General features: G+C 38.2%; 25 protein-coding genes, 2 long non-coding RNA genes and 1 pseudogene across 43 annotated transcripts; 9 read left to right on the top strand and 19 right to left on the bottom strand.

Moving 5' to 3' along the window:
• Nucleotides 1–1,310: 1,310 nt before the first annotated feature.
• Nucleotides 1,311–8,943, bottom strand: LOC134796415 (SUZ domain-containing protein 1). Its single transcript, XM_063768618.1, has 5 exons — nucleotides 8,881–8,943; nucleotides 8,495–8,793; nucleotides 6,721–8,399; nucleotides 5,907–6,571; nucleotides 1,311–5,872 (listed from the first exon to the last, which is right to left on the bottom strand). The coding sequence occupies exons 1-3, from the start codon at nucleotides 8,938–8,940 to the stop codon at nucleotides 8,165–8,167; spliced, it is 594 nt and encodes a 197-aa protein (XP_063624688.1). The 5' UTR covers nucleotides 8,941–8,943; the 3' UTR covers nucleotides 1,311–5,872; nucleotides 5,907–6,571; nucleotides 6,721–8,164.
• Nucleotides 8,944–12,073: 3,130 nt separating this feature from the next.
• Nucleotides 12,074–18,163, top strand: LOC134796334 (DNA-directed RNA polymerase I subunit RPA1). The gene is made up of 3 exons (XM_063768474.1): nucleotides 12,074–12,161; nucleotides 12,312–16,454; nucleotides 17,060–18,163. Exons 2-3 carry the CDS (start codon nucleotides 12,321–12,323, stop codon nucleotides 17,909–17,911), a joined length of 4,986 nt encoding a protein of 1,661 aa, XP_063624544.1. The 5' UTR covers nucleotides 12,074–12,161; nucleotides 12,312–12,320; the 3' UTR covers nucleotides 17,912–18,163.
• Nucleotides 18,164–20,949: 2,786 nt separating this feature from the next.
• Nucleotides 20,950–113,445, bottom strand: LOC134796362 (putative inorganic phosphate cotransporter). 2 transcript variants are annotated; one of them, XM_063768529.1, is made up of 11 exons: nucleotides 113,151–113,445; nucleotides 27,195–27,370; nucleotides 26,497–26,612; nucleotides 25,799–25,928; nucleotides 25,379–25,466; nucleotides 24,654–24,880; nucleotides 23,927–24,076; nucleotides 22,784–22,916; nucleotides 22,217–22,338; nucleotides 21,643–21,762; nucleotides 20,950–21,281 (listed from the first exon to the last, which is right to left on the bottom strand). In XM_063768529.1, the coding sequence occupies exons 1-11, from the start codon at nucleotides 113,221–113,223 to the stop codon at nucleotides 21,066–21,068; spliced, it is 1,551 nt and encodes a 516-aa protein (XP_063624599.1). In that variant the 5' UTR covers nucleotides 113,224–113,445; the 3' UTR covers nucleotides 20,950–21,065. The 2 variants fall into 2 exon arrangements, with proteins under 2 accessions (XP_063624599.1, XP_063624600.1); XM_063768530.1 differs by lacking the exon at nucleotides 113,151–113,445 and adding an exon at nucleotides 36,347–36,513.
• Nucleotides 113,446–131,875: 18,430 nt separating this feature from the next.
• On the top strand, nucleotides 131,876–152,395 carry LOC134796375 (BUB3-interacting and GLEBS motif-containing protein ZNF207). 5 transcript variants are annotated; one of them, XM_063768557.1, is made up of 11 exons: nucleotides 131,876–132,118; nucleotides 132,227–132,353; nucleotides 132,572–132,698; nucleotides 132,942–133,009; nucleotides 133,715–133,845; nucleotides 134,515–134,556; nucleotides 141,908–141,994; nucleotides 144,341–144,602; nucleotides 145,579–145,783; nucleotides 149,244–149,424; nucleotides 150,304–152,395. In XM_063768557.1, the coding sequence occupies exons 1-10, from the start codon at nucleotides 132,078–132,080 to the stop codon at nucleotides 149,390–149,392; spliced, it is 1,239 nt and encodes a 412-aa protein (XP_063624627.1). In that variant the 5' UTR covers nucleotides 131,876–132,077; the 3' UTR covers nucleotides 149,393–149,424; nucleotides 150,304–152,395. The 5 variants fall into 5 exon arrangements, with proteins under 5 accessions (XP_063624627.1, XP_063624626.1, XP_063624625.1 ...); XM_063768556.1 differs by having other exon boundaries at nucleotides 145,573–145,783; XM_063768555.1 differs by having other exon boundaries at nucleotides 144,341–144,611.
• A 973-nt stretch (nucleotides 152,396–153,368) lies between these two features.
• On the bottom strand, nucleotides 153,369–156,890 carry LOC134796389 (uncharacterized). The gene has a single exon (XM_063768581.1). It carries the CDS (start codon nucleotides 156,888–156,890, stop codon nucleotides 155,853–155,855), a length of 1,038 nt encoding a protein of 345 aa, XP_063624651.1. The 3' UTR covers nucleotides 153,369–155,852.
• A 121-nt stretch (nucleotides 156,891–157,011) lies between these two features.
• Nucleotides 157,012–192,653, bottom strand: LOC134796366 (WAS/WASL-interacting protein family member 3-like). Its single transcript, XM_063768538.1, has 8 exons — nucleotides 191,873–192,653; nucleotides 185,667–185,920; nucleotides 164,598–164,721; nucleotides 163,901–164,123; nucleotides 163,043–163,143; nucleotides 162,753–162,898; nucleotides 162,096–162,267; nucleotides 157,012–157,147 (listed from the first exon to the last, which is right to left on the bottom strand). The coding sequence occupies exons 1-8, from the start codon at nucleotides 192,222–192,224 to the stop codon at nucleotides 157,056–157,058; spliced, it is 1,464 nt and encodes a 487-aa protein (XP_063624608.1). The 5' UTR covers nucleotides 192,225–192,653; the 3' UTR covers nucleotides 157,012–157,055.
• A 2,083-nt stretch (nucleotides 192,654–194,736) lies between these two features.
• On the bottom strand, nucleotides 194,737–197,589 carry LOC134795972 (uncharacterized). Its single transcript, XM_063767866.1, has 2 exons — nucleotides 197,497–197,589; nucleotides 194,737–196,870 (listed from the first exon to the last, which is right to left on the bottom strand). Exons 1-2 carry the CDS (start codon nucleotides 197,512–197,514, stop codon nucleotides 194,930–194,932), a joined length of 1,959 nt encoding a protein of 652 aa, XP_063623936.1. The 5' UTR covers nucleotides 197,515–197,589; the 3' UTR covers nucleotides 194,737–194,929.
• A 279-nt stretch (nucleotides 197,590–197,868) lies between these two features.
• On the top strand, nucleotides 197,869–199,837 carry LOC134795971 (26S proteasome non-ATPase regulatory subunit 11). The gene has a single exon (XM_063767864.1). The coding sequence runs from the start codon at nucleotides 198,027–198,029 to the stop codon at nucleotides 199,290–199,292; it is 1,266 nt and encodes a 421-aa protein (XP_063623934.1). The 5' UTR covers nucleotides 197,869–198,026; the 3' UTR covers nucleotides 199,293–199,837.
• A 5,701-nt stretch (nucleotides 199,838–205,538) lies between these two features.
• On the bottom strand, nucleotides 205,539–212,876 carry LOC134795969 (uncharacterized). Of its 3 annotated transcripts, none has more exons than XM_063767862.1 (10): nucleotides 212,720–212,876; nucleotides 212,153–212,237; nucleotides 211,994–212,064; nucleotides 210,342–210,627; nucleotides 209,784–209,967; nucleotides 209,464–209,546; nucleotides 208,356–208,583; nucleotides 207,813–207,950; nucleotides 206,944–207,274; nucleotides 205,539–205,757 (listed from the first exon to the last, which is right to left on the bottom strand). In XM_063767862.1, the coding sequence occupies exons 1-10, from the start codon at nucleotides 212,820–212,822 to the stop codon at nucleotides 205,578–205,580; spliced, it is 1,689 nt and encodes a 562-aa protein (XP_063623932.1). In that variant the 5' UTR covers nucleotides 212,823–212,876; the 3' UTR covers nucleotides 205,539–205,577. The 3 variants fall into 3 exon arrangements, with proteins under 3 accessions (XP_063623932.1, XP_063623931.1, XP_063623933.1); XM_063767861.1 differs by having other exon boundaries at nucleotides 205,562–205,757; nucleotides 208,356–208,589; XM_063767863.1 differs by lacking the exons at nucleotides 211,994–212,064; nucleotides 212,720–212,876 and having other exon boundaries at nucleotides 205,563–205,757; nucleotides 208,356–208,589.
• A 143-nt stretch (nucleotides 212,877–213,019) lies between these two features.
• Nucleotides 213,020–233,459, top strand: LOC134796364 (protein suppressor of hairy wing-like). Of its 2 annotated transcripts, XM_063768534.1 has the most exons (11): nucleotides 213,020–213,124; nucleotides 213,348–213,772; nucleotides 213,911–214,044; nucleotides 216,434–216,547; nucleotides 218,329–218,472; nucleotides 219,254–219,289; nucleotides 220,042–220,177; nucleotides 228,807–228,909; nucleotides 229,146–229,272; nucleotides 231,120–231,189; nucleotides 233,224–233,459. In XM_063768534.1, exons 2-11 carry the CDS (start codon nucleotides 213,374–213,376, stop codon nucleotides 233,428–233,430), a joined length of 1,470 nt encoding a protein of 489 aa, XP_063624604.1. In that variant the 5' UTR covers nucleotides 213,020–213,124; nucleotides 213,348–213,373; the 3' UTR covers nucleotides 233,431–233,459. The 2 variants fall into 2 exon arrangements, with proteins under 2 accessions (XP_063624604.1, XP_063624603.1); XM_063768533.1 differs by lacking the exon at nucleotides 213,020–213,124 and having other exon boundaries at nucleotides 213,228–213,772.
• A 3,120-nt stretch (nucleotides 233,460–236,579) lies between these two features.
• On the bottom strand, nucleotides 236,580–239,703 carry LOC134796433 (uncharacterized). The gene is made up of 2 exons (XR_010144932.1): nucleotides 238,680–239,703; nucleotides 236,580–238,608 (listed from the first exon to the last, which is right to left on the bottom strand). It is a non-coding gene; the product is annotated as an uncharacterized LOC134796433 (long non-coding RNA).
• A 2,432-nt stretch (nucleotides 239,704–242,135) lies between these two features.
• On the bottom strand, nucleotides 242,136–329,297 carry LOC134796412 (protein yippee-like). 3 transcript variants are annotated; one of them, XM_063768614.1, is made up of 6 exons: nucleotides 329,128–329,297; nucleotides 255,420–255,532; nucleotides 246,980–247,101; nucleotides 245,050–245,093; nucleotides 244,788–244,896; nucleotides 242,136–243,181 (listed from the first exon to the last, which is right to left on the bottom strand). In XM_063768614.1, the coding sequence occupies exons 2-6, from the start codon at nucleotides 255,454–255,456 to the stop codon at nucleotides 243,092–243,094; spliced, it is 402 nt and encodes a 133-aa protein (XP_063624684.1). In that variant the 5' UTR covers nucleotides 255,457–255,532; nucleotides 329,128–329,297; the 3' UTR covers nucleotides 242,136–243,091. The 3 variants fall into 3 exon arrangements, with proteins under 3 accessions (XP_063624684.1, XP_063624685.1, XP_063624686.1); XM_063768615.1 differs by lacking the exon at nucleotides 329,128–329,297 and having other exon boundaries at nucleotides 246,980–247,148; XM_063768616.1 differs by lacking the exon at nucleotides 329,128–329,297 and having other exon boundaries at nucleotides 246,980–247,144.
• Nucleotides 329,298–433,813: 104,516 nt separating this feature from the next.
• On the bottom strand, nucleotides 433,814–873,333 carry LOC134796428 (uncharacterized). Its single transcript, XR_010144927.1, has 2 exons — nucleotides 873,121–873,333; nucleotides 433,814–433,923 (listed from the first exon to the last, which is right to left on the bottom strand). It is a non-coding gene; the product is annotated as an uncharacterized LOC134796428 (long non-coding RNA).
• On the bottom strand, nucleotides 438,241–442,473 carry LOC134796398 (COP9 signalosome complex subunit 7b). The gene is made up of 4 exons (XM_063768595.1): nucleotides 442,139–442,473; nucleotides 441,567–441,819; nucleotides 440,611–440,831; nucleotides 438,241–438,414 (listed from the first exon to the last, which is right to left on the bottom strand). The coding sequence occupies exons 1-4, from the start codon at nucleotides 442,331–442,333 to the stop codon at nucleotides 438,262–438,264; spliced, it is 822 nt and encodes a 273-aa protein (XP_063624665.1). The 5' UTR covers nucleotides 442,334–442,473; the 3' UTR covers nucleotides 438,241–438,261.
• LOC134796452 (zinc finger protein 585A-like) lies at nucleotides 442,822–466,106 on the top strand (annotated as a pseudogene).
• On the bottom strand, nucleotides 474,980–510,581 carry LOC134796359 (probable cytochrome P450 49a1). 2 transcript variants are annotated; one of them, XM_063768525.1, is made up of 10 exons: nucleotides 510,402–510,581; nucleotides 507,519–507,700; nucleotides 505,159–505,292; nucleotides 480,401–480,489; nucleotides 479,652–479,762; nucleotides 479,031–479,183; nucleotides 478,322–478,531; nucleotides 478,050–478,197; nucleotides 477,204–477,443; nucleotides 475,040–475,470 (listed from the first exon to the last, which is right to left on the bottom strand). In XM_063768525.1, exons 1-10 carry the CDS (start codon nucleotides 510,434–510,436, stop codon nucleotides 475,153–475,155), a joined length of 1,620 nt encoding a protein of 539 aa, XP_063624595.1. In that variant the 5' UTR covers nucleotides 510,437–510,581; the 3' UTR covers nucleotides 475,040–475,152. The 2 variants fall into 2 exon arrangements, with proteins under 2 accessions (XP_063624596.1, XP_063624595.1); XM_063768526.1 differs by lacking the exons at nucleotides 505,159–505,292; nucleotides 507,519–507,700; nucleotides 510,402–510,581 and adding an exon at nucleotides 504,894–504,974 and having other exon boundaries at nucleotides 474,980–475,470.
• LOC134796392 (uncharacterized) lies at nucleotides 582,240–642,615 on the top strand. Of its 3 annotated transcripts, none has more exons than XM_063768588.1 (8): nucleotides 582,240–582,555; nucleotides 615,150–615,233; nucleotides 629,805–629,876; nucleotides 634,498–634,611; nucleotides 635,272–635,395; nucleotides 636,471–636,558; nucleotides 640,913–641,011; nucleotides 642,101–642,615. In XM_063768588.1, exons 1-8 carry the CDS (start codon nucleotides 582,498–582,500, stop codon nucleotides 642,419–642,421), a joined length of 960 nt encoding a protein of 319 aa, XP_063624658.1. In that variant the 5' UTR covers nucleotides 582,240–582,497; the 3' UTR covers nucleotides 642,422–642,615. The 3 variants fall into 3 exon arrangements, with proteins under 3 accessions (XP_063624658.1, XP_063624656.1, XP_063624657.1); XM_063768586.1 differs by having other exon boundaries at nucleotides 582,241–582,555; nucleotides 629,805–629,894; XM_063768587.1 differs by having other exon boundaries at nucleotides 582,242–582,555; nucleotides 629,805–629,894; nucleotides 635,272–635,380.
• LOC134795968 (NFX1-type zinc finger-containing protein 1-like) lies at nucleotides 771,270–795,867 on the top strand. Its single transcript, XM_063767860.1, has 14 exons — nucleotides 771,270–772,101; nucleotides 772,377–772,599; nucleotides 783,123–783,168; nucleotides 783,282–783,516; nucleotides 784,002–784,163; nucleotides 784,441–785,307; nucleotides 785,588–785,737; nucleotides 786,175–786,322; nucleotides 787,107–787,190; nucleotides 788,650–788,924; nucleotides 789,717–789,863; nucleotides 790,179–790,353; nucleotides 791,680–791,819; nucleotides 795,726–795,867. The coding sequence occupies exons 1-14, from the start codon at nucleotides 771,415–771,417 to the stop codon at nucleotides 795,792–795,794; spliced, it is 3,408 nt and encodes a 1,135-aa protein (XP_063623930.1). The 5' UTR covers nucleotides 771,270–771,414; the 3' UTR covers nucleotides 795,795–795,867.
• Nucleotides 795,794–802,587, bottom strand: LOC134795967 (probable serine hydrolase). 4 transcript variants are annotated; one of them, XR_010144887.1, is made up of 3 exons: nucleotides 802,309–802,587; nucleotides 796,392–798,694; nucleotides 795,794–796,127 (listed from the first exon to the last, which is right to left on the bottom strand). XR_010144887.1 is itself a non-coding variant. In XM_063767859.1 (2 exons), the coding sequence occupies exons 1-2, from the start codon at nucleotides 802,346–802,348 to the stop codon at nucleotides 797,787–797,789; spliced, it is 948 nt and encodes a 315-aa protein (XP_063623929.1). In that variant the 5' UTR covers nucleotides 802,349–802,587; the 3' UTR covers nucleotides 795,794–797,786. The 4 variants fall into 4 exon arrangements, 1 of the variants encoding a protein (XP_063623929.1); XR_010144888.1 differs by having other exon boundaries at nucleotides 795,794–796,600; nucleotides 796,788–798,694; XR_010144886.1 differs by having other exon boundaries at nucleotides 795,794–797,584; nucleotides 797,634–798,694.
• LOC134796451 (DNA repair protein RAD50-like) lies at nucleotides 811,052–824,221 on the bottom strand. The gene is made up of 8 exons (XM_063768644.1): nucleotides 824,060–824,221; nucleotides 823,037–823,197; nucleotides 822,246–822,480; nucleotides 815,455–815,661; nucleotides 814,159–814,355; nucleotides 813,396–813,500; nucleotides 812,325–812,441; nucleotides 811,052–811,544 (listed from the first exon to the last, which is right to left on the bottom strand). The coding sequence occupies exons 1-8, from the start codon at nucleotides 824,219–824,221 to the stop codon at nucleotides 811,298–811,300; spliced, it is 1,431 nt and encodes a 476-aa protein (XP_063624714.1). The 3' UTR covers nucleotides 811,052–811,297.
• Nucleotides 824,341–836,361, bottom strand: LOC134796450 (DNA repair protein RAD50-like). Its single transcript, XM_063768643.1, has 16 exons — nucleotides 835,964–836,361; nucleotides 835,357–835,531; nucleotides 834,365–834,550; nucleotides 833,367–833,580; nucleotides 832,501–832,592; nucleotides 831,974–832,183; nucleotides 831,373–831,539; nucleotides 830,883–831,031; nucleotides 830,059–830,173; nucleotides 829,185–829,421; nucleotides 828,280–828,438; nucleotides 827,706–827,819; nucleotides 826,928–827,122; nucleotides 826,345–826,491; nucleotides 824,566–824,784; nucleotides 824,341–824,508 (listed from the first exon to the last, which is right to left on the bottom strand). The coding sequence occupies exons 1-16, from the start codon at nucleotides 836,216–836,218 to the stop codon at nucleotides 824,341–824,343; spliced, it is 2,802 nt and encodes a 933-aa protein (XP_063624713.1). The 5' UTR covers nucleotides 836,219–836,361.
• On the top strand, nucleotides 845,276–879,115 carry LOC134796425 (translocation protein SEC62). The gene is made up of 8 exons (XM_063768628.1): nucleotides 845,276–845,443; nucleotides 855,491–855,617; nucleotides 858,062–858,195; nucleotides 859,882–859,992; nucleotides 861,034–861,251; nucleotides 862,949–863,135; nucleotides 865,993–866,153; nucleotides 876,628–879,115. Exons 1-8 carry the CDS (start codon nucleotides 845,408–845,410, stop codon nucleotides 876,752–876,754), a joined length of 1,101 nt encoding a protein of 366 aa, XP_063624698.1. The 5' UTR covers nucleotides 845,276–845,407; the 3' UTR covers nucleotides 876,755–879,115.
• LOC134796394 (RCC1 and BTB domain-containing protein 1-like) lies at nucleotides 871,269–875,371 on the top strand. Its single transcript, XM_063768592.1, has 3 exons — nucleotides 871,269–871,363; nucleotides 873,327–873,912; nucleotides 874,758–875,371. Exons 1-3 carry the CDS (start codon nucleotides 871,350–871,352, stop codon nucleotides 875,073–875,075), a joined length of 918 nt encoding a protein of 305 aa, XP_063624662.1. The 5' UTR covers nucleotides 871,269–871,349; the 3' UTR covers nucleotides 875,076–875,371.
• Nucleotides 879,116–880,959: 1,844 nt separating the features above from the next.
• Nucleotides 880,960–891,841, bottom strand: LOC134796381 (4-hydroxyphenylpyruvate dioxygenase-like). Its single transcript, XM_063768567.1, has 9 exons — nucleotides 891,705–891,841; nucleotides 890,855–890,944; nucleotides 886,683–886,787; nucleotides 886,054–886,269; nucleotides 885,634–885,734; nucleotides 885,089–885,193; nucleotides 884,118–884,325; nucleotides 883,283–883,522; nucleotides 880,960–881,062 (listed from the first exon to the last, which is right to left on the bottom strand). The coding sequence occupies exons 1-9, from the start codon at nucleotides 891,705–891,707 to the stop codon at nucleotides 880,988–880,990; spliced, it is 1,143 nt and encodes a 380-aa protein (XP_063624637.1). The 5' UTR covers nucleotides 891,708–891,841; the 3' UTR covers nucleotides 880,960–880,987.
• Nucleotides 891,842–895,501: 3,660 nt separating this feature from the next.
• LOC134796545 (4-hydroxyphenylpyruvate dioxygenase-like) lies at nucleotides 895,502–904,439 on the bottom strand. Its single transcript, XM_063768728.1, has 10 exons — nucleotides 904,213–904,439; nucleotides 903,638–903,739; nucleotides 899,822–900,031; nucleotides 899,132–899,232; nucleotides 898,506–898,610; nucleotides 897,988–898,075; nucleotides 897,465–897,587; nucleotides 896,770–896,925; nucleotides 896,298–896,381; nucleotides 895,502–895,625 (listed from the first exon to the last, which is right to left on the bottom strand). The coding sequence occupies exons 1-10, from the start codon at nucleotides 904,420–904,422 to the stop codon at nucleotides 895,515–895,517; spliced, it is 1,290 nt and encodes a 429-aa protein (XP_063624798.1). The 5' UTR covers nucleotides 904,423–904,439; the 3' UTR covers nucleotides 895,502–895,514.
• Nucleotides 904,440–907,709: 3,270 nt separating this feature from the next.
• Nucleotides 907,710–1,005,795, bottom strand: LOC134796400 (BMP and activin membrane-bound inhibitor homolog). The gene is made up of 5 exons (XM_063768598.1): nucleotides 1,005,394–1,005,795; nucleotides 926,975–927,143; nucleotides 919,040–919,203; nucleotides 911,888–912,059; nucleotides 907,710–911,225 (listed from the first exon to the last, which is right to left on the bottom strand). Exons 1-5 carry the CDS (start codon nucleotides 1,005,479–1,005,481, stop codon nucleotides 911,069–911,071), a joined length of 750 nt encoding a protein of 249 aa, XP_063624668.1. The 5' UTR covers nucleotides 1,005,482–1,005,795; the 3' UTR covers nucleotides 907,710–911,068.
• Nucleotides 1,005,796–1,022,452: 16,657 nt separating this feature from the next.
• On the bottom strand, nucleotides 1,022,453–1,024,375 carry LOC134796489 (integumentary mucin C.1-like). The gene is made up of 3 exons (XM_063768680.1): nucleotides 1,024,286–1,024,375; nucleotides 1,023,357–1,023,962; nucleotides 1,022,453–1,022,610 (listed from the first exon to the last, which is right to left on the bottom strand). Coding segments are annotated over exons 1-3 (765 nt in total). The 5' UTR covers nucleotides 1,024,287–1,024,375.
• A 10,824-nt stretch (nucleotides 1,024,376–1,035,199) lies between these two features.
• On the bottom strand, nucleotides 1,035,200–1,069,634 carry LOC134796396 (tyrosine-protein kinase receptor Tie-1-like). Its single transcript, XM_063768593.1, has 5 exons — nucleotides 1,069,445–1,069,634; nucleotides 1,067,342–1,067,525; nucleotides 1,063,678–1,063,889; nucleotides 1,062,522–1,062,811; nucleotides 1,035,200–1,035,232 (listed from the first exon to the last, which is right to left on the bottom strand). Exons 1-4 carry the CDS (start codon nucleotides 1,069,620–1,069,622, stop codon nucleotides 1,062,543–1,062,545), a joined length of 843 nt encoding a protein of 280 aa, XP_063624663.1. The 5' UTR covers nucleotides 1,069,623–1,069,634; the 3' UTR covers nucleotides 1,035,200–1,035,232; nucleotides 1,062,522–1,062,542.
• Nucleotides 1,069,635–1,097,896: the final 28,262 nt, after the last annotated feature.

Here is a 1,097,896-nt window from a genome sequence, read left to right as displayed (position 1 = left end):
CAAGAAACTTGTTTCGTTTTATATCTTGCATATAATTATCGGACTAGTTTGGCTTACGTCGTTTCAATTGGTATTTACGATTTCCTATAATAATTATATAGATTTCTTTAATAAATGCATACGAATCATACGATGTAGGGTTCCGTTATATAGAAAAAGAGAAGAGTTGTTAGAGGGTTAAAAAACGAAAATAGCCACTCCAGTAGGTAGGTAGGTAAGTATACATAAACATATTGAGTAGGTATCCCAAAAAAATTGCTGTTTTATACCCCCAACACAAAAATAGGGGTGTTGTTTGACGCCAACGTATGTCTGTCTGTCTCTGGCATCTTAGCTTTCCAACGGATGAACCAATTTGGATGCGGTTTTTATTACGTGAAAGCCAGTTTTCTTGTGGTGGTTCTTAGCTATGTTTGATAAGATTTATCTAGCACCTATCAGGGCTTTTAAATTCAATTTCTCAATCTGCATGTTTTTAATCATAGCTGCTGAACCTGCATGAGTTTGGGTTCCAAATTTCCAATTGGGAGTCAGATCTTCGAAATCAGTGTAAATAATTTAAACCGAACCAACTTGTTATCTCTCAAATCACCAGACCATCAATAAACACAAATATTATGAAATATTTGCGACATCGAGCAATAAACCTTATCTATAATCTTCCTTAGAAAGATAAGGACCATTAGGAAATTCTCAAGGTTTTGGTGCTATGTATGACTTTCGGCATGTATTATTTACGATAGGATGTGTGCGCCCAAGGTGGGCTTGGCGGCTATGGGACATTGTTAAATAGGATAAAAGTGCATATTTTTGCCACGTCGAACGCGATCATCGCTTGAAGATATGAAACTAATGTTTCAAATAATTTGACGACCGGTCTGGCCTAGTGGGTAGTGACCCTGCCTATGAAGCCGATTTATTTGTATGATGATACAGATATTTGTTCCTGAGTCATGGTTGTTTTCTATGTATTTAAGTATTTATATATTATGTATATCGTTGTCTGAGTACCCACAACACAAGCCTTCTTGAGCTTACTGTGGGACTTAGTCAATCTGTGTAAGAAAGTACTATAATATTTATTTATTGAAATAATGTCCACACAAGTCTTGAGTCAACCTATTCAAGCTTTATTTTCATAAGTAAGTATTACTATACTAACTTAATTATGTTTACCTAGCAAATACGAGGAATTAACTCGCGAACAGGCCCAATACATTCCACTGGAATGTATTGGGCCCCATACATTCCACGACTCTTCTCTTTCCGCACAGACGTTTGGGAGTAATGGGACAACATACCTAATATAATAAAAAACGTTTCACTTTTTTGTCATTTTATTATAAACAGAAAGGTTTGCAACAAGATGATTATTCTCTATATCACAATCCTCAAGAGTTTGTAAACTTATGCTAAAATTGGTATAGTTCGGTCAGATTTTAATTTGACTTTACAATCTTCGACTTAGGTATTTTAACCATTGGCCCAATTCGAACAATAAGATGTCAAGCGAAACGATACCGATCTGTCAGTATCAAAAGTGACGTTTCTTCAACCAAAAACGTCACGATAACGTGTCGTATCACTGTGACATCAATATAAGCATTGTTCAATTTACATTACACTTTGAAACGAAAGTAGTCTTAAAATAAATTTGACTGCGATTTTATAAATGTTAGAAGTGTTTTCTTTTACCCGGGCATTTTCTACTCTGACCATAAAAGGATTTTTTTAATAAAGCCAAAGAAGCGGTGGTGATCGAGTGGATCTGACGTCAGATTTTCAATACGGAGGTCGCGGGTTGAAATCCTAGCTCGTACCTACCCAATGAGTTTTTCGGAACTTATGTACGGAATATCATTTGATTTTTACCACTAGCTTTTCGGTGAAGGAAAACTTCGAAACCTACATAAATCCAAAAAGAAATTCAAAGGCGTATGTGAAGTTCCCAACCCGCATTAGACTAGCGTGGGGATTATAGCCCAAACACTCTCGCGCATGAGAGGAGGCCTGTGCCCAGCAGTGGGACATACATATATAGGCTGAATTATTATATTACATTACAAAGTCAAATAAAAAGTCGCGCCCTCAAAGTGTCAGCTTCACTAGATGGCGTTTTATAAAACACTCGGTTGATTAACTTTCTTTATATTTACCAAGACGGTAGTTTCTACCACGGGATACGAGCGAACTCCGGTAATTCGAAATTTCTCTATCTGACTCTGTTACACCTTTAACGCATGAGTAAGAGACGGAGACAGTCGATTTTTGAATTTCGATGTTCGCGATAGCCAATTATTAGCCGTTATGAAAACATCATTTTGTGAAACTAGGTACTATTTTAGTAGCACATTTCTTTTGACACTTGTAAGTTTCGTTCCCTATGGGTTTGCTCAAAAATTTAACCAGACAATTGATCACTAAGGTACTCTACTCCACAGTTTTCAAACCGAATTGTCTCTTATTCTAACTTGCTTAGCAAAAGTGTAAAAATATTGAGACTTATTAATATTTACGACGTTTTCGGTTTCCAAAACTTTGGCATCGAGGCTTTGTGCAACCTTATAACAAGACTCGATACCCCGATTGGTTGGTTGCAGAGGGCCTACCGCAAAAATCTAAATTTCGTTATCTGCATCTCTATCACTCTTGCATATTCGAGGGATAGAGAGGCCGATAACTGAGGGTATAGGCAATATCAAGAACGTCTACTAAAAATTCTCAAATGACGTCACAATACCCGAAGTTTTTGGGTAACATTTTTATTAACCCGTTTATGTAAAAGCCAAAAGGATTACGATTTTAGCAGTCTATGTAACAGTAATTTAGGCCCACGATTCTAACGAAACAGTAATAGGATATTAAAGTTTCATAAAATAACATGATACTTATAGGGACTAATGTTTCTTTCAAACCAGAATATACAATATAACCATTGTAAAATCAAATCAAACTCTGACCAGAACTCATGCACCTCAGTCACTCGAATGCTACATGGTCAGTTTGTCAATAACAAATTGAAGACTGCAGAGATCCCGCAAGGTGATTAGGATTTTAGAAAATTAAACCTTAGTTCTATAAGGCATAAGATACCTATTCGACAATGGAAAAACACAAATATTTTCTTCATGGACAAGTGTAAGATTACACCGCGGCACATGGAAAACTTAAGATTGATTGATATGGTATCTATTAATGGATCACTATATGTCTCGCGATGTTGGGAGTCACAGATATACGAATTTCGAGCCTCGAAGTTCGCGGCAAGCCCTCGCCAATAAAGCGTTGTTGTATAACAGTTGAAAGTCGTTATTATACAGTCTGTCCTATCGTTTATCCTTGCGAGATCTCGACAAATTATACTAAGAGGTATAAGATACCTACTGTGTTCTATACAAGGAGGTGAAATAACCAGAATTATACACAGCGGTTCTATGCGCATTGACACATACGGACCACAAGCACCATCAAAACTTAACATGTTAAAATAATATGCTAAAAATATACAACTAGCAAGTACCTTAACCTAAAAAATATACTATAATGTATAATGTAGAAAAATGGGATATAAAAAGTTTAATGGTATAATTTTGACAATTATTCTATCAATTAATTGTATGCACACATTGTTTAATAAATATATAATAATTAATGAAATGGTTGTGTAATGAATTGTTTTCATTAAAATGTGGTGGCATGATGGTTGAAAAAAATCGAAAAGATTTTTAAAAGAAAATCTTCGATTAAAAAAGATGGACTGGAGAAAATGCAAGTTAGGTAATTCAGACTATTTCAAAATGTCGGGTAATTTCGAAAATCACTCATAACTCCATCATATTATAGTTCATTTTGGATTTACCCGACATTCGAAACTTTTCGGAATTACCGAATACACTTTACTGATTTTTAGTAGTTTCTGATGACATCGCTACTGCATATATCCCGGTTGCGTCTTCAAATACTTTGAAGCACAGGATTCGCTTTCCAAATTTTTCTCCTCCACAGTTGTGGGCACACACACAGTTTCATTTGTGGGTCCCGATACATTCCACGACTCTTCTCTTTCCGCACAGACTAACACGGTCTTCCGTATCGTCTTTTGTAAGGCCTAAGTCGTTCTCACCCACTGCCCGCCGCGGGCGGCAGGTGAGAACTACCGAGACCTAAGACCATTAGCATCTCATCATTCGCAATGTTCAAAAACGTGTTCCAATAGAATAAGCAAAGAGTCACTGATTGTAGAAGTAGTGTAAAGTCAAAGAAATTCGTGCCCCCTAGTTTGACAGAGTGCTAGAGTGCAGAGTGACAGATGGCGCTATGTTTTCGGGTAGTCGAATTGTCACTCGTCAACTTTTGACAGCCAGACTGCCGCGAGCACAACTTATTCTTAGACTTTATACGTCTTCTATTCTTAATAACTCTTTGGTTTTAGACATAAAACTAAAATAAATATTTACTAAATGACATTAGCTCATTTTAGAGCATTTTTGCAACCATCATTTGTGTAAACACTACCTTACAATAGACGCATTCATCTTTAGAAATGATTAATGAATCAGTTGTTTTGAAATTTATGACATAATTCTTTGTAGATAACATGTTTACAGAGATCAAATAAATATCCGAACTAGCAGCAATATTCTCAACTTGAATCAAAAACAAGTAAATAATGATTAGGGGTCATCCATTAATTACGTCACACGAATTTCTAGGTTTTTTGACCCCTCCCCCCCCTTGTCACATTTGGTCACATTTGGCAAACCCCTCCCCCCTAGTGTGACGTCACATTTTTTCTACGAAATCGCCAAATCGAATTAAGTAAGTACCTAAGTATTATTAATATTTTATCAAAATATTTTTGACGATATAAATATTAGTAATTTTATAACCCAAAACTGCTTAGGAAAGAAAATTAAAAGAATAAAAACGATTATCGTTTTAAAAACTTGTTATTTAAATGTACAGCGAATAAAATAATTAAAAAAAAAATTCGGTTACTGATGAAGTTAAAGTGACGTCACAAAGTTTGTGTCTCCCCCCTCCCCCATGTCACAATATGTCACATTTTCTTGACCCCCTCCCTCCCCCTAAACGTGTGACGTAATTAATGGATGACCCCTTAATTGCATTTTTCTTCAAGTTCTTTAGTGAAATCTTGGGAATGTCTATGGCCAAGAATATTTGTGATTGACCATAAACAATAATTAGACCCTCTAGACATTCATCTGAATGGTTAATGAACCATAGACACAGGGATCATATTGTTGTTTGGAGACTATAGTCTGTCAAGCCATTTCCGTCAGTAGAATAAAGCGGCAAATTTAAAAAATCTATGCGTGAAGGGTTATCGTCCCATAGAAAATTTGAATTTCGCGCCTTTTTCTACTGACAAAGTTGTTTGACAGGCAACAGGCAACCCTCATTATTTACTTGTCTGTTAAAAATATATTGCACCAAAGTGCACTCATCCATTCAAGCTCATCAAAATGAGCTAAAACATATTTGAATACTCTGAAAACTTGCACATACAATCATTCAATATGTTGACAGGTTCACTGGGGGCAATTGCAAATATGGGGCCAATGCAACTACTTAAAAATACAAGCAAAAGGTTTAGACTTTAGGCACTTGTACCCATGGCACACTTTGTTCTGTAAAATAGATAAAGTCCACCTAATGTGGAAGTATATTAAATTATACCATCTACTTGTATTTCAAGATAGACTTCCAACCATGCTAAGTTTGCATCTACTTGGCACTCTTGGCTTTGTTGGCACCCATGCCATACTTCATGTAAAACTTAGTGGGCGACTGGCGGTCGTCACATTAGGTGCAGCTCCACACGCCGCTCTGGTGTGTGACCAAAACAGTGCTACACATCCCTATATAGCGACACATACACACACATATCTATATAGCGACAGGAGCGACTTGTGGGTCTGCATCAGAATGCTAACCGCGTGGAGACTCTAGTACTTATTATAGTATAGTCGTTCGATTTGTAGCTGGCCCCAAACTGCTAATCCTTTGTCTATTGTTAAGTAAAACCGCGTGTGCTAGTTGCCTGCATAAAAAATGGTTCAGTTAACCGGTTATTGAATTACAACTCCTATGGAAATTGCAATAAGATTCAAAATGAACAAATGGAAAAATAATTTGCGAGGCTGTGTGTGGTCCCTCTACGGTTACTGGGTGCCGGCGAGTCAAACGCTACAAAACCAGTCTAAAATGTGTCATCGATATACGTAACAAAGCCGCGTTATCGGAGAGCGCACTTACACTAGTTTTTTGAGCGTTGGACTAACCCGCGCTCAGGTGCCAATTAGAATCATACGACCCTTTTTTACAGGTAGTAAGCACGCGCGGTTTTACTTAACAATATACAAAGGATTAGCCGCTCGAGGCCAGCTACAAATCGAATGACTATAGCATTTGCTCTATTTGCAATTACCCCACCCCACTAGATTGGCATCTAGCTCTCACTTACATACAATAAAAATTATTGTTCCATTTAGTGAGCTCAATCATCATTCACAATTCATAATTTATGTTCAGGAACAAATGTAGTATACTCGCACCAAACAAAGTCTGCAGCGGATTTGATAGCCCACGCAGAGTAAGTGTTATGTATACGTCATAATTTCATAGAAGTTTGACGTTTAAAATGACACTTTCACTGCGTGGGCTATCAAAATCGCTGCAGACTTTTTACGGTCTTACTATAGTAATTAATGTTATGCATTAGGTGTCAAGAGAAATATCTTTTTTATCAATAATGGTATGAATGAAGTATTGTAACTGGGAAATATTTGAGAACCTTGGTCCATCCAGAAGTAAAATCTGCTCAATATAATTTTGCACCTTGCAACAAATGCTTGTATACTAATCTAAAAACAAGTATTCTAGCTTTTAGATAACAACATTTCTTCCAACTACTGTAAATTTATTTTTTACTGTAATTTACTAGAAATTGGTCTCTTTCTCAAAGTTCCAAGAATCGCAAACATTCTAAATTAATTGCTTAAAACATAATTGTGGCTTCCTATGCAATTAAATAATTTAATTCTATTTGAAACCAAAAAATAAAATGATTTGTTCTATAGAATGAGAGGGTGTTTTTTAGTTCCAGTAACATTATTTAAATTGTCTGTCCAAAGGTGTGAGCACATTGTTAACATTTGAAAATCGCAAAACCTTTTCCTTTCTCATGGTGCGTTGAACATAAAGTGACAAGTTACAATTTGTTTGAGAAATATGACACCCCAAGTGTAATAACTGATATAAGAGCCACTTGTTTTATAGCATTGATAATGGAGGGAAAATTCATATTATATTAATATTCAATTCATGTTTGGCCTACAAAGTTTTGATTGAATTGAGCTTCATTTTACCCAGGCAAAATGCCTGCCATTGCCATGTCCAGTGGCGGATTTTCCCTAAGGCTAAGTAGGCCCAGGCCTAGGGCGGCAAGATATTAGGGGCAGCAAATTGTGACAAAAAATTCAATGATGATACCAAGAAATAACTCAAAATGTAGTCAATATTATGGGTGCTGAGAAACGGGCAGCTACAGGGCATGGGACCTAAGGCGGCAAAGACTACAAATGTGCCACTGACCATGTCAACAATGATAACAGTAAACTGGTCAGGATTTTATTGAGATATCATTGTATAACAGTAGTAAGGCCAGTTATCAAAACATTCTGCATAGTTTACTGTGTTTATGTATGCATTAGTTCTAATGATACATCCAAACAAACTTAGCATGTTATGAAGTTTTTAGACCAATCAAGGATTTTTTTGATAACATGAATACCATGCACTTGATTCACCTTAAAATAGGCCTGTGCTAGCAAAGGAGGGGCGCGACAGTATCTTGCCTGCGAGATAGACTACCCACCTTTTTCTAGCTGTATTAATAAAATTAGACAGAGACAGGTAGTCTATCTTGAGGGCGAGATACTGTCGTGCCAATCATGTGCCGGCTGGAGCTTATGTGGTCATATAAGACACTTTTTAGAACCATAGAAACAATGCTAACACAATTTAGGAATTGTGAAGAAGATCATATTATAAGCAAAGCCAATATTTCAACATAGTCTTTCTCGGGTAGTTTGTGGATGGAATTAATTACAAATTAGTGTATGACTGTCATGGGCTGGTGCTACCTTCGCTGGAAGCCTTTGGTACCATCAGGGCCCCGAGGTGTCCGTATAACAAGCACTCCCGGAGGTGGCGGGGATGGGAACACCCCTGACGCAGTAGCTCCGGGTGGTAACCTCACTAGCACCTTACGCTCCTTCCCTTTGGCATTATCATTGTGACAATTCTTCACTTTGTTTCCATTCTGACTGTCGCTAATGCTATTCGCTTGTAATTTATCTTGCAAGCAGCTCAAACTGAAATAAATCATAATAACATGTGATATAAATTCTACTGATTATGTAAACAATGGATAGTTCACTAAATGAAAAGGCTCGTTGTGTCGCCTTACTTGTCGTCGATGACGTCTTCGGGGCTCCGCGCTTCGCCCAGTATCCGTAATCTCGCTTCTTCGTATTCCTTCTGTCTTTGTTGGAGGGTTTTAACAGGGCGTGCGTTCCGTTCGCCGTTCAGCTGCCCGCTCGCGAGCGTCGACGGCCGCTTCAGAATGCGAATAGCTGGCTCCGGCATAACGCACTGAGACCCAATACAGGCGCTGTCTTCAACAATTACGTTCGTAACCTTGCAACCTTTCAGTGGAGTTTTCACTGGCGGGGACGCACTTGACATCAGCTTGATCTTCGTGTCTAACTGAAACAGATTAACCTGTGTGTGAAGGAATGTAAGGCGGCCGGCTTCGACGTCAGAAATGTCTGAAAGAGCGACGAATACACTTACGCCAATTTCGTCCATATCCTCCCAACTTTCACATACGTCAACTTCATCTTGGGCCGCCATGTTGACTGACTGATTAAGATTGTTGCCATAGTTCAATAACACTACCAGGGCCCAGTTTTATAAAGTTACAAGTTACAAGTGTACAGGCGTTTACTGGCAACACTTGCTCCGTTTTTTACAATTTGCGTTTTATAAAAGTACTGTGTTACAATTTTACAGGTTACAGGTACAAGTGCCTGTAGCTCAACCATAGACGAAAATATGGGAGTTTAATAGTTTTAAACTCATAATCGAACAAGCGTTTTATAAAAATATTGTAAATTACAAGTGTAGATTGATACACTTGTAACAAAAACTGACATACGTCTTGAGTCCTGTAATTCTTAAGTTTTAATTAAAATTATTCGTTTTCTGAGCGATTTTAAACTTTACTCTTTATTGTTAGGCACCAACGCGAACGATTTTGCCAGGGCATGCATACTTTTCCATGCACTGACCTTATCAGTTTTTGTTAATGTAATTACCTATGTGTAAATAGGAAATAAAGTGACAATATGTTTGATATTGATTTTATTGATGATATCGTTTTATTTTATCTACTAGGAAACGGAAAGGGATTGGTGCCGATATTTGTCGTTGATTTATTAGCATTCGTCTCTTTATTTAAGTATAGTGCATTCACAATTCACATTATGGTAAAGTGTACTATTCATCATTTTCGATACACAGCGTACTTATCTTTGAGCCGCTACCGAAACGATACATTTTATAATGTAATGTGAAACAGTATTTATTTACTTATTAGGTAAATATTTCATGAAATCTAACTTAATCTGAATCTGAAAAAGGCCCGAAAAGTATATCCTTGGCATCGAACACCGCTCTCAACCACTCGATTTTTCCTTCATTTCTGGGCATTTTTCCAATAATTAATATTTTACAACAAACAATAAGACAGCATTTAGTAGAGCGTGAGTAGAGCACAGAGTATCTATGACAGACGTTTTTTTTAAAATAGTGATGTCCTTCACACCTGTAGATTTCACATGTAATCGAGATTGACCGTGGTTCTTTACAACTGTAATTATCTATGTGTATTTATAAAACACCTGTAGCCGTTCACAGTGCATTACAGGTGCCTGTAGCCTGTACTCTTGTAACCTGTAACTTGTAACTTTATAAAACTGGGCCCAGAATGTGGTCTATGGTTATGTAACGACTTCTACAGACGGTTCCATTTTAAGGCCATAACACACTATCGCACCGCACCAAGGTCATTGTGCGACGCACCGATAAGTAAGAGCGAGAAAGAGATATCGCTTTCTCGCTCTTACTTATGGGTGCGTCGCACAATGACCTTGGTGCGGGCGATAGTGTGTTATCACGATTAGATAATGCCGGCTCGCTGACCACCGACGTTCGGAATCATGATCAGGAATCCGAATCGGGAATACAGATTCGGAATTCCGTAAGCATAGCGCACACATTCGCTTATTTGCGTTAGGATTTTAACCTTTAGCGCAAACATACGGGCCATTCGATTTTTTTCCGTTCCAACCACACGAACGCACGGCTGCGCTTCGGGAACGAATGTCAGGTATATTTCCCGTTCGGAAAAATACAGAACGTGTGTGCCTGTTCGAACATTTTGTATGAAAAAAAGCATTCAGGTTTCCGAATCTGTATTCCCAATTCGGATTCCTGATCAGGATTCCAAACGTCTGCGGCCAGCCTAAGCCCCTATTCCCACGGGCGCTTTTACAACGCGCGTTAAAAAAGCGTTTGAATGACACAAATGGATACATGTGTATTTATTCACACGACAGCGGTGGCGCTTTTTATCAAGCGTTGTTGGATTTTTAGACCCCGTTCGCACGGCAGCTTTTTCGACGCGTGTTAAAAAAGCGTTTGAATTACACAAATGGATAACCATGTATTATGTATTCACACGAAGGCGGTTTTTAAGCGCGGCGCTTTTTTATCGAGCACTGTTCGATTTTCGGCGTTGAGCGTTGGCCGTTAATTGAATTGATCATACGGAACTCCGTGTATCTGTTCTCACAAGCGTTAAAAAAGCGCCGGCGCAGCTGTCAGTTGGCTGTCAAGTGTCAATCGTCAAAATTATTATTAGTTTTACCTTAAAAATGTCAACTTATGCTTACTAATTCCTGAAATATTCAAGCTATATTCAAATAATATGTCGTAATAGCAAATAAAGTGTGGCTTTGCTGAGATGCGTACGTGGCAGTACGACTCACAAGTGATTTTTAAGCGTTAATATGGACACAAATATTAGAATCGGTAAAAAAGCGCCAACGTCGGTTTTTAACGCAACGCTTTTTAAGCTGTCGTGCGAATGGGGCCAGATTCAGACAGATTCAAGCGCTTTTTTAACGCGCGTTGAAAAAGCTCTCATGCTAATGGGGGCTAAGTAGGAGCAACGAATCAATCGATTGATAAAATGCCGCCATGTGATCGGTGACGTTTGTAAAGGCCATAAAGGGCCCAAAAGGCGCGTTTGGGGGCATTTCCTTTATTTTAGAGGGGTCAAATATCTATATAAATCTAAAATTGGTGATTAAATTGGAGATTGACGCCAACTTAAGTGTGACAGGGAAGCATCACGTCGAACATGGTTCGTGGTAGGCCCTCTGATCAAATCGGTCGAATTGATCATCCCGTCTGGACTGGCCTTTATTATACTCTTTTGGCATTCTTTTGGACACTTTGACACTTGTGGACCAGAGGGGCTACCGCGAAAACCGAAATTCGCAAATTGCGGGGATCTTACTCTTTTACTCCAATGAAGGCGTAATTAGAGTGACAGAGAAAAATGTCCGCAATTGACGATTTTCGGTATTGGCACAGAATAATTAATAGTACTACCGTACAGAAAGGAAACTTCCTACAAAAACGAAGTTTGACAGCGGTTCAGGGTCGAATCATGCTGTCCCTTTCTAATACATGGCACTATCCCTTTCGGCTATTTAGGGTTGTCAAAAATCAAGTGATTATCTTATCTGTGGTCGTGCACGCAAAAGGAAGTCAAGTGGGCCCAACCCTAATAATTGCTCGGAGCAATGCTGAGCCGAGCGGAGCCGAGTTTGACCGAAGTCATGAGTTTCGCACCCCTGGTATTGGCGGTAGCCCTACAGGGACCGTCTTGTCTTGTGGTTTTGACAGCATTTTGACAGTTCGTGTCGGTCGTGGAGAAAACGTGATTTGTTGGTGTTTAAATTTAGGATTTTTGTGGTAAATAATGGACTATTACGAGAACTAATGTGAGTTATATACAAATGTAACACAATTTATTTAATTATCTTAAATCTTTTTAGTTAATTTGTTTGCCAATCAATTATGTGTAGGTTAATTTTTGGTTATAACACCGAATTAAAATTTCTGTATAACTTTCCGTGTTTCTCTGCTTACAGAGACTGAAGATGGCTTTCAAAACCGCGTTTACGGCGGCCCTAAAGGGTCTCACGTCGGTGGATCCTAACGGCGTCCAGTTTTTGCTATTTAGCGACGATGATGTTCGTAAACTTAGTGTGGCGAGAATTACTAATACCCAGTCATTCGACTCAATGGGTAACGCCACCAAAGGGGGCCTTTATGATCCTGAGCTAGGACCAGTCAGGGACAGAAACGAGCTTTGTGCAACATGCACCAATCCTCTTCTTCATTGCTCAGGTCATTTTGGACACATTGACTTACCTCTGGTTGTAGTAAATCCCTTGTTCATTAAAAATATCTACACGCTGTTCCGCATTAGCTGTTTAAAATGCTGCAAAATACAAATGGATGACAAAATGAAAATTCTTTTGACACTACAATTGCAATTACTGGATGCTGGACACGTGACAGCGGCTTTAGACTTGGAAATTTTCTACAACAATGACACATTGACGAAGGAAAATATCCCCAAAGTTCTCAAGAAATATAAAAAAATGCTAAAAAATAAAGATCCGGTGACTGAAATGTTTCATAACAAAAACTCTGACAGACTGAGGGCAAAAATTGTTAGCAATGTATTCAAATCCATCAACACATCAAAGAAGTGCTTGTATTGCTCAGCCAAGATCCTAAAAGTAACAACATCTGAGAACAGAATAATGCACACTATCATTAGCAATGACAAGGAAACAAAAGGAATCAAAATATTAATGCCTGATGAAATAAAACGTTACTGCACTTCCATAGCACAAAATGATGAGGCCATTTTGAAAGAATGCATTCCAATTTTAAAGTACTCAAAAACAGAACCGGCCACAGATGTCTTCTTCATGGAAGTAGTTCCGGTTTTACCACCGTCTCTGCGACCATGCAATGTGTTAAAAGGTGAACTTGTTGAACATCCCCAGAACAATATCTACAAGTCAATCATGACAATGGCATACAATGCTCGTGCTGTTCTACAAGTACTCGCTTCACCTAATCAGAAAACAGTGGACAACTTGGAACAAGGACCAAGACAGGCATATGAAAGTGTTTATGGTGCAAGCGCTGCTGAAAAACTGCATACAGTGTGGCAGGACTTGCAAAAACATGTGAACTACATCCTGAATTGTGAAGGTCAAGGCTTAAGTAGTTTAGGTCTCAAACAAGTACTTGAAAGGAAAACTGGAGTCATTAGAATGCATATGATGGGTAAAAGAGTTAACTTTGCGGCCCGTTCAGTCATCACTCCGGACCCTAATGTGGACATTGATGAAATTGGTGTTCCTGATGCATTTGCTACAAAACTGACATATCCAGTGCCTGTGACAGAGTGGAATGTGGATGAGTTGAGGAAAATGGTGATTAATGGGCCCAATAAACATCCTGGAGCAGAGAAACTTGAAATTGAAAATGGAAGGATGATTCTAATTCCACCAGATTCCATTCAAAAGAGAAAAAGTTTAGCAAAGAGACTGTTGACTCCTGATGAGTATAAGAAGTCTAGCCTGAAGATTGTACATAGACACTTAGTTAACGGAGATGTGTTGATATTGAACCGGCAGCCAACACTCCACAAGCCTAGTATGATGGCTCACCGGGCAAGGATCCTGAAAGGAGAGAAGACCCTCAGATTGCACTATGCCAACTGCAAATCCTACAATGCTGATTTTGATGGTGATGAAATGAATGCACATTTTCCACAGAAGGAAATAGCCAGGAGTGAAGCTTACCATGTTATGTCAGTAAGAAAACAATATCTGGTACCAAAAGATGGCACCCCACTTAGTGGGCTGATTCAGGATCATGTTATAGCCGGAGTAAAAATGTCACTCAGGGGCACGTTTTTCACCAAATCAGACTACCAGCAACTGGTCTTCCAAGCCTTGACTAATCATAGAGGAGAGATTAAACTGCTGCCTCCCACTATACTTAAACCAATGGTACTCTGGTCTGGCAAGCAAGTCTTATCCACAATCATTATAAACAGTGTCCCCAAAGGTAAATCATACCTTTCCTTGACTAGCCACGCTAAAATTAGCGCGAAAGCGTGGCAGAAAACGCCTCCAAGACCTTGGAAAGCTGGTGGGTCTAAATTACAAGGAAATAATATGACAGAGGCTGAGGTGGTCATACAAAAAGGTGAACTGTTGTCAGGTGTTTTGGATAAAACTCACTATGGAGCCACACCTTACGGTCTCGTACATTGTATGTATGAGCTGTATGGAGGAGACAGTTCCAGTGCCGTGCTAAGTTCGTTCTCGAAGATGTTTAGCTTCTACCTACAATGGATTGGCTTCACACTTGGCGTAAAAGACATTTTAGTTGTGGAAGAAGCTAATAAAAAACGAGACGACTACATCAGCTTGGTGAGAAACACCGGAAAAATTGCCGCGGCTAAAGCTACCGAACTCCCCGTAGACGTCGACGATATCACACTGAAAGACACCATTGAAGAGATGATGCAAAAAGACCCGAAATTCAGAGCTAATTTAGACAGGCACTATAAAAATATGCTTGATACTCACACAAACAGCATAAATACTGCTTGCTTGTCAGAAGGACTACTGGAAAAGTTCCCATATAACAACCTCCAGTTGATGGTGCAGTCTGGTGCAAAAGGTTCCACTGTCAACACTATGCAAATCTCGTGCCTACTCGGCCAGATCGAGTTGGAAGGCAAACGTCCACCCCTCATGATATCTGGACGGTCCCTTCCGAGCTTCCCACCTTACGACGTTTCACCCAGAGCTGGTGGGTTCATAGATGGTCGCTTTATGACGGGAATTCAGCCACAGGAGTTCTTCTTCCATTGCATGGCTGGTCGTGAAGGTCTTATTGACACAGCCGTTAAAACCAGTAGGTCTGGTTACTTGCAACGGTGCTTGATCAAGCATCTTGAAGGCTTAAGCGTGGGATATGATCACACAGTCAGGGATTCCGACAGCAGCGTCGTCCAGTTTGCTTACGGTGAAGACGGGCTTGATGTTCTGAAATGCCAATTTCTTAAAGAAAAACAATTCGAGTTCCTGGACGTGAACGCCGATGCTGTTGTCAGCAAATCTGTCATCAAAACACTGAAAGAAGACGCGGACCCCAAAAGCATTGCAAAAGCGCAAAAGTCATTAAAGAAATGGAAGAAAAAACATGGCGATCCCTTTGCGAAAGTAAGAACGAGTCCATTTGCACAGTTTTCGATGGTGGCCAGAAACAACATAGAATTGGAAGAGAAACCGACTAACGAAACAAGAGACCCGTATTATTGGGAATTAGAAAAAATGTGGCGTTCGCTTGATGAGGAAGAAAGACAGCAATACGGTAGAAAATTATGCCCCGACCCGATCCCCAGCAAAATATCACCAGAATGGAAATTTGGAGTGATAAATGAGCAGTTAGACAGCATTATACAGAGTTATTTGAAAAATCGGAAAGAAAGCGCATACACAAAACAGACTGACAAAGAGAAGTTTTCAGAAGTGATCAACGCTAAATACTTGGAATCCATGGCAGATCCTGGTGAGCCAGTCGGTCTCTTGGCAGCTCAGTCGATCGGAGAGCCGTCCACGCAGATGACACTGAACACTTTCCATTTCGCCGGCCGTGGTGACATGAACGTCACCCTCGGTATCCCACGTCTCAGAGAAATCCTGATGACGGCGTCAGCTAAACTTAAAACACCAAACATGGATATACCGTTCAAAGATCTTCCAAATTTAAACAAGAAAGCCGAAAGGTTAAGACAGAAACTGAACAGAGTGACCGTAGCTGACGTGTTAGAGAAGATTGACGTGGACTGCGAAATAGTCACGGAACCGAATCGACAGTTAAAGACGACGTTGAAATTCTGGTTCCTGCCGAAATCCCAATACAAGACTCAATACGCGGTTAAACCGAAGCAAATTATACATCATATGTCGAGGAAGTTCTTCGCGGAGATGTTCGCAGCGGTGCGGAAGCAGGCGAAGACTTCAAGTGGAATTGTGTGGTCAGCGGAGAAGGAGAAGAAGCGGCGCAGGCGGGACGAGGAGGACGAGGAAGATGTCGGGGACGAGGCGACGGCCGCGAAGGAGCCCGCGGCTGACCCTGATGACGACAGCTCGGACGACGAACCAAACAACGATGATGACGACGCTACCCAGGTAAATAAGCAGTTCCTTTTGTTTATAAATTAAGATCCGTTTTTTTAAATAATTGAGTGACATAGTGTGCACGCAAGTCAGCCAAATATTGTGAACAATTCTTTGCAATGATTGTTTATTTAAACCTTGATTGCACAAAATGCAAAAATGTACAAATGGCGGACTTAATGCCTAATGGCATTCTCTACCAGTCAACCGTCGAGCTTATAGACATGTTAAATTGGTGCAAGGGGAAAAGGAAGAAGACATTTATTAGATCTATCGCAAACAACTGAAAAGCCTGTTACTTATACTACAAATAAAATACAGAATGAAAATCACAAGTAATTTAGAGCATACAAATTTTCTTGGTACCAGTTATTGTAAATAGCACAGTAGAGTTGTATTATACAATTTTTTTGGTAACGTCAGACCAAGAAAAGTCTGTAACGATTTAGATGGCATACGTGGTTTACATACGTAATTTCATAGAAGTTTGACGTTTACACTTGCACTGCGTTTGCAGACTTGTCTTGGTGTAGGTAACTCTAGACCCTTGCTTGATCAAATCATTAATCATAGTCGAGCCGAGATACTACATTACAACGCAAACATTAATATTACAGGTGAAGAAGCGTAACAAGAGAGCAGAAGAACAAGAATACGAGGATCCAGAATCAGGAGAAGAAGAAAAGTCTGACGACGAAGATATGAACGATGACCCGACCAAAGACAACGAAGATGCAGACAAAGGAAACGGCGACGAAGTGTCAGCCGCCGACAAAACACTCATGAACGAAGTTGTAGGCAAGATCGACAGTGCTACCAACTACTGTTTCGACACCAAAAACCACCAATGGTGTGAATTAACCGTACTCTTCCCTATATCATTCTTAAAAGTAGATCTATCACAAGCCCTCAGAGACGCCGCTGCAAAATCAGTCATACATGAAGTGAAAAATATCAAGCGGGCGATCACCAACAGGGAAAAGAATATTCTGTACCTCAAGACGGAGGGTATAAACATTGTTGAAATGTTCAAGTATGACGATTTGCTGCATGTTGACAAGCTATACAGCAATGACGTTCATGCTATAGCTCGAACGTACGGCATCGAGGCAGCTAACAAGGTGATCATAAAGGAAATTCAGAATGTGTTCAATGTTTATGGAATCACGGTAGATCCCAGGCATTTGTCGCTGGTAGCCGATTACATGACTTACAATGGGGTTTTTGAACCGATGAGTCGAAAAGGAATGGAATCTTCGACAGCTCCTTTGCAGCAGATGTCTTTCGAGTCCTCACTGATATTCCTTAAGGAAGCCGTGTTGAACGCTAAGGTGGATAACATTCATTCGGCGTCAAGTTGCGTGATGTTAGGACAGCCTTGCAGAATGGGGACAGGCGCGTTCGACGTACGGCCGCTCATACCGCAGACAAATAGTAAGAAAAAGTTTGATGAAATTGAGGAGGAATAGATATAATTTTTGTGTACTGCCATAGTTAAGCCGCTCTATTGATAAAATATGAACATGTACAAAACTATTCATAATGATTTTGAAACTAATTGTAAGTAAAAAGCTTGGCTGTGAAGGTGGTTAACAGTCAAATAAGTAGATGATAAAAGCAACTTTTCTGACAAGAAGAGAGTCTAACGATAACAATATTTCCTTTTTTTCAAATGTTGATGTAAAAATATTTTTATAATTGCAATAAATCCCAAAATCCTTATAATTTTTAAGTTATTTCATAACAATTTTCTTCTACTAAGGAAAGCCATAGTCTGCTTTCCTTAGTAAATCGGCCCTTACACTCCTTACAGGCGCAGGCTTACATTCATCTTTTCCGATAAAATATGTTTCAAATTCTAGTCAGTGCGATGAAGGATAGTTTAAAAATAAAAATGCTTTTCAATTTATACATTTTAATGTATTAAATAATTAATTTTAATAGAGATAACTGTTTTAAAAATGTGGTATTTATAAGGCTTTGTTTCTTCAGGATTTAAAAATTGGATTACGAACAATATAGTCCTAATCGAAGGCACAAGCACTTGTCTCTGACAAAATCACAGAATACTTATAATCTGGCCAATCATTTCCGTTACTACAGAAAGGCGCGAATTTCAAAAAGTTTACATAACTGTTTGCCAGAATATAATTTTAAAATCGTTTATTCCTTTACGAGCTTTCATATTTATTTTAATAGACACTGGCCATTTGATGTTACTTTTTTAAGGTGCAGTGAGTTCAGGTCCTTCTCCGCTGAGCACTGAGCGTATAGCCGTGCGTGCCCCATGAAGCGGATATTATGTTATTACATAGTTATTTTTAACAAAAGTAATCGCTGAGTAAAAATGGCATTACGCATTTTTAGAAGCAATTTTCACGTTAATAGCTTTAGTGTTAACATAGTTACAAATTATTAATGGAGAGTTTAAAACCCATGTTTGTGATTTTTTTCCATCGAGCGAAACATGTTTAAACAGATTTTTCAAAGATCGATAAAGTTTAGAGACAGGCCTCAAGATTGCTATTTATATTTTTTGGCAATCGTATTTTGATCTATAAAAGCGCTACGATTTTTCATAAAACTGTTGGCTAAAATTACTGCACCTTAAACTCAGACTTCTAGTTTCTTTTTGTTAATGGCCAGTATTTTCTTTACTACGTTACAACTTAAAATATAAAATACAATCACAATAGCTCTGGGCGTATAGCGTCAAATGACGTCACAAAAGACTAAACTAATGCCGTAATATATTACATTTACTTATTCATAAACATAACGACTTATCTAATGCAACAACATTCGCTTCCAACGAACAGTGAAATTAAAAAAAAACTTACAACACGTTTGGCACACGAATTAGGAAATAAAAATGTAGGTATACCAATTTTGCCAAACGATAAACAAATTTTACGATGAATGTTAATTCAAATTCCGATATGATGAAACAAGTAATGGCACCTTTACAAATTTTACAATCATGGTATGTATACATTATAATAAGGAGTTTTCAATAAGTATTCACTTTTACAGAGAGAGAGTACAAACTTGTACGACTGTAAAGTTAGAACAAGATAAGTCTGCAACGATTTTGATAGCACACACAGTGCAAGTGTTATTAATTTTAAACGTCAAACTTCTATGAAATTATGACGTATAAATAACACTTGCACTGAATTCAATAAAAATCGTGCCGCCATGATACATTAAACGTCAACAAAGTTTCCACTGTTCACTGCTAGATGGCGTCTTCCTAGACTGCTGTTTTCAAGGCACGTTAATTTTGAACTTGATCTTTAAGATTTACGTTACGTTGACATAATAAAATAACTCGGTAGCGAGAAAGGAATACTCTGCGGTAGGTAGTAAAAACTTTATAGAAATTACCCATTGACTAATTTTAATGCGAGGGAATTATACATATAGATAAGAGTCTGTGCGGAAAGAGAAGAGTAGTGAAATGTTATAGGGGAGCTCATTCTACGACTCTTCTCTTTCCGCACAGACCCTACAATGTCACTGGCTCGGACGGTAACGATTCAATAAATTGTACAACAGCGGGCGCAGCACGGTTCCATTTTTATCGCCTATCACTATGCGCGTCCCTTTCGCACTTACATACTTGTTAGAACGTGACAGGCATGGTGACAAGCGATAAAAACGCGACCGTGCTACGCCGCCAGATCTTCATTCTTACTACAATTGATTGATAAACTTATCTCTGCGTTTCTTCTTGACGTCATACAGTCAGTTTTTGAATTGCCAAAAATATAATAAAATTGTATAAACGCATTATAACCCAATCATCTGTAGTAATATGACAGTAATTACATTCAAAATACAAATTGAAAATTCACTTTTTGCATTTAACATGTATGTATTTTGAATGAAATCTCATGTAGACCAGCAAGTTGGACCCATATTCACCTTTCACTCGTCTCTTATATTCTTCAAGCTTTTAATAACTATATCAACAATACTAGGTTACGTAATAATAAATAAATAGCGTTTTCCTTTTTTCGTTCACCCGATATAAGTTCTCGGGATATTTGAAAAACAACAACGATTACTTTTGAGCTTGAAAACATTGCATAATATTCAAATTCCTGTTATGTAATATCACAGCCTAGATAATGTGCATCTCTTTAAGTATTTTGTTTTTGAAAATACAATAAGAGACGTGTACGTACTTTATAATACATATTTATTTACAGTTTAGTAACAGTTTCTCGTACCACGATTAATTAGTTTAATTAACGTTAGGTACTAAGTATATCAACGGATTAAATGCATAAAATAGTGTACAGGGACGGTAAAATAAATTTATATTTCTTTCAGAAAGTAAAAAAGGTAAACACAAAATAAACTCATATCGGGTAGAACTTAGGTACACAACCCTAAAATCCGCGGGAAACAATCAAATCTTAATTTACCTAATTTTTTAAATTTAATGTCATTCACTAAACTTACGGTCCGAATTGCGATAAAGTTGCTTTCTTTCTTGCAATAAGGTTTAGATGCTAAAATTATAACATTTGAAAATACAATTATGAACAGTTTTAAACTCTTCACTTGTTTTTTTTTTAAACTGGCAACTCTAACGCAATCCGCCATTTTGAACTCTCACTGCGCCGTCTCAGCTTCACTACTGTCTTTCGCCATTTTCTTGTCTTGCTTGGCTTGTTTCTTGTCAGCCGCCTTCTGGGCCAGGGCCGCGTCCTCGGCAGGGTTGTCCCACTCTTGTCTTCGACCGGAGCCGAACACGTTGTAGAAGGTAGCCGCGAATATGTAGATGCCACCGGCGATGTAGAATACTTTGCGCCATTGAGCTTGCGATGGCTGAAAAAGAGAATAGTATTTTATTAGGCTGAGTTTAGAGCAAATATATATGGATATATGTAAAGTTTAAGAAAGAAATCGTGCCCTCGAGTTTGACAGCTGAAGTAGGTAGATGTTTATTATGTTTTATAGTAACTGAATTGTTGAGTGAATCTTTAGTTTAGTGTCAAACGTAATCACTATACAAAACAAAAGTCTGTAGTCTAATGGTTTTATGTTACTGTGGATTTGGTTTAACTATATAAATAAATGTCTTTTTTTAAAGATTGCAGCGTCATCTGTTAATCTTCCTTACTCACACGCGTACAACACTTCGCAGAAATTAAGAAAAAGTTTAAGATACCTATTAGTCTATACTTACGTTGCCCTCAATGATGTATCCAGCGACAATGGGCGCCAATAGACCCGTCAAGTTGGCGAGACAATTGGTGAACGCCATCAGGATGCCGGCGAAGCGCGGCGAGATGTCCAAGTGGTTCACCTGGGAACATCAGAAGTAGGATTACGTATATAATGTATTGGAATCACATCACCTTAATATAAGTTCGAGTAAATATTATATTCACTGTGTGGGTTAGTCATTAAATATAGAAATAGAAAGACGTTAAACACAGTGCAAGTTACGCTATAGTAATTGTTGTCCAACTGTTTAGACTTGAGATCTTCAGTTTTAATACAGACAGCAAGTGTTTTCGACCTACACTACAGTTAACGTTTTTCCGAATGTGAGATAAAATTGTTCTGTGACCATCTTTAGTTCAGCCAAGGTTCTACACGACCGGTCGCTCGCTACCCTCATCTTACAGCTCCTTGCGACCTTAACAAGATCGCTAACGCACCATATCGGATTCGGATATCTTCTCCGACTGCGTTCTCCTATCACCATTCAAGAACCCTTCAGCCCGAATCTGATGTGCAAGAAAGTAATAAGTTACCTTGAATCCAGAGTAGATACCACCGTTGAGACCGACACCGATGGCCAGGATGGCGACGGTGGCGGACTTGTCGCAGCCTGTGTTTGCGGCGATGAAGAGGCCGATGGCGGGGCCGTATTCACCTGGAGAAGAGTAGAAAATTGGTATATTATGCATCAGTATCAGTAGGTATACGTATGTGAGACAACATAATAAACTTGGAGCCCAGCTCTTGTCGGAATAAAAGCCGTCATTTATTCTCTGCCACAGACCATATACCTAACTTACGCCAAGTTCTACGTCAAGTATTCATTGTCGCTACCAAGAGTTAGCGTAGAAGGACCACCCTCGAAAAGCAAGGAGAAGGCGGAAAAAGCGACTTTTCTAGCAGCAAAGTAAGATTGCTAGAGAGCTGATGAGCTGTATCTAATGCGATTTTTCTCAGGCAATGGCCGATACAGTGATTATAGATACCTAAATAAACCTACCTAATATAATATAATTGTGATAAAGCATCTGTAAGCCTGTTCAAGCAGGAGTTTATTATGTTTACACGACATTCGTAACTATATAAGTATATCAACTCACCAATACTGTTGATAATCTTCCTGACTTGCGTGTGGTTGAAGCGTCCGCTGGACAACATCCAGTCGGCCACCACGGAGATGAACATTGAGAACAGCCACATGCACAGGTACGGGAGGGCTGATACGAAGCCGTTCTGCAAATACAGATAAACTTATATCGACCGGGGTATCAACGAGTGTGAACGCGACCAGACCAACGAGTGTGACCGTGTTCGGTGCTAACGTTGAAAGCGAACGCAGCCGACGTGCACGAAAGAGGGTAGGCCGAGCGCGGTCTACACAACTTTGACACCCGCCCGCTATCATCAGTTACCCGTGAACAAGATGCATATGTAGGTATAACTGCGTCGAAATATCGCGAGCTCGAAAACAATACAAAAGGTAATCACGGTTCATATATCCCGGTCGATATAAGTCTAGTGAAACTAACCATGAATCATTCAAAAATTAGAAATAAAATACGTAAGTTTATAAAATAAAGACCCATAAATCTTGTAAGTACCTACATACAAACTACCTAATTCGATTTTAACAAACCTTTGATGAAACGCGACCCTGGTACGGCGGAGATTTATGGCTCAATTGATTCAATTTGTCAAGCTGTAGCACTTTTCATTTGGCAGTCTGATCTAAATTCGTTAAAATTATCTAATATACTCGTCAGTACATCGGTTTAGAGACAATCGTGACAATAAACGTTTGACACGGGGCCGTAGGTTCAGCCCCGGTCAATTGAATAATTGAGTTGAGCTCGTAGTGTGATTGCAGTTTTTGATATAGTTATTGTTCCTATTTTAAAATTCACTGTTAGGTATATAAGTTTGTCTTCATTGTTTTTGAAAGGTATGCCAAGTGGGTGGATGAGGACATTCTTATTTCGTTAGCATAGCTAATAAGCTGTGTTACTGTTGTCTCCTGTACAAACTAGGCCACTCCTCGTAGCAATTATAACACTTAACGAGTGAATGATTAGGATGTCCTCAGGGGGTCCCGAAGGACAGACAGTAACAGTATAAGTATTTGATTACTCATAATAAATAGAAGATCATATTATTAATTCGCTTTTTTACTTTCCAAAAGGGCCCCAAATTCTTATGTGCCCAAGGGCCCCAGCATAGTTTAAGACGGCCCTGGTAATACGTACATCCTTGATGGAGAAGTGCAGCACTTGCCGCATGAAGGTGGGCAGCTCCGTCATCAGGGTCTCGTAGCCGTAGTTCTGGCCCATATGCGCCAGCATGATCGCCCAGAACGGCATGGACAGCAGGATCTTGCTCCACGGGATCGGTGGTGACTGAAAAATGAAAAATATATATTTTAACAGTTTTATAGACATTGTTGTCATCATTTTCAAAAGACTGATCTGTATTGCTGGCCTTAACACCCATCTTCGGCCGAATGGTAACCTCATTATCATCATAATATCAGTAAAAAACCGGACAAGTGCGAGTCGGACTCGCCCACCGAGGGTTCCGTTCTTTTTAGTATTTGTTATTATATATAGCGGCAACAGAAATACATCATCTGTGAAAATTTCAACTATCACGGTTCGTGAGATACAGCCTGGTGACAGACGGACGGACAGCGGAGTCTTAGTAATAGGGTCCCGTTTTACCCTTTGGGTACGGAATCCTAAAAAGATGCTCAGTGCTGGGCATAGACCTCCCCGAGGATTTCCACGACCGCCAGTCGAGCGTTAATTGCAATGGTTCTCCGCAATCTTAACCATTTCTCTGGATGATATCATCAATCCACCTTTTTGGGCGCGCCTTCCGTTTCGCGGTCGTGATTTTTCTGATTCAACGGCAATCGGTTCTACAAGTAGGTAATGCCCCAAGAAAGATACCGAAGTAATAAATTGCAATACTCACGCTAGACCCAGCAGCGCCCCACAGCGAACTAAGAATATACTTCTTCTCAGCCTCCTTAATCTTGGGACAGTGCTCCGGATCTTCAGACACCAGGAACAAGAAGGCCAGTGACCACGCAGTGCCCACGAGACCGAACACGTAGAAGATGGACGGCCAGCCGCCAGAGAAGCCGTATTCTGACAGGAGACCGGATAGCGGCATTGAGATGACCGTGCCGAATTGTGCTCCTGGAGACAACATCAAAATCGCGTGAGTCACAATATGAAAGCGATTTATAATTGTAAAATTTACAAAAGGATCTTTCAAAATGGAAACATTCCCAATTTTAGAAACATTCTGTTGGCATATTAAAAGTTTTTATTCTTATCCTAGACGATTACCTTTACCTATTGTCGTGTTCAATGTATATTATAATTATTCAAAAAAATTAAGCTTATCACTATGAGCTATTATCGTCAACCGTCAAACAACACATCATATATCAACACTATTCTTGAGCTGACGACAGATTGTCGGATGTGCTAAGAGGATGTGTTTAAATTGATCATTCTGTTTATAAGAATATCGAGGAAAAAACGAAAAAAGTTGGTAATTGGCATGTCCTGATTTCAAGCACATGACCAAAATACGCTGTACTAATTTTATTTACCTATTACGTTTTGCCTAAATATTTGGCTCACTTTCTTTAATATTTATTGTGGATTATCTAGATTGATGTGACTTACCAGCGTATACAGCGGCTCCCATTCTACTCCTCTCGTTGGGTGGAATCCACTTGGCCAACATGGCGTGAGAACACGGCACTATAGGACCCTGCAAAAAAAAACAAACTCTAGTCAATAATACTCTAAAGAAAATACCTTTTTATAAAGACATTATTCAGCCAACCAAACTCTAAATGTTACGTACAGTCAGCTGTAGAGACCTACATCCTACATATAATTTTTCGTTTGTTTTTATGTGTCACTTTGACACTCAAAAGCCTAACGAAGGCAACAGTTGCAGCCTGAAATCCGGTTACAGCAAACCATCTGTTATTTCCAAAAATATCATTGTGTCAACGCTGATGCAACTAAACCAAGTCATCACTCATCAGTTTGCCGACATTATACCTACATCATAATATGCTCTAGATCTAGACTCACTTCACCAAGACCCTGGATAAAGCGGACCAAGATGAGCCACTGGTAGCCTTTCTCAGCCGCAATTGGCACCAGTAAGCCGAAGACCGAGTTGATCAACATGCCAACGCCGAGGAAACAGCGAGCTCCAAACCTGGAAGATAATATGTTTTATAGGATAGTCAGCAGCAACGAGCCACCTGATTGGAAGCGGTCACCGTCGCGTAAGCAACATCGGAGGAGCCACCTAAGCATTTCCAACCCTTGAGAACCCTGAGTACCCGCTTCTTGAAGAACCCCATGTCGTAGCGCAAAGGAATAACTCATTCCACATTCTGAACTACGAATCTACTTTATATGGAAGACTTTGCTTTTGGCACAACTGTCTGGTTTCTGGTTGGCTCTGGGTAAAATAAATTAGGTACTTTATACGTAGGATTTACATATCAGCATCAATTCAAATTGGCGAATGCTTGTGACTATTGACGATGCCATTGTAAGTACCTATAGAATGCTTCAAATTTCTATGGCCCAGTATGGTGCGCCCCGAGCTCCAAGCGGTTGTCATGAATCATTCAATGGACGATTACGACAGTGTCCCCACATTTTCAGAATTACAGATGACATGTAATATCATATATACTTTAATGGCAGGGCAGCTCAAAGACAGCTCAAACACTAATAGCTTAATATTATTGTCGACTGTTAAAACATCTTCTTACCTCTTTGATAAAATTCCAAACGGGATCTGTGTTATGACGTATCCGTAGAAGAACGACGACAGAATATAGCCCTGCAGAGTGGAAGTCCATACAAATGATCCGTCTTGCAATGTCACCTGTGAAGAAATGGGTAGAAATAAGTCGAATTATAATTTGATGGACATAAATAATCGCTACAAAACGAGGTAGGTTACGTACATTTCCAAGGTTTTGTCCGGTTTTTTAACAACGCCAATAAAATTCTAATATATTTCATTAATAAGACAAACTTCAACACAGTTCCGCACTCGTCGTCCATGGGCTCGTGGGTTGTCGGCAGCGCCGTGCGGTTGACAATGTCTATTATAAACATGTTGGTCCTACTTAAAGTGGTGTTCCTAGTATCCACGCCGCACTCGTCGTCCGTGGACTGGTTGGTTTTGGCAGCGCCGTACGGTTGACCATGGCTACTATACACATGTTGGTCCAACTTACAGTGGAGTTCCTAGTATCCACGCCGCACTCGTCGTCCGTGGACTGGTTGGTTTCGGCAGCGCCGTACGGTTTACCATGGCTACTATACACATGTTGGTCCTACTTACAGTGGTGCTCCTAGTATCCACGCCGCACGGCCGCACTCGTCGTCCGTGGACTGGTTGGTTTCGGCAGCGCCGTACGGTTGACCATATGGCTACTATACACATGTTGGTCCTACTTACAGTGGAGTTCCTAGTATCCACGCCGCACTCGTCGTCCGTGGCCTCGTGGGTTGTTGGCAGCGCCGTGTGGTTGACCATGGCCACTATGGCCACGGACATGTTGGTCCGCATGACGTAGGCGTTGGCCATGCCGAGGAACAACATGAAAGTGACGAAGTGCCGTGTGCCGAAACCGCCTGGAAAGAAAAAATAAATTAGAATATATAAATAAACAAATCGGCCTCGTGTTTCCTCAAAGAAATTTAACTCTATCACATTAAAAAAAATATCTCAAAATATAATTTTGTCATGTGGTACCTACATAGTCTGGTCCGCTATTTTAGATGCTGACTGTACAGTCGAGTGCATAAATATTTATACATTTTTTCACCTTATTGCAATGGGTTAAGGTGAAGAAATGTATACATATTTATGCACTCGACTGTACAAACGGTATTATATTAAATAATATTTGTATGTACATATACCATACAAATATTATTTAATATTTATTAATATAGGATATCGTAATCGTTAGTTAAATAAACATATCAAGAGTAAGAGGAGATTAGCCATTAAATATTACATATAATTTTTGGCAGAGCATTTCCTAGTAATATTTCAAACAAATCTGATAGAACTGGCGTCACGGGCACTACCGGTCTTGGCTCGCCAAACGGCAAATGATCACATAGTGCCAAGATGCCAATTATTTGGTATATTAATACTTAAAAGTCTTAAAACATGAATTAACTACGGAACATATTTAGATTTGCGTGTGTTCCTTATAGTGACAGATATATTTTAGTATTCAAATTAAAAAGTAAATACCTACGTAATAATGTGAGTTAGTGCAAAATATACAAAAATTCTTCTATCTAATGGGTACCTACTCCTATTGTTATAATAAGTAAAGTTAAAGACAGGGTTAAGATTATTGAAAACAGTAGGTAGGTAGTAGTATTACAACGCTTTTTTAGTATACCTAACCTAACCTAAGTTTTTCTCAATTACCTGTTATATCTAATGGATTTAAAAAAGCGCTTATTGTGTAATTTCGTATATTTCCTATCCTAGCTCATAGCTCAGCCTACCACAATCTATATAAATAACATCGTGGTGAGTGTCCACCAACGTAATTAAGTAAATCAATGTAAACATTGCATTTCCACGGAAAATCCTGAAATGTATTCCACTCCCTTAGTTTCCAGTTTACACAGTGGCGCCAAATAATGTAGGTAAACACGCCCTGCGCGCCATCAATCTAATGACGCCAAATGACTGAAATGACGCCCACTCACACACTTGGCCGTATTTGCCATCTATGGGTGGTAGTGGTGCTCTCATTAAGCAAAATATGAGACGCAAAAACACATTGGACCAAGAAAATGGACAGTCACCTGTAATAATATTATTATGTTACACAATGAAGCAGTGGTGGATTTGCCCTAAGGCCAAGTAGACCCGGGCCTAGGGCGGCAAGATATTAATTAGGGGCGGCAATTGTGACAAAAAATTCACAGATGATAACAAGAAATAACTGAAATTGTAGTCAATATGATGGGTGCTGGTGCTGCGAACGGGGCGGCTACAGGGCCTGGGGCCTAGGGCGGCAAAGACTGCAAATCCGCCATTGCAATTAAGGTCGCAAAAATATCTGACACGATCTTATTGGTAGAGCCATAAGAGCGTGTCACATATTTTTGCGGCGTTCAAAGAGTAACATATTTATTGCAGGTGACTGGACAAGTGGAATACCACCATATTCGAGTTACACCCCGTTCTATCTATCTGCATAGTCTGCATGTAGAACAGAGATAGAAGTGTTGCGATATTTGGCAAACATTTAAAGGCATATGAATATGAATAAAATGTTGCCCGTTATAATAGAGCGATAGAGTAGGTTAAGCGAGGTTTGACGTAGGTACGGTAGCAAATATTGGTTATACTTTTACCTAGTTTGTACGTCTTGCTGCTGCTCACAAAGCTTCTTAAGAACGAGTCTTGTGAGGAGCAATATGAACGCTTACTTACGCGCACCAAAAATATGAAAGTTATGTTCTGTCCTAGACTCGAGGTTGCTGCGCATTCCGTTGCTCATCAAGCCATAACCCTTTATAACAGATTGCCTATTGAACTAAAAATCATTACGGATCACTCGCTGTTTCATAGGGAATTGAAAAGATTTTTATTGAGAAGTTGCTTTTACACAGTGGATGAAATTTATGATAATGTTTAAGATTTAGGATTATCTTTACATTTTATTAAGTGTTTAATAATTTTAGTTTTCAGCCATGTATTTCAAACACAATACCTGTATTGTTTTTTTTTGAAGTGAAAACTTCTTTTTCTGAATAAATATATGACTATGACTATAAATATATGACTATTTTACCAACATGGACACTGCTACTCGGAATTCCACAGTGAGACTCTAGTTCGCTTTGTTTTATATGCTAGGTACTAGCGACACGCCCCAGCTTCGCGTAGGTTACACAAAACCTTAACAATTATACACCTAAACCTTCCTTAAGAATCAGTCTATTGATAGGTGAAAACCGCATGAAAATTCGTTCAGTAGTTTTTGAGTTTATCGCGAACACACAAACAGACAGACGCGGCGGGGGACTTCTTTTTATAAGGTGTAGTGTACGAGTAGTGATTATAATCCACATGTCTGATATGCTAAAGCAACAATTATGATTCAGTCCCTAGGAAAAATAAGTTTCCACCTACTTAATTAATGGAAACCTTAAGATGTCTTAACGAGTCTTCCGCAAATTGCAGCGGGTGAAGCATTTGAAATGCAACCAATGAGACGTCGTATGGCTGCGGACTGGACACTTTCTTGTATTGAACCATATGGTCAGACAAACGACTAAATCACTTTATTGAGACACAAGTATATTTTCACATCACCTATTCGAAAAAGGGCTTTTTCTTCCCCGCTAGGAGGGATCAAAGTGGCACTTTTCTTACCTGCTATGAGGGATCAAAGTTGTACTTTTCTGTGCTAGGACACGATTTTTTCTTTCTTGCATACTATTATTTTTTTGGTCAAATAATACATATTTTGGAACATAACAATTTCCTCATAGTTGATGTGAAAAGCAGTATGAGTCACACGGTATCAAAATCATTTCGTCTTGGGCGTTAACACTTTAATCCCTCATTACGCTCAGGATTCAATGTACGCCCTTGACGGAAATATATCATTTTGATCCCTTGTAACACAAACTACTATTGTTATTGAGTATGATTACCAAAATAAATAAAATATATGATAAAAAAAGAAATATAAATCACGTAGGTGTTACCTACGGTCAAAAAAGATTATTTCAAAAAATATGTAAATTTATAGTAGATTGTGTCACAAGGGAGCAAAATGATATACCTATTTACGGGAAGGGCGTACATTGAATCCTAACGAAGCGAAGGATTCCATAATAGAATCCCGAGAGTAGCGAAGGATTCTAAAGTAGAATCCTGAGCGTAGTGAGGGATTCAATTGTGTTACGCCCAAGATGGAAATAATTTTGATACCATGTGACACTGCTTTTCACATCACCTATGAGATACTTAATTATGTTTAAAAATATTATTTAAGCTAAAAAACATAATGTGCAATTTTTTTTAAATAGTGTCCTAGAGCAGAACAGTGTCACTTTATCCCTCCTAGCAGGGAAGAAAAAGCCCTTTTTCGAATCGGTGATGGTGAGAAACATATTTCGGCAGCCCTAATCAACCAAATAATGTCTTTATGCAATGAACCAAACGCATTTCTTAAAATATTTATTACGCAACTAAAACACGTGCGTAAAATTGAAGTGCAAATTACCCCTCACGCGTAAGTGACGTCACAAGGTGGGTGGTCGTTAATTTTTCTCCTCACGCACGGGCCGTGTGCCGACACACGTTCATAAAAAGCTCTTCGTCTTTGAGATTGTATCTAGTATAATGTGACACTCGATTTATAACATTTTGTACGTAGAGGTTAGGCTTACTTATATTGGACCTGTAACGTAACGGTCGGTAACGTTTATGAATCGATGCGTAAGACGGTCTTGTAGATATATCGTATATCATTTACGTTATGCTTAGACAAACTGTGACGTTATATTGCGCAAGAGACTGTGTATTAACTGTCTAGACGGGGGAAAAAAGTTTGGCCGCGTCTTTGCTTTCTTAGACTAAGTACATAGTTTTATTAAAAATACCGTATATTTTCCGTTTCCGCTTTTGAAACGTCCGTATGATCTTCAAGCGTCTAGGCTGTGTTTCCACTGAAGCAGAGACGAGCGGAGATGAGAGGAATCAGCCAATAGCATTGTTTATAATCCACATTTCTTCTCCGCTTCGCTGGATTAGGTACAACCTTAAGTGGACTTCAATAGAAAAGACAAATAAATGTAAACAAATATGACAGTTTTCGTTAGCATTTGATGTAGTTAATTACGAGTACGTTCGTATAACCTAAAAGTTTTACGATGGTTGTTTTCATTTACATATTGCAGCGGATTTGATAGCCCACGCATATGTTATTTATACGTCATATCGAAGTTTGACGTTGAAAATAACACTTGCACTGCGTGGGCTATCAAAATCGCTGCAGACTTTTCTTGGTCTAACTGTACCTACATCCACTTACGATAAAAAAAAGTGTCACACAGACAGTCCCACGGTCAAGGCCGTCACTATTGTGTTTGTCACAGGCGGTAAGCACAGACAGCTTGTTTTTCAGTCTATTCAGATTAAATTCCATTTGTTGACAAATTGTACTTTAGAGTTTAAATAAAAGAAAAAATAATTGCTTTGGTACTTATTTGTCAGGTTTTCCGTCGTAACGGGGTAACAATAACAATGCTCTTTGACCTTTTCACCACCGCTTTCATGTATGTCTTTGTTACAATATATCGAAATTAAAATTATGGAATAAAATGATGATCCAAATTTCTAAGGTCGTAATTTAATTAGTATCATTATATTTCTAGTAGGTAGGTACTGATACTGATCTAATAGGTAGGTAGGTGGTGTAGTTGTAGGTAGTGTGATCCGGATCGAAGGACCAAATTATAAATTATATCAGCGTATCAGTCAGTATTGGTCTTTTCACACAATGAAGGTATACGGGTGTGGCCTGTAACATGAGCAAAAAATTAAACTGTAGGCTGTACTCCTCATACTGACCAACATTTGTTCAGCGACTTTTAAAAATTAACTTGTGGTTTGATTTTTAATACACTTTAAAGTTTATTCTAAGACGCAACGTATTGCGAATTTTGTTATGTTTAAGGCGTGACAAGCAACGTCAATCACAATGATATGGCGTGGCGATGGCGTCCATTGAAGATAATATTTATTTTGTATGAAAAATAGGGAGTCTGAATACTTCATAATTTTTAAAAGTTGTTGAACAAAAGTGTCACCGTTTGAGGAGTACAATCTATGTATTAATTATTTGCTCGTGTTACAGGCCACACCCGGTATGGCAAATTATGAATAGTAAATGACAACTTTTTACGTAACATATTATATAAAACATAATTATAGTTTTGCGGTTAAACACAATTACATAAAATCTAACAAGTAGGTACTATATGAACCGCAACGATTATAACAATCTATGTATACTTATAGCATGCATTACTTACACCTTACACTTACATGATTACATATAACTATGACAGTATTAAATAAAATAATTAATTATGTCATCATCTTCCTCGCTTTGTCCCGGCATTTTGCCACGGCTCATGGGAGCCTGGGGTCCGCTTGACAACTAATCCCAAGAATTGGCGTAGGCACTAGTTTTTACGAAAGCGACTGCCATCTGACCTTCCAACCCAGAGGGTAAACTAATTAATTATGTATAAACGAATTATTAACTTGTAGCATTTCTGGCACACCATGGATTTTTATGAGACTAGGCATTTCCATTGATAACGTATTATCACAGGGACGTGATCGAGACGTAATGAGATCATGGGACTTGATTAAATATTTCATCATAACCTCACAATATTTATTAGGTACTTAATGAGATGCCAGTCTGGGATTTGATGGATGAAATGTACAGTATGATGTCAAGATGACGCGACTATGTTAACACGACATTATCGCTTGTTTTGGGATTAGGTAACTATCCTGCTTTGAGTTTAATGATATAATTATATTATCTAATACCTTTAAACGAGCAATTCTCGGGGATCTCGGAAACGACTCTATCGATTTCGATGAAATTTGCTATAGGTATGTGGATTTTCGGGGGCGTAAAATCGATCAGGCTAGGTCTTATCTCTGAGAAAACGCGCATTTTTGAGTTTTTATATGTTTTCCGAGCAAAGCTCGGTCTCCCAGATATTTATAGTAACAGTAGGTACAGTACTCTACTAGTGCCTACTGTATTAAATGAACTGTGGTACCTACTATTTTGTAGTCAATACCTGAACTTAAACTAAATGAAAGCTCAGTAAAGTTAACTAATCTAGTTGAGTTTTTCTTGGTAAAGAAAAACACACATTTACAAATAACAAATAATTTTTCTTTATTTCTGAAATAGAAAAATAGCAGTGTTACTGTTATACTGATTCCCACACTAGGCATAGCCTGTCCTGTGGGAGAAATAATACGGCTTACCTTATTTTTCGCTCATTTCCTAATCCTAACTATTTAACCGACTAAAAAGAGGAGAAGGTTCTCAATTTACAGTTATTCGTATGTTGATATGAAAACATCGACATTGAAGTTCCCGCAAAACTTAATTTGGGGGCTTTTTGACTAATAGTTGATGGGTTGGGTGGATTTGACACGACATATGGATACGACAACCGGTCTGGCAAAAATCAAGATGGCTCCCCTTCCTAAAATGACCTAAGGATCCTAAAGACTCACTATGCAAAAGGGGATCTCATCATCATCAAACGCCATGAATTGCATAGCTCACATCTTTGTATCCTATTTAAGTGAGCTTGTGTTCGAAAGTAGGTCTTAATATATATTTTTTTCATCCAGAGTTATCAAATTAACATATTCATGTTTATACTTTTTTTAATGAGGAATAATAGGGCTTTTTCGTAAAATTATTGTTTTTTGTCTACATATTAAAATAAAAATAAAAATCGGCTTTTATTTGAAAACAATCGATACGTCGAATTATTTTTTTATATTTTTATAAGTTATATGAAAACGTATAAATTAAATATCAGAAATGAATTCAGCATCCTTAAATTACACGAAAATGATACCAAACTTGACCACAAGGCAAAACTTATTTTTTTACCAATTTTGGGGGCACTCCTCCTTAAGTCAAAATTTTGCATCAAAAATTCGATTGGCTCCCCTTCTTAAATCAATCTGAGAGACAAATGGAACAACTCTGCAAAAGGAAATTCCATCATAATCATTTGCCGTATAATTAAGTGAAGACCACGGACTCTAGGTCGATCTGTGTAAGATGTCCCCAAAATTTATTTATTTCATTTATTTATTTACAGTAATTGTAATGCGTGTCGAACAGACGTCTCCTTTCAACTACAATCGCTGACGGTACAAAACGCATGTTGTTTTACTAGAACCGTTTTAGGTACAGTTGGAAGTCGAACCTTGCAAAACAAATTTGTAACCCGATATGTTTGCTTTGTCGGCGTGTTTTTGCCGACGCTCTCTTAGTATTTTCCACTCGTTAAGTACAGTCAACAGCAAAATGTCTTTTCTTATTCGATGTTCAGCGCTGAATTTTCCTATTAAATTAAGTACATTCTTACTTAAGAGTGCTTAATTTTTTACACTGAATTATGTACCTTCTTGTACATGTCTTAGATTATGGTTCGTTTGTGTGTAGGTCAATTTGTATAAAAAAATAATATCTGGAGGCGTTCTATTTTATCCTGATATCTGTTTAATAGTAGTTAAATTAACGCAGATGCTAAACATTAAGAGAGGTTAATACTTAATAGTAAAATTTTCATATAACAGGAGTCCTTGGCACCGAGTTATTATGCCAAAAACGAACATATTTAATATTTAGTAAAAAATCATATTTTTTTCAATATTTTTTACTTTTGACTTAAGTACTCAGCAAAACGAATATGTCCAACAGTAAAACGGGAAAGTGGAACGTAAATAAAACTTGGAGATTTTTAAGGACCTTTTTATTTTGACGCTGACCGAACGAAAGCGTACAAACGAGGATTTTATTCAAATTGAACTTTATTCCGCAGCTTAAAGCTTGCTTTTACAATACCACAAACAGCAAGAGATACGAGATTGTGAAAACAAGTACTTATATCGGTCAATCGATGTGGTTATAGAGATATCATCGATGGCGGAAAATATAATTATAGTTTAGTGCGGCAGAGCACCATAGAGTCTGGCTAAACTAACTATACAACCACTTTGACAAAACAAAGTGTGGAAGCGTCGCTAAAAATCATTATCTTCCTAGATGTCACTGCAGTCTGTGCAGATTTGGCTTGGTTTAGTCTATAATTCTGAAGACAAATCGATACCGAAATGGCTTTAATTTTTCTTATTGAGTTGAGTTCCGTTTTTCACAGAATCACACACTTTTTGGCACAGCTAGAAAACCACAGTTTTTTAAGCCGAATACGTCACCGTCACCATGGCAACGAGAGGAAAGGGGACGAGCGCTTCTCCATACAAAAGTGGGTTCAACTAATTTTAGATTTTTAGTCATAGCTTCGATTGATTTTATCGATTTTTTAACTATTATAAAAGGAGATTTTAAACTATTGTAAGGAGCATAGCTATGGTTAATAAATAATAATGTTACTATCACATTGTTGTTGTGTGTGTGTGTTATAATACGGATATAGTGGATACCCGGTAAGGATTCTACGCTAAGGATGTTAGAGTGTATTTTATATTGTTAATTGTTACACATCACATTGTGTAAAACATGTTCCATAATGTCAGGAAAATCGGGTCGTCCCCTTTCCTCTTAGGTGCAACACAACCTTCGGTCCAATTTGTCCAATGGTTTGGTCCAATGTATTTTTTTTATCTAGGAAAAACCCAGCGGGAATAACAGCTGTTCAGAAGATTTATCAATAATTTGGTTAAAAAAAATCTTATAAGATGTAATTAAGGTTCAATTTCAAAATGTTACGAAATTAACGGATTCTTTTAAAAGTTTCAAAAATGAACAAACTTACTTTGCTTTTTCGGCCTCTGATCTTCCAACCCTGCCTGCTCCCACACCAACACGTGTCCAGATCTCGACACCATTTTCAAAAAATTAAAAAAAGGAAAACGCGAAAAATGTAATAAAAAAAACTTTTAGAAACTACCAACGTTACCCATGTATAGGTACGATCTACGTTACATTGCTAAGCGAGCCAAGTGAATTTTGGTAAAGTGACATTTTGGAGAAGTTGATGAATTGTTGATGGACTGTCAGTGTCACGGCCGGCGCGCGTTTCAGTGAGTTCAGGATAGATGGTGGTGAGGGGTCGGCGGGGGAGGGGCGGCGCACGCGCGGTTAGCATGCGGTGACGTCAGGGGGACTATTCTGGTGGATAATTGCAGTGATCGAATAGGCTTTTCCGATTAGGCTAAAGTCAAAACGTCAATGTGCCGTCATGGAGTCATATTTTTCTTACGTGAGCAGGATCATGATGCATGACCTTAGGCGTACAAAGGAAGTCCAGAAAAATGTAACTATATAGTTAGATTTAATTGTTAGAAATAAACTTAATATCTTCGACATTTTTAGGTGTCAAGCTTGAGCATTAATAACAAATTTTAATCACACCTAGGTTGAATACCTTAGGTGTCCATGACAATTTCCAATCCACTGGGGAAGCATGAGGTCACTATGTATAAAACATCTTTACATAATGACGCGTTTTCATTGCTATTAAGTGAGTATTAAGTGTTTCCGAATCTATCTTTATCACTGTTAACACATTACACTCTGCCAACGTTTTCGTAGCGCTACGCTCGTAGCCGATCCCAGCGTTTTCCCGCTTTGTAGAGGAAAGTGACTGCGAACAGAGAATCCGCCGAGCGAGTTCGCGGCACTCAATGTGTTAAATACCACAAACGATAAATTTCCTCGATCGAAACGATATCGCATCGACGCGCTATCAGAATAGGCGCCATTTTTTATGGTGACTCCATGGTATAATAATATACTCCGCCTGGTACTCCATTCCCGTCTTTTCTAGGTCACCTAACTGACACGGGCCTACGTCATCATGCGACAGCGCTATATGATAATATGCGATAGCGCTATATATAGCGGCCATGTTGTTGTGACGTAGGCCCGTGTCACTCTGGGAATGGAAGACCATGTTTTATTAGACTATGTGGTGACTCGAGTAGGAAATACCATGAAACATCTAACTATCGAGTGATACAATTAAGTGGATCGCGACCACAAAACCAATACTTTAATGTGCCGTTCTGCCGTGTGACTACTTAAAAACCGGGCAAGTGCGAGTCGGCCTCGCGCACGAAGGGTTCCGTACCACAATGAAAAAAAAAACGGAAAAAAATGCAAAAAAAAAACGGTCACCCACCAAGTACTGACCACGCCCGACGTTGCTTAACTTTGGTCAAAAATCACGTTTGTTGTATGGGAGCCCCATTTAAATCTTTATTTTATTCTGTTTTTAGTATTTGTTGTTATAGCGGCAACAGAAATACATCATCTGTGAAAATTTCAACTGTCTAGCTATTATTACGGTTCGTGAGATACAGCCTGGTGACAGACAGACGGACGGACGGACGGACGGACGGACGGACAGCGAAGTCTTAGTAATAGGGTCCCGTTTTACCCTTTGGGTACGGAACCCTAAAAAACAAATCAAAAAATATTAATTTGATTTGTTCCCTAGTTGAAATTAGTTAACTTTAATTTTTTGCCAAAGACAGTTATATTCTGACCACACTCATAAGTCATAACGTATAATTTTACTATTAATTACAGCCAATAGTAATCATGAAATTACCTATTAAAAATATAGGTATGTATATTGTATACATATCATATCTACCAGATTGTCTTACCTATATAATATATCATCAAAAAATAAATCGCAACTAGTTTCTAAATGAGAAATTTTACAGGACAGGAAACAGATATTTCAAAACCAAATAAGGGCTGGATAATAGAGATTTAAGATTATAAATAGTGTAATATAAAAAAAAACTTAAAATCTCAATAGGTATGTAGTATATTTTTATTTATCCACATAACTTTTGTGAAATCAAAATAGGTACCTACACTCGGGAGCAAAAAAATCGACTCAAGTCGCATTTTTTAGTTGTTGTCGTGTTTTTCGAAAACGGTCAATATTTTAGTAAAAGTGAGGTTGCAATATTATTGTTAATTTATTAAGCTATCAAAAACATTAATAACCCATAAAATCGGTTAGGTAATTTTCAGCTAAATGTTATTTTTGTAAAAAATGTAATTTTACCTGCTTTGATTACGCACGAGCAGTATAGTCTAGTATGGTCTAGAATGAACCTTTTAACGAAATAAGTAAAATCCAATCTTAACATTCAAAAACTCAATATAAAAAATTGCATTAAAGTATTTCCTGAAAAATACCTTCGAAGGTTCTAATGATGGACATTTAAATTTCACGCCATCTATAATTTATACGTTGAACTGAAACGAGTGGAGGCTTCGTCGATTACGAGCAGAAATTATGCTTTATTCGTTTCATCACGCTCTTCAGAGATGGCGCTAGGATTGGTATGATTGTTGCTTTTTAGTATTATAAGTTAATAAATTAATAAATAAAATGACGCCAAGTTCGGAAAGAATATTCATAAAATGTTACCTACATTAAGTCTTCAACTGTAAAGGGGCCCACTGATTAACAGTCCGCCGGACGGTATCGGCCTGTCAGTTGTTCGGAACTGTCAAAATTTTGTTCTAACTGACAGGCCGATACCGTCCGGTGGACTGTTAATCAGTGGGCCCTTAAACCAACGACCTATAATATAAACGAATAAAAACTAGATTAAGCAAGTTTTTTAAACTAATGTTAGATATAAGTAGGTAGATAATTTTTATTTGGTAACATAATGAAAACAAAATATAGTAACTAATAATTTAAGCCAGCATTATATTACTGCTATGCAATATTATTATCTCTAAAATCTATAAAATTTGCCACATAAAAAAACCTACAATGTAAAGTTTAAATATGAAGACCGATTAAAACATTGTTAAGGGTGCTTATGTGCTATTCTAGTAATCTCCATTTTCGCAATTCCACGATGAGAATTTTCAGAGTTTTGATCATTATAATAATATTTATAAATTGCAAAATAATTGCATATGGACATAGTTATGAATATATTAAAAATGTGTTATATTCAGTTGATAAATCATTCTGTGACCTTAGAGATGTGCAATAAATTATATGCATGTCTAGGTCATGAATAAATTATGGGATTGTCCTGCAAGTGCAAATAAATTTGCACCTGAGGAAAGGAGTCGTAATTTACTGATTATACTTAACAATAATTTGCTGTTTTTAATATTGCGTTGATGAAACACAACAGATGACAATTACACATACATACATCGCTATTGAACCGTGTTAAATTGGCAAATATGGGACATATCATGCTCGACGTGTTGCCTCCCTGTCACACTTACGTACGAATTTACAAGTGCAACAGGGAGGCAACACGTCGAACGTGGTTCGCGGTAGGCCCTCTGGTTACAATTTCTTTCAAAACAAGTGACGTTTTGATTGTAATGTAATTCTATGGTGTCGCAGCGACTCATTTTACACAGTCTGTCGATTATGTTAATTATTTCATGTGCCTTCACTTATTGTTAGTAGAATAGAGTTCCCTTAATTTTGATCCTCTCTTTACTTTTGTAACCTTTTTTCTAGTGATTATTTAGTAGGTATTACCTGTTCTCGTGTGTGTCCATAAGAAACTAATAAAAGAGGCTGTCATAAATACAGAGTTCGCAAAGCCTGTTTAAAGACAGGCTCCACAATTTTTATTGCAATACTCTCACTGTAGACATTAGGCACGTGACTGTTTGTAATCTGGACTGTCTCATTATACAAATACGGTTAACATTAACGTGCTATAAATGACTGTACTCGTAATATTTGCTCAAGTGTAAGGGATAAACAGACACTTAGCAATATTTGCTAAAGGATGAGCGTAGGCATATTTTGTTCGTGACGGTCTTGCAATTTTCTTTACAATAAAACTACAGATTCGAGTCTTTAGAGGTTCCTAAACTTTTTAAATTGTTACCCGTTTAACTTATTTGGGAAACAGAACTAGATTCCAAGCAAGCCGCTGATGAGTTCTTAGACTTTAAAGGATATTAAAACACGAAGATAATTAATGTACCTACCTGCATACTTAAATAAGGGTTACGATTAAAATAACTAATTAGGAAATGCTAAGGAACATAACATCAAAATCAAAAATACTATTTTTTTTTAATGCTAGGTACTCAAATCACTGAACATGGACCATGAAGTAGCCCCGGTTCTTAATAAGCTTGCCAACATTCAATATTTCATACTATCGTATATGTGAATGGATCAAAATTTTGCGTCCATGTTCGCTAGTAGGTATGTATGATATGTTTACATTTTTCGTCTTATTTACAAAGGAGTAAGATGCAAAAGCGTAAACATATCTTTGACGTCGACTGTACCATAGACAAAACTGCAAGTTCAATATTAAACATAAAAAAAAAATAGAATAAACGATAGACCTTCTTTGGTGCAGGTACCTTATGTTATCTGAGACTTGGCCCTATGCGCCCTACTTTCTTCACAGGCCCTAATCAATGTTCGTTTAAATACGTTCACGCACTATATCGCAACTTAAACAAGATCACGTACCTGCCAGTTAATGACGCAAATTGTTTTCGTAACCAAATAGATATTTTATTGTTGACATACAGTGTTTTTTTTTTAATTATACACGGTGGCTAAAAAACAACTGCATTCCCGTTGCCAGGGAGGTTTTGGGATTATACTAAGCGACTTTTACTATGAGACCAACCCCGAAATCGCGAAAAAAAAACGGGAATGCAGTTATTTTTTGGCCACCGTGTATATTCAGCGAATTCTTCAAATTTTGACGCAGATAGTAGGGACAGTGCTTATTAAATAAGTATATATATGTATTAAGTATGATAAATTTTATCATACTTAATACATAAAAACTCGTTATACATTAATGGTATTTTCTCGGTTATGTTCATAGTTCTACCAAGCTATGCACCAAAGCTTGGTGCTGGTGTGAAATAATTATTATTTAAATAAGTCAACAGATTTATCATAACAAAATCCTATTTGCCAGATTCTGATTTCTGTTTTGTCTTTGGTTATACCATTGTGTTGTACAGTCTACGTCAAAGATATGTTTACATTTTTCGCCTTATCACAAAGGAGTAAGGTGCAAAAGTGTTAACATATCTTTGACGTCGAGTGTACTGCTAATCTGTGTCTATGGGTGGTCCGTACCCACCCATGTCTGTATTATCTGTATAGGATGGCTTCATTGAATAATGGCCACATTGAGACCGCGTTTGGTTGTCACCGGAAGTACACGCCTTAGCACAGAATAAATAATAGTAGGTACTACCGTACAGAAAGGAAACTTCCTACAAAACCGAAGTTTGACAGCGGTTCAGGGTCGAATCATGCTGTCCCTTTCTAATATATGGCCCTGTCCCTTTCGGCTATTTAGAGTATTTAGGGTTGTCAAAATTCAAGCCATTATCTTATCTGTGGTCGTGCACGCAAAGGGACGTCAAGTTGTGTCAACCCTAATAATTGCTCGGAGCAATATATTTTTAGCCGAACGGAGCCGAGTTTGCTCGAAGGGAGGAGTTTCGCACCCCTCACTATAGTTAGGAGTTTTTACTGTACAGTCACCTGCGATAATATGTTACTCTTTGAAGGCCACAAAAATATGTGACACGCTCTTATGGCTCTACAAATAAGATCGTGTCAGATAATTTTGCGGCTTTCGTTGTCTAACATATTATTGCAGGTGACTGTACCATCGCCCACACTATTAACTGTACAACGGTGGACCTTATGCCTATTGTAATAAGGTCCACCGATGCCGAGTAGTGTTGCTGTTTGTATGTATGTACAAGTATTACTTAGGTACTTCATCATAATTGTATTGTAATAACAATGAACGACAATGCTATGAAATAAATAAATATCAGGGGACATCTTACACAGATCAGAAATTAAATTAAGATTGTGGTTTGCGGTCTCTGGCATAACGTCGAAATGAAAGGAAAATTGAAGTGCAAATGTTGACTTTACACTACGGCCACAGGCGTGGCTCACTCCGCGATTTCGTCGCTTTGCTACAGGTAGCTAAAAGTACATCCATTCGGCCCCAATTTTGGGGAAAGCCATAAGCCGCGCGTGGCGCTGTCGCCACCTAGTGGCCATATCTGTGCTGATCGTAACCGTCGCGTTTCGTTAGAGAGTGAGTCTTCTGTGCCTAGTACTATTATTTATTCTGTGCTACGGCTTTAAAACGACATATGCGTCTATCGTTGATTTTAAAACTTCACCCAAGCCCACCACCAAGAAGCCGCTCCCATACAATCTAAGTTACGCTATTCTATGTCTGGTACTGTTTGTTACTTACAAGAAAAAAGAATAAGTAGAAGTTTTGTATGTAAAACTTCTAATTGCTCTAATGTCTATATTACAATTTCTAGCAACGAAAACTAGTGCCAGACATATAATAATATGTCACATGAATTTCCATATCAAATTTCATGATATTTCAGAACACCGTTTCAAAATGAAAGCGTACAGGGGCCCACAGATTACCAGTTCGCCGGACGATATCACCCAAGTAGCATTGCAAGCTGTATATAAGCTGTATTAAAGTTTATTTGTATACTATAAGCTGTACAGTTAGGCTGTACAAAGGCTGTATAAGCGCTTATACAGCCCTTATAAGTAAAAAAAGGGCCCAAATTATACAGCCTTTGGCGTTATTAGAGCTGTAGAGTAGCTGTATAAGCAATACATAAGCTGCATAATAACTGCATTACAGCTATATTTCGGTGTAACAGGAAACCTTAACACTACAGACAATCTCTTATAAGTACGATATAAGAATATAAGTTTTAAATTAGTTATAAGAAAGAATTACAAGAGAATAATAATCATTTAAGAAACTAAAATGTCTTAATCTTGTTCATTCGTAATATAGTAATGGCGACAATAAAGTGTTATAGTGGATGGTAAAAGTAAAAGTAAATATTATACAGGACTTGAATGGAATTTTACATTATTGGTAAGTGCGGATTATTATTTATTGTGAACCTGTGTATCTTTTCTGGCAAAATATTTACGCGCCTGCAAAATAACAAAGAGAAACCATAAGGAAAGTATCCAAAATCGGTAAAGTTACTGTTTGTTTTTAAGGTTAGAGTATCAAAAATATTTATAAATATTAATTCTAAGGCTAAACAATTTATTTTAGCTGGTAATCATAACACGGCGTTAGTCTGCTAAATATTTGCAAGTATTTCTTTAATTATATTTAAAAATACGTTTTTTTATTTCTTGTAAAATGGCGACAATTTTTAAACAGCCTACAGGATAGTTGGAGAGCATTATAATCTTAGTAGCTGTGCTGTGTAATAAATAGAGTGTCTTTTACAGCTTTTGTAATTAAAACAGCTTTATAATAGAATATTTGTATTCGTTTGGCTGTATTTCGGTTCTCCGTACATAAGTTATAATTCTCTTTAGAGATCCGTATAACAAATAAAAAACCTGTACTGTACTGTCATTCATTAAAAACATTCGTAAAAACTAAAAAACTAAAACTAGTGCCTACGTCAAATCATGGGATTAGTTGTCAAGCGGACCCCAGGCTCTCATGAGCCGTGGCGAAATGCCGGGATAACGCGAGGAAGAAGAAGACAGTAACTGTCATATATTCCTTTAGTTTTCTAATACACTTATTTTCAGAAATCATTACACTACTATACTTATACGAGTGTAAAATTACGCCAAAAGATTGTTATAAGCGACTCTATCAGTAATACAGAAAAAAGCTGTACTATAGCTGCCATTTATTCATTTGGTTTTATAATACCCTTACAGACAGAAGTTATACAACTACTATTCTTATAGGAGAGTAAGATTACGCCATAAGAAATAGCTTTAAAACGGGGTTGACAGATACATTTGTACAGCTACAAGTGCCAAGTGATACTACAATACAGCCTGTATACAGCTTTTACGATAAAATTAGCTTGTAGTGTTTCATAACACTTAATGTTTTAAAACGGAGTTGACAGATACTTTTGTACAGCTAAAAGTGCCAAGTGTTACTACAATACAGCCTGTATACAGCTTTTACGATAGAATTAGCTTGTAGTCTCTCACAACACTTTTAGTTTTATAGTAGATTTTTTATATTCTGATAAAGCACCCCATGCTTCCGCAGAATCCTTTATAATGATTTTATACAGCTTGAGCTGTATAATGTCTGTAAAGTACCTTTTATACAGCTTAAATCTTTTCTGACACTCTTATACGTCCCTTAAATCACTCTAAGTTCTTAATTGGCTGCTATATTGATGTTGCCGACACTTCCATGCTACTTGGGCAGCCTGGTCAGTTGTTCGAAGCTGTCAGATTTTGACAGGCCGATATCGTCCGGCGAACTGGTAATCTGCGGACCACTTAACCTCGATAGTATCGCGGCAGCTAGGATCGTGTGACTCTTAAGCCATTCTGGTAATACTATGTAGTTGTTTAGACACTTTCGTTTTCATCGGCGTAAGAAAGTTTTTCGTTTACACGTAAGTTTTAGAAACACGTAAGAGAACGACTGCGACTAATGTTTTGTGTATCGTTACGAATGTATAGTCCGACAAGAAATTGTAGAAATTTATTGAGGGCGCCACTTCCTACGTAACTGTCACATTTTTGACGTGAAATGCTTAAACATGGCAACAATTTACTATGGTTTTTTTTAAGTTCCATTTTATTTTCTACTATTTTATATCAATAGCAGGCAACTCGCACATCGTACTTACATTTATAACATGATATAAAAGAAATTATACAAATGCATAATGAACCCTTTAGTAAGAATATAGGGCTATTATCAATGACCTTTTATTTATGTAGACGTGTGACGTTCATAGTTGACAAAACTAAAATTTGATCCAACGATTTTGACAACTTGACAGGTTGGCGTCACCCATACGACTAACTAAATATAGGTTCCGGAACCTATATTTAATGGCTCACAATCGTGCGCCTGGTACCATATCTACCTCAATTTACTTACATCTATGGCTATTATATTCCACAAAGCTTTAGAAAGGGTACCTAGAGTCTGCGGAAAGAGAAGAGTCGTGCAATGTATGGGGCCTAATACATTCCACGACTCTTCTCTTGCCGAACAGACTCTATACACTATACAGTATATCCGGGACAAGTGGCGTACTGGAGACCGATTCAGATTTAGCATCTTGTTATGGTTATGATATGAACTGGTAACTACGTACAGTAAAAGTAATAACTACAAGTGTAGATAAGCACGGATTGAGATGATTATGATAATAACGGCGAGATCAGAATATTGACTGTATACTACTTAGGGGTTGTGCACAAATCACGCGAGCTACTTTTTGACCCCTCCCTCCCCCATGGTGATATTTGGTAAGGTTTTTGGCTACCCCCCTCCCCCCACACAACCTCACGTGTATTTTTTTGATTTTTTTTCATTCGACCTAATTTTAAGATAAATAGTATTGTATATGTCGAATACCGATGGTCCTAAAAGCGGTGGGCGCGTGGGGTAGTATCTCGATGTATTACTTCACAGCTAAACCAGTATGCTACCATGCTACCAGTGCATGAAATAAACATTAGGACTCGTTAACCATACTAGTGCCTACTATATTTCAGAACTAAATGATGAAAAGAACCAATTGCTATTAGAATGTTGACTGGTTAAGTTGAGAATGAAAAGATCACATGAAACCGTTCAAATCTTTATTCAAGTCAAGCTAGGCCGGCTCCAACCCTACGCCTCTAACATGAGAAGATTTAGCCCTATATGGGACCGGCAACAAACTCAGAGGGACAAATCTTTTCAAAACAAGTTAAAACAACACATAACACATCATTTCTTTATTTCACAAAAGTAAGCTTCTAATTAAACATAAGAAATCAAAATAACACTTGAAATAAAACACTTAGCTAAATGGTTTAAGAACGCGGGATTCTATAAGCTATCAGAATAATCCTTCAGGTATAAACCTTCAGGAACGTAGCGAGTTAGGCACGAGGTTGGCTAACGAGTACGTCCAATCCCTAGCGCGGGCCGATCAAGAAGAACTACCAGCGGCGGAGCCTCTCTGCTCCCGCCTCAAAGTCAAGTTGGCAAACCTGCTCGACCAGTCTACCAACATACCGACAAAAATGCCAACTCGTACCTACGCTCACTCGAGAGAAACCTCTCGACGTTCCAAAGCCTTCTACCCGTCATCTCAGTTCAACAACACGCCAATAGATGGCGTTACTCTCTACTCAACTTTATTTCAACAATGCGCCAATAGACGGAGTTACTCTCTACACAACTTTATTTATTTTGTTACAACCAAATAACACGTAGCTCAACATTGCTAATCGATTTTATACAGGCGTCTAAAATAATGAACTATAACGCTGCAATACGTCTTTCTGGTGTCAGGTTCCGACACGGCCGTCCTGCGCTACACACGTCCTCGTGTGTGGGTGTATGCATTTGATTCTGTAACAAAATACTCAGCACAGTATCTCATCGCTCGGTCATTCCTGACCCACAATTTGGGTCTCTCTCAAATTACTATTAAAATCAAACTTTGTTATCAATCCAACCAGAAAAAATGATTGTTCAAAATTACTTTAACAATCCTCAATTCTCTAGTCAAAAATAGTCCATCGAGCAACGACTTAATAAAAATAATCAGTAATCATCGCCGCTATCTAGCGGATACACTCCATTAATCATCGCCTCCATCTGGCGGATACTCTCAAATTTATGTGAAAACAGAACAATCTCAAACATCAAAAACACAAATCACAACAGCTCTAATTCATTGCTCGACAGTATCACTACTATTGTCATCAATATCAATTTACGGGGAAATTATCTGGCATAAAAAAAATCTTTGGTCATATGTGATCTAAATTTTTGTAAGACATCTTAAAACAAATAACATTCTGATTTGATAATGCCAATTTTACTCATATGAACACAGTACATAAACAAAACAACACCAGTCCTTCGGTGCATTGCCAGTCCTTCAGCAGATACCAGACCCTCGTCAGAAGTAACCATCTCAGCCGCGTAAGTGCTACTCCTCGCAAAGAGCATTCTGCACATAAAAAGCAGACCACGTGCACCTCTTACATGCTCCGGCACTTCTGATGCGGTCACTAAACAATACCCAGTCCATCTAAAGCAAAACATTAGTGCCCAGTCCATCGGGCGTGCCTTCAGTCCATCGAAAGCAAAACAGTAGTGCCCAGTCCATCGGGCGTACTTTCAGTCCTTCGAAAGTACAAGCTTTCAGTCCGTCGAAAGCAAAAACAATGTTAAGAGTGAATTCCAAAAAGAAAATAAAAACAGGTCTTTAAATCATGTTACTCAGAACCGTCGGTACTATCAGCGTCAACTGACCGACTGAAACTGAACATAACTGATCAAAATCACTAAAGGTCGCTTTCTACTTTAGCTTTAACAACAGAAACTCAGCTTTCTACTTTAGCTTTAACAACAGAAACTCGCTCAAAACTTCTATGCAGAAGTAAATCCTCTCAAAATAATCCCAACAAAATGGGAACTGCTCACCAGATTAATAAAGCATGATGCACGCGACCAAGTCAAAGGTGGTGGTGGTGAAGTCCGACCCAAGCACGAAGGCTGATGCTTTCCAACTTGCAGTTGCCGTTGCTGCGGCAGATGGCGAGATGCACGATGTAGTTTAACATAGCTGGCTGTTACTGAAATCATCATTAGCACGGCATCAGGTTTATCATGTAAGCAGGATAAACTCAAAGGTTTATTAAATGCAATGTAGCAGACACAAAAAAAACATGTTTCCAATGTATACGGGACTTCAAAAATCTTAGAATAAAATTTAAACTTCAATGAGTGCGTTTTATTTCATTCTATGAACAAACAAACATGTGTTCCATAAATAAGTAACACGGTAAAATGGACCAATACGAAAAGTGACAGCTAATTAGTTACGTTAGACTGTTATGCTTCGCCATTACACTCATAATAAAATTCACTAATAAACAATTGGAACGAAACCTGTCCTTTTATTTCCAAATCTCCAGAACAGACGATACTGCACAGCTGCTTCTGTGTTACAGGTGTGATGGCGTCTGTAAGTTGTCCCTGCTCAGGTTGCAGCACACTGTAACATTAATTTTCATATGCGTAGCTCATGCTTTCATAGTATGCACGATTTGTGATCTATCACGGCATTACGGGCAATAATTTGTAGCAATTTTACTAATTACTAAACGCATAGCATTGGCAAATCAGCAGGATCAATTTCTAACGGTGCATTGTATTTTCATGAAAAAAAAATATTTTTTGAGGGTAGATGCACAAGTGAGCGATGAAATACTATCATGTCGTGATAGCCGATATTTCGTTGTAATTAACAACATGGATTTCACTTCAAAATAATTCAAGATCACTTAGATTTAAATGGATTATAAAAATGAATTGTATTTTCATGAAAAACCAATTATTGAGGGTAAATTCACAAGTAAGCGATGAAATAATATCACGTTGTAATAGCTAATACTCGGTTTTAATTAACAGTATGGATTTCAAATCAAAATAACTCAAGATCGCTTCGATTTAAATGGATTACAAAAATGAATTACAAAGAAACGTAACGATCCCAGAGATGACGTCACGTAACAACCGTTATGCTAGACTGCCTCAATCATAATTCACAATTTCACAATAATTCTCACCAAATAGCATAATGAATTGCACTCACCTTTCAATGAAGGTTAGACACGTGAGCTTACCATTACCACGTGTCCAGATTATGGAATGTAGGTCACCAAAACACACGGAAATACACCACGCTCCCAGGTGGCTGTGTAAGCAATACATGATACCTTGGCAATCCCACTTGCTGATGTCGAATACAGAGGGTCTCTAAGGCGGGTGGGGTAGTATCTCGATGTATTACTTCACAGCTAAACCAGTATGCTACCATGCTACCAGTGCATGAAATAAACATTAGGACTCGTTAACCATACTAGTGCCTACTATATTTCAGAACTAAATGATGAAAAGAACCAATTGCTATTAGAATGTTGACTGGTTAAATTGAGAATGAAAAGATCACATGAAACCGTTCAAATCTTTATTCAAGTCAAGCTAGGCCGGCTCCAACCCTACGCCTCTAACATGAGAAGATTTAGCCCTATATGGGACCGGCAACAAACTCAGAGGGACAAATCTTTTCAAAACAAGTTAAAACAACACATAACACATCATTTCTTTATTTCACAAAAGTAAGCTTCTAATTAAACATAAGAAATCAAAATAACACTTGAAATAAAACACTTAGCTAAATGGTTTAAGAACGCGGGATTCTATAAGCTATCAGAATAATCCTTCAGGTATAAACCTTCAGGAACGTAGCGAGTTAGGCACGAGGTTGGCTAACGAGTACGTCCAATCCCTAGCGCGGGCCGATCAAGAAGAACTACCAGCGGCGGAGCCTCTCTGCTCCCGCCTCAAAGTCAAGTTGGCAAACCTGCTCGACCAGTCTACCAACATACCGACAAAAATGCCAACTCGTACCTACGCTCACTCGAGAGAAACCTCTCGACGTTCCAAAGCCTTCTACCCGTCATCTCAGTTCAACAACACGCCAATAGATGGCGTTACTCTCTACTCAACTTTATTTCAACAATGCGCCAATAGACGGAGTTACTCTCTACACAACTTTATTTATTTTGTTACAACCAAATAACACGTAGCTCAACATTGCTAATCGATTTTATACAGGCGTCTAAAATAATGAACTATAACGCTGCAATACGTCTTTCTGGTGTCAGGTTCCGACATATAAGTATAGAAAATCTTGTTTTTTTTTCTATTTTCGTTAAATAGACTCGCTATTTTGAAGTGCGGAGTGAAGATTTATGTTTAACGAAACCGAGAAAAAGTATCTACGCATGTGGTAGGTTTTTCTTTCTTAGTGTCGTTCACTGTACAAAAATACACGTGAGGTTTCCTTATACCACCTCCCCAAACGTGATTTATCGTGAGTTTTTCGTGAGCCCCCTCCCCCTATCGAACCTCGCGTGATTTGTGCAGAAGCCCCTTACACAACGTATTTTTCAAGTCGTTATACCACAGAACAAGTAATAACCTCTTTAATATTTTCTGTGTGATGTGTTTGATGTATTATACGCACATAAAATTTAATTATAACTTTTATATCATACATTTTTAGATTTTTGGCTTCCCCTCCTTTTTGACGTGATAACGTCTTATAAATCGATGAACACCGGTAGCATGCTCGAAAAACTGTCACGTTGTGGACAGATCTCCATGGTAACGTTACGGCAATTTTTCATCAATGTATTGTATTGTATTGTATTGTAGTTCGGGCGATTTTCCGCAACTCGACGTCTTGCGCCTATTTTGCGTGATAGGGGGTGGACTAGTCTTGCCAGCCCAGCTCCTCGAGGAATCCTATCAGACCTTTGATGTTGAGTAGGACCTCGGGGAGGTCACTCGGGGATCCGAGATGTTTTGCCCTGTATGGGGCCAATCCGCTGCATTCCAACACCACGTGAGAGGCTGTTTCTTCTTCCTCCATGCATCCACGGCATAGGGGACTGTCTGTGACACCTGTTATAAAAAGATGTTTGTTAAAAAGTCCATGACCTGTTATGACACTGGTTACCATACTCAGTCGAACCTTTCCTAGTTGAAGGAGCGCCCTTGTGAGCTTACCGTTCATGCTCGGCATGGCTTGCTTGGCCTGTCTGCATCCAGTTTGGTTTAGCCAGTGTTCTGTGTGTAGTTTCCCTGTACGTGCCAGCAGCATTGAGCGTACCTTACTAAACGGTATCGGGAGGATCGGTTCCGGGCCAATCGCCCCCGCACCCGATCCTTGTCTGGCGAGCTCGTCCGCGGCGTCGTTACCTCGGGATCCACTGTGTCCTTTGATCCATTGTAAGGTGATCTTATTGTTCTGACATACCTCCATTAGTCGTTCGTGGCATTCGTGTATAAGTTTGGATGTGACTATATGGCTTTTTAGGGCCATTAAGACTGCTCTACTGTCGGAGAGTATGCGGATGGAGGATCCTACTACCTTCCTTGCAGTGATGGCAGCCGCCGCGTTAATGATGCCCATGCACTCAGCCTGGAATACCGAGTTATGGGCTCCTAGCGGAGTGGTGATTGACATGTTCAGGTCTTCTGAAAAGGTTCCAGAGCCTGATCCGCTGTCTGTTTTGGACCCATCAGTGAAGATTCTCAGCTCCCGGGGATTGAGTCCTTCGTAGTTGTCGTCCTCAAATAATTGTATTTTGTACCTTTTGTCAAAGATGGCTTGTTTGTGAATTCGATCCGTGCCCGCCATGAGCACTGGAAATTCGCTGTATACTTTTTCCAGGCATGCTGTGTGAAGAGCTCCTGTGGTGTTAGACCATATATTGAGGGTTCGTAACCTTACCGCTGAGAGACTGGCCTCTTGTTGTATGTGTAGGTGCAGCGGTGAAAGGTTTAGCATGACCTCCATGGCTGCAGTCGGAGTGGACCTCGTGCAGCCAGTGGTGGCCGAGCATGCGAGCCTCTGGAGTCTTTGTAGCTTGTCTCGTACGTTGCCTAGGTTTGTTCTTTTTCATCAATGTTTTCTTATGACCTTATCACGCAAAATTATCGTCCGTAAACCGACTTTACAGACAACCATATTTTTTTTAACTCTACTTAATTCACTGTATTATTTTCTTGTATGTATGTGATGTGCATTAAGGAGTATTTGTATTTGTAACTATTCCTGTGTCTTAAAATTAATTTATAAACAGTTACAAAAAAAATCGTAGCCCCAGACAGGCCTTGACATCGCAATAAATTAAATTATATAACTTAGATAACATTACACTCTGTATATTTACCTTAAATTATAAGGAAGTAAACAAACACAAAATAATGCAAAGGCATACATGAAGACAGTTCACTTTTTATTTTAAATCGTACTACGTTTAAATTAGGGTTGAAATTTGAACGTACTTTTTCGACTTAGGCCGTTCTTTAATTACATTAAGGGCAATCCCAACTTTAGGTTTTGGCAATGAATTGAAACTATGTTTTCGGTGTTTTATGACTAGGCTTTGCGGTGACGGGCAAATATTATTACATAGTATTTGATAACGATTAAAAAATGACACTTTTTCCTGATTTAAATAGCGTGACTAGGTTTTAGGGCGGTTTTTGGCTTTATGTTTTCAATTTTATTAGTTTAATTGTCCTTCAGCCTCTAGTGTTAAAGGTTTAAAATCTGATTTTAACTTTTACCTCCCTACAAAACATTTAGGTACTTTATAAATAACGAACACAAAATGATTCGAACAGGTCTTCTAAATGCCCCCCTGGTGCTGTGACGTAATATGTGGACGAACCCATAGACTTTAGTGTGCAAAGAACATTTCGTTTATTTAGTGAGATGTAACTAGGCATCTAGAAACTAAGTAGAGTCAGACCGAGAAATGTCTGCAGTGATTTTGATAGCCCACGCAGTGCAAGTGTCATTTTAAACGTCAAAATTCTATGAAATTATGACATAAAAATAACACTTGCACGTGGGCTAGATACCTATCAAAATCGCTGCAGACTTTTCTCGGTCTAACTCTAGGTACTAATGAAGAGTAGATATAGTATGATCTATGCTTTATTGCGTCAGCTTTTTACCATAACCGAGTCGTTATACCTATTAAAATTTTATCAAAAACTATTTTCCCTCGCTAATTTTATTTTTATGATTTTTTTCATTTTCCGACATCTATTACAGGCCAGACAATTAAAAGGCTGCTTCGCTACAACAATGAACTACATACTGATCTAAACTCTAAATCATAATTAGATTCCAAAAAAAGTAAGACAATGTTGCCACTTTTTACTAGCGCGTCTTGTATTTATGTAAAAATAAGTAAATAAAAGTACTTCTTTAAATCGTAGGCGTAAAATTACCAATAAATAAATTCTCTTAGCGTATTTATTTATAAAAAGGAATTTACTATTTTACAAACAAATTATTGCGGTGCAACATTTTTTGGAATCTAATTATGATTTAGAGTTTAGTAGTAAAGTAGTAAACATCGTACGTGACCAGTAATTTTCATTTACGTCGGCAAAATTGCTGCTTCACTCCACTCCAATAGTTCAGCCTAGGTGTCTTTACTCGCTGTTCAAAAACCTACCATAAATCAATAGCGATAAAGTAGAAAACAGCTAGACTTAAGTCAATCAATGTCATTGCCACGACCTTGCACCTAGAATCGTCTCACGGTGAATGAGTCACAGAGCCCGATTCAGAATAACAAAATTACGGTTTTATCTATTTTGATAGGACATAAGAATAAGACTATTCTTATTCTTAAGAATAATATTTATTAGAAAAGATCGCTATTTGTTGGGTGAGAAATGAAGTGAAAGTCGTGCGTGGGATATGCGCCAATCAATAAGACGAACGACAAAATCGTATCAAAACCACTACAAAATCATAACAAATCGTTAGTTTAGAATTGACCTCACACATACAGAAGGGATTTCGCGCGTTGAATACTAAAATGGCCTATTAACTCGAAAAACGCCGCGTTTAAAATGTTAAATAGGCGCAATACTTATTTGCTCTCAAATTAATGTGTTTTTGGAAATTTTACGTCCTTGGTACTTTAAATCTGTTTTAAAACTTTTTGTTTGTACGTTATCGAACGAGCGAGCGAAGCGAACGAAGTTCTTATCGAACGAGCGAGCGAAGCGAACGAAGTTCTTATCGAACGAGCGAGCGAAGCGAACGAAGTTCTTATCGAACGAGCGAGCGAAGCGAACGAAGTTCTTACATTCGACTTGGGACACGCGGCTGGCTAGGGGCACGTCCCGGCATTTCGATGTTTATAAGCTGAACTATTAGAGGATAGTTTGATACTCAAGAACTTAAGTAAATTTGTTATAATTTAAATTAAATTGGGTAAACGTGTAGTTGAGGGCATTATATTTTAGTCATTAAATTATGAGCAGGCTCGATCAAGGGGTTATTGAGCTAGAAGAGCTTAGAAGGCTAAAAAGCTATTTGTGAGGGGTCTTGCTATTCTTGTCATCTTTTTGCAAGAAAGTATGGGCGAGTTTGGTATCAAATGAAAGTGCTCGGCTTGTCCGCTTGCACTTTTATAATATCGTTTTTAAATTTACCATTTTGAAATAATTAGTAAGATAAAAATAAACATATACATATAGGTATTTGACATTTGACAGGAAATATTTCGGCTTACCACAGATACAGTATCAGTTAAGGGCTCCACAGACCTTGTAATATATCCACGCGATTTTTGATCCATTGCCGCCTATAGTGGGACATAAAATAGTAAAAATTAAATAAAATGGAACTCTAAAATTTCCATACTATAGTCGGTCAAACAAGTTTATCAGTAGAAAAAGGCGCGATATTCAAATTTTCTATGGGACGATAACCCTTCGCGCCTACATTTTTTAGCCGCTTTTTTCTACCAGAGTTGACGGAAATGGCTTGACAGACTATAAATTGTTGCCATGTGTAAGCATTTTACGTCAAAAGGTGACAGCTACGTAGAAAGTGGCGCCCTCATTTATTAACCGACTTCCAAATCTCAAAAGGAGGAGATTCGATTGTGATTTTTTTTATATTTGTTACTCCATATCTCCGTCATTACTGGACCGATTTTGAAAATTATTTTTTTGATTGTATGTATATGCATACAGATTGGCCCCGTTTTTGTCAAAACCCAGTTCTGATGATGGGATCCATGAGGAATCGAGGGAACTCCTCAAATCTTAAAGGCATACATATAGTGATTTATGTGTTTTATCAACAAATCAAGCACATACATTCAAAAAAGTGACATTTGATGAAGTGGAACTGCTGATGATAATCAGAACGGAACTCTTCAACGAAGCATAGTTCACGTTTGGCGATATGTCCTCTTCGTTATGTTTTTGAGCGAGTTAAGTTTTTAAGCCACATTTTTGTCAAGCTCGAGTTCTGATGATGGGATCCACGAGGAATCGGGGGAACTCCTCCAAATCTTAAAGGCAGGCGTATAGAGATTATTGTATTTTCATCAGAAAATCAAGCATTTTCATTAAAAACCGTCTTATTTGACGAAGTGGAACTGCTGATGATGATCAGAACGGAACTCTTCAACGACGCATAGTTCACGTTTGGCGATTTGTCCTCTTCGTTATGTTTGTTAAGCAAGTTAAGTTTTTAAGCCACATTTTTGTCAAGCTCGAGGTCTGATGATGGTATCCATGAGGAATCGAGGGAACTCCTCAAATCTTAAAGGCTTGCGTATAGAGATTTGTGTATTTTCATCAGAAAATCAAGAATTTACATTAAAAACTGTCGCATTTGATGAAGTGGAACTGCTGATGATGATCAGAACAGAACTCTTCAATTACTACACGTTTGGCGATTTCGAATTTCGATTTTGACGGAGCTGGCCCTGGAGCCAGACCTGACCCGGATCCGGGCTCTTATCTGGACCTGAACCCGGACCTGGACCCGGACTTGGACCTGGACCAAGACCTAGAGCTAGACCTCGACCTGGACCTGGTCCTGGACCCGGAACTGGACCCGGACTCGGACCCGGACTCGGACCCGGACTCGGACCTTGACCCGGAAAATCACTGATACCTAAGCTAAATAAACCACTACGATTACCTACCATAAAATGTAGGTATAAAGTATAATGATGCCAAACTTACTAGCCCCTCCCGCTCAAACCCCCGTACACCGCACCGCACGCGCCGTTAAGTGGGTTAGGTTAGGTTTGAACTGCGATCCTCACAGAACCGAAAAAAAGTGGGTTAGGTTAGGTTAGAACTGCGAGCCTTACAGAAACGAAAAAAAGTGGGTTAGGTTAGGTTAGAACTACGAGCCTTACAGAAACGAAATGCTACAAGAAAAGTGGTTTTGGTTAGGTTCGAACTGCAATCCTCACAGAACCGAACTGCTATCAGAGAAGTGGGTTCATGAGGCTAAAACTGCGACCCTTACAGAAACGAAATGCTGCTTACCTACTAGAAAAGTGGGTGGTTTTACCTCCTTTTCTACATAGTGCACCATCTATGTACAATAATCTTTCACCGGCCCCCATAAGTAGAAGTCGGTTTTTTTTTTCTTGATAATTATTTTCTACTATTTTATGTCGAACTATACGAGTAAGTAGGTGCAACAAAGTCAATCGCTCTATATAATTTTTGGCAAACCGCGAAGTCTCAGTTCGGGGCGAACTACTAGTTTAAGTCATCAGTCGAAACTGTTATCGTATAGTTTCCATAAAATACAAGGTTATTAGGGTTATTAAGAGGGGTGAATATGTAGGTCACACCATAGAAAACATCGCCGTGCAATTCGTTGAAGTGTATGAGACAGCAGATTTTAGGGTTTTCAGGGTTGGCCCTATAGTAAATGTTCTTCAATGTGACCTTTCACGTTTGAATAACCGCGTGAATAAGATATAAAATAGGTGACATTAGGTCATTGACACCCAGTTTTATATTAACTTTTTCACACAGCGAAAAAAATCCGTACTTACTGAATTTCCCGAACAGTCATCCACAGCCTTTTAAGAACAATAACGACCTACCTATAATAAAATATATAATTTAATTCCAAAATAACGTAACTGACGTACTATATCTGTAGAGATAAGACGTTTTGTTAGAAGCAGTAGGTTTTATTACCGCAATGGTAATTAGCAGTCGCATCACGCACTTTCTATAGGTATTGTATGCTGACTCAGGTGTAAGATGGACATTTTCAACGACTCTCGAAAACAGGAAGTCTTCAATTCCATTGTTTTTGTGTGTTATGTTGTACGATAACATACATTTTTCTTTTTCCCTGATTGTGCTTTTTAATATTTTTAAACAGTCATCTTCTCAACAAGCCAATTTTAATACCTAAGTTATTTTTTACGTGGGCAGTTCATTGACCTATACGTTAATAATCTCAATCGAAAACCAAGAGGAGGATAAATTTAAACTCGCATATCAAAAACAAGCAACAACAAAATTGGTTTGTTTATAAGTTTTATTTATAACTATATGATGAAAAAATTTAAAACATGCAACATAACGCTACCTTTTAAAGTTGTACAATAGTTATTTGTACAACAAGAGATCAAAGTTTGATATTTCTTCGAGTGCTTATTTTGAGTCCCGTGCAAGCGAAAAATTCTATAATAGATTCACGAGCGTAGCGAGTGAATCTAATTTAGAATCTTGACCGTAGTAAGGGATTCAAAAGCGCACGAGATGTAAATAACTTTGATCTCGTGTAGTACACAAAATTTTTCACCCTAAGCAGTGAGAACATACCTAGAGGGACAGAGATAATAGAACCCAAGTATATCGAACTTGTATTAGACCCCGCATGTTGAAATGACATTTGACTATAAAGGTAACTTGAATGTCATTTTGTCTGTGAGACAAAATGACTCAGTGAGCAAAATCGCATTTTGCTCACTGTTTTTAAGAAGCAAAGTACCCTTGTTCGAGCTGCTGAGGTGAAAAAATAATTGGGGAAACGAGATTTTAAAGATATCGTGAGTTCAGAATATTGTTCGGTCCGTCACTCATTATGATTTGTGTTGCGAACACTCGGACCAAGGTGCCCCATTGCGTGGAAATATTCATTATCTCCATTGAGAGCCAGAATTAGGCACCTATATAACGGCCTAATCTGTGGTCCAACTGCCGTCACGCTACGCTGACCGAAATTTATAGTCTGGATTCTGAATATTTCTGATTGCAGCAACAAGCTATGAATTTGATCTGAATTTATCATGATATGATCTGACAGATCGTATTTATAAAAAACTAAGATCAATTTAATAAGAGCGTTTTCACATTGTCCGATCAGATGTCGGATACAACTTTAAGTATGCCTGAAAGCAAGTAAAGATTTTTTTAAAGTGCCTTATTTTTTGTTTTCGTTTAATTAATGTTTATGCCTTGATGCCATGGGGACTGTCTAGTGTTTTTCAAAAGGATATGCTGACAGGTGTCATCTCCATACAATTAATAACCTAAAAATGCCAAATGTCGCAAAATATTGTTGAATGTCTATTGGTCTAAGATCCCACATATATGGTCGACCTTCACCAATCTGTCTGACGGATGAAACTATGAAAATATGAAAGAAAATATGTTCCAGAACATAAATAAATAGGGTTGCCTAAAGAAACATGGTCAAGGCTATTTTTAATAACTCAAGATGTCTCAAAATATTGTTGAATGTCTATTGGTCTAAGATCCCACATATATGGTCGACCTTCACCAATCTGTCTGACGGATGAAACTATGAAAATATGAAAGAAAATATGTTCCAGAACATAAATAAATAGGGTTGCCTAAAGAAATATCAAGAAATGTCAAGGCTGTTTTTTAATAACTTATTGAAAAAAAAAATTTTTCGGCAAATTTAACGATTTGTCTGACGAACGAAATAAGTTTCAACGGAAAGTATACAACTTGTACAACATAAATCAACTAGGCTGCCTATCTTCTTCTGGTCACAATTATGTGGTTGCCTTGTTTAAAGAGGTGATTTTATATCGATAATTGCACTCATCTGTCTGACGCTTGAATTATACATCAAAATGATGGTAATTTTATTGCAAATACAATGGCATAGGGTTGCCTGAAATCCGGTCACAAATAAGGGTTGCCAGGCTTTTAATTAAAATAAGAAGGGAAGACTTCTAGCGATAGCTCATAAACGGCTTAACTGATCAGGTTTGTTTTAATTTTATTTGATTGAGTTTTTTAAGCACTATTTTTAGTAAACATTTTTTTGAAAAAGTGGAGGAAAGGAAAATTTTTACGAAATAATCGCCGCGAAAGAAACAAAATGTACGTGAGGATTTTTTTATCGTTTCAACCTTACAGTGTGGGGTGTCGTTGGATAGGCCTTTCAAAATAAATAGGGGTCTTTAAACAACATTTCTTGATAAAGTGAATCATTTCGGAAATAATCGTTTAGAAATTTAAAAAAAAGGTTTTTCCTTCTAACTTTTGAACTATCTGTCCAAAAAATATGGAAAAAATCATGAAAATAGTGCCTTAAAAAACTCAATCAAATAAAATTAAAACAAACTTGATCAGTTGAGCCGTTTATGAGTTATCGCTAAAAGTCTTCCCTTCTTATTTCAATTAAAAGCCTGGCAACTCTTATTTGTAACCGGATTTTCGCAGGCAACCCTATACCATTGTATTTGCAATAAAATTACCATTATTTTGATGCATAATTGAAGCGTCAGACAGATGAGTGCAATTATGGATACAAAATCACCTCTTTAAACACGGCAACCACATAATAGTGACCGGAAAAAGATAGGCAACCTAGTTGATTTATGTTGTACAAGTTGTATACTTTCCATTGAAACATATTTCGTTCGTCAGACAAATCGGTGAAATATGCCGAATAATTTTTTTTTTCAAATATTTACTAAAAATAGCCTTGACCATATTTTTTTAGGCAACCCTATTTATTTATGTTCTGGAACATATTTCCTTTCATATTTACATAATTTCATCCGTCAGACCATGGTATAATAATATACTCCGCCTGGTACTCTATTCCGAGATTCGCGTATGACCTAACTGACACGGGCCTACGTCATCATGCTGTTTACAGGTTCTCAAACTTTAAAATGTGGGAGAATTTTAACCAACGGTGAAAATTATTTTAACGGCATTAATTTTAAGTTATTCATGTAGAAACATAGTAAAATAAAACAAATCTAATGTATTAAATTAAACTTTATTTATCTATACAAGACAAACGTTTGAAAAACTAATTCACAGTTACACATTAATTACCAAGCTTACGACGTGAAAAGTTTGGAAAACACTGCGACTGCTGACACTGAGCGAGAAGGAAATAACAATTAACACGCGTTCGACAAGGATGACGGTCAGGGCATGAAGTTATCTAGATCCGAATTGTCAAATGTGACAGCGCTATCCTGTGTTGCCAGTAATGTAAACAGAATTACCCGAACGTCTGAAATTTCTTTCGTGAATCGGAAGATATTGCTAACAAATAATTAAAAATTACGTGTTATTGTAAAATTTAAGATAAAATACATATAAATAACTTATTAACTATAGCTATAATGTACCCATGTAACATGTTATGTTGAAATAAAGTGGCAATGTTATTGTGACGTAGGCCCGTGTCACTCTGGGAATAGAAGACCATGTTTTATTAGACCATGCGTCAGACAGATTGGTGAAGGTCGATCATATGTGGGATCTCCTATTACTATATCAGCGTCGTACCCTTCCAGTTCGAAAAATACTATCAGCTGTTTTTCACCAAGGGTCACCCGATGTCGGATCGAACGATGTGAAAACGCTCTAAGGCCTTTAAAAGGTCAAGTTCAGGATAATTAAAGTATCTATAATATCTATATAACGGGTTTATACAACACCATCTACGTCATAGAACACAATGGAAAATAACTAGATAATTTAACTATTTACGCTATAAACATAAACTTGTTCATCTCGCTGTTTGTTGTTCCGTTTTGTTATTTTTAAAATACGTGTATTAAAATCAGATTTAATTGTTATTTATGTTTTTAAATCTATTTTCGCAATCTTGTCGTCCTTCTCTTGTTTTTCCACAGTTACAAGAAAATATATATTTTGCTCGCTTTGACATTAATAACACGTCAAATTTATGTTTTATAACATCATGTTTCATTTTATAAAAACTAATTAAAAACAATAAAATATTCCATTCAGTTTAAATCGAACCTAAAATATTTGCCTAAGTAATAAGGTTCTCACTGCACCCACTGTAACTCCCCCCTTTAATATTCTCTAAACTAAAGCTCAACCCCTCCTTACTGAAAATTATCCCCAGAAAATTTGGCCACGTGATCGTCTAGCTAGTGGTTAGGACCCCTTGAAGTGAACCGCGGTAACCTCAAATTCTTTAATGAGTATCAGCTAAATTTTGGACTCTGACTTTATTTATTATTACCTAGATTTTGAGAACAGATATTTATGGTAATAAATATAATTATTTATGGAAGTAAGAAATAACCTAAAGAAAATTATTCAGAGAAATAGAAAATTATTCAGAATTTATTAGTGCAACGTAAATGATGGTGTAAATTTACTATGATGTATTTAAGTATTACAGCATATATGATGATATAAATATATAAAAATGTTGTTGGTAAAATCCTGCCACACCTATTAAGCTTCCGGGATAACATAGAAGCAGCACTCCTGAGATAAGCTCTTTTACACCCTAGCATTTCAAGGTTAATTATAATTAACTATCATCTTCTAAACGATGTGTGATTTAATCACACGTGCTGCTCCGTACGCCCGATGCAGGTCTGGAAGCTCTTAGTCCGATTTGCAAGTATTAATCGGAACACCTACCCTACCAGTTTAGCCAGACGGGCTATGACCAACACTTCGTAACCTAAACGCACCTAGATGATGATGAAAAGAAGTGTCAAAGTATCCATCAATCATCATAATTACTTATCTTTTTTATATTCAAAAGCTAGGGATGCTAATCCCATAGTCCCATTCCCCAAAGCTGATAATCTAGACAGAATTCCTGGTTTTCTAGATGTATAAACGAAGCACCGAGTTTATTTGTTAACTATTATGTTTAATCGAGGCCGAAATTGAGTATTCACTCAATAAATCCTTTGTACTGCTTTTGCCTGACAAAGGTTCCCTAAAACAAACCGTTCTTCAATCCCAGAATAGTCTGCGTTCCTAAATCCAGATTGATAATTAATAGTTTATGTTGTAAATACCTGATTTTATTACTCAGTACCTCGCTCCTACACCAGCCAACCAGAAATGAAAAGTAGAAATAAAATTTTATAGAAGCACTAATTCTTTCCCCATATAAATGAGAAATTAGAAAGATTTAGGCAGTTAAACTCTTTACCTTTTAAACACACATATTTTAGGATTAAGAAACCATATTTTAAAACCCTTAAAGATAAATATATATCAACCATTTCAAATTTATAGACCCTAACTAAAAAAGAACGTTAATAGACATCAAACAAGTGTGTGATTCTACCCTAATCCTACCCTTTGTCCCTAATCTAGTATATTCAAAGCATAGTTCGTTCTTACCATCGACCTAATGCTTTGTAATATACGCAAGTGTAGTCCCTACGAGAGGCTGTAAAGTTCGGCAGGCGAGACCGATAAGGCAACCTACAGGCCAGTGTATTTGACTCCCTCCTTATCGCCCGCGGGCATGGTGGATAAGAATAAGTCGCCCTATTCCGTGTATATAAGTGGATCAGTACCCTAGCACACACACGCACTAATCACGAGGGAAACTCTGCCACAACAAAGACTAAGTGTAATATCAGTCACGACAGAAGTCTGTCCCTGCAACCAGCACTAGCATGAACCGGAGCACCGAAATAAATAAATAAATTTAATAGGAGACCTAGTCTCAATTACTGTCGACTTCAGTGGGCCCAGATTACTCCGGATGACGCGCACGTGACGTCCCCACATCCATCTAAACAGCTGGGTCTTGAGACTAGTGAGATAATTCGTCTCTTATGTTGATATAAAAGAGACGCCAAGTCCTCTCAAACTTGGAGCAATAGACTCCTAACCATCCAATCCTTTGGCACCGTTAGGCGGAGTGAATGTTTAGCTGGACAAACTGTCAGTCCAAACAATGATCTGGCTTTTAAAATAGCAAAAATACCCCATAGAAAAACACTAAAATAACTAAGTTATCACTAAATTAAACTAACTCAACAGAAAAGTGAAATTCCCCTAAACACTGTCATCTATATTTAACGTTACGAGAATTTCTTCCCGCAAAACCAAACACAGACACTATTCCTAGCCCCGGCTATGCATTGACATTGTCCCTGCATAACATGACGGCACTTAGAACACACAGCGTAAAGAAAACTTCACAATAACTAAAAACCCACACATGGTAGTAAAGAATCTCCACAACAGTCTAAACTTAGCGTTACGACGATTAAAATCCCCGCAAAACCAAGCACAGACACAAATTCTAAGTTTAAATTCACTAGGATAATTCCAAGTAAAAACAAACAGAAAAAGTCGCGGAGAAACTTCACTTCCCCGCACTACGTTACACCCGAAAACCAGAGTCACTGCTAGCCCGGTCGAAGAATGAATGCCCCTCCCAACGCTCCGCACCGGCCTTTTATACCTTTTACTATGGCGACTGAATGGCGACATAACGGCGACATAACGGCGACTGAGCGGCGACTGAGCGGCGACTGAGCGGCGACTGAGTGGCGACTGAATGGCGACTGAGTGGCGACTGAATGGCGACTGAATGGCGACTGAGTGGCGACTGAATGGCGACTGAATGGCGACTGAGTGGCGACTGAATGGCGACATAACGGCGACTGAATGGCGACTGAACGGCGACTGAATGGCGACATAACGGCGACTGAATGGCGACTGAGAGGCGACTGAATCAAAACAAAGATACTGGCGACTGAGTGGCGACTGAGTGGCGACTGAATGGCGACTGAGCGGCGACTGAATGGCGACTGAGCGGCGACTGAGTGGCGACTGAATGGCGACTGAATGGCGACTGAATGGCGACTGAATGGCGACTGAGTGGCGACTGAATGGCGACTGAATGGCGACTGAGTGGCGACTGAATGGCGACATAACGGCGACTGAATGGCGACTGAAAGGCGACTGAATCAAAACAAACATACTGGCGACTGAGTGGCGACTGAGTGGCGACTGAATGGCGACTGAGCGGCGACTGAATGGCGACTGAGCGGCGACTGAGTGGCGACTGAGTGGCGACTGAATGGCGACTGAATGGCGACTGAGTGGCGACTGAATGGCGACTGAATGGCGACTGAGTGGCGACTGAATGGCGACTGAATGGCGACTGAGTGGCGACTGAATGGCGACATAACGGCGACTGAATGGCGACTGAAAGGCGACTGAATCAAAACAAACATACTGGCGACTGAGTGGCGACTGAGCGGCGACTGAATGGCGACTGAGCGGCGACTGAGCGGCGACTGAGTGGCGACTGAGTGGCGACTGAATGGCGACTGAATGGCGAGCGACTGAGTGGCGACTGAATGGCGACTGAATGGCGACTGAGTGGCGACTGAATGGCGACATAACGGCGACTGAAAGGCGACTGAATCAAAACAAACATACTGGCGACTGAGTGGCGACTGAATGGCGACTGAGCGGCGACTGAATGGCGACTGAGCGGCGACTGAGCGGCGACTGAGTGGCGACTGAGTGGCGACTGAATGGCGACTGAATGGCGACTGAGTGGCGACTGAATGGCGACATAACGGCGACTGAATGGCGACATAATAGCGACATAACGGCGACATATTGGCGACATAACGGCGACATAATAGCGACATAACAGCGACATAACGGCGACATATTGGCGACATAACGGCGACTTAATAGCGACATCACGGCGACATAACGGCGACACAATAGCGACATAACGGCGACATACTGGCATAAACATTATTCCAAAAGTACCAGGATGCCAGAATTGCAGAAGAGGTCGTTTGCCTCGGGCGGGTAACCGACAACAGGTGTCTTATTGAGACAAACGTATACCAAAAATACCAGGATACCAGAACTGAGGAAGATGTCATTAACCTCGTGGCGTGTAACAAGGTTTGATTCAAGAAGAAAGATCATAAGTTCCAGGTTGTTTACTAAACCATATGTCTTAAATATTAAAGTTCACTATTGCTTACTTCAGAATATAAATCATGTCCTTTTTACTCACGCAGTTTAGAGAAAGACGGAGCTATTTTTAATGACATCTACGCACACATTCATAGGCAATAGTCGAGTAGTCAGTTGGAGTAGACTAAATTATGATAAAAGGGAACGTTCGAAAACTCATCACGTACGAATTTGTAAGCATTATTTTACTTTGAGATATTTTTAGTTTACTTCTGAAAAACATTCCTGTATTGAAGTTTTTTTATGTTTATTAGTATCTAGTATATTATTTAAGACATCCGGAATTTAGAGAATTAATTATTTTAATATTTTTATTTATCTTATGAATTTTTAGATTTTATGTTTCGAAATTGTACTAGCATCAGCGTAACGGAACGTCGAGCTGTCTTCATCAGTTTTATTGTCAACGTCAATACCAATTTGTTGTTGATTATTTCCTGAGGGTTTATTTTGTTTATTTCTAAGTTAAAATAAAGATTTAAAAAAAAGAAAGTCACGTGATACCTATTATGGATTACCATGGAATTGCTTCAAGTTTCAACTGTTAGAATATTCGATGGAATCATGAATGAAATATGCGACTGAAGAGGTCTTTAGTTTTACAAGGTATTTCCTTTTATTTTCTGTGTTTCAATGAAAAATGTGGTTAATACTAGGCAATAGGCATACGACTAGTCACAGTTCGCCCCTGATTTAAGTGTTTTATGAATTACTACAGTAATTTGTAAAAGACTTCAATCTACTCTAGATTAGTCGGATATATCCCCCCTTTTCTAAACGTGTAGTGTGTGTCTCAATACTAAGTGACCGCTAATGACTCAGCTCTGAAATTAGTTCATCAGAATTCCGTCAATGAACCATGACAACCTTTTCCCCAGTCACCTCGCTCCACCAAAGATATTAGGTTGTGAATCTAATAGGCTACTAATTAACCCGTCCTTGCCAGCTCAACCCGGCCGCGTCGAGTATTACTCTTGTCTCTACCCGAATTGCGCCGTACACTTCCGTAGAAGAGCATCTGATGAGACAGCAAAAACTCCCAAGCGAAACGAAGAGACCTTTAATTTTTATAAGTACGAAGCTTTCAAGTTCCATTGTCAAAATTCGAACCAATTTCATTGCCTTATCACCCTCAACCACGTTTTCTTGGCGCGTGTCTCATACTTGAATAAAATATACCGACCTTTAAGTTTGTTTGGGTGTGTATTTTTTTTTATATATAAACAAACTTAAAATTGACATAAGTAAATACCCCAATATGGTATGATAAAGATATTTTTGTTTGAAAAAAAAAATCGACCAAAATAAACAAAATATTTACTTATAATTATTATACCTCATATTGAAAGCAACATAAGATATGTAATTGTATCTAATTAACCTCTTGAAAAGAGCCTCGTCCTTTTAGACGCTCACGGCCCTTAAAATATGTCGAGTGTCAGATATATCTCACCCAATATGAGTGTGTGGGTTTCGTAAGGGTCTTATTACCTTGTGTAGTACTAGCCATAAAAACCTACCCTTGTGAATGGGTCGAAATTTTAACCTACCGATAAGATTTTTCTGGCTAGTTGTGTATCCCGTTCCCTCCCCAGTTTGTTCCCCTGCAAATACCGACAAATCTAGTTTGATTACCCTCCAGCCTTTGTCTATCTGTATCAATCCGTTCTTTCCAAAGAGGTACAACAATCAACTTGACATCCGTCATCTCATATCATACATCTCTTTCATAAATCACCACAAAGTCATAACTATAAACACTCAATGCACACACATTTTCATTCCTCCTCTGTTACACTTTCACACTGATTTCTACAGACAGCCAACGCGTCGATTAGTAATCAAAATGAGAATATATAAATTTATATTTATAGCCACATAATCATTTAAAAAAAACTTACTCATTTTGACCTAACCCCATACTAGCCCAACATTTCTAGATGATTCCCACATGATTTTAAAATCCCTCAATTTTCCAATTAATATATATTATTTTATGTTTATTTATTTATTTAATAATTACTAGTTAAAAACACTTGACTAGGTATTAAAATCAAATGATACGCACATAAAGGAAAATTTGCACCTTTGTTGTTAGATTTTATGATAACGCTCCGCAATATATTTTTCTATAATTCCTATCTTTCGCTCACATACTGTCGTTCAACGCGCAGCATCGAAAACCTACTATGCAATAAACCACCGCGGAAGTATACAGACAAAGAAGAGTCGAACTTGAAACGCGCTTAACCATTCCGCTGCCAAACCATGGCAGTTCACACGGCTGCTTGTAACATCTAACTATTGCTCATAACCGTACATTGTATAGCCTTTAAACGACCTTAATCTCACTACCCCAAAACCCAGGCACAGCCACGAATATATAAAAAACTGACCTAAAGCGATTATGCGATTAATACATTTAAAACCATAATGAAAGACTCTACTTGTACGTTGTTTTTATATAATTAGCCCATTGGCCAGCCAAAATAATGCAAACATGCTCACAAATAAATAAAAATAAATTTTATAAGACATTTATAATGATGATTTCTATGAATGATGATGATGATAAATCAAAAATTATAGTAGCGACGAATCATAAAGTATAGTAACATAAATGCTGCAAAACATATTTAAATAATTTTTTAAATTTTTATAAAATTATTATCCGTTTTAATGCATTTTTACCAGCCTATTTACATTATAAAACACACACCGTTTGACTTAACGTACCTATAAAAAAAATCCAAATCATAATATTATTAGCCATGTTATTCAAATTACTATTGTGAGATGTACTAACTCGTTTATGCACTGTTAGTGTTAGTGCTTAAAAATGGAGGCCTAGGCACCCTAAAACATCCGCGCCAGTGATTAAAAATACGTGAGTGAACATCTAGGTATTTTAAGAACTAAGTACCCAGGTGCTCCTAATACAAATACAACTGCATTGGAAGGGTTAGGTAGGTAATGAATCCATCTTTGATATAAAGAGTAAGTAGGTAAGTATTTATCTAAACATTGTGCAACAATTCATTTGTGTAAATAATTTTAAAAAAATAGCCTACTGAACATAAGTTTATTCATAACTCCAGTTTATTTTATAACGCTACTCGTAGATACATATCCAAAATAAATTTTATTTATGCATAGTTTTTAAGAATTTTGTAAACAAACAGACCACAGGACTAAAATAAACAAAAAAAATATTAACGCGCCAGGATTCGAACCCAGTCCTTCTTAAAATATTCTTCATACATTTGTCCACCTTGAGAACCACTAGACCACGGGAGGGTTACAAGTGACGACAAATTTAACAATGGCTTTTATAACAAAGTGTTTTATTGTTTTGTTTTATTTTTCAAGTGTTTTTCGCACTAAATTACTAACAAAGAATTTTATTTATCACATGAAAACCATGTCATATAATGCAAATACCTATGTATATACCTACGAACACATTATTATGGAATCCATTGAAAACGTGTTACTAACCGAATTCCATTTAGAAAAACCAAGAAAGCATGTGATTATATTCATATTGAAACGCTTGAAAGATCTGAACGTCAATTTAGTATTATTTCATATAATGTAAACAAGCTATAATGCGTTTTATATACTAATATATCCTACAATTGTTCTAAGTAGGGTTGCCAGATCGAAAGGCGCTATTATCGGGAAAAAATATAAATTTTGCGGGATTTTGGGACTTAAGTCGGGAAAAAAAGCATTCCAATTAAAGTACCTTAAGTGTTAAAAACAACGATATTTTACATTATTGGCACTACGCTCGACGACAGTTCGGAACTTGAAATTATTGTTTTATAACGTGAAGCTGTTTTTCGGGACAGTTTTCACTTTGTCGGGAATCGGGAACACATGCTAAAAATCGGGAGAATCCCGCCAAATCCCGACCATCTGGCAACCCTAGTTCTAGGCTTGCCAAAATTTCTACTCACGTGTTTATTTGTTGAACGCACGTTTCTTGCAGATGAATACTATTTTCACCACTTTATCACGTCACTAATTTCACCCACTACACTATTCTACTAATTCAATATAGATTTACTACAGAAAACTACATGATTTTTGTTATTTGTTTTCAAAATGCACTCGTTACTTGCGTCCGCAAAATGCACGTAAAACTAACCATTTCTCGCTCAAATACACATTTGCACTCAATTATGGACCTTTTCCGGGTTAGTATCTATATTTATTTTTGCTTTAAACACTGTCCATTCTATTTTATCACTTCTTAATAACATAAATATTTCCGTCCAAACCAAAGTTGTTTCGTTTACGAAACCGCAATATTTTATTTTAACACGTTTTGACCAGACAACATGGCCCCGGTTTGTTGATATGCACTTAAACTAAACGTCACAATGATTTTCATTTATCTCACATAAAGATTTCCATTATTAAACCATCTACAGTCTCATTTTACGATTAGAATAGGATCCTATAGAAATGCGAATAAATTTAACTATAACTCTTCAATAATTGTTTTTGTAAGTAGCAACACCATTACGATTGTCATCCATTATCTTCCGATTCTATGATCTTCCGTCATAGATGGTAGAATCCTATAGACGTGCTATACTCGCGCGTCCGTGAGGGACAAATCATACGCAACTACACGAGACCGTAACAAGGACAACCAATAATAGCGCTTTCGCTTCCACTCCTACTGAAAGATACGTAAGACTGTCCCGTTCTGTCACCTAGTGATGGGCTACCATTACCATCGCTATCTATTGATTTTTGCAATTATTATCAATACTAAACGAAATCGTTCGTGTGAACAAGTTTTTACGCATAGACAAAATACTAATAACCAACCAATTTACAATCGCGTACAAGACAAGCGGCGAGACGAGCCGCGAAACAAGACACGGAACGAGAGTGTAAACGGGTGCGCGTGCGTCCATGCAATGCGACAAAATCAAAAACACATTCTAATACTCCCGACAACATACCAAGCACAACCCACTCAATTTGGTCGGGTTCTTAGTACGACTTCTTAAGTAACAATTCCGATAGGTGGCGTGAATAACTAAGTGGTTTTGAATAACTATTCGAGACTGAATTATAAACGTTCAACAGTGAAACATGAGTGAAACGAAATTTTGTCTTTGGCAAATTATAACTGCTGTCATTTTTAGATTATGCTTATTTTTTGAAACGTAATTAATTTATCCTTAACACAAGTAAACTAATCGTGATGTTAATGATTAAAATTACTTCAGTTTCCGGTGACATTTTGATCAAATACCTAAACATCTGACAATCGCTCAAAACATGCTCAAAACAAAATTAAAACGCCATTTTGAATACAAGCTATTGCCTTTGTTTCACAATGATTTCCTACAGTAAAATACCACGACGCAAGCTTTACCCGATGTAGCGAGTAAGGATTGCCTCCAAGAATGCCCTAATGGTTTCCAAAATATAGCCCCTTGAAGAATTTACTATAAAACGAATGAAGTGAAAGTTCTGTTTCGTCGCCGCATGGCTGACCTTTTCTCAGCTTGCGTCTTCTATTTTTCTGTGAACCTAGTGCCCATAACTATGACCTAGTGTTTGAACTATCTAGTACAAAGGATGCGTAATGAGTCTAGCTGTCGATAGTGCGAATGGAATGGACTTAAATGTGGAAACTGTTGCTTTGAGCAAGGTAAGATTTTATTCTTTTTCCTTCATTAAACAAGTTGCTCCTATTTAAAAACTGTTTTGCTTATTAGAATATCAACTAGTGAAAAGTAATTGATCACAAATTGACCTATCTATCAATAAATCTGCGTTCTATTTGGTCTTATCGAATACAGACAAACATTAAGGTTTCCCTAATTTCATATCATTACGCTTGTAATGTTTTTACCTAATGTAGTGAGTTGCCTTATTTTTATTCTTTGTTCAGCAACAAAACACATTTTTTTCTGCAAAACTTGAAAGTGATCAAAGTAAAAATCAGTATTAAAGGAATGACATGTTGATTTTTGATTTTATGCTGTCTGTCTAATGCAATATCTGTTCTTCACTACATGTTTGTTTTCTGCTGCAATAAGATTTACAAAGTATATTTGATTTTTCAGCAAGCTGACAACTTTATTAGAATGAACCCCGGTATACATATGTGACGTCCCACGGGTAAAGGCACCCTATGGCGGTCGGCGCTTACGCTATTATTAACGCCGCTCCAATATTATTGCGGCGCTATGCGACGTAAGCGCCGGCCGCCACAAGGCACCCTTTTCCATTGAACGTCACATATATCGTTATCGAAAGAAAAGAAGTTGAAATTTTGCTGTGATGACTCCCTTGCTATTTTCGATGAATCAAAACAACTGTGAAACGTAAGTATGATATTTCTACTATTAGACATTTACTCACTGGTTTGACCATACTGCTTTTGGAATTTGAAAAATGTTTTCGCTCTAAAAAGATGACCCGTGTCAATTTCTTTCGGAAATACTAGCTTCCTAAATTTGGAAGTGCAACATATTATAAAAATCATAATTATATGATAATGTCAACTAAAAATAAACAGGATTTCTTGCATGGTAATGAAGATTTGTTAATAAATATGTATTTTCTTTACAAAAGGATCCCGCAGTCTTCCGGTAAATTTAATACAATTTGTGGGCCTAACCCTAGACCTGTCATAAATATTCTTCTTTTTGCAATACATCTTACAATATATGCTGTTATTTTTCAGCAACCGAAACCCAATACCTAGTTGTCAGTGAGCGGAGCAAATTTCCATTGATGCCCTCATGGGTTCTTCCGAGTCTTTCAACAGTCCCCTAGTAAGTATAACACCCATGCTACTAAAAAGCTACTGTAACATATACATATGTACCTAGAAAAACGAACTTCAAAATTTTTCATCGCTCTCAAAAATAAAATAAAAATTGATTTTATTTTTATCTTGACTGTAAAGACCCTACTTGTACTAAATAATAAACACTTTTAATGAGACTTATGAATAGGTTCTCTTAAATATACCCCACTTTAGCTAACTTTTATACTTTATCAATTTCAGAGTTCCCGGAGAAATGGCATCGCTCCGCAGTAACAATATGCCTGCCTTCAATGTCCTTCTATAGACTGTCTCCAGTCATGACAGGTATTTTATTTCATTATATAAATACCAAACTTATCATAAGCTATAAAAACTCTTAACTTATGTCTGACTCTAATATTTCAAAATAATGAGCGAAGAGGTTCCGGATGAAAGATCGGAGATATGAAAACTGCCATTAACCTTACATCCTATTATGATTTTGTTGACTAAGTAACTTAATCTAGCTTATTTGTGACCTCACTTTATGGAAATGTGCCCTGTAAGGCAAAAATTCTCAAACTTTTTTGGATTTTGAAGAATTTAAGTACTGTCTAGTCTACTTTTGTGAAACCTAATATTTCCTATGAGTGTATTTGACAATAAAATAATGATGCGCCCCCTCTAATGAATGACTGTTGATATTTTACTACTATTACTGTACTTATTCAACTCTTTTCTCTAAGGTTTCCTAATACTTGCCTAATTTATTCCAGGCTACCAAGAACCTCTGACTTCAATACTTCAACACTCCTGTTTGATGGCCGTATCTCAAGAATTTGCTGCTAAGGTCGCTCTAGTCTTCAATGGATACAAGAAAGAAATGTTAGGTACTAGCATGTTAGCTTAACCAATTATTGTATATTATTACTTAATAGCAATCAGAATACGATTGAAAAGTACCGTCAGCAGAACTGTACTGTAATCATAAGTTAACAGGCTACCTTCATACTACAAATATGTCTTTGTATGCACGCTGTTCGTCCGGCTAATTGGCGCGTTGCATTTCTCAATTGATTTTCATGAAATTATTTGAGCGGCTTAAATAATGACAATAAGGTACACAAGGCAGCTCGCAGGAGCTCTTATAGATAATAGTAATAACTATAACCAGTAAACTATACATATCTCAGCGCTGTTCTCGATAAATGTTGTGACTCTTAGGGTTCCGTGCTGAAAAATATGTAGATAAACTTTCATACAAATGTGTATGTTCTACTTATGCTCCAATAGTGATTGCAGCATGTACTATTACTCTTTTCTTAACCTAAATATCTATAAATTGGCCTAAAAATAGTCTTAACATACGATTTCCTATTCAAATCCAAGCTCATGCATACATATATGCTCATTTTTCTTATCCTACAGTAGCAAATGTATGATGTTTTCGTACATTAATGAAATTTAAGCTTATTACTGGCATGTGTGGTTGTCATTCGGACCCACACGTGAAGCAAATAAAACCTAACAGAATTATCTGTAATATCTGTTTCTTACTCTTACTCTATGATCGACAGGCCTATCCAGGACCGTACATACATATTATGCAATCTGTAACTTAACTAGTTTATTATAGTGACAGCTTATCAGTAAACAAAGCATGTAACAAAGATGGAACTCCAATGTTATCTATCACACACGAGTACCTAGCTATTTATTTTTTATGATATAGAGGGCAAAATAACAGACAAATTACCCGGTGGTGAATGATTACTGTTCCCTCGCATAACCAGAGTGGTTGCAAATGCATTGCCGACATTTAAGATGGGAGAATATGAAAGTTGTGAAATACGCCCCCAGTGGCTTAGTATTCCTGCGTGTAAATGAACAATTACACGCCCCCATAATTTAACAACTAATGTATATATTTGTAATACGCCCCCGGTTCTTTAATATTTCAAGAAAGCCTACGTGAAATGAACAATTTCACGCCCCCATGATTTATCGACTAAAGTACATGTTCTTACACAACTAGATATCTTATCTGACCACATCCTAGGCTAACTTAGGTAAACTAATCTTATCTCTAGACTATGGTAACAGCCTCCTAACCCAAATTATAGTAACCCTGCCTACAAATGCTGCCTGGCAAAGGCCGTCTACCACGAATATGAGTTTCCAAGTCATGGACATTATTTGTTAATCTAAGTATGTATTTATCTATACAAGTATGTACTGCGCCGCCTAGTACCAGCAGTACAAGTTTTGCCTAGCCCCAGGCCAAATTGATATGTGAAAGATTGTCTCTAGAATATTTATTTATTTATTATTGGTACCTGCAATGAAGCTAATTTCTTAATAAATGTATGACAGGAGATAAATAAGACTGATTGTTTTCGCTTAAAATAAGCGTTAATAAGTGCTAATGTTATACTACATAGGGTTTAATTTAGTAACTTTATTTTTCAGATATCAAAGACGCAAGAAGATGGATCATTAGTAGTGATGACAAACATCTTAAGCTGAGGAATATGAAAGTAAATCCCTAATTACGGCGCGCAGAGAACGAGTAAAAAAATGTAGTACCAAACTCGTCAAGAGATGGCGCCACCTCCGAGATAGAACGCGCCAACGATGTGTCAACGTAGAATCTTGATATCCGAGATGCAAATTACTAATCGTTTTTAAATGTTAGGAGAACATTAATGCTTGGTTGGCTGCATAAGTGCATACCCCTGCTGAGGTCTCAGCAGCTACGCACAAGTTATCAGTAATTGTACATAGTTAGTGTTTTAATAAATAAGCCGACTGATATAATTACGTTCTTTTCGTCTGCGGATAGATAACCCTTACTACAGTGGAATAGTAATAATTTTTCTTTGCGTACATAGTAACTATTGAACAATAAACTTAATGTTTCATGACTTTTATTTAAGACCTTTCTACGTGTACATAATAACTATTGAATAATAAAATGAATGCTTTATGACTTTTATTTAAACCATAATAAAAACAGAGTCCAAAATCAAGTGTACCCATTCCATTTCACGCCAGCAAAATGTAGCCTGGAAGGCTACTTTTACATACATATACCTTGAAGAACCGTAGTAACCCAGGTAAACTACATCCTGCGTCACGGTTTCACCAAAATGTAACTCCCCCCTTTAATATTCTCTAAACTAAAGCTCAACCCCTCCTTACTGAAAATTATCCCCAGAAAATTTGGCCACGTGATCGTCTAGCTAGTGGTTAGGACCCCTTGAAGTGAACCGCGGTAACCTCAAATTCTTTAATGAGTATCAGCTAAATTTTGGACTCTGACTTTATTTATTATTACCTAGATTTTGAGAACAGATATTTATGGTAATAAATATAATTATTTATGGAAGTAAGAAATAACCTAAAGAAAATTATTCAGAGAAATAGAAAATTATTCAGAATTTATTAGTGCAACGTAAATGATGGTGTAAATTTACTATGATGTATTTAAGTATTACAGCATATATGATGATATAAATATATAAAAATGTTGTTGGTAAAATCCTGCCACACCTATTAAGCTTCCGGGATAACATAGAAGCAGCACTCCTGAGATAAGCTCTTTTACACCCTAGCATTTCAAGGTTAATTATAATTAACTATCATCTTCTAAACGATGTGTGATTTAATCACACGTGCTGCTCCGTACGCCCGATGCAGGTCTGGAAGCTCTTAGTCCGATTTGCAAGTATTAATCGGAACACCTACCCTACCAGTTTAGCCAGACGGGCTATGACCAACACTTCGTAACCTAAACGCACCTAGATGATGATGAAAAGAAGTGTCAAAGTATCCATCAATCATCATAATTACTTATCTTTTTTATATTCAAAAGCTAGGGATGCTAATCCCATAGTCCCATTCCCCAAAGCTGATAATCTAGACAGAATTCCTGGTTTTCTAGATGTATAAACGAAGCACCGAGTTTATTTGTTAACTATTATGTTTAATCGAGGCCGAAATTGAGTATTCACTCAATAAATCCTTTGTACTGCTTTTGCCTGACAAAGGTTCCCTAAAACAAACCGTTCTTCAATCCCAGAATAGTCTGCGTTCCTAAATCCAGATTGATAATTAATAGTTTATGTTGTAAATACCTGATTTTATTACTCAGTACCTCGCTCCTACACCAGCCAACCAGAAATGAAAAGTAGAAATAAAATTTTATAGAAGCACTAATTCTTTCCCCATATAAATGAGAAATTAGAAAGATTTAGGCAGTTAAACTCTTTACCTTTTAAACACACATATTTTAGGATTAAGAAACCATATTTTAAAACCCTTAAAGATAAATATATATCAACCATTTCAAATTTATAGACCCTAACTAAAAAAGAACGTTAATAGACATCAAACAAGTGTGTGATTCTACCCTAATCCTACCCTTTGTCCCTAATCTAGTATATTCAAAGCATAGTTCGTTCTTACCATCGACCTAATGCTTTGTAATATACGCAAGTGTAGTCCCTACGAGAGGCTGTAAAGTTCGGCAGGCGAGACCGATAAGGCAACCTACAGGCCAGTGTATTTGACTCCCTCCTTATCGCCCGCGGGCATGGTGGATAAGAATAAGTCGCCCTATTCCGTGTATATAAGTGGATCAGTACCCTAGCACACACACGCACTAATCACGAGGGAAACTCTGCCACAACAAAGACTAAGTGTAATATCAGTCACGACAGAAGTCTGTCCCTGCAACCAGCACTAGCATGAACCGGAGCACCGAAATAAATAAATAAATTTAATAGGAGACCTAGTCTCAATTACTGTCGACTTCAGTGGGCCCAGATTACTCCGGATGACGCGCACGTGACGTCCCCACATCCATCTAAACAGCTGGGTCTTGAGACTAGTGAGATAATTCGTCTCTTATGTTGATATAAAAGAGACGCCAAGTCCTCTCAAACTTGGAGCAATAGACTCCTAACCATCCAATCCTTTGGCACCGTTAGGCGGAGTGAATGTTTAGCTGGACAAACTGTCAGTCCAAACAATGATCTGGCTTTTAAAATAGCAAAAATACCCCATAGAAAAACACTAAAATAACTAAGTTATCACTAAATTAAACTAACTCAACAGAAAAGTGAAATTCCCCTAAACACTGTCATCTATATTTAACGTTACGAGAATTTCTTCCCGCAAAACCAAACACAGACACTATTCCTAGCCCCGGCTATGCATTGACATTGTCCCTGCATAACATGACGGCACTTAGAACACACAGCGTAAAGAAAACTTCACAATAACTAAAAACCCACACATGGTAGTAAAGAATCTCCACAACAGTCTAAACTTAGCGTTACGACGATTAAAATCCCCGCAAAACCAAGCACAGACACAAATTCTAAGTTTAAATTCACTAGGATAATTCCAAGTAAAAACAAACAGAAAAAGTCGCGGAGAAACTTCACTTCCCCGCACTACGTTACACCCGAAAACCAGAGTCACTGCTAGCCCGGTCGAAGAATGAATGCCCCTCCCAACGCTCCGCACCGGCCTTTTATACCTTTTACTATGGCGACTGAATGGCGACATAACGGCGACATAACGGCGACTGAGCGGCGACTGAGCGGCGACTGAGCGGCGACTGAGTGGCGACTGAATGGCGACTGAGTGGCGACTGAATGGCGACTGAGTGGCGACTGAATGGCGACTGAATGGCGACTGAGTGGCGACTGAATGGCGACATAACGGCGACTGAATGGCGACTGAACGGCGACTGAATGGCGACATAACGGCGACTGAATGGCGACTGAGAGGCGACTGAATCAAAACAAAGATACTGGCGACTGAGTGGCGACTGAGTGGCGACTGAATGGCGACTGAGCGGCGACTGAATGGCGACTGAGCGGCGACTGAGTGGCGACTGAATGGCGACTGAATGGCGACTGAATGGCGACTGAGTGGCGACTGAATGGCGACTGAATGGCGACTGAGTGGCGACTGAATGGCGACATAACGGCGACTGAATGGCGACTGAAAGGCGACTGAATCAAAACAAACATACTGGCGACTGAGTGGCGACTGAGTGGCGACTGAATGGCGACTGAGCGGCGACTGAATGGCGACTGAGCGGCGACTGAGTGGCGACTGAGTGGCGACTGAATGGCGACTGAATGGCGACTGAGTGGCGACTGAATGGCGACTGAATGGCGACTGAGTGGCGACTGAATGGCGACTGAATGGCGACTGAGTGGCGACTGAATGGCGACATAACGGCGACTGAATGGCGACTGAAAGGCGACTGAATCAAAACAAACATACTGGCGACTGAGTGGCGACTGAGCGGCGACTGAATGGCGACTGAGCGGCGACTGAGCGGCGACTGAGTGGCGACTGAGTGGCGACTGAATGGCGACTGAATGGCGACTGAGTGGCGACTGAGTGGCGACTGAGTGGCGACTGAATGGCGACTGAATGGCGACTGAGTGGCGACTGAATGGCGACTGAATGGCGACTGAATGGCGACTGAGTGGCGACTGAATGGCGACTGAATGGCGACTGAGTGGCGACTGAATGGCGACATAACGGCGACTGAAAGGCGACTGAATCAAAACAAACATACTGGCGACTGAGTGGCGACTGAATGGCGACTGAGCGGCGACTGACTGGCGACTGAGCGGCGACTGAGCGGCGACTGAGTGGCGACTGAGTGGCGACTGAATGGCGACTGAATGGCGACTGAGTGGCGACTGAATGGCGACATAACGGCGACTGAATGGCGACATAATAGCGACATAACGGCGACATATTGGCGACATAACGGCGACATAATAGCGACATAACAGCGACATAACGGCGACATATTGGCGACATAACGGCGACTTAATAGCGACATCACGGCGACATAACGGCGACACAATAGCGACATAACGGCGACATACTGGCATAAACATTATTCCAAAAGTACCAGGATGCCAGAATTGCAGAAGAGGTCGTTTGCCTCGGGCGGGTAACCGACAACAGGTGTCTTATTGAGACAAACGTATACCAAAAATACCAGGATACCAGAACTGAGGAAGATGTCATTAACCTCGTGGCGTGTAACAAGGTTTGATTCAAGAAGAAAGATCATAAGTTCCAGGTTGTTTACTAAACCATATGTCTTAAATATTAAAGTTCACTATTGCTTACTTCAGAATATAAATCATGTCCTTTTTACTCACGCAGTTTAGAGAAAGACGGAGCTATTTTTAATGACATCTACGCACACATTCATAGGCAATAGTCGAGTAGTCAGTTGGAGTAGACTAAATTATGATAAAAGGGAACGTTCGAAAACTCATCACGTACGAATTTGTAAGCATTATTTTACTTTGAGATATTTTTAGTTTACTTCTGAAAAACATTCCTGTATTGAAGTTTTTTTATGTTTATTAGTATCTAGTATATTATTTAAGACATCCGGAATTTAGAGAATTAATTATTTTAATATTTTTATTTATCTTATGAATTTTTAGATTTTATGTTTCGAAATTGTACTAGCATCAGCGTAACGGAACGTCGAGCTGTCTTCATCAGTTTTATTGTCAACGTCAATACCAATTTGTTGTTGATTATTTCCTGAGGGTTTATTTTGTTTATTTCTAAGTTAAAATAAAGATTTAAAAAAAAGAAAGTCACGTGATACCTATTATGGATTACCATGGAATTGCTTCAAGTTTCAACTGTTAGAATATTCGATGGAATCATGAATGAAATATGCGACTGAAGAGGTCTTTAGTTTTACAAGGTATTTCCTTTTATTTTCTGTGTTTCAATGAAAAATGTGGTTAATACTAGGCAATAGGCATACGACTAGTCACACCACCTTGACATTTTTCTAATTGGCCCTATGGTTGACTGGTAGAGAATGCCATGCCATTTGTAGGTACCTTTTTTTGATGTACAATAAAGTTTAAAATAAATAAATAATATAAGAAAAGAACGATATCTGTCGACGCTGACCGGAATCGTCAAGCGGCCACACACTCTCGTTTCATAGACATCGGTTACACGCTAATTCTGGCGTCAGTTCAGTACATCAGTCCATTCGAGATTTGACTGATGCCAGAATGATGGAAAATGGACACGGTTACACGATCAGTCCAGAGTAGTCCAGACTGACAACAGACTGATAAAATTACGACACAGTCGCCGCTTGGACACAGAACGCAATACAGTCATTTAGTCTTGTCTAATATGGTGACTGACGCGAGAATGACACGAACAGGTTACACGATCAGTCTCCTATCAGTTTTCTGTCATTCAAAATGGACTGATGAATATTATCTAAAAATTTAAATTTTCATCAGTCCAGACCATCAGTCCATCAGTATACGTGTTACACGATAATTCTCCCGTCAGTCTGATGGACTGAACTGACGCCAGAATTAGCGTGTAACCGATGTCATACTAGTCGTCAGGCCGAAACCTGAAAGAAATGGAACTGTTAAGGGGCCCATAGATTACCAGTTCGCCGGACGATATCAGCCTGTCAGTTAATAGCAAAAGGTGACAGTTCCGAACAACGGAGAGGTTCAGATCGTCCGGCGAACTGGTAATCTGTGGGCCCCTTTTAGCGTGTGACCTTTTGCGATTGACAGACTAATATCATCACGTAAATTAAACCAAGTAAATTATTATTTATACAGCTGATCATATGGTTTCATTGTTTTACTGTTATCTAAGCCAAATTTAGAGTCCCACTGCTGGGCTACCTACTGTTTTAATAACTAGAATTTTCTCTGGTACCCCACCATCATTTTAATCTTGAGCAGAGCTGAAACGCAAATTTTAACTTACGGTCATTGTGTCTATTAACAACAATTGAATTCAAAATGTCAAGAATTCAATTAAGTCAATCGTTACCGATTATCCATTGATCATATCTTTGACTTGGCACGTGTCAACCGTGCCATTGTGGTATCGAATAGCGGTACAATCGTCCTAGAATGTCGCCTTCGTACCACTATTGTCTTCTGTGGTACCGTAAAGCGTAATAATATAGGCCGACAAATAGGTATTAATGTGGTCCATAGGTGAATGTCATGTGTACTAACAGCAACGATCTTAACTGTCATATGTCTGTACATCAGTGGATCCTACGTCTTTGCCATAAGGAATACCAAATGTCAGTTAACGGTGTGCATGGAGTACCATGTACAGTTTGCCGACTTACAAAGAGATTCAATCCAACAATACGAATGTATTATGCGAAATGAGGTCGTTTGAGAACTGAGTTTGGCGACAAAATTTAAATTCGAATTTAATTCACGATCTTATTTGTAGAGCCATATAGGAGCGTGGTACATATTTCTGCGGCCTTCGAAGAGTAACATATTATTGCAGGTGACTGTACATACACATTACCTATAATGAAACCGCCGAAGACAACGACTGAGTCATCTTACATAAAATTACGAAATGCTGAGGTATTGCCAATTGCACGCCAGTATCATCAAGTCAAATCAACGTCTTCGTCGAGATTTTCTGATTACATCCTAATCATTTGGCGTGGCGTTGATTGTATTTCTGAAATCCCTGACAATTTTGCGTTGTAGTACCTATATGATAATAAAATCTCATACAATAGGTACAATCGTCATTAATTATGTGATTTAATACTATCCAACATAATATACAGGGTGGCTAAAAATAACTGCATTCCCGTTGCCAGGGAGGTTTTGGGATTATACTGAGCAACTTTTAGTACCGTAAAACGGGGTGAAAAGACACGATTTTCAACTTCAACGACGATTTTCGCCAATAATCCAAATGATAAAAGTAATCATTTTGATATCATTTTTTGAGTCTTGGTTAGTTCTTTAATTTTGCATTTGTGAAATAAATTTTTACCAACCCAATTCAGAGAAAATCAAAGAAAACTACCTGTTTTCTCCATATCCTTAAAAAGGGGTCGATAGACACAAGAAAGGGGTGAATAGAAATATTACGTTTTAGTTGTCATAGGTATCGGATTTGGTCATTATTATGTGGATACTCTATTGGCAAATGGTATATATTATATCTGTTAAACAGCTATTTGACACAAAATTATTTTTTCGTGTCTTTTAACCCCCAAGGCGTGTCTTTACACCCCTTTGTTGTATCTAATCACCCCCTATGGCGTAACTGTTCACCCCATATGCGTGTCCACTGACCCCTTTATCACGTAAATTTGCTTGTTATTGGTTTTTAGCAAAAAAATCCTTTATTATAGAGAAAATTAGTGATATTATTTATTATTTAGGTACTACAGATACTATATTACCAGGTTAGCTAACTTTTACTTAGTTAATGTCAAAACATTTACCGCTAGAACAAAGTTCAGACAGGCTTCATTTCTTACCTCGGCGAGACCTTACTTTAGAGTCAAAAAAATCTAACTTTAAGGCAGTTTGATTAAGTTCTTTTGGTATCAATGTAGAGAATAAATAGTCTCCTATATACGTATTCCAAAAAATCTAATTTTAGAGATGTACATTTTTAGGGTTCCGTACCCAAAGGGTAAAACGGCACCCTATTACTAAGACTTCGCTGTCCGTCCGTCCGTCCGTCCGTCCGTCCGTCCGTCCGTCCGTCCGTCCGTCCGTCTGTCACCAGGCTGTATCTCACGAACCGTGATAGCTAGACAGTTGAAATTTTCACAGATGATGTATTTCTGTTGCCGCTATAACAACAAATACTAAAAACAGAATAAAATAAAGATTTAAATGGGGCTCCCATACAACAAACGTGATTTTTGACCAAAGTTAAGCAACGTCGGGAGTGGTCAGTATTTGGATGGGTGACCGTTTTTTTTTTGCTTTTTTTTTGTTTTTTTTTTTGCATTAGTCCGACTCGCACTTGCCCGGTTTTTAAATATAACAACTTGAAAGAAATAGTTCAAAATTTCTCTATTCACCCCGCGATTTCTGTTGACCCCGTTTTACGGTATGCGACCAACCCCGAAATAAAAAAACTCAACAATTTTGTAGGTTTTATCTAAATACTATATAGTAGCAGGAAAGAAATAAGCGTCATTGTATGATGTACCTAACCCATTTACATGTAGCAATTTTGAATATCATTGTGAAAAAAAGAGAGTTCTCCGAAAAGGATTCAACTATCTCCATTCTACAATACAGCCTCTGGTGTGTAACAAATTGAAAAAACTCGAGTTTATATCTAATTAAATATATGTAAGAGTGTGAAAATCCGAGTCGAGTCTTAAAGCAGAGGATTCAAAGGACTCGAATCTTAACCAACACTATATATTCAGCAGATTGGATAAGCTGACACCCACGTACATGATTCACATGGTCATGAGATGAGCAAGTGGAAGATTGGAGCTGGTCTACTTATTATAAGGTATGGTCACGCTAAAGCCCTGTGCAGTGGTAGAAATAAATATCTAGTTACGTATGATCTGACATAACTACAAATATAGGTATTTTTTGATATATTATATTAAAGAATTCCGTATTTCTTCTTAATGAACTAAAATTTATCAAGTCCGTTTTATTTCATCAAAGTGGGGTAAGAGTATAAAAATAAATTTATAATTTACACTGGGCTTTTTTAAATGTATTCTTCTAGTAGCCCCGATAGTCCGTCCTCTTATCTTACCCCACCCTGACCTTATCAAAACTTAACAAGAACACATAAGAAGTGTGAATCAGCGAAAGTGAATGCCTTACGCCACTCGTTTCTTAATTGACACTGTTTTGTGGTCACAAGTGTTTTTGAGCACTTTTTGTGATGTACCTACGTCATTCAGTTAATTCTATTTATACGCTGTGATATAACAAAAGGGTGCCACAAAAAACATTGTGTACTATATAAATATAACGAGACAAAGGCCAACATTGCCAATTCAATTTTGGAGTCAGTTATCATCTCGGTGGGACTAAAAAGTTAGGTATTTATAAAGTTTGTGGGTATTCAGACTTTAAAGTCCTGGAGCTCCATTTTTAGGACTTTTTAAGCGCACTGCTGACAATTTTATGAAGAAATTATTAATTTTAGTATGTTTTTTTAAACATAGAGTAAAGGTACACACCTACTATAAACATTACAATAAATTAGTTAAGAATATGCTAGTGTTATTTTTGATACCGTTAAGTTATTATTACTAACAACGAATAAAATTGTCTATACTTTTCAAACCTAAAGAATAAATATGACATTTAATCCCACAATATCAACAATATCAAAATATCATACCAATTTAATTTAACACACGATTAAATTCCCTAATTGCATCCGCCATTATAGCCTATAACTTAATAGCTTATATCATTAAAATTTTAGGACGTTATTATGACTATCGCTTACCTACAGCCTTGACATGAATGACTATATATTCTGTCGCCGGTAACTTACCTGAAAAGAAAAAAATGTATAAATTGTCATGTTAAGGAAAATGGTCAAATGGTTGTCACCACGTTCAAGGGATAATAATTGACTTGGAGACCCGTTGGTTGCTATACTGTTGGAACCATCGCCCACACTGTTATGTGTGGGCCTAAGCAAAATTGTAGTTTTTATATTGAAGTTTTACTCGTTTTAATTATAGGCAAATGCCATAAAAACATCAGACGGGAACTATACGGGCAAGGGAAAACTCCTTACCTAAAACTTTTTGAATTATCATTTATTTTCAGTTGTATACCTATTTCGTTACCCTGCATACCATAGCAGTATAGTTTTAGTATAAAAATAAATAGCTAGTGATATAGTTGAGAGATCTGACGAGCAACATTTTATATAAAAGTTTATTTTTAGAGTAATTCACATAAACGGTAAAAAGCCGACGGCCATGTCTTTCGTCGCATTTTTCGGGCGGCGTAATGGAAACTTGAACAAATAATATGAAACAAATTCTCGTGACGAATCTATTTAGTGAATTACACTAAATATTTCATATTACAGTGAAACCTGGATAAGTGAGAATTCAAGGGACGAGCAGATTGGTCTCACTTAAAGAGATATTCCACTTACCCAGGCTCTCAGTTAGCCAGGTACAAATAAATTTCTGTCTCATTTACAGAGGGTCCCATTAATAGAGGTGAGAATAGAGGATATTTCAGTTATAGAGGTGGTTAATAAGGTATTTTGTAATTATCTTTAAAAATAAATGAGGTAAAATAATCCTTGTCCCTAAATATTTTTTAAGTCTGTTAATTATTTCTTTAAATTTAATTTGAATGATAATATTTTCAAATGTTATTTTTTTTTTTCAATTAAATTTTATACGGACTTCATTGCCTCTTAGAAAATTATTAAATGAAAATGTGTTCATTCGTGTTACTTATCAAGATTTCAGCTTTCGTTTCGTTAGTTTTAACTACATAAAGTAACTAAATTAAACTTGAAGTCGTTTAGACACAATTAAGCAAATGCGGAATTTGTGGATAGACTAAGAGTTAGTAAGAATACGGAAATTGATCAATAAAGTCCAAGTTAGAGAGGTCATAGACTGACTTTATCTCAGATACAGAGGTCAATTCCTATACAATTCTAAAAAAACAACTAGGAAAATGTAATCTTATAAATATAGTCTCAGTAAAGGAGGTGAAATACACTCTCTGTCTCAATTATAGAGGTAAATCTGACTATATAATCACAACAACTAATCCCAGTTATAGAGGTTCGTTTTATCTCACTAACAGAGGTAATTCAGTGCTAAAGTATCGGGACCGTACCATGAGTCCCAGCTATAGAGGTTTCTCACTTATCCAGGTCCCACTTAACCAGGTTTCACTGTATTTACAAGTTAAATCAGTGCGTGTCAAAAGTGCGTTCATGAAATCAAATTTTATGCCTATGTCAAATTAACTCGGACCAACTTTGGCGTGACAAATGTGGAAATACAAATGCCACAATAACCGTTAGACTTACTGAAATTTGACGTTAATGGTGATGTCTGCAGATATAGCCTGGGGGCCTAGCCAAGATGGCAATCGAACATCGACAAACGCCAAACGAAAAGAAAAAAACCGGACAAGTGCGAGTCGGAATCGCCCACCGAGGGTTCCGTACTTTTTAGTATTTGTTGTTATAGCGGCAACAGAAATCATCATCTGTGAAAATTTCAACTGCCTAGCTATCACGGTTCATGAGATACAGCCTGGTGACAGACGGACGGACGGACGGACGGACAGACAGCGGGGTCTTAGTAATAGGGTCCCGTTTTTACCCTTTGTGTACGGAAACCTAAAAACGAAATGAAACAGATGCTACGAAAAGTCACGTGACTATTTCCATGCATTATTTAAGTTTCGATTGGATTCTATCATCGATTGTCTTCTTGGCTAGGCCCCCTGGTCAGACTTAAAGGAGCCCACAGATTACCAGTTCGCCAGGCGATATCAGCCTGTCAGTTGTTCGGAACTGTCACCTTTTGCGTTTTACTGACAGGCTGATCGTCCGGCGAACTGGTTATCTTTGGGCCCCTTTATTTTTCCAATTTATTGATCAACTTGCGTAAATCAACACGGAATCGACAGAGCGGTCGATACTCCTGTCCTGTCAATCGGCGACATCCCGTCATCATCATTATTGTCGTGTCGCGGGGCTGACATTGGCCAATGACCATTGACGCGACAGGATGTCATTTTGAAACGTTTCAAGCGATTGACCTCATCATTTTACCGACTTAAAAGAGTATTTATCGTAAGTAATTGCGTTTATATTACGCTAAAAACCAGTAAAAGTGATTTTTGAAACAAATTGTTACTTTACACCCCAAAAACCACATTAGGACTCTTCAAATCGTGAATGTCCCATCAGGCACAAGAATAATTTTGTAAGGTCAAAGTGAGTAAGGGGATCACCAGTAGGCCTAGCACATGATTGGCGCGACAGTATCTCGCGGCGAGATAGACTATCCGTAATTTTCTATCTTAATTAAAAAGGGACGGGTAGTCTATCTCGCCGCGCGATACTGTCGTTCCAATCATGTGCTAGCCCGGCAGCAAAGAAAATAGAGCTAGTAGAGGTTTTGTATGTAAAACTCCTGGAAAAAAAAAACAGACATAGCTGTATATGTTAATGAATTTTCATGTCAAAATGTATGTTAATTCAGAAAGTCGTTTTGTATTCGTATGTCGGTGGCTAGGTTTCTGTGACTCTTAAATACAACATAGTAATAGGTTAGAAAAGTTTGTCATCACTCATCAACTTTACAATCTGCAGTCCCAAACCATAGCTAATCTAAACAATCACAACCTCGCTCGACACGGCACTTAGTGGTAAAAAACTTAGATTAGAACACTATGGTTGACTAATTCATTGTAAACATCTTTGTCAGGTTTTGGTCAAATATAGGTAAGGTTGGAAGGCGTGTCCTAGTGATAAGGGCATTTTTAAGTGTTTGTAGGTCTTATTTACCAATGACTATGGGCCCGATTACAAAAACAAGTAACGACATGGTCAGGACCACCAGGAAAGCGTAAAAGCGGCAAACCATACACGCGATGGTCAGACGAGATAGTAAAAGTCGCAGGGACAAACTGGATACAAAAAGCACTGCATAGATCCGACTGGCTTTCTCTGGAGGAGGCCTTTACCTGAGAGGGGATTCTAGCTCTAAATAATTATTATAATTTAGTAAAATATTACAAAAATAATAATATACAACATAAGTGACCAAAGATTAGAGAGAAAAAACCGGACAAGTGCGAGTCGGAGTCGCCCACCGAGGGTTCCGTACTTTTTAGTATTTGTTGTTATAGTTATAGCGGCAACAGAAATACATCATCTGTAAAAATTTCAACTGTCTAGCTATCACGGTTCGTGAGATACAGCCTGGTGACAGACGGACGGACGGACGGACGGACAGCGGAGTCTTAGTAACAGGGTCCCGTTTTACCCTTTGGGTACGGAACCCTAAAAACTGACTATTAGAAAATAAATAAATTGTATTTGTAAGATTTATGTTTGACATTGTACAATGCAAGAAATAAAAGGCTTTTTTATTCTTTTATTTATGGGCCCGATTCCAATTTAGCGACGGTTTTAATCTTGTTTTGATACGACCTTGAAGATCGCTGACGCTGATTGCTGCATGTGAAATGATGTGAAAGTCGCGAGTGAGATGCGCGCCGATCACCAAGACGATCGTCACGGTCGTATCAAAACCAGATCAAAACCGTAGCAAATAGGGTATTTGCCAGTTTTTTATGAATGGTATCAATCGATCAGGTTTGTTTTGAGGATCAAATGTCTGTATGGGACCCATTGTCTTAAAGCTATACAAAAGTCACAAATGATGGTCAAAGTCTGGCACCCACCATCACTACACCTTATAAAACAAAGTCCCCCGCCGCGTCTATTTGTGTGTTTGTATGTTCGCGATAAACTCAAAAACGAATGAACGGATTTTCATGCGGTTTTCACATCAATAGAGTGATTCTTGAGGAAGGTTTAGGTGTATAATTTGTTAACCCGAGCGAAGCCAGGGCGGGTCGCTAGTTAGCAATAAAAACTATTTGACAACGAGTTTTTGCAAATTAGTAGTAACATTAGTAACTTACTAGGCTTTCATAATATTTATGTGGTAAGTAGTTGATAGTACGTAAGGTTTTTGTAATTGGCATTTAAAATGTGATTATTTAATAGAAAATACAATTGAAAAAAAAGGTAAGGTCATCCGACATCTGATATCGGATCAGACAATGTGAAAACGGTCTTAAAGCGACCGCATATGTACCATCGCCCACACTGTAAACTGTCCATCTGTGGACCTTATTACAAAAGGCATAGAGTGTTGCTGTTTGTAAAATCTCATACATTTCCCCCTGCTATATCGTGGAGGGAAAGGAACAGTACCGTCTTTGCCATAAGGGCACACGGGGCCCGTGCCCAGGGCCCCCATCCTCTGGGGGCCGAAGGACAGACAGTAACTGTATATTTGATTACTCATAATAAATAGAAGATCATAGTAGAATAATGTTAGTTTAATTCGCTTTCTTTACTTTCCAAAAGGGCCCCAAATTCGTATGTGCGCAGGGGCCCGAGCATAGTTTAAGATGGCCCTGATGAGATGGCAAGATGATGTTACGAAAATTGCCGGGCCAAATTGGATACAAGTGGCCAAGGATCGAGATACATGGAGGGCTTTGGAGGAGGCCTTCACCTGTGAACACGGGGTTCTTGAATAACTATTTAAAACATAAATCAAATAGGTATGTAAACATTTAAACATTTTAATGTTCAAGAAATAAAAGGCTTTTTATTTTATTTTTATTTATTTGGCGCTGTCTTGTGTCGGAGGCCAAGTCTCATTTTGGGTCGCTGAGCCAACGGAGTAAGTAAGTTATATTTATTTTATTATGTCGTGGCGATAAAATCGTATTGTTCCCATGGACAGCCACGATAAAGTATTAAAGCGCCCATTAAGTGGTTCGTGTTTGACAACTATAATACAGATATTAATATATCCTTAAGGATAACCCACCAACCATTTTTATTGCAATGACTAAACCATTAAAAAAAACCAATGGCACCAATTTCATAATCAGATAGTCATAGTTCAGATAATTACATAATTACAGTCTGACAAAAAAGAGTAGAAATTAAAAAGTGGCAACACAGTAGTGTCGTCCCGTTTTCTTATATATATTGATTTGAAAGGGATGACACTACAGTATTGCCACTTTTTAATTTCTACTCTTTTTTGTCAGACTATAGGTACGCTAAACTGTAACAGGCTTATATTCTTATTTAGTTATCTTTTTTTTTTGTTAGATTGGAATACTAATGTCACCTTTAAACAGCTTCTCATTTTGAGCGGAATAATTGAGAAATCCCAATTTGGGACGAAACAGTTTAAGTAAACTTCCATTGAGTTGTAGCCAGGATGGAGTTGACAAGGAGATGTCTTTGCGCAGCTGTGAATGTGATAGGCTAATTAAAACCAGGTAATACTTATATATGTTATCATACATCGTATTGATTGTCAGCTACTGTAAACTAAGTACCACATGAATAACCTCCATAGTACCTAGGTAGATAATTTAGCACTTAGGAAATTATCGCAAGCAATCGCTAACGTGCAGGCTCGGCTTTATTCGATAACACGACCGTCACGACTCATTTTACTACTCATACAATTGCATTTTATACTTTTAAATGTGGATAAAAAAACGATTTTTGAAAGAATAGAACCACAGATTTTTTTGTATGAAAAAAACCGCTATATGTTAGGAATTCTCATTACAACCAATTTCTAATCAAAGTAAATATCAGGCGGGCCGTATCCTCGTTTGCCACCGACGAGGTATAAAAAATTCAGTCTGATTATGATTATTATATGATACCTACATAGTTATAAATTGTATCATTCGATATTATTGTATCATTACTAGATTAGCTATAATTACAGTATATTTAATGATTCTCATCATCATTAATGTCCTTAAGATGTAATTAATTTATTTATGACTTCCTTAAACCATTTAGAGCGTGAAGACCGTCGTTACCGCAATGTCGGAAGCCTTCCTTCCACATTGTTTTTCTTTATAAGTTTAAAATAAACCATGCAATTTTATATTACTTAGTAGTTACAAAGAAAACATAAACAAGGCAGAGAGACAAAGCCAAAGGTAGAGCCATAGACATATATAAGTACATAGTAAAGATACGAGTATATGTTGCGTTAAGAGGGGGCTAACACAAAATAAAATTGTAGTTGTAGCTTTTAATATTTTAATCAAGGAAAATTAATGAAAAAAATCACACGGAATATACTACACTAAATTTGCAAGGACAGACTCTAACTAAAACCTTTATAAAAAGGTTAAAGTTGGCTCGCTAGAAAAAAGTCACGAAAAATGTCAAATTTTCGTTTATTTTCACTTGTACCTACTGATAACCGATTATGTGGTTTGCTCGAACGCAGCCCTACGGCAGGTGTCAGTGGTGACACCACGACTGGCGCGACCCGGACTGTCAGACGAGGATCGCCCGCCATTACTGCGTCGGAGTGTGATTTACTTGAAGCTACGCCTGTTTTCCGTGTTTTATGTATTAAATCCTTTATTTAATGATGTATGGTGTTTTCCCTCTTAATAGTTCAGAAGCGAGATGCGTAATTTACGTCACGATTCCCTTTAACCGACTTCGGAGGTGCGCGAAGACGGAAGTGCTGTGGTGCTACATGCTGACCTTCGTGGACGAAGGTTTTTTCATCAGGAGGCCGAACTGATAACCGATTATGTGGTTTACTCGAACGCAGCCCTACGGCAGGTGTCAGTGGTGACACCACGACTGGCGCGACCCGGACTGTCAGACGAGGATCGCCCGCCATTACTGCGTCGGAGTGTGATTTACTTGAAGCTACGCCTGTTTTCCGTGTTTTATGTATTAAATCCTTTATTTAATGATGTATGGTGTTTTCCCTCTTAATACTACATATATATATTATTTTATTACCCTGCATACCATTACAGTATAATTTTACAATAAAATAGCTAGTGATAGTGCCGGTGCTGAGGATTCTGACCATAAAATTTTAAACAGAATTATATTTTATTCTGGTAATTTCTTCCGTCGAAAGTTTCCACCGCATGTCTACGCAGAGTCCTTGAATACTTCGGACTTATAGCAAGGAAAGACGGTGGCAACCTCGAAAAGCTTTTTGTGACCGGCAAAGTAGATGGGAGAAGGCCTGGACGTGGACGCAGTCCAATATGTTTGTCTGACCAGATCCGTACCGCTCTTGACACCACAGTTGACATGGCTCTCCACACCGCCAAAGACAGATGGAGAAAGATCGTAAGAGATAAAGTGATACAAAAGGGAGGTCATGACCCTCGATATTGAGGAATACGACGCAATCACAAGGAGGAATTTCTTCCGTCGAAAGTTTCGCGTGGCGCGCTATAATATATTTTGTGCGCTTCTAATGTTCTGGCTTTACGCCCAATCTTAAGTATTAGAAATCATAGGTATGTAGTTGCACTGAGTTTTTCGCATTAATAATAATTATGTATGCAAAGAGTTGCACTGAGTTTTTCGCAATTTATCTAGTAATTTGCATCACACAAAACTGCATTGTGTTGTGTAAGCTACCTACTCACGAAGTGTGGAAATAATACAGCACTAAACGAAGATGTCTTGTAATATTTCTTCTGACAGATGTAAAAGACTTCGAAGCGTAGTAGTCTAAAGGAGCCCACAGATTACCAGTTCGCCGGACGATATCAGCCTGTCAGTTGTTCGGAACTGTCACCTTTTGCGTTTAACTGTCCGGCTGATATCGTCCGGTGAACTGGTAATCTGTGGGCCCCTTTAGAGGGGGCTAAATACAAGAGGCTATAGGTACGTAACATATTTTTTTCTTTTTTCACACTGATTAGGATTTTCTTTGAACCACATGTCTGCTTCATGAATCACCCCGTTATCTCCTATTGTCTTTCAGGAACGTGCCGCGCTGAATCACAACAATCGTGTTTGTGTGTTTGTACCGACCTTTGTCTTTGTCGCAGTTGACATGTAAATATGATCTCACGAACGGGTAAACTGTTGGAGCTGGAAGATAAATATGCAGATCGTGCAGTCACCTCCACGTCTGAGGGCTGGTATAGTAGTATATACAGACGGACTGCAACCCGGCTGCAATTTTTATGGAAACTGTGCAGGTGATGTGAAGTCGGTGTGCAAGTAGCGTACGCGTTTCCGGTCTTTGAGATGGAAGTACTGTAAAGGTTTGCAACCTTTACAGTCTTCTTGATCAGTGACTGGCAACAGTTACATATTTAATTAATTTAGAATAAGATCTTGCTGTCAGATGGAAGGCCGAACATTCCAGAAGATTGAAGGGCCGGCATTCCGGCCATTAAGGCTAGCCGAATATTGTATCGTAGCTAATATATGAGAAAAAATATATCTTTAAACTACAACGAGTGTTTGTCATCCGCCCTTCTAGGACGTATACCTTTACAGTACGCTCTTTTCTAGACAATATGTAATATTCTCTTCTTTTAGTAAGTAAAAACATATCATCATCATCATCATCATCATCTCAGCCATAAGACGTCCACTGCTGAACATAGGCCTCCCCCTTGGACCTCCATACGTACCGGTTGGAAGCGACATCCAGCGTCTTCCGGCGACCTTAACAAGGTCGTCTGTCCATCTTGTGGGTGGACATCCTACGCTGCGCTTGCTAGTCCGTGGTCTCCGCTCGAGCACTTTTCGACCCCATCGGCCATCTTCTATGCGTGCAATGTGGCCTGCCCACTGCCACTTCAGCTTGCTAATCCGGTGGGCTATGTCGGTGACTTTAGTTCGTCTACGGATCTCCTCATTTCTGATTCGATCACGTAGAGAAACTCCGAGCATAGCCCTCTCCATAGGAGCGTTGAGCGACTTTGAGTTTTGAGATGAGGCCGATTGTGAAAGACTATTAGACTACGTTTCGGAGCCGTAAGTCATCACTGGTAACACACATTGATTAAAGACTTTCGTCTTGAGGCACTGAGATATGTCGGACGAAAACACATTACGTAGTTTCCCGAACGCTGCCCAACCGAGTTGGATTCGGCGGTTGACCTCTTTCTCGTAGTTGGACTTACCTAATTGGACTACTTGTCCTAGGTAGATGTACGGTACGAGTCAACAACTTCGAGTACCGAGTTTCCAACAGAGATTGGGATGGGCACAACATTGGCAAGTAAAAACAAGTAAAAACATATAAACTTGTTTTAAGACGCGACAGTCTAGGTACAGAGGTTTCTAAAGGGTCGGTAACGCGCACGTGACATCTCTGGAGTTGCAGGTGTCCATAAGACTGCAATGACGAGATGTTAAATTAAATAAATTGGCTGTTACTGTTGTTATGTGCGATAGGACAGTAATATGATTCTTGAGGATTCAACATCAATTAGAAACAGATGCATGGCAATAAATATTCGCTTATCAGATCAACGTGAGAAATCTCACGTGTACACTTAACGTCAAAGATATGTACACATTTTTCGCCTTATTGCTACGAAGTAAGGTGCAAAATTGTTAACATATATTTGACATTGGCTATGCATATTGAAGACAATACTTACCTTTACATCATTCATTACATTGTATAAAATACATTATGCTACAGACTAATAGCTGCCAATAATTTTACTTATCTCATTGACGAAACTTACAGTCAAGTTTGTAGGTAATAAAATCATACATAATCATATTTTAAACTAGGTACTTTCAGAAGCGAATTCAACTCGTTTTAAACTATTTTAATGACATCTAAAGACATGGCAAAAAGACATCATCTCTAATACACCGATAATTATCTTTATCTCTAAGCGAAAAAAAAGAAAAACTGTAAAATATGGAATCGAATTCATCATAAAGTACTGCGTCAGTTACACCGGGTCATTGCTCCCTGATTCACGTAAAACTAACATGAGTGTAACCTTCGTCAGTGCTACATGCTAACGATGCGAACTAACAGAATGGCAGTACACGGCTCACGGGTTGAAAAATATCCTATTATCCTATATCACCCTTTTTACACAGTGGACCTTTACCCTCACCATTCAGAGTGTCCGACTGCGTCAACTCAAACGCAGTGCATCTCGCTTTCACCAGTATCAGTACGAGGAAGATGCATTGTGACTTAGTTTACGCTAGCGAATATGTGACTGTCAAACTCTGGTAAGGATACTTATCTCAATGACCTTTTGGCTATGCGTAAGTAACTTACGGAACGAGCCACTTTTGGAAATATTCTCATAAATTTCATAACCGTCGAAAGATGCTGTTTTCCTTGTTTAACCACCACTTATGACATGCGGCTATTGTTATCTTGCTAATCTACCCTCCGTCACAAAATGTCGTATCTTTGTAAGACACTACTCCCACATACGTCCTTATAGTTGTAGAATATTTTAAATTCCATGTTTAGACAAGTTACAATGACTTCTTGTGAATGAGGATATGGAATTAAGTGAATTAACTATTATGGCGTTGATGTTAAATTCTAAGAATAAATGAAATACTTCATGGTTGACGAGGTGGCATTATGAATGTTTGAGATGTTATAAAAAAAGTTTGCTGATGGTATGGTATTCGTCAATAGGGAGATTATTATTGGAGCAAAGAGTAAATGTACTTGACTTGAAATTAAGTAAGTATATCAGACCCTACAACGCGCGAGGGAGAGAACGGTAACGTAGAGGTGGTTAGGAACTCGAGTATTTTGAGTCTAAATTCCAGAAACACGACACGTTTTTATGAGACTCAGCGCTTCCAAAAACTTCCAAGTCTTTTAAACTTTGAGTCTCTAGTCCTTTAATTAAACGCAACTCAAACGGACTCAAGCCTCCGAATAAAAACCCTAGAGTCACTAATTGGGTATATGATTTGTGTACCTAACCCATATAAGGACCCGTTTTGCAAAAATTGAAAATAGAATTTGAGTTTTCTAAAGAGGACAAACTACAGACTACAAAAGACTTAGGTCTTTAACAAGTTCTGAAATTTTTGTCGAGTTTTAAAGTAGAGCAGCACCTGCTTAAGGTGTGAAGAGTTAATGTCAAGTTTAAGTTTTTGTTTAGGCCACAAGGTAACAGATCCTCCAACGTGCATAATCCCAGAAATAGAATATTAGCCAGAGTCAAGGATTACTTATACGTATTTAAGTCAAGGATTTGCCTTCGCGATTTCTGAGCAACTTATCATCTAGAATCTAGAACTTATCTCTCAAGTGCACCAAAGTGGATGGCCTTGGTTTAAGCCTTAACATGTCTGTGGAGTCTGGAGATAAAAAATACATACCGGGTTTTACCGCTTTACGAGTTCCGGATTTCATCACCAGCCGGGCTAGCACATGATTGGAGCGACAGTATCTCGCGGCGAGATAGACTAATACCTGTCCTTCTTTAACTAACATAGATAAAGACGGGCCTGCAGCTATTATACGTTTTGGCACCTATTTTACACCTGTGACAATTGACACCAGACAATGATATAGGGCTGGTGCAAAAAGTAAACATTTGACGCTATTGTACCTTGTACCGAACCAAAAAAAGTACAGGAAACTGTCACTGTCAGGTGTCATTTAGTCACCGGCATTAGCATTTTCATAAGAGGGTTTCGGGAACTACCCGAATGCAACTTAGTGGGTATGAGCAAAGAACATGGTAGGGAAATAAAAATAGGCACCTTTATATGTTAATGCACTGCATGCAAAGGTATACATCCGACTTAGAGCGGTATAAAAATTTAAGAAATCTTTTACACTTTTGATTTTAGAATAGAATAGAATAGAAATAATTTTATTCGTAAGCACAAACACAAAATAAAAACTTATACTAAACAGAGAAACATAAAAAAGAGAAAGTGCCACGAAATGGTCTCACCTCAGCATGTTGCTGGCGACTTCCAGCGCTGATCTTCCGATAAGACCATCCGGTGAAACAATCACGACAGGTAACATGAATAACAAGAGAATTAACAACAAAATTAATACATACAAAATACAAAGATAGTAATAAGAATACAAAGGACAAAGATAGCAATTAGTCAAGAATACATTACAATAAATTACTATGTATAGTTTTACTACGTACAATACAGCTGTTACATTATCAGGTCAAACTCATCTTGGCCGTACATTACGCCTGACATTACATCTAGCGCCATGCGGCAGCTGCGCAAACTAAACTAAAATGACAAATAAAACAGGTCGATTTGTTACGAACAAAAGCAGTTTAAGCAATATTTTATCGATCATACAGATTTAACTACATATAGAGAGTCACAAGAGGGCGAGAATAACATTTTTAAAAGTAATGTGCTATGGCAATGCAGAGGGAACGTAATCTAAGTGGTAAGTAAAAGCAGAAACTACAGGCAGCTTGTATCGTGTAAGCAGGTTTCCTGGCTAAGTTGGTGGCTAAGCATGTACTGTTTAAGCTTCGTTTTAAAAGTATGAATACTTTGCAGGTTCCTCATTGGCGGTGGCACGTTATTCCAACATTTTGAGGCAGTATAGATTTTGATGACTCGATCGTTTGCTATTTTTATTACTAAAATTATACCCCGATTTTATTAAGACTAGCGTTTTTCTAACCTCAAAAATAGTGGTAATTAACTTTTTCTTCAGAAATGCTTCTGTTCCTATGATATCTAATATTGCGGTTAAATAATATGTAAACAACACTAAAATTCAGTGCATAGAAAATCAGATTTAATTTTAGAGGAAAAAAGTTACCACTACATTTAAGGGTATACTATATACAATTTTATAATCTTAATGAAAATGGACTATAAAGGGACCCACAGATTACCAGTTTGCAGGACGATATCAGCCAGTCAGTTAAACGCAAAAGTTGACAGTTTCGAACAATTGCTGATATCGTCCGGCGAACTGGTAATCTGTGGGCCCCTTAAAAGGGGTAGATATCAGAACCCGCAAACGGTTGCTAAAACCTAGTATTTAGCTTGCATCTCTTCAAAAAGCCAACTTGTGCACGAAAAGTAATAAAATAAATAATAAATGTCCATAGCAAGAAAGGTCAACGCAAAATAAATATTTTATTGAAGAACGAATGACACTACATTATGCAATATTAAGGGCAATAAGATACCTTACCAAAACGACTATACTATTCAAGTGTTACAAAAATAGTAGGGTGGATTTAAGGGTCATATTCGGTATCATGTTCTGATTAGGAAAAAGTAGCAGAGTATTTTTTCTGACGCGAAAAAAATGTTTTGTTATATTATTATAAATTATACAAACATTATTATATTTAAACCTTACTTATTTAACTTACACTCCTGACTTCGGGCAAACTCGGCTCCGTTTGGCTCAGCATTGCTCCGAGCAATAGGGTATTTGACTGTATTTTTTTAAATAAATTATTTTACACCATACAAGAAATAAAGCACCAGAAAATTAGTAAAGAAACGTAGACAGCAATTATTTTTTGACACAATTTCTATTTTAAAACCTTTATAAAACTAGACAGCGTACTTAGGTAATTTGATTGTGACGTCACATGCTAGTGTTTCATATAAATTCCATAGTAGCAAAAGTAGCAAATCGTTTTGACAGTTCGAAAAAAGAAACTGATTTGACTAGTAGTCAAATACCCTATTATTAGGGTTGACACAACTTGGGATTAGTACCATAGGTTAGAAAGGGATATCATGATTCGACCCTGAATCACTGTCAAACTTCGGTTTTGTAGGAAGTGTCCTTTCTGTACGGTAGTACTAATACTTATTTTGTGCTTACTGTCTACTGTTTCGTGGACGTGACGCGTATGTCAGCTACCTTACAGCTTGGCAAAAAAGAGTAGAAATTAAAAAGTGACAACACTGTAGTGTCGTCCCTTTCAAACCAATTTACTTATTATATATATAAGAAATCGGGACGACACTACAGTGTTGCCACTTTTTAATTTCTACTCTTTTTTGCCATACTGTAATAAACTGCAGAAATCTGTATTATATACCTACCGTTGAATTAAAAGCTAAGTTATCAAACTTTATCATGCCAAATAGCTATCGGCTACTTAGATTTGCCAGAAATTTTTAAAAAATATAATCACGTATATACCCGATACTTTTTTGAAATGCCCCTTTAATTATAATTTAATACAATGGCATCAAAGCACTGTATCGCCTAAGTGTTATGTTATGAGGATAGTTTACTTTTTATTTATTTTCTGGGCATAACTTGAATGCAAAATTTAGGGTAATCAAATCATAGAATGATAGCAACTTAACATTGTAAAAAAGCGGCCAAGTGCGAGTCGGATTCGCCCATGAAGGGTTTCGTAGCAGCAAGTAACATAATAAAATTGCGGTTTACGATTTATGACGTATTAAAAAAAACTACTTACTAGATCTCGTTCAAACCAATTTTCGGTGGAAGTTTGTATGATAATGTACATCATATATTTTTTTTAGTTTTATCATTCTCTTATTTTAGGAGTTACAGGGGGGAGGGGGGGGGGCACATTTTACCACTTTGGAAGTGTCTCTCGCGCAAACTATTCAGTTTAGAAAAAATGATATTAGAAACCTCAATATCATTCTTGAAGACCTATCCATAAATACCCCACACGTATGGGTTAGATGAAAAAAAAATTTTGAATTTCAGTTCTAAGTATGGGGAACCCCCAAAATTTATTGTTTTTTTTTTCTATTTATGTGTGAAAATCTTAAAGCGGTTCATAGAATACATCTACTTACCAAGTTTCAACAGTATAGTTCTTATAGTTTCGGAAAAAAGTGGCTGTGACATACGGACGGACAGACAGACAGACAGACAGACATGACATGAGAAATTCAAAAGGGTTCCGTTTTTGGCCATTTGGCTACGGAACCCTAAAAATGAGCGCTGTCTCACCAACAAACTGCATTTTAAGCAGTTTGGCGAGTAACTTTAAAATTGATTATGTATATGTGCCATTGAAAAGAAAAAAAAGTTGATGATGATGAAGTAATCTATTCGTTTCCAACATTGACCTAATCTCTTCCGCCTATCATCTTAACAAGTGTGTCAAAACCTCAAAATGACGGATCAAAAATCTACGCTCAAAAATCAACCATAACATTATGCGGCTTACGGTAGAAATTACAATTGAATTTATTTACAATATCGGGCAGGTCATAACTGTCATAAGCATTAAAGCAATTTATACAATCAGATAGGTATGTAAGTAACATATTTTTATAACATAATATTTTATTGATTGCGTCAGGTAATCTGATATGCCAACTTAAATAATAGAATTACACTAACGATTACTTTTACTTTCATTACTTAATGGCATGTAGAGATTACGTATTCATAATTATTAGAATTACATATTTTATGAGTTGGATACCAATATGGTTATGTTCATAAAGATAAAAAAAGATAAAATAAAAAATGCGTACTGACACAAATATTTGTTCCTGGGTCATGGGTGTTTTCTATGTATATAAGTATGTATTAACGTATATAAGTATGTATATCGTCGCCTAGCACCCATAGTACAAGCTTTGCTTAGTTTGCGGGTAGGTTGATCTGTGTAAGATGTCCCCTGATATTTATTTCATTATTATTTATTTATTATTTGATACTCGCCTCAATCGTATTTCAGCAATATGTACCTATGTTAGCATTAAAAATCAGACGAATTTGGAATAAGGTAATTTCTGTCCTAACTAAAATCTGACGAAATTGGCATTTAGAGAGTAGCACGAAATTAGCCGCCGATATACTATCTGAGTTATGTACACTCTCATTTTAAAACGATATACCTAAGTATAAAATGAAATTTGACGGTAATATGTATACACGTCACATCACATCAACGTCTCGCTATTACGTCATAAACGCAACCATATTAGGTCTTACGGGCACAGATTAAAAATAAAACTTAGGTACATTGATATTTCCTATATGATATGAAACAGGCGCCAAATATGTGCAATTTTATAGACATACGTACACATTTTGATACTGATTGTAAAAAGTAGGAAGAACATTTATTTCATTAATTACGTATGCATAGTACTTAGCTTACAGCAGCTTGCGTAAATACCAAGGTCTTTGACTTTCATGCATTTGTAATAAGATAATTATGAAAATTCATACTATTGTTATATTACTTCTTAACGTACCTACAGTTTATAGTGTGAAGCCACCTTTTATTACTTTAACGAACAAATTTAAAATTGAATGTGAAGTGGCAAAGCTATACTGGGTTATTTTCTTATCTATAAACCGTGTAAGTACCCCGCGGTGGCAGCATGTGTGTTGTCAAAGTGTTGGTCTCACATATACTTAATTAATATTCCTATCTAGTCACCCCCGAGGACTAACTACATCCGGATCCGAACAGGTTTGGAGGAAGGAAAACATAATTAAAAAAACAAACAACGCATTGAAGACTCGAAGGTACCGCCAAGGTTCCTCGCTACCTAAAAGATGAGGATGTTGCAAAAATGTGAGTGTGTCACGCAAAGAAAGAACTCGAGGTTGTATTTGATAGTTGCTGGCATTGCTTCGGTGATATAAATGTTGTTAAAGGTACTTATCGCCTAGTTCATTCGGTCGAGACGATCCTTAGGTCCTTTCCTAACTTAGCAGGTGCGTTACCGACCTAGTATGCAGTATTTCTTCCTTATTCGCATGGATGTCTGGGACCGGAGCGCATCCCCGCATCCGCACCAATCTCAATTCTGACTTCGCACTGATTCCAACCACTTAGGGAAGTCGCTCACACGCGACGATTGTCGCGTTGATTGACAAGCATTTTCGCCACGTGACACGACATATGTCGGTCCAGTTTAGGCGTTAAATAGCACGATCGCTTTTATAATCAAGGCTTCCGACCTCATTGCTCAGAAAGCCGATATTCAAATCGTCGACATATCGTCAGGCTAACATACCTACATTATTTATTACAAATATAGCACCAGATTGTTCCAAATTCACACCAGAGACTATACAGGTCGTAGGAAGATGTCAATTTGCCTCTTGCAATACTAGCAACATCCGTCAGGCGAGCAATCCCGTCGTGTTGGCAACGCTTGATCGCTATCAGGGTTTCTCGGATGTTATCTTGATACTGGGTAACCAAGCGGGAAACCAAACGACCACGACGAACGATCTTTTTCTAGGTAACAGACTTTTTGCCTCATTCTCCAGTTTATTTGTTTGTATTTTCAGAACATTAATCTTTAACAAGAAGAAGGGAACAGCCCCTCAGTTTTTTTTAGGATCCTTTCATCAGATCCTGACTTAATGACAATGGGACCAAAGTTATGGGAGGTAGGAGGAGGAGGGAGGAGGGACCTTAGAAACAACAAATAATTTAAATCATATTTGTCGGGTCAATCGCGAATTGAATTTGCTTCGGAGACGCCATGTCTAAAATTTTCGGTACAAAATAGTCAGCCGTTTTTTGCGGGGGAGGGGCACATCAAATGTATAGGTACGTCATGTCAGATAAACGTCAGTCCATACATATGGTTGACATGTGGTTGACCATTGGCCGCCTATTTTCGACAGAGGGGAACGCCTGTTAATGGCGGCTCCATTGTTAATTACTCCGAGTGAATTTGTTTACCTTTATAAATTTAAAACGTCATCGTTAACGTCGGAAATAAAAAAAATCGAGGTACAACCGATAAAACACAGTATGATTCTGAAAATCGAAATGATAACGCGAATGTTTTAAATGTTATAAATAATTTAAAAATCAGTTCTGCCGACTTCGAGCGATCGAGTAACATAGAAAACGAAATCCCAAAGATTTAAGACCCTCCTCTTTTTTAAAATCGTATAGAAAAACCATAAGAAATTACTTGAGTTGGTACCTACAATAGTCGAAATCTACACAATCACTTGCCTAACCATACCCAAAATTAAAACTGCTTTGTATGTCAACAAGACCACATACCTACACCTACACCCATTACATAACAAGCATAATAAACCAATGTAAGCAGATACAAAACAATCAGAGTAGGTACAGTCACCTGAAATAATATATTACACAAGTAAGGCCGCAAAAATATCTAACACGATCTTATTTTTAGGGCCATAAGAACGTGTCACATATTTTTGCGGCCTTCGAAGAGTAACATATTATTGCAGGTGTACATATTCCAACTCCCAAAAAGGCATCTACGAGGTCGAACTTTCATACATTGCACTTAATGCTGTGCACGTGGTCTTTTTTGTACCAAATTCTGCCAATCAGACCAGTTTTTATGTACCAAATTTTGGCATGTCAATCCTGCATGGTAAAAAACGTAAATGCGAATCGTAATTATGGTGCCCATCCTTTTACAACAGAGTGCAGCGAACCGGTTCGAACGGCAATTTCGATGATTTGTATCACCAGAGAAATGCAAATAATAAAGACAATTCATACATTCAATTCACCTATCCCGACTGGCACCCAAAATTATAATGCTCGTGTAAGCGTGCGAGTCTACCATGTGTCTACCACGGTGTCCTCAGTGCCCCGCAAGCGTGTGACTGTGTGAGTAATACGACGACGGAGTCCGTTCCCATTCAATACATAATTGTGTCCATGCAACTGTATATTTTGTGGCGTCACGTTAGTGAGCCATGGGCGTAGGCAGGTAGGAGCAGCCCTGGAGCTCAAATTTTACATACAATGTATGCCCCTCTGCCCCTCCCCTAGGCCTCCGGCGATATCAACTTGCAACCTAGTTCACTGGCCCTTGTAGTGAGCTGGTGCATGTATTTGGCGTCATAGCCCCCACTTAACGGTACAACGCCATCGTCATCTAAAATAATGTAAACAAATGCGACATTGTATGAAGATTGAGAGTGCTTATTACTTACACGTCTCTTGTGTCACAGACTCATTACATTTGCACACTATCCACGTGTTCACCCTTGACACAATTTTCCACGTTTTTGAATAGTAAACAATCTAATTATTTTCTCATGTTGGTATTACTTGAGTTTCGCAAGCTCTGTTATCGAATCGATTGTGTCGGTGAATCGATAAAATTACGTGAAATTAAATTTCGTAAGCACGTGAGTGCGTGATTTTAGAAAATACTGGCAGGTGACAATGTTATCGGTTGCAGTTTTTTTGAAATAGAACAATTGACATTTCAAAAGCAGCTGTGGAAAAGTAACCTGACCGCGTAACGCCATCCAGCTAGCCAAACAAAACATTTTAAACAAAAGGCAGTTATATGTTAACTACCTACGTAAGTAGGTACAATTCTCACAAAAAAACAATCATAAAATAAAAGTATTCGGATCAATTTAAAATTCATCCCGACGTTTCGAATCCTTATGGGGCCCACTGATTACCAGTTCGCCGGACGATATCAGCCTGTCAGTTGAACGCAAAATTTGACAGCTCCGAACAATTGACAGGCTGATATCGTCCGGCGAACTGGTAACTGTGGGCCCCTTTACAGTGTTCGTGCACTTCGTGGAGTCAACGGGAGGCGAAGGAGCATGCTGAAAATTAATTCTACGAAAAAATCTAATTTGATTTGCCAGCTTCTATGAATTTAGATTTTTTTTATAGGGTCTGTCATGTCATGACATAATGACTAATAAGAACGAAAATGATAACCCTATACTTTTACCTCTTGGTTCGAATATTAATGACATTTTGCAGGTAGGTAAAAGCGTAGTTTTACTAACAGTTTTTGTTTACTAAATATTGCAAGTTTTTTGCAAAACGCGAGGTCCCAGTTCAGGGCGAATAACTGCGTGCCTCCTCAAGCACGGAAACCGTAATTTAGACCTTAGTTTATGCCTAGTTCATTACATCTCAAGGGTAGTTATAATTTCATCAGATAAACACTATATTGTAAAGTCCTTTGTAAATGGTTTCTGACTATGTTTAAATGAGCTACCGTCATCGCTAAATGATCTATTGTTCGAAAAGTTAAGTAGGGTTGCCGTACGTCAGTATTTTTCCTGACATGTCAGGATTTTTGGACATTGGTCAGGATTGCGACCGGACTTGGCGTTTTTTAAAAAAACCTCAAACAACTGCTAGAATCTAGCTAGAAATTTGACAAAGGAAAAAGAAGGATAGACATAGACAGTAGCTACAGTAAATCGCGTTAAGGAGGAGAGAGAGGAGGAGGAGATTTAGAGAGTAGGGGGGGTGGCGTTCGTTTAGAAAATGACCATCCACTATCCTGAACTGCGAGTGACGTAGCTCTCCAGTGACGGAGGCCCGACTGAACGGACTTGAGGGCTTAGTCACTTTTTCTTTAGTATACGAGTATGACATCTATTTCAGTTTAAAGTTTGTAACTTAGGGTCGGTTGCACCAAACTGTTCGTTTCGTTAAAGAGTTCGCTAAATTATTATGTATGGAAAGTTTCATAGTAAAGCGCCGGGGCGCGCCGTCTGACGTTGATCAGTCTGTCAAATGTGGTTGGTGCAACTGGCCCTTAGTGTGACTTAAAAACCAGAAATCAAAATATTTGAAAAAATTATATGATTGTTATTATCCAAATTTTGAGGGTAATATCCGAATTTTTGTCATGCCACTATTTCATATGGCAACCCTAGGTGATTACTAATATGTACTGACTAACAATGTTCACATGATTTGCACCTCATAGTAATTTATAACATGTTTATTTCGCACTAAATTATACCACACGGTAAGTACCCGTTTGTGTTTAGCATAGAAACGTTTTTTCTATTGGTCGCTTTTAAAATTTATTGTGGACGATAAAAATGTGAATGGATCTCCACGATAAATTATATAGGTAGCCATTGAATAGGTATCATTTACAGAAGTTTTTGTCGATCGATCATCTTTTTAACGAGGAATTGTGTCTGTGTCGCGGATCACCACCCCATACTAAATTAATTTTGTATCAAGCAGAAACGTCTGCAAACTATTAATTTAATATGATGGGGTTGCCCATTGTTACTCGTGAATTACTAATATAATATGACTTGGAACTCCGGTAGCGGTTTAAGAAGTGTAACACTATCGGTAGATGTTGCTAGGGAGCCATCCTAAAGGCCCATATGGTGAAAATATTTGCTGCCCTTGGTTAAGGTATAGACTGGGCTATAGATAAACCATTGGGTCCACCAAATACAGTAAATTTTTCCGCTTCTGAATTTATTCTAAGCTTAAGAATAAAGTGACGTCACAGTCAAGTCACCTATCTACTTTTTTTTAGTTCTATCTGATTTATGAAATGAAAATTGTGTCAAAAAATGACTGATTTCTACGTTTTTCTAATAATTTTTTGGTGTTTTATTTCGTGCATAGTGTACAATTATTTAAGTATTTTAAATAAGTACAGGCAACAATTACTAAAATCGTGTTTGAATCCCCGGTGTAGGTACTTATTTATTTTAATTACATGTTGTAAAATATATGTTTAGACACCAAAAAAAAATTGATTACTGCAGTATTTCTAATGTTCGTTACAATACCTACCATTAAATAGGTATTTAATACCTCTAGAATTTTAACGAAACATTAAAATACATTGAATAAAAACTAAGTAGAGGTACCTACTTATTTTTCGATAGGTAAAATTAAAAAAGTATTCTGCAAAGTAAGCCTCAAAGGTTCTCTCACAAGTCAATACTATAAGAATACTACCAAATCATGATTATTTGAAACAATTTTGTTTATCAGGAAGTACTTCAATTAAATCCAAATAAGAGATACAGTAAGCTGCATCTTAGGAAAGTGAGTGACATAAAGATTTACGAAAGTGCGCATTAAGATAAAAGAAAGCCTTTGTACATACCTACATTATAAAAATATGTAAATAACCCTATCTAGACGCGCGCGCCTTCCACACCTTGGTGCAAGGTCTAAATTTTAGTTTATTTCCTATTGTATTTTCCTAAATCCTACAATATAACTTGACATTTGAATTTGAGAGCAATAGTGTAAATATAAATAGTTACTTATTTGTTTTACAAGGGGACAAGGTTGTTGTTTAACCTCTCGTGCTAATATTGATATTTAACTAATAGACCGGGGGATAGTGACACATTTTACTGGGTCATTTGTACCAGTATGGCGGTTCGTCAGGGGTCTAAGTACGTAATGAAGGAAAGAAAAATGATGGTCATAGCGCTGGTACCGGCGGCCCAATCGCGTGGGCGTTAGTTGAACGTGTCGGATAAAATACGAGTGTCGAACGATTTGTTCCACAAAAATCCTCGTATTTTCCGATAGTCCATAAAAAAGAAGTAGGCGGTAGCGTAATGCCATACTTCTCCAGTGTGACTTACAGCCCGCCATACTGAGGCGAACACATTAATTTAAAAGAAAACAATTCAATCATTTGTGCCAAGCTAATTTTTGCACAGGTGATCATCGTCGTTTTTTTTTTGATAAACGATTTGTACCAGTATTGCATTAAAATTTTTGGAGAGTATTTGATAAAATGTGACCGTTATTATAATTGCCATACTTATAGTAGGAGGAAAAAGTGCTGCCATACTTGAAAAACTTATTTAATCGCTTCGTTTCAAAAATACGACTATACAATACGTAAAATAATGTTTTACAGCATGGCATCATCATATTCTGTTTGTTTGGATACAATTATACCTAAAAAAAAATATTCCAGATTATAACTACGGGGCGGACGACTGTGAGACTTAAGCCAAGACTTAAAATAAAAAAAAAAATTTTGACGATTTGTACCAGTATGGCATTTGGATTTTTGGAAATTATATGATGCAATGTGACCATTATTATATTTGCCATACTTCTAATAGGGGGAAAAAGGGGCACCATACTTGAAATAAAAAATAAAAATTGTACATATTTGCCACCTCCTACAGGTATGGCATTATGAGATTTCCATTTATGATCACACAGAAAGTGTTGAAAAAAAATTTCAAGATGGTACAAATTGTTTAGCAATATAAAAAAAATTAACTCCCTTGCGGCGGTATGGCGGCCATTTGGAACCATCCGAAAAGTATGGCATGGTGATGTCCATGAATGGCTGCTCGACGATGATCACCTGTGCAAAAATTAGCTTGGCACAAATGATTGAATTGTTTTTTTTAAATTAATGTGATCGCCTCAGTATGGTGGGCTGTAAGTCACACCGGAGAAGTATGGCATTACGCTACCGCCTACTTCTTTTTTATGGACTATCGGAAAATACGAGGATTTTTGTGGAACAAATCGTTCGACACTCGTATTTTATCCGACACGTTCGACTAACGCCCACGCGATTGGGCCGCCGGGTGTGTAATGCTTAATATAATTATTAAAAAACTATCATACATTTGTTATAACGCCACTTGATATAATATTGTATGTTATAATGTAATTTTTATTATACGTTTCCTTTATTATATTGAGATTTCATTTAAACTGTCATTGGTATAATGCCTAATGTAATATAATTTTCTAATAGTATATAGACATATTTTATAATGACATTTGTTATATTATATTTTTGTATAACGTAATACTTCATACAATTTTATCAAGTATAAATACATATATTGTATAACATTTTTTGTCATATTTTATTTACTGATAACGTAAAGTTTTACATACTTTTTATAATAGTACGCAGACCTACTGCTTTTGCTAGCTATTTTATTCTAGGGAGGTCGGAGTTCTAACCTAACCTAACCAATTTTTTCACGGTTTTCGTTCTACGGGGGCCGCAGTTCAAACCTAACCTAAACCACTTTTTTTCCTAGAGTATTTTATTCTACGGAGGGTCAAAGTTCTAACCTAACCTAACCCTCCTTTTGTTCGGTAGTTATTCGTTTATGCGGAGTCGCAGTTCCAACCTAACCTAACCCATTTATGTTATGCAACTATTATGCCACATAAATAATTACGTGATGTCACTTGTTATAACAAATAATATGCTTTAGAGTATGTAATAATTATGGCAATGTATATTAGACGAAGTGTAAATATACCTTATGACCATTATACCAATAATAACATTATGTATACCGTTAATTAGGTATCACGGTAGTATGCCATTTATTACGTTATTCAAAATAACGATATATCAAACTATAATATATGAAAAGTAATTATAACAAATGTAATGCACCCTGGGCCGCCGGTACCAGCGCTATGACCATAATTTTTATTTCCTTCATTACGCACTTAGACCCCTGACGAACCGCCATACTGGTACAAATGACCCAGTAAAATGTGTCACTATCTCCCGGTCTATAACCTGTCCAATTGCTTGGTCCAATGTGCATTGCGTCTTTGCGCCTCACTATCTCACCGAGCAAAATGTGAGACGCAAACACAAATTGGACAAAGAAATTGGTCAGGTGGAATACCACCTTAACTGAGAGTTCCAAATGAAAAAAAAAGAACTCAACTCTGGGTCTCGTACCTACTCTCGTAGGATAAATAAGATAGGCTAGGCCCCATAGGAGGTAGGATCCTATAGAAATACGCGTGCCTCCGTGAGGGACAAAAACGCAATGCGACGCTATAATTGGTTGAATTTATTAGTTGCCCACCATAATCCATACTAAATTTACGGTGGGGAATAAAAACAATGTGAGACTGTGACAAGGACAAATGTGACTTTCGCTGCTACTCCTACTGAAAGATACATAAGACTACTTCCTTCCACCCCTCATGCCTGATCCAGTTATATGAGTTATATACCTACTAGATCCATGCTAGGCCCGAAGACACGCTGAGTATAACTCGTGAAACGACCCACAAATTCAATTAACTAGACCACATGAGTCACTTACCTAATAGTTTTAAAATGGCATAAACTATCAAACCTAATAAGATTGCTCTAATAATTCACGGAATGGATTTAGATCGACATGATACGGACGGCCAGATGACCTCAGGCATTGACCTTACGCAGTTTTTCTCGTTAAAGTGCGTGGTGCACGCTATACTGAGACCTATTTTTAGACAGACGAAAATTACTCTATATATGAGCTAAAACATACTAGGTATAAGTATGTGGAAAACTAATCAACCTAGGTTTCACGGAGTGGCACAAGACCTATCATAGCAACGGTTAATGTCATAGGAAAAAATATTCCGCCACCTTTTAAACATGTAAAAGGTAAAATTAATCAATTTACAACTTAAAAACTTTTCCGTTTTTAAATATACATTGGTATTTTAGTTTGCAATGTAGGTATTTCAAATGATTTAAAAACGCGAAAACACGACTGAAACACTAGATTTATTTATTTACATTTTTCCATCAATTCGTTTTGTTTTCAACAACTTAACTAATTTTCTGACACGTTAGAAAGTGTTTCTTTGGCCTTATGTTTGACTGACTTGATGACTGGTAGAAAATGTTTAGAGGTATTAAATCCTCCCTTGTATTTTTTATTATTATAGACTAACATACAGGATGAATCATCCACTTTACAATTGTGGTCTTAGTTTAGCCTGAGAACATCACTACTTATCATTAAAATTTAACGCATGTTATAAATTATCTTATAGGTATCTTTTCTATTAATTACGTAGAAAAAACTATTGTGACATAGAAACAAAATGTCAAACTAAAACGATATCAGATCTACAATGATCGATGACACCAAAGATTGCGTATCTCATCTTTCAAGATCATTTTACCGACTATTGACAAGTTATCTCTGACTGATACAGATTGCGAAACTGTCAAGCAGGTGAACGGTGAACATAAGTGAATGACGTATGATTTGTAACGCAATTGACAAACTAGCGCTAAAGCCGAACCACGCAACATTTTTATGCCAAGTGCATACATAGACAAGTATGTGGTATGGCGCTCTTATTTAAGTATATAATGTATGGGGTCTATGGGGTATATAATACATGCATATCCTATAAGGTTATGGGTATGGGTATATGTAAACATTGTCTGTGCCAAGTCGATATAAACATAGTGTAGTCAAGAGTCTACAAAGGTTGTAAAAATATGAAAGGCTCCAGGATTTTTGCAGAATGATGTTGATGGTGTATTGAGCTGCATTCCCATTTGTCCCCCCGCCACGATCCTACGGTACATCAGGCGGGACAAATGGGAATGATTTATATGAAAACACCTATCTGGGGGTTTTCAGGAAGATGGTACCATTTAGGTACTTTATTTCGAAAAACCTCAACTTTTGGGTTAGGTTTATAGTTTATATAGTTAGTACTATTGAATGAGACAAGGAAATTTTTTGTGTCAGTTTTGTAACGGTCCATACAAAATGTATGTGAAAATGTGTTACTTTTTTCTTTTTAAATAGATAGTCCTCGTGATTCTGAGTAGAAATAACCCAAAAGTTGATGGATTTAAAAAAAAAGTAAATGGTACACTTTTAAGTGAAAGCACCTATCTGTGCCCGACAGGTGGGCTGTTGATAAGTTTTGATTGACCTAATCTTTAAAAAAATGTTTGCAGTTGCGTCTAAATGCCACCAATGTTTACTTACATATTAAATTTTTTATTGTCGCGGCATTAAGAGTGCATGCAGACATATACCTATTTTTCCTTCTCTTACAGCCATGAGGGAGTTTACAGACAGACATTAGGCAGTACAGTAGGGACTCCCTACTGCAGGGGCGTATTTACCTTAGGGCGGTATATGCCGGCTGGATTGCATTTTGTTTTTCTTCCTCGACTTCTGGGGCGGCGAAACGTTTAGGCCCGGGGCGCCAAATTTCAAAATACGCCCCTGCCCTACTGTACTGTCTAATGTCTGTCTGTAAACTCCCTCATGGGAGAAAGGTCACGTTATTATAACGAAAGTTATCATTCATCAGCTGAATATCGGTACCAGAGGGTCTACCTACCGCAAAACACGAAAATCTAAATTTCGTTATCTGCCTATCAGTCTTACATATTCGAGAGATAGAGAGGCAGATAACGAAATTTTGATTTACGGGTTTCGCGGTAGGCCGTCTGTTATTTAGTTTAGATCAACGGCTGGTCGGTTAGGGGCTATTCATAAATTACGTCATTTCAAATTAGGGGGGGTCTGGACATCGGATGATGGTAGCATGACGTAGGAGGAAACGGGGCCATTCGAAGCATGATTTTTGGATGATTTTAGGGGAGGGGCGGTCAAAAATCGTCAAAAATCGATGACGTAATTTATGAACAGCCCCTTACCATACAGTATTTCTGAAACAGTTATGACCACCTTTTAATAAAAAGTCTGCTTTTATTTAAGTAGTAACAATTCGAGATATCGCAGATTTAACAAAATTTATTTAACTCCGCTCATTATGAATAGCAAAATTGAACATTACAGTTCGTCAATGACCAGTGGACCACTTCATTAATTCGTTTTTTTTAAACGTTTGGAATAAGGCTTATTCTTGGATGTCTCTTAACTCTAATCTCCAGGACTAAGCAGGACACCTCACTGCGTACGTGACCTAATTACTCTTAACAATGAGAGATTACATTGTGTATATGATAACCGGATGAGTTTATTAAGACTGAGACACAAAATGTGTATTTTGCCATTTTAGCAATCTGTAGCACTTGAACACTCCTGCGGCACACAAGCGTACGAGGCAGCATCTGATGATAACCTATGGGTGCTTGCAATACTGGAACTGAACGTAAATATTCGAGTTATATTAGCAGAAATCATTCCCACTAAGTGTATGGTCCAGCCTTCAGATCAGATTCAAGCGTGTGAGTCGCGGTACATCAACAATGGCAATCAATCGTTCGTCTCAAAATAACCAAACTATTAAATGAAAACATATATTTGAGCATTGTCTTACAGATTATATCTACAAGCAGATTGAAATAAGAAGAATGGTCTGGACTAATGACCGAACATGGTTTAAAGAAAAAGAAAAAAATCTAAAATCTTCATGTCTATGCCATTGGTAATATTTAAAAAAAAAAGGTTAAATGAGGGCTACGGTCAAATAACCATACAGCCAAAAAGGTTAATGAATTGAATAAGATTCTTGTATTTTTATTCTGACTCATGTTATTGAAGCCCCCCTATATATTCGTAGTCGTAAATTCTATTCAGCGTTTGTGATTGCCAGACATCACGCTAGCTTTTTAGGGAGCATAGCAATAATTAAGTATTAATACCTATCTATGACTCATGTAGGTATATCCTCAGTACTTGAGGTTAACGGTTGGCGAGGTTTTGCGAATATTTATTTCACTAATGATATGCATCGTTAATTTTCCATCAAGGCTTATTTCTTATAAGAAGCGAAATTTTGACGATACTCGTGTTTGCTATAAAGAGGTATTTAAATTCATTCGTCCGTTTTATTAATTAATTTTGTAATTGTCATTGTTTTCAGATTTTAATGGTTGTTTTCTGATTTCTCATAATGTTTTGCATTAAAATAAATAATTTATTAATATATAAATAATTAAAATCAATCCAATCAATTTTATTCAATATTCATTCGAATTTGTTAATAATTGTTGAAATTATATCTTTACAATGTATGGCCCTAAATCTGAATTTCAATTTTGGTATACGAACCTACGTAACTTGCGTATGCATATCGCATTGTGCAATCTGAATTTAAAATTATTATTTTAAAGTTTTTTTTTAATTCCCTCAAAACAGGTAGTCGTGTAAGTTAACGTTTATGCTAGGTAAAAAAAAAAGGAACCTATGTTGAAAAACTTACGTGGTGTATCCGAAACATCATCCATAATCGCCAGCTTGCTCGGCCTCTTATCATCTTCCGGCTTCAAACCCATTTTCACTGCAAAATTAAATAAAAAAAAAACTAAACTTAAAAACCGCGCACTTTTCAAATTTCGAACTACAACGCGCGCTCCATACAGGCTGTTCTATTTTTGACCTATATTTTTTATTGGTAGCTGAACCATTTAGTCAGTTAGTTTTTGTTTACGTTTTTTTCCGCGCGTATTGTGAAGTCGTTCGGCCGTGTTGCGGCGTACTTCGCCCGCGAAGGTAGTACGGTCGACTGTCGCGGTACAATGGACAAGAGGTGGTTTTAACTGAGCCGGCTCGACAATTGCACGTGCGAGTATGACAAGTGGATCAACATTTGTCACCTACACACTCTACTTATCACGTCTACCTACAAATTAGAAAATTGTACGGACCTGCTATTGATAACATTGGCGCATGATACTTACGCAATATTTAAAGTACATTTTTTTTTATTCCGCTGATAAAAAAGCGGAAAAATATGTATTGTATTATTTTGGAATTAACATATATACTTAGTTTTTCAGTTGTTTATACTTAAATTATTATAAGTGTTTAACAGATGCGTAAGCCATCATAGGTATAAGTGACGATAATTGATTGCAAAACCGACACCTTTATGACTACACGTTACGAGTTACTTTCGTTTGACCTGTTTGTTAAGATCTCTGTTTAATATAACAATGCAAGTGCAGTATATAATTGACCATGATAGCTCCTACAGTACCATCATCTACCTACACACTGTCGAGTCGAGTCGTCGAGTGTCGACTGGCAGTATTTAAATCTTATTTCAAAGAAATAAGTTCCACCGATGGTCAAATTGTTTTTGTTAGTACCTACATATTAACAGGTACTTGGCTATTTAACTCTGCTAAGTGACTAGCCATTCTAGATTGAAGACTTCCACTAATTAGTGAAAGTTTACAACAAATACATACATACCGACGTACGGAGTCACCATTGTTTGCAGTGCGCTTTAGAGAGAAAAACGTTGTAATGTGTAAGCCTGACTGATATTTTTTTAAGGTTTCTAAACTTAAAGATACAAGCAGCAGGTGGTATTAATATAATTACCAAAATAAGTTTATCAAAACCTAAGTTTAATGCTGCTCTGTTTAATGTGATTTTTTTTTCCAAAGCGAAAGTAAGGGATTTATCCTCGAGGCTCTGCGTACGTAAGGCTAAATATTTTTATTAAACTTGGCTGGACCGTGGCTGGACACACTAGTGACTAGGTATACCTACCGCTACCGCGTGTCTAGATTTAAAATAGTAAACAAGGCGACCAATATTGTTTAAATTACATTTTAACTCTCGCTTTTTCGTCAGTAGAGTAAAAATAAATATGTAAGTTTATTCGATTGAAATATAAAATAACTAGGGTCCGCTCGCAACTCGCAATTTCGTCCTAAACTAACTAAACATACCTATATATCAAACCCCATTTTCCCTCCCTTAGGAATTTCAAAAAATCCTCTCTTAGTCAAGTGGAGCTTTGGCAGATAACATATTACCTATATGATTCAAATTTCAAGCTCCTAAATATAAAAACATGTGTGTTTTAAATTAATATGCATTACAATTATCTACATATATGCAAGTGAATATTTAAAAAGTAGATTAAACATAAGAAAAATAACTGCCCGAAGTTTTACAACCTAAAAGTAAAACTTTCGCATACTAAAGAGATTATTTTACAAATACAAAATACAAATACATTTATTTCATTACTTTTTACATCAGTTCTTAGGTATTGTAACGTTAAAACGTTAGTAACTCATGAATATCAGTCAAAACATACACTATCTATCTAATTTAATATTCAAGACATGCGTTCCCCGTACTTAGTTACATACAAGCAAAGAAAAGTCCACCACCGAATTTGGGACACCTGTGAACTGGTTTTACATTACTCACTACGAAACTGAAACGTGTTCTCGTTTGAAAATGGAACCCTAACTAGAGGCAGATTCGAAATCTTTTTAATGAATCCCGATATGACAAGTATGTGTGACCACTTTTTTTTAATTTACCTAACGATAAAGTTAAGGCTGAGAGTCTGAGACCCATTAAGTACAGATTAGGGATGTTGCGGATGCAGTTTTTTTGACATCCGCGGATGCGGATGCGGATGCGGATATTTAAAGTCTCACATCAGCGGATGCGGATGCGGATGCGGAAGTCAAGATTTGGTAAGTACTTAAAAAACGTCAAATATTACATTTTTAGCAATTTTTATTTAAAAAAAACGAAACGTTTAGTATTTGAGCAAGAATATAGGTGCATTTTATTTAATAAACAGTAACTTGGCCGACTTTTCGGGATCTAGACGATTTCGTTATATAGAATGACGAAATTACCTAGCACTTACGCTGCCGGCGCCGCCGCTAATACGTTCCTGTACGGTTACCATCAGTTTGTCACTGACATAAACGCCGTCGAGAACGTAATTTACTTTCTATACGTCCCGTTTGCACTAATATGCGAGTGCGAGCGAGATGTATAGAAAGTAAATTACGTTCTCGACGGCGTTTATGTCACTGACAAACTGATGGTAACCGTACTGTTACCGACTTGGTCGACATCCGCATTATGCGGATGCTCCGCATCGATTTCATGCGGATGCGGATGCAGATGCGGATTTTGAAAATCATGTGGATGCGGATGCGAATATCCGCAACATCCCTAGTACAGATGAGACTTCTTAAAAAAATGCTTTGCTAAAAATCTGTTGAATACTTATCTACCTAATAAAAGTGATCATAACGTTAAGTTATATAGATGCAGATATTGGTTTTAGAGTTAAAAACCTTAGGAAGAGAACATTTTCAGGATTAACCTGATACCTGATTCAAGATTAAGCCATAAACACCTGTTGCCGTTTTTTTACGGCCAATTTCAACAGAAAACCCACTAAACGAGGCATAATGCCTACGTAGTTGTTACACGTGTAGTAAGTGAAAACAAGTCGTCAAGTATTTTATCCCTCTTTCTTCCATTTTATAATGGAAACAAGTAGCTAGTTACGTACAGTCACCTGTAATAATATCTTGAACAAAGAGACGCGAATAAATATATTTATAACACGCTCAACAAATAATAATCCAGTAACTTTGTCGAATTTTGTTACCTGGCTCTTTTGCGTCAAATTCGGTAGTTCTGATTTTTTGCAGACTTATTTATGATGTTGGCCCAATGTATAATCCAAGTTTGTGACCTCGAGCGCCGAACGCAACTTTGTCAAAAATCGAAAAACCCGCGAAAATTTCGGTTTTCTTTTAGATTTGGGCGATTATAACCCTAAAACACTATTTTTTGATAATACCTTTTCAGGGCGTTTTTAAAGTGGACAAATTTTGCTACAGTACGACACTAGAATTGTCTCTGTACATCTAATAGTTTCCGCGATAAAGCCTTTCAAAGTTTATAATTTTTTTCGAACTTGTATTCGTAGGCTAAGTAAGTGCAGTGAGTATGCACTTTTGTCTTAGGCGATGCCGCTTGGCACAATTGTTTCTGAGGTCAAACAAAGCTGATTTGAGCCGGTAGCCACGAGATCGTACAGTGCCTAATACCCCCCAAAAAAGGGGGGGAAATGGTCGGCTCCCCAGGTGCAATCTATGCTATATTTCTTCCTGCTCTTAGCAACTAGGGCAAGTTATATATCATTTTCATAGAATTTAAGAACGAGCACATTATATTCATACTTTTAAAACGCCACGTGTTTTTTTTAACATTTTTAACCTTTGACTTTGGCCATAATTACATTTCTATGGAAATCGTCACTCAATCTGCTACATATTTTTCCAAAAAAATTTATGACTGCCTGCTTTAAAGTGATACTTTATAGAATAAGGAATCCCTAAATTATATGAAAATTATTGACCGAAGTGTAGCGAAGGTCTACGTTTTGACTCGGGCATTTTGCTTTCGTATGTCCGTCCGGCTGCCGTCCGGATGTTCTCCTCTACAGGTCACAATTCTCAACCGATTCTCGTGAAATTTTGTGACCAGATTCTATGATTAAATAAATGTTTTATGTCAATCCAGTTTTTGGAAATTTTATAAAATGGCGGAGTCGTGATACGTTTCGGAGGTATTGAGATATTTAATTTTAACTAATTTTAACTTGAGAGTGAGTAGCTAAATTTCGTCAGCTTATCTAAGAACTATTTGGCTCAGTTTGTAAACGTTCGCTTTTTTTTTTGTTTGCACAGAGAGTCTGGGTTCGATCCCCAGTATTTGTATGCTGGGATATAACTTTTTTTATTTTTTTACACTTTAATTTCGTATTGTTTTTTTTTTATTTACTATATTTAAAGCTCTTAGCACCATGTAATTTAAAGCTCAGCTCGCGAGGTCTACAGCTCACAGAGCCACTAGTTTATAACTTGCCCTAGTTGCTAAGAGCAGGAAGAAATATAGCATAGATTGGACCTGATGATCCGACCCTTGCCCCTCCCTTTTTGGGGGGTAGGCACGGTACGATCTCGAGCTACCTGGTCAAATTAGCTTTGTTTGACCTTAGGAACAATCGTGCCAAGCTGCATCGCCTGTGACAAAAGTGCATAGGTACTCACTGCACTTACTTACCCTACGAACACAATTTCAAAAATTATAAATTTAGAAAGGTTTTATTTTGGAAACTACTAGATCTACAGAGACAATTCTAGTCTTGTATTGTAGTTAGTCCACTTTAAAAACGTCCTGAGAAGGTACTATTAAAAACTAGTCCTTTAGGGTTATAATCGCCCAAATCTTAAAAATCTCCGAAAATGTCGCGGTTTTTTCGATTTTGACAAAGTTGCGTTCGGAGCTCGAGGTCTCAAACTTGGATTATTCATTGGGCCAACATCATAAACACGTCTGCAAAAAATCACAACTACCGGATTTAACGCAAAGGCTAAATGTATAAAATTACTGTATTATAAGATTGTTTTACATTTTTACTCAAACATGCGTGGAAATAATGTAAATACGTTCGTAATAGGCTGCTCAGGCTGCTGCGAAACATCGTGATACGCGCAGAAAGCGTGCGGTGTGCGGCGCAGCGCGTACCGCACCAGCAATGGTATTTCGTACATTATTGCCGGCCTCAAAATGAGTGGATTTTAGGTTGTATTTTCAAGCGTTTTTCGAGAAAAGTACCTTCGGCCGGGATAGAAATGACCGGCCGGCCTTACTAAAATATTGCACACTTCGTTGTAATCACAGATGACTATATTGACTATATGTACTTACTTATTAAGTCACCCAAGTACTGTAGTCCTTCCGGAAGCGTAATAAAACCGGTTCATAAGTACATCTAACCATTCAAAATAGTCAATAGCGTTTCTTTGTATGTGCCCCCTTCAGTCCTCGCGTGCGAAATAATAGTGATCTTCAACGACAAATAATTGCATTCAAATCGCAGTTCAAGTTATTTTGGTATTGTTGTAAATGGTTCTTTCTTGGTACCTATTCGTGATTCTTTGTGTATAAAAATGAAGACGTGTGAATTAGATGTCGATGTTGACCTATAGTTTGTGAATACGAAATTAAGTGGACTGCTGTAGGTAAACTTAGTAAGGCCAATGTGGAGAAAACTGTCTATAAGGGCAAAAAGCGTTCGATGCTAAACAGTCGAGAGAGTTACTTTTATACGGCTTTTTGATAACGATTGATCTTTCTTACGACTGTTTTTCGAAAAACAGTCGAAAGAGTGAAGCTTATACGGCTTAGTTTGCTAGTTGGGTAAGCACGGGTTGCCGGGTTTTACGGCCAATTTCAGCAGAAAACCCACGAAACGAGGCATGTATAGTTTTTACACGTGTAGAAGTGAAAACAAGTCGTCAGAAAGCATTTTTCCCCCTCTTTCTTCCACCTTATAACCTTTGTGTATTCAAGATGAAGACGTGTGAATTAGATGTCGATATTGACCAATAGTTTGTGAATGCGAAATTAAGTGGACTGTAAACTTAGTAAGGCCAATGTGGAGAAAACCGTCTATAAGGGAAGACAGTCTACAAGCTCTTTCGTCGCTTTTAACCCTTGCGTTACTCCACTAGGGCTTCCAATACCGGGATCCCAGTATTGAAGACAGTTTCGGTATTAATACCGGTATTGAAAGAAGTCCGGTATTTGGAAGCTATACTTCACTCAACTTACAGAACGTCGGAACGTCGTACAGTGTTATAAGTGGTATCCAGACAGGACTGATCAAATCGGTCGATTTTCTCAGAAATGAAATCGGCGTCAATCTCCAATTTAATCACCAATTTTAGATTTATGGTGATATTAAAGCCCTCGATCTATATTGAAAAAATGCCCCAGAACGAAAATACTGGCCTCACAAATTGGTATTCTTGCGTCCGCACCTCATTTTATCGGTAATAATATCGGTCATTATCGGCGGTTGAATTCGGCGAGCCAAATTGGCGTTTGCGTCCGCACGTCCTGATACGATCGGGCAATTTAATCAGATTATTGGCGAAAAATTTACTAATCTGGGTATCCATATGGGTATGGGCTGGGTATGGGCGTATGCCTTAAGCGACGTACGTATACAATTACGAGAGTTCTTGCCCTATGGCCCTATGACGGTCTTACCAACCAAAAACTGTATATCTCTTTGTCTTCCCCTCATTTACCTTAATATCTATGTTTGTATAATAAATTAGGTACTTACTTGGTGCCCGGTCTTGACTACTACTACTAGGCGTATCGCCTTCATCCCCCGTTGTCTGCGGCAGCTTTCTGGCTCACATATCACACTAAATAAATACTATTGATGCTATTTAATACTTAAAAAATATGTATTAACATTAAACACGAAAGAACGGAACTAATTTGACAAATGATGACGTACCAACGTCGATTGTCAGAAGCCGTCATTGAAAAGATAGGTACACTATTTAAAGGTTGAATATGCCAAACGGTTAGCTAAGAAGGACGATGCATATTAGGTACAGTCAGCATCAAATATATTGTAACAACCACAATGGGCAAATATATCGTAACACATCTTTGATATCACAAAAATAAGGATTTGTTCCGATATATTTGGCCACTGTGGCCGTCACCATCTGATGCTGACTGTACTCTTAGGCTGCGTTTCCACCAGAGATGTGTGAGATTGCGTAGCGAAAGCGAGGGATGTGTTTGTTAAGAACCAATAGAATCACTTTATTTACTCGCTTAACATATTTATTAGCTCTAGTACTCTAGTGGATCATTTTATATTGGTTCTTAACAAACACATCTCTCGCTACGCATCCTCGCACATCTCCAGTGGAAACGCAGCCTTATCCCTACTAATATAAATGCTAAAGTATGTCTGTCTGCCTGTCTGGCTGTCGCAACTTCGTCTGCGAAAGATGTGGACAGTGTTGCCAGATGAAATCTGAAATATTCAGTAGAAAAAAATCGTTTTAGCAGTAGATAGGGGAAAAAAGCAGTAGATTTAAAAACTGATGACTGCAATAGGAAAAATTGAAAAAAAAAAAAATGTTCTGACCTGACACCAAACTCCCATAGAAAATTTGTTTTCTTTTTCCTTTTTCTGCTGACAAACTGGGTGTGATTGAGTAATTGAGTATAGCTGGCAAATCAAATTGTCAGTAACAGTAAAATGAAGAGTATCATTCTGTCTCTTACTTCTGTTATTATAATTAATAAATTACCACAAGTTTTTTTTCTACTCGTCATTCGCTTGCCCTTATATCATTCATTTGGGGTCGGCGCAGCATGTTTTTTTCTTCCATACCTCTCTCTCGCCCGTCATATCATCATTCACTTGCGTTCGTTTCATATCATCTCTCACACAGTCCATCAACCTTTTCCATGCCCATGCCCGTACCACGCTAGGCGATTCGCTCTTACTTTTTCTACTATGGGTGCAACTTTCAGGCTCCGTCTTATATACTCATTCCTTATCCTATCCATTCTTGTCACACCACACATCCATCGTATACATCTTAACATTCTCATTTCCGCTACATGCAATTTCTTCTCATACGTCACCTTTAGGGCCCAACACTCTGATCCATACATGACGACAGGTCTTATGATGGTTTTATAAATTTTACCCTTCAATCGAAGAGGCATTCGAGCGTCACAAATGGTTCCCGTGACCTGTCGCCATTTCATCCATCCTGTGCTAATCTGGTTTTTTACGTCACGGTCAATATCGCCATCGCACTGTACCAGCGAACCGAGGTACTTGAAGTCGGAGCAGACCGGCAACGTAACGCCATCGAGTTCCATGGCAGCGAAACTGGAGAGACCGCCGAAATCGCAGAACATATGTTCAGTTTTAGATCTACTGATCTTCAGGCCAACATTCTCCTGTTGTTTTCGCCGCCATTTCTCAAGTCTGCTCTGTACCTTAAGTCCGTCTTCACCCACAAGCACAATATCATCAGCGAAAAGCATACACCAGGGTGCCACCTCCTCTATTATGTCCGAAGTTTTTTTTTCTACTATTACTATACAATAGGGTATTTTCCTACTAGTCAAATCAGTGCCATATAAACTCATACGTTACATTTCTGCGACTAAATTATCGCGAGGCAAAAAGTCGTGGTGCGCGCTTAGCCTAAGGTAGTTTTTAAACACCGCTGGCCGCGTAGCCAAGATGCCAATCGCTTACTCTCCGTAGCGATCGAAACGCAACTGTCACTGTCGCGCTAATATGGAAGAGTGATAGAGAGACATAATGCTTTTCGTTGTCGAAGCGATAGCGATTGTAACCTTGGCTAGGCCGGCTGTACTCCTGTCTCGCGCCCGCGCCACCAGCGAAGTCATCCTATGTTCACTTGTAATATACCTATAGGTACATAGTAAGAAAGGGCTACGCTGGGACTAGGGCTTGCAATATCGGACGGTTTCCAATTCCGGAACTGATTTTCGATACTGGGTCCCAATTCCGGAATTCCGGAACTGGTTCCGGAATTAGGGTTAATCATATTTTTTAATAAAAATCAACAAAAAATGTGAAATTCTGATACTTTACGTTTATTAAAGAAAGTATTGTTTTAGTGGAATTTAATTTGAAGTATTATTAATCGAAAAATATTAATAAATTGAGTAGTGCGGCTAGTGCCGTCTTTGCACCTCTTATTTTAACACCTTATTTTATTATCTATGGTCACTTTTATTCACTTCAATGATACGGCGTATATATGTATTTGGGGAAACTACAAATGCTGGCAAACCATTTGATGTCTAGTTTTATATAATCTCTAAATGTAACGGCCTCGTAGACTACGTAGTGGCTCTGTTTACGAAGATGAAGGTCCTGATGGGGTTCCGATCTCGGTAAGGGCATTTATTGTGTTAAGGTATAACGATTATTTGTTCCTGAGTTAAGGTTGTTTTTAATGTATTAAAGTAACTACCTATTCAGCTACTTATACCTATTACCTTTATGCATTGCCGACTAGTGCCCAAAACGCAAGCCTTATTGAAATTAAACGAAATGGGCTAAATGATTTCATTAGCGCTTCAGAATATACATAATGTGCTGCTGCTGCTACACTACAGAATCCGAACTCTTTCATTGAGGAAATTTCTTTCTGAATTGAGAATAAAATATCCTAATATTTATAAATTTAAAATTCAAAGGTTTCCCATAGGTAGGATTCTGGACAAGTAAATTTATGGCTTTGCTTTAGCAAGTAGGTATGAAAAGTAAAAATTCGATGGTTAATAAAGTTAATGAGGCATGTTAATGCATGCTGTTAGACTTCAGACTTATGTCAGCCACGGCTAATAACACCAGCATAGTGTAATAATTTCTTGTCACTTTTCAATAGTAAATCTAATAAAAGTACTTAAATCCAATTCCGGAATTTTCGATATTCACTGGTCTCAATTCCGGAATTGTAATATCGAAAAATTTGTCCGAGATTCCGGAATTTCGAAATTCCGGAATTCCGGAATGCAAGCCCTAGCTGGGACGGTAGGACAGTGCAAAATTATGTGCCTGCTTTTGATGTACTTGTAAAAAGAGCGAGCTCATCGCCAACAAACTGCCCCGCAGTTTGGCGAATTTTTGTATTGTGGTACGCATATTTTATATTTCCATGTTATTTTCAATAAAAAAAAAAGTTACTTTTTTAGAACTGTCAAAACGATTTGCTAATATGGAATTTATATGAAACATTTGTAAATTCGTACGTAAGTGTGACTGGGAGGCAACACGTTGAACGTGGTTCGTGGTAGGCCCTCAGTACTATTCACCTACCTACCTACCACAGATATAGTAAAATGAAGCCTAATCACACTATAGATAAAAAATAACCGCGGTTTCAGAAAACTTCGTATGTCATAAAGGCTAGACGACACGATACGACGGTATAAAGTAACTAGATGATCCGATCCCGACGAATAATCATTCGTTTTCGAAAAATCAGTAGCTCAGCAGCAAAAAGCAGTAGATCAGTAGATATTTTTAAAATCAGATAGATCTACTGCTTAATCAGTAGATCTGGCAACACTGGATGTGGAGAACTATCCTATATCCTATTCTTCCATGGGTGTCAAACTATCTGCCTAAGTACTTACTTACCTACCTTTAATCTACAATTCTACATCGATGAAGTACCTATAACAGACAGGCAGACAGAGTTATAGTATTTATAATCTTAAATAGGGATGCCTGAATGTAACACTTAAACTGATATAAGTAGGTACATATTTAGTTTTCCTTGCTGATAGGATCTATCTTTAAGCAGCAAACTTACCAATATTACCATACATTGTAAGTACCTACATTTTAACCACTTCAAGGGAATTATGATAATACATCACGCAATTACGATGCAAAACTTGAATATTTATCAATTCTTTGTTAAACCATAAACCAGTAGGTAACAGGTCAAGTGCCTCGTAGTAACAAAGAAACTGCCGGTTCGATTCCCGGTTATGGTATCCTTTGATCCTTTCATCCACTTATTAAATCATAAGTACCTAATTTGTAGAGTTGTGTTGTAAGTCGCAGAGTGATGCGAAGAGAGTATATAGTATATAATCAATTAATCAACTCTTTTTGACCGACTTAAAAAAAAGAGGAGGTTAACAATTCGACAGTATTTTTTGTATGTTTGTTACTTCAGGACTGCGTCTTGTGTTATTTCTTTTTTTAAGTTTCATGTTGGTCCCATTTTTGTCAAATCCAGTTCTGAGGGATCCATAAGGAATTGAAGGAATTGGGTCAAAAACATCACTGTGTTATGTCTTTCCTGTGGACATACACAAGAGTTAAGGGCTATAAAGGTTAATTTTCTTATTTAAACCCTAATCCACGTGAAAAGGTCCTCCTTTTATTTACAGAACTATGATAAAATCATTACTTACATGCCCACAAGCTGTTAACTATTGCCCACAGGAGAGAAAAATGTACAGTTCGCGCGAACACACTAGTTTTCTGTGACATGTACTGGGACCGCGTCGAGCACCACCACCATAAGTAATCTTTTAAATTTTCGCAGAATAGGAACGAATAAGTAAGTACTCTTCCGTTAATTGATAAAACAACCAACAAGCGGATTGATAGCGAGAATCCCAGCTAAGTAAATTGCAAACATTGTTGGATCAGCAAACATCAAGCTCTTATTGACTTTATCAGTGTACATTTGTAAACCCGACAATTATAAACAGTGTATGATGTAAGCGAAATATTCACATATAAAAATCTGTGTCCGTAAAAAAATATTCCAGTAATAATAACTCCAGCAGGTATGTATTATGGATCGCTTTATTCACGTGATAAAATAACTGTCACTTTTTAACATCGTGGGATAGAAAGTGACGGGCATCGTTTTATCACGCTGTCACTTAGACAAGAACGAACCATCATATCCGTAGGTACTGTACGTAATAAAGTTCAACTCTCCTACAGGACATTATCCCCAGCGTCCCCGTCAGCGATCTGAATCTGGCTCAGTCTGACTCCTGCCTGAGTTACCTGAGAGCCTAACCATACAAATGTCTCAAGTAAGTTAGGTAGGTATATGCATCTTAGCTTTACCCTCTTATGAAGAAAGTATAGCACGTGATCGTCCATACAAAAAGAGAAAACGTTTTTCCACTTCTAAATATTTTCCATGCTCCATGATTTTTTAGTATGTTATTGTGACATTAATGAAAAACTAGGTTTATAGGTTTACCTTTTTTCAAAATTTGCAATTTTTTTTTTGGGTTAAAAAAAAGCGAAACCTAATATTAAACCTAGAATATATTTGTCACATTTGAAAACGGCTACAAATATAATGACCACCAAAAAATACTTTGGTACCCTAAATAAAAAAATCATGCTTACCAAAAAAAATTACTGAACACCAAAAAAATAAGGCCTAAAAATACAAAAGTACCACCACTTTAATTAGGTACGACTGCACTTCAAATTGTATTCAAATACCAAATATATTGAATGATCACCAAAAATCATTAATGATCACCAAATCTTGAAGACCAAATTAATGCGATATTTTCACCTAAATAAACCACTATGATTACCAAAAAATGTATACATATTACCAATTAAAGTAAACTGATGCCAAAATTACTAGCCCCTCCCGCTCAACCCCCCGTAGCCCGCACCGCATACCTACCTAACCTAATCTACTTTTCTAGTAGCATTTCGTTATGCTACTAGAAAAGTAAGTTAAACTGCTATCAGTTAAGTGGGTTAGGTTAGGTTAGCACTGCGACCCTTACAGAAACGAAATGGTACTAAAAAAGTAGGTTAGGTTAAGTTTCAACTGCTACCCATACAGATACGAAACGCTACTAGAAAAGTGGGTTAGGTTAGGTTTGAACTGCGACCCTTACAGAAAAGAAATGCTACTAGAAAAGTGGGTTAGGTTAGGTTTGAACTGCGACCCATACAGAAACGAAATGCTACTAGAAAAGTGGGTTAGGTTAGGTTTGAACTGCGACCCTTGCAGAAAAGAAATGCTACTAGAAAAGTGGGTTAGGTTAGGTTTGAACTGCGACCCTTACATAAACAAAATGCTACTAGAAAAGTGGGTTAGGTTAGGTTAGAACTGCGACTGTTACAGAAATAAAATGCTACTAGAAAAAGTTGACGAAGTGGATTAATTAATTTAATAGGATAACGATATATTAAATGTTTGCACATTTTTAATTAAAATGTGGTTACAATTTTTGTGATCATTTACTATTTTTGCGTTTACAATGATTATTTTGGAGCCATTTGCTTTAATAAGATAGCAAGATTTAAAAATTTGGTTATCATTTTACATTAAAATGGAGTTCTAATTTTGGTGATCATTTACTATTTTTGGGTTTACAATGATTATTTTGGTGTCATTTTCTTTAATAGGATAGCAAGATGTAAAAATTTGGTTATCATTTCACATTAAAATGGGGTTTGAAATTTGGTAATCATTGACTATTTTTGGGTTAATAATGATTAGTTTGGTGTCATTTCCTTTAAAAGGATAGTAAAATGTAATAAAATTGGTAATCATTTCACATTAAAATGGTGTTATAATTTTGGTGATCATTCATGATTTTAGGGTGGTAAAATAGATTTTTTTGGTATTAAATTTTACTAAATCTGGTGATCAGTTAAATAGCAGCCTTTGAAAACTATTCGAAAAGGGCTTTTATTTTCCCCGCTAGGAGGGATCAAAGTGGCACTTTTCTTCCCTGCTATAGGAGGGATCAAAGTTGTACTTTTCTGTTCTAGGACACGATTTTTTCTTTCTTGCATAGGTACTATTTTTTTTTGTCAAATAATACATATTTTGAAACATAACAATTTCCTCATAGTTGATGTGAAACGCAGTATGTGTCACACGGTACCTATCAAAATTATTTCGTCTTGGGCATTAACACTTGAATCCCTCATTACGCTCAGGATTCTACTTTAGAATCCCGGACTACGTTCGGGATTCTATTGTAGAATTCATCGCTTCATTCAAGATTCAATGTACGCCCTTGACGGATATATATCATTTTGATCCCTTGTAACACAAACTACTAATGCTGAAGCGATCGACAAAATCAAAGTGATAAGTTAAGATTTAGAGTGGAAAACGTTTTCTCCCGAAATGGATGTTGTATGAAAAAAGTACCTTTTGTCAGTAGCTATACTTCCCTCTTAAATATACCTAGCTGGTAAGAATATGATGAACTATACTCTGTCAAGCAATTTCCGACAGTAGGAAAAAGCGGCAAAGTTAAAAAATATAGGCGCGAAGGGTTATCCTTTTTTAGGCGTCCTTTTTTAACGTTCCGTACTTCAAAAGGAAAAAACGGAACCCTTATAGGATCACTCGTGCGTCTGTCTGTCTGTCTGTTTGTCTGTCTGTCCGTCTGTCACAGCCTGTTTTCTCGGAAACTACTGGACCAATTAAGTTGAAATTTGGTACACATATGTAAATTAGTGACCCAGAGATGAACATGTACTTAACGTAAACAAATGAATTTTAAACATGGGGGCCACTTTTGGGGGGTAAATGAGAAAGTTACTTACGGGTAAATTACCTTCACTCAAAAATTTGCTTTACATTCAATCTCCATTATTTTATTGTGTTACTATGTATTGTTATTACAGTATTTCATTATAATGTATTGTGTTGGGCCCATAACCTGTGGTGAAGTTTGTTCACCGCAGATACACGGTGTAGGTATATATATAGCTCGTAACTTTTTATAGGATATCCCATTTATATTTCCACTTGAGAATGCGATTAGCTATCCTGCCCACGGCATATTACATCAACACTGAATTATAATTGCTGTCTTATTACGCAATAATTTTAAGCAATCAAAAGTGTCCTGAATAGTCATAGAATTTTGAACTTAGCAATCATATACATTGAGATTTTTCTCTTTCTTCAACGAGATGAACTAGCAATAAGTACAGTAACGTTACGTACCTATCATATCAGACGCTTCCAGCACTTGAAAACATGATAAACATAATCCTATGTTCCAACGACATTATGATGTGGCATCTTGACTTTTGACCAATCAGGTGGCTGTATGGCTGCACGCCCACGCTTCATGGTTCTCATGCCCGCGTGAACGTTGATACCTGTTATTTAGTCTGTGGTTTGACGTGACAGATGATAAAATTGATATCCCGTTAAGCCTAGACCAAATACGACTTAAGCACTTTAACTGCCGTGCCTCCGCAGAATATCCTATCCTAAGAATTTATATGTAGGATGACACACTACATATAAGTTGTACAAATTATACATACAGGATATTTACGATGACACATACTGATGCAGAATGTTGTAGTTATTATACTCTTTGGATGATGCCATCAAGGCTTAAGTAAATAAGCCCTCATCATCAGACAGTAAGATTCGGGCAACCGAGTAACTACTTTTACCTACATACACATACCATAGTGGTAAATCACCCGTTTCCTTGCAAGGCCTGGGCTAGAACGTCTGCCGTAAGACCTTTAGGTATAAAGTACATTAGGGTGGAGTGAAAGTGGCCAAAATTTTTTTTTTCTTTTTTTCAAATTTCCTGTATCATTAATTGATGATACATAGTATTAGAAGTAATTATGCAAAATTTTAGTTTTCTAAATATATATCTTAAGGTGGCGCATTAGGTTTAAAGTTTTGAAATAATGCAATTTTTGACATTCACGTATATGATTTATTGAAAACGATATATGGACCTATTTAACAATTTTAATCATAAACTTTACTGAAATCATAATAAACTAGCAAAATAAACTCAAAAAATTACATTTTATTGTTGAAAATCAGTAGTTTCAGGGCGCTCATAAACACGAAAATATTGCGATTTGGTGTCGAAAACGGGTATGTCTTGCCGGGCTTTTATCCTTGTACGAATGAATCCATCTCTAGCTTCTGGTCCACAAACTGCTAACGTAGCCTCCGTTACCAGCTTGACACACCTTTCGACAGCCTGAGTGTGGCAAGGATACTTTTCGAAATCCATCAAAGCTCCTGAAGTAATCAGGTTTGAAATTTCTGTGTCGCTATATTTCATTTTCATAGGAGGTTCTGTAATCTTTCCTTTCGTTCAATCTATTAAATCATAATAAGTAGATGCGTCAGCCCTTAGTTCTGGGAGTCGAAATTCGCGAACCTTCTTTCCTTTGGTCTCTTTTCGTGCTTTTAACACTCTTCGAAGAGCCAGCTCCCTTATGTGAGACGCATCATATTGCAACATAGCCAGCAACAAATTCTCTGGGTGTGTGAAGAATGAATTTCTTTGAATAGTTTTCAGTGCAATACTTTTCAGGTTATCTGGTAAATACTGACATCTTTTAACCATGTTAAAAACATGAATTGGACCATATTTACATGATGATTTTGTCTTTATGTCGAACCAGGTTGGTGCATAAACTTTGATAATGAAAGTCGCGAGATCCCTCAAATTCTTTGTTGATTTAGCTGTTCCAATGTATAAACGGAGAATCCTGTTTGCGCAAGTCAACCATCGGGAATGTGCCAGTTTTCCTGGGTCTTCGCTAGCTAAGTTGGGCGACACCGAACCAGAAGACATTGCGGTGCAAATCTCAAACAGATATTTTTGATCAGTACTTAGCAAATTAGGATTCAAAGCTGGCAATTCTGTGGAAATGGCTTCGAATTCCTCCACTTTAAAATCGAGGCACTTAGGCTGTTTTCCTATTTTGCCAGAAAAACTATTAGGGCCTGTTGTTGTGCCATCTAAACTGGAGAATAAATGACGAAGTGGTAATTCATGCATGCAACAAGCACACAAACCATTGCAATGGGCGTTTCAGGTGTTTTTCTAGTAAAATATAGGCAAACAGGATTCTCCGTTTATACATTGGAACAGCTAAACCAACAAAGAATTTGAGGGATCTCGCGACTTTCATTATGAAAGTTTATGCACCAACCTGGTTCGACATAAAGACAAAATCATCATGTAAATATGGTCCAATTCATGTTTTTAACATGGTTAAAAGATGTCAGTATTTACCAGATAACCTGAAAAGTATTGCACTGAAAACTATTCAAAGAAATTCATTCTTCACACACCCAGAGAATTTGTTGCTGGCTATGTTGCAAGATGATGCGTCTCACATAAGGGAGCTGGCTCTTCGAAGAGTGTTAAAAGCACGAAAAGAGACCAAAGGAAAGAAGGTTCGCGAATTTCGACTCCCAGAACTAAGGGCTGACGCATCTACTTATTATGATTTAATAGATTGGACGAAAGGAAAGATTACAGAACCTCCTATGACAATGAAATATAGCGACACAGAAATTTCAAACCTGATTACTTTAGGAGCTTTGATGGATTTCGAAAAGTATCCTTGCCACACTCAGGCTGTCGAAAGGTGTGTCAAGCTGGTAACGGAGGCTTCGTTAGCAGTTTGTGGACCAGAAGCTAGAGATGGATTCATTCGTACAAGGATAAAAGCCCGGCAAGACATACCCGTTTTCGACACCAAATCTCAATATTTTCGTGTTTATGAGCGCCCTGGAACTACTGATTTTCAACAATAAAATGTAATTTTTGAGTTTATTTTGCTAGTTTATTATGATTTCAGTAAAGTTTATGATTAAAATTGTTAAATAGGTCCATATATCGTTTTCAATAAATCATATACGTGAATGTCAAAAATTGCATTATTTCAAAACTTTAAACCTAATGCGCCACCTTAAGATATATATTTAGAAAACTAAAATTTTGCATAATTACTTCTAATACTATGTATCATCAATTAATGATACAGGAAATTTGAAAAAAAAAAAATTTTTTTTGGCCACTTTCACTCCACCCTAAAGTACATGTGTCTATTATATGTCCCATGATTTATTGATTGTAGGATATTTAGTCCATTTTTTGTGACTACCGTTTAGTCAACGATGTGTGCTTTTGATGATGATGAAATTTAATAGAACGCACGGTGCCAGAGCTTCCGAGGATGCATCAAGTTGGCGGTGAGAGACCCCCAATACATTCCTTAACCGATAAGTAGGTTAGCAGCGATTATAGTTAATTAAATAAAACGTCATTAAGCCTAGGTAAGTGCATCAGGCGGAAGGTTCGCTTGGTTGCCACGGTCGACGTAATAAAAAATAATCATCCAAAAAACAGGGTCCTGATCAAGTGAGGAAGCGCGATGGGTCAAGTCATCCCTACTTAATATTATAAATGCGAAAGTAGCTCTGTCTGTCGGTCCGTCTGTCCGTCTGTCTGTCTGCAAAAAGCGAACCCGGTACAAAAGTTTGCGCGACATTGGATTAATAAAGTTCCTGACTAAAATATATTAGCAACGTGCTTTCCGATTTGTTTGCTCGAGTCTTATGACTCTTATGAAACTATCTTTACTATGAACTATTAATTTATTCAGTGCCTTTACTATATTTAAATAAAAATACTACCTTTTTATCATGGCTGTAAATAAGTTTTCCTTTTTTATTTTTACCATGGTATAATAATATACTCCGCCTGGTACTCCATTCCCGTCTTTTCTAGGTCACCTGAGTGACACAAGCCTACGTCATCATGCGACAGCGCTATATGATAATATGCGATAGCGCTATATATAGCGGCCATGTTATTGTGACGTAGGCCTGTGTCACTCTGGGAATAGAAGACCATGTTTTATTATTAGACTATGATTTTTACATTCGGCTGGACCGAAAAATAGCTCAATGTTGTCTATGGTCTTTCACCATCTGTGGTACAGTGCAATGTCGTGAATCCGCCATTTTGCATAGCTTCGTTTGCGTTGCTGTAAAGTGCGTCGCATATTGTGTTAAAATTGTAGTTACAGCTTATCGCAAGCGTGTATAAAAATATAAATCTGTGATAACTAGCTGTTAAGTTTAATAATATACGTTAATTCTTGTTAATTTATCTAGTTTCTAAGTGTCTGTGACTCGTTAAAATGGGCAGGAAAAAGAAGAAGGCATCTAAACCATGGTGCTGGTATCCTTTTAAAATATTCAATATATTGAATAGCGAAGCCGACCTTGCAAAATAGGTTAATTAGCAATGCGGCGATATTTGTACATGATTTCCTTAGCGTTCAGTCAGGTATTGCAACAGGGAGTTCGACGACGAGAAGATTTTGATTCAACACCAGAAAGCGAAGCATTTCAAATGTCACATTTGTCATAAGAAATTATATACGGGTCCGGGCTTGTCTATACACTGCATGCAGGTACGTCAGCCCTACGCGAAGTTGGCGGGCGGCCATCCGCCCACGGCCAATGCGCCAGTACTCTTTTAACTTTGTTATTAGCTTGTGGTATTTTGGCGCGCCATACGCACTAATTCTGCTCCCATAACAGTACGTAAATATCCGCCATGATCCCTTGGATAATCACATTACTTCTATTTAAAATAGCCATGACCTACCTTCTTTTATTTTTCTTGCAGGTCCACAAGGAAGCCATAGACAAAGTACCAAATTCGTTACCAAATAGGTCAAATATAGAAATAGAAATTTATGGTATGGAAGGTATTCCACCTGAAGATATAAGGGAGCATGAGAAGCAGAAATCAGGTATAAAAGATTTATTTTCGACTTGGACAGTTGGTTTTTTGGATCCATCTGTATGTACATTTCATTTTATTCAATTTTATACTATGTTCAGGACACAGTAGCTATTAGGTGTTTCTCGGTGTGTAGTTAAATTTAGTGTTTTCCAGCAAACTAACCACCTTTGAAGTTTGTTGTTACACCACTTTAAGTTTTTGTCGGGATCTTTGTATGTTTGTTTCTTTATTACCTGAATTGTGTGTTTAGGTGGAGGCAAAGGGTCTGACAGTGAAGATGACGAGCCTGCTGCAAAGAAAAAAGCTACTCCCGCTTTAGTGAGTTCTCTTTTTATAATAATACCTAGCGTTTTCTTTATTTCACCTTTGAACAGTTTTATTTCCATCAAAAATATTTATCCACAACGCAGACTTTGCTAGCTATATTTTTAGCACAAATCATACAATTTTATAATATGATGAAAGTGCTTGCTGAATCATTAACAAAATGTATTATGCTACATCTACAATAACAAAACACTCTGTGGTCGCTCCCTCACTCATGACTGAGGATCGTGGTCATCGGTGGATGTGGATGCTCCACACCTGGTTATGGTTTATGATCTGCCTCCAACGCGGCCTGTTCATTGCGTCTCTGACAACGAGCAAAGATTGGTTGAGGATGGGGCCGCTTTTAATTGATTGCTCCATCTAGTTGGAGATCGTCCCCATGTTCGTTAATAACAAAACACATATAATAGATATCTTAATTATATTTACCTAGTAATATTTATTTTTTATTATGTTTTATTTAAATTTCAATTAATAATAAAACAGATTTTGCTGATGATTAGAATTATCTTACACAGATGAGTCACTTAACTTTAAACTCGGGTAAATCCATCTGTCAGATTATGCGATATAGATATTAAGAACAGGTAATACGGTAGATATTTGCTGAGAGGGTCGAATAGATTTACCCGAGTTTGAAGTTAAGCAACACAGATATCCGGTCCAGTAATAACCTCAAATATATGTTTACAGTTAGGTGCGGGGCCTTCAGCAGTGACCCCGGGTATCCTGCCAACACCGATGGGACCTGGCATGCCCGGAATGTACCCTGGACACATGCAGATGAATCCGATGATGCCTCCGTTCATGCAGGCACAGGCTAGGTAAGGTTTCTTAGTAAAAGTACTAGTGGCACCGAATGATGGTCCCTGAAGAAATATGTGGCTTTCCATCACTGAAGGGTCCTTATTGCACATGAAGCCTTCATAGGACCCTTCGCTAATGGAAAGCCACATATGTTTTTACCTTATTTTTATTACTTAAATGTGCTAAACTTCCAAAAATGTCTTCAATCATTTTACATGACAGCTACTATAAAAATTAAGTATCATATGGACCATGATTCGGCGCGAGAAGTATAGAAAAGTAAGGTAGGAAGCTTGAATGGCTGAGTTGACAACCTGCCTGGCCTACTTAATAGTTTATTACCTTGCCTATGTGGCTGGTGGGTTTGGATCTCGGTAAAGGGCATATACTTGTGATGACCACAATCTGTTCCTGAGTCATGGGTGTTTTCTATGTATTTAAGTAATTATATATTATGTATATATAGCTGTCCCCACATTGTGGGCTTGTGGGTCCCACAAGCCTTATTGAGCTTACTGTGGGACTTAGTCAATTTGTGTAAAATTGTCCTACAACATTCATTTATATATACAAAAATATTATTGATCCTGAAGAAAATTTGTTATATGTATTATATATTATGTAACATCATCTGGGACATTCCGACACTATGGCCTGCAGAATTACAGTTATTCTTTCTATTTTAGACCCATGACTATATTTGAACATGACACCCAGAAGTTTTTAAGGTATGCACTGTTTGAACCCCATAACTCACTAATACGTTTTATTTTGTTTCCTAATTTATTTATTTTTTGTATGTGCAATTACTCAAATTTATTATCATGAAATTACACCTAAAAATAAATTATGACTAACAAAAATAAATTAAACTAAGAACTTAACAGACTAAACTAATAAATAAATTGGTTTTTAATGTGTTTAATAGCAATTAATGTTTTATAAAAATTGGTATATCAAATTAATGTGAAAATCCTGTAAGTAAAGAGCTAGCATATGTCTTAACAGAAAACGTCGAATAATGATTACAATATATATTTTTTAGTATTGTTCTTTATCTTTTACGTGTAAACTTGGTACTAAATAATAATAAAAAAACTATTGTTTTGGAAAAATATTTAAACTATCTAAACCCTGGCATGTTGTTTTAATCAATATTCAATCAATAAAAAGTTTGCTATTGTTTTTTGTTATCTAATATCGGCCATTAACTTTTACCTATAACTGTAACTGTTTGATTCTAATACTGAATTATGCTCAAAATCTAGATTCTAATAATCATTCTTTGTTGGGTCTCAAACGGGTTTGAGTTTCTTAAGATTTGTAATTAGTTGAATTACTATGTATTTATCTAATCTTGTTATTATGTATACGTAAATAAAATTAGGTCTTGTTAGGTGTCAATCAATTTATCCTTTAAAGCACCTAGCATATCAGTCACATTCTTATTTTTTTATAGAATATTAGCAGGAGATCTAAGGTCCACCACCTTGCATTTTGGAGACAAAGCAAACCGCTTGGAACAGGTGTTCCTGGGGGTGACCTGAGCTGATTAAGCCCGGTTGCCAAGAGGTTCCCCCCAGCAGGTGGGCAGGGGCGGGGGGGGGTAAAAGTGCCTCCGGCGCGCCTCACTCTAAGCTTTATATCTGCATACATCTCGCAACTATATCAAGTTTGGTGTCTTTTTCGTGTAATTCGAGGATGAAGAATTCAGTTATGTGACTAAATTTTCACTCACCCATACAAAAAATTCGAGAAATTCAAAATTCAAAAATTTTTTTTTTCGTAAATCCACTAAAAAATTTTAACTATGAGGATTTGCTCTAGAAAAAGAATACCTGTGAATAGCCCAGTTATCCTACTGTACAGAATAGTAAACTTGTCAAACATTTTTTTTCATAACTCTGTTAAAAAAAAATGTTTTGTGTCGCACGGCGTACCTGCATTGTAAGAGCGGTATGCAGCGTTTAGGATTTTTAAGTATGTTTAGATGATTTCTGATAAGTTGTTATTCTTCTGGTTGTAGATTACATTAATAAATTACTTCTGGAAGTGATATATATACAAATATAAATTAAATATGTAAATAAAGATGTTGGGAAAACTTTCGCCAACAGAGTTAAGTATTATAAATGTGATAAAATTAACATTATTATTTGCATGTCTTTTCCATATCTCGGGACCATGGGGTCCCGGACCTTTGGGAGGCGTACGTGGGGACGAAGCCAACAGCGCAGAGGCCCTTTAAGGCACGTTAATCTAAAAGCAAGGGATACATGTGGTGGATACTATCCCCGAACGCACAATGTGATACATCCGGAGATGGTCCCCGCCAGGTGCAAAGACTATTACAGTGCAGCACTTTTGTGCTGCGATGGGAACTAAGGTCATGGGCTATAGATTTGAAAGTTGGATGGACTGGATAATGGGCTATGGGAGAGACTAGCGGACACCTGCCGTGACAATCAGTCTCAAAATTGTAAATGACAGGTGGTGACTCGCCAACTCATTGAGTGGGCCCCGCAATGGCCGCACGCACAGTGCGACAACAGGGCAACACTTTGGAGTGGCTGTGAGGTTGTCGAGAGGTGAGTCTGCGGTAGCCAGATCCCGGTAATCCGTTCAGCCGGCGTTATGACATTTTACACTTCCAACCTGGAGCATAGGTCCCGCTCTTGCGACTCCATTCTGGCCGGCCAATCAAGGCAAGCACAGAGGCGAGGGCCAGATGACAGGGCCCTCTGGAATAGGGGTCCGCGGTGTCGTCACTCACCGTCAGCTCGCCACAAGCTGCCCCCGTGGGACATTATTATTATTATTGTGGTGTTGTGGGCCTTTGAGTGTCGCATTGACCAGCATTGATCTATTGTGACGGCCCTTTAAGTTCATTACTAATGCCCGTTGCATCCAGAAAGTTCCAGATTCTTTGGGCCGTAAAGTTTTGTACCTCATAGGGTTGCACTACGTGTCGCCCTAGGTAGGTACTTCTTTTTGACATTAGTAGTCCACAAGAACAGAGAATGTGCATTGCAGTCTCCTCTGACTCCTGACAGAACCTGCATGTCGCATCTTGTTTCTTGCCAATTTGAAACATATATGTTTGTTCAACTTGCAGTGTCCAGTCAGTATTCTGGTCACCGCGCAGGTTTTGTGCCTTTTGAGTCTTAAAAGCTCCTTAGCAGTTTTGCTGTTGAACCCTTTGATCAGAGCTTTCGAGTGTTCTTGTCCTTTAACGAACTTCCACCAATCGATTGCTCTCGTTTTTTCTAAGTTGCTGAGCAGAGAATATGCATCTCGTTTTGTGCTTCCACAGAAGGGTTGTGGGCCGACCAGGGGTGTGTCTGCGCCCTTTCTAGCAAGTTCGTCCGCTTCTTCGTTTCCGTTAATGTCGGAGTGCCCCGGTACCCATCTAAGTGTAACTTTGTTGGAGTAAACTAGTGCATTTAGGTTTGTTTTACAGTTCTGGACTAGTTTTGAGTTTGACTCAAGGGATTCTAGTGCCAGCGGAGCAGCCTGGCTGTCTGAGTTGATGTAGATAAGCTGGTGTCTTAGGTTTCTATCCAGGTTGATCTCCGTACATTTGTTGACGGCGAAGACTTCTGCCTGGAAGATTGAGGCCAATGTGCCAATGCTGACGCTAGCTCTGAGCTTAGATCTCTCACCATAGATCCCACATCCTACATCATTGCCTTTCTTGGAAGCATCTGTATATCAGATGTGGCTTCCCTCTTCGACGTACATTTGGTTGTTGATCCATTTGTCTCTAGGAGTTATTTCTACTGTGTACAGTTTGGTGAGATGACATTCGGTGTGAGCGTCATCAGTGGGCATGCTAAGGGCTCTATTCGCAAAAACCCAGGCCTTTAGATTGGTTAATGCCTGAGAGCGCCATTTTGGCCTGTTTAGCGTGCATATTCTGTAGACGCACTGCTTGGCCTCCTTTTGCACCTGCAAGTGGAGTGGTATGATGTCCAGTAGTGCATCTAGGGCCGCTCCCGGTGTCGAGGAGTAGGCGCCTGTTACTGTTAAACAAGCCGTGCGTTGCAGGCTGTTTAGAGTGTCTATTGCTGTCTTTTGGCTGGTTTTGTTACACCAGACTGCGGAGGCGTAGGTAACAATTGGCCTCACTACCGCTGTGTATAACCACATAGCAATTTGGATCTTAAGCCGCATCTTGCTCCTGCCATTCGACAGCATGACCACATGGCCATTTTCACTTTTTGTATAATGTTTCTCAGGTGAGGGTTCCAAATTAACTTTTGGTCATAGATGACCCCTAGATACTTGACCTCTGCCGAGAACGGTATTATTTGTCCATTAAGTCTTGGTTTTGTGAGTTTATCGAGCTTCCGTTTCCTTGTGAATGGTTAAATGGCTATTACAGTCTTGCTCGGATTAATGGACAAGTCATTTTCTCTACACCATTTGAATATTGTGTTTAGAGCTCCTTGCATTAGGTTGGATATTGTGTTGAGGCAAGGGCCTTTGACGATGACTACAAGGTCGTCGGCATATCCTTGTGTAGGTATCAAAGTCTTGGCCTGACATGATTGCAAGAAGTTGGTCCACTGCTAGGGTCCATAATAGTGGGGATAAAACGCCTCCTTCTAGGCACCCTTTAGTATATAAAATTCATGCTCTATATATAGTAGGGGAGAGGGGGGCAGCCTGGTACACTTTTTACATTAATTGTCATAGTTCAAAATATTACCTATTGAATCCAGTTTTAAGCCTCTACACAACAACCTACATTATTAACCTATGTAATTACTGCATTTGCACATATATAAAGCTAAAGATAAAAGTACAAATTAGATTTTTGCTACTCAAGGAATAATGTTCGATACTGCCCCAAGAGTGGGTAGCTTTGAACTTACGTGGGGCAGATTTGAAAAATGGGCTGTAACGGCAATAATATCGAGATGTACGCGTTTTTTTTATCTGTACTTGGCACAGTTTGTCACTAGAAATAATCGTGTTAACATTTTACTGGTATAATTTGCAGTTACAACAAAGATGGGGTAGTTTTGTACATTAATGTTTTTTGGAGTGTTCATAGTGTGTATATCGTCGCCTAGTACCCATAGTACAAGCTTTGCTTAGTTTGGGGCTAGGTTTGATCTGTGTAAGATGTCCCCTAATATTTATTTATTTATTTATTTATTTAAAGGTGCCTCAGTGGGGGTACCTTTGAAAAGTATTGAAATCTTACAAAAGCTACCCCCTTGAGGCAGTTTTGAACATAACATTGTTCAAAACTACCTCAATAATGTTGCAACAGCGGATTATATGAGTATTTAATATTTATTATATTTTGGTTCTCTGTGATTCTCCTATTTTCATAATTCCGTACCATTTTTAGGGTTCCGTACCCAAAGGGTAATACGGGACCCTATTACTAAGACTTCGCTGTCCGTCCGTCCGTCCGTCCGTCTGTCACCAGGCTGTATCTCACGAACCGTGATAGCTAGACAGTTGAAATTTTCACAGATGATGTATTTCTGTTGCCGCTATAACAACAAATACTAAAAACAGAATAAAATAAAGAATTAAATGGGGCTCCCATACAACAAACGTGATTTTTGACCAAAGTTAAGCAACGTCGGGAGTGGTCAGTACTTGGATGGGTGACCGTTTTTTTTTTGCTTTTTTTTCGTTTTTTTTTTTTGCATTATGGTATGGAACCCTTCGTGCGCGAGTCCGACTCGCACTTGCCCGGTTTTACTTGTTCTTTATCAATAAACTGCAATGTTTTAATTATTTATTGAATTGTACTAATTTAATATTTTGTAATATTGTACCGAAATACAAAATTCTAATAAATATTATATTAAACAAGACTAATCCTATTAAGCACAGAACCACATAGTACATGGAATTTAGGTAAATGCATTATTATCATTTACTAAAATAACTAAAATACATATTATTAATGTTTCAATTTACATACTAAATGGCAGTCAATATCGGGGCAGATATGAACATTTCTTATGGCCGGGGTAGTTTTGAACAGACAGCTAATCAAAACTGCCTCCTATTTTTTTTTCATAACTACCCCAACACCTACTTAAAAAAATAAACGTCGTTATTTTGTAGAAACATTGTAAATTTTGATTATTCATCCTTCGTCACTAAACATAATAGATTGTTTTATCTAATAAATTAAGTTTCACTAACCACTTCCTTCAAATACAGCTTGAGAAACCTTACAAATCTGCACAAATAACGCTAACGGGTAGCATCGAAAACAAACTAAGCTACTGGTTCGTTCATGTTCTGTCAAACTTCAAATATTTCAGGTGACAGTTGTGTGGGTCGATGTTGCAAGCCCAAAATATGGATTTGGATCATTATTGCATCAAATATACATTTTTAAACTCATATGTTCTAAGCTGCCTCCAGTGATAGCTACCCCCCTCTCCCCTATTGATGGTCAGAGTGGCTACTCTGTTTGAGAGCATGCTATGTACCCATCTGGTGGTTTCGTCTACTCCCTTTGATTTCATACCATTGAGTATGGTCTCTGTGGGCGTATTGTCGAAAGCACCTTCAACATCAAGGAACGCACATAGAGCGGTTTGCTTTGCCTCTAGGGTTTTCTGCACCTTGTCAAACTGGTTGAAAATTATTTCGGCGACACGGCGGTTTTTGGCGCACGGCGCGATTTGGTCTATGTTTGGGGACAGATTATAGCCCCTCAGCAACAGCCACCATGCCCTGCTGACTGGGGCTGGTCCAAACAACAAGGTTATTGGGAGCCCATATGGACAAGCCTACCTGCGGCGGCTGCTGCTTGTTTAGAGCTTATTCGTTGCCGCTGCAAAACAAAATGCGCAGGGAGGTGCAACTGCGTTAAAAAAACCTAAAATGCACAGTCCCATGGGCATGTAATGGCAATTACGAACAATATAATATCTTATTTTAACCCGCATTTTTTGTCAAACATCTCCTATGTTAATTTTATCACATCTATAATACTTAACTCTATTAGCGAAAGTTTTCCCAACATCTTTATTTATATATTTAATTTATATTTGTATATATATCACGTCCAGAAGTAATTTATTAATGTAATCTACCACCAGAAGAATAACAACTTATCAGAAATCATCTAAACATACTTAAAAATCCTAAACGTTGCATACCACTCTTACAATGCAAGTACGCCGCGCGACACAAAACATTTTTTTTTAACAGAGTTATGAAAAAAAATGTTTGACAAGTTTACTATTCTGTATAGTAGGAGAACTGGGCTATTCACAGGTATTTTTTTCTAGAGCAAATCCTCATAGTATACATTTTGTAGAGGATTTTCGAAAAAAAAAATCTAAAGATTTTTTTTGAATTTTGAATTTTTCGATTTTTTTGTATGTGTGAGTGAAAATTTAGTCACAGAAATGAATTATTCATCCTCGAATTATACGAAAATGACACCAAACTTGATATAGTTGCGAGATGTATGCAGATATAAAGCTTAGAGTGAGGCGCGCCGGAGGCACTTTTACCCCCCCTCCCCTGCCCACCTACTGGGGGGAACCTCTTGGCAACCGGGCTTAATCAGCTCAGGTCACCCCCAGGAACACCTGTTCCAAGCGGTTTGCTTTGTCTCCAAAATGCAAGGTCCCCTTAGAAAACGGGACCTGAGATCTCCTGCTATATATAATTTCTGTACTTTGACATTTTTAGGGCTTAAGGCTCAGTTAAATTCGATGAGAATGATGGAAGCCTTTCGTTTTGCTATTGAGCTCGTCACAGAAAATAAAATAGAGAGACTACATCACTACATGATTTTAAATCTTCAAAAATGAGAAAGAAATTACATTACTCTTTGAGGCCCTTGACTTGAGTGAGTCCCAGCACTTTTTGAAATGTCAGAAACATCTGTCCCAGGGGTACATTTTGTATGAAATCGCGTCTGTGGGACCTATAAGTGACTATTCCGCTTAATCAATATCGTGTCCGTGGTTCTCTCTGTACCTTATCAAATATCATCAAACCGCTTTTGAGTGCTGGTGGAAAAACCCCTACCTATATATTTTTCTAAAGATTACTTAGTTTAGTAAGTATGTTGTGTTGCAGAATGATGATGCCCGGCATGCGGCCGCTGTTCCCCGCGGCGAGCGTGGCGGTCTCCACGCCCAGCAAGCCCACTTTCCCCGCTTACAGGTAAACACCATACTTGCAGTTATGTTACTTATCTGAAATTAATTCTCATAAGTCTCACACAGCCATTGGAAAATTAATCCATTAGAATTTCTCGCTGACCAGAGTTTATTACTCTTTTTTCATTGTAATAGGTGCCTATAAGTTGGAATTAGACGTGTGCGCCGATTAAAAAATGATCGGCGGCGGCGGCGTGTTTTCGGCGTGAAATCGGCGTGACCTTGACTTTCAGGTTTCTTAAGAACAATCATTAAATTGTTGTTTTTCTTGAAAATTTGATCAATCCAGGTTGCTGGTCAGAGAACTATACGTTACTACGTATAGTTTTGAATAGGCTGTGAGTAAAATAGGGTTTGTAAATCAATATAGGATAGGTATAATAGCTTGCATTAAGGGGTAAACTGGTCAATGACATTCGATCCGATCGGTAACTTTCCATTTTCTCATGATTTCCATGGCTTATCGTATTATTTTAATACGTCGTACTTTAACACACTCCAAATATCCTTAAAAATTGGCATAGTGACACACTGCTATGGCTTCCTTTTACCGGATACCGGATAGTGACATTGCTTGATTTCGGAGTAAACAATTTGGATTTAAGAAACAGTCACGGTCATAATCGTATTCGTTTATTATTTAAAAAAATTTAAACATTCAACTGACTTGCACGCGCACTCATTTCGAACCTAGAAATGAGTCCGCGCGAACGTTTACTAGGAAACAGGTCAAACCTGCACAATGCGCACCTGAAAAACCAAAATGAAGATATAGTTCCGCCGGCCGAATACCGAATATTCAGCCGATGGTCAGGCTGAATATCCAGTATTCGGTATCCGGCCAAACAACCATCCGTTGCATCTCTAGTATCTTCTTTATCGTTTTCTAACTGAGGATCGCGACCACATGTAATTTGTCTCCATTTCGTGCGGTCATAAGACGTGTGGACTGCACGGTGCAAACTGCCGCAAGCTGACCGACCTCTTCATAGCGTTCGTCCATCTCACAGATGCTCCAACTCGAGCACGTTTGCCATTCATTCGGTCTAAATTCATGTTTCTCCACATCATGCGTTGGTTAATATGTACAATGAATCTAAAGGTTCTCCTATAGCATGTTGTGAAGAGCTGAGTGTCGATATTGAGCTCTCTGAGAATGGAGGAATTTGTTCTTCTAGCTGTAGCTTCTAGTGCCAACCTTTGCCACTTCACACTTTTTGAGGCTCCATGATTCGGCAACCATACTGGAATATTGAAAAGACGACAGCTCGTACCAAGCGCACTTTAGTTGCACGTCGAGTACCTCTGTTCTTCCAGATCTTGTCGAGGTTAGCCATGCCAGCTCTGCGGCGTATCTCGGCGATGCAACCACCGGCATTGTTTATTAAACCAAGATACTTATACAAACTAGCTCGCTTTTTCGTAATCGCCGAGTACGTCGGTAACTGGCAGTATGTTTGCCCTGTCTACTACCATTACGTTGGTCTTGGAATGGTTGATCAAACCTCTCTAAAACTTTCATCTTGAATTTTCTTCAGAAGAGCCGCCATTTCGATGAATTTCTTGTTGCCATTTCCAGCCTGCACATTTCTGCGGGGCAAGCATTTGCGCTAATCGCCAGATTGACAGTGAATCTGCAGCGTTGTCACTCTTTCTCTCTTTTTCTATTTCTCGACATTATTGGCACACGACTTTTTTAGGAAACTCAGGGTCTCTAGAGTTTTCGGACATGAATGTTCTCAGATTTTTGCTGGACTCCACTACATGAGCCCTGTGTTTTCGTTGCCTAGTTAATTGTAAGTGTTTTCATGAGGGAGCATTCTGCCTTCGTATATGGAAACAATCCTTCTTTTCATATTATCGCTCCCTCATCTTTCTTGATCTTACTTAGGATTACTCAGTCTCTTTAATTGGTGTGTCAAATAACTTGTGCAACTGGCTATTCTGTTTCATTTAATTAATAATTGATGTATATTTGACAACTGTAACATATACAATACAAAAAGAAACATATTGTAATCCAAATACCAACTTGGAATAGCTAATTAACAACACTCAAGGTCACGCCGTTTTTACGCCGATCATTTATCGGCGGCGGCGGCGTGGCAAAAAAGCCCGGCGGCGGCGGCGCGCCGGCGCGGCGCACACGTCTAGTTGGAATATCAGCTTGAATTAGGAAATCATTGCTCAAGAATACAGTGAATAATTGACTTCTCACAATAATTTCAGATTTTAGACTCCCGACGCAAACAAATTGCATGTTCCGATACGGCTGGCTTCACCGTAAAGTTACCCATAACACTATTATGTACTCATCTACTTGATAATTAATAAACAACAATCATTGCAGCAACGCGACGATAAGCGCGCCGCCGACCACGTCGGCCTCCCACGACCTGAAGGAGAACGGCGACGTGAAGCCCCCCGCCGCCAACGCCTGCCCGCTCGTCACCGCCACCGGCGCCGCCTCCAAGATCATCCATCCCCCCGAGGACGTGTCGCTCGAGGAGATCCGCGCCAGGCAACCCCGCTACCGGCCCAAGCCCAAGGAGCCGCCGCACCACCACCAGCCCGCGCCCACCATGGTCACGCCCAGCACCAGCCAGGCTGAGGTAAGCATGGTAAGATACTCCGACAATTCTCTAGACTATAAGCTAACTGGAGGAGATCCGTGCCCGCCAAGTCAAGTACCGACCCGACACCCAGGAGCCCCCCCACCGACCCCTGCGGCCCTGGTCACATGGCATTAGCTAGGATGATGTAAGCATGGTGAGATACTCCCACAACCCTCTACAGTCTACACTCTAAGCTAACTGGAGGAGATCCGTGGCCGCCTAGTCAAGTACCGGCCCGAGACCGAGTGGCCCCACCGACCCACGCGGCCCTGGTTACACTCGTCACTAGCTAAGATGAGTTAAGCATGGTAAGATACTCCCACAACTCGAGATACTCTAGGCTAAGTGGAAATCTGTGCCCTCCAAGTACCGGCCCGAGCCAGAGTAGCCCCACCAACCCATGCCGGCCCCGATCACACTCAGCACTAGCCAGACTAAGGTAAGCATGGTAAGATACTTCCACAACCCGACACACTCCAAGCTAACTGGAGCCACTGGAGGAGATCCGTGCCCCAGTCCCAGGAGCCCACCATCGACCCGCGCGGCCCTGGTCACACGGCACTAGCCAGGATGAGCTATGGTAAAATTAACCGATTATGGGAAACTCAAATAACCGGTTACGGTTACTTATTTATGACTTAAATTCTATTAATTGATCTTCTAATGACTACAAAGTTCTGCCTTTTTTGTTGTGACGCCTGTGGTTATAATTTTTGTCATTCGTGTACTTTAATAACGAAACATACCAAATGTACTTCCATTATTTATGAATATTGTATCACGTCTAAGATCATATTTTCACTTTTACTGTATTTTGTGTGTTTTATTAAAATACGAAGACTCACAGACCCTAATACTGTACCTTTATTTTCGTAATATTTTAATTACTCGATTTGTTTAGGACGTAGGGCCGGTGTGGTACACTTTATATGCAGGATAGTTTCCCCGAGTGTATAATGTTCCGCAGGTGCAGGCGCACATGAACGCGGCGGTGGCGGCGGCGGCGCGGCAGCAGGCGGCGGCGCAGGCGCAGGCGCAGCAGGCCATGCGGCGGCCCATGATGCAGCCCGTGCACGTGCTGCAGCAGCCCGTGCGCGTCGGCGTGCCCGTCTCCATGCCGCCCGTCATGGGCGTGCTGCCGCTGCCGCAGTTCAACCTGGTGCGCCAGCTGCAGCCCGGTCAGTACCACCCCCACCCCCAATCCCAACCCGTCCAGCCCCAACACATGCAGTATTACATGCAGCAATACCGGTAGGGCGTTTACCGATTTACGGATTGACTGAGCGTTCATTTTCATTCGATTTTAGTAAAGTTTTGAATGTAACACGAAACATTTAATTGTTGATTTTTTTAGTGGAATAGCGGAATCGTATCTTTTTAAGGGGCTACCCGAGGTTTTCATCGATTTTTGACAAGTTTTGAATCGTATCTCCTTTTTTTGCACTACAGATAGAATTATAAGACAAACTGTTATTGGTTTTTCAATCTTTTATTTCCGGTTTTGTCCACCGGATTTTGAAAAAAATTAATACTTGTTTTTTTATGATTTTTTTTAAACATTGTCTAAAAAAACACTTTTTCGTATCTAGTTTGCAGTGAAGGATCTTACATGTACGAAATCTACATGGGTTCGTGTTTGACGTCTTGAAAAACGTGTCCAGGGTTTTCATTTTAAACTAATTAACAGCAAAGTTATGGCCAGAAAACCAGTTTTTTAGCCTAAAATAGTTCAACCAAATATCTCGAAAAAAAAACTATATATAAAAAAGTAAATATATAAATAAAAGTCAAAGTAAAATAAAAGTCGAAGTAAATATGGGATACTATATTGCTTAAAGCCGTTGCTGTTAATATAATAACTATAATAAGCTACAAAAAACATTAGAAAACTTAAGGGATTCAGATCGAAGGTCATTGGCGTGGGGTAGCCCCTTAAGAATTAGAACTGTTGACAAAATTAAATGAACTGTTAAAAATTATTGTAATGTAAGTAATTTTTTTCCGTATGTATACGGTATACTGAGAATATATTGATCATGAAATACATATTTTTAATTTGTTTTAAGAAACAGTAAATCTCTATTTAAACACAGTTGCATAATATTTTTGATTCGACACACGCTAACTTTTATTTATCATACATTGCAAAAAAGTGGAATTTACTAAAACTTATAGTTGAAATCGGTAAACGCTCATTTGTTTAGCTAATGATTAAAAATCAAAAAGACACATTCCGATGTTTTGATGTCTTACCTTGTCTTGACATATCAATATAGCAAACTCTTATGAATTACCACTTAAACTTTTTATTCAAATATTTTTTTTGTAAGATTTTATTAAATAACTGTTGCAATCTATATTACATTGACGAACGCTACGATTTTGCGTTGTTGTTATAGACCAGTATAGACTTAGCTATGTAAGTTCATTGTTGAGGCACATTATTAGGATAATGTAAGTTCAAAAATTAACTTGTAAGTAATTATCGGTCCAAATGTTACTAATGAGTCGTTTGTATTTAGAGCCAAAGAGCATAAGACTATTTCACGTTATGTGCTAGGCACTCATGGCACTCTCACATTCCAAAATACAAATATAAGTGTTCAAGATATTCCGATAGTATTTTTGTACAAACCATTTGACAGCATCACAAGATACATGTATCCTTTACGATCGCATATTGTTTCCAAGGCATTTATTTCCGATTGTAGGTTAGCATTAGATATAACTGACTATGGTAGTCTGCTCAAAATGTAAAAGCGTGGAAATGGACTGAATGTTTTTAATAAATAAATGTTTTAGTATTAATTTTGATTTGTATTTCCCATCGATGTAAGGTCTCGTTATGTTAGTGAGATATCCAACGAGCCCTGTAGATACACCTAACCGGCTAGCCTAGACATACCACTGCCGAGTATAACCGTGATTTTGATGTGCCATTCGCACAACCGAGGGACGGAATGAAACGAGCGGTAATTTTCTTCACATTCCTTAATGGATTTGCTTAATGTAGTAGCTCTATCTTATTACTGTCTCGATTTTCTAGTAGTGTCATAAGAGATGTGAATTTTGTCGGTTTACGGGTGGGTACACTAATATTATATTTACGTACAGTAGTTTGTCGCTTTACAATGTGCATGAACCGATGATAGTCGTTGGCTGAGTTGGATCTACGAGCTCCGTATCGATCACACCGGAACATGCATGAAGGATACAGTTATATCGCCGAGTATTTTTGGAAGTGTGATTTTTCATGTGAATTATTTATCCTACCTACCTGTGTTCCTTTGCTTACTGCACCTATCAGTCGCCACACTAAGTGCATACATGTGACCACGGTACGGTACGTGTGTCCGGCCCAGGGCCCCGACACTACAACTCTACCTTACATCTTAACGAACTGACCCATTTCGATATTAGGGTTGCCACCTATGAGGGCGTGAGGGAACTAATATAAATTAAACCAGCGAACAGCTCTCCCCGTGGAACCAGGTATTGGTAAACAAAGCTCAACAAACGGGCTCACTAATTATTTATGTTTTAAGTTACATGTATACACTTTTCTCGTGATCATAACGATGTCGGTGGCAACCCTAAACACACCGCGAATGTCCGACGCGACGAGGGACGCGTAATCGGTTGCCTCCGTTGGAACTAAAAATACATACCTTAACTTTAAATTATTCCATAGCTTCAAAGGGAACTAAAGTGGGCAAATAAATCGTAATTTATTTTCGTTTTTAGCGCAAAAATTTTCCAAAAAATCTCATTGTAAATACATAGCTTATTTAGTGTTCTTAGTTCACGTTAAACTTGACCTGTGGGTCACGAGCGTTGACATTTATTCAAAGTATGTAGTAAAACACCTGTAAACACGATTTATAATGCTCATTTCGTTTCAAAAAGCTACAAAATTACTAGCAAAACCAGTATTTTTGGTTTGAACAGTGGCGTCGGCACATGGATGTACGGTGGTGGTCCGGCTAGACCGGCGGCAGGCGATTGTTATCAGTCACAACGGCACCGCCGTGTGTTGGACCAAGGTCCCCTGTTGCTAAAGCATATAGCTGGGGCAGCCGAGAAAGGCCGTGTCACTTAACACTATTATACTATACATTTATTTGTTTCAAGGTTTTGTGGTAAGATAACGGTGGATATTCCTAATTAAATATAATACTTCAGTTTTGATATTTACCAGTGCCGGGCTAAGATAGTTTGATGACTTAAGTATTTCTAGATCAGGGTGCCCCTTCGTCCATAATATTTGTTTGATTTATTGAGATTTTGCCCCCTAGGCGTGGTGCCCTAACCAAATTATTGATTAACCTGACACTGATAGTTCTTATTGTAACGGTGTAATATCTGAATCCCATTTTAAGTCCAATTTTCTGGTAACCAACATTACATTGAGTGATGGGTGAACTTTTTAAGCGGTTTAACTTATTCACGATAGATAAATCTAATTTTAAACACAAATTTCATCAACAAGATCACAACATGACGTAACATACACGACTAACATTCATTAGGCATTATTTTTTCATTCAAATTTCAAGTGTTTCCTTTTCTCTGCTACCCCGGGGCTATGCTATAGCGCGCCTGCACCGCAATCCTCTACAACGTGTTCTTTTTGCGCAGGGATGCTGTTACCCGGCATGGGCGGCATGGGAGGCATGGGAGGCATGGGCGGCATGGGTGGCATGGGCGGCATGGGCGGCATGATGCCCATGGGCGCCATGTTCCCGGGCGGCGTGCCGGGGATGATGATGCAGCACCGGTTCCGATAGCGGCGCCCCGATCGACTCGCTGGCTGAACATAGTGTGTATTCTCGTCTGGCTAGGGCGGGCGTGTTGCGGTTGGGTTTGAGTGTTACTCTGTTTTTTGCGGTCTGTGAGCTTTACAGTCGAAATTTCAGTTTTTAATTTTTTTGGTGTTTAATCAAAATAGGTGAGTACGATACCGACTATAAAATAATCCACCTTTAAACAAATTTAAATATTAAAAATAAATAAGGTCAAAATTGACAAATTTTATTTTTTATTGTCTGTATATTAATTACTAATAATTCTGAATTAAAAAAACTCCCAAAACAAGTTCAGATGCAGTCGGTCGTACGAAGGAATCCTAATTTAAATATCAAAGTTGTATAGTGACTGTTTGGCTCCTAGCGCGACTCAATATTCACATCTATAGAAATTTGACTTTTATTGACAACTGAACACCAAACCACAATACGCTCATACAGTTTCCCGTTACCTATACTTTTAAATGTTAAGGCAATCCGTGGCCGAGCTATATACCAACTGATGCAGAATGGAGGCTAGTTTTAAATTACTATATAATGCTATCATAGCTGATACTTCACTATTTCTTATTTTATTGCAAAATTTCATCTAATTTAAGCATACCGTCCGAAAACACGTCAATACTAAATCTTTATCAACCTCCATTCTGCGACGGTTATTGATGAACTATGGAAGTAAAATTAAATTAAATATTTCTGAATAACTTCAATACTTTTTAGCATGATTTATAGTTCTAAAGCGGACCTATCGTCCACAAACTTAAAGCAATCTTAACTTGGCAATACATAACGCTTCACTTAACATTCCATAGCAGACGAGCCAAGCGAGTAGGGTCTTATGATAATTATAATACATAATTGTGTTAGTATAAAGAGTTGCTTACTGTTGACAGAGGCTGGGTCGGCCCGCGCCGACAGCAAGCGCAGGTAGGCGCTCGATAGTACTTATTATACGTCCGCTTGACGATTGTGTGTCCAATGCTCTTGCTAATTCGGTGACGGGATACTTACAAGGTAAGACGCACGCACACGCGAGCGCGCAACGGACGAGGACGGAACGACATGCCAATTTAGATTTAATTAATTATTTATTTTCTTTTTTGTTAAAGGCGTGATTTCGAGATATAGGATGGACTATTGACTAAAGCTAATTATGGCAATTAAATCAATTTATACGCTACCCGTGTTAACCCATAATCATTTAGATGAGGGTCCACGCAGAGAGAGTATACGCGCGAAGCAATTTCCTCGCGCACAAAACGGGCACTGTAGACATGCCTCGCGCGCACCGCCTCGTCAAGGCACGTCTACACTGGCCATTTTGTGCGCGAGGAAATTGCCTCGCGCGTATGCTCGTTCTGCGTGGACCCGGCTATTGAAATTCTCATCTGTCAATTTCTAACTCTTGAGACTTTTCGATCTACTTCGAAAAGCATTAAATGACCATATTGGACGATTAGTGCAACACGATTATAATTTTTGTATTAAATTCGACATAATCCAAATTCCGTTGCGTGCGTCGCGCCAAACGTTAGCGCTAGCGTTTTCGCGGAGCCGTTACAGACGGCAACTAAAGTTACGCGAGCGAAGTGCTTAAAATGATCTTTAAGCTCCTTTTTCACAGATAACTATGCTACATTTACGAGTACATACAAATTGGCCACACAAGCCGTGTCAATTGTATGTAATCGCAGCGCAGCTCTGTTGAAAAAGCGGCTGTATTATCTATACAATAAAGTCACTTTCAGCTCTTAGTTCGTGCCACTGTTGCTGCTATCGTCCCTCCCACTAGCGTAGTTGAGGGACGCGGCCGCGAGAAACTTGGCATGCTATCGATGTGCTATCGAAACAAACCATCTGTCCATGTAGACTTGTCATTTTATCTAACCTTAACGTACAATCGCCGGCGTTCGCGGTGTTCCACTTTTGAACCTTAATATACTGGAATAGAGTCTAAAAGCGAACGCAGGCGATTGTACTTACGTCGTATGGTACGTAGATTTTTTTTTCGGTTATTGACTGTGCTTCAATGTCTCCAAAGCAAATAACAGGAATTTTTCAATGTATTCTCAGTTGCAGTTATGTAACGAGATGAAAATACAGTACTGAGACAACAAGAAACAAATTGATTTGAGTTTTAAATGATATCATCATCGTCAACACATTTAACTCACCATTCGTAAACTTTATTGCAACGTGATAAGGTCTACATTGGTAAGTTAAGTGCGTTGCTGTTTTCTAAGATTCTAATTCAAACTAAAAGGATGTATAAGACCTAAAAGTCAAGATCTGATGCTAGTTTCGATAGCACATACTCCTGAGCCCGTATACGGATAGCGTTAAAGGCTGGTTCCATGGACGTTTCACCATTCGACGTGTGTTGGTCACATTGGTTAGATGGTAGATGGACAACACCAAATTTTGTATTTTCTAATATTGTCAATGGGTAACTTCAGTGGATTTTTCGTCCACAATTTGCAAGCGCATTTCCTCTACTTTCTAGAAAATTGATGACATTTTTGATTGTTTTCTAGAGGCCTTTGGCACTTACAATTCTTCAAAATTGTCTGGCTAAGAAAAGTTGTTGTATGCTACCAAAAATTACGGCGAGAAAAACTAAAATACCTAGTTCTATTATCAGCCAATAGAATAACGCCGTGAAATGGTTGACATCGTCCTCGGCACCAGCCCTAGGGTAGGCAGGGTAGGTAGGACAGGTGACTCGCTCGCCACGGCGTGGCTGGGCCGCCAGTTCCCTGCTCGGCAGGCGACGCGCTGTCACAACGACTGTTGTTGGATTGACGGCCCCCTGTCTCACATTATTACCTACCATACTGTTAGTAAGGAGCGCTGTAAGGACTAAGATTCGTTAATGTTATCTGCCTTGAAACCATTTTTTTATTAAGCATTTCCATTATGAAGTTGTGATGTTTGCCTAATCTTGTAGAATTTTGACTATTTTACCGAATAAATGCGCTGGAATTTGATATTTTCATCTTTTATTCCAACACCTACAGCCCTATCTGAATATTTATTATTATAAATATCTCATTCCTGTGTCTAACTTTTTGACCGCCATTGGCCCTATCCAAAAATGTCACTCACACGCTATTATTATTGGTACAGACAAACCAGCAAAATAACTTGAAAGCACGAACAGCGCCTAACAGTAAGCGTTCTTGGCGGGGGTACAGTCGTGAGTACAAGCTTCTTAGGATTCTTGGCGTTCAAAGAGTTACGACACCGGGATTTTACGAGAATACATGAATTAAGTCCATGATTGACTTGTCATTTCGGGTTATTCCTAGATGTCACTACCTGCCAGTGTTATCAGTAACTTGTTTTTTTGTTCAACGTTACCACTAGGAACACCTAAGACATCGGTTACACGCTAATTCTGGCGTCAGTTCAGTCCATCGTCAATCCATTCGAGTTTTGACTGATGCCAGAATGATGGAAAATGGACACGGTTACACGATCAGTCCAGACTGACAACGGACTGATAAAATTACGACACAGTCGCCGTTTGGACACAGAACGCAACACAGTCATTTAGTCTTGTCTAATATGGTGACTGACGCGAGAATGACACGATCAGTCTCCTATCAGTCTCCTATCAGTTTTCTGTCATTCAAAATGGACTGACGAATATTATCTAAAAATTTAAATTTTCATCAGTCCAAACCATCAGTCCGCGTGTTACACGATAATTCTCCCGTCAGTCTGACCAGACTGATGGACTGAACTGACGCCAGAATTAGCGTGTAACCGATGTCTAAGAGAAAAACACGTAATGGTGATGGTGAATTCGATATTTATCTAGGCCTTTTAATTAGTATTGAACACTAAAAATAATTGTAGGTAAATACTGCGAATCTTTTTTCTTCATCGGTGGTAATACCTGTGATAAAATCCCGTAATTTTAAGAATCTTTTGGAAGGAGGTAATAAAATAAATATTGTATTAAGTAGCCGTATATTGTTAAAGGTCTGGTCTGTACACATAACACGTTTATATAATAACTAGGACTAAAAACTACACTGTTAGAAGACTGATAACACTAAAGTACATGGATTACAACAAGATTTCATATTGTATACAACTAATATCACCATTAAATAAATTGTTTCACCCAATAAACATTTGGTACAAAATTCACAACAGACAAAAGTCATAAAGTAACCGAATGATTTCTATAAAATAATTTGACAACAAATGTTTAACTTTTATGGCAACTTTTTATAAATTATATAATAAGTATATAATCGATTACGTAAATAGGGAAGCATAAGTCGTCAGCCAATCAGAGCAGATTATGAATAAAATGGCGGCGATCTGGCCAAACAACTCAGGGTCCTGCCGTGACGTCATATTGACTTAGCGTAAGGTCCCCCTATTAATATTGTAGCATTCGAACCGCTACCATTATCCTGAGTTTTGGAAAATAACATGCTGGTTTTGGTCATCGTATTCTAGGTTCCGCTCTCTGCTTAGATTAGTTTGTAAAACTCGATGTACAGTCAGAGTCATATAGTAGGTAGTATCCAAAGTATTCAAATAGTTCGGAACACCATATTATTTGTATGGCGTACCGAACTATTTGAATAATTTGGACGCTACCTACTATACCACGCTGACTGTACTGCTTCGGTTAATCTACTCTACAGAATGCAGTAACCAGTTGGAGCGTCTGCCACCAGAACCGATCGCACACTCCTTAAAGCTCTGGGGGCCTAGCAAGATGCCAATCGTTTGCGCTGTAGCGAACGAAACGCTGTCTCTCTGACGCTCTTATATGGAAGAGTGATAGAGATGCATTACCGTTTCGTTCGTTACGACGGCGCAAACGATTGGCATCTTGGCTTCTCATGTGCGGAAACACGAGTAGGATAAGGACATCGGTTTGAACGTCCGAATATTACCCATAAACTCTTCAGTTTAAAGCGTAAGCTAAGCTAATCAGAGCATTTACATGATACTTGGTCTGACGCAATAGTTCAAGGCTAGTTTCATTAAAAAACTACAAAATTTGAGCTTCTCCAGATCACAATAGATTAATTAGTACTGTTTACATGTCGCTAATCACTGGGTATATCAGTGCAGTGCAAATATACTGAAGATAATATAAACTGCTTAAGAAATCGTAACGTTGCCCTTACATTTTCTAAAAACTATGCAACTTCCCGATATGTACCCCTTCGCCCATGAATCTTCTGACAGTGAGAAATGTATGGAGTCACTTAGTTACATTTCAGATTAAAATTTAAAAATGCGTAGGTACAGTCAAGTGTACAAATATGGGTGCATATAACTTACTCAAAAATATGTCCCATAGTTCTTAATTCGCTGACATAAGAGCTATGGGACATATTTTTGAATATGGCACGTATTTTTGGATGTTTGCACCCATATTGGTACACTACAGAATATGGGCAATTCTAAAATAACGACCCTAAGATAACATTACCGACATAACCTTTTGACTATCAGAAGACTTATTGCATTCGTACAAATTCATAAGGTAAGCTAAGAAAAAAATCACAACCCTCCTACTAAGTGTGAAACACCCTTGGCACTTTCGTTACTGTTGGTGTTATCGCATAAGACTAGCAAAGGTTGCATCTCAATACTTTTAAAATACTCGTTACTTCGTAAAAAGAGGATACAAAATTGAATCACACCACAACTATACCTAACATAGACAAAAGACCTTACACAGAGCACAGTTGAAGAATATATCGTATAGCGGCTTTAGAGTTGAACTAGATGGCGCTGCAAGTCGCCATATATTTTCGTAGCTACTAGATTATAATAACGTATAATAATAAATGATTTATTTCAAGTAACTTTTATCAAGCGCTAACGTTTGACAATCCAGTTAACACAAATCATAAGGCGTAGAGCCATCTAAGTATTTCAGCTGTTACAACCTCTACGATATATATTTCAACTACGTACCTACGTCTTCTACAGTCTTGTCTATGATACCTAAGAAAAGAGGTAGACTAGTTATAAATAATAACAGTAACGCTTACCGTAAAATAAGTCTTGATATGAAAACCTATTGCCCTGACTACATAAGGTAGTCTACACGTGTACTTAAAAATAAATGCACCAATACAACCACAAATAACTAGTATACCAGTAGGAGAAATGTTAGGCAGAAGTAGAAATATATATTTCGATAGGACTTTCTAACATCTCAAGTACTCTATTAAAGGATACTCACTTAGAAATTCAAGATTTAATCTTAACTAATCTACCTCTTCCCTAACCTGGGGCCGAGCCAAGGTAACACTCGTTTATCGAAAACGCCAATTTTAAAGTAGGTAAAAATGTTTCGGAGATATACGAACAAAAGGTCACGTGATCATTTCCATATACATCGATTGGCGTTTCTATAAACAAGTGTCACTTAGATTGGCCTCGTGTACTCTAACTTTTATCCTAAACGATCAGGGGAAGGCGTAATGTTTCTAAAGACGTCTAGCGCGGGAGACGCCGAGCGCATGAGGTCCGGGCACGGCGTGTTCGTGCGCGTCATACTCTCGAAGCGCTCCCGCATCGCGGCCACGTGCCCCGCTATCACGCACTCTTTCCTATCATCTTCCTTCTCTATTGGCTCATCTTGTACTTTATCAGCTCCCTCCAAATCGGAGAGCAAGGAAACTTCAGACGAAGCTGTGTAGTACATCTCGCTTTCATGAGCTTGTCGCTCATCAGACGTCACTGTCTCCTCTTCTATCTGCCCCGGCAAGGACATGGAAGAATCACTCCATCTCTCTACTGAACCCTCGTGTTTCTGCACTATCTCCGGACTCACTATTTCTGACCTAGATGAAGGATCACTCCATCTATCTTGAGTCTCTACTTTCGCTCTTTGCACGAATTCTGGACTCACTATTTCTCTCGAGGAAGGATCACTCCATCTATCTTGCGTCTCTCTTGGTTTGGCTTTCTGCAATACTTCCTCTGGAATCACCGTTTCTCTAGTCGGCTTCTCACTCAATCTATCGTGCGCTTTCTGCTCCGATTCTGAACTTTCCACCCTCGAAGACTCACTCCATCTATCCTGCTCGGTTTTGTGAACTTCCGCTTGCAGTACTCTCCACGTTTCCGCTATATACGTCTCAGCGGTACTCACGACTACATCCTCCGGAGAGGCCACCTCTAGCCTAGAAACGGATTGTCGCCACGTCTCCGTATTGTAATGCTCCACCTTCTTAAATATAACGTCGCTCGGATCCGCCGTTTCAACCTGGCACGCTACGTACCAATCGGGGTCGCTTTCGACTTCTTCCAAAACAGTTTCTTCGGGGATCGTCTCCTCAGTTACGAGCGCGTCGACTAAATCGACGCTGCCCGATCGGGAGCAGCTTTCGAAAGTGTCCTCGTCGTAGCTGGACGTCTTCATCGTGTCGCAGAGTTTGTTGATGGCGTCGACGACGTCTCTCAAGTCGCTGACGTCATCGGAAGGCATGGTGACTTCCTCAATCGGGAGGAGGGTTTTATCCTTGCCGGTGGCGATGGTGTTGGCGGGGAAGAGGAGGGCGTGGGCGACGGAGAGCAGGGCGTGGGCGGGGTGGGAGTCCGGCACGAGGTGCGCGGTGGTGGCGGAGGGGGGGGCGGGCGCCCCCCGCGCTCGCTAGCAGGCGCTGGACGTGCCCGACCAGCCCGCCAGCGGCACGGCCAGCGGCGGCGGCGGCGCCTGCGCCTTGCTCGTCGGGTGCGCGCGCGCTGCACATTCACATATCGTAAGTATTTGAAATAAAACACACGGTAAATATCGACAAACTGAATAACCAAAGTTAAGACTCGGAGGTTTATTACTAGAACGACAGTCTGCAATTTTTAACTGAGTGATTTGGAAAAGCAATGTGATATTTTACTGTCTTTGTTTCAATTGCATTTGCACTTCAGATATTTAGTTTCTCGATACCCAGAAAAAAAAACTAACACAAAATTTAGATAAAAACACAGAATTCGAAAACCAATTTTTTTTATAGTGGCCATCAAATAGGTGCGAACGAAATCAGAGCGAACAAGACTCAAGAAATTAAAAATTTGGATATTTAGCCTCCGAAGGCCCCATGTCCTACATATAGTACTAATTCATTTTCATACTAGTTAGGCTTGTATGGTGGGTTAATAGATAAAAGTTAAATATTTGTCCACAGTTGCGTACCCATTTGATGGCGACTTACATACGTGTCACTAAGAGCAATTCGGAATACACAAGCTTTTAATAAAAATAAGTATTATGTACATTTGTTATTATCTTAATGTAATTCAGTAATGGGAGTCCTATAAAACCAAACTATGAAATTTAATAGTTTATCTCACTAATTAGGGCTGAATATATTTGTGCGCAATTAACTGGAGAGCGCTCCTAAGTTGACGCACACAAGTATTGCCAAACCATTTTCGTGAAATATGACATATTTAAAATCCGATTGTTTTATAAAACCTTACATTTTCACACAATCTAGCTGCAGTATACGCAAGTGCAGCCAAATTTTGTGAAAGTACCTAGCAGTAGGTATATTCATTATTGTATTCAATGTATTGTTATTGGCGAAAGCACATAGGGATATCCGTTGTGAGGGCTTATGAGAACCTAATAAGATAGGGAACTCCTCGTCATTGCAAGGATATAAAAAGCAGAATATTCCTTGTGCTTTTTTTCTTCAATATCGTAACCAAAGTGTTCTCATGCGGACGTGCCGTGCAACGGTGCAGACAACATGCGATGCGCGTGCAAATGTAAATGAGCACTAATATAATAGCTTCCGTCTCCACGTCCTTTAATTAAACTCTTAGAATAGTTAAAATATAGAAAATTCGAAAAAAAAGGCCTTTTATGGCGCGGGTTTTTGGTTCAAAAAACGTGAAAACGTCTTAAAAGATATTCAACGTATAGAAGCGATGGTAAGTCACAAAACCGATTACCTTTAGGTAACGGTATAATCCCCATAGCCTTCTTGCTTCCTTCGGTGCCTGATAAGGTTATAAAGTTCAAGCCTGATGGCACCGTAATAGTAATCACAAGATCGCTTCTATACGCTTTTATGAGTTTCAAGTCATGCTAAACTACTGCCTATAAAGACAAAGCACAATGCAAGTGAGCCCTAAATAAGTAAATACATAGACTAAATCTACCATGCTCTAAGAAAGTAATTAAACTTACCCATATACATGCTGTTCGCATTCTGCGGACCACAACACTTACGTACGACATCATACAACGAATAGGTAACTAGCAACGCGACGACCTACAGCTCAAATATATATCGTACTTATTATTAAAATTTATACTTTGCTAATTTAATATACGTATATTTTTTGGAATATAAACAATTAGGTACCAAATTAATTTTGATTATAAAAAGGGTCAGTTTAGACTTGATTTATAACAAGAAACAGTTAAAATGTGTACTCTCTACGCATAGTCTGTCTATACGTGATTCGGTTTGGTTTGGTCCTATGGTTTATCGGCGGAGAATGCTATTTAAAACTAAGTGTGCCATTTCTTTGTCATTGTAATATGATGGGATAGGAGCCCTTAGGCTACATGATAGTACGAGTATAGTTCTATTCAATTGCGTTTCAAGTCTTACGAAACACAATTAAAAATTGCCTTTGGTACCTAATCTATATTAAAAAGAGATATAACCAAACTATAATAAATATAGTATTTTTTTAACTTCAAATTTAATGATACCAAAATACCTACATGTAATTATGTTGGAAGCATGAAAGGAACAGACACAAAATAAGCATCAACGAAAATGTTAGGTTGAATGAAATACATGATAACTCTTCAATAATAATTACTCTTTTATTTAAAAATAATAATGTAAATAATTATTAAGCATCGTACCACATCACTGTATCACAATACCTGTTGCTTCTCAGTACAAAAAGCTTTAAAGGTCGCTTCATTTCTTAACTGAGCAAATAATAACAATATAAATGAGTATCTGATTTGCGATGCTATGGCCTTTTTTCAAAATTAGATCTAGACATCATCAGTAACCCGTTGTACTTTCTATAGTACAAATTAAATAACAATAAATTTTAACGATTTTTTTGTATGATATCAACGAATCAAATTCGTTATCCGGTTCAATTTACCAGAATGACATCGTAAAATGATTTACGCTAGTTAAGAAAGGCTGCAACCTTTTGAACTAAAATTATAATGTGAATAACTTCAAGCCATTTAATAAAACAATTACACAAATTCGCAGTACATGGCACCTCACTATTAAAATAATAGATCACAAACGACATACGTATTTTTAACATTCCTAATTAACGAGGGCAATCGCTAGTAAAAATGCTAATCGTATACTTTTTATACTTTGGGTCTTATCGATTAAAGAAATATATAAAAATTAATTTGAATTTTTCTGATGAAAATTGCATAAAAAATACGTTCAAACCCAATTTTTGTAAAAACAAGGACGGAAAAATAAATACTGAAACTTTGATAGGCTTAAAATAGTGGAGATCACAGAGCATATGTATGGAATAAATAAAATTATGTTTGTCAGTTTATACTATTTATAACAAAATAAAGTACTCTTGCGTGTGTTTGTGTTTAACTCTCGTATCAAAATATAAGCAGATTTAAATTCAATTATAAGATTTTTTTAATATCAATATCATGCACGCGACAAAAATACAAGGAAAAGTAAATGGAAAAATTACATATCAATATTTATTTACTAGCGATTACCTCTCAGCCGGGAGAATACTTTGCGTTACAGCGACTAAACTACATATACATACGATTAATATAATGACTCAACGTAAACATAATTAAACATCTACATATTCATTAAGAAAAATAATTTATTCTACCTTAATAGAAACTTAATAACAAATATATGTTTGGTCTGAAATGACTGAATTTTGAGGCCAATGGAACCAAACTCCCGTGGGGTTAATTTGAACTTCCATGATCAGTGAAACACTCAGTGGTTGTGAGATGTTGAAAGGTGAATGAAAGTGAAAACACTTTGTGAAAAACGCAAATTCAATTCAGACTTTGAAATAAATGCAATTTTTAAATGGGAGTTTCTTTTTACTTAAAAAAAATAAAGTTATGAGCAATAGGGATACTTGAATTGAAATACTTCTTTGAAAATATTTATACTCAAAAAGTGCAATAGTAAAATTGTTCTAAAACTATTATCCCTTAGACATGCATCGTGCATTGAGGCATTTCTGACAAGTACAGAGCAAATCATTGACAAATAATTATTAAAAAGTCTTAATAAACATTTTCGCAATTCCTTTTAGGTGATCTTGATTTAAAGTCAATATACCTACATAATAAAAAATATATTGATATTTCAATAAGTCACTAGTAAGAAATGCCTCACTTGAAATGAAAAAGGAAGCTTAAGGCTTAATTTTGTAAAACTTCTACAAAAGTTTGGATAATTTCAATAATTTGGTATGTAACGGATAACGATATAAAATGACTCTTATTACTAACTACATACGTCCTAATTATTATGTCAACACATGACTTGTACCTATTGCACTTACTGTATAGTATGTACCATGTACATAATAATACTAATTTGATACAAATCTACGCAAATGTGCGTATACATAAACGAAATGGAATAATTCTAGGCAGTTCAAGTTAAATAATAGTAATACATTTAATCACTATTCATGTGCTTAAATAAAATGTCTTGTATCTTAGTAAGTGCACTTTGTATAACAACAACTACTAAACAACTTTTGGTCTAAAACTACTTTTTTCAACGTTTCGTCTTAACTTCGTTCTGCAATTGGCTAACCTTATTGCAGCGAGATAAGGTATAATTGTCACTAACTGTGTTCGACGGTTCACTACTTTATTACTTATAAATTGAAATAATATAAAAATACAAGCATTAAGTGAATTCCACTGAACTCTATTATGAATCAAATATATAATATCAAATTTTGTTGAAGGTTTTCCGGTATAGTATAGATTGATGCCGGAAAACTTTCAACAAAATTTGAGGACTATCTAAGTACTCGATATCGTATGTACTATATGAAGTGCATATTATGTTTTAAAGAAAAAAAAATCTAACAAATGAGGCAGGGATTTGCCAGTGTCAGTTTAGCTCTATGAAAATGACAAACGTTGGGGTTTGTGTCCTAGCAGTACAATATTTTAAATGAAAAAAAAGTAATTACGTCTTAGGATCAATAGGCTCGTTTCTTCTAAAGTAAAATGTATTATAGCAATAGCTACTCCAGTGTTATAATGCACAATAGAATTCAGTGGTTCATAGTTCGTGTCATAATAAGAATATCCTCGTAAGTCCCCGTGTACTTGTACAAGTACAAATTAAATTTGAGTTTTAACTCATATAGAAATAAAATAAAGTTCCAAATTTAAAAGCAAAAATTGCCCTGGGTCTTACGAGGAAGAACAAAAATGCCTTTCGGTTTTTGCACGGGATGCAGCCAGTATGTACCTTTTACTGAAAAAAAATGACATTTCTTTTCTGGTTATTATTATTAAGTATAGTAACAATTATCTAGATGAATATGTCGTCTGGGTTATTGTTTTTACATGTCCTATAATATTTATTTATCAATGCCACGCACATACGAGCCGCATCACGCATATTACAAGTACCACTCGATTCGAGTCATCACGCATACTTACCAGCGGCGGTGGCGCTGGAGTAGCCCTTGACGATGCGCAGGAAGGGGTCGGGCGGCGGGAAGCGGTGCGGGGCGTGGAACAGGTCGGCGAAGCGCGCCTCCAGCTCCGGCGCGCGCACCGACGAGCCGCGCACCGGCGGCGGCGGGGCGGGCGTCTCATCGTGCACGACGCTCTGGAGAATAAGGGTTAATTCGTTATTCTTCTTTTTGCATGAGTTGCAGAGAATTAACTGACCGAGAAGTCGTTTTGAGGCTCTTGGATCCCAGACGCCTTTATAAAGGACAAATTCCTATATTGACATAATTTATAGAACCGAACCGGTGACGGCGTTGACAAGGTGTCGCTAGTTAATTTTTTTAAGAGCGTTTTCATTAGGTTTTTTAAGAAAGTTTAAGTCTAATTAGTAATTATAGAGCCGACGGACACGCGCCGGGTGGATGTAGGCCCCAAGGCGCACGCATTGTACTCACAGTTAACTATACTTACATGTTGCCTGGTGGGGGCTGCACTAGTGAAGCGTTACGATTCGGCCACGACTTTGCGCGCCCGGCGACGGCGGCGGCGGCAACCATAGGTTGGAGCGCGACACAGCGATCGAACCTTTCGTTCCCACAGAGTTGGCTAGTCAGAGTATATATGAAGGGTAAGTATACTGACGTGTTGCCTGTAATGAGGCGGCGGCGGCGGCGGGGGCTGCGCTAGCGACGCGTTGCGCGCGGGCGGCGGCGGCGGCGGCGGCGCGCCGGGCGGCGGCGGCGGACACACGCCCGGCGGCCGCAGCCCGCGGGGCGCTCGCATCGTGCCTGCACACACAGATATCATTCATATTCATTTCATTTACAACACTAACATGTTTGATGTGGTAGGTACATATTATGAACGAGGTTAAAAAGAATCCTATAATACGCAAATTCTCTCCATTAATAAGAAACAATCGATCGTCTTACCGAAATGTGAAGCAGGATTCTTGGTCCCGATGGGCGGGTTGGCGGGCGGCAGCTGCGGCGGCCGCGACCCCACCGGCGACGGCGGCGACACCGGCGGCGACCTGTTACAACGGTATCGAGGTTAAAACAGATGACCGACTGGCAGCGATCACTTAATGAAGTTTTTCTTCACGGGCGAGAGTTTTCTTCGACATATTTAAAATATATTCGCTGACAGTGTAAACAGTCAATGTTCAACAGTAAGCATCTATCTTATTCACTCGGGATCTACATCTTAACGTCTGATTCTTGCGCGAGAAAGTAGGTCGCTACACGCTTGTCCTCTCGCTTAATTTGTTAACTTGTGGTTCGACGATTGTAGAACATAGTTGTCATGTTCACTCCAGTTATCCTGGGACTTAATAAAAACCACAATTGTATTTACACTCAGCTTACAGTCGTGCTAACGTTAAATATGGCGCCTGTAACCGCAATTTCATAGAAGTAACTGTGAAACCATTTTATCGAATGTTACTTACGATCAGTACGATCACAGATGGTTGAAACAATTATTGTGCTGATAAAGTATAAGAACTGGTATTTAAAACACTGCAAAATGAAAGGTCTGAAATATTATTATATTATGTCTGTACTAAAAGGCCACGAACGAATCTGATATGACTTATAGATAAACTTGATAAAGTATGAATCTTATTGATAAATCGACTAGCCGTAAGAGATGACTGAGATGATATAAGAACCAAAAGACAAAATGGATAATGAACATAGATAGCCTTGGCAATATGGTGGCCCGTTAGAAATAAAACCATCGAATATGTAGAAAGACTTTAATCACTGAAAATAAGCTAGTTTCCTCACCTGGGCACTCGCATGCTCTGCGCCCTGGCGGCCATCTTCCCGCCATTAATGTTAAGTTTCTTGGGCGGCGGGCTCGGCCGGTCCGGCGGGTTGGCCGGCGGCCGCGGCGCCAGGTTCGGCTTGCCGTGGCTGATGCGAGGCCGCTCCGACAAGTCGGACGTCGAGAGGGACGCGCAGGGGGTTGGTGTTGTGGGGGCTGAGGTTAGTGACGTCATGCTACCTCCTGGAAATTTCAAGCATTTGTAAAAATATGAGACCTCAAATAACCTATAGCCTCCTGAGTCCCTGAGGCCTTTATAAAGGATTTAATCCAAAACGCATTTTTAATTAAAATGGAATACAAGAAGGTTCCAAATTCAAAACTACAATAATGACAAGGGGGACTCAGGAGGATAGTACTAATAATAAAGGTGTAATTATTTAACGCAGCAGGGGTGGCAAAATGATGCAAGATGTAGCGTGGAAGCGACGGGCGCTTATGTGTGGCTTATCTTCCAACTCGGGTAAATCCATTCGACCCTCTCAGCAAATATCTACCCTATTACCTTTTCTTAATACCAAAATCGCATAATCTGACAGATGGACTTACCCGAGTTTCAAGTTAAGGGACTCTTATATGGTCTAGCTCTTACTTTAGGACCCTCGTAATTACCACATGCAACCCGCTAGCCAGGAAGGTTGACAAGGTTCTCCTTACCTAGCGCAACAGGGGTCGCAGAATGCAGCGCACTCTTGTTGCGGTGTAGCGTGGAAGCGACAGGCGCTTGCATGTTCTGGACTCGTTCCGCCACGCCACCAATTAGCACCGAGTCTGAAGAACTCTGGAAATAAAATAGTTCTTGTTGAAATTACGTTTTGTAAAACTACAAAACAGCTAGGATATTCAATATGAGGCTAACTGGGGAAATTTGACTGTTGTGGTATATGAGCTATCTTTACAAATATAAAATGTAGGTTTAGATACATTTCTAATAGTGACGCAATTAGTAACATACGGACAAAAATTTACCTTAGGTAGTTTTAACATTTTCTTATACATAAATACTGAAGACAGTGTATATAAGCCTTATAAGAATAGTTATTAACCTTTTCTTATACGCCTTTTATCTCTTTAAGTAAAAGAGATGTGAAACCTAGGTGTGCTAATTATGATTATGTTTCACACCTCTTGTTATTTTGTACTTTAAGAAATAAGACAAAAAAGAGCGACAAACACATTTGATTTCCTATATTTTGTTTTTTTAATACGTAAATTCTATGTTAAGTTTGGTCTTGTGTCTCAGAAGTCTCAGAACAAACACTTATTAATGCTTGCACCATCCCACTAACCCAGGTTTAAGCGGTTAAACCGTTAACCCAGTGTCAAATTGTACTGGTAACCATGGTAACTCCGCAGGTTTAACCGGTTAACCCCGGGTTAGTGAATGGTGCAAGTGGCCCTTAAGGGGCCCACTGATTAACAGTCCGCCGGACGGTATCGGCCTGTCAGTTGTTCGGAACTGTCAAAATTTTGTTCTAACTGACAGGCCGATACCGTCCGGCGGACTGTTAATCAGTGGGCCCCTTTAGACATATTTCAATTGCAATAGTTAACTTTTTATATCACAAGTGAATTATTCTAATAGGTGCATGAAAACTTAACTTTGTACAGTAAACATACATATTTTAGATAACTTTTCATGTAAATGTTAAATTACTGTAATGATTCATAGAGGAAAGTGAAACCAGCGACATCGGTCAAGATTGCAGTTACGAGATAACCTCTATGGTGACTAACATGTTTATTTACATTACGTGTCAGTTATTATGACTCACTTTGTTTACTTAATAATCACTATTACTCGTATAGGATACAATTTTACGTTCGCCCAGACAATAGAGATTACGAAGTCGTAGAAAAATTGCAATCTTACTAATGTGATGTGATTATTTTTTGAGAGTCCCTGTCCTGATTAAAGACTGGTATTTACGTACTATATTACGGTTTATTTTGTGGTTTTTGAAATAAATAGACATTTTGTCCCTGCTCCATACATTTTTTTCGAAAAAACATCATTACTCGACACTCTTTATGCCAAATCGTCCCAAATTCAAAGGTTACCATAATAATGCTGGGCAAAACCTATTTCAATCAAAAAATATTAAAAATAACAACTTTGGTTTATATGTCAATGAGAGCCGAATTTCAGCCCACAGTGGGACGGTGAGAATATAATCTAGTTCTTATAACACTTCTATCCTCGCCTTTTTAAGGAACTAAGGGATTCTATTCTGCCCAATGTTCTCAAGTAAGGACATATTTGTTCTGCAATCGAAATTTTGGTCAGGAACCAAAACAAATAAAGTGTTCTTTATTGAGAACATTGGGCAGGACGCAGGACATACCTCTTTTCTTAGTTTTATCGGTTTATCACGATTTTACTTTTTCTTTTATTTTCATATTGTATACGTTACTTCGGCTTTTCTCCTGTATTATATTCATATCCTGTATGTTTGTTTTGTCCTATAAAACTTTCTCGTTCACGTTCAAATGAACGTATTTGCAAATATCAATCTTAATTTGCAATTAACGTGCAAGTGCTAATATCCCAAGGTAGAAAAATAATAACGTGTTTAGGTTCAAAATTGCGATAGATACAGACAGATAACTATTTAGCAGAGAATTCCTTATTTACCAGTTTTTTTTTTCAATGTTGAGCAAGTTTACGATCCACTATTTTTTAAGCATTGACAACATGATTCCTCAAGAATCACCCTATTGACATGTTAAAACCGCGTGAAAATCCGTTCAGTCGTTTTTGAGTTTATCGCGAACATACAAACACACAGAAAGACACGGCGGGGGACTGTTTTCTCACAAAACAAATAACCTCACGTATGTTCCAGTGTACCGTGTGTCCTCGTCTGAGACTTTTTGGACACCGTCCTTGACGAGTGACCTAACGATTGATTGGTCTGACCTAATTGAGGGCGCTACTTCGTGTAGTGTATGTACATGCTTTATTGTTTTGGGTTTTAGGGTATGGCAGATTATATAATTTTAACAGTTTTGAATGATTCACGGTTAGTTTCGTTAGACTTATCGACCGGGATATCACGGTCCATATCAGTCGATATAAGTTTATATAATGTTTACATGAAAGTTGATTTAAGACGGTATTTATACGGGACTTATAATAAAAGAGTTTTTGAGAGTAGAATAGATGTAACGTCTAAGAAATATTCGTGTCTGTAGTTGAATCGTGACATTTAGCACCTGAATTTTTTCCGATGTGTTGTGCCATACGTTTTATGGTCACTGAATTATTAAACATGTACATTAATTGTCAATTCCGAAGCACGAATTTGTATTAGAATTTACACATTTTATGCGATCAATGAATATAACACCAGGGATTCGTTCGATGCTTAATGAGAAAACTTATCTTAGTTTAATTTTCATTTATTGGCCCAAAAAAAAGCAAATGTTAATATGATAAGGGGCTGTCCATAAATTACGTCATCGATTTTTGACGATTTTGGACCCCCCCCCCCCCCTATAATCATCCAAAAATCATGCTTCAAATGACCCCATTTCCTCCTACTTCATGCTACCGTCATCCGATGTCCAGACCCCCCCCCTAATTTGAAATGACGTAATTTATGAATAGCCCCTAAGCTACAAAAAACATTAGAAAACTAAGGGATTCAGATCGAAGGTTATTGGCGTGGTCCGAGCCCTTTAAGACCCACTGCTCTATATAACAGTGAATCTGTTTCATACCCTGAAGACCCACAAAGATTGGATCGACACGATTTCCTATTGATTATATCATTACATCACCATCATATCTAAGGTCAGTGACAAGTCATGACCGTGACTCATGTCATGATGACTCACAATGATAATTGGTAGGTTTCGAAGGGATACCTAAGGTTGCAATGATACAATGCTATTGACTCACGAGGTAAATAAAGTGTGCCAAGTTTTCAAATAGGAACTGAGGGTCACAAATCTTAAGGTAAAGAAAACCACAAGGAAGGACAACCAGGCGAATTCTTCAAAATTATGGCATTTTGCATGCGAGATATACTATGTACTTAAATCGCTTGCGCTTGGCTCAATCGATGATCGTGATCGAAAATATGATATAAATAAATAAATAAAATAAATGTAGGTAATCCATTGCATTTCAGGGGTATTGCAATATTCTTAAATATAGGATTTTCTTGATGTGTTTTCGTATATAGAAATATAAATATTGTTAAATTCACCATGCATAGTTTGGTGAAGGTCCACTAACTCTAAAAAACATGAAAAAAACTAAAGCGTACAATTCATAACCCCAACATCTTAAAAGTATGGTATAGTTTTGGTAGGTATTATGTGTCATGACACTCATGACACTTCCATGAAACGGACAAGTCATAAGTTCCATACGTAATAATCCTAGAAATTACCGCCTATTCCACTTATCCCTACCGCGATATCCCCCCCAGTGGGGATACGTGGAATATTTTTCCATGTATTTCTACTAGTAGGGATACTTTTCCATCTATCCCTACTAATAGATGCCAAATGGATTTTTTTCCGCATATCCCTACCATTTTCCCCCTGGTAGGGATAAATGGATTTATATCCACCCGTACCTACTATTTTGGACAGGTGGATTTATTTCTATGTATACTCATTGGTTTCCCCCCCGGTGGGGATAGGTAGATTTTTTTTCACTTATCCCTACAACCTCGCTTTTTGGTAGGGATCGATGGAAACTTTTCCAATCATCTTAACCTGATTGTATTTTGGTAGGGATACATGGAAACTTTTCCAATTATCTTTGGCTGATTGTATTTTGGTAGGGATACATGGAAGTTTTAGCGCAGATCACTTTACATGTATCAATGTGTATTCTTCCTTCGAGCAGACATCTTTACCTGATTCTTATTTTGGTTGAAATACATGGAAACTTTTCCAATCATCTTTACCTGATTGTATTTTGGTAGGGATACATGGAAACTTTTCCAATCATCTTTGGCTGATTGTATTTTGGTAGGGATACATGGAAGTTTTAGCGCAGATCACTTTAAATGTATCAATGTGTATTCTTCCTTATTTAAATTTCATTCAGGTATAAATTTGAATGCTCTGAGACCGATCTCGGAGCATCACGGAGGATTGTTACTCCGCGGTATCGAGGAGCACGTTAATCCTCCTGGGTGATCTGCGCTGCCGTCCGCCGGTTTGCGCAGGCCTTAAACAGCTAGTAGCAGGGACTAGTGGAAGAAATTCCATATATCCCTACCAAACAGCAAGGTAGCAGGGACGAGTGGAAAAAAATCCATATAGGTATCCCTACCAACTAGCTACGTAGCAGGGACGAGTGGAAGAAATTCCATATATCCCTACCAAACAGCAAGGTAGCAGGGACAAGTGGAAGAAATTCCATATATCCCTACCAAACAGCTACGTAGCAGGGACGAGTGGAAGAAATTCCATGTATCCCTACCAAACGACAAGGTAGCTGGGACGAGTGGAAGAAATTCCATATATCCCTACCAAACAACAAGGCAGTAGGGATAGGTAAAAAAAAATCCACCTGTCCCCACCTGTGGAGAAAAAAAGAGGTTAACGTGGAAAAAAAGTTTTCTATCCCCACCAGGGGGGAAATCAATAGGTACACGTGGTTGAATTTGAATTTGAATTTTGAAAAGCGGAATAAATTCCATCTGGCCCTACCATTCAAAAATAGGGGGGATAGATGGACGACTTGATTCCATGTATCCCTACCAGTAGAAATAGATGGAAAAATATTCCACATATCCCCACTGGGGGGGATATCGCGGTAGGGATATGTGGAATAGGCGGAAATTACTTGTCACAGTCATAGAAAACTATACTAGACAAGACTCTACCCGCGACTTTGTCCGCGTAGTCATAAACTAATTGAAACTTTTGCTACTGATTTTAATAAATAATAATTTAAAAAAAGCTTTCAGGTTACATCACCATAATTTAAAATTCGGACCGAAACCAGTACATCGCAAGGTTAATTTCCAAGTAAATGTTGACTTGAAATGTCACTATTTAATTTAATAGCCCGGGTGAACAAGCTTAAGCGTTCATGTGACAAACTGCATTCATATAATATATCTGCAATTGAGTAGCTTAACTTCAAACTCGCGTAAATCCATCTGTCAGATTATGCGATTTTGGTATTAAGAAAAGGTAATAGGGTAGATATTTGCTGAGAGGGTCGAATGGATTTACCCGAGTTTGAAGTTAAGCGACACCGCACTGAGAATAGCACAGACAACCGCCAGTTGGTCTGTGGCGGATAGCCATGCATACCCGGGATCGCGGATATCAATATTATTTAATAACAAAAAAGTATCGATGAGAAAGACACAGATAACAAAGATAACAAAAAAGACGATCTAAATTCAGTAATTGCAAATGCGATACAGAGTTAGCTTGGTCCGGCACATATACTCGTACCTACATGATACAGCCATGATATAAACGCACACGGAGCCAACGTCATTCCCATTAACATACAAATTCATGGCTCTTTCTTGGCACACGTCGACCCGAACTATTCACAACACTTACTAAACAATAGTATTATGTTGACCAGTTATAATGAGACCTTGAATATCAAGACAACTGTGCCTAATAGAAAATCATTCTTATTGTTGTTTGCCAAAGGTTAGCGCATGGCAAAGCTTTGTGAACATCAGACCTGAGCCAAACAAAAGTCCGCTTTTCAGATCGAAAACGTACTATGTGCTAAAGAATTTGCATATATAATATTACTTTCGTGTAAGGAGTTAAGTTAATGATACTAGCAAGAGTTCATGGTGAAAGCCCTTTTGGTAAATAACGACACATTGTTAGGTTACTATTTGTCAGACTCGCGGCAGTTAAGGCAGTATTTCCGTGAAAATCGCTTAATTTACTTAAATTTATTTGGTAATCAGTCTTGTGTTTAATATGTAGGCAGTATTTCCGTACAAATCACTCAATATAGTTAAGGTGCCATTTATTTAATAGGTAAGACGATTTATGCGCGTTTTTGTGATCTTATATAAGAACTAAGTACCTATCAAGACTCTCTCGAACCCCCCTGTAAGAGAAATACTCATAATCAGTCTTGTGTTTAATATGTAGGCAGTATTTCCGTACAAATCACTCAATATAGTTAAAGCGCCATTTGTTTCATAGGTAAGACGATTTATGCGCATTTTTGTGATCTTACGTAAGAACTAAGTACCTATCAAGACTCCCTCGAACCCCCCTGTAAGAGAAATAGGACCTGGTCTACCCCCCTGGCCCCTAAATTGTCTTAGATACGTAATGGATGAATAGCGCCTAAGTGTACTTAGGTTTGTCTTTACACGAGTTCGTAGCAATAGTTTTGATCCTTTAGCTAGCACGAGTTGCGTTCTTGCACGCTAGTCCACACTTGAAGTCGCGCTAGATGTATGGACTTATGGAGTCGCGCGCGAGAACGCAACTCATGCTAAGTCTGATAAACTTCGTGCAAAACGGGGACTGCCACAGTGGTATATCAGTATATCACTCAATTGTTAAAGAGTTTGTTTTGTTAGGAGTTGTGTTTATAGCAACTGCATGACATTTGGGACTCTGCAAGCGCGATGTAGAAGATGTATGACGCTTCATTGGCTATTATTCTAATGTCATCTGTTAGAATCTTGTGGCATGACGTTGAGAATTTGAGAGACACAAAGGAGATGCCATACATCTATTCTTCTAGAGACAAGGCCCTACCAATAGAGAGATGTCATCAACCATACAATTCCATTGTTCCATGTAAGCTATCGTATAAAATCGCGATCATCTCGCGAATGAATCATTGTGCATTAATATTCAGGGCCGCCAGCAATGACTAATATTTATCGTCGCTCGAAAAACAATGTCTTTGTAATGACAATCCTAGTAGTACTAGTCACCAAACACCTTATACGACGGGTGCTTACTGCTTAGATTCGCCATACGATATGTTCAACGGAAAATAGTAGTTTTTAGGGTTCCATACCCAAAGGGTAAAAACGGGACCCTACTACTAAGACTCCACTGTCCGTCTGTCTGTCTGTCACCAGGCTGTATCACATGAACCGTGACAGTTAGACAGTTGAATTTTTTACAGATGATGTATTTATGTTGCCGCTATAACAACAAATATTTAGTATTTGTTGTTATAGCGGCACGATACGGAATCCTCTCTGGGCGAGTCCGACTCGCACTTGTCCGATTTTTTATATTGAATTTTTACTCGTTTTAATCAAGGATAATTGCCACGAATAAATTCGCTTGCCATAAGGATGCTGACAGGTTATTCGTATGAAGATCCAAGCAAATTTCGTCCTTACGCCCCTTACGGTAAGCGACAATGTGGTACCCTTTGCTTGAAAACGTCACATATTTGCACGGGCAGACTCCAACCAAAACCTTAAAACATTAAAGGGGCCCACAGATTACCAGTTCGGCGGACGATATCATCAGCCTGTCAGTTGTACGTTGTTCGAAACTGTCACCTACGATTAACTGACAGGCTGATATCGTTCGGCGAACTGGTAATCTGTGGGCCCCTTAAATCGACTCGACAGATAATAATCACAAAAACATGTCTAATTTTCATTTATTTTCAGTAAAATAGCTAATGATGCAGCCGTGGAATCTGATGAGTAAAATTTTACACTGAAAGTTTTTTTTTTTCAGACACAGCTATACGTTTAACCAAGCATCTCGCTCGCCGGTAACAAGCATAAGCGACCAATAAAACTCATTATTTCATAAACGAACATGAATTAAATAAGTTACATTTAAGAGGAGGTCGATACCGGAGCCTCGAAATCGAAGTTTTCGGATTGGCATATCGCCAGGTCACGTTTACCCTTAACAAAGGCATGGCAATTAGTGCACTGCACACAACCGGATTGCGTTGAATATAAATTTCGTTATTTACCTCTCTATCGCTCTTGCCTATTCGAGCGGTAGAGAGAAATAGACTAACGTACCAAGAGTAGGCTCTCAGTTCATAGCGTCAGTAGCGTGCCATCCTAGTCGCTATTCTAGGAATCCGATTTGATCGGATGGTATTCCATGATTTGACTTAAAAATACAGTGCCAAATAAAGCCTCGGCTTAAAACTTTTTCAGAAAAATCGAATGGGTATAGCAAAGATGGGTAGCGTTAGTAAGATAGTGTTTTTAGAGCTCCGTACAAAACTTTGTTCACGGAGCTCTTATTTTTTTAAATTTCTGAATGCATGCAGATTACTGGAAATGATGCGGAATTAAACGTTCTATTTACTATTCGATGTAATAAACAAAAGTAGCAATACTTGCAATTTAAGGTCTCTTATGTCTCACAACCGTGTTGCCAACCGTAATACTATTTATATAGTATTGTACTATATTTTGGCTCTCTGTACTATATACTTTTGGAAAAATACTATATAATATATAGTACGCTAAAATACTATATTTCCGATTAAACGTATATTAGACTCATGTTTAGTATTTTATCTAAAAGTACTATATTTTTTTTAAATGTACTATATTTTTGATGCCTTATTCTGGAAAATACTATATTCCACCAAAAAAAAGTTGGCAACCCTACTCACACGAGACGACGCCCAGGATCGCGCAAAGTGGAGGAAAGCAAGCAGGAAAGCGGACCCTGGCAAAGGCCGGGATAACGTTAGGTAGAAGATGTGTGGCAGTAGATCTAGAGTCGGACCAAGAAAAGTCTGCAGCGGTTTTGATAGCCCACGCAGTGCACGTGTTATTTATACGTCATAATTTCATAGAAGTTTGACGTTTAAAATAACACTTTCGCTGCGTGGGCTATCAAATCCGCTGCAGATTTTTCTTGGTCCGACCCTATACTACATAGTTCGTTTTTTTCAGCATTAGAAATAAGGTAAACAATCTTGATGTGTCTTTTAATTGAAAAACACATTTTAAAAATAGGTTACGGCAAATATGTAACAATTATGAATCTAAATATCTGGGGGACCGAGCTTTGCTCGGAAAACATATAATAACTCAAAAATGCGCGTTTTGCCAGTGATAAGACCTAGCTAGATCGATTTATCGCCCCCAAAAACCCCCATATAGCAAATTTCATCGAAATTGTCAGAGCCGTTTCCGAGATCCCCAAAATATATAAACATACATATAAATAAATAAATAAACAAGAATTGCTCGTTTAAAGGTATTAGATACGATAATTTATATTCTTCTGCTTTCATAAGTAATAGTTATTGATTTTTAAAAAGCGTTTTTCAATTAAAAGACATGTCAAGATCGCTTACCTTCTTTCAAGTTCTTTCTAATGCTAAAAAAAAGAACTATAGTGAACCGAACCAATGTGTTTCGTTTCATGTTTTGCCGTAATAAATTGTTATCGGAACTGCATATGCATAAAACACAAGTTGGTGCAGGGCCAGAATCGAACACGAGACGCTAGTATTGCCTTGTCTGGGGTCGGGTATTATGTGCCATTCATGTACAGTCAGACTTTTTTATTTTTAAGCCATTTCGTACCTTGTTACAGTAACTTACTCGGTATGAAACTGGGATAAGTTATGAGTTACGTTTTCACTGTGATAAATTACTAAGGCCCACTTGCACCATTCCACTAACCCGGGGTTAACCGGTTAAACCTGGAGTTGCCATGGTTACCCGTACAATTTGACACTAGTTTAACGGTTTAACCGCTTAACCCCAGGTTAGTGGGATGGTGCAAGTAGGCCTAAGTGGCCTGGAAGTCAAATTTGGTTGACAGTATAGTCGTAATATAGTAGAAAATTCGTAAGTATAAATAATTCCCTGCACATAAAAGTAAGCCGGATTGCCAAGCCAATAGTTTTGCTGACTGTACCATGCCATAAAAGTGCCAAATGGTTTTCCGGCGTATTAAAGTTTTGTTATAATGGAGAAATACAGAAAGTATATAATTACAAGAGGAAGGGAAATTGTGATTACAAATAAAGGTGCCTTTAAAATAAATGATAAAATTATAATTGTACAAATAATAGGGTCTACTCTACTCGTATAGTGTATAAGTGACTTCCAAATACACAAAACATCTAGATTATTTTCTTCAGAGTAAGGTACCTAATATTTGTAATCGTGATCGTACAATAGGCTGGTTATATGCTATAAACTCCATAAAGCTTTTTCTCGCAAGCAAGTTCGGCCGAAAGGTTCGGCAATTTTTTGGCCGAAATCGACCCTTCGGTTGAAACATGATTTTTATTCCGAAACCGAAACATCGGTCGAGCTATTGTTTAAAGGGGCCCACTGATTAACAGTCCGCCGGACGGTATCGGCCTGTCAGTTAGGACAAAATTTTGACAGTTCCGAACAACTGACAGGCCGATACCGTCCGGCGGACTGTTAATCAGTGGGCCCCTTAAGTCCCACTGGAGTTTTATACAAGTTACAAGTGTAGTTAAAAACGTCGGCTGATATACAACGCGACCGCGTTAAACTCATAACTGGACAAGTAATTATCCTAATTTCTTAAGCGAGGACTCAAACGATTAAAAAGTGTCAAAAATGAGTCAGACCGTTAACGACTTGAATTCGGGTGTGAAGACATCTGTTTTAGCGTTAGTCGTTAAACAACAATGCCGTATCATCGTTATCAACAAAGACGAAAATAACGTATCAGATAAACACAGCTGTTGTTAAAAAGTAATGAAATACACGGCTACCATGTCAGTTAGAATAGTCTTCTTCTTCTTCTTCAACCTAGCGTTTTCCCGGCCTAGCGCCAGGGTCCGCTTTCCTGCTCAATCTTCTCCAATTTGCCCGGTCTTCGGCATCCTCAGGTGTGAGATTGTTCTATAGCAGGGGTCACCAAATGGCGGACCGCGGTCCGGATGCGGACCGCCGACCTATATAATTATAATACATATTTAATAAACTCAAGTAGAAACCGACCGCGATGGTCACATTATTTTAAAAAATCGGACCCCTGAAGAAACTAATTGGTGACCCCTGTTCTATAGAATAGTATAATCTAAAATTATTTCTATTCTTTCTACTAACACGATATGAAGTATGCAGCATCTCGCGTATTTTCCTAATCTTATCACGCGTTCCGGCGTAGTAATACCTACTTAAGTAACTGATAATAAAGTGACGTGCAAGCATTTACTAATCGTTTCATAATCCGCAAATAATGTGCAGACAAAGAAAACCAATACTATGTTGAGTGTTCTCTTAATAATTTCCTGTCAAAAAATGTCACAGAATAGTAGTTTGTGTTACAAGGGATCAAAATGATATATTTCCGTCAAGGGCGTACATTGAATCCTGAATGAAGCGATGGATTCTAAAGTAGAATCCTGACTAATCCTGAGCGTAATGAGGAATTCAAGTGTTAACGCCCAAGAGGAAATAATTTTGATACCGTGTGACGCATACTGCTTTTCACATCAACTATGAGGAAAATAAAAAATAAATAAATAAGGAAATTATCATGTATCAAAACACAATACACTATAAAAAAATTGTATGTAAAAATGAAAAAAAAAATGTGTCCTAGAACAGAAAATTCTTTGATCCCTCCTAGCAGGGAAGAAAAGTGCCACTTTGATCCCTCCTAGCGGGGAAGAAAAAGCCCTTTTTCGAATAGGTGATGTGAAAAACATTTTTTCATGGGGGCCTACTGTGAATTTTAAACCTAAATTTCGTTATCTGTCTATTACTCAAATATACAAAAGCGATAGAGAAGTAAAGCTAACGATATTTCGATTTTGATATCCGCGGTAGGCCCTCTGTGCTGTTTTGAAGTTCTACAAAACTTCGGAAAAATTTATGATAATAATAACATTGATAACACAGGAATTAATGTCCCTATCTACATAATGTCTCCATAGAAAAGCTTAGAGGACAGTAAAACTCTCGATTATCGATCTTTTATCAATTTGTAGACAAAGCGTAATGTCACAGTTTCAAAATCAGTGAACTGATTGAAATCTAGTGGGTTAATGGCGCCATGCTATTTCATCCCACGCCTTTTATTAAGTAAGATCTGTGCGGGAGTTCACATAATTATGGTATTGAGTGGGTATTGACAGCTGACATACAATAACTAGGTACATTTGCTATCAAAATATTGACAGTTTAATAAATAAGGGTGCACGGATAGTAAATGTGCAAAAAAATCCAATAGGATGATATTCCACCTATCCAATTTCTTTGTCCAGTACCACCCTTAGGGCAATGCCTATAGTACAAGGGTTACATTGGGCTGAGGGGGCACATGATCACTTTCAATGGGCACATGAAATTCAATGAGTGCCTACTTACAAAATGCACTGAGAGAAAAGGATAACAAAAACACACTTAGAATTACAAAAATAAACTTAATCCGGGGACAAGGAGAGTCAACTAATAGGAACAAATTGACTTTTGCAATTTCTATTAGTTCTTGCAATTTCTATTATCTGTTTGTTGATATTAGATTTAGGATTACTGAGCTGTTTGTAGAAATAAATAAACTTTACAGAAATAGTGAAACGTCTATAATTATTACTAAACTTCATTTTTTCCCCCAGTACAGAACTGTTTTTTAATTCCTGGTTTAGTTTACTAATGATTTTTCTCTCAGTGTGGAAGTGTGACGTTTACACAATAAATGTGTAATGCGAACTACCTGCAAGTCGACACTCCGTTGTCAACCGTCATGGCGAGCGGACAGGTCGCAAAGCACACGACACACGACTGACAGACTGAGTTTTATTTACCACCTTGTAATACAACGGAACCTAGACGTCACAGGAAGAATTTCCATGTTAGGTTCAAAATTTCAGAAAAGTCGATATCAACCAACACGGAAAGTCGTAGTCAAAGTTGATTCAAAACAAAAACAAGCATCTCAACTCCCACATACGAGTAGGTAAAGTCGGTGCAGAAACTGGGGAACTGGGGTATCGCGGGGCTAATCGTATACCGAGTTTAGGTACTAACATGCTCTAAGATAGGTGTGTTTACATTTATCCAGGGGGGCCAAGACGACAATCGTTGGTAGAAAACGACAATCGAAACTTAAATACTGCATGGAAATCGTCAGGTGACTTTTCCTAGCACCTGTCATACCGATACGTTTTTAAGGTTCCATACCCAAAGGGTAAAAACGGGACGGGACGGTTTTCGATTGTAAACATTCGTACTATGTTGAATATTCATATTTATTTCACATGGCAATAAATGTGTAACTAAATTTTGTTTGTTAACCGCCAAACGACAAACATTACGACCTATGACCGTTAAGACAATCAGATTGTTATCTGGTTATCTTAAATGATACTTAAACAGCTCGTAATAAAGTCCATTATGCTTTAATAGCGTTCCACTAGATACGAGATTGCGATAATCAGTTCTCTGGTAATTATTTTTAATTAGCTTTACCGGTTTAGATGCTACGGCGAAACAAAGGCGATGTGAACGCTCTTATTTCGTTTCTATAGAAACTATAATAGAATGAATGAGCTGCATTTTGACCATGGTTTCGTTATTAAGTTGGTGACGTAACTACCACACAGTCGTAATAAAGAAACTTCATTTTGTTTGACGACGGTTCTTTATTGGCATTTGACGGATTTCATTTGGTAGGAGGGGTTTTAGGAACTATTTATTTTTAATTAAGGGAAAATAAGAGAATCCTTCGACAAATTCGTGCTTTGAATTCGACAGCTAAAATAGATGGAGCTGTACGGCTCCGACTATTATGCTATGCAGTAACACTGGTTGTCAAATTTTATACGTTTGGCAATTCAGTTGCCACAAAATATATGGCACTGTACGGCTCAGCCGGCACAGATGGGAATAGGCGCTTCATACAAATTATTCCAGTTTGTCCCAGCCTCATGTATGGCGGCGGTCACGTGAGGCGTGGACTAATGGGAATACAATACACACACTAATAGAAGATGGCTTCTTCAGCTGTCAAATTCTTACACAAGCTATGTCGCTTATCACATTAGTAAAAAAACAATAGTTTAACCGTTTGTGGTACGTTTTAATTATGCTTATATTTTGACGCATGCAAACTAGTATATTTATTAGTCACTATTAGTATGTAATTATTGAGTACAAAATACAAATTAGTCGTAAACTCCGTACAATACAAGAAACCAGGAAGATGCATCACCGCCTTAGACATAAAGTAAGAATAGTCATAAATTCATAATGATTTATACCTAGAAATCAATTTACGTAAAATATACGTCAATAGTATAAATAAAATAATAGAATACAAAGTACGTGTGGTTTACGGACAATGGTAAATTTACTTTTCCTTCCTATAAAATGGCAGCTGTACTAAAAAAAATAAACACATCTCAATATGATAAATAAAATAATTATATCTCGATGAAATAAGGATAGGTATTAAAATATGAAATCCTTGGATTTATAGGTATAATGTGATGTATGCTGAAGCCCATTCCTGGCTTAGCTGTAAGAAATCGGTGCTATATTTGTACTGCTTTCTAGATAGGAAATATTACGCAAAACTCTGCCGATTCTGCGTAGAGGGGGCCACTAGCAAAAACTGAGCGCCTGTCGCGAAACACGAAAATCGAAATTTCGTTATTTGGCTCTCTATCACTTTTGTATATTCGAGCGATAGAGAGGCAGATGACGAAATTTCAATTTTCACATCTCGCGGTAGGCTCTCTGTAAACAAACCGCTTTGGGGGTTGTTCATTAATCACGTCATACACTTATGGCGTTTTTGATCCTCCCCTATGATATTTGGTGATATTTCCAGGACCTACGACGTTTGCTCCTGCAACTCCGCGCCAATCAGGAAGAGGTACCATGGTCGCATTCTTATCACCTGTCATAATGCCATGCGTCACTTTCACACTTACATATTTGTTAGAACGTGACAGTCATGGTGACAAATGATAAAGAGCCGACCATCTTAGCTCTACAGGAAGAGGTACTATGTCAATACTATACCGACAAATTAGGAAAAGGCCTAAACTGCTGAAGTTTGTATTGCAGTGTGCCTCATTATACCAGTCTTTAAGCACTTGACATATAGAATATCCAAATATCCATACCGCATTTGGTATTAGATTTAGTAATTATAACATACAATACCCTTCTAACTTCTGGGAACATACCTAAGTAATTATTAGTCGCAGAAAAATAAAACATACCCTAGTTATCAATGAATATTCAGGTGTCCACATTTTGAACAAACCACAGTGTAAATCAATTAAAACACAATCGCGCAAATACTAATTACATGTTATACTAAAAAAAGTCAAAGGCACAATGTGAGATATAAATAATCGTCGATAACATAAAGATGGTAATTAGCATTTAGTGTATTTTATTTTCCTACTTATAGGCGGTGGGCGCAATGACTAAAACAGCGAAATACATAGATAACCGTATCTGTCGATAAAGAAAGATAGTCATGTGTTTTGTGACAGATATAGTGAAAGACGATAATTTTTTGGATGATTTCAAACACATTTCTACAATTTCAAACTAGGACATCGCTGTTCCCCAGTTGTCATCGTTGGACACTGACCAGCAAGAGTATTTAAAAATTTAAAAATATTTTAACCCACCAGTACGGATATGATCGTCGTTCTTGTCTACGTGACAGCGTGATAAAACGGTGTCCGTCGCTTTCTATCCCACGGTGTTAAAAAATGACAGTTATTTTATCATGTGGATAAAGATGGATAAAGCTATCCATAATACGCCGGCTGGCTGACAGTTCAAAAATGTTAATCGGATGTCAGTCTTACTGATTGGATATAGAACACAAGTTTGCAGTCGTATGTGGGAAATATATCTCCCTCAGCCTGGTCAAAATAACAAGGTATAACGCAATCACATCACAACTCACTCCATGTCATTTTATCGCACAAAACGACGTCCAGTAAGATATTGAAAATGATGAAATTACAATATTTACAAGAATAATAATGCACGTTGCAATCCATATTTCCATTTTTATACCAGGTAATCGATCCCCGTAACCTACGCGTTGTCGACCCTAACGACAGCAGTTTAACATAAAATTTTGAGCGCTTCCTTGCAAGATTTTATTGTAGGTGAATGTGCTTATCTTTGATATTATACAAAGAGTACCTACACGTGCATTTTTCTTAAACAGATAAATGCAAGGTTATATCGAAAGCCCAAACTCCCACAGAGTGAGGATGACGCCACACTCCCGCTAAGGATATTTTTGCGTTTTCGACCGTGTGTGGGCGAACTTGAACTCTTTCGTGCGTTCGGATATAATCATTTTAATTTACGATCGGTGGCTTATGTTAATGATTTTTCAAGTTCTGTTTCGATGACAATAGATATTACGTAATATGTAAGCAAATTAGATACTATTTGATTAAGTTTTCGTTTTCACATCGGTATTCAAAATTAACCGCAGCTTTTAATCAATGAAAAATTTAAAGATGCTAAATTAGCGGCTTATTTAGACTGCTTTTTAAATACGTATCTGCATACTACAGTAATATTTATATATTATATTAACGACTTACATTACTTAATTATATACTGATTCTTTGTCGAATTACGCATTGCGTAATTTTTAACACATTAGGTATATCTAAATAAGATAATACAATATTAGTAGGTATACCGATTTCAGATCTAGCGGTTAAATGATTTAAAATTCTTACTAGAATGAATTTCTTCTTAGAATGTTTACAAGCAACAACTTTTAGTGCTAATAAAATCTATTTTCTAAACAGTAAAGTAGAGCATTCCTACTGTTTCAAACAAAATGCACAGAATGATCTCCGGTTTTCACTTGATTCTGGAATTTTATACACGTCGCACATAGGGGTAAATTCACGATCTACGGGGCCAAAATTATTTTTGCGGGTTTTTGTATTTTTTAACGTTTTACGAAGTTGAAACAACTGTTTCATGATAAAAAATTTTAATTTATAGGGTAATTTTTTCAAAATTCTACTGATATGTAAAATTTCGACATCTGCACAAAAGAGGAAAAAATTAAAAATATAGTAAAATGTGTATAATAATTTATTACTGAAATAAAATCAGTTGCCATATTAAGCTACAGTCTCTGCTATGATGTTTTCTTCTTCGCTTCCGGAAGAGCACTCTGGGTTCGGATCGGCAGGCAATAGCAATTCTATCGTTTCTGTCAGGAAAGTACTGTGCTTTCTTTTTTTACTTTTCTCCTGCAGCTCAGTAAGGGGTCGGAACTCAAAAGTAAGCGATTCAAAATATCCGTGTTGCAGCTTTCTTTCGTAAACTTCCTTGCGAAATCAAGTCGATAAGATCGGAAATGCTTGTTACGCGCTTCTGCAGCTTCTTCAGTGAGCTGTCCAATGGGTAGTAACGCATTTTTTTATAATAACAGCACCATGGACTAGTATCTTATGCATCGTGGGCGTCATGGGATGCCATCCGTATAATTTGACATATAGTTCTCCTGTTTCCTTTGCGTAACTGTCGTATTTTTCAGAGTCAATTTTGTGGCAGCTTGATATCGTCTCTAAAATTAGTTTTAATCTATATATCAGCTCGTAACTGATTCCAGTTATATCTGATGCTAATTTTGGATCATCAAAAAACCTTCTGCTGGTGTTTCCATCATTCGTGTTGCCGAAATTTGCCTTTGGCATATCTACAAACAACGGACTTTCAGCAACGGGAATCGCGAAAGAGCCTTCTAGCCAAGAATTATTGTTTTTTATGAATCTGTCTTCTTTATACTGAGCTTTACTCCATCTAGTCTTAAATTCTGACTTGAAATAAGCAAAATTGCTTTTAAATAATTCTATTTGCTCATTAGTGCAGCCTTCACTAGAAAAAAGTTGATCTCTTAAGGAACACAGTTTTTCTTCCAATGTAGGTAAATTTTTACTTTTGAAGAGATAAAATATGTGTTTTCTAGTCACGATCTTCATTTCTGACGTATTTGGTACATCTAAAACAAATAAACATGTCGATTAAACTCAATACAAAAAAAAGTTTATTTTTGAGTAAAATGGCGGATTATTTTTAAAGTATAAAAATTATGATTTGGCGGAAGCATGCGGAAAGTCTTTTTTTAAATTATAATAACCAAAGCAATAGACTATAACATGTCGTTAACAATTCTGCTCGATCTCACCCTATTGTATTACTTATTAACGAGTGAAGTTTTTTTTTTGCGAAAAATGACGCTCAAAAACAGTCTCTCTTTCAGAGCATTAACCTAGCCTCAAAAACAAATAAATAAAGCATATTTTTATTTTTGCTTATAAATTACTAACCTGCTGTTTCAGAATCCATGATTTTTTTCACTCTTGATCTCTTAAAAACAATAAACCACACCGTCAAAGTTTTGCTTTTCTAAGAGCGCCGAGAACAAGTAACATACACGAAGTGACACGATCAAATTCCGACTGACGTGAAACGAATTAGAAAGTGCATACGAGGGTGGGAGGGGTTGTTATCTAGCCTCTAAAGGGTCCTCTACCGCAGGTAGCTGTTATCGCAGAGGTATTTATTGTTTTGATAAATCGACTTTTGGCCGCGTAGATCGTGAATTTACCCCGTAGTGCGTCGCGCTTTCAAAGGCTTAATTTAAACGAAATCTCACAAAGGCGCATTTTTGAGCATTTTAAACAACACATACCTATATTTCATTCTTAGTAGTTTATTACATGGAGATTTGGAGATTCGTGTTGATAATTTTGATTAGAATGGTTCAATTTCTATTCATTTTACAAAACCACCAAGAGTTTGCTTGGAATTTGAAATTGACGTATATCGTACGACAACTAGAAGACGTGAAAAGTCGTCAATTATCGAAAACTAACTGACAAAAACAATCATATTTCTATCATGCATATCATAATCAATATTCATCCTCATTATCAATATCATCATATCAGCCGATACCCCCCGCAACTGGACCTAGGCCAAGTTCTTTGAATTCTTAATCAGTTCGTCCACCTAATTGGAGGCCTTCTCTTTCATCATTATGTATTTTTACTCTCCACAACAGACCGATTGAATCAGTTAAAAATAAACTTTATTGTAAGACTGATGTATAGTGACCGCGATCACTATCGTTATATAAACACGCACGATGTAATAAAACATAATATTTGCATATGCGTCCGTTGATTAGGGCTTCCAAATACCGGACTTCTCACAATAACGGTATTAATACCGAAACTGTCTTCATCAATACCGGGATCCCGGGATCCCGGTATTGAATATGAATCGCTTAAAAAAATATAGTTTTATGAAAAAGGGTTACTGTTACACCAGATATGTCCTAACAGCTTTTAGAACATTACACAATCAATGTCGTCATCTGCATTAATTTTATTTCACACTCCAGGTTGGCAATAATTTTATCCAACTTCACCAGTCACATTTTTAGTCCAACAACCCACCAGCCAACTTTTTTTCAAATTTCCGCCTAAATTAATTTGCCATTACTACAGTTCCTTGTTCCTTGCTCTTTTCTTTTACATTTTTGATAAAATTTTAAGAACTATATTAATGTCACTGTGAGGATTCATCCACCACCAACCACCAAATATTTATCTGACGCACAGGCAACGATCTTATTTCAAATATAAAATAAGGGCTAGGTGCAAGTTAGATGCGTCTGACGTGTAGTACCTAAGCTTTTGATACAGCCGAAAATGACCATTCTAATGGATATAAAGGGTTTATTTATACTGCAAATGTCCCTTGTTTTTGAAAATACCGGGATCCCGGTATTGAAAAATACGTTTAGAAAGACGGGATCCCGGTATTGAAAGCCCTACCGTTGATATCGCACCTGAATGCACTCGTATTCATTGCTGAGGCCCTACCAAAAACCTCGCTATCGCTCGCATACCTATGCAAGATAGCGATTTAGCTAAATACTTTAAATATAGATCTTGTTCAGTTACAAACTAACACGGGGCGTTTAAATATAAACCACTTGCACAATGTCAATCGTTCGATATCACCCGTAGAATGCACAGGAGAGGCCTAAAATAAGCTTGCAACTTTAAACCTTAAGCCCAGACTATAAGGTCCTATAAAAGGATATTAGGATGATTGTAATCTCGATTTGGACGCTCCTGGGAGCTTCGCGGGATTGTAAACACTTCATACGGTGTTTAGTGGTAATAGGACTTATGTTATTGTAATTAGAAATAAGCTTTAAGTACATTCTAGTAAGATTCATTGTTGTCGGGATGATCAGATCTTGGGAGGCAGTAGTAAGGGGTAAAAAACTGTTTTTACTTTTCTGTGAAATTGGTCCGTTCGGCGTACGTATGTCGAGGATCAAGAGCTATGTAAATCTCAGTTTACATTTGAAGACAAATCTCTCAATAATCCCTTTTTTATTGCTCTAAATTGTAGATGTGCTTGTCAGCTGTATTAGCTGTACTTTTAATTTATCGACGGTTACAAAACGACACTAGCATGATTGAAGAAAAGTTGATTAGTGGGAATCTAATGCACAGTAAACGGTTTTCAATTAATTTTGAAATCGTATTTACAGACTTTATTTGCACGTCCTTGGCATTAAATGGGTTAAGCTTGCATGGGTTTATTTCGATGATTATTGTATGTAAAACAATAATCATCGAAAGCGGCGATAGCGATAGCCGGTCGCATTTTTATCGCCTGTCGTGTCATCCGTCACTTTCGCACTTACGGCATGGACGATAAAGAAACGACCATCTTAGCCCTACAGTCCTGCTAAAAGCTAGAAACTTACCAAAGGCATCTGTTTCTGCACCGGCGGCTGCGGCGGCGGCCCCCGCGCCCTTGCCTCGCTCGGCTGTCTCTTCACCACCGGCCTCGGCGGGGCCTGGGACACCTGCGAGGCCTGCTGGTCCCTGGAGGCCAGGGCCTCCGATAAAGCTGCTGAGAGCGCGTTGACATTGCCAGGTTTGCGTTCTGGCGAGGTCTTGGGCTGGGGCGGGGGGAACCGCGGCGCTTCGGTTTTGATCTGACCGTTTGGTGTTGTTCCTGAAAAGATAGGGAGGTTATTATAAAAGGGTTTTTAATCGAGGATTTTGGATTGTTTGTTTTGGTTCCGTACTTTTTAGTATTTGGTGTTATAGAAAGAAGACATACATAATCTGTGAAAATCTCAATGTTCTAGCTATCACGGTTCATGAGATACAGCCTGGCGACAGACAGACGGGCGGACGGACGGACAGACGGACAGTGGAGTGTTAGTAATAGGGCCCTGTTTTTACCTTTTGGGTACGAAACCCTAAAAAGGGTTAAGGTCCCTAGTGTACGAGTAGGTAGGTAGTATAATAGTTTTGACCTGAGAAATACTGAGAATGTCATTTGGTTCCATTGGTTCCAGTAATTCTAAGCCAAAGCTTTTCTGAAAAGTCAATTCAAACAGATCAATATGTATACAATCAAAATAAAATTCACAACGAAAGGGCGTTTAACCTCTCATGGAATGTTCGAACGTCGTAAACGTAACGCATACAAATTCGCCGGTACATATTCGATAGTCTGCCCGTTCGTGAGCCCTACTGCAACGACATAAGACCCATCTATGGTCGGCTTTTTTTGCTGTTGGTACCAAACACAAGCAACACTTTTAACTGACCGATGGACACCGTAAGTGAACCTTATACCTTCGTAATACGGTTTACGAATGATCAGTGAACAATGTGTGATGGTACGCAGTCCTAATCGCATCCTCGCGCCCTACTTCATTGGCAACCGTCAGTTCCGTTGTGCTTTGCTGACCATTGATGAACTTTATATCTTTGGCTTAAGGTTTACAATTGTAAGTTAATAGTGCACGATGGTACGGAACAGTCGATTTTCACTTGCACTGCGGGAGGTTTCTAATGTTTAAAATTGGAACAAATTGTTTTGGCTCTCGGTAAACATTGGGACGATCATTTTGTTAGGGTTTTGTTGTTTATGTGTGTGTTTGCCATTTTAATATCTAGGGATCTATAGGGATATGATAACAGATAAGTTTCATGTTATTACGATTATGAGGTAGTCAGGTACCTACTAATAATTTTACGGCATGCAGTGCCTCATTGGAACTTCATGCTTACATACACATACAAACAAATCACTTATTTGCATTTACTTCTGAGAAGTTCTTTTTAATCCTAATAAAAAGAAACGCAATGTGTGTCCAGTTCATAGTTTTACTTGCGGCCCGCGAGCCTCCCTGGCTATTTTGTATGTCATATTTCGTCAGGTGACAAGCAAAACTCACTAATTACCACCACAAGTTCATATTAGCCATAGTGAACCATATTAGTACTAAAAGAAGGTCGATTTTTGTTTAACATTTTTTTAGTATAGTTGAATTATCGAGAAGATGGAATTGCATTTGTAGTGGTTGTATGCTGATAGTACAAGAAAATAGAAAATTCAAATATAGGATGCCTGTAAACAAACAATACTACTACATATGCAATTCCACGCTCTCGATGATTCAACTATAATAAGTGAGTTTTGCTTGTCACCTGACGATTTACAAAAGACAACGTCTGATAAAATCATAAATAGTAACAAAGTGCGGCCCGCGCCAACTTCGGTAACTACTACGTGGCCCTTGGCTGCTAAAAGGTTGCCGACCGCTGCTTTAGCCTGACGGGTCACCGTTTTGTGCCAGATGACATGGCCCAGGCGCATCCTAGCTAGCATCCTGCGTGCTGTGTGCCCCAGTTTACCGCAAATGATTAGTTCCGTTCGTACTATCGCCCACACTGTTAACTGTACATCGGTACCTTATGCCTTTGGTAATAAGGTCCACAAATGTACAGTTAGGAGTGTTGCTGTTTGTACTGCGGACGTACGCGACCTTTTACGCGACTGTTATAATTATGACAATATGAAATTTGTATGCAATTTTGCACTAAACCTAACTTTTTTTTTTCAATTATAAAATGTTGTGATAAAGGCCCATGACCTTGAGGTAATTTTTCTCGATAAATGAGATCTTATTTCGGAGCTTGAGTTTTAGTTAAAAAGGCAAAACCTTTTTCTTCATCTTAACCCATTAAAATAGTTATGTATCCATTCCATTCAAAGTTTGCTTTTACACTTCTTATTGTTGTTATGTTTCTTATGAGTCAAATGCAGATTTATTATGGCATGAAAAGGGTTCATCCACATATTACGTCACAGCAACAGCGGGGGTCATGCCAAGCCAAGTGTGACAGTACTTATTAGGGCCACTTGCACCATTCACTAACCCGGGGTTAAACGGATAAACCTGGAATTACCATGGTTACCAGTACAATTTGACACTTGGGTTAACGGTTTAAACGGTTAACCCCGGGTTAGTGGGATGGTGCAAGAGGCGCTTGAAAGCCTATCTTTTGAGGAGGGGGAGGGGGGCTAAAATCGAAATTTTGTGTGATGCAATTAATGAACGACCCCAAAAATGATGACATAGACATACCTACATGTCTTTTCAATAGAGGGGTGTTCAAATATTTGTGAGCACGTTAACATGTCCGATCCCAACCTCCTTATCAGATCCGCAGGATCTTGTAGAAATCTGGGCCCGTAACCAGTTTTATCCGTATTAATTCAGGTTACGTATTTAACGAACTGCCGTCGTATTGTATTTCATTAATTATAAGATTATACAAGAGACGAGTACACAGTAAAGACAACCAAGACTGATGGAACGCAAAGTATGGAACGTTTGCAATGTTGTCAATAACGTGAACTTCGGTAGCAAAGAGGTAAGATAGCGGGCTACAAAACCGCACCAATATATAATATCAAGTTTTGCTCGAAAACGAAACGAACGTTTGTACAAATTAATTACTGGCCACCCTATATATTTACCTATCAGGGGCTCTTCGGGTGTTATTTAAAGAAAAACATCATGTGGAAATAAGACTAATATCCTATATGGATCTGAGACCTCACTAACTGCGTCACGGGCGCTATCTACCACAATAATAAGGAACGCGCATTTTGCACAAGCACTTGTATTGTGGTTGACAGTCTATATTATTTACATATCTCGTATACGTAACATGTTATATCATACATGCTGTCACAAGTCCTGTTTGCCCAAAATCAAGATTTATCGTAAGTATTCGTTATTTATGTGCTTTTCGCTGGTAGGCACATGAAATACTTAATAGGTATTTTCGATTAACTTTTTAAAGTTGTTAAGTGTGTAAGAACATATTTCATTTGTTAGTCAAGCAATTATCAATTATTAACATTTATATTTTACTTTGGGAAAATTATAGGAAATATTAAAAGAAATGGGAAATAGTGTGAGAATGGGATGGAAGCCGTACTACAGTAAAATAATAGTGGTTTGATAAGGTCTACATTTTGGTACTAGTAATTTGAGGCTATTTAGCGATACCATAAGGATAACATGATATTTAAGGAAATTAACAATACCTCAAATGACCATATTGGGAATGAAATAATAATGCCTAATGTGATATTATGGTTTTCCATCAGTTTACCATATTACATTATAAAACCTTTATATGTGTTTACGAGTTATAAATATTATTAAATAAAAAAAATCTATTATACTTAGGCATATTTAATATGATGTAAGTACTTATAATAAAATGCTTCATATGTTTTAGTACAAAATGACGAGCTTTTTTAGGGTTCCGTACCCAAAGGGTAAAACGGGACCCTATTACTAAGACTCCGCTGTCCGTCCGTCCGTCCGTCCGTCTGTCACCAGGCTGTATCTCACGAACCGTGATAGTTGAAATTTTCACAGATGATGTATTTCTGTTGCCGCTATAACAACAAATACTAAAAACAGAATAAAATAAAGATTTAAGTGCGGCTCCCATACAACAAACGTGATTTTTGACCGAAGTTAAGCAACGTCGGGCGGGGTTGGTACTTGGATGGGTGACCGTTTGCATTTGCTGTTTTTTTGCATTATGGTACGGAACCCTTCGTGCGCGAGTCCGACTCGCACTTGCCCGGTTTTTTATGACATAGGAGGCAAAGAAGCAGACAACCTTTAAATGAGCAATTCTTGTATATATATTTATTTTGGGGATATCGGAAACGGCTCTAACGATTTTGATGAAATTTGCTATATGGGGGTTTTCGGGGGCGAAAAACGAACTAGTCAGGTCTTTTCCGAGCAAAGCTCGGTCTCTCAGGTATTTTAATTTAAAGTCACCTGCCACCTGTTATTTGTATGGCTCTTTTTTAAAAGATTCTAACATAGTTAGATGTAATGTAAACTGGGTGTGAACTGTAAATGTTTCAAAATGAACTTAATCTATAGTTCGTTTTTTTTAGCATTAGTTCGAACTTGAAAGAAGGTAAGCGATCTTGACATGTCTTTTAATTGCAAAAAACGCCTTTTAAAAATCAGTAACTATTACTTATGAAAGCAGAAGAATATAAATGATCGTATTAGATTCATAATTGTTACATATTTGCCGTAACTTATTTTTAAAATGTGTTTTTCAATTAAAAGACACATCAAGATTGTTTACCTTATTTGTAATGCTAAAAAAACGAACTATAATACTGTTAATTAAACTTGCAATATTTTACAACACTCAATGAAAAATCAGTCAAACAGGGCCAGTAGTAGGTAAAAAATAAAAATTACTCAAAGCACCTCAGTAAACAATTTTGGAACTGCCAAAAAAATATACCAAAAGGAATCCCCTGCCATAAAGTTTGAGAATGGTTTCGGTTATTTATTTTATTGTTTTACATTTCATATTGGCCATAACAATCCAGCGCGAGAACGCTGCCTGCATGATGGGCACCTTACCAAGGGCGCAAAATTTTGATAGGTATTTTAAATTTTTTAGCTTTAGTTATTAGTTGTAGTTAATTTCAGTTTTATATTCATTTTATAACACTTATTATACAATAAATGAGTTTATTAGTATCATATTTTCATATTTGAATGTAAATACTCTGATATTTTCTTTATTTACCTAAGCACTAAGTTCTATGACATAAACATACTCTCAGTCAATATTTATAATAAATATAACTTGATATCATTAATCTACCTTTTATCTGCAGCCAAGTGTAGAACAATCAATAATGTAATTAAATACCAGATATCATATCAGTGTGTACTTGTTATGTAGATACATTTAAAGGTAATAAACTATTAACAGGTAGTTAAGTTTTGAACTTGTAAAATGATTTTTTACTATGTCTCATTAGGTTTATAATGAGACTAAAATGAGAATTAGTCAATCAAATTCTCATAGTATAAAATTAATATCATTATTGAAGAATTTAACTTCGTGCCACCCAATGTACATTAGGATGTACACTCAGTTTCGATGCAATGTCACCCTTAATTAAAAACAATTTAGTTAGCATTTCATATTGTCTCGTAAATTTTTTGAACAAATGAAATTCAACCCAATTGAAAATGCAACAAGATTCTAACCTGTAATAATGTAATATGTAATAATCCTTTATTTCAGACAGTAAATTTCATTTTTTCTACAGTTTTTGCGTATTTTTTTTCCCTGCCTGTGTGCCACATATTGGCAAAAGGCCTCCTCCAACCTTCTCCATTCCTCTCTATTCTAGCCTCCTTGGCTATAGTTTTGTATGGTGGGCGGCATGAGGTAATATAAAAAATGTTGTTATCACATATTTTCTCTATTAAGTCCAGCAAGGGCCTCTTGATTGTTTTTATATGATGTCAGATAAATAATTCAAAACAATAAAAACTAGAGACAATAGATGTTAGAGACATTATTATTATACAAGTAGCAAAATGCATAAAAAAAATTATGATACAGGTGGCAAACAAGGATGAATACCCTGAATACTCTTAACCCTTTCAATTACACATACACAAACCTAATTTTTATGAAATTTTCAGAAATTTTTAGATTATTGAGGTGTACCAAACAACATCGGCTCTATGACAACAATTTTACCAATTTAAAACTAGCATAATCTTATCTTTATGAAGATACTCACCACCAAATTTGCCACCAGTGGGCCTCAGCTTGGGCATTCCACCCGCAAACAGCCCTCCCAACATCGGCGGCGCTGCGCTGCCACCATTCTGCATACCACCACTCTTGACCCCATTGCCAACCGGAGATGCACTTCCACCAGAACTAGACACCTTCCCCGGTATATACGGTCCACTCTTATCCACTGTAACAGCCTTTTTCAACTTCGCCCCCTGCCTAATAGAACTAAGCAGGGCATTCCTGTTGTCTCCCGAACCTCCCTTCGACGAACCTCCGAAATTAGGCGGCGGAGGCGGCCCCGGCGGCGGCGGAGGGCCCGGAGGCGGCGGAGGACCGGGCGGTCTGGGAGCCATCGCGAAACTGTCGCACTAACCGGCCTACAAGGCCATGAGTAAAGGAAAATGACGACAATAATTCATACACCCTACAAAATTCACGCACTTGTATTTGTACACACGATCCTCGCGACGGCACGTGACGAAAACATTCGAAGCCCGATACGTCACTACGACTAATTCTAGCTAATTTACATAAAATATTGGAAAACCTTGTCCTAAAAGATTAATCATTGTAAGAAGTCGTAGACACCACAAATTGTTTTCACTCTGTTCACATATAATTTACTACTACCCAGCATAATTTCTTCTACGAAACATGGTTTCAAATTCAGCCCGTTTCTGACGGTTAAAACGATTTCCTGATAAAGTATTACTTCGCTTAACTTAAATGATATGATATGATATTATCGAGGAGTAGGGAATTCGTCAAATTCACAACTCGTAATCGTAATATGGCCGACATCTGTCAAAATTTGTGGAGTTGCTACTGACAAAAATTAAATTATTTATGGTAGTTTTTATTCTGCCAAGGTAAATTCCTACAGATTATATAACTTGGCTAAGAACTGTCTCATGTCAAACGTAAACAGAGAGAATCATACTGTCTTTGTCTTACGCTGGCACAAGCACCCTAAAGAAAGGGATGAGTACAGGTTTCTTCATAGTTTTTTTGTTCTTGACTGCCAGACTATAACCAAGGAGTATAGTAAGTATAGTTGGTCAAGCAGATCTTGTCAGTAGAAAAAGGCGGCAAATTTGAAAAATGTAGGCCCGAAGGGATATCGTCTCATAGAAAAATTGAATTTCGCGCCTTTTTCTACTGAAAAGATTTGCTTGACCATCTATATATGGACTGATGGAGTTATGGACTAGACATGCTTGCAAATGTCTGAAATACAAAAGTCTGTAGTCTTAGGTTTGTTGCTATGGATTTTGCATATCTATCTAATGTGTATTTTTTATTTTCGGATTTATATCGGGATTTCTAAAGGTTTTTCTCCTATTTTTGCATTCCTTAATACATTTTGCCATAGTGATCATACGTCCTAACATTAACATGAGACATTGTGGCAAAAAAGGTTTAGGACAGCCCGAATCAGATTATTTGACATTATTATAACGCGACGCGACGCGACGCGCGGTGTGTCCATTGATATAGAATAAGAACTGGATACCCAATCAGCCGCAAAAAATGGCCCCGCAAAAGTAACGTTAAAACAGATCACGCGTTACTTTTTCGTTTAGTCTTGTATGGACCGCTCAAATGTGAAGTTGTCAACAATGTCGTAAAATGGTCGTAAAAATATGCAAAAACAACAATGATAAAACGAGGAAAAAGCATGGAATGTATTTCTTTCGGTTAGTTCTTTGGATAGCATTACATTATTTATGTAATCTGGTGGTAATTTCATGATTTTGAATAAATTATTTTGTTAGTACCAAAGAAGGGATGTGAAGGAACAAAAATCTAATGAGTCGATGTGAGGCCAATACTTTTTTATTTTTATATGGAATTCGTAAGATATAATATTATGTTTAAATTCAAGATTTCCAAGAAAACCTATGCGACGTGCAGAGTGGACTGCTATTATAGCAAGAGATAGGGGTGATGCAGTTTTAAACAAGGCAAAACGGCACTTGTGTGTTCGGCGCATTTCCCTGTTTCCGACATATACACGACCAATAAGGGCTTACATCGACTAACTGTAAATGTTAAACCTGTCTGAACACAGTGACAACCACAGGATTTTTTTGATAAAGACCATAACCAATCAGTACCAGTAGCGACCTGAATGTCCCCGTGCACTATATTGCAAAGAACGAAAGTGCGAAGAGTATTATGTAGATCTAAAATACACAGTTATTTAATAAGTTGAATTTATTTCAAGGAAAATATAATAAATTTATAAATTTATTTTATGATAACTTACACGGGTTGTTACCATGAATTAATTTTATTTGAACTCCCGATCAAATTAAATTTGTTTCATTTATTACTTCGGTTTTTCTGTACAGTAATACCTATTAAAATGTACCAAAGGGACTCCATTCGTTCATTATTCTCGTTTGACGTTGTTTGACGTAAATACAAAGGTGAAGTTACGTTTAGTGCCATCGGACTTAAAGTTTTAACAGTGTTGGTAATAATGTTTACAAATTTGACACTTAATGCTTACGACAGTAAGTTCTTTTCCGTACAAAACATTTATCTTGACTCAAAATTTACGTAAGCGTTTTTATCATCAATGCAAATTTGCAGCTAATGTCATTCTGATCCACATTTTGTTGACATTTTTGTTCCGCTCTGTGTGTCTATTTCTAATATTAAGTCAGTGGGTGTGTCGAATCAAATTTGAATAGGGTTAGACCAAGAAAAGTCTGCAGCCAAATTTTTGATGCAGGTGGAGAAGGGTTTTCAGTATCGGCAACGTCTGAGGTTAAGTTAAGTTTAGATAAGTTAGGATAAATTAGGATTGTTAAGTTTAGTTAAAAAACGAATGAGACGAAAACGATACTAATTATTCATTTTATTCAATTTGGATAACTATACGATTACATACGCGACGCAAAGGAATTAAAAATATAAATTAAATAGAACTTCTTTCTAAAACAACCATACTGCGAAGAACCAATATCCCGATTGCATAATCGGGATATTGGTTCACAGCACACAGTCAATAAGTAACTTATTTGAACTTGAAGCAACCTTCATTTTCGCTTTATTGTTTTGAACTTGTTGACAAAATATCGTGTGAATGATGGTACTTAAATAGATTCGAATCATAAGAAGCCTCACTGCCACCTTGCGCCATCAGGAGGGCAGCTTCTCTTGCGGCTTTCTCTAAAGCCTCGCGTTCCTCAGCTGCACGTATTTCTCTTTCTACGTCCAGTTGTTCTTTTTCTCTAGCTCTCTTTTCTCGTTGCTCAATATTGTCTCTGTATTTAAATAGGCATGTGGACAAATATTTCACTGGATCTGCGGGCTGCGCAACAATTGTCTTCGCAACACATTCACGCAACGCCGCTCCAACGTTTCGTTTCAAATAATTGAAATCTTCGGTAACATTTTCATCACCGGGGCAAGGTTCAAAAATATCTAATTGGCTTCTTATACGTACAAGATTACCAAATCCATCATTTTCATATTCACTTGTAGCGTCTTCTTCCCTGTAAATACGCTTGTTTTCCTCGTTTATATAGTAACGCCCAAAGTTGTCGTAGTAATACGTGATGTCATTGCGGATTTCCTTCAACTTAATAAGAGCTCCAGAGCCATCCATCATGAATTCGCTTGCTGTTGCATGAGCTTTGTAGATCTTTTGCCTAGTGCGAGGATCTAAGAAGTGTCTCCCACATTCATCATAGAAATAGACATGTTCTGAATCATCAGAAAGAGGAACCAACATCTCACTTTCGTTACATTGGTACAATGTGGGTTCATCTGGCTTCTTATATATTTTTCTACCATATTCGTCTAAATAAAATGTACCAAGGTCATCAGTAAATTCCTCTTTTTCCTCAGTTGCACTGAGAATTGATATGATTGATTTTTTCTTTTTCCCATTGACGGCTATATCCCATAAGTGGCAGAACTGGGAGATCAAACGCTCGCGCTCTGGAGATGGAAGTGCATGATTAAAAATTCTCATTTGGAAGAAGTCTGGACACTCGCACAACTCTTCTAATGACATATCCGGCATGTAATCTGATAAGTTGTGAAGGCTTTTTAAAGTAGTCTTTAAATTGTCTAACGAGTTTAATCTTGCTTCAAGAAATTCCTTTTTGTGACGAAGTGCCCCAAGCGCTGCAAGTGCATTCTCTTCTTCTAAACGTTTGATACGGTCATCTAAAACAGCTATTTTTTCTACAACTTTATTTATCTCAAGATCGTGGCTTGCTGTAGACCTTACCATTGAACATAAATCTTTTCCTTTTTCTTTAAGTTCTTCCAATATTTTTTTAGCTGAAGGTGACTCATCGGCTTTGAATTCTTCAACAATTTGTTGTAACGTTTTTGTTAAATCGCTACTTAAATGTAGCACGTTAAAACTTACAAATTTACTAAGCAGAATGGCTAAGTTATCGCTAATTTTATCTAACCATTGTAACAGATCTTCGACTTCAGATTTAATTTTAATGTCGAATTCTGGACCGCTTTGAACACCTCGAAAACATTTCAACTTGTCAGCCAAGGCTTTGGCAATTTCTTTATGCATTTCTTCCACAATTTCCAGTTCTGCGTTTAATATAGCATGGTTTTCGTTAGATAAACCAGATCGATTCTTTTCAATGAATCTTTGGAAATGCTTTAAACGATAGGTCATACTGTCCATAGTGTAGTTTACTGCTTGGTATACTTCTTCTTTGGGCAAACTTCGATCAATCACAAGTTGTTCAAAGTTTTCTATGGCGTTAACATATTGCAACCATTGCAACTGGTAATCAACAATCAAGTCTAAAATCCGACCTTTGGTCTTATCATCTCTTTCCTCATTCAAAATAGTGTGAACTGTACACATGACGTTAAATGCTTTGTCCGAAAAATCTGTTTTGGTAAGAAAAATAACTGGACTCTCATAATAGAGCTTGACTTCTTTACATATATCAAACAGCATGCAAACGCTTTCTGGATTTTCTGTAGCGGATACGATTATTTTTGGCTGAAACAAATCATTTTGGTTTAATTAAGGTCACGGTACTGTCGTTTCAGTAGCACATCGTACTGGATAAAAACTTTGTTTAACCTCTCGTATGCCGGGACGTATTAAATTCTAATTATTTAGAGTTACAGTATACCTGCCTAATGCGGCTCCTAGTTCCGGCTTATGAAAGGTTAACAAATTAGACTCAGGCTAGTAAAAAAAAAACACATTAGTTTAATTCTACTATCACCACTAGCAGGCTAGCTAAGAAATACATATTTACCTACATGGCATGGGCCATACCTATATCTCAGCTAGAGCTTGCGCCTTTCTGGAAACTAGCGACCCGCCCCGGCTTCGCACGTGTTAACAAATTAATCAAATTATACATCTAAACCTTCCTCAAGAATGACTCTATTGATAGGTGAAAACCGCATGAAAATTCGTTCAGCAGTTTTTGAGTTAATCGCGAACAAATATACAAACAGGCAGACGCGGCGGGGTACTTTTAATAAGGTGTACTGTTTTAATAGGGTGTAGTGGTAGTGATAATCTGAATATCGCAAATAATTCTTGTGTGTTACAAATATTAGAAATAGGGACTTTTTACCCATAGGTACAATGTAGTTGTATTGGTTACTTACTTTAGTTTGCGAAGTCATTATGAAAAGTTATTGAAAGCTTCTCAATAATGCAGGATTTTCATTATATCATAACTAAGCAGTAGCCCAATAGGATAATACATTGGCATTCATAAATTAACAAAATTTTGACGCAAATCAGTGTCAGAATATTAGTTTATAAACAACATTTTTTTACAACCAGTTCTAATAATACTTCAGTAAACACAGTATAGCAATCGATAAAAAATATCATTACGATTAAAAACTAGGAGAATGTAGTTGTAGTATTTTTTAAATTATTATTATACCCAATATCATTTTTATTGCTTTGATGAACATTAGACATAGACAAAATTTAGTAGTTTTGTAGAATTCGACTGGCAACCCAGCCAGCGTCTACGACTTGCTTACGAAAAAAAAAATAAAAGAGAGGTCGTCGATGACTTTGCGAATATAACAAAAATTATACAAAGGAAAAATCGTGCTGTGGTACTGGAATTCACTGTTTACTTGAAGGATTTTTTTAGTTTAAGCGTATAAATATCCTCATCATGGCCGGCGCGATGTTATTTGAGCGTTCGCGTGTGTCGTCGTCAACAACCAGAGAGGAGGACGTCCGCATGACCGACAAGATGGTCAGTACTGGAGAATTGCCTGAAGACGATGAAGAAAACATAAGGGCCAAGGAGCAGGGCATCCTGAACCTCGGCGAGAAGTACAAAAAGGAGGGCAAGGCCAAGGAGTTAGCCGAACTGATCAAAGCCACCCGGCCGTTTCTCAGCCTGATAAGCAAGGCGAAAGCGGCGAAACTAGTGCGTGCATTGGTCGACTTCTTTCTGGATTTGGAGGCGGGTATCGGCATAGAAGTCCAGTTATGTAAAGAGTGTATAGAATGGGCGAAAGAGGAACGGCGCACGTTCCTGCGGCAGTCGCTGGAGGCGCGGCTGATCGCGCTTTACTACGACACGGGCATGTACACGGAGGCGCTGGACCTCGCCACCGCGCTGCTGCGTGAGCTCAAAAAGCTAGACGACAAAAATTTACTAGTGGAAGTGCTCCTTTTCGAGAGCAAAACCTTCCATGCCCTCAGTAATCTACCGAAAGCGCGCGCCTCCCTAACGTCAGCTAGGACCACTGCCAACGCGATCTACTGCCCCCCGAAGATGCAGGCCGCGCTCGACCTGCAGTCTGGCATCTTGCATGCTGCCGACGAACGGGACTTCAAAACCGCATATTCATATTTTTATGAAGCCTTTGAAGGATATGATGGTGCCGATAGTCCCAAAGCACTCACGGGACTAAAATACATGTTGTTGTCAAAAATTATGTTGAGCCAAGCTGAAGAAGTTGCTGTTATCTGTGGCAGCAAAGCGGCCCTCAAACATGCCGGGAAAGAGTTAGAAGCCATGAGGGCAGTAGCAACAGCTTCTCACAAGAGATCCTTAGCTGATTTCCAAGCTGCACTAAAAACTTACAAGCCGGAACTTGAAGAAGATGCAGTAGTGAGAGCTCACCTTGGTGCCCTGTATGATACTATGTTGGAACAGAACTTATGCCGTATAGTGGAGCCCTACATGCGTGTCCAAGTTGAACATGTAGCCCGCTCCATCCGTCTCCCCGTCGTACAAGTAGAGAAGAAATTGTCCCAAATGATCTTGGATAAGAAGCTGAATGGCATCCTTGACCAAGGAGAAGGTGTCCTGATTGTCTTTGATGAGTCCCCCCTCGAGAAAACCTATGAGACTGTTCTGGAAACCATCCATCATATGAGTAAGGTTGTTGATACTCTCTACCAGAAAGCCAAGAAACTCTCATAGACTTCTGTAAAATTGTTGTAGCATTAAAAAATATAAATATCAAAACTAACCATAATTTTTTCAGTTCAGATTATATGGAAACTATTTTCAGACTAAATTTCATTTTTGTTCCGAAGTTAAATACTGAATACAATATATTTATGTATATGTTTATGCAGCAAGAAAGATGAAATACTAATCACTTTGATTTATTCCCATTTTAACTTAAGCTAGTGAAAATTATATTCTGTTTTATTGAGAATAAATAAAAAGGTGTTCACCCATCGTTGTTTGCTTCACTTTCGCCCACGCTAAAATTGAGCAAGTCATGTTATTTTGACTGAAACAGTTGGCAATGCATGTGTAGTGATTCATCCACTGCAGTGAATTGCACTTACACATTCATCTCCTGACCTTAATTCGGTACGCTGACTTGCATTGAAACTACTTTAAAAGGTAAAGACCGACTGCGACCCTGTTGACATACTTGAATTTTAATTGTAACCTGTTTTAGAATTAGGTACTTGTGGGTAATTAATGGTATTGAACAATAAAGTCTTGGTACAAATTTATTGTTTTATTTAGTAACCTTTTTATCTAAAACCTCAAATTTCACGATATGATAAAACTCAGTTCCGTTAGGTGACGTCATCGCATAATGAGGTCAACGCTTTGGAGTTAGAGAAAACATTAGGTACACACTCACTCACTCACGCAATTATTACCTGTGATCGTTCATTAGATTCTTGATTTTTAACATACGAAAATAGAGATATCTAGTTTCCTTATGCTTAATTTTAACCATCGTAAATAGTAAATAGGTAGGTGGGTATTGTGTATGAAAAAAACTAACTAGTTCGTTTTTTTAGCATTAGAAAGAACTTGAAAGAAGGTAAACGATCTTGACATGTCTTTTAAATGAAAAACGCTTTTTAAAAACCGGGCAAGTGCGAGTCGGACTCGCGCACGAAGGGTTCCGTACCATAATGGAAAAAACGGTCACCCATCCAAGTACTGACCACGCCCGAAGTTGCTTAAGTTCGGTCAAAAATCACGTTTGTTGTATGGGAGGGACTCCCATACAACAAACAACTTAAATCTTTATTTTATTCTGTTTTTAGTATTTGTTGTTATAGCGGCAACACGGTTCGTGAGATACAGCCTGGTGACAGACGGACGGACGGACAGCGGAGTCTTAGTAATAGGGTCCCGTTTTACCCATTGGGTACGGAACCCTAAAAATCAGTAACTATTACTTATGAAAGCAGAAGAATATAAATGATCGTATTAATAGATTCATAATTGTTACATATTTGCCGTAACTTATTTTTAAAATGTGTTTTTCAATTAAAAGACACATCAAGATTGTTTACCTTATTTCTAATGCTAAAAAAACGAACATAAAGAATAACTTGTGTAAGTACAAAACTATTTGTACAGTTATCGACCTTCCTGGGTAGGCAAGAAGATTCAAACTGAAATGGTAGTTATTTAATTTAAAACACGTATAATTAATAATTTTATAGAATAAGTAGGTATAATATTAACAAAACTGACGGGTATTTTCCTGCCTGAGTCGTTGTTCAATTTTAAATTATTCTCTGTCCTCGTAAGGCCCAATGTGCATTACAATGTACACTCTCTTCCAATTTCAAACTGGATAAAGCAAGCTTTCCTCATGGACCAACTATCTTGGTCAAGCAGATCTTGTCAGTAAAAAAAGGCGGCAAATTTGAAAAATGTAGGCGCGAAGGGATATCGTCCCATAGAAAATTTGAATTTCGCGCCTTTTTTTACTGACAAGATTTGCTTGACCGTCTATACGTATGCACAACTAGTTGTGCCATAAGGATTTTTTTTCTAAATCCTTCCCATAGACACAATTAACTGGTTTACTGTCATTTAATTTGAGTTCCCAAATACACAACTATTCTTGAGTCTTGCCTGTTTATGTAGAACTGTACAGTCGCCATCAGATAGATATAGGTCTTTTTCGTGCACATTTGTGGAATATTTCCAATTTATTAAAAGCCAGTAGGAACATGTGAACATTATAACTTCCATAAATATTCCCAGCGGTAGAGCTAGCGTAGCGGTAGAGTTGTAAAAATAAAAACACATTTCTCACTTTTCTTCAACTTATAGCTCCCGCTTTCTTTATCTTAGGGGTTGTGCACAAATCACGCGAGGTGTTTTCGGCTACCCCCCTCCCACACAACCTCACGTGTATTTTTTTGAATTTTTTTCATTCTACCTAATTTTAAAATAAGTAGTATTGTATACAGGGTGATTCAGGGGACGTGAGCAGGACTAATACTGCGCATTTCGTAAATGATAAGCACCACTTTCGTATCAGTAATATCAGTATTAGTGAGGTTAACGTTAATTTTCGAGTAGTGTTGAAAAAAAAAAGTTATTAATTTATTTACGACATGCGTGGTCACCCTAAAATTAGAATACTAAACTACCGATATTCTGTGTCAAATTGAATGTCACCACTGTCATCGCGGTCTGGTTACTTATGAAAACTCGTATCTCACTCAAGTTTATTTTCTTCGTAATCAAAAATTAAAGAGGTTTTATGCTTATTAATTAGGTCTTGTAGGGTGACCATGATTGTAGGGGATTAAATTTGCCCTCACCAAAAAGTTAAAAAATAGGAAAAAGTGTGGTTGTTTCACCTAAATACGACGGTGATCGATCAATTATCAGTTACTGATTGTGCAGGATTAGTCCTGCTCACGTCTCATGAATCACCCTGTATAGAAAATCTTGTTTATTTTCATTAAGTAAATAGACTCGCTATTTTGAAGTGCAGAGTGAAGATTTATGTTTAACGAAACCGAGAAAACCAGCCAGGTTTTTTTTCTTAGTTTCGTTCACTGTAGAAAAATACACGTGACCCCCCGTAGAGTAGTGCCATTAGTTAGGAATACATATTTTTGATGGCACAACTAGTTGTGCATACGTAGTTGGTCCACGAGGAAAGCTTGGGATAACAAGTAGCATTTCGTTTCTCACTGTTTACTAAAACAAACGAAAGCCACCCTATTATCTACCTAACAAGGTTCAAATTAAAAATAGGAAAACTTTGTATGGTGGGACCCTGGGACCGAATGACGAGTAATTTTAATTTGAGGGATGGACCATTTCTGGCGCAGGGGCCTTACCATGATTAGGGCTTGCAATATCGGATGGTTTCCAATTCCGGAACTGATTTTCGATATTGGATTCCAATTCCGGAATTCCGGAGCTGGTTCCGGAATTAGGGTTTATCATATTTTTATTCTATTTTTTAGTAAAAATCAACAAAAAATGTGAAATTCTCATACTTTACGTTTATTAAAATTAGTATTGTTTATCAGAAATTTAATTTTAAGTAGGTACGTTTTTTTACCACCTTATTAAAATGGTTACTTTTATTCACTTTAATGATACGGGGTATTTATTTGAGGAAACTATAGTTGCTAGCAAACCATTCGATGCATAATTTTATAAAATAGTTAAATATAATAGCTTCCTACTCTTCCTAACCTAGTAGGTAGTGGTGTTGTTTAAGAAGTTGAAGGTCTAAGTTTGGCTTTTTCCTTCCTAGTTCCTAATTATGATTCAGAATATCATATATGATGTGCTTCTACAGGATTCGAAATCGTTAATAGAGAAAACCTCTTTTTCTCTGAATTTTAGATAAAAAGTCCAAATATTATTAAATTTCAATTCTACAAATTCGCTTATGTATGATTCAGACTATTCTGACTATTCTAAGCAAGTAAATCGCTCTGCTTTACTGTTTTTTTATGTTTTTATTATCTTTTGTCCCACTGCTTTAGCAAACGGAAAAGTAAAATATACCTATACTATAGCTCACTGAATGACTAAGAAGCACTTAATAACGACAAAAAACACCCGTACAGTGTAGTTTCTTAACAATTTTTAATAATAAAGGTATTAAAACCTACAAAAAGTACTTAAATCGAATTCCGGAATTTTCGATATTGAGTGGTATCAATTCCGGAATTGTAATATCGGAAAATTTGTCCGGGATTCCGGAATTTCGAAATTCCGGAATTCCGGAATGCAAGCCCTAACCATGATGTCCTTATTGCGATTCTGTTTAGGACCTAAACTGAATCGCTAAAGGTCGGAGCTATATAAGTTATAAATATATCATGGTAAGGCCCCAGTTCTAGTTTGTTTAGGTATAGTCTGACAAAAGAGTAGAAAATAAAAAGTGGCAATACTGTAGTGTCGACTGTCGCCCTTTCAAACCAATTTATATAAGAAAACGGGACGACACTACAGTATTTCCAGTTCTTAATTTCTAGGTACCTACACTTTTTTGTCAGACTGTACTCTAATCTAAAGGATAGGAAAGGAAGTGTTAAAATTAAACACGGAACACTAAAAATATCTAGTCAGCTTTTCTTTTTTCATCTTTTGGTTTTTGAAATAAAACGATAAAAACAAAATGTTGTTCAAAACTATTTATTTTCTTAAAAAGCTGAGTTACCTACCTACAAATGTTACTTATGCTAAATCTAGTCTAGTAAACTATACCTATTAAAATAAAGTAAATAAACTATTCATTGTCTATCTATTATGTAACAATCACAACACATCAGCAGTATCTACAGGGTGATTCAGGAGACGTGAGCAGGACTAACACTGCGCATTTCGTAAATTATAAGCAACTGTTTCGTATCAGTATTAGTGAGGTTAACGTTAATTTTCTAGTCGCGTTGAAAAAAAAAGTTATTAATTTATTTACGACATGCATGGTCACCCTAAAATTAGAATGCTAAACTACCGATATTCTGTGTCAAATTGAATGTCATCACTGTCATCACGGTCTGGTTACTTTTGAAAACTCGTATCTCACTCAAGTTTGACAGTTTATTTTCTTCGTAATCAAAATGCTGTCATTATGGTTAAAGAGGTTTTATGTTTAGGTCGGTCTTGTAGGGTGACCATGATTGTAGATAATTAAATTTGCCCTCACCAAATAGTTAAAAAATTGGGAAAAGTGTGGTTGTTTCACCTAAATACGACGGTGATCGATTAATTATCAGTTACTGATGAATCATCCTGTATAATAAAAATTATCATATAATAATACAGAATGAACAATCTTACCTACGGAAAGATTTAAAATTATAAAATACATGTAAATTACCTACTCTAAAAAATCATGACTTTGAACTTGGCGCAGGTCGTGCCAGTGGCGTAGCTAGGAGTGGCGTATTTTGAGACTATGCGCAGAAACTTGGCACAGTTGATTGTTAGCTGGTCTTGAGCAGATACAGACCGGGAGCCGTCGAGAGCCACCTCTCATTTAGTGGGGGGGAGGGAGGAAAGATCGACGCTGCGGCGCTTCACTTGGAGCAACATTTCTCTAAAACAATACCTATTAGGGCATGTAATACATCATTTTTTTTTATACTGATCCTAGCGAAAAAAAGTAGCACTTATATTATAAGAAATCTGAAACAGATTATTTACGTAAAAGATATTTTTTTGCTGTGGGCTACCGTTTACGAGTTATTTACGAAAAACTAAAAAAATAAACGATTGTAGAACAAATTACATATAAGTAACCTTCTCACCTTCATATGAGATCACTCTGACACACGCTTAATATTATTTTTTATCTCCCATTTATCAACAGATTTGTATAATAAACCATATATTTTTTAAACGTTATTAATGTAGCTTTATGACTATATTTTTTGTTTTCAGATTACTGCAACGCTTTAAAAAAAAATGGTAATTATAAAAAAAAAACAAAAATACGTTTTTTAGTCTTTTCTACTTTATGCTTTTTTTTGTTAGAAAGTGCATTGTTTTTGTTCTAAAAATAGATTTCTCATCCTTAATTTATCCAAAAATGATATATCACATGCCCTAATAGGTATAGTTTTAGAGAAATGTTGCTCCAAGTGATGCGCGTAAGCGTCGAACTTCGCCCCCTCCCCCCCACTAAATGAGAGGTGGCTCTCGATGTCTCCCGGTCTGTATCTGCTCAGGACCAGCTAAGAACCAACTGTGCCAAGTTTCAGCGCATAGTCTCAAAGTGCAAGGTCCCTACAACGGTGTGCACTAACAAACCAGCTATATGTACATCCACGCCTATCAGTCAGTGGCGGATTTGCCCTGAGGCCCAGTAGGCCCGGGTCTAGAGCGGCAAGATATTAGGGGCGCAAGTTGATGGGTGCTGAGAAAGGGGCGGCTAGTAGTGACTACAGGGTCTGGGGCCTAGGGTGGCCTGCCCTGCAAATCCGCTACTGCTATCAGTGATAGCAAGGTTGATTAAACAGCATTATTCCTCCTATTAAACTCCTCGGTGTCTTCCGGCACGTCCCAGCGCGGGTTCCAGAAGTTGGGCGGGGTTTTAGGCCTCGAGGGGTCCTGGCGCCCGCGGTGCTTGGAGCACTCGTCCATCTTCTTGGCCAGCATTACTGGGTCGTTCTTGTATAGCTCGGCGTAGAACTGGAAAGGAAAATGGGCCTCAGTACCAAGTAAAAAAAAATGTAGTGTTACTAGACCAAGAAGTCTGCAACGATTAACAAATTAACAAACCGGACAAGTGTGAGTCGGATTCGCCCACCGAGGGCTCCGTACTTTTTAGTACGAGTATTTGTAGTTATAGCGGCAACAAAAATACATCTGTGAAAATTTTAACTGTCTAGCTATCACGGTTCATGAGATACAGCCTGGTGACAGACAGACAGACAGTGGAGTCTTAAGTAATAGGGTCCCGTTTTTACCCTTTGGGTACGGAACCATAAAAAATGTAGTATTACTAGTTACGTCGTATGTTTTATTTTTCGTACAGAATCAACCTCCTTGAAGTTGTTAACGCTAATGCATTTATTTTAAAATGTTAGTAAGTGATCTTTCGAATAGGTACTTTTGTTTTGTATCTCGCCCACCATCATAGGTTTATAAAATTATTATTTTGAAAACACATTTTGCTCACAAAACCTGCCAGATATGTGCTAGGTACTCGCGGCATACACTCGCGCAATGAAGAGGAATCATCAAAATCGGTTTAGTTAATAGTAATGATATGATGACTTGATAATGTAACGTCCTAAGCACCGAAATATGTATGTATAGGTCAAATACATACTGGTCTCCTTGTTTCTTTTGCCTCGTCGCAGTCGGAAAAAATAGTAGATTGTATAACAAGGGCATAAAGTGACCCATCTTTACCCAAGGCAATTTTTTGGTCTGAGCGAAGCGAAGACCAAAATAGTAGACGAGGGTAAAAATGGACATTTATGCCCTTGTTGTACACTCTGCTTTTCACTTCGATTGCGAGGAAAATATACAAAAAATCAAATATTTTAGGTTATTTTAACGTATTTATTCAAGACTAAAGAAAATTGTTCTTGGGCCGGTCGGGGGCGCGGGGCACGCCGATCGGGAGAGCGCCGGTCGGGGGCGCGCCGGCAGGGCTGGCAGTTTGTATGGCAGAATTTGGACTTTATTGCTAAGTCAATAAGGGTCGTAATAGATGATTTGAGTCTACGCACGACATAAAGGTGCACTTTTTGAGCAATTGAGCATGAGAAGTGAAAAAGGTATAATTCCAAATAAATATTTCATTTAGACTGAGATTTTGTAGTAACTAAAGCAAATAATATTTAAAATAACGTTTTTTTAAACTCACGTTTTTACATTCATCACAAAACCACCCTGGCAAAGCTCTCTTTTCAGCTTTCTTCCTAACGGTGGGCTCCTTAAAAAATACATCTACTTTCCCATTCTCTCTTTTCGGCTCTAATTTCTCTAAATCTTTCTTCACAATACTTTCTATAGCCGAATTTATCTTTGTTTCTCTTTCTAACCCGTTATAAGTAGGGTTTTTGTTTGGACTTTCTAGATCTTTCTTATTGTCTATGAAATGGTTGTGGTTGAGGAGTGACACGCTTGCTTCCGTGTCGTATTGCGTTTGAAGGTTGGTGAGGTTGATGTTTTCCGCTAGAGGGCGTTTGGTGGGGCTGGAAATAAAAATTAGAGGTGAATTAATCATATATCTAAAAATGACACATTTTTATGAAATCGCCGAGCTATCCGTCACAATTTTATTATAGGTTTAGTGAATCTGCATTTTGCCAGATACGAGTATATATCGCCTTAAGATTCGACTAATAATTACTAAGTAAATAGGTTTTATAAGTATTACGACATAAGTTAGTATATTTGATTTTTCCGAGGATACCCTGCTTAACCTCTTTTTATGTAGGTACCTAAATTATTCAAATGCAACAATTCAACCAAAGCATGTTTAGAAACACGTTTAACAATACATAATTATTATTCTATCCTCAAGACAATTAGCGATAACTTAAATTGAATGCAAACATAGACCTTAAATTCTTTAACATAAAATTCCAGCCTTATGAGAGCAGGGTTATGTTATATGTGCCATTGATGTCCATACAGTCAAATAACTGAATGACCATTCTCAACCCTAATGCAACGACATAACGTATACTAAATTTCAGTTAAGTGTTGTTGGTAGTTTTGGTACCTTACCTGCATATGTTCTTGTGATCTGGCGACGACTTTTCCAGCTTTTCGACATGCTGCAGTAGCGACATTGTGGAATCGATGGTGCATTCCGTTTCATTTGGGTCCTTCAGCTTTGCTGGTGATCTCTCTGGTGTGCGAAATCTAGAAATATGTTCATTATTAAGTAATGTAGTATAATTATAGCAAGTCTTGCTTATTTCGTACCCTTATCATCTCATTTCCAACAACTTTCGCAGGGTAGGGAACCCAGTCAAATGACATTATCGCAGTTTAAATATTTAATTACTTAATAAACAAATATACCTTTTTTGTGTTATTAAAGATCAGTGTAACTACAGGGAAAAGAATCACTTTTATACGCGGACCGTGATTATATCTACTTCATGCTTTGAACATGAACAGTATAACATTGCCTTATTTTTGGAGCATTCAAATTTACCCCATATCACAATGCCCTATCGACAACACGAGTGAATATAGGCATAATAGCAGTTCTTATTTTTACATATGACATTAAGGCAATAGGAAAGTTAGACAGGTACAAACCGTGGAGGCCTTAACAGATTGATTGACTCTTCCATTTTGACTTTGACGTCCGAATTCTCCAATTTATTTTCCACATTTTCTAGATTACTTAAGCCTTCTGTCTTGATCTGCAGCTTGGATATATTGGAGTGAGGTTTTTTGACTAAGCTCAGTTTCGCCGGGCTACCCTTTGTTATTTTGTGTGGACTATTTTTGTTTAATTTTAAAGGGCTACTTCTAACTGCTGATCTGTATCTGAAAACGTCAATGATATAATGAATAGAGATGCTTTTAAGGGATATTTATATAAGGCAATTTGTACTTAGTAAATTATCAATTAGTTCAGCGGTCGGCAACAAGCGGCCCTCTCACTTGCGGCCCGCGAGCCTTCCTGGCAATTTTGTATGTAATATTGACTAACGACAATGTCTGATAAAGTCATAAATATTAACAAAGTGCGGCCCGCGTCAATTTCGGTAACTACTATTTGGCCCTTGGCTGCTAAAAGGTTGCCGACCGCTGAATTAGTTGATTGTTAGTAAAGTTGTTTTCATAAAATAAGAAAAATATTAAAAATCTTTTTTGTCTTTTATCTATAACTTTGGTATTTAATCTATATTATTTAAAAAAAACCAACACATCGATACCCTAGTTCACTGTCGTACTAATTACGAAAATTTGGTTGTAATAATAATAACACCTTTATGTCTGTGCACTATTCTACTAATGGGGTTGGCAACTGTCAAAGGTTTGCATAGATATCACCATCATAGCTTGGCCCTTTTTCTGTGGCAAGGCCAAGGCATAAAATACCATAAAAGAAAATTGACATATTTCTAGGGATTCACAGGGCAAACTATGCTGGCGCCATCTGCTAAATACTTCGACCGGCCAACCCCATTACAACAATTTTTTTCCTAATTAGTATGATTGTGAACTAAGGTAACGACCATATAACGACATATAAATAGTTTGAGATATATTGTAAGTTGTGTCCACCTTTTAAATCCTACATTTTAATTTACTTTGATACCAGTAAGCCTGCACCATGTTGCACCAAAGTGTTGTAAGCACAGAAGAAGAAGAGAAGACGAAGAACATCATAATGTTATTATTAGTAATAACTTACATGGATGAAAAATTGGACGTTATGCTAGTGGGTGAAGGTTCTATCGTGTCCTCGTCATCAAGTGACTCTCTTTTAATGTTTAACTGTAACAAAAAAATACCAGACCAGGCTGTTTACTTATCAAAAAAAAAATTTTAATGAATTAAAACAAAATCAAAGGAAGGGGCATAGCTGTGGTTGATAAACATCAAATTGTGTCAAAATATTTTCAATAATATTAATATCCCGAGAGGAAAATGAGGACTAGATGTTTGTATGGAAAGGCAATTTCGCACGGGTCATCCACTTTCGTTTTAATAAATAATATTGGAGATACAAACCTGCATGCTCTTAGTATCTTTACTGCCTCTTAAGCCAGCAAACTCTGGTGAGCTGGAAACATCGAGCACAGAAGTTTGTTTCACAGTCGTGAACCTGGTCTGCCGTAGCTTGCCCTTGCCTTTGCCAGGCGGAGTGCAGAAGTTGGGGTATGTCAGCTTCAAGGTCTTGTTCTTTGGTGTTGGCCTGGAAAAGTCAGCATTGTTAAATATCATGTAATGTGAAAGCCGCCAGGCTAAAGTGGGACTGGGCAGGGCATATATGACACAGAGTGGGTGCCATAATGTAAACGCCGGCATGGTCGACCTAGGAAGAGATGGCGGAACGACCTGGACGGATTTCTCAGTAACTGGATGAACACTGCAGTTAATGGGGAGATTGGAAGTCTAGGGGGGAGGCTTTTGCCCAGCAATGGGACACTATATAGGCTATTAATAAAAAGTATTATCATAGTGAAAGTTAAGTTGCTTTACAAAGGTTTTAAATACCAGCCAAGTTATAGAAATATTATGACCCTTTGGAAACTCTTATGACATCTATTAAACTATTTAGAATGTTACCAATTATCTGGACATTTCTTTTTCTCCCTATAATCCGAAGCATTTCTTGCCTTCCTAGACACAATAATAGGGCTAGTTCTACCCGTAGGAGTCCCTTCTATCTCAGACACGGATTCATCATTACAGGCTTCTGTGAAGGAAGGTGATTCTTTCTTGGGGGTCTTAAGTTGAAAATCTGCACTGTCTTTGGGAGGAGTGAGTGACACTGTTTCTCCGCAGAGTATTTTTAATGTTTCATCTATGATTCTCATGTCTTTTGTTTCGTTTAGTCTTGTTAGTGCTGATGCTGAAATAAAAATATTTAGTTTATTTATTTCACACCAATTAAAACTCTCTTTTTAGGGTTCCGTACCTCAAAAGGAAAAAACGGAACCCTTATAGGATCACTTGTGCGTCTGTCTGTCCGTCTGTCACAGTCCATTTTCTGAAAATGTATTGGACCATTTAAGTTGAAATTTGGTACACATATGTAAATTTGTGACCCAATTACTTAGTTTTTGATCCGACCCCTATTGGTTTTTTTAAAGGCAATTCAATCGCGTTTCACATATAAAAAATACATTGTAAAATTGGGTGATGTACGGAACCCTTGGAACGCGAGACCGACTCGCACTTGGCCGGTTTTTTTCTTTTAAGTAGATATGTACTTAAGCACAGAACTTTGTTGCATTGATTGTTTTTCTTAAGATGGATGGAATAGCTAGTTTGTTAGTGCACGACACCTTGCACTTTGTGACTATGCGCTGAAACTTGGCACAGTTGATTCTTAGCTGGTCATGAGCAGATACAGACCGGGAGACCTCGAGAGCCACGTCTCATTTAGTGGCTAAAAAAGAGGACCTTAGTATTTATTTTCTCCCTTCAATATTTTTTTAAATATTGACCTTAGCGAAAAAAAGGAGCACTTATTTTATAAGAAATCTGAAACAGATTATTTACGTAAAAGATATTTTTTAGCTGTGGGCTACCGTTTACGAGTTATTTACGAAAAACTAAAAAATAAACGATTGTAGAACAAATTATAAGTAACTTTCCCACATTCATAATATTTTGTATTGAGATCACTCTGACCCACGCTTAATATTATTTTTTATCTCCCATTTATCAAGAGTTTTGTATAATAAACGATATATTTTCTTAAACGTAATAAGTGTAGCTTTACGACTGTATTTTTTGTTTTCAGATTCCTGCTACACTTAAAAAAAAATTGGTAATTATGAAAAAATCAAAAATACGTTTTTTAGTCTTTTCTACTTTATGCTTTTTTTTTGTTAGAAAGTGCATTGTTTTTGTTCCAAAACTAGATTCCTCATCCTTAATTTATCCGAAAATGATATATTACATTCCCTAATAGGTATAGTTTTAGAGAAATGTTGCTCCACGTGAAGCGCGGCAGCGTCAAACTTTCCCCCTCCCCCCTCACTAAATGAGAGGTGGCTCTCGACGGCTCCCAGTCTGTATCTGCTCAAGACCAGCTAAGAATCAACTGTGCCAAGTTTCAGCGCATAGTCTCAAAGTGCAAGGTCCCCATACAACGGTGTGCAGTAACAAAGCAGTTAGGAAAAAGGAATAACTATGACACAAATAAATATAATTGTAAAAATTCTAGTAGTAAAAATCTAAAACAAAATAATTATTAATTTATTACTTACCAGCAGATTGAATAATATTGTCCTTAAGTTCTATAATTTTTTTCAAGGCCTCAGAGCCAACACAGACTTTACTAAAAAAAAAAGCAAATTAAAATAAAACAAAAATAATAATAAGCATAAGTTAAAAATTGTATTATGAAATGAAATAATAAAGCCTACCTTTCACATTTTTCTTTTAGTGTTGATACTTGGGTTTTATAGTCATCAGATTCTAATTGGTGTTGATCAAATTCTGTAATGAGTTCTGGAAATAGTTAATCACATGCATTACTTATTGCCATAATCACAATTAAATAAATAAATATTATAGGGACATTCTTACACAAATTGATTAAGTCCCATGGTAAGCTCAAGAAGGCTTGCGTTGTGGGTACCCAGACAACAATATATGTACTTACTTATACTACAGTAACAATATACTTAAATACATAGAAAACATCCATCCATGACTCAAATAAATATTGAAGGACATATAAATTATATGAATTATAAATATTAAAAGACATTAGGTTATTAGTTGCCAAATATCAACCCAAGAGATACAAGGTAGTTACAGGATCACGATCCTTAAATGGCAAAAAGTGGTTGAGTATGACCATCTTCATCACTTTTGGTCCTTTAGGATTATGACCCCGAAACGACTACAACCATCTTACTGAAAAAAAAAAACAGGACAGCCAGGATAGGCGCGAAACGCGAAAAACATAGGGTTCTTTTCTTACTAACCTTTGAAATTATTTATACTTTGATGCAAAGTATTTTCGAGAGCTACTACAAATTTATTATTGGACAATGAAGAACAGCCTACATGTTCAAAAGAATAAACCATTGTTTTGTAATTCTAAATGGAAATTGGAAAATTCGCAAAACACGAAACGCGAACACGAAATGAAAGATCATCAATAATAACACTACTCAATTGTCAACTCAACGTCAAACCAAAGCGTCAACTGCTAGAAAATACGGTTCGGGTCTCTTTTTTAAACGCCCGAAATAAACTTGTTCGAAGAAAAAAAAAACAACGTGGCCATTTTGTGGCAAAGGCTGTAATTCATTCTGTCAAATTATTAAAGAAAACGCAATGTTTTACTAAATATTACGCAAGTAAAAACATCAGTTTACTATTTAAAGGTAAAACAATTTCATTTTCTATCTATTCGTAATAAATTTTGCGATTGTAGGTTCCTATCAATAATTCTCTACTTTTTCGATCGACGCAATGGCTCCATAGAACTATCCTTTGCGTTGTTTTGATAAAAATACTTTCGGTGTGGTTTGTCAAAAGAAATTCAAAAACCCTGCAAGCAATCACTAAGTTTTTTGATTATTTATATTTATTAAGTCGTATTTTTAGCCAGTGACAAGCAGCAGTCTTAAAAGATGGAGCTAGATATCTTAGATGACGAGATAATGGTAGTTGTAATAGGAGACGAGTCTGATAACGAAGAATCCGTGGGAAACTTTCCAAAAACAAAAATTAAAGAGGAACTTTTGGATGAGACGGACGGCACATTCTCTAGTCAAGAATCGATAAAACCCATCATCATAAAGGAGGAGGTATTAGATGGGGTTATGGAAGAGTCAGTGGAGTATTTATATGAAGACCAGGAAGTCTATGGTGATTTCGTTCCTGACGATTCAGATTTGTACAAAGTTGGTGAGGATGACGACTATGTGCCCGAGGACGAGCCCCCTGATGAAGACATTCCTGAAGAAAGTATTGAGAGTAGGAAGAGGCGGAGGCATTTAAAGCCATGGCAGAGGAAGTCATTTGTAAAGGTATTATTATTTTTTTCTTTTTTTATATACTTCACACTGTTATAAAGTTACACACATTGGCTCCGAAAAAGAAAAATGCTCTTGTCTTTTGCTTATAAAAAACTAATTTTATAAAAAAGTTGAATAACTTTTGTTTAGGAGCTGCGGGAACAGTATGTAGAGCTGCGAGATGATGAAGAGCTTCTGGTGAACTCCCTGGCCGAAATCATGAAGAGTGTGAAACCCCCTCCGCTACCCAAAGACCACTACATGATGAATGACATCTTGTTTGAGTATGTATCTCTGTCAGGGGTTGGCAACCCTTTTAAGAGTACGAGCTACAGCTACAGCAAAACCTATTAAAATCACCAGTTCAGGGGCATGTTTTGTAACGGAACGTTACACTACCACCTTTCCTATTGCTACTGGCACATCCAAATGCTAAATTCACTTTTAAATTCAAATTCCATTCCATGATTTTTATTTTGAGTTTGATCCAATACTTCGATCGATAATCATCATAATTGTATTCTAACCGACTGTACTTTTTAAGTTTCTAAATACGACCTAAAGCCTTAAATTGTGATATTTTATTAAGTGAAATACATAAGTGCTGTGCGGTACTATAGTGCTCGTCTAGTGGCCCTGCACACCTTCCAGATATCTACATCATCATCAAGGTACATATTGTGCCTTTTTATTTAAACAAATAAATACCATCGTCGTCCTGCATTCTGCCTTTTCATTCCCATAATCCCGTGAGGCTCCTCCAGCTCCCCCCCCCCCCCCCCACACACTGGCGCCAACGTGCTCAAACCCGGACCTGACGAGACACCCACCCGCCCTACGACGCGGAGCAGCCCGTTCCAGTAGCTCCGTGCCAGCACCTGCTCCTACCCAACTCCCGTACTCCAGCTGTTCCAGTTTTACTGCCTTTTTCCTTTTTGTACCAATTTTTTTTATATTGTTTGTAATTGCTAACTTTAAGATTTTTTCCAAATTCAAAAAGGTTATAGTCGACCCAACCCAAATTTCGATATATCTCTCGACCTAACATCATTTTTGTTTCCTATTTTACATTTAACCAAAACCCTTTATCTAACCCTAAAACCATTCACTTTTTGTCGTGCCTCTTTACAAAACTCCTAACACAATAATAACTCACACATATCTCACACATATCTCACACAGTTACACACAATCCAAGATTTCCATTGAAATCTAACAAATTGGTTTCAATCCTAAGTGTTTTTAAAACTCCTTGGAGTCACTGAAGTGCGAGCCAATACTGACTTACGGCAGTACTGTTGGAGTTAATCCAATAGCGTATCCTTCACCCATTTAAATTAACATACACTAAAGCCAGATATCACCATAAACCTTCCTATTTCTTTCGAACCAACCAAATAAATAATAACAATATAATCAATTACATATTTTATATACAATTATACAACAAGCCCAGGTATTTTCTTATTATCTTTTCTTATTCCATTTTGCCTAGGTATTTCGATCCTCTTCTGGCTATTAAGATGATGAATCCAACACTTTTAAATAACCCAGATCTCATCTATGAACTCGAGCTTAGGAGCATCCAGTTCCCAGCCACCACGGAGGCTGATCATTTGCGACACTTTCACTCCAAATTTAGTAAACATGACAAAATTTCAATATATTTGCTACATGCTCACATGTTTCTCTAAAGCTTGTAGCTTGCAAGCGACAAGCGGATGTCACTTTTTGACAGCTTTTGTGAGAAAGGGCTTTCCACTTGTATCACAAGTTACAAGCTTTTGAGAAACCGGCCCCAGGAGTCTCCAAAAACCACAAATATTGATTTGATCTTTTTAAAAATGTAAATTTTAATTTCTGGGAAATGGAAAAGAGCTGGTTTTCTTACCCATCCTGTGCTGATTGCCAATTAACTTTTATCTAATGCTGTTGTATGGGTGATGTCTCCTGGTCCACTTATGAAAAGAATGGTAACAGGTACTGTCCTAAAAAACCTGTAACTTTTACTACACATCTAATAGGGTAGCATACTTAAAGAAGAAACATTTTCCACATAGATTTTTGTACAGTCACCACACGGGATTGTTATGCCATTTTCGGTTCTTGCTAAATTTAGCTATAAACCAATTTAGCTAGGACCCTAAATGGCGCAACAATCGCGGAGCGTGATGGTACTCATTGAGCCGCCTGTTGCAATTGAGATGGCTTTTAAATAATTTAATGTATCTGTAGGAATTACCACTATTCTCGTAAGGATCAATGTGCTTTATGCCTATCCCTTTTCAATCTCATTAGAACCTTTCATAAATCAAATAAAGTAACATTTATTTTCTTGTGTTTCATTGCTTTCACAAACAAACGAAATTCATCTCAATTCCTTATACATCAAGGTCCAAATTCAAAATAGAAAATATGTATGGTAGACTTTAGAGCTGCTATTAGTATTTTAGTCATTAGGTAGGGTTCCGTACCTCAAAAGTAAAAAACGGAATCCTTATAGGATCACTCGTGCGTCTGTCGGCCTGTCTGTCCGTGTGTCACAGCCTATTTTTATTTTGATGATGTCTCCTGGATCACTTTTGTTTGGCAAAGTTTATTTATTAACTTCTATGATGAAGGCTATTTTTATTTTATATTTTTATACGTAAACATTCACTATTTACTTTTCAGGTGTGCCGAGTGTCATGCCATAATAGAAACCATTCCTGCAGCTGGTCGGCACTATCAAGAGAAGCATGGGCCTAGATACCTAATCTGTTTTGCTTGCGGAGTCGATTTCAGAAGGTATGTAGATAAACTTAATATTTATATACCTGCGGGCTCAGCACGATTCCATTTTTATCGACTATCACTATGCGCGTCCTTTTCGCACTTACATACTTGTTAGAACGTGACAGGCATGGCGACAAGGGATAAAAACGCAACTGCTACGCCGCCTGGTCTTAGAAAGAAATAGTTATTTGTACAACAAGAGATCAAAGTTTGATATTTCTTCGAGTGCTTATTTTGAGTCCCGTGCAAGCGAAAGATTCTATAATAGATTCACGAGCGTAGCGAGTGAATCTAATTTAGAATCTTGAGCGTAGTAAGGGATTCAAAAGGGCACGAGATGTAAATAACTTTGATCTCGTGTAGTACACAAAATTTTTCACCCTAAGCAGTGAGAACATACCTAGAGGGACAGAGATAATAGAACCCAAGTATCGAACTTGTATTAGACCCCGCATGTTAAAATGACATTTGACTATAAAGGTCACTTGAATGTCATTTTGTCTCACTCAGTGAGCAAAATCGCATTTTGCTCACTGAATGAGCCAACTCAGTGAGCAAAATGCGATTTTGCTCACTGAGTGAGACAAAATGACTCAGTGAGCAAAATCACATTTTGCTCACTGTTTTTAAGAAGCAAAGTACCCTTGTTCGAGCTGCTGTGGTGAAAAGTTATTATTATCTTTCGTTTAATTTTTAGTAATACAATTTTCGCCAAATTCCTTGTTCCTCTTCGGGAGGGGCTGTAAATTTGCTGTAAATTGCAGGGTGCGAAGTTGTTGTTCATACTTTCATACTTCAACTTTAATAAAATTTTAAACATTTATTTATAACAATGTTGTAAACGTCACATCATCTTATTTTGGATAGAATATTAGTCCATTGATGGTAAAAAAAAGCTTATGTATTAAACGATATTAAACTTTCGTGAGACATATTTTAAAATGTTTATACGACAACGGTTTCACTCACTTGAATTTTTAGTCGCTATTGGCGACATGTTTCGGGCCCGTCGGGGGTCCTTCCTCAGGCGCTCGTGCTCGCGGCGACTGCGACGTGCACTGATCGCGCCGCCCGCCTCGCCGCTCCCTGCGCGCGCGCTGACAGAGCGGGGGCGGGGGGCGCGGTGCACTCCGCAGCCGGAGTTGTCAGGTCAAGGTCTCTTCATAATTAATAAATAATAAATAAATAAATATTATAGGACATTCTTACACAGATTGACCAAGTCCCACAGTAAGCTCAAGAAGGCTTGTGTTGTGGGTACTCAGACAACGATATATATCATATATAAATACTTAAATACATAGAAAACAACCATGACTCAGGAACAAATATCTATGTCATCACACAAATAAATGCCCTTACTGGGATTCGAACCCAGGACCATCGGCTCCACAGACAGGGTCATTAGGCCAGACCGGTCGTCAAATAATTTCATACAAGTTTGACGTTTATAAATACCACCTGCACTGCGTGTGCGAGGCGTGTGCTGTCAAAATTTCTGCATACTTTTCTTGGTTTAACTCTAGCCTCCTAAGTCCCGAGTTCCTTTAGCTCAAGGTAGGGCGGCTGTATCAACCGGCGTCAAGCACACTGCACTCACTATGTCCCCGCGATCGTCACAACGCACTTCCCGCCTAATACTAGGTATTACAGGCTTCCATGCAGGTGGCTACAACCTGAAGGACCCCCGACGGGCCCGAAACATGTCGCCAATAGCGACTAAAAATTCAAGTGAGTGAAACCGTTGTCGTATAAACATTATGTATTAAATTAAAAAAATAACTCTTTCACAGCACAACAAACTTATACAAGCATGAGAAGCGCTGCGTGGCGCCCGACGCGGAGGTGGTCCTTAAGGCGCGGGCGCTCTCCGTCGGCAACAAGGGCCGCGCGCGCCCCTTCCTGCAGCCTAAGAGTCTGCGGCCGCAAGGCTACAGGTACAGCTACCAATATTTTTAAACTAAAGGGACAATAAAAAAATCACTGCCTCGGGCAAGGGCCATTATGACTTAAATTTATATTTTTTTATCGCAGCATCTGCTTGGAACAATATTAGTTTTGCTACCGATATTTCATGTATATAAAGCTACAGGGATACAGGTTCAGGCACCAATAAACCGGACATTCCTCGATTTTCTATTTAAAAAAAGCAGTGACAATTCATGAAATGATCGATTGACAGCACATCGAACCTGCAGCTTACAGGTTCAGTCTAGTCAGTACAGTAGTCAGGTATTTGATATCGACACGGACAAAGTGGCAAAAATATGTACGCTGGCGTTCAAATTGCATGGAGAAGTGTTAACTGTAATATTAAGGCATTACGGTCGACCTCTATGACCTCTATCCATGCACTTTTGAACGCCACTGTACATTTACGCGACCTTATTGCTCATAAGTAGTGTGTACATCATTTTGGCAGTTTGTCTGTGTCAATAAGTTGTCTCTTTCACTGATGAATTGAAAGTAATGTCTTTTGGGTCACTCTCGAAAAGAACACAAAACTCACTGATTTTTCATAATTATTAAAATTGTTGCTCCCTATTTTCCTTCATTATCTCCTGGGTCACTCATGACATGAGAAAAGCTCTTGACAAGCATAATGCAATATATGTTATAAATATACATACCTGAGTACCTGACATATTTAAGATGTAATAAAATACTATATTTTGCATATCAATCAATTGCATAAAAAATGACATATTTGTTTTACAGGACAACTGAAGGTGGTCAAGTAAAGATGAGAATAAGGTTCGTTGAGTAAAAATAGTAATATGTTAGATATCTAAATAACACAAATAAACTACTTACAAAACAAAACCTATAGAAGCATGTACTATGGGTAATATCAATTTGGTGACGATAATCATACTTTTAAAATAAATAATTACTTAGATAGGTACATAGAAAACTTTCCCAACAGGAACATATTTTATTTCTCGTCACACAAAATTACTACACTAGCAACTAGAGTGACTGTTATAAATGTTTAGTTTATGGGTGCATCTATTTTTCTTGTCGCTCTTAACCATAGTTACGTCTCCTGGGTCACTATTGAAAACTATTTTCATAATATTTAAGATCACAAAATATGCGGTTTTGTGGCCGTGATAAAGGTCAGCCAGGGGATAATATAAGCAAAATTTGTTAGAAGAAAGATTGTACCCCGTTGATCTAATATGCTTGGTGAATGGCTCCTTATGAAAAGGGCTTATTACTACATAATTTGAAACTTGAAACTAGGGTTTTAAGAGTGACCCGGGAGAACGTAACCATAGCAATGAATGACCAGATAAAAATGATTCACTCATGGAGCCCATTCCATTCTCCTGGACAGAATTAGAAAAATAAATAGATGATCAACCCGACAAATTATACGATTACTTACTTTACTCTCTAACCAATAAGGTGCATAATCCAGTGTTACAGGTTCGGGTTATCTCTATCATATGAATAGTGAAGTTTACTGTCTAACCAATAAGGTTAAAAATGAATTGTTACAGGTTCGAGTGCGAGCAGTGCCAGGCGACATTCAACAACAAGCAAGCGCTCGAGTCGCACGTCCACCTACATAATGGCGAGCGGCCATTTAAATGTTCGGCGTGCCCGTTTGCTTACACCTCACAGTCTGCGCTCTCGGTATTTCAAAGATTTTATTTAGTTTCACCTGTCCGTTGTCTGTCTGTCGGTCTGTAATCAAATCTTGCAAGTTAGATTTGATCCACTTCCCGGTTTCCGATTGAGCTGACATTTTGCATGCATGTATAAATCGGCTGACAATGCAATATTATAGTACCATCGAGCTGATCTAATGATGGAGAATAAATGGCCATAGGAACTCTGTGATGAAACGACGCAATCTAATTGTGTTAGGGTTTTTTAGAATTGTCTCGATGAGTATTAGTTGTCTGTCGTAAGAAAAGTACAGTCAGCGATAAAAGCTTGTACCAAAAATGAAATTGTTGCCAAAAACTTATTTCTTTTTCTTAGTATGTATGTTTAAAATTAATCGAGTGTATATTATGCGTAAAACTGAGCCGTACAGTCAACGGTAAAAATATGGGTGTACAAATCATTTCAAAAATATGTCCCATAACTCTTATGTCAGTGAATTAAGAACTATGGGTCATATTTTTGAGTAAGTTGTCTACACCCATATTTTTACCGTTGACTGTACCTACAGCGTCATCTATTAGAATATGTTTTAAGGCGAGGTAACCTCTTAGAAACGTAATTTTAATGCCATTTTATTAAGAAACGGCAAAGATTAAACACGTGAAAAAAATATATGTTGTTTTTGGGACCTTTATGTAAGTACGTCCGGTACTCGTTACATAATTGGACAAACTTCGCTCGATAGAAAAAAAATCCAAACATACCCTTATTTTCTACCTTAAAACTCATTTCATTTCAATATTATACTACTTGATGTATTGAAAATCACGTCAAAATAAACGTCTGTAATGATGTAATGTCCGTCGGGTTTAATATTGTTAATTTCGTAACACATATAACTTTAAACTCAAAATTTACGAATTCACGGCACCATTTACTCGCGCCCCCGCTGCCAGCCCGCCGCTCAGTCCCGAGCGGGACGCGTTGGAGGTCGGACGCTTGCCAATTTTTGAAGCGCTCTATATTACGATTGGTTGTTAGTACCTACAGTTTTTCATGGTATAACTCTAGATTCTAAACTCCAGTGGGGCCCCGAAATTTCTGTTCTTTCGAATAGACTGAGTTCTGCAGCTTTTGCAGTGAGCAAAACTCGTTAGCTAACCGATGTGAAAACAACTCGATCAGTATATTTTCATAACTGCGTTAGCATTATGTCATAAGACAGAAGGAGCAACCGTTCAGATACTATTGTAACATTGACACGACCGAATAGTTACTAGAGTTAAACTAAGAAAAGTCTGCAGCGATTTTGATAGCCCACGCAGTGCAAGTGTTATTTATACGTCATAATTTCATAGAAGTTTGACGTTTAAAATAACACTTGCACTGCGTGGGCTATCAAATCCGCTGCAGACTTTCCTTCGTCTGACTCTAAATACCATTTTACCATTTTTGTTCTGCAGAAGAGGGCTATTCGAACAATATATAAAATGAACCATAGAAACTCAATTAGAGATAAATTTAATTAAATTGACATAATAACAGCGCACTGTCAATACATTTATTAGAATATTCTGTATATAGATATATAAAAATATTGACAATTTTAGGAAAACTTGTGACATTCATAATATCGATACCTTTGGGTTCAATTGGCGTAAAGGACATTGTGAGATTTGTGGGTTCGTTTCACGATGAAAAAATAGCCAAAATTATGGAAACTACTTATATTTTTAAGAGGGCGGTACATCCACAAATACTAGCATAAAGGGACGTGCGGAGAGTGCAACAGCTTATATCGACTGATTTAAAATTTGCTCTAGTGCGGTAAACTATCAGGGCCGCTCCCGCGCACCCCGCCTTCCCCGTGCGTCCCCTAGCTTTGACAAACGTAAAACTGGTATTTAAAAACTTAAATCTAAGTGCGTCGATCACATGCCCCACCCCAGTGCTGCCCTAGCAGCACTCTTCTGCAATAGGTATTCGAGCGACGCGTGCGGCGGATCGGGTTAGGACACCCGATTTCGTCCTTATCTTAACCATTCTGGTTCGTCCGTCTCGTCCAGGTAAAGTCTGTTCGATGATGCCTCGTGGCCAGATGTTACGGGGCCCATCAGGGTCGACAATAAGGACTAGGTCCCCCACTTGCAAGGGCCTCTGCTCCTTATTCCATTTTGGTCGCGGTAACAAATCGGGTAACACTTCTCTGACCCAACGTTTCCAATATAAATCGGCAAGCCTCTGTGCAATTCGCCATTGTTTTCTAAGGAAAAACTCGGAGTTATCGAAAATGCCCATTTGAGGTAAGTTTGACGATGAGCCCAAAAGAAAATGGTTTGGTGTCAAGGTTACTGCACTTCCGGCTTCGACAGAGACGTGCGTAAGAGGTCGACTGTTAACCATATTTTCCACCTCGGCGAGTAACGTGTTGTACGTTTCTTCTCTGGGTGCACGTTCTTTCAGGACGATTTTCAGCGAGCTCTTTACGCTTTTTATAAGTCGCTCCCATGCCCCACCCCAGTGTGGGCTAGCGGCGGGGATGAATGTCCATTTGGTTCCATTATTTATGGCAGCGTTGCGAATCTCGTCATTATTTTTCAGTTCCTGAAGGGCCCTTTTCAGCTCGACGTCGGCACCACGAAGATTCGTTCCGTTGTCGGAAAATATTTGTTGAGGCCATCCCCTCCTCGCGGCCATACGACGGAGGGCCATAATTAAGGCGTCGGTCGTCAAGGAAGCAACGGTTTCCAAATGAATAGCCCTAACGGTTAAGCATGTAAAAATTACGCCGTACCTCTTCTCCCGTCTTCTCCCAATTGCCACTTCTTGGGGGCCGAACAGGTCTATTCCGCAGAAGGTGAACGGTCGCTGGTGATGAGCCATCCGTGCTTCAGGTAAGTTACCCATTCTGGGAATTTCAGGTCGGCTTTTCTTTATTCTGCAGACCATACATTTAGATGCAATATTTTTAACCGTTGGGCGAAGTTTAATAACCCAATATTTTTGTTTAAGGTTATTCACCACAGTCTCTTGATTCTGATGAGCAGCGCTGACATGGTAAGACTTCACAATCAATCTAGTTATATAATCTTTTCCATCTAGGATTATTGGTCTTTTTGTTTCAGGTGACACATCGGCAGCAGCATCAATTCGGCCCCCGACGCGCAGGACTCCGTGCTCATCAAGGTAAGGTGATAAGGTAAGTAGCTTACTACTTTTTTCTATGTATTTTCCTTGTTTCAGGATTTTAATCTCTTCACTAAACGATTGGGCCTGTGATTGTCTTATCAGCAGGTGCTCGGATTCCTCCATTGCCTCGTAATTATTATTATCGGTAAGTTTTCGACATCTTTTTATAAACTTCAAAACAGCGTGAGTACTTCGAAGCAGGCGCAGCCAAGATGAAAATCGCGTAGGCTCAGGTACAGGTAAGTCCTTACAATCATTATTTACCATTTGTATAATGTTAACACACTCTAATTCATTGTCATTTATTGCAGGTTGTAAACAATCCGTCGGCCAAGTGCGCTCATTATCGTGTAAGAAAACCGGTCCGTGTAGCCATTGATCTTGCAGAATAGATACATCATACGCCTCTCTTGTTCCTACGTCCGCTACATTTAGGTGCGTAGGGACGTACCTCCACTCGTCACTGCAGGTAAGTTCATCTATTTCGCCTAAGCGATTAGCTATGTATGGCTTATAAGTGCGACACTTGTTTCTGATCCAGTGTAAAGTCGTAGATGAGTCACTCCAGAATATTTTGCGATTAGGTTTTATTTTATGCTCCTTTATTATAGTGTCAGCCAATCTAGCAGCTAGGACAGCAGAATTCAGTTCAAGTCGCGGGATTGACGTAATTTTATTTTGCGAAACTCGACACTTACTTGCCACAAACGCCATGTACACATGAGCGTTGCCTTCCCAGCGCCAGTACGCGACGGCACACATAGCTTTGGCAGACGCATCGCAAAACAAATGCAATTGTAGGTTCGTATAGCATGCAGCGGGCGATGGTTCTAAGTTCAGCGGTTGCACCGGCGCGGGCGCGCCATCCTTGTCTCGCTCACTAGCGGTACCGGCCGCTGCCGCGATCGAGTCTGTCTCCTTCACTCCCGTAACTCCCATATGCGCTGCGTTGTAGTAGAATCTCGGCAGCCGTATGTTACGTAATGACTGCAAACAACTTATCCAACTGCACCATTTTTCATATATTTTGTTAGGTATTTCCGTATCCCAATCTATGTTTTCTTGCCAACATAATTGTAGAATCATTTTGCCATTTACAGTGAACGGAGATAAAAATCCATAGACGTCAAATATGGACATAACAACACGTAAAATGTCCCGTTTTGTCGGTCTTTGTGTTCCGTTGATTATATTTGCAGGAATCTTTTTAAATGAAACGTCAAAACCCAGTACATCTTCATGTGGAAACCAGATTAAGCCAAGAGTTCGTTCGCTTTCATATTGTTCTCTTCTTACAGTTCCACGAGTTTTGACCATTATTTTCGACGGCGGCGTGATGAACATCAAGATCCGGCTCGAAGACCACTTTGTGAGATTTGTGGGTTCGTTTCACGATGAAAAAATAGCCAAAATTATGGAAACTACTTATATTTTTAAGAGGGCGGTACATCCACAAATACTAGCATAAAGGGACGTGCGGAGAGTGCAACAGCTTATATCGACTGATTTAAAATTTGCTCTAGTGCGGTAAACTATCAGGGCCGCTCCCGCGCACCCCGCCTTCCCCGTGCGTCCCCTAGCTTTGACAAACGTAAAACTGGTATTTAAAAACTTAAATCTATGTGCGTCGCTCACAGACATTTTGGCGAAAATGAGTTATATATACAGTTTTATTCAGAACCTAAGCGCTTTCGTTCTGCATAGTTAAAATTGCGATATCTCTTAAAAAGTTGCCTTTACGACCCAATTTTTTACTATGTTTTTGTAAAAACACCTTAGCTCAGGGACCGTAAATGACCAGTTATAAATTACATGTTCAAAGATGTTATCGTAAAGGTTACCGCTAAATATAAATATTGTTGTAAATGACTCACATGTCTTTTGTCGTCCTTTAAGTCCTTCATTTGTCTTGATGATTTTTCATATCGTATGGTCAAGATGGTCATAAAGGACATATTTTAGTATTGATATTATTTTACTTGCCCTTTACAACCCGCCCTAAAAATGATTTTACCATAAGTATATGAAGCGAACTAGGTTGTACAGGACTTTTCTAATATTTGTGTCTTTTACTACCACAAATTAGTTTCTAAACTCTAAATTCAATACAAATAGCATGGACTGTATAAATATCAAATAAAAAGTTTCCTGGGACCTTTATTACTATAATGTACCTAATGTTTGTCCTTCAATTTGAAAGAATTTACGCTAAGAGTTTTTTCCGCAGTTATCTTTATTCATGGGCGTAAAGGTCTATAATACCAAATTATTAAATAGTTTTATGGGTCCTTTATTACTAAAATGTAATGTTTGCCCTTTAACTTAGAAACCTCAGCTCAGGTTTTTTCAGCAACTATCGTTATTTTACTCGCAGTGGAATCTCTTATAGTCCTGCGACAACATACTAGCCTGTGCATAATACACTCTGTACCTTTCTGATTCACATTTTTTGTTGATTAGGAGAACAAGACAGGTGTATCAGCGACTGCCCATCGCCTCGCTATCCCGATTATCATCGGAGATGCAGCTTGACCGGGCGCAGGGTTATGTTATGCCTGTTATTATTCGTCCCTGATCAGTGGAAGTGGTTGTTTGCGTGTAATTTAATTATTTCTGTCATTGCATGAGCTCGGCTACAATAACTCGTTGATATAAAAAAAAAACTTCGTTTCAAGCACTTTAGAAAGTTTGAAACGTATCTGGACGAAGAAGTAATTAATATTTAATGACCAAATCGGTTTAAATTAATTCGTTTACTTAATTGTTTCATAATCGTTTTAAAAGAAGATACTCGATGATGTATAGAAAGTAAGTTACGCAGACGTTAGCGAATATGTCAGTGTCAAAGTCGTGGTAAGGCTATTGAATAAAAATACTACTACTAAAAAGCTTTCACATACATCTTATTCAAGAATATCCATTATTCCAAAAAAAAAAAAATTGAACGACTGTCCGAATTGAATATTATTATGATTTAAATTTCATCGAACTGAATAAATGCTATAGGTAGGACCTTGGGCCTTAGGAGGATAGGGGATTATTAAGGATTGTGTTTGACAACTTATAGGACGATCGACAGCAGCATATTTTATCAATGTTATCGATATTATCTAACTTTTGTCCTACAATGTGGTTAATCTATCTAAATGAAACCACACTTGAAGACTAGTTAAATCTCTCAGGTTACATAAACATAGGTACATAGATAGCTACGAGTACATTCATACTAACAAACTCGGCAAGTTCAATAAAATATTGTCCGAATGATAGACAATATTATGTCCACTAGACAATAAAACAATATAACAATTAATATGAGCCTATTTTTAACATTACTTTTAAATCGATAATTTAGGAATAGGAAATCGTACGCAAAGTAGTTATTGAACACTCGCTTATCTCGGCAGTCCAGTGTAATGTTGCACGCGCCCGGTCAAGACAAGACTGAAGATACCTTTGGGTTCGATTGGCGTAAAGGACAAAATGCTACTTTTCAGGAGACGCGAATAACTGCGATGTTTTGTTTAATGTTGATATACTTTTTTTATTTATCGAGCTATATTTTTGATGTGTATTGGAAAAGTATTCAAAATGTTAGTCTCTTTAAGCTAAATTAGCGATCATATCTATAAATTCAATACGAAAGAAGTTAATGTCCTTTAAAATTGGTCAAAAGCACTATGAATGTCCTTTACGACCATGACTTTTTTTGATAATTTAGTGAGTCTTGTTTAGTAGGGGGTCGTAAGTGACATACTCAGACTTTTTTTATTCTAAATTCGGGCTGTATTTGTTACCAACCACGGTACACATCGACTACCGTAGGCTCAAAGGGTTTAACGGACAAAACGCGATTTTTAGGAGAGCCAAAAAACGGTTTTGTTTTGAGAAAAAAAATCATACCTTTTTGTTTGTTTGAATAAACGGATGTCTGTATATAGCTTATACTTAACTTTTTGAGCTCTTTTGAACTGATTGCTTGAACTTATGATACAATGCTTATTTACGAAAATAGCATGTCCATTACGCAAAAAAACACGACTGTTTTAAGAAGGGCGTCCCTTACGCCTCTTTTTTTAGCCATAAAAAATTTTAGCCACAAAACAATTTTTTTTAAGTTGTTTATATTACTTCAAAAGAATCACTGCTGTCCTACCATCTATATCTATTTGTTTATCTATATCAAAACAATTTATAATAATTACTTTTACTATACTATGTATTTTATAACTGGTCATTTACGCCCCCTGAGCTAAGATGTTTTTCCAAAATCATAGTAAAAATATGGCAACATTTAAAGAGATATTGAAATTTTAACTATACAGAACGAAAGCGCTTGGAATTCTGAATAAAACTGTATATATAACTCATTTTCGCCAAAATGTCCTTTACGCCAATTGAACCCAAAAGTATCGATTTCTAAAGCTTATTATATCACACAAGACTACATGAATGATAAAACAACGTGGAATTAACTGTGATTAGAAATGATTGATTATTTATTTTACTATGGAATACTTTAGTATTGTATACCAACATATAATTATCTATACTTACCACCATTGTAAATTTCATTAAATACTCATCAAAATACGAATTAGCCTATAATCAATTTCAATTTTATTTATTTCGTCAATATATAAACCTTATTCAATATAAATTTCCGGAGAAAAATTCGGAACTAACAAATCAGAATACGGATGGCGACAGAATAAGGAAGTAGACGTGTTGCGCGGGAATCGTGCGGCGGCGGCGGGGCGCGCGGGGTGCCCCCCTGCCTATTCTATCGCTGCGTCTGCTTCACCCCCTTGAAAACGTAAAACTCGAGTATAAGAGCGCCTTAAACTTTACACACCCGATACAAAGAATTAATGACGAATGAATAGTTCTTATAGTATAAAAAAAAACAAATTCTGAGTCATATTTGCGCAAATAAAGTGAGGTAATAAAGTAATTGTATGTGGTTATTCGGAGAATAATATAATATGCATACCCTACCCTAATACATGGGTGAGTCAACCTTATCTCGTTGTTATTTTGTCCCGTCAGCCAGGAGACAATACAAGCCCAGTATTTTACAGGAATGTTGTAGGAATGTTTTCCTTTCCACTCCTATATCTTTCCCATTGGTAGGGCTTATAATTAGTAGAGTAACCATAACATATTTTTATGTTCTATGAATTTAACTACAAAACCCTAGTTTTAAAAATTGACCCAGGGGACAGGAGTAGCTCCATCTACAGTAAGCTACAATTTTTTGGCTGAATTCCGTGGTTTTGTTTGATTGAAATATGTTTAATGTAAATGAATGTTACATATTAGGGTGGTATTTCATCTGTCCAATACATTTGTCCAATGTGTGTTGAGTCGCACATTTTGCTTAATGAGAGAGTGAGACGCAATAACATTGGACAGGTGGAATACCACCCTTATGACATCTTTTAACCGTGTTTGTGTGTTTCAGCGACATATGAAGAAACATAGTGACATTAAATACGTGTGCGAACACTGCCATCGCCCTTTCCAAGTGAAGGCTGCTCTCGTCACGCATTTAGACACACATCTGCGTAAGTAGCCAATGTCAACTTTATTGCAACGGAATAAGGTCCACTAAAGGGTCACAGTAGTTGCCCTAAAGCCCAGCCAAACAAGAAAAAAAATTCCCGTGCAAATTACATTCTATAGTGTAGGAAATAGTGTTGGTTGTGGATTGTTTGAAATTTTAGGTAACGAAATAATTTGAAATCTCGCCTTTATATGATTTTTAGCCAAGATCATTAAATCCTTCGTCTCTGTCTCGCAGCATACAGAAAGCACGGGTGTGAAGAGTGCGGAAAGCGGTTTGCCCAGAAAAGTGCACTGTTGCTGCACATAAATGGAACACATCGGAAGTTACCACCGCCCTGTGCTTGCCAGATATGTCCGAAACGGTAAGATATCAATATCGTGTTTTTATTTTTACAGTAGGCTACTTTACCGCACGAGTGCGATCACACTACTATAGTGCGTCAAGCAAATCTTGTCAGTAGCAATGTAAAGCAAACTAAAGTAGGGCAACACTCAAAGAGTAGTATTGCGCTAAGAAAAGCAGCAATGTACAATGTACATCGAACCAAAACTTTTTTTTTCCGCTGAGCGCGCCCGTCAATTCAAATTGTCACTCGCGGATTCTCTATTGAAAATGTTTGAAATTGTTATTAATAGGTTTGGACGGACAATTTAAAAGCGGTGTGTGATGTTGATAAAACTGATTAACTAATTTGAAAAACTCGAAATAAAATTAGAAGTGGTCTATGCCGTTAAACAAGAATGTATGAATAAAATAATTGCTTCAGCAGGTAGATGTCCTACTGGATTTTAATATTTTATTAGATTTCTCAGTTGGCACTGTAGGCATTGTAGGCATCTTAGCTTTGATCAAAAAGAATAGATAGTATAGAGGGGTGCTGTCATTGTAAATTTTGTAGTCACTGTAAATTTACTGCCATCTATCGACACACGACTAAAACTCAAAATGAAAACGTATAAAGTTATCAAAAAATGTATATATATGGATAAATGATTTTATTATTTTTATATCATTTTGATCCATGTTCATTCACTGATATCTATGTGTAAAAATTGTTAAATATGAAACGGTGTCGTCACGCCATCTAACCGAGGATAGGCTAAAGGTGTGTGCGGCATCTATTCGAGAATGACTTTGACTTGAATTCCGAGGCACGTTTTTTCCTTAGACTTTATTCGTCTTATACGAAGTTACATATGTCTTTGGCTTTGATTAAGCACAATCTTATTTAATATATTGGTATTTAATGGTGACACAGCAGAAATATCTCTTGAAATAGAATCGATTCAGAATGTAAACAAAGATGATGGCTGTCATTCGCGATCCACATTCCACAGATAAAACACAGATGACACGCGATTATCGAATTATTCGAACACAGTGTTGCTAACCCGCGATTTTTCAAATTTGCCGCCGTTTGCTACTGACAAGATTTGCTTGACCCAGTATATATACTATACTAGACAAAACCGAACTTTGACAGCGATTCAGTTCAATACTAAAGAATTATTCAGGGACGAATCATGCTATCCCTTTCTAATGTATGGCACTATCCCTTTCGGCTATTTAGGGTTGTCAAAATTCAAGTCATTATCTTATCTGTGGTCGTGCACGCAAAAGAACGTCAAGTGGTGCCAACCCTAATAATTGCTCGGAGCAATGCTGAGCCGAATGGAGCCGAGCTTGCCCGAAAGGAGGAGTGTCTCCCCACTGGTCAAATCCTGAATAAATAAATAAATATTTGGGGACAATCTTACACAGATCGACCTAGTCCCATTGAACTAACAAAAAAAGGTGTCCGGCTCCGATTTGAGTTATTTTTATGTTATAGAGTAGTAACACCACTCTATAACGTAAGACTAGACAGAGAGAGTGCCTAGGAGTAGAGTAATAACAGACACGTATTTTTTTAGCTGCCCAAACTCAACCTATTGGGAGAAATTGTCCTCCAAAGTACTGAAACGTGACCAAACCCTCTAACTTCTCTAACTTAACCCTTTACCAGGCTAAGGGATATATGTATATTTCCCACATGCGGCACTTCAAACATGTGTTTTTTTTTTCGATGTGTATTACTCATTGAGTAAGACTGACATTCGATAGTCATTTTTGAAATGTCAGCCTGGTAAAGGGTTAAGGTTAAAAGGTACCTTCTAATGTTTTTTCAAAAACGGCAGAAATAGCAAAAATAAAATATTCCTTTTTCAGGTACCGAAGAATGACACTTCTAAAGGCTCATATGAAGAAAGAACATGGTCTGCTCTTGATGACAAGAAAGGTAACCTATATCCAAAATGTTCAGAGGGCCTAAACAACATGCCAATCGTCTGCGCCGTAGCGAACGTGACGGTAATGTCTCTCTATCACTCTTCTATATTAGTGCAACAGAGAGACATTAGCGTTTCGTTCGCTACACCGCAAACGATTGGCATAATCCCAATGTGGCCGTATGAAATACGATAAAACGCGATAATCAACGGCGTTTTCCGTTAGTGTGGCCCAGGCCAGGCAACGACGCGTTCGAGCAACACCGGCTTCCGACGTGTCGGAAGGGTCCTCCCAAGCGATATCTTACCGTACAAATCGTTCTGCCATTTTTTGCGGCGGGAAACGTGCACAGTCGCACTTCTCACTCACTACATACAAAATCCATTAACGTATATATCTATGGACTGGCCTTACGGGCATTAAAAATGGTACTAGTTAAGCGGTGTGACTCACGAATTCCAGCCAATCGTGCAGTCTAACGCCACTAGTTGCGACCAATAGCGCGCGTGATGCGTACTCATCAACCAATCGCGCGCGAGATGCGAACTTATCAACTAATCGCGTTGTACCGGTATCACACCGCTGTACTGGCCCCTGTCATGCCTCATTATTATTGTCCGTAAAGCCAGTCCCTAGATATCTTCGAGCAACACGGAAGGGAGGCGGCATTCGCACTATTTCCCCTCTGCCGAGGTACAAGATTAGCGCGTCAATCTAATCTAGCGCGGGTAATAAAACTAGTTGCACTTGGATTTTTCACTAGACCGAGTCCAGACGCGCGCGTGAACACTGCTGCACTAAAATGCCTGTTTGCTCGGTTTTTTGTTATAAAAAGAGGTCGGGGACATCAAATCTACAAAAAGAAAGTGTTACATTTCACATGTAATATTTTTTTTTACATATCATACGTTTAATTACATTCAAACACAATTATTATATTTTAGTCTCATGTAATTGTTGGATTTATCGATTTTGCTCGCTCAGTACAAATTTCGGATCGGTCGAGCGACAAATCCGACTTCTCATCTCTCAGAATACAATAACATACTTCAACGAAAATGTGTTAGTGTGCGTGTTGTGACACTTGTCACTCGTCCGTACACAAAAAGAGATCGAGGTTTGCAAGATTTGTCTTTGACGTGTGTCATTTTCTATGTATTTGTGTCGTCATTACAGATTGGATTTTGTATGTAAGTGTGTGAGAAGTGCGACTGTGTGCACCTTTCCCCCCGCGAAAAATGGCAGAAAGATTTGTACGGTGAGATATCGCTTGGGCCCCTCCCTTCCGATGTGTCGGAAGCCGGTGTTGCTCGAAGCTAGATATATATGTCAATGACAAAATCAAATTTGTAATGACAAATACATAGAAAATGACACACGTCAAATCTAGCACACCTCGATCTCTTTTTGTGTGCGGACACGTCACAACATGCACTGCCATAGGTAAAGTTATACCAAAGGGAATAGAGTGTATAGAGACGGATTGTCAAAGTAAATTACGTAGCCACTGTAAATTTACTGCCATCTTTCGACAGAACATAAAACTGTTAGAACGCCATTCGACTTTGCTCCTTATTTTTTCACTGATATGTGGTAACTTATTAAATATTAATATTAACGCCATCTACTCGACTATAGGCCAAAGGTATGGTGCAATCTTATCGAGCGATGGCGCCATAAGTAACCTTCAGCCTACTCTCGAGTAGATGACGTTAATATTAATATTTAACAAGTTAACACATATCAGTGAAAGAATAATGATCAAAGTCAAATGGCGTTCTAACAGTTTTAATCGTCTGTCGAAAGATGGCAGTAAATGTACTGTAGCTACATAATTTACCATGACAGTAACTCTCTATTTCAAATTCTCTTTGGTTCTCTTTGGTATGCTTCGGCAGAGGGGAAATAGTACGAATACCGTCTCCCTTCCCGGTGTTGCTCGAAGGCTCAAAGTGTTAAAGTTCATCAGTTCACCAGATAAATCTGATATGGAGATTTACATATCAGATTTATCTGGTATTCCAGCCTATCAATCTATTTCCAGATGTTCTTCAAAAAGCTGCCAATGATGACCGACACGCAGATACAGCAAGCCAAAGTGGTCCTCAAATCCGAGGAACCGATCTGCACCGTCGAGAAGGAGGAGATCCCGGACCCGAACGAGGAATTCCTTTCTTATATAGACCAGTTTTGTGCACCTGGTGTTAACAGTGAAGACATTACGAAAGTTACGAGGAAAGTGGAAAGTTAACAATGAGCTATTGCAGTTAGATTAAAATTATTTATTATTATCTTATTATATTTGTTTTTTTAGGGTTCCGTACCCAAAGGGTAAAACGGGACCCTATTACTAAGACTCCGTTGTCCGTCCGTCCGTCCGTCCGTCGGTCACCAGGCTGTATCTCACGAACCGTGATAGCTAGACAGTTGAAATTTTCACAGATGATGTATTTCTGTTGCCGCTATAACAACAAATACTAAAAACAGAATAAAATAAAGATTTAAGTGGGGCTCCCATACAACAAACGTGATTTTTAACCGAAGTTAAGCAACGTCGGGCGGGGTCAGTACTTGGATGGGTGACCGTTTTTTTTTTGGCCGTTTTTTGCATTATGGTACGGCACCCTTCGTGCTCGAGTCTGACTCGCACTTGCCCGGTTCTGCCGCCAGAGTGCAGCACTACCGACTAAGTAAATTCATAGACTAACTTATACATACTGTGCCTTAAACTGTTTTTTGACAAGTTTTCACAGACAGTAAAATATGACATTGATGCATCAAGGCGGTTTATTAACAAGGGCCTACCGGTAAACGCGAAAATCGAAATTTAGGTATCTGCCTCTTTATCGCTCGAATATGCAAGAGTGATAGAGAGATTAGATAACGAAATTTCGATTTTCTTGTTTCGCGGTAGGCCATGTGATTGACGTGACGTGTGATGTGTAATAGTACATTATTGTCGAGGTTCGGAAGTAGCTACTTGCAGGCTGAGGATTCGTTTTAAACGGACGACCTTGGGAGTCCGTTTAATTGAATCCGAAGCCAGCAAGTAGCCTTCCAGCCGAGTCATATATAGTGCTTTTCTCAAAAATGGTGCAAGAAATATAAATATCATAGAAATATTTTACAAAAGCAACGTTCTTACGTATATATTTTTACAGAAAAAAGTAGAAACAATTGAAAAAATTAGCTTTGCCGCCTTTTTATTTTTTTAATAAAAAAATAGAAGTGTATTTTTCTGCCTAAATAGTCGCGGTACTAATCATCTGTTTGGCTGTTTAATGGGCCTGTGCCTTCATTTGATATGGCCATTTCAACTTTTAAAAAGTTTGGAACTCGACAAATAATGGAATTTGTATGCAACATTGCAGTCCCAAAATCGAGACTGCAATGTTTTTAACTTTTTAATTTTTGACTGACCATAAACTACGCGCTTCGCGACGTATTTTTTAAACGGCAAAGTCGACTTTGCCGTCCATTTTTGAGAAAATGTGGTTTGTTTACTGTATGTGCGACAAAGGTGCCACATACGCAGAGCTTTGCCTAATATTCCCTATTGAAATGTTTTTTTTTTAACTTTCTGGCGTCTATTTGACCAGAGGCGTATTTTAAAGGTTTGGCGCCCCGGGCCAGTTAGATCGCCGCCTCATTAAGGGTCACTTGCACCATTCACTAACCCGAGGTTAACCGGTTAACCTTTTCGACGCCGTGTCAAACACAAAAGCTGTCACACGGACGCCACGTCACTGAAGTGTCAAAACGGTCATCGAAAGATCAGCGCTGGAAGTCGCCAGCAACATGCTGAGGTGAGACCATTTCGTGGCACTTTCTCCTTTTTTCAACCGACGAAAAAAAAAACGGAGGAGGTTCTCAAGTCGACGCGTATATATATATTTTTTTTTTTTTATGTATGACCACTCATAACTTTTTACAGAGGTGTTCGATTTTGATAATTATTTTTTAATTGGAAAGGGTATACCCCGAAGTTGGTCCCATATAAATTTGGAAAAAAAAATCCAACCTTAAGGGTAGGAAAATAGGGGATGATTGATTTTTTCACTCACCGATTGTAACGTATGACCACGCATAACCTTTTACAGCCCAAGTAACATTTTAGTCCTATAATTTTAGTTTTTATCGCTAAAAGCTTGTATAGACGTCGTATTAAGGTTTCAGAGGTGACCACCTGTCGTATAAAAGCGCTTGGCAACACCTTTTTGCTCTATAGGCTTATACAGCTAATATATTCTATAAGCAATTGATGTAAAGGTTTATTTCATCATTTTATAGAGCCGTTATATGCGTGTACTATAAACAGGTTCAAATATAACCACTATAGTTAAATATAGCCGCTATAGTTTTGTGTTTTAACAGTGACAAAAACCCAACTATACAACGATTTTAGGATATAGTGGCTTTAGAGATCACTGCTATAATACATAATACTTTAGTAGTTTGCGCTATTAAGGTTCCCTGCTAGCCACTATAGTTTTGTGTTCTAACAGTGACAAAAACCCAACTATACAACGATTTCAGGATATAGTGGCTTTAGAGATCACTGCTATAGTACATAATACTTTAGTAGTCATATGAACACTATTATAGAACTGTTTTGCTCTATAGTAGCGTTTTTGGGACATATTTATAGCGTTAAAAAGGGCTTTAGTAGTTTTTAAATCCCTATTATATCTCATCGCTGTAAACGTCACAATGACTCTTTTATATCACCTGTCAATTTTCGTGATAAAATGATGTGACTAATTTCCATTCTCAGCTGTAATGCGGCAATGAACGTCACTCAACTAACCAAAAAAATTCAATGTAATCTTGATGACCCTAGGGAGAGGGGGCACCATGGTCTAGAAATGCTTAGGGCATCAAAACGGCACTGGTCGTTTGCGGAGTCAAACAATTTGGGACTCGCATTTAATACGCATTACCATGCCTTCCGGAAAAAAATCCAATCATTCGCGAAAGTCTCGCAACGCATTGAGGGGCACGTGGCCTTCCTCAGGAGTCTGAAGAAGACCACAGTGAACGGCGCTCTAGCCAGGCAGGCCGCTTCGCTTTCGCTCGCGCGCGTATACCTTAATGTATCGTCCGATATACATCTACTACTTTGTCGTTTAAATCACGTGTAAATAAAATTTGAATAAGGGCGAAACAAACTATTGATTTTGGAGTGTAGTTTTATTTAGTGGTACCTAATTGTTAAATATTTTATCTGGACTGCAGTCATCTAGCATATCCATCTGTCAACTTGGCTTCAAGTTCCGCCTCCAGGGGAGAGGGAGAGAAATTAGGATTAGGATAGTAATTAGCTGCTTACTGACACAGATCGAATTCCACGCGGGCGGAGCCGCGGGCACAGCTAGTGTAGAATAAAAAAATAAAACAACATTTTGTTACGAAAAAGTGTTTTATTACGCACTTATTATTTCAACCAAATATTTATGAAATATTCATCTATAGCATGTTGCGTACACCTTTAGAAGACACCAAACTCCTTTACACTAAGGGAATACAAAAATATGAAGCGGTTCTGTACCTAACGGATTACTTGTGTGGCTAACTGTACTTCCATACAAATGTACACGCGAAAATCTATCTAAACATGTTAGGTATAAGGTAGAAAATAAATTGACGATATCTGTCATATAGACATATATGAGTCCTTTCATTGGTAATTTTAACATTATTTTATTTCCTCTGGTAATCTATACAATGATTGCCACTGTACATTATTGGAATCTATTTTTGTAGAAAAGTAGCCATTGCTGCAAAACTTAATGGACACCAAATTAATTATACCTCAACACATTCCGTCCCAGCACGAGCTACGCGCTACCAGCGTAGCCTACACGGGAAAAACCGTATGTAGCGAAAAGCGCCTATGAACAGAGAACCCGCTTGGCGGGTCGCTGGCAGTGAATGTGTTAAAATATGCCTTTGCCCGTGAGTTCGTCCTCGTAGAAGATAAAAACTTTTAACCCCAAGCGTCTCTGTTTCAGCATGGGCAAAAATACTGTCTGTCCTGCTGTTCTCCCTCTATAGGTCGCAATTCTTAATCGATTCTTGTTAAATTATTTGAGCAGTTTTTTGTAGATTCAGTTTTTATACTATTTTTTTCAAAATGGCGGCGACTGGCGACATGAGTTCGCGAACTTTAAGGCCCCGTTCGCACGGCAGCTTTTTCGACGCGCGTTAAAAAAGCGTTTGAATGACACAAATGGATAACCATGTATGTATTCACACGAAGGCGGTTTTAAAGCGCGGGGCCTTTTTATCGAGCACTGTTCGATTTTCGGCGTTGAGCGTTGGCCGTTAATTGAATTGATCATATCTGTTCTCACAAGCGTTAAAAAAGCGCCGGCGCTGCTGTCAGTTGGCTGTCAAGTGTCCATTTTTGATGTTAATGGTCAAAATTATTATTAGTTTCACCTTAAAAATGTCAACTTATGCTTACTAATTCCTGGAATATTCAAGCTATATTTAAATAATACGTCGTAATAGCAAATAAAGTATGGCTTTGCTGAGATGCGTACGTGGCAGTACGACTCACAAGTGATTTTTAAGCGTTCATATGAACACAAATATTAGAAACGGTAAAAAAGCGCCAACGTCGGGTTTTAACGCAACGCTTTTTAAGCTGTCGTGCGAATGGGGCCTAAAGCTCACAGACCCACTTTATATTAAGGGCCACCCCAAACTATAGTGTCCCGAGCGTCGGCGTCTAGTTAACTCTATGGCTGCTGCTCGACGCAACGTTGGCGCAACTGTACAGCGACGCCATTTTTCATAGCGCTGACTAAACGCCGACGCTCAAAAGACGCTAGTGTGAGGTGGACCTAAGATTAAACCTTGTATGGAAGTACAGCTAAGGACTATGCGTTACACATAATGAAATGCACCATTCATAAATACTTTGCCCATTACAATGGTCACAAGAACACTTAAGACCGTGCCTGTCTATTCCTAGAATAATTTAACACATTTTCTGGCAGAAAAATATTCGTCCTGTTCACTCTTACGAGCTAGAACGAGAAGAGACGATTGTTTCCATGTAGAAAAGGTAAAACCTGATCTGAAAAAAAACTTTGATCTCTCACATTTTTTGCTGTTTATTGTCACAGCGTACGCTGTGTTCTAGAGAATAAATGCTTCAAAATTATTATTTTTTTATTCGAGGAATAGACAGATGTTCAAATGTTTATAGGGTGCGTTATGTCTATACAAAGCGTTTACTAATCTCGACAAATCACTTCCAACCATCTAACACTATCCAATACTGATCATATCGCAACAATGGTCCAAAAATATCTACACAGCGTCCCTAAACGATCAAGTAGAAAAATACTTTTAAATATGCCTCCTAGCCGGGCATATTCCGAACGCTTACCGAGATAACCAATATAATAGCCGTAACAGACTACCGCACCGTCACGGTGCGATGCGGTAGTCTGTTACGGCTATAAGCGTGACTCTAAAACTGTTACAGACGGGGCGTATATTTTGACCGCGACCTTGGTGCGGTCAAAATATCTCATTTTTGCTCTCACTTATAAACTGCGTCCTTAACGGACGTACGGCACACAACCTTACACACGATCGAACGTGCGCCAGACCGCACCAAGGTCGCGGTCCGGTGCGGCCGTCTGTAGAAACTATAAATCATGTAAGAACTATACTTAGAAATCATACTTATAATGGTCATAGATGAATGCGCGGCAAGCGGTGGGAATAGTTGCCCTGATTTTCTCGTAATTTTTTAAATTTCCGTGACGCGAACTTGTTCTCAAAACAATTACAGTGACGGTGTGAAATAAATTGCCATTTTGTTGCATAATGTTCAAAATGAAATTGACAAGGTTTTTGAACAGTTTGATTTCACACTAGAGTTTTGCAAGCTTCAATTAGTTAGCGTCTTCGGATGCCGTTTCGTAAATGATTTTTACGAAATCTTAGCAAGGCGAATACCATTCACCGTTTTAAAAAGTTGCATAAAAAACATTTGGAACAAAGTGAGCTGTGATCGACTGTCCTTTTCCCGCAGGAACTTGCCTTAACGTATTTGGCTCTTTAAACTATACATGATAGAAAAACTAAGCTTGAAAATCACTAGTATGATGTGCTTGAGTAGATATAAATAAAAATATTGTCGCATAAGATGATAATTTGATTTTTAGAAGGCAATCAATTATTAAATCTATTGCTATCACCGGACTGGCCGAGTCAGTGTAAAGCCATTGTCTATCCCATTCACTCTAACGGCACGAGAAAAAGATGAAACATTGATAAAACTTCGAAAAGTCCGGCTTAGCTTATTACAAACAGTCATTCATTAATTTTAAACCTTATCCAAATACAACAAGACTTATAATCGCTTAACTGATTTCGTTGACCGAAAGCACGAGTCTACAAGCGTGTCTTCTGCGAACCACAAACAATGTACAGTTTTTTTAATGGGGTTTTGAGACTACGATATTTCTATTCAGCCACTTATTTTCATTGAACACTGTGCAGCAATACACTTAATTTTATCCTATGATAAAAGTTAATACGATTATTATATAGACAAGTGAACTTGCAACGTATTTTCGTTTACAATATCATCGAAACAAATTATATGACAGTAGTGGTAACACTGGTTGAACAGACATTTTGATAGGCTCGCCAAATCTAAAAGTCGTAACAAACTACCGCCACCTACACCACACACTACACCAAGGTCGCGGTGCGGTAGTGTGTTACGGCTATAAAAATTCCGCCTGGAAATCTGTCACTTCCTTGAAATCTGATAGATTACCGACATTAGAACTAAACCATCCGGAATTCCTCAGCGTCTGCATATTTGCCAAAATGTATATTCAAAATTACTCTCCTACATAAAAATATTGTTTGTTTGGATAACATTCATCCTTTTATCACCTACACTGAACATTAAGACGTATCTGTTATTTTATCTGTGATGTGTAAATAGCTATATAGATTATAGATAGATAAATATGTATTTAGGAAAAGTTTAAGAAAATAATTCCAAAAGTTTAAATAAGTTGGAAATTTGTTAGATAAATTATTACACATTGATAGCACAATCTTACAACATTTTTTGCATTGATGTCGTCAATACTACTTAAACATTCATTTTATTGATTAAATACTACCAACATGTACCTGTATAGACAAATCGAAACACTAGTTAACCTTCAGATCAAAGAGATATAGTTTGTCAAAAACTGTCTCATTTAAATCATAGATAGAGAGAATCATACTATCTTTGTCTTACACTAGTACTAGCACCCAAAAGAAAAGGATGAGTATAGTTTTCCTGGTTGTTACTGACGTGACAAATTAGTTTGACCAACTATAGTATTCATATTTGTCTATACAATGTTTTATTTCTTGGTGTTGTCAGAATATAAAATAGACTCCAAAATGAGCGACTAGATAGGGAACGAGAAATCGTACTTTTATCTTATTACTGTTTTTTTTTATCAGATATTTCTTCCCCTAGTCTAGAGACTAGGCCACACTATCCAACTGTCAGAACTATACTGAGATATCGCTGACTTGTTAAGGCCCCAGTACACAATGGGCCATCGCCGGCCACTCCAAGGGACGCATTTATGCGTTAGAGGGAGCAAGTGATATTGCTATCTCATTCTACCGCATGGCTGCGTCCCTTGGAGTGGCCGGCGATGGCCCATTGTGTACTGGGGCCTTTAGCATGACCACATTAATGTTAGTATAGAGATAGAGCGTTCATCTCTTTCCCACTTACATATTTGTCAGAAGGGGACGAAATCTTAATCTCGATCATGCTAACGATGCTGGTATTCATGGAAATTAAAAATATAAGGCACCTTTTACTTTATTATGCCTATTATTTGTACTGCGCGTTGAATGAACTGTTTGAATATCACTTTTGACCGTCCGGTTTTGTGCTTGAAAACATTTGTCGGTTTCAATCTAGCAGTACGGCTGGGTAGAGTGGCCTCACAAACCAGAAACGTCTTATTGTACAACAAAATCCAACTTGAATACACCGAGCGTCACTTTATACCATTACAATATATCTTTATAAATATTACAGATGTATTTATACGCTAGTGGCAGTTATGACTCTGGTTTAACGGTATGCGACGGCTGAACATTGCGTTTAGATAATAAGGGATACAGAAATGTCGATGTAGCGGTGAAATATAAAAAAAAGTACTAAGTATAACAAAACGTTTTTTCGTCGTATATTAGTCAATTAGGGTTGCCAGCATAAAATCGTTATTTGAAGTTTTATTAAAATAGATTTTTATTTAATATTTTTATTCATTCTTTGAAATACATTTTCTGTGTCCCAAATTACCTTTACAATACTAAAACTCCATAGATAGATATTCTTTAGCTCTACAGAAATCGGACGTCAATTCTTAGAAAAATCATTAATCGAAGCGACAAACTTACCTTATGATTAGATTAGGTACATAACCAATGCAAAAATTTAATAGGTTTCGAAATAAAATGCTTAAGGGATGTCTTTTTAAAGTGTCCGTTATACTATGTGTCGTTCAGGTAGGTACTTTTACATTACCCTACTGTTCATTTGCATAGAGCACCCGCATCACAAAAACGGGTCCTGAATTCCGGAAACTATAAAGGACACTTTATAAGTAGATATTAAAGTGACTTTATAATTATGTTTAATGTTTTCGTATGTATTAAAGGAATTAAACATACCTATTCCACTACGAGATAAGTCTGTCGCGTCGTTTCGCTCGCTCTGACTACGACGAACCCATTTGAAGCTCATGCAAGTTCTTACAAAGTAAGTTTACAATTACGTAAATGAAGTACCATGCAGTTAAGATAAAATATTGGATAAACGTACTACTAATTATTAAAACCCCATAGAAACAATAAATGAATAATAAAACATTCTAATCGCCTCTCCTTATTCAGCTCTCTGTCAATTAAAATTAATCATAAATCGACGAGAAAATAATAATATTTAAAGTACAGAAGCGACTGACACAAAGTGTAAAGTGTCTCTTCTATGCTATATTATTATTATTCTCGATAGAAAGATTACCTCTCTCAATGTCAAAATAAAATAGCTACTAATTAAGCTAATGAAGATGTTCCAATAATAAAAAAAACTAAGATGAGCAATCAAGCTCCATATTGATTAAAAACTAAAAAATAAATCACTTGATCAAGCGCAAAAAAACTTAATAAAGGAAACTTCCACGTTTCGACTAGTTACCTTGTGAATAAAAAGCAAATTGTACAGCTGAAATTAGGAACGTACAACTGACATCTGAGCATCTCGAAATCCTTCCAAGTAATCCAAAAATTCTATACTAACATACTTATCACAGGTTAAGGGGACAAGAGAAAGAATAAGTGTTCTCTTAATACGGTACGATATAAAAACTAAGACAACTTACGATGTACGAAAGCCGTTCGGCCGAAATCGTTTCAAATTATAATCCTAAGCCCATGTGGAGCCTTGAAAGGCTGAGATCGATAACTTATGTATTACGTTGACTGGCGGGTAAGCGTGAAGCCGACTATAGTACGAAAGGAGCACATAAGGCGATATCCCCACACGTAGCGCGATCAGCCGCCGTCGCTCAATAATAATTAATGTGTCAAAAATACTTCGGTTCGCTGCGGCGTCTGAGCGTGCTTCGTCGGAAGCGGGGCCGACGATACCAAACAACTATAGGTCACAAGTAGCGACCGCGTTGTCTATTTTGGAGCCGGCCCCTATGGTTCGGCGCTCGGCCTCGCCCGGCGCTGCAAGCCGCTGCGGCCTCGGCATGGTCGCTGGTCGCTTACTGTCTCACAAGAGTCCTTCGCACAGTCTCCGATATGACACGTCGGCGCGCGGCCCAAGGGGTGCGAGGACCGCGCGCCTATTCCCACCCGTTCTCTTTCACCATGTGAGCCAGTTCTATTATGAACTTGCCCTCTTTATACTTCTGGCTGGATTCGAAGGCGTGCTCCTGAAATAGAAAAACGGGATTAACAATAAACGCAATAAAATATAACAAGTCTTTGTTGTAATAGGGTCCTATGGAAGAACTACCCAATGGAATGACTGATTGTGGTTTCGAATAGCTATGACCAAAATTCTTCTTCTCTATAGTTGGCAACATAGGTTGTCGCTACTGGTAAGTGCTAGTACCTACTAGTATGTAGTGTAATATATATATGTATAAATACCGTGTTTTGGAGGCCAATCATTGGCCGCCAATAGGGTTGCCAGATCGAAAGGCGCTATTATCGGGAAACAATATCAATTTTTCGGGATTTTGGGGCTTAAGTCGGGAAAAAAAAAATACATTCAAATTAAAGTAATTGTATTAAAAACAACGATGTTTTACATTATTGGCACTACATCAGCTCGTTCGCTCGACGAGAGTTCGGAACATGAAATTATTGTTTTATAACGTGAAGCTGTTTTTCGGGACAGTTTTCACTTTGTCGGGAATCGGGAACACATGCTAAAAATCGGGAGAATCCCGCCAAATCCCGACCATCTGGCAACCCTAGCCGCCAATGAGATAAAGTCTTGACGATAAAACAGAATAGGGGAAAATGGTATCTACTGTTAAGTGAGCTGACACATAAAGACACCTACTGATATTGGGAGACTGCTATGCAATTTGTGACGATGATATATTTTAAAGGCACTCAGGAATGACTGGGGACATTTCCGAAATTCATATACCTACTATATCTCTTCGCACGGTAGTGATTATTTTGTAAGAGATGATAAGACTTGGAACGACCAATTTGATGTTCCATTTAATATCGAACTATCGTAACCTTTGATAACCCTGCCTCCCTGACCGCATTACCTTATGACCCTAGGGGACTAAAGCAAACATTTCGCAAATGGTCTGTCTATTCTGACGTCAAAATTACGATAACTGTGTACCTACGTGCCGGTCGATAGATTGTGCAAGGGCATATGTATTAAAATAATTGCTATTGCAACATAACGATCGATATGGACTGTCACAGTGGGTGGTCTGTAAAGAATGGAAGGGGTAGGTAAGAAATTGGGAATGAAACCTCATTACATCTAGAAGAGAACATACTGAGCACTGTTATGATTACGTGTAGGAAGATAAGAATGTTTAAAGAGAATATATGTATACATTGGTAAGGTAAGGACGTACAGTACTCGTAATCTACACCTCTAATTCCAAGGAATTTATCAAAACCAGCGGTCCTAAAACATCGGTCCACGGGTCCGGCCCTACAGTCCTTACTTTTGGCTCGCTTAAAGGAATCGGGACACCCGAAGGTCATACAATAAGGAGAAAAGAAAGGGGGAGAGGCGAAGGCCTGAAAGTGATCAAGTTTGGAGACCGATGAGCTAAACGAACATGACAAGCGATCGACTGCCGCCGGGCGTTCAGTGCCGATTTATAGTTGTAAAAGGTAATAACACCAATCTATTAGCTGCCTTTCCAGTGAGGTGAAGATCAGAGAAGGCGTGCTGGAATCAACCAATAGCAAGGCAGCCTCAACTGGCCATAGGTGGAATTTATGTCTTAGCAATAAACCGTGCTTGGAGTGTGGATGATTGAAGATACTCACGTATTTCCAGCCGAGCATGGTTTTGCAGCACTCGCAGTAGATGTCAGCGACAGCGTGGAGCCCCGTGAGCAAGACGCGCTCCTCCGCCGGCCCGCAGCCCACGTTCACACTGTAACCAACCATTTTCAACATAAACTCGTTATCCGTAACCCCACCATTGTGATATCGGCAGAAAGTTAACTCTGCCTCTAGGCGCAGTAAAATATGTGAATAATCTAATCTAAGGTTTTTGAGGTCTTGATATTAGGATGTTCATACTCACACTGAATTAAACAAGTACGCGCGCCCCTGGCTGCCTTGGAACGACTGGAAAAGATAATAATAGTTAAGATTATTTCATATAATAAAAATACTTAGTTTCTAAAACTAGTGTTACTAAATTCATAGTATCAATACACCAAGATTCGCATAGGCAAGCACGGTACAGTACAGTAGCCACCTCAAGAAGGCTCAAATGACCCAAACGCGGTAAACAACCATAAAACCTGTCTTAATATCAGACCCTTCGTAGGTATACCTAGTACATTACCTATCCTATATTAGGTTTTACCAAAGAAATGTAAGGTAATTTGTTTTCCTTTAATAACCTCGTCAAGGCAGCTGGCAGACGTTTCTACAAAAGGGCATAAATTATAGTAAGTAATTTTGCCATTTTTAGCCACGCCATTATATACAGAATGATTCATGAGACGTGAGCAGGACTAATCCTGCACAATCAGTAACTGATAATTGATCGATCATCGTCGTATTTAGGAGAAACAACAACACTTTTTCCTATGTTTTAACTTTTTGGTGAGGGCAAATTTAATTCTCAACAATCATGGCCACCCTACAGGACCTAATTAATAAACATAAAACCTCATTAACCGTAATGGCATTTTGATTACGAAGAAAATAAACTGTCAAACTTGAGTGAGATACGAGTTTTCAAAAGTAACCAGACCGTGATGACAGTAATGACATTCAATTTGACACAGAATATCGGTAGTTTAGTATTCTAATTTTAGGGTGACCATGCATGTCGTAAAAAAATTAATAACTTTTTCTTTCAACACGACAAAAAATTAACGTTAACCACACTATATAATACTGATACGAAACAGTTGCTTATAATTAACGACATGCGCAGTGTTAGTCCTGCTCACGTCTCCTGAATCACCCTGTAGATAGAACAGCAATTTGAAGTACCTACTTAGGTAGGTAATCATAATCAAGTTAAGGAGACTTCGCTAACCCGAAAGAAACAATATCCAATCCGTCATGCAAATGCGGACGATAAAATTAAAGTTCCACAAAGTTAAATAATGGTAAAAGTGTCCAAAACGTTTTTGTGAGCGTTGAATCACAGAAGTTTGCTGTTTAGAAGTTGTCTGTTTGTTGGGACCTTTGAATTGAACGAAACAAAGGATTGCTTCGCGGTTTTATTTGTGGACGGTATTGAAAAGGACAACAATCAGACAAACAGATTTGTAGAAAACGTTTTTCGTGTGCGGTAAAAAGAATTGAATGCTGACATCCCCTAAATATACTTTCATTAGAGGACGTCGTTACACGAAGAATAAAACTCATATCTACTATATATCATATATCATAACTATATTACTGACACCTATAACTAATAATTATAACTATATATATTATATATCATAACTTCTAGTTTATTCAGAAATGTATTATCAGGTAAAAATTAGAGAAATTGATTTAGAAAACTGCATGAACATTGCAAACTACACCGCCAATTACTATCGGTTAAGTTAAATAAAAACGTAAATGTATAAAACCGCAGTGATTTTATCCTTCAGTAAACATGTGTGGTTAAAAATGATGTCCAATTACTCGTAATAATGTCCTTAGTGCTTGAAATTAACGTTTTTTTTCTCCCTCCACAATCCTGTTCAGTTCTGGTTATTACTTATAAGCCTTGGTACGTCGCAGCGTACGCTTTCACGTTCAACAGAACGTAACTGGTTTCCACTGCTTCATTTAGGCTGTCTTTCCATTGAGGAGGTGAGCAGAGATGAGAGGAATCAACCAATAGCTATGATTGTGAATGTGGAAAAGAAAAGAGGTGTGGATAACAACCGATGTTATTCCTCTCTGTTGGTTTATTCCTCTCATCACTGCTTTTGTTGGAGTGGCGTGCGGATTTGCATCAGTGTGATCAAGAGATTGGAGATGCTTGGTTAGCTCACCTTAGATATAAGCTCGTCATGGCTGGCCAGGTGCGCGCGGCAGTGTATGCAGCTGTACGTCCGGTGCGCCGGCGGGAGGTACGCCTGGAACGTCTTGACCGGCGTCCGGGCCGCGCCCTCGCCTGCCACGCCACGGTTAGTCAGCCCCTCACGCATGAGTGCCTGCTAGCTACCAATAAAAACGCCGTTAGGCGTATCTACACTACTGTGGAGAACCAAAGGACAGGAAAAGGTCTAGGATAGAAAACTACCTAGCTGGTAGGTTATATGCGGCCTGAATTCACACGTGGTGTTAAGATTGATGATGCCAATTGTCAACTAATGCCGAGCACTGGGACATTTTGAATAAAAAAACTTTGGCTAAATATTTAAAGAGCTGAGTTTTTAGAAACTAAAACGCATTTAGAGATCGTGATATTCGATATGATAGATATTTGAATAAGCCTTCTCAAATGCGTGTGCATCTGGCATTCTATTTAATACACGTCAATATATAGAGAGATCAATGTGTAGGTAATTTTAATATGCGAGATTGTGTGTCAGGAACTACACAATTATGAACAGTTTTTAATATTTTTTGTTCATTAGATGTTGTTTACCCATGAATTAGGAGTAAGAATTTGATTATTTACTAAAGGTTTTTTTTCTTAAAGGGAATATGGGGTACAAGAGGATCTCCACAGAAGTGTACAATTTTAATTCGCACATGGGCGACAGTTTAACAGCACTCATGCGAAATTACAGATCAATACAGATAAATAAAATATTACAGAAAACTCTACACACCCCCTGTCTTACAATAAACAAACATAGTAAGTATAGGAAAAGTTATACATGTTCCAATAACGACAGTTTTTTCAGAAAAACGAAATTGACGTTTGTATCTTTCGATGATGATTGATTGATGTATCTTTTTGGCATTGGGACTCAGTGGCAACATTATTTTAAGACAGGTGTATAATCAGGTAGATTCATCGGATTCTGAATGAAAAAAATCACACACAAATTAACTTTCTTTTTGGGTAATTGATAACTTTCTGAGTTTTTGAGCTATAAATTAATATAACTGTGTGTAAAAGATACATGATCTCGAATCGTGAATTTTAAGACTTAATATTACTTCTTAAGCTTAAGGACTGTATCGTTTATTATGGGTACAACTTTACTTAGCCGTTTTTTCTGGTATATTATTTTTATTAAAAAATTACACATATAGTTTAATTAGTGCTTTAATAATAAGTAACATTTCGTCCTGGAAGATCACGTAAAGCATATGGTTTGGACAATATTTACCTAATCCTCCCGAGTAACTACAACGATTTTGGACAAATACTACAAGAAAATTTGCGGTTTGCGAACAAGACGAGATATTACACAAAAAAATCGTACTATGTAAACAGCAATTACATATGATTCGTAAAGCGAAACATCTGGGCATAGTCTAATCATTTCTTTTAGTTGGAAAAAAAGTTTTGGATCTGTGCATGGTGACCTTTTAGAGAATATGGCATGTTACTTACGACAACCCCGACTTTGGTATACAATATAACCATCAGGGAGCGTTTCTATCGACATGTTCTAGCCATGGTTCAACGCCATGAATGTCCGTTAGGCTTTGGATTTCGGTAGATTATTTTAGCTGTTTCCCTCATTTCGCTTGCGTCAGAAATTGACGGGAATCCAAAATGTTGCATAAAAAGTCGTTTTCATGTAAAGATAAAAATTCACCATATTTATTCTGATGTTCAATTGAGCAATCATGAAAATGACACTTAGATGGCATATTTTGGCAGCATATTAACCTTTTGTTTCTTTAAATCGTACCAAGGAATCGGTGAAATAGTCTCAAATTAAGCTCGATATGCTTGTCCAAATTATATTTGCTAGACGGTATTAAAATCATCATAAAGTCCCTAAAATAAAATAAATGTAAAACCTTCTTATATCAGATATGGCTTAAAAATACCCCCAGATTATACCTTAAGAACATAGTAATACAAAATATTAAATAATACACACGTCAACAGTTAGACCAGGTTTTATCTGTACCCATAATTAGGGCTTGCAATATCGGATGGTTTCCAATTCCGGAACTGATTTTCGAAATTGGATTCCAATTCCGGAATTCCGGAACTGGTTCCGGAATTAGGGTTTATCATAATTTTATGAGATATTTTTGTAAAAATCAACAAAAAATGTGAAATTCTGATACTTTACGTTTATTAAAGTTAGTATTGTTTAAGATAAATTTAATTTGTAGTAGTAAGATAAAGTTTTTTTCACCTCTTATTTTACCACCTTATTAAAATGGTTACTTTTATTCACTTCTATGATACGGGGTATTTATTTGGGGAAACCATAGTTGCTAGCAAACCATTGGATGCATAATTTTATAAAATAGGTAAGTTTAACAGCTTCCTATTACTCCTCCTATTAACCTAGGTAGTGGTGTTGTTTAAGAAGTTCAAGGTCTAAGTTTGGCTTTTTCCTTCCTAATTCCTAATTATGATTCAGAATATCATATATTATGTGCTTCTACAGGATCCGAAATCGTTGACAGAGAAAACCTCTTTCTCTCTGAATCGAAGAGAAAAAGTCCAAATATACTTTAAATTTCAATTCTAAAAATTCGCTTTTGTAGGTTTCAGACTACTCTAAGCAAGTAAATCGCTTTGCATTATTATTTTTTATTATTATGAGCCCATATTGTCCCACTGCAAACGAAAAAGTAAAATATATGTATACTATAGTTCATTAAATGACTAAGAGGCACGTAATATCGACAAAAAACATCAGTATAGTGTAGTTTCTTAACAATTTTCAATAATAAACGTATTAATACCTAAAAAAAGTGCTTAAATCCAATTCCGGAATTTTCGATATTCAGTGGTATCAATTCCGGAATTGTAATATTGGAAAATTTGTCCGAGATTCCGGAATTTCGTAATTCCGGAATTCCGGAATGCAAGCCCTACCCATAATAAACGATACAGGTGTAACCATAGATGTAAGTAAATTGTGGTAGATATGGTACCAGGCGCATGATCGTGACTATCGTGAGCCATTAAATATAGGTTCCGGAACCTATATTTAGTTAGTCGTATGGGTGACCCTAACCTGTCAAGTTGTCAAAATCGTTGGATCAAATTTTAGTTTTGTCAACTATGAACGTCACAAACATGTCTACATAAATAAAAGGTCATTGGGTGTAACTGATAAAAAACTCAACGTTTAGCAGGTTGATCGTGTTCACGCTCCAAGTACCTACCTATCGTATAAGCATCCTAGTAATTTGCGATAAATAAGAAATACATTCACATTTAATTTTAGGACATATTGTAATCAATTCGTAAGTTAACAAATGGTAATATTATATTGACATACAGTAGAATCCGTTTAATAAAGGGGCCCACTGATTAACAGTCCGCCGAACGGTATCGGCCTGTCAGTTGTTCGGAACTGTCAAAATTTTGTTCTAACTGACAGGCCGATACCGTCCGGCGGACTGTTAATCAGTGGGCCCCTTACGACTCCGCTTATACTGACCAACCGCTTACTATGACGTAATTACTGTGCGAAGTTTGATTTTCGTATAAAATTCTTTGTGACAAATTCGGATAAGATGACTTCGCTTATAGTGACTCGTCTCGAATCGCTTACTATGACCTAAAAATACTATTTCCATGAAATTATGTCCGGTTATACTGACACTAACACATAGTCTGCTGGTTTGCGTGGCCATCACCGCGTCTTTGCCTGTGAGGACGCGGACGTTTGGTGCGTTTGTGGCGGTGTAAGGTATTTTAGTTTTGATTCTCAGATTAATTTGGAAAACATAACAAAAATAAGAAGTAGTACAACTATGTTTTATATGACATCCGCTTAGTATGACGTGTTTGTTATTTCCCTTCGATGTCATTATAAGCGGATTCTACTGTATTTTCGATTTTTAGCAATATAATGAAAAAAAAATTTTTGAATTTAAATACGTACCTTAGGTATAATAAAGTATTGTTAATTTTTTATGTGCAGTGGACTGGGGCTGAAGACATCCGCGAATGGGTTCCAGCCACCTTTACTACTGCAAATTTTAATACGCAAGTAATCTCTTCCGAACTTCCGTGCAGTAAACTTCATTGAGTCCTCCAAAATAATCAATGCATCCCTATCTATGTTCGCTTGGATAAACAAACTGTAAAGTTTGCAGCACTTCTCTATAAGAGATGATACACATTGTTTGTCTGCATGCTTCAGCACATCATATTGATCACTATCGTATTCAAAATCAGAGCTAGTTTCGCTGATGTGAACGTTTTCCAATGTTTGACATGTGGATAGAGCATCGAAAACTCTGTGGAAATATTCTACGCTTTCTACCAATATCCTCAAATTTTGCAGACTCTTGGTCAGATGTAAAGAGTCAAGCAGACGCAATGCACCACAGTTGTAGTCGCCCATACTGGAATTGCATTCAATATTTACATCAAGAGTGCGCAATCTTTTACATTCCTTGAAAAGGACACCGTAGAAGTCATCAAACCAGCAAATGTTTGAAAAACTTAAAAATGTCACATTGTTGTTCGCTTCTATTGCCAGAGGTGTCGGTGACCATTTATGATTGAAAGCGTTCCATTTTGCTTCATCATCGAGACTTCTACAACAATCTGAGAAAGATATATTTTCTGGCAAATTATGAACAGCTTCTTCAAAGTTGCAATTATCCAGGCAATACCAACGGCTAGGTGTTTTTGCAATATTTGTAGTTTCTTTACTCTTTGTACAGATGTAAGTAGGAAAATAATCCTTAAATTCGGCAAGCAAGTTTTTGAAAAATGGATCGTCAAAAACTGTTACGGCCTTGTTCCAGGCTTTGAAGAAAATGTTTCCATCTAACTTGAAGTTTAAAGCTAGGTGTGGACTAACATCAATAGACAAGTCATTGCAATAACTCTGTGCATCTTGGAATATTCCATGGATCATTGGTGATACGGAAATGAATATCGTATTTGTTTTTGAATACATTATAAAGATATATTCAATTTTTGTGTAGTCTAAATTGAATAGCTTTCTCAACAATGCAGAACTGTCGGGTAATATTTCAGCTAGTCGACAATCGCGAATATTATAAGCGAGTTTTTCAAAATGTATATCTGTCTTCTCTCCAAAATTGTTTGTTAAGAAGTAACACATGGGTATTCCATTTACCGCCCAGAGCTGTCTTGATTCGCAAGAGTGATTTTCAAATCCTTAGGCATGGGAACGTCTTCCATAAATTTGTATGGTGAATCTGAGTAATCAAAATCCAACACAACAAAATGGACACTCTCAAACTTTTGTGTCTTAAAAACTTCCGTGGTTTTCACCCAAATTTTATCTTTAGCATGTTTCCAAGGAGGTTGGAAGTAATTAATATTGATGTTCTTTAAACTTTCACAGCATATGTCTTGCAAATCTGATAATAATATTTCAGTAAAAGTAACATCCAACGTCTTTAGACTCGTAAATCTGTGTATGTGTTTACTAAGAACGGCTGAGGTCAAATCTTGGATACCGCTCAGATTTAGCTCCTGTATGTTCATGGCAAGGGTTTGGAATACATCCAGATCTAGGGTCTTCGATGAGGCCAGGGTGCTCCGGGATATATCCATCTTTTTCAAAACACATGGTGCGAAAAAGTGTTGCAATTGTACTATGCTGTTCACGTTTATCTTTGACTTCGTATCCAGATAAGTGAAAATGAAAGCCCCGATTTCAACGGGTAATTCTGTTAGAATCATCTTATCCGATTTAAGTACTGTACCTAAAACATTTTTGAAAAATTATAGGTAGACGTTGGAATTTACATTAAACTTTAACTTGACATTCCTAATGAAAATAGGTCGTATTAAGTGAGTATTCTTTGATTCTAACATAGCAATTCACTAAAAAGTTTTAGATCTAAGTAAATATTTTACAAAATAATCGTTGTGAGTTGCGAGAAATTATGCTCCGCTTACTTTCAATGCATGATTACGAAATCCGGAAGAACTACCTATTCAGTAGGTAGCCAATAAAATTAAATAAAAAATATTTATTTAAAGACTTACCTCAACAATCCTTAACATAAACTCTTCATTAAGTAAAGATTTTCCTTTTAAAAATACTGATCCGATTTTACACAAATTTATTATACAAAGTTAAAAACGGTAAGTATACGAATTTCAATGCAACAGCTCATGATGAGAGGCTGAGATCCAATGACGTGGTCATTGGTCCAGCCCGGACACAGGCAACCATATGAGACAAGCATTTTGATATACATAATACAGGATGCTCCGCATTTCGATTACAAATTCTAATAATTTTCGAAAGCGAAGTGCGAGGGAGACGCGAGAGCGTGTTTGAGTTTCGTGAGTGTTGTGGGTTGATTAGTGGCCAATGGTTATGGATCGCTGACCAGCAGAGCAGCGAGCATATGCTATTGAGGCGTATCGTACCAAAGGTTTTTCATTAAAGCGCGCGGTTGTTTTAAACGTCAAACGAAATGCGTTTGCCGCTCACCCATTTTTTCTATCAGATAATATAATGACACTACATTGTTTTACGCGGTAACCGCATTGTTTTTTTTTCCTACATTCCGTTGGCGCATGCGTTCAATGCTGCGTTTATCGCATAAAACAACCGCGCGCTTTAGTAACCGCAAGGGGTATTTGGCATTAATTTCGAATTTCGAAACATGCGAAAAGGGTTGAAAAGGGTTGGAGTAGTGCGTTCGCAACTTCGCAGCGAAGGTCGACATTTGAATTAGAAAAATAAATATATAGTTATGGTTTGTATGTGTGAATTCTTACTAAACAAATTTTGAAACCGGGCTTCTGTCGCTGGACACCCTGTACAAAAACAAAGCCTCATTGAGTGTGTGGATGAATATTTCTTTGTTTATATTATACGTTTCCGTTCGTTTTGCCTAGTCGGTCAAATGAATACTTTGTAACAGGTATTTATTCGTAGTAGTAATAACATATCATTCGCTTGAATATTGCCCAAATGTGCTGAAGCCTTTTTTAGGGTTCCGTACCCAAAGGGTAAAACGGGACCCTATTACTAAGACTTCGCTGTCCGTCCGTCCGTCCGTCCGTCCGTCCGTCCGTCCGTCCGTCCGTCCGTCCGTCCGTCCGTCCGTCCGTCCGTCCGTCCGTCCGTCCGTCCGTCCGTCTGTCACCAGGCTGTATCTCACGAACCGTGATAGCTAGACAGTTGAAATTTTCACAGATGATGTATTTCTGTTGCCGCTATAACAACAAATACTAAAAACAGAATAAAATAAAGATTTAAATGGGGCTCCCATACAACAAACGTGATTTTTGACCAAAGTTAAGCGACGTCGGGAGTGGTCAGTACTTGGATGGGTGACCGTTTTTTTTTGCTTTTTTTTTTTTGTTTTTTTTTTGTATGGTACGGAACCCTTCGTGCGCGAGTCCGACTCGCACTTGCCCGATTTTTTAAGAATATTGTTGCCTAGCGGATGTTATAAATGTCGGTTACCTATAATCTCGACTTGACCTAAGTAGTATGATATGACTATGAGTATGACACTGACTGAGCCCGGTTACCAGGCAGAGGCACCCCTTGCAATGGGGTTGGTCGGTCAAAGTATTTTACAGATAGCGCCAGCAAGGGTTTTATCTGTCAAGCCAAATCTTATAGAATAAAACTAGAGATAGGCTGGCGCCATCTAGGTATAAAAACTTTTGACATTTGCCAACCCAATGTCTTTGCGAATGATAAGTATTTACCTCTACAAAGTAGACCTGTGACTTGGCGAGTACGATATGAATCAACCTGCTAAACGTTGAGTTTCCACAACATAATAAACTAAAGCGTCACCCGTCGACTAAGATCTATATTTGTCAAGTCCCGCGCGGAGACATGTTGGCTGACTTTCCACTGACGCGGAAATGAGGAGAAATGAGAGGAGATGAATAGTATATCTCTTATCAGCTCCGCTGGATTGTAATCTAAGGAATGGAATGTAATTGGTTGTAACCAAAGCTCCGCACGTCTCCTCACATCTCTGCCTCAGAGAGCCCTCACACTAGCGTCTTTTGAGCGTCGGCGTGTAGACAGCGCTATGGAAAATAGAGTCGACTTGATGCCGACGCTCCGGAGACGCTTAGTGTGGGATCTCTCTTACGCGGTTATCACCCTGATTCTCATGGTGTGTAAACGAGCGCTTTGCACGTATACAGCGCATGCCTCGCTTGCACGCCTTGGCCACCCCACACTAGTGTTTCCCGAGTGTCGGCGTCTAACCAACTCTATGGCTGTTGCTCGATGCAACGTTGGCGCAACTACGCCACGCCATTTTCCATAGCGCTGACTAGACGCCGCCGCTCAAAAGATGCTAGTATGGGGTGGCCCTATAAGACCGCCTTACAGGCTTGTATGTAAATGTGCCCACCTGCTTGCCGCGAGCAGCACCCGCCCGCCGCCCACATCAGCCGCGTACACCGACGGTCACCTGCCGCGCGCGCCCAAGCCCCGCGCCGCGCGCTCCACACACGCCGCCAGCCTCTGAAAAAATACAATAAGTAAGTAAGTACAATATAGTAGATTGTACAACAAGGGCATAAAGTGACCCATTTTTACCCGAGGCAATTTTTTGGTCTGAGCGAAGCGAAGACCAAAATAGTAGACGAGGGTAAAAATGGACATTTATGCCCTTGTTGTACACTCTGCTTTTCACTTCGATTGCGAGGAAAATATACAAAAAATCAAATATTTTAGGTTATTTTAACGTATTTATTCAAGACTAAAGAAAATTGTTCTTGGGCCGGTCGGAGGCGCGGGGCACGCCGATCGGGAGAGCGCCGGTCGGGGGCGCGCCGGCAGGGCTGGCAGTTTGTATGGCAGAATTTGGACTTTATTGCTAAGTCAATAAGGGTCGTAATAGATGATTTTACTTTATGCTCTAGAGCATAAAATGCGATTTTATGTCGTCTACGCACGACATAAAGGTGCACTTTTTGAGCATGAGAAGTGAAAAGTAAGTTTTCATATCTCATGCTCTGATCTGAAAGTGGGTTATACCAGAGGTCGTTGTTGTTCTAAAAAGTGCGCAGAAACGGATACGTTTCTACTCTAGCGCTAAAATGATGTAAGTAAATTATTAAAATAAAATTATTCTTGATTTCTTATGTTGAATTGTATTTACTCGATTACATAAGGCGGGAACCAAAAGGAATACACCAAAATATTTTTTTAAACCTTACACTTACGTAAATGAGCAAAGGCAGAATCTTATACAGCCACAGTTAAACGTTTGTACGTTATTATTAAATAGGGTTTTAAAGTAATTTAGCACTATATTCATGGAAATAAAATTAAAATACAAGATAAAAATGCTTATTTCACTCATCAATAATTGTTATTTAAAAAATAAATAAATTCTTAAAATATTTTTAGTGCGGTAGTGTGTTACAGCTTTTAGAACGAAAAAGTAAAAAATTCAAAAGTACCTAAGAGGCAATCCCGCTGATTTTCATATTACATATTAATAATGAACAAATCATTTTAAAATACTGCAGTTTGTTAAAATATGTGTTTTTTCGTAAATATTGCAATCTAAATGTTTTTCGCTAGGGGTTATTTATCTTCACACATGTAAAGTCTCCGATTGCAAGTAAGTCCTAAGGAAAAAAACATGGCCGTTAGTCTATTAGGTAAGTACATAGTTGAATTACTGATTTTGCAAAATTGTCTTGTCTTGTTTGGTTTCCTCGCATTCGATATGAAAAATAGAGTGTTTAACTCGGGTGAAAGGCACCATTTCCGTCTCGGACTATTGGCAGTATTGGCGCTCGAACGCAGTGAAACTGAAAAGAGTCAAACTACCTCGACAGAAATGGGTGCCTTTCAACCCTTGGTTAACAATCTGCTATTTCTCAAACATGCGCATAAATATTGTCTCTATGTTCTTGATAATAGGCTGCGAAACATGGGGTTGTGGCCTCGCTACGCTCATAATTACTTCGCCGGCAATTCCTTATGTCCTCTGTAGTAACTAATGTGCTAGAGTCAGACATAAACTTCTACGAAATTATGAAGTTTAAAATAACACTTGCACAGTCTGTGCTATCGAAATCGCTGCCGAGTTAGCTGCTTGGCCTGACTCTATTTAATCTACCCCTAGACCTACCAGACCCCGAGTACAAATTTTTGAACATATCCCACAATTTATTTTTAACTTTTATTGAATATATAACTAAGTTTTACAAATTCAAATACACAACAAACGCTTCCTGGGTCTCAGGAAGTCAAAAAATAATCCACTTCACAAAATAATATGCACTTTCGAAAGTAAAAGAAAGGCAAGATCAGTTGAGAAGGAGGCTGACTCCAAAGGTCTCGGCTGGAATAATAAGGGGCCCACAGATTACCAGTTCGCCGGACGATATCAGCCTGTCAGTTGTTCGGCGCTGTCAAACTTTGCGTTTAACTGACAGGCTGATATCGTCCGGTGAGCTGGTAATCAGTGGGCCCCTTAAGTTGCAACTGTTGAAAGGAGTCGATCAAGATCGTGACCAGTGGAAAACTCTTCGAGAAGCCCTATTGGCTCTGAGGAATTATCATCATTACTACAAAATCCGGGCCAATAGGGAATTGCAGTCCGAGCGAGTGTGACTAAATGGGCGAGCAGAGCGAGGCTGTTTAGCAACACAAGACTGGCGTTGGTCGGTTATCGAAACGATGACCAATTGACCACAGTTTCCAATAACTGGTGGTGCATACGTACAAACCTAGTGTACTAATACGTCGACCTTTTTCTTAAATTTCGGCACTATCTCTTAAGCCGAAGCGCCAAAATCAAAACACTAAACAATTGCTGATGAGTTACAGTTGATAAAATATAATACATACCAGAGATTCCTGGTATAGTATTTGATCTACAGTTAAACATATATATTATGTCGAGCCTGCGGACATACAATGGCATGTCAATCGCTCTGTACCGCTCTACGGAGCTATCTTAGTGGAAAGGTGTCTGAACCGAGCACTGGAGCGAGAAGGCCGGCCGAGCGTTGACCACGGTGGATATAGAAAGGCCTTGTGAAGTCAATGGTTTAGAACTTTGTCTTCTTTGAAGCCACTATCCTTAAGAGGATAGTGGATGACCACTTCTCCATACAAACGTAGTTCCGATTTTCCTCCCTGGATATTGACATTATGGAAAATATAGTTCACGCTTACGTTTTTCAAATTGGTTGCGTTTTTGTACTGACAATTTTGCCAGACTGTATACCTAAGCATGTGTAGGTGAATCAAAACCAATTCTCGGCCGAAAGGATTACGGTTCGAAATCCACTTCGATAGAAATATTCAAAGCCCGCTTGTCGTTCTAATTCAAAATCACACAGATTTAAGTCGTCCCAGCACTGTCATTGTATCGATTGAGGCCGCTGAAGCGTTGTCGATTGTTAGTCGATCGATTCGATGGTTTGTAAATGTGCCGGCTTGGCCAGTCTTTGACCCGTGATGGAGTTCACTTACTCGCGGGTTTAAATGGCTTTGGTTAATTAATTGTTTTGGTCTACCTTTCCTGATTTTTAATTAAATAGGTACTTAAACTAAAGACCCCATAACTAGAACATGATATCTAAAAATAACATCAAAACATCGGCTGGCTATCTAAAAATATGGCGTATTCATTGTAGATTGTATATAAATATATTCAGTTTGTTTTCCTAGCTAAATGCGTAGTTAGAGAAGATAACACATGTTTAATGTATGTTCGCTGGGTTCTCTGGATCAACAGTTCTTTGTTGTTCAGACAAAGGTTGGGAAGCGACGATTAAAAGGATGAAAAGTTAGCGCTTGACATCTCTTTCATTCTCTGAACTACAATAACTATGTTAAAAGCTAGTATACCGACTACTAGTCACTCATACTCGTATATGACTATTTGATTATAATATTTAATTTGTTTAACCATCCATTACGATTAGAGTCTAAAGAAAAAGAGAGGAAGTAATATTTGACCTTGATTTTACCGCACGACGCGATGGTTTTATCTATAGTCTGTATCTTTAGGTATTGGCAAAGTAAAAAAGAATTTGTACACTTTCGGGTAGTTATAACATTAATTGGTTAACCGACCAAATACAAAACCGCCTGGATCAGTCACTGAAAAGACTTTATATCATTGTAAACAAAGTCTAATTTCACGGATTTTCGAATGAATTCCCGCAAGAAAATAGGAATATGATAGATTTTTTGCCGCTGCCGTGCATCAGATACCTAATCTAATGACCATCCTACATTATTTTACGCGGTAAACGCAGCGGGAAGCCCATTATCATTTTTCCTACATTCCGATTTACGATGATCGCATGCGTTCTACGCTGCGTTTATCGTTACCTACATAAAACAACCGCGCGCTTTACTGTGAGACTGACAATGAGTCGATTGTACAACAATACTTATTTTATTTTATTTCAAAATGTCATTAAAGATTGAAGACTCGTCTAAGCGTTGACACTGTCAATCCTCGTCATGCACGCGTGCTGGGATCGTGACTCGTTATGAATATTCATCTTCATTCTTCGTCTTGGCAGAGATTTTCATAAATTCCTTGTTTGCTTTCGATAATGCGATACGCGTTTTGATGAATATTTTTAATATAATTGTAAATTAGTGAAACTTTGTTGTAAATAATACCTATGGCAATATCCTAAGGGAAAATTTGGATGACATTGAGATGTCACAAAAAAACCGGACAAGTGCGAGTCGGACTCGCCCACCGAAGGTTCCGTACTTTTTAGTATTTGTTGTTGTAGCGGTAACAGAAATACATCATCTGAAAATTTCAACTGTCTAGCTATCATGGTTCATGAGATACAGCCTGGTGACAAACAGACGGACAGACAGACAGACAGACGGACAGCGGAGTCTTAGTAATAGGGTCCCGTTTTTACCCTTTGGGTACGCAACCCTAAAAATGGATGTGCGTAAAGAAAAAGTTTGCGAGCCCGGTCTTGGAAAGAAAAATGAAATTCGCGACCCTCCTTCCTTCGCTGATTGTGATCTGTATTTCCGTACCCAAAGGGTAAAACGGGGCCCTATTACTAAGACTCCGCTGTCCGTCCGTCCGTCCGTCTGTCACCAGGCTGTATCTCGTGATCTGTGATTGCTAGACAGCTGAAATTTTCACAGATATTGTAACATGTCAGAGGCTCCTTTCCATGTTAACATTATATGTGAACTAGGGCTTCCAATACCGGGATCCCGGGATCCCGAAATACCGGGATCCCGTCTGTTTAAACAGATTTTTCAATACCGGTATTTTTTAATGAAATACCGGGATCCCGGTATTTTCAAAAACAAGGAAAATATGCCTATTATAACGTTTAAAATCTATTAAAATGGTCAAATTCGGCTGTATCAAAAGATAACTTGCCAATTTAATTAAAGAAGATCATTTAATTGAAACAAGATCTGTGCATATGCGTTAGATAAATATTTGGTGATGAATTCTGATGTTCTGGATATATTAAGGGGCCACCCCACGCGAATGACCTTCGATCTGAATCCCTTAGTTTTCTAATGTTTTTTATAGCTTATTATATTAACAACAACAGCTTGAAGCAATATATGTATACTGCAAAACGTAATTCAAGACCAAAAAAAGTAAGAAAATGTTGCAACTTTTTACTAGCGCGTCTTATATTAATGCAAAAATAAGTATATAAAAGTACTTTTTTAACTCGCAGGAGTAAAATTACTAATAAATAAATTATCTTAGCGTCATTATTTATCAAAAGGAATTTACTATTTTACAAACAAATTATTACAGTGGCAACATTGTCTCACTTTTTTTGGTCTTGAATTACGTTTTGCAGTTTAGTATCCTAAATTTACTTCAAAGTTCATTGCCTTCGAGATATTTGGCATCAAAGTTGAACAATTTTAGGCTTTAAACTGGTTTTCTGGCCATAACTTTTGTGTTAATTAGTTTAAAATGAAAACCCTGGACACGTTTCTCGAGACGTCAAAGACGAACCCAAATATTTAGATTTCGTACATGTAATTGTAAGATTATTCACTGCAAACTAGATACGATAAAAGTGTTTTTTTTTCTATAATTTAATAATAATTAAATATAATTAGTTCTTAAAATTTTATCAAAAAGTAGAAAGACATTAATTGTAATGGCATACGAATTTTTGGTGCCAAAGAATATTTATTGGCTGATTATTAGGTTCAACTAAAAATATGACTTGTGAAGTCAACAAGGCGGATAAAATGATTGCCAACCTGGAGGGTTGACATAATTATTGCAGATGGCGATTATTGTTTAATATCCTAAGCTAAGGACATACATATCTGGTGTAAAAGTGAGCCTTTAAAAAAAACTCATTTTTTTTAAGCTATTTATAGTCAATACCGGGATCCCGGGATCCCGGTATTGATGAAGACTGTTTCGGTATTAATACCGGTATTGAAAGAAGTCCGGTATTTGGAAGCCCTAATGTGAACATAGTATTGTTCTATTTTTAAGTCGGTTAAATTTCCAATATTGTCTCCCACGGTAATTTAAGTATTTATATTTCTTCTCATATCTCAAGTGGGCCATTTCGTCTGAAATTCTAGAAACAAAGTTTGGAGGGCCTAGTAATTTATGGTAAACGAATATATTAAGATATCTATTCATAAAATAATTTGAACTTTATTTCAATGTCATAAAGCTTTTGTAGTATAAAAATCTGTTAAAGATCAGGTTGGTTTCTTATGTTTCAAGTGCGTAGACTCGTATTTCACACGTCGTCGTAAAAATGAATGAATAATGTTTGTTTTGGTTAAAATATTCTATGCAAATTTGAACCATATTATAAAGAATTAAGAAAGGGCGGAGCTCTACAATATGTGCTCATATAGAAAACAAAGGTGGTTAGAATAAAAAAAACTGTAATGTCAATCCCATAGACGTAAAGATATAGTTTAAACCACACCCAAAAGTAGGTCAATTTGGACCTTATTTTAATTAAGAAATAAGGTGTAATTAGTGAAAGGACTGTACGAAATTATGAAATTCAGTATTGGTTATGGGGAAACCAATGACGTACAAGGAAGTGGGAAATAGCAGGGATGACGGGATCTAAGGTAGGGATCAATAGAGTCCCTTACGAGATCACTCTTCGTGGCCTTAAGCAAATCGTCGGACGTCGGTTCTCTAGCTAGGTCTATCTAGGTTACCTATATTGTGTCCTGACCTGGACTTTGCTAGTTTCTCATGATGCTGGTAGAGTTTGGATTGGAGCATAATATAGTGTAATTTGTTGTGGGGTTTTACTTGAATAACTTTAAAGAAGTACATTTAAAATGTGTTAATTTTAGTGTGTTTAATTATTTTAGTGCTGTTTATTGATTTGTGGTTCAGACAAGTGCTAGTATTTAATATTGTACTAGTAAAGTTTAAATTATAAATCAATAGACTTATTAATATTGTAAAGTTAGTATTGTTCATAGTGGTTTTGTAATTTTTAGTGAATTTTAATTATTTATTGATTTGTGCTCAGACAAGCGCTAGTGTGTGAGAACATACTAAGTGAAGTTTAAGTTATAAATCAATAGTCTTAAAGATTGTAAAGTCTTGAGTTGTTTCCAGTGAAAATTAATTAGTATGTGACTTAATTGTGTTTAATATATGTAGTGTTTTGGCCTGGTTTATTTTAGTGATATTTAGCACTGAAATGAACTTGGTTGGAATACTCTATATATTAATTTAAAAATTTAGTTTCGTGAGTTATTTCGTATCTTTCTTATGGGGTAGAGAGAACTAGTTCCGATCCAACATAGTGTTGGGGGGTTAGTAAGTTGGACGGGTAACCTCACGGTGTCAACTATAGTCCAAATTACTAACTTGCGGTGTTTTTGATAAAACCCAGGTGGGGACCTGGCAGTTCCTGCATTTATTAAGACAGGGTCACCCCCTAGGATCTGGAAGATTTGGGTTGTCATCTAGACTTCTTAAAAAAGCCAGATTCTAGTCCAATTATCCCGTATCTATATACTTATATATTCACTTTTATATTACCCCTTTCCGGCCTTACTTCTGCTGTCCCAATCCACTGTGTGGAAGTATGGCTAGCACACGGAGAAATAGGATTTATAGGTCTAAAACGAGGTGTCTCCACTCGTCTTAGTTAGCTATAGCATAGAAATTACTCATTGCACATTGAGTAATTACGCGAGTAAATTAAATGTGCATCCCGGGATGCTAGTTTTCAAATATATCGGTAGAATAGTTGGATAGATTAGCTGTTAGGTTAGGGTTTTTATTTATCAGGTCTAGGGCTTTTGTAGGATTGATCTAGATTTATAATTTTAATATATCAAAGCCATTAGATATTTACAGTAGGTAGCTAGGTTCCTTTTCGATACATTTATGGCTATTTTATTGTATTTGTTGTTCATTATTATGGGTTTATGGGTTAACTTCAGTTTAGCGTTAGCTAGGATGTAGTGTGGGATTAGGGATTGTTAGGATTTTATTACATATATTTATTTATGACTTATTGACAAACTTGACATATTGACTTATGACATGACTGTATATATTTGTTCCTTTGCAACGCTACTGGTAGAAATATATTGTGGGAAAAACTAAAGTAAATAACCACAATATAATGTAGTATTGTAGAATCAATTTGCTTACAAATAAATATTTGTTTTGCCTGTCCCTTGGCAGTTTGTATGACGATTACATTCTGTTTTCTGCAGATTATCTGTGATTTTCACACTTGACCTTAAAAATACGGGGTCATATATTATTGAAATTATATCAATGAGTGATTTATCCGGGCTAGGATCAAGGCAGATGCACGATCGTAGATTATTTTGGTCCGAAAGTGTGATTCAAAATGACTACAATTAAAGTTTGGATAATATCATTTCATTGAATATTAAAATACGTATACTACAAAATTACAGTATTCTGGAGAATTTGAGTGGATCAAATGCAGCTGCTCTACTACCAGTATTTTGTTATGTTAAATTGTCCCTTTGATGTCCTCTCATTTATGACGAAAAATGTCACAAATAACGACATGGTCGAATGATGGAATAGACCTGTCATTATTAAAAGATGTCCCTTCTGGACCACAATATAGTTCCTTCAGAACTGGGGCGGGGATTCTGACCTGCAACTGGATGATGATCACGGGTGTCGCGGAGGCGGGGCGATATCTATACCCCAAAAACAAAATATTGTGACATTTATTAGTAGTTGTACTTTGACCAACTGACTATGACATTTGACAGACTTTACTTACTTTGACATACTTTACTGACAATTTGACTATGACATAATTTATTGACAATTTAACTATGACATTCTACAGACTTATTTGATTTTGACATACTTACTATTGACTTATTGATTACATCTTATTACAGACTTAATCTGATTAAGTCAAACATTACTATAACCTGCAATGATATTTCTTATTACTCTGACATAATTCACGGTTTAATAATTACTTAATTTTATTAGGATTTATAGGCGTATAATTCATAACTCTTTCCTATTATGCGAAAAGGATTTTGGTTACTATTAGCGGTTACGACGAAGGGTCCTACATAAACACTAAACGATCATTTGGCCAATCTACTGATCCAATTCAAGATATTAACTTATTTAATTAGTATTTATTTAGGTTATTTGCATTATTTTATATTAACTAGTAAAGGTAATTACGGTTTGCGGTATTTTAAGGTTTTTAGACTTTTAGATTTTGTTATTGGAATTTTAGTATTTTAGGCAAGTCTAGGTTTAGCTAAGTAGGGTAAATTAGGGTTAGTTGAGGAGAGAGGGGGGAGAGTGTTACAATTGGTGCCGTAGTTACCAGGATTAAGTTTATTATTTTAAAATAATTCGTATATTTGTTAAAATTGTTGTCTGAGACCAGGATTAAGTTTATTATTTTATAATAATTCGTATATTTAATGCGATTGGTTCCATGAGACCAGGATAAAGTTTAATATATTATGTATATTTCATAATAATTCGTATATTTATGTAATTATGCCGCGAGTCTATTTAATTCGGTTTTTATTAATTTGATTATCGTTACTAGTTTCATTGTGAGTTATATGTCTTGTTTTGGATCAAAGTTGTTGTTATAGTTGATTTGTGTAAACGGTCGATTATAGCAACACAATTGTTGACGTGAAGACGGATAGCATATTTTGGAATAGAGTTATTGAGTGATTGAAGAACTTTTTTTTAATGATTTTATTTCTATAAAACAATTTTTATGCGTATGCCATGTTAGTCATAGCTTTTACAAGTTTTTTACGCGATTAAATACTAGAACTTATGAAAATATATTTTGGTCTATTTATAGAATTGTTTTATGAAAGTAGTTAGGTAAAATTATTAAAGTTGTATACATGGGGAGGCGTACACAGTAATGTCCAAATGTTATTTGATAGTAGTTAGCTAAAATTATTAAAGTTGTATACATGGGGAGGCGTACGTAGTAATGTTTAAAATATTCTAAAATTGCGGGTTTGTTGTTATTAGATTTCGATATGAATTTTATGTGTACAATGTAGATTTTAGAAATTAGAGACACAAGTCTATATATTTATATTTTATTTCTTCTAACATAAATTAAACATAAAAGGTTCACTTAGCGTAAAGTGATCTCATGTTAAGTTTTGCCATTAGGTTGTGTAATAATTAGTTCATCAAACTATAATGAAAATAAATTTACGTTGCTTTTATATACACTTAGGCATATTAATATAAACTACTGTTGCCTTAGTTTGTATTGAAGTCGATTGTGTGATTACTATAAATAAAATCTGTTTTCAATTCCTAGGTGCAGTGGCTTAAAATAGGGATAGTCAAAATTAGAAAACATTTTAATACGTATATTTTAGTATACCTACCTACTTAACAAAACACAACCATTATCATTGCTAACTGGCAAGGTTGAATGAAGTTTTGCTGTTTCGGGATATTTATGCGTTCAATATTACAGTTTCATTAGGACAATATTGACATCTTTGTAGTTTCAGTCATTTACTAAAAGTTGAAAAAATACAGGTAAATTTGATTATGATAGCATTGCGATTGAACATACGTAGATAATGTGAATTACCTGTTTTTGCAGCAATTTTAAAACGGCATCATTCTATTATTTTGTTTGTTTTCATAAATAAAAGTTAATTAGGTACTGTTGAAATTCAGTCAAATACTACACATGATATTATTAATTATCTAACAAAATTATACATAAGAGATTATCATTCAGGGATAAGTTCATTTTGTTGCATTAAATTACTTTGTAACTTTGTATCTTATATTTCTGTTTTTATAAATCCATACATACATACATACATTATTTATCACACTCTCTTATAATTGTGTTGTTTGGTATAATTACTTGATTAAAGTGTAGTATTTTAAAAGCTTTAAAAATTATACTAGAGTTAGTCATTCAGAGGTATTACTAGTTTACCTACCTATAACACAGGTAATTTTTGCTTATTAGGAGACTAAAGGTTAAGGTAAAGGTTAAGTTAAAGGTTGAAATAAGTTAATACGTTATGACTCTGTATGTTTATGTTTCATTTGTTATTGGCGTCACTCGAGACATTCTTAAAAGTTATCGAGAATAGTTAGACTGAATTGATTACAAAAACATGTCGCGCCGGCCACTTGACTGAAATTTGAGTTTAGAGTTGAAGTCATTCGTAGAATTACAAAAAGTGTTGTGCCAAACCACTTGAGGGTAACGTGAGTGTTTTTTTTGTTATCGTTCAAAGGTAAAGTTTGAATGTTTTATTTTTTATCATGTAGGGAATAGCGTTTAGTATGAATTCAAATAAATTTTAAAATTACTTACCTACATATTTATGGGTTGGTTTTACGCTTAGTGCTTTAGGATAACATTATTATAATGGATTCACTACATTTGGTTACGATAATAGACTAATTCATCAAGATATATTAATAAATTGATTGTGTATTCCCATCAATACTGTAAGTCATTATCATCTAATCTTGTTAACATTGCGTTATTAAACAAACTCTTTTTTTACAAAGTCCGTAGGATAGATGCATTGACTTATAGATTACTTTGTACAGACGGGTTTTACAAAAAAAAAAACGAAGTGGGCTAGAAAATTGGTACGCAATGGAGTTTGTACACATTTTTTGATGCTTATTTGCTCGGCGTTATATATGAATGGGTCTATTTATTTATTTTTGTAATATTTGAGTAGGTATAGTAATACGTGAGTTAATAAGGTCGCTAATTGCCATTGTTTTATTTTATCTAGTGTTTATTGAAATGGCTTATTACTTTTTTTATTATTGTTCTTATATGTAAACATAGGTTGTTAATAGTATTACAATTTCTGAGCTAGAATTGTAAAAGCGAATAATTTAAAAAATAAAATGACAATAAGTATTTTAAAGTTCAACGTTTTTATGGTACCTATATATAAATCGAGTTGAATAGTATATAATTACACGTTCATTTATTTTGAGACTTTACCTTTTCAGGTATACATACATTTTTCACATATATGTTTACATTATTCACATATATGCTAGGAATATTTATGAGTAAATAGTACAGTAAACATTTTTCTATAAGCCACAATTTTGGGTTGACTTAAATAGTTTTATATCCACAAACAGGTAATTTGTGAAGCTTGTGACACTTATAATAAGGGCGTTTTTGCAGTTGGTTTAAGTAATCTAGCTTTCCATTTAGATCTAATTACATGTGAATTTAATAAATTTAGACTAAAATACACATAAATAATGAAATTTCGATATTTAATTACGTACAATATATTGGTCAATACAAGTAGGTTAGGTTAAAATAAAAATAATAATAATGTATTACATTACAAACATATTATTTATTCTTTATTTACGTTTTGAAGTTTAGTAATTTTTAAATACAGTTTAAAGTATTATTTAATTTTTATAGCTGTTAATGTAGATGGTTATCAGGTTATCACATTAGATAGTTTCTTTTCATGTTTATGGCATAAATACCTACCTATTTAATTTAATTTTGTTAATTTTACATAATTTCACAGTTTAACATGTTTATTATTATTTTGCCAGGCTCTCCATAGTTACAATTTATAGCAAGTAGATGTTGTTTAGGTTTTTTTAATCACAAGATGGTATAAATATATAAACTTTGCTATTTAGTATATTGCACTGTTATTTTCAAATAGGTAATAGAGTTGGAAAAAAAAAATTAGTTTTGTTGTAATAGATGTATTGATTGTATGTTTGCTAACAGTAAATTTTCATAAAAAAGATTACGCATTATTAATACTTCTTTTTAATTGTTTTTTTGCGAAAGTATTGTTAAATTTTCAGGGATGTATGAAAAAAAAGAATGAAGACGAATAAATTCGATGAATGTTAAACTACGAGTTAGTGCATGTTAGTAATTGCATGAAATATATTTCTTTATGCAGGGCTCTGAGAAAATAGCAAAACTAAATTCAAAACACTTTTTTGACATTCTGACCGGAACACTACACTATACAAGGGAGGTAACACGGTAGTTTGGAGTTAGGATAGGCTCGCTAAAAAAAGAGCATACTTGCAGAGTTTAAACTGCTTCCGTGTTATCTCTATACTACACACAACACCAGATCTAGAACTCACACACCCATCATTAATGTGACGTCATAGTACTTTCTTCATATGGAAAAGCATAATGCGAAGTGAGCTTAGAACTTTTTAATGACAATATGTATTATGTAGCTCATTTCGAATCAGTTGAATGATTAGTTGTGCTTTTTTATTGGTCAGTACTATTTAGGAATTTTAATAATTATTATAAATAAATTTATTTATTTAGCGCTTCATTGTAGAAACGAAAGGTTAAGCATTCATTTAATCTTTTATTTTAACGTCCCGTTAATGATGAACATGCGCCCGACTGGGAAAGACTTTTTGGAAGATTTAAGTCTTGAGTTACGGTGTTGGAATTAAATCTTTTAAAGAAAATGTGTGGCATAGAATGCCCTAAAAACCCCTCGAGTGGCATAAAATGCTCCTTGGTAAAAGGTTCAATCTTGTCTTAAAAAGAGATACGTCAGTTCCTCTCTTGGTCGCTAAAATATAGACATAAAGTCGGAAACGTCGTATGTATCATTCGGATCGATAGAAGGTTAGGACAAATGTCCTACAAGCACAACTTCTATTTTCTTGTTGAGGCAAGCTGAACTGGTTGCGTTTTTTTAATTGTTTATTTCTAACATGTATGAACTTAGAAACTTATTCTTTCAGAAATGTTCATTCTTTAGTTTGGTTTAAACACACACCACACACAGCCGCAACAAAAAAAAAAGGCACACACAGAAGGGAAGAATGTTAAAAGGGTTCTTATTAAATTCTAATTGCATCATTTTTTTATTACGATTATTTTACTTATTTTGTTTTGTTTCGAAAATTTACTTTCGCAAATATATAGTTAATATATTTAAGCTACAGCAAATTTTGGGAGGCGATTGTAACATGTCAGAGGCTCCTTTCCATGTTAACATTATATGTGAACATAGTATTGTTCTATTTTTAAGTCGGTTAAATTTCCAATATTGTGTCCCACGGTAATTTAAGTATTTATATTTCTTCTCATATCTCAAGTGGGCCATTTCGTCTGAAATTCTAGAAACAAAGTTTGGAGGGCCTAGTAATTTATGGTAAACGAATATATTAAGATATCTATTCATAAAATAATTTGAACTTTATTTCAATGTCATAAAGCTTTTGTAGTATAAAAATCTGTTAAAGATCAGGTTGGTTTCTTATGTTTCAAGTGCGTAGACTCGTATTTCACACGTCGTCGTAAAAATGAATGAATAATGTTTGTTTTGGTTAAAATATTCTATGCAAATTTGAACCATATTATAAAGAATTAAGAAAGGGCGGAGCTCTACAATATGTGCTCATATAGAAAACAAAGGTGGTTAGAATAAAAAAAACTGTAATGTCAATCCCATAGACGTAAAGATATAGTTTAAACCACACCCAAAAGTAGGTCAATTTGGACCTTATTTTAATTAAGAAATAAGGTGTAATTAGTGAAAGGACTGTACGAAATTATGAAATTCAGTATTGGTTATGGGGAAACCAATGACGTACAAGGAAGTGGGAAATAGCAGGGATGACGGGATCTAAGGTAGGGATCAATAGAGTCCCTTACGAGATCACTCTTCGTGGCCTTAAGCAAATCGTCGGACGTCGGTTCTCTAGCTAGGTCTATCTAGGTTACCTATATTGTGTCCTGACCTGGACTTTGCTAGTTTCTCATGATGCTGGTAGAGTTTGGATTGGAGCATAATATAGTGTAATTTGTTGTGGGGTTTTACTTGAATAACTTTAAAGAAGTACATTTAAAATGTGTTAATTTTAGTGTGTTTAATTATTTTAGTGCTGTTTATTGATTTGTGGTTCAGACAAGTGCTAGTATTTAATATTGTACTAGTAAAGTTTAAATTATAAATCAATAGACTTATTAATATTGTAAAGTTAGTATTGTTCATAGTGGTTTTGTAATTTTTAGTGAATTTTAATTATTTATTGATTTGTGCTCAGACAAGCGCTAGTGTGTGAGAACATACTAAGTGAAGTTTAAGTTATAAATCAATAGTCTTAAAGATTGTAAAGTCTTGAGTTGTTTCCAGTGAAAATTAATTAGTATGTGACTTAATTGTGTTTAATATATGTAGTGTTTTGGCCTGGTTTATTTTAGTGATATTTAGCACTGAAATGAACTTGGTTGGAATACTCTATATATTAATTTAAAAATTTAGTTTCGTGAGTTATTTCGTATCTTTCTTATGGGGTAGAGAGAACTAGTTCCGATCCAACATAGTGTTGGGGGGTTAGTAAGTTGGACGGGTAACCTCACGGTGTCAACTATAGTCCAAATTACTAACTTGCGGTGTTTTTGATAAAACCCAGGTGGGGACCTGGCAGTTCCTGCATTTATTAAGACAGGGTCACCCCCTAGGATCTGGAAGATTTGGGTTGTCATCTAGACTTCTTAAAAAAGCCAGATTCTAGTCCAATTATCCCGTATCTATATACTTATATATTCACTTTTATATTACCCCTTTCCGGCCTTACTTCTGCTGTCCCAATCCACTGTGTGGAAGTATGGCTAGCACACGGAGAAATAGGATTTATAGGTCTAAAACGAGGTGTCTCCACTCGTCTTAGTTAGCTATAGCATAGAAATTACTCATTGCACATTGAGTAATTACGCGAGTAAATTAAATGTGCATCCCGGGATGCTAGTTTTCAAATATATCGGTAGAATAGTTGGATAGATTAGCTGTTAGGTTAGGGTTTTTATTTATCAGGTCTAGGGCTTTTGTAGGATTGATCTAGATTTATAATTTTAATATATCAAAGCCATTAGATATTTACAGTAGGTAGCTAGGTTCCTTTTCGATACATTTATGGCTATTTTATTGTATTTGTTGTTCATTATTATGGGTTTATGGGTTAACTTCAGTTTAGCGTTAGCTAGGATGTAGTGTGGGATTAGGGATTGTTAGGATTTTATTACATATATTTATTTATGACTTATTGACAAACTTGACATATTGACTTATGACATGACTGTATATATTTGTTCCTTTGCAACGCTACTGGTAGAAATATATTGTGGGAAAAACTAAAGTAAATAACCACAATATAATGTAGTATTGTAGAATCAATTTGCTTACAAATAAATATTTGTTTTGCCTGTCCCTTGGCAGTTTGTATGACGATTACATTCTGTTTTCTGCAGATTATCTGTGATTTTCACACTTGACCTTAAAAATACGGGGTCATATATTATTGAAATTATATCAATGAGTGATTTATCCGGGCTAGGATCAAGGCAGATGCACGATCGTAGATTATTTTGGTCCGAAAGTGTGATTCAAAATGACTACAATTAAAGTTTGGATAATATCATTTCATTGAATATTAAAATACGTATACTACAAAATTACAGTATTCTGGAGAATTTGAGTGGATCAAATGCAGCTGCTCTACTACCAGTATTTTGTTATGTTAAATTGTCCCTTTGATGTCCTCTCATTTATGACGAAAAATGTCACAAATAATGACATGGTCGAATGATGGAATAGACCTGTCATTATTAAAAGATGTCCCTTCTGGACCACAATATAGTTCCTTCAGAACTGGGGCGGGGATTCTGACCTGCAACTGGATGATGATCACGGGTGTCGCGGAGGCGGGGCGATATCTATACCCCAAAAACAAAATATTGTGACATTTATTAGTAGTTGTACTTTGACCAACTGACTATGACATTTGACAGACTTTACTTACTTTGACATACTTTACTGACAATTTGACTATGACATAATTTATTGACAATTTAACTATGACATTCTACAGACTTATTTGATTTTGACATACTTACTATTGACTTATTGATTACATCTTATTACAGACTTAATCTGATTAAGTCAAACATTACTATAACCTGCAATGATATTTCTTATTACTCTGACATAATTCACGGTTTAATAATTACTTAATTTTATTAGGATTTATAGGCGTATAATTCATAACTCTTTCCTATTATGCGAAAAGGATTTTGGTTACTATTAGCGGTTACGACGAAGGGTCCTACATAAACACTAAACGATCATTTGGCCAATCTACTGATCCAATTCAAGATATTAACTTATTTAATTAGTATTTATTTAGGTTATTTGCATTATTTTATATTAACTAGTAAAGGTAATTACGGTTTGCGGTATTTTAAGGTTTTTAGACTTTTAGATTTTGTTATTGGAATTTTAGTATTTTAGGCAAGTCTAGGTTTAGCTAAGTAGGGTAAATTAGGGTTAGTTGAGGAGAGAGGGGGGAGTGTTACAATGTATTTCTGTTGCCGCTATAACAACAAATACTAAAAACAGAATAAAATAAAGATTTAAATGGGGCTCCCATACAACAAACGTGATTTTTGACCAAAGTTAAGCAACGTCGGGAGTGGTCAGTATTTGGATGGGTGACCGTTTTTTTTTTTGCTTTTTTTTTGTTTTTTTTTGCATTATGGTACGGAACCCTTCGTGCGCGAGTCCGACTCGCACTTGCCCGGTTTTTTACTACGCAGAGGCATCGCGACCAGCTAATGACACAAAACCCCACATTTTCAGAAACACTGCGTTAAATGACAGAAACCGATGTCGAAAAATTGCGAACTCACGAGCTGTGGAAACCAAAAGATAAATTGAATCGAAGTTGAACCAGCCTGCACAAGTATGAATCATCATCATCATATCAGCCAGAGGACGTCCACTGCTGGACATAGGCCTCCCCCAAAGAGTGCCACAATGACCGGTCTTGCGCCACCCGCATTCAGCGGACTCCCGCGACCTTGACCAGGTCATCAGTCCAACTTGTGGGGGTCTACCCACGCTGCGCCTTCCGGTTAGGGCATGCAATATCAGTCTCGGGAAAGGTTTCAAATTTCCCGGGATCGGGTCAGGACCAGTTCCGAGAAATCCCGGGAAATCGGGAAATTTCGGGAAAATTTAAAATGTATTTATTTTGATTGAAATTATTATAATCAAATGATTAATTAACATTTCTATTCGTTTTTAAACTAAACCAAATTTAACGGTCGATATTTCAATTAAAAAATACCTATCTATATCATCATTGGCCACAGGATCTTTGCAGATGATAGTTGCAGCGACTAAAGAAGGTATTTTGAGGAGGTAGCCTACAGCCTACATCGACTGCGATGACTGTATAGACCAATGGCCAATTGGCATTTCTTGCCGCATCGATCACAGACGTGTCTTGACTCCTGGGGTGGTCCAGCAGCTCTGCGATTTGGTTTCTGCTTAAGTTGGTCCAACCACAGCTCGTCATGCTTTGCCATGCCTTACCGCAGGTTACGACGCCACTCCGGTCTCATCTCCGCGCGTTCCTCCCAACAGTTAGCTGGAATGCCGAAGCCATTCATGTCGCGTTTACAGGAATCCTTGAAACGGAGTACGGGTCGACCAACCGGTCTCTTAGCTTCGGCAATCTGTCCGAGCATGACTTCACATGGCAATCTATCAGGGTCCATTCTATGAACGTGTTCCAGCCAACGGAGTCGTCTCTGTTTCAGCATAGCCGTTATGCTGTTGCATATGGTCTTTGAAAGAACAGCTTCATTAGTTACCTACCCGATCCTTCCAGGTTACTCCTAATATGGTTCGGAGACAACGCATGAAATGCGTTTAGACGACGCTCTTGCTTGGAGTAGGTGGTCCACGTTTCTGAAGCGGATCCGAGGTAACAGAAATGATCGACAGATTGAAGCGTTACTTGATCGAGGGTGATTGCTGGTGGTAAACCATTATAACAGTTTTCTTGCTCACGCTCATTGAAAAAGATTGGCATGCATGGCTAAACCTGTTAATCAGGTCTTGCAGTTCTTCTTCTGAGTTGGCGACAAGTGCAGCATCATCAACATACAGCAGTTCCCGGGCTAACACATCGTATCGCTTCCTAGTTGATTTTAGGAAGGTAATGGTGACTAGCTTCCCATCCTTTCTTGTATACAAATGCACTCCGACATCCCACTGATCAAAAGCTGCTCTGAGGAGAGCCGAAAACAAAATTCCAAAGAGCGTTGGTGCCAAAACGCAACCTTGCCTTCAACCTATCTATAATAAATGCCAATATTCAAATTCAGACAATGTTTTCTAAGAATCAGCAAATAAGAAATAATTTTAGTTATTTGTTTTACAAGGAGGGCACATTAATGTGAGGATATAATAAACGACTCAAAAATTGCATCAAATTACTTTGCCACACATATGGTTAAAATGCGAATTCTCATCAGTTTTCGAACAATCGACAGAGTATTCACGAGCTGGGGTGGTAATAAAATATAAATAAAATAAGTATAACTACTCGTATAGATAACGTAATCGATAAATCGACATAGCATAACGTTTATAAATTTCCCGAAATTTCGAGATTTCCCGGGATTTTTATCTCCAGTTCCGGTACTGAATGAAAGTGCCTATTCCCGGGAATTCTCGGGAAAAATCATTCTCGGGAATTCCCGGGAGCATGCCCTACTTCCGGTACGTGGTCGCCACTCGAGAACCTTTTCGCCCCAATGGCCATCGGTTCTACGTGCAAGTATGAATATGTTGCCTTAATTATTCTCCTTTGTTTAAGTACCTACCTAAGTACATAGGTATGTTTGTATGTTTTTGATAGTTCCTGAAATTGCGCCGTATATTCGAAGCGTAAAAAACACATTGTTGTTCGTCATACGACTACAAGATATGCATCAGTGTGAATAATAATAAACAAATTAGTTTAAAAAACGAAGATGCCCTTGGTGTAATCTTGAAAAAGGGGAAGTTGAATAATTGACTAATGTAATGATAGTAATGATTTATGGATTAATTATGTATGTATAAACTTTTTATTGTACAAAACACAAATTTATGGTAATAGGATAGGCAGGATTATTGTCATTTTTCAGAATAACGATACATATAACGAATATATAATTGATCAATGACATATAATTAATTAATTATATATATTGAATCTTGAAAGATAGGGCAATTGGCATTGCCATCCTCCAATGCGAGAGGTAAGAGGTAAGTATAATAAGTAATTAACTACGATACGAGCCGGAATGTGAATTGTGAACCTGATACAGATTTCGGCTAACTTCTGGATTGAATGAAAAATGTCTAAATCACTCGGCTACCAACGTTGGTACGTATAAACTAAGATCCGTTTTTCCCAGAGTTACTAGGTAGGTACAGTCACTTGCAATAATATATTACACAATGAAGACCACAATCATATCTGACACGATTATATTTGTAGAGCCATAAGAGCGTGTCACATATTTTTGCGGGCTCCTTGTTTAACATATTATTGCAGGTGACTGTACCTAGTAACTCTGGGAAAAACTAATCTTAGTTTATCACACCAGGCCCCAATTTCACCACGGTGACAGGCGCGACAATTGTAAAATCACTGTTGCTGACGTCACAGGCATCCATGGGCTACGGTTACCACTTACCATCGGGCGGGCCGTATTCCTGTTTGCCACCATCATTGTATTATTTAAAAAAAACTTTATTATATCGGAATAAAACAGATATTTCTTTTGCGTAGTTTCTGACAATTGTCAAGATTTAGAAGAATTGTAGGTAATTCTTGACAGGTAATGTGAAAAACTGTTTCTTGTGACAATTGTCATAAACTTAGCAAGAGAAATATCTGTTTTTTTCCGATGTAATAAAGTTTTTTTTAATAAAACAATGATGGTGGCAAACAGGAATACGGCCCGCCCGATGGTAAGCGGTAACCGTAGCCCATGGATGCCTGTGACGTCAGCAACAGTGATGTTTTACAATTGTCGCACCTGTCACCGTGGTGAAATTGGAGCCTGGTAGTGTAGTAAATAAAGGTAGTGGACCACGCAGTAATTCCTCAGCCAGAAAAAACTTTACACTATGATAAAGTATCAATAAATAAAAAGTATTGTATAAATTTCCAAAGAATAATAATAATAGAATTAAAGTAAATACCTAAAGTCTTAAATCGTTAATATCTTTTTACGGACAAATGCTCCGTTCAAACTTTCTTCACCGGACATATTCATGTAACGTATTGCAACAATATATGAAATACTTATCAAAAAAAATATCCCAGCAGAAATACCAATATTAATAAAATATACTTTTTTGGCGTGTCTTGGACCGGAAAATTGCTCCGTCTAATTTTTTCACTGGAATGCCATTTTATTGCAGTTTTATACCTATAAAATGAAAATCTAAAAAAATTACCATGTAACTGTACTATTTTCAGAAATTTCCTTTTTACTCGCTGTGGAAAATTTCTCTATCCTTTTTATTTACTGAATTAAGTTCACAGTTGTCTTTCTATTCAACTATAAAAACATCCAAAAAATAACGAGCGTATTAAAAACTAAACATATCGGGAGCATTGTGTAGGGAGCGGGGGGGTGTACAAGGGATGATATTTCTTTTGGATATTTTGGATTTAAGTGTATACGTGACTACGTAGTACCTACATATTTAAAAAGAAATCAGGCTGAGAAATTTTCCAATCTCAGTTTTCAATAGTTCTAAAATACATAAATTTGGGTAGGTATGCATTTTTTTTTATTTTCTTACCCACTACGCCAAATTATATTCTAAGATCATATAAGAAGAAAAAAATGACACAGCAATTTTTAGATGAAAATGAGCGACAAAAAAAGGAATTATCATAAAAAAATATTCTCATGTTTGACAAAAGTTTTAGATTTTTTTCTAGTATTACAAATAACTTATTTGGTAAATAATTTTGGACGGAGGAATTACTCAGTTCAATATATAAACAGATTTGTATTTTTACGTATAAATACCTAACTTAGAAGTGTTTTTTTTTGGATATTTATATGTTAGTTTCGGCTCATACTATACAATAACCAAGCAAAATTTCATCGACTGAGAAATTAATGCATGGGTCTCCATACAACAACTTGCTTCATTTACTACACTAAGATGTGTAAAAATGAAGTAATGAAAGGCACAAACAGCCAACAGCTGCTGTGCATTTAATAGCGTGAATAAATTGCGCACTCGTAGATATAGTAATCAGCCGTTTCAATTCAGCAGGGCGTTCACCTTGTTGCATGTGTCATACAATGTATCAGAATAATTCATATAATTGCGACGTAGTTTACAGAAACATCGACATAACTATATACAGTGGCTTAGCTAGGCGTGGGCGAATGGGGCCTTTGCCCACGGCCTCGCACTTAGGGGGGCCTCGCAAAACCAACCTTTTTATTACTTTGAAAAGGGCCTCGCAGATGTGGTTTTCGCTCACGGTTAGATTGGTTCACGCTTCGTATAAACACATTCATAGTTCACAGCATAAATACAGTCTATAGCAGAGCGGCGAGGTGTCAAAAAACATTTGAAAGAGCGTGCGAAGATCATTTTGAACACCTACCCCGTTTAGTTACTTGCTGCTGAGTGTAAATGAAATCACTCGAGCGTCCCCAAAAAGGGATAGGCAGTTTGTGGCACAATCTGTTTGATAGAGTTAGACCAAGAAAAGTCTGCAGCGTTTTTGATAGCCCGGCAGCAACGCAGTGCAAGTGTTATTTTAAATGTCAAAATTATATTAAATTATGACGTCATAAATAACACTTGCACTGCGTGGGCTATCAAAATCGCTGCAGACTTTTACTAACTCTAATCATTTGACCCCAATCAAAAGCCGACAATTTGACATTTCTGTTTTAGAAAGAGACACAATTTAACAGAGGTTTGAGAGGTTTGTAAGAGGTTGCTAAGGTACCTACATATTTTTCTTTTCTTATATGTATATTTACCGACAATTTTTAGGACTACGAAGTGGCAATGCGGCTTAAATCGTCGATAGATCTGGTCCTTTAAAGGCACCTAATAGGATAATCCTATAATCTATTACATAATCTCGCGTTGCCCAACCCGGGCCGACAAAGGGCCAGAGATCAATCTGAATCACGTTTGTTTGCGCAACTGCACGTGGGCCCTGTTTATTATATCGAGGGCCAAATAATTTGTTTTGTTAAATATCGCCAGAATGGCGGCTATCTCAAATCAAATATACCCTAGAAGCTGGGAGGGCAACCGTGACCGGGTGGCGTAGAGGTTATGGTCTACAGTGTCTACACTGCGAAAGCTGACGCCAACGTCTGGTCGAATCCGGGCTGGAGCACCTCTTCTAAAGCTCGGTTTTCCTAGGATAGCGGTGCCGTCATATAGCGGCCGTCTCCATACATAATTATACGGCTAAATATGGATGTCGTAGTATTTTGTATGGAGACGGCCGCTATATAACGGCACCGCTATCCTAGGAAACCAGAGCATAACTCTTGCGTTTGACATACGGTCTGATTCGAACCTGATACGTCAAAAATTTGCTAAAGATACGATATAGCGGATATGTCAGTGTCAAAAGTGACGTTTTTGTTTGAAGAAACGTAACTTTTGAGACTGTTATATCTGAAAATGTATCTTTAGTGAAGTTTGTTTTGATAAATACAATTTTTTGCGAAAAATCTATAATATTCTTTACTACCAATATTCACCTACCAATTCAATAAAATTTAACCAGTACCTATAATTAGCAATTAAAACTAATTTACATGTAATAAGAATTAATCGCGTGAACTTATATAATTGGTAATTTTACATTTTTTTCCATTTTAAACGAAAACTTTGAAACTCGTTTATGCATCTTTTGAAACTTTCATCTAAAGTCTACCTTAGCATTCAGTCGCAGATCGTGAGAGAACCTTAATTAGTAAATTAGTAGTTAGTACTCGTAGTTAAGTCAGGCTGGGTTTCAAAACGAACATAATTGCGGAATGTCAATTAGCTAGCTTTACAACCCTTTCAGGTCTAGACCGCAGATTAAACCAGCACCTACCTAGGTTAATTAAATTGCAAACGCTTAGGAATCATTGTCTTTCGTGTGTAGTCAGCAACAGGAGTTCAAAAATAACTGAGCATGATTTGTTCTATAGACCACGAAGGGGTCCACGAATTTCCAAACTACGGCTCGCGAGCCAAATGGACCCACAAAAAGTGCCAAATTCACTAAAAGAAATACTTGCATACCTATTAAGTATTAACAAAATGTTGTTATACATACTTACACAAAATTTGGGACTTGCGAACTATATCACACCAACCAACAGGCCGGTACCTGTGTAAAATCGGATTTAGGATTTAAGCAATTATTTTTTTATTAAGTACTTAAGTTAAATTATTATACTATAGGTGTGTACCTTCGATGAGTTCAGCTAATTTTTTTTTTCAGTTACTACGAGTAGGTACAAAAAAAAACTAAAAATATGAATCAAGAATCAAACTAAATAAGAAAGAGCGATACCAAAACAGAAAACATGATGTATTAAAAGGCCAAAACATACTGTAGGTACAATATTTTATTCTTTACAGTGTTTAAATTTTCTTCCTGACTTTGCAAGTACGTCCGAGTTGCTCCTTTGTCTCAAGATGCAATTGTTCTTGGAGACTGCAACCTTGCTGGATGCACCAAATTAGCACAATGATGCATTGTGCATTATGTGTGCGCGGGAAACTCATTCCTTTCACTGTTTGCTTGACTGACATTATTTTGTCTACAGTACAAGGCACTAATACATATGTACATGTATATCACATTGGTATGGTTTTTTTATAAAGCTGTATAGGTCTGTACCTTACAACAAGCGAACACTTTTCGTCTTTAAAAAGGGCAATAGGACGAGACTAAACTTAGATACATACGTTTATTTACGTTATGTTTAAAACACTTTTATCCAAAATTGGACATAAACTTTATCTATGTCTAGTTAAATATATATAAGTATAGTTCTTTTATGTATTTGAGATAGGAAGTTCTTAAAAACCCACTAAGACCACAGCTCCTGCCATGCATAACGTTCTTCAATTGCTTAAAATGATTTCTTATGGTATTTGCAACTTGGCAATTGGCGGCAGTTTGCACCGTGCACCGTGCAGTCCACAGGGCTTATGGGCATTTTCACTTAACTGATGTGTACCATTAACGGCCGGTTAGCAATCGTTACAAAACAGACGGTCAATGTCAAATCCCATACATTTTGTCAGGAATGTAATGTTACTGAAACACGACTTAAGTCGCGCTTTAAAGTACAAGTTAAAATGAAAATGCCCTTATGATATGACCGCACAAAATGGAGACAAATTACAAGTGGTGATCCTCAGCAATTAGAGAACGAGAAAGAAGATTACCTAATCGATTCATTGAAATTGGCGGTCACCAGGTATTTCCTTGTCCCGCTCTTGGGCTAAATTAGAATCGAGGTGATGCACGTACCATTATAGATTTCTTAAAATATACTGCTATTTGTAACAGTTGCAGCTTGGAACGCCAAGGTTCTGCTGACCTGACAGAGGTTCTCGTTTGTAACCTAGACCTGTTAAATGTTAATACACTGAAAAGTAAGGAAATTGAGTCGCTTTCTATGGAAATTTTCTATATGAAGTGACTCGTTTGTATTGTTTTTGAGTGTCTTTAAGTTTGAGCAACATCTTACAGCTATAAAACAATATAAGTCTCTAATTAATTTACTTTTGATGAATTTAAGCCTGCAGTTCTATTATTTGTGGCTTAGGTACCTAGAAGGAGTAAACTTAAATAAAATTTATTTCTCTTTTTTCGTTAGTGGGCAAAAAGTACAGTTCAAAAATTTATTGACTCCTGGGCTGGGGGCGAACGTAACTGCGAACTATAAATGGCATTTTAACCTAATTTATGCTTCACTAGAAATCATTAAAAAATATGGGAAAAAGCAAAAAATCGCATGAAACATAGAGATTTTATATGCAACAGTGCAATATAATTACCTACTGTTTGTTGACAATTGAAACTAGAACGAAGAAGAGGATAAAATATAATTTGAAAAATTAGGTAAGCTTCATTATATAGAATTGTTTGCGCAAATAAGTGTAATTAATATGACATTGCTCTGTGATAGTAAAAGCTTACAAAATAACACAATTTACTAGATAACCTATGACTTTTACAGTAGGTCGTATAATATGTATTAATAATTACAACGTAGTAACGTATGGCATCACAATATACAATATCGATTAGCTGAATTGATTATCGAGTATCGATTAGAAGTTTTTTTATGAAAGGAATTTGATTAGGTATCGCATTTTGGTGGTACCTATGTAGGTACTACATAATTTGGGGATGTCGTTAAAGTATAAATTTAATTCATAATTATATCTAAAGATATAGGTAAGTAGCATACTTAGAAAATTTAACAACCGGAGTCGCCTTACTGTCTGTAATTTTCTGTACAAAACATTGGGCGAGGTTTTCGACAGAGGGGTAAGCTCTTAAAGGCGACTCTGGTTGTAATTCTCTAAGGAAGCATAGGATTACATTAAGATTTAAAATTTAAATAAATTTGACGCGCAGATAGGTCAACAAAACCCAGCACAGGTCAATATAACCTAAGCCTGTACAAACCTCACGAATAACGTAAACAGCTTGTGAAACAGGGCGGGTTCATATTGCGACTGATAACAGCTGATAACGAACAATGGCCCTTTGCTTATGCAAGATCTGCGCATATACCACCTACACACCAACACCAACCTTAGTGCACTATGAATAGAATTGATTATCCAATGAACGGTTAATTGTATTGAGTAAGCTAAGCTCGTGTATTCACATTTCTTACAGAGCGCAAGTGAGTCTAGCTTTTAGAAAACCAGTATGTACTACCCCCAACCAACGTTTTTGCTTGAAATCCGTAATACCCCTGCCTCATCGAGTGGCATGGGAAGTAGCGAAAGTAGGCAGAGACGTAATGTGGGAACGTTCCTCGTCATGCCCACCGCTCCTTTTTTTACCGGTTTTTTTGGCACGAGTCAAAGGATCGGCAATACCTAGTGCGGAGCGTCGCGGTTAAATGCACGAGTATAGGTAGTGTTTGGCCAGAGAGAGAAACGTCACGGCAGCGCGAAGAGCAGGCGCGGCACTCCTCAATCGCAGCCGAAGCAGCACGAACAGCATCCTAAGTACGCTGGGGCCCGCCCCTATACGTCTATCATCAGCTTTGACATTGACATAACGCTCACGTCTACGTAACTTACTTTCTATGCATCTCGCTTGTATTCGCATATTAGTACAAGCGAGATGTACAGAAAGTAAATTACGTAGACGTGAGCGTTATGTCAATGTAAAAACTGGTGGTAGACGTACTAGTCAAGCGGTGCGTGCAGCTACACTCACCTGTTGCTGTTCCGCCGCGAAAGTTATAAATATTTGTTTGTTTGTTTGTTTTGTCTTAATTATAATACTAACTCTAGATATATGTAAGTTATTGTAAAACCTAACCCTATGTATGGACTTCATGTTCGAAATAAAAATATTTCATTTCATTTCATTATAGTGTGGCGGGGGAATAATATGTAGGTACTATGCGTATTTGGAGATTTTCGAGAGCGCACTTAAACTGGTTAAGCGTTAGAGCCGATGTCGTTATGAGCTTGTGGAATAACAGTCTGCACAGCTGTGTTAGAAATTTACATAATCTCGCCCCATGTCATTCGATATTCAATTAAAAGTAATGGTGATAAGGTGCAAAATCCATTGTTGGCTTTTATTGCCATGTGTATGGCGAATGGCGACTTCCGTGGAGTCGATGATTACATTGTTTTGTTTATAGAAAGGTTAGGAACAAAGGGTATTGGTTCAGGTAGTTTTTACAACATGAGAAAGGTATAGAAAAACTATCATAGCAATTTGATTTCATTCATTCGCAAAGCAAACTCATAATAGGGTTTGACTACTAGTCAAATCAGTTTCTTTTTTCGAACTGACAAAACGATTTTGCGACTATGGAATTTATATGAAACACTAGCATGTGACGTCATAATCAAATTACCTACTCTTTATAGTTTTATACGAATGTTGAAATAGAAAATGTGTCTAAAAATAAATGCTGTCTACTTTTCTCTATTAATCTTCTGGTGCTTTATTTCATGCATGGTATAAAATAATTTATTTTAAATACATTCAAATACCCTATTGTGTAAGTTCACATCAGCACTAAGTGACAGGTTAGCGGGTCAGAAAGATCCAATTAAGAGGTTTTATATCTTTAGGATAAGGAAAAGAAGGATTTAAACTATGTACTTACTATTTTAGTTCTTTAGTACATAATAAGGAAAACAGGTACAGATGTGTTCGTCATATCAATTTAGGTAGGACAAGAATTAATTAATCACGCAGGACAGTCCTGAGTCCTGCTATACAAATACATCAAGATTTATTTCCGCCTGTCACATCTGCCAGACAAATATGACATCCACATCTGTACCTATATACCTATTGGTCCTGGACTCTTGAAAGACGCAATTGTTTACGATCCTTTACATAAAATGTGGCTCTTCAACAGAGAACCTTTCCATAAAAGAAGGGTCCGCTCCATCCTTATGCACATGGAGCATAGACCCTTTCTGATCGAAAGCCACAAATGATCGCATGGAAGGTCTATATTAGGTACAACTACCAGCTATTGTATCTCTACAAGTCTACAAGCCTGTATTTAAAATAAATTATTTTACACCATGCATAAAATAAAGCACCAGTAGATTAATAGGGAAACGTAGACAGCAGTTATTTTTAGACTCAATTTCTATTTTAAAATTCGTATAAAACTATAAAGAGTACAATTTGATTATGACGTCACATGCTAGTGTTTCATATAAATTCCATAGTCGCAAAATCGTTTTGACAGTACGAAAATAGAAACTGATTTGACTAGTAGTCAAATACCCTATTGCGCATAAAGCAAACGGAGAGTTTCGTAACAAATAATAGTTTTCATTTACCTCTATTACTAGTTCCTGTGACTGTTTATTTAGGTTAAGGATGGACACATTAAGGGACACAATGGACACGTGTCAGTTGGAAACGTATTGCGACATTTCAGTGACGACTGTATGTATATTGTTATGTTCTTACCACAGTACCATCGCCCACACTGTTAACTGTACATCGGTGGACCTTATGCTTTTTGTAATAAGGTCCACCGATGCTCAGTCACAGAATAAATAATAGTACTAGGTACAGAAGACTCACTCTCTAACAAAACGCGTCTGTTACTATCAGCACAGATATGGCCGCTAGGTGGCGACAGCGCCACGCGCGGCTTATGGCAAACCCCAAAATTGGGGCGGAACGGATGTACTTTTAGCTACCTGTAGCAAAGCGAAGAAATCGCGGAGTGAGCCACGCCTGGTTCAGTTAAGAGTGTTGCTGTTTGTACTACGCAAAAGTAGTGTAGATAACGAAGTGTAATGTGACGTGACTACGTAAAATGTTTGTTTTCACTTTACAACTTTACATATTTTATGTAATTATTATCAACTACCAACTTACACTACTTAAGTTCTTACCTGTACGGCTACCACCAGTTTTGACATTGACAGATACGCTCGCGTCTACGTAAATTACTTTCTATACATCTCGCTCGTACTCGCATATTAGTGCAAGCGAGATGTATAGAAAGTAATTTACCTGCCTAGACGCGAGCGTCAAAACTGGTGGTAGTGCCTCTATTTTAACTTCTACCGTCTCGTGGGGATATTTAGAGTCTTGAAGCTTATGGTTAGATACCTTAATTTATTATTCGTAATACACGTATAAAAATTCAAGAAATAGCGCAAATCCGTATTAGGTGATTATTTTTTTTAATAAACTCACGCAACCCTTACAGAAATTTCACGACTGGGTCAAACAGAAAACTGTGTTCGCATTTTTCCTGTAGACATACACAAGAGTTAAGGGCTATAAAGGTTAATTATCTTATTTAACCCTTATCCACATGAAAAGGTCGTCCTTTTATTTAGAGAACTATGATAAAATCATTACTTACATGCCCACAAGCTGTTAACTATTGCCCACAGGAGAGAAAAATTTACAGTTCGCGCGAACACGCTAGCTTTATCATAGTTCTCTAAATAAAAGGAGGACCTTTTCACGTGGATAAGGGTTAAATAAGAAAATTAACCTTTATAGCCCTTAACTCTTGTGTATGTCTACAGGAAAGACGCGAACACAGTTTTATGTTTGACCCGACTAGCAGTAGCAGCTCTCAGTCATTACCTGAAAAAAAAAAACAATTTATTAATCAAATAATCAAACGCAAAACAAAATTCCATAGTCTTATGCCACAGTACTCGTAAAAAAACTGTGCTTCAAATTAGGTACTTTTTTAAAGGCCAATTCAGAGTTCAAACAGTCAACAATTTAGTCATTCGTTTTCCTTTGTCAAACCACAGATTATAAACACAATGGGCCATGCAAATCGTAAATGAAGTGAGCGAGCGTGTTGTGACAGTGCTGCCAACTGTTACGACACAACCAGAACGCTTGACGCCAACGCGGTGACCTATCTAAACCCAACTGAAAAGGTCATACCAACCTACAAGTTTCTAACGGACTTAGGTCTTATTTGATTAGAGAGAAACCACGCTTGGGAATTTGTAAATCAAGTAATAATGAACTTTAGGTCAACGGCGTAAGAAGTTTGACGTTGGTATTTAGTAAGTTAGTTCTCGTGGGTTACGGTTGGAGTTAGTAAACACTGTAAATAAATATTGATGATGGTATACACTTTGATAAGTTTGATAACTTTATGTTACAAGTATTTATACTGGTAGTAACTATATAAGCAGGGTTAAGGGTTTCCTACTTATTGTATGATCAACTATATTTGAGATAATATCAGTTGAACTTTTTTTTACTCCACCGGCCTGAAAAAATCATTTAATATTAGCCCTACTATACTTAATCCATCAGCTATCGGGTAAGTTAAGCATGCATACCTTATTAATTTTCAGGTTTTTCAATAACAAGTAATATGACTCGGATTAGCTAGATTGTTACTGGATATATGATTTTTTCAAGATATAAAAAAAAAATGTACCTACATATATTATGTATGCACTTAATTTGTATATTGACAGATAAGGTTAATCCATTATATATATACATAATCATTGTATAAAAAAAAAAAACATTTATTTCAGACTAAAGGTACATACATTGTTAGTGAACATTAAAACCTTATTACTAGTGTTAGTATAACATAAAAATAGACTAAAGTAAAACTAAAAACTAAACAATAACTGCATGCAGTCTCTGCCAACGGCTGAGCATGGGGCCGTTTTCGCGCTCCATAAACACGCTCAGAATGCTGTTGGGGCTGCCGCGCAGGCGACGCATCAGTGAAGCGCACCTCTTGCGCATTATCGCCGCAAAGCTGTCAATTTGTGCCTCGGCAAACATACCAGAGGCACTACAAAATCGCGGATAGTTTGGGACTGTCGTCTCACTTCAAGCATAGATAGAGATAATCAGACTGTCTTCGTGTTACGCTAGTACTACTTAACATAGCACCAAAAATAGAGTCAATAGAGATGAGTACTTGAACTTGAGTACAGTAACTTTCTTCTGATTTATCCGATATGAACAAACGTCCCTATGGAAACATAACAGCATGTCGCAATAAAGGTGACATAAAAAAGCTACTGGCCATAAATTATATCGCTCGTTTTCCTTTATCGGAGCGGGATGTGTTAATAGTCTATGGGCAATGTCATCCATCTTGTTTATTGGCTCCCGCCGATTGGTTCACATCGTCAGACGAACGTGTGACAGTTGAACGTGATTAAACTATAGTCTGTATCTTTAGGTATTTAAAAAAGAGTAAACAAAATAGATGTAGAGTAGATGAAAACATTACATGATCAAATAATGTAGGTTAAAGTCAAGTCGTTCAGTGACAGATCCAGGTGGTTTTGTATTTGGTTGGTTAATCAATAAATGCTATAACTACCCGAAAATGTACAAATTATTTGTTTACTTTTATAGTACCTAAAGACACAGAGTATAAAATAGAGAAACCTACACTATTAGGGTAATAAAGTAAAATTTACAGATGTAGTGCATAATTATTTTTCATCGTATTTTCACGGAAACGTACGAACGTGTCTTGATATTTCAGTGAGTCTCGCTACAAAAAGTACTGAGGTCGACTGAAGTAGCATGACAAATACTAACGTTTCCGAGAAAATACGATTAAAAACAATTATGCACTACATCTGTACCATGGCGCAACTATATTCACCGCCTCACTTTAATGTAAGGGTATACAAATTTGTTTTAGATATACCTATTGCGCTAGAGCAAGTTAAATTACTAAACTAAACTGAAGTTTCAAACGTCTAGAAAAGTTTACCTAATCGTAACACCTGACTAACTTAAACACTAAGCTCGCTAAAGCTTTTCTAGGAAGTTAGGTGCACTGAACCCATATTATACAGTCTAAACTACCGATTGGTTAGCATATTAAAATATTTTATTTTATGTTTCAGTAAGCAAGTACCTACCTATATTTTTTCTATTCACAAACATAAATAGACAGATGTAGAACAATAACAAAAGTTGCTTTAAAACATATAATTATAAAGTGTAAGATTTATAGTATTTGTTTATACCTACTATAAAACGGTAATCTCATTGAATTAATTCAACTCTATGTAATTCTGTACGGATATGATGATCGTTCTTGTATACGCGACAGGCGACAGCGTGATAAAACCGTGTCCCTTTACTTCACTTTCTATCCCGAGGTGTTAAAATGTGACAGTTATTTTATCACGTGGATAAAATCGTCCATAATACGCCGGCTGGTTACTATTTTTATTTAGATACCAACATACTTAATGCGTAGTTACGTAAAATAGGAAACGAAGCTTGCAGACTGATAAGGATAACTCTGTAACCTAGTTAATTTAATACCGGCAGACGCTTTGTCTGACAAATATTACGTTTGATAGCGATTATCGTAATACTTTAGATAGCGTTTATGACATTGTGTATCAAAGCGGAAAGTGGATCAATCGATACTAATGTGCACACATATAAATCTCTAGTTCGAAAGATTTTGATACCAAGTTTTTGGTAGGTACTCAAATTGGTATGTGATTTCTTCCGCATAGAAGTTGTTCGTTAGAAGACATTTTGCATACATATGTCAATCGAATTACAATGTAATATTGGGATGACATTATGGAGCTGATCTGATGAAGGAGACAGGAGGTGGCCATGGGAAGTCTGTGATGAAACAACGCAAACTAATTGTGTTTGGGGTTGTTAAAATTGTCTCGTAGTATTAGTTGCCTGTGGAAAGAAAAGTAGAGTCAGCGATAAATACTTATGTCAAAAATTAAATTTTTGCCAAAAACTTTTAATTAGTCTACCCCTACTACTCTTATTAGCGTTTTCGTTTGGCGTTTTACAGTGCAGTTGGAAACTTAGGAAATCTGTTTTTAAACTAACGATTTTTTACTCGTAAGTGGCTAGTGAATACAATATATTTCCTATTGTTTTGTGTAACATGAGCCTGTATTGTGTCTCTCAAGAACAGCTGAGAGCCACGGTGGTCCACATATCAAGGATCGCTGACGGGGCAGTCGGGGCACCTCCCAGGGAAGCTAAGAATAACACGACATTATGCCCTTATCACGCAATGCATGTGGCCATGTGAGGAGTAAAGACTGTGTTTATTTTTTTAATAGCTCATTGCAGGATAAATACAAACACAAACATCTTAGGTAATTGCTTAAAAATAATTATTTATTAGACATGGGAAATAAATGTTTTTTCAACACACTTTCCGAAAACATCTTTTGAATTAATTTCGATACCAACTTTTAATTAAACTATTTTGTAATGCAAATCATTAACTCTAAAATATAGCAAAAACAGTAAAATTCGCAATCAACATTCAGAATTTTTGGATATTTTCCAAGTAGGAGTCTTCATCATAAAACCCACAGCTTCAAATTTGCTAAAAATAATATAAAAGTCGATGTAGGTACATATTTATATCATTCATTCCCTCCCACGTACAAATATGCACACAAATGGGGTAAATGCATATAGTAGAAACACTTATTTAAATATGCTTCTACCTCCTATTTGTATTGTTAAGTTTAAAGTAGCTAACACACTATCGCACCGCACCAAGGTCATTGTGGGACGCACCCATAAGTAAGAGGGAGAAAGCGATATCTCTTTCTCCCTCTTACTTATGGATGCGTCCCACAATGACCTTGGTGCGGTGCGGTAGTGTGTTAGCTACTTAAGTATGCTAAAAACGCTATTTTTAACCTTAACAGCGTTCAGAAAATACAGAATAGTCAGCATACGCGAACAAAAGACTTTTAAAAAGCAACAACAAAAGCATGTCCTCAAATTTCACTATAACGACCCCACATGAGGTTAAATACCTACCAAGAAAGTGGGTTACTCAGCACAAAGAGTTTGAAAACAACCACCCATTTTGCTGAATAATATCTCAATTACCAGAGTCCGTTCGTCTGTTGGTCAAATGTGAAAATGATTAGTGTAAAATTGCTGGATAACTGTTTTTGTTTGAACACGAACATTTGTATGGGATGGGTGTTACTGGGTCATGTTGCTTGTAAACAGGTACCCAATGTTGTTTTTTTTTGGATTATAAATAAGAGTTGGGTGTCAGTAGGTATAAATAGTGTATTGTCAAAGAGTCACAGTTTTAGGGTCCGTACCCAAAGGGTAAAAACGGGACCCTATTACTAAGACTCCACTGTCCGTTTGTCCGTCCGTCCGTTCGTATGTCTGTCTGTCACCAGGCTGTACCTCATGAACCGTGATAGCTAGACAGTTGAAATTTTCACAGATTATGTATTTCTGTTGCCGCTATAACAACAAATACTAAAAAGTACGGAACCCTCGGTGGGCGACTCCGACTTGCACTTGTCCGGTTTTTTTGGATTATAATTAAGAGCTGGGTGTCAGTAGGTATAGAATGAATCGACATGTTGCCTCCCTATCACACTTACGTACGAATTTACAAGTGCGACAGAGTGGCAACACGTCGAACGTGGTTCGCGGTAGGCCCTCTGGCATTTCGCATTTCGCCTCCTCTCAAAATGATGCAGACTCTATTTAGCCGAGATAAGTAATACGTCTCCTCCTCAATAACCCTCCCGAATGTTTGACAGGCATCATAAACGGCACAAATGTGACTTTTTCAATCTAAAGGTACCACATTGTCGGTTGTCGATAAGGTTGGTTTCAAATTGAAGCTATATGGAAATAGCGCCTTACTGACAACCGAGAATAAGTACCCTTTTGATTGAGAATGGCACAAATGGACCCGGACAAACAAATTCATTACCATCCGTAAGAAGGATACGACGATATCGACGGTCGATTGACGGCCGTAATTGAAGTGTTGTCATGTCCTTTCATGTCACGGATATAGATTGATGAACAGGGATAAGTATTCGTAACCCTGGCGCTAGGAAAAGTATTTCTGAGATTTTTTTACGATCTTCGAAATTGAATTTAGAAACTTAGCTTTTCGTTAGAGACAGCAATTTCTTTAAAAGTCGAATTACTACTACCACTTGTATATAAATTATCAATCATTATTTTTAGAAAAGCTTCTGAATAACTTTTGAACTAAACCAAAGTTTTGCGTTAGCCCCCTCTTAATATGACAAGAATAAACTTTAATGGTGAAATTTTCGAATAGGATCCAAAATTGGAAAACATTTTAGGCGCCCAGCAAACCCGCGTTGTATGCGTTGAAACAAAATAAACCCCGGATCCAATCCAATTACTTCGAATTCAATTATGTAAAACCTTTTGGAATAGGTTTTTTAGAATAAATACTCTGTATCTAGGTCAAATACATTGTGGTTTTACAAGTAAAGTGGGTATTATGTTTTATCCGTATTAGTGCGATGCCTTTGTCGTTTTGTCGCATTTTGTTTTATCGTTTGTCGCTATATATTAATTTTGTCGTCGTTGACATTAGCACAGTACGGATATGATGGTCGTTCTTGTCTACGTGACAGCGTGATCAAACGGTGTCCGTCACATTCTATCCCGCGGTGTTAAAAAGTGACAGTTATTTTATCACGTGGATAAAGCAATCCATAATACGCCGGCAGGTTAGTAGTATTAGATAGAGTCGGTTTAGGTTTGTAAAAATCCGGTTAGGCTGTCCGCTGTACTATTAGAGTCTGTCTAAACTTACTTTGCACTAACTTGAACAGAACAACGTGTGGGAGTATTATTATTAAACGTCATATTTATATAAAATGATGACATCGCCACACTTTGTTTTTGAATATGCCATGAAGATTTAGCTTGATCCGACTTTGCCAATAACTACAATGAAAACCCTACAAACTGAATATATCTTTGTTTTATTGTTTTATATGCTTCCGATATTTCGTCACAGTTGCACATGCCATCTTCTCGTCATACAGGTATTCTGAGATGATAGCTTCGCAACTATGTCGCAATGTCGGGAAGTCATACAAACAAATATATATACACTGTTAATACCCCGTTTTCAATAGTAATTTTAAAGTAAATAAAAGACCATGTTAGCATGAAAAACAATAGATAGTTTACAGTTACAGCTATGTAGTTTTAGGAAGTACAAATAACTTTACATTGATACATAACGCCTTTCGAGATTTATAACCACATGTCCGTCACTTACACATACGAGTATCGAGTATCTAATCAAATGCAAAAACTTTCGTACAAACTGAAATAGACCGGTTGTGATGTGGTAGTCAGTGTTGCCAGATGAAATCCGAAATATTCAGTAGAATAAAAATCGTTTTAGCAGTAGATAGGGGAAAAAAGCAGTAGATTTAAAAAGTGATGTCTGCAATAGGTAACATTGATTGAAAATATATTTTATGCTCTGACCTGAAGCCCCCTCCTCACTCGTGCGCGAATCGCGGCGCGAAGCCGCGAACGCGAGTGTGGCGTCGATTTTCGCAGACAGCGAAATCGACTCCACACTCGCGTTCGCGGCTTCGCCCGCGATTCACGCGCATAGTCTGGAGGGGGCTTGACACCAACCTCCCATAGAAAATTTGTTTTTTTTTTTTCCTTTTTCTGCTGTCGAACTGGGTGTGATTGAGTAATTGAGTATAATAGCTGGCAAATCAAATTGCCAGTAACAGTAAAATGGAGAATATAATTCTGTCTCTTACTGCTGTTATTATAATTAATAAATGAGCACAAGTTTTTTTTTCTATTCATCATTCGCTTGCCCTTATCCCATTCATTTGGGGTCGGCGCAGCATGTTTTTTCTTCCATACCTCTCTCTCGCCCGTCATCTCATCATTCACTTGCGTTCGTTTCATATCATCTCTAAAACAGTCCATCCACCTTTTCCTCGGTTTTCCTCTCCCGTTAATTCCCTCCACATTCATTCGTAATACCTCTCGTCACATGACTTTCATCCCTCCGCATCACATGCCCATACCACGCTAGGCGATTCGCTCTTACTTTTTCTACTATGGGTGCAACTTTCAGGGTTCCTCTTATATACTCATTCCTTATCCTATCCATTCTTGTCACACCACACATCCATCTTAACGTTGTCATTTCCGCTACATGCAATCTCTTCTCATCCGTCACCTTTAGGGCCCAACACTCTGATCCATACATGACGACAGGTCTTATGATGGTTCTATAAATTTTACCCTTCAATCGAAGAGGCATTCGATCACATCAGGCGATCGACGACATTCGTCGCATCACAAATGGTTCCCGTGACCTATCGCCATTTCATCCATCCTGTGCTAATCCGGTTTTTTACGTCACGGTCAATATCGCCATCGCACTGTACCAGCGAACCGAGGTACTTGAAGTCGGAGCAGACCGGCAACGTAACGCCATCGAGTTCCATGGCAGCGAAACTGGAGACACCGCCGAAATCGCAGAACATATGTTCAGTTTTAGATCTACTGATCTTCAGGCCAACATTCTCCAGTTTTCGCAGCCATTTCTCAAGTCTGCTCTGTACCTCGAGTCCGTCTTCATCCACAAGCACAATATTATCAGCGAAAAGCATACACCAGGGTGCCTCCTCCTGTATGTCCGAAGTTTTTTTCTACTATTACTATACAATTCATTTGCCAGGCTATAGTGGCGACGACGCCGACTAATACTACCAACCTACCTACCTACCACAGATATAGGTAGTAAAATGAAGCCTAATCACACTATAGATAAAAAATAACCGCGGTTTCAGAAAACTTTGTATGTCATAAAGGCTAGACGACACGATACGACGGTATAAAGTAACTAGATGATCCGATCACGACGAATAATCATTCGTTTTCGAAAAATCAGTAGCTCAGCAGCAAAAAGCAGTAGATCAGTAGATATTTTTAAAATCAGATAGATCTACTGCTTTATCAGTAGATCTGGCAACACTGGTGGTAGTGGTTAGGGCGCCACCTGAAGACGTACGGCCCGATTTTTAGTTTGGTACAGTGTAGTCACCTGCAATAATATGTTACACAACGAAGGCCGCAAAAATATCTGACACGATCTTATTTGTAGAGCCATAAGAGCATGTCACATGTTTTTGCGGCCTGCGAAGAGTAACATATTATTGCAGGTGACTGTATATTAATCGAGACAAAGACTAACATAGCTTACAAACTTTACTGTTTTATTTTACATACAGAACAGCTGACATTTGAAACAGGCTAGAGTTTGCATAATAAATAATAACGGGTCGCAGCCTACCGGACCGGTTGGGACTGGGTTATTGGATCTTCCGCATCTATGGTCTCGTGTTATTACGGCCGAGGGATCTTCCCAATAAACTTGCGGTTGCAAGAAAGCTGTTTTTGTAAATGAACCACAGTTTAGAAAATATTTAACACAAAATAGGTAGTAAGTAAGTATAGGTACATAGTTTGTACAGAAGTTACGCTGTCTGACAAAACCTTGAAAGAAAGCTAACTCGGTAACGGTTTTTGGAAAATTAAGCCCCTTATTCATAAAACTTTAGGGGGCTGATTTTGTTAAATTGTTTTATCCCTTTCTTACAAATACATAGTCAAAATGACAGATAAAGACAAACGATTATTAGCTAATTGAGGTTTGTAGCGAGTTTATGAATAAGGGGGTAAGACTATGGTGTCTATTTAAAGTGTTGGTCAAAAATAATACACTTTATGCGCATTAACTAATTCTTTTATGTTATCATGAATACTTGTTGTTTGTATGTTAAGGAAATGAGATTATGGCGCACCTCGGAACATATCAAAGTGTGCGCGAAAATGATATGTAAAGTATTGTGTTTAAATATTTTGCTGACTGTTCATTTTGCATTACAGGCCAATTCTAGTTTTAGTTATAAAGATCTCATTCCAATATGATACTGATCAGTACCGTCTTTACCATAAGGGCACAAGGGGCCCGTGCCCCCCATCCTCAGGGGGGCCCGAAGGACAGACAGTAACAGTATATTTGATAACCCATAATAAGTAGAAGATCATATTAGAAAAATGTTAGTTTAATTTGTTTTCTTTACTTTCCAAAAAGGGCCCTACTTCTTATGTGTCTAAGGGCCCCAGCATAGTTTAAGACGGCCCTGATACTGATCTTTCCAAGTGAAAAGTGTTTTTGGTTGAAGAAATGTCACTTTTGACACTGACAGATCAGTAATATTCAGTATCATATTGGAATAAGATCTAATAATTCAAGAATTGGCCTGTAAGTGTCGTGTCAATACATCGTCTTACTGATCTCGAGAATACCAATAATTGTTTCTGTCTTTGGTACCAATCTAGCATAGACTAGGAATCCTCTAGACGGAGTTTAGAGCAATTATTTTATGAAACCGATGCTGCCAAAAATACGGGGGTGCGGGGGACGAGGTGAGCGAGGTCCCGTACCGTGATTGGTCCGTTCAAAGACACGGACGTCAAAGACACTTTCGACTCGAAAATGGAGTAAAACAACCGTATTTGTGGCAGAGGGGGTAGAACTACTATGCTCAGTCTGGAGGATGTCTTGTCTGTGCAATCTAGCGAAGGATCATAAGATCCAGACGATAGTGATCTGCGATTTATTACGGCAATAACTTCAATAAAACTCTTTGTTGTCTATGATCGTTAAATAAGGTGCAATTGTCTGAATTGTCTTCATAAAAATGTAATTAGCCATGTATAACTACATACATGCTTGGCGGAATTGATTTTTATTACGCACATACTTGTACTATATACCTATAGGTAGTAGACTATTTTCATCACATTTTAGAATGTATTTATTTAGGTAAATAATTGACTTTTTGACTTTCTGACCCCATTTTCAGTTATGGTTTTTAGATTAACACCTCCAGAGGAACGAATAACTCAATGTGAGTTAAGAGTTATAAACATTTGAGTTTTTTTTTTACTTTCACAAACATCAAATATAAATATAGTCTGTCAAGCCCTTTCCGTCAGTAGGAAGAAGCAGCAAATTTAAAAAAAAGTAGGCGCGAGGGTAATCGTCTCACAGAAAATTTGCGCCTTTTTCTACTGACAAAGTTGTTTGACCGGCTATAGTTATCATAATTGTGTATCCACATTATCACGTATACTTGGTCAAGCAGATCTTGTCAATAGAAAAAACCGGCAAATTTGAAAAATGTAGGCGCGATGGGATATCATCTCATAGAAAATTTGAATTTCGCGCCTTTTTCTACTGACAAGATTTGCTTGACCATCTACTTGGTCAAGCAGATCTTGTCAGTAGAAAAAGGCAGCAAATTTGAAAAATGTAGGCGCGAAGGGATATCGTCTCATAGAAAATTTGAATTTCGCGCCTTTTTCTACTGACAAGATTAGCTTGACCATCTATATCTGCTCTACCCTTATTAACCCATTCAGGGCCAGCGACTCAGCGTATGGGTCATGCTCAAACAGTTCCGCAGGGCCAGTGACTCACATGTGAGTCTTGAATAAATTCCGATTTAAACTTAAACGAAACGTAATTTGATGTAATAACGTAAGTATCATATAAGCTAACAACCATTTCTACAAGGTATATTAGGTTAAAAAATTATAAACACGTATTTTTTAATGAAAACAGGGTCTAGAATATTCAAGTTTGGTTTACTATCAGTGCAATATAGTAAATATACTGAAATTCTAGATACATATGCGATGCAAGCAAACAGAAAAATCCATATTTTAAAAATAAAAAAAATATATATATTTCTGAAGTTATTGACATGGCTCAAGGTATGGGTCACCGTGGCCTGGCGCTACTTGTAAAAACTACTAATGTTTTCGTAGCAGGCTAAAATAAACTTTATTGGCTTGTTTTAAAGCTTATTTCATGTTGAAGCTATTTGATATTGTACCATTTTACAACTGATTACTGTTTGGATGATGGTAAGCCACATTTTGTAGGAACCAAACCGTAGTATAATAATATTTTGTTTTGTATAAGGGGTAAGGCAACTAGGATTTTCTCCCACTGTACATGTCATAATATTTGGTGATCGTTGTATTGTATCTTAGGCAATTACCTACTAACAATGATGTTAAGGTCATTTTTTTTCGTTTCAATATAAAACAAGGCGGTTGAAACAGTCATCACTAACTAATATGTATTGTATTACAAATAGTTTGTGACAAATATTTACAAGTTCTTTAAAACATCGTGGTTTCTACGGCAGATTAGAACTATTACTAGCAAAAAGCAGAGCTTTATAAGGGCTCGCGGAGTTTTTCTAGCTATATAGTTATAATTACTAAGGTAGTTTAATAAGAGATACATCTTAAAAAAACCGGACAAGTATCTTTTTTTCCGATAACTTAGAAGTTTGAATTTTTCACAGCTTTTAGGACCTTATGCTTTAATTTCAACTCGATACATACACGCGTTCCCGAGATAAAAGGCCTTAGTAGACAGACCGACGGACGGACAACAAAGTGATCCTATAAGGGTTCCGTTTTTTTCCTTTTGAGGTACGGAACTCTAAAAAGGATATGATGTGATATAAGGGCTTCTGTCCGTCGCTACCTTCTGGTCCCGCTTAATATGAAATACGAAACCATCGACACGAGAAGAAGAAGAAGGGCTTCTGAATATAATTAATACCCCAAATCATTTTCGGACTGTTTGTATTATATTATATCAATAGGTAACTACTTACATTAAATTCCTCGTACAAATATATATTCTTGTTTCCTACATTTCAATACATGAGAGTTTAACATTACGTAATCTATTATAAGGGAACCATATCTATATCTCGATGTATCCAAAATATCTCATATTTTAATGCCGTTTAGTACAGATTTTATGTCTACCGTTCTCTCCTCTCTTTCTCTTCAATTGCTCAAAGGTTAACTGGAAGAGATCCCTGAAAGAGATACATTCGCCTTTGTACTATAAAACTTTGTGGGTTTTTTCATGTTTTATGTTTATTTTTGTACAATAAAGTGTTTTACTACTACTACTACGAGTACTACATCTCATTAAAATGTCAAAAGGGCCCCACGTGTTGGCTTAAACTCGGCGCACGCCTTACAAATGTCCGGAGCACCTATAGGTTCTTGATGGGTAGACATGAATATGGACGTAGCGATGTGACGACACTGACGACCCCATCGCCTGCTGATAGACCAGTACAATCAGTCAACGCAGGGCAGTTTGTGGAGAGCTGTTGGGAAGACACATTCCCACTGCTCCTGGGAAGTGAGAAGTTCTGCCACCCGATATGTATAAAAAGGGCCCTCTGCCTCTGTCTTGCTTTAGCCGGTCGTCCAGAGTGGAAAGCGACATCCATTTTGTCATTTAAAACAGTAAGGCAGTAATATCGCACTGCAATACTGCTGCCGACTGCGATATTACTGCCGACTATATTACTGCAAATGTAAATAAAAATATTAATTAAAAACTCCTGGCAGTGATATCGATTTCGACATTTGCGCGCTGCAATACTACTGCCGAGTGTGCCGACTGTATTACTACCGCAAATGCCAAAAACCCTGTCAGCGACATCGATTTTGGCATTAGAAACAGTAATATCGCCCTGCAATACTGCTGCCAACTGCAGTATTACTGCCGACTGCATTACTACCGCAAATATCAAAAATCCTGGCAGCGATATCGATTTCGACATTTGCGCGCTACAGTACTGCTGCTGACTGCAATATTTCTGCCGACTACATTATTGCCTCAAATGTCAAAAGCCTGGCAGCGAAATCGATTTTGGCATTTGAAACAGTAAGGAAGTAATAATATCGCGCTGCAATACTGCTGCCGACTGCGATATTACTGCCAACTGCATTGTGCATTATTGCCGCAATATCGGAAGCAGTCACGTGTGATTTTAACCGACATATGTAGTAGTAAAAACGATTATAGATTCAATAAAAAAAAAACCGGCCAAGTGCGAGTCTGACTCGCGTTTCTAGGGTTCCGTACATAAGTCCGACTCACGCTTGACTGCACATTTCTAATAGGTTTTCCTGTCATCTATAGGTAAAGAACTATTTTGTGTATTTTTCAATATTTTAGACCCAGTAGTTTCGGAGATAAAAGGGGGTGAATGGTCATTTTTTGGCTGTTTTCTTAAATAACTTCGAACCTATGTATTTTTAAATTATAAAAAAAACATTTCCATCTTTAGGTCACTAATTTACATATGTGTACCAAATTTCAACTTAATTGGTACAGTAGTTTCCGAGAAAATAGGCTGTGACAGACGGACAGACAGACAGACGCACGAGTGATCCTATAAGGGTTCCGTTTTTTCCTTTTGAGGTACGGAACCCTAAAAATAGTCACGTATTCACTCATAATTAATTATTATTACTAATAGAAGACTAATAGGGTATTTGACTGTATTTAAAATAAATTATTTTACACCATGCATGAAATAAAGCACCAGAAGATTAATAAACGTAGATAGCAGTTATTTTTAGTCACATTTCTATTTTAAATCCCGTATAAAACTATAAAGAGTAGGTAATTTGATTGTGACGTCTCATGCTAGTGTTTCATGTAAATTCCTTAGTAGCAAATCGTTTTGACAGTTCGAAAAAAGTAACTCATTTGACTAGTAGTCAATTACCCAATTATACTGAGCCAAAAACCCAGCGCATTTTTAACGGAACAACCTTTAACCTTGTTACTACTAACGCCATCTGTTAGGAAAATAAATAACCAACACTAGGTCAACAGATGGCGTTAGTAGTAATACACATTATTGACCCTTTTATTTATTTTTTATGTTTATAAAATGATATTTTTATGTTTGATAACACATCTAGACATGAATTTAAATGACTATGTTAAATTTCAAACCTAACAGTGCAGTAGTTTTTCCGTAAAGTGTACCACGCTTCGCTCGCCCTAATAATACATTTTAAGTTCTCTATTGTTACTAATATAATGGCGTTTACCAAAACAAAGATAAATGACCGACTAGGTGTAAGCTTATCGGACACACTTGGACAATAAACAAGGAATGCATCCGAGCGGCGGCGGCGGTATTATTTTTCATGTGGTATTTGACGTATTTGTCACAAGAGTTCAAGAAGTGATTCATCCCATCCCCCCTATTAGAGATGTATTTTGGAGTAACATGGGAAATAAATATTATTTAGTCACGATTTATTCGTGGGCGACTTTATACTCCTCCTGTGCTGTTGTGATTTCGTATTTTGTGACCATGGCTATGGATTACCGGAATTTGAACCCGCCTTACCAAACTGCAATAGGTAATTAGTTTTTTTTTGATAGGCACAGAAAAACGGTGGTTAGTAAAAATGTTGCATAATGCTGTTCAACTGGCCGGCTTCATAAGCGGCGATTTATTTACCGTGCGCGCCAGGCTCGAGACCCATAAGCTGAGTCATACGTTTTAGCTAAAAACGGTTTGTATGGTGGCCCGGCGTATTGTGTACGCTCAGCGGTTCGTGGCCATGAATGGGTTAAGGTGCATTGGGTTAACTTCGAAAGCGGGATAATTTTGAAAATGGCAAATATAGGCATTTATAAAATTTATGAATTTGCCTATTGGATTCTATAGGCAAATTCGTTAATATATATTTTCGTAGATACCCTGTATATAACAGTATATATATATATATGTAAGTAGTATGTTTACGGACATAAAATTGTTAGGGATAAGTTCGCCTATGTACCTACTACACATTTTTGTTTTATCTGATGTAACCATTATTCATTTCTTTTCGTACAATAACGTGTTTACTTACTTACTTACTTAAAATTTACATTTGTATCGATGTTTTTACATTACACGGTTGTCGTCGTAGATTTGAATTGCATGACGTTCTGCATATCAGAACTCTTGCACTGATAAACTGATAAGTAATCACTAATCATGCTGACATAGTTCTAGAAGTAAATAGAATCTAAGTAAGTAAATAAATCATAACTATGTAACATCATGTCGAGTCCCATATAGCCCCCCGGGCTTCCAAATGGTCTTACACGGCTTAGCGGAAATGAATAACATATGTAATATGGAGAAAAATAGGTCACATAGGGTAGTAAATTATATAACCTTAAATAATCTTCTCATTTAATTAGATTTGAGTCCATGACATTCTGGAAAATTGTATTTGCTTAGGGTTTTTCCATTTTGTCCCACACAAAATGTTATCGGATTTATTACAATCGATTAGAATTAGTAATATCAAAAAGCCCACGGATAACTCTTTTAAAACAATAAAGATTAAATTTCCATAATCTAAATGCGTAAAAAAAATGTCTGTTTAGTGACGCGTTTTGTTATTGTTATGGTCGTTATCAGATATGAAAGGAAGTTATCTTTTATAATAATGTTTTGGCGTGATATCTAGGGTTGTCAGATTTTTTGAGATAGGTAATAGTGTTTGGCGGTTTAAAGGATCAACAAATAAAGTAGGTATAAACAGTAAAGTTTCTTTATTGGTGGTTGTCACATATTTTTTCCTTGTTTTAGTGATCGATGAATTTAAGTTAAAGATAGTAGTAGTAGTAGTTTAGCGTATGTATATTATAAAGTAGGTACACAGAGGCAAAATGTAGTACTTAGGAGTATATATTATAGTTTATACTACGTCTGGCAACCCTAGTGATATCTAACAGACGTAAATCCCTTTGTTAAAAATACCTACTGATAATCTTAGTCTAAATATATGTCGTGGCGTAATGTAGCTTCAGGTATTCAGGAATGGCTAGATGCACTAGGTAGTACATCCGTAAGGCGTAGATATTTAACGCGAAAACATGTACGCGAGGCGAGGCGAGGCTCTTAATTGCTACTGTCCGACTAGAATGAGGTTCAACAATCCCAGGGTGACGCCAGCATGCAGCCTGGCCTTACCACTCACTCTAGTCTACAAAAACCATGAGCTAATTAATTGTCAAACAGAGCAATTTCCGAGAACACATTCAGACGTTACAAAAACCCCTGACGCCTCTAATACGCTCCCAAGCCTCTTGAAGAGACATCTTTATTACCCACGTCGCTTACAAGTGTTTTTGATACATCGTAAGTAGGTATGTCATGTAAGCGCCCATTATTTGAATTTACCAATTATATATATCAACTGCGCGTCGACATATATATTGTCCACAAATGAATAATATATGTAGTTTAATGACATTTCGTGGTTATAATAGTATTTATATTGTAAAATGCAAATGTCCTTGTTTCCTTGTAAATAATAACCGGCTAAACAATCTTCAATGGCAACACTTTCGTTAGTTTTATGTATTTTTATATTCAACAATGGAGCTACTTTCAAAAAATAGCTCCACTGTTGAATATAATAGTACTTATATTTTTATATTCAACAATGGAGCTACTTTGAAAAAGTTCAACATTTATTTACATATTAAAATTTATTTATTTCGATGTAATGTAACGTCTGTGTTAACCATGATTCTAGCAAATAAATTACAAATTATAATTAATTGTGGTATAAAACTAACCCCAAATGGCTTTCTCTACTACAGGGGTCTCCAAACTTTTTTACCTGAGGGCCATATTGCGCCTCAAAATTTTCGCGCGGGCCACCGTCTGCGCCGAGGGGGGGGGGGGGGCGCTATCTGGTTACTGCTGTTAGGGCTGAACATCTGGAGCCTGGCTCCCGCGGGCCGGATTGGAACGTTGTCGGCGGGCCGGACTGGAACGCTTCGCGGGCCGGACTGGAACGCTTCGCGGGCCGGATTTGGCCCGCGGGCCGGGGTTTGGAGAGCCCTGCTCTACTAGATTACTGACTGGAAATCATTGGATACCTCCCTGTACCGGTCACAGAGGCCGTGCCCGAGTTTCGGCTACGACGGCTGTTGCGGGTCGCTCCCCACCGATGTGGGGAGGCCAATCATCATCATTTGAGGGCGAAGTTGTTGCTGTTGTAGGTCAGCTCTTCTACCGATCGTTACCCAACCCCACGATCCCTAGACCGGTGATACGGGGCCGGGTTTCGGGCCGCGGTGAAGGCGACAAGTAGGTAGGTATCTTAAGCTTGCGGTTATCACACAGGCGGATTCGCACGCTGAGCCGTTGTGTGCGCGACAGACGGTAGGTACACAAGGTACGCATATATTGTCCTCCACGCTTCTTAAGTGAAGACCGCCATACCCAACAAAAATACATAAGAAGCCGCAGAAATTATATTGGCAAAAATTACATTTTAGGTAGGTACAAGCTTTTATCCTTGTACTTGTCTTTAATGGAAACCTCATCGTTTTTAGAAGTTTGAAAATGTCGCCGTCGTTAAGTGTTCCGTTTCAGCTGTTTCTAAATGAAGACAAAGGACAGAGATATGCCCTCGGGCCTTCCGCACTTCGTTACTCGGTTGATGCCCCGAAATCGCGGCCAACGATCCTGAGACGCACCTACACAGAATAGTAAACAGTGGAAGCACTTGAAGCATTTTTATTAATTTATTTTACACCATTTTTATTGTTTTTTTACACAACAGTTGAGACGTGCAACGCCTTCCATCACTACGCCTTTTTTTACCAGCTGCCAAAAGAAGGGTAATAATTTCAAGCGTATATTATGTATAAATAAATTGTATACATTTGACTGATTACGTATTAATGGTCATTACAGTTTTTTCAAATTTATTTACCTACACATCGATTTAGTCTCTCTTAAAAAGAAAATTTGCTACATAGGTATAAGCTTCGCTTCGGCTTGCCAAGGGATGTGTTTGGCGCGGCGCCACCGCGTGTTTCTTTATGAGGCCCTATGCTATGTGCGTTTGCTGGCAAAATTTTGAAAAATGGTCATAATTTGCCCAACGTCTACCATGTTTGACCAATGTAGAAGGGACAAATACACAATATAAATAAAAAGGGGAAAGACCCAGGGCTAAGTAATAGTACCTAGGGTTTGAAAGAGCTACTTGAAGTTTAGAATAGGTAAGTACATTTAAAAGAGGAAAATTTACAGTCTTGGGTGAGACTTGAACTCTCGGCCTCTGGATCGATACTCCATCTGAGCCACCAAGGCCTCATCCATAGCTAGCAAATCTTTCCACCATATGGGTTTAGTCTAAGCTTATTTTATTAGCATCGTTCCCAGACGTTTCTGCTTGTTAAAAAATAAATCACTTGAAGTTGTTTGAGAAGACCTGTAGGCGTATTAATATGGTCAATGGTCATTGCACCAAGATAAAGCGCTTGGACCTTTAGTATTGTCGTGTCGTTATCACGTGCCACGTCTTGCCTGGTATTGAAAATGAATGATTAACATTAAAAACTAATGTTAATGTTCAATTAAATGTTAGATGCGAAATGTAGCATAGGTAGTTGACTAAACCTATTGGGAATTTATATTTTCACGAAGCATGTAGCAGGTGTGTATTGCTTGGTTGTATTGATGAAGTCTGCGTTGTGGCTTACGTCTCTGTCTAAAGGAGCCCACAGCTTACCAGTTCGCCGGACGATATCAGCCTGTCAGTTGTTCGGAGCTGTCAAATTTTGCGTTTAACTGAATTAATATTGTAATTAAGAAAGCGTTTTAAAACACACAAATGAATATGCATTGTCTTTCAAAGACTGACCAAGCCAACAGCTTGTAATACTAATTGAATAAATGTATACGTGTCCGTATATATTAAACTACTTGCATAGTTATATTGCATTATTCATGGAAACTTGCAATACTGACTGTGCGTGTGGAACACAGTTTCCTCTTTTGTAGTTGAACTACACTATGAATACAAGGTCAAGTAGTGTTTAGACGGAGTGTATTAAGTACATAAATATATTAATTAGGTTTATAACGTGATTTAGGTACTTATGCTTTCCGTATAAAGTATTGAATGATTTAAATCCATCTGATACGATGAAGTAGGTAACTATCAGCTTTATTTTACAGTACAATGATAGTTGTGAATAGGGAATGCAATAACGGGCCAAACTTCATAACCGGTTTCGGTTACGGTTATGCCCGAAAAATAACCGAATATCGGTTATAATCGGTTACGGTTATTTTCGACTAAAAATTATAAATTTACAATGAAGTCATTAAAAAAAATACAAAAATCTTTATTTTAGTACCTACAGTATTAGGAAATGTGAGTAAAAGTCTTCGTTTTTTAATAAAACACACGAAATACAGTCAAAGTAAAATATGACCTTGGCCGTGATACAATATTCAATAAAAATATTTCATAAATAAGGGAAGTAAATTTGGTATATTTTAGTTATTAAAGTCCACGAATGACAAAAATTATAGTCACAGCCATAAAATGCAGGATTTTGTAGTCATTAGATGATAAAAACATACAATTTATATATTCGAGTTTCCAATATTCGGTTATGAAATTTTGTCAAAATATTCGGTTATAACCGAATATTTCGGTTACGGTTATAACCGATTTGCATTCCCTAGTTGTGAATGATGCACAGTGATTTAGAGTTCAATTTATTGTCACATATTTTTTGAATAAGTACTAGATAACTAGGATTTTCTCGTCGATCAATTTAATTTTTATCTAATTTTAGAACAAACTTCACTTTAACTACGCAATTAGAGTTAATTGCAGAATTTGCAGACAAAGGATGTGCACAAAGGAGTGAATCATCCTCGCTGCAATATGTTGCCTGTGGTTGAATTTCCGTTTAAGAATAAAGTGGTTTTGGCGCGGGTCTGGGTCGGATCAGGAGTATGAGAGAGCCTACCGCGAACCACGTTCGACATGTTGGCTCATGTCACACTTACGTAATAATTTACAAGTGCGACAGAGAGGCAAAACGTCGAACGTTCGCGGTAAGCCCGCAGGACTTCTTTGTAATTGATTGTGTCTCCGGTCGGATATTTATTTTATTTGATGTTTACTTTTCTGATGGAAAGTGTGTCAGTTAAGTTATTCAAGATATCGCATAATATTTTGAATGATTGTAGTTTTACTTTTTAATGATTTTTTATAAAGACCTGTAAGTAAGAATATTCCTAAACATTTTTTGTCAACGTGTTTTTGGGCCACACTGCATATACCGTATTTTTTATACCACCTCGGAAACCCTACAATAGTAAAAGAAGAAAGATTTTTTATCTGCATCTTCTGTATGCAAAAGTATATAAGGAAATAAATAATATATATAAATAATGTATATGTTAGCGTGTAAGTGATTTGGTCTGTAACTGTAAGCTTACATTGTGTTCAATAAATAAAATAAAATAAAATAAGGAAATACTTAATAAAAGATACGATGAAGTTTTAAACAGTAGTAAACATAAAATACTTAATGTAACATTGCTTTAATTGGGTCTTATCATAATATTTTTTACGAGGTTCGTTTTTATTAAGTAGGTACAGATTGAACAAAAACCGGACAAGTGCGAGTCGGACTCGTGCACGAAGGGTTCCGTACCATTACGCAAAAAACGGCAAAAAAATCACGTTTATTGTATGGGAGCCCCACTTAAATATTTATTTTATTCTGTTTTTAGTATTTGTTGTTATAGCAGCAACAGAAATACATCATCTGTGAATATTTCAAATGCCTAGCTATCACGGTTCAAGAGATACAGCCTGGTAACAGACAGACAGACAGACAGACGGACAGCGGAGTCTTAGTAATAGGGTTCCCCTTTGGGTACGGAGCCCTAAAAACTACACACAATGCTAGTCTTTGATGACACCTGTGCCATAACTATGTCGAAATAAAACTCCAATTGGCATGTGTCTCGCTTTATTTATATGAAATGTATTGAAGTAATTATTTTTGTTTGAGCCACGCCATGGGTTGATTATAAATAAAAATGTATTTGGCACAGAGTCAATTTGTGTCGCAGGATTCGCTATCAGGACTTCTCAAAACCTTGATCTAGAGATTATTAACCTACCAAGAAATGCTCGCTCATATTTGGTAATCATTCGTTAAAAACCGAAACAAGTTTAAGATAAATGATCTTATTATAAAACCTACTCGAAATGAAAACCTTCCTTCTAGAAAATGAAGCTCTTTTAACATAAAGTAGGTATTTGTGTTATTGAGGTTTTACTGATTTTTTTTATATCAGTAGTACCATTCAGGCAAATGCCTCTCTCTCTCTCTCTTTATGCAATTTTTTTTCTACTTATTTATTTGTTTAGCGGGAAAGTTCAATAGTTCCTATTCAGTACGTATAACTAGACGGCTTAAAGCACTTGATCTTGAAAAAGGTCCTTTACACTCGATCATTCACACTTCAATAGAAAAGAATTCCAAAGAAGACCGATTGCCCCAATAGAGGCAATAGAACCTAACAAAAGAATGGGTCAACGCATTTTTTTTAATACTTGAAAACCAAAGACAAAAATAATACAATCACAGACAAAGGATTATCTGTTGCCCGCGTACCTACGATTATTCACGCTTTGTTAAAATTATGTAAAACTTGTATTAAAGAGTCAATAGTTTTGACTCAATATAGTTTACGCGATTCATAGAATTTTAACATACAAGTACCTATTCTTAGTATCATTGTGTTTTTTTAACAACCTCTTAGCTTAGTAGTTTTTCATTGAATCTTTTTTTACCTTCATGAATGTACACCTACTATAGTGATTTATTTTCAAGGTAAGATTTAAAAGGACGCAAAGGTAACATTTCTGCCTTATTAGATATCTCTGCGGTTACCTCGTTGGGAATTGAAGGGTTAAGCGTTATTTTCCGCGTGATGTTTTTTTTAACTATTACTATGTATTTCTTCCAATAGCGTCTTCTTCTTCTTCCTAGTCTCGGTTTTTTGCCATGGCTCATGGAGGTCATAGAGCCCTGAGGTCCGCTTGGCAACTAAACCCAAGAATTTGCGCAGGCACGAGTTTACAACCTAACTATTAACTACAATAACCTCAAGGTATTCGTGAATATTGCCAACTTAACCATCAAACGATTGCCTAAATATAGCCGGTCAGCAAGCAAGTTTGTCAGTAGAAAAAGGCGCGAAATTAAAATTTTCTATGGAACGATAGCCCTTCGCGCCTACATTTTTTAAATTTGCCGCTGTTTTCTACTGACGGAAATGGCTTGACAGAGTATACATTCATTTTTTAATTGTTTTTGTGCCGCTGTTTAATTTAGGCATCTCTATTTTATTTCAAATAAATGATTCAACGCCCGAATGATTTGGCAATGGTCACTAGTGGCACTACGAAATACGTTTATTATGTGACTCACGATTGAGGAAAATAACAAATAGAAATAAGTTCATTGACACCGATAAAGAAATTAGCATTCTGCAACATACATTAATCAGAGGTTCCATCCTTTTATCTTTATTTACGGTCGGTTGCAAACCGTCTGTCACCGTTAAAGCGTTCGCTAAATTTTATTGTATGGGTAGTTTCATAGTTCACTGTTGAGTGACGTTGATCAGTCTGCTAATTGTGGTGTTGGTGCAATTGGCCCTTAATTATATAAATTAAATGAAAATTGTATGTCAGCTTTTTTGATTAACTTGATCGTTTATGAGATATACTCAAACACACCCAACTTTGTCAGTAAAACAGGCACGAAATTCAAATCTTCTATAGGAGATAAACCCTTCGCGCTTATTTTTTTTTACCGCCTTTTTTACTGACATTGTAGCTGTGCCAGAGTATAATTTTTAAATCTATAAATTGACACTTGAATGCAGAATAAATGCAGTTTTTTATCTGTCTCGTTAATCCTAAGAACGATATTAAGTAATTTGGTTTGTGTATATACAGGGTGGCCAAAAAATAAGTGCATTCCCGTTGCCGCGGAGGTTTTGGTATTGCTCAGAGCAACTTTTACTATGGGACTAACCCCGAAATCGCGAAAAAAAAGTACCCTCATAGAAAATGGACCAGCCAAAATGTATGAAACAGCCAATTCTTTTTTGCTATTTCGGGGTTGGTGCCATAGTAAAAGTTGCTCAGTATATGAGTATAATCCCAAAACCTCCCTGGCAACGGGAATGCACTTATTTTTTAGCCACCCTGTATATTTTTTTGGTTAGGCGACCAAAACTTTCCAACCATATTGCTTCAAGTGTCAACATTGCAAAACCTCGATCCGACTCAGACACGGATCGTTCGGAAATCCAAGAAGTTTGATAAAACCTTTACGCGAAACCATTTCCTTTGGCTAAATTGAAATATGAAACACAAAAGATAAAAATATAAGACGGAGATCGGGTCTAGACGGTTTAATAATGTATACTTTATTAAATTGCTGAGTAAACGTTTATTCTTCATTATTGGAGTTCTCGTCACAATCCACATCCATGTTGTTAGGTATTTAAGTACAGTTGTGTGCAATGTGAATATAATAGCAGTCAAAAAGAAAACGAAAATTTGGGGGAAAACTATAACTTTAGATCAATTATATTGGATCTTTTTTTAAATTCTTCTACATTACTTGACATTGTTTCAAAATTAACTGTAACCTTTACTTAAATACCATTGGACGGAATAGGAACTAAAAAAAATATCATAAAAAACCGGGTTTTTTACTGACTCGCGGAAATTATTATAAAAATGTAGAGCCCTATGAAAAAAATACAAATGTGTACTATAATTGTAATTTAGTATCTTGCCTATTATTTCCAATGCTCTACATTTAAACCCATGTGACCCATGTCATCCAGAAAAAAAATAACTTTTCTATAAGACGATGTTCGTAGCAGAGTGTATTAGTAGTCCATCATTCGGACTTTGTATTTCTTTTTTGCTTGTATGTAAATTCCATGTTGACGTGTAAAAGTGTCCTTGTGTACTAGTGCTCGACATGCTAATGCCCAATAGATGACACCTTGCTGTCACCTCTATTGGCAATGACTTAAGTTTCAAGATAACATGTACTGGGACCGCGTCGAGCACCAGTACGTTTACCTTACTTGCTGAATAAATGTTGAAGTTTGAAGTTTTTTAGTTCCCTGATGAAAGAAAAGTACAATCAGCGATAAAACCTCGTATCAAAAGTGAAATGTATTACAAAATAAGTAGCCGTCTAGACTGGCTAAAAACATTTTGTCTTATACGTTTACGAGTAGGTATTACTTGGAGCGTAACGAGGGCTAAGTGCCTTACAGCCGGTTACACAAGTTCATTAAAGCTTATGTACTATTATATACTATATTATATACTATATAAGGACTTGCTGCTACTGAATGCCTAGGCTTACTTAATAGAGCCTAATAATTCAGTACATAAACCTACCAAAGATGTCCCATAAATTGGCTGAACTATATGACTGTCTGTCTGTTACCTCTTCACGCTTAAACAGCTTAAATGGATTTTGGTATGGAGATAGTTTGAAGTCCGGGGAAGGACATAGGATAGTTTTTAGGGTTCCGTACCCAAAGGGTAAAAACGGGACCCTATTACTAAGACTCCGCTGTCCGTCTGTCCGTCCGTCTGTCACCAGGCTGTAACTCATGAACCGTGATAACTAGACAGTTGACATTTTCACATGCAGATGATGTATTTCTGTTGCCGCTATAACAACAAATACTAAAACAAAACAAAACAAATATTGAAGTGGGGCTTCCATACAACAAACGTGATTTTTTTGCCGTTTTTGCGTAATGGTACGGAACCCTTCGTGCGCGAGTCCGACTCGCACTTGGCCGGTTTTTATCAATTATCATCATCATCCACCACTATCATTGCACGTAGTTGTGGGCAAAAGCTAGTAAATAAAATAGAAACGGAAAGAAGGGATTTTTAATTACATACGTGTAAAAATCGTTATATATTAAGGAACCATTTTACCCTATTTTGGTGAATATAGTCTCAAAACAAAGATGCAAAACCTTTTTTTAGAAAATACGTTAAATAACTAATAAGTACTTCTTTCGACAATGTACTTTTTTAATGTATGAAAAGTTTTCTTGTATAAAGATACCAACACCAGCGTCAGCAGCTACATAGTCCGTATAAACATAACGAACACCAAACAAAATGCATCTTTTGTGCAACATTGCAGTATTTGCAGTATGCAGCTACGCATGTCTAGACTCCGTAACACCCTGAGAATGTATTACCGCGTCTGCATAATTCGCCCAACTGTAGACGGTCTGCATTAATTAGCAACTAGCAAAGTTCTGTCGACTATGCTTAGATTGCTAAAGTTAAACCAAGAAAAGTCTGCAGCGATTTTGATAGCCCACGCAGTGCAAGTGTTATTTTCTACGTCATAATTTCATATAAGTTTGACGTTTAAAATAACACTTGCATTGCGTGGGCTATTTAAATCGGCGCAGACTTTTCTTGGTCTAACTCTATCAGTTGTAAGATCGAATTTGTTTACATAATGGTTCCATAGTTAAGGAATATCTATGGAATGCAATCCTATGTAGAGCACGAGACTACAGGAGTTTTATTTATTAGCTCGTGTCACAGAGTTCACAGAGTTCTGTGACACGAGCTAACTACTACTTACTAGCTAGCTTACTAGTTAGTAAGCTCGTGTATTTGCAAGCTTTTCAATATTTATCGTGAAAAAAATTAATAACAAAACTTGACAAACCGCTGTTATCTGTCAAGTAATGAAAATATAGCCCACGAAAATTTCACTTTTTGGGCATTGCGTGCAATCTCGTCACTTTTAATTAATCCACCACGCACTTCACAAAAAGCCAACCAAAAAAAGACGGTTTAGTTTAACTTACTAGTTATAAACTTGAATAAGTAACTCGTACAGGTTCCAGTATTTACCTGTAACAGAAAGATCAACAATGTAAAAGTGATTCACAAAGAAAACGCAGGAAATTACATGTTTCATATTACGCGGACAGTATGAGACAAAGAAACCACTTATGATTACGAGTATGACTATAACGGCTGACTAACGTGAATATGCATTTTATAATGAATTGCAGGCCTATTAGAGATGGCTTGATGATGACACGTGATAAGTGATAACTTGATAACTGTCACTTTTTAACACCACGCAATTGAAAGAAACAGACACTATCATTATCACGCTTAGATAAATAGTTAAATACGACTAACATATCCGTATTGCACTAATTTTCTGTAAGTAATATGCGTTGGTATGGTCATTTTAGAATTGAATACATCTGTTAGCTTTTTTTATTATGGAATCTTTCGGTTTTTTGTATTCAGAAAAATAAACATATCTAGTCGTCTGTCAGTAGCGCATAGAGAAAAAAGAGAAAATCATACTGTCTTTTTTCTTATGCTAGTAGTATAATTCCAAAAAGAGTGATGAGTAGTTTTTTTTATTCTACTGCTACTGACATAATTCGGTCTTGTTTCATTCTAGTTAGCGTGTGACGTGCGACATTTTTTATAAAACTTTTACGATCACAAAACAAACCCTATATAGTACCTACACTTTGAAACAGTACCTATTATTCTGGGTAGAAATTAATATATAATGTACATAGTTGAAACGTAAAAGGTACACTTTTTACACAAACACCTGTAAATGTTGATTCTTGTGTAACTATATCAGTAAATAGTGTATTTACAACTAGACGCGACTGCGCAGCGGCTATTTCAGTTACAACGCAGTAGACGGCGCGTGCCGCTTACGTTTACGTGGTGGAGACGTGAAAACGACGTGATTTATCCGTTATGGCTTAAGTATGGCGTATCATACGCTGTTTGGAGCTGCAGCGTCAAAAGTGAAAATAGCCCTAATGATAGCCAACCTCCGGCAGGAGAGGAGACGGCACCATAAGAAGAAGAAGAAGATGGCGTATCATGCCGTGATAAGGTGGTGACACTGCGTAAAATGTTTTAAAAAGTTAGTGGCTATCAAACAACAATCTGAATATAGTTTTGACAAACTCACTAGTCAGTACAGTCATCGCAGACGTTGGTAAGCGAACGATGTTAAAAATGAACAAAACACAATTCCCTTGTTTCAGTAACCAAAATAATATGTTTCTGAAGATTACTCGCCTGGGGTTGGTACTGCTGCTGACAGAACGAAACAGCATTTAAATCTACTGCTTGGTTTGAATACGGCACGAGTTAGTAGGTAGGTACCTACTACTATAACAACAATATTATTCAACATAGACATCTACTCCCAAAAATCTTCGTCAACCCCATGAAATGCAAGAAGAGATGGCGCGTGCCGCTTACGTTTACGTGGTGGAGACGTGAAAACGACGATCTGATTAATCCGTTATGGCTTAAATATGGCGTTCTATCATGCTGTAATAAGGTGATGAAGACTACAAAATACAAATCAATTTTGTTTCCATCAACGTATACAATCAACGTAGATATTATTGACCGAGTGTTAGCGAAGGCCCAGTTTCAGCTTGAGCAAAAATGTTTTCGTAATATGTCCGGTTGTTCTCCTCTACAGGTCGCAATTCTCAACCGATTCTCGTGATATTTTGTGAGCAGGTTCGATGTTTAAAAATAGTTTTTTGTCGATTCAGTTTTTGTTTTTTTTTTAATGAAGGAGCTATGCATTTATTCAGTTTTAAGCTATACCGCGCGAGGTATAGGTATAGCTCACAGAGCCATTAGGTATAAGAATACGTTATTCAGGAATCAAATGATATGGGCATAGTTTTGCGGGTTTTATTGTCCAGTGTCATTGTCCAGGGTAAATTACAATTTGGGTGTGATTAGCTTAATTAGCTACAACTTACATACTATGAATGTGGCATTTTATTTTAGTTTGTAATAATATTTTGTTTGCCATGAAGGGTAACTATTACTCACTTACATTAGGAATAAAAAAATCAAGGAGTGGAGGTTACCGCGAAATTTGTGTACCTACTTAGGTATCTTTATCACTTCAGTGTCATTTTCTTCAATTATTGTATGTGATACCTCTGGTCTCCTTTGTACGCTTTTTTTTTCACTTTCAAATAAGAAAAAAACAGCGTTGAGAAGTCACACATTTCGAAATAAAATGATTAAGTATCTTGATGCAATAATTATCTTCATATTCATTAATCCACTAGTATTATCCAGCCTCAAAATAGACCTCTATTTAAAACCTGGAAAACGTGCTAAAAGCCTTAGCGTGCAGGGCTTTGTCTCATCTTGGCCGCGAGCCAACGTCTCACGGTGAATCACATTCACTATGAAAACAGCGCTGTGATCAAAACAATTTGACTAATTGGGAATTTGTGCGGTATACGCTGTTTCACGCGTGTTTATCGTATGATACGGTCACGTCTTCTTTTAGTATTAGTAGTAGTAAAACACTTGATTGCGCAAAACAAGCAAATCGTCCTGATTTACAAGGGGGTGCCCGAGCCTCCCGACTGCCCAATGGTCCCCGACCTGCCCTACTTACATTTATAACAAAGAGAGAATACAATAAATGTGTACAAAGGCGAGCTTATGCCTTTAAGGGATCTCTTCCAGATAACTTTTTAGTAACTGAGGGAGATAAATAGGAAATGGTATACGATTTGTACATGACGGCAAGATTTAAAAGTGGCTAGCCCTAGAAACATAACTAAATACGATGCATTAAGTGCACATAAATATACAAATAATTACAATCCATAAATATAATAATACATACATACTATAAATACGTATACCTACATATAAATACAATCTTCTTTTTTAAAAGCAATGATTATTTTGTTAGCGGGCGTGTTTTTTCTTAAATAGAAAGTCGCAGAATTAACAGATTAATGTATGCAACTCTTTTTATTTACATCGAATCTACTAAAATAGTCGATCGCTTGTCGCAGACCAAAGGACACAGTTTGCACGTCATACTTTTGCTGCCAAAAATCGCTACGGAAATTCGTTTGACTGGTGCTGTTACATTATGAATTTGAAAATGAGCAAGTTTGTCATGAATTGGTAATTATGCACTTGAGGTTGTCTTATCAAAAGTGAAAACATGTTAGATATTTTTATCAACCTATCAAGTTTAGCTTGCAACCGCATTACTGTATTTTTTCTTATTTTTAACAGATAAGGCAGATATTAACATATAAGTAGCTCCATGTGTGCGTATACGTACACACTATAACGTATGGGGCAATAAGGCCACAAGGTTTGGCATGAGAATTCTGACGGAAAATTCTAACAAAACGTAGGCGGTTAAAGCAAATGGTCAATTCCAGAAGTCATTTGCGATGGTTATTTAATCGGTGGTCAACCGTCGTTTAATGCAGTTTTAACGATTTATTTAGTTGTCATTAAGCCAACATTGCGCGGTCCAACACTTCCCTGTGTCGTTAGCTAATATGTTTCTAATTGCCCATGCCAACATAATAAACCTAAGCGTTATTGCATATTGCATTGTAATATTTGTAATCTTAACGGGCAGTGGCATACGGCTAGATATTTTTATATTTAGTAGGTTAACAGAGATAAACTCATTATCATTACACAACCACAAAGTGCCCTTTCCCGCCAGTGTCTTTAACTTTTGGTGTTAAAAAAAAAGAAGATAGATTAAATTATCATCTGCCTGCGCCATTTCTCATCGTCTGGGGTCGGCTCTCCTTGTCCGTTCTCTCCATTCCGGGCGATAAAACAATAAAAAAATAATAAACGAATAGGTACCTAACAACATTTTCAAGGATCTACCACACAGCAGCGTAAAAGCACCGTATACGTTGACGCACCGTATCGCGTCTATGGCGATTTCACTATAGCGCGTAGCGTGTACCTTACGAGTATACTCTGTATGAAATCACTTGAAGAACCGTCACATTACGACGGTCCTTCAAGTGATCTTGATGCGAAAACCTAGTTTAGTGGATTTAAGCAATTTCCAATACTATGCTTTCGTGACTTTGAAAAACGATGCGTATGACATACATGCTTAAGTAAGATAATATAGGTACAATGTAAACCACTTATAAATAAATATTTGTATGATATTTTGCGTAAACCCACTCATTTGCTCATGACGTATTCAAATGTCTGTACGCCTACAACTACAGCTGCCAATTTAAACCATGTGTTTACCGACTTCGAGGTCCCCAACATTTTTTTTTTACTGTAACGTCTCTCAAAGGGGACCTGGCACATTTTACAAGTATTAAACAATGAAACGCAACGCTACGCTGATAACTGACAGTTCGTAAACCTTCTTACAAAAGGCATAAGATTGATTTGATTGATTGATTGATAAGGTCCACCGACGGACAGTTTAAGAGTGTTGCTGTGTGTAATCCCGTAAGGATACATCCCGTATAGGAGTTGCAAGCACGTATTGCTCGCCCTTAGAGTTGGTCAAAGACGCCTAGTCTTCCTAGTTGGATTGCATATACTCGAGAAATTGGGACGGGTACCGCCGTGGCCAGGTAGCATAGAAGTCCATAGCTGAAGACGCCAGTTCGAATCCGACTTCCGCCACTGGAGGGCTTGGTCACTAGGTAGGTTATAATATATGAAATCTATTTCAGTTCGTAATAAGGAACTTCCCTAAAATTGCAATGTTAATACTAGAGCTCCCGATACACGTGTTACACGCTGACACGGGTACCCGTGTTCTTAAGCCCGCCGGGCTTAAGAACCCGAGCTACACGAACCCGCCCGGATTCGGAAACGTTTACACGGGTACCCGTGTACACGGATACCCGAAATAACGGATCTTATTTACCCGCCGGTTCGACCCTTCACTCTCGTGTAGCGGAGATTCGTGTTATGAAGACATACGATTGAATATGTGGGAGGTTCGGAAGATTCAATTACCTACTTTGCAGTTTTACTGGATTGATTGGTAATGTCAATAATAGGTAGGTAAGTACACTTTGTTTCAATATCATAATATTAAAATTAAAAAACCGTTGACTTCATTGATAGGTATTTCATTTTCTTCATTGATGTAGTTTTTTGATAGTTAAAGTAAACCTAAATGATTGTCTAATACAAAAGTACATAGTTATGCTTACTGAAACTATCACGAAAGGAATATGTTATATTTTCGTTTAGCAAAATCGCATTTTGCTCACTGTTTTTAAGTAGCAGAGTACCCTTGTTCGAGCTGCTGGGGTGAAAAAACCAATTAAATTGGTACAACACATATCAATCACATTGAACATCCGACAAAATAAAACTGCTAAACAATCGGAGCTCCTGAACCTGAACCTTTGTTTTATTTAAAACTTTATACAAGCCAAGGACGGGTTAGGCCCGCGTGTATTTAAGGTCCGTTTCGCCGTGTACACGGGTACACGGATACCCGGATACACGGATCTTAATTACACGTGTACCCGACTACATGTGTAGAACGGGTCAGAAAACCGTGTACGTGTAGTTCGAAAACGGGTAACGAACACGTGTACACGAAACCCGGACACGACCGCGAGCCCTAGTTAATACACGTACTTACATATTCTATTTTGATCTGTATGCCTTCGCCTAGTCCCAGTCGTACTTAACTTAATGACTTGAAAACAAATACTTGCCTATCAGTAAGGTTATTAAGTAATTGATTAAATTAAAGTTGGTAAATTGATGAGCGTAGCAACAAGTAGGTATAATAATATTATGATTTTCTAGCACGAATATATACTTCAATCAATATTAATAGAGCATAACAGATAAGACAAGACAGTCGTTGCAAACATACCTTCTTATACTACAAGTAGTTAGGTAATGCAACAGATTGATCGTCTTTGTGACGTCATACGTCGCATGAGTGTCGTGCAAGGTCGTGGACGGGAAACTGATAATATGACAGCTATTATCGTTATTGCTACCTAACCTACCAATTTTTCGTACCACAATTGCAAACAAGCATACGGCTCGACCGAACTCCTTTTTTGAAGAAACTCATACTGTAGTGATTATAGTCCAGAAATCCTTAACCAGTGAGGAGATATTTTATGAAACCGCAGCGTGCGAGCATTTATGTAAAGCCTGACCATATATGATCATTATCAAGAAGGCGCTGTTATTCTCATGTATAGCAAAGAGAATACATAGTATAGAGGGGTCCTGTCATAGTAAATTTTGTAGTCACAGTAAATTTACTGCCATCTATCGACACACGACTAAAACTATCGAAAAAAATTATATTTATATATATAGATAAATGATTTTATTATTTTTATATCATTTTGACCCATGTTCATTCACTGATACCTATGTGTTAAAATTGTTAAATAAATATAAAACAGTGTCGTCAACGCCATCTAGCCGACCATAGGCCAAAGGTGTGTGCGCCATCTACCCGAGAATGACTTTTTCTTGATTTCCGAGGCACGTTTTTTTCTTAGACTTTATTCATCTTATACGGAGTTACATATGTCTTTTCACCTCAGCAGCTCGAACAAGGGTACTTTGCTTCTTAAAAACAGTGAGCAAAATGCGATTTTGCTCACTAAGTCATTTTGTCTCACTCAGTGAGCAAAATCGCATTTTGCTCACTGAGTGAGACAAAATGAGTGAGCAAAATCGCATTTTGCTCACTGAGTGAGACAAAATGTCATTCAAGTGATCTTTTCAACATGCGGGGTCTAATACAAGTTCGATATACTTGGGTTCTATTATCTCTGTCCCTCTAGGTATGTTCTCACTGCTTAGGGTGAAAAATTTTGTGTACTACACGAGATCAAAGTTATTTACATCTCGTGCGCTTTTGAATCCCTTACTACGCTCAAGATTCTAAATTAGATTCACTCGCTACGCTCGTGAATCTATTATAGAATCTTTCGCTTGCACGGGACTCAAAATAAGCACTCGAAGAAATATCAAACTTTGATCTCTTGTTGTACAAATAACTATTGTGTATAGGGTGACAGTTCAGTAAAGTATGAAAAGATTTGTTCCAGTGAAATTCCGCAACATGGCGCGTGATCATATATATAGCCAAGATGACAATCGTACAGTCAGCAGCAGAGGTTACTACGCGGGCGAGGTGTTCAAAATGATCTTGACGCGACTTTATTGTTAAGGGTATAAGAGCGTGTCAAGGTAATTGTGAACACCTCGCACGCTTAGCAACTTCTGCTGCTGACTGTACGTCGACAAACGCCAAACGATAAGAAAAAAAATATCGGGATGACAGATGCTACGAAAAGGCACGTCATTATTTCTATACATCATTGAGGATTTTCTCTACGGACTTCATCGATTCAAATCCTGATTTTTCGTGTTTTGCTCTATAGAAAAAAAATCACAAACATAGATCTAAAACGCATTTTAAAAATTTATAACAATTTATGCACAAAAATATAAAAATTGCTTCTAAAAATGAGCAATTTAATTTTTGAGATCGATAGATCGATTATTTTTTTTGTTAATACTTACTACAAGAAATTAGAATTCAAAAACATGATATCCGATTACGCTCAGTGAAAGTGAGAGAAGAACACGAACGTGGGGCCTTAAGGGGCCCACAGATTACCAGTTCGCTGGCCAATATCAGCCTGTCAGTTGTTCGGAGCTGTCAAATTTTGCTTTTAACTGACAGTCCGATATCGTCCGGCGGACTGGTAATCAGTTGGCCCCTTTAAACACAATACATTATAGCGGCAGAACACAAAAGAAGGCGACGAAGATGAACTTCCTAGAATACATGACAATGTTGTTATTATGATTTGTTTAAGACGCAGTTATAGACATTCGTGCGATAAAAATTTAAGTCTATCTCACTTCTAGTTTGAACTCTGTTACCGTGAAATACGGTACAAGGTAATAGAATTACGGCGACTTGCTATGTTTTGCTTCTAATCTATGAGTCATGTTAGCTAGCATAAAGATAACAGAGAAAGTATTATATCGCGCGTTTTAGAATGTTTTATATGCATAGAAAATTTGTAAATATCTACTCAGCAAAAAGGAAACTACGAGAATAACGGCGGCTCGCTGTTGCAGTTAATTAGTTGTAAGTTATCTTAGTTTGTTAGTTTTAAATTTTAATACAAAATCAACATTCAACAATTCAAATAAAACATGGATGCACGAGGAAAACTTTAAAGGTTGCCGAAAGTCAGTCAATTGTTTTTGTTATTTTAGTTTTAAACGTACGAAGAAAATTATTCATCGAATTATTTACGTATCGGATCGGATGTTTCGTTAAAATCAGCCACTGAAATTTTTAATGTATCATTGTAATGCGTGAACAAGGAACATATTAAATTGTTGTTATTAATTTTCAAATTTAGAACGAAGAAAATTACTCATCGAATTCTTAGCGGCGTGGATTCCGAGTGAAATCAGCCAATCCGGCATTTCCGCTGCATCGGTTTTTGTCCGCGAACAAAGACCTGAACACTGGATCGATCTAGATATCTGACTGGTTGGACTGGTTTCATCTGAACAGGTACTGATTTAAGTGACACGTAAGATTGCGATGTTTGGACAATACTAGGGGTCACAGTCACAGTGTAGTGAAAACTGCAGTGCTATAGCGGGTTAAACAAATTTGTCAGTAGAAAAAGGCCCGAAATACAAATTTGCTATGTGCCAATAACTCTTCGTGCCAATTTTTTTTTAAATTTGCCGCTTTTTTCTACTGACGGCAATGGCTTGACAGACTTTGTGTTGCATTTTTTCTATATATATATATTTTCTTTTTTGTTAATTATTTTTGTTACCTGTCGTGATTGTTTCACGGGCTGGTCTCTTCGGTAGATCAGTGGTAGAAGTCGCCAGTATCATGCTGAGATGAGACCATTTCGTGGCACTTACTCCTTCCTATGTTTCTCTATTTAGTATATTTTTCTCTTCTGTGTTTGTGTTTACGAATAAATTATTTCTATGTATTTCTATTTTTGCAGTCTCCTGCTGCTACACAATAATAAACACGAACAATTGCACATGGTTACAAAACCCGCTCTAGTTCTAATGGTAATTCTCTGAATCTTAGACAATGTTTACGACTGTTGTGTTGGTATCATAAATATAGAAAACGCATATAAAGGGGCCCACAGATTACCAGTTCGCCGGACGATATCAGCCTGTCAGTTAAAGAGCGGTTTCGCACTACGTCCGATCCGAATCCGATCCGAACCCGTGAAAATATGGTCCGTAGACTCCGTAGTAGCTGTAGAACTAATATTTCTATGGTAAGTTACGCACCGCACACGTTGAATGACGGAAAGAAATCGGACGACGGAGATCGGATCTAGTGCGTAACTTACCATAGAAATAGTTCTACGGCTACTGCGGACCATCAGGCCTATTCGGATTTCGAGATAATCACTAGATCTTGAGACGATTTAGAGATCAACTAGATCTACATTAGATATCGACTAGATGTGACTTGGATATCTAAGTCATAACTTGTCGAAATCGTTCAAGAGGACCTCCAGAATCGCGAAAACGTCAAATTTGACATTTCTATCGTACAAATATCTTTAAATTATCCGTATCGTAACTTGTTGAAGTCTAGTAGAAATCTAATTCATTTTCCGAATCGAGCCGATCATTTACACGGGTTCGGATCGGATTCGGATCGGACGTAGTGCGAAACCGCTCAAACGCAAAATTTGACAGCTCCGAACAACTGACAGGCTGATATCGTAGGGCGAACTGGTAATCTGTGGGCCCCTTAAAGAAAACGATGTCATTGAATGGTTAACCGCAAAACACGATATGTAAAAAGTCGTTACAACCAAGTTTTCCAAATAGGTAGTTACTTTCGCGTGTGGCCTTCCACGTTGACATTAGCAAAACATATTTGATATTGCTGTATTTAAGGAGTGAAAGCCATTAATAGCCATAATGAATTCCATCTACCGTAAACATTCAAAACAACTATCCATGTCCCAAAAGTGTGATAAAACACATCGGAACGAGTTCGACTCCACAATTAAATAATTTAGGAAGCAATTTGCATCCTTCAAATCAAAAGTCGTTGTATCAATTTAGAGGTTGGTTAACTTTCGTTTATTTATTTTTATCTCCGTTGACCGCAAAGGAGGTCAATATGCGATACGAATATACAATAATATACATGTTTTCGAGTGGGACTAGTGGGAGTGACTATGAATGTTTATTTCACGTTTTATGATGGTGCCGATAGACGTATTTACTTTGAGAGCGGATGGTAAAAATTTGACGAAACGAGAACGTGTTATCAATTAGCGTTGTTATAAACATCCGACAAATTTATGGTAGGTAGTGAAAATAAGCAAGGTGTCATCGGGTAATTTCGGACGAGAATGATATAAAAGTCACTCATACTCCCTTGTAATAAGAGTCCTTTTTCGGAATTATACGCCTCTTTTTTGTGATTATTTCTTTCGGAATTACCTGATTAAAAGTGATTTTTACCGTGATTATACCTTACAGTTTATACCTACTGATATATTAGGTATAGTAATGAGCTGATTTAAACAGCTGTTGACTTCAGTGTGTTTCAAGTTTTCGTCCTTCGTTGGCGACCTTACGAGAAGTTAACATGACTGCATTGTTTCAATAACAATAATGAATGTCTCTGATTTCGATTTCATATTTATTCCACCCAGATTTAAGAACTCTTCAATCAAGTCAAATTTTCTTCAAATAAAACCAAAAAAAATCGACACCAAAAAAAAATCCATTAAATTAGTAACATAACTGTTGAAGCGAGAAAATGTCGTCGAGAAATTAAATCAGGACCTACTTATATACTTGCAACAGGCGTTTGACCTGAATTGACCCTCCCACAGCTACAAGGCCAATTCGAGTTTTAGCGTTTTTCGGCTCCGTTGGGCTCAGCATTGCCACAGAATAAATAATAGTACTAGGTACAGAAGACTCACTCTCTAACAAAACGCATCTGTTACGATCACGGCAGATATGGCCGCTAGGTGGCGACAGTGTGGAGCGGATGTACTTGTAGGAAAGCGACGAAATCGCGGAGTGAGCCACGCCTGGCATTGCTCCGAACAATTATTAGGGTTGGCACCACTTACGTCCTTCTGCGTGCACGACCACAGATAAGATAATCATTTGAATATTGAGAACCCTAAATAGCCGAAAGGGATAGTGCCATAAATTTGAAAGGGATAGCATGATTCGTCCCTGAATCGCTGTCAAACTTCGGTTTTGTGGGTGTCCTTTCTGTACGGTAGTAGTAGTACTATTAAGCTTAGAATATTAAAGCTTAGAATAAATTTAAAAATTTAGTACTATTATTTATTGTGTGTCAAACTCAAAAGTGACATTTCTTCAACCAAAAACCGGGCTAGTGCAAGTCGGACTCGCGCACGAAGGGTTCCGTACCAGAATGCAAACAAGGCAAAAAAAACCGGGCAAGTGCGAGTCGGACTCGCGCACGAAGGGTTCCGTACCATAATGCAAAAAAAAATAACAAAAAAAAAAGCAAAAAAAAACGGTCACCCATCCAAGTACTGACCACTCCCGACGTTGCTTAACTTTGGTCAAAAATCACGTTTGTTGTATGGGAGCCCCATTTAAATCTTTATTTTATTCTGTTTTTAGTATTTGTTGTTATAGCGGCAACAGAAATACATCATCTGTGAAAATTTCAACTGTCTAGCTATCACGGTTCGTGAGATACAGCCTGGTGACAGACGGACGGACGGACGGACGGACGGACGGACGGACAGCGAAGTCTTAGTAATAGGGTCCCGTTTTACCCTTTGGGTACGGAACCCTAAAAACGGTCACCCATCCAAGTACTGACCCCGCCCGACGTTGCTTAACTTCTGTCAAAAATCACGTTTGTTGTATGGGAGCCCCACTTAAATCTTTATTTTATTCTGTTTTTAGTATTTGTTGTTATATCGGCAACAGAAATACATCATCTGTGAAAATTTCAACTGTCTAGCTATCACGGTTCGTGAGATACAGCCTGGTGACACACGGACGGACGGACAGCAGAGTCTTAGTAATAGGGTCACGTTTTACCCCTTGGGTACGGAACCCTAAAAACTTCACTTTTGACACTGGCAGATCAGTATCATATCGGAAACAAATCGAATGACTAAAACTCGAATTGGGCTATGCGTTGGTTTTAAAATGGAACAGTAATACGTTATCATGGAACCCTGCAACGTGCTCTCAGTCAAGCTATAATAGGCTTTATTATAATACCTATAGGGTATATAATTTGCCAGTAACTGGCCACTGTTAGTAATTGGCCACCCTAAACTAAAAATGAATTCTATTCACCTATAAACAGAATTCATTTTAGTATAAGGTTTCAATAACTGGCCAGCCTTCAATAAATTATAAGTAATAAAATTAATTCTGTTTATAGGTGAATAAAATTCATTATTAGTTTAGGGTGGCCAATTAGGTATAACGGTGGCCAGTTATTGGCGAATTACCCTATAACGGCTATAGTCATGTTCGTGATGTACGACCTTTCATTTTACTGGAACTTTTAAATAAACGTACATTTTATGACACTTCAACTTCAAATGTCTCTAGTTTGCCCTGAAACCAAAATAACTACAATCACGGATGCAGCTTTTCCATTACCTCACATATTTATTGAAGCTTCAATGAAGTTTGAATCTTATTATAAAACACATAGAGTTATTTTTCCGATGAAGCGACATAAAGAAGATACGAGCGTGTGAAAGTAAAGTCGGTAGCGATGTAAATAAACAAATCTGAGGCGCTAGAATGCTAATTTAATCGCGGGGTTAACATCCGTCCTTCTCTAACTGGGTATGTAGGTTTACACAAGAAGAGGATAGAGTAGATTTATACGCTGCACTTTTACTGACAATTCACTTTACCGTATTATTTTATTTTACTGTATTAGTACAAAAGAGAAATAACTCGAATATTTGGGAGAGGTGTATTGGGGTTATTTCGAAAGCGGGATAAATTAAAAAAATATTTTTATTGTTGCGTGAATTTTCATTAGTTATTCAATGAAAAGTTCGTCTTATTATAAAAATAATAGCGAAGTATTTGAGGTTAGCTTTTCGATGTATTCGTGAATAAAGCATTCGTGGGATTTATATATTTCAATACGATACAATAGAATAAGGGTTTTATAAATCAAGCAGTAATGACTTATTCATAAAATTTATGGGCCTGATTTAGTTAAATTGTGTTTTATCCCTTTCTTACAAATACATAAGTCAAAATGACAGATAAAGACAAACGATTACTAGCTAATTGAGGTTTGTAGCGCTTTTATGAATAATATATTTAACTATTTAATGTAGGAAACTATAATATTCATTACGCAATAATTACTCAACGTATAGAACAAAAGACATCAACGAGTCTCTGACCCGACAGGCCTGCACTTCGTTTCTGTAATTTAGTTTTCCAATACAAAAGAAGACTAAATAGAAACGAAACTGTACACAACATAAAACGAGGCCTCTTCCAGACACTCGTCGGGTATTAAAGTGGGAAAATATGATATAGGTATAAGTAAGTAGTTCGTTTTTTAGCATTAGAAAAAAGGTAAACAATCTTGACGTGTCTTTTTATTGAAAAACACTTTTGAAAAATAAGTCACGGCAAATATGTACGAGTAACAATTATGAATCATATACGATTATTTAGAGTAGAAGCGCTGGTGGCCTATAGCGGTAAGAGCGTGCGACTTTCAATCCGGAGGCCGCGGGTTCAAACCCCGGCTCGTACCAATGAGTTTTTCGGAACTTATGTACGAAATATCATTTGATATTTGTCAGTCGCTTTTCGGTGAAGGAAAACATCGTGAGGAAACCGGACTAATCCCAATAAGGCCTAGTTTCCCCTCTGGGTTGGAAGGTCAGATGGCAGTCGCTTTCGTAAAAACTAGTGCCTACGTCAAATCATGGGATTAGTTGTCAAGCGGACCCCAGGCCCCCATGAGCCGTGGCAAAAATGCCGGGATAACGCGAGGAAGAAGAAGATACGATTATTTAGAGTTACATTGTTTTGCTTTAAGTAATAGTTACTGATTTAAAAAAGCGTTTTTCAATTAAAAGACACGTCAAGATCGCGTAGTCTTTTTCAAATGCTAAAAAAACGAACTATAGCCGCCTGCCTAGTGATCCAAAGGACTCGAGCCTTTTAGCTCTTTTTTAAGGCTCGCCTCATTTCTTGACGCCTAAAAGGCTAAAAGCCTATTTAGCTCTTTAGCCCCCGAGCCTAGTTCTATTTAAGATCCTAGACTCTTGGGGCTAATAACCTTATTAAGGCTTGGGGCTAAAGAGCTAAATAGGCTTTTTTTTTTAGGGGCTTAATAAGGTTATTAGCCCCAAGAGTCTAGGCTCTTAAATAGAACTAGGCTCGGGGGTAGGGTTGCCAGATCGAATAGTGCTTTTATCGGGAAAAAATATAATTTTATCGGGATTTAGGGACTTAAGTCGGGAAAAAAAAACATTCAAATTAAAGTAATTGAATTAAAAACAACGATATTTTACATTATGGGCACTACGCTCGACGTGGGTCGCTCGCTCGCTCGACGACAGTTTGGAACTTAAAATTATTGTTTTATAACGTGAAGCTGTTTTACGGGACATTTTTCACTTTGTCGGGAATCGGGAACACATGCTAAAAATCGGGAGAATCCCGCCTAATCCCGACCATCTGGCAACCCTACTCGGGGGCTAAAGAGCTAAATAGGCTTTTAGCCTTTTAGGCGTCAAGAGATGAGGCGAGCCCTAAAAAATAGAGCTCCAAAGGCTCGAGTCTTTTGGATCACTAGTGGCGCCGGTGTAGTGCACAGGGCTTAAAATGAAGGCTAAGCAAAGCTCAAGCGAATCAGGTGACGAATGCGAGTGTCCCGTTACACGGTCCCGCTACGGCCAAATGTAACTGTTTAAGCTTTCTAAGGCAAAGAGTCATATCTTATTACAACAAAACTTTCACATATCAGCTTTATGTTAACGGTATAAGGTTCTTTTTTATCTGGCAATGTTTGCTAGGCATATACCACTGTCATAGACATATGTCTTTATATGTGTTCTAGACTTCTAGAGGATCCGATGGTTGCAATCTTGTTTATAACTTTCGTTTTTAGATGTTAATAAATTCATCTATCTGAAAAGTAAATTTTATGAATAAATAATTATTTTAAACGTTTTCTTCCTATTTTGTAATTGACTGTAGAATCTGTAGATGCAATAATCGGTATCGTCTTGGGTCGTCCCATTCGTTTTTCGTCAAGTTATTAAGTTAGTCCTATTCTGCTTTCGTCACTCATTCTACATTCGTCACAATCGTCGGTGGCTTTCAATGTAGAATGAGTGACGAAAGCAGAATAGGACTAATTTAAGAACTTGACGAAAAACGAATGGGACGACCCAAGACGATACCCAATAATCGAGAGAGCGAAGCGAAGGGGTTTCATTTTAATTTAACTCGAGAGGAATCGTTGGGGTTGTATGATTTTCGATAGTTTCTGTCTCGATATTTTTTTGAGTAGGTACTTGTATACCTACCTAGTTCGGATCTCAAATAAATGTGGTAAAAGAAAATGTACTTAGTTGAGGTATTTTTTTTCCGAATTTCCATTGTTTTAGATATGGGTACTTACCTAAATAAAGTCTTTGCGTTTGCATTTTCCATGTGGGGATTGTTCACTTACTCATTTAGGTACTTACCTTCTTATCTCATATCCTGTTACTTACATTTCATCGTTAGTATGTACACTATGTACTTACAAATAGTACAATGAGGGTTATACCTAGTTTGCGTTTACGTCGAATTGTAGAGTCGATCGCTAGCCGAGATCAACTGATGACGGTTTTGTAATAGTAGTTTATGTGACTGCTACATAATGAAAGGCATTAAAATACGAGTGTGGGTTTATGAAACGAATGAAATGAGTTTCATAATAGTATCACACGAGTGTTTTAATGCCTAATTATGTACAGTTACATACACTGCTTTATCTACACACATATTATAAACTTTCTATGATATATTCACTAACCTCATATTACAGCCGACATTGGGGCACTTTCCTCTCTGGCGGAACTCGCGGATATGAGATGGCATCTCCGAAATATCTTTATCGTACATTTTAAACGAAACTTTTGTTATAGTTACTTTAAAAACAACAAAACAAATTATTTTTTACTTACAAACTAATTAAAAGATAAACTGTACGTCAAATGGCGGCAAATGAAAACTTTTTTCACGCATGTCACGCATCCGTAGTTTTTTTTTAATTCAAAGACAAACTAGAGTCGGGGTCGATTACCATATCGTCCGATACCAACTTACAAGCGAGATTTGTCAATATTGTATGCAATTGTCATTTGATTTCGAATAAAACGTCATCTCGACTGATATTAGAATAGGGGTCAAATCAAATTGCCTTTTTTTCAGAGATGTTCGAAATTTGAATGTCATTACCAAATCGATTTTGATATAGTAATGAAGCTATTACCACATTTTCACAGATAAGAAATTTGCTGTAACAAAACAGTTTATCGTAATGTGGGCCATTATTTACGGATTTTGAAGGTATCATAGAGAGTTTATGATATGTGTGTAGATAAACTATTTTATTTGTAATTTTTGTTCTTTATAAAAATGAATGGCCTGGTGATTAACGAAAATGCAAACGTGCAGTATCTGCTGTATTAAAAATTTAAAATAATTGATGTAGGTATTTGTGATATGATTTATGCTGAGTTTCATGGTTAATAAAAGAATAACCCAATAATATGTGATATTTTATCCACTCGTACTGTTTTAAATACGTTTGTTCTAATATTTGTGTTAGTCTAATTGTTGTCAGATCGTATATGTCATTTAGAATAAAACCTGTCTGAAGTACACATCTTTGCGGTTTTGCAATATAGTTTAACTATAAATACATTTGTAATTCCGAAAGACGACTAGGTATTTACTCAAATATCAAACGTGGTAAGAACAAAGACTCTACATTTCCATAATAAATGTTTTGAATGCCCTAAAGCACCTTTTAATATGTTTTACAGCTTTAGACATTGACAATTATTTTAAACGCATTACGTTTTTATTAATAAGTTCAAAAAGAGTCACAAATAATCCTTTGTATGAAAATCAGCACGTGCTACAGCAAAAAATGTAAAGTTTTTATAAATCTCACAACGAAAGACAGCAGACACGCTAAAGTAATATATAAACATCACAATTGTATTGAACAAGATGGTCCTTCGACCGGATATTTATGCATCCATCAATCAACATCTGTACAGATTAAATTATCGCCATTTATTGATTTACAAACGTCACACCATAACAACTGTATGTTTACGTCGATTGCAGTTGCATAATGGACACATATGATACATAGATACATTATATCGATATCTAGTTTATTAGTAACAACACTAACCTTTCAAATTGAAACAGTGAATCCGAATTCGCAAAACACTGGCCACAAACACAGCACAATATTACGCAGAAGAGGAAAACTTGAAAATAACCAGCACTATATTTAGAAGGGGCGCTGGCGTGCTATACGTCCATCAGGTCGCACGGTCAGAACTGAACTGAGGGCAGCGGAGCGGCTTGTCAACAAACAAAGGCGCAGACGCAGCCGCACATGCGCAGTTCACGCACACATGCGCGTGCGGTGAATGAACACGCGAACAATTGAAGTGAAAATCCGAAGGTGTCGTGAGACTCGTGAGTTTTTCTTGCGATTCAATCAAGTCTGTGGTTAGTTGGTTACCTACTACACGTAGGAGCCCGATTCGGATTTTGAAATAGACATCTATTAGACATTTTTTAGACATCACCAAGATACGATAACGATATGTTTAAGATCTAACCTGTCAAATTTGACATTTGCGCGATTCTGGAGATACTGTTGAACGATTTCCACAGGATATGACTTAGAGATCCAATTCACATCTAATAGTTATCTTACTCTATCTAACGTAAAAGTGACATTGGTTGCCCGAATTGCGCTGCAAAAGAGAACTATGTAGTTGATATCTAAACTATTAACGTATCTAGAATGGATCTAGTACGTGTCGTCTCTTGTGAATATCTTGAAGTTCGAATACGGCAGTCTGTGGTTACTACACGTTGGTGTATTCTGATTGTAATAACAGCCGGCGTATTATGGATGGCTTTATCCATCTTTATCTACGTGATAAAATAACTGTCACTTTTTAACACCGTGGGATAGAAAGTGACGGAGACTGTTTTATCACGTAGACAAGAACGACCATCATATGATATGATATGATATGATTTATTTATCTCACAATATACAATGTCACTTAAAATTACACATGGTAAATTTTTAGGAATTTATATTGTGATTGTCAGTTTTTTTACATTATGAATAATGGAGTACGAAAAAATAACACTGACAATCAAAATTTCATTCAATTTAATAATTGTAATTTAATAATTAATTACAATCGTATGTCAGCAGTTTCACAATAAATAAATTAAATCCAATTATTTAAAAAATAAATTCACCAGGAATGGGTCGTTATTAAGCTATAAGGTATACTCGGGTAATTCCGAATGTCGAAAACTGTCGGATAATTCCGAAAAGAGACTCTTATTATGAAGGAATTTAGGGTGATTTTCATCTGAATTTCGGAATTATCCGACTTTCGGTATTACCCGAATACACCTTAAATAAAATATGTTAACAAAATTGAGCACTTATGTCATAGAAATTAAGGTCACCATGACAGGGTCGTCATTATATGTACTAAAAATGAAAATAAATTACAACAACAAACCTTACAATTCAGATGTCAACAAAGTACTTAAATAAATCTAATTAGTGATTTCATAAAACTCTACACTACTCTCTATCCGTACAGGTTATGAATATTATCTTGATTATAATATTTTTCAAACTCGAAGGGTAAGATGACACCTGTCATTTCAATACAATTTTGCGAGATGTAGCATTTTTAGGGTTCCGTACCCAAAGGGTAAAACGGGACCCTATTACTAAGACTCCGCTGTCCGTCCGTCCGTCCGTCCGTCTGTCACCAGGCTGTCTCTCACGAACCGTGATAGCTAGACAGTTGAAATGTTCACAGATGATGTATTTCTGTTGCCGCTATAACAACAAATACTAAAAACAGAATAAAATAAAGATTTAAGTGGGCTCCCATACAACAAACGTGATTTTTGACCGAAGTTAAGCAACGTCGGGCGGGGTCAGCACTTGGATGGGTGACCGTTTTTTTTTGCCGTTTTTTGCATTATGGTACGGAACCCTTCGTGCGCGAGTCCGACTCGCACTTGCCCGGTTTTTAGGTTATACATTATATGGAGATGACAGGTGTCATAGTCGAGTTTAATAATATTATAGTTATAGACACGATCTGACAGTGTCAAGCGTGACATTTCTGGTTCAAGAAAGGTCACTTTGGACACTGATAGATCAATCCATAACAAATCCAGATCAAATTCATAACCTGTTATTAGAATTAGAATACGCCTCCGCCTCCTCCTTATGACCGGATTGATCGAGTCGCGCTCGGTAATATACCTAAAGAAGTGTTTAACCTAAAGGTTAGTTCTCGTATCCCAACAAAATATGTATTTGGCACAGTGCATGAATAGCTAGACCTAAATCGAAATTAGGTATTACACACATAAACCGAAATTCTGCTGACAATAGGGTATTATATACTGTATTTAAAATAAATTATTTTACACCATGCATGAAATAAAGCACCAGATAATTATTAGAAAAACACAGATAGGAGTTATTTTTAAACACAAGTTCTATTTAATAAATCGGATAGAAATATAAAAAGTAGGTGAGTTGACCGTGACGTCACGATGTAATGTTTCATATCAATTCCATATTAGCAAATCGTTTTGACAGTTCTAAAAGAGTAACTGATTTGACTAGTAGGAAAATACCCTATTGTCAGGTCAAGTATGGTGGCTGAACCTGCAAGAAGAGCAGTTATAAGTTATATAACTGATCTTTATAAAGCCATAATCAATAATTTATTAATCGATCAATCAAACGCCGCAAATACAGTGACTCTACAAGACTATCGTTGTCGTCCCTATCGTCGTATTTTTACGAATTTTGAGACAAATATATAGCCTTACAAATATATATACGTAGGTACCCACCCTGCCTCAACCGGGATAAGTTTCAAGAATTCAATTTGTATGTAAGTACCTGTTTATTTATACTTAATAAAAATCTGCCGTGTGCCCCAACCCAGTTATAAAACTTATAAATGTCATGGTTTGGAGTGAAGATATCACTACATAATAAAAAAACCGGGCAAGTGCGAGTCGGACTCGCGCACGAAGGGTTCCGTACCATAATGCAAAAAAAAAACGGAAAAAAATGCAAAAAGAAAACGGTCACCCATCCAAGTACTGACCACGCCCGACGTTGCTTAACTTTGGTCAAAAATCACGTTTGCGGTATGGGAGCCCCACTTAAATCTTTATTTTATTCTGTTTTTAGTATTTGTTGTTATAGCGGCAACAGAAATACATCATCTGTGAAAATTTCAACTGTCTAGCTATCACGGTTCGTGAGATACAGCCTGGTGACAGACGGACGGACGGACGGACGGACAGCGAAGTCTTAGCAATAGGGTCCCGTTTTACCCTTTGGGTACGGAACCCTAAAAAGTAGAGCTTAAAGATGTACAATCTTATTTTCACTATTTTCACCTCAATAGATTATCTACACCGATACACACCGCACACATGTAGAGCCAGTGTAAATAAACATACGCACACTAGCTCACACGTCGTGAAAACACATTCACAACAATAACAATTCTTATCAGGTTATCAACAGTACTGCGTTTACATGTGGACGGCGAGTGACGGAGAAAATACAAGGAACGCAATATGGTACGGTACAGCTGAACGGCTGAAGCCGAGTGCACTGAAGGGGCCCGCCGGACGGTATCGGCCTGTCAGTTAGAACAAAATTTTGACAGTTCCGAACAACTGACAGGCCGATACCGTCCGGCGGACTGTTAATGAATGAATGAAAACATTTATTTTCAGGCAACTATTGGCCCATAGATAAATACCGTGTTAATCAGTGAGCCCCTTGAGTGTCTGGGCTAGCCGCAAGCGAATCTGTATGTTTGATTTTGTTTTGGATTTATGTAAGTATTTTTGAATAATGTACCTTTTTAGGTACATAGTAGAAAAATTCTGTTGATTCACTAAAATTCCTGACATTTTCGTATTCCGACCGCATTCCTGACAAACGGCCAAAATTCCTGACATGTCAGGAAAATTCCTGACATCTGGTAACCCTACCTGAGATTCGCGGCTTAGTCGCTGGTCGTAGATTTAAATCTCGTACCAATGAGTTTCCCGAGACATGTAGGCAAAATCACATTAAACCAATAGATATGTAGGATAGGTTCGTTAGGTTGCTTAATGATGCCCGAAGGGCAAACTGTCCAGAAATAGGAGCGTGTAGTGGGACTCCGTCGATCCAGGGAACCAAACAAAGATTTTCACGATATGCTTAGGACTTTCACGATTTGCCTGATCTTACGATCGGCCTTCGACATATCGAATATTGCATACAAGTTCTTGAACCGTCTAAATGGGACTTAAGCATTGACGTATAATATCTAAGGACGGGCTAATGGGGCACTAAAAATGGTACTAGTTCAGCGGTGCTACTCACGAATTCCAGCCAATCGTGCAGTCTAACGCAACCATTAGCGCGCGTTATGTGAACTCGTCAACCAATCGCGCGCGTGATGTGAACTCATCAACCAATCGCGTTGTAGCGGTTTCACACCGCTGTACTGGCTCATGTCATGCCTCATTATTATTGCCTGTAAAGCCAGTCCCTAGATATCTATGTCAATGGACTTAAGGCAAATGCCCGGCAAACGATGGCAGCGCACGGCCAGGTTAATATTGGCACGCTCCTAATGCCCTTGAACTTGAAATACGTAAACCGAAACAATTTAACGCAAGTCACTCATTTTAGCATCCACTCAAATGTAAACTGTATTCCGTTGTGTTAAAATCTATTTTTATACGTGGGTGTGAGATACGAAATTGCGTAGGTTCATGGCTACTGGCTAGCATCGGGAAGCGTGAAACAAAAATATAAACAATTGATGGCGATTATAACATTCTATTTCTATAAGTCAATTTGCGCTTTAAATTAAAGCATTTAAGCCATCATTTACAGTACCGCAATAATGCGACATACGACTTTTGGCCACTCATGTTTCATTGACAATGGTCAATGACATCAAAAAGAATAGATAGTATAGAGGGGTCCTGTCATTGTAAATTTTGTAGTCACTGTAAATTTACTGCCATCTATCGACACACGACAAAAACTCAAAATGAAAACGCATAAAGTTATCAACAAATGTATATATATGGATAAATGATTTTATTATTTTTATATCATTTTGATCCATGTTCATTCACTGATATCTATGTCTTAAAATTGTTAAATATGAAACGGTGTCGTCACGCCATCTAGCTGAGGATAGGCTAAAGGTGTGTGCGGCATCTATTCGAGAATGACTTTTACTTGAATTCCGAGGCACGTTTTTTCCTTAGACTTTATACGTCTTATACGAAGTTACATATGTCTTTGATGACATTATGTGGTCTATGTGGAGCTAATCAGTGGACGGGATGTTACCAAATTCACAAAAGAGAAGATTCGTGGAATGCACGGGGGCCCAATACTTTCCACGACTCTTCTCTCTCCGAACAGACTCTACATTAGAAATTCTAAAAACTATAAATAAATCTCAAAATTTGTGTCTACTCGGTTTTTCGACATTCTGCGCTAAAAAAACTTCAGTCATTTGATTTAATATTTTTTCGAGTATTCTAGATCGTGTATCAAAAGAGAATGAAAATTCCAATCCTAACACAAAAAAAACCGGGCAAGTGCGAGTCGGACTCGCGCACGAAGGGTTCCGTACCATAATGCAAAAAAAAAACAAAAAAAAAGCAAAATAAAACGGTCACCCATCCAAATACTGACCACTCCCGACGTTGCTTAACTTTGGTCAAAAATCACGTTTGTTGTATGGGAGCCCCATTTAAATCTTTATTTTATTCTGTTTTTAGTATTTGTTGTTATAGCGGCAACAGAAATACATCATCTGTGAAAATTTCAACTGTCTAGCTATCACGGTTCGTGAGATACAGCCTGGTGACAGACGGACGGACGGACGGACGGACGGACAGCGAAGTCTTAGTAATAGGGTCCCGTTTTACCCTTTGGGTACGGAACCCTAAAAATGGAGGTACAACTTTAAATAGAAATGCCCTGATGACTAGACAAGTGCGTAATATGTACTTTTGTATTATATGTTAGAAGTATTAGTATTTGTATACATTTGGCATCAGTATTAGGTACTTACAACACTAGCACCATATCCACCATATTGCCATCGATCTGTCCTTGAAAATAATAGCCACGTGTAACGAGAGGCTGTCATTTATATACCAATAACAGGCTAACACTGAAAAATCGATGTATAAAGTGAGCTTCTTAAATTGTTGTATGTATCTATACTAAATTCCAGGTTGGTACAAAGGGCGGGAGAATTTCGAATTTTACAAATCGTCGGTATACTTCTAAAACATGATAACTACCTGAAACATAGTTTCGAGAAAACGCGAGTTGAAAGTTTGATCCTCAAATAAGGGAAATAGAAACGCGTTTTGACAAATTTACTTTCACACTTAAAATTTTTGGATATTAAAATTGTCTATAAATTGATAAAAGTGAAATTTTTAAACCGAAAAATATTAAATATTGGACGACAAAAACATGACATGTGTTAGTTATCATGTTTTACCTGTATAAATAAAAACCGGGCAAGTGCGAGTCGGACTCGCGCACGAAGGGTTCCGTACCATAATTCATAAAAAAAAAAACGAAAAAAAAAAAGCAAAAAAAAAACGGTCACCCATCCAAATACTGACCACTCCCGACGTTGCTTAACTTTGGTCAAAAATCACGTTTGTTGTATGGGAGCCCATTTAAATCTTTATTTTATTCTGTTTTTAGTATTTGTTGTTATAGCGGCAACAGAAATACATCATCTGTGAAAATTTCAACTGTCTAGCTATCACGGTTCGTGAGATACAGCCTGGTGACAGACGGACGGACGGACGGACGGACGGACGGACGGACGGACGGACGGACGGACGGACGGACGGACGGACGGACGGACAGCGAAGTCTTAGTAATAGGGTTTTCCCGTTTTTCCCTTTGGGTACGGAACCCTAAAAATGGACTGATTTTTGTGTATTTGTTTATAATCATATAAAAAATAATTATATATAATTAAAAAAAAATTACAGTGATAAAAAATACTAGTTCACACGGCATTATAAGCAAATTCTAAAAACTAACGTAGAAATGAAAAGGAATAAATTACATGCGACGTGTAATTATTTACAGGTAAACAGTTATAAGTGATTCTAATATTAAAATTTTTGACTTTTCTCTCCTTTATTGAAGGAACATATGACAATACACTCCTTATTAACTAAATTACTTAAAAAAAATTATGATACTGATTTTGTTAGCGTTTACCGAGCATACTTAAATCAGTTTTAAGTGAATTTAATATTATTTAGTTGTATTATAATAGATAGCGTATTGAAAGAAATGTCTACAGGTAAATAATAATGAATAATGTTATGATATTTTACCAGTTGCTATAACTAGGTTCTTAATTATAGGTACATTCAGTCAAAACATGTTAACGTTACTTTATATATTTTGCATGACCAGTAGTGATCCAAAAGACTCGAGCTTTTGGAGCTCTATTTTTTAGGGCTCGCCTCATCTCTTGACGCCTCATTCACCATTCACTCTGGTCATTGACCAGTTTTATGAGATATGTTGTTTTAAATACGCTTATTATTTTTTACATGTACACATTGTACACTATATTTAATTTCCTGTCTGTTAGTACTTTTTTACACTCTATAACTTTGTAAATAATAATCATAAATAAAAAAATGTCACATATATATTTAAAACAATAAAATGTGAACAAAACTGTATAAACAACTCATTTTTGACCATTTTGTCAGTTATCATGTTTTGGAAGTATACCGATAAGTATATCCGAATATGAGAGCCGATTTTTTTTTCCTTCAGTAATTTGATGGATAGATATAGCGTACACAGAAGTCCGCCGAGAAGTTCCGAGTCGCGCAGAGAGGCATGAGAGAGCGATGCTCGAGCTAGCCCTACGAGACCGGAAACGTAACGATTGGATTCCAAGCAAGACCAAAGTTAGAGACAGCTCATAGAAAGTGGATATGGGCAGGGCACATTGCGAGAATGGACAAGAGTCGCTGGACAAGACGAGTCCTTGAATGGAGCGGGCACCCGAGGGAGCGGTAGACCACCGCAGCGTTGGGTGGACGACATCCGACGACACGGTGGTCGGGACTGGACGGACAACGAATTGAATAAAAAAGAATTAACTAAATAGTTAGTTTCTAAATACGAACTACACCCTAGTGAATCATGTTTTTAGCTAGACTTGACTCACTGACAGCCTCAAAGTATTCAAAATTCCCCGAATTCAAACAAACAACCGCACACAGAATAGACGTTTTTCTAGTAAAAGGGGAAAGGGGAAGTCTGCGGTTCGAGGAATTTTCCAACAGTGGCTTTCGGGAAAATTTTACAACAGGTTACGGTTGACCAAAAGAATCTACTTGTGAAATATTGGAACATTTCGAACAGAGTAACAGACATGTGAGCATCTCTCCAACAAACTGCAATCGCAGATTGGCCAGTAGAGTTGGTAATATGGTAATAAGTAGGTACAGTTGTAAGACAAATATGATGTTTGTACTTTTAACGTCAATCGTATCATAATTCATAATGCTTCCGATTGCATTACTTCCTGGACACGTCAAAAACATATTACATACATACCTCATGGCAGTAAAGTAAGAAATGTCTCAGATCCCATGAAATTGTCCACAGAGGCGAAGCCGACTTTTTACTGGCCAAAGTGTGTTATACTGCAGTAATGTCCATGTACGATCGTCATATTTTTAGCAAAATTAAAATTAAATTAGGTGTTTCCGTATGTGACCCGTTTAAAATATCTTCACCCCATTTTAAGCTCCTGGGTTTCCCAACTTCGGTATATTATGTTTGGTCAGTTTTAGACGTTTTAGTGTCTCATTATTTTCGTACCTTCATACCAAAAATTCCGTTACAAACATCAAGTATAAATTTTATAATCAAAACTCTTGAAGGTTAAGACTTAACACATTTTAAAACATGAATTCTTTGGATCGTATGCGATACTAAATAAGGTTAAGATTTGTGTACATATTAACGCTTGCGTGTTAAGGGCTTGATCTCACAGAAGATATATCGGGTCAAGGCACTCCTTTATTTACAAAACCAAAAGGTAATATTAAACAGTTACCTCGAACTATGTCTACATGACATTTTGATTCTTTTATCAATGGATAAAGATTCAAATTTGTTTATATTAAGACTTAAACGTGTGCACTTGGAACCGAATTTCTAGTACCTAGTTACAGATCTCGACTTGGATTTCGGCCTTCACTTTAAGTCTCTGATTTTTTGTCCTCGAACTTGATTTGTTAGTTTTTTGTTAGTCTACACTACAAGGTGTTAGTATATTTTATTAATACCTATTGGCTTTTTTGATAATCAATGTTTCACGGTTAAATACCTAAACCTAACAGTGGCGGGGCAAACATATCATAACAATTATATCCAATGAGAAAGCCGGATCTATTATGGCCTGTACCTATATTTGTGAGATACAGGATAAGGTGCTCAATGATTGTAACTTAGGAACGCCGATAGATCGATAGATAGAGAATCGAGTTCTATTGGGACATTTTATACTTATTTCTATATCTTTAATAACATAATGTCATGTAATGTTTATTTATTTGGGTCAAAAACGTTCGGGAAAACCGGCTTCTTTTCTGTGAACATTACAAAAGTAAACAATTTGGATACGTTTTTCTAAGACTTTCATCGTCCATTTAAAGAAGTGGAAATTTTCATAACTCATAACCTTACCTAACTCATACTAAAAAAGTTATTGACCTATTTTGTCACTTGTCAGTCACGTTTAATGATATGTCCTTCTCCTCGCGTCGTTACCCTCATTGATGAGGGTCGTAATTCCCTTAACGTAGCGTTATCTTCTGGCTGACGGTGTCTCGACATTTATTCCAATCTTTGGGAGCATGGCGTACATAGGCACAACTTTTAGCTCGTGTCTAAAGCTGTATGTGTTGAACTTCGACCACGACGTCAAAAGGTCCTCAAAAATTACTCACGTAATAGGGAGTATTACTGCAATGTTCTGCCGCCAGAGTGCAACACTAATTTGTTTAGTAAACCATAGAGTAACTTATACATACTAGGCCTTAAACAGTTTTTTGACAAGTTTTCACTATGACATTGATGCAACAAGGCCGTTTGTTTACAGATGGCCTACCGCGAAACGCGAAAATCGAAATTTCTTTATCTGCCTCTCTATCGATCGAATAGGCAAGACTGGCAAGAGTGATAGAGAAGCAGAAACCGAACTTTCGACTGTCGTGTTTCACGGTAGGCTATGTGATTGGCCTAGTGACGCCCTCTACGCAGAGTTTTGCGTAATATTCCCTATTAATGGACGCCTCCTTATTGTTTATTGTCTATTTGCACGACTGTAGCGCCCCCCTTTTTTAATTATCGGACGTCATGCATTTTAAATTGATTATACCCGATATAATCCGTTTACATAGTTTTATTTCAAGGTTTAGTTCTCTGACCATGAACTTCGCCAAAACCACGCTAAAGAGTAAAGACCCTTCGCCATTTAAGTATATTTGTTAGTCAGGTACTTAAGTATGTTATCGCTAAAAGGAAGTTGATGGGTCCACAAGTCCAACCATGTTTTAATTATCGAAGTGTTTGTAGAGTACTTAGATTTACATTCCGAACCGTATTCCATTGCAATAAGGTGTAAAATGCATGCATATCTTGAACGCCACCTGGACACTTCTTCGTACTTGTTGGAAGTTCAAATATAATTAAGTAATGGAGTGCAGTTGGTGATAAAAGTGCCCGTAAAAATGGCCGCCCTGCCAGACAGGTCATAATAATACTTTTGAAATGTTGTTTTAAACATAGGTATAAATACCAGTGGGGCTGTTATGTAGGTAGTAGACCTCGCGAACCCCCATGGCTACGCCATCTTAAAAAAATCCATAAACTAAATGTCGGACAGACAGACAGACGCACAGGTGATCCTATAAGGGTTCCGTTTTTTCCTTTTGAGGTACGGAACCCTAAAAATAACATTTTATCGAGCCGCTCACAAAATTTCACGAGAATCGGCTGAGAAATGCGTCCTGAAGAAAAGAGCATCCGGACATGCGCATTTTTGCTCAAGTTGAAAAGAAGATATTCACTCTAGGTATTCACCTATAAGTATGATTTGATGTCCCGTTTTCTATTTGGATGTGACTTTTACGTGCCTTTAGTGTGTTAAACTTTATTGGCTAAAGCTTTCCTGGTTCTAAAATCAGCATGTCTCTACCGTTTGTAAAATGGGATACGAGTATTACAGTGCTTTAGTTTCCAAGCCAATTACGTACATCCATTCCCTCACGCTAATACGATAATGCAAGCTGGAAAATAAATTATTACTGCACTAGATCAAGTGGGTGTTATTGCAACCCACGTCCAGCTACTACTGGTGTGAGTTCCGATAGCTGCGCGAGTGCAAGAGTCGAGTTGGGCGCCAGTGCAACATAAAAAAAAAATTCAGCCTATATACGTCCCACTGCTGGGCACAGGCCTCCTCTCATGCGCGAGAGGGCTTGGGCTATAGTCCCCACACTAGCCCATTGCGGATTGAATCTTCAGATACACATTTGAATTTCTTCGCAGATGTATGCAGGATTCCTTATGATTTTCTTCACCGAAAAACTGGTGGTAAATATCAAATGATATTTCGCCAATAGCGACTAATAATTCACGTGAGTTAACCGTTGTGATCTAAATATATTTAAATATGTTTAACGAAAGGTTAAATTTAAATTAAAGTTGATAATGATGGCCAAACGTTTTTATACTAATAGTTCGCGTGAGAATTCGACTCGCGCGTATCCGAAAAGCAATTGGAACGATCGACTGAGCGCTTAAGCGTATAAATAACGCATTTTGCGCTCAAGAGCGGCGTTATTGTAATGTTGTTTGGATCTCAATTTATACAAGTGTTATTGGCATTTTATTTTGGGGAAATCGCTTCTCGAAACGAATAAACAAACGTATATTCTAAAGAGTTCCAAGATGGTATTCAATTTCAATAAGTGTTGTAAAGGGGGGTGTCTTTTTTAAGCTGCCTTTCCACTGACGCAAAGATGAGCGATGAGAGGAAACATGCAGGAATCAACCAATAGCATTGCGTGTAGTAAAAGGGAGGGGAGAAAAGAACCACAATTTTGATATGTTTGGTGGGTTCGTCAATAATTTGATTTGCTTTATCTACTAAGTTTAAGCTCTAGCCTCGTGAGTCTAAAATTCTAAATGTACATTAAAATGTACAGTCTGTCAAGAAAGTGATCTACCACTTTTCAACTCTATCATCTGATTGATAGAGTCGAAAAGTGGTAGACCACTTTCTTGGCTGACCGTACATATTGGTTGTAATCTAATTTGAACCTTTCAAGAAACAAATAAAGTAGTATTTCTTTTGTTTTTAAACAAATTAATTTCGTTCCAGGTATGGATCAAGGTTCAAATTAAAAATTGGAAAACTTTCTAATGGTGGGTCTTACGAGGTTAGACAGAATTAAATATAGTACTAAACATTTTACAAATTATGCTAAATTATGCACTGAAAAAAACTTCACGTTGTAAATGAATTTGGTCAAGTTCTGTTTCCACACATGTACCTATTTGTAACTAAGTTGTATGTTACTTTATATGTAAATAGATGAGCGTAATAGGTATAATGGTAGCTGCTTCTATTTAACCCAATTCTGTTTTCGCAATTAGGTTAACTTAACCGATTGGAAGTGACCCGTTTAGAAATAGGGCAGATTTAAAACCTCCTCTTCGCCGCTTTTGTCGCCTTTTGTTATTTTATGCTATACGAAGTATACGTCACTAGAACGTATTATGTTATACTTATGTAGCCTCTGCCGGCGACTTCGTCGGCAAAGAAGTCGTTTAAACATTCAACCCCAATCCTACCCTCTTAGGCTTTGAATGTAAAAAAAAAACTTTCTTAGTCTTAGGGTTTGAATTTGAATGTCAAAAAAGGAAACTTTCTTAGTGCAACTCTACAACATTTAAAGATATAATTATTATATGTTTCAAATTTTAAGATCCCCAGTGGCGGATTTCCCTTAAGGCCCAGTTAGCTGCCCTCAGGGCGGCCACGGGGGTAGCGGACCTCTCGCTACGCAGCATAATAGCGGCGATGCTGGGTAGCGAGAGGAAATGGGAAGCGGTGGCCTCCTTCTGCGAAGAAACCATGTCACAGAAGGAGGAGGCGGAGTGGGTGCGAGAAGCGGCTGCTGACGCGCTTCCTCTCCGACGCAGACGGCAGGGTCGAAGGCAAAGAGCGTATGCTCGCCTCGAGCCCCAGTAGGGTCAGCGGATTCCGTACCCGCATTGCACGGCCCCATACACGTTGTCGGAGGAGGGGGGGATCAAGCGTTTCTGATCCTCCCCCATTGTGAGGGGGGCCCTGGCGATAAGCCGGGGCTGCCGGAGGGCGCCGTGGTGGAATGTCATCCCAGTCGATCCCAGTGCGCCCTCACGAACGGCAGAGAGGGTGAAACGCCGGAGTGGGCTTAGTGGGTAGGGCCAAATTCTCCCCCTCTCTTGCCAGGAGAGGGGAAAGGAGCGGCGAGTCCCACACACCGTGCATAAACGCATTCCCTTCCGTCAAAAAAAAAAAAAAGGCCCGGGCCTAGGGCGGCCAGATGTTAGGGGCGGCAGTCTATATGGTATAGGTCCTGAGAAAGGGGCGGCTAGTAATTACCACAGGGCCTGGGGCCTAGGGCGGTAAAGACTGCAAATCCGCCACTAGATCCCACTTTTAACGGTTTAGGCTGCGCGTTATCTGTCAGTCAGTTACCTACTGACTCAAGAGGATCAACATTTACATATGCGATATAGTTTGATTATTGCGCTCATTTCGTTTTATCAATATCAAGGCGTCAATAACTGGAGTCTTAACCAACATGACTATCGTTAATAGGAGACGTTAATGGAAACTTAAATATGGAAAATATGGAAACAATCACGGACTTTTCGTAGCACCTGTCATCCCGATACATTTTTTTCTGTTCGTCTGGCGTTTGACGATGTACGATTGTCAGTCTTGGCTAGGCCCCCGATGTTTACCACATTCTCGCGCAACTCTTGCCCTGCTAAGCTCATTAACTAATTTACTGCTAAGCTACGGTTGTAGCGCTAAGTCGTAGCTACAACAAGGGTTTCCCGGCATGTAGCAAACATGCTTTGTAGACGCGAAACGAAACATTTTTTATTCGGATGTTTGTTGCCGATATATCATGTTACAAATGCATTTTCGTTATTAAATTATCATTTAGGTAATTGCTTAAAATAATAAATAAAAAACACAATAATTTGCCCGCAAAAAGCTAGTGAGCGAAACGCATCATTAGTCGAAATGTCACCTGACGTCACTCGTTTCAACAAATTGTAAAGACCAACCAAGAGTGAAGTAGATGGCACTATGACCTGTCTCGCCACTAAGTTGCAACAAGGCAAATCGAGGCTGGTGTCCGTTTCATCCCACCCGCAGCAGGAAACTACAACCGTTTTATGGGCCTCATACTATCATCTGCTAAACACCATGTGTGCAGAGGTTTCAGGAAGGAGTACATACCAGGCTGGAATAGCGACAGTGAAAAACTGTATAAAACCTACCGGGAAACAGGCGACTGTGCAATTGGCAATGAACTCCTGCAGACTCTGGATGCCAACCGTTCTAGCAAGTGGAAAAACACGGTTAACTGTATGGATTTCAAGCGGTCAAGTCGAAAGGCGTGGAATGTTCTTAACAAACTTACGGGGAAAATAACAGCACCACGACAGACCTCTGCTATTCATCCGAACGAAATCGCAAACAGGATGGTGTCCATTTCTAGAGCGAAAGGCGTGAAACTGGAGACCAAGAAAGTCAAGAAAAGAATGAAGGAACTTAAGTCGAACCTCGTGGAAGATCCAAAATTAGCAGAACCTTTTACAGCCGAAGAAGTCCAAAGAGCAATTAAAGGGCTTCAGATTGGGAAAGCTGCTGGAGTAGATGGTATTTATAACGAGTTTCTGCTTGGACTGAGCCCCATGGCGATAAAGTGGCTGTCTCTTTTCTTTTCCGATGTTCTCCACTCCAACAAACTCCCCAGAGCCTTTAAAGAATCAAGGGTGATAGCACTGCTAAAACCAGCCAAAAGAGACGACGACCCTTCCAGCTACCGCCCGATTGCTTTACTCAGCAACTGCTATAAACTGTTAGAAAGACTGATATACCGCAGAATAGCTCCTCTTATAGATCGGTTGGTACCGGTTGAACAGGCGGGTTTTAGAGCTGGACGGAGCTGTACGGACCAGGTACTAGCCCTAACAACTCACTTGGAAAACGGTTTCCAGAAAGGGCTAAAGTCTGGGGCTGTATTTGTCGACCTCACCGCTGCTTACGACACCGTCTGGAGGGAGGGGTTACTCTGCAAGCTACTGTTAGCCGTCCCTAACCTGACTATCTTCAAGCTAATCTCCAACATGCTCTCTCAGAGGCGGTTCAACGTGCACTTAGGTTCGGAAGTTAGCGACACCAGAGTGTTAAGCAACGGCCTGCCCCAGGGATCAGTACTGGCACCCATTTTGTTTAACCTGTACATCCACGACCTCCCAAATACCACTGCCAGGAAGTTTATATATGCTGACGATATTTGCCTCGTGAATCAGCACAAAAACTTTAAAAACTTAGAGGTTTCACTAACCGGCGATATGGAGGTGCTAGCTAAATACTTCAGGATATGGCGACTAACACCCAGCACTAGCAAAACAGAGGTATCCTGTTTCCATCTGGCCAATCAACGTGCCACGCAGGAGCTTAAGGTGCATTTTGAAGGATCCACACTAAAACATAATTCTTCCCCAAAATACCTGGGAATCACTCTTGATCGATCCCTTACATACAAACAACATCTTACCGGCACAGCTCGCAAACTCCAGACCCGAAACAACATTCTTCAGAAATTAAGCGGGACTTCTTGGGGAGCAAGTGCCAATGTCCTGAGAACTTCTGCTCTGTCATTGGTGTACTCCACGGCTGAATATTGCGCACCGGCATGGTTGGGGAGTGCCCACGCCACCAGAGTAGACGCTGAGCTGAATAGGGCCATGAGACTCATCTCCGGTACGCTACTCTCAACCCCTTCCCACTGGCTTCCAGTGCTTTCTCGGATCGCTCCGCCAGACTTGAGAAGGAAAGAGGCCCTGATGCGAGAAGCGGCAAGGATCCAAAAGAACCCAGCCCTACCAATTCATACGGAGTTTCTGAACCCAGCCAACTGTCGCTTAAAATCTAGGAATGCCTCTTACAGTATCTTTAAGGGCCTTGTCGATAGTTGTTTCAACCTGAAGCGTGAGTGGTCACAGTCGTGGAACTCATTGATGGCGGGAAAGCTGGGCTCCGGAATCACCCCAGGTGCCATAATTAAAGGATCTGACCTCCCAAGACGGCACTGGTGCAACCTTAACAGACTTCGCACTGGCCATGGTCGTTGTGCTCACTACAAACACCGCTGTGGATGGGTGGAATCCCCGGCTTGCATTTGTGGCGAGACTGTACAAACAATTCAGCACATTATAGAGGATTGCCCCATAACGCGCTATGCCAACGGACCTCCTGAAGACCTGATCGTCCTTAACGACGAGGCCACCAAGTGGCTGATTGGACTTAATCTGCATTTATAACTGTTTGTTTTCTGTTTATCATACTATGCCATACGATTAAATAAAACTAAGTTGCAAACGTCAGTTGCGTTCACACCGAGTGACGTCATCAGTTCTGTCCGGTGTTCAAACGATAAAAATTATGATTTTTTTTCTTTTTTAAGTCATGCATGAGGCTAATTGGTTATGAATGGATAGAACGGTGTCAAGTATGGGTTGCTACGAATATGGCTCTCGACAGTCTCGATCTCGACCCGCTCCAGTTTGCCGCACTAAAGCCATTGTGTGGCTTCTGTGTTGATGCTTCGGCCTTCGATTTTGTAACCTAAGAGGAAAGGGGACGGTCGCTTCTCCATACAAACGTAGTCCACATTTTCCTCTCTGGATTTGACATTATGATTGGAAAATATTGATGTATATTAACCGTAGCTATGCCCCTACGTTTAACTTTTTTGGATTTTTTGATTATTGTAAAAATAGGAGCGAAAAACAGATTTCTTACAAATTATTAAATGCTCCTAACTTTTATAACAATTAAAAAAAAAACACGTAGCGGCATAGCTGTCGTTGATATACAACAAATTGTGTCAAAATATTTTCAATAAGGTTAATATTCAGAGAGGAAAACGAGGTACGTTTGTAAGAAAAGGCAATTTCGAGCGAGTCCTACACTTTCGTCTTAAACTCTGTCCAGAGTTAAAAAAAAAAACAACGGGTTGCACTCTGGGAGTGCCGGCAGAAGTGAAAACTCAATGACATTGTAACAGTTTTTCGATCAGGTCACGTGTCCGTCTTACGTCTTACGAGTAAGAGACGCGTGACCTGTCGCGAGTTTAACATTTTTTCCCCATCACAAAAAGTGCACAGCGCCGCTAAAGAAGTTTTCACTTCAAAAATCCAAATTAGAAAAAACTAGGATTGGTTTTACGAGAATCTTTGCTTAAAATACTTCTAAAGAAGACTGAACAATAAAAAGTTTACAATAATTCAAAATAAGAGCTTAGCAAAGTTCTATAGAGTATTTTGTAATAGATGTTTGTCAATTCAACGGCATTCATGCCCTGTTGGAACATTTCTTACTACAGTGGAACCTCGATAGCACGAATCTCAAGGGAAACGCCAAAAACTACGTGTTAACGAGGCACCGACTTAGGAGGTTTTTGTTCGTCTTAAAGAGGTTTCGAGTTACAGAGGTAAAACGTTCGTAAAAAAATCGTGTTAGAGAGGTAATTTTAGAACCGCATAAAATACAGTGTTATTGTCTTTTTCGAGTTATAGAGGTTTGTTATTAAATAACTTGGAGTTATAGAGGTGGTAAAACAAACCGACTATTTTTTCGAGTTGTAGAGGTCAAGTTTCATTTTTCGTGTTATAGAGGTAAAAATTTTACTGAATAGTCGTGAAGGGAATTGTTGGTAACTTCGTCTTAATGAGGTTAAATATTTCGAGAGGTTTTGGGCTCTGAAGGGAAGGGAATAGCATTTTATTTCGTGTTAACGATGATTTCGTATTATCGAGGTTAGAGTTACCGAGGTTCCACTGTATAAGTAACATACACGTGTTATACCTAATATAGTAAAATTAGGATCGATATAGACTGCTATTGTCATAAATCTATTATTGTTGTTGACTCACTCTAATTCCAACCCACTCGATGGTGAGGCACACAGAACGTGCATATTTGATGGAGTCGGCTAAAATAGGAAATGGAACTTACTACGGTAGCATGATATTGTATTGTCTTTCTCTTGAAATACTTAGAAGAAAATGTTTATCGCAAATAAAAGATTCTTATTCTTAAAGATGCAAATATCTCTACCGTGTCTAATGTATAGCTGCGTTCCTGTCGTCAGTTACTGAATAGTACGATAAAACTCTTATGAAGTTCTACTGGATATACAGTATGTATAGCAAATTCTATAATTTTAATAAGCATTTGTAACAATATGAACGATTTACCTTCTACATCAATTTGTCTTTATTGTACATAATTAAAGTTAAGTACAATAACATAATGTACAAATGCTATGAATGAATACTATCATTAAAATAATTAACTAAACGAAGAGCTCTTATCAACTAAATTCTTTTTTTTTAAGTACATACTGATATATTGCAGAGAAAATCATTTATTTACATACAATATATATACAGTGGTACTATGTACTAAACGAAATTAATAACAGCTTAAATCTAAAATAGGCCCTTGAGGTATTGTACCAAGGATGCTGCCGGCATTTCCTCGCTGTATCGCAATGCTGATACGTTGTGCGAGGTAGCCGCCAGCTCTTCGGTCACCGGTTACGTCAACCAAATTTAATTAAATTCAGTCATTTTATTAATACAACCTAAAGTGGTCAAAGCCCTTTTCTTGTGGTCGCTTTGAAGAGAACAAGTGTTCATTACATTTTAGTTTGCGTAGCTCGGTAAACAGTTAGTTGAATGAGGGTTTAATTTTGTAGGTTTGGTCAAACATTTGCTTTTATTTGAATTTAGAATAATTTGATTAAAATGCAATGTTAAAATTCTAAAAATGTGTGGGAGGCAGAGAAGTTTTGCTTGAGGTAACTATACTGTTGATTTCAAAAGATGCACTTTTAAAGAACGAATATGACTACACCATAATAAAACAAAGTCCCCCCGCCGCGTCTGTTTGTGTGTTTGTATGTTCGCGATAAACTCAAAAACTACTAACGGATTTTCATGCGGTTTCCACCTATCGATAGAATGATTCTTGAGGCAGGTTTGTGTATAATTTGTTAACCCGTGCGAAGCCGGGGCGGGTCGCTAGTAGATTTATATAGTTGAAAAAATATTTAACTTTTTAAGTAACCAATTCAAGTACCTGCCTATCTACCTACGCGTCGAAACATTTTGGACGTATTCGTATAAAAATAGTTTTAAGTACTTTAATCAGGGAAAACAATACTAAGCATAATATCAAACACCGCTAAAACATAATTAAACGAAGTTCATAATAAAAACTACTCTAAAATGTGCTAAAATAAAAAGTAAACAAACCTTTCAACGAGACCGCAGAACCGAATCAATCCAACGAGCCACTAAAATACGGAGGCGGCAAAATCCGTACAAAATACCAGGTACAAATACCAGGTATAAATACCAGGTACAAATACCACAGGTACTAGGAGCGCGCGCGACAAGCGACCGCGTCCACGGCTACTAACGTTGTGGCATGCAGGAATGCAAGTTGCAAGTGCAGCCAGACGGACCGGCGGGAATTAGGAAAAAACAGTCTGGCGGGAATTTGTCTTATTCTGGAACAAGGGACTTTAGGGTTCCTTGCGATAAAGGAAAATACTGTCAATACCAAGGTGCAAGAATAAAGTTATTTTTCACAAATAATACTTCTCGGTTTCTGCACAACGCAATATTGTCAATGATCTGTTAAAATATGAAATTATGGAACCCTGTGTTGTAACAATGAGAATTTCATTATGTATGACGTTGAAGATTATTAAGTGTCATTAACTCATTTCATGATCAGCCCATGAAGTAGATAGAAGCTCACGATGTTTAAGAATCTTTACTCAGAAATCCTTAAATTAATTAACTCGTAAGACCCAGTGACATCTGCAATACTGAGAAAAAGCCTGAATTTACCGACAACCGCAAGTTAATTCTCACGAAAGAAACCCAGTCGCATTTCGCACCCCCTCTCAGAAGTCCTCGAATGTAACCCCTCCAATCCTCATCACTAGCTAACTCTGACCTTTAGTCAGCAATCCTCAAATTTGTTAACTCTCAGTGACATCTGCAATACTAAGAAAACGCCAGAATTTACTGACAACCACTACTTTTTCCACACAAACGAATCCCCAGTTGCATTTCCTACCCCCTCTCAGGATTCCTCAATTTAGTAACCCCTTCAGACTGTCATCAAGCTACCTCTGACGCTTACTCAGAAATAATCAAATTTCTTAACCCGTAAGACCCAGTGACGTCGCAATACAAAAAAACCGGCCAAGTGCGAGTCGGACTCGCAAACGAAGGGTTCCGTACCATTATCTATAAAAACGGTCACCCATCCAAGTACTGACCCCGCCCGACGTTGCTTAACTTCGGTCAAAGATCACGTTTGTTGTATGGGAGCCCCACTTAAATCTTTATTTTATTCTGTTTTTAGTATTTGTTGTTAGCGGCAACAGAAATACATTATCTGTGAAAATTTCAGCTGTCTAGCTATCACAAATCACGAGATACAGCCTGGTGATAGACGGACGGACGGGCGGACGGACGGACGGACGGACAGCGGAGTCTTAGTAATAGGGTCCCGTTTTACCCTTTGGGTACGGAATCCTAAAAAAGCCAGAATATACCGACAACCGCAACTTTTTTCACACAAAAGAAACCCCAGTTGCATTTCCCCCTCTCAGAAGTCCTCAAATTAGTAACCCCCTAAGTGTGTCATCATTACCGCCTCGGTCATTCGCTGGGGCGTTGACATCGCGATCGCCGTGGAGGCGGCATGCTAATGTTTATCTTGTGTTTTTGATTAATCATGCGGATGTAAAATCGAGAATGTCACGATGAAATATGGGATACTTCTAAGGGTCTGCCGCGAAAAACGAAATTTCGTTATCGGCCTCCCTGTTGCTCGCATATGCAATTTCGATTTTCGCGGTAGGCCCTCTGAATAATGAACAGCAAAATATACTGCCATTGCCACGCTGTGCAGATCAGGTTATCCGAATGAAATAAATAATTACGTGAGATAGGATTAGGATAGGAGTTTACCAGAGGGGCGTGCTTTCAAGGGGGCAAAATGGCTAGGGGCACGAAGCACTCTATATATAAGAGAGGGATGAGGAGGCATCCAAATTTCTTTTTTGCTACAAGTTGTGGAATGCAAAAAAGTTAGCAACCGCATTTTTTCCGAATTTCGCTAGTACAAACAGCAACACTGTTAACTGTCCATCGGTAGACCTTATTACAAAAGGGATAAGTAAAGTCCACCGATGGACAGTTAACAGTGTGGACGATGGTACGTACCTCAGCAATTGAGTATTAAGTTGAGCAACACAAAAAATGCAATGACTTTGTTTCATCACAAATAGAGGACTCAGCAGCGCAGTCTAGTTATCGATATTGCAATAAACCGTCTAGCCAAAGTACTACATACCTATTAGGGTTCTACTGCAGTCTAGACGCCCAGGCTAGACATCTAGACAATACTCTATCAGGAAATGTAATCTATATAAAATCCTTTTTGTGTACTCTGGGTAAAGGGGTTATGTCGGACTGATCCCTGGATTTGATCCTCTGATGTGTTTTTATTGCAATTTGATCCACTTTATCGCTTACGGGTACGGCTGGAACCTCCTTCTGATCCTAAAAATATATCAAATCAGTCACAGATCTATTCGTAGTCTTTGACAGGATCATATAAAGATTAGACCAGAACACCTAATTTTTAAGATGGCGAGAAGCCACTCTCACTATCACTTCTGAATAGCAAAAATCATTTTTTTTACTTCAAATAACGTGACTTATTTCGTGCATGCTCCTGGGCCTCCTAAATAATAAATAATTTTTAAATTCAGGCTTATTCATCAAAATAAGTAGACATTTGAAACTTATCTAAAATACATATCTCTAAATAAATTAAAAGTCATGCACGCAAATTAAAAGAACAAACACAAAGTAAATACACAATTTGTCAAAATTAATAAATAAAAATTAAATTACAATTATTTTATTTACAATTAAAAATTAATTAAAATGAAATAGAATAAACATTGTTAGGTACTAATTGTTGACATTGTTGTTGTAGGAGCGTTAATATTGCCGCTACACAAGCTCTGTGAAACAGCCACCAATTTCAGTAGGTATATGAGGTATATAACACATACGACAGTAATACGACACGACACGACAGCAAATATGATATACTTAGATTGACATCAGAGGACTTGGTAATAACTAGTCCTATTGGCAAGCTTCGGAAACTAAACATTAAAAATGTGTCAGTTCGTTACTTTTTCCACATAAACTTGTATGATTCATCATACAAGTTTGTGGAATGGATATCTACTGGTATGCATGTGTACGTAACGTACGATATGTTTTTGTGTAACTGTGTATGTGTGTGTGTGTGTGTGTGTTTCGTGCGCACTCAGCTGTTCCAGGTGTATCGAACTGCAATTAACCTTTCTATCACACGCTATCGTGACCACCTGCTATGCAATGCAGTATGTACCTGCAACTGCCATATGCTATGCAGAAGCAGTAATTCAACTCGGTGGCTTACGACCTTTTAAAGCATAGAAGGTAGGATTGTATAGAAGTGGTATATGCGTGCCTCCGTGAGGGACAAAACATACGCAAATGCGACACTGTGATTGGTCGAATTTATTTGTTGCCCACCATTATCCATACTAAAAAAAATGGTGAAGAACAAAAAATATGTGAGACTGTGATAAGGACAAACAATAATAGCGCTTTCTCTGCTACTCCGTTCTGTCAGTTATCCCCACCACTCATGCCCAATTCAGTTTAATACTAGATTCATGTTTTAAAGCAATTATATAAGTTTGTCAGATTTCAAAGGATGCCATTGTGTTAGTGTGTGTAATGCGTAAGCAATAAACATTTTTTAAGCATATCACATTGCCCAGCAGTGGGACATTATAGGCTCCCAATAATAATAATAATAATCACATACAAATAAAACGAATTTGACACTCAAAGTGTCTTAACATCAACATTCAAATTAAGGACAGGGTATTTCTATTTCTAGTCCCAAAAAAAAAGTACCGAAACATGTTTTTAGCATTGTTTATTACATTTTGTATTTCTATTCGACTTTATCTTACACTACTTATTCCGATAGGCCGAATTTGTAATATTAATCGGTAGCATGATCATTAAAAACATTGCATTGAGCCTCAACACTGGCCACTGTTGCCAGTTGGTGTCAGGACCATTACATTGCTACATATAGAAATACACTTTCCCCACGTTTGAGTATAATGTACGACCGCTTCTCCATACAAACGTAGTTTCCATTTTCCTCTCTGGTTATTGACATAATGGAAAATATTTTTACACAAATTGACTTACCTATATTCCCATAGTTATGCCTCTTCGTTTTTTTTGGATTTGATATTGCAAGGCGATTTCGCGCGGTCGTCCCCTTTCGTCTTAAACTTAAAACCATGCGCTTTTCACCCTGTTAATTGCTACTAATTGTAGTTGTTCGCTTATTTCGCCTTTACAAAGTTAACTTACTGCTTTGCATATGCATGTTTTGTAAGTACTAGAATGTAGGGGCGGAACCATTTAACAGTTAAGTGCCAGCGTTAGCTTGGTCTGAGCCATCATGCATTATAAATAGCAAGTTAATGACGAAACAGCAATTTGATATAGTCTAGGAAAGTAAATTGGTTATTACTATATGACTGTATAGGTAGAGGTATTAAAGTCCGTCTAAGCTAAAGTGACTTGAACAGAACGAAGTGGCATTATAAACGCCATATATTCAAAGAAATTTGATATTAATGATGACATTGTTACAATTTGTCATTGCAAATGCCATGTACAGTTACATAGCTTGGTCCGACCACAAAATAAGTAATAGTATGGTCCGACTCTACCTTATTAGGGTCTGACCTTAATATATTTTCCGGTTAGGTACTTTTTAGGTAGGAATTAAGTATTTTTAAATTTATGAATTTAAAAATAATAAAAATTAAATTTATGAATTAAAAAATAATCTTCATCTGAGTGGAGCTCTAACCTAAAAATATATTTAGACTAGATTTTATTTTAGCACCGGACCCTTCATGATATTATTTATGTGTACAAATAAATGGAGTAAACTTTATTGGCGATTATCTAATCATAATCACTAATGTATAAATTAATATCAATCAAAACAAGTTATATCTGAGGGCCCACTGCGAACAACGTTCGACGTGTTGCCTCTCTGTCGCACTTGTAAATTCGATCGTAAGTGTAACAGGGAGGCAACACGTCGAACGTGATAGGTCCTCAGAGCAAACAAGTCTAGAGTTAGTGTGTAATTTGGCCATACATGCCAAAGTTGCCCCGTCTAACCTTGGTACAGTTACAACTAGGTGCATTTAGCTATGTTCCCATTCAGTTTTATTAAAGCAATAAGTACCTAGTAAAAATAGAGTTAGACCAAGAAAAGTATGCAGCGATTTTGCTCTGCAGCAAGTGTTATTATACGTCAATATTTCATAAGAAGTTTGACGTTTAAAATAACACTCCCACTGCGTGGGCTATCAAAATCGCTGCAGACTTTTCTTGGTTTAACTCTAGTAAGTAATCGTGATGACTGATGACAGTAGCAATGGCTTCGGCGACCAATCCCAAGGCCTTGAATTCATACTAATAATAATAATATTTTTTTATAAGTAGGTACCTATGGCATTCAAATGATTTGCCAGTGTCATGTCGATTTGTGTTAACAATAATCAAGTACTTCGGGAACCCGAAGCGACAAGTTGATAATACAAACGAGTACTTCTGAAAATCAAACGGTGAGTCTAACCACCAAATTTTATCGAAATCTAAGGAACAAAATCGCGAACAAATAAAACATAAAACGAATGACATAAGATATGGAAACGGACATAAGATATGCCGCCCTGACACAGATATACGATGACAAGACGCGAGTTTGACCAGCCGGCCGCGGGCCGTCGGAAAACTGCTTCGTTCCTTAAATGATTTGACAAAAAATTTGGAACATTTTTCTTCCTGACATAACTTTTCTTGTCTTTAAAAAAATTTCATCAACGACTACATTTTTTAGGTTTCAGAAGTGGAAAATTTTCTAGTATATTGTTCTTGAGATCATTTTAGGTAATTTAAAGCTTTATAAATTTTTCACTTTTTCATACAAAAGAGGATGCCATACGACAACGCTAGGTTTTAATGGGTTAAAACTTTGAATCATTTAACTATTAAAGTTACAAGACGTATTATAGTAACCTATGTTCAATATATTCTCCTTTAGCGTTGATACACAAACGCAAATATAATTTAAAATTATATTATAAACAATAAACAATCTTCCGCAGTAAAAAAAAAACAAAGTATTTTAGGCCATCCTGTATTTTCTTGATGTAGGAGGAATCCGGATTGTTCCAGAATACGTCTTGTCCAGGATAAAGAGTGTTATATTCTTATCTTTCGCATTTGTTACGAGACAGACTTGCGAGTGAAATGTCTAAATGTCCACAAAAATCCGTCTGGCAAGGCCCCGCGTCGAAAAACAGCAACGCCACTTAATAAGAATTTTACTTTTTTGTCCGGTAAAAAAAAACCTTAGGACTCCTTAGTAATTAGGTAAGTAGTCGGTAGTGACCAATAACGTCAATTGCTAAAATGGTCAAGATTTTTCTGTAATGAAACCATTAGATATTTCCAATCGTAACCAGAAACAATAGCCAAAATTGTTTTACAGCATGTCCGTATTGTCCTATGAAGAGCAGTAAATTGTGTAAAAACCGAAACCAGAAGTATCGTTCTTCATTTCCGAACAATAAATGAATAATTCGTACGTTTTCGCACTTGGTTTGGTCCTTCACCTCTTTCCCGGTCGGACGCCGGACAAAGCCCGTAAGCGATCTTACACGCACGCCGTTGCGGTGAGCGGGCGGGACATCGCTTATGTATACGTGCGTAGTGCTAGCTGTCTCGCTCTTAACCTAGCAGGCGTGTTATGGACGTATTTATCAACGTGATAAAATAACAGTCACTTTTTAACACCGGGCGATAGATAGTAGCGGATGCCGTTTTATCACGCTGTCACGTAGACAAGGACGACCATCATATCCGTGCAAATTCTTGGTTGCAGTGTCCGGGTCCGCATTAGTAGGTATGATTAAGCTTTGTTCGTCGGGGACGGGGACCAATCAGTTATATGATTCGACCTCATTTCGCACAATTACCCACTGCAGATGCAGACTGCAATTGTTCTTGGTTATTTCGGGACGAATCTAATTTCTTTGACTGGAATAACTTCGTATAAATTCCAACTGTATTCTTATTTTAGTTCATAAGTCCGCTTCAGACCGCTGACTCTCAGGAAACAGCGAAAAATCATGTTACATTTTTAATTTAAACGGCAATACAAATACCAAAAGGAATCCCCTTAACCAAATTGAGCAATTGTCAGTTAAACGCTGACAGACGGTCAGACATACAGACGGATATACCTAAATAAAGAAATAATAATAAATAAATTGTATACCTAGGCCAATTTTACACAGATCCTAGTCCCACATAATACTTATAAGTATAGAAAACATCCATAATTTTGAAACAAATATTTCTGATAAACACACAAATAAATGCCCTTACTAGGATTTGGGTGGGTAGGTAGCGGTGGTAGCCGAATGGATCAGACCCCGTAGACAACACCCATACAACCATTTCCAGTCGCCGTTACGACGCGGTGTTGACACATCTTGTGTCGACACCATCTGTTTCGGTCACAATTCCAGTCGCAGAGTCGTCGCCGTGTCGACACAGTTACCAGAAATGGGGAAGGGTCGACACATGACACAAAGTGACATAAAGTGTGGTCGCCGTGTGCACACATTGTTTCGGGTTTGCGACTACTTTATGCCAAAATCATTCGTTCATTCGTTCATTTTGTTCCTGTCAAATGGAAACTGTCAGATGGAAAAATACTTAAATAAAAATAAGTGACATTAATACGCCATCTCTTAAACGGATTACAAGACGTAATTATATATTGTTTGCATTTATATTACAATATGACTTAAATTATTATGGGGAATTAAACTGCTCGAGTGATTTGATAAACTAAGTGTAATATAATCAACGCGCCACCACATTGTTTTAGTTTAGCCGGAAATGAAATTGTTTACTTCTCAGTGCCTGTGTTCATAACTATATTATTTGAAGCATTTTTAGTACTTCGATGCATATACTATACTTAAATAACAGAAATAACGCTTTACATACTACGAAACTTGTTAATTATGATGTATAAATATGGTTCAAGGCTGAGAAATATTGCAGTCACAAAGTAGTTGCAATGTTTCGACTTTGTGTCGACTCTGTGTTGACACATGACACGCGCTGTCAAAAGTAATAACAAAGTTACTGGTATGTTACTGGATTTGCAAAATGGCTCCTTGTGTTGATTTGTTTTCAGATATTCTCAAAGTGTAAAAATGCCGTGGTCAGAGATGGGCATTAATCGATTAACTGTTTATTCGACTAATTAATGGAATAAAAAAAGTTAATTCTCAAATTTTAATCGCGATTAGTTTAGTCGACCTAACATAGATTGAAATTGAATTAATCTGAATATTAATCGAATAAATTATCGATTAAATCTCGATTGAAAGTTGACAGGGGGCCATTTTTGTACGTAAAAATAATAGAAATGTCTTGCATGCAGATGGTAGCAAAACACTTTGTCATAAAAGTCGAGATGGGTGTCGATATATAGGTTTTAGGGAGTGCCGATTTCGAAAATAATGACCATTTTGGAATCCGAAATGGCGGCCATGCACTGTGTCATAAAAGTCGTCATGGATGTCGTTTTATACGTTTGAGGGGGCCCCAATTTTGAAAAAGATGACCATTTTGGAATCCAAAATGGCGGCCATGCACTATGCCATAAAAGTCGTCATGGGTGTCGTTTTATAGGTTTTAGGGGGCGCAGATTTCGAAAATGATAACCATTTTGGATTCCAAGATGGCGGCCATGCACTATGTCATAAAAGTCGTCATGGATGTCGTTTTATAGGTTTTAGGGGGCCCCGATTTAGAAAATGATGACCATTTTGAAATCCAAAATGGCGGCCATGCACTATGTCATAAAAGTCGTCATGGGTGTCGTTTTATAGGTTTTGGGGGGCGCAGATTTAGAAAATGATAACCATTTTGTATTCCAAAATGGCGGCCATGCACTATGTCATAAAAGTCGTCATGGGTGTCGTTTTATAGGTTTTAGGGGGCGCAGATTTCGAAAATGATGACCATTTTGGATTCCAAGATGGCGGCCATGCACTATGTCATAAAAGTCGTCATGTATGTCGTTTTATAGGTTTTAGGGGGCCCCCCTTTCGAAAATGATGACCATTTTGGAATCCAAAATGGCGGCCATGCACTGTCATAAAAGTCGTCATGGGTGTCGTTTTATAGGTTTTGGGGGGCGCAGATTTCGAAAATGATGACTATTTTGGATTCCACTTTTATGACAAAATACGTAGCCGCCATCTTGGATTATAAAATGATCATCGTTTTCGAATTCTGCACTCCCTAAAACCTATAAATCGACATCCGTGACGACGCAAGTTATCTTTATTTTCAGATCTAACAAATTGCTACAGAATACAAAGGACAAAAAAGAAGCGAGGAGGTAATGAAACATGCAAAAATACAGATGATTCCTCGACGCAATTGGGTGATTCTTAAATTGTGTCCAGATTTTTTTTGTCATAAAAGTTTATATTTTTCACATATTACTAAATCTATGGCAAAAGTTATAATATTGCAATGGATTCCATCGCATGTAGGTATAAGTGGCAATGAGACAGCTGATGCATTAGCAAAACAGGCATGCAGCGATGGCATTGAATTTCACTTGAAACATTATATGGGGGCAATAATGACTGTTTACATTTAGTCAAATTAAAGTGTCGCGAATTGTGGAAGGAATATTTCGACGAGAGATCTAGGGACAAAGGTATTTGGTATAAGACAATACAGCCACAACCCTTTAATTCTCCTTGGATTGATAATAGTGTGTTGTGTAGGCAGGATCTAGTTTTATTATTGAGATTGCGCTCTGGACACATTCCATTGAATAAGTTCGCCTACCTCATGCGTAAAGTGAATTCGGAATTATGCACCTTATGTAATCGCGTCGAGGATGTGTATCATATTTTAATGGAGTGTGTCCGAAATGAGCGACTTAGAAGACAGATATTTCATGACAATGACAGTTCCATTGGGTTATGTAATACCTACCTTTCGAACCCCATGTCTGAGGTTGTTGAAAAGGTACTAAATATTGTTAAGTGCGGTCTGAGGGACAGAAATGTGTGATGTAATTAAACTAGATGTAGCTATTTACTTTCTTTTAACTTTGTTAATTAAGTCTGTTTTTTATGGGGTGACATATTCGTTCAATCGAAAAAGCCCCTTAATAAAGGAAAAAAAAAAAAGTTCCGTGACATTTCGACCTTGTAATTTTTTAAGTAAATGTTTTTGTTTATCTATGAGGATCTCACTAGAATAGTATAATCAAGGTATGTTTATATTTGATGAATGAAATAGTAACGCAAAAAAATATTATATTTGTGTCTTATATTCCTGCCGAAGACTTTTATTTTACCTTTTCCTTCTACACAAGTTTGGCCAAGTAATAAGAATTTAGGGCACTCAATTTTATTTTCACTTCTACAACAGTAAAGCTACGAGGCCATGTTTTGGTATCGTTTTCGTATAAATTCGCAGTACCAAATTTAGTTAAGGTATCACATTGACACCATTCCGAAGTAAAAACATATAAACTTATTAAAATACTTTCTTTTAAACTCCTCTTCACGCTTAAACTGCTGAACAGTTTTAATTTAAATTTGGTACACATATATTTTGAGTCCCGAGACAGGATATAATAAGTTATCTCAAAAATCACCCTTTAAAGGTGTGAAATGAGGTGTAGGGGGGAATTCAGAATTGACTTCTTGAAGTTAATACTGTTTAAGTTTAGGTTTGAAGTCATGTTTTTTCATCATTTTTAACTAAATCAAAGATGTAGACCATCCCAAATTTCATATAAATCGGTTCAGCGGTTATTGATTTCCCGTACAAATTTCCACGCCACTTTTCACACCTTCAAAAGATGATTTTGGTTATAAGATCTATCCTATGTCCTGTTCCGGGACGCAAACTATTTCTATACCAAATTTCAACGAAATCGGTTCAGCGGTTAAGCGTCAAGAAGAGTTTCAAAAAAACCGGCCAAGTGCGAGTCGGACTCGCGTATTAAGGGTTCCGTACATTAAGTCCGACTCGCGCTTGACTGCACATTTCTAATAGGTTTTCCTGTCATCTATAGGTAAAGAACTATTTTGTGTATTCAGACGGACATACATACAGACGCACGAGTGATCCTATAAGGGTTCCGTTTTTTCCTTTTGAGGTACGGAACCCTAAAAAGATGAAATGATTTATTTATTTACATACAATATATATACAGTGGTACTACTAAACGAAATTAATAACTAGCTTAAATCTAAAATAGGCCCTTGAGGCATTGTACCAAGGATGCTGGCGGCATTTCCTCGCTGTATCGCAATGCTGATACGTTGTGCGAGGTAGCCGCCAGCTCTTCGGTCACCAGTTACGTCAACCAGACGCTTCGCGATTTCTGCGAACAACTTATGCGCGCTGGGACCCCATGGACCTAGAGTTTCAACACCAAATGGTACAAAATGGTACTCTCTACCGAGGCTCTTATATTTGTTACGTTTTAGAATTTCGGCGCTTTCCGCCGCTCCGCCCGCTTTTACAGTAGTCCGTTGGAGGTGGGACGGTGCCAGTGTGTCTACGCAGGTAGCATCCCACACCAACATCCGTCCCAAGCTCCAAGGAACTAAGGACACTCCATCGGGCCTCTTGCCATCATCTCTGATAATGCCAGTCGGCTCAAGAAGAGCAGGCACATTGATGGTGGCAAGAGACCGACGGACTATGTCATTAAGCGACGCATGTCTCGAAAAACGGCCTGCACTTTTTTGACAAGATAATCCGTGGTGTCCCAGTCGGTCCACGTCCGTGCCACAAGAGCATATGTGTGGCGTACACACCGAAACCCCGAGTCGCAAACCAGTCGCCAGTCTAAGGGAGGCCGGATCCAAGAAAGTACCAGTATTGGGCGAAGGATGGGCATGTAGCCAGTAACCGGCTTCCCGGGCTCCGACCGCCAAAAGCCTCGCGCGGTCTGGACCTGTACAGTTGTTTAGGAGAGTATTGTAAGTTAAATCACAGTAAACGTTATCCCAACTACTTTGTGAATTTGGGTTGTCTGGAAATTGTTTGCCTGGGCAAGCAATTTTAAAAGCATTTTTGGCGTCCTCAAAGCCCGCGATCTCACAGTTTGTGGGCAAAGCCCTTAAGATATTTCCTATGAGACCAGACGTGCTATGAGTGGACGCTAAAAAGGCTGGGGAAGCCACACTGGAAATTTTGCGAATTCCTAAACCTCCAAACCGAATGGGGAGGGACGCTTGAGACCAGGAAGGCTCACTTAGCTGAATGTTTAGAATCGTCTCTAAACAAATTTTGATCAAATCATCTATGGGCGACAATAAATTTTGATGTTTCCAGAAAGGACAACAGCGGAGCACATACGTAAATTTAGGGACAAAAAGGCAGAATTTAAGAATCACAAGAGCATAATGAGGGCTAATTTCGAGTAAGCGATCCGTGTGACTTTTGAATTTAGTTATGGAGTTAGAAATATAATCGGGAAAAGATTCTTCGAATATAGGAGAACCCAGGAGGCAAAGAGAATACTTGTCTACTGATTTGATATTGGGAGTCAGATCGTCAAATTTGGGTTGTAAGTTGGTCAAAGTACAAAAAGATTTTTGAATAAAGAGTTCGCATTTACTGAAATTCAGTTCTAAACCAATATTTTCGAAACTACTCTTAATAAAAGACAAATCAGAGAGTACAGTATTCACGTCACCTCCTAGGGTTCCGTCATCTAAGTACCACACATTGAATTTTGATTTTAAATTTTTGATAATTGGATTTATAGCCAAACTAAAAATTGCTGGCCCGAGAGGGTCACCCTGCTGACAGCCAACCTCGGAAGATAATTCATGTGACTTGTACATTAATTTAGATGAGTCTGAATAGCAAAAGAAAAGGTAATTGTATAGTTCCGGAATTTTGTCCTTAACTTCTGTCAGCAAGGTGTCTCTACTAACCGAATTAAAAGATTTATTTTTATTTTGTGGAATGGTGTCAATGTGATATCTTAAATGGATTCAGCACCCCAGATTTATACGAAAACGATACCAAACACGGCCTAGCACCTTCACTGATATAGATATATCAAGATAAAATTGAGAGCCCTAAATAAACTTTCAAGAGCGGATATCTCAAAAACTATTCAACATATCGAAAAAATTGACGGAATAAACTTGTAACAAATTAAATTACCTTTCATTTTGTATAAGTGGCCATGTCGCTGAGATGCATAGTTTCCGAGATATAATCGAAAAACGGGAAAATGGGACCTTCAAAGCCCCCTCTCTCCCCCCCGCTCAAGGGCTACGGCCGGGGACTTTTGATATGTTCACCTCCTAACTTGTCAAACCGAGTTACGGAGTCAAAAATTGTGTTCCGAGCATTTCCCTCTACAACTTTTGGAGCATTCGTTGCCTGACCTAAGTAGCTTATTGAATTTCTTTAAAAACTTTTCTGTAAAAGGTTGACGGGTGTTGGGTGTTTATATGGTTTCGGTCGATTATTATCATTTGCATTGCCCATGATGACTTACTAGAATTACGAGCACACGAGACACTAATAGTAGTTTGACAAACCTTGGTTTTCAAGAGGTATTTTATATTGACATTTGCTGTCACAAATTTGCTGTCAGATTTAGTCGCAAACCGCACGCAAAGTGCACACAAATGTGTCGACACCTTGTTACGGAAAAGTGTAGACACGGCGACGACACTTTGTTTCGAAACAATTCTAGACACATTGTGTGGACTCTGTTACGACACATCTGACATTTAGTTACCACTTTGTGATTCTGCGACTGGAATGGTTATATGGGCATGCCAATCGCTAACGCTACGTAGCGAACGAAACGCAACTGTCACTGTCACCCTAATATGGAAGAGTGATAGAGAGACACAAAGCGATTCGATGTCGAAGCGCAAGCGATCGTCACCTTGGCTAGGCCAATTCAAATCCATTACTAATACCAGTGGCACCCTTCGGATACCAACGGAACCCTAAATAAAATAAAGTCGTCTTATATTTTTATCTCAGAGGCCCTCGTTTTCTCAATTACAGTTATCAAGCAAATTGAGCAAAATAAAATATCCCGCTAACCTAATGGACTAATGGTAATCCGTCCTTCACCGTCTAGACACTTGGATCACAGATTTGAAAATAATAAAGACAGTCACTGTCAATCATTCATTAATGAATATTAGAATTCTCGGAATTCAAACTAATGGGCAGATAAATATACCTATGAAAACTGGGGTTCACGGAGCATTTTAGACGAAATTGGCTTATTCTCTAGATGTTTTCTTCTAAATAAGAATTTTAGCACTAACCACTTTATTTCTAATTGGCAAATTGGCAATACATTAGGTACTTAAGTGTCTAACATGAATTAATCACTTCTAATTAGATACAGCCAATTTAACAATAATTGGAAAGGTGAAAAATAGGCACAAAACGTATTTGTCAGATGTAAATACTACATCGTTTTGAAGGCATTAGAGTGACAGAGAGTCATTTAAATACAATTTTACGAGATTTTGCGTTTTAAGGTTATAAATTGTATCGAGTTAAAATCTGTCACCATAAACAAGCTGTTTGAAAAATACTATATTTTTTAATCAAATTATATAAGTGCAGTCGCCATAGCCAATATTGGAGCAGCCGAGGTGCTCAAAAATATCTGAACACGCACTCTAACGCCTTGACAATAGAGGCGTGTTCAGATATTTGTGAGCACCTTGGCGGCTCCGATATATCTGATGGCGGCTGTACCTACATAATGTGTTCTTCAGTCTTTATCATTGACTAGTCTGCTTGTGCTTGGAACCCAACTGGGCGAAGTGCGCGGATCCGAGCTATATTTAGGTGTATCTTTTGAAATGTATGCAGATGGATGGTTTGAGTTGAAGGACCTGTCGGTAACCTCAGCATAAACAGGGGACGCCATTATGAAATAGATTTCAAGGGAAATCTTATACATAATGTTGTAGGATAACTATGCACGATTAAATAAGTTATTTAATACTATAAGATAGAGACATAAGTCGGGTAAATTCTACTACGAAGTTGTAAGAGTTGTATAGCGGTCGCTTGGCGATGCTCATCTTACAGTTAACTCTCCATCCATCTCCATTATATGCTAAGCATTTCCCAAACTATGTGGGTCGCGAGCGAATATCGAGCGGGCCCTGAAACTATTGGGGAATCTGATGGTCACCAATAATATTTTATGCGGCCAAGAGGTGGGTCCAGAATTTGGTAGTTTTTGTTGGGTGGGTCGGAGCCCAGTCAACTTTGGAAACCACTGTGCTAATGCTATGCTAAAGCTATATCAAAATCTTCCCTTTCTTCTGCTCGACTCCAAACTTTCAGCTAGTTTCTAGAGGTTTCTGTCATGCTGTCAATGCTCAGATAAAGGACGAAAAATTCTGATCAGTCTGGAAAAATCCTCCAATCCAGTCAACTCATGAAACCACATAATCGGTTATCAATAGCGACCTACTACACTAAAGCGATAATGTCATGAACACAACATTTAAAAGGGTTCCTCAATATTGTATTAGTAAGTTGACCAAATAAGGCCCAGGGTTAAAGATTTTATTCTAAAAGACCTCCGCGAGCTGTACCGGGTACAAAGGTGCCCACCACACTTGCCGCGTTACCACGTTGGATAGCGATGGCCAGCCTTTGAACCAGGTACGAACCCGCGCTAACATCAGAGGTCCTCTCCCTAATCCTATGTTCTCAAATTAAGAATCTTAATACATAAATCAATATGAATTCTTATAGCTATTACAATGATTTTGATTAGGTACTTGATAAATTGATAATATATAATAAAATAGAATTTACATGATTAGGTACGATATATTTCAATATATAACAATCTTCTAAATTAATATTTAGAAGTCCGAGAAATTGAAGTTCTGTTGAAAATTGAAGTTCACTCAACTGTCGATGTCGTTGGAGGTCGTTATTCTATATTCCAGACAGATCAATATTATGTCAGACCAGAGAAATTAAAGCACTAGATTTAAGACTATATAGACATAGAACAGATAACGCGCGTACACGTACAAAAGATCCTTCTTCTTCCCTCACGTTATCCCGGCATTTTGCCACGGCTCATGAGAGCCTGATGGGGTCCGCTTGACAACAAATCCCGAGAATTGACGTAGGCACTAGTTTTGACGAAAGCGACTGCCATCTGACCTTCCAACCCAGTGGAGAAACTAGGCCTTATGGGATTAGTCCGGTTTCCTCACGATGTTTTCCTTCACCGAAAAGCAACTGGTAAATGTCAAATGATATTTTGTACATAAGTTCCGAAAAACTCATTGGTACGAGCCGGGGTTTGAACCCGCGTCCTCCGGATTGAAAGTCGCAGGCTCTTACCGCTAAGCCACCAGCGCTTCACGTACCTACAGTACACGTACAGAATGTCCGATGTTTAAAAAAATGGATAGTATATTTTGTACAGTCAACTGTAAAAATATGGGTGCACAAATCATCTCAAAAATATGTTCCATAGCTCGTATGTCAGCGAATTAAGAACTATGGGACATATTTTTGAATAAGTTGGCTACACCCATATTTCTACAGTTGACTATACCTGCTACCTGCTGTAATGTAGACATACTCGTATACTTATTACCGATTACCTAATACCTAATCAATAATCATACCTTGGAAAGGGTAGAGTAATTTGATGATAGGTACTTTATGGAAATATATACGAAAACGCTCATTACGTTCTGCAAGTTTCTTTATTTTTCCCCTATCCTTATTTACCTATCTACTCTGAATATACTACTTATACATATACGTATACGTACGTATACATAAATAAGTAATCCTCAGCAGACGCTCCGCGCAGACAACAAAGGACTCAACAAGTACTACATCTTCGCGTAGGTATGTATTATCACTATTATCAGCATCACACTTTGACCACGGATATACCTTATACCTTTGCGATAAGGTTCACCATATGAACTGTGTCAGCGATGAGAACTCCGCGTATACGTCGTTTTGTTAAAGATATCTTACAAAGAATGGCTTTCAACAAAAATGAGCCAAATATATACATCATTGAGAAGAGAGAGAAGGGACAGGCAGCATCCGTGGCTGGTTTTCCATTTATTCCTACTGTATTAACAAAGTATATACATATACTATTAAGGATAATCCGGTTTTTGTCCCATATCCCATTATTTAGTCGATCGCTTTCACCCAATAGCCTTGTTCATTTTAGATTCCATCAACTCTCAATAGTCCTTACACGCTGGCGGGTGCTGCCTGTGCGTGCGTCCCATGACACGGGCAAGGGCAGCAACCGCCCGGTGAACCACATACAAGTAATTAATGTGTCAAAAGGAGCTCTATTACGTATTGGCATCGGTACCTTGCACGCCTTCCAAATGTCCAGAACACCATTATTTTGTGATAGGTTAAGCTAAAGACGTAATAATAATAACTAACTAACTATTTGATGAAATAGTGTGAAAAATGATTACCTTATGGTAATATGCCCTTTGATCGGATTCGACAAGTGAGCAAACGAGAAACGTCGTATTTTTTATTGTTAGCCATGCATGTACCTACTGTAAACAAACAGTGAGTCACAAAAACAAATAAACGCGCTCTTACATTACATAAAATAGAGTCGTCTTTATTTCAGCACCTCTAAGTTATCCGATGCCCATTCTACCCCAGTCTAGACGACTCCGTAATAAACCTTATCGACTTGTAATTCCTTGCAGCACCCATAAACCTTCAAATGTTTATTAGAAAATAAATCTTAAGTTTATCCTTGGAAGGTTCATTCTACAAATAAACTATAAAGTTTATACGAGTTTTGGAAAGGATCGAGGATAGCATCTCTAGCACCTCTAACGTTGGAAATGTACCTACACGTTGAATTACGTCTTAAGTTTATTTTCAAAGGGTTATTTTTCCAACTGCACTTTAAAGTGTATACGAGGTTTGGTAAGCATCTAGTTTACATTTACAGTTTACATGGATGTATACAGCGAAATAGCGAGTGGAAGAGAAAATATATGTCTGCTTTATTAGTTTATTGGATTATTTTCTTGGCATACCTACATTCTGGAAGACTCAGCTTTCATCGGGAGTTGTATATTTTAAAATTACCTGAAACAAAAAATGAATCTTAGTTTTATTTTCCTTTTATTAGTAAGTTCTTTTTGAGCTGTAAAAAGTAACTTTAATTATTTAAAATTAAATTACTTCTAAAACATAGAGAAACGCAGGTCGTCCAGGTCGTTCTATAGGTACAAATTGTATTCCACTGACTTATTACAATATTTTATTTTGAAAATATCACACTTATGAATATTTTTATCATACTTTCTATGACGAAACAGAAGGGGCCGATTCAGAACCGATACCCGCCTGGTAGTATGACTTAGCTGAAATCGTCTTATTTTAATGACATGTTATGCCATCGTCATCACTGTCAATTTTGTAAAAAATATTAATATTGCCAGTGATTTAAATAATGAACCATTCATAAGCGGAATAATTTAAGTTATTCCCTAGTTAAAATCGAATGCGATATTTAAATAACGTATATCGCGCCCCTGAATTCAAACCAAAACACAAGACAATGCGAGTGGATACTATGTCGTATAAATTACAATACTGTTGCACTGCACTGGCATAATTAATGGAGCGTGTTACATTATGCATAAACACGTCCAGGTTGCGCGGGTCAGGGCTACGACGTGCGGTCCAAACTACTGTTTTAGGGCAAACTGCATGAAATTGAGCTGACACTTTGCTAAGTTGCAAGCGGTGGATATGACGTGTGCTTATGCGGGATATCAGTACCTAAGGGGTTGTGCCCAAATCAGGCGAGGTGTTTTCGGCTACTTTTTGACCCCCCCCTCGCCCTTGGTGATATCTGGTGAGGTTTTTGGCTACCCCCCTCCCCCCACACACCCTCACGTGTATTTTTTTGAATTTTTATTCATTCGACCTAATTTTAAGATAAATATTAGTATTGTATATAGAAAATCTTGTTTATTTTTCTAGTTTCGTTAAATAGACTCGCTATTTTGAAGTGCAGATTGAAGATTTAAGTTTAACGAAACCAAGAAAAAGTATCTACTCATGTGGTAGGTTTTTTCTTCTTAGTTTCGTTCACTGTAGAAAAATACACGTGAGGTTTCCTTATACCCCCCTCCCCCAACGTGATCTATCGTGATTTTTTCGTGACCCCCCTCCCCCTATCGAACCTCGCGTGATTTGTGCACAAGCCCTAAGTTGTGTGTTTTTAAGCAAAAAATAAAAGACTAGTGACGATTTCGTCAAATTTTGTTATTTAGCCCTATTAACTCCTTTCTGCCCGAAACTTCGGCTGCGTGGAATAATGATGATTGACGATGATGTCTGTATAAATGTGAGCGACGCGTGACACGATAGACGATACAATACAACCATATTAAATTTGTTGTGCCTTATTATTATATACATAAGTATGAGTTGGACATGTCGACATTCGATAATTTTAGTATCGAGCAACAAAAAACATTCATACAGTAGTTTCTTTATGGTTTGTCATCCATTTATAAACATATTTTGCCACAGAACTACGAATTCTAAATAATAGTCACACCAGCAGCAAGACCATCATATCCGTACTGAACTAAGATAGATAGAGTCTGTGCGGATTGAGAAGAGTCGTGAAATGTATGGGGCTCAATACATTCCACGACTCTTCTCTTTCCGAACAGACTCTATTGCCTATATTCGGGTTCATTTGGACCATAGTTGGGAACTTTTTGACTAGGTATAGTTGGGTGGTTTACGGTATTTATTTTTATATGATACCCAACCCAACATAATAACAGGCCTATTCGGATTTCGAGATAATCACAAGATCTTGAGACGAAATCGATCAACTAGATCTACATTAGATATCGACTAGGTGTGACTTGGATATCTAAGTCATAACTTGTCGAAATCGTTCAAGAGGACCTCCAGAATCGCGCAAACGTCAAATTTGACATATCTATCTTACAAATATCTTTAAATTATCCGTATAAGAATCGTATGGACCCAGAGTCAGATATAATGTGTAATTGAATTGAATGGAATATAAAACGTTTCCGTTTACGATGAATCTTTTTTCCCCGATTGATTCAATCGTCTGCCACAAATTATAAATGCGTTGGGACGGCAGCCATGTTTGCTTTCCCAGGCCGTATCGTTCTTGTACACTTGATAACACGACGAAACATCGTAATACAGTCACCTGCAATAATATGTCACTCTTCGAAGGCCACAAAAATATGTGACACGCTCTTATGGCTATACAAATAAGCTCGTGTCAGATACTTTTGCGGGCTTCGCTGTGTGACATATTATTGCAGGTGACTGTTCGTGGAAATTTACGTGCTCTAGCTCATTAATAGGTATGCACACTTTTTCTCAGGTGTACTATGAAAAAAGTGTCTGTATTTGATTACCTCTACATACAATAATTCGTTTCATTCCAAATAAGTAGAGTAGAGGCATATTGGTACATGAAACATACCTATAAAGGAGATCGTCGATCTGGGACCAGAATAATAAACTGGAACTTATATTGATTGAAACGTAACTCAATATTGTTATCTTTTTCATTTCATTACAATTATTATATCATATCTTTTAATTGTAAACACTACACTGTCAATAGTAATTAATTACAAACAGATAATATTATTTTTACTGATAGTGTAAGTCCGAACAGCATAATACTAGTGGCTCTGTGAGCTGTAGACCTCGCGAGCAGAGCTTGAAATAACATGGTGCTAAGAGCTTTAAATACACCGTGTTTTTTTTGATTTCCGTTAATTTCAAGGGTGCATTCCTGAGCTTAAATCAAGTAACTTTCTCAAAGACACCGATGTTCTAATTAAGTCCATTTCGGAGATAATCCATAATTTATTTTTTTACTATAAGGCCTCTACAAGCGTGTACACTTGCCTTAGAGCCGGCTTACATATTGATTAGTGTTTAGAATGAGTTCATACATTTGCTACTAAACTTAAGTACAATCTCGGTCGATTGATGTACGAAATGACATTGATATGTCACAGATTTCAATTGTTTGGTTGAGTTAAATGTAATGCCCGTGTTATAACAACGCTATATGCTACATTTAATTACTTTTTAAACAAAAAAAAAAACAAAAAAGAAAACAAAAAAAAATTTTTTTTTTGAAAATTAACTATGCCATTTAGTTCATATAAACGTACTTAACTATACCCCGAAGTTAACGGAATTCAATAAAAACACGGTGTATAGTAAATTAAAGAAAAACAATACGAAATTTATGTGTAAAAAAATACAAAAAGTTATAATATCCCAGCATACAATTACTGGGGATCGAACCCAGACCCTCTGTGCAAACAGAAAAAGCGAACGTTTACAAACTGAGCCAAATAGTTCTTAGATGGGTTGACGAAATTTAGCTACTCCTTCTCAAATTAAAATTAGTTAAAATTAAATATCTAAATACCGCCTAAACCAGCGATAATTTTTTTCTGCATTTTTTGCTATTAACTCTGTAAACATGTCTCAAAAAGAAAAAAGTCTTATGATATCGATACGACTATTTGTTTAGGCGCCAGGTATCACGACTCCGCCATTTTTAAAAATTTCCAAAAACCGGATTGACAAAAAAAATTTATTTAGTCATAAAATTCGGTCACAATATTTCACGAGAATCGGTTAAGAATTGCGACCTGTAGAGGAGAACATCCGGACATACGAAAGCAAAATGCCCGAGTCAAAACGTAGACCTTCGCTTCGCTTCGGTCAATTACGACTATTACGAGTTTTATACGCCATTGTGAAAAGACCCTCAAAAATCTAGGTTCAATCTAAATTCAAAAACCACTTTTCATGAGCTGTAAACTGTAACACCCTGTTACAGCTCCTTGAGGATAATAAAGGAATACCAAGAGACGTCATCGACCCGGCAAGTGGGTATAAAACAAATAATAAGTCATAAACGCCGTAGGGTCTCCTGTAATGAGAAAAGTTGGTTTCAGGCTAGGGTGGGTACAAAAAATTATACTATGTAAGTTTTTAAGAGGGGGCTAACGCAAAATTATAGTTTTTACATTTATTTTTTATACGTTTTAATCAAGGGTTAATAATGCCATGAAAACTTCATAATGTATCTTCCTCACCAAATTTTTTCTGGTGTACGGCCCGATTTGAAGTTTAAGATACGTCAGTTAATAGATCTAGAAACGATATGGATTAGATATGTCAGTGTCAAATGTGACGTATCTTCAAACAAAATCGTCATATTTGACACTGACACATCTAATCCATATCGTTTCTAGATCTATTAATTGAAGTATCAATCGAATCGGGCAGAAAGTTAAATAATTTAATTTCCGACCAACGTACCTTGTCACAGTGACAGTAGTATGAGGTTTCTAGCGACTTTAATATTGATTGTCACAGTGACAGTAGTATGAGGTTTCTAGCGACTTTAATATTGATTGTCACAGTGACAGTAGTATGAGGTTTCTAGCGACTTTAATATTGATTGTCACAGTGACAGTAGTATGAGGTTTCTAGCGACTTTAATATTGATTGTCACAGTGACAGTAGTATGAGGTTTCTAGCGACTTTAATATTGATTGTCACAGTGACAGTAGTATGAGGTTTCTAGCGACTTTAATATTGATTGTCACAGTGACAGTAGTATGAGGTTTCTAGCGACTTTAATATTGATTGTCACAGTGACAGTAGTATGAGGTTTCTAGCGACTTTAATATTGATTGTCACAGTGACAGTAGTATGAGGTTTCTAGCGACTTTAATATTGATTGTCACAGTGACAGTAGTATGAGGTTTCTAGCGACTTTAATATTGATTGTCACAGTGACAGTAGTATGAGGTTTCTAGCGACTTTAATATTGATTGTCACAGTGACAGTAGTATGAGGTTTCTAGCGACTTTAATATTGATTGTCACAGTGACAGTAGTATGAGGTTTCTAGCGACTTTAATATTGATTGTCACAGTGACAGTAGTATGAGGTTTCTAGCGACTTTAATATTGATTGTCACAGTGACAGTAGTATGAGGTTTCTAGCGACTTTAATATTGATTGTCACAGTGACAGTAGTATGAGGTTTCTAGCGACTTTAATATTGATTGTCACAGTGACAGTAGTATGAGGTTTCTAGCGACTTTAATATTGATTGTCACAGTGACAGTAGTATGAGGTTTCTAGCGACTTTAATATTGATTGTCACAGTGACAGTAGTATGAGGTTTCTAGCGACTTTAATATTGATTGTCACTGTGACAAAGTACGAAATGGGTCGGAAATTAAATTCTTTGACTGTACCTCCTTTCACTTAATTGAAGAATACCTATAGGGAATGCAAATCGGTTATTTTTTGTATGGAAATAACCGCGGTTTCGGTTAATAACCGACAATTTCCATACAAAAAATAACCGATTTGCATTCCCTCTAATCATCTTTATTTCTACTTTGCTCGTTATCAAAGAAAGAGGGATCTGACCCTAAATGACCCGAAACGTTTTCAATTAATGATAAACGACTGTAACCGTTGGATGGTTCCCTGCTGATTGTTCTTTCTTCGTTTCAATCGATTATAAGAATTTTTTGTTCGATCGTATCTTGCCTCAATCAAAACTCGGTCTGCAGAATTGAAACCTGTATGCAACACGCATGCTATTCACGCATTCATGGCTTTTACACACATACACACAGATAAATCTGCGATTTCACAAATTAAAATTCTGGACGAACTAGTCAAATCTTTAATCTAGTCATACACTGTTTGTCTACACCGTGTGAAAGCTAAAACAGAGCCTCTACAATCAGATTTGACATTGACATAACGCTCACGTCTACGTAATTTACTTTCTGTACATCTCGCTTGCACTAATACGCGAGTATGAGTGAGATGCATAGAAAGTAAGTTACGTATACGTGAGCGTATATGTCAATGTTAAAACTGATGGTAGACGTACTGGTCAAAGGAAGAAGGTCCATCGTAACTTGGTGATGTATCTTCTTAGCAAAAATCCTATACTGCTTATTTTATCATGACACTTTCTGTAACCACGACCCGCTAGGCGGGTTCTTTGTCTGTATACATAGCGGAAAATTAAGGTTATCAGCTACGAGCGTAGAGCGTAGCTTGCGCTGGCAGTGAATACTCTGAAAGAGGGTCATTGGTGTTCTAAAAGGTGTGAAAAATTTGATACGTTTCTGCACTATAGCATTTTACGTTGGAAGTACGGTTCTTTAAGTTTTTTACTATAAACAATAGAAATTTGGGTTTAAAATGTATTTTTTATCCAATTTCCATTCTGATATTTAACTCCCCATTCCAAATTAACGATACTTTTGCCTGAATTGTTAATTGAAAGTACGCATTGAAAAATACTATAAAACTTTGTCATCTTATCTTATTCCACATGAAAAGTAGAGTGTTGAACTCGAGTGAAAGGCATCATTTTATCCCTTGGTTAACAATCTACTACATATTATGAAGTTGATGCTTTACTCATAAATGCAAAAAGTTATCAATGATTATGATTAACATCCCTGTCGAATAGCCACCGAATATTCCTAACATCTCTAGTTGCCAGGCCGGCACCGCTCTTGTGCGTGTTTAAAGGGGCCCACTGATTACCAGTTCGCTGGACGATATCAGCCTGTCAGTTGTTCGGAGCTGTCAAATTTTGCGTTTAACTGACAGGCTGATATCGTCCGGCGAACTGGTAATAAGTGGGCCCCTTAAAGATTTGGCTCGATCGGTTCTTTAAACCGACCATTAAAATATATAATAAATTTAAGCTATAAACACACATTGTACGTTTTATCTTACTCATTTTTATGTTGAACGAGCGAGTCAAGACAATATGCGTTTTATGTCATTTTTATTGCGAATATACGAGTCCGATTTTATAGTGCCGTTTTAAATAAACGAGAAGTGAATATGAATTGGGAGGGAAATGCTGTTGTCTGTCAGTTGAAGAATATTTTACTAAGATATTATTATTATAAATATCCCCGTTATCAACGAACGATATCTGAATAAATATAGGGCTGTGTTCTTAATTCCCACGCCGGACACAAATAGTTACGTTTTGATGAAACTCCTTTTTTCCGGAACTCTACGTAAATTTATTTAAAAAAGTTTGCTGGGAGAAAAGTGTCAGTCCTAGAGCCCGATCTACCGAGCCTTCGACCTACCCACTTTCTACCGAGGGGCACTAATACGAGTAGTTACAAGTATTAGTACCCAAGACCCAAGACCCAACATGGGATACAATCCTATATGGTACCAGTGCCTTCAATCCTGGGCTCATTTAGACGATGCGAGAACTCGCATGCGAGTTTCATTACATTGCGGTTTTTGATCGGTCGGTTGAATTGGACGTAACCAACAGTCCTCATGTAACTGAAATCAGCGCTACTCTATACTATACTTCTCGCGTCGAATGATGGTCCCCATGACAGTTTCTTCAAGTCTCTTTTAGTTGGGCTTAAATTTAAACAATAATTGTAGAAATATGTTTTATCGTATTTTTAGAAGTTAAATGTTACATTAATTAGCAAAAATTCCAAAAAAATACTACAAACATTTTATGTACATACAGTGGAACCTGGATAATTGCAATCTCAAGGGACCGGCCATTTTTTGTCAATTAACCAGGTTTTTCATTTAAGCAGGTCGTGTCAATTAACGAGGTTCAAAAAATCGTTGTGTCAATTATAGAGGTTTTCATTAATAGAGGTTGCGTTCTGACAAATTTCTTTTATGGAGGTGCAAATAACCATTGAAAGTAGATTTACACGCTTACGTTCTGGGTTTCTGGTCTATATATAGCTTCTATACTTGCACTTTTACACTACATTAATTACTACTTTATTTTCTTATTAATCATTTGGGTTTTAAAAATTCCCTTGAATTGTAGAAGAAAGTTTTATTGGAATGTAAAAAGCATACTTTGTTTTTGATTTAATAAAAAATATTTCACCTACTACAGGCTGTGATAGATACCCAATAAATAAATTGAATTCTGGATGAAGATATAAATAAAATGATCATTGCTATTAAAATATTGTTTCTGCTGTCTACAACTACATTATTTCAATTACAGAGGTAATAAGTAAGACTCGTTTCAATAATAGAGGTAAAAAGGAGAGCAAAAATAACGGATTTTTTTAGCACAGTGTCAATTATAGAGGTCTTAGTTGCGACGTGGTCAATTACAGAGGCAAAATTACGAAAAGCCCTAAAATCTAAATTGCAATTATAGAGGTTCCAAAATTTCAATTATAGAGGCCTTTTGGTCTCAAGGGACCGGGACCGGACTTTTGGTTGCAATTATTGAGGTTTTCCATTTATCCAGGTGCCAATTAACCAGGTTTCACTGTATTAACATCTACTCCATAATAGAAATGAACTGTCACAAGCACCATAATTCGACGGGACAGGTAGGTACCTATAGATAGAGGGTAGTCAATCTATAAAAGGCCCTACCTAAACATACTGTAAGAAAGAGGATAATAAATAACGAAAATGCAAACGAGAAGCAAAACACGAGCTCAACTAGCGTCTCCACGAAACGCACGCCCACCACCCCCGTCCGCATCATCCGTCTCCTTGCAATCGTCGTCGGGCGATGAATTCGCCACCGCGCCCGACACCAGCGAGTCGAGCGACGAGTGCGGCCCGCCGCCGCCGCCGCCACGACCACCAGCGCGGCGCGGGCGGCCACCGCTGTCGGCACGCTTGGGGCCTGCGGGACATCCTGCCCCGCCCATGGCTCCCGCTGCCGGTGGTGTAGTGCGTCGCATGCGATGGTCTCAAACCATGAATGAGAACGTCATGCGCGCCTACTATGGGGCTACAGAGGGGGGAACCAACTAATGCGCGTACCGTGTCCGAATGCTTCCACTGTTTCAGGCCCTCGAACCGACCATCGACGTGACTGCGCAACGACTATCGGATCAGGTGCGAGTCATCCAGCGGCAAAAGCGGTTGGATGACTCGACACTTGATCGGCTTCGCATGGAGGCTCTCTCTGCTCGCGCAGCTTCTACCTCGGCGCGGGACCCGCCCGCCACGTCGCCGGATCCGGTGCCGGCACCCGACCAGGCACCGGGGGCACCGCGGGTAGATCTCAGTGCCGACGAGGAGGAGTTCGCGCAGAGTGTGAGTAGTACAGCCAATGAGCAACTGAGGAGGACTCTGGACGAGGCGATTACGCAGTACCGCTCCACACCCAATACTAGGCCACGATTACCACGTTTGCCTATGAATAGACACAATCTAGCGCTAATGGGAGCCCTAAACGCTTTACTAGAGCCATATTTGCGGACTAGTAAAGATTTAGATGATACGCACGCGATCATGTATTGCGGAGCCATCGCGGCGTGCCGTGTTGCACGAGTCAAGTTACCGGACTCTGAACGTGCACCTAGGACCGCCGGAGGTGCCCCCGCATGGCAAGTACGGATCGAGCGACGTATCAGCTCTTTTAGGACTCTTATCGCTAAGCTGATCTGCTTCAGGGGGGGCAACAATCGCCCCCGAGTAATGCGCTTCGTAAACCAGGCATTCGCGGGGACGGATACCAGGCCCCGCGACTACATGGCTAACGTTACGGAGCGCATCGACTTTCTAAAGCAGAAAGTCTATGCATGGGCAAACCGTATTCGCCGCTACAGAGAGCGTGTGGACCGATTCCAGCAGAATCGTCTTTTCCAGAGTGACCAAAGGAAGATGTACCGAAAGTGGGAGGAAACCAACCTTCGTGCGTCCGACTCGCAGCCACCGGATGCTACTGTCATGAATGACTTCTGGCGTAGCATCTGGTCGGTGCCTGTCGGGCACACCGAGGGGAGTTGGATGAGTGTTGTGGAGCGTGAGTGCGAGTCCATTGAACCTATGGGAGCAGTCACCATCAGCCCCGATGACGTAAGTTGTGCCATCCGCACGGCCCAGAACTGGAAAAGTCCTGGGCCGGATGGATTGCACAACTTCTGGCTAAAATGGTTCCGATGCTCACACTCCTGCTTGGCAGCACAATTTCAACAAGCCCTCGAGCTTGGTTCTCTCCCACCTTCCTTAACAACTGGTGTCACCTTCCTGCTCTATAAGTCCGGTAGTACCACGGAAGCGAAGAACTACAGACCCATCACATGCTTGCCTACACTCTACAAGCTCCTTACATCCATTTTGAGAGCAAAAATCAACGCGCACATTGTCGCAAACAATATTTTCGCCTCTGCTCAAAATGGATGTAGGGTTGGGTCCCGTGGTACTAAAGAGCTCCTCCTCATAGACATGACCATCTGCCAACAAATCCGGCGGACCAAGGGGGCCCTCTCAGCCGCTTGGATTGACTACAAGAAGGCCTATGATTCGGTGCCTCATTCATGGCTGGGGAGGGTCTTAGAGCTGTACAAAGTTGATGCAGCTTTGAGAGCCTTCCTAAGCGCGTGTATGGGGCAGTGGACCACAGTCCTTCGTCAACCAGGAGGCGGGGATGACCGACCTGGCCCACAGGATTTTATAAGGATTGAGCGAGGAATCTTTCAGGGCGACAGTCTGAGTCCGCTATGGTTCTGCCTAGCTCTGAATCCCCTCAGCACCCTGCTGAAGGATTTGGGACTAGGTTGCCGGCTTCGGAGAGAGGGTGAAGTTATTTCTCACCTTCTGTACATGGATGACCTCAAATTATTTGCACCAAATACCCAAGGCTTGTTGGAGCTACTGAAAACCACCGAAGACTTCAGTAGTGCCATCAACATGGAGTTTGGTGTCGATAAATGTGCGGTTATGCATGTACAGCGGGGGAGGGTTGTAAATTCAACAAATTTACAACTTTCTGAGACAATGTCTTTCAGATCTATCTCTGAATCAGAAACCTATAAATACCTTGGTATGTCACAGTCGTTGGGTATTGAGGACGAGGGTATTAGACGGTCAGTGAAGGAGCGCTTTTTCAGTCGGCTCACAAAAGTCCTTAACAGTCTTTTGTCAGGAGGCAACAAAGTGCGCGCCTTCAACGCCTGGGTAATGCCCCTCCTCACATACTCCTTTGGCATACTAAGGTGGACTCAGACCGAGCTGGACGCCCTGGATCGGAGGGTCCGATCACTGCTCACCACACATCGCATGCTACACCCACGCTCGTCAGTTATGAGATTGTACATCCCACGGAAGTGTGGAGGTCGAGGCTTTCTAAACGCCAAGGATTTCCACAACCGCGAGGTGTACAATCTCAGGAATTATTTCCTTAACAACGAGTGTGGGATGCATCGTGATGTGGTGGCAGTAGACAGGAACCTCACGCCGCTCTCCTTGGCAAACGTGAACTGGCGCAAACCTGTGGTACTAAGTACTGCGGGTCGCAAGGCGGCATGGGAGAGTAAGGTGCTACACGGGCGGTTCTACAAGGCCCTCACGGGACCCGATGTGGACCTGCTCGCGTCGGTGAATTGGTTACGATTCGGGGACCTCTTCGGAGAAACCGAGGGTTTTGCCTGTGCAATTGCGGACGAAGTGATGATGACGAACAACTATCGGAAATATATCCTGAAGGACGGTACGGTCGACATCTGTCGGGCATGCCGCCGTCCCGGAGAGTCACTCAGGCATATAATTTCCGGTTGTTCTCATCTTGCTAACGGTGAGTACTTGCACAGACATAATCTCGTAGCCAGGATTATTCACCAACAACTTGCTCTTCTATACGGCCTTGTGGACCGCGAAGTACCGTACTACAAGTACTTACCTGCGCCTGTTCTCGAGAATGGTCGTGCCACGCTCTATTGGGATCGATCTATCATCACTGACAGGACTATTGTCGCCAATAAGCCTGACATCGTGCTGATAGACCGATCGCAGCGCCGGGCCGTGCTCGCCGACGTCACCATCCCCCATGATGAGAATCTCGTGAAGGCCGAGAAGGACAAGTCCAGCAAGTACCTAGACTTAGCTCACGAGATTACCGCCATGTGGGATGTTGACTCGACGATCATTGTTCCGATAGTTGTGTCAGCGAACGGTCTCATAGCGAAGAGTCTCGACCAACACCTAGAGAGACTCTCGCTGGGTGGTTGGATCAAGGGTCAGATGCAGAAGGCGGTAATTTTGGACACGGCGCGTACACTCTAAAAAAAATTTGGTTGGCCCTATCAATATTTTGATAGTCGTAATCAAGCATCTTGATTCCATACGAGCCTAACAAGGACTTCGACATTTCAAATAAGGTAATTCTGATTGATTTTACTATTGCTATGTAACTGAGCCAACTAAGATCTTGTTCAATATATACATGAAAAAGAATTATGCTAACTAATTGACCCTAGTAAGATCAACTAAGCTTGATATTTATTGAATCAACCTACGTTACATAATTATGTCAACAAGTTAATAATAGATGCAAGGTATACAATTGTTAGGATTAATCAATACCTACTTTATTAGTTCAATCACAGATACACTTATTGTTTTAAGTAATCAGCTTTCTTTGATTTATATAAGATCGTAATTGTTGTAATTAATTTAACGTCAACTAAGAAGAAACTGCTCTTAGTTGGTCTTCATTTTTTAGAGTGTATAGTACGTCGGTTCCTCACTCTGCGGCCCTAACCACCGGCAGCTTGGGCCAAGCCCCGCTGCCGGCGGCACCCTAGGTTAGGTTTTTTATAATGTGTTTATATATTTTTGTTGTTTTGTAAGTGTTTTTATATTTTACTTTTATACTCACATTGTAAAATCCTAACCTAAGACCCTAATTGAATAAATGAAATAATAACTACTGTACAGTCAAAGAATTTACTTTCCGATCCATTACACATATTAAGTACGTTTGTATGCACTTTATACACCACACTGCTGATATCGCCGCATATTGCTCATAAACTTGAAGCAGCAGTCCTTTATGTGCCTTTGTCTTCAGACTTGATTCAATTAAAGTACAGTAAATGTCAACTTTATACTTTATATGGCAGATTTTATTGTGTTTTGATAAGATCTGTCTTTTGATTCTTACCTATTCGATGCTGTCAATATTTGTCAATGATGGTAGGTAGGTTTTTTGAAGGAAAAAAAAACCATAAGCCAGTGCGCCCAGGTTACTGCCCTACCGCCGATTCTGCTTGCATATATAAGCTTACCTAAGTAAAGGTTCTATCTATCTACACTCAGGAGCGATAAAAACATTAAAAACGGGTTAATTTGTATAGATCTACCATCTACAGTTTTCGTTATATTTTCATTTTTTGTTATAAAATAAACTAAAATATCCAATACCGGAATCCCGTGCGATATTACGATATTTACGATATTGATCCTTTTCAGTTCCGGTATTGAAATATCGTAAAAATTAGTCCGGTATTTACCGGAATTTCGGGAACCCGGAATTCCTGTATTCATGCTGTGACAATCCGTACAGTATATCCCATAGAAGAGCCAGACTTGAATATAGTAGGTACTTAGCATGAAAACTTAGCATATACCAACTCTAGAAACAAACAAATAGGTTTTCAGTCCGAATGTGTATACTATGAATATGTAGGTATAAATAAAATATTAATAATTCAGATACAAACTGAAAAAAAAAAAATTACCTTAAAAACAAAAACCATGTAACGTCAGTCACAATTAAACTCAGACTGTTTTAAAAATGAAAACAGTAGCCAACCCTAAACCGCACTTAACCAAATTAAAACACCTACTCGTATAAAAGGATTTATTTTATAGTGAAACCGCTTTTGCGTCACTGCTTACTAATTTAATTACTTTTATGGATGCATGGAATAAAGGAAAGTAACGACATTGTAACAAAAACAATTCATTAGACACCTACAGCAGCAAGGAACTTGAATATTCTGTTTCTGCGTGATTAGTACAATTTCATATCGTGAAATAAAGTTATATAGGTAAATAAATACTTGTAGAAATTTAACATAAAATGCAACTTCCTCGTCAGGTTTTGAAGGATAAAGAGAGCCTTTACGAGCTGGTGTGTTCCTTTCGCATTTATAATACTACCACCTTATTCATAAAACTTTACGGGCCAGATTTAGTTAAATTATGTTTTATTCCTTTCTTACAAATACATAGGTCAAAATGACAGATAAGGACAAACGATTATTAGTATTGATAATTTTATGATTAGGGGGGTTAGTATCCAGTATTTATGTCAGGAATCCTAGTGTAAGTGAAAGCAGTAACGGCCGACCTGACCTATATTTAGCGACCCGGCCCCATCACCTGCTCGACTCCATTGATCTTCTGCTACCCTGGTACTTCAGTGGAAACCGTGATAACGCAAAATTAGCGAGGTTGAAAAAATTAAAGAATTTATGCATTGTCATTAAGGTCAAATGAGGTAACTGAAATTCTATGGAGTTATTGCGTATATATCGTTATTTCTCGACTACGATTGTATGGAACACCAGCAAACAAAGGCTTTTTCACACCACCTAATTCGGAAAAGAGCTTTTTCTTCCCTGCTAGGAGGGATCAAAGTGGCACTTTTCCCCCCTGCTAGGAGGGATCAAAGTAACACTTTTCTGCACTATTTTTAAATTTTTTTGCACATTATTTTTTTAGCTTAAATAATCTGTTTAAGCATCAAATTGTGTCAACACTAATATTTTTTTATTTTCCTCATAGTTGATGTGAAAAGCAGTATGTGTCACACGGTATCAAAATGATTTCGTCTTGGGCGTTAACACTTGAATCCCTCATTACGCTCAGGATTCAATGTACGCCCTTGACGGAAATATATCATTTTGATCCCTTGTAACACAAACTACTATTATTTTTTCACATCACCTAATCGGAAAATGGACTTTTGACATCACCTATTCGGAAAAGGGCTTTTTCTTCCCTGCTAGGAGGGATCAAAGTGGCACTTTTCTTCCCTGCTGGGAGGGATCAAAGTAACACTTTTCTGTTCTAGCACACAATTTTTAAATTTTTTTGCACATTATTTTTTTTAGCTTAAATAATCTGTTTAAGCATCAGATTGTGTCAACACTAAAAATTTCTTATTTTCCTCATAATTGATGTGAAAAGCAGTATGTGTCACACGGTATCAAAATTATTTCGTCTTGGGCGTTAACAATTGAATCCCTCATTACGCTCAGGATTCTACTTTAGAATCCATCGCTTCATTCAGGATTCAATGTACGCCCTTGACGGAAATATATCATTTTGATCCCTTGTAAAACAAACTACTATTTCTTCCCTGCTAGGAGGTGTCAAAGTGGCACTTTTCTGTTCAACGACATTTCATTGCCAGTATAAAATATTAATATAATTAACTATGAACATCGTATGTATTACAGCCTGGCAAAAAAGAATAGAAATTAAAAAGTGGCAACACTGTAGTGTTAACACTAAGATTTTTTTTTATTTTCCTCATAGTTGATGTGAAAAGCAGTATGTGTCACACGATATCAAAACTATTTCGTCTTGGGCGTTAACACTTGAATCCCTCATTACGCTCAGGATTCTACTTTAGAATCCCTCACTACGTTCGGGATTCTATTGTAGAATCCATCGCTTCATTCAGGATTCAATGTACGCCCTTGACGGAAATATATCATTTTGATCCCTTGTAAAACAAACTACTATATTCCTATATGACTGGAGTTGGAGGAGTAATTCGCGTTGTTTAAAAAAAATTCAATAAGATGCAACAATCCCATAAAGGCATAATAACCCGGTATAATAACTTTTATATACCTATAGTTAGTTAGTATTCTAAAAAGGCAGTTTATTCCAGAATGGCCTGATAACAGACTTATCTTGTATATTTAGCAGACAGCTAGGCAACCTAGCGCCCGCCCGCGGTCACTGAAATAAATTCTATCGATCTCTATTGTTCTAATAATCCAGCGGTCGGCAACCAGCGGCCCGCGAACCTCTCACTTGCGGCCCGCGAGCCAGCTGTTTTGTATGTAATATTGACAAACGACAATGTCTGATAAAGTCATAAATATTACCAAAGTGCGGCCCGCGTCCACTTCGTTAACTGCTATGTGGCCCTTAGCCGCTAAAAGGTTACCGACCGCTTAATAATGAGTTGAGTAAATTTAATATAATTTAAGTTAAGTTATGCCCAAAATATTCTATCAGTTTTTCAATATCAGTAATTACCCAAATAGTTTTTGACGAATAAAAAGAGCCTTTACGAGCAGGTGTGGTGAAAAAACATTTTCACTGCGAGGTTTATTTCGTAGCGCTACGCCGGAGCCCGTAGCAAGTACGAGTACAAATATACTGTTTTGTAGTGAAAATAGCTAGAAAATCTTCGCACCAAAAAGCTTATCAGCAGGCCTATTATGGATGGCTTTATCCACGTGAAAAAATATCCGTCACTTTTTATTAACAGAGCGCGATTGAAAGTGACGGATACCGTTTTATCACGCTGTCACGTAGACAAGAACGACCATCATGTCGCTGGCCCAATATTACAGGGTTCCATGTTTCACTTTTATCGAACTGAAATTTGAACATTGTCATAGTAACATTAAGTCGAATTTCAACTATCTTGATATATTATTGAAAATGTAACATAGAACTTTGTAATATTGAGCCAGCGATATCCGTGCTGGGCTTATCACGCGATAAATGCAATTGCCACAAGCATAAGCCATTCACTTGTCTAAAACTGCTGACATGTCCATATTCCGGCCGCAGTCCTTACTTATGTTATAAAACATACAACTGTCCTAATGACATGGCTTTTCTAAATACCTAATGTACATCAACACAAACGGACTAATTTTCGCCTAATTTGCACTACCACAATTCGCACACATGATTCGACTAATTCCAACAACTCCACGCTTCCACCGCGCTCCCTTCAACTCGAGCTACATCCATAACATCCCGGTTTATAAACAAACATAACCCGACCTATTTAAAGTGTCGCTTGCATCGACCGCGCCGCTCCGCTCTGAGGGCGTCCGCAATTCGCCCGGTTTCAACAACAATGGCGACCTAGTGACCGTGCCGACCCGCGTTGACCTAGGTCGTGGATGCTTTATTCACAAAATATCCCAAGTGAGAAAGCCAGCATAACTTGACCTTGGGTTCCATAACAAAATATTCGCGGAGGGATCAGATTTATACTGGATGGTGTGTTGTGAATGGTATTTTGGCACCCGAACGCATTCTGGGCTGATTACTGGAACGTTATGATATAGTGCCTGGTAATTTGGAGGGTGCTATTGCAGCGAAATGGCTAGGTCATTAAGCAAATGTGTCGGCCATTTGTAATCAAGGCTTATGAAATCTAAATAAAGAATCATTGTCAGGTCGTAGAACAATTGAAGTCGACAATTCATTGCCAAATGAATTATTGGGAACTTTACTTCAATAGTGTCGAGTATCGACTCGATACTATCGAGAGAGATTGAAGGTTGAAGGTGAAGAAAATACAAATATTCGTAGCCATTTCGGATGACATTAGCTTTTAACAGCAACACAGCAGAGTATTTCGAAAACACGCTATACTGAGTCCATGCGACTCTTAAAAAGTGCTAGTGTCGGAAGCCGGTGCGCGGTGTTGCTCGACCTTAACCATCATATTTTTTCTTTTGCAGAATTTTAAGGAATATAAAGAGGTATTGAGGCTTGGGGCGAATATATCTGACTATCTATGCTAAACGTGGAAATAAACTCTTACCAACCAACTCTAGAGTGCATATTACTGCATACAAATATATCACTGCAAAAATTCGCTCTTCGAAGACAAACATAAAGGTCGACGTCCGAGTTCCATTACACTCCTTGATGCAATTCATTCCTCACTTTCATTTCTCTGATGAGATGAAGCTGGGAGCAAAATCCTTTGTTTCTAAATTTAGCAGCAATCTGCATGCTCCAGTTCAAAAGTATTTTGTATCTATTTATTCTAGCTCTAATATTACTTCGGGAAATTATGATGAGGATGATTTCATATAAAAATGGCAAAGCAAGGAAGTTAGTTCAGACCTCTCCCGAACTACTTAGAGGTACTTTTATGCAATACTATCCCCCTTAGGCATACCTACCAACTACCAAACTATATAATTTATTATTTGGTCGTATACGTAATAGTGAATGAAACAGGGACTTTGTGCAGTGACAATCCGTAGGGCAATCCAACCTAAACCTTATTACAAAGACTTTACATGGCCAGTTAATTGTTGCAGTTAGTTCGTCGGTAAATCTGTGCACTCGTCTGACCCAGTTGCAAACATACTACTTTATACCGGCTGCAATCAGAGTAATTCACATGTGTTCCGCACTAAGGGTCTGCACCGCACCAGTCCGGTTCAAGTCAACATTTCACTGGATCTTTGAAGTCGTTATTGGATTTTACAATTGGAAGAACTGTACATCACACGTGTACATGCAAATCTTCTACTTCCTCATCAACATCATTTATTCAAGAGTTAAACTCTTGTCGGTGGAGCGATTTCCATGCATGTCGGTCTTCTGCCTTCTTCTGCCTGATACGACACGACGTTGAGATTTTCCTTTACTTGATCTATGAACGATTCTTGGTCTCCCCCCCCGCCTCCCTCCCTTGTACACTTGTACAGTGAAAGAATTTAATTTGAGTGCCATTTCGTACCTTATCACAGTGATAATCAATATGAAAGTCGCCAGGGACCTCATACTATTGTCACTGTGACAAGGTACGAAATACCGTAAAACGGGGTCAACAGAAATCGCGGGGTGATAGAGAAATTTTGAAAATTTTCTTTCAAGTTGTTATATTTAAAAACGTACATCTCTAAAATTAGATTTTTTGGAATGCGTATATAGTAGACTATTTATTCTCTACATTGATACTAAAAGAACTTAATCAAACTGCCTTAAAGATAGATTTTTTTGACTCTAAAGTAAGGTCTCGCCGAGGTAAGAAATGAAGCCTGTCTGAACTTTGCTCTAGCGGTAAATGTTTTGACATTAACTAAGTAAAAGTTAGCTAACCTGGTAATATAGTATCTGTAGTACCTAAATAATAAATTTAATCACAAATTTTCTCTACAATAAAGCACTTTTTTTGCAAAAAACTAATAACAAGCAATTTTACGTGATAAAGGGGTCAGTGGACACACATATGGGGTGAATAGTTACGCCATAGGGGGTGATTAGATACAACAAAGGGGTGTAAAGACACGCCTTGGGGGTTAAAAGACACGAAAAAATAATTTATGTGTCAAATAGCTGTTTAATAGATATATATACCATTTGCCAATAGAGTATCAACAGAATAATGACCAAATTCGATGCCTATGACAACTAAAACTTAATATTTCTATTCACCCCTTTCTTGTGTCTATCGACCCCGTTTTAAGGATATGGAGAAAACAGGTAGTTTTCTTTGATTTTCTCTGAATTGGGTAGGTAAAAATTTATTTCACAAATGCAAAATTGAAGAACTAACCAAGACTCAAAAAATGATATCAAAATTTTTACTTTTATCATTTGGATTATTGGTGAAAATCGTCCTTGAAGTTGAAAATTTTACATTTTACGGTATGGTACTATAATTGAATTCCGTACATCGAGCAGCAAAAGTGAATTTTGTTACATATTTGAATGTCGTAGATATAATGCAAAATATTTGTATAAATGCAAGAAAAAACTCAGATGAAACTAAAAATAACATTGGTATTTGAGTGGTTTAACGGTTTCAAGAAAAAATATGAATTTAAAAAGTTCACATTACTGTTAATTGTCGTAAATAGCTATTAGGGTTCATGTATGTGTTAAATTAGTCTTTACGTTTAGGTTGCTATTTTTACTTTTGTATATCATGTTTTACTTTGTGCTCGTATATTATGTTAAATGAATTGCGTGGAATGTTTTATATCTAGTTATAAGTCTAGGATTCATGCTCCTTTCATACGTGCTTAATATTGTACCTATTTATAAGTCTAGGATTCGTGCTCCTTTCATACGTGCTTATAATTAACAAGATTGGCAGAAATAAATAAAACTTACTCTGCATGTAATATCCACTAGTTCAGAGATACATACCGCCCGGCCATTCCTATATAAACCCGAGCCGTTTGTAGCTTTTTCAGAGAACTCAGAGAGCTTAACTCTATCACTTGCCTGAACACTCTCCAATAATTAAAATCAGACATATGTGTTTTTATTTCACACAACACATATACCGGTAAATGGAGGTATAGCGGACTTCGAGACAGCACAGCGGCCAGCGCGTTCCAGCGGCGAGTTTCTACGCTTCTCCCAACGAACCCCCATCACGAAAAGTTACAGTCTACACTCCACAGTTTGGTCCTTCGAACCGGATGAAGATAGAAAAACGTACGCGCTGAGTTTCAAGCGACATAGCTTAACTCAGACATCAAGATAGAAAAACGTACGCGCTGAGTTTCAAGCGACATTGCTTAACTCAGACAGCAAGAAAGAAACAAGTACGCGCTGAGTTTTAAGCGAACGTTGCTTGACTCAGACGGCAAGACAGAATAAAGGACGCGCTGAGCCTAGAAGTTCGCTTCGGTTTAGACCCAAACCCTATACCTTTCCGTAACCCATTTACCGGCTTGCCGGACGGACCGTGCAGCGTCGTAGGACAACCTCCGCTCACGTGTCCTGGCAACTTTCGTTGCAAGTGTCACATGGTTGATACCCACACACTGCTATCGAACGTTCTAGGCATAGCACTTTGCCATTGCGGGAGATTCAGTGCCACGAGGGATCCACGCTTAGGGCACTGACGTTGCGCACGGCAACGGTCAGTCATAGGCATGGGCAGGTCAAGTTAGGGACCCCCCGCGTGTGTTAAGTGAAGTGGTTCCAGCCAGAAAGATGTCCGAAAAGGAAGCAAGGAGCCTACGACCACGCACCAAGGGCCCGCCTGCGCCCGCACCGAACATGGACACCCCTACCCCCTCGTCTGGTAAGACTACGTCCAACGAGACTAATACGTGGAGCAAGGGCACCAGTGGCAACCCGAATGCTACCGGTGGAACCGAGTCGGTACACTCGGAGACGTTAGACGCCACGGTAGTAAATCGTAGTAGGTCAGGTACGCTAGTGAATAAAGACGCCGATGCGCCGCCGTCGCCGCCGCGGGCGCCGTCTAATCGCGATTCACATAGGAGTCGCAAATCGGTTAGGGAACGCGATAATCAATTGGCCGTGCTAATGGCCGAGCTCGAGGTTCATAAAGCCCGTCTAGTCGTTGCTAAGACAGAGTCCGACACTGCACATTTACGGCTGTAGGTTGCGCAACTGAAGGCGCAGTCTGTCGGCAGCAGTGACGCGACCGTCGAAGAACGTACTAGAAGTTGGGTAGAACGACAAGCGAGGTTACAGCACGAGATCGCACAGGAAAACGTTAAAATCCCGCCGCCGAAACAGACCGCGCCACCGCCGCCGCGAGCAGTCGTCGATCGGACTAGCAAACCAACCCCGCGCATTTTAGAGGTACCGCACGGTACCTACGCGCCAATGTACCATAAACCGCCGGAATTACCTGCATTCGGCGGAGATATCACCGAGTGGATATCATTTAGGGCAGAGTTCGAAGATACGTCGCCCATGTTTAGTGCCGTCAATAACGTCAGTCGGATTAGGCGCGCACTTAAGGGCGAAGCTCGGACGGCCGTAAAATCAATAATGTACACAGTTCAGGATCCGTACGAGATAATGGAAGCGCTGGAACGGCAGTTCGGCGACCCTGAGGAGATTGTTCTTACGGAAATTCATAACGTTAAACGCATGCCGCGTTTATCCGAAGACAATTCTAATATAACCTCATTCGCCGCGCATGTAGCGAATGCCGTCGCCACCATTAGATCCTTGCGTCAAGAGAAATACTTGCACGCGCCTGAGCTCGTGAATAAAATCGTGGATAAGTTGAATCTGATAGTGCGCTATGAATGGGCCAAATATAGGCAGTCTAACGTACGAGGGGTGTTCAAAATATTCTCGGTATGAAAATGAAAACAAACAAGTACGAAAAGTTTGATATTTTTATTTTTCAATATACTCCCTCCCTATGTTCATCCACTTAAAAGATCGATCAATTTTTTTTAAATCCACGATAAAAAAATTTTTTTGTCTTTGGTGTAAAAATGCTCCTCCACTGCCGCCTTCAATGCTTCATCATCAGAAAAAAAATATTCCATGCAGATCCTTTTTAAGATTGGGGAACAAAAAGAAGACGCTGGGGGCTAAGACCGGACTATACGGTGGGTGAGTAACAGTTTCAAACCCACATTCAACAATAGCTGCCTTGGCAATATGAGCAGTATGGACGGGGGCGTTGTCACGCAGAAGCAGAACACCTTTGGTTATCTTTGCTCGCCTCTTTTCTTTGATAGCATCCTTTAATTGACGTTGAATGTTAGCGTAGTACTGTCCTGTGATATTTACACCTTTTTCTTTATAATCGATTAGTAATATTCCTTCAGAATCCCAAAATATCGTGGCCATGACCTTGCCAGCTGAAGGGACGACCTTGAACATCTTGGGATGAGCTGAACCCTTAATGTGCCACTGCATGGACTCTTGTTTACTCTCTGGGTCATAATGATGAACCCAGGTTTAATCTCCAGTAACTATTCTTTGCAGCACCTCATCAGGATTTTCACCGCACAGGTCAATAACATCGGAACTACACGCTACACGCATGTCTTTTTGAAGCCGAGTCAGCATTCGCGGAACCCATCTTGCACTTACTTTTGACATATTAAGATGGTCATGGATAATATCATGTACGATACCAATAGAAAGATTGGTTACTTGAGCTATAGATTTTACCTTCACTCGACCATCTTCCAATATAAGTTTTTCCACTTTATCAATATTTTCTTGTGAAGTAGCTACTACAGGCCGACCAGGTCTAGGGTCATCTTCAATACTAGCCCTTCCACCCTTAAATTCGCTTGACCACTTTTAAATGGTAGATAAAGAAGGAGCAGACTCACGGTAAACACAATCCATTTCCTCTTTTATGGTTTTTTTATTTTTACCCTGTTTTGTCGAGAATCTTATGACGCATTGATGTTCTGATTTAGTTAACATTGTCAATTCGCACATGATGTTCATGTTTGTTCAGCAATTGCAGAAAAACAAAAGAACATCTCGGTTCGAATTATACTTTTTTTTAATGTCAATGAATAAACCTTAGCGGCCAGTAACAAAAGAAATTTTAGAAGAGGTTGTAAGATATCAATACCGAGAATATTTTGAACGCCCCTCGTAGAATCACCCGGGTTAGTTGCGATATCCGAGTTTCTTAACGAAATTAGCACTGCGGCCAAGCGCGTAAACCGACATAAGCCGTCTAACCGATCACGGAATGCAGTGAATGCGGTTTCCTCTGTGCACGAACCGAGAAGATCGAGCCAAGCTCTCTCTGGGTCTCGTGCCCCCGCGTTCTACCGTGATACGTCTAATAGATCGCGAAACGCGGTAAACGCTGTGCGCGAACTAGGGCTTCCAATACCGGGATCCCGGGATCCCGAAATACCGGGATCCCGTCTGTTTAAACATATTTTTCAATACCGGTATTTTTTAATGCAATACCGGGATCCCGGTGTTTTCAAAAACAAGGAAAATGTGCCGATTATACCGTTTAAAATCCAATAAAATGATTAAATTCGGCTGATTAAAGAAGATTACTTGCCCATTTCGTCACCTAGTACCCACAACACAAGCCTTATTAGCTTACCATGGGACTAGGTCGATCTGTGTAAAATTGTCCTATAATATATATATTTCATTAAATAAGATCATTTAATTGAAACAAGATTTGTGCATATGCGTTAGATAAATATTTGGTGATGAATTCTGATGTTCAGGATATGATATTAATGTAATTCGTTTAAAATTAAATAAAAAAGAGAAGTAGAGATAAATGAGCAAGGAATTGTATGGCAAACGAATATTTGGCGGCAAATTTATTTATTGGGTTTGCTGGTTTATTGGGTTGAACTAAAAATGTGACTGGTGAAGTTAACAAGGCGGATAAAATGATTGCCAACCTGGAGGGTGAAATGATAATTATTGCAGATGGCGGTTTAATATCCTAAGCTAAGGACATACCTACATATCTGGTGTTACAGTGAGCCTTTTTTTATAAAACTCAAAAATTTTAAGCGATTCATAGTCAATACCGGGATCCCGGGATCCCGGTATTTATGAAGACAGTTTCGGTATTAATACCGGTATTGAAAGAAGTCCGGTATTTGGAAGCCCTAGCGCGAACCCAGTCGATTGAGCAACGCTCTCGCTAGGTCCGGCGCCCCCGCGTACTCTCGCGACGTTAGTTCGGATTCGGAGTCAGATTACCACGAAACGTACACGCGTGATACGTCTAATAGATCGCGAAACGCGGTAAACGCTGTGCGCGAACCCAGTCGATTGAGCAACGCTCTCGCTAGGTCCGGCGCCCCCGCGTACTCTCGCGACGTTAGTTCTGATTCGGAGTCAGATTGCCACGAAACGTACACGCGTGATACGTCTAACGAGTCACGGAATGCAGTGAGCGCGGTTTCCTCTGCGCGCGAACCCAGTAGATCGAGCCAAGCTCTCTCTAGGTCTCGCGACCCCGCGTTCTACCGTGATACGTATGATAGATCGCGAAATGAACGAAACGCGGTTTCCTCTGTGCGCGAGCCCAGTCGATCGAGCCACGCTCTCGCTAGGTCCCGCGCCCCCGCGTCCCTTCGCGACTATAGTTCAGATTCGGAGTCAGATTCCCGCGAGTCATACACACGTGATACGGGAAATAGATCGCGTACTAGTAAATCAACTATAGCTCAAGTAAAGCGCCGCGATGGTAATTTAAAAAAGCCAGCGTCAACCGGAGCTAAGCCCCAGCGGGAGATATCGTCTGTCTCTGTCTCGCGCGATGCGTGCGCCATATGTAAGAACGGCAAAGAACACAAAGTTAGCGAGTGTTCGAAATTTCTAGCCGCGACTATATCTGAGCGATGGGACTTGGTGAAGGGTACTAGATTGTGCTATAGATGTTTAGGCGCGAGTCACCGTGCGCGTTTTAAATGTAAATATGTCGCGTGTGGCATGAGTCAGTGCGAAGCCGGACATAATAAACTATTACACGGATTAAGCGCGGCCGCATCCGCGAACGGTAATAGTGTCCCGGCGGCACCTGCAGTACTCAATGTTAGGCTGCCGCAGACGTGTCTCAAAGTCATTCCTGAAGAGGTGTCGGAACCGTTAGGTACCGTCCAAACCCTCGCGCTATTTGACGAAGGCGCGGCAATGGCTTTGACGATACACGAAACTGCGGACAGCATCGCACCTGCGGTACAATTTGTTGGGCACGCAAAGCCTAATACCGCGGAAGACGAGGCCTTACAACTTGCGAAACGACATTCTGAGACAGAATCATTAGGCGTTTCGCAGAAGGTACCTCGGGCCGACCCCGGCCAACGTGCGCTAGATTTGTTAGAAGCCACCTGCGAGAAGATACCGGGGGAGCAAAGGTATCGCTCGGGCTTACTTTGGCGGTCAGATGACGAGAAACTCCCCGATAACCGAGCGCAAGCATTGAAACGGCTGTACAGTCTAGAACGAAAGCTAGACCGCGATGCGAAACTTAAAGCCGAATATGCAAAGCATATGAACAACTTGCTCGACAAAGGTTACGCGGAGAAAATGGACTCGCCGCCGCCCCCCGAGGCACCCCGGACGTGGCCTCTGGCGCACTTCCCAACTTTTCAGCCGCAAAGCGGGAAAACGCGATTAGTTTGGGACACGGCAGCCACAGCTTACGGACGTTCGTTTAACAGCGCGCTGTTGGCTGGCCCCGACCTGTTAGAGTCTTTACAGATCGAAATAATTGAGCAAGATCGCGATACGTTACGTTTCGTTTGGTGGACAGGGATCGATTGGGACTCGCCTATACCCGTCTCACTCGCACCCGCGTGGCGATCGTTCATTATTAATAGCGTACGATTAGTTCGCGCCACCGCTAGTATTCTGGTTGCCGCCGAGGTTTTCAAAGCCGCATTGTTCGCTAAGAAAACAGACATAGAGATAAATAAGGGGCATTTAGATTTAGCAGAGATATTGCTAATCCGATGGAGTCAACATGCTGCATTTCCGGAGGAAATCAAGCTTCTGGAAACTGGGCGGCCACTCCTGAAGAAATCTCTGCTATACAAAATCGCTGTACAACTTGACAAAAACGGAATCATCGTACTAAATGCTAGAATCGATAAAAACACGCACATGCCTGTTTTACATGCGAAAGAAGATTTCGTCAAGTTATTAGTACAGCATTTTCATGCACTCTACAATCACGGCAACCACGCGACCGTCATCAACGAGTTGAAACAAAGGTACTACATTATCGGGCTGCGCGGTAGCATTCGCTATATAACGAATAAATGCCAATGGTGCAGAACCTATAGGGGAACGCCAATCAAAGTTCCCATAGGTGACTTGCCGCCAGAAAGGCTAAAAGCGAATCAGCCGCCGTTTACCGCTGCAGCCGTAGACCTGTTTGGCCCCATGCACATAACTATAGGCCGCCGCCGCGAGAAAAGGTGGGGTGTACTATACACATGCCTCACGACTCGCGCGGTACATCTGGAGCTTGCCGCCTCACTTTCGGCATCCTCCATGATACTGTCGCTACGCCGAATGATAGCGCGACGCGGCACGCCTACAGTTCTCTATTCCGACAACGCCACCAACTTCCACGGCGCGGAAAGAGAACTGGCAGAGGCCAAAAACACGCTGCCCGACAGTCTCAAGCCCTTCTTGACCGAGCGAGCCATAAAATGGAAGAAAATTCCACCCGGCAACCCCTCCGCTGGCGGTGCCTGGGAACGGCTCGTGGGCAGCGTTAAAACCACATTAAAAGTAGTACTGAAAGAAAGAGCACCCCACGAAGAAGTTCTACATACTTTACTGCTAGAATCAGAGCACATAGTCAATTCCAGACCGCTGACACCAGTGAATCCAGATTTAGAGATCGAAGCCCTGACGCCGAATCACTTTCTAATCGGTCGATCAAGTGCCATGTCGCCACTGGGTGTCTTCACAGACGCAACTATGTCGCTCTCTTCGTGGAAAACAGCGCAAACGCTAGCCGACCAATTTTGGAGGCGCTGGCAGCGGGAATACCGACCCAGCCTCCTCCCCAGGCCCGGTGCTCATCAAAACGTGAGAAAACTGCATGAAGGTGACGTAGTCATCATTGCGGATAGCTCCATGCCACGAGGAACGTGGCCCAGAGGCGTAATCGCCCAGCTATTTCCTGGCCCAGATGGTCATGTGAGAGTGGCCATTGTTCGCACACGCGCAGGTGACGTCCGCCGCCCAGTTTCTAGACTTATCCCCATTTACTCCGCGCATGAAGACGGTGTTGACACACGTGGGGGAGACTGTCGTAAATAGCTATTAGGGTTCATGTATGTGTTAAATTAGTCTTTACGTTTAGGTTGCTATTTTTACTTTTGTATATCATGTTTTACTTTGTGCTCGTATATTATGTTAAATGAATTGCGTGGAATGTTTTATATCTAGTTATAAGTCTAGGATTCATGCTCCTTTCATACGTGCTTAATATTGTACCTATTTATAAGTCTAGGATTCGTGCTCCTTTCATACGTGCTTATAATTAACGAGAGCCGTTTGTAGCTTTTTCAGAGAACTCAGAGAGCTTAACTCTATCACTTGCCTGAACACTCTCCAATAATTAAAATCAGACATATGTGTTTTTATTTCACACAACACATATACCGGTAAATGGAGGTATAGCGGACTTCGAGACAGCACAGCGGCCAGCGCGTTCCAGCGGCGAGTTTCTACGCTTCTCCCAACGAACCCCCATCACGAAAAGTTACAGTCTACACTCCACAGTTAATATTATACAGTATTGACGTAGGCACTAGTACTTAGGGCATACTGAAAATTCCTGGAACTGGCCACTTAGAAAAAACAAGTCGTCTCATATAGCCCATTTACGAAAGCGACTGCCATCTGACCTTCCAAGCCAGAGGGGAAATTAGGCCTTGCTGGGATTAGTCCGGTTTCCTTACGATGTTTTCCTTCACCGAAAAGCGACTGGTAAATATCAAAATGACGTTTCGTACATAAGTTCAGAAGAACTCATTGGTACGAGTCGGGGTTTGAACCCGCGACCTCCGGATTGAAAGTCGCACGCTTTTACCGCTACCATCAGCCACCAGCAGCGCTTCTCGGTACTAATATTATGAAATGCGAAAGTAATTATATCTATCTGTCTGTTAGCATCTTTATCGGATTTAGATGAAATTTGGTGTGGAGTTAGTTTAAAGTTCGAGAAATAACATGATAGTTTTTATCAATCATCATCATTCCACCATTCATTCCTACACCAGGGGGGCGAAACTGATCCTTTCGGGCATTCTCGGCTCCTTTCGGCTCAGCATTGTTTCGATCAATTATTAGGTTGGCACAAATTGACGTCCCTTTACGTGTACGACCACAGATAAGATAATGACTTGAATTTTACCAACCCTAAAAAAGGGATAGTGCCATACATTAGAAAGGGACAAAATGTTTTTATCCCTGAATTGCTGTCAAACTTAGGTTTTATAGGAAGTTTATTTTCTGTACGGTTGTACTATTACTCATTCTGTGCCTAAATCATAAGTGTCATTCATGTATTTATACGCAATACTCTCAAAGATTCCATATCGTTTCAGGCCCGTGAAAGACCTAGACCCGGGCATCGAGAAGGCGGTCAAGATCAAGCAGAAATAGTTGAACACTATGCTAGCCCGGCCCGTGTTCCCTAAGGGGTTCTCCTTCAAGTACCCCACGCTGAACGAGCCTACGGCACTTTTAGGAACGCAGGACAACGCCTTACAGGTACGAGTATATAACTATAATTATTTGGGTGAATATTGCTGTTTATGTATTATTATGGATGTCCATTGATAACAACAGATCATAAATTGCCTTTCAGTTCTTCCCAAAACTTCCTAAAGTTGCTAACACCCCTCACTGTCCTCAATAATGACCCAACTAAGAACAACCATAAATCATAAACAACTTCGTTGCTCGGGTCTCTTCGTAAACACTCGTGTTTACCCGATCCATCTTCTCCACACAAGTAGGACCTCCTACATATTATAGGAGTAAAGTAACGAAACAGAGTAACTGACATGTCATTAATAGTCACTAAACGAGAGGTCAGCCGACAGTAGGTTGAGTAGGTATACAAGCGTCGCGCACTTGTTTAAGTATGATTATCTTTAAGCATTATCCCGGCTTTTATGACGGCTCACCAAGGAAGCCTAGGGACCCCTGGCAATCTTTTTAAATAATTGGCTCGCTACTAGTTCTTACGCAGGCGACTCTTGTCGTACCAAAATAAATATTAAGTAGGTAGTTACAGTTACTCTCAGCTCTTGTATAGGTAAAGCAACAAACATAACAGCGACAATATGAAAGATCAGCCGGCTTAGCACGGTCGCGTTTTTATCCCTTGTCACCATGCCTGTCACGTTCTAACAAGTATGTAAGTGCGAAAGGGACGCGCATAGTGATAGTCGATAAAAATGGAACCGTGCTGACCCCCCAGGACCAGCCCTTTCTTATGAGAACGTCGCTGATTTACTCTCTTCCGTTTTTTTACTCCGTCAATATAAGTACCTGCAGAATGCACGAAGACTTACAATTTACGTCACATCACCTATAAATAAACCGTCCAATTTAAAGACAGACCAACATGCATTTCACACCGTTCGAGTTTCAACCAAAAATGTATCGCGATAAGGTTCAATTGAAGTTGGAACTAATGGTGTTTCGGGGCGTTTTCAGGCTGGTTTTAATAATGTAAGATGCACGATCTGCTCTGGTTTATTGAAAGGGATTATCTCTGCTTGTAAACTATGTGAGATATGTCGTTTTGGTTTTAGGGTAGAAAGAAGAGTTACGGCGAACATGTTATTTACATCATCTACCAAGAGCATGTTAAGAGTTTGCTTCAAAGGAGCCAGAGGGTCTACCTCAAATGTTGATTTCCTTAATTCACTCTATCTCTATCTTTCACTCGTGTGGTCTTCGATTTCTAGGTTCAGCGGTTGAAGCGTAGTATAAGTTGAAACTTTGAGATCAGTGCCTACCAGGGATGTAACGGATGTGGTTTTATCGGAACCGAAAACGGAAACAGATGTTTTCAATTTAGTTTAACGGAACCGAAAACGGAAACGGAACCGAAAACGGAAACGGAACCGAAAACGGAACTGGAACCAGAATCGGAGCCTGACTTTTTAACGATGTAGTCGTTTTCCCCTTTCTAGAATAAACCGTCAGACAAAGTTTACACTTAGCCATGTCCCCACTAACTTCATCAAAATAGTTCCAAATCGAACTTGATTTCGGCTTCATTGTGCGTTTTTTTTACACACTAACATTCACCACACACACTACACACAGTCAGTAGTCAGTACACAACAGAACACATACGATTTTAATTTTAATAAAACGAATAAAACAAAGTATACAAACAAACAACAAATTAGCGTAGCACGTGGCAAGCGGGGCGATGAAAGAATGACTGGTATGAACCTGTTTGTTTTTGATGTACGCCGCCGCCGCGCGAAGCATTGACATCCGTTTCAAACATAATGGAACCGGAACAGAAACGGATGTGTAATACCAAACGGAAGTTCCGCCTTAACGGAAACGGAATCGGAGCTCCGTAACATCCCTGGTGCCTACCAACTATGTTATGATATATTTTAACTACTTATTTAAGGTTCAGTAGTTGAATTTTTATAAGAGGCCTCGACCGGCCTTAATTTTTTTGAAGAGCCTATAAAGTGCCCCGCTGCTGGGCAAAGGCCTCCCCCCCTGGACTTCCAATATTCCCGATTAACTGCAGCATCCGTCCAGTTGCTGAGAAATGCGTCCAGGTCGTCCCGCCATAGCCTTTTAGGCCCACCATGCCGGCGTTTACATTATGATACCCACTCCATGACTATAGTTTAGCCCATCTCTGTACAAGTGTACATGGCCTGCCCAGTCCCACTTTAGCCTAGCGGTTTTGACCCCAACGTCGACGATGCGATGCCTGTTTTTTGTCTTAAAAATTTATCGATAATAGTAATCAAAATACTCCCAACTATAAGCTTTTGCTATGATACGAAGTCATCTGGCTCCAAATGTGCTTGTACTGGTACTATGTAGGTATGATCCAAATACAGTTAGCTGAGGCAATTGCTCGCTTGCGCATTAGGCAACAGGAATAAACTCCATGGTTCACGTGGGAGACAAAACACTTTGGGAAATTGCAAAGGTTCCCAAGTGTCGCTTGAGCACAGGTAAGGTATTGCGAAAAGGGTGTATTGAAATGTGTGTCTTGCGTGGTTTGCATACTGATGGGGAGTCTCTATATGATTTCATCGTTTACTGGATATACGGGTAGATCATGACCAGGGAACAAATCAAATCATTTTATTAAATCTTTTGATTTGGGATGTTTTAAGTCACAGTACTCTATCTAATACCTTTAAACGATCAATTCTTGTTTATTTATGCCGTGTTTATACCTAAGATATATAACTCTAACGATATCGATGAAATTTTCTATAATATATGAGGGTTTTAGGGGGCGATAAATCGATCTTATCTCTGGGAAAACGCGGATTTTTGAGTTTGTATATGTTTTCCGAGCTTTGCTCGGTCTCCCAGATATTTTAAACTATAATCAGAAATAAAATTTACTGAAGTAGATGTCATATACCTATAAGTAGGAAAGAAAAAGTGACCAGGACCTCCAGTGCCCTGGGCTGGGATCAAACCAGCGTTCTCTGCATTTGGGGCAGATGCCTAAACCAAGTGGTTATATCAAGATCGTCACAAGTAGACGTAGACATTGTATAATTAAGCGATATTGACATGATATATTCTTGCATAAAGCTACACTCGGAACTGAACAATGGCTGATGATTGCGAAAGATCGGAATGGCGCAATGAGGGCAGGATATTATTGGATGAAACACAGCATTCTGGAATTCGCAGTTTGTGCAGTTGAGTTGAATATGCATAAATTGCATACTAGGTAGCTTGCTTCTGCCTACATGTGCAAGTTGTGAAAAGTTTCCAAAAAGTTATAATAGTTCTCGGAAATTTCAGGAAAAATTCACAGAAAATAAGAAACTTTCGTTTTGGAAATGGAAATTTTCGATCCCATACAGACATATAAGTTTCCGAAAACTTTCCAAGAGATTTCGCAATTTCGGAAACTTTTCGAACGTTTCTCTGCCCGCGTAGAATAAGTACCTACTTCCATATCCCTCTTTCGTAGTAAATTCCACCCCCTTTTCATTCCCTTAAGGCTTAAGGATGACTCACGTTAGATCGGGCCGTCACGTTAGAGCTTTCGGCGCATCGTGTTCTGTGGAAAGCATCACATGAACGCCTGTCATTTCATAGAAAAGTAAGCGCCGGCAGCTCCGGCCCGGACACGGCTCGGTCTAACGTGAGTCATCCTTTAGTTAAGGTATGATTTCCATGATAAAAACTAACTTACCCTCGAGACTCAAACTAACCCCAAACCGAATTTCGTCTAAATCGGTTTAAACGTGAAGAGGCAACAGTTACTTTTGCATTTATTAAGGTTAGGATTCAAGTACAGTCGCGCTCAGATATATCGGAGCGGCTAAGGCGCTCACAAATATCTGAACACGCCTCTATTGTCAGGGCGTTAGAGTGCGTGTCCAGATATTGTGAACACCTCGGCCGCACCGATATATCTGGTGGCGACTGTACTAGACATGATGTAATTTACGTATCCTGGACAGCGGTGGTCATGACCCCAACATAAGGAAAATGGCGGACAAAATTAAAGAGCAAATTGCAGACAATCTACAAAACGTCGCAATCTGCTGGCTAAGGTCGTTCCGTTTCGCGCACGAATTCTCATTTCTACGGGAACTCGAGTCTTTTTTAAAGATTTATAGAGTGCTGGAAATAGAAATCTTGCGTTTTAGGAATAACATTTCAATTACAGCGAGCTGTGGAGGCGGCATCGTCCGACAAGAAATTGTAGAAAATTATTGAGGGCGCCACTTCCTTCGTACCTGTCACATTTTTGACGTATAATGCTGAAACATGGCAACAATTTAGTATGGAAATTTATTAGATCCATTTGATTTAATTTCTACTATTTTATATCGCACTTGTGTGAGAAATGAGATAATGTAACGGTCTAATAGTTCCAAAGATCACAATGGTATGGAATTATGACACAAAATTGCAGCTAAAAATAATTAATTCGTGTATTAACCAAATCCTCTTAGAGTGGCGTGGTTGGGCGAGGATCTCCCAAGCCCCAAGTCCCAAACGACCACAAAGGTACCGGTAATCAATCTTAATTTGTTTTTAGATGACAGAGGCAACACGTGGCATTTAGATGTGGATATAGACATAGACTTCCACGTGTTAGTGAAAACAACGCAATTAGCAAATAGGCAATAAATACTGTCTCATGTCTGTCGCTCTCCCGAGAGTATATTCAGTAAGTAATCATTGAAGACGAAGGTAACTAAACGCCATAAAACATAACAAAGAAAATCTGAGCTCACAAAACTTCCGAGGACCCATAAAACCACAATAGTTATTTGTATAGAGGGCAAAGTTTTCATTTAACTTATAAGTAACTGAAAAGCAGAAAAATAGATGAGTATCTTCTGAATTGTTTTTTTTTTTAATAATATTGGAGACAAACGAGCAAACGAATCGCCCGATGATAAGCAATTACCGTCGCCCGTGGACACCTGCGTCCTGCATCACCAGAAGGGTTGCAAGAGCGTTGCCGGCCTTTACGATGAGATGCTCTTGTTTTTGAAGGTTTGAAGATTGTATCGGTCCGGAAATACCGCCGATAATAATCTTGCCAGTAGAAAAAAAGGAATAATAAATTTTCTATGAGACGATAACACTTCGCGCCTACATTTTTTTAATTTTGCCGCCTTTTTCTACTGACAAGATTTGCTTGACCATCTATAAAAATAATTTACCAGATTTGTCTGCAATTGCTTTTATACGAATATGCAAATGTCTCGGTAGCCATTTCTCCTAATTTGGGAAACATGTACCTATGTATACACGTTTGTTTGGAATATTTACGATGTGCCCTTTTATACATCACAAATCCCCTGGTAAATTTAAATATTTATGCTTAATCTATTCAACACTCGAACGTTCCAAATATTTTACAATCTACATACGTATTTTATTCGTTGTAAAAAAGTTGCGTTTAAGACCTCATTTGCGCAAAATAAATTTCATTTCCACGGTGATAAATACATCGGTAACTCGTGGCATTTAGGTAGCACTTAAAAGATTAGTTTAATTAATTTCCTTTTTTTAGTGGTATCTTTTTCTCGACTCGTATAGGAAGAACATTGTCACATTACTAGTCTGTGCCTGCTACCTAAATGCCACGAGTTACCGATGTGTGCTCATCACTAATCTTTTAAGTGCTACCTAAATGCCACGAGTTACCGATGTGTAGACTCACTGATAAGTATGAGGGTAAATTAGAGAAATTATAAAAAAGAGATAAAGTAGAGTATGTCAATAAGGCGAGTTTGATGTGTCAAAGAATTTTTTTCTGATCCATTTAATTGCAAAACTGTTAATTATACGAAACTTTTGAAATAGTCATTGTGTAGAAGCGAAGTAAGGTTAGGTACTCGAAACCTCCCTGGAATTTATGAAAACAATAAACATTTGGTCACATAATAAACATCGCGCCAAAAGAAAACCTTAAAGGCACAACTGAAACTTTAACGAACGCAATAGTTTATCGTCAATGTTTGTCTGAAATAGAGAAAACTAATCCGATCACTATATGGTTTTAACTAGACGGTAACCCAAAACCATGGATTATCGTTAGCTAAGCTGCTAAGGGCCTTAGGTTACGGCGAAGCCAATTTAATTAAATTTGTAAACTTAGAACATGATCGTGAATACCTTCAGGATTTGTCTTTGTAACTGCGAGAGAGAGATCGCTATATACACGTCATCATCATCATCATCTCAGCCCAAAAGACGTCCACTGCTGGACATGGACAATGGCTCCCAAGGATCTCCACCACGGTCATTCACTGCCTTCAACCAACGGTTTCCCGCGACAGACTAGATCGTCGGTCGATCTAGTCTGGGGCCTTCCCACGCTGCGTCTTCCGATACGTGGTCGCTGGTCGCCACTCGAGAACCTTACCTTGCTAGCTATGTCTATATACGTGCCTAGCACTATCTCACTCACACGTCGGAGCGTCGTGCGGATCAGCATCAGTGTGATAATCGCCTAAACAAAGGGATTCAGTTCAACATGTGCAAAAACGATGTTAGACAAATCTGTACAAGTAGTAAGACCATCATAAACCATTTTGAAATTCAGGATCACGTATCCAAAATTACCCTGTATTATGACATCTATTTCAGTTTAACGTTTTGTTTGTTTACCGTTTTGCCCACCTGGCAAAACTAGACCGGATCGAATATAGCTGTAGGCCGGGAATGTTTGATTTCCTAAACTAGGCCAGCTAATCCGCGCGCGGTTGCAACACTCACTCCCGGGAAATCTATCCTGGAGCAGTATTCTGATTTTAACATCTGTTTTTAGCTTTAAGATGACTTTTTAACCACTTGATAACTTAGAACTACTCAAAAACATTGCATGCATTGATTGCATAAAATCAGCGAAATTATTAAAGAGAAAGAACTTAAAATCTGTTAAGGTTTTGAAAAAATAGGTCTCAGTAGACGTTCATCGTATTATAAATCGAAGATCATGAGGACGTTTTGTTTGTTTACATAACGTCATGCTCGCCTCACCTGGCAAAACTAGACCAGATCGAATATAGCTGTAGGCCGGGAATGTTTGATTTCCTAGGCTTCCCTTTATCTTGCATAATATTGATTGTCCGAATTACACTTCGCATAGCAGGTTTCGCAGAAACATTTTTAACCGAATGATACTTTTGCATAATTGTATAATTAGCATAACTGTCATGTCGCATAACATTTATTTGGCAGAATTTTGAATAGCAGAATACTAATATCGTCGATTTTACATACGCAGAATTGTATGTAGCATAAATTACATTCCACTGAATTTCTTATTGCATATTGCTCATATTGCAGACTTGAATTTCGCAGAATGTTATGCAGCAGAATAAAAGTTCTGCCGAAATTGTTACCGCATAGTACTCATGTCGCTGACTGAACCTACATAAAAGGATTGCTGCCAGAACTACAGGTTAGGTTAGGTTAGAACTGCGACCCCTACATAAAAGGAATTTCTGCCAGAACTATAGGTTAGGTTAGAACTGCGACCCCTACACAAAATAAATTGTTGCCAGAACTGTAGGTTAGGTTAGGTTGGAACTGCGACCCCTACACAAAAGGAACTGCTTCCAGAACTGTAGGTTAGGTTAGAACTGCGACCCCTACACAAAAGAAACTGCTTCCTGAACTGTAGGTTAGGTTAGGTTAGAACTGCGACCCCTACACAAAAGGATTTGCTGCCAGAAGTGTAGGTTAGGTTAGGTTAGAACTGCGACCCCCTGCTCAATAGGAACAGTTGGAGGTGTTCATTGGTGGAGTAGGGTACGGAAAATATTATTCTCAACTGTTGATGTGCGAAAAGACAGTATGCCAAGTAAATATTATGCGTCGCAATTTTTGGCAAAACAATTATTCGATTCGAGGATTATTCTTCAAATTGACATTATGCCTTATTCAGCTTTACAAAATTGTGCGAAACAACAGTATGCCATGAAACTTATGCAAAAAGTTATTCTGCGAAATGATGATTCTGCCAAAGGTTGCTATGCGAAAGTAAAGTATGACAATAAATTTTATGCAACATATTATAATCCGATTTCCTAATCTAGGCCAGCTAATCCGCGCTTAGGGTTGCAACACTCGCACTCCACTCCCGGGAAATCTATCCTGGAGGTGTATTTTTTTTAACATTTATTTTTAGCTTTTAAAATATTAAAACTACTTAACCAATTTAGTTTTACATCTAAATAACTTATAAAGTCTTATTTATTAATAATAACAAATCAGTTTACAATATTAATAACAAACTTAGAATAAAAAGTAACCTAAAATTAAAACTACCTACAAAACCAAAACTAATACCTAAAAAAATATAGAACTACCTACAAAACTAAAACTAAACCTAAAAAAAAACCTAAAAATCTATATCTAGAGAGGGCCCCTGGGGCATAGTGCCAAGAATGCTGGCAGCATTTCCTCGCTGGATCGCAACGCTTATGCGTTGAGCGAGGAAGCTGCCAGCTCTTTTGTCCCCAGAGACCTCAACAAGCCGTTTCGACAAATCTGTAAAAAGACTCTGAGCTCCCGGGCCCCACGGACCGAGGGTCTCGACACCGAAAGGGATAAATTTGTAATTATCGTCGAGACCCCCGTATTTACGCCTTTTGAGGGACTCGGCAGCTTCGGCAGCGGCACCCACTTAACCAATTACATGAGAAATTAGAACTACTTATACAATTATTTTGAATTCAATTAGCGAAAGGACTAAAAGAGAAAGAACTTTAAATCAGAAGGTTCGAAATTTATACCTACTTAATAGACGTAGGTACCTACATCGTATATATTATGAATCGTTCACGAAGTCCACGAAGAGCATGAGGCGCAATTTTACTCGTAAAATACTACACTGCGTAGGTACACTGGCGTTCAAAAGTGCATGGACATGTTTAAACCGTATTAAGGCATTACGGTCGAAATCTGTCCATGCACTTTTGAACGCCACTGTACAATAATACTGAGATGCGTGCCTGCATTGCTGCATTCTCGTTGCCAGGGAGGTTTTGGGATTATACTGAACAACTTTTACTATGTGACCAACTCCGAAATTACCAAAAAAAAAATTACCCTCCTATAGAAAATGGACCAGCCAAAATGTATGAAACAGCCAAAATTTTTTTGCGATTTCGGGGTTGGTCCCCATAGTAAAAGTTGCTCAGTATAATCCCAAAACCTCATTGTCAACAGGAATGCAGTTATTTTTTAGCCACCTGTATAATCTGTAGTAACGTTAAACAAAATCTAGTATCGAATATGTAAAATGTAGTATTATTATTCAGGCACACAGTGCATGATCTGCAACATTGTAACTGCAATTTATCAAGTGCGCCGCGTTATTGCTTGCATTGTTCGCTGCCACCATGTCGCTGTAAAATACCACTTGACAGTTCAATGGAAAGGTCGTTGGTACTGGAACAGTCGATTTCACCAAGCGAAAGGGAGATTATTAAGTTAATAAATGCATACAATGTAATCATACTTATTTCCTGAAATGGTTCACACTTCACAGTTGGTATGGTACCAAGTGGACACCACTCTGCGATTGTTGCGCCATTTAGGGTCATAGCTAAATTGGTTGTTCAATACTTACGCTGTGTGTCGTTGTCGTGCCGTAGGCAATTAAATTATAAAAGTATCATTATTTTGGTCAAAATAAAATATTGCCGGCATAAAGGATGATCATCATCGTTTTCTATGGAAAGCATCACGTGATCGCCTGTCATGTCATAAGCTCCGGAAGCTCCGGCCCGGGCACGGCCCCTTCTAACGTGAGTCATTCTTAACCGGTCGTCCTGTCTTCTAATTCTCACTTCAAAATTTACCCATAAACGTCTAAATTACACACGACACTGGAAAACTCAAGAATTGACATGAAAATAGGCGATATGATATACTGTCCACTAGTATCGCCTCTATCTGAATAGTTTTACTCGAAACAGCTAATATAAGAAATAAGAAAGACTATCGCAGCATATCGCATCAATATCATTGTCGACCATTCGTCATCATTCACCGTCATTGGTGGACAAGTGATACCCTCACGAAGCCACAAATCCACGCAACAAATTATTGACCCATATTCATGTGACTCACTACTGTGACCTATATAGATCTGACATCGAAATTTCAACATGTTTGCGCTTAACCTCACCTTACGTAATACCGTAAGACTGGGGAGCTCGGAAAGCCGACACTGCACCGAGGCCGGCCGTAAATCCGAAGCAAACCACTAAATTTAACAGACTGACTTACTTAAAGCGTTTGGGCACGGTGAAGGTATTGCAAACAGTTATGTGACTGAATAATAAACGCCTCGAACGAACGGCTATCTTATTCAATATTATGTTAACGGGGAATACGGATATACTCGTATTATTACTGACTAGCGACCCGCCCCGGCTTCGCACGGGTTACACAAAACCTTAACAAATTATTGACCTAAAACCTTTCTCAAGAATCACTCTATTGATGATGAAAACCGCATGAAAATCCGTTCCGTAGTTTTTGAATTTATCGCGAACATACATACACATAAACAGATAGACGCGGCGCGCGGGGGACTTTGTTTTGTAAGGTGTAGTGATGTGATGTGAAATAAAGAAATCGCAACCTACCGACTGCGCCAATTATGTACATTGAAGTAAATGCTTCAAAGGTCCAGGAAGGGTTATTACTAACCAAATGGGGCCCACTGATTAACAGTCCGCCGGACGGTATCAGTCAGTTAGAACAAAATTTTTACAGTTCCGAACAACTGACAGGCCGATACCGTCCGGCGGACTGTTAATCAGTGGCCCTTAAGGCACAAAGGTTACCTTAAAGGTACTTTAGGTACAAGGTTCAGTTAAACTAATTGCAAATAAAAAGAGGTTATGAGATGAATTGGTTCACATCTGAGTTCACTGTAAGAAATAACTAAATCCTATCTTTTAGCCTTAAATTATGGTTTTCATAAATAATGTGCCTGTCTTGGACATTGAAATGTGAGCGGTTCGGTGCACAGTTGAAATACTCTAGTAAAACGAATCCGAAGTTTCGTACGAGCTGTCTGCCTTCCTTTCTTGCTATGAAAATAGAAGGAAAGAGTACAGCCTCTGGACTTAGTGTTAAATAACTTAGGTGTTATTTCACAGACTTAAGTTTGTAGTCCGTAATCTTCAGTGAAACATTGGTTTTGTTATTTTAGTGAACACTAGTTTTTTTACTATTTTGTACACACATACATGGCATACTTATATAATACATACAGTCCCATTTTCTCTCAGGGCAAATATAACGGTTACACAATATACATACCTACATATAGTTTAAGCCGTCCCGTCTCGATTGAAAACTATGAGGCCCACTGATTAGTAGTAGTAAAATACTTTATTGTACAAAAATAAACATAAAACATGAAAGAACACAAATTATTAGTACAAAGGCGAACTTATCCCTTTCAGGGATCTCTTCCAGTTAACCCTTGAGCAATGAATTAATTAGTTCGCCGGACGATATCGGTCTGTCAGTTTAACGCAAAATTTGACCCTAAACGGCTCCACAATTAAAGTCCGTGACTGTACGGACCCCTTTTTAGTACTTATATTTACTTAAGTATTACTTTTACGAAGTGTGTGACGTGTGTGAAACAGCCGTGATGGATTTTTACCTGAAAATAAGAAAAATATTTATATTATTTGGTAAACATTATTTGAAATAAAAGAAAAAATAAAGCCGTTTCTGAATTAAACACTCTTACGGTTGATATCGCTAGGCTCCTACAGGACATAATATGATGGTGGAAATATTCACTGTCAATGGGTAAGCCTCGGTAGCGCAGTCATCCCGGAGTTGCGCGATCTTGTTTTGTTTGGGTCAGTGAATATTTCCACTATCCTTTATTTCAAAACAAAGCTAATATTTCCACTATCCTTTATTTCAAAACAAAGCTACAACGCAAGAATAAGGATCCCTTATCAAAGTTTCACGCATCGTAAGCACGCCTATTAAACATTCCCGGGCTTTACGGGGCAATACGGAACGGGACCGAGGAGTTTAACAACCTAGTCAAGGGCTCGGTGTTCATGCGGGTTACATTTTTAACGAAAGGTGCGAAAAAGAATACCGTTCTTTTTCCTACACTTGCAAATAGGTACAAATCCAGGAATCAATATTGCTTTTCACATTTGTCTAAAATCAATCAAGTCATTGATTTTGAGATTTCTTGCAGCAATGCAGTCGGCAGTAACGCAACGTTGCTGTACACTGCAATTACTGTAGCAGTAACATTGGTGTAGTCTAAATCCTAATGTAACCTTAACAGTCCCCACATCTACCATGTAGGCACAACATCTACCAACCTCTGTGGTGCCGCGCGTGCGATTTGATAGCTGTTAGTCCAAATTGTAATTCGTCCAAGTAGCGATTTGTCCATTACGTGGTTCGTCAAGTATCATTTACGCCGTTCGCCCATATCGCGATTCGTCCAAGTCGCCATTTGTCCAAATCTTAGTTCGTCAACTACGTGGTTCGTCAAGTATCATTTACACCGTTCGTCCATATCGCGATTCGTCCAAGTACATACATACATACAAGCTACAAAATAATTGAATGTATATATATTTTTTATATAATATTTTCTTACTACTGAGGTGAAAAGTTGTATGTGTAACACGAGAGCAAACTTATTTTACATCTCGTGTTTTTGTGTCCCTCGCTACGCTCAAGATTCTAAACGAGAATCACTCACTTCGCTCGTGATTCAATGATAGAATCTTTCGCTTACTCGGGACTCAAAATAAACACTCGCAAGAAAAACCAACTTTCCTCTCTTGTTGCACAAATAACTATTTACGCACCTTTCCCGCACCTATATACAGGGTGATTTTGACGTAAAGCGTGTTGGACTAAAAGCGTGTTGGGCGAAAAGCGTGTTGGACGTAAAGTGTGTTGGACGTAATGCGTGTTGGACGAAAAGCGTGTTGGCCTAAAAGCGTGTTGGACGAAAAGCGTGTTGGCCTAAAAGCGTGTTGGACGAAAAGCGTGTTGGGCGAAAAGCGCACTTAAATTCATTTGGACGAATCGCGTTTCGGACCAACAGCTATCAAATCGCGCGTGCTGGCAGCCTGGCCGTAACCGATGCCGCTGCCAGCGCGCGTCTTTTGTTTATACATATTCTCAGATTTTTCTCGTTTAGTACTACTTATCACTGAGCGACAAATGCTTAGTTTGGACGTAAGTTATTGTATTATTATGTGTAAATAGCTCGTTATTTGTAAATTTTCCCTGTTTTGTCCGTGTGTGTTGTGTAGGTAATTCATTCTATTATATAGTGTACAGCTAAAGATTTAAGTGCTTTTCATTCACCATCGGCGGCCCGATAGCGTACAATGTACATCGGTGGACCTTATGCCTTAAGGTTCACCGATTTACAGTTAGGAGTGTTGCTGTTCGTACATCCACAAACAACTAGCCACATCGTCCTGCTTCATTGAACATTAGGAGCTACGAGTAAAAACGGACTTTGAAATTATATTAGGAAATGCACCCACTTACGCGATCGTAAAATGTTCACTTCCAAACTGTAATCAGGGTTAATTAATCAATCAATTTAATTATAGACAAACGTAATTTGATAGACATCTTAATAGAAACACTGAATGGATCCGAGGTTAGATAAAGAACGTTCTTCCATAAATGCAACTACGATTTCTATGCTGATATTAAAAATAATAATCAAAATTTAAATATATAATAAGCGCGGACGTGGCAGGCCCAGACGGAGATGGCGGGAGTCCGCCGGGACGACTTAGACACCTTCATCAGTAACTGGCCGGCAAAAACACAACAACGGGAGTTGTGGAGATAAAAGGGAGAGGCCTTTGCCCAGCAGTGGGGCACTATAACAGGCTAATAAAAAAAAGAGACTTATCAAACAATATAGTCAGGCTCGGCTCAGCCTAGTTTGGGGCTTACCAGACACCCCCTGTGCTTGTACTGTCTTCTTAATTATTATCAATAAATGGTATCGTCTTGGGTCGTCCCATTCGTTTTTCGTCACGTTCTTAAATTAGTCCTATTTTGCTTTCGTCACTCATTCTACATTCGTCACAATCGTCGGTGGCTTTCAATTTCATTGGTAATGTTAGTTTGTTTATTATTTTTCAGTCTCACTAAATCGATTAAAAGTGTAATATTAACACATGCATCTTTAGGAATTTCGTACATTAGACATTTTGATTTTCGATGTTCTGTCTTTAGGAATTTCGAACTTAGGATATTATTATTCTCTTTATTTATTTCTCATCTTAAGTTAGGTTATTTTATAATATGAATATAAAAGTAAAATATAAAAACACTTACAAAACAATAAAAATTAATATAAACACATTATAAAAAACCTAACCTAGGGTGCCGCCAGCAGCGGGGCAAGGCCCAAGCTACCGGTGGTCAGGGCTGCAGAGAGAGGAACCGGCGGACTATCCGCGCCGTGTCCAAGATCACCGCCTTCTGCATCTGACCCTTGATCCAACCACCTAGCGAGAGTCTCTCAAGGTGTTGGTCGAGACTCTTCGCTATTAGACCGTTTACTGAAACGACTATCGGGACAATGATCGTCGAATCAACATCCCACATGGCGGTTATCTCGTGAGCCAAGTCTAGGATATTTATTATTAGGATATTAGAAATTATGCTACATAACCGTTTTTATCACGCTGTCACGTAGACATACACGACCATAATATCCGTGCTGGTAATGATATCAAACATCAATTTAAATATTAGCTCATTGGCCGAGGTAAACGCACTTAGCGGTAAACTTAATGAGCCTGTATGCTAAAAATATGAGTTTATTAATCCTTATGATGTAATTACAAGTTTTTGAACGCTTTAAAGCGAGACGGTCATGATGAGTCTTAGAAGTAGTACCTACACTTAAGAATTAGGAAAATGAGACGATTTGTATGTAAATGTTCTTACAAGATCACCGGTTTTTATGAGTCTTGAGTGTAGCAGGATGTACGGTTTTAAACTAAGCTTTTGTGATTTTAATAACGTCCGGTAGCCTAATAGGCCACTGTTATTTTGAAATAGGTATATTTTAGTCGTCTAACTTAGAAAAAAATAATTGTACGCTGTTTTCTTCCGTCATTACAGTGAAACTATTTAGTAGTAAATACCAAACCTCATTTAATAAATGGAATATTATTGTATTAAAAAAATAAACCATAATAATAAATATATAATTGCTTTGACGTGTAATGCCCGCTATTTTACATAAAGTACATTCTCCAATGTTAATTATTAATTACAATTATTAATGCACAGTTACTATGCACATACATAATGTAATACTTATTAATATTCATGATATCTATTCGTTCTATGACCTATAGCTTGATAAAGGTTATTGTGAAATTTAAACCGTCATAGTAAAAGTAATTCATTCAGAGCCTATCTTCCTTCATATGGAAATGTTTTCGGAAATAAATTATTTCATTCATTCATTCATAAAAAAAAAACAGGGAAAACGAGGGAAGGCATAGCGCGCACTTTCTTATTTATTTATTTGCCTCATCTCTGATACATTGCTGGAATATGCGAGAGCGATAAAGATGTTCGCGGGAGGGCGAATAGGTATACCTAAAGATATATTTAATTGATGTGTCTTTGGGACAAATCTGTCAATAGATGGAGTATATTAGGCAAAGATGTGCATGCTAAGGGTTCTGTCCACACTGGAGACAAAAAGCAAGCGATCATGAGTTATATTACGTTTGTAATTTTCGAGCGACAAGACGACCGGTCTGGCCTAGTGGGTAGTGACCCTAAGCTGCCTGTGAACCCGATGGTCCTGGGTTCGAATCCCAGTGAGGGCATTTATTTGTGTGATGACACAGATATTTGTTCCTGAGTCATGGTTATTTTCTATGTATTTAAGTATTTATATATTATATATATCGTTGTCTGAGTACCCACAACACAAGCCTTCTTGAGCTTACTGTGGGACTTAGTCAATCTGTGTAAGAATGTCCTATAAATATTTAAAAAAAAAACAAAACTTGTAGTCATGCGCCGTTGCCACGACCAATGCATTTCCTTCAGCTTCGGTATGACTTCGGTTGAAATTCAACGGAGGCGGAGTTGGAGTCGGATTCTAATAAAAAAATACTAGAGGCAAAGTCGAATCCCATGCAAGGTGTAAAGGGGCCCAATGATTAACAGTCCGCCGGACGGTATCGGCCTGTCAGTTAGAACAAAATTTTGACAGATCCGAACAACTGACAGGCCGATACCGTCCGGCGGACTGTTAATCAGTGGGCCCCTATAAACAGATCGGAAATTCCGGTTTAACAAATTAGTTGAAGCCTCGTAACATCCTTAGTCCACAGATAGGTACATCTGTGCTTAATTCCCGCCATAAATTGTCCACCTGACATATCTAACACACACATATTGTAGGTATATTTCAAAGTATTGGTATCGTGGCTCTACGCCCCAGACTGACGAAATAACAGACGATAAATTCCCCCATACAAACATGTTGACAATGGCCCGATACATTGAAACGTTAAATGTAACGAAAGAGCGACCATTCCCGTCAGTCATCCTCGTTTTTCCTGAAAAGCTATTACTATCGCTAAGTAATCATCGCCTCAAGTCATCAGTATACCAATGACTGCGTCCCAAAGGAACCCAGAATGCGCTCTTGGCAATGTTATCCCAAGAATCAACGCAATCGCTTAAGAGGTCCACCGATTATCAGTTCACCGCACGATATCAGCCTGTCAGTAAAGTTGTTCGGAGCTGTCAAATTTTGCATTTAACTGACAGGCTGACATCCAGCGAACTGGTAATCAGTGGGCCCCTTTAGTCAGCGATGAACTGTCAGAGGGACCAAGCGAGAGGTAGGTATAAATTGGTTATTGGCAAGTGATGGCAATAGCATAGAAACCGCGACATTCCGACAAAAGAATTGATAGCCTGTTCAATTTCACCCCGAATCTTTGTAAGAAACGAAATTGGGGTGAATGGGTTCCCGCTATTGTATTACTTAAACGAGAAATGAACTGTTATATAAAGCCCTGAAAGTTTTATTGGATTTATACAGAGAAGGGTTTCGTTTCATTGAATGGTAGCGTAGCCACAGCTTTTCGGTATATCTATTTATTTTTGTGATTTAGGAGACAAACGAGCAGACGAAACGCCTGATGGTAAGCAATCACCGTTGCCCATGGACACCTGTAACACCCAGGAGTTTCGAGTGCGTTGTCAGAGTATTACGTACACTCTTTTTTTGGAGCCCTTCGGTCGTAAACTGAAATAAATGTCATATACTAAGAAAAAGTGACCAAGGCCTCCAGTGCCCCAGGCTGGAATCGAACCAGCGTCCTCTGCTATCGCGGCCGGTGCCTGTGCCATTCGGCCACCGGACCACAGCGGCACATAAACCTTAAGAGCCCATCAACGTGCACACTAGCGCCACTGCTAAATAACTTCGTCGATCTATGAACTCAAAACAAAAACGGCCATTTTAACTTTGGACGCATAGATTGACGAATCCAGCATCATAAAAAACTAGTTTGATGTATTCTCAAGGTACGTAAATACAAAACACAGTACGTAGCGGCCCCCTTTTTTAAATATCTTTCGTTAAATTTAAATAATCACGATTATTTAGCAGTGGCGATAGTGTGCACGTTGATGGGGTCTTACGCGTTTATAAAGTAGAGTCCGTTGTCATCACAGACTGACAGACTTCAATTGTTGATCCATTTAGGGTTCAAGCTAATTTGGTTGTCAATACTAACGGTATGAAATGTCCAATGTAAAGTGAACCCTAAATGGCTTAACAATTAAAGTCCGGGACTGTAATGGCCTGAAAGCATCGATATTATATGGAAATTTCACTTGATATATATTCCTTCCGTACAAGGGCCATTTTTATTTTATTCCCCGATTAAGCACATAGCACCTAGCTAGATTATATATTTACAGTATTTACACCCACATGTATAAATTGTCTCGACTTGTTCAGGGAACCCATCCAATTACGCGTTCAAATAAAGCTGTGTTCACACGTTCGTACCAAACATGTCTCACTTTAGTCTCACACTGTCCGGCGAGAAGAAACATTTTAAAATATATATGTATTAAGGCAGGGGCACACTTATCCCACGTACGCAACGTTATGCAATGCATTATGACATCTGATCCCTGAAATTTGTATGCTTAGAAACATACTTGTCATGCGTTGCGTTGCGTATGACTAGTATGTTTCTAAGCGTACAAATTTCAGGGTTGAGATGTCATAATGCATTGCATACGTTGGGTACGTGGGATAAGTGTGTCCCTCGCCTTATACTCTGGCACAGAGACCTTTTCAGTAGAAAAAAGCTGTAAATTTAAAAAATGTAAGCGTAGCGAGTTGACTTTCCATATAAAATTTGAATTTCACGCCTTTTCTTATGGTAATGACAAGTTGGGTGTGTTTCAGTATAGGTAGAGATGTTAAAAAATAAGGTTTAGTATTTTTTTTTTACTGTTTTAATGAAGCTAAAACCTTTTTAAAATAATTGCTTCGAAAATCCAAAATAATGTGCCCAGTTTTTTTGTGTCGTATTAATGGTATTAAATATACCATCCAGCGGAGCGGAGAAGAGATGTGGATTACAACCAATGATATTGATTGCACGTCTACTCTCATCTCCGCTGTGGAAAGGCATCTAAAATGGCCAATGTGAAAAGGCCCTGCTTGTTGCCGTGACGAGAAATCGATTGCGGTGCCGTCGCGTAGAAAATTCGTAATAACATTCCTCCGGCGTTGCCACGAGTATACTACATGTTGGAAAGGTTTAAGTATTCATTAGCAACACCATGGCGCGAAGCTGTTTAGTAACCGAACTTCAAAATTTAAGCCGACCACTGACTAACAGTCCGCCGGACGATATCTGTTGTTCGGAACTGTCAAATTTTTGTTCTAACTGACAGGCCGATATCGTCCGACGTCAGTCAGTCAGTGTACGGCTTTAGAAGGAAGGAAAGAGAAAGAAAAATTTCTCAATTTTTCGGGTTTTCTTTTTATTTATCGAATTATTTTTTGTTTTAAAGGGATACTTCCCATAGGATAGAGATAGATATACGAGTATAACGATTATCGATTTTTACGATGTTGACAGTAGGAAGGCCCTCAGTACCTTCTGTATAAATCACGTGGGCTTGTGGAGAAAATCTGTAATCCGTGAGTAGGTTTTTGCCACGTACAAGGCTTATCTACCCTTCGGCATCGGTTACTCACGAAACCTCAGACGGCACTATAAAAAGACCATAACTTCCAGACAGTCACATACTAATTCCGAGATTCAGACATATCGAGTTACAGACGGTTGACGTCCAAGGCCATATCACAATAATGTTCATTTGTATGCCCGCCATAACGCAAGACACCGGAGGACTAAAAAATACATCCTGGGCATTTGAATATATGTATTTTATTAGGTACTAGCTGTGCCCGCGGCTCCGCCCGCGTGGAATTCGGTCTGTGTCAGTAAGCGGCTAATTACTTATCCTAATTTCTCTCCCTCTCCCCTGGAGGCGGAACTTGAAGTAATGTTGACAGATGGATATGCTAGAGGACTGCAGTCCAGATAAAATATTTTACAATTAGGTACCACTAAATAAAACTAAACTCCAAAATCAATAGTTTTTTTTTTTTCCTTTATTCAAATTTTACACGTGATTTAAACGACAGAGTTGTAGATGTATATCGGACGATACAGTAAGGTATACGCGCGCAAGCGAAAGCGAAGCGGCCTGCCTGGCTAGAGCGCCACTCACTGTGGTCTTCTTCAGACTCCTGAGGAAGACCACGTGCCCCTTGTAACCTTAATGCGTTGCGAGACTTTCGCGAATGATTGGATTTTTTTCTGGAAGGCATGGTAATGCGTATTAAATGCGAGTCCCAAATCGTTTGACTCCACAAACGACCAGTGCCGTTTTGATGCCCTAAGCATTTCTAGACCATGGTGCCCCCTCTCCCTAGGGTAATCGAGATTACATTGAATGTTTTTGGTTAGTTGAGTGACGTTCATTGCCGCATTACAGCTGAGAATGCAAATTAGTCACATCAATTTATCACGAAAATTGACAGTGCTGCAGCAGTAACGTTTCAACAGAGTAATGCTGCTACAGTAGCCATACATTAGAAAGTTATTGAAAAAGCGAGCGAAGCGAGCGCGAAAATTTTTCGATATAAAAACGCAATTTGATAGACAGTTGTACATTTCGACTTTTAGTATGGAAATCAGTCACATCGTTTTATCACGAAAATTGACAGTGCTGCAGCAGTAACGTTGCAACAGAGTAATGCTGCTGCAGTCGCCATACCTTAGAAAGTTATTGAAAACGTGAGCAAAGCGAGCGCGAAAATTTTTCGATATAAAAACGCAATTTGATAGATAGTTGTACATTTTTACTTTTCGTATGGAAATCAGTCACATAATTTTATCACGAAAATTGACAGTACTGCAGCAGTAACGTTGCAACAGAGTAATGCTACTGCAGTCGCCACCCAATTGTCACCTTTATCATATCTTTGAAAGATATTGAAAACGCGAGCGAAGCAAGCGCGAAAATTTTTCGATATAAAAACGCAATTTGATAGACAGTTGTACATTTCTACTTTTAGTATGGAAATCAGTCACATCATTTTATCACGAAAATTGACAGTGCTGCAGCAGTAACGTTCCAACAGGGTAATGCTGCTGCAGTCGCCATACCTTAGAAAGTTATTGAAAACGCGAGCGAAGCGAGCGCGAAAAAGTTTCGATATAAAAACGCAATCTGATAGACAGTTTCTACTTTTAGTATGGAAATCAGTCACATCATTTTATCATGAAAATTGACAGTACTGCAGCAGTAACGTTGCAACAGAGTAATGCTGCTGCAGTCGCCATATGTTAGAAAGTTATTGAAAACGCGAGCGAAGCGAGCGCGAACATTTTTCGATATAAAAACGCAATTTGATAGACAGTTGTACATTTCTACTTTTAGTATGGAAATCAGTCACATAATTTTATCACGAAAATTGACAGTACTGCAGCAGTAACGTTGCAACAGAGTAATGCTACTGCAGTCGCCAAATGTCACCTTTATCATATCTTAGAATGTTACTGAAAACGCGAGCGAAGCAAGAGCGAAAATGATTCGATATAAAAAACGCAATTTTACTTAGAAAGTTATTGAAAACGCGAGCGAAGCGAGCGCGAAAATTTTTCGATATATAAACGCAATTTGATAGACAGTTGTACATTTTTACTTTTAGTATGGAAATCAGTCACATCGTTTTATCACGAAAATTGACAGTGCTGCAGCAGTAACGTTGCAACAGAGTAATGCTGCTGCAGTCGCCATACCTTAGAAAGTTATTGAAAACGCGAGCGAAGCGTGCGCGAAAATTGTTCGATAGAAAAACGCAATTTGACAGACAGTTGTACATTTCTACTTTTAGTATGGAAATCAGTCACATCATTTTATCACGAAAATTGACAGTGCTGCAGCAGCAACGTTGCAGCAGAGTAATGCTGCTGCAGTCGCCATACCTTAGAAAGTTATTGAAAACGCGAGCGAAGCGAGCGCGAAAAAGTTTCGATATAAAAACGCAATCTGATAGACAGTTTCTACTTTTAGTATGGAAATCAGTCACATCATTTTATCATGAAAATTGACAGTACTGCAGCAGTAACGTTGCAACAGAGTAATGCTGCTGCAGTCGCCATATGTTAGAAAGTTATTGAAAACGCGAGCGAAGCGAGCGCGAACATTTTTCGATATAAAAACGCAATTTGATAGACAGTTGTACATTTCTACTTTTAGTATGGAAATCAGTCACATAATTTTATCACGAAAATCGACAGTACTGCAGCAGTAACGTTGCAACAGAGTAATGCTACTGCAGTCGCCAAATGTCACCTTTATCATATCTTAGAATGTTACTGAAAACGCGAGCGAAGCAAGAGCGAAAATGATTCGATATAAAAAACGCAATTTTACTTAGAAAGTTATTGAAAACGCGAGCGACGCGAGCGCGAAAATTTTTCGATATATAAACGCAATTTGATAGACAGTTGTACATTTTTACTTTTAGTATGGAAATCAGTCACATCGTTTTATCACGAAAATTGACAGTGCTGCAGCAGTAACGTTGCAACAGAGTAATGCTGCTGCAGTCGCCATACCTTAGAAAGTTATTGAAAACGCGAGCGAAGCGTGCGCGAAAATTGTTCGATAGAAAAACGCAATTTGACAGACAGTTGTACATTTCTACTTTTAGTATGGAAATCAGTCACATCATTTTATCACGAAAATTGACAGTGCTGCAGCAGCAACGTTGCAGCAGAGTAATGCTGCTGCAGTCGCCATACCTTAGAAAGTTATTGAAAACGCGAGCGAAGCGAGCGCGAAAATTTTTCGATATAAAAACGCAATTTGATAGACAGTTTCTACTTTTAGTATGGAAATCAGTCACATCATTTTATCATGAAAATTGACAGTACTGCAGCAGTAACGTTGCAACAGAGTAATGCTGCTGCAGTCGCCATATGTTAGAAAGTTATTGAAAACGCGAGCGAAGCGAGCGCGAACATTTTTCGATATAAAAACGCAATTTGATAGACAGTTGTACATTTCTACTTTTAGTATGGAAATCAGTCACATAATTTTATCACGAAAATTGACAGTACTGCAGCAGTAACGTTGCAACAGAGTAATGCTACTGCAGTCGCCACCCGAATGTCACCTTTATCATATCTTAGAATGTTACTAAAAACGCGAGCGAAGCAAGAGCGAAAATTGTCGAAATAAAAAACGCAATTTTACTTAGAAAGTTATTGAAAACGCGAGCGAAGCGAGCGCGAAAATGTTACGATATATAAACGCAATTTGATAGACAGTTGTAAATTTTTATTTTTAGTATGGAAATCAGTCACATCATTTTATCACGAAAATTGCTGCAGCAGTAACCTTACAACAGAGAAATTCTGCTGCAGTCGCCACTCGAATGTCAGTTTTATCATATCATAATGTTATTGTAAGCGCGAGCGAAGCGAGCGCGAAAATTTTTCGATATAAAAAACGCAGTTTGATAGACAGTTGTACATTTTTACTTTTAGTCCCAACCAGGCGCGAATCCAGGATTTCATACAGAGAAGGGATGGGACGTTATTAGATGGGTACTTGTACACGTATAAAAGTTTCATGTAGGTACCTACTCCACGACGACTGCAATGCTGATGCAGCCTGCGCTTTTTTTTGCCTAGGGTTTTGGTGCCCCTGCCCCCTAGACGTGTCGCCCTAAGCATAGTGCTTATTTTGCCTAAAAGGGTTATTCCGGCACTGCAAATGACAGAGGTCAATGTTTTTTTTTTTCCAAGTACCCACCTCGTATGAATATGGATTTGATATGGGTGCGATATAATCACGATTAGGTATAATTCATGATGGAGAAAATTAATAATTTTAAAGAATTTTGCAATTATACGCGTGTTGATAATTATGTGTGTTTATTTTACCACTATGTAACTATGTAAACTCATTTTTAGTTTTCTTTATTAATTAATGTTACTCAGTTCCCCAAAAGACTGTGCAATGAGGGGCAATTAATTTACTGTCGTTTAATTTTGTTGTATTATTAATTTATTAAATCAACATAATTATTCAATTATTTTTGTTGATATCCGTACCCCCTGTTCTAAACTTAGAGTTAATTTGGCAAAATCTTTCCTCGGTGGCTTATTCATGTCACAACGTATTCAATTCAGCGCCAACTGTTAGTTTACCCGGGTACTCAATAGTGGTAGCACACAATACAACACAATAGTATGAGCAAAGTTTGCCCCTCCTTCCTAAGTAGCGCCATAAGATTCAGGGGCAAACTTAAGTCAATCGAGTATTGTGGCTACCCCCCCTTTTAGGGGTTGAATTTTTATAGCCTATAACCTGGCCGGGGATTTTCTCGACAGATTAGTAAAGTTTTCATCAAAATCCGTTCAGCCGTTTTCACGTGATGCGCGTTCAAATAAACAGACAAACAGATAAACAGATAAACAGACAAACAGACAAAAATTCTAAAAACTTTTGGAATGTGTTCTGTTATCGATTCTAAGTATCCCCAGACAACTTTTTTTCGAATATCTTCCATGTACAGACTTTCAACCGTCTTCAGCTTTATTATATGTATAGATTTTATTTCATGTCACCGCGCGGAATCTACCGAACAATTGCACGGTATTTATTCTAAGCCTTTTATCCCATACCTACACAAAAAAAAGTTTATTGCCCAATCTATCTAGTTTTGTATTAAAATGACAGTGATTGAGAAGATTTGTTAGCGGATTGATCGATCGAACTATTTATTTAACTATCTGGGGTATTTAATATTCGAATTTAACATGTTAGAATGTAAGGATACATTTTCTTTCCACATGGACGTTCGCTGATATAACAGGATTAAGTATTTTCATATCTCATGCTCTGAAAGTGGGTCGTTGTTGTTCTAAAAGGTGCGCAGAAAGTGATACGTTTATGCTCTAGCGCAGAAAAGTAGTGTACTCCTCTGCGTCCCCGTCCCACGAACAACTGGGTGGAAACAAAATGGAAAAATAGTGTCTTTATTTCCTCGCTTGGAACAATTGGTAACTGTTTAATTTTACTAATCCCACGTTGATCCTTTTTTTATAAAAAATGATGTAAGTAAATTGTTAAAAACAATTTTTTCTTGTTTCTTTCGTTGAATTCTATTTACTCGATTTCGTAAGGCGGGAACCAACAGGAATACACCAAAAATATTTTTTTAAACCTTACACTTGCGTAAATTAGCAAAGGCAAAATCTTATACAGCCACAGTTAAACCTTTGTACGATATTAAATTGGTTTTTAAAGTTATTTAGCACTATATTCATGAAAATAAAATAAAATACAAGATAAAAATTTTGTTATATTATTAATGAAATAGTTATTTAATATTTAAAATACTTTTATTATGTTATTACGTGGTGCGGTGCACCAAGGTCGCGGTGCGGTCCGGTAGCCTGTTGCGGCTTTTAGAACGAAAAAGAATAAAATTAAAAAGTAAGAGGCAATCCCGCTGATTTTCATACTATAATGTACAAACCATTTTAAAATTACTGCAGTTTGTTAAAAAATGTGTATTTTCGTAAATATTGCAATCTAAATGATTTTCGCTAGGGGTTATTAATCTTTACACTTGTAAAGTCTCCGATTGCAAGTAAGTCCTAATGAAAAAAATCATGGCCGTAGGTCTATTAGGTACTTCAATTGCTGATTTTCCGAAATTGCCTTGTCTTGTTTGGTTTCCTCGCATTCGATATGAAAAGTAGAGTGTTTAACTCGGGTGAAAGGCACCATTTCCGTCTCGGACAATTGGCGCTCTCACTGCGTTCGAGCGCCAAACTACCTCGACAGAAATGGGTGCCTTTCAACCCTTGGTTAACAATCTACTATTTCATCTCATGCTCTAAAAGAGGGTCATTGTTGTTCTAAAAGTTGTGCAGAAAATGATACGTTTTTGCACTAGAGTATTTTAGGTTCCAAGCACGATTTTATTAATTTTTTTACGGTAAGCAATTGAAATTTGGGTAAAATTGGATTTGTTGTACAATTTCCATTCTGATATTTGACTCCCCATTTCATAAATAACGATATTTTTGCCTAAATTGTTACTTGAAAGTACCCTCAAAAAATACTTAGTATAAAAATGTATACTTGGTCATGTTTTTAAAAACATGCATTTTACTTTCCTCGTATTCGAAATAGAAAGTAGAGTGTGAAACTCGGGTGAAAGGCATCATTTCAGCCTCGGACTATATGCGCACCCACTGCGTTCGAGTGCCAAACTACCTCGGCAGAAATGAGTGCCTTTCATCCCTTGGTTAACAATCTACTATTAAGTTGCGCAATTTGCTATGCACTCAAAAATGACCCTCGAAAATGTACAAAGACCAAAACTATTAGCTTTACCATGTCTACGGGTATACATAACTGCAGAAGTGCTAAGCTAATAGTTTTGTTAACTATAGCTACGTTGGGACCGGGACATAAACATAACCTACCATATTCAAGGAGAAAAGTAGAAATTTATTAGGATCACATTTTTTACGATCTTAGGTAATTGCGCGCTCAACTAAAAGGCTGATTTCCGAACCGATGGTCCCGATTAATACTTGTAATGCGGCTAACAAATTCAGCGAACCCAAAATTCCAATGACACAGTGTCTCAGGGGAGTACCTCCACAAGCTGACTTGGCGTAGGAGAGGTCACTTGTAGACTGGAGGTCATTGGTGGCTCTGTGAAATGTAGACCTCGCAAAAAAATCCGTATGATTATAGAACTTAAATGTGACGTTATCTATAAAAAGGGACCTTATTGTCGATGGTCCGCTCAGCGAGCTGCGTTCAGTCAGAGAACCTGATGAACTCACGGTGTCTTAAGACCGTGCCGTGGAAAGAAAAGTACAGTCGGCATCGTCGACAAACGATTTGCATGAAAAATTTTCTCACTTTTACCAGGAAAACACGGTCATGCAAATGCATTCCGAACATCCCCGAAACCTCCCGACCTCCCGAGCGCCGAGCAGCAACTGGTTTGACCCAGTTATTAGGTCGCGGCGACGCCACTGCGCATTCGGGCTTGCCAAAAAATAACCGTGGAAAACCGAATAAACGGCTTTGTATTTGGGCATGTGGATATGGATAGTGAGTTACAATAGCATAGATTTACGCGGAAACGTTTGGGAATTGCTAACTGTAAGCATCATATCATAATAACAAATATATTCTGTACAGGCTTTGAAGGGTTTAGCTTTACTTGTGTATTTTTAGACTGTCTGTGCTGTAACTGACTGAATCCATAGTTGACCGAAGCGTAGCGAAGGTCTACGTTTTGACTCGGGCATTTTGCTTTCGTATGTCCGTCCGGATGTTCTCCTCTACAGGTCACAATTCTCAACCGATTGTCGTGAAATTTTGTGACCAGAGTCCATGATTAAATATTTTTTTTATGTCAATCCAGTTTTTGGAAATTTTTAAAAATGGCGGAGTCGTGATACCTCGCTCCTAAACAAATAGTCGTATTGATATCATAAGAGCTTTTTATTTTTGAGATATGTTTATAGATTAAATGACCAAAAATTCAGAAAATTTATTTCGCTGGTTTCGGAGGTATTGAGATATTTAATTTTAACTAATTTTAACTTGAGAATGAGTAGCTAAATTTCGTCACCTTATCTAAGAACTATTTGGCTCAGTTTGTAAACGTTCGCTTTTTGTATGCTGTTTTTGTTTGTATGTGTATTTGTATGCTGGGATATAACTTTTTTTATTTTTTTCACACTCAAATTTCGTATTGTTTTTTTTTTTTAATTTATTATATTTAAAGCTCTTAGCACCATGTAATTTAAAGCTCTCCTCGCGAGGTCTACAGCTCACAGAGCCACTAGTGTTAATTTACTTCGATGGCGTGACCTGCGTTCGCGTTGGCGTTAGGTATGTCTACGTTTTGGAAACTCAAAATTTCATACAAAATGACACTTAACGCAAACGCATAACGTCACGACACGCTAGCGCTATCGAATTAAATTTACACTATTTAGCCTACAAGTCCGAATCTTTTATAAAAGTATTCTGCGTCGCCTTTTCTCGACAGATGTCCTTCACTGAAGACTGGATGTGGATTCAGTCATGCAAACAATGCTTTACCAACTCTTATAATGAAGTTTCAATGTTTTCAACGGAGTTTGATAGAGTTTTGTTGGAGGACGACTTTTATTTAATTAACTTGGATGTCTGAATTATTCTTATAAAGATTTTTGTGCCTACCTGTTAATAAAATTAATGTAAGTTACGTAAGACACGTAGCATAGGCAATTACGCAAGTTATCTATGTAATCCACAATATTTTATTTTTATTCTAACTATAGTCTGGCTAACCAAGTAGGTACCTAAGTAAATATTTATTGCAAACCATGGTATGTTATGGTATGGTATGGGATGGTGTTACAAATATGAAAATTTACAATAATAAATACAGGTAAGAATTCATTCCTTTTTCGAATTGATGACACTAGCGTAAGAAGGACAACATGATTCCTTGTGTCTAGGCTGCAGTGATCCACAATCCTTGCCAAACTATAAGTACGGTAGTACTATTAGTTATTCTGTGCTATAAGTAATGTATTTGTGATGTTCTCAATCTCAAGCATAAGGTACCTACCCCATTATCGCTTACCATAAGCATGATATTTGCTCGTATCTTTATACGATTAACCTGTCAAAGCGTCCTTATGGCAAGCGAGAATGTGGTACCTTTAGCTCGAGAACGTCACATTTTAACATTCGTAATCTCTAAAAGAATACAAGGTCTAGACCACTTAGTTTAGAATCAAGTCACCTACACAAAGTTTCTCATACACACTTTTTTACCCCTGATGCGTATCTCCTCTTGAACGGACTAGCTTTAAAGTCAGGTACGCTGACCTCAAGGTCAACGGCATGAGATAAAACGCGTGGGTCATGCTTACGTGTAATTTAATTATTCAGTATTGCCGCACGCTGTATCTAATCTTAATACAGGTAACACAGGCCGTTGCCGTGTTTTTAGGGTACTTACCGTGCCCAAGGCCGAGGATAAGCTACATAACACAAATAAAAGAAAAGGTAGCTGTAATGTCGTATAAGGAAATCAAGGAGGCGGCCCTGGATAGAGTCAAATGGAGAGAGCTACACCGACAAGAGTCTAACTCTTACGACGACGACGACCGTGCCCAAAGGGTAAAGTAAGTAATTAAGTCCGACTCGCGCTTGACTGCCCGGTAGTTTTGGAGATAGAGGGAGGGGGGAATGGTCGGACAGACACATACAGACGCACGAGTGATCCTATAAGGGTTCCGTTTTTTCCTTTTGAGGTACGGAACACAAAAAAATTGACGTTAAGTGAATGCCACACTTTTTTATTGCAAATGCCATGCAAAGTTAGCTTGGATACTTCATCTTTTTTTTTCAATTAACACATGAGTGCCGGGAACCCGCTCGGCTGGTTCTGTTCCTAGTCGCTTTTCTCTACAAAGCGGGAAAACGCTGGGATCGGCTGCGAGCGTAGCGGTACGAAAACGTTGGCAGTGAATGTGTTAAAATCGGTGCAATCGGTTTTGGACTATGTTCTATTTAGTATAAATGACCTCATTTATTGTATAATAAGTGTTATAAAATGAATATAAAACTAAAATGAACTACAATTAAGATTACTAAAGCTAAAGAACATTGTATACCGTAAACCGGTTGATTGTGACACTCTCTAATCAAATAATATTGTAACATCTGTATACTGACATTGCACAATCTGACAATAAATGATTACTTACTTACTTACTAAAAAATTAAAAATACCTATTAATATTTTGCGCCCTTGGTAAGGTGCCCATCACGCAGGCATTAGTGGTAATCTTAATTAGACCAAGATATACGGCAGGCATAATTACCAACTGCTTTTTTTCGAGCTAAATTAATATCACGATACGATTACGGATGTAGCTATCGATGAAAATCAAATCAGACAATACAATATGTTATTCGATTTCACCAAGTCTACTTTTTCTAATCGCTGACCGCAAAGTGTATAAGGGATAATCCACATTGTGGTTTCCTCGAAGGCCCGTCCAGACTGACAGATTTGATCAGAAAATAAATTGGCGTCAATCTCATCTAGCGTCCACAGTCCACACGTACCTACCGACACAATTTTATTACCAATTTTAGATTTACGAGGATGAGATTTGAGCACTCTAAATAAAATAAAATGCCCCTAAAACGCGCATACTAGCGACGCAAATTGGTATTCTTGCGTCTGCGTCTGCACCTCCATTTGATAGGTCATAATCTTACAAATTACCTCGGAGTAATTAACAATGGAGCCGCCATTAACAGGCGTTCCCCTCTGTCGAAAATAGGCGGCCAATTGGTCAACCACATGTCAACCATATGTATGGACTGACGTTTATCTGACATGACGTACCTATACATTTGATGTGCCCCTCCCCCGCAAAAAACGGCAGACTATTTTGTACCGAAAATTTTAGACATGGCGTCTCCGTTGGTTATATCCTCTAAGCAAATTACAATCGAATTTAAGTGGGATCGGTGAACAATTTCACTTCAGCGTCCACACCACCTGATTTGATCAGACAAATAAATCAGATTGGGCAAAAAATTTACCCATCTGGACTGGCCATTTACATAGATCATGACCGGCCGTATAGCCGGTCAAGCAAGTTTGTCAGTAGCAAAAGGCGCGAAATTCAACTTTTCTATGGGACCCTTTGCGCCTACATTTTTTAAATTTGCCGCTCTTTCTACTGCCGGAAATGGCATCACAGAGTATATTTCTATATTCAAGTCTACACTATCTGTGGTCGACAATGACTATTTATCTATGGTCTATCTTAGCTTAGTCTGTGGTTGTGACCATGATGACCACGAGCGTGTAGTATTAAGTTGCGTATTGTTCGACGGTTTTGTTATGGGTACGAGTGCAACGAACCAGGCGTCAATAGTTATTGCATTTCAAGAAGGCGTTGACCCTAACCCCTGTGGTATTAGCTTACCTTGAATCTGACGGGGCGACGATATTTTAAAAGCCAGCAAATTAGGCTAGGATATTGACGTGTATTCCCAACAGTGGGTGCATAATATACAGTGATTTTACATACACACGCTGAACGCATAGTTTCCGAGATATGAGCCTCGCCCCCCTCCCGGCTCAAGGGCTACGGCACAGAATAACTAATAGTACTACCGTACAGAAAATTCACTCCTTCACAAAAGTCAGATTTAGGTATAAAATTATACCTAAACCGTGAATCTTCTTTGCGCGAGCGCCACGTGACACGACTATCGTGCGGTCGAGCGGCAGCCCACTGCCATATGCCTGCCCTGCCCGGGAGGTGCGCCGGCCAAATGTAGCTAAACTGCGTAGTGACACCCCCCTGGCTACGGCCGGGGCCTTTTGATATGTTCTCCTCCTAGCTAGTCCAATCAAAGTTACGAAGTCAAAAATTGTGTTCCAAGCATTCCTCTATAACTTTTTTTGAGCATTCGTTGCCTGGGCTCTAAATGAAACTTGTAGGTATCAAAATAAACGGCCTAGGCCCTAGAGGACCAAGTCCAACGAGATGGTGTGACCAAATATATCCGCCCAGATGGACATCACACTAAGCAACGCTTTCCACGAAGCAACCGACAGGGAGAAGTGGAGATGGAGAGCTGCCATAGGAAAAATTTGCAAGCGGAGTCACGATCCTCAGCAGTGAGGGACCTACTTAGAAGAAGAAGAAGGTATCCAAATATAAAATTATAAGAATGCAGTGATCAAAATGCAAAATTATCTGCATCTTTAACGACAGAAATAACTTAGTTGCAGCTATGCGTAGCCCACTTCCTCAGATAACAATGCACTAACTAGGTTACGTGTCACCCGGCCGTTAATCCCATATTGCTGGCCACAGCTGTGGTGACAATAATGGCATATGTAGGTTGAGAAGCCTTAGGAACACGAAGGCTTAACTGTCCTCGGTAAGCTATAGTTTGCCAATGACTTAGACCTAGGCATTTATGTGGCTATTAAGCAAAATGGCTAGTAAAAATCTATGCTATACATACAGATGGTCAAAAATAAGTCGACAAACATTTTTGAGAAATATTTTTCTTACTTCCAACTAATCCCTTCCATTCTCCGCCAACACCACATTTCGAAGCTTTCTAATCTTTCTCTCTCTCTTTGTGTCAGTGTCCACGTTTCGCAGGCGTATAAGGCGATGCTCCAGATGTAAGATTAAATAAAATGTTTTTTAGTGTTAGTAGACATTTTTGATTTGAAAATATGTTTTTTATTGTTGAAGGGTTGTTTGGCTATTGCGGTTCGAGTAATGATATCTTCACTACATCTTGATTTATTATTAATGATACTCCCGAGATATTTAAAGCTATCGACTTGTTCCAAAATAGTGTCATTTTGTTTAATTGGTCCGTGTCTCGTATATACTTAATTTTGATGCTGTTAAGATTAGTTGAGGGATTAGTTGGACGGAAAAAATATCAAATGATAGGGTTCTAGATAGAATTAACGAGAACAGAAATATAATAAAGACAATAGAAAATAGAAGAGGAGTACTAATTGGACATCTGCTACGACACGACAAGTTCCTAAAGAACACAATAGAAGGAAAAATAGAGGGAAAGAGAGGAAGAGGAAGACCGAGAATAAATTATTTCAACCGAATAAAAGAAAAAGTTCAGGTCGTGTCATACCAGAAGGTTAAGGAGTTGGCAGAGGACCGGACGAGTTGGAGATTGCTCCACCGACAAGAGCACAGCTCTTAAATATAAAGAAGAAGAAGAAGATTTTTCTTACTTACTAAAACTACAATCATTTAACTAAAACAATACGTATTAAAATAATTTCCTTTGGCTTTGTTCATTACACAAACGCGAGCCTTAAAAAACTGTCAACGTATTTTTGGGCCATTCTGTATATAAGCACTCAAAATAAACCATCCGCTTATTCCAAGTTTTTTGTACACTACTTCAAACTTCTGGTTAACAAGCTTTAAACCCAAATAAAAATCATTATTTTCTTGATTTCTGACGTAATTCAAAATCATGTAAAAGTTTTTATTATAAGAATCAGGATTTTTTTTTTCCCATGTAGGTAGTAATATAGTCAGACTGAGAAAAGTCTGCAGTGATTTTGATAGCCCACGCAGTGCAAGTGTCATTTCAAACGTCAAATTTTTATACAATTATGACGTATAAGTAAATGTCGGCGGCCGATCGTAATATCAGGCATATCGTGAAATTCCTAGGCATATCGTGAAACGTGAAAATCTTTGACTCGTTCCCTGAGCCGACTATTTCTGGGCAGTTTGCCCTTCGGGCATTTGAAGCAACCTAACGAACCTATCTTACCTATGTGTTGGTTTAATGTGACTATCGTCAAAACATTACACAGGAACATTACGATCTGCCTGATCCTTAAGCCGGTGTTGCTCGAAGGCCTGATCTTACGATCGGCCTACGAAATAAATAACACTTGCACTGCGTGGGCTATCAATATCGCTACAGACTATTCTTGGTCTAACTCTAATATCCGTTAAATACGCCCTGTACGTCTGCGTGGCATATAGGTATAATGTAGGTATAAGATATCACACCCTTTAACAATATGCAAGTCTGACGAAACAAGCTTTTAAATCAATTGACCATTAACGTTAGCATTGTGCATTTAAATTCACTTTTTAAAACAACTGTTAAAGGTGTTATCGTTGATTTTCAAAATGGCACAATAGTTATTTGTACAACAAGAGATCAAAGTTTGATATTTCTTCGAGTGCTTATTTTGAGTCCCGTGCAAGCGAAAGATTCTATAATAGATTCACGAGCGTAGCGAGTGAATCTAATTTAGAATCTTGAGCGTAGTAAGGGATTCAAAAGCGCACGAGATGTAAATAACTTTGATCTCGTGTAGTACACAAAATTTTTCACCCTAAGCAGTGAGAACATACCTAGAGGCACAGAGATAATAGAACCCAAGTATATCGAACTTGTATTAGACCCCGCATGTTGAAATGACTATAAAGGTCACTTGAATGTCATTTTGTCTCACTCAGTGAGCAAAATCGCATTTTGCTCACTGAGTGAGACACAATTAGTGAGCAAAATGCGATTTTGCTCACTGAGTGAGACAAAATGACTCAGTGAGCAAAATCGCATTTTGCTCACTGTTTTTAAGAAGCAAAGTACCCTTGTTCGAGCTGCTGAGGTGAAAAGGATTTTAATGTTCATACTATGCTGGGGTCTGAGGGATTAGAAATAAATCATTGTCTAACTAGTTTATATATAAGAATAACTGATTGAATCGGCACCTGGATGGCTTAAGAAAGAGCTCTATTATAGGTGGGTACCTTATCTTCTAATTTTTTCACCAAATTTGTAGTCTAATTAAGTGTCTATCGACAGGTCCTTTAAAGCAGAATGTAGTCTTTCAACTGACCTTTGAACGGGATATCCAACTCCTCATTTGGTCATGATTTTTTATCAAACGCCGTAGATACCGTAACGGGTGCCTATTAGATTAGGTAGGTAGGTAGGTAGGTAGGTAGGTAGGTAGAATAGAATAGAATAGAATCATTTATTGCATATCACAAACCAGTTATAAAGGTGGTAAATATTATTGGGTTAGTTTAAGTGACGCCCTGTAAGGACACAGCAACATAATTATACCTAGAATATAGTTAACTGAAAACTACTAGAATAACAATTTTAAACATTTACAATTTTCGTTACATATTATGAGATCATTTTAATAATATTTTTCGTTAAAGTAGTCTTTCACACTATAAAAGCACTTATTAAAAAGGAAGATTTTTAACTTGTTTTTGAATAATTTGTGATTTTCTAAGTTTTTCAGAGAATTCGGAAGATGATTGATTATACATTTTGATACACATAAAATGAGGGCTAGATGTAGGTTTGCCAATCGTACTATATTATATAGTATTGTACTATATTTTGGCTCTCTGTACTATATACTTTTGGTAAAATATATAGTTCCCTAAAATACTATATTTCCGATTAAACGTATATATTACACTCATGTTTAGTATTTTATCTGAAAGTCCATACTATATTTTTTTGGAATGTACTATATTTTTATTCCTGATTCTGGAAAATACTATATTCCACCAAAAAAAGTTGGCAACCCTAGCTAGATGTGACAAGGTTTAATGAGGAAAAAGGCAATTCTATAGTTTGTGTAAATTTCGGTTGTTTCTTCTATTGTCTATTAGTTGGTGAATAAAGATTGATGTGTTTTCTGACAAATTGCTTGTTTCAAAGATGTACATCGAGGCAAGGGTGAGGATCGGGGTGCTTCATAAAATGAGGTCTACAGGAATCTATGTCATTTGTTGATCGATATCGATTTATTTTTGCATGGTAAAGGCTTATACAGACCTATAGTTCGTTTTTTTTAGCATTAGAAATAAGGTAAACAATCTTGATGTGTCTTTTAATTGAAAAACACATTTTAAAAATAAGTTACGGCAAATATGTAACAATTATGAAAATATGAATCTAATACGATCATTTATATTCTTCTGCTTTCATAAGTAATAATTATTGATTTTTAAAAAGCGTTTTTCAATTAAAAGATATGTCAAGATCGCTTACCTTCTTTCGAGTTCTTTCTAATGCTAAAAAAACGAACTATAAGGGTGGTATTCCCCTTGTCCAATATTTGATCCAATGTGCATTGCGTCTTACTATCTTCACTAAACAAAATGTGAGACGCAAATACACATAGGACAAATAAATTTGACAGGTGGAATACCACTAGTGTCCGACCGAAACATGTTTTTTTGCCGAAACCGAAACCGAAACCGAATGTTCGGCTTTGGCTCTAGTTTCGGCCGAAACCGAAACCGAACCTTTTGTAGACTTGTTAAAATCGTTGAAAAAATATCATAAAACCGCTTTTACACACATATTATGGGGCTGTCAACACCTAATGTCCTTGAAATTGATGTTACTTAAGCAGTTTTTTAAGAAAATTACTAGAGTTAGACCAAGATAATTATGCAACGATTATTTTATTTTAAACTAGTGATGTACCGACTATTGATTTGGCCGACTAGCCGACTAGCCGACTAATCGGCGCTCGAATGGCCGATTAGTCGGCCGACTAGTCGGCTAGTCGGCCAGATCATTAGTTTCGTATAAGTTCAGGTGAAAAATAACAGTTTTGCTCCTTTGGTTGCGCTATTCATCATAATTTAGCTTGGCTAAAAGGTGTTCTCTACAGGTTCAAAGACCTATCACAAGAATCCTGTTCAATTTCTGTCTTTAGTTTTTTTATTGTGCGATCCTGAGCAGACCGTCAGTACAGCATATAGGAGGTATTTCCAAGGCTCTATTTCCCGTACGTAGTCGCCAGTTAAGAACCTATCCCCTGTGGTCAGCGTCTTTACGAGCAACGTGCCCTGACTGTCTCTAAATTTTGAAATAACATTAATCCTCATGGCTCTACCATTAAAAAAAAAAACAAAAACTGAATAATATTAAAAAAATTACTATCGAACTTGCACATGAAATTACACGAGAATCAGTTGAGATCGACCAGTAGAGGAAAACACCAGCCCACCAACATACGATAACTTATCGTCATGATCATAACGATCAAACGGTCAATTATATGAACAAAAGTTTTCCTTGTACCCTGAATAGGCATCTTAGTAAAATAAACATAAAACATATGGTAAATATTGGCAGTTGATTTCTTTTTTTTTCTATTTTTCTTACACTAATAAAGTGCCGACTAATCGGCCATTTTTGCCGACTAGTCGCCGACTAATCGCCGACTACAAATGTGGCCGGATAGTCGGCTTTCCCGACTAGTCGGTACATCCCTATTTTAAACGTCAAAACTTCGGACTCGTATTGATAACGCAAGCACATTTCATTTTTTAATGTTTCAATATGTATCGGAGATAAAACCTCGTTTAAAATCAGTATTTTAATATCCTGCCAATTATGTAACGCGGCCGCCCGACGGAACCACCAATCCGCTAGAAACCCAGTTGTCCTGGTCATTATCCAGGTCACATACTCTGACTGGGGAACTAGCTCGAGTTGAGTAATTTTATCGACACTGATAATAAATTTAATGAGTTGCTTGGCCACTTTGCCATCACAAATTGGTAACTCCGCGAGCATCTTTTGCAACACTTTTAACTTATTTTTATCTACTTGATTTTGTTCGCCTACCGCGTTCGCGAGTGACTCGACCTTTTGACCGTCTAGGCCCGTCGATGGAGTATGCGACATTTTCCCTGTTTCAATCGTATTAATTCGTTTCTTTAACTCTGATATTTGATTATTTTGCGACTCGATCTTTTCCTGTAATTGTCTGATAGCCGGATTCAAATTTTCCAAATTCAACGACTTAAAATATTTAAACATGTCCGACACCCGGGTAACGGTTTTTTCATCTTTTTCTTCTGTGTCGGACATTTTGTTACCAATAAGTACTAACTAATGCCAAAACAAGAATATATTAGACCTAATTCGGGGTTTCGCACCTCCACCAATTGTGACAATGTGTAGGGGTGAGAGAAAGGCAAAGGGATGGTACTCACAGCTAGTCCTTTAAATAGTCCAGATTACAGTGCACTGTTCACTCCGTTCACTCGCGTTTCGGGGGCCTTTGGTTTCGGAAGGCACACGCGACACTGAGGGTGCAGAACTTCACCCTTTCGAGTTCTTTTTGAAGAGTCCGGGACGCACACGCGCGATGTGTGCCTAGCTCGGAGGCAGATCGCATTCTCCGAGCGTTCCCGAATGATCGCCGTGAGTTATGATTTTGGGAAGGGGAGGGTAGTTGGAAACTGCACATTGTCACAGAAATTATGACGTATAAATAACATTTGCACTAGTTGCACTGCGTGTGCTATCAAAATAATTGCAGAATTTTCTTGGTCTAACTCTATTCATTCACCAGTCAAGCCAACATGTAGATACATGGTCAAACAAAAACGCGAGCGCAGCGAGCGCGAATTTTTTGTTGACAATATCGCAAGGCCGGGTACCGATCTTCACCTGGGCCTAAACGTCCGAAGTGCCCCAGTGAGGCGAACTTTCATGCGAAGTCAAAGCCGTGCTTCAGGCTTCAGGATAAGTAGTTGAGCACAGACTCCAACCAATGTCCATTGTATTAAAAAGCGAGATACATATTTCCTTGAGCGCTGGTGGCCTAGCGGTAAGAGCGTGCGACTTTTAATCCGAAGGTCGCAGGTACAAACCCCGGCTCGTACCAATAAGTTTTTCGAAAGTTATATACGAAATATCATTTGATATTTACTATTTTCTTTTCGGTGAAGGAAAAACATCGTGAGGAAGCCGGACTAGTCCCGATAAGGCCTAGTTTACTCTCTGGGTTCGAAGGTCAGTCTGATGGTAGTCGCTTTCGTAAAAACTAGTGCCTACGCCAATTCTTGGGATTAGTTGTCAATTTGACCCCAGGCTCCCATGAGCCGTGGCAAAAATTCCGGGATTACGCGAGGAAGATGATGAGTTTTCTTATTATTCCTTTGCCCAGGCCCAGTAACATGCGACAGTGCTATCTCATTTACTCCGATACAATTAGACAGTGTGCGCGTTATAGGTATTAACAGCCTCTTAAGACTGCGTCGACCGTCTAGTGGCGCCTTCATTAGGGAATTGTGTTTTATACAATTAATAATAATATACAATTAATAATAATTAATGCCTATACCTATACATGAATCAGTATATGTAGGTACATATTAATATTGTTGTCCTACTTATTCCCCAACTTTTGGTCTTTGTCACATAGTTTAGTTTCATAGTACGAAGTACCATTTCGTAAGTTTCGGCTCGGCCGAAAGGTTCGGCCGTTTTTTGGCCGAAACCGAAACTACAGCCGAAACATGATTTTTTGGCCGAAACTGGCCGAAACCGAAACCGAAACCGAACCTTCGGTCGGACACTAAATACCACCCTAGGCTCGGTGCTATCGACTGAATAGGGAGTATTACTGCTTACTGCAATGTTCTGCCGCCAGAGTGCCCAGAGTGCAGCACTAATTTGTTTAGTAAACCATAGAGTAAGTAACTTATACATACTAGGCCTACATACAGTTTTTTGACAAGTTTTCACTATGACATTGATGCATCAAGGCGGTTTGTTTACAGGTGGCCTACCGCGAAACGCGAAAATCGAAATTTCTTTATCTGCCTCTCAAATCTCTCAATCGATTGAATAAGCAAGAGTGTTAGAGAGGCAGAAACCGAACTTTCGATTGTCGCGTTTCACGGTAGGCCATGTGATTGACCTAGTGACGCATGATGTGTCATTGAGGTTTGTTTACTGTATGTGCTAGTAGTGCCACCTACGCAGAGCTTTGCCTAATATTACCTATTCGGTGCTCCTATTGCAAATCACAAGCGATTATTGGTGAGGTTTATAGAGGCCATACGTTAGGTATTCTCTACCCACCTAGGTATTTTTTATATTTTACCCAATTTAGACCGTCCACTAGATAGATAGTCACCTCTTAGACTAGATATCGATTGGAAACAAAGGTGGCTAAAGCAACAAAAAATAGATGAAGGCAGATACCTACCTATTTATTAGCATTGTCTCCGCATGTTATATAACAAAGAGGATATCTCAATTATAAATACACCTACGAGTATGCTATAAGTAGTATCTATACTCATAGGTTGTTATGAAGTTGCGTCGAGACAATACAACAGAGGGAGTTGTCAGACCAGTCTCCCCTCCCTGCCCCGAACAGCTGACTGGCTCGCACAACGCACAACAAAGAATCACAATACACGTACACATACTAAGTACATAGTCACATCAATATTATTTTTAACTAGCAAAACACGCAACTACTGTATTGATTGAAAGCTTTTGAAAGGTCTTGAACCCTAGTGAAAGGGTTATTTGTATTGGTAGGTAGGTACTTATGTTGTAATTTTTGTAATAAAATGGGAAGTATTTTCCGCTTTACTCTGATTTTGCTTACGTTGCAGTTTATAGTTAAAGGTGAAAATAATCATGTTGTCGATGTATGTTATTGTATGTTGGTATGTAGCGTTGTTATCGAATAAACAGAAAAACAACGACGACCATGAAACGACGGCCGAAAGGTGAAGCTCGTCCTAACAAAGGACATAAAAGTACTTGCCTTTCTGAACATCCAATACACGAGGGCGAACGGAACGCTGCACTCTGGTAAACAACAGTCTTAGCCTAAACGTCCTTCGTACGATTTAATAAAGAAATCACGACATAATTATTGAAAACAAGAACGTCAATTTGTGTCGTAGTTTCCACCAGTCCGTTGCTACGGCGTTTTGAGCTACCACAACGCGTCTATCGATTTGTTTTTTTGTTATTTAAGTACACCCAGTCTTTGTTTACAGTGTTTTGGGGTTTAAATGTTATTTACATCACTTTTTAGTGGCCTGCAAACGCGACAATCGTTGCACTGCCTGCGCAATTGCTTGCGCTGCGACTTTGCCGTCGGAGGCGTTCGTGTGACACGAACCGATTCGTGCGTCTGCCCTCTCCGTCGGTAAACGGTAGGCCGCGAACTAGGTTGTCCCACTCGCTTGACTGACAATTGCTGAGGGGTAGCCAGGTTATTTTGAAGAAATATCTAATTCGTTATATAATTCAATTGCACTTAAACTGCTTAGACTTTTGTATTACAGCCATTATAATATTTAGATGTACACATACAAAATGTAAACAAATCTAAATCCACCTTATACTTTGGTGTTAGCACAAAACGACAGAACGTGAAATTGCTATTAATATTCTTTCAGGCGCATGAACTGGAGGTCTGCCGCGGTCTTTCCTTCAAAATAATGCAAACAAACCGATAGTCACGTAGGTAGGAGAATATCGCTTTTCCAAATTTCGTGGTATTTAATAATATAATATAGCTATAAGCGACTGACGTGGTGGGGGAACTAAAAGCCAAAAAATAGCACTCGTGGCAAAAAATTAAAGTGAACGAGTGTATGTCGGTTAACAACTTTACTATATGATTATAGAGTCCTAAGATTTTCCTATTATAGTATAAAAATAATACCACGAACATGGCAACTGGAATCTGAAATGCTTAGAAAGAGACAGAGCTAAAATATTATGACATTAACGTTCTACAGGTCACCCAATACCTACGCAATAAGCTGTAGTTGGTATGTTATGTTTTCTCTATCGCACTCGTATCTTTTTTATTTGGAGCGAGACAAAATGTCTTTTGTGTTTGTAACACAAAATCTAAAACAACTGAGGTATGTGCCGTATGTGTAGTAGGTACCTATATATTTCTGAATATGTATTTTGTATGGCAGCGAGGGCTGCGTTATCCACATTAGATACGTCTCATCATACAACCACGACCACTCTGTCAAGAGTGAACGACTGAGGAGGAGGATTTTGTATGGTATCATGATGACGGCGGACTGTTTTCATCGTAGGCTACATTGGCTATGTGTGAGGTGGAGAGCTAGAAGCGGTTTATAGCGATCGGCATGAAAAAATACCAAGGCATCCTCCAATTCCTCCATAGCCAGGCGGGCACCTCTTGGTTAGTGGCTCTGAGCTGCAGACCTCGCGATAAGTTTAAAAAAGTTAAATACTCACTTCGTTGAATCATCATAACGAGCTCACAATTGTTTTAGGTGCCATAGACCCTAAGTACTGGCGCTTAAGTCCTTTAGGCCAATTTGAAAATTTCCCAAAAACGAAACTACAGAAAAATTATATCTAACTACCAAACCTGCTCACAAAATTTCACGGGAATCGGTTAAGAAATGCGTCCTGCGGAGGAAAACATTCGGACAGAGAGAGATTTTTTATTTAACATCACAACAGGTACATTCCAGGTCTATCTTAAAATCTTATTAACAGTTTACATACTACTTAGACTACTATGAATAAGCCATTGGCTTTGAAAATATCGGGAGGATGGCCGCTACTTGTTTAGTTTAAGGATTCGTGGTGGATTAATAATAGATAAATATTACGAGAGCAAATACCTAAAACTTTATTAATTCAGATATATCACAATAGCATCAAGTTAGGTCCACAAAAACAAGGCGCCCCGCGCGGAAATTGCCGCGCATAGTAGCTCGGTCTTTGTAGACGTGCCTCGGCTGCAATGCCTCGGGCGGCTCGAAGCACGTCTCCACTGACCGAGCTGCTTCGCGCGGCAATTCCTAGCGAGGCGAGTCGTTCTGTGTGGACCTGCCTATTTACTTACTGCAGCACTGTGCATATGACAGCTGTCATCTCAGTTCAATGAGTTATACTATTAAAATTGTACAGTCGCTATTAGATACATCGGAGCGGACAAGGTATCCACAAAAATCTGAACAAAACCTTTATTAAGACATTTTAATTTTAGGAAAGTGGCAGTTAGACGCGACTTAAGGGGCCCACAGATTACCAGTTCGCCAGACGATATCAGCCTGTCAGTTGATCGCAAAAGGTGACGGTTCCGAACAACTGACAGGCTAATCTCGTCTGGCGAACTGGTAATCTGTGGGCCCCTTAACTCGCGTCTAAAGCCCTTGCTACACGGTCGCCGACAAGCCCCCAGACCGCGTGGCCTTGGTCCGTCCCGGACCGTGTAGACAGTTGTTTCCAACAAAATTTGACCAAAACTGACCAAGGACAGACCAAGGTCAGACGGTTAGAAGGCTTGTCGGCGACCGTGTAGCAAGGGCTTAACTGTCACTTTCCTGGCAAAATCACAGACCTATCAAACGCTAAAGAAATGTGTACTATGCATAGACTTTGACATTGACCGTCACTTTTGTACCAGCCATTATTGGTACAGAGTGAAAACGCCCATTAATCAAGACGTTGAAGTGCATGTTCAGATATTTTTGACCATCATGGTCACTCTGATGTATCTGATGACTGCACCAAGCTGTCCTACGCACAATGCTCCAGGGATATCGCGGAGTCTAAGTGTTCTTCTGCCAGAACTTGGTCGCGTTGCGGGGGATCTTGCCCTTGCCGGAGCTCTTCTTGGGCGCCGAGTGGTTGTCGCAGCCCGCGCCCGACGCCGAGTCTTCTGTGTCGGCCTGCGGCTTCAGGGTCTTCTTGAGGAACATTATCTGGAAGAGGATAACATGATTAATAGGCGTGGCTGCTCGACCCCAAGGTAAAAAGACTTATTTAAAAAATATTACCAAATTGGTCTGCCTAACATTTTTATTTATTCTCCCCCGACTGCTTAAAGGGAAGAGTCGACATACATACGCAGTTGTACGAGAGAAGAAATGTACGGGTCTGAGTCTAAGACCCCACTTCAGTTTACCGCCTCAGTAGTGAGCATCCAGCGGCGCGGTTGTAAGGGCGTCGAACTTCCAAGGGATTTGTTTTTGTTTGTATTTGTTTAACATGGACAACCCACTCGTGATCCTTATCTCTTGTGTAATATTTTGCTGTTTTCTGATTGAATATGGCGGTCCATGGAGGTGTGCACAGCTTCACAGGAGTTGCACCAGTTTCTGTGTCTTAAGGTATTTAAATAAAAGTAAACAAATAATTTGTAAAATTTTGGGTAGTTATAACATAATTGGCTAACCACCCAAATACAAAACCGTCTGGAAATGTCACTGAATGACCTGAGAGCCTACTGCGAACCACGTTCGACGTGTTGCCTCCCTGTCACATTTACGTAAGAATTTACAAGTGCGACAGAGAGGCAACACGTCGAACGTGTTTCGCGGTAGGCCCTCTGACTTTAATCTTCATTATTTCATCATGTAATGTTTTCATCTAATCTTCAACTAGCTTAAGGAGCCATTTGAGGGTACATTTTGTTTACTTTTATTTAAATACCTAAATATACAGACTATAGCTAAAACATTTGAAAAGTCCGACGCTTTCAGTGTAGGTCTTACCTCTTGTTCAATAGTCTGCTGGTGTCTAATGGCGCGCTGCTTGTGATGGTTGGCTCGCTGAATATGGCGGTCCACGGAGCTGAACTCTGCCTCACAAGAGTTACACTTGTCAGCTAAAACATTTGCTAAAGCAGACGCTTTCAGTGGGGGACTTACCTCTTGTTCAATAGTCTGCTGGTGTCTAATGGCGCGCTGCTTGTGATGGTTGGCTCGCTGAATATGGCGGTCCACGGAGCTGAACTCTGCCTCACAAGAGTTACACTTGTCAGCTAAAACATTTGCTAAAGCAGACGCTTTCAGTGGGGGACTTACCTCTTGTTCAATAGTCTGCTGGTGTCTAATGGCGCGCTGCTTGTGATGGTTGGCTCGCTGAATATGGCGGTCCACGGAGCTGAACTCTGCCTCACAAGAGTTACACTTGTCAGCTAAAACATTTGCTAAAGCAGACGCTTTCAGTGTAGGTCTTACCTCTTGTTCAATAGTCTGCTGGTGTCTAATGGCGCGCTGCTTGTGATGGTTGGCTCGCTGAATATGGCGGTCCACGGAGCTGAACTCTGCCTCACAAGAGTTACACTTGTCAGCTAAAACATTTGCTAAAGCAGACGCTTTCAGTGGGGGACTTACCTCTTGTTCAATAGTCTGCTGGTGTCTAATGGCGCGCTGCTTGTGATGGTTGGCTCGCTGAATATGGCGGTCCACGGAGCTGAACTCTGCCTCACAAGAGTTACACTTGTCAGCTAAAACATTTGCTAAAGCAGACGCTTTCAGTGGGGGACTTACCTCTTGTTCAATAGTCTGCTGGTGTCTAATGGCGCGCTGCTTGTGATGGTTGGCTCGCTGAATATGGCGGTCCACGGAGCTGAACTCTGCCTCACAAGAGTTACACTTGTCAGCTAAAACATTTGCTAAAGCAGACGCTTTCAGTGGGGGACTTACCTCTTGTTCAATAGTCTGCTGGTGTCTAATGGCGCGCTGCTTGTGATGGTTGGCTCGCTGAATATGGCGGTCCACGGAGCTGAACTCTGCCTCACAAGAGTTACACTTGTCAGCTAAAACATTTGCTAAAGCAGACGCTTTCAGTGGGGGACTTACCTCTTGTTCAATAGTCTGCTGGTGTCTAATGGCGCGCTGCTTGTGATGGTTAGCTCGCTGAATATGGCGGTCCACAGAACTGAGCACTGCTTCACAAGAGTTACACTTGTCAGCTAAAACATTTGCTAAAGCAGACGCTTTCAGTGGGGGACTTACCTCTTGTTCAATAGTCTGCTGGTGTCTAATGGCGCGCTGCTTGTGATGGTTAGCTCGCTGAATATGGCGGTCCACAGAACTGAGCACTGCTTCACAAGAGTTACACCCGTCAGTTAAAAAATTTGCTAAGGTGGACGCTTTCAGTGGGGGTCTTACCTCTTGTTCAATAGTCTGCTGGTGTCTAATGGCGCGCTGCTTGTGATGGTTGGCTCGCTGAATATGGCGGTCCACGGAGCTGAGCACTGCTTCACAAGAGTTACACCAGTCAGCGAGGACGTCTGCGATGGCAGAAGCATCTTCCAGTCGGGCGTCGCGGCCGAGTGCCACGTCTACCTCGACTCGTTTGCATTCTTGGTCTAATTTGCCGTGGATGATGTCTGAAGAAAGAAATTAAATTGCAGTGGGTTTCCTGATATAAAATGTGATACAATGAAGTCCTTAAAGCAGATATATAAATATTAAAACAGGGGCCTACACTCATTAAGCCGCGTCTCGATATCGCGCGGCAGCCGATCGAGACGCGGCTTTAGAATAACAGGTTGTAGAGTGGATACCTAAAGCCGCGTCTCGATATCGCGCGGCAAACTATCGAACATTGGCTCGCGCGGCAGCCGCGCGCAATGGATACCGGGCTGCCGCGCGAGCCAACTCGATCTGGCGCGCTCGAATGTACCGCGCAACGAGCCAATTATTGTCGGGTTTTGGCCGCGCGGCAAAGGAGTGTTCGCGCGCAGTTGGGACGGATGTGTATATATTTCAGTTGGCTCGCGCGGCCGCATACATGGATAATGAAAAGTGTCGTACTTTAATTAAATTATACAGCACTAAACAGTTTCTATGGAACAGTAAATGTAGTGATTATCGCAACAGATCATTTTTCTATTTGGCTATTTTGTTCCGAATAATTTATTTTTGTGATATAATGTGGTCGATCGTCAGATCGCCTGCCGCGCTATAGTTCAAGATGGTGCCAAAATTGGCTTGCAAGCCAAAATACAGATTTGCCGCGGTCGAACAATGCTCGCGCCCTGTGCCACAATCAATGTTAAAAGGAGTAAACAGAGTTTACTTCAAGTTAAAACAAGAAAAAAAAAATTACAAATTCATCTCACCAGCATAAATAGCTTCAATAATGAGATCCTCCAAATCCCTAACATTTTTAATATCCAGTTCTTTCAACAACACACTGTACGGAATCAGCTTCTCCTGCGTAGCGAGGGTGGCAATGGTCAGGTGTTGGAGCTTCTTGCACTGCACTGGTGTCAGTTCCAAGTAGTCTGATTTGTTGTCTAGGTAGTCTTTGTAGGTGCCGTAGGCGAATAGGTTGAGTGTGTTGAAGTGTGTCGCGTATGGACCATTTTCAAGCTGGAAGGCAAAGAAATCCAATCAGACTAATAAACTAGAATTTTTTTTATGTGTACATACATAGTCATAACAGTTGGCCTTTCTAACAGCAGGTTCATCACCTTATTGAAAGAGATGTGTGTTTTTAATGATAGCAGCACTACTTGTCTCTTTGGCCAGTCATTTAATTATCCTTTTATCCTTGACTTGTATTGATACTATAATAAAGTAATTCATTGTATACTGTGGATAATATTTGAAAACACTCCTAAACTCCATTTAACTATATCTTATCAACTAGTGAATAACCCTCAGTGTGTTAAGTATCGTAACCTCTAACCTCTAAGATGTTCGGTACTTCCAACAGCTCCCCAAATACGTGCACTCCTGGGGCTTCGAGCACTTGTTTAATCAGTTCTGCGGCCCCCGAACCCTTGGCACCCTTCGCTAAAAGCACAAACTGTTCCAATGGGTTGTTTGACGAAAAACTCAGGAGCGACGAAGGCTCGTCCTTATCCATGGCCATAGCATTCATATTGCCTTTAATGTTCTTAAACACCTAAATAGTATCACCAATTAAGCAACACGGGTAAATTAACACTAATAAAGATATTAAATGCACATTTTCTTCAATAAAACGAGTTGTAGATATTGCAAATTCTGCGACAGATACACACACGCAAACAACAGAAAAAAAAACAAACGTCATTCTTCTGCGCACACACGCGCAAGTTTAATCGTACACTGTAAAACCGAGTATACAAGTGGGCGCATAGTGGGCGTAAAAACTTGTCTTTGTGTTTTGTTTTATATTTGTTACACGAAAAATAGCCTGAAGAAGTCATGAATTTGCGGAAAAAATCTCCTACCCACTTTTCTTTGCATAAACTAATGTATTTTCGGGTAATGAAGATGAAATTATCATAAATCACAGTATCTAGTGTTTCTTTTTGGCACCATAAAACACCATCGTCACGGACGAATGGCTGGTATTTAAAAATCAAATCGGCCATAAACAATAAAATGGCGTCCGGTTTTTTGTGTGTGCAATGAAGTAATTGTTTTCATGAAATAGGAAGATTTATTGTGAATTTTACGAACTGTAATGTTTTTTCGGTGATCTTGCAGCACAATGAACTTTAATAACCCGTTTGGCGTGTTGAAAGACGTGCTTTTTGTTGGCAATGAAGTGCGTGTCGTATGTGGCTAGGTAGCGTCGTCGTCGTGCGCCGCCTTTAATATCGAGTTGATTAGGGTAAATCAAGCGGATTCTTCGATTAAGAATGGTTTCCAAAGGCGGGGCGGTATAATTAGGGCTATAGGAGGACTATTATTGCGTGTGTAAGTCGGCGTTACGCTAGTGTGATTGATGGGTATGGGTAAGGTGTGCTAGTAGTTGTGAAAGCGAGCGTACATACATGTTCGCGATGTTAAAACTGTCATGAGGATTCGTGTTTACTATCAAATAGTGGATTTGTGTTGGTCTGTTTGTTTTTATTTTAATGTTGTGATAAATAGTTGTTAAAAATGTGTATGCCTACGCCAAGCAATGTGTCGGGCTTCGGATATCAGTGGGGCTTCACTAGCTCTGGGGATCTAACGAAGGGCGAGGTTGAGACCCCTAGCAGCCTCAGCTACACCCTGGGGAATACGGTAAGTCTATTCATGTTATTTAATTTTGAAAAATTAATTAGTCATTAAAAGTAATTAAAAAATAATGTCGTGTTAGAATTAGGAATTTAAAATTATATTTATCAATAGCAATTAATATTGAACTATATTTTTTTGCTAAGTTGAGCCTTAATTTAATTTAGAAATATAGTATGAAAGTCTTTTATATTGTTGCACACAAAGACAAAGCCAGAAAAGCCAGAAAATTAAGTAGCAGTCAGAACAAAAAGAGCCATGGACTTACTTTATTTACTTACTTTTTATGAATTTTATGATGGAATGAACAATATTTAAACAGTATATTTTTCTAGCCCCTACCTTAATGAGAAAACAATTATTCCTTCTCATTGTCTAGGAATTAAATATTTCCTTTTTACAAATTTAGTTTTTCCAGAAAGTGAAAATAAATATTTATTTTACTTGTGTAACATTTTAAATGATTTGAAATTACATTATTAATCCTCTTGAACATATTAGTTTTACACATAGTCTTATTTTATATTTAGTGTTATTGGGATATATTGTTTTGTATTACTTGAATCATTTGAAAAGTAAATAAACAACTATTGTAAATGGAATCCTTTGCCCCCAAAGGTGTCCCCAGAAACAACCCTAACGGTGATGTCTCACAAGACACCACAAGTCCAAGAGAAGGTTGGCACAGTCTCCGTAGCTGTTAGCAACACCGGTACACAAGTAACCAGGGTCGTCACTGCTGGGACTCCGGTAACGGCGAGAAGGGCTATGTTTGTCCTGAATGAGACTCCACACACAATCAACAGAGTTTCGCAGAATCAGACGGCAACTATACATAGTATGTTTCAGTCTAAAACTATAAAGGCTCTGTCACACAGGCGCGTTTTGCGGGCGGCGCGTGAGCGGGGCGCGCCGCTTTTAGATATAAAACGCTCAAACCGCGCTCACGTCCCGCCCGGAAAACGCGCCTGTGTGACGGAACTTTTAGGTTATGGATGTTTTCTATGTATTTCAGCATTTATCAATATAGATTGATAAATGTATCAATAAATAAATAGATATTTTAATATATCATTGTCTAATACCGGCAACAAAAGCCTTATTGAGCTTACTGTGGGACTAGGTAGATTTGTATAAAATTGTCCCATAATATTTATTTAGTTGTGTTTATAAAGTGGCATTCAGAATAGGGTAAAATGACAGTGATTTAAAAATATTGTACAATAATTATATTCAGAATTATAATTCAGACTTTTATTTTTTAAAATATGAATGAGAAAGGAGTACAACAAGACTACAAGCAACAAGGCACATGGCAATAACATTAAATATATCACAAAGATAAGTTTTCTATATCTAATCTTGACTACTGTAGCTGAATGCTTTCAGTAATGTGTTTGCAAGTGTTCATGCAGTACATAACTACATCAACATATCTGACACACATACACATACCACACTCACACACTGTACTTACCTACACAATTACACACAGTAAAGTCTCTTACCTGTATTTGTCAATGAAAATACTACAGAGTTACTATTTTTGCAAGCTTTTATTAAACTTTTTTATTTTAAATATATTTTAGTGCAATAAGATGTTTTAGGTGTTTGCTACCAAGGTGTCCTTAGGGTTTATTGTAAATTTTACAATAAAATGAGTACAAAATAAATACTCAATGACAGAAAAAAATCTCTAATAATCAACCGTCAGGTCAAACAGATACAATTTTTTTAACTGGAATCTGTCTGTCCAACTTAAAGCCGTAACCCCACTGCTGCACATGTTATGCATTCCATTTTAGCATAAAGCACATCTACACACATGATGTGCTCTGGCCTTTACATTAACATTTTGTATTTTTCAAACACCAACCACCCTTCCAAAGGGCAGTAATGATTTAATTCGTAGCCCCAATATTTACAGCCACAAACCTCGCAGCAAAGCCCTTCATGACCCCTATTGGGCCAATCCAGCTAACCGCCGAAGAATGCAATGAGATCCTGATGAAGAGGGCCCTGCAAGCCCAGGGCATCGCTACACCAGCGGTCATAGATGCTTCCCAGATCAATCATACTATACTTAATGGTGGGCTGAAGAGTCTAGCTGAGGCAACGACACAGCAAGCGCAGGTGGAGACGATACAGACAACTACGGGGCATCAGCATCATCAGTTGATGCATACGAAGCAGGAGCCTGGGACGGCTAATAATTCGCCTAAAGTGAGTATTCTTTAGGGAATGCAAATCGGTTATAACCGTAACCGAAATATTCGGTTATAACCGTAACCGAAATATTCGGTTATAACCGAATATTTTGACAAAATTTCATAACCGAATATTGGAAACTCGAATAACCGGTTACGGTTATTTTCGGTTATTTATTTATGACTTAAATTGTATGTTTTTATCATCTAATGACTAGAAAATCCTGCCATTTTTGGCTGGGACGCCTGTGACTATAATTTTTGTCATACGTGGACTTTAAAAACAAAAATATACCAAATTTACTTCCCTTATTTATGAAATATTTTCATTGAATATTGTATCACGTCCAAGGTCATATTTTACTTTTACTGTATTTGGTGTGTTTTACTAAAAAACGAAGACTTACTCGCATTCCCTAATACTGTAGGTACTAAAACAAAGATTTTTTAATTTTTTTAATTACTTCATTGTAAATTTATAATTTTTCGTCGAAAATAACCGTAACCGATTATAACCGATATTCGGTTATTTTTCGGGCATAACCGTAACCGAAACCGATTATGAAGTTTGGCCGGTTATTGCATTCCCTAGTATTCTTGTAAGCATAAGGGTGCTCTTTGTAGTAACATATATTTGATTTGCTGTTAAAAATGCGTTTATGTAGGTCTCTTAAGACCATTAAGCATAAGATAAGTCGGCTCGGCACTACAGCACGTCTCTGAACCCCAGCGCAGTCACTCACATGCATAAGTCAATTGTTAAATCGATCACTTCGCGTGCCCTATGCATTACTGTACTAACATGTAAGTCCAAACATTTAAATTAGTAATTGAAATTTTCTGTAAAGTTTGTTCAATGGTTTGTTCTTTTATTGCCCAGAGCTACGAGTTGGTCAGCTTCGAAGACGGAGAAACCTCCGCTACAGTTATTCAACACACACAACTGCAAAATGTAAGTACCTAATACGTTTTTTATACTTACTTACAAGAAATATACATTAATGCCGTATTAAAAACCTTTAAGAAAAAAGAAGATAAATCATAAAGTTCAGATATTATTTTGCAACGGCTTATTATTAACCGGGCAACTAAAATATTAAACAGGAACTTTCACTGGGCATATAATAATATAATTTGGCTGTGCATTAATATTTTAGCACCAATAAATTTATATTAGCCTCAAATTTAAGCATCATATTATTAAAAAAGTGGCAGCAAAATTAAGCCACCCAAAAAAAATATAGGAAACTTGAATTGATAGGTTGGCGTCTAAAATAATAAGTTGGCAACTAATATTGTAAAGTGATCATAAAATTTGGTTGTTTATATATTTTGTACATATACAGAATACCTAAGATACCTATATACATAAGCTTTAAATACTCCATTTTTAAATAATTTAAATTTAAACATATGCATACCTAGTACTTTAAATTGACAAATTTCCTAATCCACAAAACACCACAAATTTATTTACCAATAATAGTAGGGTATTATTGGGTATTATACTTGCTATACTTATAGTCGAAATTCCTAATCATGAAACACCTAATGGCCATTAATACCATTAGGTCTTTAAATTTTTAATTACTAATTTCAATAGTTACCACTGTGTTCTGCCAGTGTCAAAAGATAGGTGCGACGACGAGCGAAGCGAGGAGGAGCGTGTTAGGTTGACCGTGTAGTGACCAAACAAAATATTTTAAAAGAACTTCATCTTTATTTATTTATTTATTTTTAAACTTTATTGCACATACAAAAAGTACAACAGGCAGAGTTAATGCCGTTATAGGCATTCTCTACCAGTCAACCATAGCGCGAAACAGAAAAGAGTCCATCTTTAAATTAATAGATGGCCGTTTTCTTTTTAAAATGTGCTTCATAAATAGTCGCCAATATAATAATTCAGTTGCCAAATAAATATTTGGTACCTGCCTAAAAATAAACAATAGCTGTAACGGCATTAAAATACAACTCATATTGATATATTTTAAGGCTCCGTTTTTGTTGCCAAACTATTAATTTTAGTACCCATTTCTATTGGTTTTAAACTACCCAAATTCGATTAATTAGTTGACCGGTTAAATACGTGCCTTTTGCAACAGACTGCAATTAACAGCGTTTTTATAGCCCTCTGTTTTTAAAATGAGGTAAAAATAATAAGTCTTCTAAATGAGCTACATGATTCTTAGTACCTACGCCCCTAACCCTTTAAGCATTTTTTGAACTTTGGACCGTCATGAACTAAACTCAAACATCGAACTCCGGCTACTGACTGATCGCCACTGGTCAGACACCGATCTTAAGGCCGGTGAACACCGCACGATACAGACGTGCGCATCGGCTTTTATCCTAAACAAATAATTCAAGTACTAAGATATTGTCAGGCGGTATATTCGCAGACGGAGCTCATGTCCACGACGACCATGTCGGCGGCGCCGCCGGCCGCCATAAAGGAGCGCCCGTACGCCTGCGACGAGTGTGGGAAGTCCTTTCTGTTGAAGCACCATCTTACTACGCATGCGAGAGTTCATACTGGTAAGTGTTTTGTACTGACATTTGTAATTTACAATGGTTTTGACGTCCGAGTTAGGCGCATCAGACATGGGCTGAAATTAGTAGAAATTCAGCAACGGAGTCTATGGTTATGGAGTAAATTATCCGTGACCATAGAGATTATGGTGCTGAATTTCTGATTTTTGCATAGAAAACATACAAACAAAAAAGAACAGATCATAGACAATATCTGAATTTACGCCGTGGCCATAGACCGGTGGTGAATATCCTTCAGCCCATGTGTGATGTGCCTTAGTGGGTTTAAATTAGAACTTTTCTCTTTTAATTTATTTGGACACATTTTTGGTGAAGAGTTTCGATATTTTGATGATATTTTTGGTTTTCTGGTAGAGGTCCCTGAAATGTGTCCAAAAAAATAAGGCGTCTGAAACACCCGTGTTATTGACCCTAGTGTACAAACAGAGTGGACGCTCGAGCGGAGCGTGCAGAGCGGCGTCCGTATTAAATAAAGGCTAATGTATACAAGCAGCCTCACTGTACGCTGCTCTAATTCCTTGGACGGTCGACGCCCCGCCTAACGCTCCGCTGGACGTACTCTGCCATGAAGATGGTGGTCCTGGGTTCGAATCCCGTTGGGGTGAATTATTTGTGCGAAGAACATGGATATTTGTCATATTTGTTCTTATTAATGGTTGTTTTCAGACCTTTTCTCTTTGTTAGTTGATAAACCAAAGAAGTCAAATTAATTTTGACTAGTGAATAATTCCATGTTTAATCTGCTAAGACGGTGTTTGATTTCAATATTCTTATTGCCTTTTTAAATGAAAACGTGTGAAGTGTGCTAGCGGCTCGCTTGGTTCAAGTTCCATTAGATCTATAGAACTGACAATTTAGATATGAATTTAAATTCTCCTGCTTAGGAGTGTATTCCTGTTGAGCTGACAATTTTTTTTTAATGATGAACATGTGATATAATGTTGACTAATGTGCAGGGGGGTTTTGACTTCGGGAAATTTCAACTAATCGAAATATATTCCATGTTTTACATTATTAAAAGTCGAAACACAGTCGTATCTGTCCCCCTGCACCTTAATTTTTTGAATATGCCTAATATGGACGTACCTTAACGTGCCTTTGTCAGCTCAACAAGAATACCTCTTAGATACATGTTGCACAGCTGTTCATTGGGATTAATAGGACTTGCTCACATTGATCTCTTTAATTTTCAAAATAGGGCAGAGTTATGTGAGTTAAGTGTAAAATTCAAATTATTTCAATAATCTTGAAATTAAGCCTATGAAAAGACGAGGAAATAAGTTCTTACTTTTGCGCATAAGAAATGAATACATAAATCTAGACTGTATCACTATATGCTTTATCATATTGGCTTAAACCATAAAGGCGTCAATTCTACAAGTCTATTATGTTATTTCATATTTGACATTGAAGATTACGTCATAAAATACCCACGACTTAAAAGAGTCGTAAATTATGCAAATCTGTTTCAAGAACGATATATGTACTAGACTAGTCGATACCTCGGCTAGGTTACGATGTAAAAAAATACCTTTTTTTTTCACAACAAATCACTGGTTGTGTTTCTCATATTTACATACTGCATAGTGCAAAAAACGATTTAAGATTTCTTAACAGTTACTTTGTCTTGTTAGAAACCCAGCCTATTGTTTAGATCTTTAGATTATCCAGCCCAACTTCTCAACTATCAGGGGCCCATTTCTCAAACGGTATTAGTCTAATATTATTAGTGTGTTGCCATGGCAACCCATACGATTTAACAGTTCGTGGACTAATAATATTAGTCTAATATCGTTCGACAAATGGGCCCCAGGTGTCAAAATTTGCCAGTAAAACACGACCTTGAACTTAGATATGAAATTGAATGTTGATATTTTTTGCTGAATTGAAGTTGGCATGATTAGGTACACATGATGTGGATTTTGAATTTGAGATCAATGTTTGCAAAGTCTAAACCCGATGACAGCTAAGCTCGCAGTTCTATAGAACAAATGGGGTTGTTTCAGGCGAGCGACCGCACGTATGCACACACTGCGGCAAAACCTTCGCCCACAAACACTGTCTCAACACCCACCTCCTCCTCCACACCAACGACCGCCCCTACAAGTGCCGCGAATGCAAGAAAACCTTCACGCTCAAACATCACCTCTTATCGCATATCCGGGTACTTACTTACTTACTACTGGCGCAGCTACCCGAAATGGATATTGGCCTTGACCGCCATGCTTCTCTGTCCAAAGCCGTTTCTGTCCAGTCGACGGCGCCGAGTTCGCTAAGGTCTTTTTGCACTCCAGCGGTACCTAGGGCGGTGAGAAGGTAAAATTAACTAATGTATAACTCTAGGTGAGCGGCCGCATGTGTGCGCGCATTGCGGGAAGGCGTTTGCGAGGAAGCATTGTCTGAATACGCACCTGTTGCTGCATTCGGCGGACAGGCCGTTTAGGTGCCATGAGTGTAAGATGGCGTTTACGCTGAAGCATCATTTGGTTACGCATTCTAGGGTATGTATATTTGTATTGGAATTTTAGAATACTATTAAATTAATAACTTTGAATCAGGTTTTAGTTTAACCATGGTATAGTAGCCTATTCATTCTTAACATAATTCACATTGATAGCAGTTTTGTTCACCGTTTGATTTTTATTCTTTGATCCGCTGAATGACTCCCTAAAACATTTATTTTTTGTGAAATACGCTCTATAAACTACTTTGTAAATTTGTAAATGATAAAAATCTTTAATGGGTTTTGAGAATTTTAGATTTCTTACAGAATTTTAGTCATTACAATAACACTTAATGAAGGTACGTTCAGTATTAATTCTGCTGGCACGGGTATAACAACGTACAAACAGCAGCATAAGTAACTCAGTGGGTAAAGTTAAAAAAGTGACCCACTGATGCTTTTATTCTCTTAACGATAATGTTGAGTTTAGATCATTTTGTATATTTATCTCGACTGTTTAGCAGATTCTGCTGCTTACTTTACTGGCGGCTTATGTTGACTCAGGCACGTACTGTGAATCAACAACTGAAATATATGTTATTACAAGAAAAAAACAGTAACCAAGGCTTCTAGTGGCCAAGGTTACTTAAAATAAACACAAATCATAATATTTTTCTTTCTTAGTTAGACAAACTCAATGCTATTTTAGCTAGTTGAGTAACGCGTTTTTGTTGTACAGGTGCACAGTCGAGACCGTCCGTTCGTGTGCGGCGAGTGCGGCCGCGGGTTCCCCCTGAAGCGGCACCTCGTCACGCACAGCAAGTACCACGCCGGCGAGCGGCCCTACGTCTGCAGCGACTGCGGCGAGAGCTTCGCGCAGAAGGTCAGACATTGTTATTGTACAGGTGCACAGCCGAGACCGTCCGTTCGTGTGCGGCGAGTGCGGCCGCGGGTTCCCCCTGAAGCGGCACCTCGTCACGCACAGCAAGTACCACGCCGGCGAGCGGCCCTACGTCTGCAGCGACTGCGGCGAGAGCTTCGCGCAGAAGGTCAGACATTGTTATTGTACAGGTGCACAGCCGAGACCGTCCGTTCGTGTGCGGCGAGTGCGGCCGCGGGTTCCCCCTGAAGCGGCACCTCGTCACGCACAGCAAGTACCACGCCGGCGAGCGGCCCTACGTCTGCAGCGACTGCGGCGAGAGCTTCGCGCAGAAGGTCAGACATTGTTATTGTACAGGTGCACAGTCGAGACCGTCCGTTCGTGTGCGGCGAGTGCGGCCGCGGGTTCCCCCTGAAGCGGCACCTCGTCACGCACAGCAAGTACCACGCCGGCGAGCGGCCCTACGTCTGCAGCGACTGCGGCGAGAGCTTCGCGCAGAAGGTCAGACATTGTTATTATACAGGTGCACAGTCGAGACCGTCCGTTCGTGTGCGGCGAGTGCGGCCGCGGGTTCCCCCTGAAGCGGCACCTCGTCACGCACAGCAAGTACCACGCTGGCGAGCGGCCCTACGTATGCAGCGACTGCGGCGAGAGCTTCGCTCAGAAGGTCAGACATTTTTGTTATTATTGTTATACCACTGGGACTAAACTGGGACTGGGACCAAAGCGCATCGTCTCCGCTGGCTTGGCCACCTCGAAAGGATGCGTGAAGATTGGGCAGCCAAAAGGGCGTACTTGGGTCGACCAACTGGGCGCCATCCTGCTGGTCATCCTAAATACCGTTGGGCAGATAGAGTGGAGGCAGATCTCCGTAAGCTCGGTGTCGGCGAAAGCTGGCGGGATACAGCTCTGGACCGATCAAAGTGGCGTGCTCTTGTAATGGAGGCCAAGACTCATTTTGGGTCACCGCGCCAACCAAGTACTCGTAAGTAAGTAAGTAAGTAAGTACTGGGACTATTAATTTTTTTAAGTGGTGGGATTCGAGGGGTTCAGATCAGTCCACTCCTTGGCGGCGCCATCATTTTTGTCACTTGCTTGCGCGGCTGATGCAGACCTACACGCTCCAGTGTGTGACGGAGAGAGCGCTATGCTCATATTTAGCGATGTCTCGCTCGCACACAATGTAAAAATTGTTTTACATCCAAAAAGCTAATAACCAATAGAGCAACGGAGGGTCGAATATCGCACGCGCCGTCGAAACGGTGCTATGATTGACGTTTAGAAATATAATAAAAATAATATAAAAAACCGGACAAGTGCGAGTCGGTCTCGCCCAGCGAGGTTTCCGTACTATTTGTTATAGCGGCAACAGAAATACATCATCTGTGAAAATTTCAACTATCACGGTTCGTGAGATACAGTCTGGTGACATACAGACGGACAGTTGGAGTCTTGGTTCCGTTTTTATTACCCTTTGGGTACGGAACCCTAAAAATCCCAATAGGGTATTTTCCTACTAGTCAAATCAGTTACTTTTTTAGAACTGTCAAAACGATTTGCTAATATGGAATGTATATGAAACATTACATCGTGACGTCACGGTCAACTCACCTACTTTTTAAATAGAACTTGTGTTTAAAAATAACTCCTATCTGTGTTTTTCTAATAATTATCTGGTGCTTTATTTCAAGCATGGTGGTAAATAATTTACTTTAAATACAGTATAATACCCTATTTTTAAACATATTAAGATCACATGTGTTTGTCTACAGGAGCACCTAGTAATGCACAGCCGCTTCCACGGCTCGCTGTCCCCCTTCGTGTGCCCCGACTGCGGCGTGGCCTTCGCACGCAAGTTCCAACTTGTCAACCACGGGAGAGTCCATGGAAGAGTTCCGCATGCTTGCCCTGTTTGTGGCAAGGAGTTCCTACAGAAACGGACGCTTGTTGCGCATATGAAGTTAGTATAATATAATAGTATTTTATACAATCGTGATATAATACAGAGTTTTTCAGACGAGTACCGTGTTTAGGCAACGAAGCTTGCTGAGTTGTCTAAGTAAGGTACGAGATTGAAAAGCTTGACTATAGCACTATTGTATATAATACTTTTTCTACGCGTCAACAAAAATAATACTTTAAACTAGTAGAATCATACAAACAAAACAAACCAAAAGCTAAGATACGCGGGCAGCCGCGATACCTTCATACTGGTACGCGCCCCGGCGGGCTGGTCAACGACACCTTCTCGTAACTTATGAGACCCTGGTACTTGCTCCGCTCTAAATTCAATTTTTAGACAGTAATTTTCTCGATTACGGCCACCGTAGCCTATGGAGACTAACAAGCAACGCTAAGTAGTTTTCGTAGTCTATGGATGTTGCTATATTAAGGGTGTCACATGCGCGTTTCTGACTTATGAAGCAATTGTTTCTACTATACAACCTAAAATAAATAATTATTTGGAGCTATGGTTTTGTTTCGTCCTCTTGATCGCGGCAAGCTGTGATTGGTCAATTTCATTATAGTTGACTAAACTGTATCGATATGAATATTATGATGATGATGATGATGATGCTTTTCCTGACCGATTTCGGCCCCAGCGACTGTGTGCTCTGGACTAGGCAATTTTTAGCTCGTATTATTAGAGTGTAGCTGATCCACTCTCTGATGCGCTCTTAGGTGGCTCACGTACCCTATCTTCTTGCTAAATACTCGAGCGCATTTTGGGCACGTCAGCACACCACCTACATAGTTGTAGGAAATTGAGGTTGGCGGCCGAGCCTTAAGCTCATCACGTTTTTTGTCGAGCTCACTGCGGCGTTCCGTCTCAAAAATGTTAACTCTATCATTAATGAGGCGCCGCCATTCGGGCCGCTGCGCTGCCTTCCGCTCCCAGTCAGAGGGCTCTAGTTGGCATCTCTTCATATGTCTTTTCAGAACATCCTTATATCGTAAGTACTGGCCACCGCTTTTACGCTTACCATTCTGGAGTTCTGAAAAGAAGATACGCTTCGCCACTCTGTCTTCTGACATCCGAGACACGTGCCCACACCACCGCAGCTGCCGCCTCATCAGATACACCTCAATGCCTCCGACATTTGCGCGCCTCAGGACGTTTGTGTTTCTGACCCGGTCCGTCCATTTGATATTCATAATATCTCGGAGGCATTTAAGGTGGAATCTGTCAAGTGTACGTATATGCTTACGGTAAAGGACCCATGTCTCAGATGCGTACAGCAGGTTCGGCAGCACCGCTGCCATGTATACACTAATTTTAGTGGAGAGCTTCAGGTCATGGGAGCGAAATACCTTTGGCCGGAGTTTCCCGAACGCCACAGCTGCAGCACCAATTCTAGCATTTATTTCAGCATCTAGGTCGTACTTTGCTGTTATCGTGCTACCAAGATACCTGAACCTCTCCACCCGCTTCAACATCTCGTCACAGATACATACACTCGCATTTGGTTCGTTGTCAGGGACGTTGACCATGACTTCCGTCTTTTTGACATTTATTTTATGAATATTATAGTTGAGTTGGGAGCCCATACATTAAAAACACCCAATTGCAGTTTGGTATAAGAAATCTTAATTCAAGAATTACAGTCGACGAGTAGAAAAACAATATTTAAGATACTCAATATACGCAGCGCGTATTAAATACTCGTCCGACACGGCCAACCTGACAAAGGTGCCAGGCCTTCACGCGCAAGTTCCAACTTGTCTACCACGGGAGAGTTCCGCCAGCTTGCCCTGTTTGTGGCAAGGAGTTTCTACAGAAACGGACGCTTGTTGCGCATATGGAGTTAGTATAAATTATAATTATTATAAAACAACACTTTATGATTTTAACAAACGTACAGTCTGTTCGGAAAGAGAAGAGTCGTGGAATGTATTGGGCCCCATACATTTCAGGCCTCTTCTCTTTCCGCACTGACTCTACCTTAGCATTAAATTGTTCTCCGACTCGGCTATTCTGACAAAAGCTGGGCTTTCGCACGGAAGTTGCAACTTGTCTACCATGGGCGGGTTCACGGAAGAATTCCCCACGCTTGTCCTGTTTGTGACTAGGAGTTTCTATTGAACAGGACACTTTTTGCGCATACGATGATCGTCTAAAATCACCTAAAATATCTTAGCAGCTGTTTAAAATTTGTCCGGCTCGGTTTTCTTGACTCCTGACGAAAGCGTGACCTTCGCGCGGTAGTTCCAACTCGTCTACAATGGCTAAGTCCAACGAAGAGTAGGTACGCAAAAATGGGAGGAAAAGTGTACCGAACCTTTTGCTTTCGCGGTCCATGTTATAACCACTAGGCCAACTTCTTCGTAAATTTCGTGGCGTCTGCCGCGAATGCAGAAGGTTCTGGTTCAATCCCAGCCTGGGGCAATGGGCCCTGGAGTCCTTGGTTTATATTTCTTTAGTAAATTTAACACGGAGATTTTTACCTAGAATCCATACGGGTGAAGGAGTGGTGGCATGCCTGGAGTGTGGTGAGGCGTTCAAATGCAAGACGGAGATGCAGCAACATTGCAAGATGTCGCGACACTGTTTGAGCGGCAGCGTCACGCAACAAACACAACAACAACAGGTAAACAACATATGTATCAATTTTATCACTATCACTCGAGGCTGATGTTTACAATAAAAACAAACTAGGTAATATGTAAGAAAAGACTACTAGAGAACCAATAGATGGGCATTTTTATTTTAACTTGTACTTTAAAGCGCGACTTAAGTCGTGTTTCAGTAACGTCTAACCGTCACATTCCTGACAAAACGTATGGGATTTGACATTGACCGTCGGTTTTGTGACGATTGCCAACCGGCCGTTAATGGTACACAGTGAAAATGCCCAAAAACCAATTGATTTAACTAATAGAAACTGCTCACTTTCGTTATTTTTTTTTCCAAACGTTAAAGCCTAAGCGTCGCATCAGTCAAAATTATTATAACAACAAAAAAATAGCAATATATGCATTTTTGTCGTCTTGTGCAGGTCCAACAACAGAACACCCAACAACAGCAGCAGCAACAACAGCAACAGCAGGCTCAACAACAAGCCCAACAACAGCAGCAGCAACAACAACAACAGGCGCAACAGCAAGCTCAACAGCAGGCACAGCAACAACAGCAACAACAACAGCAGCAGCAGCAACAACAACAGCAGACGACGGTTATAAAACAGGATGATTTCAAGCCGCAAATTGTACATGTAAGTAAATTACAGTTCGTTCCTTTACTAGAATCTAACTTTTGTGATAATAATATACATACGAACAATTTGATATAAGATTCATTTGGCGGAAACTTATGTTTAAATGTGAATGGTTAGGTATTTACAGTTTGATTTAATTCAAATTACAAAAATAATTCACATTAAATTTACACATACTTCGTTTTTTTGGCAGCTCATCGGTGCTGACGGCCAGATCGTGACAGAAAAGGTGACACCCGGCTATCCCTGTCCAGAGTGTGGCTCCTGCTTTAACACTAAGGTAAAAAATTGCTTAAGACTAAGGTTAGCCAATCTAAAGATTAAGGTTAAGTCTTTGTAGTCATTATGTATGACGTAATTCGGTTTAATAAATATCCTACAATTTTGAAGTTTTTATTTTAATTTCTACATTCTATTCCGTCTATTGTAATTATGTGTGACATAAATCGTTAATTCGATTAAAAAATAATCCTACAATTTTGAAGGTTGTATTTTTTATTTCTACGTTCTATTCCGTCTATACAGAATGTATTGTAAAACGTTTAGTTATAAACATGTGGAAAGGCAAGTCAAAATGTGGGTACCAAGCCGTGTCGTATTCACTTGTTTATTCGCTCGCTTTTCACACGTATTTCACAAGGAAGTGTTTTTAATATTGAACTGTATTTATTTTGTCAGGAGGCGTTGTCGCTGCACGTGCGGCTGCACGCGGGCGACCGCACGTGCGTGACGGACCTGTGCGCGCTCACGGCCGCGCTGCAGCCCGGCCTGGTGCAGGCCGCGCAGCACACGCAGCACAGTCAGTTCGCCCGCCATTTATACTAAAGCTCTGGTTTCCTAGGATAGCGGTGCCGTAATATAGCGGCCGTCTCCATACAAAATAATACGATATCCATATTTAGCCGTATTATTTTATATGGAGACGGCCGCTATATGACGGCAACGCTATCCTTGGAAATAAGCTTTATACTAAGATAACTATTCAATTTAAAAAAACCTCCTATGCATTAGGTATGCAAAAAATCTATTTTGTGCCAAAAATGCCTCACATAATTTTGGAAAAGAGCTTATACTCTTCAAACTGCTGGATCGATTTTTTTAAACATAGCTAAGAACCACCGCAAAAAAGTGCTTTCACTTAAAAAAAAACCGCAAATCGGTCCATCCGTTTCAAAGCTTCGTAGCTTGCCACAGACAGACATTGGCGTCAAACATATAACACCCCCCTTTTGCGCCGGGGGTTAAAAAATGTGTAAAATGTTGTAAACTCGGCTTTGATTTTATGGTAACTGGATTGTCAAACGTACGTGTTCCTGTATAAGTATTCCGTGGTCCGTGGTCGGAGTCCCGCGTAAGTCTCTATTGCATTGGCGAAGCTGACGGCTGTGGCCGTCGTTGGTGTCCTTGGCAAGACTCCAAGTGGTGTCCGTGGCCATAGAGAAATATAGTAAGACAAGAGTGCTCACTCCATACATCAGTTTTGGTACCAAAAATATTAGTATTTTCATAGTCGACATCTAGCATCGAGTAGCGGAATTATCAGTACTTTAAGTAGTAGTAGTAGTACTGTCAAGTGACAATAGATGTAGCACCGACCGGAAAGTCTTATGTTGTTGAGATTAGAGTTTCCGGTCGGTGCTACATCTATTGTCACTTGACAGTACTACTACTGTTACTTAAAGTACTGATAATTCCGCTACTCGATGCTAGATGTCGACTATGAAAATACTAATATTTTTGGTACCAAAGCTGATGTATGGAGTGAGCACTCTTGTCTTACTATATTTCTCTATGCCGTGGCGGTCAAAAGGTTAATACTAAGGATGGTATTCCACATGTCCAATTTCTTGGCCCAATGTGTATTTGCGTCTCACGTTTTGCTTAATGAGAGACTAGAGAGTGAGAAGCAATGACAAAAATTAAATATTAGTAAATAATTAATACTTTTTTTGCTTTCAGATCAACCTATACAAATAATAACCTCAAATCCGAACAACGTAGTACACACGCAAGTTATTGCTACTGTAAGTATGAATATCGCAGAATTAGCAAAATATACATAACCCTAGCAGAACTATAGATACTTTTTTACTTAACAAGTTTCAACGGCATAATATTTTTTCAGCAAAATCATCACATAGCGACGCCGCGACCGAAGATCCACTTTTGCGTAGACTGTGGGAAAGGATTTGCGGCGAAACATGGCCTATTAGCGCATCACAGAAGGTAAACTATTTCATTTACCGTTATATTTTCATATTACATAACATAAGTACTAATTTATTTTGTGGTTTACATAGGAAACATATTTATAAACACGCGAGAAGCTCTGTGTATCATCAGTTTGCTATAATATATTCATAATTAAGCGGGTTTAAAATTGAAAGTCCACGACTGTACCATCTCTGTAAATATTTGTTTTGGATTTTCAAACACAATTGCAAAAAATATAACTAGAATTACGCTAGAAAGGACGCAGTGTAAATTTAAGCATTATTCCCTTACTAATAAAGTTGCTTTTCATTTAGACACCCAGACGGAAGCTGTACGCTGAGAACGCACGTATGCGACCAGTGCGGAAAAGCGTTCTTCCAGAAAAACCACCTCATGCTACATCAGAGACAACACATGGACTTGCCGCCTAGAAATGTAAGTTTGAGCATGAGTTTAATTGTTTTCCATCGTATTTCCTCGGAAACGTTCGTATTTGTCATGCTACTTCAGTCAACGTCAGTACTTTTTGTACCGAGACTGACTGAAATAGCAAGACACGTTCGTACGTTTCCGTGAAAATACTATGGAAAATTATGCATTACACCTGTAACAGGATTATCCATTGTAAATATGTTGTTTTGTAGAAACTACTCTTAACAGAATATTCAACCAAATATCGATGTCACTGCTTCTATCTTTGTATATTGCGAGAATTTAATAATGATCAACCAAATCGAGAAAAAACAAAATCAGCTATTCCATAGAAAAGTTCCAGGGCCATAACGCACACATACTTATGGCCCTGGAACTTTTCACAAACACTTATTGATTCCACGGGAAAATTTATTCAATAATGCCATCTTAACCACTTTTTGTCATTTGGGATCATGAATTCATGACCCTGCAATCATTTTGCATCTATCATTGTATCTGTCCTTCTATTATTAAAATTGTTTAAAGACATTGTTACTTTTATGTATACAACATTCAATATTAATATTTATTTGGCAGAGAGACACGAGTAACACCGACAACGGGGCGATAATCATGATAACGGGACATTCGAAGAACTTCCAATCACAACAACAACAGGCGCAGCAACAAGCACAACAGCAAGCACAACAACAGGCACAACAGCAGGCGCAACAACAGGTAATTGTTGTCGAATGATTTGTTGCCTTAAAATAAGGTTAGCTCTGACCGCCAAAGACGTTAACTGTCACATTTTGTCTAACTAGGTATTGCTTTTATTAAAGATATATTATGTAACTCCGTATAAGATAAATAAAGTCTAAGAAAAAAACGTGCCTCGGAAATCAAGAAAAAGTCATTCTCGAATACATGGCGGCATACCTTTGGCCTATTCTCGGCTAGATGGCATTGACGACACCGTTTGATATTTAACAATTTGAACACATATCAGTGAAAGAACATGGGTCAGTACGGAACAATAAAAATTAAAAATAATTTATCCGTATACATATTTTGATTAATTTATACATTTTCAATTTTATTTTAAGTTTTAATCGTGTGTCGATAGACGGCAGTAAATGTACCGTGACTACAAAATTTACTATGGCAATAGCCCTCTATACTATCTATTCTCTTTGCTTTTATGAATAAAGCTCATAAAAAAGGCTGAGACTGAAAACGGCCGCCACTTTGAACTTTTTAGTTTCTGAGCCAATTGCGTTCCGAAGGTCCTAGTGTTCATTTAATTGGTTAAGCTATATAAGTTATAACAGTTACAAGTTCAATTTCCAGCTTTATGGTTAAAATGTAATCTGATTACATGATTACTCGTTTGTTTCAGGCGCAAGCGGCGCAGCAGGCCGCGCAGCAAGCCGCCCAGCAAGTCGCCCAGCAAGTCCAACAACAGGTCCAGCAACAAGTCCAGCAACAGATGCAGATTGAGATAGAACCTCAGGAACACCAGCAACCGACGCACATACAAGTTGTGAGTTCATGTTTGGCGATTTTAACTAACTCCCGTGAGACTCAAACATATAATTTTTTTGTAAATGGGTCACTCACGTATTATTAATAAATCCAATAGCTCGACATGTTTCGATCCAATTTTCGAGGATCCTCTTCACGGAGCAACGACACGTCGAGCTATTCGACTTAATGTCCCGTCACGTGACGTGAGTGTCCCGTTGAAAATAATTTTATCTAGTTTGGCGTTCTAGATTTGAAAACAGTTTTGAACGTGTTGTTTAATGCTCGAGAATACTGTATACAATTTCTCTTGTCTGAGTTCTTTCGTGAATTATGGTTGATTAATTATGATTGTGGCGCTGGAAGCCACCAGCAACATGCTGAGATGGGGCCATTTCATGGCACTTTAATCTTATTTTGTGTGTTCTATTTTATTCTATTAGAGCAGAAATAAATTACAAAAATAATTTAGAATTTAAGAAATGGCTCCATTTATAATTTGTCTAATTTATCAACAAAAACAAATGTTTTACGTTTTGTTTCTTCATATGCTAGTGACATTTTATCTCTTTTTTTTTAAAGGGACTTCAGTAAACAAAGTGAGCCACTGTCACCATCCTTTGTCAGTCTTACAAAAACTCGGGTTTATGCCAGATGACAGTGTAACTGACATGTTTGTGGTAACAGGTGACGAATCGGTCGGGGCAGGTGATCGGCAACCAGATCGTGGTGGGCGGCGTGGGGCGGCGCCTGGTGGGCTCGCAGCTGCACGTCATCGGCCGCGACGGCAAGACCATCGGCACGCAGCTGCCGCTCAAGCACCAGCGGCACAACGCCAACAGGTAACAGTAACAAGTACTTTAAAATGTTATATTAAAGGAAAAAAAAAGAAAAATTTACGCTTCCGGCAGGTGTTGAACCCGCAACCTCCGCAATCCGTGCGTTAGCTCTTAAACCAATTGAGCTACGGAAGCCTACCAGAATCTCGCGAATCTTTCCATTCCTTCCCTTATGTATACACGCCTTTGGGGTGGCGTATAGCGACATCTACCGAAAGACGATACACATCTTCTAACGGCATTAAAAAAAATTGTACAAGTACTTTATTCATAAACACAGATACAAACGAGAATAAAAAACCGGCCAAGTGCGAGTCGGACTCGCGCACGAAGGGTTCCGTACCATTACGCAAAAACGGCAAAAAAATCACGTTTGTTGTATGTTGTATAGGAGCCCCACTTAAATATTTATTATAGGTATTCTGTCTTTATCCGATAGGAAAAAGCTTTATGTCTGCGCAATAAGAGCGAAAAAGTCGTCGCTCGGTTCGGGTCGCATCGGCCGGCGCCTGCCGACGCGTCGACGGCTTTTTCGCTTTTATTGCGCGGACATAAAGCTTTTTCCTATCGGATAAAGACAGAATACCTATAATAAATATTTAAGTGGGGCTCCTATACAACAAACATGATTTTTTTGCCGTTTTTGCGTAATGGTACGGAACCCTTCGTGCGCGAGTCCGACTCGCACTTGGCCGGTTTTTTATTCTCGTTTGTATCTGTGTTTATGAATAAAGTACTTGTAAATTTTTTTTAAATGCCGTTAGAAGATGTGTATCGTTTCCTATCTTCTTTTTCCTATCTGATTTTGTCGATTCCGCGTCGACATATGTGGGGACCCTAACCCGGGGTTACGCGGTTAAACCGTTAACCCAGTGTCAAATTGTACTGGTAACCATGGTACCTCCAAGTTTTACCGGTTAACCGGGTTAGTGGGATGGTGCAAGTGGCCCTTACTAACCGAATACCTGTTCCAGCAGTGACGTGAAGGAAGTGAGCGGGCTGGTCCTCTCGACGGCGCGGGGCTCCAACCTCATCAAGTACGAGATCTCCCTCCCGCAGTCCACGCCCGTCGTGCCCGTCGTACAAGTGCAGCAGCTCGACTGAGTGCCACAACACACTGATCAAATGTACGTCTACACTAGACAATAGCTGGAGCTATGGCGTCATCCGTGCGTGAATCGTGGGTCGAGTGTGGAACGAGCTATGTCGAGGTGAGGGCCTACAGTGTAACAGTGGTCCGACGGCTTTTGACGTGTACCGAGCTACTAACAATGCGATGACAGCTATGTATGCAGATCGGGTGCGCGCGACCCCCCCTCCCCCTCGTCGAATGACCGTATAGACTGTGGTATGGGGTTCTTCAAAAAAGGAGTGTACAGTGTACTTTAGGGTCGGCAACACGCATGTAACAACTCTGAAGCAGCAGGCGTCCATAGGCTACGGTGACTGCTTACCATCAGGCGGGCCGTATGCTCGTTTACCACCAACGTGATATAAAAAAACGACTTCACTGAACCGATCGGTTTCAGTGTCGACAGGTTTCGGCACTAAAATGTGACGTTATCTATGAAAAGGGACCTTATTGTCGATGGCGCTTACGCCATTATTAACGATGCTCCGATATAAATACAATGCCGCGCGACGCCGTGCGGCGTAAGCACCATCGACAATAAGGTCCCTTTTCATAGATAATGCCCCAAATTATGTTTCGGCCGAAGGTTCGGTTAGGCCTAAAAAACTGCGAACTTTTCGGCCGCGCCGACCCTGTATTTTCGGTAGTGTCAGTTTCGGCCAGTGAAAGACCGTAACCAGAGGTCGTATGCGCGAGGGATCCGCTTCGCTTTTGCCGCCGTTTTAGTTGGTTGATGGGCATTTTCACTTAACTGTGTACCATTAACGGCCGATTAGCAATCGTCACAAAACTGACGGCCAATGTCACATACCATACATTTTGTCAGGAATGTGACGGTTAGACGTTACTGAAACACGACTTAAGTCGCGCTCTAAAGTACAAGTTAAAATGATTTTGCCCTAATACGTGACGACAATTCATCACAGCAAGCTTTAACTTTGTTGTAAACTGAACACTCAGTTAAATTTATGACAGGACAGAACATAAACAATATATATTTTAATAAAAAAATGGGTTGCACTCCGGGAGTGCCGGCAGAAGTGAAAACTCAATGACATTGTAACAGTTTTTCGATCAGGTCACGTGTCCGTCTTACGAAGCGTCTTACGTCTTACGCTGTCGCGAGTTTAACATTTTTTCCCCATCACAAAAAGTGCACAGCGCCGCTAAAGAAGTTTTCACTTCAAAAAAACACTAATAACTGTAGGTATAGCTTTATTTATTATCTTTTGACAAATGTACAATGCGGACCCGATTTTACGTAGCAACTTTCTTCAATGCAAATCGTTTTTATGGCAAAAATGAAACTTAGAGAATTCAGAACGAGACGCATCAGCGTCTAATCATATACGTGAAATGTAAAAGATTCACAACAAAATCTATTAAACAATAAGTTTTGAATACCGCCTCGAGGTATAAAATTTGTTTAATGGATTTTGTTTGTGGAGAGCCGCTTTTAAGATAAGAGTTCTAAAAAGAACAATAACGCTTTCGAGCGTTTGTAAAAAGACAGGATATCACTTAGTAAATGTAATTATAGTGTAGACTATAGCGTAGCTTACCGATACTACTGTACATATCAAAGTTTTGTAAGCACTGATCGTGTAATTATATTGTAAAATCTCTCTGTACGTAAGCATTTAAGTTTTTCGTTTCGTATAAGTTTGTTAAGTACATTATTTTTAATTGTGTTATTGAGTAATGGCAGGTTTCAGTTTTAAGTGCAATCGGAATTATATTTTAGGTCTCAGTTTTTTTTTTAACTTATATGCGAAATCAGATTAACCGCTTTACAAGTTTTGATGTTTTAAAATAAAACTCATGGATCTGTGTACATTGAAACTTGTAAAGGGGTTTAAATTTAACCGAAGGTTTTGGATTATTGTGTATCTAGTCTGTGATAGGGAATGTCTATTACTGTCTGCAACAACTGAAAATTTCGAGAAGCAATACATTATAAAATAACTGCCAAACTTGTGAATATTGTATACATAGGTCCACTGGATGTAGTGTTCAATAGAATATAACGCAGCTTATTAAATAGTTATATTCATAAATTGTATGGTTTAAATGTCCAATCGTACATGTGTTTTTCTACCCGAATCACAGTAAGTAATATTCTATTCGCAAATAGTAGAATTTTCTTGACCAATTTTTGGCCTATTCTTTTAAGGCCCATTTAGACAATTCAAGAACTTGCATGCAATATTGGAGTTATTGCCTAGCTACAGAGTATGTACAATGAATTCAGCCGATTGACCAAATACACCAATGTAACAAAAATCGCATGCAAGTCCTTGAACGGCCTAAATGGGGCTTTACAATTATTAACCAGTTTGCTAGTAGGTTCAACAGCTGTTAAAAATACAATTTTACTTGAATTGTAAGATACATTGGTAGTACAAAATTGAGTATCGTTTAATGTAGAATTTTCAAAGACACATGTTCTAATCTCCCTCAGAAAATGTCGAAGATTTGTTATAATATTCGAGCCTCTGAATCAGTTCCCTATTTGAGTGCTTCCATATGATTGTCAGAATAGATTGATCCTATTTAGTGGTGTAGACAGTATTAAGTTTTCTATAAATTATATCAGTAAAAGGCTTAATCGAATGGCTTCGTACGTGGTGTGTGTGGTTAAAATTACGATATAATTTTCCTACATTATGTAGCCATTTTTATTAGGTCAGACAAGTAGAGTGGGAGTAGTATACTTACAGCCAGCTTACAGCCTAAGTTAAAATTTTATGGAATAACAATAGAATCACATCGATATTAGGGGATCGGAACTATATTATTTCACAGTGAAACAAACATTACAAATACACATAATAAAACAATGTTTCTTATATTTAGACTGGAGATCATTTGGTTATGAAAAAAATAAAGAGGAATATTTAATTATGCTGTGATGTAGGTTCACACAACACACCTTGTTAGGAATATCAAATCTAATCTATTAATAAAATTAAGCCGACTGTAAAAAGGTTTTTAAATCAATTATGAAACAATTATTTAATAATTGAGGAGTGTCTTTTCAAAAGGGCGTATTTTTGTATGGTGTTCATTGAGAAATAAGCCCTTTTGAAAGTATAATTTTAGCCACAAACACCAAATGCAGAGTCGTACGAGTTCTGTATGTATTGCAAACTTATTTTATTTGCCATTTACTTGTAAATATTACAGTGAATACCTATAATTTTTATATTAAAGTGAAAATATACATAACATAATTTAAACACTTGTTCTTTATTTCCCTTATTTAAAGTGATTACAAGCCCTTATAATGACATGATTATTGATTACCTATGCTTGCCTATGCCTAGTACTGAGTATTAGGGTGGAGCGAAATCCAAAATTCTTGAATATTGCAATGGAACCCCTCTAAAAGGATGTCTAATTTTTTGTTATTTAAGGGAAAAAAATAAAAAAAATATTGGTATATACTTTTAGCCCTCTACTATTCGATTATATATAACAATATATGTATATTATTAATCAATTTAATTTATGCTTTTTTTTTATATAACAAGTTTTATTCATTAAATAACATCTTTTTCTTACAGATATACTCGATTCCAATACTTATTTTTGTTTATAACGTATATTTTTATGACACGGTAAAACCACGTAAATAGGGGTTTTATGGAAAATATCCTTTAACCCGGATATTGTGCACAAATTGGAGTTTACAACCCATAACAGAATCGTGAAAACTATTTTGAACATGATAAGATAATAAAAAGAATACTAATATAAGTATATATATATGCCTAATATACGCGTGAACATGACCCAAAAAGTGCGTAAGCGACGCCGAAGGGCGAAATTTGACGCTTATTTAAACAGATAAGTAACCCCTTTTTTGCAGTAAAATGATACTTTTCGTAATCAATAACATCGTTACTTTGACACAAGAATGTCTAAAAAAAATAACTCATAATTTTTTTACACTGTAGCATATTCCTTGTTTTGCATGAAATTGCTGTTTATAAATATTGAAACATGCACTAAAATTTTGGTAATAACTTAGTATACGCTTATTAAGTATTATATAATTTCAATAAAATGTACACATATTAGTGAAATAGTATATTTTAATAATTGATGAAAATTTACCTTTATTAATTTCTTTAGCGGCTGAGTAGAGGGCTAAAAGTAGTGTTGATTTTGAAACTTGATATAATCATTATAATCTACATGACAAACTGCAACTTTTGGTACCGGTTCCACATTGATAATCAAATTTTTATTTTTTTCCATACAACGACGCTCCACCCTACTGAGTATCGCTTATCTATAACCTACCACGCTATGAAAGTATTCAGTGCGATCAACAACCGCGTTTTTATTCTGTCTCGGACCCTCGAGACCAATTTGTCTCGAAACAGCCCGCGATATCCTATCGACCAGCCCTGAGGAGCATTTTGGCTTCACTTTCTAAAACTCATCTTATGCCAGCCTTTTATTGCAAAATCGCTCCTTTTTTGAGTTATATACCTAAGGTATAGATTCCATCAAATTAATGGGTCGGGAGGAGTCTTGCAAACTACTTAAATTAAAACTTCTGAGTGTTTGGAGTCTTACAAATCACTTTTTAACAATTTGTTGGCAGTCTGGACAAGGGTTGACTTTGTGCAAGATCATTTTGAGCTCTTGTGTAGATACTTTTACTTCTGCTGTTGATTGTACAGTGTACAGTGACTGACATATGCCTCATGCGAGGGCTGCCGACGTTAGACAAAAAAATCTTTAGAAAATTTAAATAAAAAATTGTAGATATAATACAATATATCTCTGCGTAGACTCAAATGTTTTCGGGTTTCCCCGGATGCTTTTAAAAACTTCGGCCGGACGTTCCCTGAAAGGCTAACTATAGCCGGCCAAACAACTTTGTCAGTAGAAAAAGGCACGAAATTAAAATTTTCTATGAAACGATTAACGTTCGCGCCAACATTTCTAAAATATGCCGCTTTTTTCTACTGATGGAAATGGCTTGACAGACTACAAAAGTAGGTATCTACTACCAACTCAACAAAAACGCTATAAAAATTCCGGACTCTTGATTTGCTCTTGATTATTATCCTGCAACGCAATTGTCATAAGAAGTAATACCTACTCTTTCTGATTGAAGTATTCAAGTAAATGACCCGTGTTCATCTCGGGACGAGATAATATTATAATCAGTACAAATCGGGTTGTTCATAAAATGTAATGCTTTCAATCAGCACCGAGTCGGGCGTTACGGCTCGGCCACGACATTACGCGACTGGCGAGGGCGGCAGCGACAACCATAATAGGTGGGAACGAAAGGTCAGATCGCTCCAACTTATGGTTACCGCTGCCGCTGTCGCAAGTCGCTCAATGTCGTGGCCGAGCCGTTAGGTGGCGCGGCGGTCATAATTGTAATTGCGAATAGACAATCGTAGGGTTGTCTCTTTTTTTACCGACTTTAAAAAGGGGTAGGGATCTCAATTTGGTGCATGGAATCTCTGTTGCTTTTTTATTTATGTTACCTTCGCCGATTTCTGGAAGACGGCTGGACCGATATGAACAAATAACTTTGAAAAGTTGTTTATACCTACAGTTGGATTTTATCCCTATAAATATCAACATGTCTTTGATACGTCTAAACCTAGAGTAGAGCTTATATTACCACAAATACCTATAAATACCTATTTATTGTAAGCATGGGATACTGCAGTTGCCATCTATTGCCAGCTGGATGTTTTAAATCATCCTTGGAAAGTAAATTGAATCGTAAAAAGACATTTCGATATCCTTTATTGCGTATAAATCCCCTCGAATGCATTTCGAGAGAAATATATTGGCCTCTTTATTTGGTTTAAGCTTTTTGCACAATATAAATACAAGAAAGTGCAAATGGCCGACTGGAATGGCATTGTACGAATTACCTACCTAATCTGCCAGTAAATTATTGGGTCAAACTTACAATTGCTACAGAATAGCAAAAGTACAGATGAGATAATCTCAGAGTTCAACTGGGGAAGTACCTCCACCTTATAGAAACCCGCAGCCAAATAACACTAGACCCTAGTCATAGTGTTTTGTTCCTGCCGGTGAGTAAGGTTGCCGTGCTAGTACTATTATTTATTCTGTGCCAGTGCTCAACGAGGGTGCGGAGTTTTAGGGTCGGCAACGCGCATGTAACACCTCTGGATTTGCAAGCGTCAATAGGCCACGGTGACCTCTTACCAACAGGCGGGCCGTATATTATGCTTGTTTGCCACCGACGTAGTAAAAAGAAAAAAAATCTCACGTAAGCGGTCTTGTTTTCAAAAGTTTTTTTCGTTTCATTTTCAAAAGAAAGTCTTTTTGGTTAACATCATTAGATAGATATTAGGTGCTTAAGTATATATCCAATGTATATATCGTATACTTTTAAGTTAGAAAAACTCATTTATTGTATAATAAGTGTTATAAAATGAATATAAAACTAAAATTAACTACAACTAAAGCTAAAAAAATTAAAATATACCTATCAAAATTTTGCGCCCTTGGTAAGGTGCCCATCACGCAGGCAGCGTTTCCGCGCTGGATTGCTATGGCCATGCAATCTTTGCGCGAGAAAGCTGCCCGCGCGAGGGTCACCTGTGGCCTGCCTTAGGCGTTTGCTGAGCTCCTTGTGGAGCCCCCGAGCCCCCTTACCCCACGGACCTAGTGTCTCGACGCCGAAGGCTACAAATTCGTAGTGTGCGCCGAGACAACTATATTATTTATTCGCCTTGAAAGGATAAAGATAAAATATTGTTTCTCACGTAAGTCACGACCCTTAAAAAAAGTTGTTCTTTTTCATCCCGCGAAGTTTTTTGTCATTACAACAGCGACGGGAGTGATGGGTCGCGATACAGCGAGATTACACAAAAGTTTACACCCACCCCGAGCTGATTAATTTTAACCGTTTACTGCAATTGCGGGCCCTCGTTTAATATTGTCGAGCATACAAAACGGTAATAAAGATATTAGAGCTAAATGTTTTACAGAGATATTCAGGATAAAGCTATATACAGCAATTGGAAAAAACATTTTTCACCTCAGCAGCTCGAACAAGGGTACTTTGCTTCTTAAAAACAGTGAGCAAAATGCGATTTTGCTCACTAAGTCATTTTGTCTCACTCAGTGAGCAAAATCGCATTTTGCTCACTGAGTGAGACAAAATGTCATTCAAGTGATCTTTATAGTCAAATGTCATTTCAACATGCGGGGTCTAATACAAGTTCGATATACTTGGGTTCTATTATCTCTGTCCCTCTAGGTATGTTCTCACTGCTTAGGGTGAAAATTTTTGTGTACTACACGAGATCAAAGTTATTTACATCTCGTGCGCTTTTGAATCCCTTACTACGCTCAAGATTCTAAATTAGATTCACTCGCTACGCTCGTGAATCTATTATAGAATCTTTCGCTTGCACGGGACTCAAAATAAGCACTCGAAGAAATATCAAACTTTGATCTCTTGTTGTACAAATAACTATTGCGATTTGTCTGACTTATATATGTATGTAAAAAAATATATGGAGTAGAACTATGAAAATAGGTATAGAGAATATACTTGATCGATTGAATGTTTACCTATTCATTTCACCCTACAATACAATATCCTGACCTATTTTAATGTAAACTAATCTTAATACGACCAAAATACAAAGTAATTGGGTTAAGCCTAAATAATATGTTTATTTTCCGAGACCTAATTTATTCATGGGCCTAGTCTGTGTTCAAGTCTAGCGTAATCCATTCCCTTTGATGCTTTGTAAATAATGTGGTTTACCGTCAGGTTACTTCGCATACGAAGTAGGTAATAAAGACACGTAGTGACCTGCCTTATACTGCCTACCTAGATTAACCCTTTTATTGGCAGCGTATCATTACAATTTTGAACGGTATTTCTTTTTTCATAGAGCATATTTTTGCTATTACAGGCGGCAAGGCTAGCACTCTCGATTTTTGTTAAATTTATTTAAAGAAAATTGCGCTGTTATTTACGAGTAGTTTTCATCAAACTAGGTATTGTAGGTAACTAAAATAGTGGCGTTATACTGCGAGAAAGTAAATTACGGTGTAGACTGTAGACGTTAGCGTATGTATATGTGAGTTTTGACACTGTCAGTGACTCATGGACCATGGTACAGTCGCCATCAGATATATCGGAGCGGCCAAGGTGCTCACAAATATCGGAACACGCCTCTATTGTCAGGGCGTTAGAGCGCGTGTTCAGATATTGTGAACACCTTGGCCGCTCCTATATATCTGATGGCGACTGTACGAGCTCTGAATTCCTAAAGCGATGGGAACAGCCTAGAGCAGATTGATGACCCCGCAGATGATGTCCATTATGGACCCTTTCCGTATAGAGACGCCATTAGCGACTAATGCCAGGACATCTTGGGACACGTATTGTGACGAGCATGGGTGATATAAATCAATGTCATAGATATTTCACTCGTTCGTGAAAGGTGGATGAATTTGCTGAAATTATAGTTAAAGGATGACTCATGCTAGACCGGGCCGGGGCCGGGGCGGAGCTTCCGGCGCTTCGTTTTCTATGGAAAGCACCACGTGATCACCGATCAGCCGTCATTGAAAATGATGTGTCGGACGCCATGGCCCGGGCACGGCCCGGTCACCTTATAGACGTTATATCATCATCATCATCATCGTCATCATATCAGCCCTTTATCGCCCACTGCTGAGCATAGGCCTCTCTTCTAGTACGCCACTTGTCCCGGTCCTGAGCCAATCTCATCCAGAAGTGACCCGCAATTTTCCGGATGTCGTCCACCCAACGAGCCAACGGACGCCAGGCGCTTCTTTCATTTGAAAGCGGCCACCATTCTGTTAACATTTTTAGTCCACCTGCCATCACTCTGCCTAGCAACATATCCCGCCCAATTCCATTTTAGTTTGGTAATGACGAAACCCACGTCGTTATATAGTGTGAGTGATCCTTATGGCAGTTTCACACACATTGGATACGGATCCGCAGGTCGCTCTAGTGTGCGATCGGGACATCGCTATATACGTGCATGGCGCTGTCTCGCTCTCTCATCGAAGCGGCGTGTGGATTCGCATCAGTGTGATAACCACGTAAATTAATTAATCTATTCTAAGTAAGAATATCGAATTTTCAGTCGCAGGGCAGGTACTTACTAATACAGGCATCTAGGTCATACACCATCAATTCAGGCATCATGAGCGGTAATATACCTAATACAGTTTCTCAAAGTCCTGGTGAAATCTAAGTCAAAGTCTACAACACCACCACGTTAACGAAAATCATAGTTATACACGGTGTGGCCTGTAACATGAGCAAAGAATTAAAACATAGATTGTACTCCTCAAACGGTGACACTTTTGTTCAACAACTTTTAAAAATTATGAAGTATTTAGACTCCCTATTTTTCATACAAAATAAATATTATCTTCAATGGACGCCATCGCCACGCCATATTATTGTGATTGACGTTGCTTGTCACGCCTTAAACATAACAAAATTCGCAATACATTGCGTCTTATAATAAACTTTAAAGTGTAATAAAAATCAAACCACAAGTTATTTTTAAAAGTCGCTGAACAAATGTTGGTCAGTATGAGGAGTACAGCCTACAGTTTAATGTTTTGCTCATGTTACAGGCCACACCCGGTATATTGCTCCGTTGAACCATTTATTAAAATTCATAAAATGCTGTATTGAGCCGACGCTTGAATCTTGTCTCGAGCAGCGAAATGATTACGGAACGAAACAGGCTAAAACAAAATAAGTAATTTCGCTAACACCGCTCATAACTTGGCGGATTTCTCTCAAGAAAAGTAAAAAGTCAAATGTCCAATGTGAAATCTTATTTATCTCGAGGGGCTGTATAAGAAGATTTGCTGCGAGTTGATGACTTCATTTTAAATGTCTGTTTTGCAGATAAAATGTAAAGAAGCCTTAAATTACCTACTTTATACGTTTTACAAATCTCAGCGAGATTATAGCTAAGATTACGCGGCAGGAAGTCAAGGGGAGATTTAACTTCAAATATAAAAGTTTTATTAAAAACGTCTTCTTGATAAAACGACTTTAATTTACGTAACCACTTAGGTAGAGTTAGACCAAGGAAAGTCTGCAGCGATTTTGATAGCCCACGCAGTGCCAGTGTTATTTTAAACGTCAAACTTCTATGAAATTATGACGTATAAAATAACACTTGCACTGCGTCTCCTATCAAAATCCTTGCAGACTTTTCTTGGTCAAACTCTACCTAAATGTCCAGTACGGATATGATGGTCGTTCTTGTCTACGTGACAGCGTGATAAAACGGTACCCGTCACTTTCAATCGCGCTCTGTTAAAAAATGACGGATATTTTGTCACGTGGATAAGCCCTCCATAATAGGCCTGCAGATGTTGGACATCTTCAAACTTAATTCCAAACAATAAAGGTGACAATTGGGATGTTAACTACTGGAAATAGGGTGTTAAACACTAGAACCTTTAATGCACCTTAGGTTATACAGTTAGCACCAAAAGTAGTATAGGTTTATGATCAAAATACCTTGCCACAAGCACTACTGTGATAGGTACGCTCAAATTATCATAATAATTATAGTGTCACAAAAAATAAGCATTTTATTGTAGCATGGGCAGAGGGCCTACCGCGAACACCGAAGTTCGCAAATTGCGGGCATCTCTGTCACTCTAATCACGTCTTAATTGGAGTAAAAGAGAAAGATGCCCGCAATTTGCGAACTTTGGTGTTCGCGGTAGACCCTCTGGTTTCCGCAACTTGACGACTGGCGCCTTTGCGTGTCCCTATGTAGGTAAATCGTTAAATCTTTGTGTGTTAAGTTAGCCAACAGATCAAAGCAAGTACTTACAAAGTCAAAATGAGAAACAACATCTCACATCAGCCCCGAAACACTAAGAAACTTTTATTTTCCCTAACGACCTACGAACTTTTCAAGTAGACGAATTGCCCTATTTTTCTTGGCGTCGGATTAAGTACTTGAGTATAGTAATGCACTAGAACCTTTCGATTTCAAATGGCTAATACTTTGTCCATGTCAACATAATGGCGGTAATCGGGTAGTCTTATAAGAATGGACAGGTTGGCAAACGGCTACTTTGATAGAAGATTAATATTGCGGATTGCAGACATTGAAAAGAAAAATGTGGATATGTTTAAATCTAAGTGGTTTTTGGGGCTAGAAATAAGTAAATAAACTGAAATAAATGATTATTTAATTTAATTCCGTCTTAATTGTTTATTTCTGTTCAACTGCAAACCGGCAATTAACGCTTGTAAATGAGGATATGGTGGAATCATTAACGGCAGCAAACAAAAACAAAGCAAAAGCAAAGTCGGAAACGAAAGTCGACTTTGGAATTATTCGTCTGTAGAATGTGCAAGGAAAGTTTTGCTATTCTATTCGGCGAAACGTGAAAACGTCTACAGTGGGGTATCCAGGCAGATTAAGCCGTTTCCCACTTTTAAGAAAACGGGGGCTTTACTTGGTCATGTTTTTGCATAATATATTTATTATAATATTTCTAGATTCTGTCCGCAACTTCGTCTTTATAGAATGACTAGAGACCCGCCGGGGCTTCGCACGGGTTAACATATTTAACTCACACCAGACAATCCTGAATCTTCAGAGATTAATGTTTTAAGCAACTTCAAGGAATTTTAAAGTCCTTTGTTGAAGAATTTAGTTGGGTATGTTAGTAATTAATAAATTAAAGAACATAACATATATTATTATCTTTTTATTAATAAAGTAGGTACTTAGATTACAAGGTAAGTAATTAGTCTTCAAATTAAGGAACATTGAATATAAAGGCGGTTTGGCTATGCACGCAAAATGTTAAATTCGTTTTTTTTTCTAGTGCATTTCTCAGCATCAATTACTACTTAGGTTATAGGTACTACTTAAATTATTATAAATTCAGCCGGAGTAAAAACGAAAATAATTCATTTAGCTTGGAACAGGTCGAAAATTCAATGAAATGATTCACCTTGTTTTCTCTTACTCATACTGAACTTATTTTACAATTAATACACATTTTTTTTTGTTTATAGTTAGAGTTAATTTCATAAAATTACAATATAATATAGCTTCGACGCTATCTAAGGCCAAAATAGTTCGTAACGATCTCGATTAAATATCAATCAAAATTAAAATATGTAGGTACTTACCTATCAATAAGTTTGTAGGTAATTCAATTTCACTGCCCGAATCAGGGTTTGCTTATAATATAAATGCTACAGGCGCGGGCGCTAACCTAATGCGCATCCTGCAATACAAAATAATACGGCGCCTGCACTTTATTCACTCCCGTAGTCACCATATTCGCCGCCGGCCCGTGCCATTCCAGCCTATACCTCTCCATAACCCTGGTAGCTAGACTGGCCAGTACATGCCCAGCGATGCCAGAGGCCGGGCACCTGGTACCGAAGGGGAGGGAGGCCAGGGGATGGGCCCGGGAGGCCCTGAGAGGCTCCCAGCCCTCGCTGCACCAGCGCTCGGGGATGAAGGCCTTGGCTCTGCCCCACTGCTTCTCAGATTTGCTTGTCACTCCGTGCGCGAGGACTATGTCGACCTGAAAAAAAAAATATGTCAATGGTTTTATTGTAGGTAAGTGTTTCGCGAGAAATACGGAAAATTTGCTCTAATCTTGTAAAAATTGACATCTGAGGATCCTAAAGATAAAAAATGCCGCCACTTTGAATTTCTTTTTTTGGTATAATCGTGTTAAAACCCGAAATTTCACCAGTAGTGACATTGTAATTGATGGTGGGTTCCATCTACATCGAGTGGTTTTGTCAATCCAAGGTAAAATGTATCTCCCAAAAGGCTCCTAAAATTTATCCACACCTCCTGGGATGGAGCAAACCCGGATTATATTGAAATTATTAAATGAAAGTATTATAAAATGATTTCCAGCTTGCTGGGAATTAATTCCTGAAAGCGCTTTTTTTTGGATCTAATTTGACTGCAGTATACATTATTTCTATGCACCTCACTCCTTTACCCGGAAACTTAAGATAATAAAGTTTCAAGCGAAATCCGTGATACTGTTCTGTACATTTTTGAGCTTTATCTCAAAGGAGTAAGGTCGAACAAATAAATACTCGTATTTCGTGCCTTTGTCTCTAAGTAATGCATTAAGTAAGTAAACACCGAACACTTTATGGCTCTAAGGAGTCAGATTCTGTTGTAATAATTTGATATGGTTATCATTTCATTTTGATACGATCTTGAGTCATGTTGCTGTTAACAGGCATCTCACACGCACATCAGTGCGCTTATTGAAGTGCAAGTGAGATGAATGATGAGACAACTCCTCATTGCATTTCATGACCATCAATCAGGGGCCAAATTCGACATGTACAACTGTCAGATTTCGCATCCACGTCAAATCAACAGTTGATTTTATTGCATGTTGATTCTATCAAGTGTTGATTCGATCACTTGTGGATAATATCATTTGGTACAATCAAAACTCAACTCTGAACTCGGGGTGGTTCGGTTTGGTTTGGTTGCCACCTAACTGTGGATTTCTAATGTCAAATTTTAACATTGTACGTATTCGAGAACTTATGATTTTTCCCACATCAACGGGAGATCAACACGATACGTCAAACGTCGCTTGTCGAATAAGGGTTCAGCTTGAACCGGAACCTATAACGCTGATTGGTGTTTACGATCAAGGTCGTGTCAAAACAAGATGAAAATCATATCAAATAGTTAAATTGGAACCGGCCTCTAAGACTGCCTCAGGGGCGCTTAAACTGAATCTCACGTACTTGAAACTTAATTGCACCGCCGCAAATTGTACAGAAATACAGCGACTTGTTAAATTAAATGAGCCCTTAATTTCTTGTTAAATGCCATTTTATTTGGTAATTTAGAGTTATAATTTTTGGAAGCGCATTATTATCGGAATTAATAACAACTTAAAACCTAAAAAAACTAGTTACAGACGAATTTAGTTTTCAATCCTTTGAATACGTAATTAAAACGCTAATAGAAACATAATTTCAATTCTTTTATTCACATTAGATCTTTAATCACCATTTGCAGGCCGAGTTTGTAGGTAATGTTTAAATTTAAAAGTTATTAACATTATAAGATTAACGCTGAAAGATTCGACAGTTCGTAAAGAAATTGAAGCTTGGATAATACGTTTTCTTTTTAATTAAAATAATTAAAGAACTCCATCAGGAACTTCAAAGCTACCATACCTTAGATGCTTAGCCTTCTAAGATGTAGATGACTTTCCCTAGCAAACTACACTACAAAAGCCCCTAGTTCTAAAGAATTAGTTCTTACCCCAGCAGGCACTTCGTATCCACCAACACTGATAGCCTCCGTACTCCTCCGCACCACGCCTCCCGTAGCTGGATGTAGCCTCAAGGCCTCCCTGGCACACGCTGCTAGGTAAGGTAACTCCTGGACCCCAGCACCAGCTGCATGAGAAGCTGCGGACCAGCATATCTCATCATGGGCGCGTTGCTGTCGCGCGGGGTTGAGGGACAGGTGGTAGAGCATAGCTAGGGCCGATTGAGCCAGCTGTTGAAAAAAACTAAAATTCTAATTACTTTTATAAACTAAAATTTATGAAAGGTAGCTTTCATAAATTTTAGTTTATAAAAGAATCATTTAGGTGTGACGAGAATTGGCTGGTATATGAGTTTCGATACATGGCGGTTTTTGATCGATCGATTGAGTTGGTTGTATTTCAGTAGTCGAGTAGGCGATGTAACGAAATTTTAAAGCATGTTGTTGCACAATCTATCTGAGCATTATAGTACACTAGTTTCTGCCCGCGACTTCGTCTGCGCGGAATAATGATGATGGTTGATAAGAACTACCCTATGTCCTTCCTCGAGCTTCAAATATCTCCATACCTTACATCTTAATCAGTTAAACGCGAAGAGGTAACAGACAGACAGGCAGAGTTACTATGATGATTCTGCGACCGGAATCGTTATATGGGTACTTAGATATAGTAGCGTTTGGTGAACATGTTACAGCGAAGTTTCGTATACTATTTGGTGCTATGCCATGAACAACCCTATAAAAAATAGTTTCAAAATCAAAACTACGACAGAATTATTGGAAATCATCAGCATAATCTCTAGTCAGAAAAGGTATTTTTATATAAAAAAAACGTACAGGATTAACTCCAGCCAATAGCACATCAGCGACGAGTGGTAGTATCCTCTGCTTCAGGGGGGCCAGTTTGTTCAGAAGGACCTGTTCTGGCTTAGGGTCTGTGCTGTTCAGCTCCGACATGGCTTGCAGGAGGAAGTGCTCTGTAAGGCTGAACGTAAAATATTATTTTATTATCATTACCTAGCCTTAATAAGGTCTTCGTGAAACCGAACGGAAACATTCATTCTTTTTATGTCGGTAAATATTAAGTACGAGTATGGTCATATGTTTACCTGTAATGCTTATCCAGCGCCTTCAGCGCGTTGTTAAACGTCTTCGACTCGGTCTTGAGGGTATGTTCGCTCCGCACCAAGTAGCCTGCATCAGATATCTCCCTCGTACACCGGACCAGCGCTTCTGCGGGAGTGAGACCGTTGGGGCAACGCTTCGACAGCGAGCAGAGGTCTGGGATCTCGTCGTCCATTGAGGTTTTTTCTGGCTTTCTAGAACAGAATGTATATGTATAGTCTGGCCAATTTGTCAGTAGAAAAAAGCGTGAAATTCTAACTTTGGATCAAACTTTCGTGTCTACATTCTGCCTACCTACCTACCACCCCTACCCTAACCCCACTACCTTACCCCTATTTAGGTTCTAAAGACAGATATATTACGCCGCAACTGCTTCTAACTCAGGGTGCTCCAAACTCGAGGGCCACGACCAAGCCTCAGCTTTCTTTTAGCGGACCAGATTGTATGGAGATGAATTCATTTAGCGTGTCATTTTTTGCGGGCCGTAGTTTAGAGGCCCCTGGCGGCCTTGCCAAGGTGACGAGCGCTTGCGCTTCGCCGTCGAATCGCTTTGTGTCTCTATCACTTTTCCATATTAGTGTGACAATGACAGTTGCGTTTCGTTCGCTACGGAGCGTTAGCGATTGGTATGTTGTCTACGGTCTATCATAGGTAAGTACGGATTAGTGTAAAAGTGTGTGTTATAATAGTTACCTGTTTTCTGAAGTGGGTACATGGGCAGGACCGGCGAGGCAGCCAAGTCTAGTGCCCAACGCCGCCATGCCTAGAGTCTCCAGTGCCCAGCGACACACCTCAGTTTCTAATTCCTCGTTCAGCGCGTTCTCAGCTTTCCTTAGCTCTCCGAATCTGGAAAATTGCATAATGGAAAATGTTTCTGTCAATAAAGTCTACTAGAGCTGAGCAAGGTGCGGGAAAGTTTTATTTTAATAGAAAAGCTAATTCGAATAATAGCGGATTTTTAGGTTTTGATTTCATTAGTACCTAACTAACGAGAATATCTAGAGTTAAACCAAGAAATGTCTGCAACGATTTTGATAGCCCACGCAGTGCAAGTGTCATTTTAAACGTCAAACTTCTATGAAATTATGACGTATAAATAACACTTGCACTGCGTGGGCTATCAAAATCGCTGCAGACTATTCTTGGTCTAAATCTACAGCTTGTGTGACGCATGGCATGACAGGTGATAAAAATGCGACCATGATAACGCTTCTGAACAATCATCGTAAATGAAATGACGGATCAATATACGAAATTCTTAGTGCCTAATGAAGAATTAGGAATAATCCATTAAAGCTATAATCGTATGTGTACCTCCTCGTAGCGTCTACTGCGATGTCATCGAAAGCTTTTTCGAAGTTTTTCAAAAGAGCTGGGTCTTCTAGGAGTGCTCCTATGGACGCCCAGATCGCTTTAGTTTCGTCACTGTAAAAAAAAAAACATTTTCTTTTATTTCATAAATGATGTAAGTAGAGTTTACCTGCATGTGATATTAAAAAGCAGTAATCTCTTAATTCGGCCTTTGCTCTTTAATCAGACTTAGATAAAAAATGCTTATGTGTTAATGCTTGTGTTGTCATAAAACAGACAATGTGCAATTTAGGTTTTATAAGCTCTGTGATAATTATTGCGTATTGCTGATAGTTATCATTATTTTTCTTAAATTCACTTTTGTAATGTTACATGGAGTTTTTTACCTTCGAGTGCGGTTCCATGTGTGCATGCTAGAAGGGGGGAGGGGAAGAAGCTTTACTGGCCCTAATATACATCATCATTTTCCTCGTGTTGTCCCGGCATTTTGCCACGAATTTTTGGCATTTTGTTTACTTATATATTTATATAAAGCACGCATGTTGCATTTTTTTCCAGATATTATAAACTTTAATGACAATACTGCTGCAACTATATTTTTAATTTCTATGACAAAACTACTTTTCATACAACAAGACACTGTAGGTACCTACTATTGGTCGTTGTGCAAAGGATGTTTCTTTCTTCTTTTTTTATTCTTTAGTTTACTAAGTTGGATCTGTGTAGGATTAAATTTATTTTCGAAAACTGACCCGTGGAACGGACAGCCCTTAGAAGTTCGGTGTGCTAGGAGTGGAGATCGCGCCCACTGAGGCGGCTCCGTTGTACAGCTCTCGTACACCTGGGAATAAAAATACTATTAGTATCGTCATCATGAGGCCTTTAACATCTTGTTGATTTGTTGAACGTAGTAATGTTTAGTTTTTAAAGTTGCCCAATTTCACAATAGATGTCGCTGTTCTATCGGGTACTTCGCGCTTTTAAGATTTTTACACAGTCCCTTATCGAACGAGCGAGCGAAGCGAAGCGAAGTTCTTACATTCGACTTTGAACACGCGGCTGGCTAGCGGCACGTCCCGGCATTTCGATGTTTTTAAGCTGAACTGTCAGAAGAAGATTGATACTCAATAACTTAAGTAAATTTGTTCTAATTTAAATGAAATTGGGTAAACGTGTAGTCGAGGGCATTATATTTTAGTCATTAAATTATGAGCAGGCCCGATCAAGGGGTTATTGAGCTAGAAGAGCTTAGAAGGCCAAAAAGCTGTTTGTGACAGGTCTTGCTATTCGGGTCATTTTTTTGCAAGAAACATGGTTGAGTTTAGTATCAAATGAAAGTGCTCGACTTACACTTTTATAATATCGTTTTTAAATTTACCATTTTGAAATAATTAGCAAGATAAAAATAAAATAGAATAAACATAATATATGTATTTGACATTTCACAGGAAATATTTCGGCTTAGCACAGATACAGTTTATTTTAATCTCTATGGTGATGACTTAAATCCAGGGGAGGGACAGCCGTATACGAAGCCCTTTATTCAAAAAAATAGCGCCATCTATATTACTTAACGCTAAACTTGTAAATGGCGCTTCAAAATTGATGCAAAAAAGCAAATCTTGTCAGTAGAAAAAGGCGCGAAACTCAAATTTTCTATGAGACCATATCCCTTCGCGCCTACATTTTTTCTACTGACAAGATCTGCTTGGCCAACTATATTATACGTACTACTCTTTACTTAAATCTATCAGTTAAAGGCTCCACAGACCTTGCAATAAATCCACGCGATCTTTGATCCATTGCCGCTTATAGAGCGACATAAAATAGTAGAAATTAAATAAAATGGAACTCAAAAATGTCCATACTAAATTGTTGCCATGTGTAAGCATTTTACGTCAAAAATGTGACAGTTACGTACAAAGTGGCGCCCTCATTTATTTTCTATTATTTTATGTCGCACTATACGAGTACCTAAGTAGGTGCAACAAAGTCAATCGCTATCATAGTCTAATAAAACATGGTCTTCCATTCCCAGAGTGACACGGGGCTACGTCACAACAACATGGCCGCTATATATAGCGCTATCGCATATTATCATATAGCGCTGTCGCATGATGACGTAAGCCCGTGTCAGGTGACCTAGAAAAGACGGGAATGGAGTACCAGGCGGAGTATATTATTATACCATGATCGCTATATAATTTTTGGTTAACCGCGAGTTCTCAGTTCGGGGCGAACTACTAGTATAGTAAATACAAAAGGTAGAAAGTGCAGTGCAGTGTAGTCAGTGACCACATCTTGACAGATGATTTAAGGATGACACTTTAGACCGGGCCGTGGCCGGGCCGGAGCTTCCAGAGCTGAGCTTCGTTTTCTATGTGATCACCGATCAGCCGTCATAGAAAATGCCATTTCGGACGCCTCGGTCCGGGCACGGCCCGATCTAGCGTCAGTCAACCTAAGCAGCATCTGTATGCGAAGGACAACGTCTCTCGTGGCTGTATAAGGGTAACATTCCATTTCTGACCGCAGCTGCACTACTAGTACAAACGCGTCGGTGTTATTGTCAATTTCCATAGTAAAATGAATGGTAGTGCTGTTGTCGTTGGAAATGGACTGTCACCTCCAATGCGGGAGCGACATTTGCGACCGCATTTGTGGCATCTGATGTAAAATGTCATGTCGGCAGCAACTTCTGGAGGATTGTGTCTATTTGCGCGTTTTCGGGCTACGTCTTGGTATTTGTATTCATATCACATACGGTAAACGTACTAGTGCTCAACATGCTAATGCCCAATAGATGACACCTTGCTGTCACCTCTATTGACAATGACTTAAGTTTCAAGATGACGTGTACTGGGACCGCCTCAAGCACCAGTACGTTTACCTTAACGGCTACTTATTGGTTTTATATTTTTTTTCTCATTAGTCATTATCATGCTGTAGCGATGTCCTTGCATTATACCACAGCTCAAAAAAGTGGTAGTAGACCCATCCAAAATTAAAAATCAGAGTCAGTCATAAAATCGCATCGTAATATTTTGTTTTAAAGTGTATATATACATGTGTGTGATCTAGGCATTTTACAATTGTAAATGTATGAATTGTTACAAAGCATGTTTATAAAAAATATTGTAATGGCTCATATTTTCACTAGAGCCTGGTTCAATGTGGCTCATAGTTAAATTAGTCACAGGTAGGTACTTAATGACTTTAATCACTCACAAGTCATTAGGTAATACCGCAGAGAATCAAAACAATCGCGAACAATAACACATAAATTAAGATAGCACGTGCGGTGCGCGTGCAGGCGCATTCATACCGAAGCGTAAACATTTGTGACGTTATCTATGACATGGGACCTTATTGTCGAAGGCGCTTATAGCTAATAGATAATGCCCCATTTAATTGATTAAATTATCATTAACGAATAATTAATAGAATTGGGCGTTACTTTGCTGAAATCCATATTAATTAGAACAAATGGTTTTAATATGCTTTGCTAATAATCCGTGAAATAATGTGCTAGGTGCTAGTCAATCCGTGCTAACCGACTAATACTTACTTGGAATCGGGCGTTACTTTGCGTTTGCGATATTAATTAAAACAAATGCTTTTAATATGCTTTGCTAATAATCCGTAAAATAACGTAGGTACCTACTAGTCAATCGTGCTAACCCACTACTTACTTGCGTATGTTTTGCATGCAATTAATGTTACCGTTCCCACAGCGCAAATACCCTGCCCGATACAAAATTTTCCGCTATTAAAAAAAAAGTTGTGACTTTCTAAAAACAGTTTGATAGGCTGAATTATGACTTTAATTTGTTGGCTGTGCATACTAATAGTATGAAAAACGATCGGCTACAAAAATGTTCACCGCATAAATGTAAACTACCTTTCTCAGGGGCGGTCGCATTTTTATCGCTTGTCACCATGCCTCTCACGTTCTAACAAGTATGTAAGTGCGAAAGTGACAGGCATAGTGACAGGTGATAAAAATGGAACCAGGCTGCGCCTGTAGGTCACTCATACTCATTTCTACTTACCACCAATAAGTTATCGGTGTGACATGGCGCTCAGTTAAGAAGTCACCCAAACTGACCTCATCTCATCATTTTGCACATAAATTTTATCTAGCTGGGTTCTAAAAATACTTTTTATGTCAGTGGATGATGTTATCTACGATCATGCAACGAGTGGGCGCAACAAATTATCATTCGATTTGTGTATGTAAAATTGTAAACAAACATAACCTTTGACTTTCTACGTCAATTGATAAGATTTAAAATACGAGGGGAGCTCTAATAGTTAGCGGAATGGAAGACTTATCAATTAATATAAATACTTTTCCTTTTCTCTATAATCCCCCTTAAGGTTAATACGCTTATGAGATCGGGATACATTTTTTTCTACGAGTAGACCTACAAAAAATATTTTTTATCTTTGCCGTCGAAATGAGCCAAAATTGCTTGCAAAGTTCTTTCGGATTGACTCGTCATCGACGATATTTCGTAAAGGAATAAGCTCATTAGGCTGCTAATTGGTATATAAACTCTTAATGAGTTTCCAAATAGTACCTACTGTACTAAAAATTATGCTCATCCCCACCCCTATCCTCATTATTCACACCATAGCTTATTAACAGTCCTGTCGCGAAACACTTAATATTATTTTGACACTTGGAGAGCCTTTACACCTCCAAACCTTATGAGTATCACATAAATCATTTATGTACATAAAAGATATATTAAACTAAATTATTAACCAGCTGAAATCTAAAATATGCCCTTGAGGCATTGTACCAAGGATGCTGGCGGCATTTCCTCGTTGTATTGTATCGCAATGCTGATCACTAGTTACTACAACCAGACGCTTCGCGATTAGTATTTTTTCTGACATTCGACCTCTTACCTTCCGGGAACTTTTGGACCTCCCCTCGTAGTTTCTTGCGAATTGATAGAATATATTTAAATATTCATGGCTCCATTGAACTACAGGAGGTCAATAACTTAAGAACTAAGGTTTCTTTTTATAATATCTACTTGTTAGCATGAATAAGAATTGAATGTAGAATATTTTTGGAATCAATGACTCAAATCCTTCGAATCGAATGTCTTTGATTTTTAATGGACTGTTTTTTTTAGTTGCCTCAAGCTTCTGTCTACGACATTGTCTGTGTAGATGTGGAGTTGTAGAATGATGATTAATGCATGGTATAATAATATACTCCGCCTGGTACTCTCTTCCCGTCTTTTCTAGGTCACCTAACTGACACAAGCCTACGTCATCATGCGACAGCGCCATATGATAATATGCGATAGCGCTATATATAGCGACCATGTTTTATTAGACTTTGGATTAATGTACAAAACTTCCAAAAAATGACTACACTGAAAGAAATAATCAGTAAATCTTAATGAAATATCAGTAAACTTAACTGAAAAAAGCAGTTAAAATGGAGCCAACTGTAAAAACCAGTTACTTTAACTGTAACAAAACAGTAAGGGTAAAACAGTAAATTTTACTGAATAAGTCAGTTAATTGACTATTGACTAAAACAGTAAAAAAATAAAACAGTTAAGGAAAACAGTTAAAGAAAACAGTTAATGGAAACAGTAACTTTATACACCTAATTTAACTGAATAAATCAGTTAAGGAAAACAGTTAAAGAAAACAGTTAATGGAAACAGTAACTTTATACACCTAATTTAACTGAATAAATCAGTTAAGGAAAACAGTTATAGAAAACAGTTAAGGAAAACAGTTAATGGAAACATTAATTGCTACTGTTCCACAACAGTAGATCTTACTGATTGGTTACGGTTGCTACTACTGTTTGGGAACAGTACCAGCTACTGTTAGGTATGTAGTTGCTACTGTTCCACAACAGTAGATGTTACTGATTGGCTACGGTTGGTGCTACTGTTCGGGAACAGTACCAGCTACTGTTAGGTATGTGGTTCCTACTGTTCTACAACAGTAGATCTTACTGATTGGCTACGGTTGCTGCTACTGTTCGGGAACAGTACCAGCTACTGTTAGGTATGTAGTTGCTACTGTTCTACAACAGTAGATCTTACCGATTGGCTACGGTTGCTGCTACTGTTTGGGAACAGTACCAGCTACTGTTAGGTATATTGTTTCTACTGTTCCACAACAGTAGATCTTACTGATTGGCTACGGTTGCTGCTACTGTTCGGGAACAGTACCAGCTACTGTCAGGTATGTAGTTGCTACTGTTCTACAACAGTAGATCTTACTGATTGGCTACGGTTGCTGCTACTGTTTGGGAACAGTACCAGCTACTGTTAGATATGTTGTTGCTACTGTTCTACAACAGTAGATCTTACTGATTGGCTATAGTTGCAGCTACTGTTCGGGAACAGTACCAGCTACTGTTAGGTATGTTGTTGCTACTGTTCTACAACAGTAGATCTTACTGATTGGCTACGGTTGCTGCTACTGTTCGGGAACAGTACCAGCTACTGTTAGGTATGTAATTGCTACTGTTCTATAACAGTAGATCTTACTGATTGGCTACGGTTGCTGCTACTGTTTGGAAACAGTACCAGCTACTGTTAGGTATGTAGTTGCTACTGTTCCATAACAGTAAATCTTACTGATTGGCAACGGTTGCTACTACTGTTCGGGCACAGTACCAGCTACTGTTAGGTATGTAGTTGCTACTGTTCCACAACAGTAGATATTACTGTAGTGGGTCAGTAGCAACTACATACCTAGCAGTAGCTGGTACTGTTCCCGAACAGTAGTAGCAACCGTAGCCAATCAGTAAGATCTACTGTTGGAACAGTAGCTCCTACTGATTGGCTACGGTAGCTACTACTGTTTGGGAACAGTACCAGCTACTGTTAGGTATGTAGTTGCTACTGTTCCATAACAGTAAGATCTACTGTTGTGGAACAGTAGCAACTACATACCTAACAGTAGCTAGTACTGTTGCCCAACAGTAGAAGACACTGCAGCTGAGCTGCAGGGGCCCGTTTCTCAAAAGCTTGTAACTTGTAATACAAGCGGATGTCACTTTTTAACAACTTTTGTTAGAAAGGGACTTTCACTTGTATTACACGTTAAAAGCTTTTGAGAAACGGGCCCCTGGTCTTGCTATTGTTGAGGAACAGTGAAGAAATAAATACAAGTGTATATTACAAAGTAAAAAATATATTTATTGACGGAACTCACATCAAATCACACACAATAAACAAGGATGTTACAAAGTAAACATTATTCATTGATAGAACTAAATCCATGTAATTACATAAATCCAAGCCAAATAAACACGAGTGTTACAAAATAAACATTTTTTAATAATGATACCTACAATTAAATCCATTGCAATCACCATTACGCCTGCTAGCAAGGGTACTTTGCGATGCAGTAATAATTCCTGGCCTTCGACTACGAAAATTTATTATATTTTTCATCACACTCGCTCAGAAAATGAGGCATTGTACGCAGTTTTAGCGCTTCCCTAGGGAGTTACTTTCTAGTGCCATAATTAACAGTTTTTTGTCTTTATACTTAAGTTTTGTATCGCAAGTGTGATGGAAAACATTGTGTGTAACTCGGGGCGTAATAATATTGCAAACTCGAGTCTATAAGTCGCTCCGGCAAGCCGTCGCGATTTAACTTACTCTCGTTTACAATATTTAACTTACGCCCCATGTTGCACAATGTACTATTTTAATACCTTGCTAGCACGCAAGGTGATGATTGCAATAGATTTAATGATTGCTGCCAGTGTCTGGGAGCTAACCTAAATTGTACAACACATCTTATACTATCTTATCTTATTATTTTAGTATTATAAATTACGTATTTGTAATAAGTACCAATAATTTAGTCAGTAGGTAACAATCATAAATTTTCCATCATGTGTAACATTTTTTTTGTTGAAACGTTTATCAACTCAGGGGGCCAATTCTCGGTCCGAGCGAGAGGTGTAGCTCAGCGTACTTCGTAGGCGAACAACACGCGAACGCGAATCGAACCGATGCGGCGCGGGTTGAATCAATCCTTTGATACCTATAGAAGTGGCCTACGGGGGCGATCTCGTTGCGGACACGAACGCCTTGGGCCCGCCGCCGCCGCGCCGCGCCGCTTCACTTCGCGTTCGCCAGCTGTTCGCTTACGTAAGACCGCGTGACACAAAATGGTAAGTTTAGCAAAATAATTTATTTATTTATCATATCATACTATCATATACACATATACTTATGTTTACATATTATGATTCATATGACAGTTTACAAAATAATAATAAATATAAACTTTTTCGGTCGTTGGTAAATACGGAGTGTCCGGAAAAGCTATGTAACCTGCCGGCAGGGGGTCCGATACATCAATATTACAAGAGGTGTATACAGGGCTTCCCAAGACTAAGGGACATCAAGGAAAAGTACCTTAAATATCGTAGATAGGATATTTTGCTGAAAGAAGACATTATTTTAATTTAAAAAACAATTTAAATTAATTTTAACATTTTTAATTCAAAATTAATCAATTTAATTTATCAAATGCTCAAAATGAGTCATATTTTGTTGAATACAAAGTCGCACTCTTTTGATTATTTCGCTAAATTTCACATCAAATGTTAAAATTCATGGTCTTCCTTTTATTTCTGACACTATGTTATTTAACAAAAAAATATCCTTATGATGAAGCCTTTCGATCGTTATGATAAAACTACAGGTTGATTTTTTTTCTCGTGTAGCGGGTTCGATTCCCGGTTCAACCATGTAATAACTAAAAAATCTATGAATGCAGTTTAAATTGTTTTTTAAATTAAAATAATGTTTTCTTTCAGCAAAATATCCTATCAACGATATTTAAAGGTACTTTCCCTTGATGTCCCATAGTCTTGGGACATCCTGTATAGTATTTTTCTTAAACATGCATCGTAAAAATAAATGTGTTTGTTCTAACTAAATAACTTTTACATACATGTAGGCTAATAATTAACAATTTAATTGGAACTGCATATTAATAACATATGGCACACTTAAATAATATTAAAAACGAATTTGATTTAATTGCACTGTCTTTATTGGAGGATGACCAAATCAAACTATTGATCCCTCCTTTTTAAAAAACGGTTTTTTAATTGGAAATTACTACTAGTTCCCAGGCCCCTGTTTCACCAACGTGACAGGTGCGACGAATTGTAAAATCACTGTTGCTGACGTCACAGGCATCCATGGGCTACGGTTACCGCTTACCATCGGGCGGGCCGTATTTCTGTTTGCCACCATCATTGTATTATTAAAAAAAACTTTATTATATCGGATAAAAACAGATATTTCTCCTGCGAGGTTTCTGACAATTGTCACAAGAAACACTACAATTGTCACGAAATTCCGACATATAACTCATTACCTGTCAAGAATTACCTACAATTCTTCTAAATCTTTGACAATTGTCAGAAACCTCGCAAGAGAAATATCTGTTTTTATCTGATATAATAAAGTTTTTTTAAATAATACAATGATGGTGGCAAACAGGAGTACAGCCCGCCCGATGGTAAGTGGTAATCGTAGCCCATGGATGCCTGTGACGTCAGCAACAGTGATTTTACAATTCGTCGCACCTGTCACCGATGTGAAATTGGGGCCAGGTATCTAAAATAAATTATTACCTGTATTCGTCGACTCAAAATTAGTTTTATTTTATACTTAACTTTTTGCATTAGAAAGATCTTCGCAAAAATAAATATAAGGTTTTTAACCGTATTAAAAAAAGTAGGTTATCAATTCGACCCTTATGTATGTAATATTATTGGAATTGCACAATATTCATATAATATGTGTTAGTCTATGTGGGCTTAGTAAACAGATGTGCCAAATTACTTAAGTGCATATATGTCTGTATATATGTACATATACATATACCTTTGTCGGTTAGTCTCTCTGTGCAATACAAACCATATGTTTTGATATGTATGAATTCTGCTTTATGTGATTTATTTAGGTTTTCGAAGTCGGTATCATATCAAAAAGATTTTGCCCGCGGGCCCAAATTTAAAAAAAGTATCTATGATTGGAAACTTTCTTAATACAAAAATATCTAATGTTTAAAGATGTGACGACACTGAGAACTTATTTTAAATTTTATTACACTAAGTGCCACTTGCACCATCCCACTAACCCGGTGTTAATCGGTTAAACCGTTAATCCAGTGTAAAATTGTACTGGTAACCATGGTAACTACAGGTTTAACCGGTTAAATCCGGGTTAGTGAATGGTGCAAGTGGCCCTAAAGGACCTAAACCTTACGTTTACTCCAACAACAGCATCAGTGCAGTACGCTACAACTAACAAAAAGACAGCACCGGTTAGAGAGCCCTGAGACCACCTGAGGCGGGGAAATGCTGCCAGCATCCTCGGCACCATGCCTAAGGGACCTCATTTTCTAGATATATTTTAGTTTTAATAGAGAAATAACATGTAAAACTTGCTTAATACAAAAAAAATACTGTTTGAAGATGTGATAACACTGAGAAGTTATTTAGAGTCAGACCGTGAAAAGTCTGCAGCGATTTTGATAGCCCACGCAGTGCAAGTGTTATTATAAACGTCAAACTTCTATGAAATTATGACGTATAAATAACACTTACACTGCGTGGGCTATCAAATCCACTGCAGACTTTTCTTGGTGCGACTCTATGAACTGATTAGGAAAAATTTGAAGAATTTTTTTAGACTCATTTTTGACCATCCCCCCCCCTAAAATCATGCTTCGAATGACCCCGTTTCCTCCTACGTCATGCTACCATCATCCGATGTCCAGACCCCCCCCCCCCCCATTTGAAATGACGTAATTTATGAATAGCCCGTATGGGGCAGGTCGTCCAAGACGGCCAACTCTCCATACAAAGGCCAAAAATTTTTTACGTAAAAATGTTTTCTTCGACTTTTTCCTAATTAAAACACGATACAGAATATGCCGTTAAACGGATCCCCACTATTTTTGTTACACCTTGTATAAGCTATATAATGAAATATATAATAATTTTAAGTAGGGGTCTTTCAAGATAATCTTTTTGCATCACAAAGCTGGCAAAATCGACAAGTAGACGAAAACTAGCACAATTACCCTACTTGATATGACACAGACTTCGAAAACTGAAATAAATCACATAGAGCAGAATTCATACCTATAAAAACATTTGGTTTGTATTACACAGAGAGACAAACCGACATAGGTATATAGTTCATACATACACATAAGAAAGGTCCTGGCCGGAATGCCATAGTAAAATCGCCCCCGGCTGAAATTCAAATATTCTTATGCACGTTTATAAGTTAAGGTTATAAAACATCAGTCGTAATTTCGTGAGCATCACAATACGTTTTAAAGAAAAACAAAATATGGATAAGTATATCATCGTGGATACGGTATAAACGAAGTGAAACCTTCAGAAGAAGGGTTCAAAAGACTTACGAATATTTTAAAAACACACCAGATTCTGTAGCAAGTGTAAATCAAAACAACATTGGTCAAGAATTTGCCCCAGAAAACTTGAATACTTCCGTACAAATTTTAGGTACCTATGTCTTGTCTTGTTTTGTCTAACATAGCGAACAGCGACGTAGGAGTGTAAACAGGAGGCTTAAAAATTAAATCTATTTGATATTTTCTTCAATAGATGGAATAGTTTGTTTAGTTATACTATTTCAAATAAATAAACTAGACAATGCCTACCTTGTTCTACTTTTGTTATAGAACAAACATGAATTGAAAACTACACGTGCTACAGATAATTAGTTACAACAAAAATCACATTCATCTCTAGGATAGTGATCATACACGCTAAATATAAAACAATTTTGACACCAAAAAAAGTTATGGTGCAATAAGTATTTCACATTTTCTATCTTCGTTATAAAAAAGTGAGTAGGTTTTCCGTTGCTTAGATAAGTGGAATACCCGCATCCAATGCATCTTTCTGACAATTTAAAATGTGTGACCTTCCAAGGCCACCGAGCTAGAGATATGTGTAGCATTCTAAAGTGGTTTTTAGTTAGAAACTGGTCTACATCTAAAATCGCCACCATCTTCGTGTTCTAAAAAAAAACAAATCATTTAGAGCACATTTAAGAGATGTTACAATAAAAAAATGGGAGATACAATACTACGATTGTTATGTCCAGTGGTTTTTCCTAGTTTTAGGGAACCCCAGAACATTAGCAATGGCGCACAATTGTAGTTCGTAAAACAAACATTTACTTAAGTTAAAGTAAAAAACGAAATATGTATCATCATAAACTTTACCGATAAAGTGACCTTCCCATACAAATTCAGCCTGCGCCAAGTATGCAAACGTTCAATACAATACTTAATAATAATATCGAATACAAAATTTCTAAACTTGTGTGTTTGGTACATTTATTTCTCTCACACACCAAGTCTTAAGTGAATCAAAAGAAATGTAAGAAGTTTTATAAATAAAACTCCAAAATATTGATGTCACTTGAAAGTCCGGTAAATAATATGTAAAGGTTATGTACTAAACGTCCTATAAAACAAAATGGTCAGCTCTAAAACATTTATACGATGTTTTGGTCGCGTAAAGGTTCGCTATAAGCTAATCATAATTTGAGATAAAAAATACTCACTTTTTGCAAGCTTCTTTTGTTTGAAACTGCTTCAAATAATCTTGTTATCTTATTTTTCAATAACGGAAATTTGCTATCAAAACTGTATTCATTTCCAATATACCATTCGTGAAAGTCTGCAAGAAGCTGGAAAATAAAATTAAAAATAAGTTCTCATTGTTGTCACATCTTCAAACAGTAGATATTTTTGTATTAAACAAGTTTTACATGTTATTATGTCTGTTTTGTTAATGTATTCATATTTGAAAAAATAAGGACTACCAGGCGACAGGGGGATACTGCCTAAACTTTCAGTAAACAGAGGGTTCAGGTTTTTACCCTACTACCTAAAGTGAGGCTATTTTGGTAAACTTACCAAAGAATATCCCCAAGATCGTTTTAAGTAGGGAAATTCCTGAAGGTATGGAAATGCGTCTTCTGATAAGACAGATTTCAGACACTTTTCATTACAAAGTTTATAATTGTCTGCAGTCGCACAGAGCCACTCGAAGCATTCTTCTATTCCAGTGCTCTCTGAATCTAGGTCCGCTTGACTCTCAGAGGTGGTCTCGGGGCCCTCTCTAACCGGTGCTGTCCTTTTGTTAGTTGCAGCGTGCTGCACTGATGCTGTTGTTGGAGTAAAACTTTTTTCTAAGGAACGACGCGCCCTTGGCTGGTATATTTTATTTCGGCGATACTTAGCCTTCAGATTAGTCACTGCGTCAAAGAGCCGACCATGGGCTCTCCCAAACACTTGAGGTCCTTTAGTGTAATAAATAGATGTATTTTCTGCCGGGAATACTCGTTCTGTAACAGATCAATAGTTATACCTATAGTAATATATAAAGACAAATAATTAAACTATGATATATTATAAGAAAAACAACGCGGCCTATTGAAACGTTTCTCGTTTTGTTAGGGAAACATTGAACAATTAGAGAATGTTTTCCATATAACACATGAGGAAAGTTTCCCTGGTCGGCACATCTTTATTTCCTATTAAATATATTCCGTGCCATACATTATTGCCCATTATCCTTTCATCTAAAATTCTAAATCGGTTCAGCAATTTAGGAGTGAAAACGTAATAGACAGACAGACAAAAAGAGAGTCAGTCACTCAGACAGAGTCACATTTACATTTACAATATTTAGCATGGATAGTTAAATGTAACTTTATCAATAGGTCCCTATTAAAAAAAAAATATAACTTACTAATTTCGTGAATCCACGTATATGTTACTTGTTATTGGTGCCTTCGGATAATGTTTTACTATTTCCGTTGCAATCTCTCTGGTTAAAGTTCTTCGTAGTTGATCTCCCAAAGAGTTTAGACGCTGTTTAAGAAGCAATTTGCCCTCTTGTGTAATATTGAGCAGAGAAATTAAGTCCTGGCATTTGTTCTGGAAAGAAAATAATCTTTAATAGAAAAAAACCGACTTCTCTAACTACTAACCTAACCCACTTAACGGCGCGTGCGTTGCGGTGTACGGGGGGCTGAGCGGGAGGGGCTAGTAAGTTTGACATCATTATACTTTATTTGGTAATAAATATGTATCCATTTTATGGATGTTTTATGGTAATAATAGTGGTTTATTTAGTTTAGGTATCACATTTGTTTTCCGGGTCAAGGTCCGAGTTGGGGTTCGAGTCCGAGTCTGGGTCCAAGTCCGGGTCCGGGTCTAGGAGCAGGTCGAGGTCCAGGTCTAGGTCCTGGTCCAAGTCCAGGTCCGGGTTCTGGTCCAGATTCAGCCCGGATCCATGTCTGGGTCCAGGTCCGGGTCTGAGTCTGCGTCCGGAGTCCGAGCCCCAGTCCAAAATTTACTCCATATCTCCGTCATTACTGGACCGATTTGAAAATTTTATTATTTTTCTAAACCACTATCTATCTGAAAGATCATCAATAAGTAAACAATTTATAATAAAGCTGGCACAATCGATAAGTGGACGAAACCTAGCACAATTACCCTACTTGATATGATACCTACTTCGAAAACTTAATTAAATCACATAGAGCAGAATTCATGCCTATAATAATATTTGGTTTGTATAACACAGAGAGACAAACTGACATAGGTACATACATATAGACATACATACACTTAAGAAATTTGGCACATCTGTTTACTAAAAGCCCACATTGACTAACATAATTATATAATATTGTGTGATTCCAATAATATTACATATTCAATTGATAACCTCCTTTTTAGGATTCCGTAACCAAAGAGTAAAAACGGGACCCTATTAACTAAGACTCCACTGTCCGTCTGTCTGTCTGTCTGTCACCAGGCTGTATGTCATGAACCGTGATAGCTAGACAGTTGAAATTTTCACAGATGATGTATTTCTGTTGCCGCTATAACAACAAATACTAAACACAGAATAAAATAAATATTTAAGTTGGGCTCCCATACAACAAACGTGATATTTTTGCCGGTTTTTGCGTAATGTTACGGAACGCTTCGTGCGCGAGTCCGACTCGTACTTGGCCGGTTATTATTGTCTGTATTCATCGACTCAACATTAGTTTTATTTTACTACATTTTTTTTTGCATTAGAAAGATCTTCACAGAAATAAATATAATTAAAAAACCCGGTGACAGACGGACAGCGAAGTCTTAGTAATAGGGTCCCGTTTTTACTCTTTGGTTACGGAATCCTAAAACGGAGATTATCAATTCAATATGTAATATTATTGGAATCACACAATATTTCATACAATATATGTTAGTCTATGTGGGCTTAGTAAACAGATGTGCCAAATTTCTTAAGTGTATGTATGTCTACGGGGTACGTACGTACATCATTATCAAATCTACAAAAAATCAGAACTACCGGATTTGACGCAAACGCTAAATGTATAAAGTTACTGTAATAACTGGAGTTTAGTAACATTTGTGACCCTTTCAATATTAGATATAAATAAATATTATTATAATAAATTAAATGACTTGGCTATAGCACGGTTAAATACATATATCAGCTCATACCGAAACATTAGGTTTTACTGACTGCCTCAGTATTTCCAACGGTTTATTGTAATCAATAGCAAAACAGTAACATTTAATGTTTAGAACAGTTATTTTCACTCAACGAAACATTAGGCTTTACTGACTGACTGTATTCGGGAAATTTTATGAAAAGAAACGGAACCGTCTCATGCCAGAGGGCTTACCGTAAACACCGAAATTCGCAAATAGTAAGTATTAAATAATGTCACTTCTAAAGTTAGAGTTAGACCAAGAAAAGTCTGCAGCGATTTTGATGTCAACCTTCTATGAAATTGTATAACGTAAAATAACACTTGCACTGCGTGGGCTATCAAAATCGCTGCAGACTTTTCTTGGTCTAACTCTCTTCACATTCACAGCATAAACCACTATCAACATTATAATGTTAATAACCGGACAGCAAAGAACGCTTGCAGAAATCATCACAAACGACAATTCGTCGGTAACTACCTATTATAAGTAGCTACTTTTTAAATACCTGAATACCTACAAACTAGTTTTACAATTAAAATTAAGTATTTACCTCATCATCCCTGGTTCACAGTTCACACACTCTACACAATTAAATTAAGACAATCAGCAATTTCGTTCACAGAACACACCTTACGCACCTTACCCACCGGTGGCCTGACTGGAATGAGACACAAAATGGCGTCTTGCGGCTCGCCTCACGCGACGCGCTACATGGCCGACATGGCGTCGCAATGCAGAGATCACAAACATTTTTTTGACTGGCATAAAAAGTGTAATTAGAATCACTTTTTTAAAAAGGGTTAATCATATTAAGAGAAAATGTATACCGTTAAATAAAGTTCCGCAGTCAACTATGTGTTTTGCCATGTCCGTCTGTCTGTCCGCAGCATAGCTCAGGGATGGTTAGCACTAGAAAACTGAAATTTGGTATGTGTATTAATCACGCCGACAAAACAGTAAAACAAAAATGAGAAAAACAATTTTTTTTGAGGTACCTTACGTTACTTTCATAGGTACCCCGAAGTGGGGCTGAAATTTTTTTTTCACTTTAATCCTATCGTGTAGGGTTTCGTTGGATATGCCTTCTAAAAAGAAAAGGGGTCCTTAAAAAATAATTTCCTCAAGAAAAGGATGTATATATATATATATATATATATATATATATATATATATTAATGTATTTATGTTTCACATCCATCTTACATACCTATGGACCTAATTATAACACTGACAATGTATGATTAATACAAATAAAATGAATATGAATATATGTATATATATATTATTTATTTAGAAATTTAATTCAGGCAACAAGGCTCATATTACAAATACCTTACAGACTAACATACATATATGTATTTTTTATAAACTTAAAACTACACACTATTTAGTCGACAAAACGGCGTATAAATCAGCAAAATGCCTTCTAAAAAGAAAAGGGGTCCTTAAAAAATAATTTCCTCAAGAAAAGGATGTATATATATATATATATATATATATATATATATATATATATATATTAATGTATTTATGTTTCACATCCATCTTACATACCTATGGACCTAATTATAACACTGACAATGTATGATTAATACAAATAAAATGAATATGAATATATGTATATATATATATATATATATATATATATATATATATTATTTATTTAGAAATTTAATTCAGGCAACAAGGCTCATATTACAAATACCTTACAGACTAACATACATATATGTATTTTTTATAAACTTAAAACTACACACTATTTAGTCGACAAAACGGCGTATAAATCAGCAACGGTTTTAAACAATATAGTATCCCATATTGACTTCACAGCATTGTCGTACAAGAAGGAATTAAATTGAAAAGGTTTGCGACCTATGCCTTCGTCCCGCCAATTCGGCAACGTTAGATATTACCGAGTCAGACAGTACAAACTACTGTTCTGTAAGTAGGTAGTAGTAAACTCTTTATTGTGCAGAAAGATATTAAAAAAATTACATACAATTAGTAAGAAGTACAAAGACGAACTTATCCCTTTGAGGGATCTCTTCCAGTTAACCTTTTAGTATGATTTATATGATGTTTAAGTATATGATTATAATGCATACCTATTTTAAGTACCTACCTAAGTAATAAGTTATTAACACTACTATTTGGTGATGTCTCTTCGCTAGGCTATACAAAATTAAATATAATTAAAAAAATTGATTCCTTTCAATGACATCGTAGGTCGTTTGTCAGGAACCTACTTTTTTTATATAGGTAAGTACATTTCAAATGTTAATACTAGATGCACCGGATATTCGGTTACTATGCGGTATCTGGCCTATCCGGCCCTTATTTTAATATATGGCCGGATACCGAATAGTGTCCTACTGTCCGGCCGGATACCGGATAGGATAGTATCTGCTTGATTTCGGAAATTCGATGTCAACAAGTTGGATTTAAGAAACAGTCACGGTCATAATCGTACCTACTCGTTTATTACCTAGGGTTCCGTACCCAAAGGGTAAAAATGATGCTGAACCCTGGCTGTACCTATTAGTGGAACTCAGGTTTGGTGCAACATAGGCCCACGCTATTTTGGTCATCCGTGACATCTTGAGCACTTGGGAGAGCAGTACCCAAGATAGAGCTGATGCTGAACCCTGGCTGTACCTAGTGGAACTCAGGTTTGGTGCAACATAATAGGCACACTTTGTTTTGGTTAACCGACTTGTCGTCGTGTGCCTATGTTGCAGAGTTCCACTAGGTGGGTAATTAACTTTTTTCTAACCGCCTTTAAAAAAAGGAGGTTCTCAGTTTGATACGTATGTTTGTATGTTTATATGTATGTATGTTTGTTCGTGATTATCTTGCGTTTGGCTGAACCGATTTTGATGCGGTTTTCAGAAAAGTGTTGCATTCTGGAGAAGGTTTTAGTGGACAGTACATGGATGGTTTGAAAAACCAATTGGACCCGGTAGGTGGCGATGCTATCGGTATACCTAGCTGAAACCGATTTAGATAAAATAGTGGGACTCGGACTAGGACTGAAAGTGGGAGTGGGAGCAATATACATACAAATCGTTTAGCACCGAAACGTCGTATTATGTTATTAATTTTCTTATTATTAGGTATTAATTACTTTTTCCAGAAATTTGCTTTACGACGGGATAGGGACTGGACACGTATAGGGGTGCCATAGGGGCTGTCCATAAATTACGTCATCGATTTTTGACGAATTTGGACCCCCCCCCCTATAATCATCCAAAAATCATGCATCAAATGACCCCATTTCCTCCTACTTCATGCTACCGTCATCCGATGTCTAGACCCCCCCCCCCTAATTTGAAATGACGTAATTTATGAATAGCCCCATATCAAAATTAAGTATTTTGTGCTTTTCAGTGGGTTGGTTTTTTGAAGGCGGTTCCCTTTTTTAGGGTTCCGTAGGAAATGGCAGAAAACGGAACCCTTATGCATTCGTTATGTCTGTCTGTCTGTCTGTCTGTCTGTCTGTCCGTCCGTATGTCACAGCCACTTTTTTCCATAACTATAAGAACTATACTGTTGAAACTTGGTAAGTAGATGTATTCTGTGAACCGCATTAAGAATTTCACACAAAAATACAAAAAAGCAATAAATTTTGGGGGTTCCCCATACTTAGAACTGAAACTCAACATTTTTTTTTCATCAAACCCATACGTGTGGGTTATCTATGGATAGGTCTTCAAAAATGATATTGAGGTCTTTAATATCATTTTTTTCTAAACTGAATAGTTTGCGCAAGAGACACTTCCAAAGTGGTAAAATGTGTGCCCTGTAACTTCTAAAATAAGAGAATGATAAAACTAAAAAAAAAAATATGATGTACATTACCATGCAAACTTCCACCGAAAATTGGTTTGAACGAGATCTAGTACGTAGTTTTTTTTAATACGTCATAAATCGTAAACCGCAATTTTATTATGTTACTTGCTGCTACGGAACCCTTCATGGGCGAGTCCGACTCGTACTTGGCTGCTTGTTTTAAGTAGGTACTCCAATTATGGCGTAATTATTAGGGTGATAGAGAAAGATGCCCGCCATTTGCGAATTTCGGTGTTCACGGTAGCCCGAGACGGTTCCGTTTCTTTTCATAAAATTTCCCGAATACAGTCACTACAGTCAGTTAGTAAAGCCTAATGTTTCGATGAGTGAAAATAACTGTTCTAAACATTAAATATTACTGGTTTGCTATTGATTACTGATTAGATACAATAAACCGTTGGAAATACTGAGTCAGTCAGTAAAACCTAATGTTTCGATGTTTGCGCGAAACGTGACATGGTTGCCTTTAACATCTCATGCAACCAATGGCAGAAAATGGCCGGAGACCGACCCGTGTGGCGTCGTGCTATTCACAATGGTCAATCCAAGCACGACGATGCCTGGTTTTCCTCATTAAAAGAAAAACGCATGAGGCGCCACGAGCAGGTCTCCAACCCCCGCCCACCTGGGGGAGCATGCACCTGCCGCGTGTGTGGCCGAGGGATCCTCTCTCGTATAGGGCTTTACAGCCACGAACGCAAGTGTCGTAACCAGGATGCTGCTTAAAACATCTGACACAGGTGATAAAGGCCTGTTATTATGAGCTGATATATGTATTTAACTGATATATGGCCAGGTCATTCAATTTATTATAAAAATAATTATAGATATCTAATATTCAAAGGGTTACAAATGTCACAATGAAATGTTAGTAAACTCCAGTTAATAAGTACAGTAACTTTATACATTTCGCGTTTGCGTCAAATCCGGTAGTTCTGATTTTTTGTAGACTTGATTATGATGTTGGCTCAATGAATGGTAACCCAAGTTTGAGACCACGACCCGCCGAACGCAACTTTGTCAAAAATATTTATGTTTATTTCATACATACATACATATTAAATACAAGTAGTATATTTTTTTTAATAATGCAATGCCATTATGTACATTTAATTTCGATAATAATTGGTCTGAAAATACGGAAGCTAATATTGAATCTAATTTAACAGAACTGAATAATATGGCATAAGTATATGGCTGGTAGCCGTTGCTCGAAGTACAAATAAAAATAAATTACTTTCCACCCTAGGGTGGGAAATGCAATTTTCCACCCGGCTATCAGTCTATGAAAGGTGAACTTTCTAGGAGAGATGAAAATGTTTTTGATGAGATAAATTTGACTTAGCGCGCCATCTTGCGTTCATACAGCTAACCACTCGGTGTACGTCCAGACATCTATCCTTTAGGATCTTTAGATACAAACATTTTTTGATAGATGGCGCTGCCTTACATTAATAAAATTGTCTATACAGTGGCGCGAATTCAGTACTATTGGATTTTATTTGATGTTTGGCTAAGTGACTTCACTTGTACACAGTAAGAGGGCGCTGATCTTATAATGCCTTAACGGTGTAGTTTTCAACTATATTTTTAATAACATTAGATAAATTGAAACTCATATAGCTCTGTTAAATTATTCGATTAGAAGAGATAACGAATTATTTAAAGTAACCGTTTTGCTATTAATTAAGGTAAACGGTTATAATTAGAAATACTTAGTCAGTAATGTTTCAGTGAGTGAAAATAGCTACTCTAAACAATAAATTTTACTGTTTTGCTATTGATTAGGGTAAACCGTTAGAAATACTGAGTCAGTCAGTAAAAAACGTATGTCTTGGAGAGTAACAATACAGCTAGTAGCATAACTGAACCAATGTTTACTATTTTGTGATGTATCTGTAATTTACATGAAATTGGTAAGAAAAGTTTGCAATCAATTATTTTCGTCTTTCTCCATTGAGTCTATTTTGCACTACCCTCTCTAATTTGATGGCGGGTAGTCTAATTCATAGTGTTCATAACATAAAATTCTTCTGAGATCTTCATATCTCTTGATACACGTTAAGTTCGAATAAATACAAATAAACTAATAACAGACAATGTGTAAATTTTTTCATGTTTAAGTCGGAGTTAAAGATCATGACTTATATTACCTATGGGAATGTCATATCTGCTACAATTATAAGATAAACTAATTACGCGTCTTTATAAGCAGCAACTCTCTTAAACCAGAGATATATTCTAGTAATTATTGCAAAAATAAATATCAGGTGCAAAAGAGAATCAATTGTTGGCTCCATACATTATTGCAATGATTCAGCTTAGCACCACACAATTTGTTCACAAAATTTTCTGTGAAATTTTATTTGAGCCTATATGTTATTTACTTATAAGGTACAGGTACCTACTCATTCCCTGATTTAAGAATTTTAGGCATTGCCTTTCATACACAGATTTGGTAATTATCAGGGATACATAAAGTATGATATTTTTAGCCTTTTGAGTGAGTAAACCCATAAATGATAGACAGATCATTTGTGAACTGATTGATAGAGCATTTCATAATCTATACGTTGTATTCAAAGCAATTAAGTCAAGCTTGACTATTATTACTACATCTATATATTACTATTAAGGTACTACTATTAACTCACTTTTGCTCCTAACTGTAAAGACTCTAATAATTAAATTTTACTGTCTTGCTATTGATTACGGTAAACCGTTAGAGTTACTGTTTCAATACGTAGGAACTATATACTATATCGATGAGTGAATGTAACTATTCTAAACGGCAAATGATACTGTCTTGCTATTGATTACGGTGAACCGTTAGAGTTACTGTTTCAATACGTAAGAACTACAATTTCGATGAGTGAAAATAACTATTCTGAACAGTAAATGTTACTGTCTTGCTATCGAATACGGTGAACCATTAGAGTTACTGTTTCAATACGTAGGAACTATATACTGTTTCGGTGAGTGAAAATACCTATTCTAAACGGTAAATGTTACTGTCTTGCTATTGATTACGGTGAACCGTTAGAGTTACTGTTTCACTACGTAAGAACTACTGCTTCGATGAGTGAAAATAACTATTCTAAACAGTAAATGTTACTGTCTTGCTATTGAATACGGTGAACCGTTATAGTTACTGTTTCAATACGTGAGAACTACTGTTTCGATGAGTGAAAATAATTAATATAAACGGTTAATGTTACTGTCTTGCTATTGATTACGGTGAACCGTTACAGTTATTGTTTCAATGCGTAATAACTACTGTTTCGATGAGTGAAAATAACTATTCTAAACGGTAAATATTACTGTCATGCTATTGATTACGGTGAACCGTTAGAGTTATTGTTTTAATACGTAAGAACTACTGTTTCGATGAGTGAAAATAACTATTCTAAACATTAAATATTACTGTCTTGCTATTGAGTACGGTGAACCGTAAGAGGTACTGTTTTAATACGTAAGAACTACTGTTTCGATAAGTGAAAATAAATATTCTAAACAGTAAATGTTACTGTCTTCCTATTGATTACGGTGAACCGTTAGAGTTACTGTTTCACTACGTAAGAACTACTGTTTCGATGAGTGAAAATAACTATTCTAAACGGTAAATGTTACTATCTTGCTATTGATTACGGTGAACGGTTAGAGTTACTGTTTCACTACGTAAGAACGACTGCTTCGATGAGTGAAAATAACTATTCTAAACAGTAAATTTTACTGTCTTCCCATTGATTACGGTGAACCGTTAGAGTTACTGTTTCACTACGTAAGAACTACTGTTTCGATGAGTGAAAATAACTATTCTAAACGGCAAATGTTACTGTCTTGCTATTGATTACGGTGAACCGTTAGAGTTACTGTTTCACTACGTAAGAACTACTGCTTCGATGAGTGAAAATAACTATTCTAAACGGTAAATGTTACTGTCTTGCTATTGATTACGGTGAACCGTTAGAGTTACTGTTTCACTACGTAAGAACTACTGCTTCGATGAGTGAAAATAACTATTCTAAACAGTAAATGTTACTGTCTTCCTATTGATTACGGTAAACCGTTAGAGTTACTGTTTCAATACGTAAGAACTACTGTTTCGATGAGTGAAAATAACTATTCTAAACGGTAAATGTTACTGTCTTGCTACTGATTACGGTGAACCGTTAGAGTTACTGTTTCAATACGTAAGAACTACTGTTTAATGAATTAAAACTACTGTTTTACATGTTACTGTTTTGAAACAGTGATACGTACTGACTGAAATAGGTAAATTTAAATGTAATATACGTTATTTCAACTGTAAAATTTCTTACTGTTCTAAAACAGTATTCTTTTCTTTCAGTGTACAAACATGTCACGTGACAGCTACTCTATGTAAAATTGAACTGTCATAGGGATCATCATTCGACTCGAGAGGTATAATTTTCTTGTACCTATTCTCATTTCTGATAGGTACCTATATAAAAAAATCATATGGTGTCTATCATCTAGGTTTAATAGCGAGGTATAAATTCAACATTTAAAAAGTGATTGTGCGAAAGTGGCCGTTACGTCTGACTCGAAACTCTCGAAAGCCGAAATTCTAGAATTTGAAATGAGACTGGCTGGCTACAGTTTACTTTCTAATTGTGTTTGTGTACTTTTTAATTCCATTCTTAACTGTCAATGTGTCTGTTTTGTTTTTAATTTGTTTAAGTTTAGGAGTTACGTACTATTTGATTTGTATTTGTTTGCAAATGCGCAAAAATGATCAGTTTTTTATTGTTCGAGTTTTTATTATTAGATAGGTAGCTTATGTGACCTTCAATAGAAAATACGCACATTATAGTCATGATATGGTAATTAATAATTACAGTGGAAACTGGATAAGTGGAACCTGGGTTAGTGGAAAACCTCTTTAAGTGGACCCAAGTTCTCGGTTCCAGTCCCTTGGCAACGAATTACCTCTATAAGTGGAATTTTGGGACCTCTATAAGCGGAATCCATTTTTTCAGAAATTTCTTATTTTTACCTCTGTAACTGGAAGCAGCCGTCTCCGAAACCTCTATGGGTGGAATACCTCGGCGTTATAACATTTGTATTTTTAATAAACCGTCACAAGGAGGGTAGTTTGTTTCGTTAACATTATGGTTCGTGTTTTAACTACGGATTTTGTATGAGATCACACATCGTTCAGTTTTTTTTGCATTAAAGTACAATCGGTACATTGATTTATTTAACCATACTGGTTTCTCTTGCATAAATAAATATTAGGAGTGATTTTGTTTTTGTAAATTTGAAAATTGTATACGAGTAGGTACTGTGGATTAATTTAATTACAATATTGCTTTTTTTAAAGTCAGGATTACACACCTATTTTTGTTAATACATACATATCTACATACATATTTAATAAAAGATGATTATTTAAGTCTTGATCATACCATACGTGACCTCTATAAGCGACATTAGTAGCATTCACAACCTCTGTTAGCGAGAGCCTCTGTAAGTGAGAAAACGTTTTATTTGAACCTGGTTAAATGGAAAACTGGATAAATGGAAAACCTGGATAAGCGGAACTAAACAGCCGGTCCCTTGCGATTCCACTTATCCAGTTTCCACTGTATTAATAAATGCCGAAAGTACCATACAATTTAGAACAATACCTACACATTAAAGATAACTAGATTGCATGACGCGAGGCGTGCGGGTGCGGGAGGCTTTCGCTAGGCGCACAAGGTCTCTCTGTAGCGGGACTAGAGTCCTTCTAGCAGGCCTAGGCCGACTGTGTAAATTACCTCTTACCTCTCTCATCAGCTCGGGGTGGAACACGTACAGCACGGGGCGGGTGCGAGAGGCCTTCGCTAGACGCACAAGGTCTCTGTAGCGGGACTAGAGTCCTTCTAGCAGGCCTAGGCCGACTGTGTATCTTACCTCTTACCTCTCTCATCAGCTCGGGGTGGAACACGTACAGCACGGGGCGGGTGCGAGAGGCCTTCGCTAGACGCACAAGGTCTCTGTAGCGGGACTAGAGTCCTTCTAGCAGGCCTAGGCCGACTGTGTATCTTACCTCTCTCATCAGCTCGGGGTGGAACACGTACAGCACTGGGCGGGTGCGAGAGGCCTTCGCTAGGCGCACAAGGTCTCCGTAGCGGGACTGGAGGCCTTCAAGCAGGCCTAGGCCGACCGTGTGGTGGAAGTTACCTGCGAAATACGGGCTGTGGTTAAAACTAGGTTTTATTCACCTGGCCTAATGTAAATCAGTGATATTAATTATGTCATTTTACAAAATTAATGAGTATGTAAAATTTTTTTCACCGTTACGTACTAGATCAAAAAAAATTTTAAACAACAGAATACAGAATACAGAATACAGACTTTATTGGTAAATATAAACATAGTTACATTTTACACGTCATTAACTTAAAACTATCGAAACACAACACAACCAAACAACAATTATCAATTATCGAAATATACTAATCATAAAATAAACTTTGTTATCTCAGAAATCCATATTTCTGCGAAAATTGGTAAACAATAGAACATCCTAAAACGTCTACATTTCACTTTGATACTAGCTTTACTACCCGCAATTCGGCCCACTTCGATCTGTGTTATTCTGTTATTTCCTCCAAAATGCAACGGAGTGACGAACAAGCTCAGTCTGAATCCAAAACATCATTTCCATACATAATTTACGTATCGTAGAGTTTCCTTTCGTTTTCTGCAAACGATTGTCATCTTGGCTAGGCCCCCAGAATAGTCATTTTGGAATTCAAAATATTGTTATGTATATATAGGACCTTCTAAGCTCTATTGCGTTATAGAAAGCTGCCAGACCAGTTTTTGTCTCTGATTTACGCCATCTGTCCCGTGTGTCCAGTTAATTTCTAAATATAGACAGACTGGATTCTAAGTGAACAATCTGGGCTAAAGCTTCGTTTACACTTTACATAAAAAAAATCACTATACCTTTCGCGTAGAATGATGGTCCCTGTGACAGTTCCCTAAAGTCTCTTTTAGTTAGGCTTAATTTAAGAAATAATTAACGAAGTACGTTTTTATCATGTTTTTATTATTTAAATGTTACGTTTCTAAATAAATGAATGCGGTAAACTTCAAAAAAATGTCTACAAACGTTTTACGTGACAGCAGCTACCTACTCCATATCTTATACCTTTAAACGAGTAATTCTTATATATATATATATATATATATATATAGTCTCAGTAAAAGTCTCAGAAAGTTGGTCTCACAGTAAACATTTCTCAACTTGACCGGCTACCTCGCGAAACTAAACGCTGAAAAGACAAGTCTACTCGTAAGTATATGTATGTAGGTCAAAAACATGTTGTTGGGTTCATTGAATATTACTATTCTACGACTATGTAAATACAGACAGTGAACAGCTGTGTATAAGCAGCGTGAGCTTAATGTAAACTAACCCTAACCTCATTAACATTTGTGGTGTGGAGTTACGTCTGTTATATGAGAAACTCAGACAAGAAGACGCTCAGACTTGTTGTCTATATATATACGATATAGGTAGTTACATTTAAATTTAACTTGTTTGGACACATCTAAATTTGTTTTACACTTAACTGGGCCGATTTTTATGTTGTTGTCGAATTTTGTACAAAATTTGGCTGATTTGAATTTGGCCTCATTTTGGGTAGAATAAATACGAAATCAAAACTTATCTCGACAAAAATGTATACGTATCACATAACTATAAAAACTTGACCATTTATGAAATAAATGAACAATATCCCTAGTGACATAGGTACATGGTAGCAAATGGTAGTATTACCTTTAAAACATGCACAAAATACTTTTACATAAAAAGCGCCAGGGATCCAGGAGGAGAAATTAGAATACGCGTTGACATGTAGCGTAATTTGTATGGGCTTGAGCATTGTCGCTAGCGAAAACGTGTGTAGATACTTCAACATAGCATGTTCCAGCGGCCCGGGAACTTACTCAAGGGTTTAAACGATGGCGATACACAGCGTCATAGTAAAGTAGTAAACAAACTTGTTAATAGACCGACCGCTTAAATGAGTCCTCGCCTGCGCGGTACGGGGGCGACGGGGTATGACGACTAAGGGTGGCGGGGAAGGTGCGGGCGCCGTACGCCTGCCGCCCGCACCTTCCCCGCCAACCAATCCTCCTAATCGTAAACAACCTATCCTCGGTAAACCGTGTGCAGAATACCTCAACATCGGCAGCGCCATTGGCCCCGGATCTCTTTGAGGGGTCTGAGCGATGTCGCTAGCTAGACTGCGACGTAGTAAACGAGCGAGTTTCTATTAAAATTATTAATACTTGTTACTTACCTATCCTATAAAGGTCGCTGTGGCACTCTTTGGGGGAGGCCTATGTCCTCTGGCTGATATGATTATGATGATGATGATGACGATGACTTACCTATCCTAGGTAAAACATGTGCAGAATGCCTCAACATAGGCAGCGCTAGCGGCCCAGGGATCTCGCTGAAGGGTTTGAGCGATGTCGACGCTGGCGACGGCGCAGCGGCAGAGCGACGTTGAGGCGACGTTGAAGTGCGACGGGGTGAGGTCGTACTGACAGAACGGCACTGACGAGGGGTACTGTAAAATAAGTTTCATATTAACTCACATTTATAGACGGGTCTAACGCGAATTTTATTCAATTACCTTGATTTACCGACGTTTCGACACAGGTTTCACTGGTCGTGGTCGCGGCTGACTGATTTCCCAGCAAAATGTCAAAACAGAGATTTGTGCAGAGATTTGTGTAATTGAATAAAATTCGCGTTAGACCCGTCTATAAATGTGAGTTAATATGTGTTCAAAACGCGAAAGTTTAAAATAAGTTTCATGTCAAAAATTTCATTTCATTTCATTTTATTTTGTTGTAAAGTCATGTACATAAGTGAATCCAGATGTTATACAATAGAATACACGTTAACACGTCGGACCATGACACCCTGTAAGAGCACACAACATTAGCTTAAAAACTAAACTAAAGTTTGGATTCTTTTATAAATAACAATTATTAATATTACAAAAAATAGATGTTATAAATTATCGTCATTAAGAAAATCCTTAACCGAATAACAACATTTATCAATTAATCAAAATTAATTAAATTAAATTTTTGATACAAGCTTATATCGCTGACTGTCCTTTTCTTTCCACAGGCAACTAATACTCATCGAGACAATTCTAACAACCCCAAGCACAATTAGGTTGCTTTGTTTTATCACAGAGTTCCTATGGCCACCTCCTGTCCTCATCATTAAATCAGCTTGATGGTACCATAATATTGCATTGCCACCCAACTTACATATGTATGCAAATTTTCAGCTTCATTGGAAACCGGGAAGTTGGTCAAATTTAACTTGCAAGATTTGATTACAGCCAACAGGACAGGTGAAACTAATTAAAAGCTTGTAAATAAGTTTTTGACAAAAATTTCATTTTTGGTACAAGCTTTTATCGCTGACTGTACTTTTCTTACGACAGACAACTAATACTCATCGAGACAATTCTAAAAACCCCTAACACAATTAGGTTGCGTTGTTTCATCACAGAGTTCCTATGGCCACCTCCTGTCTCCATGATCAGATCAGCTCGATGGTACCATAATATTGCATTGTCATCCGATTTATACATGCATGCAAAATTTCAGCTCAATCGGAAACCGGGAAGTGGATCAAATTTAACTTGCAAGATTAGATTACAGACAGACAGACAGACAGACAGACAGACAGACAGACAACGGTCAGGTGAAATTAAATAAAAGCTTGTAAAAATAGTAAGTTATCAGACTGCTCTAAAAATAAGGTGAATATTGATAATAAACATATTTTCGTGTTTTGTTATCATATAACATAAGTATCTCTATGTTTACAAACATAATGACTTTTCATTAGGAATTCATTCGGTACCGTTGTATTTATTTGAACTATCATAATTTATTACGTATAGTCTGTGCGGAAAGAGTCAGTCGTAAAATGTATTCGGTCCCGCATATTCCACGACTCTTCTCTTTCCGCACAGACTCTAAGTTTAACTTGTTAAATTCTATTTGTGTTAGTTGGGAGGCGTTCAAGTATTACGTAAGCACCAACAGGGGATCATAGCTTAGTTTTTTGATGATGGTGAGTCGTGATCGTGATGATCTCATCAATATTAATGTTATTTACTTACAAGAACAATGGCCACAAAGTAGCTAGAATATTTTATTGTATATTTTTATTCAGTTATTCATATTACCTATTGATATAAGATATAAATAATATAACTACGATAAGTTTTGGACCATAGTTTTCTAACTATTCCTTTTGGACTATAGATGGGTGCTTTTACGGTACTGCTTATAAATAATCGGTTGATAACGTTCTAAAAGTAAGCTCTTTACCGTTACATTTCTGTCATACATGTCTTAAATTGTGCTAACTTCTTCCAAGTATACGTGGGCAACCGTCTTTTGTTTTTATAAAACCAGTCTGCGTTGCATCTCTACGTATACCATTAATATTTAAATATAAACCTTATAAAATGCTGTTAAGGTCCAATTTAGAATAAGTTTAAGGTTCTTCAAGCGTAGTGTGGCAACTGCGTGGTAAGAATGCGGTCGTTAATAAATGCGAAACTTTATACGCAGTTCTTAGAGGTACCAAGTTCAAGGCCAAAGGAACCAATGTGACATAATAATCTTTTTGCGTACATTGCTGCTTTCGGTCGTTGCGGGTGAAGGAGGTCTTGTAGAGAGTTCAATGGACTGCGTGTAAACAGGAAGAATTGAAAAGTTAGGTGCTAAAGCTTAGTAATTTTGCGAATTTCCGGTTGATACGGCGCGTTGGCGTGATTTGTTTTTTCGCTTAAGATTTGATCTGATTTTAAAGTGCAAATAGTTGTTTATTAACTTGTTTATTATAAATAAAATACAGTATATTTTTTATTAGCATAAACTAACATATAAATATAAGGCTTTTTGGACTAACTAAGACAAGCTTGCTTGATTGGCCTACACATTATACTATGCGTTAAATATATAATTATGAGTAGTTTAAAATATAATAATTTATGTATTAGGTATGCGCTATACTTGTAATAATTTATTAGTAATAAATACTAATAAATGTCAAAAATAAACAATACACATACAAATACATAATTATAAACAGATTTTCCATAAAATGATAAATTTAATATCTACAACATTTTTCACGACTATTTATGATACATACACAATATTTTCCATGATACATATTCCAAAAATAAAACAACTTTTTGTAAATAAACTTATATAACTAATACTTACATGCATTGCCGAAACAAAACAGTCGCTTTTGCCATTTTGAAAAAAAAGTCTCAGTATTTAACTGCAATTAATATTACTACACTTCACCATTCATGTTCAAATATTCACTGTATTCTGTTTTTAAAACTTTTTTTTAATTCACCGCAAAGCACTAGGCGCGAGCACTGTCGATTCGATAATGCATGTACATACGACTGCCGGTAACCGGTACGTCGGTGTAGGGATGTCCCGCAAACAAATGTCGATAAAGTTGTATTATTTATTAGACATGATTCACATTATTGACATGTGTTGGTCGTAAATAAAGATCAAGAGAGATCTATTTTGCTATATAATAAATTACATTTAGCTCCTTACTCAATTGAAATTCAGCTAATAAAGATTAATCGATATTTTTTTTCTTATTAGCCTTCTGTTTTTAACAGGATATTTTAGTAGAAGAAAATTCATAATTAATTCTACAGTCATTCAATTATAATCACAATATGCAAATTCCTCACAAAATATTAAAATAACTAACCAAAGCATGCCTGGGGAACTTATTATTTATTAGATAATTGTACATCTACGTCAATTGTAGCGTACTACGTAGATATTTAACAATTTAATGAGCTAACTGCACATTGTTTTGCTGGCAAAATGAACATGGTATACTTTGTTATGGATATCTCACGTATAGAGCTGGTCAAACCAATTTGTCAGTAAATAGGAACAAACAAAACTATACCCATCCTTTTCTTTTTGGTGCTAGTACTAGTGTAAGACAAAGATAGTATGATTCTCTCTATCTATGTTTGAAATTAGACAGTCCTTTGACACACTATACTTACTAACAATAAGTTATAACAAAGTAGTATATTTAATGTGATAACGAGTAAATAAATCTTTTTACAGTTGATTCTAGATGTTTTTATAGGTATATATTTTTATAGGTATTTTACATACGTTTTCAGTCACTCACAATAGGACACCGGCATTTCCATATGGATCTCGAGTTTATTAAATGCAGATATTTGAAATTCAATACAGACACAAGAAATTATGTTATTTATAAATTATTTACGAATAAAACCACCATTAAATTGCACGGACATTATCAAACTGCCCTACCAGCAGAACAAACATCGACATGTAAGTATCGACACGAGTGTAAGTAAACAAACCTAGTCCCGTCCCTAGCGGCCGACCTTTGGCCGCATCTGTTGACAATTCGGCGGCGATGAATTGAGGCAAGGACGTCACTACCGTTCAAGTATGTTGTTGCAATCGCGATTAGAATTCTGGTGAACATAGATAATTCTAATGGGATCTTTCTCTTTTGCTCCAATGATGCCGTAATTAGAGTAACAGAGAAGACAATTTGCGAACTTCGATTTTCGCGGTTACAGCCTTGATTACTAGTTAGTGTTCGTAAAGCCTCGATGCAGTTTTTAACCGACTTCCAAATCTCAAAAGGAGGAGGTTATCAATTCGGTTGTATATTGTTTTTTTTTTTGAAGTGAAAACTTCTTTAGCGGCGCTGTGCACTTTTTGTGATGGGAAAAAAATGTTAAACTCGCGACAGGTAAGATTCGTAAGACGTAAGACGGACACGTGACTTGATCGAAAAACTGTTAAACACTGAGTGTTTCTTTATTGATTTAAATGCCACCTATTGAGTTTCCCTCTAACTGGTACTAATATAACTCGAGTACTAACAGTGATGTGCTTAGGAGTTTCAAGTAATGCGACGAAAAAATGCTAGATGGCGAATTATAAATAGTGCTGCAGACATTTTGCACTAGTCATTGAGTTTTTACTTCTGCCCACCCGTTGTTTTTTTTAATGTTTGTTACTCTATATCTCCGTCATTACTGTTTTAGAAGTCGGTTTTTTTTTCTATTAAAGATTATTTAGACTCCATTACCTAGTCGGTCGATGTTCGAGTTCACATTTGGACACAAACGTCATCGATAATCGCATGCGATTTTCAATACATTGCGACATTTGATCGATAGATTGAACTCGTTGCTCCTACTTAGCCAGCAATTATCTAAAATCGCATGCCATTCGTTGCAAGCTCTGTGAAGCCTCGCCCTTATTCATAAAACATTACGGGCCTGATTTAGTTAAATTATGTTTTATCCCTTTCTTACAAATACATAAGTAAAAATGACAGATAAGGAGAAACGATTATTAGCTAATTAAGGTTTGTAGCGCGTTTATGAATAAGGGGGTATGGCTCTAGTTTTTACCCTCTACTGGTTACCCATTTGATACAGATCTCAGGATCAAGTAACGCTGGTTAGATGTGGAGATATGGAGCGGTTCACCCACGCCGGCGTTGGTAATGGGACACTGCCAATTGTAGGAGATACCGTAGGTTATGCTGTGGACTTCAATCATTTAATCATAGTCATGCGATTAGCTATTGCGGTCTAAACATAGTAGCCGTAGATATTACGTCCATGAAGTAGAAGTGGGTCTCTATTGTTTCCCAAAAAGTTTTAAGTCATAATGTATTGTTTGTCCGCATTTTCGTTAGTCATAATTTGTTTTTCTCAGAAACGCGTAACTTTTCAGGATTGCCATAAAACAAACCTAACCTAACCTATCTATCTATAGGATAACCTTACGAAAATCCTGAAAAGTTAACGGTTTCATAATTATGACTCATGATAATATGACAAACAACACATTATGACTTAAAACTTTATGTCAAACAAAGGGACCCCGGTAGAAGTAATTAAAAAGAGGCAGATTGTAAAAAGATATTGATTATACAAGATTAAAATTGTTGAAGATGATCGTTTTGGTTAACGCTCCTAGTAGGAGTAGTAGGTACTTATAAACTGAAATAAATGTCATATACTAAGAAAAAGTGACCAAGGCCTCCAGTGCCCCAGGCTGGAATCGAACCAGCGTCCTCTGCTATCGCGGCAGGTGCCTGAACCACTCGGCCACCGGGCCACAGCGACATTAGTCAAATTTTCCAAGTATATGCACTTCCTACTGAAGGCTTGTGGCGCCCCCTGGCCATCTCTAAGGTAGAACAGTATGGTTCGAACCTTCTATCTGGATCATTCTCATGATGATACCGAGCTAGCGAGAGAGATGGCGCTGCCAATCAATACTATGAAGTATTTGAACAAATTAAATTATTTTTCAGAAAATATTTTAATTTGTTTTTATCAAGTAGAAACACTACTATATAAATTATAAACTGAAATAAATGTCATATACTAAGAAAAAGTGACCAAGGCCTCCAGTGCCCCAGGCTGGAATCGAACCAGCGTCCTCTGCTATCGCGGCAGGTGCCTGAACCACTCGGCCACCGGGCCACAGCGACATTAGTCAAATTTTCCAAGTATATGCACTTCCTACTGAAGGCTTGTGGCGCCCCCTGGCCATCTCTAAGGTAGAACAGTATGGTTCGAACCTTCTATCTGGATCATTCTCATGATGATACCGAGCTAGCGAGAGAGATGGCGCTGCCAATCAATACTATGAAGTATTTGAACAAATTAAATTATTTTTCAGAAAATATTTTAATTTGTTTTTATCAAGTAGAAACACTACTATATAAATTATAAACTGAAATAAATGTCATATACTAAGAAAAAGTGACCAAGGCCTCCAGTGCCCCAGGCTGGAATCGAACCAGCGTCCTCTGCTATCGCGGCAGGTGCCTGAACCACTCGGCCACCGGGCCACAGCGACATTAGTAAAATTTTCCAAGTATATGCACTTCCTACTGAAGGCTTGTGGCGCCCCCTGGCCATCTCTAAGGTAGAACAGTATGGTTCGAACCTTCTATCTGGATCATTCTCATGATGATACCGAGCTAGCGAGAGAGATGGCGCTGCCAATCAATACTATGAAGTATTTGAACAAATTAAATTATTTTTCAGAAAATATTTTAATTTGTTTTTATCAAATAGAAACACTACTATAATAATAATTTAATTTGTTCAAATACTTCATAGTATAGTAGGTACTTACTAGTTTTCTATACAAAATCAGTCCAGAACTGGAAATTCTTTCCTTACAGTATCGGGAGCATTCTGTTATGATCGATGCGATCAAATATATTGGTTCAGTAATTAATTGATTAACTGATTGATTGGTTAACAGAAACTTTTGTGCTCATGTCATATGGGCCTAAGATTTGAGATTTTTCGAACAGTCTAAATATCTGCAGCTAACTGTCCTGATAGTGTACAATCAGCTTCAAAAGTAGGGGATCAGACTATGCGTTAAAATAATCATTTTCCGGAAAAGTATTCCAGGGTGGCAGATTCTTTTGGTGCGTTAATTCACCCGCTACTACTGATGCTGACTGTACCTACATTACCCTACTACGTTTCCTACTGTCCTTGCTTTTATCAATATAAAGTTCAATACTCCTGTTTTCCCGATAACGTAGGTAATAAATACATAATAGCAAGATGTTTATGTAAATGTATCATTAAATATCTACTTATGTGTGATAAACATACATCAATTGTAGAATCAAAGTATGTATTAGGGTACCAATTCATATTAAATTGTAATCGTAAAGATTTGAATGTAATCAGTAAGACGCTACATTACATCAAGACCTACCACCACGGTGACATGTGAAAATCAGTTTGAACAGTCTATGGTTTGAACTTAGAATTGCGAGAAAACACGAGAAACAATTGTCAAGGAATGTCACTACAGTTTTTATTTATCCCACCAAGCCCCTACGTGTCGATTAAGATGAAACAGGAGCTGAGTTTTAAATATTTTAGGTAAATATACCCGTCTCGCCAACGGAAGCGGCACCTAAAAGTAGTGCGATAAGGACAGGGCGAAAAATCCTGCGTAAAAATCTCAAAAATCGAGGTTTCGTACTCCTCTGTTTCCTCCTCTAAAACTTAACCAATCGTAACCAAATTTGGAAATCTAAATGATTATGAAATTATCTGTGTCGGACCGTTTTGCTTATTTGGCTAATTGATATCAGTTTTGAATGCCACGCCTCTCATTGCGGCATAGTCAATTAGGCCATTTTGGCCATTTTTGAAGGGCTCTAGCGCCTTAAAAAACAAAAATATCAAAAAAAGCAAAACGGTCCGACACAGATATTGACAATATTAATCTGTGTTGAAAAAATCATTGCTCTAGCTTCAAAAACCACGGAGGAAAACGAGGAGTACGTTACGCTGTCACTAATGGAGAAATGACCACTCCCGTTGGCTCTTAATGGGCACGAAACACGCTCCAAGCGATTACGTTTGAAGTAGAGATGCAACGGATAGATGTTTGGCCGGATACCGGATACCGGATATTCGGCCTGATCATCGGCCGGATATCCGGTATCCGGCCGCCGAATATTCGGCCGGCGAAATTATACCTACATGTCGGTTTTTTAGGTGCGCATTGAGCAGGCTTTGATCTGTTTCGTAGTGAAAGTTCGCCTGGACTCATTTCTAGTTTCGAAAATGAGTGCGCGTGCAATAGTGGAATGCTTAAAATGTTTTAAAATAATTAACGAGTACGATTATGACCGTCACTGTTTCTTAAATCCAATTTGTTGACTCCAAAATCAAGCAAAATTACTATCCGGTATCCGGCCGGATAGTAGGTCACTATCCGGTATCCGGCCGGATAGTAAAAAGAGGGCCGGATAGGCCGGATACCGGATAGTAACCGGATATCTCTAGTTTGAAGCGTCATGCTGGCGGTACCGATTACTATAAGTACCTACATTGTTTTGTTTCTCACAGGTGTATGATAGACGACGCCACCTGCATCACGTCCCGAGTGATTACGCTTGGAGCGTGAAGCGTCACGCTGGCAGTACCGAGTTATAAATAAATAAATATTATAGGACATTCTTACACAGATTGACAAAGTCCCACAGTAAGCTCAAGAAGACTTGCGTTGTGAGTACTCAGACAACGATATATATAATACATATGTATATAAATACTTAAATACATAGAAAATAACCATGACTCAGGAACAAATATCTGTGTCATCACACAAATAAATGCCCTTACTGGGATTCGAACCCAGGACCATTGGCTTTACAGGCAGAGTCACTAACCACTAGGCCAGACCGGTCGTCATATGTTGGTACCTATACATTGTTTTGTTTTTCACAAATGTTTCGTGGTCAACCCAGCATCACGCTCTAAACGATATTGAGGAGCGTTTTTTCAAGACCTTCGGTTAAGTGGCTTTTGAAGAGAGGTGAAACATTAGTTTTAACAAAATGGATGAATTCTTACTCCGAAACGATTAATATTAGTGAATACCTACATGACGAAACATTCTTTAAATGTTAAGCGATTCATGTATTTTACTTCCGGTAAACCGGAAGTTTTTAATTGCAGTACAATCGTTGTTACCTTGTATTTTTGCACTGTAAATGCCAAATATAAATGTATTGAATTATACATTACTATGCGGAAATAATAATATTGCTTTATTCATCCGCGATATAATAACGTGCTAGTAAACTAGTGTAGATACTGCAAATATTGTGAGTAGGGGGAAGCGGGGCAGCTTGGTACACCTTTTTTTGAAATCGATTTTAGGCCCCAAAATGAACTCAAAATACATTTTTTTTGTACTTAATAGATGACAAATTTACTAAGGTATACAAAGTATATATTTTTTTGTTAAATTTATGGCCAGTAAAAGAGATATATGGATTTTAACAAAAAATGGGATTTGTTCAATTGTGCCTCACCTGCAGGGTACTGATACATTACATGGGACACTTTGATACATCATTTTGGGGTACTTTGGCACGTGAATCAAAGTGCCCCGTAAGTGTTTCAAACTGCCCCCCAGAGCACACTTTACAGATCAACTCAGTTAGCTGACCAGTAGTAAACTTATTAAAGATTATAAAACGTCTATTAAGTGCGGTGCTATTAGAACATACTACAGTTATTAAGTACAAAAAACAACTTTTAATGAAATCAGTGTCAGTTTTTGACAAAAAGCTACTTTGGTTGTTTTAACTTTTCTTTGTCAATTTTCTTTCTCTTTGTACGTTCGCACTATTCATTAAACAAATATAAAAAAAAAATTCACAACAAAAAACTGGCAGGGGCACTTAGATACACTAGAGGGGCACTTTGATATGTTCAAAACTGCCCCAATCTTTATTGTACCAAAGTACCCCAATGGTCAAATAAATTAAAAATAATTTATTAAAAATATACTATTAAGTATTACTTTGAAATAATAAGCTAACCCTATTACTGAATAAACGTACTAAGCGCTCATTATGATGTTCATCCGGTAAAGTCTAAAATTTCGCACCACTACTCGATAAAAAAATCATAATTTATTTACTATGCGACCGCGGAAACACGTTTTCACGCACCAAGCGGCAACGGCTGTCAGGAGAGATGTACCGAAGCTCGTACCTCACTCACACATACAAAGCTACATTTTAGTGTTGCAGAGGGTGAACATAAGTTTTTAGTTAAGGAATTAGTGTGGGTGTTCAAAACTGCCCCTTGTGCCTATCTACCCCGCTTCCCCCTATCGATTGAAACAGAATCAAATTATTTCGTGTTAACCAAAGGTGAAATGGGTTCAGAAGAGTCTTCAAAAAGAAAGTAAAATCGGACATGAAAGTTACTAGAGTCAGACCAAGCTAACTCGGTAGCCATTTAGATAGCACAGACTGAGCAAGTGTTATTTTAAATGTCAAAATTTCATAGAAGTTTTCCGTTTAAAATAACACTTGCACAATCTGTACTATCAAAATCACTGCCAAGCTTGGTCTGGCAATTACGCTAAAGTAAAAAAAATCCCATGTGTTTTGTAGAACGCTTTAAGGATATTAAATACTTAAGATAAAGAATGATTCTACCCAACGTCACAAAGCTCAAGTTGTGCATTATAATGAATCGGTTAGTGTACGTGGTTATGATTAATGGTACAAAGTACAGATATCAAGGACGACGTGTATTAATTATATCATCGTCCACACAGTTGCTGATTGCTGACCATTGTTAGATCTTATCGCAAAGATAATAAGGTTCACTATCGACCGGTAAGAGTGTTGCTATTAAATAAATAATAAAAAAATATAAATAAATGTTTTGGGGACAATCTTACACAGTTCGACCTAGCCTCAAACTAAGCAAAGCTTGTACCATGTATGAGTCCTATAATTAGGCGACGATATAAACATAGATACTTATAAAGCTTGTACTAGGTATCCACTAGGCGACATACTTATATATATAAATACATTTAAATACTTAATACAACATCCATAACTAAGGCACAAAAATAAAATGAAATATAATAATATTAAATTGTCCTTAGAGATCTAGTTATATTGAGAGACTTGAACTCCAAGACTTGAATTCCTAATTAATAGATAAGAAAAACAAACCAGACAAACAGTTTAATCACTAATCATGAATCTGCATATTGTAATAATTAAGGTTTTTTTTTGTTATTTAGATAAAGTAAGCTATATTTTTAAATTTCGCAGTCCAGTGCTACAACGGCCAAAAATGAAGACTAAACATTATTTAAAAACCAATAATTCCCTCACAGAATTACATTTCATTTTTCAAATCTATGTTGGCTTTAAGGACTCGCATCCAGACCCTAATTGTATATTTAAAAAAAATAAACCGTACACCGCAAGATTGCGGGTGTTCTGCGTCCACGATCCAATCAACACGGTAAACATAAACAATATAAACGTTCGCCCAAAAGTCATGTTTACCTTTATTAAAAAAATGCTGAGCTTTACACTCAGGGGCAATCAGTTCAATCGCAGCTTTTGATAAATAGTTCGTTAGCGGTGCGTTTGTTTTGAATAAAAGTTCTGTACAATAATTGTTCATAAACTTTGAAAAGCTGATTGGAAAATTTTACCGTTCAAATGAAATGGATGTGCATTTGTGCAGGGTCATAGGTCATAGGTCAATATTATTATAAGTAAATGACATAGGTATTGAATGAGGTGAAATTAGTTTTAACTTTCGATTTAATTTGAATTTAATGTATGTTGAATTGTTTTTTTTAATAGCCTATGTTGTGTCCCAATGCTGGGCAAAGGCCTCCCCTTTCTTCCGCCACTCATCACGATTTGGTGCCATCTCTTTTATGGTCTGCCTCTGCCCCAGCTAATCTAAAAAAATATTGAATTATTAAATTGATTTAATTTCATGAAATAATCTGAATGTCAGTTCAAACGTACTATAATAAAATGATAACATTTAGATATCACAATAGGTTAGAATAGGCATTCTGAACACAACTTAACTATGTAGGAATAAGAGCGTATGTCGATTATTGGAAAAACATAATCAGCTCATAATTATGTCATGTGCCTAGGCCGTATTTAGACGGTTTGACTGCGAGAACTCGCATGCGAGTTTTATTACATTGCGTTATTTGATCGATCGGCTGATTTGATACAACCTGTATAATTCTTATATGAATATGTTGACTTGTTAAGCAAAATTAGTGTAAAATGTAGATAAAATTTGTAAACTTTAAGTTAATTACTTTAGACATTAACACTAATCACGTTTAACGAAGTCTTGCTAAGCTGTGTCAAGTAATAAACTTGTTAGACCAGATTAAATGTTCGTTGCAAAACTTGTATTTTACTTTAAATTGGTGTTTAAATAGATCGGTTTAATATGTTTGCTGTTTTTTTACTGTCATGAAGTTGATTCGCATTAGACCCGATTGTAGGTAAATGTGATTGAATATGAGTTCAAAACGCGAAAGTTTAATGTTACGTGAAGTATAAGGTTTAGCAGGTAAAAAAATATTGTTTCTTTAAAATGGAATTACTTAAGAGTAAGTAAATAGGTACAACGTAGTCAATTAAAGGTTCTTCCATTGAATTGTATATAGTTAAGAATCGAATGTTATGTAGGTAGGGTAATTCGCCGGTAACTGCCGTAACTGGACAGTTTTAGTAACTGGCCACCCCAAACCAAAAATGAATTCTATTCACCTATAAATATAATTCATTTTAGTATAAGGAGGCCAGTTATTGAAAGCTGGCCAATTATTGAAACCTTATACTAAAATGAATTCTGTTTATAGGTGAATAGAATCCATTTTTAGTTTAGGGCGGCCAGTTACAAAAAGTGGCCAGTTACTGGCGAGTTACCCTTTTCGAATAAAAACAAAATCCTTCAAGATTCGATTCGATAATATTATAACTGTCTAAAGTTTGACGCATCTCAAATAATCCTGGCCAAGTTTTATTTTAACTTTTTAGATGCGTTTTTCAGTCCTCGTATTTATTTACGGTCAAACTTGTTAATCTTGGCACGCAAATGTTCACGTTAATCGTAAAACTTCTCCCGTGATACCAGTAAACCTCTGACACTTAAAAGTTTTATGTAAGCTGAGATATAAAATATATTGCCATTTTAAAATGCAAGACTATTTAAGTACTGAGTATGAACATTTTAGGTGTCTAGATGTCGCGTGTTTTTATGGTAACTACGTTTTTTTCGTTTTTATGATATATAGGAGGTAGGTAATCGAGCAGACGAATCGCCTGCCGGTTAAGCAATTACCGCGCGAGTGCGTTGCCGTAAGTATAACGTATTAAAATATTGCATTTAAATTTTTAAATCTCTTTTTCCCACCAATAGCCTATGACCCGCCAACTTCGGAACTAGTCAGCCAATGCTCAATTGGTCGAATCGTTGTTACATTATTTTATTTTATTAACTCATTTTTGAAATTTATTAATAACAACCAAAATGAACACAAGAAACTAAACGTTAAAATTAAAACTAAAATAAAACAAATCTTAAACTAAACTTATAAGTAAAAAATGCTTCCCAGGTCACCTTCATGCGTTATGGTGCCCAGAAGGCTGGCAGCGTTACCTTTATGGATGGCCAGGCTTATCCTCTGGCCGAGGTAGCTGCCAGCCCTGCGGTCACCTGAGGTGTCAATGAGGCGCTGTGATATTTCCTTAAAAAGGCTTTTTGCACTAGGCCCCCACGGTCCCAGACTCCCAGAGTCTCTACGCCAAACGGCGCAAATATGTTTTTGAAACAAGTGGATGCCATGAAAACATTGAATTTCTCTAATGTTATTTTAGTTTAATCGTAAGTCGTAAAGGTACGAAATGTTATTTTAGTTTAATATCCTACTATGTTTTGTAACACAAGTAATCCTACCCATCAGTGTCTGTATCAAGTAAGTGTTTTTTGCTTATTTCTATTTCTGTTTACTGTCGATTTCTTACACAATAAATAGTCATTTCCTGAAAGCTTCGGAGAGGAAATGACAAACTCTAGATAGTCCCCGTTGCCAAGTGCTTATCGACGCTGAAATTCAAAACGAGTAACACTAGCTTCCATTCCTGAGGGCCTACCGCGAACCACGAGCGAAGTTTTACCTCTCTATCGCACTCGTAATTTCATACGTAAGTGCGACAGGGAGGCAAAACATCGTTCATGATTCGCGGTAGGCCCTCTGTTATTGTTGTAATAAACGTGTCAAGATTTATAAGTTTAACCGACTTCAAAAAATGAGGTTATCAATTTGTGGCTAATGGGCTGTTACTCCTGTTATGTTATGGGCAACCAAACAATGATTTATAACTCAAGATAGGTTATAGGGGTTCCAAAAGTGAAGCGCTTACATTGGGTTACATATCAGAATACCGAAAATCTATTTACCTAATGTTGAATCACCTATGCTCGTTTCACCTATTTTTTTAAATACCTATTGATCAGTTAACCTAAGCTCATAACACCTAATGAATGACTTACCTATTGCACGTTTCACCTACAATTGGTTTACCTAAGCTCAGAATACCTATGCTCGATTTACCTAAAGTTGAAACACCTAATACTCGAAATACCTAAAGCTAATATACCTAATACACGAAACACCTAATGTTGGTATACCTAATGCACGAAATACCTAAACTCGGTATACCTAATGATCGAATTGCCTAAAGTTAACATACCTACTGCACGAATTACCTAAAGTCGGTATACCTAATGATCGCATTACCTAAAGTTAACATACCTAATGAACGAAATACCTAAATTTGATACACCTAATGCACGAAATACCTGAAGTCGATGCACTTAATGAACGAAATATGTACCTAAAATCAAAAATATAATTATTGTTTAGTAGAAAATTATTAGGACATACAAGAAGTCGAGATAGGTGCGATGACGAGCAAAGCGAGGAGGAGCGTGTTAGGTTAACTACGACCAAAGACATATGTAACTTCGTATAAGACGAATAAAGTCTAAGGAAAAAACGTGCCTCGGAATTCAAGTAAAAGTCATTTCTCGAATAGATGCCGCACACACCTTTAGCCTATCCTCGGCTAGATGGCGTGACGACACCGTTTCATATTTAACAATTTTAACACATAGATATCAGTGAATGAACATGGATAAAAATGATATAAAAATAATAAAATCATTTATCCATATATATACATTTTTTGATAATTTTAAACGTTTTCATTTTGAGTTTTAGTCATGTGTCGATAGATGGCAGTAAATTTACAGTGACTACAAAATTTACAATGATAGGACCTCTCTATGCTATCTATTCTTTTTGCTACGACCAAACAGTGCCAAAACCGACTTTTATTCATCGTCATGATGTTAACTTACAAAAATTTAGTTTTTGATAAGATAAGATAACATAACTAATTTTGTATTAGACTAACGAAATCATTCTACTACCTAAAAAGTAGCGTTTCAAAAAGTGTATTTTTAAATTGTTATCCAAACAAACAGTTTCTACTGTAAGGTTGGGAAATCATACGATTTATTGGGTGGAGTTGCCACTTGATCATTCGGCAAAATGATATGAATTTTGTACTAGGTATATAGACTTTAGGTATTCCGTGCAATAGGCATATCGAAATTAGGTAATTCGTTCAGGAAGTATATCAACTTTAGGTATTTCGTGCGATAGGTTTAACAGTTTTAGGTATTTCGTCCATTAGGTAAATCAAGTTTAGGTACATCGTTCATTAGGTATATCAGCTTTAGGTGTATCGTCCATTAGGTATATCAGCTATAGGTGATTCGTGCATTAGGTATAATAGCTTTAGGTGAAACGTGCAGTAGGTAAAAAGTGCATTAGGTATATCGTGCATTAGGTGTTTCGTCCATTAGGTTATTTGAGCTTAGGTATTATAAACTTAGGTCAGTCAATGTTTAGGTAAAATGATCGATAGGTAATTTAAAAATAGGTGAATCAAGCATAGGTGATTCAACATTAGGTAAATCAGTTTTCGGTATTCTGATATGTAACCCTTACATTGTGACAAATTGTACAAGTTGCCTGTAGTCGCGGCTGAGGTAGCGAGATATGTGCACGTGCTGATGAGCTCCCGCACACCGAAAGAGAAAAAGACAAGATTATGTTTAACAACGAGTATGACAAATATTCAAAAATTACAGATTTCTTCGTAGGTATAGAATTAAATATGGAAGTATTTTTTGTGCTCCTCAAGTATGAGTATAACCTATCTATAGTTATATCACAGAATAAATAATAGTACTAGGTACAGAAGATGCACTCTCTAACAAAACGCGTCTGTTACGATCAGGACAGATATGGCCGCTAGGTGGCGACAGCGCCACGCGCGGCTTATGGCTAGCCACCAAAATTGGTGTGGAACGGATGTACTTATGCTACCTACCTGTTGCAAAGCAACGAAATCGCGGAGTGAGCCACGCCTAGTTATATGTAGGTAGGTATAATATAATTGGAACCAAAGTGATTATCTTTCATGTTTACTGTATCTGTCAGTCCCGTGACCAGGCGGCGTAGCACGGTCGCGTTTTTATCCCTTGTCACCATGCCTGTCACGTTCTAACAAGTATGTAAGTGCGAAAGGGACGCGCATAGTGATAGTCGATAAAAATGGAACCGTGCTGAGCCCGCAGGGGTTGACTATTAACTTGAGGCTGTTTTGTGTTTGATTGTCTTGATACCGGCCTTCGTCGTCGAGGAATGAGATTATGTCTCAGGGGAATCCAATCCTATTATGTAGGTCAATAATAAGTAGAGATGCAACGGATAGTTGTTTGGCCGGATACCGGATACCGGATGTTCGGCCAGACCATCGGCCGAATATTCGGTATCCGGCCGCCGAATATTCGACCGGTGCAACTATGGGCCCGATTCGGATTTTGAAATAGACATCATTTCATTTTATTTATTCACAAGCAATATGTACATCGCATTGGAAATTATACATAAAAATTGGCTAACACAAAAGAAATACAATAACATACAAGGAAAGGAATACACGTTAATTTACCCAACTATCACAAAAGTAATAAACTAATTAAAAAAATACAATAAAATATGAACAAGGATTACCTACACGTTAATTAACAAAAGTAATTTACTAATTAAAAAAAAAAAACAATTACATAAAAATATAAAATGTCCGTCTTAACTTATAAATCTAAAAAACTACAAATATGTCAATTAATGGTCAATTACGGAATAATTATATATTATCTATATTGTCATATGAATAATTCTAAGTAGAGTGTATATATTTAATGTCAATTCAATAAATAATTTCAATTAGTAGGCTGACAAAATTCTTCCACTGAGTACAAACACTTGCTTAGCAAAAAAGCCTTGAGCTTGGTTTTAAACATGTTCACATTGACGATCATCTTCAATTCAACCGGTAATCTATTAAAGAGAATAATGGCCTGATAGCTTGCTGAGTGCTTCACTACTTTAAGCTTAGCCGTGATTGTTTGTGGCAAGTCTTTTCTCCTAGTAGCTAGACGGAGTTCTGTGTCTTCTGGAGTTTCTATAATAAAAATAGACTTAATTAAATCTGTTAGTACCACCAAGATATACAGACTAGGAACAGTCTGTGGTAATCTAGCTATCGTTCTTATTGCTCTTTTTTGAGCCACAAAAGCTGTTTGTATATTGTACTTGTAACTGTTGCCCCAAAACTTGACGCTATATCGTAACCTGGATTCAATCAATGCATAGTAGACAATCTTTAGTTAAGACAGTTTTGCTTCGTCTCTAAAACTCCTTAGGGCATAGCAAGCAGAACTAACAGAGTTTTCTATTGCGTGCAGTTCGTTTTTCCAATTTAGGTTTTCGTCTATAACAACACCGAGAAATTTAACCGATTCAACTTGGTGGATAGCAGTTCCGTTTGAAAAAATGTTTAACATTTCTTTATTTCTGGCAGTGGATCTGAAAAGCAACACATTGGTTTTCTTACAGTTTAATAATAAGTTGTTAATATTGAACCAGGCATTAAAATGTTTTAAAGCTTCATTTACCCTGTCATTTAATATTGAAGTGCTTTCTGCTGATATGATGGCATTAGTATCATCAGCAAAAGCTACAAGCTGAGTACTAGGAAGAGTATTGATTATAAACGTATCTAAATCATTTATAAAAAGTATAAAAAGAATAGGTCCTAGTATGGATCCTTGTGGAACTCCTCTTGTTAGTTTAGCCATGCTAGAACTGTAAACTCTCTCCTCACTGTCTGATGTTTTCTTAATTTGTATAAATTGTTTCCTATTATTTAAATAGGATTGAAAGAGTGACAACGTCCCATCTCTAATTCCATAATGTTCCAGCTTGGCGAGTAATATATTGTAATCAACTGTGTCAAAAGCTGAGCTTAAATCTAAAAACAAACCCGCCACTTTCTTACGCTGGTTTAGCTGCCCCACTATGTCTCCAATCAAGGTTGTAATTGCGTCACTTGTTCCCTTACTTTTCTGGTAGCCGAACTGTCTTTCACTTAAGATTTTATGTAGAAAAAGGTGCTTCATCAATCTGTCCTTCATAAGTCTTTCTAGCAGTTTTGAAAGTGTTGGTAAGAGAGATATTGGCCTATAATTTTTTGAATCAGATTTAGAACCCTTTTTATGTATCGGTACGACTTTTGCAATCTTAAGCTGATCCGGAAAAATGCTAGCACTAAAACATGCGTTAAAGAAATAAGTTAGTGGTTCTGCTAGAAAGTCAATATTTTCCTTTATTACAGAGATGGTAATCTCGTCATACCCACTGGAAGACTTTGATTTTAGTTTTTTAACAATAAAACTTACCTCAGCCGGGTTGACTTTGTCAAAAATAATATCGTCTTGTATTCTTGTAACGTGACACTGAAGCAATCTAATGGCTTCATCTGACTGGTTACACGTATTATAGCTGTTAGTGAACTGTTCTAATAGTGTATCACACATGTCTTTGGGATTGTTAACGATTTTAACAGTACCATCATCCTGCTCAGTTTTTAACATTTGCATTTCTTTACTATGTTGGTTAAATTTGTTTCGACGCTTTTGTACAACCTTCCATATCTCTTTCGAGGAGTTTCTTGCTTTTGCAATTGTTGTCTGGACTGACAATCTTTTGGCAGTTCTGATGACTCGTTTATAAATATTTATGTACTTTTTTCTGTAGCTAGCAATGGATTCCGAGATGGGATTTGCGCTTGTAGTAAGGAAACGTTTCATTCTACTAGAAACTCGAATACCCTTGGTTATCCAAACTAGTTGGGAATCATTTTTTTCATGTACCTTTATTTTCTTCTTCGGGAAACATTCTGTGAATAGTTTATTAAATTTCTGGATAAAGGTGTTCAGCCCTATGCCTATCCAGTGTTCTGCAATAATTCTTTCCCGAAAAGTTTTTTTTCCCTTGTTGCTTATCTTTCTTATTTCCTTATATACACGCTGAAATTTTTATCGTTTTGTTCCCGAAGCATAGAGGTTAGGTATCGATTATACAGTCAAATAAAATTGTCAAAAAAAATCTAGCTCTTCAAATGAAAAAAATAAGCAAGTGAAAAATCAGTTTCACGAAATGAGTAAAACACGTAGTAACACCGCTGACGTCACGTCGAAAAAGTCATAACCACCGCGTTGCCGCCTGCGCTAGGAACTGAACTGCGCAGGTGACGGCGGGACGTGCGGGGTGCGGGAGGGATAGCTCCTTAGAAAATCAGCACGAATGAAATCGCGGCGGCGGCGACGGTTTGAGGCGGCATTTTTCTGTGTTACTATTTATTCTCACGGCTTCGAGTTCTGTATTATTTTTTATTTATTTGGCAATTTTGAAACTAAGAGCTAGATTTTTTTTGACAATTTTATTTGGCTGTGTAATCGATACCTAACCACTACGCTTCGGGAACAAAACGATAAAAATTTCAGCGTGTATATATTTGTTATTGTTTTTCGGCTTATTAATTTCATCAACAATAAAACTACACAGTAAACCAGCGTGACCATCTGCCATACCGTTGTGGTCAACCAATGGTGGCATCACACAATTTTCCGGTATGTTCGTTAAGATGTTGTCTAAGCACGACTGAGTCTCATTACGTATGTAAGTGGTTTCCGAAACTAAGTATCTGAAATTGTATGACGTAAGTAACGCTATAAAATCCGTAGTTCTTATATTGCTCTCCAATAGATTAATGTTGAAGTCGCCACAAATTATACATTTTTTGCTAAAAAAGTGTTCCAGAAGGCTCTCAAGTTGGGTCATGAATAGATCGAAATCCGCAGCAGTTGGATTGCGATAGCAGCAAATTATATTCAGATTAGTGTTGCAATCTATTAGATATCTTTTAGACATCACCAAGATACGATAACGATATGTTTAAGATCTAACCTGTCAAATTTGAAATTTGCGCGATTCTGGAGATAATCTTGAACGATTTCCAGTCATAGGATATGACTTAGAGATCCAATTCATATTTATGTAATATATCTTACTCTATCTAAGGTAAAAGTTGCCCGACATTGGTTGCCCGAATTGCGCTGCAAAAGAGAACTAGTTGATATCTAAACTATAACGTATCTAGAATGGATCTAGTATACGTGTCGTCTCTCGTGAATATCTTGAAGTTCGAATACGGCAGTATACCTACATTTCGGTTTTTCAGGTGCGCATTGTGCAGGTTTTGACTGTTTCGTAGTGAACGTTCGCGCGGACTCTTTTCTAGGTTCGAAATGAGTGAGAGGAATGTTTAAATTGTTTTAAAATAATATTCGAGTACGATTATGACCATGACTGTTTCTTAAGTCCAATTTGTTTACACCGAAATCAAGCTAAGAGACTATCCGGTATCCGGCCGGATATTAAAATAATGGCCGGATAGGCCGGATACCGGATAGTAACCGAATATCCGGTGCATCTCTAATAATAAGGGGAATCCAATCCAGTTATGTAGGTCAATTATATGACAAGGCGGCTAATTCAAACTTACATTGGGACATCAGAATGATATCTAATGATGTCAGCACGTGCATTTCGCTTGTACCAGTAGGGAGACACTCCTGACTTCGGGCAAACTCGGCTCCGTTCGACTCAGCATTGCTCCGAGCAATTATTAGGGTTGACACAACTTGACGTCCCTTTGCGTGGACGACCACAGATAAGATAATAACTTGAATTTTGACAACAACTGAGCACGCGGCATCCCTTAAAAAAGATAAATACTCGGCGCTAAGCGGGTTTTTATTCGTCCCCCTTGCTGTCGAGACCTCAGTACGGCTACCACCAGTTTTGACATTGACAGATACGCTCGCGTCTACGTAAATTACTTTCTATACATCTCGCTTGCACTAATATTGCGAGTACGAGCGAGATGTACAGAAAGTAAATTACGTAGACGTGAGCGTTATGTCAATGTTAAAACTGATGGTAGACGTACAGGCTGCCGGTGCGCTGATGTAAGTCGTTTCTCCGGGAGCTGGGTCGTCGTCGCCTGCTTGAAAGGGGCCTTGACCCCCGCTCCGGGTTTTTCCTGATGCAAAGGTTGTCCATCGCAATCCAACGCGGCAACGCAGCGCGCGTGATGGGCACCTTTGCATCGGGGACAGCCCGGGACGGGCTTCAGTAGTTAATTTATTTTATACTTATTTAGTTTATTTTATTATTATTAAGCCCTTTATTCCTTAAATATATAATGCTAAATTAAATTTTATTTTATTTCTAATTTTAGGACCCCTTTTGGGTATAGGCCTCCTCCAATCTTTTCCAGTACATCCTATTTTTTGCTTCTTGGGTCCAATTCGGCCCAGATATTGAGACAATATCGTCTATCCACTTCGTCTGTGGTCTCCCACGGTGTCTGGTACCTTGAGGTCCTTGCCATTCTGTGACCGCCTTTGTCCATCTTTGGTCTTCTAATCTGGCTAAGTGACCTGCCCATTTCCACTTTAGGGATCTTGAGTAATCAAGTGCATCTATGACCCTAGTTATTTTTCTTATATCTGAACATCTTTTTCTGTCCTTAAGTTTTATGTTGAGTATGCTTCTCTCTATGTTTCTTTGACACACCAGGCCCCAATTTCACCACGGTGACAGGTGCGACAATTGTAAAATCACTGTTGTTGACGTCACAGGCATCCATGAGCTACGGTTACCACTTACCATCGGGCGAGCCGTATTCCTGTTTGCCACCATCATTGTATTATTTAAAAAAACTTTGTTATATCGGATAAAAATAGATATTTCTTTTGCGAAGTTTCTGACAATTGTCAAGATTTACAAGAATTGTAGGTAATTCTTGACAGGTAATGAGTTATATGTCGGAATTTCGTGTTTCTTGTGACAATTGTCATAAACTTAGCAAGAGAAATATCTGTTTTTTTCCGATATAGTAAAGTTTTTTTTAATAAAACAATGATGGTGGTAAACAGGAATACGGCCCGCCCGATGGTAAGCGGTAACCGTAGCCCATGGATGCTTGTGACGTCAGCAACAGTGATGTTTTACAATTGTCGCACCTGTCACCGTGGTGAAATTGGAGCCAGGATGTCGTTAAATGTCTTGGTATTGTAAATCCATGTTTGGCATGCATAGGTGAGGCTAGGAAGTATACATGTGTTAAGTAAGGACCTTGCCCTTTAGTTTCATAGGCAGGTTAGATTTTAGAATTTCTTTATGACTCCAGAACTTTTTCCATGTGATGTTAATCCGTCTGTTTATTTCTTCATAGTGTGCTCTTTCTAAATGTTATTTGCTTTCCCAAGTATATATATTCTTCTACATATTCTATATGTTTTTGGTTTGTATGTATAGGGATTTGAAGTCCGTTGCTCATTACTTTCGTTTTGGCGGTGTTTAGTTCTAGACCAATACTTTTGCTGACGTTGCGTAGTTCGTTTATCATTTCTTGTAGCTGTATTGGGTTTTCGGATAAGACTATGATATCGTCTGCAAACCTCAAGTGGCTTAGATACTTTCCATTTATAAATATTCCTTTTCTTGCCCAATCTAGTTTTTCGAATATGTGTTGAAGTACAGATATAAATAATTTGGGCGATAGGGGGTCACCCTGTTTTACTCCTCGCTTTATTTTTATAGCTGGTCCTGTTTTATCTAGTTTCACTCTACTTGTATACTTTTTTCGTATATATTTTTCAGTATGTCTATGTATGTTTGGTGGACTTTTTGGTGTTGTAGGGCTTCCCATATGCTTATGTGGTTGATTGAGTCAAACGCTTTCATGTAATCAATGAAACACAGGTATAATTTCCTTCTTTTTTCTACGTATTTTTCTACTATTTGTTCCACTACATGGATGTAGATTTAGTTTATAGTTATAACTATTTAAGTTTAGTTTATGTGTTATTTTATTTTAATTATGAAATAAATTTATATGTATTTTGACAACTCTAAATAGCCGAGAGGGATAGTGCCATAAGTTGGAAAGGGATATCATGACTTGACCCTGAATCGCTGTCAAACTTCGGTTTTGTAGGAAGTGTCCTTGCTGTCAGCAGCAGAAGTTGCTAAGGTGTTCAAAATAACCTTGACATGCTCTTATTCTCGTAACAATAAAGTCGCGTCAAGATTATTTTGAACATCTGGCCCGCTTAGCAACTTCTGCTGCTGACTGTACCATTACTTATTCTGTGCTTATACTTGTTTGTACCTACATGTACTTATTGGCGCGAGTGAGAAGCACAGGTGACTGACATCACGCACTGAAACCCAGTTCAAATCAATTCTGGTTTTGACCGTGGTTTTATTTCGAAATTAGTCCATTCAATTTGGATATTTATATTACTTATCGTTTTTTCTAGTAAATTCAGACCAGAGATTATAGTGGAAAACGGCACAAAACCTTTCCTACACTTTTGACAATGCGCAGACCCGCTATAATATATTTTTAACGCATTCTTGGCACACGCAGTCTCCATACATGGCCAAAACGTGCTTTTAACATCGTCGTCGCATTTAAATAGGTACATTTCTATTTCAGGTCTTATTCATATTGCATTATGATTGCATTTCAAATGGAGATTTCCCCAAGTTAAGACTAATGAAGATATAGTTTATCACGTACGGTCGCCTGCAATACATTAGCACTGTACTCTGCTGTAAAATATTCAGTAGGCGCCACAATGTCTTTTTGGTTTTAGGATGTACAGCCAGCTGCAGAGAGAAGTGACCTGCTTAGAAATTTGTTTGCAGGGGCTCGCTGCAGCTGACTGTAATTTTTTTCTTATATTGGTCAATCTTTTTCAAATTGCAGCTTTCTAGAACTAACGATCACGGAGCAAAGCCGCGGACGGATAGACAAACGGACATGGCGAAACTGTATGGGTTCCTAGTTGACTGCGGAACCCTAAACAATAGTGCACAAATCAGTCAAATCAGCATTAAAAAAAAACAAGTCAAAATTCGAACGGGGCAAAATTCATAAATTACGTCATTTCAAATTAGGGGGGGGGGGGTCTGGACATCGGATGACGGTAGCATGAAGTAGGAGGAAATGGGGTCATTTGAAGCATGATTTTGGGATGATTATAGGGGGGGGGGGGGGTCAAAAATTGTCAAAAATCGATGACGTAATTTATGGACAGCCCCAACTATTAATTGCGATCAAAACGATTTAGATAAAAGTTCAATCCATCATTGTCACGTGTTTAAAAATTGAGGTCGAAATGAAATCGTTAGCTACATTTTTAGATTCTACTGGAACCTTTCGATTTAACAGCTTTTTTCAAATCGTTTAAGAAATTTGTCATTTATCATTACCACACCGTACATAAATCAAGATTATATACAGAATTAATTGTAACGGGTCAGAAAAGAGAAATTTGAAATTATACCTGACACATAATTAAACTTGTTTTAGCGTGCACTTGTTAAGAAAAACCACATTGAAATATAGATACAGGCAAATAAAAATATAGGAGCGGATCCCTATAAAATAAGGAAAAGTTTTTTACGAAAATAAATAATTAAGTAGATAAGGAGGAATAATTACTCTTTTTCTTTCTAATAATAAATATAGGTAAGTACTGTAGCACTAAAGTTGTTGTAACTGCGGTGCTTTATAACAAATATAAGTACCTACATCTCTTACGATTTGAGCCAATTTTCAGATTTGCCCATTTGGATTACAGATTACTCAGCCTATATAATTCACGTACGATATATTTTTTATTGAAATTGATCCGAGGGCCGAAATCCGACAAAGCTGTAAAATTACAAATAAAGAATCCGTCTAACTTCAATAAAACCCTATTTCGTATTCGAAGGAAATTTCACCTTACGATATAATGCATAAAGTTTATTTTGCAAGTAAATAATAGGTGATAAATCCAACGCCATCACAATAGAGCATAGACACAGATGGCCGTCCTTAACTTTTTAATTCTGCTGCAGAACCAGATGGCCACAGTTAAATATTTAATGCCGTCTTGAGGATTGCTTGATTTGAGAATTTTCTTTAATTTTAGTGATATTTATAGTAGTATTTTTGTGTTATTACTAAAATAAAATGCGTTTATTTTCCGGTACCTACCTATTAACGAGTGTACGAAATAAATAATTAAAGTAGAGTAATTTAGAGCGAAAATAAAATAATATTAGTGAGCAGAAATAAATCGTACCTACTCTGTATACAATTATATTAATTAAGGGCATACAAAAATATCCACATGCTCATATTTATAGACCCCTTTAAAGTGTTTTAGGTACATAAATGACAAAGAAAATGAAAAATATTAATCTTTCTTCTGCAGCAGCTGGGTAAAACTCAAAACTCAAATATAACTGGGTCAAGCAGATCTTGTCAGTAGAAAAAGGCGGCAAATTTGAAAAATGTAGGCGCGAAAGGATATCGTCCCATAGAAAATTTGAATTTCGCGCCTTTTTCTACTGACATATTCAGCAAATAGCGCATCAAACATTCCCAGCGTCATATATCTGAACGCACAAAAAACTTTTCCTCAATCAGCAGCTTGTCTGTGGCTCGTCTTCATCTCCATAAACAGCAATTGCCCCATTATGCTCAATGGAGTGGCAATTATGGGCAATTTTGGTACCTAATCGGGATTATATCTCGCTGCATGTGTAGACCGTGATAAATGCCATTAGTTTTTCAGGAACTCTGCTAATATTTTGCACTAGCTGGGGCCCATTTCTCGAACGGGTAGTAGACTAATATTATTAGTCCACGAACTGTCAAATCTTAAGGGGCCCAAATCTTAATTACCAGTCCGCTGGACGATATCAACCTGTCAGTTAAACGCAAATTTTGACAGCTCTGAACAACTGAAAGGCTGAATATCGTCCGGCTAACTGGTAATCTGTGGGCCCCTTTATGATTTACCGTGACAACTCACGAATAATATTAGACTAAAACCATTCGAGAAATGGGCCCCTGTGCTCATTGCTGTACCCGCGTAGGGTCGGTAAGTTTAGAGTTAAATTGAACATACTTAAATACCTAATTTTAAGTAGGTAGTTTCTAAATCAACGACTGTTTAACAACACTTTGTAACAATTGTAAAATCTTGGTAAGTATGATCAGCGATAATCCCAAAAAAAATATTAGGTTTATTTTTGACCTCCGTCAAGCCACGATCGTTGAAAATAGCCTGACATTCTTTTATTAACGCCTGCGACAAAAACGCGGCATTTTCTTATAAAACACGGAGTTATTATCAGACTTGGCCCGGAGCATACGAAATGCGGTAGGAGCAAAGAATAAACTAAGGTAAAATACAGAGAGAAAATGTAACATATTCGTAGTTTAGGGAATTAAACTTTATGGTTTATATGGGTCATGCTAAATGTATGAAAAGTTTGACGGAGTTGAGCCTGACCGCAGTCCTATAATTTGAGAACGACCCAATCTTGATTAACCAACTATGTATTATAAAATATATTTTTATATTTAAAAGCGAAGTCGCAAAGTAAATAATTGTGCCATTTGTGGGTTCAGTTGTTGCCATTTGGCTACGGAATTATAATTTTTTTATGAAATAAAACAAGGCACTTTAAGAGTCACAAGAGCAGCCACTGCCATACAATCAAAGTTAAGCTGCTAGAAATTGTAATAATATAAAAAAATAGAGCGAGAATATTTTCAAGAAAAATGTTTAATGTTCAAGCTAAGTTTTATGTTATTTCATATCGTTTTAAAATGAGAGCGTAAGTTGATGAGCTCGTATATGGCTCGCAAAACTGAACTTCGTTTTAAATGTCCGATCGCACTGTGCACAAACATTTTGAGCGCACTAGAAAATCTGTGCAAAACAGCGAATTGCAATTTTTGAAATAAGAGCAATATAAATTGAGAATCTAGTGGTATTGACCATTCATTTTCAATTCTATTAGGAGAATTTAAATGCCTAGTAGTGGAGATATTATACCGGGTGTGGCCTGTAATATGAGCAAAAAATTAAACTGTAGGCTGTACTCCTCATATTACTGACCAACATTTGTTCAGCGACTTTTAAAAATAACTTGTGGTTTGATTTTTAATATACTTTAAAGTTTATTCTAAGACGCAACGTATTGCGAATTTTGTTATGTTTAAGGCGTGACAAGCAACGTCAACCACAATGATATGGCGTGGCGATGGCGTCCATTGAAGATAATATTTATTTTGTATGAAAAATAGGGAGTCTAAATATTTCATAATTTTTAAAAGTTGTTGATCAAAAGTGTCACCGTTTGAGGAGTACAATCTATGTTTTAATTATTTGCTCGTGTTACAGGCCACACCCGGTACCGGTATACATTCAAAAATCGCCCCCCTGGTCGTTATATGCGTTATGCGTAGGACAGCTTTGGTGGAGACTTCCGTTGAAGGCACTTTTGGACCAGGTGTTCAAGTCGAGCTTCTTTAAAAGTAGCTACAACTTTTCTTAACTTATTGCGCCATTCTGACCAAAGCGCCATTAAAACTTAACATTCCCTATTGTCCATTCTGAATCGTTACTCTATGGCTACAAGGAGATAATTGCTCCGTCGTCCTGAGTTAACGTTCCGACTACTAATGGGGTGACACTTGTCTCCCGACATTTATTAGATAGGTAGTAACACGGATTTACAAGCACTTCGGGCTATTATACCTCAGCTACGAAATATATCGTATATGTCCGTACCGTATCAGGATTTTTTTAAACTCTACCTATGTTATCTAATATCAGATTCTTTTTTTTATCTCTATGTAACTTAGTAATACATAATATGTATGTTCAATTATAAAGATAAGTGTGTAATACAATAAGTGTACCTACTAATTTTATGATACTGACTGATACTGACAACATATGTACCTAATTAACAGTATAAGTGCCTTGGCTGGAGCTGTAAACTTATACATAGTGTTTGAATAAAGAATAAAGAATGTAGGTAAGATATAATATCTTTTATATACTTTCGTTTTGTCCAACTGCCATCTTCAGGAACTATGTATATTAGATCGTGATAAGAAAAAGTATTTATTTATTTTAAAAATGTTTTAACACGAGATTATGTTTAGTAACCAGAGCTATGCCCCTTCGTTGGATTATAAAGAATGTCGTTGCGCTTGTAAATTCCGCTATGTGATCTGTCAATTTTTCAGTAAAAACCTACCCCGAGTTGACACGACATTTACGCTAGCGACTGCGTAAACTCGATCGTAGTCCATCTCGCTCGCGCTAATCTATTGGTGCGATCCAGAGGGAATGCAATCGAGTTAAATGTCAAGTGTCAACTCAAGGTTATTTCGTGATATGCGTATTTATATATGGTTTTCAGGACGTCATATCCACTCGGCCACCTATAAAAAGCGGTTCTTCCCAACCAACATATACATTGTGGAACAAATTATTGGGCCCTGGAGGGAAAGTGCCTCAGAACCTTAAGTTAGCTCGTTTTACTTAAAGGACACATTCTTTTATTTTTTAATTAAACAAAACTGCATTCACCTGCAGTCGCCTGGGAATCAAACCAAAACTAAAAAAAAAAACTTTTTCTCTTTCATTACACTAGTCGATACAGCTCATGTTAATGATAAAATTTCTCCAAGAAACATTAGGTCTTACCTACACTCTTCTGTCGTACAAAATATCCATAAAATCGAATATTTAGTATTTTTTGAATATTTAGTCGGTTCGATTCCCGGACGAGGGAAGCGAATTTAAAAAATCTTTGAATGCAGTTTTGTTTCTTACTAATAATAAAAGAATGTTCCCTTGAAGTAAAATGAGCTAAACTGTTTAGACGACAACGGTTTCATTCACTTGAATTTTTAGTCGCTATTGGTGACATGTTTCGGGTCCTTCGGCGACTGCAACTCGTGCACTGATCGCGCCGCCCGCCTCGTCGCTCAATAGTGAAATTCAAGTGAGTGAAATCGTTGTCGCCTAAGCAGTTTAAAATATTTCTCACAAAAGTTTAATATCGAAAATGAGCTAACTTAAGGTTTTAAGGTACTTTCCCTCCAGGGCCCTTTAATTTTTCCACACTGTATATTTACAAAAGACACACATGTAGGTGCTATTATAATTATAACGCATAGAGATGGTTTAGAGTTTCTTTCTAATTGGACACAAAGGTTTCAGCCTCTTGAATTATTAGGGAACTGTAGATTATTATGGAAGGTTTTGAATAAAACGGTTATTCCCTAAAGCAACTTGCATGTAAAATGTCTAAGAGGCCCCCAACGACATACTTATTCTGGGTAGGTATTCTGTTAATTATGGAAGAAATCAAATTATTTATTACTTACTTTAATTTGCATCAGTTTACAGGCAAAACACTACTGTGGTAAAAGTCTTATCACACGCAGTGCTAGTGTTATTTTAAACGTCAAACTTCTTTGAAATTATGACGAATAAATAACACTTGCACTGCACACGCTATCAAACTCGTTGCAGACTTTTCTTGGTCTAACTCTATGTAGTAGTGAAGTGTTCGGATCGGAATTTTCTGATCAGTGGTCTGATAGAAGAAGTTTGATTCCTATTTCTGGATTTAATATTGTATCATGATTTAGGTTGTATGTAAGATTTCGACTGAAGGACTTGGTTATAGGAAAAAAAAAATAAAAAAAATTTTTAATTGCTGTCAATGTCAAGTCATGGAGTTGAAACTCTAGGTCCATGGGGTCTCATGGGGTTCGCAGAAATCGCGAAGCGTCTGGTTGACGTGGTGACCGAAGAGCTGGCGGCTACCTCGCACAACGTATTCAGCATTGCGATACAGCGAGGATATATGCCGCCAGCATCCTTGGTACAAGGGTTTATTTTAGATTAAAGCTAGTTTTTAATTTTGTTTAGTAATATATCTTGTTTGTAAATAAACGATTTTTTCTTCAAGTCATTTATTAAATAACATTAAACAATAGTTTCATTCAAAAGAAACAATTAAAAAGTGAAATTATAAACAAACGTCGCAAATTTACGATATTTTTAGGTGCCATTATAATATGTGTTTACCTTTGAGTAGTGAAATCGCTTATTTATATCGCTTGTTTATTAAGATAAACGTCTGAAAGGTTTCCTCGTAGTTTCCATAATACGGACAGGGCCGGTCCACTTCCCAACTTTCATAAATAAATCATAATTCTTTTTGAGCCCTGTTTTAACTTGTAGGTATGTCTGTTTTATGCAAATCTCGTCTTTTTAGGGTTCCGTACCCAAAAGGTAAAACGGGACCCTATTACTAAGACTTCGCTGTCCGTCCGTCCGTCCGTCCGTCCGTCCGTCCGTCCGTCCGTCCGTCTGTCACCAGGCTGTATCTCACGAACCGTGATAGCTAGACAGTTGAAATTTTCACAGATGATGTATTTCTGTTGCCGCTATAACAACAAATACTAAAAACAGAATAAAATAAAGATTTAAATGGGGCTCCCATACAACAAACGTGATTTTTGACCAAAGTTAAGCAACGTCGGGCGTGGTCAGTACTTGGATGGGTGACCGTTTTTTTTTTGCATTTTTTTCCGTTTTTTTTTCATTATGATACGGAACCCTTCGTGCGCGAGTCCGACTCGCACTTGCCCGGTTTTTTTTTTAAAGGTAACCTTTCAATAAATTTTTAGATTATTCAAGGTAAATGAATAGAAATAATTTGATGATACAAAACGAGATTAGGCTATTAAGCTACGAGAAAATGTAAAAAATAATTACAAATAGAGGTAGGGGACTGTAATTTCATCTTATAAATATTTTAATTACAAATTTCATGGCTAATTTAAATAATAGATTACAATTAGTATATTACGATAAAAGTGCGAAAAATAGGAAATTCGCAACGAGTGGCGATAAATGGAAGCACGACCGAAGGGAGTATTTTAAATTGACACGAGTTGCGAATTACCTTTTCGTACGTGTATTGTACAACGTTTTACAGTACATATGGCCGTTCTCATTTTTGTCATAGGCACGTATTGTCCTTAATCCTGCTCTAGGACGGTAAAGTAACGCCATACAAGGCATGGCCTGACAGGGGTTCATCATTCCTTATACGCCATACTAAGTAGAGTGCTGTTATGTTAGTATTTCTTACATTTTCGTAAATTCGTCATCCTACGATGCTGTTTTGTTAATAAGCTAATCTTATAAGATTTTTTAACTTAGATTTCATGAACGCCCGATATTGGTTTGGTCTGTCATTGCCTTTTTAGTTAGTGTAGCCACCGTTGGCGCTAGTTGCATATGCAGCTGTAATGCTCAGCCAAGGTATGGTTGGACCGGATCGATACAGCGAATGCGAGCACGATGCTTGTTTTATGTATTAAATAATCTTAATTGTAATATAGTCGTTATGTTGTATCTTCTTGCTGTGTAACTTTTTTCTTATTTAACTATTTGATGGTCTCATCGGAAGATCAGCGCTGGAAGCCACCAGCAACATGGTGAGATGGGGCCATTTCGTGGCACTTTAATCTTATTTTGTGTTTTCTTTTATATTACATATGTATTGTATCGATTGTTTGTGCTCACGAATAAATCTATTCTATTCTATTCTATTCCATAAATATGTACTGTAAAAAATAATATCATTAAATACCTACGTTGTTCAGAATCAAAATCGTAACAAACTGTTAATTCTGAATCGTGGTTGTGGGTCTTTTAGAAGACATTAGGCGGTGCGTGCGTCGCAGTTGCAGGCACATTTCTCAAAGCCGGAGGGCGTGAAACTGAGAAGGTGGCCACGAAACCAGCGTGGTAAGGATGGAGATTTATGATGATGATGCATTCCTGTTATCCTTCATTAGGGACATAGGGCTCGCAGAAGAATCCTCCATTTGTCACGATCTTGAGCGGCTTCTTCCAGCTCTTTCCAGCCGAGTCCAGTTGAGCCAGCCTCTTTCTCAACTGATCGTCTCCATGTAGTACAAGCCTTTCCCGACCGCCTACTGCCGGCCGCATGCCAGCGGAGACCCTGCTTGGCGAGATGGCTGTCCGGCCTATGGAGTACGTGTCCGATCCAGCGCCATTTTCTTTCGAGGATTTCCCTTCCTATGGGTTTCTGTTTCGTCCCGATTGTTCCGATGGAGATTTATAGTCCGTTTTTATTAGGGTTCCGTACCCAAAGGGTAAAAACGGGACCCTATTACTAAGACTCCGCTGTCCGTCTGTCTGTCACCAGGCTGTATCTCATGAACTGTGATAGCTAGGCAGTTGAAATTTTCACAGATGATGTGTTTGTGTTGCGGCTAAAACAACAAAGACTAATAACAGAATATGATAAATATTTAAGTGGGGCTCCCATACAACAAACGTGATTTTTTTTGCGAAGGTGGTACGGAACCCTTCGTGCGCGAGTCCGACTCGCACTAGGCCGGTTTTTGGCTTTACCTAAATTATCGCGCACTGTGGGCGCACTGGGGTGTGGATGACGGGACGCATTAAGTCACGCACGTAACGTCTTCTGCATACAAATGTAGCAATAATAATTTGATGAAGGTACCTACATTAATATGTATACATATTAGCCGGAGTTATGTCCCTCGTACCGTTTGATTTGTTTTCGGTTATTTTAGCTTTCGGGGAACTTAAAAAATTGTATGTAGTTTTCCCTAACTCTTATAATAAAGTGTACTATAGGTACAGGTCTCTAAAACTAGTTTGGAAAATCCTGTTGGTAAGTCATAGGCGTTTTTAAAGTTCAGAATTTCTTGGCCCCAGGGCATATCTCCAAAAGTGCCGTCGCTGCATCTGACACGTGAAATATCTAAGCAGAGCTCAAACTCGAGATAAAGATGATATATATCCCCACCGGTCACGTACTGGGAATTAGCCGATAATTTTGTGAAATAGCGTATGAATTTATAAGCTACAGACAGAATTTATAAGACACAGAACTTTTCGTGGCAAAAATGAGTGTTTTATAAAATGAGACATCGATGAGTATTATTATGTCATACATATATATATAGATTATTGATAAATGCTGTACCTACATTACCGAGAAGTTTCAAGACTACCTACATACCAAGTGTAGTTTCAAGTGTACCTAAATATAACTAATAATAATGTAATTATTATTTAATAATGTAATAAGGATTATAATATGATGCAAAACTAAAGAAAGAAATAAGTCTGAGTCCTAATAGAATCGAAAATCATCATGTAACTAGCTGTTTTTTTTATTTATTAACTAAAAGTATATTTATTTATATAACTAATTATACAGAATTTACAAACTTAACAACTAAATATTAACTAAAGATATATATTTTATTGTAACCGATATTTTTTTTATTTTAATAAAATGGGTGAATACCTATTTATTACAGACAACACAGCTGTTGATTTAATATTATATTCTAGGCCCAGACTGCCAATTATTTCGTAAGTATTATTTATATCTCTTCTAATAATAAGATCTTCAGAAAAGGATACAAATTACAACTAACACTTACAACTATACATTTAAAAGAACAAACCGCTCCCAGCCGTTCCCGGTGCAAAGGTGCCCATGATGCTCGCAGCATTTCCACGCTGGATCACCACGGACAGCCTTTGCACAAGAAACGACTCGGAGCGGGGGTCCTCCCCTTTCTGTCTGAGTGAGTCGACGTCCTAAATCGCGTGTGAAGCGTTTCGCGTCGGCTGACCAGCAACCCGCCGTTTCTACAGAGAAAGGGATGACTATGTAGCCAGGCGGCTTAGCACGGTCGCGTTTTTATCCCTTGTCACCATGCCTGTCACGTTCTAACAAGTACGTAAGTGCGAAAGGGACGCGCATAGTGATAGACGATAAAAATGGAACCGTGCGGCGCCCACAGGGGAGAGAGGAACATATCGATCGAGAAGATCTTCAGATAATACATTTAAAATAAAATATGTAATACATATTTATGTACCCACAGGCCATTAAGCTCCAAAAATAATCTCATGAAGACTAATAAACCGCCCACACATATACGTTACATAAAACTTCGTTACTGTGAAATTACACCGTACGCATACGAGTATTTTTACCGTATTACGCCGTACAATGTTCTCATTGGTGCGACAGCGGACGACTCCAAATTAGGCTGTTCTACTAAACGAAATTAATAACTATAAGTCTGTATCTTTAGGTATTTAAAATAAATGTAAACAAATAATTTGTAGATTTTCGGGTAGTTATAACGCTTATTGGTTAACCAACCAAATAAAAAACCGCCTGGATCTGTCACTGAACGACCTGACTTTAACCTACATTGTTTGATCATGTAATGTTTTCATCTACCCTCAACTGGCTTAAGGAGCCATTTGAGGGTACCGCGTGCCGTTAATTTTTTCACTTATCTGTGGTCGTGTACGCATAAGGACGACAAGTGGTGCCAAGTTGCCAACCCTAATAATAATTGCTCGGAGCAATGCTGAGCCGAACGGAGCCGAGAATGCCCGAAAGGAGGAGTGTCTCTCCACTGACGTTAGTACGACCGTTCGACTCAGCTTTCCAATTGTAACACCACTCCAGGTACGTACATGAATTCCATTTGAGCTGGTAGCCTGTAACAATAAACAAGACCTAAGCTAATGTTGGTTTAGCCTCAGAAAATAACCCGTGAAATCATTCTAACATTATTTAGGCTTCTGGTCTACGTTTAGTTGAGTCATACCTACACATTTTATAAGCTTAAAGAATGACTCACGTTAGACCGGGCCGGCTACGGGCCGGAGCTTCTGGCGCTTACTTTTCTATGACAGATGACCGGTAATCACGTAATACTTTCCGTAGAAAATGAAGCACCGCCACCGGAAACTCCGGCCTGGACCCGGCCCGATCTGACGTGAGTCATCCTTAACTCTTTCGCATCTTTCCTGTAGACATCGCAAAGTTAAAAAATGACAATTTTTACCCTCCCATAGAAAATGAACAAGCCAAAAATGTATGAAACAGCCAACATTTTTTTCGCGATTTTGGGGTTGGTCCCATAGTAAAAGTTGCTGCTCCTCCTGATACTTCCAAAACCTCACTGGCAACGGGGATGCAGTTATTTATTACAGGGTGGCTGTTCCTGGTATGTACCTGGTTCGTTACTTTTATTGTATTCTCCACAGATTTCCTTTTTCTAAAATATAATCCAGTTGTCTATGGTCCTTTTAGGCTCCTTATTGGCCTCAACTATGACCCCATCCGGCAGAAAGCACGAAACTTGGCATTCATATAGCTTTTAATAAATTACGTATAATAAATAGAAGTGGAAAGTGTACTAGTAGAAACACGCCGAGAAGTAGCAGTCCCCCCCCCCCCCACTTTTATGTCCCCATTTTTGGTTTTTACAATATTCATGAAAACTGTGAAAGCTACAATAAAAATGTCCATGAGAAGTATATTCTTAATAAAATTGTCTACAATCTTGGTCTTGTCTACAATCTTTGGAAGTATATTGTTAGAACACTATATTTGTGATTTAAATACCCTATTATCCAAAAGTTCCATGGATCATCGAACTCCGAAAGTTCGTAACCGCTAACTATTACCTAATAACTAACTAATATTCAGAAACTACACCGCAGTTACCAAAACTTAGCTAACTTTATTAATATCTGTCTTCAGTCTACTTGGTTATTATTAAGGCAAGTTTATTTGCATAATTGTACATTTGTTTTGAAAAGGTTTGTCATCATCATCATCATCATCATCATCATCATCATCATCATCATCAGGCTATAGTAGTCCACTGCTGGACATAGCCCTGCCCTAAAGGTTTGTGATGGTGGTTAATTAATTAAACGAATATAAATAACTTTCTTTTGTAAACATCCGCTTCTAAAACTTCAACGATCTAATTTGAGAAACGACAAGCCATAGTTTTGTACAGATGTAGTGCATAATTGTTTTCCATCGTATTTTCTGGGAAACGTTCGTATTTGTCATGCTACTTCAGTCAACCTCGGTACTTTTTGTACCGAGACTGACTGAAATAGCAAGACACATTCGTATTACGTTTCCGTGAAAATACGAAGGAAAATAATTATGCACTACATCTGTTGTAGTAGTATGATGTAAACGGCCCAGTGCTCGTCATGCTAATACCCAATAGATGACACCCTGCTTCCACCTCTATTGACAGTTTCGCCTGTCCAGATGGGGACAATTTTTCGCCAATCTGATTAAATTGTCCGATCAAATCGGGCCGTGCGGATGCAAACGCCAGTTTGGCTCGCCGAATAATTCAACCGCCGATGACCGATAAAATGGGATGCGGACGCAATAATACCAATTTGTGACGCCAGTATTCGCGTTTGGGGGCATTTTTTTAATTTAGAGCGCTCAAATATCACCATAAATTTAAAATTGGTGAAAGTGGCCAAATTGGCGTTTGCGTCCACATCACCTGGCCGCGTAGCCAAGATGCCAATCGCTTACGCTCCGTAGCGATCGAAACGCAGCTGTCACTGGCACACTAATATGGAAGAGTGATAGAGAGACATAATGCTTTTCGTTGTCGAAGCGATAGCGATTGTAACCTTGGCTAGGCCGGCTGATTTGATACGACAATTTAACCAAAATTGGCGAAAAATGGTCTGGACAGGCCTTAAAGCTGACTTGTACTGGGCCAGTGACGAACACTCGAACGTCTACCGTATGGACCCAGAGTGAGAGGGAAATCTTAAGAGCTGCGGCCACCAGCTTAAAAATGCAGGGTTTTAAATCACTGTGAAATGTCATTGCCCTCATAAAAGGTATGGTCATTATGTATTACGTATCGATTCTCTCAAACCGTCACTAAATTATTCAATAGTCCGGTAACTTACAAGTACTGTCATTACAACTTGAATCTTCCGGCTTAGATAGTAAAGTTGCTATTTGAATGGCTGATGTACGATCCGGCTAAGTTAAGTAATTTCAAGTAGACCTTCCCGTGTAAATATTTAGCGAAACCCTTTCAGTAGTGGTCAGACCACAGACTCTAATGTTTATATGTATACTATTAGCAAATATATAGTGATTGAGTATAAATTTTGTGCTTCGAATTGGACAGCTAAACGAGATTATGGACCGAGCGTTAGCGAAGGTCTCCATTTCAGCTTGGGCAAAAATGCTTTCGTATGTCCGGATGTTCTCCTCTACAGGTTGCAATTCTCAACCGATGCTTGTGATTTTTTTTGAGCAGGTTCAAAGATTAAATATAATTAATATTCGGCTTTCAAAGTAGGGGAACGAACGTTTCCTTATACTGTACCCCTCTCATCATCATCATCATCATCTCAGCCATAAGACGTCCACTGCTGAACATAGGCCCCACCCCCCTCAACCCCTCTATTACTGATTAATAATTGTTTGCTCTCGACGACACTCTTAATTTACTAAACGTACCATTAAACATTTGTAACTATTTTTGCACAAAAGCTACTTGAAAATTGCTTCTAAAATGTATAATTTTATTTTTGATCCAACTCATCGATTACTTGTCTTTTTTTTTTGGCTCAGTGCTTAGCAAGCTGCTGGTGCAGAAGAACCTGAACTCACGGCGCGTTAAGTTAACTACCATAGCTACCATTAAACATAACACACTATATGTACTATTATAGTTCCTTGCGTGTAGCGTAACTAGCGTATTACAGTGGCGTGAGCCATCGTCACGCAGCGTAGAGTGTTATTCAATCGCTTTTCTCCCACTGAGTAACCATTATAAGTACGATCTCTATTTTAGCACAGTTCATAAACAGGGTGGCTAAAAATTTCCTACATTCCCGTTGTCTGGGAGCTGGGAGGTTTTGGGATTATACTGAGCAACTGTTGCTATGGGACCAACCCCGAAATCGCAAAAAAAAATTGGCTGTTTCATACATTTTGGCTGCTCCATTATCTATGGGAGGGTAAATTTTTTTTTTACAATATATTTACACGGCATTACAGACAAGCCAATACACCGAGAAATTAAACATTGCAACACACACAGTATACAAACACATGAAATATATAAGGTGACATTAAACATAAATGCTGGACAGCCTGTCATCCATCATCTCGCAGAACTTCAGACATTCACGGCACACAGTCGCCCATCTCCAAGCAAACAAGTCACATTCAGGTGCCGATGTCAGGAGCGCATTGAGCAGCGGTTGGTCCCATAGTAAAAGTTGCTCAGTATAATCCCAAAACCTCCCTGGCAACGGGAATGCAGTTATTTTTAGCCACCGTGTAGATCTCGTGGTCACAATGACACTGGTTTGTCAGTGAATATGTGTCTTTTGGGCTAAGCAATAGGAATGCACGGCCTGTTAGTACTGCAGATGCAGCTAACTCGGCTGGAATTAATATATCTCTTGCACGCTATCTGGCTGTCTGTCACACCGATATATTATTTATACCGTACCGTACCAGTAGGATCAACTACGATCCACAAGTTCAACAGCCTCAGATTTGCGACATTCAAATTAAGAATAAGAATAAGAAACCATTTATTGCAACACAAAAAGCATACAGGTTACAAAAATAATAAGATAAAAAAAATTGTGCGGCAAAAGGAACGGGCTCAGCATACGCTGCGTCAGCCATTTCATCACAAATTGCCTGCGCAGCGCTGATTTTCAGTCCGTCCCCTTCACTGAACCACATATAATGTATGCGGGCTAAAAGAAATTTTCCAGAGATAGCTTGTAAAGTACAACGAAAGCATAAAACAAAAAACAATTACAAAAATAACATATCTAGTTAAAGTAGGTAATATGAGTAAGTAGGTAATTAAGTAGAATGACCGAAAATATTCGAGATACTTTTGGATCATAGTAGGGAGATATTTATTCAGGGATAATTTTACAGCATTACAGATTCATTAAAATTAAATATGTTATAGTAAAGCTATATGATGAATATGACAATTATCAAGTTGATTTACAAAAACGTACCAGTACGGTTACCATCAGTTTGTCACTGACATAAACGCCGTCGAGAACGTAATTTACTTTCTATACGTCCCGTTTGCACTAATATGCGAGTGCGAGCGAGATGTATAGAAAGTAAATTACGTTCTCGACGGCGTTTATGTCAGTGACAAACTGATGGTAACCGTACAGGCCGCGTAGCCAAAATGCCAATCGCTCATGTTCCGTAGCGATCGACACGCAACTGTCACTGTCGCACTAATATGGAAGAGTGATAGAGAGACACAAAGCGTTTCGTTGTCGAAGCGATAGCGATTGTAACCTTGGCTAGGCCGGCAGTTGCTTTTCGGTGAAGGAAAACATCGTGAGGATGCCGGACTAATCCCAATAAGGCCTAGTTTCCCCTCTGGGTTGGAAGGTCAGATGGCAGTGGCTTTCGTAAAAACTAGTGCCTACGTCAAATCATGGGATTAGTTGTCAAGCGGACCCCAGGCTCCCATGAGCCGTGGTAAAATGCCGGGACAACGCGAGGAAGAAGAAGAAGAGAAGATGACGGTGTGATAGTCTGTTGAAGCACTTACGGGAGCAGACGACGCTTCGCGGTTTATGACGCGTGAGGACGAATAGAAACATATCGGGGGCTTTACCACTCGATGCTTTGTAAACTAAACTATTTTACAATACTACATAAGGTAAACGTACTAGTATAGTGCTAATGCCCAATAGATGACACCTTGCTTTCACCTCTAATGACAATGACAAGTTTCAAGATAACACGTACTGGGACCGCGTTGAGCACCAGTACGTGTACCTTATCTACATATTCGGTGTATAATTATGTAGTTAGCAAAGCATACCACTTACCAAAGTAATCGAACTTACAAATTACTTGTTAGGGGTTGTGCACAAATCACGCGAGGTGATTTCGGCTACTTTTTGACCCCTCCCTCCCCCTTGGTGATATTTGGTGAGGTTTTTGGCTACCCCCCCTCCCCCACACAACCTCACGTATATTTTTTTGAATTTTTTTCATTCGACCAAATTTTAAGATAAGTAGTATTGTATATAGAAAATCTTGTTTATTTTTCTATTTTCGTTTACAAGACGCGCTATTTTGAAGTGCAGAGTGAAGATTTATGTTTAACGAAACCGAGAAAAAGTATCTACTCATGGGGTAGGTTTTTTTTCTTAGTTTCGTTCACTGTAGAAAAATACACGTGAGGTCTCCTTATACCCCCCTCCCCCAACGTGATCTATCGTGATTTTTTCGTGAACCCCCCTCCCCCTATCGAACCTCGCGTGATTTGTGCACACGCCCTTAGGAAAGCAATTTGAACTAGATCTAAATAAGAACGGAGGTAGTGTTATGCTATAAATATGTAGTTTATTTACGGTGTATGTTTGTTTATTTACTTAACCATTTAATACCCAACTATTTATTAACAATTGTAAATAATGTCAATGTGGCTAATTCCGTCATAGGGACTATTCCGTCTACTGCTTTTTTCTCGAACAACGAACAAAATTGATAATTTCATCGACAAAGCAGCGATTGCTTTTAGTTTCAGCAATGAAAAGCAGATGGTTTTTTCAATCAAAGAAATATACGCTCGAGGACGGAATAGTCCCTATGGCGGAATTAGCTACATTGACCTTAAAAACGTAACATGGATAATACTTATGGGGTACAATTAAATGCAGAATTCATAAAAAAAACAACGGGATGCACTCCGGGAGTGCCGGCAGAAGTGAAAACTCAATGACATTGTAACAGTTTTTCGATCAGGTCACGTGTCCGTCTTACGAAGTGTCTTACGTCTTACGCTGTCTGGAGTTTATCACTTTTTCCCCATCACAAAAAGTGCACAGCGCCGCTAAAGAAGTTTTCACTTCAAAAATTATGTAGGTAGGTATAGGTACATGCGTAATATTGTTAGTCTTCTAGTACGTCTACTCCTTAATAATCAACGATAGTATGCAAAGTGAAACAGCCACAATTCCAATTACTAACCCCATTTAACTAAAACGCACTTAGAGCGTACGTCTAGAGTTGAGATGTATCTCAAAGTAATCTGCAAAGAGCTATGTGTGTTAAGGATGACTCACGTTTGATTTTTTTTTTTTTTTTTTTTTTTTTTTATTGGAAAAAGGTAAACATTTGACCACAATCTCACCTGATGGTAAGTGCCGATGCAGTCTAGGATGGAACATGCTTACCTAAAAGATGTCTATTCACTCTCGATTTAAAGAGATCCAAGTTATAGTGGACTGGGAATAGATTTGCAGGAAGTGAATTCCACTCCTTAGCCGTTCGCATGATAAAGCTGGATGCATAGCGCTTAGTTCTAATCAGCGGCAGAGTAACGACGTAAGGGTGAAACGCAAGTCCGCGTCTAGTCCCACGGTGGCAGAACGGAGATGGGGGGATTAGATTATGTAATCCCATCGCACACTCCCCGAAATGTATCCTGTAGAATACCGATAAACAAGCTACCTTTCTACGGTGTTCAAGGCTCTGCAGTCTAGCCTCTACCAATCCCGCATCTCCAATAAGCTTCCTAGCGCGTTTGTCTATGGAATCTAAGGCGGCTAGCTGATACTTGGCGGATCCATCCCAAAGGTGGCTGCAGTACTCCATACACGACCGGACTTGAGCTACGTAAAGCTGAAGGAGCTGCCCTGGTGTGAAGAACCGCTTGACCTTAGCGAGGACGCCTAATCGTCTAGCTGCAGATTTGGCCAGAGATTCAATATACGCCCCAAAGTTCAGGTTAGACGAGATACTCGTGCCGAGTAGCTGAAGATGGTTGGATATCGGTACGGATACATCCCGGAAAGTCGGAGTCAGGCCGAATGGACTCCGTTTGGCAGAGAACAGACACGCCTGCGTTTTGGTAGCGTTGAATTTGACCAGGTTTGCGTCACCCCAATCGGACACTGCCTTAAGTGCCAAATTCAGACGGTCTACCATAGCTCGTCGACAAGACTGTACCTCCTCTTTTTTGGCCCGAGCATTGGAGAGATATCTGTCCACGACAGTGCTATCGTCGGCATAGCCAAAAGTATCTGGGACTAGCATATCGTTGATATGTAGCAGAAATAAAGTCGCGGATCGAGCCGTGTCCGGGCCGGAGCTTCCGGCGCTTACTTTTCTATGACTTGACAGGCGATCACGTGATGCTTTCCATTGAAAACGATGCCCCGGAAGCTCCGGCCCGGACACGGCCCGATCTAACGTGAGCCATCCTTTAGGTTGTGCATAATATTTAGTAGCAAATTAGTTGGATAATTCCATAGACAAAGGACATGTAAATTTTTTGCTTTTGAAGCGATTATTTCCGATATTCACTTCATCAAAAAATGGTTGTTGTAGACCCCTAACTATTAGTTTTGAAGACACCTAGGAGTGATTAAAAGCTCTTAACCCTTATAATAATCAAACCAAATTGCTCCCGAAAAACCGAGGTACAAGAATTCTTCTTCTTCTTCTTAGTCGGTACACTCTTGCCAGAGTGGTCGTGGTCATCATTGTGAATCTCGATGAGTGATGATCTTGCTAATACGGCGCCATTCGTCGCGGACTGCAGCTTTCCGGGTACATTCGTAAACCGAGCACTTAGTTGCGGCCTTGATCTGGTCTGTCCATCTCATTGGTGATCTACCACGTGGCCTGGTGCCTTCGACCTTTCCCTGCACTACGAGACGCTCTATGGAGTCATTACCACGACGAGAAACATGGCCGAAGAAAGTCAGAATGCGTGACTCCACTGTGGTTGATAGGCGCTGTCTGATGCCGAGTTCTTTTAATATGGAGTCATTTGTACGAAACTCTGTCCACGATACTCCTAGCCAAGTATGGTCATATTAAAAAAGGGGAAGGTCACGGCTCAAAAGAAGATAGCTGTACTGAATCTAATCAAATAGAGTACGTACTTAGGATTGTTTAGTTTTCAAGCAAATGTAAGGATACCCGGCGGAATTTAGTTCAATCTCGTAGAATATTTCTAGCTTAAGTGGATTTTAAGGTTACTGTCAACTTGCTTTTGTCTGCGAGACGGCTAGTGTAGGACTAGATAATGACATTCACATAATACATTTCCCCATTTAACCTTGCAACTTTCCCTTCATATTACGGATTATTTCTGGAATAAAAAAATATTTGGATTCATTATTTGGGCCTTTTTTTTAAAGGGTCGAAGGTTTTCTTAGTTAGGACGAACATTGCCAAATGGGTTAACCCATGGTTATAAAGTCCTGGTTAACCGCTGTCGTATAAAAGTCTATAAAAGTTTTATTCCTTGTTATAAATCGGAGCTTAATCCACTTTCCAGTCCATAATGCTAATTACTCGAACCATTTGATATTACGAGAATGCTTCATAAAGTTTTTATCGTTTTTTTTAGTCTAATTTTAAGCGACGGTTGAAAATGCCAATAAAAACACTGTTATACGCCTAAGACCTGTTTACACTATGATAACTGCTTAGTGCAAATTCATATACATTAAATACATTTGCCAGGTACGAGTAGATACCTACTTGAGTTTATTGGCAAATGTATGAAAGCATACTAAACACTTAGACACTGGCCTACCTATAAAAAATACCTACCTATTTATTATGTAGGTAAATATTTTTTAATCTAAGTGCCTTTTCAAATTTAATGTTAAAGTCATTTTTAGACTCGAATTAGGTATATTTTATTACTTCCGGCCCCATTGCACATGCAACAAAAACTTTACCTTGCTAATTTTCAGTGCTACATAATTTTAAAACCTTATTTTAAACTTTACTGCATTTCATCCTCAGTTTGACAAGGGTGCATCTATATACGAACACAGTAGTAGCTTACGCCTCTGTCAAAGAGCGTTTGATTTTAATTCCACACACGCAACCAGATTCCCATTAAGATATTTTTCAGACTTGCGCCGACAATAAAATACCCTCGTAAATGCGACCCTTAAATTTTGCGATTTTTACTCTCACATTTTGCGCATTTTACAATGTTTGCGTTGTAAAATAAATAGAATTTAGGGGTTGTATTAAAAGGAGTGCGTGGACAAATATTAGTTGGCAATTTTGAGCTTCATTTGGTACGTTTGTGCTCATGGGAGTTAACGTACAACTTGCTATATTATTGACAAACCCTTTTTATTTACGGTAATGTCAATCACCTAAGAGTTAATACGTGATTTCCCGAAAGTACCGAAAGTAGGTACGTATGAATCAAATAAAGGATGACTCACGCTAGACCGGCCCGTTCCCGGGCCGAGGCGTTCGACATGTCATTCTCTATGACGGCTGATCGGTGATCACGTGGTACTTTCCATAGAAAACGAAGCGCCGGATGCTCTTCTCTCTCGCTTCATCTCTCGGTGATTCTTTACTCTAACCTAATTTGTACGGTTTGTGAATTACAATCAGTGTAATATGAACTTATTATGTTTCCGTAATTAGGTTACAAAGGAACCCTGTAACCTGAATGATGAACACATGTTACTGATCATTAACATTTAATACAGCAATGCTGCACGTCAACGCTGCAGCAGTAACAGTGGTAAACCGGTGAACACTTAAGAGCCACACGACTCACACGAGCCCCCCAAAAAGACCCTAATATTTACATTAAAAACTTCGACTCGATCTATTTTCTTTGTTTTAGCAACAAAAAGTAGTACCATTTATAGACGTTACGTTACTTTAACATGCCAACTTCATGCTTAACCTTTTAACCGCCGTAGACTGATATACATTTCGCCGCGGTCTGATAAATAAGACAAAACTTCGTGTAACTTCGTACCGCCGGCGACACGAGGACGTTTGATGAAAAATTATATCGCGGTCCGAATCCGAATGTAAACTATGAATGCTATGTCCGAATGCTAATAAGAATTTAAGTTCTGTAAAAATCATTTCCCAAGAAATGTTTCTGAAACGCCCCGATTGGCACAATTTGCTGTGACACAGTTAAAGAAAGTGGCAGTAAAGTTTACGGAGCTTTCACACATAACGAGGGCATCGCGAACTGATACAATCCCTGCCTTGTATCGTTAAGTTGACGTAAAAGCGGGTGTGCGGGGTCCTTTAGCTGTCGCCTGCAGCCATCAGAACAGAGCTATGAAGGAATAAAGCGAGCAAAACGATTTGAAATTCGTCCTAATTAGTGAAAAAAACAACGTATAGATAAATAAGAGGTAGCGCGTGATTTATACTGAACTGTCAGAATTCTCATAATAAATGCCAGATTTCGTGCATATGTTTCCATTAACCAAAGACATATGTAACTTCGTATAAGACGGATAAAGTCTAAGGAAAAAACGTGCCTCAAAATTCAAGTAAAAGTCATTCTCGAATAAATGCCGCACACACCTTTAGCCTATCCTCGGCTAGATGGCGTGACGACACCGTTTCATACTTAACAATTTTAACACATAGATATCAGTGAATGAACATCAAAGTGATAGGATCAAAATGATATAAAAATAATAAAATCATTTATCCATATATATACATTTTTTGATAACTATATACGTTTTCATTTTGAGTTTTAGTCGTGTGTCGATAGATGGCAGTAAATTTACAGTGACTACAAAATTTACAATGACAGGACCCCTCTATACTATCTATTCTTTTTGCATTAACTATGTAAGTTGCAGGTCAAGCTTAAATTATCGGGTTCAATTTGTTATGAGTTATGACATAAGTAGGCAGGTAGTCTGACAAGAAATTGTAGAAAATTATTGAGGGCGCCACTTCCTACGTAACTGTCACATTTTTGACGTATGAAAAATGGTTAAACATGGCAACAATTTAGTATGGAATTTTTTTAGTTCTATTTTATTTAACTTCTAGTATTTTAAGTTCGCTCTATACCTACCTAATATTTTATTTAATCTTCATTTGTTTACTTCAGCCAGTAATCAAAAACACAGATAAAAACGAAATTACTTGTAGGTGACAATTTGTATACGTATTATTACGTAATATGTATCCGGATAGGTGGGCTAGTATAGCCACCAAGTGGATGCCGCAAAAGAAGCGCGGACGTGGCAGGCCCAGACGGAGATGGCGGGACGACTTAGACGCCTTCATCAGTAACTGGCCGGAATAAGCACTACAACGGGAGTTGTGGAAATCAGAGGGATATACCGGGTTAAAAAAATTAAATAAATAAATAAAAATATGTAATAATAGAGTTGCAATTGCTCAACAATAAGATACAAGTATCTGCTTTACACAATACCAGCTCCATAGTTTCGTTTTCCACCCTTGACAGCCACTAATGACGAGGGTCCTCTTTTTATCGCGGCCCGAAAGAAATTATTATCTGTCATGACCGCCCGCGGGCCGCACTTCTGCTTGCCCGGGTCACAGTGTAAGAAGTAACAGTGGTCCGACGCCTTTGATGTTTGCGTAAATGCCGACACCGCACAAGAACACAGTAAGGTGTCAGACTTTTACACAACTGCCCAAAAACTACAAACATCACTGCACCTTATAAAACAAAGTCCCCCCCGCGTCTGTTTGTGTGTATATATGTTCACGATAAACTCGAAAACTACTGAACGGATTTTCATGCGGTTTTCACCTATCAATAGAGTGACCCTTGAGGATGGTTTAGGTGTATAATTTGTAAAGTTGTGTGTAACCCGTGCGAAGCCGGGCAGGTCGCTAGTTTCAAATAAGACACGCTAGCCCTGTAAGTAGTACCTAACTACCTACCCTGCTACTAACCATCCAACCGCACAGTCTATAAAACAATACACAGGCCTATTCGGATTTCGAGATAATCACAAGATCTTGAGACGATTTAGAGATCAACTAGATCAACATTAGATGTCGACTAGATGTGACTTGGATATCTAAGTCATAACTTGTCGAAATCGTTCAAGAGGACCTCCAGAATCGCGGAAACGTCAAATTTGACATATCTATCTTACAAATATCTTTAAATTATCCGTATCGTAACTTGTTGAAGTCTAGTAGAAATCTAATTCATTTTCCGAATCGAGCCGACAGTCATTCGACGAAGCCGTCTAGACAAGGTAATCGTGCGGGGTGCGGGGGGCGAGGGGTGGGTCGCGTCGCGCGCACACGAGCTGCATATGCATACATCGCCAATCGGCGCGATTAGGGAAATGAATTAGAGATTCACTAGATATGAAATAGTAAAGATATGTGACGTTCGGCAAAAGGTACCATTGCCCCGGCTGAATATTGGAGCGGCGTTAATAATAGCGTGAGCGCCAGCCGCCATAAGGTACATTTTGCCGTGAAACGCCCGCACGATTACCTTGTCTATAGTTCGTTTTTTTTATCATTAGAAAGAACTCCACAGAAGCAAGCGTGCAGTTTTTATCATGCTTTTTAATTGTTAATAATTATTGAATTATCTAATGTAGCATGGTCAATACATATAATTTACTCCAAATTATTACCGCTAAAAGTGCCGGATTTGGAACCACAAGCTTACTTCTGCGAAGTTCTTTCTAATGCTAAAAAAAAACGGACTATAGACGGCTTCGTGAATGGCTGTATTGTTTTGTTTTATAGACTGTGCCCGGGTGTAGGGTGAAAGCAGTATCTTTGTCATGAGAGCCGATAGCGAAAAATGAGCTTATATTAGAAATAGTTTTTTTGTTGATATTGTATTGGACGGTGACGTGTAACAATTATTTAAAAGGTATTTTTTTAAAGAGTGAACCTTCTAGTACTATTATTAATTCTGTGACTATAGTCCAAAATCTCCAACTACGGTCCAAAATTAACTCTTCATCTTCGTTCAGGCGTAACTTATGTTGTAGATCTATGCCTTTTTATTGAAGTGAAAACTTCTTTAGCGCCGCTGTGCACTTTTTGAGGTGGGGAAAAAATGTTAAACTCGAGACAGCGTAAGACGTAAGGCGTAAGGCGTAACCCTCTCTTTCTACCGCGCGGCGAAAATGTATGCCTGAGCCTGCTGTTTCGTTTAGGCGGCGCAGGGCGCTTGCGTGACGTCACGTGTGACGGACAATGTCATTGTGTTTTTCTTTTTTGATTTAAATGCCATCTAGTGAGTTTCCCTCAAAGTGGTATTAATATAACTGTAGTACTCCCAGTGATGTGCTTAGGGGTTTCAAGTAATGCGACGAAATAACGCTAGATGGCGTTAACCTCAATTATACATAGTGCTGCAGACATTTTGCACTAGATGGCGCTGTTATTAATTTTTGAGTTACAATGTCGTTGAGTTTTCACTTCTGTCGGCACTCCCGAAGTGACACCCGTTGTTTTTTTTTACTGTTTATTTTCCCTACAAGTTTTTCTCTTGCCCTATAGTTTCTCTTACCCCACCTAAACTTACTTATTTAATACGTTTATGACTCGCGGAAGTTAGATTAAATTCCGTAAACTCAGGTAACAGGTAACATAGTCCACAACTTACAACTATGGTCCAAATTCAAGTTCCAGTACAGTATGTAGGTATAACATATACAGGGTGTCCCTAGCTATTGGACAAAGCCGAAATGTACATATGAATTAGGGTATTTAGAACCCGCATACAAAGTATCATAACAATCGGTGTAGCGGTTACAAAGAAATGAACAAATTCCGATTTTTTTACTTTGGAGCAACCTGTATGTGTTAGTAGCTCCTGAGGTAATAAATAGTATGAAACCTTCTTCGACCGTTTTGATTATCTTTTTTATTTATGACATTAATAAGATTCTGACTTTTGACAAATGTCATCATTGCCGCACATTTTCAAACAAATTGTCAAAAGCACTGCCAATGATTAATACAGTATATTTCTTTTTGTTGTCGATTATTGGAAATAAATTTTGTTTGATAATTTTTTTTTATCTTTTGTTCTAATTAAAAAAATATTACTGTTAGAGCATTTCTGAAAACACGTAGGGTTACACGTGGGATTTCAGGGTTTGTCCAATGGCTAAGGTCACCCTGTATATTTTTCGAATTATGTTGAGTGTCTAATATAGAAAAAGCATTAGTATATCTAAGCTCCAAAATAAATGTAACGAGTATAAATCATAAAGGCTCATTAAATAATCAACGTTAAAAACTGGACCATAGTTAATAAAACTCACTATGTAATGAGTTACAAGCGGTGAGCCGCCTACGTTGATTGGAGTACAGAGACAATCCAGAGCTTATCTGCCATCCAGCTACTTAAGTAAAATAAATGCCACAATCTAATGCACTGTACCGTCTTTTAATCAAAACGGCAAACTTAAATATATATTTTTTTCGACTTACGTCACTTTGCCACGGAGGGTGTTGTAGAGATTGGAGCATAAACCCCAGCGTTTTGTCTATATGGAAATTTTATGAATCCATGCAGCGCTAACGAGATTGCTATCGGTGGTGTGGTAAAAGTGGGTAAGGCGGGAATTTTTAAAATTGAATTGTTAATTTAATAGGTACCTAGCTTTTGAAGTAGACGATTTATGCCATAGGGGACAAACAGATGGATATTACGAACCTTTGACAAAAATAAAAAAGGGGTCATCCATTAATTACATCACACGTTTAGGGAGGGGGGGGGGGGGGTCAAGAAAATGTGACATGTTATGACAAGGGGGAGAGGGGAGTCACAAACTTTGTGACGTCACTTTAACTTCATCAGTAACCAAAATTTTATTTTAATCAATTTATTTACTTTACAGTTCAAAAACAAGTTTTTGGAACGATAATCGTTTTTATTAGTTAAATTTTTTTTCATAATCAGTTTTGGGTTATAAATTTACTAATAGTGTGATAAAAAATTAATAATATTAATTCGATTTGCCGATTTCGTTGAAAAAATGTGACGTCACACCAGGGGGGGAGGGGTTTGCCAAATGTGACCAAGTGTGACAAGGAGGGGGGGAGGGGTCAAAAAACCTTGAAATTCGTGTGACGTAATTAATGGATGACCCCTAGCATCTAAACTATCACCTGACGAATTATCAAGCGGGAGGCGATGACTGACGATATTTGCTCCTGTACGGTTACCATCAGTTTGTCACTGACATAAACGCCGTCGAGAACGTAATTTACTTTCTATACATCTCGCTCGCACTCGCATATTAGTGCAAACGGGATGTATAGAAAGTAAATTACGTTCTCGACGGCGTTTATGTCAGTGACAAACTGATGGTAACCGTACTGGCCCGTATATAAGTAATGTACAGCTGTCGTCAAATACATAGCGGCCTATTCTATCGTAACAACTCTACAGTGTGTAAATCTAATACGGGCGAATATTTAAACGGTGGTTAGCATAGGACCTGAGAAGTACATATATTGAGATATTTTTAGGGTTCCGTACCCAAAGGATAAAAACGGGACCCTATTACTAAGACTCCGCTGTCCGTCCGTCTGTCTGTCCGTCTATCTGTCACCAGGCTGTATCTCATGAACCGTGATAGTTAGACAGTTGAAATTTTCACAGATGATGTATTTCTATTGCCGCTATAACAACAAATACTAAAAAGTACCGAACCCTCGGTGAGCGAGTCCGACTCGCAGTTGGCCGGTTTTTTTTTCTTAACCATACAAAATAATTAGGCCCGCAATGTAAAGCAAGTAAAGCAACACACAAGTTACAAGATATGAGTTTTTTATAGTATAGTATTTTTATTGGCGTCAATATCCCTGTAAAAAGTGCATATTCTCAACGCTGGTTGGCAGTAATTATAAAAAGCTCGTATCTCGTAATGTCATGTCATGGGAATATGCACTTTTTACAGGGATTTGGGATTTGACGCCAATAAAAATACAGAATCTGTACTCTACCATCAGTTTTAACATTGACATAACGCTCACGTCTACGTAATTTACTTTCTGTACATCTCGCTTGCACTATTGCTCGCATATGCGAGTACGAGCGAGATGCATAGAAAGTAAGTTACGTAAACGTGAGCGTTATGTCAATGTCAAAACTGGTGGTAGCCGTACTGCTTTCACGCGTATTTAACGTGGTTAGCACGAAATACATCAGTATTTTATTGGTGTCAATACTCCCTTAAAAAGAGCCGTAATACGTTTTAGAAAGTCAAACATCTCACTTGCGTCTCACTACACCTTATAAAACAAAGTCCCCCGTCGCGTCTGTCTGTTTGTGTGTTTGTATATTTGTTCGCGATAAACTCAAAAACTACTGAACGGATTTTCATGCGGTTTTCACCTATCAATAGATTGATTCTTGAGGAAGGTTTAGGTGTGTAATTTGTTAACCCGTACGAAGCCGGGGCGGGTCTAGCGTGCACATATACGTCTCACGTTTTATCCATAAGCGAGGTACGCGAGGCTTTTTATTTGACAGCCCTATAAAACTGACAAACAGCCCCGACACATGTGGTCTCACCCCTAGCATTGCCATTATATCATCCACTAGATGCTGCACTATGAAGTGTTCGTAATAGCTGAGTTAAAATACAACACACGTGATGCTCGGGTAGTATAACTAGGTAGGTACTCATATACTTACTTAGCGCCACTTGCACCATCCCACTAACCCGGGGTTAAGCGGTTAAACCGTTAACCCAGTGGTCCCAGTGTCATATTGTACTGGTAACCATAGTAACTCCAGGTTTAATTGGTTAACTCCGGGTTAGTGGGATGGTGTAAGTGGCTCTTAAGGTAGTTGCAAATGTATACCTATTTGAGAGTAGTCTCCATCACGGGATTATGGAAGAAAATAATTTATATTACCTATATTTTTAATCCTCACGACGCGTATTTTGATTGTAATAACAGGCTATAAATGTGATCAGGATTTGTTACGAATATGATCTGTCAGTGTCAAAAGTGATGTTTCTGGTTGAAGAAATATTTTTTTGACGATTGAATTGAATTCTTATTACACTCAGAATATGTATCCAAGCTATTTTCATTACTATTTATGAAGCAATAATTCTATGATGATCTCGCGCTTGCATGCCCGAGTTGATGTAATACAAGTTTTATTAAATTGTATTATGTATTTTGTTTAAATGTGAGTTTTTGAATAACTGTCCGTTGAACACGTATAATTAAAGGTAGTATCACGCATTTACAAGTAATTACGCCGTGAGTAGAGCATTATATTATTAAGTACTTGACCGCGCTTAAAACAATTCAAAAATATTGACTCCTATGAATAACTATTAATAATGTCAAAATTAATGTAACCGAACTGAATTTTGGCCAACAAAGTGCACATTTCTATTATGTTCATATGAGTGGCAAGTCGTTTCACATACTCCATCTAGTCGTAACTCAAGATCTGCGACTACCGATTTCTTTTTGCGCTTGCCGAAACACAACAAGCTCTATAACGCAAACAAAAAAAGGGAAAACCAGCTGCAAAATTATCTTGGTGCCTATTTGTTGGTATAATTTAATAGTTAACTTCCGATTTGTCACGATAGATGGCACGTGTTTATTGGTTCCTGCTCGCGATTTGCGTGTGGTATTGAGAAAAATGGTGGAATTATGTGCCTTAGATTGGTACCTATATTTTGTGTGTTTAAACGTTTACGTAGTAAAAAAAAGCTTAGGTATATAAGAAATAGGTAATTGTAGTCCTTAAGTGGGACTTCAGCAGGAGTAAATGAGCGTTTCTTTTATTTTTTGCCATTTTTATATATTGTGACCTTTTTTTGCCACTTTTGTGTTATTTCTACTCAGAAACTCTTTCGATACTAATGGGATAAAAAAATGTCCCGGAGTTGTTTTCCTATTGTGTTACCATTTCCCCATATACTTTGCATGGCGGTAACAAAAATGAAACTTTGAAAAATGTATGAAAATTTTAGGATACTCTTTTCTCCTATAAGGATGAAAAGGGCTCGCGATCCTGACTAGAAATAACACAAATGTGGCAAAAAAGGTCACAATATATAAAAATGGCAAAAAATAAAAGAAACGCTCAAATGATGAACTTATTATATTATGTAGACATAAATGTGAACTCTGAGAAGTTTATGGACGACTAGCTCATACATTCTTAAACAATTTCGGAGTTATGAATGCATAATCGTAAAAACTGCTTACCTACAAAACTTATCTGACTCAGCCTCTTATCTTAACTTCTAGTGTTATTTCATAATGAACCTTATGGCGTATGGATGAAAGTGCTCTTTAGAATTTGTCTAGAATTTAATATACGATGTTGTCAAAGTAATGGGTGAAAATTTCAATTTTCTAAGGCTTATGCATATTTAGAATATACAGGAGGAATTGTAAAATATGTTGATCCTGATTACGTGATTACCCACATTATAACGAGAAATACTGCCTTGTAGGATTACATTATGAATTTTAGTGTAGGTTGTACCTAAATTGTTTTTTTATGGCACTTATTTATATTTTTGCAGAATTATATAGGTGCCTTAAGCTTTAAAAAAAAATTAAAGCTTTGTCGTTAGATCATACACATTTTAGGACCATATTTTCCGCTATATATTTTATTTTATTTAAACTTAATTACACAAACAAGGAAAAGTTTACAAATGGCGGCTTTAATGCCAAAATGCATTCTCTACCAGTAAACCATTGGGCCAAACAGAGACATAGATGGTGGTGCAGGAAAGATTCATCAATTATATAGAGAAATATAACCGAAAAGTCAAATATAGGTATATTATATATACTAGTCAGATTCAGTTTTTCCGGTAAATTTCCTCCATTTGGAGGGATCTCATAAATCACTCTAGTTTAGAACTGGTGTCGGTAACATCAAACACAACTGGAAGTAAACTCTGCGCCATTAAGGTTTCAGTTTCATTACAATGTTTGTAAACTAGAGCTTGGAGAGTTAGTCGCAAAAACAAATACGGAAATAGAACAAGATGGACATTATTATTATTATTTGTAACTCCAGTTTGGATTTCACGGGTCTATAAATCCCGGTCTTTTTATAGGCTTGCGTGGGGATATAGATCCAACACGTAGACATTATTTCGTTTTAGACAGGCAGCTGATGCTGGTACGTCGAAATCATAGTTCACTTAGCACGATTTCACTGTTTAGATAGTTTGTCGAGTCTATTTTTGAATTGATTCACACTTGTAGAGTTCACAACTCACACTTGTAGAGTTCACAACTTCACACTTGTAGAGTTCACAACTCACACTTTTTTGAAGAATTTTGGGTTGAATGTTCGAGCAACACCGGGAAGGGAGACGGCATTTGTACTATTTACCCTCTGCCGAAGCATAGAGTTCGACCAAGAAAAGTTTGCCACGATTTTGATAGCCCACGCAGTGCAAGTGTTATTTATACGTCATATTTGTATACGTAATTAATATGTTATTCGTAATTTATTGATTGTTTTTGCTGTTGTAATTGTAGCACCGCTCACAATCTCTCTGCTTAGCCTTAAGGTTGACTGGTAGAGAATGCCTTATGGCATTAAGTCCGCCTTTTGTACTATAAGGTTTTCTTTTGTGCAATAAAGATTAAATACATAAAATAAATAAATAAATAAATAAATAATTTCATAGAAGTTTGTCGTTTAAAATAACACTTGCACTGCGCGGGCTATCAAAATCTCTGCAGACTTTTCTTGGTCTAACTCTAGGCACAGCTGTAGGTTGAGCTGTATCTATTGCGATGCGTGTTGTGACTCGTCCGTACACAAAAAGAGATCGAAGTGTGCAAGATTTGTCTTTGACATGTGTCATTTTCTATTTGTGTCGTCATTGCAGATTGGATTTTGTATGTAGTGAGTGTGAAGTGCGACTGTGTGCACATTTCCCCCCGCAAATAATGGCAAAATTATTTGTTCGGTCAGATATCGCCTGGGCTCCTCCCTTCCGAGATGTCGGAAGCCGGTGTTGCTCGAAGGTTTAGGTACAAATATTTTGAAATAAATTATAAAAGTTTTTTGATAGTCAGCAAACGAGCAGACACGCTTATGGGAAGCGGTCACCGTCGCCTATGGACTTAAGCAACATCGGAGTGTAAGGTAATTATATATTTTGAGAATTCATATCTATATTGTTTTAACAATTTACAGATTAAACTCGGCAAGTAATTATGTTTATTCACTAAGACACAGTCAATTGACACTTTGGACAAGTCACGTGGTCTGTCACGTGACTTGTCCAACGGATCGACTGCGGGGGTAGATTGGCGGGAACAGCTGGCTTTAAAAACACAAGCGAGTACCTGAGTGGGGCATTCTGTTGCGAGCCTTGGAATGAGACGGATCTCTCGAAAGAGCTCGATGGCTATTTATAATACGGATTGTTGGATGTATGTTATTGTGTAATATAGTTTAAGGAGTATCAGAAAATATATTTGGATAAAATGTGTGTGATGTTTTAATCCTGACCTAAGGACCTCAATAGGTCAGAAGTGGGATAAAATAAGGCTAAAACTTGCCTTTCTACGCTCACCGCTCGAAACAAAAAAAAAACGTAAGTACATTTTGAATACTTCTGACAAATAATCTAGTAAAACTATGGAAATATAAGAGTAGGACGTGAGTACGACTTAATTAAATGTAAACGCTGGAAAGGTTTTTATGATGGCACATGTTATTAAACTATTACTTTAAAGGTTGATCTTATTGAACGATTATTGGAAAATCAAAGTTATTTTCTTTCCTTTTTAATATTCTATTGATGGTTTTTTCCTTTTCCCTCTCTCTTTTACTTAAAATAGGTAATCTTACACTTTAGTTACTCTGTATCTAACAGAGTTTGTAAACACCGTATTTAAATCGTTTTTATTGAAGGGTGATTCTATTACATGCTAAGTACCTATCTGATTTATTTCACTGTAGTTTCATGTGCCTCAAAATGACATGCATAATTATTAATTACCATCAAATGGATGATTAAAAAAATTTATAAACATTTATTTTAAAAATAATATATACTTCTATGCTTTATTTACTTTACTTAAAAGTAATCTAAAAATTAATTAGCGATAGCGTGTTTTTTTTTGGCTGCATCTTCTTTTTTTTCCTACTTTTATGGGATTCTAAGCTTACGTTGTAAGTTTCAGATTACCGCGCTTAATATGAATAGCGAGGCTGGCTCGAGGAAAGAGCCAAGTCCTCGTGAGGAAAGGATTGGAATGGATAAGGATGGAGGCTATGTGAACAGTCGAGGGGAAGGACTGTCACATAGATTTCAGGATGGAATGCCCGGGGATAAGGGCAAGGGAAAGGATAATGGATTGGATGGAAGTGCGTCAGGCTCGAGGACAGAGCAGATAGCACATGGACAAAATATGACACAAAGGAGGAGTCGCTCGCGGCATCGACCAAGTGACTATGACAGCGAGGAAGAGTACAGGAGGAGGAGACGGAACAGGAGGACAAGGAGGAAGAGTTATTCGTCATCTGGATCATCTGGACCTGGAGGATCACCGGTACTGCCTGCCAGAAGGACTCGAGGAGAGAGAAGTAAGGGATCTGATGCTAATATTATGTTAGACAAATTTTTGAGCATTCTTGATAATTTAAACGTTCGGATAAGCCCAAATTAACTTTTAACACAAATGTAGTGCCTGAATTTGATCCGAGTTCGAAGGAGCAGACCATTCTCACTTGGCTAACGAAAGTGGAAGAGTGTGCACAAATTTATGGATGGGAGGATAAAGAAATAATCCACTATTCGTTACCCAAGCTGACTGGTCTAGCTAAAACATGGTACCAGGGCTTATCCACGTTGTTATTCACTTGGACTGAATGGAAACAGAAGTTAATAGAATCATTTCCTTATCGGGAGGACTACGCTGAACTATTAACGGAAATGTTAGCTAAGAAAGTTAAATACGGCGAGTCGTATGAGCACTACTATTACGCGAAAGTCAACTTGCTCAACCGCTGTAAGACCTACAACAAACATGCAGTCGACTGCCTTCTTAACGGTATAGAGGATCGCACTGTAAAAGTCAGTGCTCAAGCGGCTCAGTTTAAGGAACCTGAGGAAGTTCTTAAATATTTTAGGACTATAAAAGTTGGCCAACCCCGTGACAACAATAATGCAGCATCCTTCAAGAAAAATAATAATAACGAATCTGAGATCTCATTTGCCGATAACCGTCCTTCAGAAACTAGTAAAGCGGGTTCTAGTAATACATACATACATACATACATACATACGGTGTTTTAATTGCAACGAGATTGGCCACCCGAGCTTCAAATGTAACAAGCCTTTATTGACTTGTACGACTTGTAATAAGATAGGGCATCAGGCTTCTAACTGCTATAAGAATAAAATCACAGATAGTAAGGACAATCCTCAGGCTGCTGACAAAAACAATGTTACTAAATAGGTTCTTAATGCTAAGTAGGACCGCCAGTTTAGGACCTCAGATCGACTGTCAGCTTGGCTTACCACTTTTTAATGGCGTAGGACCTAACTTAACAAAGTAAATCTTTTTTTGTGGAGAAGGACACCAACATTGAAGGTAAAGCAGTGACATCAATATTAGTTACAGCAAACACTCTATCAGATGACAGTATGTGGCGTCAGCGGGTCATGGAGGGGTCCCGAGGAAGAAGAATACTATGTCTTTCGTGGTATGTATTAGGTTACGAACCAGCGCACTACTTTATTGGTGTATAATGTTTCGGCAGACACGACGTGCATTCAGAAGGGTAAGTTATTAATGCGAACACTTATAAAAACCTCACAGGACTCTAGACACATGCTTAACGACGGCTGCGTGAGTATTAAAAACGACACAGCAAATAAAGACATCAACGTGCTGAATTGATCAAGGTATAATTTCAATATAAGGATTGTTTCTCTAATAGCCTCAAGGATCTTGGATATAGGTACAAATACAACAGAGATGATGATTATCCGGCTCCAATATTATTAGCAGGTCAGAAGGTAAACCTGGTTCAGTTTTATCTTCAATGATCACAGAAAGCCGTCGACGATTTATAGCGAAGGTGACTTGGTACGTATGGCCAGACAAGTCCCTCATGATGGTAAATCTCAGAAGCTTCCAAAAAAATATCAGGGTCCTTACCATACCTATACTAAAAGTCTTACCTAACGATAGATTCCTTATAGAGGACACACCGATGAAAGTATGAGGCTGTCGTGGCCATAGATAAAATTCAGCGATGAATGATATTTACATGAGAATTAGAAATCGAAGATTCAGATGAGGATGTCGATGATAGTTGCTAGATAATATATATGTACATATAAAGTCTTGAGGAATCATATTATTGTCTGTTATGTTGAATTATCCACTAGATTGTCCTACTGTTAGTTTCGTAACAAACAATGAGGGAACAAATCATACCTAAATCACTTTGCCATTGTATTTGATTGTATTGTAACTTCTTGAGGTGTTTAAGGAATTAAAATAGACATGTAAAGATTTTGGTTGATAGTATAATTTATATTATTTTAGCGAATAAGTGTATGACAGTAAATAACAAAACTCGTTTAATTATTATGTCACCATTTTGTTTTTAGATATATATATATATTCTGTTTACAAATAATAGCGAAGGGACTCGCTATGTGTAGGATGGCCGAGCTGTAAGGTAATTATATATTTTGAGAATTCATATCTATATTGTTTTAACAATTTACAGATTAAACTCGGCAAGTAATTATGTTTATTCACTAAGACACAGTCAATTGACACTTTGGACAAGTCACGTGGTCTGTCACGTGACTTGTCCAACGGATCGACTGCGGGGGTAGATTGGCGGGAACAGCTGGCTTTAAAAACACAAGCGAGTACCTGAGTGGGGCATTCTGTTGCGAGCCTTGGAATGAGACGGATCTCTCGAAAGAGCTCGATGGCTATTTATAATACGGATTGTTGGATGTATGTTATTGTGTAATATAGTTTAAGGAGTATCAGAAAATATATTTGGATAAAATGTGTGTGATGTTTTAATCCTGACCTAAGGACCTCAATAGGAGGAACACCCTTATGCGTTGCTGACCCTTGAGAACCCTGTATACCCCTGTAAACCCTTCTCGTACCGCCGAACATTAATAATGGTACGCAACATTTACTGGTTGAGTAAGGTTGATCCTGCTCACGTCTCCTGAATCATCCTGTATTAAGAGGATAAAATATTATTTGATCATTAATCATTAATCATAAGGTACTTACGTACTTACAACACTTATACACGGTGTAACATGATAATTATGATATGATATGATATGATATGATTTATTTATCTCACAATATACAATGTCACTTAAAATTACACATGGTAAATTTTTAGGAATTTATATTGTGATTGTCAGTTTTTTTACATTATGAATAATGGAGTACGAAAAATAACACTGACAATCAAAATTTCATTCAAAATTATTAAACTACAATCGTATGTCAGCAGTTTCACAATAAATAAATTAAATCCAATTATTTAAAAAATAAATTCACCAGGAATGGGTCGTTATTAAGCTATAAGTAAAATATTATTATCGAGGCCTTCCCATGAGCCCTAGGAGGGAGTGAAAAGACACGATCGTCTGTCCTGTTCGCCAAGCTGACGTCACATCGCGCCACCACGCGCCGGCATGACGAGGGGAGGTGGAAGTCACTCCGGAGCAACGGACACTCACCCACTTCGGCATCGCGCTTGATAGGGATCGGTCGATACACCAATATTCGTAGCTTAGTGTTAGATCTAGGACACCTAATTAAGACCTATCTTGTAATTTTATTCGTAAAAATAAATTTGTTGATTGTTTCGTACGTTTTTTTTTCATCTGATTCCTAATATCAGATAGTGGGATAGGAAATTTACGCGAGTGGCATCCGACTAGTTCCTTTTTCGTTTAAAATTTAAAATTGATTTCCGTTAACTTGTTGTGCGTTTGCTGTGCGCTTATTACTTTTTATTTGGTGCATATGAATTTTAACTCGCTTCTTTGCTTTTGCTAAGCCTACAATGGTGTTTTAAGTAATTTTTGTACTTTCGTGAATCGTAATAGTTTTTAAATTACCCACTTTGTATAAAGGCGTGATATGTTTTAAAATTTTTTTTCGATTGCTGCTTTTGCTTATCGTTGCTTGCCTAGGAGATTGCGTATCGATATATTCTTGTGCATATCGAATTAGAACTTAGTGCTTGTTTACTATCGCGTCGATTATTGCGTTGGTAAATTTAAATCTTTTCAACCGTTTTTACCGTGAACGTACCCGCGTTATATTTGATTTTTATTAGTGTTGCTTTTTCGATTGCTTATTTAAAATGTCGGAAAAATCATCCAGTCGTAAACGCAAACGTAGTAAGAGTAGAAAGGATAGAGATGATTTGCTACTAGATACGATTTTAGAAAAAATAAGAAAAATCGAGGCTAAATTAGGGTCCACGTCTTCAACGTCGCGCCCGCCGTCGTCGATTCCAAGCGGTTGTTTTGTTTCTGGTTCTGATTCACAGCGGGCAATAACGCCACCACTGCCGCTCCCAGCTGCCGCTGCGCCGCCGTTGGTAGGCGTGACTTTACCCGCAAGCGTGCTGGGTCCGGCGGTCGATGGTAGCATTGGTAGTCCGGCAGCGACAGAAAAGACCCCGATGTCTGCTGCAACCCCACGCGGTGATACACCCTTCGACGAGGTAACGGAGAGGATCGTGGGAACGCTTTCGTCGTTATTACAAGTAAGGCCGAACCATTATTATGTTTCAAATTTCGATCCACAAATTCATGACTTTGATGTTTGGTGTGCTGAGGTAGACCGCGCTCGTGAACGAAATCGTTGGGCTGATAATGAGTGTTTGTCGCGTATTGCTAATTGTTTAAAGGGAGACGCGCGTTCATGGCTCAATGATTGGGTAACTAACGATCGCACCTGGAGTAATTTTAAAGTTGAATTTCGTTCACTCTGCCCACAAAACATCGATGTGGCAACCGTTCTATATAACGTTATGCGTACGGATTCGAAGGATTTTCCAACATACGCGGAATATGCGCGCCGTTCACTGTTGCGCTTAAATATTGTTACCGGTTTGTCGGACTATCTTAAAACGGCTATAGTAATCAGAGGCATTTCAGATTCGCAGATCAAAGCGGCTGCCACAAACGCAAAGCTTAATCCTAAACAAATTGTTGATTTTTTGTCAGTGTTTGCAAAGCCTAGAAACGAGTCCCATGTTTCATCCCACGATCCTGCCCGCAAACCTATGAACTCAAACTCAAGTAAACGCGAGTATAGTAGGCCGGACAATAGACCGAAATGTTTTAGTTGTGTCGGTGTAGGTCACAAGCGTAATAACTGCAATTTTGAAAGTCCGAAAGTAGAAAATGCTTCGACTAATAGCACCAATCGTAGCGTACCTACGGCCGGAACTAGTACAGATTCGAATCATACGAATGCGGCAGCACCACAGACACCGACATCAAATAATAGGTCTCCCATTACCTGTTCTTATTGTCATAAGAATGGTCATAGTGCTGAACGCTGTTTTGCGAAGCAGCGTGTTAAGACCAAATAGTTTAAATTCAAGTATTTTATTTATTAGTGTCGATATGGCTACCAGGGTTCCACAAATATAAATCCTGAATCATCAGGCATTTCGAGTACTTCAAGGTGCCTTATGAACTGACAAATGCACCTGATTGTTTAACAATAAAAGATCATTTCGGAAACACTGAAGCCATATATCGAGAGTGGAAAGGTCCTTGTTCACATCGACATGTTGATTTTGTCCGAAACTGTAGATGAAGGTTTATCCCTGTTGTGTCAGGTGTTAGAGACGTTACCTAAAACAAAAGTTTGTGATTTTCTTGTTACAGAGATTGAATATTTAGGACAAATTATTAGTAGGTCAGGTACGGCTGAGTCCTAGAAAGATCCATCAAATGTTTAACAAGTTGGTCGGTTTTTAGGCCTAGCTGATTACTTTCGCCGATCAATATATTGCGGGCTATTCACAAAATCTTTCAATTGGATACAAGAATATGTCCTTGTAGTCTGTTATGACTTTTAGATTCATTGTATCGACAACATACCGATCAGTTAAAACATGCATTTTCAAATGCAATGTCGTTGTTTGGCACACCTTTTCTTATAGTTATCTAATGATCGAACACGAATGTTTGAAAGTATGTAATAGTTTGTTTGATAGCTTCCATTAGGTTGTAAAACGCATTTCATTACGCCTGAAATGCACCACAAAATGGTCAGGTGGAGCATTATTGACGTACGGTACGGTTCAGAACTAGATTACGGTAGAAACAAATAACAAAGGCGCCAAGTGGTCCGATGCTCTATGGCGAGTCCAACTTATTCTCAATGTGATTAAAAATGTTACAACAAATCTATCACCTCTCAAATGGCTCGTGGGAATAGATGCTAATACTTACCTCTGTAGGTACTGCGCTCTTTAATCTGTGGCACGAAGAGTTGACTCCCAGGACGCGCGCAACGCATTGTGAAAGTGAGTTAACTATTGTTCGCCTAATTTATTTTTGCCTCTTTATTATTGCAGAAGGTCATGGCGGACTACGTAAAACGGTTTTCTGGCCGGGACACTGCATTCGTGAGACGCGTTGCAGTGAATTTGTTCAAGACAGATTACGGTACCTGGTGCTTGTTGGCCGGCAGACTGCACCTATTGGGTTGCAGTGTGGGCTCAGGCCCGGCAGACTGCACCTATTGGGTTGCAGTGTGGGCTCAGGCCCGGCAGACTGCACCTATTGGGTTGCAGTGTGGGCTCAGGCCCGGCAGACTGCGCCTATTGGGTTGCAGTGTGGGCTCAGGCCCGGCAGACTGCACCTATTGAGGGGCAGTGTGGGCTCAGGCCTGGCAGACTGCATCAATCAGTTGTATGGCAGTGTGATCACATTTCATCGTATGTACGTGTAATTTGGCCGGCAGACTGCACTCTGGTCAGTGGCAGTGCGACCTTAGGGTCGCGGCAGATGGCAATTAGGTATTTGTAATGCTATGAACGGCTGGCAGAGTCTCGCAGGTAGACTATGCGACGTATGGTCGCGGCAGACCATGGTATAGATTTGTTTAGAGGCCTGTAGGTATTTGTTAATGAACGTACGTAGAAGTGTGACAGCGGACGTATGAATTGAAGTATGATTGAATTAATGTCATGTATTACATTTGACGAAGAAAGAGTGAGTGCACATGTGAAAGGTTATCTTGCATCATGGTGTTTTAGTGCGCACGAACATTATCATGCAAGATTTTGAAAGAACTAAGTGAACTTGTACTCTACTTATGCTCAATGGCTGATATTTTTGTTTTTATCCTTTTCAGCCAAGAAGTAATGATGACAACAGTCCTCTAGAAGATGGAGCGGCCGAGGTCGTCTCGCAGTCAGGAACGGCCGTATTATCGAGGCCTTCCCATGAGCCCTAGGAGGGAGTGAAAAGACACGATCGTCTGTCCTGTTCGCCAAGCTGACGTCACATCGCGCCACCACGCGCCGGCATGACGAGGGGAGGTGGAAGTCACTCCGGAGCAACGGACACTCACCCACTTCGGCATCGCGCTTGATAGGGATCGGTCGATACACCAATATTCGTAGCTTAGTGTTAGATCTAGGACACCTAATTAAGACCTATCTTGTAATTTTATTCGTAAAAATAAATTTGTTGATTGTTTCGTACGTTTTTTTTTCATCTGATTCCTAATATCAGATAGTGGGATAGGAAATTTACGCGAGTGGCATCCGACTAGTTCCTTTTTCGTTTAAAATTTAAAATTGATTTCCGTTAACTTGTTGTGCGTTTGCTGTGCGCTTATTACTTTTTATTTGGTGCATATGAATTTTAACTCGCTTCTTTGCTTTTGCTAAGCCTACAATGGTGTTTTAAGTAATTTTTGTACTTTCGTGAATCGTAATAGTTTTTAAATTACCCACTTTGTATAAAGGCGTGATATGTTTTAAAATTTTTTTTCGATTGCTGCTTTTGCTTATCGTTGCTTGCCTAGGAGATTGCGTATCGATATATTCTTGTGCATATCGAATTAGAACTTAGTGCTTGTTTACTATCGCGTCGATTATTGCGTTGGTAAATTTAAATCTTTTCAACCGTTTTTACCGTGAACGTACCCGCGTTATATTTGATTTTTATTAGTGTTGCTTTTTCGATTGCTTATTTAAAATGTCGGAAAAATCATCCAGTCGTAAACGCAAACGTAGTAAGAGTAGAAAGGATAGAGATGATTTGCTACTAGATACGATTTTAGAAAAAATAAGAAAAATCGAGGCTAAATTAGGGTCCACGTCTTCAACGTCGCGCCCGCCGTCGTCGATTCCAAGCGGTTGTTTTGTTTCTGGTTCTGATTCACAGCGGGCAATAACGCCACCACTGCCGCTCCCAGCTGCCGCTGCGCCGCCGTTGGTAGGCGTGACTTTACCCGCAAGCGTGCTGGGTCCGGCGGTCGATGGTAGCATTGGTAGTCCGGCAGCGACAGAAAAGACCCCGATGTCTGCTGCAACCCCACGCGGTGATACACCCTTCGACGAGGTAACGGAGAGGATCGTGGGAACGCTTTCGTCGTTATTACAAGTAAGGCCGAACCATTATTATGTTTCAAATTTCGATCCACAAATTCATGACTTTGATGTTTGGTGTGCTGAGGTAGACCGCGCTCGTGAACGAAATCGTTGGGCTGATAATGAGTGTTTGTCGCGTATTGCTAATTGTTTAAAGGGAGACGCGCGTTCATGGCTCAATGATTGGGTAACTAACGATCGCACCTGGAGTAATTTTAAAGTTGAATTTCGTTCACTCTGCCCACAAAACATCGATGTGGCAACCGTTCTATATAACGTTATGCGTACGGATTCGAAGGATTTTCCAACATACGCGGAATATGCGCGCCGTTCACTGTTGCGCTTAAATATTGTTACCGGTTTGTCGGACTATCTTAAAACGGCTATAGTAATCAGAGGCATTTCAGATTCGCAGATCAAAGCGGCTGCCACAAACGCAAAGCTTAATCCTAAACAAATTGTTGATTTTTTGTCAGTGTTTGCAAAGCCTAGAAACGAGTCCCATGTTTCATCCCACGATCCTGCCCGCAAACCTATGAACTCAAACTCAAGTAAACGCGAGTATAGTAGGCCGGACAATAGACCGAAATGTTTTAGTTGTGTCGGTGTAGGTCACAAGCGTAATAACTGCAATTTTGAAAGTCCGAAAGTAGAAAATGCTTCGACTAATAGCACCAATCGTAGCGTACCTACGGCCGGAACTAGTACAGATTCGAATCATACGAATGCGGCAGCACCACAGACACCGACATCAAATAATAGGTCTCCCATTACCTGTTCTTATTGTCATAAGAATGGTCATAGTGCTGAACGCTGTTTTGCGAAGCAGCGTGTTAAGACCAAATAGTTTAAATTCAAGTATTTTATTTATTAGTGTCGATATGGCTACCAGGGTTCCACAAATATAAATCCTGAATCATCAGGCATTTCGAGTACTTCAAGGTGCCTTATGAACTGACAAATGCACCTGATTGTTTAACAATAAAAGATCATTTCGGAAACACTGAAGCCATATATCGAGAGTGGAAAGGTCCTTGTTCACATCGACATGTTGATTTTGTCCGAAACTGTAGATGAAGGTTTATCCCTGTTGTGTCAGGTGTTAGAGACGTTACCTAAAACAAAAGTTTGTGATTTTCTTGTTACAGAGATTGAATATTTAGGACAAATTATTAGTAGGTCAGGTACGGCTGAGTCCTAGAAAGATCCATCAAATGTTTAACAAGTTGGTCGGTTTTTAGGCCTAGCTGATTACTTTCGCCGATCAATATATTGCGGGCTATTCACAAAATCTTTCAATTGGATACAAGAATATGTCCTTGTAGTCTGTTATGACTTTTAGATTCATTGTATCGACAACATACCGATCAGTTAAAACATGCATTTTCAAATGCAATGTCGTTGTTTGGCACACCTTTTCTTATAGTTATCTAATGATCGAACACGAATGTTTGAAAGTATGTAATAGTTTGTTTGATAGCTTCCATTAGGTTGTAAAACGCATTTCATTACGCCTGAAATGCACCACAAAATGGTCAGGTGGAGCATTATTGACGTACGGTACGGTTCAGAACTAGATTACGGTAGAAACAAATAACAAAGGCGCCAAGTGGTCCGATGCTCTATGGCGAGTCCAACTTATTCTCAATGTGATTAAAAATGTTACAACAAATCTATCACCTCTCAAATGGCTCGTGGGAATAGATGCTAATACTTACCTCTGTAGGTACTGCGCTCTTTAATCTGTGGCACGAAGAGTTGACTCCCAGGACGCGCGCAACGCATTGTGAAAGTGAGTTAACTATTGTTCGCCTAATTTATTTTTGCCTCTTTATTATTGCAGAAGGTCATGGCGGACTACGTAAAACGGTTTTCTGGCCGGGACACTGCATTCGTGAGACGCGTTGCAGTGAATTTGTTCAAGACAGATTACGGTACCTGGTGCTTGTTGGCCGGCAGACTGCACCTATTGGGTTGCAGTGTGGGCTCAGGCCCGGCAGACTGCACCTATTGGGTTGCAGTGTGGGCTCAGGCCCGGCAGACTGCACCTATTGGGTTGCAGTGTGGGCTCAGGCCCGGCAGACTGCGCCTATTGGGTTGCAGTGTGGGCTCAGGCCCGGCAGACTGCACCTATTGAGGGGCAGTGTGGGCTCAGGCCTGGCAGACTGCATCAATCAGTTGTATGGCAGTGTGATCACATTTCATCGTATGTACGTGTAATTTGGCCGGCAGACTGCACTCTGGTCAGTGGCAGTGCGACCTTAGGGTCGCGGCAGATGGCAATTAGGTATTTGTAATGCTATGAACGGCTGGCAGAGTCTCGCAGGTAGACTATGCGACGTATGGTCGCGGCAGACCATGGTATAGATTTGTTTAGAGGCCTGTAGGTATTTGTTAATGAACGTACGTAGAAGTGTGACAGCGGACGTATGAATTGAAGTATGATTGAATTAATGTCATGTATTACATTTGACGAAGAAAGAGTGAGTGCACATGTGAAAGGTTATCTTGCATCATGGTGTTTTAGTGCGCACGAACATTATCATGCAAGATTTTGAAAGAACTAAGTGAACTTGTACTCTACTTATGCTCAATGGCTGATATTTTTGTTTTTATCCTTTTCAGCCAAGAAGTAATGATGACAACAGTCCTCTAGAAGATGGAGCGGCCGAGGTCGTCTCGCAGTCAGGAACGGCCGTATTATCGAGGCCTTCCCATGAGCCCTAGGAGGGAGTGAAAAGACACGATCGTCTGTCCTGTTCGCCAAGCTGACGTCACATCGCGCCACCACGCGCCGGCATGACGAGGGGAGGTGGAAGTCACTCCGGAGCAACGGACACTCACCCACTTCGGCATCGCGCTTGATAGGGATCGGTCGATACACCAATATTCGTAGCTTAGTGTTAGATCTAGGACACCTAATTAAGACCTATCTTGTAATTTTATTCGTAAAAATAAATTTGTTGATTGTTTCGTACGTTTTTTTTTCATCTGATTCCTAATAATATGGTAACAAAATTGAGCACTTATGTCATAGAAATTAAGGTCACCATGACAGGGTCGTCATTATATGTAAGTACTAAAAAATTAAATTAAATTACAACAACAAACCTTACAATTCAGATGTCAACAAAGTAATTAAATAAATCTAATTAGTGATTTCATAAAACTCTTTTATAGAATACAGTGGATTATCCAATAAAAAGTTTCTCAAACGACTCTTAAATTTTTTGTCAGAGGGCTCGTCTCTCAAGTCTTGGGGTAGTCGCTCATAGTAAGTAGGGCCGATGACACGCGGGTTTTTTCCTGCAAGTGCCATGCGACGTGGGACAGTTCTAAGGCGCCCTGTTGAGCGAATCACCTTACCAGAGACGTTTACTTTAGAAAATGACGACATGAGAAAACCGAATAATTTTAACAGCGTATTCTTGATCATATTTAGAGACAAATATGTCCTATAAACTTTTTTGAAATTCGCCTGGTTTCAGAGTTATTACCAATTAAAAAAAAAACAAGTTTTTATTGTTACATAGTGCAAAACGCCTTTTTAATGGCGATGTTGCTACTATGGGATGTAGTCTAAATATCCTTATTGATACATGTCAAAAAGTGACAAGTAAGTAACACTTTGCAAAAACTAGGTTTTAAAAAATAAAGTTAAAATCCATTTGAAGTGACAATAACATTTAATAATATTTACTTTTTTTTACATTCAATAAATTGAAAAAACAAAATAAAAATTATTTTTTTGACGAAATTAACCTAAACTCATTTTTTTTTCCTTCTTTTGACCTCAGAAATACGTGGTTAAAATCTTTCGCATTCCTCGTGAGCACCTTGTATACTAGCGAACCGCCCCGGCTTCGGACAGGTTGACAAATTATACACTTAAACCTTCCTCAAGGATAACTCTATTGATAGGTGAAAACCGCATGAAAATCCGTTCAGTAGTTTTTGAGTTTATCGCGAACAAACACACAAACAGACAGACGCGGCGGGGGACTTTGTTTTATAAATAAGGTGTAGGTATTTTTTCAACCCTATCAACCCTATCAACCCTTCAACCAAATCAATCAATCAATTCCCCTAATAACAATAATTTAACACAAAATCCTCTTCCGCCATATCGAATCAATATTCATCGTTAAATTAGAAATAACTTTCGCAAGGATGCAACTCCTCTTTTATTTCAAAATGAAATTACGGTTGATTACAATAAAGTCCAATTTCCAATAAAACGAAAGCGCATACGGGTTATTGATAGTTATTCTACTATACGTGTCAGACCTCGACTCCAATACCATTGTTCTTACTTTTAATACAAAATGACGTAATGACATAAGAATAACTTGGCGGTTACGCCCTTTTGTAAAAATATTGGTGTTCCAAGAACAATAGCGAGCCCATATGGACAGATATCAAATCTAACTTTGACGAGCTCGTAACTATAAAATACGTGACTTTTTAAATTCGACCGTAAAACTGCAGTATTAGTGTTCAAATTTCAAGAGCTATTGATGTATTGATATGACAAGTCAATGCATCTGCACGTCCTCTGTCTTATGTCTCCGAAGCGTGTATTGTATGTATGTCAGTTAAATTCGACTCAATGCTGTGTGAACTGACGCCTTCGCTATTTTTTACCCGAATATGAAAGAGGAAGGGTTATGATTTAAGCAACCATGAACAGTCAGCAGCAATATTTCCTATAGTTCGTTTTTTTAGCATTAGAAATAAGGTAAACAATCTTGATGTGTCTTTTAATAGAAAAACACATTATAAAAATAAGTTACGGCAAATATGTAACATTTATGAATCTAATACGATCATTTATATTCTTCTGCTTTCATAAGTAATATATAGTTACTGATTTTTAAAAAGCGTTTTTCAATTAAAAGGCATGTCAAGATCGCTTTCCTTCTTTCAAGTTCTTTCTAATGCTAAAAAAACGAACTATAAGCGGGCGAGGTGTTCAAAATGATCTTGACGCGACTTTATTGTTAAGAGAATAAGAGCGCGTCAAGGTAATTTTGAACACTTCATCTGCTTAGCAACTTCTGCTGTTATATCGATATGACTGTATATAGATATCGTTCGTACTTGTTCGTACATGTACAGTCACGCTCCGTGATTGTTATGCCATTTAGTGTTCTAGCTAAATTGGTCATTCCATAGCGTAAGTATTAAACAACCCCCAACAATAAAATTTGTAATTTAACTGGTTGACGTAAATAAATGTATTTTCTTTCTTTTCTTTCTTTCTTTCTAAGGACTCTAAATGGCTCAACAATCGCGGAGCGTGATGGTACAGTCAACTGTAAAAATATGGGTGTACAAATCATCTCAAAAATATGTCCCATAAGGGGTCATCCATTAATTACGTCACACGTTTAGGGGGAGGGAGACACAAACTTTGTGACGTCACTTTAACTTCATTAGTAACCGAAAATTTTTTTTTAATTATTTTATTCGCTGTACATTTAAATAACAAGTTTTTAAAACGATAATCGTTTTTATTCTTTTAATTTTCTTTCCTAAGCAGTTTTGGGTTATAAAATTACTAATATTTATATCGTCAAAAATATTTTGATAAAATATTAATAATACTTAGGTACTTACTTAATTCGATTTGGCGATTTCGTAGAAAAAATGTGACGTCACACTAGGGGGGAGGGGTTTGCCAAATGTGACCAAATGTGACAAGGGGGGGGGGAGGGGTCAAAAAACCTAGAAATTCGTGTGACGTAATTAATGGATGACCCCTAACTCTTATGTCAGTGAATTAAGAACTATGGGACATATTTTTGAGTTGTCTACACCCATATTTTTACAGTTGACTGTATATCGGCGCGAGCGAGGGCGAATGAAAACCAAATGACATCAAAATGTAATTGGACTCCTGTTCCCGGTACCTATAGCCCCTATTTCCTACTTGCAGTGTGACTTGAAGTTTACCCGTATTGGAGATCGCTCGAATGCATCTCGCATGTTTTACTACCTTGCAATCAGGGCCGTCTTTAACTATGCTGAGGCCCTTGGGCACATAAGAATTTGGGGCCCTTTTGGAAAGTAAAGAAAGCGAATTAAACTAACATGCAATTCAATTTTATCCGTATCAAAGAACGCCATTACAACTAAAACTATCACTTAACGAAACAGACATTGAAGAAGTAAAACATTTCAAACTCTTAGGTATTACACTTGATAACCGTATTAATTTTAAAACTCATATACTATGCACTAAAACCAAAATATCCCAGTTTCTGTATGGACTTTTTATGCTTCGCAAAACTACAAACTTAGCAACAGCTCTAACCGCCTACTATGCCTTCGCTAATTCATGGTTACGATATGGGATCTTAACATGGGGTAATAGTACAGATGCACACGACTTATTCGTGATACAAAAAAAAATGTGTTCGTGTATGAATAGGAATCCGAAATTGGGAAAGTTGCAAACCTCATTTTATTAAACTTGGCATACTCACTCTACCATCTATATATATTTATGAATTAGGCATATATGTAAGAAAAAACATTCATTTATTCCGAGAGCTACCAAATAAAAGACTAAAATATAAGCTTGAATTACCCGTCCCAAATTTAGAAATATACCGAAAAAGCCCTCATTATGCAGCAGTCAAATATTACAATCACATCCCGAACTATATAAAGGCAGAAGAAAGAGACACGGCATACGCAAAAAAGTTAAAATCGTTCCTTACAGAAAAAGCGTACTACTCTGTCACAGAATTCCTTAATGATAGTTTTCTTAAGTAAATTAATATCAATAATTTGTATACATTTAACTTTAAGGCTTGTTTGTGTTCCTTAATAATTTGGTTGATACTTAGCTTAAGAAAATGCTTGCAACACCCTTCTGGGGTCCATGAGAAACTTTTATACTTTTGTATTTTTTGTAACAACTGCTTACCATGGTGCAATAAACGATATTATGATTATTATTATATTATTTATTTATTTATTTATTTATTTATTTATGTTAGGAGAACCAACAGCTTTAAAACTTACAATAGACAACAAAATTAAAACAGGAAGCCAATTACAGGAACTCACAGGTAGTTACAAAGTATTAAATTTTAAACTAATGCTAGCACCTACGCACACACACATGCGTACAAAAAGAGAGAGAAAAAAGAAGCATAATTGAAAATGGCAATAGAAGCCTTACAATAGATCCTAAGTTTTAACACTTATAGCTAAGTTTAACACTTATAGCGCCTAGAATAACAGACGTCTCAGAATTCAAAAGATGAAAACAAAATAAAATAATATTTATCAGATTGTAATGTAGTTAATGAATACGTTATGTAATCTCTGTATATCAATACACTAAGTCCATAAATTCAATGCATTTGCTCGCCTAATGAAGAAAAACAGAAAGTGTAGGTACATGAGTAAAATACATTAGTAGAAAGGTCGCTCACACAAAACACCGCTTAACCAAACTATGCCTCACACTGGGAACTTTACAATTGAATATATCGATGTCAACTTCCTTCGATAGCTCATTTAGCCTTCGACTCGCGCGAACTAGGAAGCTATTCTGTCTATACTTGGATGATGCAGTTTTAACAGATAATGGGGGATAGTACCTTTTAGAACGATAGGGAGTATTGAAAGAAAGTTTACCAAGTAGCTCGGAACAGTCAGTTACACCGCTGGTGATGTTCAGGAGAAAGGTAATGTCCGATATATCACGTCTTTTTTGCAACGGGACTAGATGGTGTTTCTTACAAATACTTAAATAATTGGATGAACTATAGGGATATTTAAGTTTATAGCATAAATATTTTGTAAATTTCTTCTGGACGCGTTCGATTCGGTCAACGTAAGTACTATAGCAAGGGTTCCAGACCTGTGACGCGTACTCCAGTTTACTCCTCACATATGCGCAATAAAGCACTTTAAGGGTTTTAGCCTGGGTGAAGTGTATAGAATTTCGCATTATAAAACCTAGCGCTTTTAGTGCTCCACTAATAATACTATCAATGTGCTTGTCAAATATAAGTTTAGAATCGTGAATAACACCCAAGTCCTTCATATAAGATTATGATTACATTTTTCTACTATGATCTTCTAGGTATTTATGACGGGTAATAAAATATGCTGTTACTGTCTGTCCTTCGGGCCCCCTGAGGATGGGGGCCCTGGGCACGGGCCCCGTGTGCCCTTATGGTAAAGACGGTACTGGTGCCAGTGAGTGGGTCGGTCTCCGAGGAAATACTGAGATGGGGGCGAACTTTTTTAAATTGCAACCAGCGGTAGCACGGTTGCATTTTTATCGTTTGTCGTCATGTCTGTCACGTTCTAACAAGTATGTAAGTGCGAAGGTACGGGCATAGTGACAGGCGATAAAAATGGAACCATGCTGCGCCCGCAGTTTGCTGGAGTTGTAAAATATGTTTTGTAATTTATTTTAAATGTAGGTTGTACAAGACAAGCTAATAGTAAGGGAAAAACTAAAACAATAAGATATAACTTTTGTTATGAACACGACACTTTTACCATTATGCAATCCAGTATAAGTAATAGTTACTTACGATACAAGTGCGGAAAAGACGAAATTCGAAACGAGTGGCGATAAATTAAGACACAACCGAAGGGAGGAATTACCTATTCGCACGTGTGTACAACGTTTTACAGTACAATATGGCCCTTTAAATTTATTACATAGACACGTATTGTCATTATGTCATTAATCCTGCCCTAGGGCGGTAAAGTACCACCATATGTACTGTAAAATATATTATACTTATTGTAAACTCCATAAAATATAATTCATAAAAACGAACTTTACGGAAAGATTAAATAAAATTTTCTTGCAAATAAAATTTGAAATTTCTTAATCCAAAAACCGGGCATTTTTCACACCGAGCCAAGACAATGGCTAAAAAGAAAACGAATAAATCTGAACAAAGAACAAACCAAAATAGAGATGCAAATAACGCGACGAACAATGCACAAGTGTGCAACGAAAGGTCGTAAGTGACAAGTTTTTCGGTAGGGAGATACGACGTTTTGTGTTACGGGCGAGGTGAGATGTCAACGCGGACGCGAGTTTAAGGCGAAGTTTTTTGTAAAATCTTGTGGTGGACGTCAAGATGACCTTCGGCTTAACCTCGGGTCATAAAAATTGGTTTCACTCAGTTATGGAATATATTTTCGGAATAGTTCTTTTATTAAAGATACAAGTCTAAAAAGTTGACAGTTCGAACCAAGAGTTGATTTTGTGATGCGCTAGAGAATACGAGTGTTTTGCATGAACAGTAACAGTGTCTATTAAAAGCTTTTACTGAACCTTCAAAATAAGAAATTAATAGGCCTATTCGGATTTCGAGATAATTACAAGATCTTGAGACGATTTAGAGATCAACTAGATCTACATTAGATATCGACTAGATGTGACTTGGATATCTAAGTCATAACTTGTCGAAATCGTTCAAGAGCACCTCCAGAATCGCGGAAACGTCAAATTTGACATATCTATCTTACAAATATATTTAAATTATCCGTATCGTAACTTGTTGAAGTCTAGTAGAAATCTAATTCATTTTCCGAATCGAGCCGTAAATCTAAAATCCATCAAAGACAAAAAATTTATATAATAGGTATATTTTATGACCTTGGAACCACCCCAAAAGCCAGAAAACGTTTTAAGAAAGTACAAATATACGGCCCAAAGAGAAATCAATCACCTCAAAACTAAAAATATAATAAAACTTAAGTGCAATATGTATTCGATCAAGTTCCTGTCAAGCCTGCACGAAAACAAACACTAGCCTTAAATAAAAAAAGAAAAGTCTGAGCGACTCCGGCACGCTACGCGTTGCTACGGGCCAGTGCTACGGCGTAGCCCGATGTAGCCACACGGCGCTCCGCGCTACGGACGCTACGAAAGTGCGAAAAGTATTCGTAGTGTTGGAAATAATAATAAAAAATAGTAATAGCAAAAACTTGGAATAATATAAGTCGGTTTGAGTTTTATTAAGTAAATAATAAAAATATATATATGTAGAATATAAAAGTGTTTGTGTATATTTTGGAGAAGTGATGATTTAGATTTATGTAAAGTTTTTGAATTGACAATGACTGTAGAGTTATTACATTTATTGCAGTATGAAACAAAGACAGTAAACACAAAAAGTAAGTTTTTCATATTTTCTTACCTACCTAGAAACTTAATTAATAAGTTTTAAAATAATGTTTTAAATATAGTTAATTATGTCAATGTATGGCATGATGTGTAGAATGTATTCAATCAAATTAAAAAAATATATATTTTTTAGGATAGTTAATAATATTTCATTTATTAAATTTTAGGTACCTATCTTAAAATGTAACAAAACAATAATATTATAAACCATTTCTTTACGAAATTATTTTTTTCACTTCTTAATAAAGAGTTGAACGCAATAATGGCCTCATAAGCGTACTAAGCTTATAGGTACAACAAAAATCGTGTAAGATAATAAGGCCTAACAATTGGTATTAGGACTTTAAACAAATTTTATGACTGCGGTCAGACTCAACTCCGTCAAACTTATCATACATTCAGAATGGTTTGACGGAGTTTAGACGCAGACACAAATCTGGAGAATGACCCTATTGAGGCCTACGGCCCGATTCGAACTTTAAGATACGTCAATTACTAGATCTAGAAACGATATGGATTAGATATGTCAGTGTTAAATGTGACGTTTCTTAAAACAAGAACGTCACTCTTGACACTGACATATCTAATCCATATCGTTTCTAGATCTATTAATTGACGTATCTTAAAGTTCGAATCGGGCAGATAATCGGCGCGATTCGGGAAATGAATTAGAGATTAACTAGATACGATATAGTAAAGATATCTTTACTATTTCATATCTAGTGAATGTCTAATTCATTTCCCGAATCGAGCCGTATGGCTTTAACAAGACTCGAAACAAGTTTTATATCCACATCTTTTCCATGTGATTGACCTAATAATTACAGTATATTTCCTTGTAACTGTCTAACAGATCTAAAATTTAAATTATACATCAGAAAACTCTAACTAGTTATACAACATAAATTGGATCTTAAAACCCTGGAATAAGGTATAAATTTCTATGTTGGTTTAAAATCGTGTGCTCGCCGATATGACCATCAATATTTCATAGTTGTGATGACATTTGGCGGTAACAAAAGGAATTGATATTTACTGTAATAATATGTGACTGCTGCTATTATGCATTGTACAGTCACCTGCAATAATATGTTACGCAATGAAGGCCGCAAAAATATCTGACACGATATTATTTGCAGAGGCATAGAAGCGTGTCACATATTTTTGGGGCTTTCGAAAAGTAACATATTAGTTATTGCAAGTTACTATACCTATTACTTATAGGAAATAGATCACAATATCCTAGCAAGCTTTTAAGAGCTAAAAAGTATAAGTAGAGTTGGACCAAGATAAGTCTGCAACGGGTCTATATTAGGTCGCATAATAATTTATTGTCCTAATGTAATGTTACGCATAAAACTCATTTCGCATAATTGTTATTGTGCCGAAACTATTAACATTTCTGAAGAATTATAAAACAAACCAAACCTAACCTACCCTATTCTACACAACCTATGCAAAATATTTTCGAAAATACTTTCTGTTTCAGCTGGAGAAAAATTATGCGAAAAGAGTTATAATATTATGCGTAACATTACATTAGGGCAATCAATTATTATGCGACGAGATAGGCACCGGTCTGCAACGATTTTGATAGCACACGCAGTGCAAGTGTTATTTATACGTCAACATTTCATAGAAGTTTTACGTTTAAAATAACACTTGCACTGCGTGCGCTATCAAAATCGTTGCAGACTTACCTTGGTCTAACTCTAAGCATAATAGTCCCCATTAAGCTGTTTCAACAAAATTATTAAATTGGCATCAATGAAGAGAATTACAATGCGTCATTGTAGACATTGTCATTATTGTAATGGCTACGATACGTATGGTATTTTAATGATTGTGACTGATTACTATCGGCGTTTTGACTGTTGGTCATCGAAATGTCAAAATGTGCGCTTACTCGCTTTGACTCTAATACATACACACACTATACACATCATCATCAGTATTTAAGAGCTATGCTCTTGTCGGTGGAGTAATCGCCACTCTTCTTTTTTCTGGGTCAGTCTTTTAACTCCCTCGTACGACACGACAGAAACTCTATCTTTTATTTGGCTGAGATATGCGAGCCTGGGCCTTCCTCTGCGTCTTTTCCCCTCAATCTTGCCCTCCAGGATGTTTAAAAAGAATCTGTCGTGCCGTATCAGGTGGCCAACCATCTTGCCCCTTCTGTTAGCTACTGTGTCTAACAGGCATCTCTTCTCTCCTGCCATGCTCAGTACCTCTTCGTTCGTCTTTCTTTCTGTCCAGCTAATCCTTAGCATCCTCCGCCAACACCACATTTCAAAGGCCTCCAATCGCTCTCTGTCCCGTTGTGTCAGTGTCCACGTCTCACACGCATATAAAGCAATGCTCCAGATATACACCTTAACCAAAGACATATGTAACTTCGTATAAGACGAATAAAGTCTAAGGAAAAAACGTGCCTCGGAATTCAAGTAAAAGTCATTCTCGAATAGATGCCGCACACACCTTTAGCCTATCCTCGGCTAGATGGCGTGACGACACCGTTTCATATTTAACAATTTTAACACATAGATATCAGTGAATGAACATGGATCAAAATGATATAAAAATAATAAAATCATTTATCCATATATATATACATTTTTTGATAACTTAATACGTTTTCATTTTGAGTTTTAGTCGTGTGTCGATAGATGGCAGTAAATTTACAGTGACTACAAAATTTACAATGACAGGACCCCTCTATACTATCTATTCTTTTTGCCTTAACTAAGCGTTTTTTCACATACACATACTAACATTTTCATATTTATTAATTCATTTAACAATAAACATTGTGTTTGAAATTCTATTATAAATAACTTAACCTAATTAAATATTTACATTAAATTATTAATTTGTGTATTAAGGGCGGTACACAAGAATTCACGAACGAGTGTGAATTGAAGCCCGAAGTCGAAGGCGAGGGCTTAATGAACACGAGTTCGTAATTTCTGTACGCGTGGCACACACAATTTTTTTCATCACTTACGAGGAAGAAAAAACGAAATAAATAAAAGTTCTGCCTTATTCCGTACGTAGGTACATTACAGCTCTAGGTCGAAATTTGTTATAACTCATTTTACGAGTAGGTTAGACCAAGAAAAATCTGCAACGATTTTGATAGCATACACAGTGCAAGTGTTATTTTAAACGTCAAACTTCTATGAAGTTATGACTTATAAATAACACTTGCACTGCGTATTATTTATAAGTCATAACTTTATAGAAGTTTGACATTTAAAATAACACTTGCACTGCTATCAAAATCGTTGCAAACTTTTCTTGGTCTAACTCTATTAGGAATTGTACATATTATTATTAAGTTTTCATCGCCACAGTATATTGGCTTTTAACCTTGACATTTCTGTCAGCGTTAACCTTTTAACCGTCGGCCGTCAAAATACATACGTCAAATGTTCCAGATGTTTAAATATTTAGTTGTCAAATAGGTATTAATATACCAAGGTACCAAGTACAATCGGAATAATAAGTGTGTTTTTGAAGATAACATGGTTGGCAGGAATGTAGTATAAGGGTAACATTCCATTTCTAACCGCAGCTGCATTACTGTCAATTTTACTATGGAAATTGACAATGACAGCGACGCGTTCAGTACCGGTAGTGCAGCTGCGGTTAGAAATGGAATGTTACCATAACTGTAATTTTCTATTTGTAGGTTTTTACTTTTTAGGTAGTTTTAGTTTATTCTGTTTAGTTCTTAGTTTAATTTTTTTTGTTAGTCCTCATTTGTTTTTAAGTGTAATTTTTAAAGTAAATTAAATTTAACTGTAACTAAATGAAAATTCTTATTTAATTTAAAATTGTGTTATTCTTTGGATCGCAACTTTAGGGCTCATTCAGACGATGCGAGAACTCGCATGCGAGTTTCATTACATTGCGGTTTTTGATCGGTAGGTTGAATTGAACGTAACCAACAGTCCGCAATGTAACTAAAATTGCATGCGAGTTCGCGCGCCGTCTAAATCACCCCCACGCAGAATTCGTTTAAAAATGTCAACCCCATTTTCATCTCCTTTATTTAAAAGTAAGTAAGTTATTTTATACAGGACTCAAAAATACATTGACAAATAAGGTTTTAGTTATACTTTTCTTAATTACACGTCTTTTATACGAGTATAACGTCAGAAAAAATTAAACTACAATCATTTTATTAAACAAAGCTTCAAAATATACTCCTTTAGCTTTGATGTATATCATAAACACAAACGTTTGTTTGTTAAAATGATGAACAATGATTTTTGTATCAATCAATATTCCTCAATAAAAAAAATTACAACGTATTTTTGGACCAGAAAAATATAAATTTTATTTTATTTTCTTTATTGGGGAAAAAACAGACATTGGCAGATAATATAAAAAGAGGACATAGGTTTATACATTAATAAGTGCAACCTAGATCCTGGGACAATTCCCACTAAGATTTGAAAACCAAGAATATTTAAGTGGCATTGTCATCGGATTGAGGTATAATATGTGTGGTATAATAGATACTAAACTAATATTGGTACACTGACGATAATAATAATCATTACAGTGCTGACAAGATTCAATCACATAACATTCGAGCAGCTAAATGAGGAACTATTTTTACACTTATATTATGATAAATATAGGACTAAGCATATATTGGGCTAAAAATACCTAGTTAAGATGAATTCTTAAATTAATTCGTTGATTTTAGTTCTGATATGATATGAAACTTCAATAAAACAGGTCGTTTGGAAGAATTCAGAGCTTTACGATGGTCATATCGAAATATTATCGTCTCCGTATTTTCCAAGGAATTTAATCTAACCTGGGATATTAAAAGCAGCATTAAATTAAATTGATTGAGGAGCCGAGATATGATGCTGGGGGATAATACGTATACAGGGTGATGTCGGAAAATTGTACTGCCCATAATCTTATTTATATATATTTTTTAATTGATAATAACACTGCTACAGTACAGTACAGCTATCATAATAGTTGCTCAATGCGATAGTGTATCAAAATTCCAAGAAATGCTTTTTAGTCAATGTCTAAAACATTGGATGGATTATTATTAAATTTGAAGGTCTTCTTACTTTTAGCTTGTGCGTTATCTGTCGGTTTCTAAGTAATGGAATTAGTATATTTAGTTTACCAAACTAATTGTGACCTTTATTGGTGCCAGTGTGGCTACCATCAGTTTGGCACTGACATAAACACTATCGAGAACGCAACTTACTTTTTTTTTCCGTTTGTAAAGAGCTTTTAAGCCGAGCCGTACAGGGCTCTGATCGAAGTAGTATCTGCGCCCAGAAGGCAAGGCAACATTATATAAGCTTAGTCTTAAAACTAGGTCTTAAAAACTAAGCAGTGACCTTGGGTTGAGGGGAGACGGTGCTGATTGCTCCAGGAGTTGTATATAAACTCAGTCGATAATTACGATTGTGTTATATTATTTGTAATGCTCGCATTGGCTCCGCGGCATTGCTCGGATGTTTTATTCAGCCGATCGATACCATAAGCGAGGGACGATTGATTCGGTCGCAAGAACAACATGACAACGCTGAGTTACTTCGAGGTTTTACACGACTGTGTTACAGGGCCGTATTAAACTATGCTGGGGCCCATGGGCACTTAAGAATTTGGGGCCCTTTTGGAAAGTAAAGAAAGCGAATTAAACTAACATTTTTCTACTATGATGTTCTATTTATTATGGGTAATTAGGGCGAGCGAAGCGAGCCCTATCACTAATCGACGAACTATGCATTCTTGTGGTACACTTTACGGAAAAACTACTGCACTGTTAGGTTTGAAATTTAACATAGTAATTTAAATTCATGTCTAGATGTGTTATCAAACATAAAAATATCATTTTATAAACCTAAAAAAATAAAATAAAGTAATAACACTTTGTATTACTACTAGCGCCATCTGTTGGCAAAATGATGAATTAACATTCGTGCTAATGCTAATTATTTATTTCTCAAACAGATGGCGTTAGTAATAAATAAATAAATAAATATTGGACATTCTTATACAAATTGACTACTTAAGAAGGCTTGTGTTGTGGGTATTCAGACAAATACGATACCTATGTGGTGTTTTCAAGTTCAATAATGTCGATGGCGCTTACGCCATTAACAACGATGAATACCAAAGTGGGTACAATTTTGGATTCAACCCACCTCGCTTCACTTGGTTTGATTCCCATTTTAGCAATTAAGTTTTTGTGAATACCTACTAGAACAATCAATCTTGCTGTATATTTACTGCGGAGGTCAATTTACTCGTATGTTTTGTGACGCTGACGATGTGATGATCAGTCATGTTGTGTTAGCAAACTTAAATCAGGTATTTTCAGTTCGAGATACAGTTTTGGCGCCATTAATTTATTACGTAGGATGATTTTGGGGTGGAGGGGGGTCGAACATATCTTATTTTTTCTTACAAGGGGGTGGGAGGGGGTTTTCATAGTTCTTAAGTAAGATCACAAAGATGCGATATTTTTTTTAATTTCTATGAAATTATGACGTTTAAAATAATACTTCCACACTCTATGCTATCAAACACGGTGCAGAGTTAGCTTAAACGAGCTCAAGTACCTTTGTACAGGTACAAATAAACATTCATAAAAAATTTTTTTGAAAATAAATTATATTGGTGGCTGGACGGGGTCAGCCTATTCTTATTATTTCTTACATAGGGGAGGGAGGGGGTCAAAAGCTGGCAAAAATTGTCTTACGTAATTAATGAATGGCGCCTTTAGTGTTACTATTGCTTGGAACTGCTAAAATTATAAATAAAGATAAGCATAATTAATACAAACTTCAGTGACTTAGGGCCGATACAGACGGACTACAATCCGACTGCAACTTGTATGGGAACTGCACGCCAATCGAAACGTCGGCGTGCAGTTCAGCAAAATAACCCAGTACCTAGTGGAACTCAGGTTTGGTGTAACAAAGGCACATTATGGTTTGGTCATCCGACTCATCTTGATGAGCACTTAGGAGAGTAGTACCCAAGATAGAACCGATGCCGAACCCTGGCAGTACCTAGTGGAGCTCGGGTTTGATGCAACATACATAGACACACGCTGTTTTGGATATCCGACTCGTCATGATGATCACTGGGCAGATCAGTACTTTCAGTACCCAAGATAGCTGTTGCTGAACCCTGACAGTGCCTAATGGAGCTCGGGTTTTATACAACATAGGCACACGCTGTTTTGGTCATGCAACTCGTCTTGATGAGAACTTAGGAAAGTAGTACCCAAGATAGAGCTGATGCTGAACCCTGGCTGAACCTAGTGGAACTCGATCAGGTTTGATGCAACATAGACTCACGCTATTTTGGACATCCGACTCGTCATGATGAGCACTTGGGAGAACAGTACCCAAGATAGAACTCATGCTGAACCCTGGCAGTACCTAGTGGAACTCAGGTTTGTTGCAACATAGGCACACGCTGTTTTGGCCATCCGACTCGTCTTGATGAGCACTTAGGAGATTAGCACCCAAGATAGAGCTGATGCTGAACCCTGGCTGTACCTAGTGGAACTCAGGTTTGGTGCAACATAGGCACACGCTGTTTTGGTCATCTGACACGTCTTAATGAGAACTTGGAAGAGCAGTACCCAAGATAGAGCTGATGCTGGACCCTGGCTGTACCTAGTGGAATTGTGTGTGTTAGTTTATGTGCGGAGCAGCGTGATTACCGCCAGTAGGTGTCCAGACGGGATAGTTTTTCGATCAATTGTGTGGAGTGGACGCAAAAATAAATTCAAGAACATTGGCTCGCTGACCCAACATTATGTAGGAAAGCCATTTGGTTTCCTTACAAAAAGTACTGGGCGACCGTGTAGGATGTAATGCACTTATGAAATTGTATATTACGTGTGGATGATATTGGCAATTTGATTTTGTCGTCTGGACACGTTTTTAAAGGACAAAGTAAAAGCTGTAACAGACAGGCGTACCGGGCAGCAACCGGTTCGGTACGTTAAGGTAGAAAACCTCCGCGAGCCCTTACAAAGCTCTGCTTTTTGCTAGTCATATATACTGTTACTGTCTGTCCTTGGGGCCCCCTGAGGATGGGGGCCCTGGGCACGGGCCCCGTGTGCCCTTATGGTAAAGACGGTACTGCTGTGTTACTTACATACGACTTCGGGGAGGGCTATGGAGCGGTCTTCTGATTTTAAAATCAGTAGCCGTATCACAAGTTGACACTTGACGTTTACTTTAGCGACTGTGTAAACTCGATCGCCATCTCGCTCGCACTGACAAATTGGTGCGATAAATTGGGAATATAGTCGGATCGAGTTCACGCAGTCGCTAACGTAAATGGCAAGTGTCAACTCGTGGTAGCCATTCACGAACCCGCCGGCAAAAAGCCGCTCACGTACAATCTAAATTACGTGTCAGCAGAATTGCAGCGCGACATTACTGCCGACTGCATTGGTGCCGCAAATGGTAAGATGTGAATCAACTTTTAGAACACTTTATTTCGTGTCCCTAGACTCCTTAGACCTTGCACCATTCCACCAACCCGGGGTTAACCGATTAAACCTGGCGTTACCATGGTTACCAGTACAATTTGACACTGGGATACCGGTTTCACCGCTTAATCCCGGGTTAGTGGAATGGTGCAAGTGAGCCTTAGCAAAGTAAAATCGATTTTTCAAAAACCATGTTGATTTTTTACTTTTTTGTTTACACGGGCATAATAAGATCCATAAGTATTTAATTCGCACATTAAAATTAACAACTTGATCACATAAAAGTTACATTTTGAACGGTAACGCAGCAGATTTTTTTTTTCTCCCATACAAAAATCAGGGACACCATTTTTGCCTACTTTCTGCCGCGTTACCGTACAAAATGTAACTTTTATCTGATCAAATTGTTATTTTAATGTGCGAATTAAATACTTATGGATCTAATAATGCCCGTGTAAACAAAAAAGTACAAAAATCAACATGGTTTTTGAAAAATAGATATTTTTTGCTAGGAAGTCTAGGGACACGAAATCAGTGTTCTAAAAGTTGATTCACCTAAAATCGATGTAGCATCCTGCCGGCCTAGCCAAGGTTACAATCGCTATCGCTTCGACAACGAAAAGCTTTATGTCTCTCTATCACTCTTCCATATTAGTGCGACAGTGACAGTTGCGTTTCGATCGCTACGGAGCGTAAGCGATTGGCATGTTGGCTACGCGTCCTGGACCTTTAACATCTGCGGCAGCAATGTATTTACCCTAACTTACCATAGAAATAGTTCTACGGCTACTACGGACCATATTTTCACGGGTTCGGATCGGATTCGGATCGGACGTAGTGCGAAACCGCTCTTCATAAACGCGCTATAAACCTCAATCAGCTAATAATCGTTTGTCCTTATCTGTCATTTTGACTTATGTATTTGTAAGAAAGGGATAAAACATAAATTAACTAAATCAGGCCCGTAAAGTTTTATGCATAAGGGTTAGTCGGCAGTATGATCGCGCTGCAACACCGCAGCAGTAAAGGATGACTCACGTTAGACCGGGCCGTGTCCGGGCCGGAGCTTCTGGCGCTTACTTTTCTATGACATGACAGGTGATCACGTGATGCTTTCCATAGAAAACGATGCGGAAGCTCCGGCCCGGACACGGCCCGGTCTAACGTGAGTCATCCTTAATGCTGGTGTATTATGAATCCGGACGGTATTACCTTTACAATAATAGACATTACACACGCCACAGGATCGTAAAACACTTAAACAAGTAAAACTTCTTCTCTAGAATAGATTAACGCATCCCACATTAGCACAGGTGGTCGCAAATCACCGTAATAATCGCTTTCTGCAACTTTTGGCAACTTTCCACAAGGTTCCGAAAGGTATCCAATTGTTTTATGGCCCGTTGAAGTTGTTCACGCGAAGCATATATATATGACTTTATTGGAAAAGTAAAGGTACATAATGAATAAAACCATTCTTAAAAACTAAACTAAAATTAAAATAACACTAAATAAATATATAAAATAAAACTATATTAAATCTAAGAAAGGCTCTCGTGAAGCATATATTGTTTCATGTTGCTTGAGTAGAGTGAAGAAAACTCAGGCGTATAATAGTAGTTTATGTGACTGCTACATAATGAAAGGCATTAAAATACGAGTGTGGGTTTATGAAACGAATGAAATGAGTTTCATAATAGTATCACACGAGTGTTTTAATGCCTAATTATGTACAGTTACATACACTGCTTTATCTACACACATATTATAAACTTTCTATGATATATTCACTAACCTCATATTACAGCCGACATTGGGGCACTTTCCTCTCTGGCGGAACTCGCGGATATGAGATGGCGTCTCCGAAATATCTTTATCGTACATTTTACACGAAACTTTTGTTATAGTTACTTTAAAAACAACAAAACAAATTATTTTTTACTTACAAACTAATTAAAAGATAAACTGTACGTCAAATGGCGGCAAATAAAAACTTTTTTCACGCATGTCACGCATCCGTAGTTTTTTTTCTTAATTCAAAGACAAACTAGAGTCGGGGTCGATTACCATATCGTCCGATACCAACTTACAAGCGAGATTTGTCAATATTGTATGCAATTGTCATTTGATTTCGAATAAAACGTCATCTCGACTGATATTAGAATAGGGGTCAAATCAAATTGCCTTTTTTTCCAGAGATGTTCGAAATTTGAATGTCATTACCAAATCGATTTTGATATAGTAATGAAGCTATTACCACATTTTCACAGATAAGAAATTTGCTGTAACAAAACAGTTTATCGTAATGTGGGCCATTATTTACGGATTTTGAAGGTATCATAGAGAGTTTATGATATGTGTGTAGATAAAAATATAAAGGAAATCTTCACGAAATTCAATCAATCTGTAACGCCAGCGTAACGTATTTTGAAACGTCAACCGTTTATTTGAGAGTTATACCGCACTTATACCGTTTCATTCCAGTCAATATCAGTGTGCATGTTAACATTAAAGTATCGGTTTTTACCGATCTATTTCAATTTACATGATGAATACCGATTGAGAGCTTATTCAGAAATTTAAATAATGGTACAAAATAGATTTAAATTTGCGTCACGCTAGTCGACGATTATTTTCAAATATACCTACAATAAAGTGTTGAAGCTAACTTTAACACTACAAAGCGGGAAAACGCTGGGATCGGCTACGAGCGTACTGCGACGAAAACGTTGGCAGTGAATGTGCTAACTATCGTTAGTACGCTCCATACCCTTGTGGGTATGGAGCGCCGGACGGAATTGGCCTGTCAGTTGTTCGGAACTGTCAAAATTTTATTCTAACTGACAGCCCGATACCGTCCGGCGGACTGTTAATCAGTGGGCCCCTGTGTAATAAAATAAACTAAAGTGATGAAGCATTTTTACTCGTAGTAGTAGATCACACCATAAACTTGGTGAACTCGATCGGAGTACATCTCGCTCGCATTATTATATTGGTGCGATAGAAAGGATTTTTGAAATATCTGCAGATGAAACACATACATTTGGCATGAAACAGTTGCTAGTGGCATAATTCCGAACTGCATAAATTCCAATTGAACGCATCACAGCTATCGCAGCTATTATGGATGCCGCAATGCAATGAAATTAGAAAATGCCGAATATGTAGTCACGAGTTTGTGCTGACCACAGCTTACCTACTCTTAGATACCGCATTAAAGAAAATGCAATTGTAGATTGTAGGTAGATGTACCTACATGTAGCTAGCAAATTGCATGCGCACTTTATGAATTAATGAAATCAGTTAGGTACGTTACGTCCAAGTTTATGACTTGTGTGAGTATAAAAAAAAAAACCGGGCAAGTGCGAGTCGGACTCGCGCACGATGGGTTCCGTACCATAATGCAAAAAAAAAAAAACAAAAAAAAAGAGCAAAAAAAAAACGGTCACCCATCCAAGTACTGACCACTCCCGACGTTGTTTAACTTTGGTCAAAAATCACGTTTGTTGTATGGGAGCCCCATTTAAATCTTTATTTTATTCTGTTTTTAGTATTTGTTGTTATAGCGGCAACAGAAATACATCATCTGTGAAAATTTCAAGTGTCTAGCTATCACGGTTCGTGAGATACAGCCTGGTGACAGACGGACGGACGGACGAACGGACGGACAGCGAAGTCTTAGTAATAGGGTCCCGTTTTACCCTTTGGGTACGGAACCCTAAAAACTACTTTGAATAAATAATGTTCTGATCTTGACTATACACAATGGCGTGAGAACAATTCAATTGTTCAGGAGGTCAATTCGAACGTACGTTTTGATATCTAAATAAATAGCGAGGCGCACGGGCTAATGATAACAAAATTATATTATCTTGTCAAAACGTAAGTTTTAATACGCTTCAAAATTCCGTTAAATACTTTTAATTAAATTGAAGCATTATGTGTAGTTGATTATGCTACATCTAGTAGTAAATAGTGATCTGTGACGCTGACAAACTTTATATATTCCGTGCGAACCAGAGTGACAGTTGAAATGAACTTTACGTCAAAGAGTTTAGAGCTGAAATTCCATTGAAAGTTTTGGGGAATTCTCTGCAGTAGTAAATTTTAAGCTACGTATTTTTGGTACGGCAGTTCTTTTTAGCCTGAACGGTGGAAAAACGATAATTGAGAGTAGGTATTAAATAAGTGCCTACTACTGTAATCAGGGGTGCGAAACTCTTCCCTTCGGGCAAACTCAACTCCGCTCGGCTCAGCATTGCTCCGAGCAATTATTAGGGTTTACACAACTTGACGTTCCTTTGCGTGCACGACCACAGATAAGATAATGACCTGAATTTTGACAACCCGAAATAGCATGATTCGACCCTGAACCGCTGTCAAACTGTGGGAAGTTTCCTTTCTGTAAGGTAGTACTATTATTTATTCTGTGCTGTAACTAAGTGCAAAGTGTAAGTAAGTGTGACGGCCCGATTCGAACTTTAAGATACGTCTTTATTATTATTATTTATTTATTTTCTGGCTTACTCCCTGCAATTTTGCACAGGGTGGATTTGCCAATGTCGATGTTCGTCAATTAATATATCTAGAAACGATATGGATTAGATATGTCAGTGTCAAATGTGACGTTTCTTCAAACAAAAGCGTCACTTTTGACACTGACACGTCGAATCCATATCGTGTCTACATCTATTAGTTGACGTATCTTAAAGTTCGAATCGGGCCGTATGTGTGCTAAGTATAAGTAAGTGCTGTGTAGATTAAAGTTGTGTAATAAAGAGGATTTGTCTTGTATTGTAAGTGCCAACTAGTCAAGTGCGAGTCGTTCTCACGGTTGAGTGTTCCGTGCCATCTTTTTTGGGCAGTCGTGTAAAAATAGATCATGTTCGCCCGTCCGTCTGTCTGTACGTACGTCACATCCATTTTATTAGAAAACTATAAGCTATATTGTAATTAATATTGGAACATAGGTGTATTTATAAGCCACTATACTTAGATTTAGATTTACGATTTATTACGTTTTATTTTGACGAAACCTGAGGTAGTAGGTAGTAGGTAGGCTATCTGTATGATGACGAAGCCTACGCTGTGTCCTGAAGGTACCTATGCTATTATTATTATTGTTTTTTTTTTGTTCACCAAATTTAAATAAAAATTGGCCTATATTTTAAAGCATAACTCAAATTTAAGAAAAAGAAGTAAACACTCAAATTTAAGAAATCATCCTTAAAATTGCGTGCTATGCGGATTACTATTTTATTAAAATATTTACTCGTTTAGAAGTTAAAATAAAATAAAAATATATTTTTAGGGGCTCCGTGTACCTAACTAATAATTCCTGCAGTAATGCAGTAGGCAGCTTTTATTACTGTGACAATAATGCGGCAGAATCCGACGGGTACCTTAAACCCCGGTGCACTCCACCGGCCCTTTGATTAGCGGTACGGGGCTCTCAAATTAGTTCCTACCGACTGACCTTTGTCTAGACCTGACTGGGTCTAGGGTTATTTTAACGATACAGCCACGAGATAAAACGTTACATCAGATATAGAAGTAATCCCTGCCTAACATCTCGTTTACAACAATTTCGTTTGTAAGAAATTAGTAAGTAAGGTCCGAACCATACTGTTCTACCTTAGGGATGGCTAGGGGGCGCCATAAGCCTTCAGTAAGAAGTGCATATTCTTGGAAAAATTCGACCTATGCCACTGTGGCCGGTGGCCGAGTGGTTTAGGCACCTGCCGCGATAGCAGAGTACGCTGGTTCGATTCCAGCCTGGGGCACTGGAGGCCTTGGTCACTTTTTCTTAGTATATGACATTTATTTCAGTTTATAATTTATATAGTAGTGTTTCTAAAAACAAATTAAAATATTTTTCTGAAAAATAATTTAATATGTTCAAATACTTCTAATAGTAAGAAATTAGTATCCAAGGTCCCATAGGAATTTGATTCTAATTTTGCTTTATTTTGAAGTGTTTTCTTTAGTAACTCGAGTGGTTGCTTTCGAAAACCAATTTGGTGAGTAGACTCTTAGTAGCTTGGCTTGGCACGGACCAAACATATCAGTGTATAACGCACACAAAATTACTGCACGTATCGACCCGAATCAGCCTCCGCAGATAGGCAATACTTTAAATCATAGAAAGAAGGGCAATACCTACCGTAAAACGACCTAACTGTAGTCCTACGGATATGATGGTCGTTCTTGTCTACGTGACAGCGTGATAAAACGGTGACCGTCACTTTCTATCCTACGGTGTTAAAAAGTGACAGTTATTTTATCACGTGGATATAGATGGATAAAGCCATCCATAATACGCCGGCAGTACTCAGTCCACAAGTTTAAGAGGATAGTAGACGACGGCTTCTCAATACAAACGTAGTTCCCATTTTCCTCTCTGGATAGTGAGTTTATAGAAAATATTTCTACACAATTTATTGAATATTAACCAACGCTATGCCCCTAGGTCAATATGTGTAAGATTTTCCCTTTTTCTCTAGAATTACGGCCAGTTTACGGCAGAAAAAGGCCTAGGGGTAGACGTCCCAAACGATGGTCGAACTTTAGCGGAGAAACTAAAAATACCTGTTAGCGACGCACTCCACCAAGCTACAAAACGGGACCGATGGAGACAACTAGTTGACGGACTCAAACGGAGTCACGATCCTCAGCAATGAGGGACCGATTGAAGAGAGATTGAAGAGAGACGGCCAGTTTTCCTTGACCAGCGTCCTCGTTATTTTGTAAATTTGTCTAACATGAACTGAAATAAAATGTCATATACTAAGAAAAAGTGACCAAGGCCTCCAGTGCCTAACATGTCCAGTGTAACACGTGTTGTCTAACATGGTCAATAATAAGTCCATAAACAAATATTCCTCTGCTTTACGGCACAAATGTTTCCATTTCGCCGCTCGCATGTCAATTAGGGAACATGCATTTGCTTACAGTCGTTTTGAATGCACGCCGCGCTCCTATTGGTTTAGTGCAGGCGAGTCTATTTTTCGGCCAGCCTAACGTGACCTTGACAGATCCTTATCTAACACCCTCTCTTTCTCTCCCTCCCTCTCTCACACATCTGCGTATCTCAGTTGCGCCCTCAGCTAAGGCTTTGCAGCCCATGGCCCGCTTTCCGATTTTTTGGTTCAGCATCCTCTATTGTAAGATCACGAGATCCGTTCTGTTCACAGGTAATTTAATCTAAACGCCACTTATACTTGTTTGCTTGAGCTTTCAATTTGAGATTCGAGTCTAAATATGCTCTACTATTATCTCTCTCTCTCTCTTCTTCTTCTTCCTGCCCTGATCCCACGTTATGTGGGGTCGGCACAACGTGTTTTTCTCTTCCATTCTCGTCTATCTTTCGTCACCTCAACACTCACTCCTTTCTTTATCACATCCTGTTTCACATAATCCATCCATCGTTTTTTGGGTCTACCATCTGCTCTCCGTCCATCAACATTCATCCCTAACATTCTTTTGCCTAAATGGCATTCATACCTCCTCATTACATGCCCATACCACGCTAACCAACTCGACATGAAACAACTTTGTCTAAACACCGACTACTAATAAATAAATAAATATTATAGGACATTCTTAAAACACAGATTGACTAAGTCCCACAGTAAGCTCAAGGAGGCTTGTATTGTGGGCACAACAGACAGTCACACAACGATATATGTAATATATAGAAATACTTAAGTACATAGAAAACAACCATGACGCAGGAACAAATATCTGTGTCATCACACAAATAAATGCCCTTACTGGGATTTATACTAATCACCACTAACTCGTAATTTGACTTGTGAATGAGCCCTTTTGGCCTTCTTACATAATACATTTTTTTTAATATATTTATTAGGGTTTTTTTAATTTTACTCAGTACTCGTGCCCGGGAAGCAATGGGAATTACTAACTGAAAATAGCGGGCGAATTTCGACTAATGTGAAAAGCATTGCAGATTGCGATTTGGCACACAACTCGTCTTCCAGTCATTACTATTGCAGTCATTTTAAGGCCCCTGTACACAATGGGCCAGCGTGGGCCAGTCTGGGGGACGCATTTATGCGTTAGAGGGAGCTAGTGATATTGCTATCTCATTCTACCGCATGGCTGCGTCCCTTGTACTCGCCGGCTCTGGCCCATTGTGTACAGGGGCCTTTATGCAGACCAGAACAGTCTGTTGACTCGGTAAATAAAAACCTGCATTTTTACGAATAAATATGAATTGAACATATTTTAAGGCCGATTCTGTTTAATACTTTAATAATACCTCTAATATGGTTTCCATTAAGTTTTGATAGAACGAAGAAGAAAGAAAGACACGTGATCACCGGTCATCTGTCATAGAAAAGTCCTCATAAAGCGTTGCGTTCGTCTTTTATCGCAGGTTATTTCATCATAGGTTCGCTGGAAAGCATTTATTTTATATAACGTGGTAGAAAAGAGGCAATCTTGCTTAAGATCTGTTGCGTATTTAAACAAAATTGGGGGTATTACTGCAATGTTCTGCTGCCAGAGTGCATCACTAGCGCCTCTAGTAAACCATAGAGTAACTTATACATGTATACTGTGCCTTAAACTGTTTTTTGACAAGTTTTCATAGACAATAAAATATGACATTGATGCATCAAGGCGGTTTGTTAACAAGGGCCTACCGGGAAACGCGAAAATCGTCATTTAGTTATCTGCCTCTTTATCGCTCGAATATGCAAGGCTGATAGAGAGGTTAGATAACGAAATTTCAATTTTCTTGTTTCGCGGTAGACCCCCAGATTGTGACGGATAGTGGTAGGGGCGCCTCCTACGCAGAGTTTCGCGTAATATTCCCTATTGCCATTCCATTTGTTTCATATCAAATAGCGACCATGTAAAGCCAATTTACTTGGAAATTCAAACTCTATGCACAATACGGCTCTATTGAAATCTGCCAATCTACAGTAGCAAGCTTCTCAAATGAATAACAACTCTATTTCAAGCCGCATAGGACTCGATTTGCAATAACCTACTTTTGGTAGTAAGAACGTTTCAGTTTCTAAGTGATGTATGTAATTAATTTGAGAGTGAGCTTAGCTACAAGCTGAGCGAAGCTGAGGTATGGCAATAATTGAGCCCCCTGTATAAAGACACAAAACGGGAGCACAGTGTAAAAAGTAACAGTGGACCGACGCCTTTGATGTTTGAATCCCGACACCGCACAAGAACACAGTAGGGTTGTCAGACTTTTACACAACTGCTCAAGATTTACACTTGGCTGACTATAAGATAAGCTAGCTCTGTAAAGGCTCGGCCACGACATTGAGCGACTTGCAACGGCGGCAGCGATAACCATAGGTTGGAGCGAGACACAGCGATCGGACCTTTCGTTCCCACCTATGGTTGTCGCTGCCACCGTCGCCAGTCGCGTAATGTCGTGGCCGAGCCGTAAGTAGTACCGAGATACTAACAATGGCGAAGTATGCAGCTCGGGTGCGCGCAACCCACCCCTCGCTCCTCGCACCCCGCACTATTGCCCTGTCTAGACGGCTTTGTCGAATGACTATATTGGTTTATAGAATGTGACACGGGAGTATTTGACGTGGTACTCCAATGTGTGAGGAAGTTCATTCCAGGGGGGCGATTTTTGAATTTCGATCGCTCGATTTCGTCACTCGAAAATCGGTGGTTTTCCACCGAAATGCAAATTTTTGAAATACGAGGTATCGAAATTTGGAATCTTTACCACTCGATTTCAATTCTATTAGTAGAATTTAAACGCCTAGTAGTGGAGATATCATTTAACGAAATACACGAAATCGAGTGATCGAATTTAAAAAATCGGCCCCCAGGGCATTTTCACTGAACTGTGCACCTTTAAAGTTGTTCGGAACTGTCAAAATTGTGTTCTAACTGACAGGCCGATATCGTCCGGCGGACTGTTAATCAGTGGGCTCCTTAACGGCAGGTTAGCAATCGTTACAATACTGACGGTCAATGTCAAATCCCATACATTTTGTCAGGAATTCTTTAAAGTGCAATTTAAAATGAAAATGCCCTCCAACAAAAATTTTCCAATATTTTGTTTTAGATTGGACGGCCTCCTAGCCTAGTCGGTATTGTCGGTAGTGACCCTGCCTGCAGGAGGTCCCGGGTTCGAATACAACAAGGAGTCATCTATTGGGCATTAGCATGTCGATCACTAGGACGTTCCCCTTAGAGTGGTATTCTATCTGTCCAATTTCTTTGTCTAATGTGGTATTGAGTCTCACATTTTGCTTAATGAGAGAGTGAGACGCAATGACATTGGACAAAGAAAATGAACAGATGAAGCTATTGCTGACCGCTGGAACAGATCCCTAAGGACCACTTGCACCATTCCACTAACCCGGGTTAACCGGTTAAACCATTAACCCCGTGGCAAATTGTACTGGTAACCATTGGTAACTCCAGGTTTAACCGGTTAGTGGAATGGTGCAAGTGGCCATAAGTGTCGTAATGGGCTGGCTTTGATCAAAAATCACAATTGCGATAATCAGAGCCACAAGCATGTGTATCCGCGGGACACGACTAGCAATGCACTCACGAAAACTTTCCAAAGTTGCGAAACTTTCCACATGAGAATTTCTAGGTAACTTCTGAGAATGTTCTCGAGAAAGAGAATTTATTATTTATCGTAGTTTATAATACCATGAATATTCACGATAGTTTAGGTGTAGTCCTTACCCCCAGAAAATTCCGACATTTGGTCTACCGCTTCCGGTCAGAAAAATGTATGACGGCCCGGCCAAACGGTCAAACCTAGGTGGGGGGTGCTCGACCAAATGTCATAGAGGGACCCTGGCAGTTTTTGACGCCGCCATTTTTTTCTCAATATAGCCGACTTTTTTTTTAATTTTTTCAAGTTTGTCCTAGCGCGCTGAAATTTTGGTCACGGAATCTCGGGGTCCCCTAGATACCTATAAAAATTTTTTTTTGGAAAAATGCTACAATTGCGGGAAAACTGGCTACTTTTATTTTGTATGGCAACTTTTAAACGGTGCGTGATAGGTGGGGGGTGCTCGACCAAATGTCATAGAGGGCCCCGAGATAAAATAAACTGCATTAAAAAATCAAAATGGCCGCCGACTTTTTTTTTTAAGTTGGTCCGAGCGCGCTGAGATTTGGCATGGCGGGAGATAGAGGCCTCTAGATTCCTACGCAAAAAAAAATTTTTTTTTGGAAATAATCCAAGATGGCAGTACAATAATTTCCATGTTGCAGGAATGTTCTGAGAACATTCTCGAGAACGTTTCCGCTTTTTGGGAACGTTCTGCAATTTGTACATTAGACACGACGACGAAAAAAATCCTAGGCTTAGACGATGGGGCAGCCCTACCGCAGCCCTAGCCCAGAACTCCACCATTAACCAACCCTCCTCATGTATGTATTTTTTTTTTATTTGAAAGAATAAAGTGATGTTAACTAAGAAATTTGACAGATCGGATACCACCATTAATAACTAACCGTAGGTATTTAATTTCCCTTAACACACCGTGACTATGACCATTAGTGAATGGCCACGTAACCTACAATCGGCCAATCGATGCCATCACCACTGTTAATTACAAGCAAGGACGGTTTTAATGGACTTAATACACTAAATACAGGCTGGACAATAAGGTGACAGATACTAGTAAATAATAAAAACTGGTTAGAGTTAGAACAATAAAAGTCTGCAACGATTTTGATGGCATACGCAGTGTTATTTAAAATTAGTATGGGTAGCACATCGCAACTGGTGAATTTCTAATATGACTTGGAACTCCGGTGGTCGTTTAAGTGTAACACTCTTACGGTAGATGTCGCTAGGGTCCCCTTGACCTATAATATGGTGGAAAGATTTGCTGGCTATGTATGAGATCTTGGAGGCTTAGATGGCAGAGCGCTGGAGTATAATCCAGAGGCCGTGACTTCAAGTCTCGCCCAAGACAGTAATTTTTCCACCGTTACCGTTACCGTTACCGTTAAGTGACTGCGCCAGCCAGCAGTTCTGCTGCAAGGACGCAAAAGCGTTGGTCACACAGGAGAGGGAGGGACGGAGAGGCTCGTCGAACTTGCTCAAATACACGCGCTGGCACGATCCAGGCCGTCGGTCAGAGACGTATGCTACGGTACGCTAACAATCTCCGTCCAGACAAACCTGTTCCGAGCTAGGGCGTGTATTCGGGCCTACTCGTGTATTCCTCCCGTCATCTGCCGCCCCGGCATGCTCAACTGACCCTCCTGCCCGAGACACCGGCGAGCCAATAATACAGGTGGGGAGTGTGGGGCTAATGCAGTCGAGGATAGGAGTTGACGGGAGTAGAAGAACCAGACCGAATACCAGCATCGTGCCCAGTGTAAGGAAGATAGATAAATACTTGTGTAAATATATAGGTAAGAAGGGATGGTGACTGCGATTAAGTTGTGTTCGTTGCTCTTGGGTTTGTTGTGGACTTCGGTAGGTATTAACAGTTTTCATGAATTCGTAATTGACTTTCTTTAAGGTCTTTTTCTAATATATGGCTTTCGTATTCTCGTCTTGCCCAAGACAGTAATTTTTCCACTTTTAAATTTATTCTAAGCTTAATAGCATCGTTCGCAGATGTTTCTGCTTGTTAAACATTAAAATTGTTATTTATACGTCATAATTTCATAGAAGTTTGACGTTTAAAATAAAATAACACTTAAACTGCGTGTGCTATCAAAATCACTGCAGACTTTTCTTGGTCTTAACTTTAGAACATTTCCAATTCTTGTAATCAGAGTAGTTTAGGCGTGAAAAGGTTGACTAACAGACAGCGTGAATTTTGCATATAAAAACGCGACTTTATTAAACAAAGTTTTATTATCACAGTCTATTATTTGCTCGTCTTTGGTGTTAGTGATATTAGGTCATGATTGTGGTGAGTAACGACCGCTAGTTAACCTGACCATATCTAGTCACTAAATATGTTTAACTTTCATTTGATCAGGTCTTATTTGCACCAAGCGTCATACGCTTAAAGATACGCTTTAAGTGTGCAAAAGGGATCACGTATAGGTATGATCATTTCATGAATGCGAAAGAGGCAGACTACAAAAGCAAGTAATTTTCGCAATGCAAATAAATAATTTCTGATTTCTGATTTTCTGATTTCTGAATCTCATAAGTAGGTAGGTATTTCTGAATGCAATATATCCAATGCCACTTTTTTTTGTGTTCAACTCTTGCGGGCTTACAGGTGACCCCAAAACGCTCACAAGATAATACAACATAAAATTACCATACAAACAATGTTAACTTACCTAATAAATAAATTGAATAACACAATTATATAAAATTATATTTCACCTTGGCAACCGCTAAAACGCACGCTTTGAAAACGTTATCAGTGAAATTAATATTAAACTTATTTATCCCCTGTTGTTTACAATAGCAAAAGTGTGCAATAGTTTTCTAACCAACGACAATAATATTTACGGGTCGTAACTGCAGTTATATCCATTAAAATTCGTCGCAACGAAGACGCAGCGGATTTGGTTCAAAATGACAGACGTCAGAGCCAAAATCACAACAAAATAATACGAATTGTAATGATTGTTGAGTGTTTTCAATCATTTATTTATGTAAACCTTACTACACCCTAGTTTTGTTTGTGCAAACAGTGTATTCTGTGAATCCCATAAGTAATTGCTCGCACTGCGCTAACCAATGGATTATCAGGAGTATCTAAGACGTACAGCCACAAGGAAGTCCTGCACATAGAGAGAGGAAGCCCCCCAGTGTCCTTACCCGCTGAGCTGGGGCTCGCGCCAGGACACCTATCGTCTTTATAATTATTTTTATCCTTTACACTTTTAAGCATTTTGTTATAAGTACTGTTAGTTTTATTATTAAGTTTATTTGTAAGTAGTTTAATTATTCACTTTTAAAACCAGTCCTTTGTTGATGCCCCTTTCAAGCCTATCTTGCCCTACTCCACCCACTGCATTGCCAGAGAACCTTGTTCGTTGCCCTGAATGCATAGAACCGAGCTTTTTTAAAGGCCCTAGAGGCCTAAATATTCACATCGGCAAAAAACATAAACAAGGCCTCAGCCAGCCCACACCTTCTACACAATTTCAACCTAACGCCGTAGCCAGTCCCGATTCCCAGTCATCTAACTCAAATGTACCTTTCTGGAAAATACTAAGCGACCTAAAAAACACCCGCCCGGTCCTAAAGCGCATACCGCGCGGTGCGCGCGTGTCCGTCGCCAAATTTCTAAGTGAAACAATCAAATCAATAGTCTCAAAAAATTCCATTCACAGCTGGGAAAATTTACTAACGTTCACCTCTAGAGTGTTGCACATAAAACCGGATCAGAATACCAAGTCACTCACGAAAATTATTAAAGATAATTGCAGCTGTGATTTGTCAAATTATCCCGCCGCTGATGGTTCTAAGCGCTCGAGCGATAATATATTCAAAAAAGTAGAATGCAAAATCTCCGATGGTGACATCAAAGGTGCCGCCCGCCTTTTGTTTTCTGACGATGCAGTGGCCCCGGCCAATTCGGATACCCTCGCAGCCTTACTTGCTAAACATCCACCCTCAGACCCGAACCTTCATCTTCCTGATCCCCCGCAACCCAACGACCCCAGTCTGCGTGCATCCACCGATGATGTTTTCGCAGCCATAATGTCGTTTCCTAATGGTTCCGCAGGAGGCCTCGACGGTTTGTCACCACAACACCTCAAAGACCTCCTGTACTGTGGCTGTGGTGACACCAAGGAAAGTCTCTTGAAGGACTTGACGGCCCTTGTAAATATCATGCTGGCTGGTCAAGTCCCTCTAGAGATTACAGGCGTTCTGTACGGAGCCAACCTATGCGCCTTAACCAAAAAGGACGGCGGTATTCGGCCCATTGCAGTTGGTACTACCTTGCGCCGTCTCACTGCAAAAATTGCTTGTCACTCCATCCTCAAGGAACTTAGCTCAGAATTACAGCCTGTGCAGCTTGGTTTCGGTTCCAAGAGCGGCTGCGAAGCCGCTGTGCACGCTGTGCGAACCTATATCGAACATCAAGCAGGAGAGGTTCTTCTGAAGGTGGATGTCTCCAACGCATTCAATTCAGTAGACAGGGGCGCCTTGTTGACCCAAATCAAAGATAAAATTCCGGCTACCTATAATTTTCTTTGGCAGTGTTATAGTTCCCCTTCTAAATTGTTATATCAATCTAACCTCTTGGCTTCATCCGTAGGATGTCAACAAGGCGACCCGCTCGGCCCAGCAATTTTCAGCCTCGCCATCCATCCCATAATTAAAAACCTAAAGTCAAAATTGAATTTATGGTACCTTGATGACGGAACCCTTGGTGGTGAAGCGTTTTCAGTTCTCGGTGATTTGGAAAAATTAAAAACAGACCTCAGTATTATTGGCTTATCCCTTAACTTTTCAAAATGCGAACTCTTTGTTACAGAATCTTGCCCAAACAAGGAACGAACAATAGAACAGTTTGAACAACTAGCTCCTGGAATCAAAATTATTAAAAAAGAAACGCTTCACCTCCTTGGTTGTCCCATCTTGGACCAATCTTTCGAAAATTTTATAGATACAAAAATTCAAAATTTTAAGGCATCCTCACATCGTCTGATCAAAATTAATATACATTCGGCGTATTGTATCATAAAACATTGTCTATTCGTCCCAAAATTCACATACATTCTCCGCGGATCACACCTTTGGAAACACCCTTCTTTGTTATCAAACTTGGACAACTTAGTTTTAGAAACCCTCACCACCATTTTCAACATTTCTTTTGGCGAAAGAACATGGACCCAGGCTAGCCTACCCATTAGGTTGGGCGGCCTGGGCATCCGCAAAATTTCCAGCGTGGCGTTACCCGCTTTCTTGGCTTCGGTACACGGTGCTCAAAACCTTATCGGGAAAATTTTAGCCCCTTCGCTTGGGGTCCTGGAGGCTTCGCACTGTACCGAGGCCAAGAACGTATGGCAGTTAACATGTCCTAACACAGACCCGCCTATCAACCCATGTTCGCAGAGGCAGTGGGACGAGCCTCTCTGCCGTCTAACTAGGAACCGTCTCCTAGATTCGGCACATAGTCCGACAGATCGAGCTCGTCTTCTTGCCACTGCGGAATGGGAGTCGGGTCTGTGGTTACAGACATTACCATCCACAACTGTTGGCACATTTTTGGATAACACAACATTCCGTTTGGCCACATGTCTCAGACTAGGGGCACCAACAAACATGCCCCACCGGTGCCAATGCGGAGATATGGTTGATAATCTGGGCCACCACGGCCTCTCATGCAGCCGTAGCGCTGGAAGGATCCCCCGCCACGCCAGCCTCAACGACGTCATTCGAAGGGCCCTTGTCAGTGCCAAGATACCGGCAGTCCTCGAGCCCAACGGTCTGGCCAGGGTCGATGGCAAGAGGCCTGACGGAATGACGCTGGTGCCTTGGAGTATGGGACGGCCACTTGTCTGGGACGCTACGTGCGTAGATACCCTGGCGCCGTCCCATATTCCAAGCACCAAAGTTGGCGCTGGTGCGGCCGCATCCTCGGCCGAAAGCCTCAAACGCCGCAAATATGTCACACTAGGTAGTAGCTACATATTTGCGGCGTTTGGAGTGGAAACCCTGGGGCCGTGGGGACCTAGCGCGCGTCGCCTCTATGAGGAGCTGTCAAAGCGCCTCATAGAGGCCTCCGGTGACCAGAGGGCTGGCCAATATTTTGCCCAAAGGATCAGCATTGCTATCCAGCGGGGCAATGCGGCCAGCCTTCTGGGCACCCTACCTACAGACCACGATTTAGGGCAAATTTTTTATTTATAAGTTTTCGTAGTGTTTTTATTTTGTTGTAAAAGTCCTGAAATAAAATTATATAAAATTAAATTAAATTACACCAAATTACAATTGAATAAATGTGAAATTACATTTGAATCAAATTATGTCAAATAACAGAAGAACAAATATAGAATTATGTCAAATTAAAGGCAACTAAAACTGAATTATACAATTAAATCAATAGAAATGTCAACTTGACATCATTTTGGTCGCACTTTTGATATGGGACAGGCAATCTTGTACAATGAAAGAATTTAATTCAGTACCATTTCGTACCTTGTCGCAGCGACAATCAATTTGAAAGTCGCTAGACCCCGTATACTATTGTCACTGTGACAAGGTACGAAATGGTACCTACTGAATTTAAATTCCTTGACCTTACATTCTAGATCTGTGATTTACACAAATGGTAATTTGTACAGGAAAATCTCAAATTTGAGCAACAGTATCCGAATGGTATCTTCACTTCATACTGAATGCTGGTTCGCTCGCCGCTTCGTAATTGTTACCGCTTGTATTTTTAAAGTATTCTCGCTTACACGTTGATACTTTAAATATACATAAAAATACAGTCTCTTTACAACAAGACACTAAAAACCCGACCAAACAATACGACCCACTCGCTATAACGAGGGCCATAATAAATACGGAACAGTAAACCCGGATATTAACTTTTTTATCAAGTGGGCAAATTTGTGAGGATGCCCGTTTAAGAGCGCTATTACATTTCGGCGTTGAGCGAGTTTAGGTATTTTACGCGCTGCGGCAGGCCGTGCGAGCTCAGTACGCCGATCCCTTCTACCACACTCGCACTACAATGATGGATTAAACATTCTTGATCCTTCGCGAAGCATATTGAAATCAACCATAACAACACTAACTGTACTTAACTTTTAAAGTTCTAAAACTGTTATTTGGTAAGTACGAAAAAAGTACTAAATGCAGTGCAAATGTACATAGGGGCTGTTCATAAATTACGTCATCTATTTTTGACGATTTTTGACCCCCCCCCCCCCCCCCTCAAATCATCCAAAAATCAAGCTTCGGATGAATCTGTTTCCTCCTACGTCATGTTACCATCATCCGATGTCCAGACCCCCCCCCACTCCTCCCATTTGAAACGACGTAATTTATGAATAGCCCCATACTTGTACTTATGAAGGTATATTACTCGAAATAAATTATAGGTACCTACTCGCTTATTTACATGTTTCGTCATTGCATTTGGTACCTATAGGTTGTAAAGTTTGTATCAACGAGGGTTTAAAAACGAACTGGTACTGAGGATCTGATGATGATTAAGGTGGTCACGGATACCAATCAACCATGTAGTAACATGATTAGGCTCGTTTGATTCGTCTCAACAAGATCTTTGACACTGAAGATACACAGGGTCTGATGATGGAGCTGGAAGGTGGCCACGGGTACCAGTCTATCATGTAACTAAACAACTTCGTGTTTGGGCTCGTTTGATTCGTCTCAACAAGATCTTTGACACAAGACAGTCCTGAGGGTCTGATGATGGAGCTGGAAGGTACCATTACCAATCAACCATGCAACTAAACCACATCGTGTTTAGGATCGTTTGATTCGTCTCAACAAGATCTTTGACACTAGGTGATACTCAGAGTCTGATGATGGAGCTGGAAGGTGGTCACCGGTACCAATCAACCATGCAACTAAACCACTTCGTGTTTAGGCTCGTTTTATTCGTTTCAACAAGATCTTTGACACAAGATAGTACTCAAGGTCTGATGTTGGAGCCGGAAGGTGGTCACCGGTACCAATCAACCATGCAACTAAACCATTTCGTGTTTAGGCACGTTTTATTCATCTCAACAAGATCTTTGACACAAGGTAGTACTCAGGGTCTGATGATGGAGCGCGAAGGTGGCGACGGGTACCTGTCTATCATCATCAGCTCCATCATCAGACCCTGAGTACTAACTTGTGTCAAAGATCTTGTTGCGACGAATCGAACGAAGCCAAACACGAAGTGGTTTAGTTGCATGGTTGATTGGTACCGGTGACCACCTTCCGGATCCATCATCAGACCCTCAGTACTACCTTGTGTCAAAGATCTTGTTGCGACAAATCAAACGAGCCCAAACACGAAGTGGTTCAGTTACATGGTAGACTGGTACCCGTGGCCACAGTCCAGCTCCATCATCAGACCCTGAGTACTAACTTGTGTCAAAGATCTTGTTGAGACGAATCAAACGAGCCTAAACACGAAGTGGTTTAGTTGCATGGTTGATTGGTACCGGTGACCACCTTCCGGCTCCAACATCAGACCCTGAGTACTATCTTGTGTCAAAGATCTTATAGAAACGAATAAAACGAGCCTAAACACGAAGTGGTTTAGTGGCATGGTTGATTGGTACCGGTGACCACCTGCCGGCTCCATCATCAGACCCTGAGTACTATCTTGTGTCAAAGATCTTGTTGAGACGAATCAAACGAGCCTAAACACGAAGTGGTTTAGTTGCATGGTTGATTGGTACCGGTGACCACCTTCCGGCTCCATCATCAGACCCTGAGTATTATCTTGTGCCAAAGATCTTGTTGAGACGAATCAAACGAGCCCAAACACGAAGTGGTTTAGTTGCATGGTTGATTGGTACCGGTGACCACCTTCCGGCTCCATCATCAGACCCTGAGTACTATCTTAAGTCAAAGATCTTGTTGAGACGAATAAAACGAGCCTAAACACGAAGTGGTTTAGTTGCATTGTTGATTGGTACTGGTGACCACCTTCCGGCTCCATCATCAGACCCTGAGTACTATCTTAAGTCAAAGATCTTGTTGAGCCGAATCAAACGAGCCCAAACACGAAGTGGTTTAGTTGCATGGTTGATTGGTACCGGTGACCACCTTCCGGCTCCATCATCAGACCCTGAGTACTATCTTGTGTCAAAGATCTTGTTGAGATGAATCAAACGAGCCCAACCACGAAGTGGTTTAGTTGCATGGTTGATTGGTACCGGTGACCACCTTCCGGCTCCATCATCAGACCCTGAGTACTATCTTAAGTCAAAGATCTTGTTGAGACGAATAAAACGAGCCTAAACACGAAGTGGTTTAGTTGCATTGTTGATTGGTACTGGTTACCACCTTCCGGCTCCATCATCAGACCCTGAGTACTATCTTAAGTCAAAGATCTTGTTGAGCCGAATCAAACGAGCCCAAACACGAAGTGGTTTAGTTGCATGGTTGATTGATACCGGTGACCACCTTCCGGCTCCATCATCAGACCCTGAGTCAAACTATCTTGAGTCAAATAAATACATATAGAATGTCAGGTCGTTTCAAATATTTTTAATCCTGTCCGGTAGTTTATTAAACTGTATCATTATAAATTATAATACTATAAAAACGGTGCTAGGATCAAAGTCTCTCGTTGCGGTTTACACGCACACAGTATAGCGTTTTACACGGCGCCCGCCGCACACAATGATAAAAAACCTCGTCGTCGCCGTTGAAAATGTGCGGAGCCGACCGACACACGTCCTGCCTCTACAAGCTCTGCCGCGGCACTGAGCTGGCGCAGCGCGCGTCATCGGTAATATAGAGTAGTTTTCAAAAAATTGCCAAAAAATTATAGTAGAATTTCATAAACACTAATGTATACCAACAGTATAAGCAAACGTTGCAGATTGCTTGAGTATGAAAATGACTTCGATATTAAGTAGATTTTCGTAGGAATTGACACTTGTTTCGGAGAGAAAATCGAGTTCGTTTTACTTTGATTTTCTCTTTCTCAAAGGTATGTAGGAAAAATATAGTTTGATATGCCTAAAGTACAGGGTATTAGTAATACAAAATAGCCAGGTTTAGCAGAGTAAAATTCTCAACATTTCCAAATAAGAGCTCGCCATTCAGTGCTTCACGGGGTTTTTCGGAAACGACCATCAGAAAAAAAATCATTACTAATTTAATAAGTCCTTTTTCTAATATTTACAACGATATTTATAAAGATAAGAAGACGCTTTTACTGGAACACGTACTCATTGTTTCTAATAATGAGCGCAAAGTCCTGAATTTCGTCGACTAGTATCATCAATTTTGCATTATTTCGACTTTTCTTGTAAGAGCGCTCTTAACTGCCTCTCATTTACTGCTATATTTTACTGTGGGCAGAAGGACTTATCCCACGCGGAAAGTACAGATTGTTTACCCTCTAGATGGAGCACAACAAACTATAGGTAAGTACACTCGAGAGCAATAGTTTTGGTTCACTAGCATTTACTTATATAAAGATTAATTATTAATCTTGAAATATAATAAAGCTGGCGTATTGAAATAAATTGATAATACAAAAATAAGCAGATTCCACACATATATTTACAATTTTCTAAATATCAAAAATTAAATAAATTACCTACAATTGACCTACTAACTAACTTATAATACCGTCTTGGAATACAAAACGTATTTTGTAAATATGTATCTATGAAAGTAAAATCTACTCACACACGTCCTGCGAGTTTATTGCGGATTCCGGCGGACAGTCCGTCGGGACAAAGGCGGCATACCTAGTATGTCACTTACTTACGAATGTGGAGGGTATGTGAGCTTTTGTGGACAGACCAGGGACAGACAGATTACTGGTGGAAAGTCCAACGAAACGCGAATATGGCGTCGTGTTTAAATGTTGTTTATTTTTTTTACAGATGTGATGTAGTGCATAATTGTTTTCCTTCGTATTTTATCGGAAACGTTTGTATTTGCCATGCTGCTTCAATCAACCACAGTACTTTTTGTACCGAGACTGACTGAAATAGCAAGACACGTTCATACATTTCCGTGAAAATATGAAAGAAAGCACTACATCTTTAAATTACGTATTACCTGCTCTAATGTCAATAACTATAATATTTTTCACATAATTCGGGTACGATGACAACAGTCAAGTCCGTACAATTTAATACCTATAACCTTAACTAAAACGCAAAATTGTATTGAGATGACGACGGTACCCAAGCTTTACTTTAAGAAACTCAAATAATACTTAGAAAATATAAGTTACTTATAGGCTACTCACTGATATAAATAATATATGTTAAGCGCAAACCTGGGACCACATGAAACCAATACTCCGAATAAGGTCCCTCTTGAAACAAAGAGGCTTAAGTAGATTCGATACTAATACGATATCATTTTTATACGTCAAATGCATGCTACTGAAAGTAGCTCACTTGAAACAGAGGGTTAAGTAACTTTGCTAACTTGGATTAGAGAGCTAGCTTTCTGAAGTATCTTACTTACTTAGTTCTGTAAGTATTAAGTAAGAAAATTACGTGGAAATTCAGGAAAGTTTTGCACCGAATTTGGAAGCATTCTATTTCTTGGTCTCACGAGCAACATAAATGAACAACTTCAGACTTAAGGTGTTCATTTAGCTTCGAAACAGCCACAATAATCTCCACATTACCTAACAAATAAAACTCTAACTCGAAATGCCGAAATTTCTCTAAAAACATGACGGTGTGACACAGAATTGTAAGAAAATCGCCAGAAGGTGCATTTCAAAATATTATCTCGCAGTGGAGCCTCGCTAATCCAGCTCGGGTGCAACGCTTCAATATTATAATTAAAAACTAAAGTTCAAATAAGACTAAATAAATATATACTAAAACTATATTAAATCTAAAAAGGGCCCCTGCGGCATAGTACCGAAAACGCTGGCAGCATTTCCTCGCTGGATTGTTAAACTAATACGCTGAGCGAGGAAGCTGCCAGCTCGTCGGTCTCCTGTGGCGTCTCTGAGTCTCTTCGACAGGTCTTTGAAGAGACTCAGAGATCCAGCGCCCCACCGGACGAAGGGTCTCAACGCTGAATGGAATAAAATTATATTTGCCGCCGAGACCGCTGTATTTCCCTAAATATTTGTAATTATAGGTATAACTACTTTGACAGTCGCGATTTTTGTCTCTTCCCCGACAGAGACGACTTAATTGCCTTCGAAATTAAGCGCGAAATTAGATTATTTTTAATGCTAAGTTATTTATGTCCTTTGTTTAATTTAGTACGTACAATAATATATGGACAATGTATCTGTCTCTCATCGTATGAAGCCTAGAAGATCTGCAACTAGCTTTAACCGGCGTTCGTCAATGAGGTCAATCATAAGTTCAAATGTCACTCAAGTTATGCGGGTACTAGAGGAAACTTCAATATACCCAACAATGTAAGATTAGCCTTGACATATTTCTCGTGCGGCGTGCGTTGGCATCCGAACTGCTGGGGCAAATTACTCTCAAGCATTACAACCGAACGAGTCAACGAATTTTCATGTTAAAGTAGGTCACGGTTTATTTAAGAATCGGGTTGAGACTTGAAAGTAATACCGTTAACCTTTTGGACGCCAATGACCGATATACCCGCACCGCAGGTTCAACGCCAAAGACCGATTAATCGGTCACAGGCCACAGAGCAACATAGACCTAGGTACATATGCATAAAGTTCAATTTCAGTTTTGGCTGACGTGGCGTCCGAGTGACAGCTTTTGTGTTTGACACGGCGTCGAAAAGGTTAATATACTATTACATAATAATTAATTAAATAAATAAAATAACTAAATATTATAGGACAATTTTACACGGATCGGCCTAGTCCCACAGTAAGCTCAATAAGGCTTGTGTTGTGGGTACTATTTAGACGACGATATATATAATATTCACATATATACAAATACTTTCTATATACATAGAAAACATCCATATTTTTGTATAATTCTACTATTAATTGCAGAAGTTACCGATACCTACGATAAAAGTTTCATGGACTTTAATCAGTAACTTTAAGCTACCAAATTAAATTGCCGATCCTTCTAATTTCGTGGTTTTCATCAAAGCAAAATTAACTTCAAGGCATTTGGTTGTATCGGATTATATAAATTCATTTAGGTTTGAGTAAACTTGCAAAAGTATTAATAATTTAAGGGCTTTTTGAAAAAGAAACAAGATTCTTGTTTTGAATAGGTCCTTTTTTCATAAAACTATAATCACATGTAACTTTGAATCTGAACAGGTTTTAAACCCTTATTATCTTGGCAAATTAAATAAAAACTCCTCAGTTGCTTGCAGCTGATATAGGAAAAAATGCTCTTAGAAACATTTATTTTTAAGTTTTCTACGCATTTTTTGAGAAAAGCACTACACATAACCCGACCGGGATAGGAAGTCAGCAATTCCTTTTGCCCTGGTTTTTGTAGTAATGTACGATTATTTCATTACAGATGACAATCATTGGGAAAGAAGAAAAGCAGCTTTAAGAACGAAGCGACATGGACAGCACAAAGCGAGGAGACGGAGGCAAATCGGTTAGTAAATACGATCACCATATTTCATTTTACTTTGTCCTTTGTCACGAGACATTTTTCATGGGACAAGCTTTTGGAGTCAACAACATCAAACTCAACTGCATTGTTTCAATGGCAGTTACAGCTTGGCAAAAAAGAGTAGAAATTAAAAAGTGGCAACACTGTAGTGTCGTCCCTTTCAAACCAATTTATAATAAATAAGAAAACGGGACGACACTTCAGTGTTGCCACTTTTTAATTTCTACTCTTTTTTGCCAAGCTGTATTAGATAACGGCAAAGAGCATTTAAATAGAGTCAAAGTAGAGAATTGTCAAAGTAAATTTTATAGTCACAGTAACTGCCATCTTTCGACATATGATTAATACTTTTGAACGCCATTTGACTAAAATCCTTGTTCTTTCACTGACATATGTTAAATTTGTTAAATATCAAAAAGTGTCGCCATCTACTCGAGTATAGGCCAAAGGTGTGGCACCATCTTTTCGAGCGATGGCGCCATACCTAGGCCTATTCTCGAGGGCAAACAAATTAATTTAATAGGGGACTGGAAAATCCCCAATAGAAAATCAAAATTAGTTTGACAGTACATACATACCTAGGTATTTTACGGTCTAGATAGACACAAAGGAATAATTTCACCCATTCAGAATAGCACACACACGGGACAACTTCTATATACATTTCCCAAACGAATCTACTCTTTGCGCGTATATTTATAAAGTTCAAATTAGCCTGGCTACACAGTTGGACAACATTGAACGCTATGTGGGTCCGTATTGAAGTTGGGTTCAAGTAACTTAAACAAGCTGCGAATGTATGTATGTAAGTTTCAGACCTTGCACAAGAATGGGAAACTCGCGTCTGCGAGTAAATATTACCTTTAACCTTTTCACCGCCACGTCAATGAAGTAATAAAGTGGCATCAACATCATGTCAAAAATTGCACGTAATCATACCTGACCAAAACTACACTTTAATTTTTACGGAATTTTTTCTCAGAATCAGGATCTCCTTCGATTATTAATAGGATAAAAAAGTATCCCAAGATTTTTGTTCCATTCCGTTGCCATATTTCATAGAGTTTGCATGACGGCAACGGAACAGAAAGAATGAAAAATGAATAGAAATTTCGGAACATTTTTTTCTTTTCGTAAAATCAAAAGAGCTCGTTATACTGAGACGGCATAAAATATCAAATTTGAAAAAAAAAGTGGTGTACATTTTTGAAAATAAAGTAGTCCGCCCGCATCGCTTCAATTTTTAGGGTTCCGTACTTAAGGGTAAAAACGGGACACACAGTTAAAATTTTCACAGATGATGTATTTCTGTTGCCGCTATAACAACAAGTACCTACTAAAAACACAATAAAATATTTAAGTGGGGCTCCCATACAACAAACGTGTTTTTTTTGTCGTTTTTTGCGTAATGGTACGGAACCCTTCGTGCTCGAGTCCGACTCGTACTTGGCCGGTTTTTCTATATCTTGCTAGCACAAACTCTTGAGCAGCCGTTTTCATTGTTAAGCTGCCAAAACTTAGCACATTTTTCAGAGCACGTGCTTACGAATGCTGAAAGTTTTCGGCTCTAAATTTTATTTTCAGTGAATGCTGAAGTTGCAAAGAATTTTCATAATTTCGTTGAGATTATGAGTTATTTAATGAATATATTTCAGAAAATCGTAGTTATTAAATTGTTATTTCATTTGTTTGTGTAAAATACGTAGGTACTTTATTTTGCCAAGATCATTGATTTGGAATTATATGTCTTATACAAATAATATAAAGTTAATTAGCTCTTTCACAATGTATGATGTTATCGGTAAAAATCCCGATATTTGCTACAAATTGGGAAATATCGCAGTACCGATCTAAATTAAAAACCGTACCTGTATATTTTATTTTTGATTTAAGAGAATATAGGTATGTTGTTTCCAAGACCAGTAGGTATATAGTAATAGTGTTATAGTAATTCTTAAAAAAATATAATTGTTATTTGTTAACCTTTTTCATGTTAGATGGTTTTCGTTTGTACATAAATATAAGTGGAAAAATAAAATACGAATAGACAGATGCAGAAAAAAATGCCTATATTTAATCTATTATGATCGTACTTTTCCGCCTAAACCTCGAACCCCGACTGACAGTGACTGTTGGCAGGGCTATAATTAATGTCTACCCGCACCACAGATGTCACAAAATGAGATGTGGGTTGTAGGCGTATCTTGACATTTTCATCTGTATTTATACAAGATCCTGACCAATCGTAATTAACCTCTTGTCTGTGTACCTACGATAAGAATCCTGACCGAATTTTTAGTCATCTTTTGCATTTTTTTAGAGAACAGTTTTTTTCTGCTTCAGCACAGTCGGGGTTTTAACCCACGATTTTGGACCAGCACACACAAATTTACATGAAAGGTTAATTAGATTGTCGGTTCGATTCGGAAAATGAACTAGATTTCTACTAGACTTCAACAAGTTACGATACGGATAATTTAAAGCTATTTGTAAGATAGATTTGTCAAATTTGACGTTTCCGCGATACTGGAGGTCCTCTTGAACGAATTCGACAAGTTATGACTTAGATATCCAAGTCACATCTAGTCGATATCTAATGTAGATCTAGTTGATCTCTAAATCGTCTCAAGATCTTGTGATTATCTCGAAATCCGAATAGGCCTGTTAGTTATGGACGTTATGGTAGAAAACCATACAGCCGGCCTAGCCAAGGTTACAATCGCTATCGCTTCGACAACGAAAAGCATTATGTCTCCCTATCACTCTTCCATATTAGTGTGACAGTGACAGTTGCGTTTCGATCGCTACGGAGCGTAAGCGATTGGCATCTTGGCTACGCGGCCTGGTAATATATGGAGCGGTAAGTACAACGTGCAACGCTATCTAGGTAATTTTTTTTAGATATAGGAGGCAAACAAGCAGACGATATGTTGCATTGACGAATTGGAAAAAAGGTAAAATAATGAAATTTAATCGCGTTAGACCCGTTAATTACATGAAATTACACATGTATGTAATCAAGCCTTTGCACATACTCGAATAGTTCGTATTCGAATGAGCGACCCATTTTGAACGAATAATGTAAATATTTGCAATGCCTACCCAGGTATATCGACAGCTCTCGGGGTACGAAATAGCTGGCGCTATATCTCTTCCATTATTTAATCTATAACCGTATAAACACTGTGATAGGAATCAATCTATTACTTCCCAATTCTGGTCGCAAAAAGGTTTCTTTAATTAGGAACGTGCCTTTTTCTGAACAGGCGGCCTAGCCAAGGCACAGAATAAATAATAGCACTACCGTACAGAAAGGACACTTCCTACAAAACAGAAGTTTGACAGCGATTCAGGGACGAATCATGCTATGCCTTTCTAATGTATGGCACTATCCCTTTCGGCTATTTAGGGTTTTCAAAATTCAAGTCATTATATATCTTATCTGTGGTCGTGAACGCAAAAGGACGTCAAGTGGTGCCAACCCTAATAATTGCTCGAGAATGCTGAGCCGAACGGAGCCGAGTTTGCCCGAAAGAAGGAGTGTCTCCCCACAGGCCAAGGTGACGATCGCTTGCGCTTCGCAATCGAATCGCTTTGTGTCTCTCTGGCGGTGGTGCGGGCGCCGTACGCCTGCCGCCCGCACCTTCCCCGCCACCCTATACACATTATTTTCATAGAAATCTAACATTGATAGAACCATTTATTTACATACAGTATATATAGTGGTACTACTAAACGAAATTAATAACTAGCTTAAATCTAAATTATGACATCTCCACACGTTTTCAATGCAAAAATGCCATGCAGAGTTTCGAGTTCGACTCTTCTGCCAAATATAATATTGAAAACTTTCGCGTTTTGAACACATATTAACTCACATTTATAGACGGGTCTAACGCGAATTTATTTTCTTACCTTTATTTACCGACGTTTCGACACAGGTTTCACTGGTCTTCTGCCAAATATTTATTTTAATATAATTCCGACAGCTCTGGTTGAACTCTTCACGTCAGTGTCCAAAGAGGTCACGTTTAATAATAATAATTAGGCCATGGACAAATTCGTCACGTCCCAACGGACCACAATCAATTAGTTTGGACATGTATGTATTTGTATATGGAGTTAAATAAGTTAATACGCGGACGGTAGAGCTAAACTGTAATAAAAATAAATTGTTTCACTTTTTTTATATAGGAGGAGGACTGGTAAATATTAAAAGACTAGCGACCCGCCCAGGCTTCGCACGGGTTAACAAATTATCCTAAACCTTCCTCAAGAATCGCTCTATTGATAAGTGAAAACCGCATGAAAATCCGTTCATTAGTTTTTGAGTTTATCGCGAACGTACAAACACACAGACAGACGTTGTTTTATAAGGTGTAGTGATAGTAATATTTGGTAAGGTAAACGTACTGGTGCTTGACGCAGTCCCAGTAGGGGAGACCGAGGTGAGTTGTGACAGAGGAGAGTTGTGACATCGTTGATTTTTTGGAATCTATTAACTAAAAACAAGGTCGCAATAGCGCGCATTTGTTAGTTCAAGTTACGAGCTAACGAACGCACACTGTTGCGAGCTCGCCCAAGTAACATTTTAGTCCTATAATTTTAGTTTTTATCGCTAAAAGCTTGTATAGACGTCGTATTAAAGTTTCAGAGGTGACCACCTGTCGTATAAAAGCGCTTGGCAACACCTTTTTGCTCTATAGGCTTATACAGCTAATATATTCTATAAGCAATTGATGTAAAGGTTTATTTCATCATTTTATAGAGCCGTTATAGGCGTGTACTATAACAGGTTCAAATATAACCACTATAGAGCAATATTACTGTATAATAGTATTTGGTATCACTTTTATGCAACTAATTTGCGCTATTAAGGTTCCCTGCCAAGCCGCTATAGTTTTGTGTTTTAACAGTGACAAAAACCCAACTATACAACGATTTTAGGATATAGTGGCTTTAGAGATCACTGCTATAGTACATAATACTTTAGTAGTTTGCGCTATTAAGGTTCCCTGCAAGCCGCTATAGTTTTGTGTTTTAACAGTGACAAAAACCCAACTATACAACGATTTTAGGATATAGTGGCTTTAGAGATCACTGCTATAGTACATAATACTTTAGTAGTCATATAAATACTATTATAAAATTGTTTTGCTCTATAGTAGCGTTTTTGGGACATATTTATAGCGTTAAAAAGCGCTTTAGTAGTTTTTAAATCCCTATTATATCTCATCGCTGTAAACGTCACAATGACTCTTTTATATCACAAAACTGTTGTATAGTGGTTTTGTTTTTTCTTTTAAAAGACAACAGCGTTATAGTTGAGTTTTTATGTCTTTTATAAACCGTTTTAGATACATAAAGGTAGAAAACGACTACTTGTAAATGATAAATTTGATCTGTAATGGCTACTTATATCTGGCTTATATAAGTTCAGGCCTAAGCCACATAATGTGGTTCCGTACAAAATATTTTTATATTCTAATGAATTGATAAAAAAAGACCCCAGTGATATTAGTGACTGTAGGTGAGATTTATCATCAATGATTTAATACAAGCATAAAATCGTGACGGTTCAGATATTTATTGACATCCATTATTAGCACATATTTTTTACCAATCACACTGAAAAAGGAAACAACAGTAATGACTACATCTAAATTAAAAAAAAAATCCTATATCTTTCTAAAGAGTTTGTAGGTGTAACTGGGTCACAGCAAAATTCTTTTGGAACCCTAATTTTAATCATGATGGCGGTGAATATTTCGTCGTAAGTTCTATAGTTAGCCTATAAAAGCGTCGGATTTACTTCTTGGCTGTATAGTAGTAACTATGGTGAATATCATAATATTTAATTAAATTATTTTATTAAAAACATAAATAAATCGAGGGGGCATTTAAAATTCCTCATTAAACTAATACTATTCTAACGGTAAAACTTCCGTCCCATATACTTTTTGCACTAAGGACCGAATTATTCGACATCTAAATGGCGCATATTAATATAAAGTCTTTACTTATCACCATTTACTTAGTACCGTTTTTGTGAAGTAAACACACAACAAAACCACTCACAACAGTTTATGGAAAACTTGATAGCAAATTTCGTAGTAAAGGAACTATGAATTCTACAATAGTATAAAAAAGCACTATAATACAATTTCAAATACTACTATAGTATAAAACAAGCACTATAATGGAATCTCAAATGCCACTATAGTATAAATTAACACTATAATGGCGTTACTGACAACAAATTAGCACAAAAGTGATCATCACATCACTTTTATAGACCTAAAACGTCACGACTGACACTGCTACAGGTCTACTATATCACTGAATGGCACATAAGATGCGCCATTTCGGCTTTATACAATCTTCTTTGGTCTTTTATAGGACCTTAGGTGGTATTTGGGAAACGTTCTATCGACTACTATAGAACCACAAATTGTTACTTGGGCGCTAACAGTCATTAGATTCCAAAAAATCGACAATGTCACAACTCTCCTCTGTCAAAACTCACCTCGGTTATGTCATCTTGAAACTTAAGTCATTGTCAATAGAGGTGACAGCAAGGTGTCATCTATTGGGCATTAGCATGTCGAGCACTAGTACCTCATCAAAAACTCATTGGAACGTTATTTACTTTCAGAAAAGAGCTCTGTAACATGTTAACTTGGTACCCAAGGGAAATTTGTTTCAATTTCATGAATGGAAAAAACCTTTAAACGATATAACGTCGGCTCGGCTTTCCCATGACGCTAAAAGTTAGATTAACCGATGACATCCCGCGACCAATTATTTATACAAACTTTATTGCACAAAAAAAATACATAATATACAATTAGGTAGGGGAGTTCTTGACTTGAGCTATTTTTAGGGTTCCGTAGCCAAATGGCAAAAAACGGAACCCTATGGATGCGTCATGTCTGTCTGTCTGTCTGTCTGTCTGTCTGTCTGCCTGTCTGTCTGTCTGTCCGTGTATGTCACAGCCACTTTTTTCCGAAACTATAAGAACTATACTATTGAAACTTGGTAAGTAGATGTGAACCGCATTAAGATTTTCATACAAAAATAGAAAAAAAAAAAAAAAATTTTGGGGGTTCCCCATACTTAGATTTAGAGAGACTTAAATTTTTTTTTCATCAAACCCATATGTGTTTTTTTCATCAATTCAAAATGTATTAGGTCTTCAAAAATGATATTGAGGTTTCTAATATAATTTTTTTCTAAACTGAATAGACACTTGCAAAGTGGTAAAATGTGTCCCCCCCCCCCCGCCCCCCTGTAACTTCTAAAATAAGAGAATGATAAAACTAAAAAAAAATATATGATGTACATTACCATGCAAACTTCCACCGAAAATTGGTTTGAACGAGATCTAGTAAGTAGTTTTTTTTAATACGTCATAAATTGTAAACCGCAATTTTATTATGTTACTTGCTGCTACGGAACCCTTCATGGGCGAGTCCGACTCGCACTTGGCCGCTTTTATAATATTTAAAACTTTCGCGTTTTGAACACATATTAACAACTCACATAATTAGTCTAAAGTTAATTGATTCCATTGTGTTACCAGGTTACCACAGTTAAGCCATTTCTATTTAAGTTAGATGCATTAAAGTGTATTAGCGTATGCTATAGACTTATATGTGTAAGAATTAAGTACAATATATACAATACACTACAATTTACATAGTTAATTTTCGTAACACATATGGATCAATTAAGTTAATCAGCTTCTTAACTGCGCTTAATTACGTACAATTTTTTTGCAATACACTATACTTATTTTTTTAGATACATCATAGGGGAACAAAAAATCATGCTGTATATAACCGAGTACTTGTCTAAATATGTTTGGCGCAACCATCCTTTGGCCCGAGCCGCCATTTCGGTACAAGTTGCTAAGCACCCTTTTCGCAGAAGGTTAGTCTTAACGATCCCATAGCTCGTGCCAAGCCGGTTTTTGCCCCGGGATATCCACGCAATTGGGGGCTTTTAGGGCCTCTTACAGGCCTACAGTAAATAAATATAGCAAATACAAGCTTGTTATTCGCCTGTATATAAATACATGTATCAGTACATGGAGACAAATGGAAGGTAGCTGGTACTTAGAGCACAGGTTTATACAAAGATCTTGGACAGAGAATCCTATGTAACATAACTTAAGAAATTATGTATATGATGTAACCTTTTGAGCTTAATTAACTTTATCTTATCTTATCTGTAGTTCAGAAATATTTATTGTAAAACATTAGAAATAGTACATTACGATACAAGTGCGAAAAATTGGAATTCGCAACGACTGGCGATAAAATAAAATACGACCGAAGGGAGTGTTTTAAAACGGCACTATGAACGCAAACTGTGTAGATAAATAAGTCTCTTTTGTAAAAATAAAAACCGGCCAAGTGCGAGTCGAAGTCGCACACGAAGGGTTCCGTACCATTAGGCAAAAAACTACAAAAGGCACGCTTGTTGTATGTGAGCCCCATTTAAATATTTATTTTTTAGTATTTGTTGTTATAGCGGCAACAGAAATACATCATCTGTGAAAATTTCATCTGTCTAGCTATCACGGTTGTCGAGTTACAGCCTGGTAACAGACAGACGGACAGCGGAGTGTTAGTAATAGGGTCCCGTTTTTACCCTTTGGGTACGGAACCCTAAAAATAGAGGGTGTTGGAAACTTTTTGGGCCTATTTAATCCACTACCTACTATTCATACAGAAAATAGAGTCCCTTTTTATGTAAATTACCAATAGAATCGTTTTCTCTGCTCTCGAGTATACTATTATAATTCGTAGGTACCTACATTGTGTAAAAACCAACAAACAATTAACCCAGTTGCGGAGGCGTTTATTCCCTCTATAATGTACCATTAATATACTAACTGTAACATTAAAAAGAGATAATAAAAGATGGAGAGAGAACAAACATTTAATGAACAGTATTAAGCAACTGGGTATAATTGAAGATGTTCTTGGTTGTGCATTATTTAATGTTGCCAATTAGCCTGCAAGTGACAATACCAATCTAGAATGCAAATCCTTAATTGCAATAGGTATTGCAAGAAACAAACAATGCAAGGAATATTCAGAAACATAAAATATGATATAACACTTTAAACTCTCGCGTTTTGTACACATATTTAATTACAACTCAGCAAGTAAGCTGGTGCAACTCAGCTGAAACGTCGGGATTTAAGGTAAAAATAATGAAATTTATCGCGGTAGACCCGTGTGTGTAATTAAATATAAAATATGATAAAAATCTTATATTTTCTATTCTATTCTACTCTATTCTATTATATTCAAAACAGTGTTTTGTTATATTTCTATATATAAAAAACTTTTCGCTAGCAGACGTTCAAACATCTATCATCTAATTTTGCTACTAAGCTTTAAGAAAGTAGAGAGTTTTAAGTTTTAAGAAGTGTAACACTCTTAAGGTAGATGTCGCTCCCCCTTGACCCGTAATATGGTGGAAAGATTTTCTGGCTATCTATCATCTAGTAAATTGAATTATTGACTGAGCGTGTAGAATAAACTTTTATACCTAGTCAACAGTTACTTTGAAGTGATTATAAAAATGAACGACATATTTATATTCGTCGTAGCAAACATTAGGCAACTCTCTCTTGTGTAATTTAATTTCTTAAACGGCGTCGTATTAAACTTCGTACAAAGTAAAAGTTCACAATCTCTTCAGCACAGCCTACGAGATACTGTACAATAATTATATACGTACATAACTAGAAAAATAACATTCACCAGGCATTTAAAATGAGTGCTTAACATAATTACAGTTCTAGTCTTCATTAAAAATTCTTTTAAAAAGTCTGACTCGGCATTTTGAATTAAATACTTATGTAACAAGTTATTAATTTGTGCAGAACTAAGCAAAACGTACAAAGCCCTAATTATTTCTAACCTGGCTGCGTAGATATTTGCTGAATTGTAAGGATGGTAAAGGAATTAAGCGATAATCTTTATAATAAACCCCTTACTATCAAGGAAAATGTTGCTAACAAAGCTTAGGTAGATTTGCTGCAGAACTGAAAAAGTCTATAAAATAAAATCATTATAGAAACAGACAACAGGCCGTCTTTTCACTAAAAAGCGAACTCTCCTAGACAAATCTACCAACTTACCTACCCAAAGTGCGTAGAAATTAGATCAGAAACTAAAATCATACTCGAAATTAAACTTTCGTGAGACATATTTTAAATTATTTAGATCACAACGGTTACACTCACTTGTATTTTTAGTCGCTTTTGGCGACATGTTTCGGGCCCGTCGGGAGTCCTTCCTCAGGCTCGAGTGCTCGCGGTGGCTGCACTCCGTGCACGGACTAAAAATACAAGTGAGTGTAACCACCATACTATATTGATTTTATTGATTTAAAACGAGTTGAGCTTAAGGGCCCGATTCAAATTTTGTGAAATAGACATCTTTTAGACATCACCAAGATACGATAACGATATGTTTAAGATCTAACCTATCAAATTTGACATTTGCGTGATTCTGGATATACTGTTGAACGATTTCCACAGGATATGACTTAGAGATCCTATTCACATCTAATAGATATCTTAGGTACTCTATCCAACGTAAAAGTGACATTGGTTGCCTTAATTGCGCTGCAAAAGAGAACTAGTTGATATCTAAACTATAACGTATCTAGAATGGATCTAGTACGTGTCGTCTCTTGTGAACATCTTGAAGTTAGAATACGGCAGTAAGGCTCGGCCGCCAACCTCAATTTCCTACAACTATATAGGGGGTGTGCTGACGTGCCCAAAATGCGAAGGTACGTTAGCCACCTAAGGGCGCACCAGAGAGTGTATCAGCTACACTCTAATAACACGAGTTGAAGTAAAAATTGCCTACTCCAGAGCACACAGTCGCTCTGGCCGAAATCGGTCAGGAGAGCATCATCATTATCATCATCATTAGGGTGATTCACTTTTGTATGGAGAAAAAAAAGTTGTAATATTTTTTCTGACTTTGCTCACCAATGGAGTCTCCCCACACTAAAAACTATCTATTTCAATTTTCAAAAGAATTGAATAACGTTTAGAGGTTGCACAAGTTGAAAAGGTAGAGTGAGAACCCCATACATTGCGTGAAAATGAACTATGTTCTAAAATGACAAAATATAATGAACTGATACTAAAATCGAATGAGAAAACTGAATTTTGCGTCTAAAACACGATAAAAGCACTTTTCCTTTGGAAACAGGTGGAAAAACTGAAAAATCTTAATTAGAACATTTATCGAGTAACCAAAATCCAAGTTTACTACTAATTTTAAAATTTATTTATATGTAGAAGGTTCAGTATCACACTACTCTCCGCTTTGATGGTAGCCGCTTAAACCATTTTCTACCCTCCGATGTAGAGTCGTTGGTTATTTGAAAAATCTTTGTTGATGTTGTGCAACCTCTAAATGTTGACCGATTTTAATTTTTTTTAATGCATAATATTTTTTTATCAGTTAGAACAAGAATTCGAGCAAAGTCAGATGAAAATCGAAAATTCGGAGAAATGAAACACCCTAATCATCATCATCATCATCATCATCATATTGATTTTACCGTTTTAGAGCTTGAATGATTTAGTTGTTGCTGTTAGGCTCGCCAGGTGTCGAACCTACAAAATATGGGGTAGATATCTATAATTAATCCAATTAACTAGGTATTTAATTGATCAATTAACAACCATAAAACTTTACAGGGCAGTATAATTATACAGGGTATTTAATCGAAATATGGAACGTAAATTGAATTGACATACAAAATACGTTACGTACAGTCAGCAGCAGAAGTTGCTAAGCGGGCCAGGTGTTTAAAATGATCTTGCCGCGACTTTATTGTTAAGAGAATAACAGCCGTATTCGAACAATGAGATACGTCAAATATTGAAACGATATGGATTGGATATGTCAGTGTCAAACAAGTGTCAATATTGACGTTTCTTCAGACAATAACGTCACTTTTAACACTTGTTTGACACTGACATATCCAATCCATACCGTTTCAATATCTAGTATTTGACGTATCTTATTGTTCGAATACGGCTGTAAGAGTGTGTCAAGGTAATTTTGAACACCTCGCCCGCTTAGCAACTTTTGCTGCTGTCTGTACAAATAGCCATACATTTGACGTGTCCCTCCCCCGCATAATCGGCAGACTGTTTTGTACAGAAAAAAACAGGCGTCTCCAGTTACTAAATGCTCTAAGTTGCCAAATAATACAATCTATAGTAGTAATTTGCACGGACCGGATCCACCGGATCCATTGTATATGTAATAAATAAATATTAATTTGGGAAAACTTGTTGCGAACTTTGTATTTTCAACTCAACATTATATTCATAAATAAATATTAGATTACCAAAATGCTAGCACAAAATCCAGCTACTAATTAATATAAAATCCGAACGTTTCCGAGCATAACTAACGAGGTTATATTGTTACAAAATCAACCCGTTCCCAAACTTGCTACCGTTTAACACCCTGGCATAGATTACCTCAAATAAGATGTCCCATACAGACGCATTTTATTTCTTGTGCTGCGACTTTTTTTTCGGCATTTAAAGCCGCCGATTTGCCGCTCGGCAGATTTCCGATTTCAACTTTAAATAATTTTCGAACGCGAAGTGCGAGGGAGATGCTGCATGGTGTTTTAGTTTCGTGAATCGGATTGATTTGTGATAATGAATCGCTGGCCAACAGACCAGCATGCATAATGCTATAGAGGCGTATCTAACCAAAGGATTTTTAGATACTTACCGCACTCCGTAACTTTTGCATTATCTTCGGACTATGCGGAAAAGGCTGGAGGAGTGCGTACACAGTGAAGGATGACATTAAAAAAAATCCACATTCATCTTCTTTTCATAAAAATAAATTGTTTTGTTACTTTTTAGATAACAAAACTACAGAAACGTTAGTAGGTAATAATAAACGTTAGAAGTTAGTAAAATAAGTTGATAAAAAAAATCAAATTTGCAATATAAAACAAGGGCTCAAACCTCATCCACTCCACGCACTCGCGATTAAATTAACGATAGCGCCGCCTCTATAGTCTGTATCTTTCGGTATTTAAATAAAAGTAAACAAACAATTTGTAAATTTTCGAGTAGTTATAACATTTATTGGTTAACCAACCAATTACAAAACCGCCTGGATCTGTCACTGAACGACCTGACTTTAACCTACATTATTTGATCGTGTAATGTTTTCATCTACTCTCAACTAGCTTAAGGAGCTATTTGAGGGTAGATTTTGTTTACTTTTATTTAAATACCTAAAGATACAGAGTATAACTGTTCAGGAGACCGGTTCTGATTGAACAATTTTGTTAGGATTTGACCTTGACAATCGCTTGTACTGACTAATGCCCGCAAAATGCACTGGAATTTATGTCATCTCGCTAGCGTTTATTGGTGCGCATGACATGCGTTATGTGTCGTATCATAACCAGATCAAAACCTTAATACATTGTGTTCGCGCATATAGCCCATTGAAATAAGCGCGACAATAAATTGTAAGCGCAACGACGATCAAATGCTCTATCTCGTATGAGTAATCTATGTACTCAAGCTTAACCTAATTAATATTAGCCTCTGAGCTCGGAGGTGAAATTTGACTTTCAGTTACAAACACTGTCACTGAACAAGGTAAGAAACTGCAATATCAGACGTATAGTTTCTCAAAGGACTGTCTCATTTCAAACATAGACAGAGAAAATCTTTCATCTTTGTCTTACACTAGTACTAGCACCCAAAAGAAAAGGATTGGTATAGTTTTTTTGTTTTTATTTACTGACAAATTTGGTTTGACCAACTATATCTTACAGACTACACTGGCGTTATTAATAAACGCGTTACTGACCTGAATTAGCTATGAATCGTTTGTCTTTATCTGTCATTTTGACTAAAGCATTTGTAAGATAGGGATAAAACATAATTTAACTAAAACAGGCCCGTAAAGTTTTACGAATAAGGGGTTACAAGTCTAGAATGATGCTTACGCTTAAAGATTAATTATTATTGGATTGAGTTATTGGAGTTTGCATAAAGGAAGCCATTACTATATATACAAACATTTCGTGAATGTGACCACTTTTGAGCTTAATAGCGGCCGGCAGCGGCCGGCATTACTACAAACTGTTAGGTTAACGCGTGTACACACCGGATGCGTGCGCGTAGGCGTGCAAGTGAGCGTTGTAATATACAGTTCCTTATGAGAGACGGCACACCGCTTGCGTGACGTGTGCGTCCACGGCTCCAAAATTTTACGTTGCACACCGAACTTGATGCACGTGCAAATCTACGCACAAGCAGCCGGTGTACTCTGGCCTTCAATTTACTTAAGCGCCACTTGCACCCTCTCACTAACCCGGGGTTAACCGGTTACACCGTTAACCCAGTGTCAAATTGTACTGGTAACCATGATAACTCCAGGTTTAACCGGTTAACCCCGGGTTAGTGAATGGTACAAGTGGACCTAAAACTAAGAACCTGTATTTTTTTGTTCACAGAGCCCGTCTCGTCCGCCACAGACGCGGACGTCACAGACTCCGCACTGGCGCAGCCGTCGCGCATCTCCGCCGGTGAGAGCGGTACCTTAGGTAGCTGCTCACATACACGATTTTGTATTTTTCTAGATTAGCACTTATTGAAATCATCACACACTTGCGTTTTTGCAACGATAAATTAGTGTTTCTAATGTATTTGCAAAACACAATTCGCTTTAGTGCAAAGTTGATGGTGCCACGATACAATAAGCCTTGTAGAATATACCATGGTATATTCCAACCATGGTTGGTTTAAACAAAGAAGGCCGTTTCTTTACACAAATGCACCAGGAGATCTAAGTAGATTGGCACCGCCTTGTAAGTTATGCTATTTTCGACTTGAAAATCACGATAGAGTGTATCGCCAAGAAGAAGTTATTGCTCAAGAATACGTCTGGTTACCCGGCGGCCTACCCAACGTGAGAATCGCTTGCGCTTCGCCATCGAATCGCTTTGTGCCTCTCTATTTATCATTCTTCCATATTAGTGTGACAGTGACAGTTGCGTTTCGTTCGCTACGGAGCGATAGCGATTGTCATGTTGTCTACGGGGCCTGTATACTGATGATGATGACCACCAGTTTTGACATTGACATATTCACTCACGTCTAAGTAACCTACTTGTTATGCATCTCGCTCGTACTCGCATATTAGTGCAAGCGAGATGTATAGAAAGTAATTTACGTAGACGCGAGCTAATATGTCAATGTCAAAACTGGTGGTATAGTACCTCTTTAATAATATGGGCAACTTACGCCCACTTTAGGTTTCTAAGCGCCACTTGCACCATCCCACTAACCCGGGGTTAGGCCGTCAAACCGTTAACCCAGTGTCTAAGGCCCACTTGCACCATCCCACTAACCCGGGGTTAGGCCGTCAAACCGTTAACCCAGTGTCTAAGGCCCACTTGCACCATCCCACTAACCCGGGGTTAGGCCGTCAAACCGTTAACCCAGTGTCTAAGGCCCACTTGCACCATCCCACTAACCCGGGGTTATGCAGTTAAACCCTTAACTTAGTGTTAAATTGTACTGGTAACCATGGTAACTCCAGGTTTAACCAGTTAAACCCGGGTTAGTAGATTGGTGCAAGTGGCGCTAACCCGATAGGTTGTGCCACAAAATACTACTTGCCTGTCGGATTAAAAGTCGAACAAAGAGTTTTAAAAAATGGTTTTAGTCAAAGTTTGAAACTGTGTTTTGGTAGCTTTAAGCGCTTTGAGGGTGACTGCCAATACCAAACGTTCTGACGTCAGGTAAAGGAACAGATTATTTTTAGGGTTCCGTACCGCAAAAGGAAAACACGGAACCCTTATAGGATCACTCGTGCGTCTGTCTGTCTGTCTGTCTGTCCGACTATTCCCCCCCTCCTTTATCTTCGAAACTACTGGGTCTAAAATTAAAAAAAAAAAACATGAAATAGTTCTTTACCTATAGATAGATGACAGGAAAACTTATTAGAAATGTGCAGTCAAGCGTGAGTCGGACTTAATTACTTAGTTTTTGATCCGATCCCTCTACGGGTTTTTTAAACACCACATAAAAAATACATTGTTAAAAATTGGGTAATGTACGGAACCCTTGGAACGCGAGTCCGACTCGCACTTGACCGGTTTGTTTGCTTATTTTGGCCACGCTTTACACTTCAGATTTTGATATGCTATAACAGCACTTGAGTTTGCTTCGTGTAAGAATTAAATTAATATCAATAATTTGTATACATTTAATTTTAAGGCTTGTTTGTGTTCCTTAATAATTTGGTTGATACTTAGCTTAAGAAAATGCTTGCAACACCCTTCTGGGGTCCATGAGAAACTTTTATACTTTTGTATTTTTTGTAACAACTGCTTACCATGGTGCAATAAACGATATTATGATTATGATTAAGCTGAATGATTTAACCTCCTGTTGTGAGTAAATAGATTAATTGCAAAATTTTAGTTTGAAACTTCATTGGTTCAAAACTGTTGTATAAAATCGTGCTGCTGTTTAAAGGGGCCCATTGATTAACAGTCCGTCGGACGGTATCGGCCTGTCAGTTAGAACAAAATTTTGACAGTTCCGAACAAATGACAGGCCGATACCGTTCGGCGGACTGTTAATCAGTGGGCCCCTTAACAATATATTGGTTAGATATGCTTCAGAAATAGGAATCAATACTTACACCCCAATACCCATTAGGATAATTTTAAAATACTTACCGGGAACGCAATGCGCGGATAAATATTCAAATAACATAAGCCTTGTTTAATCGAGTTATAATGGTTTAAGACATTTATTATCTCATTAAGAATTTACAAAATTCACTTACATGAGATACACTTATAAAACAACACTTTTTTTTTAGGCTAGCGTGCACTAATTAATTTAAATGTAAACAATATTTTATACATACTATAATTTTTGTAATGCGTGGTAAAGTGGGTAGAAATCGTTTGTAACATGTATTAATTACCAGCGGCTTAGAGAACAAGTTATTTCGACCGTCCTGTTCAGATGCGTTGCAGTTATGAATGAATGAATATAAATGAATCAATGAATTTTTTTATTTCAGGCGAGTAGTGGCCCATACATAAATACCTTAAAACTGGCATACATAATATCATAAAAATATATTTTAAAACTAAACAATACAAATCACATTATGGTTGCGATGCATTACGCAACCCCGCAGTGTCTGGGAGTCGGCCGCGGAACCGCCGAAACTTGAAACCCTTCGGCCAAAACTCCTCCTTGGTGAAGGTCGCTAGATGTTCAGTCGGAACGCTCACCACAGACGAATTAAAATTCGCATTATGTCGAGATTTCAACTTCATGACCCTCAGGATGAATCCGGTCCTCGCTTTCACATACTTTACGATGTCATCGACCTTCGTAAGGTAATGTAGAGTTATACGACTTTAAAAAACATCCGACTACAGTGAGCCATAAAGCAAATTCATCTCTTCCACTGTCATCTTAAGTCAATCATCTCTACATAATCTATATCAGCGGTTCTCAATCTTTTTTTTTGACGGAACCCTTTTGGAAAGCGAAATACTTGACGGAACCCTACAATAAAACAATAACAACAAAAAAAATTTTCGAGGCGACTAAAGCAGTGTTCTAAATTCTTGCGGAACCCCTGCAGGGGTGTCGCGGAACCCTAGGGTTCCGCGGAATACACTTAGAGTATGGCTGATCTATATCATAACTCACCAGCAAGCATCTGTGCTCAGCTTTATAAAGGCTTTCCATCATGTGCTCTTATTTGTCTGAATACAGGCCTGCACGGTAACATACATCATTGCTAACGGCTAGCATTTACATTTTAGTTTCACATAAAACCACAGTGTGACTATTGTAAACAGTAATCGCTGGCCCAATATTACAGGGTTCTATATTTGACTTTTATCGAACTGAAATTTGAACATTGTCATAGTGACATTAAGTCGAATTTCAACTATCTTTAAAATGTAACATAGAACGCTGTAATATTGGGCCAGCGGGTTGTCGGGACGGGGACTTGCAATACAATCTAATACTCTCTTTATTGCACACCTCAATACAAAAACAATACAGAAAGAAAACAGCAACAGAAAAAAGGTAAACAACGGGCGGTCTTATCGCTAAAAAGCGACTTAGTACCTACTTACTAGAATTAAAATAATGTCGTCTCTTTTTACACAAATAACTATTCTGGCCTATTTCATGTAAACTATTTAACATTAACGTTACAATTGCTAAAAAAATACAAACACTGCTCTATATAACTGTTATGTTGTTTTCAATGCCTTTGACTTTTGCCTTTGAGGTGCTTTGGTTTCATGATTGTACCTTAATTTTGTTTGTTTTTGTTCTAAACGAAATAGTGTACAAAATGCCTGAATCCAATAATACCAATTTTATTGCAAAATACAACATTCCCTAAGTGCCTACTAATGACCAGTGAAGGAAACTATTTGACATTTAAGCATTTTGGGACTAAGTTGTTTTGAAATGTAGGATAAATAAAGACATTGGCATTATGAATTTAGGTGGCCTGTCGAACCAAAGCTTTGAAGTGATTCTAGAGGTATTATCTCCAATAAACGTAGCTATTTCTGCTACACACTGAACATAACATTACAATATAAACGAAATCAGTTAAAATTGTCATGTTTTTTTTTATCTCGAATAAATTTTTAGTATTGGAGGTGTAGGCTTCTCCCACTCTTAGACAGAAGTAAGTATATTTATTAAAATCATTGTTAAAATATTGGAAATACTGAATAACTTCTTAGTTTCAGATTGACACAACTACCAAGTGAACACAAAGCTAGTAAAAATACACAAAACAACTGTTATTAATACAAAAATATTCAGTCTTTTATATAGATTAGTATTTACTCAACATTTAGACTAATCTCAATGAAACCCCTAAAGTTAACAGATACCAAAAGTCCAGAAGCACGAAAGAAGAAAAAAACTAAAAGTTTTTGAAGAATTTAGTAATTTTTTGCAATTAAAAGTTGTTTGCCACTCGCGGGCTCGGTACAGGCGGAAACAGAAGATACTTGAAAAAATTAAAATATTTGGTAGTCGAATGTTTTATAAACGGTTAAGGATGTACTACGATTATGTTGATAATTTTCAATATTATAGTCTTGTGATTTTAAAGTTTTCCGTTGCTTGTCGCAGAATGGAGCGGCGCGACCGGTGGGCCTCCAGCAGAGGTGGTTCTGCGACTGCACCCCCCACAGACCACCCTCAGAAGCAACATCTCCTCCATGTCCAACTCCAGTGACACTACCAGTAAGTCTGTTACATTTTGAATCTAAAAATGATACTTACTACTGCTTACAACGACCCGAAGTGGATCTTGGCGTCCGATACCAAAGACCGCCATGCTACTCTATCCAAAGCCGTTTCTGTCCAGTCGACGTGCCGAATTCGCTAAGGTCTGTTTACACACTTTTAAAATGCCCGATTATTGACTCAACTAAAATGCTACTAACTCGAATCAACTACTAACTAATACATATTGTCCACAATATAAGTAAAGTACGGTCAGACTGGACATCTGACCTTTAGTGTAGGTCATTGTCCAGCACTGAAAGCCTTTCTATTGATTAATGATGAATCAGCTACTTATTCTTGCCTCACTTTAAACTTCGCTGAGTTACATAAATACGGCCTGCATACGACTTCTCGGGCAAAACATGTTCTTTGCTTAAACCACAGAATAAATAATAGTACTAGGTACAGAAGACTCACTCTCTAACAAAACGCGTCTGTTACGATCAGGACAGATATGGCCGCCAGGTGGCGACAGCGCCACGCGCGGCTTATGGCTAGCCACCAAAATTGGTGTGGAACGGATGTACTTTTAGCTACCTGTAGCAAAGCGACGAAATCGCGGAGTGAGCCACGCCTGCTTAAACTGAAGAATTAAATGATATTTCCTCTCAACAGATGGCAGCGGTGTAGTTGTCCGAGCGGAAGAAGCCCTCATAGTAGCCTTCGTCCTCCTGCTGTGGGTGGCGGCCATCGCGCTGTTCTTCAACCGTTGGGGCAAGATAAGGTGCGTCTATAAACTGTACGTGGACTTCCTCCTTTTTATGAGCACCAGTAGATTTGAGCACACTCGGTGGATGGATGAATTAAAACGGTAGCCGGTCACTTGATCCGTCGTTTGTGGTCGCAGTACAACTACATCTAGACTCTAAAGCTACCGGGAAAAAAATATATATATACTCGTAATAACAAAGTTAATAATGATATGGCAAAACAGACGTTCTAAAATTCACGATAACGATGTTAGTTTTTTTGTCAAATCTTATCATTGTGTGTTTCGTAGACAATTTTTGTACACAAATATAGCCTCGGTGAGTTTAAGAGGCATGGAATATTAATTGTAGCAGACAAATGTCGCTTTACAATCCAAGTATTTCAATATAAAAGATCTGAACTAGGGAGTGATTCACGCTATAATTTCAATTTATTCATTTGAAGACAACAATGGCCCATAATGGTTAGTAATAATACTAATAATTAAGATTAAGAACTAAGTGTTAGTGAAACAAAGCAGAAAGCGACAAACAAATACAGACAGCAATAACAATAATAATCACCTAGTAGTAGCGGTTAAGACACACTCAAAATGCTGCATTATAGGTGAGTCGTATAAGTTAATAAAAAAATATTAAGTCTTATAACTTTGTTATAAAACTCAAACTACTTATAATCCACCGAGTGTGTATCTTGGAGTGCACTGATTACATTCATCAAATTTGTAAACGACAGAAATTGTCAAGATTCTATGGTTGATATCCTAGCGTTCTTTTCAAGGTCCCTGTTGAATGATACCGGCGAAAATAAAATTTTCAATAAAATCCGTTGATATGTATTCAAAATCGTAATTGGACATTCTATAATTTGCTTTAATACGAAAATTAAAGGATGACTCACGCTAGATCTAGCGTCACGCTAGGCCCGGTCGGGCCGGGGCCCGGCCGGAGCTTCCGGCGCTTCGTTTTCTATGGAAAGCACCACGTGATCACCGATGAGCCGTCATAGAAAATAACATATCGGACGCCTCGGCCCGGGCCCGGCCGGCTAGTCATCCTTAAACCGTAACTTCAAGTTCAATGATACGGGATGACGTTCCACAGGATGCTGGAGCCGTATCAGCCCAAGTTCCAACAACAACATCGACAGAGCTGCGCGCTGGCGGAGAACTCAGTGTCCGTGGCACCACATGTAAGTACATGCCATCATCTTCTTCATCATCAACATCTTCTTCCTCGCGTTATCCTGGCATTTTGCTACGGCTCATGGGAGCCTGGGGTCCGCTTGACAACTAATCCCATGATTTGACGTGGGCACTAGTTTTTACGAAAGCGACTGCCATCTGACCTTCCAACCCAGAGGGAAAACTAGCCCTTATTGGGATTAGTCCGGTTTCCTCACGATGTTTTCCTTCACCGGAAGGCAACTGGTAAATATCAAATGATATTTCGTACATAAGTTCCGAAAAACTCATTGGTACGAGCCGGGGCTTGAACCCGCAACCTCCGGATTGAAAACCGCACGCTCTTACCGCTAGGCTACCAGCGCGTATACCATACCATCATCAACTTCTTCTTCTTCTCTTCTTCTTCAGCGTGTGTTGGCCCACCGTTGGGCATACGCCTCTCCAATCTCTCTCCAGTTTGAGCGGTTGTTGGTCTCCCTTATCCATATTGGTCCTGCAGTCTCCTTTATGTCATCGGACCAACGGGCGGGTGGTCTGCCTACACTTCTTCTGCCTAGCCGGGGTCTCCACTCCAAAAAGCACTTGCTCCACCGATCGTCGTGAAGTCGGCACATATGCCCTGCCCAGGCCCATTTTAGCCGGGCGACCCTGTGACCTATGTCAACCACTTTTGTGCGTTTTCGGATGAACTCGTTTCAGACTCGATCGCGAAGTGTTATACCGAGCATGGCTCGTTCCATGTTACGATGCGTCACTTTGAGTTCGTGGATCATCCCAGCAGTCAGTGTCCATGTCTCACAAGCGTATGTTGTAACGTAGACATTTTCTTAAATTTTAAATTAATATTTTTGGGTTGAATTCCTTTTCTTATTTCGATGATTTTAACAATATCCCAAACTAACTCGATTGGTTGCACTTATTTGCATAATCTGTTGCATTCAGATGCACCTCTTTATGCTTATCTGTTGTCGGGGTTGTCATACGAGTAAAAATAATTAAAACTTGAGATATTTAGGTTGTCACTCCAGGAAAACTTTGTATGATTTAGATATGTTTTTTTAGGTAAGAGAGAATTTAGATGTTAAATAAAACATAGGAATTACAGACTCCAAAAAAAGGGGCTCTGAAATGAAACTTTATTAGATTTATTGATAAAATATATTTCTTAGGCTCAGGAGTGAATTGTTAAATAAATCAGTCAGAATTTTCGTAGGATTTGTGTCTTCAAGGGATTGGCACCCTACTTTTGTTTTGGCCTTTTGTACTCAACATATGAGGAGGTCATTTTGAGATGACATGCACTTTTGATGTGTGGACCCCTCCGGGGACGCACGCTCGCATGAGTACTATTTGTGGTGAGACCACACATTCGCCATGTTGGTCGAAATGCTGGAAGCAGCTCGAGTCCTTCGGTGTGCTCCACTGAGTAAGTACAAATGGAATTTAGGTGTGATCAACTCCACAATGGCGCGAAACGTTGTGGGTTCGTCCTTAACCAGGTTTTTGGTTCTTTACAGAGTTGACTCCTGCTCGAGGGTTGGGAGTGCTCCGCCAGAAGTCCTAACAGCTTCCAGTGCGGTGAGCTAAATTTCCAATTGTTTCATATTTTCTTTAGCGGCCATTAAGGCGTCGGCTAATGTATCCATTTCTCGGTTTACAGGAGCCGGGAGCTTGTGAACTTTCTTTTGAAGAGCTTGTGAATTTTTTTGGAAGAGCTTTCGAATTCTTTTGGAATTCATTTGAAGATGTTTAGAAGTTGTAAAATGAGGCTGTGGGATCTGTACCACGCCATCTGCAGCGGCCGGCTCCAACCAGGTTAGCGGCCAGCTTCCCGGGGAAAGGCGAGTACGCCCCCCGCTGCTGCAGTTCCAGCAGCAGTTTTTGAGGTCGGTCTGTTGCATAACTTTTGAGTGGCATCCGCCACCCACTACAAATTTAAAATGGTTAATTATAATTTAATTTTATTCAGTTTGAAGTTTTGAAAGTTCTGGTGCATAAAACTTAGGTATTTCGAAATTTAGTTTTAGTTTTTAATTAATGGGTGTAAACCCTTATAACTAGAACCTGTGAAGCGACCCTGCTTTGCCACTGAGCTTTTGCAACAACATTTGGTTAATAAAGTTTGTTAGATATAAATTTGTTTAATTGTCTCTCCTGCTAGCTTTCCTACAGCAAGGTTTCCATTTAGTTTATTTTAATTTATTTTGATTTAATTTTATTTTGTTAACATGGCTGTTTCCATTTTCCACAAGCCGGAGCTTTTCATTTATTTATATTTTACCCCCTTTCTAAACAGCCGTGTTACAATGGCGCCCAACGTGGGGCCCACACATGAAATGTGCATGTCATCTCAAAATGACCTCCTCATATGTTGAGTACAAAAGGCCAAAACAAAAGTAGGGTGCCAATCCCTTGAAGACACAAATCCTACGAAATTTCTGACTGATTTATTTAACAATTCACTCCTGAGCCTAAGAAATATATTTTATCAATAAATCTAATAAAGTTTCATTTCAGAGCCCCTTTTTTTTGGAGTCTGTAATTCCTATGTTTTATTTAACATCTAAATTCTCTCTTACCTAAAAAAACATATCTAAATCATACAAAGTTTTCCTGGAGTGACAACCTAAATATCTCAAGTTTTAATTATTTTTACTCGTATGACAACCCCGACAACAGATAAGCATAAAGAGGTGCATCTGAATGCAACAGATTATGCAAATAAGTGCAACCAATCGAGTTAGTTTGGGATATTGTTAAAATCATCGAAATAAGAAAAGGAATTCAACCCAAAAATATTAATTTAAAATTTAAGAAAATGTCTACGTTACAATAAATTATAATTAACCATTTTAAATTTGTTGTTCAAGGGATTGGCACCCTACTTTTGTTTTGGCCTTTTGTACTCAACATATGAGGAGGTCATTTTGAGATGACATGCACTTTTGATGTGTGGACCCCTCCGGGGACGCACGCTCGCATGAGTACTATTTGTGGTGAGACCACACATTCGCCATGTTGGTCGAAATGCTGGAAGCAGCTCGAGTCCTTCGGTGTGCTCCACTGAGTAAGTACAAATGGAATTTAGGTGTGATCAACTCCACAATGGCGCGAAACGTTGTGGGTTCGTCCTTAACCAGGTTTTTGGTTCTTTACAGAGTTGACTCCTGCTCGAGGGTTGGGAGTGCTCCGCCAGAAGTCCTAACAGCTTCCAGTGCGGTGAGCTAAATTTCCAATTGTTTCATATTTTCTTTAGCGGCCATTAAGGCGTCGGCTAATGTATCCATTTCTCGGTTTACAGGAGCCGGGAGCTTGTGAACTTTCTTTTGAAGAGCTTGTGAATTTTTTTGGAAGAGCTTTCGAATTCTTTTGGAATTCATTTGAAGATGTTTAGAAGTTGTAAAATGAGGCTGTGGGATCTGTACCACGCCATCTGCAGCGGCCGGCTCCAACCAGGTTAGCGGCCAGCTTCCCGGGGAAAGGCGAGTACGCCCCCCGCTGCTGCAGTTCCAGCAGCAGTTTTTGAGGTCGGTCTGTTGCATAACTTTTGAGTGGCATCCGCCACCCACTACAAATTTAAAATGGTTAATTATAATTTAATTTTATTCAGTTTGAAGTTTTGAAAGTTCTGGTGCATAAAACTTAGGTATTTCGAAATTTAGTTTTAGTTTTTAATTAATGGGTCTAAACCCTTATAACTAGAACCTGTGAAGCGACCCTGCTTTGCCACTGAGCTTTTGCAACAACATTTGGTTAATAAAGTTTGTTAGATATAAATTTGTTTAATTGTCTCTCCTGCTAGCTTTCCTACAGCAAGGTTTCCATTTCGTTTATTTTAATTTATTTTGATTTAATTTTATTTTGTTAACATGGCTGTTTCCATTTTCCACAAGCCGGAGCTTTTCATTTATTTATATTTTACCCCCTTTCTAAACAGCCGTGTTACAATGTCATGGTCGGTAGTACGCACTGGTTAAAAACTTTTCTTTTTAGCGACTGTGGGATTTTGGATTTCAACACGAAACTCAGCTTCCCAAAGGCTGCCCATCCTAACTGCTTCCTTCGCCTTATCTCTGCCATCATCGAACCATCATCAACTGTTAACACATTATTAGCAAACCTAATCGTAAAGACACGGGGGCCAATTATACAACGCCGGCACGCTCGGCTCGCCGAGCGTCTCGGCTTTTGAACAGGGACACTAAGCGCCACTTGCACCATCGCACCACCCTGGGGTTAACCGGTTAAACTGGAGTTACCTGGAGTAACGGTTTGACGGGTTAACCCTAGGTTAGTGGGATGGTGCAAGAGGCGCTAAGAAATCGTCTTTGCAAAATGTTGACTAAGTTATTTTTGCAGCACCGTGCGTCTCTGTCTCGTGGCTGCGTGTCGTATGACTGCGGTGTAGGCTTTCCGGCCTACCAGCCATGTGGATACCTTCCTCATCGTCTTAGACAGGTAAATATTACACGATATTATATAGTGAAACCATTAAAAATCGAATTAATGTAGCTTGCATTAGTGCTTTGGAAAATAACACATGACTGGCTAGCATGACTTTCGTTCTCGCGCGGGATGTATAGTCTTGCTATCCGGCCTGAAAGGTATAAAATAAGTCGAACAAAACTATAAGTGAACAAGATATAGGAATAACCAGTTGAAATACATTCTTTATCTTAAAACATTTGGAGTACATATTTTACGTTGTAGGTATATTTTTTTATTCATAACTTATTATGTGTAAAGGTACTACGTGAGTACTTCGTAACAGCAAAAGTAATGAAAAACCTTGTCTATATTTTAGCAATACACAAAACATTCACATAAAAGCAAGAGACAAATCAATCGAAAAGTAATCTACAACTTATTTCACAAAGGTCTCGGAGAAAAATAGGACGAACATTTTTTAAGGAAAAGATTTGGAAGTCTGATCTCAGAAAGTTCACAAACAATTAATAAAAAATGTAACTTTAAAAGCTTTTTATTGGAGAACAACTTTCATCAGCTTTAATGTAAGTACGTTAATAAAGAATGGAAATGGTGCTCGTAAATTACAAATAACGGAGAGGTTTCAAAGTGATTGGTATATTTTAAAAGATAGTTACTGCAGCCGGCGTATTATGGATGGCTTTATCCATTTTTATCCACGTGATAAAATAACTGTCACTTTTTAACACCGTGGGATAGAAAGTGACGGACAACGTTTTATCAAGCTGTCACGTTGACAAGAACGACCATCATATCCGTACGTCAGGTTAGCATGTTAACTGGCGCAGTTGGTAGGGTGACGTATTTATGTAGTGTGCCACCTCAGTGGAGAGAGTCCAGTGGCGCATTCAAAAGAGCAAACAGTGCACTGTTCAACGCCCATGCGCTCAGGCCACCATATTTACGATTACATTTATTTTGTTTAACATAAACGCCACATACCCCGCTCCGCTATACTCCCGGCTCATGTCTTTTGATCTTATACCTGTGACTACAATTATAAATGTATTTTTATCAGTCAGGTTTGTTATCTTTGGCTGAACTTACGCTATTTTCCAGAACTCCGTTTTCGTCGGCAGCATGGGCGGCATGGCGCTGATCCCCGAAAGCCCTCCGCGGCGCTCGCGCTCCGTCGCCGACCTCCCCGTCCTCGTACCCCCCTCCGACCCCCCGCACGCCACCCCCCGCTCCTCACGCGCCGCCAGCCTGCACAGCGCCGTAGACCTCCGGATCTGCGTGCCGTCCCCCCGAGCATCCAGAGCAGCAAGCCTCCATTCCTCAGTCGACATGCCGGGGTCCGTCCAAGTACACATTCGAGGGTCTGGGGGTAACCTGAACAAGCCCAGGAGTCCAAGAAGGTTGACTATAACTAATGTGTGAGATCAGCCCGTTCTGCAGTCCGAGAGGTATTAAGCTGGTCGAACTGATTTAAGAGGGAATCTTTATCAGTTTGGTTAGTTCATGGAGTGAAGTTTGTTTCTTTTGACTGGTTTCGCAGTGTACCTTGTAATTGGTGTCACTGTCATGGGAGCTACTCTTTTGAAATAAATTAAAAGCTAAAATATAATATCAACTGGTAGGTAAGAATCATAACAACTGGTGTAGGTAAGAATGTGTTATATTTTCTGAAATCAGTCAAAAAAGCTGTCCAAAAATAGCAACTATCTTCATTTTCCAACTTTCGGATTGTAGAGCCGTCTACCAAAGACATTTATATATCAGTAATGTATACTTTGCTCATGTTTCTATCGCATAAAACGTATAATCTTCATCTAGGGAAGAAATCGTTGTTTCGAGTTAAGGTGAATTATTTTTGGTGAACTCAAAACGAATGCAACAAAGAACTCATTCCACATACAGTGTTCCTGAAGGAAATTTCTCAAGAATGTCACCTGGTTTATTGTGACTTGTGTAGTCGCGCGTGACTCCATACTTTAAGTCGTGCTAGTGGTCTGGTCTACGAGAACTTGTCACCAAACTCCATGTCCATGATATTTGATGGAAATATTTTAGGTCCACTAAATTACTAAATATCTTTTTAGTTTTTTTTTTCTTTCATTAATTTACTTCTGTTCGAGTCAAACCACGAAAACCATTAGTTTGCTAATGGTATTCATGTAAATGCCGCTAAAGGTGGCCTTGTGTTTAAATATAATGTTGTATTAAGCTTACAATTACGTTACAGTGCAAGAGAATACAACATAAACTACCATTAAAATAATTTAAGTCTATGTTTTCTGCCAGCGTGCATGGACGCAAACGGCGGAAGCCATTCCATTTATACATTGCGCTCGGAAAAATGTATGAAAGACCACGCGCTTGTTGCTGTTGCGTCCAGTCCGCGGCCTGACCTAACTTATCTAACTATATGACTTACTTATAATCTATAGATCAATGATCTGAAATAAACAATTTCTTTTTTTATACATCGTAAATTTTATAGCATTTTCGGGGCAACGGAATTGGTATAAACAATTTCAACCCTAATGATTAATTAGACGGGTCTAACGCGAAATTTATTCAATTACTTACCTTTATTTACCGACATTTCGACACAGGCGGCTTAGCACGGTCGCGTTTTTATCCCTTGTCACCATGCCTGTCACGTTCTAACAAGTACGTAAGTGCGAAAGGGACGCGCATAGTGATAGACGATAAAAATGGAACCGTGCTGCGCCCACAGGTTTCACTGGTCGTGGTCGCGTCGGTAAAGGTAATTGAATAAATTTCGCGTTAGACCCGTGTATAAATGTGAGTTAATATGTGTTCAAAATGCGAAAGTTTTGAATATTAATTTACCATTTCAGTTGGTATTATCTATGCCAATTCCGTTAACACCACTCCGCTGCACCAAAAAATGCTATAAAATTGTACGATGTCTGCTTATAATAATATAATAGGGTGTAACCACCACATATTGTATAAAAAGTTGCTCAATGTGATTTTACAATATACTTAATTCCAAAGTGTCAAAAACAGACATTGGTATAAAAATGAACTCAAAATTTATGGTATTAAAATGCAGTATAGATGCATAATATATTGTTTCATAACTTTATTGTCTTTTTAAGAAAGAACAATTAATCAACAAATAATTAAAATAGAGATATTATTTAATTATTTTTGAGTTATTTTGTGATTTCAAATATTTAAATTTATTTATTTGTGACGTAACGTTATGTGCAATTGTTTTGATTATACTAATATAACCCTTTAAGTAACATAATTATACAGGCTATCGATCACAGAAGCGTTCTTATGCTTCAAGTGCAATAAGTACGTTTCGAACTGATATTCCAATAGATTTTTTTATAAAAAGGCCCTTATTGCAGATGAAGCATAAGGACCCTTCTCTGATGGAAAGCCACATATTATTATATCTCTATGATCAAAGTACCAATTAAACTTAAAATTATATTAGCTATCCTCTTTCAACGTTTCCAGTAGAGTAGTGTCTTATCTCTTTCTCTTCATATCTGTGCTCGTGTGTAAGCTCTCTTAGTGCGTTGGACGCAAATCATTAGTCGTGTGGTGCTACTATAAGACATGAAAAATGTATACTTTTTTTATGTACTTAACAGAAAGTATCCTAAATTTATAAAAATTAAACATCCCTAAACCTAAACTACAATAAAAAATCACCCCTCGGCAAGGTGCCGTAGACGCTGGCAGCATTACCTCGCTGAATTGCAATGCTAAAGCGCTGTGCGAGGAAGCTGCCAGAATAGTTTTTGGCGTACGCCAATCTACGGTTGCTCAGCTGTTGGTCTGTTGAGACAATGCCTAATTTTTGACCGTGAGGTGAAGATGGTACATATTATCGTCTGCCGCCGTGTCTGTCGCGTACCTACCTAAAGGGGCCCACAGATTACCAGTTCGCCGGACGATATCAGCCTGTCAGTTTTTCAGAACTGTCACCTTTTGCGTTTAACTGACAGGCTGATATCGTCCGGCGAACTGGTAATCTGTAGGCCTTTTAAGAGCGAGAGTAACACGACAGGCGATATAACCTCCTAAGATTTTTAAATACAATTTCCGAAAAAGCAATCATTACTTCTACTTAATAATAAATATTTTAAACATCCAAATATATACTTATTTCTGCCCTATCCTAAACGTCCTTGCTTATTATATATTCAAAATATTTTAGATTAAATAAAAAGTTTTAATAGCTTTATTGAATACAAATATTTTATAAAATATCTAATTTAATACAAGTAGCAAAATATACATTTTAGACCAATCGAAACTTGTACATATTGCCATAGATATTAACTTAAAGTAGAAACTTTGCATTGTATAACTTTCAATTAAATATGTATTTTAATAAAATGTAAGTTTTAAATCGAATACTAATGAATAATGATATTATATTAGATTATATTTATCAAACGTCAACAAATATTAAGTTTGAAACTATTTCAGATTATGTTTGATAAATTATCAAAAAAAAAAGAAATAAAGTTAACTACAGACAAAATTAGGTAATTTGATTTTTATATACCTAAAGTCAAGTAAAGCCTGACCAGTAATATATGATTATTGTCAAGAGGGCGCTGTTATTCTCATGTATAGAGTGACAGTTCAGTATAGTATGAAAAAATTAGTTCCAGTGAAATTCCGCAACATGGCGCGTGATCATATATTCCTGGATTTCCTGGTCAGGCTTTATAAGTCGTTTCTTAAAAATCTGTTAATTTTTATATAATAAATAAGCTGTTAATAGACCTACACTCAAGAACAATGAAAACTCCGTCCGTTTTCATATCCCTTAATTGAGTGTAAGTAACAGGCTATTTCTAACATAGGATGACTGCTATAGTAATTGGCCACTACATAGTAATTGGCCACTCCTAGTCCTAACGAATCAGAAAGAAGCAAGCCAATTGAAGCCTTATTATTAAGAGTGGCCAATTACTATAGTTCGTTTTTTTTTGCATTAGAAATAAGGTAAACAATCTTGATATGTCTTTTAATTGAAAAACACGTTTTAAAAATAAGTCATGGCAAATATGTAACAATTATGAATGTAATACGATCATTTATATTCTTCTGTTTTCATAAGTAATAGTTAGGTGGTACTGATTTTTAAAAAGCGGTTTTCAATTAAAAGACATGTCAAGATCGCTTACCTTCTTTCTAATGCTAAAAAAACGAACTATATGTGGTGACCATTTGGCCAATAACTATAGCAGTCACCCTAGACTGATATCAGACCGTCTAGCATGAGTTGCATTCTCGCGCGCGAGTCCATACTTAAAGACGTGCAAGATGTATGCCTCTATGGAGTCGCGCGCGAGAACGCACAACTCATGCTAGGGTGGCAAAATGATATGTATTTGAATTCATTTGATATTCATAAATTCATATACTGGCAACTGTATTACGATCTAAAAACCCGTTACGACTTTTCAAAAAATCTGCTGGCTGAACCCACTGCACCTTTGCAGAATCGGCCTCCGCTTAATGCTTTCATTGTAGAGTCTGTGCGGAAAGCAGGGCTCGGAAACCGTTTTATTTTTCATACCGGTATCGTTCATTCACTCAGGAACGAAAATGAATTCGTTTCCGTTTGCGATTACCGGTTAAAGAACTGTTCTATTGAGATACTGATTTATGCCAAATTCGTTCGCCTTCCGTTTTTAAGAAAGAAATTAACCGGTTAAATTGAAAATATCGAAGCGAGATAGAACGAATAAGTATTGCTAACTCTTTCACGTATGACAACGAGTTTAACCGAGAGTCTCCGAAAGCCAAGAGTAACCGGTATTATATCGTTCCTTGCGAACGATAAAATTCAGTTCCCTCTTCTTACCGGTTAGGAGAGAGTACGTAATTTTTTAGTTCGTTTTCCACCAATTAACCGGTTTTTTAATGAACGAAATAATATAACGGTTTGGGAACGATATTAACAGGTACATATTTCAATACCGGTTCCGAGCCCTGGCGGAAAGAGAAGAGTCGTGAAATGTATGGGATCCAATACATTCTACGACTCTTCTCTTTCCGCACAGACTCTAAGTGTCATTAAGTAATGTTGCCGTTACATTATTCATATCATAATATAACTGACTACCTATAATACATGCAAGTACTGGTAAAGCGTTTATATTTACCGAAATAACGATCGCTTCATCAACGTAATAATCAATACCTCTACTTTTACAAAAAAACGCATTTTCACAAGAAACTGCACGGACTTACGCCTTTTCCATAATCAGTAATAACTAACCCCCTCATTCATAAAACTTTACGGGCCTGATTTAGTAAAATTATGTTTTATCCCTTTCTTACAAATACATAAGTCAAAATGACAGAGAAAGACAAACGATTCATTGCTATTTCAGGCCAGTAAGGCGTTTATGAATAACGCCATAAGTCAATATTACATATCTCTTGTAATTCCAAACCGTCTTATCATAGTGCAAATACTCGTTAGTTGCGACCTTCCTATACCAGAAGCTCTACCATGAGTTCCGTGAATGACAGTCGATAGTGAGAAAGTTAAGGAAAATGTATGGAGTAATTGTACAGTGCCTCTACCGGTTACCTAAAGAACTAAAAATTACAATTGGTACCATGAGTTACAAACGTTTTTACGTGAGTTTTCCATACGTGCCTAACTTCACACCTAAAACGCTCTCTTTCTAATTATATAATAAAAACTGAGCCGAAATTATTCTACGTAATTAAATACTTTACGCGAATAAACGTGACAAATGTCATCGAAAAATACGTGCGTTTCCGACGTGACATTTCTGTCAACTTGTAAACACAACAAATAAACAGATTTTTCACGACTTTCCATGCAATTTTCAACGTACCTAATATGTATTAATTTATAGCAGTACGTGAACTTCAAGCAAAACTTTAAGGGATAAATCAATTAATAGCTCAAAAGACTTCAACAAGTTACGATACGGATAATTTAAAGATATTTGTAAGATAGATATGTCAAATTTGAGTTTCCGCGATTCTGGAGGTCCTCTTGAACGATTTCGACAAGTTATGACTTAGCTATCCAAGTCACATCTAGTCGATATCTAATGTAGATCTAGTTGATCTCTAAATCGTCTCAAGATCTCGAAATCCGAGTAGGCCTGTAAGGCTCAATACAAGGAGCGGTACATAGACATGTTGCTGTTTTTGTTGCTGGGTGCACATAACACATAGTAAGAACATAACGCAAGACCTATTATAATATTTACTCAAGAATTCCTACGTATTTTAATAAGTATTATTATCTTAAATAAAATAAAATATATATACAAATGTTCTGTGAATTTATTTATTTTTCTTTACTAAGTATAGTTTATTTTCCGATGTTCAAGTTCTTGTGTTTGGTAGGTAATCGTTTTTCATGTCAATTTGGTAACCGGAAATATAAAACTTTCTTCAAAAACTTTTGCTGGTGGTTCAGAATCTTACAATTTAAATAAGGTTTAATCACATTTACTGCCAAAAACCCGCTGCGTGGGTTCATTTTGTATTGGAAATGGGGCGCTTGGCAGTGAAATCATTTACTATAAAATTAAGATCGCTATTAAGGGCATTCGTAGGGTCTGTGCGGAAAGAGAAGAGTCGTAGATACTCGTATTATGTATGGGACTCTTCTCTTACCGCACACTCTATTAGATAATGTTACTTAGCAGTAAGTAGGAGAGGACCGCTGTCATGATGCGGACGGAAGCGGACCATAATATAATACATACCTATTTTAATATTAATTTTAAGATTTCTTCTCATGTGTGTACTATTTTCATCATAGGTAATATGTAGCCAAAAGTAGCCTGTATAATCGCGCCGTATACTTTGCTTTCTATTTTTAACACGCAAAGTTTTAATTTTAACTCGATTATTAATGATGTTTATAAATACGTAATTATCATATTTTGCAATTTTTTTCTTGAATACTTACAATATATTCTATTTTATACATTGTTTACTAACATTGATGTGTTTATTATTTTCGTAACTATGGCAACGTCAAATCTTTAAAAAATTTAGAATAGAATGAAGGTTGAGTCCGTAACAAAGTGACAAAATAGGTCTTAGAGCAATTAATAACTGGAGTGGCCATTGAGTGCTTACTGTTAGGATTATGGTTCCAAGCAGGAAAGAAAAGCTTGTTTTAACACCAAATAATGTTGATTAATCTCAAGCAAGACTAGGTACATATACATAGTAATGGTGTCTCATACAAGAAGAAAGAACACCTACATTTGTTTTATATTGAGAACCGAATAAATCATATCAAAGTCTATACACTTTATTTTTTTTGTTGACATTAACACTTACCCCTCTGCCGAAAAACTTACACAATTTGACGTCCCCTCCCCCGCAAGAATCGGCAGACTGTTTCGTAAAGAAAATGACAGGGATGACATCTCCTTTCTAAATGCTCTAAGTGGAGGGTAGAGGTAAGGAATAAAGATTTCCATGTAATTAATTAATCGAAAAAGTGTCAGTCAAAAACCTTAAGAGGGAAGTATACTACGTAATCGTCCATACAAAAAGAGAAAACGTTTTTCCACTCCTAAATATTTTCCATTCTCCATGATTTTAGTACGGTATTGACACGATGAAAAACTAGGTTTATGGGTTTTCTTTTTTTCTCTACTCTGGAGAGATTTAGAATAATTACAATAGCTGACAGCGTGCCCAGCTTTTGCAAATATTCTCCCATAAAGGAGTTTTCCCATAAAGTCATAAAGGATGCTCCTTACCTCTACCCTCCATTTTGCTAAGTTCAGATTTCGATAGGTAATTTACCGTTTACTCCTTAGAGAATATAACCAAACGGAGTGGTCATTAACAGGCGTTCCCCTCTGTCGAAAATAGGCGGCCAATGGTCAACCACATGTCAACCACATGTATGGACTGACGTTTATCTGACATGACGTACCTATACATTTGATGTGCCCCTCCCCCGCAAAAAACGGCAGACTATTTTGTACCGAAATTTATAGACATGGCGTCTCCGTTGGTTATATTCTCTAAGGTTTACTCGTACTAATTAAATAATAATTCTTGCTCTTTTTTTTAGTATACTTAGAAAGGGACAGTCAGCCATATTCGAACTTTAAGATACGTCAAATAATAGATATGGAAACGATATAGAAGAGATATGTCAGTGTCAAACAAGTGTCAAAAGTGTTTGTTTGTTTGAAGAAACCTCACTTTTAACACTTGTTTGACACTGACATATCCGATACATATCGTTTCCATATCTATTATTTGACGTATCTTAAAGTTCGAATATGGCTGAGTATCGTTTGGAGTGGAGCGAAGTTAGGCACATAAGACTGTAAAGAAACGTAAAACGTGACATACGGCACGTTTACTCACTGAAAGTAAGTGAAAAATACTCTGCCAACTGATGGTAGAGGCTCAGGCGGTCTAACAAGTTCCGTTCTCACGCGCAAGTGCATACTTGAAGTTGTGCTTGATGTATGCAGTCGCGCGCGAGAACGCAACTCATGCTAGACCGTCAGGGGTGCGAAACTTCTCCTTTCGGGCTAACTCGGTTCCGTTTGGCTCAGCATTGCTCCGAGCAATTATTAGGGTACACAACTTGACGTTCCTTTGCGTGCACGACCACAGATAAGATAATGGCTTGAATTTTGACAACCCTAAATAGCCGAAGGGGATAGTGCCATATTAGAACGGGACAACATGATTCGACCCTGAACTGTTGTCAAACTTCGGTTTTGTAGGAAGTTTCCTTTCTGTACGGTAGTACTATTATTATTTATTCTGTGCCTACACTTAATTTGTTGTGTGGTGCCTAAGTCTTACCGCGAAAATCGTAAATCGAAAGTTTCTTATCTGCCTCTCTGTCGCTCTTGCATATTAGTACGATAGAGCGAAATAGACGAACGTAAGAACGAAGTGATTCGCGGTAGGCCCTCTGTTTTCCAATAGATTTCCCGTCTTGCGTACCAGCGTAATTTGATCTCGATAGTCTTAACAACTATGAGTTTTCAGGGGTCACATGTATACTGGTCGTGAGGTTAAGTCGACGTAAATAATCTGAATCGATATCTATCTTTAGGTCGCATACAATCGGGTAATTCGGTGCTCGAATATTCATAAACCGTCGTCCAATTATTAACTGTAATGGACTTGTTTTCAAAACTTTGTTATGATAATATGTAGAATAAATACATGTTAATAACATGTAATGTTTTGATGGCTCTACCGGTATCATTATAGTATTAGTGTAATTTATTGATACCGGTTAAGAACCACCCATCAAGTAACAAGTTAAGTGATCTTGGCCTACTACCGCGAAAATCGAAATTCGCAAATTGCGGGCATCTTTCTCTGTTACTCTAATTACGCCTTCATTGGAGTAAAAGAGAAAGATCCCTGTGACCAAACTGCATGAAAGGGCCACCTCGCCGCTGCGTCAATAATGTTTGGAACATACAACTCCAGGGAACAGTTTGTTCTGTTCGTTTCCACGAGCAAGGTCACAGGGCTGTCCCACGTTTTTGAGTGTTTTTTGTACATTTTTGTTGTATGCGCATTGCACAAATCACAATAAGGTAATGATTTGTTGATCGTATACACATATGCAACAAAACTCGTAAGGCAAGGTGGGATAAGACTATCACCGGGGTAAGACTATCACTCGTATGGAATTAAAAATATAATAATATGTTCCGACTTTTAACCATATACAATTAATGCTTAGTTTTCATAGATAGATATAAATTACATTTAATTTTACTTCGAATTTGAAATGGTTTTTCAATGATAGTGATTAATATTGTACCGGTTTAGACATATTTGTATACACGGATTTAACATAATGAAATAACAAACAAAATAAGGACTTTATATTAATATATGGATATGACTTTAAAATAAATTGACTAGTGGTATTATAAATAACAATATTGAATTGTGTAAGGAACAGATTTTGCGGGTATCCGGTATGTTTAAAGTAAAGATTGATGTTGGATTTTAGGGGTTGAATTTTAAGGGTTGTGAATATGTTTCAGACTGTGTCTATGGAAAGTTCTAAAGAATTAGTTAGGTTTTTGATCGTTTTATGAGTAAAATGGAATTAGTTGGTTATAAGAAAAGTGCGTTAGCAAAGTGATTGGGAAAACAAAAACAGATAAGTTTTTCAAAGGACGATTAGCCTGATCAACTAAGAGTTACTGAAAATCTTATATGTTGAAGTTTTCATGGTGTTGTGTTATGTGGTTGGTTTTTGAATGTTTTTTGTATAAGAGGAAAATATAAAATAAAATAAATATGCCTATCGCATCTGGATTGTGTACAGTATTTGTACATTGACAAATTAAGGGATTGTTAATATGAACCTTCTCAAAACTTAGTTGGCGCCCAACGTTTGGCCAACAAAAACGTATCGACTTACTTATTAATGACAGACAGACAGAAGTACAAAGGAGTCTTAGTAATAGAATCTCGTTTTTAGCCTTTAGGTACGGTACCCTAAAAAGGTGCTGATGAGCATGGGCCAAGAAAGTTTACAACTTTAGTTGTGATGAGTTCATTCTTGCAAAATTGTGACTAATGTACACGGCACATTCTACAGAGTTGACGAATAAGATACTTTGTTTGAGACCCCTGAATAATAAGTAGCTGGCTACTTATCTTATTCATCTTATTTAAAGCCTGGCCAGGATTTTTTTTTTATTTATGAAAGGCACATATACATAATCAATTTTAAAGTTACTCGCCAAACTACTTAGAATGCAGTTTGTTGGCGAGACAGCGCTAATTTTTTACAATTATATGCACCTAAATCATAATTTTTTGCTATCTTTCTAAAGCTTACCCTAAATTCAACATTAAAGTTATTATCAGAAACTAAATAGATATAAACGTAAATAATAGGTAGTAAACTTTCTTTTTACAAAAGGATATACTGTGCAAAAACAACAAATCTCATTTTAATAATTATACACGGTGGCTGGAGTCAAGGTAAGTTATCTAAAAGTGTTTTTTTTTAATTTGGTCTTTACTTCCATTATACTATATTTCTTTTCCTCTCTTAACCATTCTATTTCATTATATATTTTGAGGACCAAACATTTATCAGTTCTTCTACCATAATCATTTTTGACAAAATGTTGTACTTATTCTAATTTCCTTATTCTAATATTCTTAGTTCTATATCTGCTTTGTTTATAGACTTTAAATTTACTATTATAGTAATTATCTACAGCTATCAAATATTGCACTCTTTGAGTCACATGTAATATTTTATACATTTTATAAAGTTTTTCGTAGTCGCCTTTCAGCTTGTTTTTAGTTTTTTTGATTTTAATTTGATCACGCGCCATGTTATGTTGCGGAATTTCACTGAAACTAATTTTCATACTAAAATGAAATTAATAGCGCCCTCTTGACAATGATCATATATTACTGACCAGGCTTTATTTTATCTACACACATATCATAAACCCTTTATGATGCGTTCCAAAACCGCAAATTACGGCCACCATAAACATTAACTGTTAGACCAAATTTGTTAGTAGGTACCCATCTGTGAAACGTCAAATTAGATTTTATATCTAATGACATTCAAATGAATTCAAACAATTCTATTATCAGTTAAGATGACGTTAAAAAAGCATTCAAACCACTCACCTATAGTCCAAATCTTCCCAGCATGGTCCATAATTTACTCAAATATCTTTGTTAATGTGTGACTATTATTAGAATAACGTATTTTATGACAAGATTTTTTCCAAAATGGATGGAAAAAACTCAGACAAATCCAAAAAATACACCGCTATTTGTACTTAATTACGTATTGAACCTGCTGTGGTATAGTTGTGGTACTGGACTATAATTATATATAGTTGGGTGGTTCGGTACATAGTAACATCATTTCGTTCCGGACACTTTGGAAAGCGTATTTAGTTGTACAATAGAAAACCCATTTAGTTTTAGCTCAACCAGGAAACAACAGAAACGAAAACTAGCTCTTACAAACCAGAAGGACTTAACTACCAGCCTGTTTATTTAGAAAATGCGTCCTTTCGGGTTCGACAGGCAGAATCACGAAACCATTTTGTTTTACGCTTCGTCTCTAGCGGTTCTAACCTAAATTCATTGTTTCTCATTAGTCCGGGACCGGGAACAAAACTTGTACTTTTGTGAACAACTAACAACAGCTGCCATATTAGTCGCCAAATGTACAGCATTTGTCAAAAGCGTACGTAACCCTTTATTTATTTGGCTGTGCGGGGAAAATAAAAGAAAACTGGCCAAGTGCGAGTCGGACTCGCATACGAAGTTCCGTACCATTTACGCAAAAACCGGCCAAAAAATCACGTTTGTTGTATGGGAGCCCCACTTAAATATTTATTTTATTATATTATAATAGTATTTGTTGTTATAGCGGCAATAGAAATACATCATCAGCTGTGAAAATTTCAACTGTCTAGCTATCACGGTTCATGAGATACAGCCTGGTGGCAGACAGACGGGCGGATAGACAGACAGACGGACAGTGGAGTCTTATAACAGGGTCCCGTTTTTACTCTTTGGGTACAGAACCCTAAAAATTATAAATGTACACTGTGAAAGCAGTTTGCCTCATAGTAGCATCTGTCATGTTACACCTAAACAAACCTCTACACTAGCAGGTTATTAAATAAATGTATTTGATTTATTACTTTTATTTATAACCATAAATGCGCACGATGACATAATATGTCTGTGTCGCACGGAAGTTTTGTCATATACGTAATAAATATAAAAATACATTTGGAAACCTTAATATCCAATGAAGTTCTCTACTAGTCAACAATATGGCTTGACAGTTGAAAGACCCTTAATTTAAAAAAATCACGGAAGGCCGTGAGTTCAAACCTCCTCGGCGCTAAGAAAAAAATACAAAAGGAGGGTATAAGATTGTGTACAGTATTTTGGACATTGTCAAATTAAGGGATTGTTGTTATGAACATTCCAAAACTTTAGTTGGCGCCCAACGTAGGGCCAACAAAAACTTATCGACTTACTTATTAATGACAGATAGACAGACGGACAGTAGGGTCTTAATACAAAAAGAGTGTATATGATTGTATACAGTATTTTGGACACTGCCAAATTAAGGGATTGTTATTATGAACCTTCTCAAAACTTTAGTTGGCGCCCAACGTGGGGCCAGCAAAGACATGTCGACTTACTTATTAATGACAGACAGACCGACGGTCAGTGGAGTCTTAGTACAAAAAGCGGGTATAAGATTGTGTACAGTATTTTGGGCACTGCCAAATTAGGGATTGTTATTATGAACTTTCTCAAAACTTTAGTTGGCGCCCAACGTGGGGCCAACAAAAGTTATCGTCGTATTTTTTTATTTCTTACAATTTCATAGCTTTAATTATCTAATTCAGCGGTCGACAACCTTTTGCGACAAGCAGCCAAGGGCCACATAGTAGTTAACGAAGTTGTCGCGGCCCGCACTTTGTTAATATTTATGACTTTATCAGACATTGTCGTTTGTCAATATTACATACAAAATAGCCAGGGAAGCCGCCTTTTACCGACCGCTGATCTAATTTATTATTAATATAGCTGATCAAGCAAATCTTGTCAGTAAAAAAAGGCGCGAAATTCAATTTTTCTATGAGACGTTATCACTTCGCGCCTACATTTTTCAAATTTGCCGCCTTTTTCTACTGACAAGATCTGCTTGGCCAAGTTATAGGTAACATTATAACTGTCTTAGAAAAACAAGACTAAACGGGTTGACATTTCTGTCAATACCAATGTTCTTTTTGGTTTTATGAAAAAGGATAAATTATTGTTTTACGTTGGATAGAAATACAATCTAACTGGTGTTATGTAGTGGTTGGGTTAGACCAAGAAAAGTCCGCAGCGATTTTGATAGCCCGCGCAGTGCAAGTGTTAGTTTAAACGTCAAACGTCTATGAAATTATGACGTAGAAATAACACTTGCACTGCGTGGGCTATCAAAACCGCTGCAGATGTTAATTTGATGTACAACGAAAATGTCATATCAAATTACTCCATATTACTGGCACTTCTTAGTTTTTATTTTTTACTTTCACTTGTTAGAGTTGAAAATAGAAATCGATGATGTGAGATTATTTTTAGAGCTGCGTGACCTTTATATGTCGTTCCGTGTACACCTAAAAGGGCACATCGCAGTAAAGAGCCCATAAAATCAACTTCTTTTTGTTTTTAAGTCGTCGTGAGTGGGCTAAATGTCAATATCATACGACAGTTTAAAGTAATTATAGACCAATACCCTTACCATGAGTCACTGAGAGTATCAACACTGGCATACGAGTATATAGGTACAGTCGCCATCAAATATATCGATGCGGCCGAGGTGCTCAAAAATATCTGAACACGCACTCTAGCGGCTTGCCAATAGACGCCTGTTCAAATATTTATGAGCACCTTGGCCACTACGATATATCTGATGGCGACTGTACGTCAGGGCTTGGAACCGGTATTGAAATACCTGTTAATATCGTTCCCAAACGGTTATATTATTTCGTTCATTAAAAAACCGGTTAATTGATGGAGCAAGAACTAAAAAATTACGTACTCTCTCCTAACCGGTAAGAAGAGGGAACTGAATTTTATCATTCGCAAGGAACGATATAATACCGATTAGTCTTGGCTTTAGGAGACTCTCGGTTAAACTCGTTGTCATACGTGAAAGAGTTAGCAATACTTATTCGTTCTATCTCGCTTCGATATTTTCAATTTAACCGGTTAATTTCGTTCCACAAAAACGGAAGGCGAACGAATTTGGCATAAATCAGTATCTCAATAGAACAGTTCTTTAACCGGTAATCGCAAACGGAAACGCAATCATTTTCGTTCCCTGGTGAATGAACGATACCGGTTTGAAAAATAAAACGGTTTCCGAGCCCTGCGTACGTTAACGTCTAAAGTAGCTTACTTTCTATGCATCTCGCTCGTATTGATATAATAGTGCGAGCGAGATGTATAGAAAGTAAAGTACGTAGACGTTTGCGTAGTCAGCGTTGACACTGTCGGTGGATCGTGGTACGGGTACTAGAATCTATTAAATTTGTTTCTTATTAACCTATTAGTTAAGCTTATTATAGATGATGTATTTAAATAAATAATAAGTGTAAAATACCAGCGTACACGGCGCAAGAAGCTTGCTTTCATAGAGGTTATCTATTTTTAGAGTCATGCATTGGTTATAAGCAATTACGAGCGGTAGATAATACCTATATGTCTTCGGTTGCATGTAATTAGCCCCCTACCCCATTCTTTATGCTGTATTACCTACTAGTTTGTAGTTACCTTTGATATATTTTGTATGGCAACTTGACAGACATAATATGTCTGTATAGGCATGTTGACAATTTTTTAGAACTGTATTCAATTTATAGATAGACACGTAATTATTACATGTCTTATGCAGTGCCTATGTATAAAAGAACAACAATCAAGACCCTAGAGTGTAAAACAAATATTTGTTACATGATACTTACGATGCAGTTACGAATTTTGACTTGAATGATAAATTGTTAATTGCGCACTATATGTATACATATTACGTTTAGCGATGATAAAAACATTTCAAAAATGGATCACAATAACTGATTTCACACAAAAACACTTACAGTTACAATTTAAGATGAATTATTATGATACAACTAAAATTTTGAATGCAAATCTAGCGAGCGCAGATATCACTTTTTTAAATTTATTTTTTTTTGTTTCCGACAGCCAACTTGGCAATGATAGTTCCATTCAGCCAAATTATTAAAAAGATTTTGGTGAAATATCGTATTATATAACTGTTTTTTTATTTAATAACAAATAAATATATACTTTATATCATGTAATAATATATTTTGTACGTAATAAATCTCTATTGTCGAAATAAAAAATACATACAGTTTTTGAACATCCAAACTCTTTGGGAAACCACCAAAGATTACGGATTACGGTCAGGTTTGACGACTTGTCTGTGGTGTTTCTCATGTCATGACGTCACGCGCTCCGATTGGCGTTTACAGTCACGTGATACTGGGCATTATTTTAAATACTTTTGATTATTTATAATTAATTTATTACGCATATTTACACTTGCAAAATATGATCTTCAGCATTCTAATATTCTATGGTAAAAACATAACATGTTATAATTATATTCGCGATTCATGTCAACATGCCTATTATATGATTGTATTAGTGAAAGAATAAGGATCAAAGTCAAATGGTGTTCTAAAAGTTTTAATCATTTGTGTCAATAGATGACAGTGAATGTACTAACTACATAATTTACTTTGACAATATTCCTCTATTTCAAATTCTCTTTGATAATATAAAACATCAAGTAACTGACAACTGGACATCCTAAGGGTAACTGCCCCTAAAGATAGATGACAAACGGATTTGGGAATCTCAATTCCCTTACTTATTTCAAGCTCCAAACAGAAGGGTTGCTTCACAGCCTATTGTCGGCCGGCCTTGGCCTGACAGATGCTAGAGCGTTCGGCCTCTCAACTAATGATATGCCGTACTATAGGGAATATTTCCGGTAACATTTTCGGTAACGTTCCTAGGAATTTTCCCGACTCTAGTAAATGTTGAGGAAGTTGCAGTCGAAACATTAAAAGAGCGATTTTTTTTCTAAGAGGCCGATAGATGACAACAGGATTTAATATGGATCCTGTCTATTAAAAAGAATACGGTATACGGTAGTATATTTTTCTCGGAAATTGGCCGTTTCGGTACCGCAAAACTAGACTTATACCGGTTACATTCCCGGTAATTTTCCTGGCTAAATTTTAGTTTTTCATTTTCTTGGTAAATCTTCCCGGTATTAGTTCCCCCGTGAATACCCCCACGGCACATCGCTACTCTCCGCTCATCTATGTTTTGTTCAACTATTATATATAGTTTCAGTTAGTGTATATAGGCTAATAACTATTGCGTTGCGAAACATAGCTGTCATTCACGTAGAAGTGGCCTATTCGAAGCAAGTGACATGTGTGACGTAAAGCTAGAGTTAGACCAACTTAACTCTGCACACTTTGCAAATACAAGGTGTGCCATTGTCAGTATAAAAGTCAAATTTCTATGAATATATGACGATTAAATATTATCCACTCACATGCTTGATATTTTTCAGTGACCTCTATTATTATAATAAAAAAAAATAAGTTCAAAAACTAAAACCCGACTACTGCAAATCGCGCTCTAAAAAGTATGAAACAAGATAGAATTCTTATCTGAAATTATCATATAGGAAAATTATAAGAGTTATCATTTTTAGGGTTCCGTACCTCAAAAGGAAAAAACGGAACCCTTATAGGATCACTCGTGCGTCTGTCTGTCTGTCTGTCTGTCTGTCTGTCTGTCTGTCTGTCTGTCTGTCTGTCTGTCTGTCCGTCTGTCACAGCCGATTTTCTCCGGAACTACTGGACCAATCAAGTTGAAATTTGGTACACATATGTAAATTTGTGACCCGAATATGGACATGTAACGTAAACAAATGAATTTTAAACATGGGGGCCACTTTTGGGGGGTAAATGAAAAAATGAAAAAAAAATTTTTTCAGACTATATCATGTTACATATCAAATGAAAGAGCTTATTGTAAGGATTTCAAAATATTTTTTTTTTATAATTTTCGAATCAACAGTTTAGAAGTTATTCAAGAAAATAGGCAAAAAATGACCATCCCCCCCCCTTATCTCCGAAACTACTAGGTCTAAAATTTTGAAAAAAATACATAAAATAGGTCTATACCTATAGATGACAGGAAAACCTATTAGAAATGTACAGTCAAGCGTGAGTCGGACTTAATTACAGTTTTTAATCCGACCCCTACGGATTTTTTAAAGAGATTACACTCACGTTTCACATAAAAAATACATTGTTAACAGTGCCGGATTACTTAGAGTAGTAGTTTTCTTAGAGTAATTGGTAATAATTTTCTGATAAGATAATCATTTTAAATATTTAACGGTCTTACCTACTTACGAGTAATTGTAAGGTCAAATTAAAAATAATGTTAAAAAAAAATGTTAAATTGAGAGCTAACTTAAAGTTTTTTGTACTCGTCGACTTTAATAGTTGAATTAATAAAGACTTTGTAACCAATAAGCAAAACAAGCACGTGCTTAGGGCACCACGTTCAGGAGGGGCACCAAAATGCCAGGTTCAAAAAGGTGAACAAATTTTAAAATTAGGGACAGACACATCGTTTTTACCACACGATTTTTTTTAGCTGTCCAAAAGCTAATTTGCAAAAATAATGGCGCGTAATTCTTTGGTAAACAATCGGTAGCAGTAGAAGAGTCGTGATTACATGCATAGATTTGATTTCAACCCACTCTTTTGCGGTTCGGCGTTAGGTCTTATGCGAGGCCTTCTGCCTTAATTACACTTGGGCGTGGATCCAAATCCAAGCTTTCCTCTTTCGCAGCTAGGCCTACTGCCTTTCTCACACTTCGCCAATTCAATTCCAAGCTCTGCTTTCTTGCATATTTTATGCATGAAAACAACCTCGAATATCGAAGCCTAAGAAATATCGAGCCCTATGCGAAGCTAGGCTGATAGAAAACTGTCCCATCCCTTCTCTGTATGAAATCCTGGATTCGCGCCTGGTTGGGACTAAAAGTAAAATTGCGTTTGTATATCGAAAAATTTTCGCGCTCGCTTCGCTCGCGTTTTCAATAACTTTATAAGGTATGATAAAGGTGACATTCGGGTGGCGACTGCAGCAACATTACTCTGTTGCAACGTTACTGCTGCAGTACTGTCAACTTCCGTGATAAAATGATGTGACTGATTTCCATACTAAAAGTAAAAATTTACAACTGCCTATCATATTGCGTTTTTATATCGAAAAATTTCCGCGCTCGCTTCGCTCGCGTTTCTATTACTTTCTAAGCTATGATAAAGGTGACATTCGGGTGGCGACTGCAACAGCATTCGGTACTCTGTTGCAACATTACTGCTGCGGCACTGTCAATTTTCGTGATAAAATTATGTGACTGATTTCCATTCTCAGCTGTAACGCGGCAATGAACTTCTCTCAATTTACCAAAAAATCAATGTAATCTTGATGACCCGAGGGAGAGGGGGCACCTAGAAATCCTTAGGGCATATATCTTAATCCGGCACTGATTGTTAAAAATTGTGTAATATACGGAACCCTTGGAACGCGAGTCCGACTCGCACTTGGCCGGTTTTTTTATATATTTACAGAGATATTCAAAGGATCGCCGTGGACGTATGCCACGATTATAAACTTTAAGGTAAAGTGGCATACGACCACGGCTATCCTCTGAATCTCTGTAAATATATAAAAAAATGATAACTCTTATAATTTTCCTATATGATAATTTCAGATAAGAATTCTATCTTGTTTCATAAGTACGGTGTCAATGTCAACTGTCACGTATAAATATTGTTCCCGTAAATAATAAATATTTTAACTATCTAAATCGTCAAATAGTATTTACAACGCCACCAAAAGTAATAATATAACATCTGGGAAGTATACTAGTGTTTTTATCGAAGTAATAAACCGCAAATAGTGCTAAATGCGCGACTGAAATTTTTAAAATTTTCCTGTCTTCATGCCGAAAGATGACTCCACGAAACCTCCAGACCTGCATACCGATGTAGCAACGTGCAGCACAGCGGATGTATGCGCCAGGTGTCACAAGACACTACCGAAACGGGATCGTCTCACATGCTGTGCCTGTGCGCGTACTTACGACCTTCCCTGTGCCAATGTATATCATGGATTATTTGATTTAATGTCAATTGAAAGAAAATCAAATTGGACCTGCAAATTATGTCGATGCAATGCTCCAAAAACAGGTAATACAAGCACGCCAATTAAAAACACATTGCATAATTACGTGTTAACGAACGACTGCGAGCAACTTTCAGACACAGACTCAGATGACTCCAATGTTACAATACGGAATAAAGGTCACACATTATACAGCCTCGACGACAGTTTGCTAATAGACTCCCGTAAAGACCCGGATATAAGTCTAAAAAAGAACAATGAAATAGTGTCTGATATCATACTGACTGAATTAAGAAGTTTCAGATCTCAAATGACACTCAAGCTTGAACAACAAGAGCAACGATTTACCAACCTAGCTGATAGAATAGAAGCAAATATCTCAGATCTATTTCAAAAATACGCTACATTATTCACGGACTTAAATAACATAAAACTAACAGTCGATGCAACAAATATGCAAACAGGCAACATTTTAAGAACATCAAACTCTAATTCTCAACGCATTGATGAAACTAATAGGAAAATTTCAACTCTCGAACGAGAAATGGCAGCCCTAAAATATCAAACACAATTATTAGAAGACAAATTAAAATGCTCGTACTTGGACCGATTAAATACCAACAAAAACAATATAAGGGATAGCTTAAATCCGAATTTCACAGGACCAACTCGAGCTGAATACACGAGAAGGCTGGTGCTCTACGGTTTAAATGAATACGACCGCGAATCTGAATCCGTGCTTATAAATCAAATACTACATCTATTTTATGACATCTATAACATAGATCTAACAGGACAAATTGAAGAGATCTGGCGAATGGGCCGTAGAGGCTCTAGACGCCCTATTGCAATAGAACTCCTAAGCAAAAGGATGACGAAATATATAATAGAAAACGCGTCATACTTTAAAAACACAGGACTCTTTGTCTCAGAGTTCCTTGATCGTGATAGCCTTCAAAACAGACTACTACTAAGAGAAAAACTACGAGAAGCTCGTCAAGCTGGACAAAGCGCAGTGATACGCAATAATAAACTGTTTGTAAATGGGAAGGAAATGCCCCTCGTAGAAACACATCCCGCTAATGAAAATAAAGACATGACCACACCCACAACGAGTCTACACGCAGAATCACTACCTCGGAGCACTGCTGCTGCTGTACACAACAGAGAAGAACTCCCGCCATTAAGAACCCAATCGCCGCCCCCAGCACCATCTGTCAAAAATTTTCGTCCCTAAACCAAACCAATCAGCTATACTGTACCAAAATATGTGTAGTGTTAAAAACAAAATTCAACTAATTGAATCACTTATAGATGATAAGATGTTTATTGAAGCAATATGTATTTCAGAGACTTGGATCTCTATGTCTAAACTTGATTTATTAAAACTAGAAGGATATAATTTAGCTAGTTACTACTGCAGGTCATGCCACGAAGGTGGCGGTGTTTGTATATTCCTAAAGGATACTATAGAATACCTAGAGTTGGCAGATATAAATAAGTTATGTATAGAATGTATTTTTGAAACCTGTGCAATTGAGATTCGTAAACCAAATTTGATTTTAATCGTTATATATTGGCCTAATAACTCACGAAGACCCGACGTATTCTTTGAACAATTAGATAAGCTCCTACAACTCGTAAATATAAAGTACAGTAAAAAAAACGTGATTATTGGAGGAGACCTAAACGTCGACGTCCTAAAAGCAACAACTCTATCTCAAAACTTATTACATACCTTCAGAAATGCAAATTTTCACCAATACGTAAAAGAACCGACAAGAATATCGCCGAATTCGAAAACATGTATCGATGTTTTATTCACGAACTTTGACGTAAATAACATGAGGATTGATGTCGTTGAGCTTGGCTTTTCAGACCATAGAGGAGTCTTAGTAACTTCACAAACCATATCGGATAAGACAAAAGGACGACGAAATCAATACTCTTATAAGACCCGTCTTTACACTGAAAGAAACATATCTAAATTCAAAATAGAACTACAAAACACAGATTACACATGCATAATTAAATCACATAACACAATAAATGAAAATTTTGACCAATTTCATAATAAAATTATAAACCTGCTTGACCAATGCATCCCAAAAATTCATTTTAAACCGAAACCCAAACCAAAAAGGCAATGGTTAACCCGCGGTATAAAAGCTTCATCTGAACACAAACGCCATTTAAAAATATTAATGACACAAATTGATGACCCAATCTTAAAACAGCACTTTAAAACCTATGATAAAATCCTGAAACGATCTGTATATATCTCAAAAAAAATAAACAACATTAATAAAATAAACAAATCCAAAAATAAGGTAAAAACAGTGTGGCAAATTGTTGCTGAACAGACAAATAAAACAAAACCAAAAAAATATGATAATATGAGCCTAAGCATAAATGATAGCATAACATACGATCCACAGCTAGTGACCAATACTTTTAATACATTTTTTGCTTCCGTAGGTTTTACAAATACTAATAATATACCGCGCGGCCGACCTGTCATTGACCCAACCAGCAACACGTTTTTCCTATCGCCTGTAGATCCCTCCGAGACCTTTAAATGTATCCAACAACTAAAAAATAAAACAAGCTATGGGATTGACGAAATTCCCCCTTCACTTGTAAAATCATGTGCCGAAGAGATGACTATTCCTCTCACAGTCCTTATAAACCAGTCTTTCTCCTCTGGTATTTTCCCGGAGCGCTTGAAAATTTCACTCATAAAACCAATATATAAAAAAGGAGACCTTTCTGATAGCCAAAATTACCGTCCCATTGCTTTACTTAGTACATTTTCAAAGATCTTTGAAACTATTATGGCTAACCGTCTTACTTCTTTCTGTAACAAATTTAATATTTTTGATGAGCGTCAATACGGCTTTAGAAAACAAAGGTCTACAACACTGACAGTATACACATTTATTCAAGAAGCTTTAAAACTAATAGATGACAAGACATATGCCTTTGGCCTGCTCCTGGACATGAGCAAGGCATATGATAGAGTCCGGCATGATATTCTTATAAACAAACTGTACGGCGTAGGCGTTCGTGGTACAGCGAACGATTGGTTTAGGTCCTACCTTAATAACCGCCAACAAATAGTAGAAGTTGAATTTTACGACGACGACACAAAAACTTTATCCAAAGTCCGATCATCCACATTAAACGTGACGTGCTCAATTCCTCAGGGAAGCGTGTTAGGTTGCATTTTATTTCTAATTTATGTTAATGACTTGCCAAAAATACTAGACTCAATAAACATTAAATCTCTACTTTACGCGGACGACATTTCTATAATATTTCCTAGTACAAACACAAATGAAGCTACAACCAGCTTAAACACTATATTTAACACAATTCTACCTTGGCTTCAAGATCACAATCTTAACATAAACCTACAAAAAACTAACCTAATTCAATTCAGACCACATCAGAGATTAGCCTTAGAAATTAATTATACCTACCGAAATGACAAACTACAACTTACAAACACTTGCTCCCTCCTCGGATTTAATATCGATGAAAATGTTAATTGGAAAGCCCATATTGAAAAAATTTCTACTAAGTTGTCGAGATTTGCCTATGCCCTTAGACAAATACTTATAAATACAAACATAAAGACCGCTACCTGCGCATATCATGCTTTTGCCCAATCTTGGCTCCAGTATGGAATAATTTTGTGGGGCAATAGTGTAAATATCAACAATTTATTTCTCCTGCAAAAAAGATGTATAAGGGTTATCTGTAACATAAGAAACGACGTAAGTTGCAGACCATACTTCTCAAAATTAAATATACTCACCCTCACATCACTATACATACTGGAGACCTGCAAGTTTGTGCGAAAATATAAAAAAATATTTGACAATCCTGAAAATCCCAACTCGCCAATCCATAATCTACGCCATCGTAACAAACTAGTCCAAGCTATCCCCGCCAACCTGAAAATGTTTAACAGAGGCCCCTACTCAATGTCAATTAAAATATATAACCGTATACCTCAGAACATAAAGAACATAACCAACTACCCAACCTTCGTAAACAAACTAAAATCTTACCTAACAATTGAATGTCCATATACTCTACAAGAGTTCATGGACAGTTAGCCCAAATACTAGTAAAGACGATGCTCAACTGTTATAATTATTATGTGTATTGTCCGAATATGTTATATTCTATCTTTATCCTACGTTTGTTACAACTTAGTCTTAGATTAGTTATAGTTTTAAATATTGCCACGCCCTAGTAGGGTCCATGTATGTACTGGCTTAAATAAGAACACCTTGTAATAATACCATGGCTGCAATAAATGATTATGATTATGATTATGATTATACTTTTTAGAGCGCGATTTGCAGTAGTCGGGTTTTAGTTTTTGAACTTATTTTTTATTTAATTAATTTTGGGGTCAGGATTTTTTATTTAATTAATTTTGGGGTCAGGATTTCGTTACTTACAATAATATTTGAAGTTCCCTTCGGCGCCTGGCTTTGGAACGCGTACAGCGAGCCTCGTACGTCGGGCTACACCCGACTCTTTTAGTATGAGGGCGCCTTCGGCGCCCGGCTTTGGAACGCATACATCGTGCCTCGTACGTCGGGCTACGCCCGACTCTTTTAGTATGAGGGCGCCGAAGGCGCCCGGCTTTGGAACGCGTACATCGTGCTTCGTACGTCGGGCTACGCCCGACTCTTTTAGTATGAGGGCGCCGAAGGCGCCCGGTTTTGGAACGCGTACAGCGAGCCTCGTACGTCGGGCTACGCCCGACTCTTTTAGTATGAGGGCGCCGAAGGCGCCCGGCTTTGGAACGCATACATCGTGCCTCGTACGTCGGGCTACGCCCGACTCTTTTAGTATGAGGGCACCGAAGGCGCCCGGCTTTGGAACGCGTACTGCGAGCCTCGTACGTCGGGCTACGCCCGACTCTTTTAGTATGAGGGCGCCTTCGGCGCCCGGCTTTGGAACGCATACATCGTGCCTCGTACGTCGGGCTACGCCCGACTCTTTTAGTATGAGGGCGCCGAAGGCGCCCGGCTTTGGAACGCGTACATCGTGCTTCGTACGTCGGGCTACGCCCGACTCTTTTAGTATGAGGGCGCCGAAGGCGCCCGGTTTTGGAACGCGTACAGCGAGCCTCGTACGTCGGGCTACGCCCGACTCTTTTAGTATGAGGGCGCCGAAGGCGCCCGGCTTTGGAACGCATACATCGTGCCTCGTACGTCGGGCTACGCCCGACTCTTTTAGTATGAGGGCGCCTTCGGCGCCCGGCTTTGGAACTCGTACATCGTGCTTCCTACGTCGGGCTACGCCCGACTCGTTTAGTATGAGGGCGCCGAAGGCGCCCGGCTTTGGAACGCGTACATCAGGCCTCGTACGTTGGGCTACGCCCGACTTTTTTAGTATGAGGGTGCCGAAGGCGCCCGGCTTTGGACCGCGTACAACGCGCCACGTACATCGGGCTACGCCTGACCCTTTTAGTGTCGCCTTTTGGACCGAGTCCGGTGCGTCACATAGGTACGTTTCAGTATGCTTCGCCTGACCACTGCGAATTTTAACGAGGTGAATATACTAAGATTACTAAGCAACTTTTACCATGGGACCTAACCCGATCTCGTAAAAAAATTTGCTGATCTGGACTTCTATACCTATTCACGTTATAAAATATTGCAGGTCATTTTAAAAAACACCATGTATATAGCGGCCAAACAAATTTCTTTTGAAAAATCCTTCTTGTATCGCCGTAGTCGCGTAACACGCGGATAGATAGAATCCAGAGCGATTGTAGATTCGTAGTTCGAATTACCTACCAGATAAATTAATGTTTTATCGGGTGCATGCAAGCAAAGCCGGGTGCAAAAGCTAACAATATGTATATATTTGAAATGTGCTAATTGAGCTCTTTCAAATGATATACAACACGTCATCATTACTTATTTTTATTTTTTTGGTTCGTGACTTTATGACCTCTAGAGGGCGCCGTGTTCATTTTTTTGTGACGTCATATAGCCTATAACCAGCGAACGATTAAGACGATTCGAATGACACGTCGTTTGTTAAATTTCAATGAGTACTTTAGAAGTTATGAGGGAACATATGAACATACATACATACGTACATACATACATACCCACAAACATACCGGTCAAAATCATAACCCTCCTTTTGCGTTGCCGTAGTCGGGTAATAAGGGTGACAGCTGGTAGCTACAGTTACCAAAGCAAGTGAGTGGTTTAGATACTTGCATATACTTTGTCACGTCAAAGTCAGAACTAGTTAGATCTGACTATATTATAATCAGCCACTGTGTAAAATATTTAAGTATACCCGAACTTCATTTTAGTAAATTTGTATTGCATAGCACTCGTGTACCAATTACGCACCTACTGATGTCTATTTTATTGAAATCCGATCAATAGTTCCGGCGCTAGAAGAAAAAATATGATTTAATATTCGGCGTCCTCTCAAGACGGCTGTTATGAGTTTTCTTTAATAAAACAAGTGAAAACAGTTTGTGAAGGGTAAAAGAAATCTACCGATACGTCATTTTAAAAGAATCCGGCCAGTATCCTAAGCTGCAGGGTGTACCTACTGAATATCAGTACTTAACCCTACTTTCTCGTTAAGTCACAGTCAAGTAAAATGTTAATATTGGGGTAGATCATGTACAAATGTATAGACAAAAGTGGAATTCATATTCCACCAACTTTTCATATTCATATTTCATATTTCATTTATTGCATAGTCATGAACATAAATTACATAATAAGATGTTACAGTTAAGTTGGCCAATTCATGACACCCTGTTAGGGCACACAACATTTAACTTACTAGCTAATACCTATTAAACATTTCATTATAATATATTTACCGTATAATTAGCGTGTATAAGAAAAACAAAAGACTTTTCTATTAAGAGAATGTCCCCTGAAAGGGTAAAACCGCTAAATCTGGATTCAGCAAGTATTTTCTCTAAGAACATGTATTTCTTCCGCAAAAGAGTCGAAGACTTTTTTGTGTAGGATTTAATCGGCTTTAATGTTGCCTTACATCATAATTATTGTCACAGAGAACTTAGATTCCGAGTAAAATGCAAATTTATCCAAGCTTGTACGCATTTTCCAAGATGGTGGCGGTTCCTCAAGGTCCCCAAATGTCAAATAGTGTAGACATGAAAAAGAAACCTTTCATTAACATACATACCAAATTTCAGGACTGTTCTAGAAATCGAGGTTAGTCCTTATTCGATTGTGCTATTACATCAATGTCTTTGCCTTAACTATAGCCACATAATATGGTAAACACCTCACATCTATCAATCACAGTAATTTAAAGGATTATAATGTAAAACAAACGAACGTACAAGCCAGCCCATTAATAAATAGGTATATTACCTTCTGACTGGCTAAATAAACATTTAAATCCTTACAAAGTGTGTAATCAATGTAATCATCATAAATCATTCGTTCACATCAGAACGTTTACGAATCGAATGAATCCATCAGTCAGCGGATTCATTCAGCATCATTCATTCGAGAGAACATTCAGTCAGCTGTCCAACTGATATCACCTTTATAAGCAATAGTAGCTACGCGTGGTATACCTATCCAATGTTTCGTTTCACTGGAGTCATAGGATATTAAGTAGAGATGCAACGGATAGTTGTTTGGCCGGATACAGGATACCGGATATTCGGCCTGACCATCGGCCGATTATTCGGTTTCCGGCCGCCGAATATTCGGCCCGCGGAACTATACCTACATTTCGGTTTTTCAATTGCGAATGTGCAGGTTTTTATCTGTTTCGTAGTGAACGTTCGCGCGGACTCTTTTCTAGGTTCGAAATGAGTGCGCGTGCAAGTGAGTGGAATGTTTAAATTGTTTTAAAATACTTAATAAACGAGTACGATTATGACCGTGACTGTTTCTTAAATCCAATTTGTTTACTCCGAAATCAAACAACGTCACTATCCGGTATCCGGCCGGATATTAAAATAATGGCCGGTTAGGCCGGATACCGGATAGTAACCGAATATCCGGTGCATCTCTAATATTAAGGCGATTAGATTAGACAGGCGAAAAGTCGGCGATAAAACTACTGTAAAAATGATTTTATGACAAAAAAACCTGATTTAAAAACTGAATGCTTTCAAAATATTAGGAGAATTTAAAATGCGGAACGTTAAAAAACATCATGTACTTATCCAAATCATCAGGGTACGTCGTCTTGTTAGTACCTACAATTATTTATTTAATTCGAATTCATATATAGATCCACTAGCTGTGCCCGCGGCTCCGCCCGCGTGGAATTCGGTCTGTGTCCGTAAGCAGCTAATTACTAATCCTAATTTCTCTCCCTCTCCCCTGGAGGCGGAACTTGAAGCCAAGTTGACAGATGGATATGCTAGATGACTGCAGTCCAGATAAAATATTTAACAATTAGGTACCACTAAATAAAACTACACTCCAAAATCAATAGTTTGTTTCGCCCTTATTCAAATTTTATTTACACGTGATTTAAACGACAAAGTAGTAGATGTATATCGGACGATACATTAAGGTATACGCGCGCGAGCGAAAGCGAAGCGGCCTGCCTGGCTAGAGCGCCGTTCACTGTGGTCTTCTTCAGACTCCTGAGGAAGACCACGTGCCCCTCAATGCGTTGCGAGACTTTCGCGAATGATTGGATTTTTTTCTGGAAGGCATGGTAATGCGTATTAAATGCGAGTCCCAAATCGTTTGACTCCGCAAACGACCAGTGCCGTTTTGATGCCCTAAGCATTTCTAGACCATGGTGCCCCTCTCCCTAGGGTCATCAAGATTACATTGATTTTTTTTGGTTAGTTCAGTGACGTTCATTGCCGCATTACAGCTGAGAATGGAAATTAGTCACATCATTTTATCACGAAAATTGACAGTGCTGCAGCAGTAACGTTGCTACAGAGTAATGCTGCTGCAGTCGCCATACCTTAGAAAGATATCTATAGAAAACGCGAGCGAAGCGAGCGCGAATATCTTTCTATATAAAAACGCAATTTGATAGACAGTTGTACATTTTTACTTTTAGTATGAAAAACAGTCACATCATTTTATCACGAAAATTGACAGTGCTGCAGCAGTAACGTTGCAACAGAGAAATGCTGCTGCAGTCGCCAAACCTTAGAAAGTTATTGAAAACGCGAGCGAAGCGAGCGCGAAAATTTTTCGATGTAAAAACGCAATTTGATAGACAGTTGTACATTTTTACTTTTAGTATGGAAATCAGTCACATCATTTTATCACGAAAATTAACAGTGCTGCAGCAGTAACGTTACAACAGAGATTCTGCTGCAGTCGCCACCCGAATGTCACTTTTATCATATCTTATAATATAATGTTATTGTAAACGCGACCGAAGCGAGCGCGAAAATTTTTCGATATAAAAAACGCAGTTTGATAGACAGTTGTACATTTTTAAGCCCCTGCTACACGGCAGCCGACAAGCCCCCAAACCGCGTGGCCTTGGTCTGTCCCGGACCGTGTAGACAGTTGTTACCAACAAAATTTCGTTTGACCTCCGGACGCCCTTGGCATGCGAGCGCGCGCCAGCGACCGCGGTCTGAGCGGTCGGTCCGGAACCGTGTAGCCGCCCGACGCCGACCGCACTAGGCCATTTCGCTTGAAGGACGCGCCGTGTGCGCTCGTGTGGTTAATAGCCATGCCATGGGTACTCAGTAGCATTTCTAATAATTCATCAAATACTTTCCTCTTCATTCTCAGAAAGTTATGTATGTCCCCGTAGCGTAGTCCAGCGAATTCATTAAGTTGAAATGACTCAACAAATGCCGTTTTTTGAGCCAGCGTTTCATTCAATACCCTTTTCTTTTTTTACAAACTTTTTATTAACTTGCAATAGGTATACCTAATGTAAGTATGTAAACATGTTTTTACGGGTCAAATCTTGCAAGTTAAATTAGACCCACTTTCTAGTTTCCGATGGAGCTGAAAATTTGCATACATAATATATAAGTCGGGTGACAATGCGTTATTATGGTACCATAGAGCTGATCAGATGATGGAGACAGGAGGTGGCCATAGGAACCCTGTGATAGAACAACGCGACCTAATTGTGTTTGGGGTTTTTATAATTGTCTCGACGAGTATTAGATGCCTCTAGAAAGAAAAGTACAGTCAGCGATAAAAGCTTGTACCAAATATGATTTTTTTGCCAAAAACTTTTTTTTTGTCATTGCACTAGTATGAGTAGGTAGGTTAATATGAAATTGTGGCATACGCCGCCCTTAGGGCCATACGCCACTGAGTAGGTACTAATGCCACGCCAACTTTCTGAAAGGTTAGGGGCCATTTTGTGCGCTTGCAATACGTGTTGTCCGTCCGCGAGTTCTGAACACACTGTGGTTTGCCACCGTCTAGCCAGACAACTCAGACGGACCCACACACCAAGGACAGACCAAGGTCAGACGGTTAGTAGGCTTGTCGGCTGCCGTGTAGCAGGGGCTTTACTTTTAGTCCCAACCAGGCGCGAATCCAGGATTTCATACAGAGAAGGGATGGGACGTTATTAGATGGGTACTTGTACACGTATAATAGTTTCATGTAGGTACCTACTCCACGACGACTGCAATGCTGATGCTGCCTGCGCTTTTTTTTTGCCTACGATTTTGGTGCCCTCTAGACGTAGTGCCCTAAGCAAGTGCTTATTTTGCCTAAAAGGTCGGCACTGCAAATGACAGAGGTCAATGTGGTTTTTTTCAAAGTACCCACCTTGTATGAATATGGATTTGATATGGGTGCGATATAATTACGATTAGGTATAATTCATGATGGAGAAAATTAATAATTTTAAATAATTATGCAATTATACGCGTGTTGATAATTATGTGTGTTTATTTTACCACTATGTAACTATGTAAACTCATTTTTAGTTTTCTTTATTAATTAATGTTTACTCAGTTCCCCAAAAGACTGTGCAATGAGGGGCAATTAATTTACTGTCGTTAAATTTTTTTGTATTACCTATTGATTTATTAAATCAAAATAATTATTCAATTATTTTTGTTGAAATCCGTACCCCCTGTTCTAAACTTACGAGTTAATTTGGCAAAATCTTTCCTCGGTGGCTTATTCATGTCACAACGTATTAAATTCAGCGCCATCTGTTAGTTTACCAGGGTACTCAATAGTGGTAGCATATATTTGAAAAAAGTTTGCCCCTCCTTCCTAAGTAGCGCCATAAGATTCAGGGGCAAACTTAAGTCAATCGAGTGTTGTGGCTACCCCCCCATTTTAGGGGTTGAATTTTTATAGCCTATAACCTGGCCGGGGATTTTCTCGACAGATTAGTGAAGTTTTCATCAAAATCCGTTCAGCCGTTTTCACGTGATGCGCGTTCAAATAAACAGATAAACAGACAAACAGATAAACAGATAAACAGACAAACAGACAAAAATTCTAAAAACTTTTGGAACGTGTTCTGTTATCGATTCTAAGTATCTCCAGCCAACTTTTTTTCAAATATCTTCCATGTACAGACTTTCGACCGTCTTCAGCTTTATTATATGTATAGATAGAAGATAATTGTTAGTAGTTACAACAAATCTTAAAATGAATTAAGGTTACTACATACAAAATAATAATAATAAATCTAATAAGGGGAGGGTTGTAAATTCAACAAATTTACAACTTTCTGAGACAATGTCTTTCAGATCTATCTCTGAATCAGAAACCTATAAATACCTTGGTATGTCACAGTCGTTGGGTATTGAGGACGAGGGTATTAGACGGTCAGTGAAGGAGCGCTTTTTCAGTCGGCTCACAAAAGTCCTTAACAGTCTTTTGTCAGGAGGCAACAAAGTGCGCGCCTTCAACGCCTGGGTAATGCCCCTCCTCACATACTCCTTTGGCATACTAAGGTGGACTCAGACCGAGCTGGACGCGCTGGATCGGAGGGTCCGATCACTACTCACCACACATCGCATGCTACACCCACGCTCGTCAGTTATGAGATTGTACATCCCACGGAAGTGTGGAGGTCGAGGCTTTCTAAACGCCAAGGATCTCCACAACCGCGAGGTGTACAATCTCAGGAATTATTTCCTTAACAACGAGTGTGGGATGCATCGTGATGTGGTGGCAGTAGACATGAACCTCACGCCGCTCTCCTTAGCAAACGAGAACTGGCGCAAACCTGTGGTACTAAGTACTGCGTATCGCAAGGCGGCATGGGAGAGTAAGGTGCTACACGGGCGGTTCTACAAGGCCCTCACGGGACCCGATGTGGACCTGCTCGCGTCGGTGAACTGGTTACGATTCGGGGACCTCTTCGGAGAAACCGAGGGTTTTGCCTGTGCAATTGCGGACGAAGTGATGATGCTGAACAACTATCGGAAATATATCCTGAAGGACGGTACGGTCGACATCTGTCGGGCATGCCGCCGTCCCGGAGAGTCACTCAGGCATATAATTTCCGGTTGTTCTCATCTTGCTAACGGTGAGTACTTGCACAGACATAATCTCGTAGCCAGGATTATTCACCAACAACTTGCTCTTCTATACGGCCTTGTGGACCGCGAAGTACCGTACTACAAGTACTTACCTGCGCCTGTTCTCGAGAATGGTCGTGCCACGCTCTATTGGGATCGATCTATCATCACTGACAGGACTATTGTCGCCAATAAGCCTGACATCGTGCTGATAAACCGATCGCAGCGCCGGGCCGTGCTCGCCGACGTCACCATCCCCCATGATGAGAATCTCGTGAAGGCCGAGAAGGACAAGCCCAGCAAGTACCTAGACTTAGCTCACGAGATTACCGCCATGTGGGATATTGACTCGACGATCATTGTTCCGATAGTTGTGTCAGCGAACGGTCTCATAGCGAAGAGTCTCGACCACCACCTAGAGAGACTCTCGCTGGGTGGTTGGATCAAGGGTCAGATGCAGAAGGCGGTAATTTTGGACACGGCGCGTATAGTAAGTCGGTTCCTCACTCTGCGGCCCTGACCACCGGCAGCTTGGGCCAAGCCACGCTGCCGGCGGCACCCTAGGTTAGGTTTTTTATAATGTGTTTATATATTTTTGTTATGTTTTGTAAGTTTTTTTATATTTTACTTTTATACTCACATTGTAAAATCCTAACCTAAGACCCTAATTGAATAAAGAATCTAATAATATATCCTACCTACCTACCTACCCACTAACGAAGAACATAATTAGGTAAGTTTAGATGTAGTGCATAATTATTTTCCATCGTATTTTCTCGGAAATGTTTGTATTTTCAGTCAACCTCAGTACTTTTTGTACCAAGACTGACTGAAATAGCAAGACACGTTCGTAAGTTTCCGTGAAAATACGATAGAAAATAATTATGCACTACATCTGTGTATCAATTACCTATGTACATACTGTTACATCAAGCCGTGGACACAACGGAGCTGTCCAAAACAGCTAGGTATCTAGGATATATTAGCGACTGTGGTTTGAATGCCATTAATCATCACATCGCGACACAAAAGCGGATTGATGACGAGAACGTGTGGATAATGTTGCGGCCAGAAACAAATAAATAACCTTCATGTAAGGTGCAGGGGGACAATAACATTTAGACAGCGGGATAATTCTCAACTAATCGAAATATCTTCCATGTTTTACATTATTAACTAGAGTTCGCTATCTGGACATAATATGACACTCTAGTTAATAATGTAAAACATGGAAGATATTTTGATTACTTGAAATTACCCCGCAGTCGAAATTGTCCTCTGCACTTTATGTAAATATTTAAAAAAAATCAGTTACCCTGGCTGTTGCTAGGGAAATAATTAAATAGACTCCGGACCAGGGCACAATTTATCTTCGGGATATTTTAACTCTTAAAGTGGTGAAGTTTGAAAGTCAGCTCAAGCTGGGTGCTGATGTACTCGTACAGTCAAGTGTAAAAATATGGGTGCACAAATCATCTCAAAAATATGTCCTATATATAGCTCTTATGACAGCAAATTAAGAACTATGGGACATATTTTTGAGTAAGTTGTCTACACCCATATTTTTACACTCGACTGTACATTGCTGTACATTGGTGGATTGAGGAACGGTATCCACCCAAATATGTACTTAAAAAAGTATTAATAAATATATTTTACTCCGAAACATCAAAACAAAAGGGGGAAGGGTTCCGTACCATAATGCAAAAAAAAAAAAACGAAAAAAAAGCAAAAAAAAAACGGTCACCCATCCAAGTACTGACCACTCCCGACGTTGCTTAACTTTGGTCAAAAATCACGTTTGTTGTAGCGTTTGTGGGAGCCCCATTTAAATCTTTATTTTATTCTGTTTTTAGTATTTGTTGTTATAGCGGCAACAGAAATACATAATCTGTGAAAATTTCAACTTTCTAGCTATCACGGTTCGTGAGATACAGCCTGGTGACAGACGGACGGACGGACGGACGGACGGACAGCGAAGTCTTAGTAATAGGGTCCCGTTTTACCCTTTGGGTACGGAACCCTAAAAACATACCCGTGAGCCCTGTAAATTTTAGAATAAAATCCTAGAATACGAGTACAAGTATATTCATGAACATGAAATAAATCCACTGAAACTGCAGGCAGAGAAAATTTCAGCAGCATCATAACGTACTCTTGTGTTTTATTTTATCTCGTATACCTTCAAATTGCGACGCAATTTCATGAAATAAAACCTTTACTGTCCGCCATTTTGAGGATTTCTTTATGGGCCGAGCATGTAGCGCTGCTTCGAGTTACGAGGCCGACAATTACTGGTTCCTTTTTAATGGGTCTGAGACGCAATAAAAGGGCACAGAATTTGAGGGTTATATATGTAGACGTTATAGTTGTTGTTGGGTAATACTTTTATTATTGACGCGTTAGGATGGGTCGTTGTGGCATACTGTAGATACCAGTAAAGAATATTAAGTACTTACATACCTATATTAATAACCTTCCCTGTGTTTTATTAGTTTCGGGTTTCCCCACATATTGTTTAATATCAACATAGGTATAGGTTTTCGTTCAATATTTACAAAACAAACCGTAAAATAATCCATATAAACACAATATGTCAAACACAATGTTTTCACATATGTAGGGCAAAGAACTCGCTACTAGATTCGGAGTGAAATGCTACACTACCCATTCTTACCCTGCAGCTAGAAAGATACAACATCTCCTGATCAATGTGCTGACATAGGCTCTTTTGTAAAGTTGGTTGAGGCACACGACCTTCGGGGGAAATCTACGTATCTATACTATACGGTTACATGGACTCGTATGGCAAATCTTACGTATACTCGTAGAACGATTTTCTACATAGCGGGATTGCATCTTCAAGACGTAGCTTCAACGTAACTTTACAATGGCAAGGAAAATTTCAAACTAGTGTAACTATTATGTTATGCAGACTACAAGCTTGTTAAACGTATATTGGAAATATTGAAAGCTAAGCTTCGACGTCCACAACTTTCAATTCAATTTTATAGGTACAGCAATGTCAGAAACTCAGAAGGCAGAATTCGACAGCGGGGGGCATAAAATGGTAGAGAAAAGGCCAAAATATATTTTTATACCTACACTAAGAAAATCTGATGCAAAAAAAGTCCAAAGTCTTCTAAGTTGTGATGAGTAAGTACTCATCACAACTTAGAAGACTTTGGACTCAAGACTTTAAGATTTAGATTTTAAGATTTAGGAATTTTGGGCAAAATGTTTCAGTGGCAATTGTTTATCGGTATAAATTCTCTAATCTTTTCGCTTGATAAGTAGAAACATTTTGCCCAAAATTCCTAAATCTTACATACTAGCAACAAAAGGCTTTAGGTATCCCAGATGACAGAACATGCCTAGTTGAATGTACATACAACACCCACCTATGTCTAAGGATTTATTTACCCATTGTTAAAGAAGCTTGTCTCCTAAGCATTATTTATTTTAATGCCTTTGTTGGCATTGAATGTGTAAACGATAAATCACGATGGAAAATTAATTCTATACGTAATAAAGAGCTTTATTGAGTAGAAAGTTTAGTGAACATGTTATTAAAGTCACCCATGTCACTTTGGGACCCAGACAAAGCCCTGTCTATACTATTCATATGTATGATGCTCTTATTTGGAGAGATGAACGTAAAGAATTAAATTAAGCACACATGTAATAATATTCTCGAGATAAATTATAGTTAAGGAGGTACCGTAAAATGGGGTGAGTAGGGAGAAAACTGACATTCAAAACTCGATAACATTTTATTTTTACATATTTATGTAAACTGAATGGTAATAAATGTTCCGGACGTTTGTATTTTAGTTTTTTTTATGATTTTGGGTAGTTCCATTTCCACTTTACCGATAAACACAAAATCCCTCCTCACCCCGTAGTACCTCGTAGTTGGGGTGAGATGGGATTTCATACAAAGGTGATTTTGGAACATTGTTGGATCGATTTTTTTTCATATGAATATCACTATAGCTCCATTTGTAGTACGAATACATTATTTAGGTAGCAGTAGCCTTTAAATGCCATCTCACCCCCTGGCATCCCTTCTCTCCCCATTCATAACCCAACTCTCCACGCTATCCCTACTCACCCCATTTTACGGTATATTGCTTAAGTTGTAGTTTGGCCTTTCGCTAAATCTAGCATACATATTGCCTTTTGCGTCAATAATTAGAAATTTGGTAGCTAACCCTATATCATAATTAGATGGCCCAGCCTCAATAAAGAAATAAGATTATCTTAATAGCCGACACAATTAGTTTATAATACTATTACTCCTTGATTAACCCACTTCTGAAAAACTCTCACGCTTCCACCGAGTAACACCGAGACAATTCCATTGACATTTCATATATTAACCATTCAATTTTGAACCTTCAAGCATTGTAATAAAGATCATCCAAAAACTAAGCAACAGACGTGCGTAATAAAGATTCACTCAGTATTAAGCTTTGTACAACTTCAAAAGAAAAACGTAGTAAGTGCACAGCTTTCTCATACAGTGTTACGGCGTTTTGTTATTGGTGGTTGAAGGCTTCTTATTAGGGCTGGATAAGTGAGGACCAATCAGAGGCCTGCGTTTATGGGCCATATAAACGTTTCGGGAGCTGGCAATTAACCGCGTTTCAAAAATTCTTTAGTGTTTACATTTACCAGTGCGCTATTATATAGTTTGCTTGTGATACTTTTTATTTACCTACAGGATGACTCACGCTAACAGACCGGGCTGGGGCCGGTCCCGGGCTTCCAGCGCTTCGTTTTTTATGGAAAGCACCACGTGATCACCGATCAGCCGTCATAGAAAATGACATGTTGGACGCCTCGGCCCCGGCACGGCCCGGTCTAGCGTGAGTTATCCTTTAGTCTGCGCGCGTACGGTACGCTATCGGAATAGTACTTACTTAGAAACCTTATGTAGAATTCAGCCGAAATTCTATTAAATAAGAAATATGACAGCATTTCGTTGACGTGAATGTACAATTATTATTCAAATAATGCCGCGTACCGCGAAAGCGAACCATTTGTACGGCATTCTATCATCGGTACTTACGGGCGGTAAACAAATTTGCGTTTAAAAGCTTTAGGCTGGTTGCCCACTGGATACGATATTCAGGTTATACGCAAACGTATGTATAGTATAGTACCTACTGCTAACGTCGACAGTCGAAATTTCGTTTTCTGTCTCTCTATATGCAGCAATGCTATATGCGAGGCAGATACCGAAATTTCGATGTTTGATGTTCGTGGAAGGCCCTCTGATCGGCCTGTTGTATCGTTGTTGTGTTGTGTTGTTGATCGTTCGGTTGTTGTATTCCTTCCAAACCTTCTTGCAAAGATATAACGTCCACCAATAGCCAGTTAAGAGTGTTACTGTTAACTAGAACAACATTTTTTAGGGTTCCGTACCCAAAGGGTAAAACGGGGCCCTATTACTAAGACTTCGCTGTCCGTCCGTCCGTCCGTCCGTCTGTCACCAGGCTGTATCTCACGAACCGTGATAGCTAGACAGTTGAAATTTTCACAGATGATGTATTTCTGTTGCCGCTATAACAACAAATACTAAAAACAGAATAAAATAAAGATTTAAATGGGGCTCCCATACAACAAACGTGATTTTTGACCAAAGTTAAGCAACGTCGGGAGTGGTCAGTATTTGGATGGGTGACCGTTTTTTTTTTTTGCATTATGATACGGAACCCTTCGTGCGCGAGTCCGACTCGCACTTGCCCGGTTTTTTTACGATATAGGAGACAAATGGCGAACCAGACGAATGGTGAAACTGAGGTGGGAGTGGGCTGGACATATCGCCCGGAAAGACGGCTTGTGGTGTAAGAGGCTGGTAGAGTGGAGACCTTGGGTCGTCACGCCCAGTGGGAAAACCAGAAATGCGTTGGTATGACGACATCAAAAATACAGCTGGATCAAAATGTGTACAAAGGACACAAAATAGAACAGAATGGCAAAAATTGAAGGAGGCCTACATCTCAAAGATTGAAAAGGGCTAAAAAGAAGAAGACGATAGGAGACAAACGATCAAATGAATCGCCTGGTGGGAAGCAATTACCGTCGCGTATGGTCGATTGGATACCTGCAACACCAGAGGGGTTACAAATGCGTTGCCGTCCTTTAAGAGGTATAAAAGTCTTATCGAACCGGAACTTACCGTGGGCGACGGTTCATTCGACAATTAATTTGTGTAGGCCTTTTCCGATTCTACAGTTTACATTACATGAATATCGCTCAATCTACAGTGTAGAGCAACCTTTGCCTCGTAAATCTCCCCGCAGTAAATCAATTTAGTCCACGTGAGCGGCTTGCCTTATTGAAATATTGCTTACGAATAACGAACCACCACGAACAATCGCTTCAGTAAGTAACTGATGATACAATCATGCTCATATCGGGTGGAACAGGACGAGGGACTTTTATGCAAACGGGGAATTGTTTAGGCTACGTACCTACTTTATTTTTCACTTATTAATCACGTTGATATTTCTAACCGTTTTTGAGATACAGTTAGTTAAACATTAGTGCAAAAATCTGTATGTTTCAACCCTAGCAAGAAGATCCTATTAATGACACGACATGTGTCAATTTAAAATGTAAATAACTTTGTAGGGTTGTCACTTATATAAAAATATCATATTTTAATGATTGTGTTTTAATTTTTAATCCAACTTAACAATTATAATAACTCGATTGTAGATCACTGTATACATAAATATGTGTACAAGTTTACCTTATTAGCCTTAATTTTGTAACGTTATCAAACTTGTAAACATATTTTGACCTGGGAAAAACAGGACAGCCGATTACAAACACATTCAAGTTACAAAACTATTTCAACTGAGGCCTAGGGTAAAAGTGGGATAGATGCCCCGGGGGTATAGTTGCCTTGATTGCAATTACTCTAGTTTCGCGAATGAAATAAATGTTATTTTATTTATCTATCGACAGATTCTGCAACTACAACTAAGCTGAGCGTGTTGCATATCTCTGTGCAATTGCATTGGACGGCTAGGTGCGATCAAAGTTTGCGGGATAAATATCCTCTTTCTCGCCGCGGCATCTATCCTAAATGTAATTTACATGAATTAGGCAACGATCCCATATAGGGGATATTTGTCCCAAAATTTAGAGGTCCGCAATAATCGCCAATACTCTGGAAATATCAAAGATAATGTTTATTCCTTTTATAAAATTAAAAATAACAAACCTAAGTAATACCTACCCATTTTACAAATAAGGCATCTTTGCTAATTTAAACTTTCACGATTATTAAACATTATCAAACTACACAACGGGACTTAATCGCGTATTTAAGTTGGAAAGGATTTTTACTTGAGCTGCATAACCCTAAAATCCTTTCCACGGATCGCCATTTCTACAGTAGAAAAGTGCGGGAAGCCATTGAAATCAAAAAACATTGCAATTTTAATCGGGACGAGGGTTTTAAGATCTCATCCACATGGAATCCAGTCATTAGTAAATATAAGCGGAAACGAATATCGACAGTCGATAAATCGAATATCGTTAGTGTTGTATGTCGACAGAGTAACATCCCTAGTGCGCAAAACGTTCAAACTGATAAACAAGACCAAGTGCGGGTAGTTCGAAAAACTCGTGCGGCTAGAAGATGTTGATGTCAACTTAAGCCAGTCTTCTCCGAGACCACGGGGACAACGCTGTCCTCGAAACGTTGGAGGTAAATCTTAAAACTTATCTTAAAACGCGATTAAGTCCCGTTGTGTAGTTTGATAAGGCATCTTGCTTTTTGTACTAAGAGATAACAAGTAATTTCAAAAAGTGGGGCATTACCCCGCTTTTTCGCCCTATATTTACACCAATGAAAATGTAAACACAGAAAAGTATTTTCTGGAACTCTATTGGAAATGTTATCCACTTGTATCCAGGGACAAACTTTTCTATTTAAAAATAGGAGCGATCAATTCGTACAAGGTTCAGTTTAATGAAAGTGGTTCCCTAACCACTTAACACCCACAGCTAGCATTTGGTACAGACAGTAAAGTAACAGTGCATTCATCAGACTCCGTTTATAAAGGATGACTCTGTCTCTGACTGACCGGGCCGTGGCCGGGCCGGAGCTTCCAGAGCTTCGTTTTCTATGGAAATCACCACGTGATCAGCCGTCATAGAAAATGACATGTCGGACGCCCGGCTCGGGCCCGGCCCGGTCTAGCGTGAATTATCCTTCATGCACAACCAACAGCTCTATATGTTTCTACAAACTAAAATAGTATTACAGAGTCAATTACAGGTTCTCACGTATAAAATTTGACCATCACATAAAGATCAAATGGAACCTTATTAAACTAGTGGCTCTGTGAGCTGTAGACCTCGCGAGCTGAGCTTAAAACTGAGTAAATGTATGTCTTCGTTGTTTAGAAGAATTTAGAGAATCTAATTTGACAATTAAAACCTTAACTATCGAACCTGCTTACAAAATTCGGGAATTGGTTTAGAAATGCGACCAGTATCGAGAACAGATGGACATACGAAACAATTTTTGGCTAACAGGCCAATTCAAACGTACACTGATATCAGAATGACGTCTAACTGATGTCATTTAGTTATCGTGCATTTCGCTGGTTCTTGTGCGTACATGTATTGGCGCAAGCGAGACGCACGATGACTACTAAATAACATGATAAAAATATCATTCCGATGTCAGTGTACGGTCGGTGCCCCAACTTAAGTATCCACGTCGCCATACTAATTGTATAGAAAAGTGGATAGAGTTAGACCAAGAAAAGTCTGCAGAGCACACGCAGTGCCAATGTTATTTGTGCCAGTGTCAAAATCTCTGCAGACTTTTCTTGGTCTAACTCTACTTATGTTAGGGAACCAACATTACCTTTTAATTAGCCTGTAAACTGCAACTTAGAAGCTTCGTGCGCGTTTGGTTTGCCAGTCTTTTCAGTCTTTGTTCCTCCTCGAGTCGCAATAGAAGGAGTTTCATGCTTAATTTTAGTCGAGTAAGAATTTAAATATCTAACTAATCTAAATTCTAAAGAGAATAGATTGTATAGGGGACGTGCACGAACTATAGGGGGCAGCACAGGAGCCGTCAGATCTTTGGCGCGAAGCGTAGATGTGTAGTTTATGATTCCGATGTAGCCCACAAGATGGCAGAACCTACTATGCACAAGAAAACGTACCTACGAGAACGGTTGATGGTAGCACTTGCTTTGGCAATGTACATGTGCACATATGTTTCCGATTCAGGCCACAAGATGGCAGGCCCTCCAACGCGCACGGTCCCTATAGGGGGCGTGCGTGAACTATAGGGGGCGGCATAGGAGCCGTCAGATTTTTGGCGTGAGGCGTAAATGTGACGTTTATGCTTCCGATGTAGCCCACAAGATGACAGAACCTATACTATGCATAAGGAAACGTACCTACAAGAACGGTAGATGGTAGAACTTGCTTTGGCAATGTACATGTTTCCGATTCAGACCACAAGATGGCAGACCCTCCAACGCGCACGGTCCCTATAGTAGAGGGTTATTGTCGTACTAAATTTTGTAGTCACTGTAAATCAGTGCTGTAAATTTACTGCCATCTTTCGATACAGGATTAAAATGAAAATGGATAAAAAATATCAATAAATGTATATATGTATGGATAAATGATTTTTTTTATATTTCGAACGCAATATGATTTTGACCCATGTTCTTTTACTGATATGAGTAAAAATTGTTAAATATAAAATGGTGTCGCCATCTAGACGAGCATAGAGGCCAAAGGTATGGCGCCGTATATTCAAGAATCAAATTTTCTTTAAAGCGCAAAAAGCCATCTTCTCTTGCAATAATTAAACGAATACGCTTAGCCCGCGCTTTTCGAAATAAAATAATAAAATAAAAAAACAACAATTGATACGAAATTTAAGTATAAAAAAATACAAAAAGTTGTGTAGCAGCATACAATTACTGGGGATGGAACCAGGGACCTCCCGGTGCAAACAAAAAAAGCGAACGTTTGCAAAATGCGCCATGATAGTTCTTACTATTAGTGTAGACCTGCGGGGCCTGGCAGCTGATCGTGACAGACCCTTTAAAATGCAAAAGCGCGCTGTGAGGATCATAACAGGAAAGTGTCACGACCATCCTGCGAAAGAACTATTTAAAGAATTAAAAATACTTACGCTTCCAAGTGTCTATGTCCTCACCGCGTGCAAGTATATACGGGCAAATCTACACAATTATGTCTCCTCTACTCCCAGGGAAAGGAGCACTCGACGGAGACCCCTCTTAATTGTCCCGCAATGTAAACTAGCAAAGTCTAGAAAGTCACTCGCTGTTGTTGGGGCAAAATTGTACAACTCGCTTCCTGCTGAAATAATTGAATCATGCGATACAACATTCGATAAAAAACTCAGAGCACTTTTAACTGAACTGGCGTGTTATGCCGTCGACGACTTTGTCAGTAGGGCTGCCAACCCAACCACATAAAAAAAGCAGATAGGTACGTACCTATATTTGTAAAATGTATATAAATTAATTAATTTGTAATAATTTAATTTAATTTAATTATTTATTCTATTGTAAAATTGACCTGTAAAATACTAAATTTTATTAATAAATATCTGAATCTGAATCTGAAATCTGAAACTAAAGCTGACGAAATTTAGCTACTCATTCTCAAGTAAAAACGAAATATCTAAATACCGCCAAAACCAGCGATACAAATTTTCTGAATTTTTGAACATTTAATCTATAAACATATGTCAAAAAGAAAAAACTCTTATGATATCGATACGATTATTTGTTTAAGCGCTAGGTATCAGAACTCCGCCATTTTTAAAAATTTCCAAAAACCGGATTGACAAAAAAAAATTATTTAGTCATAAAATCTGGTCACAAAATTTCATGAGAATCGGTTAAGAATTGCGACCTGTAGAGGAGAACATCCGGAAATACAAAACTAAATATCTAAATACCGCCTAAACCAGCGATAATTTTTTTCTGCATTTTTTGCTATTAACTCTGTAAACATGTCTCAAAAAGAAAAAACTCTTATGATATCGATACGACTATTTGTTTAGGCGACAGGTATCACGACTCCGCCATTTTTAAAAATTTCCAAAAACCGGATTGACAAAAAAAAATATTTAGTCATAGAATCTGGTCATAAAATTTCATGAGAATCAGTTAAGAATTGCGACCTGTAGAGGAGGACATCCGGACATACGAAAGCAAATTGCTCGAGTCAAAACGTAAACCTTCGCTACGCTTCGGTCAATTATACACACAAGTACAATTTACAACCATTTAAATAAATAAAAAAAAGTATAAAATTTTGATAATATTTTAGTAAACGCGACATTTTTTGTAACGTATTTTCCTTTGACATGCATGAACTATGTCAATACAAATAATTTTCACATGCCATAAGGCCGAACATATCATGGGTCAATGTACACTTAATAATATCTACAGCACTATATGTTCTCGTGAATAAACTTTCATTTCATTTCAGCGTAAGGTTAGTGTGTGTTGTAAGGTTTTGAGTCACATTATTTACTTAGATAATAATTTAGATAAATCCTGTAATATATGTGGTAAGGGGCTTTACGTTCTCCTAGATACCTATTGTTCTGCCTATATACATAAATTAATCGTTCGCCTGTGCTACTGTACCAACAGTTGTTAGCCAGCACCACCGCACGGATGAAGTGGTAGATTACACGAGTTCCTTTTAATGAAAGCGAACTGAGAAGGAACTGGAAAATTAACTCACTTATGAATTTCAAATGGCGGCTGCTTAAATCAGAGACGTGGGACTCATAAACGGAAATCTTATTTATAAGAAAACATGCACTGTTTTTTTTATTCATATTTAGGTTAGGGCAACGTTCAAAAACACTACAGTTCTAGACCGAATCGAACCTGTGATAACTACCCCAAATATTTAATAGGCTTTCAACTTTTACCACAAACATTTTAGTAAAAACATCTACTTATATACTTAGTAGTGTCTCTCAGCGAAAGGTCCTATCCTACAGATGTGCAAATTGCGAAATGTAAACAAAAGTTGGGAAAGTACTCGGAAATTTCACAGGAAATTTAGGAAACTAACATTTTGAAAACGGAGAATTTCGATTCTCTTAGAGTCTGTACGGAAAGAGAAGAGTCGTAGAATCTTTCCGCACGGACTCTACAAAGATATGAGAAATTTCCGAAATTTTCAAATTAGAAATTTTGCAGTTTTGGAAACTTTCCGACGACTTTAATTTAATTATTTATTCTATTGTAAAATTGACCTGTAAAATACTAAATTTTATTAATAAATATCTGAATCTGAATCTGAAATCTGAAACTAAAGCTGACGAAATTTAGCTACTCATTCTCAAGTAAAAACGAAATATCTAAATACCGCCAAAACCAGCGATACAAATTTTCTGAATTTTTGGACATTTAATCTATAAACATATGTCAAAAAGAAAAAACTCTTATGATATCGATACGATTATTTGTTTAAGCGCTAGGTATCAGAACTCCGCCATTTTTAAAAATTTCCAAAAACCGGATTGTCAAAAAAAAATTATTTAGTCATAAAATCTGGTCACAAAATTTCATGAGAATCGGTTAAGAATTGCGACCTGTAGAGGAGAACATCCGGAAATACAAAACTAAATATCTAAATACCGCCTAAACCAGCGATAATTTTTTTCTGCATTTTTTGCTATTAACTCTGTAAACATGTCTCAAAAAGAAAAAACTCTTATGATATCGATACGACTATTTGTTTAGGCGACAGGTATCACGACTCCGCCATTTTTAAAAATTTCCAAAAACCGGATTGACAAAAAAAATTATTTAGTCATAGAATCTGGTCATAAAATTTCATGAGAATCAGTTAAGAATTGCGACCTGTAGAGGAGAACATCCGGACATACGAAAGCAAATTGCTCGAGTCAAAACGTAAACCTTCGCTACGCTTCGGTCAATTATACACACAAGTACAATTTACAACCATTTAAATAAATAAAAAAAAGTATAAAATTTTGATAATATTTTAGTAAACGCGACATTTTTTGTAACGTATTTTCCTTTGACATGCATGAACTATGTCAATACAAATAATTTTCACATGCCATAAGGCCGAACATATCATGGGTCAATGTACACTTAATAATATCTACAGCACTATATGTTCTCGTGAATAAACTTTCATTTCATTTCAGCGTAAGGTTAGTGTGTGTTGTAAGGTTTTGAGTCACATTATTTACTTAGATAATAATTTAGATAAATCCTGTAATATATGTGGTAAGGGGCTTTACGTTCTCCTAGATACCTATTGTTCTGCCTATATACATAAATTAATCGTTCGCCTGTGCTACTGTACCAACAGTTGTTAGCCAGCACCACCGCACGGATGAAGTGGTAGATTACACGAGTTCCTTTTAATGAAAGCGAACTGAGAAGGAACTGGAAAATTAACTCACTTATGAATTTCAAATGGCGGCTGCTTAAATCAGAGACGTGGGACTCATAAACGGAAATCTTATTTATAAGAAAACATGCACTGTTTTTTTTATTCATATTTAGGTTAGGGCAACGTTCAAAAACACTACAGTTCTAGACCGAATCGAACCTGTGATAACTACCCCAAATATTTAATAGGCTTTCAACTTTTACCACAAACATTTTAGTAAAAACATCTACTTATATACTTAGTAGTGTCTCTCAGCGAAAGGTCCTATCCTACAGATGTGCAAATTGCGAAATGTAAACAAAAGTTGGGAAAGTACTCGGAAATTTCACAGGAAATTTAGGAAACTAACATTTTGAAAACGGAGAATTTCGATTCTCTTAGAGTCTGTACGGAAAGAGAAGAGTCGTAGAATCTTTCCGCACGGACTCTACAAAGATATGAGAAATTTCCGAAATTTTCAAATTAGAAATTTTGCAGTTTTGGAAACTTTCCGACGACATATCAGTAGTATATCTACATGTAAAATAATTTGGTGACTGTACAAAACCTAATAAAGTGACATTTATTTTGCTAACGTGTAATTTAACTAAAGTTCGCTTATTTAAGAGCTCACATAACATTCCAGCCATAAATTAAGTTTAAATTAAATTAAGCCCGTTCATCAGTTTGCCGGTGCATTCAGAAGTTAACCTGGCTTTATTAAAATCCTAATTAAAGAGCGGAACACACGGAGCGGTATGACCGGGCTTCGCTATCAAGATAATGCCGACTGTGCACACTCGTCGAGGGCGTTTCGTCGAAATCTCGTCAAAAAACCGACTCAATCGGACAACGGCTCGGCCACCACATTGAGCGCTGCCGCCGTCGCAAGTCGCTCAATGTCGTGGCCGAGCCGTAAGGGTGACACGAGACGAGCGGAGCAGTACCTATGTACACACTCGTTCTCGGCCTGTCTCAGGGTCTCTCATCGTGTGTGTAGTAAGCACATTTTACAGTACATTCTAAAATGGTTGGTTAGGTAGGTACCCAAGTAGGTAATTAAATTCAAAGCATCATCGTATAACATCATGTATTCTGTGCATAAATGTGCGTTTGAAAGCCGATGAAAATCATTGTTAGATTTTTGTAAACTGTCGAGCATTTTCATTGCCCTAAAACAGCGGCAACATCCAAACAATCGTGAAATTCGAACACATGCCATTTGGACTAGTGCCGACAAAACAACGTTAGAAAAACGAATGCGTTACGTTGCCTTCAAAGGAGCCACAAACCGTTCCGTAAATTAAACGGCCTTCACCTATTACCTGAGTGTGGACACACCTTAACACAAAAGCTTCACAAACAGACTACACAGACACCACATTATGAAGCGATTACAATAAGCTCGACATCGACACCTCGTGCGAGGTGACCACCTAGGTGCAATTTTACTTGTAAAATGCTACGATTTGACCAGCACAACCGAGTTGCATTACGTATACCTACACCATTTTTTTATACTATAGCCTAGTTACACCCTAAAAGCTACATTTTTTTTTTTCAAATATTTTTTATCACACTCGCTCAGTAAATGTGGAATTGCACGCAGGTTTAGCGGGAATTATAGAAAAAGCGTTTTCCCTAGGGAGTTATGAAGTTTCTAGTGCCATAATTAACAGTTTTTTTGTCTTTAAACTTATTTTTTATATCGCAAGTGTGATAAAAAAACATTGTGTGTAACTCGGGGCGTAATAATATTGCAAACTCGAGTCTATAAATCGTTCCGGCAAGCCGTCGCGATTTAACTAATATACTCTCGTTTGCAATTTTTAACTTACGCCCCATGTTGCACAATGTACTATTTACACGAGTACCTGGTTGTAAATTATTGTGGATACATACAACTGAAGTAAGCGAAAGCGCTCCCATCTCCCATATTAAATGTGTATATACGGTGCTTGCATGTTTGGTGGGAGTTCTCGATTGTCTTATGTGCTTCATCTATATAGTAGTCTGTGTTCGTAAAGCTCCATTTTAAGCTTTATCTCGGCGTACCAGTACTTGTTTATCAGGAGAGCTGAGTAAACAGCACTTCATTTACATTTTATGTTATCACTTGAAGCAGAAACGTTAATTAAATTCATGATATTTAAGTAGAAATTAGCAAATCTTCGTACCGCTAAAATCTATATATTTGAATTTCAATATGAATTCTTGCTGTGCTCTGCAATAATCTTGTGAAATCATGAGCAAATATTTGTCAATAGTATATTATTTGTTCAAATCTGTTTGAAAGTGTTTAAAAATGTATTTTTAAGTTTTCGCTGATGACAAAGAACTAATACTGCTCATAATTATTCTGCGTTTTATTTAAACGGCCACTTTAAAGATAACTTTACAAAGAAGAAAATGATTGTACATGTTGATGTTGGGCATAGTAGGTAATGTTGATAAAGGACTCACGACTCTAATGAATGTGAAATTTCGTAAATTGAGTGAACTTTTTTGAATTCAGAGATTCACATCAAATTACCAACCCTATCAACCGCACAGCGTGAACAACAAAACTTTTATCACAAATAACATGCTTCCCTGGTCCTGAACAGGCTAACAACAATTTGTGGGCTCCCTAAGTGGCGGTGAGCGCCATCGATCATGATTAGCAGACCCTTGTCCACCTTGAGCTGGCCTGCAGGCTGTTACGAGTTATGAGCTTCCCTTGAAATTCGGTTAAGTGTGAGTCGGGCTTGACCATTGTGGGCCCGCAGAATGGCTTCTTAACTTTCGAGTACAGCAGAGTTTTTCTGTTGGAATATAACCCAATTAATTTGAGTTCTCATTTTAATATTTTTTAATTTAGCCTCTTAGAACTTAAAGTTATGAGTGGCATTGTTTAATGCCTGCCGCATCGCGTGAACAAGTAACCTTTTATCACTAACAACTTGCTAACAACATGCTTCCTTAGTCTCGAACGCGCTAACAACGATTTGTGGCGTTTGTGGGCGCCCTAAGTGGCGGCGAGCGCCACCGATCATGATTAGCAGACCCTTGTCCACCGTGAGCTGACCTGCAGGCTGTTACGAATTATGAGCTTCCCTTGAAATTCGGTTAAGTGCGAGTCGGGCTTAACCATTAGAATGACACCCGTAGAATGGCTTCTTAACCTTCGAGCACAGCAGTTTTTTCTAACGTGACCCAATTAATTTGAAACGTGATGTGAACATAAATTAAGAAGAAAACGAGAATTAACGGTATTTATAAGTACCTACTAAAAATGGTTAGACAAAAATAGCGTCCTGTGTATCAGGTTGGTAATCAGGCGGCCTAGCCAAGGTGACAACCGCTTGCGCTTCGCCTTCGAATCGCTTTGTGGCTCTCTATCACTATTCCATATTAGTGTGCCAGTGAACGTGACACTGAACGCAACTGTGCATTTCGTTCAAATTCCGTTCGCTACGGACATTTAGCGATTGGCATGCTTAAGTACTGGCTTTTGGCCACGGAACCCTAAAAACGAGATAATTTGTTAGAAAAGATGGTTAGTTTCGACCTTCGCAGCAGGAGGCCAATTACACACCAGATGTGTTGCGTGCCCATAGCGTAATAAATAGGGCACCTGCCAGCATTGCCTGCAACACCAAATATTCACGGGCTTGAAAAAGCAGCGATTCTACACACCTACGCTAATCCTCAATAATGGGAGAAAAGCGACCATTATTAAGGATTAAAAAGCCCAAACGGCAATGCTTGGCAGACACCTTTGCTCCAATAATCGTTGTATGTATACTTGCTCAAGTAACTATATGACGGCCAAGTGTGTTACCGGGCATGCGTGTCATGAAATACTCGTATGATAATTTCAAACATTACGAGTATCTACAAAAGATACTCGTAAGAAAAGATACATGTGGCCCCACCACATTTGGCCTTAAAAAAATTAAAATTTTGAATCAATTCATATACAAATCTATGTTACCTTGTATGCTGTATTGTAGACGCTACAACTTACGTTATATTACGATTTCAATTATCCTTATGATTTGTACCTACAAGTTCTTATTACGATTTAAATATGTAAACGAATTATTATGTTTCTATGACAGATTTTTTGTTGATTATTATTAGAAGCACAATACTTATAGTCCATCTAAGCTAAGGAATTCTGCACCAACTTAGTGATAAGTTATGGAAAAGCTCCTATTAACGTCACACTCGCACACTCTGTCACTGTAAAGTTCGTGCAGAGTTAGCTTGTTCCAACTTGAACACTTAATTTTCTAGCATTGCTTATTAAAACAGTAAATTTATAAGTAGGTAGTTACTCCAAATATTTGGTCACAAAGCCTCATATTTTATGAAATCATATAAATATTACGTAGGTAGGTATATAACAATAACAACTGCCGAACGTTTGACTATCGATTTTCAATTAAAGAAGATACTTAACACGTCTCAAATTTTTGTTAAAATCGTTAACTGAATGCTATGCTGCGAATTGGTATGACTAAAAAATTGTTATCTATATTGTGTCGTATCGTATAAAAATGGGACCCTAGGATGGTGACTGGTGAGCGCGTATGACACGAAATGTCATATTTGTAATGCGTGGCATCGTTAATAATTAATAAGTAATTATATCGTAAGCCTTAAATCCCCATACAATAGTGATTGGCACGTACAACAAGATCAGTGTTATAATATAGGTACCTATTAATTTTAGATAAGCGAATGAGAAATTAACGTTGAGCAATTAGGTTCATGATAATATACCAATTTAATATTTACTAGTAAAATAATTCATTTATTATATTATTTCGCGAAAATATTCTTCGTCGTGCGCTTTAGGATGTTATCAATTAAATACATGACAAATTATATCAGCCATCAAATATTTTACTGACTGCGCTTTCAACACAGATATTGCACGCATAGTTTTCCACTAAAATTTTGCAAAGATAATAGACTGCTATAGTAATTGGACACTCCTAACAAATCAGAAAAAAACAAGCCAGCCATATTGTTAAGAGTGGCCAATTAATATAGCAGTCGCCCTAGTTGATGTATAAAATGTTATATGTAAGGCAAACCCTCGCTAAAATTATGTTTTACATGTCTACATTTTAGAGATACGTTCTCGAAATTAGCATACGAAAGTATCATCCATCATCCCTTCAGTCACTCACGTAGTACAATTGCTTCTGTCACAGTAACCGACTTCCAAAAGTGGGTTCCATTAGGGATTCGGCGTGCGTCTGAAGAGACCGCAGATTTAATCTGTTGTGAAGGATTTACTGCTGACTGTTCTTCAGATAGACGACTGAGGTTTGAAGCTTTTCATAATTGAGAACTAAGTTAAATTAATTTTGTAGTGAGAATAGATTTTTCTTAAGAGCCCATCAACGTGCACACTTAGCGTCACTGATAAATAATCGTGATTATTTAAATTTAACGAAAGATATTTAAAAAAGGGAGCCGCTACGTACTGTATTTTGTTTAAGTACCTTTTGAACACTTCGAACTAGTTTTTATGTTGCTGGATTCGTCGATCTATGAACTCAAAACAAAAACGGCCGTTTTAACTTTGGACGCATAGATTGACGAATCCAGCAACATAGAAACTAGTTTGATGTATTCCTTTTGAATACATCAAACTTAAATACAAAATACAGTACGTAGCGGCCCCCTTTTTTAAATATCTTTCGTTAAATTTAAATAATCACGATTATTTAGCAGTGGCGCTAGTGTGCACGTTGATGGGCTCTTAACGAAATTACAAATTCAAATTATTTGGGTGATATGTAGGTGTCAACCAAACATAGTTATGTTTGGTCTGAAAAGTTGCTGGTTGTGAACAAAAATGAACACATACATATTTTTTTTTTTTTTACTAGCCCATGTGTGTGTCCCACTGCTAGGCAAAGGCCTCCCCTCTCCCTTTCCAGTCCTCCCTGTGCTGTTTATACATAAAGATACAAAAATTAATCACGCCGACAAATAACAAAGTTTTTAGTATAAAATATACCTAATTACAACACATATACCTACTCTTTATTGCACACTTCAATACAGAAGACAATAAAAATAATACAGCAACTCACGACCTCCAACTTATTACCTAATTAATTGAAAAAATTATTTTTTCCGGAGGATATAAATGCAAAAACTCCTCCAAAAAAAACTTGAAAAATTAAATGACAAAAACAGAGGCAAAAGTGTGAAAGACTTTTCATTTTTGATAGTAAGCCACTTTCTAAATTCGACCAGAATGATAAGAGAAAACGTATAGGGATCAAGATTTCAAATTCAGATAAAATTTTATTATTAAGTACGGACAATATTTTACTAGATCATTGCATATGCAAATAAGCCGTTGGTTAAATAAAATGGAGAACATTTTCAAACACACCGAGCTTAGATTAAATACTTTGATAATCTCTCCCATTTGAGTGTAGATGGACCCGGGTATGTCCTTAAACTACGTCCAAGACCACGACGGGCAGCAGCGTCCCTCAAATTCGGTGTACTCGACTGCGATCGCCAACCCGCCTGCCAAGCGTGGCGATTATGGCATACACCCCCCCAAAGGGGGAGGCCTATGTTCAGCAGTGGACGTCTTATGGCTGAGATGGTGGTGGATGGTGGTGGAGTGTAGATATTTGTTTAGTACAGAGTAACATATAAACTTGTTTTAACTTTAGTTGAACTAGGCGTTACGTTAGATGTAGTTACTTAAACATAGTGTTTTAAACGAGGTATTAAGTAAATATAGCACAAACGAATTACAACAAAGCTCGAAATCTCTAAAAAAAGTCCTAAAATTTGGTATGTTAATAAAAGGCCCTGTTTTCATGTTCTGATCATCTGACGTTAGGGGAAACTTGAGGAACCACCGCCATCTTGGAAAATGTGTTTAACCGTTTAAAAAGTAGCATTTCACTTTTAATTTACTCACTCTATGAAAATCTAAATAAAGGTTTGATTGGAGTCTGCTCTTGCAAATTAAATAAAGGGTCTAGTTTCGGTGTGAAATTTTTCATGGCATTTGTCCATGATTTAAAAAAAAAACGATTTTGCTTTAGCCCTTATAAGAGAGTTTGAGCTCGTCCGGCAACTTAGATGTTTGTGGACAATGCGCAATTGGTATTATCTTTTATTTTCACTTTATTTCGACTTAAATTACAGCAAGCCGAATTTCCCACCTATTTCACACAAAGTGCATTTTAGCCATGAATTCTGAAAACAATGGGACTGAAAAGCACACAAATCGTTCTCGGAAGCGAAACAAAGACTAGCATTGTTACACTTGACTTTGGAATCAGTATCCAATTGTATTTATTTCTAAAACCAGGTTTATTTAAACTCTCTACAGGTATTAAATGTTAGTGAGCACGGTCCAATACGAAATCGCGGGTAACAAGGGAAAAGATTTTCTCTCACACCATTATTGGGAAACACAATATTTCACGCCATTTTCTGCGACTGTTTCAATAAGGAGAGAAAGTTTGTTATAGGTGGCTGTTACCGATATACCTACTCTGAAGGAATCAAGGTCAAATGAAACTTTTCTGGGTTGCGTTATAATAATAGAAATACTTCATACATGCGTCTAAAATGGAATGTAGCGGTTTTTTTTTAACCGACTTCGTTTTCAGGAAAGTTTTATGGCATATTTTAACATGTTTTTATTCTTCTGATATGCTAAAAGTTGCTAATGTCCAATTATCTATTTCCACAATTCATTTTCGTAGTATCTAGTGTCTGCGCTTCCAGAATAAAAAACAAAACAATATAAAACAAAATGTAAGGCCTGCAGTAAACGGAATCCAATTTTATTCAATAATGCAACTTATATATTTTTGATTTAATTTATTAAATATTACATAATTACACATCGCAATAACAATTTGAAACAACCCACAGAATATCAATTACGCACAAATGTCCCAAATGTTTAATAACTTTGTAAATACCATAAATCGGACCTACAGTCATAACTCTGACCACAATCTTAACTAACGAACGACGGGAACCCAAATCATAATCCAATAAAGGAATCGTTCTAAACTTTGACTTTAAAAATATAAACAATACTTAGATTTAGACCAAGAAAAGTCTGCAGAGATTATGACAGCACACGCAGCGCAGTGCAGGTGTTATTTTAAACGTCAAACTTCTATGAAATTATGACGTACTTATAAATAACATTGGCACTGCGTGTGCTGTCAAAATCGCTGCAGACTTTTCTTGGTCTAACTCTTAGTACCTACTGTTTATTTAGGGCTCGTAAATGTGGCAATAGATGGTCTAAATCGAGATCAGGAATTAGAAATATGCCCATCAACGCATCGAGTAGGCGCTTAAGCGTTAACAAAATATCGGTGTTTAGTATTCAACCTTGATACTGCTATACTGATTTACTTGAGGTAGCGAGGCTACTGGCCGGCGACACAGAAAAGGTGGTCTGAAAAATAATAACTAACAGTGTCAGTGTCACAGCAAAATCGCGAAGAAATAGATCGCCTAATTCGCAAGAAACAGTAAAACCCTAGTAAAAACTCATAATTCAGTGCGTGTAAATAACGAGGAATCAGCAATCCACCCGCAGAGGCCTCTGCCAGCTGCAGACCACAAGACTGACGGTAAGCGCGCTCACCCTTTTGTACCTCAGTATAGTGTTACGATAGGAACTTACAGAAACTACAGTCCACACCCCTGGCTTTACGCCACATTTTCTGGCCTCCGAGCCGAATCTTAAATTTCCCAAATTTTGAACCCTCCTAGATTTTTTCCCCAAATCCTATCTTCTATAGGCTAACCGTTACGTTTCCCTTGCGGATCGTATTCCGCATATTATCTCGCTGTTTCCTATTTATTTCTACGGTTTTTACTGATATCTATTTCAATAAAATATCCAATTCGTCATACATTTTTGTCCGTGACAAACAATGGCGGAAGGCGAGGTGCAATTGTTATTGCAAATAAATACGTTGACACTCAAAAAAGAATATTTGTTTAACAAATTACAAAAGGCTTATGATGTATCCAAAACTGTTAAATTGGATAGTCTAGACTCGGTGCAAGATTACATGGTACAGTTTTCGGAACTCGATGACGCACGTTGCGACTTCGAAAAAATTGTCATGGAGATTATCATGATGGAGATGCAGGCAAACCCCAAAGCTAAACCTTCAACAAGCTCGTTAGAAAGTTTCGATGATTTATATTTCGCTTGCAAAAAGGTAGCTTTGAACTGTAACCGTCTAGTCCAGGAGCCAGCCAAAAATAATTTCACTGAAACCAAGGATGATTGTTTCGCTAGGCCACATTTACCGAAGCTGACCTTGTTTGAATTTGATGGTCAGGTGGAGAATTGGGCCACATTTCATGATACATTTGTGTCTTTGGTTCACAATCGCAAGTTCGAGAACATAGATAAATTTCATTATCTGCTGTCTTGTGTCAAAGGCCCAGCACTGAATATTATTAAGAGTCTTCCGATCACGTCTTACCACTATCCTGTAGTTTGGCAAAGCTTACTTGATAAGTACCAAGATGTCAGGGCGTTGACCGGCAGGTATCTGGATAAAATGCTGAACTTTTCATCTTTGACAAAAGACAGTGCAGCGAATTTAACCTCATTCGTGGAAACTTTTGACCATTCCTTGAAAGCTATTCACGCCTTGCAGATTGAGAACTTGGACGACTATCTGTTATGCCATCTGGCACTTCGCGGGCTAGACAGTCATACTCGAAAATTGTTTGAAGAAAGCCGCGATCAAAATAAATTACCGACTTTCGCGGAATTAATAAATTTTGTAAACAAACAAATTAAAGTGTTGGAACATACTTTTCCTAGTACTAGCTCCCGGACTATAAATAATCAACAAGTCAAAGTGAAGTCACCTGTCAACTTCACGCAACCGAGTCATAAACCTGCCAGTTTCAAATATTCGAACGCGACCTCGTCTTCGCAAAAGGTTGGATTAACTGTTTCGCGTAATAATGATACTCAAAATAATTCGTACCAAAACAAACTGACTTGCGTGCATTGCAACTCAAATCATCTGATTTATCGTTGCGAACAGTTTCGTAAACTGTTGATTCAAGACAGGATTGACCGTGTCAACGCCTTGAAGATATGCAGCAACTGTTTGAAAAGTGGTCACGAAGCGTCAAGTTGTAAGAGCAACATGACTTGTGGAGTTTGCTCTCAGCCTCATCATTATTTGCTACATCGGGATGCAAGTGTTCTGCAGGCACCGGCCGTGCCGACCCTGCAGACGCCCCGCGCTGCCGTGCATGCAGCGGGGCCTTCGCCGCCGCGCTCCGTGAGTGTGACGTCCGCTCCAACTGGAACTGAGAATCTTTACTCCGTGAGTGAAAATTCAGGTTCTTACGGTATAGTGTTGGGGACTACGAGGACTCTAGTGGTTGACATCACCGGTCAACATCAGAACTGCCGTGCTGTTCTTGATTCTGGAGCGCAAAGCTCATTTATTACTTTGAATTGTGCTCAACGTTTGGGCTTACCTCGCAACAAATGTCCTTACACAGTATCAGGACTTGGAGGTGAACTTGTCAAAAACTTTGGCATGGTGACATGCGACTTGAAGCCGTGTAAATCGGACGTTCCGAGTTTCCAGGTGGAGATGGTCGTTGTGGAGAAAGTGTCATCTGAAATGCCAAATGTTTCGTTTCCGCCAGAAGTTGTGGAAGAATACAAGAATTTTGAATTGGCTGACCCGTTGTTTTTCGAGAAGTCATCGGTGGATATTCTACTGGATAATGGCGTCGTGTCCGAATTGATTATGGACAAGCCTACTACTGTCAAACCGAGCATTCCAAAGGTTATTGAAACCATTTTTGGGTACGTGGTTAGCGGAAGATTATACAACGACACCGAACTACCAACACAGAGCTTCCATCTGACGATTTCTTTAGAGAAGACTTTGGACAAAACGCTGCGTGACTTCTGGGAAGTCAAGGAATTGCCGTGCAAACCTGTGCTCAGCCCACAAGATCAGCTGGCTGAAGATATTTACGTGCGTGATCACTCCCGTAATGAGGGGGGGAGGTATATCGTGCCGCTGCCTTTTGTTCCTGATGCGCCGATACTCGGAGACTCTCGCGCTGCTGCCGAGCGACGACTGCTGGCAACAGAGCGCAAACTCGCGCGCTCACCAGTGCTGCAGCAAGCGTACAATGACTTCATGTTGGAGTATGAGAAACTAGACCACATGGAATTGTATACTGGTAGCGAGCCGAGCAAATATATTGTACCACATCACAGCATTTTAAGGCCAAGCAGCACATCTACTCCGTTGCGCGTAGTCTTTGATGCTAGTGCGAAAACGTCTACAAACGTCTCTCTTAACGACACCCAGTTGACGGGACCAAACCTATACCGTGATATAGGTGCCATAATAACAAATTTTCGATTATTCGAATACTGTTTTGCAAGTGATATTTGCAAAATGTATCGTGCAATCCTTGTGCGCGAATCTGATCGAAAATATCAACACATTTTATATCGATCGTCCGAGCCGATAAAAGTCTATGAGTTGAAAACAATCACATATGGCGTGAGTTCTAGTCCATTTCTGGCCATACGCACTTAACTACAATTAGCCAGTGATGAAGGCGAACGTTTCCCTTCTGCTGCTGAAGTTGTACGTCAAGGCATCTATATGGATGATATCCTGTGGTCATGCGCCACCTTCTCTCAGGCATGTACATTACAGGACGAGTTGATTAATATGCTACAGTGCGGAGGACTTGTACTTAAGAAGTGGTCGAGCAACTCTGAACAATTGTGTGAGCGCGTCCCGGCTGAACATCGTGAAACTACTGTCACTTTTCAGAAGGACAGGGATGACGTTTCAATAAAGCTTTTAGGCTTGAAATGGTCTCCGGTGTTTGACGTGTTCAGCTTCTCGTTGAATAAACAAGATACCGTCAATACTAAGCGATCTGTACTGAAGACTCTTGCGTCAATTTATGATCCTGTTGGATACATTGCTCCATGCACATTTGTTGCAAAGTGCATTCTTCAGGACCTTTGGAAGGTGGGTCTCGGTTGGGATGATCCACTTCCTCAAGACGTATGCGAGCAGTGGTTGACGTTCATTGACGAACTACCCCGACTATCCGAGTTGCAAATTCAACGGCATATCTTGCTTCCAAATGTAACTGAATGCGAACTTGTTGGATTTAGCGACGCGTCTTCTCGTGGGTACGCCGCCTGCATCTACGTCATCTCACGACATCAGTCTAACGTTAAGTGCAGATTGTTAATGGCGAGATCAAAGGTAGCACCTGTCAAAGTTCAGACTATCCCGAAAATGGAACTTATGGCCGCAGCACTTCTTGCAAAACTAATGAAGTACGCGTGTGAATGTTTAATTCGGGTTAATGTGACAAAAATCACAGCTTTGACAGATTCGTCTATTGTCTTGGCGTGGCTACAAACTGACGCTTATAAATTAAAAACATTTGTGTGTAACCGTGTTACACAAATAACAGAGTCAATACCTCCTCATGCGTGGCGTCATGTGAACAGCGAAAACAACATGGCAGACGTCGCCTCGCGAGGTGTTTCTCCATCGCAGTTCATGGCTGGTAGCTCTCAGTGGTTTGAAGGGCCTGCCTGGATGTATGACGATTGTGAGAATTGGCCTGTGTCCACTTTCATAAATAAATGTGAAACACAAATCCCAGAGATGAAATTAAATACAAATACATTTAATTTACTATCTCAACAAACGGGAGAAGAAGTTAAACTGGAATTCGTTGATCGTGTTTGCAACCAGTTCTCTTCTTATTCTAGAATGCAAAGAAGCATCGCCTGGATCTTACGTTTACTGCGACGGTTCCGTGGTGACGTTTCGATTTGCAACCAAGTCTTAACGACTAAAGACTTGAATCAAGCCCATGATAGCTTGATTAAATTAGTACAAGCAGCCTACTTCAAAGAGCAAATCGAAACTTTGAAAAAGGGCGTAACGTACATTCCTTCGTTAAGGAAGCTTGCACCCTTTCTTGACGATCGAGGCTTCCTCAGGGTGGGGGGTCGTATCCCGCACTCTGACTTGCCTTACAATGCGAAGCATCCTATATTGTTGCCGAAGCAAAGTAGGTTTACAAAGCTCTTGGTTGAATATTTTCATAAGAAATATTTACACACAGGTCCGCAGACCTTGCAGAATATTCTCAACCAGAGATATTGGATCTTGTCGGCTCGTAGCCTTATTCGGTCCATTCATTCAAAGTGCAAGAGCTGCTACAAATGTAGACCCACTCTGCTGCAGCCTAAAATGGGTGACCTTCCATCAACTCGGCTGTTGCCTAATAAGGTGTTTGAGCATGTAGGTGTGGACCTGGCCGGACCCTTTTATATAAAGGAAAGCTTACGGCGCAATGCGAAGATAGAGAAGGCTTATTTAGCGGTCTTCGTTTACTTTTCAACTAAAGCCGTGCATTTGGAAACGCTCTCCTCTCTATCTGCCGATTGCTTTTTGGCTAGTCTAGATAGATTCGTATCCCGTCGCGGTCTCTCGGCATGCTTTTATTCCGATTGTGGGACGAATTTCACAGCAGCCAATAAACATCTTGCTGATGTTCAGAAATTCATGTCTGACAAGAGCACTCAACAGGATATTTTTAACGGCTGCGCTCAGCGCTTGATTAACTGGCAGTTCAATCCTCCTAGCGCCCCTCACATGGGTGGTTTATGGGAGAGTTGCGTTCGCATTGCGAAATACCATCTTGTGCGTGCTGTCGGTGACAAAGCTTTGACTTTTGAGGAGCTAACAACAATTTTCTGTAAAATTGAAGCCATAATGAATTCACGGCCATTATGCGCTCTGCCGGCTAGTGATAATCCTCACGAGTTTAATGTCCTAACACCTGGACACTTCTTGATAGGCAAGAGTCTGACAGCTGTACCAGAGTATGATTTGCAGTCTGTACCTGTAAATCATCTATCGCGTTGGCAATATTTGCAAAATTGCTCTCAACTGTTTTGGAAGAAATGGAGCCAAGATTATTTACATACCTTACAACAAAGGTCAAAATGGTTCACCTCGCCTCCCAATATTAATGTAGGAGACTTAGTGTTGGTCAAGGACGACCGAGTTTCTCCTTGCAGTTGGCCACTTGCAATTGTCCAACAAACACATCCCGGTTTAGACGGCATTGTGCGCAAGGTTACTCTGCGCACAAGAGCTAACAATTCCTTTTTGAGACCTGTTAATAAACTGTGTCCTCTGCCCTATACTCACTAAATCCCCTTCTTTTATCGCATATATTTTATTTTTTCGCGCCTATACATGCGCAAGTTCTGTTCTCTCCTTTTTTCATATTATGAGAAAGCCTCATAGTGCTTTCGTTGGGGGGTGTTTAGTATTCAACCTTGATACTGCTATACTGATTTACTTGAGGTAGCGAGGCTACTGGCCGGCGACACAGAAAAAGTGGTCTGAAAAATAATAACTAACAGTGTCAGTGTCACAGCAAAATCGCGAAGAAATAGATCGCCTAATTCGCAAGAAACAGTAAAACCCTAGTAAAAACTCATAATTCAGTGCGTGTAAATAACGAGGAATCAGCAATCCACCCGCAGAGGCCTCTGCCAGCTGCAGACCACAAGACTGACGGTAAGCGCGCTCACCCTTTTGTACCTCAGTATAGTGTTACGATAGGAACTTACAGAAACTACAGTCCACACCCCTGGCTTTACGCCACAATCGGATTACTGATTTTACTAATTAATCAAAAGCACATCATAACACACATAACTAGCGCCGCATGCTTAGCACAATTTACCTACTAAGTATGGAATTTACTTCGTTATTTGCTAATACGTAGCGACGTAGGTGCACTTTGGAAGGGTTAAAATTTAAATGGCTATTGTTTCTGTAAATATTATACGGCCTATGGCACAGAATAAATAATAGTACTAGGTACAGAAGACTCACTCTCTAACAAAACGCGTCTGTTACGATCAGGACAGATATGGCCGCTAGGTGGCGACAGCGCCACGCGCGGCTTATGACTAGCCACCAAAATTGGTGTGGAATGGATGGATGTACTTTTAGCTACCTGTTGCAAAGCGACGAAATCGCGGAGTGAGGCACGCCTGCCTATGGCCATAAAACAGTGGCAATCCAACGGGGAAACGCAGCAAGCGCCCCAGGTAACTTTATTTAGGTTTTTAATGTTTAATATTTATCTTGTAAATTTACTTTCAATTTAAATAAACTAAATAAGCATTAATTAAATTTTAAAGACAGAAGCCATTTAATGACTTTTCGAAATCATTTCCTTATTTCTCTTTCATATTTCGTTCTGATACTAACAACTTTAGGAAAACATATCTTGAGTGCCTTGTAGCCTAGATCTTAAGGTCTTTTTTCGTCTATTTTAGATGATAAAGGGTTGTTTGTAAATAAAATTTCCCTTGGGAAATAGAATTTTGGCTAATTAAATTGTGGTACTGATTAAAATGGACACGGGACCGATGTGTCCGGCCTTCAACGTGTGTAAATAAATAGCATACGAATAACTTATTTTAACGTGAATATAGCCAGCCCAGCGTGGGAATGTAGCCAGTCTTATAGGCACCCTTACGCAGGGGACAGATCTGGGGGACCTAAGATAGGCGGGTAAGTTTTATTTATTTTATTAGTTTTAATTTATTTAGTTTACACTTATATATTATAGTTTAACTTCGCAAAGTCTGAGTAGGTACAGTCGCCATCAGATATATCGGAGCGGCCAAGGTGTTCACAATATCTGAACACGCGCTCTAACGCCTTGACAATAGAGGCGTGTTCAGATATTTGTGAGCACCTTGGCCGCTCCGATATATCTGATGGCGACTGTACCTACAGCTTTTAATAAACATCAAAAAGAAGGTATCAACTCGTCGGTATCTTTTAAGTTGCTAAAAGTTGCTTGAAACCTAACGAACTGAATGTATAAATTTATTTTTTATCTGAAAGGGTAAATTTAAAAAAAGTAAATATGTATGATGACAATGCGACCATCATACAAATTGAAGTTTTTGGACTTAAGTCGGATCTGTCGGAAGAAAGTACCCTGGAGAAATTCAGGGACTCTTCAAATGTTACAAAAATATAAGCACGCCTACTACATATATGTAATCGTAATGAGGCACATAAAAAATATAAACAAAGTAAACAAGACTGATAAACATAATTATAAATCATTAAAACATCTGGTAAAGACTAGTTTGCATTTTGAACAAAAAAAACTACTTCGAGCATCATATCAATAATAATTTGAAGAATACTAAAACTCTTTGGAATAATTTAAAAGAAAATGTAATTCCTAGTATTAAAAATAAATCGAGCTTACCACATATTTTCAACGATCCCACAGTTATAAATAATCATTTTATAAAGGTTCCAGGCAGTGACGTGGTTGATGCTGTCACTTTAACGTACTTTGATACCCTACGATATGGCTCTTTCACTTTTAGTCTCAGTACTGTCGACGACACGTTCGTAACAAAATTGTTACTTAATACCAAATCTAACGCTATGGGGTATGATGAGATTGATGAGATTACATTCGACATGATATTAATGACACTTCCACTGACTTTACCAATAATAACGGACTTGATAAACACTTCCATACTAACAGCCGAAGTACCTTTAGTCTGGAAGACAGCCATAGTTCGCCCAATACCAAAAGTAAACGACCCAAGGGACCTAAAAGATTTGCACCCTATTAGTATCCTACCTTATACCTTACCTGTCGAAAATAATGGAAAATGTAGTGTATGATCAAGTGTCAAAATATTTAGAATCTAATAACATTTTACCCGAAAACCAATCAGGCTTTAGGAAGAAACGAGGTACCTCCACAGCCCTCCTTGATGTCATTGATGAGGTCCTGGCGGCGCAGGATATGGGAAAGGGTACGATAATGGTGTTATTAGATTTTTCGAGGGCATTTGATTGTATCAACATTTTGCTTCTGCTTTCTAAATTACGCTATTATGGTTTTGATGATCATTCAGTACGCTGGTTCGAAAGTTACTTCAAAGACCGTAAGCAAATCGTTAAATTGACGGGTGGAGATGGTTCTCGTTCGGCGTCCAATCCATGTCCGGTAAATAGAGGAGTCCCTCAGGGATCCATTCTAGGTCCCCTTTTGTTTATCCTATATAGCAGTGACATTATAAACTGTATAAAGCATTGTAAATACCAGCTATATGCTGATGATTTACAAATATTTTTATCTTTCCACCCCAGTGATATCGCTTCGGCAGTAGAAAAGGTAAATGATGACTTAAAACGATTATCAGGATGGTCCTCTACAAATTGTCTCGTATTAAATCCAACAAAGTCGAAATACCTGGTGCTCGGGTCTCAAAAACAGGCAAATGCTATTATTAATAAAGATCCAATTATACTGGTTAATGATGTAAGGGTAGCTCGTGTCGATGATAAGTAGAATAAACCTTTATGGACGTTAATATGACTCCCGGGGCTATATATTTTAGTTCAGTTTGGCCACTGATGGACGAGTGAATTGCAAAAAAGTACGTAATTAAGCGCAGTTAAGAAGCTGTGATTAGTCTTAACTTAATTGATTCATTTATGTTACGAAAATTAACTATGTAAATTGTATTGTATTGTCCTTAATTCGTACACATATAAGTCTATAGCATACGCTAACACACTTTCATGTATCTAACTTAAATAGAAATGGCTTAACTGTGGTAACACAATGGAATCAATTAACTTTAAGACTAATTACAGGTACTATTTACACATTTTTTGCAATTCACTCGGACAATAAACGTATGTAACAGTTAGTGTAAAATACTAGGATACTATTTAATTAATTGTAAACACTAACCGAGCGATAAGGCTTGCGGTTTTTGCAAAATCAAGGTCATGGATTCGAGCACCGGGTCGTGTCAATGATTTTGTGCTTTTAATTGATGTGTCTCGAAAATTATGTCTCTAATATAATTTTATATTCACCAGAAAAACTTTACATTGTTTATTTAATACAAATTTACCTAGAAATCAGCGCAACGTAAGGGCTATAGTTACTTTGAAATGTATATTTTCAAATTCTGTAGAGTTCCACGAAAAAATATTTTCTTATAGAACACAATTTCTGAAAATGGGGTTTGAAAGTTTTTAACCCTTCAAGTGGCGCCAGCGAAAACGCGAAAAGTAGTCAAGTGGCGCCGCGGATTTGCGCAAATGCAGTCACGTGGCGGGGCCCCGATGGGTGGTCAGCGCAGATTTAAAGAATTTTTCAAATACGCAGCTAAAGACGGGAGCAAGTATATTTAATAGCAATCCAGCGCGGGAAAGCTGCCTGCGTGATGGGCACCCTACCAAGGGCGCAAAATTTTGATATTATTTAGTTTTTTTTTTTGGCTTTATAGTTATTTTAATTGTAGTTAATTTTAGTTTTTTATTCATTTTATAGCACTTATTATATGTATATGTAGATACTGATCTAAAAATCCACTACGTAGTTATTTATTAAGTTGTATAACTATAATTCTAAACGGATCATTTCGAAACTACAAACGACACTACACAAGATCTACTACCTACAAAAGATCATCAATCAGCATTAAAGCCCCAACACAATAACCATCAAAGTTATCTGAAAAACTTATCAATTTATCCCTTATCCCCCGCTGATCTCATGAGAGTAATTTTGCGGGGAGGAAATCTTTTTACACAATGTCATGATGGATAGTCTGCGAGATTGGTGATTCCCCTAAGGGGAAATGGATGTGTTGAGCCTTTTTATAGAGTTTTCCGGTCTCGCGAATTTACGGAGATCTCATAGATCACTTGGAGACTGGATGAAACATGTATAGGCTATAGTCGGATTGAGATAGCCTGCCCTAAGTGTAGTCACAGAATAAATAATAGTACTAGGTACATAAGGTTCACTCTCTAACAAAACGCGTCTAATACGTGAGATAGGTACAGTAGGCGTAAGTGGAGTCTGAGATTCACTCCTAGTCTCAAAATTTTGTGCAGGTACTGGTTATTTTTATGAAAACAACTGCTATTTAATATGATTATTACTGAATATTAGTTAGGTACTAGTTAATGATTACTAATTATGACCAAACCTAGAGGGAAAACTAGGTCTTAATAGGAAAACTCTAGTTTCCTCACAAACTTTTTGTACACAATTATGATGAGAAGTGTAACTGAGCAGTGCGCCGTGCGCTTGCGGCTCGCGGATAAGAGCGGCAAATGTATGTTGACCACGAGTCATTAACTCATTATACTTAATGTTCTTTGAACTGCGAAGTCTAATAGTTAAGGCAGTGTGATTTTGTTCATGTGAGTGTTCTTTACTTGTGTTAATGTGTCGATTTATATATTATTATTCATAATGCAGTGTCCATTTGAGGCAGTCTATTGAGATGTGAACGGGATCCAGTGTGCCCTTGGTAGTGTGATTGTGTTCATGTGGGTATTCTTTACTTGCGTTAATGGAAACAACGCTTTGTATGGTTTCCAGTACGGTTACCATCAGTTTGTCAGTGACATAAACGCCGTCGAGAACGTAATTTACTTTCTATACGTCCCGTTTGCACTAATATGCGCGTGCGAGCGAGATGTATAGAAAGTAAATTACGTTCTCGACGGCGTTTATGTCACTGACAAACTGATGGTAACCGTACAGTTTGTTATTGTTATCTATTATCATTATTTATTTATTATTTGAAAGTTATTTATAACATGTATCTTTTCAGTAAATATTCGATATTATGGGAACAAGATAACCGTTTCTACGGAAAGTCGCGTGACTCTTTCCGGACATTATTTAAATTTTGATTGGCTGTGGGGTATGTGTAGACTTGTAGAGATACTTATGCACTTATAATATAAGCTATGTATCAATTATGTAATCGAGTTAGTCTGTAAGTTGTGTTTGACCAATAAACACATGTAATCATTCTATTTTATTTATAAATACATCCATACGTACATGGCGACCCTGCCAAAATCTGTTTTCGACGATTGTCTACTTGGCTAGGTCCTCAGTTCATTGGTCCATCTTGGGGACCTTCATTAACTGCGTCCTCTGGTACGCGATCGCCACAACTTTTGTACCCCAGCAGTCGGTCCCTAAAATTGCCAATTATATTCATAAGACATTGACGTAGGTATTATATCTCAGGACGGGCCTTACGGGCACTAAAAATAATGGTACTAGCTCAGCGGTGTCACTCACGAATTCAATCCAATCGTGCAGCCTAACGCAACTAGTTGCGACAAATCGCGCGTGTGATGCGAATTCATCAACCAATCGTGTTGTAGCGGTGTCACACCGTTGTACTGGCCCCATTTATGCCCCATTCTTATTGCCCGTAAGGCCAGTCCTGAGATATAGGTCAATGTCATAAGAGGATTTATCAATATTAGTACCCACCAATTTAAAATTCGTCGCAATTAACCTTGTGGTCCACAAAACATATATTCAATATAAACTGAACCGCAGACATTGGTAACTTTTAATAGGACGCCTCGTTTGTTAATGACATCTAGTTATTAAAGCCAAACCGATCAGTGGTGAGCTTATATGTAGCAATTAATCACAAGTTATAATTTTGGGTATACTTAGTATACCTACATATGAAAAGAAGCTTATTATTTTTACCCAGTTTTACCTACTTACCTTTTCTGTATAATATTCCTCAATACATTTTTTTTCTTAATTTTTAAGCCAAACCATTATCCCGACAATTAATCGGCTTCCACTATGCACAATACCGGCAATTCAAATTATAAGTACCATAAAATGGGGTGAGCAGGGTCAAAACTGAAATTCAAACCTCGATAACATTTTATTTTTCCATATGAAAACTGAATGGTGTATATAATAAGAGTTCCGGACCTTTGTATTTTAGTTTTTATTTTATTTTGGGTAGTCCCATTTCATAACTTTGACGATAAAGAGGAAAACCCACCTCACCCGGTAGTGCCTCGTATTTGGGGTGAGAGGGGTTTTCATACAAAGGTGATTTTGGAAGATTGTTGGATCGATTTTTTTTATTATGCGTATTACTATAGCTCCATTTTAAATTGGAATACATTATGTTTGTAGCAGTAGCCTTAAAATCCCTTCTCACCCCCCTCTCAAACCTTCTCTCCCCATTCATAATCCACCTCTCCCCGCGAAACCTACTCACCCCGTTTTACGGTAATCGTTATTTTTTCTAGTGTCACATGGTAAAAATTATCTACGACAGCAATGTTGGTAACTCTTTTCCCCTTTTGTAAAACAAATAACTACCTTACTTACTACTTACTTACTCCGTTGGCTCAGCGACCCAAAATGAGACTTGGCCTCCGACACAAGACAGCGCCACTTTTCTCGGTCCTGTGCAACCTCTCGCCAATTGTTGACTCAAAACTACCTATAAAATGAAAAAAACTACCTATTAAGTATCTAATTTTTAGTTCGTACCTGCCATTCCAATAGGTACGTTTTTAACTTTGATTATCAATTTATCACCTCGCTAAGATCGAAATGCAGCCCCTTGAAACTACATAAATCCGCCGATCCCCTGCGAGCCATCATCGGGACGCCTCGACGCTAAACGGTTTTTTATTCCGCCTCCTATCAGCCTAATCTTGTAGACGACATTCAATACCTCGGATTGAATTTAGAAAAACCATGTAATGTTAAAATAGCCTGCAGCTGTAGGTCAATGCGGCTAATTCCGTCATACGTGAAATTCCGTCAACAAGCGTTTTTCTCTAAAACGGTACACAATTGGTAATTTCCTCGACAAAGCAGCGATAGCTTTTAGTTTTAGCAATCGCTGCTTTATCGAGGAAATTACTAATTGTGTACTGTTTCAGAGAAAAACGATTGTTGACGGAATTTCCCGTATGTAGGAATTGGCCGCATTGACTTAATAAAAAAAAATTACGATACATACATTTTTACGAAACTTCCCAAAAATTATGATACGAAAAAAGCGTGGATACTTGTTTATCATACCTACGTCTGGGAGCGCCGTTAATGCGCCCTCTTGACTATGATGATCATAGCCGATTTTTAGGTAATTATTATGAGCACTTATTATGAAATATGTGAAAAATATCTAAGATTTAAAGCATATTAGGGTAAAAGCAGTACTACGATTTGAATACAACTTCTTTAAACTACATAAATCCGCCGATCCCCTAACCATCCTAGCCCTCATCGGGATGCCTCAACGCTAAACGGTTTTTTATTACGCCTTCAAACCATTCATCTTGTAGATGCTGCATCGGATTAGAATAGGCTCGTCAATTCCTAATTCGACATCTTGGTTTTGATTTGGTAAAAGAATATATACTCTGTATCTTTAGGTATTTAAATAAAAGTTAACAAAATCTACCCTCAAATGGCTCCTTAAGCCAGTTGAGGGTAGATGAAAACATTACATTGTCAAATAATGTAGGTCAAAGTCAGGTCCTTCAGTGACGGATTCAGGCGGTTTTGTATTTGGTCGGTTAACCAATAAATGTTATAACTACCCGAAAATGTACAGATTGTTTGTTTACTTTTATTTAAATATCTAAAGATACAGAGTATAGGTAAACTAACTAAACCTAGCCAAGATGACAAATCGTATACCTACTACAAACGCCAAACGAATAGTAAAAATGCAATAAACCTTCAGGGTTCCGTACCCGGAGGGTAAAAACGGGACTCTATTACTAAGACTCCTCTGTCCGTCTGTCTATCCGTCTGGCCGCCTGTCTGTCTGTCACCAGGCTGTATCTCATGAACCGTGATAGCTAGAAAGTTGAAATTTTTACAGATGATATATTTCTGTTGCCGCTATAACAACAAATACTAAAAACAGAATAAAATAGAGGTAAATATTTAAATGGAGCTCCCATACAACAACCGTGATTTTTTTGCCCTTTTTTAAATCATATATTTCAGATCATATTAACAATCCATAGGATTTGTTAGCCTAGTGATATCTAAGATTTAAAAGTACTATCTACGATTTGAATACAGCCTCTTTAAAAGACATAAATCCGTCGCCTGCAAACCGTCATTGGGATTGCGTCGCGGCTCGCTAAACGGTTTTTTATTCCGCCTTCTATTCGCGTAATCTTGCAAGACGTCGCAAGAGATTGGAGTAGGCCCGTCATTCAATATCTAGATATACAACATAAAGATTTGATTTGATAAAACAGGGGTTGACAGCCTTTTACGATGAGCACATTGGCGAAAAATCGTACCCAGTTTTTAATTTATGAATCGACTTCAATATTGCAAAAGAAAGAGTTTCTCAATTTGGTTGTATGTTTTTATAATGTCAAAAATAAGAATTTCTTTGGACGTACTTAATTAGGTTGACGTTTTGCTATGCCCCTTATTGCCTCACTGATTGAAAACTCCTAAATTTTGGTAAAAAACGTGTATATTTATGTGCGTGCGTGTATGTGTGTGTGTGTGTGTGTGTGTGTGTGTGTGTGTGTGTGTGTGTGTGTGTGTGTGTGTGTGTGTGTGTGTGTGTGTGTGTGTGTGTGTGTGTGTGTGTGTGAATCCATTTATTTTTCAGTAGTTCCATTTTACTCGTATTTCTATTTTTGGCAATACCTAGGCCTTCAGAAATAGGTCTGTCCTATATACCTACGTGTAAGTACTCGTCTAAAACTAAAACTATTTCCGGACACACCATTTCGTCATTCTCCTTTTATTTATGGTCCTTGTCACAACTTTTTTCCCGTCTCTGTTGATGGATAGTTGCACTCTTTCATATTTCGGACCCAGCAAAAATAAACCAACTGTGGAAATATTATGAAACCTGTCATGTGTAACACGGTTTTACAGTTGACTAGCTCTCATTTTTGCAATTCAATTTTTTAACGAATCCTACAATAATATTATGGAGTGATATTAAATAAAGGCTGTAAAGCTGCATTGAATTAACCTCTTGTCTGTGAATGATAAGGATCCAAAGCGAATTTTTTGTCATAATTTTTTTGGGAATGATGTTTTCTGCTCTACGTATACAGGGTAACCGAGGTTTGAACCCACGTTTGACCACCACACACATATGAAAGGTCATGGGTCAAGTCAAATCATCTAGCAAGTTAATATCAAATAAGATTTTTAAACATATTGCAACTTAGTTTTTCAAAGCAATTATATCAAAGTCATAGCCTTTATGCACTACTTAAGTTCGATGTATCCTTAAATTGCTGCCTATACCTTCCAGGATAAGGTTACGAAGGAAAAAGAGGCTCGTTCGAAGTGGTTCTTAATAGGTAAATATTGACTGTGTTGTGTCGTACGGTTTGTTTCTTTGAACTTGGCCTGACACTGGTACGTGACTAGATTCTATATCAATGTATTCGTGATGAGAGTATCTATAAGCTGTCTACTTCAGGATATATACTTGTATTAAATGTATTTATAGTGGTACAGACATAGCACGACGCCCGCGAGGTAGAATACTCGTCGTTTTCTAACAGTATTAATTAGGTAGAGGGACGGACAGTCTATCTCGCGATCGAGATAACGCGGCGCTTCAGAGAGCCTACCGCGAATCACGTTCGACGTGTTGCCTCTCTGTCGCACTTGTAAATTCGTACCTAAGTGTGCCAGGGAGACAACACGTCGAACTTAGTTCGCGGTAGGCCATCAGTGCTAAGCCTACAGGTATTGAAATTAATACATGTATCTCGTGTCATTTCCATGTCATATGTGTGCAAGAGTTTCAGTGCATATTATCTTAATCAGTTTCATTAAAATTGCTCAGTTTTTCGACGTATTTTCTTCCTATCTCACTACCTACTTACCTAGTTACTGTTACTTATGCTTTTTTTTGACATTTAGATTTTATTCTAGAAATTCTAGACTAGTATTTTTTTATACAATCTTTTTAATGTTTGACGATCTTTTTGTGAAATTCTTAGTGTTAAATTTGATATGTATAATAATCCAATTTTATTATAGAATAATATTAACATCAATAAATTGCTCTGATAATTAGATTAAGATTAATTACGATTCATAAGAGCTTGTTGCTAGGCCTACATGAATAAAGTATATTTTGATTTTTTTTTTATCCTCGTAATGCGAAACGTACAGACGCTAGACGCTATTAAACTGTCAGTGTAATGAAGAGGGTGCATGACGTGGCTTGACCTCAGGGGGGCTACCACGAAAACCGAAATTCGCAAATTGCGGGGATCTTTCTCTTTTACTCCAATGAAGGGTTAATTAGAGTGACAGAGAAAGATGCACGCAATTTGCGAACTTCGATTTTCGCGGTTATAGCCCAGTCTCGTTAGTCTCGCTACGTCTTCATTACGAGTCGTGACAGGGCAGATTGTTCGGCTCTGTTTACTAATAGAGTGACTCGTGTTGCAGGTACGCAATGTAGAGAGAGGCTACATAAAAACAACACTTGCTGTATAGACTGCCGCCATTTTAAACGTAAAATCCGTACGTATTATTTTTATCTGGGAATATAATTCCATAATTTTAAGACTAATATTTCCCATTCATGTGTTAAGGTGCAGGGGGCAATTTAGACTGAGGGTAATTTAAACTAATCGAAATATCATGTCATATAATGTAAAACATGGAAGATATTTCGATTAGTTTAAATTACCCCGCAGTCTAAATTGTCCCGGTCACCTTATGTCCTTTAAATAAACATATTTATTTGATGTGAATTTCACATAAAAGGTTAAAACCAAAATATTATTTTGCTAATCCGCGAAAAGATAACGTGCTAGTCAATCAGTGCTAACCCGTTATACTTACTTGCGTATTTTTACATGCAATTAATATTCCCACCCTCCCACCGCAAAAATAAATACGCAAATAAATATAACAAACCACCACCAAAAGAATAAACCTCGACACGTGTTTCGCCTCTCTACGAGGCATCCTCAGGAGTTGTTGACGGTCTGACGCCCGGCAACGGAATGACCTGTCTAGAATGGTCGGCCATATTTATACCTTGACCACTCCCCCTACCGTGCAAGTGTGAGTGAGACGGAAAAATTCGTAATAACGGCGATGACGCAACATTCAATTGTTCGTTAAGAATCATGCCCCTATTGTTGTACCTAATTATTTCCAGTTGTTCCAGAACACCCAAACGCAATCCCTTTTCGCAAACATGTAAAATATCAAAAGAATGATTCTCAGATAAAGTGTGACCTGTATCTAATAAGTGCTTTGCAAAATTGGACTTCTCTGGATGGTTATGTCTATATGACGCAACATGCTCTTTATACCTAGTAGTGAAACTACGGCCCGTTTGCCCCACATACACTTTATTGCAATCGTCACAGGTAAGCTTATAAACTCCAGACTTTTTCCCATTCTCGATCTTATCTTTGCCATTGCAAAGCTTTGAGTGCAAAGTATTATTTGTCTTAAAGGCCACAGGAATGTCGTTAGACTTCAAAATTTTGTAAATTGCATCAGACAACTTGCCAACATAAGTTATGCTCGCTTTATATTTTTTAATCGGTTCAGAGGATCGTGCCGCATACAACATAGTGTTGACCATACTATTCCGCTTTTTCCTGATGATACCATCCACAACAGACTTATCGTAACCATTCGAAACTGCTAAGTGATAAATATTATTTAATTCAATCTGATAGTGTTCATCAGAAAGAGGCACAGTCAACATTCTATGCACATAACAATGAAAAGCAGCCAACTTATGCTGCCACGGATGCGTGGAAGAAGCCGGGATAACTGTATCGGTATGTGTAGGCTTACGGTAAATTTTGAACTGATGCCTGTTGTTTACTTTAGTGATTGTTAAATCTAGAAAATTCAATGAGTTGTCTTGCTCTAGTTCCTTTTTAAACTTAATTTTTGGATGCTTACCATTAATTTCAGCAATAAATGCATCCAGCAGGCCCATACTACCCGTCCAACAAATAATCAAATCATCCACGTATCTAAAATAGTATAATATATTATTGTTGCCCACAATATGCTGGTTCTCAAAATGGTCCATAAAAATATCAGCCATTAAAGGACTTAGTGGTGAACCCATAGCCAAACCATCACTTTGCAAATAATACTGTCCCCCAAATCTGAAATAATTTTGTTTCATAGAAATCGCTGTTAGATCTATCAATTCATCTACTTCCCCTGGATGTAAACGTTGCCTTTCAAAAAGACCCTTAATAATCTCCAAAGTCTCTCCATATGGCACATTTGTAAACAAACTGTCTACATCCAATGAAAGAAGAACAGCATTATCTGGTATGTTAATGTCCTGGATCTTTTCTATTAACTAGATCTAACAGCGATTTGTATGAAACAAAATTATTTCAGATTTGGGGGACAGTATTATTTGCAAAGTGATGGTTTGGCTATGGGTTCACCACTAAGTCCTTTAATGGCTGATATTTTTATGGACCATTTTGAGAACCAGCATATTGTGGGCAACAATAATATATTATACTATTTTAGATACGTGGATGATTTGATTATTTGTTGGACGGGTAGTATGGGCCTGCTGGATGCATTTATTGCTGAAATTAATGGTAAGCATCCAAAAATTAAGTTTAAAAAGGAACTAGAGCAAGACAACTCATTGAATTTTCTAGATTTAACAATCACTAAAGTAAACAACAGGCATCAGTTCAAAATTTACCGTAAGCCTACACATACCGATACAGTTATCCCGGCTTCTTCCACGCATCCGTGGCAGCATAAGTTGGCTGCTTTTCATTGTTATGTGCATAGAATGTTGACTGTGCCTCTTTCTGATGAACACTATCAGATTGAATTAAATAATATTTATCACTTAGCAGTTTCGAATGGTTACGATAAGTCTGTTGTGGATGGTATCATCAGGAAAAAGCGGAATAGTATGGTCAACACTATGTTGTATGCGGCACGATCCTCTGAACCGATTAATAGTACATTATTGTCGAGGGTCGGAAGTAGCTACTTGCAGGCTGAGGATTCGTTTTAAACGGACGACCTTGGGAGTCCGTTTAATTGAATCCGAAGCCAGCAAGTAGCCTTCCAGCCGAGTCATATATAGTGCTTTTCTCAAAAATGGTGCAAGAAATATAAATATCATAGAAATATTTTACAAAAGCAACGTTCTTACGTATATATTTTCACAGAAAAAAGTAGAAACAATTGAAAAAATTAGCTTTGCCGCCTTTTTATTTTTTTAATAAAAAAATAGAAGTGTATTTTTCTGCCGAAAATACGCCAACCTATTTGAGACAGCTAAATAGTCGCGGTACTAATCATCTGTTTGGCTGTTTAATGGGCCTGTGCCTTCATTTGATATGGCCATTTCAACTTTTAAAAAGTTTGGAACTCGACAAATAATGGAATTTATATGCAACATTGCAGTCCCAAAATCGAGACTGCAATGTTTTTAACTTTTTAATTTTTGACTGACCATAAACTACGCGCTTCGCGACCTATTTTTTAAACGGCAAAGTCGACTTTGCCGTCCATTTTTGAGAAAAAAATATAAAGCGAGCATAACTTATGTTGGCAAGTTGTCTGATGCAATTTACAAAATTTTGAAGTCTAACGACATTCCTGTGGCCTTTAAGACAAATAATACTTTGCACTCAAAGCTTTGCAATGGCAAAGATAAGATCGAGAATGGGAAAAAGTCTGGAGTTTATAAGCTTTCCTGTGACGATTGCAATAAAGTGTATGTGGGGCAAACGGGCCGTAGTTTCACTACTAGGTATAAAGAGCATGTTGCGTCATATAGACATAACCATCCAGAGAAGTCCAATTTTGCAAAGCACTTATTAGATACAGGTCACACTTTATCTGAGAATCATTCTTTTGATATTTTACATGTTTGCGAAAAGGGATTGCGTTTGGGTGTTCTGGAACAACTGGAAATAATTAGGTACAACAATAGGGGCATGATTCTTAACGAACAATTGAATGTTGCGTCATCGCCGTTATTACGAATTTTTCCGTCTCACTCACACTTGCACGGTAGGGGGAGTGGTCAAGGTATAAATATGGCCGACCATTCTAGACAGGTCATTCCGTTGCCGGGCGTCAGACCGTTAACAACTCCTGAGGATGCCTCGTAGAGAGGCGAAACACGTGTCGAGGTTTATTCTTTTGGTGGTGGTTTGTTATATTTATTTGCGTATTTATTTTTGCGGTGGGAGGGTGGGAATATTAATTGCATGTAAAAATACGCAAGTAAGTATAACGGGTTAGCACTGATTGACTAGCACGTTATCTTTTCGCGGATTAGCAAAATAATATTTTGGTTTTAATTAGTATGGATTTCCGCAAAGTAACGCCTGATTCTATTCACATAAAAGGTTTACAATTTCTGATTATGTGATCTTCTAGAGTATAGTGAAAAGAAGTACCTATGGGTTTTCATTTTCAAATATACACACAAAAAAAACATTTATTCATGAATCGTGCTTACAACCAATTACCTACATATTTTTTTCTGCCAAACCACATGGTGGTTTTAAACCATTTGGTGTTTACAAGAGATTAAGGTCCCCTAATAGGTTTAGGGATCAGTTCTATAGTAGCTTAATGTTGAGCTATGCACGTCCGAATTACGTGACTAGAATTTTATCGAGAATGGAAAAGGTCTAGGACAAATAATGATTTATTATGTTTTTATTAGCTTAGTAACAAGCCTATTTTATGCTTATATTTAAAGCATATTTATCGTGAATGATAAAAAGAGTGTCAACCCTATTTATTAAAATGAATTAAGGGCTCCTACGAATGAGAATGTGACCTTCCATCCCTGAGGGGAGAGTAGGCCGTTTTCAGAGTCTAGCAAAACACCAATACAATTATTAACTATAGGAACTACAATTAGGCACTTTAAAGAAAGTCTAATAAGCAATGTACCTAAATATGTTTATGCAAGTTCTACATCACCTATACGCGTGCTTCGTAATTTTAATATATGTATATTTACATTAAAATGATTACTAAACCCTTTGTCCATTATGTTTTTAAACCCGCAAAACCTTTTGTTCCTGTAATCTTTTCTCCCGACTCTGAATTATGCCTACTGCATACAAATACATACATGTGTTTTGTAAATGGAGCCCGTGTTACACGGGTTACACCCACGTCGTTTTAACAAAATTACTTCCAGATTAGATTATACGTCTGGTTACTTTATTGTGTTATTTGTCAAGTAAATAGATAGAGATCTGTAATTTTAATGGAGATATTAATATTAATTTTTAGGTAGTAAAAAAATGTTGAAATAATATATCGATTTATTTACCTTAGCAACTAACATAACCAGCCGACGTATTATGGATGGCTTTATCCATCTTTATCCACGTGATAAAATAACTGTCACTCTTTAACACCGTGGGATAGAAAGTGACGGACACCGTTTTATCACGCTGTCACGTAGACAAGAACGACCATCATATCCGTAGGTACAGAATAACATGATGACATGAACATTCAAGTCACGTAAAGTAAGTATGTCTGTATCTTTAGGTATTTAAAATATTTAAATACAAGTAAACAAAATCTACCCTCAAATGGCTCCCTAAGCCAGTTGAGAATCAATACCACTTAATATTTGTATATTTGCCTCAATCGACTAAAAATAAGTACAAAAGGACCAAATGAAACAAAATCCCCATCTGACCTTTTAACCTTTTGGAGATTTGAAACTCCTAAGCGCATCAAAGAGGCTGTCATCTCCATTAAGGACCTATTTCGGGCAACAATAAATATATTGATAAAGTCCGTCATTATGTCTTACAAAGGATAACTTCGCAGTTGTCACCCCATAAAATACTTAACTATATAACAATTTCCGCGAACTCGTATTACGCGCGATTATTCGAATGAAAAGCGACTTTGATTGTTGGACATAAAGTTGAGATTTCAATTATAGAGTGGGAGTGTAGGAGGTTATAAGAATTGATCAGTAGAAATGAAAGTTGTCATGTTACTGGGAAGTTATTCCCAACGCTTTTGCTGACAAGTCGAACCAACCGACGGGCCCTTATTTAATTAGAATGTTGTCCGAACGTTGGGGCATGCATGCCTAGCTTGTCTGCTTGCTTTGCCAGTGGGGAGACACTCCTGACTTCGGGCAAACTCGACTCCGTTCGGCTCAGCATTGCTCCGAGCAATTATTAGGGTTGACACAACTTGACGTCCCTTTGCGTGCATGACCACAGATAAGATAATGACTTGAATTTTGACAACCCTAAATAGCCGAAAGGGATAGTGCCATAAGTTAGAAAGGGATATCATGATTCGACCCTGAATCGCTGGCAAACTTCGGTTTTGTAGGAAGTGTCCTTTCTTGATAGAATTAAATAAAGAAAACAGTTTAAATTGGTAATGTGAGTTTTATTTTATATATAAGAATCGCCATTGCCATTACACGTTACTCATATTAGCAAGAAAAGACACGAGTGACATTAGACATAGAACGTCGGAAACCGGAAGTAATTTTGAAACTACATGTCATCGACCCAAATAAAATAAACCACCACAAAGGTGCAATTACATTGCTATATTTCTAACATTTCTGTACGGTAGTACTATTACTTATTCTGTAGCTTTGCTTCCAGTTTTCAACATGGTTGCCATCTTACTACTTAGTTGCCATTCACTACTATGATTTTGACCCTTAATTACACCTGACAACCCTGGTCATTAGTGCGTATCAGGGACAAGCGATCTGCCAGAATATGCATTCGACTCGCTTGCATTGGTAGATGGATACATCGTAAAGTTTTGGGTCGAGCCGCTAAACTTATTGAAAGTTAGCGATACTTAAACAGTTATGGCTTCCAAAATTTTAAGCTTTTAATGAACGGCTTTTGGTGATTTGAAATGGTTTTAGAATGGAGGTTTTATATCTTAACTTTTGCTTTGATAATTTAGCCGACAAACTTTACGTCTGGACACGGAATTTTACAAGATCCAATAAGTACGTACCTACAATACCTACCTAGTAGATTAAAATTAAGAATAAGTAATTAAAATCATTTAGAAAAATTCTCATATTTCTCAATCGAAACTTTCCATCTCCAAAATGAAATTTTCCTTTGTTTCCTGTGAAATTTTCCTGAAATTTCCGTCAGCTTTTTGGAAACTTTTCGTAACTATCTGTATGTAGGTAATAAGTATAAAAGCATTTTTCTGTTCAGATTTTCATCAAATAATCAAGTTACCATCGTAAAGTTTGAAATTATTTTACTAATTTCCTTTTACTCCATCATGAAACTGTTATTCTTAAGCTAAATAACTACTTAATGTAAGTCCTGACGAACTAAGAGTTCAGAGTTCTTAATTTTAAACGATCGTCTGCATTTCTCATTATAAAAACTCCTTAAAGTAGCTTTCTGTCAGAGTAATTAATGTGCTGAAGTCTGCAAAGATTCTTGACAAGAAATAATAAATGGTAACTGTTTAATTTTACTTCTTTTTTGGGTACTAGACGACGATATAAAGAATAGATAGATATATAGATAAATAGGTATGTACTTAGATACCTAGATATGTACATAGAAAACATCCATAACTCAAAGAACAAATATCTGTGATGAACACACAACTAAATGCCCTTACCAGGATTTGAACCCGGGATCTCCTGCTTCGTAGGCAGTGTCGCTACCGACTAGGGTAGGAGGCCGATAAACATACATACACATTTAATTTTACTCAATTATTTAAAGCAATGGAATAGAAGAGATATTAAAGTTATTCGTGATATTCGGACCCACCATGAACACATACGTAGAGGTACAGTCAGCAGCAGAAGTTGCTAAGCGGGCCAGCGGGCTCAGCACGGTTCCATTTTTATCGACTATCACTATGCGCGTCCCTTTCGCACTTACATACTTGTTAGAACGTGACAGGCATGGTGACAAGGGATAAAAACGTGACCGTGCTAAGCCGCCTGGTGATGATCTTGACGCGACTATATTGTTAAGAGAATAAGAGCGTGCCAATGTAATTTTGAACACCCGCTTAGCAACTTCTGCTGCTGACTGTACAGTAGGTACGGTCAGCCAAGAAAGTGGTCTACCACTTTTCGACTCTATCAATCAGATGATAGAGTTGAAAAGTGGTAGACCACTTTCTTGGCTTGCTATACGTCAGTAGAGCTGTGGTCAATACGGCATTCCAAAACTCGCCCAAATAATTATGAATATAATGACATTCCAGTGTTCCTTTCCCGTTAGGGTGGTGCACAATTAATATAAATTAATGCTTATTAATATTTAGTTGTACGTATATGGGTGCTCTCGCTATACAGTAATGATTACGGAGTAATCCTGTAAGGGATTCGCATAGAAGGTTCTAGCAGATACTGCCCGCCCTTTGGACAGGTTAAAGGCACCTAGCCTTTTAAAGATTGCATATATCGAGAATTTGGGAGGGATACCTACCGCCGTGGCCGGCACATTTTTCTCTAAGGGGCCCGGCGGACTGTTAATCAGTTGGCCCCTTTATGGGGCAGATTACCAGTTCGCCGGACGATATCAGCCTGTTAGTTGTTCGGAGTTGTCAAATTTTGCGTTTAACTGACAGACTGATATTGTCCGGCGAATTGGTAATCAGTGGGCCCATGGGCGTAGGCAGGTACAGTGAGCTAAAATTTTACATATAATGTATGCCCCTCTGTGGCCTCTGCCCCCCCAGGCCTATCAACTCGCCACCCCCTAGTTCACTGGCTGGCTACGCCCTTGAGTGGGCCCCTTTATATTATACATCTATCACTGCATTTGAAATTTAAAGTCCAGTAAGCATCGGTTTACCACAGGGACACTTTAATCAAACTCGATGGAGAAAAGAAGAGCGCGGGGAAAACAATCGCTCCAATTTACTTCAATTTGTGATGTTTCCACTCGCGTGGGACGTTAATAGGGCTGTGCTTTGTTCATCTTAATTACTTACTACTCTCTATATGCGTTTAACGTTCGTCGTCGACGAACAGGCAGACTTGACGTAGGTAATACCTACTGGGTCTCTAGCGGCCTGATTTCAAAATTTGATAAAAATAACTTAAACATAATAGGTAAGTATTCAAAAGTATGTACTTTTATGAAAGAAGATTAATGTGGATTTATTTATTTGTAAATGTTTTCTTATATATAGGCGGGTCTTTTAAATTCTTCCTTTATTTCTCTGTGTTTTTCGCTAACAGACATTTATTTTTAGTACCTACTGTATAAATGTTGTTTTGATAAAATAGCAATAGTTTATTGCAGGGTTTTACCGTTCCTAACCGGTTTTTCCTAATTAATCTACAATATCTAGATCATTTAACACATGTGACAACCCTAGTGGAGGATAATGACCTTCACCAGATTAATACGAAGACTTATCAAGTCTACTCATTGCGAGCATTCCGTATGGTTTTTACAATGTGATTGCACGAGCACTGGAAGGAGATGGATGACCCATCACCGCACTTAGATGGACGGCCGGGGACTTTTGATATGTTCACCTCCTAACTAGTCCAAACAAAGTTACGAAGTCGAAAACTGTGTTCCAAGCATTTCCCTCTATAACTTTTTTTGAGCATTCGTTGCCTGGTCTATAAGCATTATTCGGAATCAGCTGACATTAAAATACGTGAGAAATTCTGCCGACTTTACTATGGAAATGAATGCAAACTATGTATATTCCCACTGTCAAAAAAAGTAACAGCTACCTAACTGAACCCGGCTATTTCCATGTTACCTATCCGACTAGCACGAAATTGTGGGTACCTAGGTAGGTACAATCAGCATCAAATAGGCCAGAATCATCAAGAAATCATGTAAGAATTATTACCCTTTTGGTCTGCATGCCTGTATAACTATTAAACAAAACATTAGGTACTCACTAGGTAAGAATTTAAATTAAAGGTAGAAGGTAGTAACGAGATATAAAAGCTTGCGACATTATATTTAATGTAGGTATTAAATTATCGATCAATATCCGTGTCATGCACATAACTAAATTCATTTATTCGACGAATCTTTATACCTAATATGTATACTATTAGGTATATAGATGTACCGTAAAACGGGGTGAGTAGGTTTCGCGGGGTGAGGTGGGTAATGGATGGGGAGAGAAGGTTTGAGAGTTGGTGAGAAGGGATTTTAAGGCTACTGCTACAAAAATAATGTATTCCAATTTAAAATGGAGCTATAGTAATACGCATAATAAAAAAAAATCGATCCAACAATCTTCCAAAATCACCTTTGTATGAAAACCCCTCTCACCCCAAAATACGAGGCACTACGGGGTGAGATGGGTTTTCCTCTTTATCGTCAAAGTTATGAAATGGAACTACCCAAAATAAAATAAAAACTAAAATACAAACGTCCGGAACACTTATTATATATGTCACCGTAAAATTGTAAACACTCGTCAGATTATAATCTCGCTAGTTAAATTATAAACTGACGGTAGGGAGATTATAAACTAACCTAACCTAACCTACGTTAGATTATAAACTAACGGGTTCACAATCTTACGGTGTCATATACACCATTCAGTTTTCATATGTAAAAATAAAATGTTATCGAGGTTTGAATTTCAGTTTTGACCCTACTCACCCCATTTTACGGTAATCATTGGCCGTATCAGAATGAATCTTTGCGACGATGTAGTACAAAATCCTATTGATCCAAATCACGCATCACATCCGATGTTACATGTACCTAAGTTACTAAGTAAACCTACTAAGTGGACAAGCAAAGCTGGGCGGTGATCCGATAATACGGGCGTCTATTAGCGCCTGCACTTTGCTTTGCTGACGCTACGTAATAACGATCTGCAGGGCACAAACACACTGCTCTTTAGCATGACTAATAATTCTGTACTAAAAATGATGCTTGAATGCTTTCTGCGACACCTTCTGCTGCCAATATCAATTGTATAAAAATGTACAGAAGCAGCATACGTATATATACTGCTTCTGCACATTTTTATACAATTGATATTCAAAACTTCGTAAGCGTGATGTAGAACAAATACTACGAGTAGTACCTATAAGCTCTTCGTACAAATTATACTCGTAGCTGTCAAGTGGCCATAGTGGAGTTATTTGTTTGTAGCTTGTGGCACTATACTGTACGGATATGATGGTCGTTCTTGTCTACGTGACAGCGTGATAAAACGGTGTCCGTCGATTTCTATCCTGCGGTGTTAAAAAGTGACAGTTATTTTATCACGTGGTAAAAGATGGATAAAGCCATCCATAATACGCTGGCTGGAGTTATAACAGCTGACAGGAGAGACTCTACAAATCCTTGTTCCTTACCTGGTTACAAACTTGCATATAAAATTATAGGTATTCTGCGAAATTCTACAAACTCTCGCGACAGGTTAGCAGGAATCAGAGGGCCTACCGCGAACACCGAAGTTCTCAAATTGCGGGCATCTTTGCGGGAGAAAAAGTGGAAGATGCCAGCAATTTGGGAACTTCGGTAATCGCGGTACACTTTTACATTAAAAACAGTATGTTTACTCGTATTTCGGTGTTTTTCTGTTCTCCCTTTATTGTCGATTTCTTGGGACAGTGTGTCCCGTATTTGCCCACCACGTCGGTCAGGCGACACGAGCACTCTCCACAGCAAACAAAGAACACTCCGCCTACATCTGCGCCCGGATTTTTGACGTACCTGTCTCGATAACCTACATAGTGCTGCAAAATTGCATGGACAATTTAAGAAGGGGAATGTTTATTAATAACGAACTAAATGAAAAAAAAAACATTAAAATTAAAACCAAACTATAACAAATCTTAAACTAGCCTTATAAATAAAAAATGCTCCCCAGGTCACCTTCATGCGTTATGGTGTCCAGAAGGCTAGCAGCGTTACCTTTTTGGATGGCCAGGCATCCTTTGGCTGAAGTAGCAGTCAGCCCCTCGGTCACCTGAGGTGTCAATAAGGCGTTGGGACAAGATCAAGAATGATTTCAAATGTCCTGCTTGCTATAGAAATACAGAAATATAAATACCAGAGGATTACCCACTTTCGAGCTCTAGTTTTAACAGTAAAAGTTTTTTTTTGTATAAAACCAAGCTTCACAGCGAAATAAACACTACAGTACAGTCGAGCCGCATTGTTTACGCCAGGTGTTGCCTTTTCTACTGCTACTTTTGGACAAAAACGGAATCTCCACACAAAATGTCTTTTTACGCGCTTTATAAAATATGACGAATCTTAAAAAAAACATATACTTGCGAAATCTGCAACAGTATAGTCGTGCCTGCCTCAAGACTCATTGTTTAATGTGCCAGGTGGTGCCCTACAGCGGCTTAATTACGCTCCTTAATGATGTTTGCCGCCAGTGCCGAGTTAAAAGAATTAGGTCAGTTAAGGAAAATTAACTACAGACTGTCGATTAAAATACAGTGAAAGATGGTTTCCACTCGTTTTTATAATACCCAATAAATAAATTTACGTATTTATTTTATTTATTGGAATACAACAATATGATAAACGATAAGGTATGCAGTACGTTAGATGTGCACCTACCACCTAAAACGCTCTCACTAAGAGCAAGATATTTAGGTAAAGTAATGCTACAGTAAACTATTTAAACTTAACGCACTCAGACGACTTGGCGTTTATGATGTGCATAACAAACTGTACAAACAGTAAGAATGCATACATATCCCTATAAACTCCATACTTGACGTAGCACTTGGCGTGAAAACTTAGCATGGTCCGAATCTATACCCTATGATCTAATCCCAATGTCGCAGGTTCGCGCCCCGGCTCGTATCAATGTGTTGATTTTTAACTACAACTTTTCCGTGTTTTGTTTCTTTAAAAAAATAAAAGAATGTTTCCTTTAAATAAAATTAGCTAATTTAAGGTTTTAAGGCACTTTCCCTCCAGGGCCCATTTTTATTGTCACACTGCATATATTATGTACATGCCTTTAAAAATTTACGATCGCAAATGCTTCAAACATCGTTCGAAAGCCAAGTCTGAGACGGACGTCAACAATAAAACCGCTCATTTTTAGCTTTACGACAACTTATCTTATAACTTAGTACGTAAGGGCTAATTTACTACTTAGTAATGGCCTATAAAGAACCGGATGGTGTCGTTACATTTTTATGTCGCAATTGCTAGGATACTATTTACCTATTTAGGTCATGAAAAAGTAGCGTAGTGCCAACATTAGTCCATGCAAAACTTACAAACGTGAAAATACAGTGGCTTTGTTCCAAAAAATTTTTGTTACAAATAGTAAAACGACAGCGGTTAGAAATCGAAGTAGGGATCCGTGAAAATAAAAGCAGTTCGTCAACATATTCTTTCCCATTCTGAATGAACCTACTGTTGTTTAGAATTAGAAAACTAGTTAAGGAAGATTAAAACTTGAGCGGATTTTAGGATTCAGATATACATAGGTAGTTTTGTTTGTGTAAAATGTTGACAATATCAAACTTTAAGACGAAACAGGAGCTGAGTTTTAAATATTTTAGGTAAACATACCCGTCTCGCTAACGGAAGCGGCACCTAAAAGTAGTGCGATAAGGACAAGGCGAAAAATCCTGCGTAAAAATCTCAAAAATCGAGGTTTCGTATTCCTCTGTTTCCTCCTCCAAAACTTAACCAATCGTAACCAAATTTGGAAATATAAATGTTTATGAAATTATCTGTGTCGGACCGTTTTGCTTTTTTGGCTAATTGATATCAGTTTTGAATGCCACGCCTCTCATTGCGGCATAGTCAATTAGGCCATTTTTGAAAGGCTTTTGCGCCTTAAAAAACAAAAATATCAAAAAATGCAAAACGGTCCGACACAGATATTGACAATATTAATCTGTGTTGAAAAAATCATTGCTCTAGCTTCAAAAACCACGGAGGAAAACGAGGAGTACGTTTGTATGGAGAAATGACCACCCCCGTTGGCTCTTAAAATCCCTACTAATATTATAAATGCGAAAGTAACTGCCTGCCTGTCTGTCTGTCTGTTACCTGCGGGCTCAGCACGGTTCCATTTTTATCGACTATCACTATGCGCGTCCCTTTCGCACTTACATACTTGTTAGAACGTGACAGGCATGGTGACAAGGGATAAAAACGCGACCGTGCTAAGCCGCCTGTTCACCCTTAAACCGCTGAACCGATTTTAGATGAAATTTGGTATGGAGATAATGTGAGGCCTCTGAAGAAGTACACAGGATAGTTTTTATCAATAATCATAACCATCCCACTCCATAGATTTCAATTTCACTCTGTGCTAGAGTCGCACCAAGAAAAGTCTGAAGCGGATTTGATAGCCCACGCAGTGTAAGTGTTATTTATACGTCATAATTTCATAGAAGTTTGACGTTTAAAATGACACTTGCACTGCGTGGGCTATCAAAATCGCTGCAAACTTTTCACGGTCTGACTCTACGAGTAAATTACGAAAATCTCTCTTGATACACTAACAGAATAACTAACGATTGAACTCGACTATAGCGGCATCTGCACGCAGAGGTCAATTATATTCCCGCAGGCTATCATGGCGGCTGTTTTAACTGACTTTAACGACGTAGATTAAGAAACTAATAAATGAAATAGGGAAAACTCATTTATTGTAAAATAAGTGTTATAAAATGAATACAAAACTAAAATTAAGTACAACTAAAAACGAAAGCTAAAAATTAAAAATATTTTTCAAAACTAAGCGCCCTTGGTAAGGTGCCCATCACGCAGGCAGCGTTCCCGCGCAAATGAAATTATTTTTGACCGAGCTTTAGCGAAGGTTTTCATTTCAGCCTGGTCTAATGAGGGCCTGGTCACTTTTTTTATTTTAAACTAAATTTAAATGTAAAACGGTGAAGTTGGTGATCAAAAGTTTAATAGCTTCTTTAGTACAATATTTCCTTAAAATTTGCTTAAAACTTGCGCTATAATGAAATAGTTTTCAAGTAACTTTACAGTTTAATAACTTTACCCAAACGTTCGCTAATAGTTTTGTATAAAACCAGGAGAGTGGAAGGAATTGTTATAATGTTTTGTTTCGAATTTTGTGGCTGGTCCGAGAAAGTTTTAATAGCTTTAATGGGTACAAGCCACAAGGACTCAAGTGAAATTAAGCCCCTTTTCACTGCTAGTTTATAGTAGGTATAGAAAGTATAGATAGTATAGTAGCTAGGTGCGGCTTAAATACATATTGAGGTAAATTTAAACGCATAGTACATATACATATCGGAGTGCCCGAAGTCAAAATATCTGAGCACGCGCTCTACTAGCGCCTTTACATTACAATGGAAGCGTGTTCAGCTGGCGCAGCATGGCTCCATTTTTATCATCTGTCCCTATGCCTGTCACTTTCGCGCTCACATGCTTGTTAGAACGTGCCAGGCATGGTGACAAGCGATATAAATGCGGACGTGATACAGGCGCAGATATTTGTGAGCACCTCGGCCACGGATGGCGACTGTATCTACAGTCGTAAAGCCAGTTCGCATTTCCGCAGAACGCAAATGTATTATTTATTTACGGTTCAGGGTTGTCTTGAGGCCGATCTTCGGAACAAGCTCCATTTCCGGCGGCTGCTCGTTAACGGGAGCTGTATTCAGGTTAATTTGGTATAGTTTTGATCTTGTTATCAGTAGCGTAGGTATACTCTGTATCTTTAGGTACTTAAATAAAAGTAAACAAATAATTTGTACTTTTTCGGGCAGTTATAACATTTATTAGTTAACCAATCAAATACAAAACCACCTGGATCTGTCAATGAACGGCCTGACTTTAACCTACATTATTTGATCGTGTAGGTAATGTTTTCATCTACCCTCAACTGGCCTAAGAAGCCATTTGAGGGTAGATTTTGTTTACTCTTTTTTAAATACCTAAAATACAGACTATAGGTGTAGGCGAAGTGGGCCGTCGCCCACGGCCTCGCGACCCAAGGGGGGCCTCGCGCGAGGCCCTTTCGGGCACAGTGAAAGAAAGGGGCCTCGCAGATGTGATTTCGCCCACGGCTAGATTAGTTCAAGGTACGCCACTGCTTGTTATGATACGACTTTGAAACGATTCGTGCATTTTGCGCGCACTAATAAGTACAAAATACCATTAGTTGTGATCCAGTGGAGCGGAGGAGACAACCAATTTTCCTCCTTATTGGTTGAATCCTACACGCCTCCTCTCATCTCTACCTCAACCACAGAATAAATAATAGTACTAGGTGCAGAAGGTTCTCTCTCTAACAAAACGCATCTATTACGAGATTTACGAGATACAAGCGCAGTGGGCGGCAAGTACTATGGCTAGACACTAATGGTGTGGGCCGCATTTACTTGTAGCGACGTGGACGTGACGAAATCGCGGAGTGGACCACGCCTGCATCAGCGCAAAGGCAAATTCCAAATTCCAATTCCAAATTATTGATTTGTTAAACATAGGTATGTACAACAGTAGGTCTTACACATATAATATAGTAACACTATGTTTCGCCACATGGCACACAAATAGCTACAGAGCACATGTAGCGTGTAATTATAAACTAAGTCTTAAAACATACACAACAAATACAAATTAAAAGGTTATAAAGTTTCCTGAGTCTGAGAAATAATCTTGAATAGAATAGTATGCTTTAGTTATTAGGAAATCATACAAGATTTTTTTTAATTTATCAATTTTTAAAATCTGTTTTGGTAGCTTATTATAAATTTTTGGTGCCATTCCAAAAAAGCTTTTTGCTAGTAACGCTGTTTTACATGATCTAGATTGTATTCTATGTTGTTGGCGATAACTATTGAAATAGGAGAATTGGTGAGGGTTATACTTAACATATAATGCGACTTCATAAACATAAAGACAGGGAAGCGTGAGAATATTTAGCTTAATAAAGTAGGGTTTACATGATTCTATGAAATGTAAACCGCATACTGATCGTAAGCACTTTTTTGAGCTCTGAACACTAATAATAATGTTTAAGTTTAAATCAGCTTATACCTACATAGTTTTAATCAACTCTGTGTACCTATAGCTAACACGTCGTATCGTATCAATATCAAAACCATGACAGATCAGAATTCCGCTCCGGATCTATTACAAATAAACGAGCCAACTTTAATCGCGACTTAGGGCCAATATCATCAATATTGACGAATCACTTACTTCTTTAAGGATGACTCACGCTAGACCGGGCCGGGGCCGGAACGGAGCTTCCGGCGCTTCGTTTTCTATGGAAAGCGTCACGTGATCACCGATCAGCCGTCATAGAAAATGACATGTCGGACGCCTCGGCCGAGCCCGGCCCGGTCTAGCGTGAATCATCCTTAGATACCAATACGTGGGCAGCTAGAAGTTAAATTGAGTTTGGTCCATATTTTTATGATGGGATTTATTTTTTGTTTATACCTACATTTGTTTTTTTATGTGTGACCGTGGTCTGAGCGGTGAATAAGTCATACTTACTGAACAACTTTTGCTATGGAGCCGAAAAATAATCTTATGACTAATATACCAGTACAAACAGCAACACATCGTACATCGGTGGACCTTATTACAAAAGGCATAAGTTCCACCGATGTACAGTTAACAGTGAGCAAGATGCATAGAAAGCAAGTTATGCAAACGCTAGCGAATATGTCAGTGTCAAACTCGTGGTAAGGCTACAGTTTCAGTACCTACGTTTCTCTTTCATGCGTCAAGATTACTCTAGCATGAACACAGGACAAATTGACATTCCATAATCCAAGCCAAATACAAATTGTAAAGTAATTTCCCGCCAGCATACAGTAGAAAATGTCCATTTTTCGAAATTGGTAAAATAATTATCTCTGCGAGATCCTTCCATACGAGTAATAGCCTTTAGTCATAGACTGCCTCCGTTAGTCTTTGCATTATGAAATGTTCTGACGAAAATTCGTGGCAACCACACAATTTCCACGCCTAAATTACGAGTACTTAAGCCAAATCTTTATATATACCTACTCTAGTCATATGCCTAACAGGAAACGGTAGAAGAATTAGTTCAGAGTTGATAACCGCTACCAATTTTTAGTCTGTTGTTGTCACAAAACCAAAACTACTGGGAGATAGTAGCTAGGCCATCTACTTCAGCGTAATGACGTCATCAAAATGGCTCCCGCCTCATTAGCCATTCCGAATACTGCATATTGGAACCAAACGTGTATGTGCAATACACGTGTGGTGTATCAAATGATAGCAGATTAAAAATTCAACATTTAGTTAAAAAAATCTTAAATTTTAAGGCAGACGTCCACAGAGCCGCATTGCACGCATCGGACGAATCGCATGCAACGGATTTTGGTATTCTTTGTATATGTAGAGTTGTAGAGTCACACAAGTGCGTCCACTGATGTGTTGCGTGCAATGGGGCCCTGCGGACGTCTACTTTTACGCTCCATCTAGTGAGTAAGTGGTCTTTGCTTTTATAAGACAAAACACCATAGAAATGTCCCAGATAAAAAATATTTCGTGCCACAACCTTTTGATCCAACGGCCTGTTTTGAATTATCCTTTGTTCTGCGCTTAATGAGTTTCCTTTTGTAAAGAGAAAATGTTATAATTTGTAGTAATTATTTAAATAAGTAGGGGGCGAACAAATTGACGTTTATTTTCTTTTTTATTTAGGTACTTAAGGAATTCCGGGTAGGGCAGGTAGTAAGGAGAACTGGGTCATATTCTTGGGAAAGTGCTATTTTCTAAAGCTATTTTCTTTTGTTTGCTATACACTTCAACTTGAAATCAAGTATTCTAATTAAACCCAGACAAAATAAAGCTCACTGCAACGCTTTATTGTCTAGTCTAAGTACAGTGCTTTTAATAAAACCTCACATTATCCTACAAAATGGATATTAATTAAAGAAACCCAACTCGGGAACAAAGCTAGCTTTAGCTTGTGCATCTAAAATGTCACTATAATTTTCTTAAACTAAAATACACGTCCTTTTAAGAATGCTATTCCTTATTACCGACTTCACTTTATTACCATGGTCACTCTGGAAAAACATAAATGCTATCGTAAAATCAGGCAACTTTAGTCCAAAACTTACTATGGTCCAAATTCAAGTTCCAGTAAAATATGTATACTTAGGTAAGTATTTTTCAAATTATGTTGAGTAGGTAGGTATATGTATGTATAATATAGAAAGAGTGGCATTGTATCTAAGCTTTAAAATAAATGTAACGAGTACAGATCATAAAGGCTCGTTAATAATCATCGTTAAAACTGCACCATAGTTGTACTTAAGGACTAAGCTAACTGATTTTACGGTACGCATCTCGAGATCTTAAGCCCTTCACACATTTTACTTAATTCAAAATCATAAATCGTAAAGGTTTTGCTAAGAATCTGACTGCACTACTTACATTTTTTTGGATCCTTGTTAGGATGCTAGTTAAGACAATTAAAATAAGTAAGGTGTGTGAAGCTTTATAGGTACCCATAATATTGATATATCAAAATATCCGTCTCTTTTATACTTTAAAAATTATCTTAGAGTCTATCTCTTTGCGACATAGTGTCGCGAATCATAATGTGCACTTAAAATTGTTCAACTTTTATTGCAATTTAGATTTTATAGCATAGATCGTTTCCACATCCGATATCGGATCGGATGTAATGATCAAGAATGTTAAGATGCTTCAGCTACTCGTAGTTGTAAATACGGATATACCTGCATTGTCTGCAACTTGCATATCTGCAACAGCACGTACTCATTAATATTTTGGTCGTGAGAGCCGCAAACAATGGCTCAAACACGAAATGCATGCTAAACAGCTGCATCATAAACGGCCTCATAGCCTAGTCGCGAGTCGGTAGCGACTATCTACGAAGCAGGAGGTCCCGGGTTCGAATCGCGGTAGGCGAATTTATTTTTGTGTTCATCACGAATTGTTCCTGAGTTATGGGTTTTATCTATGTAGGCAATAGGCATCTTAAGTATGTAATTTATGTTAAAAAATAATGTATCCAAGTAAATGATGACTCACGCTAGACCGGGCTGGGATTTGTTTTCCATAGCAAGCACCACGTGATCACCGATCAGCCGTCATAGAAAATGACGTGCCGGACGCCTGGGCCCGGGCCCGGCCGGTCTAGCGTGAAAATCCTTTAATGACATGGATGGATTTCTATAGTTTTATTTTGAACTAGTATTTTCGGACCATATTTTATGATCACCATACAGAATGTAGGTAAATATCCAAAATGCATCAAAGCCACGTCTAGTTGCACTTGCAAGCTGCAACAAATGGCTACAGATATGTCACTGTTTCACGGGAATCCATGGAACTAAAGCCTTATGAATGGGCATGTAAATGTAAAGCATAGTGCGACGCGAGTGTAGTAAATTCTAGCGTTGCAGTCCCTATCATAGAGATTCATTAAATTATTTTTTTATTAAGCAGGAACGTCTAATAACGATACCACAAAGCTTAGAAATAAATGAAAAGTGGAAAATTCACTGTCTCAGGCGAGACTCGAAATCATCGAGTGAAGTTTCTGTAGCTCAATTATAAATTATAACCTATATTACTAAACAGTTAACGCTAACGTTAACGCCGAGTGTATTGCAGGCTGGCAGCAAAAAGATGGCATTGTCATTTTAAAGGTACCTTTCGAATCCTCAAATATCAACTTTCATCATGATTAGAGCAAATTTTTCGTCGGACGTACCGTTTTCGAGCTACAAGCAAAAAACTGCAAAGAGATATCACTCGGTCGACACACAGCACTCACGATACAACTTAGTAATAGGCGATTAAGTCCCGTTTTCGTATATAATAAAGCTTATAGATCATTTATAACCCTTGCAAGGCTTCTTCATCGCTACTGCTATACATTATTTCAAAACTGGAGCCAGTTTTATATCAAGTATTATGTTCAAGCCGCGCTGTACTAACGATCACACCTATTGTCGTAGCTCAAAGTGGAACCATTGTGCTATTGTGTCGTTAAATATAGCCTGAATCACTGTTTCGAGCTGCAATACCTAGGTTATAGCACAGAATAAATAATAGTACTAGGTACAGAAGACTCACTATCTAACAAAACGCGTCCGTTTATGGCCGCACATAATAATCGACATATATGGCCGCTAGGTGGCGACAGCGCCACGCGCGGATTATGGCTAGCCACCAAAATTGGTGTAGAACGGATGTACTTTTAGCTACCTGTAGCAAAGCGACGAAATCACGGAGTGAGCACGCCTGGTTATAGAGAATTGTGTCTGAGTGCATACCCATTACTTAAAATTTTAGTATCGCGACTTTTTCAATTGCGATTCAAAGTTTATGTAGGTAATTGATTGTAGGTAATCACGATACATAAGTACATAAAAAAAATCGACAGCCATTAAAATTATTTTAACAAATAATAACACAGAATTAATAATAGTACTACCGTACAGAAAGGACACTTCCTACAAAACCGAAGTTTGACAGCGATTCAGGGACGAATCATGCTATCCCTTTCTAATGTATGGCACTATCCCTTTCGGCTATTTATGGTTGTTAAAATTCAAGTGATTATCTTATCTGTGGCCGTGCACGCAACAGGACTTCAAGTGGTGCCAACCCTAATAATTGCTCGGAGCAATGCTGAGCCGAACGGATAGGGCATGCAGTACCGGTCCCGGTACCAAGAATTTCGTTTCCCGGTTCTGAGCATGGCCGGAACCGGGATTCCCGGTTCTTCCCGGTTCTCAATGCATCTTTTGATTACTTTTAAGAAATTGTTTGTGTTAGTGTACAATCTTTATGAATGACTTATTTTCATACAAATAATTGCATAAGAATGAATAAATGACTTACTTTATTATAAACAAACACTTAATTGGCGTTCCAACCTATTTTACGAAATTAACCGGCACACTTTGCCTTCGCCTGGGCCGAGCCACACGGCTGTAGCGTAGTTGATGCACTCAGCACTATGACGGCACGGCCTGTCTGCACGAATGTCTACTTTACTAGGTTAGTTTGTCGGGTTATGTGGGTCCCCCGTTTCATAGCACCATTATTAAATGTTATATTAATGTCTCGAGCTAAAGTACTAAAACATTACTACTATTGAAATGGGAATAAATAGTCATATGATGAGAACGGGGAAGTACCGGTACCGGGTCTTCAGTACCGGTTCTTTTGACACTGTAAAATTCCCGGGAATTCCCGGGAATATGAGAACCGGGAATTCCCGGGAGCATGCCCTACGAATGGAGCCAAGTTTGCCAGAAGTCAGGAGTGTCTCCCCACTGATAATAATATAATAGTGCGTAAAGAAGATAACTCTATAATAATATTTAAAAAATATAGCACACGTTTAAATAAAGTGCCCCTTTTTATTTGCTCCGTAATAAAAGCTCTAAAACTACGCACTGAAAAGCCGAGATCCTCAAGCATGTAATTTGAATATCATCAATTACTCCACATAAATATTCACCCACATATTCTGATACTGAGCTCCCATTACTCAGGATCCGTGACACGTCACTTAACGCACACTGATCACTTGTCTATAGATGGAGTTACAGATGTGCTGGTTGCGGAATGTTTCCAAAAAGTTCTCGGAAATTTTAGGAAAATTTTACAGGAAACAAAGAAAACCCTCATTTTGGAAATGGAAAATTATGATTCCCATACAAAAATATGAGAAGTTTCAGAAAATTTCCATGTGGAAATTTTGCAATTTTGGAAACTTTCCGACGGCACATCAGATGGAGTAGGTATACATTTGGGGCCCACCATGTAAACAGTAAACAGTAATAGGGGTAAACATTGCAGCAAAAGAAGTGTAAACATATCTTTGACGTCGAATGTAGGTACTTACCTGATGGTGCCGTTTGGATTCAGGTCACAACAGTATTGCAGTGGGACATTACTGTCGACTTCATTGCTGCCGCAAATATCAAAAATACTGGTAGCAACATCGATTCTAGACATTTGCGGCAGTAATGTCGCGCTGTTATACTGCCGCAGTAGTGCTGCCGACTGCATTACTGCCTCTAGTGTCTTTAATTATATTTCTCGATAAAATTACAGCATTACTGCATCATTATTGCAGTGCAGTATTGCGACACGCGACGTTGTCGCACATTGGTTGTGGCCGGGATTGTTACTAAAATTCTTTATAATGCGAAGTCTGTGTAAAGTAGTCTATAGTTGCGCATTACAATCACGAATTCCGGCACTTTGCTCGTTTAAATTATAACATTAAGGAACCCTTTCAATTTTGTACATCCTTTAGGTACTCAAAAATATAGATGGTCAAGCAAATCTTGTCAGTAGAAAAAGGCGCGAAATTCAAATTTTCTATGGGACGATAGCCCTTCGCGCCTACATATTTCAAATTTGCCGCCTTTTTCTACTGACAAGATCTGCTTGACGAACTATAAACCTTATTTACAGGCAGGGTGTGTTTACAATCACTTAAAATACTTGATTTTAACACAAACCCTTTAGGTATCTTTGTAAAAAAGAGACCTAAAATACAGAAGAAACAAGATTTAAGGTCAGTGCGGCCAATTCCGTCTGAGGGAAATACACGAGCGCTTATTAAGGCCGTTCCCTGAGCCAGAAATGTAAAAATACCCCAATAATTATCCTATTTTTCTAAGAAACGGTGATATTTGTAGACGTGGGAAAAATAAATATAATTCTTGATTATATTATCTTTAATAACACAGCTTTCGATACACGATTCATAACACTTCGCTCGATACAATTTATTCCCAAAGTAACCTCCAATTCGAATTTATACTCCAACTTTACTTGTTTCTTTACTATGTGACACTATGAAACAAAAAAAGGAGAAAAATCAATCATAACTATAACAGTAATTTGACAGCTTTAGAAAAACGATAATTAGAGGCAATATTTTTAAAATAAATAAACATCAACTAATTCTTTCGTAACAAAATATCGACTCCGGCCTGCATGCTCTATCTCCGTCCGTCTTTCGAAATGAGACAGTGATGGCTGAGCGCTCGTGCCAGACGGACCGGTACTAGGTGTCCCCAAAACAAATATAAGATTTACTTATAAAAACTGTGTTGTGTTGTGTGTCCTAGTGATATACCGTGTGCACCAAAACCTTTAAGTTATAATGGGTAACAAGCAATTGAATAAAAAGAAGACATCTCGAAAAAGACAACTCGGAAGATTCCAACAAACAATGGAACTAACGTAAGTAAAAATGTATATTTATTACACAGTGAAATACGTAATTATTACTTAATTTTATATATACTTGATCGTACTAATTAGTAATCCATATAACTTAAAACATTCTAGAATTTAATAATCACTCCATCTACCGGTTAAACATTGTCATCAATTCATCATCTAAATAGCTTAAAAGGATATTGCGATTCGCGACGTTTACACCACGCGGCACTAGCGCCGCTGCCTTGCACGACAAAGACAGAAAACATTGCCGTCTATGTGTGCGTCTCCGTGAGTCGTAGTTACGCGGTTGCGGTGTAGTGGGCCTTCCTATAAATACGAGCACACAGTGATACATGTAACGCACACAATTAGACGCATAAAGCGTTCTTTTAGCAATCCATCCACCTATCGAGGGTTCGAACCTCAGCTCGTGATTTGTCATGCGTCTAAACTTTTTACTTTTTTGTCTTTCTAGGAAAAGAAGAAAATTGGATAATTTCACAGCCGAACATGATATCTTTATTTTTTATTTACGTAGATGAAGTTGCAGGCATAAGCTAGTTGGTAGATAAATGAATGGATTGCTCGGAAGGACCAGTAATTAAATAACTCTTTTATGATTTGTATTTTATACAATCATACAATCGGAGTTACGCTCTCATAATACTTAGTTCAATGGCTACTCCAGCCGTCTCATATGAATTTCATAATCCACTGGTCTGCCCGAGACCAGTATTCGCTAGCTTGTGAGAGTGAAAAAGAAGATCGGCCTTATCCCTAAATTCCCTAAATCCCGCGGGTTGACGGGACTAGATCTGGGCTCAATCATTTCTGAACCATTTATTCCTTGGGATATTTTTCTAGAGACCTTTCGCACTTGTTTTAGATTCCCGTAACTTTGTTTTTCTAGGTGCGACCTTTAAGATCCGATTGGTGTCTAAAAATAACCTGCATAATTTAGGGTGTCTTTTGTTTGTATTCCTACACGTACTTAGGTACTACATAACTTGAAAAAATAATAACCCCGCATTTTTAACTACGAATGGCGAAACAAATGGCGATGTCCGCTTTTTTTGCGTAGGTAAGTAGGTACTCGCGTTCTCTGGCGCTTCGCCATCCAATCGCTTTGTGTCTCTCTATCATTCATTCATTCTTTTAAAATTATGGCTTCAGCCCATTGGGGCTATTTCGCCAGTATCAAGGTCGTAGTAGCAGGGTAATACGATTGAAATTGTACGGTTAGTACAAGACAGTGTACGGTGATTTAGCTCTTGTAAAGCGATAGCGAACTTTACAAGAAACACGTGGACAACCGGCCGTTGACTCCAAAATGATGGTTAAACGTGCTTCAAGATTAATTCTCCATTCACTGCAAACTACCACGTTAGTTTACTGTATAATAGGCTATCGATATTACACTTTAAACAATATTAATGAGCAAAACACAAAGCAATTGATCACGACACGTGACCATCAAGATGGCGCTCGAACCGGAAGTCCGTGTCTCTCTATCGTTCTTCCATATTAGTGTGACAGTGACAGTTGCGTTTCGATCGCTACGGAGCGTAAGCGATTGGCATCTTGGCTACGCGGCCAGTTCACCTCGTCTTTCGCTTTGTCATTCGCACGGCTACATAAACACATTCGATATCAGTACGGCTACCACCAGTTTTGACATTGACATAACGCTCACGTTTACGTAACTTACTTTCTATGCATCTCGCTCGTACTCGCATATGCGAGCAATAGTGCAAGCGAGATGTACAGAAAGTAAATTACGTAGACGTGAGCGTTATTTCAATGTTAAAACTGATGGTAGAGGCTCTGTTAGGTGCAAATATCATGATCATGATTTATTCCTACACAGAATTAACCCTTCATTTGGCAGAAATCACGGAATGTCGTGAGTTCAAACCTCCTTGGCACTCAATAGTAGATGTATCAATGATTCTGCAATTAGAGACATGAGTGAATTGACGACAGCATTAAAACATGTTTGCTCATATGTTTATGTAATATTTACAAATCTATGGCGGCACTTTATTATATTTTATGAATAACTGTTACAATCTTACTTATGGTTTGTATCCGACCCATTTTCAACTCAAGACTATTTTATTTTCGCCCCAAAAGCACGCTTCATAAACTTGATGCTGAAAAATGCCCTCACATCACGCGGGTCGCCGCCTTCTGCGGGTGGCGGAAATCGAGCGCACAGCCGATGTCCTATCAGGGCTATAACCGCGAAAATCGAAGTTCGCAAATAGCGGCATCTTTCTCTGTCACTCTAATTACGCCTTCATTGGAGTAAAAGAGAAAGATCCCCACAATTTGCGAATTTCGATTTTCGCGGAAGGCCCCCAGAGTGTATTTTTTGGCTACCTATTTTGATGCTGTGAAATACATGTGGCGGAAATCGAGCGCATAGCCGATTTCCGATCAGGGTGTGTAGCCAATATGCGATATGCGTTTACGCTCCGTAGTGAAGGAAACGAGACTTTTTGTCACTGTCGCACTTTTATACAAGAGTGACGGAGCGTTAACGATTGGCATGTGAGAGTGTAAAGTGTATTTTTCTGGGGAGAACATGTAGGTTGAACCAGCTACCAGCATTTCACAGACTGCCTTAAAATAATTTTGAGTGCCAATTTCCAGCAGGGAGCATCTTAAATAGTTTTTTGACAGAGCAACTACCATACCATACTGGTTATTCTAAAAATATTTTATTTTTTGGGAAAAATATTAATAAATCATTAGTTTTCATGTGCCTGCATGAAAATACATATATCTATAACATAAATATACATAAGTTATGAGCAAATCTAACAATTCTTTTTTTTATACCTATAGGATTCTTTGATAGCAAATTTGACAGCATTCCACCATCTTATAGTAGGGGAGCCCACGATGCTAAATCGGGATTTACTCGAGCGTCATACAAACCTATTGGAATCGAAATATTAGATGATAACAAGAAAAAAAAGTTATATAAAGTTTTTTTTCCAGCGAGCCGGAAAGCGTCTACAATTTTTTTTTTTTTCGGGATGTTGGTGGAGGGTTAAAAAATCGTTAAGCAGTTTGTGGGTTTGGTCGTTTTTGTCCACTTTAATGCTATATTTTTTCTATAACTTAATATTACACTTATTTACATGTAGACATTTTCTTAATCTGACGAACACAAGTTTGACGCCTAATTTTTACATTGAAACCGTCAGATTAAGGAAATGCGTGCAAATAATTATCATATTTAGTAATAGCACAGTTATAGCGTTAATTTGGACTAATATGACCAAATCCACAATCTGCTTAACAATTTGTTGAACCCCCCACCAACCAAGAGCTCAACATAGATGGCTAAAAGGGGTAAAGGTAGACTACACGGGGTAGCAAGATATCATTCATATCTTAATCTGACGCGCTCGAGTAAACACAAAAATCCCCTCTTGGGCTCCCCTACCATTAACCTATGAAGACACATTGAATGTTTCCCAAAAACTTTTCCACGTCATCGCGTATCGTCCTATCCCAAAAATCACATTTCACCACAATTCTGATCCGATAATATATCAAAGCGTTGAAAACATTTGTTTTCCCAAACGTGTTCGCTTGATAAAGAACCCGATCGCCGTGCGATTCCAGCCAAATGTTTCGGAAAGGACGATATCCTTTGCATTACGGCGTTGGCGTTCACAAAACATTACACACAGTACCGTCTTTGCCATAAGGGCACACGGGCACACGGCGCAGGGCCAGGCCTCCGTCACACGCTCAAGGCCACGCGCTATATGCCTACCGCTCGGCGTATCGTCGACGATACAACCGACAGAGGGCCGCCGAACGCCCGCCTGAGCGCTCGCACCGCATTGCACCGCGCGTTTCCCGCGCTTATGCTTCGAAATGCCGAAACCACGTAATTATTGTGCAGTAGATGGGTGAAAAAGTCAAAAAAACAAAGGAAAAAGCCTATAATAAAAATTCATCTTTTTATGGCGGGCTAAAGGTCCCACCTGAAAGTTTAATAATTATATTGAAGGGTTAGAAAAAGTATTTTTAAATAACTTTGACGACGTAATAATTAATCGGCCTGGTAGCACCGTATTACAACTTTTAAAAACCGTTGATTGTCCGTTGCTTTGCTCCTGAATATTTATTAAAATTATTTACGCGATTTAGGATATTTTCAACTACTTATTAAATTTTAATAACAGAGAATTCCGAGAAGTGAAAAAATTATAAATCATTATATTAAAAATAAAACATATTTGATTCGCAACATTCGTTTTATTATAATAATCATCATAGGTAGGGTAGCTACAACCCTAGCGCATTCTTACGATGACGCGTTGGCACGTGACTCGAACGGCGGGCAACACAGTCTCGACTCTTTGTGCGCGTAATTATGGTACATTTCTTCTTGTCCTGAGCAGCAGGTATTATTATTAAGGTTCTGTAGGCTATTATAGCGTAGGTATTTTTGCTTTTGTTTGGGAATGAAGTATCTGTTACGTAGTAACTATTTATTAATCTGTGGCAGGGCCCCCATCCTCAGGGGGCCCGAAGGACAGACAGTTACAGTATACGAGTATTTGATTACCCATAATAAATAGAAGATCATAGTAGAAAAATGTTAGTTTACTTTGCTTTCTTTACTTTCTAAAAGGGCCCCAAATTCTTATGTGCCCAAGGGCCTCAGCATAGCTTAAGACGGCCCTGATTACACACATTACCACGATCTCACGTCTAGCACACCTCGGACACTGGCGATCAAATGTATGAAACTCGTTCCTACGCATACAGACCATACAGTCTAAGCTCGTGTAGGTGAACGCGTACCTTGCTTGTGTGAGTGAGATAAGACGTGCTAGGGTTCCCGCCATTTTGTTGTCAAGTTCGATGACCTCAATGACTCAAAACTCATTGCGCGTATTAGGAAGAAATAAGAATTGTATTATGCTGTAAGGTGGGTATCTAAGCTCGATTTATACAATAGTTTCCTATTTTGAATCAGTTTAAACGAAGTAACAAAATTTTTGTAAGGAAATTCAGGCCACAAAAATATTACGTAACATGATTTTTTGTTCATATAGATATTTTGTTGTTTTCAGTGTGATCTGATAGGTTTTGTAAATATTTGTTTCATATTTGAATATTTTACGTGGCCTCCGCTCTGCGCACCGCGTCGTCGCGTCCTTGCCAGCCGGTAACTGTGAGGTAACCGAGAGCGGGTGGGCGGCACTTTCAACGGGAGGCAGGGAGTGTCCATACTGTACGTTAGTACTATTTATTATACTGTGCGTCTAGTGTGATTTGACACGGGTATTACAAACTTACATTGCTTAAAATAGCCATCATTAAATTGACACATCACAGGCTTTTGCGTCTATTGCAGACGATTTATGCATTGCTGTTTAGGTTTACACAACGGGTTTGGTGAGAGCCGATGCGTGAGCGGCACGACTTCCCACATTTTTGGCACAGAAAGCCATTTTGGCATTTTTGGCGTATTGTGGAGGGGAGAAGGCTATGCGACAGAAAGCAAACCGGGACTGGAACCTCAGGTGGCATTAAATTGTATCCCCGACATAATAGGACGGATATTATAAGTATATTACGCTCATGATGTGTTTTTATTTGTAGCATCGTAGGTCTGAAACAGGTGTAGCGAGTGCGGTTTCAAAAAAAATAAGTCTTGTCTGTCGAGATGCGTTCTTAATACTAAGTTTAGTGGAAAGAGAAAAGTGTCATCTCTAAGACAGTCAGTAAATTCAGTTATCGTTAGAACTATCGTGAAGTAGTGACAGGATTTCGTACAACTTAAGACAATGTTTCTAAATTTTTTTTAATTTAATTTTTGCTTTGTATCAGACCCGTGATCAGAGATAACCGTGGGGTCAGAGATGACCTGGACAGCTTCCTGAACAACTGGCCGGAGGAAGCGCCAAATCGGGAGTCGTGGAAATTAAGGGGAGAGGCCTTTGCCCAGCAGTGGGACACTCAAATAGGCTAAGAAAAAAAAAATCAGACCCGCAAATTCTTTAAATTATAACTTCTCTCTTCTTCTACTTACGTACTTACTATTGTTTTATAATAACGTATAATGTATTAAAATAGTGTCCTGAATATTATTTAATCAATATATTACTGATGGCTATGTGTGGCTTATTTATTAAATGCCAGATATATCTTGGTTTGCTTGTTCTATCGGTAGTCTTGTGAATACCCGTCCTGGCTGATCGTATCGTTTTGTTCGCTAGGCCAATTTGATTTCGTTCGAGAAAATATAAGAAAATCGCCGTGGCAGAACCCTGTAAGTAAGTGATTTCATCCTCGTGAGAAAAGAACACTGGTACGAACGCAGTTATAAAGTATCATATGAATTTTATACTTAAAAAAAAATGTTTTATCTGGACTGGCTATTTACTTGCTACCGAATGGCTTACGTGAAAATTTCAACTGCCTAGCTATCACGGTTCTTGAGATACAGCCTGGTGACAGACAGACGGACGGACAGACGGACAGTGGAGTCTTAGTATTAGGGTCTCGTTTTTACCCTTAATTAGAATCAAACCCCGTTATCAATGTTGTAATTCATTGAAAAACTCCTAAATGACCAGGATTTGAAGTCGGAATCATCAGCTTCATAGGCAGGGTCATTGGATAGTCATTACCGAACAATTTTTATATAAGTAGGTAATTGATTGCTAAAATATGTTCCTTTTAGCTGTGTTCTAGCCAAAACAAGAATCAAATAAAGACATTCTCACATAAAATATTAGCCGGAAATAAGGATCGAAGACGGTAAAGTTAGTATAGTATGTATATAACGAGATTCCGGGTGACAAGGGTTGAAATAATAGCTTTCCTTTCTTATTCGATTGAATGAATGGAGGCCTAAGGGCAAGTCGTTCCTTGACGTGGTACTAGATTAGTTTTTATTCTGTCATTTATTATATTATTATATCCTTGTACAGGTATCTTAGAGGATATAACCTAACGGAGTAGCCGTTAACAGGCGTTCCCCTCTGTCAAAAATAGGCGGCCAATGGTCATACACATTGTATGGGCTGACGTTTATCTGACATAGCTATTTTTACGTTACGTACCTATCTATACATTTGACGTGCCCCTCCCCCGCAAAAATCGGCAAACTGTTTTGTACCGAAAATTACAGACAATGCGTCTCCGTTTAGTTATATCTCTACGATAGGTAAATGGCTCTTACTCTTACCCTTAATTTGATGAAAAACAGGAATTCAAACCTCATCGAAGCTCAATAGTGCTAATGATTCTGCTTCGGAAAAAATGCAAAATTAAATATTCTGGTATGGTATCCCGTTGCCAATTCAAGGGACAAAACTATTCTTAGCATCAACGCGCGAGATTTTCGTTTCATTTTATATTTATTTGCACACGTGGACAGCATAATAAGTACCTAGTTAGCTACACCATTTTATGTGAACTTGGAAGAGTGTAGAAACATAACATATCGACTACCGTAGGCGCAAAGGGCTTAACGGACAAAACACGATTTTTCAGGAGAGCCAAAAAACTGTTTTATTTTGAGAAAAAAAATCATAACCTTTTTGTTTCATTTAGTAAACTGATGCTTGTATGTTGCTTATTCTTAACTTTTTGAGCTCTTTTAGACTGATTGGTTGAACTTATAAAACAATGCTTATTTACGAAAATAGCATGTCCGTTACGCCAAAAAACACGACTGTTTTTAAGAAGGGCGTCCCTTACCTCCTGCCTCTTTTTTATGATTTATCTTATTAGCAAAAGGGCTTAATGTACAAAAAATAAAACTGTTTTAGTACCATTTGGCGTAAATCCAACAATTTCGTTGCAATATTGGCAACTTGCATTTAAGAAACATTATACTTCTAAGTACTATAATTTACAAATATTTATTCAAAAACTTATAGAGATGTATTAACGGTTAAGTGTTTTCCCCATTTTTGTTATTTTGGATACTTAAACGTGGAAAAGGTCGTTTTTTAGCCACAAAACATTTTACTTTTTTATTTCTTTATATTATTTCAACAGAATCACTACTGTCCTACTGTCTATATCAATTTATGTATATGTCGCAGTCGGATCGTATAATCCGCCGTATTACATTACGGCTAGCCGTTTTCAAAAACAGGGGCGTTTTGAAATGCGGCGGTTTAACGATTAGCCGGATTGAATGCGGCTGAATGAGAATCCGCCGGAATGTATTCGGCGCCATACGTTCTTCAACACGGCTAGCCGTAATGTAATACAGCGAGTCATTAGCCGCCGCTTTGACAGTTTTTAGTTCCCATTTTTAACACCCGTGCCGCTGCCTGACAAACGCTGGGGTGTCCATCAAATCTGGAGTTCGTCGGATAGTTCTTTCTGGACTGTTTCTTTTCAAAAAACATTTTCTTCGCAACTTAACTAGACGGAGCCCCTTTTCGCGGGGCTCCTATTTCTGGGCGGTTTGCCCTTCGGGCATCTGAAGCTACCTAGAGAACCTAACCTACCTACCTATTGATTTAGTGAGACGTCCGTGAAAACATTACACTTTGGGGAAAAAAGCGTAGGTAGGTAAGTAGGTTAGGTTTGTTAGGTAGCTTCAGATGCCCGAAGGGCAAACCGCCCAGAAATAGGAGCCCCGCTTGCGGGGCGCCGTCTATTTAAGTTGTCAAGGAAATGTTTTGGAAAAGAAACACATGTAGTGCGGTGGGACCATGGTAAAAATTGTCAAACTTCGGTTACGTAGGCGACCGAAAGAACTGGTCACTCTACAATCTAAAATAGTAGTACGATGCGGCTAAACGTAGGCCGCCTTATTGAAGAACGTATCGCAATGACAATCCGGCTAATCGTCGAACCGCCGCATTTCAAAACGCCCCTGTTTTTGAAAACGGCTAGCCGTAATGTAATACGGCGGATTATACGATCTGACTACGACATATATATCAAAACAATTTATAACAATTACTTTTATTATAAAAAGTATACTTATGCGTTATTTCTGTTTGTATATCTTAATATGATCATAAATTTTACTTGTACAAGTAGGTAGAATAGTAGTTTTTACATATCGTATGTCTGTTCGGTCAGTAAAACTTAATTAATATTTGATTATATTTTATGACATAGCATCAGAGTCGGTAGTAAAAAAAGCCATATGGCCAGGCGTACGTACTTCTATGGATTTAAATACAAACGTTATAGACAAAAACTTTCATAAAGTTAATACTATAAATTAGGGTTTAAACAAAAATGTATTCATATTACGACTAAATCAAAATTACAAATGGCCAAGTCACATACAAAACTAAAAGTTATTAGCCTCACCTTAATTAATCACCATAATTATCATTTAAATATAGTTATGTTTCATTATTTTCATAGAAGTTCAGTCTAAATTGTAAAATTTTAGTAACCCTATAATTAAATCATTAATGAGCACATGAGCACCTGCTCATGCAAGTACCTACTTAATAAAAAAATTGACAAGGAAAGTACTAGGTCATCTCACTTAAACACAAAAAAGCAACAATTATAAACTCGAAATTGTACGTAGCATCTTGGCGTATCTCTAACATTGAATTCTCTAATAGTCGTATAAATATCCACTAATTGTGGGCGTAACGTACATTTAGCACTCAAAAATCTACTGCAAATAGGCGTAACGGACAAAAAATTTGCACGCCCTTTTGCATCGGCAATTTTATTAAATAATTACCGATGCAAAAGGGTGTATCGTACACAAAGTTGGGAGTTACGCCAAAGTGTCTCACCACAATTTTTTGAGTTGGCAGATACGGCAAATTGCGTTGGAAAATTGTGTTCAAGCATTGATTTTTCATAGGGCTTAACGGACATGTTTTTCAAGTTATCGAGACGTTAAATATACCATTCGATAGAGAAAAAAATACTGAGTATAACAGCATTCATAACTCATTTTCGCCATTTTGTCCCTTACGCCATTTGAGCCTACGGTAGTCGATATGTATAGTTAATACTGTAAACTACCAGCTAAAATAATTTAACAATTTAACCCTTTTTCCTATACATGTTCAACAATATGTTAGAAATAAAGTACACTCTAAGGAACAAATCCAAACCGTTATATAAACGACGGCACACTCCAAAAAGATCGAAAGCGAGGCAACAATAGCGCTCGTACGTTTTACGAGTTTTGTTTCACCCTTAACCCGATTCAAATTTTACAACTTGTTACGGTTCTTATTTTGATACGACCTTGAAGATCGCTCACGCTGATTGGTGCTTTTTCCTTTTTTTTTCAAGACTTTCGCAAGACTATAATCAGATTGGTTCAGGGAAATATATATGACGTTTCCAGAATGATAGGGCCATTGACCTACCTTACATTTCCATATCCCTACATATCCAGCACATCACCTCTTTTAAGTCGCCTGACATAGTCCGGTTTAAGTAATGGGATGGTCAGTGGATTTGGATGCATGGTCAGGCGATCCTTGTAGATATCAATATAGCGTTTTGCCTCTTCAAGGACAGTCGGAATTTCTAGGTATTCGTGGATTTCACTGTTAAGGTGTGAACCAAGGTGCATGTGAAATGAAGAGAAAGTCGAGCGTGAGCTGCGCCCTAGCGGCCTAGCCAAGGTGACGATCGCTATCGCTTCGCCATCGAATCGCTTTGTGTCTCTCTACAGCCCGCTCCACACTCGCGTTCGCGGCTTCCGCCGCCGCCGTGATTCGCGCACGAGTGTTGAGGAGGCTTACCATACCATATTAGTGTGACAGTGACAGTTGCGTTTCATTCGCTACGTAGCGTTAGCGATTGGCATGTTGTCTACGGGGCTAAGTCACCAAGACGATCGTCAAGGTCGTATCCAGGGATCGGATACCGGTATTTTTTGTATGGGGACAAAAACGGTATTTTTTCGTTATTTGTTAATTATTTCATTTTCATTTCTAATTGGGCAATCAAATAATACGAAGTCATTACCTAAATACACAACTGAGTCCTACATTTGGAGTATAAAATAATTGGAAAAATATGGTTATTTCGATGTTTTTGCAAAAAACCCCGGTCCGATCCCTGGTCGTATCAAAATGAGTTTAAAACCATAACACATTGTTAAATTAGAATCTACCTCCCTGTATTTCTCACATTTGCTACATTACACACGCGCCGGAAAAGTGAGTATTGTTCTCTTGTGCAATAAGATTTTCTACAATACACACGCAACTTGGAAATCGCTTTACGAGCGAAATATCTATTTGTATTTTTAGGATTGCGTCTACAAGCGACCTATAAAAAGGTATTAAAACAAAAAAGGCTAGGGTCAATGTAAGGGATTTTTTTTTTGCTTCAGCTTTGCTTGCTCTCTTCGAGTACGCCACTTATCCCGGTACTGAGCCAATCTCATCCAGAAGTGACATACAATCTTCCGAATGTCCCCCCCCCCCAACGAGCCACCGGACGCCAGGCATCTTTCAAGTTTGTGGTGTTTGTAGTGTCAAGTGTCGATGTCGTTAGATAAGGTCAAAAAATATATAGGCTTTGAAAAAAGTTTTTGGTATTTCAGTATAAAATCTATCCCGTTCAGAAAAGTGACGAATAGGTAAAATTTACCGAAACGCACTAAAAAGCCAAGGTTCGTGCCAAAACTTCGTAAAGTTACAGATTTTTTCATTTTTTTTTTCTTTAGCCTATTGGTGTGCCCCACTGCTGGGCAAAGGCCTCCCCTCTTTCCCGCCACTTGTCTCTGTCTAATGCACACTCCCGCCACTCCACACAGAAAGTTACAGACACGATACACAAATAAGTATACGAGTATATAAAGTCGGGGACGCGAATTTAATGATTTCTCAAGTTTACGGCTGGCCTTTACCCGCCATATTTTATTCATTCTTTGTTCGAGAATATTAGGATCTTTATTACCTAGGCGATAGAGTTCAATAAAATATATCAAAATGAGGGGAGTCGTTTCAACAATGAATGTAACGTAGGCGAGTCAGAATCAAAGTGATCTCCAAATTCACATCGTTGTTAGGAATCTTGAGTTCAGATATGTACTGGTTAAAGGCAAATGCTCGGCTGTGGGGTAGTACGGGTTCTGAAGGCAATAAACAGTTTCATTTGATCGAGTAATATTTAACCGGCCAAGTGCGAGTCGGACTCTCGCACGAAAGGTTTCTTACCACTACGCAAAAAACGGTAAAAAAATCACGTTTGTTGTAAGTATGGGAGCCCCACTGAAATATTTATTATATTCTGTTTTTAGTATTTTTTACACACTGATTTAAACTTTCACGATATTTAAACATTATTAAATTGCACAACGGGACTTAATCGCGAAAAACTTAAACACGCGCTTAATTAAGCCCCGTTGTTCAATTTAATAATGTTTAGTAGGTATTTGTTGTTAATAGCGCCAACAGAAATACATCATCTGTGAAAATTTCAACTGTCTAGCTATCACGGTTCATGAGATACAGCCTGGTGACAGACAGACGGACAGTGAAGTCGTATTAGTAGGTAATAGGGTCCCGTTTTACCCTTTGGGTACGGAACCCTAAAAAGTGTGCTAATAACGATGTCATCATCTTTTATTAAAGATGATAATGTATTTTATTTTTAGCTTAAATTACACGCTGTCTGATATAGCCTTTAAAGAATTGAATGATGAATTACGCACCCCCATAATAAGTTTGCCTCCGAACTTTACTAGATTGTCCCTATGTCCACCTTATAAGGAGCCTCTAATGTTATACTCTTTTGACATTTGTGGCAACAACGCACTTGGCAGTAAAGTCGCGCAGCAATAGGTAGGTACTGCAGAAACGCTGGTGCAGTCTGAGCCCAAACGGTACCTTCAGGCCCTCAGCACACGGCGTCGTAACGTAAGAGACGCGTAAGCGTATCGTAATACGCGCGTAGAACGAGAGCGCTACGTGTGTAATTACGACAGTCGTAAGCGTAGCGTAAGCGTTAAAACTTTTGATGCAAACAGAACGATTACGCTTACGCGACGCTTGGTGCCCAGAACTCTACGCGTCTCGTAATCGTAACGTTTTTACGATACGCTTACTCGTCTCTTCGCTTACGCTCCGTGTGCTATCTGATGAGGGCCTTAAGCAACCCTTTGTATATGTAGCTAGGTACCTACGTATTTATTGTTCATTTATTATAAATTAACTTGCCTTTATCCCTGAAAGCTAAGTAGAGAGGTATCCTGAAACAGACAGTTTGCTAAACACCTTTTAGAAACACTGCTTAAGAAGGCTTTGTTAGCCTGACAAAGGATTAGATTTAAATCCATTAGCCTTAGAACTACTAAGTTTCTAACAAGTCCTTTTATTAGGATAAAGAAATATGAGATTATTTATCAGTCTGCACTTTTAGAGTGAAAATATTAAGGTAAGAAGTGACTTATAGTACTTTAGGTGCAACTTTGTACATCAAACTGAATCTATTAACAAAATTTTAAATTATTAGCGACTTTTTGCAACGAAACTTAGCAAAAAAACTACAAAAACCGAAATGGATTAAAAATTGGAACAACCATCGGATCTTAGTATTTAGAGGCCCTACCGCTGCTCGAAAAAGGCAAGAGCGATAGAAAGATAACGAAAAATCGTTTTGCGGCAGGCCCTCTGAGGGGCGATTTTTGAATCGCTCGATTTCGTTAATCGAAAATCGGTGGAAAACGGCGAAATGCTAATTTTTAAAATACGAGCTATAGAAATTGGGAATCCAGTGGTATTGACCACTCGTTTTCAATTCTATTAGTAGAATTTAAATTCCTAGTAGTGGAGATATCATTGAACGAAATACACGAAATCGAGCGGTCGAAATTCAAAAATCGGTTCCCTGGCCGCGTAGCCAACATGCCAATCGCTTACGCTCCGTAGCAATCGAAACGCAACTGTCACTGTCGCACTAATATGGAAGAGGGATAAAGAGACACAAAGCGTTTCGCTGTCGTAGCGATAGCGATTGTCACCTTGGCTAGGCCGGCAGAGGCCATTGGCGGCCCGATTCGAGCTTTAAGATACGTCAGTTAATAGATGTAGAAACGATATGGATTAGATATATCAGTGTCAAATGTGGTCAAATGTGAGGTTTCTTCAAACAAAAACGTCACTTTTGACACAGACACATCTAATCCATGTCGTTTCTAGATCTATTAATTGACGTATCGTAAAGTTCGAATCGAGCAGTGGCTCTTCGAGCAATATGCCACTAAAATTAAGAGGGTTCCTTACAAACGACTTTCTTCCATTCCACCAGGGTTAATAAATTACCGTATTTATTCGGACTGCAGTCCAAATGAGCTCCTTATCCCTTCTCGGGTATGTCTCGGGTCATTTAGTATCACTCCGACCCTTTAATTAGCATTTTGGTACAGTCATCTGGAAAAAGGCCGACAGTTTTCTTATCCCTCTCCAATTGCTCTTTCCTGGAGGATTTTCAATCAAAGGCAATGAAAGGATATGTTAAAACCCTATTTAATATGTATATGTATTTAATTATACAGAGTGGCTAAAAAACAACTGCATTCTCGTTGCCCCCTAGGTTTTGGGATTATACTGAGCAACTTTTACTATGGGACCAACCACGAAATCGCGAAAAAAAAATTTACCCTCCCATAGACAATGGACCAGCCAAAATGTATGAAACAGCCAAAAAAATTTTCGCGATTTCGGGGTTGGTCCCATAGTAAAAGTTGCTCAGTATAATCCCAAAATCTCCCTGGCAACGAGAATACAGTTCTTTTTTAGGCATTCTGTATACAGATTGGGTTACTTTGTTTAGTTTTAATAGCAGTAAAAAGCAGCATAGTAGCTTAAATAGCAGTAAAAAGGCTTCTACAGCCATTAGAACAAATGGACTGCGATTCTAGATATTTGCTGGCTAAGTAGAGTTAAACCACAGGTTAAACCAAGAAACGTCTGCAGCGATTTTGATAGCCCACGCAGTGCAAGTGTTATTTATACGTCATAATTTCATAGAAATTTGACGTTTAAAATATCACTTACACTGCGTAGGCTATCAAAATATCTGCAGACTTTTCTTGTTCTAACTCTAGGAGCTTCAATCGATCGACCAAATTCCTTAAAGCGTTGCATGTCGTATGCGATTATGTGTGACATTTGGAGAGGCAACAAGAAAAAAGTTGTTTGTCCCTAACCCCGAGACACAATCAGTCAATCATCCAATCCAATTTCAATCGACAGGAGATATATTGTAAGGCCCGGGGCCCATAATTTCGCGAATCCCTTTTTAGGGTTCCGTACCCAAAGGGTAAAAACGGGACCCTGTTACTAAGACTCCGTCTGTCCGTCTGTCTGTCACCAGGCTATATCTCAAGAACCGTGATAGCTAGACAGTTGAAATTTTCACAGATGATGTATTTCTGTTGCCGCTATAACAACAAATACTAAAAACAATAAAATAAATATGTAATCCCATACAACAAACGTGATTTTATTGCCGTTTTTTGCGTACGGAACCCTACGTGTGCGAGTCCGACTCGCACTTGGTCAGCTTTTTTAACTAAGTCACAGTTGTCAGGGACAAGAAATAGTTGTTTGTTCCTCCTAAACCATTCTACATACGACACACATGCCAATCTCAATCGGGAAGCGATGGGACCCGCGGCCCGCGGCCCGCAATCCCCCGCGCTGTAAAATGGGACCGCCGGGTATCGTGAATACATGATATTGGATTGTATCGTGTCAACGAACCTTGTGCCTAGCATGCATCTCAATTTAGGTAGGTTTGGCTAATGTAGCATAATGTCTTCAATTTTGGAAAATTATGAAAATGTCTAAGAAATAGATGGATGTACCCACCTACTGATATGACTGACATACCGAAATTTTACTCGTAGGTACAATAAAATCTGAACTGCAAAATGTGGTCGCGAGGACTCGTAAAACGTGATATTTATTGGATTGTGTGACTGATTGTGTGATATCGTTGAACTTTGTGACTACTGACTAGCATGCTGCGATATACCTACTTGCGTTTACAGATTACAGATGTGCCACCGGAAATGTTTCGAAATTGCGAAATATCCACATCGAAACTTTCAAAAAATTCATACATCTTTATGAGGGGATCCAAATTTTCCATTTCCAAAATGAACGTTTCCTTTATTTCCTCTCAAATTTTCCAAGTTTTCTGGAAACTTTGCACAACTTGCATACGAGTATCTGTGTAAGTACATCTTATACGAGAGAGTATCATGCTAGAAGACTTTTCTACAACGCAACCCTGAATTATATAGCTTTCGAATCATTGTCCGCGATCAACGCCGAAATTTACGACCAGAGCGTGGTGCCTTGATTTTACGACGTTATTTAGATTATTTTTACAGTGAGAATAATAAAATTATAATCTGTGTGATCATAAATTACATTCGTGCGAGTGCTTTTCGAAAAAAACAACCTTTTCCACAGATTTTGCCTTTATTAGGTTCTTCTCGCTTAAAATTGTTAATGTTCGATTCATGTGCGTAGCGTACGCCCCAAATTGCTTGTACATAGATTTTATCTATGAATATTGTAGTTTCCACTACGTTATACGCACAATCATACAAATAAAATAAATCATACTAAACCGTGATAATAATGAAACGCACAAATCTGGCACAATTTTCTTAAAGAGACGGGATCGAAAATGATAACGATTCTAAGTCGGCTGAACCCCAACAACAGTACCTAAAGATTATTTTCTCAAAAATGGACGGCAAAGTCGACTTTGCCGTTTAAAAAGTTGGTCGCGAAGCGCGTAGTTTATGGTCAGTCAAAAATTAAAAAGTTAAAAACATTGCAGTCTCGATTTTGGGACTGCAATGTTGCATACAAATTCCATTATTTGTCGTGTTCCAAACTTTTTAAAAGTTGAAATGGCCATATCAAATGAAGGCACAGGCCCATTAAACAGCCAAACAGATTTTTAGTACTTATAATTAGAATGTTGGTACCGCGACTATTTAGCTGTCTCAAAAAGCTTGGCGTATTTTCGGCAGAAAAATACTCTTCTACTTTTTAATTACAAAAAAATAAAAAGACGGCAAAGCTAATTTTTTCAATTGTTTCTACTTTTTTCTGTGAAAATATATACGTAAGTACGTTGCTTTTGTAAAATATTTTTATTATATTTATATTTCTTGCACCATTTTTGAGAAAAGCACTATATATGACTCGGCTGGAAGGCTACTTGCTGGCTTCGGATTCAATTAAACGGACTCCCAAGGTCGTCCGTTTAATACGAATCCTCAGCCTGCAAGTAGCTACTTCCGAGCCTCGACAATAATGTACTATTTAATAAGAACGAATCTTCACAAAGCCCCTAAATCTAGGCTTAATTTACCGCTATTGTCAATAAACATCCCATTTAAAATGTACTCTAACATAAAACTTGTAAAAAAAAACTACGCGACCCAATATTTCGATCACCCCAAACTTTAACATTATTGTAGCAACAAACTTATTTTTTCTGCCGACGAAAGCGCTGTCTCTTCTTGTTAAGATATATATTGTATGAGATCTTGTCGCCTAGCTATTTTTCCAACGGCATCAGATAAGTTTGTGAAATGTTTTGCTAACTTTTATTAGACGAGTTATTTGATATCCGCGGTTTTTGCCAACTGCCCGGGTGGAGATGGGGACCAATCGGTCAGTGACAAAGTTGGTGTCACTCGATGCGAGGGGCACTGCTGAATCTAGTTTACGTTGAAGGAATCGTTTTTAGATCATGCCACGTTAATGTTTTGAATGTCACATACACATTAAATAATACATTGTGTACCTATATTTTGCAAGAATACGAGTACATAGGTCACTAGATAAGTTTTGCAATAAACAAATATGAAACAAAGAGGTGCCTATCACATATACTTTTTTAAACTATACTTATTTCCATAGACAATGAATATCCGGAAAATAATAAGTTTCTATTAAAATATACTCTGTCAAGCAATTTCCGTCAGTAGCAGCATAAAAAAATGTAGGCGCTAAAGGTTATCCTGCCAAAGAAAATTTGATTTCGCACCTTTTTCTACTGACAAACTTGTTTGACCGGCTATAATACAATTTGTAACAAAACGTAGGTAACTTAATAAACGCCAAGTGAAAACATGCCCAGTAAGAAATACGCAATAGCGAGTTATTACGACTATAGATACCTATTTACTTTTTTGATAAAGAAAAGACGAACGCAGCTGCCGAGCACCTTTCAAATCTAAGAGGTTTTTTTTCATAAAAATGTCTGTTTGATTTGATGACATTTTTGTCACGTCTCTATCCAGCCATAAAAGCGACGTCGCAAAAATCACTGCTTTGATCCGTATTTATTATCTTTCATTTGATCTCAAATATTAATATTTCTTATAAAGATTAAAAACATTCTTTTTATTTTTCTTTTTGGATAGAAAAATAATTTTGTATAGGTTTGCCATTATTTATGAACGCCTAAATATTAATATAGTGTAAATAACATTATTTGCGGTATTTGACGTCTGTCACTCACAACAGCAATACTACGTAAAATGTTTTGCACATCGAAATCACAAAGGAAAACAACTGCACTGCGAACGTTTACGTTCTACGTCTTTTTTTTTTTAATTTTAGGGTTGGCCGGACACCACCGTTATGAATCGGTAGTCGTCTAAGTAAATCGATATGAATTTTTCATTTTTCTTTTAATAAAAATAAGGAAAAGGTGGATAATTAACTGTAAATATGGATATATTTATCGTCACTTAACAGACAACAAATTTGACACAGAAATAACATAAATAAACTTTAAAATAGATCCCCAGTTAGTTTCAATTTTGACAATGGGTGCGACCTACTCGGTCGGTGTATTAAATACACCGACCGACCGGTAGCTTGCGGGAAAACCATATAATTCTAGCTTTATTTAAATCTCAAATAAAAATTCATTATACGTCACAATTCGATACCTCAGTCTACGTGCCATCTAATCGTAATCGCTTGCTGTGACAATCGATTTGCGTTAGTTACATCTCTATATACGTCAGGCATAATGTGTCAAATACCGCAAATAATGTTATTTACACTATAGTCATCATTTTAATTTATTCTGAATTTATATTTGCCAAATTTACCTAGTAGGAGTCATTATAAACAACAAGAAAATATTTGCTACGCCCGATTTATCTAGATAATCGTTGCTGAAGATAAGGATTGAACTGAAGTATTTGTTTTACATTAATTACCAAAATTTTTGATGCGATAATTAGGGTCATTGCGTCAGTTCACCGTCCAGTGCCTGTTTCGGTCCACATGGCGTAGTTAGTACAAAGAATTGCGTATCATTTGAATATACAGGTATTAATTCAAATTATTATTATTTATGTGAGTAGAGTACACTGTACTTCTAATTTTAAGTCACCATCTACATATTCAGTGTATTCTGGCAAATAAATAATTTGTATTTGTATTTGTATACGCATTTCTTGAATATATATGCATATTCAAATTATACGCAATTCTGTAGCATTACGCCAAGTGGACGGAAACAGGCACTGGGCGGTGAACTGCATGACGCAATGACCCTAATTAATCTTATAAGGTATAGTCGTATCATCGAGAGCGTGGAATTGCATAAGTAGTAGTATTGTTTGTTTACAGGCATTCTATATTTGAATTTTCTATTTTCTTGTACTATCAGCATACAACCACTACAAATGCAATTCCATCTTCTCGATTATACTTTAAATCTAATGAACAAACTGAACAGATACACCAAATTGTCTCTTAATTATGACGTCATAACTAAATCTAAAGCCAAATACCTAAAGGACAGACATTGTTTATGCATTTCAAATAAAATGTTGCATCCCCTATTATTGCATGATTTGCATCTCGGCTATTTATTTATTCCATTGACAATACATGTTGACAATAAACGAAATTGGAATGGAACTCAATCAGCCAATCGCGTGGCGTCAAATGTTTTCCAATGTATTTATTTACAACTGGCCATTACAATCATTCAGCGTCAAAAAATACAATGGCGCTCTATTTGGAACATTAAAGCGTCGCGCTCTCACAAACAAACAGTGCGTAAGAGGAAACGAGATGGACTATCAAAAACCAAATTTCTGTATATCAGAGGAGTTTTTGAATAAAACCTTAGTGCTCATCAGTCAATGTCACTGTTGACAGCTGAAATTGTAATTATCATTGCTTGCACGAGCAAGACCAAAGGATTCCTCAGGCTAACTAGTATAAATTGGTCTCGATATCCTAACAACTACGGCTGAGAGATAGTGCAACTGAATTAGCTATCAAAAAGTCTTCAAATCGCCCGTACTCGGTTCGTGGTTGAAATGACATCCGTGATTCGATTTTCGAAATTTATTTTTCTTATTTACATTTGTAGCTTTATCACCGATTGACTTCCCTCTTTATTTATGGTTCTATTAAAAAAAGAAAGCGGCCATTATGTAAAAATAAAGAAGCGGCGAGTAAAAATGTTTTGAATAAAGTTTTAAAGAAAGCCTTTGTCCGTTAATAAGCTAGAGGCTGAATAGCTGAAAAGAAAAGCTCTCCGCTGTAGTACAAGGTTTATACTTTAATTTTAATGACGTCAAACATTATCCGTCTTCAAAAGGCTTAACGCAAAAGCTTTATTTAACGTTAAATTTCTGTTAAACGTAGTTTAAATAAAGCGGTCTTCATTTATAGGCAACTATTGTTTAATCAAATATGAGAAGAGCAATTCTCAAAAAGTTTGTACATTTCGATCACATCTTAGATTTTTATAAAAATTGGTATGCTGGTAAAGTACATGAAGCTGAACAACTTCCACCACATTTCCCAAAATGTCCTAGAAAGTCTCTCAAATTTTTTTGAGAATTGCTCACAAACGCCTACTTTGTTCCTTATGGCTCCTCTACACGATGGGCCAACGCCGGCCACTCCAAGGGACATAGCCATGCGGTAGAATGAGATAGCAATATCACTTGCTCCCTCTAACGCATAAATGCGTCCCTTGGAGTGGACGGCGTTGGCCCATCGTGTAGAGGAGCCATTAGGTATGGGAGCGAGATTCAATGCCAGGTTGGAAGCGGTGCACGGTGGATAACACAGGTTTGATGGGTGCAATTTGGTGTGACGTTTATAAAGTGCGAAGACAAGTCAAACATGTCGATAAAATTATGAATTATGTAATTTGTAAACTGCTAAAAAAATAACGTTGCTTTTGCCGCTGTAAAAATAGCCTTTTACGCGTAAGGCAATTATGCAAAGTGTTCCCAATATGCGCTATATTCCGGAAAGCCTGAATTGTGTACACACTACTTACTCGTAATGTATTCCCATTGATCGGCGAGCGGGGCGAGTACTCAGGCGCCACTGTAAAGTGATCTCGAGATCCAGAGCTACATAGCCGGCAAACGAGCGGACGAAACTTCTGATGGTAAGCAATTGCCATCGCCCGTGGACACTTGTAACACCAGAGGGCTTGCAAGCAAGCGTTGTCTGTCTTTAAGATTGGAGTACGCTCTTTTCATGAAGGTGTGGCGTCTCCTCTAGCTGTCACTGTTGACGTCGTGCCACAATAAACTAACAGATGGCGTGAGGGAGCTAGAACGCAATTAGTTAGAGACCTACATCGCGCTTACGGAGTTTTAAATGTCGTAACTTCCGACCAACTCTCAATGGACTTCGGTCCCCAGGCATAACACCCGCCTAGAGTACTCTCTATTGCCTACTACAAAGGTTTGAAGGTCGTATCGGTCCAGAAATATCACGTACGAGAGTTCTTTCCACAGTCAGCTTAGGAAGTTTCTGGAGAAACGCACAGTTGAAGACTGACAGCCAAACCATCTAAGTGGTGAAAATGGGAACATCGTGATATGATTCACATCACGAACATCGGAAAAAAATTGTAATAGAGACAAATAATCTATTATTTAATTGTACAACGGGACTTAATCGCGTATTTAAGTTTTATGATTTATGTCCCACGTTTCAAGGACGGCGTTGTCCCCGTGGTCTCGGAGAAGACTGGATAAAGTTGACATCAACATCTAGCCGGGCGAGTTTTTCTAACTACCCGGTCTACTTGGTCTTGTTTACCAGTTTGAACGTTTTGCGCACTAGGGATGTTACTCTGTCGACACACAACACTAACGATATTCGATTTATCGACTGTCGATATTCGTTTCCGCTTACATTAACTAATGACTGGATTCCATGTGGATGAGATCTTAAAACCCTCGTCCCGATTGAAATTGCAAAAAATAATATATTTTCGGTAGCTCTGCTCTCGGTAAGTGAACGGAATGGGAGCTAGCTTTGAAAGCCGTGGACTGTTTGCTCGGGGTCCGGTGAAACAATGCGCGTGTGGACACACCACTCCACAGACTATAAATAATTGAGATTGGCTCACATTTTAGGAAAGTATGAATAGGTATATTCGTACTCATCATCATCTCAGCCATAAGACGTCCACTGCTGAACATAGGCCTCCCCCTTGGACCTCCATACGTGCCGGTTGGAAGCGACCCGCATCCAGCGTCTTCCGGCGACCTTAACAAGATCGTCTGTCCATCTTGTGGGTGGACGTCCTACGCTGCGCTTGCTAGTCCGTGGTCTCCACTCGAGCACTTTTCGACCCCATCGGCCATCTTCTCTGCGTGCAATTGTGGCCTGCCCATTGCCACTTCAGCTTGCTAATCCGGTGGGCTATGTCGGTGACTTTAGTTCGTCTACGGATCTCCTCATTTCTGATTCGATCACGTAGAGAAACTCCGAGCATAGCCCTCTCCATAGCTCGTTGAGCGACTTTGAGTTTTGAGATGAGGCAGATAGTGAAAGACCACGTTTCGGAGCCGTAAGTCATCACTGGTAACACACATTGATTAAAGACTTTCGTCTTGAGGCACTAAGGTATGTCGGACGAAAAGACATTACGTAGTTTCCCGAACGCTGCCCAACCGAGTTGGATTCCGCGGTTGACCTCTTTCTCGAAGTTGGACCTACCTAATTGGACTACTTGTCCTAGGTAGATGTACGAGTCAACAACTTCGAGTACCGAGTTCCCAACAGAGACTAGGATGGGCACAACATTGGCATTTGACATAAGTTTCGTCTTGTCCATGTTCATTTTCAAGCCCACCCGTTGTGAAACTCTGTTGAGGTCATCGAGCATCATGCTGAGTTCCTCCATCGACTTTGCCATGACTACGATATCGTCGGCAAACCGAAGGTGAGTGATGTATTCGCCGTTGATGTTGATGCCAAGTCCTTCCCATTCCAGGAGCTTGAAGGCGTCTTCCAATACGGCAGTAAACAGTTTCGGAGAGATAACGTCTCCTGCCTTACGCCTCTTCGCAATGGAATCGCCCTCGTGCTCTGCTCCTGTACTCGGACCGACATGGTGGCGTTACTATACAAACACTTCAACACTTCGCTGTACCGATAGTCAATATGGCATCGCTGAAGAGACTCAAGCACCGCCCATGTTTCCACCGAATCGAAGGCTTTCTCATAGTCCACAAACGCTAAGCATAATGGCAAGTTATACTCTTCGGTCTTCTGTATAACTTGCCGCAGCGTATGGATGTGGTCTATGGTACTATAGCCTTTTCGGAAACCGGCTTGTTCGGGAGGCTGGAAGTCATCAAGTCTGTGTTCGAGACGGTTCGTGATGACCCTTGAAAACAGCTTATAGACATGGCTCAGAAGCGTGATGGGTCTGTAGTTCTTCAATAGGTTGTTATCACCTTTTTTGAAGAACACCACCACCTCGCCTCTATTCCATGTTTCAGGCGTTATGCCCTCGGACAAGACGGAATTAAAGAGCTTCTGGAGGACTTTAAGTACCGGTGTTCCACCCGCTCTCAGAAGCTCTGAAGTGATTCCGTCTTTGCCCGGCGCCTTGTTGTTCTTAAGCTGCTTCAGGGCCATCCTAATCTCGTACAGACTGATGTCCGGGATATCTTCGGTATAATGTCGGGACTGCTTGGCTCTTGGATCTCCTACCAAGCTGTCAACGGGCTTTGCGATCGAAGTGTATAACTGTCCATAGAACCTCTCGATCTCACCTAAAACCTCCGCTTTGCTCGAAGCGTCGCGATAAAAAAGCATAGCGATGCTGCCATCTTCCCGTTTCAGCTTTGTCAGCTGGCTTTGCCCAATAGACTTGTCCTTTGCGAACACTTTGGAGCCTTGGTTTCGCTCAATAGTCTCTTTAATACGGTTAGTATTAAAGAGACGCAGATCATGTCGCATGTCGCATATTCGTACTACATGGTTGCCAACTTAAGGACCCTACGAAAATACAGCGTGCGATTTTAGATAATTTCCGGCTAAGTAGGTGCAACGAATTCAAATGTTCGATCTAATACCGCACGTGCGGTATTAGATCGAACAGTGTAACAGTGCGCGCACTGTTACGTGAATCTTTTAGAGTCCTATAGGAAACATAGGTAAGTACCTACAAGCACCGAAGTTCCCAAATTTCACCTAGGCATCTTACTCTTTTACTCCAATTCAGGCGTATTTAAAATAGAGTGGCAGAGATAGTCGCTCGAAATTTATGAACTTCGATTTTCGCGGTTAATAAATCACTTCACATTTATCAAATCGTCTTCGATAGTTATGCATGTACTAATTAATACAAATTAAACGAATTATATCGGGTTCAAAATAAAAGTGGCGTTAAAACACAGATTAAAACAAATGTTAATATATTTATTTTTAGAGAATGTCATGTCATACCTACCATAAGCAATACACGCATATTTTACGAATATTACCAGGGCCGGATTTCCCCCTTGGCACAAGGCCCGGGCCTAGGGGCCCAGGCAACCTAGCAATGGTTTTGAGATGGTGAAGGGGGCCCCCCTAAATTCTAAGTGCCATACCAAGTGCCTAGGCGCCCTATATCTCTAAATCCGGGCCTGAGGGCCTACCGCGAACCACGTTCGACGTGTTGCCTCTCTGTGGCACTTGTAAATTCATACGTAAGTGTGACAGGGAGGCAACACGTTGAACGTGGTTCGTGTTAAGCCCTCTGAATATTACGATGTCGTTGACAGACTGAATCGATATCGTTGACAGACGGACACAACCAGCTATTGATACAACCACCAAATATTAGCACCAACCAACTATGTATATAGAAATAGATGGTGTGTTCATATAGATTGAATATGCATACGCACTGTTTCAACCACACTCAGCTGCTATTGACAGCGTGTCAACATGTCTAACATGTCTCCGTGACGCGTGACGACGGTGCGGAACACGTGACGCGTCACGCGTCGGATGCGCTCCATAGCTTTCCAACTTTTATGGGACGAGGGTACTCTAAACTAACCAGTCAAACAGATACTCTATATAAAACGTCAAAACAATTTGTTACTATGACGTTAGTGTGCTCGCATTAATTTCAGACTGAGCTCACCTCTTTTTTTGATTTTTTTTATGTGCAATTAATATAAAGCTAAAAAGATCACATATGTTATCAGTGTGTTTCCGTAAATTTGAGGTAGAGATATTTAGAGATAAAAATATGGGTTTGGGTCAAAGATAGAGAATAGAGATTTATTTGCAAAAATGTAATAGTGCGAAGACATAAAGTATCGATGTTTTATTAAGTAGGTACCTAAACAACAATGTTATTATTATGACTTATCGCTTCTCGATAGAAAAGCAACTATAGAACCCTTATTAGTTTGTGTTCTTTTTTATTGCACACCCAACTGCATAAGTGCATAAACGCTTTATCCAATCCATTCATACTATAAAGCTATTATCATTCTATTATTTATTTCTATACATGTAATTACTCTACATATATTATTATGTTAGACTATTTTTGGTTCCATTGTTGGTATTCCATTGTTGTAGGTGCGATATTACCTAAGATACCTATTTGCGAGAAATTGGATTACCTTGGGACTTCGAAATGTAAGGTCCTCGTCAGCCTAAGGCCATACCAAGATTGACTGGGTCGTTTTCCTTGTACCTGCTTACAAAATAAGCACAGACGAAGGAAGTTGCGAATATTCGCATCCGCATCCGTAACCGCGGAACTTCCGCATTATTTTCAAATTCCGCATCTGCATCCGCATCCGCATAAAATCGATGCGGAGCTTATGCGGATGCGGATGTCGAACAAGTTGGTACAGCCGGCCTAGCCAAGGTTACAATCGCTATCGCTTCGACAACGAAACGCTTTGTGTCTCTCTATCACTCTTCCATATTAGTGCGACAGTGACAGTTGCGTTTCGATTGCTACGGAGCCTAAGCGATTGGCGTGTTGGCTACGCGGCCAGGAACGTCTTAGCGGCGGCGTATGTGTTAGGTAATTTCATCATTACCTATATATAACGAAATCGTTTAGATCGAGAAAAGTCAGCCAAAAGTTACTGTTTATTAAATATAACGCACGTTTTTTTTAAACAAAAATTACTAAAACGTAATATTTGACGTTTTTTAAGTAAGTACCTAATCTTTGACATCCGCATCCGCATCCGCGGATGTGAGCCATTAAATATCCGCATCCGCATCCGCGGATGTCAAAAAATCTGCATTCTGCATCCGCAACATCCCTGGTCTACACAGCTCACAGAGCCACTATAGTTCGTTTTTTTTTGCATTAGAAAGAACTTGCAAGAAGGTAAGCGATCTTGACATGTCTTTTAATTGAAAAACGCTTTTTAAAAATCAAAAACTATTACTATTATGAAAGCAGAAGAATATAAATGATTGTATTAGATTCATAATTGTTACATATTTGCAGTAACTTATTTTTAAAATGTGTTTTTCAATTAAAAGACACATAAATATTGTTTACCTTATTTCTAATGCTAAAAAAACGAACTATAGTATCAAGGTCATGACAATAAGGCACCTAAAAATTAAGTTCACAAGGTTAACGCATTAGGGTGACTATCAATTCGGTCTTAACTTCTAATTAAACTACTATACTATAATACAGCTAGCTATTAATCAGTACGGGTGAAAGTAATAGCACATCGTAGGCATAATAAGGGCCCGTCTGCGAATTTACAAAGCCTATACTGATAAGGTTCAGATGCGAACTGAACTGGATTAGCTTTTATTTGGACACAACTTGACAAAACCCTAATCCATTGTAGTACAGAAATTTACTGAAATCGTATAAACTTTATTGACTAAACTAATATGGATATTGTTGCTACAAATGCTAGTTTGTTGCGATCTAACACTTGAATAGGTACTATTTTAGTAATGACTCCAATTGTATTGTATTAATTACCGTTCGTGCTAATTACTTAACAATGCCTAATTATTATTTTTTCACTTAAGAACTATATCAGTTGAGACTTCTTATTAGGACATATTTAGTATGAAATCGTAATACAATTATTAGTAGACTGAATTTTATAATACATAGGTATATAACGAAGTAGATGATTTATTTAAGGACCAAGATTTACTACGGTGTTCTGCTTTTTCTCCGAAGTTTTATTGTCCGAATTAATGAAACTTCAAGTTGGGTTGCAAATGAACTGTCGTTTTAGAGAAAATTATTGTTAAGTAGATTATTATTATGTGTAAAACGTTTGGAATAAGTACATTTCTTTGGTCAAATCATTCAATTTGCTAAATATTTATTAATACGATAACGTCTAGTTCAGAGTTCACAGAGTCAAGATAGGTGCGACGACGAGCGAAGCGAGGAGAAGCGTGTTAGGTGAACTGCGACCGAACAGCGAACCGACAATTTTTTACATCGAACGACCGACTTTTCTGGCAACAGTTCATTTTCTCGGGGGTCACAGTTCTAACCTAACCTAAACCACTTTTCTGGTAACAGTTCGTTTTCTTGGGGGTCGCAGTTCTAACCTAACCTAACTCACTTTTCCAGCAACATTTCGTTTTCTTGGAAGTTGCAGCTTTCTTACAAATACATAAGTCAAAATGACAGAAAAAGTCAAACGATTATTAGCTAATTGAGGATTGTAGCGCGTTTATGAATAAGGGGGTAAGAATTTACATTATTCACGGTAAACATATATGACGGCGAGACGCCGCTCGACTAGGTATTGTGAGAGCATTAATGTTTAAATATATCGCGACAATAGCTAATCCATTTCAGTAAATGAGTATTATTACAATTTTGATATCACATTCAAACGTGACTGACCTTACTAAACTCGACTAGGTTTTGTTGTGAATAGTATTTGAAAATATGTATGCAAAAAGCTAATCCATTTCAGTGACTACTTTTTACCGAAATGGTATAGGTATTGTTAAGTAATATGCATAAACAACAGCTCACCTATTAGAATCTGAGTCGTGACTGAAATAGTATAGCTTTTGTCGCGGCCCGTCTAGGCCCAAGTACCTTGGCTGAGTCTCAAGGGGGCCAATCAAGTGTAATATATCCTACATTTATTAAGATAAGATAATATTATAAGATAGTGCCAGTACCTATTCATTTGCACCCCTAAATTAAGGTTTTGCCTGCGTCTTCGTTTGTATGCAAAGCGCTCATTACTCTTCTAAGTATATAAGTATACATGCAGGGTGATCAATCCAAATGGGTCAGTATGGAGAAGTCAGAAACTATGTGAGATAGCGAAATCTGTTCTTATGAACCATGGCTTCGATTTTAGATTTAATAATAATGGCATTCAACCTGGTCAGTATTGTTGTTTGTTTGTATGGCAACTTTTAAACGATGCGTGATAGGTGGGGGAGCTTCAGGCCGGGAGGCCGAAGGCCGACCCCGGCGGAGGGCCGAAGGCCCGGAGCCTCCACCCCGACTCCCAAAACGCGACCCCCAATAGGAAAAGTGTTGGGTCGTGTTTAAGCTCCAACTTCCCCCTCTCGGCCCTACGCTGAGCTCGACCTTCGGCCTTCGCAAGCCTCGATGCTTCGCCGTCGGGCATTCGGCCCGCCAGCTTCATCGAGACAGTTGACTTGGTAGAACGCTTGGAAGCACCGCATTCACGCAGCTCGGCCTTCGGCCTCGCGTTTTGGGAGTCGGGGTGGAGGCTCCGGGCCTTCGGCCTTCCGCCGGGGACGGCCATCGGCCTCCCGGCCTGAAGCTCGCCCTTCAGGCTCGTTAAACCTACTTGGAAATTTGATTTTTCCAATATTTTTTTTTACATGGTAATCTTGGGTCCCCAGGCTCGCCGCATACCAAATCTCAGCGCGCTCGGACCAACTTGAAAAAATTAAAAAAAAAGTCGGCCATTTTTTTTTTTTTGTGCAGTTTGTTTTGTCTCGGGGCCTCTATGATATTTGGTCGAGCACCCCCCCACCTATCATGCATCGTTTAAAAGTTGCCATACAAACAAATACTATCACGCGATTACATAAAGAATATTGACCAGGTTCGAATCCCGATTATGTATCATAGATTAAAAAAAAATTAATTGCCATTATTATTAAATCGACGCCATGTTTCCTAAGAAAAGATTTCGCTATCTCTTATAGTTTCTGACTTGTCCATACTGACCTATTTGGATTGATCATCCTGTATATGTATTAAAGTATATATATATTAATCTTTCAAGCCTTAAGGAATTAGGAATAAGACTGTGTTTTTTCATATTAGAAAACCCCAATAATATTTTGTTCAGCCGTTTATATATGCGTGTAATTTTACCAACTGGCGTTAGAAGAACATCCCTTAATTTTTTTAAATACATTTTTGTGTTTAGCTAAACTTTCGAAATATTATGCTAGGGCGAGGGCAAAAAGACAAAAAGTATCGATAATTTATCAGTTAAGTAAACCACACTGCTAACATCATTTTATATGTGTTATTAGAAATTGCTTGTATGTTCGATTAAAATAACTTTGAATACTCCCATACTGGTATGTTATTATGATCGTACATTTGTTATTTATAAGTAAATACAATTTTATATAAATGACTGTGACAGTACTGTACAAGTACCGTCATTCTAACCCGAAGTGTAATGTCGAAAAGACAAAGACAAACTTTATATTCAAGAACCCTTGTAATTCTTGAGTAAAGGATGGAGTTTTCCATTATGTAGATTTCATGAACATTTCTTGCCTCCTTAGATACAACAATAGACTAAAGGCTTCATTTAATAATTCGAAGGCCAATGTTGAATATTCTAGAACCTCTTAAACGAGTCAAAGTGTTTGGTAATTTTGCCGAATTAAGCCGGGTGAGAATGTGTATCATCATCATAACAACAAACAAACAACGAACAATATAGCGTATAGAGTTAAAACAAGAAAATTCTGCAGCGATTTTGATAACCCACGCAGTGCAAGTGTTATTTTAAACGTCAAACTTCTATGAAATTATGACGTATTAATAACACTTGCACTGCGTGAGCTATCAGAATCACTGCAGACTTTTCTTGGTAACTCTAGTATAATGTTCGAGCTTAATTTTAAGCTTTAAAACTACAGGAAAATATTCTTATAATGGAAGTGGTTACCTCAGGGTAACATTCTTCATTTATTTTATGTGTAATAGTTTCATTGGTCTTGACCAAGATAAAAGTCGTAGAATTTCATATTGTGCAAGAATTTATCAATTTAAAAATACTGCAATGTCTTTGCGAAAACTGTAGCTATACCTACCTACTCGATATTCATAGGATTTTATAGCAATATATCATGCAACAAAGACAGCTTGAAGGACAATGTCAAGCCTTAATATTCTGATAACAAGGAAACGTCCCGAATAAAAGAAAACGATGTCGTGCCCCGAGGGGATCCTATGTGGAAATGTGTGCTAAGGACCCAGATTGATAGACTAATATTTATTTTCCTTTTTTAACGCCGACATTTTTGTGCGAAATAGTATTTACTTACTGTCTTTCTGGCGGAAAGCCAATAAGCTTTTTTTTGTATATAGTATGTAGGTATCTACTATTATGTATAATTATGCTATTAAAAGAGCAATAAGTATTGTTGTATTATTAATTACAAAAAAAATTGGTAGGTATACTCCCGAATCCTGGTTCATTCCTGTCAGAAATCCTTTTTCTGAAATTTTAGGAACTGGCAGAAAAAAACGCTTCTAATTGCCATAAACTCACACTGGCTATTTAACTTACACACATTTATTTTATCTACAGCCAAGAGGTGTAAAGGACACGAAACAAAGTAAATCAAGTAAATGTTATATGCAATATTGTGTATGTGTGCAGTATGTTAGCATAGCGCTAACATAGGTTTATTATGCGGCGAGTAAAAGTTTTTTTTTAATTAGATACCTATTTACACTCGGCAAGATCTTCTCCACCAACTCGGCACGCTGATTGTAAAGATGGCGAATAATTAAAATAATATTAAATAAATCAGATTGCTAACATTTGTAACATTACATATAGGTACCTACTTCTTGGTATTTTCCCGTTATTTCTTTATTTTGCTCCTAATTTTGTTTGCCTCTCGACGATGAAACCCTCACAACGCTCAAGATTCAGCTCTTAAATTTTGGAACCTTTTGTTTAGAATTACAGCACTAGCGTCAATCAAAAACAAGCACTCTTGCAAAATAAATACATAATTATTACACTTGTTTCATTTTCTGTTGCTTTGAAACAGCTCCACTCCAACACAGGTCCATTTTCCACAAATTTTATCTTTCATGTTGCAGGAAAAGTAACTCAGTTTTTTAATTAAATTTTTGCTCGCTGATCCGTACTATTCCAACTCGACTGGTACTTTTTTCATTTCGGTATTTGAGTTGAGACACTATTAGGAATGTAGGTAGGTATAACGCGCGACAAAAACTGAAAACAAGGTCAAAGGAAAAAGCAAGCGACGAAGATTTTGCACACAGCGTGGATTTACATAATGTTAAGTTCCTTTAATTTTATTAAGATCAAAGACTAAGTATGTCTTACATCAATATAATGATGTGCTCCATACATTAGGCATTCGAACGTCTTTTGCCAAGTATTGCTTATGAAAAAACCTACGAATTTTTTAATATTCCTTTTTGTTATTCGCGCCGCGCCCCGAGTTACTGATTTGTTTAAATTAGGTAAGGAGGTAATTTGTTTTGATCAGATGTTTTTATACTTTTTATCGATACATCGTAAATGACTATTGCACATCACTATTGAGTTCACATCCTTCTTAGGGGATCTATATGTCGGCGGCCGATCGTAAGATCAGGCATATCGTGAAATTCCTAGGCATATCGTGAAACGTGAAAATCTTTGACTCGTTCCCTGAGCCGTATGCGGGGCTCCTATTTCTGGGCAGTTTGCCCTTCGGGCATCTGAAGCAACCTAACGAACCTATCCTACCTATGTATTGGTTTAATGTGACTATCGTCAAAACATTACACAGGAACATTACGATCTGCCTGATCTTACGATCGGCCTACGACATATAGGGTAGACCGAGGCGATTCGGATCACTGGGGAAATCGGATCAAAATAAGCATTTTAGTAAAATTTGAAAAATCGCGGTTAGTTACAGCCAGTTAATCAGCGTCCCGCGTTCGCTCTGTTCCTAACGCGTGTCGCCACAGTTACTGCCATTGGAAAAGACTCACGCGTCGGTCACGGTGACACTTTCCGATGAGCCGCTCGTACAGGTGTATTGTGATTTTACCACCGATGTAAAAAATGTGCAAATACAGTCCGTGATAAAAGTAAACGCAAAAGGCTAAAGGTTTGTAATTGTTGTTACTTATTGTTAATGGCGCATAGTGTTTCCTGATTTGATTTTGTTTTTATTGTATTTAAAGGTATATTTCCGTTACGCGAAAATAATTCAAACATATGATATGGGGTTATTCGGATCATCTGATTGGGGTCGATTAGGATCACATTATAAAACAAGGTTTTTGGACGTTTTTCTTTGGCTTATTTTATGTTCGCATGTTTTAGATGGTGCGTACGTATAAAAGGTAGAGGTACCAAGGGGAATGGTCGGGAGAAAATATGACTACAGCTGCTAATAAGGTTTTAACGAAACCGCTGTCCCTACGTAGAGTATTTTGTTACCAACAACTAATTTTCTCATATGGGGTGAATCGGATATGTGTGATTTTTCATGTTTTGGTTTGCAAAAGTTTACAGTTTTTGTTTATTTTCATTTAAGTTATTCGATTTTGTTGCTAAATGGCCATTAGCATGTTTTGGATTTATTGTTTAAATATATAGTAGCATATAGGAGTGATATTATGTTGCGCTTTCTGTAGCTAGGTGGCGTGATAAAAAATTTAACTAGAAAGGAGGAATAAAAATAATGCTCAAATGCAACATTAAAGATACCAATGATAGTTGATCTCAATTATTTGACCTTTGTGATTCTTAATCATATGATTTACATTGTTAACCATGATTAATTAAGATTTTATGACAGAGTTTTTTTGATCCGTTTTACCCCTTAAAATGGGGCGAATCGGTTTTTTTAAGAGGTTTTGTATTTTATTTTTCATAAATCATATTTAAGTTTGATTTTATGTCTGAACCTTGGATTCTGTTCATTAATAAATGATTTATCCAACTGAATATTAATAAAAACAGTATCACCTTAAAATTTGTATTTATTGACCGTCAAACAAAAAATGTCCCTATTCGCCTCGGTCTACCCTATATGTAACAATTTGGATACTGAAGACATATTTATTGGATTTGACTTATGGAAAAAAAAACCGGGCAAGTGCGAGTCGGACTCGCGCACGAAGGGTTCCGTACCATAATGCAAAAAAAAACGGAAAAAAATGCAAAAAGAAAACGGTCACCCATCCAAGTACTGACCACGCCCGACGTTGCTTAACTTTGGTCAAAAATCACGTTTGCTGTATGGGAGCCCCACTTAAATCTTTATTTTATTCTGTTTTTAGTATTTGTTGTTATAGCGGCAACAGAAATACATCATCTGTGAAAATTTCAACTGTCTAGCTATCACGGTTCGTGAGTTACAGCCTGGTGACAGACGGACGGACGGACGGACGGACGGACAGCGAAGTCTTAGTAATAGGGTCCCGTTTTACCCTTTGGGTACGGAACCCTAAAAAGGAAGACTTTACATAAGATTTATGAAAGTTAATTTCACCGAAGACGAGGCAGTATGGCCTTTGGTCTTAGCCTGTCCAGAAAGGACGAATTAAAAAAAATGTAACAATTTGGCTTCGATTTGACGTTGCGATATTTCAGAGTCTAATTTGACCACGTTTGAAAAACATTGTTGCTGTTGTTGCTGGTTGTTGAATGACAACCGACGCTTTTGAGCTTTTTGGTTACGCTCGAAAGCGCGACATTAAATAATAATTTTCATTTACGAAATTCCCGTACTGAGAATCCGTCCGTAAATTTTTAAAACTTGTAACACTATTTAGGTTGACGTTGACACTTGACACTTGACAGTGTTGTTGACAATGTGTTGAAGATCATAGAGTGACGTTTATAAAAACACTGTGCTAAAATTATTTATTTATTTAAAAATACAATCGTGTATATAATGAAATGCTGTCCTACTCAAATTCTATGTTAGGTATTTAACGTGCAAATATTTCTAGACATGTCTGACGCGAGCAAACCTTCTCTTCGTATCGACTGGTTCGATGGCACCCTTATCGAAGAAACCAGGTCAAATACTGGCCGAAATGCGTCAGAATTCGCTGATGAAGAACAACCGGCCACGCAAACGACGGCTGAAGTCCCACAGTTCCAGAAAAAACCTATAGGCTATAAGAAATTACTAGATATCTCTATGCTCAAACCGCCGGCGCTAACCTTAGAAATTTCACATAAAAACAGCTTTTGGTACCTCATGGATAGTGAGTTAAAAGGAGACTTTATAGTGCTAATAGTAAAAATTCTCGCCAATGTGTATAAATCGCTCGAACCTGGTGAAAAGTCTATGATTATAACTGTGTTGAAATCAAAGTTTTTAAAATCAAACTTTTTGAATACCTTGAAGGAGTATCTAAGTGGGTTACCGGCTGTACGCGTGGTAGAAAAAAGAATGAATTCCCAGCTGTGGGATGACGCAGAATCTTTTTACTTGAATGTCCTAGCTATTTGTGAAGGAATTTACAATTTTAGTGGTAAAAATAGGGAATATTTAAGTGAAGCTCAATCCTTGTTGGAGGTATTAGAAACTAGTGCATTAGGAGTTAAGGAAGAGCATACCGAGCGGTTTAGAGATGAGCTGTTTATTGAAATAGAGGATTTAAAAACTAAGCTATTAAATAGTTTAAAGAAGGTAAAACTATTTCAGTGTTTAATAACAATTAATCTAAACAATCTTTTACTTCTCTTATTAATAATAACATAAAAAATAAAACTACTTACTTACTTTTACTTATTAAAATAAGTACTTTTTATAAAAAAAATTATAGCAAATTTATTTAATAAAACCTTTTCACAAATCAACTTACTTTGTACCTACCTATTGTAATTTTGTATTTTGTGTGACAAGTCAGAAATCAGAAAATGCCATTATGTAAATCTAAATGTCCGAAATAACTTATTTTCCAGGAGTCTTCGGAACCTACAAGATCGCAAGCCAACCCAAGTAAAGACACCAACCACTTCAAAAACCTCAACATCTTCCCCACAAAAGCGGACTTGCTTGGAAACACTGCACTTAACATTCAGCCGAACATTATAAATGGGGCGTACCCTAGCATGGAACATTATTTAGATGTGCAGTTCAAGCTGCTTCGGGAAGATTGCTTCGGACCTTTGAGAGAGGGCATAAGTAAGAATATTTCTATACTTAGGTACCTGCTAATTCCTGAAGGTTGTGGTCAGGTATAGCAATAAGAGGATTGACAATTACTTTAATCAATCAATCAATCAATCAATAATAATTTATTTCGAACAAAAAGTCCATATGTGTTAGTAACATACTAATGCTTAAATCTAGGGTTAGTACAAACATAACATTAACATTAAAATAGATTTATACATAATGGGGCATGTAGCTGCACCCAGTGCTTCAACCATGGTGAGTCCCACCGGTCGGCCAACGTGCACAGGATGGATTTCGAGCTGACGCGCCACCGCCTCAACAGCGAGCTGCACCGCTTCCTGATGATCACGTGGAAGCCATTGATCCGTCCCTCCGTGAACATACCCGAGGCGCTACAGTGTCGCGGCAGCCCGAACACCACCCTGTACGCATTGTTGTACTGCACCCGCAGAGCGCTGTATGCCCGCTGTGTATAGCTGACCCATAGGCTGCACGTGTAGAAGAATTGGCAATATGCTTTAAAAAGCGTAGCCTTCACCTTCTCGGTACATCGTGCAAACCTACGAGCAAGCATATTGCAGCGCACAGCCAGCGCTCTGCGTTCCCTCTCAATGTCCATATTGTTGCACATGTCATCGGTGACCCAGTGGCCCAAATACTTAAAATGCTTCACTTGTGCTAAAGGAGTGCCACAAAGAGTCACAGGGGGCACATTGTAGGTCTTATTACCCGCTTTGAATAGCATAAGCTCACTTTTGCTAGCATTGTATTTGAGCCCATGGGCATACGACTCACATTTGCGCAATAAACTAATTAAACCACCCACTGAGGGGCTCAGCAGCACCATGTCATCCGCGTAGCTGATGTTATTAACGCGCACTCCGTCTATGGAACATCCGACACTGGCACTGCTGAGCTCCTCCAGCAGTTGATTCATACATAGGTTGAAGAGGCGGGGCGAGCTTAACCCCCCTTGCCTCACCCCGCACTCCAACCTGAGTGACTCCGAATACGCTCCAGTCCACTTCACACTATTTTCTTGGTGACCATACCAGTATTTAAGCAACGCGGTAACTTCACACGGCAAATTAGTCTCCGATTGTCCGATTTTGACGACCGGTCTGGTCTAGTGGATAGTGACCCTGTCTGCTAAGCCGATGGTCCTGGGTTCGAATCCCAGTAAGGGCATTTATTTGTGTGATGAACACTAATATTTGTTCCTGAGTCATGGTTGTTTTCTATGTATATAAGTATGTATTTATCTATACAAGTATGTATATCGTCGCCTAGTACCCATAGTACAAGCTTTGCTTAGTTTGGGGCTAGGTTTGATCTGTGTAAGATTTATTTATTATTATTTATTATTATTTATTTGATACACTAGCAGCTCTTAGAGCTGATGCGTGTATATCGAAGCACTTGTATTTTATTTTGCACTTTTTAAAGTTCTAAAATGTGTATCCAGTCTATTTTTAAAAGTGTTGACCGACGGTGCACTAACAACAGTTTCTGGTAGAGAGTTCCACACATTTACCACACGATTCGGCAAGAAGTGTTTTCTAGGGTTACTAGCACACGGAGGTTTGACAAGTTTTTTAGAGTGTCCTCTCAACCTTACATTCTGACTCGATGTGTATAGGTCTTTAATATTTGGAACATTGTAGTGACCGGACAAGATTTTGTAAGTCTCAATAAGATCGCCTCGCTTCCTTCTGTCCTCCAATGTTGTAAGACCTAATTCTTGAAGCCGTTCTTCATATGGTATGTCTTTCAATGAAGCAACCATTTTAGTTGCTCTTCGCTGAACTTTTTCCAGTAATGTGTGTTAACGCCTCGTCTTTGCTCGGGAATCTTCGGGAGCCGTCGCCGACGCAATGCATGGTGCGGGGCGCGGAGTAGTGGGGCCGGCAGCGGCCATTCTCTCAGCAATCTTGCGACGGACGGTCGTGCCCGTCCGCTTACAGTGATATCTTAACATCTACCTTTGTATCACCCAAGTTAATCATTATACGTGCATGTATTGGACTACGAGTGTCATTTAACTCACCTCATCCACGACCCCAAGATCTTCTCGTCCACCCCTACATGCGTGGACATTTGGCGACCGTGACATTCAAAATCAAACGGTCATGAGGCGACCGTTGGAGTTCGAGCAACTGTAATGGCGACTGTCGAGAAATAACGGACTACGCAAGAACAAAGACACTGGGATTGCTGCCGTGGCGCTTTGGATTCTGCAACACTACAAGTTGAAATAGACATCGAAAGTCAATGCCGATGTGAAGTAAGCCCGTTCCTTTTGTTCCCTAATTTTTAAAACTTCTGTTTGCTATAATTAGTGCTAGCCTACTTGCAAACGTCAGGTTATGTATCTAGCTTTATGCGTACTAGCCAATATGCACTATTTTGAGCACTAAGTTATATTTTGCTTGGTTTCCGTATAGATCAATGCATTTAAAATTGCAAATAGAAGTTATTTATATTCGGTAATTAGCTCGATAATGCTTGCCGGCTTTTTTATGCACCGTTATTTCAATCTTATCGCTTCGTCATAAATGATTTCTATATAAATCAATAAGTTGCTCGTCTTTTAAGTTTTATGCAATAACAATACGCTAGTAATTATTATTTTAAAATACGACAAATTAAGTTTTAATGTTTAAAAAGTATACGTTGTAAGTACCGTTATAAAAACATACCTACCGTATTTTTTTTTCTATGCCACGCTTGCTACTTCTATGCAATAATTTCGTTTTGCCTTCTTTATTGTGCATAAAGATTAATACATTTTATTCGCTTCGACTCATTAAAGGTGCATTTTTAGTTGTTTATTTGCATTTAATAGGTAATTACGGCTAGGGTTCAAAGTCCATTGAGGTGAATTCCTATGGTTCAAAGTCCGTTGTGGTAACTTCCAGTGTACATCGCTGCGCGCTGTTACCGGGAGCCTGTTGCTACGCGGTTTCCGGGCTATTCGCGAGTACGAGCGCTGTGGAGACGGGTTCGCCTGACGCGGCCGGTGCTGCTGGCGGGCTCGGCGGCAGCTGTGCTGGACTAGACGGCTGGATCGTGTTACCGGTTTGATTGCACCATTTTATTTACCTAGCTCATTGTTTATTGTTTAAAATGGGTGAGGAATTAGTTAAAAAATTAAATAGAAGGCGCGGTGGGCTCAAAAGTCAGTTGACCGTTTTTAAAGACTTTGTAAAAACTGTACAAGGGTCTGAGCACACGTCATTATTAATAAAGGAGCTCAGTTTGCGATTGGATGGACTTCGTAAATTAATGGTTGATTATGACGCCGTGCAAGTTCAACTTGAAGATATTTCCTCTAATTTAGACGAACAAATAGCGGAACGAACTCAAACTGAAAGTCTTTTCTATTCGCAAATTGCGTTAGCGCAAGATATAATTGATTCGTTTTCGGCCAAAAACAGTGTGGACAGTGGCTCAACTAAGTCAAGCTCTTGTCATGAAAAACATTCGTCAGTTCGTCTACCAGTCATAAATTTGCCGACGTTTGATGGAAATTACACGCGTTGGTTAGAGTTTAAAGATTTATTTGAGTCATTGATCAACGACAACGAGTCAATTGCGCCGATAAATAAATTCCACTATTTAAGGAATTCGTTACAAGGAAGTGCTAGTTTAGCAATAAGGTCAATTGATTTTTCTGCCAGCGGATACGAGCTTGCGTGGAAAACATTGTGTGAAAGATACGATAATAAAAATATATTAATAAATAATCATTTGAGTGCGATCGTAAATATTAATCCTATACAAAAGGAGTCTTTTAAGGCATTAAGGTATTTAATTGATACTGTGTCGAAAAATTTAAGTTCATTGGATACGTTAGGTATTTCAACTCAGGGTTGGGACCCGTTAGTAATATTTTTGGTCTCGGCGAAGTTAGATCCCAAAACAAATGGAAAGTGGGAAGAGTATAAAGGCAATTTTTCGTGCCTACCCTCAGGTGATTTAAATAAAAATTCTTCTGAAGTACCCACGTTGGAGCATTTTAAAGAGTTTTTACGTAATCGTGCTAATGTATTAGAAACGATGTTTTGCTGTCGGTCAAATCAGTCAAATGAAAGTAAACCTGTTTTTAAGGAAAATAAAAATACCAAGTCTTTTGTTTCTTCTGGCGAGGGACCACGAATTAAACCGTGTTTGGTATGCGGCCAGAACCATCATGTCTATCAGTGCACCAAGTTTAAGTCTATGAGCCTGGAAGACAGACTTGTTGAGATTTCAAAACATAAACTTTGTAACAATTGTCTACGCGCGGGACATGATGGTTCTCAATGCACTTTGAAGGGTTCCTGTCGTAGTTGCAAGAAAAAACATAATTCTCTCTTGCATTGCGACAGCGTCAGTAGTAATAATAAAAATGTTGCACCTACCGACACTGTAAAAAATATAAACTCTTCTGTTCACATGTCGACTGACGCTGACGCATCGGGTCAGGTCATGTTGTGCACGGCTCAAGTCGAAGTATATTGCCCTAAGAATAACACTACTTATGTCGCTCGTGCACTCTTGGACAATGGTAGTCAATCGTGTCTCATCTCAGAAAATTTTAAGCAAAAGTTAAAACTACCTACGAATAAAATTGAACCGTTTGATATTACTGGGATCAATAAACAGAAAACGGAGATATCTGAACGTATCCAACTAAAAGTTAGGTCTCGCTTTAATCCTTACGAACTAGAAGCTAATTTTTGGGTGGTCCCCGAAATCTCAGATGACGTGCCAAATGTAGCAATCGATGTTGAAAAATTAGATTTTCCCCATGTTGAGTTAGCTGATCCGCTGTTCTATAAACCGGATCAGGTTGATATTTTGTTGTCAGGGGACAAATTCTTTAGAGTTCTAAAGCCAGATCAAATAGATCTAGGAGAAGGAAAACCTATGCTACAAGATACTAAGCTAGGATGGTTAGTAGTTGGTCGCACGGGCGAAAGCTACAACCAAATTAATAATGTTTATTGTCATTTAGCCACTACAAGGCGCCAGACGTCACTACAAGATGTCGATAATTCTCTAAAGCGTTTTTGGGAGGTGGAAGATTTGCCTTCCGATTGTAAGTCTTTGTCTGTTGATGAAGAGTTTTGTGAAACTCATTATGTTGATAATACTAGTCGTTTACCTGATGGTCGATTCTCTGTACAGATGCCATTCAAGGAAAAACCCGAGGAGACTCTCGGAAACTCATATCCTATAGCTATGAGACGTTTTCTTAACTTGGAAAAGAAGTTAGATAAAAACCCCAACGTTAAAGAACAGTATCGTAATTTTTTGCAGGAGTATGCTGATTTAGGACACATGGTTGAAGTTAAACGGCCAAGTTTCGGGTGTTACTTGCCCCACCATTGTGTTATTCGTGAGCAAAAAGAAACTACTAAGCTTAGAGTCGTTTATGATGCGTCAGCTCCTACGAGCTCAGGCAAGTCTCTGAATGACATTCAGGCAGTAGGTCCGGTCGTGCAAAGTGACCTACTTTCAATACTGTTGCGTTTCCGTACTAATAGGTTCGTTCTAACAGCTGACATCGAAAAGATGTATAGGCAGGTCTCCCTTAGCGAACAGCAGCGCCATCTTCAGCTCATTCTGTGGAGAGACCAGGCTGATCAGCCTGTCAAGATTTTCCAGCTCAACACTGTTACGTATGGAATGGCGTCGGCACCTTTTATCACAACAAGGTGCCTCAAGCAGTTAGCTCTCGAATGTCAAGATGAAGTCACTTCTAATGTCATTAACAATGATTTTTACATTGATGATCTTAACACAGGGTCGTCAACAGTAGAAGAGTTAAAATATATTTACGAAAATGTTGTCAAAGTTCTAAATTCTGCATGCTTTCCCCTGCGCAAGTTTCGCACGAATTGTGCACAAATTTTAGAAGACCAGTCAGGGTCTACGAATTGCCTTGACTTTAATAATGATGCTTCAGTTTTAGGCCTAAAATGGTCCCCTCAGGCGGACACCTTGCATTTTCCGATAGACTTTGCACCGCCAAATAAAACAACAAAACGAACTATCATATCTACAACATGCAAATTGTTTGACCCATTGGGGCTTCTATGTTGCTGTATAGTAAAACCTAAGATTCTTCTTCAGAATTTGTGGTCTGCCAAATTGGACTGGGACACTCCAGTACCTTCGGATTTTGAAAAAAGATGGTTGAAGTTTGTGAACAATTTGGATCATTTATCAAATATCAATTTAAGTAGACATGTTCTTTGTGATGTACCTAAAACTGAGCGCACAGAGATTCATTGTTTTGTTGATGCGTCCCAAGAGGCTTATGGAGCATGTGTTTATTTGCGGCCAGTTGATAGCAATGATCATGTGACAGTTCGATTGCTTTGCGCAAAGGCCAGAGTGGCCCCAATTAAAGTTTTAAGTATCCCAAGGCTCGAACTGTGCGCTAGTTTGTTGGGCGCTCAATTGTGCACGAAAGTAGCTCAGTCTATAAAAACTAAAATTGTCAAGCATGTAATGTGGACCGATAGTATGGTCGTTCTCGGTTGGCTTAAATCGCAGTCTAAAACTCTGCAAACTTTCGTACGCAATCGAGTTAATAAAATTAATGAGTTGACTCAAGGTCACGAGTGGAAACACGTACCTACAGACTTAAATCCGGCAGATCTAGCGTCGCGGGGCGTTGATCCGCAGCATCTGCCGTCTTTGTCTTTCTGGTGGGAAGGTCCTTCGTTCCTGAAGAAGGATTTTACGGAGTGGCCCTCACAGCCTCAAACGCCTTCTGACTTACCTGAGGTCAAGGTGTTATTAACTGTTAAAGACGATACCTTAAGCTCTGGTGATCCAGTCGTAACATTCGATCGACATTCGAGTTACGTACGTTTGAAAAGAATTTATGCTTACGTCATCCGGTTTATACATAACTGTAGAAAGTCAAATGCCAAACTTAAGGGACCTTTATCAGTTCAGGAGCTTAAGGACTCGTTGACGTTTTTAGTCAAAAAATGTCAAGCGCAGTCGTTTCAAAAAGACATCCAAAATTTAAGCCAAGGTAAAACACTTCATAATCGAAGTAGACTTTTGTCTCTCAACCCTTTTGTAGATCCCAGTGGTGTTTTACGTGTAGGAGGGAGAATAAGTAATTCAAACTATCATTTTAATAAAAAACACCCAATTTTGTTAGATGCTAAGCATCATTTTACGAAACTTATTATGAAATACGAGCACTTACGTTTGTATCACGCCGGTGCTCAGTTGATTTTATCATCACTACGTGAAGAGTTCTGGCCAGTAGGTGGTAGGAATTTAGCTCGAAGTATATCTCAAAGATGTGTTGACTGTGTTAGGCAACGAGGCAAAACAGTTCAGCCTATAATGGGTGATCTACCGAGCGTAAGAGTACAAACAAGTTCCGCTTTCCATTCTACTGGGATTGACTTCGCCGGTCCTTTCATGATAGCTAATAAGAAGGGACGCGGCAGTCGTAATACTAAAGCCTACCTATGCGTCTTTGTTTGCCTCGCCTCCAAGGCGATTCACCTTGAGGTGGTTAGCGATTTATCCACCGAAGCTTTCATATTGTGTCTGCGCAGGTTCGTATCGCGTCGTGGCAAGCCCGAGGTAATTTACTGTGATAACGGAAAAAACTTTGTAGGCGCGCACAATGAGCTAGGTAGAGTTTTACGGTCCAGCCGTCATCCAGTTTCGGATTACGCAGCTAACGAGTCGATTGATTTTAAATTCATTCCCGCGTACGCGCCTAACTTTGGCGGAATATGGGAGGCTGGCGTCCGAGCAGCCAAGTTTCATTTAAAACGTATTGCTGGTAACGCAAACCTGACGTTTGAGGAGTTGACTACTCTTTTTGTGCAAACAGAGGCTATCCTAAATTCTCGTCCAATCACTCCTCTTTCATCAGACCCCAACGACTTGAGTCCCCTTACCCCAGGGCATTTTTTGATTAATCGGCCACTGACTTCATCTGTGCCATCTCTACCCGTCACGGGCAATCCAGTTACCAGATACAAGCGCATCGAGCTTCTTCGGCAGCAGTTTTGGGAAAGATGGCGTCGCGAATTTATGGCTGAGCTTCAACAGCGCGTAAAATGGAAAACCAATCAGAGAGGAATCCAGATTGGAGATCTCGTCCTACTCAAAGAAGACAATCTGATGCCGTTACAATGGCGCATGGGGCGCGTCATTCATCTCTATAATGGCCCTGACGGTGTTTGTCGGGTCGCCGATATATTGACGGAGAAAGGTCCAATCAAAAGGGCCGTAAACAAGATGTGTCTTCTGCCAACTGATCCTGAACCCGATGACGAGGACAACAAGTCAAAGGATGATCAAACCGATCCCTAAAATTCAGTCTTCAGCATCTGATCCCTTGAAAGCAGTATGCTTTCAACGCCGCGGAGGATGTTAACGCCTCGTCTTTGCTCGGGAATCTTCGGGAGCCGTCGCCGACGCAATGCATGGTGCGGGGCGCGGAGTAGTGGGGCCGGCAGCGGCCATTCTCTCAGCAATCTTGCGACGGACGGTCGTGCCCGTCCGCTTACAGTGATATCTTAACATCTACCTTTGTATCACCCAAGTTAATCATTATACGTGCATGTATTGGACTACGAGTGTCATTTAACTCACCTCATCCACGACCCCAAGATCTTCTCGTCCACCCCTACATGCGTGGACAATGTGATATCCTTTTTAAAGTAGGGGGACCATATCTGAAAAGCATACTCAAGTAAAGGACGAAGATATGACTTGTATATTCTAATAAATAGTTCCTTAGTAATAACATGGAATGCTTTCCGGATCATATACAGCATAGAATTTGCTCTCTTGGTGATTTTGGTGATATGTGTGTCCCATTTCAAGTTATGTGAAACAGTGATGCCCAGGTCTCTTTGACTAGCTACAGCTTGTAGGGGAACAGAGTCAATGTGGTAATTTAGTTTAGGGTTTGTTTTCCCTATGTGTAGAACTGTGCACTTGTAAGCATTTAGTGATATGAGCCAGTCTTTAGTCCACTGAATTATGCGATCTAAATCACTTTGGATAATATTATGAGTTACTAATGGATTACCCATAACTTTCATCAGCAAATATTGACAGTTCCGAATGTACTACACTCTTCAGATCTGTTATAAATATGCCAAACAGGATTGGTCCAAGGACTGATCCCTGAGGAACACCACTATAGACGTTGTGTGCATTCGATAGAGTTTTCCCTACTCTTACTTTAAATATCCTGTGGGTTAGAAAGTCCGATATCCATTCAAGGAGCTGACCACGAATTCCAAAGTGCTCCAATTTAGCAATAAGCCTTCGAATAGGTACACGATCAAATGCCTTTTCGTAGTCTAGGTATATGACGTCCGTAGGCTGACGATTGTCCCAGTCACGTGTCCACTTCTCAAGACACACAAGAAGATTCGTCACTGTGGATCTTTTCGGTATGAAGCCATGCTGCTCATTGATAATTACATTCTCCCTACTTATGAAATTTCGCAATTCAGTGACTATAATTTTTTCCATAGTTTTGCAGACTATACTTGATACTAAGATGTCCCGTAATATTTATTTATTTAATATTTATTTATTGTAACTTATCCCACAGCATGTCATAAGATACGAGGTCGAATGCTTTTGACAGGTCCAAGTAACAGGCATATACAGGCGTTTTTCTTGCCGTGTATATAGTACTGGACAGTCTGCTTCAGACATAGGATGGCAGATTCGGTGGATAGGCCCGGTCTGAAGCCGAACTGAGCGTCATGCAGGTGGTATGCTTAGCCAGCTATTTATCGAGCAGACTGTCCAGAACCTTCGCAATTACATTGGCCAACGAAATGGGCCTGTAGTTGGACATGTCAGAAACATCGCCCGTTTTGTTCTTAACAATCGCGACAACTACTGTATGCATAAGTTCATCCGGCAGGTAACTATGACTTAAACAAAGGTTAAAAAACAATGCAAGTATTCTTGGTAGTTGTACACCCGCGTACTTCAAATGCTCTATGCTTAAGCTATCCTTCCCAGGAGACTTCCCTCGCACCATCTTATTAATAACTGAGGCTACCTGTTTAGCAGAAAATCTCACAATATTGACTTCAGGATGTTTCTCAGCACCGCACATCTGAGACGCGGGCGACAGCGGTGATTCTACCTTAAAGTGGCGCTGAAACGCATTGGCTATTTCATTCGGCTCATGCAGCCCTGCATGCATTAATGTAATTTTTAACGATGTAAGGTCCTTTTAAGCTCCTTTGTCCTTTTTAACTCTTGTTTGTACAGAAGGTTGATAGAGTAAAATGTGTGAACCTCTTTGTTGCTGACTGTGTCTGAGCGAAGTCTTGCCCTGTGACGGTCTTCCCATCAATAAATTTTACCCCGCATTCACCTTAACAATACTTTTCACCAACTTTCCTATCGGAATCAATGAACATAGGCACCATAATGTGTTAGTTAAGATTGTTGATCAACCCTAAACATACATACCTACTAAATATGTAGGTAGTAATATTTTTATTTTTAAATTACAGGTAAATATATGGAAAATCCAAATAAAAGAAGACATGAAAATATCAGGTAAAGTTTCTATGTTAACATTGTTCACTAAGGTTAATAAATAGAAGTTACAAATATACAGCTGTTACGTACATTTTATCCGTTCAGTAAGTTTTTATATAATATTATTTCAGAGTATATCCCAAAGTGAGAATCATCCGCACATACATAAGCAACAACAAAGTCGGTCACCTAGTGGACATCGCTTGGACGGACCGCATCAACCACGGCCGGTTCGACAGCAAGAAATATGCGTACAGCAAGCGACTTATGTTCGGGTCTTTATTGCTCTTCACTAGTGATAACTTTGAGACAATATTGTGCGCGACTGTACTGGATTCAGGAGCAAGTTTGCTGAGTGATGGATATGTAAGTATTTTTAATATTTAGGTAACATGAAATTACTATGTGGGTTAATTTGTAGTTGTAACAATTTCAAAATTTAAAAGTTTCTTTCTCCCGGAATATGCAGCCAAAAACAATGCCATGATTGGTTTTTACTCTAACGATTTCACGAATAAGATTTTTTTTAATATTGATTTATCTCTAGAAACAGTGGTGTAGCGTGAACTAAATCTAGCCGTGGGCAAAAAAACATCTGCGAGACCCTTTTCTTTCACTGTGCCCGAAGGGGCCTCGCGCGAGGCCCCCCTTGCGCCCATGCCTAGCTACGCCACTGTCTAGAAAAAAATGGTTTATTTCGTGATGACATTTATACTAATTTTGCGGTTACTTTGATACCCCCTTTTATTTCAACGGATTTTGAGAAAATAACCCTTATAAGATAAACGAAATTTAAAAAATGCCTGCATTTGATAATTTCCCGCCTACCAAGTTTCTACGGTTTTTTTCAGATCGCGGTATCGTTTCACAACCCCGTGTCAAAGGCAATATTTGAGCAACAGTTCTTAATGGTGGAGAGTGAAGTATTCTTCGAGCCCTACCATAGAGTTCTGAAAGTCATGCAAGAGTCTATGGATGACTTGCCGATGAAAAAATACATTGTTGATGTTCAGGTAAGTTTGATTATTTTGTTTATAGTTTATATTGAGTATTTAATGGGAAATATTGGAAATGTATTTTTTTATTCAGGCTAGAAAACTTACCTACCATTTAAGACCCAGAAGCTTTAGTTTGGTTTTTGAATTTGGAACCTTGTCTTATTAAAAAAAAGTTAAAATTTAATTAGTTTATTAACATTGGAAAGTATAATTCCTTTTTATCCCTATTTTTTATCATTCGGTATATTACTACAATCAAATTAAGAATGCCTAACCAAAGTTTATTTTGTAGACTCAAACTCAACCGCCAGCCTACCTAACTCCAGAAACGATATACACCATACCCAACTCCAAAGAAGACACCTACATCCCAGTCTTAGACACCGACCAGTGGCCGACACCCTTCGACCTCGACCAATCACAACTCGAAGCTTATAAACTAGCTTTAACTAGAGAATTCGCTGTCATACAAGGCCCACCAGGTACTGGTAAAACTTTCATAGGGGTCAAAATCGCTTCAACAATTTTAAAGAATTTATCCTTAGAAGGTACACCAATGTTGGTTATCTGTTATACGAATCACGCCCTAGATCAATTCCTTGAAGGAATCCTAAAAGTTACGGATAACGTTGTAAGATTAGGAAGTCAAAGTAAGAATAAAACTATGGACCAATACACTTTGAATAGTATGAGAACGAAAATCAAATGCAAATATAGTTATCTATATTCCAATAAAAGGAAAGAACTAGAAAAGATTTTCAATGAAATGACAGAAGTGCAAACTGAGATAGAGAAATGCGAGAAAGAGATAATTTCTTATAAAAGTATAAAACCTCACCTAAAAGTTGATAGTAAATTGTTAGAATTGAAAAGTTCACATGAAGATTCAGTGCTTACTTGGTTGTTTAGTCATTTAGATGACAAATTTGAAGATGTAGACGATGTTGAAGATTGGGAGAAGTTTGATGATTTGGACATCAGTACTGATAAGTTGGATACTTGTTTCTCTGAACAAATGGCTTTAAAAGACATGGAGAGTATGAGAAGTAGTATAAAGTATGTGAAAGATGTTACTGAAGATCTGGAAGAGGCTAAGAAAATGGAGGAGAAATTTTTAGATAAAATTGATAGGGTTAGGAGAAGATTGAATTGTTTTAAGGTAAGAACTATTTCTACAAAACCAGCTTTATTACTAAAAATGCCGATTTAACTAGATTTAAGATAGGAATTATTCATCTACAATATCCACACAGATTATCTGAACAAAAAGCCTAGCCACGATGCCAATCGTTTACGCTCTGTTTTGTAGTCTTTAAATTTTCTTCAAGCGTTTTTAGTTTTATCATGTTTTCATTTATCTTTCAATTTTAGAATTGCGTAGAAAAATATTCTTGTTTTTACTAACCAGCTCTAATGTTATTTTATTTATATTATTTCAGAAAAATATGCTGCAACAAAAAGAAAATAGATCACAGATACCAAATGTCACCGACCTTCACAGTTTGGAGCCAGAATTACGTTGGAAAATATATCACATGGCAGTGGGCAACATAAAGAATGAACTGATGGCGAAAATGAACGCGTTGATGGTAAAATTGTTGACAGATAAAATCCTACTTGTGTATTTCGTTTCGTCCAAAGTTGCATAAGATCATGGAACTCCGTTAGATACAATTGACAGATTTATTTATGGGCTCAGATTTCTTCGATCATAAATAGGCTCTGAAATAGAATACGTAGTCTGTGGTGGCCCTTAATGAGCCAGTTACATGTTGGGATTTTATTTTAAAATCTAACAGTCAAGACCTTTAAGTCTTGATACTATTTTAAAATTTAGCGAGAAAATTCGTCGCAGCTGTGAAAGCATATATATGCATTTACTTTTGGGGCGCCACTGAAGCACCCAAAACTGTAAGCCAGCGGCGGTCAATGAGTTAATGAGAAATGGAATAAAACACAAGTTTTATTACAAACATAATACATATATGTAATGTAAATAACTTTCTTATTTCCCAACTTCTCTTAGGACCAGCATACTACTGTAAGCGAAGAATTGGAGGAGGTAGCAACGCTTATCGATGGTGAAGTGATGTCCACAGCGCGGGTAGTAGGAGTCACCACTACCGCCGCCGCTAGACGACACGATCTGCTCAAACGGCTTATGTCGCCCATAGGTATGTACCTAAGCCGTAAGCGAAGAATTGGAAGAGGTAGCAACGCTTATCGATGGTGAAGTGATGTCCACAGCGCGGGTAGTAGGAGTCACCACTACCGCCGCCGCTAGACGACACGATCTGCTCAAACGGCTTATGTCGCCCATAGGTATGTACCTAAGCCGTAAGCGAAGAATTGGAAGAGGTAGCAACGCTTATCGATGGTGAAGTGATGTCCACAGCGCGGGTAGTAGGAGTCACCACTACCGCCGCCGCTAGACGACACGATCTGCTCAAACGGCTTATGTCGCCCATAGGTATGTACCTAAGCCGTAAGCGAAGAATTGGAAGAGGTAGCAACGCTTATCGATGGTGAAGTGATGTCCACAGCGCGGGTAGTAGGAGTCACCACTACCGCCGCCGCTAGACGACACGATCTGCTCAAACGGCTTATGTCACCCATAGGTATGTACCTAAGCTGCTGCTGTAAGCGAAGAATTGGAAGAGGTAACAACGCTTAATGATGGTGAAGTGATGTCCACATTGCGGGTAGTAGGGGTCACCACTACCGCCGCCGCTAGACGACACGATCTGCTCAAATAACTCATGTCGCCTATAGGTTAGCAATAAAATCGTCGTTGGCTGTGATGCGGTGTTTCCAAATATTAAATGTTGTACTAACTTTTAAATCAAAGGTTTTTGGGTATTTTCTTTACCACTTTTTGGGCCCAATTATCGGGTCATCTCAAAAACAATACCATTTTTTCGTAAACTGTTAATTTAGAATGAATTTTTCCTTTTTCAGTGATAGTAGAAGAGGCAGCGGAAGTATTGGAAGCTCACATAGTTGCGTCACTTACGAATCGCTGCCAGCATTTGATACTTATAGGTTAGTTACATACATACGTAATAATACGAATCTTTGCGTTATTTAGGCTTAAAACAAAAAACCGGCCAAGTGCAAGTCGGACTCGCGCACGAGGGGTTCCGTACCATTATGCAAAAAACGGCAAAAAAAACACGTTTGTCGTATGGGAGCCCCACATAAATATTTATTATAAATTGTTTTTAGTATTTGTTGTAATAACGGCAACAGAAATACATCATCGGTGAAAATTTCAACTGTCTAGCTATCACGGTTCATGAGTTACAGCCTGGTGACAGATAGACGGACGGACAGCGGAGTGTTAGTAATATGTCCCGTTTTTACCCTTTGGGTACGGAACCCTAAAAAGAAAAATACAAATATTTCGTGACATTATTTTATAACAAACTTCGATCTAGCCTTGACGTTTATTAATCTCTAGAACGACAACGACGGTAAACATGTTCACTACCAGCGCTACAAAACGAAAAAACGCTTGTTATTCGCTAGGTACGCTACTTAGTGGCGCGTAACTCCCGCTGACTGTGAATGTGAAGTTGTAGCGACCAAAGAAAAAACTGGACAAGTGCGAGTCGGACTCGCCTACCGAGGGTTCCGTACTTTGTAGTATTTTTTGTTATAGCAGCAACAGAAATACATCTTGTGTGATCAACTGGCTAGCTATCACAGTTCATTAGATACAGCCTGGTGACAGACGGACAGACGGACAGTGGAGTCTTAGTAATAGAGTCCCATTTTTACCCTTGGGGTACCGACGGAACCCTAAAAAATTAAAAATGTACACCCGAAAAAACCCATTCTATACCTTATTTGATTGAAACACGTGAAATATGGTGAAACATTTTTGCTGGTTTCGTAGTTTCAGATGACTGTATTCACTGATTATTGATGTCGATACAATAGGGTATTATACTTTAGCTAATTAGTTAATATTCCCAATAATAAGTTAATTATATTATTTTTTCTTAGATAACAATATTGTATATTACCTATATTTGTTAATTAAGTTCTAAGCCCTAGATATTATGGAAGAGCGGAGTCTTCTGTCACAAGTATTTTATACTTACTAGAAGACTTCAACCTTTACACCTGTACCCTCTGTGTTAACAAATAAACATTTTTTCATTTTTTTCATACTGTATTTAAAATAAATTATTTTACACCATACATGAAATAAAGCACCAGATAATTATTAGAAAAACACAGATAGGAGTTATCTTTAAACACAAGTTCTATTTAATAAATCGGATAGAAATATAAAAAGTAGGCGAGTTGACCGTGACGTCACGATGTAATGTTTCATATAAATTCCATATTAGCAAATCGTATTGACAGTTCTAAAAAAGTAACTGATTTGACTAGTAGGAAAATACCCTATTTAAGATGTTCTCCTTTTGATTATCTATTATAAATTATAAGTTATGAAACATTACCATTTATCATTATTTTCCCATATTTTCAGGGGACCACAAGCAACTAAAACCCTCAGCAGCCCACTACAAGCTAGCAAAACACTACAACTTAGAAATATCCCTTTTCGAGCGCATGATCCGTAACGGCGTACACGCGCGTACCCTCACGTCACAGAGACGTATGCGACCAAAGTTCGCCAGTCTTATAGTACCAGTCATATATGAGAGACTCGATAGCCACCCTAGTGTGTACGAGTATAAGGATGTGAGGGGAATGAAGGAGAATTTGTGGTTTTATAGCCATGATGTTTATGAGGAGTCTGAGGTAAATATTATAGTATTATTTTGCTTGAAGTTTAGTTTTATAGCAACCGGCGAATGCGAATAAAACTCAGTCTTATAGTACGAGAGACTTCGTAGCCTCTAGCCACCCTAGTGTGTTCGAATATAAAGATGGGAATGAAGGATAATTTGTGGTTGTATAGCCATATGATTCTGAGGTAAATATAGTTTATTTAAAGCTTTATAGAAAAAGTCGCAGAGACGAATGCGACCAAACATCAGTCTTATATAGTACCCGTGATATATGAGAGACTTAATAGCCACCCTAGTGTGTACGAGTATAAGGATGTGAGGGGAATGAAGGAGAATTTGTGGTTTTATAGCCATGATGTTTATGAGGATTCTGAGGTAAATATAGTTTATTTAAAGCTTTATAGAAAAAAGAAAAAGTCGCAGAGACGAATGCGACCAAACTTCAGCCCGCTAGGACCTGTGATATACTGATATACGAGACATTTGATAGCCACCCTAGTGAGTGTGAGGGGAATCAAGGAGAATTTGTGGTAACATATGTATGGGGGGGGGGGGGGGGGGAAGGGTACAAACAGCAACACTCAACTGTACATTGGTGAACTTATTACAAAAGACATAAAGTCCACTCCACCAATGGACAGTTAACAGTGTGTACGGTGGTACTAATGTCGAGGTGTCACATGTGTGTTGCCTTCAGAAACATGACACCTTTGAAGAATTCCATACTGTATGTCGTGATAAAAACCTCATAGGACTCTTCTCATTATCTATAAAATATTAGCATAGTTGTAATCGATTCCAGGGTTTAGAAGATAGTTGGAGCCACAAGAACACGTTCGAAGCGAAATGGTGCGTGGCCCTGGCGGACTACTTGCGCAAAATGAAGTACACACCGGCGGAAATCACCATACTGGCCACCTACACTGGACAAGCGACGCTTATTAAAGAAGTACGTTATACTCGTACTCGTGTAATTAAAACCAAATAGCTAAAAAAAACGTGCCTAGCGGCTGATTAAGATGGCGCTGCGGTTGCTGGCCACCCTAAACTAAAAATAAATTATATTCACCTATAAACAGTACTCATTAAATAAGGTGGCTAGTTATTGAAACCTTATACTAAAATGAATTCTGTTTATAGGTAAATAGCATTCATTTTTAGTTTAGGGTGGCCGCCATATTCAGAGATTATAAAAAATATGTCTAGTAAACTGTTTTATATTTTCACTTTCACTAAAATTTTAATGCTTCTAAAATGTTCACAGCTAACCAAAAACTACGATTCTCTTCGAGACGTCAAAGTGACAGTAGTCGACAACTACCAAGGGGAAGAGAACAGGATAGTCATATTGTCGCTAGTGAGGAGTAACAGAGACGGCAAGATCGGGTTCCTTTCCGCTGAAAATAGGGTTTGTGTGGCTCTGTCCCGCGCTAAGGAGGGTAAGTAATGAAATTACGACTTTAATTGTATAAGCGTAGAGTTCAAATTCAAAGTGTACGTAGCCGACAAATACCAAAGCGAAGGCAAATCAAAGCAATAACGACCTTATGCTTATAAGAATAGATTCCAAAGGTACAGTGATCTAGAACTAACGGGAAGAGATCAGGATAAGTCATATTCTCTAGTGAGGAGTAACAGAGACGACAAGATCGGATTATAGGATCTGTTTAGCTCTGTCTCGTGCTAATGAAAGTACCCAAGTGTATTAATAACGACCTTATGTGTATGAAAATAGAGTTCAAAGTATCAATGGTCGATAACTAATAGTGAAAAATATATCTAGCAACAATAGGACAGGATAGTCATATTATCGCTAGTGAGGAGTAACAGAGACAGAAAGATTGGATTCCTTTTCGCCAAAAATAGAATCTGTTTGGCATTGAAGAAGTTAATTATTGTAATAACGACCTTACTACATAAGAATAGAGTTCAAAGTGACTTTCGTGGACTCTTAGCTTATTAATAGCCTTGTCGTTAAATTATGTACCTACATTTAACGGCAGGCAACCTTCCTAACAAAATTGAAGTTCAATGTCAAACGTACACGTTTCGTTTTTTATGAGCAACGAAGAGAATTTGAAATGGAGAGTTACTGTCATGGTAAATTCTGTAGCTACAGTACATTTACTGCCATCTTTCGACAGAAGATTAAAACTGTTAGAACGCCGTTTGATTTTGAAATAGGCTGAAGGTTATGGCGCCATCGCTCGAAAAGATTGCACCATACCTTTGGCCTAGTGTCGAGTAGATGGCGTTAATATTAATATTTAACAAAATAACACATATCAGTGAAAGAATAAGGATTAAAGTCAAATGGCTTTCTAACAGTGTTAATCTTCTGTCGAAAGATGGCAGTAAATTTACAGTGGCTACATAATTTACTTTGACAATCCGCCTCTATACACTCTATTCTCTTTGCCCGTACTTTCTTTATTAGTATAACCTATGTATGTATCTACCTATAGTTGTATAATATCATTGGGTATTCTTACCTTTCCCTCACTCGCGCTGACCTGACTCTTCTCGTCCTTTTCATCCCCACTCTTGTTTTTATCTGCATCCTTCTTCTTCTTGCCTTTTAACTCCTGTTCGTTTTGACATTTATGTTTGTTAGAAGGGACAAAATTGAACAAAGGTTTGCCAAGTTTTATGAATAATAATAACTCATTGAGCTTTGGAAGGCTAGTGCCTATAGGTAAACGTTGTATTTGCATTTACCGACTTAATTACTAAATTACCTAATAGGTATCAATTTTTTTTTTCAGGTTTCTACATATTCGGAAACATGACCGTTTTGCAATCTTCTAGTCGCCTGTGGAGGCAAATTAACACAAGATTGATTGAACAAAACGCCATTGGCGACAAAATAACGCTTACGTGTGAAACGCATAAAACTACTGTTGATGTAAGTATTATGCTTTGTTATTCTGTCTGGTTTTTTTATTAGCTAGCTTCACTTATTTCACATTGTCTGGGTGCGTAGCCAACGTTCAATCGTTAACGCTCCGCTAACACTTTCTGAAGAAAGTATCTGTGACTAGTTTTAAGTTATTTCTTTTACTGTGACGCGGTGAGCAAAGTTATGTTAAAGGGCAAAGTTTTATACTTTTACGGTACATCTAGTAACTGTAACGCCGATAAATAAATAAATAAAATCTCTAATAATTGAGTTCTAGGGCTGAACAAGTGAACATGGACTGTTGCAGTATTAAATGTTATCCGCTAGGTGCACGACTGGCGCTGCCCTCCTTTTATGTGCTTTTCTAAGTTAACACATTCAGGGCCAAGAACCCGACTGTCGGGTATACTGTTCGTAGCGACTACGCGCTACATACGGCGAAACCGTGGCTACGCGCTACGAGCGTAACCCGTAGCACTTAGTAGCAATTAATGTGTTAAATCTAATGGAGTAAAATTAGTTCAAACGACTGCCGCTAGCATTAATGTGCGACATGCCATAAGATTACGTGTATTTGTGACAACCAGGGGCCGATTGCATAAGGGGCATTCCATAATAAACGCTACCAAGGGTTCAAAAATGAAAATTCGTTTAAGAAGTCAACACTAACCTATTTCCATAGAAAACATACCAAACCTTCATGTCAGAAAAAAAAAACCGAAAAAAAATCAATTTTTACATGTTTTTCATGTACTTGATCGCAACGTTTAAATGATAGGCGTAAAACTAATTTTATACAGCGATATTGGCAAGACTAATTAAAAAGAAAGTAACTGTAAACTGTTACAAATTTCCCGCAGTTATTTCAGGTAAAATATCGTAATTTTATAATTTGTCTTTAAAAATATTAAAAAGCATGGATTAATCGGTTTTTAGAAGAGTATTCTAGACTGTGGTCTCAAAGTAACACCCGAAACGAAAAAGAGATAAAAATATGTGTAACTTTTCCCGTAATTAACTATAGCCAAACATGTTTTGCCAAAGAAAGGCTATGATGTGAACCTATGCAAATGTGTAATAGTTGTTGTTTTAGCGTCTGCTTTAGTCGTATGTTTTAAAGTTTGAAGTTGTGTAACACCCGAAACGTGTTGATCGTCCGCCTGTCAGTCCCCGGCTTTTCGCCGTGATGGTTAGTGCTAGAAAGCTGCAATTTGGCAAGGATACTTAAATCAATCATGGCGACAAAATAGTAACACAAAAACTACAAAAAATTTTTTTTTTAGGTTTGCTCCTGTACAAAATATTTTTAATTTTTTTGCGACTTTAATCCTGTGATGTGGGGTGTCGTTGGATAGATCTTTCAAAATGAATAGGTGTCACCATCAACCATTTTTTGATTAAGTGAATATTTTCGGTAATATTCGCATCGAAAGAAAAATAATTATGATATCTTCGAGAAACAGTTTTTATTGTTAAGATCAATGTATTTTATAATAATTTAGCATTTATTACTTATGTTTTTAATCATATTTATTAAAAAGACAATAATTTCAATAAAATGAGCCATAATTTCGTATAAATCTGTCTTAATTTCGTACTCGTAACACCCGAAACGAACCACGAGTAACACCCGAAACAGGTAATTTATTTTATTAAAATTAATTGAAAAGTGATACTAAGTGTTACTTCAGTGTTTCAGTAGACTATACTAACTTTTATTACTTGACATAAATAAAACTGGAGGTTACTTGACAAAATTCGCTAAATTATGCATTTTGGTACTGATGGTCAGAAGGTATAGGCCAATTCCCGTAACGCCCGAAACAGCTACTTTTTAGTGATTCTCTCGTTATTGCTCTTATACTTTAATTATGTGTGTACAGGAAAAGAAAATATTATCAAAGTAGTAGATGAATCAATAGTTATAACCTCCTAGTTCCTGTTACAATATCGAATAAAACCTTATTTTAAGAGTTCAAGTGTAACACCCGAAACGGTGGAATGACCCATAACAAACTACAACTAATATTACAAGCGGAACTCCTTATTTAATAAGTGAAATTAGAAAAGGAGTTCCGCTTGTAATATTAGTTGTAGTTTGTTATGCAATCAGCCCCAGGCGTTACTTCCCCCTCCCCCAACTTCGCACCTTGCCAATAAGATGTGTGTTTCTGTGTGTTCAAGTAAAATTGCACCTATGTGGTGACCTCGTGCTCTTACTCAACGTATCATAATGGGTTTCTGAGTAATCGGTGGCTAAGCTAATTGCTAATTAACTACTTAATAGCTCTATGCTGATGGTTTTAATAATTAATTTACTCTTCTTGTAAAACAAGGAATTAAAAATCGAAGAAATATTTCTTTGTCTAAGGTCGGTGTTTTTCTGACCTGCGGCTGCGCAGCACGGTTCCACTTTTACCGCCTGTCACTATGCGCGTCCCTTTCGCACTTACATACTTGTTAGAACGTGACAGGCATGGTGACAAGCGATAAAAACGCGACCGTGCTACGCCGCCTGCACGCAGTCATAAAAATTTTGAACAACAACTCGACTCGCTTTTATGAAACTATGCTTAATTATGAAGAAGTCTTAAATAAATGAATTCAGTCTTTTAAGGCCCGACTCGAGTCCTTTAGTGAGTCTTTTAAGCGCAACTTAAAAGGACTTCGCCTTTGGATAAAAACTTATTGTGAGAAAAAAATAAAATTATAATTTATCTGTAGGTATAAATGAACACTAAGGAAAAGAGATTGAATGACCTAATCCATGAATTTCATGTGGGAACGATATATGTATAAATAAAAATAAAAAAGCCTTTATTCAACCATAATTAGTTTTAACAGTATCATTTACATGCATGATCTCTTTACAATATAAATATTAGAATATGTATATACATAATTTGTTTCTTTGAATGTAACATTGTATTTTTTTTTTTTTGCATGTTTTAATAATCACTTTTTCAATTCATTCTCTATTATATTCATTTTAGAGGCCTACGCCAAAGAGGCGACTTCCATAATTAACTTAGTCTCACAAATAATTAAATATACTATTTAAATAATTTGTCATAACTTATTTGAAATAGTGATATCATATTAATTGTAAATTATGTATTAAAATGGAATGCCAAATGTGTTAAAATGGAATGCTAGAAAAAAAAACACAATTTAATTTAATGTTATTAAGAGTATATTAATGTTACAATAATATGTATACGTTTTAGTAATTTTGTGTACATAATTTCAGTTCGCGTTAAAGGGAAGTCTTTACAAAAGACTCTGGTCTCGATTAAGAACTCAAGTTTCGACTTTTCGACACTATAGTCTGTATCTTTAGGTATTTAAATAAAAGTAAACAATTTGTAAATTTTCGGGAAGTTATAACATTTATTGGTTAACCAACCAAATACAAAATCACGAGTCACTGAACGAACTGACTTTAACCTACATTATTTGATCATGTAATGTTTTCATCTACCCTCAACTGGCTTAAGGAGCCATTTGAGGGTAGATTTTGTTTACTTTTATTTAAATACCTAAAGGCATAGTCTAATAAAACATGGTCTTCCATTCCCAGAGTGACACGGGCCTACGTCACAACAACATGGCCGCTATATATAGCGCTATCGCATATTATCATATAGCGCTGTCGCATGATGACGTAGGCCCGTGTCAGTTAGGTGACCTAGAAAAGACGGGAATGGAGTACCAGGCGGAGTATATTATTATACCATGCCTAAAGGTACAGAGTATAGAGTGAAAAACTATAAAACTAGTCGAGTCCTCTCAAACTTAAACTTGCTTTTAACGATCTCATTTAATAGCCATTGTATTAGACACGATTACCTAAAGCTATAAAAAATATCGTGCTCTTTAATGATCGTAAATAAGTACTTATATTTATTACAGGTATCAAATGTCCATGACATGAACGATCAAGGCACGTGTATTTCGTCGTGTAAAATGAAAAACACATGAACAATATAATTTCATTTTATTTCTAAATCGTGATCGAAGTAACATTATGGTGCTAAAAATAGAAAGGTCCCAACTGACGTTTAGAAGGAACATCGACTTTGTGCAGCTATTGATAAGACTTTATTTAAAATGGCAGATGGAACCTTTTTATTTTCTATATTAATAATAACTACTTTAATTGTATTAAAAATATAAGCTATCAATGTTCGTTTTATTCGTTCGCCTTTTCTTTACTTATCTATGCATATGAATAATGAAATAAATTATCTGTTATCTGTCCAACATTAAAAAATAATTAGCTGGCATAAATAAAGTATACCATCCGTATTCCATCTGTCCAATATGGGGTCCCTTTGTTTCCCATAAAGTTTTAAGTCATAATGTATTGTTTGTCATATTATCGTTAGTCATAAAACTGAAACCGTTAACTTTTCAGGATTTTCGTAAGGTTATTCTATAGATAGGTTAGGTTAGGTTAGGTTTGTTTTATGGCAATCCTGAAAAGTTACGCGTTTCTGAGAAAAACCAATTATGACTAACGAAAATTCGGACAAACAATACATTATGACTTAAAACTATTTGGGAAACAATAGAGACCCGTCCAATATCTGTGTCCAATGTGTGTTGCGTCTCACATTTTACTTTAATGAGAGAGTGAGACGCAATGACATTGGACAGGTGGAATATCACCCTATACTGAAACACACCCAACATGTCAGAAGAAAAAGGAGCGAAATAAAATGTTTCTATGGAAGATCAACACTTCGCGCCTACATCTTTTAAATTTGCTGCTTTTTTCATTGCGTCTCACATTTTACTTTAATGAGAGAGTGAGACGCAATGACATTGGACAAAGAAATTGGACAGGTGGAATACCACCTATACTGAAACACACCCAACATGTCAGAAGATAAAGCCGCAATTAAAATTTTCTACGGAATATCAACACTTCGCGCCTACTTTTTTTTTTATTTGCTGCCTTTTTCTACTGACAAAATGGCCGTGCCAGAGTCTAATTACAATTTTAAATAAAGTGAAAAGGTAGGTCGCGAGTTCAACTCCCGAGACTAAAAAATAATTTAAAATTTAAATAAGAACAATTAACATTTCAGTAGGTGACTGAACTAAATACCAGTCAAATTAAAACCTATTCTTCACACATTAAATATGTAAGTATGTAATTAATTAATGCAACCAATTCAAGGTAAAAGTAAATACAGCTTTTTTTGACAATGCTGCAGTGATGCCAACATGGACGCAACTATATTTAAATATTTTCTATACTATATATTATAACCTGTAATTTATGTCCCAAATAAAAGACGGTTCGATTGACCAATTTACTTCCCCTTTTTTGTACCAATTTGTGCTAAAATGACAGATTGGTTCGAACACTTGACACAATCGGACTGTCATGTTATTATCTGGGAATCGAAAGGTTGAATTGTAATATGCATAGGGAGCTAAAGATCTGTCTTTCAGCATTGTGATATGAAAATAAACCTTTCACTTCTCATTCAGTTGGTGTTTAAGTCGCGTGTAAGCGACATAAAGCTGATTTATGTTCTAGTGCATTAAGTAAAATCATCTATTTACTATTATGACCCCACTTAGCCGATATGAGCGTAACCATCATATCCCTACAGTTTTGCCTTGAGGACAAATCTCTCTCCGTGACATTAAATTTAAGGACGGTTATTTAGTTCGTCAAATTTTCGTTCTAAGTTAAATACTTGATGGGCAATGAATCTCAATGGGCAGTAAAACGAATTTAACCCAAATAAGAAACTCTGCAGTCTTACAGTATGTGTAATGTCATCTAAATAACACAACGGTCACGTTAAATAGGTATCCATCTGTTTCTTATTCAATTTATCAATAAGAGACAGATGTATTAAACGTGGAACGCCTAACAACTTTAGTAAGCAATGATCAAAGCTTAAAACTAAACCTGATCACATGATATCACAAAGTAATTAGTCTAAACTAAGTCTAATATTCTTCTAAGAAATCTTCAATAATGTCAACTATAGCTTTCGGATCGTTCAAGTGTATATGGTGCGTTCCTTCCACCTCGACGAGCCTCACATCAGCTCGCTCCTTCATCTTCTCAATAACATCCAAGTAATAGTCTACCCTTTCCCATCTTTGTCCAGGTAAAGCTCTTATATTCAAGACTTTGCACCTCACTTTTGAAGCATACTCCAAAGCGGTTTCAATCGACATCATGCCCAGACCAGACACCTTAAGCCTAGGATCTCTTTTAAAGAGATATCCCTTCTTCTTCATATGCGCCGGAACAGGGCACATGCCTCTCTTCATAAGCGTTTCACTATTTTCTCTAGATATCGATCCTTTGTACGCATCTACAACTATATCGATCATTTCGTCATAACTGTAACTGGGTATTTTATCGTCAGAAAGATTCTCGTATTCCAACATTTTGTCTACACCCCATCCTGTAGTTTTGACCATGGAGGATGGCTCTCTGACGGCAGGACTAGCGATGTCTATGCAGATAATCTGTTCCGTTTCCTCAGGGTATGACGCTGCGTACATGAAACTTAAAGCACCTCCGAGAGAATGTCCCATGAGACTGATCTTTCTCCAGCCGAAATGCTTCACTATCCGCCTTAAGAGGACCAATCCGTCCCAGAAAATATAGTAAATCATACCAGTAGGATAATGCGAAGAAAGACCATGGCCTGGCAGATCGATGCAGAGGACTGAAGTGGTAACAGGTAAGAGTGGTATGAGGTTGTCATAGGTTCCTGCGTTGTCCTGCCAGCCGTGTATAGCTATTATTGGCTGTTTGTCTCGCGGACCCCACCACCGCCCGGCTACGTGCCCCCATGGTACTGGGATCTCGATTTCTTCGACCTTCACGCCCGGTGGAAGATCTGAAACAAGACAAAAAGGTCCTTAACCCATTGATCGGTCAAAACGTCAACTGACGCGAGTGACGCGCCCGGTGACAGCCCAATATCAACCTACGTGAATTCCAAGAAGATATAGATATGCCATTTGCGGGCACTCGATATGGGGCGGTCAACTTCACGAACATGAAGATTCATGATGCACCGTGCAAGATAGGCTTGGCGTTGAAAGGGTTAAGTCATTACCCCCATTTAAATGTACTTTGTGCTTTAGGACCTTCGATCTTTGTTACTATGATGACGAATCTGAAAGTCATGCCGAATTTTATACAATTGGTATTATGACAAGGTACAAAGTGCTAAGTAAGTACTTCAATCTTTTGCGGAATTGAAAAAATCATGTCGCGATAAAGTATAAAAACGCCTAATAAGATACTTATTAGGCGTCATCATTGAACTGATCAGATAAGGCTCTAACGATTTCGATGATATTTGCTATATGGAGGTTTTCGAGTATAAAATCGATCTAGCTATTCGGTCTTATCTCTGGGAAAACGCGCATTTTTGAGTTTATATGTTTTTCGAGCAAAGCTCGGTCTCCCAGATATTTTGATTATTATGTCGGTCTAAAGTGCAAATTAGGAGTTTGAAGTTTGTCCATCCATATTAAGTCTATCAGTCTGATATCAGTGGCGCGATTGATAAAGAAAAGATTGAAGATGATAGGAAATAGGTAATTAGACTAATTAGACCTTCCCCAACATTGTATAAAATCTAAGCCATGTCACAGAATAAATAATAGTACTAGGTACAGAAGACTCACTCTCTAACAAAACGCGTCTGTTACGAACAGATATGGCCGCTAGGTGGCGACAGCGCCACGCGCGCCTTATGGCTAGCCACCAAAATTGGTGTGTACTTTTAGCTACCTGTAGCAAAGCGACGAAATCGCGGATTGAGTCACGCCTGGCCATGTTACAATGATTAAATGGAATAGTTACATTTCCTAAAAGTTGTTTTAGATTGCAAAAGAAGAATTCAGGTGCTTTGTTTTGTGATAAGTTCCTGAGTTATGGGTGTTTTCTTACCTTAAGTAGGTACCTATGTACATACCGTACATATTTATCTGTTATTGATATTGTATGCTATCCCCTAGTGCCCATAGTAAAAGCTTTGCTCAGTTTGGGGATAGGTTGACCTGGGTAAGATGTCCCCAAATATATTTAAAAAATATGTTTTAAAATATAGTTTGTTCAATTATTTTGCGATAATTAGCACATTACCATATGTACTGTAAAACGTTGTATGATACATGTCCTATTACCATATGTACTGTAAAACGTTGTATGATACATGGACATGTATCATACAACGTTTTACGTAACGTTTAACGTAATAGGACTATTACCATATGTACTGTAAAACGTTGTATGATACATGTCATATTACCATATGTACTGTAAAACGTGGTATGATACATGGACATGTATCATACAACGTTTTACGTAACATTTAACGTAATAGGACTATTACCATATGTACTGTAAAACGTTGTATGATACATGTCCTATTTTACGCACTTGTATCGTAATATATTACATTTATATATGAAAAAATTCAAGTTGTTTCATTTAGTTGTCAATCGACCAGATTATTAAACAACATGTTTACAATCCATGTTTCAAAAACCTGTTATAACTATAATTATTTATCTATGTACAAAAACTCCATTCCTAAATAACAAACATGACTTGAACCTTTGACTCATGCACTTACAAGCATTATGTAAAAAATCTATTTTATGCAAGCAGTAATACTAAACAATATAAGTATTTTATTAACATAAACACAATAGTCTACTAATGACTACATTAAAAATACGAAAGTACCTTGATGTTAAGAAAATAATAAAGATGATTTTCATTATTTTGTATAAATTTGAATAATCTGCAAGATTTTTATACAGAATAGTAGAAAAATAAGTAAGATCTTAGAAGTGTTACAAATGTACCAAACAACTCATAGTTTGTTAACTGAGTTAATTAATTTTTCAAACATAAGATTGTTCTTTTTATATAAATCTTAACCATAGGTATAAATGTCTCAGCACACACACAAAATAGTTTTTACAGTACATATGGCCCTATTTTCCCGCACCAGTGCGTAAAATAGCACTTTTCGGGTCTATGTCAAAAGTTTAAAGATGTGTACTGTAAAACGTTGTACGATACACGTGCGAATAGGTAATTCGCAACTCGTGGCGATTTAAAACAGTCCCTCCGGTCGTGTTTTAATTTATCGCCACTCGTTTCAAATTTCCGCTTTTTTGCACTTGTATCGTAAATAACTATTTTTTTTAATTACGTATCCTTATTTAAATAAATAACAAACAGTTTAAAACTATTTTTTTTACTCAGTGCCTTGTTTATTTATAACCAATTTCAAACATGTTTTTTTTTTTAAATGTATCGTCAAAAATCAGTCTAAGTTTTGAGGATCAAGGACAAAATGTATGTAGTACTTAAGTAAGTTACATAGAAATATAGTTTTTTAAAGTAACTTGCTTCAGGAAGTTACAATATATGTAACTCTGACCTATTTAAATAAAATTTTACATATAATTACAAGCTTCAGTTCAACATTTGCGCCAACACTACCTGTTTTTAAATTACACCTATTTTTTGTTTAGATTAGTGGCCTTGAATGTTTGCCTACTCTTGACTCTAACTAGTTAAGAAAACAATGAAGTGATTATTCAATTATTACATCTATTCAGCTATTTCAGTACATCTACAAAGGCATTACAGATAAAACAAAAGTAATGTGAAAGAACATTGTTCAACAACTGGCCAGAAGAGGCACTAAATCAGGGGTTGTGGAAGACTAGGGGAGAGGCCTTTGCCCAGCAGTGGGACACCATAATAGGCTAGTAATAAAAAAACCGGGCAAGTGCGAGTCGGACTCGCGCACGAAGGGTTCCATACCATAATGCAAAAAACGGCAAAAAAAAAGGTCACCCATCCAAGTACTGACCCCGCCCGATGTTGCTTACTTCGGTCAAAAATTACGTTTGTTGTATGGGAGCCCCACTTAAATCTTTATTTTATTCTGTTTTTACTATTTGTTGTTATAGTGGCAACAGAAATACATCATCTGTGAAAATTTCAACTGTCTAGCTATCACGGTTCGTGAGATACAGCCTGGTGACAGACGGACGGACAGACAGCAGAGTCTTAGTAATAGGATCCCGTTTTACCCTTTGGGTATGGAACCCTAAAAAAGAAAAATGTCAGGTTCTAATAGAAATACATTGGTTTAGGAACTTTCTTTAGGTGAAATTACTCCCTTAGGGATATGACTGCTATTCCAAAGATACATAGCAGCAAACTTTAAATGGGTAACAGATATGTAGCAGCAAAGTTGGTTAAAAATAGCTTGTAAATTTTGCATCATATTGAAAAAGTTAACCTCCTAGTTTAGAGATTGTATTAAATTTTCATAATAAAATCCACTAAGAAATGCGAAAACACTTAAATATTTACTAGCATGTAGTTAAATTAGACAAAACCACAAAGCTATTTAAAGAACCAACTTGTTAGGAAAACAATAAAAAAAAACAGTATTTAATTAATATTTACCTTCCACGATTTTATGCCCGTTAACCTTCCCTTCAGCCATTTAGAGCACTATAGACACACTAATTCAACATAAACACAATTTCACTATAGGTCAAAGTGCAGTTTTATGGCTAAAAAGCTAATTTATTCCATTTCCTTGCGAGCGAAGGTGACCGTCGCGCGGGAAAGGTTACGAAACTAACCCCGTTCGGCGGGTGAGTAATTACTAGTATTCTAACGATGAGCGCGTCACACGTCGGTGAAGTAATACAACGATAATATGGCAAATTTATCGATTTCCTATCCCATTATCACGCTTCGGGCAAGTGAAGTGACCACACGTCATGCGTGACAGACGAACGGGCGCCTAGTGTCAGTGTCACTTATGACATGTGTCATGTCATGAGTGTCAAAATTATAAAGATGTTTGAGGCACCATTTTAACTGTGCTAATGGAATCGGAATAATATTAGATCAGGCGTTTTTGCAGGTTCATCTTTCATAAGCCTGAGGGTCTACCGTGAACCATATTCGACGTGTTGTCTCTCTGTCGCACTTGTAAATTCGTACGTATATGTGACAGGGAGGCAAACCGTCGAACGTGGTTCACGGTAGGACCTCTGACGCGTTATTCGCGGATGGTCTAGAATGCAAATGACCATGGTTAAAACATGGTCTTCTATTCCCAGAGTGACACGGGCCTACGTCACAATAACATTGCCACTTTATTTCAACATAACATGTTACATGGGTACATTATACCTATCGTTAATAAGTTAAAATATTTCTTTATAATTTTATAATTTTCATTTATATGTATTTTATCTTAAATTTTACAATAACACGTCATTTTTAATTATTCGTTAGCAATATCTTCCGATTCACGACAGAAATTTCAGACGTTCGGGTAATTCTGTTTACACTACTGACAACACAGGATAGCGCTGTCACATTTGACAATTCGGATCTAGATAACTTCATGCCCTGACCGTCATCCTTGTCTTCACTCGTAAAAAAAATATCCCACCTATAGAACTCTCCTTGGAGAGTCAAGAAATTGAAATTGTTAACTCGGTAAAATTTCTGGGAGTTCTACTCGATTCTAAAATGACTGGTAAACCCCATTTGGACTATATTGCAAAAAAATGCGAAATAAGTATTAATGCTATGCGCTCACTGTCTGGCGTACGATGGGGGGCTCATCCGTACACCCAGAAAATTCTATATAATGCTATAGTTCGAAGCCACTTTGACTATGCTAGTTTCATTTTGGAACCCTGTAATATGACAGCACTGGGCAAACTGGATAGAATCCAGGCTAACTGCCTGCGAATTGTGACTGGTGCCATGAGGTCATCTCCAATAAATGCTCTGCAAGTGGAATGTCTAGACCCCCCTCTTATAATGCGTAGACAGTACTTGGCCGATAGATTTCTTATGAATATAATACAATATGAGAATCACCCACTGCTAGCAAAATGTAAAGCCCTAATGGATATATCTCCTGACTCTAATTACTGGAAAAATAAAGAACTCCCCCCATTAATTAAATCTTACAAAAAATACTGCAATATAAATTCCTACCAATTTGATAAGAATCAAATATTCTGCTTTAATTACGACACATTAGTCTTTCAACCCACAGTCGTCTTAGACTTGGGAATTTCTAAAAAAACTCCCAATGCAAACACAGTATTTAACCAAATTATGGACAGACAATTTAAGGGATGGCTACAGGTTTACACAGATGCCTCTAAAATAAACCCAACAGAATCTGTAGGATCAGCGGTATGGATCCCAAAATATAAAATAGTACTTAATAATAAAAGCCCCCCACAAGCCTCAATATTTACCGGCGAAGCAGTCGCTCTATATGAAGCTATCACCTATATTAAATCGCATAATCAAGACAAAAGTATAATCTTGACTGATTCTCTGAGCTGCCTACAGGACCTGAATAGACTACCATTTCACTCCAAGGATAACTTCTACCTTACCTTAAAAATAAAAGATAAACTTAGAGAATGCCATGATGCCAATTTGCAAGTAGTCTTGGCATGGATCCCTAGCCACTCAGGCATAACTGGTAACGAGGTCGTGGACCAATGTGCAAAATCTGCCATACACCAGAGTTTCGCTTCTGACCAAAAATGCTTTACTCGAGACATAAGATCTTCGATAAGATGTCTTCTTTTTGAAAATTGGAATAAATCATGGCAGCTCTCACGTAGAGCCAAGGGTCTACACTACGGTAACTTGCAACCAAATATCCCTCCTAAACCCTGGTTTTTCAAGCACAAAGGCTATTCTAAGGTAACAACTTCGAATATTATCAGATTACGACTTGGTCACATTTGTTCGCCAGTGCGCCTGGCCAAGATGCGAATAAGGGACAGCTCGATCTGTGAGTGTGGACTGGACGAAGGTACTACTAACCATATACTTTTGGAATGCCCCTTAATACGTCATCCAATATATGATTTTCTCCCACGTGAGATAAGCCGTCCAATAAATATTAACTTCCTCCTAACCCTAGTTTATACCACATTTGGTGATATTTTGAATAAATTCCTAACTAAGAATGAGTTCAAACTGTGAAGTATGGTATACTGACAGGTGATGGATCTAGTAAATGTTATAATAACCTTAATAATATATACATACATATATCTATATACATACACAACAAACGTTGTCTGGTTTATGACGTCTTTAATAACTATTGGAAGTGGTCGTGTTGTCCGTAGGTTGAATGGCTTGTGTTTGTTTGTAGGGTGGATGGATACTCAACCGAACACCGTATATACATCACCGACGATCTATATCATACTGGCCGTGTGTTATCCAACCTCGACACTGGCGGAATCATCAAGCCCTGATGGAGCCATAATACACAAAAATTGATTGATTGTCATCCTTGTCGAACGCGTGTTAATTGTTATTTCCTTCTCGCTCAGTGTCAGCAGTCGCAATGTTTTCCAAACTTTTCACGCCGTAAGCTTGGTAATTAATGTGTAACTGTGAATTAGTTTTTCAAACGTTTGTCTTGTATAGATAAATAAAGTTTAATTTAATACATTAGATTTGTTTTATTTTACTATGTTTCTACATGAATAACTTAAAATTAATGTCGTTAACATAATTTTCTCCGTTGGTTAAAATTCTCCCACATTTTAAAGTTTGAGAACCTGTAAACAGCATGATGACGTAGGCCCGTGTCAGTTAGGTCATACGCGAATCTTGGAATAGAGTACCAGGCGGAGTATATTATTATACCATGCAAATGACTACTGTAATATTTTGCCTATATCACTTTTAGTCTACATCGCGAACGGTCCAGGACGCAAAATGCCTACTCATTTTATCTTTACGTAAGCGATGTCGACGGAGCGCCGCTGTCGCGGGGCTCCTATTCTGTGCTATTTGGCCTTCGGCCATTTGAAGATAACTAATGAACCTAACCTACCCTAGTGATATAAAAAAGTGGTCATTTTGCGTTCTAGACCGTTCGCAATGTAGACTAAAAGGGATATAGGTAGGCAAAATATTACACTAGTCATTTTGCGTTCTAGACCGTCCGCGACGACCGCGACTATACCCCTCTGACTAGCACTAAACTTCAGGCACAGAATAATTAATAGTACTACCGTACAGAAAGGAAACTTCCTACTATTTAGGGTTGTCATAAATCAAGTGATTATCTTATCTGTGGTCGTGCACGCAAAAGGAAGTCAAGTGGTGCCAACCCTAATAATTGCTCGGAGCAATGCTGAGCCGAGCGGAGCCGAGTTTGACCGAAGTCAGGAGTTTCGCACCCCTGCTTCAGGGTAAAATAATAGGTTAATGTCAAAAAAAAAACATTTACAGTACATATGGTCCTATTTTCCCGCACTAGTGCGTAAAATGGCACTTTTCGTGCGTATGTCAAAAGTTTAAAGGGCCATATCGTCGAGTGACAAGCAAGTCACTAAGTACTATCAAAAAATTAAAGTAACAATGCACTTTATTACACTTGTAATACGGTTTATTGTCCAATAATTTCAATGGTGTTAGTTAGTGACTTTTGCTTGTCACCCGACGATATGTACTGTACGATACACGTGCGAATAGGTAATTCGCAACTCGTGTCGATTTAACGAATTTCCTCTTTTCCGCACTTGTATCGTAAATAACTATTTTAATACAAGTTTTTATCCCCGACTGTACTTTTCTTTCAACAAGCAACTAATACTCATCTAGACAATTCTAACAAACTCAAACACAATTAGCTTGCGTTATCATAGAGCCAACATGATCAGTTCGATTGTCACATGCTGGCCACTAGGGTGGTTTAAAAAACATTTTTTTTCCTACGGGGCACCCCCTTTATTTTGTTACACTTATTATGCTGATAAAATACACCAACTTTCGTAATTGTATCTCAACTACAAGGGGGTGCTCAACCACTTTGAAATTTTGTATGTTGTATGAAACCCAAAAAAAAAAGTATTTAAGTGATTAATAGCAATAATAACATGAATTTTTTGGATTTCATACAACTTTGAAAAAATTCATAGTGTTTGAGCACCCCCTTGTAGTTGAGATAAGATTACAAAACTTGGCGTATTTTGTCAAAATAAACAAGTGTAACAAAATGAGGGGGTGCCGCTTCTTGGAGCTAGAGTTTGAATTTTTCCCATACAAACGTGAACCACCCTAATGGTCACTCAACTTACATATGTATGAGAAGTAATGGGAAAAGGGTCTAATTTAGCTTGTAAGATATGACAATAAATAAAACGAATATTAAATAGAAATCTGTTTATTTCTAGTTGATAGCTTATTCACCTTTCCTTACAGCTATTTAGAAATAAGACATGAATTAGGTACTTACCTACATTACGAACATTTTAATGAAAATTATTAAACAATTTTGAAATCTAATTCGTACATGGGGCATAGTTAAAAAAAGGCTAACACTAATACTTTTTCTAATACATTTAGCAAAATGTCTTTAAATTTTCCGTAATAGTTGTCTCCACAAATATAAGGCCCGTTTGACAAAAATAATCTGCATCCCGAAGCAATTTAACACATTCAGGGCCAAGAACCCGACAGTCGGCTACACTGTTCGTAGCGACTACGCGCTACATACGGCGAAAACGTGGCTACGCGCTACGAGCGTAACCCGTAGCACTTAGTGGCAATTAATGTGTTAAGAGATAAATTAGGAGCCTTTTTTGATAATTTTAATGAATGCCCGCAGTACGTGCTCACATACACAATATCTATTTATGTTTACAATCAAGCACACAATACAATACTTTCTTAACCCTTCAAACGCTGTACGTCATGAATAAACGATCGCTATATAAAAAACTCTTGTATTATTTAGGTGTCTAGATTACTACCAAAAGTTGTTAACAATAATATTTTGACTAAACACTTTAAACTCTCGCGTTTTGTACACATATTTAATTACACAAACGGGTCTACCGCGATATAATGAGTTAGCACCTCCTGAACATGGGCTATCTCATTATCTATGTCACACAGATAATGAGTTAGCCCATGTTCAGGAGGTGCTAAAGAAAAATGGATACTTGCAGAAAATCCCACGCACAACTAGGAACAAAGAAAGACATCCGGAGGTTAGTAGGCAACCAGCCTTTTTGCCGTATGTGAAAGGGATAACGAACAAAGTAGGATCAGTACTGAAGAAATTCTCCATTAAGATTGTATACACGCCGTTATCTAAAGTAGCAAGTCTTTTACGCAGCCCAAAGGATGTCATTCCGTACCAGAATCCGGGTGCTTACAAGATAGAATGCAGTTGTGGAAGTGCGTACATTGGCCAAACTAAGCGCAGCGTTCAAGAGAGGGTGAAGGAACACATAGCAGCTGTTAAAAATCGCCATGTAAACAAATCCGCAATAGCTGAGCACTTGCTGACAGGAATGAATCACTGGATTGAGCTACATAAACCCAAAGTCCTCTCCAACGAGCGACACTATTATCCGCGGATCGTGAGAGGTGATTGAAATTAAAAAAAAACACCCTAAAAATTTCAATAGAGTGAATCAAATGTTGAAACCAGCGGATATATCTTCGACATTAAACTTTAACGGGTAGCTGCAATTTCTTTGTCTACCCCGAACATTTTTATAAACTAATTTCGGGTAGTTTAGTGGTGTTTTATTAATATCTCCGTTGACATTTGCCGGGATGTCAGTCTTTCCGTGACCACAGCTGGACTCAGCTGAAACGTCGGAATTTAAGGTAAAAACAATGAAATTATATCGCGGTAGACCCGTTTGTGTAATTAAATATTTTGACTTCTGGCCTGATATCAATTGTTTTCGGTTGCTCATGCTGTGCCAATAATATTATTGTTAGCAAGCCGACCTCTTCGTGTTGACCACTTTATTCAAGATTATCCAAAAAGTTAATAACGATAAGGAGTACGTATCAGCGATTTATGTGTGATCATTGATCACATCAGTTTACATATGTAGTGCATAATTGTTTTACATCGTATTGTTTCGGAAACGTTCGTATTTGTCATGCTACTTCAATCAACCTCAGTACTTTTTGTACCGAGACTGACTGGAATAGCACACACGCACGTTCGTTATACATATGTTTACTATGCTATTTAGACAACGGACATCTGTCACTACTCGAAAAAACTAGTGTCTCAGTTTTGAATTGATACTTGATCTTAACCTCGTAAAGCTCCAATTATGTGCATTACAGTGTACACTCCGTTTCAATCTAATTAGAACCGTTCATAAACCAAATGAAGTAGCAATTCTTTTGTTTCATTGTTTTCCCAAACAAACGAAATTCATTCCAATTTACTGTATGTACAAGGTTCAAATTAAAAATAGAAGAATATTTTATGGTGGACCTTACGAGGATACGGACTTTTTTTGAAGTAAGCATACATATTTTCAATAATTTTAGTTGCCAACAAACAACCTTCAAACATTTTATTTATTCTACTGGAGATATCAATATCATACATTTGTATGACTATTATTTTAGCACTACAGTCACCCTTTATTTGATACAAGAAATAAAGATAAAGATTGTAATTCCACGCAACCAATAGAAAGAGTAGCAAAAACTACAAAAATGGTAAAAAAATATGCTCATTCTAATGCACATGACCAAATAAAGGGTTAACAGATTTGCCATTAAGTTATATATGTATGAACATTTTGCCACTTACACATATATTTTTTGATGACAACTAAACAGATTGCACTAATCACTTACACAATATTATCAGACTAATTCGTACAGCTATCATCGAAATAAAATGTCAAAAAATAGGAAATTAATATCGCAATTTAGGAAACAGTATGGTAAACCCTATTGAGTATAGCTATAGATTCTATACTCAATCAGTTTTCAATGAAATTTTAATTAGATATTTATAAGTCAAATTAATATAATAATGGAAATTCAAACAAACCAATATTCGTCATCGATTTGAAAATACAACTCCGTTATAGAAAAAAAGGCACAGCCCTTAGCAACCTTTATGAACAAAAATATAATTTTAATAAGAAAGCCAGGTAATAACGAAATACGTGGGTGTTGTAAACTTATACACCCTGACACAGCCAACGACACACGCATCTTCTGTATCTTTAGGTGTTTAAATAAATGTAAACAAATGATTTGTACATTTTCGGGTAGTTATAACATTTATTGGTTAACCAACCAAATACAAAACCCCCTGGATCTGTCACTGAACGACCTGACTTTAACCTACATTATTTGATTATGTAATGTTTTCATCTACCCTCAACTGGTTTAAGGAGCCATTTGAGGGTACATTTAGTTTACTTTTATTTAAATACCTATACTGCAAAACGTAATTCAAGACCAAAAAAAGTAGGAAAATGTTGCCACTTTTTTACTAGCGCCTCTTGTATTTACGTACAAATAAGTAAATAAAAGTACTTTTTTAAATAGTAGGAGTAAAATTACTAATGAATAAATTATCTTAGCGTGATTATTTATCAAAAGAAATTTACTATTTTACAAACAAATTATTGCAATGGCAACATTGTCCTACTTTTTTTGGTCTTGAATTACGTTTTGCAGTATAAAGATACAGAGTATAGGGCTACAAAACTAATGAATGTTTCACGGTTCAGTGAATGTGTTCCATGAACCAAGTTTGGTACAGAACACTAAATGGAAAAAAATCTGACTGAGGTGTAGGGCTCATGTAGACGGCGCGCGAAATTGCATGTTGAGTTACATTGCGGACTTTTGAGGTTAGCAATTCAGTCGACCGATCAAACAGATGGTAGGATCCTATAGATGTGCTCAGCTATACGCGTGCGTCCGTGAGGGACAAAACATACGCAATGCGACACTATGATTGGTCGAATTTATTTGTTGCCCACCATAATCCATACTAAATTTACGGTGGGGAATAAAAAAAGAGAGTGAGACTGTGACAAGGACAAACAATAATAGCGCTTTCGCTGCTACTGCTATTGAAACATACATAAGACTATCCCGTTCGGTCATGTCCCCCCACCCCTCATGCCTGATCCAGTTATATACTAGATTCATGGACCAAATACACATGTAGTGTATAATCCTTTACCATCGTATTTTCATGGAAACGTACGAACGTGTCATGTTATTTCAGTCACTCTCAGTACACAAAGTACTGAGGTTGACTGAAGTAGCATGACAAATACGAACGTTTCCGAGAAAATACGATGGAAAACAATTATACACTATATCTGTACTCGCAACGTCTAAATGAGTCCTTATTTATTGCCCTAACCATTGGTCTAGTTGAACAATTCCCGAGTTAAACGAAAATAATCCACGAACCATTTATCATTTAAATAGTTTCATGTTTTTGGCAGACAATTTGATTCTTTTGTAAGAAAAGCGCACATTTCTATGTAGCTAATAATGTTTTCTGCCCACAAAAACCATCACTGCCAGGGTGACAAATTGTTTACCACAATAGTCTTTAAATTTTGAGATTACATTAAGAGAAGCATACTTTCTTCACCTCAGACTTGCCCTTGCCGTTTCTCGACACCTCATAGTAGTGGGACACCTGATCGATATGTCCTAGCGAGTCGATAAACTCCTTGTCGTGCGTGATGATGATAAACATGAAGTTCTTCTGGCCCATTCGCTCTTGGACTATTTCGTTGAGCGCCATGCACAGGTATTTTATGTTTTCCTGGTCCAGGTTTGTTGTTGGCTCGTCTAGTGCTAGGACGCCGAACCTGAGAATAAAGAGTTGGAAGTAGATAATAGAGTATAAAAAATAAGGCCGCATCGACACATTTCTAAAACTAGGAAAAATACTCTCAATACATTATAATAATAATAATTCAGTCTATATACGCTCTACTGCTGGACACAGGCCTCCTCTCATGCGCGAGGGCTTGAATTAGTCCCCATGCACATATACTTTTTGAATTTCTTCGCAGATGTATGCAGGTTTCCTTAAGATGTTTTCCTTTACCGAAAAGCTAGTGGTAAATATCAAATGATTCCATACATAAGTTCCTAAAAACTCATCGAGCCAAGATTTGAACCTGTGACCTCTGGATAGAAAGTAGGACATGATATCCACTCGGCCTGTATATTATCTACTTAAAAGGCTTGAATATTCGACTTGGAGGTGCAATCTAAAAAAAACATTTTCATCACACTCGCTCAGTAAATGTGGAATTGCACGCAGGTTTAGCGGGAGTTATAAAAAAAGCGTTCTCCCTAGGGAGTTATGATCTTTCTAGTGCCATAATTAACAGTTTTTTGTCTTTATACTTAATTTTTGTATCGCAAGTGTGATGAAAAACATTGTGTGTAACTCGGGGCGTAATAATATTGCAATTTCGAGTCTATAAATAGCTCCGGCAAGCCGTCGCGATTTAACTTACTCTCGTTTGCAATATTCATCTTACGCCCCATGTTGCACAATGTACTATAATATACCCTCAAAAACTTGGAATGATTTTACAAAAATATTACGGAGCAGGTGAGAAAAATATATGAGTAACCTGGTGCTGAAGGTTTCCGCCAACGCGAGGCGTATGATGAGGCAGGCGAGCAGCTTCTGCCCCGCCGAGCAACGCCCGCGCATGTCGATCTCGACGCCGTTCTTACATTGCACCACTCTGTAACCACATGGTTCAAATTGGGTGAATCAATTAACCTTTCGGACCGCACCGCAGGTTCAACGCCAAAGACCGATTAATCGGTCACAGGCCACAGAGCAACATCACCATCAGAGCTCATCAGAGCTCTACGTGCATATGCATAAAGTTCAATTTCAGTTTTGACACTTGGGTGACGTGGCGTCTGAGTGACAGCTTTTGTGTTTGACACGGCGTCGAAAAGGTTAAAAAAACGATCAGTACCATACTTATTTTTATAAGTTGCAAAGGAATCAATGTGTTAAGAAATATAGACACACACGAGAGAAAACTACTATAGAAAGCCAATATTTGGGTAAAAAAGTAAAAACGCCTCTGTCGTCTAAACTTTGGGTGAAAACGTCTCTACCCATTTATAATCGGGTCACCAATTAGTTTCTTCAGGGGTCCGTTTCTACTTGAGTTTACTAAAAAAGCAAGCTTTTTACGGTCCGCCATTTGATGACCCCTGATCTATAGACAATATAAAAACTTATTTTTAATCGTTAAATAGGGAATATTACTGCAATGTTCAGCCGCCAGAGTGCAGCAACCAACTCAGTAAATTCATAGACTAACTTATACATACTGTGCCTTAAACTGTTTTTTGACAAGTTTTCACAGACAATAAAATATGACATTGATGCGTCAAGGCGGTTTGTTAACAAGGGCCTACCGGTAAACACGAAAATCGAAATTTAGTTATCTGCCTCTTTATCGCTCGAATATGCAAGATTGATAGAGAGATTATATAACGAAATTTCGATTTTCTTGTTTCGCGGTAGGCCATGTGTCAATGTGGTTTGTTTACTGTATGTGCCACAAAGATGCCACCTACGCAGAGCTTTGCCTAATATTCCCTATTGTCTCTGAAACGGTGTCTTTTCCATGTTAAAGACAAGCAAACGAAATAATTGAGCAAATGCACAAAATTACCTGTAGTTATATTTGTACCGGTCCGCGTCTTCCGTTAGGCCGCCATCAGTCTTTATCTCGATATAGTCTATGTCGTTTCCTCTGTAGATCTTTCTCCACATTTCTCTGGAATTTAGTGTAAATAACTTTTATCATTACTGTGATAAAATCAAATGTGTTGCATACCGGAAACTAAACCGTATTTTACCATCAACTTTTGATTAATTTAAAAAACCCCATCGCAATGAAATCGATTAACCAATTTAGATTAAACATGTCAAAGAACTACGCTAGGAAACCTGCTATCAAATAAAAATCGGCCAAGTGCGAGTCGGATTCGCGCACGAAGGGTTCCGTACCATTACGCAAAAAACGGCAAAAAATCACATTTGTTGTATGCCCCACTTATTTTATTTTGTTTTTAGTATTTGATGCAATCACGGTTCATGAGTTACAGCCTGGTGATAGACAGACGGATGGACAGACGGACAGCGGAGTCTTAGTAATATAGTCCCGTTTTTACCCTAAAAAGCGACCAAATTCACACACATATAGCGGCCAAATATATCGGAACACATTGTTATTACTATGATAACAAAGGAATATATTAGGCCACGTTGCCCGTCACTATCTAATTGATGCTAACAGTACAGTCAACTGCATAGAGAGGTGACCCCATAGAAATTTGTTGGCAGGGGTGACCTCTCTGCAGCTGACTGTACTATGCTCGTTGTGTGGACCCGCCGAATAAGTGAAGTGATATAAATAAAATATGACCTCTTACCTTACAATAAGGTTGATATTCTTCATCTTCTCCTTATGGAATTCTAGTAAGCACTTCTCCAGCGCCATATAGTAATCTTTAATGTCTTTGCTCATCGCCTTGGTCACCGTGAGCTGGTAGTATTTCTCCTTGTAGGTCTTCTCTACGCCCTGGTCTATCATGTCTTGTAAGTCTTGCTTGCACTGTTTCAGTCTGTCCTGTTACAAGATAAAGATATTGATTAAAAAAACTAAGTATTTATAATCTTCAGTTTGTGGTTTCTATAAGTACATTTGATTATACCTTGTTAAAATAATTTAATTAAGTTTTGTATAGATTAACTTTTTTTGCATGCTTTGTAAGGCAGAATGTATTGAATTGTATATTTTATATTATAATACCTAGCAGGAAGAAATATATCATAGATTGGACCTGGGGATCCGACCCTTTCCCCTCCCTTTTTGGGGGGTAGGCACGGTACGATCTCGTGGCTACCAGGCCAAATCAGCTCTGTTTGACCTTAGGAACCATCGTGCCAAGCGGCATCCCCTGAGACAAAAGTGCATACTCACTGCACTCACTTAACCTACGAATTCTATATCAAAAAATTATAAATTTTGAAAGGCTTTATCTCGGTAACTCCTTGATCTACAGAGACAACTCTAGTCTCGTATTGTAGCAAATTTAGTCTACTTTAAAAACGAGAAGATACTATCAAAAACTAGTCCTTTAGGGTTACAATTGCCCAAATCTAAACAAAATCTGAAATTTTCGCGGTATTTTCGTTTTTTGACAAAGTTGCGTTCGGCGCTCGAGGTCTCAAACTTAGATTATTCATTGGCCCACCCAACATCATAAACAAGTCTGCAAAAAATCAGAACTACCGGATTTGACGCAAACGCCAAATGTATAAAATTACTGTATTATTAGACATATACTCGTACTTGTTCGTAATATTGACAACAATTTATTTCGCTTGACCAATGCAGCTATACTAGACATCTGTCAGTCATGTTTCTGTTTCAAATGTTAGATATAGTTCGTGTCATTCGCGATGACGCGCAGATTTGTCAAATCTAACCTTTAATAACTTGACAATACGAGTCAAGGCACGCGTCTTCGTGAATGATACGATCTATAGTATCTAAACGACGAAATTTGGCAGGAACGTAGTTGAGATGCGAGACTAACATAGATGGAATTCGCTAAAAGTTGACGAAGCCCCGCTTTTGCGGAGCTTCTATTTCCGCTCATAGAAACAAAATGTAACTAACGAACTTACCTCAGTAAAGCATACTACAAATGTAGTTTACTTACTTTATGCGCATGCATTTTCCCTTTATTCTGTTCTCTCTCCTTGCTAATCTGCTTCTCCTTGGTTGCAAGGGCACTCTTTTCCTTCAGCAGGTCCATGTTGAAACCGTTAGTCTTCTCCGCTATCTCGGAGATCTCTTTCTCGCAATTTTCTATCTCTGTCTGGATGCCGCGCAGTTTGAGGTTGTCGGCCAAGTCTCGTTGATTGAGCTGAAAAAAAAACAATAGCTTATGAAACTTAATACATAGAAAAAATAATCCTTTTATTGTATGTTTTAGAGATCATACATAGAGAAATACCACAGAGGCATGTACTGCGAATTTAGAAGATGGCAAATGTGTCTCCAACCCACACTTTAGCAACACGAGAATGATACCCACAACCTAAAAAAGAGAGTTGCAATCCTTTTCTCATGTATATATTTTAGGTATCTTTAGAATATTAGTGATATTACAATCCCTTGTTACTCACAAAGTTATTTTGCTAGAGTCTGTGCGGAAAGAGAAGAGTCGTAGCAGAAACGGGAACTAACATTTTAAATTTTATATGGCAATCAAACCTTGTGACACCTGTCTTGTAAAAAGTAAACAAAGGTCTGTCATTGTATATTTTTATTAATAGAAACCGCAAGTTTTATGTATATAATATTTTCAAAACACGATAAAACCGTACATAAACCCACAAGGAAAATTATATTTAACATTGTTCGGTTTTGTCAGCGGGAAGAAAACGGCTAAAAGCTCACAAAAAGTCGCGGAACGTGTTTCCGCTATTCACGGGTATTGATGTTGTATTTAATATTAAATAATTACCTATTTAATACGCATAAGTAACTTGTCTCCGGTATAATATATTAATTTTCATAAATATGCAGGTCATTCATGATCTTTAAAATAACTTACAAATAGGCTTGATACTTGCCATTTTATGCATATTTATATGTAATTTTTTTTTCAGGATTGTGTAAAAGTACCTACGGGATCTCGAATAAAAGACCGCTAAGTACCTAGGTGATATGCAAGAATTCGTAATCTACGTGCCGGATTCAAGCACATCCAGTAGATGAAGATAGTTCTATGAGTGTCCCTGGTTGTTCTGAAGCTAGCTCAAACATAAGTGACATTGAATATATTAATTCGGACTTAGATTACAAAGAATAAAACTTTTGCTAATAAAATATTTCTTTATTTGTAAGTTCGTTTACTAGGTTCTGAATAAAACTTTTTCTAATAAAATATTTCTTTATTTGTAAGTTCGTTTACAAGGTTCTGAATAAAACTTTTTCTAATAAAATATTTCTTTATTTGTAAGTTCGTTTACTAGGTTCTGAATAAAACTTTTTCTAATAAAATATTTCTTTATTTGTAAGTTCGTTTACTAGGTTCTGAATAAAACTTTTGCTAATAAAATATTTCTTTATTTGTAAGTTCGTTTACTAGGTTCTGAATAAAACTTTTTCTAATAAAATATTTCTTTATTTGTAAGTTCGTTTACTAGGTTCTGAATAAAACTTTTTGTAATAAAATATTTCTTTATTTGTAAGTTCGTTTACTAGGTTCTGAATAAAAACTTTTTCAAATTAAATATTTCTTTATTTGTGAGTTCGTTTACTAGGTTCTGAATAAAACTTTTTCTAATAAAATATTTCTTTATTTGTAAGTTCGTTTACTGTTAGCAAAAAGAATAGATAGTATAGAGGGGTCCTGTCATTGTAAATTTTGTAGTCACTGTAAATTAACTGCCATCTATCGACACACGACTAAAACTCAAAATGAAAACGCATAAAGTTATCAAAAAATGTATATATATGGATAAATGATTTTATTATTTTTATATCATTTTGATCCATGTTCATTCACTGATATCTATGTGTTAAAATTGTTAAATATGAAACGGTGTCGTCACGCCATCTAGCTGAGGATAGGCTAAAGGTGTGTGCGACATCTATTCGAGAATGACTTTTACTTGAATTCCGAGGCACGTTTTTTCCTTAGACTTTATACGTCTTATACGAAGTTACATATGTCTTTGCTGTTAGTTACGAAATTATATTTCATATTTAGAAGTGACTTTTCGGCGAAGTAAAATACCGTGAGATGAGAGAACCGGACACCGGACATATCCCAATAAGGCCTACCTACTTATGCACTATTTTTATTTTTATTCATATTCATTATTAATAATGTACACAATACACATACATACATTACAAGTCAAGTTTACAATGGGTGAAATATATCCCAGATAGTAAAATTCCAGTTCTATTGCCCAATTTCTACCCGATCTACCCGGTTTTGTATTAAAATAACTGTTGGACTGCACAGATTAGGCAGTACATAAATAAGACTATCTTGTTTGGTACTAAAATTACAGTTGTATTGGGCAGATTCTTAACTAGTTTTAGCAGTTTTTGTCAATCGCACTGTCACTTTTTAGTATCTGAGACATAAAAACAAGAGTGTGTTTTAAAAAGAAAACTAGTGCCTGCGCTAAATCAGAGGATTGAGTTGACGAGCCTACACCACCACCAGGCTCCGTTTAGTAAGCCGTGGTAAAAAACCGGAACAAAAGGGATTCAAGTATCATGACCGTTAGTGTCGTACTATAATCACGTGACCAGTGTTGTCAGCATAGCAAAAACCATAAAATAGCACTGGCGCGCCCTCAAATCCCACGACTCTTCTCTTTCCGCACAGACTCTATCTTCCCCACATTAAATAGGACTTTACTAAATTGTGACGTTATCTATGAAAAGGGACCTTATTGTCGATGGCGCTTACGTTACGCCATTATTAACGATGTTCCGATGCAAATACAATGCCGCGCGACGCTGTGCGGCGTAAGCGCCATCGACAATAAGGTCCCTTTTCATAAATAATGCCCCAATCTATATATATAAATGCAAGTGTCCTGACTGACTGACTGACTGACTGATTCATCAACGCAGAGCCGAAACTACAAAAGCCAGAAAGTTGAAATTTGCACACCAGATTGCATTTATAAAGTGTACAAGAGATTTTGAGAAATTCAACCCCTAAGGGGGATAAAAGGGGATGAAAGTTTGTATGGGGTTAAAGTTTTCTTTTAAGCTAGGAATTTGAAACTTCGTAAAAAGATATATTATTAAAAGTCAAGAAAACTAATTTCAGCGTTTTTGAAAATTCATCGCCTAAGGTGGTGAAAAAGGGGTTGAAAGTTTGTAGGAATATCAAAATTTTTTTCGAGTGGTGGACTTGAATCTTTGTATTTAGGGATATTATTAGAAGACAGGAAAAGTAATTTCAGCGTTTTGTAAAATTCATCCCCTAACAGGGTTAACAGGGTTGAAAATTTTAATCCATTACAAATGCTTTGAAACTTCTTAGAAAGGCATAATAGCCGATTACAAAAAAAAAGTGATTGCAACGTTTTTGGAAATTCAACCCCTAAGGGGGTTAAAAAGGGGATGAAAGTTCGTCTTCGGGTGCAAATTTTATTTTAAGCTAGGAACTTGAAATTTTGTAAAAAAAGTATCAAATTCAAATACAAGAAAACTAATTTAAGCGTTTTTGAAAATTCATCCCCTAAGGTGGTGAAAAAGGGGTTGAAAGTAGACGTGTGCGCCGCGCCGGCGCGCCGCCGCCGCCGGGCTTTTTTGCCACGCCGCCGCCGCCGATGAATGATCGGCGTGAAATCGGCGTGACCTTGAGTGTTGTTAATCAGCTATTTTAACTTGATATTTGGATTACAATTTGGATTTTTTTGTATTATATATAAAGAGAATAGCCAGTTGCACAAACTATTTGACACACCCATTAAAGAGACTGAATAATCCTTAGTGTTCAGCGTCCAGAAAGATGAGGGAGCATTATATGCAGTAAGATTTTTTCCTATAAATTGTGTATTCACATTCAACTATTAATTAGAATTTTTATGCCCTCACCTCACATACGAAGTCAGAATGCTATATCATGAAAATACTTAACTACATTGCAATTAACTAGGCAACGAAAACACAGGGCTCATGTACCATGGAACCTCAAAGAGCAACAGAAAAAGAAAACTAACTAGCTAATGTGTCGTTGCGATCATCATCCTTGCTAGTACTATTATCGACAGTCTTACGGGAATAACAACAAGAAATACATCGAAATGGCGGCTCTTCTGAAGAAAATGGAAGTTGAAAGTTCTAGAGTGGTCTTAAGATCAACCATTCCAAGAGCAAAGTAATGGTTGTAGACAGGGCAAACGTACCAACTCCGAGTTACCGACGCACTCGGCGATTACGAAAAAGCGAGCAAGTTTGTATATCTTGGTGGTACGAGTTCTCGTCTTTCCTATATTCCAGTATGGTGCTGAACCGCGAGTCTCAAAAAGGGTAACTTGCAAAGGTTGGCGCTTTAGAGATTTAGTGTTGGCAAAGACTGCTGCATACAGCTAGAAGAACAAACCCCTTAATTTTCAAATAGCTCAATATCGCCACTCGGGTTTCCACAACATCTTTCTTCGGACACGTTATGCGGTTTCCAACGCATGATGTGGCGAAACATAATATGAATTTAGGCCCAATGAATGGCAAACGTGCTCAGAGTGGAGCATGTGTGAGATGGTCGATGGCTGGCGGCAGTCCACAGGGCTTATGACTGCACGAAATTGAGACAAATTACATGTGGTCACAATCCTCAGCAATGAGAAAACGAGAAAGAAGAAGATACTTCTCAGCCAGCCTAGTGCTTATACGACAAGAAAACCATTAACGGGAAGCCAGAGCAGTCCACTATATCTAGGATATTTCAAGGATATTTGAAGATAAGCCGTTTACAGCATGACAAAATGGATCAGATCGGATTGAAAGTCATTGGGACCAGGTAATCCCTTACTACAAGCCAGTTACTAGGATAATCGAGTTATTATACCTATCATATATTCATTTCTCTTCTTCTTCCTCCTTCCCTTATCCCACCTACGTGGGGTCGGGTCTCCTTGTCATTTTGCGCCAGAGTAGTCGATTCTGGGTTGTCTCTTCTGTTATGTTCAGGTTCTTTAGATCGGCTCTAATATTGGATCACCATGTGAATTTTGGTCTTCCTCTTCCTCTCGGTTGTTCCGGAAGGTTCAGTGCTATATTGACAACATGGTCTTTTCCTCTTCTTTGTATGTGGCCGCCGTGTATCATATATTCATTTACAAACCCTATTTTACTCAAAACCTATACGTAGATTATACTAACTATACGTAGATTACGTAGTTCAGTACCAGCAACCTGAATTATAAAGAACAGACGACAAATTAATGATTTTTCTTTAGAAACCTGAAAGTCAAGGTCACGCCGATTTCACGCCGAAAACACGCCGCCGCCGCCGATTTTTCCGCAAACGCCGCCGCCGATCGTTTTTTAATCGGCGCACACGTCTAGTTGAAAGTTTCTATGGATATCAAAATTTTTTTCGAGTGGTTGACTTGAATCTTTGTATTTAGGGATATTATTAGAAGATGAGAAAAGTAATTTCAGCGTTTTGTAAAATTCATCCCCTAACAGGGTTAAAAATGGGTTGAAAGTTTGAATCCATTACAAATGGTTTTGAAACTTCTTAGAAAGGCATAATAGCCGAACAAAAAAAGTAATTGCAACGTTTTTGGAATTTCAACCCCTAACGGGGTTAAAAAGAGGATGAAAGTTCGTCTGCGGGTGCAAATTTTATTTTAAGCTAGGAACTTGAAACTTTGTAAAAAGGTATTTAATTAAAATACAAGAAAACTAATTTCAGCGTTTTTGAAAATTCATCCCCTGTGGTGGTGAAAACAGGGATGAAAGTTTGTATGGATATCAAAAAATTTTTCGAGCGCGGGATTTGAATCTTTGTATTTGGGGATATTATTAGAAGACAATAAAAGTGATTTCAGCGATTTGTAAAATTCATCCCCTAACAGGGTTAAAATGGGGTTCAAAGTTTGAATCCATTACAAATGCTTTGAAACTTCTTAGAAAGACATAATAGCCGATTACAAAAAAAGTAATTGCAACGTTTTTGGAATTCAACCCCTAAGGGGGTTAATAAGGGGATGAAAGTTCGTCTTGGGGTGTAAATTTAATTTTAAGCTAGGAACTTGAACTTTTTGCAAAAAAAAGGTATTAAATTAAGAAACATGAAAACTAATTCAAGCATTTTTGAAAATCATACCCCAAGGTGGTGAGAAAGGGGTTGAAAGTTTGTATGGAGATCAGATATTTTGTGAGTGCGGAACTTGAATCTTTGTATAAGGGCATAGGTACCTATTATGAGAATACAAGAAAAGTAATTTCAGCAACCAACATCAAAATCCACTTGACTTAAAACTTCATACAACTTGCTAAAAAAGAAAAGTACTTACTTAATTTCAACATTGCTTGGATATGAAAATTATAGGTATTTCGTACATACCTCTTGCTTAGCAATTTCGTCCCTCAAGATATGCCTCCGCTTCCCCAGCACGCTCTCGTCTATGAGTATATGTTTCCTCTTGTCTGACAGCTTGTCGTTGAGCTCGTTGAACATCTTCATCTGTAGTGGGATCTTCTCATTACGTGACCTGTTTTATTTTTTCCATATTTCGTACATACCTCTTGCTTAGCAATTTCGTCCCTCAAGATGTGCCTCCGCTTCCCCAGCACGCTCTCGTCTATGAGTATCTGTTTCCTCTTGTCTGACAGCTTGTCTTTGAACTCGTTAAACATCTTTATCTGTAGTGGGATCTTCTCCTCGTGCTGTCGTAGCTCGCTATATTTAACCTAGATTACGTGACCTGTTTTATTTTTTCCATATTTCGTACATACCTCTTGCTTAGCAATTTCGTCCCTCAAGATATGCCTCCGCTTCCCCAGCACGCTCTCGTCAATGAGTATCTGTTTCCTCTTGTCTGACAGCTTGTCGTTGAGCTCATTGAACATCTTCATCTGTAGCGGGATTTTCTTCTCCTCGTGCTGGCGCAGCTCGGATAGTACCGTCTTGATTCTGTCTACGGCTTTCACTACTTTGGCGATGTAGTTGCGTTTCGATTCTATTATTAATCTGTAAGATATAGTTTTATAAATCGCTGGCATAATATTACATTCTATGTTTCACTTTTATCGAACTGAAATTTGAACATTGTCATAATGACATTAAGTCGAATTTCAACTATCTTGAAAATGTAATATAGAACCCTGTAATATTGGGCCAGTGAAATAGTTGTGGGGCACCTAGTAAGTGTTTGTCAAATTTGTCACAAGGAATACAACCAATAGACTGAGATCCTAGCGAGTCCCGGGCGATAATTCATACATTGTTTAAAGGAGATGTATAATGAAGCCTCGTGAACGTCAGCTACCGCTCCGTTAGAGGTTTGAGGAATATCGTGTCCCGATTAAAAAAATATCAGATGATAGAGTATTCCACCTATCCAATTTCTTTGTCCAATGTGTATTGCGTCTCACATTTTGCTTTAATGAGAGTGAGACGCACAGGAATGGACAAGTGGAATACCACCCTTAGATCATATGCTATTATTAATAAAATACAAATACCGTAAGCTGATGCCCAGGCAGTAACGTGGGAGCTAAATGGGAGCCTCCTATCACCTACTTACCTGTTCTTTTTGGCGGCGTCAGTCTTAGCATCCTCCTTGTCTTGCAAGTCCTTCTTGAAGCCCTCAGTAGCCGCCCGCAACTCCTTCAATTCTGCATTGTAGCGGTCCTTGTCTTCCTCTAGTTGTTTGATCGCCTCTTGGAGAGTGCAAATGCCTTGGACCTGATGAAAGAAAAGTTTTACGTAAAATTAATTCAGTTCCCACTGCTGGGCAAAGGTCTCCCTCACTATTTCCACATGTTGGTATAGTTATTGAATGAATGAGTGAATGAAAATATCTTTGTGTGTATCACATAACCAACAAAATGGTGGCTCTGAGGGAATACCGATACAGGTGCCACTTATACAATTAAATATTCGTTAATTCCATTCGTGCCAGCTTTCGTGAATCGACGTGTACTGGCTCAGACCCTGGTACTCATCAAGTTACCTTCTCTCCTAGTCTCGCGATCGGCCGAGCTTTCCCTAGCATTATATACGAAGTAATACAAGTTACCCTCGTCCGTATATTAAGCATCTTTGCCATTAACTTGTTCTTGGCATCAGCTGTGGTTTGCAGGTTGCGAACATGAGCGTTAAGTTTCTTCTGGCTGGTCCGGACCGTGGTCCGCAACGTGCTGGTCTCGTGTCGGAGGTCGCGCTGGCGGCTGGTCGCTTCTTCTAGTCATGTCGGTGTCTAGTCCTTTGTCTTGAGTATCTCCCTGACTGACTCGGACTCTAATCTTTAATGAGCTGGTCTATGGTCTAAAACAACTTAACTTCTTCTGTATATTGAGCATTTTCTCCTTCAGTTTGTTCTTGGGATCAGACTTTTTGTTTGCAGCTTGCGAACATGAGCGTTGAGTTTCTTCTGACTGGTCCGGACCGTGGTCTGTAACGTGCTGGTCTCGTGTCGGAGGTCGCGCTGGCGGCTGGTCGCTTCTTCTAGAGTCATGTCGGTGTCTAGTCCATTGTCTTGAGTATTTCCCTGACTGACTCGGACTCTAATCTTTAATGAGCTGGTCTATGGTCTAAAACAACTTACCTTCTTCTGTATATTGAGCATTTTCTCCTTCAGTTTGTTCTTGGCATCAGACTTCGTTTGCAGCTTGCGAACATGAGCGTTGAGTTTCTTCTGGCTGGTCCGCAACGTGCTGGTCTCGTGTCGGAGGTCGCGCTGGCGGCTGGTCGCTTCTTCTAGAGTCATGTCGGTGTCTAGTCCATTGTCTTGAGTATCTCCCTGACTGACTCGGACTCTAATCTTTAATGAGCTGGTCTATGATCTAAAACAACTTACCTTCTTCTGTATATTGAGCATTTTCTCCTTCAGTTTGTTCTTGGGATCAGACTTTTTGTTTGCAGCTTGCGAACATGAGCGTTGAGTTTCTTCTGGCTGGTCCGCAACGTGCTGGTCTCGTGTCGGAGGTCGCGCTGGCGGCTGGTCGCTTCTTCTAGAGTCATGTCGGTGTCTAGTCCATTGTCTTGAGTATTTCCCTGACTGACTCGGACTCTAATCTTTAATGAGCTGGTCTATGATCTAAAACAACTTACCTTCTTCTGTATATTGAGCATTTTCTCCTTCAGTTTGTTCTTGGCATCAGACTTTGTTTGCAGCTTGCGAACATGAGAGTTGAGTTTCTTCTGACTGGTTCGGACCGTGGTCCGCAACGTGCTGGTCTCGTGTCGGAGGTCGCGCTGCCGGCTGGTCGCTTCGTCTAGAGTCATGTCGGTGTCTATTCCGTTGTCGCATTGGGAGCGGATGTCATCCAACTAGAAATTATAATGGGAAAGTGATTCAGATGTTTTTTTTTTCGATTGAGGTTGGGTTATAGGTAAATCTTAAAAAGATTATAAGTGAAGTACCGTCAGTTAATCTAACTTATAGTAATTTAAGTAAGCCTACGAAGTTGGTGATCCTGGTGTCGAATCCTAATAAGGACATCTATATGTGTGATGAGATCATATACAGGGTGGCCAAAAAATAAGTGCATTGCCGTTGCCAGGGAGCAGGGGGGGGGGTTGGGAGGGAGGGAGGGACCTCCCTGGCAGCAGGGAATGCACTTATTTTTTGGCCACCGTGTATATCTTTCTGGGTTGTTTTAGTTTAGCCGATCATTAGCCAAACAATAAAGCGTAAGAATTTTAAACTAGAGGTCGTGAATTCGAATACCGGCTCATATGGAATGTCATACAATAGCCCTCTGCCGAATGTTGCCTGGTAGAGAATGCCTTATAGTATTAAGTCCGCCTTTTGTACAGTTGTATTTTCTTTTGTGCAACAAATATTAAATAAATAAAATCAATAAAACTAGTAGTTCGCCCAGAACTAAGAACTCGCGGTTTGCCAAAAATTATATAGAGCGATTGACTTTGTTGCACCTACTTACTCGTATAGTTCGACATAAAATAGTAGAAAATAATTTTCAAGAAAAAAAACCGACTTATATGGGGGCCGGTGAAAGATTATTGTACATAGATGGTGCACTATGTAGAAAAGGAGGTAAAAACCACCTACTTTTCTAGTAGGTAGCATTTCGTTTCTGTAAGGCTCGCAGTTTTAGCCTCACGAACCCACTTCTCTGATAGCAGTTCGGTTCTGTGAGGATTGCAGTTCGAACCTAACCAAAACCACTTTTCTAGTAGCATTTCGTTTCTGTAAGGCTCGGAGTTCTAACCTAACCTAACCCACTTTTTTCGGTTCTGTGCGGATCGCAGTTCAAACATAACCTAACCCACTTAACGGCGCGTTCGTTCGTTCTACTATTTTATGTCCCACTATATACGGCAATGGATCAAAAATCGCGTGGATATATTACAAGGTCTTTGGAGCCCTTAACTGATACTGTATCTGTGGTAAGCCGTAATATTTCCTGTCAAATGTCAAATACCTATATTATGTGTATTTTTATCTTGCTAATTATTTCAAAATGGTAAATTTAAAAACGATATTATAAAGGTGCAAGCCGAGCACATTCATTTGATACCAAACTCGACCATACTTTCTTGCAAAAAGATGACCAGAATAGCAAGACCCCTCACAAATAGCTTTTTAGCCTTCTAAGCTCTTCTAGCTCAATAACCCCTTGATCGAGCCTGCTCATAATTTAATGACTAAAATATAATGCCCTCAACTACACGTTTACCCAATTTCATTTAAATTAGAACAAATTTACTTAAGTTCTTGAGTATCAAACTATCCTCTGATAGTTCAGCTTAAAAACATCGTAATGCCGGGACGTGCCCCTAGCCAGCCGCGTGTCCCAAGTCGAATGTAAGAACTTCGTTCGCTTCGCTCGCTCGTTCGAAAATAGTTTGTTTAAAATAACTTACTTTCTTGGTAGATATGGCGATCTCAGTTTTGTAGCGGTCCAAGAGCGGCATGTCTCCCGATATCTGCTTGAGGTTTTGCAGTTTTTGCTCAGGTTCTTTTAGCACTGCTGTGAGCTCTTCAACTGTTGTTTGGAGGGCTTTGATTCTCTGAAACAGGATGAAATTGAATATGTGAATATTGTAGACACAAGTCGGGACTAGTCTACTTTAGTGTCAAAAAGAGACCAAAGTAAGTTCATATGATAGCACCGGACCAAGTTTTTAAACGGTTAAAAATATACGGTAAATACCAGATTTCGGTTTCGTGACTGACTAGCAAAAATAGTACCTACGGATAAGGGATAATACAATTCTTATTTTTTTTTTAAATTATTAACTGACCGACGATTGGCACTGATGGAAAGTGAATACAGAGCCTAAGTTGGAGCTCACCGGTACAGTAATAGCATATTCACTCTTGCTTTAAAGAGACCGAGGTCATATTTGTCAGGGAATACCGGAACACAGCGGGAGCGCATTCCATTCCTTAGCAGTGGGTCTGACTCAGTACCGGGAGCATTTTCCCTACATGGGTGTGACTTACCCCATCAAGTCCCTCTAGCCTCGTCTCTATATCCCTCTCCTTGTCTCTCAAGCTCGAGATCTTCCCATTGACAGACTTGAGTGCGAGTAGGTCGTCCTTCTTTGCTGAAGTGCGTTGTAGCTCCTCTGTCACCTTCTCCAGTTCGGCAGGAACGTTCAAGACCTGCTTTCCTAGCGAGGATATGAGGTCCGTCACCTGGAAATAGGCAAATAATCAAATCACGGCCTTTGACGAAGGGCAAGCAGACAAAGAATACAAAAGATGGGAGATAATAGAGGTATAATATGCAACTGTTCTTTGTTCTGTAAATAAAGGCTATTTTATTTATTTATAATCAAATCACTACACCTTATAAAACAAAATCCCCTACCGCGTCTGTCTGTATGTATATGTATGTTCGCGATAAACTCAAAAACTACTGAACGGATTTTCATGTAGTTTTCACCTATGGGGCTATTCATAAATTACGTCATTTCAAATTAAGGGGGAGGCCTATGTTCAGCAGTGGACGTATTATGGCTGAGATGATGATGATGATGAAATTAGGGGAAAAATCGATGACGTAATTTATGGACAGCCCCTATCAATAGAGTGATTTTTGAGGAAGGTTTAAGGTTTCTTGAGAAGTTTGTAAAAATATTCATAATAAACGATACGAAGGGTAGGGTCTGCTGGCTAAATGGGCCGTGGCAAAAACGATGGTATAACGTTAGGAAGATGATGACAAGTTGACAAGCCTATATGGGTTGTTTCTACAAGTATGGATTGTATAACATACCTCGAGGTCCGAGTTGAAACCCCGGTTGCACAGCGGACAACAGTTGGTGTCTTTCAGCAAACTCTTGTACTTATCGATGACGACTGTTGATGCTTGCAGTACGGCTTGTTTTTCCTGAAATAATCAGGAGGATACTAGGTAAGAGAAAAACAAAACAACTAAAGAGTACAAATTTAATTATGAACATTCTTCAAACAAGCCAGGAAGAGAAAGACCAAGTACCTATAAGCTTCGTGAGACATGATTCACGTGATACAAGAAAACACGTTAAAAATATTTAAAAGAGTAATTTATGTAGGTCCATTATCGCTCGACACGTTTCAATCCGTTTTGAGCTAAACACGCCTTTCTTATGATAGGAATAAGAATGATTTGCGATATATTTGGCTGACTGTACACGTTCAAAACGGATCGCAACACGTCAAGCGATATGTTTGAGTCTCACGAGAGTTTAATAATTAACCTTTTCGTCGCTGAAGTAATATAGTGCCATCAACGCCGTGTCAAAAATTGCACGTATACAAACCTGACCAAAGACACGAGGTCCTGTCGTAACACTGTTGTTAAACCTTACCTGTAAATCTTCAACTAGACTAGTGAGTTCCTTAAGGGTCTCATCATATGTCTGGTTGCCGCAAGCCTTTTTGATCTTGGCGTCCGATTTGACGATCTCAGCGCGCTTCTCTGAGAGCATCTCGCCTACTGTCTTGCGTTCCGCTTCCAGGCTGGTTAACTGTAATAAAAAACATACATTTGTATGCATAATACCATTCATTCTTCATTCGTTCCATTAGCCTCAAGGATTCCATCCATAAGGAGGATCAAACTTTGCCACCCAATAAACAACCTTGAAGATTTTCATTAGAAATGAATTTTGATATTTGTGTTTCCATCTGCTGCGGTATCAAGTTGATGCTGGGAAGCGTAGGGTTTAGTCAGCGGTAAGCTCGCGAGCCGCATGAGGCTCTTTGGAGGTACAATTGCGGCTCTTTACGTCACCCATAAAATTAACCCTAGCGAGATCTTGCACCACTGAAAACAACATTTGCGACTCTCTAAGCTTCCTTAAACTGGCTATTTCTACTGCAGTTGGCTCTTCTTCTCAAAAGTTTGCCAACCTCTGGGTTAAAGTGATCCTCTGGGTTAAATTAAACTTTGAGACAATGTGAAGACTTGTTAGGCATCTATGAATGTTAGTTTTTTATATTATAATAAGGATTACCTATTGTTTAAGTTACTAATTGTTTTGTTTAGGTGCATGATTCGATTAGTTAAGTGAGCGCTTCATTCGCCAACAAACTGGTTACAGTTTGGCGATATTGTAAATTTTGTTTATGAGCATGTACCTTTTGTGTAAAAAAATAATAATAATAATAATAATAATAATAAAATAACTCAATAATTGGTCACTATCTTAATCACAAGTATGTAGGCATCACTCTAGGGAGAGAAATGAAAGTTTGAAAGAGCAGTACTAACCTCCTTCTGTTTCTCCTTAAGCTTCTGCTTGCTACTCTTCACCTCCGCTTTCCACTCCGCTTCAACCTTATTCACCGCAACAGCAAAGTTCTCCTCCGGCAAGGTACCAAGCAGCTCTGTGATGGTCGCGCTGTGTTTTGATAATAGACTGGATAGCTGTTCTTGCTTGTCTTTGATTGAGCGGTCTATGGTGTCGCGTTCGGCGATCTTGGCGCTTTGCTTTTGGAGTTTGGTCACCTGTTGAGAGAAAGAAATGATGATAAATGTTTTTGGCAATAGTTTATTGCCTATGTGTGGCACAGTAGTGCCCGCATGGCAACTACAAAATCACATTTAATTATTTCACAGATAAGTGATACAAAATTTAGTGCCTACGGCAATTCTCGGGATTAGTTGTCAAGCGGACCCCAGGCTCCCATGAGCCGTGGCTAAAAATGCCGGGACAACGCGAGGAAGATCATGATGAAGTGATACCAAAATTGCCGACTACTATGAAAATTTGAGCCCGTGAAAGTTTGAAAATTTTCCATGTTGAGTAAGATATTATATAGTTTGTCAAAGGACTGTCTCATTTCAATCATAGACAGAGAGAATTATACTATCTTTGTGTTACACTAGTACTAGCACCCAAAAGAAAAGGATGAGTATAGTTTTCCTGGTGCTTACTGTCTGACAAATTGGTTTGACCAACTATTTATTGTAGATTTTTATTCCTCTACCACGCCTTTCGCACATAGCCAAATTAATAAGCGATCAAACTGATAATGGTTTTATAAAAAATAAAAACAAATGTTATAAGTGGATCACTTGAAATAATTTAAACCATGTTTATCTAACTTTATTGAAACAATGATAGTCTCTAAATATAAATTACCTTCTGATTCAATTCGTCAAGCTCTTTTTCATTTTGTTCAATCAATTTCTCATCTTCATTCATTTCCTTCTGTAGATCTTCAGTGTTTAGCTCATCTATGGCAGCCTGATGTTCCCTGGTTAACAATAATTTTTGAGTTAGTAGAATATAAAATGTACTAACAGCAACTTAACTGTCCATTATTAGACCGTATCTCATTGTAATAAGGCTCACAGATGAACAATTAACTGTGCCAATGGCTATTAGGAGCTTTAATACTTTACCGTGGCCTCCACGGCAACAAGTTTAATCGTCACGATTCAGCAGGGCAGGGGAATTAAATGACGCCCACCACTGCATACTATCTTAGGATGGTATTCCACCTAACTATCCAATTTATTTGTCCAAGGTGTATCGCGTCTCACATTTTACTTAATGAGAGAGTGAAGGAATTGGACATGTGAAATACCACCATTATACATTTAGGTGCTCTGCTTCACCGTGTCTTCTACGTCGCTGCTACTTCCACGATAAAGTATAAAAGCGCCCATTGAGTGAATGTATTGTTATACCAAAGTGAGTAAGACCAAAGTTAGAAACATCATGGCCGTAACAGCGCAGAGGAAGTGGACATGGGCGGGGCACATTGCAAGAATGGCCATGAATAGAATAGAGGCCCAGAGCGTACATCCGAAGGTGCGGTAGACCTCCCGCAGCGCTGGGTAAACGAGATCCGACGACAGGGAGTGACTGGATGTATCGGGCACAAGATCGCCAGGAGTGGAAGAAAAGACCTACATCCAAGACTGGATCACCAAAATGATGATGATGATAGTTATACTCACTGCTCAGCCGCCTTCAACTTGGCCTCGATCTCATCGAGCCTGGACCGCGACACGTTAGCGTCATTTATCTCGTTGTCCTTCTTCAGAATGTGTTTCTTGGCCGTTTCTATGTCCAGCTCTTTGTTTGATATCTTCTCGTTGTGTCGTGACTGTAAGGAAATACATAAGGTTTGTAGGTAACAAATTAAGTAGCTACTCATGGTGTAAATAAAGTTGCTACTGTGCTAGTAACTAAATGCCTCCTTACTTTAAATGGTATAAAAGGCAAGGCAGTCTAGGGGGGAGGTCTTTGCCCAGCAGTGGGACACTTATCACTACGGTTTTTACGGTTGTTGCTAGAGTATGCGCAGTCGAAGTTGTCTCTATGAAGGACACAGTCTTGAGTCTGTGCTTAACTTTTAACACTATGTCTACAATATGTTCTTTTGTGCCATACCACAATATGCATGTCTATGCCTAATTTCTGTTCTACTTCTATTCTATAACTTACCAGAGCATCTCTACAAGCGTTGACGTAAGACTGCAACTTGTTTGCCTCATCGTCAGCCTGGGATTGGGTAGTGGTCAGATCCTTGTTCAGCTCTTTAACTTTCTGTTGTAGATCTTTGATGGCCTTATCGGCTTCTTCTTCGGACTTTATCTCCTTTGACTCCAATTCTGCAATTGGGATAGCAATTTCTTTAAATATTATGACGGGGCAACCAAGCATATGGACTAAACCCCTTATTCATAAAACTTTACAACCATATCAATTAGTGAATTTATGGTTTATACAAATATTGAAAAAACGGTATCAAAACGAAGGTAACTTAAGTGGGGTTTTAATATAACTTAAATAAATAAATAAATATTATAGGACATTTTTACACAAATTGACTAGGCCCCACAGTAAGCTCAAGAAGGCTGTGTTGTGGGTACTTAGACAACAATATATATAATATATAAATACTTATATACATAGAAAACAACCATGACACAGGAACAAATATCTGCGCTCATAACACAAATATCCCTTACAGGGATTTGAACCCAGGACCATCGGCTTCATAGGCAGGGCAGGCCACTAGGCCAGACTGGTCATCAAAACTTACCAGCTAACACCAATGCCTCTTCAATCAACTTGTTCCTCCTGTCAACCTTCTCTTTATTCTGGTTCTCTAGGAAGTTAAACTCGTTCAGTTTAACCTTGTTGTAGGTCATCTCATTCTCTATCTTTTCTCTCTCTTTGTCGAAGGCCGACTTCCTTTCGTAGATCTCTATTAGCTCCTTTTGTTTGTCTCTTACTGTTTGGTCGTGGGTTGCTGAAAGAAAAAAACTTATATTGCACACCTAGCTGTATTTTTTCTTATTTACTCTTACATGTAATGCATGTTAATTATAAGATGTAATGGTTTGAAAAGATGTGTCCCGCCGAGTTTGTCGCCGGTCCCATATTGGGATACCCTCCTCCAATTGAGGGGTTCTTGAGGCAGAGGTGTAGGGTTGGAGCCGGTGTAGCTTTATTTGACATTCATAACCGCATTGTAATATGCCTACTTCAATAATAAACTATCTTGATCTCTAGCAAGAAAGAAACATGGACTGGGAATTCAACAGAAAAACATAATGTGAATATTACCAATGCTTTGATTTAATTCTTCAACAGTTCCTTCAAATAATGATTTGATGGCGTTCTTCAATTCCTTTTCTTGAGTCTGGAAATTCTCCAACCTACAAAAATAAATGTTTTTTAAATTTTTCATCATTAGGGTAATTCCGGGGTAGATTTATTTACATGGTGGTGATGCTGGTGTCTTATTGTAATGATGTTATTTGCTTTTGTTGCAAAGTATACGGTTATAGTTTTGTTCTAAACTAAATAAGGATGAAGCTTGAGTCTCAACTTCTTTTAATTTTAGGTGTGGTCTTCTCTCCCGGACGAAAAGGAGGTCCAGTCGGGGAGACGGCCAGTACAAGTCGGAGTATATCACGGATAGGGTATTCAGAAGGTTATTAAATTAGCAATAACGATGTCTCCCTAAGCCTGATAAGGAATAAAGAAAAAGGAGCTGTTTGAGTAAGATAACTATTGCGGATGTAGAAAAAAACTATCATGAGACTATTCTCAACCAGGATTGCTTTGAGTGCGCTGTTTGCTGGTATTGGGTGGCCTAAATGAGGTCTTAAGACGAAAAAACCGGTCAAGTGCGAGTCGGACTCGCGTTTCAAGGGTTCCGTACATAAGTCCGAGTCACGCTTGACTGCACATTTCTAATAGGTTTTCCTGTCATCTATAGGCAAAGTACTATTTTGTGTATTTTTTTCAAAATTTTAGTCCCAGTAGTTTCATAGATAAAAGGGGGGGAATGGTCGGACAGACAGACAGACAGACAGACATCCTATAAGAGTTCCGTTTTTTCCTCTTGAGGTATGGAGCCCTAAAAACACCTAGGAAATAAAAAAATGTAATTAAACATATAACTGATATAACTAAGTGTAACTTACTTGACTTTAATCTTATCCCTCTTATTCTCAAGACCCACAATGCTCTTCTCCATAGTCTTAATAGTTTCCAACTTAGCGGACACCTCCTCCAACTCCTTGGAAAGCTCTTCTATTTTAGCATTGGCTTCGGTGATCAGTGTCTCTATGCTCTCAACGTCAAGCTTCTTCTTTTCTAACTCCTCTTTCTTCTCAAATAGATGGTCTACTTCTTGTTCTACAATAAGAAATATAATGATATTTATTGTTTTCACATTAGGGATGTAAAGGTGTAGTTGTAGTGCATAATTATTTTCCATCATATTTTCACGGAAACGTACGAACGTGTTTTGCTATTTCAGTCAGTCTCCGTACAAAAAGTACTGAGGTTGACTGAAGTAGCATGACAAATACGAACGTTTCCGAGAAAATACGATGGAAAACAATTATGCACTACATCTTTATAGAGACGCTCAGGTAAGATAAACAGATTTAGATTCCATTTTAACTTTATTTATGAATATGGATTATGGATTTATTTATGATATGATAATGCTTGAATTCGCCCAGGATTCTTTTTTTCATTTTTAATTATGTGCCAAAAAAATTAAGGGGCAAAATTAGAGAATGTAAAATCATTGTCATACAAAGAAATTGCACACAGCTAATAAACTATTTGGAAATTAATCAAATTTATTATTACTTATCATGCTATGATTTTAACAAAAGGCTTGTGACTCAAATGGAAATTATTTGGAAACATAATAATGGAATTATATGTTAGAAATTTTCAATCTTAATGCTATCTAAGCATGATTCAAATTTATGCTCAATTATGTCTTTCTTTTTGTTTGAAGTCTCCACAACATAAGTTTAACGATGGTTAACCCTTTGAACACCAAATCCATCCACAGACGCACACAGTAACCATTTAAGATCAACCTTCATGCATTCAAATAAAGTTTACTTTGGAGTGATATTTAAAATGGTTAAATCGTTAAATACTAGACTAATAATCTTACCAAGCAATTTAATATCATGGCTGTATTCCTTCCTCAGTTTTTTCAGATGTTCGAAGCACTCGCTGTACTTCTCTGAATCGAAGATCTCATCAAACCTCTCTTTGACTTTCTGACCGTCATCTAGCGGCCAAGTAGAGTCTTCTTGGTGACAGAATATGACGGAGTTCAAGATGGCATCGGAGACACCTGGAATGATAAAAAAAAGAATTGATAAATCTATTTTGCTTAAAATGTTGTTTTTATTGTAGAATACAGACTAAAAGGCAAACCAAATTTTTTTATAGCTTTTCTTTGATACTTGTACAGTGGCCATCAGATATATCAGAGCGGCCAAGGTGCTCACAAATATCTGAACACGCCTTTATTGTCAAAGCGGTAAGTGCGTGTTCAGATATTTTTGAGCTCCTCAACTTCTTTGTTATATCTGATGTCAACTGTACTGGGCATAAAGTTTCAAGTACAATTAAAAATCTAAAAATATTTTCTGCTATTACTGCTATTTCTTCGCCAAAAGAATTGCGCAACTGAAGTGGGAATGGGCCGGCCATATCTGCCGCAGGGATGACGACCGATGGGGCCAGCGAGTACTGTTCTGGAGACCTCGACTGGGAAGCCGGAGGGACGGAAAACCACGAGCCAGATAGTCGGACGACATTAGAAAGACGGCAGGGCCGACCTGGCATAGAACCACCGCATACAGAACAACATGGAAATCCATGAAAGAGGCATATGTTCAGCAGTGGACGCAAATATGCTGAGAAGAAGAAGAAGACTGCTATTTCTAAAAAAAAACTATCAAAGTCAACCATAAATAATATACTTTAACTCTTAAAATATGTTTTAACCACTATCACAGCGGCAGTTAAGCCTTAGGCTTAGGCGTAGGGGGCTTTGTTTGCTGTCATAATTTTTTAAATATATGCTATGGGACCGAGGAAGAACAAAAAAAAAATTATTCATGGAATATTAATGTAGAGCTTTCTAGTCCTCACCAAGAGCATTATGCATCCGCAGATCCATATCCAACGTGACATCCCTAGACTCGCCATGTTCATTGGTCAGCCGCAACTGGGAGCTCAGGGTCTGGAACTTGACCTTGCGGTCCGGCAGGGCAGTCACACGCATGGCGCGGGTCACTTCCAGCTGTTCATCGTTTGCAGCTAAGATCTGTATAAAAAAATAGAACCTCAGATCACACTTCACCATAAGATATGAGCTTTTTATTGCCCACTGCGGTTGGGGTATAGGAAAGGGGGGGCGTTCTTGGGACAGAAAATGGATATTGCATTTTATTTTCATTCTTTTAATTAGACAAGAAGCATAATGTATTCTTTTTTTTTCGAATCTTTAATCAAGAGTCATGGATAGCTATTATGCATATGATCATTATTGTGATTTTTGTTTAAATATTTTATTCTTATGTTTACAAAGCTTTGATTTTACGCTATTAATATATAAATACTTATCTTAATAGCTATTCATATCTATTCCCAATTAGATTAACTGATGCTTTGCTAAACAATAACTATGTACATACAATACATATTCATTATGTTATGAAGTCTATGTACGCCCGGCATAAAACAAAAGTAACCTCACCTCCAATTTGACCTCTCCTAGGACTTCTGTTGATTTATTTACTTTAGCATCATGCACAAAACACTCATCACTGCTACCTGGAGGCATTTGCCCCGTGATAGCGTAGCGTAAACATTCAATAATCGTGGTTTTACCGCAACCATTTTGACCCAATATAAGCGTCAAAGGGGTTTGAAATGTGATGCGTTGTTCGTCGTTTTTGTCGGGACCGAAGCTTCGTATGCCTCTAACGGCAAGAGATTTAATACCAGCCATTATTGGAGAATAATCATATAGAAACGGTTTATCAATAGAACTTCAACAAACTTTCGGCGTTTGCAAAACGTTATTGACTTGACGCTTCTACTACTCAAGTACTCAGGGAAAAAGTGGCGGGCGGCGCGCGGCGAGTCGGCGAGTCGGCGACGCAACTTGTAATAAAAATGTTGCCTACATTAAAAATTTGCAACATAGACTGAATAAGCCTGTACACACACGCACGGAATTTTGATTCGGAGGGGCTATTTTATAGTAGTAACACACTATCGCACCGCACCAAGGTCATTGTGCGACGCGACGTAATTTTACCGTCCGACATTTTACTTTTACCCATAACATTCCGGACAGTTTTTTCCGGTCCGCTATGACAGCTATGAAAAACGTGTTTATGCTTGTGCACTGCGTCTGGAATTAGTATTATTCATGACTTGGCCGGGCGGGGGCGGGCTAGGGGGGGGGGGGGGGGGGGGGGTTTCATGTCACTGCGCCGCACCTGCAAGTAAAAAGATGCCACTGCGCCGCACCTGCGAGTAAATAGACGGACAAGTGCACAAGCCAATCATCCGTTTTTTTCATGCCATATCGGACCATGAAAACTCAGACTTCCGGACAGTAAAATTCATTGTAGTGCACAATTGCCCTTAGAGTCAGACCAGGCGTGGCTCACTCCGCGATTCGCTTTGCTACAGGTAGCTAAAAGTACATCCGTTCTACCCCAATTTGGTGGCTAGCCATAAGCCGCACGTGGCGCTGTCGCCACCTAGCGGCCATATCTGTCCTGATCGTAACAGACGCGTTTTGTTAGAGAGTGAGTCTTCTGTAGCTAGTACTATTATTTATTCTGTGGTCAGACCAAGAAAACTCTGCAGCGGATTTGATAGCCCACGCAGTGCAAGTGTTATTTTAAACGTCAAACTTCTATGAAATGATGACGTATAAGTAACACTTGCACTGCGTGGGGCTATCAAATCCGCTGCAGACTTTTCTTAGTCCGACTATACCGTACCACGAAAACCGAAATAGGGTATTATGCCGGCTACATACGTAACGATAAATCGTAGCGATTAAACTGTGCAGTCCGAACTGCGCAGTTTTAAGTAGCTAACACACTATCGCACCGCACCAAGGTCATTGTGCGGTAGTGTGTTAGCTACTTTATCTGCCGTTTGTATGACAAATCGTTGTCGATTATCGTAACGATTTGTCATACACACGGTAGATAAAACGGCGCAAATCGGACTGCACAGTTTTATCGCTACGATTTATCTTTACGTGAGTAGCCGGGGTTATACGGTATTTAAAATAAATTATTTTACACAATGCATGAAATAAAGCACAGATAATTATTAGAAAAACACAGATAGGAGTTATTTTTAAAACACAAGTTCTATTTAATAAATCGGATAGAAATATAAAAAGTAGGTGAGTTGACCGTGACGTCACGACGTAATGTTTCATATAAATTCCATATTAGCAAATCGTTTTGACAGTTCTAAAAAAGTAACTGATTTGACTAGTAGGAAAATACCCTATTCGCAAGTTACGGGGATCTTTCTCTTTTACTCCAATGAAGGCGTAATTAGAGTGACAGAGAAAGATGCCCGCAATCATGGTCTAATAAAACATGGTCTTCTATTCCCAGAGTGACACGGGCCTACGTCACAATAACATTGCCACTTTATTTCAACATAACATGTTACATGGGTACATTATACCTATGGTTAATAAGTTAAAATATTTCTTTATAATTTTATAATTTTCATTTATATATATTTTATCTTAAATTTTACAATAACACGTCATTTTTAATTATTCGTTAGCAATATCTTCCGATTCACGAAAGATATTTCAGACGTTCGGGTAATTCTGGTTACATTACTGGCAACACAGGATAGCGCTGTCACATTTGACAATTCGGATCTAGATAAGTTCATGCCCTGACCGTCATCCTTGTCGAACGCGTGTTAATTGTTATTTCCTTCTCGCTCAGTGTCAGCAGTCGCAGTGTTTTCCAAACTTTTCACGTCGTAAGCTTGGTAATTAATGTGTAACTGTGAATTAGTTTTTCAAACGTTTCTCTTGTATAGATAAATAAAGTTTAATATAATACATTACATTTGTTTTATTTTACTATGTTTCTACATGAATAACTTAAAATTAATGCCGTTAAAATAATTTTCACCGTTGATTAAAATTCTCCCACATTTTAAAGTTTGAGAACCTGTAAACAGCATGATGACGTAGGCCCGTGTCAGTTAGGTCATACGCGAATCTCGGAATAGAGTACCAGGCGGAGTATATTATTATACCATGCCCGCAATTTGCGAACTTCAATTTTCGCGGTTATAGCTTTGGATAGTGAACAACGACCTTTATAGGAAGGAAGTTTGTAGCAGGCTGACGCAACTAGGAACAAAAAAAGGTTTTGTATGGACTTCAGTGACCTAGCCATAGCCAAAAAAACAAAATAAAACGTCAGTGCTATTTATCTGTCAACTGTCAGCCACATTGCTTTGTTGCTTGTCATGGCGGTTCGTAGGTTTTACTTACGTATTTCTTTTTTAAAAGCCTTCGTTATTTTCCAAAACAGTCAAACGTGATAAGAACATACAGTGAGTCAATAGATTTTGTTTAAATGCCACCGAAAACTAAGTTGTTTCAGTGCGAAATATGTGGCAATTGATACGCTCGCGAAAATCGCAAAAAAGGAAATTTATGGCGAAATTTCCATTAGATGAAGACCGGTAAGTATTGCTTTAGATACTTTTAGCCTTATTTTGGTGTAGCAGGCTATAAACACATCGAAAATTAGATATTTCATATCCACTTTCATTGTGAACATAGAGATGTACTACAAGTATCGATACTTCGTATCGATATCGACTGCAGCCTAATTTTTTATCAATGTAAATAAAATAAAATGAGTGAATTTCCTGGTATACAACATGACTATAATTATTTCTCCGAATATTTTTAGTGGAAAATTATTTATCATCTGTGCATTAATGGAGTGGACATTATATTATATATTTTTGGAATCTAGTAATAGGGGATATTACTGCAATATTCTGCCGCCAGAGTGCAGTACTACCGACTCCAGTAAATTCATAGACTAACTTATACATACTCTGCCTTAAACTGTTTTTTGACAAGTTTTCACAGACAATAAATTATTATGACATTGATGCATCAAGGCGGTTTGTTAACAAGGTCCTAAGTACTGGTAAGCGCGAAAATCGAAATTTTGTTATCTGCCTTTTTATTGCTCGAATATGCAAGAGTGATAGAGAGCATAACGAAATTTCGGTTTTCTTGTTTCGCGGTAGACCCCCAGATTGTGACAGATAGTGGTAGTGGCGCCTACGCAGAGTTTTGCGTGATATTCTCTATTATTTAAGATTTTAACCTAAAACATAAGAAAAAGTATGTGTCTCTGTTTTAATTATTAAATGTTTTCAGATGCAGGCAGTGGCGCAAATAAGTTGTAAAGAAAGACTTAATTTTATTATTCAAGAATATTATATATAGAAAAAAAAATCATTTAATCAGGTGAACACACATTTTCCTCTGTTACCTGTGGACCGTCGGACCGTCGGGATGTATTTTAAATTAATTATATCAAATTATTTTGAAAAAAATCATTTTACATATTTTTATTTTAACAAATAAAAATCGTGTTCACATTTAAGTCCAACCATGTATTAGTCCACTAAAAGTCCACACTATATATAACATACGACATAGACTTAAATGTGGACTCGATTCTAACTAGGGCTCCCGGTATCCGCGTTACACGCCGAAACGAATACCCGTGTTCTTAAGACCGGCGGTGCTAAGAACACGGTTTACACGGAACCGCCGGGATCCGGATACGTATCCAAGAACCGTTCCCAAGAAACGTTTCTCAGATACGTATCTCCGTTTACACGGGTACTTAAGACCGGCCCGAACGGATCCGAAACAGTTTGAGCTAATCAATGCTCTAGCTCTGGGTATGCAAGGTCTAGTATTGAATGTTGACTTCAGATGAACACGTTTAGCGTACGAATTTTTTTTTAATTATTTATAACAGTTTTAACACATGTGTTAATATAACATATTTAACCAACTATACAATACAGGGTCATTTTTGGACCGTATGCCATATTGTGCGAGGTGATTAGGTAGGCCATACTGAACAACTTTTTGTATGGTACTAACTCCGAAATCACAAAATTTTTTTTGGCCGTTTCATACATTTTGGTCGAGTGGATGTCGACGTTTTCTATGGGAAGGCCAATTCTTTTTTGGGATTTCGAGGTTGGTCCCATATAAAAAGTTGTTCAGTATGTCCTAATCACCTCGCACAATATAGCTAACGGTCCAAAAATGACTCTGTATATGAATGGAAGTAGGTGTCCCTATTCTATATAGTCTACTATTTTTAATTTTTAACTTACTCGTCCCTAGTTTAGAACCTTAATTAGGGTTCCGTACCCAAAGGGTAAAACGGGACCCTATTACTAAGACTCCGCTGTCCGTCCGTCCGTCCGTCCGTCCGTCTGTCACCAGGCTGTATCTCGTGATCTGTGATAGCTAGACAGCTGAAATTTTCATAGATGATGTATTTCCGTTGCCGCTATAACAACAAATACTAAAAACAGAATAAAATAAAGACTTAAGTGGGTCTCTGGGACTTAAGTACTTGAATGGGTCACCGTTTTTATAGATAATGGTACGGAACCCTTCGTGTGGCCAATTTATTTTTACTATAATTTCTTTTAAGTTAATTTCATTACATATTACATTTCAATCAAAGAAACACATTTTATATATAATGGTGTAAGTTATATAGTTTCGCGAAGAATAGGTATGCACACAACACACAAATACTACCTACTACTACTTTGTGGTTATTTGTTATTTTTATCAATTACCTAACTGTTAACTAATCTACCAACGAAGCAAAAAAAGTACAGCGGCATTTGAAACGCAGGATTTCACGCGAGAACCTTAAAAACCTATGCTACCTTGGTTACCTTGCAATTATATTGCTAAATACATTAAAATAGATCTCAAAATTGGTAATCATTCATGTTGACTGGGGTCAGTTTCACACTAGTGCTCAGGTAATAAATGCCGGCCGGTGGTTGTCCATTCATTAGAACGTGTTGTTTTCCAATACCCTTTTGTCTGATATCGCAGAAAACAACTAGCGTCCCAAACCATAATCAGAACTGCCATAGCTAATTATAAGCTTTATGTCGGTGTAATAAGGAGAACCTGTCTACACATATATGAAATTGTAACAAATGCAGCGGCTAAAATTAAAGAAGCAAATGTATCGAACCAAATGAACACGAAATAAATATGACTTTTAAGATATTGTGTTTAGGTAAGTAGGTATGACTCCAGTTCGCCACTTAGTCGGCCAATTCGTAAAATACAGTCTTTCCAAGTTACTTTAATTTAAAATCTTTTTGTGGTTTTGTTGCTAAAATTGAAAATAATATTTATTAGTACAGTCTTAAAGTTCATTTGTGACGTTCCACGGGAAAAGGTACCTTATGAGGGTTTCTAGTTTCGGAGATATTAAATGTTTTGTAAAGAGGTGAAAAAATGCTCAATTTTTTTTTATTGTGTGATCTGAAACCTTAATGCCTAACGTTTGTTTACCTGTTTTTATTTTTGTTATAAGTTAGTTATAAGCCTAGTAATGTCGTCTCAGAGTTTAGTAGAAAAGGTACCTTATGGAAAAAAGATTGAAAATTCCCAAAAAAACTAGTCAATACGGGAAAAGAAGTTTGGTAGAGAACTGTATTAGCATTCTGCAAAACTAAATTGATAATTTTAGTTCTGGTTGGGGCGCCTCGCAAATATTATAACCGTACATAGACCGACATCACAAATCCAAGTAGACTGCTATTATACCAAAGTTACTCTCGTCAAGTCTTTCTTAACTAGAATAATCTTCATTTGGTTTGGTCGCATGCAGTAAATCAGCCATTGGTTTGCTGAAAAATGCCAATACCCGACGCATTACCTTATGGAATATCTGAGGTCATTGAACCTCAATGCCGCTTATCTTCAATAGCAACCGAAATATATTATTGATAAGAAATAGACGATTTATACCATCTTAACCCCAAAATATTATTAGTTTATCCTAACTGTTCCATCATCATCATGCCTCATCATGTAACTTGACCACAAGGTACCTTTTCATTACATACAAATTATTGGTCTTTTTTAAGATTATTATGACGAAGAACTAATTAAATTGGGGGCAGTTTAATGTAAATTAATATTTTCTATTCATAAAAGATAAACTATAATATGATTGATATTTTGTAGTGATGTATTATTAGATTTATTTCCATAAGGTACCTTTTCGTAAATGTATGGAGCAAATACTGTTATTGTTATGTAAGTTTAAAGTGGCATAAGGGGTTAAATATAGTATTTAGTTGGGGTTTTAGGATTTATTTCATTTGAATGACAGAATTTCTTTCATATGTGCTCAGAAAAATTGATTGTGTGTCACATTAAAAGTAAAAATATTCAATTTTGTGATTTTATATGAAAAAGTCAGAAAATACATTTTCACCTCTAAATCGGTATTGTTTTTTGCTTAAACTGTCTGTCAGTGTCGTTTTCTAATAGATAAAATTTAAATCTTGAGAGCTCATTGCAATCAATCGTGAAAATGAAATAAAACTTTATTTTCAAGAGATTGGTTAGTATACACATAAATCAGTCGATATCAAAAGTTTCTATTTGCATTACAGAACAAGTCGCAATATTTTTTTAATCTCAGATATATAAGGCATTATTATTTGTAGTCAACTATGTAACTTACTTCAGGAACATAGTTTTTTAGGCGGCTAAACTTAAAACTTCTCTATCGTAAAGTTGCTCATTTCACAACATTATTTTCAAAAAATGATATCTCTGTAACTACGCAACCTAGAAGGTTGATCTTTTGTGTTATCGATAGCTTATTTATTGTAGATTACTGGGGTATGCATAACTCCATACCCGCCATAAGGTACCTTTGACCGTGGGACGTCACATTTTATATGATAATAAGATAATGAATTTAAGAAAAGTCTTACTTTTCATAAATTCATACTAAATTATATTAAAAGTTGTAAATACATTACTTATTGGCAGTTACACATGATTACAGTGTAGGTAAACTCTTTATAACGTCACTCGATTTAACGACAAACTCCTTAAAATGTCGAAATTGCTTGACTTTGGTTGGTTTACTATACAGTAATACACTCTATATAGCGTCACGCTCACTCTATTTAATGACAACAATACGGCATAATACATCATTAAGAAATACTTTCTAAGTTGCCGAAATTGATATAAACTGCAACTGTGTACGTTTTTTTGTTTGCTGTTTTGTTGTTTTATTATCTAGCACGTGTTTACTTCGACTGACGTACCGGAGATTCTAAGCAAATTTGTCTTTTGTTTTTATATGATCAACTTGCACATGTTTACCTCGGGCACTAGACTTTTGACAAGATGTTACACGTTATAAATTAATAGGCGTTGTTATTTGTATGAAATGAATGTTCTTCTTGTGCAAAATGTGTCCTAAGTATATTATAAACAGATACATTAGAATATTTAGAATAGCAAGATGACCTTTTTATTTCACTCCATTTAACAACCACTCTCTATACTTAACGTCGAAAAATCCGCAGTCCCTTCAGTGTCGTTATATAGAGTTTACACTGTATTTATTAATTTTTACGAGGTTTACTATAATAATACTAAGATGTCTGGCTTACGTAACTTAAAAATAATTAGATTAAAAAATGTACATTTCTTATTGACAGAATATATTCGTAAAAACTCACACATACAATATACAGAATACAAATTATTAAAAATATAAGAACTGTTTAAAAATATGCAATTGGTAAGAATATTGTATACTTACCTACCACCACCTACCAGATCATGCATGGCCAGATTTTAACGTAAAGTCTTTATACTCTTTATTGCTTTTATTTTTTTAAGCACTTTAAATTTATTGCTATCAAGTTATATTAATAAACCATAAAGTATTAGTATTTGAAGTCTTATATAAAATACTATTTTGATAACTAGCATAGGTATACCTAATATACCTATTGTATTTCTAATTTTCTACTCGTATTTGCAACATTGCAAGCAAAAACTACCTGGTCAAAAAGGGTTCTGTAAACCGTTTATTGAATTTCGACTCTATGAACCACGGAATAAGGTTAAATATGACGGAAACTCGTCATGAATCTTTTGTCTACTAATCTGACTCTTAAGTACGCCGCGCCGGTTCGTTCCTTCGCTACTCGTCAAGGACGTGTCCGGAGCCACGGGTAAATAAGATCCGTTTCTTCGAATACCCGTTTATCCGTGGAGACGGATCTTAATTACACGTTTCTTAATTACACGTGCGGAACGGGCCAGAAAACCGTGTACGTGTTATTAGGAAACGGGTATTCGAAACGTGTAAACGAAACACGGACTCGACCGCGAGCCCTAATTTCTAGTACGAAATTTGTTGACAGGGGCCCATGTTTCAACCTCCCCAATTTATCGATATCGATAAAATACGCAAGCGTGTGGCATACTACACTATTTAAGTCTGTTATGTTGGTACTATTGTTCTTTGACAGTTCTTTGTCATACATGTTGGTAATGATTGGAACACCAAACATACACACAGACTAATCAAATCGCTAGTATGGAAATCCCGTCTCTTAAAACGTAGTGATTATATTCTCTTTGGTTTGTAGCTACTCTGTGGCATTGATGTTGCCAGCATTATGTAGTAACCAAGGCCATGGTACTAACGATCGAAAACTAATAAAATTCATCATAATTATTCACATTAACTAAATTTAAAAGGAGTTCAAACAAGAATTGAAAAATGAATAAAATGTTATGTTTTTATGAAACATAATATTTTATTGTGCCTAAATCTCCTATTTTTCTGATAGTTTCTTCACAAAATATCGGTACCACTGAACAATATTAGTTTTTGAACTTCAAGGTTGGTTGCCGTATGGTTGCCGTGCCGTGGTTTCGTCGATCTGTCGTGGAACTGTCAAACAATCGTTCGCCGTCAGTACGATAAAGAAAACCGAAATAAGCAACATTTCCACATATTGACACGCATTGCAACGTTGACAAATTTAATTTACCATGGCAGACAAAAGAAAAACCAAAAAACGTAAAGAGGTAAGATTTCAACAATACTATGTTCGTACAGAGTTGAAGTATTCTTTGTGGCGATTTTCCTACGTTTTTGTGTACCTACGTGTGATTTCCCGGTGCCAAAAGATTCTCCTTGTTATCCCATCGTCTCGCGAATCTCCGTTCAATTTAGGCTTTTGCGTCGCATATTTTCCACGTGCGTGTCATTCTCAATGACGCATTGTATATTTTATGTACATTCACGCTCACTCCAGTAGACACCATGTTATTTATAATCTCCGTCATTTCATTGTGTTGCTTTAGTTTAAAGCCCATTTAAAACTAATTGTGAGTCTATTATTATCTTACTGAAGCTTTCATGCATCATAAAAGATCACTTAAATTTGGTTGCTTGTGTCAATACAGCATCTTTATTTTAGCCAAGATATTTAAAGTTTTCATTTTGTTTTTATGTTAAAGTAGGATGTAACAATTTCATGCATGTTTACATTAATGATGCTATGTTTTGTTCCGTTCCAGAGAAAGAAGGTTAGATATGATATGTTTGTTTACATTTCCTCACTGTTTGACTGCACTGTGTTTTGTTTTCTGAATCTAGAACACCACTTTGCAGCAAAGAACTAAGAATTAGCTAAGTGTTGTAGTTTTATTTTGTTATTTATAAACATGTTACAAGCCTCAATTAGCTATTAGTTGTTTGTCTTAATCCGTTTTAAATATAAATTAAGTAATTGAGGTAGAGGAAAACCTCAAAAACAATGGGCAGACGACATCATACAACTAGCTGGAAAGAACTGGATGGAAACAGCAAAAAACAGAGAGAAATGGAAGGGTAAAGAGGAGGCTTTCACCCAGCAGGGGTCAGTGCAACCAACCTAAAATAAAATAATGTAAAGCACTGAGCAAATAAAGCTATAATAATTGAGGCTTGTGAAGTTTATGAATGAGGGGGTTAGTTTTTTGGAGAAGTTCAACATTATTATTCACAACAACGGGAGTTAATTGTGTAAAATTAAATTATAAATTTACCTCTGCCATTTTGAGGATGGTGTTGTGCCGTGGTCTCAGAGAAAACTGACTGAAGATATATAACGTAATTTTACGTGATTAATGTCCTGTAATAATGAGTAAAAATCGTGTAAGTTAGCAGAATAACATATGCTCATATATGTACCTATTGAGTTAATGTTGCCAGTTTGAAATATTGCACTACAGATTGGGTGAAAAACGATACTAACATTTTAGAAAATTTTGGTTATATGGTTTTTAAGGTCTATGTGGGTTTAAACTTGTGGGTTTGACGACCGGTCTGGCCTAGTGGGTAGTGACCCTGCCTATGAAGCCGATGGTCCCGGGTTCGAATCCTGGTAAGGGCATTTATTTGTATGATGATACAGATATTTGTTCCTGAGTCATGGTTGTTTTCTATGTATTTAAGTATTTATATATTATATATATCGTTGTCTGAGTACCCACAACACAAGCTTTCTTGAGCTTACCGTGGGGCTTAGTCAATTTGTGTAAAAATTTAATGTAAAAATTACTAATTAAAATATGATTCTTAATAAATGATAACTTGAAATGATTGATTAACAAATGTATAAAAAACCGGGCAAGTGCGAGTCGGACTCGCGCACGAAGGGTTCCGTACCATAATGCAAAAAACGGTCACCCATCCAAGTACTGACCCCGCCCGACGTTGCTTAACTTCGGTCAAAGATCACGCCATGCAAGATTGTATGGAGCCTCACTTAAATCTTTATTTTATTCTGTTTTTAGTATTTGTTGTTATAGCGGCAACAGAAATACATCATTTGTGAAAATTTCAACTGTCTAGCTATCACGGTTCGTGAGATACAGCCTGGTGACAGACAGACGGACGGACGGACGGACGGACGGACGGACGGACAGCGAAGTCTTAGTAATAGGGTCCCGTTTTACCTTTTGGGTACGGAACCCTAAAAACCATATCTGAATAAAAAAATGCAGGAAACCACCTATCTCACAAACCACCGTCTCACTATCTCATTAAGCAAAATGTGAGACACAATACACATTGGACAAAGAGATTGGTTAGGTGGAATACCACCCTAAGCTGAGAGGTCCAGGTGTTTGCTTAGATTTTTTTTATCATAAGAAAAACTTCGCATTAGTAAGCTAAGATGTACATGTTTACTTACGGGACACATTTGTTATGTAGTTCTAAATTTTACCTCATAAAGAACCTAAAACTAAAAAAACGCGGTATATAATAACGCCAAAAACTATAGTTAAAGTTATAAGTTAAAATAATATGTCCAATAAGTTGTTAAAGGTAAACAATCCTGACATGTCTTTTTATTGAAATACACTTTTGAAAAATAAGTCACGGCAAGTATGTAACAATTATGAATCATATACTATTATTTACATTCTTTTGCTTTCATAAGTATATGTGTTTATATGTATTTTTTATTGTTTTGTAAGTGTTTTTATATTTTACTTTTATATTCATATTATAATATAAATCACCTAGTCTAAGAGTTGAAATAAATGAAGAGAATAAAACGTCATTTGGTGACTGCCGATATACTTAAAGTTCGTTTTTGTTAGCATTAGAAATAAGGTAAACAATCTTGATGTGTCTTTTAATTGAAAAACACATTTTAAAAATAAGTTACGGCAAATATGTAACAATTATGAATCTAATACGATCTTTATACCGACTATTGATCTGGCCGACTAGCCAATCGGCGCTAGGATGGCCGATTAGTCGGCCGGATCATTAGTTTTGTCTATGTTCGGTTCAGATGCACTTAAAAAACAACCGTTCTACCCCTTTCGTCGCGCTATTCGTCATATTATAATTATTATAAATAGTAATGCTGAAAAATAAAATCAATAAATAAATCCTAAGACTATTTTCATACGACGACCGGACTATCGGACAAGAAAGCGACCAAGCGGTCAATAATTCGAACAAAAGTTTTCGTAAGCACCCTAAATATGAATTTGGGTAAAATAAATGAAAAGCTTATGGTAAATTTTTGCTGTTTATTTTTTTTTGCCCCGTTTTTCTGTCACTTTTAAAGTGCCGACAAATCGGCCATTTTTGCCGACTAGTCGCCGACTACAAATGAGGCCGGATAGTCGGCTTTCCCGACTAGTCGGCGACTAGTCGGTACATCCCTAATTAAAAGACATGTCGAGATCGCTTACCGTCTTTCAAGTTCTTTCTAATGCTAAAAAAACGAACTATAGTATACGATGTACCATGCGTTTTGTGAGTTTTACCTTAAAAACAACTCTGTTATGCAAGGTTGGAAGTACTTAATGATACTGATCGTGATCTGTGGTCACTAACCATGAAATAAGCAGGTACTTTGTTCATAGATACAAGTTGATTCATCGAATCTGACATAATAGATTGAACGGATGAATATACAAAATAATCTGCGTATTTTAAAATGTGTTACAAATATGGTAAAAAACCGGACAAGTGCGAGTCAGATTCGCCCACCGAGGGTAGGGTTTCGTACTTGTTAGCAACAAAAATACCTCATCTGTGAAAATTTTAACTGTCTATTAGCTATCATGGTTCATGTCATGAGTTACAGCCTGGTGACAGACAGACAGACGGACAGCGGAGGCTTAGTAATAGGGTTCCGTTTGTACCCTTTGGGTACGGAACCCTAAAATTGATTCCAAAGGATAAGAATTTCCTTTTATCATTCCGCTCTTCCGAGCGACCTAATTGCATGCATTAATTTAGACTTGTCTGTAACACGTGCGGACTGTCATGTTTACAAACAAAGCTCACCTATAGCATGCATACAATGTAGGTAACGATTCTTATCAGAGTAATCAGCTTGTCCAATATGTGTAATGCGCGCATTAGTGCAATCAATTTTAAAGGTGCTTGCACACAGAACTCACGGTTGGCTAGCAGATGTTTAAAACCTGACCAGGAATATATGATCTTTCGGATCGGAATTTCACTGGAACTAATTTTTTCATACTATATTGAACTGTCACCCTATACATGAGAATAACAGCGCCCTCTTGATAATGATCATATTAGGTCCTTACCTATGAAATTGGCGTTTTTGTTCATAGATATAAGTCTGATCCTAGTTTTTTTTTTTTTTACAAAAGTACATACACAATTACAATAAAACTACAATATGATTTCGCCAAACTGCTTGACAGCAATTAATTGTTATTTTTTATTGTTAAGTGTTCAGAATTAAGCCTTGAAAATAGGTCTTTTCATGTGCTGTCGGTTCGAGTATTAAAATTACTTATATTTTTCTAATGGTACCAATTTTCAAGAAATGGAGATATTGAAAACATACCTTAAAGGTGTCAAAAATTACTGGAAAAATTTTGTTTGGTTTGAATTAGCCATCAAAAAAAAATCCGCAAAATTAATTGTATGGAAATTCGTGTTTCGTTGAAATTCTCCGAACAAAACGCCAATTTCATAGGTAATGACCTAATATATTAGTCAGATACTGGTCAGGATTTTACTATGCTATCGAGACCCACATTCGACACGCATCAAAGTAATATCTTCTTCTTCAGGCCTTATTCCTTCCTCTATTTGGGGTCGGCTCTCCTAGTCCTTAATCTCCGGAGTGGTCTTTTCTGGGGTATCTCCGTATTTGTGTTTTTTTTAGGGTTCCGTAGCCAAATGGCAAAAAACGGAACCCTTATGGATTCGTCATGTCTGTCTGTCTGTCTGTCTGTCCGTCCGTATGTCACAGCGACTTTTTCCGAAACTATAAGAACTATACTGGTGAAACTTGGTAAGTAGATGTATTCTGTGAACCGCATTAAGATTTTCACACAAAAATAGAAAAAAGAAACCGGCCAAGTGCGAGTCGAACTCGCAAACGAAGGGTTCCGTACCATTATCTATAAAAACGGTCACCCATCCAAGTACTGACCCCGCCCGACGTTGCTTAACTTCGGTCAAAAATCACGTTTGTTGTATGGGAGCCCCACTTAAATCTTTATTTTATTCTGTTTTTAGTATTTGTTGTTATAGCGGCAACAGAAATAATAATAATAATAATAAAATAATAAAAATCTTTATTGCTTTTAAACCTTAAACATTACATTGTTTTTTACATTATAAAATGTATTAACATTATAAAACAGATGTATCAGGTTTGTAACACATTTAGGTAGTGGGGTTGAGCCTCTGCCTCCCGAACTAGGTCCAAGCCTGTGACTCGGGAGTCAGTGATTCCTCCTCTTCTAGGTGTGAGCTCTCAATATGGTAACAAAGCAAATGACAAAAAAAAAAAAAAAAAAAAAACAAAAAAAAAAAAAAAAAAAAAAAAAAAAAAAAAAAAAAAAAAAAAAAAAAAAAAAAAAAAAAAAAAAAAAAAAAAAAAAAAAAATCATCTGTGAAAATTTCAACTGTAAGCCTGCATACAGCCTGGTGACAGACAGACGGACGGACGGACGGACGGACGGACAGCGGAGTCTTAGTAATAGGGTCCCGTTTTACCCTTTGGGTACGGAACCCTAAAAACAATAAATTTTGGGGGTTCCCCATACTTAGAACTGAAACTAAAAAAAAATTTTTTCATCAAACCCATACGCGTGGGGTATCAATGGATAGGTCTTCAAAAATTATATTGAGGTTTTTAATATATATATTTTCTAAACTGAATAGTTTGCGCGAAAGACACTTCCAAAGTGGACAATTCCAAAGTATAGTCGAGTCGTTTTTGAATCCTTTCAATAAAGATTTCATGAAAGTAGGTTTTATCTTGACGACCGGTCTGGCCTAGTGGGTAGTGACCCTGCCTATGAAGCCGATGGTCCCGGGTTCGAATCCTGGTAAGGGCATTTATTTGTATGATGATACAGATATTTGTTCTTGAGTCATGGTTGTTTTCTATGTATTTAAGTATTTATATATTATATATATCGTTGTCTGAGTACCCACAACACAAGTACCGTGGGGCTTAGTCAATTTGTGTAAGAATGTCCCTATAATAATTATTTAATTATTTATTTAATTTATTTATCTTAATTAACATGCGTTATTGTATGATTTGTGTACAGAACCCCTACTGTAAATTTCATTCGATGTCGTAACGAGCGTTCGCGTTTGAGTTATGTTATGTCTATTTTTGTATGGGATTTTGAACAGCGCGCTAATGAAATATACACTAGTGTACAGAACTCATGCATTCTATGTAAAGACGCGTTTTGGAATTACTTAAAAGACTGAATTTTAAGCGCAGAGCCTCCTAAAAACGAGTCGAAGTCTTCAAATATAGACTCAAGAGACTCGTGTTCCCACCAACTTTAGATTCTAAACGAAGCGAACCATGTCATAATCAACAAAAATTACAACACTTTTAATGTCTCCTTATCTAACCATCCAATAAAATAAAGACAGATCAGGACCGCTATGCGCCAATTCAAAGCGCCTACATGTCTTAGCGGCTAAATGTCCCACTTTCCGTACTTTCACCAGCTACTCTAGACTAGTATCACAGTTAACGCGCCTGAGAGCGGTCGTGAAAGCTCGCGATGGTTAAACGGTGGTATGTGAGTGTCCGGTTTTATGTTATATTTTTATAAATGTTTAACACCCCTGTGTTGCGAAAAGATAGAAGTGTTTATATAATACCCCTGAGTTTAGTTTGTGTTTTGTGTATGTTTAAGGAGTTCATTTAAAGCAGCGGTCGGCAACCTTTTAGCAGCCAAGGGCCACATAGCAGTTAAGGAAGTGGACGCGGGCCGCACTTTGTTAATATTTATGACTTTATCAGACATTGTCATTTGTCAATATTACATACAAAATAGCCAGGGAGGCTCGCGGGCCGCAAGTGAGAGGTTCGCGGGCCGCTGGTTGCCGACCGCTGATTTAAAGGGATGAATTTGTTTTAGTTTTGTGCTTGTCTGGTAGGTGACTTGTTCTAGAGTGTTAGGGTCTCCCCAAATATGTCGACGCGCATTCGGCAAAATCCGATAGGAAAAAGCTTTATGTCCGCGCAATAAGAGCGAAACGAACCGAACCGAACGACGACTTTTTCACTCTTATTACGCAGACATAAAGCTTTTTTCTATCGCATTTTGCCGAATGCGCGTCGACATATTTGGGGAGACCCTTATAAAGTTGAAATTGTAAGTCTTTTTTTAAATAATATTGTGCCGTTTGTGTCAAGAATTAAAGTAAAGGTTTAGTGTCGACCTGGATAGAGTAGAATAGTAGATATATTTTTACGTTGTAATTCGGCTAATTTTCCTTGTAAAGTAACCCTCGAATTATTAAAATCACCCCCTTCGCTTAACGCAGTTTTCAACTGCATTAATATCGGTCTAGGTTTACGAGTTTATCGCACGAGAATACGCGTTCGGGTGGTTTAGGACTCAACCAGGCGTGGCTCACTCCGCGATTTCGTAGCTTTGCTACAGGTAGCTAAAAGTACATCCGTTCCACACCAATTTTGGTGGCTAGCCATAAGCGCATGGCGCTGTCGCCACCTGGCGGCCATATCTGTCCTGATCGTAATAGACGCGTTTTGTTAGAGAGTGAGTGTTCTGTAAATCTGTACCTAGTCTATTATTTATTCTGTGACTCAACATTAATTTTTCGTAGTGTTTCTTAGGACTTCGGATTTCTAACGAGCATATAGCGAATTTATGGTATTTAATTGTATCAAACATGCATTTCTGTGGTAATTATAACCAATTTCTATAATGGGCCATCTACTAAGCATATTAATAGAACATCTCTTCGAACAAGTGTGCCAGTATTATCCCTTGGACAACGGGACAGGATAACAACACAAAAAAAGTTGATTCACTCCAAAAACACTCAGTAAGCTGCTACATAATATTTTAATTATTAGTGTTTTTATACATTATAAACAAAATTATATGTTCGTAAGAATCGTAAGCGACGCGGACGGATTGCTTCTAAAAACATTATCCTTCTCTCTCTTCTATCTCTCTTTCTTGTATCTCTTCCTTTTTATTCGATTAATTAGTTTAATTACGCAATAACCATATAACAGTAACAAACTCGTAACTGTAGAACACCTGACCATGACAATGATCGTGATACACACCTGAACCGTTTCATTAGTATGCTTATTCAACTATCAAGTACGCAAGTGGAACACCCGAGCTGTAACTAAAATTGAACTCTATATGCGTAGTGTTAGGACGCAATTTTATTTGGAGGTTTTTTGTTTGACGTACGCGTTTAGATCGTCTTGAACGCACAATATTAAACTTTACTCATATTGTGTTAAGACTCAATTTCAATTAGGTTTGATGACGTGCAGATTAGAATTAAGTTTGTGACAGTTGTGCGTTAAATTTTTTTATGGCCTGGTTACGAGACCATATATTGTGGTTAGTAAGTTAGTTTGGTGTGTTCGATTTGGAACGGACAAAAAATAGAGGATGTATTTTTTTTATTGTGTCAGAAAGAATGATGTTTAGAGGATAATGTCCACGAACTAACATTTTGCTTTTAAAGATGACCAGTAATATATGATCATTGTCAAGAGGGCGCTGTTATTCTAATGTAGGTACACGGTGACAGTTCAGCGGTATGAAAAATATAGTTCCAGTGAAATTCCGCAACATGGTGCGTGATCATATGTATATTCCTGTTCAGGCTTTAATGAAAATGAAAATATTTATTTCAGACACCATGTATGTATCCATATTTTTGTCTACAAGACTATATTAGTAGGTACCTAACAAAGAAAAAATTTTTTTTAAAAAATATGTCAACTCGTATTTTATCTGTAGAATGTCAGGATTTTCTATCATAATCGGTTAAGAAATTACTTACAGTATTAATGAGATTTACTAACCGTATTATTTGTCTTTATCATTATTACATTAACATTTGTCTACTTATGATGTCGTGTAGATATAAAGTAACCTTGACGTACGCATTTGTTTATTGTAATATACTACATAGACTAGACAAAAAAATCAAAATCGCTCTCCTTCTTGATGCGACTGGAAAATCATATTACTTTTTGACAACCGGGTTTTTTAACCTAATTAAACCCCGCTGAATCCGAATTTGCCGGTTGTCCGATCGAAATCTTGACCGGAAGTGAGATATACCCGTACTCCCTTTTTTTAGTTTTTCGTAAATAACTCTTAAACGGTGGCGCATAGCAAAAAATGTTCTATTACATAAGTAACTGTATAAAATTGCCTACAAGAAAGATTCAGTACAATTTTTCGCTAGGATCAATATTCAAAGAGATATTATCGCGGGAAATTTAATTATAATCACTTCTAAATATCAAAAAATGTTGTTAAACGTTAATAAAAATAGGGACCTTTAATATCAAATATCTCAAAGGTCGGATCGCTGTGTCTTGCTCCACCTATGGCTAGCGCTGCCGCCGTCTCAAATCGCGCAATGTCGTGGCCGAGCCGTAACCCAAGGGCCACACGCGCTCCGAGCGTGCACGCTCGACGGCAACGAGACGCCGATCTACGTACACCAGGCTGCAACATTGTTTAGTTAGATGTTTAGACACTTAATGAATTAATTAATTCATAATGTGGCTATGCCATTTTACAGCTATTGTACATTTGAGTTAACTAATGTATGGTGTATAACACTAAACTCTCGCGTTTTGTATACATATTTAATTACACAAACGGGTCTACCGCGACCACGATATAATTTCATTGCATTTACCTTAAATTCCGACGTTTCAGCTGAGTTGCACCAGTCTTTCTGTGACCGTTTCAGTCTTTCCGTTCAGTCTTTCCGTGACCACAGCTGGTGCAATTCAGCTAAAACGTCGGAATTTAAGGTAAAAACAATGAAATTATATCGCGGTAGACCCGTTTGTGTAATTCAATAATGTATGGCGGTAGGCGTCAGCGTCAAGCGGGCTCTGGGCTATAACCGCGAAAATCGAAGTTCGCAAAATGCGGGCATCATTCTCTGTCACTCTAATTACGCCTTTATTGAAGTAAAAGAGAAAGATCCCCGCAATTTGCGAATATCGGTTTTCGCGGCAGCCCCTCTGAGTGTGCGTTACGCATGTCTTCTGAAACCAAGTATTTCCATTCCAGGAATACGGGGAGCCTCCCGAGTCAGAGAAGCCGACGCGCGAGGAGTACTCCGTGGCCAAGTGGCTGAAGGCCAACGTGCCCACCAAGAAGACCAAGTTCCTCAACCATCACGTGGAGTACTTCACTGGTATGTTACTGTGTTCATACAGAACCCGAGTCAGAGAAGCCGACGCGCGAGTACTCCGTGGCCAAGTAGCTGAAGGCCAACGTGCCCACCAAGAAGACCAAGTTCCTCAACCATCACGTGGAGTACTTCACTGGTATGTTACTGTGTTCATACAGAACCCGAGTCAGAGAAGCCGACGCGCGAGGAGTACTCCGTGGCCAAGTGGCTGAAGGCCAACGTGCCCACCAAGAAGACCAAGTTCCTCAACCATCATGTGGAGTACTTCACTGGTATGTTACTGTGTTCATACAGATCCCGAGTCAGAGAAGCCGACGCGCGAGGAGTACTCCGTGGCCAAGTGGCTGAAGGCCAACGTGCCCACCAAGAAGACCAAGTTCCTCAACCATCATGTGGTATGGTGTGCTTCACTGGTATGTTAACATGTTCAATTGTCACAGCGTGGAACTTAACCCGTGGAGCGCCCTAGTATCACACGTGTGATGTTAACTTAATTTGGGCCGTAGCGACTTAGTATCAGACGTGTGTTACTACAGATCAATATGGGTCAAGTTAATCATTTAGTTTTTGAAAATTTTTCTGTACAATCGTTGCCTCGTGTCATGTAAACTGTGTCACAGAATCCTTTTTAAACTAAGTAGCTAATCCGAAAATAGGAAATGCATCCATGGCACGACTCCCGATATAGAAACGCGACTCGTTTCATTCGTAAATTTATTTTTGTATTTTTTGTTACTAAAGACGCGAGACGGGACGTGTCATTCACTTGATAAATTTTTTTTTGATCATCATTGCTGGACTAATTTGTTTTGATTGAATAGATTGCTTTATTCTTTGCTTTCGTATTCATTTTATTAAACTAATGTTCATCATGTTTTCGGTAACCGATGCATAGATATAATGCATTATTAAATATTAGATTTAGGTAGGTACTTATTTACTATAACGAAAGAGCGCCGGTGGCCTAGCGGTAAGAGCGTGCGACTTTCAATCTGGAGGTCGCGTCGCGGGTTCGAACCAATGACTTTTTCGGAACTTATGTCATACGAATCATTTGATATTTACCAGTCACTTTTCGGTGAAGGAAAACATCGTGAGGAAACCGGACTAATCCCATTAAGGCCTAGTTAACCCTCTAGGTTGGAAGATCAGATGGCAGTCGATTTCGTAAAAACTAGTGCCTACTCCAGTTCTTGTTATTAGTTGCCAAGCGGACCCCAGGCTTCCATGAGCCGTGGCAAAAATGCCGGGACAACGCGAGGAAGATGATGATGATTTACTATAACGAATACCGGCTTGTTACAGTTACACATTGTATATTTTTGACAGTCCTTTAATGGAACTGCGTTTAAACTAATGCGTGTCGATTAACCCGATTCGAGTATCGAATTATCGATATTAGAAACAGCTCGAATCGATTGGACACATCTTATCGATCGCCGGAGCAAATGTTTAATAACACGCGCCTCTGTTACAATTCTCTATATGGAGCGGTCGGCTTTGCTCTAGTTTTAAATTGTTTGTTGAAAGAAGTAGGAACTTTAATGTAATCATTGTGGGCTGAGGCGTCTAATATTTAACGGTCGCGACTCATTTGTATTCAGATACATTTTTGGTAGGGGAGCCCAAGAGGGGATTTTTGTGTTTACTCGAGTGCGTCAGATTAAGATATCAATGATATCTTGCTACCCCGTGTAGTCTACCTTTACCCCTTTCAGCCATCTATGTTGAGCCCTTGGTTGGTGGGGGATTCAACAAATTGTTAAGCAGATTGTGGATTTGGTCATATTACTCCAAATTAACGCTATAATTGTGCTATTACTAAATCTGATAATTATTTGCACGCATTTCCTTAATCTGACGGTTTCAATGTAAAAATTAGGCGTCAAACTTGTGTCCGTCAGATTAAGAAAATGCCTACAAATAAGTGTTATATTAAGTTATAGAAAAAAATTAGCATTAACGAGGACAAAAACGACTAAACCCACAAACTGCTTAACGATTTTTTAACCCTCCACCACCTTCCCGAAATAAAATAAAAATTGTAGACGCTCTCCGGCTCGAAGGAAAAAAAACTTTATATAACTTTTTTTTCTTCTTATCATCTAATATTTCGATTCCAATAGGTCTGTATGACGCTCGAGAAAATATCGATTTAGCATCGTGGGCTCCCCTACTATTTGAGGTATATTTCATTTCCGATTCTATTATTTAAACAAAAGATAAGAGATAGGAAAAGAAGTTTGTTTTGGCTAATCAAAATTAAAAAGTCTATAAATGCACATTTAACTTTTTTTTATTTACCTCAAAACCAACTGCGCCGAAAACAAAAAGTTATTTATTGTAATTCCAAAATCACCCGTAATTCTATCAAATTAGACAGCGGAAGTAATTTGGAATTACCTTAATATACCTTACTAGTAACAATAACACAAATATCTTTTCAGGAGTGAAAGCCGTGGACGCACTCCTGACGTCAAAATGGGCGACAGGCAAGAATCCCATCTTCACAACGCGGCTCGAGGTCACAGACTACTTGCACCAGATGCTGCTGCACAAACTCTTCCACAGGGCTAAGAAGGTAAGATTCTTCTGTCTGTCTTTCTGTTACCTGAACCAATCTGTCGTCAAAATGCGCGACAGGCAGGAATCCAATCTTCATAACGCGGATTAAGGTCACAAATTACTTGCACCAGATGCTGCTGCACAAACTCTTCCACAGGGCTAAGAAGGTAAGGTCCTGCTGTCTGTCTGTTACCTGAACCAATATGTCGTCAAAATGGGCGACGGGCAAGAATCCAATCTTCACATCGCGGATTAAGGTCACAGATTACTTGCACCAGATGCTGCTGCACAAACTCTTCCACAGGGCTAAGAAGGTAAGATACTTCTGTCTGTCTGTTACCTGAACCAGTCTGACGTCAAAATGGGCGACAGGCAAGAATCCAATTTTCACGAAGCTCGAGGTCACAGATTACATGCACCAGGTGCTGCTGCACAAACTCTTCCACAGGGCTAAGAAGGTAAGATACTTATGTCTGTCTGTTTGTACCTGAAGCAATCTCTCGTCAAAATGGGCGACAGGCAAGAATCCCATCTTCACAACGAGGCTCGAGGTCACAGATTACTTGCACCAGATGCTGTTACACGAACTCTTCCACAGGGCTAAGAAGGTAAGATCCTTCTGTCTGTCTGTTACCTGAACCAATCTGTCGTCAAAATGGACGACAGACAAGAATCCCATCTTCACAACGCGGCTCGAGGTCACAGATTACTTGCACCAGATGCTGCTGCACAAACTCTTCCACAGGGCTAAGAAGGTAAGATACTCATCTGTCTGTTACCTCTTCACCGCTGAACCAATATGTCGTCAAAATGGTCGACAGGTAAGAATCCCATCTTCACAACGCGGCTCGAGGTCACAGACTACTTGCACCAGATGCTACTCCACAAACTCTTCCACAGGGCTAAGAAGGTAAGGTCCTTCTGTCTGTCTGTTACCTGAACCAATCTGTCGTCAAAACGGGCGACAGGCAAGAATCCCATCTTCACAACGCGGCTCGAGGTCACAGACTACTTGCACCAGATGCTACTGCACAAACTCTTCCACAGGGCTAAGAAGGTAAGATACTTCTGTCTGTCTGTTACCTGAACCAATCTGTCGTCAAAATGCGCGACAGGCAAGAATCCAATCTTCACAACGCGGCTCGAGCTAAATTTGTTGTTCAATACTTATAGAATTTCCAATTTAGCAAGAGCCCTAAATGGCATAACAATCCCGTCAGGTGACAGTACACACATAGCGAGCGGCCTCAGTGAACGCTGCTCAAATTCCTTGGATGCTCGACGCAATGCTGCACGCCGCCGAACGCGCCGCTGGTCGCTTGTATAGCACAAAGTTCATGGCGCAATCATTTAGGTTCCAAATTCCGTGCGTTCGAAATTTAGTTTTAAAATAAAAAAGTATATTATTTTCTGCGTATAATTATGTAGTTATAAACTCAATTGTCTAAGGGCTCATTTAGACGATGCGAGAACTCGCATGCGAGTTTTATTACATTGCGGTTTTCGATCGGTCGGTTTGAACAGTCCGCAATGTAACTAAAATCGCATGCGAGTTCGCGCGCCGTCTAAATCAGCTCTAATGCAGCGACAGAAGAAAGGATTGTAGAGCTTTCGTTGTCTATATGTATGCTAGTTTTAAGAGATAATCTATGGGTCTTAATTTTTTTAAAGTTAAAAATATTTAATTTCATTATTGATTCAGGTACCAGTGACCGAACAGGAGTTAAAAGGCAAGAAGAAGAAGGATGCGGATAAAAACAAGAGTGGCGATGAAAAGGACGAGAAGAGTCAGGTCAGCGCGAGTGAGGGAAAGGTAAGAATACCCAATGATATTATACAACTATAGGTAGATACATACATAGGTTATACTAATAAAGAAAGTACGGGCAAAGAGAATAGAGTGTATAGAGGCGGATTGTCAAAGTAAATTATGTAGCCACTGTAAATTTACTGCCATCTTTCGACAGAAGATTAACACTGTTAGAACGCCATTTGACTTTGATCCTTATTCTTTCACTGATATGTGTTAACTTGTTAAATATTAATATTAATGCCATCTACTCGACACTAGGCCAAAGCTAATCGTTTTTAGGGTTCCGTACCCAAAGGGTAAAAACGGGACCATCCGCTGTCCGTCTGTCTGTCACCAGGCTGTAACTCGAGAACTGTGATAGCTAGCCAGTTGAAATTTTCACAGTTGATGTATTTCTGTTGCCGCTATAACAACAAATACAAAAAAACAGAATATAATACATATTTAAGTGGGGCTCCCATACAACAAACGTGATTTTTTGCCGTTTTTTGCGTAATGGTACGGAACCTTTCGTGCGCGAGTCCGACTCGCACTTGGCCGGTTTTTTCTTTACATAAGGAGCAGGACTCAAGCATAATGTATAGATATAACACTTGTTGTATTATTCGCCTTCGGAGCACGGCAAGCCAGTGCGTATGTTGATATAAGTACTTACATGTATTTCTACTGCAGTAACAACATATAAAAAATAATGTATTTTTTGTATCTGTAATATTATGACCTATTGTCTTTTTATAGTTCATTATTACCTACATATTATATTTATCATTCATAATAATTAATTTGCAAAAAAAAGAGTAACAAAAGGAGTTATAGTGCTATTAGCGCTGTCTTGTATTATCATCAGACAGATCTACGATTCGAATAAGACTCATTACACATGATCGGGGTTGGGATCCGCGTAAATGTGTTATCTTATTTAAGTTTAAACCTAAAAAATGTTATAAAAATAACAAAGTTTAAAGGATTTTTTTCGAACATCGCGTTAAAGCAAGTGTGAATTCTATTTATAAGAAATATATTTATCTATTTATTCTACAGGACACAAAAGACGGCAAGGACAAGGACAACAAAGAGAAAGAGAAGAAGAAACGCAAGATCCGGCTAGAAATGCACATGGAGCAAGTATTCCTGGACACTTTGGACGCCTACGTGTGGATATACGACCCCATGCCGTGGTACTACTGGGTGTGCGGGGCGTTGGTCGTGTTCGGGACCATCGGTGTCTGCATGTTCCCGCTGTGGCCCGCTACTGTCAGGTGAGATACTAAATCTGTTGTATAGGACACAAGACAAGGACAACAAAGAGAAAGAGAAGAAGAAACGCAAGATCCGGCTAGAAATGCACATGGAGCAAGTATTCCTGGACACTTTGGACGCCTACGTGTGGATATACGACCCCATGCCGTGGTACTACTGGGTGTGCGGGGCGTTGGTCGTGTTCGGGACCATCGGTGTCTGCATGTTCCCGCTGTGGCCCGCTACTGTCAGGTGAGATACTAAATCTGTTGTATAGGACACAAGACAAGGATAACAAAGAGAAAGAGAAGAAGAAACGCAAGATCCGGCTAGAAATGCACATGGAGCAAGTATTCCTGGACACTTTGGACGCCTACGTGTGGATATACGACCCCATGCCGTGGTACTACTGGGTGTGCGGGGCGTTGGTCGTGTTCGGGACCATCGGTGTCTGCATGTTCCCGCTGTGGCCCGCTACTGTCAGGTGAGATACTAAATCTGTTGTATAGGACACAAGACAAGGACAACAAAGAGAAAGAGAAGAAGAAACGCAAGATCCGGCTAGAAATGCACATGGAGCAAGTATTCCTGGACACTTTGGACGCCTACGTGTGGATATACGACCCCATGCCGTGGTACTACTGGGTGTGCGGGGCGTTGGTCGTGTTCGGGACCATCGGTGTCTGCATGTTCCCGCTGTGGCCCGCTACTGTCAGGTGAGATACTAAATCTGTTGTATAGGACACAAGACAAGGACAACAAAGAGAAAGAGAAGAAGAAACGCAAGATCCGGCTAGAAATGCACATGGAGCAAGTATTCCTGGACACTTTGGACGCCTACGTGTGGATATACGACCCCATGCCGTGGTACTACTGGGTGTGCGGGGCGTTGGTCGTGTTCGGGACCATCGGTGTCTGCATGTTCCCGCTGTGGCCCGCTACTGTCAGGTGAGATACTAAATCTGTTGTATAGGACACAAGACAAGGACAACAAAGAGAAAGAGAAGAAGAAACGCAAGATCCGGCTAGAAATGCACATGGAGCAAGTATTCCTGGACACTTTGGACGCCTACGTGTGGATATACGACCCCATGCCGTGGTACTACTGGGTGTGCGGCGCGCTGGTCGTGTTCGGGACCATCGGCGTCTGCATGTTCCCGCTGTGGCCCGCTACTGTCAGGTGAGATACTAAATCTGTTGTATAGGACACTAGACAAGGACAACAAAGAGAGAGGGAGGGAGAGAATTAGGCCCCGTGCATGAACTATAGGGGGCAGCATAGGAGTCGTCAGATTTTTGGCGCGAGGCGTAATTGTGTCGTTTAAGCTTCCGATGTAGCCAACAAGATGGCAGAACCTACTATGCACAAGGAAACGTACCGACGAGAACGGTAGATGGTAGTACTTGCTTTGGCAATGTACATATGCACATATGTTTCCGATTCAGGCCACAAGATGGCAGACCCTCCAACGCGCACGGTCCCTATACAGGGTGAAATTGTTATTTCTGACCAAACTGCGTGGTGAATTTGTAGGTCATACTTAACAACTTTTACTATGGGGCCAACTCCGAAATCGGGGAAGGTAAGGGGGGGGGGGGGGGGGGGGAAGATAGGGAGAAGGAAAAAGGTAGGGAGGGGTACAACCTCTGTTAAGCCAAATTGAAAATTCCAAATTTAAGGAACATTGTTTTTATTTAGTTTTTTTTCGTATTACAGAAAAGGCGTATACTACTTATCGATCGCGGCCGCCGCGTTCCTGGTGCTTATCATCGCTCTGGCCGTACTGCGCGTGGTGGTGTTTTGTCTAGTGTGGCTGCTAACGTTGTCGCGGCACCATCTCTGGCTGCTACCCAACCTGACCGAGGACGTGGGGTTCTTCGCCTCCTTCTGGCCGCTGTATAAGGTGAGTTCCTGCTCATAGCTGGTCGTGCTCTGTCTAGTGTGGCTGCTAACGTTGTCGCGGCACCATCTCTGGCTGCTACCCAACCTGATCGAGGATGTGGGGTTCTTCGCCTCCTTCTGGCCGCAGTATAAGGTGAGTTCCTGCTCATAGCTGGTCGTGTTCTGTCTAGTGTGGCTGCTAACGTTGTCGCGGCACCATCTCTGGCTGCTAACCAACCTGACTGAGGATGTGGGGTTCTTCGCCTCCTTCTGGCCGCTGTATAAGGTGAGTTCCTGCTCATAGCTGCTAACGTTGTCGCGGCACCATCTCTGACTGCTAACCAACCTGACTGAGGATGTGGGGTTCTTCGCCTCCTTCTGGCCGCTGTATAAGGTGAGTTCCTGCTCATAGCTGGTCGTGTTCTGTCTAGTGTGGCTGCTAACGTTGTCGCGGCACCATCTCTGGCTGCTACCCAACCTGACCGAGGATGTGGGGTTCTTCGCCTCCTTTTGGCCGCTGTATAAGGTGAGTGATCATAGATGGCCGTAGTTCGCGTAGTGGTTCTCTGTCTAGTGTGGCTGCTAACGTTGTCGCGGCACCATCTCTGGCTGCTACCCAACCTGACCGAGGATGTGGGGTTCTTCGCCTCCTTCTGGACACTGTATAAGGTGAGTGATCATAGCTGGCCATGCTCGTGGTGTTCTGTCTAGTGTAGCTGCTAACGTCGCAACCACAATAAATAATAGTACTACGTTCCGTAGAGGTGCGCAGCAACTACTATGGCTAGACACCAAAATTGGTGTGGGCCGCATGTACTTGTAGCGACGCGAAGTGAGAAATCGCGGAGTGAGCCACGCCTAGTGTGGCTAGCCTACGCAGCCAACAAATGTGCGTACCGACCACGTATGGTATGCGTACCCATCATCGAAATAAGCGTAGCAAGCTTCTTGTACATAACTCTTCACGTTATTAGCCACAAAATAAATGTCCAACCTCTAGTAATGCGGTCAGCGAAAGAAAAGTCTTTTAGAAATCGATTTTCGTTCATGTCGTCTCGGATATGGGTGAATATGGTATCGATGCATTCAGTGTAATACCCTGAACACAAATATATGAGATGACAAGCGCGAAAGTGGCGGGGGTAGTTGCTGTGACGTCATAAAGTCGGCAGTACAAACTTTTTTTTTATTTTCTCTTAAACATACCATGTGGGGTACCAAATGAAAGGGCTTTGTTAGTAGATCACAGACGGACAATGGAGTCTTTAATAATAGGATCCCGTTTTTACCCTTTGGGTACGGAACCCTAAAAACGAGCGGATCTTGGGTAAAAACAAGTGACGACGCGACAGATTTAAGCAGTCAGTTTTTCTAAGGAGCGCGCCCGGGCGGACCGTCGCCGGCGAGCTAATGCGTCCGAGATTTTGAGTTTCGAACGGGGTTTATAAAATAAAATGTTCGAAGTTGGACTACTGTGCCCTGTTTATCAAAAGCTTGTAACTTGTAATACAAGTGGAAGTCCTTTTCTAACAATAGCTGTCAAAAAGGCACTTTCACTTGTATTACAAGTTACAAGCTTTTGATAAACAGGGCACTGGTCAAAAAGACACCAGAATACAAAATACAGATTTTTATTGGTAAAATAAAAGTACATTTTACAAGTCAAAATAAAATACAAATTATACAAGTAATAAAATAATTATTTCAATATAAAATAACAATAATAGAATAGAATAGAATAAATCAAACAATCATAATTTTCATTTTACATACCTTCCTTATACTGTGACTATTGTGCAACAAGGAATTATTATGATTATTATCTAGTCCCATATGGCGCGGAATGAAGGTCACGGATCCTTCAATTCTAAAACTCTTTATGTAGCAAACGCTTTAATGTTAATAGGATGTTTTGATGTATACCATCGCTCACACTGTTAACTGTACATCGGTGTACCTTATGCCTTTTGTAATAAGGTCCACCGATGTACAGTTAGGAGTGTTGCTGTTTGTACAGCGGTTGAAGATGTATACAAAGTTTACTTAAACCGCGCGATGAAGCTTTACGTTCTCACGAGTAGCAGATGCAGTTATAATGATGTTACTGAATACAGGCCAGAACACACTGCCTGCGTTTACGTAGCGTAGACGTGCACCTGCGCTTGCGCTAAAATGTTGGAGTTGCGCACGCACACGTCACGCAAGCGGTGTGCCGACTCTCATAAGGATCTGTATATTACAACGCTCACGCATCCAGTGTAATCCTTGAGGTGTCTTGGCGTTGATTATTTTTAGATACGGACCACGCTGTTTTCATGCTAAGTGCTACGTCAACTATGGAGTGTATAGGGAGTATGCGTTCTTCCTGCCAAGTTTGTGCAAAGTTAGAGTTGTCAGAGTCTAGTACGTAATAGCACAGTCAAAACAATACAGTCATTCAACGAAGACAGGGCAATCGTGCGGGGTGGGAGGGCCGAGGGGTGGATCGCGCCCACCCGATCTGCATACATCGCCATTGTTAGTAGCTGGGTACTACTTACAGGGCTGGCGTGTCTATTTTGAAATGTTTGGTATGTTTGTGTTGGTGTCTAAAAGTCTGTGACAACCCTACTGTGTTCTTGTGCGGTGTCGGTATTTACGCAAACAACAAAGAAGTCGGTCCACTGTTACTTTTTACACTGTAGTAATAATACGTCCACTCGAAGAGGGGTCCAAATTAAATAAGTAAATAGTAAATAACATACATAAACTTAACACTAACTACTAGCTATAAGAAACTTACTAACCAATATGCAATTTTGGAAATAAAGGCTTTTTTATTTTTATTTTATTTATTTATTTATAATAGTACGTCTTTAAAATACACTTATCGTTTTCAGTACGAATACCGCGGCCCCGGCTCGGAGAGCGACAAGTCGTCTAAAAAGAAGAAACGCAAGAAAGACAAGCTCTCCGACGACGAGGAGGACAAGGCGCCGCTGCTGCCCGCCCCGCTCGCCAGCGACGCGCCGGCGACAAGGGAGGAGCCCACTGACACCAAGTATGTACACAATATATAACCTATTTGATTGGGATTATTACTGCAATGTTCTGCCGCCAGAGTGCAGCACTAATGTGTTTAGTAAACCATAGAGTAACTTATACATACTAGGCCTTAAACAGTTTTTTGACAAGCTTTCACTATGACATTGATGCATCGAGGCGGTTTGTTTATAGGTGGCCTACCGCGAAACGCGAAAATCGAAATTTCTTTATCTGCCCCTCTATCGATCGAATAGGCAAGAGTGATAGCACAGAATAAATAATAGTACTAGGTACAGAAGACTCACTCTCTAATAAAACGCGTCTGTTACGATCAGGACAGATATGGCCGCTAGGTGGCGACAGCGCCACGCGCGGCTTATGGCTAGCCACCAAAATTGGTGTGGAACGGATGTACTTGTAGCAACCTGTTGCAAAGCGACGAAATCACGGAGTGAGCCACGCCTGGTGATAGAGAGGCAGAAACCGAACTTTCGAGTGTCGTGTTTCACGGTAGGCCATGTGATTGACCTAGTAACGCCCTCTACGCAGAGTTTTGCGTAATATTCCCTATTGTCATGTCAAATCTTTAAACATTCGCTTACAACAACCAATTCAAATTTCAAATATTTCCAGCTCATTTTCTCGGTTTCAACTGATTGTCGATTAAAAACTGAAATAGATATCATTAACAGGGTTTTTTTTTTAATTTCCGTTAATTTCAAGGGTTCATTCCTGAGCTTAAATCAAGTAACTTTTTCAAAGACACCGGTATTCTTATTAACTCCATTTCGGAGATAATCAATAATCTGGGGGCAAAGCGAAGCGCAAGGGCACTATCTACCTTTTCTCGAAGCGCTTCGTCGTTTTTTTTAACCCTCATAACTTGGGTTTGGATTTGTTTTTTTCTGATAAGGCCCCTACGAGCGTGTACACTTGCCTTAGGGCCTGTTTAAATATTGATTAGTGTTTAGTATGAATTCATACATTCGCTATTATGGAAAATATATAGCCCTTCGCGTGGAAAATTCCTACAACATTACGCCATGTCTATTTCTAAAATTGCATAAATATGTATAGTGAGAGCAGATATGAAGTTGACCCAAAAAAATAGTTATTTGTTTTACAAGGGGGCAAAGTTGTTGTTTAACCGCTCGTGCTAATATTGATACCCGAGCAAGCGAAAGATTCCAAAATTGAACCACGAGCGTAGCGAGTGGTTCGAAAAATGGAATCTTGAGCGTTGCGAGGGTTTCAAAGCACGAGGGTTAAACAAAATTTGCCCCTGAGTGAAACACAAAAATTTTCATCACACCGACCCGAAGCAAATATTAAATGTAAAATATCAAACAAAATCAAACCCAACCAAATCCAAATGAATGTTATTAAATATTTATCATCCAAAATCATCATTTAAAAGTAAATTCTACCAGCAAACATAACAAAACAACTCAGAATTTGCATTTGATTACTTTGCCTCACATGTGAATAAAATGCAACTTTGCTATCAGTTTTTGAAGTGCAAAGTAAGCCTTTTCAAGCTGGTGTGGTGAAAAAATTATTAAGCTATGAGCTTATGAGCTTCATCAATCATCACAAATGATATTTCAGTAATTCTAAGCATTTATAGTCTGGGAGGCAATAAGAAGCGTGCGTCTAGTCGGGGAGGGCGGGGTACAAAGATGGCCGCCACCCGTCATCTTTAAAAAATAGTAGTTTGTGTTACAAGGGATCAAAATGATATATTTCCGTCAAGGGCGTACATTGAATCCTGAGCGTAATGAGGGATTCAAGTGTTAACGCCCAAGACGAAAGAATTTTTCACATCACCTATTCGAAAAAGGGCTTTTTCTTCCCCGCTAGGAGGGATCAAAGTGGCACTTTTCTTCCCTGCTAGGAGGGATCAAAGTTGTACTTTTCTGATCTAGGACACGATTTTTTCTTTCTTGCATAATATTTTTTTTTTGGTCAAATAATACATATTTTGGAACAACAATTTCCTCATAGTTGATGTGAAAAGCAGTATGTGTCACACGGTATCAATAGTAGTTTGTGTTACAAGGGATTAAAATGATATATATTTCAGTTTCATTAAAAAGGTCAAAATTTTGTTTGGAATTTTTTGCTTTGAGAGCTAATAAGTTAATAACTTTTGTATAGTGACCAAAAATATCATACAAAAAATACTATTATAATAAAGCGCAATTTATGCAGATTCTAAAAATATATACGTTTAATAATAGGTATCCTACTGCATAAAGATGGTGAAAAAATTATTAAATGACCGGGCAGCGCGGGTAGTTGGACTCTCGCTAGGCGGCGTTTATTTTACAAAAAATGGTCGAGTACGAGTACCTATGTGCTTATGCTTACATTGTTAAATTTTATCATATTTAATTACACAAACTGGTCTACCGCGATATAATTTCATTGATTTACCTTAAATTCCGACGTTTCAGCCGTTTGTATAATTAAATGTGTACAAAACGCCAGAGTTTAAAGTGTTAAATTTTATGATGCCAAAATAAAATACTTTCTATATATTTTTATAAAACAATTTAATGGCCGCAGTTTCCGGTACACAGACATAACTCTGTGCACTTTAATTTTCTTTTAATGCAGTTGCAACGATTTTTGCGATTAAACTGTAAAAATATTTTATTTTGGCATCATAAAATTTAACACTTTAAACTCTCGCGTTTTGTACACATATTTAATTATACAAACGGCTGAAACGTCGGAATTTAAGGTAAAACAATGAAATTATATCGCGGTATACCCGTTTGTGTAATTATATATGATAAAATTTAACAATGTAAGCATAAGCACATAGGTACTCGTACTCGACCATTTTTTGTAAGATTTACGCCGTCTGGCGCGCGGCCAGTTACTCGCGCTGTGGTTTAATATATTTTTTCACCATCTTTTTGTATTAGAACATTATTAAAAATGTATTTTTTTTCGATTTTGCATGGATGGCGCTTTATTATAGTATTTCTTGTATGATATTTTTGGTCGCTATACAAAAATTTCCAACCAAAATTTTCACCTTATTACGTTTTTTACCTTTTTTCCTGTAAAGCTACTATGAAACTGAAAAAACAAATATCAGCAAGGAATTCTACGTCTTCGGTTTATACGAAAATGATGCCCTAGTAGCCACCAGGACCAGAATAGATTTTTTTTAAAGATGACGGGTGGCGGCCATCTTTGTATCCCGCCCTCCCCGACTAGACGCACGCTTCTTATTGCCTCCCAGACTATAAATACTTAGAATTACTCAAAGACATAGGTGATGAACAATAATCGGACACCGGTAGCATTTTTCCGACGTAAGTGTTACATGGATATGATTTTTTTTAATTTTGTACAGAATTTATACACCTATTAATTTTTTTATCGAGGTTTTAACATTTCTATTATGATTAGATTATGAAGTACAGGCCACTTATTAATTATCTATCGAACGAATGTGTCTACGTCAACTCTTGTCTTGCACTTGTCTAATTGACATTCCCATCACTATTTTATCCATCAATTGAACACGTACAACGGAATAACTGAATTGTTTATCCATAACAACATGTGGTTTTATTTTGAACAACATAGGCTTATCCATATTAGTCATTACGCTGGACGTCAAAATGACATAAAATGCTACCGGTGTCCGATCATTAAGTGATGAAGCTCATAGGTTAATAAAAAAATTTGGGTCATGTATGGGAGCTATGCATAACTGCTTCCAGTAATAGCAACGGGAGCGTCCTCGAGTGTGATATAATGACGATAAGCCGTGACATTCCTGTCGCTCACCGATTACAAGCTCTACTCAAACCAGTATACATATAAGCGGAAAAATTGTACAGACAATTATTTTTATTTGAAACGTTTATGTTGTTTCTATTCAGAATCACAAGTGCTTAAAGATCCTTATAAAAAAAGTTTCCCAGGTTTTTTTGACATTCCATTATCATTTTTTAAAGACTGTATGAAGGTAATGAAATGGACGGTACGAAACACTTATGGAATTTTTGTGACGCTATCAAGATCAAAAGAGCGATTTCGAGTAGAAATAATAACACAAGTAAATAAAAATAATCCAATACGTTAGTCTGACCGGATCCACACCGCCAAAGACAGAAACAGATGGAGAAAGATCATAAAATTCATCATAAGAGAGAAAGTGATGCAAAAGGGAGGTCACGACCCTCAATATTGAGGAGGAATAAAAATACTGTAAACAATTTTTCCTAAGATGGCCCAATTAAGGCGAATTCACATGAGCTTGGGGATCATCCATTAATTACATCACACGAATTTGAAGATCTTTTGACCCCTCCCTCCCTCCTCCGTCCTTGTCACACCAGCGGGCTCAGCACGGTTCCATTTTTATCGACTATCACTATGCGCGTCCCTTTCGCACTTACATACTTGTTAGAACGTGACAGGCATGGTGACAAGGGATAAAAACGCGACCGTGCTAAGCCGCCTGGTCACATTTGGATGTCACATATTTGTAAATTATGTCTTCAACGAAATCAACAATTTCAGTTAGTTTTTACATTTATTTTAACATTTTTTTTCCACAAAAGCAATGTTAGTTGTTTGTTTTACAACTTCATAGAACAGCTAGTGTGGGAGTCATAGACTAGGAATCCTCTAGACCGAGTTTAGAGCAATTATTTCATGCAACCGATGATGCCAAAAATGCGGGGGTGCGCGAGACGAGGTGAGCGAAGTCCCGTGCCGTGATTGGTCCGTTCAAACGACGAACGAGTTCACGGACGTCGCACAAAGACACTTTCGACTCGAACATGGAGTAAAATTACCGTATGCGTGGCAGAGGGGGTAGCGCGACTATGCTCAGTCTGGAGGATGTTTTGTCTGTGGTGGGAGTATATTGTATGAATCTCAAGGTCTTGTCATAATACTCATAATAGTCCTTATCACGTCCGCGCTTCTGCAAATCATAGGAATACTACAAAGACCATTCGCACGTAGGACATAGTAAACCCAAGACACTCGATTCTGAACTTTAAGTGCAGAGAATAACATTGCATTTCTAAATGCTTACCCGAAGTATCCTGCTATGTTTAATAGCATCATATTGTTTATGATATTATTCCACATCTACATTGTGTGTCTAATAGTCGTGTGGAAAACATTATTTTTCTCTTCGTCAGTCGGGTAAAAACCAAAGTGAGGAAAGATCACGATGTCTCTGGAAATGTGAGTATATTTCAATATTTTACTAGTTTATAGTTTTATATGTCCCGGTGTCTGTCTGTCCTAGTTATGATCAATTTCCTGGCGTTTGTGTAATAGGGTATTTTCCTATTAGTCAAATCAGTTACTTTTTTAGAACTGTCAAAACGATTTGCTATTATGGAATTTATATGAAACATTACATCGTGACGTCACGGTCAACTCGCCTACTTTTTATATTTCTATCCGATTTATTAAATAGAACTTGTGTTTAAAAATAACTCCTATCTGTGTTTTTCTAATAACTATCTGGTGCTTTATTTCATGCATGGTGTAAAATAATTTATTTTAAATACAGTATAATACCCTATAGGCCAATGAAATTAGATCCAAAAAAAGCGTTTTGAGGAATTAATTCCCAGCAAGCTAGAAATAATTTTAATACCTTCATTAGTTCCTAAATTCGTATAATCCGAGTTTGCTCCATCCCAGGAGGTGTGGATAAATTTTGGGGGCCTTGGGAGATACATTTTACCTTGGATTGACAAAACCACTGGATGTAGAAGGAACTCACTATCAAAATCAATGTGGTAGTAACATTAGTAGGTTGTTGTGGATCAGACACTGGTAAGAAAAATTCGGATTTTGACACGATTTTACAAAAAAAAAAGAAATTCAAAGTGGCGGCCATCTTTTACAGTATTTGACTACGAACTCATATTAAGGTATCTTTCGGATCCTCAGATGTCAATTTTTATCATGATTAGAGCTAATTTTTTGTTGGACATACCCTTTTTGAACTACAAGAAAAAAACTAAAAAAGAGCAAAAATTTTTCCACTACTCCTGGAATGGAGCAAACTCGGATTACGCTAATTTAGAACCAAAATGAAGACGATTTCTAGCTTGCTGGGAAATAATTCCTGGAAAAAATCTAATTTGATTGGCGTATAATTAACAAACAATATTATGTAGGTACCCCAATGCACTTTGTAAGATATTTAAAAAAAAACGTCCTGAATTTTAAATGAAAAAATACATACTGGGCATAGGGCATTCCAATAAAAGTGTCGTCTGGTTGCCAATCAGACGTTCTGTACTCCTAGTATAAATTTCATTCGATACCGTGACGTGACGTACGCGTTTGCATTTAAGCCTCATTTTGTATGGGATTTTGTGTTTCAAAATGTCCCGCTTGACGCGCTGTTCAAGATCCCATACAAAAATAGACATAACGCATGTACTTAACATGTCCAGCGCATGACCTTGTATGTATTGATTTAATTACGGGATTAATGTGCCTACTTTTAAGTCTTATCATATCCTATATTGATAAATTGTAAAGTGCATTTATGTATTGTTATAAATCTTATCTTGCTTAGCGATAGTCTAATAACTATGCATATAACGTCGCCTGTTCTGACTGAAACAATATGCAATTATTAAATTAAAATTGAAAGATTGAAAAATTTAAAAGAAAGATAATTGGTCAGATTGAGATTATCCCAGTCAGACAGATAGAGACAAAACGTGTTTGATATCATTTAGTACAAACTATCAACTCCCCTTCCGCGAATTTCCGGGATAAAAACTATCCTATATCCGTTCCCGGCGGGACTTAATCTATCTCCATACTTAATTTCTAAATTTCATCTAATTCGGTTCACCGGTTTAAGCGTGAAGAGGTAAAAGACAGACAGACAGAGTGATTTTCACATTTATAATATAAGTAGGGATGAATAACAATTGTATAACGTTCCGTTTTAGTGAAAATCGTGTGACTTTAACCTTTTCGCCGTCATTGACTTGATATAAAGTCAGTACATTTCATGCCCCACACGCCACGACTTGATATGTATACGGATTGTTTACGTGCAATTTGTGGCTTGGCGTTGACACTTTGTTAATACTTCATTGACGTGGCGGCGAAAAGGTTAAATCAAGATAACATATTATCCAAAATATTACGTACCGACAACTTTTTTCAGATCTTACAAACGCATACTAAGAGGGCCGTGCATGAAATTAGCATTTTCATTGATATATAAATCAGAACAACCACTGAGTATCCCTCAAGTCGGTCAAGGGCAGTTCGACATTGACGATTTGGTCGATATACGGCTACAATTCGACCAGAAAATACCAGCAACCAAACCAACTACTACCTATAGTACCAAGCCACCGTTGCCGGTCACCGTAAACATTTCCACAAAGAAAACCGACAGGGGAAAGGATGTCACGGTCAAGTTCAAAGTATTGTGCACTAAAACGAAAATTGTTAAACAATTCATTTGCACCGACACTTGGACGGATTGGGTCGAACTGGGGAAAGGCCAACTCACATTCAAGGATCCTTGTTATACATTAGATGATATTGAAGTGCTTTTTACGGTGACTAAATCGGGAGCTGTGTCATTCGCTGACCTGTACGATGATACGGATATAATAGATTTTAATCTGTCATTGGAAGACAATAAAGTACCGGTACATAAGGCATGTTTAGCGGCGCATAGCAACAAGTTTAAGAATATGTTTACGTCGGTGTGGAAGGACATTAATGAAGGATGCGTTGAGGTCAGTATAGTTTGTTTAATACAGAGGTTCCTGATTTTTTAGAGTCCTGGTTGTAAAAAAATCTTGAGAAAATCATCCTTAAGAGTCACGAGCTTCGCCACCGCCATATATCAAAGTAGAGATGCGCAAAACGCTTCACTGAGTTTAAAAGATTGATTCATATCTTTCACAAGCGATGATATGTATCACTCATTTCGTTCATTTCGCTCAGTGGATCTGTAAGCTATATTGTGCACGAGTGAGTAGAGAGAGATGTCAATCAATCAGATAGTTGACATAAGTGCGACCAAGATGGCGAATCACATCCCGCCATGTTTTCCCGACACCCTCCGAATTCTTCCGAACCGCTCCGAAACCTATTCGCAACGTCTCACTCGCTCGTCACGCTCGGCCGGCTCATTCGAATCATGAGTGGGAAAGAGCGAGTAAGGAACACTGAGATAGATGAGCTACTGAGCGAAATGAGCGAGTTGAAGAGTGAGTGAGTTTAGTCAAATGATACAGTTAATTTAAATCACTCACTCCGTGAACGACACATGCCTAAGTATATCAAAGTTACGGTTTCATTTTAAAAATTATCAAATAAAATGAAATTTTACAGGACCATGGGAGTATTTGTCTGGTACTATTTTTCCTTGCTAGAAATTGTAATCATGCCAAGTTTCATGTAATTTAAGTAGGTCGTTTTAAAATGAGAGCGTGATTTCACTGATTTCAATTGTATGGATACGGTTTATTGTCGGGGTTTAGTGTGATTCTTAAAATGCATTATACCCCACTCTATGAATGGGCGTGAAACTCTCGGTGTAGATAGATAAATATTTGACGATCTCTATTTTTTATAGATTAAGGGAGCGACACACCAAACTCTACAATACATAAAGGATTACATGTATCTAGGAAGGCTACCCGACGTGGACGTCCGTCCAATGCTACTCTTCGCTATCCAATACTCCATGTCCAACTTAAAGGCGGACTGTATTACAAAACTTGTTGAAACTGTGGAGTTCTACAGTCTGTATAGTCTTCTGGAGTTTGCCTGTGAGAATAACATACCTGAGTTGACGTTTGCTCTGATGCTGCACACTTCGGCTGAGATGGTGCATAATGCTTATGAGATGAAAAAGAATCCGCCTTTGGAAGAACCATTGCCAGATGCGTAGTCTAATTTAAATATCTATAAAATCTTAAATTGATTCCGTCTGAAAAGGGTCCGTATGCTCCAACGCCCTTATCGAATGACGGCGGTCAAAAGGATTGAATTATTATTTCGTCTTCTTTATTATAATTATTATATTAAGAATTAACAATTATATTCGAACGTACATTAGCATTATAATATAATATATTCATACTATACATATATGATTAATTGATAATATTAATATTACCTATTAATAATAAATAAATACAAACAATATGTCTTATTCACGATATAATAACGTGCTAGTCAATCAGTGCTACCATTATACTTGCGTATTTTTGTATACAATTAATCTTACATATGTATTGCAAAGCATTAGTAATAGTAATGTTTTAATTAATAATTGTGGATTTCCGCAAAACATCGTAATAGTAATGTACAATATATTTTATTATATGCAATAAAAATTCAAGTACTTGATAAATAAAATGTGTATATCTTTTCCTTGTGTACCTATACCGGGTGTCTCCTATAACACGAGCAAATAATTAAATAGTAGATTGTACAACAAGGGCATAAAGTGACCCATTATTACCCGAGGCAATTTTTTGGTCTGAGCGAAGCGAAGACCAAAATAGTAGACGAGGGTAAAAATGGACATTTATGCCCTTGTTGTACACTCTGCTTTTCACTTCGATTGCGAGGAAAATATACAAAAAATCAAATATTTTAGGTTATTTTAACGTATTTATTCAAGACTAAAGAAAATTGTTCTTGGGCCGGTCGGAGGCGCGGGGCACGCCGGTCGGGGGCGCGCCGGCAGGGCTGGCAGTTTGTATGGCAGAATTTGGACTTTATTGCTAAGTCAATAAGGGTCGTAATAGATGATTTTACTTTATGCTCTAGAGCATAAAATGCGATTTTATGTCGTCTACGCACGACATAAAGGTGCACTTTTTGAGCATGAGAAGTGAAAACATAGATTGTACTCCTCAAACCATAAAACGTTTGTTCGAAATCTTTTAAAAATTATGTAGTCCTTAGATTTTCTCTTTTTCATATAGATTAAATATTATGTTATTATTTTCAATGTACACACATCTGCTCCATATAAAAATTAACTGTCATAGGGACGCGCGAGGTAGTTATAAAATAGTAGATTGTACAACAAGGGCATAAAGCGATCCATTTTTATCCGAGCCAACCAATATAGTCGAAGATAAAAATGGACGTTTATGCCTGAGTTTATACAGTCTACTTTTCACTTCGATTGTGAGTAAAATATACAAAAATGTTCAATATTGTAGGTTATTTTACTGTATTTATTCAACATTAAAGAAAATTGTAGTCGGGCCGGTCGGGGGCGCGTTGGCAGTTTGTATGCCAGATTTTGGACTTTATTGCTAAGTCAATAAGGGTCGTAATAGATGATTTCACTTTATACTCTAGAACATAATAAGCAACTTTATGTTGTCTACGCACGACTTAAAGTCGAACTTTACGAGCATGAAAAGTGAAAAGAGTATTTTCAACGGAATTTTACACTAATATTGCTTTTCACTTGTTTCCAGAGAGGAGGCTCCCTCGCCGGGCGAGAAGCAGTCAGAGTCCGAAAGCGAGAACAGCCAGCGATCGTCAACCGACCGCGACTTCGAGATGGTGGACCCCCAGGACCTCGATGATAAGGAGGAACAGTAACTACACGGCACGTAACTTTAGACTATATTAGAAACAAAGGCTTGTTCATTGGTAGGAAGACATGCACAGATGTATTTTCATCGTATTTTTACGGAAACGTACGAACGTGTCTTGCTCTTTCAGTCAGTCTCAGTACAAAAAGTACAGACATTTATTGAGCGTAGGGAGCGTAGAGAGAGTAGCGTGACAAATATGAACGTTTCCGTGAAAATACGATGGAAAATAATTATGCACTATATCCTCTAGCCGCCCAGAGGCCTATAAAAAGGACTCCCGTTCCATTCTAATTTCAATCTTTATTTTTACAAACCATAATTGCATTTGTATTGGCAAGTTTTGATGTCTGGGCGGCTAAAGGTATCTGTAGGTCCTTTGACCGTCAAAGATGTCAACTGACGGGCGCGGCTAAAGCCCAAACCTTCGTGCAATCTAAATGACGCGCCGCGCATGATAGCCGTGGCGTTCCAAGGAAAATATGTACTTTGATTTTGACAGCTGATGAAGGGACATAATCCGGTAATTTAGAGGGTTGGGAACCACTTAAGTCGCTCGTTCTTCTATTTGGTTATCGCTCGAATATATAAGAGGAATAGGACAGATAGCGAAATTTTGATTTTGGCGATTGCCTGCTTTCGCGGTAACATAATATAGTAGCACAGTGCCATCGTCAGTTGTCAAACTCGGACTAAATAACTCTCTTCTGCCATAAATAACTCTTTGATTATGATTAGAAACAAATTTGAGTTATAACAGACGCCAGTGCACTCGGGTCGACGTATATCGAATAATTAGTCCTCAAATTTTGGTGCAGACATTTGACATTTATTCCATTCTGTTAGAAATTCTGTTACCATTTTACGTAAATTTTAGTAATTTTGATATGCGTTGAACCAATTTTAGTGTGACATATTTTTTTTTGACAAAATATATCGTTTTTAAATTTTTATTCGTCCGACTCCTACTCCTGAACTTTTATTTTTGACAATGTTAAACAAACGGGTTTTTTTTCTTTCATAATGTAAAGTACCGTTAAAATTAATGATTTTAGGTTGGTATTCCACCTGTCCAATATCTTGGTCCAATGTGCATTCTCACTCTCTCACTAAGCAAAATGTGAGATGCAAATACACATTGGACAAAGAAATTTGACAAGTGGAATACCACCTTATGGCCAATGTAAATCGGCGTAATATACGCCGCTAACTAAGTAGACAAGTTATAGGTCAAAAAATACTTGTGAAATAAAGAAACTATACTGGGTCAAGCAGATCTTGTCAGTAGAAAAAGGCGGCAAATTTGAAAAATGTAGGCGCGAAAAGATATCGTCCCATAGAAAAATTGAATTGAATTTTTCTACTGACAAGATTTGCTTGACCATCACTTGTGAAATACTGAGCGTTCTCACAGTGACCACCTCTTCCATTCATTTGTAGGATGTGTATGTCTTGGCGTTGTAAGAGTGTTTATTTATTATTATACGTTTTAAACAATTTACGTTTTAGTTCACTCTATAATGTATAGTAAAAATTATTTGAAGTGTAAACAAATGAAAATATTAGACAAATCTATAAAAATTAAAAAGTAACTCAGATCTCAGGGCCCGGTTTTAAAGTTACTTCTATACGAGTCGCCTTTTAGACGTCCATTTGACCCCCAAAAGGTTACATTATAAAATGAACCTTCCTACATTCTAATAAAGTTTAAGATATAAAATAAAATGTGCTACTTATATTATAGTCGTGGGGGTCAAAAGGCTAATATTTAGACTTCTAGTTCTGTAAAACATGGCCTTGGGTATTACTCACTTAATTATTTATAAAGCTCATTTACACTGTTTTTAGTCGAAACTCGAATTTTCAGAAAGTGCCTAAACACAAGCTATTAAAGGCATTTAAGGTTTTATCCAAGAAACATTATATAAGATGTGGAAAGTTAAAGAAATATCATGTCCCCGAGTTTGAAAGTTGAAGATGACTTTACAAATCTTATACAAATGAAGAATCTTTGTTTTTTATAAGGGGGTTATTTTGGTCAGATAAGTTTGAGTGAGCGAGTAGAGATATGTATCCTGTATAACGCTAGCTTCAAATATCGCAAGCGTTAGTGTGATAAATTTTATACTTTGAGTTAAATAGGTATTTACATTTTCAATGTTTTCTATATATTTTTGGTTTGTTATAATTTCATGTGTCTGTATACTTTTTACTGTGTACATTTGTGAATTTATTTATCGTGTTTATATAAAATGTTATCCGTAATTGACGTTGAATCTAAGGTACCTACACGGTATTGTAATTCACTTTAGAAGATTCTTAATAATAGATCGATAAGATATTGATAATAAATCTATTCGACATTTAATTCGCATTTGTTTTTTGTTTTCCATACTGTGTCATGCAAGGCTCGGAACCGGTTTTTTAAATCCCAAAATAGCCCAATTTTTAATGACTTTATGGTATTTACTTACTTTTAGCTTTTCGGTGAAGGAAAACATCGTGAGGAAACCTGCATACATCTGCGAAGAAATTCAAAGGTGTATGTGAAGTCCGCAATCCGCATTGGGCTAGCGCGGGGACAGCCCAAGCCCTCTCGCGCATGAGAGGAGGCCTGTGCCCAGCAGTGGGACGTATATAGGCTGAAATGATGATGATGATGATGGTCTTTACTTGGGACTGAATCGGTATTTAGGTAACAACTTCGTATTATTAGATTGTCCCATTAAAAATGAAATAATAAAGCAAAGCCCGAAAAAGAACGTAATAATACCGGTATTTTTTGTATGAAGAAAAAACCGGTTCCGAGCCTTGGTGCCATGCTCAGTCTAAAGGTTCCGTCACACAGGCGCGTTTTCCGGGCGGGGCGTGAGCGTTTTATATTTAAAAGCGGCGCGCTCCGCTCACGCGCCTGTGTGACGGAGCCTTAAGGCACACCGGCTGCGTGGGCGTAGACATGCACATGCGCATGCGCTAATTGTTGGAGCCGTACACGCACACGTCACGCAAGCAGTGTGCCGTCTCTCATAAGTATCTGTATATTACAATGCACACATGCAAGTGCCCGTCTAGCACATGCATCCGGTGGGCACAGGCCTGTCCTGCAAAATAGGGGTGCAATTCCACATTATTTTTCGACATTTCGTGACAAGACACCAGCAGCAGTAGTTATAAAGGTTTCAGGTAGATGTAAATAGCCCTAGTGTAAATTTCATTCGATAGCGTGGCGTGACGTATGCGTTTGTATTAAGTTTCAAATCGAGTTTCCAAAACGTCCCGCTTGGCGCGCTGTTCAAAATCACCTACAAAATGAGACTTAACGCAAACTAGTACGTCAGGTCACGATATCGAATGAAATTTACACTAGGGCACAGAATAAATAATAGTACTAGGTACAGAAGACTCACTCTCTAACAAAACGCGTCTGTTACGATCAGCACAGATATGGCCGCTAGGTGGCGACAACGCCTCGCGCGGCTTATGGCTTTCCCCAAAATTGGGGCGGAACGGATGTACTTTTAGCTACCTGTAGCAAAGCGACGAAATCGCGGAGTGAGCCACGACTGACTAGGGGTTCTGTTCGAAAGGTTACATACAATGAAAATAGTTGTTGCAAGTTATACTCTTTATTTTACACACTAATATGGCAATTTCTTACAATTTTTTTAAGTATTACCTACCTATAGGTACCGTAAAACGGGGTGACTTTAGAACTTTTAAAAGGACACGTTCATTTAGGCCCACGAGGTGGATTTACGAATTTATAAAATAAAATCTTGTATGCTACATAAAAACTGAATTCGTAAAGTCACCCCTGCATTTTACAATCAACCCAGTTAAGTATATCACTAAGCGCCCCTTGCACCATCCCACTAGCCCGGGGTTAACCGGTTAAACCTGGATTTACCATGGGTACCAGTACAAATTGACACTGGGTCTACGGTTTAACCGGTTAACCCCGGGTTAGTGGGATGGTGCAAGTGGCGCTAAGCTAAGTTGATCAACGATTAGCTAAAAATATACCCTGTGTTTTATAATAGGGCGTTGCTTTTCCTTCCAAACAGAGATTTGATTTGATAAATAAGTATTGAATAAATTTGGTTTGAACACGCTAAATGACTATCTAACCTTTAATATTTAATTGCGTAGAACACGCTAAAATTTGCATTTATCAAGCTATTTATCCGGCTTGACGACTTACGGTGGTTGACCTTGTAGTTAAACTAACTTTAAGATTATATTACAGGTTGCCTCGTTTCTCTTGTTCTAACTCGAGCGACTCGAATAGGGTCTTGAAGTTCCCGGCGCCAAAACCCTGAAAAACAAAAAAAAAAAATACTTTCAACATAAAAACGCATAAATATCGTCAAATGTTGTGCCAAGAAGGTGCGCTCTACGCGTAGGTCAGGCTTTTGCCTCCCGGTTTAATTAATAGCTGAGGATTTGTGTCCAGGCGAGGACCTGAAAAACGAAAATTCGTTATCTGCCTCTATTCCACGAATATAGAAAAGCGATAAAGAGGCAGATAACGAAATTTCGCTTTTCGCGGTACGCCCCTAGGCTTCGAGCAACACCGGCTTCCGACACATCGGAAGCCCCTAGGCCTTCTCACTTCTGTTTCAACGCATAGTCAAAAAGTGCACGGGTTTAAAACACCAAGTAGCAATTATTGCACACCAATTGTCAGCAGCATGCATACCTTTACGTCAAAAGAAGCGTTGTTACTTTAGTTTTTCAATTAATAACTTGCGGCGGTAGCACGGTCGCATTTTTATTGCTTGTCACCATACCTGTCACGTTCTAACAAGTATGTTAGTGCGAAGGTGCCGGTCATAGTGACAGGCGATAAAATTGGAACCATGCTACGCCCGCTGAAAGAGAATTATTTTTATTTTTCCTTGATATCGTCCGTAATTTCGAAAAAAAAACAAGATCGTTACTCATTTCAGACACACACTTCATATGACATGTCTACATTTCCCAAATGAATTGCGAGGAATAATAATTTAAGGGCTTGTCTTTCTTCCTCATCCCTCACCCTCGATGCACGGCGCACTGTGGAACGAAATTCGGCTCTCATTGACATGGAAACCAAAGTTGTTATTTTTAGGTTTTTTTGATTGGAATAGGTTTTGCTAGGCATTGTTATGGTAACCTATGGATTTTAGACGATTTGGAATGAAAATTGTCGAGTTACGATTTTTTTTCAAAAAATAATTATGGAGCAGGAACAAGAAATCATTATTACTCAAGAACCGCAAAACAAACCGTAATATCCTCGCAGGTGGTTATACTACGAATTATTTGTGATTTTTTGGCACCCTACTCATTGCCGTCACAGGTGCGGTTTTTTTTAAATCTCTTATTATTAAATATTTTACATTTATTGCTACGATTTTTTTATATATTTGATTACAACTAATCTGAAATTCATAAGTTAGCAAAAGAATGCTGAGCAAACCCCATTTCAATCAAAACAACCTTAAAATGTCAAGGTCGATTTCCGTGTCATTTCCAAAGAAACAATAAAAGATTTAGAAAAACCGCACCCGAGACGGAAATGTGTAGGGTGCCAAAAAATCACAAATAATTCGTAGGATAACAATCTGCGAGGATATTACCGTATTTGTTGCGGTTCTTGAGATATTTAGATTTTTTGTTCCAGCTCCATACATTTTTTTTGAAAAACAATCATAATTCCTATTTTCAACTCAAATCGTCTGAAACTTATAACTTAGCATAAACATACTGGGCGAAACCCATTTCAATCAAAAAAATCTTAATTAGTTGACTTTGGTTTTTGTGGTTTTTCCATAAAATCAATTATTGATTAAAAAAAAAACCGCACCGGTGACGGATACATGTAGTATGCTAAAAAATCACAAATAATTCGTAGAATAACCATCTGCGAGGATATTACCGTATTTGTTGCGGTTCTTGAGATATTTACATTTTTTGTTCCGGCTCCATACATTTTTTTTGAAAAAAAAATCATTACTCTACTATTTTCAACTCAAATCGTCTGAAACTTATAATTTAGCATAAACACACTACGCAAAACCCATTTCAATCAAAAAAATCTTAAAATAATGACTTTGGTTTTTGTGCTTTTTCCATAGAAACAATTAATGATTTAAAAAAAGAAAACCGCACCCGTGACGGATATATGTAGTATGGTATGCCAAAAAATCACAAATAATTCATAGTATAACCACCTGCTAGGATATTACGGTTTGTTTTGCGGTTCTTGAGTAATAATTATTTCTTGTTCCTGCTCCATACATTGTTTTTGAAAAAAATCGTTACTCAACAATTTTCATTCCAAATCGTCTAAAATTCATAGGTTGCCATAACAATGCCTAGCAAAACCTATTTCAATCAAAAAAACATAAAAATAACAACTTCGGTTTCTAATATGTCAATGAGAGCCGAATTTCGTTCCACAGTGCGGCGTAGCCCTAACCTATCCATTTCGTCACGTCAGAAATGCACGCAGTTGCTGCTTGGAATGTAAGTCTAGAAGCAATCAACTTACATTGTGATTCCTCCTCTGTATAACCTCCAAGAACAAGGTAGGTCGGTCCTGCGTGTTCTTCGTGAAGATCTGCAGCAGGTATCCATCATCATCGTAGTCTATCAGGATGTTCAGCTTCTCCAGGATGTCTATGCTCTCGGCTACTTTCACTTTGCTGTGCGCTAGCTGTTGGCGAATCAGCTTGTAGTATTTTGAAGGGATGGAGAGGAATTCTACGCCTCGGGCGCGTAGGTTTGTAATCTGGAAAGGATAAAATGAAATTAACTTTAACGTCGTTAACTAATTAATTATCTAATCAGGAATGAAATTAAGTTTATGTTGTCAAGATCTACCAACAGTACCAACGAACTTCGTCGGTTTGCGTCTTGCTACTTATCAGAGTTCACTGTTATTTTTTTATATTATTGGGTAACCTCAAAGTAGCTTTCTTTATCGTCTTATAATGACGATTCGGTGACCAGTGCCCTGTAATCACATTTTGTTTCGCCCTAGGGTCTCAAATCTTCTCATCCATTCATATCATACAAAAATGTACTGCTACCCCCTCTTCCTTCCTCTACTACAACCTACCTCTCCATCTACAACTCGCACTACAGGTAAGTGGCCTGCGATCTGCGATCTTTCTTTTCCAGTCGAATGACTTCCCTACCTTATCTCTTGTTGTTTTATCATTAACTAGTCATTGTCTTCAACCAAACTATTCACCGCAGTAATAATATCCTCCGTATAATAGCTATATGCTGCACACCAGCGCCCCCGTGGTACTCCACATACTCCTGGATCTGACTCCTTACACAGACAAGTCTCGAAGTATTTTACCTTTCAAGCTACTCACCGCAGTAATAATATCCTCCGTATTAAGAGCTATATGCTGCACACCAGCGCCCCCGTGGTACTCCACGTACTCCTGAATCTGACTCTTCTTCTTCCCAGCGGCTGGTTCGTTGATCGGCATCTTGACTGTTTCCTCCCAGTTAGCCATCACGACGGAGCGGAGGGCTGAGTACTCTGTGCACACCTGCTTGTCGTCCACTGACCAGAACCTGAGAGAATATATTATAAACTATCAAAGATATGGAATTCATCGCGTGATACAAACTCGCGACCTTCTGAACACTTTCTGAAATACCGTACCGGGACAGTAGCTATTTATTTCTTTATTTAAACTTTATTGCACGGTATAAAATTGTACAAATGGCGGATTTGCCACTAAGTGCTACGGGTTACGCTCGTAGCGCGTAGCCACGGGTTTGCCGTATGAAGCGCGTAGTAGCTACGAACAGTGTACCCGACAGTCGGGTTCTTGGCCCTTAATCTGTTAAGGCATTCTCTGCCAGTCAACCATTGGGTCAAACAGAAACTTGTAGTTAGTGCAGGATTGTAGACAACGAGAGGAAATAAGAAACACAAATCAAGTTATTCTAAACGGTATTCAATTATTTAGCTATAGCTAACTTAGCACTGAGCCACAAACAACGAAAGAAGTCAAGAAAGTGCCATCATAGAAGATTCTCCATTAGAAGGGGGTTGAGTTAGTAAAGGCAGCTAATAATAAAATCAGTGTTCATCAATAAACTCGAGTTCGAATCTCGCTGGAGGCGGTATATAAGTTTTTATATACAACAGGGTGGCTAAAAAATAACTGCATTCCCGTTGCCAGGGAGGTTTTTTTTTGTGATTATACTGAGCAACTTTGACAATGGAACCAACCCCGAAATCGCAAAATAAATTTGGCTGTTTCATACATTTTGGCTGGTGACCCAAAGAGGATATTGATGGACTCGGACAATAGGTTAGATAATTTACCTGTGGAACTGCAAGCACCGCTCATACCACGACGCGGCCGTTTCCATACCGTTGTCAGGCTGGTTGCCGACCACGTGGTCAATGAAGTTTATCTCCACTTTAGGCCTAAAAACAACAAATACTTTATGTTTGTGGTAGGTACCTACCTGCCCCACGTGACTTGATAAGCTGGTTAATTTTAATCATTTTCAAAATGTGAATATGATCGGTCTATACTCCGTCTTACGTTTGATTGAGTTAGACGCTGGACCAAATCTGGAGCATCACTGTAATACTAATAATAAACCTAGCTCTGTAGATCTACCAGGTGATTGTAATACTTAATGATATTTTATGATATTATAAAATATTACCTAAAAGGTATCTGTATCTTGCACTAGTTGCACCATCCCACTAACCCGGGGCTAACCGGTTAAACCGTTAACGTAACTCCAAGTTTAATCGGTTAACCCCGGGTTAGTGAATGGTGAATAAACAAAAGAATACTTAACAACCTAAAGTTTTTTAGTTAGCCTGAACCAGGGAATATAGAAAGAGATACTCACAAGAATTTGTTGATAGGATCCTGCTGTAGAAGTTGGTATCCAGGCAAGAATGGCCCTTTGTAGTTGGTCCGGTCGACCAAAGTGTGTGTGTTGTCGCCGTACTGTGAAAATAAGACTAGTTATTCTAATAACCCGGCCACATTTTCCTTCCTCTCAAATTAATACAGTTAGGGCCACTTGCACCATTCACTAACCCGGGGTTAACTCGTTAAACTTGGAGTTACCATGGTTACCAGTACAATTTGACACTGGGTTAACGGTTTAACCGGTTAACCCCGAGTTAGTGGGATGGTGTAAGTGGCGCTTAGAGTCCGTCCGTTAGAGTCTTTCCGCACAGACTCAATGAAAAGACTCGCGGGCGCTCCTGTGCTTACTGCATAGCCTGCTGGATATGCCTTGAAGGCGTATGCGTTTACATACCGTCTTCAACACGGCCATCCTGACCACACCAAATGCATCGCGTTCCTCCCAGAGATCCTTCACAACGACAGCCCCCTGTTTCTTGGCGTACGACAGGATGTAGTCCAGGTTCTCGACTTGGAAGGCGACGTCCTTCACGAAGTCGCCGTGGTAGGCCACCTCGTTGGATAGCTGCGAGTCTTCGGGCTCGTATTGGGATTGGAGAACGAATACGATCTGAGGGTAAAAGTTATAACATTAAGCCTAATATTCCATTATCTACAAACATCATAAAATATTTTACTAACAGTTTCATGGTTTATTCTCTCAAAAATACATTGAATTTACGTGTAGAATAGATTTTACGTGTTAGAACATTTTAGATTTAGTTAGTATTCAATAAAATTTCTATTGTATGTTCTCTCTTTACGCCTGAATGCATAACTTTCCCTTAGTCAAACCCGAAGGCAGCAAAAAAGTTGAATAACACAATACACAATATTATAAGACGCCAAATTTTGTTGCAGGGTACCTACCTAAGTATAATATTATGCACTTGAATATTTATATGCATAAATCTGACTATAGGTACACATCATTTATCCAGAGAAATGTGTGTGTAAGAGAAATGAAAATGTATGTCTTCTTACCTTATTTAATCTGACAGCAACCGAAGACAGTTTTCTGGAGCCAGTCTCCAAGCCCTTGAAAGCTAACGGTTCAAACCCGAACCTCGTCACATAGTAACTGGCGGCCTGGAAGAAACGTCGCCAAGAAATTGTCAATCATTGGATCTTAAGAGCGCTATTACATTTCGCCGTTGAGCGAGTTTAGGTATTTTACGCGCTGCGGCAGGCCGTGCGAGCTCAGTACGCCGATCCCTTCTACCACACTCGCACTACAATGATGGATTAAACATTCTTGATCCTTCGCGAAGCATATTGAAATCAACCATAACAACACTAACTGTACTTAACTTTTAAAGTTCTAAAACTGTTATTTGGTAAGTACGAAAATACTAAATGCAGTGCAAATGTACATAGGGGCTGTTCATAAATTACGTCATCTATTTTTGACGATTTTTGACCCCCCCCCCCCCCCCCTCAAATCATCCAAAAATCAAGCTTCGGATGAATCTGTTTCCTCCTACGTCATGTTACCATCATCCGATGTCCAGACCCCCACACTCCTCCCATTTGAAACGACGTAATTTATGAATAGCCCCATACTTGTACTTATGAAGGTATATTACTCGAAAGAAATTATAGGTACCTACTCGCTTATTTACATGTTTCGTCATTGCATTTGGTACCTATAGGTTGTAAAGTTTGTATCAACGAGGGTTTAAAAACGAACTGGTACTGAGGATCTGATGATGATTAAGGTGGTCACGGATACCAATCAACCATGTAGTAACATGATTAGGCTCGTTTGATTCGTCTCAACAAGATCTTTGACACTGAAGATACACAGGGTCTGATGATGGAGCTTGAAGGTGGCCACGGGTACCAGTCTATCATGTAACTAAACAACTTCGTGTTTGGGCTCGTTTGATTCGTCTCAACAAGATCTTTGACACAAGACAGTACTCAGGGTCTGATGATGGAGCTGGAAGGTACCATTACCAATCAACCATGCAACTAAACCACATCGTGTTCAGGATCGTTTGATTCGTCTCAACAAGATCTTTGACACTAGGTGATACTCAGAGTCTGATGATGGAGCTGGAAGGTGGTCACCGGTACCAATCAACCATGCAACTAAACCATTTCGTGTTTAGGCTCGTTTTATTCGTTTCAACAAGATCTTTGACACAAGATAGTACTCAGGGTCTGATGTTGGAGCCGGAAGGTGGTCACCGGTACCAATCAACCATGCAACTAAACCATTTCGTGTTTAGGCACGTTTTATTCATCTCAACAAGATCTTTGACACAAGGTAGTACTCAGGGTCTGATGATGGAGCGCGAAGGTGGCGACGGGTACCTGTCTGTCATCATCAGCTCCATCATCAGACCCTGAGTAGTATCTTGTGTCAAACACCTTATTGCGACGAATCAAACGAGCCCAAACACGAAGTGGTTCAGTTACATGGTAGACTGGTACCCGTGGCCACAGTCCAGCTCCATCATCAGACCCTGAGTACTAACTTGTGTCAAAGATCTTGTTGCGACGAATCGAACGAAGCCAAACACGAAGTGGTTTAGTTGCATGGTTGATTGGTACCGGTGACCACCTTCCGGATCCATCATCAGACCCTCAGTACTACCTTGTGTCAAAGATCTTGTTGCGACAAATCAAACGAGCCCAAACACGAAGTGGTTCAGTTACATGGTAGACTGGTACCCGTGGCCACAGTCCAGCTCCATCATCAGACCCTGAGTACTAACTTGTGTCAAAGATCTTGTTGCGACGAATCGAACGAAGCCAAACACGAAGTGGTTTAGTTGCATGGTTGATTGGTACCGGTCACCACCTTCCGGATCCATCATCAGACCCTCAGTACTACCTTGTGTCAAAGATCTTGTTGCGACAAATAAAACGAGCCCAAACACGAAGTGGTTCAGTTACACGGTAGACTGGTACCCGTGGCCACCTTCCAGCTCCATCATCAGATCATGAGTACTATCTTGTGTCCAAGGTCTTGTTGAGACGAATCAAACGAGCCTAAACACGAAGTGGTTTAGTTGCATGGTTGATTGGTACCGGTGACCACCTTCCGGCTCCAACATCAGACCCTGAGTACTATCTTGTGTCAAAGATCTTATAGAAACGAATAAAACGAGCCTAAACACGAAGTGGTTTAGTCGCATGGTTGATTGGTACCGGTGACCACCTGCCGGCTCCATCATCAGACCCTGAGTACTATCTTGTGTCAAAGATCTTGTTGAGACGAATCAAACGAGCCTAAACACGAAGTGGTTTAGTTGCATGGTTGATTGGTACCGGTGACCACCTTCCGGATCCATCATCAGACCCTCAGTACTACCTTGTGTCAAAGATCTTGTTGCGACAAATAAAACGAGCCCAAACACGAAGTGGTTCAGTTACACGGTAGACTGGTACCCGTGGCCACCTTCCAGCTCCATCATCAGATCCTGAGTACTATCTTGTGTCCAAGGTCTTGTTGAGACGAATCAAACGAGCCTAAACACGAAGTGGTTTAGTTGCATGGTTGATTGGTACCGGTGACCACCTTCCGGCTCCAACATCAGACCCTGAGTACTATCTTGTGTCAAAGATCTTATAGAAACGAATAAAACGAGCCTAAACACGAAGTGGTTTAGTCGCATGGTTGATTGGTACCGGTGACCACCTGCCGGCTCCATCATCAGACCCTGAGTACTATCTTGTGTCAAAGATCTTGTTGAGACGAATCAAACGAGCCTAAACACGAAGTGGTTTAGTTGCATGGTTGATTGGTACCGGTGACCACCTTCCGGCTCCATCATCAGACCCTGAGTATTATCTTGTGCCAAAGATCTTGTTGAGACGAATCAAACGAGCCCAAACACGAAGTGGTTTAGTTGCATGGTTGATTGGTACCGGTGACCACCTTCCGGCTCCATCATCAGACCCTGAGTACTATCTTAAGTCAAAGATCTTGTTGAGACGAATAAAACGAGCCTAAACACGAAGTGGTTTAGTTGCATTGTTGATTGGTACTGGTGACCACCTTCCGGCTCCATCATCAGACCCTGAGTACTATCTTAAGTCAAAGATCTTGTTGAGCCGAATCAAACGAGCCCAAACACGAAGTGGTTTAGTTGCATGGTTGATTGGTACCGGTGACCACCTTCCGGCTCCATCATCAGACCCTGAGTACTATCTTGTGTCAAAGATCTTGTTGAGATGAATAAAACGAGCCTAAACACGAAGTGGTTTAGTTGCATGGTTGATTGGTACCGGTGACCACCTTCCGGCTCCATCATCAGACCCTGAGTACTATCTTGAGTCAAATAAATACATATAGAATGTCAGGTCGTTTCAAATATTTTTAATCCTGTCCGGTAGTTTATTAAACTGTACCATTATAAATTATAATACTATAAAAACGGTGCTAGGATCAAAGTCTCTCGTTGCGGTTTACACGCACACAGTATAGCGTTTTACACGGCGCCCGCCGCACACAATGATAAAAAACCTCGTCGTCGCCGTTGAAAATGTGCGGAGCCGACCGACACACGTCCTGCCTCTACAAGCTCTGCCGCGGCACTGAGCTGGCGCAGCGCGCGTCATCGGTAATATAGAGTAGTTTTCAAAAAATTGCCAAAAAATTATAGTAGAATTTCATAAACACTAATGTATACCAACAGTATAAGCAAACGTTGCAGATTGCTTGAGTATGAAAATGACTTCGATATTAAGTAGATTTTCGTAGGAATTGACACTTGTTTCGGAGAGAAAATCGAGTTCGTTTTACTTTGATTTTCTCTTTCTCAAAGGTATGTAGGAAAAATATAGTTTGATATGCCTAAAGTACAGGGTATTAGTAATACAAAATAGCCAGGTTTAGCAGAGTAAAATTCTCAACATTTCCAAATAAGAGCTCGCCATTCAGTGCTTCACGGGGTTTTTCGGAAACGACCATCAGAAAAAAAATCATAACTAATTTAATAAGTCCTTTTTCTAATATTTACAACGATATTTATAAAGATAAGAAGACGCTTTTACTGGAACAAGTACTCATTGTTTCTAATAATGAGCGCAAAGTCCTGAATTTCGTCGACTAGTATCATCAATTTTGCATTATTTCGACTTTTCTTGTAAGAGCGCTCTTAATTTAAGGGGCAAAGTTAGGAGATACCTGATTAGACACCTACCTGTTTGGCATTAGACACCCAAAAGGTAAGATGGTCGAACGCCAGGAATTTTCCATTTTCGGGCTTCTTTCCCTTATCTGTATACGTGGTCTGAAAGAAACAAATGACGTCAGATTTAAAAAAAGTATTTCTAAAATGTAATTTATTCTGAAATACGTAGACCAATTGGTCTGAGGTTTCCAAGTAGAGGAGGTGTATTCCCCCCGGGTATTCGATCGGCTCTTGCACTCTTTTGGTAGCATAGCCGAAACACTAATCAATCAGGCAGGTTTACAAGGACTCTCTTTAGGGTGGTATGTCACCTGTCCAATTTCTTGGTCCAATGTGTATTTGCATCTCACAATTTGCTTAATGAAAGAGTGAAATTGGACAGGTGGAATATCATCCTTACTTAAGAATTTTTTTCTTGTTTCCTTCTTCATTTCACCAACCTTTGTCAAAAAAGTAGAAAACAAAGAAAAGCGATGCGTTAGTCTCACTCACGCGAAAAAGATAGACTATAGGTACCTAATTTTAGCAGGGATCGTGTACCGGTATTGTTTTCATTCAATTAACCGGTATTTAATTTCGGTATCTCGGTTGTTGGTGTTAAATGATTGGAATTTATTCAGCTACTCTAATAAATTAATAATTCACAGCTATTTTAGTATACAAAAGGTATATTGAACATGCAAGGCTTTTAGGTAAAATTTCCTTCACAATTAAAATGTCTTAAAATCCTCCATCTGAACTTAATTCCGGAACATTCGATTCAAACCTTTGAAGCCTCAATGGATTCATTTATATTCAATCAATAAATAAAACAAAAACACTTTACTTTGTCGCGACAAAAAGAAAAATAGGTACTCACCATTTTCAAATATCAATCCGTTAAAGCTTAAAAGTATCACGTACGGAAAATTTCCGGGTTATGAAAACACGACAGTTAAGTGTGGCAATGTCACAGGAACTGGGGACCTGTTATCTTCCGTCCGTTTTATATTGAAACCAGAAATGTGCTTGTTATTTATACGAAAACAAGTCGAAAGTAAAGCGGCGTCCACATAAGTAGAATTTTCCACGGATTTGGTTATTTGTTCGCGTGGGTACAATGTTCATTAAAACAAGAATGCTCTGCACAGTTCTGTTTGAAATCTTGCAAAAACGTGAGGCAGATATCTATCTGCCTCACGCTTTTATTGTCACGTTTGTTTTTAGAAAGAAAGCAAACGTGACAATAAAAACGTAACGTTTATTTCTTTATAATTCCTAAGAGGCGACAAGCAGCCACCCATAATATAAATAAATTTTCCGAGGTGTGCATGCTTGAGCAATAACTTTCACTATAAGACCAATCTCGAAATGGAGAAAAAAAAGTTGGCTCTTAACAGACAGTAATTTTTCTCACAATTTCGGGGTTGGTGTATTAGTAAAACTTGGTCAGTATGACCTAGCAATGTACAAATTGCAGAACATTCCCAAAAAGCGGAAACGTTCTCGAGAATGTTCTCAGAACATTCCTGCAACATGGAAATTATTGTTCCGCCATCTTGGATTTTTTCCAAAAAAATTTTTTATTTGCGTAGGAATCTAGAGGCCTCTATCTCCCGCCATGCCAAATCTCAGCGCGCTCGGACCAACTAAAAAAAAAAGCCGGGTATTTTGATTTTTTTTAATGCAGTTTGTTTTGTCTCGGGGCCCTCTATGACATTTGGTCGAGCATCCCCCACCTATCACGCACCGTTTAAAAGTAGCCATACAAAATAAAAGTTGCTAGTTTTCCCGCAATTGTAGCATTTTTCAAAAAAAAAAATTTTTCATAGGTATCTAGGGGACCCTGAGATTCCGTGACCAAAATTTCAGCGCGCTAGGACAAACTTAAAAAAATTAAAAAAAAGTCGGCCATATTGAAAAAAAAAAAATGGCGGCGTCAAAAACTGCCAGGGTCCCTCTATGGCATTTGGTCGAGCACCCCCCACCTAGGTCTGACCGTTTGGCCGGGCCGTCATACATTTTTCTGACCGGAAGCTGTAGACCAAAAGTCGGAATTTTCTGGGGGTTAGGACTACACCTAAACTATCGTGAATATTCATGGTATTATAAACTACGATAAATAAATAAATTCTCGTTCTCGAGAACATTCTCAGAAGTTACCGAGAAATTCCCATGTGGAAAGTTTCGCAACTTTGGAAAGTTCTCGTGAGTGCATTGTTAGTATGACCTATTCATTCACCTAAAGGTATTTATAAACGCAAAATATGGCTAAGGGTAGAAAATACACGCGGTAGAACTTTTGAATCCACAATTCCTTTCAAACCACGCCAGTGGTAAACAAGGACGCAGGTCTACAATAAGCGGTTACCCTAGCGTACGGACGCATGTAACTTCAATTGTACCATATGAGAGTTCCGACAATTTACCGACCGACTCTTTTTTAACCCTTTTTCACAGCAGGTAGGTAGTTAAATTTTGGTATGATAAACAGTTTAATTTTGTTATTTATCAGCACGAATGGACGTTTCTTTAGATGCCAATGTGGAGGCGTGGTCAGATAAACATGCGATAGGCAAATAAATACTGTTGCTGCGTAGCGCCGAGCCTCCGTTGCACAGAGGGCCGTTTTCCACAACACTGTCACGAGGAAAATTCACCACTTCAAGTCTTTCATAGATGATAACATATAGACATATACGTTTTCTAATTAGTATAGAGTTATTGGTAATAAAAGAGATGGAAAGTCGAAGAAAACATCGTGCCCTCTAGTTTGACAGCTGAAACAGATAGCGCTGTACTGCCGCGCCATATGTTTTGTGATCAATGGATTGTCAAACGTCAACTTTGGACATATACAGTTACAGTAATGCATACCTACATAGTCGATTTTTTTAAATGTCTTCTAGATAAATTATTAAGTTTTGTAGAGTTAGACCAAGAAAAGTCTGCAGCGATTTTGATAGCCCACGCAGTGCAAGTGTTATTTTAAACGTCAAACTTCTATGAAATTATGACGTATAATTAACACTTGCACTGCATGGGCTATCAAAATCGCTGCAGACTTTTCTTGGTCTAACTGTAGAGTTATTTGATTTCGTAAATATATGTCTTCTTTTCATACGTTTTTGGCGATTTTAAGGCACAAAAACCCATTTATTACTCCGGTAAATTTCCATAAATTTAATGGAAAAATAGGCCAATCTTGACCAAACCTGGGTAAACAACTTTGTCCACAGTTCAAACAGCATCGAACCACTGTGCGAGTAGCCGGTAAACAATATGCAAATGGCATTCGATATAGAGAACTGGATTCCTCTCGAGAACACAGCACAGAGATGGGGTGGCGTGGCGTCACACTCTTGACCTACGGCTAGCGGTAGACCTAGCCATTTATCTATCTAGGTACCAAACTGTTAGGTAAGTACCAAAATCATAAGATAGTTCATTTAAAGTTACTCGTAGTTGTTGCATAATTTAGCTACACGTAAATAGGTATCCAAAGACGGTAAGCACTTAAAACATGCAATGAAAAAAATACTATGTAAAAACACCTTCAAAAGCAAAGGCTACAATTTTTTTATAATGATGATTTTAATTTTATTACCTATCTATAAGTATTTTGAATCTCAGTAGTCCGTAATTATTAATTAGTCTTTGCTTTGCCTTAATATTATGATAAGTTAAGTGACAACGGTTTTTTGGAAATGCCTATTATTGTATTTTAAAAGGAAGACGCTAACATAATTTTACATAGGGATACCTACTGCAACAAATCTCAGTAGTCTAATTCTTGCTAAATTTTCAACAAGAAAAACACGCAAACGATTATCAACCATACCCCATCGCGATAAAGTTTACAATTTACCAGAATGCCGGGTTCCATAGACGATAGCTTCATCAGCGCACGCGCTCTTCATTTGTTTATCAGTCGGATTTTAGCCGCGCGCGCATCCACCCCACTTCCCAAGCTACATATGAAATACCAAAGGGTTGCTTGCGTCAACCTGGCTCTCATTTGCATAACTGCTTATTTCAAATTATGGCGCAATACTTTAGTTGGGTTTCTGGAAAAATAACTGACACGTGTACTATGATTGGAGAAAAGTAGGTACCTATATTAAGGTCGTACTTGCATAAGTAGGTATTTGGAAAATTTCAGAACTTTGGTTCTCTGAAAACAGGTTCTCGCGATTACCAGAAAATAGGCCTACCTGCAGTTCTCAAAATAGCCCTAGGGGCTATTCATAAATTACGTCATTTAAAATTAGGGGGGGGGGGGCGGTCTGGACATAGGATGATGGTAGCACGACGTAGGAGGAAACGGGGTCATTCGAAGCATGATTTTTGGATGATTTTAGGCGGGGGGGGGTCAAAAATCGTCAAAAATCGATGACGTAATTTATGGACAGCCCTCTACCTACTCGACAGGATTCAGCGACATAAGTACCTAATACAAGACGCAATAACTATGCGATAAGTAAAAGGAATCGAAACTAATAGGCTCGTTGAAGTTTATTGTTGCGCATATACATACAGCTATAATAAAGTTATTATTATGCAAGTGCCCAGCCAGCCAAAAGTCGAAATATTTCATCTGTGAGAAGTTATAGACATTTAAAGTAGATAAAGTTTAATGATTACAATATTTAAGTAAGTAAATATACAAGTACAAAGTTCTGTTTGAGGTTTATTCTTCCGTCTTCTGGTCTTCAGACGCTTCTGCTGAATCTGATGGCTTCTGCGCGTCCAGGCGTTCGATGGCTTCAAATACCCATTTGTAATTCATGGCTCCGAAACCCTGGACAAAATATTGCTATTTAAGCTAAACGTTTGAGTGTTTGACAGCCAAGTGCGTTTTCACGTTGTCCTATCCGATATCGGATGTCGGATGACCTTTGGAGAAAAACACCTGCTAGAAAATGCCCTATAGCATCAAGTCCCCTTATTTTTTTAACTACAAACAAGAATTAAATGATTTTTGTCGTTTAAAAAAATGTTTAGTCGTACCTATCCGATATCGAATTGGACAATGTGAAAGCACACTAAATGTATCAGAGAAAATTTATTCAAATTAAATTAACATTAAAGAACATAACACAAATTAAATAAATTAGTACCTACCTATAAATACAGTATAAAAAAAACCTATAAAGGGCCCAATCATAAAAGAAATGCCCCGTCCAACAGTTCGGCCTGCGGCATGGACCCCATTACACTGGCGGCGTTACCTCTCTGTACCGCTAGGGCGATACGCTGAGAGAGGTACGCGCCAGCCCTACGGTCCCCTGTGGAATCGACCAGCCGCACCGACAAAGCCTTCATAAATGCCTTCATGTCGGATGACCAAGGTCCCAGAGTCTCAACTGCAAGCGCCGCAAACTCATAGTTGTTAACTAAGGTCGAGTATTTGCGGCGCTTGAGAATCTGGGCCTGCTCGATATATGTATCATGTATTAGACACGTCTCTTACCCTGTGATTCCTCCTTTGTAGAATCTCGAGGAACAGCGTGGGACGCGCCTGCACATGTTTGGTAAACGCTTGCAGCATATAACCCTAAAAAAAAGTTTAATATTAAGAAAACACCAGCAACTGGTAAAATCAGGTAGCTATACTCCGTACAACTATAGTCCAGTTTTTAACGTTGATTCTTAACGAGCCTTTATGATTTGTACCTACTCGTTACATTTATTTTGGAGCTTAGATACACTAATGCTCTTTCTATATTATATACTCAACATAATTTGAAAAATACAACACATACATACACATAGGATAGGTACATATTTCACTGGAACTTGAATTTGGACAATATACCATATAGTTGAAGTAGTGTAAAGTTTCCTGATTACGGTATCAAAATTTGGATCATTTTTTGGATATCCAGCAATTGATTGTAAACACCCTATCACTACCTACATACTATCCCTATCACCACAGTCACCTTTTCGTCGAAATCTATCAGCACACAGTTCTCCTGCAGCTCGTCGATGGTCTCGGAAACCTTCAGGGAACTCCCGGCCAGCTTTTCTCGGATGACGTCGTAGTAAGTCGGAGGGAAGGCTAAGATCTCCGCGCCGCGGACTTTCAGGTTTCGGATCTGGTGAATTAGAAAATATTATTTTCATGATATATGCTATTTGAATTTAGGCTAAGGATCTCAGAGTTATAGTAATAAATTGCAGGACTAGCTCATGCAGTGAGCATCCGCCACCAAGGGACGCGTTCTCCAGGGAATGAGGCTACTCCGAGATCTGATTCTGATCAGTTTCATTGCGTTGAAAATAGTTATTAGCTGCATTTCGAGTCAGTGGTGACTAAGTGCCAGTTTTGTCTGTCGAGTTGTCTGCACCGAATTCTCCACAAATTTTATTTAGAGCTTCGTCATTCGATATTCAGAATGCATCCTTGATTACATCTTAAGTCAGAGTAGGCATTTTCCTTCTTCTAGACGTACCTCCGTACGTTTCGAGCCACGGCTCGAAAACCTCAGGTGCTGGTTTAAGATGAGCACCAGTAAAGTTCACTGTTTCGAGATGCAGCATCAAAAGTGAAAATAGCCCTAATGATAGCCAACCTGCGGCAGGAGACGGCACCATAAGAAGAAGAAGGTATTATTCATAGTTTAGATTTACTTACAGTGGCTATGATATCGTCGGTATACAAGGCGACATGCTCCACGCCCGACGTGCCGTGCGCCTTCACGAATTCGTTGGCTTTGCTCGTTGGCCTTAGACCCTTGGCCGCTTCGTTCATTGATAACTGAGAAATTATAAATACAGACACAGAATAAACAATAGTACTATCGTACAGAAAGGAAACTTCCTACCTAACCGAAGTTTGACAGCGGTTCAGGGACGAATCATGCTGTCGCTTTTTAATATACGGCACTATCCCTTTCGGCTAATTAGGGTTGTCAAAATTCAAGTAATTATCTTATCTGTGCTTATGAACGCAAAGGGACGTCAAGTTGTGCTCTAATAATTGTCGGAGCAATGCTGAGCCAAACGGAGCCGAGAATGCCCGAACGCTGTAGTTTCCTACCCCTGATACAGGTAAGATCATATGGGGTAAGAGAACATAGTTTATTTTGCTCGGGGCAAGAAAAACGGCATGAGGATGCTCTACTTTCTGTACTTTCCATGTGTATTTTCGTACTTACGAGAACATTGTCATGTTTGTTGATGACAGAAGCAGAGTTAATGCAGGAGTAGGGTACTAGATCATGGGTGTAGTCGACGCACCAGAACCTAAAAGAAAAAAACATCTCTGTGTCTAATGTCTATGATATTTAAGCCTACCGAGGATCGAAGACCTGGTAGGTTTCGTGAATAAAAGAGAATTTTTTAAGAGGGAGTATACCTATATTAATTACACGTGATCGTCCATACAAAAAGAGAAAACGTTTTTCCACTTCTAAGTAATTTCCATTCTCCATGTTTTTTAGTAAGTTATTGACACAGTGAAAACAAAAGAAAATAGGATAACCTATAAACCTATATATATATTATGCTGAAGCACGATCGACGTGATATGTTAAGATTTAGTTCGTAGAAAACGTTTTCTCCCGAAATGGATGGATGGATTATGTGAAAAAAGTTACTTTTGTCAGTAGCTCTATACTTCTCTCTTAATATGTTTCGAACTGGTAACTAATACTGGTTGTTAGTAGATAGTTACCTGTGCATATTCAGGTTTTTCTCGTACCAGGCCACGGAATCCTGCAGGGTCCCGTCTGCCACGTTGCCTTCCACGTGGTCAATGTACTCTAAGTTCGTCTCGGGACTAAAATAACACAATTAAAAACATAAGTATTAAGGAAGTAGGTACATATACCTTTCTATCCAAAGTTACATCTGTGAGATATGAAGAAACTGTTAAACTCAGGAAGAAATAAGGAAGAATAAAGAATGACTCACGCTAGAACGCCCTGGGTCCGGGCCGAGGCGTCCGACGCTTCGTTTTCTATAGAAAGTCACTCGCTATCACATGATCACCTATGACCCGTCATAGAAAATGAAGTGTCGAACGCCTCGGCCCGGACTCGGACCGATCAAGCGTGAGTAATCCTTTCCACCGGTGTTAGATATGTATTTAGTCATATTGCATCCATATGCGATGTGATAGGTGGTCAAAATGATATATTACCGGCGACATGTTATACTTATTGTAAAATTTAATTAGGTATAATTTGACTGTGTGTCGGTTTGTGTCCTCTATTTGGCCACAGGCTTCAAAAAACTGTGCCCCACAGCCTGTGTTAGAAACTTAAAAAAAGTTAGTCTAATTTGCGGTTTGATACGTACAGTAACTTGTCTAAAGGATCACTTTCCAAAGGTATATAGCCGGGTAACCAAAATCCATTATATTTACTGCGATCGATTAGTGTGTGCGTGTTATCACCATACTGAAATAAACAAAAGTTCTATATTATATACGAGTAGATATACTCTGAAATATTTAAGTCCCAAGCCCAAAGTCAACTGTATAGTCTGTGTATTATTCGAAAGCAAAGTTAACGCACACGAACACAGCTGAAAAAGCAAATGACAAAATGGTAGCCTTGTTTACTGTTTGTAGACCTACCTCAGTGTTTATTTGTTTTCGAATATTTGCATACCTACTACGAATTGGTACAACTGCGTCATATTTATCTAATGCGTTTTATCGAGGTAAACAAAACCACACATCCTCATGTGTACACCGATTTATAAAAACACCTTCCAGAGTATAAACTCTGTGGTACTAGTACGAATACACAATCCTTGAATGAGGGTTGTAAGATATAGAGTCTGTGCGGAAAAAGAGTCCTGGAATATTCCAGGACTCTTCCCATATATATGGGAACCAATACATTCCATGACTCTTCTCTTTCCGCACAGACTCTACAGACGTGTGTACTCGTAGGTACAATGCCCGATGGATTCGTGAATGGCACGTTAGGTTGATTTACCTATTATGAATTATCTGAAAAAAAAAACTATGAATGAACTCACCGTCCTCAACACCGCATACCTCACCACCCCCCCTTCGTCCGTTTCCTCCTTCACCCCCTGTACCTCCGCGCCCCCCTCCTTCACCCCCCGCACCAGCGCGTCTAAGTCCTCGACCAGGAAAGCCACGTCCTTTACGAAGTCTCCGTGGAGAGACAGATCGGGGGCCAGCGGGGAGTTCGCAGTTGTGGGTGACTCGAAGGCGATTGTTATCTGAATTGAGAGAGAACTATACTAGTGGCTCTGTGAGCTGTAGACCTCGCGAGCTGAGCTTAAAACTGAGTAAATGTATGGCTTCGTTGTTTAGAAGAATTTAGAGAATCTAATTTGACAATTAAAACCTTAACTATCGAACCTGCTTACAAAATTCGGGAATTGGTTTAGAAATGCGACCAGTAGAGTAGAACAGATGGACATACGAAACAATTTTTGGCTAACAGGCCAATTCAAACGTACACTGATATCAGAGTGACGTCTAACTGATGTCATTTAGTTATCGTGCATTTCGCTGGTTCTTGTCCGTACATGTATTGGCGCAAGCGAGACGCACGATGACTACTAAATAACATGATAAAAATATCATTCCGATGTCAGAGTACGGTCGGTGCCCCAACTTAAGTATCCACGTCGCCATACTAATTGTATAGAAAAGTGGATAGAGTTAGACCAAGAAAAGTCTGCAGAGCACACGCAGTGCCAATGTTATTTGTGGCAGTGTCAAAATCTCTGCAGACTTTTCTTGGTCTAACTCTACTTATGTTAGGGAACCAACATTACCTTTTAATTAGCCTGTAAACTGCAACTGAGAAGCTTCGTGCGCGTTTGGTTTGCCAGTCTTTTCAGTCTTTGTTCCTCCTCGAGTCGCAATAGAAGGAGTTTCATGCTTTTAATTTTAGTTGAGTAAGAATTTAAATATCTAACTAATCTAAATTCTAAAGAGAATAGATTGTATAGGGGACGTGCATGAACTATAGGGGGCAGCACAGGAGCCGTCAGATCTTTGGCGCGAAGCGTAGATGTGTAGTTTATGATTCCGATGTAGCCCACAAGATGGCAGAACCTACTATGCACAAGAAAACGTACCTACGAGAACGGTTGATGGTAGAACTTGCTTTGGCAATGTACATGTTTCCGATTCAGACCACAAGATGGCAGACCCTCCAACGCGCACGGTCCCTATAGTAGAGGGTTATTGTCGTACTAAATTTTGTAGTCACTGTAAATCAGTGCTGTAAATTTACTGCCATCTTTCGATACAGGATTAAAATGAAAATTAATAAAAAATATCAATAAATGTATATATGTATGGATAAATGATTTTTTTTATTTTTAGAACGCCATATGATTATGGCCCATGTTCTTTTACTTATATGAGTAAAAATTGTTAAATATAAAATGGTGTCGCCATCTAGACGAGCATAGAGGCCAAAGGTATGGCGCCGTATATTCAAGAATCAAATTTTCTGTAAAGCGCAAAAAGCCATCATCTCTTGCAAAAATTAAACGAATACGCTTAGCCAGCTCTTGATAAATAAAAAATACGATTTTTTTCATTGTTTCAAACTAAAATAATAAAATAAAAAACAACAATTGGTACGAAATTTAAGTATAAAAAAATACAAAAAGTTGTGTAGCAGCATACAATTACTGGGGATGGAACCAGGGACCTCCCGATGCAAACAAAAAAAGCGAACGTTTGCAAAATGCGCCATGATAGTTCTTACTAAAGCTTACGAAATTTAGCTACTCATTCTCAAGTAAAAACGAAATATCTAAATACCGCCAAAACCAGCGATACAAATTTTCTGAATTTTTGGACATTTAATCTATAAACATATATCAAAAAGAAAAAACTCTTATGATATCGATACGATTATTTGTTTAAGCGCTAGGTATCACGACTCCGCCATTTTTTAAAATTTCCAAAAACCGGATTGACAAAAAAAAATTATTTAGTCATAGAATCTGGTCACAAAATTTCATGAGAATCGGTTAAGAATAGCGACCTGTAGAGGAGAACATCCGGAAATACAAAACTAAATATCTAAATACCGCCTAAATCAGCGATAATTTTTTTCTGCATTTTTTGCTATTAACTTTGTAAACATGTCTCAAAAAGAAAAAACTCTTATGATATCGATACGACTATTTGTTTAGGCGACAGGTATCATGACTCCGCCATTTTAAAAAAATTCCAAAAACCGGATTGACAAAAAAATTTTATTTATTCATAGAATCTGGTCACAAAATTTCATGAGAATCGGTTAAGAATAGCGACCTGTAGAGGAGAACATCCGGAAATACAAAACTAAATATCTAAATACCGCCTAAACCAGCGATAATCTTTTTCTGCATTTTTTGCTATTAACTTTGTAAACATGTCTCAAAAAGAAAAAAACTCTTATGATATCGATACGACTATTTGTTTAGGCGACAGGTATCACGACTCCGCCATTTTTTAAAATTTCCAAAAACCGGATTGACAAAAAAATTTTATTTAGTCATAGAATCTGGTCACAAAATTTCATGAGAATCAGTTAAGAATTGCGACCTGTAGAGAAGAACATCCGGACATACGAAAGCAAATTGCTCGAGTCAAAACGTAGACCTTCGCTACGCTTCGGTCAATAAGGTGGTGGTACTAGTGCTCGACATGCTAATGCCCAATAGATGACACCCTGCAGTCACCTCTATTGATAATGACTTCAAGATGACATGTACTGGGACCGCGTCGAGCACCAGTACCACCACCTTAATGTTGTCTGTAATTTTAGTTCAACCCAAACATTTGTTGGGACCGGTAATCATCCAGAAGTTAGATTCCATTTAAATCATTTTCGGGAACAAAGGATAGGGAATTCATTTCTGCATTTAATAGACATGCTCAAGTAGGGCATGCAGTACCGGTCCCGGTACCAAGAATTTCATTTCCCGGTTCTGGGCATGGCCGGAACCGGGATTCCCGGTTCTTCCCGGTTCTCAAGGCATCTTTTGATTACTTTTAAGAAATTGTTTGTGTTAGCGTACACTCTTTATGAATGACTTATTTTCATATAAATAATTGCATAAGAATTAATAAATGACTTATTTTATTGTAAACAAACACTTAATTGGCGTCCCAACCTATTTTACCAAATTAACCGGCACACTGCCCCCGCCTGGGCCGAGCCACACGGCCCGGCCGTAGCGTAGTCGATGCTGCACTCAGCACTATGACGGCACGGCCTGCCTGCACGAATGTCTACTTTACTAGGTTAGTTTGTCGGGTTATTTGAGTCCCCCGTTTCATAGCACCAGTATTAAATGTTATATAATGTCCCGAGCTAAAGTACTAAAACATTACTACTATTGAAATGGGAATAAATAGTCATATGATGAGAACCGGGAAGTACCGGTACCGGGTCTTCAGTACCGGTTCTTTTGACACTATAAAATTCCCGGGAATTCCCGGGAATATAATAACCGGGAATTCCCGGGAGCATGCCCTATGCTCAAGTCGTGAAAATTTCCATAGTACTGTGTATATAATTAAGGTAATGGTTAAAATATCCGCAACAGAGTTACCCTCACGGCATTTGCGCAAATGTGCTGTGGTATTTCTTTTGAACCGCTTTTGTTTTGCCTGTGGCCCTTATTCTCCGGACTGTGGAAATTCGGCATGGACCCACCGACTTATGACACGAGTAATTAACCTCAGCTGTCAATAAAAAAAATTACCCTAACTTTAATAGTTGCTACGAAGGGAGTGTTTTGTTTTTACCTCACGTAAGGAATAGAGAAAATATTTAAATGATAATAATATTGTATAAATTTACTGACCTTATTAAGTTTCACTACAATGGTGGTGACAGGCTCAGAGTCGCTAGCTTCGCGAATGGCGAAAGGTCGGAATCCGAACCGCGTCTCGAAGTAGCTTGACGCCTGAAAGTATGTTTTTCTTAAGTAGTGAATTCTTTATATGCCTGGTATCGCCTGACAGAGGACCGGATGACGTCCAATGGACGTCGACCAATTACTTCGTCATACGTTTCTGTGTCAACTGTGCGTCAATGTTTTCGAGAAATCATAATGCCTCTCCATAAATCAGTAACTGTGGCTGCAACCGAGATTTCTTGACGCTAAATCGCTAAATTAAGAGGCACTATGTTTTACACATGCGCCTACTCGTTTAAAATAGCAATTAGTATTTGGTTAGAATTCTATTTAAGAAAACTTAAAATATCATAACCCAAGGAACTTTACCTCTAGCCTAGGGCCTTGTATTCGATCGTATTTAGAATCTTTATTTTGAAAAATGAAAATTGCATTTGTCATGACAAGTTTTGAATGGTGGCCGGCTAGAGATATAATTATAGGAAGTGTCATATTATAAGAAGGAACAAAATTTAACTTACCGTTGTAGCGTTACCCACTCTGAACACGAGATGGTGAAAATTCAATACTTTTCCCTCCTTAGGCACTTTATTTTCACTTTTCTTTGCTTTGGTCATCTTCTTTATTGACTTTCTGGGTCTGTTCACACATAATTGTATATAGAGGAAGAATAATAAACATAGAAATTGTTTAACACAATTAATAATATACATGATAACGTAACACAACATGTTTTTGTAACTAGAATATGTTTTAGAGACAAATCATGGAAAAAAAATTAAAATTACTCATCATATCTTATGAAAAACTCGTCATGATTGACGCTGTATTGTGTAGGTAAGTACTTATACCTACAGCTACACAGATACTTGTAACGTGAAACATACCTACTTATCTACAAATAAAGAAAAGGAGCATGTAGGTACGATACCACAAATTATTATGACGAGTCACAGACTAAAAAAAATTGGTTTGAAAAAATATAATGTGTAGTAATATTACAATTTATAAGAAATAAGTTATTTATGAAATAAGTTATACCAAATGTGAATAAACGTATGAAAATAATCTATAAATAACTTACTGACGTGAGTTTATTGTTGTTCTGATTTTTTTGAAAAATGCTGTGTTATTAATCGAAGTAAGTCCGTTAACCACAAAACCATGACTTTTGTAGTTAGTTATTATTCCGTCACAACCTTTTATAGGCCTTTATAATAACGTTATTAAAATCTGAGTCCTTGCGTATAGCCACGGGAGAGCGGTAGGCCAAGATTTAAAAATTTCCTATCCAGAGGCAGTATGCGCTAGATCTACGAGTAGGTACATAATTACCTGCTCATAGGTAATATAATTAGATTATGAAATTAAAATACAATGCTTAATGCTCGTTAAATAAATATTTAATAAAATACCGACTATTAGGTACCTAATAATACCTATTACTACTCCTACTTACTAAGTACCTATGATTAATGGTATTTTAAACTTTTAATAATAGGTATGCAATTATGTATAACACCAATAGGGCTTACCTCATGACAGATTTCAATGTAATAAATACCTCCTTCAAATCTGATTTAAACTCTATATACCCCTAGCTATTCCTAGACACCCCATTCGTTTATTGGTATAGAGTATATCTATATCCAGGTCTATCATTTGTATAGGTATACTAGCGCCCCGCCGCCAAATAATACACCTAAACCTTCCTCAAGAATCACTCTATTGATAGGTGAAAACCGCATGAAAATCCGTTCATTAGTTTTTGAGTTTATCGCGAACAAACATACAAACACACAAACAGACAGACGCGGCGGCGGACTTTTGTTTTGTAAGGTTTAGTGATTTTGTACTTTCATGTTATGTTTACTTAGTAGCAAATGCTTAAAATTAATAATGAATTAGGTATAATTTAAATTAAAAAGTCGTTCAGCTCTACATTAACTCAAACGTGCAAGATATGCGTTACCTACTGACTGCACTTAGCTAGTTTGCAATTGAAAATTACGTATCTACGTGATCTGTGTACTAAATAGCAAATCAGAGAATTATAAACTGGTTCCACAATTATATGCGTTGTTTCTGTGCTCAATGTTTTTGTCACCTTACATTCCATGGTAGGTTAGTTGTTATTGAAAAACGATTGCAGAAAATGCCTATAGGTACCTAAGTAAATACCATTTATAGGTACATAATTATGAACCTACCTATATATGTACCTAATATACCTACCGATGTAGTTTTATATTTTCACCTTCTTTTTCAAACATTAAGATACAAGAATACAAAATAGGTAGGTAGGTATACCATCGGTGATATCAAACAAAATAAAATAAACAGTATATTAGTACTTAATTACGTAATAATTAATAAAGCCTACCTATTTGTAAAATTAGGTTTTATTATGTAATTTAAATCACACATTAATTTAAATTAATATTTTTTTATTCTTATAAACTTAATTGCAATGAGATTGCAATCGTCCCGGCGAGTGTGTAAGATTTTGAGTTGATGTGTAAAACAGTAAGTACCTAATTAAAACACAAACTAATTATCACTGGTCTTTTAAGCACAGATTATAGATTAAAATAGAACGGAATAAAAAACTCACATCTTTATGAAGACGACAAAACTCAGTTAACACTGGTAGCACTTTTCAAAATAAACACATTAAAAGCAAAACATACGTTTATATCCCAACCCTTATCTAATTAGATGATCTAACATGTTGTAAATATTTAGCAATAACATTCATATTTTTTTATTTATTACCACTTTGAGGTCTCTCAACAATAATTTAAAAACATAAGTTGTAATGCAACGTAATAAAGTTCAAAATTGTGTAAATATTTATTGTCGTCTTTGATGTGATATAGATGCATATTTATTGAGTATTTCCTTTAGATAGTCGATAAGAAATATAATGGCTCTTGTGAAATATTTTTATGTTTCCTGTGTCTGCTGCCTACGGGAATACAAATAACATCGGAAGGAAACTTGCGTGCAGTTATTACATAATTATGTGCAGTTAATATTACATACAAATCATAACCAAAGTTTGTGGCATAGCCATTGACGTATATATCTCAGGACTGGCCTTACGGGCACTAAAAATGGTACTAGTTCAGCGGTGTCACTCACGAATTCCAGCCAATCGTGCAGTCTAACGCAACTAGTTGCGACCAATCGCGCGCGTGATGCGAACTCATCAACCAATCGCGTTGTAGCGGTGTCACACCGCTGTACTGGCCCCTGTCATGCCTCATTATTATAGCCCGTAAGGCCAGTCCCTAGTTATCTATGTCAATGGGCATAGCTAAATATTAGTTTTTACACTTATTGTAAATGGGGCAAGAATATTAAAATATTTAATTAGTTGGCCAATTATTACAGATGCTGAACTGATACGTGGATGGACAGATATACATCTTAATCACACTATCAAGGATTTAAGATGAAGTCATAAAACACGTTACTTATTAATAATTATGACCTCAATATATTCTACATAACAAGTTTCATTATTACATTAATTAGATATTTGTCACGTCCTATCACGGTCCAATTCTTTGAACATTTTCTTGTCGTTTTTTCCGCCAGATTTCGATAATATTTGGTGAATAGAAAGAGTTCCCTATTCTGAACAATAAAAGCCCAATTTTTGAACCTAAAGAAATATAAAATAAAAAAAAAAATCTAAAAAATCCTTGTTAACAAGCAATGTATGTGAAGGTAGGCGAAAGCTTTTATTACACTGGCCAAAATATATAAGTACCTAATTTAATATTTAAACTGAATCCAGAAATAGCTATCTATTAATGCTTGTTTTTATTACGAATTATGAAGTTATTGAATAGGGTAAATCTGCCTATTGTCGGCATGTTTTACCTCATTCTAAGGTTATAGGTTATAGTTCACCCCAGTAACCATTACCTTACGTAAAATGTTGAGATTTTACGCATTTTAGGCTGCCATTTATTTATTGTCTTGGGGATATATAAAAGAAACCACGAAATCCAGTAATAAAATAATTTCTTTTTTATTAACTTTACACAATTCATTACATTATATTTACATAAGATCGTAGGCTTACGGAGTATTATAATTGCACCTACATAATGTATGACTACAGTTACAGTAAGGCACCTTGGGAAGCATCCGGTATTATTCTGTGTATGGTCGAAGAAATATCACACGTTTAAATGGACATAACTCAATAACAATCTTTGTACGAAACGCAATCTTAAACTGATATTAATACGGTTGAAAATGGGTTTACATTGAAATAGGTCACTCTATTATTACGTGTCAGCACATGGTAAAAATGCATACAACCGAATAATACATATGTACTAATTACAATTTAACCCGAAAAAATCCGATTTGATTTTATAAATTATTTTTATTTACTTTAACAGTTTCCTCTTTTAATGTCGCACATTTTTTTACCTATAGAGGCCAATTTTTTGACCCTACGGTTTGGAACAATTTATTTACAATTTTATTTAAAAATGTGTCTGTATTGACAATCGCCAATTTGGCAAGAGTGTTATATAATTTTCATAATTTTGTCATGTGCTAAAATAATCATTAAAAAAATCACAAACATCAATTTTATTTACAATTAAACATGCACAATTAATTCTTAAAAATATAAATTTAAATTCACACTGGACCTAAATAACGTGTGCTTGTAAATCTAAAAGGTATCTATTGCATTAATTCGACCACAAGCAAAATCCATCAGGAGTTAATTTATAGTATAAAATAGCATATCAATGCAAAAATCAGATAAATAAAAAGACTAGTAAACTCCAAATGGATTTAACTCTCAGAAACACCTTACATAATTCATTGTGATTATAATATAGGTAACAGGTAACAACTTAACATATACTATATTTACACATTATACAATACAGTCATGTACATGGGAAAGGAAATGCATGCAAAAGTATGTATACAATGTAGGTCTAAGAATTTAAATGAAATTTATATATTGTTCCTACTAACATGGGAAAAACTAAGAATATAAATCAATTTACGGAAATATTTCAACAATAATTAAAAAAAAATCGGTTTAAATAACTTGCCGTCAATTTCAGTGACGTCAATGACATAATGCTCGATTTTAAAATGTCATGACACGGTGTCAAATATTTACCTTATTAAAATATTTCCGTAAATGAAACCAGAAATTGAATTGCATTGGACATGTAGTTGTCTATTATCAGTAAATGAATACATACTTCACGCTTTACACAATTCTTAAGGAAAGTCAGTCGATAGTACATTAGAACCACCCAGCCAGTCACATAAGAAAGATAAGATAAGATTTCATAATTTACTTTCACGAAATAATAATAAATCCTGATAAAAGGGGCACACTTAAAATATTTAGATTGACAATATATGTATTTCAAAATTCGCTGAGAAGAACAATTATCGTAAACAACCTTGTAATAATTTTAAGTGTTTTATATTGATAAGGGTTTAAAATAATTAATAAATTGAAGAAGACAGTTACTGAATTACATTCTCAAGGCTTAAAATAGACACAATAGCCACTGGAAATGTAGGTATCAAGACTCTAATCCAAATAAATAAATATCGAAAAATTAGTGACTAACAGGCCTGGATAGTTCAATTAAACCTAAAAAGGGTACATATACTATATTAAAGGAACACAAAGCGCATATATAAACGATACAAGATATATACACAGTTGTTTTGGTATGTCATCGGGCCGCGCTGTTACTGACAAAGTGTATACATTTTTTTGAGATCAATTTGTGTGGACAGGAAATCGTTATTATTTTTTCTAAGTGGCCAGTTCCAGGAATTTTCAGTATGCCCTAAGTATGATGAGAATTATTAAGATATACAGGTGCTTGTAAATTATTTAAAGGCATCTTACTGGTACCTAATAATTGCCCTTTGCGGTTCTATTTCTTTTAATAAGAACACAGACTCATCTCTCCACCGAATGGGGGATTTAAACGATGTAGTCGCCATTGCTCTTATGATGGCGAGACAATGGAATTTTTCAGATTGGAAATTTTATAACCTCAAAAGAAGTGGTAACTTTTCCTCCCAAATTAAACCTGAGTAACTAAGTATGCACCGAATTATAGTGTCGTTTACATATTATTGTACCGCAATTATAGATATCATAGGAACCCTTGCATTTCGAGAGGAAAAATTGAGCCGATCTCTCGAACAAGTTTGAATAAGATCGGCTCACTTTATATCTCGTCAACTTTTGAGGTTAGAAAAACTCTAATCTAAAAAAAACGAGGTGTAGTAAAAGCAATGGAAATACCATCAAAATAGTTATTTACATTCGCTTATTAAAGAAAAACTAAGCATTTACGCGTACTTTTTTTATACCACATCGGTGGCAAACAAGCATACGGCCCGCCTGCTGGTAAGCAAAAAGATAAACGTTTCCACATCCACTCAGACCATAATCCAATATAACAGCGCGACCCAGAGATGGGCTCCTCTTATTCCATAAAACCGACACTTCAGATTATGAACACTATGACCTACGCACTTGTGATTTAGAAAAGGAACTACCAACTATTCCTACCGTCGCTTCTTTTTTAAACAACCTGGCTGAGCAACATACGATGGTAGTCAACCTGGCAACCGGGGTCGTAAAATTTATTTTTCACATTTTTACGGTTCTTATCCGGGAAATATGTCAGTTCGATTGTTTCTTTTTGTCCAACCGATCTGACATTTTAGTGCAAAATTGGCACCGATGTAGTGCACAATTATTTTCCATCGTATTTTCACGGAAATGTAGGTACGAATGTGTCTTGCTATTTTAGTCAGTCTCGGTACAAAAAGTACCGAGGTTGACTGAGGTATTAGCATGTCAAATACGAACGTTTCCGAAATAAATACGATGGAAAACAATTACGCACTACATCTGTACAAAATAAGATTTGGGTGTACATTAGCCAATCGAAGTATCAATTTAGTATCAAATACCTTAAGGGTGCGAGGCACTGCCCCAATAGGCAGGGTTCTCCAAACTCGCAAGCTTGCTAATCCGCAGAGAGAGCCAAATTGCGTAGGTACAACCCGGCATACAAAGCCGTGGCCATGGCACTCAGATCAAAAAGTTTGAAGACCTCTTTAGTGCGTACGGTCTTCATAAGGGCAGTTCTACATCATCAGACCCCTTTAGGGCCACTTGCACTATTCACTGACCTGGGGTTAACCGGTTAGACCTGGAGTTACCATGGTTACCAGTACAATTTGACACTGGGTTACCAGTTTAACCGGTTAACCTCAGGTTAGTGGTATGGTGCGAGTGGCGCTTAGTGCGTACGGTGTTCATAAGGCCAGTTGTACACGAGCAGCCTATCGCTGTATATCACAGGCGGGCACGTCGACGAGCTGCGCGCGCTCCACGGCCACGAGGCAGCCGCCCGGCGCCACCAGCAGCGGCGCCGCGGTCCCCACCCACACCTTCTTCACGTCCTCCGAGTGCTGCGCCAGCGGGGAAGAGTAGCCGCCTCTGAAAATGTGATTAAAGCTGCGTTAGTTTTTTGGAAAAAATGTACATTTCATTCATGTCTTCAAAATATTGACTTCTTGGGCTCATTTTACTCAGAATCATTTGTACATTCACGCCTCATACATGAAGTACAGTCACCACACGGGATTGTTATGACATTTAGGGTTCTATAGCTATTCCAAATTCTATAGTATAAGTTTTGAACAACTAAGCTAGGACCCTAAATGGCGCAACAATCGCGGAGCGTGATGGTACATAGCTTCTTAGATTGCATATGCCAAACGACATTCTAAACTATGATCGGATAAGTATTTCCGTTTGGTCTAATCCGGCCGTAATCAGTAGGTATAACTCTGTAGAGTGATAGGAAACGAGATATTTCTAAACATTACTAGTACAACTTCATAGTTATTCTAGAAATAACAGAATGTATGAAGCTGACGTATTTAAATTTACTTCTCTAATTGATGATTAACGCTCCCGCAAGGTCTATTAAACAATGGAAGCGGAAGGTTGCGTGCAAGCGTAGCGTGCCCTTCAATACTCGTAAAATATTCATCGCTAACACCTAACATTTAATTTCAATGCATTTATTTGATTTTTATTTAATCCATGACCACATTTTTTGTATTATTTTAAAAATGGTATAGATTTATAAGTACCTAAGCTTCCTATCCGCATGTAGCAAGGCGTCCGCCTTGAGCAACCGCACGGCCACCGCCACCAGCAGAAACAGAATGATGGCGCCACACACTGGCACTGCAATGGTGGCCGCTTTGAACCACACTTCGCTGTTGTAGCTGGCGCCGCAGTCGCTGGCTATTGTGTTGCCTTCTGAAAAAGATTGAGAGGTTCTGTTAGTAAAATTACAAATGTCTTAACCTAAACTAACAACTAACCACACAAAAACTATTCACAAAATTCGCCCTGAGCCCCTCCAGATGCAAAGGAGCCCATCAGTTACTTGTTCCATTCTGTTAGTTGATTAAATCTTAGGAACAATTAAAACAAGTTTAATTCAAGCTTTCCATATGTTTATACTATCATTATGCCAGTTTACAACCCACAACAAGTACTATAGTTTGTCAAAGGACTGTCTCATTTCAATCATAGACAGTAGAATCATACTAATTTCCAAACGGTAAGTACCTAACATATCTACTATATTAGGCAAAATCATAACCTTAAAAATTCTCGAGCCTTTTACTGAAAGCTCGCAACATGACGTTCTTAGGAGCATATGCTAAATTAACATATAAAGTCTATAGGAAAAGAGTACCTACAGACTGTACATAGACACATAGAGAACATTAAATTAAGTTAATTATTTTAAACCATTAGTAGAGAAAATTTTGTACTTAAAAAGATTGTTAGGTATTTCTAAAACCAATCAATGTGTCTTTCACCCTACTCGCACTTGCACCATAAAGAGCAATTATTGTGCACTTGCGCACGAGTCCGGTGTTCAGCGATAACGAACAAAAGGGGTAATGAATAGGGGACGATCAAAGCGATTTGCAAAGCGCTTTGTAATCGCAAATGAGCACGTGCGATTATCGCTCCAGTTAGCAAACGCACGAACCTCTATTGCGTTTTATAAGTGGAATGAAATACCTATTAATTTAAAAAAAAACTTGAGTATACCAGAGCGTATAGGATGAGTTGCGTTCTCGCGCGCGCGTTCATGGAAAGAATGAATGAATGAAAATGAAGAAAATTTTCTGTACTTTTGGTGCGTTGTTCTATGTCATACTAAGTACTGCTACTGACTGAATCTCATTCTTTCCTCTATAGCATGCCTACTGAAAAACTTGCGTACCTAAGCATATCATATCACAATAGCATAACTTCCTTGTCTAAGACTAATTATTACGAGTACCATAATATTCGTTTAAAAAACATACTTTATCCATCATTTTATATGAAACCAGGTCCAAAGCCAAACCTGGAAATTACTACTGGAACATAACATACCATAATGGACCGGATTATTGATCTAATATGGATAGATAATTGATCTCGATCTAATATGGTTTGATGAGCTAGGTACTGTTTCTAATTATGAGTGTTTATGACTTCATTAGTGTTTAATTAGATGCACGATTAGGGTGAAGTTGAGTTGATTGTGCTGTATGGTACGCGGATATGCGGTATATGCCGTATTAATGAATTAAGTAACAAAAAAATCTTGTTAGGTAAGGATACTGGCGGATACCTCCTGCCTTTAAAAATGTGGATAAAGCGCTTCCGATGTTGTTTCAGCCGATACCAATTATGAATGTCGAATCACTCCAATCAACTCAGTCGTTATTACAAATTGTAGTCAAATTAAACTTAATTTGTAATTTGGAGGTGTTTTTCTGAGGTGAGGTGACGTTGTAGCATAATATTTCATAGCATCGGCGATAAAGTTTATAGTCACTTATGTTATCTCTAATTTCATGCCATTTATTCTCATTGCGCAATTGTTCGACAAACAAACTTTACAATATGACGCAAAAGAATTTAATATTAGGTATTTAAAAAATAACTTGAGAGCACTTATAAAGTAGCACAACTCACGATCAGATAGAAAGTGGCCCACTAAAGAACATCTTTAATTACCTATCATTCGTATCGAACAATGAACGTATCAATTGTCATAAAGAATGCAATTGTCTACACTTATCCGACCGATCTAAAATACTTTGACTAACCATTTAAAATCAACCTTGTCTCTTTAACATTAGATTTCATTTTTAGCCGGCGTCAGCTCATCAGTTCCAAGTAGAATGCTGCTAAGATACGAGATACGACTTTTCGCTTAGTTTTAAATTCGTCTATACTTCTATATGATGCTTCTTAGAAAACAGTTGCATGCACATTGTTACGGTTACGAGAGAAAGGTGCTGCATCGATTGTCAATAAGGATGATTTTCGATTGTAACTTTAGGCCTGTAGTGCCTTATCGACAAGTAAGGATGTGGTATATTTTGCTTGATACTGCCCGGTGATAACGATTCTTGTTATAGGGGCATTCGAGCTACTGTTTTATGTGCTGTGCTATGTATACATAAGAAACAGGGTAGCGGTAGTGCTACCGTGTTTCTTATACATATAAACATAGCAGAACTAAAATGACGAGATGACAAACCCTGGGTCCGAGACATGGGATAACTTCGATAGTGGGGTGTCACATTGAAAAGGGAAACAAGACAGGTGCTACCATACCTAAGGGTACAAAGTGAAGTTATTTCATAAGTAATGTAAGGAAAGTTAGGTTTGTATAGCATACGGGAATCCAATCACTAACTACGGCGTCAGGATGCATCGAATTATCCCGTATTTCGGCTTCGATGTCGCAATTATAATAATTACATTGAACACAAAAACACGACTTCGGAACGATCATCCTGTCATTACAGATCAATTATAATAGCCTCAGAATCAATAATTACGATCGGCAGATAATTTGCCAACATTTTAATCGATCTGCTTTTAAGTAGCAACATTACCTACATCGTTTGTACGGTTCATATAACATAATAGCAAAGCTATGTTGAAAAAAAAAGAGATTAGGCTTATGTCACTATTTAACAAACATCATGTGACCAATAAAGGCAAACGAGCTTTAACTGAAATAGTGGGCAGGTGCTCCTGTGCTAAGCCTACAGATATGATGGACGTGGACGAAAAAGGAAAATTCATACTGTGAATTACCCCAGAGCAGAACGCCATATATTAATAAAGAGTGAACATATCCACAGTTAACCTATTATGTATAATTGGATATGCTGCTAGAATGTTCTCTACATTGTATTCTAGACATATGTCGGTACGACTACATTGTTGAACAATAACGCGGCCAGCTGACTATGAAATTACTAAAACATCCACCCTCTAATTCCATGATACCGCCCCGCATACGCTTATATTAATTACACTGGCTGAGCGCATAGCGATATGCTGACCAGCATAGTCTGACCTGCTACCACATGTTGACCAGCATAGTCTGACCTGCGATGCACAAAGAAGAGATGTAACCGGATAGCCATGGAAAGCTTCATTTTGAATTCCCTCTCTTAAAAAGTTAAAATGCAACCTATAAGGTAGACATCGGAATGGTCGTCACTATCCCAGTACGATAAACTTAAAGGGGCCCACTGATTACCAGTCGGCCGGACGATATCGGCCTGTCAGTTAAACGCAAAACTTGACAGCTCCGAAAAACTGACCGGCTGATATCGTCCGGCGAACTGGTAATCTGTGGGCCCCTTAAGACATAGTCAATGGACTGATGGTGATGAAACTGACGAATAGAGGTGCAGCAGGGTGTCATCTATTGGGTATTAGTCAGGACGGTTATCTTATCTATCATTTACATATTTTCAGTTTAATTGGTTTGTTTCAATTGATATGTGATTATTTTACTATCAGGCGCCCTTAGTAACAGAAAAAAAGCAATATAGATCGACACAGTACCTAAAACTGTTAATTGCTCCATGAAGGCGGAAACAAGAACGGAACGAAACCCAATAAGAATTATACTTCGTTTGAAGTTATACTAGACACTAAAGTCGAGTACAAAATGTTTAGTGAATAGAGCAAGAGGCAATTATGCTAACATGCGTGTACGCAGGCGTAATTATAGGAAGCCGGGTTTCAATGGTGCCTTGTGTGCCGAGGCGCGCCGCTTGATATTCATTTATTGATATTATTCATGTGGTCAACAACTGTGGACTATCTCAACTCATAAAAAGGCGAAATCTCCAAGTTTTTTAATATCATCGACAAGTCGAAAATATCATTAACTGCCTCGGATCCAGGGTCTGTCACACGTCACATGGTAACTTTAATTTACTATGTTTATACTATCTGATACTATTAACGAATCCGTTTGTTTGACATAATTAGTCATAATTATGTCAAACAATCATTAGTCATAATTCTGAAACCGTTAACTTTTCAGGATTTTCGTAAGGTTATCCTGTCTGTGTCTCACGGAAGTTTTGTTATTATAAAGGTTATCCTATAGATAGGATAGGTTAGGTTAGGTTTGCTTTATGACAATCTTGAAAAGTTATGCGTTTCTGAGAAAACCCAAATTATGACTAATGAAAATGCGGACATACCTACAACACACAACATAATGACTTATAACTTTATGGGAAACAATAGAGATATACAGGGCGAAATCGGGGTCGTGATTCAAACCTATTGTACTTAACTCGGTAAATTAATGCGATGTTAGGTATAAAGTTAATTTTTAACTAATTGCAGCTATCCATTAATTAATCAGCAATTTAAGTATCCCAGTTGAAAACACAAATTATGGTTACCTTACAATTAATGTTAAAACCTATTTAATAAACAACTGATTAGACGAGTAAGAAATGTCAACCGTCACTGTTATGACAAAGTCAAAACTTTAAAATAAATAAAATCATTCAAGGATTGTACATTGAGTTCATTAATTCTGGCAATTCTAAAGATAATTAAGCAGAAAAATGCCCGCGGCATATCCGTTTTCAAATGTTGAGCGGTCTCACATGGTAATGTTTTATTACCAAGCACGTCGTGCTACCACTGCTCGGGATTTATTTATTTATTTACTGCGAGAAGTGCCGGAACATTACTTGCATAACTTACACTATCAAAACGATGGTGCTTCGGCTCATTTTGAACATCGAGTACGCAATTACCTCGATGAACAGTTCCCGGGACGTTGGATTGGCTGCGGCGAACCCGTGGCATGGCCTCCTCGTAGTCCCAACCTGACGCCCTTGGATTTTTTTCTCTGGGGCGAAATCAAAAGATTGGTGTATGAACAAGAGTCCAACACTATCCTTCGATTAGTTCGATAGCTTCGTCAGCGAGTTATTGGAGCATTTGAAAGTGTGAAAATGAATCACTTTCCTCTCGGCAGATTAAAAGATAACCTAAGGCGACGAGCCGAATTGTGTCGACAGCAAAACGGATCACACTTTGAGCAGCTCCTGAAGTAGGTATGTTTAAGTTTTGGTCGTATTTGTTAAAAGCTTGTGGAGTCTCCGTCCCAGTGATTGTAATATTATTTTAATAAAGTCTTGAAATTACTTTTTAAACTTTTTAATTGCTTTTACACTGAATGTAAATCCGAAGATAAGTGTTATCAATTAATTATCGTAAGTTACCACTACTTTCTTTACTACATGTGTGTCTTGTCAAGTCTGTACAGGGTGACCATGACTCTAAATAAGAAATTATTTTGTATTTAATTTTTGTATGTACGAAAAAGATACAAATTAATGCACTCTAATCTACAGTGTTGTATTCCTAATTAAGTGGCAAGTCTTATTTTTCTTTCTTGCTACACGACCCCGATTTCACTGTATTATAATTATAATTTGTAGGATTTTTCAGAATTTGTATCATTTTGTGAATGATGAGAGTTGAGAGCTGATAAAAGTGGCGTAGTATTGATTTTAAATCTATTTTTAGGGTTCCGTACCCAAAGGGTAAAACGGGACCCTATTACTAAGACTCCGCTGTCCGTCCGTCCGTCCGTCCGTCTGTCACCAGGCTGTATCTCACGAACCGTGATAGCTAGACAGTTGAAATGTTCACAGATGATGTATTTCTGCTGCCGCTATAACAACCAAAAACACATACAACAAACGTGATTTTTGACCGAAGTTTAAGCAACGTCGGGCGGGGTCAGTACTTGGATGGGTGACCGATTTTTTTTTTTTGCCGTTTTTTGCATTATGGTACGGAACCCTTCGTGCGCGAGTCCGACTCGCACTTGCCCGGTTTTTGACTAAATTTTACCCATGGCAAGCTTTCGTTGGCTCATAGTTTTTTTCCAAAAAACAAATTACCCAACTAACAGAATACTGAAGACTATAAACCTTCAAAATAGAATGAGATTACATACCTAATATAAGACTTTGATAATCGAAGGGAACAAGCATTTAGCTATTACTTTACCCCATCGCAAGCTATTCAACCAAAATATTATGATAACGGACGTACCTATACAGTTATCTACATGATCCGAACGAAAACAATTCGCGGTTCCAATATATCGGAGAAGTTCTGTTTCCAAGAACAAAGATATTGTTGTGTTGTCTTATGTAAACTGGAGTGATGGGTGAGTCAATTGTCGGTTTACGTCATTTGTTATACGGGAGAGATAAAATCTCATTTGTCCACAGGATTATGAGTATAAACATCTGATTTCTGCATTTCTGATAATTCTAAATTCCCATATGAAGATTTGTAATATGATCTTATCTGACATCTTTTAGTTCTCGAGTTATTTATAAATTGATCTCTTACAGTCAGGCTCGTCTAGTGGAACTGTTATAACTTATTTTAATACCGGCACTATTAAATGTCAGGGCAAAAAGAACCACCAACCTTCCTTCAGCCGAAACAAATAGTTCGGTATATTGGCGATTCCTTATCGATTGCTACTAGCTGTGGATGTGGACATCTGTTATATGGCTGTTAGTAGCCGATTTACGAGACCAATGTGGTAAGACTGGTATGCGAGAAGGGTAACCCATTAGGGTTAAAGGGATGGTGTGTCCAAACTACTTACCTACCCAAACCCATGCACTCGAATCCATACTCTACACTTGGTTAAAGTGTCATTCTATGGAATTTGCAAACTATGTAAACAAACCTCCATATTGAAATTGTCTCTGAATTATATTTATAGTGATTTTTGTTTACATAGTTAGCACGTTCCATAGAATGACACTTTAGAGGACAGAAGCCTACATAGCGATTCAAAATTTAGGGAAAGATTGATAAAGAGGCGATGTTGAATGTTGATGATAGGTATTTACCTGAATCATGAGTCAGATTGAGCCTAGCCCGAGCGAGCGGGCTGTCCTCATGGTTGCAGAGGTCCCTAAAGCAGCACAGCAGCAGAGAATGCTCCCTTGAAGGCGGTCGTATGTCTGCTGACGATGACGGTGAGTTCTGGCAACGGGACACTGCTTCTTCGGCCCTGAAAATGAGAAGGTGGATTATTAATCTTTGTTGTGATGATGAAATAAAACAAGTGACCATTCTGGCCGATTCAAGGACGTAGGTACTGTAATAATTTTCCATTAATAGACATGGATGGATTAAAAAGAACAATTTCATCAGTCAGATCTAGTAGCATTAATAGGCTTAGCAACAAGCACTGTCGAATAGTCGGTGATTGAACTGATTTAGTTACCTGTCAATAAAACATCTTGAATAGTAACCACAGGACGTCTGTCTCAAAGACATTGAAATCATCAAACCTATAAAGCCTCGTAATCATCGTCATTCGTCAGAAAAAAGAAACAGAAACAAAACCGATAATTATTTGCAGTTATGTTTCGTTTGGTTCCACCAAATTTATGATTGAAATATCAACCTTAAGTTTGTAACAATATGGTTTGTTATTTCAAGTGAACTGTCACGAAAAAATAAAACAATTGTTTATTTTAAGTGTCGAAATTGTTTAATTTATTTACATAAGCGTGAGAACAGAGTCCGTGAGTGGTTTGCGAACGAAGTGGTCAATTTGTATGCGTTGGCGCGGCGCCTGTCAAAATCTTGCGTCTCAATTAAAAAAGGACGTAAGTTTCATACAAAGGAATTTAAGCTCTTTTACTTTAGGATCCTAGAAGTAACCAGTTTAAATTTTTCATGGACTTATTGTTATTGCCCGTTGAGTGGTTGTTAAATATTTATAAAATAGGTACCTATAGGTAATATTTACAGACAACTATGTATAAGTTTATGTATTTTTTATTTAGACTAAGAGCTTGAACTTAGAACTAATAAGTACTATTTTAGGTAGGACCGTGAGCATCTATGTTAGATTGATCCAGTTCGGTCATCATTCATTTCAAATTCAAAGAATCAGCGATGTTCTCGTGGGAACTGCGGCTATTCGCGGTTTCTTTATTGTTTTTTATTAATCCATTAGAATTTTTCAGATTACTTTGTCAAAGATAGTTTCCGTGTCAGCGTATTCTTGGTCAAGGAATGCTGTAGGAATACTAGGAATATTGGGGCGATTGAGTGGCCGTCGTTATCTTCAAGAACTTGCAGATACTGTATTTATAGAAAGCTAGGGATGATATTTAATTATTTACAATTTATACAAAAGGCGTCTTCGTACGCCCCCTGAGTGATTGTTTGAAAATATTGTTTTCAGTAATACGTATTCAATACTAAGTTAGTAAGTTCCTGCAATAATGCGTATAATATTCTTGTGTAGTTTACATATATACCGTATGCTTTATATTTGGGATACAATATCTATTTATATGTCGGAGCGTGACTCCAGAAGGACGTATTGCAGTTTGCAGCGTTACAGTTCATGAAGTGAATACATCGAGGTACTGCGCACACCGCCATAGGCCATCCCTCCATCATATATATGTATCCTGATGTAAAATCATTCAAATTTTTTTATGTAGGTATTATTACGAGCTCGTCGGTCATGTCCGCTTAGGAATACTTATTAGGTACTTAGATATTATGGGAAGTGAATGATTTTAGTGATTGATCTTCTACAAAGGATATTTATGCCTTAGGCTGTAAATATATCATATTATAAATGCTCTAATCGTAAATCTATACCATAGCCACTTTAAATACAGACAAGTAACAACAAATCACAAAACAGTGTTATGACAAAAATGCAAGTCCTACAAACCCTTATCGGTACAAGAGAAAATACCGACGTAAAATTTAATCAATATGAGATTCCAAAGGAATACAATTAATCAACTAAAAGATGATCTTTGGAGATACGGTCAAATTCCAGAACTAAAAGGTTCTAACTAAGAAGTGCCTTCTACTAAACGTAGACGTTTTGGAAACGAAAGATAAGAACAAATAAAGAAGACAATGGGCCGGCCGCATTGAGACGTGACTCTGCAAAGGAATCGTTTTTTTGGAGGACAAAAAAGACGATCGGAAAATCGAAATTCAAGTATATTCTGCAAGTAGGCTTTAAAGAAATCCTTTATTGGCTCTTTAAAGTCAACAGTTCTTTAAAAGCAGGCATATCAGAAAATAAAAAGTAGATAAATGTTCCTATGGGTGAGCTGGCTGCATTTTACAAATACTTTACTGATAATAGTGATAATGTTCCTAACATTTTAGAAGCAAAGAACAATGATAATAAACATGAACTTACAATTATTTGTGTTGCCATTACAAATAAAAATATAAACAAACGCTACGTAAGGCATTATATATACTGTTTGTATAAAACAGTGCGTGTAAATAGATCATCAATCAAATCTAGATGACGCAGTTATTTCATCATTTTGCAGTCATCCTAGTTTTTGCTACACCTTGTTGATATTTCAAAGTTTTTCACCATCTAAAGGACCTCTAAAATGACTAGACGAATAAAAAATCAATTTAACTGACTGAACTGTATGAGCGCATGTATAATTAGTGACGGGTTGTCTGCCTTGTGCAAGTTTACAAGCTTTAATAGCTTGTCTGTTGTCACTTGAACTGAATTAGTTTTAAAGACATGGACATAAAAAAACAATGCTTTAGTTATGTAACGGAACGTCGGGTTTGTTGACGAAAATATTACTGACAGCGAGATAACTTGGGTGTTAATGAATAAAATTATATAACCTTTATTTTGATAGCGAACATTTTTAACAAATGAAACACGCGTAAGTATTTCAAAAGTATTTAAGGAGATTGTACTTTAAAGGGCCATACTCCTTTGGATAAATGAATATGGCCGAAGTCTTGGATAATTTTTCTTTGTCCTTTTCCGTCCAGGTAATGTTCAGGTTTCCGTTTGTTCGCATTAAACCTTGGTGGTAAGTATGATGATGACGATCATCTAGAGATTTGAATTATGTTCTGATAAAATTGATTACGTCACTATTGATTGGCAAATTGGTCCGAACGAATTATCTGAAACGCAAAAGGATCAAGGCGAACATTAAATAAATTCGAGAGACCCCAAAAAAAGAACCCTAATGCAGCCCGCGGCCTCCAATCATCCGAGAACATGCAACGTAAAAAAAAGCATAAAACGATGCATGAGTAAACATTAAAAAGGCAGGAATTAAGTTTTTTTTTAATAACATGACTGAGAACGTCGGGATTGTTCCAGTTTAATATCGCGAAAAATCGTCGGTAGAAACTCGACGGGGTATTGGACTTTTATTTGTTGCGTGCAGAGATCTTTATATTATTGAGTACCATGTACCTACTCGTAAGTTTTCTTTAACATTAATTAATATTCCATTAAGCAGCGAATATAATGAACCTTTATCATCAGTTACACTTGAATAGGCAGATGTTGATAGCAAAATAATTATTAAAATGGCCGCTTCAAGCTTTTTAATAAATTACCAGGAGATTAAAAGCATTAAACGACAATGATAAAGCGGTCACTTTACTTGCAAAGTAAAAAAAATTGAGCCTCATTAAGAGCACTCGATTCGTGTAGATAAGAAAGTATATTTAGCGTAAATAAATAAAAAGCGCGGGAGATAAGATTGGCGTACATTTTAATGCCAATTAAAAGCTATATTGAAATGGCGTTACATTTAAAATAAGAAAGGAAGTAAATTTAATCAAGATTAGAACTGAGAACAAAGACATCGTAATAGAGATATGAAATTCCGTCAAAGTATTGATAACGCCTAATCTACATATTGAAAATACCTAAATCCTGGTTGTGACATCTGATATTAGGAGAATGTCAAATGACTAACGAAAACAACGAGATTAAGTGCAATTTGCATTAGACGTAGTTTGTCAAATACTTGTGTTAGAACTTCGTATTGCAATTACTATAAGTGATTCAGCAGATCATTGATGGGCTAAGTGATCCTGCGTAGGTACCAACATTTACACTGTTTATCCATCTAACATGTGTCCTGCTCTAACCAGTCTGATCCATTCAATAGCAACACATATAGATATATGTGAGTAAGGTGTTCAAAAATATAATACAGCGCATTCGGATGTTCCTGGTGCTCAAAGTTCTTCGGTTATCGAAAAACTGAAGAGCTTTTGGCACATCATATCGATGTTAGATATAGGTACGTGATTACGTGACCAGTCCTTTGCCATTTCTGCTCTATCCTTTCAAGCTACGCTATCTATGTAAATGTTCATAATAGTGTATGAATCTTTGTCCTCGTTCATCGATAAGGCAGAGGTCAGGATCCCAGATAGCGCAGCTGCGCGGCCGCTGACCCGCGTTTAAATCTGCCACACGATAATAAATATTGATTCTCTTTTCTTCAGAAGAGTGAGAGAATCTGCTCGCGTTTCGATCATGCGTAACGATTTGCGATTCACTTTAGGTTTTCTGTTTCGTGCGATTTTTTCGTTAGTTGATCAACTGTAAATTCTGTGAGGGAAAATAACCGTCAACCAGTGATACCTAAATACGATAAATTAAAAAAAAAGTGGTTCCCCAAACCTCCTTTAGGTCAAATTAAATTCGATTAAAATCAAATTTCGAAAATTGATCCTCATGGCGTCGAATCCCCTCATTTTTAAAAAACTAAAGCAAATTCCTTGTACATTCCTTAAATTGTTCGATAACATAAAACATGGTCATTACACAAGCATCAAGAACAAGACGTCCATTTAATTCAACATTACGGTCGTCCAGCGGACATGACATAATCGGGCGCGGGACGATCTTGATGCCTTTTGGAGAGGTCTTTGTGCGGTAATGTGATGGAACTGCATCAGAAATGAAACGGTAATTAGGTCCAGTATTATAATAGATAGAAATTAAATAAGCTGATGAGGATTCTGTTGTGTTTTGACTATAATATTAAAAAGTTACTGCTGATTACATAGGCAGCCAATAAATCTTAGCTACTATTAAAATAAGAAAGCGTTAATAAAAATCAGTCTCATGACCTCAACAATTTAGAATTTCAGTTTATTTAAATATGGGGGATAAAGTTAAAATAATCAATTAAGTTAAAAATAGAATGCGAGCGCGCCGTCCCATTTGTCTTGATTCGTAGGCTTTTATACGCTCTAAATAGCCATACATAGAGCTCGCTCGCCATTTGAACGCAGCGATTATACGCAAGAATTTCAATTTGAAAATCGAAATGTTAACGAAGACCGCCGATCGTTAGCGGAGATAATGGCCGAGATTGCCAAAAAGGTATAAAAATGTTTAAAGCAAATAAAAGCCGGCATGCGCCGGAGTTGAGACGGTGAAGTATTCCTGATTTAGGGAGCGTTCGACTCACATGGGCCAGTATAACTGATCCTTAGCAAATATAGGCACTCAGAGACTGCGCGTACGTTGGTAGGCCTCAGTCCAAGCGATGAGAGGTCGGTAAGAGAGGAATAAGAAACTTGAACAGGTTCCGAGCGGACGGCAGCCGCTTTACCCACCTAGAGAAAAAAAGCCTTGTCTCTAAAACTTTTACAAAGACATACTACCTTTGTCTTTTAAACTGCAGCTCTCCGAATAAGATAATCAAGTGAGCGGGTAATTTCAGTATAAAAAAGCCAAATAAAAACCTCCGTGCCTTCTTCGGCACGGGTAATTAATAATTCAACCAAAACGAAATTACTATTCTGCTAGATGGAAAAAAACGTGAATTGTTTAATTGAAAAGCTTATAAAGATCTTTTGAGAACGAGATCAAAACAATCAAGGCTTTGGTCTAGATCAGCCATTCTCCAAGTGTGTTCCGCGGAACCCTAGGGTTCCGCGACACCCCAGCAGGGGTTCCGCAAGAATTTAGAACATTATGCTTTAGTCGCCTCGAAAAATTTTACTATGCAAAAAACACACTTCTAAAAACTCTATTGTTTTATTGTAGGGTTCCATCAAGCATTTCGCTTTCCAAAAGGGTTCCGTCAAAAAAAAAGAAGAACCGCTGGTCTAGATAAGCCTTCAAAATTATAAAAGAGCGTAGCAGAATAAATGTTTCAGGGTCATTGAATCAACTGATGAACTTATGTTTTCTTATCGGTATTTGAGCCTTATGTTACAAAACAATGGACACTAGGAACATTTGTAACATTGTCCCTAACAATGTAATTAATAGATTAGCCAGACACAATGGTGTTCGATCAAATGAAGTAACACCTCATTTCTCGACAACGACCGGCGATGAAAGCTGGTTCGGGACGCCGAAAGATAAATTGATTGAGGGCACTCATAATCTAGCAGTCATGATCGATGACAATGCATTTCTCGTGTACAACAACGAATTAATATTAATTATTATCACGTTACTAGTCACGAAAACGCGTCATGAAATAAATCAAAAAGACGGCATAAAAAATCACGCAGCAGAGAAGAAAATGTGTAAATTACGTACTAACGGATCTCTTTGAAATTTTTAAGCCGAGAGAATGTAAAATAAATCATAATGAAGACGCTATAAAAATACAGTTGCTGGGGAAAATTTGTGTAAATTAGATTCGACTACACATTAACGCAGAAAGTTTATAATGTAGCGTTATAAATTTAGGAATGCTACCGACGTGGTGGTTTTACTTTATATCTCATGTCAGCCTAATTAATTTGGCGACGTAATTAGTAACGATAAAATCTTCAGGAGCAACGACAAGGAATCTTGTCGTATTAAATACATACGACCCATAAAATATACTTAATGAAAAGCTATTGTAAGTTACGATGACAGTTGGAATGAGGCCTAAGTATACGGTGAAGTAACAAGCCGTAATACAGAAGGACGATTATACTAATAAAGAAGACAGGTTTCTGAAGGCGGTTTACGACAGGCGTTCATATATTATGCATTAAAACAAACATCATTATGGAAACTATGGCAGTACTATAAATATTTCCAAAGCTTATTTATTTGTGAGCTTGTTTGGACTTTCTATCTTGGTTGCAACAGCTTTGACTGATGTATGGTGCGCGTTGTCTTTCATAAATTACTAGCGGCCGTGTAGTTTTACAATCCTATCTCAAGTTTATTGGTGATGATTGTTTTGCTTCTATGGCGTCATTAACGAAATGAGATTACATTATTAGTAAACAATCATCATTATATAGGTACACAATCATCATTAGGTATATAGGTACACATTTTAGACGTTTTATGACATGACATTAGTTAATTGAATGTATTCGATAAGATCAACGACTATTTTAAACATGGCTGTATTTCTGACTATTAGTTTTATTAGTTATCTCCCTCATTACTTTTATTGTTGACATTATTTGTTAACAATAAAAATAAAAGATATAATTTACATTTTGGCACTACATAATATAAGTTACCAGTAGCCATTCTCGTAATAGTAACTAGTCTCATCAGGTATCAAATATCTCCAAGGAATTAACGGCTGGACAGTTTTATAGCTTTAAGTAACCGTTTGTAACATTAACATCACCATTTGTGTTGCTTTGTATGTAGCGGCGTAAAGATGATACATATTCTGTGTAATAATTGCCATGTTACTGTGGTAGTAAGTTAAAATTATTTAATTTGTAAGTATCGTTGGACAGACAAAATCCGCACCACGGTCAACAATGTGTTGCTGATTCTGCAGAAGCGCTTCGCTGCTTCAAACCTAAATAATTGATGATCACACGGTTTGCACGAGTGCTGTCCGCCAAAAAGGAAATTGACGCAAAGACGTAATACTTATTCGCAAAATAAATAGATGGCATATGCGTACGAGAAGAGCTGATGTCTTCATGGGTTATGAAACTTAGGAAGGTTACTGATGACAGGACTTTTCGGATAGCTTATTACCTTATCGTTTTTTTGTTAGATAACTTACGTGTCAGCAAGATGTTGAAGGCACCCGTGGCTGGCGTGGTGGCGGCGCGGCGCGGGCAGCTCGCTGTAACATCCTCCCCCACGGGTAGACCGGCACATGTAGCCCGTGCTCACGCACTGCGCCGTGTTGCAGTAGCACCGCACGCCTTCGGAGACCTCGGGTTTTGGCTCTGGAAAGAAAAAGTTAAGGTCAGAAACCATTTATTTTTACTTTATAGAAAAAACCTATAAATAGCGAGATGGCCTTTGATAGGAATTGGTTGGTGACGGGTCAAGAGCGGGACACGTGGAAACAGAGGAGACGTCTGCCCAGCAGTAGCACCCAGGCTCATATAAGTTACTAATGGTGCATTTCATGATAAATATCATGATCTTAGTCAATAGTCATCCTTAAAACCAAGCTGACATAAAGTTGGTGGTTTTACTACCGTCTTTATAGTTCGACACTTAGGGCGATAAATTTAAGTATGTCTCAGTTCGTAGGGTTTTGTGACGCGATCCAATAGCGATAAATCGATTTAACGCATTTATTTATTACCGTTCTTGGTGTGCGGATTCCGTCATCTTCTGACAAGTGGGAAATTCTGGCAAGCGAAAAATATGAAAGATTGTTAAGCCAAAGCTTTCATTCCTCTCTCATCTATACGAGAGAAATACATACGTTGATCGGAAATAGTATCTACTATCTAGAATAAACGCAGGTCTAGTATAGTCAAGCTGATATACCAGGTTTTATAGTTACAAATAAAATGATAGTTCATGCAGGTCCTGTGGGAGCGAAGAGACCTCATATGTATCCGGTCTAAGACAATACGTCATTCGCTGGTCCGAGAGACTCGTTGTTTTTCAATCACGAAGAAATATTCCCTTACTTATATTTATACCGCAATCTCGGTAACAGCACAGTATCACGAAAAATACTTTAACCTAACGGGATAACCGAAAAATGTTACGGTGAAATTGACACGCCGTTAAATCTTCAGTTAACAATAGGTTTATTGATAGTTAAACGGTTTAGTGCGATTGCTAGAGGGAGTCATGTTTGCAAATGCAATCATGATACTCGTCAGCACGGCGTCTGACACTGCTATAAAGTTTGATGGCTTTACAGCTTGATTTGCGCAAGCGGTTGGCCTATTCCTTTTTACGACGATCAAGCCCCTATCGTTATAAATAATAGGTAATCCTACTCATCGATTTTATTATAGATTTTTCCTTTTCCCGTGTGCTGCGTAAGTATTTTCTGGTTTTCAAGACCAAAAGACATTCTGTCTATAGCTTCCACTGCCAAGTATTTGTAAGTAGTCTTAAAATGTTTTTACCGATTACTTAAAACATTTCCTTGTGGTATTGCGTTTTTGGTGTGGATAAGATAACTAGAGTACATAGAGGTTATTGACGCTTAAGACAGGTAATTTAACGATTCAGTACTTAAGTGACACCTAAGTTGAAAGGGTTCATGGGTTATGGTGGTAGCAACAATGGTGATATAAAAAGCCCATCATATCTTTCACGTACCCGGTTAAACAAACCTCGACGGACAACCCATTAGGAGAACGTTTATCGAAAATTGTGAAATCATAACGATGATACCGAACAAAAAGCTTTCGGCAGCAGAACCAGTTGACGACGAGCCGATGAACTGGCAAAAATAAACATAGCCCGTGTATCGTGTATGAATAATGCGCACGTCATACTCCACGGGCCCCTACATAAATATACGAGCCAGCCTCCGACCGCATTCAATGTAAATGCTTCGGCTCCAGACGATGAAACAAAACGAAATTAATTTCAGAGGGACGCCGCTTTATTTGCTCTCGAGGACCGAGAACGGTTCCTCGAGGGACCCCCCTTGAGGCCGAGCATTTTTAAGAATATCTCTTTCGTTCACGGAATCGTTTTTATAAGTCTAATTTTTGGATGATTAGTTACTCAGCCGCTGACGGTGGGACATCGATCGAGAATCCAGATAAAAACACAGACCTTAACGAACAAGAGTAATCAGATTCTAAACGGCAATTTGGGAATTACTGAAATAAATTAAGAGGAGGTTTTACTGGAAGCTCGCGAGGAATTTGACCGCTTCGATGAAAGTACCCAAATTGTTGCAAAGCAAAAAAATAGGGCCAGAATCAAGTCACATGTCGACATTCTGAGCTGGACCATAAATAAATAATCAAGAAAAACAAAAAGGATTCGGACGGGGTAAAGGGGCAGCCCGCTAATAACCCAGTCTGAGCTGAGGAAATTGGAAACTTTTAATAGGGAACTTTAATGGCTTTTGCACGCAAAATTGCTTTCATTAATTGCAGTGCGCGTACGTTTAGTATTGAACGGTGATTCTATTGCCGCCGTCGAGTTTACGGTGTTAGTCTTACCGTCTTGTATCAACAATTAATTTTATTGCTTTATTGTTCCTATTTATTTTAAGATTGTATGTTTATACCATGTCAGGGAAAACATTAACTAATTATCCATAGGAGAGCTTATCAATGCATCTTACATTAGAATACGGCTGCCATTAGGCCGGCTTTACAATCAATTTCAACTCAAAAAGGAACGTATAAAAGGAACACCGAAGGATAAGGTAAATAAAAAACAAATAAACAGAAGAGAAAAGGTCCCGGCATGTTATTTGGAATTGATAAATGGCCCCCGGAGACGAGAGCGAGCGGGACGAAGCGAGGTTAGAGTGAGACAAAACAACTAATGAGTCGGAGACGTTTCGTAAGTCTGGGATAAAACGCTGAAAGATAAAGGAAAGTGCTTTTTATCTTTAGTGCATGTTAAAAGGGGTTTATCGAAAAATGACCAAAAGTGGCCACGGGGAACTTTGTTTAGATAAAATTTATTGCCATTGCATTTACCGACCTTTTTATAAATTAACAAAAAAAATTCACAGATTTCGTGCCTCACACGACTATCGAGCACATTGGAAATGAATCTACGGAATTCGAAAAAATATTGTCGCTGAGCGACGAGAAAGTCTGGATAAGGAAAAAGTTACAAAATAAAACTACAACGTTGAATGATAATTATTTTATTCTTAGACTAACACAAGTATCCTGGACATAACGCATGTGAACAAACAAATTGCAAAATTTCCACACGCGGATCGAAGTTTGAATAATTGTCGCCGTGGCGCATAAGTATAGGTACATATTTCATTTTTCGATTAATAAGCAGGATATATTAATGTTCAAAGTACAAGAAAATTATTACACGGCAAATCCGTAGTCAACTCGAGAAGTGGTAGCCACATCGCCGTTATCGTCACTCGAGTCTTGATCGGCAGCGGCCCATTTGCTGCAAGATATGTATTTTTCTTGACAGCAGTTTGACGCGACGAGAGATGACCATAACAGCGTTTGTCTATGTTGCACCAAACCTGAGTTCCAATAGGTACTACCAGGGTTCAGCATCAGCTATCTTGGGTACTACTCTCCTAAGTGCTCATCAAGACGAGTCGGATGACCAAAACAGCGTGTGCCTATGTTGCAACAAACCAGGGTTCAGCATCAGCTATCTGCTAACACCCTCTCCCTCTCCCTCTCCCTCTCCCTCTCCCTCTCCCTCTCCCTCTCCCTCTCCCTCTCCCTCTCCCTCTCCCTCTCCCTCTCCCTCTCCCTCTCCCTCTCCCTCTCCCTCTCCCTCTCCCTCTCCCTCTCCCTCTCCCTCTCCCTCTCCCTCTCCCTCTCCCTCTCCCTCACCCTCTCCCTCTCCCTCTCCCTCTCCCTATCGATAATTCACAACAAACACCGATAACGAACTCTGCGAAACATGAAGTCATAATGTCATGTGAAAAATGTCGTTCTGACTTTTTGACTATTTAAAGGTTAGGCTACAGGGCAAACCCTTAACCCGATCGTCTTTGTTTTAGGCTCAAATTGTAGCTGACTAAATTGTCCAGAGCCGTTTTTCTCAAATTTTTGATATCATTCTTCGTTTCCAAATTATCGAGCACCAAAATCAAAAATTCGGAAAAAAAATAATTTTATTTTCACTATTTCGACCATAACTTTTTTTGATATTGACTTTCTCGAATAATTATTTTTGCACCTTACAGCTCTCGTGATTATGCGTCTTTTGAGCCCATTTTTTAATATCATATCTTCACAACTTTCCGAGATATAAGGGGATCGCACTTTTTCGTGAAATCGGAGCCTATACTGGAGCGAACGAAAAGACATTTCCAATGTCAAAAAAGCAGGTGGAACGCAAATTGTCCCTTAGCAATTATGCAAAACTTATGGCCATTGGTTTCAGAACATTGAGATCAAAATGGAATAAAAACCCGTTTCATTAAACGGGTTTTTATTCCAAACTGCCAAACGGCAGGCCACATCTGTCACGAAGGACGTCTGAGTTGTTTAGACGTTAATCCGAGGGGCCGATCCGTCACAGGCACGAGTCACGGCTCAATGAGGTGCTAACGCTCCTTGATTTGCGTCTCGAATCTGTTAACCAGCCGGGACTCGACATAATTAAGAACCTCAAAAATACTTTTTGACTTCGCGAACAGAGGTCTTCTACATCAAAAGATTCTCTCCTGACCACAAATTTAATACCGAAAGGCTAATGCAGATAAATGGGATCGTGTACGAACCCTTGTAAATTTCACTTTAATGTCTTGGTTAAGTGGTCCCTCATTAAATTCTTTTACTTTTTACATAAAGCATCTTAGTCATTCAGGATCGATCGAAATTCAAACAAAAACTGATTCGTCGATTCCGTACGACCAATTTGCTGAGATGTTTAAACAGATAGCAACTTTCTATAGCCGCCAGTGCTTTAGTCTTCAAATAGATATGCATCCTAAGACCGGTTTCAGTACATCGCGATTGAAATGTTCGCGGGACCGCTGGCCCGATCTGGAGGAAGATAATCCGCTTCGCTAGCAACGTCCTCCTGATTTCATTAAGGGGATACAGAGTTTCTGAAACATTTCGCTTATTTCGAATCGATTTAGATCAAGTGCTTGATTGCGAAAGTTCTTGCGCTGAAATTGCTGTTCCTGTACGATCGATATCAGCTATTTTCCGTCTAGCCTTATTTATAGCGGCATCTTTAAGAACGACTTTAATTTCGTCGTCCGTCATGTACAATTGCATTATTGTGATGTATAATTCCTTTTGAGTGCGAGCTTTGATTAACATAAAAGCTTTCCTAAAATAGATCCCGTAGCAATAATTCTTAAAACAGAGGCGCCCGTTTCAAAACAAACAATGATTCATCGAGCGAACTCGGCGGGATGCAGAAACGTGTTTAAACGTGGCTACGATTAGAAGTAATTTCTAATAATTATTTTACAGCTGTAGTCAAAATTCCGAGATGGTAATAAGCCGCCGCGACAGACTTTCACCGCCGATTCACACGCTGTCGGGGCCCGTTTTATCTAATAGTTTATAACTTTAATAATGTTTGCTGCTGGGTCCGGTTCTTGCTTGTTGCTGATTGGACGCGGAAACGGCAAGGCTGGTCCGTGGCCTTGTTGGCATTCCAATGCCGCTATCCGACTATTTATCACCTGTCAGATTTGAATTGGACCGTTTTAAAGATTACCGCAATCTATTTCGGATTTGTATTTACATCAATTACCCCACTTTCGTACATGTGTTTGGATTAAAACCTCTCTAGCTCCTTTTATCCACGCTACTGCTTTTACAGCGGCACTTGGCGACCGTTGTAAGCAAAGCCAAAGATGTTGGAAGCGATGGTGACAGAAGTTACCAAAAGACTTTAAAACGCACACCGTCTTCAGGAATCAAGACTACTTGCGAGGAGCTCCTTCTAAACCAACTATTTAGTAGTCGCTTCCAACATAAAAACAGATGAATGCATACCACGTACTACACTATTCCTCGGCAATTTGCAAGCGCGAGTTTTCCATAAACGTTGACGCTTGAAACCCCTACACGGCTCTCGGAATCGTCGAGTATCACGGGATGCTCCTCGGAATACTAAACAGTAGGTAAACGCGGTTTCGTTATCGCCATCGGATCACGACTCATCCTCTAATTGCGTTGAATCTCCAGTAATGGATGTCCTCGGTGCGTAATTGTAATTAAGCAAGGCGAGGCGCCGGCAATCTCGCTGCGGGCAATTTCCATCGGAATGCACTTTGTGTATTCCCTTTGCGCTTGCGCAAGCTGTTTCAAAGCTCTGGGGAACCAGTATAAAGTGTCTACCGATTACGAATAGTTGTTCCGAATATCCAGGTCATATTAAATTGGTTTCATAAAGTAGGGGATAAGATAAGTTGTGATGAAGGTGAGAATACAAGGCCTGCTCTGGGTCGAGTAGCGTTTTGCACTATCGCACCATCTACAGCAACATTTCTCTTCAGTATGTACAACGCACAATACATTACAAAATACTCTGTTTCACACCTCGGCCGAAGAATTATTTTATTCTAGATACAGTCATTCAATAACGGAACATGGCTTAGACTTTAGGATGGAACTGTTATCTTCCCGACCCTCAACGTTTTATTTTTCGGAAGCATCAGTTATTTTGCAAATACGCAATTATATAAAGGTAAATATGTTACAAAAACAAACACAAGAACAATACTTAATATATCTATAAAGATATATCGCTGAACGTGTCTTTATCTTAGGCTTTGTGGCCACTTTTTATTATGCGAGACGAGGGTCAATCACCGGTCAGTTTTTAATAAAAAAAGACGGAATTAATAGTCGGATTGATTAAAATTATCATTAGAGAGACGATTAGTGTTAAAGTACCTATAGTTGTTGTGCTTAGCATGTTGTTTGAACATTTACAATTTATGTATCTACTTTGTGTATCCAAAAACACCGAGTAGCGGTACAATCGACGAATTCCGACGATAAACTCGCAACAAACGATAATTCGTTGGCGGTATGATAGCGGTCGTAAATAGCTTGCAACCAGTTGAGAACACTTCCACGGAAATTGCTCTTTCTCTCTTAGACTCGCTATACAAGTGTACGTATCAGGCCGGGTATTTATTCTTGCTTAGAGTGCAAGAGAGTCGAACGCTTTACTGTGATGTCTGTGATCCAGTGAACCAGGTAATTGCGTAAGGTTTTGTTCTCATTGAAGGGCATACCTGACAACACGATCGCGCCCATGTGGATGACCATGCAGTTTTTGTCGCGTTGAGTATAATTGTTCATTAATGTTGAAATGGGGAGATTGTGTTTTTTAAGATGGGTAAACAACAGCGAACTTCTACTGGTTCACCCGAGTGTTCAACTCAACAGCTAATAACAATATCCCAGGAATTCGCTAGATGCTAGCGCTATAGTTACGAGTACTCCTACCTCCGCTTCATAATGTTATTCAATGCCGGTGTTTGATCAATGTTAGCGTGGATTCCTCAGGTGTCGCTTTCGCATCGATACTAATGTAAATGAGCCGATCCGTCTCCGATGTCGGCGCCTAGATCACGTTAGTCGATAGCCTTTGTTGCTAGGACGTCTGCGAATCTAGGCACGCGAGTTTATCAGAAATGCCGTCCACGCCCGGGGTTATCGACGCTTTCACGCCGCTCGAATAACATTTGAATAATACGTTCATCGAACTCCCAAAGTGCAAAATGAAGAAGGAAGAGGTGACGATGTGATCTAAAAGCGCCACCTGTTCGGTGGACTATTCAACGGGTCGTTAAGCAACAATAGCCACAAAAGGCCGACTACCTGGCGATGAATTATTTTTAGGTTGTGCGTGAATCCCTTTTCCTCCGAACCAGCGCAAGATGATCTTGAGATCTGTAACAGGTATGCGTAATCGGAGAGCGTATTTATACTGGTTCTTTTGAGCCTTCCCAGTGATTGGAATGATACCCCTGGCCGTAGTTGTTTTTTTGGGCTCGCGTCTTCCGAGCGAGCTTAACGGATACGCTTCTCGATTGTGTAGATGACATTAAAGTCATGCACACAATGCTGCTCGTTTAACGCTCTTGAAAGCCCGATTGTCGTTTAAATCATAACATAGTCAATACTTATTGATTGCGCGTGCGTCCACAAACATAATCCGAAATACCGTTTGGGATTGTATTTATTGTGTAAACATGGGCGTCGTGTGTGTCGCAGGTGTCAACTGGCGACATAGGTGGTAACGAAGTAAACGAAGTTGCAACACGCGCGACACCTTTTAGTGTTTAGAGGAATTAACACGTTCGGCAAGTTTTGTTTTTTAACAGATCTACCGGGCTACGTCAAGAGGTCTAAATGGTCAAAAGCAAAGACATATACTTGAAATAATATGAAACCATTCGAGTCCAGAGATATTGAATTTGAACGCGATTCAATTTCTCTTTTGCACAAGTCTAAGCGCGAGGTTTTGCTTCTTGTGTGTATTCTAGTTATCGCTGGTAGAAATCTGTGTATTTTATCGATTAGAGAAATTGTACTTAACACTGCTTTCTACCACTGCACACGTCGCCGCTGAAGCGTTTATCCTCACAACACAACTTGGAATTAGACGCGCACGTAGCGGTTTTAGAGAAATACCTCAAACGATCCCGTTGTAGAATCTCCGCCGGTGCCAAGGCTTACCTTAAGGCACGACTTTGAGGTTTGTTTGGGATTACTTTCAAAGTGTTGGTTTTTAAAGGTTTCTACTTCAAGTATCCACAGGCTACAGTAACCGCCTATCATACGGGCCGTTTACGTTCTATAAAAAGCATGCATTATCGGCCGAGTGAGAAGTAAAACAGAAAGCTTAATCAATATTTCAACAGCGGCCGCATTCCGCTCTTATCCGAGCCGACTCTGCCTTTCAATTTAATTAGATCGTGAAAAGTATTCGGATCGATCGACAAGCCGGATCGTTGCTAAGTGGCGCTATGTTTAATGTTTTGGTATTTAGCATGCAATTATTTTACAGTTGGTTTCAAACGGTTTCTCAGAGACTACTAAGTATTTATTTAAATTATTATGATATTGTTGCAGTTACTTTTCAAATTTTTACTTTCTAGTCCCGACCCGACGGCAGTTTTGAGAGCTAACTTAGTACAAGATAGTCTATACCTTACGAAGTACCAGAATGACAGTTCTCAAGACCTACATCAGAATATTGCTTACGACAAGTTTCCAAGACTTGTACAGCATTGTGGACAACATTTTGAGTTTTTAATTACTGCAACAGTATGTCGACGGTTTTAAAACCTAACAACCGAATACCTACATTCGCCTAAGCCTTATCAGCTTTGTTAGTAATTTTGACACTGTAGTTGAGTTCTAACTACGAGTACTTTTACCGACACATATACATCAATTTCAAAACCTATCCAGAACATTTTGGACTTCCTGGTTACGGTACCAGCATCCTCAATGCCTCAGTTCTTACACTCATTATTCGGGTCCAGTTAGAAATGTCTCAATAGCCGGCCGAGGAACGCGGCTGTCGGCGGGATGCGCGGAATTCCAAGCCCCACGACTTTTATACTTCATAAAGTTCTTAGGACCATATATCTTTCTCGTTCATGTCAACGGAAATAACTGAATTAAAAAAGGATAGCGATGTTGCTCCAGGAATTTGCTAAGGTTTTATTTGGCTGAACGCTTTTAAGTTTCGTTGGGAGTTAATGATTTTGAGATGAGTTTTGTTTTTTTCTATTAGAGCGGTAAACTTCAGCAGAGTGTGGGAAATAAATGATTAGTACTTATAAATTAAATAACACGGAAATTGTTCCAGCAAAGTCTGAGCATAAAATACCTTAGCAAATAACTGATGTAATTATAATCTACCAAAGTTTATAGGCCGCTTAAAACAAAGTAAGGCCTCATAATTTACAATATACTATGCAACGCTTTGCTAGCGTGAGCTTCGAAACGAGATTTATAGTATAATGTTCAAAAGATGGACAATATAAACAACCATTAAAGCTTAATTTATCGCTCGCTTGCAGCAATTATAAATCCCATTATAAGCAAATTAATCATTGCGGATATTTAAGACACGCTCCGTTTCTCCCGCCTCTTCAAATTATGAAGTCAGTCAGCATTTCTCTGAATAACGTTTACATTATTATTAATTACCTAATTGAAAAGAAAGGAAAATATTGATGAGACAAGTTATGGAAGAAAAACACGTGCTACGCCATATACAAAATAGCAAAAAGCATTAACTGCGGAGCTGAACAAAATCCTCCTCAGGATTTCAACATCAATCACTTGTGCGATGCCGTCATTCATCGATTCCTACGATCTTGTCTAGTTTCGCGAGGATTGCCTAGAGAAAAAAGTCAAATGATCGAAATGAAATTGCTTGCTAGCAGTCTACCGTGTTCGCAGCGAATTGTGAATTCGCGACTATGTGTAAATGACGAATTCTGCAAGAAGTCATGGCCAGCATAGATTTATGGACATCACAGACAACACATGACATATGTACAGTTTATTAATAACGACCAAAATCAACACAAGAAACTAAACGTTAAAATTAAAACTAAAATAAAACAAATCTTAAACTAAACTTATAAGTAAAAAATGCTCCCCAGGTCACCTTCATGCGTTATGGTGCCCAGAAGGCTGGCAGCGTTACCTTTTTGGATGGCCAGGCTTATCCTCTGGCCGAGGTAGCTGCCAGCCCTCCGGTCACCTGAGGTGTCAATGAGGCGCTGTGATATTTCCTTAAAAAGGCTTTTTGCACTAGGCCCCCACGGTCCCAGAGTCTCTACGCCAAACGGCGCAAATATGTAGCCCTCGCTGAGGACAGCATATTTGCGCCGCTTGTTCTGCTCAGCGGTTGTAGCCGCCGCTAGATTTATTAGTTTATGATGGCCAGCATGAGTGAAGTAAGATGCTTCTTAGACTTGATGTTTGAACTATAAAAATTAATAAGAATTGTACCCTGAATGTCATTCAGAACCCACTTTAAAATGTCACAGGAGACAAAGAACTTTATAAATACGAACACCATCACGTGCACTTTATTCCTGATGATTCGAATGTGACATTGCTTTCTTGGTCGCAGTGAGGAGTTGTATGGATGGAATTTTACAAACTACTCGCACTTGATCTTGATTTTTACTGTAATTATACCGAGGTAGTAAGAGGCGGCTGTTCTCATAGTGACGGCGATACATGTATCTGCATTATTAATCTCGCAGGCCATGTTTTGCATGCATTACTCGAGATAACTGCCGGAGTTTATAAGGAACCCGTTAACTGTTCAAATGGAAGGCAATAGACGAGAAATAAGCAATTTTTAGCAAATTTAAAAGAAAATGATTTAGTGACTTTTATTAGTCTTGCGACTGAATAATGTAATTTCGTATTAATGTCATAGATAGATATATAGATATATATGTAGATATAGATAGACAGTATACATATTTCTTTAATACCTATGCGCGCGCTTTGTACGAAACTTGCGACACGTTATCTCGAGTAAAGTGCGTCGATAAAACGATGCATTCCGCATATCCAAAGCAACTAATTGCACAGATTGAATTTTATAGTTTCCATAATTTAGATACTTGTACGCAGTAAAAATTCTTCCCATATCTCGAAAGCTAGAAGTGCCAGCGATCAGTCTTGTCCACTAACAAGATTTCTTGTCAATCGAGTTTAGGCTTTATCTACGCACACATTAGGCATATTTTTAAGCGCACTTGTATTTTAATTTTAAAATTCATGACGTTTTGATTGCCGCCATGATTGTTCGTTCGAATTCTAAAATTGATTTCTTTACTGGTTTTATGGCATTTCCTAGAGCGGCATTTGTTTTTTCATTTGTTCTAAATTGAATGTGGTGTTTATATAAGAGCATTATAACTAGTTAGCGGTTACAATCTTACGATCCGGTTTTAGTGTTCAAGAAAAAACTGGATTGAAAAGTAAACGATAAAAAACTGAAATTTACTATCTTATACTTAAATGGAACTTGATAATCCGGTTATTCCGTTGCATAATATGGCACTAATGGGTAAAGCTACACTTATTACTTATTAGTTAGATATACATATTAAGACTGAAAGGCTAACAGATAATACAGAAACATTATCAGTCAGAGCTTAATGCAACCAAATGAGAAACGATTAAACATTAAATTAATCGATTCGACTATTCGAATACATTTCCCGGTCCGAGTTTCGAGAGGCATAAATTAATACAGAGCCATTCATTACGATTACAAGCAATTAATGAGATAATTTATGATATTTGTAGAATACCTACACGGGGGCCCATTTTTGAATTTCCACTGCTCGATTTCGTGTATTTCGTTCAATAATATCTCCACTACTAGGCATTTAAATTCTACTAATATAATTGAAAACGAGTCGATTCCCAATTTCTATTGCTCGTATTTCAAAAATTTGTATTTCGCCGTTTTCCTCCGATTATCAAGTTACGAAATAGAGCGCTCGAAATTCAAAAATCAGCCTAAAAACAAACGTAGTCAAATGAGGCTCTACTTTAAGTAACGTTCACTATAATCCTCTGTAAAATTATTTATATTAGTAATAAAATGCCGCTTATTTTACTCTGTCAATCTTAGAATCTAATTTGTAGCGGATTACATTAACAAATTTGACATTTGCATTTATGAAACAGAAAATCCAAACTGTTTTGAACCCTGTTGCTATCACAACACGTTATATTTAGTTTAGCGACTGTAAAAAAGTTCGGTGTCCCGTTGGATACTTTTGTGTTTAGTAACATATTATTTATATTAAACACATTTTGTTGCACAAAAAATTACTTCTAATTAGATTAGCTTTAGGCAGCTGTTTAGTCAAATGATGGTTAAATTTGGACATTAAAATATGGATGTTTAATATATTGTGGTAATGTTAAATATATTCTGCGGACTAATGGTATAGATATTGCCTGTTGTTTGAGTTAATCAACTGCTACTTTCGTCTTCTTCTCTCGGAGCCACTTGTTTGTTTTCCTGACCATATAAGTGTGTCGCTTAACTTCAAACTCAGCAAATATGTACCCTATTACCTTTTCTTAATACCAAAATCACATAATCTGACAGATGGAGATACCCGAGTTTAAAGTTAAGCGACTCAACTCAAGTGAGAGTGAGCATTTTTATCTATGGCGTTGTAATGCTACTTAAATGATATCAAATTGCTACTTTTGTTTCAGAATATATTATTTACCAGCATCGTAAAGACAAAGCACGATATTTACTTCTAGACGCGAAAGTCTACTTTATCCGCTATAAGACTGGCTATACGAGTAGCATAATAAATACATAGTAGTGGTTATAAGCGCGTTATGTGATCAATGTTGCAATGAAAAGAGTTACGCCGAGCATGGTTAGTTGGTTAGACAATGAAGACATAACTCATTTCAAGTAGACCACTTTCATTTGAGACTTGAATCTAACTAAGCTGTAAATATTCATGTGATAGCAGCTTGCTAAGATATATGCGATATATAGTTAACTTGTTTTTTTATACCTAAACTATATCTATACAAGCAACTATGTATATCTATACCTATCCAAGCAAGGGCTGACTTGGAAAATTCCCGGAAAAAGAGGGCAAGGTCGCCCACGTACCACCTGGAGGCGCACAGTGGAAAAAGAGGCTGCACCGGTTGGCCTCGGCTGGGCGGAGCTGGAGGAGGCCGCGCTGGACCGCGAAGAACGGAAATCCCTTCTGAGAGCCTTATGTCCCTGATGATGGATAACAGGATATCATCATCATCATCATATCTATATACAGATGTCTTGTTACACTGAAAAAATATCTGTGATCAACTCTGGCAAAGTAGGATTCGAAGGAACCCACATCTTTGGATTGCCGGTCCAACATACTGCCAATTCCGCCAGCGGACCATCACAGCGAATTTCAACGAAAAGGAAAACATGTTAGCAAATTATCCAGAGAATTTAATTTATACTTACGTGTAAAAGTGCCCTTGTGGCCTATTTGCTGAATAAATGTTGAAGTTTGAAGTTTATAAACTGAAGAACTTTGAATTCAATTTTGGAATTTAATTTTTGTGCTGTTAATATATGGCGGTCATGTTTGGGAGCTAAGAATCAAGATTGAAGTAACTCAGCCCTGATTGGGCGTCGTGTCTAAGTAGTCATAACAATATTTCATACACATTACGGACGGCCGTCCGGTGCCGGCGGAGCCCTGCCGTGCGACCACACAAGCCTTTTGAGACGCCGCGGACAACTAAACAAACTGAACTGCAAGTTATAAGACGCAGGGCATTTAAAAGCGACTTAGGAAGTGAAAGAAAATGTTACGAAGGTATTTTGGTTCTACCTAAAAATACATTATACTTTTTAAATGAGATTTATTCCAGGAATTTGTAGTACAAAGCTTCGAACTTGGAAAATTGAGCAAGTAGAAATCTTTTTGTAAGAACGATCTTAAATACCACTTTCCTGCTAAAACTTCATAACATTGCTGGGATTCCTGGGTCATTTTTTTAGTAGGTACCTATGAGTTAAGATTATGCGTCTTTCCTGTGGACATCATAAAATAAACCGATATTAAAGCCTAATTTCCTCACTTTATCCTTATAGGCATTAAAAGTTGATGACAGTCTTAGATAAATGTATCAAAATTTTTAACTTTTGTAATGTCCTTAGAAAAAATGCCAGTTTTTCCAAACTTCTGCGCCGCTGTCTAGTTGCAATGCAAGCATCTAAAGGCCCCATAACTTCTCATCAAACGGCCTGCATGCTTGTTCGCTACCGTGTTTATTATATAAAACTTCAAACCCGCCGTCAGTTTTCAACTCGGGCTGTTCCAAATTCAAATATTTGCCAACGAACAAGCGCGGTTGTTCAGTGAGAGCATGTTTGGGTTTCCACTTGTGCCATCGTTAACACAATTGAATGATCAATTACAAGCCTTATTACCATGAGATAAGGTTGAACAGTGGTGTATCATAATATATGTGCTGGTGAGTCTAAGTCAACTATTTAATGACTTTTAACCAACTTTTAACGTACTTGTTGAGGGGTGAAAACTTCTGTTCTTATGTATTTAATCTTCTTAGGTTTCTTGTTTATTTTACGTTCGCCTTTTTATAACGGGCTGAAATGTAAGCGGTTACTGTAGCTTATGGACGCTATCAGGGGATGGGTGCTTCTGCCCTCTCTTGAGAACCGACGTGGTTTCTTTAGGAAACATCGCCGCGAATTTATATCAGAATTAAAACTATGTCTGAATATCGGAATGGTAAACGTATTTCGCAATTCAGACACGTATAAACAGAGAGGACAATTCTTAAGTATATGAAACAGAAAAGACGCATAAGTTTTTAATTATTATAGTCTGTGCGGAAAGAGAAGAGTCGTAGAATGTATGGGCTCCCTTACATTCCACGACTCTTCTCTTTCGGCACAGACTCTATTAGAGGTATAACTACGTAAACGACTGAATTTTAGTAAGCCTCCCTGGTCCGCTGATGAGTGATGAAATGGCACAAGATGTCGAAAAACAATCCCGAAAGCTTCCGAGGTCCAAAGCTTCACATGCCTACTAAACTGAGCACTTATTCCGACCACAACAAATCACGTTGTTAGCGGGTTGTCCAACAAAGAGAAATTGCCGGCCGCCAAACAGCCGGCAATTTGCCGATCGTGCGCCGAAGCACGCGGCGTGTAACGATTGCTTGCGCGATGTGCGAATTAAACCAGTGTATAGGGATCTCTCTGAGGGCCTACCGCGAACCACGTTCGACGTGTTGTCTCTCTGTCGCACTTGCAAACTCGTACGTAAGTGTGATAGGGAGGCAACACGTCGAACGTGGTTCGCGGTATGCCCTCTGCATCTCATCTGCATGCCCTATCTCGCATCGAATGATAATGTCAAATATGGTGCGACATTGTCTCATGTGCCACAAGTGCCACAAATGCTGATTCATTGATTTAAAATTTCTCGATGTTTACACATTATTATTTATGAAAACGGGACTTACTCTAAATCGCGCAATATTAATTTTAAAATTACCTCCGATGTTGCACCAACAGTCTTTCTTCGAGACCATGGGGACAATGCCGTCCTCGAAACGTCGGAGGTCATTTTGAAGCTTAATTACCGCGATTAAGTACCGTTTTCGTAAATAATATAATAACGTGCTAATTTGTTGCAAACTTAGCGTAAAAGGACTTATTATCTAGTTCTAGATATTCTAAAAATATGGATACGAAAAGCACACTTATACTGGTTCTCACACGAATGAGACATGAACACGAGCACGAACGCATCCAGACCACGCGGCCAGGAATCGGCAATTATCGGCTCGATGTAGCATGTTGGCAACATTGTAGTATTTGTAATACAATCGGGAAGAAAAATAAGGAGCAATATGTAAGAATTTATTTTTGCGGGGCAGTAATAACCGTATTTACCGCAAATGTATTTGTATTTGACGGTAGCTTCATCATACTAAAACGAATACGTCGTAAAACAAGTATATACAGATGTAGTGCATAATTATTATCCATGGTATTTTCACGGAAACGTAAGAAAGAAGTTCGAAAATATAATTGCATTTTTAATGTCGAATCTTTAATTCCATAACAATATATACCTCGATTTAAATTTGTGACTTTAAAGGTGGCCACTGACGAGCCTTCCAACAGTCCAAATAGCGTGGCTGCAATCCAAAATCGGTCCGTGAATGTCAAAAACTTACAATGTTTAATATTAGGATGCCGTCAATTTGGATGAATCCATTGTAACGGCATCCATTTGGAAGGCTCGTCAGTGGCCTGCTTAAGAGTCTATGTAAAACCGTTTTACTAAAACGTAGATGTACATATGTATTACAATCGCATGCCAATGCCACAGTGGCACTGTGGTGGCACCGTGTAATCTGTTTATAAAGGCATAATAACCATAACAGTAACTGGCAATCAGTGCATTCTTGAGAGTAAAAGTGCTTGTTCAAGCGTGACTGATTCATCAATGTTGAATCTACATTGTAGATTGATCAATCCGTAATGTCAGTAAAAAGGCTATCGGATCAGTGGCTGGTGAGATGATGCTTATCATTCTGAGGAAGAGTTATTAAAGAAGATCATGAGAGTTATTAACACAAAACACGAAAACTCATATTAATCTTGTTCAGTTAATATAAGTAAGGTGTGAATCAAATGTCTTGACAGACGTGTACCCGGTAAGATGTTAAGACGATGGACGAGAACGACAGAATTTACCATAATGGTTACGAAAAACTATGCAAAAAAATAACCTAATACTTAGGGCATACTTACTAAAAATTCCTGGACTGGCCACTTAGAAAAAATAAGTCCTCTCATATATCAGAATCTAGAAATTTTCAGTATGGCCCACGTCTTCCAATATATCGGAACATAACATTTCGGAAGATTTGCTATACTTTCCAGTTTATTTTATTTGCTATATCTTCGATTTAGTTTTAAACAATTATCGGTGTTGTATTGTATAACATTCACGTTTATTGAGGGCTCCTTCCTTGAGGTTTTAAAACATTTTCGCCTGAACTCAGACTATACATTATTTGACTCAAATGGTAACTTTTTTAATCGGGATATTCGGGATACGGGGACCCACGGTATATATGATTAACATTACCTACCATCCTTGAACACTATACTTAGGCTCCCCCAAATTCACAGACCATTACAACCACGGAAATGACACGAACTGCAGCCATTACTATGATTTCAAGCTAACGAACCAGCCGTAAAATTCCACTGTAATCACGGGACCCTACAGATTATAGGGTACCCGCCCACCGACCGCACCGCCGCGCCGGGCTTTGGGGCCCTTGAAACAATAATATAACGAGATCACGGATGTTTTAGCCTTTTAGGCAGTACCGTCTTTACCATAAGGGCACACGGGGCCCGTACCCAGGACCATCCTCAGGGGGGCCCGAAGGACAGACAGTATATTTGATTACTCATAATAAATAGATCATAGTAGAAAAATGTTAGTTTAATTCGCTTTCTTTACTTTCCAAAAGGGCCCCAAATTCATATGTGCCCAAGGGCCCCAGCATAGTTTAAGACGGCCCTGCTTTTAGGAGCATTCCACGGGCTGTCTCGTTCAAACGCATATTATTTTCTGTGTTGCGACTTTTTTTCGGCATTTAAAGCAGGCGATTATTTTTCTGTGCACATTTTTGACCATTTGTCATAGAAAAGGAAAATCTATACTTGCAAATCATCAGAAAATTCGCGTTTGTACGGGACAAACGGCAGACAATTTCATGGAATGCTCCTTTAGCAGTTTCACATGAGCATAAAGCTTAATTTAACTTTTATACTTTTAATTATTTAATGCAAGTGTTATTAGTGCCATTTCATTGCGAAAGACATCTGTAAGTACATAAAATAAAATGGTTATGGTATTTTAATTCAGAGGATTAAAATAGTTATGTGCTCGTAATCGCTTTACGTTTTCAATTTGTTTAATTCGGTTTTACTCTTTCTCAGAAAACGTATTCTTGGATATAACTTATTTTTATACATATCGACATGCTGTTGTAAACCCCGCTATGTAATAAGTTTTCAGTTTCATTTTTAGTTTTAATAAAATAGAGCTATTATTTACCTTAATAATTAAATAAAAACTTTACTTAAACATATGGTAATCGAAATTTTATAATGGATGTACATATGTAGTTCTTTTTTTCTATTCTATTGTCGTAGTGTTTTTCACTTCCTTTATTATAGGTAATTAAAACAATATACACCTAACTGATGAGTAATGTACAACCCAACCGTCTTTTTAAAAACCCATTAAATTCTGAGTCACAGCTTGGTTCACATCACGATTAAATGTGTTAAAGTAGCAATTTTCGAGTAAATTGTCAGTAAAGCCTAATCCCAACATAAAACCATTACGCGGTACTTTAATAACAGAATCCATGGGATCGTTAGGACCTTTCAGTATCAAATTGAAAAGGAGGATCTAACCACGATTTGAAGTCTAATTGCGAGGCTCGGCGCCATTTGAAGTTTCATATACACCTGCCATTTTAAAATAAACCATAATAACTTAATAATAAGGTCTTGATTGTAAATATTTTTGGTTGCGTGCGTTGGGGAAGCGCTGCGTGCCCTATTATTGCTTTTCGTATCATTCTGTTGTTTTCGCTTTGTGTCGATTTAGCGCTGATTATAAAAAGCCCGCCAAGTGCAAGTCGGACTCGCGTTCCGAGGGTTCCGTACATTACACGATTTTTAAAAATGTATTTTTTGATGTGCGACGTAAGTGAGTGAAATATCTGGATCAAAAACGAAGTGATTAAGTCCGACTCACGCTTGACTGCACATTTCTAATAGGTGTTCCTGTGATCTATAGGTAAAGACCTATTTCACCTACAAATTTTTGACCCAGTAGTTTCGGAGATAAAGAGGGGGGGGGGGGTAATGTAATTTTTTGCCTATTTTCTTACATTACTTCTAAATTATTTATCTTAAAATTATAAAAAAAATATATTTGAGATTCTCACAATGAGCTCTTTCATTTGATATAGGTATATAACACGATAAAATTTGCAAAACTTTGTTTTTTAAGTGTCTCATTTACACCCCAAAAGTGCCCCCTATGTTTAAAATTAATTTATTTACGTTACGTGTAGACATGAGATGGGATATGTGTACCAAACTTCAACTTAATTGGTTCAGTAGTTTCGGAGAAAATAGGCTGTGACAGACGGACAGCCAGACACACGAGTGATCCTATAAGGGTTCCGTTTTTTCCTTTTGAGGTACGGAACCCTAAAAACCGGCCAAGTGCGAGTCGGACTCGCGCACGAAGGATTCCGTACCATTACGCAAAAAACGACAAAAAAAAATCGGGCAAGTGCGAGTCGGACTCGCGCACGAAGGGTTCCGTACCATAAAAAAAAAAAAAAAAAAAGCAAAAAAAAAACGGTCACCCATCCAAGTACTGACCACTCCCGACGTTGCTTAACTTTGGTCAAAAATCACGTTTGTTGTATGGGAGCCCCATTTAAATCTTTATTTTATTCTGTTTTTAGTATTTGTTGTTATAGCGGCAACAGAAATACATCATCTGTGAAAATTTCAACTGTCTAGCTATCACGGTTCGTGAGATACAGCCTGGTGACAGACGGACGGACGGACGGACGGACGGACGGACGGACGGACGGACGGACGGACGGACGGACAGCGAAGTCTTAGTAATAGGGTCCCGTTTTACCCTTTGGGTACGGAACCCTAAAAAAGACGTCTGTTGTATGGGAGCCCCACATAAATATTTATTTTATTTTGTTTTTAGTACCTATTTGTTATAGCGGCAACAGAATTACTTACATCATCTGTGAAGATTTCAACCGTCTAGCTATCACGGTATTCACGGTTCATGAGTTACAGCCTGGTGACAGACAGAGGGACAGCGGAGTCTTAGTAATAGGGTCCCGTTTTTATTTTACCAATTGGGTACGAAGCCCTAAAAACGAGATGTTGCACATAAGTTCCACGATTCACAGTTCCTTAAAAGAATCTTCCTAGCTTCTTGGAAGCGTACGTGTTAATACCAGGTATTTGGTACAAAGAAACGTAATTGTATGTATGCTATTCAAGCTCACATACCATTACATTGCACATTAGTGCACATACATAAGTTCCACGATTGACAGTTCCTTAAAAGAATCCTCCTAGCTAGTTCTTGGAAGCGTAAGTGTTAACACCAGGTATTTGGTATAAAGAAACGCGATTGTATGTACTTAAGCTGTTCAAACTCACATACCTCTACATTGTTCATTACTGCATCTGCGATTAGATTCCTAGTATCGTATTATCGCAGGCGCAGGCGGGGATATAGTCAGCCACAAATATAAAACACTGTAGTAAGGCATTTCCACTGAGAATTAAACCATTAGCATTGTTTGTAAAGGATGACTCACGCTAGACCGGGCCGGGCCCGGGCTGAGGCGTCCGACATGTCATTTTCTGTGACGGCTGATTGGTAAGTAAGTAATCATTTATTGTCAGATTGTGCATGTCACACAGATGTTACACACGGTGATCACGTGGTGCTTTCCATGGAAAACGAAGCGCCGGAAGCTCCGGCCCGGCCCAGGCCCGGTCTAGCGTGAATCATCCTTAATCCAGCGGAGCGGAGAAGAGATGTGGATAATCAATGCTTATTGGCTGCTCTCATCTTCGCCTCAGTGGAAAGGCAGCCATAGCCAACTTTAGGATTCTGCCCAATGTTCTCAATTAAGGACATATTTAATTCAGTTTTGTTATTTCTGGGCAGTTACCGCCGTTACCACGTAAAATTTGTTCTAAATAAATTGAGCAAATTGGGCAAGACTAGAGGCTAAAGTTCCTTTAAATATATATTTATTTAAAATTTAGCTTATGATGTCATTCAAGAGTGCGCATTACGTATAATATTATGAAGGCTTGTGTAAATAGATAAGTTCTTAGTAAAATTTCACTTGTAATAACTAAATGAATAATTAGAGTTTTTTTAAGATATCCGATTGGTAGGAAGAGCTTCAAGTAACATTCAGACATCTGAAAAAAATCAAACTATGACAGGTATATTTATTTTATTAAATATCCTCGATCGACTGTACGTAACAAAAGGCTTCCAATACTCAATTAGGACCTGTCTAGCATACCTAGGTCCAGTTTTTCCCCTCCGTTGGCGCCAGGGGGTAAAAACCACGTCAATAATCGAACGGCACGTAGCGACACTTATACAATTAGCATTGTGTGAACGAGGGGTCTGTTCGACAATATTAAAAAGGGTTGGAGATATCGCCGGTTTTGTGACATGGCGGTTAACATTACCAGCTACTTTTCATTGTTTAAAGTGCAAAATCACACCCACTTTAATCAAAATTATACGAAATCCACAATCAACAATTTAAAAAGTTTTGAGTAATGTCCATGTATTCAAAGAGCTACAAGCTATTTTTAAAACGGAAAAAATAAAAATAAAGTCTTGTGAGGCTCAGAAAAAAATCATGACATGCTTTATTTTAGTGCCATAAAGCCATTTTATCGTAAGATAAGAGCTCGAGGAGGAAACAGGCTAGAATTGAATGGATTGGACTGAACGTACACACATTTTTTTTACGTTTTTCTATGTCATGAGCATGACACTCGACGCCATTATGATAACGTTAATTGTTGAATTATGATAATGCAGTTTGCACTTAATACGACCAAAGTACATTTTTTATTGTGCCTTAAAGGCTCGGCTATATACTCGTATTTAATGGAATATGTATGAGCCGTGCCAATTATTTGATACCGATATTATGGCAAAAAGGCGTTTGTCGGGGATATAAAAAATAGGTAGGTTTATTACTGATTACGTGATTACTAGTTATACAACCTGTACAGATTGTACAGCAGTCATATTCATTGAATAAACATGTGTAAGGTATTCATTTTGAAATAAAGAATAAATCCATCGCCTCAGGCAAGGTTCGAACCCGCTTTTCCAATATTTTTTGTTCACCAATGTTTACCCGATTGAGGTCAATATGTCCATCATATGTGACGTTCCACGGGAAAAGGTACCTTATGAGGGTTTCTAGTTTCGGAGATATGAAATGTTTTGTAAAGAGGTGAAAAAATGCTCATTTTTTTTTTATTGTGTGATCTGAAACCTTAATGCGTAACGTTTGTTTACCTGTTTTTATTTTTGTTATAAGTTAGTTATAAGCCTAGTAATGTCGTCTCAGAGTTTAGTAGAAAAGGTACCTTATGGAAAAAAGATTGTAAATTCCCAAAAAAACTAGTCAATACGGGAAAAGAAGTTTGGTAGAGAACTGTATTAGCATTCTGCAAAACTAATTTGATAATTTCAGTTCTGGTTGGGGCGCCTCGCAAATATTATAACCTTACATAGACCGACATCACAAATCCAAGTAGACTGCTATTATACCAAAGTTACTCTCGTCAAGTCTTTCTTAACTAGAATAATCTTCATTTGGTTTGGTCGCATGCAGTAAATCAGCCATTGGTTTGCTGAAAAATGCCAATACCCGACGCATTACCTTATGGAATATCTGAGGTCATTGAACCTCAATGCCGCTTATCTTCAATAGCAACCGAAATATATTATTGATAAGAAATAGACTATTTATACCATCTTAACCCCAAAATATTATTAGTTTATCCTAACTGTTCCATCATCATCATGCCTCATCATGTAACTTGACCACAAGGTACCTTTTCATTACATACAAATTATTGGTCTTTTTTAAGATTATTATGACGTAGAACTAATTAAAATTGGGGCAGTTTAATGTAAATTAATATTTTCTATTCATAAAAGATAAACTGTAATATGATTGATATTTTGTAGTGATGTATTATTAGATTTATTTCCATAAGGTACCTTTTCGTAAATGTATGGAGCAAATACTGCTATTGTTATGTAAGTTTAAAGTGGCATAAGGGGTTAAATATAGTATTTAGTTGGGGTTTTAGGATTTATTTCATTTGAATGACAGAATTTCTTTCATATGTGCTCAGAAAAATTGATTGTGTGTCACATTAAAAGTAAAAATATTCAATTTTGTGATTTTATATGAAAAAGTCAGAAAATACATTTTCACCTCTAAATCGGTATTGTTTTTTGCTTAAACTGTCTGTCAGTGTCGTTTTCTAATAGATAAAATTTAAATCTTGAGAGCTCATTGCAATCAATCGTGAAAATGAAATAAAATTTTATTTTCAAGAGATTGGTTAGTATACACATAAATCAGTTGATATCAAAAGTTTCTATTTGCATTACAGAACAAGTCGCAATATTTTTTTAATCTCAGATATATAAGGTATTATTATTTGTAGTCAACTATGTAACTTACTTCAGGAACATAGTTTTTTAGGCGGCTAAACTTAAAACTTCTCTATCGTAAAGTTGCTCATTTCACAACATTATTTTCAAAAAATCATATCTCTGTAACTACGTAACCTAGAAGGTTGATCTTTTGTGTTTTCGATAGCTTATTTATTGTAGATTACTGGGGTATGCATAACTCCATACCCGCCATAAGGTACCTTTGACCGTGGGACGTCACATATTCATCATCTTACATGCTTTAATGTCACTAAAAGAGAATGCACATAATGTCACCGCTATAACTTTACAAGGCTATCGTGTCTTCCTAAAGTCGTTAGGGATACCTATAAAACACATGTCTAGAGTGCCTATAGACACGTAAAAATTACTCCGTACCAATTTATATTTATAGGGCATTAAAATATCTTTCTCATGATAATACCTGGCGGGTCATTCCCCAACTAGCAAAATAGTCGTATAAGAATTGATTTACTCAGCCTGTAATCGTATAACAGCCGAGTTACGGTTGTTGAAGCACCAATATATCGTATAATAGCGGTTAACTCGACTATTTAGCAATTTTCGCTAATTAGTGCTATAATCATGTCGTATAAACGTTTATAGCACTATCTTTTAGCACTTTTATTCCACCTTTTAATAAATGCTGAGTTAGCGCTACTAAATCACTTTTATTCAGCATAATTGTTCTATTAAAATCATATAACAGCTATAGATTAGCTAATTGTCTGAATAAGGCGCTTTAATACAACTGTTACTTAACTCTCTTCTCTGTTGCTATAAAAGCCTATTAAAAGCAATCAAATAACCATTTGGCAACAATGCTGCTGTAACAGCGCGCTTATATCATAATTCGGGTAATGGGGTTAAAACCGCTGTTATAGGAGCTGAAGTGTATTTACAGGTTTTATTCAAAATGTATTCAGCTTAGAGTACTTTTAAAGAGTTTTGAACTACATTAACAGCACAAGTCAGCCATGTTGACGTTTCAATATAGTCCGGTGGCCAACTGCATGAAACCCTACCTGACAAAAAAATTGAATAATCCTACTCTGTAGGGGTAGCTGACTTTTAGTACCATCAACTGTTCTTGGTCGGCCGCGGCTTAAATTGGAAAATTTTGCGCTAATGGCAAAATAGTGGCACAAAAATTCATAAAAAAAACCCCATCGTATAATAGAATGAAACTTGCATGGTAGGATAGCTGCCTTTGAGGACAGCAAAACAAAACTGGTCAGCTACATTCTGTGTTGGCAGGTTCTTGTGTCCGACCGAATTTGTGGTACCACGTGACAGCTACAATTTACCTCATAGAAAAATAGAATCAAAACAACTGATTGTAATACCTACATTAAATTTGTTGACATATGTCTTGGTCGGCCTCACCTTAGCCTGATAGCGTTTTCAGTCCGTCCGCGTTAAAAAAACCGGCCAAGTGCGAGTCGGACTCGCGTTCCAAGGGTTCCGTATATTACACAATTTTTAACAATCAGTGCCGGATTAAGATATTTTGATGCCCTAAGCATTTCTAGGTGCCCCCTCTCCCTAGGGTCATCAAGATTACATTGATTTTTTGGTAAATTGAGAGAAGTTCATTGCCGCATTACAGCTGAGAATGGAAATCAGTCACATCATTTTATCACGAAAATTGACAGTGCCGCAGCAGTAATGTTGCAACAGAATACCTAATGCTGTTGCAGTCGCCACCCGAATGTCACCTTTATCATAGCTTAGAAACTTTTTCGATATAAAAACGCAATTTTAGTTATAGTCCCAACCAGGCGCGAATCCAGGATTTCATACAGAGAAGGGATGGGACAGTTTTCTATCAGCCTAGCTTCGCATAGGGCTCGATATTTAAGGGTCTCAGCGAGGTTGTTTTCATGCATAAAATATGCAAGAAAGCAGAGAGCTTGGAATTGAATTGGCGAAGTGTGAGAAAGGCAGTAGGCCCAGCTGCGAAAGAGGAAAGCTTGGATTTGGATCCACGCCCAAGTGTAATTAAGGCAGAAGATCAACTTTGCCGTAAGGCAGAAGGCCTCGCATAAGACCTAACGCCGAACCGCAAAAGAGTGGGTTGAAATCGAATCTATGCATGTAATCACGACTCTTCTACTGCTACCGATTGTTTCCCAAAGAATTACGCGCCATTATCTTTGCAAATTAGCTTTTGGACAGCTAAAAAAATCGTGTGGTAAAAACGATGTGTCTGTCCCTAATTTTAAAATTTGTTCACCTTTTTCAACCTGGCATTTTGGTGCCCCCCCCTGAACGTGGTGCCGTAAGCACGTGCTTCTTTTGCTTATTGGTTACAAAGTCTTTATTAATTCAACCATTAAAGTCGACGAGTACAAAAAACTTTGAGCTAGCTCTCAATTTAACATATTTTTTTAAACATTATTTTTAATTTGACCTTACAATTACTCGTAAGTAGGTAAGACCGTTAAATATTTAAAATGATTATCTTATCAGAAAATTATCACCAATTACTCCAAGAAAACTACTACTCTAAGTAATCCGGCACTGTTAACAATGTATTTTTTATGTGAAACGTGAGTGAAATCTCTTTAAAAAATCCGTAGGGGTCGGATCAAAAACTGTAATTAAGTCCGACTCACGCTTGACTGTACATTTCTAATAGGTTTTCCTGTCATCTATAGGTATAGACCTATTTTATGTATTTTTTAGGGTTCCGTACCCAAAGGGTAAAACGGGACCCTATTACTAAGACTTCGCTGTCCGTCCGTCCGTCCGTCCGTCTGTCACCAGGCTGTATCTCACGAACCGTGATAGCTAGACAGTTGAAATTTTCACAGATGATGTATTTCTGTTGCCGCTATAACAACAAATACTAAAAACAGAATAAAATAAAGATTTAAATGGGGCTCCCATACAACAAACGTGATTTTTGACCAAAGTTAAGCAACGTCGGGAGTGGTCAGTACTTGGATGGGTGACCGTTTTTTTTTTTGCTTTTTTTTCGTTTTTTTTTTGCATTATGGTACGGAACCCTTCGTGCGCGAGTCTGACTCGCACTTGCCCGGTTTTTTTTTAATTTAAGACTTAGTAGTTTCGGAGATAAGGGGGGGGGGGGAATGGTCATTTTTTGCCTATTTTCTTGAATAACTTCTAAACTGTTTATTCGAAAATTATAAAAAATATATATTTGAGATCCTTACAATAAGCTCTTTCATTTGATATGTAACATGATAAAGTTTGAGAAATTATTTTTTTTCATTTTTTCATTTACCCCCCAAAAGTGGCCCCCATGTTTAAAATTCATTTGTTTACGTTACATGTCCGTATTTGGGTCACAATTACATATGTGTACCAAATTTCAACTTGATTGGTCCAGTAGTTCCGGAGAAAATCGGCTGTGACAGACGGACAGACAGACAGACAGACAGACGCACGAGTGATCCTATAAGGGTTCCGTTTTTTCCTTTTGAGGTACGGAAGCCTAAAAAAGTCAATGGCAGCTATCCTACCATACAAGTGACATTCTATTTTTCGATGAGGTAAATTGTAGCTCACTTGGTACCACAAATTCGGTCGGACACAGGAACCTGCCAACACAGGATGTAGCTGACCACTTTTGTTTTTTTGATGAATATTTGTACCACTTTTTTGCCATTTGCGCAAAATTTGCCAAGTTAAGCCACGGCCGACCAAGAGCAGTTGAAGCTGCTAAAAGTCAGCTACCCCTACAGAGTAGGATTTTTCAATTTTTTTATCAGGTAGGGTTTCGTGCAGTCGGCCATCGGACTATAAATCCATAAACATGGCGACATCATGTGCTATAAGTGTAGCAGTAAACGCAGTTACTCGACTTATAGTCGAATTAATGAGATATAACAGAAACTAGATCGTGTAAGCAAATTTTTACTTATTTTTATTAATATTTTTTTATTGAAATTTAAGAAAATAGGCGGCCCATGAATATATATGAACCAGTGCCTTTGGTTTTATCAATAAAGTATTTTTCGCGCTGGGTTTTACTGTATTACGTGTACTTACAGACAGTAAAAACTTATGTACACAATCACGGTAAAAATAAATGTCATGGATGACAGCAGTAAAAAATACTTAAGTACCTTTTTGTTTTATTAGACACGTGAAGACGATTAGGCCTCAAACTTAATCAAATAATTGAAATATAATCGCTTACCTGAGATCGTTTTAGCACATATTAGTTGAATAAAAGCATTTACTGCACTCTTACACATTTAAAATGCCGAGTAAAAGCAATCCGGCTACCTTTACGAAACATTTTTGCTGAGAAAAAGCAGTGCGGCTGCTTTTATAGAACACTTTTACTGAGTAATAGTAAATTGCTAATGTTTATAGAACAAATAGTCGAGTAAAAGCACTATCGTTGCTATTAAAACACTAGAAGTGCTTTTATCCACTTTTACTCAACTCTTACAGCATCGATTTGCTTCTTATACAGCGCTTGCTCGATTTTTATAACACTTTTAGTCTGTATAAGTGCGCCTTTTCGCGTTGAGTAAACGCTTACAGGACTTTTACTCGACTGTTTTTACACCGTTTATAGCACCAAAAAGCGAAAATAAAAACGTGCTCTCAACTTTTATAGCACATAGATTTGCTAGTTGGGTCTAGACGCTTACCTAGCACGGGCAGTTGGACTCACACATTTTTACAAGCTTTTAATTATTTAACTTGCAATTTGCAAAATTTTACATTACTTTTATTAAGGTTTAATCTTGTACTTTGTTTTGTCCTGTTGTGTTGTTGTTGTCTTGTCTTGTAAGGTTTGTCTTGTAGGTTTAATACTTATATGACGGAATCTTTGAAATATTCAGTCACACTTCAAAAATACTCGAAGTAGAATTCTACTCATGACAGTCATGCGATGACTCAAGATACTGAAGAATTAGTGAAGTTTGATTAAAGACTCGAACCACTCGAAAGACTCGTACTTACTAATTCCGGGTACGTTCGTTTTAATAGCATAAATGCCATTAATCACAAAACACTGGTACAGTAGAACCTCAATTATCCAAACTAATTAGGACCGAGACTGGTTCGAATAATCAAAAATTCGAATAATCGAAATCGGATCGCCTTTTCTCGTGCCACCAATCAGAATGCACGCTCAGGTGTACTTAAAACTTTAATTAAGTTCGCTAGTGATGACCCTTTGCGGCGAGCGTAATTGCTGCATAAAATTATGACGGTGCAGCCCTAGCCGTAAAACGGTTATGGGCAATTTTAATAGAAATTAGCTCCGTGCTGGGTGAATTAATTAGGTTCTGTAATAAAGATGATAATTGAGGACACGGTCGTGGATTGACACAACTTAAAGTACCTTAACTTAAGGTAAGGAGTAAGTAAGTTTATCTATCTACCTCGCATAGAAAGAAGCAAATCCTACTTTTTACTTTCGTGCATTCAAAAAATGGAACAAATATGTCCTTAATTGAGAACATTGGGCAGAATAAAGATCTTTCATTCATTGATTCATAAATCACCTGATATTTTTAACAATTCCCTCCGTATATCATTATATTTGTTTTTATTTTAATTTTTATTTAATTTGTAATGTCTAAATGTGAATTTTGAATTTTTGAATTTTAATAATTTAATTTTATTATGACTTAAGTGTTAAGTTAATTTAATTTAATGAATTTGTGATTTATTATTTATTTTTAATTCTTTTTGTAATTTTTATGTATATGGACTGTTTGTCTGAAATAAACGTTACATACATTATCCTGGCTGTATTTTTTGCTTCACCATATCGTGACTTCATTAAATTGACTAATTCAAAAGCGTGTCTACGCAGATCGTCTTTTTTCCACAAAACGTATAATTTGCATTGTCGTGTCTTTAAAGAAATTAACTTCGGCTGTCTCTTCGTGCCGGTAATAAGTATGCAAATGACAAAATGGCCAGTGGCGCAGACCGCCTAGACTTAATGGGCAATTCGCGTCGTTTAGGGCGTTTATTAAAGTCTGAAAACCGAAGCATAATCGATCAAGACGTCGTGTATTCCAATAGGTGCGCGAGCGCATGTGAATCGAGTTTTTGGGCACCAGTAGTTCAAGATCAAGCCCAGGAATCCAAGATACCCTAAAAATTAGGAGCCCAGGTGTTAGCAACTATAAGTGCAACTCTATTTTACTTTATGCTTCTTGTTGGGTTTTGTCTTGCAATTGATACGGAAGTGTTACAATTTGATGCCGTGACCAGGATTTTATTGTAATTAGTACGGGCGAAACTTTTTTCTTTTATTTTTGGTCAAATATTACTTTTATTATTAACAACTAAAATTTAAATAGCTAAATTTGATTTGGTTGTCTTGCAAGTCGCTCGAAATCAAGTAGCGATTGGAATCATCCAGGTCAGGTCTTAAATTTAATCTACTTTAAACGAACTGGTATTAAAATTGCCACCAGCAAGTAATGTGGTGCGTTCACAAATGATTCGATGCGTAATAATATGTCGCGGTCTTCGTCACTTTTTACTTACGTACAAGGGTTTTATAATTGTGATCGGTTTCACTGATGTCACGATATTTACCCGCAAAGAAAACAACAGAGTTATAGTTTTGACAATATCATCATTTAAAAACTTTAAAGACAATGTCTTGACATATATTACATCTGTCATCTTATATAATACGCCTAACCCTAACTATCGTACATCACTCATGTGTGAATTATACAAGTAAATTACAGACCCATCTGTTTTTCAACAAAATTTAAAAACTTATAAAACACGTTACTCTATCGCTTGCATTCATTTGGAAACTGTCCACAACCCGAATTTCCTGTAACCCTTATTCTAATATAACTAGAGTTCAATTTAAATACGCTTACAGTAGCAGGTTATTTATACTTAGACACGGACGATTCTGGCTGCGTATACCATTTGCTTACACAGTCGAGTAGTAATACCCACCAGTGTAAATCAAGACCCTTAAGAACTATACGCAGTCTGAGAGAAACCTTACACTGGTTTGGTCATACGTTCAACTCGCTTGGCGATTTTAATAAGTTTGTGTGAGTCGCTTAATTGACATTAAACGGGCATCGTTTGTCATTCGTGTTCTTACGCCAACTAGCTTCGAATTAAATTTATACTAGTGTTTTTTAAAGTGAGGTTAGGTTAGCTTGATTTACTGGTGGTTTCGAGATGTGCCCTTAATTTACGACGTAACGGAATGTGCAACGAATAATGCAAATGGCGCGTTAATTACGATAGATATTTTAGTATCGTTCGTTTTTATGATAAAATTAATTTAAAGGAGCAGAGATTTCGCTTAAAAATCACCTGTTTCACAGTGTAGATAGATAGTAAGTCGAAAAAGCCGAAATATAACTACTAAAATTGTTGCGTAGCAAAAAATTCAGCCACTTTATTGTCTGTTAGAATATTTACAGAAAGTAAAAAGTAGAATTTAATGTGACCATACTTATTTGTTTAACTTTTTTTAACACTGTCTTTTTTGCGGCAACTTAAAACGAATAAAGACACTAAATACATTTTTAAACAAGAAAACACTCACTAAAATTACCATCAACGTCCTTGGTTCCTTGATTTACCAATAAAATGTTAATATCTCATATTTTTTTACAAAATTGCAATCACATCTCCATCACGATCTAAATGCCCCCAGGAATTACATGCTTAAGTCTAGTGTGGGTTAATCACAAATACCTCACATCTCGATTGCCGACCCAAACATCTGTATAATTTGCCCCAATTTCAGTTCTACCTTTTACCTGGTATCCGACCCAATTCCTAATCCTAACGCTCTCCGACCCATCGACTTGACACAACCAGTGTCACTGTGGTCTCAAGCTTCATATCAACTATGCGTAGTTTGATTTGGCTTTATACTGGTTTCTTTGAGGTGAATACTCGTTGGCTCGAAGGGAATAACAGTAGTAGAACCTCGTGTTTTGGACCAATTTATACAGAAAATTGGTGTTTAATCGACGGATACGTACTTATTTTTATTCGAACGGTCGTTTGTGAGACATGCCGATTATTTTAATGCAGAGCCGGAAAAGGACGTCTAATTAGTAGTCTGAAATACTAATAATACTAATGTACGTGAAGCTATTTACATGATAGAACCAACTGCATATCTATTTTTGTATCTTCTTCTTCCTCACGTTATCCTGGCATTTTGCCGCGGCTCATGGGAGCCTGGGGTCCGCTTGACATCTCCCCATCCCCAAGAATTGACGTAGGCACTAGTCTTTACGAAAGCGACTGGCTATCTGGCTTTCAACCCAGACGGGAAACTAGGCCTTATTAGGATTAGGCCGGTTTCTTCACGATGTGTTCCTTCACCGAAAAGCAACTGGTAAATAATGTTAATATCAAATGATAGTACATAAGTTCCGAAAAAGTCATTGGTATGAGCCGGGGATTGAACCCGCGGCCTTTGGATTGAAAGTCGCAAGCTCCTACCGCTAGGCCACCAGCGCTTGTAAGTATTTCGAAATTATATGTTTTTAAGACTTTTTATATATTTTTCTTATATGTTTTTCGAAATTATCGCGTTCAAAAATTTACCAAAATGCAGCTTACCTACTTTCTCTAAATCTTCATGTGTGTTTAATTTATGTAGAGTCCGTCTAAGCTATCTTTGCATCGTCTTGAATACAACAAAGTGAGAGGGTGTCATTATAAACATCATATTTTCATATGAATTTGACATTAACCACAACATTGCAACACTTTTTCATTGCAAATGCCATGCAGTTATATTGGTCCGACTCTAAAAGGTTGACTTTAATGAATTTACGTTTTCAAAACGGAAATATATGTGCTCTATATATGTTATAATAAATATATTCAAATTCCACACCCAAAAGATAAATTTCAACCTGTCTCTGAACTAGTTCACATAATAATCAAATTAGTGAAATGTTTTTACTAAATTATCTCTAAAATCTTTGTCATACTATATTTACGGCGCGTTCTGCCCACGCGCAACTCTATGCAATATATTTTAAATTCAATCAAATGTGCCGTGTTTTTGTCAACGGATTTGATTTATTTACAAGAAGGCGTTGCTATTACTATCTGATGTAGATCTGTAATAGGAATTTCGATGATTTTAGTATAGATAGAATAGATACTACCTAGATAGACGGATAAGAGTTATTATTTATTGGATTTGTATGGTGTTATTTAGTAATTCAATTTTAGTAATAGGGTCCCGTTTTACCTTTTGGGTACGGAACCCTAAAAATGTCGAACTAGGTAAATATGATATTTAATTAGAAAAAACATTTAAATTGACAAAATAACAACATAAATAGATACCGTCCTATAAAAATCCAGCACAAACACATAAACATATGAGAAAGTTTATCATTATCACAGTAATAATACTTAAAATTTAATTAATATCACCGATTCTCTAATGAACAAACGGGTTATTTGACCCCTGGTCGTATAAAACGACGTCGAATAGATTTTGATATGGAACTTGAATGTTTAAGTGATTAAATTATTTTTGCATGGCAACGAGTTTAAGTTATTTGACCTGACTCCTAGTTCAATAGTGGCAAAGATTAGGTGATCAGTGATCACGTATAAATCATATGGAGAGCTGCCGAATTATATAAATGACTCCTGGGCCTACCGCGAAGTCCCCGAACCACGTTTGACGTGCTGCCTCTCTGTCGCACTTGTAAATTCGTACGCATAAGTGTGACAGGGAGGCAACACGTCGAGCGTGGTTCGCGGTATGCCCTGACTCTTAGTTCAATAATGGCAAAGATTAGGTGATCACGTATAAATCATATGCAGAGCTGCCGAATTATATAAATGACTCCTGTCGGTTTCCATATTAATACCGTTTTAATATTTAGACATTTTATCAGTGTATTGCTAGTAGAAGAATACTTTTGATTTAAGTTGTGTGCCACCTAAAACTATTAATTTTAAAAAGCTGTTACATCTAACTAAATAAAGAAATAAGTAAAGACAAGAAGCTATATTCTGTATCTTTAGATTTAAATAAAAGCAAACATAATCTACCCTCAAATGGCTCCTTAAGTCAGTTGAGGGTAGATGAAAACATTACATGATCAAATAATGTAGGTTAAAGTCAGGTCGTTCAGTGACAGATCCAGGTTTTGTATTTGGTTGGTTAACCAATAAACCTAAAGAGTATAAATACTGTACCTATACATACGATCAAGGAATTTGATTTTTGTGCCATTTCGTGCTTTGTCACAAGACGATAATATCGTCGGGTGACAAGCAAAAGTCACTAAGTACCACCACAAGTTCATAGCCATAGTGAACCATAATACTACTAGAAGAAGGTCGATCTTTGTTTATTTTTTTTGTAATTAGTGACTTTTGCTTGTCACCTGACGGTATGTGAGATCTAGGGTTTGCACGACGGATCCGAAATGTATGGAAAGATCCGCGGATCCGGATCCAGATCCGGATAATTTTATACATTTCTGATCCGGATTGCAAACCCTAGTGAGATCCCTAGTGGCTTTCACATAATTGTGACAAAGATACAAATTGCCACAGAAATGAAATGCCGTGGCGGTATACCTACCTCTACAGGTTCCGTTATTTGTCTAGTTAATACTCTTAATACTAACTAGGCTAGGCTAACAAATAGGATGATTTAAAAAACTAGTGCAAACCATAAATAGTAATAAAGTGTAGTGTGGGCGGTAACCATTAGGAACTAGAGCTACTTGACTGACCCTAGAGGACCGGACAGGCAAATAAACGTTAAGGACAAAGTAACATGCTAAATGGAAATAAAAATACTTTTTAATACAGTTGCTCACAAAGTGCTACTTTACGTAGCTGTTTAGCGTGCGGAAAGTTGGTTATGTCGAACTAGTGCTTTTTACTTTTCCAATTTTTTTAAATTTATACTTGTTCCAATTCACGACTACTTATTGATGAGTGTTAATATTAGTTTCCTTTAAACGTCGTAATCAGCATAAAAACCTACTGTTAATGTAAGAATATGAAAAATATACATATTTCATATTTTAATACTTACCTCTTCATCATTATAACACGTTTATTTTTTAATATTGAATATTGAAAATTCCGTTCTTAATAAGGTGTCTGAATGGAACGGAATAGCTGCCAAACGCCCATAGATATAATATACTTAAAGACGACGTCTAAGCGAGCTGTCACTGTTACCACTTTTGTTTAGTGTACGATTAACAATGTTTTACTTATTTTTTCGCAACTGTATTAAAAAACGTCGTTCGATACACGTGCGGAAATGTCATTCTTCACTCGTCCCGAGTCTTCCCACTCGCCTGCGGCTCGTGGCAAGATATCTCGGTACTCGTGAAGTAATGACATACCTTCCGCACTAGCATCGAAATGTACTATTATCTACACACATATCATAAACTCTCTATGATGCTTTCAAAATCCGTAAATAATGGCCCACATTACGATAAACTGTTTTGTTACAGCAAATTTCTTATCTATGAAAATGTGGTAATAGCTTCATTACTATATCAAAATCGATTTGGTAATGCATTCAAATTTCGAACATCTCTGAAAAAAAAAGCAAATTGATTTGACCCCTATTCTAATATCAGTCGAGATGACGTTTTATTCGAAATCAAATGACAATTGCATACTCGCATGTAAGTTGGTATCGGACGGTATGGTATTCGACCCCGACTCTAGTTTGTCTTTGAACCTAAAAAAAAACTACGGATGCGTGACGTGCGTGAAAAAAGTTTTCATTTGCCGCCATTTGACGTACAGTTTATCTTTTAATTAGTTTGTAAGTAAAAAATAATTTGTTTTGTTGTTTTTAAAGTAACTATAACAAAATTTCGTGTAAAATGTGCGATAAAGATATTTCGGAGACGCCAGCAAAGTGCCCCAATGTCGGTTGTAATATGAGGTTAGTGAATATATCATAGAAAGTTTATAATATGTGTGTAGATAAAGCAGTGTATGTAACTGTACATAATTAGGCATTAAAACACTCGTGTGATACTATTATGAAACTCATTTCATTCGTTTCATAAACCCACACTCGTATTTTAATGCCTTTCATTATGTAGCAGTCACATAAACTACTATTTTGTTTCTGACAATATGGGCACAACAAAGAAATATTCAACTATGTATTTATTTACCTCTTACTCAAATGCTGCTGTAAAGTGTATAAACAGTAAATGCTATAAATGCATGTCACAAAACGATGGAGATGCAATTTATGAATATAGTCAGACGAATTTATTAACATTTATTGTTTTTGTTTGAGGTTGAGATTTAGTGCGTTATATGAGAGAAGCTGTTCTATACTCAAAATAAACAATGTCATTATTACCAAACCTGGGGCCCATTTCTCGAAAGGTATATTAGTCTAATATTATTAGTGTGTTGCAATGGTAACCCATACGATTTGACAGTTCGTGGACTAATAATATTAGTCTAATACCATTCGAGAAATGGGCTTCTGGGATCAAGTAATACAGTCGCGTACAAACTGTTTTTAGAGGGTTACTTTCGTGTTTGGAGCTTGTAAGGAATGCCTCCGCTGATCAGCTGAACGCCGTGTGTAATGCTAAGCGGAATAAATGCATCTTGATGGCTTATTAGGAACGGGCATTTTTATAAGCGCTTCCAGCGACATAATTGGTTTAGCTTGATAATGATGTCTGTCTGATGATTATCCAATTTATCAAACGTTAATTAGTAAATCGTAATAAGGGTAGGCACCAAACCGTCTGTCACCGTTAAAGCGTTCGCTATTTTTTATCGTAGGTATGGGAAGTTTCATAGATCTTTGCTGCGTGACGTTGATCAGTCTGATAACCCTTAAATGCATATGTGTTGCCAAATGTCTACAAAGCATTAGACAGCTCACAGATTAAAAAAAAGGCTTAAGTTCTTGAACGCACCTTTATACCAAACGTCAAGTAGGGTGAAAATTCAAGGGTCAAATTTACGCAATATTTTTAATTTATAGAAATTACATTCGTTTTAAGACGAAAAGTCGGAAAGCTTGGAAAAATCCAGAAGTTGATAATTTTTAGTATGCGATTTTGAACGGTGTTTTCGGGGTTTGTAATTATTTTATATTCATGGTAGTAAAAAATTCCATATATCTATTACTGAAAATTACATATTTACATAAATATGATTTAGCCAATTCAACTTCTAACACTGATTTCGCAGTCAAAATCGAAGTTATATTTTTTTACTATTTTTCCTAGAATCGGCAAACAATTATGTGATACATATATTAATTTCGGGCAAAAAGAAAAAATCATGCATTTAAGGGTTAACTGTTGGTGCAACTGGCCTTTAGTCTGATTAAGCGGGTTGGACTGTAGTAGGAAATGCCTGGACGAAGACAGCACGACTAATAAATACAATATATGTAGTAATTTTCATTTTTGCACACCTCACAAAGTTCACAATACAAATACATGTACCTAACAATTGGATACTTAGAGGTAACACGCGGTCTAACAAAGAAAATTTCGTTATCTCAAAACTTAATTTAATAATTAGGTATTTTATACAAAATGCAGACGCGCGCTATCGGTTTTCTAGTAATTAGTTTGGCTACTTAAGCTGATAATGATCTAATTATCACAATATGAGGCAAATAAACAAACTACCTATATAAAGTATGCTTGTAAAATGTCTACGCATTGGCTATGTACTCGTATGTACATCTACGGGACAACTACAATGACATTGGCGCCCACCTGGCAGATATGGGAAACGAAAAAGGATAATATGAAATTATAGTTTATTTTCTTCCTCGCGTTATCCCGGCATTTTGCCACGGCTCATGCGAGCCTGGGGTCCGCTTGACAACTAATCCCAAGAATTGACGTAGGCACTAGTTTTTACGAAAGCGACTGCCAGCTGACCTTCCAACCCAGAGGGGAAACCAGGTCTTATTGGGATTAGTCCGGTTGTCTCACGATGTTTTCCTTCACCGAAAAACAACTGGTAAATATCAAATGATATTTCCTACATAAGTTCCGAAAAACTCATTGGTACGAGCCGGCGTTTGAACGCGCGCGACCTCACACATTTAGCGCCATTTGCACCATCCCACTAAACCGGGGTTAAGCGGATCAACTGTTAACTCAGTGTCAAATTGTACTGGTAACCATGGTAACTCCAGGTTTAACCGGTTAACCCGGGTTAGTGGGAAGGCGCAAGTGGCGCTTAATGATATAAACTATTAACTATAAAAATACAATTTGGAATACGGCAAATTATAGTCGCAAATAGCGCGCAATAATCATAAGAACCACTCCAGCCGGCGCGTACGCAGCACGTTTACTGCCGCAATGACAGATGAGGAGATTTACGGCTTTGGCTAGGGCATGGCTTCTATTTCTACGCTGGATTCGAATATGAATTGATTTTATAACAGTATCATTGAATAAAAATTATAAATGTAATATAAAAACTAAAACCAGCCAAGTGCGAGTCAGACTCGCGCACGAAGGTTTCCGTACCATTACGCAAAAAACGGCAAAAAAATCACGTTTGTTGTATGGGAGCCCCACTTAAATATTTATTAAGTATATTCTGTTTTTAGTATTTGTTAATACAATTTGCAATACAGCAAATAGTCGCAAATAGCGCGCAATAATCATAAGAACCACTCCAGCCGGCGCGTACGCAGCACGTTTACTGCCGCAATGACAGATGAGGAGATTTTACGGCTTTGGCTAAGGCATGGCTTCTATTTCTACGCTGGATTCGAATATGAATTGATTTTATAACAGTATCATTGTAAAAAAAGATCTGTAAAAATGTAATATAAAAACTAGAACCGGTCAAGTGCGAGTCGGACTCGCGCAGGAAGGGTTCCGTACCATTACGCAAAAAACGGCAATAAAATCACGTTTGTTGTATGGGAGCCCCACTTAAATATGTATTATATTCTGTTTTTAGTATTTTTTATTATAGCGGCAACAGAAATACATCATCTGTGAAAATTTCAAATTAGCTATCACGGTTCATGAGATACAGCCTGGTGACAGACAGACGGACAGCGGAGTCTAAGTAATAGGGTCCCGTTCTTACTCTTTGGATACGGTACCCTAAGATGTTTTCGTTAGCTCCCTCTTAAAATTAATTTGAGCCAGGTTGGCATCGTAAAGGAGATGTAAGTAGGTAAAAATCTAAGATAAATATTTAAGAAATAAATAACAATATTATAAATATTATAATAACTAAGATATCTATTATAACCGGTCTTTGATGTAAACGACTAAATCGTTTCGATGACAAGCCAGGGTCGTAAATGTCTAATAAAATTCATAACAATTCTATTTTCAAATTTAAAATTCACTAATCGTAATATCAACGTTACGAAAACTAAATTTCATGTAGCGATATTTATTGCATATAATTTTAGACCCAAGGTGACCGTAGAAATATATCGTATAGTAACTAATTTCAACAAAATACGCGAGGGTTATTTTGACATCTAATAACTAATGTTTGTAGGTCGGCCATTACTGCAGGAACGATATTGAAACAATGTTTACAATAAATTTACAGATACGAATATGGAACGGTCAAGTGCGAGTCGCTTTAGAGCTTCCGGAATTCCGTACTGTGCAATATAAATACTTTTCTGAATAGTGTCTTTGGCCAGAGCTTGATTAGGTAATATGAAAATTTCGCTGCACCAGAACTTTTAAATGTCTCTCTCAGACCAGAATAACGTAAGATAATTCATCCCAATGTTTAGATATGACTAAAAAAATTGTGCTTAAAAGTCAACCTCTACAATATGTATTGTTTTCTTTTAAGATGCGAAAATGTCTTGATCTCTGAGATCAGCCAAATAAGCCAATCGTAATAAGCTTTTCTGTATGTAAATGGTTGTGGTGTGACGTGTTGTTTCATGCGCTACTATTGCTGCTGAATGTACCCTACATCCCTACAAGTAGGTATTTACTATACCAGCGGTTCTCAATGTTTTTTTTGACGGAACCCTTTTGGAAAGCGAAATACTTGATGAAACCCTACAATAAAACAATAGTCACTCACAAGTAGGTATCGGCGGTGGCGGCATAGTAAAATTTTTCGAGGCGACTAAAGCATAGTGTTCTAAATTCTTGCGGAACCCCTGCAGGGGTGTCGCGGAACCCTAGGGTTCCGCGGAACACACTTAGAGTATGGCTGTACTCAGTGGCGTGCACTTCATAGAGGCAAAAAGGCACTGCCTACCCTACTATAATTCCGATGTCTATCCTCTTAAACTACTTAATTTAATTTATACCTGATCGTACTATCAGTAATCGATATAACTTAAAACATTCTAAAAATTAATAAGCGCTCCATCTACCGGTTAAGCTTTGTCATCAAGTCATCATCTATAATAATTCTACGCGACGAAGTTTACACCACGCGGCACTAGCGCCGCTACGTGCCTTGCACGGCAAAGACAGAAAACATTTCCGTCTAAATCTTTCTATGTGTGCCTCCCCGTGAGTCGTCGTTACGCGGTTACAGTGTAGTGGGCCTTCCTATAAGTACGAGCACACAATTATACAAGTAACGCACACATTTAGACGCAATAGGCAGTGTCTTTCGTACCAAACATAAACGAATGACGCCCGAAAGTTTCCGAATAGTTCCGATGTTTACGTGACTATTTTAAAAAGTAGCATTTGCTATGGTAATTTAGTGCAAAAACGAGACTATTTTTTTATTCGTTTACAGTATTTGGTTAAGTTTATTTACATTTTTTATTCGGTCGCCATTGTTTGTTTGTTTTGGTGAGTTTATGAGATAACAGTTAACAGTTGCCGGAAATTATAAAGTGCGATTAGTGAAAAAATGGATAATTTTATCTGTGAAAGTTGTGGGTGTGGGTGTGTGTGTGTGCAAACTATTAAAAATGATGCGTTTTCGAAGCTTTCGTTTAGCCAAAACAAGAAGTAATTGAAAAGACTTGACAACAAAATGAAAACCATCACGCAATTTTTTTGGTGAGTTAGTAGCTCTCATTTTTTAAGGTTCCGTACCCAAAGGGTAAAACGGGACTCTATTACTAAGACTGCTGTCCTTCCGTCCGTCCGTCTGTCATCAGGCTGTATCTCACGAACCGTGATAGCTAGACAGTTGAAATTTTCACAGATGTATTTCTGTTGCCGCTATAACAACAAACACTAAAAACAGAATAAAATAAAGATTTAAGTGGGGCTCCCATACAACAAACGTGATTTTTGACCGAAGTTAAGCAACGTAGGGCGGGGTCAGTACTTGGATGGGTGACCGTTTTTTTTTGCCTTTTTTTGCATTATGGTACGGAACCCTTCGTGCGCGAGTCCGACTCGCACTTGCCCGGTTTTCTGATATAATTTTGCCTACCCAGTCCCAAATCTCTGTGCACGCTACTGGCTGTACTATACTGTCAAAATTCTCACACAAAATCCGTGCAAGCTTTCTTGAAAATACGGAACTCTAAACGAACAATAACAGAAGTAAATTATTAGTTGCAGTTATCGGGCCGTACATTAATTCTGCTGTCAGTGTCCCTTTGATTTGTGGGTGATGTCTGCGTATTATCTAAGTGTGGCCGCTGTAAATCAAGAAGGTACTTTAGAGCTTCATTTACCCCGGAATAAATAATCATTAAAATAGTGGTTGAGTCAATCGAGTCCACCAGTTAAATCGATATGTATATGTTTCCCTACCGTAGGTACTCTTATTCTCTTTATTTATTTTTCGTCTTAAGTTAGGTTATTTATAATATGATTATAAAAGTAAAATCTTATTATTTGTACTCCATTTCGGGTTTGACGGGCCTATAAATCCCGGTCTTTTGATAGGCTTGCGTGGGGATATAGATCCAACACGTAGAGGCCCCTTGGAGAGCTTTAATGTCATGTAGAACGCCTGCTGGAACCCGTTCACAGGCGCAACAATAGACACCCATGAACCGGTCGCAGCAGGCATTGGGACTATTGTAGAAAAAGTGAACAGTATACCGGTCTATGGATTGAAGTTTGGGTGGACAATGAAACTGGGCTATTGAAAAGAGGTCCGGACACCTGCCATAACAATGTTAACACCGTCATCGAGGCAGGCGGTGACTCGCCGCTGACTAGATGGGCCCCTGAAACTGCCGTCGTAAAGACGACCATCAGGAGCAACATCGGTGTGAGCGGCTCAGGGGTGTCGAGAGATGTGCGCCGCTTTCTACCCAGTGGCTGTTACCAGCCACTGTGCCAACTCGCGTCTTATGCATCTTTCACTTCCACCCCTGGAGCATATAGCTCTAGCGACTCCTCTCTGGACGGCCAATGAAGGCAAGCCAGAGCTGAGAGTCCTGCGGGTCCCCTTGGGGTCCACTCAGACCGACGAAGACACGCCGGAGACGGAGACCCTGACCGACTCTCGGGAGCACTCGGGTCCGTGGGGTCGTTACTCCCCAACAGCTCGCCACAAGCTGCCCTGCCAATCTTATTATTATTACGAAAGTTTTTTTTTATTAGTCTAATTTAGTGTCCCACTGCTGGTCAAAGGCTTTCCCTCGTTTCTTCCGCTCGACCCTCCATTTCGCTCTGCCTATACCCCGGCCTGCACAATCTATGGTGCATAAACCAAATCATAAAAATCTATCCTTCAAATTGAAAATTCGCTATGAAAACTCGTCATTTTTAGATAACAAACGTAATTTAGTAGAACGTTAAAAGTCATGACCGAATGTTTAAGAGCGGACCGGAATACTATGGTATGGTTGCTAACAAACTTAATCTATCTACTCCACAAAAGTTAATAATTTGTGTTCTGGTTATATACGATACGATGTACAACACTGATGATAAACATACATATTGAAATTGTCTGAGAGAAATATATTATTGCACGATTAGGTACTTGTATCCGTTCTATATAGGATTTTTATTGCTACTTGGAAAATCGCAATTTAGAATAAGTATTATATAGGACCTAAGTATAAGTCGTATACTCAGTACAGTGGAAACTGGATAAGTGGAACCTGGGTTAGTGGAAAACCTCTTTAAGTGGACCCAAGTTCTCGGTTCCAGTCCCTCGGCAACGAATTACCTCTATAAGTGGAATTTTGGGACCTCTATAAGCGAAATCCATTTTTTCGAAAATTTCTTATTTTTACCTCTGTAACTGGAAGCAGCCGTCTCCGAAACCTCTATGAGTGGAATAGCTCGGCGTTATAAAATTTGTATTTTTAATAAACCGTCACAAGGAGGGTAGTTTGTTTCGTTAACATTATGGTTCGTGTTTTAACTACGTATTTTGTATGAGATCACACATCGTTCAGTTTTTTTGCATTAAAGTACAATCGGTACATTGATTTATTTAACCATACTGGTTTCTCTTGCATAAATAAATATTAGGAGTGATTTTGTTTTTGTAATTTTGAAAATTGTATACGAGTAGGTACTGTGGATTATTTACAGTATTGCTTTTTTTAAAGTCAGGATTACATATCTATTTTTGTTAATACATACATATCTACATACATATTTAATAAAAGATGCTTATTTAAGTCTTGATCATACCATACTTGACCTCTATAAGCGACATTACTAGCATCCACAACCTCTGTTAGCGAGAGCCTCTGTAAGTGAGAAAACGTTTTATTTGAACCTGGTTAAGTGGAAAACTGGATAAATGGAAAACCTGGATAAGCGGAACTAAACAGCCGGTCCCTTGCGATTCCACTTATCCAGTTTCCACTGTATAAGCGAACTGTGATATTGTGAACTACCATTTTGCTACACCCTTTCCAGGCTGTATGTAACATGTGTACTGGTACTGGTATGCAAATACCTCTATCTATCTCTTTATCTATAACGCTAAAACTCCAGTACACGGTTTTACTGGTATATTTCACTTATTTAACTGGTGGTTTCCCTTTCCCTGTCTAGACAAAATAAGCATACCCGAGCCATTCAGACTTTTATTCACTTGATCATGGTGCGTGAAAAATAAATGCACATTACATCCAATCAGATTAGCTTTATATCGAACTTTAGTGCTAGGGAATAAAGCTCTGTGTTGCTTGCGTAGGTGAATTTACAGAAAAGGGGTTTCTTTAGTGGCCAGCTATTTTCGTTTTGATTTTTAAAGCACGACCCTCTGAAAAATAGGTAGTGTATTGTTTAAATTTAAACGTTGAATTGTAAAGTAAAAATGCTATCCGAATACCTATTTATTATTTCAGCATTCTATGTGTAAGTATAATTGAGAGAAACGTCTTCCACAGACGAACAAACACACAGGCACCTCGTAATCCTCGTATGTTGATTTCTCTATCACTAATCACTAACCTTCTTCAGATCTGGTGGAGATGCTGGGATTCGATCCATTTGCTTCTCATGAGTTTTTTTACTAATATACATGCGAATGTTTGTATGTCTGGATATATGTTCCTCAAAAACGCTTGGATTTATTTAAAATTTGATACATAACTAGGTTACAAAGTTGATAGGGACATGATATATTTTACCCCAGACTTTACTTTTTAAGGGGGTGGGAATGAGGTTTGGAATACCAAGCGGCATAGGATGGAAGTTTCGGAAGACTTCTAGACGAACGAAATCGTTGGTGAACGCCAGGGGGCCTAGCCAAGTTGACAATCGTTGACAGAACACGCCAATTGAAACTTAAAAACGTTAAAAATGTGGAAATAGTCATGTAACTATCGTAGCAGCTATCTTCTCGGTACATTTTTACTTTTAATTTGGCGTTTGTACGATTGTAATCTTAGCTAGGCCCCTAGGAAAGCATATAGATTTGCAAGTGTAGGCTGAGAATCGTTCTCTACGCGATTAGATTCATTTGATAGTTAGTGCACTTGGCTGGCCGCCACCGGTGACCTCATTGCGCCGGTTTTGGCGCCACCCAATGATTGCTATCGGCTCGATGACATGCCAAAACTCACATCTATTCGCAATACGAATCAAGTCTAGTGTTTAGGGTTTAATCTAAGTCTAGCTCTAAGATTACTTTGCATGCTAATGTATAGCAAAACACGTCTCTGTACTGGATTTTTTCTACTTACCACCTATTACTGTACCATATTTTATGCGAAAATAGTACATTGTGCAACATGGGGCGTAAGTTGATTATTGCAAACGAGAGTAAGTTAAATCGCGACGGCTTGCCGGTGCGATTTATAGGCTCGAGTTTGCAATATTATTACGCCCCGAGTTACACACAATGTTTTTCATCACACTTGCGATACAAAAATGAAGTATAAAGACAAAAAACTGTTAATTATGGCACTAGAAACTTCATAACTCCCTAGGGAGAACGCTTTTTCTATAACTCCCGCTAAACCTGCGTGCCATTCCACATTTACTGAGCGAGTGTGATGAAAAGGAACTTTTAATTTACTTTACGATTTGCCTCGGGTGTAAGATGGTACATGTTTTAATTTGAGCTCTTAATTCGAAGTATTATCCTGGTATTATTGGTCAATAGTTTTTTTTTATTGGGGTATAGCCTGGATGTTGTGAAGTTCGAATTAAAAACCTAAATGAGAGCAACTGCGTTAAAGTAGTACAAAAAATAGATAATTATAATAATCAAAGTCGAACGTATCTGACAGGACACTTACTCGTATATCTACCTCATATTTAACCTATTTCCTAATCGCATAACATCTTAGGGAGTTGGTAATCTTAGCTCACATTATTTGGCAAAGCATTTGAAATGATTTCAGGCGTAACGTAACTATCAAATAAACTGTAAAGTCAGTGATAAAATTATGCAGAGTTGCGTTAATAGCACTGAAGTCTGCCCCTTGTTTCACCACAGTGGTAATTGTCACCTGGGGCCCATTTCTCGAACGGTATTAGGCTAATATTATTAGTGTGTTGTCATGGCAACCCACACAATTTAACAGTTCGTGTACTAATAATATTAGTCTAATATATCGTTTGAGAAATGGCCAACAAGTAAATATTGACGACCGGCGACCGTTGTTACTTCTCGACTCAGAAATGTCAGGTGTCAATTGTAACCATGGGGAAATAGGCCCCTGATTATATAAGACTTTATGACACTGAGGAGTCGAATAGCTGGTTTCGTGGGAAAAACCCCAGAGGCTCATTTCTGGAACGATATCAGACTAATTGTCAAATCGTACAGGTTTCAGTGATATCTAACATTATAATTAATATTATTTAGTCTAATATAGCCTCATGAGAAATGGGCCCGACGATTACTTTATAGTGTAGCTGACTAGCTGTACACATAATGTTTTATTGAACGTTAGAAAGGACGTCCGTGCACCACAGAGTTTTTTGTGTCACCCTCTAACGCCGCGGGCACACAGCCAACTGCAACCGGCGCCGCAACCGACCAACGGAACCATGCTCTAATATCGTCTATAGTTACACGTCAATTAAAATAAACTAAAAGGGTCCTACACATTTTATTTTAACTCGTTCGCGTATCGTAGACAACGCAAAGTAAACACATCGAGAACTTACCTAAAAGGTGACAGGATTTTTTCAGAACTTGAGACTCAAATAAAAAGACTAACCCGATATGATTATAAGAACGCAGGTCGTTAACGTGTGTGTGTATTGTCCACAGAAGAGACCCAAAAAGATTATAACAGGTCCGTACCCTAGAAATTTGTTGGCCAATGTGGAATATAGCGACTATAAACAGTAGGTCCTCCCTACTTACTTAGGGAGGACATTTAAAAAATCTAGATCGGCGCGAATATTCTCAATAATGGGAGCAAAGGAAAACCTTTGCACTGAAAGATTTTTTTACATAACAGTAACAAACTACTTTGTTCCTACTTACACAAAAATTGGGACTTGCGAACTATGTGTTACACAGGTCAACAGGTCGGTTTGTAGCAACGAAATCGATTTTAGAATATTTATTCAAATTTATTTATTTATTACTTAATGAATTCGGCTACTCCGTTTTTTCAGTGTGCGTCGCGCAATCAGGCAAAAAACTTTAACAACGTGACCAAACTAAAAAACGCTAAACGAGTTCGCGTATTTTCACATCACTATATCAAATCACATCACGTAAGCTGTATGCACAATACGCTAATGTTCAAATAAATAAAAAAACAATTACCGCAGACAATAGGGCTGGGCGCTACTCGTCTATCGAGGTCACGCGACGTCGTATCGGCAAATCGAATAAAACTAACTACAACCACACATCCAGTTCGAATACCGACTTTGTAATATAAGTGGGAAGGTTCGAATTGCTGTGTCGAAGGTTTTAAAATAAGTGTCTTTATTGACGTGCTGGATAATCCCAGACAATTAGTCATGCGTTTTACGATTGCAATGGCGCCAGGACAATTTCGATGCGTTTTGAGGTTAGTATGAAAAGCGGATAACATTTTCAAGCTCATTCAGGCATAAGACACAGTTATCGGGTCGTTAATTCAAAACCTTCAACTGATATTTTGGATTATTAGTAAGTAATAGTGCTCGTACCTACTGATTTCACTGTCGCTAGACTATAAATAAGAGTCTGCTTTCAAAAGCGAATATCAACACATAAGCATGCACTATTAGTGCCTGCACTCGCACAAGTTTGATTTTGTGTCGATTTTTTATGCATGTAATGGAAGTTAATTTCAATTCATATCCTCATACAAAGGCTGTTTTGCCATTAATTCTCCGAAAGGTAAAATTAGATTTTTTTAAATGAAAAGTAGATTAACGCAATGTTTTCCTTAAATATTAGCGGTTCTTGAATTTAAATTGTACACGGCGTCTTTCGTTAACTTTCATCAACCGAAGTGTCATAAAGTCATAATTATCTTGTTTTTTCTGTCCGTATAATGAGAACAATGACTAATCGACACTTGACATTTTATCGACATTATCGCGTCACTAGCGGATGCGCCGGCGCCTGGCGCCACCAACCCTTCTCGAAATAAAACGTACTAACTCCACATCAACTTTATATGCACTTATTACCCTTATCAATTAACTAAAGTCTCAATCGCAAACAATGACTACCGTACTTGAAAAGGATTTTAATTGTCAACCACGTTCGTGGGACTTTGTCGCAATAAACTGGTTATTGTTGCACCTTATTGGTTGCGCGGTAGGTGGGTTTGAAAATGATATGGTTGTTTTAGCACTGAGATGTTTACATATATTGTTTGTGTAATTTTGATGGTTGTATATGGTTATGGTTACACTAATATTTGATATAATCAAATAATATTGACCAAACTTCACTTCACGTAATTCGTTAGATTTGATTATCTTATATGATATATATTATAGTATAGGTAGGAATAGGAAAATACTTGTCCATTCCATATCTGCCATCCAATCCTGATAGATTTTTGCAGCTGGTACACTACACTGGTACAGCCTTTTGGTGATATTTACCTGTGAAAAACAAATAAAAACCAATTAGACATTTGATTATTCTACGATATGTACATATAATTAATAATTAAGATCTAAAATATGCATGTAGAATAAATAAACTTGCATATTTTGGCGCATAAGTATAAATATTTGGGTTAGGCACTTATATCAATGGCTAATATTTTCACGGTAGTGGCGCCTTTTGAGTTTTTTTTATATCACGTCGGTGCAGCCCGCTTGTTAAGCGGTTTACATAGCCTATGGACGCCTGCAACTCCAGGGTTGTTTGCATTCCAGGGGGATTTACATACGTATTGCAGACCCTTTAAAAACCTGTTCTGTCCTGTACACTCCATACTGTAGTGTGTGTGTCATTCACACAGTTTTAGGGACGATAATTACGAATTGTTCTGACAGTAATACATTTATTTTACATTTTAACCCTCTGCAAGCAGGACCGGCCTGGTACCGGACTAACGGTAGCATTATTTATTATTTCAGCCGGCACAACGCTAAACTCATATCGTAAACAATACTCCGATATACAAGCCACTGTCCGGTATAAATAAACATTCGGGGTGTAGCGTCGGCAAAACAGAACGGCTTGATATAAATGTGGTAGAGTCGCCATCAAACTTCTGTATCGGCCCGATTCGAACTTTAAGATACGTCAAATATTGCGTCTAGACTAGATACGTTATGGATTAGATATATCAGTGTCAAAAGTGACGTTTCTTCAAACAAAAGCGTCACTTTTGACAAGGACGTATCTAATCCATATCGTATCTAGTCGTAACATTGACGTATCTTAAAGTTCGTATAGGGCCGTATGTCAAATACAGCCTAAGAATCCTGTGATTGTCATGATAATGATGATGGATTATTAGATGACTACAGGGGTCTAGTTAAGATGACAATCGTACATTGCCGCATATAAACGCCAAACGAATAGAAATAATGTAACGGGATGACAGATGCTACGAAAAGTCACGTGACTATTTCCATACATTATTTAACAATTGTCATCTTGGCTAGGCTCCTTGTGATATACAATCAGTCAGTCTATCTATACAGACTGTGTAGAGTCGTCATCCAGCGCGTAAAGTAAATCAAACGTCAATAGAGAGAGCAAATGAAAGGTTTTATCAAAATTGATGGCATCCCACCACATTCGCTAAATTGGAGGAATAGGAATTTATTTGTAAGTTTCGTTACAGTTATTTGATAAGGAATAAAGGGTACTATTATAGAAAAAAAATACCTATATTATTATTTTATACAAAACAGCCACAACACCAGTAAAAAACTTTAACGCAAATGTTTATATCCATCCGAATCTGTTGACGGTACCATTTTTTCGGTTTACATCCACATCTGTCGCCACGCGCCGCTTGCGCATGATTTTAAACCAATATTTAAGACCTCTCCCCCCTCCCTCTTTACCAAGAAAAAGGGTGAGACAGGGTCAACATACGGTAGTCCCAGAGCTCAAGCTTATTTGGTGATGAACGACCCCATAGACCGCTTAATTTTAAAAGGACGTATCTTCATATGATTGCGCTGACTCATAGTTCTTTGGTTTCTAAAGAGGTAAAGTTTTGAAGCGGCCCTTTTTCTAGAATGCTTCTATTGGAGCCCCTTGCTGCGTCTATAAATAGTATTCCGATTTTCGTGTTACGCATTTTAATAATTGAATTTTAACTCTCTTTGGAGCAGTACAGGTTTAAGAATCCTTCTGAATCAACTTTTCATTTAAAGAATATCCCGATTTTGGCTGCAACACAAAGTCATCAACCTCCATCAGTCGTGCTTATGTCTCTAAAGCTATCTTGACTCTTTAATGTAGATGTGCACTTGGCAAGACGATATAAATTCTTTGAACATTTCACGGTAACATATAGCTCAAATTTATTCCTATTCTGTGACTAACTGACTACTTAGCAGGCAGCAACACATGCTATTCGTTCATGTTCTTTGGATATTAACCTTCTGAGACACCGAATACCGATTTTTGCACTTATCCCACAATCTATTCTGAACCTTTATAAAGTAACTAAAAGTTCCAAATTCAAATCTAAACAACTGCTTCTGGGTCTCAGGAGGCTAAGCTATGGATGAGTATGGTTTGTACAGTTGTTCGTTCCGTTCCTTCATAACCAGGTTACGACCAGGCTCTCCCCACTTGGACTCATGAATATTTTAATTCGTTACCAATGACTCAGCGCTCTGTGTTCTTCGGTATTGTTTTTATAAAGCCCGCATGCTTGTCCATAGAACATGTTTGTATGCTTATCTGCGTAGGCTATCATTGAAGTTACAAAAACAATGAACAATACAGACATTTTGTTGCTAATTTAAATTTTTCGAAGACAAATTTGAGGGTTATCTTTGATGCTTCTGCCAAGACAAAAATTTTGTGTTGCATGTTTGAAGATCGGGTGCTTATTAATATCCATGGCATGTGTGAATACGAAGTTAATGCTAATTGCATTTTGAACCCATAGGAATAAATTATACCCTCGAATATTTATAATAAGCTGCAGTATGTAGTTACCATACAGGGCCCTATAATAGTAAATTAAACAGAACAGATGTACCGGTCGGCCGTTGCGTGCCTACGATCATTAACAGAACTATGTCCCTCCCATTACAATCACATGAACTATAGCCGGAATAATATAATGACTATTATTATAGCGTAATTCAATAATATGAACCGTTGAGACTAAAAAAGATTAAAGTACTAGCAAGTTAGCAACGAAAAATTATAATGACAGGTCTTCGATGGCGTATTTTATCACAATTCAAAGATTTCAAATGTATGTAGGACCTCTTAGTAGGTATCGCAATAAAGTGCTATTAATTGCCAATATCTTCAATAAATGACATGTGTGATTTCTTAATCCTATCCAATCAGAATAATGATTTTAATAACCATACAAAACCCTCGACCTGAGGTCAAATGCCAACGTAAGCGCGATTGCATCTTCAATATGCAATACTATCCACAAGCACGAAAGCTTTTAAATGTCTACATACCGGTTATAAAGGCAACATGATAAATGGTACGACGACCACTTAAATTACAGTCTTAACGAAGCTTTAAAACAATGGAACTACAAAATTAACAAAGCGCATTCCTTGGATTATAAAGACAGTTGAATCTGAGCCAAGTGTGATATCAGGTCCGCAAGGGAACGTGACTGGACAGCCTGGCATCTGGATCTGGAAGTGCAATCAAAAAGAACAGCAGTGTCCCAAACAGAACTGATTCACCAGACGAGTTGAGTCACAAGTGTTATCTTACTTTTACGATTTGCATGTGCCTATCCAACTGCTGGTGTATTCTCTTGTTTTGTTTTATCAAGTATCTACAGCGGATGCTCGTATCGACAGAAATATTCATTAGCTTTGAAGTATTGAGGAAATCGAAGTAGCATGTGTATTTTGCGCGGTAAACCTTTATGGACAACATTATTATCCATCACCAGTTTATCTACACCGCATATATTAGCGGTTTATCTTTATGTTAATAACCTTCTAAAATCATCGTCCTCATAAAACTTCGTACGATTCACGCAGATAAATTCGACTGGACCTCCAGTGATTTGGCGATAAATGACACTAAAACACAGAAATTCGATTAAGTCTTATCAGAAGGTCCAGGGCAAAAAGGACGAGAACAGTATTGCTTTATGGGCTTATCGCGCGCAGTCATTTGTTGCGTAGCGTCAACGACACTTAACTGACCTTTCTTAGACCGTATTACAAGGTGTTAAGGTTTTGTTATGGTCGGTTCTTCGTTTGTACATTCCGGGAATGGCGTCGGCACGGATGGCCTAATTGACGTCGCCCACACGGCTCGCCATTAACAGGCGACGCTTCTAGCCCCTTTTGTCTCGAGTCCCGACAGGTAGTTTACCTGAATTTGCCAAACATGGGACCGATTCAAAGAAATTTCACTGGCAAGAAATTTACCTGAGTCAAGTGCTTTTGTCTATTTATGTGGCTTCTCCCGGTCTGAAGATACGAAACTAATTACAGAGCCGCCATTGCTTTTGTGATTAATGGATTCTTGGACAAGATAGCCTTTACTGGTCCGACAAGAAGCCTCGGCTTAGCTTAGGATTTACTAAACTTCGTTAAGTGGATGCTAAAACGACAGCATGTTGCTTGTTTTTGCATTTATTGCGGTAAAATTGATGTTAACCGCAAACTGTGCAGTAGATATTCTTGGTTGCAAATTTGCAATGTTATTTATTTTAGAGTTATGTTCTGTCAAAGATCATCGATAGGTATTCTGCGAAACCAACAGTTTCCGAGCTTATTATACTGTAGTTTTCAAACCGCTTCATTGAAACTGTACCAATTTTATTTTAGATGGTTACAATAATTATGACAGAACTTTATAGCATCATTTGATCATCAGAAAACAATAAACCAAGTTTACGTCTCAACTTGACGGTTTCCTTAAATTATTTTCGTTTATTTCGGCTTTGTTTCTCGCCACGTTGTCGCTGACTCATCTTCTACCTGTCAACGACTAATTCTATTCTGTCATAAGTACACAGTCGCATTCCTGAGGAACTCATTATCCCTTAAAACAACTTGAAGAGTAGCCTTTTACGACAATAGATAGTGTGGTATTTTTTATGCGTCTGTTAAATATTTTGTATAAATCTTTTAAGATTTCTGATATTATTAACATTCCTGAGTTGATTCTTTATTTTAAGGCTTTCTTTTACATTTTTACTTCAGTTAGACATTTTGAAACGTAGTATTCAGATTTAGCGCTGGTGGCCTAGCGGTAAGAGCGTGCGACTTGCAATCCGGAGGTCGCGGGTTCAAACCCCGGCTCGTACCAATGAGTTTTTCGGAACTTATGTACGAAATATCATTTGATATTTACTAGTCGCTTTTCGGTGAAGGAAAACATCGTGAGGAAACCGGACTAATCCCAATAAGGCCAAGTTTCCCCTCTGGGTTGGAAGGTCAGATGGCAGTCGCTTTCGTAAAAACTAGTGCCTACGTCAAATCATGGGATTAGTTGTCAAGCGGACCCCAGGCTTCCATGAGCCGTGGCAAAATGCCGGGATAACGCGAGGAAGAAGAAGTCTTCAGATTTAAAGCACCTTTTAGCAGTTTTTCTCTTCCGTTAGAAACTTATTACATATGTAAGTATAGCAATATTTTATTAAATTTTCCATTGAGAGAACTAGTAACCTGTACTTATAAAAAAAAATTAGACAGTTAATTTTTTCTTGTATCAATCTTGAAGATTCTACCAGTCCCTTAAAGAGTGTACCACACAATACTCCATTTGAATTAGTTTCTTTGGAGCTGTTGAAGTAACATCCTCCATTTAACTTCAATTAGACACTTTCAAGCAAATGTCTCCCCCATTAACGATTTTAAATTACCAATTGAGAGCACTTTTCCGCTAGCCAGACTTCCGTACCTGTCCGCTCCAGACGGTTGTAAATCTCAGGACGATACGGTTAAAAGCAAAGTAAAAATAGGGTCGGCTAAGTGGAGGTTCGTGTAGACTGATAAGTTTTTGTGGGACCCGGCTGGGAGATAGCGGTGCCGGTGCCGGGGACGATAATAAACTGCTGTCTGGACCGTGTATTCCTAAACCAACCAGTGTTATATGACCTCTGGATCTGTAATGGTAATGCGTTGTAGTAGATCATGCTTATAGTGGTTAGAGTTCCTGTGGCAAGCTATTGCAATGGACTCAGGATGCCACTCGAGAGACTCGAGATTAGGCTTGTTTGAACGCCATTATTTGATTGTTTCTTTTTTTGTTGCTGATAAAATTTTCATTTAAAAGCAATCCCGCGTTGATTACATGAGCTGAGATTACTTGATGTTGCTCAATCTTGTCTTGCATCTGTCGTCGGGCCGCTTTTAAGCAGCTGTATCTGTGTATTTTTAAAAATAAATGTTTCTTTGATAGCGATGTATCTAAGTAAAATAAATATTTTTACGGCTTGAACCGACTTGATATTTTCATTCATTGTACAGTCAGCAGCAGAAGTTGCTAAGCGGGCCAGGTGATCAAAATTATCTTGACGCGACTTTATTGTTAAGAGACTTAAGAGAATAAGATAAGAGCATGTCAAGGAAATATTTCACACCTCGCCCGCTTAGCAACTTCTGTTGCTGAATGTACTACAAACTTTCAGAAATTCTGCTTATATGTAGAACGAACAGAATGTAATCGTTCCTTAGGTACGAGTTGTAATGATTAATCACTTTTCTTTGATTGTTTTTGTAATTCATAAAAAATATGCCTGCTAAAAATAAACATTCATCAACTATGCAAACCAACATGCCTGCTGCTTTAATCATGTCACAAGCATCTGCAGCTCAAGCACCTGTATCTTATCCAAACAGAAAGCAATATTGCTTAAGACCACCTTAAGACTATGGCTTTAATTCTCGGGACAATTGAACGCTTAGACTGTTTGCTTTGTTAATGCAGGTAGTTTCGAGAGTTTAAAGTGGCGGTTGATGGGCCTGGTTATTTAGTTGTTCAAGTGGATTGTCCACAGAATTCGGGTGCTTGAGCGTGGTTCTCTCACGCTCAAACTCGTTTAGTGCGTTTCCGCGTTGTCGCGCTATTAAATCGAATTTACGTACTAAGCAACTGTCCGAGCTAGAATATTTATCGCCTTGCCTGAGGTGTTATTCTAAGCGCTGAGCAAAGGCTGGTCTAATGCTCAGAAAGTACGCTCTCCTTTTAAGTATAGTTATTCAGGGTTTTGAGGTCACATTTCACTGGTTAGCCTGAGAACGCTCCACCCGCGCGCGCATAAGCAAGCTTGTAACGTGTCAAGATGAACGGGATCTCAGGGTTCGCAAAGTCTCCCGCTCGTTCTTAGGCGAACAAAAAGGATAGTGGTATAGTTTACACAATCATTAGATCGACCTTATATCGTTGAATTAGAGTGTAAAATTGTTTGTTTTTCTAAGGTAAAACACTTTCAAATCGTAATGACTCGCTACGGTCGCATGAGCGCATTCAGATTCCGCAATGCGCAACAAATGACTTATACGCAGCGCTTACCGTTCGGATTTAGAGCGTATCTCTCATTAACAAGGTTGAAAATCGCCCGATGCGTTTAGACAGTTGCGCGTGCGACTATATCCTTACACCGCTGGCGCCGGCGCCGCACTTAGCGCTATTTTTTCCCGCGGCGCTCAACAGCGACGTTCATAATTTATTCATTAAGGCGGTAATTTATGCGCATTTTCATATTTAATCGTGTAATTTTCTAGTTTGCGTCTATTGTGGACGTTTTTGTTGTTTTGTTATCACGATTGGCATCTGCCGTGTCTAAAGTCTTTTTGCATGGTTGTGTTCCTAACATCTAATACTCGAGGCCCGCCAGCGCGTCGCCAAACCATCGCGTGTACGGTCGGTGAGAACCTTTGTTTGTGAAAGCCTGTAAACTCATCAAATAAATTTATGTACTGTCGGTGTGTGGGGTCCGTGACTAATTGATGTGTACGATTGAACCGTCGATCTTAACGAGCTCAATCAACTGAGGGAGCTAAAGATACGTTTAATGTATTTAGGGATCATGTTACAGACCTTTTGGTAATCTATATTTGCGTCCGAAATTTGACTGTGGAGACAATTTGTCACACATGATTGATGTCGCCTTTTAGTGTCTTAGGTTTTGGTGTTAAGGATAATTTCCAAAATCGTCTCCTTCCGATCCAGCCAGCAATCCGTAGCTAAGCAACCAATCATAATAGCAGCCGAAAACCTAGTGCTAAAGAAAGGCTTTCCATACGCACTGCAACGACTAGTTCACCTGGTTTATGGCCTTCCCACACCGGCACACTGCCTCCTCCAATATTTAAGAACTGTTTTACCCCAAAGCAGCTTCTACTCATTTCTAACTGATTTCATACATGTTTTGTGAATATAAATAACCCGTAAATGAATGAGTCCTCAGCACGTTCAAAACATTCGTTAATGAACGACCACAGTGTAACTGGTTCCAGTTAAGTAAAACATGAATATTCATTCAATTAGGCTCCGTTTGCACGTTTCCTCGGCTTAGGTTAATGAACACTCGGTTTTTACCTAGGCTAGTTAGTTAAGAAGTCAATCTAGTCAGTACAGCCTCATCACTAATACAGTTTCCTAAAGGGGCGAAGAATAATACTGAGTATATTAATTACTGATTAACACATATTCAATATGTTAATAAAGTAGTCAATGTAGTCAGCAGGCCGCATCTTAAAGCGTTCACGGTTGAATCCTAGTGGGGTCCTGGGTGCGTCCCGCTACGTATGTAATCCCGACATATGCTGCACGGTAGGATGGTCGAGCTTATCGACATGAGAGCGTGATAATAACAGTGCCTGTCTCTTTTAATCGAGCGGTGTTAAAAAGTGATGTTTGCTCTGTTACGTGGATCACTCCTGCCCCCAAGCAGCTGCAGGCTTTTACGAAACCAACTGTCATATTATCTTCCAACGAAGAAGGAAAAGTGAGGTGTTTTTGGAATTAGACTGTTCTCAAGATGCAAGATGTTTAACCTTTAACGAAAAGCCGTAGACAAACTTATTCGTACTTCAAAAGACTTCGAGAAAACACGAGCTCGTGAAAGTCACACGCTTGAACCCCACAGAGTCCCACCTAGTCATAGTAAGATATCAAATGGTATTTCGATTTACCTCGCGATAAACTTAACGAATATTCATAACCGACATTGAAATAGCAAAGATTACTATTCCACGTAGTAAGATCATAAAATACTTGGTCTGTCATTGACATGCGCCCTTTACGACTGGACCGCGAAACGCAGATTGCATAGTAAAGTATAGTGATTTGTATGCTAAAGGATTACTCAGACTTGTACCTACATTTATTCCTTCTGCTTACATAGCGTTAGGTAAACCAGTTTATTAAGATTAAGTGTGGGATTAGTACTGTAGTCGGGCCAAGTTTTTATGTCAAGTGCTACGTCAATTATGAATCTTATAGGGATCTGTATGCATTCTTACTACCAAGTTTTTGCTAAGGTACCGTGGTCAGTCTTGAGGTTATGTTGTTATTCAAGCCCCTCCACCACGTTAAGTAATAGTAGCTGTGGTAAAAACCCAAGAATATGCAAACACTGTTTTTACGAATTAAGATGGAAAAAATATATAGAGTCTGTTCGGAAAGAGAAGAGTCGTGAAATATATGGGAACCAATGCATTCTACGATTCTTCTCTTTCCGCACAGACTCTAGCTACCAACTCCCGATAGTTGTTGTTGTGATTATCACATATTGGATTACCTGAGACAATTCATCGCCTATGCTTGGTAATCAGGCATCGGCATTTAACATCAATAGTACGATATGTTTTAATCAGCGGATCAGCGCCCATAAGAGTGCGGCTTTTGTATATGACTCATAAGTCCGATACGAGAGCGCAGCTTCGACGCATATTTATGTATTGCACAGTAAAAATATACTGTTACAAAAGGCGGACTTAATGCCACAAGGTATTCTCTACCAGTCAACCTTTAGGCCAGACAGAAAAGCAAAGTTGGTGCGGGGTGCCTATATCTGACTATTTGAGGAGCAGCGCGCTGGTGCAGCGATTCTTGCCTAGTTTATCAACGTTGAAGTTAGTATACTGGTAACTGATCGATCGGAAACCTTATTGCGTCGAGTTAAGGTCTATCCGAGGTCAGTCCAATTGTGTAAATTGTGTTGGCAAAATATATTATATAATAGCTTAATTCAGTCGTTGTCGTATGCGACTACTCCCATGACTGTGTAGTCTCTTTCTCCAGCCGCGGTCTTCAGCAAGTTTAGCACCATTTTCTATGTTTCAAATAAAGTTTTCGCCTCGAGGATCGTTGATTTGCGAATATTTATGCTGTGGTGTTATTGGTAATTTCTGTATAACTTGGAGAATGCCACCTGTAGAATAATAGACGAAGATTACCTTAGCGTGTAACTTTAAACAGTACCTGTACCGTAACTAACACAATTAGCTAAGTTTAATAACAAATATTACTCCATTATTACAAAATTATTAATATGTTCCAAGCAGAAACAATACATGAAAACTAAACACATTTGGCGTTTGTTTAACTTAATTTCAATGGCAACTGAAGTGTAATTATATCAATTATAAAGGCCGCTGCTGTTTACAATAACAATATAATCTACAATAGCATAACTCGCAACCCGCACGCCAAATCTTTTTGCGGCTGGTCTTAATATGTATCCATCTTATTACAAGTAGTTTAAGTATATTTTCCTGAACCATTAACTAGAAGAGTTGCAAAAACAGCGTTGCGAAGATCTTGATATTGTTGGCTTTACAAATATGCAATGCTATATTTGTACAAGTGGAAATATGTCGAGCTGAAAGCGGGTATGTAGATGTCAAGAACTAGGTAACAATTTTTATACCATATCGACGACGAACAACGATAAAACTTTATGTAAGTTGGTTCCGTAACCTAAGGACGCTTGTAACTTATTGTAACTCAACTAACTGTTACATGCCCGTTCCCGACATTGGGGTCATTATTCAATGAAATTTTAGATAAGATGCGTTGGGATAATTTTGAAAATTGCTAATACATCTACTGTATGTATCTCCTAACTAGAGGCACCCAAATCGTATTGACAGTTCGAAAAAAGAAACTGATTTGACTAGTAGTCAAATACCCTATTTTGAAGACCTTCTGCTGCTGACTGTAGGTAGTACCTATGTCGGCTTAACACCTAAGAAATACATTTTAAGTAACTAAACCCATAAACATGTAAATATTAATACTGATACAGTAGCAGATGGATACCTGATCCGAGTCTCGTGTCGAGTGGGCGAGCTAATTCCATTTATTGGCCAATCAATTAATAATGCTGTTGATCGTTTTAATTATGTGCAAATCACGCCTACGGATTCGCTGTCAATAAAAGATGTTCTATTTTTAATTTTATCGAGACGGTTTTTTGGCACTGTCTGTGAGTATGATTAGTTGGTGGCTTCAGAAAATATGGCGTAATCGGGGAATACGCCATATTTTCTGAAGCCGCGTCATGGCATCTTTAGCCATTCCTATGCGCCTTTTGATCTCCGGAACACAGCTGCCATCATTACATATCTTTGACCCCAGATATACGAACTCATCAACAGTGTCTATACCCTGGATTGTAGGAGCTGCAGACAGGCGGCCGGCGCGATCCACAATCATCAGCTTGGTTTTGCTTCGGTTGATTGCAAGACCTAACTTCCCATCTAGTAATAACTTCCTAGTCTTTACATCGATTAATTAAATTAGCTCGGAAAAAATGGCCGCTGTATGCGCTCCTTGCTCCTTTAACATAAAAATTACACACACAATTACAACATTACAAGTTTTTCAAGCAACTAGCAGCAATCCCTGTAAGTAAGTTATCATCGCCTTATACTGAGTTGATCAATATTAATCATTTACAGCGCATTCGCTGTAAATGATTAATATTGATCAACTCACGGGTGGTCCATTAGCGACTTGACAAATGCTCAGTTAGCATTCCCAAAACTGCACAATGAGTAACTTGAAACGGATTTAGAAAACCATCGAATGCAGATTAAGTACTTCACAATACTATAAAACAATGGAGATAAGCTTTGGAAGAGTAAAATGGTCGGAAATGAGACAAAAGCAAAACGGTACTCCAACAACTTCGTTGTACTCGTAAGTGGTGTTATTGTATTCGGATATTTTGCGAGTCTTCGTACCTACCTGGAGCGCTCGATATTTAAAAATCGGCGCCTGTATTTATTTTTATATTGTTTATATGTAGTAAAATAGGATAGTCAGACTACGGAGTTACGGACTATTATTATGTATACTACGCTAAAAAATATTTTCAGTCGAACGACGCTAAGAAAACAATTGGCTATTTGTGTCATTTCAAGGCAAAATGTACCACATCGTCAGTTCTTGATAAGTTAAATCGCTAATCAAATATTTAAAGCATAATCCTTTATTGACCACCGACAACTTTCCTTTGATAACCGCACATTATATGAATGCACACAAATGCGATAAACTCTGTACACAACAGGCGCCAGAACAGAAATCTAGGTAAACTCTAAACACTAAGTAGGTATTGGACAAACAAGTCTAGACAAATGCGATGTGTACGCCCGATACGGCGCTACCGCGTTAAAGCGTGGGTGCCAGTAATTGAACGCCGGTGCCGGGTGTCGGCTTACGTGTAGTGTGTAGTTGACATGCCGGTTCAATAGGCGATTATTTTATGAGTTAAATCATAATGAATCATAATGAATATTTGACCGTTTATTTATAGCGTAAGTTTAACACTTTTACGATCAGGGGCCCGATTTTTGAATTTCGTGTATTTCATTCAGTAATATCTCCACTACTAGGCATTTAAATTCTACTAAGAAAACAAGTGGTCAATTCCACTCGATTCCCAATTTCTAACGCTCGTATTAAAAAAAATAGCATTTCGCCGTTTTCAACCGATTTTCGAGTGACGAAATCGAGCGCTCAAAATTCAAAAATCGGGCCCCAGATAACGATTTTATGATGGCGTTCTTATGCTTCTACAAAATAACTCATTTAATTTCCTTGTAATCAAAATAAAATGCATAAATTATTTACTTTTGTTTCGGTTTTCAACAAAATACCAATAGAAACCTTATTACGTGCCCTAATTTCTAAGGATAAGTCGAACCGGTAGAAATCGACTTACATTGACATACATATATGAACACCCAAGCCTTGTACGGAGATCAAGTCTGCGAGTATGCATTTATAATATTTCAGAGAAAATATTATCATAGGTAAAAATAAAAAGTAGTTGTATGACTCATGTTAAGAGGAATTAAATGATCAGAAGTGGGATTCTTTTTCTAGGCTGCCAGCTAACATCTTGTATTGTGATTCAAACCGTTTTATAAATGATGGAATTGCATCAAAAATTACTTAAGTATCTTAACCTCTCGTCTGTGTATAGTAAAGATCCTGACCAAATTTTTTGAAAATTTTTTGCAGTTTTTTTTTCGAGAACAATTTTTCAGTCTGAGATCCTATAGGTACGGCACGACCGAGGTTTGAACCCACGATTTTAGAACCGCCGTCCGTCACACACATACAAAAGGTCAAACTAGGTTTTTCAAAATAATCTTTAGTTCTTTTGAAGTCAAGGTGAACTACAGCGTCATAACTGCACTTTCTAAGCGAGATATTATGAAAATAACACTTTAATAAGACGATTAAAATGCAATTTTAATTTTCATAAAAAAGTTAATATCAGTGGCAATGTATGCGCTCGTTCATTATAGCGTAAACGAACCGTGGTAGTGTGGTTCCAAATGTTTCCTTATACGGAGGAGTCAAACGTCAAGGGAATCAGTAGAAAGTGTACTCAGTATTAGGTATAGTACTAGTATTAGAACCTATAGTATTCCGTATAGTACCGGAGTTATACTAAGCGAATAAGTATTCTATTGGCTCATACTTTCCAAACTTAGAGCAATTGAGAGCTTACCCCTCTGCCGAAAAACTTGCACAATTGTGCAAAATGTTGTATGGACTGACATAGCTATATTTGTACGTTACGTACAAATCATGTAGAAATAGCAATATATTTGACGTCCCATCCCCCGCAAAAATCGGCAGACTGTGTCGTAAAGAAAATGACAGCGATGACATCTCCAGTCTAAATGCTCCAAGTTTCCAAACAAGTACATAATGTAATAAGTACTCTTCAAAGACCCATAGTTTCTCGAAGCGAGTCGAAAGCTCAAACAGTTCAGTATATGCGCAATCCAATTATGCATAGTCATTAAGTATCTCGAGATCACGTTACATTGGCGGCCAAAGTTCCACTTCCATGGGAATATTTGACCCGGCCGATTTGAACTTACAATGTCAATTTGATCTCATTTTACATAATTTCCCCCATGTACTGGCGCGAGCGAGATGCTGCGAGTAATATCATCAATACTTTAAAAAAGTAAGTTCGATTTCTGCTCCAGTGCTACTAGGTCTAGGTGCAGTTTAAAAATATACCGAACAAAATTATCAACCTCCATATTAGGATATGAGAAACTTGGAAATATGATAATGAGACTTGTGAATTAATCGTGAACTGAAACTCGTTTTAGCTCTCAATAGTTATCAATTTCAGACAAAGTGAACCATTTCGTAAAGACGGTTCAAATACCTACATTTAAGTATGAGATACTGTTGTAGGAAGGTCAATGATTATCAATATGTAGAGCAGAGCTCATTTTTTCTACATATATTTAAGAGAATACATTTTTCTTTTTTTAAGAAGGTAAACTTATAACTGTCAGGAAAAACTCCCTGGAACATGCCAGGGAATTTTACCTGACATGTCAAATCAGGGTTCGGAACTGTAGACTCTACATATAACTTTCACGCAGCAACGAAACAAAAAGTGACGTATAATTGAGTGATCTAATAAAAATGTAAATATCCGCCATTTTCCCTTGATGGCAACACTCGCAGGCGCCGGCGCCGAGCTTCCGGCGGCTACAGGAAGCCAGCTGCAACTGTCATCGTCGCGCACTAGTGGCCAACGTGTCGGCTTACCTGTGACTGTATTATATTCGCATTTGTCACTTGGGAAGTACAATGGAGACGCTGTTTATTGGAAACGAAATCTCATTATCTGCCTCTCTATGTCTCGAATAGGCAAGAGCGATAGAGATACGAAATATCGATTTTCGTGTTTCGCGGTCCCTCAGGGCTGATCGAATCAGAGACAGCTGCTGAGGTTTTCTCGACAGACTGTATGGGGTACTTTTAGTGCTTCTCTTGCTCCGGTGTTCTAATTTACCCTATCTCGTTATATCATCTCAACATCTCTGTGCAGAGCGTGCATGGAAGAAGAGGAAACAGCAAAACATATTCTCCTAGACTGTAAACAGGTAGAAGTATACAGGAACCAATACTCCGTGCATACTGAAGGAGGCAGTTAGGAACCTGAAGACTCTGCTAGGTTTCATGGAGGAGCTGGGGTGGCTAGAGTAGTGCTAGGTACCTCGTTTCCACGCAAAATACGCACAATGGTTGTCGATTTGCGGAAAATGCTCAGTATAAATAACTAACTATATTATCTCAAATAAACTTTAGCAATATATATACTTTCGCATGAACTTCTGTGTAAGATCTGGGTAGAGGTAATCTGTAAGATCTGGGTAGAGGTAATAAATAATTGGGTATATAATTACCATCTATACCAACACACAAAGATGGCTGCAGTTCAACAAACATCAAAACGGAATATATAAAACCACTGTCGCGGCAAACGAACAAAGAGTATATTTTCTGACACAAATGACTCCGGCCATTTTCCGAGAACGTATCTCGATGAAAAATCTTGGACACAAGAGCGTGAGTAATCCTGTAAATGTGGAACGAATTGGCACAAAACTTCTGTTTGGTGCATGTATAATTTCGTTGCGTATAGTTATAATCGTAGATAATTTTTCAAGAACAGGAGAACTTTGACTTAACATGGACATATTGCTGATAATAATCTGAATGATGATTACTCTTGAATAAATTACATACAAATACAAAATTCTTTATTTCTTTAAAATACACGTGACCGTGATTTAGGGGATCGAGCCGCCCATCAAAATCAATGGTTAAAATTCCATCGGCAAGAGAAAAACGACTGAATGCAATTTTTTAGCTATCGTTTAAAAACTTGCAAACGTTTTGCAGTGGCTAAATTTTATATGTCGCTTAGTGATTGCTAAGTACTATTATAGGAACCTATTTTTGAACTCATCTGAAGCAACGCACATAGAATATTAAAACTTCTGAAGTTTATTACAATTATTTGGCAAATAGCGTGAAGAATTAATAATGTAGGTTTTTTTTTTACTATAAAAGCTCGTCTCAACATACCTCGCTACGTTTTCACACTACAAACGCATACAAGTGTAAAATTACCAATCGCCTGACAATTAACGATTACATTAACCTGACCTTTACTCGATACACCCTAAGTACCTAAATCGACAAAATAACGATGCGATAAAAAACCGAATGTAACTGATACAATCCGAGGGGGCTCAGCCCTACTTTAATTTCACTCATGAATTCACACGATGGCTCAATTAAATATGCACCTAATCTGCCTTGCATTAAAGTCTATATTTCAATGATGTAAGACTGGGCGCCATGTCTAGAATTTAGGCGCCGCAGGGGTGTCAGTGGACTGTTAATGGGACTTTCCTGTAATTAGTCACGGTACATTTAACTCTAACAAGAGCCAGTAGAATTCATTTTTAATTGTACCTACTGGGAACATAATTTTTAAGTGAGTAAGCAGAAACAGTGTAGAAGAAATCGCAATCATTAAGTACATAATTGGGATGCAATGTGTTTTCATTAACTCTGTATCTCACAGTTTCCTCTCTAGCGGCTCTAGCTCATAATCTACCAAGCTCAGGTCTGTTGCGTGATAGGAACTGAGATTTAGTGTGAGTAGTTTAAGAGCGCGATTGTTCTATGAATACAAATCTTGTGATCCAGAATTAAATCAATTGGTTCTCAACAGTCCAAACTAAGGGTCTCCAACCTTTTTTGACCAGAGGGCACCTCGAGGGCGAAGGCCAGACTCCCCTGCGTAGCGGGCCCCCCTGTATGAAATTTGGTTTTTAATTCAAATGGCTTTGGCAGAATGGCAGGTTCGCGCGCCTTGGTCTAAATAAAAAAAAACCTTAACACTATGTGACCCCCAAAGCTCGCCGTTACCCATTTCATAAATTCATATAGACATAGGTACAGCAAAACACTTCGCGCATACACAGAGCCTGCTTACTTATTGCGACACCGTGACGGGACGGTCTAATGCCGCTATTACACTGAGCGATTGACATGGTCGAGTTTGCAATTGATTGGGGATTATAAGCATGTGCCCTGACAGGATAGTCTAGGTTTTTTATACAATACAATGTTAGACATTTTAATTTAGCTTAAGCCATATTTGGAAATCACTTCACCGACAAGAGTAAATAGACTCTTAAATATATGATGATGATGATGATGAATCTATATTAACCATTGAGCTGGTCACATCTATAAAAATTGCACTGGTTTTGAAAAACCACTTATTTTCTCTGTTTTGTAAAAAAATACCTGCTATGATGCAGTACGGTGCATAGTCTAATAAAACATGGTCTTCCATTCCCAGAGTGACACGGGGCTACGTCACAACAACATGGCCGCTATATATAGCGCTATCGCATATTATCATATAGCGCTGTCGCATGATGACGTAAGCCCGTGTCAGTTAGGTGACCTAGAAAAGACGGGAATGGAGTACCAGGCGGAGTATATTATTATACCATGGTACGGTGGAACTTTTATTTTATTTTAGTACATGGAGAACCAACAGCGCTATATATAATACTGAGTAATTTCTAATTTATACTGAGTTACGGCTACGGCTTCGTGTACCTTAGAAACTTTAATCAAAACAAAATATACCGCACTGCCTATGTTTCCATCTACACTACACACAATATATGTAGTTGGCAACACCTAAGTCTAGTATAACGAAGGTAACATTTACATAGCTTATGCAAAACATGTTTAAACAGTCGGCGCGCGTAGTCTTGCCTAACTATAGACTTGGTCAATCAATATTGACACCCTCAATACCAGAGGATAATAATAGAATCCGTATAAGCTAACTTTACACTTTGAACAGAGCAAAAAGTGAGGTAGTGTCATTATATACCTACGTCATATTTTCATAGAAATTTTACATCAATGGTGACATTGCCACATTTTGTCAAATGCCATGCCGAGTTCGCTTGGTACGAATCTTCTTCTTGATCGGGACACTCTTGACAGAGCGGTCGTGGTCATCATTGGAAGTCTCCCTTTGTGACACGTTTGACGGCTCGCCTCCACTCCTCCCTGACGGCTGCGCATTTAGCGCATTCGTGCAAGGGGCCGTCCATTGCTGTCTTTATTTGGTCCGTCCACCTCATGGGCGACCTTCCTCGCGCTCGGGTACCTTCTACTCTGCCCTGCACCACCAGTCGCTCTATGGATACATCTCCACGTAGAGAAACGTGACCAAAGAAGGTGAGGATGCGGGAAGATGAGGAGCTCTTGGAGTATGGAGACGTTGGTGCGGTGTTCGGTCCACGATACCCCAAGCATTCTTCGCCAGCACCACATTTCCAGGGCATCCACCCTCTTCCTCCCACTCTCCCGCAGGGTCCACGTCTCAGCGGCGTAGAGAAATATGGGGAATACAAGTGCTCTAACGAGCCGGATTTTTGTGGCTTTTGTGATGTTACGAATCTAGTAAAGAGTAAAAACAAGGAACAGTGCCGGGGCATAAATATAATTGATTTAAGGCGCCTCTTTCTACAGGTCTCGAAGAAATACCAAGATCTCCCAACCCAACGTTTTGACGCTATAAAGCTACTAAGATAAAAATGAATTATCTGACATAAAAAGCATTGGGAACTCATTATGAGTATTCTCTATTCTCTCAAGAGAACCAGCTGCTAGCTTGAACTGTGCAAAGACAATAGATAGTTCGACGAACTATTCGACTGTGGTGTGGCTACGGTACCTACCGGTAAACGTATTAGTAGTAACAGTATCTACGACTCTACATCACTCTTGCATTAGGTATTGTAGTGATATTGACGTAAACAAAGAGTAAGTACCGTAAAAACCACCTAACTATAGTCCCAAATCTCGCAACTATGGCCCAATACTAACTCGAATAGAGTCTGTTCGGAAAAAGAAGAGTCGTGGAATGTATTGGGCTCCATACATTTCACAACTCTTCTCTTTCCGCACAAACCCTATCTTAGTTTAAACGTGACTATTATTTGAATTACTTAGTTCTGAGGTAACATAGTTTCATAGATGACGGAAATCACCCAGAAAATACTAAAAATTATATTGCTATTTAATTCAGTTTTGAACTCGTGGACCGTTGTAGTATTGGACCACAGCACAGAAAATTCAAAAATCAAAAATTGAGATTCGCGGCGTAGTAAATTAAAACATCCTAAAAATGGAACCAAGAAGTGCAAATTGGAGTATTGCTATTACAAGAATTCTGCGATTCTCAGCAGTAAGGGAACAATTGCGAAGAAGACAAGTAATTTTGATGGCGTTGCTTTTCATTCATATATTCATATATGAAAGAAAAGCAACGCCATCAAAATCGTTGTTTTCAACAAAATAAATTATGTCTCCTCTTTGTCATAAAACAAATCGCCGGGATGTGGCTCCGTTAAGTTGAAATTAAGATCATTTCTCTAACAGACAACCGTAAATGGTAGCAAGCATTAGACCTGCAAAAACTGCAGGCAAGCGCCCTTATAAAATAAACTCATCAACTCCAAACTGCGTAATCAAATTTATATCTAAAGACTTTGTGTTAAGATCGGATTTGGAATACACTGGTTGTTCCAGCTAAGATTGTTTAGCTTTGAGGGTTGGGCAGGCGCGCTCTTATAACAGACCGCGTCAACTCCACAGCGACGCTGCTTTAAATTCCAACTTAATAGCTTTGTCTTAAGGTTTATTTTGGAATGGGTGATTAATTCTAGTTAAGGTTCTTTGTTATTAAGGGTGTGACATGTGGTTGGCGCGCCGGGAGACAGGCGCCTGTGACGTCACCGGTGAATCAGTGACAAGCATCGCAGGGGATTTCTACCCTGACGGGTAAATAAATATGAGCATTGTGAACTGAGATTCGCCCTTATGAGTCTGAAAGTAAATAGTGCGGTTAATTAATGTAAACGGAGATAGGTAATTTAAAGAATGATAAGATTGATAGGAATGGTTAAAATGGTTTACTTTAAAATGCTTTAGAAAATAGTTAGGTAGGTATTTGTTTTACAAGGGGGCAAAGTTGTTGTTTAACCTCTCGTGATAATATTACGAGGGTTAAGCAAATATAAGAAAACAACTCAATATTTTCATTTGATTACTTTGCCTCACATGTGAATAAAATGCAACTTTGCTATCTATCAATTTTTGAACAGTCAAGAGAGCATCTACCAGTTGGTGCGGTGAAAAATATTTTTACCTTTACACTGCTTGCTTAACGGCATGGCATAGATAGGCAAAACAATTTAGGGTCTAGGGCCTATTTAGGGTCGAGGGCCTATTTGGCCTAAATTATGGCCAGCCAAATAAGTATATAGAAATTCGTAAATACCGATTGAACTGTAATCGGATGAGCGGCGCCTCGTTATCAGATCGTTATGATAACTTATCGATTCGTTACGAATGACGTCATTGATAGGGTTCTTCTGCCCAGGGTTGGGCAAAATACTGGCTTCCACGTATTTCAAATACAAATTACAAAATACATTTTTAAAAGTATTTGAAATACAAAATACAAATTACAGTGTTTAAAATAATGTATTTCAAATACAAAATACAAAATACTTTTAATTTTTTTTTGTTTAATCATTTAGTTTTTTAGGGTTCCGTACCCAAAGGGTAAAACGGGGCCCTATTACTAAGACCCCGCTGTCCGTCCGTCCGTCCGTCCGACCGTCTGTCACCGGGCTGTATCTCACGAACCGTGATAGCTAGACAGTTGAAATTTTCACAGATGATTTATTTCTGTTGCCGCTATAACAACAAATACTAAAAACAGAATAAAATAAAGATTTAAGTGGGGCTCCCATACAACAAACGTGATTTTTGACCGAAGTTGAAGCAACGACCGTCTTTTTTTGCCGTTTTTTTGCATTATGGTACGGAACCCTTCGTGCGTGAGTCCGACTCGCACTTGGCCGGTTTTTAACGAATATCCTTTCCTAAAAACTTATAGGGTCATTGTGCTTGTTTTCGTCCAGCTCTAGTTTTCTTCCACTTGACGAAATTTGAATAGGTATAAACCTACATTGCTGCACAAATTTGGACAAGTCGTACATTATATTTAAAAAAACGTTCCATTTTAGGATCAAAGAATTTAATAAAAAATGTATTTTGTAGAAATGTATTTTGAAGCTTAAAGTATTTGAAATACAAAATACAAAATACATGTGAGTGCAGTATTTGAAATACCAAATACAAAATACTTTTCCAGGTAGTATTTGAAATACAAATACAAAAAACCTAAAATGTATTTCAAATACGTATTTCAAATACATGTAATTGAAATACTGCCCAACCCTGCTTCTGCCTATTTGAGTATTTAGCTATGCAGAACTGAGACTTGGGGGTCTAGCCAAGTTGACAATCGTTGATAGAAAAGGCGAATATAAACTTGAATAATGTATGGAAATAGTCCGTAAGTTTTCGTAGTATCTGTCCTCCCGATACAATTTTTCTATTCGTTTGAAGACTGGCGTTACCGTTAATTGGTAATCCAGATAGGTAAGTAACTTCGAAAACTGATGAATTTAACACACCTAGACCCGTTACTGGTCAAATGGTGAATATAACGACGGGTTCACAGAAACCAGAGGTTTTCATAAAGAAAGAAAAAAAGAACACAACCTAACAACGCTAAAAAAGAAAAAAGAGTAAAGCCTCACAACGCTAAATCCACAGTACTAAATCCGGGCTCTACAGATTACGACAGGAATACCTCGGCATTATGAAAATTCGATATTCTAGTCTAGTCTACAGTATAAGTAACTGGGGATTTTTATGTAAGTAGATATACCTAAGTACCTAAATTCCAGACAAGCGGCGCCATTCTTATCAGCTTGGCAACAAGAATCGATACTTATGTCTCGTAATCGATAACGAATAAGCCTGCATTGGACCAAAATATGTAGGTATAGGTAGGTTGATGCCGTATATAAATCCACAAATTTAATGCACAACGAAAGTGATCAATGGATCAAAAATAATTACATAATGTAGGTACCCATGTAGCTACATGGATAAATTAAAATTGGTAACTAATAAGTACGAAGTATAAACATAATTAATGACCGGGTCTATCTCGAATTTATTTTGTACCTAACTTTATTTTATTTCCGACGTTTTGACGTAGGTTTCAACTTAGATCTTTAGTTACAAACACCGTGTATTGTAATGTTATGTTATCTCAGTATTTTGAATACTAGGTACCTACCACACCAAACCTAACCTAAAGGTAAATAACATTTTGTTTTGATAGGTAGCCTGAATTATAGTTTTTTTAGCATGTTAAAATTCTTTAAATTATGTAGGAAACTTTTGGTTACTTGTTTGAAACTGTTGTTATACACATAAAAGCTGAAAGACTCAAATAGCTTTGTACAAAAGCATTGTTCTCTTATCACAAAGGGGCATACTTAGAACATGTCCAAACCTGTTCAATGTTGCACCAGCTTGCCTTATCACTTATCGATGACTTGGTGGAATGACTCACTTTATACGTCATGAAAAACTATTCCTTCTCCTAAATGGCCGTGTTGCCAATGCTCCAAATAAATGAAAAAAAAAATCCTTCTCCTAACATGCGATTGCGATGCATGCGATTTTCGATACATTGCCGATTAAATAGGTGCAACGAAATTAATCGATCGCATGCGATTTGTTGCAAGGTGAGTAGAGCCCTTTAAATTTTACCATAGACACACTTTGTAGTTTTGAGATTTCCCGCGTGTTCCTTTCCTTTGTTTATTACATTTCATTCGTCTTTTAGAGTTCCCTGAGTTCCGTTACTCGGTATTTCTATTTAGCCCTAAATACATAGTTTTATTTACAGATGTTTCAAGTAAATAGTAGAGTCTGGCTACTGAAATATTACCCAAAGTTTTGGCGGGAAATTCAAAAAATCTTGGGCTGGTCTCACTGTGTGTAGTAGGAATTATAGTTTTGATACTAGAAAATATTTTTTATATTCTGTGCACACGTAAGGTACCTAATAAGGAAATAAGTCAAATATACGTTGACTGCACTCAAAGTCAGCTCACATTAATTTCTACCACTATGTAAAGTATAGTCAACGACAAACACATATGATTACGTTCCAATGTTTTGATTTTATTGATATGATGATATCTGAATCTGAATATTTTCCAGAACGTCTAGTTTATCCGTTTCTTTTACACACTTGTCCTGTTTATGAGATTCAGGTATTAATAAATTCACATACTTAATCAAAGTTATAGGGAAATGTTAGAAATTTAGAACTAGTACTTAAAGTATCAAAATATTAATAGAGCACCAACCTACGCGAATTGTTTCCGACTTGTAAACATTGCAGTTTTTCGTTATAAAACGCTTCACGTCGACTTCGCACATTGTCGTAATTATTTACGAGCTTAAATAATAGGTTGCGGACGTCACTCGGTATAGTCATTATTAATATTATTTAAGTATTATTTAAAATAAACGCCTTATAAACCGCGAACAATTTGAATGAATGACATAAATTGACAACAGACTTTTAACTTTTTTTAAAAGCATAGACAATTGGTGATGCAACAAGGAAATATCTGTCAACAAAATTTGGCTAGCCAGACTCTAGAGTCTGGCTACTGAAATATTACCCAAAGTTTTGGCGGGAAATCCAAAAAATCTTGGGCTGGTCACACTGTGTGTAGTAGGAATTATAGTTTTGATACTAGAAAATATTTTTTATTTTCTGTGCACACATAAGGTACCTAAGGAAATAAGTTAAATATACGTTGACTGCACTCAAAGTCAGCTCACATTAATTTCTACCACTATGTAAAGTATAGTCAACGACAAACACATATGATTACGTTCCAATGTTTTGATTTTATTGATATTTTCCAGAACTTCTAGTTTATCCGTTTCTTTTACACACTTGTCCTGTTTATGAGATTCAGGTATCAATAAATTCACATACTTAATCAAAGTTATAGGGAAATGTTAGAAGTTTAGAACTAGTACTTAAAGTATCAAAATATTAATAGAGCACCAACCTACGAAATTGTTTACGACTTGTAAACATTGCAGTTTTTCGTTATAAAACGCTTCACGTCGACTTTGCACATTGTCGTAATTATTTACGAGCTTAAATAATAGGTTGCGGACGTCACTCGGTAAAGTCATTATTAATATTATTTAAGTATTATTTAGAATAAACGCCTTATAAACCGCAAACAATTTGAATGAATGACATAAATTGACAACAGACGTTTAACTTTTTTTAAAAGCATAGACAATTGGTGATGCAACAAGGAAATATCTGTCAACAAAATTTGGCTAGCCAGACTTTATTAGATGTTAAGGTTTTTCGAACATTAATTGAGTTTTTTTTTAATGTATAATAAGTGACACAGAGAGTTCCCGCTTTTTAGAACAAAAATGACACTGACAGTAGAGACAAAAATGGAAGCGGTGAGATTGGCTGTGAATATTGTGCTATGAGTTAGAATTTGTGTTATTCAACTATATTATATAGGTAAGTAGATAACAAATGTAAAACGTATTCGGTGTTTACTTGAGTCATCTTTTAATAGTGAGTTATTCGTGTTGTTTTACCAAAAAGTGTGCTAATATGAACAGACATGAAATCGTGTTTGTACACCGGATTAATATATCATCAGCAGTTGAAGAAAATGTGAAAATTGTTGTGTTCCAAGTCTTATCGTTCATATCCGAAAAGTTCTATTTTGCTATATTTTATACATATTGAGGGACTTGCGTGGGACCAAGTTACTTCTATAGGTATAAATGTATATATGGTAGACTGCATAATGCAGTTTTTATCAAGTGATTCAAATGAAAGATTGTTAGCGCAAATTCATTTAGCTATAGTCCTGAATCTTCTGGCATCTATACTCTACCTATTTAAAAAGAGAAGTTAAAATATAATAGTCGAAAGTTTTCAGTGAATATAATATTTATAAGTTTTATAACAAATTTTAATGAAAAAAAAAACTAGTAACAACAAGACATTAAATAATCTCATTAGTTAATAGTGTAATTGTGGCGTTTAATTGCTTACCAGAAGCCTTTATGATTATCAAACAGTAGTAAAAGCTACTATGGCATTTGAGTCATTAGACTCATTAGTAACTGTTGCTATAATTATGTTTACTTAGCTAAATAACTTAATTAATACAGGAAGTCGTGTGAGTAAACATATTTGCTAAGTACCCAATATAAATTAACTTGCAAGACAGGCAAGAATAAGTTAATTGTTATTTATGTGATGATTATTCATAATAGTTCTGTGATTGCAATTCCATGCAATTAAAATTGGTGCCGCTCTTTTAATTCCAAATTAACATTTTTATTGCTAATTAGTTTGAACATTTGCACTTTAACCAGTTGTAGGACAATCTAATCCATTTTTAAAGATCGGAAAAGGCTTAAACAACAGTTTACTAACTAACTAATCTGTAAAACTTCTAACTTAGGCACAGAATAAGTAATAGTAGTACTGTTCAGAAAAGAAACTTCCTAGAAAACTAAAGTATGACAGCGTTTCAGGGACGAATGATGCTGTCCCTTTGTAATGTATGGCACTATCCCATCGGCTATTTAGGGTTGTCAAAATTCAAGTAATTATCTTATCTGTGCTCGGCGCAATGCTGAGCTGAACGGAGCCAAGAATGCCTGAAAGGAGGAGTGTCTCCCCACTGACTTAGGTGGCATTATACCACCAGACCAGACAAGAAGGCAGGCAGGAATACACATAGGCATATTAAGTTTAAGTTAATAGTTGGGACAACTGTTATGACACGATGAATTCATCAAGACCATCACAGAAGGGAAAGTCAGAGGAACAGGAGGAGAGGGAAGGCAAGTAGGGCATACCTACATGGATCAATTGAAGGAGACGATGATGGAAACCTCCCATATAACCATTCCAGTCGCAGAATCACAAAGTGGTAACTAAATGTCAGATGTGTCGTAACAGAGTCCACACAATGTGTCTAGAATTGTTTCGAAACAAAGTGTCGTCGCCGTGTCTACACTTTTCCGTAACAAGGTGTCGACACATTTGTGTGCACTTTGCGTGCGGTTTGCGACTAAATCTGACAGCAAATTTGTGACAGCAAATGTCAATATAAAATACCTCTTGAAAACCAAGGTTTGTCAAACTACTATTAGTGTCTCGTGTGCTCGTAATTCTAGTAAGTCATCATGGGCAATGCAAATGATAATAATCGACCGAAACCATATAAACACCCAACACCCGTGAACCTTTTACAGAAAAGTTTTTAAAGAAATTCAATAAGCTACTTAGGTCAGGCAACGAATGCTCAAAAAGTTGTAGAGGGAAATGCTCGGAACACAATTTTTGACTCCGTAACTCGGTTTGACAAGTTAGGAGGTGGACATATCAAAAGTCCCCGGCCGTAGCCCTTGAGCGTTGGGGAGAGAGGGGGCTTTGAAGGTCCCATTTTCCCGTTTTTCGATTATATCTCGGAAACTATGCATCTCAGCGACATGGCCACTTATACAAAATGAAAGTTAATTTAATTTGTTACAAGTTTATTCAGTCAATTTTTTCGATATGTTGAATAGTTTTTGAGATATCCGCTCTTGAAAGTTTATTTAGGGCTCTCAATTTTATCTTGATATATCTATATCAGTGAAGGTGCTAGGCCGTGTTTGGTATCGTTTTCGTATAAATCTGGGGTGCTGAATCCATTTAAGATATCACATTGACACCATTCCACAAAATAAAAATAAATCTTTTTAGGGTTCCGTACCTCAAAAGGAAAAAACGGAACCCTTATAGGATCACTCGTGCGTCTGTATGTATGTCCGTCTGAATACACAAAATAGTTCTTTACCTATAGATGACAGGAAAACCTATTAGAAATGTGCAGTCAAGCGCGAGTCGGACTTAATGTACGGAACCCTTAATACGCGAGTCCGACTCGCACTTGGCCGGTTTTTTTGAAACTCTTCTTGACGCTTAACCGCTGAACCGATTTCGTTGAAATTTGGTATAGAAATAGTTTGCGTCCCGGAACAGGACATAGGATAGATCTTATAACCAAAATCATCTTTTGAAGGTGTGAAAAGTGGCGTGGAAATTTGTACGGGAAATCAATAACCGCTGAACCGATTTATATGAAATTTGGGATGGTCTACATCTTTGATTTAGTTAAAAATGATGAAAAAACATGACTTCAAACCTAAACTTAAACAGTATTAACTTCAAGAAGTCAATTCTGAATTCCCCCCTACACCTCATTTCACACCTTTAAAGGATGATTTTTGAGATAACTTATTATATCCTGTCTCGGGACTCAAAATATATGTGTACCAAATTTAAATTAAAACTGTTCAGCAGTTTAAGCGTGAAGAGGAGTTTAAAAGAAAGTATTTTAATAAGTTTATATGTTTTTACTTCGGAATGGTGTCAATGTGATACCTTAACTAAATTTGGTACTGCGAATTTATACGAAAACGATACCAAACATGGCCTTGTAGCTTTACTGTTGTAGAAGTCAAAATAAAATTGAGAGCCCTAAATTCTTATTACTTGGCCAAACTTGTGTAGAAGGAAAAGGTAAAATAAAAGTCTTCGGCAGGAATATAAGACACAAATATATTTTTTTTTTTGCGTTACTATTTCATTCATCAAATATAAACATACCTTGATTATACTATTCTAGTGAGATCCTCATAGATAAACAAAAACATTTACTTAAAAAATTACAAGGTCGAAATGTCACGGAACTTGTGAGAATAATATGTGAAAAATATAAACTTTTATGACAAAAAAATCTGGACACAATTTAAGAATCACCCAATTGCGTCGAGGAATCATCTGTATTTTTGCTTGTTTCATTACCTCCTCGCTTCTTTTTTGTCCTTTGTATTCTGTAGCAATTTGTTAGATCTGAAAATAAAGATAACTTGCGTCGTCACGGATGTCGATTTATAGGTTTTAGGGAGTGCAGAATTCGAAAACGATGATCATTTTATAATCCAAGATGGCGGCTACGTATTTTGTCATAAAAGTGGAATCCAAAATAGTCATCATTTTCTATCAAATCTGCGCCCCCTAAAACCTATAAAACGACATCCATGACGACTTTTATGACATAGTGCATGGCCGCCATCTTGGAATCCAAAATAGTCATCATTTTCGAAATCTGCGCCCCCTAAAACCTATAAAACGATATCCATGACGACTTTTATGACATAGTGCATTGCCGCCATTTTTAAATTGAAAATGCTATCATTTTCGAAATCTGCGCCCCCCAAAACCTATAAAACGACACCCATGACGACTTTTATGACATAGTGCATTGCCGCCATTTTTAAATTGAAAATGTTATCATTTTCGAAATCTGCGCCCCCCAAAACCTATAAAACGACACCCATGACGACTTTTATGACATAGTGCATGGCCGCCATTTTGGATTCCAAAATGGTCATCATTTTCGAAAGCGGGGCCCCCTAAAACCTATAAAACGACATACATGACGACTTTTATGACATAGTGCATGGCCGCCATCTTGGAATCCAAAATGGTTATCATTTTCGAAATCTGCGCCTCCTAAAACCTATAAAACGACACCCATGACGACTTTTATGGCATAGTGCATGGCCGCCATTTTGGATTCCAAAATGGTCATCATTTTCAAAATTGGGGCCCCCTAAAACGTATAAAACGACATCCATGACGACTTTTATGACACAGTGCATGGCCGCCATTTCGGATTCCAAAATGGTCATTATTTTCGAAATCGGCACTCCCTAAAACCTATATATCGACACCCATCTCGACTTTTATGACAAAGTGTTTTGCTACCATCTGCATGCAAGACATTTCTATTATTTTTACGTACAAAAATGGCCCCCTGTCAACTTTCAATCGAGATTTAATCGATAATTTATTCGATTAATATTCAGATTAATTCAATTTCAATCTATGTTAGGTCGACTAAACTAATCGCGATTAAAATTTGAGAATTAACTTTTTTTATTCCATTAATTAGTCGAATAAACAGTTAATCGATTAATGCCCATCTCTGACCACGGCATTTTTACACTTTGAGAATATCTGAAAACAAATCAACACAAGGAGCCATTTTGCAAATCCAGTAACATACCAGTAACTTTGTTATTACTTTTGACAGCACGTGTCATGTGTCAACACAGAGTCGACACAAAGTCGAAACATTGCAACTACTTTGTGACTGCAATATTTCTCAGCCTTAAACCATATTTATACATCATAATTAACAAGTTTCGTAGTATGTAAAGCGTTATTTCTGTTATTTAAGTATAGTATACGCATCGAAGTACTAAAAATGCTTCAAATAATATAGTTATGAACACAGGCACTGAGAAGTAAACAATTTCATTTCCGGCTAAACTAAAACAATGTGGTGGCGCGTTGATTATATTACACTTAGTTTATCAAATCACTCGAGCAGTTTAATTCCCCATAATAATTTAAGTCATATTGTAATATAAATGCAAACAATATATAATTACGTCTTGTAATCCGTTTTAGAGATGGCGTATTAATGTCACTTATTTTTATTTAAGTATTTTTCCATCTGACAGTTTCCATTTGACAGGAACAAAATGAACGAATGAACGAATGATTTTGGCATAAAGTAGTCGCAAACCCGAAACAATGTGTGCACACGGCGACCACACTTTATGTCACTTTGTGTCATGTGTCGACCCTTCCCCATTTCTGGTAACTGTGTCGACACGGCGACGACTCTGCGACTGGAATTGTGACCGAAACAGACGGTGTCGACACAAGATGTGTCAACACCGCGTCGTAACGGCGACTGGAAATGGTTGTATGGGCTATGTGGTTTAACAACAACAACAATTTTACAATTCAACCTAGTTAGTCAGTAAGCTCAATAAGGCTTGTGTTGTAGGTAATAGGTGACAATGAGTATTAATTATTATATAGTATAAATAAATATACTCATATACTTACATTACATAGAAAACATCCATAACTCAGGAACAAGTATTTGTGCTAAAAACACACAAATATAAACCCTTACCAGGATTCAAACCCAGGACCTGCTTCATAGGCAGGGTCACCTGACTAGGAGGCCGTCAAAGTCGCTCGATTAGATCAACTCGAAGCGACCAACGAATAGCAATAGGGAGACGAGCTGGACAACTTTTTAAGTCAATACAAACTGGCTGTTAAATGAAGGACTGGATAAAGCAATAAGGCTTTACCGAGCAGTAGGAATCTACACGGCCATAAAACCGTAAAAGTATAAAACTTTGCCCTTTAACATAACTTTGCCCACCGCGTCACAGTTCAGTAAAAGCGAAATAACTTAAAAGTAGTTACAGATACACTTTCTGAAGAAATGTTGATCGAGTTGATTACTTACCGGTCAAAGTCACATCCAAGCTCTCGGCGTACACCGTCGACACCCGGTACACCACAAGCAGTAAACACAAGCTCAAGTTGACCGCCATCACTATGTCAATTAAAACCTATCACAACTAATAAACACTAAACAAACATCGCCACAATCCCAACACGCACCTCGTCAGTCATCACCAATATTCTATTTTGAAAATACAACTTCTATTAATAAGTTAATAACACTTGTACGGAATACACATTACAGTTGATATTACACTGGATTACGTATGTTAAACTTAGTTAATTTACACACTTAGGTTAATTTCAATGTTTTTATAATAAAGTTTTTGATTGAACACGCGCTTACGGATTCGGTCGCTGCGCGACAACATACCACCGCAACTGACAATGTGATACTGAACTGACAGTGACAGGAGGAGGAGCGAATGAAAAGAACGTATGAAGAGCGAGTGAGCGAATCAGACGCGCCGAAGCGTAGTGATGGGGCCTCATTCTATCTATGAAATTAGTCGATAAAGTTCTCAATTTCTCATTTTTGATGTTTCTACACGTTTAAAAACTTTAAAATAAATTGAAACATATGGTTAATATTCAAAAAATTAAATAAGAAACAAACATAAGGTTTACTCGGGTAATTCCGAATGTCAAAAACTGTCGGATAATTCCGAAAGAGACTTTTATTATGATGGAATTAAGGGTGATTTTCATCTGAATTTCGGAATTATACGACATTCGGTAATACCCGAATACACCTTATTTAAGTTTAGTGTTTTTTTTTATATTAAATATGAATGTTTTATATTATTTACAATCAGTTAAATTAATATAATTATTAGTACGATAGGCTGAGTTAGCTAACGGCCAACTAGTTTTATGAAAATCCTGTAAAACATGCGTTTTTTTATGTTATAATATAAGAGGTAGTGTTTATTTAACTAGAAAACTTACAGGAAATCCATAACTATTAAAATATACACCTTATATAACCAAACTTTAACTCTATATTTATACATATATATTATTATATATTTTAATACCTCAGGGTCCTCAGGGACAAGTCACACTTAGAAATCAAAATTTGAACCATAATAAAATTGATGAGCGTGCGTGTAGGTTCTATAGCTGCGGATTTTCCCTCAGTGTTAAAAACCCTTATCATATCACAATTATATTTATCATAACCTTAAGTAACAGAAGTTAAGCAAATTTATATTGCGTCTCTTATCGAGATAATATTTATCGATAAAATCAAATCGATATTGGTATGTAACTAATCGCACGCGTTCATGCAATGGTGGATGAAGCCGTGGCGCTACGAAGCCGCGTCATTGCAAACTGAACCGTATTGAACAGTTAGATAAGACACTATTTATTTTAATTGTTAACTGTATCTAAGGTGTATATTTGCGTGGTGGCGCCACATGGGTACGTTTTTGTAGGAAGCCGGCCGGCACTAGGTTTGCGCTGTCGACTGCCCTACACATTCTTTGACGTTAACTTTGCCGGTTAGTTTTTAGGGTTCCGTGCCCAAAGGGTAAAACGGGACCCTATTACTAAGACTCCGCTGTCCGTCCGTCCGTCCGTCCGTCTGTCACCACAGGGCATGCAGTACCGGTTCCGGTACCAAAAATTTCATTTCCCGGTTCTGGGCATGACCGGAACCGGGATTCCCGGTTCTTCCCGGTTCTCAAGGCATCTTTTGAATACTTTTAAGAAATTGTTTGTGTTAGCGTACAATCTTTATGAATGACTTATTTTGATATAAATAATTGCATAAGAATTAATAAATGACTTATTTTATTTACAAAAAGACTTAATTTGCGTTCCAACCTATTTTACGAAATTAACCGGCACACTTTGCCTCCGCCTGGGCCGAGCCACACGGCCGTAGCATAGTCTATGCACTCAGCAATGACGGCAACGCCTGCCTGCACGAATACCTACTTTAATAGGTTAGTTTATTTAATGTTCCAAGCTAAAGTACTAAAACATTACTACTACTGAATTGGGAATAAATAGTCATATGATGAGAACCGGGAAGTACCGGTACCGGGTCTTCAGTACCGGTTCTTTTGACACTATAAAATTCCCGGGAATTCCCGGGAATTTAAGAACCGGGAATTCCCGGGAGCATGCCCTCACCACCACCAGGCTGTATCTCGTGATCTGTTAGATCCGTAGACAGCTGATATTCTAAAAACTGAATAAAATAAAGATTTAAGTGGGGCTCTCATACAACAAACGTGATTTTTGACCGAAGTCAAGCAACGTTCGGGCGGGGTCAGTACTAGGATGGGTGACCGTTTTAATAGATAATGGTACGGTACGGAACCCTTCGTGTGCGAGTCCGACTCGCACTTGCCCGGTTATTAGTTAATTATCGTGGCCAGTGGGGAGACACTCCTGCAGCATGACTTCAGGCAAACTCAGCTCCGTTCAGCACAGCATTGCTACGAGCAATTATTAATTAGGGTTGACACAACTTGACGTCCCTTTGCGTGCACGACCACAGATAGATAATTAAGTACTTGAATTTTGACAACCCTAAATAGTCGAAAGGGATACTGCCATAAGTTAGAAAGGGACATCTTGATTCGACCCTGAATCGCTGTCAAAATTCGGGTTTTTAGGAAGTGTCCTTTCTGTGTTATTTATACGTCATAATTTCATAGACGTTTGACGTCGAATAACACTTACACTGCGTGGGCTATCAAAATCGCTGCAGACTTTTCTTGGTTTAACTTTTTTCCCAAGACTGTTAGCTTGTTCAGGAAACGCATGTTACGACCGCCATTGCTGCATTTAATCAGTGGCGCAGTACGAGTAACACTGGATTAAAGGGGCCCACTGATTAACAGTCCGCCGGACAGTATCGGCCTGTCAGTTGTTCGATATTGTCAAAATTTTGTTCTAACTGACAGGCCGATACCGTCCGGCGGACTGTTAATCAGTGCGCCCCTTAAGAGCAATACGTTCAGTAAAAAAAATTGGGCCATTTTCGAAACAAGTAATTAACAATTACCTACTTTTTGCGTCATAAAAATACATAGATATTTAGCTTTTTGACATAGTTGCATTTCCAATCCACCTAAACTATTATACTTACTTTGAAATAGATATATGTATATTGAAACAACTATGATTTTTTTAATAATAATTAATTTATTACCACACAATTAAATAAACACAAAACATTAAATAAGCTTAAAAATAATATTACAAACTATCTACAAATAAACTTAAAATAAAGGCCCTATAAACAAAACACACCTCCAAGTCACTGCCGATGGGCAGTGTGCCCAGAAGGCTGGCCGCATTGCCACGTTGAATGGCAATGCTAATGCGTTGTGCAAAATACTGGCCAGCCCTCTGGTCCCTTGTGGCGTCTATAACAGCCCGGCCACGACATTGCGTGACCGTTGACGGCGGAGCCGACGGCAACCATAGGTTGGAGCGAGACACATCGATCGGACCTTTCGTTCCCACCTATGGTTGCCGCCGCCGCCGTCGCCGATCGCCCAATGTCGTGACCGGGCTGTAGGGCGCGCCGCTAAGGCCCTGTATATCCAGCGCGCGCTTGGCCCCCACGGCCCCAGCGTTTCGACCCCAAACGCCTCAAAAATATAACTACTGCCAAGGGTGCCATATTTGCGGCGTTTGAGGTCTTGAATTCGCGTAAAAAGTTTGACTCGATGAAGGCATGAATGACATTTTGGATATGGGTCATTAATTTCCTCTTTCTTGTGTTTTTGGTGTTGGAAGATAAAGAATTATAATGTATAATTTGATTAATTCAAATGAAACTATTATCATGATGATCTTTTTAACAGGTACATCAGAATTTTATTAGCTTTACTTTATCCATTCCATGGGTTAGAGATTTCACCATGCGTAGTACTCACTGTTGTTGTTGTTGATCTTCTTATTCCTTGTTTTGTTGTTATTATTGGTGTTGTTGTTGTTCGCGTAGTGGTTGTTGTTGGCGTAGTGGTTGTTGTTGGCATAGTGGTTGTTGTTGGCGTAGTGGTTGTTGTTGGCGTAGTGGTTGTTGTAGGCGTAGTGGTTGTTGTTGGCGTAGTGGTTGTTGTTGGCGTAGTGGTTGTTGTTGGCGTAGTGGTTGTTGTTGGCGTAGTTGTAGGTGTTGTTGTTGGCGTAGTGGTTGGTGTTGTTGTGGTCGGTGTTGTTGTTGTTGTTGGCGTAGTGGTCGGTGTTGTTGTTGGTTCTGTTGTTGTAGGCGTTGTGGCTGGTGTTGTTATTGTTGTTGTTGTTATTGGTGACGTGGTAGGTGTTGTGGTTGGAGTTGTTGTTGGTGTTGTAGTCGTTGTTGGTGTTGTAGTCGTTGTTGTTGTTTCGGGAGTGGTTGTTTGTACTTTAGTTGTAGGTTCCTTAGTTGTTGGTTTTTTAGTGGTAATGACGCGAGTAGTACGCTTAGTTCTGCGTTTTGTTGCTCTCAATCGTCGTTTTGTAAATTTCAACGGTTGTTTTGTAGATGGATTATTTGGTCTTTTTAAAATTCTTTTGAGGATACTCTCGGGGATCCAGTGTCCAGGAAACTCGGATTCTATAGGGTTCGAGATGAACACCAGAGGGTCGTTTTTTATGCCTCGGTGTATGGGCGCCGAACCGGCGCTTGCGACCGCGGTGGATATTGCAAGTAGAACATTGGGAAACACTGCAACATACGATTTCTGGATAAACTAGAGTACAAAAAAGAAAATTGATTCATCATTGCCTTTTTTTACCGAGGACGTGTTACACATTCCGACTCGTGTCTATATTATTGTGTCAAGCATAGAATCAAAAACCGGCCAAGTGCGAGTCGGACTCGCGCACGAAGGGTTCCGTACCATTACGCAAAAACCGGCAAAAGTATCACGTTTGTTGTGTGGGAGCCCCACTTAAATATTTATTTTATTCTGTTGTTAGTATTTGTTATTATAGCGGCAACAGAAATACATCATCTCTGAAAGTTTCAACTGTCTAGTTATCACGGTTCATGAGACACTCAGACACCTGCCCTGGCCTGACCTGGCCTGGTGACACACAGAGAGATAGACAGACGGACAGTGGAGTTTTAGTAATATTGGTCCCGGTTTTAACCTTTGGGTACGGAACCCTAAAAATTGATCTTAAAAGATTCAGGTATTCAATCGAAATAAAAACTAGTTTTAAATAATGCAAATCAAAGCTACAATGTGAGAGTTTTGTAAACTTGTTTTTTTCAATCATGTATCAAAACTTGGTGTTTTTTATTTTACGATTGATAGTTAATTTAAAGTTTAAATTTAAAGTTAATTGATAACCTGATTGATAGTTAATTATTTGAAAAAGCTATGAAAATCTACTTCTCTTCAGAATCAGGCTGACGAAAATCAGTGTTGGCCTGCCTAAACCAATTTATAAAGAATGTATGAGAGTCAGTTCCCCTTATGCCAACACAAATGTGTGATCATTGATCAAAACTGCGTCCCAATGCGTCTGGTTTTTGTTTTTCTCTAACACAAGAAAACTTAATTCATTACAAGTATTCTCATCATTTATCTATTATTCGTATATTTGCTTTCTACTCAGGGTCCATCGATCGTGTTTTCCAATTTTACTGGGTACCATGAATTGTGTGAAATAAATGAATACATGGATATATTAAAATAATAAGTACTTACTTTTTGGTTTTTGTTGCAGTTTTTCCTAATTACAAGCGAGTAGTTTTACTGCTCACGTAAAAATTGCGCCATAATTAATGAGTATTTCAAAGCCTAATTACCTTACTAAATTGAGCGAAACTTAAGGCAATATCGTAAATGCCCGGCAACAGCAGCATCCAACACAATTAAGATATATTGGGATAAGTGCGAATCTTTCAGTTATCTACTTTATACAGTATCGTCTTTACCATAAGGGCACACGGGGCCCGTGCCCAGGGCCCCCATCCTCAGGGGGCCCCAAAGGACAGACAGTAACAGTATATTTAATTACTCATAATAAATAGAAGATCATAGTAGAAAAATGTTAGTCTAATTCGCTTTCTTTACTTTCCACAAGGGCCACTAATTCTTATTTGCCCAAGGGCCCCAGCATAGTTTAAGACAGCCCTGACTTTCAATTTCGATTTCTTTATTTTTCAATTTAGGCATTAACATAATGCACCTATGAAGGTCAAAAAAGTACATTTGTACAGAACTCAATTTAAATTAAACATCAAATACATAATTAAAAACACATTGCATAATTGGTATACATATAGGGTTGCCAGATGGTCGGGATTTGGCGGGATTCTCTCGATTTTTAGCAGGTGTTCCCGATTCCCGACAAAGTGTTAACTGTCCCGAAAAACAGCTTCACGTTATAAAACAATAATTTCAAGTTCCGAACTGTCGTCGAGCGAGCGAGCTGACGTAGTGCCAATAATGTAAAATATCGTTGTTTTTAATACAATTACTTTAATTTGAATGTATTTTTTTAAGAGATGCCCCGAATAGTGAATTTGGCCGAATACCGAATACCGAATATTCGGCCCCTCTCGGCCGAATACCGAATATTCGGCAAGACATGCGAACATTTTGAGTCACAATTATTATGCAAACTGTTCGCCATCAAATAAAGCACTACGTTTGCTAAGATATATTTTTATGTTGAACAGAATTAATGAATGTATATTAGAGTCAATCAAATCAGAGCCATGATAAAAATAAAATATTTTGTAATCGATAAATGCTCAAAAACGTGCCTTCGTATTTAACTACTTTCCAAGAATACATTTTAAATATTAAATATACCTAGTTTTTGGTAATTTTTCTTTTTAGGTAGATGCAACAGATATTCGGTATTCGGCCGAATAGTAGGCAACATTCGGCCGAATACCGAATATTGGGCAGTGTCCGAATAGGCCGAATACCGAATAGTTGCCGAATCATGGCATCGTGGCAATCGTGGCATCTCTAATTTTTTTTTCCCGACTTAAGTCCCAAAATCCCGAAAAATTGATATTGTCTCCCGATAATAGCGCCTTTCGATCTGGCAACCCTATATACATAGGACCAAATAAAATTAAATAATTATATTGGTTTAGTCTGAATCCGAACCGTACCTTTAGTTTTGCGTGTTATGAAACTAAACACGTAAATAACTAGTATGTAAGGGATGAAAGGCACTTATTTCGGTGGAGGTAGTTTGAAACTTTGAACTCTCGCAGTGAGAGCGACGACGGAAATAGTGCCATTTGGCCGGGTTAAGCACACTACTTTGGATTTCGAATACGAGGAAACTAAAATACATATTAACAAATCAAAATAGGTAGGTACTTATGTATTTTAGCTTCCTCGTATTCGAAATAATATTAAAAAACATGACTAAGTATAAACTTTAATTTAGTAAGCATTATTTACTAAGTGTAAGGGCTTTTACTAAGTATTATAAAATTTGCTAAAGCGAATGCGATCTTGTTTTCGGGGTTGGAAAACGAAGGAATGAAAAATTTTATTCTAATGAAACTATATCATTAGTAGTACTTACCTACGTACAGTAGAATTACTTTGATTCGCGGGGTTTACGGTATATCAGGTTTTTATTAGCTTTATCCATGTATAGAGTTAGCATTAGTACCACTTTCGGGTATCAGTGTTGTTGTTGTCGATCTTCTATGTTTTGTTGTTGTTGGGTTTGTTGTTGTTGTTGTTGGTTTTGGTGTTGTTATCGTTGTCGTTGTTGTCGTCGTCGGTGTCGTTGTTGTTGGTTTTGTTGTTGTTGTCGTTGTTGTCGTCGTCGGTGTTGTTGTTGTCGTTGGTGTTGTTGTCGTCGTTGGTGTTGTTGTTGTCGTTGGTGTTGTTGTTGTTGTTGTCGTTGGTGTTGTTGTTGTCGTTGTTGTCGTCGTTGGTGTCGTTGTTGTTGGTTTTGTTGTTGTTGTTGGTTCTGTTGTTGTGGTTGGTTCCGTTGTTGTTGTTGCTGGTTCTGTTGTTGTTGGCGGTGTGGCTGGTGTTGTTGTCGTTGTTGGTGACGTGGTTGTTGTTGTGGTTGGAGTTGTTGTTGGTGTTGTAGTCGTTGTTGTTGGGGTTGGTTTCGGCGTTGTTGTTTGAATTTCAGTTGTAGTTGTTGATTTTTTAGTTCTGGGTCGGATAACAGATTTACTGGCCCTCAATCGTTCTTTTGTAGCTTTCAACGGTTCTTTTGTAGATGGGTTATTAGGTCTATTTAAAATTCTTTTGAGGATACTCTCGGGGATCCAGTGTCCAGGAAACTCAGCTTCTATAGGGTTCGAGATGAACACCAGAGGGTCGTTTTTTATGCCCCGGTGAATGGGCGCCGCACCGGTGCTTGCGACCGCGGTGGATATTGCAAGTAGTACATGCGGAAACACTGCAACAAACGATTTCTGGATAAACTAAAATAAAAGAACTCTAAACGCGTCATTGGATTTATGTACCGACAGGATTTTACACACTGAAATTACGACTTATTTAAGTTATTGAGTCAAGCAAAAATTTTAAAAATATTGTGTCATAGATTCAAAATTAGTTCTGTTTCGTGGAGACAGTAGGCTTAGCACGAGTGCACTGTGACGGTATCTCGCTCGCAAGATGGACTGCCGGTTTTTTCTAACTGTATTAATAAAAAGGGACGGGTAGTCAGTCTCGCTTCTGTATTACGATGATTAAATTTATCATCGATGACGATGACGTTACTACACGGCAGTGTAGGTACAATGTACATATTGTATACGAAATTAAATTACCATCGGATTTCCATAATTAAGTACATACCAAATTCTACACTTTCTACAGTTCTAGACGAATGTAGAAACCGAATATACCTACTCCGTAGCAGATTTTTATTGATGTCCCGTCGTTAGGGATTGCAATCCGGTCTGGTTTTGAATCCGGCCGGATCCGGCCGGATTTTGGCCTCAATCCGGCGGATCCGGCGGGATCCGGCCGGATTGGTATTGCGGATAAAAAAATCATCAAGTCACGTATTTTATTGTTTTTTAGCGTTATATGCGAAGTTAAGGATATTTTTTAATGGATTAATAAAACGGCTGTTTTAAGTTTCAACAATCAACGTTTTTATTAGGTACTTAACCACAAAGTATTATTAGTAATAATCAGTCTCACAAATGAAATCTTCTTTTTCTCTTATAAATATCTATTGCCCAACCCACATTTCCCACAAAAAGGTGCTTTCAATTCAACCATTTTAGTTTGAGCAAACAAAATCAATGAACGTGCGTCAGACGTGCATATATACCTATACAAGTATACATTAAAAGATTTATTCACACAAACCATTTTCCCGCTTTATTTAGTAGCATAATAATAACCAAGGGGACCCGCAGGACTCTCAGCTCTGGCTTGTCTTCATTGGCCGTCCAGAGAGGAGTCGCTAGAGCTATATGCTCCAGGGGTGGAAGTGAAAGATGCATAAGACGCGAGTTGGCACAGTGGCTGGTAACAGCCACTGGGTAGAAAGCGGCGCACACCTCTCGACACCCCTGAGCCGCTCACACCGATCCTGGTCCTGGTCGTCTTCACGACGGCAGTTTCAGGGGCCCATCTAGTCAGCGGCGTTACCAACTGCCTCGATAACGTGTGTTAGCACTGTTATGGCAGGTGTCCGAACTCTTTACAATAGCCCAGTCTCATTGTCCACCCAAACTTCAATCTATAGACCGGTATACTGTTCACTTTTTCTACAATAGTCCCAATGCCTGCTGAGACCGATTCTTGGGTGTCTATTGTTGCGGCTTTGAACGGGTTCCAGCAGGCGTTCTACATGACATTAAAGCTCTCCAAGGGGCCTCTACGTGTTGGATCTATATCACCACGCAAGCCTATCAAAAGATCGGGATTTATAGGCCCGTGAAATCCAAAAGGAGACACAATAATAAATAAATATTATTGGACATTTTTACACAATTTGACTAAGTCTCACGGTAAGCTCAAGAAAGCTTGTGTTGTTGGTACTCAGACAACGATATATATATAATATACATTTGTATACATAGAAAATACATAGAAAAGAACCATGACTCAGAAACAAATATCTGTGCTCATCACACAAATAAATGTCCCTACCGGGATTCAAACCCAGGATCGCTGCTTCACAGGCAGGGTCACTACCCACTAGGTGAGACCGGTCGTCAAAATTCAACATATATTCCTCTAATTACTTACTTTTAATTCGACAAAACATTTAACTTAACTGCTGAAGTGGTGAATGAAGTTTCATAAATATTTTTAATATTTTTATTCATTATATTTGAAATGCAGGTAACTCTTATTATAACTGGGCTATAATGGTTTGTACAAAATTAAACGAAAGAACATGTACATTAAATTACAATGTAACAACACAATAAATTGAATATAAATCAATCCAATACTTACGGTGCACGGAAATCTCAACGCTACGACGACACATATTTCGTCGGCTAGAAGACAAACAAGTTGTTGTGTTGCTGTTTGCGAGCGAGAAAATTCGAATATTGGCGAGAACTTTTAAATTTTAGCAGTGTTTTAAGCTGTTATTTTGTATTTTAGCGCTTTCATTCACGTTACCGTATCCGAGACCGGATCCGGTGAATTTTGCCGGATCCGGTATCTTGAAAAATGTGCCGGATCCGGCAGGTTACCGGATCCGCCGGACCGGATTGCAATCCCTACCCGTCGTAGCTGCTAAGCGGTACCAGCCGGCTTAGCTTAGCCAAGGTGAAAATAACGAAACGCTTTGTGTCTCTCTTTTTATTATTAGTGCGCATTAACGTATATATCTATGCATGGTATAATAATATACTCCGCCTGGTACTCCATTCCCGTCTTTTCTAGGTCACCTAACTGACACAAGCCTACGTCATCATGCGACAGCGCTATATGATAATATGCGATAGCGCTATATATAGCGGCCATGTTATTGTGACGTAGGCCTGTGTCACTCTGGGAATAGAAGACCATGTTTTATTGGACTATGATATCTATGGACTGGCCTTACGGGCACTAAAAATGGTACTAGTTTAGCGGTGTGACTCACGAATTCCAGCCAATCGTGCAGTCTAACGCAACTAGTTGCGACCAATAGCGCGCGTGATACGAACTCATCAACCAAACGCGCGCGTGATGCGAACTCATCAACCAATCGCGTTGTACCGGTGTCACACCGCTGTACTGGCCCCTGTCATGCCTCATTATTATTGTCCGTAAGGCCAGTCCCTAGATATCTATGTCAATGTTAGTGCGACTGTGACTGTTTCGATCGCTACGGAGAGTAAGCGATTGGCATGTTGGCTACGCGGTAGTACTATTATTTATTCTGTGACGGTACTTACGTATTTCTCTACAAAACTCTAACAGTTGGTAATAGGTAGGTACGGCGGATCCATCTATTTGTTAAAATGTCCTTTTTTTTACAGAAAAACATAGAAGTGCAAAAAATAAACATGAGATATGATGATCTCTTAAGACGAAACGGGAGCTGAGCTAAAAGTCAATTTTGAGATTTCAAGCTGAATATACCCGTCGCTCTGACGGGGCGTGAGAGACTGTATTTGTGTGTGTAATGCACGCACACAGATGCGTACGCTTGCACCCGCGCGCGCCTCATTGTCGACAATTTGCAATGTTATTTTTCGTAATTTTCGTGCGTTACTGCCACGAGGCGTTCACTTATTACTTACTGTGTTGCGATTGAATTTTTTGACCCGGCTTACGTTTACGGAACTCGATAATCTTTCTACTACTGTGACTTGGCTTTGTTTACTTGACTTTGCTGATCAGCTTATTGTTTTGGACTCCGTGAGTTGTGGTTACCTATTGGACCGCACGCAATTCATCTACCTTTATTCAAGTAATTAAGCGTAATTAGCCGAAACCTTTATAAGAGTGTAATTCATAAGAAGTACATAAGATATAATTTATGTACTGGTTTGCTGTTAGCTTTTAATTGTATCACTTTACATATATGTTACTCAAATAACTAACACGGTTACACTGTTGTAAGAACATTATTTTTCAGGTAGGCCTTATTATACCTACTATAGGCCTTATTACCTCCTAGTACCTTAGTAGTAGTAGTACTACTACGGAAATTGATTCAAAGACTCAAGACTGACTTAAGTGGCAGTAGGGTGTAGGGTTTTTTCTAGGCTTAATGAGTTCGCTGAAGCTTATTTTTTATACTTAGCGCACAGAACCACTAGTTTAACAGTATCAGCTCTAACCACATGTCACCATTTTGTCCTTTACGTAACAAACTCAGGGGCCCAGAATATCCGATGTACCTATCAAATCAAGGTTCTGTACCAAATAAGGCCCGGTTATTATAGTTCGTTATTTTTTAGCATTAGAAAGAAGGTAAACAATCATGACGTGTCTTTTTATTAATAATTATTGAAAAACGCTTTCAAAAATTAGTTTATATTACTTATGAAAGCAAAAGAATATAAAAAAGTATATGATTAATACATACATACATACAATCACGCCTATTTCCCGGAGGGGTAGGCAGAGACCACGGATTTCCACTTGCTACGATCCTGACATACCACTTTCGCTTCCTTCACATTCATAACATTCCTCATACACGCTCGCCGGTTTAGGGTGCTCTTGCTCATTAATATGATTAATATGATTTATAATTCTAACATATTTGCTATGACTTATTTTTCAATGGTAATTTTTAATAAGACATGTCAAAATCTGTTACCTTAATGCAAAAAAAACGAACTTTAAGCGTGCTAACTTTCAAAATTTCATTTTTTATAAGATAGTATAAGTAGATGGGCAAAAATTTTGCGTCCATGTCCACCAGTGAGTAAGTGATTGAGATACCTAAACATTTAACTTTATAATGTAAAATGATATAATTTACTAACCTACTCGTTTAATTTCAGGTAGGTTGAATAAGGAACCAAGTAACCATGGGGAGGAGCAGTATTTACTAACATTTTCTTTTTGGGTCTTCAGAGTGTATCGTTTCCTTTTTTTTGCACATATTACACTTAAATATATATTCTCTGTGTAAACCCTTACGTGTTTCAATGACAAAGGCAAGATCAGCAAATGTACAATTTGTATGATCGTGCCTGATATTTGAGATCACAGAAAATAAATATTTTAAATCCACTATTCTGCGACCTTCTAAAATTTTGTTTTATCATGATTCATGATCAAAAAGCTCGGATTCAATAGTCATATCAAACGTCGATTATGCAGTTGATGATGAGCTTGCATTTTCTACCATTGGTGCTGCAAATGCATCAACCGGTGGCGATAAACTTTGCCCTCTTGTAAAACAAATTACTATTGTGATTGTGTCCAGCAAAAGGCCAAAATTCGGTTTACTTTCCTGTTTAAAATATTACTAATTTATTCATACTTCAGATTAGGTACATAGGTAACTGTCTGAATGTTACAATGCCAGCTGGCAAATTCTATCACATTTGTTTGTTTGGTAGTCATGGTAACTCACTTACATTGATATCCTTATTAAGATCTGTATCTTATTATCCAGACCTTAAAATATCGCCACCGTTGCCCTTTAAAAAAATACTGTTTAAATAATTGGCTACTCAAACAATGCTTCTATAGTATAAATAATGACTACACAAAAATGGGTAGTATTGTATATAATGCACGAAATAAGGCCCGATTCTTAAGCGGGTTTAAATTTTGAGGCCATGTCCGCTAATACTATAGACAAAATATCAAGTTTAATAAACACAAAAAAAAAACATTGATGGGCCTTATTTTATAATTTAGGCCTTACTTTGTAATTTAAAGTAGAGTTAGGCCAAGAAAAATCTATAGCGATTTTGATAGAACACGCAGTGCAAGTATTATTTCAAACGTCGCTTCTATGAAATTATGACATATAAATAACACTTGCACTGCGTGTGCTATCAAAATTGCTGTAGACTTTTCTTGGTCTGACTCTAAAATATTCTTTATTACACCACAAACATAAAAACAAATTAAAAAAAAACCGGCGAAGTGCAAGTCGGACTCGCACACGAAGGGTTCCGTACCATTATTTATAAAAACGGTCACCCATCCAAGTACTGACCCCGCCCGACGTTGCTTAACTTCGGTCAAAAATCACGTTTGTTGTATGGGAGGCCCCACTAAAATTTTTATTTTATCCTGTTTTTAGTATTTGTTGTTATAGCGGCAACAGAAATAAATCATCTGTGAAAATTTCAACTGTCTAGCTATCACGGTTCGTGAGATACAGAGATACAGACGGACGGACGGACAGCGGAATCTTAGTAATAGGGTCCCGTGTTTTACCCTTTGGGTACGGAACCCTAAAACCGATTTACAATGTAGATAAAGGTAGCAACAGGCGGTCTTATCGCTGTTAGTTCTTATTCTTCGTTTGTTTAGCATTAGAGTGAAGGTGACGTGTCTTTTTTAAGCATGCAATCGTATAATTATTTAGCTTTTTTTGTAATAGTTATGTACTTAGTGGTTAATATTAGTATTTACTATTTTTTTTTCAATAATGCTTAAAAACGAAGTATAGACATGACAACCAAATATTAACGCCATTGTAGGGCAGGATATACAGAACATGAATCATTTGTACTGTCACGCTCCGTGATTGTTGAGCCATTTAGGGTTCTAGCTAAATTGGACATTCCATAGAGCACGAGTAAGTATGGAACAACCAATTCAGCTAGGACCCTAAATTGCTCGACAATTACGAAGCGTGCCTGTAGGTACCTAAAAATTTTGTTAACCCATTTTAACCATGCAATAAAATATTTTTGATTTTGATTTCTAATTTGAAATATTAGAATCAAAAAGTTCATAATAGATTGTATATCATAACTACAAAAATGTGTTCCCTACTCTCAACCCAAAACCCCTTGTATCTTAGGATCTAGATATTTTCACACAAGACGGTTTATCGATAACTTCTTACATCACTAGATTATCGACATTAAATGTCGACTATTGCCCATCACTTTTCTGGCTGTGTACGTATTTAGAAACTTGACTCCGCCCCTAAAATTAGTGCGATAGGGACAACTGCAGCTGAGGCGAAAAATCCTGCGTAAAAATGACAAAAATCGAGGTTTCGTAGTCCTCTTTTTCCTCCCCCAAAACTTAACCAATCGTAACCAAATTTGGAAATCTAAATGATTATGAAATTATCTGTGTCGGACCGTTTTGCTTTTTTGGCTAATTGATATCAGTTTTGAATACCACGCCTCTCATTGCGGCATAGTCTATTAGGCCATTTTGGCCGTTTTTGAAGGGCTCTAGCGCCTTAAAAAACAAAAATATCAAAAAAAGCAAAACGGTCCGACACAGATATTGACAATATTAATCTGTGTTGAAAAAATCATTGCTCTAGCTTCAAAAACCACGGAGGAAAACGAGGACTACGTTTGTATGGAGGAATGACCACTCCTGTTGGCTCTTAACCAGTATTCTCACAACCATATTAGAGGGACTATTGGACGGTTATTCTTAAATTTGCTCTCAACCGAGGGTCCATCGAGTTATAACTTTATTGTGTACCATGATGCGTGAAGTAAATTAATAAATGGACATATTAAATTAATACGTACTTACTTTCTGCTTTTTGTTGCACCTTTTCCTAATTACAAGCAAATGTTTATACTGCTTGCGTGAAAAATTAAAAATCAATACTTAGTACTAATTACAGCACTTCAGCACCATAATTAATGAATATTTTTAAAACTTAATTACCGTACCTAATTGAGCGAATCTTTTGGCAATATCGTAAATGCTCGTCGACAGGAGCGTAGTATGATGGTAAATGGTATGATGGGATAAGTGCGAAACATTCAGTACCGTAAAATGGGGTGAGTAGGGATTACGAGGGCAGTTGGGTTATGAATGGGGTGAGAAGGGATGACAGGGGGTGAGTTGGTTTTTACTGGTTACTGCTACGTAAATTATATATTCTAATAACAAATCAAGCTATTATAATGTTCATAATCCCATTTAAAGTGTCGATCCAACTATTTTCAAAACTCACCTTAGGGGCTGTCCATAAATTACGTCATCGATTTTTGACGAGTTTTGACCTCCCCCCCCCCTAAAATCATCCAAAAATCATGCTTCGAATGACCTCGTTTCCTCCTTCGTCATGCTACCATCATACGATGTCCAGACCCCCCCCCCTAATTTGAAATGACGTAATTTATGAATAGGCCCTTAGGGGCATTTCAAATTAGGGGGGGGGGGGGTCTGGACATCGGATGATGGTAGCATGACGTAGGAGGAAACGGGGTCATCCTAAGCATGATTTTTTGATGATTTTAGGGGGTGGGGGGGGGGGGGTCAAAACTCGTCAAAAATCGATGACGTAATTTATGGACAGCCCCTTAGTAGGTAATCCCTCCTCACCCCAACTACGGGGTGAGCTGGGATTTTCTATTATTTCGTGTTTTTCTCTAAAGTTATGAAATGGAACTACACAAAATCATAAAAAAAATTAAATTTCAAACGACTGGAACATTTATTATGTATAAAAAATAGTTTGCCACATATAAAAACCGGACAAGTGCGAGTCGGACTCACCCACCAAGGGTTCCGTACTTTTTAGTATTTGTTATAGCGGCAATAGAAATACATCATCTGTGAAAATTTCAACTGCTTAGCTATCACGGTTCATGAGATACAGCCTGGTGTCAGACGGACGGACGGGCGGACGGACGGACAGCGGAGTCTTAGTAATAGGGTCCCGGTACCCTAAAAATAAAGTTTTATTGAGGTTTGAATGTCAGTTTTGTCCCTACTCACCCCATTTTACGGTACATGTCTTTATTATTAATGCAATTTATCACAAGTTACTAAAAAAATACGTGTTTTTATTTTTAGACGAGAAAGTGCACTCTTATTAAGACACTTTACAAGATTTTAATAGACATTTTGGCTATGGGACAATAATTTCTCCTTTCTTGTTTTCGGGGTTAGTAAATAAAGAATTAAACAATTTAATTCAAATAAATATAATAATTAAAGTCGGCCAGGGTCTTCGTCTCCGGCGTGTCTTCGTCGGTCGGAGTGGACGGGACGCCAAGGGGACCCGCTGGACTCTCAGCTCTGGCTTGCCTTCATTGGCCGGATGGCCGGCTCTGGACAGAGGGGAGTCGTAAGAGCTGTATGCTCCAGGGGTTGAAGTGAAAGATGCATAAGACGAGGGTTGGCGCTGTTAACAGCCACTGGGTAGAAAGCGGCGCACACCTCTTGATATCCTGAGCCGCACATATCGGTGTTGTCATCTTCACGATGACAGTTTCAGGGGCCCATTTAGTGGGCGGCAAGTCATCACCTGCCTCGGTAACCTATATTAGCATTGTTATGGCAGGTGTGCGGATTTCTTTACAATAGCCCAGTCTCATTGTCCACCCAAACTCCAATTCATAGACCGGTATCAGGCGACGAAGATCCCTTTGACCCGCTGACGGACGCATGAGTGGTAAACCAGTATAAAGCAACTCACTATTCCCAATAATTGCGCTAAGTCGGAAGTCACACTTATATTTGACGGTGTAAACTCGCATGCGCCTGGTAAGCGTCGGGAATGCACCATATTTAACTGCACGAGTTAAGCTATCCGAGCCGGTTAGTAACGTTTTTCTACCCACTTTGTAACCAAACTAATGTTTTGTACTTAATAATTACTTATTTATTTTATATTGTCTGCACGTTAGTCCTAAGATATACCTACTATAAAAATTGTATTCTCAAGTAAGCGAATTTTGTAAATTATTTTTGAGTATAAAGTTCTTAAACCATATACCTGCTGCGACCGGTTCATGAGTGTCTAATGTTGCGCCTATATCCCCACGCTAGCCTATCAAAAGACCGTGATTTATAGGCTCGTGAAATCCAAAATGGAGATAAAATAAATTATTATTATTTAATTCAAATGAAACTGTATCATTATATTTTAATAGTACATCAGATTTTAATTAGATTTATCCATTTAGATTGTTACCAGCAGTATTACCGTCCACGGGGGTCGTTGTGGTTGTTGATCTTCTAGATTTTGTTGGTTCTGTTGTTGTTGTGGTTGTGGTTGGTTCTGTCGTTGTTGTTGGTTCTGTCGTTGTTGTTGGTTCTGTCGTTGTTGTTGGTTCTGTCGTTGTTGTTGGTTCTGTTGTTGTGGTTGGTTCTGTTGTTGTCATTGGTTCTGTTGTTGGAGTTGTGGCGGGTGTTGTTGGAGTTGTGGCGGGTGTTGTTGGAGTCGGTGTTGGCGTTGTTTCGGGAGTTTCGGGAGTTGTTGTTTGTACTTCAGTTGTAGGTTCCTTAGTTGTTGGTTTTTCAGTTGTTGGAGTCGTACGCTTAATAGTTTTGGGTGAGATAATAGATTTTGTTGCTCTCAATCGTTGTTTTGTAGCTTTCAACGGTTCTTTTGTAGATGGGTTATTTGGTCTATTTAAAATTCTTTTGAGGATACTCTCGGGGATCCAGTGTCCAGGAAACTCGGATTCTATAGGGTTCGAGATGAACACTAGAGGGTCGTTTTTTATGTCCTGTTGTAGGGGGGCCGCACCGGCACTTGCGACCGCAGTGGTTATTGCAAGTAGCACATTCGGAAACACTGCAACAAAGGATTACTGGATAAACTAAAGAAACAATAAAGAAAATTGATTCATCATTGCATTTTGTGTACCGAGAACGTGTTACACATTCCGACTCGTGTCTTTATACATACCTATTATTGTGTCAAGCATACAATCAAAAACCGGTCAAGTGCGAGTCGGACGGACGGAGACACGGACAGCGGAGTCTTAGTAATAGGGTTCCGTTTTTACCCTTTGGGTACGGAACCCTAAAAATCGTTTAATTCGTTTTATTTCCTGATTGAACTTGGCTCTCATTTCACATTTATGTTTTTGATGGGATATGTAAGTAGGTACTTACTTTTTGCTTTTTGTTGCACCTTTTCCTAATTACAAACTTTATAAGTAAGAAATGAAAAATCAATTGTTAGTACTAATTACCGATAAGCGCCGTAATTAATGAATATTTGAAAGCCTAATTACGATACTAAATTGAGCGAAACTTTAGGTAACATCGTAAATGCTCGTTATCGTATGCTTTATTGTTACTTGCGTCATTGTTTACAAGATAATCTCAAGTGCTAAACGGTCAGCTCTGCCCTGATCCTTTGAGAGGATGAGAAATAAATTAGTAGGTAATAATAGTACATTGTGCAGCATGGGGCGTAAGTTGAATATTGCAAACGAGAGTAAGTTAAATCGCGACGGCTTGCTGGAGCGCTTTATTAGACTGGAGTTTGCAATATTATTACGCCCCGAGTTACACACGATTATTTTCATCACACTTGCGATACAAAAATTAAGTATAAAGACAAAAAACTGTTAATTATGGCACTAGAAACTTCATAACTCCCTAGGGAGAACGCTTTTTCTATAACTCCCGCTAAACCTGCGTGCAATTCCACATTTACTGAGCGAGTGTGATGAAAACCTATATTACTTACCTAGGGCAGTAAAGTAAGAAATGTCTCAGATCACATGGAATTCTATGAACATGTGATCTGATCTGGGGCCCGTTTGTATGGAGTTTGTATGGAAGTCAAAAATGTTTTGAGTGATGGACTTGAAACTTAGTACCTATATGAGCATATTTATTAGAATAGAAGAAAAGTAATTTCACGTGTTTTTCAAAATTCATCCCCTAAAGGGTTAAAAAGGAGTTGAAAGTTTGAATCCATTACGAATGCTATGAAACTTATTAGAAAGACATAATAACCGATAACAAAAAAAATCAATTCAAAGATGAAAGTATGTATGGGGTTCAAGTTTTATTTTGAGCTAGGAACTTGAAACTTTATGAAAAGATATATTATTTCATTAAAATAAAAGAAAACTAATTTCAGCGTTTCGAAAATCCATCCCCCAAGATGGTGAGAAGGGGTTTGAAAGTTTGTATGGGGGTCAAACATTTTTTTTAGTGCGGGACTTGAATCGTTATGTAAAGGCATATTATTAGAATACAACAAAAGTAATTTCAGCGCTTTTTAAATTCATCCCCTAAAAGGGTTGAAAAGGGGTTGAAGGTTTATATGGTGTTCAAATTTTATTAAAAGTTAATAGGAACTTGAAACTTCGTAAAAAGGTATTTCATTAGAAGAAAAGAAAACTAATTTCTGAGTTTTTAAGAACTCATCCCCCAAGATGGTGAAAAAGGGGTTGAAAATTTGTATCGCGATCAAACATTTTTGTGAGTGCGGGACTTGAATCTTTGTATAAAGGCATATTATTACAATACAAGAAAATAAATTTCAGCGTTTTTATAAATGCATCCTCTAAAAGCGCTAAGTTGGGTTGATAGTTTGAATTCATTACAAACACTTTAAAATTTCTTAGAAAGGCATAATTTATATAAGATTACAAAATACCTAATTATACTCCAAGTAGGTGAAAAAAGGGTAGTTTGAATCGGGAATGAAATTTTATTGTAAAAAGTGAACTTGAAATGTCGTAAAAAGACACAATAATAGAAAACAAGAAAAGTAATTTCAGCGTGTTTAGAAGTGTATGCCCTAAGGGAGTTAAAATGGGTTGAAAATCTTCTAAGGGGGTTGAGAGGGATTATATCAAGAACTATTTTTTTATTAGGGGCTTAAAACTTCGTATGTTGTCAGATAGACAAATCTCATGCTTTGTATAATTATTAACAAATGATTAACCGTCCCTACTGTTAACTTTTGCAGCATAATGTTTTTTGCCCATGTAGAATATATAACCACCAACATACAAATCCACGCGTACGAAGTCGCGGGCAACAGCTAGTATTAATAAATGTTTATAAAAATAATATTTAAAATGAAGTACTTACTGTTTGCTTTTTGTTGTACCTTTTCCTAATTACCAGCAAGTAGTTACACTACTTGCGTAAGAAATGAAAAATCAATTATACTACTAATTACCTATGAGCACAATAACTAATAAATATTTTAAAGCCTAATAAAAACTAATCTAGTAAATTGGTATCTAATGATTCCCCGTCCAATTTTTATTGCGGCAGTGGACTAATCGGAAATGTATGAATGGCATGCGATTTCTTGTAAGGTCTATGGAGCTCTTTCCACACCCATATCTTAGATAGAATCTGTGCGGAAAGAGAAGAGTCATAGAATGTATTGGTTCCCTCAAGTTCCACGACTACGCTATAATACTCCTATGGCGGTCAATTAAAAGCTGGCCTTTTAGAAATTGTATAAATTTTCTGACTCCTTAAGTTACTAACTCAAAGAATTTCTCCTTATTCTGCTACGGCCCCGATACTATCATGAATACTGACATTACTTTGAAGGAATGACGAGTGATAGTGTAGGGATTGTCTTGAAGGAATGACGGCAAGTAATGAAGTTTTTTTTAATAATTTCCGTCAGTATTGGAGTTATGTCAAAGTAATGATACTAGAAATGACATTACTACTGACAGTGAATTGATTAGGATGATGGAATCAGAAATGACAGAGAGAATGATGGACGATAATGAAGTTATTAAACATTTTTAATATTTTTGAAGTAATGACAAAATAATGACATTATACTGATAGTGAGTGGAGCGCATGCATTCTCGGGCTATTGTGCCGGCTACCAAACGATCGTTCTACGAAAAGTAAATCTGCATACCACTGCTCTGCCTACTGGCTACTCTGCGTAATAAGAGATTCTGCCAAACGTTACTCTGCCAAAAGACCCGTCTGCGAATCGTTGTATGCGAAATGAAAACCGGCGTATTTTTTCTCGGGGAATCAATAAGTTGCGGCTGTAGATAGATCGGATGGATTTCTTGGAAGGTCTATGGAGCTCTTTCCATACCTATAAATAGAGTCTGTACGGAAAGAGAAGAGTCATAGAATGTATTGGTTCCCTCATATTCTTCGAACTACTCTAAAATTCCTATGGCAGTCAAATAAAAGATGGCTTTAATTTTATAAATTGTACTAAAATTTCTGAATCCATAAGTTAACAACTCAAAGAATTCCTCGCCATTCTGCTTAACTAATAATGGGGCTCTGTGGTCAGCTGATATCAATATGAGAGGAGAACTTCTATTTAACAATATTAACCCCAAATGATCACGCTATCAACCGTCTTTCGACCAATGGTTTCTCGGGTTATTGTGACGGCTACCAAACCATCATTCTACGAAAAGTAAATCTGCATATCAATGCTCTGCTTACTGACTACTCATTGCAAATGAACTCTGCATATATGCCCCCGTTCACATCTATTCCAGTAGCATTCTAATTCAGTGGTGAGAATCCAGCGCTGGAATCTCTCACTCTCGCACTCTTGGTTCACATACATTCCGTTCGCTTGTGAGTAAATCAGCAGAACAATTATTGAAAGGACTATTCATTAAGAAAGGAAATTTGGCATATTATTATTCTCGTTATCAGATCGTAAAGAAAACGCGGTTTTTATTGTTATGATTTATGATCAACAAATTGGCGCTTAAGATTTCAAAGAGCTTTCATCCGACTAATAAGCTGAATGATATATGTTGTACAAAGGTACCATAAATTATTAAAATAGGTATTTGTCCAACAAGAGATTAAAGTTTGATATTTCTTCGAGTGCTTATTTTGAGTCCCGTACAAGCGAAAGATATTATAATCTAAATTAGAATCTTGAGCGTAGTAAGGGACTCAAAAGCGCACGAGATGTACATTACTTTGATCTCGTGTAGTAAACGCAACTTTTCACCGCAGCAGTGAGAACATATTAGACAACTTGAAAAATGTAATCCTTCTTCGTTACTTACCTATGCACTCATGTTTTCTTAAGATATATTACTAACAATTAAGTTTAATTACCACAATCAACGTAATACAGTAAAATAATGTGGAAATAATATTTTTTTGGTAAAAAGAAACTTTGTAAGATACGGTCCGAATTGCGGATACGTACAATTTGTTAACTATAGTAGCACCGCTGCTTTCTGTACGGTTACCATCAGTTTGTCACTGACATAAACGCCGTCGAGAACGTAATTGACCGAAGCGAAGCGAAGGTCTACGTTTTGACTCGGGCATTTTGCTTTCGTATGCAGTGGCGGATTTGCAGTCTTTGCCGCCCTAGGCCCCAGGCCTTGTAGCCGCCCCTCTCTGAGCATCACCCATCATATTGACTACATTTAGGTCAGGCAACGAAAAGGTATAGAGGGAAATGCTTGGGATTGGGACACATTTTTAACTTAGTAACTTTATTTGGACTCTTTAGGAGGTGAACATATCAAAAGTCCCCTTGAGCGGGGGTAGGGGAGTTTGGTTTGAAGGTCACATTTTTCTGTTTTCCGCTTATTAGGTATATCTCAGAAACTATACGTCCTTGTGATATGATCATGGGAACATGGGTTTTGCGGAAAAAATAAGCAAATACTTACCTATTCATTTTAAGTGACAGTTTTACCAATAGCATTGACTTTTAATGTACCTACAAAAACATTCAAAAAATCTAAAAAAGAAACAAGAAAAGCATTTTTTTTGCTATACCTATAAACACTCATATATTTTTTTTTCCTTTTGGCCTCCAGCGAATTCCAGAGAAGTTTAAAGGACAAATTAGTAGGTATTTAGTCCCAGTAGTTTCGGAGATAAGGGGGGAGGGGAATTGTAATTTTTTGCCTGTTTTCTTGAATAACTGCTAAACTATTTATCCTAAAATTATGAAAAAAATATATATATTTGAGATTCTTACAATAAGCTATTTGATTTGATATGTAACACGATATAGTTTGAAAAACTTTAATTTTTAATTTTCTCATTTACCCCCCAAAGATGGCCTCCATATTTAAAATTCATTTATTTACGTTACGTCTTTGGGTCAGAAACATACATATGTGTGCCAAATTTCAACTTAATTGGTCCAGTAGTTTCGGAGAAAATAGGCTGTGACAGACGGACAGCCAGACGCACGACTCGCACGAGTGATCCTATAATGGTTCCGTTTTTTCCTTTTGAGGTACGGAACCCTTAAAACGGGGAACAAGGCGCGAAGGCGTCAACAATCTGTGAAATCGACGCCACACTCGCGTTCGCGGCTTCGCGCCACGATTCGCGCACAAGTGTGGAGGGCCTTTAAGATATCAAAAAACTTGTAGCTTGTAGCAAATTATACCCGCTTTCATTTTGTATAATGATCATGTCGTTAGAACGCATACTTTTCGAGATATAAGCGAAAAACCGATAAATGTGTTCTTCAAACCCCTTTCTTCCCCCGGCTCAAGGACTACGGCCGGGGACTTTTGATATGTTCACCTCCTAATAGATAGTCGAAATAAAGTTAGGTACGAAGTCAAAAATTGTGTTTCATGCATTTCCCTCTATAGGTAGTAGGTACCTTTTTTTGAGAATTCGTTGCCTGGCCTAATTTTGAGTAATTTTTTGTTATCATCAGCGAATTTTTTTGTCTCAATTTGCCGCCCCTAATATCTTGCCGCCCTAGGCCCGGGCCTACTGTGCCTTATGGGAAATCCGCCACTGTTCGTATGTCCGGATGTTCTCCTCTACAGGTCGCAATTCTTAACCGATTCTCATGAAATTTTGTGAGCAGATTCTATGACTAAATAAATTTTTTTTGTCAATCCGGTTTTTGGAAATTTTTAAAAATGGCGGAGTCGTGATAACTCGCGCCTAAACAAATAGTGGTATCGGTACCATACGAGTGTTTTCTTTTTGAGATATGTTTGTAGATTTAATGGCCAAAAATTCAGAACATTTATTTCGCTGGTTTCGGAGGTATTGAGATATTTAATTTTAACTAATTTTAATTTCAGAAGGAGTAGCTAAATTTCGTCAACCCATCTAAGAACTATTTGGCTCAGTTTGTAAACGTGCGCTTTTTCTGTTTGCACAGAGGGTCTGGGTTCGATCCCCGGTAATTATATGCTGTGATATTATAACTTTTCGTATTTTTTTACACATAAATTTCGTATTGTTTTTTTTTTAATTTACTATATTTAAAGCTCTTAGCACCATGTTATTTAAAGCTCTGCTCGCGAGGTCTACAGCTCACAGAGCCACTAGTTTACTTTCTATACATCCCGTTTGCACTAATATGCGAGTGCGAGCGAGATGTATAGAAAGTAAATTACGTTCTCGACGGCGTTTATGTCACTGACAAACTGATGGTAATACATCCGTTCCACACCAATTTTGGTGGCTAGCCATAAGCCGCGCGTGGCCCGTCGCCACCTAGCGGCCATATCTGTGCTGATCGTAACAGACACGTTTTGTTAGAGATTGAGTCTTCTGTACCTAGTACTATTATTTATTCTGTGATCATACTAGCTTGTCTGTCTGATAGCAACCAAAAGAAAAGGATGAGTATAGTAAAGTATAGTTTTCCTGCTGAACCGGTTTGACCAACTATAAAAGTAGAATAATTTATTTTGCGTGGTAATCTGTGTATTTATTTGAGTTCATTATTTTAATTGTACTTTAAAATAAGTAAAATAAAGTGTTTTTATCGGTATTTATCAAATCTTAAACTTTATTTTTATTAATTAATTATTAAGCATTCATACTCGCACGTGTTTTGGCACGATGCGTTCTGACGTTTTTCGGGGTTCTATTATAAACCGTCAATATACCGTTGAATGTCGTTTGAACTTTTATGTCTCTTTCTTTTTGCTAACAATGTGAAAGGGACAGAGATAATAGAATGCAAGTATTTCGAACTTGTATTAGACCCCGCATGTTGAAATGACATTTGAATAAAAGTCACTTGAATGTCATTTTGTCTTACTCAGTGAGCAAAATGCGATTTAGCTCACTGTTTTTAAGTAGCAAAGTACCCTTTTTCGAGCTGCTGAGGTGAAAAAAATATTAACAATTCACTCAGATTTTTGGACATAAGGTTTTAATAGAATTATTATCTTCCGTGAGGACCATTTAGCGGGGTCCTTTTCACACGCTTGTATATGTTATTGTTATAGTGCTTGTAGATATTATTAACGTATTCAACTTTTTACAGTGACAAGGTTCTAAAACAAAATATAGATAAAATAAGAATATAAACCGTATATAGTTGGTCAAACTAATTTGTCAGTCAGTAAGAACCAGAAAAACTATACTCATCCTTTTATTTTGGGTGCTAGTACTAGTGTAAGACAAAGATAGTATGATTCTCTCTGTCTATGATTGAAATGAGACAGTCCTTTGACAAACTATATAAACCTTTCTACAATAGAAGAGCAGAATACGTCATAGTGCTTGTAGACTTTTTGGTAGCAGCTTTATTGGGAGTTTTTTTTAACAAGCTTTTATTAGGTCGACCTGTATGTAACTATGTAATTAAATGTAAGGTAACTAATTTAACCATCTTCCAAGCATCGTAGCGTCATGAAAATTGGCAGCTGTATGTAGTTCTGATGACAATACAATAATATGGTACTGTCGAACTGATCTGATGATGGAGACAGGAGGTGGCCATAGGAACTCTCGACCTGTATGTAACTATGTAATGGAATCTAAGGTAACTAATTTAACCATCTTCCAAGGATAGTAGCGTCATGAAAATTGGCAGCTGTATATAGTTCTGATGACAATACAATAATATGGTACTGTCGAACTGATCTGATGATGGAGACAGGAGGTGGCCATAGGAACTCTGTGATGAAACAACGCAACCTAAATGTGTTAGGGGTTTTTAGAATTGTCTCGATGAGTATTAGTTGTCTGTCGTAAGAAAAGTACAGTCAGCGGTAAAAGCTTGTACCAAAAATGAAATTTTTACCAAAAACTTATTAGTTATATCTGTATAAAATGTTTTTTTACAGAAAGGTTTTAGTAGAATATTATCGTCCGTTCAGACCATTTGCCGGGCTCCTATATCCATCGTTGTTTGGTTCTGTCTTAGTGCGTGTGCGTTTAGGATCTATGGTCGTGGTTGGACCTGTATTGAGTGTATTTATATTTCTCGTTGCCTTATTTTTAGTTATAGGGCTTGCTACTTCATAAGCGGTTGTTTCTTTAGTCCTTTTAGTTTTCTCTGCATTAGTTATAGTGTTTGTTACTTCATTGGCGGTTGCTTCTTTAGTAGTAGCTTTGTTTTTGGGCGTTTTAGGTTTAATTACTCTCTCAGTAGGCATTATTTTAGTGTTTGTTACTTTATTAGATTCTGTAGTAAAATAATCGTGATAATTTTTGCGTGTTTTAGGTACAATCGGTCTCTCAGTATGCACTATTTTAGTGTTTGTTACTTTAATAGCTTCTGTAGTAAAATAATAGTGATAATTTTTGGTTGTTTTAGGTACAATCGGTCTTTCAGTATGCACTATTTTAGTGGTAATCACGTCATCGAGTTCAATGTGTTTTGCTGTTCTTGTTATCGATGAAAACCTTGGTCCCATTTGTTTGTTTAGAATTTTTTTAACAATACTCAGTGGCATCCAGTGGCTTGGGAAGTGAGCTTCTATAGGGTTTGATATGAATATTAATGGATCGTCATCTATGGATGGATTAAGCGGGATAGCGTTCGTGGTTGCGATCACTGAGAATATAACCACAATGATTGTGAACACTGAAACAAAAATCATAATTATTCACTTACTAATAGATTAAGTAGTCCACACTGAAGTCTGCACATGGACTTTCATAAATGTTTCAAGTCTAAACTGTTTTAAAATTCACAACATTTAGCACAATTGAAATAGGGCATACCTCGAATTATCTAGAACAGTCCTGAAATTTGGTACTTATATAGGTATGTTAAGTACAGGGAACTGCAAAAATGCATACCCACTGTATGAATCAATGCCATCCGTAAAGTGGGTATGCGCTTTTGCAGCTGGGTGTATAACGTCTTTACAAATTTTACAACCGGGCAGTACCTAAGGGGCAAAACCAAATGAACCGAAAAGTGTTATTTAAAAGAAAAGTTTGGATATGTTTAACTTACTGTTTTTCTCTTTGCATTTGAGCCCAGTGTCTTCTACATCAGAAATGAAATAATTAGGCATTAGGTACCCAAATATCGCCAAGCGGAAAATTGCTGATTAGTAATTAGCGTTAACTTTTAACTACCGATTTTTTTACTATTTCTGAAATAGGTACATAACTACCTATTACCTAATGACTTTTCATTTTACTTAATCACTGAGTAATTAGATGTAAGGCAGGTCTCCAACTTGTGGCGATCTGCGAGCAGCTTAGAGCATTTAATAACTGGAGTTGCCATTAAGAGCTTACCCCTGTGCCGAAAAACTTGCACAATTGTGCAAACTTGTATGGACTGACATGGCTATTTGTACGTTACGTACAATTCATGTGCAAATATCAATACATTTGACGTCCCTCCCCCGCAAAAATCGGCAGATTGTTTCGTAAAGTAGGTAAATGACAGCGATGACATCTCCAGTTCCTAAATGCTCTTTGTGAAACAAAACATTCACTTAAAAAAAGTATATTCCGCAAGTCTAAACTAAACTACCAGAGATTAACTATACTTGGTCAAGCAGATCTTGTCAGTAGAAAAAGGCGGCAAATTTGAAAAATGTAGGCGCGAAGGGATATCGTCCCATAGAAAATTTGAATTTCGCGCCTTTTTTTACTGACAAGATTTGCTTGACCGTCTATATATTATATTTTCTCAAAAATGGACGGCAAAGTCGACTTTGCCGTTTAAAAAATAGGTCGCGAAGCGCGTAGTTTATGGTCAGTCAAAAATTAAAAAGTTAAAAACATTGCAGTCTCGATTTTGGGACTGCAATGTTGCATACAAATTCCATTATTTGTCGAGTTCCAAACTTTTTAAAAGTTGAAATGACCATATCAAATGAAGGCACAGGCCCATTAAACAGCCAAACAGATGATTAGTACCGCGACTATTTAGCTGTCTCAAATAGGTTGACGTATTTTCGGCAGAAAAATACACTTCTATTTTTTATAAAAAAAATAAAAAGGCGGCAAAGCTAAATTTTTCAATTGTTTCTACTTTTTTCTGTGAAAATATATACGTAAGAACGTTGCTTTTGTAAAATATTTCTATGATATTAATATTTCTTGCACCATTTTTGAGAAAAGCACTATATAAGTATATATGACTCGGCTGGAAGGCTACTTACTGGCTTCGGATTCAATTAAACGGACTCCCAAGGTCGTCCGTTTAAAACGAATCCTCAGCCTGCAAGTAGCTACTTCCGAGCCTCGACAATAATGTACTATTATTTGTCTCCTGAATAGTCCTGAACTTTGAATCTCTTTTTTACACGATCTATACAGGATGCAGGGGCGTATTTTGAATATTTTGCGCCCCGGGCATTGGCACGTTTCGCCGCCACAGAACTCAAGGAAGAAAAACGAAATGCAAATGCCGCCTCCGGGGGTTGGCGCCCCGGGCCATGGCCCGGTTGGCCCTAAGGTAAATACGCCCCTGACAGGATGTTTCATACATTTTGGCTGGTCCATTTTCTATGGGAGGATACATTATTTTCGCGATTTCGGGGTTGGTTCCATAGTAAAAGTTGCTCAGTATAATCCCAAAACCTCCCTGGCAACAGGAATGCACTTATTTTTTGGCCACTCTGTATAGAAGTTCGTTAATTACTGTGTCGCATGGTTACATCGCTTACATCTCTGTTGGACGGCCATTACGGCCATTTGTCTCCATGCAAACGTAGTCTCAGTTTTCCTGCCCGGATAAGGATATTATGACATAGTAGCTCATTATTGCCGAGGGCAGAAGAGAAGGCATTGCCAAAAAAGTCTTGAGTCAGAAAATACCCTGTTTCGCTGTGGTATACTATAGAGGTTAGTGCTTTTCTCAAATCACCATATTTAAAATTAAAATATATGTATTAACATTGCACATTACAATGCAAAAGTCTTTACACCATTCATACACTGAGAAAAATTTGCTACTTATGAAGCTAAAAATTGTAAGTAGCTTGCAATTTGCTACTTACTACGGGTGCAGCATACTTAATACAGCTGCCGCATACTGCTTAATGGTGCAAGCTACTTACGCGTTTAGGAGATACACAATGTTGCGTACGGGCATTGCAATATTGTACGTATAATGTCAGCGCCTACGTAATAAGTATGTTATACCCGTACAATACGTAGTTGTTTAAGGAACTTGAATGTAAGTAGCTGCCACCATTACCCATACATATTCGGGTACATTATCCAGTTCAACCTCCTACTTATAAGTAGCTTATACCTTTATAATAAGTAGTTTTCAACAGAACATGAACATAAGTAGAAAACATATTTATTCATACATGTGTTGGTTATCATATCCAGTTGTTTAAACGTACACCTCCTACTTATTTAAAGGCTTTACTTACACGATATCCGTATCTTTACGAATACGTAGGCGAGTTGCGAGAGTTGTAATACAAATACGACCTACTATACAGTCCCATGATGAGTAAATATGCCGATTCATTATACGTGTGCGGTCTACTGTTAAACATGTAGCAGCTACGTATCTTACGTAGCCCATGCCAGCACGTAAGGACCCAGTCACCTGACGCTAGCACGCAAGCTACGTAAAATACGTGGACAGTGCCATGATGAGTAAATATACCGATTCATTATACGTGTGCGGTCTACTGTTATACATGTAGCAGCTACGTATCTTACGTAGCCCATGCCAGTACGTAAGGACCCAGTCACCTGATGCTAGCACGCAAGCTACGTAAAATACGTAGACAGTGCCATGATCAGTAAATATGCATATTCATTATACGTGTGCGGTCTACTGTTATATATGTAGCAGCTACATGTCTTACGTAGCCCATGCCAGTACGTAAGGACCCAGTTACCTGACGCTAGCACGCAATCTACGTAAAATACGTAGACAGTGCCATGATGAGTAAATATACCGATTCATTATACGTGTGCAGTCTACTGTTATACATGTAGCAGCTACGTATCTTACGTAGCCCATGCCAGTACGTAAGGACCCAGTCACCTGATTCTAGCACGCAAGCTACGTAAAATACGTAGACAGTGCCATGATGACTAAATATGCATATTCATTACACGTGTGCGGTCTACTGTTATACATGTAGCAGCTACGTATGTTACGTAGCCCATGCCAGTACGTAAGGACCCAGTCACCTGATGCTAGCACGAAAGCTACGTAAAATACGTAGACAGTGCCATGATGAGTGAATATGCCGAGTCATTATACGCGTGCGGTCTACTGTTATACATGTAGCAGCTACGTATGTTACGTAGCCCATACCAGTACGTAAGGACCCAGTCACCTGATGCTAGCACGCAAGCTAAGTAAAATACGTAGACAGTGCCATGATGAGTAAATATGCATATTCATTATACGTGTGCAGTCTACTGTTATACATGTAGCAGCTACGTATCTTACGTAGCTCATGCAGTACGTAAGGACCCAGTCACCTGATGCTAGCACGCAAGCTACATAAAATACGTAGACAGTGCCATGATGAGTGAATATGCCGATTCATTATACGTGTGCGGTCTACTGTTATACATGTAGCAGCTACGTATCTTACGTAGCCCATGCCAGTACGTAAGGACCCAGTCACCTGATGCTAGCACGCAAGCTACGTAAAATACGTAGACAGTGCCATGATGAGTAAATATGCATATTCATTATACGTGTGCAGTCTACTGTTATACATGTAGCAGCTACGTATCTTACGTAGCTCATGCCAGTACGTAAGGACCCAGTCACCTGATGCTAGCACGCAAGCTACGTAAAATACGTAGACAGTGCCATGATGAGTGAATATGCCGATTCATTATACGTGTGCAGTCTACTGTTATACATGTAGCAGCTACGTATCTTACGTAGTTCATGCCAGTACGTAAGGACCCAGTCACCTGATGCTAGCACGCAAGCTACGTAAAATACGTAGACAGTGCCATGATGAGTGAATATGCCGATTCATTATACGTGTGCGGTCTACTGTTATACATGAAGCAGCTACGTATCTTACGTAGCCCATGCCAGTACGTAAGGACCCAGTCACCTGATGCTAGCACGCAAGCTACGTAAAATACGTAGACAGTGCCATGATTAGTAAATATGCATATTCATTATACGTGTGCAGTCTACTGTTATACATGTAGCAGCTACTTATCTTACGTAGCTCATGCCAGTACGTAAGGACCCAGTCACCTGATGCAAGCACGCAAGCTACGTAAAATACGTAGACAGAGCCATGATGAGTAAATATGCCGATTCATTATACGTGTGCGGTCTACTGTTATACATGTAGCAGCTACGTATGTTACGTAGCCCATTCCAGTACGTAAGGACCCAGTCACCTGATGCTAGCACGCAAGCTAAGTAAAATACGTAGACAGTGCCATGATGAGTAAATATGCATATTCATTATACGTGTGCAGTCTACTGTTATACATGTAGCAGCTACGTATCTTACGTAGCTCATGCCAGTACGTAAGGACCCAGTCACCTGATGCTAGCACGCAAGCTACATAAAATACGTAGACAGTGCCACGATGAGTGAATATGCCGATTCATTATACGTGTGCGGTCTACTGTTATACATGTAGCAGCTACGTATCTTACGTAGCCCATGCCAGTACGTAAGGACCCAGGCACCTGATGCTAGCACGCAAGCTACGTAAAATACGTAGACAGTGCCATGATGAGTGAATATGCCGATTCATTATACGTGTGCGGTCTACTGTTATACATGTAGCAGCTACGTATCTTACGTAGCCCATGCCAGTACGTAAGGACCCAGTCACCTGATGCTAGCACGCAAGCTACGTAAAATACGTAGACAGTGCCATGATGAGTAAATATGCATATTCATTATACGTGTGCAGTCTACTGTTATACATGTAGCAGCTACGTATCTTACGTAGCTCATGCCAGTACGTAAATACCCAGTCACCTGATGCTAGCACGCAAGCTACGTAAAATACGTAGACAGTGCCATGATGAGTGAATATGCCGATTCATTATACGTGTGCGGTCTACTGTTATACATGTAGCAGCTACGTATCTTATGTAGCCCATGCCAGTACGTAAGGACCCAGTCACCTGATGCTAGCACGCAAGCTACGTAAAATACGTAGACAGTGCCATGATTAGTAAATATGCATATTCATTATACGTGTGCAGTCTACTGTTATACATGTAGCAGCTACTTATCTTACGTAGCTCATGCCAGTACGTAAGGACCCAGTCACCTGATGCAAGCACGCAAGCTACGTAAAATACGTAGACAGTGCCATGATGAGTAAATATGCCGATTCATTATACGTGTGCGGTCTACTGTTAAACATGTAGCACCTACGCGTCTTACGTAGCCCATGCCAGTACGTAAGGACCCAGTCACCTGATGCTAGCACGCAAGCTACGTAAAATACGTAAACAGTGCCATGATGAGTAAATATGCATATTCATTATACGTGTGCGGTCTACTGTTATACATGTAGCAGCTACGTATGTTACGTAGCCCATGTCAGTACGTAAGGACCCAGTCACCTGATGCTAGCACGAAAGCTACGTAAAATACGTAGACAGTGCCATGATGAGTGAATATGCCGAGTCATTATACGTGTGCGGTCTACTGTTATACATGTAGCAGCTACGTATCTTACGTAGCCCATGCCAGTACGTAAGGACCCAGGCACCTGATGCTAGCACGCAAGCTACGTAAAATACGTAGACAGTGCCATGATGAGTGAATATGCCGATTCATTATACGTGTGCGGTCTACTGTTATACATGTAGCAGCTACGTATCTTACGTAGCCCATGCCAGTACGTAAGGACCCAGTCACCTGATGCTAGCACGCAAGCTACGTAAAATACGTAGACAGTGCCATGATGAGTAAATATGCATATTCATTATACGTGTGCAGTCTACTGTTATACATGTAGCAGCTACGTATCTTACGTAGCTCATGCCAGTACGTAAATACCCAGTCACCTGATGCTAGCACGCAAGCTACGTAAAATACGTAGACAGTGCCATGATGAGTGAATATGCCGATTCATTATACGTGTGCGGTCTACTGTTATACATGTAGCAGCTACGTATCTTATGTAGCCCATGCCAGTACGTAAGGACCCAGTCACCTGATGCTAGCACGCAAGCTACGTAAAATACGTAGACAGTGCCATGATTAGTAAATATGCATATTCATTATACGTGTGCAGTCTACTGTTATACATGTAGCAGCTACTTATCTTACGTAGCTCATGCCAGTACGTAAGGACCCAGTCACCTGATGCAAGCACGCAAGCTACGTAAAATACGTAGACAGTGCCATGATGAGTAAATATGCCGATTCATTATACGTGTGCGGTCTACTGTTAAACATGTAGCACCTACGCGTCTTACGTAGCCCATGCCAGTACGTAAGGACCCAGTCACCTGATGCTAGCACGCAAGCTACGTAAAATACGTAAACAGTGCCATGATGAGTAAATATGCATATTCATTATACGTGTGCGGTCTACTGTTATACATGTAGCAGCTACGTATGTTACGTAGCCCATGTCAGTACGTAAGGACCCAGTCACCTGATGCTAGCACGAAAGCTACGTAAAATACGTAGACAGTGCCATGATGAGTGAATATGCCGAGTCATTATACGTGTGCGGTCTACTGTTATACATGTAGCAGCTACGTATGTTACGTAGCCCATGCCAGTACGTAAGGATCCAGTCACCTGATGCTAGCACGCAAGCTACGTAAAATACGTAGACAGTGCCATGATGAGTGAATATGCCGATTCACTATACGTGTGCGGTCTACTGTTATACATGTAGCAGCTACCTATCTTACGTAGCCCATGCCAGTACGTAAGGACCTAGACACCTGACGCCAGCACGCAAATTACGTAAAATACGTAGACAGTGCCATGATGAGTAAATATACCGATTCATTATACGTGTGAGGTCTACTGTCATACATGTAGCAGCTACGTATCTTACGTAGCTCATGCCAGTATGTAAGGACCCAGTCACCTGATGCTAGCACGCAAGCTACGTGTAATACGTAGACAGTGCCATGATGAGTGAATATGCCGATTCATTATACGTGTGCGGTCTACTGTTATACATGTAGCAGCTACCTATCTTACGTAGCCCATGCCAGTACGTAAGGACCTAGACACCTGACGCCAGCACGCAAGTTACGTAAAATACGTAGACAGTGCCATGATGAGTAAATATACCGATTCATTATAAGTGTGCGGTCTACTGTTATACATGTAGCAGCTACGTATGTTACGTAGCCCATGCCAGTACGTAAGGACCCAGTCACCTGATGCTAGCACGCAAGCTACGTAAAATACGTAGACAGTGCCATGATGAGTAAATATGCATATTCATTATACGTGTGCAGTCTACTGTTATACATGTAGCAGCTTCTTATCTTACGTAGCTCATGCCAGTACGTAAGGACCCAGTCACCTGATGCTAGCACGCAAGCTACGTATAATACGTAGACAGTGCCATGATTAGTAAATATGCATATTCATTATACGTCTGCGGTCTACTGTTATACATGTAGCAGCTGCGTATCTTATGTAGCCCATGCCAGTACGTAAGGACCCAGTCACCTGACGCTAGCACGCAAGCTACGTATAATACGTAGACAGTGCCATGATTAGTAAATATGCATATTCATTATACGTGTGCAGTCTACTGTTATACATGTAGCAGCTACGTCTCTTACGTAGCCCATACTAGCACGTAAGGAGCCAGTCACCTGTTGCTAGTACGCAAGCTACGTAAAATACTTACACAGTGCCATGATGAGTAAATGGGTATCGTCTTGGGTCGTCCCATTAGGTTTTTGCCAAGTTCTTAAATTAGTCCTATTCTGCTTTCGTCACCCATTCTACATTCGTCACTTTTGTCGGTGGGCTTTCTCATCTTTGGTCATATTTGTTGTTTGCCTTTTTCTTATTCCGACCCATTCCGGTATTCTTCATTATCTTGTTTGGGCATGTTCGATGTTAGTCTATCTCGTATTCAGTCTCATTCATTATTCGTAATTTTTCTTCGACACGTTCGATATTGGTCCCATTCGGTTATTGACAAGTTCTTAATTTGTCTTATTCTGTATTCTGTCATATTCTTCATTCGTCACTTTCGCTGGTAGTCTTTGTCATCTTTGGCCATATTTGTTGATTGTCTTTTTCCCAGTGTGGTTATCAATTTCATCATCCCTTCCCTCCCGTGAGCGTCATAGAAGTCGCCCTGAAGAAGGTTGACAGCAGTTACCAAAGCTTTAATCAGTCTGAAACTATCTAAGTAGCCATACTACTGTGCCCTGGTCTAAGACCAGGCACGGCACGACGTAGTAAGCCCCGTGTCCCCGTTTTGGATTAATCTGCCCTACATGTGTATTGTTTAGGATACATTTAATTAATATTTAAGTATAAGGATTATTGTTTATGGAATCAAAACAAAAAACAAGACAAATAGTAAATGGGACGAATATCGAATGGGACGAATATCGATCGGGACGAATATCGAACGGGACGAATATTTATCGTGACAAATAGAGAATGTGTCCAAATTTCAAAAGATCCTAAATAATAAAAATACGAAATTAGAATAAGACCAAAGACGATATTACGAATAACGAATGAGACTTAAAAAAGAAATTGACTAACATCGAACATGCCCAAAGAAGATGATGACGAATACCGGAATAAGCCGAAATAAGAAAAAGGCAAACAACCAAGTATAACCAAATATGAAAAAGACCACCGATGAACTTGACGAATGTAGAATGGGTGACGAAAGCAGAATGGGACTAATTTAAGAACTTGACAAAAAACTAATGGGACGACCCAAGAGTATACCAGTAAATGGGTCATTCCACCGTTTCGGGTGTTACACTTGAACTCATAAAATAAGGTTTTATTCGATATTGTAACAGGAACTAGGAGGTTAAACTATTGATTCATCTACTACTTTGATAATATTTTCTTTTCCTGAACACACATAATTTAAAGTATAAGAGCAATAACGAGAGACTCACTAAAAAGTAGCTGCTTCGGGTGTTACGTGAATTGGCCTATAACTTCTGACCATCAGTACCAAAATGCATAAATTAGCGAATTTTCTCAAGTAACCTCCAGTTTTATTTATGTCAAGTAATAATAGTCCTGATAGTCTACTGAAACACTAAAGTAACACTTAGTATCACTTTTTATTTAATTTTAATATAATAAATTACCTGTTTCGGGTGTTACTCATGGTTCGTTTCGGGTGTTACGAGTACGAAATTAAGACAGATTTATACGAAATCACGGCTCATTTTATTGAAAATATTGTCTTTTTAATAAATTCGATTAAAAACATAAGTATTAAATGCTGAATTATTATAAAATACATTAGTCTTAACAATAAAAAGTGTTTCTCGTAGATATCATAATTATTTTTCTTTCAATGCGAATATTTCCTAAAATATTCCCTTAATCAAAAAATGGTTGATGGTGACACCTATTCATTTTGAGAAATCTATCCAACGACACCCCACTAGGGATTGCAATCCGGATTATTCGAACTTCGAAAATCCGGATTATCCGCCAATTTTTCAATCCGTTTCTAAATCCGGATTTTTAAACCCAAATCCGAATTTTCGGATTTTTTGTTTAACTATTATACAATTGCTTTTTGCACCGTTAAAATGTTCTGATTACTGCAAATACACGTCAAGCGGGTAGAGGGGGGGTTGCCTGGCTCACTCACTATAAGTATTATAAAGGCGAAAGTGTGTCTGTCTGACTGTCTGTCTGTTACCTCTTCACGCTTAAGCCGCTGAACCGATTTAGTTGAAATTTGGTATAGAGATAGTTCGAGTCCCGGGGAAAATCAGGGAAATCATCCCTGAAGAGAGTGCAAAGGCGGGTGGACTTGAAAGAGTTAATGAATTGCCTAATAATTGAAGTAAGCAATGCGCGAATTGAATGATTGCTATTAGCATTATCCAGGCGCTATAACTACTTTAGCTGCTGTCACTAATTCCACGCAGACGAAGTCGCGGGCAAAAGCTAGTATTTCAATATTTTCGCTAGGATTTTTGATTGTTTAGTACAAAAATCAACTTTATTTAAATATAATAAGGTTGACATATATGTAGCGGAGTAGTAGAACTTCTGCGATTGTAGCTCAACTATGCGATGCTAGATGGGCTATCTTCAATAATAAAAAACGTAGATGCAATTTCGACATGATTTCCTTTACTGTAAAGTTCAAATTATTGTAAAGGGCTCATAGGTTAATCTCTTTCGAAATAAAAAAATATGGCCAAACATCCTTTACATAGATAGCGTTGCGTTTGTAGTAGTGTGCATGTTCGCTACATAAGTTTCCAGGCCGCAGAGAAGCATTATATATTTGTTGATGGCGAAGACTTATGCCTGGAAGATTGAGGCCTGTCTGCCCATGCTGATGCTAGCTCTGAGCTTATTGCATTGCCTTTCTTGGAACTCTTCAACGTACTTTCGGTCGTTGGTCCATTTGTCTCTTAGGATGTATTTCTGGTCTGTGTAGACTTTGGTAAAATGACATTCGGTGTACGTGTTCAGTGGGCATGCTAAGGGTTATATTTGCAAAAACCCAGGCCTTGAGTTTGGTTAATGCTTGAGAGCGCCATGTGCATTTGGCCTGTTTTGTGAGCATATTATGTAGACGCACTGCTTGCCACCATTTGAATATTGTCTTTAGAGCTCTTTGCATTAGATTGGATATCGTGTGGAGGTAGTGGCCTTTTATAAAAGAAAAGAAGAAGTTTTGAGTAGAAACGATGTTAGACAATTAATGGACTGACGGAATTAGGCTGTTAGTAGTTGTCCTTTTTCCCTGCTTTTGGTATGAAGTTTACCTTGACCCGAGTCCATTTATCTGGTACGATTCGCCACGTGAAACTTGCTCGGAATATAAGGGTCAGATGCAGATTGCTGTAAACGCGCCGCCGATTTAAATGGTTTACATTTTTCCAATGCCCATTTATTTTGTTTGGTCTAAAGGTGTTTGTTGCTATATTCCAGTCGATATTGCGTGCCCTGTGGATTCGAGAATTCCTATGGGTGCAAAGCTGTGTATTACTGGTTGAGTACGAACAGGGGGAAGGGGGTGTCTCTGAGCAAGTTCCTCTTCCGTGTTCATAAATGTGCCATCTGGTATTTAAGGAGACCGAGATAGTTGGTTGGTGTCTTGGAGAGTATTATGTAAGTTCTTGCTCCTTTATGAGTTTGGGCAATATCTTCACAGAACCACAGTGTAAAAAGTAACAGTGAACCGACGCCTTTGATGTTTGCGTAAATGCAGACACCGCATAAGAACACAGTAGGGTTGTCACAGACTTTTACACAACTGCCCATAAGACGAAGAACATTTCAAATAAGATCCGCTAGTCCTGTAAGTAGTACCGAGCTACTAACAATGGCGATGTATGCAACTCCGATGCGCGTGAGGAGTGCCTCGCACCCCGTACGATTCCCCTGTCTAGACGGAACCTTCTCCATGACCTAATGTTTGCCTCCCTGATTTGTTTATTATATTCAGTCAATGCTCTATGATACCCGTGGTACCATACCCATTCTGTTAACAATTAAAATAGACCAATTCCAAAACCTTGTTCTGTTGTGATCTGTTCTGTTGTAACTTGTTCTGTTCTAACCTGTTCTGTTGTGACCTGTTCTGTTCTAACCTGATCTATTATGATCTGTTCTGTTGTGACCTGTTTTGTTGCCTCGCGCATCCGAATGTCATTTTACCAAACTCTACACAGACCAGAAATACCTCCTAAGAGACAAATGGACCAACGACCGAAAGTACGTTGAAGAGTTCCAAGAAAGGCAATGCAATAAGCTCAGAGCTGGCATCAGCATGGGCAGACAGGCCTCAATCTTCCTTGCTTGGGATTAGGATTTTAACACATCTCTACCACTGCCACTAAAATGACGCCGCATTACCGGTACCGCGTTAGCGCGTTACATGTTTCCCCGCGATACCTGGGCGGATCTAGAGTGAAACAATAGCTAATCCGTGAGGTGCGGTTCTGGTTGTCCTTTTTTCTTCTTGATTAGCTCTCGGCGCTGTCATGTTTCGCGACGAAATATGTAACGGGGTACTGCGATATAGGCCTGCCTCAATAAATTGCTCTGAATGAAGTCTTAGCATATAAGATAATATTTGTAACTGACGATTCGAAAGTGCTTGTTGCTAAGCCTACTCAATAAAGAATATTTTGACTTTGACTTAGGTTCCGCAACTTCCGCAGTGGGGATGTGCTAAAACCCCCAAGAAATTTTGATCTCAGTGTTGTGACTGTAGGATTCTTAATTAAAATTATTAAAGAAGATATTTTTTTGTTTCCAAGTTGCTTTTGTTATTGATATAATATAACTGTGTAATTAATATAACTTGTTATTTGATCATAAGACTATTACAGTAAATAAAAAGACTAATTTCTTATTAGAAAATCGTTTTTTTTTTATTTATTCCTGGTACCAAGAAAACATTCCCTAAATCCGGATTTTATCCGAAGTTCTTTTGTTATTGATATAATATAACTGTGTAATTAATATAACTTGTTATTTGATCATAAGACTATTACAGTAAATAAAAAGACTAATTTCTTATTAGAAAGTCGTTTTTTTTAATTTATTCCTGGTACCAAGAAAACATTCCCTAAATCCGGATTTTATCCGAAGTTCGGATTTCGGCGTGAAAATTATCCGAAAATCCGGATTTTGTAAAATAGATTCGGATTTGCAATCCCTACACCCCACATCATAGGATTAAAGGCGAAAATAAATAAAAAATATGTTGTACAGGAGCTACCCTAAAAAAATTTTTTTTTGTCATTTTTGTGTTACTACTTTGTCGCCATGATTGATTTATGTATCCATGCCCAATTTCAGCTTTCTAGCACTAACCACCACGGAGAAAAGCCGGGGACAGACAGGCGGACGTTTCGGGTGCTACACAACTTCAAACTTTAAAACATACGATTAAAGCAGACACTAAAACAATAATTACTACACATTTGAATAGATTCACATCATAGCCTTTCTTTGGCAAAACATGTTTGGCTATAGTTAATTACGGGGAAAGTTACACATATTTTTGTCTCTTTTTCGTTTCGGGTGTTACTTTGAGACCACAGTCTAGAATACTCTTCTAAAAACCGATTAATCCATGCTTTTGATGCTAGCACGCAAGCTACGTAAAATACGTAGATAGTGCCATGATGAGTAAATATGCATATTCATTATACGTGTGCGGTCTACTGTTATACATGTAACAGCTACGTATCTTACGTAGCCCATGCCAGTACGTAAGGACCAGTCACCTGACGCTAACACGCAAGCTACGTATAATACGTAGACAGTGCCATGATGAGTAAATATGCCGATTCATTATACGTGTGCGGTCTACTGTTATACATGTAGCAGCTACGTATCTTACGTAGCCCATGCCAGTACGTAAGGACCCAGTCACCTGATGCTAGCACGCAAGCTACGTAAAATACGTAGGCAGTGCCATGATGAGTAAATATGCATATTCATTATACGTGTGCGGTCTGCTGTTATACATGTAGCAGCTACGTATCTTACGTAGCCCATGCCAGTACGTAAGGACCAGTCACCTGACGCTAACACGCAAGCTACGTATAATACGTAGACAGTGCCATAATGAGTAAATATGCCGATTCATTATACGTGTGCGGTCTACTGTTATACAAGTAGCAGCTACGTATGTTACGTAGCCCATGCCAGTACGTAAGGACCCAGTCACCTGATGCTAGCACGCAAGCTATACCCCCAAATATATACCCCAGGGGAGAATCTCTGCATAGACGAATCTTTAATTTTGTCTAGAGGCCGGAGTGGCATTCGCCAATATATTAAAGGTAAACGCCACAAATATGGCATCAAAATGTATGTGTTAGCCACTCCTGGTGGCCTTGTCCTCCAATCTCATATGTACAGAGGGAAAAATGATATTGAAATTGGAGGGCAAGGCCATACAGACAAGGTAGTGGCTAAACTTCTCCAGCCATATTTAGAAAAGGGCCGCCATATTTTCATGGACAATTTTTATAAGTGTCGGGCTCGCAAAATTTTTAATGGCAAAAAAAAACTAATGTTACCGGAACGTTGCGATCTCGATGAAAAAATTGGGCAAAGGAGGCAGCATATATATTAGGTTCGATAAGAATGGGATTTGTGTTTGCAAGTGGAAAGACTATTTATGACTTAAATTCTATGTTTTTATCATCTAATGACTACAAAATCCTGCCTTTTTTGGTTGTGACGCCTGTGACTATATTTTTTGTCATTCGTGTACTTTAATAATGAAAATATACCAAATTTACTTCCTTTAAGGTAAAGGGCCCCTGTTTCGGCAGGTTAAGGCTCTTGAGAGTTTGTATATTTTTTTTTAATATTACTAAGCATATCAATACCTTGAAAGCTTTTGAGTAAGTTATATTAGTTCTTTGTTTCGAATTTTTTCGTGAACCTCTTATTTGGCTCCCATTTCGTGATACAAATTTAGGTCAGCTCCTAAGTTCGTGAATTCGTGTCCCCTGTTTCGGAATAAAGTTTTCTTAGAGTAATTGGTGATAATTTGCTGATAATCATTTTAAATATTTAACGGTCTTACCTACTTACGAGTAATTGTAAGGTCAAATTAAAAGTAATATTTAAAAATAATGTTAAATTGAGAGCTAGCTTAAAGTTTTTTGTACTCGTCGACTTTAATGGTTGAATTAAGACTGTAAACCATATGGGTACTTTAATACTTGATTAAAAGCCGAACTATATAAATTAAAAAAATTAAAAATATATAATAATAATAATAAAACTGAAACCGGTTCACGGGTATCTATTGATGTACCCGTGAATGGGTTCCAGCAGGCGTTCTACATGACTTCAAATTTCTCCAAACGGCCTCTACGTGTTGGATCCATATCCCCACGCACGCCTTTGTAAATGACCGGGCTCGAAAGACCCGAGAGTTTTAAAACGGAGATACAAATAATAATTATTTACAAAAATAATTTACTATCTTATACGTTAAATATAAACATAGACAAAAATAAATCAAATAAATTGAATTATAAATAAAATTGTGCTAGTAGTTAATATGAGAATATACGTGGAATATACCTTAAAATTTAAAAACAAGCACTCATAATGTATCTAGAAAATCCTTGATTCGTTAGTGGCACGAAATAGGAGACACACGAAAAAAAATGACCGCTATTTCGTGAGTCGATTTATTGCAATTTTAAGGTATTTCTATGCATATATTCAGTCTTTTTTATTATCAAATCAATTACTAAGGAACCCACAGAAACACTCCCAAAAACTTTTATTCGAATGGGTTTAGCTTTTCCTTCCTATAAGCTTAACAAGTGAGAGCACGCACCTTACGCCTAAAAAAAGTGCACGCATACAACACAGCTGTTCGCGGCCGTCTGACAGTTTCGACCGTCGTATTACTCTCAGTTTAATCACTAAAATATTGGTTATTATTTTATTGAAGAGATTAAATAATACAGATTTTTTTCATATGTATAATTTGAATAAAAAATATTTGAATTCCTTATTATTTGCGCCAGAAACAAAACTAACGAAATAACGTACTAACACGAACTTGGGGCCCTTTACCTTATTTATGAAATATTTTTATTGAATATTGTATCACGTCCAAGGTCATATTTTACTTTTACAGTATTTTGTGTGTTTTATTAAAAACGAAGACTTATACTCACATTCCCTAATACTGTACCTTTATTTTCGTAATTTTTTAATGACTTCATTGTAAATTTATAATTTTTTGTTGAAAATAACCGTAACCGATTCTAACCGATATTCGGTTATTTTTCGGGCATAACCGTAACCGAAACCGGTTATGAAGTTCGGCCGGTTATTGCATTCCCTACAGGGCAAGCTATGCTGGCGCCATCTGCTAAATACTTTGACCGGCCAACCCCATTTGTGGCGTTTTCCTTGGATATGACACCGTAGGATTGTGAACCCGTTAGTTTGTAATCTAACGTAGGTTAGGTTAGGTTAGATTGTAATCTCCCTACCGTCCGTTTATAATTTAACTAGCGATATTATAAACTGACGACTAACGAGTGTTTACAATTTTACGGTGACATATAATTATATTGCCTAATCCCACTGCGGCCTCTCGATAAAATCATGGATTCGTCAATCGATAAATTAATATTCTCCCAGGACTATACAATTCAGTCATTCTATGATTAAAATAACTAAACAATGAATCTAAATTGTCCTGTCCAAACCTTAACCATCTAAAGATAATTAAAAATCTGTTACGCGAAATATAAAATGTACGAACTATATCTTTCTATTTTCGCACCGTGAACCACGTTCGATGTGTTGCCTCCCTGTCACACTTACGTACGAATTTACAAGTGCGACAGACAGGCAATACGTCGAACGCGTTTTGCGGTTGGTCTTGGTGTAGGTACGTCAAGGTACGTATTTTTAAGCCCCTGCTACACGGCAGCCGACAAGCCTACTAACCGTCTGACCTTGGTCTGTCCTTGGTGTGTGGGTCCGTCTGAAGCCCCTGCTACACGGCAGCCGACAAGCCCCCAAACCGCGTGGCCTTGGTCTGTCCCGGACCGTGTAGACAGCTGTTACCAACAAAATTTCGTTTGACCTCCGGACGCCCTTGGCATGCGAGCGCGCGCCAGCGACCGCGGTCTGAGCGGTCGGTCCGGAACCGTGTAGCCGCCCGACGCCGACCGCACTAGGCCATTTCGCTTGAAGGACGCGCCGTGTGCGCTCGTGTGGTTAATAGCCATGCCATGGGTACTCAGTAGCATTTCTAATAATTCATCAAATACTTTCCTCTTCATTCTCAGAAAGTTATGTATGTCCCCGTAGCGTAGTCCAGCGAATTCATTAAGTTGAAATGACTCAACAAATGCCGTTTTTTGAGCCAGCGTTTCATTCATATACCCTTTTCTTTTTTTACAAACTTTTTATTAACTTGCAATATACCTAATGTAAGTATGTAAACATGTTTTTACGGGTCAAATCTTGCAAGTTAAATTAGACCCACTTTCTAGTTTCCGATGGAGCTGAAAATTTGCATACATATATAAGTCGGGTGACAATGCATTATTATGGTATCATAGAGCTGATCTGATGATGGAGACAGGAGGTGGCCATAGGAACCCTGTGATAGAACAACGCGACCTAATTGTGTTTGGGGTTTTTAGAATTGTCTCGACGAGTATTAGATGCCTCTAGAAAGAAAAGTACAGTCAGCGATAAAAGCTTGTACCAAATATGATTTTTTTGCCAAAAACTTATTTTTTTGTCATTGCACTAGTATGAGTAGGTAGGTTAATATGAAATTTGGCGCCCCGGCCAATAAGTTTTGCCGCCCCAGAAGTGAAGGAAGAAAAACAAAATGCAATCCGCCAGGGGTGGCATACGTCGCCCTTAGGGCCATACGCCACTGAGTAGGTACTAATGCCACGCCAACTTTCTGAAAGGTTCGGGGCCATTTTGTGCGCTTGCAATACGTGTTGTCCGTCCGCGAGTTCTGAACACACTGTGGTTTGCCACCGTCTAGCCAGACAACTCAAGCCCCTGCTACACGGCAGCCGACAAGCCTACTAACCGTCTGACCTTGGTCTGTCCTTGGTGTGTGGGTCCGTCTGAGTTGTCTGGCTAGACGGTGGCAAACCACAGTGTGTTCAGAACTCGCGGACGGACAACACGTATTGCAAGCGCACAAAATGGCCCCGAACCTTTCAGAAAGTTGGCGTGGCATTAGTACCTACTCAGTGGCGTATAGCCCTAAGGGCGACGTATGCCACCCCTGGCGGATTGCATTTTGTTTTTCTTCCTTCACTTCTGGGGCGGCAAAACTTATTGGCCGGGGCGCCAAATTTCATATTAACCTACCTACTCATACTAGTGCAATGACAAAAAAATAAGTTTTTGGCAAAAAAATCATATTTGGTACAAGCTTTTATCGCTGACTGTACTTTTCTTTCTAGAGGCATCTAATACTCGTCGAGACAATTCTAAAAACCCCAAACACAATTAGGTCGCGTTGTTCTATCACAGGGTTCCTATGGCCACCTCCTGTCTCCATCATCAGATCAGCTCTATGATACCATAATAATGCATTGTCACCCGACTTATATATGTATGCAAATTTTCAGCTCCATCGGAAACTAGAAAGTGGGTCTAATTTAACTTGCAAGATTTGACCCGTAAAAACATGTTTACATACTTACATTAGGTATATTGCAAGTTAATAAAAAGTTTGTAAAAAAAGAAAAGGGTATATGAATGAAACGCTGGCTCAAAAAACGGCATTTGTTGAGTCATTTCAACTTAATGAATTCGCTGGACTACGCTACGGGGACATACTCGTACATAACTTTCTGAGAATGAAGAGGAAAGTATTTGATGAATTATTAGAAATGCTACTGAGTACCCATGGCATGGCTATTAACCACACGAGCGCACACGGCGCGTCCTTCAAGCGAAATGGCCTAGTGCGGTCGGCGTCGGGCGGCTACACGGTTCCGGACCGACCGCTCAGACCGCGGTCGCTGGCGCGCGCTCGCATGCCAAGGGCGTCCGGAGGTCAAACGAAATTTTGTTGGTAACAGCTGTCTACACGGTCCGGGACAGACCAAGGCCACGCGGTTTGGGGGCTTGTCGGCTGCCGTGTAGCAGGGGCTTCAGACGGACCCACACACCAAGGACAGACCAAGGTCAGACGGTTAGTAGGCTTGTCGGCTGCCGTGTAGCAGGGGCTTGAGTTGTCTGGCTAGACGGTGGCAAACCACAGTGTGTTCAGAACTCGCGGACGGACAACACGTATTGCAAGCGCACAAAATGGCCCCGAACCTTTCAGAAAGTTGGCGTGGCATTAGTACCTACTCAGTGGCGTATGGCCCTAAGGGCGACGTATGCCACCCCTGGCGGATTGCATTTTGTTTTTCTTCCTTCACTTCTGGGGCGGCAAAACTTATTGGCCGGGGCGCCAAATTTCATATTAACCTACCTACTCATACTAGTGCAATGACAAAAAAATAAGTTTTTGGCAAAAAAATCATATTTGGTACAAGCTTTTATCGCTGACTGTACTTTTCTTTCTAGAGGCATCTAATACTCGTCGAGACAATTCTAAAAACCCCAAACACAATTAGGTCGCGTTGTTCTATCACAGGGTTCCTATGGCCACCTCCTGTCTCCATCATCAGATCAGCTCTATGATACCATAATAATGCATTGTCACCCGACTTATATATGTATGCAAATTTTCAGCTCCATCGGAAACTAGAAAGTGGGTCTAATTTAACTTGCAAGATTTGACCCGTAAAAACATGTTTACATACTAACATTAGGTATATTGCAAGTTAATAAAAAGTTTGTAAAAAAAGAAAAGGGTATATGAATGAAACGCTGGCTCAAAAAACGGCATTTGTTGAGTCATTTCAACTTAATGAATTCGCTGGACTACGCTACGGGGACATACATAACTTTCTGAGAATGAAGAGGAAAGTATTTGATGAATTATTAGAAATGCTACTGAGTACCCATGGCATGGCTATTAACCACACGAGCGCACACGGCGCGTCCTTCAAGCGAAATGGCCTAGTGCGGTCGGCGTCGGGCGGCTACACGGTTCCGGACCGACCGCTCAGACCGCGGTCGCTGGCGCGCGCTCGCATGCCAAGGGCGTCCGGAGGTCAAACGAAATTTTGTTGGTAACAGCTGTCTACACGGTCCGGGACAGACCAAGGCCACGCGGTTTGGGGGCTTGTCGGCTGCCGTGTAGCAGGGGCTTTACCCCCAGGTCGAGTCAAAGGGCCTACCGACAAACACTAAAATTTCGTTGTCTGCCTCTCTATCACTCTTAAAGAGGCAGATAACTACATTTTTTAATTACCTATATAAAGTTTTAGCATTTTTTTAGCACATTTCAAAATTATCTAGCATATTTCTGGCATAATCTAGAATCTAGACATAAGTCTGGTATTTTTTCAAATTCCGAGTTGGCAACACTGGAAGAAAAGGTCAAACCACTGATACCAGTCGCGAGAGAAAACAAACGAGCGTCGGCACGTTTTTGCTATGGCGGTGTATTAAAAATTGTTTAATTGTGAAAAGACTATCTGTGACGGTTCTGTGTCTGTGTATTAAGTGCCAGGAACCTCGGAACATTAAATTGAAGCATCAACAAGAGCGGGGGCTCTGCCCCTGACCACCTTTGGAGCCGGCTTCCATCCCATTACGAGGCGGTTAGGAACAGGTAACTACTGTCTTATTTGTTTGTGTACCTAGTTGATGATATGTAATTGCCTGAACATATATAGGTATGGGTTGGTGATAGGTAATTAAATTAAAATAATAGTTGTTAGCAGAATAATTATTTAATTTTGTTCTATACTAAAATCATTCATTTTCATTAAAGATGTTCGTCAAATCTATTATCCATTTAAAAGTTTAAATGGTAGGCTTGTCTGGGGAATAATGTGTCGCGGCCATTTTGACGTGAAATGTGGTTTGCAAATTTGCAAATGATTAAAAACCGGCCAAATGCGAGTCGGACTCGCACACGGAGAGTTCCGCACCATCAACAAAAAAAAGAGCAAAAAAATCCCTTAAATATTTATTTTATTTTATTTTTAGTATTTGTTGTTATAGCGGCGACTGAGATACATCATTTGTGAAAATTTCAACTGTCTAGCTATCGCGGTTCATGAGATATAGCCTGGTGACAGACGGACGGACAGCGAAGTCTTAGTAACAGAGTCCCGTTTTTTACCCTTTGGGTACGGAATCCTAAATAAAAAAACCGGGCAAGTGCGAGTCGGACTCGCGCACGAAGGGTTCCGTACCATAATGCAAAAAAAAAACGAAAAAAAAGCAAAAAAAAAACGGTCACCCATCCAAGAACTGACCACTCCCGACGTTGCTTAACTTTGGTCAAAAATCACGTTTGTTGTATGGGAGCCCCATTTAAATCTTTATTTTATTCTGTTTTTAGTATTTGTTGTTATAGCGGCAACAGAAATACATCATCTGTGAAAATTTCAACTGTCTAGCTATCACGGTTCGTGAGATACAGCCTGGTGACAGACGGACGGACGGACGGACGGACGAAGTCTTAGTAATAGGGTCCCGTTTTACCCTTTGGGTACGGAACCCTAAAAACTGACTGATTAAAGGCTTCGTCACACAGGCGCGTTTTCCGGGCGGGGCGTGAGCGTTTTATATGTAAAAGCGGATGGATAGGAATCATTCTAGATTATATCTTCATAATTTTTCATACTTAAAAACACTGAATTAATAAAATTATACTAATGCAGCAGGTGCCCAAAATATAATAAGCAGACAGGTGGTTATCTACCTTGTTTGGTTGATACCTTGCTATTAACAATTAGCATAAACATTGTTAGAAATGATTAAATTGTAAAAAGTCTCAACTGAGCTGGCATCTTTCTTGTCACCATACACTTACTATAAGTATATATTAGAAAGGGAATATACTATTAGAAAGGGAGTACTGCCATATCCTTAGCACCATCCCATAGGTGCCATTTTAGAAATGAAATTTAGCTTAGAGTCTATTCGGAAAGAGAAGAATAGTGAAACATATAAAAAATAACTACAAATGTATTTTACATGACTGAAACCATTTTTTTATTTTTTGTTACAATTTAAATTCTTTAAGTAATATTTTACAGGCGTTTAGAAATTTACAACATGAACTGGTCCATGGATGAGGGCCTAGACAACATGATCATCAGTGGAGCCCTGTACAGAGTGCCTATTGCTGTGGTGTGGGACCGGAAGCAGTTTGGCAGGATTGCAACCACTGCCAAACCTGTCATAACAATTTACAACTGTGTAGGGAATGTTATATCAAAGATTTTGGTAAGTAATTTCTTTAATACTTATCTTAATTCCCTTTTAAAAATCTTGTTAACAGTAAGTTAAAAATGTTGTTAACCACACATTTTCAAGTGTCCTGTTAACCTCTGTATTCTTATATCCCTGATTCTTAATCCCTAAATAATATTAGAAATGCTAAAGAGGTACCTACTCTCAGTCTGTCTGTCTTCACGCTTAAACATCTGAATCAATTAGCATATTACACAAATGAAAAATGACTTTACCAGGATTTGACCCAGGCTTTGTAGTTTGAAACATACCATCATCTGTGATATTTGCAGTGGAACAGCGGAGTCCTGGTCCACATGGGCTGGTCGGACGGGGAGCAGCTGCTGTGTGTGCAGGAGAGCGGAGATGTGCTCGTTTATGACATGTTTGGCGCCTACCAGAAGACATTCAATATGGGGCAAGAAAAAGGTACCTATCATATTCTTCTTATACATAAGGATATATTTATGTGTGGGTGTGGGGTAAGTGTGGCTGGCCTTTACAACCTTAATTTGAATTAGATATTTCTATGAACAAAAAAAATTACTTAGCTAAACACACTGAATTTACCTAAATGGACTACTGTGTTTATGTAGAAATAACTATATAAAATAAAATGACTCGATTTTATTACTCTTTACTTAACTAAGAATGTACTAGAATGAATGGTACTTATATAATGCACAGTTATACTCGTATTATATGTGCCGATGCATTTTTCCTCCCCTACTCTACTACTATATTCCCTAATATATTGTTTATACTGTTTGTGAACAGGTCAGCAAAGCACAGCTGTTCTCAAATAGGACTGGCTCTAACACCAACCGCTGAGCAACATCTCCAAGCCCAAAGTCAGGCCCGTACCAGATCTGCCACGTAAGTTGTTCAATTTGTTATATTTATTAAAATAAAAAGTGTAATATAACATTTATTTTTATGTTCAACTTGTTTTTAGGGTACTTACCCCAAAACAAAAGGAAACAACTAAACCCTTATAGGATAACTATATTGTCGGTCCGTCCGTCTGTCTGTCAACGTACAATTATCCTTATTACAATAATCCGTACTATGAATATTTTAAACATACTAGAAAGTTAAATGGTGGGGACTAGAGACAGGTTTATTCCTATACACAACTTGTTCTGTGCGTGGCTTCTCTTGTTTCTATGTATACCTGGCAGTACTGAAAGAGAATGAGCTAAGTATTTATTATTTATGACTGTGACTGTTTTTAGATTCAATTTGTTTACCCCAAAATCAAGCAGTTACTATCCGGTATCACAGAATAAGTAATAGTATTATCATACAGAACGGCCACGCACCGCCCCGCCCCGACTCTCATTACCTTGCCCCGCGACATGAATTTTTATCATTTTATTTGTTATGAAATGGAATTTTGATGTTTAATTATAGTAAGTCGGTTTGCTGCTGACGACACATATTGCTGATTTTTGACAGGAAGTACCACCCGGAAAATTTTGATGTTCTGGCAAATAGTAGACCAGTCGGTCATAACCTACGATCCGAAAAAAATCTAGGGGTGTCACTACTTAACAATCGCAAAAAAAATATTGAACTTTTAATTTTGTCCTAGTTTTCTATTTTTTATGACAATAAAAAAACATTTAAAGTGAAAAACTGTCACAATGTCACAAATAGGATGTTGATACTTAGCATAAATATTCTTCACTAGAAGAGGTAGCCATAAAAAAAAACAACAGGTTGCACTCCGGGAGTGCCGAAAGAAGTGAAAACTCAATGACTAGTCCAAAATGTCTGCAGCACTATGTATAATTGATCCATCCTCCTTTCTATTGAAAAACTTTAGTTACGAAATTGCTGGTCGCAGGTTGTTGGTGAGCTTGTTTAAAATTTGAAATTCAAATTTATAGCGTTAATTGTTTAAAATTCGAATAGAAATTTAAAGTTACCTTGCAGACCTCGCATCTTAATATATTTGGTCATGATATTTTGAGTTTTATTCACCAGTACTAGAGTTCACTTTTATTAGCGATATCATCAAGATGTCGCTTCATTGAATTATGTCATTGAGTTTTTCTTTATTGATTTAAATGCCATCTAAATGAGTGGCCATCTAAACCTTACGGTCACATGATCGCCTTACGGTCACGTGATCGCCTTACGCTGTCTTGAGTTTATCATTTTTTCCCCACCTCAAAAAGTGCCCAGCGCCGCTACAGAAGTTTTCACTTCAAAAAAACAATCTGTTTAACGCAAGGGCCGATTTACTATGGAAAGCCGACTATGGCCTTTATACGATTTTATGATCTTTTGTTACTTTTTAAAATAACCATTGCCAATTGTTTCAGATGACGACACAGAGACTGTAAGGAACGTTTGTCTTATGCTTCTGGCATATGTCATAAACGTATCGCCGGCTCGAAAACGGAAAGGCGGGCTCTGAAGTTTTCTCGCGCGGAAATATGCGACGGATTTTTCAAGCAAGTGTCATCAGAAACACATGTCATTAGCTACATAATCGAGAAGAGAGAACAATACATGAAATAGAAGTGGACTATGCAGCCGTTTGTTATTTTACTATTTTTTGTTACTATTCGTACACTCAGTATTTTTTTGTATTTGTCTATTATTCTTTTGGAACATATGTACACCCTTAAAACATGTCTTAAATCAGAAATAATAGTAACACAATTTACAATTACAGAAGTAACAAGTGAATGTCATTATTGTTTTAGTCACTAGAGTCCCAGATCAGTCAACAGAGTGATCACTACCTGTGAGCGTCTATCAAATGGTGTTCTTATGTTGTATAATCCCAATTGGATAAAAACCCACAGATCATTACATTCTTCGGGATAGCAAGCTCCGGTTGATTGGTATATTTTAAAGACACAGTCTATGGCAGTTACAAGTTTTTCGAAACGGTAAACAGTTTCGTTGACGACAACGTATGCAGCGTTTACATTCGAGACTAAAAAAATACCCAGTAGTTACCACTATCATAGTTTGGTGGTAAAAGGTGGGGAAAAAAATCCCAGTAGTTACCACTGGTAACAACGTGGTGGTAACTAGTGGGAATAACCCTTGATCTTAAGCATAGTATTAATATAGTACTTTTGTTTGTAGGTATTAAAATAATGGTCAACAATAATCTGTCATAAAATGTTGTAAAATAATACAGTTTCAAACTGATTAGTTTATGTTAGTTTGTTTGTAATATTTCTATTGACATAAACATTGGAAACACTCAAATGCATATTTTTTTCTAATAGCTCACTTCAATTAGCAGTCCTTTACCTAAAAAAATTGTATCGTACTTGAATAGGTTTGCTTAAATAGGTACTTAATATTTGTAAAGCTCCAAGTAATTATAAGTTAATGCGGTTTTTTACTTTATTAAATTGAAGAATCATGCAAAACTACGTTTACGTAATCTGCCATGTAATTCTCTAAGCAATGTCGTTCGTGAAATCCATACTTGCATTGATATTAAACCTAAAATTTGTTGTCAATGATGTTGATAGGAGAATGTCATGGCTGGACAGGTGCGATAATGGCTCATGATCAGTAAATAAAATGTCATCCTACGTATGTTGATAAGTCGGCCAGGTACCGTACCGTATAATATTTATTGTACTATTATCGTGTATCCTAATAGGTCTACATAGTAGCTTTGTATAATTATAATGGTATAGGGAGTATTACTGCAATGTTCTGCCGCCAGAGTGCAGCACTAGCACAAACTGTAAACCATATAAGAGTAGCTTATAATATACTATGCCGTAAACAGTTTTTAGACCAGTTTTCACAGATTATTTGTTACGAACAAATATGACATTGATGCATCGAGGAGGTTAGTTTACTGTTTGTTCTAGTGGCGCCCCCCACGCAGTTTTGCGTAATATTGCCTATTATACTTAATACTTACACTAGATAATATTTATGCTGGTCAGTTGTCGTACTGATTTGGGTTCTAGCCTCCCGAGTCCCGCTTGTAATTTTTGCAGTTTTGAATTTGGAACCTTGTAGGTACCTATTTTATTTTAATCTAAAATTCGATTTGGATTAAAGCCTTTATAAAGGCCTCAGGGACTCAGGAGGCTAGAGTCTGATGAGCGAAAAAAAATGAGTTTTGACATGACGATAGTATCAACCTTCAAGTTAGTTCCTTTACCTACCACGACTCATGTTTTTTCGCACAAACTCTTAATAATTGTGTTTTACGTATGTACATACACTGTGACAGGTACTGTACTTGCTCAGGCAAAGAATATAACGGTGCGGCCTATGTATGTATGTATCGACAGGTACTGTAATTGCTCAGGCAAAGTATATAATGGTGCGGCCTACGTATACTTAAACGTATGCCTGACAGGTAACTTACTAGCTCAGATCCAGTGTATAATAGAACATCCTACGTACGTAGCGTAGATATGCCGGTGAGGTACCGTACTGATTCTTGTCCAGTATATAATGGAATATCCCACGTATGTAGTACAGTTGTCATCAGATATATCTGAGCGGCCAGCGAGCTCACAAATATCTGAACATGCCTTTATTGTCAAGGTGTTACAGTGCGTGTTCAGACATTTTTGACCACCTCGTCCGCCCCGATATATCTGATGGCGACTGTACTACGTACGTGGGATATTCCATTATATACTGGACCAGAATCAGTACGGTACCTCACCGGCATATCAACGTACGTAGGATGTTCTATTACACACTGGATCTGAGCCAGTAAGTTACCTGTCCGGCATACGTACATACGTAGGCCGCACCATTATATACTTTACCTGATCAAGTACGGTACCTGTCCGGCATACGTACATATGTAGGCCGCACCATTATATACTTTACCTGAACAAGTACGGTACCTGTCCGGCATACGTACATACGTAGACCGCACCATTATATACTTTACCTGATCAAGTACGGTACCTGTCCGGCATACGTACATATGTAGGCCGCACCATTATATACTTTACCTGAACAAGTACGGTACCTGTCCGGCATACGTACATACGTAGACCGCACCATTATACACTTTACCTGATCAAGTACGATACCTGTCCGGCATACGTACATATGTAGGCCGCACAATTATATACTTTACCTGAACAAGTACGGTACCTGTCCGGCACACGTACATACGTAGGCCGCACCGTTATATACTTTACCTGAGCAAGTACAGTACCTGTCCGGCATACGTACATATGTAGGCCGCACAATTATATACTTTACCTGAACAAGTACGGTACCTGTCCGGCACACGTACATACGTAGGCCGCACCGTTATATACTTTACCTGAGCAAGTACAGTACCTGTCCGGCATACGTAAATACGTAGGCTGCACCATTATATACTTTACCTGAGCAAGTACGTTACCTGTCCGGCATACGTACATACATAGGCCGCACCATTATATACTTTACCTGATCAAGTACGGTACCTGACTGGCATACGTAAATACGTAGGCTGCACCATTATATACGTTACCTGAACAAGTACGTTACCTGTCCGGCATACGTACATACATAGGCCGCACCGTTATATACTTTACCTGCGCAAGTATAGTACCTGTCCGGCATACGTACATACGTGGGCCGCACCATTCTGTACTTTACCTGAGCAATTACAGTACCTGTCCGGCATACGTACATACGTAGGCCGCACCATTATATACTTCACCTGAGCAAGTACATTACCTGTCCGGCATACGTACATACGTAGGCCGCACCATTATGTACTTTACCTGAGCAACTACAGTACCTGTCCGGCATACGTATATACGTAGGCCGCACCATTATATACTTTACCTGATCAAGTACGGTACCTGTCCGCCATACGTAAATACGTAGGCTGCATCATTATATACTTTACCTGAACAAGTACGTTACCTGTCCGGCATACGTACATACGTAGGCCGCACCATTATGTACTTTACCTGGTCAAGTACGGTACCTGCCCGCCATACGTAAATACGTAGGCCGCACCATTATATACTTTACCTGATCAAGTACGGTACCTGTCCGGCATACGTAAATACGTAGGCTGCACCATTATATACTTTACCTGAACAAGTACGTTACCTGTCCGGCATACGCACATACGTAGGCCGCACCATTATGTACTTTACCTGAGCAACTACAGTACCTGTCCGGCATACGTATATACGTAGGCCGCACCATTATATACTTTACCTGTTCAAGTACGGTACCTGTCCGGCATACGTAAATACGTAGGCTGCACCATTATATACTTTACCTGAACAAGTACGTTACCTGTTCGGCATACGTACATACATAGGCCGCACCGTTATATACTATACCTGAGCAAGTACAGTACCTGTCCGGCGTACGTACATACGTAGGCTGCACCATTATATACTTTACCTGAGCAAGTACATTACCTGTCCGGCATACGTACATACGTAGGCCGCACCATTATGTACTTTACCTGAGCAAGTACAGTACCTGTCCGGCATACGTATATACGTAGGCCGCACCATTATGTACTTTACCTGAGCAACTACAGTACCTGTCCGGCATACGTACATACGTAGACCACACCATTATAAACTTTACCTGATCAAGTACGTTACCTGTCCGGCATACGTACATACGTAGGCCGCACCATTATATACTTTACCTAAGCAACTACAGTACCTGTCCGGCGTACGTACATACGTAGACCACACCATTATAAACTTTACCTGATTAAGTATAGGTTACCTGTCGCCATACGTAGATACGTAGGCCGCACCATTATATACTTTACCTAAGCAACTACAGTACCTGTCCGGCATACGTAAATACGTAGGCAATACAATTATTTACTGGACCTGACCCTAACCAAACCTACACATACGTAATATACACCGTGCTTTCATGGATAATTTTGGGCGTATCGACAGCTACTTATTGTAAGTAGCAAACACCCTACCTACTTATTGTACGTAGGAAAACGTGCCAGTGGTAAATTACGTAGCCGTACCAATTACTTTTATCAGTAGCGCGGCTACTTACGCTTAACTACGTACGCAACATTGTGCCGGCTATAAACGTCATGCTGTATCATTTTTCCATGTATTTTCCGTATGCGGGCTACTTAAAATAGTATTTAGGTGTAGGTCAGTAATTTTTATTCTTAGAATAAAGTAATAAAAATAAAAGAAATGCCATTACACATAGAAAATATATTAACAGTGCACATTAAACTACACAAATCTCAGTCTTTACACCCGTCACCTCTCGCATTCAAAGTCATAATCGCTGTCGTCGTCCGGCGGCGGGTCCAAGTCCAAGTCCGACAAGTCCACGTACAGTTGTTTCTGCTCGTCCAGTTGGCGGACGATCTGGGCGAAGCTGGGCCGGTCGGTGGGGGAGGTGGCCCAACATTGCACCATGAGCTGGTAGAGGCGCGGGGAGGCGCGCGCTGGCTTCGGGAGGCGGCTGCCCGCTGCGAGGAAGGGCGGGACTTGGTGGTTGCTTAGCTCTGCGTATGGGAAGCCGCCTGGAATGTTTAAATCCTACGATTATTCACTTTTAATACGATGTTGCCACCATTGACTACACTGCAGGGAGTACGGAGGTGGCAAAATTTTGAAGAGAAAATTTGATTTTAGTGGTCTAAGTGTTCATTTTTTGGGAGTCTTGAAGGCAAAGAGACTTCAAAGAGCCACATGCGGCTTTTGGCAACACAGTTTGCCGACCACTGCATGGGATACAGTAACCGCTTAACGCTGTCTAAAAAAATAAGATGCATAACAAGCCAAGCCAGGGTCTCTATAATATATCTGTTATGGGTAATGTTAGAAGGTTGATTAAAATTAAGTTTACCCGGGTATAGAATTTTATCGATCGGGATATGAACCGTGATAACTGATTACCTTTTGTATTGTTTTCAGAACTGTTACCCGGGTATAACTAGTATTGCCCAAGCCTTTTGGGTAAAGTCCAAAAATTTAAACAACATTAAGGTACTTAATCTGTATTTGGGGTTTACCCGTACACACCTACGTCTACCCAATACTGGTTGGGTAATGGTGTAAAAATTGATTTAATTTTCGGGCTTTACTCAAAAGGCTTGGGTAATACTGTAAACTAGAATATTAAGTAAGGTTTTTGGGTAAAGTCCGAATAATATGTGTTCGGAGTTTACCCGTACACAACTATGTCTACTCAACGCTGGCTGGGTAATGTTAAGTGTTGGTAACCTAGCTAGCGTAGCGATCTACCAAAGTAGCACCAAACCGTGAAAGTCCAAAGTTGGTCAGTTTCAGTTTAAAAACCAATTAGGCACTACATTGTTACCTACCTGATGTAGAAATTGTACAACACAATTCCTCAAATTTAATTAGTACCTATGTATGTACTTACCTAGAGTAGCAATTTCCCATAGTAACACAGCGAACGCCCAAACGTCGCTCGCGCTGCAGTATTGAGCGTGTAAAATGGCTTCTGGTGCCAGCCATCTCAGCGGCACTGGTCGCGCCCTGGTGTGGACGTACACGCCAGAACGTGACAGTCCAAAGTCGGCCACTTTGAGGGTCCCTGCGCCGTCAACCAGAATGTTCCGGGCTGCGAGGTCCCTGGAAATTTAAATTGAAGCCGGTTATACACATTTCCCTTTGCTTGAGACTTAAATAATATTAAAAGTTGTTAAAAGTATTGAAGAAACTGTCTTACAGCGTTAAGTTTGTGTATTGTTCTCAGTAAAGTTGACGGCAAACCTGTCGACCTACATCAAACTGAAATCCTAACTCTGTTTATGAATACAGCATTAATTTGTCAATAACCTATTTTATTTAATTCGGCCTAGATCTAATGATTTACTTCTCATCTAAAATGAACTTTATTGTTTGAGCAACAGTGTTTATAATACAATATTCACTTCATATTTAATATCGAATGAACGCCTAGCAACGGTCGCATAGCAATGTATCGTTACGGATACGGGGTCTGATAATTTTTGGCAGGCTCCGTACAATATCAAGAGGGAAACGTAGAAGATATTTGTAATCAACATTTCCAATCAAAGGACCGATCCGTAACAAATATTTTTTTTTCCTATTTAGATTCGATGAACCAGAATTTCCTTTTCTGGGATTATCTAGGCTTCCAGGGGTCCTTTTTATGCGCATCATAATATTTATAAAATGTAAATGTCTTTGGTGGCTTGGTGGCACAGGCCTAAACATATTATTGAATTCAATTTAATAATTATTTAGTTACCAAACCTGATAACCTTTTATTCACTAATAAAACATAAACTATGCCTTGCTTGCGCCTAATCGAGAAAAAATAAATCTACGAATTATATACAAACAAAAAAGGATAGGTACCTATCCCATTAAAATGTATGCCCAGAAAAGCGTTCAAAACAAAATAAAATGCTTGAAACACCAAATCAAGAATCGGAATCAGATGTGACGAGTCCTTTGTAGTTGTCATGGCAACGGACTTAAGCATTCTAGGTGAATGTACGGTATTATTCTGAATGTTGGAGCGATAGAAAATGTAATACGGTAGAAAGTCTGGCTGAACGGGCCTCTAAGTCTAAAGCCTCCTCCACACTCGTGCGCGAATCGCGGCGCAAAGCCGCGAACGCGAGTGTGGAGTCCTGAACGCAGACCTGCGAAATCGACTCCACACTCGCGTTCGCGGCTTCGCCCGCGATTCACGCGCATAGTCTGGAGGGGGCTTAAGACTAGTCGCGCAATATCCCGTAATTGAAAATCGACAGGAAACTCGAAATTAAATACAATATAGGAAACATACCTTTGACAAAACTTGGTACCTAATAGGGTATTTGCCTATTAATCAAATCAATTTCTTTTTACGAAACATTACACAGTGACGTCACGGTCAAGTTACCTACTCTTTATACTATACGATTTATAAAATAGAAATTGTGTCTAAAAATAATTGGTGTTTACTTTTCTCTATTAATAAGTTGCTTTATTTCATGCATGGCGTGAAATAATTTATTATACAGTACATATGGTGCTACTTTACCGCCGTAGGGCGGGATTAAGGTCAATACGTGCCTATGTCAAAAATATAAAGGGCCATGGCCCACGCAGTGCAAGTGTTATTTTAAACGTCAAACTTCTATGAAATTATGAAGTATACGTAACACTTGCACAGCGTGGGTTATCAAAATCGCTGCAGACTTCTAGGTCTAACTCTATTAATTCTTACAATAAAATTAAACAAACAGCCCCAAGAATATCAGAATAGGGCCGCGATATCAGCCGTTCGGAGGCCTTATTTATATCTCGAGCCCCGGGCCTGTTGTTGGGCGTTCTAAGAAAACCCGGCCACTTTCCTGGTACTCGACCTTGTATTATTCGGAGACAGAATATGTAAGCTTAGCCAGATTACAATCGTTGATAGAAACGCCAATCGAAACTTAAATAATGCATGGAAATAGTCATGTGACTTTTCGTAGCATTCAAGTAGTATCCGTCATTACAAAACATTTTTCACCACACCAGCTCGGAAAGGCTTACTTTGCACTTCAAAAACTGATAGCAAAGTTGCATTTTAATCACATGTGAGGCAAAGTAATCAAATGCAAATTTTGAGTTGTTTTCTTATGTTTGCTGGTAGAATTGACTTTTAAATGATGATTTTGGATGATAAATGTTTAATAACATTAATTTGGATTTGATATGGTTTGATTTTGTTTAATATTTTACATTTAATATTGGCATCGGGTTGGTGTGGTGAAAAATTTTGTGTTTCACTCGGGGGCAAATTTTATTTAACCCTCGTGCTTTGAATCCCTCGCAACCCTCAATATTCCATTTTTCGAACCACTTGCTACGCTCGTGGTTCAAGTTTGGAATCTTTCGCTTGCTCGGGTATCAATATTAGCACGAGCGGTTAAACAACAACTTTGCCTCCTTGTAAAACAAATAACTATTTTTCTTTTTGTTTGGCGTTTGCCGATGTTCGATTGTCATCTTGGATAGATAAATTATATATGTCAACCCTATAGTTATTTTGACGTTGTCAAGCTGCGAGTATAGTTGAATTATCGAGAAGATGGAATTGCATTTGTAGTGGTTGTATGCTGATAGTACAAGAAAATAGAAAATTCAAATATAGAATGCCTGTAAACAAACAATACTACTACATATGCAATTCCACGCTCTCGATGATTCAACTATACCGCGTAGTAAGTACAGTCACCTGCAATAATATGTTACTCTTCGAAGGCCGCAAAAATATGTGACACGCTGTTATGGCTCTACAAAGAAGATCGTGTCAGATATTTTTGCGGCCTTCGTTGTGTGACATATTATTGCAGGCGGCTTAGCACGGTCGCGTTTTTATCCCTTGTCACCATGCCTGTCACGTTCTAACAAGTATGTAAGTGCGAAAGGGACGCGCATAGTGATAGTCGATAAAAATGGAACCGTGCTGAGCCCGCAGGTGACTGTACATTACCTACATTAGTGTTGCGGGCGGCGCAATACAAGTTGGGGTTGGGTGGGTTGGGGCAAATATGACGTAGATCTTGTAGTGCCGATGGTCGGCTCTTTATCATTTGTCACCATGCCTGTCACGTTCTAACAAATACGTTAGTGCGAAAGTGACGCATAGTATGACAGGTGATAAAAATGCTACCATGAAAACGCTTCTGTTTGTCAAAAATATCTAAAGGCACAGAATAACTAATAGTACTACCGCTATAGGTGACATTCGGATGACGACTTGCAACTTCGGTTCGGCCACATAGCGTTCGGTTGTATAGTTGAATTTTTTTAAGCTGACCGTTTGTGAACTATGAGCTATATGAACATAAACAACAACATAACAAGATGAACTATCTAAAGCTGTTATAACCTGTGCGTGATCCCGCGCTCCTCTAGATGCTGCATGCCCAGCGCGACCTGCAGTGCGTAGTCGCGCATAGTGGCGCTGTCTAGATGCAGGGCTGGTTCGGCCACGTAGCGCAGATGTGCTGCGATATATTGATACTGTCTAATACTAAGCTAATACGCTGTCTAGATCGTATAGTGCCTGTTATTACCTGTGCGTGATCCCGCGCTCCTCTAGATGCTGCATGCCCAGCGCGACTTGCAGCGCGTAGTCGCGCATAGTCGCGCTGTCTAGATGCAGGGCTGGTTCGGCCACGTAGTGCCTTTGGCGTGGTTCCCCGCAGAAGCTGGTCTTCTCTAGGGGCGGGTCGGAGTCGCTTAAGTTGGTGTATTCCGCTGAAATCAGGGGTAAGATAAGTTACATAGTTAAAAGGTATTGTCTGGACAACCTCATTATTTTTGGATATGTGGAGAGCGAGCGCGGTAGAAGACCGATAGAAAATTATATACTTTCTGGGTGACCAAATACTCATTTATTTGTATGGGAATTTCAGATGCATGTCGGCACGAGAAACCTGATACAGGAATGACCAGATTTTTCAGTGTTTCGGCTAGTATCAATAAATAGAGGGTATGCGTTGTTAATTTATAAAATAATACAATAAGGGCCACCTTAATTGTGAAAAGTTTACCAAAGAGCCCTATAGAATGCCAGTAAGTGATTTTAAGTGAATTTCAAAAATTTAATCCAAACCACAACACAATCTAATACACAATTTAATCTAACACATAAGTAGGTACAACTTACTACCAATTAAATTCACAAGACAAGCTTTCGTCTAATTTGAAAGTTTCCTGAATGCAATTACTATTCTGATAGTGGGTTTATAAGGAATTCACGGAACTTCTCGAATATTAAACATAAACACATATTACGCACATATTACATAAACACATAAAACGTAATTTAATAGATACCTACCACATAGATAAGTTGTTAATGTTGTTAGCTTTAATGCTGTAATTATAGGACCTACTACTATCTATTATTGAATATAGAGTTTCAGCCATATCAATTTAGAATTACTTCCATCTCAAATTAGATACAGACATGACAGCACAACGTAATTGTAAATAGGACGTTGAAATGATATATATTCTTTAAATGTTGTTAAGCTCCATTAATCAGGGATTCTTTGGGGTTGAAGTCAAAGGCGGATATAAAACTACGAAGTGAATTAAATTGGACTTCACAGAAAACCATCACAAGCATAAAATAATTTAAGTATACAGAATTGCTATAGGTAAGTAATGGAATGAGAGTAATGAGACCCCAACCAGCCAAGTTTAATAAAACTTTAGTTCGTAAAATAATTACTCAAACGTGTTTTCAATTTCCGCTGAAATTGTTACAAGCCAAAACGAATCTATGTTGAGTTATAGTGACCCCATCATTGAGAAGTTTACGTAAAGTTTTGATGTTCCTGTAAAACAACCAATAAGCTTTGAGGGTTCGAGTTGTTGTTGCTATTACAATTTAGTAGGCGCTTTTGATCGAGCATTCGTTTGAAAGAGTCCGTCGAACGCCAAGCGCGCACTACGATTTTAATTTTTGCGACACGATTTTAGAATCGCGCTGTAATACATATTTTTTTGTCGCATATGCGTGCACTGACATATAAACCAATACCTACCTAGGTACGTTGTATTCACATACCTACTGCGACAAAATTATCGCACGGCAAAAAATCGTAATGCGCGCTAAAAGTTATTATAAGTATAAACGTCATATTTTCATAGAAATTTGATTAATGAGATGAAATTTATATAATGAAGTTTGACATTGCCACGCTTTGTCATTGCAAATGCCAGACAGAGTTTGCTTGGTCCGATTTTATTGAGGTTCGACTCTCAATTGGCGCTTAGACTTTTCCTTGGTTTATTTAGAAGCGATTCTCATACATTTTATCGTAACGATAAATAGTGTCGTTGTCGTGAACAGCGACGATACAGTAAAAGCTCTCAATGAAACGAAACAAGGACAATTGGATCGTTGGGTTGGAATGTTGAATTTTAAATAACACACCTAGTTAGGTACCTAGTTCCTTAAATACATAGATAGAAATTTCGTAGCATTAAGTGAAGATATGGGTACGAGTACCCAATTTGATTAAGGATTGTTACATTCTCTGGCAAGTCATCTTTGTCAAAAAAAGGCGCGAAATTCAAAATTTCTATCACTTATCGCGAATTTTTTTTATTTGCCGCGTTTTTCTACTGACAAAGCTGGCTTGCCAGAATAAATTGTCACTTACATTCGCCGGCTGATAGCTGCCTCTCCTTCGGTTCGTTTCTTCTCCCTCTCGCCGCCCGCAGCAGACTGAGCAGGCCTCCTCTGGGTGCGTGTTCGAGCAGCGCGATGAGCGGCGTCTGCTTGGTGCAGCACGCGACCAGACGGATGACGTGCTTGTGGTAGCCGACGTGTTTAAGCATTTCGATTTGGTTCATCTTTTCTCCGTCTGCCGCTCAGAGTGAGTCTAGTCTCTTATATTGTCACCTACATTCGCCCGCTGATAGCTGCCTCTCCTTCGGTTCGTTCCTTTCTCCCTCTCGCCGCCTGCAGCAGACTGAGCAGGACTCCTCTAGGCGCAGGGTTGGGCAAAATACTGGCTTCCACGTATTTCAAATACAAATTACAAAATACATTTTTAAAAGTATTTGAAATACCAAATACAAACTACTCTGGTGACTGGTATTTGAAATACAAAATACAAATTACAGTGTTTAAAATAATGTATTTCAAATACAAAATACAAAATACGTTTAATTTTTTTTGTTTAATCATTTAGTTTTTTAGGGTTCCGTACCCAAAGGGTAAAACGGGACCCTATTACTAAGACCCCGCTGTCCGTCCGTCCGTCCGTCCGTCCGTCTGTCACCGGGCTGTATCTCACGAACCGTGATAGCTAGACAGTTGAAATTTTCACAGATGATGTATTTCTGTTGCCGCTATAACAACAAATACTAAAAACAGAATAAAATAAAGATTTAAGTGGGGCTCCCATACAACAAACGTGATTTTTGACCGAAGTTAAGCAACGACCGTCTTTTTTTGCCGTTTTTTTGCATTATGGTACGGAACCCTTCGTGCGCGAGTCCGACTCGCACTTGGCCGGTTTTTAACGAATATCCTTTCCTAAAAACTTATAGGGTCATTGTGCTTGTTTTCGTCCAGCTCTAGTTTTCTTCCACTTGACGAAATTTGAATAGGTATAAACCTACATTGCTGCACAAATTTGGACTGATTTCAATCCTTAGCTAAACAATATATCTGTCTACATATAAAAATTATATTTGGCAAATAGTAAATTAAAAATGAAATATATTATTTGCTAATCTGTCAAGTGGTCGAAAACTAGAGCATGGACGGAAACTACTGCAATGACCCTATCCCCTGGCTGTTGAAGAAAAGTTCCGCGCAGAATAGCTCGCGCATTGTACCTACATATTTGCACCTCGTACAAGTCGTACATTATATTTAAAAAAACGTTCCATTTTAGGATCAAAGAATTTAATAAAAAAATGTATTTTGTAGAAATGTATTTTGAAGCTTAAAGTATTTGAAATACAAAATACAAAATACATGTGAGTGCAGTATTTGAAATACCAAATACAAAATACTTTTCCAGGTAGTATTTGAAATACAAATACAAAATACTAAAATGTATTTCAAATACGTATTTCAAATACATGTAATTGAAATACTGCCCAACCCTGTAGGCGCGTGTTCGAGCAGCGCGATGAGCGGCGTCTGCTTGGTGCAGCACGCGACCAGCCGGATGACGTACTTGTGGTAGCCGACGTGTTTGAGCACTTCAATTTGATTCAACTTGCTTTCTCCCTCTAGTCGCTCAGAGACTAGTCTTATATTGTCACTTACATTCTCCCGCTGATAGCTGCCTCTCCTTCGGTTCGTTCCTTCTCCCTCTCGCCGCCCGCAGCAGACTGAGCAGGTCTCCTCTGGGCGCGTGTTCGAGGAGCGCGATGAGCGGAGTCTGCTTGGTGCAGCACGCGACCAGACGGATGACGTGCTTGTGGTAGCCGACGTGTTTGAGCATTTCTATTTCGCGGAGGAAGTCTTGAGTTTCTTCGTCTGATGCGTTTTCTGTGGATTTAACGATGGTTAATCTGATGTAGACCTAGTCAAGCTAAGCTATGAGTATGTTTTTAAGATATTTTTTTCCTAGGCATATCTTGAAACGCCGCCGTTTCAATTTCGTCAGCGACCACCCGCTATAGGTATCGTTTAAATCATAATTCATCGTTTGACGATGAAAGACGCCCTATAGTAAACACCTGTCCTGTAATGGACGTGGCTCCAATACCACAAATCCTGTAAAATAAGTACCTAGTATTTTAACATCAGCAGTTTTAATTGTTTAAAATACGTCGACATTTTACCATGTACAAGAGCTCTTAGCTCTTAGAGCTGTTAAACTGTGTCCACGGTTCGAGAAAAAAAGTTTTTTTTTTCTTTAAACCGATTGCAGTGTAGGTAAGTACCATCACCCACAATGTTAACTGTACATCGGCGGACCTTATGTATTATGTAATAAGGTCCACAGATGTACAAACTAGGAGTGTTGCTGTTTGTATCTAGTTGTCGAAAGCCGAAAAGACCGAAACACAGTACCTACATTTAACTTTTAACGTGTAAAGCGGTAGAAATTTTACATGTAAGTAGGTACTTATCAGTAAGATGTCAAAGCAAAATATCACGATGAGGTGGATTTTACGATCCGCCGACGATATATTTGTACTTACAAACTCGGAGTAAATACCCATACAACCATTTCCAGTCGCCGTTACGACGCGGTGTTGACACATCTTGTGTCGACACCGTCTGTTTCGGTCACAATTCCAGTCGCAGAGTCGTCGCCGTGTCGACACAGTTACCAGAAATGGGGAAGGGTCGACACATGACACAAAGTGACATAAAGTGTGGTCGCCGTGTGCACACATTGTTTCGGGTTTGCGACTACTTTATGCCAAAATCATTCGTTCATTCGTTCATTTTGTTCCTGTCAAATGGAAACTGTCAGATGGAAAAATACTTAAATAAAAATAAGTGACATTAATACGCCATCTCTAAAACGGATTACAAGACGTAATTATATATTGTTTGCATTTATATTACAATAGGACTTAAATTATTATGGGGAATTAAACTGCTCGAGTGATTTGATAAACTAAGTGTAATATAATCAACGCGCCACCACATTGTTTTAGTTTAGCCGGAAATGAAATTATTTACTTCTCAGTGCCTGTGTTCATAACTATATTATTTGAAGCATTTTTAGTACTTCGATGCGTATACTATACTTAAATAACAGAAATAACGCTTTACATACTACCAAACTTGTTAATTATGATGTATAAATATGGTTTAAGGCTGAGAAATATTGCAGTCACAAAGTAGTTGCAATGTTTCGACTTTGTGTCGACTCTGTGTTGACACATGACACGCGCTGTCAAAAGTAATAACAAAGTTACTGGTATGTTACTGGATTTGCAAAATGGCTCCTTGTGTTGATTTGTTTTCAGATATTCTCAAAGTGTAAAAATGCCGCGGTCAGAGATGGGCATTAATCGATTAACTGTTTATTCGACTAATTAATGGAATAAAAAAAGTTAATTCTCAAATTTTAATCGCGATTAGTTTAGTCGACCTAACATAGATTGAAATTGAATTAATCTGAATATTAATCGAATAAATTATCGATTAAATCTCGATTGAAAGTTGACAGGGGGCCATTTTTGTACTTAAAAATAATAGAAATGTCTTGCATGCAGATGGTAGCAAAACACTTTGTCATAAAAGTCGAGATGGGTGTCGATATATAGGTTTTAGGGAGTGCCGATTTCGAAAATAATGATCATTTTGGAATCCGAAATGGCGGCCATGCACTGTGTCATAAAAGTCGTCATGGATGTCGTTTTATACGTTTTAGGGGGCCCCAATTTTGAAAATGATGACCATTTTGGAATCCAAAATGGCGGCCATGCACTATGTCATAAAAGTCGTCATGGGTGTCGTTTTATAGGTTTTGGGGGGCGCAGATTTAGAAAATGATAACCATTTTGGATTCCAAAATGGCGGCCATGCACTATGTCATAAAAGTCGTCATGGGTGTCGTTTTATAGGTTTTAGAGGGCGCAGATTTCGAAAATGATGACCATTTTGGATTCCAAGATGGCGGCCATGCACTATGTCATAAAAGTCGTCATGTATGTCGTTTTATAGGTTTTAGGGGGCCCCGCTTTCGAAAATGAGGACCATTTTGGAATCCAAAATGGCGGCCATGCACTATGTCATAAAAGTCGTCATGGGTGTCGTTTTATAGATTTTGGGGGGCGCAGATTTCGAAAATGATAACATTTTCAATTTAAAAATGGCGGCAATGCACTATGTCATAAAAGTCGTCATGGATATCGTTTTATAGGTTTTACGGGGCGCAGATTTCGAAAATGATGACTATTTTGGATTCCAAGATGGCGGCCATGCACTATGTCATAAAAGTCGTCATGGATGTCGTTTTATAGGTTTCTGGGGGCGCAGATTTCGAAAATGATGACTATTTTGGATTCCACTTTTATGACAAAATACGTAGCCGCCATCTTGGATTATAAAATGATCATCGTTTTCGAATTCTGCACTCCCTAAAACCTATAAATCGACATCCGTGACGACGCAAGTTATCTTTATTTTCAGATCTAACAAATTGCTACAGAATACAAAGGACGAAAAAGAAGCGAGGAGGTAATGAAACAAGCAAAAATACAGATGATTCCTCGACGCAATTGGGTGATTCTTAAATTGTGTCCAGATTTTTTTTGTCATAAAAGTTTATATTTTTCACATAGGTATTACTCTCACAAGTTCCGTGACATTTCGACCTTGTAATTTTTTAAGTAAATGTTTTTGTTTATCTATGAGGATCTCACTAGAATAGTATAATCAAGGTATGTTTATATTTGATGAATGAAATAGTAACGCAAAAAAAATATATATTTGTGTCTTATATTCCTGCCGAAGACTTTTATTTTACCTTTTCCTTCTACACAAGTTTGGCCAAGTAATAAGAATTTAGGGCTCTCAATTTTATTTTGACTTCTACAACAGTAAAGCTACGAGGCCATGTTTGGTATCGTTTTCGTATAAATTCGCAGTACCAAATTTAGTTAAGGTATCACATTGACACCATTCCGAAGTAAAAACATATAAACTTATTAAAATACTTTCTTTTTTTTAGAATAGAATAGAATAGAATATGTTTATTGCTCACATATTGATCTTACTCTACAAGTACAATAAGGTTACAACATGTTACCCTACAAGGGCATTGCAAATACACGTGCATATAAAATATGTATACACATAAGAAAGGTACACTATAATTTATCTATTTCTACGCCTATTAAATATAACAAAATTATTATTTTATTATCTTTGAATTATACTTATTTTCATTGAAAAACTCTTGCAGGGAGTAAAAACTGTGATCTATTAGGTAGGTTTTTAGCTTAGTAACAAATTTTGTGTATGTTTGCTCGTTAGTTATTTCTTTTGGAAGGTTATTATAAATTCTTATTGTCATTACGTGAGGGCTCTTGTTACTAATTTGTAAGTTACTTGATGGTATGGCTATTTTATCTTTATTTCTTATATTTATGGCACATGTGTGGCGGTCTGTTGCTTTTGTATATAAACTTGGATTCTTGCGGACAAATTTACTGGCTTCTAGAATATATAGACACGGTAAAGTTAAAATTTTTAAGTTTTTAAAGTGAGGTCTACAGGTTTCAAGGTTTTTAATATTTGTAAGAATTCTTATGCACCTTTTTTGCAGTATGAATAGTTGTAGTATGTCTGTGCTATTGTTTATTTTAAACTCCTCTTCACGCTTAAACTGCTGAACAGTTTTAATTTAAATTTGGTACACATATATTTTGAGTCCCGAGACAGGATATAATAAGTTATCTCAAAAATCATCCTTTAAAGGTGTGAAATGAGGTGTAGGGGGGAATTCAGAATTGACTTCTTGAAGAATACTGTTTAAGTTTAGGTTTGAAGTCATGTTTTTTCATCATTTTTAACTAAATCAAAGATGTAGACCATCCCAAATTTCATATAAATCGGTTCAGCGGTTATTGATTTCCCGTACAAATTTCCACGCCACTTTTCACACGTTCAAAAGATGATTTTGGTTATAAGATCTATCCTATGTCCTGTTCCGGGACGCAAACTATTTCTATACCAAATTTCAACGAAATCGGTTCAGCGGTTAAGCGTCAAGAAGAGTTTCAAAAAAACCGGCCAAGTGCGAGTCGGACTCGCGTATTAAGGGTTCCGTACATTAAGTCCGACTCGCGCTTGACTGCACATTTCTAATAGGTTTTCCTGTCATCTATATGTAAAGAACTTTTTTGTGTATTCAGACGGACATACATACAGATGCACGAGTGATCCTATAAGGGTTCCGTTTTTTCCTTTTGAGGTACGGAACCCTAAAAAGATTTATTTTTATTTTGTGGAATGGTGTCAATGTGATATCTTAAATGGATTCAGCACCCCAGATTTATACGAAAACGATACCAAACACGGCCTAGCACCTTCACTGATATAGATATATCAAGATAAAATTGAGAGCCCTAAATAAACTTTCAAGAGCGGATATCTCAAAAACTATTCAACATATCGAAAAAATTGACTGAATAAACTTGTAACAAATTAAATAAACTTTCATTTTGTATAAGTGGCCATGTCGCTGAGATGCATAGTTTCCGAGATATAATCGAAAAACGGGAAAATGGGACCTTCAAAGCCCCCTCTCTCCCCCCCGCTCAAGGGCTACGGCCGGGGACTTTTGATATGTTCACCTCCTAACTTGTCAAACCGAGTTACGGAGTCAAAAATTGTGTTCCGAGCATTTCCCTCTACAACTTTTGGAGCATTCGTTGCCTGACCTAAGTAGCTTATTGAATTTCTTTAAAAACTTTTCTGTAAAAGGTTGACGGGTGTTGGGTGTTTATATGGTTTCGGTCGATTATTATCATTTGCATTGCCCATGATGACTTACTAGAATTACGAGCACACGAGACACTAATAGTAGTTTGACAAACCTTGGTTTTCAAGAGGTATTTTATATTGACATTTGCTGTCACAAATTTGCTGTCAGATTTAGTCGCAAACCGCACGCAAAGTGCACACAAATGTGTCGACACCTTGTTACGGAAAGTGTAGACACGGCGACGACACTTTGTTTCGAAACAATTCTAGACACATTGTGTGGACTCTGTTACGACACATCTGACATTTAGTTACCACTTTGTGATTCTGCGACTGGAATGGTTATATGGGTATCTATGGAGCGGCCATTAACAGGCGTTCCCCTCTGCAAAAAGTCCGCGGCCGCCGGTCAAGGAGGTTATATAAAACTAGTTGCCACACGTCATACGCCATTCAGCAAACGTCAGTCTAAGCGGAATGATAGGAGCCGAAAATGCCGAATTGCAGCGTTTTCTCGTTCAAAATGAGATCGAAAACGTCTAGTCTACAAAAAGAACACGTTTCTTATCATATGTAGGTACTATTACATCTAAATATTATCAAATAGTGCATTAACTTTGCAAATAACTAAAAAACATTGTCAATCTGACAGTGATACCAGTGATATGGTATTAGATCTAATTTAGGGTAATTCTAAAGAAGACTTTCTAAATATTATTTAGGTACGACTAGAATTTCTAATAGGAAATATTATGCGAAACTCTGCGTAGGGGGCGCGACTACCACAATCCATCACAATCTGGGGGTCCGCCGCGGAATAAGAAATATTAAATTTCGTTATCTAACCTCTCTATCACTATTGCATATTTGAGCGATAAAGAGAAAAGAGAAAATTTACTAGCTAGCTTAGTGCTACACTCTGGCGGCAGAACATTGCAGTAATACGCCCTATTTGCGTTGCTCTTTGTTATATAATTTATGTAACACATTATTCTTATATAACACCTTAGTTTCATATCAACCTAATCTATTTAATCAAATAAATAGATCTATAAGAATAAAGAAAAGGGGGACGGGGGATCAAAAAGTAGTCGAAAACATCTCGCGTGATTTGTGCACAACCCCTAAATAACGTAAAATTACCGATAGACTATTTTTTGAAAATTAATTTTGCCTTTAGTTTCTACATATAGCTGGTCAAGCAGATCTTGTCAGTAGAAAAAGGCGGCAAATTTGAAAAATGTAGGCGGGAAGGGATATAGTCCCATAGAAAATTTGAATTTCGCGCCTTTTTTACTGACAAGATTTGCTTGACCAGGCGGCTTAGCACGGTCGCGTTTTTATCCCTTGTCACCATGCCTGTCACGTTCTAACAAGTATGTAAGTGCGAAAGGGACGCGCATAGTGATAGTCGATAAAAATGGAACCGTGCTGAGCCCGCAGCTATATATTTTTATTTAACATGTCAAATATTTTATTAATTTAAGGTATTTACGGCTGTCACTTTCCATAAATAGGCACTCTTAATTTATTACTCTGGTATCACCGTACCAATATTAGTGATGGGACACTATAAAAACCAATATCGGTAAAATCGATATAAACATAATGAATAATATACAGATGGTCATGATGCCTAGCGAACACCAGCCATATCGTACAAACCTCAAGGAGTGATATTCCTAGGCAGATTATGATCTGCCTAGTGACCACCATCCATATCGTGCTAACTTCAAGGTGTGATATTCCTAAGCAGATCGTGAAACGCCGGCATGTCATGTTCTGACTAGTGATCACCAGCCATACCGTGCAAACCTCAACATTTAGGCATATCGAATAAGTAGGATGTCCTACATTTTAGCAAATGATAAACATTGAAATGGCTTGACAGCCTACTTATAGTACGTGTTTGGGTAGCGTATGATTTTAGTACCTACCTGGCACCTACGCATTCTGCTCCAAATGCCACATATAATGCAGCACTAGCAGTGGCAAAAAATGCAAAAGGCAGATTATTAAATGGCGGAGTTTCATGATATGCCTAGGAATATCTCGATATGCCCGATTTTACGATCTCCCGCCGATATATATACTAATTATCCCCTACTTAATATCCCTTAAATGACATCCTATGGCCGCGTTCCATCTCTGTCATCAGATCTGCATGCTCAATATATAATAGTATATTGCATTGCTTTCAGAAGTAAACCAACATGTAAAATATTAACTAATGAACTGATAATAAAAAATCATTCTATATCAGCTTGCAAGATTCGCCCTAAACAAATTGACAAACTATTAGAACAACATCTAAAAACAATACAAAAATTGAAAGTTAGTAAAATGCTGGTAGAAAGACTTGATATTGTAATATTATTATAATTGATAAAAGCAGAAATTATCAATAAAATAAATCAATAAAATATCGACAATATTATCGGCGCGTCCCTCGCACGTCCTTGTGTGAATATAGTTTTTGCTAGTGTTTGATAATTTTGTCGTGTGCGTGTTTAGCGACGCATGCTAAAAATGCATTAGTGTTAACATTATTTGTGTGTGTTACCTCGTCCCCCGCGCCAAAAACGACAGAATTTTCCAGATAGAAATTAGTGCGCGTCTCTACTCCATAGATATTTACTCCGAGCTTACAAACAAGTAGCCTATTTACATGTTACTTTGTTTAACTCGTCTCTAACAGTAGCTACGTTACATAAATAAAAAACCGGCCAAGTGAGAGCCGTATTTGCAAAGGGTTCCCTAATATATATATTTTTTTAATTACACAAGAATTGTCACTTTTGTAATAAATGAATTTCACTTTAATTACCTAGTTGTTGTTACATTACTACCCTCCCAAAGATAATGGACGAGCAAAAATGTATGAAACAGCCAATGTTTTTTTCGCTATTTCGCGGTTGGTCCCATGGTAAAAGTTGCTCAGTATAATCCCAAAACCTCCATGGTAACGGGAATGCACTTTTTTTTTGGCCAACCTGTATAAGGTAAGTTGGGGTGAGACTATCAGCGGGGCAAGACAATCACTTTGTATGGAGTCCTCATATTGTTTGTCTTGCCCCTAGCAAAATAAACTATGTTGGTCTTACCCCATCTTGCCTTTCTCTTATTTATTGCAAAGACATATCTTAGGTCCAGTAACGTACAGTTAAAAATGTTGCTTAACAGCAACATTTTACTAACATACGGAATCCAAAAAAACCGGACAAGTGCGAGTCGGACTCGCCCACCGAGGGTCTTTTTAGTATGTATTTGTTGTTATAGCGGCAACAGAAATACATCATCTGTGAAAATTTCAACGGTCTAGCTATCACGGTTAATGAGATACAGCCTGGTGACAGACAGACGGACAGACGGACAGTGGAGTCTTAGTAATAGGGGTTCCGTTTTTACCGTTTGGTTACGGAACCCTAAAAATTCCCAATGAAACGTGTCAATAAACAAAATTAAATGATGCTCATGTCTGTCGTCTGCAAGTACCGGTCGCACGTGTGAAAGTTTCCTTTCCTAGACGATTATTGTTTTACGTAATACTTTTCTTCAATTTTACAAACTGGTTACACTGGCGAATGAAACCAGAAAATTGACAACATGTTATTAAATTTAGCACACCTTGTTGGCGAAATTGTAGTTTCTTTTCTATTTATTACTTCGCGTAAAGTGCTGGTTAAAAATTATGCGCTCTTGGTAGAATTTTGTTAGAATTGCACACTCCTTCCCTATGGATGTAAGGGTGGTATTCTATCTGTCCAACGTATATTGCGTCTCATATTTTGCTTTAATGAGAGTATGAGACGCAATAACATTGGACAAAGAAATTGGGTCAGGTGGAATACCACCCTAAGGCATTGTTTAATTGATTGAAGGTAGGTATTATTTTAATGTAAAATATTCAAGCACGTTTAAATTTACTGCCATATTTGGAATTTAGAATCATTACAAAAAACTGGTGATTGACACTGGAATCTTGACATAAGTACAGTAGTAAATATGGAACCATAACATTATTCATGAAGAAATGGGTTATACAGCCTATAAATACCTATTTCTCCTAAAGCACAATTTTTCATCGAAATTAAACTTACGTGAGACATATTGTAAAACATTTAGATCACAACGGTTACACTCGCTTGTATTTTTAGTCGCTACGAGTATTGGCGACATGTTTCGGGCCCGTCGGGGGTCCTTCCTCAGGCTCGAGTGCTCGCGGCGGCTGCACTCTGCACTATTTTTCATGTTCCATATTAGGGCGTCCAGGGCACCTACAGCTCTTACAGTAGTGTACCTGTGAGCATCTTGGCTGCTACAGTGATGGTCTCCCCACCCGGCGCAGCTAGCTGAGCGACGTGGACGCGCCCGAAGGCCCCGCTTCCTATCAGAGCGCCCAGATGGACACGGGAGCGGGACACTTCCCATTCATCGACTAACTATAATTGTCCCTATAATAGTGTAGGTATCTGTGAGCATCTTGGCTGCTACAGTGATGGTCTCCCCACCCGGAGCAGCTAGTTGTGCCACGTGGACGCGCCCGAAGGCCCCGCTTCCTATTAGAGCGCCCAGATGGACTCGGGAGCGAGAAACATCCCATTCATCGACTAACTATAATTGTCCCTACAATAGTGTAGGTACCTGTGAGCATCTTGGCTGCTACAGTGATGGTCTCCCCACCCGGAGCAGCTAGTTGTGCCACGTGGACGCGCCCGAAGGCCCCGCTTCCTATTAGAGCGCCCAGATGGACACGGGAGCGGGACACTTCCCACTCGTCGACCTGGAAAAGGTAATTTGGTCAGCAACTAATTTAGTGTCTGTGATTTGTAGTAAAGGTTAAGGTTCCTGTGGTAAGGGTAAAATAAAAAAAATGTAGAGTCTTTCTTGCTTGACCGTTAAACGGCATGTGCATAGCATCTTCTTTTTAAAACTTTTTACAATTTATTTCAGTTTATAATGTTGTAGTAGTCTTAATTCGAACGGCACCTTCATAGTTTCTAATTAGCACGCACAGTCCCATACTTTGTATTTTACACCCATGTATTTCCAATTCACAGGTTCACACAGTAATACGTTCTCTTTTCCCTGACCCCGCGGCAAAATGGCATCTGATGGGCATTTCAATTCTAGACCAACGACTCCAAAGTAATTAATATATACGCATATGATTCTGCGTCTTAGCCTGATGCATGGAGATTTCAACATAGGTATCTGAGTAATAAAAGTACTTGCAACGAGGAGGTCGATTCAAATATTACAACTCGTTATGGATTTGAACTGGTTTTGCTTAGAGACGCCACGAATATTCGGCAACTATTCGATATTCGGCCTATTCGGCTACTTTACCGAATATTCGGTATTCGGCCGAAAAAATTACCAAAATCTAGGTACATTTAATATTTAAAATGTATTATTGGAAATTACTTATGTACAAAATACTTTATTTTTTATCATGGGTCTGATTTTATTGACTGTAAGTAGTGTAACCTGTAACTGCATTCATTAATTCTGTTCATCAAAAAATATATCTTAACAATCGTTGTGCTTTGTTGGCGAACAGTTTTCATAATAATTGTGACTCAAAATGTTCCCATGCCACGAGCCGGCCATGGCCGAGAGAGGGGCCTAATATTCGGTATTCGGCCAAAACCACTATTCGGGGCATCTCTAAAAACACGAATTTGACGATTGTCTTTTGATTGACGCGCATCTCATGCAAGAATTTCACTTAATTTCGCATGTAATCAATCAGCGTAAGCGATCTTCAAGGTCGTATCAAAACCGTAATATATTGTAAATCAGAATCGGGTTCCAGTAAACTTAAGCATGTGCCAGACGGTTGACAACCACAGTTTCTGCAACGTGACCTTGGTAGAAAAACAGTGGTTTTAAACCATGTAGCAAGTGGTTGAAAACTAATTCTGCATGACCTTTAAACGCCCTTGGTAGACAGGCGTGCTCTGCCAACCATACAAATTTGGGCTTGTTGTAAACCATGTAGACAGCCGCGCTTCTACCTCGCTTCTACCAAGGTCACGTTGCAGAAACTGTGGTTGTCTACCGTCTGGCACAGGCTTTATTACCTACGCGTTTTCGAATTGTTCAATATGTTAAGCTTAGGTACGAGTCGTCGTCTCATAAGAAACAATAAGAATATCAGAAATTATTCTCTGAACAAATATGTAAAATATCTCTCCCACGAGGCCTAGAATGGTCACCACACAAGTCTCTGTAAAAATTAAGAATTAAAACAGACCGAATAACTAAAATCCGAATACGTACACACAGTAACTAATAGTACTACCGTACAGAAAATTCACTCCTTCACAAAAGTCGGATTTAGGTATAAAATTATACCTCTACTCGCAGCCTGCAACAAAATTGAAACTTATAACCGCGCACGGACGGTGAATCTTCTTTATTGCGCGAGCGCCACGTGACTCGACTATCGTGCGGTCGAGCGGCAGCCCACTGCCATACGCCTGCCGGCCCGAGCGGCGCGGCGGCCAAATGTACCTAAACTGCGTAGTGACACCCCCCTGGTTTTGTTAAAGGTGAATGTTAACTTACTTGTATATCTTTCATGACGTAAAGCGGACTCTCTTCCATCTGTCCTCTTCTTAGCGGATGCTGATTGTTTCTGTAACAAGAGGAAAACTTGGTCAAACATGTTAGAAAAACGTCTCTTCTGTGGACAATACAATAAAATTTAAACGACTTGTACACACATAGGTATATCATGTTTGCCTTATTTGAGTCTCAAGTCCTGAAAATATGTAGGTATGTAGGTACTCGTATCCCGCGTGAAAGGTTGCATCGTACAAAATTTGCTTTTGCGATGTATACGAAAAGATGCGAACATGTTATGCATATAAAATGCGCATAACCCAACTAGGTCCAATTTTAGGTAGGTATGTAAATGATGGCAAAGCTTCTAAACCTGTGATCATGGGTTCGAAATATGACTCGTATCTTGATAACTATATACCTATGTATCTACAAAATGTCTTTACGCAGGCGACTAGAGTTAGACCAAGAAAAGTCTGCAACAATTTTGATGACGATGACGCAGTGCAAGTGTGCTATCAAAATCGTTGCAGACTTGTCTTAGTCTAACTCTAGAAGTCTAGACTAATTCGAATAAAGGCCCCAGTACACAATGGGCCATCGCCGGCCACTCCAAGGGACGCAGCCATGCGGTAGAATGAGATAGCAATATCACTTGCTCCCTCTAACGCATAAATGCGTCCCTTGGAGTGGCCGGCGATGGCCCATTGTGTACTGGGGTGTGACGTTTAGCGTCACATGTAGGTAGAGATAGATAGGTTAGAAATGAAAGTTTAATTTAGAAAAGGTATTTATATTAATTAAAATTAATAACAAGTTAGTTAGGGTCGTGAGTCCGTAAAACTGAGCTGACACAGAGATAGAAATATAGAAACAAGTCCTTAAAAGGAGGCACTTTCCTGAGGCTCTACATCGCGGGCGTCGCAGTCGTAGATGGCTCTGCGGTACAGCGCCGAAGTCTCAGTTGGTCCAGAGTAGACCAGGATGGCTCCCCGCTGTGATTCTGGATCCTCAGCTCGGAACGGAAACCTTCCGGGATACAGAGCTTGCGCAATTGCGCATAGCGCAACCCGGGGTAGTGCAGGATAGAGGGTTTCAGGCAGGATGCAGGTAATTTCAACCCCAGACTTGATCCCTAGTATTATTGGTCATATTAGAATATGTACACAACAGTGACTGCTACATCCGGCCCACAAGGAAAGAAATACCAGGAAAGTTAACCTTTCAGCATTATTTTAGTGTTCACGGATGAAGCAGTCAGAAAAGAACAGATTAGTTAACAGCATAAAAGAATAAAACGTAAAATTATTCCCATTGGAAACTTAAATTAAATATTCGCAACACTTACCCGATCCGGGGAAATGTACACAGCGTAATACTAATAGGGCACGATCTAAATAATATCAAGTTAGATAAATTATATTAATCTAGAGATTTTTAGTATCTTCTTTGCATAAAATTGTCGACGATGTCATTAATTTTCTTCAAGTGACAGAATTCTGAAAACTATTTGAAAATGTTTTCTAAATGTTTACAATCCGCCAGCACAAAACGCTTAGCGCAAACGAGGTTTAATAGCAAACCGTTACATACCCCCCTTTTTAGGTTAGGATTTTTGCTAGGAAAATCCGCTGCTAAGTCTCTATTTTACTTAACAGAAAAACAAGTTAACAATCAGGCTTCAATCACAAGATACCTCTTCATACATACAACACGCAGACAAACAAGCAACAAACACTACAGAAAAGTGTTTTTGCGTCCATACAGACTGAGTATTTTACTTATGCTAGTATAAAATACTCTCATATAACTATTAATAGATGTTAAATTCGTCTAACTCTAAACCTCAGTATCCAAGTTATTCACGCATACTATTCTTTATCATAAAACTTTGTAGAAGTTTTATATTCTAATATAATAGGCAAACAGCTCATTAACCGGTAGGGGTTAAAAGCAAATTAATTTTTTGAACTTTGTAGAACTTCATTAACCGACAGGGGTTAATAAAAAATTAATTTGTACCTAATAATTAAAAAATTTAAAGAACATGATAGCGGTTTAGTTAGTAAGAGTTCCATGAGGGTAGTTTTAGAGAATTAGATTATAGACGTAGAGATAGCAGCAACGGAAGGAATTAATTTTAAGACTTATTATAGTTCGTGATTTTAAAATCTTTGACATGCCAGTCACCTAAATTATTACCCTGCATGTCTTCAAGTTCATAAACTAAATTAGATTTTTTAGTAACAACTTTACATGGCACATACTTTGGTGCTAGTTTCTTAGAAAATCTATTGCTTTTGTCACTCAGATAGAAAGTCTTTTTCCAGATAACATCACCAACTTTAAAGTCAATATCTTTCCGGCGTAAGTTATAGTGTATACTATTTCTAGAATGAGCGTTAATTAAACAAGACTGCACTTTATCAAAAATTTTACGTAAATTGCCTAAATTTTCAGCATAATCATCCCTAGGTGTAAAAATTATGTCATCAATGCGCTCTGAGTTGACATAATGCAAGCCAGAAGTTACTAATTCCCGTCCATAGACTAAAAATGCAGGACTGTATTTAGTTACCTCGTTAACTGATGTATTCATGGCAAATTGAATTTTAGGTAGCTGACAGTCCCATAATCTGTGATCATTTTCAATATATGATGACACAGCCGTCATCACAACTTTGTTATAACGTTCAACGGTATTTACTTGCGGCGTATATTTAGGTGTGAATCTGACATTAGGAACATCATAATCCCTAAACAGCTTCTTTAAAATATTACTAGTGAACTGCTTTCCATTGTCCATAAGAACCGTACTGGGTATACCATGAACAAGAAAAACCTTCTCCTCGAGTAACTTAGCTATTATCTCGGAGGTAGCACGACGAATAGGGAATAATAGACAATATTTCGAGAAACAGCAGGTAACTACAAATATAAAAGTGTTCTGATTTCTCGAAGGCGGTAGAGGACCAATTAGATCCATACTCAACATTTGAAATGGACGTGAGCAATCTTTAGGACGGCCCATAAAGCCAAGAGTAGCATGTGTAGCATGTTTTTGAGAACAACACGTATCGCAATTTGAAACAAATTCAGACACATCACGATGCATGTCTGGCCAAAAGTAATTTAAAGATAGACGTTTGAGAGTTTTATAAATGCCAAAATGACCGGCAGTAGGTTCAGAGTGATTTTTATCAATAATCTCAGATCTGAACTCAAGAGGAATGACTTCTTTCCACTCAAACTCTCTAGTTAAAGGATTTAGACTCTTTTTGTACCTGAACAATTTACCATCGGCCACTCTGTAGTTTAGAAATGTGGTGGGAGTATTTTGACAACCAGTGTAAACGTTTAGGTACCATGGGCCATTTGTAGTGTAAAGCATAGCACTGTTCGTTGGAGTTTGATTAATAGCAGCAATAGGGACAGAGCGAGAAAGACTGTCAGGAACTACGTTTTCTGAGCCGCGACGATGCCTAATCTCGAAATTGAACGACGACATACGAACTCCCCAATGAGCTAAACGACCTGTGGGATTATTCAAATTTAAAAACCACTTAAGAGATGAATGATCGGTATATACAACGAACTTCTTACCGTTTTCTAAGTAACACCTCCAATGTTCAATAGCTGTGAGAACTGCGAGAGCCTCTCTCTCAGTAGCACTGTAGTTACGCTCCTTGCTAGAAAGAGACTTACTCATGTAAGCTATCACTTTCTCCTCATTATTGATGACCTGAGTCAGAACGGCACCAACTCCGTAATCACTCGCATCCGTGTGTACTTGGAAAGATTGAGAATAGTCAGGACACGATAATACGGGAGAAGACACTAAAGCTTCTTTTAACATGCGAAAGGCATTTTCAGCATCGGTAGACCATTTGAATGGAGGTGTGTTTTTAGCTTGAGAGGTTAATTTATTAAGAGGCGAAGCTATAGAGCTAAAATTTGGAATAAAACGACGATACCACGATGCAGTTCCAATGAATCGACGAACCTCTTTCCGATTGGTAGGCGTAGGATAGTTAATAATTGCCTCAACTTTTTCAGGATCTGGCTGAAGTCCATTACAGTCAACCACGTAACCTAAATATTTCAGTTTATTCCTAAAAAATTGGCATTTTTTATAGTTAATAGTTAGATTTGCCATTTTAAGCTTTTCTAGGACACGAACTAGTAACGAGATATGTTGCTCAAAGGTTGGCGAAACTATGATTATGTCATCAATGTATACAAAAACTTTATGTTCGAATTCTGGACCATAAAATAACATATCAACCAATCTTTGTTGAGTTGCCGGAGCGTTAGTAAGCCCAAAAGGCATAGAAATAAACTGGAAAGTTCCACGAGAAGGTATATAAAAGGCGGTTTTACAACGATCTTCTTCCTTAATAGCAATTTGCCAAAAGCTTTTTGATAAATCGAGGCTAGAAAGATATTTCGCGTCACGCAAATTGTCTATAATCTCCGAAATATAAGGAAGGCTGTAAGCGTCTTTAACAGTAACAGAGTTTAACTTACGACTATCTAAACAAAACCTCATTTCGCCGTTCTTTTTAGGCGTTAGCAAAACAGGAGACGACCAAGGACTTTCACAAGGTTCTACTACGTTTTCCTCTAGCATTTCGTCAAGTTGAGTAACAAGTATTTTCTGTTTCTCGGGAGACATTCTATAGTATCGCTGACGAATAGGAACAGCATCCCCTGTGTCTATACTATGTGTAATTAGAGAAGTCCGGCCTAAACCACGTTCCTCGTAAGAAATCTCACGGAACTGTGTAGTTATATGATCAGCCGTAACTTTTTGTTCATCAGAGAGATGATCATAATCACGTAAGTGAGTAGGTTGATCAATAGTTAGTGTTTCTAATGAGTCAACATCTTCAGATAAAATTACAGAGTCTAGATTTTTAGGAAATAAGTTAAAAACTCTCCAAAAATCCATGCCTAGTAAAACCGTTACAGGGGCCTTAAGGCTTAGTTTCCAGTGCGCGCAGTCGTTTCCGTCACTTCGATTATTGTGCTTCTTGTCCCTGTCTAGACGGCGATTTCTTGCTTGGGATCTTCTATTTTAAATTTTAAAATATGTCTGTTCATTTTCATCAATATGTTCATCATGAGTTTGTTGCCGGTCCCATATTGGGATACTCTCCTCCAATTGAGGGGGGACTTAAATCTTCTCGAGGCAGAGATGTAGGGTTGGAGCCGGTATAGCTTTATTTGACGTTCATAAGCGCATTGTAATATGCCTACATGAATAATAAACTATCTTAATCTTTATCAAGTAATGTTAAAATTGTAAACGTCAACATTATAATAATACTCATGTATGTATATTTTGTTGCTCATTATAGTAAATTGCGTAGATTCTTCTAGAGTGAGATGCAGTTTACGCCACACTCGAGATAGCGCGTACGCACGCAACGTTGCGACGTATAGTGATGCCCCATCGACTATCGATATCGATGTTTTAAGGGCTCGACGAGGGCTTTCCACAAAAATCTCTTATTTCGAGTCACCAAAAACATAACTAAAAACTTGTGTCTCTTCGTCTGAAACTTCATTCTTAAGCAAACTGCACTAAATACTTGGATAATAACAAACAGTTATATTAAGTAGATAATTGTCAGCTTTTGGTCATTAGTATTATACTACTGCTGTTATTATTTAATCAATTGACTGTGGATACTCATAAATTGACAAACAATATTTAAGAAATAAAATTTTAATAACGTATCTTGTATCTTGCACCTACCCAATAAACATCTTAATCAAACGAAACGATGACATATCAATTTAATCTAGAGTTATACCAAGAAAAGTCTGCGGAGATTTTGATAGCCCACGCAGTGCAAGTGTTATTATAAACGTCAAACTTCTATGAAATTATGTCGTATAAATAACACTCGCACTGCGTGGGCTATCAAATCCGCTGCAGACTTTTCTTGGACTAACTCTACCTTTATTTATGCAAACATCCTAACCTAAAAACGAATCATGCTACATATCCGCAAACACCAGACAGATTATCGATATAATTGACCTGTCATCACATCACTAAAGGTCATGTGTCACAGGTCGACTCGCGCGCCGATCGATGTTCTAACCGGTGTGACGCAAGCCTTACGTAACGTGCCTTACCCGCCGTCCGTTCTCAGACAAAACAAACTTGTTAAACTGTAGCTTACGCTAATTTAAACTGTAATGCAATCGCATAAGGCCTATAAATCAGAAAATACCCGTAAAATAAAGTTTGTGAAAATATAATAAAACAAACACATTAACGTCACACGCGTGTTATTCTCGGTATTTTGAACTCTAAAGATACGCAGTTAAAGTACACAGATCTAAAACCGCATGTAAATCTAAGATGGTAAAACTACAAATTTATTTTACAGTTATGTAGAGCTTTCGTTATTTAAATTTGAACTTTATACGCACGGCATAAGTTTCATGTGTGTAGTTTTTGGATTATAGGTAGAAAGTAGTAGTTTGACCAGCTGATGTTCTCATCACCGGTACAGTTACACCGGTCGCCTTTTGTTTCGACAACAGTCTGTTTCCTTTTTGAATTAAAATATGTAAACAGTTGAGGTGTGTCAATACAGCCAGCGGCCGATTTAAACGCGCGGACCCAAGCAAAATTCGTCTATTTTGTATGTTTGAGTGTTATAGCTTTACTAAATTATTGGTATCGCACGGTATTGTGTAAAATAATGAGATTCGCTACCACTTCTACGAGTCACAAAATAACATAAGTATCAATAAAAAAACAGTAAAAGATTTTAAAATCTGATATGCCATATGCCATGCCATGCGGCGGGTTGCCATACGTGGGCGAAACTATGTTTTTTTATTCAGCGTTCTATTTTACCAGAAATCGGTTTTTAGGGGGCAATATTAAATGACAGGTAAGGAGTTCCTATAATGATAAACTTAATCATTGATGCTTTCGCCATGTAAGTAGTAGTTTTGCTCGTAAAAATTTAATTAAAAGTATCATTAATTAAACAAAATAAAAACTAAATTGTTTTTAAAAGGATTTTACAAAATTTTCTGATCATCGAGTTTTTCTTCAAATGTGTCTTTCCGATTAACCATCCCATTATGGTATTTCTTGTTTGTTAGCGATAATTTAAGGTACCTATTATGCTTTATATAACATTGTATATAATGTACTGTCAATGTCTGTGTCACTTCCATACAAAGCTAGTAACGATCACTAGTAATAGGAAAAGCATCGATAATTGACTTTATCGATATAGGAACTCCCTACCTGTCACTTAGTATTAGTTACCCCGTATATTCAATCCCCCTTATCCATAAAACTTTACGGAACTGATTTAGTTAAATTATTTTTTATCCCTTTCTTACAAATACATAAGTCAAAAGGACAGATAAGGACAAACGATTATTAGCTAATTGAGGTTTGAAGTCTGTAAATAACTTCATTTTAAACTGTATTAGATAGGTAGTGTAAAACCTCAAACGTCAATAAATCACGTTTACTAAGTGTTTTAGTAATAGCAATGCAACATATTAGCATTGCAACTGGGAATCAATCCAAGTCATAAATAAGTCTTGTAACTCTAGACCGCTTGGACATAAACCCGGTTTCAAAATGTATTAACTCTCCTAGGGTCACATAGGAGTTACTGCCTTTTGGAAGTAAGACTTGGGTTCACTGCGCGGACGAACCTAATGCCCTTCTCTTGGTGTTAAGGTTCTTTGTTTCATACAAAGATGAAAAACGTATGACGTGATATTTTTGTGGAAGGAATTACATTTATTTCCTACTCATTTTACCAATAAATAAATATAAATATTATAGGGAACTTCTTACACAAATTGACTAAGCCCCACGGTAAGCTCAAGAAGGCTTGTGTTGTGAGTACTCAGACAACGATATATATAATATATAAATACTTAAATACATAGAAACCAACCATGACTCATCAGGAACAAATATCTGTATCATCATACAAATAAATGCCCTTACCAGGATTCGAACTCGGGACCATCGGCTTCATAGGCAGGGTCACTACCCACTAGGCCAGACCGGTCGTCAAAATGACCAATCCTCAATATACCAACGGAGCGGCAGCTGACGTTTTCAAAGCTCCACCACATGTCTCGCGAGCACTACGAGTTATCGCCCAAGAGGAAATGACTGGCGCAATATGGCTTCGGAGCCATGAAATCTCAATTAAAGACCCTGGTCTGTAATTGAAATTTCATCATATCCGTAATAAAATAAGATTTAAGTAGTTATTTACATGACTGTTTAATCGGCGATAGTATGAAATTACGATTTTATCTATAGCGGTAAAAGCTCAGTTAATATATTCAATACTTTCAGCTAAATATATTATTCAATTGATTATAATTCTGAATATCAGTTCTTGAAAGGAAAAATAACATATCCTTATCGTCAATTCGAACTTTCCAATATCAAAATGATGTAATTTTGTTATCATTCGCCCGTGCGTCTCGCTCGCGCCAAATACGAGCGACATGTGTCTCACTATCAATTAAACATAAGTCATTATAATATTTTTCAAACTGGAAGAGTACGATGATAGATGTCATCTCCATACAATTTATAACCTAAAAGTCCTAAAACTGCCAAATGTCGCAAAATTGTATTGAATTGGCATCTATCAACATACCTATCTTTTCCAGTTTGAAAAATATTATAGGGCTCGTCAATGGACGGATTAATTAATTACATCACACAAAATTTCGATGTTTTTAGACACCCCCTCCCCCCTTGTCACACTTTTCCATAGGAAAAAGATGATCGTTAATACGTCCTGTGACACTTGGCATGACCCGCCCCTGTTGCTGTGACGTAATATGTGGATATCCTTATTTGCAAGTGCTAAAAAATTTGCAGTTCTCCTTCTGCGAGTAGGTCGAGGTTCGACGCGAAGAGCCTTAAGTAGGTACCTAGATCTAGATCGGATGCGCCGGAGCCACTCACTTGCCCTTTGACATTACACTTGCTGTTTTTGGAAAGGACTTCAACAAGTTATAGACGAATAGCGATTACCGATTAGCCATATTCAACCTTTTTATGAGGGCCGCAAGATTATGACAGACAAAGGGATCCGGTCTAAATTACACTACTGCAAATTTTGATAATTATATTAGAAAGAAAGCATATTGAACACTATTACGAGATTTACGAGTAGGTACTAGCAAAGCCATATAATCGCATATTAAACTCATTATTGCAAAAGTATAATAAAATTGCCTTATGCCCAGTACTCTCTAAAGTTTAACATAAGTTATACAATATTGTTTTCGGAAGTTATATTGATTCCTTCCAACTCAAGACTATTGTCAAGGAAATTAACAATGATTGCTAGTAAAGTAAGAATATAATTATTTAATATACTCTCATAGCTTGTACCGACCGGTAAATTGTAACGACTCCGTTTTGGTCTGGCCCCAATGATGCGTTATGCCGTAAAAGGTGCTACTGGTACCGTGACGCAATATGCATTTATGTAAGCAATATTGGGAGTATACGGTCAATATGGTAGATGATTTATCACTGATTATACTACACCGATTATACAGCCACGTTATTAAGCTTCTACGAAGTTTGATGTCACCACATAAATATGCAAACATAAAACAGCACATAACAAATTTACGAATTTCGCGGTGGGCCCTGATGTCGTGAACGTAAGCGGTCACGCTTCCATATTTTGTTAGCACGGAAGTGCCTTTATGTCGTTGAGCCGGGAGTTGTCTTTAACGCTTCTTAAGGAGCCCACCAAGAGCCCACTGATTAACAGTCCGCCGGACGGTATCGGCCTGTTAGTTGTTCGGAACAGTCAAAATTTTGTTCTAACTGACAAGCCGATACCGTCCGGCGGACTGTTAATCAGTGGGCCCCTTTACAATTGAGGTACTTGTGGTGATCTATCTGTACTCTTGGTATACATCATCATGAGGCCTTTAACATCTTGACAGATGATTTATGCAGCGTCTGTAGGAAGCGAGGAACAACGTCTCTCGTGGCTGAGCCAATAAGCCAATGCGGGAGCGGCATTTGCGACTGCATTTGTGGCAGCTGAAGCAGGGAGCCATGTCGGCAGTAACATCAGGTGGATTGTGCCTCTAAGTGCGCGTTTTCGGGCAAGGTCTTGGAATCATGCGTTGTCGTGGATTGGTATACATACAAACATGAATTTCGTACAGATGAAAATGCAACATCGTTTTAATTCTGTCTGCTTGCTGGTCTGTCCACGCGTTCTTTACCGGCGTGGCGGTGAGAGTCAAAGGAAAGCAATCTCGATCGCGTTTACATTTACAACAGATAAGTTGGTAATAACGACTGTCGATATGCGTATTCTATTGACATATTAAATATATTAAAACGGGTCACTCACATATCTTAAGTCGAAAATCGCTCGACATGTTCATATTCAATTGACGTTGCAGTGTTCCTCCAGAATGGTGCTTCCGACCGTTTGTTTTTGCGAAACCTAAATGAGTTTCGATACGGTTAATTTTTAAAGCCAATTAAATATCAATTTTATATCTAAAAAAATACCTATCTACATAATTATATTACACCTAAAATAGACTTTCTTTCAAAGTAGGTATTTAATAACAGCGCTTGTTAGTGACACTGGTCGAAAGCCGCGGTTGTAAAATTGTGCATTACAGAATGGGATTTACAGTCTTACAATATTACATTATATTATATAATGCGCTTAGAAGCTGAAATATGGCTTATCTAATGCCACATGGCACAATCTACATTCTACAACAAAAAATGCACCATGACCAGTCTGTCCAGTTTATTGTAAGCATGTCTCTGCAATTAAAGAATAGCCTCAGGAGTCCTCAGTTCGTGCATCTTGCCAAGACTCGCCGAACGAATTTAACAACCGTATAATGTACCTACAGAAACTTCAAGTGTCTTTACTGTTTGTGTTGCCAATTCAGCAAGCTAGAAGCTCAATTTAGCAACTTTTGAATTCATTTAGGACACGAAGTTGCCAATCTCACTACTTTTTATCCATATATATAATACAAGAAATCAAAATTTATTACGAAATAATGAAAAAAAAACTTAGAACTGTATACTTAATGTATATAATTATACACTTGAAGTGTCTTTTCTGCTTTTTACAAGCTTTAATCGTACATATTTTCAACGAACTAAGTTCGTTGCCTTATTTAACTCGTCCGATAACTACTCCAAAAAATTAAGATATGAGAATGACACGTGAGAATCGTGTTACCAATGGAATGAATCCTTTCCGCCATCCGTCTGTATAACTAGGAACTGAAAAATCGGCTCTTAGTACCCTTACAAACATGCTAATCTGGCAACTATTTTTCCATCGAAATTTTCACCTGAAAATTTTAGCATCTTTTCGCTTCTCTTCTGGCATCTTTTAAGATATCGAGTTGGCAATACTTCCTTTAAGACGGTAAAGACGACTTGTGAATTTTAAAATACACGATTATTGGCCAGACATCCGACATTGTGTAACCACTTTCTACAGCGTCTTTGACAAGTTATTTCGTTTGTCACGACTCGTACATACAAATTGTATGTATGTTAATTAAATGATGTGGTAAATGTTTGCAGTAGACTAATTAATATTTGCCCATTCATTGATCAAAAATTACCCCGCGCTTGTCAAAATTTACGAGATTTACAGAGGGTCTATTTGATTTATCAAAATAACATGTTGTGAAGATGACGACTTCTTATTTATTTTCCCCAATTAGTACAGTCGACGTCAAAGATATGTTTACACTTTTGCACCTTACTTCTTTGTGATAAGGCGAAAATTGTAAACATAAATCTTTGACGTCGACTGTACCTAAATTTACACAGTTATAGACATAAATAAGCAAAAGCATGACATTTCTGAAAAAGTGTGTAATAAATTAAGTAGAAGTTATTAAATGTACAATTGTTTATTATTCTTAGGAGTATTGTAAGTTTTTATTTTAATATAATGAACAATATAATTTAGAAAATTTAGTAATAATTATACTAAGTTATTATAATTTAGAATAGTTTTATAATATTGTATGGACTAGGAATATTTTTTCTTAATATAAAAAATATTGTGAATCATTAAAAAATTGTAAAAAAAACTATCACTTTAATTAAATTTATTTTTGTAATTTAGAATAGTTTTATAATATTGTATGGACTAGGAATATTTTTTCTTAATATAAAAAATATTGTGAATCATTAAAAAAGTAAAAAAATAAACTATCACTTTAATTAAATTTATTTTTGTACTATACTTACAAATGTAACGCTCATTTATCAAAAACATGATTGCATTTTATGATTAACCGACATAGACGGCTTATGCTTAGTGTAAAACCCATTTCTATTGAAGTTATGTGCCGTTAGAAGTAGCATACATATTACTTTGATTTAGTGCCTAAGTAAAAACAATGCAATGAGCTTTCTACGTGCCTTACCTTACGTAAGTATAAACGAAGATGAAACTGTATATTAGAAGATCTTATCACAAAGGTAATAAGGTATAAAATAGGTCAGTTATCTGTTGTCAATGTTACTTGAGTTACTTCGGATACTCTCACTAACCTTAAGCTTGATGTTTGTCAAAGTACCTATTAATATCGACACGGACAAAGTGTCACAATATGTATACAAAGGGCCTACCGTGAAAACTGAAATTCTTAAATTGCGGGGATCTTTCTCTTTTACTCTCATTAAGACGTAATTACAGTGACAGAGAAATGCCCGCAATTGACGAACTTCGATTTTCGCTGTTATAGCCCAGGACCTTATTCCCCAATGACCATGCATTAAGGCAGTGTGTACAGAGAAATATGAGCGCCCAATAATCAGATCTTTATGAGCACCTTGGCCGTTCCGATATATCTGATGGCGACTGAAGATCGATCTGTATGTCCGTTCCGTGTTACGGCACAGGTGGACGTGATCAGATATCTATTGTGATTTATTGAACAAGTTTTTGACATGTTACACGTCAATGCGAGATAACATGCGGTCAATACAAGAGAAGATAGAGGCATACTCTCTCCCATTATCCCTACTTATAGTTTAATTATATGTATTTGGAATTTACCCAAGTTTAATACATAATTTATGATCTCTTACATATATTCCGACTTATTAGTTACGACAGTCCTAGAGGCGTATTTAGATTTAGAGAATATTATGTCTTGGATACTAATCTCAGAGTAGGTATCTCCTTTATCTATATACCCATGGGCAAGAAAGTGACACAAAAAGAACAATAATTATCAAATAAATATTTTAAAATATAAACATGCCTCTGAACCCCCCACGGGTTTACTCACTGTGGAAAAATGAGGTAATGTTTTTCGAGATTAAATTATCTATGGCCCACCAGTCTCTGTTTCTTCAGTCGGTGTTTTTTACGATTACGAGTAGGTACCTTTTTGTAATTCTTGCCTATTTTCTTAAATAAATTCTGAAATACATATTTCTCTTAAAAGAAACACTTTAGATTCTCACAATAAGCGCTTTTATTACCTCTAGATATACATAATTATAACACAATAGAGTTTGCAAAACTTTTTTACTTACCTCCAAAAGTGGCCCCTATGTTAATTCATTTATGTTACCTACATGTCCATCTTTGGGTCACAGTCTTACATATTTGTGTACTAAATTCAACTTAATAAATCCAGTAGTTTGGGAGCAAATAGGCTGTGAAAGACAGACATACAGATGCAGGAGTGATCCTATAAGGGTTCCGTTTTTTCCTTTTAAGATTCGGAACCCTAAAAAGTGCCATCAACTATCAATTTCCTAATCAAGTTAGTTCGTACAGTCAGTACCGTCTTTACCATAAGGGCCCCATGCTCAGTGGGCCCCGAAGGACAGACAGTATCAGTATATTTGATTACCCATGCTAAATAGAAAATCATAGTAGAAATATGTTAGTTGAATTAGCTTTCTTTACTTTCCAAAACGGCCCCAAATTCTTATGTGCCCAGGGGAAGATGGACGGTGGAAGATGGACGGCAATCACTTGTACTCGTACATGTACAGTCAAGTGTAAAAATATGGGTTCATAGTGCATACAACTTACTCAAAAATATGTCCAATTCGCTGACATGCACCCATATTTTTACACTTGACTGTACATGAACAAGTGATTGCCGACTCCTTTCTCTCAAGATGACAAGACATTTATCCATCTTTAGATCTGATCTGAGTGGGTTTGATGGAATGCGCGGACCGTGTCCAGATTATATATCAGAAACTGGTGATGGCCGTTATGTAACACTGAAATTCGAGCTGGACATAGATCTTAAGTTAACCGATCATGCTGAAAACTTGTCCTTATTATGCTGTATCTCTGAATAGGTACTAATTATTACTTAGGTAGGTATAAAATAAAATTAAAGTAAAAACAAAAGATAATGACCGTCTCCCAAATACTTATATTTTAAAATGAGGAGGGATGAATGCTATATAGGCAAAAGAATGTTAAGGATGAATGTTGATGGACGGAGAGCGGATGGTAGACCCAAAAAAACGATGGATGGGTTGTGTGAAAGAGGATATGAGAAAGAAAGGAGTGCTCGGGTGACGCAAGACAGAGGAGAATGGAAGAGAAAAACGACCCCACATAACGTGAGATAAGCAGGCCCTTAGGCAGGGAGAAGAAGAGACTTATATTTCAAAATCACCCAACTCTAGTCCGAAACTAACTCGAATAACTTTGTTTAGGTGTAGGTAGGTAATTAATTTGAAATACATAGTCCTGAGGCAAAATATTTTTGATAAATAATAAATTCAGACAAAACTTAAAAGAACACTGGTATTGAGACTAAGTTACGGATTTAACTTGTCGACCATTGTTGTCGTATTGGGCTATAGTTAGGTGGTTTTACGATATCTATTATACCCCGCTGCCGAGGTGCAAGATCAACTGTGACAACTGTCACAATGAACGCGGTGCGTGTTGTGACTCATCCGTAGACAATAAAGAGATCGACGTGTGCAAGATTTGTCTTTGACGTGTGTCATTTTCCATGTATTTGTGTCATCAGTATAGATTGCTGTTGGATTAGTGAGAGAGAGGTGCGACTGTGTGCACGTTTC

This window comes from Cydia splendana, chromosome 13 (assembly GCF_910591565.1).
Source record: "Cydia splendana chromosome 13, ilCydSple1.2, whole genome shotgun sequence".
Lineage (NCBI taxonomy): Eukaryota > Metazoa > Arthropoda > Insecta > Lepidoptera > Tortricidae > Cydia > Cydia splendana.
Note: the sequence above shows the minus strand (reverse complement) of the source record. Positions and strands in the feature narration are given on the sequence as shown.

What these genes read in the sequence shown, in the direction of transcription:
- LOC134796415 (XM_063768618.1), bottom strand. Translation starts at nt 8,940, where the DNA reads ATGGCGGCCCAAGATGAAGTTGACGTATGTGAAAGTTGGGAGGATATG. An exon ending in AGGATATGGACGAAATTGGC is followed by an intron (nt 8,794 to 8,880) that starts GTAAGTGTATTC and finishes AATCTGTTTCAG; the next exon opens with TTAGACACGAAGATCAAGCT. An exon ending in GAAGACGTCATCGACGACAA is followed by an intron (nt 8,400 to 8,494) that starts GTAAGGCGACAC and finishes GATTTATTTCAG; the next exon opens with TTTGAGCTGCTTGCAAGATA.
- LOC134796394 (XM_063768592.1), top strand. An exon ending in TTAATGAAGGATGCGTTGAG is followed by an intron (nt 873,913 to 874,757) that starts GTCAGTATAGTT and finishes TATTTTTTATAG; the next exon opens with ATTAAGGGAGCGACACACCA.
- LOC134796545 (XM_063768728.1), bottom strand. Translation starts at nt 904,422, where the DNA reads ATGTTGTGTTACGTTATCATGTATATTATTAATTGTGTTAAACAATTT. An exon ending in ACAAACATGACAATGTTCTC is followed by an intron (nt 897,588 to 897,987) that starts GTAAGTACGAAA and finishes ATAATTTCTCAG; the next exon opens with TTATCAATGAACGAAGCGGC. An exon ending in TGATAGATTTCGACGAAAAG is followed by an intron (nt 896,382 to 896,769) that starts GTGACTGTGGTG and finishes ACTTTTTTTTAG; the next exon opens with GGTTATATGCTGCAAGCGTT.
- LOC134796412 (XM_063768614.1), bottom strand. Translation starts at nt 255,456, where the DNA reads ATGTGGGCGGCGGGCGGGTGCTGCTCGCGGCAAGCAG. An exon ending in ATGACGAGCTTATATCTAAG is followed by an intron (nt 245,094 to 246,979) that starts GTGAGCTAACCA and finishes TATCTTTTCCAG; the next exon opens with TCGTTCCAAGGCAGCCAGGG. An exon ending in GCGTACTTGTTTAATTCAGT is followed by an intron (nt 244,897 to 245,049) that starts GTGAGTATGAAC and finishes GGTTGGTTACAG; the next exon opens with TGTGAACGTGGGCTGCGGGC.
- LOC134795969 (XM_063767861.1), bottom strand. Translation starts at nt 212,822, where the DNA reads ATGGTTTATTCTTTTGAACATGTAGGCTGTTCTTCATTGTCCAATAAT. An exon ending in AAGATACTAAGAGCATGCAG is followed by an intron (nt 209,547 to 209,783) that starts GTTTGTATCTCC and finishes TTTTTGTTACAG; the next exon opens with TTAAACATTAAAAGAGAGTC. An exon ending in AATCTGTTAAGGCCTCCACG is followed by an intron (nt 207,951 to 208,355) that starts GTTTGTACCTGT and finishes ACATATTTCTAG; the next exon opens with ATTTCGCACACCAGAGAGAT.
- LOC134796398 (XM_063768595.1), bottom strand. Translation starts at nt 442,333, where the DNA reads ATGAATGCTATGGCCATGGATAAGGACGAGCCTTCGTCGCTCCTGAGT. An exon ending in AAGTACCGAACATCTTAGAG is followed by an intron (nt 441,820 to 442,138) that starts GTTAGAGGTTAC and finishes TTTGCCTTCCAG; the next exon opens with CTTGAAAATGGTCCATACGC. An exon ending in TATTGAAGCTATTTATGCTG is followed by an intron (nt 440,832 to 441,566) that starts GTGAGATGAATT and finishes TTCTTTCTTCAG; the next exon opens with ACATCATCCACGGCAAATTA.
- LOC134796425 (XM_063768628.1), top strand. Translation starts at nt 845,408, where the DNA reads ATGGCAGACAAAAGAAAAACCAAAAAACGTAAAGAG. An exon ending in TCTTCCACAGGGCTAAGAAG is followed by an intron (nt 858,196 to 859,881) that starts GTAAGATTCTTC and finishes TTATTGATTCAG; the next exon opens with GTACCAGTGACCGAACAGGA. An exon ending in CCTTCTGGCCGCTGTATAAG is followed by an intron (nt 863,136 to 865,992) that starts GTGAGTTCCTGC and finishes TATCGTTTTCAG; the next exon opens with TACGAATACCGCGGCCCCGG.
- LOC134796359 (XM_063768525.1), bottom strand. Translation starts at nt 510,436, where the DNA reads ATGGCAAAAGCGACTGTTTTGTTTCGGCAATGCAT. An exon ending in GCAGTAGACGCTACGAGGAG is followed by an intron (nt 479,184 to 479,651) that starts GTACACATACGA and finishes GCAATTTTCCAG; the next exon opens with ATTCGGAGAGCTAAGGAAAG. An exon ending in GCGCTGGATAAGCATTACAG is followed by an intron (nt 478,198 to 478,321) that starts GTAAACATATGA and finishes TTTTACGTTCAG; the next exon opens with CCTTACAGAGCACTTCCTCC.
- LOC134796489 (XM_063768680.1), bottom strand. An exon ending in CGTGGACGGTAATACTGCTG is followed by an intron (nt 1,022,611 to 1,023,356) that starts GTAACAATCTAA and finishes TGTGCGGCTCAG; the next exon opens with GATATCAAGAGGTGTGCGCC.
- LOC134796392 (XM_063768586.1), top strand. Translation starts at nt 582,498, where the DNA reads ATGACTGTAGAGTTATTACATTTATTGCAGTATGAAACAAAGACAGTA. An exon ending in ATAAGGTGCGTCTATAAACT is followed by an intron (nt 635,396 to 636,470) that starts GTACGTGGACTT and finishes GACGTTCCACAG; the next exon opens with GATGCTGGAGCCGTATCAGC. An exon ending in CAGTGTCCGTGGCACCACAT is followed by an intron (nt 636,559 to 640,912) that starts GTAAGTACATGC and finishes TTATTTTTGCAG; the next exon opens with CACCGTGCGTCTCTGTCTCG.
- LOC134796389 (XM_063768581.1), bottom strand. Translation starts at nt 156,890, where the DNA reads ATGCCTTCCGATGACGTCAGCGACTTGAGAGACGTCGTCGACGCCATC.
- LOC134796364 (XM_063768534.1), top strand. Translation starts at nt 213,374, where the DNA reads ATGGAGCTAGATATCTTAGATGACGAGATAATGGTAGTTGTAATAGGA. An exon ending in CTGCGGCCGCAAGGCTACAG is followed by an intron (nt 218,473 to 219,253) that starts GTACAGCTACCA and finishes TTTGTTTTACAG; the next exon opens with GACAACTGAAGGTGGTCAAG. An exon ending in TGCTCTTGATGACAAGAAAG is followed by an intron (nt 231,190 to 233,223) that starts GTAACCTATATC and finishes ATCTATTTCCAG; the next exon opens with ATGTTCTTCAAAAAGCTGCC.
- LOC134796400 (XM_063768598.1), bottom strand. Translation starts at nt 1,005,481, where the DNA reads ATGGCGGTCAACTTGAGCTTGTGTTTACTGCTTGTGGTGTACCGGGTG. An exon ending in CTTCAACATCTTGCTGACAC is followed by an intron (nt 919,204 to 926,974) that starts GTAAGTTATCTA and finishes TCTCATTTTCAG; the next exon opens with GGCCGAAGAAGCAGTGTCCC. An exon ending in CAATCTGACTCATGATTCAG is followed by an intron (nt 912,060 to 919,039) that starts GTAAATACCTAT and finishes AATCTTTTTCAG; the next exon opens with AAGGCAACACAATAGCCAGC.
- LOC134796396 (XM_063768593.1), bottom strand. Translation starts at nt 1,069,622, where the DNA reads ATGCTTAAACACGTCGGCTACCACAAGCACGTCATCCGTCTGGTCGCG. An exon ending in GCAGCTATCAGCCGGCGAAT is followed by an intron (nt 1,067,526 to 1,069,444) that starts GTAAGTGACAAT and finishes CCCTGATTTCAG; the next exon opens with CGGAATACACCAACTTAAGC. An exon ending in ATGGGAAATTGCTACTCTAG is followed by an intron (nt 1,062,812 to 1,063,677) that starts GTAAGTACATAC and finishes TAAACATTCCAG; the next exon opens with GCGGCTTCCCATACGCAGAG.
- LOC134795968 (XM_063767860.1), top strand. Translation starts at nt 771,415, where the DNA reads ATGTCTGACGCGAGCAAACCTTCTCTTCGTATCGACTGGTTCGATGGC. An exon ending in GAAGATTGAATTGTTTTAAG is followed by an intron (nt 785,308 to 785,587) that starts GTAAGAACTATT and finishes ATATTATTTCAG; the next exon opens with AAAAATATGCTGCAACAAAA. An exon ending in AAGCGACGCTTATTAAAGAA is followed by an intron (nt 789,864 to 790,178) that starts GTACGTTATACT and finishes AAATGTTCACAG; the next exon opens with CTAACCAAAAACTACGATTC.
- LOC134796375 (XM_063768554.1), top strand. Translation starts at nt 132,078, where the DNA reads ATGGGCAGGAAAAAGAAGAAGGCATCTAAACCATGGTGCTG. An exon ending in TTCATGCAGGCACAGGCTAG is followed by an intron (nt 133,846 to 134,514) that starts GTAAGGTTTCTT and finishes TTTCTATTTTAG; the next exon opens with ACCCATGACTATATTTGAAC. An exon ending in GGTGCGCCAGCTGCAGCCCG is followed by an intron (nt 145,784 to 149,243) that starts GTCAGTACCACC and finishes CTTTTTGCGCAG; the next exon opens with GGATGCTGTTACCCGGCATG.
- LOC134795967 (XM_063767859.1), bottom strand. Translation starts at nt 802,348, where the DNA reads ATGGCTGAAGGGAAGGTTAACGGGCATAAAATCGTGGAAG. An exon ending in CGGGCATAAAATCGTGGAAG is followed by an intron (nt 798,695 to 802,308) that starts GTAAATATTAAT and finishes GTCTTGTTTCAG; the next exon opens with ATCTTCCACCGGGCGTGAAG.
- LOC134796334 (XM_063768474.1), top strand. Translation starts at nt 12,321, where the DNA reads ATGGCTTTCAAAACCGCGTTTACGGCGGCCCTAAAGGGTCTCACGTCG. An exon ending in ATGATGACGACGCTACCCAG is followed by an intron (nt 16,455 to 17,059) that starts GTAAATAAGCAG and finishes TTAATATTACAG; the next exon opens with GTGAAGAAGCGTAACAAGAG.
- LOC134796381 (XM_063768567.1), bottom strand. An exon ending in TTGCTGTCAGATTAAATAAG is followed by an intron (nt 886,270 to 886,682) that starts GTAAGAAGACAT and finishes TTTTACCCTCAG; the next exon opens with ATCGTATTCGTTCTCCAATC. An exon ending in CGGAGGATATTATTACTGCG is followed by an intron (nt 883,523 to 884,117) that starts GTGAGTAGCTTG and finishes TATCCTTTCCAG; the next exon opens with ATTACAAACCTACGCGCCCG.
- LOC134796451 (XM_063768644.1), bottom strand. Translation starts at nt 824,221, where the DNA reads ATGACTCTAGAAGAAGCGACCAGCCGCCAGCGCGACCTCCGACACGAG. An exon ending in TGCTCAATATACAGAAGAAG is followed by an intron (nt 823,198 to 824,059) that starts GTAAGTTGTTTT and finishes TTCTTTCATCAG; the next exon opens with GTCCAAGGCATTTGCACTCT. An exon ending in GCGGAAACCTTCAGCACCAG is followed by an intron (nt 811,545 to 812,324) that starts GTTACTCATATA and finishes CTTTATTCTCAG; the next exon opens with GTTCGGCGTCCTAGCACTAG.
- LOC134795971 (XM_063767864.1), top strand. Translation starts at nt 198,027, where the DNA reads ATGGCCGGCGCGATGTTATTTGAGCGTTCGCGTGTGTCGTCGTCAACA.
- LOC134796362 (XM_063768529.1), bottom strand. Translation starts at nt 113,223, where the DNA reads ATGGGTTTGAAGCCGGAAGATGATAAGAGGCCGAGCAAGCTGGCGATT. An exon ending in TGCACTTCTCCATCAAGGAT is followed by an intron (nt 22,917 to 23,926) that starts GTACGTATTACC and finishes CTGTATTTGCAG; the next exon opens with AACGGCTTCGTATCAGCCCT. An exon ending in GAAGATTATCAACAGTATTG is followed by an intron (nt 22,339 to 22,783) that starts GTGAGTTGATAT and finishes ACTCTTCTCCAG; the next exon opens with GTGAATACGGCCCCGCCATC.
- LOC134796366 (XM_063768538.1), bottom strand. Translation starts at nt 192,224, where the DNA reads ATGGCTCCCAGACCGCCCGGTCCTCCGCCGCCTCCGGGCCCTCCGCCG. An exon ending in TGCGACCCCTGTTGCGCTAG is followed by an intron (nt 164,124 to 164,597) that starts GTAAGGAGAACC and finishes TGAAATTTCCAG; the next exon opens with GAGGTAGCATGACGTCACTA. An exon ending in CGCCTCATTACAGGCAACAC is followed by an intron (nt 162,268 to 162,752) that starts GTCAGTATACTT and finishes CTTATTCTCCAG; the next exon opens with AGCGTCGTGCACGATGAGAC.
- LOC134796450 (XM_063768643.1), bottom strand. Translation starts at nt 836,218, where the DNA reads ATGGCTGGTATTAAATCTCTTGCCGTTAGAGGCATACGAAGCTTCGGT. An exon ending in AGGGATAAGATTAAAGTCAA is followed by an intron (nt 832,593 to 833,366) that starts GTAAGTTACACT and finishes TTATTTTTGTAG; the next exon opens with GTTGGAGAATTTCCAGACTC. An exon ending in TCGCCATATCTACCAAGAAA is followed by an intron (nt 824,785 to 826,344) that starts GTAAGTTATTTT and finishes TATAATTTCTAG; the next exon opens with TTGGATGACATCCGCTCCCA.